We start from the raw sequence: 1,153,433 nt of genomic DNA, 5'->3' as shown, positions 1-1,153,433 counted from the left end.
AATCGGACCCCACAACGAAGTCTTCATGAAGCCTCGTCCTTTGCCATCCACTCCTGTGTACAAGGAAAGGCCTCTCTCTTAAACACAGACAGTGAGCTTGCAGGGGTGCTATTCTTCTACAGGGGAATGGATGGTAGCTGGTGGGTTCTTTGTGTGTCTGGGAAAGAGAAGCCAGGTAGCCTTCCTCATAGAGAGAAATGTCTCCTCAGACTTCTGCAGGTCTGCAAGTCTGGAAGGGGGAAACTCTCCTGACTGCTTCTGGCTGCAGTCAAAATGGCTAGGCTCCATTGGCCACCATGCTTGTTCAACTCCTCTATCTCCAGCAGGTGGAACAGGAAACACAAGGAGGGGAAACAAAAGAAAGAAGGCACTCTGCCCCTGAAGAGGGGCATGTTATTCCCCTGCCTTATCTTGTCAGAAGCAAGCACTAGCTTGGATCAAGAACATTTCAATCCATTTATTCATTCACACATTTGTTTATTTCAGCCCAACAAAGTGAGTACCTACTCTGTGAAATGCACCATCTTAGGTGCGGGCCCAACTGTGAAAGTACTCCAGTCATGAATCCAAGAATACCTACAGCCCATAAGCCACAGAGTAATGCTTTATCTTAATTTTACCAATGACAGGAAGAGAGTTACAGGATTTTTTATTACATTGAGTTTCTTTAAGAATAAGTCAAAAGTAACTCAATAGTGATAGCCATGGTGTCTGCACCTATCATCCCAGCTTCTCAGGAGGCTGAGACAGGAGGATCACTTGATGCCAGGAGTTTGAGGTTGCAGTGTGCCATGATTACACCTGTGAATGGCCTGTGAACTCCAGCTTGGGCAACATAGAAAGACCTTGTGTATGAAAGAATAATAATCATCTTACTTTATTTTACTTTTTTTTTTGAAACAGAGTCTTGCTCTGTTGCCCAGGCTGGAGTGCAGTGGCACCATCTTGGCTCACTCCAACCTCTGCCTCCCAGATTCAAGCAATTCTCATGCCTCAGCCTTCTGAGTAGCTGAGATTATAGGTGTGTGCCACCACACTGCCTAATTTTTGTAGTTTTGTAGAGATGGATTTTTGCCATGTTGGCCAAGCTGGTCTTGAACTCCTGGCCTCAACTGATCTGCCCACCTCAGCCTCTCAAGGTGCTGGGATTACAGGCATTGGCCACTGCACCTAGTCAATAATCTGATTTTTTAAAATGGGCAAAAGATCTAAACAGACATTTCTTAAAAGAAGACATACATGTGGCCAACAGGTATGTGAAAAAATGCTCAACATCACTAACCTTTGGAGAAATGCAAACCAAAACTGCAATTATTTATCACCTCAACCCAGTGAAAATGGCTTCTATCAAAAAGGCAATAATAGACGCTGGCAAGGATGTGGAGAAAGGGAAACCCTTCTACACTGTTGGTGGGAATGTAATTTAGTACAGCCACTATGGAGAACAGTATGGAGTTTCCTCAAAAAACTAAAATTAGAACTACCATATAATTCAGCAATCCCACTACTGGGTATATATCCAAAAAAAAAAAAAAAGGAAATTAGTATATTGAGGAGGTATCTACACTCCTATGTTTGTAGTAGCACTATTCATGACAGCCAAAATATAAAGTCAACCTAAGTGTCCATCGATAGATGAATGAATAAAGAAAATGTGATCCATATACACAATGGAATATTATACCTCCATTAAAAAGAATGAAATCCTGTCATTCGCAACAACATGAATGGAACTAGAGGACATTATATTAAATGGAATTAGGCAGGCACAGAAAGACACGTATCGCATGTTCACACTCATATGCAGAAGCTAAAAAAACTGAACCCATGGAGATACAGAGTAGAATGATGGTTACCTTGATGGCAAGGATGTGTATGGGGGAGGTGGGGTAAGAGGAATTGGTTAATGGGCACAAATACACAGTTACATAGAAGGAATAAGATTTAGTGTTTGGTAGCACAATAAGGTGGCTATAGTTAACAATAATTTATTCGTATTTCAAAAAACGTAAAATAGTAAAATTGGAATATTCCTAACACAAAGAAATGATAAATGCTTGAGTTGATAGATATCCCATTACCCTGACTTGATCATTACATATTGTATACTTGTATCAAAATATCACACGTGGCTGGGCATAGTGGCTCATGCCTATAATCTCAGCACTTTGGGAGGCTGAGGCGGGCAGATCACCTGAAGTCAGGAGTTCGAGACCAGCCTGACCAACATGACGAAACCCCATCTTTACTAAAACTACAAAAATTATCCTGGCGTGGTGGCAGGCACCTGTAATCCCAGGTACTCAGGAGGCTGAGGCAGGAGAATTGCTTGAACCCGGGAGGCGGAGGTTGCAGTGAGCCGAGATTATGTCATTTCACTCCAGCCTGGGTGAGAGAGAGAGACTGTGTCTCAAAAAAAAAAAAAAAAAAAAAAAATCACACTTACCCCATAAATATATACAACTATTACGTAATCCAAAAAAACTAAAAATTAAAAAAAGAGTAAGTTAAAAGGGAAAATAATTCCCTCTTATTTCTTAAAAAGGAACACTATTGACTAAATATCTCTCAAATATAGGTAACCCAATCCAACCGAGATTTGTTGGCTGAACCTCATGTGGAACCTGCCTTAAAGTTAACCTCATAAAACCCTTCATCAAGCATCCATACATACACTCACACACGTTTACTTCCAAGAGGCACTGATGAATAAGGCTGATTTTTACTGATATTTTCATGGAGTGATGGAATAATAGTGGTTTACATCCCACATGATATAGCAAAATCTTCTAAACATCCTCTTCAAAAATCGGTGCTGAATATCTTCCATTTCCCCTTCAGATCCTATCTCTCTCTACCCTTCTCCACCCTGTCTGTGCCTTAGGAGGTTGATCTGCATTGACTACATCATTGGGCTTCCTGCCTGTGGTCAATGGCAAATTACAGCAGGAGCAAGAGCAGGGTTGAGATCCCCTGGTCTATACCCTGCAGGGTTGTCCTGGGTCTTCTTCATCCCACCACAGAGGTTTCATCCCTTGTAGGCAGCCTTCTCATCACAGGCCCTGCTGACTCTAGCTTTTGAACAAGTCCTGCCCTTCAGATCTAGGAATGACAATGATGTCTTTTTCTTACTAGTGCAGGGATTCTACAGTATCTCTCATAGTTTTCCTACATGCTGCCTTCATAGTCCTTTTATTAAACTCTCTTCAAATTACCCTAATTTGGATGTGCCATCTCTTCTTTGCCAGAACTATTGACTGATACAATATCACCATTTCCCCTAAAGCTTAACTGTCTAAAGGACTTGTCACATCTCCGTGTATCTCTCAGTCTCTCCCATTCCATCCCCATAGAGCTTTTCTCAGAGTGTGCTCCATACACTGACCTTAATCTGCACAACCAAAAGTCCATCCAGAAGGTTCAACAAAATAAAATCTGATTATTAGCTTAAGGTACAACCATAGCCTCTTCCTCAAATCTTGTTCTGGGAAGACTCAATGTATTTGACTGTAGTTTCTTCTGGTTAAGGAGACTGTAGTATTTTCTTGTGGCACCTAGGGTCTCCCCTACTCATAGTCTGCTCACCCTCCAAATCTCCCACTCTCTTACAGGGTGGAGTGTGTGACTATTTCTGAATGTCTGTTTATTCTACTGTCTAGCGCTGCCTGATTAGGTTCAGCAAAACCTTCAGAAGTGTAAACTGGGGAAGGCATACCTGCCATGCAGGTAGGGTGGGCGCCACCTGGATTCAAGAGGGAGGAGGGGATCAGGGTTTGGAGCCAGGCTCCTTGTCACACTTTTTTCATCTGACACTAATGCCTTCCCAGTGTTCCCAACTAACACCTATGTGCAGCATTGAAGGGAATACCTTTCCTTCAGATTTCTAACTCCTGTAAATGTAGAAAGATGGTAATGTAAAGAGACCAGTGCACACTATCATAAAATGCATTGCATCCTCACCCTAACTTCTTGCGATAACCAAGACAAATGATAGGATATTTCAAACTCCTGAAGTCCACAGCAGGCTTAATTTGATTGTGAAGTTGTTCTATCTATACTGGCTCTTCTAGATGTATGCTTTTGATGATCACCAAAGGCTCAATAACTTCAAGTCAGGGATGTGATCTCTGGCAAAGGCCTTGGACTGGCGGTGAAGAGCAAGCCAATTCCAAGTCTCCTCCAGCATCCGGCTCCACAAGAGGTTCAGAGGCAAGATGCTGAGCCATATATCCAGGGCCTTTCCTGAGTCAGCCAGGTGGCTACCGATGACTGAGAATTCTGTTGGCTGGTGACATCTTCTAAGGTTTGGAAGCATGGTTTAGCCACACATCACCCCTATACTAACCTGTTTTAGTTTATCTCAATTTTTGAAACTGTGCTGCCCAGCACCTTCTTGCAAGTCTTATTGCTAATGTTTCTCCAATCTAAACATATGTGCAGAGCAAATCACTGTTTCCTGTTGACAAGCTTCTCAAACAAACTGGATAATTGGAACAAGCATCTCTCTCAGCTCCTGCTGCATTATCTCTAAACATTGTGCTATAAACACAGTCCCTTTTGCAAGTCCTTAAAACAGAACCTGTAAACACCCCTTCATTTCTCTGCTTCCAAGACTTGCCATCTACATGTCTCTGAATGTTTTAACCATGACTCAGAGCCATCTGCCCTGCCTACCACTACACCTCTTGAAAACCATAGGAGTTTAGTTTCTGATATGAGGTTCCAGATTCATGGTTCTATTCATGGGTCCAAAGCTACCTTGATGGTTTACCCCACAGCTAAGCATTTTAGCAGAGGATTCCAGGTCTCAGTTGCCTTCGGTTATTAGTTGACTCATAGGGAAATCCCATGTCTTACCACAGGAGTACTGTTGATGTGTAAGTCTTCAGGACTAAATTCAGAGACTCAGATTCCATTCATGCCACTTAATAGCCATGCGGTCGGTCTCATTCTGACCAATCTCTTAGCTTATCTGAGCCTCAGTTTACTCATCAAAAAATGAAAGAGCGGCCAGGCGCGGTGATGGCTCAGGACTGTAATCCCAGCACTTTGAGCGGCCGAGGCAGGCAGATAGCTTGAGCTCAGTAATTTGAGGCAGCCTGGGCCATGGCAAAACCTTGTCTCTACCAAAAATACAATAAAAAGTAATCAGGCATAGTGGCCTGCCTGTAGTCCCAGCTACTCAGAAGGCTGAGGTGAGAGGAACGCTTGAGCCCAGGAAGCGGAGATTGCAGTGAGCTGTGATCTCACCACTGCACTGCACTCCAGCCTAGTTGACAGAGTGAGACCCTGTCTCAAAAAAAAAAAAAAAAAAAAATTAGCTGAACTAAATCAGGGAAGATAAACAATCTTCATGACTTGTGGCATTTCTATTTGAGTATAATGGTTATCCATAATAATATATTGAGAAAGATTTGACAGTCAGGTTCAGGCTTGGTGGAGAAGACTATTGGAGGGGAAGGGTCAGCAGCCATACTATGTATTTGCCTCCCCTGGATTAGATGATTTCCAAGCCCCCCGTCAAAGCAAAAATAGGAGGGTACCAAAGATTTCTTCACTACCTGACCCAGAGCCATGAGCCCACTGGTCCATCTGCAGATGGGCCTATTAGCTAATAAGCCATTTCGCATTTACTGGTCTGGAGAACACAGAAATACCAGCCAAGAGATCAGGCAGCGCTATCCTAGTCACTGCGTAATTCCTTCCAGGGATGTTTTTACCCTTGTCAGTATCTATGAAGAGCAATCATATCTATCTTCCTGTGGTTACAGTAAACATAACCACATGACAACTATATTATTTGGCATGTTAGAAATGGATACAAACTATACTTTTATACTTGAAATATAGGGATTGATGTCTGCAAAGAGATTGTGTGCTTTCATTTAAAACCGTGATTTTAAATACACTTGTTTTTTAATATTAATGGTAAAATACTAAGCCCAAAATAACTACTTCTTAATTTCTGTCATTTTTTTTCTGCTAGTAAAACATATGTACAATATGTGAAATATTTTACCCTGGGCTGTAAAGGGGAAGGGTGTAACTAACATTTCCTTTTCAGTCTGAAAATTTACAGGAATGCACTAGGACATCTGTATGGAATTAGCAGAGCTGATTCTATAGATTCATGTGACTCACCAGTTCTAGTTTCTGTGCTTCTGAGACCAGCTTTTTTTCTTTTTTCTTTAATAAAAATAAGACTTGTCTACATTATGGGTAACATAATTAAACCAGGATAACACAAATTTGTTTAAATATAAACTCCAAACCATCAAGTTGCTTCATATGTTTGCATTCACTTATAAAATATGATCTCCTGAGATATCTTTCATTGGGCTAAACACCAAAACAAGCAAACAGATTCTGAAAAATAAAAAGACAGCATTCTGGGATTTCAAAGTTGACAAATTAAGCGTTCCTATGTAATAAAATGATTTCATCTTGGAATTATCTTTTGCTATTTAGTTTATGAACTCTACGTGATCCAAGCTTACATTTCATAAAAGTGTAAATATATTTAACATAGATCACTTTTGCTTCATTACTCATGCTATTAGATTTTAAACCTTGAACCATAAGTCCTTGTGTGACTCCACTGGGAAATCCCTCATAGAGTTAACATTTTTTTACACTCAAGCGCTTGTTTACTTCATTTTCTCACTTTTTAACAAATTAAAGTTCCAATGTATTACAGCAGCTTTTACATTTGTCTAGATAAGCCACAGAAAAGACTAACATAATTTAGGAAAGAGGCACAGAAGATAGTGCATGGTATCAGAATTCATGAGAAAGGGAGTACTGGATTGTTTTTTAATCTTCGTCCAAAGTGACAGATGATCTCGCTTCCATCATTATAAAATACGATCATATAAATACACATATAAAAAGTAATCTATAAGCAAGTGCAAACTAATTACAGTCTTAGGAAAGGGTTTTTTTTTTTTCTTACCCTTCCTCTAAGTCTTTTTTTTTTTTTTGAGCTTTAAAAAAAAAATAACAAAAAACACAACCAAAAAAACTGACAAGAGGAAGACAAAGACCCAGGATCAACCAGAGACCAAGCAGCATAGGACGAGGCCCAGGTCCGGCCTAGTGGGATCTGTGGAGCAAGGTGGTGGAAAGTCCTGAGGCTTTTGGTCATGTGGGGTCTGCAGAAGGAGAGGAGGTCCCTTAAAAATATATATATATACAGTACATATCTATACAAAGTGTCCCATGTTGAGGGAGTGAGGCGAGGTCATGGGAGCTGGCCCACTTTCTCCTCGGACCAGCCTCCCCACAGGCTCTGTAGCTTGGCCAGCACAGGGACCCCTGCAACTAGCTATCTTCCTCTGTGGAGTGAGGGGAACGTAACAATTTATTTCCAGTTCCAACCCATGGTGGGCAGAGGTTGGTGGAAAGGGTTTTGTTTTTGTTTTTGGTTTTGTTTTTTTGTCTAAGTGTTTATGCTAGTGAGAAAATAGTAAAGAAATTAGCCTATATAGATAATATACAGTAGATGTATTTTTAGATGCATTTTTCTTCTAGAGAAAGAAGAAAAGTTATATTCTAGGTAATGCGACACATACAGAAGTTTGGAGATGGGACAGTAATAGCGTGACTGTAGAGATTCACGTTAGTGATTAATGATGATGATAACGGCTATAATAGAATAGTAATATTAAGGACTATAGAAAAATCTGATTTGTTTGACAGAGCAGAAAATCTAAGCCAAAGGAATTCCCAAATATGGCATATGGTAGTCAGTATCTTTTAATACAATCCAAAAAGTTAGGGTTTTATTTTAGAAGCCATAAAGCTCATCTCTGAGCTGAGAGTGAGGAATATAGCTTGTTTAATCTGGTTCTCTATAAAAATGTATCTATATAAACGTGGGACTTACTATGAAATGAGGGTTGCTGAGGAGGCTAGGTAGAGTATCCAGTTTGGGGAAAAGTGAATTTTAAATAAGGCCAAAAAATGGAGAGTTAAGAAACTGAAAATTCTGCAAAGCAATGTTTAGGCAAGAGAGAGAAAAAGTAGAGAAGCACTATGGTTATCACTCCAGGGAAATCAATGATGATCTGTTTTTATATCAGTTCCAACGTCATCATAAAAAATCATTGCATAAAAGAAGGTCACAATGTTTCAAGATCATTTTTTCAGTGACAAAATAAACAAACCTAGTGAACACTAAATGTTGCAGCCACCTCTATGTTGTTCTTTTGAAACACTAATAGAATTAAATTTTTAAAATTATTCAATAAAACTTAAAAGATATCAACTTAACCATAAAAAAGTCACTAAAAAGGTATAGGTCTAAGTTTAACAAAAATTTACAGAAAAGAATTTTACCTGCTATTTATATATTCGGGAAGGACAGACATTTCAAGAAACAAGTTCCTTTAGAATGAACGTGCTTTAAAAGAATTGCTTACATTTCTCTTCATAGTGAAAAAGGAGCCATTCTACATTTGAAAGGGAAAATCTTCTTATTTATAAAAGGCTTCCTCATCCAAGAATCTTAAATGTACTATGGCAATTGGCTTCAAAATATCTACCCCATAAATTGCTTAATATAGTTTAAAGATGGGAAATTTGAAACCGTACGACTTTACTTTCCTGAGATTTTCACTATTTCAGAAGGATGAAGGAAAAGGAGACAGAAATAAAAAGAAAATGAGAGCTGTGAAAAAGAAATTCAAACAAATCCATAATAAAAAAATTTGAGGAAAAATTAAAGATATAATTCTCTTTACCACTCGCATGTATTTTAGTTTTTCCTAAGGAAATACAATTCATTGAATCAACTAAAAAATTCCTTTGGTAGATGGGGAAAAAAAGCAAAAGTTGCTTATTATTCATATGTTCTTTTTCAATATATAATGAGGGTTTTTATTATATTTACATGGTTCAGAAAAAATTAAACCAATTTCCTGCACATTGTGCTAGTTTAAAAACCAAAAACTGGTTTGGAAAAGGCATGCAAAGGTAAAAGAATATAAAAGTGTAGTATTTTATAGTTTTTTCATATGACAAAAGGTTTGGCTTCTTTAAATAAATTAGATGACTTAGAAAGTGGAAAATATGCATTTTCTTGATGAATGTTTTAGTAATACCAAAGTTAAAGTTACAATATATGCCAATGTTGAAGAAGACTAATATATCCTTAAAAATCTTACCTTTGCTTCTACCAGTTATAGGAAGAGGCTAAAATAGAAATTTCATGCATTTCCTTTAAAAGTAAAATTCAGCAGTTCAATATTTAGAGAGTGATAACAATGACTATATTCATATTTAATGTAATTATTTAAATTCTGGATGGAAGGATTTTTCCACATTAGGAAGTCTTTTCAGACAGTACTTATCAAATATACAAAATTTAAAATATTAATGTCTTTTCATTCAATGGTCACTGTTTATTTTTAAAGTACTCATTTAAAAAAGTGGAAATACATCCTTAACTATAGTTACGAAATCAGTCAATTAACATTTTTTATTTAGTACTGAAATAACATAAGTAGACTTATTAAATTTTTAATTTTCCAATGGTATAATCAAATAAATAGCAAAACTATCATACCTGCTATATATTGCTCTAGTATTTAGTGGCATTTTAATAATATATGAGTGAAAAGTTAAAAATTATCTTTTAGAAATAAAACACAGGGACGGGCACGGTGGCTCATGTCTGTAATCCCAGCACTTTGGGAGGCCAAGGTGGGCGCATCACCTGAGGTCAGGAGTTCAAGACCAGCCTGGCCAACATGATGAAATCCTGTCTCTACTAAAAATACAAAAATTAGCTGGGTGTGATGGCGGGCACCTGTAATCTCAGCTACTTGGGAGGCTGAGATAGTAGAATCGGCAGAGGTTGCAGTGAGACCACGAGCTGAGACCACGCCATTGCACTCCAGCCTGGGCAACAAGAGAAAAAATTTGTCTCAAAAAAAAAAAAAAAAGAAATGAAAAACAATGAATTATTGGCAATATCTAAAATTTAAATGTAAAATGTATTTTTCAATGGCAAGATCTTTGATAAATAAACAAGATTTATAAAATTATTTATAATTCTTTCTTTCTTTCCCTCTCTGGCCCAGGCTACAATCTACTCGGCTTGCTGCTGCCCGCGCCACGGACTGCCTGGGACTACCGGCGCCCGCCACCGCTGCCTGCCTTTTCTCCTTTGGATGCAGGCACGCGTTCGCCATCTTGGCCACGCTGGTCGCCAGCTCCTGACGCCGAGTACTCTGCCCGCCTCAGCCTCCCGAGGTACTGGGACTACAGACGGAGTCTCGCTCACCCAGTGCTCGGTGTTGCCCGGGCTGGAGGGCGGTGGCGTGGTCTGGCCTCGCGGCAGCCTCTACCCCCCGGCCGCCTGCCTTGGCCTGCCAGGGTGCTGGGATGGCAGCCCCTGCCCGGCCGCCGCCCCATCTGGAAGGTGGGGAGCGCCTCTGCCCGGCCGCCCCGTCTGGGAGGTGAGGAGCACCTCTGCCCGGCCGCCCCGTCTGGGAGGTGAGGAGCGCCTCTGCCCGGCCGCCCCGTCTGGGAGGTGAGGAGCGCCTCTGCCCGGCCACCCACCGTCTGGGAAGTGAGGAGCGCCTCTGCCCGGCCACCCACCGTCTGGGAAGTGAGGAGCGCCTCTGCCCGACCACCCACCGTCTGGGAAGTGAGGAGCGCCTCTGCCCGGCCACCCACCGTCTGGGAAGTGAGGAGCGCCTCTGCCCGGCCACCCATCGTCTGGGAAGTGAGGAGCGCCTCTGCCCGGCCGCCCCGCCCGGGAAGAAGTGAGGAGCGCCTCTGCCCGGCCGCCCCGCCCGGGAAGAGGTGAGGAGCGCCTCTGCCCGGCCGCCCCGCCCGGGAAGAAGTGAGGAGCGCCTCTGCCCGGCCGCCCCGTCCGGGAGGAAGTGAGGAGCGCCTCTGCCCGGCCGCCCCGTCCGGGAAGAAGTGAGGAGCGCCTCTGCCCGGCCGCCCCGTCCGGGAGGAAGTGAGGAGCGCCTCTGCCCGGCCGCCCCGTCCGGGAGGAAGTGAGGAGCGCCTCTGCCCGGCCGCCCCGTCCGGGAAGAAGTGAGGAGCGCCTCTGCCCGGCCGCCCCGTCCGGGAAGAAGTGAGGAGCGCCTCTGCCCGGCCGTCCCCGTCCGGGAAGAAGTGAGGAGCGCCTCTGCCCGGCCACCCATCGTCTGGGAAGTGAGGAGCGCCTCTGCCCGGCCACCCATCGTCTGGGAAGTGAGGAGCGCCTCTGACCGGCCGCCCCGTCTGGGAAGTGAGGAGCGCCTCTGCCCGGCCACTCACCGTCTGGGAAGTGAGGAGCGCCTCTGCCCGGCCACCCACCGTCTGGGAAGTGAGGAGCGCCTCTGCCCGGCCACCCACCGTCTGGGAAGTGAGGAGCGCCTCTGCCCGGCCACCCACCGTCTGGGAAGTGAGGAGCCCCTCTGCCCGGCCACCCACCGTCTGGGAAGTGAGGAGCGCCTCTGCCCGGCCACCCACCGTCTGGGAAGTGAGGAGCCCCTCTGCCCGGCCACCCACCGTCTGGGAAGTGAGGAGCGCCTCTGCCCGGCCACCCACCGTCTGGGAAGTGAGGAGCGCCTCTGCCCGGCCACCCACCGTCTGGGAAGTGAGGAGCGCCTCTGCCCGGCCACCCATCGTCTGGGAAGTGAGGAGCGCCTCCGCCCGGCCGCCCCGTCCGGGAAGAAGTGAGGAGCGCCTCTGCCCGGCTGCCCCGCCCGGGAAGAAGTGAGGAGCGCCTCTGCCCGGCCGCCCCGCCCGGGAAGAAGTGAGGAGCGCCTCTGCCCGGCCGCCCCATCCGGGAAGAAGTGAGGAGCGCCTCTGCCCGGCCGCCCCCGTCCGGGAAGAAGTGAGGAGCGCCTCTGCCCGGCCGCCCCGTCCGGGAAGAAGTGAGGAGCGCCTCTGCCCGGCCGCCCCGTCTGGGAAGTGAGGAGCGCCTCTACCCGGCCGCCCCGTCTGGGAAGTGAGCAGTGCCTCTGCCCGGCCGCCCCGTCTGGGAAGTGAGGAGCGCCTCTGCCCGGCCACCCACCGTCTGGGAAGAGAGGAGCGCCTCTGCCCGGCCACCCACCGTCTGGGAAGTGAGGAGCGCCTCTGCCCGGCCACCCACCGTCTGGGAAGTGAGGAGCGCCTCTGCCCGGCCACCCACCGTCTGGGAAGTGAGGAGCGCCTCTGCCCGGCCACCCACCGTCTGGGAAGTGAGGAGCCCCTCTGCCCGGCCACCCACCGTCTGGGAAGTGAGGAGCGCCTCTGCCCGGCCACCCACCGTCTGGGAAGTGAGGAGCCCCTCTGCCCGGCCACCCACCGTCTGGGAAGTGAGGAGCCCCTCTGCCCGGCCACCCACCGTCTGGGAAGTGAGGAGCGCCTCTGCCCGGCCACCCACCGTCTGGGAAGTGAGGAGCGCCTCTGCCCGGCCACCCACCGTTTGGGAAGTGAGGAGCACCTCTGCCCGGCCACCCATCGTCTGGGAAGTGAGGAGCGCCTCCGCCCGGCCGCCCCGCCCGGGAAGAAGTGAGGAGCGCCTCTGCCCGGCCGCCCCGCCCGGGAAGAAGTGAGGAGCGCCTCTGCCCGGCCGCCCCGCCCGGGAAGAAGTGAGGAGCGCCTCTGCCCGGCCGCCCCATCCGGGAAGAAGTGAGGAGCGCCTCTGCCCGGCCGCCCCGTCCGGGAAGAAGTGAGGAGCGCCTCTGCCCGGCCGCCCCCGTCCGGGAAGAAGTGAGGAGCGCCTCTGCCCGGCCGCCCCGTCCGGGAAGAAGTGAGGAGCGCCTCTGCCCGGGCGCCCCGTCCGGGAAGAAGTGAGGAGCGCCTCTGCCCGGCCGCCCCGTCCGGGAAGAAGTGAGGAGCGCCTCTGCCCGGCCGCCCCATCCGGGAAGAAGTGAGGAGCGCCTCTGCCCGGTCACCCATCGTCTGGGAAGTGAGGAGCGCCTCTGCCCGGCCACCCACCGTCTGGGAAGTGAGGAGCGCCTCTGCCCGGCCGCCCCGTCTGGGAAGTGAGGAGCGCCTCTGCCCGGCCGCCCCGTCTGGGAAGTGAGGAGCGCCCCTACCCGGCCGCCCCGTCTGGGAAGTGAGCAGCACCTCTGCCCGGCCGCCCCGTCCGGGAAGAAGTGAGGAGCGCCTCTGCCCGGCCGCCCCGTCCGGGAAGAAGTGAGGAGCGCCTCTGCCCGGCCGCCCCGTCCGGGAAGAAGTGAGGAGCGCCTCTGCCCGGCCGCCCCGTCCGGGAAGAAGTGAGGAGCGCCTCTGCCCGGCCGCCCCGTCTGGGAAGTGAGCAGCGCCTCTGCCCGGCCGCCCCGTCCGGGAAGAAGTGAGGAGCGCCTCTGCCCGGCCGCCCCGTCCAGGAAGAAGTGAGGAGCGCCTCTGCCCGGCCGCCCCGTCCGGGAAGAAGTGAGGAGCGCCTCTGCCCGGCCGCCCCGTCCGGGAAGAAGTGAGGAGCGCCTCTGCCCGGCCGCCCCGTCCGGGAAGAAGTGAGGAGCGCCTCTGCCCGGCCGCCCCGTCTGGGAAGTGAGGAGCGCCTCTGCCCGGCCGCCCCGTCCGGGAAGAAGTGAGGAGCGCCTCTGCCCGGCTGCCCCGTCTGGGAAGTGAGGAGCGCCTCTGCCCGGCCGCCCCGTCCGGGAAGAAATGAGGAGCGCCTCTGCCCGGGCGCCCCATCCGGGAAGAAGTGAGGAGCGCCTCTGCACAGCCACCCATCGTCTGGGAAGTGAGGAGCGCCTCTGCCCGGCCACCCACCGTCTGGGAAGTGAGGAGCGCCTCTGCCCGGCCGCCCCGTCCGGGAAGAAGTGAGGAGCGCCTCTGCCCGGCCGCCCCGTCCGGGAAGAAGTGAGGAGCGCCTCTGCCCGGCCGCCCCGTCTGGGAGGTGAGGAGCGCCTCTGCCCGGCCACCCATCGTCTGGGAGGTGAGGAGCGCCTCTGCCAGGCCACCCATCGTCTGGGAGGTGAGGAGCGCCTCTGCCCGGCCACCCATCGTCTGGAAAGTGAGGAGCGCCTCTGCCCGGCTGCCCCATCTGGGAAGTGAGGAGTGCCTCTGCCCGGACACCCATCGTCTGGGAGATGAGGAGCGCCTCTGCCCGGCCACCCATCGTCTGGGAAGTGAGGAGCGCCTCTGCCCGGCCACCTATCGTCTGGGAAGAAGTGAGGAGCGTCTCTGCCTGGCCGCCCCGTCTGGGAAGTGAGGAGCCCCTCTGCCCGGCCGCCCCGTGTCTGGGTAGAAGTGAGGAGCTCCTCTGCCTGGCCGCTCCGTCTGGGAGGTCTACCACGGAGGCCAGAAGCAATGTGGGGGCTGGACGTGGTGGCTCACGCCTGTGGTCCCGGCACTCTAGGGGGCGAGGCGGGTTGATCACTTCGGACTAGGAGTTCGAGACCAGTCTGGCCAACTTGGCGAAACATGAAGAATACAACAGACAAACCAACCAACCAACTCAATGACAACAAAACAGGTCTACCCTGGAGTCATACTCTAATTTTTTCTATTTTCCTCCCTTTCTGACCCTTTATCCCACTTTCTTTTTCTTCCTCTTCCTTCTCCCTCTTCTTTGTCAAATAGAGGATTGAGTTATTATCACTGATCCATATAAAGTCCCTCTCTCATTTATTTTAACTCCCACCCCCATTTCTATTCCCCGACTTCCCATGTGCAACCTTCCTAATATGTTTGATACGCATCTTTTTGTTTGTATGTATTTTTAGAAAATGTTTATTGTTTTTGTATGCAAAAAAAATTAATAAAAAAAAAAAAAAAATTATTTATAATTAAATAAGAATTTTTTATTTAAAAAACATAGATTGAAAATATTCAGACATGTCAAAAAGGAAATATTCTTCGAAAATTGTTTTCACCATAACAATACTAAAACTATTTGATGAAAAATCTTGCTCAAAAATATATTTGAAAGATACCATAAAACTTTCACGAACAATAACAAATAATAACTTAAGTGAAGACATACTTGTCATTCTGGAATAAGAAGAATAAATTTTATAAAGATGATAATTCATCCAAGATTATTTGCTGGAATAATGCAATTTCTATAGAAGTCAATGCAATTCTCAAGTTCATCCAGAATGAAAAAATAGAATTAGTGCAGTGGACATTTACTCTTTGGGTTCACCCAGCATTCATTTCCTCCCTGTTGTTTCACTGTTTTTGCTCCTTCCACAAATAACTTATGTATTCCAAGGGAAGCTCACTTCACCCAGGCCATCAGTAGTCCACAACTGGCTTAAGCCAATCGGCTACCTCCACTTGCTTTCCAGAGTGTTGGAAAGCTCCAGAAAGAAAAGTTCCGTGATTTAGTTCAGAAGAATGCACATTTTGCTAGATGCTTCAGAGGAAAAAAAAAAAGAAAAAGTCCTTACTCTTCTTTAGATGTTAGTTAGCTGGGACATTCTCTCTTGACTCTCTGTTCAGCAGAGGTCATCTGCTAGAACAGTGCCTGACACCAAGTAGACTTTCACAAAGGTGTTGTCTCAACGGATTAGAACACTGTTGCTCTTCCAGTGAAGCCATCCAAAAGGAAATATGAGCACACATCAAGAGAAATCATAGAGAAATGAAAAGCCTGTGCAAACAATGCCTTCCAACCCCTCTATAGTGGATGTTTGTCGTTTCTGCCTGCCCAGCATATTTTGAACTCCTTCTTTAGATTTTAATAGTCCCCTATGTTACGAATCTTGCCTTGCCAATATAGAAACAAAACCACCTTTCCTAAGCTCCTTTGCCCCAAGCATAAAGAAACATGACTTCATTTCTGCAAAGTACACAGCCATAAGATGACTGAGTTGGAACAGAACTACTTAAGGAAACAGGAAAGGGTGGGTTATCTCTTCAGAGGGTAGCAATAGAGTTAAGTAGAGTAGTTAAACAGAGGTAGCCTGATCTGAAGGTGGCAGTGGTGAAGAAAATCAGTAGCTTTAGAGAATGACTCTGGGAGATTATTCCTGAGCCTCAGCCTTTGTTCCCCCAGTCCTTCCAGCAGTTTTGTATGCTTTCCCCTATCCTTCCATAAACATCTTATTGATGAAACAAGCACAGTGAATTCTGTTGCCTACTGCTTAGAACCATTACCAATACACAGCCCTACTTCTGTGTTCTCATATTTTTTAACCCACTATTGGCTGCAAGTTCTGTTACTTACAGTCTAATTGATTCCAAGGTAGCAAAGACAACTTGGAAAAAAAAGACTAAGGAAAACTAGAACTCTTGCCATCAGGTATTAAACATATTATAAGTATCTGAAAATATCACCTAGAGAGGGAATATCATCAGAGGAAATCAGTTGCAAGAGATTGAAGAGCAAGCAAGAGATTGAAATTGGTAAACAAGGAGGTGGGAAGAAAGTAAGAATGGAGTGCTGTTATAAGAGCACAGTCAGAAGCATTTTACAAAGAGGGAGTAATTAATTATTTCAAAGGTTAGGATTGAGTTAAATGAAACGAATAAATGGCTATGAGTAAAATGAATGCCAAATCACATCCACTGGATTTGGCAACTTAGCATTCATTTTTTGACCCAGAAAGTGAGTACTTTTTGCCTACTGGTCAGGAGAAACTTTAGTTGGCATAGCCTTAAGAAGAAATAGGGGGCCTCCAACTTGGTTGCAGCTTCAGCAGAGCTCTGGACCCACAGGTTCCTGTGGGTTCACCGCCACTATTTCTCCCAGAGGAACAAGTCAGTCAGGAAGTGACACTGCAGCCATAGCTTTTGAAGATAGAAGAGACACTTGTGGAGCTAGGGGTGGCAACTCACCAAACTACAATTATCTAACCAGTGGCAAGGTAAAATCCCTGGAGATGGTTTGTATTGACTTGATTAGAGATACATGGGAAAAACTTAAAGTGAAGGGACAGATCAAAGAATCAAAGAATCACTACAAGAAAAATTTCTTACGGTGAATGCTCTAACCATTGGAATTCTTTCCAGATGAGAATCCCCAAGCACTCATTAACTTTAACAGTTCCTTAGAAACTAAGCAGATTACTTCATCAGTATTGAGCCAAGAGTAGAGGTTGAGGTCGTCACTGTAGGTACTTAAGTCAACTAGCTTAATAAATTGGTATCAGTAGCTAAATACATAAATAGAGGATGAGACAGTAACAGCAGCAAAAGGTCCCCAAAGAATAATCACAAAACCTGGAATGAGACACAAAGGCTAAAGAGAATTCTTTATTTAAGATACTAGATAACTCAGTCCGGGCGCGGTGGCTCACACTTGTAATCCCAGCACTTTGGGAGGCCGAGGCGGGCGGATCATGAGGTCAGGAGATCGAGACCACGGTGAAACCCTGTCTCTACTAAAAATACAAAAAAATTAGCCGGGCGTGGTGGCGGGCGCCTGTAGTCCCAGCTACTTGGAGAGGCTGAGGCAGGAGAATGGCGTGAACCCAGGAGGCGGAGCTTGCAGTGAGCCGAGATTGCGCCACTGCACTCCAGCCTGGGCGACAGAGAGAGACACCGTCTCAAAAAAAAAAAAAGATACTAGATAACTTAAGAATGCTGGTGTACTGATAAAGAAAAGAGGGAAGTGTTTCAAGAGTGATTTCGTTTGTTAAGCTGGAGGTGATATGATCCAAAGGACGAAGTCGAGGATTTGGCCTCTGGGTAGAAAGTGGACATTTCTTCCCACTAGCAAGAGATGAAGCAAAGAAGTTCAAGTGGAGACAGATTACTAGATTGGGTAGTGATTTTGAAAATGAAGGTGCTCTTCTCTTATTTCTTTTATCATTTCAATGAAGTGTAAGTGAGATCATCAGCTGATAGAGGCAGAAATGTGAAGGGAACGGAGAAAACATTAAATATTTGTGTTGACAGTGAACTTACACAGCTATAGAACATTTTCATCATAGCAGGAAGTCCTGTTGGGCTGCACTATTCCAGAGCAATGTGTGGCCACGACGTGAGCAGCTGAGGTAGGATGGATGTAATTATGACTGGAAATGAAGAAGGCCAGGAAGCTGGAGGCCAGGGTGTCAAATATACTATTAACATGGATGTTGTTCCAGGAGAATTATGGCAGCAGTAGAACTGGAGAGGTAGAGATTGATTTAGGTGTTCTCAAGACTTCAATAAATGACAGGGAGTGACGAGGAATTAGAAAATCACACTAAGAATGAACATTGAAAGATACAGTTAACGGAGCCAAGATGGCCGAATAGGAACAGCTCCGGTCTGCAGCTCCCAGCCTGAGCGACACAGAAGATGGGTGATTTCTGCATTTCTGTTTGAGGTACCGGTTTCATCTCACTAGGGAGTGCCAAACAGTGGGTGCAGGACAGTCGGTGAAGTGCACTGTGCACGAGCCGAAGCAGGGCGAGGTATTGCCTCACTCAGGAAGTGCAAGGGATCGGGGAGTGCCCTTTCCTAGTCAAAGAAAGGGGTAACAGACGGCACCTGGAATATCGGGTCAGTCCCACCCTAACACTATGCTTTTCCATCGGGCCTGGAAAACAGCACACTAGGAGATTGTGTCCTGCACCTGGCTCGGAGGGTCCTATGCCCATGGAGTCTCACTGATTGCTAGCACAGCAGTCTGAGATCAAGCTGCAAGGCGGCAGTGAGGCTGGGGGAGGGGCACCCGCCATTGCCCAGGCTTGCTTAGGTAAACAAAGCAGCCAGGAAGCTCGAACTGGGTGGAGCCCACCACAGCTCAAGGAGGCTTGCCTGCCTCTGTAGGCTCCACCTCTGGGGGCAGGGCACAGACAAACAAAAAGTCAGCAGGAACCTCCATAGACTTAAATGTCCCTGTCTGACTGACAGCTTTGAAGAGAATAGTGGTTCTCCCAGCACGCAGCTGGAGATCTGAGAACGGACAGACTGACTCCTAAAGTGGGTCCCTCACCCCTGAGCAGCCTAACTGGGAGGCACCCCCCCAGTAGGGACAGACTGACACCTCACTCAGCCAGGTACTCCTCTGAGACAAAACTTCCAGAGGAACTATCAGACAACTGAATTTGTGGTCTCACGAAAATCTGCTGCTCTGCAGCCACCGCTGCTGACACCCAGCCAAACGGGGTCTGGAGTGGACCTCTAGTAAACTCCAACAGACCTGCAGCTGAGGGTCCTGTCTGGTAGAAGGAAAACTAACAAGCAGAAAGGACATCCACACCAAAAATCCATCTGTACATCACCATCATCAAAGACCAAAAGTAGATAAAACCACAAAGATGGGGAAAAAACAGAGCAGAAAAACTGGAAACTCTAAAAAGCAGAGCACCTCTCCTGCTCCAAAGGAACGCAGTTCCTCACCAGCAACGGAACAAAGCTGGACGGAGGATGACTTTGACAAGTTGAGAGAAGAAGGCTTCAGACGATCAAACTACTCTGAGCTACAGGAGGAAATTCAAAACAATAGCAAAGAAGTTAAAAACTTTGAAAAAAAATTAGAAGAATGGATAACTAGAATAACCAATGGAGAGAAGGGCTTAAAGGACCTGATGGAGCTGAAAGCCAAGTTTCGAGAACTACGCGAAGATTGCAGAAGCCTCAGTAGCAGATGCGATCAACTGGAAGAAACGGTATCGCTGATGGAAGATGAAATGAATGAAATGAAGTGAGAAGGGAAGTTTAGAGAAAAAAGAATAAAAGGAAATGAACAAAGCCTCCAAGAAATTTGGGACTAGGTGAAAAGACCAAACATACGTCTGATGGGTGTACCTGAAAATGACGGGGAGAATGGAAACAAGTTGGAAAACACTCTGCAAGATATTATCCAGGAGAACTTCCCCAATCTAGCAAGGCATGCCAACATTCAGATTCAGGAAATACAGCAAACGCCACAAAGATACTCCTCGAGAAGAGCAACTCCAAGACACATAATTGTCAGATTCACCAAAGTTGAAATGAAGGAAAAAATGTTAAGGGCAGCCAGAGAGAAAGGTCAGGTTACCCACAAAGGGAAGCCTATCAGACTAACAGCTGATCTCTCGGCAGAAACTCTACAAGCCAGAAGAGAGTGGGGGCCGATATTCAACATTCTTAAAGAAAATAATTTTCAAACCAGAATTTCATATCCAGCCAAACTAAGCTTCAGAAGTGAAGGAGAAATAAAATACTTTACAGACAAGCAAATGCTGAGAGATTTTGTCACACCAGGCCTGCCCTAAAAGAGCTCCTGAAGGAAGCACTAAACATGGAAAGGAGCAAACGGTACCAGCCACTGCAAAAACATGCCAAATTGTAAAGACCATCGAGGCTAGGAAGAAACTGCATCAACTAACAAGCAAAATAACCAACTAACATCATAATGACAGGATCAGTTTCACACATAACAATATTAACGTTAAATGTAAATGGGCTAAATGCTCCAATTAAAAGACACAGACTGGCAAACTGGATAAGGAGTCAGGACCCATTAGTGTGCTGTATTCAGGAAACCCATCTCACGTGCAGAGACACACATAGACTCAAAATAAAGGGATGGAGGAAGATCTATCAAGCAAATGAAAAACAAAAAAAGGCAGGGGTTGCAATCCTAGTCTTTCATAAAATAGACTTTAAAACAACAAAGATCAAAAGAGACAAAGAAGGCCATTACATAATGACAAAGGGATCAATTCAACAAGAAGAGCTAACTATCCTAAATATATATGCACCCAACACAGGAGCACCCAGATTCATAAAGCAAGTCCTGAGTGACCTACAAAGGGACTTAAACTCCCACACAATAATAATGGGAGATTTTAACACCCCACTGTCAACATTAGACAGATCAACGAGACAGAAAGTTAACAAGGATATCCAGGAATTGAACTCAGCTCTGCACAAAGTGGACCTAATAGACATCTACAGAACTCTCCACCCCAAATCAACAGAATATACATTTTTTTCAGCACCACACCACACCTATTCCAAAATTGACCACATAGTTGGAAGTAAAGCTCTCCTCAGCAGATGTAAAAGAACAGAAATTATAACAAACTGTCTCTCAGACCACAGTGCAATCAAACTAGAACTCAGGATTAAGAAACTCACTCAAAACCGCTCAACTACATGGAAACTGAACAACCTGCTCCTGAATGACTATTGGGTACATAATGAAATGAAGGCAGAAATAAAGATGTTCTTTGAAACCAACGAGAACAAAGACACAACATACCAGAATCTCTGGGACACGTTCAAAGCAGTGTGTACAGGGAAATTTATAGCACTAAATGCCCACAAGAGAAAGCAGGAAAGATGCAAAATTGACACCCTAACATCACAATTAAAAGAACTAGAAAAGCAAGAGCAAACACATTCAAAAGCTAGCAGAAGGGTAGAAATAACTAAAATCAGAGCAGAACTGAAGGAAATAGAGACACAAAAAACCCTTCAAAAAATTAATGAATCCAGGAGCTGGTTTTTTGAAAAGATCAACAAAATTGATAGACCACTAGCAAGATTAATAAAGAAGAAAAGAAAGAAGAATCAAATAGATGCAATAAAAAATGATAAAGGGGATATCACCACCGATCCCACAGAAATAAAATCTACCATCAGAGAATATTACAAACACCTCTACGCAAATAAACTAGAAAATCTAGAAGAAATGGATAAATTCCTCGACAAATACACCCTCCCAAGACTAAACCAGGAAGAAGTTGAATCTCTGAATAGACCAATAACGGGTTCTGAAATTGTGGCAATAATCAATAGCTTACCAACCAAAAAGAGTCCAGGACCTGATGGATTCACAGCCGAATTCTACCAGAGGTACAAGGAGGAACTGGTACCATTCCTTCTGAAACTATTCCAATCAATAGAAAAAGAGGGAATCCTCCCTAACACATTTTATGAAGCCAGCATAGTCCTGATACCAAAGCCTGGCAGAGACATAACCAAAAAAGAGAATTTCAGACCAATATCCTTGATGAACATTGATGCAAAAATCCTCAATAAAATACTGGCAAACCGAATCCAGCAGCACATCATAAAGCTTATCCACCATGATCAAGTGGGCTTCATCCCTGGGATGCAAGGCTGGTTCAACATACGCAAATCAATAAATGTAATCCAGCATATAAACAGAACCAAAGACAAAAACCACATGATTATCTCAATAGATGCAGAAAAGGCCTTTGACAAAATTCAACAACCCTTCATGCTAAAAACTCTCAATAAATTAGGTATTGATGGGACGTATCTCAAAATAATAAGAGCTATCTATGACAAACCCACAGCCAATATCATACTGAATGGGGAAAAACTGGAAGCATTCCTTCTGAAAACTGGCACAAGACAGGGATGCCCTCTCTCACCACTCCTATTCAACATAGTGCTGGAAGTTCTGGCCAGAGCAATCAGGCAGGAGAAGGAAATAAAGTGTTTCCAATTAGGAAAAGAGGAAGTCAAATTGTCCCTGTTTGCAGATGACATGATTGTATATCTAGAAAACCCCATTGTCTCAGCCCAAAATCTCCTTAATCTGATTAGCAACTTCAGCAAAGTCTCAGGATACAAAATCAATGTACGAAAATCACAAGCATTCTTGTACACCAATCACAGACAAACAGAGAGCCAAATTATGAGTGAACTCCCATTCACAATTGCTTCAAAGAGAATAAAATACCTAGGAATCAAACTTACAAGGGATGTGAAGGACCTCTTCAAGGAGAACTACAAACCACTGCTCAATGAAATAAAAGAGGATACAAACAAATGGAAGAACATTCCATGCTCATGGGTTGGAAGAATCAATATCGTGAAAATGGCCATACTGCCCAAGGTAATTTATAGATTCAATGCCATCCCCATCAAGCTACCAATGACTTTCTTCACAGAATTGGAAAAAACTACTTTAAAGTTCATATGGAACCAAAAAAGAGCCCGCATCACCAAGTCAATCCTAAGCCAAAAGAACAAAGCTAGAGGCATCATGCTACCTGACTTTAAACTATACTACAAGGCTACAGTAACCAAAACAGCATGGTACTGGTACCACAACAGAGACATAGATCAATGGAACAGAACAGAGCCCTCAGAAATGATGCCGCATATCTACAACTATCTGATCTTTGACAAACCTGACAAAAACAAGAAATGGGGAAGGGATTCCCTATTTAATAAATGGTGCTGGGAAAACTGGCTAGCCATATGTAGAAAGCTGAAACTGGATCCCTTCCTTACACCTTATACAAAAATTAATTCAAGATGGATTAAAGACTTACATGTTAGACCTAAAACCATTAAAATCCTACAAGAAAACCTAGGCAATACCATTCAGGACATAGGCATGGGCAAGGACTTCATGTCTAAAACACCAAAAGCAATGGCAACGAAAGCCAAAATTGACAAATGGGATCTAATTAAACTAAAGAGCTTCTGCACAGCAAAAGAAACTACCATCAGAGTGAACAGGCAACCTACAGAATGGGAGAAAATTTTTGCAACCTACTCATCTGACAAAGGGCTAATATCCAGAATCTACAATGAACTCAAACAAATTTACAAGAAAAAAACAAACAACCCCATCAAAAAGTGGGCAAAGGACATGAACAGACACTTCTCAAAAGAAGACATTTATGCAGCCAATAAACACATGAAGAAATGCTCATCATCACTGGCCATCAGAGAAATGCAAATCAAAACCACAGTGAGATACCATCTCACACCAGTTAGAATGGCCATCATGAAAAAATCAGGGAACAACAGGTGCTGGAGAGGATGTGGAGAAATAGGAACACTTTTACATTGTTGGTGGGACTCTAAACTAGTTCAACCATTGTGGAAGTCAGTGTGGCGATTCCTCAGGGATCTAGAACTAGAAATACCATTTGACCCAGCCATCCCATTACTGGGTATATACCCAAAGGACTATAAATCATGCTGCTATAAAGACACATGCACACGTATGTTTGTTGCGGCACTATTCACAATAGCAAAGACTTGGAACCAACCCAAATGTCCAAAAGGATAGACTGGATTAAGAAAATGTGGCACATATACACCATGGAATACTATGCAGCCATCAAAAATGATGAGTTCATGTCCTTTGTAGGGACATGGATGAAACTGGAAAACATCATTCTCAGTAAACTATCGCAAGGACAAAAAACCAAACACCGCATGTTCTCACTCATAGGTGGGAATTGAACAATGAGAACTCATGGACACAGGAAGGGGAACATCACACCCTGGGGACTGTTGTGGGGTTGGGGGAGGGGGGAGGGACAGCATTAGGAGATATACCTAATGCTAAATGGCGAGTTAATGGGTGCAGGAAATCAACATGGCACATGGATACATATGTAACAAACCTGCACATTGTGCACATGTACCCTAAAACCTAAAGTATAATTAAAAAAAAATAAAAAGAAAAGAAAAAGAAAAGAAAGATAGACCTTACCATTATTGTCCTAAAAATCACTTGGCTCTTTCCTGATTTATCTGCTGGCCTTGTGTATAAGTTAGCCATTACTATGTAATGTTCCACTCCAGAACTCAGTGGCTTAATACAGCAAACCTTTATATTTGGCTAGATTGCCCTGCTTGAGGCTGGAGTGCCCAGGGCAGCTCTGTTTCTCACTGCAGATCTGTGAGTCACCAGAAGTAGCTCCGCCCCACATATCTCTCATCCTCCTTGAACCACTGGGGCATGTTCTTCTCATAGTGATGGCAGAGGCACAGAAGGGCAAATGAAAACATTCATCATCTCTTAAAACCTAGGCTCACAACTGGCACACCGTCACTTCTGCCCACATATCAATAGCCAAAGCAAATCACATGCCAAGGCCAAAGTGAAGGGAAAACTAAATAGAGTTCTCCTAGGATGAGACCTTGACAAATGTGTGAATTCAAGTAGGGGTGAAGAAGTAGGGCCAAGGAAAAAAAAAAAAAAAAGAAAGAAAGATACAGTCAAATGGTGTATGAGCATCAAAGGAGCCGTGGGCTTTGAAGACTGAGGTGGAGATGTTTTGATAGTAGCAAGGAGGCACAAGGAGGGCATTTACACACATAATGCCCCAAAGTTTCATGTGGTATGGAAAAAACAAACAGGCGGCCTCTACTGAAGAGGACTGCAAAGGAACTTGTGTCAGAGAAAGTCCCCAGTGATTATTTAAAATCTAAAAAAAAAACCTCATAGTATATAATTGTTATTAAAGTAGACAGAGTATGCCGGGGTGCAGTGGCTCATGCCTGTAATCCCAGCACTTTGGGAGGCCAAGACAGGTGGATCACCTGCGGTCAGGAGTTCAAGACCAGGTTGGACAACATGGTAAAACCCCGTCTCTACTAAAAATACAAAAAATTAGCCAGGCACAGTGGCACGCGCCTGTAACCCCAGCTACTCGGGAGGCTGAGGCAGGAGAATTGCTTGAACCCGGGAGGCAGAGGCTGTGGTGAGCCGAGATCACACCACTGCACTCCAGCCTGGGTGACAGAGTGAGACTCCGTCTCAAAAAAAAAAAAAAAAAAAAAAAGTAGAGTAGTGTACTCCATAATATATATAATTCTAGAACAACACAAATCATTAAGAAAGGGTAGTGTATCTAATAATTAGTGCTGGGCACCCAGGTTACTAAATATCAGAATGATTATTAAATACGGGATGTCAAAAAATAGAAGAAGAAACAAGTAACAAATTTCTAGTTAGGAAAACACTTTCTATGTTATGAGAAAATCTGGCAGAAAAATTAGCAAAAAATTGACAGATTTAAAAAAATTCTAAGTAAGAAAGAAAACAATTTAAAAATAAAAGATAAATCAAACAAGGAGAAAATTTTCAAACAACAGAAAAAAACACCCAGAAAGGAATAAACTCACAACAGTGAAAAGAACAGAAAGAAAGCGTTGACCCACTGAAGCAAAGATTCAACAAATTTAAAGAGGGAACCTCTAGAAGGAACAATATTTGATTACTAGGAGTTTCAGAGATGTGGAAACGAAAAGATAAAGGAAAATGTAATAATCAAAGAGCTGAAGAACACCACTATTCTCAAGATGGAAGGAGTCCATGAAATCTTGGTATGATGAATGAAAAAAGACTCTTCCTTAAGAAATTCCAGAACCCCAAGGAATAAATAAAGATCATCTCATTTTTAAGAAAGAAAGGAAAAACAAAGAGCCAGCTCGCTGGCAAAGGCATGAGAATCAGACTGGCATTAACCTCATCCGTGCACTAATAGCAAACAAAAAAGCAATTAAAAGGTCGAGGTTAGGGGGGCAGCAAACAAACTAGATATCTTGCCCAGAAAAGTTACCAAACAATTGCATATCAGAATAAATGCATTTTCAGAATTTCAGAGCATAGCAGAAAGTTGTTGGCTCATTTAAATTTGTTAGTGTTTTGTTTTGGCTGTTCATCATCCAGTCTTCTTCCATTTTTAGGGAAAATTCCTTGTGTATGCATTATTGGTTGGACTTGGTTCAACACCTTCAAATATGGAAGATAAATGGATAAATCCTCCCCTAGAGGCAATATGGGCTGGGATCTAAATTCTGCCACTGAATGCTGCTATCCAGGATTTTGAATCCAAAGTCAATGTTATAAGAATGAAGGGGCAGAAATAACTTACTAATGGTAGCTAGAATAATATCTAGTGGTGACAAAAGGCCTATTCCTGCTAAAAGATAGTGGTCATATTTCCTGCTTGAGTCTGCTTGCTTTTTGAACTTTGTTCTATAATTTTTATCACATTTGTGAGCTATCCAAGTTCCTTTCAGTAGATTCCTTTCCTGTTTAGGATAGATACTCAGTTTCTTCTGTTTGCATCTAAGTATCTTAGCTTATTCTATAATTAAATCAGATTCCAGGAAACAAACTTCCAGGAATCAGTAAGAAAATTTGGCCTAGCTGGAGATGAAGGCAAATAGCTAATCATATTGTTTACCTGTGATCCACTGCCCTCAGAGGGCAAGGCTTTAAACAGTATGAAGGGTGTGGGGAATTCAAGAACTACCAGCTACTTCTGAAAGTCTCAGGTATGTTAAAAGAAAGGAATACCTTAATCAGATCCCTAAGTTCTCAGTGAAAGGTAAAAACGCAACTTAAGGAATGCCTATCACTTTGCTAAAATAATCTCTCATCTCTTAAAGCCACAGAGCTATAAAAGCCAATGAACAGATTTGAGATTTAACCATGAAAATAGCTGATATATAATGTCAATTAAATTCATCACTTAGTCATGTCTTAATAAAGGTTCATGTATCACAGAAATGGAATTCCATCTTCAGTTTGGAGAGAATATATGTGATTCTAATTGCTTGCTATGCTTATAAACAAACCACAATGGTGGTCCTTGCTAAATAAAGTTCAGATGCCAGAAATCCCTTGGTACATAGCTTAAAGAATAGAAAAATATATATGACATAAAAATTAATTTTAAGAAATCTAGGGTAGTTTTATTAATTAGACCAAGTAGATTTCAAGACAAGAATTACTACCAGACATAAAAGTGGATACTTAATTTGATTATAGTAAAAGAGAAAAGTTTTAAAATCCATAAGATTGGAAAGAAAGAAATGAAATTGTCTTTTACCACAGATGATATGATTATATAGGTAAAAAAAATCATGTATTTACCAAAAGCTGGCAGAACTATTAAATAAGAGAGTGAAGGATCAATATTAAAAAATCACTTTTATTTTTATATCTTAAGGATCTCAGAGTTAGGGTTGTCTCAGAGAAACAGAACCAGTAGGATATACATAAAGAAATTTATTGCAAGAAATTGGCTTACATGATTGTTGAGGTTGGCTAGGTAAGTTGGAAATTCACAGGACAGGATCAGTACGGCAGGCTGAAACACTGTGGCAGGAACTGAAGCTTTGGTCCACAGCAGGAATTTCTTCTTCCTCAAGGAAATCTCAGTTCTACTCTTAAAGCCTTTCAACAGATTAGATCAGGCCCACCTGGATTAGCAAGCATAATCTCCTTTCACTGAAAGTAAACTGATGATAGATGTTAATCAAGTCTACAAAATACCTTTATAGTAACACATAGATTAGTGATTGACTAAGAGCCAAACTGACACACAAAATTGCCCATCACATTAAACAACAAATAATTGGAAAATAAAATGAACAATACAATTTTCAATAGCATCAAAAATCATAAAATACCTAGGTTAAATTTAACAAAATATATTCAAGACCTCTTTACTGAAAATGACATTACTAGGAAAAGTTAATGAAGATATAAAGAAATAAATCTCCCATGTCCATCTGTTGTCAGACTCAAAGACTCAATGCTGATAAAATGTCTACTCTTCTAAACTTGATCAACAAATTCAGTGCAAGCCCAATCAAAATCCCAGCAGATCTTTCTCTAGAATTTGACAAACTGGTTCTAAAATTTACATGAAATGTAACAGACCTAAAGTAGCCAAAAGTTTTGAAAGAGAACAAAGCGAACTCTAATGCTTTCAAACTTACTATAAGGCTTCAGTAATCAAGACACTGTGGTACTGATCTTTGACAAAGCTGTCAAAGCCATTCAATAGGGAAAGGAAAGTCCCCTCAACAAACAGTGCTGAAACTGGTATATATGGTCAGGTATATTTACACATGTCTACAACGATCTCTCTCCATATATAGCCATTTATGGACATATATAGATATATGTATACATATACTTGTATACACACACATATACATACAAAAATATGAACCTAGACCCATTCCTTACATTCTACACAAAATTAACTTGAAATATGTCATAGACCAAATTATAAAAGCAAAAATCTTCAGGAAGAAAACATGGGTTAAGTAAAAATTTCTTAACTAGGAATCATTATCCATAAAATAGAAAAGGTAGATTTACATTTCATGAAAATGTCTCTGCTCATCCAAAGACACCATTAAGAAAACATATGGAAACTGCAGTCTGGAAGAAAATATTTGTAATATCTATATCTGATAAAGACTTGTATCCAGGATATATAAACAATTTCTACAACTCAATAATAGAAAGAAAAAGAACCCAATAAAAAAATCAGCCAAAAAACCTTGAACAGCCTTTTTATGTAAAAAGGCATAGAAATGGTTAATAAGCACATAAGAAAGTGATTAACATCAGTCATTAGGGAAATACAAATTAGAATCACAATGGCATATATCACACAGTCATTAAAATGGCAAAGGTGAAAAAGCCTGACAACACCAGATACTGATGAGGATGTGAAACAATCAAAAGTCTCATACATTGCTGCAGGTACTGCAGAATGGTATAGCCAGTGTCGAAATTGTTCTAATAGTTTCTCATAAAGTTTAAAGTACATCTATTTGGCTGGGCGCGGTGGCTCACACCTGTAATCCCAGCACTTTGGGGGCCGAGGTGGGCAGATCACCTGAGGTCTGGAGTTTGAGACCAGCCTGGCCAACATGGTGAAACCCCGTCTCTATTAAAAATATAAAAATTGGCCGGGCATGGTAGTGCGCACCTGTAATTCCAGCTACTCCTGAGGCTGAGGAATGAGAATTGCTTGAATCCAGGAGGTGGAAGTTGCAGTGAGCCGAGCTTGAGCCACTGCACTCCAGCCTGAGCAACAGAGTGAGACTGTGTCCCACTAACCCCCTCTCCCCCGCAAAAAATACATCTACTCTATGACTAAAAATTCCACTTTCAGGTATTTACCAAGAAAAATGAAAACATAAGAACATAGAAAATGTAAACAATGTTCATAGCAGTGTCATTTTATTCATAATGGCTCAAAAATGAAAACGACCTAAAAAAATGAGGAGAATGGATAAAAACAATTGTAATATAAACAGACAATGGAATACTATTCAGCAACAAAAAAGAACAAACCACTGATACATTCTACAAAACGAACGAAATGCCAGACTTTTATGCTTAGTGAAAGGAGCTAGATATAAGAGTACATACTGTATGATTCAATGGATATGAAGTTCCAAGATAGACAAACTAATCTCAGGTGAAAGAAAACCATACAGTGATTGCCGGTGGGATGGGGATGAGGTGCGATGGAATTAACTGAGTTACTACATAAGGGATCTTTCTGTGATGATAAAAATGTTCTATATTTTAATAGACAGGGTTATAGGGATATTTGCAATTGTCACAACTCATCAAACTTCACACTTAAGATGTGTGGATTTCACAGTATGTAAATTTCTCCTCCATTTACAAAGAAAAAGAAAAAAAAAAAAAAGCCTCCAGGGAGTAAGGTTTAGGTTAAGCCACACTGGAGCTGAGCTCAGTTGCTTCTTATCACAATATTTTTGCAAGATTTGATTTGTACCATTTGCTTGTATTACTTTGATTAAAATTTAGTAGTACTTATACAGACTTCCAAGTTAAAATGGTAGAATAAAAACATCTGAGACTTTCCTTTACTCCAACCGTAATGATAGAATAACAAATAGGACCAAACCAGTCAAAATACCTGGGACTCAATCAAAAGAAAAGGAAGAGATTCATGTGATACAATTCAAAATGTGCAACCTGAGAGACAGAGAGAGGTTTCCTTGAATACCCATGTCTTGATCTCTTGCGGTAAACATAATCCATAGTCTGAACTCCCCAACACACACACAGACACACACACACACACACAAACACACACACACACACAATGCAATAGACGTGAGAGAAAAGTTTTTAAAAAGTTATTCTAAGATTTTCAAACAAAGAAAGGTGAAGCAACACACAAAAGTTGCATCTGCACTAGAAAAATTGTGGAATATGGGAAAGTTTAATTTAAATGTCCCTATGCCGGCAGGAAACTAAAAGAAAGGCATTAGTCACCACTAGCTATAAGAATCTGAGAAATGTTGCCCTGAAGCTGGGTACATTACTGTACTGAATAAAATTGAGTGTTAAGGAAATAAGTAAATAGGGAGGAATGGACACTGGGTAGGCTACTAGTAATGTATGCCATAGATGGCAAATTCTATCTAGAGGAAAGATAGCCAAAGAAACAGAAGAAATGTCCCTAGGAAGTTCCATATTGTGGAAGAACATAATGAAAACATGAACCTAATAAAAGCAGAGAACCTTAAAAAAGAGTTGATGAAACTGCAGCATGAAATGAAAAGGAAAATCGCAGAACTAAGAAATAAGTTGAAGGGCGGCAGCACAGTGCTCAGGACTGTATTCCTAGCACTTTGGGAGGCAGAGACAGGCTGATCCCTTGAGCCCAGGAGTTAGCGACCAACCTTTTCTCCACAACCTCGGCAGCATTTGTTATTTTTTGACTTTTTAATAGTAGCCATACTGACTGGTGTGAGATAGTATCTCATTGTGGTTTTGATTTCCATTTCTCCAATGATTGATTTTGAGCTCTTTTGCATATGGTTGTTGGCCACATGTATGTCTTCTTTTGAAAACTGTCTGTTCGTGTCCTTTGCTCACTTTTTCATGGGGTTGTCTTTTTCTTGTAAATTTAAGTTCCTTATAGATGCTGGATATTAGACCTTTGTCAGATGCATAGCTTGCAAGAACTTTCTACCATTCTGTAGGTTGTCTGTTTACTCTGTTGTTAGTTTCTTTTGCTGTGCAGAAGCTCGTAAGTTTAATTAGATCCCATTTGTCAATTTTTGCTTTTGTTGCAATTGCTTTTGGTGTCCTCATCATGAAATCTTTCCTCTTGCCTATGTCCTGAATAGTATTGCCTAGGTTGTCTTCAAGGGTTTTTATAGTTTTGGATTTCACATTTAAGTCTTTGATCTATTTTGAATTAGTTTTTGTATATGATGTAAAGAAGGGGTCCACTGTCAGTCCTCTATATGTGGTTAGCCAGTTATCTCAGCACCATTTACTGCATAGGGAATACTCTCCTTATTGCTTGTTTTTTTCAGGTTTGTTGAAGATCAGATAGTTGTAGGTGTGCTGCCTTATTTCTAGGTTCTTTATTCTGTTCCATTGGTTTATGTGTCCATTCTTGTACCAGTATCATGCTGTTTTGGTTACTGTAATCCTGCAGCATAGTTTGAATTTGGGAAGCATGATGCCTCCAGCTTTGTTCTTTTTGCTTAGGAGTGCCTTGACTATTTAGGCTTCTTTTTTTGGTTCCATATAATTTTAAAATAGTTTTTCTAGTTCTTTGAAGAATGTCAGTGGTAGTTTAATGGGAATACCATTGAATCTATAAATCTACAAATTACTTTGGGCTGTAGGGCCATTTTAGCAATATTGATTCTTCCTATCCAAGAATATGGGATGTTTTTCCATTTGTTTGTATCATCCCTGATTTCTTTGAACAGTGATCTGTAGTTCTCCCAAGACCTTTCACCTCCCTAGTTAGCTGTATTCCTAGGTATTTTATTCTTTTTGTGGCAGTCGTGAATGGGAGTTTCTTCATGATTTGGATCTTGGCTTGATTATTGGTGTACAGGAATGCTAGCACTTCTTACACATCAATTTTGTATCTTGAGACTTTGCTGAAGCTGCTTATCAGCTTAAGAAGCTTTTGGGCTAAGATGATGGGGTGTTCTAGATATAGTTTCATGTCATCTGCAAATAGGGATAGCTTGACTTCCTCTCTTCCTATTTGAATGCCCTTTATTTCTTTCTCTTGCCTGACTGCCCTGGCCAGAACTTCCAACACTATGTTGAATAGGAGTGAAGAGAGAGGGCATCCTTGTCTTGTGCCAGTTTTTCAAGGGGAATGCTTTCAGCTTTTGCCTATTCAGTATGATGTCGACTGTGTTTGTCATAGATGGCTCTTACTATTTTGAGGTATGTTCCTTCAATACCTTATATACTAAAAGTTTTTAACACGAAGAGATGTTGAATTTTATTGAAAGCCTTTTCTGTAGCTATAAAGATAACCATGTAGTTTCTGTCCTTAGTTCTGTTTATGTGATCAACCACATTTGTTGATTTGCATATGTTAAACCAGCCTTGCATCCCAGGGATGAAGCTTACTTGATCGTGGTAGATAAGTTTTTTCATGTGCTGCTGGATTCAGTTTGCTAGTGTTTTATTGAGGATTTTTGCATTGATGTTCATCAAGAATATTGGCCTGGAGTTTTTTTTGTTGTATTTCTGTCAGGTTTTAATATCAGGATGATACTGGCCCCATAGAATGAGTTAGGGAGGAGTCCCTCCTTTTCAATTTTTGGAAATGCTTTCAGTAAGAATCATAATAGCTCTTTGTACACCTGAAAAAAGTCAGCTGTGAATCCATCTGCTCCTGGGCTTTTTTGGTTGGTAGGCTATTTGTTACTTCCCCAATTTCAGAACTCATTATTGGTCTGTTCAGAGATTCAATTTCTTTCTGGTTCAGTCTTGAGAGGGTATATTGTCCAGGAATTTATCTATATCTTCTAGATTTTCTAGTTTACTTGCATAGAGGTGTGAATAATATTCTCTGATGGTTGTTTGTATTTCTGTGTGGTCAGTGGTAATAGCCCCCTTATCATTTCTGATTGTGTCTATTGTGTTTATGTAAATCTTCTCTCTTTTCCTCTTTATTAGTCTAGCTAGTGGTCTATCTATTTTATTAGCTTTTTTGAAAGACCAGCTCCTGGATTCATTGATCTTTTGAATGGTTTTTCATGTCTCTATATCCTTCAGTTCAGCCCTGATTTAGGTTATTTCTTGTCTTCTGCTAGCTTTGGGGTTTGTTTGCTATTGGTTCTCTAGTTCTTTTAGTTTTGATGTTAGGTTGTTAACTTGAGATCTTTCTAACCTTTTGATATGGGCATTTAGTGTTATGAATTTCCTTCTTAACACTGCCTTAGCTATGTCCCAAAGATTCTGGTACATTGTATCTTTGTTCTCAATATTTTCAAAGAACTTTTGATTTCTGCCTTAATTTCATAACTTACCCAAAAGTCATTCAGGAGCAGGTTATTTGATTTCCATTTAATTCTATGTTTATATATATATATATATATATATATATATATATATATACTTTGAGTTCTAGGGTACATGTGCACAACGTAGAGGTTTGTTACATATGTATGTATACATGTGCCATGTTGGTGTGCTGCACCCATCAACTCCTCATTTACATTAGGTATATCTCCTAATGCTATCCCTCCCCCCTCCCCCCACTCCACAACAGGCCCCGGTGTATGATGTTCCCCTTCCTGTGTCCAAGTGTTCTCATTGTTCAACTCCCACCTGTGAGTGAGAACATGCAGTGTTTGTTTTTTTGTCCTTGCGATAGTTTGCTGAGAATGATGGTTTCCAGCTTTCTCTATGTCCCTACAATGGACATGAACTCATCCTTTTTTATGGCTGCATACTATTCCATGGTCTATATGTGCCACATTTTCTTAATCCAGTCTATCATTGATGGACATTTGGGTTGGTTCCAAGTGTTTGCTATGGTGAATAGTGCTGCAATAAACATACGTGTGCATGTGTCTTTATAGCAGCATGATTTATAATCCTTTGGGTATATACCCAGTAATGGGATGGCTGGGTCAAATGGTATTTCTAGTTCTAGATCCTTGAGGAATTGCCACACTGTCTTCCACAATGGTTGAACTATTTTACAGTCCCACCAACAGTGTAAAAGTGTTCCTATTTCTCCACATCCTCTCCAGCACCTGTTGTTTCCTGACTTTTTAATGATTGCCACTCTAACTGGTGTGAGATGGTATCTCATTGTGGTTTTGATTTGCATTTCTCTGATGGCCAGCGATGATGAGCATTTTTTCACGTGTCTGTTGGCTGCATAAATGTCTTCTTTCGAGATGTGTCTGTTCATATCCTTGGCCCACTTTTTGATGGGGTTGTCTGTTTTTTTCTTGTAAATTTGTTAGAGTTCTTTGTAGATTCTGGATATTAGCCCTTTGTCAGATGAGTAGATTGCAAAAATTTTCTCCCATTCTTTAGGTTGCCTATTCACTCTGATGGTAGTTTCTTTTGCTGTGCAGAAGCTCTTTAGTTTCATTAGATCCCATTTGTCAATTTTGGCTTTTGATGCCATTGCTTTTGGTGTTTTAGTCCTGAAGTCCTTGCCCATGCCTATGTCCTGAATGGTATTGCCTAGGTTTTCTTCTAGGGTTTTTATGGTTTTAGGTCTAACATTTAAGTCTTTAATCCATCTTGAATTAATTTTTGTATAAGGTGTAAGGAAGAGATCCAGTTCCAGCTTTCTACCTATGGCTAGCCAGTTTTCCCAGCACCATTTGTTACATAGGGAATCCTTTCCCCATTTCTTGTTTTTGTCGGGTTTGTCAAAGATCAGATGGTTGTAGATGTGTGGTATTATTTCTGAGGGCTCTGTTCTGTTCCATTGGTCTATATCTCAGTACCATGCTGTTTTGGTTACTGTAGCCTTGTAGTATAGTTTGAAGTCAGATAGCATGATGCCTCCAGCTTTGTTCTTTTGGCTTAGGATTGACTTGGCAATAAGGGCTCTTTTTTGGTTCCATGTGAACTTTAAAGTAGTTTTTTTCCAATTCTGTGAAGGAAGTCATTGGTAGCTTGATGGGGATGGCATTGAATCTATAAATTACCTTGGGCAGTATAGCCATTTTCACGATATTGATTCTTCCTATCCATGAGCATGGAATGTTCTTCCATTTGTTTTTGTCCTCTTTTATTTTGTTGAGCAGTGGTTTGTAGTTCTCCTTGAAGAGGTCCTTCACATCCCTTGTAAGTTGGATTCCTAGGTATTTTATTCTCTTTGAAGCAATTGTGAATGTGAGTTCACTCATGATTTGGCTCTCTGTTTGTCTGTGATTGGTGTGTAAGAATGCTTGTGATTTTTGTACATTGATTTTGTGTCCTGAGACTTTGCTGAAGTTGCTTATCAGCTTAAGGAGATTTTGGGTGGAGACAATGGGGTTTTCTAAATATGCAATCATGTCATCTGCAAACAGGGACAATTTGACTTCCTGTTTTCCTCATTGAATACACTTTATTTCTTTCTCCTGCCTGATTGCCCTGGCCAGAACTTCCAACACTATATTGAATAGGAGTGGTGAGAGAGGGCATCCCTGTCTTGTGCCAGTTTTCAAAGGGAATGCTTCCAGTTTTTGCCCTTTCAGTATGATACTGGCTGTGGGTTTGTCATAAATAGCTCTTATTATTTTGAGATACGTCCCATCAATACTTAATTTATTGAGAGTTTTTAGCATGAAGGGCTGTTGAATTTCTTAGGCTGGAATTCTAATTTGATAGTTCTATGGTCTGAGAGACTGTTTGTTAACATTTCAATTCTTTTGCATTTGCTGAGGAGTGTTTTACTTCCAATTATGTGATTGACTTCAGAGTAAGTGCCATGTGGTGATGAGAAGAATGTATATTCCATTGTTTTGGGGTGGAGAGTTCTGTAGATATCTATCAGGTCCATTTGGTCCAGTGCTGAGTTCAAGTCCTAAATATCTTTGTTAATTTTCTGCCTCAGTGATCTGTCTAATACTGCCAGTGAGGTGTTGAAGTTTCCCACTATTATTGCGTGGAAATCTAAGTCTCTTTGAAGGTCTCTAAAAACTTGCTTTATGAATCTGAGTGCTCCTGTGTTGGGTGCATACATATTTTAGATAGTTAGGTCTTCTTATTGAATTGAACCCTTTACTATTATGTAATGCCCTTCTTTGTCTTCTTAGATTTTTGTTGGTTTAAATACCGCTTGTTTGAAATTAGGATTGCCATCCTGCTTTGTTCTGTTTTCTATTTGCTTGGTGGATTTTTCTCCATCCCTTTATTTTGAGTTTATGTGTGTCACTGCATGTGAGATGGGTCTTTTGAAGACAGCATACCAATGGGTCTTGGTTCTTTATCCAGCTTGCCACTCTGAGTCTTTTAATGGGGGCATTTAGCCCATTTACATTTGAGGTTAGTATTGATATGTATGGATTTGATCCTGTAATCAGGATGTTAGCTGCTTATTTTGCAGGCTTGTTTATGTGGTTGCTTTATAGTGTCAATTATCTGTGTACTTCAATGATTTTTTTCTTTTTCTTTTTCTTTTTTTTTTTTTTTTTGAGATGGAGTCTTGCTCTGTCACCCAGGCTGGAGTGCAGTGGTATGATCTGGGCTCACTGCAACCTCTGCTTCCTGGGTTCAAGTGATTCTCCTGCCTCAGCCTCCCAAGTAGGTGGGATTACAGGCACAGGCCACACCACACCTGGCCAATTTTTTGTATTTTTAGTAGAGACGGGGTTTCATCGTGTTGGTCAGGCTGGCCTAGAACTGCTAACCTCAATGATCTACCCACCTTGGCCTCCCAAAGTGCTGGGATTATAGGCATGAGCCACCACGCTTGGCCTTTAGTGTGTTTTTGTAGTGGCTGGTAACAGTCTTTCCTTTCCATATTTAGTGCTTCCTTCAGGAGCTCTTGTAAGACAGATCTGGTGGTAATTAACTCCCTCAGCATTTACTTCTCTTATTTCTCCTTTGCTTATGAAGCTTAGTTTGCCCAGATATGAAATTCTGGGTTGGAATTTTTTAAGAATGTTGAATATTGGTTCCCAGTCTCTTCTGACTTTCAGGGTTTCTGCTGAGAGGTTGACTGTTAGTCTGATGAACTTCCCTTCCTAGGTAACCGGGCCTTTCTCTCTGGCTGCCTTTTAACGTATTTTCTTTCATTTTGACCTTGGAGAATCTGATGATTATGTGTCTTGGGAATGATCTTCTTGTGGAGTATCTTACTGGGGTTCTCTACATTTTCCGAATTTGAATGTTGGTCTTTCTATCCAAGTTAGAGAAGTTCTCATGGATGATCTGCTGAAATATGTTTTAGAAATTGATTCCATTCTCCCCATCTCTTTTAGGTACACCAATTAGTCAAAGATCTGGTCTGTTTACACAGTCTCATATTTCTCAGAGGTTTTGCTCATTCCTTTTTAGTATTTTTTCTCTATTCTTGTCTGCCTGTCTTATTTCAGAAAGAAAGTCTTCAAGCTCTGAAATTCTTTCCTCTGCTTGGTCTATTAGGCTATTAATACTTGAGATTGCATTATGAAATACTTGTATAGTGTTCTTCAGCTCTATCAAGCTGGTTACATTCTTTTCTATACTGGCTATATTGTCTGTCAGCTCCTGCAATGTTATATGATGATTTTTAGCTTCCTTACACTGAGTTATAACATCCTTCTTTAGCTCAGTGAAGGTTATTTTTATCTGAATCTACTTCTGTCATCTCAGCCCTCTCAACCTCAGCCCAGTTCTGACCCTTGCTGGAGAGATAGATGCAGTCATTTGGAGGAAAAAAGGCACTCTGGTTTCTTGAGTTTTCAGCTTTCTTGTGCTGACTCTTTCTCATCTTTGTGGGCTTATCTACCTTCAACCTTTAGGTTGCAGACCTTTGCATGGCTTTATTTTTTTGTTTTAACAGTCTGGCCACTTTTCAGTGGGGCTGCTACAGTTTGCTGAGGGTCTACTCCAGTACCTAGTCAGCTCAGATTTTCCAGTACCTGGAGGTATCACCAGTGAAGGCTGCAAAACAGCAAAGATGGCAGCCTGCTGCTTCCTCTGAGAGCTCTATCCCAGGGAGGTACAGACATGTTGCTGGCCTGAATGCACCAGTAGGAAGTGGGTGGAGATGCTGGTTGGGAGGTCTCACCCCAGTCAAGAGTAACGGGATTGTGGACATGCTTAAAGAAGCAGTCTGGCCACGCTTTTGTAGAGAAGCTGTGCTATGCTCTAGTACCACTTCTGCTCAGTTGGCTTGGGCTCTCCAAAGATCGTGGGCTAGAATGGCTGAGTTGCCCTAACAGCAAAGATGGTGGCCTATTCCTCCCCACTGGGAACTCCATCCCATGGAGAATTCAAATCTCTGCTGGCCAGAGAACACCAGTGGCAGGTGGTTGGAGGCTTTGGTTGGGAGGTTCCACCTAGTGAGGAGGAACAGGATCAAAGACCCACTTAAAGAAGCAGTCTGGTCACACTTTAGTGGAGCAGCTGTGCTGTGCTGGTGTACCACTTCGGCTCAGATGGTTTGGACTCTCCCAAGACCACAGGCTGGAATGTTTAAGTCACTCAAACAGCAAAGATGGCAGCCCGCCCTATCCTCAGAAACTCCATCCCAGGTAGGCACAACACTGTTGCTGGTGGCTGGCAGGAATTCCAAACCAGTGAGTCCATCCTGTGAAGTGTCGTGGAAGTGGGGCCCATAGACCATCGCTTCTTGGCCCCCTGGAATCAGCTGCTTTCCTAGGGGTATGTACAGAATTGTAACTTCCCACTTTGCTGGAATTGCAGTTACTTTTGCTGGGATGCCTGGAGCCAGAGTATGTAAAGCAGCTGCTCTGCCAAAACTCCATGTAGGTCTGTGTGTCTGAATGAAGGACCTGGCGGAGTTGGTTCACAAGGGGATCTTCTGACCCAAGAGTTGCAAAGATCTGTGGGAGAAGCGTAGTTTCCTGGGGTTGCACCTACACTCACTGCTTCCCTGGGCAGAGGAGGTTCCACTGGCTCTGTGTTGCTTCCAGGTGGACTGCTGTTTTGCCTTGCTTTTCTCCATTCTCCATGGGTCAAGTTGTTTCCTTGATTAGTCCCAGTGTGAGTACCTGGATGTTGCAGTTGAAGATGCTGTATTTACTTGCACTTTTTGTTCCTCTCAGTGAGAGCCACACACCATAGCTGCTTCTAGTCAGCCATCTTGGCCATGCAGCCCCATTTTCTTTCTTAATGAAAAATCTATAACCATTTCAAGATGAATAAATCAACAAATAGTAGTCTAAGTTGTATATTGTTTGTATGTCATAAGAGAAATCACCAGAACTAAAAATAACACTGCAGCTAAGAAATTCAGAAGGTGAGAAGGAGAAAAGAGGTACAAGAAAGTGTAGTGAGCTAATTATCTAATCTTTCGTAGGAGACATAAACAAAAACTAAAGCTGCTATAGCAAGAAGTGGTGATTAGATAAAATATATCAACTGACAAATGTTTCCATAGCAACATGTAAAAAGAAGATATAAGTCTTCCAAATTATAAGAAGGAAAGCACACACTGGATACACTGAACCAAAGTAATGGTAAGAAATTTCATGAATAAAATACAAAAACAAAAAACAAAGGAAGTATTTAAAACAAAAAAACCCACAACATTGGATGAAAAAATTAAAACCAATTATATTTTTTTGACACCTAATGTAAATAGGATATATTCACAGAAAGATGACCAGATTGGGTAAAAAATAATAATAATATTTTATAGATGAGAATATGTTGTATATACAAGAACCATACAGAGCTAAAAGACTCAGATTGTATAGAAGAAAAAAAGACATAACAAGGAAATAGCAACAAAAAGAAACCTGAGGTAGAAATATCAATATCACAAAGACTAAATCCAAAGCAAATATTTTACAAGATAGTCCATTGTGTGAGTATAAGATATACAATTTACTATGAGAATGTAGTTGCCATAAATATGTACATAAATAGTAAAAGAATACATAGGCTGCAAACAAAACAAGAAGAAACAGACTGAAATATGGTATTGCAGTGGAATTTAACTTGCCTCTAGGTTCATGACAGATCAGCTACACAACAAAATAAGCACATAGAAGATGTAAATGATATAATTATTATACTTCAGCTAACAGATATGTCTCAAAGTCTTTAACATGAAAGAGTATATAACCTCTTTTCAAGCCCCCAAACATATATAATGCCATATAAATAAACAGATAATTTCCAATATATACACGAATACATGAAGAACAGATCATGATCTCTGGATATATTTCAATAGAAGTAGAAATTAATTCTCATAAAAAGAAAAATATATAATCATAGGAAAATTCTACATCTTTTTCTTAAATACTTTGAATTCAAAATGAAAATTTAAAAAATTATAAAATAAAGATAAACACAGCACATCAAACAATTAGGGGCTTATCTAAAGTTGTGCTCAAAGAATAATTCATAGTTTTATACTCTTAAGGAATTAAAAAGAAAGCTAAACAAGTAAATTAAGTAGTAGACTCAAAAAGTTAGAAGTGCTAGAAAATTAAACCATGTGTTTTCAAAGAAAACAGAAGGAATAAAGTAACGATGACTTAAACAGAAATTACTGATTTGGGAAGCAGAGAATCAGTGAAATTGATAATCCTTGAGTGTGCATAAAGTTTGGGTTATTAGGAGAAGGGAGAAAACATGGAGAAAAACACAGTTGAAGAAGAGTTTCAAAAACTTTTCATTAAGAAAAGACTCTTTAAAAAGACATAAAACGTTATTCATTATGAAAGCCTTCAAATACACACAAAATTAGAAGAAGGAACATAATAAACACCCATGTATCCGATATCACATGGTCTTGATTACTGTACATTTTCTACTAAGTCTTGAAGTTAAGCAGTGTCAGTCCTCGGTCTCTACTCTTCTTCAGTGTTCTGTTGGCTATTCTGTGCCATTTCCCTCTTCATAGAAACCTTAGAATCAGTATGTCAATACCTACAAAATAACTTGCTAAGATTTTAATTGTTGTTGGGGTGAATCTACAGCTAAGTAGAAAGTAACTGACATCTTAACCATATTTAGTGTTCCTATCAATGGGCAGGAAATAGTTCTCCACTTATTTGAATATTCTTTTATCTCTCTCTTCAAAGTTTTGTAGTTTCCTTCATATAGATGTTGTACATATTTTGTTAGGTTTGCATCTAAGTATTTTTTTTGCTAATTAATTTTTCATTGGTGATAGGAAGGCAATTGACTTTTCCACATTGACATTCTATATTGTATCCTGCAAACTTACTATGATTGCTTATTAGTTCCAGGAGTTTTTTGCTGGTCTTTAGGATTTTCTACATAGACAATCATTTCATTTGCAAACATAGATAGTTCTATTTCTTCCTTATCAATCTGTATAAATATATTTCTTATTCTTGCCTTATTTTAGTAAAATGTAGAATAGGAGTGGTGAGAGGGCACATCCTTGTCTTATTCCCAAATACATGGTGAGAAAGCGTTCAGTTTCTCACCATTAAGTATGATGCTAGCTCTAGGTATTTTTGTAGATATTCATTATCATGTTGAGGAAGTTCTTCTCTATTCCTAGTTTGCTCATAGTTTTTATCGTGAATGGGTATTGGATGTTGTCAAATGCTTTTTATTATCAATGAGTATTGGACTGATGTAATCATAATTTTTTTCTGTAGCCTATTGATATGATGGATTACATTGATCAATTTTTAAATGCTTAACTAATCTTTCATATGTGGAATACATGCTCATAGGTCACAGAGTATGTTTCTTTTCACATATTGTTTAATTTGCTACTGTCTTTGAAGGATTTTGCATCTGTGTTCATGAGAGATATTGGCCCACAATTTTCTCTTCTTGCAGTATCTCTGGTTTTGATATTAGGGGAATGCTGGCCTCATAGAATGAATTATGAAGTGTTTACTCTGCTTAGATATTCTGGAAGATAATGCAGAAATTGATACCATTGGCTCCTTAAATGTTTGTAAAACCCCAGTGAATTAGTAGAAAATACCACTGAAACCATCTCAGCCTGGTACTTTCTCTTTTGGAAATTATTAACTATATTTTTAATGGATATAGGCCTGTTCAAATTATTCATCCTAGTGTGAGTTCTGATAGTCGGTGTCTTTCAAGTCACTAGTCCATTTCATTTTAGTTATCACATTTGTAGCATAGAGTTGTTCATACTATTCCTTTATTATACTTTTAATGCCCACAAGATAAGTATGATGGTTCTATTTTATTTATAATATTAGTAATTTGTGTGTTCTCTTTTTTTTCTTTGGTTAGCTTGGCTAGAGGTTTATCAATTTTATTAATCTTTTCACCTAACCAGGCTGCTCTGTCTATGGAGTAGCCATTCATCTTTTTCTTTAGTTCTCTATCAAACTTGTTTCACTTTACTCTATGGACTCCCCATGAATTTTTTCTTCTGTGAGATCCAAGAACACTCTCTTGGGGTCTAGATCTGGACCTCTTTCTGGCAACATCTGCCATGCAAACCATGAAGGGATCATACTGAAGAGACTCCCAACTCAAAGGAAATAGACTACAGCACTAATTGGCTGAATTTGTAGTCAAGAAAACTTTTCTTCTGAGCTATTTACAGCTTTTAGGAATTGAGTAAAATATACTCCTGTAAACAAAATCTGGAGCATATTTCTTTCTACTTGATTTCTCCAGAATTTAGAAACTATTTATATGTTTTTTGGGGGGGTTGAGGGGACAGGGTCTGGCTCTGTCACCCAGGCTGGAGTGCAGTGGTGCAGTAACAGCTCACTGCCTCCTGGGCTCAAATGATCCTTCCATACCACCATGCACAGCTAATTTTTGTATTTTTTATACAGACCAAGTTTTGCTCTGTTGCCCAGACTGGTCTTGAACTCCTGAGTTCAAGCAATCTGCCTGCCTCAGCCTCCCAAAGTGCTGAAATTACAGGTATGAGCCACTGTACCTGGCCTTATGTCACCTTTTGTTGGGATTCAGAGTTATAAATGGCCCTCACCATACCGATGCTTTCTCACTGAACACTTCTCTATCCTGAATACAAGAGACCCTAATACTTAGGCAGGAATATCATCACCCATTCAGCCTGAAGAAGTTACAGAAGATGAAACTTTTAGGATTAAGGGTCCCTTTTTAGAAGAGAGAGGGGAAATATGTCAGAGGTGTTTGAATCAGAGCAACTCCATTCTGAATAGGGACTGGATAAAATGAGGCGGAGACTTGCTGGGTTGTATCCCCAGGACGTTAAGCATTCTTTGTCATAGGATGAGATAAGAGGATGGCGAACTAGTTTCACAAGATACAAGTCACAAAGACCCAGCTGGTAAAACAGGATGCAGTAAAGAAGCCAGCCAAAATCCATCAAAACCAAAAGGAGGAGAAAAGCGACCTCTGATTGTCCTCACTACTCATTATATGCCAATTATAATGCATTTGCATGCTAAAGGATACTCCCACCAGCACAATGATGGTTTACAAATGCCATGGCAACGTCCTGAAGTTACCTTATATGGTCTGAAAAGGGGAAGAACCCTCAGTTCTGGGAACTCCCCATCCCTTTCTTGAACAATACGTGAACAATCCACCCCTTGTTTAGCAAATAATCAAGAAACAACCATAAATATACTAGTTAAGCAGCCCATCCTGCGCTGCTCTTTCTATGAAGCAGCCATTCTTTTGTTTCTTTATTTCTCTAATAAATTTGCTTTCACTTAAAAACAAAAACAAATAACCAATATTTTGTCTGCTGATATTCTCTCTTGCTTTCCTGTTTTCAATTTCTTAATGTCTGCTGTGATTTTTATTTCTTTTCTTCAGTTTATCTTGTATTAATTTGCTCTTCTTTTTCTTGTTTCCTAATGTGAAAGCTTAGATCATCAATTTTAGATATTCCTTCTTTGCTAGTATATGCATTCAGTGTTATAAATGCCCCTCAAAGCACTGCTTTCTCTGCATCCTGAAAATTTTATTTTATTTTATTTACTTTTTGGGGGATGAGTCTCGCTCTGTCACCAGGCTGGAGTGCAGCGGCACGATCTTGGCTCACTGCAACCTCTGCCTCCCGGGTTCAAGTGATTCTTCTGCCTCAGCCTCCTGAATATCTGGGACTACAGGCAAGTGCCACAACATCCAGCTAATTTATGTATTTTTTAGTAGAGACGGGGTTTCACCATGTTGTCCAGGATGGTCTCTATCTCTTGACCAGAGATCTCTTGGTCTGCCTGCCTCAGCCTCCCAAACTGTTGGGATTACAGGCGTGAGCCACCACACCTGACCCTGAAAATTTTAATAAGCTCTATTTTCATTTTTATTTAGTTTAAAATATTCTTTAATTTCTCTTGAGACTTCTTTTTTGGTATGTTTCTTATTTAGAAATTTATTGTTTAATCTCCAGATAGTTAGGGATTTTTCCAGCTCTATTCTGTCTTTTATTCCTAGTTTAATTCTATAGTGATCTGAGAGCATACTTTGTATGATTTCTATTCTCTTAGATGTTGTTAAGGTGTGTTTTATGGGCAAAGTTGTGGTCTATCTGGGTGAATATTCCATGGCAGCTTGAGAAGAATGTGTATTCTGTAGTTATTAAATGAAATATGCTATGAATGTCAACTAGATCCAGCTGATCGGTGGTGGTGCTCAATTCAACTATGCCCTCATTGGTTTTCTGTCTGCTGCATCTTTAAATTACTGATAGAGGGTTGTATATACAGTTTTAATTATTATCAACATTTTGCCATTTCATCTGTTAACTTTTTTCAATCGCATGGGATGAAATATCTCTACATTGACAGAAGATAGGTAAGAATGTGTCAAATTTCTTTAAAATGGTTTTATCATTAATATTTTAAATGTTTTAAAAAGCATAGATTCACAGAGAATTGCACAGATAGCACAGAGAGATCCTGTTTACCCTTTACCTAGTTTCTCCCAACGGTTATTTCTTATGTACAATATAAAAACCACACAACTGACACTGGCACAATGTGTACGTATAGTTCTATTCCATTTTTCACATGCACAGATTTGGGTAAGCACCACCAAGTGGTTAGAGAACTATTCCTCATCACCAAGGTCTCCCTGTGCTACCCCTTTAACTTATCACAGTATACTAGTATTATCATTTTACCAGTATAGAAACCTTACCACCTTTTATGTGTCTTTACCTTCCTCTGTTTATAAAATAATTTTCTTAAATATTTCTCATATATACCTGAGACAATGTTATAATTTTTGTATGAATCATATTTAGAAAAATCAAGAGATAAAATTTATGGTAATTACTCATACTTTTCCATATATTCCCTCTTTTTGTTGTTCTTTCTTCCTTCTTGTTTCAAGAATCCTTTGGTTAACATTTCATTTCTGTGTAAATAATTTTCTTTAGCCATTATTTTAGGGTGGGTCTGATGGAGACAAATTCTTGTTTTCCTTCATTTAAAAGGGTCTTCATGTGTCCTTTATTTCTAAAGGATAGTTCCACCGGGTATAGAATTCTTAGTTGACAGTTCTTTACTTTCAGCACTGAAGAAATTGGTGTCACTCCCTTCTGGCTTCCACACTTTTTGATGTGAAATCTGCTATCATTTGAATTGTTTTTTCCAGAAATGACAAGTAAAGTGTCCTTTCTTTCGCTGCTTTCACGATTTTTTTATTTGCCTTTAATTTTCAAAACTTTGACTATGATGAGTCTTGATGTGAATGCCTTTGGGTTTATTCTGTTTGGGACTTATTAGGCTTGTTGAATCTGTATATTTATGCATAGTACAAAATTTGAAAATGTTTCACCATTATTTATTCTCCAAGTAATTTTTCAGCAGCTGTATCCTCTTTCTCTTCCTTTGAAATTCAGATAATCAAATGTTAGATATTTTGTTACAGTCTCACAGCTCCCTAAGGCTGTTTGATTTTTCAGGGTATACACTCTTCATTGTTCAGTTTGAGATTTCTATTTTTCTGTCTTCAAGTTCACCGATTCTTTCCTCTGCCCTCTGAATTTTGCTGTGAAACACATCTATTACGTTTTAAAATTTTGATTATTTTATTTTTAAATTCTAAAATTTCCATTTGGTTCTTCTTTATATATTCTATTTCTGTCCTGATGCTTTCTACTTTCTTTCATCATCTGTTTCAAGAGTTTTACAATGGCTCACTGATGCATTTTTGTCATAGTTGCTTTAAGAATATTGTGAGACAATTCTAACATCTGTGTCATCTCAGTATTGATGTGTATTGATTTTCTTTTCTCATTTAAGTTAAGATCTTCCTGGTTCTTTCAATGATAAACGATTTTCAGTTGAAAGTTGGAATTAAAAACAATTGCGGGTAAATAGTAGTTGTATATAAATCTTGGACATTTTTTACTTTATTTTGTGAGACTTTGGGTTATATTTAAATTCTTTGTTTTAGCAAAGAATTTAATACTCCTCTGATACTGCAATGGTGGGCAGACAGGGCAAGGGATGCCTCATTACTGCTAGATGACGGTGGAAGTCCAAGATCTACATGCAGCTTCTGTTGACACTCTTGAGGGGAGGAGCAACTTGTTATTACTGGGCAGGGGTGACAGTACAGGGTCACCACTCAAGCTCTTCTGTACCACCCTGGCTAGGACAGTGGTGTTTCATTACTGCTCCCAGTGTAGTTTCCCATGATATTCCATGACAACTTGGTGGTGGTCGGATGGCCTCATTACTGCTGGGCAGCGAGAAGATTCCTGAGCGTCTACTAGGTATCTTCTGACAGCATCACAGCAGACAGGGGCATCTCATTACTGCTAGGTGGAGATGGAAGTCCAGCTTCTCCACTGACACCATGGGGAGAAGGTGGCTCATGACTGTGCAGGGGGATGAAAGTCTGAGCTTTCCACTTGGCTTTCTCCGACACTATCCAGGAGAAGGGGAGGGATACCTTGTTACACCCTGATGAGGATGAAATTCTAGGCTCCTTACTTAGCCATTGTTGGTAAAGGTGACTACAGTTTTTTTCTGTGGTTTGGTTAGGGCAGTTATTGTCTAAAAGTGTTTTGTCTTTCTAGGCTATCCCTTTCTTGTCTTTTGGCTAGAGAGGGCAGGCTTTCTTTGGAGGCTTTCTTTGGTCTGTTGCCAGTGGCATTTCCAAATTGCCAGATTTCCTAGCACCCATTCTGGGATACAAAAAGCAAAAGGCAATTCAGGAAAAGCACTATCATGTTATTCCTCAGGTTCCAAGGTCACTAGCAGGGTAACTAGTCTGCCTTCTTCTCCCTACCATTTGCAGTCTTCTGATGTGTGCATGCTCTCTCTCTCCACATATATTTATTTATGTTTAGTTAAGTATACTTGCCGAGAGGAATAAAGTACATCTAATCCACTCTGCCTTTGTTCTTCTTGCAGTATTTTGCATCAAACCCAGGCATCCTATCATTTCATCTATAAAGACTTTACTAAGTATAATATTAGCAAGTATATTAAAAATATAACCATACCATTGTCACATCTCCCAAAATTAAAAATAAATCTTTAATATCTAGTAACCAGTGTTCAGTTCAGTGTTCTATCACTACATAACAAATTACCCATAAAGTTATCGGTTTAAAAAATTTATTTTGCGTTAGCCTTTTATGGGTCAGGAACTCAGAAGAGTTCACCTGGGTAGTTCTTACTTGGGGTGTCTCATGCAGTTGCAATTATATATTGACTGTAGCTGCAACCATATAAATAAGACTTACTAGATTGTATGATAGCATCAAAAATGTTGTTTTACACTAACATTCATATCAAAATCCCAGATAAGGGGCAAGCATTGCTTTTGGTGGTTGTGCCGTAACAGTTCCCCTCCCCCTCTTCTCTACTGATGTCATTTATTTGAAGAACTTGGTCTTGTGGCATGTCCCATTCTAGATCTGGTTACCTATATTCTTAAGGTATCATTTAATATGTTTCATGGTCCTCTATTGTTCTTGGAAACTGGGAGTTAAATGTAGAGATATGGTTACATTCAGGCTCAGTTTTTTTGACAAAGATATTTCATACGTGGTCTGTGTACCTCCTATTGCATCACAAAAATAAAAACATAATGTCTGGTTGTCTTACTTTCATAAGTTAATAATTAATCAGTAGGTTCCGGTGGTAACAGCTTGACACATTCACTAAAAAGTTCCCAATTGACTTTTTGATGCACGGCTTCTCAAGTAAATTGGTATTTTGGACCAGATAATGCTTTGCTATGGAAGACTGTCCTGTACATTGTAGAATGTTTAGCAGCATCTCTGATACTCTCATCACCACTCCCACACACTGTCTTGTGACAATAAAAAATGTCTCCAATTATCGCCAAATATACCCTGAGGAAAAAATGGCCAGAAGCTAAACACTTCTTACCTAATGGTTTTAGCAGTTGTTAAAAACCGTTGCCTAGGTCCATTATTTTATTAGGGTTTACAAGTAGTGATTTTTCTAATTCCGCCATTCCTGCATTTACAACTGTGATTTTTTTTTCAAAAGAAATAATTTCTCTGGGTCTTTCTAGCAGAGGAAGAATAACTGGTTAATAATTTTATTTATCAATATGTTTAGAATAGTGAGCTGTGCCCTAACAACCTCCAAACGTGGCCAACTAATTTTGTTTGGAGTATCATTTGGAAATCTTGAATATTGACACACTTTATATATTTCAATTTTTGCTGTCATTTTTTTTTCTTTTTGATGCTCAAGTTTCCCCATCCTTAACCAGTGAGATCTCTTTCAACTTAGCTCAGGTTTCCTTCTGACATGACCTTAATAGTCAGATAATTTCTTGCTTTCAGGCATGACAAGACAGACAGTCCAGACTCACTTTATGCATTTCCTTTCCCAGACTTAGAATCCGCCACTCACCCAAGGAACCCTGATTCCTTTTACTTCAGAAATGGTATTTAGGAACCACATTCCGGTCACAATGACCTTATGGCTTTTGGGTTGTCACTATTTCTAGGTCTTTGGAACATAGTTCCAAAGTTAGAACTATAAAACTAAGTTTATTTAGAAAGGTTTAGCTTTCCACGATTGCTTCTTTCCCCATAGTCTCCCCTTTCTCTACAGATAATCATTTTTTATTAGATTTAGTTTATACTTCTTGTTTGTTCTGTTAAATCTATAACACACCCATACCCTAAAAAGTAGCATACAATATTATACAGCTTTCATTTAAAAAATATTGTAAAAAATACACATAACATAAAATTTACCATTTTAATCATTTTTAAGCATGCAATTCAGTAGCATCAAGTACATGCAAAGTGTTGGACCACCATCATCATTATCCATTTCTAACTTTTTCATCATCCTAGGCAGACCACTTTGTACTCACTAAACAATAACTCATCCTTCCCATTTTCCTGGAGCTCCTGGTAACCTTTATTCTACTTTGTCTCAATGAACTGCCTAGTCTATCTGTACCTTGCTTTTTTTTTATTTTAGTAAACTGTATATGCTAGAGATCACTCTCTAAGAGCATACAGAGTTTCTCTTCATTCACATTTGACAGCTGCATAATATTTCGCTGAATAGATGAGGTCATACACAACAGTTGCTTGTTCACGGGAAGTTTGTGTTTCTAGTCTTTCACTATTATAAACAGTGCTGCAATGAATGGTCAAATGCATTCACCATTTCATTTTTTTTTGTCTATGTATCTTTTATATAGATTCCTAAAAGTGGAATTGCTGGATCAAAGGGTAAAGGCATAGGCAATTTTAGAGCATTTAGATTTAATGTGATGGACAGGAATGAACCACGAAGCCATGTTAAGTATTAAACAACAGCAACAACAACAAAAACAACAAAACAGATACAGGATGTTTTAAATGGTATGACTAAAACACTGCTTTAAACCAGGTGATAGTTACATTAGTTAGTTCTTTTAGTTTAAATAATTTTATTTATTTGAAGCAAAGTACGTGAAAATAACTGTATTACTCTTTTTTGGATTTTAACAAATCGGTGTCTCACATGAAATTATGTAACTCTTATCTTTTCTTCTGCTTTATGAGAATATTGTAACAAGGGGTACTACCTTCAGACCCTTTGACTACATGGAGAAATAACGGAGGGAGTTGTGCCAATTACTGGAGAATTTTGGCTGGCAAATAGCACATCTGGGCAATTTCGGCCAGAAATTTTATATATATATATATATATATATATATATATATATACACACACACATATACATACATATATATGTGTGTGTATATATGTATATATATGTATGTGTATATTTATATATATACACACACGCACACCCTCCTATACATATACAACATTTTCCCCTTTAAACTAAGGTTTTCTAGGCTTGAATAAACCAGACACTGCTCTCTTGTACTGTTTCGCAAACTGTGCTTGGATGGTCTCTCTTTGTTTTCAGGAGTGTTTGATTTTTAAATTGTGATATTCCACTGAATGATGAATGACCAGGACTTCACAGAGATTTCATGAAAGGAGGGCCACAAAGGAAGACCCCAGAGCAGGCCGGTGAGAGGCACTCTAAGAGATACAGAGGGTTGCACCAATTGCTAGGATTTAATCAATCAGAAGGGGTCCAAGCCAGGAAGCAAGGGCATGCCCCAAGCCTCATTTACCCGCCTTGTCACCACCCTGCCCGCTAGTACATTTCAGAGTCTCTAACCCCTCCCTGCATGCAAGCCCAGGCAGAGTCCTGCCAGGTCTCACACCAGAGCACACTCCTGCAAGGACTCCCCAGGACCGCGGCGCCGGCTGGCTGCCTCGGCCCCCCGCGGCCGCGTGAGCTCCCTCTTGGTGGCGGAGGGCGCATTTCAATCTGGAAACACCCAGCCCCTAATTTGGTCCTGCAGACTGACGCCGCTCCCGGTGGGGCGGTGGGGGTAGGAGGGCAATGGGGAGGTCTCCTCCTTCTTGGATTGAGGTTGCAACCAACAGCCCCGTGAGCCTCTATTCCTGGCTGACTGCGAATCCCCCCATCCTGGGTCGGGGGCCGGGACCCTACAGAAAGACCCGTTCTCATCCTCAACCTTGCGGCCTCTGTCCGGCGGGGAAGTTCAGCTGCGGGTCAGTTCAGCTGCGGGTCCAGCCAAGCCTGGCGCGCTTAGGGACCCTAGTCCCTGGTCCGCGGCCGGCCGAGGGCGGAGCGGGAGGGGAAGGGGCTGCTGCCTCCTTTCCCAAATCCGGTCCCTAATCTCCCCAACCCCCGCCGTCTACTCCCTTTGTACAGGCAGTCAAAACAGAGCTAGCGGCCAATTGACGGGGACGGGAAGCAAAGCCGCCTAGCGCCTCGCCCCCTCCAGCCGGCCCCCTGGGCCCCTCCTCTCGGCGCCCGGACCTTAGCCCTCCCTCTCCTTTCCCACTTCTCTCTTTGCCCTAGCTTCGCCTCCCATCCCCCGCTCATTTCCTCTCGCACCCGGGCTCGCCAATCCCTCTTTCCAAGTCCCTCTTCCAGCCCGACCTTCCTCTAGGGCTCGCCCCCCTTCTCCCCAATCTCCGTTCTCTCCCCTCCCTTAGCCCTCCCCCCTTCCTTCCTCTTCCCCTCACCCAACCCTCGTTCCCCTCGTTCCGCGGCCCCTAATCTCTCCCTTACTCTGTCCCCGCCCACTCTGCGCCGGCCTCTCGGTCCGGGTTGAGCCCCACGTGTGGACTGCCGCGCCCCCACTGACAGCCGCCGCCCGCCGGCCCGCCCCGCGCCCTGCCGGGCCTCTAAAACCCCTGCGCCGCGCCCTCCGCCGCCGCATCTTCTCCAGCGTCCAGCCTCCCGCCCTCTCTCTTGCTGGCCGCAAGCCCTGGCCCCGCGCATCTCCGCCCGGCTCCTCAGCCGCTACCCGCGCTTCATTGCCCTGTGGGACTCCGAGCGAGCCCAAAGGGAACCCTTCTCTTCTTCTGGGGGCGACTTTTGTTTGCTTGCCTGTTTCTCTCTGGTGACTTTTGCAGCTTTCCAAGATCCGTGTCCGGAGCGCACGGGAATCCGCCGAGCTCTGCGTGCAGGCCCTTTTTTCTTTTGAGGTTCACATTTTTTGAAATTTTACGCCAGGGCTTTTGTAATTTCCTCCCCCGCCCGCTGGCGGTCCTGGAGTCGCTCGGGGCCTTAGGCCGGTTATGCAACGTGTACCGCTCGGGGCTGCCGGCTGCACCTCCGCCGCGCCTCGCCGCCCACTGCGCTAGACCCGGCACCCCGCGTATCGCTTCGCGGGCAGCCAGAGGGCCGGCGCTCTGTGGAGGTCTCCAGCTAGAGCAGGGAGCCCGAGCCCGAGGGAGTCCCCGGAGCCGACTAAGGGCTTATTAGACGCTGACTTTTTTCTGAGGCGGGCAGATTTTGTCTTTGATCACTCCCTGTCCGCGGGTCTAGGGCCGCGCGCTTTCGGCGCCGGCGATGGGGAGAAGACGGAGGCTGTGTCTCCAGCGCTACTTCCTGTGGCTAGGCTGTGTGGCGCTCTGGGCGCAGGGCACGGCCGGCCAGCCTCAGCCTCCTCCGCCCAAGCCGCCGCGGCCGCAGCCGCCGCCGCAACAGGTTCGGTCCGCTACAGCAGACTCTGAAGGTGGGTTTCTGGCGCCCGAGTATCGCGAGGAGGGTGCCGCAGTGGCCAGCCGTGTCCGCCGGCGAGGACAGCAGGACGTGCTCCGAGGGTAAGTGGGCAAGCGGCTCCGCACCTAAGGCTCCGGCTTGGGGGAGGAGGGAATCCTCAGTTTGGCGGCTTTCTGGCCCACTCCGTCCCTGACCCTTTAGCTGGAGCCTAGAGCTGCAGCCCCCTTCGCCAGGATATCCAAAGACCCCCAGGAGCGCGTCCCCCTTTTCCTTCCCAACCCCGCAGCTCAGCGGGCGGAAAGCCCTCTCTCCGGGCTTGGGCGGCGGGTGGTTATGGGGCCAGTGGGTGCCCTTCGCAGAGCGTGTGAAGAACCCGCGGTGCGGGAACAGGTTCTGAATGTCGGGCGGAAGGCGGGCCTGGGTCCGCCTGCTGCAGGGGCCTGAGGACCCTGCTTGCTCCCCACGTCGGGGCCGCCGCTCGTGAGCCTTTTGTTTGAGGACGTGTGCAGGGTTCACAGCTCACCTCATCGTCAACCCGAGCGCTCCACCTTGCGACTCGCTTTCCTTGACACGTCGGGGCCAAAGTAACAGTTGACCAAGAAGGAATGGATTTGGGAAGGAGGGCAAGGATTCTTTGGAACGGAATGGTCCCTTTGTTCTCTGCATCTGGAAGCTAGAATAGTAGCAAATTATATGTTTCCATGCCTCTTTTCGCCCTTTAAAAAGGCAGGCAAGGGACGACAGATGAAAGACAGTGTTTAGACGTTTCTGACCCTCCTGCATTCCGGCATTTAGCTCTTTCGCTTCCACGTCTGCCTCCGGATCCCCAGTAATTTGAAGTGTAATTTTGATTTGTTTGTTGTCCTGAAATCTATTCGCTCGGGGCATTGCTTACGAAGACCGTTTATATGTTACTGCACCCCTCTCCCTATCTGTGTGTGACCGCCCTTGTCCATCACAGGCCCAACGTGTGCGGCTCCAGATTCCACTCCTACTGCTGTCCTGGATGGAAGACGCTCCCTGGAGGAAACCAGTGCATTGTCCGTGAGTGCTTGGCAGGGATCGCAGCTTGGGGCAGCGCGCTCGGCCCTATCTCCGGCCGACCTCTTGCACTCAGCCATTTGGACGCACAGTTGCGTTTAAAATGAAGTGATCACATTGCACTGATACTCAGGACGCGGCCCCATTTGAATAGTGGGGAAGACTCAACCGGTTTGAGTCAGTTCAGACTTCACTGCTAGACTCTGTTGAAGGGCAATAATGATAAAGGTTTCAAAGATAATTGAAAGTTTTATCTTTCTATGTCTATTAATACAAATTGGAAGAAGGGAGGAGTAGAGCAATTATCTAGATAACTCAAAACCACTTTTTCCGTAAAACATCCAGATAAGACCACATGTTATGCAAATTATCAGGCTTTTAACTCTGCTTGAGGTTTAGGCCTTATGAAGATCAAGGTTTCTTAGGCATTTATATAAAACCACTTTCTTATTTCTGGTTTTATATCAACAACCACATAACCTAGATACGAAAGGAGCATTCTCACGGATTTAGTGTTGACCTAAGTTAACAAACTTTTAAAAGACAGAACTCTTACAAAGGGGCTTGAGTTTTTTTTTTTTTTCAATTTTTGGAAGACGTTTAAATTTAGGGTTTCCAGACCCCAAACCTCAATAGTGTGCAGTAGATTTCCAAAGTATGAATTTTAGACCTTGAAAAATTCTGTATCTCTGACCGTAAAAGTTTTGATTATTTTATTCTGTTTCCAGACTGTATAACCAGGTCTCTCCAAGTTCTAATTGGAGATTATCAGCCTCACAGTCACAGACTCTGGGATGTCTTATTTCATATGCCTGTAAATTTGTGACTTGCAGTGTGGCTGGCCTTCTCCTGTAGCACAACCACATTTGTCTTGTTGGGAGGAGAGCCAGGTATCATAGACAGCACATTCATTTAGAGCCAGTCTTGACTTTAGATTGACCTCCATGTTCTCCAGGGAAAAAAATAATTATGCAACTGTGAGCATAGAAAAAGGGCAAGCCACACTAACCAAGGCATAATAAGGATGTAGTGGCATTTCTAACTCTGTATTTATTGGTTTTGTGGTTTTGAGATAGATGCTTAATGTTATTTCTTGGCAGTTTTTAAAAAAGGGATGAAATCTCAAGTGTCATAAAGACTAATTTCTTCTTATTTTTTCTACCTTAAAATGCCACTATTTCCAACGGCAAAAATAGGAAACAACTGTGTTATTTAAAGTGACTTATAAATATTTTGAACAAATCCTCTGATTATAATAAGCCTTTGCTTTATTTTTTAAAAGAAAATGTTCTGCATTCTTTTCTCTCCAATACAGAAGTCATATGTGAGGCATTAATGGAGGGTGCGTTTACTCTTTCAGGCCAGTAGGGCATTACCATGGCTGCTTTAAACTTACATGGTTTTTTAGACTCTTGAAACAGCTAACGTCACTCATCGCACACCTGCCATACTAGCTGGGAGTGACTTAGGCACTGCGGAAAGTCTGACTCACTAAATGTAATGAATGTGACTGCCATTATTCAGTTGGAGAGCAGCCGAGGAGGAGGGATTGGTTCATGGTACGTGTTGAAAATCTGTAAAGTCAGATTTTATTGGATCAGTGTGGAATGGGAATTCCAGAGAGCAGAGCCTTCCAGAATATTTGCAGTAGAAATATATGTATGGCCCACTGATCACTGGTAGAAGATCAGCTTTGAAAATCTCAGGGTAACAGTGACTATTGTAATCTGCATTTCTGAGACTTGAAATATTTGGATGGTTATGAGATACATTGGAATTTACAGGTATCAAATCTATAAAAGAGTAAACTTTGAAATGATCTTTATATCTACTAGAAACATTTATAACACTTGTGTCAAGAAGTATCTACAAAAATATTTATTGTAAGCACATCTAAAAATTCTAAGTACATAAGATTATTAAACAGTGCACAAAATAGGGACAATGTAATACCTTTATATTCTATTGCATAAGTCTCATTTAATGCTAACAGCCTGCATCCAATTCAATAGTTCAATTAGTCTGACATTTAAAATGATCATATGTAGAGGTAATAAGTGAAATGAAACCATTATAAACTCAAAATCAAGAATTTTAATTCCAGGCCTTCCTGATGATAATAAATTAAGTAAATTATTATATTTATTGAATTTATCTGTATCACACCATTTAGCAAAAGAAAGTATCTGAGACAATTTACAAAAAATAAAATAAATAAAATACAAAAGAAAATCAAGACCAAATATTAATTTTCTCATACATTTGTACCTCAGCATTCTTTTAATATAGAAAAATAAAAAATGGTCATCTTTTTTGGCCATTTTTTGACCATTAAAATTGGTCAACAGAATTTTAGTGTTTGACTTTGACAGGCTTTATAAGGAGAAGATATTGAAAAGAAACTGTAATTCTCCAAGTTCTGGAAACCTAATGCATTTTGATTTGAGTCTCTATGTTTTGTTGGTATTGTTCTTAGTTGTACCCTAGAAAAATTACTGAAGTACTTCCAAACTTCCAAATATTCATTTCCAAAAGTACGGAATTGACTTTCTCACCAACTTTTTTTTTTAATCTTCTTAGAACATGAAGCAATGAAAAAATTTGCTTATTAATTTGTTTATTTTGAAATTATGCTATGAACAGTATTTTGATCAATATAGTAACAGTGGGATGAGGTTGGCTGGACTAATAACATTTGAGACCTGAGGAAACTCAGAGCATTCCAATATAATTCCTTTATGTTATGCTACCAAATGAAAAAACAACCCAGAAAGGCTGTGGGTTTTTCTGGAGCTCACAGCAGATCAATGGCAGAGTGATAACTCAACTTCAGACCTTTTGGGTACCATGTATTCTTTACCTGGCCATGTGACTTCTCACAGCATCACTGAAGTCTCAGCCCCTAGGTCGTGTCTCCCTCTCCCGCTGGTATTTCTAGGTCTCATAGTTTTAGTAATTGTGGGAGGGACAGATATTCAGTAAGTGTACCATAGTCTGAGGCTGGTGTGGGGCAAAAGGGCCTCAGCATTCTTGCTTCTCATTGGCTCACAGATACAGAGTATATACCTGTATCCATGACAGTTAATTGACTGAGAATGCTCAGTCTCCAGCCCATCAAACCTTCATTTGGTTTGGAACCCAGGTGGGGGTACTTTGGGTCTCCTCTCTCAAGCCTAGACTAAATATCGGCCTTCTGGGGAGGAGGGAACTTTGAAATAAAACAGTGTTTTAATGCACATTTGTCATTGGAGAGTTACTGGTGATCAGAAACTGTAGTACATTTTAAGAAATAAGAGTCAACTCCATGGCAGGAAACATATTCTTGCCTAAAATATTTTTATTTTAACATCACAATATTTGACACTATTCACTTTTTCTTTTTTATTAATTTGAGACAGGATCTCACTGTCACCCAGGCTGGAATGCAGTGGCATGGTCACAGCTCACTGCAGCCTTGACCTCTCGGGCTCAAGCCATCTTCTGACCTCAGCCTCCTGAGTAGCTGAGACTATGGGCACATGCCAGTGTGCAAGGCTAATTTTTAAAAAAATTTTCGTAGCGATGGGGTCTGCCTATGTTGCCCAGGCTGGCCTCCAACTTCTGGGCTCAAGTGTTCCATTTGCCTAGGGCTTCCAAGGTGCTGGGTTTGCAGACATGAGCCACCATACCCAGCCCACTATTTTCATTTATAAGAAGTACTAATGCTCGTAGTAATACATGGATGTCAGGAGGCATGTTGGAGAAGGAAAACAATTAGTGAGTTAGTTTACTTCAGCAGGAAATGCTCTTTTCATTGTCGAGGGTCCCAAATCTCTTTAAAAGTTGTGGGACCTTTCCCTAGCTACAGCCAGGTTCAGGGCATTTCCAGACTTTCTTCCTGTCTTTATATATCTGGTCATGGCATGAGCATTAAAGTACACAGCCCTTGTGCTGAAAGAGAGAACTCAATTATGGTTATAGAGATAAATCACTCAGCTCCTAAATGAACTGTCTCTAAGTATGGGAGAGACTTCCCATTCAAAGGTACTTGGCTACAAGTTTGGAGTATCTGTGGTATGTACTGTGTCAGTGAGCCTAGCATTCTTTGCTGTGATGACCCTCATACCTTTCTGTTCATTGGAGGTCACAGCTGCAGGAGGCTTTGACTCTCCCCACCATCAAAATGCCACAGTAGCTTTTCTGAGCAGTAGGAATAGGCTAGGTTGTGGAGATAATATGGAAGGAGAAAGACTATAGGAAGGAGAGAGGGAATTATTGAGGAGACCAAAGATTGATCACGGGGTGGGTCAGATACCAGCCTGGAAGGAATGTGTGTGGAACCCTTGAGGCTTGGCGAAGTCATTAGGATTGGAGCCTCTGGTTCAGCCAATTTCATGTGCTCTCTCTCCTGTGAAGGCTTTTGCATAGTGGGCTGTATTTGCTCTATTCCCGCAACCCTCCCAACTACTTAGAATCAAGGCTGTCTTCTCTGGGTGAATTCTGCATTTTAAACTCTCAGTCTTTCATGAAAGAGACAACTGTATTGATAAGACAATTAAAGATTTAGTATTATGCAAATTTTTTTCCTTGTTGCAAAGCTTTAAATGTTTATTATAAAAGTAATAATCCGCACATAAGCCCATCATGCAGTGAGATCCATTGTACTATTTGGTGAAAGTTCTTTTAGACCTTTTAAAGCCAGTAAATGTGTGTGTGTGTATATATACACACATATATATGTATATATACACACATATATATACACACACATATGTATATATACGCACGTATATATACACACACACGCACACATACATATGTATTTTAAACTTAAAAAGCCTGTGCTTTATTTTATTCTACCATGTTTTCATTCTGTAATGTTTACTTACATATGACTTTATTTTTATTTCTATTTTTCCATAAGTTATTGGGGTACAGGTAGTATTTAGTTGCACAAATAAGTCCTTTAGTGGTGATTTGTGAGATTTTGGTGCACCCATCACCTGAGCAGTGTCCACTGCACCGTATTTGTAGTCATTTATCCCTCACCCCTCCCATTCTTTCCTCCAAGTCCCCAAAGTCCATTGTATCATTCTTATGCCTTTGTGTCCTCATAGCTTAGCTCCCACATATCAGTGAGAACATACGGTTTGCTTTTCCATTCCTGAATTACATCACTTAGAATAATAAGTCTCCAGTAACATCCAGGTCACTACAAATGCTGTTAATTCATTCATTTTTGTGGTTGCATAGTATTCCATTAGATATATGGTGATGTATCTATTATATATATATCACAGTTTTTTATATATATATATATATATATATATATATATATATATATATATATATATATATATATTACAGCCACATGGAAAACAGTGTGGAGATTCCTTAAAGGGTTATGCAATTTGAAACAGCTTCATTTGTTTACACATTATCATAAGGATACCTGTGAGCCTTATTCCCAAGTCTGCAATGGGTAATTTTATTGCATATCTGAAGTTAGACATTTATATCATATATTTTATCTTAGTTTTTCAGGCTTTTTATTTTTAAATACAGCTTTCTTGTTTTGTAAACTATGGTTTATTATATAGTTATTCATTCATTTTCCTATTGTGCTTTCTACAGCGATTTGTAGAAATAGTTGTGGAGATGGATTTTGTTCCCGTCCTAACATGTGTACTTGTTCCAGTGGGCAAATATCACCAACCTGTGGATCAAAATCAAGTATGTTCTTACTTGTGGCCTTTTCACTGCATTTTTCTTAAGCTTTGGAGTAAATGCTAAAGGTCCTTCTATGTGCCAGGGAGTTTTAACTGTTATTACTTTAGTTAATCCTTACATCAACATTATGAGATACTGTTAATAGCCCATTTTACAGAGTAGCAAAGTAAAGCACACACGATTTAATTAACTGGCCCAAGGAAACACAGACTTGAATCCCGATATTCTGATGCCTAAGTGTATAGTCTCAAACACTAGGCTGTATTTGTTGCCTTTGCTTAACACGTGTTTTGTGGGTTATCTAAGGGGGAAGGAGAAGAGAACTCCAAAGGCAGCATATGTTTATTGAGTACTGACCAGATACTTTACACATACGGACCTATTTTGCTTCACATGTATTAACTGCCAACAACTCCATAAGGTAATTATAACTGTGGACTATGATTGTGTGATTCATGACCCAATTAGAAATCATTGGGACCTTAAGGTCAAAGATTAATCTTTTAAGCTAGCATTTAAGATAACATTATAACAAGGCAGAAGCAAGATTGTTTATTTAATTGCTCAGTAATTAAATAAATGCTTTCTTAAGTCTTGCCTCAAACTAGTGTGAAGTCATTATATTTTTAATATATCTTTCTTCAAATTTTCCCTAAAAGAAGGTAATATAGAGTATGTCTGACTCAGGAATAAGATTCAGGATTCATACAACAAATGCCATCGTCTTCCGATGAAACTCCTGATGAAAACTCTCTTAATTTCACTTTCTTTGAATCTGCCATTTCCCCAGCTTTTTAAAACCTACCATTCAAATTCATCGAGATTTCTTGATCGCTTTAACCGAACATTTCATCCCCAACTTAACCTGAACCTCTCTCTCTTGCCTGATTACGTACAAGATACTGGTGCCCATATGTTCATTATCGTATTCTTAGTTTTCTCATATTTGCCTTTGTCAAAAAACACAGTCCTGGAGGAATTTTAAGATTCAATTTCTTAATTCCTCTACCTGGGAGCTGGGACATTCTCTGGCCCACTCTTTGTTTGTGGTGTATAATTTAGCAGGGAATCTGTGCATTCATTTGGCCTTGGGCAATCCTTCCATTTCATCAGGAACTTTTCTAACCCTCCCAATCATCATCCTGTTTGACCTTGCTAAAGCATTTGGCACTATTAATCACTATCTTCTTGAAATGCTTTTTTTTGTTTTTTGAAACACCGTTGACCTTTAAAATGCCAGTGGCCCTCAGTGCTCCTTTTCTTTTTTTTTTTTTTTTTTTTTTTTTTTTTTGAGACGGAGTCTCGCTCTGTCGCCCAGGCTGGAGTGCAGTGGCGCAATCTCGGCTCACTGCAAGCTCCGCCTCCCGGGTTCACGCCATTCTCCTGCCTCAGCCTCTCCGAGTAGCTGGGACTACAGGCGCCCGCCACCACGCCCGGCTAATTTTTTGTATTTTTAGTAGAGACGGGGTTTCACCGTGGTCTCGATCTCCTGACCTCGTGATCCGCCCGCCTCGGCCTCCCAAAGTGCTGGGATTACAAGCGTGAGCCACCGCGCCCGGCTCAGTGCTCCTTTTCTTGATCGTTACTTTTTAGTCTCTTTTCTATATCTTCATCAGTCTTTCATTCAAGATTTGGTATTCCTGAGTTCTGCCCTCCCTGGGTGAACTCATTAACATATATATTTCAATGACTACCAATCTGTTGATAACTCATAATATTTATCTACACTGGAGATCCCACCACTGACCTCCACACTTGTATATTCCCTTTCCCATTTGACATCTCCATTCAAGAAGTAGCAAGCAATTGAAACTTAGTAGCATGTCTAAAAGGAAACTGAATTTATTGCTGACCACAGGCTACTTGAACCACAGTTCCGCCTGCCTCGGCAGATGGCCCTGCCATCCACCCAGTGCTTAAGTAACTGCTGCTTCTCTTTCTCTGTGTCAACTCTTTAAACAAGTCCTGTAGGCTTTACTGGAAAATCATTATCTCAGATTTATCTTTTCCTTTCCACCTCCACTGCTACGATGTGGTATAAGCTATCCTCATCCTTCTCCCAGATTCTTGCCCTCTTCAAATCCGTTCTCTGCAGAGCAGCTAGAGTAATCTTTTTAAAATATAGATTACATCACTTCACTTTCTCATTTAAATCCTTTTAATGACTCCCTGTTGCATTTGGGATATAATGAAAACCCTTCGGTGGCTGCGGCCGAGGAGGCCCTGTTAGCTGGCTGGTCTCTGCCTGGGTCTCCAAGATCTCTTCCCTGTCTGCCTCTTTTTAACTACAGGAATCTCTGTGTTCTTCCGAAGAAACCGTTTACCATCCTAAGGTCTTTTGATTTGCTGGTTCTTCTCTCTCTGAAGTTTCTTCTTGGTACTTTTAATATCTGGCTCATTCAGTATAAATGTCACCTCAGAGTGGTCTTGTCTAATGCCAGTATCTAAGCTCCTTCTTGGCTCCAGACTAGCCTCCTTCACAACAGTTTACTTCAAACGGTTTATCACAGTCTATAATTACTTTGTGGTATTTGTTTACCTGTGTTTTCCATAGCTCCCTATCGGAATTCAAGCTCTGTGAGGATAGCCTTCAAGTCCATTATGACAGTAATGCACTGAGCTGGAATGGTGGACACTCACCTTCTGCATTCTGAATGGAGACAAAAGTGCCTCCTGCTTGCCAGAAACTATGCTGCTAGTCACCTTCTGTTTATTTTTTTTAACATTGAAAGTGTTTTCAGTGCATCCTGAATAACATGTTATCACAGATATGCCCATGTATGCACTTATAAAGAAATAATGAATAAAAATATGTTTGAGTCATAATATTTCCTTCTGTAAGATATAATTGTCATTGAATTGGATAATTGAGTTTATAGTTTTGTAACCTCTCACATATACTATAATTTTGGTGACTGATGTTTTTATACTTTTTGTTATTGCTCTTTGCAGTTCAGCAGTGCAGTGTGAGATGCATGAATGGTGGGACCTGTGCAGATGACCACTGCCAGTGCCAGAAAGGATATATTGGAACTTATTGTGGACAACGTAAGGGACATTGGAATCAACTTCATTTATTAGAAATCGTTTGATTTGGTGGATATTTCATGTTAAGTTATAATTTAAGGTCTTATAAATCCTGTGATCTTTTGAAAAAACAATTTTATATAGTAAACCATATCTTAAAACTGAATTTCTAATTTTTATCCTATAAGAATTTTTCTAATTCTTTTAGAATTTTGTGCTTTAGAGCAGTGATGTTCTTGAATTACTATTCAAGAATTACTAGTCAACAATTGGTAACTAGTGCTTTAGCAACTGTGATACATCTCACAGATTTTCTGTGATTTATTTGTTTTCCTGTATCTGGCTCCATAAAACATGTATACTTTCCAGAAAAAAAAAGAGCAAGTTTTCTGTGATCTATCTCTTTCTTTCTTTTTTACTTCTTCCTTCCCTCCCCAGTTCCCTCTTTATATTTATGTATGATTTTTTAGAACTTCTCAAAATTAACCCCAGGAGAGCCAATCTGATAAATTATCCTTTGCTCAAATATATTTAATACTAAGATACAGGGTGATCAAATGATTTTTAAAAATCAGATATTATTGTGAAACAGGAAGCTATAACCCAGCAAAGCTGGTACCTTCACTGGAGAATGCCCTGTATGAATCAAGAAATAACCTTTTAACAAGAGTGTAAGGATTATAGTTTCTGGATTGTGACACATCACTGGGGAACATTTTGGGTAATATTCTCTAAATTGTGGGACATTTTTGGGAATTCACATATTTTGAAGTAATGTCACCTTATATGACATTAAAGAAGTGTGATTTATGAAATTGAATCACAAATAGTAAGTCCCTTTTTACTTTATTTGCATTTTTACCTGATGTAGACTATAAGTTCCATGCTAATCTTTAAGACTTCCTTAAGGATTGCTGGTCTCTTTTTTAAACATAGAAAAACCAAGTCTTAGATGTAAAAGAATATCTAGCTTGTTTTCAGTTAACATTATTTTTGTTGCAATGAAAAAATTTTTTTAAATTGTGGTAAAATATACATAACAAAATTTACCATTTTAGCCACTTTTAAGTGTATAGTTCAGTGGCATCAAGTCCATTCACACTGTTGTGTAACCATCATCACCATCCATCTCCAGAATTTTTTTCATCTTGGAAAACTGAAACTCTGTACCCATTAAACAATAACCCCCATTTCCCTCTCCCCTGCCCCTGGCAACCATCATTTAGTTTCTGTCTCTACGAATTTGACTACTTTAGGTATTTCATAGAAGTGTAAGCATGAAGTATTTGTCCTTGGGTGACTAGTTTGTTATACTTAGCATAGCGCCCTCAAGGTTCATCCGTGTTTTAGCATGTGTCAGAATTTTCTTCACTTTAAAGGCAAAATAATATTTCATTATATGAAGATACCACATTTTGTTTATCCAGTCATCTGTTGATGGACATTTGAGTTGCTTTGACCTTTTGGCTCTTGTGAATAATGCTGAAATAGCTGTTTGGGCCCTTGCTTTCAGTTCTTTTGGGTGTATACCCAGAAGTAGAATTGCTGGATTACATGATAATTGTATTATTAATTTTTTGAAATGCTGCCATACTGTTTTCCACAGAAGCTGCACTGTCTTCCATTCCTACTAGCAATGCACAAGGGCTCCACTCTACATACTTGCCAACCCTTGTTATTTTCTGTTTTTTTTTTCTTAAATAATAATAATCATGCTAATGAATGTGAAGCTGTATCTTGTTATGGTTGTTACAGTAATTTCCAAGTTTGTCTTCTAGTTAAGGTGATTATGGTGATTATAGCTTTCTATTTATAAGTGCTATAAAGTTTTCTTTAGAATAATTTTATGTAAAATTGGAGTATCCATTTAAAGAAAAATATTCTGTTAAGGTCAGGGGTAGGCCAACTTTTTTTTGTAAAGGCCAGAGAGTATATATTTTAGACCTTGCTTTCTCCATTGCAAATACTCAACTCTGCCATTCTAGTGCCAAAGTGACCATAGATCATACGTAAATGAAAGAGCTAGGATGTGTTTCGGCAAAATTTTATACTTTATAGACACTGGAATTTGAATTGCATACAATTTTCACTTGTGACCGAGTATTATTTCTTTGATTTTTCAACTACCTAAAAGTGTCAAAATTCCTCTTAGCTCATGGGAAGTACAAAAATAAGCAGTGGCCCAGATCTGACCTTTGGGCCATAGTCGGCAGATTCCTTGTGTGGGTGGTTCTCAGGTATGACAAGAGGAGATTGACTGAAGTTTGAGAAATGGAAGGCGAAGGCATTTAAGAGAATACAGTACATTGAGGCCAGTTTGCTAGCAAGAATAGGAGGGGCCAGTGTATTAAATTCTCTAGGCTAGGGTTGGCCAGGGGAGGCTAAGAAAGAACTGGACAACAGTGGAACAGATAAATGCAGCAGAGTTTCTTGTTCCATGGATGATACTTTTTCTATATTTTCTTTGTACATTCAGGTGTTTCTCACATTTTCTACAATAGACTTCTGTTTATAACCAGAAAAGAAAGAAGTCTATCACGAACACAGTATTCATAAAAAGAAAGATTGATATATATTTTTAGGCCTTAGAAAAGTGTTAGGAGATCTGATTGCAACTCTGTTTTGCAAAGTTCCATAACCAATGAAGAGACACAACTATCCTTGTTGAAAGACATCCTTTTGCTCTGTAGAGGGAAAAATGAAAATTAGAATCACAGAAGAAAGAGCCTCGCCTTGCCTCAACTGATCTTTCAGAGTATTTGCTCAAATCTGTCCTGAAATTAGCTGTCTTCAGTCTGAATTAAGCTGCTCTTTGTGCCTTGGGCATACATGTGTATGTACGTATGAGGGTTGTACAGAACACGCTCTAGTGGGTGTGTCTCTTGCTCTTCACACAGGAATGGGAAGGCAGGGGATGGAAAGGACTTTCCGCTTCTAAAATGCTTTGATGTTCTTCCACCCCTGTGTCAAACCATATTGATGTTACCACATTTTCCAGTCAGAGGAAAGGCGATGTTACTGGGTCAGAAAATCAGCATATACTGAGCATTAGTTCTCTAGGTTTCTCATGGGATGACATCTTCCTTGTCTAATGTTTATCTCAGGGGTAATAGAACATATAGGGGAAGCAAAGTGTGTAGCAAACACAATTTATTTGTCAGCAAGTAAGAAGGTAAAGGTATGATAACTAATAGATTGCCAGCTCAAGGAATGGTGTAAGGAAGATGTTTTCCAAGTTGTCTTATATAGAAAGAGTGTTACAATACTGAGAGCAAAGAAGCAGATGGAACATTTTTCAATTTATAAATCCAGAGAAGTCTTAGAAATAGGATGCTTGCTAAAATGAACATTATAAAACATTTAGACTGCTTAGCTGCTTTCCTGGAAACAGACAGCATTTCTTAGAAAGCATTCTTCTATTTCATCCATTTCATTCAGCGATGTTGATAGAGTAACTACTGTGAACAGGTGAGATGATACGCTGGCCACATATTCTGGTAGAAATGACAGTTAATACTAAAAAGATAAATACCTAATACACATTTAGGTAGTGAGAAGTTTTAGGAGGAGAATAAAGCAGGGTAAGGGGGAGAGAGTATGGGTCAGGATTAGCAGTTGTCTCCTATTTTACATCAGGGGTCTCTGAGAAGGTAACATTGAAACACAGATCCGAGTCTGTGCCTTTAAATCTATGGAAAAATTGTTCTGGACAAGGGAAAAGCAAATTTAAAAGACCTGTAGTGGGAACAGACTCCATGTATTCTGGAAACAGTGAGATCCATGTCCCTGGAGTAAAGTGTGGAAAGGGAAAATGGTAAGAATTGAGTTTGGAGAGGGAGGTATAGGGCCTTGTAGGCCAAGGAACAAAATCTGGACTATAGCCTAAATATGAGAAGCCACTGGAGCATTTTGAGCAGTGGTGTTCTGTGATCTGGTTAATATTAAAAAGAAAATCACCTGTCTGCTGTGTTGAGCCTGGATTATAACAGAGAAAAGGAAAGGGCCGTGTAGGAGGCTACCACAGTGGTGCTAGCGAACGATGCTGCAGCTGTAGTTATTGAAGATGTGGTAGGTGATTGGATTGACCTTGTATTTTGGAGGTATACTCTGATGGACCAGGCGTGGTGGATTAAAAAAATAGAAAAAGTAAAGATCAAAAGTGACAAGGAGGGGGTTTTGGTGGAGCTCCTGGATTAATAGCGATGTCATTTCCAGATATGGGAAATATTGTATAGGGAGTGGGTTGGGTAAGAAGTGGTGGGGCTGAGGAAAAGTTTTGTTTTGGATTCATTAGATTGAGAAATCTGTCAGACTTACAAGTGCAAAGATCTATGAACTCTGATCGTAGGAGAGAGGTTGGACATAGAGATATAAATTTGGGAGCATATAGACTGAATTATTATATGCATAATATTTTAATCATAGGCCTAGATAAAGATCATTAGGAAGTTGTAGCTAAAGAAGTGAGTTGAAAACAGAGACCCAATTCAGTCCAACATTGTGAGATGGGGAAGAGGAAAATAAGCCAGCAAAGAAGAGTGAGAAAGAATGGACATGACGATGGAATGAAAACTGAGAGAGTGTGGTATCCTAGAAAATAAAGGAAGAACGCAGCACCAATAGCAAAGATTTACACCTTCTTATGTCAGACAGTTGGCTTTTGTTTCTTTCCTCTTGTTAACATTTTAACTTGGTTTAGAATGCTATTTTTCTAACACATTTGTGTAGAAATTACAATCATGATTTCAGACGTATGCCCGAGTGTCTGCACCTCTGCTGAGTTGTAAGGGAGTCTGTCTAATAAAAATATGTACCTTCCCTGTTACCTAGCACAAAGTAAGTGCTCAGTAAATATCTGTTGAATAAAAATGTTCTCTAAATAGCTGAGCTTCTGCAGTATGCAGCCAACCCACACAGGGAAAATAGTTTGTTTTCCCCGTCTAAGATTTTGGTGGGCAGCTAAGAAGCCAGCTCATATTTCTATCTGAAGTACATCTTTTGCTCTCTTGCCTTTCACGCCACTGTCATGCTAGGTGTAAGCATAGTTTTCTTCCTGAGTGGTCAGCGTTCCTTCCGTGGTGGAAATTTAGGCATTTTCAAATTTTTTTTCTGACTCCAGTTGAAATATAAGTTGCTGTTTCCATTCTTTTTTGTTACAAAAAATATGTTATTTTGTAAAATATCTTTCATCATAATTCTTTTGAAAAAAAGGAAATTCACATTTTTGTTTTTTGCCTCTACTTTTATCTGTATTTCCTGCTTCTCTTCTTTTGCTATTGCTCTTTAATGTAAACTTCGGCTGCTGCAGACGTCTTGTCTTACAGAACATCTTCGTACAAGTGTTCTATAGTTAAAAGAGGAAGGGAATTAAGAATGTAGAATACCTTCAGCGTGCAGCCACTGTGCACTTTGTCTTATATGCTATTTTATTTAGTCCTCAAACGTCTGTAGGGGAGGAACTGTTAAGTCTCTTTTTGCAGGCCAGGAAGCTAAGAATCAGAGAGACGATGTGGTGAGTGGGTGCTGGGGACGGCAGAGCTCATTATATGTTCACTGCACCATTCTGCCTTGCGAAGTACTTGAAAAAATGCCGTGAAATTTTGACGTGCGGGAGTTTGTTGAGGTCGTGCAGTCTATCAGATACCACAGTAGGTGACGGGGATTCGAAGGCAAACAGATCTGGCCCTTGTCCTGGGGGACCTCACTCTCACATGAGAGACAGAAATACAAGCAAATGGTTGTATCAGTGGCCCTTGATCTTTTTGTTCATAGGATCCGTTTACATTTTTAAAAATTATTGAGGTCCTCAAATGTCTTTTGTTTATATGAGTTCCATCAATATTTATAATATTAGAAATTAAAATTGAGAAATTTAAAATATTTATTGATTCATTAAAAATAATAAGAAACCCATATTACAACTTAAGATAAATATTTTTTATAAACAATAACTATAATTTGCAAACCTCCAAAAATCTTTAGTGAGAAGGGAGGCATTGATAGTCTAACCTAGACAGGTGAGATTAGGTTTAATTTGTAATGGGCCAGCTCTTTCTAGGAGAAACTCAAGGTTCATCCAGCCTTGTTCTACCTGCAAATTGGAAACTTGGAAAACCGTGGTAGAAGCTCTTCCTCTATTTACCAGAGGTTGTGTTCTGAGTGTTAGAGTCAGTGTGGACGGCTTTTGCCCAAAGGCTGGCATCGTGATGAGAGAACACATGTGGGAAACTGTAATTTAAATTTCCTACAGCTCAATAGCATTTAAAGAAAATTCCACATATTTTAATTGATCACATTACTTTGGACTTAGTATTTTGCAGTGTATCTTTTTAACAATTGATTTTTAAAATCCTTTTTAAAAACTTAATTGTATTTTAATTTCTGGGATACATGCGCAGGACATGCAGGTTTGTTACATAAGTAAACGTGTGCCATGGTGATTTGTTGCACCTATCAACCCATCACCTAGGTATTAAGCCCCGCATGCATTAGCTATTTATCCTGAAGCTCTTCCTCCCCCTGCCCTCCCCAGACAGGCCCCAGTGTGTGTTGTTCCTCTCCCAGTGTCCATGTGTTCTCATCGTTCAGTTCCCACTTGTAAGTGAGAACATGTGGTGTTTGGCTTTCTGTTCCTGTGTTAGTTTGCTAAGGATAATGGCTTCCACCTCTATCCATGTCGCTGCAAAGAACATTATGTTGTTTCTTTTTATGGCTGCATAGTATTCCGTGGTGTGTATGTGCCACATTTTCTTTATCCAGTCTATTGTTGATGGGCATTTGGGTTGATTCCATGTCTTTGCTATTGTGAATAGTGCTGCAATGAACATACGCATACATGTAGAAATCTTCAAATCCTGGCAGTTGTTTCTATGGAATAGCTGCACAGAATGCTCTGATAGGTTTTGTTTTTTCCCACCTTCCCATCCATCTTTATTTTTTTCATGCTCCCTGTGGCCTTTTTTCCTTTTCCTTTCTGCTTCGTATTTACTTATATTTCAAGTCTGCCTATATTTCAAGGCAATGATGAGTGGGAAGTGCTATGTCGGACTCAGCTGGAGACAGGTGAAGAAGCAGAAAGGTATGGCTCCTAGGGAGCTGTACTTGTGCAGAGACACACAGAATCATGCCTTTAATTGAAGTGTAACTGTCAACAAATGCCTCTGAGGCCATTGGCACAGTGACGCTTTAAAGTCAAGATCATCTTTTATTTCCAAGTGTGTTTTAGTCTTCTGACCATCATCAGCAGAACAGAAATCACTCCGTGCATTCTGGAGATGATAGGCAGTCTATCCAGTTCAACATACCTGATAAGGAAATAGCAGCATTACTGTGCTACTGGATATCAGTATACTTACTGAGTTTCCCATTTTTTGATATGTACCTCACTTGAAGTGTTTTGCCCCCCACTTCCCTTTAATTTGAATAATTAGTGTCCTTCCACTCCATATATGGACACAGGTCATAGAATATAATCCTCTAATTCATTTGTGAGGACAAATATTTCAACAGGGTGGGTAGATTGGGAGACACACTTTCAGTATCAGTATTTTCTCCTGGAGAAGACATGATTCTTGAATTCAGCTGTCTTCATTATGGATCATGGGAATACTTTGGTTCCAAGGATTCTAGAGCATGTGATCTTTTAGGCTGAACCGAGTTGCAGTGCACGGCAGTGCAGTGGGGAGAGGGGAGTGGTTCAAGTTTACTGGCTCCCTCTGGTCTCATGGAACCCTAACTCATGGTCTCCCAGGTCACAAGGCTAAAGGCAAAAGAGAGTGTGTGCTGTGTGTTTGTCAGCATGACTTTGAAAACATTTGGATTGTGAGTTAATTTTATATGAAAGAACATATTATGCTTACACAGTTTTTCTTCCCTTTCTTTTCTTCTATGACCTGCAAATAGTCTGTACACATTGGTTACTTCTTTTGGCATTTTATAGCTAATATTGATGGTATTTTTCCCCCCTTTTCTTTGTTTTGCCCTTCCAGCTTTACCTTTTTTCCCCCCTTGGCTTCCTTTTCTTCTCTGATTTTTGCTTTTTCCCTTTGTTGCCGTATCATTTTCGTTTTTTCTTATTACATTTTCTCCTCCTACTCCTTCCCTGTGCTACCTGGATCGGCCTCTTTTTTCCTTCATTTCCCATATTTTATTCATTCCTTGCCAGTGAAAATATAGATTATAGGGTTAGTAGAACAGAAATTGAGGGTTGAGTATTACATTCTAAATGAGCATGAGAGCCAGCGAATATGATTCTGATTAAAAAAAAAAAAAAACCTTTTACCAAACGCTTGCTTAACAGTGTGATTTACATGAAGTGTGTAAGTTTTTATCTGAATATACTTAAATATATTTACTTAAATTTAAGATGTGAACTTTAACCTGTGCAATTTACACAAGTTGCAGTTTAATTAACTTAATTTACTGTAATTTAACATAAGATCCTTTACTGGCAGCATCACTGCACTACTATATTGTGCTTGGAGACTGGCTATATAATGAGCTTCTTGCTGTTTTTGTATGCAGCTGTCTGTGAAAATGGATGTCAGAATGGTGGACGTTGCATCGGACCCAACCGCTGTGCTTGTGTTTATGGATTCACTGGTCCACAGTGTGAAAGAGGTAAGAAGAGAAATGAGAACCTTGCTTTCTGAAGAAGTCTATTTTATTGTAAAAATGTATAATTTTTTGCTATTCAATGAAGATTCTGCTAATGAAATTATATTTTTACTCTTCTTTGATTATGTCTCTAAGTTGAATGGTGAGATTTTGAGACATAGCTAATAGTGGCAGAAGTGTCTCAACTTTTTCCACCAGTGAACTCAGTTTGGGCAGCCAACTCGGGCTATGGCTCTAGGGTAATTTTGAGTGAGTGACTGCTGGCAAATTCTGCTAATGTACTTAATTCAAATTAGGAGGCATTGTTGAAAGTACTGCTTCTGTTAAAAATGAAATAGTGGCAAGTTATCTTTGGCTGCAAACCCCACAAAATCTGACATAAATTATCCTAAGCAATAAGGAAATGTATAGCATTTCACAACAAAAAGTCCCGAGCTAGTGGGCCTCAGGTAGGATGTGATCAAGGCTTTTACCCTGTTACTCTGTTTCTCTTGACCCTGCCCTCCTTTATGTTTCACTTTTTGTCCTAGCCTGAACTTCTTTGTGCTTGTAAAATGGCTGTCAGCAGTCACTAAGGAAACATGTTTCCTCTTCACCTCTTGAGACAGAAAACATCTCCTCCAACTGTGGGCCAGCAATAGCCTCCAGAGACACTTTGTATGCTGCCTGGCTTGAGCTTGAGTTTTTAAAATAGTTCATGGCAAAGTGGGGGGTGGTGGTGGTAATATGTTTGATGTAGACTTACTAGGACCTGTCGTTGCAGCAGGAGATGATTTAAGCTTCCCCAGAGTCACATGGAAGGGATGACTGGGTATCTGAAGCCAGTAGAGCTTCCTTTGGGTAAGAGAAAAGGGGTGGAGGGATGGATGCTTGGTAGGCATCCCGCATTGTCCAACTTATTCATATAAATGGTCAGTCAAGCCAATGTGAAACCAATTTACTATGATTTGAATAGCAGTTAAACTCATGACCTATAGACTGCTGAAAATCTCTGGCATTGATCCCTCATTATGGATCTTGGGAATGTTTATGTTTCAAGGATTCTAGAGAGTGTGATCTTTTAGGTTGAGCTGAGTTGCGGTGCAGGGCAGTGCAGTGGGGAGAGGGGAGTGGCTCAAGTTTTCTGGCTCCCTCTAGGCCATCGGAAGCCTGACTCCTGGTCTCCCAAGTCGCAAGTACAAAGGAGCAAGAGAGTGTGTGTGCTGTGTGTAAGCTACCTAAAATAATGTCCTGATGGTAAACAGTTTCATGACATATCAAGAAGTTAAACTTTATAAAATGTGATAAATAACTAGCTGAGCCATAACTGAAAACAAACGAGCTAAAATTAATATTACATATTCATTGTTATTTACATCCTCAGTGCATTTTTCCAGAGCTTGTTGTGGCATCAAGTTGTACAGCACTTTTTTATTGTGAAATTAGAATATATGAAATTATGTCAATGAGATATTACAGATAAGTAGGGGTCAAGGTTTATATATGTATAGTGGCTTTGAGTTGTGAAAAAGCCTTATATTTTAAAAATTATACTCATTACCCTGACAAAACTTCATCTTGCTTTTCAAGTTTAACCTTGAGAAGAAACTGAGAAATTACAATTATATGGTGAAGTTTGAAAAGTAAAATATTTTTTCACATACATTTGAATGTATATGTACATCAAGATATTTTTAATATTTTAATGTAATTGAGATTTCTTGGGACTGATGTACATTCCACAAATGATAGAGTTTAATGTTACACTTTGGATGAATTTAAATGTCTTTACCAGATGCTTTTATTTGGGAAAGAAAAATTAATTATGAAATGTTGGCATAAAAAGATAAATTATTCAGAATGGAATAACACATTTCTTAGATAACGCTAAGTTTATTTGAACATCATAGAAAGTAGAATAAATTTAAAATTTCAAACATAATCATAATTGGTAAAGATGATCTTCATTTTTCTGGGAGTCATGTAAACTTTGTAGCTCCTTCATCCTGAAGCAGATTTCAAAGTCAATTTGTAATTGGCAAAGAAATTGGGTAAGTAGTTTCAACTCAGAGGCTTCCAGGAATTACGTCATTATTCTTCAACAGTTATTCATTCATTAGATTTGTTAGTCTTTACTAAATTTCTGAGAATTCAATAAAGACTTACATATATTTTACATGTACAGTAGCATGTTTTCCAAAAAAAATTATAAGATTAACTAGTTAATGGATTACCGTTAGGGATATTTTTTAAATGTTGGTTTGTTTCTTAAAAGTCTTATTACTTACTACTCTTCAGATGGAAGTTCTAAAGCTTCATTTCTTTCAAATAAGGAGTTAGCAAGTTCCACTCTTAGATAGCAACCATGAACTTTAATATTTTAAAGAGGTGTTTTAAATTGAATTTATACATGTATAATAACCCATTCTACTAAAAATGAGGTTCATAATTTTTTTTCAAGAAACATTGTGCCTGTGTAGATGCAAGAAGAGTAACTCACTTATGCTGAGGTTAGTGAGTAAGCTCATGTGCCCTGTTAGCATTTAAAGTTTATATATATATTTTTAAATTACTGAATTTCAAAATATATGTTCTTTGTTATCTTAATAAAAAGACCTTTGTAAAATCAGAGATATTTGTTCCTCCTTAATGTAGAACACATAATTTCCCTTTAAATTGGCCTCCTGGGATCAGTCATATGATAAAACATGGCTGCTTTTCCAGCTATCTGGGCTTTTGGCAGACTGGTTTCCAGACCCAGAGACTGAGTAGTAACCAGTGGCTGGCATGATTATGGTATTTAACTTGAGTCTGAGTGCTGGGTAACCTGAACTTCTTTGGAGTTCTCTTTTCACACTTGTTGATATGTACAATGACCTTTTATACTTAGCATCAAAAAAAAAAAAAAAGAGTTCTTGTGGCTACAGGCTAATTATAAAATGCAGACAGCCCATTTGTGGCCATGGCATATGAAGGTACTCAATTCTTTATGTATCTCTTTCCAAACAAATGTAATTTGAAAAAAAGATAAATATCTCACTTAATATACACTTGAGATTAAACAGAAATGGAGTCAGCATTGGATGTTGAGACCTGATGGGTTTTTTCCCTAACACTTAAAATGTACCTTATGTTTTATCAGTAGAAACTTGGAGAGGGTGGATAGACAAGACATAGATTTACCTAAGGAATTTCTGAACCAAATAGATGATTACTTGATCACAAATGTGGCCTGTCTAGAGTCCTTCTTTCAACTTTTTTGACTTAAAGGATTGTTGAAATCTTCTTTTGTAATGGAATTTTCCTTGAAGTTTATATAAGGCCCATCTTTTAGAAATATATCCTAGACCCTTTTAAATTATACATAAATTACTACTACAAATGGTTCTTATCATGTAAACATGACTTCCTTAAAATAGTATGCAAATTGTGTAAAATTTCAAATAATCTGGTGCTTAGTAACATTTCCTTTAAAATGTACATTTTTTAGTACAACTTAAAGGAAAAAAGGACTAGAAAATTATTTTTTAATTATTGACACTTTAAAGAAAAATGACTTTTGTTAATCTGCATCTTAAATGGAATTAAAAGGTGAGATCAAGTTGCAAATATTAGAGTTCAAAAAATTAAAATTTCAAGGCTTTATGTAAAATGAAAATGGATTGATGTCCATTTAGGTTACCTTTTATGAAATCATCCAGTTATGGAACCTGATGCATGAACCCAGGTCTAAAAGTGTGCTGAGAAGGAGTCACTCCATCTCTGCCTGGATATCTCTAGTCTGGGGCTCTCACTCACTCACCCCATCATGAAACAGTCCTGCTCATCATCAGAGTCCTGCTTGCAGGAACTCTGCATTATTCTGCTGCTGTCCAACCAGGACATTAGCAGATGTGTAAGATCCCATATAGTCTAATTCAGTGGGAAGATGATGATGACAACTTCTCTAAAAGGAGTCAACCACAGCCTGCCACTCAGGTGCGCATGCTGGCAACTTGGCGTCTAATTATAAACTCTTCAGTTATTGTATACATTTTTATTTACTCACCCACACTTCAGGAAGTAAAGTAACTGTAATAGCCATTAAATCTACTTAGACCTTACCCAAATCCTCCAAGAGTAGGTGTAAAGATGGACAAATTTGGGTTTTCCTGAATTCTGAGAATAATGTAGACCCAGACTCAAGTTCGTTTAGAAATAACTGATATACTTGTTAATCCAATGGACTTGGAGTGTATTATAAAGTATTCAGGGTGATTGTACAGCTTATGAACATTCAAGTATAGCAAATTAGTAGTATGACCAGGAATATAGGGAATATGGTGACGAGAACAAGCTGGTATTACACAGAATTCTATACACAGTGAATTTGATACTTTCAAGAAATGTATAAACAATGTTTTTAAGAAAATAAGTTCCATTGTAATTTTCTGTTTTAAAATGTAATGCATGTTTATTATAAAGTAATTTAGAAATAAAACAAGATGAAAGACGAGAATCCAATTATTCATAATTCCTACACTTAGGATTAATTACCGTTAATGTCTTGGAGACTATAACTTGAGTCATTTTTCTACTGTACATGCATGCAGTGTTTACAAAAAATTGAATCTTTCCATTCTTAGTAGAATTTACTCTTTTGTAACGTGAAATGTCCTTATATCTTGCCTCTTCCTTTGTGTTATTAAATATGTTGTAGATTGTTATAGTTGCACTGCACGTTGTAATAACACAAAAGGACAAGCAAGATATAAGAGTAGATATACGTGCTTTGGGGTGTTTACTTCATTTTACCTTTTTAACCACAAATTAGAATATACAAGAGTGTAACTAAACTAATTTTTAAAATAAATATTTAATATTTATTCATCCAATATTTGTTGAGTACTCTTAAAGTATTAGGCTAAGTACTTGGAACTTGAGTTATAAGAAAAACCAATATATACTTCTTATTAATGAGAAGCAAATTATTGAAAAACTAGTCATCTACTTTACACTTGAGGATGCAGTAAGACACAGTAAATACCGTAATTGGAGTAGGAACAAAAAGTAGGAGAGCTCTGAAATGCTCCCTAATGCAGGACAAATTACAAAAGTCTTTCTTTCAGTCAAATGAATGTAGAATGAAAATCATAGCTTACTACAGTGGGAAAAACAGTATCAGACTAATTCCTGAGATATATCATGATTAAATCTTATACTAATATTATTTAAACTCCATAATTCATGACCAATTACCCTAATTACTAAGCTGATATTTATTTTGCAGAAATAAAATGTCTCCCTTTTTCTTGCACTCTGAAGATTTAGTAGAATGAAAATTACAATAAGCAGAGAGAGAATGTTACCAACTGCAGATGTCAGACTCACATGTACCCTCAGGCACACACACACACACACACACACACACACACACACATTTCTGCACTTGGGAGGCCGTTAAGAGCATTTTATAACCTTGCACTCTCTAAGCTAAACTTAGCCTTAAATGGGCATCAGAGAAATACCAAAAGATGTGTGGGAACTTAACTTTTTGGCACTAGCTCAGATGATACCCTTATCTTGAATGCCATTAAGAACAGAGGGAAAGAAAATTGGAGAAGGAAAAGCAGACAATGGGAAGTGGAAGAAAAAGAGGGGAAGGAGAAAATGAAGACTGATAAGAAAAGAGAGATGTAATGCTAGACGAGAAGTGGAGACGCTTGGTGTTGTATAAAGGAAGGACTTAAATCAGGGAGAAAAATCAATTCACTGGTTGATCTACCTGGGAGAGGCCAGGCTTTCACTTCTTAATCCTTAATTTAAGACCCTGCTATTTAGATCTGTAAAATAAGACTGAACTTTTGGCAGCCCAGTAGATCCTGATATTTTATTCTCTTGAACAAAAGCAATGTGTATTTCATTTATTCCAGCTCTCTCTTTGATTTTGGTTTATCTACCTACAGGCAGGGAAACCTGCAGTATAAAATACAAAGGCTGGAATATTTTATATTTTTAACTCCATAATTATTTTTTCTTGTTTTCCTGTTTCAACATCAGATTAAAAGACATTAGAGGTTAATTGGTGTAGAAACTGGGCAGAACTACCAGCCACACACAAATTAAATGTAATCAGATGTTATTATGTAGAATTTACTCAAAAGTAATTAAATCAGATGTGCATGTATGTGGGGGAAGTTATGTAACAAATACCGTATATTTCAAAAGTTGCAAATTCTTAAATAACACCTGTCTCCAGGGGTTTCAGATAAACAGTTGTGGACCCATAATCACCTCATAGATTCGTTGGAAAGATTAAAAGCAATAATGTGTTAAGCACCTGACACACAAGAGGCAGTGTGCCTGACACATGGTAAGCTTCCACTAAGTGTTACTTGTATTTTTAGAACACAGGCTGTAGTCAAAATAAAAGCTTAATATTAAAACCTGTGTAACTTTAGAAATGTGATTGCCCTATCTGATGCCTGTTTGTGCATACATAATACATATCTATTATGTTAACTTTGAATCATTTTTGTGAAGATTGAATGATATAATGCCTGGCATCCAATAAATGAAATAAATAATGGTCATTAATGCTATATCTTTTTAAGAGGTCTCCCCAGTTATCAAAATGATAGATGTGGTGGCTGTTTATTAGAAATAGAATATTCGAAAATGGACTCTCAAATGGGAGAAAAAAGAATGTTGTGACCTATTTAAGTCATACAAATAAGGCTTAATGATGTTTTTATTGACAGTGGAAAGACAGAATAAAGTGGATATTTTAAGAGAAGTTCACAATCCTGAGATGAGATTTAAACAAGAAATGAAGTGCCATGGCCTGCGTCTAGCACAGAGTTAACTGCTCAATAAATGATCAGCTATAATTTAAAAAATAAAGCCAAGATCTGATATGCTCTTTTTTTTCTTTTTTTTTTCTTTTGAGACGAGGTCCCACTCTGTTGCCCAGGCTGGAGTGCAGTGGCGTGATCTTGGCTCACTGCAACCTCCGCCTCCCCGGTTCAAGCTATTCTCCTGCCTCAGCCTCCTGAGTAGCTAGGATTACAGGCATGTGCCACCAGACCCCGCTAATTTTTTTGTACTTTTAATAGAGATGGGGTTTTGCCACGTTGGCCAGGCTGGTCTCAAACTCCTGACCTCAGGTGATCCACCCGCCGCAGCCTCCGAAAGTGCTGGGATTACAGGCGTGAGCCACCACGGCTGGACTGATATGCTGTCTTAGATAAAATTGTCCTGATGGGTGAGAGAGAGACTATTTCAGGATCTCTGGGACATCAGTTGTGAACAGTGTAAGTTTCACTATTTTACCTTTTGTGGGATTTTTGGTAACAGTACAGATTGACTGGAAAATATTGTCTGTCATTATTATGACCTTGTTTTTATGCAGTTGAATTAGACCCTACTTATCTTGTTTTGACATGTTTTTATTATAAATGTCAGTGTTCCTATTAGTACTCATTACTTAACTGGTCTTTTGAAAATGTCTTAGTTTGCCTTTTTCCTATACACAAGTTATTATTCTAAACATTTTACAGTGTAACTCATATATAGGTAGAGTTTACTTAAGCCAAGTACTTGTAATCTGTAGATTTGCATATTGCTAAATCTGAATGAAGAAGTAGGTCAGAGAGTTTTTCAAACGGTACAGAGATCAGTTCATCTGTGATACTTCCCTTGACCACCCTACCTTTCTACCCCCATCTTATTTATTGGGCAAAACTAAGGCAGTCTGCCCTGTCCTTCTACCTGCCATATATCCATTCCTCTAGAATAGCTGTCTTCATTGTGTTGTGACTGTGTGTTTGCTTGGCTGTGGGCCTCTTAAGAGCAGAGATACTTATCTAAAATTGCCTTTGTGTTTCTTATACTCCACACAGTGCAGCATAATGGAAGATGCATCATACATGTGATTGCATAAACATGGGGGATTCCGAGTAGAAGAAATAGGATGAAAATAAGTATAGAGATAATAAAAGTCCTTGAATGTGCACAGAGACTTAATCATTTAGTGTGGTTGTAATACACAGTTAGTGAAAGAAAAGCGTAGATGATGAGGCTGGAAAAATAGACACAGACCTTAATTTACAAAGTCTGAAATGCTGGAGTCAAGAGGCTGCCCTCTATACCCTCAAGTAGGCACTGAGTAGAGGAGCTATGAATGACTTGTATGCTTGAAAGCACTTCTCCACAAACGTCATTCTGAAGTGGCAAACAAAATAGAATGAAGGGTGGAATCTCTTAGGAGAACTCACTGCATGTCTGCTAGATTAAATTTGTATAATATTTCACTGAGATTATGATTTATGTGTACAAAAATTAGATTTTTAATATAAATTGGAAATTATATAATTTGGAGGGAAGATAACATTTACTGAACTTTTCCTATGATAAATACTTTAGAGGAATTAACATTTTTAACAACTGAAAATATTTTTTAACGTAACACTATGAATAAAAAAATGGAGGTATAAAGAAGTGAAGCAATTTTCTCGTGTTCACTCAGCTAATAAGTAAAGAAAGTAGGATTGGAACACTGGTGGTATAACCTCAGAACCCATATACTTAGCCTCAACTTTGATTCTAGTGAAACATGACATTGCAAAAGTAATGTATTTCCACTCTTTAGAACTATATTGTGTCAGTTCAGTATGAGTACTGATAACAAGGCACATGATACTATTGAATTAAAGGGATGGCTTGCCGTTTGGGGATTATTTTCTTATCTAGCCTAGGGAATACACACACATATGTATATATTTCAGATTATGACCGAATTCGTAGGCTCAGAATTTCTTTATGTATATAATCTAAAATATTAAAACTCATAGAGCTTAAAACAAAATTCGGGCTTCTGTGTTTAGCCAAGATAGACTAACAGGAATAAATTAGCCTTCCTGCCTGAAAAGAATAAAATACAGAACAGGGTGTATGAAATTGTGGTTTTCATATTGGACACTAAGCAACAAAAAACAGTGACCCATGAGAGAAGGGAAACAACAATGTGAACCTTTTGACTTCCCCAGCTTGCTGCATGAAAGGGTTTTTCTAGGTTGTGCTACAACCTGGAAGTTTGCCCCACCTGTGGCCCACAGGCTTCATGCAGCCCAGGAGAGCTTTGAATGCAGCCCAACACAAATTCGTAAACTTTCTTAAACCGTTATCAGCTTTTTTTTCTTTTTTCTTTCTCTTTTTTTTGGTCATCAGCTATCGTTAGTGTATTTTCTGTGTGGCCCAAGACAATTCTTCTTCCATTGTGGCCCAGGGAAACCAAAAGATTGAACACTCCTGTGTTGCAGGGTGAGAAAATCCAGGCACAGCCTAGCAGACTCCCTAAGTTCTGGGGAGATCAAGATGGCTAGAGTTCTCAGGGCAGAATCTTGGAGAGGAAACAGGTATGTAGAGAGAACTTTGGACATCTACAGAGGCTGTCTCAAGTTTTCAGCAGAATACTGACAGTCACATTCATGTGAGGAATCTATCTGAGACTGGAGAAGGAACTGCTTGAAAGGAGTGAAAGGAACAATACTCAGAATGCACATAAGCCTGGAAATACTGTCTTCCCCTCTAACCAGATTAGAGGGTCACATGATTGGTGGGGCATTGGTTAGAGTACTCAGAATAGTGTTGCCTCAATAATGGAGAAAAACTAACTATAGACTTAATGCTGCTCTGGCTGTGGAGAATAAATTTTAAAAGCAACAACTAAAGGATCAAACATCTATCTAGAAAGGCTAAGAATATTTATAAGAATACAAAAATATTAAGCACTAAGTAAAGTAAAAAAAAATCCCAATATATGGTATCTAATCAAATATCTCCCATCAAAAATTTTGTATAAAGAAGCAGGAGAGCATGATGAAAATGGAAAAAAAATCAACTAAAATTCACCCCAAACTGACAAAGATGTTAGAATTAACAGACTGGAAGATGAAAGTAGTTATTATAAGGTATTCCTTATGTCCCTAAAGTTGGAGGAAAGATTAAAAATGTTAAGTAGAGATGTGGAATCCAAATTGAACTTCTACAGATGAAAACTACAATGTCTGAGGTGAACATTTTTCTGGATGGGATTAATGGGAGATTAGACATAGATGAAAAGACTAGTGAGCCTGAAAACATAGCAACAGAAATTATTTGAAATAAAGCACAAAGAGAAAAAGGCTTAAGCATATAGGGGAGCATAAGTGAGCTCTGTGACAACTTTCATCAAACTAAATACATATATTTAGAGTTAGCAAAATAGTAGATGGCAGAAAAAATATATTTGAAGAAATAATAGTCAGAATTTTTCCAAATTTGGTAAATGCTGTAAACGAACAGACCCAAGATCAGTGAATCCCCAAACAAAAGAAACTTGAAGAAAATTATATTAAGATACATCATAATCAATTTCTCAAAACCAGGGATACAGGGGAAATCTTAAAGTAGCCAGAGAAAAGAGATACATTTTGTATAGAGGAAAAAAAGATAAAAATGACAACAAATTATTTGTCCAAAACAGTACAAGTAAAAAGGAGAGTGGAACAGCATATTTAGAGCACTAAAATTGAAAAAGACAATTCTCTGCCTAGACTTCTATATTTAATAAAATATCTTTCAAAATCAAAAGTAAAATAAATAAAGCTTTTTCCCAATATATGAAAGGGAAGAATTCATTTTCCAGTCACCTGCACAGTAAGAAATATTAAGGCAGTTCTTTAGGCTGAAGAAAAGTACTGGCAAATATTTTTGAATATTCTTTGAAAAATATTGAATGAAAAGTATCAAAAAACATAACTATGTGGGTAAGTATATAATACTTTTTCTTAGTATTTTAAATCTTTTTAGGAAACAATTGACTGTTTGAACAAAAATTAATTACAATGTCCTATGGGGTGTAGAGTAGATGTGGTGGTAAAAAAACAATAGCACAGAGGCTGGGATATGCCTATACTGTATGTCAAGAACTATGTTACTTGAAGATAGACTTTGATGAGTTAAGGATGTGTGGTGTGAACCTTAGAGTAAGCACTAAAAGTACAGAGTAATGATTAAAAAGCCAACAAAAGGTGATAAAATGGAATAATAAAGAAGAAAGCAACAAAAGAAGATAAGGAGAACAAATGATAAATGGGATAGTTAGAAAACAAATAGAAAGTGGGAGATTGAAACCTAGCCATATCAATCATCACAATAAATGTAAATGGTTTCAACACTCCAATTAAAATATAAAGATTGTGATGTATGATTTTAAAAATCCAATTATATGCTGCCTATAAGAAATCTATTTTAAATAAAAGACACTAATAAAGACCTAAAAGATGTAAAAAGAAATAATTGGCTAATAGTAATCAAATTAAAGCTGGAGTAGCTAAATTAATATCAGACAAAGAAGATTTCAGAGCAAGTAATAGTATCAGGCATAAAGGCCATTTCATAATAATAAAGAGGTCAGTTAATCAAGAAGATGTGACGGTTCTAACTCTTACTTAATAGCATAGCTTCAAAATACATGAAATAAAAACAGAACTGCAAGGAGGTGTAGACAAATCCATAATTAATGGAGATTTCAGTACCCCCTCTCAATAACTGATAGTAGATAAGAAGTCAATACGGGCATAGAAAACTTTAGCACTGCTGTCAATCTACTTGACCTATTTAATATTTATAGAATACTTTGCCACACAGCGTCAGATAATATACATTGCTTTTCATTACACATGGAACATGTAGCAAGAAAGATCATATTAAATGGATATTAAGTAGATACTGAACAACTCTAAAGCAACAATAAGGTCAATAATTTCTTGAAAGACATATATCGCCAAAGCTCAATTAAGGATACAGTTGGCCTTTTGAATCTGTGAGTTCCATGCATGTGGATTCAGCCATGGATCAAAAATATTTGAAAATAACAACAAAAATAACAATACAACAAAAAATAATATGAACTAAAAAAGTTTAGCACTGAGACAACCATTTATATAGCATTTACCTTGTATTATGTACTATAGGCAGTCTAGAGGTTATTTAAAGTATATGGGTGAATGTGTGTATGTTATATGCAAACACTACATAAATTTTTATCAGGGACTTGAGCCTCTATGGATTTTGGTATCTCTGGGCATCCTGGAACCAATTCCCCGCAGATACTAAGGGACTGCTGTAAATAACATGAATATCCCTGTATCAATTAAATAAATTGAATGTGTAACTTAAAACCTTCTCATGAAGAAAACTGCTGGCCCAAAAAGCTTTACTGGTGAATTCTACCAAACATTTAAGAAAGCAAAAATACCGATTCTATGTAGATTTCTCTAGAAAGTTGAACAGGAGTTAAAACTCCCCAACTGCTTCTGTGAGGCCAAATTACCTTGATACCAAAACCAGAAAAAGACATATCAAGAAGAAAACAATATATAAATATCAATCATGATATAACATTTCTCAACAAAATTTTAGCAAATGTATCAATAATATGGTAAAAGGATAATAGATCATAGCCAATTGAGATTTATCCTATGATATTAAAAAACAGCATATTTCACTATATGAACAAATTTTAAAAAATCAGAGTGTTCATCTAAATATAGCTGACAAAGCATTTGACAAATTCTGATTCCAAAATCTGTTCCCAAAACGGTCAACAAGATAAAGAATATAAGAGAATTTCCTCAACATGAAAGAAGGGCATTTCCAAAAAAACTGTAATATAGTGACAAAGCAAGGATAGTCACTCTCATCACTTCTGTTGAACATTGCACTGTTTGGTCCTAGCAAAGGCAATGGGCAATACAAAGAAATAAAAGTCATATATTTGGAAAGGAGGAAGTAAAATTGTTTTACTTGTAGATGACGTTATTGTCCGATGGACTTTACAAAAATCTACTGGAGCTCATAAGTAAGTTCAGCAAGGCTGCAGGATACAAACTAATGGCAGTTGCATTTCCATATCTAACAATGATCAGTTGAAAATCTAAGTAGAAAACGATGCCATTTACAGCATCGTATTTATTACGTAATACTCATGGATAATTCTGCAAAAGATGCACAAGCCCATGTGCTGAAAACTACAAAACATTGCTGAACAAAATTAATGAAGACCTAATAAAAGAAGAAATACATGTGTTCATTAGTTGGAAGACTCAATATTGTGGGGTGTCTCTTCTCCCAAAATTGTTGTATGAATTCAGCATAACACTGATCAAAATCACAGCAAAAGTCTTACCAGCAATGTATGAAGTCCAGTAGAGCAGTATCTCATTGTGATTTTCAATGTCATTCATCAGGGAAATGCAAACTAAAATCACAATGAGATATCGTTCTACTGTATGCATTGCTTGTAAGAACGTACGTGGTACAACCATTGTTGAAAACTGTCAAGTTTCTTAAAAAGTTAAGTATATGCATATTATATGATTAGGCTATTTCATGCTTTATTTGCGCCAGCTAAATGAAAGCTTATATTCATAGAAAAGCTTGTACCTAAAAGCTTGTAGCAGCCTTATTTATAATAGCGCCAAACTGCAAACAACTCAAATATCCATCAGCAGATAAATCAAGAAACAAGTTGTATATTCATACAATGCCTACAGTGGAATACTTATTGTTCATTAAAAAAGTAATGAATTATTTATATGTAAATTACTGATGAACCTTAAAGTATTTAGGCTGAGCAAAAGAAGTAGTTGAAAAAGAGTAAATACATTATGATTTCATTTTTATATAATTCTAGATAATTAAAACTATTATGACAACTTGCAGAGTAGTTGCCTAGGGATGCAAAGGTATGGATAAGCAGGATAGAACAATGACAAAGGAACAGGTGGAAACTTGTAAGAGTGAAGGATATGTTGTTATATAGGTTGTAATGATGATGGGGTTATACATGTGTAAAACCATACATGTACATTTTAAATATATGATGCTGATTGCTAATTATACCTTGGGAAGGCTGTTAAAAAATTGAACAATGAAAGTAATTGTTTCTCCTTTTTATAAGTTGGTTTAGGTTTTGGGATTAGTGCTTCTGGCCACATACACTTTTTATCTACTTGTGATAAGGGAAACACAGTGAGGGATGCTTCCAGAATCATTGTGCACATCTTTTTGGGACTTGTATTTGGGGATATTGAGAAAGCAATGTTACTAATTATTGTCTGCATAATCAGTATGAGTTTCTCAAGAAGCAGATGGCCATTGTATTAGTCTGTTCTGCCACTGCTAACAAAGACATAACCGAGAATGGGTAATTTGTAAAGGAAAGAGGTTTAATTGACACACAGTTCCACATGGCTGGGAGGCCTCACAATCACGGCAGAAGGCAAATGAGGAGCAGAGTCACATCTTAAATGGCGGCAGGAAAGAGCCTGTGTAGGAGAAATCCCCTTTGTAAAACCATCAGATCTAGTGAGACTTATTCACTAACATGAGAACAGTATGGGGAAAACTGCTCCCATGATTCAGTTATCTTCACCTAGCCCCGCCCTTGACTCATGGGGATTATTACATTTCTAAGTGAGATTTGGGTGGGGACACGGCCAAACCATATCACTCTGCCCCTGGCTCCTCCCAAATCTCGTGTCCTCACATTTCAAAACACAATCATGCCTTCCCAACTATTCCCCAAAGTCTTAGCTCATTCCACCATTAACCTAAAAGTCCAATTTCAAAGTCTAATCTGAGACAAGGCAAGTCCCTTCTGCCTAGGAGCCTGTAAAATTGAAAGCAAGTTAGTTACTTCCTAGATACAATGGGTGTGCAGGCATTGGGTAAATACACCTGTTCCAAATGGTACAAATTGGCCAAATCAAAGGAGCTACAGGCCTCATGCAAATCTGAAATCCAGTGGGGCAGTCAAATCTTAAAGCTACATAATGGTCCCTTTTGACTCCATGTCTCACATCCAGGTCATGCTGAGATAAGAGGTGGGTCACCATGGTCTTGTACAGCTCCACCCCTGTAGCTTTGCAGGTTACAGCCCTTCTCACGCTGCTTTCATGGGCTGGTGTTGAGTGCCTGCGGCTTTTCTAGGCACACAGTACAAGTTATTGTTGGTGAATCTACCATTCTGGGGTCTGGAGGATGGTGGCCTTCTCACAGCTCCACTAGACAATGTCCCAGTGGGGACTCTGTGTGGGGGCTGCAACCCCACATTTCCCTCCCACACTGCCCTAGCAGAGGTTCTGCATTAGGGCTCCAGCCCTGCAGCACACCTCTGCCTGAACATCCAGGCATTTCCATACATCCTCTAAAATCTAGGTGGAGTTCTCAAGCCTCAGTTCTTGACTTCTGTGCACCCACAGGCCCAACGCCATGTGGAAGCCGCCAAGGCTTAGGGCTTACAACCTCTGAAGCAACAGTCTGAGCTGTACATTGGCCCCTTTTAGCCACAGTTGGAGCTGAAGCAGCTGAGATGCAGGGCACCATGTCCCAAGGCTGCATAGAGTGGGGTTTGAGTGTGGGGGGCCTGGGGACCAGGCCCAGGAAACCATTTTTTCCTCCCAGACCTCCAGGCCTGTGATGGAAGGGGCTGCCATGAAGGTCTCTGACATGCCCTGGAGAATTTTTTCCCCCATTGTCTTGGGGATTAACATTTGGCTCCTCATTACTTGGGCAAATTTCTGCAGCTGGCTTGAATTTCTCCCCAGAAAATGGTGTTTTCTTTTCTATCACATTGTCAGGCTGCAATTTTTTTTCAAATTTTTATGATCTGCTTCCTCTTGAATGCTTTGCCACTTAGAAATTTCTTCCACCAGTTAACCCTAAATCATCTCTCTCAAGTTCCACAGACCTCTAGGACAGGGGCAAAATGCTGCCAGTATCTTTGCATATCAAGAGTGGCCTTTACTCCATTTCCCAACAAGTTCCTCATCTCTATCTGAGACCACCTCAGCCTGGACTTTTTGATCAAATCCATTCAACAGGTCTCCAGGAAGTTCCAAACTTTCCCACATCTTCCTGTCTTCTTAGCCCTCTAAGTCTCTAGGAAGTTCCAAGCTTTCTTACATTTTCCTGTCTTCTTCTGAGCCCTCCACACTGTTCCAGCCTCTGCCTGTTACCCAGTTCCATAGTCTGTTCCACATTTTCAGGTGTCCTTACAGCACCACCCCACTATCTGATAACAATTTACTGTATTAGTAGTTTGTTCTCATGCCACTAATAAAGACATACCCGAGACTAGGTGATTTATAAAGGAAAGAGGTTTAGTTGACTCACATTTCCGCATGTCTGGGAGGCCTCATAATCATGGCAGAAGGTGAATGAGGATCAAAGTCATGTCTTGCAGACAGCAGTCTTATAAACTCCCCTTTATAAAACCATCAGATCTCCTGAGATTTATTCACTACCATGAGAACAGTATGGAGGAAACTGTCCCTATGATTCAATTATCTCCACCTGGCCCCACCCTTGACACATGGGGATTATTACAATTCAAGGTGAAATTTGGGTGGGGAACAGCCAAACCGCATCAGCTGGGAAGTAAGGAAATGTAACTAGAAAAATAATCGGGGTATATTTTTTATAATTTATTGTCCTATCACTTCTTCTCAAAGAGTTAAAAGCTAAATTTATGTTGAACAAAGAAAGTGTCATAGCATATAAAGAAGAGGAATTTTCTGCCTGCTTATTTTTGTTCATTGAAAGCTTTTGTTCTTACAAAAACTAGTGCAAAATTTTTTTAAAAAATTATTATTTTAGATTTACTTTCAACATTATATAAACCACTTTCTAATCTTATTTATTTTGTAAAATTTTAAAATCTGATCAAAATACTTAGGCCACCATTTCTTGATGTACCAACATTATACAATCTCTTTTATCTCTCCACCATAAGGGGATTAAGTATGATATCTTTTATTGTTGCTTTCTTTCACCTCACCTGTAGATTGATTCAATTTTTGTCAAGTGATTTTTCTAGGCTCTGCTTGAGTGCTTTCTTATTGTGTATAATGTTGATTTGTTGCTTTATACTTATGATAGGTTTAACTTGGGTGTTTATACCTCTTTCCCTTCATATTTCTATATATATGATCCAATTATTTTCTGGCATTGAATGTGCTGTGGAGAAGTCTGACTCTAGCCTGATTTTTCTTCTCCTAAGTCAGTTGCTGTTTTTTCCTGGGTGCTCAAAGAGTTTTTACTTTATAATTATGTATATTTTTTTGTTCTGTACAAGTTTTAGTGAAAAGCATGTGATCATTTGATTGGAATGATAGTCTTCTTCCTTAATTTTGGAAAAATGTTCTATTGTTTCTTTGAGCTGTTTGTACCTTTTTCCTTCCATATTTCTGTAGATATGATCCAGTTGTTTTCTGGCGTTGTGTGTGCCATGAAGAAGTCTGAATCTAGCCTGATTTTTCTTTTCCTAAGTCACTTGCTGTTTTTTCCTGGATGCCCAAAGAGTTTTTACTTTATAATCATGTGTATATTTTTTTCTGTACAAGTTTTGGTGAAAAGCATGTGATAATTTGATTTGGAATGATAGTCCTCTTCCTTAATTTTGGAGAAATGTTCCATTGTGTCTTTGAGTCATTTTTCTCCATTTTTAGGTTCTCTACTTCAAGTATATTGATTTCTTTTTTTAGACTTTTGATCTTTTATCCACTCTTCTTTTGATCTTTATCAGTAATTCTTTTTAGCTGTGTCTGTTCTGTTGTTTTTGCCAATTAATGTAATGGTTTTATAATCATAAAAGATATCTTACTTTGTTTTTAGTTTATTTACAAGTTTCTCTTTTATTTCACTGTTCTGTTTGATCGTTTAGACTTCATTTAGCCCTTTTCTTACTGAATTCATTTCCTTATGTATTTATCAACAAATAGCTTTGTAGTACAAAGAAATCATGCATAATTTTCTTTTGTTTTCTCATTTTGTTTTCCTACAATGGAGTATTCTTTTCTTAATCTGCTTTGTGTGTTAGGAAAAAATTATAGTATGTTACATAGTTCCTGACCCATTTCTTTTTGTCTTCTGCTTGCTTGAAATGGGCTTTTGCATTAATTTGGTATAGATGAATTTTTCTTTTCTCCCTTTCAAAATTACCTAGGGATTGTTTTCCTTCCCTAGCTCCTGTTTGAGAGCCAGGTAATTCAGGTGCATAATGTTCTGAGCCCCTATGAGGAAAGGAAGAGCTCAGCTGGGATTTGGGCAGCAGTGATGAAAGGAGCTGAGCTCTGTACTTTCTCAGGTTATTCTTCACATGTCTTGTGTCAGGATCACTCCCTCTTGTCATGGAAGTACTCTTTTTCAAAGAGGATGTCCCTGAAATTTGAATGATTGCTCCCATTTCAGCTACAGGACCTGATGCACCATTGCTATCAGAAAATCTTGCTTGGTGTTAGTTTTCTGTATTTGTCTCATCATTCCTCAGCATTAGTCTGTCTTCCTTATTGTGATTGTAAGGGGCTTCACCCCAGCCTGCTGCTCCCTGAGAATCCTTTGTTCTTATGTTCTTTGTGCCTAATGCTGAGGATAACTAACCCTGTGTGATGATATAATTCTGTCTTCACTGTCTGGTTTTCTCCCATCTGGTAGAGATTATAATGACTGGGCTTTTCTGTTTTTTTATTTTTGTTTTTGGTTTTGTTTTTTCTTCAAATGCGATGTTATGTGGGTAGGTAGGGATTTTAGTCCTATAATTTTTTCCTAATTTATCCATAAGCTAAAGACGAACTCAGCTCTCCAGAAAGAACTGTCAGATTTCTCATCATTTTGACTGATCATCCTCATTCCCTATATCATTTAAGGGAAGAGGGGTTATGACACTCTCTTCTGTTTCATTCCTTGTCCGCTGTTTTTCAAACATGTCAGGAATTTGGGCATATTTCTTCTTTAGGTGCTGACAGTAAAAGTGTTGTTGGTTTCATTTGACCTTTGTTGTTGTTGTTGTTGTTGTTGAGATTAGCTGTGGGAAAGGGAGATTCTGTGATACGGTTTACTCTACTGTATTTTCCAGGAATTTTTTTATCACATTTAAAAAGTTTTTGACCTGAAATCTATCTAAAGTCACACAGAAAGCCAGGAAGAGGGGCTTCCAATCGAAAATGATATGTTTTGTGGTACTGCAGCTGACATTTAAGACTAATATTGTTGCACTTTATGAAGTGCATATTAATCAAGAAACGTTAATTCTGTGGGTGCCTCATCGTCTGTGAATTAAAGACTGTGTTTCCCGTGACCATACTTAATGTCGTGGTTTAATGCATGCAAACTTTTTCCGTATGGGCAAAGCCTTATGTTTGTGAATGTCTTCATCTGATTTAGAAATAGCATACAAAGTACATTCCAAATCTTGAACAAGATCGTTTTCATCTTGAAAAAAATAAAGTTCTGAATGTCACAGTAGAGAGTTTAATTAGAATTTAAGAGATTACTGTGTTCCTGAGCCTGTCAATTTACAAGTAATTTCTTGTTTGAAAAATGAGGACATTGGGCTAGATCAGTGTTTACTCATCTTTCTTGGTCATAAGAATCACCAGAGTTATTTTTGACAACAGTATTGATTCCCACATCTGTGCCTTGGAGATTCACATTCAGTGCTCTGAATACAGTGATTTGCAACCATTGTTGCCTATTATCATCACCAGGGAGTTTTTAAAAATCTCAGGCTTCATCCCCTATCAATTACATAAGAATCTCTGGAGCAGTAGGACCCAGAGCCAAACATTAGCATTTTTTAAAGCCCGCGAAGTAATTCTACTGTAAGGTGAAGTTTGTGAAACATTGGTATAGCATGAGGCCCTTACAAAGTACCCCAGGGCATTTTTATAATTAGCTAGGCTTAAGAAATCATTTATTAAAATATCCCTAATATTTTATCCAATAACTCAATTTTCACATTGAATAGTGCCTAAAATGAAGCCACTCTGGATATAATTTACTACTAGATTATTTTGAAAGATGTATAATGTCTTAAAATTCTGCTACCAGAATAGATTTTGCCTCTCTCTGATGAGGCAACATTGGATTTGGAATAGTCAACTTTATGTTAAGGTTTTCTCCATATCTGATACTTTTAAATCCCAATGATCTCAGTAAGAAGTACATACTCCCTGCAGGGGGCAAAATTGAGCCAAGAATGTTTGTAATAGCTTCAAATCTTGGCTTGGTTACTGTGTGGTAAACTAAGAAATAACCCAAATAAACTTTAAAAATAATATGTAGAATGACTTGTAAATGAATGGGAAGCTTTATCTAGTTTTTTTAAAAGGAAAATCCTACTCACTTGAAGGAAATTAATGACAAATCTTGGTAAAACTAAATCTGTATCTTAATCAGTTATTACATTATAGATTTGTAGATTATAGTAAGATTGTAGAGATCATAGTGAAATATATAAAGGAATGTAACCCTGCACACTTTTTTAATACTACTTATATAATACTTCTCTTTTTTAGAATAATTACTGACATTCATAAGTATTCATTTCTTATTTCACAGTTATGTATTTTCCATTGTTTATGACTCCATAAAACTATAAATAAGTATAGTTTATTTCCCTACATTTGAGTGAAGCCAGAATAACTTGATCTCTCTCTTGTAAAAATATAAATAATTTGTGAAGGAGGTGGTGTCTGAAGAGTCATTTGTTAAAAAGACAGTTTGAGGGCTTGCTTGGTGCTGGGGAATACCAAGGGCCATTTTTTCAGGCACAGAGCACTTGAGGATAAAAATCTAGAGCTGAACTAGACAAGATCAGAGAACAGCTGAGCAGATAGTGGAGAAGGAGTTGGAGGAGTGGGGAAGATAGTTTGGGAAATCCCAGTGGAAAGTGCCATATTCATTAATTATCCCAAGACTGGTAAGATATTGGAGATTTTTGCTTCTATTGGCTGTTATGTATGAACAAGAAAATATATGGGATTTTGCATGAGCCCTAGCCAGACTCTTCAGTAACTTGCAGGTCCCTGTGGGGCCATGCAAGAATCACTTTGATGGTGTCAACCTCCAGAATGGTTTGGGTTTGAATGGTCATCTCTTTCTGGAGTCCCCAAAGGAAGCAAATGTGCCCTGCCCTTTGCATTCCCAGTAATGTGTCTGACACACTGGTCCAACGCTGAGCTCTGCCATGCCTCTCTCCTGTCTCCCTCTGATGTCTCACAGTCCTCCTCAGGACAGAGGGGTCGGGCTTCCTTTTGCTTTTGCTTTTCCTTTTCCTAGTTTCAGATGGGTGTCAGAAAGGGATAAATTGGTTGAGGCATGAGGGGTTCTAAACTGGGAGTTATTTCACTAAGTATATTCTGGTATATGTAAAGAATTTGGTACATTGCATGATACAAATGACTAATAAATTTTTTTCTGTTACTTAACTAGAATTATGAAACAAACTCGCCTAATCATTCAGTTAAAACTGTTTGGAGATTTTGTGTTAATTATTTTAACTATCACATTACCAGGGATATTGAAATATGGCTCCACCACTTCCACTAGCTCAGAGACATTAGTGTGAACTAGAAAAAACACCCCCTTTTTAAAACACTTTACTGCCAGAAATTTGTCATAATAAACATAGAAATCTAGATCGATGGTACTTTGAGTTACCTCTACCTGGAGACTGCAGTATGCCTTTCCTTTTACGTGCTGGTTCTTGATGGTTCAGGCCACCTTCTTGAGTGTTATGATGACAATAAAGCAAATCCTTAAAATTGCTTAACCACTTTGTACAAGTTTGAAGTGGACCGGTTGCCCCCACTATTTTGTTCCTCATCCATTTGGGATTAGATTTGTGATGATTATCAAACCAGATCCTAGAAATTCAGCTCATAGTTCAAAGTGGTCCAAGAAAATGTAATCCACAAATCTCTGAGGATCTAGGATTTTTGGTGTGTACTCATCCATGGTACATCCACATGTGTCATTGCTAAGTTTTCCTAACTCTGGTGTTTGGTATTCCAGGTGTTGACATGCCATCAGGCTGCCCTTCATTATAACTCAAAACAAGGAAGCTATTTCTATACCTCACTCCCATCTGTTGAAGACACTTAGGAAAGGATATCCTTCAGTCTTAAATCATTGTTTAATTTGTTCTTTTTCTGTTTCTTTCTTTCATGGAATATCTTTTTATTTATATTTTTAAACATTTATTTCAACAATGTTTTATACATTTCAGAGTATAGTTTTGTATTTCTTTTGTCAAATTTATTTCTATTTTATTCTTTTTAGTGCTATTGTAATAGAATTGTTTCAGTTTTATTTTTGAAACATTTATTGCTAGTGTATAGTAATACAGTTGAGTTTTATGTATTGATGTTGTATCTTGCAACCTTGCAGAACTTGTTAGTTCTAATAGTTTTCAATGGATAATTTAGGATTTTACATATATTATATATTAAATATATTTTTTCATAATACATATTTTCTAATATACATGAAATGTGTGAGTGTTGCCATCTACAAATAGAGATAGTTTTACTTCTCTTATTCCAACATGGATGCTTTTTCTTTTCTTGTCTGATTCTGGCTGGAACCTTTAGTACAAAATGTTGAATAGAAGTGGCAAGATCAGATTTCCTTGTCCTATTCTGATCTTAGGGGGAAAGTAACAAGTATTTCACCATTAAATATGATATTATCTATGAGTTTTTTGTAGAGGCCCTTTATTATGCTGAGGAAGTTCCCTTCTACTCCTAGTTTTTTAGTGTTTTTATCATGAAATTTGTTCTTTTCTGTGTATACTGAGATGCTCATATGGTTTTTGTCCTTTATTCTGTTGATATGGTGTATTACAATGATTGATTTACATATCCTCAAATTCCTTGGATTAATCCCACTGGGTCATGGTATATAATCTTTTTTATATATTGTTGGATTTGGTTTGCAAGTATTTTGTTGAAGATTTTTGCTTTTATATTTACATAGAATATTGTCTGTAGTTTTCTTTTCTTTTGATATCTTTGTATGATTTTGGTATCAGTGTAGTTGTGACCTCATAGAGTGACTGAAGAAGTGTTCTTTCCTCTTATTATTTTGGAAAAGTTTGTGAAAAATTGGTATTGTTATTTAAATGTTTGGTAGAATTCACCAGTAAAGCCATCTGGGCCTGGGCCTTTCTTTGTGGATAGTTTCTGTATCCCTAAGTGAATCCCTTTACCTATTATAAATTAGTAATTAGAAAATAATTACTCATTAATTGGAAAATCCAATTTTCTAATTACTCTAGAGTCACTTTTGGTAATTTCTGTCTTTCTGGAAACTTGTCCATTTCATATGTCTGATTTGTTGGTAAACTTGTTCACTTCATGTTTGGAGTATTGCTTTATTATCATGATTATTTCTGTAAAGTCAGTAATAAGGCTCCCTCTTTCATTCTTGATGTTAGTATAAACAATTTGAGTCTTCTCTTTTTTGTAGGGGTGGGGTCAGTATAGCTAAAGGTTTGCCAACTTTATCTGCCAGAGAACCACCTTTTGATTTTGTGGATTTTTCTCTTACTTTTCTATTTTCTATTTTGTTAGTATCTTCTCTGATCATTATTATTTGCTTCTTTCTGATTTCATTAGGTCAATTTAGCACTTTTCCCAGAGTCTTACGGCTTTTTATCCTCAATCGTTCTGATAAAAAGTCAGCTGTTGACAGTTGCCTTTTTGTCTTTAATGTTTTTACTGTGATATGTCTACATTTGGGTATCTTTGCATTCTTACGACTTAAACTTTGTTAAACTTCTTGGAGGTATAAATTTAATAGTGTTTCATCAAGTTTGGAAATTTTCTGCTGTTTCTCTGAATATCTTTTTCTGTTCTTTTCCTCCTCTTCCTCTGGTACTTCCTTTATTGCATATTTTTGGTGTGCTTAATGGTGTCCCACATTTCTCTGAAGCTTTGTTCACATTTCTTCATTCTTTTTTATTTTTTTCCTCTGCTTTTCAAATTGTATACTCTCTATAGATCTATCACCAGAAAGTTCACTGATCCTTTCTTTTGCGAGTTCCAATCTACTCTTGATTATCTCCAGGGAATTTTTTATTTCAATTATTGTACTTTCTAACTCCAGAATTTCTACTTGGTTCTTTTTATAGTTTGTCTTCTTATTGATAATATTCTCACTTTGATGAGATGTTTTCAGTAAACCTTGTTTTTTCAGCATGGCTTCCTTTAGGTTTTGGGACATATTCATAATGACTGCTTTGAGGTATTTGTCTGTTAAGGCTGGTCCTATGAGTTCTCTCTAAGGGCATTTCTATTGCTTGCTTTTTTTTCCTGTGTACTGTGGACACACTTTCTGTTTCTTCACATATCATAGTTTTTTTGTTGAAAACTCTACATTAAAATAAGATACTGCAGCATCTTTTGATACTGCCCTCACCCCCCAGGGTCTTGATACCATTGTTTGATTATTTTGTCTAGTGCCTTGGCTGGACAATCTTAGTGAAGTCTGTTTCTTCTGCAGTGGAAAGCCTCTCATGCTGCCCCCCAGAGGCACAGTCTTGAACATGTGCCCAGTTAACCTGGGATGACAGTGGTTTTAACAGTGCTCTCTTTTACTGTTCTTGTCCTTGATCTCTCTGTTAAGCTGTTGGCTTCTGTTAGTATCACACCCATCTGTTAGGCCTCACTAATTTCTGACTGATTTTTTAATTTTTTTTATAATGCCCTGGGGCATAAATTGCCCCACAGTCTGATCCAGTTAAATCCAGGACCCTTTGCAGGATAAATTTTTGGGTCCAGTCTTTGAGCCTCTGACTCCAAAAAGACTTCTTAGCTGTCTCTTTCTCGAAACTAACTGGCCACGACTTAGCTGAATGCCCTCATAAAGCTACCAGCCTCCTTTTAATTGCCTACCATCAAAATCTCCATTTCCAAAGCACTTTCAGTTTTGAACTTCCCTACTTTATCTATTTTAAATAAAGTCAGTTCCTTTGGAAAGAGTTTCAGAGGTCTTTCTTCTTATGGGCCTGCCTTTCTCTTTGGTCAAAATCTCTGAGCCACTCCTCTGGGCTGAAGGTAGAGACAATGGTCTATCTTGGAGTGACATTGCTGCTTTATAAATAGGATGCAGGTTAGGGCTGATCACCTCTAGTCTTCTTGGCTTGCCTCTCGTCTGAAATATCTGTGTCTCCAGCTTAAACTGAGTCACAGACCCATATTTGCTATTGCTTACCTAAACAAAGCTGTCTGTCCCACAGAAACCTTGCATATGAAATGTCTTACATTGAACCTACTGTCATCCCCTGGTTTTCTCTCTCTATTCCTCACGTCAGATAGGGTCATTAGCATTCACCCAGTCATCACAGCTAAAAATTTCACAGTAATTCCTGACACTTCTCACTCCACCACCGTAACAGATCTGTCACCAAATCTTGTTATTCTACCTCTGAAATGTCACATGAATGCATACCCTCCTCTTCAGTATGATGCTAATTTAGCCCTAGTTCAGGTCTTTTTTTCTTTCTTAGACCGTGTAGCAGTCATCCTTCCAGTATCACACAGGCTTCAGGGTTTATTTTTTCCTACATCCTTCTCAGTTAAAGAATTTTTGAAAGTGCTAACATAAAATATTTTCATGGATTTCCTGTTAGTATATAATAAAGTCCACATTTCTTAACTTGATATAGAAGACCCTTTATGAAGGATTATACCCCATTAATATTTCTGAACCCTAGATTGTAGGTGAGGATAATATGCATTAGGGGAGTTGAGAGGTTTCGATGGCATGATATATGTCAAGTGCTTACCCAGTGTCTGAAACACTGAGTGCTCAATAACTGTTAGCTGTTATCATGGTTATTATTATCCTTTCTCTCTCATAACTGAAAATTTCTTCAGCCTCCCCATCCCTAACACATACACCACTCCAGCCACAGTAAACTGATTTTTTGTTTTTTTCCCAAATACACCTTCGATTTTCACCCCATAGCTTTGTACTTGGTGCCATCTCTGCCTGGATTTCCCACTGGAGTGCATCATGGTTGTAACTGAGGATTGAGAGTGAGTCCTCCTCTCGGAATCCCTCATTACACTTACTGTGTACATCTGGCATTCAATATTTCTCTATTTGTCACTGTTCTTGCCTTAACAGACTGTGAGTTCATTAAGGCCAGTGGTCATGTTTTATTTGCCTTTGTATCCCTAGATCTTCACTAATTAAGATGGATAAAGCCTTGTAGCACTTGCCCAGGACTTTTTTGTTCAATGTACATTTATTTTTATTGCTAGTCTTTGTATTCTTTTTCATTACATGGTTTTGCACTGAGCATTTTTTTTTATGCTTTACACTTTAATTTTAATTCAAAATAAAGTTTTATCTAATCTGCGAGTTTCCCCCATATACCACTAAGTAAGTATTTCTTTCTTCCTTTTTTTTTTTGAGACAGAGTTTCGCTCTTGTTACCCAGGCTGGAGTGCAGTGGCACGATCTCGGCTCACCACAGCCTCCGCCTCCCAGGTTGAAGTGAATCTCCTGCCTCAGCCTCTTGAGTAGCTGGGATTACAGGTGCCTGCCACCACACTCAGCTAATTTTTGTATTTTTTGTAGAGACAGGGTCCATGTTGGCCAGGCTGGTCTTGAACTCCTGACCTCAGGTGATCCACCCGCCTTGGTCTCCCAAAGTGCTGGGATTACAGGCGTGAGCCACTGCGCCTGGCCAGTATTTCTATATTTTAACCAAAATTTGACCCTGTTTATTAAATGTTGTAAAAGTTCTCTGACATCATGGAAATAGTTCCATGATAGTTATGTGGCTGCCTCTTTGTGTAGAATAGGTGTGCTGTAATTCAGAGGTCTCCTTAATCATATTTATTACCTACATGGCTCATTTCCTTCTGACTTTTAGAAATAGTAGGCTATTGGAGAGTGAAAAAGAAAATGATTCTTGGGTCTGGGTGTTTACCCTCTTTTAATGAGGATTATCTTGGGTTATAGTGAGTAATAAAACTATATTCTAGGAAGAGCAAGAAGAGTTCTGAGAGAAGAAAATAGATTGAACATATATTAATACTATTTTCACTAAATAATTGCAGAATAATCTGCAAATTATGAAGACACACAAGCACCCTCAGAAAGGCACTGGAATGCCTTTCTAACTTTGACAAAGTAAGAAGGAGGGAAAACTTAACTCTCATTTAGGTATGAATCTCAATATCTTTAACTGATTTTACAAGAGGATAAACTGTATTCAAATTATAGCATAGTAATTGAAGAGAATTTGTAGATCATAGATCAAAAATCACAAAATGGTCATGCTGTTTATTAGAAGGAGTTTGAAAAAGAGAGAATAGCTCAAAAAATTACCTTTATAAAGGTCTTTCATTAATTGCCCCAAGCGAATATAAATGTTTGAATAATCGTGGTTCTGGTTGAAGAAAAATGCCCATGATTCAAAGCTTGGCCATTCAATTTTAATATGGTGGTATATTTCCTTTATTCATCAAGATGGACTTTTTGTTGACTTGTTTTTGTTGTTGCATTTTCCCTTTTTATGCTTAACATGAGAAAAATCTTATGCTTAACATGAGAAAAATCTATGCTTAACATGAGAAAAATCCTCTTCAGATTTTGGAGCAGCTATGGAAGAAATAAAGTTAATTCTATTAAAGAGTAAGGAGAAGCTTTTCTATCAACTAAATGTCAGCATTGTGTCAAAGCTGTAAGCTTACAGTGGATTGTGGTAGTGTGAATGACAAGCTAGCCCTGGCAGTCTTCTATTGCTCCACTTCCTCTGTAGACAAAACGTGATTACTCCCTAAGCTCAGTTACCATCTGACCCTGCAAGGAAGGATGCCAGCACTGTTTTTGTCAGTAACCTGCCTTTGTTCTCCATCAGTCACAGAAGCACAAGGTCTATCACTGCCTAGAGAAAAGTTTACAGTGTTCTAAGAAGCTCTTAATGCGTTACAGAAAAGTTGTCTGATGAAGAAAATCCTAATTATACTTTTGAAAGTAAATGGCTTGCTGTCCTTTTCAAAAGTTTTTCAAGCTTTTAAAAGCCAGTTTTAAAGCTAGTACAGACTGTGTGTGTTCTTTCTTAATTGTGACTTGAAAAAGAAGTTCTTTCCTTTTTTAGAAAATTAATTTTCTCGTCTCCCTACCTGAAAATCTGTAACATTAGGTTTTCTCTGCACATCATATTATGTTTCTCTGAACTTAAGATGCTATCCTCACAAGTTAAACATTTGGAAAAATTACATATGATGAAGGTTTTTCTGAGCATTGGGTCAAATAACTATTATGGAAATAGATCAGAGCAAACTCAAGAGCACTCTGTACGTGGAAGGAAGAAATGCATTCCAAAAATTCTGCATTACTGGTTAAGAAATTGATGAGTAACCTCTTTGTTTCTCATACAAGCCACTGATGAGTAAAGTAGAAATTTTACTATTTATTGTTCATGTATTCGTTACTGCTAATATTAGGAAAAAAAAGAGATGAATTTATTTTTTAGATTTCAGCATTTATCATTAAGAATTTATTGAACATGTGCTATGTGCCCAAACACTTTGCTAGATACTCAATGTTTTCCTTGTTCTAAAGTTAAATTTTAAAAAATCGTATTAACTGGAGGTAAATGGATAGAATTAGAAATAAAATATGTGTCCCTTGGGGACATAAACCTGTGCAATCACTTATTCATTACTGTATATACTTGATATTACAATGTGAGCATTAGAGTTGATGTTTTCACTTCCCAGTACATAAAACGTTTTTGATTATAGAGGTGTAAACTTTTGTTTTACAGTTTTCATTTAAGAGAATAAGCTGTGGAATTTTGAGGAACAGGTTGGCTATTTTTATGATTCAATTATCTTGGTTTGCTTTGCACTTGCTGTGGCTTCCATGATTTATGCCAACAGTCTTGGTTTTGTCTTCAGCAGAAACACCAGGGGAAGTTCTCATGACCTTTCTCACCATCAGTATGGCTAACATCTGTTAAAACAGAGTTGATAGGAAATTGGATAGTTTTTCTTTTTAATACTTGATCTGGGTATGGCTCTGATCTCAAATTGTTAAAACAATAAAACTACTTTTTATATGATTTATGTTTTTTCTGATTATAAGAATAATACATGCTTGTTGTATAACATGTGGAAAGTGCTGATCATTAGTGGGAAATTGTTGAATTCATATCTAAGTCATATGATAGCTTTCCTTTAATGAGCACCTACTATGTTAAGGCTCTTTCCATGAATGATTTCACTGAATTAGTGTCAAGTAGCTAGTAAATGATTGCACTGAGATTTAAACCCAGGTCTGCCTCATTCCTACATATGTGGTCTTTGTACTGTAGTCTATAGTACATCCGTAGATGTATGCTCCTACATCTGTAGTCTTCATCTGTAGTCTATACAATATTGGCTTCCTGGTTATAAATTATAACAAGTGAATAATCACAAACACACATCCTTTTTCTTTATGTTGCTGTATTGCTTTGGATATAGCATCTAACCTCTGAGGTCTTCTATTTCCTTAGGGATCAATTGAGTATAATAATTACACCTACTTCACTGTACAGAGTTAATGAATCATTTTTCACAGAGTGGTTAGAACAGGGCCTGATGCATGTAAGTATCTTATAATTGTTTCCTAATATTTTTATTATTACAAAGAATCATAATTCCTTTCATTTAAAAATCATTTTATCATTTCTCATTTGTGAATTCATGACATACTTACAAACACACTTAACAGAAAGCCTGAATACATTAAAAATTCTTAAGTAGACTAGAAGGAAAAATGTTTAAGTGAAAAGATACAAGAAAAACAGCCTAAAAGCATGTAAAAGAGAAAAACAAATTCGAATAAGAAGAAATAGCTAAATAATTTCTCTAAAGACAAAAATTCCAAATAAAATTTGATCAAAAGTATTTTGTGGGCTGTCAGATACTTCTTAATGGGTAGGAATCCAAACTAAATTTGTAACAAGTGTAATTGCCATTATTGACTTCGATCTAGCATGACTGCATAGAAATATTCATTTCTAACAAACTTGTCTTAATTTGCTTCCTAGAACTGGCGTTTTGCCTTGTCTAAAGGTAGAACTTGAAATTTTATTAAGCTGAGACCTCCAGTCATGCTAAACTGTACCATAAGTTACACGATAGATTGAAACTTACTGACAATTCATGGTTGATATATAGTCACTGGCAAAAGGGTGGCAGCTGACAAAAACTGCTAGCACAGCAAGCCTTAGTCCCTTACATCCTGGCAGTTGGACCAGAAGATTTAGTGTTTCAGTGAATGCCAGCTTAAAATTCATTTTTGTAATAGATTCTTGAGTCTGGATTTATTGAAGCGTGAACTCCCAAGGTTTTATCCTGGCAACAGAGGATACGTGGAAAATGAAATAGTCATAAATATGACTTAAACATTTATTAAATTGCCAGTAGGAAAGTAAGGATCCTAGTTTTTAGTATATGTGTTCTTTATCACTTCAATAAAATATCATTTTTATAACTTCTATGACTTTTTATATGTTGGCTAAATTTAAGTCTACATTCTGTTTACATGAACTGTGTATCTGAGTTTATATGAAATTGATTTTTGTTATAAATCAAGAAATCTCCTTTAATGATCTCTAAATTTAGGGACATAAGGGGTTATGATGTAATGTGAAATATATAGTTTATATGTCATATGGATGCTCAAATTTGGAAATTTTACATTTGTTATAAGAAGTTATTGTGCTGGATAATTTTTTCTTATCATTGGGTTTTCTTTGCATAGGCATGTTGTTTGTGTATTAAAATTTATAAAGTACTTAATGCATTATTTTAAATTAAAGTGAAACATTCATTGATTCTTCAAATTTACTAAGAAGCTCTCATCTGCTAGTCACTGTGCTAGGTAATAGAGAAACCACCATAACCACATTTAAAATCCTTTCTATATGTACTTAGGTCTTTTTGGGAAAATTTAAAACAAATATATTTTAAAAATGTATATTGTGATAAGTGCCCGAAGAAAACAGAGAGGTTTTTGAGGTACTGATTTAACGGTATTTCCAGTGATTGTGTAAGAAATTTCACTCTAAAGAGAGGCCATTGAATCTGAGACCCTGTATTAGTCAGTATGGCCTAGGTTATGCTATCATAACAACCAACCGTAAAAATCTCTGTGGCTCGTTTTACTTAATAAACAAAGGTTTATTTCAGTTCATCTTACATAACTAAGTGTCCAGTGTAAGTTGGCAGGGGAACTTTGATCATCATAGTTACTAAAGGACTTGGAATGAAGGAGCTCCACCTCAACACATGCCTCCATGGCTACCAAAGCGAAGAGCCAGATGGTGACTTACACATTGGTCCTTAAACACTTTGGCCTGGAAGTGACACTTCTGTTTTCATATCATTGGCCATAAAAAGTCACATGTTGTGGCCATACCTAATTTTAAAGGGGGCAGATATGTACAGTTTTCTATGTGCCTGAAAAGAGAGGAAAATTGGATCCTGGGAACAGCACTAATGACTTGTACAGACTTGAGGAATGAGAAGAAACTAGCCATTTTAAGAGTTGCATGAGTTCATGTCCTTTGTAGGGACATGGATTAAGCTGGAAACCATCATTCTGAGCAAACTATCACAAGGACAGAAAACCAAACAGTGCATGTTCTCACTCATAGGTGGGAATTGAACAATGAGAACACTTGGACCCAGGGCGGGGAACATCACACAGCTGTCGTGAGGTGGAGGAATGGGGGAGGGATGGCATTAGCAGAAATACCTAATGTAAATGACGAGTTAATGGGTGCAGCAAACCAACATGGCACATGTGTACATATGTAATAAACCTGCACACTGCGCACATGTATCCTAGAACTGAAAGTATATTTAAAAAAAAAAAAAAAAGACTTGCAGGAATAGAGTTCTTGTAAGAACTCTACTTGGTAAGGGGCCCTGCATAGGAAAAGGTTCTGAGGTAGGAAAGAGGTGAGCGTGTTTTTAAGACACACAAGAACAACAGTGGAACTAGAGTGTTGTGAACAATAATTTTGTATACAGCTAAATATTGATTAGGAGAGACATTATTTTGAATATTTTTCTATCTTCCATTAAAATATTAATATGGTAATGGTGACTAATATGCTGGAAATATTTTGATTAGTTGTCAATGGGGTTATCTTTATAGATTGTGGAAGTTTGTCATATTGTGTTCCATTTATGATGGGGGTACAGTGGCATGGAATGTCATTATATACTTATTCTTTAAAGGGCTCTCATTTAATGTTAAGGCGTCTGCATTTATAAGAAGAACTGTTTTGTTTCTTCTAAGATTTGACTGGTTTATGATAGTACTGAGAAGAAAAAGAGGTCTAAGGAGTAAAATTTGCAGGGTAAAAAACTGCAGGACAGATAACATAACATTCTGAACCTACTTTTATATATGGGCATTAGTGAGATATGTCTGATTTTTTTTGCAGTTAAACTCTGAGAAATGCCTCCAAATAAATCCTGTACTTAAATGATAAGTTTGATGTAGTCCTGGAAAATAGGACAGAATTCCCCGTGATCACTCAGTTGTTTAGAAGTGCTCTGTTCTTAATTAAGAAAGGGATCTTTTAAAGTGTAATACTTTGGATAGCTTTAAAAGTCTGGAATATAATAAAGGCCATTTCAAGAAATCCTTTATGTGCCTACCACTCAAATTGAATAAAAACTTTAAAAAATATTGCTTCAGATCACTTCTTGCCCTTCCTCCCTTTCTCTTTTAAAAAGAGTAAAGCTTTAGAGATAAAACAGAAATCCCTGTATTCTTTTCAATTCCTCCTTTTCCAGAGGTGTAACCGCTCTCATGAACTCATAATGTATTTAGTACATGCTTATACATTTACTGTATCCAGTATTTCCATAAATATTATATATCATTGTTTTATATTTTTAAGGAACATAAATGCTATCAGTCTCCATGTATTATCCAACTTGCTGTTTTCATTCAGCATTGAGTTTGAGATCTTCCCTTGTTCAAACATATTAGAACTAATTTACTCATTTTTAACTACTGTCAAAATTCTATAAAAAATAAAATAAAATAAAATTCTATTGCATAATTGTTTCTGTTGCATAAATGTACAGCAATTTGCATATTCATTCTTTCACTAATAGACATTTAGATTATTTTTCACTTTTCACAATAAAAAAATACTACCATGAATATCTTTTTAAATGTTTCCTTCTGCAGGCCAGGCATGGTGGCTCATGCCTGTAATCTCAGCACTTTAGTAGGCCAAGACAGGAGGACTGCTTGAGCCCAGGAGTTGGAGACCAACCTGGGCAACATGGCGAGACCCTGTCTCTACAAAAAAATAAAAATTAGCAAATGGTGTCTTGCACCTGTAGTCCCAGCTACTTGGGAGGCTGAGGTAGGAGGATCACTTGAGCCAAGGAAGTTGAGGCTGCAGTGATCCCTGTTCGTTCCATTGCACGCACGCCTAGGCAACAGAGCCAGACCCTATCTCAAAAAAAAAAAAAAAGTTTCCTTGTGCATTTATGCAAGAATTTCTTTTAACTAAACATCTGGAATTGAATGTGCCAGGTTATATGCGTATGTATCTTCAACTTACTAGGTATTGTCTGATTGCTCTCCCAGTCACATGCCCTTGGGTGTGATCGTATTGTCACTGAAATTCAGTGTTGTCGGGTTGAGAAGTTGGGCTTCAGAGTGCACAAGAGCCTGGACTCTGAGTCTCAGCCCTGTTGCCACCGAATAGTGCATTGACCTTGGGCTTTACCATACCTCTCTGTGTCTCACTTTCCTCCACTGTAAACAGACGGTAAAAATAGTTGTGTCTTATAAGGTTTTCTTGAGAACTACATGACATAAAATATATAAAGAGCCTAGACTAGTGCTTGCCACATTTTTTGGCCTATCGGATGGGTGTCCAGTGAAACCTCATTGTTGTTTTAATTTTGTTTCTCTGAAGATGAGTTTGCACATCTTTTCATATACTTACCAACCATTTGTATTCTCTTCTGTGAATGTCTGTAAATATATTTTTCTGTTTTTCCAAAGGTGTTTGTCTTTCTTGTTGATTTGCATGCTTCCTTATGTATTCTTGGCATTAATTATTTATGGTGAATATATATATATTTCTTTCTATGATTCAGCTATCTGCTCTTAGACTGTTGCTGGCCTTTGAAGTTTTAGTTAAGGTGATTTTCTTATACAAAACATTTTAACTTTAAGTAATTCCCTTTTTACTAATCTCTTCCGTTATGACTTTTGCTTAGAAGCAAATATCTAATTTCTAAGTGTGAAAATAATTAATATCCTTCATCTAATTAATAAGTAATAACTTAGAAGGACTTGGTTATCAATATTACTGAGAGAGAGATGAATGAGAATAAATGTACTCAGGTATGGATAATTTGTGAAAAATAGCTATAATTCTGTGAAAATCTGTTAAAAAAATGGAATGGAATTCTGCATTAAATAATTGGTTTTCTCTCATTCCTCTGTCTTGCCCATTCCATATGTAATTCGCTTTCTGGAAGTATATTAGACAGCCCAATCCATCATAGACTTCCATCACATATGTGGTGGAAAATGTTACAACACAGCATTCAAGTTAGACACCAGAGTGGGATTGATATGCTGTTAAGTAGCCTCTAGACTGGCAACCAGATTTGTCTACTCTATAAAGAGGATTATGCTTTTGAAGAGAATTACTATATACTTTAAAATTTTTTCCAGCTATTATCACTTAAAATGTTTTAAGAACCATTGATTCATATGAAATATGAAAATTCCTTGACATTCCACCCCCCACCCCCGATTGCCAACCAGACAACTCATTTTCAATACTTGAAATACTTTTATGGGTTCAAAGTCATTACATTTTATGTGTCCTATGGACTTACGTGTCTTGAATATTTCATTAAGGTTTTAACATAGAATTAGTGAAAATTCAGAACTTGAAAATGGGCAGACTTTAAGCTTTCTTGAGTCTGCTGCCCCAAATCTAACAGTTTGCTTTGGGACTGTCAGCCTCTTGCAAGATTAAAAAAAAAAAAAACTCAGCCAACCTCAGGTAGTTTTCCAAAAGGCTGTCTGTGATTTTCAGCTGGTATGGTTTCTCTCCGCAACTTGTTGGATGTCATCTCTCATAAAGTGCTTTTTATTCATATCAACCCTAAATCAGTGTGGCCCATCTAATTCCTTGTTCATATATTTTATTGAGTTATTATTTATTTTTATAATTTCAACTTTTATTTTAGATTCAGGGGTGCATGTGCAGGTTTGTTACCAGGGTATATTGCAAGATGCTGGGGTTTGGGATATGATTGAGCCTGTCACCCAGGTACTGAGTGTGGTACCCAATAGTTAGTTTTTCAACCCTTCTTCCCTTCCTCCCTTATCTATTAGTCTCTGGTGTCTATTGTTCCCATCTTTATATCCATGTGTATCCAGTGTTTAGCTCCCACTTGTAAATGAGAACATGTGGTATTTGGCTTTCTGTTTCTTCATTAATTCACTTAGGATAATGGCCTCCATCTTCCTTTTTATGGCTGTGTAGTATTTCATGATGTATATGTACCATATTTTCTTTATCCAGTTCAACACTGATGGCCACCTAGGTTGATTCCATGTCTGTTATTGTGAATAGTACTGTCATGACCTCGTTCATATATTTTAAAAACCTTGTGGCTGGTCTCACATCTTGGTAAGTTAGTATGAATGAGACCAGAACAATTTTTCACATTATAATGATTATAAGAAAATCTTTACTAAAATAAGTAGTCATACCTTTGTAAGGGTTAAGCCTCATTTAAACATATTAACTATTAATATTTGCAGCTGACATGGAAAAGATTAAAAAATGAGACTCTAGTGGAGAATATTAATATAGCAATTCTAAATTGATATTAATATATCAATTTTAAAATTCTCATCTAAATGCTGACACACATGCAAAAAATGATAGCTCCCCATGAACTCCACCTCCTACCCACAAGTGAATAAACTGAAAGAATTAAATTCGTATTGCGAATAATGTGTCACCTGTAACAGTTAAGGATCTTGGTTGCAAAAAAGACAAAACCCAAATCTGCCTCATTGAATTAAAAATAATAAAAGAGTACATTGGGTAGATCATTGAATCTTCAGGCAGTCTGGAGAAACAAGCTTAGAGAATAGGTGAGAAAACACGGCTAGCTAGTCCCTGCTTGGCCCTTTACTGCCTTCATCGTCCTCTTGCTGGGCGGGGGCAATTTCCAAATGTGTGTCTTTGCATCAGTTTCTCCCACCAAGACTCAGACAAAGTAAACATCCTCCCATAGGAAGAAGGCTTGAATGCAGAACAGAACCTGTAATATCCACATTTTCTCTCCATAGCTCATCATATATTTTGACTATGGTTTTTATGAGCTCTATATATCCGTTTTTGTTGAGAGTTCAGCTTTGGAAAAGGAAGCAATATTGAAAACAATGTTAGAACAATCCTATGGATCTCAGTTATTCAGACTTCCCAGAAATTGAAGTAGAGCTTTTCTAGTAAGTAACAGTTTAGTTTGCCCCCAAAATGTATAATTACATATGGAACCCACCGTATGAGATTTGCTATTTTCTGTCTCTATACGAAGGCGTGCATTCTGTAATTACCTAAGAATGGGAAGAATCTGCTTACTGAGTAGAAACACGGAAGGTACAACTCTTCTATATCAAAAATGATAAATGTGAAATGTGTGAGATTTATAGAAACTCAAGTAAGGTGTTTTTTTTTTTTTCCAGTAAAAATTTTCTAGTATTATTTTGTAAATAATTAGGGACAGAAGATATAAATAGATAATACAAATAATAAGAATTATATTTCTCTAATTTTTGGAGGCTGTTTAAACAGAGAAACATACTCAACCTAGCAAACATCTGGTTGGAAATTTAAAAATTTAGTTGAGCATCAGGATGTTTTTCTGTATCTGGAATGTTAGCGAAGTTTGGAAACATGTGGACGCTCAACTGGGGTTTCTTTTGATGTTTATCATTAGGCATTCAGAGCCTCTCCCATAAGCTCACATACTGACAAACTTGCACTCTGTGCCATAATCCCTTCCTACCTGGGCCTGCCCTCAGTGGCATGAGGCGTAGTCTCCTGGCAAAAAGTTAGAGGCTGCAGGTAGATAATCTGAAAAATAGATAATATCACGGCTGATCAGAAATTGATGACAGCACTTTTGTTGTCAGGTCAGAGCAGTACTGCTGGAATAAAGGCTAATAGTCATGAATCAAAAGGGGTCTTTTACAGACCACAGAACTGGATAAACGCTATGCTTTTGTATTTGTCCATTGTACTTCCTGGCGAGGTAAAAAGGGATTTTTTTTTTACCCCTGAGTAAAAATTATGTGGGTCTGGTATTTCTCTTTGCTAAATAATTTATTTCTGGCTGCACAGTATTAATTTTCAGGCTGTGAAACCTGGCTTTGATTCCAAACAGATCTTTGGGAAATAGGGAGCTTGAATAATAGAGAAAATAACTCCGTGAAGAAGTATATTATTTCTTGGAAGGATCCTGCTATCCATTTAAGTGGTTTCTTGCAGCTTTCATATCCAAGAAAGTTTTATCCATATGTAATTATGAGGATCAAAGCCACAGTGAGGTTTATGTAGACTTTTCTGCCTCTGTCATCTTTAGTCTTGCAATATCACTGTCATGACATAATGAATTAACGCATAGGAAAGTGTTTTGGAAAACCAGAGAGTTCTCCGAAATGTTAGTTTATTAACGGCCACAATAATCACAGCTAACAGGTGCTGAGGATTTATTTATTTATTTATTTGAGAAGGAGTCTCGCTCTGTCGCCCAGGCTGGCCACAATCTTGACTCACTGCAATGGCGCAATCTTGGCTCACTGCAACCTCTGCCTCCCGGGTTCAAGCCATTCTCCCACCTCAGCCTCCCGAGTATCTGGAATTACATGCACTGGCCCTCATGCCCAGCTAATTTTTGTATTTTTGTAAAAGCCAGTCATTGTGCTCATTACCTGAGAGTTTTATCTCATGATATTCACACATCTACATCATACACTATAAGTAAAGCTCCCCTGTTATATCCATATTACAAATGAGGAAACTGACTTAGCCTATTCAGGACCATAGGCATGTAGCTGGTGAAGCTAGAATTCTGATTGTGAATCCAGAACTGTCTGACTGCAGCCCTGTGCTCATAGTCACTATGCTAAGTGCATATGTCTGTAATGGCAGAGACACAAAATATGGCACCTTACCTGTTGAGATTCCTAGATAGAAGATAAACTGCTTGAAAGTTTTAATACCATGTGGAGTAAACATAGATGCTTCACCTCATTATTATATATATAAAATATGTAATATATATATTCTCTGTATGTATACTATGTATAATATATCTGTATATAGAGATTATCTATATTATATATAGAGAGAATATATATATTATATATACATAGTATATAAAATATATATATATAAAATATATATATATATAGAGAGAGAGAGAGAGAGACAAGGTCTTGTTCTGTTGCCCAGGCTAGAATGCAGTGGCATGAACATAGCTCACTGCAGCCTTGAACTTCTCAGCTCAAGCAATCCTCTCACTTCAGCCTCCTAAGTAATTGGGACGACAGGCACATTCTACCATGCCCAGTTAATTTTTTAATGTTTTGTAGAGATGGAGTCTTGCTGTGTTGCCCCCAGGTTGACTTTGAACTCCTTGCCTGAGGCTATCCTCCTGTTGCAGCATCCCAAAGCACTGGGATTACAGACATGAGCCACCAGGGCTAGACCATTAGTAGCTTTTAAGAAGAAATCTATGTGAATCTTTATCATGTTTTTTCACCTGGTTCAGCCATTTATTAGATTTGTAGTCTTAGGCAAGTTACCTTATCTAACTGTGCTTGAGTTTCCTCGTCTCTAAAGTGGGCATAAGGATAGTACTTATTTTATAGTGTCATGATGATTAGAAAAGTAAAAATATGTAATGTATTTAGAGTAGTGATATAATATTACTATATACATACATATATGTGTTTATATACATATGTATATGCATACACATGTGTCACTATTTCCTCTACCCAGCATTGCTGACAAAGGCCTACACAGGAATATAAGACCACGTGCTTTTTATCACCACTTACAAGACGTGAGATTTTAGATTCTATTTGACCTTTGGTATAAAGAAGAACAATGCAAAACACGAAGGAGCTTTGGGACTGTAATTGCGTACAAATAGTTTCAATACTGTTATCCATTTAAGCAACAGTTTGGCAACTGCTAAGAAAGTTTGAGTGCTACGGTCATGTCACAAGATTCTAAAGTTCTCCAAGGTACTTATGGTAGTAGTGATGTCATCTGGAGGAAAGCCAGTTACACAAAATATATTGTTTTATTAAATCTATTTCAGGCAGCCGTGTTTGAGGATAATGACAAGGGACCCCATATACTGATAAAGTTAGATAAATGTTTGCCAAAGTGTGTTGCATCCCACACTTGTCTTCAGGAATGCTATCGAATAAAACTATTTTATGAGCAAATAAATTTTGAAGGCTGCCTACTATAGCCTCCTCTTGGCAGTTAAGAATGCACAAGAGTACATTAAGGGCCCCTGAAAGTCATGTAGTTTCACCCAGTTCTGTCTTTTTTCAACTTCTAATATATTTGACCACAGAATCCTGTTTTGGCATAGATCTCCTGGTGTTCTGTAGAACTGATAATCCATTGACCGCATTTTGGGAAATACTGAGTTAGACCATATTTCTGGATCTAACCTCAGCAGGTGCATTTTGTCTTGAAAAGACCTTGACATATCAGATTCATCAGTTGTAGGCATTTAATTACCATTTTATGTTGTGTGCTACAGGAGAATTAGTCAAGAGCCCTAAGTAGTTATGTCAACTCGTTTTGACTTGGGGCCAGTTGCTGAAACTTTCTGGATTTCCTCATCTGTTAATCACATAATCAGATCAAACAGTTTCTAAGATGGTTCACATCTAAAGGTTACTAAAAGAAAAACTTAACTAATACTTTACATTTCTGAAAATGCTTTTATACATGCCTCGTCTAGGGTGAGCTAGATGACTTTTAAAAAGCTGACAGCAAAGCCCAATGCCTACCCAGCACTGCAGATTATATTGGAACTTTTTTGAACAATTAGAGTTTACCTTCCGTAGGTAGTGCGTGTCTGGCTTCTTAGACACTTGGCCAGTATTGTCTTAAGTCCAACAGCACCACTGCAACCTCCCTCAGCATTGCAGGAATACTTATTCATAGTTCATCCACTCAGAGAAGAGAAGCTAAATGCCAATAAGATTTGAAGTGTCTTGGGCTGTAATGCCATGGAGTACCCTACTGAAAGAGAATTTCCATAGCTGAGAAGTACTTGCACACAACAAGTGAAAAGTCTGAATCCAGGAAAACATTCAGCAATCTGAGATGTCATGGTTCTATTTAGAGGTTATATCAAAGTGGCCAGTGAAGCATTGAATAAACCAGGCTAATTTATCAACTGAATAAAAGGGTTACAGTCTTAAAACAAGGAAAGGGATAAATGAGTAAAGAAAAGAGCATTTAATTCAGTGCAAGAACTGTTGATCAAACATGGATAAACTCCCCCCATCCCCCTCGCACCATGATGATCAGTGACGCTGGGAGATGGCAGAGTGAGATGGTTAAGAGCATGGATTTTGGTGTCAGATACACTTGTACTTCAGACTCTGGGTCTGTTATGCATCATCAATGTGACTTTGAACAATTTTATTTAACCTGTCTAAGCCTACTGTCATCATTGGTGGAGGAAAGCTATTCATGCTGACCAAATACGGTTATTGTACAGATTAAGTAAAATGATGGATATAGAGTACTACACAAACTTCATGGTTGTGTAGTTGTATTAAATATATATATGTATATAAACAAATAATAATAATAAAAGAAGTCATTGTAGCAGATTCTTGTCTCTAAAACTTTTATCTTTAAGTGTTTTATGGTGCTAGCCAACTTGGAATTCCAGAATGCCTTTGAATTTTATTGCAGTTTCTATCAGAATCCACCCAGTTTCAAACATAACTCCTTAAAGAATCATTGCCTCTACACCAAATGCTGTGATAGTCCCCATTTCTCTGTGGTATTGGGAGACAACTACTCCAATATGCATTGAAAGAACTTTCTGGGATGATGGAAATGCTCTTTGTGCCGTCCAGGACAGTAGCCACTAACCACATGTGGCCCTTGAGCACTTGACATGTGGCTAGTGTGACTGGGAAACTGAATGTTTACTTTATGGAATTTAAATTTAAGTTTAAATTCAGAAACCACATGTGGCTAGTGGCTACTGTTTTGGATCACACAGCTATACATGATTTTAAAAAATCCACATTAGTGTGAGATTTTATAACCACTAAAATTGTCAATTTCATGCCACAGATTCTGTAGTTAAAAAGCTGTTATTGATGCTTTTTAAAAAGAGACCACAGGGTGTTCTTTTCTGGTGATAAGTCATCAATCACATTAGTTAAAAGCTTTCTATGCATAGACCGTGGAAAGTTTCCCACTTTCACACTGTGGAAGATAAAATATTCTGTAGAAACCTCAGGGATCTTTTGAATCTCATTGTAATAATGGTGTGCTGTGACTAAGGACTTGATCCCCTGTGAAGCTGAAGGTTCCGTGAAAACAGAAGTAGAATATACATTCTCTGTTTATATGGTACAAAATTGTAAACCTGTCTATTAAGACACGCTTTTTGATTGTTATTTATTTATTTTTGTCTACTTGCTCTGTCAAATTTGACTTCTATTTCTAAAAGTGTTTGCTCTTTTTATTTCACTATATTTTTTAGTTAGATAAATCTTATATCCTCTTAATGGATTTTAATTTTAATCCTTATAATACTCTTTTTTTGACTCAGTTGAATACTTTTGGAATTACCTTTGGAATTCCATTCTGATATTGATTATTGCTACTTCCACTTTCTTTTGTATTTTCTTTGGTTTTTCTTTGCACTTCTGTTTATTTTCCACTCATTTTATTTTGATGGTTTTAATATAGACAGGATAGGGTCGAGTTTTGTTATTTTAGTCAGATCTATTGATGACTTCATTGTTTGATTAAAAGCTAAGCTTATTCACATTTATTGTGATTTCAGTATATTTTATTTTATTCCCATCATTTTAAGTATATAAAGCATTATATTTTGTGGTTTTTCTTTTTTCATTTTTATTATCATTTTGGTTTAATCAATTATACTTCAGTTATCTACTTTCACCACCCTTCTTTAATTAAGAAATTCTGTGTCCTTCATTGAACTAGTGGTTGCCTTCTTATCTTTCACCATTATTTTGAAACACATGTACCTCTGTCACAACTTTTGTATAATGTCTAAATTGTACAAAATGTCACCCCAGGACATTTTACTTATTCACTCATCCTGGTCCCAAATTGAGATTGTAGGAATAATTTACTAACGGGTCTTCATATGGCAGATACTTTTCCTATCTCTCAGTTCCTGTTGTTATCATTTCAGGCTATTATTAAGTTTTATCTTATCACATGGCTCTTTTGTTTCAAGAATCCTTTCTCAGAAGTATAGCCTGTGAATGCTATTTCACTGTACTTTAACTCTCAGGATACACAGGAGAAAACAAATGCTAGCCTATTTAATGTCCTTTGTAGGTAGACTGTTCTTTCTGGAAATGGAAGGATTTTTCTCTTTTTCTTTTATTTTCAGAGTTCAGAAATTCAGAGATCTCATGAAGTTTTTTCATTGAGTATGTCCTTTTTATTATCATTATTTCTGTCTAGGATGCCATGAGCCATTCTAACCTGAAAGTGTGAAGTTATTTTTCATTTAAACTTAGCATATTTTTTCCAATTACATCTTTATTACTTCTGTACTTGTTTTTTAAATCTTAGTTTGGAATTCATATTACTTACATTCCAGTTTCTAGGCTCTATATTGTGACCTGTTTATTCTCACTGACTTCCAGACAACTAATTTAGCTTAAAGCAGTGACCATCCCTTTTTTTGCACTTCTGTTGAGTCTAAATATTGAAAGGATTCACTCTCCTGAACCAAAGAGAGACTTTAGTCTTTTAATTTTTCTCTGTGACGTTGAATTTTCTCACTACCAGTACTAGTAAGTTATATGGGTTTCCCTGACAATAGCACATTTTCAGGCTGTATAAAATAAGGTCATTTTTATTTTGCAAAGCAGGTAACACAGTACTAGGACCTTTCTGTTGAGATGAGACCCGAGGATGTCTTTGCTCTTGCGCCTCTCCTGGTGCTAATGTATAAGAGACAGGTATGGTATAAGGTTCTAATTCCAGGAGCCAGGAATGGTTCACTTCCTTACAGACCACTATCACCACCACCCCTGGGCCATCAGTGCCAGCAGGGTCACTTGATCATCACTGTTCCTCATGCAGCAAATAACTGGGAAAGGGCTTCCCCTGTGCATTTCAAATGTATTTATTGTTAGATGCTACCTGTGTCCTCTTAGAATGTCCTAAGGTCTAATGGTTTTCTAATTTGCTTTTCACCATTTCCCTAGAACTCTCAAGTAACAACAACCCCAGTAATGAATCACATAGCATTTGCTGGCTTACCAGGAGAATCTCAGCACAGTTGCTTACATGTTGTATTGGAAGTTACATGTCAGGACAGAATCAGAGAAAGAGGTTTTTGTTTTCCCATTACACATTAGTTTCTTCGGAAAGGTGTCATTTACTAAGTTTGATTGACTCAGTAGCATGTATTTGGCTGCTTACATCACTCAGGAGGCATTGATTTGGGCACAAATTTCAGTAAGAAAATAGTACATGGAATCCATGGGCTCTGTCAGCAAAGTGTGTGTAACATTTTCATGGCAGCCACTATAATCCAGTCTTGTGACCTTATTATTTTTGGACCAAAGATATATAAGATCTGTTCAAGCACCTAGTTTCTATTGGTTCTATTTCTGACTTTATTGATAATGGATAAATGTTTTCTGAGTACATATCACTTTTCCCTGAAATACATTCAGGCCTACTTAACCATAGTACAGATTTTTCTAAGATACCGTAAAATGTGGTACTTTTAAATTTGACTTGCTTATGATCCATCTTTTTTGTTAATCATTTATCTCTCTGGCCCCCTTATTAACTCATGTCAAAATATTTTCATCTCTTTAACTTTCTTCTTCAAAAGTGACAATATACTTCTGCTTAACTAATCTTACTAGTTTTTAATCTTCAGCAATTTTTGTTGTCCTTAAAGTAAGTTAATTGGTTTTGCTCTTGGGAGAGTGCACTTCTGGGGTTATAGGCCGTGAATTTGAGGACCACATCTTTGATGGCCTTCACCCTTATGAAACGTGACATCAAAGATAGCAATTTTGTTTGCATCATTGGCCAGCATCTAATTATCGTTATGGCCTCTTCATTCTTAAAGTGCCCTTTGATGTCAGCAGTAGCCTTGTGCTTTGAAAGACTGCAGAGAAAGGTGAAAGCAGTCCTTCTTTGCCAAGACCACATTCCACTGAAATATTACATGATGGTATTAGGTTAGAAATAAAATGCAAAGCAACTGTGGTAATTAAAGTAATTACTCATTTATTTGCAGAAACGAAAGTCTTTAATGTTTCTCTCAATGCACAGAGATAATTTCTCCCTGATGTAACATGGCTAGATGGAGACTCATCTTTGGGAGAAACCAGAAGAAAAGCAAACCTGGGCATGCTAATTGGAAGTTAGGAAATTATACATAGGAGGCAGGAGGAGGCATCTGTGGGGTTGTGAGAGTACTCATTAGCACGGTGAAGGCAAAGCTACCAAAAGCTGAGAATGTAGATAATCCATGTGTTGGGGTGAAGGAACATAGCGTAGGGGTAAAAGGACACAAGCACTTGGAGTGAAATGGATCTCAAAGTTGAATCTCACTTTCAGTTGTCTTTAGCTTTGTGATTCTCCACATATTACTTAATCTGTGACTTTTAATTTATTTGTAAAAATGGCAAAAATATTTTTAGTACTTAGGATAAAAAGATATAGTATATTAAAAGGGCCACTACAAAGTAATATGTACCCCATTGTTAATTTTTCTAGTTTTCAAGAAATGGGGACAATGAGTTGCTGTCATAATTCAACAACAAGATATTGTTTTTACCCATTAAATGAATAAAAATTAAATTCTTTGCCTCTACTCTGCATTGGAGAGAGCGTGAGGGTACAGACTTCCTTGGGCACTACTGATGACAGTGTAAATTGGTGCCATCTATTTAGAGAGCAGTTCTGCAGTATTTTTCAAGCTGGACACTTGACCCAGCAGTTCCAGTGCCAGGAATTAGATTACAGAAAAACTTGCCAAAGTATCGTCAATAAATATGTTCAAGAGTGCCTATGTAGCACTGTGTGCACTTGAAATCAATCGAAAATAATATAAATATCCATCACAAGGGGCGTGGTCAGTGTCACACGTGAATGTTTCCATGCCCTCCATGATGACTCTGCATCCAAAAAATACTCAAAAGTTTATTTTTGTGTTAAATATTCAGGCTTGCTTTATTTAAATATAATTTCAAAAGTCTACTTACTCCCAGAGCTTTTTAAATATTTATTTTTAAAATTGTCGTAAAACACACATTACATAAAATTTGATGTCTTAATCTTTTTTTTTTTTTTTTTTTTGAGACGGGGTTTTGCTCTTGTTGCCCTGGCTGGAGTGCAATGGCGCGATCTCGGCTCACCGCAACCTCTGCCTCCCGGGTTCAAGTGATTCTTCTGTCTCAGCCTCCCAAGTAGCTGGTATTACAGACATGTGCCACCACGCCTGGCTAATTTTGTATTTTTAGTAGAGATGGGGTTTCTCTCAGGCTGGTCTCAAACTCCTGACCTCAGGTGATCTGCCCGCCTCGGCCTCCCAAAGTGCTGGGATTACAGGCGTGAGCCACCGTGCTCGGCCTGTCTTAATCATTTTTAAGTTCAGGGGCGTGAAGTACATTCACATTGTTGTGCAAACATTGCCCTCATCCATCCACAGAAGTCTTTTTATCTTGTAAAACAGAAATTACCCCTTAAACAAACAGTAAGCCCTCATTTTCCTCCCACCCCAAACCCCTGCCAACCACCATTCTACTTTCTGTCTTTATGAATTTGACTACTCTGGATACCTTGTGTAAGTGAAATCACACAGTATTTCCCCTTTTGTGACTGGCTTATTTCACTCAGCACAATATGCACAAAGTTCATCCATGTTGCAACGTGTCAGAATTTTCTTCCTTTCTAAGGCTGAATAATAGTTTTTAGTATGTATATACCGTATTTTGTTATCTGTTCATCTGTCAGTGGATGCTTAAGTTGATTCCATCTTTTGTTATCGCAAATAGTGCTGCTGTGAACATGGGTAGATAAATATCTCTTAAGTGCCTATAGTCTTAACAGATTTTAGTAGTCACTTTAAGAGATTTTAAATAATATTTGGTTCTATTTTCATACCTACTTTATGAAACAACTCCATGCCTTTTGAACTCTTTTATTTATTAGATACATCAGATATCTTTTTTTAAGTACTTTCTTAGGTACTTCAGTTGTGCACCTAAAAAAGTACTCAACTCCTAAAAGCTAATAAATTAAAAACTACATGTATAAATTATAATTTTATAATTATACTACATGTATAAACTTATAATTTTATAAGACCTGAAGCTTACTTAAATGATCCAATTCTGTATATAAGCATAAAGACAATCATCATAACTCTAAATAAGTTACTCAATAATTTATTTAAAATTGTGGTTAAAATTTAAAATTGTGGTTAAAAGGCAGTTTCCCATGCATTAAAAATTTTTTTATTTTTAAAGGCCAGTTTCATGGAATAGGCCAAATGGTTTCAGGCATTACAGGTACATGGTATTTGCACAGATTTCTTAAAACAAAAATATTAATTTAATGGTTTTGATTCTCTTAAACATTTTTGTACTTAATTCTAAAATTTCTGAGATTGAAAGATGCTTAACCTCAAGGAAGGTAATTATATCAGTTATTTGAGTTTATTTAATCTAAAGATTTAGACCCAGCATGAAGTCTGGAGCTGCAGACATCCAGGGCAAATCTTACTGAAATGAAGGAAATGTTTTTATTATCCCATATAATTTTGGGTACTGCCTTCTTTGCTTGCTCTGTTTATATCTGTGATTAGAGATTTTAGATTCTCAGTTATAACCTCATCATTGAAATACATGGAACTTCATTTATAATAAGGACAGAATTGCTGTGTCAAAAACTCCATTACTCGAAGGAATTAGTCACCTAGCCAGGATCCTTAGATTAAGTTACACATATTGCACAATTCTTTATTTTACATGTTCATGTCTGTAACTCCCATACAAGATGATCACTTTATTAGTTACTGAGAACATAAATACCTTTTTGCCTAAGTTGAAAAACCATGCAAGTTGATAGTAAATCCTACATTTTTAAATGTACTTTCCAAGATCAGGTAATTCTTTTCTGTACCAAAGTGATAATGATACCTTATGGCATTATCTGATTTGCAGTTACAGCGTAGAAGGTCTCTAACGTCATTCCATTGCACAACTCCAGGGAATGACATTTACATTAAAGTATGTGGGAAGCTTCTAAGTTATGCAGGGCACAATCTATGCAGTTGTACACTGTAACTGCATTCCACTGACAGTCAGATAAATGATATTATAGCCACATGGGCAGCTGATGTATTGTTGTCCCTCTGGCTGTTTCCCATCTCAAGTAGGGCCTCATAGGGACATCTAGTCCATTGATCTCACTGCTTTCTTTCATTTCTTAATCTGGCAGTCCTTTTGTTACTTCCCGTCTTGTCCAGCATAGATTCCATGGTCTGTAATTTCAAAATATGCTAACATTCTACCCTGAGCTTCCTTGCCATTCTGTTTTTTTCCCCCACATCTGACAGACAAAAGCAAAACCCTGGATGAACCCTAATCTCTGAATGAGCTCAGCTGCCTAGAGTTGCTGGAAAAAGTCACAATAAAAACCTTCTTTCTTAACCCCAAACCCCTACCAGACTCTTTTGTCTTTACCTTGAGGAAACTTCTCCAAAGGTTGTCTGGTTGTACTCACTGTCTTATTTCTTCATCTCCGGCCAGTTCCTTAACTCTCTCCAACGTGGCTGCAACTTCCGTCACTTCACCAGAAGATGTCTTGCTAAGATCACCAATGACCTGCAGATACATGGAACCAGCCTCCTGCTGTTTGGCTACTCAGCAGCATTCAGTACTGTTGAGCCTCCTTTCTACAGCATGTGCTTCCTTTGTCCTGTGGGAGTATAATCTCCGGTTGCTCTCCCATCTCTCTGGCTATCCATTTCCTGTTTCCTCAGCAGACCCATTCCCTTCCAGCCCACCACCAAATGCTGAAATTCCTCAAGGCTGTATCCTAGACTCGTTTCAGTCTTTTAACTATATTCTCTCACTCCAAGGGATTTTATCCACACCCATTGCTTTGAAAACTACCCAACTCACATGACTCATTAGGGTGCATCTTCATTCCATATATTCTAAATTCTGTAATGCACTGGACGTCTCCTGTTGGGTATCTAAAGGCACCTCAGTGTAACATGTTGATTGTCTTCCATTACCAGTATATCAGGAAATGACACCATCAGCCATCCTCGTAAGTGAACTAAAATCCTGATCCTACTTTTGTTATGTCTTGCTTCCTCATCTTCCACATTAACACATTCACCCATTTATTTTTTGAATTCAGGAACTTTTATTCCAAGCTCTGTTCACCTGTACAATTTCTGGTTCCACTTTATCTCATGTCTTGATCATGAGATTTCTAAAAGATTTCCTAGCATCTACTCTTAACACTTTCAGTCTGTTCTCTGTGCATAAGCCAGGTTGATCTTTTCAGACTACAAATACAAGCTTGTCATTCCGTGCCAGAAAGAAGTCTCTCCATTGATTTTTTTTTTTTTTTTTTTTTTTTTTTTTTTTGAGACGGAGTCTTACTCTGTCGCCCAGGCTGGAGCACAGTGGCGTGATCTCTGCTCACTGCAAGCTCCGCTTCCCGGGTTCACACCATTCTCCTGCCTCAGCCTCCCAAGTAGCTGGGACTACAGGCGCCCACCACCACACCCAGCTAATTTTTTTGTATTTTTAGTAGAGACGGGGTTTCACCGTGTTAGCCAGGATGATCGTAATCTCCTCTCCAGCCTCATCCTTCACCAAGCTCCTCTCTTACATGTGCCACACACTACCGTAGGTGCACCTTGCTTCTACCCCTTCATAGGGCCTTTGGACTTTATGCCCCGTTGGCCTTTTCTGTTTCCCCCAATAAACTGTAAATTAACTCTAAAAGGTCGAAGACGTTGGTGCTCTCTTCCCTCACTTTCTTCTGTATGTCTCCTTCTTCCTCTCTTTCTCATTCACTTTTTTCCCCTCACTGTTATATCTCCAGAGCCCAGAACAATATCTAGTATATACTAGTCACTCAATAAACTCAGTTGTAGACTTAATTTCCAAGTTATACAATTAAGAGAACAGTCAAGGTTAAGAACACTGTATATAAGTAATTCAAAAAGGTAAATGTAAGAGATGATTAGTTGTGGTTTTATTTAGAAAAAAGTATCACAAATCTCAACATGTTCTGAAAAGGGCATTTTATTTTTTCTGTATGGTTTGGATTTTAGCAAGTGTATTATATTTTATTTTAAGAATGTTTAATTTTCTAAACTTGTATTTTCTATAAACAATAATGCTCAACTTTGGTTTTCTAGCATGATTTATCATCTCTAATTGTGTAAAAAGGACTTGTGAAATTACAGCAAAATTCCCAAGCAAATGTGTTTATTTAATGTAAAATGTGAACATAGGTTATAATAAAAATTATAGAAAACAGCAAATATTAACAAAGATGTGGAAGAACTAGAACCCTCATACATTGCTGAGGAGAATATAAAATGGTGCAGCTGTTCTGGAAAATAATTTGGCAGTTTCATAGAAAGTTAAATGTATATTTGTCAAATAACAGTTTCTTAGAAAGTTAAATGTATATTTGTCAAATAAGTAGCTCCACTCTTAAATAACTACCAAGAGAAATAAAAACATGTATCCACACAAAGACTTTCATGCAAATGTTCATTGCAGCATTATTTATAATATCCCAAAAGTAAAAACAACCCAGGTGGCCACAGACTGGTTAACAGATGTGGTATAGCCATGCAATGGAAATTTATTCAGCAGTTAGAAGAAATGAAGTACTGATCCATGCTGCCGTATGGTCCTTATGAACATTATGCTAGGTGAAAGAAGCAAGACAAAAAAAGACCACGCATTATATGATTTCACTTACATTAATTGTTCAGATAAATCAAATTTATAGTCACAGAAACTAGATTAGTGGCTGACTGAGGCTGGGACGGGGAACGGACACAAGTTCTTTTTGGGTGATGAAAATGTTCTAAAACTGGATTGTGGTGATGGTTGCATAATTCAATAAATTTACTAAAAACCATTGAATTTTACACTTAAAACAGGTGAATTATGGTACATAAATTACACCTTCCTATAGTTATTGAGAAAACAAAACAATTAGCATCCAAAGTTTTTGATAAGCTTGCTAATTGCACTAATTGTTTAATGTGAATAAAAAGGGAAATTGCATAAGCGAATTAAGATGCCATGTTGCACTTAGATATTAGAAAATCAAACTAGCAATCTTTGTGTTTCACAGCCTAATTTTTAACAAAATTTTCTTGGTCATGTCATAATGTGTAACATAACTGTTTATAGGTCATTAGTTCCAACATACTAAGTGATAGGCAATTTCCCCCTTTTACACTTATTTAACACACTGCAAGTATGCTTGTGACTATGAATGGTTAGCATGGTATACATCAGTGTTTTTCCCACAGAGCAACTTTTATGAAGAGAATGCATGGCCAATCACAATTAATTAAGGTATTTTAAGGACTCTTTTGTCCATAATTAAACTGCAGGTAGAGTTTGGGACAGGATGTTTCAACCCTATCAGGAAATTTAAATTCTTTTACAATATCTAGTATTTGTTCTTATTTTACATGACAGTAATTTTTGAATTAGTAGATAAGATTGTAAGTTTAAATTTTAAAGTATTTAGTTACCAACCAGAAAGCAAATTGTCATCATACACAAACATAGATTCAGCATATTTTGTAAGGAGTAAAATGTAGGCAAAACAAGTAAGAAATGGTCAACTCTATTCTTACCAAGTGGAAGGTGGCCTTAATTAGTGACTTCGGCAAGAAAGGTCATTTGCAGAGGACAAACAGCTGTCCTTGTCCAGATATTCCCCTTCTCCACAGAGACGGTACTAAGAGGACATAATTTTAAGGTATAGCTAGAAGAAGGAATGAATCTACTGACAAGTTGGTTTATTTATGAATTTGGTTATGAGGGAGACTGTGCAGATTTCATTCTGGGAATCCTAAAAGTGCATAGAATGTGAACATGGGTATTCACATATCAACCTAAAAACAATATGTGTTTTTATATGTTTTTTTCAAAAAAATGAGTTTTCCCCACGTATTCAGAACTTGATATAACTTATAATTAGGAATTTAATATTTATTTAAAATGACAAAATATTTATGTCTGAAGGACAATAGGATAGATTTTAAAAGTTTGCAACCTGACAATTTGCAGTATAGGAAGTGTGTTTATTTATAAGGTTGACATATCTTCACGTATACTACAAAGATCTTTTTCAAAAATGAGACTTGCAGCCAGCACATCTGTTTTTCTTATGCAAGGGATTAAAATGAGCTATTTTTTTTGAAGTTCAGCTGCAGAGTAACAATGTTAAAATGGCTTGCCAAAAAATTACCTATTCTCGATTTTGTTTCTTTATATTGAATTTTTAAACGGTTCTTTGCTTCTATCGGAGACAGCCTCATTCTTCTTTAAAGCAAATCGAAGTTTTATGTGGTTTTAAGGTTTTTGTTGTTGTACTGCAGCATTTATATGATATCTAAGACTTCCTAGCTTAGCATTTTGAATGTTAAATTATATCCAAGTTTGATTTTCCTAGAAACAGTTTTTCATAAAAATTATACCAGCATTATTGACTCTTCCTCCTTTAAATGTCAGGTAGTTTTGTTCTTATAAAACTATGAATTAAATCTGTGTAGCTTTCCCCTTGGAGTAGAATAATATCATTTATGTTAGACCTTATCAAGAAACCTGAGTGGTATTTTGTATTCCCAAGAATTAATAAACTGTATTGACATAATCCCTGTGTGTAAGGAAAAACACACAACTTTTTCATGTATTTCTGTTGTATTTTATAGCAAATGAGAATAATTGAATTGGTGAATCCTGAGAAAACTGACCTTTCTCTTATCTCTTGTATCTCTCAAAACAGCAACAACAACAAAGCTGAAATTAAAAATTATTTAGTTCATGATTCAGTTCTGTTTTACCGATCATCCAAAAATTTCACTGAAAGTAAATCATAAAAGAAAGCAGGATAGAGTAGAAATACCCAGTACTAACTTTCAAACTGCCTGCAGGCTAAATCAGCCCCTCTGAAACTCCAAGGTGCATATTAATGCCCTGTCTTGTTAAAAAATGCAGAACCCGGGTTAGTGAGTCAGGGTGGGGCTTAAGTCTGCATTTCTACCCAGCCCCAAAGTGATGCTGATGCTGCTGGTCCATAGAAACCTTGAGAGGCGGGGATCTAAATGGACTGTACTCAATATTCATAGAAGAATTTGCCTGTGTATCACACATGCCATACATTTACTAAGGCTTTTGTTATCACCCTAACAGAGCTACACAATGTAGAGTCACCTGCTACAGAGGAGCGATCATATAATATTAACTTACCTGTAAAGAATTCATGACTATGTGCCTTATTAATGGGGTCTTCCTAACTAGGCTACCCATAGAACTAAACTGACTGACACAGAAACAGAAATCAGATTGTTAGAACTGAATATTTATAGGCAGTTTAGATTGCCCAAATATATGTGTGATATGGAAGAAGCATATCTTTATTGATTCATTTTAATTTTCTAAACTCTTGTTCACCTAGTCAGAAAAGAAAATCTCTGCTAAGTAAAGAGGAGTCATTAATGCTGATGCCTTCAGGGCCCCGGAAGGGAACATCAGTGAATGTACTGAGCTGGGACTTAGGGGTGGCTGGGGCTGTGGTGTCCTGGAGAAAACACACTTCATCCCACCAGTGCCGTGTGACATGGCAGGTCTAGCATGACCAGAACTTCCAATTTTTCAAGAGAAGCCAGAAATACAAATTTCATGTGGAATTTCCCAAGTTTACAATGTTGGCTACTAATTTAAATTCTGTAAAAGCATTATTCAGGTCAAGAAGTCACATCTGTATCCCAGACACAGCCCTGAGCCACCCATTTACAATGTCTAGTGTGGAATACATTGAAGTCTCTTAAGGTACTTCTCATGAATGGAAAATTATGAATTTTTAACATGAAACTCTCTAGCCTTTTGTCTTTGGACACTTTGGTCAGAAGAAATAGTCTCTGTTTATGCATTTGGAGGCACTGGTATAAGATTAGTATATGATCATAAAACCTGTCTTTCTTTCTTCTCTCACATTCCAGATTATAGGACAGGCCCGTGTTTCACTCAGGTCAACAACCAGATGTGCCAAGGGCAGCTGACAGGCATTGTCTGCACGAAGACTCTGTGCTGTGCCACCATTGGACGGGCGTGGGGCCATCCCTGTGAGATGTGTCCAGCCCAGCCTCAGCCCTGCCGGCGGGGTTTCATCCCCAACATCCGCACTGGAGCTTGCCAAGGTGAGTCAGCTGTCTGCCTGTGCACACCGTCGCAGACCTGCCACTTCTCTTTTTACTGGAGTTGGAGAATCTGGCACTGGATGGTAGCTTTTAACAGAATACTGATTTCCGAGAGTGGCCTCGTTAACAACCCTGACCAGAGAAGGTTTATCTTTTAGCCACCTAATAAATAATTGTTTCAACTGTTGACATTAATGGAGAAGAGAAAGAGATGAAGAATTGGGGGAAATGTAAAAATACAGTGTAAAATATTTAATACAATCAGAGGATGAACCACTCTATTTTCATCTAGATGGCATGACTCCTCCCTGAACTATACACATGCAAATACCCAGGAAAAAACCTATTTTTTCTCTCCTTATCTCATTCAAGTTATGAGAACCTGAACCCAAGTAACAAGGAGAAGAAAGCCACCTAATATTGGCACTCTATCATTATTAATAGTGTCTTCAAAGACAAAATGTGAACTCTGTCCATGATTGCAGTTATTACAGAGTTTGTAACCTGGGTTGGTCGTGATCTCTGGGTTTTGATACTCCCTAACTACATTCATGACACTGATTTCTATATTAGAGCCAGATCAGGGCCCTGAGGAGGCTACCTTAGTAGACTACAATCCAAGTAGCCAAAAATTGTTACCTGTTTCCTGGTTAATTATTTTAATTAATTTTCAGCTGCCACAATTCTTACCTTTTTCTAGCAACTTCTCTGATACCATATGCCTTAAATCCATTTTTAGAGCTCAGACATGGTCTCTTATTTGACTTCTCAAATGGCAGTTGCTTCATATTGCATAGCAGTAAGATCACAGGAAAACAGAAATTATTTTTGTATTATTCACATAAATAATATTCATATTTGAGACTTGGAGAGTTAAGGTTATTTCCTATAATTAAAACATGTACAAAGTTAGATACAAAGTCTTTCAAATTGATGTTAGTAAGCTGTGTCACAAGTGAAGATGTTATCTATTGGGCCTGTGTAAATCTTACATTGTAGAAAGCCTGGTCAGTGTCCTAAATCTCAAATGAGAATTATAGTTTGGGGAGCGCATACATATCTTTAGTTCATTGAATAACAAAATGTGAGTGTTATGCATAATTTTGTAAATGTGTCCCTGACAGCAGCATCCACAGATTTTTGTTAGTGTTGTAGTTTTATAAAAGGTATATTTTTAAAATGGTCTATTTCTAAAATCATTTTGAATCAGAACTACGGAGATACCAAGGGGATGACTATATAACTAAAACATTTACCAACTTTTTTTTTAATCACATATGAAAGCTCACATATGTGAACTGTGTAGTTAGAATAGTTCTTTTTAGTGATGAACACAGCTCAGGCCTTAATGATGAAGATTGAGTCAAATGCCATTTTTAATCTATTGTTTACTATGGATAGTAAAATTCTATATGTTTTGGTATGAATATTAGTCGGATTATATAGAGTTCCTGATAGTGCAACAGTTTCTTCTATAGGAAGATATTCTATATTATATTGTATCTGTCTTTACTGTGCTCCATATAGTCTTTACTATATCTTAGTATATAGATTGCCATGTAATTTATATAGTGGATATAGATTATTATTAAAAATAAAATACTCTACTATATTGATTTACTAGTTTAATAATGACCGGATTTACTATAGTACTACTTCTTGTTTATTCTGTACCGTTTATTACCTTCTAACATACTAACTTATTTTCTTTGTTGTTTTTAATTCTCTTTTGGCTAGAATGTAAGCTCTATGACTGCAGAAATCTTTTTCACTTGTTCACTGATGTCTCAGACATCTAGAGCAGTGCCTAATATATAGTAGAAGCTCAGCAAATACCCTTTGAATTAATAAATGACATTAAGATTGAAATACTTCTAAAACCCACTATTTCAGAGAAAGAAACAGTTCAGGTTAAGAAAAGCCTTTAACTTCAACCAAAACATTCCAAATTACTGACTTTCCTTATGTTCTGTATTTATATGTACACTTTTTTACTTTCATACTTTGTCAGAGGCCTAGTTTTTTTCCCAAACACAATTATAAAAAATGTGTCATCTGGTCTCAAACTTCTGAATGTCCTTTAGGGTTTAGTAATGTCTGAAGGATTACTTATTTGATTTTGTTTATGCAACAAAGATAAATTTCAGTCTCCATTTGCCTAAAAATCTAAGAGATTAACACAGTAACAGGAACAAAATGAAATTTGCCACATGATTAAAATGTCTGGAAAAGCATGTTGAAAAGTTCTGCTTTATTTCAAAATTGTGGCATAGTCAAAAAGTTCTCAATTAAATACTAATCCATAGTTCAGGCTATTTTAAGACATCTTACTGTGATTTCATTTTTTCCCTTTAAATTCCTAGACTGTTTCCTGAATACTTATGCCAAATTAATTTGGAAGAGATGGGGCATGAAAAAACGATACATTAAAACATGGTACATGTATGCCATTAAAAAAATAACAGTGATCTTTTTTATAGCATGATTGAGAAGTTTTATGGAGTTAAAAATAAATTTCAACTATGTGGATGATAACTGTAAATAGCTTAACACTAGCTCTAAATCATAGTTCTTTTGAAGTTCAGAAGATAATGATATCCTGTAGCTGGTGCAATTAGTTGTGAATGAAACATGCTCTTGCAATAAACAGGGTAGCTGTGGAAAATGAGGGACAACAGGAAATTAAGATAATACTTAAAGAAATTAAGCTGTGAGAAAATCAGTAATTTTATTTTATTTATTTATTTTGCTTTATTTCTTATTAAAAAAACGAATGCATGTGCAGAACGTGCAGATTTGTTACAGGAGTATATGTGTGCCATGGTGGTTTGCCACACCTATTGACCCGTCCTCTAAGTTCCCTCCCCCACCCCCCAACATGCCCTGGTGTGTGTTATTCCCCTCTCTGTGTCCACGTGTTTTCAATGTTCAACTCCCACTTATGAGTGAGAACATGCGGTGTTTGGTTTTCTGTTCCTATGTTAGTTTGCAGAGGATGATGGCTTCCAGCTTCATCCATGTCCCAGCAAAGGACATGATCTCATTCCCTCTTATGGCTGCATAGTATTCCATGGTGTGTACATACCACATTTTCTTTATCCAGTCTGTCATTGATGGGCATTTGGGTTGGTTCCACGTCTTTGCTATTATAAATACTGCTGCAATAAACATATGTGTGCATGTGACTTTACAGTACAATGATTTATAATTCATTGGGAATACATCCACTAATGGGATTGCTGGGTCAGATGGTATTTCTGGTTCTAGACCCTTGAGGAATCGCCATTACTGTCTTCCACAATGGTTGAACTAATTTATATTTCCACCAACAGTGTAAAAGCATTCCTATTTCTCCACAGCCTCGCCAGCATCTCTTGTTTCCTGACTTTTTAATAATCACCATTCTGAATGGTGTGAGATGGTATCTCATTGTGGTTTTGATTTGCATGTATCTGATGATCAGTGATGATGAGCTTTTTTTCATATGTTTGTTGGCCACATAAATGCCTTCTTTTGAGAAGTGTCTGTTCATATCTTTTGCCCACTTTTTGATGGGGTTGTTTGTCTTTTTCTTGTAAATATGTTTAAGCTCCTTATAAATTCTGGATATTAGACCTTTGTCAGATGGGTAGATTGCAAAAATTTTCTCCCATTCTGTAGGTTTCCTGTTCACTCTGGTGATAGTTAACTTTTGCTGTGCAGAAGCTCTTTAGTTTAATTCAATTACATTTGTCAATTTTGGCTTTTGTTACAATTGCTTTTGGCATTTTTGTCATGAAGTCTCTCCCCATGCCTATGTCCTGAATGGTATTACTTAGGTTTTCTTCTGGGGTTATTATGGTTTTGGATTTTACATTTAAGTCTTTAATCCATCTTGATTTTTGTATAAGGTATAAGGAAGGGGTCCAGTTTCAATTTTCTGCATATGGCTAGCCAGTTTTCCCAGCACCATTTACTAATAGGAGATCCTTTTCCCATTGCTTGTTTTTGTCAGGTTTGTTGAAGATCAGATGGTTCTAGATGTGTGGTGTTATTTCTGAGGTCTCTGTTCTGCTCCATTGGTCTGTATGTCTGTTTTGGTTCCAGTACCGTGCTGTTTTGGTTACTGTAGCCTTGTAGTATACTTTGAAGTCAGGTAGCATGATGCATCCAGCTTTGTTCTTTTTGCTTAGGATTGTCTTGGCAATACAGGGCCTTCTTTGATTTATATGAAATTTAAAATTTTTTTTTCTAATTCTGTGAAGAATGTCAATGGCAGTTCAATGGGAATAGCATTAAATCTATAAATTACTTTGGATAGTATGGCCATTTTCACGATATTGATTCTTCCTATCCATGAGGACTGAATGTTTTTCCATTGTTTGTGTCCTCTCTTATTTCCTTGAGCAGTGTTTTGTAATTCTTCTTTAAGAGGCCTTTCACATCCCTTGTAAGTTGTATTCCTAGGTATTTTATTGTCTTTGTAGCAATTGTGAATGGGAGTTCACTCATGATTTGACTCTCTGTTTGTCTATTATTGGTATATAGGAATGCTTATGATTTTTGCACACCGATTTTGTATCCTGAGGCTGCTGAAATTGCTTGTCAGCTTGAGATTTTGGGCTGGGATGATGTGGTTTTCTAAATATACAATCATGTCATCTGCAAACAGATACAATTTGACTTCCTCTCTTCCTATTTGAATCCTCTTTCTTTCTTTCTCTTGCCTGATTGCCCTGGCCAGAACTTCCAATACTATGTTGAATATGAGTGGTGAAAGAGGGGATCCTTGTCTTGTGCCAGTTTTCAAAGGGAATGCTTCCAGCTTTTGCCCATTCACTATGATATTGGCTGTGGGGTTTGCCATAAATAGCTCTTATTATTTTGAGATATGTTCCATCAATACCTAGTTTACCGAGAGTTTTAAACGTGAAGCGATGTTGAATTTTATCAAAAGTCTTTTCTGCATCTATTGAGATAATCATGTGGTTTTTGTCTTTGGTTCTGTTTATGTGATGGATTACGTTTATTGATTTGTGTATGTTGAACCATTGAACCAGCCTTGCATCCCAGGGATGAAGCTGACTTGATGATGGTGGATAAGTTTTTTGATATGCTGCTGGATTCAGTTTGCCAGTATTTTATTGAAGATTTTCACAATTTGTCATTTTTTTTTTTTTAGCAAGTTTTTGTTGTTGTTGTTGTTGTTGTTGTGTCTCTGCCAGGTTTTGATATCAGGATGATTCTGGCCTCGTAAAATGAGTTATGGAGGAGTGCCTTCTTTTCAATTGTTTGGAATAGTTTCAGAAGGAATGCAACCAGCTCCTCTTTGTATTTCTTGTAGAATTCAGCTGTGAATCCGTCTGGTCCTGAGCTGTTTTTGGTTGGTAGGCTATTACTGCCTCAATTTCAGAGCTTGTTAGTGGTCTATTCAGGGGTTCAACTTCTTCCTGGTTTAGTCTTGGTAGGGTGTATGTGTCCAGGAATTTATCCATTTCTACTAGATTTCTAGTTTATTTATGTAGAGGTGTTTATAGTATTCTCTGATGGTAGTTTGTATTTCTGTGGGGTCAGGTGATATCCCCTTTATCATTTTTTGTTGTGTCCATTTGATTCTTCTCTCTATTCTTCTTTATTAGTCTAGTTAGCAGTCTATCAATTTAATTAATTTTTTCAAAACACCAGCTCTTGGATTCACTGATTTTTTTTGGAGAGTTTTCCTTGTCTCTAACTCCTTCAGTTCTTCTCTGATCTTAGGTATTTCTTGTCTTCTGCTAGCTTTTGGGTTAGTTTGCTCTGCCTCTCTAGCTCTTTTAATTGTGATATTAGGGTGTCGATTTGAGATCTTTGTAGCTTTCTGATGTGGGCATTTAGTGCCATAAATTTCCTTCTTAACACTGCTTTAGCTGTGTCCCAGAGATTCTGGTACGCTGTCTCTTTGTTCTCATTAGTTTCAAAGAACTTCTTGATTTCTGCCTTACTTTCAGTATTTACCCAGGAGTCATTCAGGAGCAGGTTGTTCAGTTTCCATGTAATTGTGTGATTTTGACTGAGTTTCTTAATCCTGAGTTCTAATTTGATTGCACTGTGGTCTGAGAGACTGTTATGATTTCGGTTCTTTTGCATTTGCTGAGGAGTGTTTTACTTCCAATTATATGGTCAATTTTAGAATAAGTGGCACTCAGAAGAATGTATATTCTGTTGATTTGGGGCAGAGAGTTCTGTAGGCATCTAGTAGGTCCACTTGATGCAGAGCTGAGTTCAAGTACTGAATATTTTTGTGAATTTCTTGTCTCATTTGTCTGTCTAATACTGACAGTGGGGTGTTAAAGTCTCCCACTATTATTGTGTGGAAGTCTAAGTCTCTTTACAGGCCTCTGATAGCTTGTTTTATGAATCTGGGTGCTTTTATGAATTCAACAGAAGAGTTAGCTCTTCTTGTTGAATTATTCCCTTTACCATTATGTAATGCCCTTTTTTGTCTTTTTTGATCTTTGCTGGTTTAAAATCTGTTTTGTCAGAGACTAGGATTGCAACCCCTGCATTTTTTTGCTTTCCATTTGCTTGGTAAATATTCCTCCATCCCTTTATTTTGAGCCTGTGTGTGTCTTTGCATGTAAGATGGGTTTCCTCAATACAGCACACCCACACCGATGGGTCTTGACAGCTTATCCAGTTTGCCAATAAGTGTCTTTTAATTGGGGCATTTAGCCCATTTACATTTAAGGTTAGTATTGTCATGTGTGAATTTGATACTGTTATCATAATGCTATTTGGTTATTTTGCACACTAGTTCATGCAGTTTCTTCATAGTGTCATTGGTCTTTTTATATATATATATATATATATATATATATATATATATTTTTTTTTTTTTTTTTTTTTTTTTTCTTTTTTTTGCAGTGTCTGGTCCTGGTTTTTCCTTTCCATATTTAGTGCTTCTTTCATGAGCTCTTGTGGAGGAGGCCTGGTGGTAATGAAATCCCTCAGCATTTGCTTTTCTGGAAAATATTTTATTTCTCCTTTGCTTATGAAGCTTAGCTTGGCTGGATGTGAAATTCTGTGTTGAAAATTCTTTTCTTAAAGAATGTTGAATATTGGCCCCCAATATTTTTTGGCTTGTAGAGTTTCTGCTGAGAGGTCCACTGTTAGTCTGATGGGCTTCCCTTTGAAGGTGTCCTGACCTTTGTCTCTGGCTGCCCTTAACAGTTTTTCCTTCATTTCAACCTTGAAGAATCTGATGATTATGTGTCTTAGGGTTGATCTTCTCATGGAATATCTTAATGGTGTTCTCTGTATTTCCTGAATTTGCATGTTGGCCTGTCTTGGTTGGTTGGGGAAGTTCTTCTGGATAATATCCAGAAGTCTGTTTTCCAGCTTGTTTCCATTCTCCCTGTCTCCTCCTGGTACTCCAATCAGTCGTAGGTTCGGTCATTTTATGAAATCCCATGTTTCTTTGAAGCTTTGTTCATTCTTTTTCATTCTTTTTTCTCTATTCTTGTCTGCATATCTTATTTCAGTAAGGTGATCTTAAGACTCTGATATCCTTTCTTCCACTTGGTCAATTTGGCTGTTGATACTTGTGTATGCTTCATGAAGTTCTCATGCTGTGTTTTTCAGCTTCCTTAGGTCGTTTATGTTCCCCTCTAAACTGGTTATTCTAGTTAGCAATTCCTCTCACCTTTTATCAACGTTCTTAGCTTCTTTGCATTGGCTTAGAACATGCTCCTTTAGCTCATCATAGTTTTTTATTATCCATTTTGTGAAGCCTACTCCTGTCAATTCGTCCGTCTGATCCTTCGTTTAGCTCTGCACCCATGATGGAGAGATGTTGTAGTCATTTGGAGGAGAAGAGGCACTCTGGCCTTTTGTGTTTTCAGCATTTTTTCATTGATACTTTCTCATCTTCATGAGTTTGTCTAGTTTCCGTCTTTGCGGCTGCTGACCCTTGGATGGGGTTTTTATGGGGGCCTTTTTGTTGCTGTTGATGCTGTTGTTGTGACTTTCTGCTTGTTTGTCTTTCTTTCAGTAGTCAGGACCCTCTTCTGTAGGGCTGCTGCAGTTTGCTGGGGGTTCACTTCAGGCCTTATTCATCTGATTCGCCCCCATGACTAGAGATGTCACTCGAGGAGGCTGGAGAACCGCAAAGATGGGTGCCTGCTCCTTCTGGGACCTCTCACCTCTAGGGGCACCAACCTGATGCCAATAGGATCTCTCCTGTATAAGGAGTCTGACAACCCCTTTTGGAGGGTCTCACCCAGTTGGGTGGCACTGGGAGCAGGATCCGTTTAATGAAGCAGTTTGTCCTTTGGTGGAGAGAGTGTGTTTCGCTGGGGGGAAACCCACTCACCCAGGCTGCCCAGTTCCTCTGAACTACCAGGAGGAGAGGCTAAGTCTGCTGATCCCCAGAGACTGCAGCCACCCCTCCACCTAGGGGCTCAGGCCCAGGGAGATCCAAATTGTGTCGCTGAGCCTCTGGCTGGAGTTATTGGAGATCCTGCAAGGAGGCCCCACCCACTGAGGAAGGATGGGTCAGGGTTAGACCCGAAGAGGCACTCTGGCCTCAGACTGCCACAGCCAGTGTGTTGGGCTGTGAGGACAAGTCCTGGGACCAAGCCATCCAACCTCCCTGGCTCTAGCAGGGGAAAAGCGCAGCCAAGAGCTATAGAAATAGGTGCAGCCCTTCCCCCTACCCAGAGAGCTTAGTGTGTTCAGCAGTTGCTTTTTTTTTTTTTTTTTTTGCTGCCCCTCCCCCAAGGAGCTCAAAAGGCTTAGAGAGCAGACAGCAGCAGCTGGTGCTGGTCGCCACAACCGCCCAGGAGCTCCATAGGCTTAAGCAGATTCCTGCGCAGAGGCTGTAATAATCTGTACGTTCCAGGGTTGAGACGGTAGGCCCCTGTGGTGTGGGTTTGTGAGTGGGATCCTCCGATTCGTGGGTTGCACAGTTCCGTGGAAAAAAAGTTTCCTAGGCTGGATAGCACACTCATTCATGGCCTCCCTTGGCTGCAGGGAGGGGGTTCCCCATCCCCGAGTGGCACTCAGGTGGGCCGCCGCACCACGCTGCTCATCCTTCTCTGTGGATCACGCCAGCCTTCTAGTCAACTTTGATGAAAGAACCTGGATACGTTGGTTGCCAGTGAAGGATTCACACTCTTTAGTTGGTTTTTTTTTTTTATGGGAGCCTCTGAGCGGCGCTGCTTCTGTCGGCCATCTTGGCCTCATATTTTATTTTAAACTGTTGCCATGCTAACATTCTGGACTTAAGCAGTGTCAGAAAGGTGTGCCCTCCTTGGGTGCTATGAAATCAGTCGTATCAATTCTTGATGGCTTTAATATTGAGAGCCATTTGAGTTTTAGCTGTTGTGCTTAATCCACATTTAATCTACTTTCTTCCATTTTATTATATACTAAAGGACCAAAGTTAACTCATATAGGACTTAAAATTTAAGCTATCATAAAACAAGTGAATTAAAAATGTTAAAAGTGTCATTAAGCCCTTTTCCAATAATATTTATGAACTTTAAATATATCACAAATTGCCATGTGCATATGATGTATAATTTTCTTACAAAGTTTGTTCTTTTTTTGTCTTTAATCTCATGAACCTGCTCTAATTAGGAGTGACATTTTGTTTAAGATTAGTACTTGGCTTTGGATCTTTTAGGTTTTCAAATGAACAGGGTGCTCCTAAAAATTTTTTAAATATATTAAAATTAAACTGGCATAATTATTAATTTGTACCATGTGATATTTAGGGATTAGGCTTTTAAACTACTTCAAATGCTTCAAAACTGAAGATATAGCAGAAGAAAATTGTTTGTTAAATTTCATCTCTTGCTTCATCATTGATGATAGCAACATTGATGCCAAGCCTCTGCTCCATTCCAGGTAATGTGACATGCACAGGAATTCGCATATTTGACACAGGCCCTAGCTAGGACACAGGATAAGGTCATGATAAAGAAATAGCAATACAGACCCTAAGTTGGTTTCTGCAAAACAAATGCTGGTGTGTGTTCTTTTCATATGGCGTTAGTGCACCAGAAACATAATTTCTTTAGTCTGACTGCATGTGAGAAGAGTAGAGGAGTTTAATCTCAGCTGAAATCAGGCAGCTGTTGCTAGCTCCTCAATTGTCGAACGAGCAGAAGATGTCCTGAGTAGAAAGTTATTTCCAAGCCTTCTACATAGCCAAAGTAAAAAGTAAACTTGGCTGTTATCCGATTTATTTGATTAGAATAAATTATTAAAGATAGTTACAGCCAAAACAAATTCGTCTTGGCTGCCTACATTAACCAAGTAAATGAGATCATTATGAAGTCTAACTTTAATTCATGCTGTATTCACATAAGCTATTCCTATACAATTAAAAAACTTAAAGCAAACTCAATTATAGAAACTCCTATTTAAAGATAGCAGAATATTCCTCTTCTTCTAACCTCACAAAAAAACTAACATGAAAGTGAATAATAGAGAACAACACATCATTCTAAAATAAAATCCTGGAACAAAACCAGTGGTGAGCACATGCAGCTGTTGGGAAGTCACTGGGACAGGGAGAGTTTTCTAAGCATTTACTCTGAATATCATCATCTTGAAAGGTGTTTGAACCTACTAAGAGCAGAGAGCTAGGATTGTGGATGTTCTGTTGGATAGGAGGAGATGTTCCCATAAGAGACAGATCTACTTCAGAACCTCACAGTAACAGAGGGTAATGGAAGGAGAAACGGGGCGGGGGGCAAGCCATTTCTGAGTATTCTCCACCCAGTCTTCCAGCCCAGAGACACTCCTTGAGTGAGGTACAGGAGGGTGGAAGGACAAAGAGGAAGTATGAACCACTAGCAAGTAATCTGTAAATATAAGGGTCACACTACCAACTGACAGTTGAAAATTGATACTCAAGGGAAAAAAAAGTTGGGGAAGGAGTTTGGTGACAAAGTTTCAGGCCTATGCCTTGTAGAAGTTTCAAACCAACGCATTTCCTTTGAGCCTTCCCCAGTCTGCATTTCAGCAGGAAATGGCTGCATTGAGAGAGGAATAATAAAGAGAAAGGCCTGTATATAAAAACTGAAAAAAAAAAAAAACCAACAACAAAAAAAGAAAACATAAAAGGCAGGTATGAACATACTTCAAAGAATTACTACCCAAATAAATGCAAAGTTTATATACTTCTCTCTTATCTCAAGGAAATTAAAAACAGCGTTTTTAATGGAAATTTATAACAATGATGCTTTGTGGAGCGTCAGTTATAGGAAGGCCAGAGTGGATGCCAATATTATTAGCCAGTTATAAAGGTTCTGCAGTAGTCCAGGTGCTATATGATGGAGGCTGAGACCGGGTAGTAGCAGAGGAAAGATCTGCGATATTCTTGGAAAGTAAGCAGTTGTTGCTGATGAAGTGATGTGACATAAGTGAGAGGAACATGCCAAGTTTCTCTCTTAGGTTTCTAACTTTAACAGCTGGAACATGATGGTGACATTTGTTGATATAAGATCGAGATAGAACCATGCTCTGTTCTTGTTATTACAATTTCAGAGTCCTGCAGATATCAAGTTACCAATATATACTTGTTTTGATGATCATTTTAACATTTGAATTTTGTGTATCATACATGAGTAGATATTCAGTCTGGATCAAACCATATTAAATGATTGCCAGGACACCCCATATGCCTCAGATTCCAAATAGAAATAGACCTATTATTTAGTTGCTGTCCTTAAAGTTAGACATTTGTTTTCATAGAAATAAAATACTATGTGTGAATATCTACAGAGTATAGAAATAAGAATTTCTGTTTACTAATGGAAATAATAAGCATTGGGGACTCCAAAAGTAGGGAGGCTGAGAGGAGGGATGAGGACTGAAAAATTACTTGTTGAGTACCTAATGAGTTTTCACTATTTGGATAATGGGTTAACTAGAAGCCCAAACCTTACCATTATGCAACATATTCACGTAACCCACACCTGTATCTCCGAAACTATAAAAATTAAAAAGAAAAAGCAAATTCAATGTAAAAAAATTAAAATTATAAATGGATCTAATTTGGTAACAAGAAAAGTTAAAAAACACACTATGAAATATAGTATTAATTTCTATGTCCCCTGGTTCCTACACATATAAATTAAATTAACCATTTTTATATGCTTATAATACTGCACATATTTTCCATATTTGGACATGAACTAAAAATAATATATCATCCAATAATAATTTGTGTAATAAAATAAGTTTAATTTTTTAGAACAAGTTTACATGGAGAATTTGGAGAATAAATGAGGTTATAACCTAGAATTATTGTTGCTTTGTTACATTATTTTTAACCTTAATAGACATGGACTGACATTATTGAATAAGGTGTAGGTTTCAAAATATATAACTGTGTTCTATAAAATTGTTACATGTGATTTGGAATAATTCAAAATTTAAAGAAATAGTAAGTTTTTGCCTGAATCGAAGGAATGAACGAAGATACATCTGTACAGTCTGGTCATTGGAGAATTAATCAATCATTAGTAGTTGCTTGTGATAGGACTTTGCAGATGTAGAAATTCTTGCATAGTTTGAAGGCTTGAGGCTTGCTTTTTTATATTTATAAAGAGCACATCTTGGTCCAAATTGGTTATTTTTTGGTTATTTCTATATGATTTCTTTTAAATTTTCTTTTTTATTTTAACTGCTAACTTGATCTAACTAAAAGAAATTAATTCTACATAACTGCAGAGTCTAGGAGACTTCAAAAATAAGGGTTTCATTCTCCTTCTAAAAAAAATACTTTTTAGGCAGTTACAAAATAAATCCTATGATGTTGTATTGTTTTTCTTTTTGAAAAATCACTGAATCTACTATAGTCTGTATGCAGCATATAATTTTATGAATAGTATTAAGGTCTTATAGACTTAGTCTCATTTTTCAGCTTTTACCATATTTTTTCTCTGGTTTATCTGCCAGGAAAACAAGTCTCTAGAGCTCTTTTATACCACACTGTAATGAGAGTGGGAGTGTAGTATATTTAAAGACGAGGTTTAAGGCTGTGAGCAGTGGCTCACGCGTGTAATCCTCAGCGCTTTGGGAGGCCAAGGCGGGTGGATCACCTGAGGTCAGGAGTTCGAGACCAGCCTGACCAACATGGTGAAACCCTGTCTCTACTCAAAGTACAAAATTAGCCAGGCGAGGTGTCTCATGCCTGTAATCCCAGCTACTCAGGAGGCCTGAGGCAGGAGAATCGCTTGAACCCGGGAAGTGGAGGTTGCAGTGAGCTGAGATCACGCCATTGCACTCCAACCTGGGCAACAGGAGCAAATATAATAATAATATCTCAAAAAATAATAATAACAGTAATAATAATAATGAGGTTTAAAATGTTTAGTATATAGACTTCTTGCCATATAGTGTATTCATAGTTGATTTTTGTTTACGTCATGTATCCTTTAATAAGACACTGAAATCTACTTTAATTCAGTACAAAAATACTTTCGACTGTTGTAATTAGTTCAATAGATATAGCTAATAGGAGGAAGAAATAATTTGTAGGCTTGAATTCATTAATTTATACACTGAGATATACAGAACTTTTGAGCTTACCAAAAAATAATAGGGCAAATTGATATGTAATGACACAGAGATGTGTTCACGAAATATTTTATAATGAAGAAAAACAAGATGCAGAAAAACACATATACTATGGTTTCATTCTCATTAAATAAACAGACCACCATTCTGAATATGTGTGTGAATAAAAGTCTAAAAAGACAGAAGTAAATTTATATCGATGGTTATTTCTTTAATTTTCTATTTTCTGTATCTTTAACATTTGTTGCAATGAGATACATTATTTTGTAATTAAGTATATAGCATTAATAAATATATTTTGTAAGCTTGTAAGTTTGAATAGATTGTTAACAAATTTGCATGTTTATTTTTATATACAGTGTTTATTATAAAAATCAACTGATTTTTTCACTTGTATTTCCAAAAGCCAGGTTTTATAGTAATTGATTATCTCTATTTTTTTGTATTTTATCATCATTATTTTATTGATTCCATTTACTTTGGGTTTAATTTGCTCTTCTTTTTAAAATGTCTTAATATGGAAACTCAGATCACTGATTTTAGAAGTTTCTCTTTTTGTACTATAAGCATTTTAATGCTATACATTTACCTCTAAGCACCACTTTAGCTGCATCCTACAAATTTTGATATGGTGTATCTTCGTTTTAAGTTAATTCAAAATATGTTCTATTTTTCCATGTGATTTTTTCTTTGAGCTGTGCATTATTTCAAAGTATATTGTTTAAATTTCAGATATTTGAGGTTGTTCCAGATTTTTTCCTTTATTAGTTTCTAGTTTAACTCTGTTGTGTTTGGAGAACATATTTTGGATTATTTTAATTTTCTTTTACATTTAATGAACCTTTTACATGGCCTCAGAATATAGTCTTTCTTGGTAAATATTCTGTGGGCACTTGATAAGAATGTGTGCTCTGCTTAAGTGAGGTGGAGTAGTCTATAAATGTCAACTAGGACAAGTTGGTTGAAAATATGGTTCAAGTCTAATATATCCCTGATGATTTTCAGTCTACTTATTCTTTTAGTTAAGAGAAGAATGTGGAAATTTCCACATACTTGCAGGTTATCTATTTCTGTTTTCAGTTTTATCTGCTGAAATTACCCTTGCTCCAGGTGTTTAATGCTTTATAATCATGCATACACAGTTAGCATTATCATATCTTCTTGATGAATTGACCCTTTGTCATTATGCAATGTCCATTTTTATCCACACACAATATTACTTGTTGTGATGAGTACCACTTATAGTATTAACATAGCCGTTCCAGATTTTTTTTATTGAGTTCTTAATATATCTTTTTCATCCCTTTACTTTTTAAGATGTCAAAGTTTTCTTGTAGGCAGCCTGAAATTGGGTCTTGCTTTTTAAAAATCTGACAATCAGACTTTTTAATGGAATTTTTCCTACCACTGACATCTCATATGATTATCAATTTTATTGTGTTTAAATCGGTCATTTTACTATCTTGTGTCTGTCTCACCTATTCTTTATTACTCTTTTTCTCTTTGCCTGACTCTTAGATTAATAGTGTATATTCTTGTATTGCAGTTTATCTCCACAATTGGATTATTAGCTGTATCTCTGCTTATTTTTTAGTGGTTATACATATTTAACTTACTACATTCTATTTTCAAATAGTATAATGCCACTGCACTTATAATGTAATAACTTTACAATGGTACCGTTTACCTCTTCAATTTTTCATGTTATTGTTGTTATGCTTTTTACTTCTATGTGTTATAATATCCAAAATACATTATTGTTGTTGTTGCTTGGAAAAATCAATTCTGTTAAGGTTAATTAAAAAAATAAGAAAATATATTTTATCTCTATTAACATATTACCATTCCTCCTGCTTTTCATTTTTTGTGTGTAGGTTAGAATTTTAATCTCACTTTTATTTTACCTGAAGAACTTCCTTTTATATTTAAAGTCCAAAAATTCTTTATTAACGCTTCATGAGTTTTATTATGTCAATACTAAGGATTTCTGTTCCTATGTAGATGAAATTAATAGGCAGTTTAAAGAACAGGATGATAATTTCAATGTCTAAAACTGAAATTTTAAATTTAGAGTAAGAGGACAGCAATTCCAACAATTCCAATATAAGAGTGTTCAAGGAATATAAATAGACAACTTTCACATGAGGAAATAAAAAAGCTAATAAGTGTAGGAGCTAGTAATTAGAGAAATGAAAACTAAAGTAATAATTAATATTCCTTTACAATATTAGGATATTTACAATATTACAAATATTATAATATTTATAGTATTAAATATTCCTTTACAATATTAGGATATTTACAATATTACAAATATTATAATATTTATAGTATTACAATATTCCTTTACAATACAAGAAAATTAGGATATTGGAGGCCGGGCACGGTGGCTTGTGGCTCATGTCTGTAATCCCAGCACTTTGGGAGGCCAAGGTGGGCAGATCATCTGAGGTCAGGAGATCAAGACCAGCCTGACCAGCATGGAGAAACCCCGTCTCTACTAAAAATACAAAATTAGCCAGGCATGGTGGTGCATGCCTGTAATCCCAGCTACTCAGGAAGGCTGAGGCAGGAGAATCGCTTGAACCTGGGAGGTGGAGGTTTCAGTGAATCGAGATCACGCCACTGCACTCCAGCCTGGGCAACAAGGGCAAAACTCAGTCTAAAAAAAAAAAAAAAGAAAATGAAGATACTGGATAGTAATATCATGTGTTGGCAGGAAAGAAGAAATACAGGAGTCTTCATGATCAGTAGAGGTGTGTAGACTGCTAGTGGTATGAAGACTCCTGCAGGCATTCTGAAGGACGACTTGACACTATTTATTCATTATACCCTATGATCTGGTAATTCTGCTCTGGGTCTGCTGCAAAGTGATAAAGAGTCTGAGTCCTCCATTTCCATAGTCATTCAATTCCACAAAGAAACATAGTGGAGACATTCACTGTACCATTCACTGAGGTTTTGAGAAGCTAAAGATAAACCAAGTGCCCATAATCAGGAATGGAAACACATTAAGTGTTCTGCAGCCAACTGAAGCAACAGATTGTCCACATAACAGTATGGATGTATCGGGGGAACCCACCCCTGATAATTCAACAGTATTTCACGTAGGTTCTTTTCTATTTCCCTAAGTGTTGGCCAGTCTGAGAAATAAAGGGAAAGAGTACAAAAGAGAGAAATTTTAAAGCTGGTTATCTGGGGAAGACATCACATGTCAGCAGGTGCCGTGATGCCCCACAAGCCGCAAAACTAGCAAGTTTTTATTAGTGATTTTCAAAGGGGAGGGAGTGTACAAATAGGGTGTGGGTCACAGAGATCACATGCTTCACAAGGTAATAAAATAATACAAGGCAAATGGAGGCAGGGCGAGATCACAGGACTGGGGTGAAATTAAAATTGCTAATGAAGTTTCGGGCACGCATTGTCATTGATAACATCTTATCAGGAGACAAGGTTTGACAGCAGACAACTGGTCTGACCAAAATTTATTAGGCAGGAATTTCCTTGTCCTAATAAGCCTGGGAGTGCTACTGGAGACCAGGACTTATTTCATCCCTTATTTACAACCGTAAAAGACAGACATTCCCAGAGCAGCCATTTAAGAGACCTCCCCCTAGGAGTGCGTTCTCTTTCTCAGGCCTGTTCCTTGCTGAGAAAAAGAATTCAGGGATATTTCTCCTATTTGCTTTTGAAAGAAGAGAAATATGGCTCTGTTCAACCCAGCTCTCAGGCAGCCAGACCTAATGGTTATCTCCCTTATTCCCTGAACATCGCTGTTATCCTGTTCTTTTTTCAAGGTGCCCAGATTTCATGTTTAAACAATTTGTAGCATTAACGCAATCATCACAGGGTCCTGAGGCTACCTACATCCTCAGCTTACGAAGATGACAGGATTAAGAGATTAAAGTAAAGACAGACATAGAAAATCACAAGAATATTGATTTGGGAAGTGATAAATGTCCATGAAATCTTCACAATTTATGTTCAGAGACTGCAGTAAAGACAGGCATAAGAAATGATAAAAGCATTAATTTGGGGAACTAATAAACGTCTATGAAATCTTCACAATTTATGTTCTTCTGCCATGGCTTCAGCCCTCCGTTCGGGGTCCCTGACTTCCCACAACAGGATTGATCTTAAAAACAAAATTCTAAAAGGAAAATTAAGAAACAAACTAAGATATATAACATGATACCATTTACATAAATTAAAACATGCATACAAAGGTGTTTTACTTCTCTAACCCCACTCTCTTGAGAAAAACTGAGTTTCTTAGAAGAAAGTTTATATAAAGTTTTTATAGTAAAAAAAAGTATAGATATTCTGAAAACCAGTGTCATCTATGTTCAAAATGTTTTCTTGCAGATGTTGATGAATGCCAGGCTATCCCAGGGATATGCCAAGGAGGAAACTGTATCAATACAGTGGGCTCTTTTGAATGCAGATGCCCTGCTGGTCACAAGCAGAGTGAAACTACTCAGAAATGTGAAGGTGAGTCTCTCTACTTTGGGAAGCATGCCTAATTGTTGACTTTAATGAAAGAAAAACAGGACTTCATTTGAAATTTTGGAGACTATTGGTCACAATTAAAACTCTTTAGCTACTATGAAAGCATAGGTTTAACCCTAGAGTAGTTTTGTGTTTATGTGTTATAGCCTTAGTGGGTTTGATTTGAAAAGAGTCAATGACCATTTGCATCTAGTTTGTTATCTCAGCTGTGTTGCAGTGAGAATGGGAGTAATCCAGCCATTTATGTTTCTCCTTAATAAAGTAGGTTTCCATTTCACTTATAAAGTTATATAAAAAACGAGAATTGAGATAGAGATAAGAAGTCCAAGTGATATACAGTATCATGTGTAAATGATGTGTTAGTAGTTGGCACCATGTCATATATTATAAAATAAAATGTTCTAATTGGTATACTGAATATTGTTTGGTCACCAAATTTTTAAAATGGATTATTGATTCAGGAAGGGTTTGGAAATTACCACCACAAACATCTTAATAAAGAATAGCTTGCTCAAATAAAGATATCAAAAAACCTAATACTTTTCTGCAATATTAAATATGGATTATAATATTGAAATGTAAATTCCATTAGCAGTTCTTAAATAGAATAAATTTACTTGTTATATATATCTGTGATCAAAACCTGTATCATTTTTATCCAGTGCAAGAAGTTTCTAAGCGCATGTACCTTCAGTGATCTTGGATATTTAGAATAGTTTTGAGGATTCTAGTAGTTTTGATACAATGTTTATCTTTTCAGTTATGTTACTTAAATAAATTTATTTCATCTAAGGCAGTTTTCTAAAGGCAATAGAGTATAACTGTTCTCATTTTTTGTGACATAAGCATTATCGTCAACTCAAATTAAGTCTTTTGCGCTTTCTCTTTACAAAAGTAGTTTGAGTTATTTTTTGTTGATCGGTTGTAAACAGCTGTGTTCCTCTTTGTAAAAAAGAAAATGGGAAGAGGCAAAATCGAAAGTTTAATTATAGAAAATAAAAAGCAATATGAACTATATTATTTCATAAGAGGTAGAATGTAGGTACATATGCCATTGTTTCATCGCCAGAAACCATAATCTTATAAATCCTTGGGACATGTATTATCCTATTTTTTTTCATTTGTTCTGGTTCATGTATACTTAGCTCCAAATTAATTGTTATAGTTATATACATTTTATATAATTACAAATTAATTTCATGCTCCCTCTAAGAAGACAGTTTAAAAAAACACAGTTGATTATTTTAAGGACCAAATAAATTCTCTGTGAAATTGTTTACAAGAATGCCCAAGTATCTTATACTACTTAAATACACTGTCGATAGTCAAAGCCAGCCTGTAGTGGAAAGGTGAAAGTAACACTTGGAAGACGTGAAAAAATACCCGAATTACCTGAAGAAGCACCAACATTAGACCAAAAACTCAGGGATCTGCAGAAATTCTGGGTTGTGCCACTTTTTCCTGGCCACTTTTTGTATTTTTTCTCCTGGCTTTTTGTAGCTTGATTGTGTTGCTTAAACTTTTCTCACTCCCTTTCACTTTTTACTTCTGGACTAATATCTAAACTAGTTGTACTTGGGAACAAAGTTTGATTATAGATGAGAAGGCACAGCCACTGACTGATTATAGTAGTTGTGACATTTCTAATGCACATCAAACAATGTATTTCTTCTTAGTTAAAAACGGAATGAGGCTTTTCTATGTTACATTTCATCAAAGCAACATACAGAGCCAAGCCAGACATGGGAAGAAAGACAGTACAAGTCTTTATTCACCACTTGCCTATGTTCTTTAGGAAAGAGGGACATTGATAGCATGTAGGCACCACCCAAAGCCCTGAATCCGGTCGTGCCTTTCTTTACTTCCTGCCCTGGCAGCCAAATCCATTTAACCATTGCCCAGAAATAATTATGTGATTTAATATTTGGGATTGGTGGGGAATAGCAGAATTGGAAGAAGTAGTGATTAGAATTTGAAATATAAAGGTTTTATGAAGGCCTTACTTGTGTATAAGTCATATTTATTTAAATATGTCTTAAAAGCAGCTATTTTCAATTTTCTTTGGGTAATATTGTTTCTTTATATAAAAGAACAAGTGATATTTGTTTATATAAAACTATTTAATGTAATCGGTAGTATAATATATCTGGAAAAACTATAAACAGTTGCTACACTTAGTGACAGGTTTTGAATTATAGTCAGTTTTATGGATAATGTAGTGTCTGTAAAAATCTTGCCATAAATGTAATGTTTGCTCTAAATAAAAATATAACTACAGCAATTACTTTTGATCAACTATCAAAGGTAAAATATTTTAATTTATTATGTGAATTGCAGTGCAAATATAAAACAGTACTATTGGCAGATTTAAGATGATGTTCTTCCTGTTTTTATAGTAGCACATTTCATATTTCTGTTCACACAGCAATGACATTCTCTTAAAAAACCTTTTTTGGTCTTTAAGTTACTAGATCTGTTCAGAAATAAGAAAAGTAAGTTCAGTATTTTGGGTCTGAGTGATTAGGAAAATGGTGGTATCCTTAACAAGAAACTGCAATTAGCTTATTAATCGTTAAACATTATGTTGTTGATATTTTCTGTGTGTATTTGTTTGTTAACTATCTCACTCCAACCCTTGAATAAGATCCTTCAGGACAGAGCCTCTGTCTTTAGTGCTGTATCACAGAGCCTAGAGCAATTTAGTAGTCTCCAAACAAATATATGTTGATTATAATTGGGAGTAGGATATATAATAAGTTAGTTTATTTGACTTGGGCTGAAGGTCCAAACGGAAGGTAAAATGTGGGCCCAGAGTTAAAACTGAATTTGGAAAGAAGCTACTGGTCTTCCCCAAAGGAATTTTTGCTTCATCTTAACATTTTTCGTTTTGTTAATAATTTGATTTTCCTTTGGTTGCCATTGAGAGACCAAGAGCACGTAAACATTAAATGCAGTTTCAAATGTTTAGATCTTCTGTGTCATGGTTCCTCTTTGGTCACCTGCAGGTAATGCTTCTGAGGTCAGGGACCTTTGCTTTTTAGCCAAAAGAAAGAAATGTCTTCTGCTCATTAACTGTGATGTCTTCTTAACAGAAATCTTATTCTGAAAGGCTTGTTCTGCTAAAAATTTAAGTTTGAGCATATATATTTTTTATTAAAAATCTTTTAATGCTGGGGGCAGCATTCATCTCCTAACTTAATGTTTGAAACATATCTGTCACTATCTATCATGGAGGCTTATGTTGTTTGATTCTCCTGCGACTCTTTTTCTCTCATATTCAGATATAGACAACTAGGTAAGCTGTAAATCTGAACCCAAAGCAGAAAGAAATACGTATTTCTCCCTTTTCCTCTCTCTCTGTGTGTGTAGGTCGTGTGTTTGTGTGTATGTGTCTGTTTGAAGGAGAACCAGTTATTATCCCCCTTTGCTCAAGTAGGGTCCCGAATCTCAAAAAAACCTCTCATGATGCTCACTGCCGCCATGTTTATTTCAGCTGTGCCAGTTTGGTTCCCAAATCTAATTTCCTAATTCTGTAATACAGCGGATAAAATGATTCTTTGGCGGAATAAACCATTTCTTCATATGAAAAAGAAGGCTGTTTCAGTTAACTTCCTCTGTTCAAACATCCATTAATTTAAATATCCATTTAATTTAAATGAAGAAGGGAAGGAGAACACATCAATATGAAATGGTACACTAAAAGACAGCTCAGCGTTTTTCTTCTGTACAGTAAAATATTTTCATTTGAATTTCAGTCCGTGTAGATAAAGCACAAGCAGGAGCCAGATGTCCTTGCGTGATCCTCCCTTCCAGATTATACCTTCGTTAACATTCCTTGAGCTAGCTATTCTTTCCTGGCTTACATGGGAGGCAGAAAAAGAGCATCATTGTATTGGACAGTTTCCCTTCAATGGCTCTTTATGTGGCAGATAGTTGTTTGCAATTTAGTTTGAAGAGTTTTCAGCTTTGTTCCATTAACACAGCATTTTGTTGTTTGAGATTTGTGACAACAAATGTATTTATTTAGGCTCATGAAACTCATAAAAGTTGTTGGCACAGTCTCCTCTGCTGCTGTTCCAAGTCTGCTTAGATAAACCATGGAAAATAAACTTTCTGTACTAAACTGAAAAGTACTTGCTCTTATTCATATTACATAAAGTATATTAATTTTAAAATAAATAAAAAATAAATCCATTAACATTCTCAAGGGGAAAACTACACATTAAAATGGAAAGTGAAGCAAGGGGATTGCTAACATTGGAAACAGATAAGACTTTTTGGGTCATAAATTTAAAAACCATGAAAATAATCTCAGCTTAATTTATAACACTATAGTTAAAGCATATGTATTCCCTCTCTCTTGAATAAGAAAGTCAGGGATGCTACACTCAAACCTGCTTTCTGCCCCCATCACAAATAATTTATTCCTCACTTACCATGTTGTATCTGAACTATTTTTCTTGCCTGACTCTACCAGCAGGATATATGTACCAAAATAAAATTAATAAAAGCTGTATGAATTGAACATTTACTATAGTCTAGACAATATTTAAACTATTTTACATGGGTTATCTTATTAAATCATCACCACAGAGCTGTGAGGTTAGTTACTATTATTAACTCACCTTAGAGATGAAAAAGCTGAGGCACAAAGAGGCCAAGTAACTTTCTTAGGATTGTGTGGATGAGAAACAGAAGAGCCAGAATGCCAGTGTGCTAGATTGACTCCAAAGCTTTTGCTCCTAGCCAGTGCTATTGAGCAAACAAAGGTGTTGGATGACCAGGTGGCACACATCCCAGCCCGAGACTGCACTGATGGGGAAACTCATGGAGACAGCAGTTGCAGTAAGAGTGTGATTCTCCCTTTGCCCATTGCATTTTGTAGTAGTACCCTGGCCAGAATCTACCAAGGCTGGAAGTAAATCCAGTTTAATGATCCTGACACAGGCTGTAGAGATTATAAGCTGCATGATTGGAAGAAGCATTGTCTATCTGCCCTGATAAAATGAAGGCAAAAAAATAGAGAGCCTTGACCTTCATTTCTGTTTCTTCACTTCAACTTTCATGGTTGGGAGAACTTTTTATTTGTATCGTCAGGGATTGCAGATGTATGACCTGGCAGTTCACTGGCTCTAATCCAAATCCACTGCTTCAAGCCCCCCTCCCCGGATTGACCAATTTAAGCACTGCACTCATAATAGCTGGTTTCCATGGAGCCTTTTAAGAAGTTAGCCCATGAGGGCTAATTCTTGAAAAAGTAAACATTTCTTTCCGAAGTATTCTCTGCTGCCTCTCTGGCTGGTGTGTTGGATATTCACTTAAGTGATTTTTGTTATATTTTCTGTTAATTAAGTTAAAATGTATTCTGTGCCTACATAATCCATTCACTATGACTTTAGAATTGTAATTGCAGGTGTTGGAAAACAAAAGTAGGGGTAAGAAAGTGGAATTGAACTAATTTTATCTTTGTTCACAGAAGGTAGTTGATATGGTTTGGGTCTGCATCCCCACCCAAATCTCATGTCAAATTGTAATCTCCAGTGCTGAAAGAGGGGCCTTGTGGGAAGTGATTAGATCATGGGGGCAGATTTCCTCCTTGCTGTTCTCGTGATAGTGCATGAGTTCTCATGAGATCTCGTTGTTTAAAAGTGTGTAGCTCTTCCCCCTTCTCCCTCTCTTTCTCCTGCTCTGGCCAGGTGCCTGCTTCCTGTTCACCTTCCACCATGATTGTATGTTTCCTGAGGCTTCTCTAGCCATGCTTCCTGTACTGCCTGCAGAACCATAAGCCAATAAAATAAAACTTCTTTTCTTTATATATTACCCAGTCTCAGGTAGGTCTTTATAGCAATGTGAAAATGGATTAATACAGGTGTCAGTAGCAGTAGCCTAAAGAAATAGTTTTAAAATAGCCAAGAGTGTACTTTACTACTCCTATGGAAAGATAAGACAGCAAAATATTTGAAAGACTGGAGAACAAGACATTTTAGGTACTAAAACATGTTATAAAGCTAAAATATTTAAATTACTATTAACCAGCAGGTAAATAGCCCAATGAAACACAATAGAAATTTCAGTAAAAGTTGAATTTATGACATTTAAATCATTAAGGGAAAAGATCAAATATGCAGTGAATCATGTTGAGATGACAGGGTATTATTTGAAAAAGATAAATTCGGATCTATATGTCACATCTTATAACAAGGTAAATTTTAAATGAATCAAAGATACAAATATCTATACAATTTTGTATAAAATATGTATACAAAAGAAAGTGATACTAAAAATAATCATGAGTATTTTTATATAGTTTTAGACCTGAGAAAGCATATTTCAGTGTGTAGCCCACTTAAAAGTTATAGAGAAATAGATTAATAAATTCAACCACATAAAATAAAATAAATTACATGGCAATAAAAGAAAAAAAATTTACTAACCAGAAAAAAAGACAAATGCTAAACTGGGAAAAGCATTTGTAACTCATAACACATAGAAAGACAAATTTTTCTAATGCAAAGAGATTCCACAAATCAATAAGAAAATATCCAATAAAATGTTCAAGGATATGAATTGACTATTGATGGCAAGTGAAATACCAGTGACTCACAAAAACATATTTATCCTTATTTATATAAGCAGAGTGTATTTAGAATGAGAGTGTAATGTAAAACTGTGAGACACTATTTTTTACTTCTAAATGTTGATAAAATAAAAATTCTAATGGCAAACTGTATTGTTGAGGGTGTTAAGAAATAGACACTCTCACAAATTCCTCATAAGAGTATAAAAGTGCCCTATATAGAGGGAAATTTAGAAATATCTATCAAAATTACAAATATCCATACTATAATATTTAAGCATTTAATATTAATCACTTAGTTTTAATTCTAAAAAGTTGTTTTGTCTATACTCATAATCAAGAAATGATGGATTTTAATAAGGTTATTCCTTCTGTCATTTTTTTGTAATAGCAAAATATAGTAGACATATACAGGATAGTGGACTGATTCAATTAAAAACATGCACACAGTGGGAAACTGTTCATCCTTACAAAAAGATAGCAGACACTTTATATATTGATATAAACGTATGTTGAAAGTATATTGTTACATGACAAAGGCAATTTGTAAACATTTTCACAAAAAATATTAAAAAATATGTATGTGTATGTGTGTGTGTTAATGCATAGAATGTCCATGGAAGGACTAGAAAGTCTGTAGCGTTGAATATTCTTAGGGGTGAAATTGTCTGGCTTGGAAAACGGAATGGAGAGGAGATTTCACATTGAGTGCCCTAACCTAAGTTTTTGACTTTGAACCATGTAAATGTATTACCTATTCAAAAAATTTAAAACAGAGAGTAAGGTTGGGGGTGGGAAGACCCATTTATTTGGCAGTTTTTTTCTTGAGCCCTCAGTGAGTTTCCATCCAGAACTCTTTGTCTGGATGGAACAATGTATACAAAGCTGTTGGAGCCTCTGTCACAGGGCATTGCAACCTTTATGCCCTAGAACAGTAGGTACATCTGTGGCACATTATATGCTGCGAGTAGGCAGTATATGCACATCTAAAGCTTACTGAATGTGGGATGAAAATATGGGACCTTTTCACTTACCATAAAACTATTACTTTTATAAATCAATAAAAGTTTAAGAGTGTCAAATGAAATGTGTTTTTGATTTTAATGATCCTACCATTAATTGCTGTCAGAGAAAAATCTCATTAAAATACATTTAGTGACTTGAAGTAGAAGTAAAGCAGACATTAAGGGACAGATCAAAGATGGTTATTACAATGAAGCTGATTATAATATGCTTTTGGAAAAAATACAAGATTTAAATGGGTAAATGTAGCCGGGCACGGTGGCACACACACGTAATCCCAGCACTTTGGGAGGCTAAGGCAGGCAGATCACTTGAGGCCCAGAAGTTTGAGACCAGCCTGGCCAATATGGTGAAACCCCGTCTCTACTAAAAATACAAAAATTAGCCAGATGTAGTGGTGTGTGCATGTGGTCCCCGCTACTTGGGAGGCTTGAGGCATTAGGATCACCTAAGCCCAAGAGGCAGAGGTTGCAGTTACCTGGGATCATGCCACTGCACTCCAGCCTGTAGTAGTCATATTATGAAGAAAAGAGATGTTGTTAAGTCATTTTTAAACAAAAAGCTAGTAAAATCCTGGTCACCAACTGCAAATAAACTACATGGCCTACTGAAATTAAGACTTTCAAAACAGAAAAACACGTTAATTTCTTCTTTTAATATGATGCTTTCATTTATTTCTTTCAGCATTTCTCCTTTCTATCTATCTATCCATACATACATAGTATTAATCTATCTATTTATCTATCTAGACTACTCTCTCTATATATGGTGCTCCCTCTTTCTCTTTCAGGTGCATAATATTGTATTAATCATAGTATTTGATTAATGATTCTTATTATTATTGATCCGTGACCTACTTTTGCTTTGCTATTATAATGTAATAAGCACCCATGAAACCACCATAACCAAAAGCTAGGACCATGACAATAACCTGCATCTACCCATGGTGGTTATGAGGCCCCCATATAACCATCACTTTGTATAGGAATCTCACATTTTCTTGTTAATTTTTAGATAATTTTATTAAATCTAGAGATAGTCCATTCATCATCATAATCATTATTGCAGTTGTTAAACATTGCAAAAGAGTTTTAATGCTGTGTGGAATTTAACTTTTTCACTTCATATTATAATGATATGATTGATCTATGTAATTGCATGCTTCTCTAATGCATTCTTTAGAGTGGGATGCAATATTCCATTACGTAGCTATACCATAGTGTGTTTGTCAGCTTTCCCATTGATGGGCATTTGTTTCCCAATTTCTTTTCATTGTGAATAGTATTCAACATACTTTCAGGTATATAGACTCTGTACAGTGTTGTACCAGGTATCTTCTTCAAAGTAGACTATGAACTCCACCCTGGAGCCAGTCATTTGGATTTTCCCAAGGAATGTGTCTGTCCTGTCTTTTGATCTCTTCATTACCAAAAGGTGACTCATTCACATTTCCATCACGAGAGATCTCTGTGTGAGCAGCTTAGGTCATAGCAGTGTTAGCATGCTGGAGCCTTGTTTTGGCTTACTGTTGCTGGGTGCCTGATTGAGGAACAAAGAGCTTGATATTCCTTGCAGTTAGGGTGAGCGACCGACATCTCTACCTCAGCCCAGGACCGTGTGTCTCCCAGTCCTCCGCCCGGATTGGTGGAGGAATAACTGCCAAGGGATTCTGCCCTGGCTTAAAGGACTTTGTCTTCTGGATTACTTTTTATGTCTCTTCCATGAGGCACTGGGCACATTGTTCAGATTAGGAAATCATACAGTAGAAACGAAGATACTGCAAATATTTCCATACTTTTTTTTTTTCTTTAGTGGAGCTACTGGGTTTAAGAATCAAAGCCTTTTTTGACTTTTTCTTATTTGTGCTAAGCAAAAACGACATCACTCAGGGTTACTGTTTTCCTCTCTTTCTCCATGTAAAATAGACAATTACTCGTAATCCAGTGAAAGTTCTTTGCACTAAGGAATCTACTTTTTATGATACATTTATGTTGGGAGGCAGAGCATAGGGTAGTTTGGAAATTAGTGCAGAGTCATTTGGAGAATATATATTGAGAGTTAAAATATGAAATGGAAATTTGAAGTATGATGCTTTTATAAACTGTTTGGGAAGGGCATACTAGCAGTGATATTTTTAGCGTGATTTTTAGAAGCCCATGCTGTGCTTCATAATGGAAACGTCACATCCAAGAAAGTGAGACCAGCGGGGAGGAGTGATAGGAACTCCAGAGGGGCAGCCAAACAGCAGCTCAGAGCTGACATACGAGGCAAAATGAGCACTTAGCACCTCCTAGCATATTTATCAGAAGTTCCCAACCTAAACTATTTGAGTTTCTTCCCACAAATGGCGTGCACCAGTAAAACACATGTTAAGCAACTTGGACAGCACCTTGACAGTATTAGTTAACTAACAGCAATATTTCATGGGGAATTACTGAAGTGATGTCACTCCTTTAATTTCAACCTAAACAAAACTGTTTACATGGAAAGTTGCACGCATAGGTTTCTATAAAAGTCTAGACCAGAAAGAGTTCTTTCTTTGAGGCACAGTGGGTAACGTCATTGTCATGAACATGAAATCTGTGAAAAAATACAGATTCCAAAAGAAAATTATTCAGCAAAAGGTAATCTTTGGCATGTGAAGACAGGCTTTGATCTGGATTGTGAATCTGGAGCAAAGTTTGAAATATCCAGATAACATGTTAACTTTTTAAAAATCTATTTTATTTTCAAACATTTTTATCCCAGTAACAAGAGGAAAATTATAGAGAAAAATGACAATTTAAGTTTTCAGTGAAATTAAGGAAATAAATTTGGGGAGGGAAGAGAACATTTGGGACCCAAATGTCCATCTGTGCTCCTGCTGCACCCCATATGAATTGTGTCATCTCAAGGAAATTAATGCCTGTATCTTTACAATAGGAATAATAATGGTCTTATCTGCTTAAGGTTTTTATGCATAACATATAAAGCATTTGACACTTTGGGTCTTTGTTAAAGACAAGGATAGCAAAGAAATTAATTGTGGAAGAGTTCTGATGTGTCAATGATGACTTTTAGTACAGTTTCTAATAAATAAATTCTTTTAAAAAGCTAACAAAAATCTTGAAAATAACACGGTTGACCTACTAGAGCATATATTTGCCTAGTCTGTTGAAAGTATTAACAGGCAATGAAATGACCCCAAGTCTATCATGAGGTGAGAAAATGTGGAACTAGGGTATCCATTAATTCCTGACTGGTCTCAACCTGTTTTTAGTCTTCTGCTCCAGTTCCACCTAAATTACAGCAATGGAGAGTTAAGACCCAGAGGGCTTGATTTATTTAACATAAGACAGTAGTCAGGAAATTGCACTTTGGTGGATTCAGGAAAAATTTCCCAAATGTTGAGAACCAATGTTGTTTCCCCAGTGCCATTGTATGTTTAAATTCTCTTTTAAAAATTATGAAAAAAAAGCATGGTAAAGTAATTCACATGATTCTTGCAATTCACTGTCTGCTAAAGATGACTGGAAAAATTGAGAGCCTCCAAAACGTCTTTCTCAGAGACATAAAATTAGATATGTGTTAATGATAGGAAAACCTATTCTACCCTGAATGAAAGGATCAGATGAACATTTTGTTGAATTTTGCCATTAGAGGAAAAAGGTATCTGAAATGTTACCTCCCTTTCACTTACTAAAAAATTGCTCAATAAATTTTTATTTTGCTTAACATATAATAGCCATTTCATAGTAGAAATGAAAAAACAATAATTCAGGCCAAAATAAAATGCAAGTTCTGTAATATTCATATGTATCTTTATATTCTGTTGACAAAATGAGGAAAGAAGGAGAGGGATAGGGAAGAAGGGTAGGAGGAAGAGAGAGAGGGAGAGAGAGAACCTTTCTCCGTCTCACAAATTACCTTGGCTCAGTGCCTGAAAGAAATTAGTCTACTCTAAAGAAATCCTGCTGTAGTCAAATAAAAATGTAACAAAACTTGAAATGTAATACGTAGATCCAGGACTGCAGTTCTCGCCAGTGCTGTCACTTATTGCCCATATATATGTGTGTGTGTGTGTGTGTGTGTGTATATATATATATATATATTTTATTCACTGCCAGCCATTGAAAAATGTATGAAGGTCTGGAGAAAAATGTTATGGGCTGCCATTTCTTTTAGATGCACCCTTGGGAGTATATTATGGCAGGATGTAAATAAACAAAGCTGTGATAATGCTTGAATTATCTTTCTTTCTTAGTCCCAGACTAAATTCCCTTATCTTAATGCAAACTTTTCTTATTTTAATATAGTGTTTCTCATCCATAATTTGCCTTTACTGGATTTTAGTACAAATAATTATAAGGATAATATGAAGGATTCTGAGAATTTTAGTTCTAGTCACCTGCTGTATTGGTCGCAAGGTTAGGTAAATAGTTTCTCCATGTGCCAGTAGTTGTTTTACCTGCTTCCAGAAGACAGCTATTTAAAGAGCCTTTATTTTAGAAGACACAAAATCAATATAAATAAACAAATTTAGTTATAGTATGAGAAGGTTTCTTTTAATGTCATACAGATATTGAGTGAGTTGCTATGTTTTTATGTAAGCTTTGATTTTCCTAGAGGGCTGTGGTTTCATATTTTACATATTACTGTGTATTTTCTAGTTTAATTATGAAACTATCTGAGGTATATTTTTGTTCCAGTCTAGCAGCAGCTAACATAGGACAAATGAAGGGTTGGGTTGCAGGTTTGTGCCTTTTGGTGAATGGCAGAGGAGAATTTGGGCATTATTAACCAATAGCTGTATGCTATCAAATTAAATTTTGCATGGCTTGATTTAACTAACTAGCCATATAGCTGATGCTAATCTGAAGCATAAACATATTCTTCAGTTATAGGTTTCATCTTCCAAGTTCTCAGAAATGCTACCGGGACTATGTGACTATAAATCAAAGCTTCGCTTTTCCCATTAGCAATAGAGTATTATAATAATCTATTATGTTTTATTACATAGAAGAAAATTGCTTTTTGTGTTGTTCTTACCTGTTTTAAGGGTTATAGTAAAAACCTCTTATGTTGCAAAATCGATATTAAGTATTTGAACATTATAACAAGTTTGTAAAAGAGAGGATCGTAAAAATGGTTTATCTTTTAGTACTGCAGTCTAACTTCAAACTTGTATGTTGACCATTATTTTCCAATCCTCTGATAGAGGAAGTAGGCCTTCTTTTAGAAAGTGGTTTCCCAAATAAGTTCCTGACCTGCCATTGTTGTGTAAACCTCACCCAAATGCTCTGATTTCCAGTTTCATTTCTTTAAATTGGAGCAAACCCCTAACGTCTTTTTTTTTTAAGGCATGTGATATGGTTTGGCTGTGTCTCCACCCAAATCTCATCATGAATTTTAATCCCCATAATCTCCACATGTTGAAGGAAGGACTTGGTGGGAGGTGATTGGATCATGGGGGTGGTTTCCCCCCTGCTGTTCTCGTGATAGTGAGTGAGTTCTCATGAGATCTGGTGATTTTATAAGGCAGTTTTCCCTGCTCTTGCTCAGTCTCAGGCTTACTCTCCTGCTGCCATGTAAAATGTGCCTCTTCTCCTTCCGCCATGATTGTAAGTTTCCTGAGGTCTCGACAGCCATGCAGAACTATGAGTCAATTAAACCTCTTTTCTTTATAAATTACCCAGTCTCAGGCAGCTCTTTATAGCAGTATGAAAACAGACTAATACAACACCCTAAATGCAGGTCAAAATAAAATACTAGTTGTATTAAAACTTTTTTTTATCACTTATGACTATTAAAATAAAATTTATTTGTCCACAGACCACCTAAAATCATCTAGCCAGTCACTAAATGCAGTCTTTCTAGATCCGAACACTAAATGCAGTTCTTCTAGATCAGGGCTTGGCAAACTTTTCTGTGAAGAGCCAGATAGTAAATATTGTAGGCTTTGCAGGTCATACTGTCTTTGTCACAAATAGACAGCTCTGCCAGTGTAGTGCAAAATCCGCCATAGACAGTAAAAACGAATGAGTGAGGCTGTGTTCCAGTAAAACTTTGCTTACAAAAACAGGCAGTGGGCTGTAGTTTGCCAACGCCTGTTCTTGATTTCACTATTCTTACTCTGTATTTCAAATGGTGTCAATTTTACCTAATTTTACCACTATTTTCTTAGTGACGGGGTAGTTGATTTTAAGTGGCCCATGGACAAATGGGTTTTATTTTAATACTAATAAGCTATAAGAAAAGAATTTAAGAAAAAATACAACCAGTGCATCAATACTATGTGTTTATGAATGTTATTCCTGAAAATATTATTGATTATCCCAAAGTTCATATTAAATTTTTTAAATAAGTATACATGTAGAAATATATTAAGAGAGATGTAATTTAAATGATTCAGGGTATTACAATAGGTATGGAGGTGAAGTTTTAAGTGATTGGAGTTTGGGACATGCTATTGTAAGATTTATCATTATCATCATTATTATTACAGTAGTTCCCTTATCTGCAGTTTCACTTTCTACGGTTTCAGATACCTGCTGTCCACTACAGTCCAAAAATCTTAACGGTGAATTCCAGAAATAATCCGTATGTTTTAATGCATGCCATTCTCAGTAAGCTAGTAACATCTTGTCCTGGAGACATGCATCATCCATTCGTCCAGCATATCCATTCTGCAGACACTGCTTGTGTAGGAATCACTTAGTAGCTGCCTCAGTTGTCAGATTCACTGTCACAGTATCTTAGCGCTTGTATTCAAGTGACCCTTATTTTACTTAATAATGCCCCAAAGTGCTACAGTAGTGATGGTAATGATTCAGATATACCAAAGAGAGACTGTAAAGTGCCCCCATTTAAATGAAAAGATGAAAGCTCTTGACTTAATAAGGCAAAAAAATCATATACTAAAGTTACTAAGCTCTACAGTAAGAATAGATTTTTTATCTGTGTAATTTCGAAGAGGGAAGAAGAAATTTGTGCTGGTTTTGCTGTTGTACCTCAAACTGCAAAAGTTATGGCCACAGTACATGTTAAGCACTTAGTTAAAAATGGAAAAAGCACGAAATTTGTGGGTAGAAGATGTGAACAGAAATGTGTTCCTGATTGACAGCAATCAGGTTCAGTCCCATGCATGGTTTCAGGCATCCATTGAGGGTCATGGAACATATTTCCCAGAGGAGAGACTGCTGTATTAGAAAGCGATTTTAATTCTTAAAGTGTTGCCAAACAGGAACTCAGGATCTTAATATTTTTACCAGAAAGTTCCAAAGGGAAAGGAATGGCCCACTAAGATAAGAGTAAATTTGGCTCTACTGTTTTTGTTTGTAGATCTACCTTACTTATTCCCAACTATCACCTCCTATTTTTTCTACTCTTCGTTATATTACTTCTCTTTCTAATCTTGTGTACTATTGTCTAGACTGCTGTTAAAACCCGGGCATTCCTGAAATTAGAAGACATGAAATTCTGTCAACATTATCCAAATCATTTCAGATTGTTCTATGTTTATGAGTTTGTCTACGTGTATACTACATGGGATATGCGTCATTGTGGCACTTGAAAAGAAGTTCATGCTATTGCAATCAGTATTTTGTGTTATTTATGTATTTATTTATTTATTTATTTAATTTATTTATTTTTGAGACAGGGTTTCACTCTGTCGCCCAGACTGGAGTGCAGTGTTGCTGGTGCGATCTCAGCTCACTGCAACCTCCGCCTCCCAGGCTCAAGCGATTCTCCTGCCTCAGCCTCCCGAATAGCTGGGATTATAGGCCTGTGCCATCACACCTGGCTAATCTTTGTATTTTTAGTAGAGACAGGGTTTCACCACATTGGTGAGGCGGGTCTTGAACTCCTGACCTCAAATGATCCACTCGCCTCGGCCTCCCAAAGTGCTGAGATTACAAGCGTGAGCCACCTCACTGGCCTGTATTTTATTTTTTCAATATGATTTTGCAAGAGAAAACATAAGCAACTACTGCTATAGGCTTAGACATAAATAGGTTCTGTTTTAGACACGAACATGAACAAGAAAGAAAGTGCTTTAAACATAATGCTGTGTTTGAAATATGGATGTAAAACATAAGTAAGCCAAATATAACAAAAAAGTAGAGTTAAATTTTAAATAGAACAATAAATGTACAATAATACAACATAAGATAATTCTTTTATGTTCAAAATCCAGAAATTATAAAAGAAAATAAATGATATATTCAACTAGGTAAGTTTTAAAAAAATGAAAAATGAGAAAACTTCTACTGGCAAAGACATCAAAAAGAATGTCAAAATAAAAATGCCAAAGAAAAAATATTTGCAAGTAATATTGAAGGCAAATGGCTAAATTGAAGGCAAACCCCTAGAAATAGGTAAAGAAAATGGCTAACACCTAATAGAAAAATAACTAAAATATTAGAAGGTAACTCACAGGAAAGGAAATGCAAGAATAAAAAAAAGTGCTTTAAATGATATGTGAAAAAAGTCTCAGAGGTTTCTTTCTTGTTTTGTTGAATTCTAAGTACAACAGATTTGTAGTCCTTGAAGATGTTTTGTAACAGAAAACTTGAAATTTGCAAAAGAAAAAAAGTTCTCATTTATGCTGTAGTGAAACCATACTGTAAAAATTTAATTGTAGGCTTAGAAATTAATTCAGCTTAATAAACTCATAGCATATCATCTTTCACAAATTATCATAAGTTTTTCATATATTATGAAATAATAATTTCATAAATTATCATAATTTTTCTCCCACATGGAATGTTTTTCTTAATTTACTATGATAGAAAAAATATTTCTCATAATTAACAAGTAAAGCAAAACAGGAAGTATAGTATCCTGGCATTAATGTGAAATTTGATTACACATTTTAAAATATTTCTTCTGGATCTTCATTTTCCTTGTTTCAAGGTGGAAGATTGTTATTTTGATGTTTTTTTCCACAAAGTATAACTTTGCGTTGTGTATAGATCCTTTATGCTAGTAGATATAAACACTATTTGCAGTGGCTAGTTAATTAAATATTAATATTTCTACCTGGAACTTAAAAATGGTGTGGATTTCATGAATGAAATATATTCTCAAATCTGTTCCTCTTTAAGAAGATAATTAAAATTTCATTTGTCGTTTTTTTAGGAATACTGCTATACTGTAAACCATTGTCTTCGGTATTTGTATAGCCAGTGGGCAGTAGGAGTTGGAGGAGGGAGAACAGAAGTGACGAAAGGAAGGGGAAGACTGTTTTGCCTTTAGTGGCCCATCGCTCACCCCCAAGCTGTGTAAAAAGAGAATGCTTAAGGAGATTGAAGAGAACGGTATTGGGGATCTTTTTTGAAAAGTGTCATCCATGAACTAGAGTGTGGGAGAGGGAGAAGGTAAGGAGTACAGCCTGACTCACACCTGGAAAGGCTGTTCTGCGTTTCCAGAATTTGAAAGGCAGAGGACATGTGAGTTTCTCATCTGCCAGGTGAGGGCCTCACAGAAAAGAGATGAGTTGAATTGTTGTGAGAGGGGCTCTGTCCATGCAACTACCTGGAGGGTGGCTGATCCCAGCATGAGGATAAGCTGTTAGGAACCTGGGGCCGATGAGAGTGGCCAGGTAGAGGAGTTATTATCCCTGGAATCATCCGTGAGAGGTGAGAGGCCTTAGGGTTAGGAGGATTCTCAAAATATTAATAAACACACTAGGCTTTGGACCTGCCACACCCAGGTGGCACTGATACCAGAATCACTCATACAAAAATATATTTACAGAGTTCTGTCACTCTTCTAGACCCTGGGAATAGAGTAGTGAACAAAACAGATCAAAATCTTTGCTTTCATAAAGGCTACATTACAGAGGCAAGAGACAGACAGTAAACAACTAAAGTCTGTGCTACGTCAGAAAGAAAATAAAACAGGATGAGAGCCTATAAAATGCTAATGTGGTGTGGAATGTTAAACAGGCAACCAGGGAAAGTCAGTGACATGGCCTTATTTCAGCCAGGGCTGAATGCCTGATGGGGGCCAGCAAGTGCAGTGCCGCTGAGGTAGAGGCACCCCTGAGGTATCTGGGGGACGACATTAGGAGTCCAGTGTGACTGGAGCTGAGTACTAACGAGGAGACTAATTAGTAAGAGATGGGTTTAGAGATGTAGTCCAGGGCCAAATGGGGAGGGGCTTTGCCAGCCACGGTGCATACTTTGGACTTTAGTTTGAATTCTCAAGGATGGGAGCCATTAGAGCTTTTCAGTTAAGAAGTATAATATTCTGACCTTCATTTTGGAAGGTTTATTCCAGCTGCTGGGTGGTAACAAGATAATCAGGGAACAAGTGGGGAAGCATGGAGACCACTTGGAGGGCTCCTGCAATAATCTAAGTGAGACTTGATGGTAGCTTGGACCTGGGGTTTTTGTGGTAAAAGTGATGAGAAGTGGTTGAATTCCAGATGTATTTTGAAGGCTGAGCCAGCAGAATCTGTTGACAGATCGGTTGTGGGGTAGGAGAGGAAAAGAATTGAGTAATTTCAAAGTTTGTAGAACTAAAGGTTGAAATTGCCATTAACTGAGATGGAGAACATCTGTGGGGAGAACATAGCGAGGAGAAAAGTTATCAGGAATGTTTACCGAACCGAACTTGGGTTCACCTGCCCAATGCAGGTAAGCCAAACGCTGGCATTGAGATTGCAGCAAAAGAAAATGAGGCATTTATTGCAGAGTGCCCAGCAGGGAGAATCAGACAGCTCGTGCTTCAGACTCGAACTCTTCAATGGCTTATAGGTAAGGATTTCTAAAGGCAGGAAAGCAGAAGTTACAGGTAAAGTCATAAGTCAATACATGGAGCTTATACATTGGTTTGACTGAAAGAGGCTGGGTATCTTGAACCAGGGGCTTACAGACCATAGATAGAGTCAAATATTGTCCAATTTGCAATTGGTTAATAAAGAGCAGCTTTATTTAAAATTTTGAAATCAGCAGAAAAGAATGTTAGCTCTGGCATGGGGGCATGGCTTTCTCCAGGTCCCTCAAGAAGAACTTTAGAACAAAGAATGGCGGTCGGAGTTCAGTCCTCAGTTCCCCCTGATCTGAGGTCTATGTGCCAGCAGATCCTTTTGGTGGGGGTCAGGGTTTCTGAAAAACAACTCAGGGATATATTGCTAAGGTGCTATATTTAGTTTCTATAGAGAACAAAAATATCATTATTCTAACTTCCTTGGTTATTGTTTAAAGCTACTATTACCTTCTTGCTTATTAAGTTGCTCATTTACTTCTCAGGACTAGCTATGTGCCTGGACTTTCTCTCGAAGGAACTCAAGATTATCTTTTATTTCCATGCTTGGTGGGGCAGTGGCAGGGTGGTGGGCAGAAGCTCAGGCCCCTACGAGGGGTCCTTCCTCCATCTCAGGAGCTCAGTTTTAGAGGGTTAATTTGAGACATCTGTTACACATTTAGATAGATATTTGTAATTGCATATATGAATCAAGTTCAAAGGCAAGGTCAAGGTTGGCAATATAAATTTGGAAGTCTTCAACTTAGAGTTGGTCTTTAAAGCCATGAGACTGGATAGTCAGTCAGGGTAGGCATTTTGATAGACAAGTCCAAGTGCTGAGCCCTAGAACGTTTCAACATTTAGAGGTGCAGGAGATGAGAAAGCACCAACAAAGGAGACTGGGAAGGAAAAGTCCAGGAGATTATAGCTCCATAATCAAAAACGATCTTTGTTCCTAGTACCTGTCCTCTCACGTCCTTACTGCAACCTTGAAAGTGTTCATAGTAATTACCAGCTAGAAAGAAAGGACTAGAAAGACAGAAGAAAGAAGACACCATGCCCCTTCATTACTGAGGGCTTCTGAGCCTGGGGGATGCTCACCCTAGGAAGAAGGGAAGCTTTAACTGAATGAAAGATTAGACCGTTAGATTTGAGTGGACATTTTGTTTATCTGAAGGGCATTGGAAAACCTGTGTGAACTGCATGAGATTTCCTAGGGTCAAGAAAGAACTGGTCAAGAGAGAATATGCAAAACGACAGTGGGAGAAATAGTTGCCTTCTGCTTGCACTCTAGCAGTTTCAAATACCCACTTACCATATATTCTCTCAGTTGACATGAAACTATTCAAAACACTTTCAGCTTCATGACTTATCGTCCTAAATCTACAGGCAAAAGTTTAACTTTTGCATAAATCATCAAACAGCAGGTGCTCTGAGTAACTTAAGGAAAAGGGAATTTCAAATATGAAGGTTTTCAAAGTCTCGGTGAAGATCTCTGAAGTGTGTGGGTGCACTTGAGAATTGTCCAGATGTGTAATGTGAATGTGTCTGTGCTGTGTTAGCACAGTTAGAGTGTGGTCCTAATGAGGTTCAGCCACAGAATTGGTAGTCTCCCCATTCAGCTATTTTGAATTTGTCATTTTGCATAGAGAATGCTAGTGAATGGCTTGTTGGGTTTATGTAATTCCATCACCCCACTGAGAAGATCAAAGTGTGTGGTTTACAGGCAAAGCATTAGGAGTGACTTCTCCCTACTCACACCTTCACATGTACAGGACCTACTTTATGCATATACACAGATAGGTCTATGTAGTTCAATGTATGTGCAGCTACTTTTTAAATTTAAATAGGGTACATATGAATGTAACCTGTCAAGAGAATAAGAAAATCAACCAATAATAAGGAAATTCAACTCTACGAATTTGAAGATTAACATTCTTTATAAAAATTGCACATGTATGTGTCTCAGTGAATGAGGGTACCATTTTCATTGAGTCTCTTTCTGTTTATGGTAATAAGTATGACAAACACAGAGGCTAATGCTCATTTATATGATAATTCTATAGTGGAATGTAGGTTGGATTTCTTTTTCATTTGGTGCCATTTATTTAGAAGATATAAAATAAATGATTTTTAGATGCATCCTCAGAGTACTGATAAAAGATCAATACTTCTTAAATTAATGTTCTTACTGCGTTATGCCAAAATTCGTTTTAAAATCCTCAGGATTTTATGATCACACCTTCATGTACTGATGCTTAATGGGAAAATATTAAATTTTCCCTGTTAAATACTACATTCCAAATTCTAAATTCTTGGCAGCTGTGCCAAGTTCAAATAAGTATAGTAAATTTAACTTTGGAATTTCCTGACTTTTGCATTGCTGAAATTTTAGATTTTGCCCAACATTAAGAGAGTCTTTCAATTTAAATTCCCTTTATTTAAAATGTTTAGGGCAATTGTGAAAAGTGAGGAAGACTGGATGAAAGAAATTTTCTGGAGGACGTGGTTTTCACAGCTTGTCACTTAATTTTTAAAAAATATTCCCCTGCAAAGCTTAGTGTCATCATGTTAAGTCTTCAGTATTTTAAAACATAAATAACTTGATCTCACTTGTCTTAAAGGTCTGTGTTTTAAGTTTGAAGTTTGTCCTAATGTGTCTTAAATTTGGACTAACAAAAGGTGACAAAATACTTCCACTTGAGTAAATTACCTCCCCCCGAAAAAGACAGAGGGACAGTGAGAAAAAAAAAAGAAAAAGGAAAAGAGAGAAAGAAAAACTACTGCTGGCAAACAGCTATGCCTTCCAAGAAATATTTGCTTTGGAATGCAGACCAAATATTTAAACTCATATTGTTTGACTATGTTATCAGTAACTTTTATGTATTTTGAAATAGAGATAGCTTTCAGACTGTTATCATGTTAAAAAGCACTGTGATGGAGCTGCCTCTTGCCACCATTATTACTTCATGCCTGAGTTACTGCGAATTAGTGTTTAGAAAGATGCAGTATTGATTTCAGGCCAAAAGGGAACCTTTCATTACTTTGCTGTGGTAGTAGCCTTTCAAAAATGCAATTATTCAGCCTAAGTGAACAAAAAGCTCTTAATTAAAAAGTTCCCTTAGTTCCTATTAATGTTAACAAAGACTATTTTCAATGTATTTCCTTAGACTAATAACAATAGAAAAGAGGGACAAGAAAGAATATATATTGTACTATAGTAAAATCCTGAAATAATGCAAAAATAATGATATAATGTGACAGACCACAGGCTTTTATCCTCTGCATAACCCTTGGTGTTTTCCATCATTCTAAAAAATATCCTTCCCTTTCTATCTTCTCCTTGGGTAACTGCCCTCGCTTTTCCTTCTTGTTCACATCAAACTTTGGAATTATCCCTGATCATTCTGTTTTCTTTCTTCTGATTTACTCCCGAACCCGTTCTAATCTAGGGATTATTCTCACCAGTCAAGTGAAACTAATTTCATCGATGTCACTAGATGGACCTTTTGCATTTTTTATCTTACTGAAACATCCCCACGGAACAATCATCTATAAGTAGTTGGCTCCCAAAACTACAATACAGCTTTCTCTTCTGAGTTCCCTACCTTTGTATGGAGCTGCCTGCCAGGCACGTATACTTTAAACATCCCACAATTATCTCAAACTCAATATACACAGACCGAGTCTTCAGCTACACTACACCCACCCCACATATACCTTATCATCATTTCTCACATTCATCATGACAGTGATTGGCACAATTATTCATTCTGTTTCCTAAATTATAAACCTGGGTACAAATCACCCATTTTATCATCAAGACATTTAGGTGGAGTCTAAATATATTTTGGATTCATCCACTTCCCTGCCTTTGTCATTATCGTCTCTCTTCTAGATTTCTGAAACAGCTTTCCTTCAGGACTCCTATCTCCTGCATGTTCCACTGCAATCCTTTCTCTACATGGCAGCACAACTACCTTTCTAGATCACAAGTTTGGTCATGTTGCTTTCCTATGTGGATCTCCCGTTCTCAGGACAAAGTTCATGCCTGATCATTCTGTTTACCTCTCTAGCCTAACTTTCTAGATCACAAGTTTGGTCATGTCACTTTGCTATGTGAATCTCCCGTTCTCAGGATAAAGTTCCTGCCTGATCATTCTGTTTACCTCTCTAGCCTAACTTCTTTCCACACATTGTGATTCAGACACAGGTAGATTTATTTAGTTCCTTCAATAAATTATGCTCTCTCTTGCCTTGCGATATGGTTTGGCTGTGTCCCCACCTGAATCTCACCTTGAGTTGCAATAATCCCTATTTGTTGTGGGAGGGACCTGGTGGGAGGTAATTGAATCATGGTGGTGGGTTTTCTCAAGCTGTTCTTCTGATAGTCAATAAGTCTTATGAGATCTGATGGTTTGATAAAGGGGAGTTCCCTTACACATGCTTTCTTGCCTGCTATCGTGTAAGATGTGACTTTGCTCCTCCTTTGTCTTCTGCCATAATTGGGAGGCCTCCCCAGCCGTGTGGAACTGTGAGTTCACTAAACCTCTTTTCTTTATAAATTACCCAGTCTCAGGTATTCCTTTATTAGCAGTGTGAGAACAGACTAATACCCCTGGCCTTTGTGAGTGCTCTTCCCTCTGCCTGGAGAAGAATATTCCATTTGATTTTCATGGCCTGTTTATCTGTTTCAATTTAACTGTCACTTTCCCAGGGAAGTCTTTCCTGGACCCATTTTCTTCTGCATTCTCTCACTACCTTTCACTATTTCTGCTGTAGAATTTGTCTCACCATATTGTCATCAGGTATAATCTCAGTCTCTTGGCCACCACTGACGGCTTCTGGAGAAGGGGTCCAAGTAGTTTCAGCTTAGCTCACTGTTTTTCAATACTATTTGTGGTCCAAAGAAATATTTATCTTTTATTTTGAAACCGGCTGCATCTTTTTTTGTTTTTCTCTTTTTATATGTCATCTGTCAATGCTATGTGTTTGGAAAAAAAGGATAGTACCAAAGCTTTTTGACTGGAAGTCAAAATCTGCATGTTTAATAAGCTGTTCATGTGATTCTTACACACAGTAAAGTTTTGTAACATCTGTACTCTATTTTACTCTCTTGAGAAAAGATATCTGACATGAACTTACTCAACTTCAGTTCTATTACTACATACTCATTTTCCATTTCCCCTGTCTTTGATGAAGTGTCTTCACATTTTTCCAGAGCAAAATGTTCCAGCTCTGCACATTAATTCCATCACCTTTCTGTACTCCTTTTAACTCTTGCCATTAATTAGCTCATTTTCTAGTTGGGATCTCTTCTCTTTCCTGACTCTTCCTCTTTACCTACAAACCCATCCTAAAACACATTAACCATAAAACCACTCTTTCATCTCTTTAGTCACTTCTCACTATACTATTTCTTGCTGCCTTTCTTCACTGCAAATTTTCCCATAAGCTTAGTGTATACCAGTTATCTCAAGTTTCTACTTATTTCTTATCCATTTGTAAAATTGCTCGTGTTCCCCAGAATCCCTCGTTGCATTTGGTGTTCTTGCTTATTCTGTTTCTTCTTAATTATTTTTCCTCAACATACTAGTTTCTTTTTGCTGTTGTAACATGTTGCCACAAACTTTGTGGCTTAAAACAACAGATTTATTATCTTACAGTTCTAGAGATCAGAAGTCAGAATGGTCTAACCAAGCCCAAATCAAGGTGTTGGCAGGATTACATTCCTTTTGAAGTGTCTAGGGCACAATCCTTTTTTTGCCTTTTCAAGTTTCCAGAGGCTACCCTCATTCCTTGGCTTGTGGCCTCTTCCATCTTTAAAGCCAGTAGTGTAGCATCTTCAAATCTGTCTCTGAATCTGACACTCTATTTCTTTGTTCTACTGATAAGGATTCTTGTAATTACATTGGACAGAGGACCAGATAATCTAAGATAATCTTTGCATCTCAAGATCAGCTGATTAACAACCATAATTCTCTTTGTCATGCAAGCTCACATACTGATCGTTTCTAAATATGATATTATTGGGTGGCTGCTATTCTGCCTACTGCTATTGACTTCCTTAAAACGTAATAGCTTTTCAATAATACTGGTGACTCTGTTTACCTTTTCTTCATCTTCACTTGCTTCTCTTCTTTCAAATGAATATATCCCCTTAGGACTTATCTTTAACATTTTTCTTCTCGTGTGATCTCTTCATTTTATATTATTCATCTCAACTGATTTTATCCACATTGATGGTTTCAACTGTCTATACCCATAGATTCCAATCACTTTGCAAAGGCTTACTCTAGACAGTCAACAGTTTTTAGATATTAGTAACTCAAATTGTTAATCATGAAGCCATGAATTTTCCCAGAATATATTTTTTACTTTACTGATTTTATTAATACTAGCTCAATAATGAAACTTATTGCCATTTTCCCTTATTCTTGCTTTTACTTTCAGGATATTTTTTCATGTATTCTTTTATTTCCCAGTCCCACCTTCATTAGCTGGAATTGAGACTATGCCATCATCTCTGCTGTCCCTGACCCATTTCTCCGTCAGCTCTGATCATCTTTATCGACATTGGTAGAAATCTTTGCCTAAAGTGAAGTTCTGATCACTCTCCTTGCCTGCTTAATGATTCGGTCACTCCTCATTGCCTACAATGCAAGGACAGATTACTGAAAATGGCATTCTAGGCCTGTCACTTAACTTTCTAGTTTTATTGTTTTCTAAGTAAATGCCCTCAGGTCATGGAAAGCTGCCCATTTCTTATCCATGCCTTATAATTGGCTACCTCCATACTTTAGCTAGAGTATTTTCATTGTCTTGAAGAACTCCCTCCTGTCTTCCTTGCATGCCAAAGTTCCACCCCATTCTTTAGGAGGCTTTATCAATCAATGACTATGTCTGCCAAGAACTTTTGCCGATTCTCATGGTTGAACTGAGATAACATGTTGTTAATCTTCTTTGATGGAATAAATTATAATGTGCCTTGTTTCACATTTAGGTATTTGGTATGTGGCAAATCAAAGGTCTTTTTAATTAGCGATTACTTAATGAGTTCATGAATGAATAGTATATGCCCAGTCAGTATCTGTTTATTTGATGTCTTAAGAGAAGTTGAGAGTTTTAAAGAATGAATAGCATAATTTTCATTAACTATTGTTTCTTTTTATTTCAAACAAAATATTTATTTAAGAGATATACCCATTTATGGCCATTTAGTTATCATCAGTAAGCTAAATTTTCAATGTGTTTAAATTTCAGTCTGATTCAACCGTTTTCTATAAAAAATACCTTTGATCAATGCATATACTATAGCTAAAGCTAACATTTGTTTATTGAAGCTGAAGGTAAAACGATGATAATTCAGAAATTTCATAACTATCCTTGCCAGCTTTGATGTATACTTGTATGCTGTATGGAAAAAAATCAAAAGAAGATCCTGGGGATTACGTTTGCCCCCCTTCCCACAAACAAATTATCTATTAGAGAAAAAAGTTTTTATGTTAAGTGGCTGATCTGGAAAAGTTAGTATGCCAGCTTTCTTGGTTATAATAAGAATGTAATAAGTAAGATCTCTTCCAATGGCTAATGGTTCATATTAAATTAGAAAACCTGAATTCAGTTAAAAAGAACATGTAATGGGAGGACAGGGCTTCCAGAATGGTGATATAAGCACCTTGGTAGACTCTCTCCCAAGTAAAATAAGAATTTAACTCATGAAATACATTTTTTAAAAAATACCAACAATATAAAGTCTCTGAAAATTCAAGAAAAAATCCGGCCCCATATAGAAAAGACTATACATCATTGTCAATTATCAAATTTAGCCCCATATAAAAAGAAGTATACATCAGCCAGGTGCAGTGGCTCACGCCTGTAATCTCAGCACTTTGGGAGGCCAAGGCAGGCAGATCACCTGAGGTTGGGAGTTTGAGACCAGCCTGACCAACATGGAGAAACCTCATCTCTACTAAGAAGACAAAATTAGCCAGGCTTGGTGGCGCATGCCTGTAATCCAAGCTACTTGGGAGGCTGAGGCAGGAGAATCGCTTGAACCTGGGAAGCGGAGGTTGTGGTGAGCCGAGATCATGCCATTGCACTCCAGCCTGGGCAACAAGAGCGAAACTCTTGTCTCAAAAAAAAAAATTATACATCATTATCAATTGAGATTTATCTCAGGAATGCCAGATTGGTTCATCATCTGAAAATTAATTGATGTAATGTATTATTTAAATAAAAGACAAAAGCCATGATCACCTCAATATATGCAAAAAACCAAAAGCATTTGAAAAAAGCCAATACCCTTGTATTATAAAAATAATCAGAAAATTAAGAATAGAAAGAAAAAAATAAGAATAGAAAGGAACTTACTCAACTTGATAGAGAGCATCTACGAAAAACTACAACTAACATCATACTTAATGTTGAAAGAATTAATGCTTTCCCTAAGACTGGGCACAAGACGGATGTCTACTCTCACCATTTCTCTTCAACATTGTACTACAGGTTCTAGCCAAGGCAATTATGCAATTAGGTAAATAAAAGTTACCCAGACTGGAAAAAAAGAAGTAAGACTATCTCTATTTGTAGATGACACATGTTTAGTGGACAAGGAAACAACTGAAGTGAATAAGGAATACACTAAAGTGGCTATGGTGTACTCTAAAAACTATTAGAACCAATGAATGATTTAAGCAAAGTTGCAATTGTACAAGATCAATGTACAAAAATGAATTTTATTTTTATACAAAGAATAAATAGCTTAGGAATAAATTTAGCAGAGAAAGTGCTAGATTTGTACACTGAAAACTGTAAAGCCTTATTAAATTAAGAATGATCTAAATAAACAGAAATATACACCATGCTTACAGATTGAAAAACTTAATATTGTTAAGATGGCAGTACTCACCAAATCGATCTATAAATGCAGCACAGTCCCTGTCAAAATTGAAGCCTGGCCGGGCGCGGTGGCTCACGCTTGTAATCCCAGCACTTTGGGAGGCCGAGGCGGGCGGATCACGAGGTCAGGAGATCGAGACCACGGTGAAACCCTGTCTCTACTAAAAATACAAAAAAATTAGCCGGGCGTGGTGGCAGGCGCCTGTAGTCCCAGCTACTTGGAGAGGCTGAGGCAGGAGAATGGCGTGAACCCGGGAGGCAGAGCTTGCAGTGAGCCGAGATTGCGCCACTGCACTCCAGCCTGGGCGACAGAGCGAGACTCCATCTCAAAAAAAAAAAAAAAAAAAAAAAAATTGAAGCTTGCTTTTTTGCAGAAATTGAAGAACTAATCCTAAAGTTCATATGGATGCAAAATACACATTTTTCATACCAGCACATGGAACATTCTCCAGGATGGAGAATATAGGTCACAGAACAAGTCTCAACAAATTTTTTTAAAAATCAAAATCACGACAGACTGGATTAAGAAAATGTGGCACATATACACCATGGAATACTATGCAGCCATAAAAAATGATGAGTTCATGTCCTTTGTAGGGACATGGATGAAACTGGAAAACATCATTCTCAGTAAACTATTGCAAGGACAAAAAACCAAACACTACATGTTCTCACTCATAGGTGGGAATTGAACAATGAGAACTCATGGACACAGGAAGGGGAACATCACACTCTGGGGACTGTTGTGGGGTGGGGGGAGGGGGGAGGGACAGCATTAGGAGATATACCTAATGCTAAATGATGAGTTAATGGGTGCAGCAAACCTACATGGCACATGGATACATATGTAACAAACCTGCACATTGTGCACACATACCCTAAAACCTAAAGTATAATAATAAAAAAAAATCAAAATCATACAACATATCTTCTCAGATCACAATAGAATAAAACAAGAAATCAATAAGAAGAGAAACATTGAAAAACGTACAGATACATGGAAATTCAACAACATGCTCCTAAATGACCATTGAAGAATGAAATCAGTGGGTCAATGAAGAAAGGAATAAGGAAATTTTAAAAATGTCTTGAAACAAATGAAAATGGAAACACAACATACCAAAACCTATGTTATACAACAAAAGTAATGCTAAGAGGGAAGTTTGTAGCAATAAATACCTGGGTCAGAAAAAATACAAAGATTTTAAGTAAAGCAATTAACAATGCACCTCAAGGAACTAGAAAAGCAAGAACAAACCAAACCCAAAATTAGTGGAAGGAAAGAAATAAAGATCAGAGCAAAACTAAGCAAAATAGAGACTGAAAAAACAAAATACAAAGGATCAACAATATGAAAAGTTAGTTTTTCTGAAAAGATAAACATGATTGATAAACCACTAGTTAGAGTAATCAATAAGAAGGAGAGATGACTAACAAAATTAGTTGAGATGAGTAGCTAAACAAAATTAGAAATGAAAAAGGAGACATAACAACTGATACCACAGAAATGCAAAAGATTATTAAAGACTATTATAATCAATTATACACTAACAAACTGGAAAGTCTAGAAGAAATAGATAAATCTGTGGACGCATACAGCCTACCAAGATTGAATCAGGAAGAAATTGAAAACCAGAACAAGCCAATATAAGCAGTGAGACTTAATCAGTAATAAAACATCTCCCAACAAAGAAAAGCCCAGGATTGGATGTATGCACTGCCAAATTCTACCAAAATTATAAAGAAAAACTAACTCCAATTCTCCTCAAACTATTCCCAAAAATTGAAAAGGAAAGTACTGTCCTTAATTCTACAAAACCAGACAAGGACAAAACAACAACAAAAAACTATGGACCAATATTCCTGATGAACATAGACGTAGAAATCTCCAACAAAAATAGTAGCAAACTGAATCCAACAGCACATCAGAAAGATAACACACCACAATCAAATGAGATTTATCCCAGAGATACGAGGATAGTTCAACATATGCAGGAAAAGCATTTGATAAAATCCATCATCCCGTCATGAAAAATCCCTCCACAAACTATGCATAGAAGGAACATACCTCGACATTAAAAATACCATGTATGACACACTCACAGCTAACACCATTCTGAATGGGGAAAAGCTGAGAAAGCCTTTCCTCGAAGAACTGAAATAAGACAATGATGCCGACTTTCACCACATATTCAACAGACTACAGAAGTCCTAGCCAGAGCAATCAGACGAGAAAGAAATAAAAGGCATACAAATTAGAAAAGAGGAAATCAAATTGTCTCTCTTTGTAGATGACATAATCTTATATTTAGAAATCCTAAAAATTGCACCAAAACCTCTTAGATCTGATAAATAAATTTAGTAAATTTTCAGGATAAAAAAATCAACGTACAAAATCAGTAGCATTTCTATATACCAATAATGAAATAGGTAAAAAAAAAAAAAACTCAAAAGGCAATTCTATTTACCAGAGCTGCAAAAACAATAATAAAATACCTAAGAATAAATTTAACTAAGGAGGTGAATTCTTCCATAAGGAAAACTGCAAAACACTTACGAAAGAAATTGAAGAGGACACAAACAAATGGAAAGACATTGCATGCTTATAGATCAGAAGAATTAATATCATTAAAATGATTATATTACCCAAAACAGTCTACAGATTCAGTGCAATCCCTATCAAAATATGAATGTCATTTTTCACAGAATTAGAAAAAACAATCCTAAAATTCATATAGAATCAATGGAGGCATCACACTAACCTGACTTCAAAAATATATTACAAGGCTGTAGTAACTAAAACAGCATGATACTTGCATAAAAACAGATACTAGCAGTGGAACAGAATAGAGAACCCAGAAATAAATCCACCTATTTACAGTCAACTGATTTTCACCAAAGGTGCCAAAACAACATTGAGGAATGGACATCCTTTTCAATAAATGGTGTTGGGAAAACTGGATATCTATATGCAGAAGAATGGAACTAGACCCCTATCTCTCACCATATACAAAAATTAGCTCAAGATGGATTAAAGACCTAAACATAAGACCCAAAACCGTAAAACTACTAGAAGAAGGCATATGGGAAACACTCCAGGACATTGTCTGGGCAAGAATTTTATGACTACGACTCAAAAGCACAGGCAACAAAAACAAAAATTGACAAATGGGACTCTATTAAACTAAAAAGCTTCTGAACAGTGAAGGAAACAGTCCACAGAGTGAAGAGTCAGTCCTGTTAAATTGGATAAAATGTTTGCAAACTATGGGGTCGGGCACAGTGGCTCACGCCTGTAATCCCAACACTTTGGGAGGCTGAGGCGGGCAGATCATCTGAAGTCAGGAGTTTGAGACCAGCCTGTTCAACGTGGAGAAACCCCGTCTCTACTAAAAATACAAAATTAGCTGGGTGTGATGGCACATGCCTGTAATCCCAGCTACTTGGGAGGCTGAAGCAGGAGAATTGCTTGAACCAGGAGGTAGAGGTTGCAGTGAGCCGAGATCGCTCCATTGCACTCCAGCCTGGGCAGCAAGAGCAAAACTGTCTAAAAAAAAAAAAAAAAAAATGTGCAAACTATGGACATTTCTCAGAAGAAGTCATACAAATGGTCAAGAGATACGTGAAAAAATGCTCAGTATTACTAATCATGAGAGACACACAAATCAAAATTACAATAAGATGTCATCTTATTCCAGTTAAAATCACTATTATTAAAAAGGCAGAAAATAACATGCTGGTAAGAATGTGGAGAAAAGGGAACTCATACACTGTTGGTGGTAATGTAAATTAGTACAACCAATACAGAAAACAGTATGGATATTTCTCAAAACGTTACAAATAAAACTGCCATGTGATCCAGCAATTCCACTACATAGCATTTATTCAAAGGAAATTATTATATCAAAGGGACACCTGCACCCTCATGTTTATAGCAGCACTTTTCACTATAGCAAAGATATGGAATCAACCTAAGCATTCATCAGTGGATGACTGAATTAAAAAAATGTGATATATATACACAGTGAAATACTACTTGGTTATAAAAAAGAATAAAATACTGTCAATTGCAGCAACATGGGTGGAACTGGAGGGTATTTATGTTAAGTGAAATGAGTTCAGAAGATAAAGACAAATATTTCATAGTCTCACTCATATGTGTATAAAAATTGATGTCATGCAGTGAGAGAGTAGAGTAAGAGTTACCAAAGGCTGGGAAGGGTGTTTGGCCATAGTGGAGGATGAAGAGAAGTTACTTAATGCGTACAAACATACAGTTAGATAGAAGGAATAAGTTCCAGTGTTTGATAACAGAGTAGAGTGACTATAGTTAACAACAAGGTATTTTATATTTCAAAATAACTAGAAGAGAGGACTTGAAATATTTTTACCACATAGAAATCATAGTCAAGATGTGAGGGATACCCTAAATGCCCTGACTTAATCATTATACATTCTGTGCGTGTAACTAAATGCCATGTGTCCCATAAAAATGTATAAATGTTATATTTTAGTGAAAAACTTTTTTAAAAAGTTTACGTGGAAATTCATAGGCAAATCATGTAACATGTGGGACATATGTAAAGAATTTTTATAACTCATTCGTTAAAAACGTAAGTAACTTAATTAAAAACTGGGCAAAGGAATTGAACAGATATTTCTCCAAAGACAATACGCAAAAGGCAAATAAGGACGCGAAAATGTGCTCATCATTATTAATCATCAGGGAAATGCAAACCAAGTTTTAATGTGATACCACTTCACACCTACAAGCAAAAAAAAAAAAGTAGATAATGAGTGAAGGTGAGGATGTGGTGTGTATGAGGGAATCCCTCATACACTGCTAGTGGGGATGTAAATTATTACAACTGCTTTGGAAAACAGTTTGTCAGTTCCTCAACAAGTTAAACATGGAATTACTGTATGACTCAGCAATTCCAATTCTAGGTATATATCTAAGATAAATGAAAACATATGTCTACACAAAATGAATACCTGAATGCTCATGGCAACTTTATTTATAATAGCCAAAAAATAGAAAATGGAAATAACCCAAGTATTCATTGACTGATAAATGGATAAACTGTGGTATATCCATACAACAGAATATTATTTAGCAATTAAAAGGAATGAAGTGCTGATACATGCCCCAACATGAATGAGCCTTGAAAACATAAACTAAGTGAAAGAAGCCAGACACAAAGGACCACATATTTTATGATTCTATTTATATGAAAAGTCCAGAGGCAGAAATGAGATCAGTGGTTGCATAGGGCTTGGAGAGGAATAGGAGGAATGATTGCTAATAGGCTGGAATTTCCTTGGGGGGGATGAAAATGTTCTGAAATCAGGTTGTTGTTATGGCTGCACAACCTTGTGACTATACTAAAATCATTTGAGTTTTACACTTTAAATGTGTGAACTGTATGGCATGTGAATCATGTCTCAGTAAAGCTGTTTATAAATATGCAATGAAATTCTGAGTACAGTTGATACACACCATGCTTTTGAAATCTGAAAAGAGGAAAGCAGACATCAATTTTCCATTGCAATTTATAATATTGATATTGCGTGTTGTCTTTAGAAAAGCTGGAAATAGGCAGCAAATTATTGCACTTAACACTTCAATCATGAATTTTCCTAATGTCAAACAGTATATGAATAAGTAGAAGTTCAGTGTATGCAAAAATATGCTTACTTTTTTCTGTATCAAAAAGATATTATACAGAATATTCCAAATATGTATAGTTCTTGGCATCAATGGAAACAAAATGTTCTAAGAACACATTTTTAAAACAAAATTTCTTGTTTTATTTGTACTGAGTTTCTGTAACATAATTGTTAATGGACAGCTTTTTTTCTGTGACATGTACCTGTAAGAAGGGACAGTCGCTCTAGGGCGTTGTTCTTAGAATTCCGTGATATCTGAGATCACGTTATCACTACTTATCAAATTATTCATTATATTCTGTTTAGTGTAAGATTTACAGGAAATGTTGGTTGACAAATGAGGTTATGTGGTTTGGCAGTCAGAAATCTGTCAGATGGTTTTGTTTAGGTTGGATTTCCTTTTTTAAAAAACCTGTGTTCAGAGTCTTCACATTACCGGAGACTTCCCAGTCTTTCTTTTTTTGCCCTTTGAAGTCACACTTGACAATCGCCCTGTTTTCACAGTGTTCTTCCTTAGCCTCCATTCTTCACATTCTTCCTCCTTCCTCCATGATCCTTCCTTCCAAGGCTCCTATTCTGCCTTTCTTCCTCTGACTTTTTCTTAGATGTTGATAGTTCTCATGCTTCCCTCCTTCAATTCCAGTCTTTTCATTTGTCTTCTTTGGAAATCTCATATGTTGCCATAACTTCAAAGGCAATCCTTATACTTGGTGATAAACCATAAATGTCCATCTTTATAACTTACCTCTTTGCTAAGTTTCATACCCAAATTTTTAGCTTTGTAGATTAGAATTTTTACTGGTTTCTCTCAAACATCTCAGGATCAAAATGTCCAAAGCTCAACTTAACTGTAAAACATGTTCTTCCATTTGTGTTCCATTCTTTGTTAATTGCACTATGTCATCATCCTTGTCAATAAAAATAGTAGTATAAGATATCTTTCTGGTGACAAAGTCCTTCCTATTGATTTTTCCTTCAAACTATCTCCTGAATATATGTTCCCTTCCTCATCATAAAGCCTTACTTCAAGCTCTCAACATTTATCCTTGGACTATTATATCATCTGTCCACATTAAATACAAGGACTATCTTTCTAAAATATTGATATGCTTATGTAATTCTTTTGTTTAAACTCCTTCATAGACACTATTCATCACTTTCGGAATAAAAGCCACAGTCCTTGGCTTGGCTCTTCAGGATTTAGCATATGCCTAACTAGCTAAGCTTATTGTCCATTAGTTTCCCAGCTATTCTGGTACACTCTGCATTCTTCAACTGTGGTGTATTTTCAGACCCAGTTGCCCATGCTGTTTGTTGTTGTTGTTGTTGTTTATTAGTTGGAAGCTAACTTCACTCGACTGGCCACAAAAATTCGTTCAGGACTCCAGGCCTATGCCAATCAGAACATTTTCCTGGCCAGAGGAATCATTCAGAAATTAGCATATGACCCAATTCAAGAAATTAGTACAAAAGGGATGATTTGATGGGGGCTTCTGGAAAAAGTTTTCTTCCTCTCAGGAGAGAGCACTGGAAAAGACACTCTCTTCCCTAGGTGTCCCAGTCAAAGGAATAGCCTAAACCTGCTGTATCCATTTTGCTCCCATCAGGGAAGGCAGCTCAAGTCAAAATACAGAGGAAGGCCTAGTTGAACATATCTCACAGAAACTGAACAAGACACATTGGTTGAAACCACTTCTAGACTTCAGATATGACAGCTATTAAATTTCTTGTTTATATCAGTTTAAAACAGTTTTTCTGATATTTGCAGACCAAAGCTGCAAACTGATATAGTTTCAAAAAAAGGTCCAGGAGAGATGGGTGGCAGTATATTCAGTGTGCAGAACATGGATGAAACCAATTCCCATTGTTAAGACTCTGCTTTTTCCCATGAGCAGACTTGTCACCTTTAGGCACACTTGTTTATACATAGATAACATATGCTTTATATTTGTGGATATACTACTTCCAAATCTGATTATGACATACAGTATTGAAGAACTAATATTCAAAAGAGCTAAATGCATGTATCCTTCTGAACATAAATGCTAATGCTAAATTTAAATCGATGGATAAACATTGTGATACAGACAGGAGGCAGGGAAATACTGGGTCAAAGACAGGGGTTGGAGGTCCCTGACGAGGGCTCCACCCTCAAGCCTGGACCTGTGACCCTAAATGAGAACATGAATTCCTGTTTTCCTGCCCGAATGTTGCCTTTTCCAAAACCACCCTGGCCCACAATACCCCCTACCCTGTACCCATAAAAACCCCAAGCTCCACTGGCAAAGGAGCAGAGCACCATGGCAAGGAAGGAGAGAAGAGGCATCTGAATGTCGAGAGGAGAAGAGGCAGCTGGACATCAGGTTGGAGAGGAGTTCAGCTGGGGACGGTCGGAGAGGAGTTCGGCTGGGGATGGCCAGACTCCAGGGGAAGATAATCTTCCCACTCCTTCCGCTTTCCAGCTCCCCATCCCACTGAAAGCCACTTCCATCACTCAATAAAATCCTCTGCATACACCATCCTTCAATTCGTTCACATGACCTGATTCTCCCTGGACGCCAGACAAGAATTTGGGACACACTGGGCACTGAGCTTTTTAACATTTAAGCCATCTGCGAATGGCAAAGCTAAAAGAGCATTGTTTGTAACACACACCTTCTGGGGCTCTGGAGGTCACTGGCAACACCAAGACACTGCCGTGGGCTGGTACAGAGTTTGTTCCTGCCAGCATCCGGAAACACTCACCGTGGCTCCTGCACCTGCTCACCTGTGTGCTCCCCTCCCGCAAAGAGTTTGAGCATGGCAGCCAAGTAAATAAGCCACCCCTGTCTCAAGTCCTGCGAGGGGCTCAAGGGAACTCTCCCATCTCAGTTGGGCGTCGCTGTATTAAAATGCAGGGGTTTTGGTCAGTATTTTGGGGTTTTGTTATTGTTTTAAAAAAGCACCGTATTTTTTAATTTTTAAAATATGGTAGATATCTAGCCCAAAATGAATTAAAAGCATTTCTATTTTTTATACAAAACCTGAGAGCCTTTTATGTATAATTATTTTGAAGCTAACCTTTTAGGGTTCCTACTCAATTATAAGGAGAATTGTGAAACACATAGGTTTTTTTTGCACAATAAAATTTTTAACACAAAAATCACAAATTTAATGTCACTCCACATGTTCTTCTATGTCCCAGATTTTTTTTATCCAAAAAAAGAAAATGTCAAACATCTTTTAATTTTCTATTCTTTTTATTGTCAGGAAGAGTTTTAAGACTAGGGCATAGGGAAGTTGTTTATTATGAAACGAAATGCCTAGAAATAAAAGCCAATGTTTGAATGAAAAAGTTCAGTCTCTTAGTGTTTAATATTTTGCATAAATCCTGGGCTCCATAAGCACCTCAATAATTCATATAATTTTAGATGTTAAGAGAGTGAGAAGGCAAGTTTTAGTTCTTCACTTTTTTAATGCTTGCTTTACTTTGTATCCTTCTTTTCTTTCTTTTCTTTTTCTCTTCCTTATCCAGAGGTGATGATAAGTTTCTGTGGTAATTAAAGTACAGCTGTTTAGTTTCATCTCTCTTCTGAATCCATGCTCAGTTGTGTTAAGATGCACTGCACTAAAATAGCAACACAGGATGCAACAGGTCCTAATTTTGCACACATGGTTCTATTTTGTTGGATTAAGTCTGATGGCAGCTCTTTGACCACATTTTGTATTTGCTCCTCATGTAGTCAATTCATGTTAGAATTCTGATCTGTCTTGGGAAATTGGTAGATTTTTGATTTGTACCTCTGTGCCTTCAGTGGCTAAGTGTTAAGCCTCAAATGAAGATATTATTTCATAGAATGTCTCAATCTCGTAACTTTTTTTATAAGAACATGCCAAGAAAACACACAGCATATAGTTATTTCATGATAAAGCTTGTAGGCAAGAGTGACTTGTCAGAATAAATGGAAAAAAATAATGAATAGACCAATAAAAGGATGTAAGAAAGGCATTGGCAACCTTTTTCTTTTTAAGCATGGGGTTAAACATATTTTGTGTATTTATAATAAGAATATAATTATTTTTCCTTTTTTATTGGACATTTTAAAAGAATAAATGCAACTGAAAAGAGAAAAATTAAAAGTCAGCCTACTTTGATTTTTCAGTAATTATCTGTATGTATGGCTTTTATTGTTGTTTCTTCTAGTTACTGGCTTTTGCTACCTCTGTTCCTTAAAAAAGACAGCCACCTCCCAGGAATTTGGGTGCATTTTTCTCACAATGACTCATTTCCTTTTTAAATGTATTAGCAATTAGCTCCCGGTTATCCCTAATCGCAGCTTTGTTAGACTTCCCACCTCTCTCTGCTTACTGAACGAGAAGAGAAGTACATTAAAAGTTTATATAAATGACTGGGTTTTCTGCTTTAAGGAAAATTTTAAAGAAAGCAGACTTTTCATTAATGGGAAAGGAAATAGACTATTTCCAGCACTGAGTATGCTGAACGGATAAATGTAGGGAGGTACAATAGGAAAACTGGACACTTCCCAAAGCCTCCCAAGTTTTTGCCCTTTACCATGTTTCTGTATTATTTTAGATTGAAGTTATTCCCAGAATGTCGAATACACCCATATTCAAATGTAAGTACAAAAACATATCCTGAAGCCAAGTTTAAAAAAAGGTTATTTGCCACTCTTCATTGCTTCAAATAGTGTGAAAATTAGTTATACATTTTCAAATACAGTTATTCTATATTTTAAAATGTAATCCATGTATGTGTTTTTTTAAAGGCTCTAGTAGGATAATTCCTTAGTTGATGTAGAATGGAAACTAAAACATTGACATCTTTACTTATTTCCAATTTAAATTGCATTTTTAAAAAAGGGTATAGAGTTCTGCTTTAGTTGGCCTTGTTTTAACTGCCATGGGAGTTTACTTTCATCTCAGTTCCCATAGATATGTGTGAGAAATTCTTTGGGGCCTGAAACAAGAGTATCTTCAGGGTTATATGATCTGACCTAATCAACCATGAATGCTCTCATACTCTTAAAAAAAAAAAATCTCCTTTAAAAGCTATTTAATGAAGGCCTTTCTAAATCATCTTCTCCTTCTTCCCTTGATTAGACATTGATGAGTGCAGCATCATTCCTGGGATATGTGAAACTGGCGAATGTTCCAACACCGTGGGAAGCTATTTTTGTGTTTGTCCACGTGGATATGTAACCTCAACAGATGGCTCTCAGTGCATCGGTAAGCCTCGCATTTTGAAGGCTCAATACACTGGGTCTTTATAATGACAAAACAGCCCAAACAGGTATGAAGATGGCAACGATTATAAAATATTGAAGAAATGGCTGAATGAGTTGTTTAATGTAAACAGTACCAGTATTGAGGGATTGATAGACGAGGTACTCTTTGCAAAGACTTCAGTTTCAGAATCCAACTGGGTTGGTTTTATGTTGTCAAAGTCATTTTGGGAATAAAGACAGACACAAAGGCATGAGAAAAATTTTTTAAAATCTGCTTTGGGAGACAGAATGTAGTAATTAAAGGTTCTTTTGTTGCTATGAATCATGAATGTTATCAACATCTTATTTACTTAGAACTTGTTTATTCTATTGAAAATAGTTACTATACAAAAAAGACACCTTTAATTTTGTGTTTAAATATATTAAATTAAAATCATTGTATGCTCTCCCTTGTTTATTTAGAAAGATGAAATAGTGCTACAGTCATGGTGAAGGTAATCTGTTATTGAGCAAGGCTTAGACGTCTGTCTTATTGCGAGCATAGAGATTATGAAGTGTCTTTTGATGCATAATCACAGCACAGTGAGCTACCCTCACATTTCTCTTCCTGAGCTTTTAACCTAGTCTATTCCAATTTTAAGCTGACAATAGGTAGAAAGAGAGGAAAAAAGATGTGCGGGAATTAGGGAAATTAATCCAATACTTAAAGAATGGTGGTGTTTGGTCCACTAGAGGGTGGCAGCTTGGGCAGTGTCTCTCTCTCCCCAAACCAGGCAGTTAGTATGTCAGCAACTAACTGCCAGGATCTCTGTAGGTCTTGATGATTCCCTAGTGATTCTCATGTGCCCAAGAGAACTGAGTTGATGAGATGGAAATACACAGTCAAGGATGTAAGCTACAAGTCCTAGGCCACCAATAAAAGGACTGTGGCCTGAATTCATTTGATTAAATGTACTGATATATCAGGCCATCCAACAGTGAACATAAGAGATACAAATCCTGCCTTCAGAATGCCATATTGTCATCATAAATAACAGTAGAAGCCTAGTAATAGCAGTAATAGAAGAAACAGTGGTAGTAGTAAAAATAATAGCTGTCATTTAAGATGCTACACATACCATGTGTAAGGACTGGGCTTCTCCACTACCTCATTATCTCATAGCTGTGAGGAGTCAGGCATGCTACCATCTTCTCTACCCTTCAGTTTCTCCTAATAAGTGTCCAATAAAATATTCTTCATTATTATTATTATTAAGAGGAGGAGGAGGAGGATATGCCTGCTCTGGACCTATATAAATGTGTCATATGGTCCTTCTAGTAGTCCTGTGTGATAAGTATAGTTATTCCAAATTTACGGATAAAAGAAATATGGTTTAGAGAGGTTAAGTGACTTGCCCAGTGTTTTGCAGCCAATGAATGGAGCCAGGATTCAAATCCTGACCTCTCTGACTCCAGCCTCTGTGCTACTGTGACACTGAGCTGCCGCTTACCCACTTTAAGACTGTGGAGATCCTGTGACTAGATGTCAGGGCCTCCAGCATGAGTGGTTTCTTCACTGTCATGCTAACAGCCTGCTTTGAGAAGTAAGATGTCTGTTGGGAGCCTCATGTCATGTCTTTGAATGAGAATTATTTGTGTTTTACAGATGAATCAGAGTTTCTATCTTGCATTAGGTAAATAATTTTTCATGAAATATTAAGTCTGTACAACTGAGCAGATAAACTATTTTAGGGTTACTGTTGCCAGTTGGCTCACTACGTAGTAAGTTTGATTCATTTAATACCCTAATTCTCCCTTATCCACAGTTTCACTTTCCATGGTTTTGTTTTCTACAGTTCCCACTGTGATTAAAAAATATTAGATGGAACATTCCATAAATAAACAATTCATAAATTTTAAATTGTGCACCATTCTGAGTAGCACAGTGAACTTTCACACCAGCCCATCCAGGATGTGACTCCTCCTTTTTCCAGCATGTCCATGCTGTATAGGCTCTGCACCCACTAGTCACTTAGTAGCCATCTCAGTTATCAGACCGACTGACAGTATCGCAGTGCTTATATGCAAATGACCTTATTATACTTCATCATGTCCCCTGAACTCAAGAGTATTGATGCTAGCAATCCGGATATATATGAAATGAGAAGCCATAAAGTACTTCTTTTAAGTGAAAAGGTGGAAGTTCTCTACTTAGCAAGGAAAGAAAAGAAATTGTATGCTGAGGTTGCTAAGATCTATGGTAAGAACAAATCTATCCATGAAATTGTGAATGAAGAGAAAGAATTTCATGTTAGTTTTGCTATTGCACCTCACACTGCAAAAGTTACAGCCACAATGTGTGATAAGTGTAGTTAAGATGGAAAAGGAATTAAATTTGTGGGTGGAAGATATGAACAGAAACGTGTTCAAATCGAAAGCAGTTGGATTCAGCACCATTCAAGGTTTCAGGCATCCACTGGAGATCTTAAAATGTATCCCCCACAGATGAGGGAGAACTACTGTATAATTTGGCTGTCAGCTTTCTATGAGAGTTGAAAATCAGTGCAACTACCTACACCTGGCTTGATTTTCTTGAACTGTATAGGAAAATAATATGTTTATGCACACATGCATATGCGAACACAAAATAATCAGCTTGGAATAGGTATAGATTCAACTCTTTAGGAGAAATGTCGCCGTGGGAGTCGTCATTGAACACTGTTGTCTGGGTGCTGTAGAACCTGGCTTCAGGAAACTTGTCTCCTAGAATATTGCTAGAAGAAATATGCCTGGAGAAGGAAGTGAGGTTATTATTGTGAAGTTCTGGAAATACCAAATACAGCACATGTATTTTATTTGGTAGTCAGTGTGGAGTAATTGAAGGCCTTTGAGAACAAATTGTAATGCGAGGTTGGGGGCTTGAGAATAGAGAGAAATGAAACTGGTTATGAGGCAGAATTGCCAAAACAAGTTTCAGCGTTTTATTTCCCATTTCTAAATTACTTTTTATTTACTCACTTACATTTCAAAATCTTTCTCTAGTCAAACAAAACTTGCATTCATATTTTTGTTTTGCATTGGAAAAGAAGCATGATTCCTCATTTTATTCAGATAAGACCAACGTACCTAATGATTTACTAAGGTGGGTTTTCTTCGATGAGAGTTTTGATTTACCATGAAATTATGATAAACTCTTTTTATCTCTTGCCTCCTTATGTTATAAAGTCCTAAGTCTCTACCCGGACATTCAAAGCCCTTTACAACCTGACCTAACTTGTGTTCCGGGCTCATCTCTAACCACTTGCCACCTCACACTCATATTTCCCTCATTGTTGTACAAGACCACACTGCCACGCCTTTGCCAACAGTACCCCCTCTGCCCGAAGCATCTTGATTTTCCCCTTCTATGCTCATTAAAATCCAGCTCATCCTTTAAGTCCCAAATTAGGTATCACTTTTCCTTTTTTGTTTTTTTTAAGATGGAATCTAGCTGTGTCACCCCGGCTGGAATGCAGTGGTGCCATCTTAGCTCGCCGCAACCTCTGCCTCCTGGGTTCAAGCAATTGTCCCACCTCAGCCTCCTGAGTAACTGGGATTACAGGCACCCACCACTACGCTGGCTAATGTTTGCATTTTTAGTGGAGACAGGGTTTTCCTGTGTGGGCCAGGCTGGTCTCGAACTCCTGACCTCAGGTAATCCACCCGCCTCGACCTCCCAAAGTGCTGGAATTAAAGGCATGAGCCATGACCTCTGGCCAGTATCGCTTTTCCTTATAGCCGTTTCACCTAAACTACATTTTCTTCTTGGGCAAAATTAATCAGCCCCACCATTTTGAAACAAAATGAAATATTTCATTTCAAAAAATGAAATATGTTTTCATTTGCTTCATTTTAGGGTTTACTGCATTGTCACAGGTACTTGTGCGTTACTCACTGGCTAGGCTAGACTGTGGGCTTCATTAGGCCCTGTCTTATGCAGCTTCACGGACCCTGGGCTTTATGTAATAAGCATCTTGCATAAAAGTTTGTGCTGAGTAAATCTTTTCTGAATGAATAGGAAAACCAACAAATGAATGAATGAGATGATATTGAATGTAAGAACTTCATGTTGATTATAGCGGCCTTGCAGCCTTTGGCATCTCTTTGGACATGATGTTGTGCCACTGAATTACGGTCCTGGGTGCTCATAAAGCAAGAGCTAACTTGAGGTTCGGAAAGCTAAGTCCTGCACTAACCAGGAGTCCCATTCATTTCACTATCAATATCCTGAACACTAGGAACAAAGGAAGGGTCTCTAGGGAAGGGAGAATGGCTCTCCAGAATTACAAAACCAGTGTTATTATAAGTAAGCAGCTTAAAAATGTTTTGAATAACTATGTTACATTTGGAATAAGTATGTGTTTTCCATACGTGAGAAAAAATTAATCTAACATTTTAATGTGTACAAGATCTTTGATTTCTAAAATTCTGAGTCTGTATTTTCTCAGATTGAATTTATTTGGTTGAATTATGTATGTTGGAGATATTTCCACGCTATTTATTTTCTAACCACATGTATGCAATTAATAAAGAGTAGGATGAACTTAGAGCTCTTTTTAGTACTAAACTGCATGTTATCTGCTGCTTTATTCTGAGAGCTCACATGTGCTGAAAGTGACATTTGCTGAATGTTGTCTTAATTGCTTATTCTAGTTAACACAGATATTCTGAGTGTATACCACACAGATATTCTGAGTGTATACCACATGACAAAGCATCAGTAAACTTGATCCTCTTTCTTTTGTGTGCTGGAAAACACAAAAGAGAGTTTAACCAGGAGAGTTTAACCAGGCAACTTAATTATAAGACACGATAATTTTCCTCTTTCATTGTATACCAAATATAAAAGTCAAATTTCTGATTTTTTTATCTGTCTAGTGTGTTTACTCATCTTTTTAAATACCCAGGAAATAACTTTTTTTTTTAGCATACAGCACTAACATATGCCAGTTCCAAAAAAAAAAAAGGAGTTAAAACGTGTCTGATAATATTTCTCTAAAAAGCATTTTAAATAGCACTACTTAATAAGCCTTAAGCCATTTTGGAAGTAAGTGTCATGATCATGTCCAAGAAATGATTAATACCTAATTTCCACATTGTAATACAGGCACAGAAGAATGGCTGGCAGCCAGCAATAAATAATGCGTGGGCAAAGAGCAGTGAGCTACTTCTGTGTGCAGGATAATGTGTCTGCTGCTGTTGTGGACACAGAGTGAGAAAGGACCCTAAGCACAGGGACCCAAAAGTGCCACTTAAGTTCAGGAAATGGGATTAAGCATTTAGAAATTCTTCCAGTAATATGATGGTGCCGCAGCATGCTAAGGCATTTCCTCAAGCTTTCCAAACATGTTAGTGCACAATACTGCTGTGGAGTATTCTTGAAAAAACAAAACCTGAAAACATAATGTGAAAAAATGTAATACCAATATAAAAGAAAGTTTGAGGCAGAAGTGATGACCAGTATATGTGTTTTTTTTTTCCCTTTTTCAAGAAAAGGACAAGGTACAGAATTATTTATGTATTACGCAGCACTCTGTGTAACGCTGGGTGTTGATTTCACATGCATGTGTGCATTTGAAACAAAACACTTGGAGAACTCAAAATTCCTAAAATTATTTAACTAAAGAGGGAACCAGAAATGAAGGCGTATGAGGATATCAGTTTTAATTAAGAAAGGAAGAAGTGTCTTAGAAGGAGAAGTTTTCCTTACAGTGAGGAAGAAGCACGTCATTCACTATTTTAAAGGAATAAATAAACCTGGGATCCACAGTGGTTCCTTTTCATTGCTCCTAGTTCTATAGTTACTCTTAAGCAATGTAAACATGAAAGTATTTTAGAAATAGTAAGAATCCGCAGAATCAATCAAGGGGTACCCAGGCTGGAACCAGACCATCAAAGAGGTGAGTGCAGGCATCCAGTCTCAGGAGACAAGCATGAGACAATGGCTGCTATTTACCGAACACCTACTGTCTATCACTATTGTTCTGACCTGGGCTAACCTCATTGGTGTTTTCTGGCTGAACCCTTCATTTTTTAATGAGCAAACCTCATTCCACAGGAGACATTTATTTCAACGTACAATCCCCAATTTTTGCCAAGTTTTCATCACATTGTATAATTAACCATCAGTTCTCTTAAATCAAGTTTACACTAAATGTCAAGCTATGAAACAAATTCTGATGTGTATCTTTATTACGTTTCAAGATAGATTTATATTTTAATCAGAGGAGATGAATTACTTCCTGTTTCTCAGTGTGACTGTAAATATGACTCCTTGTAAGCCTTATTCAGGAAATGTAGTAAGGGCGATAGAAAATGATTAGAGGAATAGACTTGTTTTCATTACTTAGGACACATTGGTTCTACAGTTAAACATATAGTAAGCATTAGAAGGATTTTGTTTTTACAGGCTTTCATCTGCCTTTGCCCCTAATGATTCCCTGTTTCAAGGAATAGTGTGCCTGGAGAACTCTTATTTCTAACAGGTGCCTCTTTTTTATTTCAAATATTCTTCCACATGATACATTTTTTAATACAGTGCTTTCTAAGGGCCATGAAATTTCATACAAAGGAAAGAGTGGTAATTCCTAGCCTCTGATTTGCTTTGAAATATGCCCTTTTGGAGACCTTAACTATGAGATGTTACACCACTGTATGTCTCATCCTGGTAGGTTTTGGCTCAAGGAATGAGAAATAGGTTGTCTGCCTCCTTTTTGTTACCAGAAAAGGCTAATTGTAGAATTTATGAAAAAAGTTACAATTTACTTTGCAGTCCTCTGTTGCTGCCTCTCCACCCTCTCACCTATGACTTAGTTTCCTTCAGTACATATATTATAGGACTGACCAGAGGTTTCCAAACTGTGTAGAACAATGGTTATTATTATTTTTTTTTCTTTGAGACGGAATCTTGCTCTGTCACCAGGCTGGAGTGCAGTGGCGTGATCTCGGCTCACTGCAACCTCCACCTCCTGGGTTCAAGCGATTACCCTGCCTCAGCCTCCCAAGTAGCTGGGACTACAGCAACGTGTCACCACACTGGGCTAATTTTTTGTATTTTAGTAGAGATGGGGTTTCACACATGTTGGCCAGGATGGTCTCTGTCTCCTGACCTTGTGATCCACCCACCTCGGCCTCCCAAAGTGCTGGGATTACACGTGTGAGCCACTGTGCCCGGCCAGTTATTATTTTTTAATTTAAAGACCTCTCTTTAACATAAAAAATGTACTTCAGATCCCCACATTATGATAATTTAATATTTCTGAGAGCATACATAATGAAAATGTTCTTGGGCATTTAGTAATAATTGTAAATGAATTTGGATTTTATTAGCTATAGTGGCATATTCATAAATGTGAATCATGGTAGTGCCAATAAACTGTGAAGTGTTACACTGCAGTGTTCAATGTAAATATGCATTTGTGAACCCCTTTCAATATCATTTTATACTCCCAAAGTCTGGGGATTGGTATAGAATGGATTCGTGATAAGTACTTGCAACATTTTGCTTGACATTTGTATTAGTCTGCTTTCTCACTGCTGAGAAAGACGTACCAGAGACTGGGAAGAAAAAGAGGTTTAATTGGACTTACAGCTCCACATGGCTGGGAAGGCCTCAGAATCAGGGCAGGAGGCAAAAGGCATTTCTTACATGGCAGCAGCAAGAGAAAATGAGGAAGAAGCAAAAGCAGAAACCCCTGATAAACCCATCAGATCTTGTGAGACTTAGTCACTATCATGAGAATAGCATGGGAAAGACCGGCCCCCATTATTCAGTTACCTCCCTCTGGGTCTCTCCCACCACATGTGGGAGTTCTGGGAGATACAGTTCAAGTTGAGATTTGGGTGGGGACACAACCAAACCATATCAGCATTTTTATACATATTACCTTATGTATAAAATATGATACTGTATTTGGTCCATGAGTTGTTTAGAAGTATAGGATGTTTTCTTGTTTATTTTGTTACTGATTTCCAACTTCATTTCATACATTGTGGTCCAAGAATATTACCAGTTGATACCAATTCTTGGAAATATTCTGGTACAGTATTTACTTCATGGTTTAAAAAATGATTTATTTTTATAAATCTTCCCTATGGACTTGAAAAAGATGGATATTCTCCAATTGATGGGTGCCAGATTGTAGATATATCCATTAGATCAAACTTAACTGTACTATTCAAATTTTCTTTGTACCTACAGAATTTTGTCTACCATATCTATTACTGAAAAAGTCATGTAAATATTACACTGTGGAGGTAGATTTCTCAGTTTCTCCATGTAGTCTAGTGATTTTTTATTTTATATAGTTTGATCCTATGCTATAAGTGATAAATGTTTAAAAGTATCTGCCATATTCTCCTGGTGAATTGAACCTTTTTAAAATTATGTATTGACTCTAATTTTTTTTCTTTATTTTTGATCTATTTCTAAATATTTTCTTTTTTTGTGTGTGCGTGTGTTTAAAACAAAATAAGTGAATCATACAAGTCAGATTTATTAATTCTCTTTTAAAATGCTAAGAAGGTCAGCAAATTGATTAGTTTGAGGAGGCCGTGAGGAGTCAAAGACTTAGGCCTATGGGGCAGAAACAGGAGTTCTAGATCCTATATAAGTTCTTCATCCACGCAAACTGCATGGCCTCCTTCGCCTTCGTGTTCTCACCTGTTAAGGGGGAGAGGCGGATTGATTGTGCTGCCCAAACCTGGCTGACTTTCAGGGATCACCTGGGAAGCTTTTATTTAATTTTTTTGTTTGTTTGTTTTTGTTTTTGTTTTTTTTGTTTTTTTTTATACTTTAGGGTTTTAGGGTACATGTGCACAATGTGCAGGTTTGTTACATATGTATCCATGTGCCATGTTGATTTCCTGCACCCATTAACTCGTCATTTAGCATTAGGTGTATCTCCTAATGCTGCATGGGTTGGAAGAATCAATATCGTGAAAATGGCCATACTGCCCAAGGTAATTTATAGATTCAATGCCATCCCCATCAAGCTACCAATGACTTTCTTCACAGAATTGGAAAAAACTACTTGAAAGTTCATATGGAACCAAAAAAGAGCCCGCATCGCCAAGTCAATCCTAAGCCAAAAGAACAAAGCTGGAGGCATCACGCTACCTGACTTTAAACTCTACTACAAGGCTACAGTAACCAAAACAGCATGGTACTGGTACCACAACAGAGACATAGATCAATGGAACAGAACAGAGCCCTCAGAAATGATGCCGCATAGCTACAACTATCTGATCTTTGACAAACCTGACAAAAACAAGAAATGGGGAAAGGCTTCCCTATTTAATAAATGGTGCTGGGAAAACTGGCTAGCCATATGTAGAAAGCTGCAACTGGATCCCTTCCTTACACCTTATACAAAAATTAATTCAAGATGGATTAAAGACTTATATGTTAGACCTAAAACCATTAAATATTTTCTTTTGGTTTATTTTGTATCACAAAATATCTTAGTATACTCTGGTTTGTTTTGTGTAACAAAATAAACCAAAAAAATAAAGCTTCTGGTAGTGGAAGCTTTAAGTATATACCTACTATGTATTTTTCCTCTCAATCTTTCCTCTTCCTTATGTTTTAAATGCATTTCTTTTAAACAGCCTTTATCTATTTTTTGTTTTATTTTTACAGTCTGTAAATCTTTGTGTTTTCAATTGAGATTTGAATCCATGTGTATTTATTATAGTACTGATATATTTGTTTTTATTTTTACCATAGTCCTTGTGCTTCCTACTTATCTTGCTTTTTTTGTATTTTTTTCTCCTTTCTTGGTTTCTTTTAGATTTGTTCAGGATCCCCCCGACTTGCTGCTGTGAACTCGATTGTCTTTCTCCTATTTGTTAAGAAGTTATATACTTTATTTCTGTTGCTTCAGTGGCTATCCTAGCTGTTTTAAGATGCATATTTAAAATTAACCTGTATGTTTGCCTATATATAAATAATAAAAGAATATTTAAGTGATTAAACTTTGATCTTCCCCTCACAACTTTTTAAAATCTAGTATATTGCCATTCCTATATGTGACAACTTAATCATTATTGTTTAATATGTTAGTACTTATTCAGATTTACCCACTTATTTAATATTTTTTGTTCACTATTTCTTCCTGCATCTCAAACCTTCCATTGGGATCTTTTTTCTTTTGCCTGAAGTACCTTTTTCAGCATTTTCTTTATCAAAAAAACTCTTGGTAGACAACTCTGGTTTTGTTTTCTTGAAAATTACCTTAATTTGCCCTCTGAAAATATGATTTATCACAGTACAGAATTTTAAGTTGACAGTTGTTTTATCAGAGTATACTAAGATATTATTTCATTGTGTTCTGGCATCCATTGGTGCTGCTAAAAAGTCAGCAGTTGATTTTTTAAAAATACCATTTCTTAGCAGGTGATCTGTCTTGTTTTTCCACCTATTTTTAAGATCTTTACCTTTGTAGTTCTGCAGTTTCACAGTAGTATGGCTAATTGTGTATCTCTGTTTATTTATCCTACTTTGAATGTATTGGACTTCTTACATATGAGGTCTTACAACATTGCTAGAAAGTTCTAAGTTAGTATCCATTGAATACTGCTTCTTTCCCATTCTGCTTATTACTCTTCCTAGTACTCTTGTTAGATGTTGTATTATTCTGTTTTCATGCTGCTGATAAAGACATACCCGAAACTGGGCAATTTACAGAAGAAAGAGATTTATTGGACTTACAGTTCCACATGGCTGGGGAGGCCTCACAATCATGATGTAAGGTGAAAGGCACGACTCACGTGGTGGCAGACCAGAGAAGAGCTTGTGCAGGGAAACTCCTGTTTTTAAAACCATGAGATGTCTTGAGACTTATTCACTATCACAAGAACAGCATAGGAAAGGCCTGCCCCCATGATTCAGTTACCTCCCACCAGGTCCCTCCCACAACATGTGGGAATTCACGATGAGATTTGGGTGGGGACACAGCCAAACCATATCAGATGTACACAGGTGTACATCTAATTAGCTTTCCATTCTCACCTTCATATTTCTTAACCTCTTTTTAACATTTCAATTTCTTTGTGTCTATGTGCTAATTGAAGATAATATATTCATATATATCTGCCAACTCAGTAATTCTCTCTTTATCCATGTGCAATAATACACTTGTGTAATATATTTGTCAGATACTTCATTTCATTTATAGAAGTTTGATCTCTTTTAAGTCTGTTCCTATTCATTGTTTATGGGCCTTTTCCCCTTGTTCATATCTTCAGACTTGAATTGCTTTAAATATATTAAATATAATTTAGTTATTAATTAATATTTAATTATTAATAATTTAAAATAATAATTGTCAGAATTGGTCTGACCATTTCAGTATCAAAAATATACTGGTTACTTAACTAGTTTTTGTTTCTTAGTGTGTTAGTAATGTATTTTCCTGTTAGCAGCTCTTTTTTCTTGGAACTTTATGAGAATTTTTTGAGACTTTCATTAATATTAAGTCCTCTAATTGTGTTGGCTTTTGTGAGTTGCTTGGAGTATCTCTAACCTGAGAACCTCTTTACATTATATTCTTCCTGTGAAGGTCTTCAGACCAAAAACCTACTATGAGTTGAGGCATCAAAGCTATTGATGTGAGGAAGACCTTGTGGTTACAGATTCTTAAGAGAGATCTTTCTTTTTCCTCCACACAGCATCAAGGTAGAGACAGGCAGGTTTCTGAGTTGCCTCCATTACCTTATCCGTATACTATATCCATAAACTAAGGATATGGCTCTTTGGAACCATACCTTATGAGGGAGTTTTCTGTTATGTATTGGGAGAGAGTGGAATCTGGACTTTTTATGTCTTATGCCCTGGGCACTGTAAAACTATCAGAGTTGAAATTCACAGTCTCCAGAGTTTAATAGCAGCCTAAAGGTGAAATTAGTTGTTCAAATACCTCCTAAGATTCTCATTTCACCTCATTTGGGGACTCTGTTTTATCCTTCATTTCATGCGAGCTGGATGATGTATTTTTAAATATTTTTTCACATTTTGTCCAGGATATTTTAATTGAGAGGAACATTCAGGGTAGCTAACTCGCCATGGAAGCTGCAAGAAATAGAGCATATGTTGTTTTATTTCATTCTCCCACCAACCATGTTCTGTACAGAAGAAGAGTTAAATATGCTTGAAAATCAAACAATTAATAATATTTGAATGTAAAACTAGGTCTCTTGACTCAAGGCTATGGTTTTGTTTTGTGTTGTTTTGTTTTCAAATTCTGTATTACAACCTCCTTCTTGTAGAAACCTTGAAGAGATAAATATATTCATCCTAGCTTGTAGCACTGATTGTGTTTTATAACGTTAATGATTATTGTTAAGAGTTTGGAACTTTCTTATTTTAATTTACATCCTGGCCTTGAGGTCGTATATGATACTTCAGGTTCATAAAATGAATATTCAAAAAATTGTTTCCTGTGATTATTCTTAGGAATAGAAACTTAGTTGTGAAATTATTCCTAATGACAGCCTGTCCAAATCCAACTCAAGTTTTTGAAATTTCTGCAGTGCCTTTAAGTATGTGTGCATACATCACATTTAGTGCTCGGTTTTGCGTCATACTGGTATTTTGGGGGAGAAATAGAAGGAGTTGTTCGATTCTTATACAGAGTATCTTAAAGGTAACTCATTTATTTTATGATAGCTTAAAAGCAGTCTGAGGCATGCTATATATGGGCCATTAGAGGACACAATGTGCTTACTTTAAACTCTGTATCCAGTGCTAAAAATTTTAACTTTACCTGTTAATGGAATTATAAGCAATTAACAGTTTCATCTTCATTATTGATATGCAGATCCTGATTGCTGTGGTACATCTTTCTTCTTGTCATCATAGACAAAACAACTTTGAAAGCATCTTGATAGGGTTGAATAATATGTTGTTAATTAAGCTCACTATTTTTTCCATTGGTTACTATAAAGGCAGTTTCAGTTATAACCCATAAAGTTTACAGATGATATTGATAATTTATCCCTATGCAACTTTGCATTTTATGTGGTCTTTTGCAATCATCATAACCTGTCTTCTAGCCTTTATCTGATCATTTTGATCCATTGTGTATCCTGCTGTCAGAGTGACCTCTACTACAGTCATATTTGATCATGTCACTTCCTTACATCAAATCCTACTGGATAATGCACAGACTCTTTACCATAGCAGTCCTGCCAAACTGTGCTTACCTCTGAGTGGTCACCTTATTTTGCCTCTCAATATCTAGTTTGGCACAATCAGTTTTCCCTAGTTCTTGAAACTGTCTTATCTGGCTCTGGCTTAGAATGACATATATACACTGACAATTCACAGATATGTATGTTCAGCCTGACTATGCTTCTGCATTCCAGGCTCATTTATTCAAAATTCCAAATATACCATGTTTTAAAGAGGAGCCTTGTCTTGTGTTCTCTAATCCTGTTTCTTCCCTCGCCATCCCCATCTCAGCTGTGTAAGTCAAAAACTTAGGAAATGTCCAAGACTCTCTTTCTTCCATACCCCACACCCAAGCAAGTTCCCATTGGCTGTACCTTCAAAACATGTCTGCCCTCTGCCCAGCCTCATCATCTCCACTGCTGCCACCCTCATCAAAGCCACCATCATCTCTCACCTGAATGTCTTCAGTGTCCTCCTCACTGGGCTCTGTGCTCTCGCTCCAGTCAGTTCTCATAGCAGCCAAAGAGATCTTCTTAAAAATGTAAACCATTGTGTTCTCTCATTGTAATCATCGAGGAAATCTCCAAACCCTCCACTCGAAATCCAAATGAAATCCCAAGGTCCTTTCCTAATGGCCTATAGGACCATCCGTGATAGCCTCTGCTGTCTCTCTGAGCTCATGCTCCTGCATTTTCCCTTCCTCATGCTGTTCTTTAGTCATAGTGGCCCATCTTTCTTCACACACATGAAGCACATTCTCTTCTTCCTCAGAAGCTGCTCTTTCCTCAGATACTTTCATGGCTCATGCCCTCATTTTAGTCAGCTGCCTTGTCAAATGTCACTGTTTCAGGTTGTGTCTGATCAACTTTTATAAAATAATCAGTCAGATATTGCTGCATTACAGACAACCACAAAATCACAGTGACATACAACAGTGTGCATCTCCAGGCTGAGGATTGGGAGTGGGTTGTTGCTTTCCTTCAAGCTTCAGAATTGCCTGACTTTAGCTTCTTACTGCAGTCTGTCCTCCTATCTGCTCCATGTCATTCATTGTTCTGTCCCTGGCTCAATGAATGTTTGAGAAATTAAGAGAGTGAAGAAAGGAATAGATAATAGAGATTAAGTGGTATGAGTCACTTCACCTGCATTCATCTCATGTACAGTGATTGTTGTAAGAACCTGAGGTAATTCAGCCATATCTTCTGTTTTATTTATACATGCACAGATCAGAGAACAGGCATGTGTTTCTCGGGCCTGGTGAATGGCCGCTGTGCACAAGAGCTCCCGGGGAGAATGACGAAAATGCAGTGCTGCTGTGAGCCTGGCCGCTGCTGGGGCATCGGAACCATTCCTGAAGCCTGTCCTGTCAGAGGTTCTGGTACGTGGCTCGCTGTTAGTCTCCTCGGCACAGACACTGTTAGGAAAATTAGTAACAGTAATGTATTTTGTGCTCTGGGAGGCCAAGGCAGGTGGATTGCTTGAGTCCAGAAGTTCAAGACCAGCCTGGGCAACATGGCGAAATCCTGTCTCTACAAAAAATACAAAAATTAGCCGGGCATGGTGGTGCACGCCTGTAATCCCAGATACTTGCGGGGCTGAGGTAGGAGAATCACATGAGCTTGGGCAGTCGAGGCTACAGCCATCCATGATCATGCCACTGCACTCCAGCCTGAGTGACAGAGTGAGACCCTGTCTCAAAAATATATGTATATATTTTGCTCCTCTCCTTGAAGTCAAGTCATATTTGTTTTCCTTTGTGTGTTTTCAATATGACTTGAGTGTTTTTGTGGGGAATGTGATAGCATTGTTATTTAGGATCAGTTTTGATAATATCCAATTTAGTAACATCAGACAAATACCTGAAAGCTGTTTGACTTGTTTTTGTCCAAGTGTTGTTTTTTAAATTATTTTGAATGTTAGTATCTCAATTCAGTTTTTAAACCTCTTGATCTTTCATCCAGAGCTCAAATATCTATGAGGAAGAAAACTCTGTCTTCATTTATACTTCATTTCAGGAATACCTTCAGCTTACAATGTCTCAGTCCTTGAAGATATTTCCTCTCTTCTCATGATCTTGAAAATTCATCATACAAGAGTATGATGATGCCTGTCGTTAACTATGCTGTGGTGACTGCCATATACATGATGCTGTATTGGGAAATTAGGATTAATGAGAAGTAGTTCCTCTTGTTACGTGTAATATGAGTAGTAAAGTACAAATTAATGTTTCTCACATAAAGATATATTAATATATTCAATTCTATTATTTTCTCATTGAATTAAAAACGTGAAAAATAATTAAATTTTTCAAATATACTTACAAATATTTATACCAATATGTACTGTTATCAGAAAAGATATCATGACACATTAATCATTCTTTCAAAATCTCTAAGTCATAAAATACCAAAATCTATTAGTAAGACAAAAAAGGGCAGAATTAATGCCTAGTAAATAATTTTAGATTCTCCTAGTTCCAGTAGTAGTATATAATTAATAATTTTTATTCCTTTTTATATAGTGCCTTAACTCTGCAGACAGTTAAGACAATAAGGCAATTGCTGTCTTCTTGCTTCTCTTTACTCAACTTTGTCACCTGGACAAAAAGGAGCAAATTTAAAAGCTTACTTGATATTGTCTACCATTAAAATCAAAGTTAGAAAAAAATATTCTGGAGCAATATTAATACCTAATCTCCTGAAAAAAAAATAGATAGGAAAAATGTATAGGTATAATGCTGATGAGAATGTAAGTAAAACCATACATATAGAATGAATTAGCATAAAGCTTTAACTTTTATCTATTCAAGTAAATTTTCTGTATTTATAATTATGTCTGGAATTTTATGAGTTACACTTAGGTCCATAAAATAAATATGCACATGTAAATGATTGTTTATGCAACTCAGTTAAAATAATGTGACAATATAGGTTTTAGATTTTTTTCTAAAACTTCTATATCTTTTTCTTGCTACTGCCAGCATTAAAAACATGTATTGAGATAGTAACCTACTTAATCATATTGTGTAGTATAGGTAACCCAAAGTGACTTAGTACAATGTACCAATAGCTTTTGTTATGCAGAAAGACATTCACCTGTGGTTAACACCAACTTTCTTTTCTTCTAGAGGAATATCGCAGACTTTGCATGGATGGACTTCCAATGGGAGGGATTCCAGGGAGTGCTGGTTCCAGACCTGGAGGCACTGGGGGAAACGGCTTTGCCCCAAGTGGCAATGGCAATGGCTATGGCCCAGGAGGGACAGGCTTCATCCCCATCCCTGGAGGCAATGGCTTTTCTCCTGGCGTTGGGGGAGCCGGTGTAGGGGCCGGGGGACAGGGACCTATCATCACTGGACTAAGTAAGTAGTCAGTTTTCCTGTGCACTCTTTAGTTTCCTGCCTCAAGTGATATTATAATATCTAACATAATTTTAATTTTTCGAAAGGGCTATATGAACACACTTGCACGTGTGTGTGTGTGTGTGTGTTTGTGTGTGCGAGAGAGAGACAGACAGAGACAGAGGGAAAAGTATTTCAGGGTCTGATACGTAGTAATACTAAATTTGGGACAATGTAATAGGAAAATATTACTTTTCTGTTCTATAAACTTTCTGTTAAATTAGAGAAAAGAATGTGTGACCCAGGTCTTTGCAAATACGTATGAGAGCCCAGTAATACTCCAATCCAGTTGACACCACCAAAAAGCATGTTTTTGGTTCCAATGTATTTCATTTGGCTGTTTAAAGCTGCCCTGTTCATGCACCCCTTGAATTATTTTCCAGAACCATTTCTCCACTGAGATAAACTGAATGTCTTGCTCTGTGCAGATCCAAATATTGTAATGTACATATCTTTCCTTTCCTCACCCTTTTTTGTTAAATTGCTTAAGAAATTGAAAACCATGGGCTTCAGACCAGAGTTGGCGTTTGTGTGCTTGACATTTAACTTCATTCTTTTTAAAAGCCCTCTCTTGCTAATAATATTTAAGGATGTCCTACAGTGTTATGTTTATTCTTTTTGGCATATTGCCGATTTACTATATCTGAATATTCAGCAGAGCTACGAAGGAGAAATGGAAAGCACTCAAATGTATGGTAGAACATTCCTGTAATTTTGAAAAGACATGATTAAGGGCAGCATTTTCAGATCTGTAACTTAACAAATACAAGTTGCAACCATGTGTCTCAGTAATATTTTTTAGATTCTCCACATTTAAGTTTTAATAAAATATAAAATATGAGCTTCTGATATACATCTAATTAATTTACTATTAAATGTCCTTTAAAAATCAATTCAGAAAAGTAATGCATGTTGTAATGATTAAATATACTTGTGCTTTAATTTTCCATAGCAATTCTGAACCAGACAATAGATATCTGTAAGCATCATGCTAACCTTTGTTTAAATGGACGCTGTATACCAACTGTCTCAAGCTACCGATGTGAATGCAACATGGGTTATAAGCAGGATGCAAATGGAGATTGTATAGGTAAGTTTGTGATTCTTTAATAATCCTTCTTAGTTTTTTAAGTAGCTATTAGATTATGGGATTAAATTGGAGTGAATATGATTTTTTTAAGTCTTTTGAAATAAAGCTAATTTCTAAACTGTCTCTTCTGTGTGTATGCTATTCATTGTGCCCCCTTAACCTATGCTGAGCTAGATCACTTCAAGAATTTCCTACCCTTTCAAGTCCTAAATATTGTGATTTCTGTCTCTGACTCTCCCTTTCCTTTCTCTTTAGAATTGCTTACTCTTAATATAAACTAAAAATAAAAAGCGATCTATGTAACAATGAATATATTTTGAAAACAATTCATCAAGCATGAATCCATTTTTAAAAGATGACAAGACACCAATGAACTAAAATCTGATACGTCAGGGCAGTAGTTTTCAAATATGTTGGTCTCAGACCCATTTAAACTCTTAAAATCATTGATTATCTCTACTTTGATAATTACCTAATTAGAAATTAAAGATGAAAATATTAAGACATTTATTGATTTATTCAAAAATAACAACAATGAATCCATTGCATGTTAACATAAGTAACATTTTTATGAAAAACTACATTTTTGAAAACAAAATGTGTGGAAACAAGTGTCGTTGTTATACATTTTTGCAAACCTTTTTAATGTCTGCCTTAATAGAAGCCAGCTGGATTCTCATAGCTGCTTCTCTGTTTAAGGTTTGGTGATGTTTTGTTTTGTTGAGGAATGAAAATCTATCCTCAAACAGACACATAGATGGAAAAGAAGAGGAATATCGCATAGACTTTCAGATAATTGAGGTTACTCTTTGATATTCCACGAAAACTTACAAGGAGTAATTCTTAAAATTTAGTTAACCATGTAGAATCTGAAACCATATTAGTACACTTTTTGTACTCTGTTACATAAAGTCCATTGGTTTGTCTAATGCTTTGAATGGATTTTGTAACATGCATTGGTCATTTGAAATATATTGATGCACTGTATTATGCACATCTTTCCAAAGTTGACATGTTTTACTATGTACTATCAAAAAATCATATTTGAGAATATCACCATCAAACTCATAAAATGCCTTCAAATTGCTGGGAAACTATCAAGCATACAGTGTTAAATAATCTTTCTGAATTCTGTCATTTTTAAGCTTGGATTTTAACATTGGCATCAAATATACAGTCTGTTGCTTTTCTTAAAGTGACAGGCTCACTGCATTATTTTCAAGAAAATGTCTTCCAGATTAATAACTCTGAATAACTATAATTTGTCAGTCATTCTTCAAGTAAATATAGTATTCTGCAGAAAAAGCTGCTAATGGAGTGCACAACTCAAACAACTACACAGAAACTTTTCCTTGAGACAGGCACTCATGGTGCTTCAGTCAGCAACAATGTGTAATGCACATTTTGTCACAGAAGTATTTTAAAAGTGTATATTCAAGGGCCAAGATTATTATTAATTTTATGGCTTCACCAATTATATTCTTAAGTGAAAATGTCTTTTTCAAATACCCTGTGAGTTCGTGGCATTGACTGGTAGGACAGTTTGATGCCATTGCCTTAATCTGTGCTAAGCAACCATCGTTGTTCATGTGCCATCAGAGAAAATGTTAACATGATTTAAAAAAAAGTAAATAGCATCTTAATATGATTGTGAAAATAGTTTTGAATCAAACTCACTCTGAAAGGATCTCAGTGGTCTCCCAGAGGCCACACCTTGAGAACAGCTGCTATAAAGAGTCCCCAACTTTCTTGTAGGTCATATACAAAAAGTTTAACAGTGAGAGAGTTAGTAGTGGTAGGCTTGAAAGTTTTCATTCCTTAAATGCCATTTAAATTGATTTCTGCTCAGTAACTGTGATCTGTATGCTAGCAACGTGGTGAAAGAAGAGACCATCAGGAACATCCAATCTAGCAGCAGGATCTGCAGTAGTTAGGGGTTACATTAGTGTCCGTGAAGGATAAGGAATTTCCCCATGGAGTTAAAAAAAGAAAACTCAATAGAGAAGGGCCAAGATGGCTGAGTAGACACAGCCAGGAAGAACATTTCCTACTGAAAGATCAGACCATCAAGAAGACTGGCACACTCTGAGAGGATCTTCAGAAGGAAGACATTAAGAATGTATGGAAGGAGGACACAGACCCTGGACTGAAGTAGGAGGAAGCTGGGAAGCCTTCATGGGGCTGCCAAGTGCCAGGACTTGTTCCTGACCCTGAGAAGTTCCTGGGGAAGGAGTGAATTAAATAGTTGAGGAGTGGCCCACTCTTTGCAGGGGTGTCTGGAATCCTACCTGCAGAAGATCTCACAACTTCCATGGACATTTGAGACATGGGAGAGCTGCTTGGATAGGTGGCAGGGACAGGACTCCAGCCTGTGCAGAGCCCAGAGGGCTTGGCACCAGAGTGGCTGCGATGCCCATACCCCAAGGCTTGACATCTTCCTTTAGGGGGCTTTGGCCTTGGTTGACTATTGGATCTGGGCAGAGCAGAGCAGTCTTGCCCATGGGAGAAGGCCAGTCTTATCTGAGTGTCCCCATCTACCAGCCTCTGCCAATCTCCCTGCATGGCTGTGTCCACTTGGAGCACAGCCTCAGATGCCCATCTGGGGCTCTTCCCAGGTGTCACCACCATAGCTCCTTTGCCAGAAAACCCTGCCTAACCATTGGAGAACTTCAGCAGGTGGGCCTCTGCCAACATTCTCCCACCTGCATCCTCTCCCCACAACTTTGCTGGCATGTACTTGCCCACAGCCTTCCCCCATTGCTTTGCTGGCACACATGCACATAGGCCTCATCACCCCATCACCACTGGCATGTTCTTAAGAAAGAAGCGAACTGATCTGATAGAGCTGAAAAACTCACTACAAGAATTTCATAATACAATCAGAAGTATTAACAGCAAAATAGTCCAAGCTGAGGAAAGAATCTCAGAGCTCAAAGACTGTTTGTTAAATCAACTCAGTCAGTTGAAAATAAAAAATAATTAGAAAGATTGAATGAAACCCCTGAGAAATATGAGATTATGTAAAGAAACCAAACTTACAACTCATTGGCATCCCTGAAACAGAGGTAGAAAGAGCAAGCAACTTGGAAAACATATTTGAAGATATTGCCCATGAAAAATTCTCCAACCTTGCTAGAGAAGGCAACATTCAAATTCAGGAAGTCTGGAGTACCCCTGTGAAATACTGTACAAGATGACAAACTTCAAGACAGACAATCATCAGATTCTCCAAGGTCAACAAGAAGTAAAAAAATTTTAAAGACAACTAAAGAGAAGGAGCAGGTCACCTACAAAGGGAACCCCATCAGGATAACAGTGGATCTTTCAGCAGGAACCCTACAAGCCAGAAGAGTTTGGGTGCCTATATTCAGCATTCTTAAAGAAAGAAATCCCAACCAAGAATTTTATATTCAGCCAAACAAGCTTCATACTTGAAGGGGAAATAAAATACTTTTCAGACAAGCAAATGCTGAAGGAATTTGCCAGCAGACCTGCCTTACCAAGAGGTCCTTGAGGGAGTGTTAAACATAGAAATGAAAGACTGTTACCAGCCACCACAAAAACAAACTTAAGTACATAGACCATTGACACTGTAAAGCAACTACACAATTAAATCTGTATAACAACCTGCTAAACACAATGGCAGGATCAGATCAGCACATACCAATATTATCCTTGAAAATGAACGGGCTGGGAATTGAACAGTGAGAACACGTGGACACAGGAAGGGGAACATCACACTCTGGGGACTGTTGTGGGGTGGGGGGAGTGGGGAGGGACAGCATTAGGAGATACACCTAATGCTAAATGACGAGTTAATGGGTGCAGCACACCAACATGGCACATGGATACATATGTAACAAACCTGCACATTGTGCACATGTACCCTAAAACTTAAAGTACAATAATAAAAATTTGAAAAATAAATAAATTGAAAATGAATGGGCTAAATGCCCCCACTGAAAAGGCGCAGAGTGGCAAGATAGATGAAGAAACAAGATTCAACTACATGCTGTCTTCAAGAGACCCATCTCACATGCAGTGACATCCATAGACTCAAAGTAAATGGATGGAGAAAAAGCTACCAAGCAAATGGAAAACAAAAACAGTGGGAGTTGCTATTCTAATTTAAGACAAAACAGACTTTAAACCAACAATGATCAAAAAAGACAAGGCCATTACATAATAATAAAGATTCAGTGCAACAAAAGATTTCCCTATCCTAAATATACATGCACCCAACGCTGGAGCATCCAGATTCATAAAACAACTTTTTAGAGACCTACAAAGAGACGTAGATAACAACACAATAATAGTGAGAGACTTTAACACCCCACTGACGGTATTAGACAGATCATCAAGGCAGGAAACTAACAAATATATTCGAGACTTAAATTCAACACTTGGCCAAATGGACTTAACAGGTATCTACAGAACAGTCCACCCAACAACAACAAAATATACATTCTTCTCATCTGTAACATAGCACATACTCTAGATTAACCACACGCTTGGCCATAAGCAATTCTCAGTATATTCAAGAAAAATGAAATTATACCAACCACACTCTCAGACCACAGCATAATAAAATTTTAATAACTAATAAAAGCAAAGATACAACATAACAGAATCTCTAGGACACAGCTAAAGCGGTGTTAAGAGTAAAGTTTATAGCACTAAAATCCCACATCAAAAAGTTAGAAAGATCTCAAATTAACAACATCACACCTGGAGGAACTAAAAAAAATAAGAGCAAACCAACCCCAAAGCTAACAGAAAAAAAGAAATAACCAAATTCAGAGCTGAACCGAATGAAGTTGAGATGTGAAAAAACATTCAAAACATCAACGAAACCTAAAGTTGAGTCTTTGAGAGAATAAATAAGATTGATAGCCTGCTATCTAGACTAATAAAGAATAAAAGAGAGAAGATGGAAATAAACACAACCTGAAATGACAAAGGAGACATTACCAACAACCCCAAAGAAATACAAAAATCCTGAGACACCTCTATGCACGCAAACTAGAAAACCTTAAAAATACCTCTGTGCACACAAACTAGAAAACTTACAAGAAATCATAAATTCCTGGAAGCATAACATCTCCCAAGATTAAGCCAGGAAGAAATGGAATCCCTGAACAGAACAAAAATGAGTTCTGAAATTGAATCTGTAATGAAAAGCCTACCAACCAGAAAAAGCATGGGACCAGAAGGATTCACAGACAAATTCCACCAGATGTATAAAGAAGAGCTGGTTTCATTCCTACGGAAACTATTCCAAAAATTTGAAGAGGAGGGACTCCTTCCTAACTCATTCTGTGAAGCCTGAATTATTCTTGTACCAACACCTGGCAGGGATACAGCAAAAAAGGAGAAAACTTTAGGCCAATATCCTTGACGAACATAGATGCAAAAGTCCTCAAAAAAATACTAGAAAACTGAATCCAGCAGCACATCAAAAAGCTAATTCATTGCAATCAAGTAAGCTTTATCCCTAGGATGCAAGGTGAGTTCAGCATATGCAAATCAATAAATGTATTTTATTAGAGATTCTATCTCTGATTTCTTTCAGAGACAAAGAAATCAGAGACAACACAAACAAATGGAAAAACATTCCATGCTCATAGATAGGAAGAATCGACATTACTAAAATGACCATAGTGCTCAAAGCAATTTACAGATTCTAGCTATTCCTATCAAAGTATCAACATTCACAGAATTAGAAAAAAACCTATTTTAAAATTCATGTGTAACCAAAAAATAGCCTGAATAGCCAAAGCAATCCTAAGCAAAAAACAAAGCTAGAGGCATCACACTACCTGACTTTAAACTATACTACAAGGCAACAGCTACCAAAACAGTACAGTACTGGTACAAAAACAGGCATATAGACCAATGGAACAGGTTAGAGAACCTAGAAATAAAGCCATGCACCTACAACCATTTGATCTCTGACAGAGTCAGCAAAAACAAGCAGCAAAGAAAGAGCTCCCTATTCGATAAATGATGCTGCGATAGCTGGCTAGTTATATGCGGAAGATTCAAACTGAATCCCTTCTTTTTCATAATATACAAAAATTAGCTCAAGATAGATCAAAGACTTAAATGTAAAATCTAAAACTATAAAAACTCTAGACGAAAACCTAGGAAATGCCATTTTGGACATAGGCTCTGGCAAAGATTTTATGACGATGATTCCAAAAGCAATTGCAACAAAAACAAAAATTGACAAATGAGACCCAATTAAACTAAAGAGCTTCTGCACATCAAAAGAATCAGAGTAAACAACCTACAGAGTAGGAGAAAATATTTGCAAACTACACCTCCGACATTGGTCTAATATCTAGAATCTATAAGTAACTTAACAAGCAAAAAAAAACTCATTAAATAATGGGTAAAGGACATGAGCAGACGCTTCTCAAAAGAAGACATACATGCAGACAAAAAGCATATGAAAAAATGCTCAGCAACACCTCTCATTAGAGAAATGTAAATGAAAACCACAATGAGATACCATATTATACCAGTCAAAATGGCTATTATTAAAAAGTAGATGCTGGTAAGGTTGTGAAGAAAGGAATGCTTATCCACTGCTGGTGGGAGTGTAAATTAGCTCAGCCACTATGGAAAGCAGTTTGGAGATTTCTCAAATAATTTAAATCAGAGCTACCATTCGACCCAGCAATACTGGATATACACCCAAAGGAATATAAAATGTTCTACCATAAAGACACATGCACACATATTTTCATCACAGCACTATTCACAATATAAAGACATGGAAACAGCCTAAATGCCCATCAGTGGTGGACTGAGTAAAGAAAATGTGGTACATAGACACCATGGAATACTATGTAGCCATAAGAAAAAGAATGAGACCATGTGCTTCGCAACAACATGGATAGAGCTGGAGGCCATTGTCCTAAATGAATTAACACGGACACAGAAAACCAAATACCATATGTTGTCATTTGTAAGTGGGAGCTGAACATTCAGTACATGTGAACACAAGGGAACAAGAGACACTAGGGCCTATTTGAGAGTGGAAGGAAGGTGGGAGGAGGGTGAGGATCAAAAAACTACCTATCAGGCACTAGGCTTATTACATGGGTGATGAAATAATCTTTACAACAAACCCCTGTGACATGCAGTTTTCCCATGCAATAAACCTGCACTTGTACTCCCTAAATGTAAAATAAAAGTTGGAAAGAAAAATATATATATATATGTGTATATATAAAACATATCTTTCTCCCTGTCTGAGTTCTGAGCCAACTGAGGGATAGCCAAAGAACCCATTTCATATGGAGTTGTAAAAATTTTGAAAATTAAAGTTGTTTGTACTGTCTAGGCTCCCTATTTGTGCTTGCTTAGTTCAAAGTCTTAAAGAAGTTGGTCATGATCCTACTCCATGTTTGCACACACTAGTCAAAGCTGGAATTAATACTCCCAGCTTTGGACCCATGTCTGAAAAAATCCAACTATAATTTCATCTAGAGTCTTGGTTTTTCCAAGTAGATTTTTGGTTCCCAGGTGCCACTTGAATATTTTCTCAAGTTTTCCCAGCCCATGCACCCTGTGTTGAAGAATAGAGGGGTTCTAAGCACTTATTTCTAAAAGACAAGGAGGAAAATGAAGCTCTTAAAGGTATGCTGTAAAACAGCCACAGAGTTCACAACACCTTATACCATAGGTGTTCATGACTCCTAAATGTCTGTAAGCCCAAGAAGAGAAGACCATATCTTTTTCTTAGTTAATCATGATGGAAGTGTTGTGCAGATTTTTAAACTAGCTTTATTGTGGTTTAATTGACATACAATAAGTTGTATATATTTGAAGCATATAGCTTGATAAGTTTTGATGTGTGTATACCAATAAAATCATGACGACAATCAGATAATGAACATATCCGTCACCCTCATAAGGCTTACTTTTGTCCCTTGTAATCTCTCCATCTTGCTCCTCCTTTCATCCATCCCCAGCCCCCATCCTGTCCCCAGGCAATCCCTGATTAGTCACTGTACATTACTTTGCATCGTGTAGAATTTTATATGAATGAAATCATACTGTTACATATATGACTTTTGTCTGATTTATTTTACTCAGCATAATCTGTGATTCATCTACGTTGTGGTGGGAAAAATCATTTATTTCTTTTTGTTGTGGAGTAATATTTTATTGTATGGATATAGCACAGTTTATTTATATATTCCCATGTTAATGGGCACTTATTTGGTTTCCAGTCTATTACAAATAAAGCTCTTATGAACATTCATGTACAAGTGTTTGTATAAGCATTTTAGTTCTGAGTATATACCTAGGCGTGGAGTGGCTGGATTATGTGGGAGGAATATATTTAATTATTTAAGAAACTGCCAAAATGTACTATTTTACATTTCTAGCAGCAGTGTATGAGAGTATCAGTTACTCCATAACCAAGCCAGCACTTCCTATAGTCAGGTTTTTACACTTTAGCAATTGTAATAGGTAGGCAGGGGTTTCTCATTGTGGTTTTAATTTACATTTCTCTAATGATTCACATAAAAAGGTGTTGACCATCTTTTCATGTGTTTATTTGATCTGACACTTCTTTGGTAAAGGGTCAGTTCAAATCTTGGTCCATTTTTAAATTATTTTCTTATTGAGTTTTGAGGGTTCTTTGTTTACTCTGGATTTAAGTCATTATCAAATATATGATTTACACATGTTTTGTCCTAGCCTGTGGCTTGCCTTTTCTTTTTGTAACGTATCTTTTGAAGCACTGAAATTTTTAATTCCGACGAAGCTTTATTTATTAAATTTGTTGTTTTATGGATCATGCTTTTGATGTTGTGTCTAGGAAATCTTTGCCAAATGTAAGGTCACAAGGGTTTTCTTCAGTTTTTGCTTCCAGAAGTTATCTAGCTTTAGGCCTATGATCCATTTTGAATTCTTTTTTTAATATTGTATGAAGTTTATTTTTTGTAGTATATTAATAACCATTACCCTTTGTTGAAAAGACTGTCTTCTCTCTATTGAATTGCCTTTGCACCTTGTTGAAAATCAGTTGCTCGTATATATTGGGTCTGTTTCTGGACTCTCAGCTCTGACTCATCTACTTAGGAGCTTGCTGCATCCTGCCAGTGTTCCGCCTGTCTGCACCGTGGTCTGAAAACCCTCTTAAAGCCATAAGCTGAAATAGTCATGATATTCACTGTGTTTGTTTTCCTTCTCTTAGGGATCTATATTCTTTGTTGCCTGATGTCAGGTTTCTTGAAAACCATGATTTCTTATACTTTGTCCGTTTGTTTGTGTATTTGAGGAAGGAGGGTAAATCTGTCTTGGCTGGGAACAGAAGTGTCCCCTATTTTCTTAGTGCAAAGATTGTGGAATGAAAAAAATGGGAACAAAACGCCAGCTAGTAAATTTTTATAGAAGTCTAGGCAAGAAATTATGACAATAGTGATGTAGGACTGCAGAAAAACTTAATGATTTGACAAGTGCTTGGGAGATTAATCAGTGGAATCTGATGACAGATTAGTTGTGGGGAGTCAAAGAGTAGAAAACTACAATGATACACAAGTTTCTGGCTGAGCAAAGCTGGACATATAGTGGTGTTGTTAACATGTATAAGAAGGTGCAGATTGGGAGGAAATAGTTGTTGAGTCTTTCTTGGACATGCGGAGTTTTAGGTGTCTAGTGTATTTAATTATAGATCTCTAATGCTAAGAGGAATGTCCGGGGTAGAGTTACAGATTTAGGAGTCAACAACACACAGGTGGCCCTTAGAACCATGAGGATGAATACTGTGTCCCAGGCTGAACAACAGGACAAGTGAAAAGATAACAGGAATACTACAACTGGAATCCTATTGAACAGCCACATTGAAGGCCTTTAGTCTAGCTCAACTCAGACGCTCCTTGTTCTAGCTCATAGTTTTAGAGAGAGAACAAAATAATATAGAGAATTATGTTCCTGAAGTTATGGAAGGGCACACTTTCAAGAGAAAAGTAGTGTCAGGTGTTAAATGCAGTAGGAAAATCAAAGGCAGCGAGGAAAAAAAATCTGTTGGATTTGGTAATTAGGGGGGTTTTATTAACTTTGAAGAGTGGTTTTAGGATGGTAATTGAGTCATTCTGAGGTTATTTTATTTATTCATAATATTAACATACATATGTTTCATTAACTAGCTCAACCCTAAATAACAGATTTGAGTTCAGGTCTTCCATTAAACAATATAGATGAGAGGCCAGGTATAGAGAGAGTTAGTATCATAATTTTGCCAAAAATGTCCAAGTCCACTATGATTATAAAAGAAAATGTGGGCCAAATACGATGTTTTGGAAAAAACAATCATTCTAAACTAGGTACAGGGCTACAAGATCAGAGTTATTAAATTAGGCTTAGCTCAAATTTTGTCTGTAGAAACCTAAAGGGTATCATTCAAAGAGTCTATATAAGTGGTATGCCCTAGGGTTGTACACTGTATAACCATATGCAGCCTGCCTAGCTTAGATGATACCACCTAGTGCTTCTTTAAGTGATAGATATACCTCATCATTGAGCCCTGCAAAGTTAAAGCCCCAGCAGCAGGCTTGTCTTTCTGACTACTGTAATTCATAGAGACTTAGCTTAGTAATGGAGCACATTTTCAGAAAATGAGTTTTAATATTTTTAATCCTGTTCTCTAATGTCAATTTTTGATCACTTTGAATTTATAAACAAAAAATTGAATTTATAAACAACACATCAGAAAAAGTGAAGAGGATATTAATTAACTAGTGCTTTAAATTATAAGAGCCCAAGATAACACTAGTAACTACGTCAACTGCGCTAATGTTTTGAGGAATAACAAACTGCCATTGCTGTTTGGGAACTTTTATGAGATACCTGATGCAGCAGTATAACTTGAAAGGCAATAGATTTATTAAAGGATCAGTGACAAAGAAAATAGAATTGGGTCTATTTTGCTATTATGAGAATTGCTCCTGATGCCTGAAAACAGTTATATTTACCCATTATATTTTTCTCTCTTTTTCTTGAGAATTCTACTCTAAAATTAAAATTTGTAACTCTCCGAGTGTCTGTATAAGTCAGACTGCTGTTAGCAATGTTTTTAATTCAAGTCACTCTATTTTGGAGTAGTAAAAAATAATTTAAATTTCTATTGGGCTACAGGTAATCCTTGCGCCCTTGCAAACAAAAAAAAAAAGCCTTTTCTAAGTTGGCATATAAAGTATTTTTAAGGGAAAATATTTCTTAACTATATAGTAGTATTTGAGAAATTAACAATTTTGATAATCAACATTCTCCATAATTTTAAAATTTATTTTAGGAGGTTAAATCCCATGAATTTTGCTTAAAAATACTCATCCCCCCAATGAAAACATACTAAGAAGTCAAAATGTACAGAACGTAGTATTTAAGTACTTTCTGTTCCTGTAAACAAGACAAAATGAACATGATCTCTTGGAGGTCCAGGACTGTGAGACTCAGAATAAAGAGGAAACATGAAATGTTGATGGAGAAGTTGGCAGTGGTCATTTGTGATTAGTCTAAAACTGAAAATCCCAGAAAACAAACGAAAAACAACAAATGGGTTTTAAAGTCATATGGAATTGTAAAGTCACTAATTGCTTTTTTGGTGATTGTTTTGACCAAAATTAAGTGAACAATTACATCTTCTCTGTGTACTAGACCCTTGATGAGTCCCCTGAGGGGCTCAGGAGACAGAAGTGAATTATGGTTGTAGTGGCAAAATAGCTGGCAGAGCTGCCATAGTAACAAGGAGCCTTAGGAGCAGACTCTCCAGGGGAGAAAACAGTCCTGCAAAGTGACGTGGCTTTCCTGAAACTTTACCTAAAGAGAGGGGAGTGGATGCGTGGTTTCTCATGTTCTTCTAACAGAGCTTTATGTTGAGGCTTCTGTAAAGATAACAGCTACAACACGTTTTTAATTGTTGCATTTCAATTATGTAACACAAAATTGAAGTGATCTTCAACACTGCGAACTGAAGGTGGTACTTCATATTGGAAAGTCTATTTATTATACTTTATATGCTTGCTAATGCTGTCTCTCTTTTCTCATTTTGCTTCGTTCCTTTGGCTCAGTAGAATTGATGGTATCAACTAAAACTTTAAATGTAAGTGAGTCTTTATGGGCTGAAGGGGTCCTTGGACGGATGGAAAAGGATTTAGTCCTGTTATTCTTCATTGTTTTTATTTTATTTGCTATGAAGTTTATTTCCTTTACCAGAAAGGGCTTAATTGCATTCAGTCTGAGTGTTTACATAAATGAAGTTGATGGGTTTGATACAGTACAGTTCCTCTTTTAAGACATCTGTGAAAGTAGGAATCTGCTTATTAAAATGGTAAACCTGTGAACTGATTTTATTGTTATGTTCTCCAATTTAGCTGAAATTGTATATGTTAATGGCTTCTACACATAAATGAAGTGGCAAATCATTATGCCCTCACCAACTAGCCAGGTTTTTAATTTGCAAGGATTGAAAATAATATTTAGTGGGCATTGCTGAGAGAAGATGAATTAAACTTCTTATACTGGCACACGTGATTTCTCTGGGATTTAACTAGTCCAGACTGTTCAGTCTGTCATTTGGTTTTTCAGCCCCTGAATCCTGCAGAGGGTTTGCATTTAATTAGGCTTTAGGAGACCTTAAATGGAAAGCATGACTTTCTCACTTTTTGGTGACGACCAGTATTTGCATAAAACTTCATTTTATGCAGCAAATCGCTGTGCCAATTTTAAGATCCTAAAGAAACCTGAAACTGCTGAAAAAATAGGCTTTGTTTTAATGTTTTCATTTTCTACTCTCTCATGTTTTTTTACTTCAAAATATTATCCAAGCTTTAGTGTATGTATAGTTGTATACATAGATGAGTTCACCGAAAAAAAAGTTATACCAAAGACATTCCATAATCCATCAATCTCTTTCTTTAAAACTAATAGCAGTGATAACATGTAACATAAATATATATCTTCAGAATCCTTTCATTGTTCTTCTGGCACTTTACTAAGCCTTAGAGAGGTTATTAACTTGCCCACATTGGTGTAAGCAGTAAGCATTATAGCCTATTTCTCTTTTCAGAGCCCATGCTTTTAATCATTGGCCATTATTCCAACTGAAAAATCTTTAATTCTTGATTAAAGCAAATTCACATGGTACTCTCTAAAAGGTGATACTTTTGTAAATCCTCAGACTGGCCTCTGAGTGTATTTGAAGAAAGGAATTTTCATTCATTTATAAATACTTTGCTATTTAGACTATTACCACTGACTGGCCTTCTCTCAAATTTTAGAGGGCTAAATGTACTTTAAACAAACATTTCTACAAATGGAGTGAAGTCTATAATGGTTTCTTTTGCTGCTCACAGATGTTGATGAATGCACATCAAATCCCTGCACTAATGGAGATTGTGTTAACACACCTGGTTCCTATTATTGTAAATGTCATGCTGGATTCCAGAGGACTCCTACCAAGCAAGCATGCATTGGTAAGGCAGTTTGCTTTCACATATGAAAATGTTCCATGAAACATAGTGACCAAGGCTGTTGGTGTTAAAAGTAAATTTATTAAAACATGGAATAAAATAAGTGCTGTTACATTATTACAGATTTATTTATAATACCCTCAGAGATTCTCCTTTTAAACATAAACACTGTTTGCATAAATAACTCAGACAACATGGTATCTGTTTTCACAAAAATTCAGTTTCTCTTCCTTCCTTAGATGAGAGCTTCCTTTCTCCAGATAACATCAGTAACCTTCTCTGATTAACTGAGTTTAAGATTTATAGTCATTTTAAACTACTGTTTTCTTTGAATCCCACACATAGTCCAACACCAAGTCATGCCTGGTCTTTATTCACAGCTTCAGTGCTACACCCACCACCCTGGTCCAAACGTGCTACCTCATTGCTGATTCATCTCAGAATTCTTTTACCAGATGACTGCCTGTCTTCTTTTTCATTTCCTATTCATCCACAGGTAGTTGCTTGAATCAACTTTCCAGCAGTTTTCATTGTATTACTCTTAATCTAGAAATTCTGTAGTTACTTTACACTTATCCAACATCTTGTTCTGACTTTTAAGGCCTTCATCCACTATGTCAAAAACAGCTGCAACCAGTAATTCCAGCTGTCTTGCCCACACTTTCTTAGGTTTACTGGACACCCTCTTTTTTTTTTTCCTTTCCCTCTTCAGCTACTATAAGAGCTGTAAAATTGCTTGCACCTACATATCAAAAAAAAAACAAAAAACTGCTGAGAGACAGAAATTTTGCTAAAGAAGTAACATGATTTTGAATATTTAAAATTCCATTTCTTATCTTATTGTGTATAAGTATTGTAAAAGAATAATGTTTGGCCATTCTCAATCTTCCTAGATATTGATGAGTGCATTCAGAATGGGGTTCTTTGTAAAAACGGTCGATGCGTGAACACAGATGGAAGTTTCCAGTGCATTTGCAATGCCGGCTTTGAATTAACTACAGATGGAAAAAACTGTGTTGGTATGGAAATTGCCTGCTCCCTTGCAAAAGGTTTTAAAAGGATATACATTTTTATTTAGAACCATATACTATTTCCATGAAAGCTCACACACCACGTATGTGAGATCTTCAGGTAACTTAGGTAAAATGCAAATACATTTAATATGACTGTTAAAGCAAAAGGACAGGTTTTTTGTTTGTTTTTTTGTTTTTTTTTTTTGGTGGTGGAGGGGAGGAGATGTTATAACAATGAATAATTTACTGCTTCTGAAAATTTCGTGTGTGTTACAAGTTAAATTGTAAGTAGCAGTTATTCTTCGTAAGTTTAAACAATTACTAGCAACTACTGTATTTCAGGTGTTGGGGTTACAACACTGACAAAAGAGAAAATGTCTTCCCGTCCTCCACAAACTGGAGGAATATAAAAATGTTTGACATATGCAGTACACAAATCTCTAAAATTGCAGCTTGTGATGTCTAGCAGTGCAATGGATACCAACACACCACAGAAATATTGTTTACAAAGTAACACATCATATTCACCTGCTAATGAAAGTCCAGATCACTTCATTTGCAGTGAGGTCTGCCATTGCCTTATTTTCTTATAAAATAAACACTCACTGAAATTATATTATCTTTTTGGTAAACAAAGTAACACACTATTCATGGTTTATGTGGTTTTAACAGGAGCTAAGCACAAAATATAGTTATTTTCCTTTATATCCATATACTGAAGGTCCTTTCCACTCTCCGCACTATTTTTTCTCATTCAGTTGGCGTTCTTTTTTTAAAAAAAACTAAAAGCCATGAGGACATGGCTCATTTAGGTAGTGGAATTTGACTGGGGGTTGTTTATGGAAGAAGAAGGAATTGGTTCCCTCAAGGCCAGTGTTCAAAGTCACTCTCTCCTCTTCTGCAGATCATGATGAATGTACAACTACCAACATGTGTTTGAATGGAATGTGCATCAATGAAGATGGCAGCTTCAAGTGCATCTGCAAACCAGGATTTGTCTTGGCTCCAAATGGGCGTTACTGTACTGGTATGTGTGGCTTTCAGATAGGAAAGTGACCATGATTGAAACCATCTTTTTATTTGAATGAACCGTGGAAGAATTACTTCAGCTTCCTCATGTGGCTTTCATATTATTCACATTTCTTGCTAATTCACTAAGGCAGGTGTCTAAAGCTTTCTAGAAAAACACACATTGTGGTCTAGGGAACAGTCATATCTTAACAAAAATAATAATGGTGTAGGAAAAATTAAGGGACTGACAGATTGGTTTTAGCAAGTCTTGTGGAAAACAATGTAGAAATAATTTCTCTCAACTGCTTGGCTGAATAAAACAGAAGAAAAAATCTTGAAAGATTTTTGTTTTTTATGCATTCTCAGAACTAGATTTTCCACTGTCATTCATTATGGGTCTAGCATTACATCTTTTCCATAAAGCTAATATACAGACCATTTGTAACTGTATCATTATCTGAAAACCTTACACTGATTTAGTGAAGACTCAATTTTAATATTCCAATTAATTATTTTATGAAGCCATTTTGAAGACTAAGCTGTAGTGATAACCTTAATAAGCTAAAGTTATGCCTCTTGGAAATAAATGAGACCTTATTATGTTTGTACTCACAATTGGAATGTAATAAAGTGGAATACATTTTGAAGCCTCTACTTAGAAGCACATTTTTCTTTTTCTTTTTTAAATTTATTTATTTTTGAGATAGGTTTTTGCTTTGTCACCTAGGCTGGAGTGTAGTGGCACAATCTCAGCTCACTGCACCCTTGACTCCTGAGCTCAAGCATCCTCCCACGTCAGGCTCCCAAGTAGCTGGGACTACATGCACCTGCCCCCATGCCCAGCTAATTTTGTTTTTTTTTTTTAGAAATGAGGTCTCACTATGTTGCTCAGGCTGGTCTCAAACTCATGGGCTCAAGCAATCCTCCTGCCTCAGCCTCCCAAAGTTTTGGGATTACGGGCATGAACCATCACACCTGGCCAAATTTTTGTTTTTCTTTGTTTCGTTCTTTAAGACAAAATTAACTCCATCAATGATGTTCTGCCTTCAATTGCACAAACTTAATCTAAGTACCAGATAAGGATCATGCTCAATTCCTATAATTTCAATGAATTGCAATGAAATTCTAGGGACAGTAGAGATTAAAAAATTGAGACTGAATTCTTATGTTTCTGAATAAGATATAGATTTTTGCCTCTCCAAGAAGGAGGAGTACTGTTTTGCTGGTTGAACTCATGACTGGGATGTCATCTCAGGGTTAGCTGATTTGGATTTAACACAAGATAGGGAATTGTCATTATGCTCCAGTGTGTAGAATTATGTTACAGTATGTGACTTTATTTCAGCCTTTTTAAAGAAACTTCAATATACATCTAAAGATGACTTTGACCATACCAGTTTCTGCTTTTTGGAAGTTAGTTCTTATTAATTATTTAATTACAAATGTTGTGAAGATTTTAAGTATTCCTGAGTCGGCAGCTCTGTGTTTGAAGTCTCTTTCATCTTTCGGGGAAGTCATTTAATACTGGGTTACGTTTGATAAATTCAAGTGGATTGAAAATTAGAAGACATACCTCAAGTTATTTTGTTATTATCAAATGACCAAATGAATATCAGCATAGCATCTACTTCTAGTTAAAGTGTCTTTGTGTGAAAAAAATTAAGAAATTTACCTTAATTTTTAAAGAATTTGTTTTATTTAACTAATTTGAATTATTTAGCATTAAATGGGATTGTCGAATAAATAATGAAAAAGAATATTATGAGGCTTTTTTTTCCTCAGTGGGTAAAGTAAAGCATTCTGAAATGTGTTGAAAGGATTACATTTGTATATAATATCTGTTACCACACTTATTTGTTCTTCACAAATTATAAAGTTATAAACAAAAGGTTAGTAGTATAGAGCAGTGGCAGCAAGTAAACCCTGTAATAAAGTTAAATTTATCCAGTAACCACTTGGCTTCTGTCACCCACTGCACAGATGTTGATGAATGCCAGACCCCAGGAATCTGCATGAATGGGCACTGCATCAACAATGAAGGGTCCTTCCGCTGTGACTGTCCCCCAGGCCTGGCTGTGGGCATGGACGGACGTGTGTGTGTTGGTAAGTGAAACATTTTATAATGGCCCCACTGTGCAAAATGATCTTTGAAAAACTGACAGAGATATTTCTATACAGTGGAATAATATTCACCATAAGAAGAGTACATGCCAAAACATGGATAAACCTTGAAAAGATTATGCTAAGTGAAAGAAGCCAGTCACAAAACACCATACAGTATATTATTCCATCCATATGAAATCTCCAGAATCGGCAAGTCTATTGAGACAAAGTAGATTAGTGTTAGGACAGAGTGGATGGGGGTGGTGGGAGAATGGGGTGGGATCTAAAAGATATCTTCGAGGTGATTAAAATGTTCTAAAATCACCTGTAGTGATGGATGAACACATCTGTAAATATGCTAAAAACTATTAAATTGTACACTTTAAAGTGATGGATTCTATGGTATGTAAATTATATATTAACAAAGCTATTTTTTAATGGACAGGAACCCCCAGATAGCCCCCTTCAGAACCTTCAGAAGGCTCTGATGACATGCTGGAAAAGAAAAAATATACTTCTAAACTAGCATACTTGATAATATTAGATAACTGAATCCTAAACACAGTGCATTTCAGTTTTATAATTAATAACAAATAAGATATGTAATGGGGATTATAGTTATAGGTAAGTAAACTCTTGGTTTCACCCTAACAAAACTTAAAATATAAATATTGGACTTGCATAAAAAGCTCAAAATGTTACTCCTCATCACCATGCAACTAGCTGCAGAAGCAAGAGTATAAAGAAGTATGAGCAAGAATATATATTTTATTCTAAGCCATTCAGATTCCTCTAGGTTATTTTTGTCAAATTGATCCCATGAAAATCAGTCAGAAGTACCAGGCCCAGCTTTGAAGAGGCAGGGAAGACAGAAGTGTCACTGGCGTTTGGGAACCCCAGCAATATATTCCAATGATTAGGATAGCAGAATGAGTGGTAAAAATACATTTAATGCAGTTTTCTCTCCAAAAATGCTTTCATGAGGCTTCTAGGGTGAATTAGCCATTGTATACCCTCTATTTTTCATGTTGTACAGTAAAACATAGAAATACGATTTCAAAGTATATTTGAGAGGTACAATATTCTTAGACATAGTTAACACTTTACTCCTACCTATGAGAATCAAAACATTTGGATCCCAAAGGTGGAGGAGGAGAAGTAGAGAATTTGCAGATAGAAATAATCTGTTCAGTCAAATTTATCCACTCTATCCAGTCAAAGATTTATTTCACCCTACAAAGTTGTCAGCACTTTGTTCAGGGATATTTCAAATACAGCAGCTAGAAGAATATAACTTCTTCCTGCTTACAGAGCTAAAATATTTTCAGTTGCTTTAGCTTTTTTCCTTTACCTAAATGATTCTGTTGAAATGTACCGTGAGTACACACCATTTTGGAGGGAGAAATTATTTTTCTCTTAAGTAACCAACATGTGAGTTGTTGCTAGGAATTCAGTAAAACATAAAATTTCATTATCTTGTTCACATCCAGGAAACACGCTGGAAATTTTCAGAAAGCCTCCTCCAGTTTTTCATCATTGTGGTCATTTAAACTTTTTAAAATAAAAACATTATTTCTCATGTGTATAAAATTATATATTACTGTTTCTATAACATGCTAGATGTTTTCTTCACGTCTTTTGACTTGATGTCACTTTTTAGACCCATTGATTCTTTAAGTTTGAGATGAGGCCTGGCGCAGTGGCTCATGCCTGTAATCCCAACACTTTGGAATTCCATGTTGGGTGGATCACTGGAGCCCAGGAGTTGAAGACCAGTCTGGGCATCATGGTAAAACCCTATCTCTGCAAAAAGTACAAAAATTAGCCAAGCGTGGTAGTGCGTGCCTATAATCCCAGCACTTTGGGATTCCGAGTAGGGCAGATTGCTTGAGCTCAGGAGTTCACAACCAGTCTGGGCTTCATGGTGAAATCCTGTGTCTGCAAAAAATAAAAAAGTAGCCAGGCATGGTGCTACGTGCCTATAATTCCAGCTACTTGGGAGGCTGAGGCAGGAGGATTGCCTGAGCCCTGGAGGTGGAGGTTACAGTGAGCTATGATTGCGCCACTGCACTCCAGGCTAGGTGACAGAGTGAGACCCTGTCTCAAAAAAAATAGAAAAAATAAACGAATCACTGTTATGAAAAACTATTAGGATAAGCATTTTAATTTTAGATCCTTTTTTTGTTTGTTCATTTTTCTTCTCTAGATATTAAGATGTGTTTTTGTTTTTTGTTTTAGTTTCAGTTAATTAAGCTATGATTTTAACTAGTATACTGAAATAAAACTCACAAGCAAGGTTGTAAACAAAAGGCAATCATATCTTTATCTTTCCCATTCATTCAAAATTAATTTTTAAGTTTATTCAGTGATGCAGCTTAGTAAGTAAGGAAGAAAACTCAGGCCACATGATAACTACTGAATATTCTTAAGTGACAAAAAAATTATAAGATGACAGCAAGATACAGGACCTCTCTGTTCCTCCTTTCCTCTTTTGTTGTTTGCAGAAATAAAGCTTTGAATGGTGTCTAGCACATAGCAAATGCACAATAAGTTAACTACTACTGATATTATTGTTATTAAATTAGAATAGTGGTATCATATCTAGGTCATAGTCTTAAGAGTTGCTGCTTTAAGTTATAAATAAAAGTTGATTTTAAAGAAGGAAGAATAAAATAAAGTTAGCATTTTGCATACATACATATTTTACCCATGGTATGTAGAATCTGCTAATTACCTGAAGAAATTTTAAATCTTTCCATTTTTTAAGAAAGAAAAGGGAGCAGGCATGGTGGCTCACACCTGTAATCCCAACACTGTGGGAGGCCAAGGCAGGCGGATCACCTGAAGTCAGGAGTTTGAGACCAGCCTGGTCAACATGGTTAAACCCCATCTCTACTAAAAATAAAAAATTAGCCGATTGTGGTGGTGCATGCCTGTAATCCCAGCTACTCAGGAGGCTGAGACAGGAGAATCACTTGAACCCAGGAGCTAGAGGTTGTAGTGAGTCAAGATCACGCCACGCCGTTGCACTCCAGCCTGGGTAACAGAGCAGGACTCCATCTCAAAAAAAAAGGAAGGAGGGAGGGAGGGAAGAAAGGAAGGAAAGGAAGGAAAGGAAGGAAGGAAGGAGAAAAAGAAAGAAGAAAGAAAGAAAAGAAAGAAAGAAAAAAGAAAGAAAGAAAGAAAGAGAGAGAGAGAGAGAAGGCATGCAGAAATCTGCTAACGTATGGAAAAGATGCATTTAGGTCCAGTCTGTCACCAGAGCATTCATGTGAGCATATTCTGATGGTGCTACTGGCCTTGTTCCTCTTATCCTATCCTGTATACAGTGGTTCAGTTATATTTGAATAGTATAATATGAGCTAGGTTGCCAATTTGGGGTCTTTGAACAGGAAAAGGTCAGTAGGGAAATAGTGAGTTATCTCAACTGGTTGTTCACAGCATCAGCTACAGATAGAACTCCTTGTTCTCCTTTTCCTCCCTTCTCACTGCTGCACTTTACTAGTCTTAGAAAAAAAAATAGAAGAGGGAAATAATGTGGTCACCATTTTTTTAAGTATTTCATGTGTGTCCTAGGCAGTGTGCTTAGTGCTTAACAAATATACTTTCATTTACTATACAAACTGTATCCTTATTTAATGAATAAGGAAGATGTTAAGTAATTTATGTAAGATCATCTTGTGGGGATCTGAACTTTGGGAAGTTTATGTCCCTAAAACCCACGCATAAGTTATGTTACTTTCTTTTTCATGAAACTTCTGGTGTTGGGTAGTCTAAAGAGATTAGTTCACCTGTAATGTAAACTACCATATAACATGTCTCACTCTTCCAGTGAGCTCCATAGGCCTTTTATCTGCTTGCTTTTAAAAATTCTGCATGGCACATGCTCTAAACCCAAAAGCAGAAATAACTTTGGCTGTTCATAGATGCCTTCCAAGATCATCAGCAATGTCCAAAGAACTCACAAAAATCATATTGGAAATCATGAACCATGTTATATTTGTGCAAATTTGCCTTCAAGTCAAATCTGTGTTTGTGTGTAACTCAGAGGATATACTGCGAAACTCAGCCACAGCAGAGGCAGCACGAGTTTCTCTGAGTTGACTCCTCAGGGATGGGGTTGGTGAATCCCATGGCCTCCTTCCATTTAAGCACACACATATCTCATTTTTAATGCAGCCATAAGTCACTGTTTTAATCAGAAATGCCCCCAGGTCATAAGAAATTATTGGATGACCATTTTGCATAACAAGCAGATAAAATTTTTTCCAACAAATTGTGAATAGTTACCGATATTTATAATAGAGGTTATCTCTGGTGAAATTACCATGTCAGTATACTGCTTAAAAATTGTACGGGTTCTCTGCCTTTTATGATCTGAGTTTTTTATAGTTCACCATTTACTGTCTTATAAAGTTGTAGGGTATTTTATGAGAATTAAGAGTGAGAGAACGAAGCAGAATATGCTTCTTTGGAGTATAGCATTACTTACTAGAAAGAGGAAGAATTTTGGAAGTTACATAAACCTTGTCTGAACCTCAGCTCAGGCACTGGATATTCAAGGACTTCAAACTACATAGGTAGCTGTGAACCTCATCTTCCTCATCTATAAAATGCACGTAATGACCACTCCCATAGAGCTGTTGACCTGACTGTTCAATGAGAGAATGTCTGTAAAGCAATGAGCACAATGCCAAGAGCACATATGGTAGTTCACTATTTTTATAACTGGATTTACTGAGTTTCTGAGGTTAAAACAGTCACAAGCAGTATCCTGGGGGTTGAAAAGAAAGGCCTCCTAACTCGGAAAGTGGGAGTAGGGAATCTCACGCCCAAGCCAGTATCACCTCAAGATAGTTTAACTTGGTTGCACTTCATTGTTCATGAGAACTTCCAAAATTGAAATAAGAAGTGTCATTTTGAATATAGCATAGCCAGTGATTACAGCTCCAAGTATTCTTTATAACTGTGGAAATATCCTAGGTTTCATAAAAGGTTTGTAAGAATACATCGGACAATGGATACTGTGTAGCTCATAAAACTTATTAAAGAAAACAGAGTCGCTGATACGCATCCATTCTTTTCCTCACTCAGAAAACATTTGTTGATTTCCTAACACTATTAGATGCTAAAGATGCGAAATAAAAGTCTCAGACGCCCTTGAAAAGCTTCCAGTCTAGTGGCCACTTAGGTTAAAAGAAGCCTTCTGTTTCAAAATCTCTTTGTCTCTATCACTGCCTCAAGTCATTGTTTTTGTATCTCCTTTAGATACTCACATGCGCAGTACTTGCTATGGAGGAATCAAGAAAGGAGTGTGTGTGCGTCCTTTCCCCGGTGCAGTGACCAAGTCTGAATGCTGCTGTGCCAATCCAGACTATGGTTTTGGAGAACCCTGCCAGCCATGCCCTGCAAAAAATTCAGGTAGTCACATGTGCCATTTTCACAGTTGATAAAGAATCAAGAAATGCAACCTTAGATGTTCGGCCAAAGAGAACATCAGCTCTTAAGTGTTTCATCATTAATTTTCACTGAAGAAAAGAAATCCAATCCTGTATTGATATGTGAGGCATATAATAAGGAGATTTGGCTTGTGTTTATATATGATTTCTAGGCCAACAGAACACACAGTGAATGCAAAAATCTATTTGCTGGCTGATTGTGGTAGCTCACGCCTGTAATCCCAGCACTTTGGGAGGCTCAGGCAGGAGGATCACTTGAAGCCAGGGTGAGACCCTGTCTTGGCAAAAAAAGAAAAAAAATGTTACTTATCTGGATGTGGTGGCATACCCCTGTAGTCCCAGCTGTTAGGGAGGCTGAGGTGCGGGGGATCACTTGAGCCCAAGGGTTCGAGGCTGCAGTGAGCCATCACTGTGCCACTACACTCCAGCCTGGGTAACAGAGCGAGATGCTGACTCTTTAAAAAACAAACAAAAATCTATTTTCTTATACAGTTATGATTATTATAAGAGGGTTTTTTTTACATGAACATGATAGCCTCAGTTTCCTTGATCTATGCTGTGATGGTGAAGACAAATAGCATAAAATTTACTTACCACTTTCAAGGTTATAAACACAACGAGAACTCAATTTGATTATATATATATATAAAGATCTCTCTCTCTATATATATATATATATCTTGACACCAAGTGGTCTCAAGTCACAGTCTCAGGCAATAGTTCCAAACTCTTAGGTCAATAACATTGACTCTTGTCTATTCATACTTTAACTAAACCTATATTGAATATATGTTGAATATATGTAAGTATAGTAGGGATTCTAACATAAACACAATCTGTGTTTTTCCTTAAAGTTAAGAGCAGTTGAGAATACAGGCAAGCAGATGTATAAATTACAATTTAGTGTGATTAGTGCCTTAAAAGGTTCAAGTATGGAGAGAGCACAGAGGAAGGGGCAATGTGTAGCCCAGGGAAGCTGGTAAAGACCTCACAGAAGGGGACGTTTAGTTTGGTCTTGAAAAAAATGAGTAAGAACTTTCCATGTGGAGGATACAGGAAAGCATTCCTGTAAAGGAAATGTCTTGTAATTCCCTTAAAAATCCTAAATGGAGTCTTCAAACGTGGAAATAATGATTTGAAGCATCCAGAAGAATTACTGAGTGTGACTTTTTAAAAAAAAAAAAAGAAAAAGAATGAGGAGAACCTAGTTCTAAAATGTACCAAACTGAATTATGCATATCATCAAATAAGTTCAAAAATTGGTATAAGACTAGACAAAAAGCCAAGTGAACTAATAAAATGAATCTAGAAACCTGAATATGAATAGGAATTAGGATGTAACAAAGCATTTTGGAGCAGCAAGGAAAAAGATTAAATAATAATTATTGTTGATAACTTTCAGAAAAAAATATGAAGTTAGGTCCCTACATTGAACATTAAAACATAATTTTCATATAGAATATAAATTCTTTTTTATTTTGTAATGGTAAAAGACTTTCAAAGCAGGTCTAAATAGTAAAATACACAAGCAATCTGGAAAAATATTTTTATGTATCATTTCTTAATCTTTATGGAATTTACATTAATCAATAAGGAAAGTTGAAATCCTCTATAGAAAAAAGAGCAGTGTACATAAACAGGATTTCAGAAAGTAGAAATGCAAATGGAAGAATACCATGTAAAAAGATGCCCACTCTCCATAAAATTAAAAATAAAATAAGGTGCCACCTTTGTTTAGCAGATTGGTATAGATGATTGATTCTTCCCAGTGATAATGAGGGTATTAAAAAAATGAATACTGTCTTATACTGCTGATGGAGGGATAATTTAGAGGCGTTTTAGGAAGGGAAGAACTATCTAAAACCTTAAAAGAGACATAAACTTTGAGAGTTTTACTTGTAAGAGACTATCCTAGTGATATAATTAAACTTCATATTATTTATGATAGTTGCTAAAAGTTGGACAAACCTAATTTCATCAGTAAGAGATTGATTGAATAAATGTGATACGTCTACGTAACTGAGAAAACAATATTAAATGGCCTATTAAATGGGACATTGACATGACATGCCTGTGATAGAGTACCCAGGAGCCAAGTCGGCTTCTCCACTTACAACCTCTGTGACCTTGGTCAAGTTAACTGCACTTCTCTGTTTTCCCCTTTTTCTCAGTTGTAAAAAAGAAAATACAATAGTATTTAGTTTGTGGTATTGGGAAGATTAACTAAATTGTTAGATGTAAAATGTAGAACAATACCAGGCATTTAGTAAGTACTATAACCTACATTTTGGCTGTTATTAAGTGAGGAAAAAAAAGTTAAATATCAAGCTCTGTAGGACCATTTATATTTTTCTTAAAATTTCCTTATGTAGAAAATATTAGTAACATTTATATATATTAATAATATTCAGGATGATGATTACAAGTGATTTTTATTTACTCTTTTATGCCTATTTATGAGTTCAGAATTTTATAATATTTGTTTGCTAGAAAATGGTGATTTTTTTCACCTTAAAAACTAATGCACAAATAATTCTTCCTAATGGTAGTTTTGAAGTTATGAAATGACTTGTGTATGGAATAGGTATAGTTAAGTTTTTAACTCTTCTATTTCTTTTTGTCATACAGCTGAATTCCACGGCCTTTGTAGTAGTGGAGTAGGTATCACTGTGGATGGAAGAGGTAACTAGTTAATCTCAACTTCATAATAATCATATGACATAATCGTATAGCTTTATAATTATAATATTAATATGATTATATTTAATATGAAAATGTAATATTATAAAATAATAAAATTATCTCCTAGAGCAGTGGTTATAAGCTAGATGATATTAAGTGATATGTAGATACACATTTTCATCTTGGATAAATATTTATCTGTTAAATATGCTTTGTTAAAAATGTCACTGACAAACTACTCTCCTGATTTCATGCAATCATTGCTTAAGAAAAGAATAATGTGACATTTAAGTTAAAAAAAAAAGAATGAGTCAATTTTATGATAAAATATTAAGTAATGGTGCAGATAGGGTTAGAAAAATAAACAGTATTAAAGAGATATTTGATATGGATCAACTTTGGGATATACTGGCTGAAATAATTTGTTAAGACTATTTATACCTAAGAATAATAAAACGTTTCTCTCCAAGTAAAGAAGTAAGATTCACTAAAATTTTTTTTGCTTTCGATTTTGTATTATGGTTAACAAAATTCCAATATAGAATCTTGAACATTTAAGTACATATGTGTTTATAATTTTCAAATTTTTTTTATATTTTAGTATACATATAGATTCATTTATACATAAATAAAACTGGGGCGTTATTAATCTTCACTATATATATGAATGTGTTTATGGTTGTGCATATATATTTATATATATTCTTCTACCCTTGTGTTTGAGAAGGCTTTAGTCAAATTATAGATGGTAGGCAGTAATGTCGAATCTCTATAATAAATATCCAAACCAGAGTAAAAAGTAAACTTTTACAAGGATATTTTTCCCAAGTATAAAATGAAAGACATTTCCAAAGTATTTAAGGTCTCCCAAATTATTGAAAACAATAGCATCAAAATTTGAGCATAGTGACCAAAATTTGACTTTGGGCTTACTCTTTCATTATATTCCCTGTCAGTACAGCCTCTCCAGCAGAGCCAGCCTCTATTGGAAACTACTTGATCATTCATACAAGCACATCAGTGCACAAGTTCCACTGCCCCTCAGTGATATAGTAATAGTAGTCATGTTCATGGCTTGTTATAAAACGTCATGTTCTGAAGCATCCATGTTTAAAGTGTCCTCTCCATTAATTTCACATATCAGCAATGAGAAACACTTATTAAATATTACTAACTTGACCACAAAAGTGTAATAAAATAGAAATATCCTGTACCTTTGGGGACCATAAAATTATGTGGGCCACCCTAATAAATCTCTGTCTTTTAATTAGATCCATCAACTCGAGTTTTCCTTTGGATTTGGAGCCAACAGCCTATAAATTGTCTTTATTAATTTTGTCATAAATGCTGGCATATTTCGTGATTTAACTCTTTGAATTTCTGCCAGCTTCTTTCATTTTTCTTTTGATTTACCAGTGAAGTGTCCTATATCTCTCAGTTTTATTTTCTTACTCCTTGTTTTCAGTTCCTTTTCCTTTCTGAAAGGCAGGCAAATTGTGAGTTTGCGGAGTTAAACACTTCATATGTTGAATGGTCTTTGTTAGACCTGCATTTATCAACAAACAATAACATGTGTAGGAGCACTAAACTTTCAATATTTAATGCAGATATCAATGAGTGTGCTTTGGATCCTGATATATGTGCCAATGGGATTTGTGAAAACTTACGTGGTAGTTACCGTTGTAATTGCAACAGTGGCTATGAACCAGATGCCTCTGGAAGAAACTGTATTGGTAAGTTATTTGTTATATTTATGCAAGAACATTTCATATAGTTTAATCCCATGGATTATATTAGAAGTAAAAACACAAATGACTAAAACTAAAAATTGTACAGTTTTTCTTGTTTTCTTCATATTACACATTGTTAGGAAAATATCAGAATCAAACAAATTTTGTTACACAGTAACAGACTTCTTGGTGGTACCAATTTGTTTTTAAAATATTCTTTTCCCAAATTAACATCCTCAATTATTCGCCTATTGTTTTCCTGCATATATACCTTAATCCTGTAATTTTTTACAAAGAATTTGACTTCAAAAATTAACAGGTCAGTATGGATAAAAGTAAGTCAAGAAAATAAAGTGTTACAGGTTGAGAGAATTTTAACTTCATAAAGAAACAACCAGTTGCCACAATGTATCTAAACATGACAACTAAGACAAAGGTATTTCCTTCTTTAATTATAAGAGAATGATTGAAAAAACTCCAGTATGTAATTTATGTTTAACAAAAGCAAGAGGAGGAGGATGAAAAGCTTTGACAGTCTTTTCTTGTTTTCTATTAGTGCAAGATTTTCCCATAAAGCACTTGAGTTAACTTTTATAAAATAAATTTTATTCAATCCATCATTGTGCATGATAGTTTTACAACTAACCACTGATGGCTTTTACAACCAAGTGTTAATGATTATGATTAGAAAAGGAACAGATTTTTCTGTGTTTCTGGTAGTGGCTTTTACTATTGAACATATTCGTTTGATTTGGAGTTGAAGACATACATACAGATGGATGTAAAAGCTATATATATATTATGTGATATAATAGATTTTGATAACTACAGGGAAGAGTACCAGGCAAAGATTATTGAACATTTCTAACAATATGCAAACCATGCTAGTTTTTATTCTCCACAAGTGAAGTCCGATTTCCCCTTTTTACATGGACACCAGTCATGTTGAATCACAAGCTACCCTAACAACCTCATTATAACCTGATTGCTTCTATAAAAATCCTATTTCCAAATAAAGTCACATTCTGAGATACTGGGTTTTAAGATTTCAACATATCTTTTTTAAGGGACACAATTCAATCCATAGCTTAGAAAAATGGGTTAAAAAATTGTGATGCAAGCTGGGCGCAGTGGCTCACTCCTGTAATCCTAGTACTTTGGGAGGCTAAGGTGGGCGGATCACCTGAGGTTAGGAGTTTGAGACCAGCCTGGCCAACATGGTGAAACCCCCCTCTACTAAAAAATACAAAAATTAGCCGGGCATGGTGACACATGCCTGTAATCCGAGCACCAAGGAGGCTGAAGCAGGAGAATCGCTGGAACCCGGGATGCAGAGGCTGCAGTGAGCGGAGATCGTGCCACTGCACTCCAGCCGGGGTGACAGACCGAGACTCCATCTCAGAAAAAAGAAAAAAGAAAAGAAAAGAGAAAAGGACGGGAAGGGAGGGAAGGGGAGTGGAGAAAGAAAGAGAGAAAGAAAAATTGTGATGCAGTCACAGTTTGTACACATATTACACTATTATGGGAAAAGCTATGGTAGTCTAGTCCTTAAAATATAATGTTAATTTTTAAAGTATCAAGATTCAGAGTTGGAGCCAAAACAAGATCAAGAAGGGAAAGGATCAGATAATACACAAAAGAATATTATCAGTGATGATGGAATTACAGATGTTTTTCTGATCTGTTTTCAAAATCTCCACAGTATCAGTATATTATTTAATAAGGGAAAATTGTTGTTTGCAAGACTAGAAATGTAACTTTAAGTGAAAGAGCTCTTCACTGTAAACTACAGTGTTTCTTTTTGTCACTAACTACACTTGCAAAAATGGAAGAATATGAAGATTAAAATGTGAGGCCAGGTGCGGTAGCTTATGCCTATAATCCCAGCACTTTGGGAGACCAAGGTGCGAGAATCACCTGAGTTCAGAAGTTCCAGAACAGCCTGGGCAACATAGTGAGATCCCATCTCTAAAAAAAATTGTTTTAAGTTGGCCAGGCATGGTGGCACATGCCTGTAGTCTTAGCTACTTCTGGAAGGCTGTGGCAGGAGGATTGCTTGAGCCAAGAAGTTCAAAGCTTCAGTGAGCTGTGATCGCACCACTGCACTACAACCGGGGCAACGAGTGAGATCCTGTCTCAAAAACAAACAAAAAACTCATTGTGAGCTTCTTAAACTGGAGTTTTAGATGATATTCTCTAGGCTGTTCTGGACTGCTAAAAGAGTATGCAAAATACATCATTTTCATTAATAACTTTCTGAGATAAAAACATAATGGGAAAAGATTAATGAATATATTTTAACTGCTGTTTAATGCATTTTTTAACTATCTGGGACATGAAGACATAAGGCATTCTTTTTAAAAATTTTAATCATAAAAAATGCCTTCTGTTACTTTTATTATACATAAGCAAGTATACAGGCAAATGAATTTAACCTTTTGGTGTCTTTTATGAATGCTTTAAAAATATATCTAACATAATATCGTTACAGGACTAAAAGCAAGTGAAGTAGAGATGTGCCTTTCCAAGCTAGTGCATACTTTCCAGGGATCTAAAAGCATCTTAAAATTAGCCACTAGTATAAGAATATCCCATTTGAATAAAACTAAATGTATTTTGCTTAGGATGAAGAGTGCGCTGTGATACAGAGACTGTCACAGAGAAGAAAGAGGGAAATAAAACAAATAACAAAATTAAACATTGCTGCCCACTGTAATTCATGCTTAAATATGTGTATCTCCTACCTTCCAATCGTTGCTTTCAGACATTGATGAATGTTTAGTAAACAGACTGCTTTGTGATAACGGATTGTGCCGAAACACGCCAGGAAGTTACAGCTGTACTTGCCCACCAGGGTATGTGTTCAGGACTGAGACAGAGACCTGTGAAGGTAAGAGCTGTCTTCATTGCCTTGTTTGTGAATAGTGAGTACCTGGAGTTGTATAAACATCAATTACAGTGATGAAGCTTAGTGAAAAGAATATCGTTTGAATATTTTATTTTATAATCTCGTTTAGCTAATCTGCCAGTTTTCGAAATAGTAAGGACCTGATAGAGTTTACAAACACCGTCAGTTTTATTCCACTCAGACAAAATATCAACACACATTTGGAACAAACATTTTAAAGCAGATAAAAAAGAAACCAACTGGAAGGAGCCATATTGTTTTACTTGCTGAAATAGAATGTCAAATATTTGTTTACTGTGTTTTCCTCTTTTCAGAACCACTATGATCCATTAATGTAGTAACCTGAATTGTAATGGAAAAGTTAACTCTTAGGCATTTTATTTATGAAATGATTGATATACCCAAGAGGTTGGCCCACAAAGTATTTGAGAACTAAGTAAAAATGATAACTTTAATATGTTTTTAGTCTAAGAGAATTGTCCTTTCCATTTGATAATTTAAAAGTTGTCATTCGGGTTTATAGACCATAACTAGTGTTTAAAAGCTTCTTTGTTTTCTTCTAATCACGTATTTTTGCAGTGGAAGTTACTTAAATGAGTTAAATGGTTAGAGAAGTCCTCATTTTCAGTGAGATACTGGCTAAGCAGTGAGTACACTGAATTATGTTTTTGTATCTTGATCAAAGTACTGTATATTTCAGAATAATCTGTGGTATGAATACTAGTCATTGTTCCTGTTTAAATCTCACTGTGTGGGCCTACAGAAGGGTCCCATAACATTCTCAAATCCAATTACTACTTTGGAATAGTAACTTTTAAGAAAAGATTTCTTCTTTGATGATTGTGGAATAGCCCTTTTTTTTTAATCTGATAAAGTATTTGTTTTTTTTGTGATGCCACAGCCAAGAAAACCGCAGCAGTAATATTATGCAAAAAGATGTAACATTCTCTCTTCATCTTACTGTTTAACTTCAAAGCATTCTTGTGAAGAGAAACCAGTTAGGACTATAGAACAAGATGCCAAAACATGAATGACTCTGCTGAAGTCAATGAAATGCAATTACAAAGTGCAGTGCTAACTTTGAATTGAATCGGAGGGGCCACTAAAAAACAATAATTAGCCTACAGAAAAAAAAAGAAAACTTCAGCATAAAATCCCCTTTTTCTAAACTTACTTCTGGTGACAGTTTCCCCTATTGTCCAACATCTTTGCAGGAACTCCTCAAAGAGGAGTGCTCATTCCATTCCCACTGAAAGTACTTGAAGATTTATCTTCTCCGTAGGTGAGAAGGGGACACACTTAAGAGTTTGAAATATCTTTCAGTAGGTTATGAGAGCCCTCTTTTTAAGCCAGCTCTGGCTTCTCAAATGCATTCAACTACAGAGTCTCTGTTTTCTAGATCCTGCTCCCATCTCTAACACCAATTCTTCAGAAATGCTCTGAGAAACGTACTTTATGAAAAAGTATCCTAGCCATATTTCCTCCGTGATTTCCTTGGACAGATGGAAGAAGGGATTTCAAAGGTTTTTGTTTTTCCTGATTTTCTACACTTCCTTCCCATAGTCTTTTTTCAGTTTTGTCTATTGTCTGTTGGAGGATAAGCTTCCGTTAAATCTCAGGAAACTTAGAAAGCAAGAGCAGGGTAGGACATCATCTTGATTTAACTAGGAAACTGATGATTTTTAGAACTGGTTTCTCTGTCTAGGAAAATACTTTCTGATGCTATCGTGAGAGACACATCATGCGGAACTAAATGGATAGTGTCTGGTTCTATTTGCTATGTACACTGAATTATCAATGATTATTTATAGACAAGTAAGATAGAGTACAAAGATTCTGAGAGTTGAAATGCCAAAGAAGTTAAAATCAGAGACTCACCTGCTTACATGAACAGTTAAGAGTAGGAGCTGGTGGTGTTTAATAGTGTAACATTAGCTGATTATGTAAATATTAAGGCACTTTCATACCAAATCAGGCAACAGTGAGGGTTAGAAACAGTGATCTTCACTTATTACAAGCATACTTATTCTTAATCTGAGAGATTTATTTAATGTAAAAACAATTTTATGTCTGTCATTCATAGGAAAGAAGTTCATGTTATGTAAATAAAGAAGAAATGACAGACAACTCTTTTGGCTCCAGCCTTATGACATTGGAGGAAATAAAAATGATTTATCATGGGAAACCTAACCAAATAACTGTTATTTCTACACTTTCTTCCCACTGTTATTTGCATTTTATTAAGAGTTTTGCAAAGAATAGACTTGAAGGCTACTAATCTCTTTTTCCCTTGGGTCGCTTTCTTACTTCCTCCGTTGCATTCAAACAGTAAGTGTTTTTGTCTGAAGCAGTTCTCGTCATTCTCTTCTTTCTGAATTAATTTCCAAAGACTAGACAGGGAATTATTAGCAGATTCATTGCAGATCTTAGCTTTTTCTTGTACATTTGTCTTGTGCACTAATTTTGTCAATCATGTTTTCAACAGACTATTTTAAATATATAACAAATAGCGCTAATAATAAAGAGAGTAAAGTTCTGTATTTCAGATTGAAGTTACAGAAACTTTATTTTACTTTTTTTGTTTGAGCGCTTAGAGTATGTGAAAGTTAAAATTTTTACAGCAAGCACTGTGGTTTAGATTGTGTTTCCAGTGACATAACTAGTTAAATGTAAACCAGATGTGCTTTGAAGTTTTTTTCCAGGAATGTACAGTGAACTGTTTCAATTCCTGGTTCCATGACATTTATAACATAACAACATATTATTTAAAGGAAAACTAAATAGTTGATATTTGTAGTTGTCACCGCATATGTTTATAGTTTCTGAATTCATAATTGCTTAATTTAAAATAGAAATTTTAAAAACACACAATATTGAAATTCTTCTTTTTTCAGGCTTCTTACAAATGAAATTAATAGGAGAATTATATGTGGTCTGTCCTTAGATTAGTTATCTGCTTCTTTTATGGTTAGCTAGTTTCTTTTTTACATTGTGTTTTTATGAAAAAGTTTCTCTACTCTGGGATTGATGTTTTCATTAGAAATCTGTGCTATATTTACAAAATCTCTTCTTGTATTTTTAAGAGGTTTTCTCAGTATAAACAATCTGAAAGCAAAATACATTCATATTTCTTCAAACAATTTCTATTTCAAGAATTAAATTAGCACCTGGATATTCCGCTGTGAGCCTTGCTCTTTCAGGATTAGTTTAGTTTAAAGTCTTCTAGTTATTTGTTTACATGCTTTCCTCAGTATAGTAAAGTGCTTTATAATAAATTCAAAGAAATATTTAGAGAAAGAAAAAGTATTCTTGTGAACTTAGAAACCCCAGTGTTCAATATAAAATGCCTTGAGGACTGTTGACCTGTTTCAGATAATTTAGTAGAGTAGGAAAACTGTGTGCCACTTCTTTAAAGTATACCACTTTAAAAGTGGTTGAATTTATGCCGAAAATGTCTTTGATTTTGTTTATAGTACTTTACCTGAAGCTTGTATTTCTTTTTCATTAACTCATGTGTTAAACTATTTCACATTACAGGCTTGACATTTTCTCTAATCACCATTTGAGAATATAGGCATAGTGCAGTTCTGCTTACTTCTGACAGTCAACAGGAATTGTTTAGATTATGGTATATGATTTCATTTAGGACTCAAATTAATGATTGTAGAGTCCTATTTAAAGCAATTATTTCTACTTGATCAAGTGTTTCTAATTTTTATTTTACCAAAATCAGTTGTATTAAAAAAAACTAAGCAAACTAAACACGTAAATGTGAACAGCTAAAGACAGAGAAGGTGGGTAGGGACTAGAGGAGAGTTATGTACCCACCATGAATGTTTCAGTCCTTATTTCCTGATTCATACCCAAAAGCTTGGGATTAAAGCAGCATTGTGATACTTTGCTTCTAAGACAGACTTTTTAAGTTTTTCAGAGCCTCATGAAATCATCAAAGCAATCAACCTTTGTTTGTGCACAGGATGTTGCACCTGGAATTACATCTTATTATGTGGGAAAAAAACCCAATTTATGTAAAGTTGTGATGACGTATTGAAGGAGCATGTAACTGAACTCTTTCCCAATAGGCTGATCGCTGTTGTCCTACTGAGTTCCCAGTCCTGTAGATGTGTATCTACCATGTAAAATGCATGTCTCCATTACCCATTCACTTTATGCTTCATAGGTCCATATTAAAATTACCAGAGCCAAGTTTACCAGACATTCTGGCATTGCATGACTTGTTGGAATAATATTTTCCAGAAACACGTGGCAGTTCTAACAGAATCTTTTCCTTCTGGATTGTAGATATAAATGAATGTGAAAGCAACCCATGTGTCAATGGGGCCTGCAGAAACAACCTTGGATCTTTCAATTGTGAATGTTCGCCCGGCAGCAAACTCAGCTCCACAGGATTGATCTGTATTGGTAAGATTCATACACAATACTGATGCTTCAATTTCACTGCTAAGATAAGCACAGATCTCAGGCCTTACTATGGATAAAAACAGAATATGATTCCAAAAGGCAAAGAATTACACATTACTTTAGTTGTTTTTACTCAATATCAATATAGAGGTAAAACATAATAGCATTAATTAGGCAGCCTATTCAACTTTTGTTAGATTCTAGAAATCTTCCTTTCATATAAGTAGATATATTATGCTATAACTTATAATCATTTCTATACCACACACATATGTATATCTGTTACCCTAAAAATGCCTTGGGCAGCAATATAATCAAATCTCTACTGCATACTTTTTTATAAACAAACTTCGATGGCAAACAAAAAATGTGATGAAATTTGGATTCAGTTAACAGGACAAGAATTTGAAGCTTTTAAACACGTAGAGGGAATTTATTATTTTTTCTTTTTTCCATCAATCACAAATTTTTGGGCTCTAAGGAAGAGAAGATAACTGTTCTCTTGCTTTTGGAAATCTCTAGGGGAAATTATTCTAAAACATCTAAACTAACATCTTTCAATATGTCTCAAAACATTTAAAGTCAGTTCTTGATAATGACATAGGATGTATATTAAGGGAGATTGATCGGTTACTGCAAGGAAAAATCCAGCATGTAAAAGGGAACAAAACTGTCCCAGTAATTTTTCCCTTCTAGCATCTGTGGTTCCATTTACTAGGCCTACACAGTTCACATCATTAGCTAGTATCCACCTTTAAAGTGAACTAAATATATATTCCAAATAGGAAGATATTTCAGTTTTACATAGTGCCAAATTAACTGGCAGTTTTTATTATCTAGCCAAAATGAATATTTAGTTTCATATTTGTCGAAGACAATAGCTTTTTCAGTATTATGTCTGACATTAACCATATTTAGCTGGATGCTAGAGTACCTTTTTGTTACATAAAGACAAATGACCAAGTCCAAAATTATCAATGAAAACCTTCTCTTTGGAAACACCAGCTCCTCGTTTCCCAATGAGGTACAGCTGGTGAAATTTGAGCCTTGTTCAGCTCTTCATATTAGGAAACAGACTGCCATCTGCCTGGGGCATTACTTTTTTTCTTATAGAATTCCGGGCTGGGTTGGGGGGATGGTGGGGTGTGTAGGTTAGATCCAGTAAAGCAGAAATATTTTTGCTAAGCCACAATTTCCAATTGAGATGGAGTCATTTTATTATGCAAAGGAAATGAATTCAGCATTAATCAATTAATGTCTCAGAAAACTAAATCTGCATGCCACTTGAGCATCAAAGATAGTTAGTTTTTGCCTCATCATGTAGACTTCCATTATTTTGGCCTTTTGCCTTTATATTTATTAACTAAACATGAACAAAGACTTTTTTACCCCCAAGTCTTTATGTCATTCTTCCAATTGCCAACAACTAACCACCACCATATTTTTCTCAGCCAGTGTATTGTGTGCTTTCATTTATTGTGATTAAATTTGAATATCCCAGTGTAGAGCAGCTCAAAATGAGATTTCCCTAATATTTTTAAGTTTTAGATATTATTTCATGTACTTTTTTATTAAAAAGAGAATTCTAGTTGAAAAAGAAAATAACAAATAGTAAAATATACACAGGAAAAGTCATGAATGTATAATAGAACTGTCAGTGGCTCTCATCCGTGGTTAGCCTGCAACTTTTTCTTCCACGGGTCCAGGTCATTACATTTTGAAATTTCATGATATGATTACTAATTTAAAATTACATTAGATTATATATGAATTAGTTGGATACTATGAATATTTAAAGATTTAGAATCTATTTTTCAAGCTTTCTGAATATAAATTAATCTTCAACTATTCTGCAAACTGCTTAAAAAGACTATGGTGTTCTGGTTGAATATGGTTAAATGTAATAGAACAATGCATTTGATTAATATTTCCTGCATTATACTGCTGTGGTTTGATGGTTCTTTATAATCCAGACCAGTTTTCCCTCATCTTTGGCTTGGGTCTGCGCTCTGTCTTCAACTTGCATGGACATATGGCTGTGACCACTCTGCTGTCAAATCCAATGGTCTATTCTCATTCCTCACCTTAGATTATTAGCAGTATTTTTCACAGTTCATTAATCATTCTTTCTCAAGAAATTTTGCATTTTTGGCTTCCCAGGCACAACTATCTTCTTCTTCTTTCACTTTTATGGCTCATTTTCTCTTTCCTTTACTGAGTCCTCCCTAGCCTCCTAACCTTTAACCGGAAGTGTTCCGGCAGTCCATCTCTGGGCCTCTTGTTTCTCTTTCTACACTTATCCTCGAGAGCCTCTGTGTTGACTCTCACATTTGTCACTCTAGTTGATAATGAAATTCTAGGCCTCAGCCCTGCCACCAATTCCAGATTTGTGTTTCCAACTGTCTGTACAGTGTCTCCACTTGGATGGCTCATTGATATCTCAAATTCCCATGTCTAAAACCAAATTCCTGTGTACTGGCTTGAACCTGAGTCTCACAGGAACATTTCCATCTCAGCAAATGGCAAATTCTTTCTTCTAGCTGCCACCCCTCAAAACCTTGGCAGCATCCTTGATGTCTTTTTCTCAAGCTGCACATGGAAGTCATCAGCAAATCTATTGATTGCACTTGAAGTTTATCCATATTTCAACCCCCTCTCACCATCACCTCACCAACCCCCAATCTAAGTCAGCATCATTTCTGTTCCTAATTACTACCGTAGCCTCTACCTTACCTTCTTTTCCTCATACTACATTCAGTTCTCCACGTAGCCACCAGGTCCCCTTTTAAAACACAAATCAGAGCGTATCATTCTTTGTCTAGGAACTGTGTCTAGGAAAACCTAGGCTTCTCATTTCATTCAGTAAAAGCTCAAGTCCTAACCAAAGCCTGTGCTCCTCTCATGATCTTGCTCCTGCTGTGACCTTGTCTCCCTGCTCTGCCTCCCGCTCCCTCAGCCTGAGCCAGACTGGCCTACTTCCTGCTCCTGCGTCAGACACGTGGCCACCTGAAGTCCACTGATCTATCTGGTAGGAATGTTTTTCTCTTGGGTTTGCAGGGTTCTGTTTATGTCTGTATTCAGATGCCACATTGTAAGTCACGATTTCTCTGACCATCCTAGATAAAATAACAGTCTTTCTCCTGTTTCTACTCTCAAGCTAATTACCATGCTTTATTTTTTGAGAGTTCTTAACTAATTCCTCACTATCTACATCTGTATCTCAGTTGTGTGTGTGTATGGGGGCTGGGATGGGCATACACACACAACAGTGGGTCAGTGGGGAGAGAGGGAGGGAGGATGGAGGAAAGGAATCCGGGAGAGAGAGAAGGATGAGCCTGTAGGGGGAGCGCAGGGTGCTATCAATGGATTTGTAGCTTTTCAAGTGTTGATGCAGCACCAGCCTAAAGAATCACAGTGCTACAGAGTGAGGGCTTTGGAGTCAGACTGCATGGGCTTGAATCTTGATGTTGACACTGTACTAGCTGGGTGACCTTGGGTAAATTGGTTGACCTCTGTGTGCCTAAATTTTCTCATCTGCAAACTGTACATAATTCACACGGTTGTTTTAATGAGTAAATAAATTAATACATAGAAAGCCTTCCAGTTCCTGTCACTATCTTGATAAATCTTAGCAATAACTGTTGTTTATCTTACTTAAAATGATGACAACCAAGGTGATAAATCAGAATTAGCCCGGGTCATTAAAAGATCATTTAAATACACAGTAGCTTTACACAAACATCTCTGTTTCTTCTGTGCTATGGAATTTACAGGTGTAAATCTATAACAAGCCTGTAGTTTGAGACCTGACACAAATGTTTCTCTACAGTTTTATCCAAACTGAACATTCCAGCCAGAGTAAAAAAGCAAAGTGACTGTCCAGCTCTTTTTCACACCTTTGCCCCGTAACTTTTTATTCAGTACAAGAGAGAATTGTTTTGTTTCAACCTCTGTCTTGGTGTTTGGGTTGTTGGTAACTTCTTGTGTTTCCTAGGGAATCAGAAATGACTATTTCTCCCATCATAGGCCCATGGTTTAATTGTAATTCCCTTTATGTGTTTGGGGGCAGGGGGGTATTTTTGTTGTTGAATTTAGAAGCAAAAACTTTTTTTTTTTTTTTTTGGAAGACAGGGTCTTACTCTGTCATCCAGGCTAGAATACAGTGACACGATCTCACTGCAACCTCTGCCTACTGGGCTCAGGCAATCCTCCCACCTCAGCTTCCTGAGTAGCTGAGACTACAGGCATGTGCCATCACTCCCAGCTAATTTTTGTATTTTTTGTAGATATGGGGTTTCACCATGTTGCCCAGGCTGGTCTTGAACTCCTGGGCTCCAGCGATCCAACTGCCTCAGCCTCCCAAAGTGCTGGGATTATAGTCATGAGCCACTGTGTCTGGCCAGAAGTAAATTTTATCTGTACATATTATTAAAATGAGTTTTCAAATAAATACTGTAGGAATGCACTTATTCTTGGTTTTCTTCCAAGTCTTAGTGCCACAATATGCTGTTGAGGTTTTGGTAAAGTGTTTTCCATATCACTCACATCAGAATCACCTGAGGAGTTTGTCAAAATTCAGATTCTGGGCTGCATACCGGAAACTTATGAATCGGCACTTTAACAAGCATCTTGGTAATTTTATGCACACTTAACTGAGAGCCACTGCTCTACAAGGAAAACATGACATATGATTTGTTTTAGCCAGTTAGTATTTGCCATATCACCTTTGACTGGATTCCTTGTCACTGCTTCAAAATCAGTTAAGTCATTTATTATTTGTTCATTTGAAAAACTTTCCATTATGCCACCAAAAATATACTAACCATTCATTATTCCCTTTAATCCACATAAAATAAAAATTTTTAAGTGCATAATATTTCACTGGGTACTCTACCATTCAAAAGGAAGAACAAATTTGATGTGGAGTCAGTCTAAAACGTTAGGAATGCTTATCTCTAGAGGGTTACAGGTGATTTTTACATCTTCCTCATACTTCTCTATTTCTTCAAATTGTTTACCATAAGTATGATTTACTTTTTGAACTAGAGATGAATCTACACACACACATACACGCACATTTTTTAAATGCCTGAAAGAAAATACATCAGATATTAGCCCTGGGAATGCATTAGTGAGGGTTTTATAAGTGATGTTTATCCTTCTTTGTTTTATAGGGTTTTTTCTTTCAAGTTATTCATCAAATAATTATCTTCAGTTGGAGAAATATTGGCCTCTGTATAAAAGAACATACATTGTGTGTGATTTATTTAGTAGGGACTTAAGGGAGAAGGAAAAGGATTTTGTACAATAAAATCTTAAATATCAAAGCATTTGTCATTAAGGATAAATCTTATGAATACTTTTCACACAAGTAATGGTCTTATCATGTTGTTATAGTATGTTAAAAAAAAAAAAAAAAAGAAGAAGGGCGGAGCACAGTGGCTCATGCCTGTAATCCTAACACTTTGGGAGGCCGAAGTGAAAGGATTGCTTGAGGCCTGGAGTTCCAGACCAGACCAACCTGGGCAACATGGCAATGCACTGTGTTTCTGAGTACCAGCATAAGATCTTGGACAACTCCTCTTAGAATATCAATAGGTAAAATTATGTTAATTACCATATTATGTGAGAGAGATACATAGTACAATATTTTATTTACATATATGTAATATACCATACTTGAATGCAGGTACATGAAAGTGTTTTCATAGGATATGCTATTAAAAGTTTTTTCTTTCTTTTTTTTTTTTTTGAGATGAAGTTTTGCTCTTGTTGCCCAGGCTGGAGTGCAATGGCATGATCTCGGCTTACTGCATCCTCCGCCTCCCGGGTTCAAGCGATTCTCCTGCCTCAGCCTCCCAAGTAGCTGGGATTACAGACGCCTGCCACCACGCCTGGCTAATTTTTGTATGTTTAGTAGAGACGGGGTTTCACCATGTTGACCAGGCTGGTCTTGAACTTCTGACCTCAGGTGATCCACCCGCCTCGGTCTCCCAAAGTGCTGGGATTACAGGCGTGGGCCACTGCGCCCGGCCCCACTATTAAAACTTTTAAAGTATTCTTTTTTTTTTTTTTCCTCTGGTGGAGATGGGGTTTTGCTATTTTCCCAGGCTGGTATCAAACTCCTGGGCTCAACTGATGCTTCCTCCTCAGCCTCCCAAAGTGCTGGGATTACAGGTGTGAGCCATTTTGGCCCTTCTTTTTTAGAATACTGTAACAAATGCCTTTTGTATACACAGCTGAATTCTATTTTCTTCAGAGGTAAGAGCTCCCCAACCTTTCCTGTTCCTTTTCAGACAGCCTGAAGGGGACCTGTTGGCTCAACATCCAGGACAGCCGCTGTGAGGTGAATATTAATGGAGCCACTCTGAAATCTGAATGCTGTGCCACCCTCGGAGCCGCCTGGGGGAGCCCCTGTGAGCGGTGTGAACTAGGTAGGAGCCTGATAGGGAGCTTCTGGGCTTCTCCTTGGAAACTTCTCCTGCCACTAGGACACCTCTTTCACTATGCGGTTCCTTAGTGAAGAAGAACTGAGATCATTTACTTTTGCTAAAATGTTATCTTTCCTGGCTAATGTTTTTTACCTCTTAAAATGTGTATTTGTTTTATCCTGGTGCATAAGCAGGCCTTCTAAATATTTTAATGTGGAAGGGAATCAGCTAGAATCTATCTGCTAGATGACTGTATCCTCCGGTACGCTTGTTTACGTGGTGGCTGTTTTCCTCAAATCTTTTGTTTACTTTTTTTTTTTTGAAACGGAGTCTCGCTCTGTCACCAGGCTGGAGTGCGGTGGCGTGACCTCAGCTCACTGCAACCTCCACCTTCCGGGTTCAAGCGATGCTCCTGCCCCAGCTTCCCGAGTAGCTGGGACTAAAGGCGCCCGCCACCATGCCCAGCTAATTTTTGTATTTTTAGTAGAGACGGGGTTTCACCATGTTGGCCAGATCGGTCTCCAACTCCTGACCTCAAGTAATCTGCCCTCCCAAAGTGCTGGGATTACAGGCGTGAGCCACCACGCCTGACCTGTCAGTTGTCAATGTGACAGCAAAAAGAAATTGTAGGAAAAATTATGAGAATCTCAATACCGGTCAATACCAATGGAGTTACCACAGAAAGTCATGTGCCCTACTGAATGAAGAGGGGACAATGATGTCCTTGGACCCTAAGACCCTGCCTTGCAGTTTTTATTTAGTTCCATTTAGATTTCATTATACTTCTTCTTGAGCATACCATGGTTGTATTTTATTCTATAATGAAGTAAAATTTGTCCTGTTGTTCTTACAGATACAGCTTGCCCAAGAGGGCTTGCCAGGATTAAAGGTGTTACGTGTGAAGGTGAGTGTATCCTTCCTTGGAAGATACTATACATCTTTAGAGCAGTAAGTAAAATTAACATTCACTCTCAAACTTTGGAGATATTTATCATTTTCAAAAACCTTGACATTTCAATAAAAATACTCAATGTAATCAACAAATGCTTTAGCATAATTCTCCTAGGAAAGAGCTTAGAGTTTCCCATTTCTCCTCTTTATGGAGTTGTGTAAATTTCATGAAGACATCGCTAGCCTTTAAGGCCCAGAACAGCTGGGAAAGGCACATGTCTGGGCCATGTTTTATGGACAGGCAAGGCTGTGGTAATTTTCACAGCTGATACCTAGGAAAGCGGGTGGCTGGGTTGTGGAATATTTCTGCTTAACTCAAGTAATAATCCACATTGTATTGAATGTGGCTTGAAAATGCTATACAGGAAGTAGGACCACACCTGCTTTTTCTATTTGTAACATCTTTGTTCCTTGCTCCATTTCCCTGCAGATGTTAATGAGTGTGAGGTGTTCCCTGGCGTTTGTCCAAATGGACGCTGTGTCAACAGTAAGGGATCTTTTCATTGCGAGTGCCCTGAAGGCCTAACGTTAGATGGGACTGGCCGTGTGTGTTTGGGTAAGATTCGCACCCTCATGTATTCTATGTATAAAAAACAAGCCATGAATTTCCTTGTTTAAGCAGTGGCTAGTCCAAAACCACAAGAGTTTGTACTTGAGAAAACTTGCTTTAAATGAGATATTTAGGGGGAAATCACTAGAGGCTGTTTTAAAAGTGAATGTATTTATGTGAAATTTTTTCTGTTTCATGCCAAAAGTTGGGACTGCTCAAAAATCTATCTCAAAATCTTCCATTTCTTTAACCAGATAATTTAGGCAGGTTCAGTCTTTCACACTGAGTTAATAGAGTAAGAATATGTTGAACACAGAAGGAAAGTTGGAGACTAGGATTTTAGAAGTTTACATTTGTCAGCTCATTGCAGCTACACCCTGAAGACAGTGGGGAAAGTCATGGGCAAAGATATGTTGCTTCTGCTTGAAATCATTCACTGATCCTGGTCCTACCTTTATTGCTATTGGAGTTTAAGTTTTCTTAATACTTTATTTTTTAAAGATCTGTATTGATGAATCTCTTTCTTTCAACATCATATTTTAGGAATAGTGATTTGACCTTTTTCTTTATTAGTGTTATGTTTGAACTTGAATTTCATGATTGAAAAAGAAATTTCTATTAATTTTCATTGTATGTAACAATAATTTTTCATTTACCTACAGAGATTTTTTTCCCCCAATAAGCTATAGAACAGTAAATTTTTAGTTTATAAAAGAACTTTACATAGATTTGTATTTGAAAGTTAGGCATGTAGACAAAGCATAAATAATAGTGGTGTTATATGCCATGATCTTTAAAGTATTTACATATCAGTGATTTTTAAAATTTACTATAAGAAAAAAGTTTACAATACCATACAGTTATTATAATTAAAACATTTCATTTTTAAATCAATTTTTGATAGCACATTTAAATCTGGATTGCAAGCATCACTGTAAGATCATACAAAATTATTTAGAAAACATAATATCCAAAGTACAAAAATAAAGAAAATTTCTTTCAGATTTTTAAATATTTTAAAAATTATCTTTAAGTGATCTACAATGTTTAGAAATAAGTATCATTTGAAAATGACAAAATATTCCCCCAAAACTATTGAAATTTTGAAAAAAGAAAATGACAAAAATAATATCAATATGGCCAAATGACTAATGAAATCAAGTTACCTTCTATGATGAAACGCTATATGAAGATATATCATTGATTGTAAATTATTACTCAGAAAAATAAATTTTCAATAACATTATTCAAAATTATGGCTGGGAGTGGTGGCTTACGCCTGTAATCCCAGCACTTTGGGAGGCTGAGACAGGCAGATCACCTGAGGTCAGGAGTTCGAGACCAGCCTGGCAAACATGGGGAACCCCCCACCGTCTCTACTAAAAATATAAAAATTAGCTGGGCATGGTGATGCATGCCTGTAATCCCAGCTACTCGAGGGACTGAAGCAGGAGAACCACTTGAACCTGGGAGGTGGAGGTTGCAGTGAGCTGAGGTCGCACCACCATACCCCAGCCTGGGCAACAGAGTGAGGCTCCATCTCAAAAAAAAAAAAAAAAAAAAAAAAATTAAAGCATTTTTTAATATTCTAAGACGATATATTGGATTCTTCATCCTTGTACTTTGCTTAAATGCTTTTGTCACTACTTCAATTATGCTATATTAATTAATTCTGTCTGGGGATGTGAGAAAGTTTCAAGAAGCGACTGGCACATGAAAATGTAAAGTATTCTGAGAACTAAAGTTTTGGTAAATGCTCTGATAGAACCTCATCTGAATCAGGGATCCCAAACTCAGATGCTTGCAGGAGCCAAGCATGTAACATAAATGAGTGAAGCAACAACAGGGAGCAGTGCGGACTGCAGCAAACTGCAGAGAACATGGACCATCCAAAGGTTTCCAAATTCATGTTTTAATTTCCATGCAAGGACAATCGCAGCATTGATAGGCCTTATGTGGCCAGTGTACTGACGTTTAATTCCTGATATAAATATAGAGTTCTCAGTAGTGTGCTGACTTTTAATTCCCAATATAAACATCCATAGAGGTCTCAGTATTAAAGACAAGATTACTCTTCCTGGCCGTTACAACTTTTTACATGCATAGTTCAAATGCCTTTCCCCTCTCACCCTAGTTTATTCCAATAAGCTATGAAATGGTACATTTTTAGTTTGTCTTGAGCTTCTTGAGCAGGTTCCTTCAGTAACCTCACAGCATGACTCAGGCCAGAGTTCTTAGGCCACCTGTACTTATATAAGACTTTCACATCTTGAGAAGATTCTTACTTACCTGCTGACATATGGGACGGAATCAGCTATAAGGAGACTAGCCCCTCAGAGCCCTGTAATAATGAGACTGTGGATTACTATCACAGTTCACACTGGCAAAGCATGTGGCTTTTTGGTTTGTGTTAATGTAGATATATAAAACAGAATCACCTTCTGTAGATATCTATATTCAGTCTGCTGAATCAAAATAAACATTTACGACTGTTATTTTTTCTTTAAAAATAGGACTTTTTCTCAAGTAGCTGGGGTTACAGGCACCCAGCACCATGCCCAGCTAATTTTTGTATTTTTAGTAGAGATGGGGTTTCACCATGTTGGCCAGGCTGGCCTCGAACTCCTGACCTCAGGTGATCCAGCTGCCTCAGTCTCCCAAAGTGCTGGAATTATAAGCATGAGCCACCACGCCACACCTGGTCTGAGCAACAGAGTGAGACTCCATCTCAAAAAAAAGGAAGAAAGAAAAAAATAGGACTTTTTAATTCCAGTACCCAGAAATGTAACTCATTACCTTTTAGAACTTGAAAGAATCAATATTGACAGTAACTAAAGTAGTAAACATTAATTTTTATGTGTACATTTCCATCAGGGATCTCATTCCCTCCGTTAGACAGTTTTCAGCCTCTGGAAAGGATTTAATGTCTTAAAATATTCTTATCAAAGAAATCATGCTATTTGATTAAGGAAACTTTTCCAAACTCATTATCCATATTTGTAATTAAACAGCCAAGTGCTTTAGTATGATTAAAAATAAATCTATTTGCTAACAGATGAACATGTTATTTATAGACCATTCTGGTCTACTCTATTTTTAGATGTAGGTGACTGTTTATAGATATTCTAAGGTCCTGGCTAGCACAGGCTAAGCAGTGAAATGTTGGTCTGTTTTGAAGTTGGAGGGAAAATGTGACATTTAAACAAATAATTGGTCCCTTAAAAAGGAAAATTCACATAATCCAGGGAAAAACCATGATGCAAAAGGTAAAGTTGGCAGGAGAAAAAAAAAAACAAGCTTTAAATGTAATAATATTATAACACTTTCTTTTGTAGTGATCTTAATAGTTGTAACAAATTGGCAAATAGATTATAGCCGATCATTTACTGTTTATGAATGGAATCTGACAGGGCTGCTTAAAAGGCACTTGAAGCAATTCTCTGAACAGGAAGAATTATCATGAAAATTATCTTACTTTTTCTAAAGTGAACAATACAAAAAAGGAATAATAGACATGAAGCAGTCATGTCATGAGAGGACCTTTTCTTCCTGAGGGTTTCTTGTGAGAATTAAGACTGAAGAGGATCTCACCTTTGTTCTCCTTAAATGACTGTCATTATGGAGTCCATTCCAGGAGGTCAGGGACCGCATCTTGCCCACCAGTACACCACAAGGGCCCTGCATGATGCCTGGTGCTGAGCAGACGCTTGACATGTGACTGACTGTTCAATGGATGTTTCAACTCATTCTCACCCTGTGATTTCGCTCTCGGTGTAGATATTCGCATGGAGCAGTGTTACTTGAAGTGGGACGAAGATGAATGCATCCACCCCGTTCCTGGAAAGTTCCGCATGGATGCCTGCTGCTGTGCTGTCGGGGCGGCTTGGGGCACCGAGTGTGAGGAGTGCCCCAAACCTGGCACCAAGGAATACGAGACGCTGTGCCCCCGCGGGGCTGGCTTTGCTAACCGAGGGGATGTTCTTACTGGGCGACCATTTTACAAAGGTAACTGCCTGGGGCCAGCACCTTGGTCCTTCATCACCAACAGGAAGCCTTCCACATTCTCTGAGAATTGGTTTTGCTTTAAATGTTTGACTTCCCACTTTATTTTCTCAGTTAAACTTACGTTTTGTGACCAATGTTCTGTCCCAAGACTATAAATCCCCTCTATAAGATGGCATTGAAGTAAAGAGATAAAACAGATTGCTTATCTTGCTCTTCTACTCTTTGTTCCTCTACAACCTGAGATGTCACCCTGACAGCTACATCTGTAGCAGAAAGTTATCTATTCCCACTTATCTTTATAAAACAAGTAGGAAGAAATAAAGGGATCAGAACTCTTTCTTAAGCATATGGAATCTTTGGCCAGGTGTGGTGGCTCAAGCCTATAATCCCAGCACTTTGGGAGGCTGAGGTGGGTGGATCACCTGAGGTCAAGAGTTCAAGACCAGCCTGACCAACATGGTGAAACCCCGTCTCTACTAAAAATACAAAAATTAGCCGGGCGTGGTGGCACGTGCCTGTAATCTCAGCTACTTGGGAGGCTGAGGCAGGAGAATCACTTGAACCTGGGAGGTGGAGGTTGCAGTGAGCCGAGATTGTGCCATTGCACTCCAGCCTGGGCAAAAAGAGTAAAACTCCGTCTCAAAAAAAAAAAAAAAAAGAATATGAATATACAATATTTTTCACCATATTCAAACTTCTGTGTGATATCAGTGTGATCACTGAAACATTTAGTAGCCCTGTATTTTAACTTGGATGCATTACTGTTGTCCATCGTGATAGATTTTTAACTTAAAGTGATGGACCTAATTGTTTATGTCAACCTGCTCTACATTCTGGCTTTATTCTGCTTTTAGACATCAATGAATGCAAAGCATTTCCTGGGATGTGCACCTATGGGAAGTGCAGAAATACAATCGGAAGTTTCAAATGCCGTTGCAATAGTGGCTTTGCTCTAGACATGGAGGAAAGAAACTGCACAGGTAAGATGGTTCTGCTGTTTTATTTGATAAACTCTGGCTGTCTTTCCTTTACTCTGTTTGAAAGTACTGCCCTAAAAAGCTCATCCTCTCATTGAGAACATGAAAATGTTTATTTATTTATTAATTTTTTTTAGAGAAAAGGTCTCACTTATCACCCAGGCTGGAGTGCAGAGACATAATCATGGCTCACTGCAACCTCAAACTCCTGTGCTCAAGCCGGCCTCCCACCTCAGCCTCCCAAGTAACTGGGAGCACAGGTGTGCACTAATTAATTTAATAACTAATTAAAAAGTTATTTATTTATTTATTTATTTTAAGAGATGGGGTCTCACTTTGCTTCCCAGGCTGGTCTCAAACTCCTGGCTTCAAGTGGTCCTCCTGCCATGGCCTCCCCAAGTGCTGTGATTACAGGCTTGAGCCACTGCATCCAGCTCTGTAAATTTTTATTTTTATTTCTTTTCCATACACTTAAACCAGTTTTCCAAATAAACTCGTTGTGAGAGAACTGCAAAATAGCATGAAAATGCTCTTTGTTTAATATTTAGGAACAGCATACAAATATGATTTTCAAAATATATGACTACTAAAGAAATAGTCATTAAATCTATAAGAATTATATAAACTTGAGTAGTGTTCTCTTAAAGATTTTAAGGTTTGTGATATAGAGGTTATTACTTCTTTGCCTCATCTGTGAACAGGAATCTTAATATTAGGCTTCAGTCACCAGCCATATCCGTAACATTCTCTTTGAAAAAGATGTGAAGTTCTAACTTTTTCTATTAGTATACCATGTTGTTCCAGACACTTGAGCTGTGTCTTCAGGATCTCATTCTCAGCGCTCTCTTTGTTCGTATTCTCCGTGGGATTTCCCTCTTATCGCCCTCCCTCTTGCCTGCTCCTTCTTCCCGACCTCACAGCAGCGTCTTTCTTGGCTCCTTCCTGTGCCTACTCAGCCAAGGCTATCTCTGAGCTTTTCACAGCTGTCCATCTGGCCTTCTGAACTCCTGCTGCCTTGAAGTCTGCTCAAGCCCTGTGCCAATCTCCAGAGCTTCATCCACTCACCTGTCTTTTCCTCTCTGGCTGCCGCGCTTTGCTGGGAGAGTCTGAGGAGCGCTGCCTGAGATTCCTGCATTCTGAATTCCTCTCAGCACTGCTTCTAAACCTCTTCCCCGACTTACATGCCCTCTCCTATACCCTCCACCCCCATCCATTATCATTCTCCTTGATTGAGAATAAATCTGATTGCCTGCATTCTTCTCACACAGCCTCCCCTTTAGTGATAAAATCTCCTTTATCCCTCTGGGCACGGTGGCTCATGCTTGTAACTCCAGCACTTTGGGAGGCCGAGGCGGGTGGATCACCTGAGATCGGGAGTTTGAGACCAGCCTGACCAACATGGAGAAACCCCATCTCTACTAAAAATACAGAATTAGCCGGCGATGGTGGTACATGCCTGTAATCCCAGCTACTCAGGAGGCTGAGGCAGGAGGATCGCTTAAACCCAGGAGGCGGAGGTTGTGGTAAGCCAAGATCGTGCCATTGCCCTCCAGCCTGGGCAACAAGAGCAAAACTCCATCACAAAAAAAAAAAAAAAAAAAAAATCCTTTGTCCCCCACTCCCTCTCTTCCAGTGACAGACAATGAGGTTTGATGCTCTACCTGGATTGGGGTTAACTCCTCTTTTCCCTCCTTCCCAGCTCCTGCTCTGGGTTGTCTCAGCCAGTTCACTTCTCTCTCCTCTCTCTAGCATCTCCTCCTCTTCCCTGCTTCCTGTTCCTCGAGTTGTACAGAGGTTCAAAATATCTCCTCAGCCCTTCTTCTCTCTCATCCCATTTTCCTGCTGTTAAGTCTCACCCCTCTCTTTCAACCAGCCATTTCTTTTGTAATTTTGACTTTTGCCCTCCGTCACTCAGGCACATACACATATATTCATCTACTCTTGCAAAACATCTTTGTGGTGTTAAAACATCTCTCCTTCTGGACCCCTCTGCTTACCAAATCTCTCCTTGAGATTATCTTTTCTCTTAGTTTCTGTGGTATTTTCTGGTCTTGATCATCCTATGCAGATGATGTTTCTTCTCTAACCTTTACAGATTCTTCTTGCCTTTCCCATCTCTTGGGTGTTACCAGGGTCCTCTACTCAGCATCTTGCCTCTCAGAGTTTCGTCTACCATCATGACTTCAGGGATGGCTTCTGCTGAGCTGACTCCCAGATCCTGTCTCTAACTCTCTCTGTTCTTCCTGAGTTTCACTCCCACATTTGTAACTTCCCATCTGGAAAGTTTGTCTTTGTTTTGATCTTTCTTCATTCCTCCCCCTACCCTGTACTTTCTCCTGCTAGGGACTCCCCTGTATGCATTAGGAGTATAATTTTGAACAGGATTGAAGCCTCCAGTTGAATTTTGACATCTCTCTCTCTCAAAGTGAAAAAGTTACGTGAATTCTTTCATCAAACTGGCTATTTCAATTACCTGTGATATTTCTTCTAGACAGAGGCAGGTTAAGCTCCTCAGGAAACAGACTCCAAGGCAGAGATGAGCATTCAGGAAGTTTACTGGGGCTTGCTCCTGGGATGAACAATGAGGAAGGGAAGGGAGGAAAGCAGAAGTGGGCACAGAAAGAAACAGGGCTGTGATGCAGTCCCGTTGAAGTCCTCAGCCCATGCCACTGGGAGTTCTGGAACTGGGATGGCCCATCAGAGTTGCCTTGAGTAGGGCATGGAAGCCATGCAGTTAGGTACCTGCAAGACCAATCTTGGGATACAGCTGCCCAGGGAAGGGGGGAAGAGGTCCTCTTAGGATAGTGGGCATCTGAGGGCTTTCTGCCAGCAACAGCGACACTACCAATAGCTGACGGGGAGGGGGAGTAAGTCCTTCTTTCCTGAAGAGGGACCTGGGTGACATGTCACGGTATCTACTGTATCACAGACTCCTCCAGGATCTCCCAACCTGTTAAGTTCCCACAGTCAAATCCTTCACTGCCACAACCACCAGGTTAACCATCCAAGCAGGACTGGATTGTGTAACTTCCCACTGAACAACTTCCACTGGTATAGGCAATCCTGGTGCTGGATAAAGAAGCTCAGGGTTCTTGCAGTTCTGACCCCACCTCTTCCTTTGTTGTGAAATTAGCCAAAATTGCTTAATGTCTCTAACACTTTGACAGGGCTGCATTGCTCTGGATATAATGCGAAGTTCTGGGGAAAATTGTTGGCTGTCATCTTCACAGCAGGAAGGGCCGGTGTCCTCCCGTGCTGGGGGCTTTTAGTGGTCCTACGGGTCCCTCTTGTACCCACACTCTTTGTCAGCCTCTCCAGTCCAGCCAGTCTGTGGCTTACTGCTCCCTGAAATGCTTCCTTTCTCTTCACCGGTGCGCTTCATCTCTTGCCTCTCTATTCTGTATCTTTAAAGCTACCATTTCTGTACAACCTTCAAGAACCAATTCAAAAGCCACACCCTCCAAATTACCAATTCTTAGCAGAGAAGTTTGCATATATATATATATATATATAGAGAGAGAGAGAGAGAGAGCACTGTCTATGAGACAGGCACTGTTCTCAGCAGTTAACAAATACTCATTTAATTCTATGAGGTGGATTCTATGACAAATAAGGAAATTGAGGCACAGAGAGTAAATGATTTTCCCAAGGCCCTATTCTCAGTAGATGACAGACTGGGATTTGTAGCCAGGTATCTGGTTCTAGAATCCACACTGTTTATACTATGAAACTCCCACCACATCACATTAGCCAAAGATTGTCCCTGCTCCACCCTGGAACACATTCCTCATATGGCTCTTAACACCAGTTCCTAGATACTGATAGATAGAAAGAAAATTAATATACATATTGTTAGCTACTTAATTGAATCAATAAATTCTGTTAATATGTTTGTTTAAAAGAAAGTATTTACATTTTTTTCGCATGGCCAGTAATGAGGGAAATAAAGACTCCTGTAATTGGAGAAATAAATACAGAAAAACTAAGTAAAAGCTGGCAGAAAGCAGAGACTGAGACCCCCCTCTCAAGAGGACTTGCACAAATTATGCACTAAATCCTGTGATTTTAAAACTTCAAAATTAAATTCATCAAAATAAAGAGATCGTGGTGGGGCATTTTTCCTCATTGACAGATTCTTAGATTAAAAACTTGATTTTTGAACTAAAACATTTGTAAATAGGCCATGTTTTCTTAAACATATTTTATATAGACATGACTTCTCTATTAAAAATCTTAGTTATAAGCATAGGAGATTTCTCAGAGAACCCTGTGTTTGAGAATATAGATGCTGAAGATTATTTACTGTAATACGTAAAAAGAGGAAACAAACTCACCCACACAGTCCTCAGGTGTTGGTGACAGCTCATGTCACCAAAGGGCTTACTAAATCAATAAGCTCTTTACATCTGAATATGACACAAAAACACAAATTGGGGCACACACCATGGCCCTGCCCTATGTGTGCTCTCTGGCTCAGGGTTAGTCCCTCGTGGCTGCCTGTGTCTCTGGGGTCTGCCAGTCCCTCCTGCACAGAGACAGGGGCCCTGCCTTCACAGGCTCCAACCTGGAGTGGCATGGGCTAGTGTACTAGACCAGCACTGTCTTCCAGTCACACATGAGGTTTCATTCCATGGGGACCCTGCTGCCTCATTTACCACCTGCCTCATTCAGCCCATACCACAGTTGCAGGGTTCATCCTTCTGTTAACATTTCTTTTTCTTTTTTTTTTTTTTTTGAGACAGGTTGTCCGTCTGTCACCCAGGCTGGAGTGCAGTGGTGCCATCATACATGATAGCTCCATGCAGCCTTGACCTCTTGGGCTCAAGCAATCCTCCCACCTCAGCCTCCCCAGTAATTTTTTTTTTTTTTTTTTTTTTTGGTAGAGATGGGGTCTCCCTGCATTGCCCAGGCTGGTCACAAACTCCTGGCCTCAAGCAATCCTCCTGCCTGGGCTTCCCCAATTGCTGAGATTACAGGCATGAGCCACCATGCCCCCCTCTTCTGTTAATATTTCTAAGCCACAAAAACAAATCCACAATTCAGAATTTTTAGAGGTGAAAAGGCACCATTTGCCTGTTGGCATGGCAGTTTTGGCAGTTGGGGAAAGGAATGTGCCTCAGGCCCCAGGCCCTTCTATCTGGATCTACTGAAAACATACCCTTGTACTGTTAACCAGGAATTTCCCCAACTTTTCAATCGTGCAGCACTTTCACTTGGAAAGCCAAGTCTGTGTCATTCAATTTTTAAATTTCTTTTAAACCCTGTGAATTAGACATCGACGAGTGCAGGATTTCTCCTGACCTCTGTGGCAGTGGAATCTGCGTCAATACACCGGGCAGCTTTGAGTGCGAGTGCTTCGAAGGCTATGAAAGTGGGTTCATGATGATGAAGAACTGCATGGGTAAGCACTGTGAGCTCTTCCTCCCCAGCTTCAAACCATACTAGCACAGACTCATTCATGCGCATGACCTTTGCTTATCTCTGGGCTGTGAACGGAGTGCGTGGCCAGGATGTGGTGAGAGAGAGAAGAGATTTACTTAAATGTCAGACAGGAAATGCGCTCCTGGATAGCTCTCAGGGAGCCCCAACCTCTTGGCGCCTTCATGGCAATACTCAGATTGGATCCTGTTTATTCATAGAATCTAAAATCACACAGACTAGTTACTTAGGTGGGAATAATTTAAAATGCATGGCATCGTGTGGTGGCCCCAGGATTTGTATTCAGTCATGCCAATCCCATGTTATTGCTCTTATTTGTGTACTATTACAAACCCTATTGGTATTCCCAACCTTTTAGCCCACTGTTTAATTTTCAGTACAATATAGGACTTACCTCATAGGATATAGTAGGTTGTACGTCTAAGATTTTCCTTCACTCTGATTAGCATTATAGACACCAGGATAACTGACAATATATCATGAGTCCGGGGTGATATAAAGTAAATATTATTTATTTCTACCCCTTGTGAGCCTGCTCATTTCATGCAATTAAATTTCTTGAAGCTTACTACCTTTAAGAGTAGAAATTTTAGTTTTTCTGTTGGTCGTAGGAAAAGTGAGGAAAGCGTTATCCCATCTCCTATGAAGCATTCCTCTTACACTAACTCACACTCTCATATCAGATAATATTCTTTCTCCCACGCTGTATGTGTGAATATTTCTCCCTCAGAGTTCTTTAATGGATCTCACGTTTTTACCTTTCAGACATTGACGAATGTGAACGTAACCCTCTCCTTTGTAGGGGTGGCAGCTGTGTGAACACTGAGGGCAGCTTTCAGTGCGACTGCCCACTGGGACACGAGCTGTCACCATCCCGTGAGGACTGTGTGGGTGAGTTTATCTCCTCAGCACATAAACCTGCCCAGCACAACTGGTAAAGACCAGGGATCAGTTCTGACAAACCTGTTGTTTGGGGAGCACATGAAATCTAGCTTATTAAAAGGTGGAAATTGAGAGTCCCTACATCTGGATGCAGGCTGTGTCTTTAGTGGATGCTTGGGTGACACATTCGAATGAGCTGGCATTCTTCTGGTTGGCCTCATTTTTTATTACCAGCCATGTGATTGGTCCCTGTGTGAGGAGCCCTGTGGAAGTCCTGTGGTTTCATCCTCCATTAGGAAAAAATGGGAAAGCTACCCTGTGCATTGTGCACCTTTGCCCAGCGTCTTCCCATCCACTCGGCAGACTCCGCTCTACGCCCCTGTGCCTGCTCACGGATCGGCTTGCACGTGTGTGAACATGGCGCTCCCTTAACCCACTTCTCATGGAAACACTGGGTTTCCTAATTTGCCCTGAGCTCTGTGGGGATGCCAGAAAGGATATGAGAAGACTAATGACTGGTCTTTGGGCATTGCAACCTATTGCTTTTCACAATTCCTGAAGGTCTCTGGACTTACTATGCTCCTAGTATACTGGCTTTAAAACTTTGACTTAGCCAGAAAGCATGTTCTTCACAGGAACTCTTTCTTAAACCTGTAAGCAAATAAAACAAACTAAAATAGAACAGATTGCACACCAAATTTCAAAACATAATTTGAGCACACCTTTCCAATACATATATATTTATTTATAAGCCATATGTATTGCTTTGCTGGTATATGAGGTGAATTTTGTCATAGACAGATATTTTAAAATGATAAATGAAAAGTTTTTTATGTTCTTATTTCATGTTAATAGCAGTACAAAAGTCTTTTTCACGCTAATAATTACAGAATATTTACTCATGGTTGAACATATTGAGGTATAATGAGCCACAGATCTAAGTTTACTTTGTTACTTAGTTTTCATGGATCTTACAGCTTAAAAACGTATCCGCCAAAGGAACAATGCAGAATATAAAATATATATTTCTGTATAATATACACTTAGTGATCATAAGCATAAACCCATGCCATATAATCTTCTTGGTTATTTTGAGAATTTGGAATGAATTTCTTGTTATATCTGATTATGCGCTCCTGGATAGCTCTGTTTTTTTGTCATTGTTTTTTACCTTATCTTATACCTGACAAGTAGTTACATAAGGAAGCATATCACTCGGCCATTTTCTTCTGTTATTTTGTGATTACATTATTGGTACTAATTTATTTTTAAGGCACCTGCCCGTATTATAGGGGTTAGTTTATTTTAAAACAGGCAGTGTGATTTGTAGATTACTATCCCGACACACAAAACATAACACAGTGTAAACAATTAAACACGTGAGGGCCCTATTATCATGCCTCTGTCTTGTGGAACCATCAGTCTTCCATCAGGATACTTCAAATCATGTAGGCAACACTTCACCATCTAATATAGACCAGGTGAGAATGCCAGTGTAAGTTCGTATATTCAGTAGTATTTAGCTTCAGTTCTGTCATGTGTGAAATCTGTGTGGTCGAACATGATAGTCACTAGCCACATGTGGCTATGTAAATTCAGTTAAAATTAAATAACATTAAATGTTCCTTACTTATACTGTCCATATTTCCAGTACTCGGTAGCACATGCAGCTGTGTATTAGACCGCATAGATATGGGAGCAGTTGCATCATTATAGAAAGCTTTACTCAACGGTACTGTTGTAGATGGAAATAGAGAATCCAGCATTTTCTTTCAACCCCCCAGGAGAACATTTCACTTCCTTTTGAAGTACACAAACCCCTTCGGAGACCACTGCTCTGGTGAAGCACCTTTCTGATGGCTTTAGTGATTTGACATTGAGTAAAGCATTAATTCTCTGTATCTTTTATAGATATTAATGAGTGCTCCCTGAGCGACAATCTTTGCAGAAATGGAAAATGTGTGAACATGATTGGAACCTATCAGTGCTCTTGCAATCCTGGATATCAGGCCACGCCAGACCGCCAGGGCTGTACAGGTAAGGGGAGACCAAGCAGGCCTGAAACTCATATGTCTCAAATTAGCCTAGGAAAACTTTTGGCACTGAATTATAATGAAGGCTATGCAAATCCTTTGTCCCAAAAATGAATGTAAGACTGGGGGCAGATCTCAGATACTGTGTTGGTCTTGCAGCAGACTCACTCATCTTAATGTAGAAAATGCTCTAATCCCCATAGTTCTTCTATTTCTGAGTTATTTAATCTTAGGGTACTACACTTAAACATGGAATGCTGCCTAAAATGAAGGCAAAAGAACTAAGAAAGATGAAGTTCAATCAACACATAGTGGGGAGAAAAATTCAAAGCCACGTTAGCATTATCTGTTTAAAAAGAAGAAAACTCCTTTTAAAGAAGCAGACCTGACGAGTAATGTGGTTGCAATGCTGTTTTCACAGATATTGATGAATGTATGATAATGAATGGAGGCTGTGACACCCAGTGCACAAATTCAGAGGGAAGCTACGAATGCAGCTGCAGTGAGGGTTATGCCCTGATGCCAGATGGGAGATCGTGTGCAGGTATAGAAAGGAAAACACACAGGCTTTGTACATCTAACTAATTTTTTCTTGAAAATATGGCTCCAGATATTACCAAGTGGAACCAGATAGAAAACAAAAACATTTGAGATTGATGAACGACATTTTTATTTTCATTTGATGCTAATTTTGTATCATCAGACATTGATGAATGTGAAAACAATCCCGATATCTGTGATGGCGGCCAGTGTACCAACATTCCTGGAGAGTATCGCTGCCTGTGCTATGATGGCTTCATGGCTTCCATGGACATGAAAACATGCATTGGTGGGTATCATAAGAAAGGATAAACATTTATACACACACATGCACACACACCCATATGCACACACAAGCATGATAAAAGGAGGGCTTTTTCAGTTATTATTTTAAAAATTCAAATCATTTTACTAGAACTATAAAATCTCAGGAAGAATTACTTTTAAAAATCTCTAAAGTCGGATAGTATATCTACAACACGATGATTTGCAGATGGATTATATTTTAGATCTTACCTGTATACTTCAGTATTATGCTAGTCAGTGTAGAAGATAGCTTTTAAATTACTGTGATGAACACATACTAAGATACTGAAAATAAATTTTCTAGATGTCAATGAATGTGACCTAAATTCAAATATCTGCATGTTTGGGGAATGTGAGAACACAAAGGGATCCTTCATTTGCCACTGTCAGCTGGGTTACTCAGTGAAGAAGGGGACCACAGGATGTACAGGTAGGTTTCAAGCTTGTGTTCTCTATGTTTCAACTTCTCAGATGTCAAAGGCCAACTTCCAACATCGTTTGTTTTTTGGCATCTCTTAGACCGGTTACCTGCCACCAGACTGTGACTGTGTGTGTGATGAGTGTGTGACCCATAGGATGTGTGATGGATTTGGCTGGTCTCTGTGGTAGCACGCTGTCTGAGCCACCCACCACAGGGCTGGCTGTGGGCTGCGACAGAGAGTGAGTGAGTGGGAGTGCAGTCTGGTTCCCATGGCCCTGACCACTAGTGGTCATTCATGCAGCATCAGTCACTTTCTGAGTATGACTGCTGCCCACTTGGAAGACATTCATGTACAAAGAGCACCAAAAGACCTGGGGATCCCAGTTGCCATTTACCTCTGCACTTCTTTTAAACTAGTAAAAATTAATCTTAAGTTTCATTGAGACTCTTTCCCTTTCTTCCTTTCTCCCGTCTTTTCCTTTCTGGTTTGGTCTTCTGTTTGCTTTTGTCTTCTCTCTGCCCAAATTGCCTTTCTCTTTTTCCTCTCTTCACTTTCCTTCTTTGCTCACTTTGCCCACTTTGTCTTTTGTTCCCTTTCTCTACTACTACTACTAACTAGTTTTAGCCTTTTGCATGCAGGTGGGGCTAGGATGTGCCAGGGTCAAGGCTTTGGATCACGTATTCCTCAGTGCTCAATTTAAGACTTATGTGTGATATTTTTTCAAGGCAGGTGGTGGAAGACTTAAGAGTGCAACCCAGCCCTTAAGCTGCCCCCTCCAGTAAGGGGCAGATTATAAAACAAGGTGTTCTCTCCGTGTTCACCACTGACAGGGTTGATGTGAAGCCAGTAGAGTGTGTGTGTGTGATTTCAGCATCTATAATATGTAATTGTTGAACTAGATAGAACACATTACTATTTATAGTCAAGAAAGCTTTGGAAAACCAATCTACATAGGTTATACATATATAGGGATATGTGTGTGTGTATACAGACACACAAATACACACATGCACACACACACACTGGCGAAAGCATCTGGCTACTTTCCAGATAACATTCCCAGTGAATATTTTTCTATAATCTCAAATAAATAGAAGAAATAAAAATACACACCTAAATGACAGTTTTTTAAAAATTCTGTAAAATATTTATATTGATTTTTTAAATGACAAATGATCATGTAATTTTAAAGAGAATAAACTATTACTTTTTTTAAAAAGTTAGATTCTTATCTTCATGAAAAATATGTAATAAATATCCATAGGAAGGAATAGCACCGTCTATTATTGGAAATAAGATTTCTCTTGATCTGTAATCGAATGCCCTCTTTATGGAGTTGTGTCTGAGTCTGGGCAGGGAAGAAGACCCCAGGATAACACATGTACCTGCCAGGGAGCAACACTGCTGTGTCTTTCTCTCTTCTAGTGGAAAGTGGCTGACAGTTCTTTCTAGGGAAGAACTTGTTTTATTAGGACCATGAATTTTCCAAATCCTCTTGGAGCCTACAAAAATTAAAAATAAAAGTTAGTTAGGCTACTATTTTCTCCATACAGTTGCATCTTTACTTTAAAATGTTACCTATACAAAAATATACTTGGAAGTAGAATTAATTAGTTTGTATTTTTTTTTCTTATGAATTATGGTTTCTCAGATGTAGATGAGTGTGAAATTGGTGCTCATAACTGCGACATGCATGCCTCGTGTCTGAATATCCCAGGAAGCTTCAAATGTAGCTGCAGAGAAGGCTGGATTGGAAACGGAATCAAGTGTATTGGTGAGTTTGCAAATGTAAATATACTTTGCTAAGGCGCAAATTTTTAAAGGCTCTTTTTTGCACGGTTGTAGAATCATGCTCTTCACTTTTATTAATTCCTTTATGAAAAGGTTATCTTAGTTGCAAGATAATTCCTGCCTAAGAGTTTCCTTTACCCTTAATATAAATTATCAAAATTTCAACAGTATGCCTTGGCACCTGTTTTTTAATGTGTTGTTGTTCAGTAAAAATTGATATGCAGCTGGTGATCCAAACACAGCTGTGTGATGAAAAATGACTAGTGTGTTCTTCCAATCTTTTCAAAGAAGTAATCAGTGAGATTTAAAATCCAGTGGAATAAATGGAGAGCAAGGAAAGGTTTTTTCAGATAACCTAAGTTTGTAGTAAGTCATCAATACCACCATCTTATTAGAAAGTAAAATTCTTCTTACAGGAAATTCTGAATGCTTTCTTGCGTTCCAAGAGGTCTTATTTGAAGAAAAAAAAATGGGCAAATTCTCCAAGGTTTATGGTTCTTGAGCCAGAGTCTAAGAAGTATTTTATATCTGAGAGGGAAAGGACTAGAATATACCCTGAGTGTCCTTCACAGTTTTGTGTAATATGCTTGGTGTTTCACATGCCTTACAATAAAGCATTTTTCCAACTAGTAAGACTTTCTAGGTCAATTTAAAACAGAAAAGAAAGCAAGCTAAACTCACTTCCCCCTGATAACTTACAAAAAACATATAGGCCCTCAGTAAGGATTAAAGAATAGCTTTAAGATCTCTTACCAAAACTGTAAGTTAATTTGAATATATACTTTTTTGTCCATTCAAATATTTCATACTTATCAAAAGTTTATGTGCTGACTATAGAATTTGAAGTATCAGAGCTTCCAAATAACTGCTAAATAACATCCTGCAATGGCTTAGTGAAGCACCAGCCTCTAGTCCAGCCGTCTTTCCAGGGTTACTATCATAACTTTTCAACCATACCCTCATTCCCATTTTTGTAGCCCCATGTGCCTACTCTTTTTCTCTTTTTGGCCTCCCATTTTTGTGCTTCTTGTCCATCTGTCATTTTGGCCAACTATTGCAAGACAGCCTGCCTCTGATACAAGACATTCAGCTGTGTCCAGCCTCCTGTGCTCCAGGATGTCACCCAAATTCAGACTCTCCTTTACATCTTCTTTCCCCTACTCTAGTCCCAACCAGAGAGAGAGTCTCTCTCTCTCTCTCTCTCACATGCCCTCGCTCTTGGTGTCTGCTGAATGCTAAAAGAACCTCCTCTGGTATGTTGGCTTGTTCCCTGTCTGGCCCTCCTGCAGTCCATTCTCCACGTAGCAGCAGGGGGAAGCTTTTAAACCAGGATTCGATCTCTTCATAGTCTTCACTATAACCCATTGAATTCAGGATAAAATTCAGCCTCCCTCCCTTGGCTGTGGGTTTCCACTGTCTCTCTAGCTTCATTGTCCATCGCCCTCTGTCTGGTGCGTTCTGCTTTGCCACTCTAACCTCCTTTCATTTTTTCAGTCACACTGAGCTCTTTTCCTCCTTGGTGTCTTACCATGCGCTCATCCCTCTGCAAGGAATATCCTTCCCCACCTCTGTTCAGCAAGTTAATTGTTTCTCATTCTCAGGTCTGACATTAACTAAAAACTACTTCCTCAATGGGGGCATCTTTGTTCCTGCAGCCCAAATCAGATGCCCTTTTTATTCTCTCATGACACCTTGTAACTTTTCTTCATGGCACATATGGCAAGATTTAATTTTTTTCTGTGTTTAACATCTGTCTTTTCTACTAGACTAAGGGATTCCATGAGGTCAAGAATCATATCTCTGTTTCCTCATCTATTAAATAAACTTGAAAACTCTTTGTTAATTTTCCTGCTCTGAAATTCAGTATCACCTTCAGAATTGATTATTTTACTGATAAGGAAACCACTAATAAAATTCACCCTCAGTAGAAGTCAGAGTGAGATCTAACACTAGTTTGCTTTAAGCTGTTAAAAAATTCATGTTGACTAGATATCTCACAAAATGCTTGAGTTCATAATTTTGGCCCACATTTATTAGCCCGGACATTGGACATTGGGTCTGAGAGCTTAGCGAATTGGAACTGTGATCCTGCAAACTAAAATGCGTGCCATTTATCCAGTTTATGTGTAAATTAAGACAAACGATAATCTTTCCAGGTGCTTAAATTTTCCATTTTCATTTCTGAACTTTATTGATGTGTTCTGCAGATCTGGATGAATGTTCTAACGGAACCCACCAGTGTAGCATCAATGCTCAGTGTGTAAATACCCCGGGCTCATACCGCTGTGCCTGCTCCGAAGGTTTCACTGGAGATGGCTTTACCTGCTCAGGTGGGTGACAGTCCTGAGGGGTGCTCTGACGGGATGGTCATAGAACACTCTATATGCTTCCTCATTTGAAGAAAATTATAATTAAAGGAGACAAAAGTAACTACCTCTTTTTTTATACTTGACTAGCAGGTGTGACTATGTATCTTTCTCTTACATTAAACACAAAAACCTGAATGACTTTCCAAATATATTGTTGGAAGTTTTCAAATGATGGCATTTGTAACAATCATGTACTGTTAATGACTCGCCATTTTATCTTACTCATTTGTAACACAGTGGTTAATAAAACACAGGCTTTGTCTGGATCAGACTACCTGGATTCAAATCTTGCCTATGCCATTTTTTGCCTGTGACTGTAAGTGAACTACTTAACTTGTCTGGCCTGATTTAAAATGCAATAATAATAATACAGTTTTCTTTTCTTCTTTTTTATTCCTAAATGAATGGCATAGGAAAACTGTTCAACTTTTTAAGATAGGATATATGATCTATCCAATCACTGCTATTTAATGTGTTTATCAAAGTCTCAGTAGTTTATCACATGGCATTGAAAGGATTAAATGGAATAATACAAATAAAGGACTTAGAAGAACACATCACAAAATTTCAGTAAATAATAGCTGCTACTTAGCTTCTATTCATTCATACTCTTTGAGGGTAAAGCATCCTCTCATTATATGCATGTATAAGACTAGATAATTTTGCTGGACATAAAGTTGAATACTCTTCAGTTTATAAAATAAGTGTTTCTCAATTGATTTTCAGTACACACTTTAAACCTGTAATTAAAGGATACACTAAATTTTTTTCAAATCGTTGACATCAAAAATGCAGCCTCATCATTTTCAAATGCCTGTTTAAGGAAACATGTTTATTCAATTTTAAAGCTTCATAACTTGTAGCCTTAGATTTTGCATCTTTCCTGGCATTTCTCCCCACTGTGTTGTCAAGGAAAGAGCATGGCTTTCATGTCAGACACATCTGCAATCAGATCCTGGCTCAGTCAACATGCATTATTAGCTCAGTGTGGCTGTGTCAGCTTACTTGGCTGCTCTTAGCCACAGGTTCTTCCTCTTCTAAACCTCAGGAGACTGGTGAATTCAGTGAAAAAATGCATGTCAGGCCACCAGCACAGCACATGGCAAATGACACCCTCACTAAACATTGATTTTTCCTTCCCTCTTATTCCGCTTGACAGAATTAAATTATCTTTAAGGTCTGTGAGTAATGTCTGTTTGTGTAATTAAGATAGGAGTATTTTTATAAGATTGTAATGACATGAAAGAAACTTTCCCCATTCCCATAGTGTCTTTAATTTGCTTTAAAACACTTGAATTAGTGAAAAAGCAAGTTGTTTATTCGAATACTATAATTTTCTCAAAGAATGATCACCATTCCAATGTTCTTTTTCATATCTAAATAATGTTGGCATACTACTGACAAGAGAAACAAGACAAATGTGAGAGATGTCTGCATTTCTCCTATTAATAATATTACAATTGGATGTTAGGGTGCAGGTTAAATAGCTTTTCTTTAATTATATTATAATTGTATGTTAGGGGGCAGGATAAATAGATTTTCTCTCAGGTTGATACCCTCCTTTAAGTGAATGTGATTAACTGTTGTTTCATGTTAATGAGCATTAAGTCAAGCCAGTAAAACTGATCTATTTATAGAGCAAGGAGAAAATGTGTCATGAAATTTGGAACTTAACAGAGATGTAATTTACTTTTTTGCACAGATGTTGATGAGTGTGCAGAAAACATAAACCTCTGTGAGAATGGACAGTGCCTTAATGTCCCAGGTGCATATCGCTGTGAGTGTGAGATGGGCTTCACTCCAGCCTCAGACAGCAGATCCTGCCAAGGTGGGTCACCAGGATTCCAACTCATTTTCAAGTTGGATCAGCCACAGTAAATGAAACCACAACAAGGGCTGGAACGAGCTCCACCTGGAAGCAGAATACATAGCACATGCTGCACATATAAAAGTCATTCGTTTAAGCGTGGATTATTTTGCCGAATGAATAATGATGAAGGCGGCTTTCATCTCTTATGAAGTTTTCCTGGCCAAGAGCCAGTAGTTGGAAGTTTGGCTCATTCTTTTTTTCTTTTTTAACCATTTCTTCTCTTCATTCTCTTTTTTATCACTAAATGAATGACATGTGGAGAAACTATTCAGCTTTTAAAATATGCTCCATTACTTGTCTCAACTACCACTATTTATTGTTTATCAAAATCATAAAAAGCTCATTTTTGGCATTTACCTTCATGGTTGAGACTGCTGTCTGTATGTCTGGGAATGGAAGTCCTCTTCAGGGATTCAGCAAGGGCTGTACTTTTGCTTAATACTAGTGGTTCCTTATTCTAAGTGATGACATCATCCACCTTTCCTAGAAATGGGTCTTTGTGCCTAGTATGATATCTTTCGAAGTAAAAGAATTTGGATTTTCTGTTAAATTAGAAACTCAATTCACATTATATATACTTTGAGCCATCACTGTGTTATGAATAGGGACTATATGAAAATATAAATGAAGAAAGGAGAGATTGAAAATAAGTTATACACCATAGGGCTTCAGCAGAATTTATGATTCACAGAAAACCTTTTAAAAAAAACTCAGTTTGGGCCAGGCGTGGTGGCTCATGCCTATAATCCCAGCTCTCTGGGAGGCTGAGGCAGGTGGATCACCTGAGGTCAGGAGTTCGAGACCAGCCTGAACAACATGGAGAAACTCCATCTCTACTAAAAATACAAAATTAGCCAGGTATGGTGGCTCATGCCTGTAATCCCAGCTACTGAGGAGGCAGAGGCAGGAGAATTGCTTGAACCCTGGAGGCGGAGGTTGCGGTGAGCCGAGATTGTGCCATTGCACTACAGACTGGACAACAAGAGCGAAACTCGGTCTAAAAACACAAACAAACAAACCAACCAACAAAAGAACTCAGTTTTCCAGTCATGCAGCCTCATGAAAAAAAAAAAAATACCTAACTGCTGAGCAAAAATGATAAAATGAAAACAGATTAAAAACTTCCCCCTACATCAGTATCTAACCAAATGAATAGAATTGGCAAGTACTGGCACATGTGCACACACACATACACACACACAAACACACAATTCATCAGCGTCAACCAAACAAAACCAAATTATACAACCTGCGGTGGTTCAGAGTGGAGCCCAACTCTGCTCCACCATCAGAAGTGGCACTGAGGAAAGAAAGTGAGCCAAAAGTTCATGAAATTCTCCAGAAATAGCAACCAATTTGGAGAGACTCAGAAAAAGGTGATGAACAGTTGGTCCTAGGGAAGATGAAGTTAGAAACTGAAAGCATTCGTGCTTCTACATTGACCCACAAGATTGGGCAGAATCTAATCCATTTTATATAAGGCACCTGTAGGGTGAGTTCCTTTTTTTTCCCAGTCCTGGTTTCTTCTAAGCACTGAAGCTTAGTAGTAGAATTAGTGGAAAATGTCAATCAATGTAAATGTGGAATGACATGATTTATTATCTACATCAGCTTGGCAAGAGTTAGTGGGAGAAGGAACAGGTCAGCGGTAGCCACTTTCACCAACATAAATTCTTTATATCTAGACAGGATTTTTCCTTCCTAATTGTATATTACTTTATGGGTGGCATAGGCCCTTTCAGAACTTCCCTCTCCCCCAGGATGGTGCTAAATAGTTACTGTTTACGGTGCTTCCTTCATATCTAGTTTTCTCATATGTCGTTACCACAGAGAGAAACTCCTAACTGACAGGGCAGCTGAGGGTTGGCATACCTAAAGTTCACCCTCAGTTGGACCCTCTGCTCCATTCGGCTGAACACCAGCTTTTGAGATCCAAAAAATGTAATTCCATGGTTCTGGCCATTCTCCTTGTTTTTCTCTCCTCTCCACAAGGTCTGGGTCATCTGGACAGTTTCTTCTGAATTTACTAATTTAATCCCGTGTTGTCTACCCATCTTACTATAAATACATGATCCTCCGATGAATATTTTCCACTAAGCATCCACTTCTCACCAAAGTCTCAGAATTTCTATAGAATTCAAAAAATTATTGAAGTTGGCCATTTCCCAGTAAACTCCACCAAAATGGGGGAATATAAAACCTGGAGGAGCCCTTGCAGGAACATGAGAGAGGACTCCATTAAATGGAACGGACCTACATACAGACCGTTTTCTATAATTTCTAAAGAGAGCAAAGGCCAAGTTCATCAACATAGAGCCCAGAGGAGCTCTCCCCATTCTCAATCTTCTCTCCCTCCACCTTATGAAATTTTGGGCGACTGAATACAGCTTTAATGAAACCAAAACAAGCTGTCTTCCACATAAAGCTCTGATAAAGAAGGAAAGATATCAAGAGATGTTATTTAAACTGTACTAAAGTAAATGGAAGCTCTTGAAAGAGCAGGCCAAGTAGTGTGTATACAAGCTGAAAAACAGTAGCAACTATGCAGGCATCCTATGAAAACAAAAGGAAGAAAAACACAAAATTAGCTAAAGAACCAACCTATGATGGAAGAAAACTACTCAAGAAATAAAACAAATTTTCCATAGATACTTTATGCCATATATGATCTTAATAAAATCATAAAGGTAGTTGAAGAAGTTTAAAGAGATTATAAGAGCTATAGAGTAAAAGGGAGATTGTAGAATCAAGGGAAATAAGAAATGGGGACCAATACAGCAAAATAAGAGAACTATTAAATGAAAACAGCAAAAAACAGAAGACATACAGATGAAAATGTAATTACTAGCATAGAGAAAGGGCCTGAGACAATAACAATGGAAAGAGGACAGAGAAATTAACACTATTAGAGAAAAGAAAAAAGCTGTCAACTTCAGTAAAATTGGTGTCGCTGAAGAGAGCCCAAAAAATCAACTAGAAAAAAAGTACTAAATAACCAAACATTTTCCTGCAATAGAACAAAGAACTGAATATACAAAGCCCAAAGTGTAAGACAAAGACTTAGATTTACTTCATTTGTCAACTTTAGTCATAGAGGAGGATTGAAGACTTCAGATAGAAAAGGCAACACATCTCACATGCAAAGACACACATAGGCTCAAAATAAAGGCATGGAGGAATATTTACCAAGCAAATGGAAAGCAAAAAAAAAAAAAAAAAAGCAGAGATTGCAATCCTAGTCTCTGATAAAACAGACTTTAAACCAACAAAGATCAAAAGAGACAAAGAAGGGCATTACATAATGGTAAAGGGATCAATGCAACAAGAAAAGCTAACTATCCTAAATATATATGCACCCAATACAGGAGTACCCAGATTCATAAAGCAAGTTCTTAGAGACCTACAAAGAGACTTAGACTCCCACACAATAATAGTGGGAGACTTTAACACCCCACTGTCAATATTAGACAGATCAACGGACAGAAAATAAAGGATATTCAGGATTTGAACTCAACTCTGGACCAAGTGGACCTAATAGAGATCTACAGAACTGTCCACCCCAAATCAACAAAATATACATTCTTATCAGCACCACATAGCACTTATTCTAAAATTGACCACAATTGGAAGTAAAACACTCCTCAGCAAATGCAAAAGAATGGAAATAACAACAAACAGTCTCTCAGACCACAGTGCAACCAAATTAGAACTCAGGATTAAGAAACTCACTCATGGCCGGGCACAGTGGCTCACGCCTGTAATCCTAACACTTTGGGAGGCCAAGGCCAGTGGATCATGAGGTCAGGAGATCGAGACCATCCTGGCTAACACGATGAAACCCCATCTCTACTAAAAATACAAAAAAAATTAGCCGGGCACGGTGGCAGGCGCCTGTAGTCCTAGCTACTCAGGAGGCTGAAGCAAGAGAACGGCATGAACCCGAGAGGCAGAGCTTGCAGTGAGCCAAGATCACACCACTGCACTCCAGCCTGGGTCAACAGAGCGAGACTCCATCTCAAAAAAAAAACCAAAAGAAAAAGAAAAGAAACTCACTGAAAACTGCACAACTATATGGAAACTGAACAACCTGCTCCTGAATGACTACTGGGTAAATAACAAAATTAAGGCAGGAATAAAGAAGTTCTTTGAAACCAATGAGAACAAAGTCACAACGTGCCAGAATCTCTGGGACACAGCTAAAGCAGTGTTTAGATGGAAATTTGTAACACTAAATGCCCACAGGAGAAAGGAGGAAAGATCTAAAATCAACACTCTAACATCACAATTAAAAGAACTGGAGAAGCAAGAGCAAACAAATTCAGTAGCTAACAGAAGACAAGAAATAAGAGCAGAACTGAAAGAGATAGGGACACAATAAACCCTTTTAAAGAAATCAATGAATCCAGGAGCTGGTTTTCTGAAAAGATTAACAAAATAGACTGCTAGTGAGACAAATAAGAAGAGAGAGAAGAATCAAATAGACAATAAAAAATGATAAAGGGGGGATATCACCACTGATCACACAGAAATATAAACTACCGTCAGATAACACTATAAACACCTCTATGCAAATAAACTAGAAAATCTAGAAGAAATGGATAAATTACTGGACACATACACCCTCCCAAGACTAAACCAGGAAGAAGTTGAATCCCTGAGTAGACCAATAGCAAGTTCTGAAATTGAGGCAGTAATTAATAGCCTACCAAACAAAAGAAGTCCAGGAACAGGTGGATTCACAGCCATATTCATCCAGAGGTACAAAGAGGAGCTGGTACCATTCCTTCGGAAACTATTCCAAACAACAGAAAAAGAGGGACTCCTCCCTAACTCATTTTATGAGGCCAGCATCATCCTGATACCAAAACTTGGAAGACACACACAAAAAAAGAAAATTTCAGGCCAATATCCCCAACGAACATCGATGCAAAGATTCTCAGTAAAATACTGGCAAACCGAATCCAGCAGCACATAAAAGAGCTTATCCACCACGATTGAGTCAGCTTCATCTCTGGGATGCAAGGCTGGTTCAACATATGCAAATCAATAAACGTAATCCATCACATAAACAGAACCAATGACAAAAACTGCATGATTATCTCAAAAGATGCAATAAGGCCTTCAGTAAAACTGGGCCTTCGATAAAATAGGCCCTTCAATAAAATTCAACACCCCTTCATGCTAAAAATTCAATAAACTAGATATTAATGGAACATATCTCAGAATAATAAGAGCATTTATGACAAACCCACAGCCAATATCTACCGAATGGGCAAAAACTGGAAGCATTCCCTTTGAAAACTGGCACAAGACAAAGATGCCCTCTCTCACCACTCCTATTCAACCTAGTTTTGGAAGTTCTGGCCAGGGCAATCAGGCAAGAGAAAGAAAGAAAGGGGATTCAAATAGGAAGAGAGGAAGTCAAATTGTATCTGTTTGCAGATGACATGATTGTATATTTAGAAAACCCCATTGTCTCAGCCCAAAATCTCAAGCTGATAAGCAATTTCAGCGGTCTCAAGATACAAAATCGGTGTACAAAAACCACAAGCATTCCTATACACCAATAATAGACAAACAGAGAGCCAAAACATGAGTGAACTCCCATTCGCAATTGCTGCAAAGAGAATAAAATACCTAGGAATCCAACTTACAAGGGACGTCAAGGGCCTCTTAAAGGAGAACCACTAACCACTGCTCAAGGAAGTAAGAGAGGACACAAACAAATGGAAAAACATTCCATGCCCATGGATAGGAAAAATCAGTATCATGAAAATGGCCATACTGCCCAAAGTAATTTATAGATTCAATGCTATCCCCATCAAGCTACCATTGACTTTCTTCACAGAATTAGGAAAAACTACCTTAAACTTCATATGGAACCAAAAAAGAGCCAGACAATCCTAAGCAAAAAGAACAAAGCTGGAAGCATCACACCACCTGACTTGAAACTATCCTACAAGGCCACAGTAACCAAAACAGCATGGTACTGGTACCAAAACAGAGATACAGACCAATGGAACAGAACAGAGCCCTCAGAAATAATACCACACGTCTACAATCATCTCATCTTTGACAAACCTAACAAAAACAAGCAATGGGGAAAGGATTCCCTATTTAATAAATGGTGCTGGGAAAACTGGCTAGCCATATGCAGAAAACTGAAACTGCACCCCTTTCTTACCCCTTATACAAAAATTAACTCAAGTGGATTAAAGACTTAAACGAAGACCTAAAACCGTAAAAACCCCAGAAGAAAACCCAGGCAATACCACTCAGGACATAGGCATGGACAAAGACTTCATGACTAACACACCAAAAGCAATGGCAACAAAAGCCAAAATTGACAAATGGGATCTAATTAAACTAAAGAACTTCTGCACAGCAAAAGAAACTATCATCAGAGTGAAGAGGCAACCTACAGAATGGAAGAAAATTTTTGCAGTCTATCAGACAAAGGGCTAATATCCAGAATCTACAAGGAACTTAAACAAATCTACAAGAAAAAAAAACAACCCTGTTGAAAAGTGGGCAAAGGATATGAACAGACAGTTTTCAAAAGAAGACATTTATGCAGCCAACAAACATGAAAAAAAGCTCATCATCACTGGTCATTAGAGAAATGCAAATCAAAACCACAATGAGATATCATCTCACGCCAGTTAGAATGACAATCATTAAAAAGTCAGGAAACAACAGATGCTGGAGAGCGTGTGGAGAAATGGGAACACTTTTATGCTGTTGGCGGGAGTGTAAATTAGTTCTACCATTATGGGGGACAGTGTGGCAATTCCTCCAGGATCCAGAACCAGAAATACCATTTGATCCAGCAATCCTATTACTGGGGATATACCCAAAGGATTATAAATCATTCTGCTATAAAGACACATGCACACAAATGTTTATTGCAGCACTGTTCATAATAGCAAAGACTTGGAACCAACCCAAATGACCATCAATGATAGATTGGATAGAGAAAATGTGGCACATATATATCATGGAATACTGTGCAACCATAAGAAAGGATGAGTTCACGTCCTTTGCAGGGACATGGATGAAGCTGGAAACCATCATTCTCAGCAAACTAAGACAGGAATAGAAAACCAAACACCGCATGTTCTCTCACTCATAAGTGGGAGTTGAACAATGAGAACACATGGACACAGAGAGGGAAACATCACACACCGGGGCCTGTCGGAGGGTGGGGGGCTAGGGGAGGGACAGCATTAGGAGAAATACCTAATGTAGATGACAGGTTGATGGGTGCAGCAAACCACCATGGCACACATATACCTATGTAACAAACCTGCACATTCTGTACATGTATCCCAGAACTTAAAGTATAATAAAAAAAAAGGCAATTCATGAGCTAAACAGAAATATTCAATACCAAAAGACATTAGATCCATGCCCACAAAATCCTCAGGAAAAGTGAAAAATATTATACTTAATATTAATTATAAAGAAAATAAGCATTTTCTTACACATGAAAAAAGTCTGGTAGAAAACACTTGTGTTTTCATGAAAGTCCCACCCTTCTTGGAAAAAGAACAGTCAGCAATGAAACAGCCAATCAAGAAACAAATAGAGAAGTTGTAATAAAACCATTATTGATTCCTTTAAGTAAATAATTAGTACTAAACACAAAATTATGGTAAACTGCCATAGACATTGAAAAAGTGAAAATGATTAAATAAAAATAAGGAGTTGGAAGGATACATGAGTGCTAATTTTCTTATAATTTATTGTATAGAATTCATTAATACTGTCTAAAAATTACATTTCAACTTCAGCATAAAGCCAAAAAATTTTTAGCGTTTTTTATTCTTAACATTAGAAAAGTATTTTAAAACTGTTGAGATGATGGTAAATTTATCTGATGCATACAAATTCTTTTAGCTTCACTGTCTAAATATGTATATAAAAATGTCTGAAATGATCTTAAATGATTCTTTCTAGATGGAAACATTTTTGAGTAATTGTTTTGCTATTTTGTTTTCTGTATTATTTGAATTTTTGAATATGTATCAATTTTATAAAGGAAAAGACAATAATCTTTTAAAATGCCTTCTTTTATACAACAATTACATTATTTAGGTGGAAGAAATTTCTAGTAAAGTTCATTTAAAAGTAAAATGGATTGGGCACGGTGGCCCGCACCTATTAATACAGCACTTTGGAAGGCCAAGGAGGGAGGATCCCATGAGCCCAGGAGTTCAAGACCAACCTGGGCCACATAGGGAGACCCTGTCTCTGCAAAAACTTTTTAAATTAGCTGGGTGTGGTGGTGTCTGCCCATAGTCCCAGCTACCTGGAAGGCTGAAGGGGGAGGATTGCTTGAGCCCAGGAGATTGTGGCTGCAGTGAGCCATGATCGTGCCACTACTCCATCCTGTGTGACAGAGGAAGAACCTGTCTGAAAAAAAAAAAAAATGCATACTCAGAAGGCTGATAGTACAATTCCCTTTTTGAGTATAAATTAACACAATTCAATTGTAATCTAGCTTAAAGAGTTTTTACTCATTTATATAAAGAGAATAACTTTCTTACCCCCAACACAATAAAAGACACCTTTGCACATGTTAAACTTTAAACATGATTGGAACCATACCTTAAATCTAAAATAGTTGAAACCAGTATTTTAACTGTGAAGAAAGACCAAAGAAGTTCTGTTTAGACTTAAGATATAACTGTCTGAGGACAGCAGTTTAGGATGATTTGTCTAGTCTAGCCTAAAAGGACGTGCCTGGTCGCATTCTCAGAGTGTTAGGCAATTTATATACAAAAATGTCTATCCTCTTTTTGAGAGTAGAAATTCAGATTATTTCCACAGCTATACATACACATTGATTTTCACCTGAGTGAGGAGTGATAACTTCATATTTATTAAGTTTGAGTTAAAGCCTCATGGAAGACTATCATAAACTTGTCATAAATGAATTTTTAGTCCAATTCAATAGAGATATTTTAATGAAATTTACTGGAATATGGGGTCAATGGATCATCTTATTAACGTGAAATTAGGGAAGGAATTCTGTTTAAAACTGCTTAATAATAACATAAGATTACAAAATAAAAGAAGTAAAAACTAAAAAGTTAATTAATATTTAACTAAATTTATTTAATTAACTAAATTAACTAAAAAGTTAATTTTAATATCTCCAATATTTAAAAATAATTATGTATTTGTTTTTTCATAATATAAAACATTTATCAACTATAAAATGTCTGCTGTTTGCACTAATTAGTTAGAATCTTTGAATTTGCTTTTATCTTTTTTTTTACAGTTTCATTTCTTTGACATGTTTATATTTAATTTTTGTATTTTGTGTGCCTTGAGCCAACTCTTCTTTATTTAAGTGTATCATAATCCAAGTCATTTAAAATACTAGGCACTCATTTTACCAAGAAAACAGTATTTCTTGTATATCTTAGTTCCATAGGTGAACATTAGTTGCTTGCCCTTTACACTTATCTACCTAGCCAAAAAAGAGAAAAAAAAAAAAGCTTTACTGAATGAAAGCATCTGAGGGGGTAGAAAAATGCACTAATGTTAGACATTACATTAAAATTTTAAAATGTCTTTGTAAATAAGAGATTACTTTTTTTTAAATCTTCAGATATTGATGAATGCTCCTTCCAAAACATTTGTGTCTTTGGAACATGTAATAACCTGCCTGGAATGTTTCATTGTATCTGCGATGATGGTTATGAATTGGACAGAACAGGAGGGAACTGTACAGGTATGGTCAGTTACCAGCTAAGTTGTGTTCTGATTCATTGAAATGAATATTCTGTGCTAAGCATAAAAATTCCTGAGATTTCTGCTTAGCTAATCTATTCATTAGGTTACACATTTTTCAGAAAAAGAAAATTATATTCAGATGCGTTTATTTGTAACTATGGAATTGATGCATTTTTATGTAAATATTAAATTGTTATCTATATGATTGTTAATATTAAATATCTGACATGAAACTAGTAAAGTGTCTTTTTGTCTATATATATGTTCATGTATATGTATATATAGTACACATATGTATATATATATACATGTATATATGTGATTTTTGTTAAGCAAATAGTGACATAATTTTTTCGTCCTCAGAGTTGCAAATTTTAATTAATTACAATGTATTTATTAAGGATAGTAAATGCTGTCATAAATACTGTGTGCTTGATATATGGAATCTGTTTTAGGTAGATACCAAAATTTAAGATCTTTATTTTATTGTGTTGAGTCTTTCCTAGTGATCTTTAATCTACTAACTTGCAAAAATTCCACCAAATTCTTTGGAACAGCAGTATGCACAGAAAAAGTAAAAATGGTAACCTGGGCATTTTAAATGCTTCTCCTAGATATTGATGAGTGTGCAGATCCTATAAACTGTGTCAATGGCCTATGTGTCAACACGCCTGGTCGCTACGAGTGTAACTGCCCACCCGATTTTCAGTTGAACCCAACTGGTGTGGGTTGTGTTGGTAAGTAAAGCTATATGAAACAAACAAATAGAATTATCAAGTTGAATATTCAAACTCTGTTGATAATGAACTGTGATGAGTGTTTGCTACAGTTAACTTAAAAACAAAACATTATATCATCGCCTTTATTGTGTTTCTCTTCCAAATCATCTGCTCCACCTTCCTCCTCTCACGGACTTGAGAACCAAGGCACAGAGAAGTGCAGTAATTTGTTCAAAGTCTCAGAGCTTGAAAATGGCAGAGCTAAGGCAGTGGCCCAGGTTGCCACCTGGCTCCTTGTCCAGTGTTTGGCCAGGATAACCCAGAGTAGTGGTATAGCTTTTAGAATATCTATTTCTCCTGCCTACTGGAAGGGTCATATAGCACAGTAAATGAACTGATGAGAAGCAAGGAATTAGAGAGATGGATTTATGAGCCAAACCATTGGAGCAGAAGAAGTTGGGAGGTGACAGGGAGGAGGAGGAGGCGGTAATGAAGGTTCAGAATCTGTGGTCAGCACTTCTGATCTTAAAAAAACAATTGTCCAGCTTTTACTATCTGCACTATTCCTGTATTTTCCTAGAGAAGGAAATGGCCTGGAGAATTTTCTGGAAGTATACTAAAAAAGAGAGGGGTGGAGAATTCCTTGCTTGAGTAGAAATCTGCCTACTGTCCTCAGTGTCAGTTTTTGGGCCTGCAGCAAATGGAAGGAATATTTGCTGCTGTGATTTATACACAACTTACATACTGTTTTCAAGTTTTGGAGAATACTTTTAATTATCGTTTATGGCTACTCCAAGTCTGTGTTTTCCATTCAAAATAATTCATTTGGTAAAGATTGAGTGCCTTCCATCTAAGGGCTGGAGTTGCAACAGTGAACAGAACAAGCACATTCTCTGCTTTTGTGTTTACGTTCTAGAGGCAGGGAGATAAGTAAAAGCATGAACAAACAGAATTGGCACTGGAGGTGCTTGGAGGAGAAGTGCCATGTTATATTAGGGATGGGGGAGTCACAGCCTTTAAGGAGGGGACAGGCCAACTGGACCTCTGAGGGAAGCCTCCAGTTACAAGGAGCAGCCAGCGCAAAGGGCCTGTGGCAGGAGAAGGCTGGCGTTAGAGACACAGCCCAAGGCTGCTTGTAGCAAGAGAGGAGTGAGTGGAGAGGACAGGGATGAGGAGAGGAATCAGAGGAGCAGTTGCCCAGTTCACAAAGTGATTCTCAACCCAGGCTGCATAGTAAACTCCATTTAGAACCTGGAAAAGATAGTGATGCCTGTTACACCCTCAGAAATTCTGACTCACTGGGGCCTCAATATTTCTTAAAAACTTCCTTGAAACAAAGGCTGTGAACAGGCAACTCATAAAAGAGAATAGTCTAAACGTTAACAAATGAAAGCAAACAAATGCCCAAAATCATTAGGAATAAGAAATCCATTTGAAACAATTATATGAATACCATTTTACCCTTCATATACTGGCAAAAATTAGGAAACCTGGATAATGTGAAGTATTGGTGGGGACATGAGCCTTGAGGAGCATTCTGTTCTGCTAGTAGAAGTGTAGACCAGGGCAGCACTGCAGAGAATATGTTTACACAATGGTACACGGATTAACTGTCAATGTATAATCAATTTTAGTTTTTGAGTTTCTTTTTGGAGCAACTCTATTTGTATGGATTGACACTTTATTGCTTTCATTGATTCTTAGTGCCAAAAAAACAAAGACTCATTCTATCTCAAAAGTGCCCTAGGAGTCTATTGGAACCTTTGGTAGGTCTGAAACATTATAAAATGTTAAGAGATCTTGTTTTTCCTTTGTCTTGAAACATTTTGACATTTTATCATCCTAGCTGTTATTTTTGTCGATGTTCAACATTATGTCCAATGGATACAACAGAGTAAAATAATGAGAAGTGGAAAATTATGGCATCACCTAGAAGGAACATGCATTAGTGAAATAAAATGTCACTGTTTTATCATCCTTCAATTTTCTTATTATATTGCCCTAAGGATTGCATTATTTTTCAAGAAAGTACAAGAGAAGACTGGAGAAACCTTACTTGAAATCTTCTTGTAGCATTTATTCAACACAGTTGAGAGTTTAGAAGTCTTTACTTTCTGGCCATAATTTTTGGCAAAGAGAAAAAAAAATGAACTTGAGTCAGGTAACTACAAAGAGACAGAGAGCAGCTCTTTTGTCTAGATTCTTTTTTTTATTATTATACTTTAAGTTTTAGGGTACACGTGCACAATGTGCAGGTTTGTTACATATGTATCCATGTGCCATGTTGGTGTGCTGCACCCATTAACTCGTCATTTAGCATTAGCTATATCGCCTGATGCTGTCCCTCCCCCCTCCCCCCACCCCACAACAGTCCCCGGAGTGTGATGTTCCCCTTCCTGTGTCCGTATGTTCTCATTGTTCAGTTACCACCTATGAGTGAGAACATGTGGTGTTTGGTTTTTTGTCCTTGCAATAGTTTACTGAGAATGATGGTTTCCAGTTTCATCCATGTCCCTACAAAGGACATGAACTCATCATTTTTTATGGCTGCATAGTGTTCCATGGTGTATATGTGCCACATTTTCTTAATCCAGTCTATCGTTGTTGGACATTTGGGTTGGTTCCAACTCTTTGCTATTGTGAATAGTGCCACAATAAACATACGTGTGCATGTGTCTTTATAGCAGAATGATTTATAGTCCTTTGGGTATATAACCAGTAATGGGATGGCTGAGTCAAATGGTATTTCTAGTTCTAGATCACTGAGGAATCGCCACACTGTCTTCCACAATGGTTGAACTAGTTTACAGTCCCACCAACAGTGTAAAAGTGTTCCTATTTCTCCACATTCTCTCCAGCATCTGTTGTTTCCTGACTTTTTAATGATCGCCATTCTAACTGGTGTGAGATGGTAGCTCATTGTGGTTTTGATTTGCATTTCTCTGATGGCCAGTGATGATGAGCATTTTTTCATGTGTTTTTTGGCTGCATAAATGTCTTCCTTCATTTGAGAAGTGTCTGTTCATGTCCTTCACCCACTTTTTGATGGGGTTGTTTGTTTTTTTCTTGTAAATTTGAGTTCATTGTAGATTCTGGATATTAGCCCTTTGTCAGATGAGTAGGTTGCAAAAATTTTCTCCCATTTTGTAGGTTGCCTGTTCACTCCAATGGTAGTTTCTTTTGCTGTGCAGAAGCTCTTAAGTTTAATTAGATTCCATTTGTCAATTTTGGCTTTTGTTGCCATTGCTTTTGGTATTTTAGACATGAAGTCCTTGCCCATGCCTATGTCCTGAATGGTATTGCCTAAGTTTTCTTGTAGGGATTTTATGGTTTTAGGTCTAACATGTAAGTCTTTAATCCATCTTGAATTAATTTTTGTATAAGGTGTAAGGAAGGGATCCAGTTTCAGCTTTCTACATATGGCTAGCCAGTTTTCCCAGCACCATTTATTAAATAGGGAATCCCTTCCCCATTTCTTGTTTTTGTCAGATTTGTCAAAGATCGGATAGTTGTAGATATGCGGCATCATTTCTGAGGGCTCTGTTCTGTTCCATTGATCTATGTCTCTGTTTTGGTACCACTACCGTGCTGTTTTGGTTACTGTAGCCTTGTAGTATACTTTGAAGTCAGGTAGCGTGATTCCTCCAGCTTTGTACTTTTGGCTTTGGATTGACTTGGCGATGCAGGCTCTTTTTTGGTTCCATATGAACTTTAAAGTAGTTTTTTCCAATTCTGTGAAGAAAGTCATTGGTAGCTTGATGGGGATGGCGTTGAATCTATAAATTACCTTAGGCAGTATGGCCATTTTCACGATATTGATTCTTCCACCCCATGAGCATGGAATGTTCTTCCATTTCTTTGTATCCTCTTTTATTTCATTGAGCAGTGGTTTGTAGTACTCCTTGAAGAGGTCCTTCACGTCCCTTGTAAATTGGATTCCTAGGTATTTTATTCTCTTTGAAGCAATTGTGAGTGGGAGTTCACTCATGATTTGGCCCTCTGTTTGTTTGTTATTAGTGTACAAGAATGCTTGTGATTTTTGTAGGTTGATTTTGTATCCTGAGACTTTGCCGAAGTTGCTTATCAGCTTAAGGAGATTTTGGGCTGAGACAATGGGGTTTTCTAGATATATAATCATGTCATCTGCAAACAGGGACAACTTGACTTCCTCTTTTCCTAATTGAACACCCTTTATGTCCTTCTCCTGCGTGTTGGCCCTGGCCAGAACTTCCAACACTATGTTGAATAGGAGTGGTGAGAGAGGGCATCCCTGTCTTGTGCCAGTTTTCAAAGGGAATGCTTCCAGTTTTTGCCCATTCAGTATGATATTGGCTTTGGGTTTGTCATAGATACCTTTTATTATTTTGAGATACATCCCATCAATACCTAATTTATTGAGAGTGTTTAGCATGAAGGGTTGTTGAATTTTTCAAAGGCCTTTTCTGCATCTATTAAGATAATCATGTGGTTTTTGTCTTTGGTTCTGTTTATATGCTGGATTACATTTATTGATTTGCATATGTTGAACCAGCCTTGCATCCCAGGAATGAAGCCCACTTGATCATGGTGGATAAGCTTGTTGATGTGCTGCTGGATTTAGTTTGCCACTATTTTATTGAGGATTTTTACATCAATGTTCATCAAGGATATTGGTCTGAAATTCTCTTTTTTGGTAGTGTCTGCCAGACTTTGGTATCAGGATGATACTGGCCTCAAAATGTGTTAGGGAGGATTCCCTCTTTTTCTATTGATTGGAATAGTTTCCGAAGGAATGGTACCAGTTCCTCCTTGTACCTCTGGTAGAATTCGGCTGTGAATCCATCAGGTCCTGGACTCTTTTTGGTTGGTAAGCAATTGATTATTGCCACAATTTAAGAGCCTGTTATTGGTCTATTCAGAGATTCAACTTCTTCCTGGTTTAGTCTTGGGAGGGCATTTTTGTTGAGGAATTTATCCAAGTCTTCTAGATTTTCTAGTTTATTTGCTTAGAGGTGTTTGTAGTATTCTCTGATGGTAGTTTGTATTTCTGTGGGATCAGTGGTGATATCCACTTTATCATTTTTTATTGCATCTATTTGATTCTTCTCTCTTTTCTTCTTTATTAGTCTTGTTAGTGGTCTATCAATTTTGTTGATCTTTTCAAAAAACCAGCTCCTGGATTCATTAATTTTTTGAAGGGTTTTTTGTGTCTCTATTTCCTTCAGTTCTGCTCTGATTTTAGTTATTTCTTGCCTTTTGCTAGCTTTTGAATGTGTTTGCTCTTGCTTTTCTAGTTCTTTTAATTGTGATGTTAGGGTGTCAATTTTGCATCTTTCCTGCTTTCTCTTGTGGGCATTTAGTGCTATAAATTTCCCTCTACACACTGCTTTGAATGTGTCCCAGAGATTCTGGTATGTTGTGTCTTTGTTCTCGTTGGTTTCAAAGAACATCTTTTTTTCTGTCTTCATTTCGTTATGTACCCAGTAGTCATTCAGGAGCAGGTTGTTCAGTTTCCATGTAGTTGAGCGGTTTTGACTGAGTTTCTTAATCCTGAGTTCTAGTTTGATTGCACTGTGGTCTGAGAGACAGTTTGTTATAAGTTCTGTTCTTTTACATTTGCTGAGGAGAGCTTTACTTCCAACTATGTGGTCAATTTTGGAATAGGTGTGGTGTGGTCTGAAAAAAATGTATATTCTGTTGATTTGGGGTGGAGAGTTCTGTAGATGTCTATTAGGTCTGCTTGGTGCAGAGCTGAGTTCAATTCCTGGATATGTTTGTTAACTTTCTGTCTCATTGATCTGTCTAATGTTGACAGTGGGGTGTTAAAATCTCACATTATTATTGTGTGGGAGTCTAAGTCTCTTTGTAAGTCACTCAGGACTTTCTTTATGAATCTGAGTGCTCCTGTATTGGGTGCATATATATTTAGGATAGTTAGCTCTTCTTGTTGAATTGATCCCTTTACCATTATGTAATGGCCTTCTTTGTCTCTTTTGATCTTTGTTGGTTTAACGTCTATTTTATCAGAGACTAGGATTGCAACCCCTGCCTTTTTTTGTTTTCCATTTGCTTGGTAGATCTTCCTCTATCCCTTTATTTTGAGTCTGTGTGTGTCTCTGCACATGAGATGGGTTTCCTGAATACAGCACACTGATGGGTCTTGACTCCTTGTCCAATTTGCCAGTCTGTGTCTTTTAATTGGAGCATTTAGCCTATTTACATTTAAAGTTAATATTGTTATGTGTGAATCTGATCCTGTCATTATGATGTTAGCTGGTTATTTTGCTTGTTAGTTGATGCAGTTTCTTCCTAGCCTCGATGGTCTTTACAATTTGGCATGTTTTTGCAGTGGCTGGTACCAGTTGTTCCTTTCCATGTTTAATGCTTCCTTCAGGAGCTCTTTTAGGGCAGGCCTGGTGGTGACAAAATCTCTCAGCGTTTGCTTGTCTGTAAAGTATTTTATTTCTCCTTCACTTATGAGGCTTCGTTTGGCTGGATATGAAATTCTGGGTTGAAAATTCTTCTCTTTAAGAATGTTGAATATCGGCCCCCACTCTCTTCTGGCTTGTAGAATTTCTGCCGAGAGATCAGCTGTTAGTCTGATGGGCTTCCCTTTGTGGGTAACCCAACCTTTCTCTCTGGCTGCCCTTAACATTTTTTCCTTCATTTCAATTTGGTGAATCTGACAATTATGTGTCTTGGGGTTGCTCTTCTCAAGGAGTATCTTTGTGGCATTCTCTGTATTTCCTGAATCTGAATGTTGGCCTGCCTTGCTAGACTGGGGAAGTTCTCGTGGATAATATCTTGCAGAATGTTTTCCAACTTGGTTCCATTCTCCACGTCACTTTCAGGTACACCAATCAGACGTAGGTTTGGTCTTTTCACATAGTCCCATATTTCTTAGAGGCTTTGTTCGTTTCTTTTTATTCTTTTTTCTCTAAACTTCCCTTCTTGCTTCCTTTCATTCATTTCATCTTCCATCACTGATACTCTTTCTTCCAGTTGATCGCAGTGGCTACTGAGGCTTCTGCATTCTTCTCGTGGTTCTCAAAACTTGGCTTTCAGCTCCTTCAAGCACTTCTCTGCATTGGTTATTTTAGTTATACATTCATCTAATTTTTTTTCAAAGTTTTTAACTTCTTTGCCATTGGTTTGAATTTCTTCCCGTAGCTCAGAGTAGTTTGATCGTCTGAAGTCTTCTTCTCTCAACTCGTCAAAGTCGTTGTCCATCTGGCTTTGTTCCGTTGCTGGTGAGGAACTGCATTCCTTTGGAGGAGGAGAGGTGCTCTGGTTTTTAGAGTTTCCCGTTTTTCTGCTCTATTTTTTCCCCATCTTTGTGGTTTTATCTACTTTTGGTCTTTGATGATGGTGATGTACAGCTGGGTTTTTGGTGTGGATGTCCTTTCTGTTTGTTAGTTTTCCTTCTACCAGACAGGACCCTCAGCTGCAGGTCTGTTGGAGTTTGCTAGAGGTCCACTCCAGACCCTGTTTGGCTGGGTGTCAGCAGCGGTAGCTGCAGAACAGCAGATTTTCGTGAACCGCAAATTCAGCTGTCTGATCATTCCTCTGGAAGTTTTGTCTCAGAGGAGTACCCGGCCGAGTGAGATGTCAGGCTGTCCCTACTGGGGGGTGCCTCCCAGTTAGGCTGCTCGGGGATCAGGGACCCGCTTTAGGAGGCAGTCTGCCCATTCTCAGCTCTCCAGCTGCGTGCTGGGAGAACCACTACTCTCTTCAAAGCTGTCAGACAGGGACATTTAAGTCTGCAGAGGTTACTGCTGACTTTTTGTTTGTCTGTGCCCTGCCCCCAGAGGTAGAGCCTACAGAGGCAGGCAGGCCTCCTTGAGCTGTGGTGGGCTCCACCCAGTTCGAGCTTCCTGGCTGTTTTGTTTACCTAAGCAAGCCTGGGCAATGGTGGGCACCCCTCCCCCACCTCGCTGCCGCCTTGCAGTTTGATATCAGACTGCTGTGCTAGCAATCAGAGAGACTCTGTGGGCGTAGGACCCACCGAGCCAGGTGCGGGGCACAATCTCCTGGTGTGCCGTTTTCCAAGCCCATTGGAAAAGCGCAGTATTAGGGTGGGAGTGACCCGATTTTCCAGGTGCCGTCTGTCACCCCTTTCTTTGACTAGGAAAGGGAACTCCCTGACACCTTGCGCTTCCCGAGTGAGGCAATGCCTCGCCCTGCTTCAGCTGGCATATGGTGCGCTGCACCGACTGTCCTGTACCCACTGTTTGGCACTCCCTAGTGAGATGAACCCGGTACCTCAGATAGAAATGCAGAAATCACCCATCTTCTGTGTCGCTCATGCTGGGAGCTGTAGACCGGACCTGTTCCTATTCGGCCATCTTGGCTCCACCCTCTTTTGTCTAGATTCTAAAGGTGATGGTGAAATGAACTGTCTAAGTACAATCCCAGACTACGTGTCTTCAGAGACTGATATCCTAGGTGAATTTTTTCAAACTTCAGAATCAACAAGTGAATGGACAGTGTATTTCTGTAGACAAAGGAAATACAGTATTCTCATCCACTTAGTCAATAGAAAAAACTTCAACCCACAATATTTGGTAACAAGAACCTGAACCATCCCAGGTTGGTGGATTCTTTCATATTTTCATGACGTTTCTGTACCAAAATTTAATTGATATGATTCATAAGCAGACAAAGATAAAGGCAGGTATGTATAAAAGGTTATTGGAAGGAAATATGTGATGTAGAAATACAGTCATTAGATTGATTATTCTAACTGGTGTTGATAAATCTAAAAATGAAAATATTTTCTATTTGTGGAGCCTTTAAAGAAGACAGCTGTCCTCTCATCAACAAAGTCATGAACTGTTAATGTTTTCAAAAATTCCTTTGGGTATTGCATTTTATGAAGCAAGAACAAGAAGACCCAGAAGTAATGATAAGCTAGAACCTGTTAGAGATGTGTTTGAAACCTGGAATCAGTTTTTACAAAATGGATATATTCCAAGTTGATGAATGATAGTTGATAAGCAATTAGTTGCATTCAGAAGATCATTTTGAGTAGAGTATCTTCAAAACCAAGAAAATGTAGATTAAAAAATTGAGTTAGCTATCATTAAATTCTTACTAATATTGCTGATAAAGTTGTTTTCAACTTTTTTCTTCTGTATATTAGTTTTGTAATATAACTTCTGTAAATTACTTTTTAAAATGACTTAAAAATATTAAAAATTAAAGGGTTCATTGGATGTAGTTGGTAAATGATGACTATTTTTCCTGACTGAAGGCTAAGTATAGGCAAATCCTGTGAATCAACAATTCCTTTTGTGGCTGTATATGCCAATGGAATTAACTCACAGGCCCATACAGAGACATATATATGATATTCATTGTGGCATTCTTTGTGGTGGCAGGATTTTAGAAACCATTTTTGGAGAGGAGGGGTTTTTTTAAAGGCAATTATACACCACGGAGTTGACAGACTGGAGATTCACAGAACAAGCATGACTAGAAAATTTATAAAAATGAAATGAGATGTATGACAAAAGACATTGTGTACATTTTTTTTTTTTTTTTTTTTTTTGAGACGGAATCTTGCTCTTTCGCCCAGGCTGGAGTGCAGTGGCGCAATCTCGGCTCACTGCAAGCTCCGCGTCCCAGGTTCACGCCATTCTCCTGCCTCAGCCTCTCCAAGTAGCTGGTACTACAGGTGCCCGCCACCACGCCCGGCTAATTTTTTGTATTTTTTAGTAGAGACGGGGTTTCACCATGGTCTCGATCTCCTGACCTTGTGATCCGCCCGCCTCGGCCTCCCAAAGTGCTGGGATTACAAGCGTGAGCCACCGCGCCCGGCCCCATTGTGTACATTTAAAATGAACACATTAAAACAAAAATATTTATTTTGCAAGAGCACATGTAAAAAGTAATAGCATTAAATACATTTGGATGATCTGGTAGGGAAGGAGAATAGGAATGAAGAATAGGAATAAAAGAGAAAGGAAGGGGGAAGAGAGAGAAAGAACAGGTGAATAAATGAGGAATAAATAAACCTAATTAGGCTAGGCGTGGTGCCTCACGCCTGTTACTCCAGCACTTTGGGAGGCTGAGGTGGGCGGATCACAAGGTCAAAAGATCAAGACCATCCTGGCCAACACAGTGAAACCCCATCTCTACTAGAAATACAAAAATTAACTGCGTATGGTGGCAGGCGCCTGTAGTCCCAGCTACTCTGGAGGCTGAGGCAGGAGAATCACTTGAACCTGGGAGGCAGAGGTTGCAGTGGGCCAAGATTGTGCCACTGCACTCCAGCTTGGCAACAGAGCAAGACTCCGTCCCAAATAAATAAATAAATAAATAGAAACCTAATTAGAAGGGGGACCATGAGAATCTTGCTGCATCTGAGATCTGAGATTCAGCAACAAAAACAAAATGCAAAGTCTGAGAAAAAATAAAGGAAAATACGTTTTTTTAAAAAGCCCAAATGATTCTAATATGCAGCCAGGGATGAAAATTACTTTGTAGACTGCTAAGAACTCTAGATTTTATTCTGATTGAGAGGAGAAGCTATTGGAGGTTGCCCGACCTAAGGTAATGCTACTGAAGGGTCACTCTGGCTTACAGAAGGAAAAGTAGACCATAGTTTAGTCAAGGATGGAAGTTGAGAAAAGAGTTAGAAAACTATTACATTAGACTAGGTAAAGGGATAATGATGGTGGCTGGAACTCAGTTGGTAGTGATTTAAAAAAAGATAGTAGTGATAGAGGCAGTGGTAAGTAGACAGATTCCAGATATGGTTTTTTTTTTTTTTTTTTTTTTTTTTTTTTTTTTTTTTTTTTTTTTTTTTTTGAGACAGAGTCTCGCTTTGTCGCCCAGGCTGGAGTGCAGTGGCGTGATCTCAGCTCACTGCAAGCCCCGCCTCCCAGGTTCATGCCATTCTCCTGCCTCAGTCTCCCTAGTAGCTGGGACTACAGGTGCCCACCACCATGCTCGGCTAATTTTGTGTATTTTTAGTAGAGACGGGGTTTCACCGTGTTAGCCAGGATGGTCAATTCCAGATATGTTTTGAAGGTTGAGTACACAGCCTGTATTACTGGATTGAATAAGGAATCACAGTAAGGAGTCAAAAATGATGTCAAAGCTTAGGGCTTGTGCAACTGAAAAAAAAAAAAAAGTGAATTTCCTTTTATTGAAAATGCAGAAGACTGGGAGAGAAGACGGCAGATTTTGTATGTGGAGGAAAGAGCATTGACAGTTTGATTTTAGATGTGTTGACTTTGAAATAATTATTTAGATGTTTAAGAGAAGAAATGAAATAGGCAATTGGCAGAATGGTCTAGAGTTCATGGCAGAGATGAGATACAGATCCATAAATTTGAGAGTTCTCAGCAAAAAGTAATATTTAAACCCATGGATTCAGTGGAGTGATCTGGATGATAACTGTAGAGTTAAAGAAAAGCCTTAGATTAGTTGATCCCTTAAGTGTCTTCTCTAAGTTTGTTAAAGGCTATCTTTTCCAAAACCTGCAAAGTTAGCTATGCAAGTTGAAACTAAACCATTGGATAAACTCGTGATATAATTATACAAAAAATGTATTGTATTCCTATTATTGGAGGTCCAGTATGTCCCAAATGAGAAATTTCTTACTATCTTGTCCATTCCATGAGTATAGGAAAATATGGTCTATGTGGATTTCTAAACATAGGAAAGTCTGCCATGATTGACTTCCTCTGACTCAATCTCGAAAAAGCTGAAAAGCAGGAGATTGCGTGGTACTAAGGATTAAAAGGAACCTTTCATGTTAATGTACAAAATTTGAATTTCATCCTTTGAGTGACTTTTCCCTAAAATGGAGTCCTTACTATGTAAGCAAGGGCAACTGTAAGCTCCTTTGTTGCTCTGCAGACAACCGTGTGGGCAACTGCTACCTGAAGTTTGGACCTCGAGGAGATGGGAGTCTGTCTTGCAACACCGAGATCGGGGTGGGCGTCAGTCGCTCTTCATGCTGCTGCTCTCTGGGAAAGGCCTGGGGAAACCCCTGTGAGACATGCCCCCCTGTCAATAGCAGTAAGTACAAAGCTGAAGAAGAGGAAGAAAACCAACTGGTATCTAAAGATTTGTTGCCATTTTATTCCTGAGCTGGGAGTGAGGAGTGTTTAGTGAGGACAAAACAAAAAAATTGAATTTGAACTACTTTCATTGATCACTCTGAAACCAGCCAAGAGTGTTAAAGGATTTGAATTCCTCTCTTCCAATGTTTTATCATGATATGTTAAAAAAATAATTTTTAACTGTAATCATGTATGAATAGTACTAATATCAGTTCTCCATGATATCACAGATAAAGTGCATTCCTGATTCTTCTCAAAGGTTATTTAGTTCAGCTTCATAGGTGTGTTGTATTCTTGAAGTCAATTAGAGAATGCCTTAAATTGAAACATCTGTTCTGATATGAACATGAACCAAAGCCTGTTTTCTCTAGTCTTAATTTACTAGCTAAAAGAGCTGCAAGGGAATTTTTTCTTTAATTAAAAACAAATGGTTCGTGTTATTCTACTGTGTATGTGATTAATAAAGTATGATCTTTTATGTAAAATATGTAACTTTAAATGTATTTGAAAGGGCACTAAGAAAAATTTGGATACACCCCTTAGGATGAGCATATTGAGCCTGTCATTTGCTGAATGCTGGATCATTGTCTCAGCCACTTGGACACAGGTACCAAACCTCTTATTTTTCTATTGTTTTGTAGCTGAATATTACACCCTGTGTCCCGGAGGTGAAGGCTTCAGACCTAACCCCATCACAATCATTTTAGAAGGTGAGCTAATCCCATTGTCACCCAGATTCAAACAAGGTAGAGTTAATTATAGAGAAAAGCTGGTGGAAAAGCTAGGGCAGAGCAGCCCCAACAAGATAATTTAGTAAAATTACAGATGGACTTTAATTACTAAAATGTTAAACTACCACTTTTATCAAGCAGTAATGATCCATTGCAGTGATTTCATGTCTGACTGTTCTGCAGACAAACTCTTTCCCATTGTCCTCTACTTTGAATAATCCCCAACTTAACTTTATTCATTTTTCTCAGATAATGCTAAAACTTCTATGACAAAGCCAAGAAGATATTTGAGCAGAATAAACTTGCCATCTAAGTGTGCATTCATTGGATGCATAGAAATCTGCTGATTCTTACAAGATCACACTTTTGAAAGCTCTAATATTAACTTTCATCCTTCTTGAAGGTGTTTTAAGTGCACTGTCTCCCCTTTTGTAGACATTGACGAATGCCAGGAGTTACCGGGTCTCTGCCAGGGTGGAAACTGCATCAACACTTTTGGGAGCTTCCAGTGTGAGTGCCCACAAGGCTACTACCTCAGCGAGGAAACCCGCATCTGTGAAGGTGAGATGAATTTGATGCCTAAAATGCTCACTGCTGTTTAAAACAAAATGGCTGCTGAGGCCTGGGGGAAAGGCCCATCCTCACATTCTACAAAAGGCTCAATTAAGACTGGTTCATAGCTTTTCTCTTTTCATATCAATGTGGCTAAGTTGTATGATGATAGACAAATTAATTTAGAACTCATTGCCATAATTCACTGTATTTTTCTAGGAGACTTGGTTAAATATAAATTGGGAAAATTGGGTAGTGTGAAAACCTACAATATTAAGTAAGTTATTCATGAAAATATTGATGACAATTACATTTTACATAGGAAAAACTGGTAAGCTTAAATGTGACCATTAACTTAATATTGATCAGTAATTTTTAAATGTTGGACTATATGGTATGAAGAAGTTCAAAGGTTATGCAGCTGCCATTCTTGCTTCCATCCCCTCACTTTATCACATGGTATTTCAATTCTTTTAGGGGCCTGTCTCACCACTAAACTGGGGGCTTCTGGAGGCAAGGTCCACATCTTACTCATCATTACAGCTACAAGTACTAGCTTACTCAATATTTAATTAATTGTGAAATGAATGAATCCTTCTAACTGAACATTAGACATGTAGCACAATTATTTCCATTATAACTTTTCTTTTGGAACATGTTCTATAAATGCATCTGGGAGAAATAGGATGTAATGAGGAGAACAACCAGCAGCTGCACTGCTTTAAGAATCTCTGAATGGGTACTAATTTGAAAGAAGCTACAAAGACAAAGGCTTTCCCAACCTGCATTCACTTTAAAGTTGGCATTAAAACTTGGCCTAAGTGACATAGGACAAAAGCAGGCTTTAAAGAAATTCCAATTGAAGAATGTGAATTGCAATAAAAAAGAAATATATATATATATATATATATATATGCGCCAAGGAAATTATTTTTGCCACTTTAGAATAATCTTTTGATGCTTTATATTTTTTAATATGGGGATTTTTTTTTCTTTTGAAGAAAGATGTATCTGTGTTATATAAATGCATTTTTGGGATATTTTCTTTATTTCTAAGTTTTGCATAAATAGAGATTTAGAGAATCACCTATGCTTTTTTCAGTCATAGAAGTAATATAAATTCATTGAAAAAATAGATTTATTAATTAATGGATATTCTTGCCTACTCTAGATATTGATGAGTGTTTTGCACATCCTGGTGTGTGTGGGCCTGGGACCTGCTATAACACCCTGGGAAATTACACCTGCATTTGCCCACCTGAGTACATGCAGGTCAATGGAGGCCACAACTGCATGGGTAGGTAAAGAACCCTAAGATTAATTAGAGCACAGTTGTCGACTTCACACATAAAGCACTTATGTCTCAGAATTATTGTTCAGGAAGTTTGGAAGTTAAATCTTCGTGAATTGAGGTGTTTCAGAGTCTTGGAAGCTGCGGGCTTAGTATCAAGTTTTTGACCTTTGGATATACATTTAAATTTTTAAAAGCATGAGTCTAATGTAGAAAATTTCCTCAAATGTGATCTATTCTTAAATTTTTCATCTCCATTCATATAGTGTGAACATTAATATACAAATAAAAGAACATTTAAATTTTAATGCTTAATTTTTTAATTAAATAAATGATTTTGAGAGAAAAAGAAATATGTATTAACATTGTCTCCCAAGAAAATTATAAGTGAAATCCTTTATCTAAGGATAAAGGAGAGATGTCAATCTAAAAATGATTTATGTTTAAAGATTTATTTTAAGATAGCTTCAAATGACTAAGAAGGTTTTCTGAGTTGTGTTCATCAGGAAAGCTTGATGTCTACAGCTGTGTGGGCTTCATTATAAGCTATTCGTGGATACAAATAGCTACCTTCTTTGTTTTTCTTTATGTAGACATGAGAAAAAGCTTTTGCTACCGAAGCTATAATGGAACCACTTGTGAGAATGAGTTGCCTTTCAATGTGACAAAAAGGATGTGCTGCTGCACATATAATGTGGGCAAAGCCTGGAACAAACCTTGTGAACCATGCCCAACTCCAGGAACAGGTAAGCACATGGCTCGTGCATCTACTGACTGCCACGTCAGTGATACACGCATATATCTAACAGTATAGTCAAAGTCACTGCATGCTAAAACTAGAGATGCTCAGTTACGAAAATTCCCAAGAACATCATATGGTTCTATTTCCCAAGTGGCCCTCTTTGGGATTCAAACACTAACTTCTGAGACGTTATGTTGGATAGGCTAGTGAATCCTGAAAATAAGATCCATTGCTGAAGAGTTAGAGTTTATAGCATTAGTCCATTTAAACTCATTATCTTAAACTATGTTTGTCAATTATTGATTTATTAATCAAACAAATATTTCTTGAGCAACTACTGTATGTCACTGTGCTAGACATGGAAGGTATAATATTTGGAGAAAAACTAAATTCAATAAGGATTTTTTTTTAGTTCAGCCGTGGAAAATATGCAAAAAGTGTTTTTTATGAGCGAATTTTACATAAAAGCAACCCATTGTCAAAATGTGCCTTTTACAGCATCTTCCTCAGACATCAATGAAATTTTTAGGCAAAAAATAGAGCTTGTCTTTACTTGGTCATATTTTTTTCACAAGGCAGATTCTTTTGAAAGAAAAATTGAAGGATAATAGAGGTAAGAGCAAAAATGCTTGTCTTTAAATTGCTGTCCATCTGGTTCTCTTTTATGACCTGGAGAATGGTAACTTTTAATAACTGTAGATCTAAGAGTTGAACCAGTAGGCCAAATAAGAAACAGTGATTGTGCATTTGTTACCAAATATTACTTAGGGTATATGTATTTAAATGTTTCGTTTAATGTGTTGATTAAATTAAGGAGAGAAATGATGAAAAGCAACACATAGACCTTTTTCAGTGGCTCCAATTCACTGGTCAAATGGATTTTCTTGGCCTTATCTTGCCATTATTATGTTCCATAAAATTAAATAGAAACATTCCTGTAATTCTCAACTTTAAAACTCCATGGTTACAAATTGAAGATCATTGATTTGGGGAATTAAAATGGCACTTCCTTTGTGAGAAGAAGCAAAAGGCTTAGAGTTGAGAGACAGGTCTGTATTTAAATCAAAACTCTTAGGATACTTATTGTGGAACCTCCTGCAGAGTATTTATCCTTTCTGAAACTAATTTCTCATGTATAAAATAGGAATATTAAATAATTACAGTGACTAATTCATATGGTTGCAATGACAATTAGGGAGATTATACATATAAATTATAATTTGCACATTGCCAGACAATTAGAAACCATTAAATTGAGCACCTGTTGTCTTTCTATCTGTTCTCAATACTCGGTATATATTGGTGGATGAAATTCACAATATCCCTGACCTGATAGCACTTGGAATATAGTATGCAGTTCAAGTTTTACGTAATACTGTTTTCAGAAGTTTTACTCACGTGTATAGCAGTGAGCGTCAGAAGCATTTTTCATCTTGCAAATTAGAATTCTTTTAAATTTCCATTGATTTGGTGAATTGTGTGTAAGAATACCTCTTATAGTCCCTATTTGATTTCATAATGCATTGTTTTTGATGACGCAAACTTCACATTCCAACCGATAGACACAGTAAAAAAAAAAAAAAAAAGGCAAAATTCACACCTCATTCATTATTCATTGTTTCCCTTTTCCCCTCTACAACATTATTTTTGCATGTCTATACCTTTGTGCAATCTGTAATTCCTTTTTCAATTTATACTTCAGTTTTTTTAAATCTTTATATATTGGATGTTTTTTAAAGCTCTGCATATCAAAAGAAAAAGAGTATTTAAATATCTAGATAGACATTTTGAATCTTAAAATGATTTACTTGCCTTCTGATATCAGAGCAGTAAAAAGTTAATGAGAGTGATAGAAATAACCATGATAATAATGGTAAAAAATGCCTAGATCCACTCCTAGCAAAAGCTGGCCTTGCTATCAAATAAATGTAATTGAAATCAAAATGTCTGGTGGTGAATAATGTAAAATATGTTTGTGAAAGTAATACAAAATGTTATTTTGAAGGAATTTGAGAAATTTAAGAGTGCATTGCTTTGTTTATATTTTAAAGCTGACTTTAAAACCATATGTGGAAATATTCCTGGATTCACCTTTGACATTCACACAGGAAAAGCTGTTGGTGAGTTTTTCCAGATTATGTTTGTTTTAATACATATGTGTAGCATTCTGTAAAAATCTATTCTGTGTTTTTAAAATTCAAGAGTACCACAAAATACAATAATCTGGAATTCAATCTAATATAGTTAGATAAGAGATAAATAACAGGCTTACAGACCCTAACCAAGTATTAATAATGATACTCCATCAGCATAGTCTGGTGATTGGGTTATGGTAGTTATGTGACTATCTCAATATTTGTCATAGCAACACCAAGATAAAGCTTCAGTTGTCCTTGTCATGCACATTGTATTACATGACTCTAAATGATCTACCTTATTTTAACCTTTAACTGCTATTTTCTTAAGTACATTTTTAAATTGTTGGTGTATTTTTGCAGTATCCCTTTTTACTAGTCTCAATACGAATTTACAGACTTATTTTTCGTATTAATTAATTCCTTCTAAGTGTACATTGTGTTGCTCACTCTAGTTTCCTTCCTCAAAGATTCAATAAGCAATGTAATTTTTTTTTTTTTTTTTGAGATGGAGTTTTGCTCTCGTAGCCCAGGCTGGAGTGAAATGGTGCGATCTTGGCTCACTGTAACCTCTGTCTCCTAGGTTCAAGTGATTCTCCTGCCTCAGCCTCCCAAGTAGCTGGGATTACAGGCACCCACTACCACACGTGGCTAATTTTTTGTATTTTTAGTAGAGACGGGGGTTTCACCATGTTGGTCAGGCTGGTCTCAAACTCCTGACCTCAGGTGATCCACCCTCCTCAGCCTCCCAAAGTGCTGGGATTACAGGTGTGAGCCACCACACCTGGCCTAAGCAATATAATTGTAAGTCTCCATTATGAATACATGATAAAACAAAATACATACAATGATGAAAACATAGCTTTTTAAACAAATGAATAGCAGCAGTTAGGGTAACCTGAAGAAGGGGTTTGATTGCCTAGAAAGTTCATTTGCTATATTGACTCTGAAATTACTTGGTATATTTTATCAGCTACTTACATTTTTTCCACCACTGTTTCTATTTTCTGGTATATATGTTTTTATAAACCAAAAAAATTACCTATACTAGTATATAATAGATTTTTGTGACACTGAATATTTGTACTCATCCCAGGGTACATGTAGCATTATTCAAGGTTATATGGTAAGTACATTAAGCAGAACAACATATATTTGACCAAATCTGTTCCATTTCAGACATTGATGAATGTAAAGAGATTCCAGGCATTTGTGCAAATGGTGTGTGCATTAACCAGATTGGCAGTTTCCGCTGTGAATGCCCTACAGGATTCAGTTACAATGACCTGCTGTTGGTTTGCGAAGGTAATCTGAATAATGTATGTCCTTTATCCAGTATAATTTGGTATACATAAATAGTATTTAGATGGTTTCAGATTTTTACTATTTCTTCTACAATTTTTCAAGAGTTGATCATCAAAGTGTGACGTGAATGTAACACTAATACAATAATAAAAAAGGACTCTTTAAAATGGAATTGTTGTTCTTTCAGATATAGATGAGTGCAGCAATGGTGATAATCTCTGCCAGCGGAATGCAGACTGCATCAATAGTCCTGGTAGTTACCGCTGTGAATGTGCCACGGGTTTCAAACTTTCACCCAATGGGGCCTGTGTAGGTAAGAAAGAGGCTGACTCATTCTTTGGCACTGAGCACACGATTCCTTAGATTTCCTATCAAAAAATACTTCAAGAATAATTTGGGAAAGATTTTCTCACTTAATCTGTTCATTTATAGTGAACCTATTTCACCATATCTTTGAGATTATTTTGTTAAGAAAGTAAGCCTCTTCAATGGATTTCCCCAGGATTGGACCTAAAATAAAATAATATCCTTGAGATAACAATAAACATAAAAAAAATTGCATGATTAAAAAAAGAGGGTTGGATACTTTAAAGCCTTGCTCATTTTGATTCAGCTGTTGTTATGGTTCATTTTCAGCCTGTCTATAATAATTAATAGCAGGTTAGAGAAACACAACTGTGAAAAATAAAGAAATCTTAATAAAAATCAGATACATGTAACATTTGTTTTATTTTTTTGTTTGTTTTAGATCGCAACGAATGTTTAGAAATTCCTAACGTTTGCAGTCATGGCTTGTGTGTTGATCTGCAAGGAAGTTACCAGTGCATCTGCCACAATGGCTTTAAGGCTTCTCAGGACCAGACCATGTGCATGGGTAAGAAGGACATGTTGCTCCAGGGAGTGAAGTGGGGCTGGGACTCCAGAACAGATCACAGTTCCATCAAGTGCCATGAGTAACTACTGTGTCTCTGTCGGAAACGATCTTGCAAAAAATTAACTGGGTCAAACTGTTTAAGTCTTGATTAAGTATAAAATTTGCAAGCAGGGACATACTGCAACATGTTCTTCAGTTCAGTGATTCTCAACTTTTTCTCCAGAAGATGTTCACATGGCTTGACAAGAAAAAACACTCTGAGTCACTTGGGCTTGTGTGGAACTTACCATAGCTTTGCTGCCCTTTACCTTCATGTTTCTACTCAAGACACCATTTTGGAATGCAAGAGAGTAGTAAGAGTGATAGCATTAAACAATAAATTTATACACATATGCACATATTTTTTTAAAACAAATCGTTGAATACATGGGATTTATGTACATATTTTGTGTTTTATCTGTTAAAAATAGCTTTAGGAGCAAATATAGCCATACTCTTTAAAAATTCCCAGTAGCTAATGTAATGGGTAGTCAAGTGATAATAGTGCTTAGTGAGTACTTGCTGAGCTGATGATTAATAGGTTTTCAAAGACAGATGGGCTGGATACCATGAAGCTGGGACTGAGTATAACCCCTTAAGTCTGATGTCAGCAGTTGGCTCTGCCTCTGCTGAAGAGTTTTCTTTCTGTGCTTTGCACTTGAAAGGGGAAAATTAAATTTAAAACTTGGCTACTTGTAATTAGCATGTTCTCAGTGTAGAAAAGGGTAGGGCTGTTCAGCTACTCTTTTGATATTCAAGATATCATCTATGTGAATATTAAAATCATATTTCAGTACTGTAGGACTGGTTTCCTTCATGACACGTCCATACAACAGGGAATAGCTGGAGTATGTCTGCAGGTTCATCCATTGCCTCCTAAAGCCCTTCCTTTGGACTTCTCCCATAATGGCAGGAAAAATTCTCTAGGTGATGTTTATACAAAGGAATATAGAGGATCTGGTCTTATTTGCATCAACTCCCTAAGAATGCTTGCTTATACATGCTTCTTCTTGCTATACTCCCAGAGAGAGTATGATTTACCAAAAAAAATATGAGATTTATGATTCAGAAATTCATATGGGGAAAATCTGTCCACTCATAACAATTCTTCCATGCTAAAAGCTAGTCAGATTCTTCAGTAAGACCTCCCTTATACAGAGCTTCCTTCCTAAAGAACAATACCAGCCCCCACCCTTTTTTTGGTGTGGTAGAGTTTCAGCAGCCTGGAATTCATAGTTGGGGAGTCTGTTCTCTCATATGATGAGTGACCTTTCTAAATATTTTCTTAATTCAGTTTTTTTGAAGGCTAATAGTGAATTCTAATAAACTTCAATTTGGATTTCATTACTTCATACAATTAAGTAAACTTAAGTTTGTCTTTGTTTTTCTGCTCAAATTAAGGAATTTAAATTTCTGGGTAAGTGTTTATAATGCCTTTTATAATGAAACAAATTGTTTCAGTATTTCAGAAGATCAGTTTTATTTACAATTATTAAGCAGACCTGTTCATTAATACATCTCTGCTAGGGGGATGCTCTCTTAGGCTATGTCTGAGTATTGTCTGAGTACAGTCAGTACCTGTTATACTGTATTATTTTCTTATAATTTTACAATTTTGATTCTTGTAATTTTGATTTTTCCATATCTCATACTCATTTTCCTGAAGTAGATATGAGTTCCTAGTACTGAATGAGGAAAATCTAAGTAATTCCATAGGTTAAACATATAAAAGGGTTAATAGCCTATTTTTTTCTAGTTAAAAATTGAATTTTTTGAGCCAACGTTTCTTTATAGATGTTGATGAGTGCGAGCGGCATCCGTGTGGAAATGGAACTTGTAAAAACACCGTTGGATCCTATAACTGTCTGTGCTACCCAGGATTTGAACTCACTCATAATAATGATTGCCTGGGTAAGTACTTCATTCAGTCTTTTATTGCTTCTATTTCATTTCCACACAATGTGCTGAAATAAAAAACAAAACTAAAGAACAAAAAAAATTATATTACTAAAATTGCAAATATGTGCCAAAAGATACATAATTTCATTGACTGGTTTCTAGTTAACTGAAACCATAGTATTGGCCTGAGTTGTCACAAGGCAATATACTCTTGAACCCTTTTGTCAATCAACCAATCATTTCAGGAAAAAAAGGTCATTCAGATCACAGTAAACATATTGGGACTGATTTATGGTTTGGGGTATTTGTATTCCCTTAATGAGATCAAAAATAGAACCTTCATTTTCTCAATGTTATTACAAGTATTTCATTTAAATCCATTCTGGATTATTTACATTCAAGTACCTGTAGCCTCCTACTTACACTTGTCATGTCTTGACATTTCATTTTCCATCAGCTTTTGAAGGCAGAATGCCTTTCCCCACAAAAATAATGAATGGTGACTAGGTTTCTAGATTAGCCCTCAGAAATATCTCCTATGCACCGTACAGGACTTTAGTCTTTGGCCCACAGCAACACACAAATGTGAAATGGAAACATAGTGAGTGGGAGAGGGTCCTGAAGTAGTTGGAGAAGAGAATAAGAGAAATGACAGCAAACGTTTATTCCTTGTTTATTGCATGCCAGGAACTGCACGGGTAATTTACAGCATAATGTGTTGTAATTCACATGGCCCTGCAAGGTATGTAAAAGAACTTAGGTTTTCTACCATTGTGGGACTATATCAGAGCTCATCCCCACCTCCTCATTTAACCCAACATAAGTTCCTCTCTGTTTTCTTTATTTTTCAAAATTCCACAATTGTGAAAATAAAAAGTAGAGCTAATTGGACATTTTATTCAACTGCTGCCTTCTTAACTAGTTTCTTAGAGCCTTTGTACAGTCAGGGAGAACTAACACTTAAATGAACTTAATACTTAATGTCGTTTTTCTTTCAATTATGTATGATATCAGCAATTCCAGTGTTTTTAATATCATTGATTTTCCTGTAGTAAATAAGCTCATTTATTTGTTCTCTGAATATGGTCAGCTTAGCTGCAGGTAAAGTGTATGCAAATTCAGCAATCAGATTACATCCCACATATCCACCTGCCTGTGGGAAAATAAATATTTTTCAATTAGAAAGAATGGAAAGCTTCACCTTAAACCTTGATTTTTATCTGGTTCTAAATTCGTGAGTTATATTAATATCAAAAATAAAAAAATGTATCTTTATGGTTGAAAAATAGTAGGACTCTATGGGATCCTATTAATTATATGATCCTTATGATGTGTGCCATTTTTCTCTGTTGATGAGGAATTGTAATATGGGATTTCTTATAAATGCATGCCAATAAGTATGTTTTTAAGTAGCGTCTTGTGAAACAATATACATGTTAAGGGCTCTTTCTGAAAAACGTACTCCTGTTTGCTTACAGACATAGATGAGTGCAGTTCCTTTTTTGGTCAGGTGTGCAGAAATGGGCGTTGTTTTAATGAAATTGGCTCCTTCAAGTGTCTGTGTAATGAAGGTTATGAACTTACCCCAGATGGCAAAAACTGTATAGGTAAGTATCTAAATAATAAGCAGTCTTCGTGGTGTTTTGTTTTGTAAAATGATGATGTGTACCTCCCCTCCTTTCACTTAAGAACTCATTAATATTTCATTTAATCATCAGAGCACATGACCAAGATAAGCTATGATGGAAAATTTTAGTATAAGGTGTCAACAATGGGAATCTCTCATAGGCAGTGTTTTTACTGGGGACAGAGCTTGAGGCTGTCCATGTCTTAAGAAAAGTAGGCAAAGGAAACAAATAAAGAAAATTAGCCACTTGCCAAATAAGAAATATCCAAGATGTCAGAAGAGTATCTTTGGGAATATTTGTTCATGGTGACCCAGTAGATCAGAGGATCCAAGTTGAATTCATGTTAATATCATTTGGCAGACAGATAAATCTATGCAACAATTATCTCACACTTAAATTTGCTTAAATTTAAATTCTTTTTTTCTCTTCTTTTTCTCTAAAGACACTAATGAGTGTGTTGCCCTTCCCGGCTCTTGCTCTCCTGGTACCTGTCAGAATTTGGAGGGATCCTTCAGATGCATCTGTCCCCCAGGGTATGAAGTAAAAAGCGAGAACTGCATTGGTAAGAGTAACATTTATTCTGAGGCCCACAAGTAGTTCAGTATAGTAAGACATGGTAAAGACTCTGGAAACATACTAAGTGCCAACCACTGCAAGCATGTTGACCTAAGGAATTAAACATATAACTGCCTACATCTGTTTTACTGAACCATCAGGAATGATGGTAAGAATAAAAGACTTAGGGATGTAAGATTTTTTCATTACCAGAAATCTAATGCTAGTCAACGAATTTTCAGCATACTCCAATCTTTTTTCCAAACGTCAACAGCGACTTTCAGTGAATTTAAAGAGTGTCTACAAAAATTGTAATCTTTGGCACCCAGTTTTAAAACAGCTATTAAAGGTGTCTAGGGTCTTAGAAATGTGAAGCAGAAAAATCTTGACAATGCTGTTGAGACATTCTTTTTCTTGGGAAGGCCTCATGTCAAAGCAGAAAATATTAATCCATTTGTCATAACAGATGTTTTTCTGTTGAAACTCTTCCAGCACACATGAACGCTGTAACCACATCAAAAGTGGGTCCCAGAATTGCCTAGTGGACATGATGAAGTCCGACCTTTTTTACAGTTCACTTTGTTTCACTTTTATACAAATTATTTTTTACAGCCTCGTTGAAATTCAGAAGCACCAGCATCTTAGTGTGGTTTTTCTAACGTGAAAAGATGCTAAGGATATTTTTTGCCTTTGAATTATCCAATTTTTTTTATTTCTATCGTCCTTGGCAAGATTCTACCTAAAGATATATCATTCTACTGTTCGTATTTAAGGGAATTAAATAGACAGGGCAGAAGGAAGTAGTTTACTTCATAGAATTTAATTATTCTTCAGACCACATAATTAGATACCATGGGTATCCCCTAGTCGTTCTGATTTTCTGATTTGTATAGTTCATTATAAGATTATCTAGCATTTTTAATACTTAAAAATAATAAACAGTGATACTAGAATCATCTCAGTAAGAAGTTTCTTGAAAAGGTTAAGATCCTGTTGTTCTTCCGTTTTCTTTTCTCATGCTCAATCTTGATTCTTTGTCTCTGTGATCCTTCTCTTTATGGAATGCTAATAAAAGTAGTGTGTCAGCCACTAGGAGGGAAATAGAAATACACATGCCTCCTTGTATTAGGCAGTCTTGGCTACCTTTCCTCTTAATGAAAGTATGGATATCTTTTATTTTATTACAGTAGCATATATTATTATTTATTAAGTTTCAGAAATATTTCCTTTTCCTTTATTGTTAGCAATGACACTAGTTTGCATCTCTGAAAAAAATGGTTTTAATTTATTACTTTTTTTTTTGAGACGGAGTCTCGCTCTGTCACTCAAGCTGGAGTGCAGTGGCACTATCTTGGCTCACTGCAACCCCCACCTCCTGGGTTCAAGCGATTCTCCTGCCTCAGCCTCCCGAGTAGCTGGGATTACAGGTGCCCGCCACCACGCCTGGCTAATTTTTGTACTTTTAGTAGAGACGGGGTTTCACCATGTTGACCAGGCTGGTCTCGAACTCCTGACCTCAAGTGATCCACTGGCCTCAGCCTCCCAAAGTGTGAAAAAATGGTTTTTAATTAACTTACTTCACTGTAAGAAGATTTTCTTCAGACTAGTATCTTTTCTACCAACTTTTCTCAGATGACATTCTAACATGACCACGCACACACATACACATACATAGATATGTGTACACATACCCTGCATAGATAAATTCATTCCTACATTCAGTGGGTATTACTGTCAACATTTGGCACCTTTCTAGGTGCTGGAAATACAGGAACATCATCTTTGCTTTGGGGTAACTTACTACCTAAGGGGAGAGACCTATTTTGTAAATAAACCTGTTTTGTGAAGACATCCTTATAATACAATGTGACAGACACTGTACTGGAGGTCTGTTAAGGAGATGGGAGCACCGCAGGAGGTTAGGGATCATTGTGGTAGTTGTGAGAGGGTGGCAGTTCAAGAAAGCCTGTCACAGAGGATTGATGATTGTCTAGGTCACTCTTAAATGTTGGATAGGATTTTACTGATCAACCAAAGAAAGAGAACAGAAGAGGCTATTTGGAAACGTAGGCAGCATGAGCACGACACGGAGCGTAGAAAGGCTGGCTCAGAAGATTGAAGTCAGGCCTGCGGTTAGTGTGAAGCCATTGCAGGAGTTGTTGTGTTTGTTGTTGTTGGTGGTGGTGGTGGCGGTGGTGTTGGTTTCTGCAGTTTTTTGTCATTTTATAGAAGGGATGTGATGACTCTTTTGTTAAACTTCTACCAACATAAATTGAGAACTTGTGTGTGCCAGATACCGTGCTAGGAGCCGAAGGTGCAACAGCGAGCCAGACACACATGTCATGTCCTCATGGAGCTTACATTCTAATGTGCCTGAAAAGTAGTATTTTTCATGTGGTTAAAACATTACATTAAATAAGTCCTTCCCACAAAAAACAACAAAAAATCACTAGTCAGGCAGGCATGCTTATTTATTTTAAGGAAGCGTTCCGGGGAAAGGGGCAAATGATAACACCGTCAAAATATGTCTTGGCCCTCCAGTTCCATAGGGACAGATTTTCAAACATAATCAGATGGATGTTTTAGAAAGGCAGCCCTGGTGGCAATGTGACAGGAAGAAGACAGGGAGATGTAGACATCAGTTGAGAGACTGGTAGCAAATGATGATGGCTGTGGAAGTACTGAGGAGGTAGAACTGGCTGCCACGTTCTGCTTGCATGTGGAGTGAAAAAAGGAGAGAAATAGGGGTGACTTGGGGATCACAATTTGGATTACTGAGAGAGAGGTATCAGGGAGATGGGGACCAGTTCATAGATCATTTTGCCACATGGAGCCTGCAGTGCCCATGAGACATGGAGTTGTTCATGTCAGGTAGGCAGGTAGACATACATACACCCCTAAAGATCAAAGACAGGAAGGTGGACATGGACTTGGGACTCTCTGGCACATGGTTGGTTGAAATTATAACTTTTGACTTCTGAAGCAATAATAGTTCATTTTTATGAATAAGTTAAACATACAACATAGTATCTCTTGTCTGAAATATCAGCTGGCTAGTGGACGGTGATAGTATGGACAATTGTTTATTTTCAAGTGTTGAATGGCTAATAAATACTCCCCCTGTTCTGCAGATATAAATGAATGTGATGAAGATCCCAACATTTGTCTTTTTGGTTCCTGTACTAATACTCCAGGGGGCTTCCAGTGCCTCTGCCCCCCTGGCTTCGTACTATCTGATAATGGACGGAGATGCTTTGGTAAGATTTGGAATGACTTCACTGTCACAGTTCACGCTTAGAAACTTTAAAGCTGAATTGTAAAGCATCATGCTGGTATTAGTCCTAACAAAATATATGTCTGTGCTAAAATACATCTGCAAGTTAAAAATTTAGGTCTCAAACATACGCGATGAACAATTTTTAAGGTACTTTGAATTATTGCCACTGTTTCTACATTTTTATAAATTTTTTTACTAAAAGAAAAATTCTTATTCTGATTTATCAGAATGACTATGTTAATTTTGTTGTTGGCATAGCTTTTTTGTATATTGGTGTATGTTTTGCTTTTGATGTGATGTAACTTGCTGAAAGTTACCTCGATTGTTTTTCTTAGGCTGTCATGCAACAGTGAAAAAAGAGTCTGTGTGGAAATCACTTTGATACTGAGCATGATTTCTCGAATTTTCTTAGCACATTATAAAAATATTTTAAGCATATTAAATAAATAATTTTGTAGCCAGGTCAATCTAAAGTGGCAAATGAAATCAGCAATTGAAGATTCCCAGACCTGCCTTAACTGCTGATCTAGTCTGCATCCTGTGTTCTACAATGAGAAATGTTCTGTCCAAACAGTGTTACAAAATAATTCCATCTGTAATGCTTGCTTTTTTGATTAGATACTCGCCAGAGCTTCTGCTTCACAAATTTTGAAAATGGAAAGTGTTCTGTACCCAAAGCTTTCAACACCACAAAAGCAAAATGCTGCTGTAGTAAGATGCCAGGAGAGGGCTGGGGGGACCCCTGTGAGCTGTGCCCCAAAGATGATGAAGGTAAGAGCAATGACATCATCAAATAGCACTTTGTGTACCAGTTTTTGAATGTTTGCCAGAGTGGGTTTAACCACGTAATTTATGAATATTTTGAGAGTGAAATCACCTCCTTGCATATAAGTTTTGATGGTTCGTTGAACAACCTAGCCTGAGAAACTTCTTTCAGCTTTTGAATAAGACATGTCTAAGCACAGGTGGAGTTACCCTTTTATTTCATTCCCCACCTCCAAAGTTAGTATTACTTGCTTTCAAAAGTGTGAATTTGAGAGGTCTAAGACAGGAGAAAGAAGGGAATGGAAATTATATTCCAGGTTGCTGCAGGAGTCCCATGTGGGCATTGTATGACAGGCTGTGGCTCTCAGAATGTTACATTAAATTCTGAGAAGCTGAGTCAGCACAATGGCCCTCTACAGGAAAAGATCAATAGCCTCAGGTCTTCTTGGCACCCATAAATTATAGGATAATTCCCAGCAAACTCCAGCTGGCTTGGCCTCTAGGTTAGGGATGGCTTCTGAGTGTGATGGGCAGGGAAGTTCTCTTTAGCTGCTCAGCTTTAAATGAGCAAACAGAAAGAACCAGGAGCACTGAGCAGGTGGCATCCTAGAAGGTGGCCCTCACTAAATATGCTTTTGAAATAAATCATAAAAATACAAGACTCTTGTTATAGACAGCTTTGTAATGGAAACATAATTAAGTGTAATTTCTTGTATATTGTTCATCCTTTCTTAAGTTCTCTGATAATTTCAAGTCTTCAGTAATGGAGAATTTGTATTTTTCTTTGTAGTTGCATTTCAGGATTTGTGTCCATATGGCCATGGAACTGTCCCTAGTCTTCATGATACACGTGAAGGTGCGCTTTGATATATTTTATTCCTATATTCTTATTTAATGCAAACATATTATTTTACATTTATTTTATAACTCATGCTAACTTTACTATATAACATATAGTATATTGTATTTAATGGACGTATATAACCCTTATTTTGTATCATATACATTGTACATATAAGACTATATCGTGATATATGAAATACATTACATATTTCTCTGACAAAAGAAGTATTTACAAGTCTGTGTTGAATAGACATACACAGTATTGGCACATCTTTTTATTTTTATTTTATTTATTTATTTATTTATTTATTTTGAAGTGGAGTCTCACTCTGTTGCCCAGGCTGGAATGCAGTGGTGCGATCCAGCTCACTGCAACCTCCACTTCCTGGGTTCAAGTGATTTTCCTGCCTCAGCCTCCCCAGGTAGCTGGGATTACAGGTGTGCGCCACCATGCCTGGCTAATTTTTTTTTTTTTTGTATTTTTAGTAGAGATGAGGTTTCACCATGTTGCCCAGGCTGGTCTCAAGCTCCTGACCTCAGGTGATCCACTCGCCTCGGCCTCCCAAAGTACTGGGATTTACAAGCATGAGCCACCGCGCCTGGCCGGCATATCTTTTTATATCAGGAAATTCACGGGCAGTTCTATATTTTAGATGTCAATGAGTGTCTTGAGAGCCCAGGCATTTGTTCAAATGGTCAATGTATCAACACCGACGGATCTTTTCGCTGTGAATGTCCAATGGGCTACAACCTTGACTACACTGGAGTACGCTGTGTGGGTGAGTGTTGGCTCCACATTACAGAATTTTAAAGTTCTATTTTACTTCTCATATTCAGTAAAAGGTCTCTCAGGCACCCTGGGTGATGGGGGGATTTACAGATCCAGGATAAATAGCTAGTAGTGGCACCTTCTTCACCAGTCTTACATTTTCCAGTCAGATCTGATTTATGCGAAGACTGAGAGTTACCAACCTCTGTCTTCAACCAAACATACAAAATCTTATGTGTCCTAGAGACTTAAAATTGCCAAAATCTCTCATTGGACAAGAAATCCATTTTACTTTATGCCCTTCCATGCCTGCTCTTGAAGCAGAGGACCACATTCTTCTTCTGGATTTGTCATCTTTAGGGCGAGTATTGCTGCCTGGGGGCCAGAGCATTGCACGTTGATCCTTCAGACCCTCTGCAGTCCATAATGGCCAGCCAGCCAAGGCCCAAGGGATGCCAGGGTTACATGTACCCTTCTCAGATCCTGGAAATGGGTGAGGGCCAAGCATGGGTCTTCCTGGGCATGCTGCTGTTAAACTAAAACATCTTTGTGGTACTTTCTTCTTCTTTTTCAGATACTGATGAGTGTTCAATCGGCAATCCGTGTGGAAATGGTACATGCACCAATGTTATTGGGAGTTTTGAATGCAATTGCAATGAAGGCTTTGAGCCAGGGCCCATGATGAATTGTGAAGGCAAGTGATCTTTGTCTTAAATATTATTTCTTCTTGACATAGAAAGTGTTTTTTAATGTCTCAATATTGATTTATATTGTTTCTGATATTCTGCTGGTGAGCATATGGTGGGGTTTTTTTGTTTTTTGGGTTTTTTGTTTGGTTGGTTGGTTTTTAGTTTTCCTTTAGTACAGTTAAAATAGCTGCTGTAAAGCCCTTGTCTGATCATTCCAGCATCTGGGTCATCTCAGGGTTGGTATCTCTTGATTGTCTGTTCCCTTGAAATGGAGTCACAGTTTCCTGCCTTTTCAGTATATTGGTTAATGTTGGATTTATACTCTGGATATTGTGAATGATATGCTTCGAAATCAGTTATATTACTCTGAAGAATATTGATGTATTTGTCTTAGCAGACAGTCAACTCTGGTAGGCACGATAGCAGACCCTCAGGCCTGAGAAGGGCAATGGCTCATCTGTCAGTTCTTTAAACCTTACTCACTAGCATTCTTGATTTTGCCCCACACATGCATAGTACAGTCATGTCACTTGAGCTGACTTGATGAAAAACAAATAGTATTTCTCCTTCCCTGGCATTCTTTCCTGGGTTCCCCTCTCTTTAGCAGACTTGGTTGCCCTAAGATTCCCTCCCCTGCTTCCTCTGGATGGAATCTCAGAAACTTTCTACTGGAGAGTTAGCTACCGGATGACAGCACTGCCAGGCCGTGGTCATCTGGAGGGTAATTTCAGGAAAATAGAAGGCAAATCAATGTGAAATTACTCCCTACTGGTTGTTTGCTCTGAGTTTCAGCTCACCATTAAAAACTTCAGGTAGTTTTTATATTCTTTCCAGAGTTTATAGCTGTTACTTTTGAAAGATGAGTTTGTTAGGTACTAAATTCTGCATACCAGATGTGTAAGTTCTACTATTCTATTGCTTTGTGTATGACCGCCAAGTAAATGACATCAACATTTAGTTATACAAATAATTAGAACTCTAGGCTGAGCACATTCCTGTCCATTTCTTTGGTCAGATATCAACGAATGTGCCCAGAACCCACTGCTATGTGCTTTCCGCTGCATGAACACTTTTGGGTCCTATGAATGCACGTGCCCGATTGGCTATGCCCTCAGGGAAGATCAAAAGATGTGCAAAGGTAAGGCCACAGACATGGGAGTAGTTCGAACTTTATTTGTCATGCTGGAGATATATTTTAATGATTTTATAGTTCTCAACTAATTTCTTCTAGAGCTTTACAGAAATATATATGACAATATTTTGCTAGTAGATTTCCATACCTAGATAACAAGACATATGATGGTATTTTTGTAAAATCAAGTCCGAGATAAAATGGGCTGAGAAGCCCACTATTGTCACACTCTTGGATTCTTATTAAAGCAAAGATTGCCCTTCCCTGAACTTCTTATCACTATGAGCAGTGCTGAAACTTACACATCTGGACTATAGCCAATAGCTGACAATGGCTGGGCTTCTCCTTTCTCTGTCCCACCATAAAATTACATGTTAAGTGTCAGAAGACCACACCTGTAACTTAAAAGTACTAAAACTACAGCTTGCTCCAGATAATTTTTTGTTTTTATTTTTTGTTCTAGATCTGGACGAATGTGCTGAAGGGTTACACGACTGCGAATCTAGGGGCATGATGTGTAAGAATCTAATCGGCACCTTCATGTGCATCTGCCCTCCTGGAATGGCCCGAAGGCCCGATGGAGAAGGCTGTGTAGGTAAGTAGTAAGGGAGGGTGTCTGCTTATATAATGCCTCCACTCCCAGCCTAATTAATGGCACTACACCCACATCATCTTAACTGCAAGCCAACTATTTTTCCAGCTGTATTAAGGCAGTGATACAGCTAGCTTTCTTCCATCTCAGGGTCTCTGCTAATATAATAGGTTCTGGATTGTGGCATTTATGCCTGCTCAAGAATACATGCCCTTTTGATTTCATATTTTAAAGCAAATTGTAAATAAAACTATATGTGTTCTGTAAGTACATATGTAACCAAGTAAATATATAGAAAAACATTGAAAAAGATAAACCCTAATTTATAGAAGGAATTACTACTAGGGAAGACGTTGAGATCAGAAGTAACTAGTCTGAGGTGATTTTAGCTGTATCTGTCCATTTTAATTTTTTTACAAAAGAGTGAGTTTCTGAACTATTGTGAATTACATATGTCATATAAAAAATTATATATACAACAAATTATAATTGGATTTTTTTAGTTTCTTTTCATTTATTAGATATTTCATTCAAATATAGTACTTAATAAAGTTAAAAATAGACCTACATAGGAGGTGTAGTTATGCAGTGGTTCTTTCAAAAACACTATTCTTCCAAGATCTGTTGTCCCAGAATATTAACCTAAACTCCTAAGTCATATGTGTTCTTCCAAATCTAGCACAGGGCAAAATGCTAATAACCATGTATGGAAGAAAGGAAATCAGCATTCTTAATCATCCTGTCTTCTTACTGTACATGAAATTTCTTTTCATTCATTTCTCTTTTAATTTATTTGAATGAAAACAATGTATGTATGTGCTATGTTTAATCAGAGATTGGCTAAAATACTTAAAAATGTGTTTTAATTTTTATGCATGGAAATTTCTTATTTTTATAACTAGCTGAATTTTATATTATGCTATCTTTATTACATTTAAAGACGTGTTGTTGGGAAAGAGGGAGTAAGCATTGTGATCAGATTAAGAACACAGGTTTCTGGTCATGGATCTGCCATAAATGATGTGGATGACTTGCAAGTGATTCAGTTCTCTGTTCTTCAGTTCCTTCATCTGCATACAGTGAGAAACTTAGTCTGCCTGATTGATAGGAGTGGTGGGGGCGGGTGTTGGGAAGGGTGTATCTGCTCTAGCTCTAATATTCTTTTATCCTCTGAACTTACTTTTTCAAAGAAAAGACCAAGGGCAGCATTCTACATTTGTACTCTTTTTATTGTTAAACAGCACTACAAAAGATACAGGTTCTGAAACTTTTCTGATCTTCAAGCTTTTCATTATACCATGCTGATAGCTAAAATGTCTGCAAAATTTTTTTGATCATCACAAAACTCTTTGTAGAACACTTTGATGCAAACAATATGTTTTCACTACTAGAAATTCCAGTTTAAAAAACAGTAAAAATATTATTACAAAGAAAAAGTATTTACAAAAGTCAAGATGAAAAATAAAGCCACAAAAACAATCAATAAAAATGCCAGTGCATGAAATTGGAATCAAACAAACTTACCCAAAAAAGTCAATTGCAACGGAAACTAAAAGTATTACAGTTAAGGGAATTAAAGTTATACAGGAAATCTAAAACCTCTTTAATGAAAACCGTAAACCTAATCAGAGACGGAAACTTGACTATGCAATATATTATGCCTTAGTAATTATTTCTTAAACAAATAAATGAGTCAAGAAATCTGATAAGTAGAACATTTTTTTTACCAAGATCATTAAATTTTCTTCTTTAGACTTTGGCAGACTGTTCCAGTTTTTTAAAGTTTATCCAACAATCTTTGATTAGAAGATCAGGGACATAAGTAAATGAGAAAAGTATGGAGTGCTTTTATAGAGACCTGTTTCTACACTGCAGTGTGAAGATAAGTAGACGCAAAAGAGAAAATACGGGATGCTATTTAATTATCAACAAACTAGTCTCCTAGACATGGAGACTGCCGGATGTGAGGCAGGAAGAGGAGAAGCAGCAACTGTCAGAGATTCTAAGGCTTTAAGAACTTTATCAGAGCCACACGACTCCCTAAATTACCTGAAAGCCTGAGTGTAGTGCCTCAAGGGTAGAGAGCATGACAGATTTGGTGAGAGGATGTTCATACAACAAACATGAATTGAAACTACACATTAGGCCCATTTTAGCACCTGTGACCAGCTACACTATTTTTCAGTGAGTAGCTGAACTGGAGAAAATTGTTCAAAGATGAGTAATTACACAAGACCAGTGTAGCTGAAGCTTGTGCAGGAGAGTGGCATGAAGTGGGTCTAAAGGTAGGCAAATACCATGGAAAGGAATTTGGTTTCATGCTTAAAGTGTTATGGCAGAGTGACTCAGAGTATGGGCCCTGGGGATGGGCTATGAATGTTAGCAATCTAGGTTCATATGTGCTAGCTCTGTGACCCTGGGCAAGTTGGCTTAAATATGTGCCTCAGATTCCTCAAGTAAAAACAAATAGGAAGTTTGAGCGCACTTTCATAGGATTATTGGGAGGGTTAAGTTAAAAAATTCACATGAAACCCTTAGTACAGTGCTTGGCACAGAGTAAAATTTCAGTTAAGTATTACTTGTTGTTATTTTCCATTTTACATTTTTAAAGATACCTGGATGCCTTATAGGTAATGGATTTTAAGGAGGTGGTAGCAGAAACAAGGCTTTCATTTAGGTGACTGTCTTAAACATCCAGATGAGAGAAAAAGGAGGCTCAGATTAGGGCCACCGTAGTGTGGAAAGGAGCGGACAGATTCAGAAAATGTATTGGAAATAACCAACAGATTGGATTTCTGATGGATTCATTGAATATGTATAAAAGATAAGTCCCAGGATTTTTGCTTGAGTAACTAAAGTAAATTAGCTTACTATAATAATTTACTTGATGCTACTATTAACTGATATGGAAAAGATTGGAAGAAACAGGTTTGGTTGGGGACACAGAAGAATAAAAGTTCTGTGTTGGTCATGCTCAGTGTCAGATGTGTACTAGCTTTCCAAGTGGGAATATCAAGTCAGCAGACATATTTATGAGCCATAGATGTAAATTGCTAGCAAATCGATAGTGTTTGAAAAATTATGAGATTGACTGAGAACACGAAGAGAAAGATCCTGGAGAATAGAAGGAGCAGGGCTCCTTCCAAGGAGACTGGGCTCTGGTTGTTCCAATATTTAGAGGGACTAAAAATATTAGGAGACTAAGAAAGAGTAGACAGCAAGATAGGAAGTTCTCCATGTCTGTGTGATGTCCTGAGAACTAAAGTGGCCACTTTTGTATGATGCTACTAAGATGTAGAGTAACATAGACTTGTAAGTAGATCTGGTGACTTCTTCAGGAAGTTTCAGTGGAGCACACACATTAAGGAAACAATCAGTGATGAGAAAGCAGAATTTATCGCCATGGATCATTCTTCCAGAAATTTTGTTCTGAAAGGGAATCAATACATGTGGCAGTAGCCAGAGGGGTAATAGGTGAATAAGAAAGTTTTTTGTATTGTTTTAAGATGAAAGTTACTAGAGAGTTTATGCTGAAAAGGGAGTATCGTGAAATCTGGGAAGGCAATCTAGAGTACCAGTGCAAGAGCTGGCCTTGGAGAAAAAACAAAGATAGTTTAGCTGTTGGAAGAGGACAAAAGGTTGAAAGTGAGGGCACAGCCCGGTGGTTCATAGGGGAGAGATGTCTGATGTGTCTGAGTGTGTAATGTCATTTTAGAAAATGGGAGTGTGAAGATACTAAGAAGTATAGTAGGATTGTTGACGGAGGATCACGTACCCATTTGAGATTTGAGTCGAATCTTATTGAAATGAAGCCTGTTTTTCTCTAGGCTGTCATGCTGCACTGGATTGGACATAGAGTAGGTAGAAGTAGAGGTGCATCAGACAAGAGTGATGGACAATGGAAAGGTCGATAATTGACAATACTGGTGCAGCCCACAAATTGTCAAAGGGTAGAAAGTACAATTCTGGAAAATCAACATTATTTAGGTAGAGCAACATCACTCCAAGATACACCCTATTAAAGTTACAAATTTCAACAGAAAAAAGAATCAGGCAACTTTTTTTCAACCTCTTCTCAGTAATTCTTAATGCCAATGTCAATAAAGGAAAATTAATCTAAGAATTTGAAGCACAAATTATGTACTACAGCAGAAGCTGTGTTATACATAATCAAACTTGGAAGAACTCAGGCAGTATATCCTGAGGTCTTCCAAGAACACTTTTAGTTCAAAAGCCCTTTTTGAAAAAAAATAATTCAGACAAATCAAATACAATTCAATATTAGGGTGAATGACATTAAGGATAGGATTAGACCAAGGCAACAGACCTTGCACCTTCAGATTCTAGAAATAATAAACTAAAAAAACTTTTTAATTCATAACTCATTACTTTTGTATATACCTTTAAATTTCTGAAATAAGAGTTTTTTTCTAAAAGAGGAAAAAAATAATCACAGGAGGCACATCATGGTAAATTTCAAAACACCAAAAAGAAAATGAAAATCCTTAAAACTTCCAGAGAGAAAAACCAGATTTCTTACAAATGAACACTAACACTGGGTTAAAAAAAAAAATAATAAAGGAGCTATATTTTGAAAGCATTCTAAGGGAAAATAATTTTGAACTAAAATTCTATACTCAATCAAGTATGAAAATGAAAGAAGACATGGTCGGAAATCTGTTTTAGAATACTTATACCCCTCTTAAATAATTACCAGCTGGGCACGGCGGCTCACACCTGTAATCCCAGCACTTTGGGAGGCCAAGGCGGGCGGATCACGAGGTCAGGAGATGGAGACCATCCTGGCTAACACGGTGAAACCCCGTCTCTACTAAAAATACAAAAAAAAAAAAATTAGCCAGGAGTGGTGGCGGGAGCCTGTAGTCCCAGCTACTTGGAAGGCTGAGGCAGGAGAATGGCATGAATCCAGGAGGCGGAGCTTGCAGTGAGCCAAGATTGCACCACTGCAGTCCTGCCTGGGCGACAGAGCGAGACTCCGTCTCAAATAAATAAATAAATAAATAAATAATTACCGAACTACATACACTAATTTTTTAAAATTAATTCAAGAGGAAGAAATAATATAAGTAGAACAATGGTGAGCCAAGAAACCAGTAAGCCTCATTAATTTAAACAGTTGCTGATGGCACACTAAAAATCTAACAAACCAAAACTTCTAGATAACATCAACGTGGCAGGTGGTTCGGGGAGAGAGCAGAGAAAAGTAAATTTATGCAAAGGTGCTTATTATGGCCCAGAGCTTTCAAAACAGATACTTCTTGGCATTGATAGAAAATTATTCATTAAGAATGTGTGTTGAAGTTGTTCAGTGGTTTCCACTGTAAGAATAGAAAGAAGACTGTAACTTCCAAATATGAGTTCAGAGGGAAAAGGAGGGCATAGGAAGAGGGCAATCACACAGTAAGTATAAAACAATATAAAATGTCAGGTAAGACTCTAAACATATCAGTAATCATGACAGATATAAGTGGTTTAAACTGCTGCTTAAAAGATAAATGTGTTTTTAAGAATTCTGCTAGGTTCTCTTTAATAGAATTGTAGTACCAAAATTGAAATCTGAGATAGGTTGAAAATAAAAATATTCAAGGAAAATACTAATAAAAGCAAAGTGCATGCAAATATAAATGTCAGTAAATTTAAAAAAATTTTAAGTATAAAGATGAAAGGAGCCATTTATCAAAAAGATGTAATTGTCATGCGCTCTCTTGTGCTCCTAACAACATAGCTTTGAAAAAAAACTCAAACAAAATTTACAAAATATCAAAAAAGCACAAAAAGTAAAGATACAGAGAATTTTAATGAAAACAATTTTGTTGAAGTAGGTTTATTTATCACCAACCAAAAGAGCAGTATTACTTAAATTTCCTCTCCCATTAACTACCCTCACAGACCATAGTTGTTCCTGTGATTTTACTCAAAACCAATTTAGGAGCTTGTCCTTTATTCCTGGCCTGTGTGGCTTTTACTGTACTCATCACCCCTACCCAACAGCCACCATCCCTCTCCCCACACCTTTCTCTAATATCACAGAAACTGACATTCTTTTCCCCAGAGTTCCCATCCTTGCCTGGTGTCTCAGGGCAATTCTATTCCTTTTGGAGGCCAATTTCCAATTCTATATATTAACACTATCCCTTCTCTGCAGAGGATAAAGAAAAGAAAGAAGAAGAAAGCTTTATCTTAAGAAAGAACCCACCTAGAAGGATGAAGTAAAGCTAAAAATAAATTAATATTTACACATGACCATTTTTAATCTCATCATATCAGTATTTTGGCAAAGAAGTATTAAGATATAACCCATTAGAAGAGAGCTTGTAAATTATAATTTTACAGTTTTCTCATTATTCTTATTGTTTGTTTTTCCAAAGATGAAAATGAATGCAGGAGCAAGCCAGGAATCTGTGAAAATGGACGTTGTGTTAACATTATTGGAAGCTATAGGTGCGAGTGTAATGAAGGATTCCAGTCAAGTTCTTCAGGCACTGAGTGCCTTGGTAAGTTGGCATCCAAATATATTATACTTGGTAGATAAAACATCTGTTCATGATGTCATCACAGAAGAGCTCCACTTATATTTTCTTGTCTGCTAAACAAATCCCCCAATCTCAATAATCCACATGCTTCTTCTTAAAGGTGCACATCTATTAAAATGATATATTTTTATGTGTGTGTTATATGCACATCTATGTGTAATGTAAATAACAATCTTAAATAGTCTTTCCAAAATTAAGATTAATTAAGCTCTTTGGAAAATTTGGTGTTAGTAAAACTTGCATCAGAGGATGATTTTATTCCAAAAGGAAATATTTGCAATATGAGGTAACCTCTGCCACAATTAATGCAAAATAAATGTCATATTTCAAAAATGCAAGGAAGGTTACTTTTTATATTGTGGTACAGAAAAAAAATGTTTTACAAGACCTTTTTATGGGAAATATAAATCTCAGACATTATATTTTAATGCTAAAATGCATACATTATAAATCATTGTAGTTAATTATGGCAGCTGCAAAAAGTGTGCTATAGTAAAATTCAAGGTAAACAAAAAAATAAGAGCAGTAAGCTGTTTGACTCATCACTTGATTTAACATAGAAAGAGTATTTCAACTATATCACATTTTTTTCTGAACGACGTCATATGCTTCAAATTCCAAGAAATTTTTGATCAAAAAAGCATTTTTTGTTTATTGTTATCTCCAATCTATACCTTTACTGACATCAGTCTTTTAGGAAATAGGAAAAGTAACCTACATATAAAGTGTAACTTTCTGTTCGTTTTATTAACAGTTTTGCTAGGATTGTTTATAAAACTTTATTAAAGATTTGATTGGCTTTTATATCTGAAAAAAATCATTTTATTTACATTTTTAAAAAATCTACTCAGTCAAAGTGTTTGAACAGTCTTTCAGATGTAGAAAATATGAGATATCAGATTGAATAAGTACCAAGCTCATAAAATATAGTCTAGAATTTGCTTTCCAGAAACTAATCCTGGCACTCATTTGTTTAAAGGAAAATAATTTAATTTGATTTTCCTTTCACTTGTATTCTACAGAAATGTTAGTTCACTATCATTTAGTTGGCAGTGGATCGGACGAAAAATCTATTTCTAAAGTATAGTATCACTTTTTGTCAAATTTAATAAACTGTAGTCTGTAGTGAAAGAATATGCTATGAACTTAACTGCCAGCAAAACTTTGAATCATTAAGCTGTCTTAATTATTCCTAAGGAGGAAATTCTTGACTGCCCTGCTTAATTTGAAAGCCAGGATAATGAAATGTCAGTTCCGCATCCTTAACTCTTTCTACTTTGCCATTTCAGACAATCGACAGGGTCTCTGCTTTGCAGAGGTACTGCAGACAATATGTCAAATGGCATCCAGCAGTCGCAATCTCGTCACTAAGTCAGAATGCTGCTGTGATGGTGGGCGAGGCTGGGGTCACCAGTGTGAGCTTTGCCCACTTCCTGGAACTGCCCAGTACAAAAAGATATGTCCTCATGGCCCAGGATATACAACTGATGGAAGAGGTAAGGAGTTGAGGAAATTTACTCATATAATCAACACATTAAATTTTATGAATTCAGATAAATGTGAAGGAAAAGTGAAAAATTGATACAATCAAAAGAATAGCTAAAATGTTTATACTTTGATATTTATATTTGATGTGTGTTTTCATATATATGTATATAGAAAGAATAATCTTTGCTAATGCTTTAGAGATTTTAAGAGTTAATCTTCCTATCAGACCTAAGGGGTAGAATGTATTATTCCCATTTTAACAGTTGAGGAAAATGAAGCACAAAGCTAAGGTAACAATAAGCAATTTTCCCAAGATCACACACTTTTTAAGGGATGGACTTTAAGGGGGTAGCTTTCTAGATTCCCCCCAAAATCATTCATGCTTAGATTGCAAAATGGGTAGTCTTAAACAGGGCTTTCACCAGAGTCTCCCTTTATCTCCTCCCATCACTTGAGATTATTTTTCTGTCACATCCATGTTGCTGTTCATCTGACTGATGAACAGGTGCTCCAGTGCCATTAGGAATGTTTGCAGTTAGTTATCTCATCTCCATTTCTTCATTTCTCTTTGATTCTAACCAGTTTTACCCTTGCATAGATGTTAACTCCTGATTGTTTTTGTTGTTGTGGTCCACAGATATTGATGAATGTAAGGTAATGCCAAACCTCTGCACCAATGGTCAGTGCATCAATACCATGGGCTCATTCCGATGCTTCTGCAAGGTTGGCTACACCACAGACATCAGTGGAACCTCTTGTATAGGTAACGATGGGCACCTCTATATTCAGGGGTTCGGGGGCTAATCAGTTACTGTTTCCTACAAGTCGCTCGTTATCAGTAGAGTCTCTTTATTATGGAGCTTTGGAATATATATTTTATTAAAATGATGCCATCCTCTCAATAATGTGCTTCTTAATCACACAGCACTTGGCCTTTGTCCAATAATGTGGGATGTAGAATTGTTCACTTCATCAAAAAAAAGTCTGTTCAATCAGGGAAACAAAAATTATAAATACATACTTTCAACATTTTATATTTTAATTTAAAATTTAAAGTGCACATTTGTTTGTCACTCTTTGAAGGAAAAGGGCTTTTTCTTATGAATATGTGTGTTTGTGTATATTAAGAGAATGTTTTCCATGTTTCTCTTTGCTATTTTTTGCATAAAGTATACCAAGTAAGCATTACCTAAATAAAATTTCCAGCTGCGGAGCAGTCTCAGTACAGAATCCTTCTGCCATTTTACAATTTCTTTTTCTTATTCGGTTTTTTATTGTCTCACTCACACCAATATATGACAGTCGTGGGGCAGAAAGGACTTAGACTTTTGTTGGGTCTTTCCAAAGTATTCAACTTCATTTTTGTTAAAGAAAAAAAATTTTTCTCCTTTATATTTCATTAGCTTACTTGATATTCTATCAAATTACCTATGTCAATAACAAGCACACCTGGCATTAAAAGGTTAAGAAAACCCAACTGACTTCTTTGAAACAGAAGAGCGTGAGTAATAGAGAATAGGCCATTAATCATGAGCATTCAGCATTCTGTGGGCATCAACGCCATATGTTATGTGGAGGAAATGGAGATTGTCTGCTATCACTCAGAATCTGAGTAGAAAAGAGATGGCATATTTCAAGGAGGACAGTTCAAGGAGGGTCTAACAAAAAGACTGTCTATACACGTGTGAGCAGCGTGTACAAAAGCCAGGAGGCATAGTGCTGTGTGCTGGGGCTGTACTACCCCTGGGCCAAAAGAAAAGAGTCAGAGGTTATTGGAACCTGGAAAAAGAAAGTTGTGCTCAGAGGGCTGCCGTGAGAGGACCTCTGACAGCTGATCCAGTGACTCAGCCAGCCTGAGCCTATCTTGCAGGGAGGGAGTTGAGGAAATAAGGGCCAGACAGAAGACACAGGGCAAGGGAGAGCCTCCGGATGGAGTCTCTACAGCTCCAACTCCTGGGCCTGAGAGCAGGGTGGACCAAGGTGAGGACTGAATCTGAAGGGGAAAGTGGAAGGTTTCCAGCACCATCTGTGATCCCACAAGATGCTTAAGGGAGCCTCAGTAAAGAGACTTTAAGAGAACTTGTGCCACATCCATGTGTCAAAAATAGAGAAACTCTTATTAAGTTTATGATTCTCAGGTTGTAAACCAAAGTGTATTAATCTAAAGAATTTAGTAATTTTGAACCCAGACAGTTGTCTAGACATCATAATATTTACCCAAGATCCATAGATTGATTTACAAAGTAAACCCGCATGTTACTTTAGAGAAAATCCTTCTGTGCATCATTTCTCTCTGGCTATATTACACTTGAAGTTGAAGAGGAAAAACAAAAAGAATGAAGTGAGAATATGGAAGGAGGAAAGAGTCCGGTTGTTTCTTGTAACCAGTAATTTAATCTTCACATCACTTTTACTTAGACCTTGATGAATGCTCCCAGTCCCCGAAACCATGCAACTTCATCTGCAAGAACACTGAGGGGAGTTATCAGTGTTCATGTCCGAGGGGGTATGTCCTGCAAGAGGATGGAAAGACATGCAAAGGTGAGTGAAGAGTCTCGGACAATCGTGACCCTTGTCTGTATCTTTTCTTTCAAATTTAAATGTTAGATTATCAGGGATTATGCCATGTGCATCACCTTCATTAAAAGGTCCCATGCTAGTGGCCATGTTATTGCTCATAGAAAAACTCTACCAATAGGCTCATTGCAGGAAGCAGAGAGGATTAAAACCCAAGTTAAAACAGTTTGCTTCTTACAGAAAACTACATAAATTTTAAAAAATAAAACAAAAATTTTGGTGTGGGAAGAGATCGAAACAAATCACTGAAATAAGATATTTGTTGTTGTTGCTTATCTAAGCTTTTATTTCTCTAAGCTACCTTTATTACAGGTTTACTGTGGAAAAGTGAAAATGGATAGGTAAATTTAAAATGTTTGCTTAGGTAGTATCAAAAGTAATTATTTATCAAGCTAACTTAGATCATTAAAATAGCTTCAATACTATACTCATGTATTTGATTTTATAGTAAGCCTCATCAGAATGAAATTAATGGACTGAGCAAATTTTTAAAATGTAGATTATTCTCAGTAAAATGAGGTTTTATTTCCAAGGCATATCAAAAAAATAAAATAATAGCAAGCACTGCTTGGACTTGTTTAGTGCACTGATATGGGTCTGTGTTGTGCATTGTTTATGAGTATGACTAAAGACTCCATATCAAAAAAAAAATGAGTATGACTAAAGCGTTTTTTAAGCTGTAAAATAATGAGTTAGTCTTGCCTACATCTTATGTGGTAGGTTTATTTTAAATATAGTTTCCAAATTAAGTTTTAGTATAGCCAAAATCAAATTTTGAGTTTTTTATTAGTAGAGTCCAAATATCAATACCATTTGTGACTAGAATTACAGATGCTGTATTTTGCTTCCTCTAATATTAAAGCCCATGTTTTCATCTGAATGTGGAGACTCTTTGTGTTAGGACCTTCATCAGTGTCTAGATTGTTTCATTTTTATTTAATCCTTCCTTTAATAGGACTAAGTAATCAGCCATGTACTATACCGCATTCAATGCAAGAATTGTAACCTTTGGATAGTAGCTTTGAGAACAGTTCATGGAAACTGCTGTGATTCTGCCGTTCAGTTTCTTATGTTATATACTGCCTTAATTGTCCTATCATCCTAGCCCGTAATATTTATTCTGCTTAAATATGTAAAAAGAAACTGTTTGCTATATGCCTATGGAAATCTACGAAGCTTCCAGCAAAGATCTAGACAAAATGCTTCTAATGGAGCATGTGCATCTTCTGTGGCTTCACAAGAAAGGAAACATAGCCAGATAATCTACTGTGATTTTCATTGGCTTCTCTCTAATTTCAGACCTTGATGAATGTCAAACCAAACAGCATAACTGCCAGTTCCTCTGTGTCAACACCCTGGGGGGGTTTACCTGTAAATGTCCACCTGGTTTCACACAGCATCACACTGCTTGTATCGGTAAGACAAAGTTACAAATGGGAAATTTTACAAACTTCTAGTAGATGCATAAAAATTGTATTTAAAAGTATAAACAGAAGAATATCCTGGTACTTATATTCATAACCAATACCCCATAATTTGTGGTCTAACGAAGTTGCTAATAATATAGATATTTTCAAGAACAATATCCAAAGGGAAAAAGGCCTTTTTATTCCAAGCACATGCACAGTAGCCATATTTCAAGCAGTGCCTTTATATCACATTCTCAATATAACCATGGTGTTCAGACAAAGTATGATTAAAGGCTCACTGTAATTTAGAACATGTTAACAAACACATTGAGCTTTTATTTTGAAGACACACGTTAAGGAACTTTCAGTCAGTGTGCCTTCAATCACTCCAAAATATGCTCTAATCTCAAACCTCTTAAAATACACTTTTTCTTACCACTTTTGTCTTTAATATGACAGTGAATTTTGGTATAAATTTTCCCAAAATGCCATTTTCACATCATGAAACTTAGGTTTTCATACATTGCTTTTTACTTCGCATGAAACTTAAGACATGTTATGATTGGAAAGTTTGACGCTCTGCTTCTTGATGCTTTGCCAGACAACAACGAATGTGGGTCTCAGCCTTCGCTTTGTGGAGCAAAGGGAATCTGTCAAAACACTCCAGGCAGTTTCAGCTGCGAGTGCCAAAGAGGGTTCTCTCTTGATGCCACCGGCCTGAACTGTGAAGGTTAGTTGATTTGCTCAAAAATTCTTAATCCAGTAACAGTAAACCATATGTATTTTTAACTTCCAAGACAAATTGTTATAATGTGAAAAAAATATTGAGCAAAATAGGACCCAGCAACTTATTCCTGGTCATAAATTTCTATGTATCACTTTCGGGACAGAGGGAAGCTTAAATGCAGTGAAACAAAAATGCTGTGATTACGAATTGACTTTTAAAGTAACTGTTGACTAATCATGGATCTGAGAAAGAATTGAGTTGAAAAGGAATTCTGTGCCTAATATGGTTTGCGGTAGTGTACAAGCATACCAGAGAAAAATCATAATTGACCTTTTGTTCCATGATTCTTAAATGTATAAGAATTAAATGTAAAAGGAATCTATCATCAGAGAAAACTGAACAAATGTACTGAACATGCTAAGGTGAAATGATGGCTGTTTCTGTTTTTTACGAGTCAAGCTCCTGCTTCACTCCTTCACTTTCCTACAGTGGACCTTGGTCTCCTCTGCAATAACTATTTCCTGTAAAATCCAAGGGAACATTTAAGTAGGAACAAAATAAGAACATGCTTGCAGTTAAGAAAGTTTCATCTAGTTCTTCACTATTTACATTGCAAGTGGCAGTGTATGACAAGAAAAATGTATTAGGATTAGTGTCTTATAAACACCCATGCCAGAGATTATGAGACTATATTTATTTCCCTTACATTCTTATATCATATTGCAATTTATAGTTTTCTTGATTTTAATCACCCTTTTAACATTAACTATTCTTAGAAATATATGATTTGGATTTCTAGAAATACATGTAAAGTATTTAATTTGCTCTCTGTAAGGCTTGTGGGGCTTTTATATCTATCTCATTTTCAGCAAAGAAAAATTCAGTTTTTAGAATGTCAATTTTAATATTTTATCTTTCAAATCATTGAGACATTGAAAGTATTCTGAACCTACAGCTGTTTGCCACATGCGAGTTCAGCTCATGACCATCCCCATAAGATACCATTTATTAATTATCCATGTAAATTTGTTACACCCCTCAGACATGCCAATTCTATTTTACTCTTTATGGATAGATTTCAAATATTCAGTTGTCGTTCCAAAAAAGCATACATAAATAAACAAAGAAATTATTCCACATGCATAATAATACCACATCTTGTCTAAAAATAACATATTTAAATACTTAAGAGGGATTTGCATCTAATTAATCTTGAATGGTAATAACAATTTTTACGTGCAATGTAATTGTACTTTTTAGGTATCTCTGTAATGCTTCTATCCTCCCAAAAATGAGGATTATATCTCAGTCACTTTCAAACTTACTGGAATATGCAATGCAAATATATTTTATATATATATGTGATTTACCAAATAAATCATACCATATGCAGTTAATTAGTTCAAAATGTACAACATTTGTGGTTGCTGTGGTTGACTTGCTGAAATTGAGATGTTATTTAGAGCACTGACGTGCCATGGTCTGGTGGAGAGCAGAAGAATGAGGTGGTCTGTTATCTCAGAACTGTTCCCTGCACCACCACTGACTAATAACCATGTGACCTGGAAAAATGACAGCCTCTCTATGTGTCATGTCTTGTTTGTTTGTTCCCATGATAACAGTTACCCCAGGTTTCGTTTGGAGTGCATTTAAAAATAGTAGAAGAAAGGTGACATAAACGTTTTGCCGGGCTTGTTTTTGCAGATGTTGATGAATGTGATGGGAACCACAGGTGCCAGCACGGCTGCCAGAACATCCTGGGTGGCTACAGATGTGGCTGCCCCCAAGGCTACATCCAGCACTACCAGTGGAATCAGTGTGTCGGTGAGTGCTCTTTTCTTCCATCGCACTTGGTTTTCTCACCTGAAAGTGTCTCTGAGTAAAATGAACAAATTGTGAGGGTTGAGGTTTCAGTACAGCCTTTGAATTTTAGACTTTAAAACCAGTCCTTAAGACTGATGCATGGGCACTCATTCTGCTAGTGTGTATGTTTGAAAATATCTATTTAAAAACAAGTTTGTTTTTAAGTACCGGAAAGTTAACTTAACTAGAGGTTTCTTCATTTTAAATTTCTGCTAAGTAATTTTAAGTTTCTGAAGATGATGTCAAGAATCGTCATCTTTGTTTGTGAAGGTCAGCCACTTTTTGGTCTGTAATTTAATATATTTAGATTTCCCATCCATTCCCCTCATACGAATCTAAAGGAATTCACATCAACTTAATGAGGACAGTCCATGTGTGCTCTCCTGTCGCATAGATTTAATAAAGGATGGGAAGTGTTTTAAGGTCAAAGAAGTACCTACTTACAGCAAATGCTGTTGGCAACTCTAGACAGAAGTGTTTGTAAAATAAAATATGTGGCTCTCAGCTCTGTTCCTTGCTTTGATAATAGTCGCTGAAATTCTCCCTTTAAGGAGCAATTGATCAAAGAGAACATTATTCTCTACTTGAATAGCCAGCTGACTTAGCATATGCCTAATTTCTTGGCTCCTTTTGAATGCACTTCACAGACACTCCAATCAACACATTTTGACCCTAGGTGCTGGCATAACTGAGCAGAAAGGGGCACTGTGGTCCTGCAGAGAAATATCAGGATGCTTCCTGTTTCTGTGTAGTAATTCAAATTACTTCACAGGTTATTCACATATTGAATTATTGTGATCCACTAAATAAATTAGTCTGATTTTATCCTTTGTGGTCTTCTCAAAAGAAATTTCTAATGACAGCTAAGTGAATTAAGAACAAAAAATCAAGATAAATTTCAGTGGAGGGAAAATCATGCCAGGTCAAAGACAGATGCTTTACCACACCACGAATATACACTCATAGGAGGAAATGCAGAAACCAATAAGTGATCAAAAGTTAAAGACAAGACAGTTTCAAAAAATTATTTAAATTACCAATTAGGCAGTCATTCAAAATAACTTTACAAATTTAATTCACTTTTTTTCCTCTTCATAGAAAAAAATGTTGTAGAACTCCTTATGCCCAGATTTATTGATTCATAAACAAAGGCAAAGTGTATGGCTCACTCTTTAGAATATCAGAAACAGTATTTTTTACATAGCTATTAAAATAATGTAAAACATTCTGTAGGTTGCCTATTCACTCTGATGATAGTTTCTTTTGCTGTGCAGAAGCTCTTTAGTTTAATTAGATCCCATTTGTCAATTTTGGCTTTTGTTGCAATTTGTTTTGACGTTTTCGTCATGAAGTCTTTGCCCATGCCTGTGTCCTGAATGATGATATTGCCAAGGTTTTCTTCTGGGATTTTTTTTTTTTTTTAGGACGGAATCTCGCCCGGTTGCCCAGGCTGAAGTGTAGTGGCATGATCTTGGCTCACTACAACCTCCGCCTCCCAGGGTTTAAGTGATTTTCCTGCCTCAGCCTCCTGAGTAGCTGGGATTACAGGAGTCTGCCACCATGCCCGGCTCATTTTTTGTATTTTTAGTAGAGACGGGGTTTCACCATGTTGGCCAAGACTGGTCTTGAACTCCTGACCTCAGGTGATCCACCCGCCTCAGCCTCCCAAAGTGCTGGGATTACAAGCGTGAGCCACCATGCCCGGCCTCTTCTAGGGTTTTTTATGGTTTGGGGTTTTAAGTCTTTAATCCATATTGAGTTAATTTTTGTGTAAGGTGTAAGGAAGGGGTCCAGTTTTAGTTTTCTGCATATGGCTAGCCAGCTTTCCCAGCACCATTTACTGAATAGGAGATCCTTTCCCCATTGCTTGTTTTTGTCAGGTTTGTCAAAGATCAGATGGTTGTAGACGTGTGGTTTTATTTCTGAGGTCTCTGTTCTGTATGTATATATAGGCCATTGGTCTATATGTCTGCTCTGGTACCAGTACCATGCTGTTTTGGTTACTGTAGCCTTGTTGTATACTTTGAAGACAGGTAGCATGAGGCCTCCAGCTTTGTTCCTTTTACTTAGGATTATCTTGGCTATGCACTCTTCTTTGGTTCCATATGAAATTTATGGTAGTTTGATGGGCATAGCATTGAATCTATAAATTACTTTGGGCAGTATGGCCATTTTCACGATACTGATTCTTTCTATCCGTGAGGATGGAATGTTTTTCCATTCATTTGTGTCTTCTCTTATTTCCTTGGGCAGTGGTTTGTAGTTCTCCTTGAAGAGATTCTTCGTATCTCTTTTTTGCTGTATTCTTACGTATTTTATTCTCTTTGTAGCAATTGTGAATGGGAGTTCATTCATGATTTGACTCTCTGCTTGTCTATTGTTGGTGTATAGGAATGCTTGTGATTCTTGCACATTGATTTTGTATCCCTAGGCTTTGCTGAAGTTGCTTATCAGCTTGAGTTTTGGAGCTGAGACAATGGGTTGTTGGGTTTTTTTTTTTTTTTTTTTTTGAGATGGAGTCTCACTCTGTCGCCCAGGCTAGAGTGCAGTGGCATGATCTCAGCTTGCTGCAACTTCCACCTCCTCCCTAGTAGCTAGGATTACAGGCGCCTGCCACCACGCCTGGTTAATTATTATTAGTTAATTATTATTAGTATTAGTATTATTATTATTGTATTTATAGGAGAGGCGGGGTTTCACCATGTTCACCAGGCTGGTTTCAAACTCCTGGCCTCAAGTGATCCACCTGCCTTGGCCTCCCAGAGTGCTAGGATTACAGGCGTGAGCCACTGCTCCTGGTCAGATGATGGGGTTTTCTAAATATAGAATCATAACATCTGCAAACAGATACAATTTGACATCCTCTCTTCCTATTTGAATACCATTTATTTCTTTCTCTTGCCTGATTGCCCTGGCCAGAATTTCCAATACTATGTTGAATAGGAGTGAAGAGAGAAGGCATTCTTATCTTATACCAGTTTTCAAAGGGAATGCTTCCAGCTTCTGCCCATTCAATATGATATTGACTGTGGGTTTGTCATAAATAGCTCTTATTATTTTGAGATACATTCCATCAATACCTAGTTTTTTAAGTTTTTAACATGAAGGGATGTTGAGTTTTATCAAAGGCTTTTTCTGCACCTATTGAGATAATCATGTGGTTTTTGTCTTTGGTTCCGTTTATTTGATGGATTGTGTTTATTGACTTGCATATGTTGAACCAGCCTTGCATCAAAGGGATGAAGCCGACTTTATCATGGTGGATAAGTTTTTTGATGTGCTGCTGGATTCAGTTTGCCATTATTTTATTGAGGATTTTCGCATCGATGTTCATCAGGGATATTGGCCTGAAATTTCCTTTTTTTGTTGTGTCTCTGCCGGGTTTTGGTATCAGGATGATGTTGCCTTCATAAAATGAGTCAGGGAGTAGTCCCTACTTTTCAATTGTTTGAAATAGTTTCAAAAGGAATGGTACCAGTTCCTCTTTGTACCTCTGGTAGAATTCGGCTGAGAATCTATCTGGTCCTGGGCTTTTTTTTGGTTGGTAGGCTATTCATTACTGCCTCAAATTTAGAACTTGTTATTGGTCTATTCAGGGATTCAACTTCTTCCTGGTTTAGTCTTGGGAGGGTGTATTTATCCATTTCTAGATTTCCTAGTTTATTTGCATAGAGATGTTTATAGTATTCTCTGATGGTAGTTTGTATTTCTATGTGATCAGTGGTGATATCCCCTTTATCATTTTTTATTGTGTCTGTTTGATTCTTCTCTGTTCTTTATTAGTCTAGCTAGTGGTGTATTTTGTTAATTTTTTCAAAAAGCCAGCTCCTAGATTCATTGATTTTTTTGGAGGGTTTTTCATCTCTTTCAATTCTGCTCTGATCTTAGTTATTTCTTGTCTTCTGTTAGCTTTTGAATTAGCTTGCTCTTGCTTCTCTAGCTCTTTTAATTGTGGTGTTAGGGTGTCGACTTGAGATCTTTCTAGCTTTCTGATATGGGCATTTAGTGCTATAAATTTCCCCTAAACACTGCTTTAGCTGTGTCTCAGAGATTCTGGTACGTTGTCTGTTTGTTCTCATTGGTTTCAAAGAACTAAAGAGCTTCTGCACAGCAAAAGAAACTATCATCAGAGTGAACAAGCAACCTACAGAATGGAAGAAAATGTTTGCAATCTACCCATCTGACACAGGTCTAATATCCAGAATCTGCAAGTAACTTAAACAAGTTTGTGAGAAAAATACAAACAACCCCATCAAAAAGTGGGAAAAGGATATGAACAGACACTTCTCAAAAAAAGACATTTATGTGGCCAACAAATATATGAAAAAAAGCTCACACCACTGATTATTAGAGAAATGCAAATCAAAACCACAATGAGATACCATCTCAGGCCAGTTAGAATGGCAATGATTAAAAAGTCAAGACACAATAGATGCTGGTGAGACTGTGGAGAAATAGGAAAACTTTTATACTGTTGGTGGGAATGGAAATTAGTTCAACCACTGTTGAAGACAGCGTGGTGATTCCGCAAGGATCTAGAACCAGAAATACCGTTTGACCCAGCAATCCCATTACTGGATATATACCCACAGGAATATAAATCATTCCACTATAAAGACACATGCACAAGTATGTTTATTGCAGCACTATTTACAATAGCAAAGTCTTGGAACCAACCCAAATGACCATGATAGACTGGATAAAGAAAATATGGTACCTATACACCATGGAATACTATGCAGCCATAAAAAGGAATGAGAGCATGTCCTTTGCAGGGACATGGATGAAGCTGGAAGCCATCATCCTCAGTAAACTAACACAGGAACAGAAAACCAAACACCACATGTTTTCATTATAAGTGGGAGTTGAACAATGAGAACACATAGACGCAGGGAAAGGAAGGGAATAAACACATGCTGGGGCCTGTTGGGGGGTGGGGGGCGAGGGGAGGGAACCTAGAGGATGAGTCAGTAGGTGCAGCACAGCACCATGGCACACTTAGACAGCTATGTAACAAACCTGCACATTCTGCACACGTATCCCAGAACTTAAAGTAAAATTTAAATAAATAAATAAATATAATAACATAAAAGAGTTTTATTATATTGCAATATTTATAAAATATGAAGCCCACCACTTTATTTAGTAAATACTATGGACTTCTTGGTTAATTCCATAGACCTTAATCCAAAAGAATGATTCTCTATCAAACAGAATTTTTTTTTAAGGAGAACAAAAGTAGAAATAGGAACATGCATGGAGTGCCAATTTGATTTCAAAATGTTTCAGTTTCCTGAAGTTTTTGTTTCTAAACACCTAGCACAAAACGAGCTGCACAGGTTTTTACTAAATGTGGAAGCTCTATTTAAAATAGTCTGACTTAAAATCAAGATGGTGTGGTGTATCCCAGATCCCCTTTATGAGATCCTGGTGTGGGCCCTTTGACAAGGCAGTCACCCCCAGAGTAGCTCGCACTGGAGTCCAGCCAGAAGCCGGTTTGCCTTCTAATCAGGAGAAACTCCATGAGCAGAGGAATAAATGGTTTAAGATGAGTCCAAAATTAAAAATACATGAGCAGATATCCCTAATTGCAGGTATTAATTTGTAAGTTTGTTCTACTAAAATGAGTACCTCTAAGCAGCAGGTGCCTGGGTACGACACATCAGGGATTTATTTCAAAAGATTCTAGATTCTTCTGGGCAGGGTTGAGGAATCCAGCTTGCCTCTAATAAAATTGCTGACTTTCTTCCCTTGAATTCATGTAACGCCGTTGGATTTTTAACCAAACATATGGCAGAAATAGGGTGAAATACCCCTTCAGGAAACTAATAAAAGCAACAAGTTAGCAAAAGAAAAAGAATTAGGACAAAACGCAAATTGAAAAGCCACCAACATTTTTTATCCATCATTACTTGTGTGAATATCTTCAGCCATTCATATGATTGATGGGGAATCCAGAAGGAAGCATTTCAGACAGATTTCCTCAGGACTCCTCGTCAGTGGTCAACACTGTTAGTCAATCCATCAGACAGTTTAAAAAGGCAAAACTGTAAACCTACAATGTTACCAAACCTACTACCAATTGAAGAAGAATGAAATTTCTTTGAAAGTGTTAATATTGAAAAAAGCTTTCAGTTCAAACTAACACTTTAGGAAGTTTTCTGCCAGTTGTCACAGACAATTTACAACGTTCTGGTAGATAAGAGTGTACAGATGTAGGGAACATTCTCAACTATTTGTAAGCATTAGAATTATTCAAATACAATTATTCAAAATTTGAAACACGTAAATACATTTGCATATGAAGAAAAATTATGTCTTCATATTTGAAGACTTTGTGTTTTAGTATTAGTAACTTCCAGTTGCTTCTATAGCCTGTTCACAATAATTCACACATAGTTGAGTGAGGCTTGAATCAGTTCAAAGTATGTGTCAGAAAGAAACATATTTATTTAAGTCTATAAATTTTAATCATGATGTACATTTATAGAATATAAATATGAGGTATATCATGGTGCTTGCAAAAATGTTACATATTTTTAAATATTCTTGTAATTGATATGTTTAAATATAATTTATTCAGTTAATTATTTTTGCCTGGTAATTTTTCTTCCTAACACAATGTCTAATGGTATATTCATGACAGGATCATTTTATTAAATTGTAATCTAATTTAGATTCCCTGTTAGGAGAGAAACACTGCATAGGAATGTCAGATCTAATTATAAAAGCAGATGAGGCTTTGTGGCAGAATTCCAAGTCTCTTGTATATAGAAATAAAATAGCAGTTATAGTTACATCATATGTAGCCAAGTTACTGAGATTTTATTTATCGTATCTATGTTCTTCCCCTGCCATAAAGGCTAAGAATTTTCACATATTAGATAATCAGCATCTTTTATATTCCGTGATTAAGAAACCTACATTTAGTGGTCTCCTTTAATTCTGAGACTATCAGAATCATGATACGAAAATGTTCCTAATAATATCTACCGTTTCAGTAACTTCTGTCCTATACTTAACGAAGTTTAATTTCCTGTCTGGGAGGCCTCTTCACTGAGAGCCCATGTGCGTCTTCCAAATCTCACTGAGCTGCTGCAGATCCCTCACTTCCCCACTAGGTACTGTGTCCTCTGCGCACACCCACTTGCACATGGGCCTGTTTCCCCACATGGGCTGAAATATATACTTGTCACATATTAGGTAAACAGACACTCTTTGCTCCACATGGAGTCACAGAATTGAAAGAATTCCATGGAACAGATGTGATTTGTTCCCAGGGTGAAATTTGGATTATAAAAAAAGCCCAAAGAAGTCAAGCCGCATGCTGTATATCAACCAGACAGTTAAGGCAAAATTATGATCTCCAAAGTTGAAAGCATAATCAGACTTCGATTTTGTAAAAATGACAATAGCAACTGAAAGTATAACCTATAATTATCCTGCTACCAGGTATTTATAGTATAATGTTAGTCATTAAGCAAGTAAAAGCTATAGTTGGCTGATGGCTGGATGCAAACCTGCCTCAGAAGGCACAGTCTGCACCCAGTGGGTTCTCAAGCATTTTAAACTGAACTAGGTTGTTGGTTCAACTGATTTAACTAAATAGTGTTGTTTTCCATCGTTTTCATTTAGGGTTTATAAATTTTTTTATGCTTTCTCCTCCTATATAATGAAGGTTTGGTGAATTGCTGGGGGAATGGATACAAATACTTACAGGGATATTTTTTAATTGATATATCATAAACTTCTCTCTTTTAAAGTGTACATGTAAATGGGTTTTGTAGATTCTCACAAAGGTATGTAGTCATCAATAGTACCAGTTTCAGAACATTCTCATCACCTCCAAAAGAAACACCATACCCAAGAGCGGTCATTTCCCATTTCTTCCTCCTGACAGGCCCTGGCAACTAGTTTTCCCTTTATCTCCAAGGATTTACCCGAGATATAGGCTTTTGAAGTAACCTTCTGTTCAGAGAATAGAAGAGTTATTCACTAGGCAAACTGCAAATATCTGTTCCCAAGGGCTGCAGACATATTTAGAAACAGTACAAACAGAAAAGAGCAAAGCAAGGGTTTTTTAAAGCCACAATTTGGGGGAATTTTTTTCATTCATGTGCTTTGCAAATCAATCGTCAGAATAAAATAAAATACTGTGTTAGAGTTATTTCTGCCATAAAATCACAGGCACTTGAGACTCCAGACTTGTTCACGTTTTTGCCCTTGCCCGCTTCCCCGTGTAAGAGTTTCTTTCTTCGTTTCACTAGATGAGAATGAATGCTCCAATCCCAATGCCTGTGGCTCTGCTTCCTGCTACAACACCCTGGGGAGTTACAAGTGTGCCTGCCCCTCAGGGTTCTCCTTCGACCAGTTCTCCAGTGCCTGCCACGATGTGAATGAGTGCTCGTCCTCCAAGAACCCCTGCAATTACGGCTGCTCCAACACGGAGGGGGGCTACCTCTGTGGCTGCCCCCCTGGGTACTACAGAGTGGGACAAGGGTAAGGCAGCCTTCAGCCTCAGCACATAGAGGAATACATGGTTCCTGAGTGAGTTCAGGCCACCCACCACTGCAGGGAAGAGTACAGTATCTAAAAGCCAAGCCGCAAAAGCATTGATTAGAGCTCTTAGGGTAGGCAGATAAATACCAAGAAAGCACACACGGACTGTGCTCAGGGTATAGGATTACTTCCTTTGTGATGAGCATAAAACTTGAACTTGTATGTAAATATCACTCTTTGCTCCTCTTATTAAGGGCCTGAATTGATTCAATCTGACCCAAGGCCAGAGACAAACAGATGCTTAAAAATGTGGCTCACATGTTGCCATGGATACCTGGGCCGTGAGGTAGAAGTGGAAATGGCCTTGCCACAGGTTCTTCTACAAGTTCTGGAAGGTGCTAGCATAGTGATCACTGAGGAAGGAGTTTGTCCCATTCTTTGCTCGTATGGCTTTTCTATTGCACAGAGAGAGGATGGTGCCTAGTTGATGTGGTGCCACTCAGCATGGGCCCGGCCCACAAGACACGCGTCCCTCCAACTAGGCTCACTGTCTCAAGTTCCACGGGCTGTGGCCGAGATGCTGGCCATTTGCATCCTTCCAGGAAGGCCGTGGTGCTCAGTAACACAGAAGATGGGCATTTAGAGGTCAGTCCAGGTTGCCTTCTTTGAAAGGAGCAGTGTGCAAGGCAGGGACTAAAAGGCATGGACCAAGTCTGTCCAGCAATGGTGTATGATAATACTTAGAACAAAAGGCTTGGTCTAGACAAAGGTCATTTAGAGCCAGTTCATTGACTCACTAACCAAAATATAAGTTCAGAAATCTCAGTTTTTAAAGCAGGGAGCTTTGTTGCAAAGAGCAAATACAGGCTTCAGGCCCCTGAAACAATGGAACCTCTCTTAGCATTCTCTTTGGAAATTCATACCTTACTTTTACCTTCTGGAGTTAATGATGCTCAGCACTTCAGTCTAATTAAGATTGAAAATTGGGGAAGCATGAGGCTCACCCTCAGAAGAATTTTGCTGTTTCAAAATAAGGGAAAATTTCATCTATTGTGTGTTAAAGAGTTAAAGAATTATAGGGGATTGTGGCTCATCCCTGTAATCCCAGTACTTTGGGAGTCCTAGGTAGGAGAATCGCTCGAAGGCAGAAGTTGGAGACCAGCCAGGGCAACGTAGCAAGACCCTATCTCTAAAAAACTTTAAAATTAAAAAAAATTAGTTGGATGTGGTGGTGTGTGCCTAGTGTCCCTGCTAATTTGGAGGCTGAGGCATGAGGAGCTCTTGAGCCCAGAAGTTCGAGGGTGCAGTGAGCAAGATCGTGCCACTGTACTCCAGCTTGGGAAACAGAGCAAGACCTTGTCTCTAAAAGAAAAATAAAAGAGTTGCAAAGAATATTAGGGTTTTATGTTTATGAGTTTAGAGTTTGCTCTGTTGGTTTCGTGTTTCTGAAGAGTCTGCTGTACCACTGAAAACTATGGTCAAAGTCAGTGATAAAGTCTGACAATACTTTGCTTTTCGCAAATAGCCACTGTGTCTCAGGAATGGGATTTAACAAGGGGCAGTACCTGTCACTGGATACACAGGTCGATGAGGAAAATGCTCTGTCCCCAGAAGCATGCTATGAGTGCAAAATCAACGGCTATTCTAAGAAAGACAGCAGGCAGAAGAGAAGTATTCATGAACCTGATCCCACTGCTGTGAGTAAATCCCACTTTGTGTTGCCACAAAGTTTTATCCCTATGGAGTCATGTATACAGTGCAGTTCATGTTGTTTTCAGCCTCATTGAAGTTAACCATACCTTGAATTTAGTGGATAAATTAATGGACCCAGTATGGAAAAGACAAGTAAATTAAAATGATTGAATTATTAGATCAAAACACAAAGCTTGGGAGAAAAGACTTTAAGATTCACAGTTTCAGAGCATTTTCTCTTGTTGTAGTTTTTCATTTATGCGGGAAGGTATGTCCATCTAGGAAAGAGCTATTTTTACATGATTCAAAAAATGAAATTATTATTAATTTGTTCAGTTCTGTTTTATAAATGTATAGCTGATTTTAATTTTCACTAGGGAAACCAAGTAGGTCTCATATTCTTTGATTTATTTTTAAGACAGTTGTTCCTTCACTAAAAACTTTTGTCTTCAAAATCACTTGTATTCTTTAAGGAACTGAAGTTGGAAATTGCGTGCCACTGATATTTTCTTTCCCTAATAGCATTTTGGCAGTGTTTAAAGGGGTGGGCTGCAGACTACCTGGTTTTGAACATAATTCCCTGGCCCTCCCTATCTGTTACCACTGTTACATAGGTTGTGTTTATTCAACTATTCTCAACCTCAGTTTTTTCACCTGTAAAATGGGAATAATAATACATCTGAAGGCTGATGGAAGGGTTAATTGAATTGAAACATGTGAACTGCCTGGAACAATGCCTGACATATATATCACACGTGTTCAGTTCCTATGAATGATTAATATCTCATATCTAGAGATCTTGATAATTTTCCCAAAGATCTGAGACAGCATGAGGTCATCGCTCACCACTCTGTAGTTAATATGACTGAGAAATTACCCCCCAAAAAACCTAATCAACAACTAGCTGGCTGTGTGAATTGGACAACTTGCTTCAGTTTTATGGGCCTCAGAAACTTTGTCTATATGACCTGACTTCTCTAGCCAAAAAGTTCATGATGCTATTTTATAATAATAAATAAGCCAGTGTTACATTTACCTTAAGTAGACTAAGATACCCAACTGATGTTTAAGTATGACAGTTGAGATATTCATCAAGTTCCCAAAGTACAAATCCAGAAGTTCTGCTTATAAACTTTCCTATTGGGATACTAGGTCATAATTCTGCCTGAACACTGATAGGCACTTCTGGGTCACCACTGCCAAGTCCTCACTTAACAGGTGCCCAATCAAAGCATTGTGGTTTTTATCCTATCTTACTTACATCATTATTCCTCCTTCCAACCCTCTGAGCAAAAGTCAGACTTGGTTTATCTGGGCCCTGCCCCACTGGCTTTTACCAAAGATGCTGGTTTGAACTGGAGCCCTGAGAACTCTGCAGATCACTCACTCTGTGTACCTCTGATAGCTCCCAGTAAACTCACTCATCATTCACTTACCTTACAAATCAAAGCCCAGCCTTCAGACAGAAGATTCCCCTGGGCGCAGTCCCTGCTGATGCCCAACAGCAGTACTTCTTATTTTGACTCCAGAAAAAAAAAATTATTACCTAAATTTTATTTTTTAAAAATTATTAATTAGCACAATATTTCATAAGCTCATCAAAAAAAAAAACTTGAAATGTGAACACTCTGTAGGCCCAGTCCTGTATCTTTAATTACCTCATTAAGGCTGATTGAGAAGTCATAAAGATTTACAGGGTATTCTCGATGGAATTGGCCTTTTCTTCCAACTGACAAAAATGTACAATAGCCTCTTTCACAGCCACTGCGGGTAAGGAGAGTGCAGAAAGCGGGAGTGGAAAGCCACAGCCTGTCCTTGTGACCAAAGCCCCTGCAGCTCATCTCTTTCTAGTCCTCTGCTTGCTCTGTAGAAGCTTGTCCCAAATCATTTCCTGCTCCTCCTCCAGGTTGAACAGATCAGCCTAGAGAGTGTCGACATGGACAGCCCCGTCAACATGAAGTTCAACCTCTCCCACCTCGGCTCTAACGAGCACATCCTGGAACTAAGGCCCGCCATCCAGCCCCTCAACAACCACATCCGTTATGTCATCTCTCAAGGGAATGATGACGGCGTCTTCCGCATCCACCAAAGGAATGGGCTCAGCTACTTGCACACGGCCAAGAAGAAGCTCATGCCCGGCACATACACACTGGAAATCACTAGCGTCCCTCTCTACAAGAAGAAGGAGCTTAAGAAACTGGAAGAGAGCAATGAGGATGACTACCTCCTAGGGGAGCTTGGGGAGGCTCTCAGAATGAGGCTGCAGATTCAGCTGTATTAACCCTTCACAGACTTGGGCCCAGGCTCAAATCCTAGCACAGCCAATCTGCAGAAGCATTTGAAAAGTCAAGGACTAATTTTAAAGAGGAAAAATAATAATAACTGTTGTTTCTTTCCTCCCTGTCTTAGACTTTGAATGTTGACCCTCACAGGGAGGGATAATTTAGACTCTGGTATGGCCAAAGATTTGAGCACAAAGGCAGCCGTGGTTACTGTATTTTTTATATAACTTCATTTTAAAATATATTAAAAGAAACCTAAATGTTCAAGATATCAGCATATGGCACTAAATGCACAAAAATAATGTGAGCTTTTTTTTTTTTTTTTTCCTGTTAGCAGTCTGTAACACTTTGGGTATTTTGCTATAGTTGCTAATTAAAAAAAATATAGATGTTTATTTATTTTTAATGCAGTAATATATGGAGAAATGAACAAGCTATGTAAACAAAAAGGGAAACTCACTTGTTTTTCTTTAGATTTATAAATTTGAGCTATTTTTTTTAGAGGTGCTTTTTAAAAATCCAATAGATACAAGAGATGTTTCCTTTGGTTTTCTGCCAGTCATCCAGCTGATACACACCTGATGATTTTAAAGAAAGCCACACAGAGCTGAATGGGCAGTGTAATCAATAATTTAAAAGACATGAATGTCGTTAGATCCTTTATAACGTAGATCGAAGCCAAAGCAGCTCATTTGTGACAACATTTCATATCACCAGACACACCAGGCAACAGAAGATGAAGCACAACCACTGTAGCAAAATACCTTGACTGCTTGTGAGACCATTAGCATTGCAGGCCAAACCGTACTGTATTTCCTTCTCATAACCTCAAGGAACCACATGTGCTACCCACAACACCTCATTCTTACCCAGGGTGCGCTGCGTACTCATGGTACTGTAGGCAGCTGAAGAACCGCTGTTCCCTTGAAAGGGAACACCTGGCGTTCTGTAGTGTTTCGTGCTGTCTTAAATAATGGTGCATTTATTCAAGTTATTTCAGGATTGCCATATGTGCAAACAAATCATGCAATGCAGCCAAGGAATATATGTTGTTGTTGTTGTTTTAAACCCATTTTTTTTTTAGAATTTTCATTAATACTGTAGTTATACACCATATGCCTCGTTTTATCATAGCCTATTGTGTATGAAAGATGTTTGTACAATGAATTGATGTTTAGTTTGCTTTAGTCATTTAAAAAGATATTGTGCCAGGATGTGCTATTAAGAGTACGTATCCGTTATTCTTCTCAACCCAAGAACCTGTTCCCTGGACCAGTGACCAAACCTCATATGTGAAATGGCCAAAGCACACGCAGGCTCCCGGTTGTTCCTCTCAAACCTGTGCTGACCAAAGATTAGTAACCAGTTATACCAGTATTTTGAAGTTTTATTGTTTTTTTTAATAACTAAAAAAAAGGAACAGTGTAAATTTGTAATCAAGAGTTTGTGAGGAAAAACTTATGGTTTTTGGTTTTGTTTGTTTTTGTAGGTCTGTGTATCAAATATGACACTTTTCTTGCAATAAAGCTTATTTTGGGGTATTTTTCTGGCTGAAAATTTTATGAGACCACAATCCCTGTTGTATTTGTGGGAGGGGCTGGGGGCTTTGCCTTTGGGAACATGTATTGAAGCAACAGACAGAGAGCCAGACCCACAGGAAAATAAAGGATTGCTGGCAAATCTGTGAAGCAAAGTCAACGTGTGTTCAACTGATGATTATGATTTGAAGTTACTTTCAAATAGAAGGACATAAAGTCCTTTACTTCTGCATAAATTCTAAGCTTCCTGGGACCTATCTTTCTGGAAACTTCAAATAATTTCTTCACTTCATGCTAATGCCTCCATAAAGTGTCCATGAGGAAGTGAAACATTCTTTTAGAGAATCTTACTTCTCTAAGGTAGAAATTTCCTGAACCCAACTTTTTAAGCAAAGGTAATAGCGGGCATACCCCAGGCCAAAAGGCATCTTCAAAAATAATCTAAACCTTCTCTCTTAAAATGGTATACAGTTTATTCAGTGGAGAAGTGGATAGATTTAACAAAGTATTTAACATGAACTCCCTGTTGATACACTGCTAAAACAGGCACAGAAATGTTTCCAAGACTCTTAGAGATTAATTTAATGCATGGCTTAAGAATTTATGTGCTTAAATTTTTTATCCAAGGAATAAGTAAACAAAGAAATATTGTGACTGATCTTAATGCTGTTCTTTGCCAATCAGAAATAAGCTGCATGGAGTAAGAGAAGTATTTGCCTCAAGGCATCCTTTCAAACTTAACATGCATATTCAGTTTCATCTGGCATCTATTATTGGTACAGCATGAGCATTGTAATATGAAATTACCTGGAACCAAATTTGACTCTAGCCTTGAAAGTTGAACAACAACATTTAGTTTACCTTTAACTTGCTCTTAAAGAAGTTTGAGAATCCACATCTTTAGGTGCTTTACATAGAAGATGAAAAATGACGAGGGGTTTACAGAGAAGAATGAAGTAGAAGGAAATGACCACTGCAAGACACTCCTTCCAGGAGGAAATATCTCAGGTACCTTTGGTAGCTTTGTTGCCATTTTTTTTACTGTGGACACTGACACAATCAGAATGAATTTGTCTTTCTCATAACGAACTGCTAATGACATTTTCTGCACTATTTTGTCATTCCCATGGATGTCCCATTTGCCCCAGAAACTACCTTGGCTAAGTTAAAGAAAACCACAATTGCTAGGAGAGTAAGGTGTGATGTAAGCCCAGACACATAAACCAAATCCACTGGGCATATGCATTAGTTAATAAGCAATAATTTGGTCTTTAGCTGACATGAATTCTTTTTCTACTTGTATTTAAATTTGGAGCTTTAAAAAATGTAGCCCTGTTTAGTACCTTTTGCTTTCGCTACTTGTAGTAGATAGAAGTTGGATATTTTTGCACGTGAACATTGAATAAAATTCAGGGACAAAACGTTTAGAGTTACACTAAATTCAAACATCTGCCTTTTTGCATTATCTAGGAATACTAAACAGGATAATTCATACAGTCTTTCTCTTTTAAATACTTTAGGGTTTTATTTTGCATTAATTGCCTTCCTGGTTCAGAGAATAAACACGCAGGGTTGAAGATGGGAAATACAACTAAAAATTACAGAGCATCAGTCTACTGGAGTCCTACAAACCTTTAGGGAAACAAGGTAATTCATATATTAATTGAAGCATGTGAATTTGCTGTTATTTGGCCATGTTCAACCTACAAAATGGCAATTGTATGTGGTTCAATTTAATAGTTGAGAAATACATTCCTCAAGAATTGACTGGAAATCTGAATATATCCTTTCTCTTCAAAAGACAGCAACCCATTCACTCCTTGCTATGCCATTGTTGGCTCATTTGTACTTCTAGTTTACAATAGTCCACAAGAAAATATACATAATTTATTCAAACAACCACTTTCTTTCAAGCTCCAAAACGCTGGAAAGAGTCTAAATCACACGCCTTTAGGACCTCAATGGGATTATGGAAGCTGTTCAAAGACAAAGACAAGTCCATTGGGAAAGGTTGAAATATAAGCACAATGTTTTGTGGGTTTTTTTGTTTTTGTTTTTCCTTTTAAAAACTACAGGAAATACTTGAGGAACTTTTACTTCTTGAGAGAGAAGAAAAGATGGAGATTCATTGCCACCCAACAGAAAGTAAGGGTGTCAACCATGTCTGCAATCTCATCCCAGCCTCACTATTGGTTCCATTTTTTTTAAAACATGCTTGCTTTCTCAAATAGATACAAAGCCATGGTTTTCTTGATCAGTAAGAAGTACATGTTTCTGATCTCATCTCTTTTAAAATTATTTCAGTGTACAGAGCAGTGGAGTCCTAAAATACAATGTGACGAAAGTTCTCTGAAAAGGAATTTGAAGAAAAGAGACTTTATTCCTGTGAACAGTTTGCAAACTGAGAAAATACAGTTGCAGTGTAAAACAAAGTTGTGTTCCAGAAAACAAAGAGAAGATTCAGATTTCAGAGCGAAAGGTCGTGCCCAGGTTCCCAGTCAGGTTCATTTATGCAAATGAAGTATTCAAAATTGCTTAGTTCTGACTGGTTGACACGAGTCCTGATTTGTCAATATAGCTGAGCCCTGATTGGCAGGGGGTACAGGTGAGCTCTGAATGGTTGGTTTCCAACCCCCAAACCAGAAGTCTGTGTCAGATGCTTCTTTCAAAGGGTTGATGGGAGTAGGGTTTCTGGCCACAGGTTATTTTGGCACCTACAAGGTATCCTGTCTGTGTCAGATGTTTTGCTAAGCTAAATTAAATGATGAGTGTTCATTAAATGTCTAGATCATTTCCAGGCAAGATGTAATTCCCTGTATGCGCTGGCCGACAGAAAGCATGGATTACCCATGGATTCCCCATGACTAACTGAAGTCAGTTAAAACATAACCAGGCAGCTGTGGCTGGATGAAGGACTGGTCATGTACTTTGTGTTCTTAGAAAGATGTAAATGTATCACAGGACCTCCCTGTCTACAATCAAGCCAAACCAGTTTCCGTTGTAGGTGCCAAGATAAACTGTGGCCAGACACCTGGTCCCCACTGGCCCTTTGACAGAAGCATCTGACAGAGACTTCTGGTTTTGAGCTTGGAAACCAACCAATCAGAGCTCATCTACCCTGGCCAATCAGGGCTCAGCTGTATTGACCAATCAGGACTCAATTGTGTTGACCAGTCAGAACAAGTTTGAATATTTCATTTGCAAAAATGGTCCTCATTGGGAACCTGAGTAGGACCTTTTGCAATATCAAATCTGAAACTTCTCTCTTTGTCCTCTGGAACCACCTTCATGTTACACCAAAAGCTGCATCTTCCCAGTTTGCAAATTGTTACTGGAATAAAGTCTACTCCAAATTCCTTTTCAGAGAATTTGTATTCACATCATTCAATTCAATTCAATCATTCAATTCACCCACTCAGGCAGTATTATCTTGTAGTTAAAAGAAAAAACTTTCAAATCAGGTAGACCTGGATTTCAATTCCATCTCCTTGGACAAGTTACATAACTTTTCTGAGACCTGGTTTCTTTCCTAGGATGATCTTCCCTTACACTGTGGCTGAGAGGATTGAATAAGATAGTACAGGCAACACCATCAGCATAGGGCCCAAGCAGATAGCGCACATTCAGTAACTGTCAGCTGCTCTTCTTCCTCCTTCTACTCCTCTTACTATCATCAGTATTAGAAGAATGAGCTCACATATCCACACAAAGGTCCTTTCTAAGCATGGCCTGGAACTACTGCTTTCTCATGAAATTGTAGGAACAAATCCAGAAAAATGGCAACCAGGAAAATTTTCTAAGTGCTCTGAACCTTTAGAAGTCCTGGTGTGGTCATGAGCGTTTATCGTCTCCACATCACTCTGCCCTTAACAGAATTGTGGGCAACAGCCCTGAAAGGTCAAGCTACAAATGCAGCGGGAGCACTCCCATCTATAGGCCCCCAGGAAACAAACCAATAAGGAGAATAAGGGCATCTGATCATCCCTTTGAGGTGATTTAGTGCTGTTGAATGTCAGCGCTAGAAAGGCCTTTAGAGGGCCGGCACAGTGGCTCATGCCTGTAATCCCAGCACTTTGGGAGGCCAATGCAGGTGGATCACTTGAGGCCAGGCATTCACGACCAGCCTGGTAAACATGGTGAAACCTCATCTTTACTAAAAATACAAAAAATTAGCCAGGAATGATGGCAGGTGCCTGTAATCCCAGCTACTCAGGAGGCTAAGGCAAGAGAATCGCTTCCACCTGGGAAGCAGAGGTTGCATTGAGCTGAGATCACACCACTACACTCCAGCCTGGGCAACAGAGTAAGACTCCATCTCAAAAGCAAAATAGAAAGGCCTTATAAATCCAATCCTCTTTATAAGTTTACAAGTGGAGAAAGTAAGGCCCAGAGTTGTAACACAGTTCATTGCAAAGCTAGTTTCTATCTAGGTGAGGCGAGAACCCTGGTTGCCTAGTTGCAGTCTGGTTCTATCCATATTTCTACTACATGGTAGGCCTATTTGGATCTCTTTCAAACCCTAAGATATAGGCCAGTTCCCATGGTTTTGGCTCATCTTGAACCCAAAAATATTTTCCAAGCATGATCCAAGCACTGCTTTTTGTTTTGTCTCTCCCACTGTCTGTGTAACTGCTCCCAATCTCTTATAAACCAGAGGTTTGTGTATGCACTGAAATGCCAAGATACTGGCTGCTACATAGTAGGCCCCACCCCAATCCTGTACTTCTGTAAATACATATTAGAGCCCTGGCTCTCAAAGGGTTAAATGTTTTATTTAAACCAGACCTTCAAAACTTTAAAAACACTTACAAATTTGTTTTACTAAGAATGCTTAAGGAAAGTACACTAGTTGCTTGTGTTGCTTGTCATTTTTTTTTTCCTTTTCCTGAGAGCCTAAAAAAGATATTACTAGATTAAGTTGGCTTACTTTTGAAATAGCCAAGAACCAACAGCTCCCATTAGTCACTTCCATTAGGGCTGCAGCTTAAATGTCAGGATGTAGTATAGACATTTTCCAAAAGAAAACAGGAAAATGCTTTACATGATTTTTAGAGCAAGCTACAGGGAAAGTTAACATTAATAGCCTTTGCCAGACAACTACTGCTACATGTGTGAGTTCCATTAATGAAATAACAGTAGAATCTGTGAATGGCCAGTTCCTAAAAATCTGTCAAAAAAAAAAAAAAGTAGGCTTTTGGTCTGCTTAAGCTGCCTGGGTTTCCACTCTAAGGCCACCCCCTTCCTTCCACTCTACCTGACCTCAGCTTCCCTACACTGATGGAACTCACTCCTGTAGGAGTGGATTTAGAGCCTCAGGCTTGTGCATTTGTGATCTTAAGGCCTAAGGCAGGGTCCTAAGACCCATGACCATGTACTAGAACCTGGGACTTCACCCTGTTATGAACCTGTAAACTTCACAGAGCCAAGGCCAGAAAATATTCCATGAATGAATGAAGGGAGGGAGAGGATTCTGACTCTGCAGAGTGGAGGCTTTTGGACCAGCACAGGAAATTGGACCTTGTCCAAGGAGTGGGTGGTATCATAGTCATGATTTTACTGGAAACCCTCAGAACAGGTTTCTGGAGGTCATCCTGGAGGTATCTTCCCGTCTTCTAGGAGGACTTTCTTGATTTATTCTGCTTTTCTCCACCTTTCTAGAGAGCCCCTTAGGTCTCCCCCACGGTGAGAGCAGATTGAAGAAGCTGTTGAGGCAAGCTGGCTGCAATCTTGACTTGTCCCATGAGGATATCCTTGATCCAAACCTGGACTGAGGTTCATGCTGCTTCCGTAGAATTCTGGATTTGGGAAGTGGTACAGTAATTTCTCTTCGAAGAGACATTACAGAGTTCTTATTTCTGGAACGACTTGATTAAATGAGCATCTGTTGGGTATTACACAGACCTAAAATGATTTTCCCTCCAAAACCTTACAAATAATTCAAAGAAACAAGCAAGACAGCCACAAAGAAACAGGATAACCACACGTTATAAGATGGTGTGTGCTTAATGGCCATAGTGGATGTCTCAGACAAATGGCCCAGACTCTTGGAAAAGGAGTGGTCAGTGAAATGCAGAGTGATGGGATATTTCCTGGAAATGCTGGGACTTGAGCTGGATCTTGTAGAATGAGGCAGTTTGGGATACGTGGCAAAGAGTAAGAAGGAATTTCCCGAATGATAGAATAGCATGAACAAAATGTTGTCAGTCATAATGTGAATGGTATATTGGAACACAAAGAAGAGTTAAATCCGTGGGCCTGCCAGGTGCAGTGGCTCACACCTGTAATCCCAGCACTTTGGGACACCAAGGCGGGTGGATAACTTGAGACCAGGAGTTCCAGACTAGCCCGGCCAACATAGCGAAACCCGTCTCTAATAAAAACGTAAAAATTAGCCAGGCATGGTGGCACATGCCTGTAATCGCAGCTGCTCAGGAGGCTGAGGCAGGAGAATCACTTGAACCTGGGAGGCAGAGGTTGCAGTGAGCCAAGATGGTACCACCGCACTCCAGCCTGGACAACAGAGCCAGATCCTATCTCAAAAAAAACAAAACAAAACCCATGGGCCTTAACTGATGGTACCATGAAGGAAAAAGATGATTAGGAAGGGTGAGGCCCAGGTATGAAGGACACTGAAGGACATCCTAAGCCATTTAGACTTTATCCTGTAGTCCATAGCTAATGAAGAATCAATGGTGTATGGCTGAGAATCGATTAAGAAAAGACAACCTAGAACCAAGGCCTGGTAACTTCCCACATCTAGAAATACAAAAGGAGATTTGTCACAACGTCTGAGAGAGAGAGAAAGTAAAGAAGTAGTAGTAAAATCAGAAGACAGTGGTGATGTCAAGGATGCCTAGATAGAAAGGTATTAGTCTGTTCTTGCATTGCTATAAAGAAATACCTGAGACTGAGTAATTTATAAAGAAAAGAAGTTTAATTGGTTTATGGTTCTGCAGGCTGTATAGGAAACATAGTGGCTTCTGGGGAGGCCTCAGGAAACTTTCAATCATGGCCGAAGGGATAGCAAGCATGTGTTACATGGCCAGAGCAGAGCAGGAGGAAGAGAGAGGGGAGGGGAAGGGAGGTGCCACACCTATTTTTTTTTTTGAGATAGAGTCTTACTCTGTTGCCCAGACCAGAGTGCAGTGGTGTGATCTCAGCTCACCACAACCTCCGCCTCCCAGGTTCAAATGGTCCTCCTGCCTAAGCCTCCCGAGTAGCTGGGATTACAGGCATGTGCCACTGCAAACAGCTAATTTTTGTATTTTTAGTAGAAATGGGGTTTCACCATGTTGGCCAGGCCACACACTTTTAAATAACCAGATCTACTGAGAACTCTATCACAAGAACAGCAGGAGGGGGATGGTGCTAAACCATTAGAAACCATCCCCATGATCCAGTCACCTCCCGCCAGGCCACACCTCCAGCATTGGGGATTATGTTTCAACATGAGATTTGGGTGGGGACATAGATCCAAACCATATAAGAAGGCATTTGGGAAAAGCATCTTGAAAAATTTTTGCTAGTAAAATGAAATCTTCTTTCCCAACCATATCTATTTCTCACACCCCCCAATCTTCAACTCTTCCTTCACTTTAGTCACTTTGTTGTGAGCAATGACAGGACAGTGTACATGATTCTTGCCCATAAATTAAAATGAGAGGTAGCATGGGAGAGAAGGAAAAGAGGGTAGCCTTTGGGACAAAGAAACAATAGGGTTTGTATCCTGGATGCCACTCAGTTGCTGTGTGGTATTAGTCAAGTTATGTTCAGTTTTAAGTATTTTCTTAACAACATACCACCAGTTTTGTTTTGGGTAACTACTCACCATGATTACATAAAGTCATACTAGGACTTAAGAGTTTCTGCTCTTCTGGGTTGGATTTCTGTATCCCTGAAATTTGAATTTTGAGCAGAATAATACAAGAGCAGATAACAGATCTTGCATTCATCCCAGCAGCACTCTAATCAAACTATGAGTCAGTTCTTGGAATCTGTACCCCAGAAGCTGACCCATTCCATCTTCTTTCTAAGCCTGATTTTTCAGTTTTTTCAAAATTATCTGAGCTATCCCACATCCTTGGAATCAATTACTTTTATTGTCAAAATAAGTTGTTGCTTACATCCAAAAAACTCTAAACAATATCTATCCTACATTAGGACTGTTTTGAGGTTTAGAAATATAGGATATTCTGGTGGGGAGCAGTGGCTAACACCTGTAATCCCAGCACTTTGGGAGGCCAAGAAGGGCGGATTACCTGTGGTCAGGAGTTCAAGACCAGCCTGGGCCACATGGAGAAACCCCGTTTCTTCTAGAAATACAGAATTAGCCTGGCATGGTGGTGCATGCCTGTAATCCAGCTACTCAGGAGGCTAAGGCAGGAGAATTGCTTGAACCCAGGAGGCAGAGGATGCGGTGAGCTGAGATCACGTCATTGCACTCCAGCTTGGGCAACAGGAGCAAAACTCCATGTAAAAAACAAACAAAACAAAACAAGACAAACAAACAAACAAACAAACAAGAAATATAGAATACTCCCACCCTCCCAACATGGGACCTAGGATATAGCGTCATACAATAGACTGATAGCTTCTCTGTTGATGTCATGAAGGAGCCCTGAATTTTTCCAAGTCCCTTCTCCTGTGTCCCCTATTACTGTGAATAACTAAGCCAGGATTGTTCTGCAGTTCACAAGAATTTTGTCACCTTTATTTGTTATTTCTTGCATCCTCCCCAACTCTAGTTTGGGAAGGATGGAGTTAGGAAAGGCTGTGCTGGACTTGGTCCCAGGAGAGGTAAACCATAGCCTGGCCTCTTGTTTCTGGAGCACATGCTGGAGAAAGGTGGCCTGTTCTGCCAGGGAGCTTGCTCTTTGCATTTCACAAAGGACCTAGGAAAACATCCAAGAGAGGAACCACTCATGAGCCCCAAGGATTATGCCCAACAGTCCCAAGAAGGGTCATAACAGCCCAGCTAAGTAGGAGAAAAATAAATCAAATGCTGTAGCTTTATGTCAGCCACTTGAATTAGTTGGATTTCTTTCCATGCTATCATCCTTTGCTCTTCCTGCAATACCCTGCTAAACCATTCCATGGGCTGATTGAGTATATGCATGTGAAGCTTTATGTGGAATAAATAATTACACAAGACATTTTTGGAAGAATAAATGCATTTGGCCCAAGAAAATCAATTCACATCTTAAAGAGCCAGCTTCTCCAAATGCCAGTTCTGTCAGCTAACCTTCTCCAGCAACCTGGCGGTTTAATTCTTCACCCATGTCTCCTTGGCCACACTACACACAAATGGTTTTCAGAGTAGGGAAAAAATGCTTTCCGGTGTCTGTTTTACATTTGTTTTTATCTTCTTTATGTGTCTAACTTTGTCCTCGTATTTGTTGTACGGCAAAAACAAAATAGAGGAAAGATATCAACCATGTCCCCAAAAGTTTATACAAGTTCCTTTTCGCTGTTGATAATAAAAGCAATTCTGTTTTATAGCATAGATCCTGTCCATAAACTACAAACATCCACTTCCCTCACTTCCTTCAAATCTCTTTCGAGGGCTGATGAAGGGATAGCCAGTGACATTGTGAAGGTCCCTCAGGGTCCTTCTAATAGCAGGCATTTCTATACAGTCTATCTGTGGGACCACAGAGGCTGTGAGGAATCTAATCGCCCACTCACTCTTTGAAAGAGGCAAATGAAAACACACTTTGATCAGAGAGAGCCAGGATGAGGAGATGTTTCCCTTAGCCCAGTCCTGATTCCATCTGTTAGCTGCTGCTACCTTACAAGCCTGAAAACAAGTCATGCCTCCTCACATAACATATATATCTGAATATGAGACAACCTCAAGTTTTTTCCCAATTGAGACTATTAAAAAGAGAGAGAAAGTGAGTTTGGGGCCAAATTAAAACTATAAATTTTATAAATTGTATAAAATAACTTTTTACTTTCCATGTATCAATGTAATTCCATACCTATTTGAAAATTACATCATATCTAAAATGATTTAAAATGTTTTATTTTTCTATATTCATATTTTATAAGCCAATTTTATTTAAATTCTTTGCATGCATCTTTGACTGATGTATGTTCTGCACTTTTTAAACCATTTAACACAGATTTCCAAACATGCTGTTTCCACTGTTTGCTAAATTGCTTGATATACAGCACTTTTTTAGTGAGGCTGTACTGCAATTTTTTTCCAAGCTACAAGTGCTCATTTGCATAGCATTAGGACAGTTGATTATTCTCATTTATCTTATAGATTCAAGATCTTCACAAAGAAACCACTCGCCATATTGGCTTTTTAAAATTATCATTAAGAAGCTTCTATAAAAGATGATCTGAGACTTGCAATTTTGATATTGTACTGTGGGAATAATTACTAAATCGGAAGTAAATTTCTTTGCTTTAAAACAAAAATAGACGAGGCCTTTAACATCCAAAGTTAGTATTAATTGAGGTCATCTCAGGATAAAGTATCTTCTCCAAGACTTTATTTTATTCACAATGAAGTTATTGAGTGAAAACCCCATAAAACAAGGAACTTGTAAAATTAACACATAAAGCAACATCCTGTAATATATGCTTGATCAAATACAGTATCATAAACTTAACATTTGTATACATTAACAGGTAAACCATAGAACAACAATTAAACTTAATGTTTATATACACTAACAGTTCAACAAAGAAACAGTAATTTCATGGTTGGAGGTTATTAATATTATTTCATATGTTTAATGAGAAGAAGGTTTTTTGGCTTATTTCTTTAACCAATCTGAGGGTCTTTGATTTTTAAAATAACATTTGCTGTTCATTTTTTAATATAAAAATGACCAAAAAAGTTCACTGTAGATTCGGGAAAAAATAAGTTGTGATAGGCAAACTAACAGCCATCTCTCTAAAATGTCCACATCAAAATCTCCAGAAACTATGAATATTTTTCCTTACATGACAAAATGGACTTTGAAGATGTGATTCAGGATTTTGTGATCATGGATTTTGAAATGAGGATATTATCCTGTATTATCCAGATGGGCCCAATGGAATCACAAGAGTCCTTAAAAGCAGCACCAGCCGGGCGCGGTGGCTCATGCTTGTAATCCCAGCACTTTGGGAGGACGAGGAGGGCGGATCACGAGGTCAGGAGATCGAGACCATCCTGGCTAACATGGTGAAACTCCGTCTCTACTAAAAATACAAAAAATTAGCCAGGTGGGGTGGCGGATGCCTGTAGTCCAGTTACTTGGGAGGCTGAGGCAGGAGAATGGCGTGAACCCAGGAGGTGGAGCTTGCAGTGAGCCGAGATCCCACCGCTACACTCCAGCCTGGGCAACAGAGAGAGACTCCATCAAAAAAAAAAAAAAAAAGCAGAGAACCTTTCCTGGCTATGGAAAGACAGATGTGAGGACAGAAAAAGAATTAGAGAGATGCAATGTGAAAATGACTCAACCCATCATTACTTGCTTTGAAGATGGAGAAAGGCGACTGATTAGTCTCCTGTGGCTGCTCTAACAAAACATCATAGACTATGTGACTTAACATAATAGAAATTGATTATCTCACACTTCTGAAGTCCTGAAATTCAAAATCAGGATGTCAGTGGGGTGATGCTCACTCCGAAATCTATAAGGGAGAATCTTCCCTTGCCCCCTCCTGGCCTCTGGTTGTTTGCCAGAAATCCTTGCCATTCCTTGGCCTGCTGCTTCCAGCACTTTAGACTTCCTGGTCATGTGACACCCTTCCTTTGTATATCTGTCTCTGTACCTCTTCTTTTCTTACGAGGACACCAGTCATATTGAATTAAGGGTCCACTCTACTATAATACAACTTCATCTTAGTTTACGCCTTCATTGCATCTACAAAGACTTTGTTTCCAAATAAGGTCCCTTTCACAGATACCAAGGATTAGGACTTCAACATATCTTTTTGGGAGACAAAATTCAACCAACAAAAGGGGCCATGAGCCAAGGAATGTGAGTGGCCTCTAGCAGCTGGAAGATGCAAAGAAACGCATTCTCTACTAGAAGGTCAAGAACAGAACAGAGCCCTGCCAACACCTTGATTTAGTCCAGTGAGACTCATGTCAGACTTTTGAGTTGCTGAAGTGTAAGATAAATTAGTGTTGTTTAAGCCACTGAGATTGTCGTAATTTGTTATGGCAGCAATAGAAAAACAATACATAAATATTCAGAGTTTTTATAAAGAATTATTATGAGGCCAGGTGTGGAGGCTCATGCCTGTAATCCTAGCATTTTGTGAGACCGAAGCAGGTGAATCACTTGAGGCCAGGAGTTCAAGACTAGCCTGGTCAACATGGTGAAACCCTGTCTCTACTAAAAATATGAAAATTAGCCAGGCACGGTAGTGGGCTCCTGTAATCCCAGCTACTCAGGAGGCTGAGGTAAGAGAATAACTTAAACCTAGGAGGTTACGATGAACCAAGATCATGCCACTGCACATATGTATATATATATATAATGAGAAAAAGAGAGTTTTTTTAGCAAATAGTGCTGAAATAAGCAGATATTCATATTTAAAATACGAAACTTGACCCTTTTCTCACCATACACAAAAATTAAATTCAAATGGATCATAGATCTAAATGTAAAAGCTAAAACAATAAAGCAAAATCATAAAAGAAAAAATAAATTACACTGCCAAAAATTATAATTTCTGTTCACCAAAAGATATCATTAAGAAAATGAATAGGCACACCACAGCCTGGAGTGAGAAAATATTCACAAGACATTTATCTGACAAGGTTTGTTGCCTGGGATGCATAAAGAACTCCTTCAACTCAACAATAAAACAATAACCCAATTTTATAAATGAACAAAAGATTTGAACAGACACTTCACAAATGAAAATATGTAAATGGCCAATAAGCATATGAAAAAGAGTTCAACATAATTAGCCATAAGTGAAATGCAAATTAAAATTACCGTATAATGACACACCAACCTGAATGACTAAAATTCAAAACACTGACAACACTAAATGTTGGAAAGAATATAGAACAGTAAGACTCATGTATTGTTGACTGGAAAATAAAATGTTAATAGCACTTTGGAAAAGGTTTGGCCCTTTCTTATAAAACTAAATATATACCTATCCTATGACCCACTAATTCCACTCCTATGTGTTTACCCAAGAAAAATGAAAACATGTCCACAAAAAAAACTTGTGCAAGAATGTTCATTGAAGCTTTATTCATCATAGCCCTAAACTGGAAAAATCCAGGATATTCATCAATAAGTGAATGGATGAATAAATTGGCATATTCATATAATAGAATTGTACACAGCAACAAAAAGTTGCATACTACTGATAAGCACAACATGGATGTATCTCAAAAAGATGATGCTGACTTAAAGAGCCTTACATGAAAGAACACTCACAGTGTGACTTCATTTATAGATATTCTAGAACAAGCAAAACTAATCAATAGTGGGGAAAGAAATTAGAACACTAGTTATTTCAAGGTTGGAGGGAGAGATTGACTAGGAAGGGACATAGGGAGTTTTTTTACTCCTTTCAATGCCAAAGTTCAATATTTCCATAGAGTTTAAATGAGTTTAAATGGGTGTATAAATTTGTCCAAACTCAGTAAATGCACATTTAAGATTTAGGCATTTCATTGTATGTACATTGTACACTTAAGAAACTGTAAATAAACGATGAAGTGTTTAGGAGGAAGTATATTGAAGTCTACAATTTACTTTGAAATGCATTTTTTAAATGACCCTGGCCTTTTCTAACGTCACTGGAAGTCTTGTAGTAGCATGTGTGTTGCATTCTATTTATGGTGGCTGTCACAAAGTTCTACTCAGGCTCAAGAGGAAGGAACATAGACTACATCTTTTAACAGGGGTGCCATAGAAATTTTAGCCATGTTTTATTTATTTATTTATTTATTTTGAGACGGAGTCTCCCTCTGTCGCCCAGGCTGGAGTGCAGTGGCGCAATCTCGGCTCACTGCAAGCTCCACCTCCCGGGTTCACGCCATTCTCCTGCCTCAGCCTCTCCGAGTACCAGGGACTACGGGGGCCCGCCACCACGCCCAGCTAGTTTTTTTGTATTTTTAGTAGAGATGGGGTTTCACCATGGTCTCGATCTCCTGACCTCGTGATCCGCCCGCCTCGGCCTCCCAAAGTGCTGAGATTACAAGCATGAGCCACCGCGCCCGCCCTTTAGCCATGTTTTAAAACTACCATATCTTGTAACACACCTCAGCAAAGGCAGTGTCTCCAAAGGCAACATAGAAAATTAAACATTTGAAAACGATGTATCTTGGCTGCATCAGTGTGGGGCAGAGGAAAGAGCACTGGCTCAGAAGTAATAGAGCTCTGCTATCTCTCAGCTGTGTGGACTTTGATCAGTCACAGAGCCTCAGTTTCTTCATCGACCCATCCACCCACCCACCCATCCATCCTTCCACCCACCAATCCACCCGTCCATCCATCATCCATCTACTTACTCACCTAACCCATTCACCCATCCACCACCCACCCACCCATCCATCCATCATTCATTCATCCATTCATCCATCCACCCACCCACCTACCCATCCGTCTATCCATCCATCATCCATCTATCCACTCATCCATCCAACTACCCAACTGACTACAAACCCATCCATCCATCCATCCTTCCTCGCATTGTTTTTTATTTTTATTTTTATTTTTTTTTTGAGATGGAGTTTCACTCTTGTTGCCCAGGCTGGAATGCAGTGGTGTGATCTCGGCTCACTGCAACTTCTGCCTCCCAGGCTCAATCGATTCTCCTGCCTCAGCCTCCCGAATAGCTGGAATTACAGGCACCCGCCACCATGCCTGGCTAATTTTTTGTATTTTTAGTAGAGATGGGGTTTCACCATCTTGGGCAGCCTGGTCTCGAACTCCTGACCTCAGGTGATCCACCCTCCTCGGCCACCTAAAGTGCTGAGATTACAGGTGTGAGCCACTGCGCCTGGCCCCTTTCATTGTTTTTAGTGGACATTTGTAGAATAGTTTGGCTGCTCTTCATCTTGATTGGGCAATTCCCTACCAAACGTATCTGAGTAGAAGGCAAAGAATATCTCCCTCTACTGAAAAGGCCTGATATTCAAACAGACAACAACTCAGCCAGTCAGCTGCACCCACCAGACAGTGGGGAACCCATTCTGTTGGTGGCTACAACAACAAGTTCCTGGAGCAGCAGTGGCCGTTGTGTAAGCTTCAATGTTCTGATATTTGGTGGAGGGTGGGAGATCCTCATCACAGTGGTTTTGTGGCATGATTTGGCCTACAATTCTTACTTCTTAGCCTTCTTTTTCCTGGTCATTTTCTAGGCTGCTCTCCCCATCCTTTCTGGTATCTATAAACTATCCTATATCCTTTCAATGCAGTATTTTTTAAAAATATAAGATGGTTTAATGGGTGAATATAGGATGGATAGACTGATAAATATGTGATAAAGCAAGTATAATAAATGCCTATGGTAAAATTTAGATGGTGGGTGTATAGATGTTCACTTATTTTAAATTTTCTGTACATTCAAACATTTCTATAATAAAATATTGGGACACAGCACCTATAATCCCAATCATGCAGATAAATCCATAATTACTATTTTCATGTATTTCCTTCATCTTTTCTTCTATGACATAGCTCTCTTAAAGTTAATATAGCACTTTTCTTTCTTTTTTTTTTCTTATTTTTTTTGTTTGTTTGTTTGAGACAGGTTCTTGCTCTATTGACTAAGCTGAAATTCGGTGGCACAATCACAGCTCACTGCAGCCTCAACGTCCCAGGCTCAAGTGATCTTCCTACCTCAGCCTCCCGAGTAGCTGGGACTACAGGGGCATGCCACAGCACCCCGCTAATTGTTGTATTTTTTGTAGAGACAGTGTTTCACCATGTTGCCCAGGCTGGTCTTGAACTCCTGATCTCAAGTGATCTGCCAACCTCAGCCTCCCAAAGTGCTGGGATTACAGGCTTGAGCCACCGTGCCCAGCCACACTTTTTTTAATGGCAATATATTAAGCAGTGTGTACCCCCTAAGCCTCATTGTTGGTCGTGATCTTAGAAGGGAAGAATAGACACCTCCCAAATCACCACCATTGCTTTTTCCTATAAAAGTTAATTGAAGTATTCTGACCCTCTCCTGTCACACTTTACTTGAAATCCTATAGGCACTGCCTTCATTAGGTATGAGCAAGTGACCACTTCTCATCTCTTGCACTGCTAATGCCTTGGATAAATCCACTGTCACTTCTCAAATTGTATTCACCATCATTTACTTCTTGCCCTTTAGCATTCAAACCTATTAAATCTCAATCGAAGAGGCCTTCTCATTTCTCCAGAAGCTCTCTGTGAGCTACTCCAAACAAAGGTCTGCCCTACTCCTCAGGAGGAGGCATGGGAAGCAGTTTTCCCCCAAATCTCCAGCATCCCTTTTGTGCCCATGGTTCAACCTACTCTTCTCTGATCCAAATCCTACCATTTTTATATGGCGAATTTTAAAAAATAAAAATACATTTCTTCTAGAAATGTGAGGAAGAGCTCTTTTCAGCAGCCCCAATGCCCAGAGAAGCCAACTGAGTCACTGGGCAACTGGTCTTCAATAACATAATAACCCTCCTGGAATTTGGCTTGGTAGGCAGACATAAGGAAAAATAGTAAGCAGCCCTCAAAGAAACCTGACTGTGATAGATCATTTTACAGCTGATGAGGAAGTCAATGTTCCTTTTCACAATTGGATCTGTTTCAATCTTCAGCTACTTGGAAAAAGAAGCAGACCACAAACAAAGATCATGTTTCTTCTTAAATACTCTAGTTCCAGAATTTTCATTTCTCTCCAAAGAATGAGAGTCAAAGTCCGTCAGTTTACAGAGATGAACTAGAATAGAGTGTTCCCATAGCGTACATTGAGGCAATGCTTGTGGTTTGTCACTCTTACAGGTTAGAACATCCTCCTTTCATTGAATGAAGATAGAAGAAGTCTCTGGAGAGAAAACTGCTAGTCAGGCCCAGATGGGAAATACTAGCTCCCTCAAGTATCTGATAAGTAATTTTGAGTTCATATAAAGCTGTGAAATACTCCAGAAATTCACAAAAAGCTAAGTGCAAAGTTTTCTAAACCAAGACATCTCACGCATCAGGGTAAAAAATTCAATCATAAATTATAATATGGTAAAACAAGTTACAATATTAAAGATAGTTTTGTAATGTGTACAAAGTACAGCAAGATAACATACCACCCAGCTAAGTACAGCGTAAATTGCTGACTCAGCCACCGGTTATTAAAATATTTGCTGTTTAAGACACTGCATTTTGGGGGGATTTGTTACATAGCAAAGACTAACTAAATATAGCATTAAGCTTTTCAGCAGCCAACACAAAAAAGGAAATCTAGTCCCTTACACAACTCAAATTGTTAATGTGATAAAGCAATGCAATTGTTGGTGAGAACTTCAAGTGTGATTTCTTGCCTCAAGCTAAACCCTGTGGTCCAAATGAGTAACCTTGTTTACAAATCCTGGTGCCCATTCCATTTTGCATCAGTCTTTGCCATGTCTATGTATCAAATATGGAACAACAACTTTCTGCTTATTTCTATTGCATATCAGATGCAAATGGAACTTAGAACTGAATGAGGCCTCTAAGAACATTCAGTCCAAAATTCAAGGGGTGATCCTGACTCCTCTCTTCTCACACTCTACATCAACTTCTGTAAGCACTACCTTTATTATATATAGGCAGGTGACCACTTCTCACCTCTTCCACTGCCGGTGTCTTGGCTAAACCACCACCACCTCTCACTGGAACTATTGCAATAACCCCCCAATCAGCTTTTCCTTCTTCCACTCTTGCCTCTGCTATAGTCAGTTCACCTCACAGTAGCCAAAGTGACCCGTTAAAAATGTAAATTTGATCACTTCTCTGCCCCAAACCTTCTAGCAGCTTCCCATGTAACACAGAGTGAAAACTGAAGTCCTTACAGCAGCCCACAAGGCCCTTTGTGATCTCTCATCCTTCCCCAACTCTCTAACTTCTCTGCTGTTACTCTTCTCCTCAGTTACCTACTGCTGCTGTTGCTGACTTTCTTGCTGTTCTTGGAATATATCAGGATGATTTCTCCCACAGGGACTCTGGATATGCCCCACCTGTAACTCTCTTCCCACTCATAGCCACGTGTCTTGTTCTGTTCAACTGTTACCTTGTGAGAAGCCTTCCCTGATGATCCTTTATTTTAAAATAGCAAATACTCACACCTCGCCCAACACTTCCTCTTCTCTTAATCTTCATTGTACCTGTAATCGTCTGATATCTTATATATTTCATATCTATATCTTCACTCTAAAATGTCATGTCTGTGAGGGCAGAGGCCTCATTTGGTTTATGCTCTACTGGCATGACCTAAAACAGGGCTTAGCACATAGTAAGCAATTAAATATTTCTTAAATGGATAAATTAATGAAGGTCGAAGATAAAATGCATCACGCCTAGGCAGTAAGACCTTTTCTTTCCAGTCCACCATCTTCCGTAAGTACTATTGAGTATGTACTCTTTTTTGCTGTCTTCATTTAGTGAAAAACTTAATTCATTTAGTGTATTAAGTACCTACAATGTCCTGAGGGAAAAAATTAAGGTCCCAATATTATATAACATATATGCTAGGTGAAGGGCTGAAAATAAGAAGAGTAAATAAAAAATATCAACCAGTGATGAGGACTATGATGACAGCAAAATCAATGATGACTCTCAAGGAGAATGGCTCAGGCAAGGCTATTTTAGATACTACCGAGGAACTGAAACCTAAATGACAAAAAGTCAGCCATGCAAAAACCTGGGGAAAGAACTTCCAGGCAGCATGAGCGGCAACTGCAAAGGACTCATAGTAGGATTGAACTTGAAATGTTCATGGAAACAAAAGGTTAATGTAGTAGAATGCAGAGAAAAGAGAAGGAGAGAGATAGAGGGGTGATGGAGAGATGAGAGGTGGCAGAGCAAGGATCAAATTATATGAAGGGATATGAGGCCTTGATAAAGAGATTGAATTTCATTGGTGTTAAATCTTATTTTGAGTGAAATGGAAAGCCATTACAGGGCTTTAAACAGGAAATGGATTGATCTGATCTTGGCGTTTTAGGACCCCTCCAGGTAGATCCTTTGTGTACCATCCATGGAAAGGCAAGGGCAAATTTGGGAACCAGAGAAGAGATCACTGCACTCATTCAGGGGAGAAACAATGGAGGAGGTGGAAAGGAGAAGCTGCTGGATACATCTGATGTGGGGCCCACACAATCTATTAGTGGGCTAGATATGGGATATAAAAGAAAAATAAAGGAGAAAAGTTTGACTTGGGATAAGGAGCTTACCTGAATGGTGACTGAGCCTGCCAAAGTCGACCATTGTTGTCCTCTGCCAGGAGCAGAACAAACTTTCTTTATGGGAAAAGCCTTTGCTATCATTAAACCGAAGACATTGTGAAAATACCAGGAAATTTCAGTGTGTTGCTTTTTAGTTGCCCTGGCAGGAGCTTCACAAATGGTAAAAAGTCTGTTGGAATAAATTGCTCTAAACCACCATATATTTCTTGCAAGCTAAAGACTTAAATTGTCCCCTCCATCAGATTGCTATGAGTCCCATTATGATGCTTGCCCACCAGGAAGCCATTGCCCTAAAGTATAGCCTGGTTTAGAAAAAAAAAAAAATGTCTGATAAATGAACAGAAAAAATATGTTCTCCCAATCGCCATCTCCAATGATGATTCATAATATTTGGAAATCATGTGGGCTTTACCAAGCTGAGAAAGAAAATCCAATTCAAACACAAGATTTATCCAGGGGCCACTTTGTTCTCAGGCTCCTTCTGTGCTCTGTACATCATTTCACATGTGGAACATGAATCAGGCCCTTGGAAACAAAGTGCCACACCTCACCTAGTTCCCCACATCCTTTAATATATACAAAGAGAAAAAAGAACATTGAAGAAATTTGAGTCAGTAAAGTATCTCCATCATGTAGTTATTATTTCACAAAAGAAAAGGAAATAGGCAAATGGAAAGATCTAGCAATATGCAAAATAAGTTATAAAAATAGTAACTCACAAAAAAGGACATGCATTAGAAAGCAAATTAATAATTCAGTACTTAGTAAATATCCTTGTACTCTACAATTCTCACTGTCTCTTTTTCTAATCCTGGTTTTTAAACCGGCAGCAAAATGGACCTTTCCAACCTGCTCCCAATGAAAGAGGCATTTCTTCCAAAATAGGTGATCAGAAATTCGCTCCAGCTCTGATAGTCATGAATCAGACCTGTCACAAGGATGTTTCAAAAAACAGAGCTGTTCAAAATCTTCCCTCAGGGGAAGTACTGAGTGGAACAAATGAATCTCCGAAGCTCTGCCTGAAAACATAACACTCTCTGCACACATGCTGTAAGCATGAACCCAGCAACCTGCCAAGCAGCACTTAAACTCAGCAGTCAGGTTAATCACCCAAACAACCCTCCCATTAAGACATGCTGCGGAGAAAGCTGGTAAAACGTGTGGAAAACCACAGCAAGAGCCCTCAAGCCATAAAGACAAGAGTCTAAAAATAAAACTGCACCTATCAAAATGAAGGATGAGAAACAGATAAGAAAATAACGAGAAACAGATGACAACGCTATTTTCCACTGTAGTGTTGCCCTTTATTTTTTTTTTTTAAGTTTTGAGTTTTTGTGTTCCAAAAAGATTTTTACATGGGGGGTTCCGAATGCTTCTCTGTACACTCTGCCTCTGCAAAGGAGTCAAAATTATTTGTGAAACTCTAAGAGAAGCTCTTGGATTATGTGTTGTAGAAGACTCAGGCCATCTGACTACATTCAGAGTTCAACTATGAAGAATTCCCCCAAAGGCACAGGAAGGCTCTTTGCTGAAGGGCCAGGAGGAGGCCCTTCTGCCAAGTCTTGATTAGAGATCAGATTTAGAAATGACAGTCCTTAAATAAAGTAGCAGAGCACCTGGCACAGAACCTCTCAATGGTTTTGTGGCTTGCTTCCTTCCCCCTGAGTTAGCCGTTAAAAAACCTATGTGCAAAGATGTTAACTTGTTACCAGTTCCAAGGAGAAGTCACTGTTAAGACTAAAATAGATTGTAGCTCCCCTTTCCAAGATCTAAAAGAATATTCTCTCCTGGTTAGCAGAGGAAAGTAAAATTTACTTTATTTGCTTTTGGGGGAGGGGGCACACTTCCTCATCATTTCTAAGTGTGAGAACTTTTTGAAATAGTTTATTTAAATTTTGAGAAAAAAAAGGAATGTGTGGTTTTTATGTGGCTAAATTCTGGGCATTCTAAAAAAATTAACTTTATCATTAAGTAAAGAAATTACTATCAACTTATTAATTAGACATGAAGAGACCTTTCCTATTTCTCACCTGGGCTGAACTAGGCAGTGTAAGAAAGTGCAAAGACCACGAGTGAGCTTCAGAATCAGACAAGGTCTCAAGGTTCACCTTTGACATGTATTGTTTCCATGAACTTGGCAAATTATTTCACTTCAGTAGCAAAGTAGGAATACGATTACATCCCGAAAACAGCTGTGGGGGTTAAATGAAGTAGAGCATTTAGAACTCCTGTAATGGAGTCAGGTGTAGAGAAGGTGCTGGCACACGCCCACCTCTAGTCCCTGCTTGCTCACCGCTGCTTTACCCACATGTAATGCTCTTCCATGTTCAGGACACCCAAATGACAGATTGCATTGAGATTCACATCACAAACTTTTGCTTCCAGAACTGCTGCCTCAACATTACCAGGAAAGCCGAGAGAATCCACAGACCCTTCGAAGGAAATGGATCACTGCTGCAGGCTCCCTGACAGGCTGAAAACTTGTGAGTCTGCTTGCATTCTCAGCAGGGAGGCTAGTGGTCTGGGGCAAGTTCTCAGCCCTGGTCATTGGCTGCCTGGAAATAGACTGGGTGCTGTTGCAGGGCCATGGTGGGAGTGAGACTGGCCTTTAGGACTGTGGGCTGCATGTGAACAGAATGAGGCTTGTGACTGCCGGCTTTCCCCCTACTTCCCTGGTGACCTGTATGACTCAACAATGGCACCCATAATCCCCCTAGGAATATAACTCCACTGGACTGGGAACCACACACCATCCCTTACAGCCGTCGCAGCAAGCCCTGCCCCAGGAGAGGCTGACCTCAGATATGCCCATCCCTGCCCCCACCTGGTGGTCTCTCTCTATCTGCCCTGGTAGCTGAAGACAAAGGTCATAATCTCTTGGAGCTCTATGGCCCTGCCCACCACCTGAGAAACTTGGGTACTTAACCAAGTGTCCCTAGGGCAAGTTTGCATCCTCCTTATAGGGCTGCAGCTGATGCACTGTTGAAAGTACCACCTCCTGGCTGGAGGCCAAACAACACAAAATGAGCACACTAAACAAAAACACAACCAAAGACCCTCACAGAGTTCATCTCACTCCCCTGCTACCTCCACCAGAGTGGGTGCTGGTATCCACCACTGCAAGACCTGAAGATGGATTACAGCACTCTGCAGACACTTCCCAGTACCAGCCTAGAGCCTGGAAACTCTGCTAGGTGGCTAGATCCAAAAGACAAAAACAATCACTACAGTTCGGCTCTCAGGAAACCCCACTCCTGGGGGAAGGAGAAGAACACCACATCAATGGAGCACCCCGTGGGACAAAAGAATCTGAACAGAATACCTTAAATCCCAGATCTTCTCTCTGGCATAGTCTACTCAAATGAGGAGGAACCAGAAAAACAATTCTTAAATAACGTTCTTTAACACCCCTGAAAGATCATACCAACTCACCAGCAGTGGATCCAAACTAAGATAAAAATCTCTGAATTGCCAGAAAAAGAATTCAGAAGATCAATTATTAAGCTAATATAAGGAGGCATCATAGAAAGGTGAAGTCCAACTTAAAGAAATAAAAACATGATACCAGATATGAAAGGAAAATTTTTCAGTGAAATTGATAGCATAAATAAAAAACAATCACAACTTCTGGTAATCAAGGACACACTTAGAGAAATGCAAAATGCACTGGAATGTTTCAGCAGTAGAATCAAACAAGCAGAAGAAAGAACTTCAGACCTCGAAAACAAGGCTTTTGAATTAACCTAATTCATCAAAGACAAAGAAAAAAGAATTTTAAAACATGAACAAAGCCTCCAAGAAGTTTGAGACTATGTTAAACATCCAAATCTAACAATAATTGGTTTTCCTGAGGAAGAAGAAAAATCTAAAAGTGTGGAAAACATATTTGAGGGAATAATCGAGGAAATCTGCCCCAGCCTTGGTAGAGACCTAGACATCCAAATACAAGAAGCTCAAAGAACACCTGGGAAATTCATTGCAAAAAGATCATCGTCACCTAGGCACACAGTCATCAGGTTATCTAAAGTCAAGATGAAGGAAAGAATCTTAAGAATTATGAGACAAAACATCAGGTAACCTATAAAGGAAAACCTATCAGATTAACAGCAGATTTGTCAGCAGAAACTCTAAAAACTAGAAGGGATTGGGGCCCTATCTTCAGCCTCCTTAAACAAAAGAATTATCAGCCAAGAATTTTGTATCCAGTGAAACTAAGCTTCATAAATGAAGGAAAGATACAATCTTTTCCAGACAAACAAATGCTAAGAGAATTTGCCACTACCGAGGCAGAACTACCAAAACTACTAAAAGGAACTCTAAAGCTTAAAACAAATCCTTGAAATACACCAAACTAGAACTTCCTTCAGGTATAAATCTCACAGAACCTATATAACAATAACGCAATGAAAACAACAACAACAACGAGGTGTTCAGGCAACAAATAGTATAATGAATAGAAGAGTACCTCACATCGCAATACTAATATTGAATGTAAATGGCCTAAATGCTCTACTTAAAATGTACAGAATGGCAGAATGGATAACAATTCACCAACCAAGTTTCTGCTATTTTCAGGAGGTTCACCTAACACAAAAGGACTCACATAAACTTAAGGTAAAGTGGTGGAAAAAGATATTCCATGCAAATGGACACCAAAAGCAAGAAGGAGTAGCTATTCTTATATAAGACAAAGCAAAATGTAAAGCAATAGCAGTTAAAAAAGACAAAAAGGGACATTATATAATAATAAAAAAACTCGTCCAACAGGAAAATATCATAGTTCTAAATATACAAGCATCTAATGCTGCAGTTCCCAAATTTATAAAACAATTACTACTAGATCTAAGAAATGAGATAGACAGTAACACAATAATAGTGGGACACTTTAATACTCCACTGACAGCACTAGACAGGTCATCAAGATAGAAAGTCAATAAAGAAACAGTGGGCTTAAACTATACCCTACAACAAATGGACCTAACAGATATTTACAGAACATTCTGCCCAGCAACTGCAGAATACACAGTCTATTCATCAGCACATGGAACATTCTCCAAGATAGACCATGTGATAGGCCACAAAACAAGTCTCAGTAAATTTAAGAAAATCGAAATTATGTCAAGTATTCTCTCAGACCACAGTGGAATAAAATTGAAAATCAACTCCAAAAGGAACCCTCAAAACCATGAAAATACACGGAAATTAATAACCTGCTCCTGAATAATCTTTGGGCCAACAATGAAATCAAGATGGAAATTAAAAAAATTCTTACAACTGAGCAATAATAGTGACACAACCTACCAAAGCCTCTGGGATACAGCAAAAGTGGTGCTAAGAGGTAAGTTTATAGCACTAAATGCCTACGTCAAAAAGCCTGAAAAAGCACAAAGAGATAATCTAAGGTCACATCTCACAGAACTGGAGAAACAAAGAACAATCCAAACCCAAACCCAGCAGAAGAAAATAAATAATGAAGATCAGAGCAGAACTAAATGAAATTGAAACAAATAAACAAACAAGACATTCCAAAAAATAAATGAAACAAAAAGCTGGTTCTTTAAAGAGATAAATAAAATTGATAGGTCATTAGTGAGATTAACCAAGAAAAAAAGAGAGAAGACACAAATAATCTCAATTAGAAATGAAACAGGAGATATTACTACTGATACCAGAGAAATACAAAAGATTATTCAGGGCTACTATGAATACTTTTACATGCATAAACTAGGAAACCTAGAGGAGTTGGATAAATTCCTGGAAATATACAATCCTCCTAGATTAAACCAGGAAGATATAGAATCTCTGAACAGACCAATAACACTAATACCAAAACCAGGGAAGGATATAACAACAACAAAAAAGAAAACTACAGACCAATATCCATGATGAACATAGATGCAAAAATCCTCAGCAAAATACTAGCAAACAGGATGCAACAGCATATCAAAAAGATAATCCACCATGATCAAGTAGGTTTTATACCAGGGGTGCAGGGATGGTTTAAGATATGTAAGTCAATAAATGGGATACACCACATAAACAGAATGAAAAACAAAAATCACATTATCATCTCAACAGATGCAGAAGAAGCATTTGACAAATCCAGCATCCCTTTATGATTAAAACCCTGAGCAAAATCAGCACACAAGGGACATACCTTAATGTAATAAAAGCCATCTGTGACAAATCCACAACCAACATTATACTGAGTGGGGAAAAGTTGAAAACATTCCCCCTGAGAACTGGAACAAGACAAGGATGCCCACTTTCACCACTTCTGTTCAACATAGTACTGGAAGTCCTAGCCAGAGAAATGAGACAAGAGAAAGAAATCAATAGCATCCATATCGATAAAGAAGAAGTCAAACTGTCACTGTTTGCTGATAATATGATCATATACTTGGAAAAGCCTAAAGACTCATCCAAAAAGCTCCTAGAACTGGTAAAGGAATTCAACGAAGTTTCAGAATACAAAATTAGCGTACACAAATCAGTAGCTCTGCTATACAACAGAAGCTGAATCAAATAAAGAACACAACCTCTTTCACAATTGCTGCAAGAAATATATAAAATAAAATACTTAGAAATATACCTAACCAAGGAGGTAAACGACCTCTACAAGGAAAACTATAAAACACTGCTGAAATAAATCATAGAGGACACAAACAAATGGAAACACATCCCATGCTCATGAATGGGTAGAATCAATATTGTGAAAATGACCATACTGCCAAAAGCAATCTACAAATTCAATGCTATTCCCATCAAAATACCACCATCATTCTTTACAGAACTAGAAAAACAATCCTACAATTTATATGGAACTTAAAAAGAGCCCACATTGCCAAAGTGAAACTAAGCAAAAAGAACAAATCTGGAGGCATCACATTACCTGACTTCAAACTATACTATAAGGCCATAGTCACCAAAACAGTATGGTACTGGTATAAAAATTGGTACATAGACCAATGGAACAGAACAGAAGACCCAGAAATAAAGCCAAATAGTTACAGCCAACTGATCTTCAAAAAAGCAAACAAAAACATAAAGTGGGGAAAAGACACCCTATTCAACAAAAGGTGCTGGGATAATTGGCAAGCCACATGTAGAAGAATGAAACTGGATCCTCATCTCTCACCTTATACAAAAATTAACAAAGATGGATCAAAGATTGAAATCTAAGAACTGAAACCATAAAGATTTTAGAAGATAACATCAGAAAAACTCTTCTAGACATTGGTTAGGCAAAGAATTCATGACTAAGAACCCAAAAGCAAATGCAACAGAAACAAAGATAAATAGTTGGGACTTAATTAAACTAAAAAGCATCTGCATAGCAAAAGAAATAATAGGTACAGTTAACAGACAACCCACAGAATGGGAGAAAATCTTCACAATCTATACATCTGACAAAGGACTAATATCCAGAATCTACAAAGAACCAAAACAAATCAGCAAGAAAAAAACAAACAGTCCCATCAAAAAGTGGACTAAGGACATGAATAGACAATTCTCAAAAAAAAGATATATAAATGGCTAACAAGCATATGGAAAGATGCTCAACCTCACTAATGATCAGGGAAATGCAAATCAAAAACACAATGTGATACCACCTCACTGCTGCAAGAATGGCCATAATCAAAAAAATAATAATAATAGATGTTGGCATGGATGCAGTGAAAAGAGAACACTTTTAGACTGTTGGTGGGAACGTAAACTAGTACAGCCACTGTGGAAAACAGTGTGGAGATTCCTTAAAGAACTAAAAAGTAGATCTACCGTTTAATCCAGCAATCCCATTACTAGGTATTTACCCAGAGGAAAAGACGTCATTATACAAAAAAGATACTAGCACACATGTTTATAGCAGCACAATTTGCAATTGCAAAAATATGGAAACAGCTCAAATGCCCATCAATCAATAAATGGATAAAGAAAATGTGCATATATATACCATGGAATACTAGTCAGCCATAAAAAGGAACAAACTAATGGCATTCATAGCAACCTGGATGGAATTGGAGACTACTATTCTAAGTGAAGTAACTCAGGAATGGAAAACGAAACATCATATGTTCTCACTCATATGTGAGAGCAAAGCTGTGAAGGCACAAAGGCATAAGAATGATACGTTGGACTTTGGGGATGTGAAGGCAAGTGTGAAGGGTAACGAGGGATAAAAGATTACACATTGGGTACAGTGTATACTGCTTGGGTGATGGGTGCACCAAAATCTCAGAAATCACCACTAAAGAACTTATTCGTGGCTGGGCACAGTGGCTCATACAGGTAATCCCAGCACTTTGGGAGGCCGAGGTGGGCAGATCACGAGGTCAGGAGTTCAAGACCAGCCTGGCCAACATAGCGAAACCCTGTCTCTACTAAAAAATACAAAAATTAACCAGGCATGGTGGCACATGCCTGTAGTCCCAGCTACTCAGGAGGCTGAGGCAGAAGAATTGCTTTAACCTGGAGGCAGAGGTTGCAGTGAGCTGAGATTGCGCCACTACACTCCAGCCTGGGCGACAGAGCGAGACTCCGTCTCAAAAAAAAAAAAGGAACTTATTCATGTAACCAAACACCACCTGTTCCACAAAAACCTATTGAAATGAAAAATAAAAAAATAAAAATTAAAAAAGAAAGTAGACGGGTCCTTTCCTGAGATTAACTTTAAAAGCCACAATGTCTCAATATTGATTAAACATCACGACTAAATCAATATTGAAAACTATAATAATGTGTTCCCTGGAGACTATAGAAAGTATTTACTGTGGGGTTCCAGCAGAACTGTGGGACAATATGAAGTTTAAATAGTTAGCGTTCCCAAATATTTCTTGCATTATCTAACAGATCCCATAAGCTGGCCCTGCCTGGGAGGAGCTTGCATCCTCATCTGCATATCGCATCCTTTGTTGTATGTGGGATGCTACCCTCAGTGCAAACCAGGGAGACCACCATGCAAGATTCGGAACACCCATTTTTGGTAGCATTATCACCCTTCAGCTTTTACCAGGGTGTGTTTCTAAGTGGGCCCATTGGAAGCCAGGGTAGTTCGAGGAATTCTAGGGATGATTATTTGTTCCTGGGAAAGTTTAATTTGATGAATAAGTGGGATTGGAACAATGCCACCTACAACAGATGCTTTAGCAAAGAGGGACAGTAAAACAAATGATTGCTCAAATGTGTGGTGTCTGCAGAGAATCTGGATAAGAATTACTTGTGTTTAATGACCTAATACCGGCAAGGTCAGCCAATAGCACAGTTTGGAAAGAATCAAATGCCAATTCCTCAGTGCAAGTGAAGCATAATTAAGACTCAGCACAGTGAGGTCCTGCATGTGTTACTTTTCCCAGGGCTGGCATTAATATCTCTAATAAATGTTCATAGCAGATTTTTAAAAATTATACTTTTAAAGAGAATAGGTAATTTGTGTTAACTAATAAGCTAATTTCATGTCTCTCCCCATGTTTATGGAGGTAAATAAGACCCTAAAAATGGTGCCAAATGAGGCCTGTTACTGCAATGAATTTGGTAGGGCCAGAGTAGGTCAGATGGACAAGAATGCTCAGAAAGACACAGGCCTACTCAGAGCAGGGATTGGCACTGCTGCCCACCCTTAAAACCACAGACCACATAGGCCCAGGTTGGGGTTAGCCTACCAACAACCAAGGAGTCATAAGTGTACTAGGAGTCACTCATGTCTTCCAGAGGAAGTGAATCATTCCCCACGCTAGCCAGCAACTTGTAAGTCAGTGGGTCAGCCTCCTTAAAAGAGCCAAAAAAGTAGATGTAGCTATGTTTGTCCATCACCACAGCCAGGCAGGGGGTGTGTGTGTATTATGAGGTCATAGAATCTACAAAGTGTGTCATTGCTAAGGATTAGTATAGACCAGCTGTAAAATATGTAGGTGGGCATGCTGTGTGCTCACTTCTCACACACGTGCAGCACACACACAGACAGTTGAATGGTCCTTGTGCTAGAACAGCTTGGGGAAGAAGAAATTACAGTGAATTTCTGATTGCTTACCATGAATTCTTCTTTTAGTTCTCCTACTTCTTTGGGCGTGTGACTCCGGCAAACCATTTGTTGTTGTTATGTTTTGTTTGCCTCATATGTATAATAAAAGTATTGTCTCCAGATCATTCCTACGGTCCCCTTGTAACTTTAGCTTAGTTTATGAGTCTGTTTCTTGTTCCAACTATTTTTTGTCTTATGGCTCAAAACTTACAACTATTTAGACTTTTTCCTCACTTAAATAGATCTCATACTATAATATTCAGAGTGAATATGGGTGAAGGGATAAAGAAATGCATATAGGCTACAATTCTTCAAGGGGCTACAGTTCGGAGGTGGAAATCTTCGAGGAAGAATAGGCATGATCCCAGCCAAGGAGTCTATTCCTATCAGAGCTGCCTAGAATATTTCACTCCCTCCTCATGGCAATAGGCCATACTGCCTAGCTCCCTGAGCATACAGCTAAGCATGCCTGTTCCTTTTAGCACAATTCCCTTCCCAGAAAAGCCGTATCTTCCCTACTTCCCGAAAGGCTAAGACAGCCAGCGCCAACACCCTCTAGAAGGTTTCTCCCTTCCCTATCCCATCTCTATTCTCCTAATCTACCTGTTTGTCCTGAGCTGCCACTACCCATATGCCAAAGTAGGACACTAGACTGTCTCTCTGTTCCCTTAGCTTTCTTCAGGGGACATTTAATAATGAAGAATCGCACCATATCCAATTGGCTATGGAAGAGAGGGAAGCAAGGTCTTTATTTTTTCTTCTCATAGCTGAACACTCAGCTCTTCTTTTTGACCCCTCCTGCCACATACTCTTGATTACATGCATCTGTACCATTGTTTTCTTTCAGTTTAAAAGTCAGCAGGGGCCGGAATGCGGTGGCTGACACCTGTAATCCCAGCACTTTGGGAGGCCGAAGTGGGTGGATCGCTTGAGCTCTGAAGTTCAAGACCAGCCTGGGCAACATGGCAAAACCCTGTCTCTACAAAAATACAAAAATTAGCCTGGCATGGTGGCAAGTGCCTATGGTCCCAGCTACTCAGGGGGCTGAGGCGGGAGGATCACTTGAACTCGGGAGGTGGAGGTTACAGTGAGCAGAGATCACGCCACTGCACTCTAGCTGGGCGACAGAGCAAGAACCATGTCTAATAAATACATAAATGAATAGATAAAGTCAACAGGTTTCTATACCTGGATTTCCAGACTCATTCCATCTACCCAATTTACAATGTTATGCACTGAGCTCTTTAAAGTTGTTGAGAATCTCAGTAGTTTGGGAAATCTATCAAAGTAACTTTTTAGTCTGTTGTCTGTTACTTAGAATACCTGAAACTGGGTAATTTATAAAGAAAAAGAATTTATTTTATTTCTTACAGTTATGGAGGTTGAGAAGTTCAAGGTCAGGGGGCCACATCTGGTGAGAGCCTTCTTCCTGGTGGGAGACTCCCTGCGGCATCCCAAAGAAGCACAGGGCATTACATGGTAAGGGAGCCAGGTGTGCTCACTCAGGCCTCTATTCCTCTTTTTGTAAAGTCCCTACTCCCATCTCATGATTTCCCATTAATCCATTAACCCATTAATCCATGAATGGTTTAACCCCTTTATGAAGGCAGAGCGCTCATGACCCAATCACCTCTTAAAGGTCCCACCTCTCAATACTGCCACATTGGGGATTCAATTTCAACATGAGTTTTGGAGGGGACAGATATTTAAACTATAGCAGCAACTATGGGCATGGAACGAGAAAGAAGATCAGACCAACAGTGAATGGTAACTAATCCCCAAGCCTGCGGCTGCCTCTGTGAATGGCTCCCTTTACTCACCTGGCTAGGGAGCTCCAGGGCTTCTAAGAGGCTCAAATGTGTCAGTGGCATACTATCTGAGAGTCAATGGAGATGCCAAATGGAATAAAAACTTGTGGATTGTTATAATAACTAAAAGGAAAATATTACAAGGCTGCTAGTCAGCCTCTCATGGAGATGGGAATCGTGAACCCAAAGGTATTCTGTGGTTGGAATACCTCTACCAACATGAAGGCTGGTGGCTGATACTGTTACTTGACTCTGTGGAATTTCCCTTTCTCAGAAATCAAGGTGGCAAGAACTTTATTTGGAGTCCAGTGTAGAGCACGCAACTTCCCATGCAGGCCGAAACTGTTACACAAATCTGCACATTGCCAGTGACTTGGCAATTGTTTTCTTTATTCCCTTTCCTCCTTGGGCAGATTCTGAGACATCTCTATTGCTGCAATAAAGCATTTTTTTTTTTAATGAAAGTACAATTAAAAGATGCATTCAGGTGAAATGCAGTATTGAAACTTTATAATGCTAGCATTGTTTTTGTTCTCTGTTTCATAAAATGAGACTTCAAAGCCACATTATGTCATATTGTGGGTGAAAAGGGGCTGTGTTCAAAAGGGGAATTGCATTATTAACATTACCATGGTTAGCCCAAGTGCCAAGAGTAACAAACCAGCCCAACCCTCTGGCAATTCATTGTCGTTTAATATATATTTAGAGCCCACCCTCTGTGAAGGAATGGGGAGAACACACACATGGCCCCTTCTTCCCTGGACTTTACGGCCCAAAAAGGCAAGGCCCACATCTGGCATGTCTTTTCTATGAGAATATAAAAATGCCACACAGGCATGGACCAATCATTTTTAAGATCCTATCAGCCTTAATGTTTGATAGGTGTAAACTCTCTCTGTCTCTTTCTACTCCACATTGAAACACTTTATGAAGAATCAAAAAGAAATATCAGTATTCTTCTTTTTGTTTCTCTGGCATTTAATTTACTGCCCCTCCTCAAAAGCCAATTTCATGACAGGCACTCTGCTAGGCAGGAATTCAGAGCTGAGAGATTTATGAAAGGAGCTCTCAAAATGCCCAGACTAGAAGGGGAGATGGTGGCATAGGGCAGAGGTAAAGCAAATAAAGCTACGGTATGGTGTTCTAAGCCAGATCCTGAAGGGAACAGCTATGGAATTTGGATGCTGCAGAAAAGAGGACGTTGCATATGGAGTTGGGGACGGGATGGACTTTGGCAGTGAACTTGGTAAGCCAAGGACGAAAATGGTCACGTTTGTCATTCAGGTCAAGCTTGATGGATGGGTGGAGGATAGCTCAGAAGGGCTAAGACAAGAGGCAAGGAGACCAGGGGTTAAAGCTATTGGAATGGCCCAGGCAGAAAGGGGAAAGATTGAACTCTCAGTGGACAGGAATCTAAGTCTTTTGAAGAGCTACCCAGGCAGATCTTCAGCCTCCTTCCATTCTCTTTTCTCAAATTGGCCAGGCTGAGCACTTGCCTGCAGTGGCTGCACTACATCTTCTTTCACAGTCACCCATTCCTTCATGACAGAAAGGCCTCCCTCTCCAGGAGAATGGCGTGAACCCGGGAGGCGGAGCTTGCAGTGAGCCGAGATTGCGCCACTGCACTCCAGCCTGGGTGACAGAGCGAGACTCCGTCTCAAAAAAAAAAAAAAAAAAAAAAAAAAAGAAAGGCCTCCCTCTCACCCACCCAGAGCCTCACTATGGTGTAATGTCTCAGTGTGAAAACACTCTGGGGGAGAAGATGCCAACAAAAGGACAATCTAAGATATAGATATCAATCTCCTTAAGAGAGATTTTTCCAAAAACGTTTACTTTCGTGAACTTTAATGCAGATGTATTTTATATAAATTAATGTGTATTAATTGCCCAAATTTATAATATATTTATGCTGTTTTGGTTCAATTTGTACTATTAATGTCAAAAATACTCTTACCAGTATTTTAAAATTACATGTAAACTTACGATCATGTAAAAAAATTTTTCTCGGCTGGGCGCAGTGGCTCACGCCTGTAATCCCAGCACTTTGGGAGGCCGAGGCGGTCGGATCACGAGGTCAGGAGATCGAGACCAGCCTGGCTAACAAGGTGAAACCCCATCTCTACTAAAAATACAGAAAATTAGCCGGGCGTGGTAGCGGGCGCCTGTAGTCCCAGCTACCCCGGAGGCTGAGGCAGGAGAATGGCGTGAACCTGGGAGGCGGAGCTGGCAGTGAGCCAAGATCAGGCCACTGCACTCCAGCCTGGGCGACAGTCCGAGACTTCGTCTCAAAAAAAAAAAAAAATTTTTTTCTCCCAGCACTTTGGGATGCCAGTGTGGAAAGATCACCTGAGATCAGCAGTTTGAGACCAGCCTGGCCAACATGGTGAAATCCCATCTCTACTAAAAATACAAAAAATTAGCCGGGCATCATGGTGGGCACCTGTGATCCCAGCAACTCAGGAGGCTGAGGCAGGAGAATTGCTTGAACCTGGGAGGTGGAGGTTGCAGTGAGCCGAGATTGCACCACTACACTCCAGCCTGGGCAACAAGACCAAACTCAGTCTCAAAAAAAAATTTTTTTTCAACGTTTCAAATCTCAATTTATATATACTTGGTGAAAGAGAAGTATAATGGGGTGATCAATAAGAGACTTTCAAGTTTAAAAATATATTACATTAGGATAAAATTCTTGGAGGAGGTAAAATGGAAATGTGAATTTAAAGAGAAAAAGGAATGATAAAAATCAATTATTAAAGATGCACTGTATGTGTGTTGGAGGCCGCACAAATGTTCCTTATGATTAGGCATAATTGAAGCCTGTCCGTAACAATATGAACCCGTGATCAATTAAGCAGCTGACCAATCGTTACCTCCTCCGCCTTACTCTTTTTACCCAATAAATACAAAGGACTGTAGCACCTCAGAGACTGCCTTTGCTCATTAGAAGCAGGAGTTTCTCTTCTTTCTCATGCTTGCCTTTCCTTAGAACGGTTTCTTTTTGTCTTAAGTTTTCATTTCCATATTTGTCCTTTTGTTCAGTCTTGTAATGATGGTCTCAAGCAGTAACAGCAGTAACTGCTGTAGTGACAGTCTCAAGTAGTAGTAGTGGCTGTCAGCCACGAGTGGCGCCTGGACAGGGACATGAAGGACGTCAGGAGCAAAAAGAGACCTGAAGAGACCCGAAGGGACCTGAAGGGACCTGAAGAAGCCTGCAGGTATAAACAGAAACAGAAAGAAATAGGGATAGAGACAAATGGAGATAAGTAGGTAGAGATTAGGGAGAGAGGAGAAAGGAAAGACAGGGACTTGCAGGAACTAACAGGTACCATAGGGACAGACAGGGACAGATAGGGATAGATACAGACTAGCAATATAAGGTCAGTGCCCTGAAGAGGTACAAAAATAGAGGCTAGCAAAGACTAGCAGAAATTTGCAGGGACAGATAGGGTGTTATAGGGACTTGAATGAGGAAGGTCTGCTGGAGCAAAACAAAAAACTAAAGCCCAGAGGAAAAAACTAAAACCAACTAGATGAAAGAGAAACCCCATTACAAGTCTACCAGCAGCAACATACGGTCAGTGCCCTAAAGGTACTGGTCAGTGCCTTAGAGGTACAAAGAATGGGAAGTTTTTGAAACAGGGTAACATGAGGAAGAATTTGGTTGTTTCTTTTCTCTTTTTTGTTTGGAGTTTTGTACGTACCATCTTTTTATTATTTCAGGGTTTGAGAGAATTTTTTGCTCCCCCTACAGCACCTATCGAAAGTGGTGAAGAGGAAAGGGAGAATGGAAATTGGCTTGTACTGTCTTCTTTTGTGGCTACAGAAAGGCTAACTTTAGCTTTGGCTTTTGTGGATTGTAAACGTGCGCTGGCACCTGTGAGATGTGCAGAGGACTTGGGAGGTTTTCTCGGAGCTTGTCAAGATGTGGGAACTGAGCTTCATTGCTCTGCAGTATTGACTCGGGCAATGGCTAATTTGGTAACTGACATCTAAAAGAAGCCAAGGGTTAAGCCCTAAAGTGGGTAAGAGTTATTAGTGTAGAAAAATGGGATGTTTCATAAAAAGAACACCGCCAGATCTCTGGGCAGACGGGATTTTATAATGCAGCCCCCCCCACAACAGAAAAAATGCCAGGACTTTGCCCTTGTTGTAAAAAAGGAAATCACTGGGCTAATCAGTGCCACCCAGAGCTTCATCAAAATGGCACCTGCCTGTCGGGGAGTGAGAAGGGAGCCTGGACCCAGGAACCTCAAACTATGAGGGCATTCCCCATCCAGGCCACAACTCCATTTCAGGGGTGGGTTTCCAGAGGCACATTGATTCCCTTGCCCCAGCAACAGCTGGGAACGCAGGATTAGATCTTCTAGAGAACAAATTACGTTAATTGAAAGAAACAAACTCACTAAGATTCCCGTTAGTATTTGGGGACCTTTGCCGACGAGATACATGGGATTGATTTTGGTAAAATCTGTCTTAACTCACAGGCCCAGGAGTTGTTGATTCTGATTGTGAAGGAGAAATTCAGGGAGTGGTAATGTCACAAGATCTTTGGGTTTTTGAACTGGGAGTATATGTTTCTCAACTATTGCTTATTCCCTGTACATTGTACCCTTCTCTACGTAAGAAGAAGCAAGGAGGTCAGGGATTTGGAAGTGCAACTAGGACAGAGATTTATCTATCACAACCTGTAGCATCTGGTGGACCCACCTGTACAGTGCAAATTGAAGGTTTAAGGATTGCTTTTTGCTATACTGTTGTGTAAAAAGGATAAGCCTCAATTTGCCTTCTCTGTGCCTTCTGTTAACGAGAAACAGGCTCTTTCTGATTATCAGTGGAAAGTTTTACCCCATGGTAATTAACCAAAGAAGCTTGTTCTGTCTTGTAATGATGGTCTCAAGCAGTAACAGTAGTAACTGCTGTAGTGACGGACTCAAGTAGTAGTAGTGGCAGTCAGCCACATATGTGTATGTATATATATGTTCTAAAAATTTTTATATACAGTAAAATTCCTCCTTTGTGATTTACAATTCTATGGGTTTTGGCAAATGTATTCACCACCACAATCAAGATGCAGAACAGCGCCATCAACTGCACCCTCAAAATTCCCATATGCTGCTTCTTTGTAGACAATTCTTTCCCCTAATCCCAGTCATTGGTGGCCACTGATATGCTCTGTATACTTGTAGTTTTATCTTTTCCCAAACATCATTTAAGTCGAATCATAAAATTTTTGAGGTCTGGCTTCAACCATTTTATTATGCTTATCAATAATTCATTCCTTTTAACTGGTGAGTAGTATTCCATTGGATGGATGTATCAGTTTGTTTATTCATTAACTGGTTGAAGGACATTTCAGTTGTTTTCAGTTTTTGGCCATAATGAATAAACATTTGCTATAAGCATTTGCATATTGGTCTTTGTGAGAACATAAATTTTCATCTCACTTGGGCAAATACCCAGGAGTGGGATTGCTGAGTCATGTGGCAAGTACATGCTAAACTTCAAAAGAAACTCAAACTGTTTTTGTATCATTTTAAAGGCTCTACAGTTTTACATTCCCACTAGCAACGCATGGAAGTTCCAGTTACTTAATATCTCCACTAGCACTTAGTATTGTCAGATTTGCATTTAGCCATCCTTCTAGCTACAAAATGGTATCTCATTGTAGCTTTAATTTGCATTTCCCTAATGATGAACATGTTTTCGTTTGCTTATTTGCCATCCATATGTCTTTTTTGGTGAAGTGTTCAAATACTTTGTCAAAACACTGTGTTATTTTCTTACTACAGTTTTGAGAGAAACAAGTCCTTTGCCAGATAAGTCCTTTGCCAGATGTGTGATCCACAAATATTTTCTCTCAGTCAGTGGCTTGTCTTTTCATCCTCTTAGCAGTGACTTTCACAGGACAAATTATTTTCATTTTGATAGGTCTCATGTATCAATTTTTATTCTTTTATAGATTATGCTTTTGGTGTCACATCTAAAATCTCTTTGCCCTCGCCCAAGATTGCAAAGATTTTCTCCTATGTTTTCTCCTAGAAGTTTTATAGTTTTAGGTTTTACATTTAGGTCTGTGATAATTTTGAGTTAATTCTTGTGTGAAATATGAGTTTCAAATGTTTTCACAGGACATCCAATGGTACCGACACCATTTGACGAAACATGTATTTTTAAAATGGGTAATGGGCTGGGCACAGTGGCTTACGCCTGTAATCCTAGCACTTTGGGAGGTTGAGGTAGGCAGATCACTTGCAGTCAGGAGTTTGAGACCAGACTGGCCAAGATGTTTGAGACCAGCCCGAGACAAAATGGTGAAACCCCATCTCTACCAAAAATACAAAAATTAGCCGGGCATGGTGGCACAAGCCTGTAATCCCAGCTACTTGGAAGGCTGAGGCACAAGACTCTTTGAACCCAGGAGTTGGAAATTGCAGTGAGCCAAGATAGTACCACCACACTACAGTCTGGATGACAGAGCAAGACTCTGTCTCCAAAAAAAAAAAAAAAAAAAAAAAAGTGATGGTATCAACACTAGTTTTTAGGTTTCATTAGATTCATTTTAAAGACCAACAATGAGTAATAAAGTACTTTTCTTTTCAAATGTCAGTATTCCTAATGTGTTAGAAATTATATCCTTTATAAATATTTGAAATTATGATGAAACACTTTAGAGGAAAGTTTGGTAAGGTTTGGGGTTACAAAATTTTTCGTAAGTATTTTAGGAGATATGGAAGCCGAAAAAAAATAACTGAAGATCAATTTTAAGCATTGGCAGAAGAAATAGAGAAAAAAAGGATTCATTAAGGAGTATTCCAACTTCTAAGTCTAGTGCTTTGGCACTAGCAGAGAAGAAGGTTAGCAAGAAGGAAGTAAAAAAAATGATTCCCTGGTTTCTAATTTTGGTGGACAATGGGTGGTATTACCATCAACCAAATTCAAGAATACAGAAGAAGAGCAGACTTGGGTGGGAGAAAGAAAATAAGCACACATTGTATTTGGTGTACCTTTGGATAAAAAATTTTGAGGTTTGAGTTTTGTTTTATTTATAATTGGGTAGGGTGTTTTACTTTCTATTCTTTTTTTCTTTATATGTGTGTGGGGATACGCATATTTGTGCACGTGTGTGTGTGCTGAAGGGTCGATTTACGCTGGATTATTTCTTTGAATACAAATTAATGTTTGACTCAGACTAGTAGTATAGAAGTTTGTGTGGTACAGTAGGAAAGCAAAGACTTGAGACACATACAGGCTTGGAGTGTGAATCCTTCTACGTCTGCTACCCACTAGCTCTGTAGGCTTGGGCAAGATACGTTACTTCTCTAAACCTCAGTTCCTTCATTGGTAAAATGGTTATAGTAATGACTGGAAACAAGATATTAAGTGAGGCTTTTCCTTTCTTGGGATTTCAATCAAGGACAAAGAATGACAAGTACTTACACATTCCACTAAGAGGGACAAGATAGATTAGATTTTTGATTTATGTATGCCATGTGAGTTAGTAGGTCTGAGACTATAATGATGCTCAAGTATAATTTTCTAAAACTTATAAAACAATGTTATGAAATGAACATATGTCAAAGGTCTTTTTCAAGTCCAATTAATGAGGAAATCAGTAAGATGTTATGAATGGTTCAAGGAACACATGAGAAGATATTTATAGGTAATTTAGTAAGGGAACATTAGGATCAAATTGTTCATTCAATACAAGACGAATTACGGGCCTACAGTTCCACACACTGAGACCTTTGGCATTACCTTTTCCATCGGACACACTTTTTATGTCTCTCCCAGATAAAAAATCTACAAGTTAACCAGTTAATGGAAAGTCAAAGTTGCAAACTCAATACTACACTGAAAGAGAACATCCTTTAATCTCTTCTATTTCAAAGTTTCAGATAATTTTTCTGACGAGGAAGAGAAAAACCAGTTTCAAAGAAGCCAGTGGTGCTTTCTATGGTTAAAAGTTCCGTTAAAAATGCACTCAGGTATGCAAAAAAAATTTATTTTTCCTGTAACTCAATTTTTATCTTGAAGCACCATTCTGTGAGATGTAAAGAATTTCACCATGTCACTTCCAAACAGAGTCAGCCACTTTTATGACTTTTGTTAAGTTTTAGGTTTACATTTGGTCAAATACAAGATTGTGCACATATAGACACAAGATCACCCACGCAAACTCAGCATCAACACCCTAACATGGAGATGGAAGAGAGCTGGAGCATACACCCCAGGCTGTGGCATGCTAGAGGAGAGTGGTCCACTTCTTACCTCCAGCTGTCCTGGCTGATTCCCAGCAACAGCTACAACCCTCCTACCATTACCCTTGGCTGCCACCATCCAGTTAATACTTCTCATGGCCTTACATGTCCTGGGACTCTGGCCTCTAGTTACCAGGTCCATGCAGGTTACTCTGGGTCCTTCCTCCCTGCCAGCCATGGCCACAGGAGTTGCAGGCTCCTTCTGCTTAATCAAAGGGCTACCAAAAATTGCAGGTGTTTTCTCATGGCACTTTGGTGGTTGGGGCTGAGCCCCCTGAAGTCCCTTGAACTTCCCTTTGCCTATTTGCCTCATGACGTACACACTGGATAGAATTTCCTCTCAAGGCTGCACTCTGGAAATCAGTCACAAGCTCACTTTGCTCTGGGACCACCAAACCCATTGGAGATACTATTATTCCTTCCCAATCTCTGGCCCAGGAGATGTAAGGATAGGCTTGCAGTTCAGAGTACCCCTCCCTTTCAATCACTACCATATACACACTCAACTCTTACTCTCTCACTTTCTTTCTCTCCTTAACAACTTATCCTCCCTAAATCCCCAGCCTGAGAGAATCTTTATCTAGTGAGGATGGTGGATAGGTTGGGTCCTAGTTGGGGCTGATTGCCTCAATCTCCTAAAATACCTCGACCCAAGGCTTTGAGATTAAAAGTCAGACTTTGCTGTCCTTGTTTCCCAAATCCCTCTTGACACCCCTCCCTATCCTGAGGGACAGTGCCAGGCTGTGGCCTGAGCCCAACTGGCAAGGATACAGCAGTGGAGGGAGCGGGGGAACCCCAGTGAATAGTTTGCATGTCTTCCTGCTGCATTAGTTTTATATGACACACACTCTAGGTGTGACCTGCAATATTCCAGTTTCCAGGAAGACCTGACTGGCCCACAGTCTAATTGCATCTGGCCCTGAATCATCTCCCAGCCACGGGTTTGTGGGCACGAGCTCATCTGAGCGCATTAAAGCTGGCTCAGGAGGCAACGGGCCCAGGCCACAAACCCCTGGCCTGAGGCAAGCTGCTTGGCTCCCACTGGGAGTCTCAGAAACCCAGGCCTTCCTGTGCAGCAGGGGAGCGGGAATGGGGAGTGAGAGTGAGGGGAGGTTGATCTCCCATGCGCTGTCCACATCAGGGCAGAAACCCTGCCAGGATCAACAGCGTGGCTCCTGGCAAAGCCCCTGCCTGGTTCCCTCAACACTGTGGTCACCAAGGGCCTGTGTTCTCTCTGAGCCGTGGGGTTTGAAAATGACCTCCTGAGGTCTGGCACACAACTGAGTTCTTAGAGGAAAGAGGACAGGGAGGTGACGCCTCACTCCAAGGGGTTATGAAAATGGAGACGGCTGTTACTCCGTGGGAATGGTGCTACAAAAACATCAGCACACACTCAGTGTTCACTCGGTAAGAGGACTCTACAGCCTGTGACGTGACATCTAATCATGGACATGTATTCTCTGAAAAGACCTGTAGACCATCGAGTGCAAACCTTTCATTTCACACAGCAGGAAACCGAAGCAGAGCCCTGTCGAGAGCCCAGCCACAGTGACGCTCGCCTGCTGTTCTGTCCTTTTCTTCGCGCGTGTGTTTGCCTTCTGCTGAGCTTTAAAAGGCATGTGGGTGAGGTTTGTCTTATTTAGAAAATCAGTCAACCACTGACCTTCAGGACTTACTAGTCTGAAGTCTGGACCAGCCTGGGTTGCTGTGTGTGGCCAAACTCAGACAAGGAGCTGGGCCTAGGAATTGGGTCAGGCACGTGTTGTGGGTGGGGTGTGGGAGGGCAGTTGCCCTGGTCAAAGTAAATTTGAAGTGTGCAGTATCAAAGCTGAGAGCCTTCATCTGGACAGGGTGCTAGGCGGAGCCTGACAAAACTGTGTCCCAATAGTGGGTTTCATGGTTTCAATCCAATCAGTCTCCTTGGAAAGGTTTGCACCTGAGCCATACCTAGAAGTCGAGGTGGAACATGGCGGAGCAAAGACGCCGAGACCTAAGAGTGAAGGGGCAATGGACTCCTGATTATGAGTGGAAACAAGACCAGAGGCATCTTGGGTCCAACCAAGTGATTGAGACAAGGAGACTTCACTCTGTGGTTCCCGGGCGGCTCCTAACTTTCTTTCTGCCCTGTAACCCCCTCCACAGAATGCCTCTGTCCCTCACAACAATCATAGCAGCATGATTTTCATGCTTCCAATAACCAAATGTTAACTCTTATGAATCTGGGGTTTTGTTTTATTTTAATAATCTTTCTAAAAAATACACATACCTTTCCAACTTCTAAAATGCTGAGCCCACAGTTTAGGGGTGATGCTCTCCAGGCCACTTGGTTCATCCCTGGTCTGCTTGGCCTGAGCTATGCCCTTCCATTACCTTCTCCCACCCTTCCGCCTCTGCTGAGAGACGTTCTCTTAACTCTTCTCCTTGTCTGCCTTCCTTGTTTTTCCATCTACCACCTCTTGTTACCTCCTTTTCTACAGAGAAAGCTGAACTTCTATACTTTTGACCAAGAGAAAGAAAGTCTCAAGAAAACAAGGAGATCCTCAGCCAGGCCATGTGTGTGGTGTACTTTGCCCTGGCTGTCCCCTGCTGTCTCCTTCTCCATAGAGTGGAAAGTCTGCAGGCTCCGGAACATAACAACCCGGAGCCCTCACCCCACTCCCCATCTCAAACAGGATCCCCGGTTTCTCACTCCAGTGACCCCACAGCCAGCTTCCTCCCTGCGCCCTTCCTCTAGCAGGCAAATCACAGTGTTAGTATGTACATCCCAAGGGCCAAGGGGGTGGGAGGCAGGGGGCACTCGTTTGTGAGGGGCATGGACAGAGCCTGGACATGTGGCCTGGGTGTCTGCACACATGCATGTAAGTCCTCTTGGGCAGCTGGGAGGCAGCTCTTCCTGCGTGTTCATGTTGTGGGGTAGAACCTTGAGGGTTCTGGGGACCCAAATTCTTCCCAGGCCATCAGGAAGGCATATTTTTCAACTTAGGAGGATAGAACATATTTTATTCAACAGTTTTTAGCTTGTCTTCTTACTTTAAAATGATAAATTATTATACAGGGCCTCCATTTATAACTCTTGTTCCAGGCCTTGCAAAGCTGAGGGATAGGCCTGGACTCATGTATCAAGATTTGGGGTTTTATTCACCTTAGTTTGCCCTGTGTTTTCTCGTAAAGACAATCCTGAAATGAATTACAGGAGATGTGGAGCAGTTTGGTTGGCCTGGACTTAAGATTAAAAGGCACATGCAAACTTTACCTGGGAACAAATTTGCAGCCTCTCCAGTTTATATCTAAGTTCTCAAAAGATGTTTGTAGACTTTTTCTGTGTCTCCAATTCATCAAATCTAAGTTGTCAAAGTCAAGATATTTCAAAACCAACTTTTAAAGGACTTTTTTATCCTTTGATCGTTGAGCTTATCTGAAGTATAACTAACTTCACAAGTACATACTCGGAATTATTTCTGCCCTGTTGACAATTTAGAAGGATTTGATTGGCTCTACTGAGTAGTCCTTGATAAGGCACATACATTCTGTACTGCAGAGACTGGGTGAGTTTCCTTGTACCGGCTCTGGATATGAGTTTATCCACTGTCACCCATGACCTCCCAGTGGAAGGGAATCCTGATAGTTTCTAATGCCATACATTGTTATGGACACACAATAAATAACAATTTGCCAATTAAAAAATTTATTGCCTAGTGTCACTATGGGAAAACTATTTCTGTGACATGAACTTAAGGGTAGAATAGCTAAGAAAAACTTTTATTGATTTATGAGATGAAAGTTTGTGAAAACTAGTTTTTATGCCTGAAAGCTCTTTTGAATTTGTAATAATGTTACTAACAGATAAGCAGAACTTTGGAATCCATATGTCATATTTTAAAATCACACACTTGATCTGATTATTTGGGGTAAGATATAGAAAGCTCTAAAAAAGAATTTCCTCCGACCCTAGAAGGCTTCCTTCTTCCCCATTTCTTAAATTGATATATTTCGCGTAGATTTTGAAGGTTCATTCTGAAAACTAAACTTGTCTTTATCTTGACTGGCTTTAGAAAAACGAAAAATTTTATAGTTGGAGGAGCCAAGCAGGCTTGAAACTGATTTCTGGCCAACCCACTGACTAACTGTGGAACCTCAGGAAAAGTACTTCAACTTCCTGAAAGTCAGTGACTTCATCTGTAAAATGGGGGTATTGATACCTGTCTCACAGGTTTCTCTAAGAATTAAGTAGTAGCAGCCATGCAAAGTACTTGGCACAGTGCCTGGCTCATAGTGACACTCGATCATGTATATCTATAATATTATTGCCATTGCTTTTTTATGATTAGTTCCTGAGACTTGCTGTTGTTAAAGTGTATTAACTTTGCAATTTGTCTACCATTTCTCTCAAACAAATATTTGGATAAAAACTGATAATTTTTCAAACAAATCTTTTTGAAATCTTTCAAGCAAATACTTGGATAAAAACTGCAATTTGTCTACCATTTCTTTCAAACAAATACTTGGATTAAAAACTGATAATTTGATAGATTCTTGTCAGTGCCTGCCTGCCTCCTCAGATGAGTATATTGGTGGGCCAGAGCAAATGGCCTTGGATTAGCATCCGCTCCTTCCCCACACCTACTACTCAGGCCAGACAGCCTCAACACTACATTGCTAACACAACGGAATCAACATTTCAGCCCCCAATTTTCAATGTTTGCCACAGTTCACCCACTTCCAACAGCAGTTTCCTCAAAAACAAGGGCAACATCGCCATCTACTGTTGCCACACAATCACTGAAGAGAGAATTGCTTGCTCTTAACAAAGTAATTGGGAACATTTTTGTTTGATACCTTATAAAATCATTCCATTTCTACTTCAGCTTCCGGAATAAGCCCTATTTTTACAGAGGTTCACTGTTTGAACACCTCTTGGTGGGACCTGAAAGTGGCTTGAGATTGAGCATGGGCCCTGGCTACATCTAGTCAAATTTCTTCTCCCAAACTTTGTATCATGTGTATCTTTGAACTTTCACCCTCAATTTATTTATACTTTAAAGTGACTGATGGGTGGCAATTTGTGTGTGGTTTGGCATCTCCACTCTGCAAATTGGACGGGCAGTGGGTGCAGAGAAGTGGGGGAAGAGTGAGAAATAGGCCAATCTTTCCGATTACTGCTCTAAGTGGCTTATCACACCCACGTAAGAGCCTGTGAAAGTGAAGTCCACTCCCTAGATCAGTCCCCTTGTGCCTCACCACCAAGTGTTAAACCTGTCCCCACCCCGCTGACAGCAGTGTCATCTAAATGTAAGTTTTTCCCTCTGCCTCAACTGTGATTTATTACTGCACGCTAACAAATGGCCATCCAAAGCTTTTAACTGTAAAGTGGTTTTGGAAGCAGTTTGTATGAAGGAAACTTTGAAAAAGCAAGCCCTAAGTACTGAACCAAGTTGGAGAAGAGGTGCCCTTTTGTACATCATTATTGTGTACATTCTTGTCTGGATTTTTATTTTTCCATCACCTCACTCGGCACAGGAAAGCATCTTTCATCTTGATATGGCTGTCTTCCACACTGCAGTATTAGTTCAGTCTCTGGTGGACTGTTCTGGCCTCTGGGTGTGTTCCTCAGATGCTAAGCAAAACTGTAAGACTCCTGTGTAATAAGTTGGGAGGTGACAGTTCATTTTGCACAGACAATAAAATAATATAAAGTGCCTTTACGTCATACCAGAATTAGCTGCACACTCCCTCACAAAGAACAAGGCCCCCTTTTCATGTCCCAGGCAGGAAGCAAAGTGACTTAGAACAACTGGGATTTTTTTACATCTTTGAAAGTGTGTTTGTCTCCACCACAGGACTGGATGCCAGCCCTTAGATTCTAGCTCCTTTCAGGGTCATTTCCCTCTTGGAATCAGGATCAAAGTGGGCAGAGCCTGTGGTCAGGCCACAGTACACTTTTGGGAGAGACAGCTTGGATTACTTTAGCACAAGGGACTTTCTAAAATCAAAGTTATTAGGAAAAGCAGAATGGAGAATATTTGGAAAAAATGCTGTTAACACCTGATCCACACGTTCTTTCCTTCCCCTGTGCGGCTCATAATCACTTACAGACACTGAGGTGTGTAGGAACGGACAGGCAATCTCAGCCTGCAGAGACCCCAAGACACGACACAGTGGTAGCCTCACCTCGGATATAGTTTCTAGTTTGACTCTAATTGTACCTTTAAATTTCAGGGGAAACTTTAACGAGAAAAACAAAACATAACCCCACTAGTGTTTTCTTTTTTGCGTGTTTCGTTGTAGTATTCTGCTCTTTCTTTCAATTACACAGACCTGTTAAAATCTGTTACTATGATTTTAGACTTGTCTATTTCTCCTGGTAGGTCTGTCAACTTTCCTTTATATGTTGTGAGACTGTGTAATAAATGCATGTAAATTATTTATTTTCTTTTTTATGGGAGGTTTTTTATTTTCCAGCTTTATTTAGGTGTAATTGACAAAATTGCATGAATGTTAGGTGTACAGTGTGATGATTTAATATGTGTATATATTGCAAGATAATTATTGCAATCAAGTTAGCTAGCTAGCTATCTCTTCACCTAGTTACTTTTTTTGTATAACATTTAAGAGCTACTCTTTTAGCAAAATTCAAGTGTACAACACAGTATTGTTATAGTCACTATGCTGTACATTAGATCCCCAGAACTTATCACTGAAAGTTTGTACCCTTTAACCATTATTCCCCATCTCTCCCACCCCCCAGCCCCTGGCAACCACTATTCTATGATCTGCATATGATTCTGCATATAAGTGAAATCATACAGTATTTGCCTTTCTTTGTCTTGCTTAATTCACTTAGCCTAATGCCCTCAGGTTCATCCATGTTGTCGCAAATGGCAGGATTTGCTTCCTTTTTAAGGTGGAATAATATTTCATTGTATATGCATATACAACACAATTTCTTTATCCATTCGTTGTCAATGGACACTTAGGTCTTTTTCATATCTTGGCTATTAGCTGCAATGAACATGAGGGTGCAGATATCTCTGGGAAATACTGATTTCATTTCCTCTATCATACATGCTATTAATGCATGCAAATCTTGTTATTTTGTCTCTCCCTTAAACCTTTTATCATTCAAGAGCAACTTTATTTTTAAGTAATGCTTTATGCCTGAAAGTTTCTTTTGTCTCACATTAATATAGTCCACACCAGTCTTCTTTTCTTTATACATTTATCAGGTATAATCTTTCATCATTTTAAACTCAACTATTTATCATTCATATTATTTAGATGTATCTAAATGTAATTATTTTATATATTTTTATTATATATATAATTATATATTTATATATAATTATATTTTATATATTACAATATATAATTTTATAAATATATAAATTTATATAAAATGAATCTAATAAATATTTAGATGTATCTAAATTATGTTATTTAGAGGTATCTAAATTATGTTATTTAGAGGTATCTAAATTATGTTATTTAGAGGTATCTAAATTATGTTATTTAGAGGTATCTAAATTATGTTATTTAGAGGTATCTAAATTATGTTATTTAGAGGTATCTAAATTATGTTATTTAGAGGTATCTAAATTATGTTATTTAGAGGTATCTAAATTATGTTATTTAGAGGTATCTAAATTATGTTATTTAGAGGTATCTAAATTATGTTATTTAGAGGTATCTAAATTATGTTATTTAGAGGTATCTAAATTATGTTATTTAGAGGTATCTAAATTATGTTATTTAGAGGTATCTAAATTATGTTATTTAGAGGTATCTAAATTATGTTATTTAGATGTATCTAAATTATGTTATTTAGATGTATCTAAATTATGTTATTTAGATGTATCTAAATTATGTTATTTAGATGTATCTAAATTATGTTATTTAGATGTATCTAAATTATGTTATTTAGATGTATCTAAATTATGTTATTTAGATGTATCTAAATTATGTTATTTAGATGTATCTAAATTATGTTATTTAGATGTATCTAAATTATGTTATTTAGATGTATCTAAATTATGTTATTTAGATGTATCTAAATTATGTTATTTAGATGTATCTAAATTATGTTATTTAGATGTATCTAAATTATGTTATTTAGATGTATCTAAATTATGTTATTTAGATGTATCTAAATTATGTTATTTAGATGTATAATATATAGATTTAATATATAAACAAATATACAATAATATAAATAATATATTTATATTATTTAGATGTATCTATTTAGATGTATTCATATTCATATTATCTAGATTTATCTCTTGTTAAACAACATATGGTTGGGTTTTTTTTGTTTTTCTAAACAAGCATTCTTTTTTCTTTTAACTAGAGGATATGACCCATATGGATTTAGTGTAATTACAATTTTGTATTTTGTTTGTTCCTTCCATATTTCCTTTTTGGAGATTGCTGGAGTATTTTTTACCTTTGTCCTTCTCTCAATTTGGAAGATATCCTTTTTTTTTCTCCCCCTAGAGACAGGTTTCACTCTGTTGTCCAAGACGGAGTGCAGTGGCTCAATCATAGCTCACTACAGCCTTGGTCTCCTAGGCTCAAGAAATCCCCCTGCCTCAGCCTCCTCAGTAGCTAGAACTACAGGCGCAAGCCACCATGCCTGGCCCAATTTTCTTTCTTTCTTTCTTTTTTTTAACTTTCTTTTAGAGATAGGGTCTTGTTATATTGCCCAGGCTGGTCTTGAATTCCTGGCCTCAAGTGATCCTCTCGCCTCAGCCTCCTAAGTAGCTGGGATTATAGGCATGAGCCATCATGCCCAGTCAAATTTATATTTTAGTCATTGATTTAAATTCTTACTTTCTAAAAAATCCGCATAAGAAATTATTGCTAGTTAGGATCAACACTTAGTAAGTTTTACCCATTTTTTAGCCATTTTCTTTTATTATTATTATTATACTTTAAGTTTTAGGGTACATGTGCACAATGTGCAGGTTTGTTACACATGTATCCATGTGCCATGTTGGTGTGCTGCACCCATTAACTCATCATTTAACATTAGGTATATCTCCTGATGCTGTCCCTGCCCCCTCCCCCCACCCCACAACAGTCTCTGAAGTGTGATGTTCCCCTTCCTGTGTCCATAAGTTCTCATTGTTCAATTCCCACCTATGAGTGAGAACATGCAGTGTTTGGTTTTTTGTCCTTGTGATAGTTTACTGAGAATGATGTTTTCCAGTTTCATCCATGTCCCTACAAAGGACATGAACTCATCATTTTTTAATGGCTGCATAGTATTCCATGGTGTATATGTGCCACATTTTCTTAATCCAGTCTATCGTTGTTGGACATTTGAGTTGGTTCCAACTCTTTGCTATTGTGAATAGTGCCGCAACAAACATACGTGTGCATGTGTCTTTATAGCAGCATGATTTATAGTCCTTCGGGTATATACCCAGTAATGGGATGGCTGAGTCAAATGGTATTTCTAGTTCTAGATCCCTGAGGAATCGCCACACTGACTTCCACAATGGTTGAACTAGTTTACAGTCCCACCAACAGTGTAAAAGTGTTCCTATTCCTCCACATCCTCTCCAGCACCTGTTGTTTCCTGACTTTTTAATGATGGCCATTCTAACTGGTGTGAGATGGTATCTCATTGTGGTTTTGATTTGCATTTCTCTGATGGCCAGTGATGATGAGCATTTCTTCATGTGTTTTTTGGCTGCATCAATGTCTTCTTTTGAGAAGTGTCTGTTCATGTCCTTTGCCCACTTTTTGATGGGGTTGTTTGTTTTTTTCTTGTAAATTTGTTTGAGTTCATTGTAGATTCTGGATATTAGCCCTTTGTCAGATGAGTAGGTTGCAAAAATTTTCTCCCATTCTGTAGGTTGCCTGTTCACTCTGATGGTAGTTTCTTTTGCTGTGCAGAAGCTCTTTAGTTTAATTAGATCCCATTTGTCAATGTTGGCTTTTGTTGCCATTGCTTTTGGTGTTTTAGACATGAAGTCCTTGCCCATGCCTATGTCCTAGATGGTATTGCCTAGGTTTTCTTCTAGGGTTTTTATGGTTTTAGGTCTAACATGTAAGTCTTTAATCCATCTTGAATTAATTTTTGTATAAGGTGTAAGGAAAGGATCCAGTTTCAGCTTTCTACATATGGCTAGCCAGTTTTCCCAGCACCATTTATTAAATAGGGAATCGTTTTCCCATTGCTTGTTTTTGTCAGGTTTGTCAAAGATCAGATAGTTGTAGATATGTGGCATTATTTCCGAGGGCTCTCTTCTGATCCATTGATCTATGTCTCTGTTTTGGTACCAGTACCATGCTGTTTTGGTTACTGTAGCCTTGTAGTATAGTTTGAAGTCAGGTAGTGTGATGCCTCCAGCTTTGTTCTTTTGGCTTAGGATTGACTTGACAATACAGGCTCTTTTTTGGTTCCATATGAACTTTAAAGTAGTTTTTTCCAATTCTGTGAAGAAAGTCGTTGGTAGTTTGATGGGATGGCATTGAATCTATAAATTACCTTGGGCAGTATGGCCATTTTCACTATATTGATTCTTCCAACCCATGAGCATGGAATGTTCTTCCATTTGTTTGTATCCTCTTTTATTTCATTGAGCAGTGGTTTGTAGTTCTCCTTGAAGAGGTCCTTCACATCCCTAGTAACTTGGATTCCTAGGTATTTTATTCTCTTTGAAGCACTGTGAATGGGAGTTCACTCATGATTTGGCTCTCTGTTTGTCTGTGATTGGTGTACAAGAATGCTTGTGATTTTTGTACATTGATTTTGTATCCTGAGACTTTGCTGAAGTTGCTTATCAGCTTAAGGAGATTTTGGGCTGACACAATGGGGTTTTCTAGATATACAGTCATATCATCTGCAAACAGGGACAATTTGACTTCCTCTTTTCCTAATTGAATATCCTTTATTTCCTTCTCTTGCCTGACTGCCCTGGCCAGAACTTCCAGCACTGTGTTGAATAGGAGTGGTGACAGAGGGCATCCCTGTCTTGTGCCAGTTTTCAAAGGGAGTGCTTCCAGTTTTTGCCCATTCAGTATGATATTGGCTGTGGGTTTGTCATAGGTAGCTCTTATTATTTTGAGATACGTCCCATCAATACCTAATTTATTGAGAGTTTTTAGCATGAATGTTGTTGAATTTTGTCAAAGGCCTTTTCTGCATCTATTGACATAATCATGTAGTTTTTGTCTTTGGTTCTGTTTATATGCTGGATTACGTTTATTGATTAGCGTATGTTAAACCAGCCTCGCATCCCAGGGATGAAGCCCACTTGATCGTGGTGTATAAGCTTCTTGATGTGCTGCTGGATTCGGTTTGCCAGTATTTTACTGAGGATTTTTGCATCAATGTTCATCAAGGATATTGGTCTGAAATTCTCTGTTTTGGTATTATCTCTGCCAGGCTTTGGTATCAGGAAGATGCTGGCCTCATAAAATGTGTTAGGGAGGATTCCCTCTATTTCTATTGATTGGAATAGTTTCAGAAGGAATGGTACCTGTTCCTCCTTGTACCTCTGGTAGAATTCGGCTGTGAATCCATCAGGTCCTGGACTCTTTTTGGTTGGTAAGCTATTGATTATTGCCACAATTTCAGAGCCTGTTATTGGTCTATTCAGAGATTCAACAACTTCTTGCTTTAGTCTTGGGAGGGTGTATTTGTCAAGGAATTTATCCATTTCTTCTAGATTTTCTAGTTTATTTGCATAGAGGTGTTTGTAGTATTCTCTGATGGTAGATTGTATTTCTGTGGGATCAGTGGTGATAGCCCCTTTATCATTTTTTATTGCATCTATTTGATTCTTCTCTCTTTTCTTCTTTGTCTTGCTAGTAGTCTATCAATTTTGTTGATCTTTTCAAAAAACCAGCTCCTGGATTCATTAATTTTTTGAAGGGTTTTTTGTGTCTCTATTTCCTTCAGTTCTGCTCTGATTTTAGTTATTTCTTGTCTTCTGCTAGTTTTTGAATGTGGGTTTTGAATGATAGGGTCTTGTTATATTGTCCAGGCTGGTCTTGAATTCCCGGCCTCAAGTGATCCTCCCCCCTCAGCCTCCTAAGTAGCTGGGATTACAGGCATGAGCCATCCTGCCCAGTCAAATTTATATTTTAGTCATTGATTTAAATTCTTACTTTCTAAAAAATGCACATAAGAAATTATTGTTAGTTAGGGTCAACACTTAGTTTTACCCATTTATTAGCCATTTTCTTTTTTCTTTATTGTTATATCTAAGCCATTCTTTCTGAATTTATTATATTTCTATTCTCAAGAACAACCTTTAGGATTTTCTTTTTCAAGGATTGCTGGTGAAGAACTCAGTTGTTTTTGAGCATGCCATGAACTTTATCTCGTGTTCTATGTCCCGTCTGAGGTTCAGAAAAAAATTCCAGGAGCAAAGATTATTAGATAAAAACACTTTTGTTTACAGGGCCAACATTTACATTGCGGAGTTGCGCTCCCTGAGATACTGTCAGTAGATATTCATTAGTATTGTCATATCATTTCCTAAGCTGTTGTAGAAATAAGTCAGATTCACTACAAACACGTTAGTATATATTATCATGTTACGGTGTTTCTTTAGTTGTAAGTGGCACCTCCAATTTGCTTAATTTGTATGTTTTTGAATTTGTGTTTGTGAACATTTTTTCCTGGATGCTTTCATTTGCTTTCTTGTATAAATACATTTGTAAGTTTTTGAGGGATTTTGATATTAACTCAGCCTTTGGTAGTCTCTCAAGAAACTGGCCACTATTACCTGGGATAGACATTTCCCAATGGCCAAATAAACTTTTATAGATACTGGGTCTCCCTATATTGCCCAGGCTGGTTTTAAACTCCTGGGCTCAAGCAATCCTCCTGCCTTGGCCTCCCGAAATGCTGGGATTACAGGTGTGAACCACTGTACCTGGTCCCAAATAAACTCTTAATCAGTACTCAGGGCTTCAGCTGGAAGACGCAAGAAATAATTTTTTCCTCATCTTTAAATCAAAAATAGGTAGACACATAAAGGGAAAAGCACCACAAAACTACCCTTCATTGTCAGTATCGTTGTGGTAAACAGACCCATGAACATGGCAAAGTTGATTACAGATTCATTGTAACACAATTCGTTAAGAATCAATGATGTGCAAGGAACTGTTACAAGGCAACAGGGAGGCAAGGAGCTTACTCTCTTGGGTATGTGGCAGGAAGAAGGGAAGAATTACCTAAAATAAAAAGAGAGCTGTTTTCTAGCTCTTCATTCAGCCCCATGGGATACAAGAAAGGGAAAGGGGAAGAATAGAGCATAAGACCAACTATTTGCTCTAACCAAGCTGGCTGCCTCCCCTGGCTGGAGAAGGAGGGAATTCCCTACTGGTGGCAGGTGGGGTCCAAGTTATTCTGGGCCTTTGTTCTGGTCAAGTTGTACTGCAGAGCAATAGGGCTGTCCTCCACAGAACTCTTGATGGGAGCAGACTAGGAAAGCACTTCAGCTTGGTGGGCCTTGCTGGAAGCTTTTTACCCACTCAGTTGGGTGTCACTGTGACATTGGACAGTGATAGTAAGGAGTCTGTACTATATTTGTCAGCTTTTGGACTGAGCATGGGTATCTTTCTTACCTCAGCCACCTGTTCTGAACTCCAGGCCTCTGCATGTAGTAGACAGTCTGTCTCAATACTACAGATCATTGTGTTCTGAATGCCAGCTTAACTTTCAACTTGGGTTTAATATTTTTATCTATGTCCTCTCTGCCATCATCTTAGGTTTATAGAGGTGAATATACGTGCACGTTTCTAAATAATACAAAAACTTCTTTCTTTATAGTCTTTTTTTGCAGTTTAAAAAATGTATTTTTATTGGTACATAGTAATTTTACATATTTATGGGGTAGATACGATATTTCAATATATGCATACAATGTGTAATGATCAAATCAGGGTATTTAGAATATGACATCCAACATGTATCATTTCTTTGTGTGATAACCTTCATATGCAATAATCAATAATCATAAACAGGATTTCTAGTTCTCAAACAGGCATGGAATCATTACAAAATGTTATTAGTTGTAATAGGTGAGGCTTCTAATGAATGAGGAATTTCCTAATCTCTCTCAACCACAGATTATTATGAAATGGAGTACAGGCCTCCACCTCCACTGCTGACACTCCTTCTTTTGGTGAACCACAAGAAGATTGGCATTCTGGTTGTGAGCCCTGCCCATCACAGGAGATCTGGCAACCAAAAAACAGGTACTACTGGTACTGCCTACTGTCTCCCATCACTATCCACTATAAGTAAGAACTAAAAGAAAACACACTTATTTTTTAAATGGAGCAATTTGAGTTTGATTGAATTAAGAGCTAGATGGAGAGTTTTGGATCCATTCTTCCTTTTCGTGTTGACAGACACTGTTAATACATACAATTATATTTATCATAGTCCTACCGAAGCGGGAAAATATGGTTGAAACAGTTTTTAAGCTAAAAAATGATGACCTACAGCAGAGTGCAATTACAAAGAAAGTTTTCAATACTCAAGCCGAGTAATGGCCTTCCCTCCTTGGCCTTAATTCTCATGTTTAGAAATATACCAAGTGCAGCACACACTGTACTAAATTGCCTTTGACTCAACGTTCATTATAATTATGTTAATTAAAAGAGTTGCAGAGCCAAACTGGGCTTAGCTCTGAGCCTTGTAGTTTATAAAGTTTGTAAAGTCCCTAAGAAAGTATAAATTATCTACCACAAATACTTATTTTGGGACAGGGGAGAGTGAGGTTTTATTTTCCATACTCCTTAGAATGAAGGCTTAAAAAAAATATTTCTCCAGTTGATAAGTATTCATTTTTCCTTAGGGTGAGCACTAGAATTTAATTCCTTGATCTGCTACCTTAGTCACGACTCCTTTTCTGAGACTCTGCTTCTGTATCAAGCTTGTCCAACCCATGGCCTGTGTGCTGCATGTGGCCTAGAATGGCTTTGAATGCGGCCCAACACAAATTTGTAACCTTTCTTAAAATATTATGAGTTTTTTTTGTAATTTTTTTAGCTCATCAGCCATTGTTAGTGTTTTATGTGTAGCCCAAGACAATTCTTTTTTCCAATGTGGCCCAGGGAAACCAAAAGATTGAATACCTCTGCTCTATATCATTGTTGGAGGCAATGCTTCCCTTCCCCACCCTTGCTTCCTGGTAGACTCATCAGAGAAGTATCTCTGGCCAGGTACAGAGGCGTATAACTATAATCCTAGCACTTTGAGAGGCCAAAGCAGGAGGATCACTTGAGGCCAGGAGTTTGAGATCAGCCTGAGCAACACAGCAAGATCATGTCTCTACAAAAGATTTTAAAAATTAGCTGGGAATGGTGGCTTGTGCCTGTAGTCCTAGCTACTTGGGAGGCTTAGGTGGCAGGATCACTTGAGCTCAGGAGTTTGAGTCTGCAGTGAGCTCTGACTGCACCACTGCATTCCAGCCTGGACAACAGAGCAAGACTCTGTCTCTTAAAAAGCGGAAGAGTGGCAAAAACGTACCTCTCTTGGGCTCTGTGAGCCCTTCAGGAAGGCTTTGGTACAGGGGTCAGAAGACCATGGTTATGGCTTGCTAAGAACCACTTACTAAGCTGAGGGTTAGGTAAGTCACTTAGCTTCTCAAGCCTCAGTTTCCTCATCTTTAAAATACAGATAAAAATACTACTTTGCACATCTCCCAAAGTAAGTGGGGATCAAATAAAGACTGTCATATATATTTCTACATCCCAGATTTTGGGGAATCCAGTTACGGCACAGTCTAGTATTGGTTACCATTTGATATGGTTTGGTTCTGTGTCCCTACCCAAATCTCATATTGAACTGTACTCCCATAATTCCCACATGTTGTGGAAGGGACCTAGTGGGAGATAATCGAATCATGGGGATGGTTCCCCCATACTGTTCTCGTGGGAGTGAATAAGTCAGGAGATCTGATGGTTTTATAAGGGGTTTCTGTTTTCACTTTTTTCTCATTCTCTCTTGCTGCTGCCATGTAAGAAGTGCCTTTCACCTTCCGCCATGATTGTGAGGCCTTCCTCACAATCCATGTGCAACTGTGAGTCCATTAAACCTATTTTTCTTCCCAGTCTCAGATATGTCTTCGGCAGCATGAAAATGGACTAATACAGCATGTTTTCAGTTCCAAATACCAAAAACACAATTGAAGCAGAATTAAGGTAAACAAATATAGATGGGCTCAAAATACAAAAATTGTATTTCTACACACTTGCAATGATCTATTCAAAAATAATATTAAGACGATTCCATTCACAATAGCTTCAACAAGAATAATATAGCTAGGAATAAATTTAACAAAACAGAATGCCAAACATACACAACATGTTGTTGAAACAAACTCAAGAGAATCTAAATAAATTGAAAGACATCCATGTTCATGGAACAGAAAACTTAACATTAAGATAGCAGAACTCTCCAAATTGATCTACAGATGTAACATAATCTCTATCAGAATCCCATGTGACTTCTTTGTAGAAACTGACATGCTGACTTCAAAATTCATACAAAATTGCAAGTCAACCAGAATAACCAAGACAATCTTGAAAATATAAACAAAGTACATGCACTCACATTTTCTGACTTCAAAGCTTACAATAAAGCAACAGTAATCAAGTCACTGTGGTACTGGCACAAGGATCAGTGGAATGGAACTAAGAGTTCAGAAATAAACCCTTGTGTTTGTGGTCAACTCATTTTCATTTTCAATAAACATGCCAAGGCCATTCAATAGGGAAAGGGGAGTGTTTTCAACAAATGGTGCTGGGACAGCTGGATAGCCACAAGCAAAAGAATGAAGCTCAACTCTATTTTTTTTTTTTTTTTTTATACTTTAGGTTTTAGGGTACATGTGCACAATGTGCAGGTTTGTTACGTACGTATGCATGTGCTGTGTTGGTTTGCTGCACCCATTAACTGGTCATTTAGCATCAGGTATATCTCCTAATGCTGTCCCTCCCCCCTCCCCCCAACCCACAACAGTCCCTGGAGTGTGATGTTCCCCTTCCTGTGTCCATGAGTTCTCATTGTTCAATTCCCACCTATGAGTGAGAACATGCAGTGTTTGGTTTTTTGTCCTTGTGATAGTTTACTGAGAATGATGTTTTCCAGTTTCATCCATGTCCCTACAAAGGACATGACCTCATCATTTTTTATGGCTGCATGGTATTCTATGGTGTATATGTGCCACATTTTCTTAATCCAGTCTATTGTTGTTGGACATTTGGGTTGGTTCCAAGTCTTTGTTATTGTGAATAGTGCCGCAACAAACATACGTGTGCATGTGTCTTTATAGCAGCATGATTTATAGTCCTTTGGGTATATACCCAGTAATGGGATGGCTGAGTCAAATGGTATTTCTAGTTCTAGATCCCTGAGGAATCACTACACTGACTTCCACAATGGTCGAACTAGTTTACAGTCCCACCAACAGTGTAAAAGTGTTCCTAATTCTCCACATCCTCTCCAGCACCTGTTGTTTCCTGACTTTTTCATGATGGCCATTCTAACTGGTGTGAGATGGTATCTCATTGTGGTTTTGATTTGCATTTCTCTCATGGTCAGTGATGAGGAGCATTTTTTCATGTGTTTTTTGGCTGCATCAATGTCTTCTTTTGAGAAGTGTCTGTTCATGTCCTTTGCCCACTTTTTGATGGGGTTGTTTGTTTTTTTCTTGTAAATTTGTTTGAGTTCATTGTAGATTCTGGATATTAGCCCTTTGTCAGATGAGTAGGTTGCAAAAATTTTCTCCCATTCTGTAGGTTGCCTGTTCACTCTGATGGTAGTTTCTTTTGCTGTGCAGAAGCTCTTTAGTTTAATTAGATCCCATTTGTCAATGTTGGCTTTTGTTGCCATTGCTTTTGGTGTTTTAGACATGAAGTCCTTGCCGACGCCTATGTCCTGAATGGTATTGCCTAGGCTTTCTTCTAGGGTTTTTATGGTTTTAGGTCTAACATGTAAGTCTTTAATCCATCTTGAATTAATTTTTGTATAAGGTGTAAGGAAGGGATCCAGTTTCAGCTTTCTACATATGGCTAGCCAGTTTTCCCAGCACCATTTATTAAATAGGGAATCCTTTTCCCATTGCTTGTTTTTGTCAGGTTTGTCAAAGATCAGATAGTTGTAGATATGCAGCATTATTTCTGAGGGCTCTGTTGTGTTCCATTGATCTATGTCTCTGTTTTGGTACCAGTACCATGCTGTTTTGGTTATCGTAGCCTTGTAGTATAGTTTGAAGTCAAGTAGAGCATGATGCCTCCAGCTATTTGGCTTAGGATTCACTTGGCAATGAGGGCTCTTTTTTGGTTCTATATGAACTTTAAAGTAGTTTTTTCCAATTCTGTGAAGAAAGTCATTGGTAGCTTGATGGGGATGGCATTGAATCTATAAATTACCTTGGGCAGTATGGCCATTTTCATGATAATGATTCTTCCTACCCATGAGCATGGAATGTTCTTCCATTTGTTTGTATCCTCTTTTATTTCACTGAGCAGTGGTTTGTAGTTCTCCTTGAAGAGGTCCTTCACATCCCTTGTAAGTTGGATTCCTAGGTATTTTATTCTCTTTGAAGCAATATGTGAATGGGAGTTCACTCATGATTTGGCTGTTTGTCTGTGATTGGTGTACAAGAATGCTTGTGATTTTTGTACATTGATTTTGTATCCTGAGACTTTGCTGAAGTTGCTAATCAGCTTAAGGTGATTTTGGGCTGAGACAATGGGGTTTTCTAGATATACAATCATGTCATCTGCAAACAGGGACAATTTGACTTCCTCTTTTCCTAATTGAATACCCTTTATTTCCTTCTCCTGCCTGATTGCCCTGGTCAGAACTTCCAGCACTATGTTGAATAAGAGTGGTGAGAGAGGGCATCCCTGTCTTGTGCCAGTTTTCAAAGGGAATGCTTCCAGTTTTTGCCCATTCAGTATGATATTGGCTGTGGGTTTGTCATAGATAGCTCTTATTATTTTGAGATACAACCCATCAATACCTAATTTATTGAGAGTTTTTAGCATGAATGTTGTTGAATTTTGTCAAAGGCCTTTTCTGCATCTATTGACATAATCATGTGGTTTTTGTCTTTGATTCTGTTTATATGCTGGATTACATTTATTGATTTGCGTATGTTGAACCAGCCTTGCATCCCAGGGATGAAGCCCACTTGATCATGGTGGATAAGCTTTTTGATGTGCTGCTGGATTCGGTTGGCAGTATTTTATTGAGGATTTTTGCATCAATGTTCATCAAGGATATTGGTCTGAAATTCTCTTTTTTGGTTATGTCTCTGCCAGGCTTTGGTATCAGGATGATGCTGGCCTCATAAAATGTGTTAGGGAGGATTCCCTCTTTTTCTATTGATTGGAATAGTTTCAGAAGGAATGGTACCAGTTCCTCCTTGTACCTCTGGTAGAATTTGGCTGTGAATCCATCAGGTCCTGGACTCTTTTTGGTTGGTAAGCTATTGATTATTGCCACAATTTCAGAGCCTGTTATTGGTCTATTCAGAGATTCAACTTCTTCCTGGTTTAGTCTTGGGAGGGTGTATTTGTTGAGGAATTTATCCATTTCTTCCAGATTTTCTAGTTTATTTGCATAGAGATGTTTGTAGTATTCTCTGATGGTAGATTGTATTTCTGTGGGATCGGTGGTGATAACCCCTTTTTCATTTTTTATTGCATCTATTTGATTCTTCCCTCTTTTCTTCTTTATTAGTCTTGCTAGTGGTCTATCAGTTTTGTTGATGTTTTCAAAAAACCAGCTCCTGGATTCATTAATTTTTTGAAGGGTTTTTTGTGTCTCTATTTCCTTCAGCTCTTCTCTGATTTTAGTTATTTCTAGCCTTCTGCTAGCTTTTGAATGTGTTTGCTCTTGTTTCTCTAGTTCTTTTAATTGTGATGTTAGGGTGTCAAATTTGGATCTTTCCTGCTTTCTCTTGTGGGCATTTAGTGCTATAAATTTCCCTCTACACACTGCTTTGAATGTGTCCCAGAGATTCTGGTATGTTGTGTCTGTTCTCCTTGGTTTCAAAAAACATCTTTATTCTGCCTTCATTTCATTATGTACCCAGTAGTCATTCAGGAGCAGGTTGTTCAGTTTCCAGGTAGTTGAGCCGTTTTGAGTGAGTTTCTTAATCCTGAGTTCTAGTTTGATTGCACTGTGGTCTGAGAGACAGTTTGTTATAATTTCTGTTCTTTTACATTTGCTGAGGAGAGCTTTACTTCCAACTATGTGGTCAATTTTGGAATAGATGTGATGTGGTGCTGAAAAAAAATGTATATTCTGTTGATTTGGGGTGGAGAGTTCTGTAGATGACTATTAGGTCCACTTTGTGCAGAGCTGAGTTCACTTCCTGGATATCCTTGTTAACTTTCTGTCTCGTTGATCTGTCTAATGTTGACAGTGGGGTGTTAAAATCTCCCATGATTATTGTGTGGGAGTTTAAGTCCCTTTGTAGGTCACTCAGGACTTTCCTTATGAATCTAGGAGCATTTAGCCCATTTACATTTAAAGTTAATATTGTTATGTGTGAATCTGATCCTGTCATTATGATGTTAGTTGGTTATTTTGCTCGTTAGTTGATGCAGTTTCTTCCTAGCCTCGATGGTCTTTACAATTTGGCATGTTTTTGCAGTGGCTGGTACCAGTTGTTCCTTTCTATGTTTAGTGCTTCCTTCAGGAGGTCTTTTAGGGCAGGCCTGGTGGTGACAAAATCACTCAGCATTTGCTTGTCTGTAAAGTGTTTTATTTCTCCTTCACTTATGAAGCTTCGTTTGGCTGGATATGAAATTCTGGGTTGAAAATTCTTTTCTTTAAGAATGTTGAATATCGGCCCCCACTCTCTTCTGGCTTGTAGAGTTTCTGCCGAGAGATCAGCTGTTAGTCTGATGGGCTTCCCTTTGTGGGTAACCCGACCTTTGTCTCTGGCTGCCCTTAACATTTTTTCCTTCATTTCAACTTTGGTGAATCTGACAATTATGTGTCTTGGAGTTGCTCTTCTGGAGGAGTATCTTTGTGGCATTCTCTGTATTTCCTGAATCTGAATGTTGGCTTGCCTTGCTAGATTGGTGAAGTTCTCCTGGATAATACCTTGCAGAGTGTTTTCCAACTTGGTTCCATTCTCCCCGTCATTTTCAAGTACACCAATCAGATGCAGATTTGGTCTTTTCACATAGTCCCAAATTTCTTGGAGGCTTTGTTCATTTCTTTTTATTCTTTTTTCTCTAAACTTCCCTTCTCGCTTCATTTCATTCATTTCATCTTCCATCACTGATACCCTTTCTTCCAGTTGATCGCATCAGTTACCGCGGCTTCTGCAATCTTTGCGTAGTTCTCGAAACTTGGCTTTCAGCTCCATCAGCTCCTTTAAGCCCTTCTCTCCATTGGTTATTCTAGTTATCCATTCTTCTAATTTTTTTTCAAAGTTTTTAACTTCTTTGCTATTGTTTTGAATTTCCTCCCGTAGCTCGGAGTAGTTTGATCATCTGAAGCCTTCTTCTCTCAACTTGTCAAAGTCATTCTCCATCCATCTTTGTTCCATTGCTGGTGAGGAACTGCATTCCTTTGGAGGAAGAGAGGTGCTCTGCTTTTTAGAGTTTCCAGTTTTTCTGCTCTGTTTTTTCCCCATCTTTGTGGTTTTATCTACTTTTGGTCTTTGATGATGGTGATGTACAGATGGGTTTTTGGTGTGGATGTCCTTTCTGTTTGTTAGTTTTCCTTCTACCAGACAGGACCCTCAGCTGCAGGTCTGTTGGAGTTTGCTAGAGGTCCACTCCAGACCCTGTTTGGCTGAGTGTCAGCAGCGGTGGCTGCAGAACAGCGAATTTTCATGGGACCACAAATTCAGCTGTCTGATAGTTCCTCTGGAAGTTTTGTCTCAGAGGAGTACCTGGCCGAGTGAGGTGTCAGTCTGTCCCTACTGGGGGGTGCCTCCCAGTTAGGCTGCTTGGGGGTCAGGGATCCACTTTAGGAGGCAGTCTGTCCATTCTCAGATCTCCAGCTGTGTGCTGGGAGAACCACTACTCTCTTCAAAGCTGTCAGACAGGGACATTTAAGTCTGCAGAGGTTCCTGCTGAATTTTCGTTTGTCTGTGCCCTGCCCCCAGAGGTGAAGCCTACAGAGGCAGGCAGGCCTCCTTGAGCTGTGGTGGGCTCCACCCAGTTCGAGCTTCCTGGCTGCTTTGTTTACCTAAGCAAGCCTGGGCAATGGTGGGTGCCCCTCCCCAAGCCTCGCTGCCACCTTGCAGTTTGATCTCAGACTGCTGTGCTAGCAATCAGCGAGATTCTGTGGGCATAGGACCCACCGAGCCAGGTGCGGGACACAATCTCCTGATGTGCCGTTTTCCAGGCCTGTTGGAAAAGTGCAGTATTAGGGTGGGACTGACTCGATTTTCCAGGTGTCATCTGTTACTCCTTTCTTTGACTAGGAAAGGGAACTCCCTGACCCCTTGTGCTTCCTGTGTGAGGCAATGCCTCACCCTGCTTCGGCTCGCGCACAGTGCACTGCACCAGCTGTCCCGCACCCACTGTTTGGCACTCCCTAATGAGATGAACCGGGTACCTCAAACGGAAATGCAGAAATCACCCGTCTTCTGTGCCGCTCACGCTGGGAGCTGTAGACCGCAGCTGTTCCTATTTGGCCATCTTGGCTCCACCCCCGAAGCTCAACTCTTATCTCTTACAATATACAAAAATTAATTTAAAATGAATTAAATACCTAAATATAGATGCTAAAGCTAAAAAACTATTAGAAGAAAACAAAAGACAAATCTTCATGGCCTTGGATTTGGCAATAAATTCTCGCATTTAACATCAAAAGCACAAGCAAAAGAAAGGAAAAGTTCTGATAAGGAATTTGCATCTAGAATACATAAAGTAAAATGGGCAAAGGATCTGAATAAACATTTCTCCAAGGAAGATACACAGTGGCCAATAAACATATGGAAAGATGCTTGATGTCATTAGTCATTATTCATCAGGGAAATGCAAATCAAAACCACAGTGAGATACCACCACATCTACTAGGATGGCTAGAATGAATAAAGCTGGATATTAATAAGTGTTGGCAAGGATATTGAGAAATCAGAGCCCTTCATACAGTGTGGGTGGGAATGTAAATAACGTAGCCACTTTGGAATAAAGCCTGGCAATTCCTCACACTATTAAACATAGTCATATGAGTCAGTGATTTCATTCTTTTTTTTTTTTTTTTCTTTGAGACAGAGTCTTGCTCTGTCTCCCAGGCTGGAGTGCAGTGGTGTGATCTCGGCTCACTGCAAGCTCTGCTTCCTGGGTTCATGCCATTCTCCTGCCTCAGCCTTCTGAGTAGCTGGAACTACAGGCACCCGCCACCACACCCGGCTAATTTTTTGTATTTTTAGTAGAGACAGGGTTTCACTGTGTTAGCCAGGGTGGTCTCTATCTCCTGACCTAGTGATCCACCTGCCTCAGCCTCCCAAAGTGCTGGGATTACAGGCGTGAGCCACCACGCCTGGCCAGTGATTTCATTCTTAAGGTGGAATTGTAGTCAAGAGAAACTCCACTTCAAATCCACTCATGAAAAATAAAAACATATCTACATAAATACTTGAACACAAAATATTCCTAATAGACAAAAGGTGGAAACACCCAAACATTCACCAACTGATGAATGGATTAACAAAATGTCATATATCCATAGGACAGAATATTATTCAGCCATAGAAATGAAGTACTGACATACACCATAACATGGATGAAACTTGGAAATATTATGCTAAGTAAAAGAAGCAGGACACACAAGCCCTATTATTTTGTTTATATGAAGTATACAGAATAGGCAAATGTTGAGAAACAAAGTAGATTTGTGATTGCTTAGGGCTGGGAAGGATGGGAACATAGGGGAGTAAACAGAAGAAATGGGGGCTGTTTCTGAGATGAGGAAAATATTCTAAAATGACTCTGGTGATAGTTGCACCTGTGTATGTATTTGTGAATATATAAAAATCCATTGAATTATACACTTTGAGGGAAAGTTGTATATGAATGATATATCAAAGCTGGTTAAAATGTATTGGCTTGGATCATGAACAGTCCAGGGGTCCACACCCCTTGTCACTCCCACTTCCGGCTCTTATCGCCTCTGTTGGCTTTCTCACTTGGTAGCAGAGATGATGACTAGTAGCCCCCAGCTGACCTTTTACCACTGTGTTAGTTCAAGCTGCCATAATAAGATACCATTAGAGTAAGGGGCTTAAATCACAGAAATGTATTTCTCACAGTTCTAGCAGCTGAGAAGTCTAAGATCAAGGTGCCAGCAAGTTTTGGTTCCCGTGAGGACTCTTCCTGATTTGCAGCTGGCCACCCACTGTGTCTTCTGTCCACAGTGCATGCCTTTCCTCAGTGCATGCATGTGGAGAGGCAGCAACCTCTGGTTTCTCTTCCTCTTCTATGGACTCTCATCCTGTGGGATCTAGGCCCTATCCTTATTACCTTATTTTAATTACCTCTGTAAAAGCCCCATATCCAAATATAGTCACACTGGGGATTAGGGCTTCAACAGATGAATAGTAGGGGGTGGAGGGGGTACACGAATAGTCAGTCCATAAAAGCCATGTTAGCAAACACAGTCAAAAGCACACTTCCATACCAAAGGGGCTAGAAGCTAAAACTATAAGCACACTTCTCTCCCAAAGGGGCTAGAAGCTGCAGCTGCCTGCCCTTCGCCCAACTTAGAGCAGGATTTTGTTTATGGACCAATCACTTTGATAACCCAGGCCAGAGTCATATAAACACCATAAAAGCCTGAGTGGATCAGCCCCACCCTAACCAGAGAGAAAGTTCCTCATCCCAAAGGGAAATGTTGAGTCTCAACAAAGAAACGGGGCAAGATGAGGCCAAACAGTAAATACCTAGCCCACAATGCAAGGTCCACAGTCAAGGAAGCTGCATCTCAGGCTTAGATGGGGCAGAGACTGCCTGTGTGTCCAATGGCTAGTCACCAAGCTCTATACCCCTGTGCATTAGTCCATTTTCATGCTGCTATGAAGAAATGGGTAATTTATAAAGAAACTGGGTAACTTGTAAATAAAACAGGTTTAATTGACTCACAGTTCCACATTGATGGGGAGGCCTCAGAAAACTTATAATCATGGGAGAAGGAGAAGCAGGCACATCTTACATGGTGGCAGGAGAGAAAGTGTAAGCGTGTGAAGGAGGCACTGTCAAACTTATAAAACCATCAGCTCTCGTGAGAACTCACTATCACCAGAACAGCATGGGGGAAACTGCCCCATGATCCAGTTACCTCCCATCAGGTCACTTTCCTCGATATGGGGGGATTATGGGGATTACCATTCAAGATGAGATTTGAGTGGGGACACAAAGTCAAACCATATCACCCTGGTACCCCCAGATTAGAGCACTGGGAAGATGAGAGGAGAAACAGATGTGAGAGCACTCAAGAACCAGAACTCACAGAACCCTGCGGCTGGAAGGGAACTTTAGGATCCCCACCTCCCTCATTTAACAAATTTTTCAAAACTAGTATACAGAGGTAGATGTAAGACAACTTGATAGGATAATTAAAATTGATTTCACACCACTAGACCTGAAAAAGACAAATTCGTGTACATTTGCTAGCTGTCAGAACTTTAAGGAGGTGACTTCACCTCTCCATTTTATGATTAAATTGCCAATAAAAAAAATCATCTCATAGGACTGTTCTCGAGAAAATGCAGCGTACTTTGCAATGCAGAGATCAGAATACCACACTCCACACTCATGTAACTCAGATGGGCCATGCAGATGTCAGGTTACTGGACTTGAAATATAAGCAGCTTTCTCTGGAGCCTGACATCTATCTCCAATCGAAGGAGAGAACTGAGCAGGAGATCCTCACCTCACTATGGTTAGAATGTTTGTGTCCCTTCCAAAATTCATGTTGAAAGTGAATCCCCTGTGCAACAGGATTAAAAATGCGTCCTATAGGAAGGAGATTAGCATCTTATAAAATGGCTAGAGGCGGCAAGTTCATCTCTTCTTGTCCTTTTTGCCTTTCCTCCATATGAGGATAGGGTTCGAGGTGCCATCTTGGAAGCAGAGATGGGGCCCTCCCTAGACATTGAACCTGCCTCCGGAACTGTGAGAAATACATTTTTGTTCTTTACAAATTACTCTGACTCAGGTACTCTGTTTACAGCAACACAAAGGGACCGAGACGCCCCTCTTGTATAGGTCTTGTCATGCCAAGTGTATGGGATTTGGAGTCAGCCCGGTCACAGTTTGAACCCTTGTTACACCATTTTGAGACTGTGGACCTCGGAGAATCTGTTTCCTCTTCTGTAAAATGAGGTGACTATTCCTACCTAGCTTGGGGTACAGTAAGATTAAATAATGCATGTCAGATGCTTGGCATCTAGCGGGGATCCAGCTCATCTAGAACCTTCCCTGGTCTTTCCCTTCGCTTGTGTGGCAGGAGTGGTCTTGGGCATCTTGAAATCATTCGACCCCAAACTGTCTCCCCGGCAGGAGTTTGTTTTGTTTCCTTGAAATCGGCCATCACTCAGTTCATCTGCCAGAGTCCATGTTAGCCTGAGACCAACTGGAAATTTTTTGCCTCTGAGAAAGACAATGTGTTAAAAAGGAAACCAGAGACTCCTCCCTGAGCTCCGGAGGGCGCGACTCCAGCCTTCTGCCTTCTCAAAGCATGTTATTCGCATCACTACCTACTCAGGCCACAAGGGGGAGCCGCGGGCCGGGCAAAGGCGAGTCCGCGCGCCCGCCCAGCGCACACCTCCCTGGCGGCCGTGGATGCCAGCTGCGGGCTGCGGGTTGCGGGCTCCAAGCCTGGGCCAAGAGTCCTCACTCGGCGAGTTACACTGAAATCAAAATGAAGCAGAAAGATGTGGCTTTAAAAAGAGAAGAACATTTTCTTCGCTTCCCTCTTATGGTGAAATCTGAGAAATGTCACACAAGAAAGGAATGAAGTAAATCAAGATTATAGTTTAATTCGAAGGCAGGTGGTGGGGGGTGAAAGGGAGGGAAGGAGGGAGGGAGGGAGGAAGCAGGAAGGAAGGATGGACGGATGAATGGGTCTATCCTAGGATCCTTCTGTTGGTGTGAAGTTGAGAGTGACCGGGGTTAAGCAGAAATGGGATTATGCGAACCCTCAGTCGCATGGGAAAAGGGCCTCTTGAAAGACTGGAGGTTTTAACAAATAAGGATTTGCCTCCATTCGTGTACTCTTCGGCATTGTTTTCTCAAAACAGCAGACACCTTTGGGACTGAACTGTTCACTAATCCTCAAAGAATAAAAGCAACCTAGAAGCATTTAAAGGGCAGTTAAGATAACAGCCTGAACTTGGACAAGCAGGTGGCCAGCTCCTTAAGCAAATACTTAGACACCTAACTAAATACTACCTCTCTTTTTCCCTTGACTTAAGCATTTCAAACCAAGCCCCCACCACCTTCCTGAGCCAGGGTCCGCAGGAGCTCCAGGGCCACTACACATGGTGTTGCCCTGGCCTAGATAATCAGTAAGTATTCACTGAATCAATAAGCACTTTAATAAATGACCTTCTCTTCAAATCATCATTAACCTTAATCCTTAGCATGAAGGAAATGAATGAATGAATTGAAATAATGGTTATTATAAGTTAGGTCTCAAGAATTCAAGCATACATGAAACATGCCATGCAAATCATATTAGTGTGTAGTTGTTAGAACTAGAACACTCAACCAAGTCACACGTTTCAAAAAGCTCCAATCCTAATAAGGCTCCATGCCTATAACCCCTTTGAGCTATTCCCGTCACCAGCAGCCTTCCCCCTTTATAGATTTAATCTTTTCGTTCATTCTTTCATGAAGAAATCCTGTATTGAAAACTCCAAGCTGCTCACAAATAAGATAAGCCACTAGAGGTATGAAAGTAATTGTCAGTTACTCAATCTAATGGGGAAATCAAATAAATGACAGTGGGATCGTCCAACAGATCAGGTGGAAGGGCTACAGGAGGAGTGTGGTGATGGGATGTCAGAGGAGTTTTACAGAGAAGGTGACTTTTGAGCTGTGTCATCAGGAAACAGTAAGACTTTGCTAGTTGGAAGAAGTCACAAGTAATAACTGCAGTTTTCCAATTCATAATGTATAAAAAGTATGGGTTTTTGAGTCACACAGTCCTTAGACACTGACAAGATAAGGCATTAATAGCGGATGTTCATTTGGCTTTTCTGCAGTGATAAATTCATTTATTTTTAAAATATTTTGGCACTCCCCTTTAGTTCTACAAATGTACTGATACTATACTACAGTTATCAGTGAAGCAGCAGCACATAGGAGTGGGAGCCAGGGGTTCACCTAATACCTTAAATATCTGCCATAATCTCTTGATAGTCCTTCCCTCATCGTGATGAATAAGTGGGAAACAAAATTATTACATGACCCATAGTGTTCATAAGAGAAACCAAACCAGTTCTTTGCTTCATTCATTCACTTATTCATTGACTCAGACATTAAACAATATTAATTGCTAATTATGTTGCAAGCCTTGTCTAAGGTTACTACCCCCAGAGAACTCCCAGATTGGTGTAGACCACAGAACAAAACCAGGTAACTCAAGTGTGTTACCAGGTGACACCAGCATAGTGAGGACATGAAACGGCCAAGCCGGTGAGCACAGAGGGGCACAGCAGAGAGGAGGGACCCTAATCCAGACCTGTGGCATCAGAGAAAACTTCCTGGAGGAGGTCTTTCTGAGCTGCTTCTTGAAGAGTGCTGTATTTTCCTCTAATCTGGTCTGGAGGGCTCTCCCTGGAGAGTGGTTATAAATTCTACTCCTGCCCTGATGGGGCTACAGGAAAGGTGGTCATGAGTATTTACAGTGTGCCTTTCATGGGATACTACTTTTACCTGGTCAGTGGCCTCATGCCTAAGTGTCTCACTCATGACCAGGTGTCCCTCTCACAGGAAACTTGTTTATATTGGCAGACACCCTTGTGGCTCTTGTCTGACCTATGTCCAGTTTATTCTTACCAAGATAGCCGCTCTGTAGGAGAGCTCTGACCAGAAGAGTTAGGTTCGACTGTGTCCGTGGGGTGAGACACAGAGGAGGCAGCGTAACAAACATGTTAAATAACAAAAGCAGTGCCTTACTTACAGACCCAGAGAGAAGAGGGCAGCACGCCTTGCCTTGCAGGGCCAGTGGGATGAGAGCTGTCCAGGACACACGCACTCAACCAAGGAGTGGGGAGCAAGAAAGAGAGAACCTGTGGCACTAAAGCCTTTACTGGGGACCAGGGCATTACCCAGTTTCCTGTGGGTAATTCTACTTGGTGGGTTTGGAGCAAGGAGGTACATGTCTGGTGCAGTCACACTGGACTGGTTACTATGGCATATCTGCACAGTCCACGTTAGGTACGTGGGTCAGTAAGGTGACTGAAGTAGGCTGCATTGGGAGGTGGTCCCATAGGGAGGTGGTCACCAGGAGGCAGTTGTATAAGGCAATGTATAAGTCTGTTTCCATGCTGCTGATAAAGACATACCTGAGACTGGGTAATTTATAAAGAAAAAGAGGTTTAATGGACCCACAGGGCTGGGGAGGCCTCACAATCATGGTAGAAGGTGAAAGGCACGTCTTACGTGATGGCAGGCAAGAGAGAATCAGAGCCAAATGAAAGGGGTTTCTCCTTATAAAATCAGATCTCGTGAGACTTACTCACTACCATGGGAACAGTATGGCGGAAACGGCCCCCATGATTCAATTATCTCCCACTGCATCCCTCCCACAACACATGAAAATTATGGGAGCTACAATTCAAGATGAGATTTGGGTGGGGACACAGCCAACCCATATCAGGCAGATATCTGGATTGACCAGGTTGAGGAACTGGGAGGAGATGTAGAACTGGAAACTCTGTCTAGGGTGGCTGAGCCCTGCTTCCGGTATGAAAGAGTTTAAGTTTCAGTCAAAGTAGATGCTGCAGCAACGTAAAATTATGAGTTCATGACAAGGAGGAAAGTCAAAGACAGGCCAGCCAGAGAGAATGGCATATTCCACTGCCTGGAAGCAAAAGAGACCACTGTGCTAATGGTTAGTCTGACTGGAGTATAGAGCTCCAGGCATGGCAAGTGGTGGCTGAAAATCAACCTAGAGAGAGGCGTGAAGGGCTCAGAAGATGCTGAAGAACTTGGAATCCAGCCAAGGAATGGTTTTAAGCAGAAAAGTGATCAAATCTGTCTTTTGAACTTCACCCTGGCTTTAGTATAGAGACAGGTATAACATAGAAGGCAAGAAGACAAATTAGAAACCTTTTGCAATAATGTGAGAGAGAAAAACAACTGATCTTGGCTAATCAACAAAGTCCCAGTCTGAGTTAGAGGGCCAGAATGATGATTTGGATTCAGTTTAAGTGGCCACTGCTTGGGTCTGCCGAAGAGCTAGCAAAGAAACTAGTAGGGAGGCACAGTGTAAAAATGATAGACGTAACCAAATTTCTTATGGATGCAGCTGTCATATTCAGGGGAGGAGGGTCCCCTCTGTGGAGGTGGAGGGGAGACTTCAGGAGGGGGCTTTGGGGGAGGCTTTGAATAATGCTCAGATGCATTATTTCAATCAGCAAAAAGAGCCCACCTCTTCCCTGTGCAGGAATTCTCCCTCTGCTGCCCTGGCTGGACCCTGGACTCTGTTTCTTTCCATCATATTAGGCTTAGGGCAGGCCTGACATGGCCGGTCTCAGTGTTGGAACCCTGAACTGATGTCATGGCTAAAGGGCTGGTGAAAGGTAGGAAGATTTAAGATGTTGAGAAAAACGTCGATAGGGTGATGAATTGCACCTGAGCAGTAAGCAGAAGGGAGGAGTTCTGCAAAGTGTCTGGATTGGTTGAGCGCTGTCTTCTGATTCAGGAGGGGGGGAGAACAGAGTTCATAGCAATTAACACTATAAGCCAGCCAGTTTACATATTTTGACTTCTTGAAATCTCGTAACACTTCTGAAGGGGATTGTAGTATCCTTATCCTAGAGTTGGGCAGCAAGGCTCAGAGGGGCCAAGGGAAGCGTCTGTGATCATAGGGAGCTGCAGAGCCAGCTTCAGGAATCCACAATCTCTCTGGAAAGCTACATCAACACTTGTCTCTCACAGTTGGGCATTCTGGTATTTTTATGCTCAACTTCTTAACTTCTCTGAAAAAAGCACGGTCTCCTGTAGTAAGCAGAAAATAATCTTCCACTCACTCAACTAAGTTGCTGACTTTTTACCTCATCACTTTTTTAGAAGTTCAAGGGGTATTTCTTGTTTATCAGCTGCTCCAGCACAAGTTCATCTAACAGAAACATGTCAGCTCTGGGTGCAATCTGAGCTTCACATGCAGCTTCCTGCCAATGAGCTAATTTTGTGGCACAGTTTTAGAAACAGAAGAGTTACTTTGATGTTTTGGAATAGTTAAGCCTCTTGGAGATAGGAGCATGACTTCCTTTATCCACAAACTGCTATTTGCAAGACAGTGGAACCTCTTGGAAACCAATGAGTATCTTCATAGATTCATATCTAAGTACTTTTCTGAGAGTATGAGAAAAATACATAATCCACGTGATTTAGGTCCTTATTTCTAATAAGGGGACAGTTAGAGCACTGCTTCTCTGCTTTGGTTTCTTCAGCCATGACACCTGAGAAAATTAATGGAAGTGATAAATAAATCCAAGAGAGTGTGGCCTCCAGGGAACAGAAACAAATCCAATCAAGAAATGACTATTTGACAGGTTGTATTATTATTATTCATCTGATGACTTATTTCTAGATATACAATGAAGAATGTCAAAAGGTAGCAAGCTACCCAAGTCATGCAATAAAAGCAAATGTAAACCTTTAAACGATAAATACAGCAGTCTTGTTTCAACATTATCATTATAGTGGACAATATAAACATTATGTACCAGGCACACTTCTAAACCTCTTCAATAAATTGTCTTACTTAAGCCTTATAATGATCAGTAAGAAAACTATATTCCCATTTTACAGATATGGGCACTGAGGCCAAGAAAATTTCACTTGCAAATGACAAGAAGATGATTAGAATTTGGGCACTCTGGCTTCAGAGCCTGTGGCTGTCATCTTAAATACTAGGAATAAACTCAGTTATGTATTTTAAGGGTAGCCTGGTTGACCCCAAGGGTAGCCTAGTTTATCTTGGTCTTGATAAAGAGACTTTTGCCTTTCCTGCTAACAAAGTGTTGATAAAAGATTCTTAAGTCATTTTGTGACATGGCAAGGGAAAGAAAACAAAGTACCCTCACCACTGTTCTCCCTCAACCCCTCCACACCCTACCTCTGCAACTTAACAAGAATAAACTTATTGTTAACCCCTACAATCTTCATCAGTCCTTAAGGTGGTTTTATGGCCTGGCTCTTACAACCAAAGATGAAGCCAGAAGAGCACCTTTTACTCTTTGAGGAACTGTCCTTTCCCCACTTGGTATGTTCCAGTAGACACAGTACCCTATCCCCGACCTAGGTGATTGGTCCAGGGGTGGACTGATATACCATCTATTTTTAGATATAAAAATAGAAATTCTTAAAAAGTTTAGTCATCACAAATAGTAATCAATCCATTGCATGTAAATACAAATAACTTTTTAAAAAGAAAATAACTATATTTTCCAAAAATGATTAGTAAGAAGATAGGCATTGCTCTGCATGTTTTTCAAATCTCTTCAACGTTTGGCTTAGTAGAAGACAGCCAGATTCTCATAGCTTCATAGATTCCATTAGCCATTGAAGCAATGAGGTTACCACATGTCAACTAACTTCTGGAAGACACCACTGTACACTTGGCAGAGAATGAGTGAAAAAGGCAACTAACATCTTAACATTATAATGAAAGTAGTTTTGACTTTGCAGAACCCTCTGAAGTTCCCATGTCACACTTTAGGAACCACTGCTCTAGGGAAATGTATCCATTTTTGACTTCACTACTTACTATTAAGGGCTTAGACTCTAAGAAGTTACATGTTTTACTGTAGACCTCATCTGCTAGATACGTAAATATTGTCTGTCTAGTATAAAAGATAACTCCACAGGTTAGGATTTGTCTCTAACTCAGCAAACATTTAAAAATGCCTTTCCTGGTGAAGACATACATCCTATTCCTTTAATTCTCCTTTGAACCAGTTTTGCCTATTGGTTCTCTGACTAATGAGTTGAACATAATCTTTGACTTATTTACTCTATTTGTATACTCATGTTTTAAACTTACACTTGGCTATTTCTGGAGATTTCACCAAGTTTTCTGTAAGAAATGGTTAAACTTCTAGCTAGGCTGGCCCTTGTGAAAGTAGACAGGAGACAACAGGTGATTTTGCTAAAAGAAACTCGCTCTTCTGCAGCTAGCAAACATGACTGGATGAGATTAAACAATCAAAGGCCTCTCAGCATTTAAAAATCCCAACTCTCAGTCTTGATCCACAGGAGTAAAGGGTAGATTCTAAAACCATGGACAGGATGGGGGTCGGGAGGAGCCTGAGAATCAGGAGACCCCGATCATCCCCTTCTAAGCCCCTCCTCTTATGCATACCCTTCTGGGCAAAAGCAATCTGGTGGAGTTGCAACATACATGTATTGGACTGAATTACACACGTTCTGCTGGAGTGGTGGTGGTGGTGGTAACAAGGTTAAGAAGGCAATGACAATTAAAATACTCCAGTTATTACAAAAAAAAAAAAAATTAACCGGGCATAGTGGCAGGTGCCTGTAGTCCCAGCTACTTGGGAGGCTGAGGCAGGAGAATGGCGTGAACCTGGGAGGTGGAGCTTGCAGTGAGCCGAGATCATGCCACTGCACTCCAGCCTGAGGGACAGAGAGACTCTGTCTCAAAAAAAAAAAAAAAAAAAAAAAACTCCAGTCATTCTGTTTGTCCTGAAGAAAAAAGTGTAAGATGAACCTGTCATTCCTGCCACTGGTGTTGGCTCCCTCACTGTGGGATCCTAGTATTTACTATATGTAATATTTAAACAACATTGTCCTAACTGCAAGCCAGCTTTTTCAGCTGGTACACAACTTAAGAAATAATGGAACGAAAAACTAACTGTGTTAGACTCATTGAGAAACAGAACTGTGTGGTTTGGAAGTGATAAGTGATTTTCAAGTGCAATGCTGACTTCTTGTGATGACTTTAGAATGTGACTTTGCCTAAATTGCAATTCCACAGGAGGCATTATGACCATCATAAAGTATTGGAGCAGGAAAGAGAATCTCTGCCAGATCACTGCAGCCAGTAAACTGAGAATTAGAAAATAGGCTGTGTTGGTGCTAAGAGAAAAAAAAAAAAAAAGAGCAGAGTTCAGATCAAGGATCAGACTTCCAAGGTTGCTGGAATTGCTTACCAGTCCTACAATACCCGAAGTCAGATCAACAAGTAGCTGGCTAGTTAAGGGTGTTGCCACAGAAATCTCTAGCCTGGCAACCAGCTTCTGAGACTTCTCTAGACTAGTCCTCAGACCCCTCAGCCTACAGCAAACGTGTGTCCCCAGAATGACAATCCTTACACGCAGCCATGGAAGACAATGGGTAAGCTGATGGTCACAGAGGAGAACCTGGGGGAGTGGTGACTCACCATGGAACCCACTTTAAGGCCAGGGCTTCCTCTTCTCCCCATTTCCAAATGAGTGTTCTTACAGTGCCTCTCCTATTTTCTCTCCGTAACTATATGTAAGCAGTCCAGCTGAGTGGTTAAGAGCACAGGGATCAGTGATACTCCTTGAATCTGGACCGTGGCTTTGCACTATGTGACCTGGATTCACTCCTGTTATCTCATCTGAGAAATGGGGATTACAGAGTCTACCTCACACTTGTGTGGATTAAATGAGGCAAAACATGCCATGTATCCAGTACACAGAAGCCTTCAATAAACATCAGTCATTGTAAGGTATATTAGGGGTAAAAATATCATTTGGCCAATCATAGGTTGCTGGATCATGAGGAGCCACATCTGGATTTGGTCATCATAAATATTCTGGACCAAGACAAGTCCCTATAACTAGAGACTACAAAGGAAGCAGATGACCTAGATTTTCTCTGATTTTTAGTTAAATGTGGGTCAGCACTATTCTTCAGGTCACTCCCAGGGGTATCTGTTGGTTTCGTTTTCCCAACCTCCCTTTAATTTTTTTAGAGATGTGTTCTCACTGTTGCCTAGGCTAGAGTGGTGGCAGAATCATAGCTCATTGCAGCCTTGAATTCCTGGGCTCAAGTGATCCACCTCCTGAGTGGCTGGGTCTACAGAAGTGTGCCACCATGCCCGGGTTAATTATTTTTTTGTAGGTACAGGGTCTATGTTGCCAAGGCCAGTATTGAAATCCTGGTTCCACCAATACTCCCGCCTCGGCCTCACATAGTCAGATTACAGGCGTGAGCCACCATGCCTGGCCTCCTTTTTTTTTCAATAATAAAATGTTTTAAATGGAGAATCTACTTCAAGTCAAGTGGGCACAAGATTCATGTCTAATCAATGGCATGGCTGAATTGGGGGGATCACATTTCCCAAACTGAGCCCACTGGGACCCTTCCCTAGTCTTTTCTGCCAAAGCTTATGAGGAGACACCACGTTTTTATTGCAGCTGTTGTTAAGCCACCAGGACTGAGTATGGTTATATTCTCAGAAGCCACAGAGCACACTACATGATGACAGTCTATGTGAAGAACTGTCACACTTAGAAAGGCAAACTAGAGAGAAGGAAAGATGAGCCCTAAGGACCCCGTTCCGAGTCCCTGCTTACACTCACTGCTAAGCTCAGCTGCCTTCTAGGGCTTCTTTTATCTGTTACCCTGCTTTGGGTTCTGTTCTTGCCACTGATAAAGACCTAATATAAAAGGGAAACACTGAGGAATTTGGAAAGGAGATAATCACTTGAATTCACAGCTGGTGTTAAGGGGAGATGGAAGTACATGTATGCCATGAAAGAAAGGACAAAAGGAAGTGTAAAGAAGGGAGGTTATATCGAGAAGTAGCCTACGTGAAGAATTTCACTTAAGAGATTACGTGGCAGGAGTAAAGTATGTGTTAACAAGCCCTGCCATTGATTCTGAGGCACACTAAAGTTTGGGAACCACTGTTCTAATTAATCAGTGTTTCAATACAAAATACACCTGTGCTTCCTTACCAATTTTTCTGAAAAAAAAAACCCAAGTGTGAAATTTATGTTAATAATACTAAACTCACAAAAGCATGGACAGTAAGCAAAGGATAATCTTTACTGCTGGAAAGACCACAGAGAAAACATACTACCTGAAAGATGTAGATTATTATAGCTCTAAGACTGGCACCGTGTAGCTAATAGAAGGTGCTGGTTGTGTCAACAGATTTAAAAATTCAGAAAAAAACTAACTTCTTCACAGTTCACTATTTCCCAAAAGGAAATATGACACTAAGACTTAAAGGCACATATTTTGCAATTCATAAACCTTTTCTTGGAGCATGATTTTTCATCTCACTGTCACCAGCTACCTCCTTCCCAAACTGTCCTTGTCATCTTCTAAATTTCTTAAATAGTAACATTTCTTAGGAACTCAGAGGAGAGTTTTCATGGCATAAGCAAAAATGTTGTAAACTTAAAAATAACCTGTGACTTTCTGGTTATCCAAATAAATGCCTATATATTGCTCCTTTTAAATTGTGACTTCCTTGAAAAAATGGCTCAACTGAAGCTTAATTTAGAATGTAAAAGAGCAAATGTCGTATCTTCTAGTAGTTATACACCTTTACATGTACTTTATATAAATAAATATGAACAGTGCCCACTTAATTTTAAAACTGTCTTTTTTGGTATATCTTAAGAGATATAATAGCTGGATATAACGTCACCCTACAAATTGCTTGCTTTCTTAAGATGAAGTTAACTCTTCCAGGATAAAACCTCCACAATTCTCTACCTCAAAAGCTTCGGTAGTATTCTAACAAAATTCTGACAAGTATTGAGTCAGATTTTGGCATTCAATACCAATGGATCCTGATCCTGTTTTGTGGATCAAAAAAGTAAGCTTATTTTCATTTGTAGCTTTGGGTAGAATACACTGGTAGTTTGTATTGATATCCTGGAATCGTGGAAAAAAGGATGTATGTTACTAATACACTATCATTTTGGGGAATGAGTTCCTGATCTGTGAGGACAGCAGCCACAAGGAAGGCTGCACAGCAGGAGGGGACAAATGCAGAGGCATTCACATTTTCCCTAATAGTTTCAAACCTTTACCTTGTCTAAGACAAAATTAAAAGGTAGATTTAAGGAGAAAAAAAATGGGCTGAGGTTCTTAATGATATCATTTAACAGACCATGTTAAATGCCCATCACATAGGTAAAGCAGGTCCATCACCATTGCCACCAGATTCCATACAGGACAATGAGACTTAGATCCTTAGGTATTCGACTACTACCAAAAAAAGTATGTCAAGTTGGTTAACCCACCAACACGTTGTATTTATTATCTGAACTAGATAAACTAAATGGTACTTTCTATTGAGCATATCCTAGAACGTGTACCATCTTTCCCCAAAAGTTAAACATTAAACTACCATCTATTTCCTCTGGACCTACAAACTTCCTATAGGTACATAAACATAAAGAGGGAAGCATATCAAATGGATTTATCTTTTCTTCCTGGTAAGTGAACAACAAAAGCCTGCTGGCTCAAAGGTGAATGATGTTCTTGTTTTAAAAACTGTTGGATGGTCTAGTATTAGAAAATGTCACATACATAGTTGCCTTTAAATTCTCTTTTAGCTTTCCAAATAAGTAAGTAAACCGGCCTGACTAGTGGCTTGAGAATAAGGAAGATGACAAATCAAAAAATGGATATTTACATTTTGTTTCAAACCTATTAAGGCAGCCTGTAGCCAACCTATATTTCTAACTATAATTTGCCTTACCTGAACACACATTTACTGGGTGGACAGGTGTGAGTAATTTGGAAATGACCAATCTATCCCAGCCATCTATCTTATGGATCAACCAGCAGTGAATGCATAATGAAGAAATTCCTGGGGATGAAAGACCTGGGCTCTAGACCAACATCCTTCCTTGATTTACCCCATGACCTTGGAAAACTCCCTAAACTGCTCCAAGCTGCTTTCTCAAGAGTAAAAGAAATAGCTGTCCTGCATATATACACACCTACAGTCATGTTCAAATGAGAATGCTTTCTAAAACTCTAAATGAGCTTAGACAAAAATCTTTGGAAGGAAAGATTCAGATTATATTCAGGGACTATGAATCGCTTTTAATCTTCTAGTTTTCTCATTCACAAATGAGAGATTTGGCCCAAAGATAAAGCAGAATTAGAAAAGCTAGGTCACTTAAAAAAAACCATAATGAGCTGCATCTCAGATGGTTCAGTCATACTGTGAGCATCGCAAAGGTTTAAGAATAGTGAACGACTTTTCCAGGGCGTGAATATTAAGGTAAAAGCTATTTTAAAAATTCAGAAATGAATGAAGCAATAGTTATCGAAATGAGAGAAAACCACAAAGCTGGCAAAGACTTATTAAACAGATATAAGAATGGACATTAAATAGGTTTAATGAATCCACTTCCTTTATTGCAGTAACCTCTGTACAAAGCAACTGCAATACTCAGGGTTAAAACATTAGAAAAGCATTTGTGTGACAGGTATAGTACAGTATTATCAAAATATTACATTTTCAAACTTAGCAGATAATCATCCACCAGAGCTTAAATCTTTAAATTATTTCCATAGTCTTAAAAAATATGTAATGTCAGAATGCATATAAAAAGAATGTAGAAGGAAACCTAAAATACAAATGGAATAATGTAACAAATAAATATTTGATTTCAGTAACTGTTAATAATCAGCTCAATACCACCATTCTCTCTAAACTCATTTAATTCTTTTATAGGAATAATGAACTGTCAAATGCCATGGCATAATTATTTATTTCCAAGCTATCACCAATGATTAGAACTAAAAAAAATTTGGCATAAAAAATCAAAATTCAGCATAAATAAAGCTATTTTTAGCTTCAACACTAGCTAGCATCTCTAAGAATCGTTGAAATAAGTACTATAACAACCTTGAAAATTTTCGACCTGGTGTCTAGTATTAAGTGAAAGTAATGCATTTTTTTAAGTCAAAAGCTTCTTACATTATTTCACAGACAGTATTACCCACCCCACATTATGAACAGTTAGATATATTTTATGTACTTTATACACACATGTATGACGCATGACATTTGGTTCCTGTAGTACAGATCACAATGTTGTTTTCCTGAATGGGAAAAACTTAAAAAAAAAAGTAAGTGTACCTGTGCACATTTCAAGATAGCAGCACTCAGTCCATGCCCTATTATCCATCTTAAAAGTTCACACATTATTGTTTACCAAATAATACAATATTTCTACTGTTGCAAAACATTGCAAAACCTGCAATGGAACAATGCTGTGAGTTATAACGTAGAAATTTTTTTTTTTTTTTTTTTTTTTTTAGAAAATCAGTTACTTCATTTTCTTAATATTCTGAATTCAAGTTATCAGATCTCTATATCTAGCTCATACTCATGCAGCAAAAATGCTGCACATCACTGAAAATAATAACGTTATAGATGTCTATCAAGATTCATGAAAACCAGCCAGGCGCGGTGGCTCACACCTGTAATCCCAGCATTCTGGGAGGCCGAGGTGGGCAGATCACAAGGTCAAGAGATAGAGACCATCCTAGCCAACATGGTGAAACCCCATCTCTACTCAAAATACAAAAATTAGCTGGGCATGGTGGCGTGCACCTGTAGTCCCAGCTACTAGGGAGGCTGAGGCAGGAGAATCATTTAAACTGGGGAGGCAGAGGTTGCAGTGAGCCGAGATCGCGTTACTGCATTCCAGCGTGGCAACAGAGCAAGACTCCATCTCAACAAAAAAAAAAAAAAAAAAAAGATTCATGAAAACCTGCATAAATTTTCTACCACAGAAACTTATATCAATTAACCCACTTAACAGTATTTTAGGTGAAGTATTCTCCATTTTTGAACTGGAGAACTGTGTGAAATTACAGCATGCCCTTCAAATGATCACCTTTGTTCTCTATGAAACCTGTATCTGTTTATCTGATTTTGAACTTACGTTTACTTAAACCAAAGTTTGCCTAATGAATCTTGATCACTTTAAAATGCAAAATACCAGCAACATAAATTTCATTATATATACACATATGCATATGTGTATGCATATTACATATATACACACACACACATACAAATATGTAGACATAAATCCCTTGAAATGTTTTCAGGAAATCCTTCCTTGAATTATAAATGAAAAACTTCACATTAATAATTTTATATAAAGCTTTTAGTAACAGTACATATGCACTGTCAAAATTTTACTAGTAGACTATGATGTCAAAACAGACATTTCAAAAGCACAAACTGGCAGTTTTTCTTAACACAAAAGTTTTAAAATATTAAGAATGGATTAAATTTTAATATTCAGAATAATCTGTTCAAACCTGAGTGTATTAAGACTAAGTGTACTTGACAATTGAATGAATTAAGCCTAAAAACATTTCTCTAAGAAACCAGTGGTCCATTTAACCATTTGATGAAACATTATTTTAATGATTTATAAAGGATAGTACAGTATACTGAAATTCCATTTAAATATTGAAATATTCTACTAAATGACATTGCTTTGTCTAAAGTTCCTCCAGAAAAATCTGTTAGCATTTCTTAAAAGTCCCTCAGATTTGAGGGAAATTCTAAATTAGGACAGTTTTCTCTCCAAATAAATATAAATGATCTTGAGTATTTCTGTTTAAAGAATGACGTGATTTTTAAGCATGGTATATAGAAAGAAGTATGGGATGAATCTTCAATCTTCCCTAAGGTTTCAATAAATAATAATAAATATAGTAATAATAGCCAATCAGAGGGGTTAAAAAGGTATTTGGGGGGCTTTTTTTCCTAGCTCTATATTCACATATATAAACCTTACCATGGGGTCACTTTTTGGTTACCATTTCCCCTTCCCCATTTTTCATTAACCTGCCCTAATTCTCATCTTTAATATCTAACAGATACCTTTATAAAATTAACAAAACATATACAGTACTCAACACTAAATGGTCAATGGAAGAAGACAAGCAGTGTTCATTTTGCTTTAAAGTGGAAGAGACTAGAAATAAAAACAGTTGAAGGCAAAGTTTGACATTCTATAAATTTATAAAAGAGGATATATGGATGAAATTTGGTTAATTTCAGAAGGCACCTCAAGGCTAAAGGCTTTTTGTACTTCTTTCATCAATCAAAAAGTTAACATGCTTTTATTGCTATTCAAGTAGCAAACGAAAACTACTCTCACAAACTTCAGTTCAACAGAGAAGAATCACCATTAAGACTGAGATATGGAATTGACTAAAACCGAAGTCTCCATACACGTATCAATGGAGCAACTTTCCTGTGTGCTTTCAAATTAATGAAATCGTGAAAGAAAAGTCACCATTCGCCATTGTGATGTTAATGTGTCATTGAAGATTTCAGTTACTACACTAGGCACTGAAGTACCATTCTGGAGGGCTGTCCACTGTATAGAACATTTATGAATAGAAGGTAAGGACACTCTGATGATTCCCACGAACTAGGAGGATTGGTGGTAGGTCCTTAGATAGAGCTTCTAACCATGCCATGTAGAGAGCACTAGACACGGCACCTTTTCGTGCAACTGGGAGACTCCTGGTATCAAAAAGAGAAAAAAAAAAAAAAAACCCTGAGCAATGCATTTACAGAATAAAATGTAGCAAAAATTATAGATTACAATAACAGTTACTATATAAATTAATTACAGAATATTTCTGAGTGCAGGAGAATTCTGCATATAGAATAACAACCACAGTTGTGTTGCTTAGCGATGGAGACGCATTTCTCCGAACTTATTGTCAGGCAATTTTGCCCTTGTGAAAAAATCATAGGAGTACTTACACAAACCTAGATGGTATAGCCTACTACACATCTAGGCTATATGACACAGCCTGTTGCTCCTAGGCTACAAACCTGTACAGTACGTTACTGTAGGGAATACCATAGGCAACTGTAACACGATGGTAAGCATTTGCATATCTAAATATAGAAAAATACAGTAAAAATGTTTTTTTTTTGTTTTGTTTTTTTTTTTTTTAGAGAGAGATGGGGTCTTAATACATTGCTCAGGCTGGACTCAAAACTCCAGATCTCAAGCAATCCTCCCACCTCAGTCTCAGTCTCCCAAGTAGCTGAGACTACAGGTGCACACCACCGTGCCCAGCTTAACATATGGTATTATAATCTTATGGTATCACCATCGTACATGCATATATAAAAGACTAATCTTTCAACAAAAGATTTTTCAAAATTTGTTCATAAGAACAGTAAATATTTCTATAAACCACAGTACCTCTGATATCTCACACTAAATCCTAGATTTCCCCTTCTTTAATAAGAATAGAATTATTTTAGGTGAAAGGTATGTTTACTATCAAAATTTAGAAAACAGAAGCTATATATGGATAAACGCAATTTTTATCTTATCTCAGTTTTAATTTCTATTTATGGATGGTGGTAGCAGTGACCAATTGCTGTATAGTTTTTCTCTAAATTTCTATGTTTTGGTGTCTTTTCCATTTACAGGTATTTGATTATCATCAGCAAAACTTGAAACTTTCTGATTTATTGAATGTTGTTAAACTAACAATCTTTTGGTAGTCTTTTTCATTACTTGGCTTTTTTTGTGGGGGAGAGGGCTGAGCTTTCCTATCTAAGGACACATGTTCCAGAATTGAGAAAATGTGGGTTCAAAGAATAGCTAACCTAGTTCAGTAGAGGAAGCACCAAAGTAGGCATTTAGTATCTGTATTTAACTCAAGGCCAATGTGTCTGTATGTAAAATTCGTGTGTGGGAAACATAAGAATGGGGATCCAGATAGGAATTACTATTCAAGTTTAATCTGCCAAATAACATTTTTTGAATTATTTTCAAGAGGAAACTGTCCGGGGCCCAAATTTTAATGTAGGACCCTCCTATCCACACGTGCTTAACGGCTATGCCGTAGTGTTTACAAAGATAAGGAATTTTAAAAAGGTGAGAAGAAGGGTAAACAAAAGGTTCCAATATAACCTATTATAAAAAAATTACCTGGGATTCATATAAGCATAAGGTTAAAGTTTTTGTTTTTCTCCATATGCTTAAAGCATAGTATATTTTTACAAGTTTGTTTTTTCCTCCTTATAACCACTAAGTCAATATGGGTGTTATATAGATATGTAGTTGGAATAGAAATTAATTCAAAGCATATTATCATAGATTAGCAAGAAAATCTTTATAAAGATATTACTTACATGACAATAATATTAGCTGTGCTTGAATGTTCCTTTAATAACTCATTTAACCTGATCTGCCGGTATGTCTGAAATGAAACAGGACAGTCATTCCTAGACCATTTGGAAATAAGAATTTAGCATGGTTCATAAAACTATAAGGAGACAAAAAGAAACTGAAATGAATTTTCGTGTAATAAAAATATCTGTTTTCTCTTTTTTTAAAAAAATGCTTTCTGCTAACCTCAAATAATCTATTTTAAAGTAGGGTTCATTTATATAACTGACCCCTCCTATATCAAATTGAAGTTCTTGGTTTTCATGTCTTTTATTATATAAAAGATTAATGAAAAGGAAGCAGAAGAGAAAGAATACCTTGGTCTTATAAAGTTCAAGCTCATTATCCGTTATTCGCCATGGTTCATCTTCTTTCATTTTATCTGCAATATCTTGCTCTTTATCATCTTCATGAAGTCTGTATGGCTCAATCATTTCCTCAAAAGCTATAATACTTTAAAAAACAGAAATAATACTGACAACTAATCTTATTTTAAGTTACATAACAGGAAGATCTTAAATATTAAATTGTAACTTGCAAAGTTAGTGCCTCTCATTTATTATGCTCCTCTCCATACCCCAACCATAATAATCACTTTGGCAATTTATTTCAAAAACAGCAATTTCTAGTCTCTCAAACTGATGAGAAAATTAGAACCCATATGGATAATACAGATTGTGCATCCCTAATCTGAAATCCAAAATGCTTCAAAATCTAAAACTTTCTAAGCACCAATATGATGTCTAATGGAAATGCTCAGTGGAACATTCTGAATTTCTGATTTTTGGATTAGTATATAATGAAAATATTCCAAAATTTAAAAAAAATCTGAAATCTGAAACACTTTTGGTTGATCCCAAGTATTTGGGATAAGGAATCTCCAACCTGTAATAAAATTGCATTTTTAATGCTAAAGCTGATCTCACTGTATCCACCCCTCCTCCCCTTATGGCCATTTTCTCTCAGCCTAAATAAATTTTACCATAGTAGCTAAAATGATCCCTTTGAGCAATAAGTCAAATTGTGTTACTACTCTGCTCAAAACACCCAAAGGCTTTCCCAGTTATCTATGAATAAAGTAATGTAAAAAAATGTATTAGAACATTCTGAAGGGGAAAAGGGCAGATACTAAAAATTTAAGGAAATGCAAAATTAATTTCTACATCCAAAGATACTTACCAGTAAAATAACATGAATGGCATTCTAATCCTCTATGAACATGAAAAATATTTTTCAGTATCAAATCTAGTATGAAGCACCCAGTATACACTGTTTTACAATAAAAGCAATCTCACCCTGATTACAACCTTACAAATTGTACCTTACTATTTTCTATCTAAAAGGAATTCTTTATATCAGCTTCATATTGATTCAACATTAAGAATTAAAATTATATCTGGTAAAATAAATACAAATATCATTATAACAAGCTGTATATACCATTTTCAGGTGGAATATTCCAAAGTCTTTGCGAGGAGAATTCTGAATGCAACTATTGTAGGCAAATGTTTAGATTTTCCTATTTTAGCTATAAAACAAAACAGTGGAAAGTAGTAGGTATGTAGAACAGGGACTGAGTGGTTATAACGATTGTAGGCAGGGGCAATGGAAATGAATCACCGTTCAGAAATCACATGTAAAGCTGTAATTTAAATCCTCCCTGAATACTGAAAACTCTTTAGACTTTAATATCTGATATATGCATGCCAACTATCAATGCTAGATTTTTAAAATATTGACTTCACATGTAACTAACAGCAGGAAAAAAATCTCTGGGTTTTAATTAAGTTGAATCTGTGTCTGAGTAGGCCATCTATAAAAGGATCAGAAATTTGTAGAGTAACTTACTTTTCTTTCTTTGGTTTGGTATTGATATCTCCTAGGACCATAATATCAGAAAAGTCTATCCGGAACTTGCTAAGCAAAGTAGCCATCCTACAACAAAAATAAAGAGAATTAAGATACAAGTATTTTCGTTCTATATTGGGCTGAATCCATATATCTAAAAAGCATGGTTTATAGAAAAAGTCTGTCATGTGCTAAACAATATCTATTTGAATTAATTCACACCATTCATTCACAAAGTAGACTTAAATTCACTGAGTACTTTCTGAGTAATCACTGAGTATTTTACTTTCTCTGAATCTCTTCTTAGTACTGAGTAATGGACAAAGACATTAATAATAAAATTTAAATGGCAGCTAATGTTTCTTAAGTTAATTTTAGTCAAACTATATTGATAAGTACATAAATTTCAGGAAAAACTAGTAGACAAATATTTATTTTTGGATTATTCTTCCATCCAAGAATGCTTATCTCAGGGCCCAAATATGACCTGTGGGCCATACTGAAGATGTAGTTGATGGCAGATTAAGTTCATAGCATTTTGGGGGCAGAGGGAACTGGGACAGGACATAGAAAAGGAGCATCAACAAGCCTGATTTTTTCAGTTAATACCTTTCTGAAGGCTTAGTTGGCAATGAAACATCGGTGGCAACAGAACAGTTGAAGTGCACATATATACAAAAAGCAATTAACAAAATGCAATTTTATTTGTAATAATGTTTTTAAATTGAAATATGAGAAAACAGATCTGCTACAGGTTTGACTTAAATTTATTACTAGTATTTCTTGCATAATTCACTATTTGAAATGAATAAACAGTTGCATTCCAGGATCTATCAATTAAGTGGCTACTATAAAACATGCTAAACATAACAGGACCCACAAAACTTAAATAAAACAATAAATATAATACCAGCCATAATGTGATGAGTGGTAGGTATAAAGTATATTGTGATTCCGGAAGGAAACATAAAACTAGATGGGGAAGTAAGTGGGGGGAAAATAGGAAAGGCACTATGAAGAACTGAGCTGGGTTTTAAAGAATGCAGATTTAAAGAGATAAAAGGAGAGGCAAATGAAGAGCTATTTGCAGGAGAGAGATGAGAGTAGGCAAAGGAGTAAAAGCCTGAAGTCACATGCATGTTTAGAGCATATGGAAAAGTGTGCTGAAATACTGGGGGAAATAGAAGAAAAGGAAATGAGAGGACAGACTGTCAATGGCCTTGACTGCTGCATTGTAACAGTTAGATTTTCTATGGCAGGTAGCAGAGAAGTGGTTTAAGTATTTTGGGTAGAGGAATCATATGGTCAAAACTCTGCTTTCTGAAAAATAAAACTGGGTTTCAATGCTTCTAAGTACCCATGTCTTACCTTTGACCCATAATGTGTACAATATACACATTAATTAGGTTGAAGATTATGCACATTATGTACTCTGTAAAATATACATGTTATAGGTCAAAGATAAGACTACTTAGAGAGCAGAAGAGAAATACTGAAACAAGAACTAGAATCGTGACAGTATAGATGGAAAGAATCGGATGGATGACAATGGCATCCTGCATTTTGTTGTCTAGAAGTCTACAACGAAATGTATCTCATATATAAATATGTAACGTTTGTGCATTTTCTCCCCTGACTAAAAGAAAAAAGTTGCTTAGCACTTTAATGTTACAAGTATTTAAGAAGGATCTTCTAAAATGCTAGTATGTTAAAAAAAAATTATATCTAAGTAAAATTAAGTATTTACTAGTTACACATGAAGACTTAAGAGAACAAGGTTATATTTAAAATTTTTAACTTCAGTAAAGAACAAAGCAAGATAACAGACATTTTCTGGATTGTCTAATTTATACTGTAGCAATGAAGTGCTACTAGATTCATGCCCTTCAATGTGAAATAAACTTACGCTCTCCGGTCATGGTCTATTCTGTTTATCTTTCCACCAATGAATACTCTGATCTTACAGTCTTTCCATTTTTTCTTGGTCGTCAGAAGGTAAGGTATCAGTAAGGTCAAACCTGAATTATAAAAATATAATAAATCATTTACTAAATGCAAATTTCTTAATCAGGAACATCAATTTAGTCTTGAAAAACATGTTAACTACAACTCCATATAAAACAAAAATCTTTCTGTCCTTCCTTGATAATTCAGTCAAAAAGCCATTAGCAGACCTGAGAAAGAAGGGACTCCTAATGGAGTCTGATCCCATTCAAGGAAGGTAGCCAAATGGGATAGCGGCCTGGTAAAGTCGAGATTAGTCACATACAACAGGATTGAGAAAATAAGTATAATTATTGACCTTAGCAGGAGCCATGTTTAACACTGAAATTAGAAATATGAAAAGGGAGAAGCTGGACTGAAATTGGTTTTTGATCTCCATTTAAATCTCCACACACACATATACAAGGAGTTTCTGGCTCTGTCCATGGAGAACGCCTGGGAGCAGTGACACTCTAGTAGACACAAGCATATCCAATGCCCTGATCTTTATTTCTAAACACTATTATTCAGTAAAAGGAACCAACATTCCTTGGAAAGGGGTCACTTTCATGGCTGTGAAGGGAAAGTGCAAAACAATCAAACTGGGCCTGGAACATCTTCTTGTATTAGAAAAATAACCCAGAAGAATGGGCCAGGGGCGGTGGCTGACACCTGTAATCCCAGCACTTTGGGAGGCCGAGGTGGGCAGATCATGAGGTCTGGAGATCGAGACCATCCTGGCTAACATGGTGAAACCCCGTCTCTACTAAAAAGTACAAAAAAATTAGCCAGGCGTGGTGGCGGGTGCCTGTAGTCCCAGCTACTCGGGAGGCTGAGGTAGGAGAATGGTGTGAATCTGGGAGGCGGAGCTTGCAGTGGGCCAAGATTGCGCCACTGTACTCCAGCCTGGGTGACAGAACAAGACTCAGTCTCAAAAAAAAAAAAAAAAAGAATGATTGAATGATTGGGACATGATAAATGGAAACAAATCAGCCTAAGAAAGATTCTGCTGGCAAAATATGGGACAATTGGAACATCAAAACAAATGAAAGTAACAAATTATATCCTGGCATAGTTTGGGTATCAGCCCCTACCCAAATCTCATGGTGAACTGTAATTAATCCCCAATGCTGGAGGTGGAGCTTAGTGGGAGGTGTTTGGATCATGGGGGTCAGTCCCTCAAGGTTTGGTGCTTGTCTTTGTGATAAGTTCTCATGAGATCGGGTGATTTAAAAGTGTGTGGCATCTCCGTCTCTTCTCTATGTCTCTCTCACTCCTGCTTTCGTCATGTGATGTGCCTGTTCCTGCTTTGCCTTCTGCAGTAAGTAAAAGCTCCCTGAGGCTTCTCCAGAAGCTGAGTGATGTCACGACCATGCTTGTGTGGCCTGCAGAATCGTCAGCAGATTAAACCTCTTTTCTTTAGAAACTACCCAGTCTCAGGTATTTCTTCAAAGCAACACAACAGTCTAATACATATCCCACTGAATGTCAATAAAATAGGAATCAATGAGTCCACACCGACAGAAATAAAGTGAAAGCTCTTCCTTACAATAAAATGCCAACTAATAAATAAGGAAGAAATGATGGAATAGGAGAATCATCATTTGGCAACCACAACAATAACAATAAATTCAGGCAGAAACATCAATGGATGCTAAAGATAGTGGTGAAGGCTGCAAGAATAGTGTATTTACATAGTCTCAGAGTAATTCCTCTGTGCCATCCCCAATACCTGTAATTATAAAGGGGGGGGGTAACTTTTCAGTGAATAAACGTGGTGAAAATCATATATTACTCAATGGTTAATTTCACCAGTGATGGGACAAATCAACATCCTGTGCCACCTGATGAGATGTAGACAGAAGAGCACAGCATCACTTCTGTGATATTTCTGCCAAAGATAGATAACCTAAAACTAATTATAATAAGACATTAAATAGCACTTCAAATTGGGTTACAGTCAACAAAATGGTTCATACTAAAAAAAAGTTAAGGTCATGAAGCTCAAGGAAATACTACTGAACAACCTCTGCATTAGGGATACTGAAGAGACCAGACAACTAAATGCTGTGCCTGATTCTGAAATTAATCCTTTTGCTTTTGTGAATGCTGGCAAAATTTGAATGGGGTCCACGGGTAAAGAGTGCATGCCATTTCTTACTATTCTCACAATTTCAGTAAATTAAAAAATTAGCAAGCTTACCTCCATCATCAAAAAGCCACCAGACATCAATAGTATTCTTTCCTTGTTTTTTCTGAAACTGTGTACTAGCTTCAAGAAGCTTTTGGTCAGCTACATTTAAAGGCACAATAGGGCCTTTGGATTCTAAAGGATTAAGCAAAAAATAAAATGTAAGCAAAGTAAATATTAAAGTCCCTTTTGCTGAATTCCTATTGTCTCCTAATTTTTGTATATTCAGATGTTTATGCTACAGATAATTCAGACAATTGTATACGGCATCTACCGTAAGCTTTCAGTTGTTTATAATAAAAGTATATTTTACAAATGGCTAGAGAGAAATAACTCTTTACAATAGCTAAACCAATCCAAATTATCTGCCCACTTACTAATATTTTCAAGCATTCTGAATGAATGTAAGAGAACCATAAATAACAATCAAAAAATTATACTGAGCTGCTAGATTTTGTGTTTTGAAAAGCTGTTTTAGTCAAACTGGACAAATCAAGTTTATACCTGTTCTGTGAAACTATTTCTTTGGTAATCTGGTATCTCAATAATTTAAAGCTCAAAACTTTTTAAAAGACAAAGTTGTTATCTGCAATATAAATGAACGATGGGAGTTGAAGACATACTAACACATTCTTACAATTATCACAGTGAAACCTTAGTCTAAGGAAAGACTTCTCATTTTTACCCATGTTTTGTCCCCAATATGTGGCACCCAATTCTAAAGCCATATAACAACCACATCTTTCTCTGGACCATAGAAAGATGGTGGGAGCTCCCTGGAAGGGCACCCATCTGCTGCAAGTCTGAGAACAATACACCAAGGAGTTCCCATTTATATTCCCAGGAGTCAAAACAAAACAAAAAACAGCATTGATTCTGTGAGCAAGCAAATGACTATCATGAAACTCCTACACCAAAATTTTAAAAGCAGAAATCCATACGAGGACATCTGATCACTTCTGTAGAATGTCACTTTTCATGCTGCTGTGATATATGCAAACATGACAAATGATTTTGCATGATGAAATAATATGGCTACCAAACCACACTGCTCCATAACTCTCACCTCTATCTCCTTCTCATAAAATTCATGTATGTTGACATGACTGTGTATCTCCCAAACGCAGCACGACTGTGAGAAATATTGTAATTTTTGAAATGAAAAATACATTAGTATCAAAATTGAGGACTTGGCTGGGTACAACTGATGGTAAAGAATGCAAGTGACACTGCAAATAAAACCTATTTCAGTGTCCCTACTTATCATCTAAACCATGCAGTTTAAATTAAAAAAGATTAATACCGGCTGTCTGGGTCTAATATTTCAGAAATGCTATGATGATTGAAAAGAATTTGTCTGTGATATAAGTCCATTTCCTGAGAATATTTAACTTTTTAGTTAGACTAATAATAATTTTTCTAATCTGCATTTATAGAACTGTAACATTACCTCACCATGGAAATAAAAACCAAGGTTAAAAAAAAGGGAATAAGGTTGGAGTTAAAGAGTTTACAGTATGAAAAAGGAGTTAAAATAAAATGATGAAAAATGCCTGCCTTTTTTCAACAGTGGTTGAGTTGCAGTCTTGCCATCCTCTTCCTCAACTAGATTATGTTTAAAAAACACAAAAATATGTTAATTGCCTTTATATTAATAAAATAATAAAAATGTAAGCAGAGCACATTTATAAACAAAATATAATATGAAGCAACAGTCCACTGAAAAATAATCAAGACTGAAGATTAATATTTTCTGCACTGAGTGTTGAAGCTTTTAAAAAGCAAACATATTTGAGACCCCTCCCTTACAGGATGACTAACATCCCTAAATTTAATTTCTATAAAATTATTTTTAAAATTTCAGCATATTTTTAAAATTTTTACACTTTCATACTTGAAATAAGTTGAGAAGATGTTGAACTGTGGCTTATAGGTATAAATATGACACTAAACATTGATATTGCAGATAATACATAAATTTTAAACATGCCATCACTGTGCAAATAACTGAAGAGCAATTTTAGAAACATTTAATGGACATTTGTTTGTAAAAAATTAATCACCACTTGAAATATTAAGAAATTTGATCAGAGACAGAAGTATTTTGCTTTATATAAAATGCCAGGTTATACAGGAGTGATTTTTCTCACATATATAAATTTATATATGTGCATTAATATTCATTTAGATTTAAAAATATCTACAAATATTTATTTGGCATTAACAATTTTCCTAATCTCATTTTGTTCCCTTAATACAAGCTTGTATTAAAATATTTGTTTACGGCATATAAAACTATGGACTTGGACAGGAAAGAGTATACTACAGTGGGCTCTGGAGTTAGACTGCAAGATTGCAATCTTACCTCTACATTTATATTCCCAGGAGTTAAAACAGCTGAGTGAACTTTCATTACTGAACTTGCTTTTCTCATTTGTCGAAAGAGGTATTAGTACCTACCTCTTCAGCTTGTTATACTAATGCAAGTATTAATACACTGAGCTCTGGGCCTGGCAGAAAGTATTTAAAGGGTGTTCTTTTTGACTTCTTGCATGATGTATGCTTCAATAACCAAGATAGACACAGCTAAATACTGCGGATTTATAACAACTACACACTAATGTCTGTAATTCTGAAGACTTTTTAAAATGTATAAACTTTTCTATAGTATCTATGCTGCTAAGAATAACTGACTAAACAGAAAATAAACACAAAATAAAGCAAACACTAATTTCTTAAACTTGTAATGGAAAAATAATTAGATTTTATAGCATTCAATATTGTTCTTATAAAGCAGATATTTAACGGCATTTGTCTTTGATAATAAAAATTATAAATATAACTACGGATATGCTGCATTTGTTTAAAAGAGCTCAGAAATGTCAAAGAAATCTTGGCATTTAACAATTATAAAGTAAGTTAAAGGCATTTAGATTTTTACAATAAAAAGGTAAGTAGAAATGTACTGACCCAGTTTCCTGTTCTATAAAAATAATGATTTCATAAGATCATAACATATATTAATTAGCTAATGTATGGGTAACATCCACTATAATGTGGGTGCATGGAGTAGATGCTTGATATGTATTACTTCTTACCCTCCCATTAAACTTCACCTATTAATTCCCAACAGATTCTGTAGAAAAAGAATGCTTGAAGCAAAAGAAAAAAACAAAAAAGAGGAAATGAAAGAATGTATAGTGTAAACTAAAATAAATGCTAGAATATAGGAACAGTTATCAGAATCAGTTTATAGAATTTTGAGGAAAAACAAAATACATTATAATCAAGCCAGCAAAGAACTGAAAAGGAAAATGGGTGTGAACTAAACTTTACTAATACTCTAAGCCAACAAGGTAAATGAGAAGGAAAGAAATAAAAAGCAACATTACTGCTTCTAAATAATATAGAAGAGATAAACTGCACAGAGACATGATTGGTCCAAGGTTACAATTTCAGAAAAAGAATGGGAAATATTTTGCAGGAATCAAAAGTATGTTATAGTTTAATGATTCACAGCACAGACTCTTTTCTTGTTGCGTGTCAGCTGGGAATAGGACAGATGGAGATACTAGATTGAACAGAGGTAGGAGAGTGAGGGTGGGAGAGTAAGATTTGGAAGTCATCCCTCTTTTCTTCTCAAACATGACACACAGATTTGTGGATGAAATTATGTGAAAGTCATGAGTTTGTTACTTTAAAATTACCATGTTCTTTCCAAATTCAGATTTAACCTATGCTTCAAATTGAAATGTTTTATTTAAAGCAACTATAAATAAAAACACAGAAGCCATATTAGTAAATAACTGGCGTGGTTTCTGTTTGATGATCTACTCTAATACCTTAAACAGCTAGTCATTTTGTAGCTATTTTTGAAAGCCATAAATTTTACCTGACCAGCTAGAAATGACCAGTACAAGTCTGAGAACAAGTTATTTTTATAAGACATATTATATAATTAAAAATATTTCTCCCAAATTAAAACATTACTATTAATAAGACTTATTGTTTGAATGAAAATTACCTTTGTATGTAATTGGTTTTTCACTGAGTGGTTTGGAAGTATCTAAATCGGACTTTTTACTATACTCCACACTTACTACCACATCCTTGGAGCCAGGAGATTTCTCTTGTGATGACAATAATTCTTCTGTAGACAGAAAATTATTTAAAATAGTATCTAAGTCATATTTTAACTGTTAAGGCATTATGGTTTAGTAATTAAACTATTATGAAAAAATAAGTTTATTATAAATGGCTTATTTAAACAACTATGATAATCTGTTTGAAATGACTATTCATTTAAATACGTAAACCACAACTAGGTTATAGGTTGAAAATCCTGATCTGAAAGTCTGAAACTTTTTACATGCCTAACATGACGCTCAATGGAGCATTTCAGATTTGGGATTTCTGGATCAGAGATGCTCAACTGGTAAGTACTATGTAATGCAAATGTTCCAAAATCAACCTCCCCACCTCCAAATTCTGAAACCCTTCAGGTTCCAAGCATTTTGGATATATATACACAAACTGTATTTGAATTACGAGCTGGAGAATCAGTAATGAGTACAATTCATAGGACAGTAGAATCTGGTAGACAGTAATACATAGTATGTCAATCAATTCTCTCTAAATCAGTTACATAAAAAATGTAAAATGTAACAACTGTCCATAGATGATACGTAAGATGACAGAAAACACTGAAAAACTCTACCCACTCTATAAAATCAAGACCACTGAATAGTCTTCCTAAGTTCATGGTGAAGGTACCATTTCTTCATTTTAAAGTTCATTTTCTCTTTTTGTCAGTTAGTAAAGATTTAACTTCCACCATACAAACACGTATCACAAAGACAAATATAAAACTGATAGTATGTCCGTAATCCTCATCACTTATTTGTGTAAATGAAGAGAAACAACAGAAACTACATGCCAGCACTATGCTAAGAGCTCGCAGGCCTTAATCTCTTTTTTAATCTTAACAACCAACCTGTAAGGTAAATACATTTTAAAAGATAAGGAAACTGAGGCTTGGAATTCATCAAATTTGCCTAGGCTACAAAACATCTAACAGAAAAGGCTGATATTTTTAAAGCAGATTTGCCAGACTCCAATGCCTACGCTCTTAATTCCTATGCCCAAATTCCTGTTTTAAAACTTAATGATGAGTAAGGCATTCAAAAACATTTCATAATGATTATAAATTCATGAAAATACTTTTTAAAAGTTTCAATCACACTCCAATTTCAGTAAATGATAGAACTATATAATTTATTCGTCAAACTGATACGTGAAAAGGAACACTGCTATTTATGTTGAGTTAACAGGCATAAGTTAGGCACTCTAAACCTCAATTCTGGTACAGCAAGAAATAATTGAAATAGTATTTTGCCAAAACTACTCCAGATTGCTGAAAATGCATATTTGGTCACACGGATAAAGACCTCAAAGTGCTTTTTTCAAAACTGCAGACTGCCCTTAAAGGGGTAAAGAGAGGGAAGATTAAAACAGTTTAAATACAGAAGCAGATACCTCTTAGGTATTAAGGCTTAGCTCATTCTAATGACTTGGTTAATTAATTGATAGGGGTAATATGTTATATATGTAAATTTTCTTAAGCATATAATTTCTTAAAGTACCAGAAAATCTTCAAAGGATATAAAAATCTTCACAGTTTTTTTTTTTTTTTTGTATTTTTTGAGTCTTGCTCTTGTCATCCGGGCTGGAGTGCAATGGAGCAATCTCGGCTCACTGCAGCCTCTGCCTCCTGGGTTCAAGCAATTCTCCTGCCTCAGCTTCCCGAACATCTGGGATTAAAAGCATGCCCGGCTAATTTTTCTATTTTTAGTAGAGATGGGGCTTCACCATGCTGGTCAGGCTGGTCTCAAACTCCTGACCTCTGGTCATCCACCCACCTCGGCCTCCCAACATGCTGGGATTACAGGCGTGGGCCACAGTGCCTGGCCATAGTTTTTATAAAGTTGGCAAAAGTAGTAATTATACCTTACTTAGGCTTTAATCTTCACTTTCAAAAATGCTTTAAAAGTTACACACTGTATTATTATTTACATACCATTCTTGACATGTCAAAATTATACAGTAATGATGGGAGACAAGGAAAGTATACAGTGGGAGGTAGAAAAGGGGAACACATAGGGAGACCTCTGTAGTGACAGAACAGTTCTGTATCTTTATTGCAATGGTGGTTACACAAATGAACACATAAGTGGCACACAACTACACAACCACCCACAAGTCTTTGTAAAACTGCTGAAATCTGAAAAAGGTCTGTGGATTGTTCCAATGTCAATTTCCTGGCTTGGATATGGTACCTTAGGATAAGGCAAGATGTTATCATTGGGGGAAACTGGATGAAGGGTACAGAGGACCTCTCTACTATTTTTTGCAACTTCTTGTGAATCTATAAATATTTTTAAATTAAAAAATGTTTTTAAAAAATTTATTAGGTCTGCTGAAGATAGAAAACGTTATGACAAACTTTAGGCTTCTATCAATATGACTGTACAAAGCATACTTTCATAAATATGAAAATGTCTAATGATTTAGTGGTCATTTAAAAATTTTTCCTCAGGCTATTTTATGTCTTTAAAACACCTGGCCAACAGACAAACCTAACTAATGTCTGTTTCTCTTAAAGCTTATGCTTTGGATTGAATAAAATTCAATCCAAATAATCACTAACCATCATCCAGGTTGGTACAAAGAGAAAACACAAACTTTAGTGGAGCCAAACAGATGTGATCTTAAAATGCCATAAAATAAGTCCATGATACATAATTATTAAAAGTAACGAAGAGTCCAGTTTGTGAGAATATAATTTTCTAACAAAGTAGTTTACATTTTTCTAAATAAAAAACTTATTTCAAACAAAATGTACCTTGTCCTTGAAGATGAGATATATCCAGACCTTCTTTTAGGCGAATAACCACTACTCCATATTGTATGTCAAAGGCATCACTAAAAGCAAAAAAAGAAAAAATGAAAAAAAAAAATCACAAAAATTTGTGTTATCCTCTATAAAATATAATAGTAGATGATCTCTAAAATTACTTTTGGCTTTAAATGTCTGATTTTTAAAACATGCTTTGAAAATCACTTGTTGAGATATGTATGTTTCAAATTCCACAACATTCTCTTCTGTAATACCCTTGAAAACTACTTTTTAGATCTTTGCAGTACTGACATTATACCTACAGCAGCGGTTTAAAGCAGCAGCAGTATTTTTATCCTACTAAGTCAAATTATAGAAAAATTACTTTCAGAATCCTGCTATATTTATATTTGGGCTTATACCATTAAAACCAAGAGAAACACATGAAGACACACACACAAAAACCTAGTTGCTACTGTGAATGAGAGCAGGTTGCAGGATATAAAGAAATTCTTTTTGAAAAGACTGAGGGAATTTTAACATAATTTAAAAATTAGTTACAAAATTGGTTTGAACAGTGATTCAAAGATTTTATATATATCTGCAAATACATATTTACCTCTCCTTTTTTTTTTTTTTTTTTGAGACAGTCTCGCTCTGTTGCCCAGGCTGGAGTACAGTGGCATGATCTTGGCTCACTACAACCTCTGCCTCCCGGTTTCAAGCAATTCTCCTGCCTCAGCCTCTCAAGTGGCTGGGAGTACAGACGCACACCGCCACGCCTGGCTAATTTTTGTATTTTTAATAGAGACGGGGTTTCACCACATTGGCCAGGCTCGTCTTGAACTCCTGACCTCGTGATCCACCTGCCTTGTCCTCCCAAAGTGCTGGGATTACAGGCGTGATCCCTTTCATTTTTAAAAACACAAATGACAGCATCCTATACACACAGACAATATATTAAAGTCTCGAAGACAGCTTTAAAACCAGACTTAAACCCTGGAATCTCAGTTCTGAGCATAAATCTTCATTTTAACCCAAGTTTTTCTCAAATCTACTGAAATAATTTTAAATTCCAAAATGTCATGTTGTTCTCTGAAAGTGGTAACAGGCTTAACTTTCATCTTTATTATTTTTCATTGCACAAGTAATAAGTATTCACTGTAGACATATTAAAAACAATGATATATTAAGATACAACCATATGAAATCAAAAAGGCTAAAATCCAATAAAATGGTCAAATTATTACTCTTACTGACAAATGGAACAATGTGTTCAGGATATAATATATGGTTATAAAAGGTCTTTTGTTGTTTTTAAATCATGGAGAGACAATTTGGCCACATTCCTATGATGAGCTAAAGTTAAAGTCACTGGAGAAATAAATTTAACAGGCATGTTAATCTTTCTCAGTTGTATCTTGAAAGATCTAATTAATACTAGAGAAGAAATAACTACAAGCATTTTAAAAATTGGTTAATAAATCGACTAAATCAAAATCAATTTCTTTAAAGCCAGGGAATATACCTCCCCAAGTTTACTGTGGATTAAAACAAATAAATTTTATTATAAGCTATAAAAATTGATTTGCAGCTTCAGATCTTATATACTATTAATAAAAACACAATATATAAAGCATACCTAAATTGCACAAGGTATTTAAAAATCACAGCTAAAACATCAGTGGAAGTGCAACAAGATAAAGAATGAGCAGTGTCACTGCTTTGAAACTGCTATTAATTTACATGGTTCTAAAACCAGAAAGCAGTATTTTACCTATCCTTTAATTGTCGCCTGATGTACAGGAGTAATGTTTAGACTAATACTCAACTTTCAGAACACTCACTCACTTTAATCCCTAGAAAGTCAGAGTCAGAAAGACCCCTTCCAGTGTTCCATTATGAGCAACTACAGCTAATAATGTGACAGGCGTATGAAAGAATTTGTAAAAAATGTCACTTTTTCTATTTTTTAGGATAATTACGTCATCTCACTGCTCTTAGGTCTTGAGAGAGAAAAAGCATAGCCCATGGCTCATGGGTTTCATGGCTCATGGACCACATTAATCTTTCTGTTCCTAATCCCTATACATACAGAATAAAGAATTAGAAAGCCACAATGAGGTTTTGCTTACAAAAATGTTAATAAAACCAAAGCTCAACAGTAGTGACAACATACAACACATCAGCAGAGTTTTAATTTTACTAAAAGCATTTAACAATTAGTTGGTAAATCTTGTTTATCATATATATTACTAATCCATATAAAGAGATCCTTTAAAAAGTAGAGTATGAGATCCAGCTGCTTCCTCAAAGACTTTTCAAATGTCGCTAATAAAACCATCATATGTGAGACAGGCAAATATATGTGGTTATAGCCAAAGATACAACAGGAGTTTCAGTAACGAAGTAACTCCAGTGAGAAAAAAGGGTGATCAGATCAAAATTCATGGAGAAAATAGGACTTAAACTTTAATCTTAAAGCTACTTTGTAAATACAAGTTTTTTTTTTAAAGGACAATTATAAGAGGAAGCAGACAGTTCTATTTAATCAGTGCTTAGGATGAGAAAAAAACTACTACTCAAATCAAGTATGGCATAATGGAGAGGGAATGCTTATCTTCAGTATAAACAAGATAAATAGGTTAGGCAAATCGTAAAATAGTAGGAAAAGAAGTACTTTTCAAGATTAAGAAGAAAATCTGGCAAAAACAAAAAAGTTTTATTCTTGTTATTAAACAAAAAGTATGTGGTAGATTACATTAAACATCCACAAAATCCACAAACAGAATACAACCAGAAAGACAAAGTACCAAAAGAATAAAAACACACTAGACCAAGGGTCCCCAATCCCCGGGTCATGGACCAGTGGTGGGCCGGGCCTGTTAGGAACTGGGCGGGCTGCACAGCAGAAGGTGAGCCATGGGCAGGTGAGCATTACCACCTGAAGTACACCCTGTCAGATCAGCAGCGGCACCAGATTCTCAAAGGAGTGCAAACCCTATTATGAACTGCGCATATGAGGAATCTAGGTTGTGCACTCCTTATGAGAATTTAATGCCTGATGATCGTCAATTGTCTCCCATCATCCCCAGACGGGACTGTCTAGTCGCAGAAAAACAAGCTCAGGACTCCCACTGAGTCTACATTATGGTGAGTATGTAACAATAATATAAATAAAGTCCATGATAAATGTAATGCGCTTGAATCATCCTGAAACCACAGCCCCCACCACTACCCATGTCTGTGGAAAAATCGTCTTCCATGAAACTGGTCCCTGGTGCCAAAAAGGATGGGGACTGCTGCACTAGACAACCCAAAAAATGGAAGTTACAGTGAACTCAAACTTAACTCTTCATGGTGGTAGAAAAACAAAACATGTAAGTACATTTAAATAAAAGAAATGTAAATAACTTAATGAATGAACCAAATGATTAACTGCAAAATTTGTTTGGAAGGGTAACAAGCCTAAACAGCGATAAAACACCCTTCCTCAGCACATTATAATGACATAGTTTAGGAGGTGATGGGTCTGACATTCGGAAACTCTGCTCAGCAACAGCTGGAGGGATAGGAAAAAGTTTACAAACTTAGAAGCCAGAGTGTATACATGTATACATACACATACATATGTATGTGTATATATATATATATATGCATGTATGTAAAGAGACATATAAAGATCAATAAAAAAAGTTAATAGATTATCAATTTAAAACTCAGATGCTTTGTGTGATTCTTTTCGTTCTTATATTTCCATTAGAAGAGACTATATGAGAAACAGGCTCCAAAAATTAGGACAAGCTTTCAAAATTTACATTTTCTAAATGAACTAAATTATTGAATTAAAAAGATACTTACTGAAATAAGTTTATATACATATCCACATCCCTCATATCTGCTTGCAACCAATCTTTCTTAAATCCAAGGACAAGTGTGTTTGGCTTCATACGACCAAGACCAGCAGCCTAAAATATAGGGTCAATATAACTTTACAGATATATTATTTTCAACAAAATGTTTTCTGAAGTGATAAAACTGTCCTCCAAATTGACAGCTTCTATAGACACTCCTAGCAAAAATTCTTCAGCATTCCATATTCATATTTACTTATAAATTACATATACTACTCCATTGATATTACTTACAATTAAACATGCAAAAATATAATTTAAAAATAAAACACTTGAAAAATTCTGAATGTACATATTTTTGTACTTTTATGATCTACCAAAATTTTCTTATTTTTACTAAGAGAAATAGAATATAATCTTTTTAAAAATTATAATACAGTGGCATTCTCATTTATATATTAACAGCCATTAAAAACTATAAACTTAAGTCCAAATGAATGCAGTTCTGAATCACATCAATACTAAAATCTGAATTTGTTCTATCATGCCAAAGTTTTTGCTGACGTTTGGCTAGTTAATTTCCTTCCTCAGTGTTCCATCAATTTTTCTTGCAACCTCATCAGGATTTGCAACTCAGTATGTTTAACAATAGGGAATTGGTTTCAGCGTCTCCCTTCAGCCCTTCCAGGATACCAAAATCTGCAAATGCTCAAGTCCCTTACATAAAACGGCATACTATTTGCATATAACCAACATATATCCCCCCCTTATTCTTTAAATCATCTCAAGATTACTCATAATAGCTAATACAATATAAACAGTTATACTGTATTTTTTTAAATTTGTATTATTTTTATTGTTGTATTATTATTTTTTCAAATAATTTCAAGCCATGGTTGGTTGAATCTGTAGACGTGAAACCTGCAGACACAGAGGGCCAAAATCCACTCAATCTAAGATTTTTAAACACATTAGAAAATTCTATTTCCAAGATTATGTGCACACACAAGTTTTAGTATTTTATTGTAGCAAAAGATAAATAAAAAAATTGTCATTTTAACCATTTTTAAGTGTACAATTCAATAGTATTAATTATATTCACAATGTTATATAACCAACACTACTATCTATTTCTAAACATTTTTCATCACCCCAAACAGAAATTCTATAACCCTTAAGTAATAATTACCCATCCCCTTCTCCCTCCAACCCTTGGTAGTATCTACTTCTGTCTCTATGAATCTGCCAATTCTAGATATTGTATGAGTGAAACAACAGTATATATTCTTGACATAATGTCTTCAAGGTTAATCCATATTGTAGAAGTTCATTCCTTTTTATGGCTAAATAATATTCCATTTTACACACACACACACACACACACACACACACACACACACACACACCCATTTGTTTATCCATTCATCTGTTGGGAGACACTTGTTTTTATCTTTTGGCTATTGTGAATAACACTGCAATGAATATTTTTTATCCGTCCCTTTTATTGCTCATGCTTTTGGTGTCATATCTAAGAATCCACTAACAAATCCAGTGCCATGAAGTCTTACTGCTGTTTTCTTCTAAGAGTTTTGTGGGTTTTGAGCTCATTTTTATGTAACTAATTTAATTTGTATATATAGTGTGAGGTCACACACAGGATTATTTGTGACATACTTATGTCATTTTTTGAAAAATAAATTAATTCAAATATTTATCAAGTGTTGACCTGCCACTTGGGATAATTAGGACAGAAGAAATATCTCTAACTCTGTAAAGCTTACATCTGTTTTCAAAGTGTTCCATCCATATACAGACTTCTTCCAAGAAGTAAATTTTCCCCCCATTCGATATTAAAAGCACCTTTGACTTGAAGAGGCAGATAAAAGTATTCATTTTAGTTTTTTTAAAACTATCTTAACCACACAGCATATTTTTAATGGGGGGGGGTGGGAAAGGAATTGGGGAGTAAAAGAAAACCAAGAATATCTTTAGGTTGATAGCTTTTTAAAAAACTAAGCCATAAGATAACCAGTACCTTCTTAATGGTGCAAAATACTGTCAGGGTCACTCACAGAAATTTGTTACAATCCTATAATAACTAAAAGGTTTTATTTTTATAAAGTTAACAATAACATCTTACTGTACTCTGTATACTTACATTTTCAATTTTGTTACTGCAATAACTTTCCCTTGAATGACTGAAACTTCACATTTATCACTCTCCTCCCTAAATCCTTTACAAATTCCAATCAAAGTAGCTATTCAGTCAAAGGTAATGTTTTCAGTGTCCAAATAACAATATGTTTATCAATGGAGTAATCTGTTACTGAAAATATGTCTTCTCTGGAACATACTTCTTTACTAAGTGATAGGAAATGAGTTCTTCATGGATTAAATAATTGAAATCCATTTAGCAAAATGCAGTCATTTGAAGCTTACTGCACGAGTTTCAAACATTCCCACTGTGTTATTTCTTCAAATCTTTAGCAATGTTTTCTGTGCATCTTAAGCCAAAATTTGCTGACCAAAAAAACGTATATAGTTTTACTATTTAAATATGAAGGTTTAAAATTGAGTTGACAATCAGGTGGCTATTGCCTTACAAAAAAATTTAAAGGGAAAAGGAAAATACAAATATACAAAACAAGAAAATTAGCAGTGCTAATGTCCTTTGCTCAGAGGTCTTTAAGCAAGCTATTTATTGATAAGATTGTCTCTTTTTTAAAATAGTGAAGTCAGGATGGGCATGGACACTCACGCCTATAATCCCAGCACTTTGAGAGGCTGAGGTAGGAGGATTGCTCAAGCTCAGAGTTCAAGACCAGCCTGAGCAACATGGTGAAACCTCATCTCTACAAAAAATACAAAAACTAGCCAGCCATGGTAGCGCATGCCTATGGTCCCAGCTACTCAGGAGGCAGAGGTGGGAGGATCACTTGAGCCCAGGAGGTCAAGGCTGCAGTCAGCTATAGCACTCCAGCCTGGGAGACAGAGTGAGACTCTGTCTCCAAAAAAAAAAAAAAAAAAAAAAAAAAAAAAATTTTGTTGTGGAAGCTGGATACTTAAATGCTAGTTTAATGATAAGTAGATGCTTAAGATTATAATTAGTAACTAGAAAGATGAGGGGACAGAGAAAAATTGAGTGTAAGTCCAGTAAAACAAATAACATCTAAAAACAGCATCTCTACAACTATACAAAAAGTCACTGTACAAATAATGCACAAAATTCTTTTGACAAAGGTAATAAACAACTAAAAGACATTTGACACTTTGTGTAACATGTTTCCCAAAGGTAGAAAGGAAAGAGAAATACTCTCAGCAGCAACTTACACTAAAAATTTCAGTTACTAGTTCTACAGAGGCAACCGGCACCTATTTGTAATAATATTTCATATAGTTCCTCACATAGCTCTGCTAGAAAGTCAGTCTCCTAAGTATTTTTCTCAAAACAATACTCTTCTATTTATCCTAAAACTTTGCCCCACACTGATAGAGTTGTCCGCTGCAGTGAATATATTAGGTGGATGAAAGTAATTTGGAAGACGAATTCTAGCTCCTGCCAAATTTACAAAAGAATCATTTATACCACAGAGACTTTCTAGAGCAGTGATTCTTAAAGTATAGTCCCTGAACTGAACCAGCAGCATCACCTCAAACTCTGTTGGAAGTGCAAATGCTCGGCCCTCACCCCAGATCTGATTCATTCTGGGGTGGGGCCTAACAATCTGTGTTTAAACAAGTCTACTAGATGATTCTGACGCATGCTGAAGTTTAAGGACCACTGCTCTAAGGAAAAATTTTCATTCATTTCCTTCCTAAAATTTATTGTTTATATAAATTGGCTATCAGAATGTTCCTATAAATTATATAAGGGAAGCAAGATTTACCTACTAGAAATAAGCATATGACCCAGTGTAGCATTCTACTTAAAATATTTCAATATTTCACATACAAAAAGGAATAAAGTATAAAGTAATAAACATTCATGTATCTACCGCCCCATTAAGAAACATGAGAAACACAGTAAAGCCTCCAATGTATCTTCATGTTCTCTTTGCATTTTTACCATGTATTCTATTATTTAGAAATACATAGATATAAAATTTACATTTTTAAAATATTTAAATCTTCATATCGTTCATATACTTTTTAAAACTTGCTTTTTTTCCTAAGCACTGTTTCTGAGGTGTATCCATGTTGATATATATAGCTCCTCTTCACCACTGTATAGAATTCTACCACACATTTGTACTACGTTTTCATTTCTGTGATTGATGGTTGTTACTTCCGATTCTTTTTCACTATTACAAATGACGTTGCCATGAAGTTTTTTTTTTTTTTTTTTGAGATGGGGTCTCGCTCTGTCGCCCAGACTGGAGTGCACTGGCATGATCTCGGCTCACTGCAACCTCTGCCTCGGGGGTTCAAGCGATTCTCCTGCCTCAGCCTCCCAGGTAGCTGAGATTACAGGTGCGTGCCACCACAACTAACTTTTGTACTTTTAGTTGAGACAGGGTTTCACCATGTTGGCCAGGCTGGTCTTGAACTCCTGACCTCAGGTGATCCACCAGTCTCAGCCTCCCAAAGTGCTAAGATTACAGGAGTGAGCCACTGTGCCCAGCCTGAAGTTTCATATAGCCTTCTTCACACATGCAAAAGTTCCTGTGAGATGCACACCTAAGAAGATAGTGTCCTAGAATATACAAACCAAATTTGCAGGACATTTTGCCAGGTTGCTTTCCTATTTTGGACAGTGTTGTTGTCCAATCTACATTACCACAGCAGTTCAAAGATTTCCAATTGCTCTATGTCAGGGGTGTCCAATCTTTTGGCTTCTCTGGGCCACACTGGAAGAATTGTCTTGGGCCACACACAGAATACACTAACACTAATGATAGCTGTTTAGCTTAAAAAAAAAAAAAATCAAAAAAATAGCTCATAATGTTTTAAGAAAATTTACGAATTTGTGTTAGGCCGCATTCAAAGCCATCCTGGGCCATATGTAGTCCATGGGTTGGACCAGCTTGCTCTATGCCATTTCTAACAGTCTGTATTGGCAGACTTAATTTTGGGTCAGTCTAATGGATATGGAGTAAGAGTATATTGTGCTTTTAATTTTTATTTCTGTCATTTAGTTTTCCTCTCTGTTCCTATCTTTCACTTTTTTTCTGTTACTGACATAGTATTTCTGTCTGTATTCTGGACCATATCTTTTGTTGATCACTATCTTCCCTTGGTCTATGCTTCCTTTACTTACTTTCATGTTTTCTTTAGAATCTCGAAATTTTAAACTACAAAACTACTGAACTCAACTTTTGGTGCCTCATTCTTCCCTAGCTCAAGGTCATAAAATTGTTTTAGAACTTTTTCTAAAAATAAAACAAATTTGCCTTTTAAATTTAGGTGTTTAATCCATCTGGAGATGTGTTTTGTGTGGTTTTTATAAGGATCTAGTATTTTTTTTCATGTTAATAATGAATTATTCTGGCCCATGCTTTCAATAGCACCTTTGTCATATATGTTAAGTTTCTGATATGAGTAGCTCTATTTCCTCTGTTTTGTGCCATTCATCTAATTGTCTATCGCTATTTTCAACACCACAATGTCTTAATTACTACAGTTTTTTGACAGGGCTTTCTTTCCTATAAAGCAAGCCTACCTTGTCCCTTCTTCCTAGATTGCCTTGGCTATTCTTAACCCTGTGCTTATCAAGTTCTAAGAAACACACAACAGAAACGGATCAGAAGACAATACTCTGAGCCTCCCGCCTCTACTTTAACAAAGTAGCTCCACAATTACACAATTAACACAGAACAACACAACATTTCTACGGTCCCTTTAATTCTGAATTATACAAATCCTAGTAGTTTACTTTCAGTGTCTCATGCTTTACTGACTGAACTAGCCAGGTGAGCCAAAGTAGTTTACTTTAATAAAGACATAAAAAAAGATTTGCCACTTTTATTAGTACGAAGAATGAAACCTATGAAATCTAGAATTAAAAAGTTTTAAAAAGCTTATACAAATCTAAAATGTAAGCATTTGAAAAGCATTAACAAAGTTACCTGCATCAAATACTGTGCACCTTCTCTCAAGTCATCTGCATGTACTGGAGCATAAAATGCCTTCATTTTGTTCTTAATAAGCCATCGCTGATATTTGGCTTGATCGATGGACATCTCTTTCATGGCTTGTCTTCGAGGACCCTTTGAATAAAAATATTAATAATATATTTAATTAAAAGGTAAGCTACTTCACATTTATACAACCATTCATCCCGTTATACTGGCTTGAAACAGGTGACTAAATGTAGGGGCAGAAGTATAATAATAGAATTTTATTTTCATGTAGTCTTTTTAATACATAAGATTACAAAAAGGTAGAGTTGATGGAATAGCTAAGGCACAGGGATGCCAGTAGAAAGAATAAGAGAAGAAACACAGACTTAAAAATAAATTAAAAGTTTCCATTCTAAGTAAAGGAAAGAGGTTAGAAGCTATCGAAAATGAAGAGACTGTACAGAGTAAAATAACCACCTTCTATTTTTCTACAGAAGGTTTCCTAGTTTTGTTTTTGTTACTCCCAAATGTCTGTGTTATTAATTCTAACTTGAGAATATCACTGAAAATCGAAGTGAGCTTTAAAATATTAATGCATTTTTCTTCAAAATTCTGTTAAAGGATGAAATAACAGGAGAAACTAAATGAGCTTTGTTAACTCATAACTCTTATTTTGATCCTTGCAAGCAATACACAAAATGTGTTATACACAAATATATAAAACAAAAATCTAAAAATAAGCTTAAGAGTACACACCCTAAATGTAAATAAGTAAAAATATAATTTACCTTTTGTAGTAGGGAAATTGTCTCATTTGTAAATGTCTTATGCTTAAGCCTTGATTTAGCTGATCAGCTCAGAGACAAACTAGAAAACTCCACAAGTCCCAAGTGGGGTCAGTGTCTCCAAGTATCTTTCCACCACCCTACACACACACACACACACACCCCTTGACTTTGCCACTGTATAAGCGGAACAACTAGCTGGGGATGAGACATGAGGTATACAACACACACTTCTAGAATCAAGACAAGATGAAGAACAGAAACTGGGAGAGAAGCTGATCCAACAAATAAATACCCCTATTTCTTATGCAGCACAGGTAAGCCATAATCCATTCTGTTCTTAATAACCACAATGCCAAAAAACTAAGAACTACTTTCAGATTTAAAAAGGTTCATTATTTTTAATAGTTTCCTTCTGGCTAAAACAAAAAAGAACTGGCAACTAAGTGTTTGAACTTAGAAATTCAGCATTCACTTTGTTCTTCTTACATACCAGAGATATTACTTCCCCCGGAGATATTTATCACAATTTTCCTATTTCTTCCAACCCCCATTTTTTCTGGTAAGTAAATGTTCCCAAGTGTTCTTGGGACTTTATAAAACATATATATAACTTTAAGTTCTGGGATACATGTGCAGAGTATGCAAGTTACATAGGTATATATGTGCCATGGTGGTTTGCTGCACCCATCAACCTGTCACCTACATTAGGTATTTCACCTAATGCTATCCCTCCCCGAGCCCCCCCACCTCCCAACAGGCCCTGCTTTGTGATGTTCCCCTCCCTGTGTCCATGTGTTCTCATTGTTCAACTCCCACTTATGAGTGAGAACATACAATGTTTGGTTTTCTGTTCTTGTATTAGTTTGCTGAGAATGATGGTTTCCAGCTTCATCCATGTCCCTGCAAAGGACATGAACTCATCCTTTTTTATGGCTGCATAGTATTCCATTGTGTATATGCACCACATTTTCTTTATCCAGTCTATCATTGATGGGAATTTGGGTTGGTTCCAAGTCTTTGCTACTGTCAACAGTGCCACAATAAACATACGTGTCTTTATAGTAGAATGATTTACAATCCTTTGGGTATACACCCAGTAATGGGATTGCTGGGTCAAATGGTATTTCTAGTTCTAGATCCTTGAGGAATCGCCACGCTGTCTTCCACAATGGTTGAACTAATTTAAACTCCCACCAACAGCGTAAAAGTGATCCTATTTCTCCACATCCTCGCCAGCATCTGTCGTTCCTGACTTTTTAATGATTGCCATTCTAACTGGTGTGAGATGGCATCTCATTGTCGTTTTGATTTGCATTTCTGTAATGACCAGTGATGATGAGCTTTTTTCATACGTTTTTGGCTGCATAAATGTCTTCTTTTGAAAAGTGTCTGTTCATATCCTTTCCCCACTTTTTGACGGGGTGGTTTTTTTCTTGTAAATTGGTTTAAGTTCCTTGTAGATTCTGGATATTTGCCCTTTGTCAGATGGATACATTGCAAAAATTTTCTACCATTGTGTAGGTTGCCTGTTCACTCTGATGATAGTTTCTCTTGCTGTGCAAAAGCTCTTTAGTTTAGTTAGATCCCATTTATCAATTTTGGCTTTTGTTGCCATTGCTTTTGGTGTTTTAGTCATGAAGTCTTTGCCCATGCCTTTGTCCTGAATGGTACTGCCTAGGTTTTCTTATAGGGTTTTTATGTTTTAGGTCTTGTTTTAAGTCTTTAATCCATCTTAATTTTTGTATAAGGTGTAAGGAAGGAGCCCAGTTTCAGACATATTAGTGAGAAAAATAACAGTGAATTTCGACTCCATAGGTATCAAAAAGCCAAACCACTCTACAAGGACAATACGGTTTGTTAAAATCTACTCATAATGAATAAGAAAAACAATGAGAGCTCAAAATTCAGTATCTGTTTAAAAATGCACACTCAAGACCATTTAGGGGCAAAAATATTTTGAAAAAAACAACTACCTGAAAAAAAAAAAGTTGGCTTGTCAAATTATTTCCAATCTAGAAAGCCCTATAAATTACAAATTATATACAGCATAAAAGTTTTAGTATAAAAAAATTACTTCACACCTGTCAGAATGGCAATTATTAAAAAGTCAAAAAAAAAAACAAAACAGATGCTGATGAGGTTGCAGAGAAAAGAAAACACTTAGACACTGCTGGTGGGAATGTAAATTACTTCAGCCACTGTGGAAAGCAGTTTGGCTTTCTCAAAGAACTCAAAGAAGAACTATCATTTGACTCAGCCATGCCATTATTGGGTATATATAAGGAACATAAATTGTTTTACCATAAAGACACATGCATGCGTATGTTCGCTGAAGCACTATTCACAATATCAAAGACATGGAATCAACCTAAATGCCCATCAATAGTAGACTGGATAAAGGAAATGTGGTACCTGTAATACCATGGAGTATTATGCAGCCATAAAAAAGAATGAGATCACTTCCTTTCCAGAAACATGGCTGCAGCTAGAAGCTATTATCCTAAGTGAACTAACACAGGAACACAAAACAAAATACCACATGTTCACACTTATAAGTGGGAGCTAAACATTAAGTACATATGGATACAAAGAAGGGAACCACAGACACTGGGGCCTACTTGAGGCTACTGGGTGGGAGGAGGGTGAGGATCAAAAAACTACCTATTGGGTATACTATGCTTATCACCTGGGTGACAGAACAATCTGTACACCAAACCCCTGTGACACACAATTTAGCTACATAACAAACCTGCACATGTATCCCTGAACCTAAAATAAAACTTTAAAAAAAACTTGAAAAAGAAAACAAAATTGATACTTACCATATGTACGTGGCCACAGATCATCAAACCAACATTTTTTGTGAAATCATGAACAAGATGAAGTAAAGCTGGACGTGAGTTTGGAGCACCTGTCATAACAAGACACTGTGGCCTAATTTAAGATGAAAAGACAAACAAAATTAGATAAATTTGTGTTTCTGACAACAAGATTTTAAGTTGTTTCCCTAAGAAGCTTTCTGTATACAACTGTCCTTAAGGACAGGCCACAAGATTCTCAAAAAGATTATTTTTAACCGGGACTTCTTGGTACATGAGAAATGCAGAAACAAAATCTTGGAACTAACATCATGCCAAATGTCCCTCTAAAATAATAGGTAATATTATACATCAAGATTCTGGTAGGTATTACAGAAAGAAATTATCATGCTAGTTAAAAAAATATGTAACAATTTTTCATTTTCTGAAGGTAATAAATATTCTATTAATAATTCTTTCACAGAGTTTGCAAAACTTCCTGTGAGCACTGCTTTGTCTTCAAATATGTAACAATTTTTCATTTTCTAAAGGTAATAAATATTCTATTAATAATTCTTTCAGAGTTTACAAAACTTCCTGCGAGCACAGGTTTGCCTTCATGTACAAAACAGGCCACTTTCCTTCTTAGCTTGATCACTTCATAATTACTACTACTTCATGATATCAGCCCTCTCTAATCTAGCTTAACGTTAACGACTGTTATCACATGGGTAAAATCACCTATGTTGAAAAAAAGATTTCTACTTGAACTAGAAATTTGAATTCTAGCTATCAATGACGAAAGCCAAAACAATTCAATTGCCTTTGCAAACTTGAGACAGTGGCATGCCTTTCATATATTTGTAGCTCTTGATTTTCACTGACTAGAAATGGAAATCACTGATACTTAATGCAAAAAATATACAGATCTCCATTTGGTAGGTCCAAACAAGTCGGCAAAAATTCTTTAAGACAAGGATTTATATAATCAAAATAAACTATAACAGAAAGTGAATTGCAGACTACAACTTCCGACGTAAACATTAACTTTTAGAGGAGTCCTTAAAATGAGGATGAAAACCTAAATAACGACTTTTCAAAAAATACCATCTTACTTAGAATTTTAGCAAATGAGATGGAAAAGCAATTCTGTCTGGGAGAGTTGCTTTGAGGCAATCAAACATGAAATCATGCCCCAGACTTTCTGAGCTTTAGCAAGTTACGTAACTCCTTAGCCAGAGAGTATATTTCCTAACCTTCCTAGGAGCCAAATGTGGCCCAATGACTAACTTATAGCCCATAAGCATGTTCCTATTTCCAGGGCATGTCCTTTAAAAAAGGAAGCTGTGCTGCCTCCATACATTCTTCCCCGTTTCCAGAAAGCTAGACTATGGATGTGGTGATGACTTTGACCACATGAACAAAAACAGCTAGGGAATGGCAGACTGACAAGGAATGTGGGTTCTGAGTGACCAAAGTACAGCAAATCTGCTTACCTGCCATGAACCATCTGTCTACTTGTGGACTACCATGTGACACCAATGTCTCTCTTGTTTGAGCCACTGTATTTTTCAGTCTTTTTGGTAGAGTAGTTTAACCCATACCCTAATAGAACCCGTTACTGTGAGAAATTAACTTGTAGCCCCTACCTTTACTAAATAATAAACCACAAAGATATAATTTGGTACAGTTTGATCATACCAAAAATGGTACAGTACAAAGTTTATTAGGGATGACTTTGAGTAACAGCAGCAGAGTGCACATCTGCCTTGATGTTATCTCCTTTCTCAAAACTCTCCACGGCAAAGAGATTTTTTTAAAGGCACAAACCACAAAAATATCTAGAGCACAACAGCATTGGAATATTGAAAGCTAGAAAGCAACTGGAAGAAAAGTAAAGGATTTGACAAATCTGAAAAGCACATGAGGAAGCTATGAAACTACCTGATTTTACATCTAAAAATCACCAAAATGCCTAGGAGTTTGGAACAGTAGGTCCCTCTGGAAGTGTCAGGAACAGTGTGTTAAAGAAAGTAAAAGTTTACACAAGAAGTAACTAGATGGATCTAAATCATTTCCATCACTGTGATAGGCCACTGTCCCTGAACCTCCCCAACCCTGCTAAGCTGGGGCTTATTTGCTGGAGAGAGCCCCTGGTCTGGGAGTCACCAGCAACAGCTGGGGCAGAAGTAAGCTACATTTAATAGAAGAGTTTAAAGAACATGTATATACTGAACCCTGAAACCTTTAAGCTCCTTTCCCCACTTGGCTCCCAGAACTCTCTACCTACAAGCAGAAGATTAAAATAATCTTTTCTGGAAAATCTAATCAGATTAAAAAGAAAGCCTTTAAGATAACTCACATTCCTCAAAGAACCAGCAAAGCCACATTAATCTACATTAAGGACTTCAACTGACAAGCTCCACTCACCAATGCCGAACTTCCCTGGCCAAGTATTAGAGACACTTCATTTCAGACAAGACTAAATCCCAAAACCCAAATTAAGGAAACAGTAAACAGTAAGATACTACAAGGTGAAGACAACAAATATCTTTTGGCAAGTTTGGTGAAGGTTAAGACAGTGATGAATATAGTTAAGGAAGAAGAAAAATTATTAGTTTCAGGGAAAACAAAAAAGCTATGTAGCAAAGAAAAAACAGTAATAATTTACTACATGGCTTAGCTGTTACAGCATGTTTAAAAGTCTTAAAAATATAAATACCAAATATGATCTAATCAAAATCATAATATAAAATGTACTGGGAGGATGGGGTATAAAGGTAAGGATGCATACATGTGGTAGGCATAGGTAGATGAAAGACATCAGTTGATAATGCCCAAAATTAAAAATCAAAAAGTACACTAGTCCCCCCTTATCTGTAGCTTTGTTTTCCATTGTTTCAGAATATAGAACAGTCCGTAAATACACAATTCATATATTTTAAATTATGCATCATTCTGAGTAGTGTGGTGAAATTTCTCAACACCCAGCTTCATCTGGCCTGGGACATAAATTCTCCCTTTATCCAGCGTCTCCGTGCTACAGACACTGCCTGCCCAACATCTGTCCTGGTTATCAGATCAACTGTTGCATATCGCAGTGCCTGTGTTCAAGCAACTCTTATTTTACTTCATGATGCCCTCAAAGCACAAGAGCAGTGATGCTGGCAATTTGAATATGCCAAAAAAAAAAACTGTAAAATGCTTCCTTTAAGTGAAAAGGTGAAAGTTCTTAATAAGGAAAGAAAAAAAATTATATGCAGACGTTACTAAAATCTACGGTAAGAAAATGAATCTTCTAAATGTGAAATTGTAAGGAAGGAAAAAGAAATTCATGCTAGTTTTGCTGCTGCACTTCAAACTGTAAAAGTTACAGCCGTAATGTGCAATAAGGGCTTAGTTACGATGGAAAAGGCACTAACTTCGTGGATAGCAGACATGAACAACAACATCAAAAAGGTGTTCTGACCCATGACAATCAAGCTCAGTACTCTCTGCAGTTCCAGCTATCCATTGAGGGTCCTGGAACATAACCCCTGTGGATAACAGGGGACTACTGTGCAACAAGCATGGTATTTATGAAGTAAATAACATGGTTACCTGTGGTTGTGAGAGAAAGAGGGATATGAGGAGCAGGCAACTATTGATTTTCATGACAAACCTTGCAGACTAGCTTTTCCCCTTTACACAATATTCACGTATAATTCTGATAAAAATTAAAAAGCCAAATTGGGATTTTTTTTTTTTTTTTTTTTGAGACAGAGTCTCGCTGTTGCCTGGGCTAGCATGTAGTGGTGCAATCATGGCTCACTACAGCCTAGACACCTCCTTGGCTCTAGCAATCCTCCAGGCTCAGTCTCCTGACCACAGATATGCACCATCACACTTGGCTATTTTTTAAACTTTTGGTAAAGACAAGATCTCACTATGTTGCCTAGCCTGGTCTCAAATTGCTGGTCTCCAACTCCTAGGCTCAAGTGATCCTCCCGCCTCAGCCTCCCAAAGTGATGGGACTGCAGGCATGAACCAACATGCCCAAAAATAATTTTTTTTTTATGTTGGCTTTACTACAATGAGCCAAAGCAAGAGGTTTTTTTTTTTTTTTTTTAATTGATGGCAAATAAACATAGACTGTTGGTCATACTCTCAGTTCTAGGATACAACTTTTTACATAAAAGAATAATCTCTATTTTCTGTCATCCTTGACATCACTATCCAAAATATGCTGAAGTGAAAAGTTTTCCTCCCAGGGCTCTCATTCCTTCTTCTCCATTTCTCTCTACCCTAAAGCTGAAGACCTGTGTGTGGTCTCTCAGAACTTTTTATTCTAGCAAAAAGGAACGGGGGAATTCGAAAGAGTAACAAAAAAATAAACAATTACTTTTCTTACTGGGAGAGAGACTGGGTAGAGCAATTCTCTTTTGACATTTATCTACGTTTCAGGGTTTCTTTAAAAACATTATTTTCCCTTTTGGTTTACTAATAAACATGGAAAAGATTTGTGTTTATCATGCAGAAGCCAATAAGGAGGGATTACTCACGACTAAAGAAAGTTTATACTGATGGTTAATAAACTATTAGAAAGATAGTATATTCTTTTTTGTTTTTTGAGACGGAGTCTTGCTCTGTTGCCTAGGCTGGAGTACAGTGGCATGATCTTGGCTCACTGCAACCTCCGCCTCCTGGGTTCAAGCCATTCTCCTGCCTCAGCCTCCCAAGTAGCTGGGACTACAGACATGCGCCATTACGCATGGCTGATTTTTATATTTTTAGTAGAGACAGGGTTCCACCATGTTGGCCAGGCTGGTCTTGAACTCCTGACGTCAACTGATCCCCCAGCCTTGCCCTCCCAAAGTGCTGGGATTACAGGCATGAGCCACTGCGCCCAGCCAAAAAGATAATATATTCTTAAAAGTCATTTACTGGGGAAAATAGTAATAAATGCTCTTTAGTATAAGCATTGATTCTTTGTCACTATAAGTTGCTTCCAGTTAATCACTGATAAGACACAACTAACAATTTTAGTGTGTTAGTAATGTTACAAAATAACGCATATCAAAAAATCTTTATCAATCTCATATTTACACAGTTACGTAACTTTAATGGTCATGGAGAAAATAAAACTTTGACTTTATCATACCCATCATTTAAAAGTCTTCAAGTGAGAAACCTCCAAAACCCTCATAACATTTTTTAAGGTAGATATTAATTTTTCTCTTTGTACAATTTTGTTCTTGAATAATTAAACTGCCCAAGTCTCATTAAAAATGTGAAATGTACATGAAAATGTCAATGAAAAATAAGAACTGACTGGCCAGCAAAGAGAAAATGCTTCCATGTTTCCTTCTTTATCATTTACCTAAAGTTTTTCACGTGGTCTTCCACTCCAGAAAGACGAATTGAATGCTGCAGTGCATTCAGGTAAGTCAGGGCTTGTGTGGAGGATCCCCAATTCACATCTGTGGGAAGATAATGTTCATGCAGCATTAACATCAGTAATAACAACCAATCAATAGCCAATCTGAGGCACAGAGAATTAAACATGCTTTCACATTTAAAAAGTCAATTGCTGAAATACACTATTGTACTTTCAATAGTTCACATATACAGCAAGATATTAAGACTGATAATCTGAACTATAATTCATTTAAAGAAAAAGTATTATTTAGAAAAGATTGAGATGACAGGGCTGTAGACATGCTGTGCATACAACTGTAAAAGAGTCTTTCACAAATAAATATGTTAAAATTATTGTTTGTATATAGCCAAAGGTCTAAATGGAAATGAGCAAATTTCTAATTGTTAAGAAATACTTATTTATAGTACTTAACTGTTTGGGTTATTTGAACAGGACAATTTTATTTCTTATTGAATAAACAACTTAGACTTCAAATGATTTTAGGCATTTGTTGATTTATAGACTTGATAGGTATGTTAGAGAAATAACTGCTTCTAAAATGTTTTATTTCATTTCTGGAGCTACCACTTTAATCTAAAAGCTCATCATTTCATATCTGGATTACAAAATGTGTTCTTACTGTTTAAAACTACTATATTGAAACTACTCTTGTAATCTCTTCCCAATCTATTCTATTGAGCCCAGATGAAGCCTTTCTCATCAGGTCTTTCTTGTGTCACGGGTTATAATGCTCAATACTGGGACCAATCCTAACATACTCTAGCATCATCATCTTACATGGAGATACATTTAGCTGTTATCAATACAACATACTAGGAAATCATTAATCATTACCCAGTTAAAACAAGTTTGTCCAATTTCCCCTGCTACACAGTAACCTAGTGGGAAAGATACTATGTCTTCTAGTATTTTGTTAACTCCATGGTACTCACTCCAGTCCAAGGACCACAGTAGGTTTTATGTATAAATAGCCTAGCTTATTAGGCTATACAGCTACTACAGTACTGTAACTGGATCCTTTCAAAAAATAATTTAAAAATATACTGAGTGCAGCAAAATGTTAATTATATGAATTTATTCTTTTTCTACAAATAGGATCAATTTAATTTATGAGTGAGAATGGAAACCATAAGAATAAAAAATCACGAAGTAACTGTTTTATTAAAACTACATGTATTTGAAAAAAATAAAACTTTAAGAGTTTGGAAATAAAGTATTTTAGGTTTTACACAAAGTAGCTTTCAATATACAAAAGATGATGCTTAAAATGAAAAATAACAAAGAACTTCTAGATATTTTCTAGCTTCTAGTTGTTTTCTAGCTTGGGATACAAACAAAAAAGGTGACTGACCTGGTTTTTTGTAGGTAACATAAATATACAGCCCAAGGACTATCACATATGTTAGCAATGCAGCCCACCAGTTAATGACAAACATTACTATGCAACAAAGAATTGCTCCAAGAAGTGATATCCACATGTTGTAGTATTTGAATGCAGGACGCCATCCTAACAATAACAAATAAATAAAAGTCACTCAAATACCTCATCTGCTTTACACAATGGTACATATGTATTCAAAAAATAACATTCTTTATGGCTGCCACACTGAGAGGACTTTAAGCATTAAGTGTATGTCTAATATTGAATAGTAAAGTCAAAGAATATTATTGATCACAATTGAATTTGACAATTCTTGATGGCTATGAAAAGGTAACATCTATTTCCACATCACTGTATCTTACTAGTTCTGTATTCAATAAACTCTTCATAAACAAAAATAAACCAACCTACCTTAGGTGAATGTTAAAAAGTATAGAAGGTTTTAAAAAGAAAGGTTTCAAATTGAATCCTTAGTAGTAACTAGTCTTTATTTTCTGGTTCTAGGATGACCCACATCCATAGTCTAATGAATATATAAAACATTTCAAACAAAATGTTCATAAAAATCATTAAAAACATAATCAACTTGCTAGAAAAACTAAGAGCTGACTACGGAAACACATGTCTTCTCATTTAGTGAAGTATTTATGAAGGAAGCCCACTTTAAAAAATGTTGAAGACCATGTTTTTCAATTTTCATAGGTAGGTAGTTCCAAAGCCAAAATTATTTTTAAAAAATCATTTCAATAAAATTTATATATTTAAAGTAAAAACCTGATGTTAGAATGTTTGTGTCCAGAGTTCTCATACTTTATCTTCCCTGTTCTCAGACTTTCAAATCTTTAAAAGGAACAATGCTTTTGTTCCTTTTTTAAAATTAAAATTTTAAAATTCCTTTTCAGAATTTGACAGAACTCATTGTGTTAAAACCATTTTCTTACAGGTAAACTATATCATAATGATGTCCTTAGAACTAAAATAGAAATCAGCTACAGACTGAAAAACTAGTTTTTTTAAAAAGTAACAATTTTTCAGTGTTATCAGAATTAAAGATTAATCCTATCAAACGCTTTGAAGACAAGAAACAATATTATCAGTAAACCTACTGATAAAGAGATCTTTGAAGGCTTAATTTGAATTAACTGTAAAGGCAGACTTGGCGTTAATGAACTAATCCCACATATAACATCTTTTAAAATGTGGCAAAAGTTTTATTTTCTTTGCAATCAAAAATGATATTTACAAACTTTTTTAAAAATGTAAAATTACCTGGAGATTTTGCAAGTGATGCATGGAATACTGAAAAATTAATCAATGCATATGATGCAAGAAAGAAGTTTGAGATAATTGGAGCAATAACGTTCAGTTCAGCTGCAAAACAAACACATGCGGGATTTACTGATGTATTAGACATTTAACTTCTTAAAATTATGAAGTATTTCACATCTTCAGATAACAACATAACACCCCATAACCACCATCCAGATTTCATAAACATTTAGAGTTTGCCATATATGCCTCATATACTTTACTTTTCAGAAATCCAATCCTGTGCAAACCATTGAATCCCCTTTATACTTTATCTCACACGTCTCCAAACTTGGTATATTCTGTTCAGCCATATTATATAGTTTTATGACATGTATAGTCTATATGCATCATAACAGTACTGTTCTGGGTGTTTTAAAAGTTATATAAATAGCGTACCATATATATCATTCTGAAATTTGATCTTTTACATTTATTTTTGAAATTCATCCATATTGATAAATGAAAACCAAGTTTATTCCTTTTTTAACTGCTGCATATTATTCTTCTATTGATCTAGGTTGCTTTCATTTTTCACTATAATGAATAATACTAGAAACATTATTGTATATGGCCCTTTAAGTATATATACAAGTTTCTATAGGGTACACACCTAGAAGGGAAACTCTTGATCACAGAAAAGTTTACGAGATATTGCCCACTTGTAGTCCAAAAATGGCTACACCAAATACACATCTAACGGCATCACGTGAGAGTTAGTTTCCACATAGTCCCACAACATTTGGTGGTACATCAGCCTTTTAATGTCAACTAGTCTCAGGGGTTAGACAAAATTCTTTAAACCTTAAAAAGTCCAATGTCATCTTTAGTAGTGGAAGACTCAACAGAGCTCACTTGTGATCAGAAGCAGAGTGCCAAAAAAAATAGATCATCAAAGGCACTGATGTCACAGGGGACACTAGAATCCTTTCCCTTATGCCATTATCATATTTGTTTTAGGAAAAAGAGCCTAGGAATTTCCTTTAGCTCTAATAAGGACTTAGTAATGGCAATAATTTCAGCAAATATGTACTGAGTGCTATTACTTACAGTACTTTATAAACTTTCTTTGATTACAAAGAGGCTTAGTATACCAAGGTAACATTGTTAATAATTTAATAATTCAATGTCTAGAACTAATATGCACCAAAAATCTACAATAACACACCATTTATATAACTAACCAATTAAGATGAATCCAAGTGCGATTAAGAATGTTAAGATGTAGCCACGAAGAGGTTCATTATTTTTCCCATAACCTTTAGCAAACATCTGGAAAGCTGGGTAGATGTTGTCCTTACATAAAGCCTAATGAAAGAAAACACTAAAATGAAATATATTAAAATTAGACATACAGATTTGCTGATAGTTCTAACAGGTTAATCAGGAATGAGACTCAAGTTTCTAATTCTTGGTCATCTCTTTTATCCTGTCCCACATACTGCTTCACCTACAAAATGTAAAGGAAATTGAAGCACTTCAAACATCAGAAGGATACTGGTCAAAATTTCTATCTGCCTTACCCTATCCCCATGTTGAAATTAAATTTTATGAAGAAGAAATCAGAGAAGCAGGAATACAAGTAAAAACAAAGTTGGAAGCTTAATATGACATAGTTGTGACCTATTTTAAGAAAAACAAGCTGAAATCTTAAGCAGATAAAAATCTTGATTATAAAACTTAACTACCTTTCTTAAAACATTACTGAACGCTGTCTTAAATGGTATTTTCTACCTTTACTGTACTCACTGGCTATAAATACAGCATTAAGAACAAGACTGCAGAATCAACATTCATTTATTTGATTTACCAATAAAAAGTACTTTCCATCAGTATTCAGCTGTTTAATGTTCACTAAAAGGAGATAATGTCTATCCTATACATCATTATACCCTTAAGTAATGAACACAATGTGTAGATCACGTTAGGCATTTAAATATTTGTAAAATAAAATATTTCAGTTGACATCATACTGGCTAGAACAGATATTTTGCTACTTCCTATTTGCAGTCTTAGACTGCACTCCTATACCTTAAACATCTTGAAAATGTATGCTAAATATGTCAAAAAAGCAAAAATCCATCAGCACTTCTAAAAAGACTCAAAGACTATACCTTGACAGCAAATGCACAAATGTTTATATAAATAAACACATTCACATTCATTCACACATATAAAATTAACTATGTATGTCTTTATGTGCATATATATATCATATATATGTATATATGGTTGATAGAAGCAAATAATTTGAAAATAGCAACAATTCTAAATTGAGAAGTATTACTTTAACTCTCCCTTTAATAAAGCCTGTAATATAAAAACACTTACCTGAAATATTTTGGGAGCACTCACAAGGGATGCTAATGCTGAAGAAAGAGTGGCTGAAAATATACCTGCAGAAATTAATGGTGTAAATCCTGACACCATACTCATTACCTTAAATAAAAGTGACAAAAATGGAAAAATAAATCTCATAAACAATTCAGAAAATAACAGAATATTATGTGGTCACATCTTGAAGGAGGTTAACACTGGGGATCATTTTATAATAATAATAACAACAACAATGCTATGTGCATTAAAAACATCTGAAACAAATTTACCACTAGCCCTTACCTTAAGAAAACCTTTTCATTCGTAAAATGTTAAACACACACAATGGCAGAGAGAAGAGTACAATGAACCGCTAATATCCATCACCTAATTTCAACAATGATCAACTTAGGGCCATTCTCCACAATATTTTGAAACAAGTCCCAGATATCCTTTAACACATAAATATGTCAGTACGTATCTCTAACAGGTAAGGACTTTTGAAAACTTAACTACAATGCCACTGTCGCAGCTTAAAAACTTAATAATTGCTTAACAGTACCACAAAAAAGGCAAGTCAGCAAATTCCCTAAATTGTCCTTTTTTATCTTTTAAAAATAGTCTGTTCAAATCAGGATACAAAAAAAAAAAAAAAATAAAGGTTACACGTTATATTTGGTTTATGTGTCTCTTCAGTCTTTTTCAATCAACAGGTTCACATTTCCTTTTCCTTTTATTATTTTTCTATCATTTCTCCCATGGAGATCTCACACTCTTGATTGTTCTGACTTCATCATCATTGTATTGCTTAACCTCTTCTCATTTCTATAATTCTAGTAAACTGGTTCTATCTAGACAGTTAATCAAAATGAGGTACAAGTTTTGCCAAGAATATTGCATAAGTGCCATCATGTACTTCTATTAGGAAGGCTGTTTCTTATGTTAAGATAGTATTGTGGTTATTTTTTTCTAAGCCTTTATCTTTTAGAGCTAAATGTGGCAGTATTTCCAGCGAAAAGATATGATATAAAGTCTAGGGTTTTGCTCTAAATAATCTGGGATAGGAGGAGTTACACATGAAACAAAATTAACCATGCATTGATAACTGATAAAGCTGGGTAATGTAGATACTAGGTATATTATATTGCTTTCTCTGTGTACATGTTCAAATATTTCCTGTGTACATTTTCAAATATTTAAAAAAAAAGACGACTTTTTTAAAAAAAAAAAAAAACACCAACAACAAAGGATTGATCACTAAGATCACGAATTCAGGTAAATTCCAACTGAGGGGCACAATTCAAAACAACCTGGTTCAAATGTTGAAAATGTCAATGTCATGAAGATTAATGTGGGCTAGAAACTCCCCTAGACTAAATAATTTTAAAATGACACTATAACTAAATGCCATGTGTGATCCTAGATGAATCCCGGACTTAGAAAAAATAACTATAAAAGACATTACTGGGACAAGTGGAGAAATATGAACATAGGACATATATTTAAATAACAGTATTTCATCAGTGTTTAATTTCTTAAGTAGGATAACCATATTGTGCTTACACAAAATGAGTTAAATACTTCAAAATGATTGTCATGTCATGATGTCTATAACTTATTTGAGGAGAAAAAGACTATATATATACACACACAAAGCAAACAGGGTAAAATATAAACTAGTAAATATAACTGAAGGATAAGTACACAGGTATTCACTGTGTACTTCTGAATCTGTGAAACTTGTCGAAACACAAAATTAAAGTGGAGGAGTTGTTTGGTGGATTCAACTATTGTCAACTTGAACAGCTGTGAATGGTATTATAAATTTCCCAGCAGTGAATGGTGATCATCACCTAGATTCTCTGCTTCATTGGTGGTGGAGATTTTATCTTTCATTTATATTGACTAAGAACACGTCAACTGAGACCAAAGAGATAAGGAAATCAGGTTTTAAGCTGTTTCTATCACACACTTGACTGTAAAATTTAATTGTTTAAACCAAATGGAAACTTAGCAACGGGTACAATCTCTGTCCACAATGCATAAGCCTGATTTCATGTACACATAAACCACCCTGTTGACTTAACATCTTTCCCTAGATCTTCCATTAGATTTAAGGTTAAACATGAAGAATACATCTCTGAAGTGTTTTTTTTTTTTTTTTTTTTTTTTTTTTTTGAGACGGAGTCTCGCTCTGTCGCCCAGGCTAGAGTGCAGTGGCGCAATCTCGGCTCACTGCAAGCTCCGCCTCCCGGGTTCACGCCATTCTCCTGCCTCAGCCTCTCCGAGTAGCTGGGACTACAGGCGCCCGCCACCGCGCCCGGCTAATTTTTTGTATTTTTAGTAGAGACGGGGTTTCACCGTGGTCTCGATCTCCTGACCTCGTGATCCGCCCGCCTCGGCCTCCCAAAGTGCTGGGATTACAAGCGTGAGCCACCGCGCCCGGCCATCTCTGAAGTGTTTTAAAGACAGTAGCAAAGACTTCTAAGAGTGGGGAGAAAATCTGAAAAGATTATTTTCTACTCAGCCCTCAAAAACAATTTAGTAGTTACATATATGCTGTGCATTTTTCATAATCACTATTTTTCATGGTAATTAATGATGGATTATTTAGAACTGACAACCTTATCTTTAGGGAAGGAGACTGTAAAGGACAGATGAGTCAAGATTAAAATGAATAAACCCAATTTCTGCTATACAGCCTCATTAGATCATATAAAATTCTACATCTGTCTTAATGATCTCAAAGTTAAATTAAGTACAAAGAAAGAGATAAGTGGATGAAAGTAGAGAACAGAGTAGAGGATACATTCTGCATTGTAGGAGTAAGGCAAAACTGACACCACCAGCATTACTATAACCTTTTCTCTTACATGTTGAGGAAACAATACATTTTCCCTTCTTCCACCAGTTATAAATTGAAGTAAATAATGATCCAGGCTTTTCACCTGGAAATACTATGTTTTGGGGCCTGCTATAATAGGTTTTCTGTTTTCTATTAAATAGTTGAACAGTTATCCAATAACCTCTGCACTTCTCAACATTTAATGGTAAAATAACAGCAGCAAGGATAATGATATTCAATGTAAGTAATGATATTAGTGTTAACAATATACAGTGGAAACAAAGATGAAAAAAAGACTGTCTTGTCTCTAAAGGAGAAAAAAGACAAAAGCCTAATAAAAGCTAAAAGATAGCAAGTAAATAAAATGAATGGTGAAAGTCTGTGTGTGGGTGTGCGTTGAAGATGATTTGGGATTCAAGAAAATCTTCATGGAACTAAGTTGCCTTGAAGTCAGGCACATTTGGACATGGAAAAATAAACCACAGGTGCATTCCAAGCAGAGTGAAGCAATGACTAAAGGAAAAGAGTAGGGTATGCATGTGTGTGTGTGTGTGTGTGTGTGTGTGTGTGTGTGTGTGTGTGTGTGTGTACAAACACAGTGCCCGGAGTCCAGTCGGAACAGAAGGCAGTGAGGCTTAAGAAGAGGCATGAAGGGCTCTGACTGATTTAGACTATTTTGTTTATTAGACAACAGTGAGTCAAAGGTTTTAGAGGACATTAAAATGTAGAAATATAGCAAGCAATATAAGACTATATACACAATTTAAAATTTAAGAGCAACAAGATAACCTAAATAACTTTATTCCCTGAAGTCTGAAAAGGTGATTATAAAGTATGGCTTATATAGATCTTATGATGGAGACTCCAACTTATATTCTCCTCAGTTATGTCCTATCCACCATTCTTCAGTCTCCAAATGCCAAGGTATTTATATTTTCACAAGATTTTCCCTCATGCTGTATCGCTTTACAAAGTATTTTTGAAAAGTTTACTTACTTTAAATAAGAAAAGCAGCTTTACTTATACCAAATTCCTCTTTGCTTGAATGAGTCCATAACTAGACTTAATAAAGACAACAAACTTTTCTATCTTAAGGCCAGAACAGAAATCTGACTGGCATTTTCAGTCACTGGGCAAAGACCAATGTTTGTGTCTTCCATACACAGTATCAATGTCAGAATTGGCCTGAATCATTAGCTGGACATGAATACTTTCTTTCATTCCTACAATTTTGCCTAGTCTTATGACTAGAAAACACAAACTTCTATTACATAATTGGGTTCAATATTTGTAACCACTGAAAGTACAGTCAATTGCTTAAAACTACATAATAAAAAATAAAAACAATGCCTTTACAAATTTTAGTTAAAAATTGTATTGTAAAATTTACAGATTGTACATAAAACACATAATTTTAAATACATTAAAATACAGATTATTCTGTTTATACAATACTGAAAAAATTACAAAGCAAATTTTTTATTTTTCTTTTGAAATCAGCAGAACCATGTACTCTATAAATTTACAATAGAATATTTTGATTTAATCTCCTGAATCTACACCTTTGTGTTCTTTCTACCATCCTAGGACTTAACAAACAACTCAAAATTATCCTCCAAATTAATTTTAGTAATTTATTTTCCCCTTATATAATCTTTTTTCAGTTTCTAAAAACTCGTAAATCTGGCAGACTAAAATTTCATTTCTTTTTCAGTACCTTAATAGAGGTAACAATAAACAGCAGAACTGACAGCCTCCAAATACTTGAGAAGTACTACTAACCTGTCTAGTTTGTATGTTTTAGAAATTCACTAGCTTTCTAGTATCCATTCAGAATTAAATTCTGTTGTTAAATGTTAAATGGTGATTTCATGCTGCATGACTTTATATGAGCCATATCTAATAAAGTAACACTACTATTGATACTGATCAATACTTTTTTAAAGGCCATTTATATACAAAGCAATTATGAAGATAACACTAATTAGAAAACTGAACTTAATTGGTATGGGTTTAAATTGAGCAAAATAAAAATACTTAGTCGTAAATCTAACAAAATACATACAGGATGCATATGCTGAAAACTACAAAATGCTGACTGAAAAAAAATCAAAGAAAATACAAATAAATGGAGACATGATATTTATGAATTGAACACTCAACATAGTCAATTCTCTCCAAACTGATATACCAGTTTAACGTAATTCCTATCAAAATCCCAACAAGACTTTTTAAAAATAAACGTAAGGTACATGGGCGAGAGGGGCACCAAAATCTCAGACTCTACCACAACACAATTCATCCATGTAACCAGAAACCACATGTACCCCAAAAACTACTGAAGTGAAAAAAAAATTAAAAAGTAAATTAATTAAAACACACACACATAAGGTTATTTTAAATTTTTATATGGAAAGACCAAGGAACTAAAATAGCTAAAACAATTTTTTTAGAAAGGCTAAAATGGGAGGAATTAATCTACCTGACCTCAAAACTTATCATTTAACTACAGTAATGAGGAATGTGTGGTACTGGCACAAGGACAGACACGAAGGTCAACAGAACAGAATCAAGAATCCAAAAACAGACCCATACAAATATGACCATGTGCAAGATGATTCCATGCTTTCTAAAGCAATATACTCACATACTACATATATGAATACACACACACTAATATATATATATATTACAGATTGTACATAAAACACATAATTTTAAATACATTAAAATACAAATTATTCTGTTTATACAATATATATATTACATGCTGTTATAAAAGCATTACCTCCTAGGGGCTCTTTGCTCTTGAACATCCTCAGATTTTATCCATTCATATTTTAGTTTGTCCAATTAGATGTTTACAGTTTTAGGGGATATAAAGAACAACTGGCCAGGTGCAGTGGCTCACACCTGCCATCCCAGCACTTTGGGAGGCCCATACAGGTGGATCACTTGACATCAGGAGTTCGAGACCAGCCTAGCCAACATGGTAAAACCCCATCCTTACTAAAAATACAAAAATTAGCTGGGCGTGGTGGCTGGCGCCTGTAGTCCCAGCTACGTGGGAGATTGGGGCAAGAGAATTGTCTGAACCTAGGAGGCGGAGGTTGCAGCAAGCCAAGACAGCACCACTGCACTACAGCCTGGGGAACAGAGTGAGACTCTATCTCAGGAAAAAATTAAAAATTAAAAAAAATAAAGAAACAACTGTCTTCTCTTCTATGTTCTAGCTATATTCTGAATGGTCAGATTTGACAGTAGTCTCACCCCTACATAAATACAGAATGTCTGTATATTACAAAGTCAATGCTCACCTGGAAGTTGTTCATTAGGCCATAGGAACAAGGACTGCTTTCACAAGATGAAAAATCAAAGTTTAATTTGCAGGCTGCAGAAGTACAGTTTGTTACCTCTGTTAGAATAGTGTCATTAACGTTTCCAGTGGCATCTCGAACAACACAAGAACCTAAAGCACAAGTGACAACAAGAATAATATAGTTAATATTTATATTCGTTTCAGAATTTTATATATATATATATTTATAAAGAAACCAAAGTATTGACTACATATCTACTCACTTATAATAGCATACATTGCATTTACAGTTAAGACTTTACCTTGAACAGAATTTGTAAAGCATCATGGTCCCCAATATTTGGTGAAACTGAACCTTTTAGAAAGAATAGTATTTACACATAAACACTTAAAAACCGTATAAACAGAGTTGTGGAAAATGGTATATTAGCAAACTATTTCCTAGCCTATTTGGTTAAGATGTCCTTAAGTAAATATGAAAACACTGTACTGAAAGAGTTCCAAACGGCAGTGATGTTTTCCTATACTCCAAATATTTTATACTTGAATGTGGCTAAAAATCAGACTTCAGGTAATACCACTCTTCTGTGAGGGAAAATAATTTGAATGTTAATGAATTATAATTATATTTAAATCTGTCTCAAATATGATTATCCTGAAAAGAAGAAAACACATGGTATCTAAGATTTGCTGAAAAATAACCCATAGAGCAGAGTGACTTGGGTATAGATGAAACAAGATTAACCATGTACTAATATTTTTGCTAACTTTTTTGAAGCTGGGTAGTAATTATTGAGCTAATTTGAAAATGCTCCCTACTTTTCCATAAAATTGAAAACTTCCATAATAAAATATTTTAAAAGTAACCTTGAAACAAGCAATTTCTTATTAGGAGTAACGCGTAATACACAACTAATGGTAATTACCATTCCTTATACTTTAAAGATTTTTACTTTCTGAAGCACTTTTTCAGTATTATTTCATCATATATTGAGGTAAAAATTACATGCATGACAGCAAAAATTGAATAAACAGAACTAAGTATGAGAAGGGAGGATATTTTAATGACTAGGCAGACTATACAGTTCTTTTTCAATTTTTTCATCTACCATTCAGAGCAGTCCTTGCAAAACCATGTTCCCATAAAGGTACCTCTGAAACAACTGGGGAATGGGGGGAGAATAGAGCCTTGCAAATCCCCCCAGCCCTAAAATAACTATACTTTCATGTGCTTTGTATTCTGATAGTCTATGCCTGAAATTTTTTGGCGGGGAAAGGTTCCACTGCTTTGAGCTTAACAATCACTGGTGCAGAGGCTGCCTTACTGGCCTAGCAACTGAACATCAGCATCAAAGGGTTACCCCTATTGCTCCAAGGGCTAATGCAGACAGAATGAAATGAGCATGAGGGTCAGCAATGTTAGACAGTAAAATAAAAATAGAAAATGTTTATTTGCTGTAACAAACTATTTTACAAGTTAAAACATAATCAATTATGTCACTTTATGCCTAAATTTTCTTTAGCTAATAATGTATAGAAGCATGCTAGGAACTTTTAGGGGAACCCATATATTTTGCTAGGCATATGTATTCATCTGTGTTTTCAAAATAAATTTCAGAGATTTATGTATGAATTCTAAGGATAAATGAAATCCAAATTCCTTTGTAAATGCCAATTCAGGCCTGGGCACGGTGGCTCACACCTGTAATCCCAGCACTTTGGGAGGTTAAGGCAGGTGGATCACCTGAGGTCAGGAGTTTGAGACCAGCCTGGCCAACATGGCGAAACCCCATCTCTACTAAAAATACAAAAATTAGCCAGGTGTAGTGGCGGGTGCCTGTAATCCCAGCTACTCAGGAGGGTGAGGCATGAGAATTGCTTGAACCTGGGAGGTAGAGGTTGCAGTGAGCCAAGATCGAGCCACTGCACTCCAGCCTGGGCAACAGAGTGTGACTCTGTCACAAGGAAAAAAAACCAAAACAAACAAACAAAAAAGGCAATTTGGCCCACCATGATATTATTTCTGTCATGTAGTGAAATTTCAAAATTACATTTAAGCAAATAGCAGAGTTTATAAATATAATTCTGCTATTACTTCCCAGCAAATCAGTGAATATATAGCAAAAATGAAATTTTCTTACCAAATCCAATAGAAACCTCATATTGTGTAGCCTATGGGCTTGGAGTTTATGATTCTTTACATTAGTATTAAACTAAGATTTACTTTTGCATTATGCTTAAGAAATTTAACTGTAAAGCTTGACAAATGCAAACCATATGTAAACTAATAGTAATTCATAGAAAATAGCCTTAAAGACTTTATTTAAAACAACAAAAAAACCTTCTTTGCCACGAAAACAATTCTCTAAAACAAATACCACTATCTTTGGTAGTGAAATCTCTGAACTTCTATTCTCTCATCTGTAAGAAAAGGATTAGAGACTGGTTGACCACTTAAGTCCTTTCAAGTAGATCCCATGAAGTAATCTATGAAGTTGATCCATGATCCCATGAAGTAATAACATGGTTTTGAAATCACTTTCATTCAATTTACTAAGAATTTAGTAAAACTTTTCCTAAGTAAAACTTAGTATGTCCTATTCTTCAAAACCAGTGTTTTTATAGTAAAAAATTGCCAAGCATTGCTTAATAGCCTTGAAAGAATCTTCATATACTGTAAAAAAAAAAACAAAAAAAACCATCTTAAAAAAATACAGAAATTTGTAAGAATAAAATTCATTTGCTTCTACATAACATTGTTTTCGATATCTCAGTGGAATGAGTTTATAGATGCAATTTCATATAATTTTCTATTTTACCAAAATTAGTAAAAATCCTGGAGATACCATAAAGCATTTGGCAGTTTAGATAATGTCTATAGGAGTCATTACTAGTTTTCTAAAAACTGTTTTTGAATTGTAATAAGCAACTCCATGTCTTTTTATTGAAATATTTCTGTATTTTAAAAAGTTAGCAAATGTCATAAAAGTAAGTATTTATAGTATGTACATCATGAAATTTCTGTGACACATAAAGAAATGTAAAACTACTTACCTACAGATACTGCAATTCCTACGTAAACCAATGTAGTAATTAAAATCGCTAGGAGCGTTCCTTTGGGTATGGCTGACTGAGGATCCTAGAAGACAAGAAGATTTTTTAAAGTCTATCTGTAAAAATAAATATACAAATTCCACTTTTAAAATATGTAATTGATATAGCACTTTATAATACTTACTGCAAGATCACCTGAGATATTTGCTCCAGCCAGAATACCAGTTGCAGCAGGAAAAAAGATGGCAAATACAGAAAAGAAAGTCTCTTCCTCTCGAAAATCGGGCCCAAAGTTCTCATTAAATATTTCAGCTGCAGAGAACAAAATATTCTTGACAATTAATGGACAGCAAATTAGACTATAATAACTGAGGTCAAGAGTAATAGGTATATATGACCCCTAACTTTTCTTCAGTTAAAGTAACTAGTAAATTTTTGCATATTTCCTAGTTCAAGTATTTGGTGTTCTTTTCTTGTATGAGACAATGGTTTACCATCAAAATGATCAACTGATCTGATTCATGTCTCATTTTTTGTATACCTCGCTATATTATGTATACCTCGTTATTGTATACCTCGCTATTGTATACCTCACTAATTATGTTTCAAGAGTCTCCGAATGAATTGTTATGACTAGCCCAAATGCAAATCAAAATGTGGATAATCCCCTCAATCTCTCAGGTAAAAGAAACAAGAAGGGAGGTAGAAAAACAAAAGGGGGCATGGCGTGGTGCCTCACGCCTGTAATTTCAGCACGTTGGGAGACCGAGGCAGGCAGATTTCTTGAGCCCAGCAGTTTGAGACCAGCCTGGGCAACACAGAAGACCTTGACTCTACAAATAATTAAAAAATTAGCCAGGAGTGGTGGCACAAGCCTGTGGTCCCAGCTACTTGGGAGGCTGGGGTGGAAGAATCATTTAAGCCTAGACAGCCGACACTCCAGTGACCCATGATCATGCCATTGCACTCCAGCCTGGGTGACAGAGTAAGACCCCATCTCAAGAAAAAAAAAAAAAAAGGAAAACAAAAGCAACATCATAATAATATAGAATCAATTTTTTGATAGCTTCCAACTTACATCACTATCTGTATAGATTTTGGTCCACAGCTTTCTCTACTATCTAGTGACCTACTGATTTTTGAGGCTGTCAGACAATTAGCTACCATAAGTAAAGTTCCTTTCTATTTCAACAACAATAAAAGCTTCAACTAGACCTAGCGTTTTTGTCTCTGACTCTAAGATAACTAACTGTAATGTATCCATCTATCCATTAAATACTTGAGCAGCTACCATGTGACAGGTCCTGTACTAGAGCTTTCTAGCATCTCAAAGTACTTGGAGATGCACTATAAACAAGTTAGACATTGTTCCTGCCTTCATGGAATTTAACAGTCTCAACAGCATATGACCAAAATAACAGGTAATTATAAACAGCAGTAAATGTTCTGATGAAAACAGGGAGTTGTGAATAACAAATGAGAGAGAGAGAATCTAATTCAATGTGGTTACAGAAGGCTAAGCAAATATAAGGAAGGAGACAATACTTAAGAGTTTGCTGAGCAAGAATCAGCCATGTGATCATCAGGGAAAAAGAGTACACCAGAGAAGAGAAACAACATGTATGAAGATCCCAAAGTAGAAAAAGGTTTAACTCTTTTGAGGAAACAAAAGAAGATAAAATTCTTATAGTAAGGAGAAAAATTAAATGAAATTGGAGTGACCACCAAGGAACAGAGTATGAATATTTTACAGAAGTTAAATTTATCCTAAATAAAATGGAAAACCAAAGTAGGGTCACAAACACACAAATGACACATACTATTAATGTTGTGTGGACAATGGACTGAAAGATTCAACATCTGATAACAGGGAGGCCGATTAGGAGGTGCTGCAGAGATTCAATCTAGAGATGGGAGAATAAATGCACTGATTAAGAAAGGATTAGAAATTAAGAGGAGCAGGTAGGACGGGAAACACTAAGATCCTGATTTCAGCTACTTACTTAGATGGAAAAGCCTGAGAAGAAATAAGTAGGAGAGACTTCAAATAATCAGTTGAATATATATTTATGTTTGGACTTTAAAGGAGAGATTCAGGAATAGAAACATGTCAGTCCCTTAATAGCATTTTGAGCCATGAGAATACACACCACCCAAGGGAGAGTGTATAGTTAGAAGGTCAGCACTATAATAGTTGTACAATTCTGCATTTAAAGGGGGTAACAGGAGTAATGGACATAGTGACCAGTGAGTTAGGCACCTAGGGTATCTGACATCGAATAAAATAGACGCGTTTCAAGAAGGAGAAGGAATGACTAAGAGAAATGAAGCAGAGGACAAAAAATTCACAGCGCATCTATCACCATCTGACTTATTTTGACCAACAAAAGCCAGATGTGAGAGGGGTTAAGGATGAAGCCATTTGGTAGAAGTTTGACAGGGCTATGAACAGTCTCAGAGTATTCTTCCAAAGATTACTTATTAACTGCAAAGAAAAAAACAACAACTTCACAATAGAGAAACTGTGCAGGTATAACCTTGACTAAGTCATCAAAACTAACACCACTAAGTAATGTGAAAAACTGCATCATGCACCCTCCAAATGTGTTGCACTGAGAAGGAGACATGATTCACTTATGTTCCCGACAAAAATAAATAACCTGAATCTATAAAAACAAATAAGACAAACCCAACTGGTGAGATCTCCTAAAAATCAAATGGCCTGCACTCTTGAAAAATGCAATTATACCAAGAAACTAATATTTCTAGTTGCTTTCACAATCTTAGGCGCTTTTAAACTGTTGTGCTTAAATGTGTTAAAAGAATGAAAGTCATATTAGAACAAAAGTTAGAAACTCAGTTACAAATTCCCAAAACTAGTAGAGAATAAAAGCTTCTCTTCTTAGCAGCACTGATTTCTCTATACTCTATCACCTTTTGTTGCTAATAATGAAAAAGAAAAGATGTAAATAGAAGTAATTTTTACTCTAACTGCACAGCATAAAGGGGACAAAACTAAATTGTAAATTAGGATGAATCACCAAACCACAGTGAATTCTGTTACAAAATATCTAAAATGTACAAAATTTAATTGATGATAAAATTCTATAAATAGGTACCCTTAAAAAAATATTGAATCTTTTTTACTTACATTTATAACCAAAAAACCCTTTTGGCTTCTTGCTCTCCAGTGGGATAAATGTTCCTATGACGAAATCACCAATAGCAAGAAGTAGGATCACCAAAAGAACAATCTGAGCCTGCAATTTTAAACATTAAAAATTAAAATCAAGTATCTTGTTTCTATATCTTGATTCAATTCCCCTAGAATATAACTTCCATGAGGGAAAGAATTTCTGTCTTGTTTTGCCTGATTCCCCAGTGCCTTAAACAACGCCATGGGCCAAGCAGCTGCTCAATAAATCTTTGTTTAATGAACAAAGAGATCTTTAAAGAAATATCTGGGGAAAAAAAGATAGTAAAAGTGAGATCATGCCATATTTCTGAAATGAGTTAAAGATGTGCATGCCTTCCCACAAACCATAAAGCACTGTAAATTCCAAAACAATATGGGCTTTCATTCTAGATCATTCATTCCTGTCTCTTCCACCTTAATGCTACAATCTTGACATGGAGAACATGCTGGACACAAACACAAGTTTTATACATGGTCCAAACATAATGTTGAGTGTGTGATTGCTACAGGAAAATAAGAAAAAGTACAGAAAGAAGATGACAATATACAGGAGGGAAATTCAAGTAGCAATGGGATTGGAAGGAAAGAACAATCTATGAAAACTACCATTTCCCCTTCTCCACTCTCAACCTCTCAATAAAACTGAATACTCATGAAAAACGGTGTCATCTGTGGGAAATGGAACTACATACATGCTAATCATGTCCCAGGTGGTATAAAATTCTATTATTTTCATAGTCAATTTGTAAAATGTGTAAATAAATGATTTAATTTTACACTAATACGACTTTACAATAAAGAACAAGATTGAAAAAATTATTCTTTCAGGCTTTCCTAAATTTGGTTTGGTAAAGATTATCATATCATATATAGCACAAATATGTGACTTTTATAAGGTCTTTAAAAGTAAACACCTTTGTGGATATCCATTACTTGGGAAACTACAGCTGTGCTATGATGCTCTAATTCTCAAAGAGACAAAAACACTTCTGGGTGCTCTGCTTATGGGTAACATGTGACTTTAGCAATTTTTTCCAGAAACAATGATACTGGCTTTGGTAGTCATAACTTCTGAAATTTCAATAGCAACAATAACTTCTCTAACCTCATGTGGGCAATAACTTTTATTTACTGCCCCATGTCTAAGTTGAACTTTTAAATAAATTACAAAGCCAAATGTTTAATTTGGACTAACACACTGACCTGAGCATTTTTACATACGGCAAAACTGGAGGATGGGCGAGAAGGCAGGAAATTCAATATTTACAAAGTACTGTGTTTAACTAGATCCTGGGCTGAGTGTTATCTCCAAGGTTCTCTGCCTTGTCAAGTAGAAAATAACCTTATACATAAACTTTTGTGAAAATGGCCACTTAGGTACCATTAGAATCTGGAAATATTACCATACTTTAGAGTGTTCCCAAAATATAAGCTCTGAAAGTTCACATATTAAATATTTACAGGTGTTCCTATCATAACTTACTTTTGCTTCCCACTCCATTCCAGCTACTGAGATACCTAAAAGAATCACCACTGTAATGGCTCCAATAATTCGGATATCATTGATCTCATCTATCATAAGTATGGAATGTTCCTAGAAAAAGGAATCATAAATATAATAAGCAATACTAGTTATTTTTATACACATCCACACTCCTTTTGAAACATTTTAGAGATATTACGGTGCCTTACATGTAGAAGTTGAATAAATGGTTGCCAAATGAATAAATGAAAGACCTAAAGGAACAAATTACTATTTACCACTGAGGTGTCATTCAAGCATCTGATGGCATAAATGTGTGATTATTAACGCTTCTATATTTAATATAGACTCAATAAATCAAAAAAGGAATTGCTAACAAAGAAGTAAAAAAGTTATAACTAATACTGCTAGTTAGAATTTTAAGTTATATAGCAGAAATATATTTTGTATTTATTGTGATTAGTGAACTCATGCTTTTAAAGATCTTTCATACTGTGAGAGAGTAAGTGATAAGCACACCTTCCTGTTGCTGTCCAAAAACACACACTGTTTCCACTCTGCAAACAAAATTATTTGTAGTTTAATATCAATGGCATTTTTAAAAGATTCCCATCTAGGATAAAATTAAAGATTATGATATCCCAGTTAACTAAGTAAAAGCTATTTATCAACTGCTACCACTTCTTAAATAAGGTAATAAAAGGCACAAAAAAACTAAAACATAATTTAGTTGTTTTGATAATTCAGGATGACTATATTCTGTGCAATTGACTAAAGTAGAGATTATAATAATCCTATCAATTTGCTTCTTTTAAAAAAAAGCAATCTTTTCAAAAGAAATTATTTCACAAAGTCAACTACAAGGGAGGAATAAAATTGCTTGAATTCCACATAAATGACCTTAATACAAATATTAGGGTGGAAAAACCCCTAGATCCAAAGATGCTTTTGCCAACTGAAGGCATAGAAAGTGTTAATATTTAACCAACACAGTAGGAAAAGTCATTCCCAACCTTGTCCACCTTCAAGGGTCCCGTTCAATTTCATAAAGCTACATACTTTGAACTTTGCAAAAAAATTTTTTAGTGTTTTTTGAAATTTGATTTCGACATCTCTTGAATTAACCTGATCTTTGAAATTCCCTATAGCATTTGGAAATCATATCTGAGAATTACTTGAAAAAAAAAAAACGGTACTAGTGTAAATATATCTATTGACTGGCTTTTAGATTCATCGACTATGATTGTAATAGAAGACTACTGCTATAGCTCAATATTTTATATAATAAATGTAGTTTAAAATGTATGAAATTTCATTATATTTCTCTAAGTTAAATTTTCCATGAAACAAAAACATGCATAAACCCTAATACTTTGATAAGAGTTCACAGAGAAAACCTTAAACTTTGACTATCAAATAAAAATATACACTAAATCAAACGATGAAAGAATATAAACTCTAATGAGTACATTGCTTACTCATGGTATTATAGCCCTTCTTTTTCTTCATCCCTTTGGTGTACACACGTAAAGGTCAATGTCAATGCAGTTATCAATCCTTGTCAGATTTTATACTTCCTTATGTACCATTTACTACTGTAGAATAGTTACAACCTAACCTAACATGAGCAATTATAGGTGTCACTTGAGGTTCCTCTCATTTAATAATATTTGAGGAATCCTATTGCACTCTTCTTTAATTATACTCCAGAGCAATACAGCCAGCTCTATTTGGATATACTCATGGTTCTTCTAGTTAACACATTCGAACTAAACTGTCCTGTGTTCTCCATCATACCGCAAATGGCATTATCTTCCATCTAAATTCAAAAGTCAGAAGTTTGTGTATAAACTTGAAATCCTATTTCTCTAATTTCCCACATCCCATTAATTAACAAATCCACTCATTCAAATTCTTTAAAATCTCCCAAGTTTGCCCACATCTTTCCCGCTCCACAAGTCACTGTTTTAATATAAGCCACCATCTCCTCTCCCAGGACACCTACAACCTTTTAAACGATCTCTATTTCCATTTGTGATTCCTCAAGTCCATTCTCTGTAATATGGTCAGCTACTTCCCTACATCCCAAATCTAAGCATGTCACGCCCCCCAATACCAAACAAGACCCTAACTTCAGTGGAAGGAAGACCCTTCTGATTATTTTTTCTCTCTCTAGTATTAAATGTCTTGCTGCTTTGTGCTTGAACCATACAAAAATGTTTGTATTTTTCTTTCTCTTTTTTTTTTTTTTTTTTTGAGACAGTTTCACTCTTGTTGCCCAGGCTGGAGAGCAAAGGCGCAACCTTGGCTCACCGCAACCTCTGCCTCCCCAGTTCTAGCAATTCTCCTACCTCAGCCTCCAGAGTAACTGGGATTACAGGCATGTGCCACCACACCAGGCTAATTTTTTATTTTTAGTAGAGACCGGGTTTCTCCATGTTGGTCAGGGTGGTCTCAAACTCCTGAACTCAGGTGATCCACCCAACTCTGCCTCCCATAGTGCTGGGATTACAGGCATGAGCCACCACGCCCGGCCATATTTTTCTTTTTTTATTTTTCCGAGACGGAGTCTTGCTCTGTCGCCCAGGCTGGAGTGCAGTGGCGTGATCTCAGTTCACTGCAAGCTCCACCTCCCGGGTTCACACCATTCTGCTGCCTCAGCCTCCCCAGTAGCTGGGACTACAGGCGCCTGCCACTACGCCCGGCTGATTTTTTTTTTTTTTTTTTGTATTTTTAGTAGAGACGGGGTTTCACCATGTTGGCCAGGATGGTCTCAATCTCCTGACCTCGTGATCCGCTCGCCTCGGCCTCCCAAAGTGCTGGGATTACATGCGTGAGCCACCACGCCCAGCCCACTGCTGACATTCTAGTAATATTTTATTCTTTGCCTATCTCCTGTAGTAAACTTTTTGAAGGATGAATCTCTTAGTCATATCACTGCTTTCTCAACCTCTAACATGGTGATTGTCATATAATCACTCAGTAAAGATTTGGTAAACGAATGACTAAAAGGAAGGTGAATTACCTTAAGCAACTCCACCACAGTTTCTGCAAATCCAACCACATACATAGCAACTGCAACGGCGTTGGCAAAGGCGAAGATTAGACCAATTGCACCACCAAATTCTGGCCCTAGACTTCTAGATATTAAATAATATGCTCCTCCTAAAAAAAAAAAAACAACAGCAACAAAAAAAGACAAAACAGGTACTAAAGTTAGGATTTAAAATGCCAAATTATCCTTTAATTATACTAGAATTCACAAAACAGATGCCCCCAATAAGCAGAGCAGTTAAAGAGGCAAGTGAGTGACTGTATTTTCAGAAATACCTAAAAAAAGTATTTCACAAAACACATATTAACAATTCTCAACATCCAGATAATGTTCCCAATATCAAATATAAAATCATCCTATTTGAATTCCCATTTTATCTTTTAAACTTTAGATTAAAATGGGCCACAGCCTCCTCCCCTTCACAGATCCCAAGAGATCATTTCCCAATGAATTTCTAATATATTTAATCTTAATGTAACTTTTATTTTTATGCTTTTGTTTTCAGACACAGTTTCACTGTCGCCCAGGCTGAAGTGCATTGGTGCAATCTTGGTTCACTGCAACCTCTGCCTCCTGGGTTCAAGCAATTCTCGTGCCTCAGCCTCCTGAGTAACTGAGACTACAGGTGCGTGCCACCACGCCTAAGTTTTTTTTTTTTTTTTTTTTTTTTTTTTTGAGACAGAGTCTTGCTCTGTCACCCAGGCTGGAGTGCAGTGGTGTGATCTCGGCCCATTGCAGCCTCCACTTGCTGGGTTCATGTGATTCTCCTGCCTCAGCCTCCTGAGTAGCTGTGACTACAGGCGTGTGCCACCTGGCTCAGCTAATTTTTGCATTTTTAGTAGAGACAGGGTTTCACCATGTTGGCCAGGATGGTCTCAATCTCCTGACCTCAGCTTCCCAAAGTGCTAGGATTACAGATGTGACTAATTTTTGTATTATTAGTAGAGACAGAGTTTCACCATGTTGGCCAGGCTGGTCTCAAACCCCTGACCTCAAGTGATCTGCCCACCTCAGCCTCCCAAAAGTGCTGGAATCACAGGTGTGAGCCACCATGCCCAGCCTTAATGTAACTTCTAAATCACAGTTGGTATGATTTTAATTACTTAATTATGACAATTTGCTGGTAATGTGAATACCAAGACCAAAAAAAAAAAAAAAAGTCTCACAACAGCATATAAGGGTATCCCCAAAGAGATGTAGTTCGTATCCCAGTAAATCCTGTCTAAATGGCAGAATAAACAAAGATATTAAATGAGCTATCAAGAAGCAAGTTATTTTTCTAACTTAAAAAATAAATCAGTATTATGATTCAGAGACAATCTAATGCTTACCTGAAGTCTCTAAGAGCTCTTCGAAAATTCTAATTTAAATTTGACCATTAGGTCACAATCAAAACTTGGTTTTAATACTACTGAAGTCACATAAAGCTATATACATATTTCTATAAACTGATTAAATACTTAAGACCATATAGTGAAATGTCATTAAACAGCTGAATATTTGTTTCTATTGTTCACCCAGTATAAAGAAGGTAAATGCACCAACAAAAAAATTCTACAGTTAAAGTACTAATGATGCAAACTTCATTTTGGAAAATGCCTGTAACAGGTTTTCTAGTTGATTCCTATCAATTTGCTCAAAATATTCTACACTTTAAACCCATCCACTATAAAACTTCCTTAGTTGTCATGATCCTGAAAATTAAAAAAAAAAAGCAACCTAACCATTTAACATTAGCCTCATGATTTTGAGATAAAAATGACTTAAAATTTTCCATGAAATATTCTTGAACACTAAAAACTCCAATTAATTTATATAATGACAATTTTGTCAAAGATCTTAGAATGAATATATTACATCACATTATAATAAATCACAAGTAAAATCACTACAATAGTATAATTATCAGCGTTTATTTAACGTATGTTTTCAAAATTAACAAATTATTTCATCTACTCCCAATAGCAAAAATGAATTAAAACAAAGTTTATCCTGATTTTATAGATGAGAAACTGAAGTCACAAAGAAAGGTTATTGAAATTAGTCAACACTCTTGTCTTTAGTAGTTGACAATACAAACTTTAGAATCAGAAATATCACCAATAGAACCTATTAAAGCAAGAAATTCATGTTATGTGCCTTAAAGTTTTGATTTTATAAAATGTGAGGTTTCAAAATATTTAAAAGTCTTTCACAAATACAGAAACTTAAAACGTACAACTCACATTTTAAAAGATTTGTATTGTTTTCAAGAAAAAGGAAGTGACGCATGGATAAGAATATAAAAACTACACATCATATATTACTTCTTATGAAAATCAACAGTTATTTGCCCTATTCCTTCCCACTTCCATTACTATTTCCTAGAGGTTTTTTTTTAAAAAAAAAAAAAAAAAAAGATCTACCACTCTGAAAGGCTGTGGTATTTTTTACTAATCAGCACAGACTAGGTATACATCTTATTTTGTTAAATACTACATATTTAACTTAATTCTACTAAAGTACTGTTGTCATCCTCATTTTACAAATGAGAAAATTATGGCTCAGGGAGGTTAAGTAATTTGGCTAAGGTCATGCAAGCAGGTAAGTAAAGAACTGTATTTAAACTCAGGTCTCCCTGACTTAATTGCTTACCAATACAGTATGTATGATAAACTCTTGTAAATCAGCCTTTCTGTTATCACTAAAAATGCTGAAGACATAGAAAATAAAAATTATTTTATTAAAAAAATCTATTGATCAAGCAAACACAGACATCAATATGGAAAAAAAAGTCCTGATGGGGTCTCATAATTTGGCCATAAACTACCCTAAACTCTGACTGTAAAGAACATAATTAGTCAGATGTCAGAGATACTAAGTAGTGACAATACTGAGTTCCATCTTTATTACATCTTGATTTGGGGATATATGCCCCGGTAACTGTTATTAAATCTCCAATCAGTAATCAAAACCCTAACTAGGCTAAAGCCTAACGTCAAAAACTGGTATCAGTCATAAAATACGTCTCAATTTCAAAAACCTGAAATGACACACTGTATATTACAACAGAACTATATTGGATGCACGAAAGATACCTAAATATTTAAATTACGTAACAAACTTTTAAATAAATCACAAGCGAAATTAGAAAGTATTTTGAACTGATTTGATAACGAAAAGTGCAGCATAAAATTAGTGAGATATACCTAACACAGAAATTACAGTAAAATTTGTTTTAAATGCTTATACTAAAAAATGAGGATAAATCAATAATCTAAGCTTCTACCTTGAGAAACTGGAAAAAGAGTAAATAAAATCTAAAATGGAAAAAATAGTAAGAAAGCCAAAAGTTATTCTTAAGTATTAAAAAAACTGATAAACAATAGCTAGACTAATCAAGAAGAAAAAAAAGTAAATTAAATTAGGAATGAAAGCAGGGACATGTCATTACAAATCCTATTGCATCAAAAAGTTAAGAAGGTAATATATTAAATGACTTGATTACAATGATTTTGCAACTAGATGAAATACACAAATTTCTTGAAAAACAAAATGTGGCAGAAGTGTGACTGCAACAGGAAACTGAAGTAACCCTATAGTATGACAGAAATTAAATTTGTGATAAGCACTCCTGCCAAAAAAAAAAAAACAAACAAAAAACTATTGGCGCAGATGGCTTCACTGGTGAGGAAGAAATAAGACCAATTTTACACAAACTCTTTTAGAAAATAGAGGAAAAGGAAACACATAAGATGAGCATAATACTGACATAAAAACCTAGTAAGATTATTATTAAAAAAGGAAAATTCCAGGCTGGGCATGGTGGCTTACGCCTGTAATCCCAGCACTTTGGGAGGCTGAGGTGGGTGGATCACAAGGTCAGGAGATGGAGACCATCCTGGCTAACACAGTGAAACCCCGTCTCTACTAAAAATACAAAAAATTAGCGGGTCGTGGTGGCGGGTGCCTGTAGTCCCAACTACTCAGGAGGCTAAGGCAGGAGAATGGCATGAACCTGGGAGGCAGAGCTTGCAGTGAGCCAAGATTGTGCCACTGCACTCCAGCCTGGGTGACAGAGCAAGACTCCATCTCAAAAAAAAAAAAAAAAAAAAATTCCAGACCAATATTCCTTATGATCATACTCAAAAATTGTTAAAGTATTAGCAAGTAAAACTCGACAGAAAGGATAATATCTCTGACCTAGTGAAGTTTATCCTACAAATACTGGGTTGTTTTAGATGCAAAAAAAAAAAAAAAAAAATATGTAGGTTGTGATAATAGAATAAGGGAAGAAAAAAAAACATACAGTTCAACAGATGCAGGAGAATAATAACAAAATTCACTATCCATTTATGATAAATACGCTCAGCAACTCAGAAACAGAACTAAATCTGACAAATGACATTTTAAAATCTTATAGTTAACAGTGATATTGAACTCATTCCCTCTAAGACTAGGAACAAGGAAAGGATGTTTATTCTCACCACTTCTAGTCACCATTGTACCATAGGTCTTAGCTAGTTCATAAGGCAAGAAAAAGAGGAAAAGTTCTAGAGACTTGAAAGAAAAAGTAAAACCCATCTCTATTCAGATGACAAATCTTGGCTATTGTGAACAGCGCTGCAACAAACATGGGAGTGCAGCTATCTCTCCAATATACTGATTTCTTTTCTTTTGGGTATATACACAGCATTGGATCATATGGTAGCTCTATTTTTAGTTCTCTGAGGAACTTCCAAACTGTCCTCCATAGCGGTTATACTAATTTACATTCCCACCAACAGTGTACAAGAGTTCTATTTTCTCCACATCCTCTCCAGCATTTGTTACTGCCTGATTTTTTTATATGATTTGCATTTCTCTGATGACCAGTGATGTTGAGTGCCTTTTCATATGCCTGCTTGCCATTTGTTTATCTTCTTTTCAGAAATGTCTATTCAAATCTTTTACCCATTTTTAAATTGGATTATCAGATTTTGTTCCAAGAGTTTTTTGAGCTCCTTATATATTTAGGTTGTTAATCCAATTTTTTTGGCAGAAATTGGCATACCTAAGTCAAAAATTTATATGAAAATGCCAGAGATCTAGAAAAGCCAAAACAATTATGAAAAAGAAGAACAAAGTTAGAAGACTTAGGACTTACTATGAAGCTAAGCAATCAATACAAGATAGTACCAGAATAGGATACACAAACAAATCAATGCAACAGAATTCAGTCCAGATGACAGAAAACTGATTTTTCAACAATGGTATCGAAAACAACTCACTAAGAAACAGACAGTTGTTTCAACAAATGGTGCCAAAACAAGTGGATATGTGTACAAGGATGGGGGCAAGAAGGGTAGGGAGAAAAACAACTACACTCTCCATCTCACATTATACCCCAAAATTAATTTGAGACTGTCCACAGAGAAAAATCTAAAAACTAAAACTATAAAGCCTCTAGAAGAAAATATAGGAGAATATCTTCATGGCCTTGGGATGGGCAAATATTTCTACCATGAACAAAGCACTAGCATAAAAAAAAAAGACAGAAACTGGACTTCATCAAAATGGTAAATGTCTGTTCACTGAAAGACACGATTAAGAAAATGATAAAAATGGTAAGACAAGCCACAGACTGAGAATGAATACACACAATATATATGTCAAACCTAATAACATAACTAGATATATAGAAAAATTTACAGATCAGTAACAAAAAGACAACCCAATTTTTAAATTGGCTAAAGATGTGACTACATCCCAAAAGAAGACTCTACAAGTGGCCAATAAACACATAAAAAGATGCTCCTCATCACTGAACATCAAGGAAATGACCCAAACTTCTCCTCGCCACCTACCACTCTCTCCATACACTTCCACTGTGGTCTGAATGTGTGGCCTCATAGAATCCTGGTACTAAACTTCTCATTTCACACACAGTAAGGCTGAGATTCAGAATCTGTGACTTCAAGCCATAGGTGAACAGTAAAGCTGTGAGAAGACTCGAGCAATCTGTTATTTAGTCCCATAACTAAAATCAAAACTAAAATGACTGCCTCACCTATCTCTTGTTATTGTTTTAAGAGTTAAGTAATTTAAAATCCTTTGGAAAAAATAAAGCCCAATCACAATTCCATTTTAAACTCAGGCAAAATACTGAAATTATTTTCCTTGCTGTGATGTTGTGATGTAAGAAGAAATATATATTTGGTCTTCATCCAAGGTTACTGCAACAGAACTTATAAAACCCTTGGAATTTACTCATCAGGTGAGAGAAGCATCTTTTGTTATTTAAAATAAGCCCCTTCAAATCTACCTCAGTTCATGCTAATAAGGTGACTTGGTGGGCCCTTAGATAGCTTCTGGATGGGACAGTGCTAGTTGCTAGAGGAACAACTATGTGATTAGAGGGTTAGCACTTTCAACACCCCCATTACCCACCCCAGCTCCCACCCCTCACACCTTAGGGGAGAAGAGAAGGGAGAGGCACTAGAAATTGAGCTAATCATTAATGGCCAATGATTTAATCAATCGTGGCTATATAATGGAAAACTATAAACAAAGGGGTTTAGAGAACTCAGGCTGGTGAACACAGAGGTGCCAGGAGGATGGCACTTGGAGAGGTCATGGAAGCTCTGCATCCCTTCTCCCATACCATGCTTTATGCAACTCTTTTATTTGGCTCTGTGTTGTAGCCTTTATTATAAACTGATGATAGTAAGCTGTTTGCTTAAGTTCTAGGAGCCATTTTAGCAAATTATCAAACCTGAGGAAGGGGCTGTGGAAACCCCCAATATATAGCCAGTTGGGCAGAGGTACAGGAGGCCTGAAATTGCAACTGGCATCTGAAGTGGGAGTAGTCTTGTGAGATGCAGCTCTTAACCTATGGGGTCTGCACCAACTCTGGGCAATTAGCGTCAAATTTTAATTGAATTGTTGGATACCCAATTAGTGTCCAGAGAGTTGGGGAATTGGTTTGCGTGGGGAAAACCCACACATTTGGAGTCAGAAGTGTGTAAACAAGAAACAGATCCTAGTAGTATTGCTATTACCTAATGTGCAGAACTTCATGAATGGTGTAAGAGTCACAGGGGCTTTTGCCAAGATGAATGGAATGGCAGAGTCTAGAAATAGACCCACACTGTAGGGTCAATTAATTTCTGAGAAAACCACAAAGGTAGGTAAACAGAAGAGATCACCTTAACAGATGGTGCTGGAATAACTGGATATCCATATGAATCTTGACTCAAATTTCACAATATATACAAAAGCTAGCTACAAATGGTAATATATCTAGCTGAAAACCTAAAGCTGTAAAACCTCTAGAAGAAAACACAGAAGAAAATCTTTGGGACCCCGGGCTAGGGAAAGGTTTCTTAGATATCACTCCAAAAGCACAATCCAAAAAGGAAAAAGAGATGAACTGGACATAGCTAAAACTATAAGCTTCTCTTCTAATGATGCCATTGAAGGAATGAAACGACAATCCATATACTCAAGAGAAAAAAACTGCAAATAATTTATTTGATAAAGTACTTGTATCTAGAACCTCTCAAAACTCAATAGTAAGAACTCCCAATGCAATAAATAACCCTTCAAAATATGAGTAGACACTTATAGTACATGAGAAGATGCCCAGCATCTTTAGCCATTATGGAAGTACAAATGAAAACCATCATAAGATACCACTACGCACATATTAGAATGAAAAATAAAAAGGACAATACCAACTGTTGGTGAGGATACAGACACAGAACAAGTGAAACTCACTGTTGGTTGGAATAGAAAGTGAAAATTTTGTAAAAATAAAGTTTTATTGGTGTATTGAGGAAAAGAATCAAAGGGTGACAATAACGAAATACATTCTAGTACCCTGGTTTACAAATAAAAATAAGGAGTTTGCCTGTTAATGTTTGGCAAATTTTCTCTATTTTGTTGCCATTATTTTATCATATAGGGAAAGGCGAGGTGACAAACGTGGAATCTTCCAACCAGGATTAGGTGTTGTGTTATTGTGAATGATCACCAGAATAAATCAATTAAATTTTAAGATACAAGAGACAAAGACATATAACCCTAATTCTGCAGCAAACAATTTTGGAACCAAACTGAAGTATTAATAATAAACTGCATAAACTGGCAAAACTGAAAGGTCACCAATGAGTAAAGAAAAAACCCATGCTGAAAATTCTATTACTTGCCAGATTCGTATCTGAGCTGTTTGCAGAATACAGTGTTCTACTGAACTGAAAACATAATGTTATGTTAAATTTAATAAACCTCTTAATACAGCTGTGTTTTACAGCTGCTTCAAACATTTCATTGATCTGAAAAGTTATAATTTCAAAGAAATTAGCTATTAAAAAAAGGAACTATGGAGCTGAATTCTAACTTAGAACTCCTTTTTGATAATGGTAGGAATTAATAGTTAAACAATGGATAAAACAAAAAATTTGACAATCAATGATAATCTGATTTTTCAAATACAAAAAGCACTTTTCTGTCACGGTACATGGAAAAAGTTTTTCCTTATTTCCAATGTTTTTGGCTTTATCTATGTACAAAAATGAGGAGGTATTCAATTATTTCAGAGAAAAGTAAAACAGATATGAGTACATAAAATTGCGACTTATGTAGACATTTCAAAGATTCACAAGCTGAATCTGCATAAAAACTAATTTTGTTAAAAAAAATGGATATAGGAGTGGTGAGAGAGGGCATCCCTGTCTTGTGCCAGTTTTCAAAGGGAATGCTTCCAGTTTTTGCCCATTCAGTATGATATTGGCTGTGGGTTTGTCATAGATAGCTCTTATTATTTTGAGATACGTCCCATCAATACCTAATTTATTGAGAGTTTTTAGCATGAATGTTGTTGAATTTTGTCAAAGGCCTTTTCTGCATCTATTGAGATGATCATGTGGTTTTTGTCTTTGGTTCTGTTTACATGCTGGATTACATTTATTGATTTGCGTATGTTGAACCAGCCTTGCATCCCAGGGATGAAGCCCACTTGATTATGGTGGATAAGCTTTTTGATGTGCTGCTGGATTCGGTGTGGCAGTATTTTATTGAGGATTTTTGCATCAATGTTCATTAAGCATATTGGTCTGAAATTCTCTTTTTTGGTTATGTCTCTGCCAGGCTTTGGTATCAGGACGATGCTGGCTTCATAAAATGTGTTAGGGAGGATTCCCTCTTTTTCTATCGATTGGAATAGTTTCAGAAGGAATGGTACCAGTTCCTCCTTGTACCTCTGGTAGAATTCAGCCGTGAATCCATCAGGTCCTGGACTCTTTTTGGTTGGTAAACTACTGATTATTGCCACAATTTCAGAGTCTGTTATTGGTCTAATCAGAGATTCAACTTCTTCCTGGTTTAGTCTTGGGAGAGTGTATGTGTCGAGGAATTTATCCATTTCTTCCAGATTTTCTAGTTTATTTGCATAGAGATGTTTGTAGTATTCTCTGATGGTAGATTGTATTTCTGTGGGATTGGTGGTGATATCCCCTTTTACATTTTTTATTGCATCTATTTGATTCTTCTCTCTTTTCTTCTTTATTAGTCTTGCTAGCAGTCTATCAATTTTGTTGATCTTTTCAAAAAAACCAGCTCCTGGATTCATTAATTTTTTGAAGGGTTTTATGTGTCTCTATTTCCTTCAGTTCTGCTCTGATTTTAGTTATTTCTAGCCTTCTGCTAGTTTTTGACTGTGTTTGCTCTTGCTTTCCTAGTTCTTTTAATTGTGATGTTAGGGTGTCAATTTTGGATCTTTCCTGCTTTCTCTTGTGGGCATTTAGTGCTATAAATTTCCCTCTACACACTGCTTTGAATGTGTCCCAGAGATTCTGGTATGTTGTGTCTTTGTTCTCGTTGGTTTCAATGAACATCTTTATTTCCGCCTTCATTTCATTATGTACCCAATAGTCATTCAGGAGCAGGTTGTTCAGTTTCCATGTAGTTGAGCAGTTTTGAGTGAGTTTCTTAATCCTGAGTTCTAGTTTGATTGCACTGTGGTCTGAGAGACAGTTTGTTATAATTTCTGTTCTTTTACATTTGCTGAGGAGAGCTTTACCTCCAACTACATGATCAATTTTGCAGTAGGTGTGGTGTGGTGCTGAAAAAAATGTATATTCTGTTGATTTGGGGTGGAGAGTTCTGTAGATGTCTATTAGGTCCACTTTGTGCAGAGCTGAGTTCAATTCCTGGATATCCTTGTTAACTTTCTGTCTCGTTGATCTGTCTAATGTTGACAGTGGGGTGTTAAAATCTCCCATGATTATTGTGTGGGAGTTTAAGTCCCTTTGCAGGTCACTCAGGACTTGCTTTATGAATCTGGGTGCTCCTGTGTTGGGTGCATATATATTTAGGACAGTTAGCTCTTCTTGTTGAATTGATCCCTTTACCATTATGTAATGGCCTTCTTTGTCTCTTTTGTTCTTTGTTGGTTTAAAGTCTATTTTATTAGGAAGTTCTGGCCAGAGCAATCAGGCAGGAGAAGGAAATAAAGGGTATTCAATTAGGAAAAGAGGAAGTCAAATTGGCTCTGTTTGCAGATGACATGATTGTATATCTAGAAAACCCCATTGTCTCAGCCCAAAATCTCCTTAAGCTGATTAGCAATTTCAGCAAAGTCTCAGGATACAAAATCAATGTACAAAAATCACAAGCATTCTTGTACACCAATCACAGACAAACAGAGAGCCAAATCATGAGTGAACTCCCATTTATAATTGCTTCAAAGAGAATAAAATACCTAGGAATCAAACTTACAAGGGATGTGAAGGACCTCTTCAAGGAGAACTACAAACCACTGCTCAATGAAATAAAAGAGGATACAAACAAATGGGAGAACATTCCATGCTCATGGGTTGGAAGAATCAATATAGTGAAAATGGCCACACTGCCCAAGGTAATTTATAGATTCAATGCCATCCCCATCAAGCTACCAATGACTTTCTTCATAGAATTGGAAAAAACTACTTTAAAATTCATATGGAACCAAAAAAGAGCCCGCATCGCCAAGTCAATCCTAAGCCAAAAGAACAAAGCTGGAGGCATCACGCTACCTGACTTTAAACTATACTACAAGGCTACAGTAACCAAAACAGCATGGTACTGGTACCACAACACAGACATAGATCAATGGAACAGAACAGAGCCCTCAGAAATGATGCCGCATATCTACAACTATCTGATCTTTGACAAACCTGACAAAAACAAGAAATGGGGAAGGGATTCCCTATTTAATAAATGGTGCTGGGAAAACTGGCTAACCATATGTAGAAAGCTGAAACTGGATCCCTTCCTTACACCTTATACAAAAATTAATTCAAGATGGATTAAAGACTTAAATGTTAGACCTAAAACCATTAAAATCCTACAAGAAAACCAAGGCAATACCATTCAGGACACAGGCGTGGGCAAGGACTTCATGTCTAAAACACCAAAAGCAATGGCAACAAAAGCCAACATTGACAAATGGGATCTAATTAAACTAAAGAGCTTCTGCACAGCAAAAGAAACTACCATCAGATTGAACAGGCAACCTACAGAATGGGAGAAAATTTTTGCAACCTACTCATCTGACAAAGGGCTAATATCCAGAATCTACAATGAACTCAAACAAATTTACAAGAAAAAAACAAACAAACCCCACCAAAAAGTGGGCGAAGGACATGAACAGACACTTCTCTAAAGAAGACATTTATGCAGCCAAAAAACACATGAAAAAATGCTCATCATCACTGGCCATCAGAGAAATGCAAATCAAAACCACAGTGAGATACCATCTCACACCAGTTAGAATGGCCATCATTAAAAAGTCAGGAAACAACAGGTGCTGGAGAGGATGTTGAGAAATAGGAACACTTTTACACTGTTGGTGGGACTGTAAACTAGTTCAACCACTGTGGAAGTCAGTGTGGTGATTCCTCAGGGATCTAGAACTAGAAATACCATTTGACCCAGCCATCCCATTACTGGGTATATACCCAAAGGACTATAAATCATGCTGCTATAAAGACACATGCACACGTATGTTTACTGTGGCACTATTCACAATAGCAAAGACTTGGAACCAACTCAAATGTCCAATAACGACAGACTGGATTAAGAAAATGTGGCACATATACACCATGGAATACTATGCAGCCATAAAAAATGATGAGTTCATGTCCTTTGTAGGGACATGGATGAAACTGGAAAACATCATTCTCAGTAAACTATCGCAAGGACAAAAAACCAAACACCGCATGTTCTCACTCATAGGTGGGAACCGAACAATGAGAACTCATGGATACAGGAAGGGGAACATCACACTCTGGGGACTGTTGTGGGGTGGGGGGAGGGGGGACGGACAGCATTGGGAGATATACCTAATGCTAAATGATGAGTTAATGGGTGCAGCAAAACAACACGGCACATGGATACATATGTAACAAACCTGCACATTGTGCACATGTACCCTAAAACCTAAAGTATAATAATAAAAAAAATGGATATAATTGATTTTTTGTTCTCACTATCCACGTGAATGTTAAATGTGACTAACCACGATGTTGCATTACATAAGATAATGTATGTCAACACCATGGCATCATGCCTAGCAGTTAGGTCTCAAAAAATAATAGCTACTATTATTATCTGAATGTAAGCTCCAAGAACATAGCATTTTGTCTTTCACTGTTAAAAACCCAGTGTCTGTCACAAAATGTTCAACAATTGTCTGTTGATTGACTAAAGTACAAGTAACATAAAACTTCATCACGGAATAGGCAAGTTTATGTTGATTTTAGATTTTGGAAACTTCAGAACTACCTATCTGAAGTTTTATGTAACCAAGGCCTTCATCTGAAAAGATACTGACCTCTGCTTTTAACTTAGTCAACTAAATGCCCCCAAGCAAAAAGTGTTTGAGAAACCTTTCCTTTCTATTGCTCAGTTCATATAATACAGTATGAATTAAAACCAAGAATTTACAGTCTTCATCTTATGAACGGCTGCCTGCAGTTGTCCTCTATTCTATGAGTGAGTCTAAATTCACGGATTAATTAAAGATGGGACAACTCTGGTCTGCGTAATCTAGGAAATGCAGATCTGAGTGAAGGTGGCTGCTGGCCAGCACCATCCAAGTTGCAAGACCTGTTGCACAGATCCGTGAAAATTCTATAAAATCCAAGCTCTCAAGAACACTGCTATGATTCGTAGAAAAGGAAAGGGCTCTAAAATCCCTGTAGCCTGCAATAATCTGAAAAGCATTAATGTGTCTTGCAGGCAGGGATTACGACAGAAATAAAGTAAACTTTATCAGTTGCTTGACACTGCTATTCTTATGTGGAAGGCAGGGAACTTAAGTGATGATTCTCTAACCTGCCTCCAGTAGCTTTAAACAGTACCCCAAATCAGCCGGGAGCGGGGGCTCATGCCTGTAATCCCAGCACTTTGGGAGGCTGAGGCGGGCAGATCACGAGGTCCGGAGATCGAGACCATCCTGACTAACACAATGAAACCCCATCTCTACTAAAAATACAAAAAATTAGCCGGGCGTGGTGGTAGGTAACTGTAGTCCCAGCTACTCGGAGGCTGAGGCAGGAGAATGGCGTGAACCCAGGAGGCGGAGCTTGCAGTGAGCCGAGATCGTGCCACTTTACTCCAGCCTAGGTAACAGAGCAAGACTCTGTCTCAAAAAAAAAATAGTAATAAAAATAAAAAAATAGTACCCCAAATCACTACTAAAATTGAATCAAGCCTGAAACTAAGCATCTTTTATTTTCTACATTTTGACTTTTTCAGAAACCTTGCATGTTTCCATTACATGAGACTTCAAAGTTGGACATTATTACATTTGTTTATAAGTTAAGAACAAAGTACAACTTTTCTAGATTGATATCTGTTTAATCTCTAAAATGTACTGTTAAAGCCAATGTTAAAATTAATTAGTAATATTAAATCTCTCCTATGGCAAAATGTACACAACACTAGGGAAAGTTCACTGAATTCACATTACTTCTGCAAAGCTGCAAACACGTAATTTTCGAGATGAGAATAAAACATTATTCAATTAATAAAATATAAACACGTTAAAATTCAGTTAAGAATCAAGATAAATAGGCATTATCTCAAATTAGTTAACATTAATTTTTAAAAACTATGCAACAAGTTTAAAATGGGGCTCTTTGAATGAAAATTACTAAACAATAAACACAATGTTCCCCAGCCTTTGAATAGTATTTTAAGAAAATTTATTTCCTTATTAATTCCCTTAATAGTCAACTTTCAGTCTACAAAAAGTTCAGATGGGTTCACCAGACATCATTCTTCCCACAGCATTTTTCCACTTCCTTTTAAGACACCAATCCTCTGGATAATTCTAGCTCTATTACCGTCCTTTCTAAGTAGCCCTTACAAGGTAGGCAGTCAAAATCAAATCCTCAGCAGTTGAGTTGTAGGAAATCCAACTCAGGGATTCTTGGTACCACCAAGAAGTATAGTTTATAGTTTATAGCTAAAATGGCAAACAAAACTCATACCTATACACTGAATCTCAAGTTTGTTTTAAACCATTAACTCCCCTCTCCATCTTTTTTCGAGCCTTGAATAAGAATTCCTTGCTCCACAGAGATTCCCAGTCTGGAATTTTCTGTCATCACCCTATGCTGTCATTTAACAAGTTCCTCTCTCCCCTGGATATTCTATAAAACGCTTCCTGGATATATTGGCATAATGTGATTCAGATTTAATTTGTTGGGAAACAATACTTCACAGGTATTCCTATCAAGTAAAAGCTTTACAGAAGTTGGAATTAAAAAAAATGTATTTCAATAGTTTTTGGGGAACAAGTGGTTTTTGGTTACATGGGTAAGTTCTTTAATGGTGATTTCTGAGATTTTGGTGCACTCATCACTCAAGCAGCGTACACTATACCCAGTGTGTGGTTGTGTGGTCTTTTATCCCTCACCCACCTCCCACCCTTCCACCCGTATCCCCAAAGTCTATTGTATTATTCTTATGCCTTTGCATCCTCATAGCTTACCTCCCACTTATAAGAATATATGAGATTTGGTTTTCCATTCCTTAGTTACTTCACTTAGAATGATGGTCTCCAACTCCATGCAGGTTGCCGCAAATGCCATTATTTTGTTCCTTTTGAAGGCTGAATAGCATTCCATGGTGTACATATACCACATTTTCTTTATCCACTCACTGGTTGATGGGCATTTAAGTTTGGTTCCACATTTTTATAATTGTGAATTCTACTGCTATAAACATGTGTGCGCAAGTGTCTTTTTCATATAATGACTTATTTTCCTTTGTTTGGGTAGATTACTCAGCAGGAAGACTGCTGTATCAAATAGTAGTTCTACTTTTAGTTAAGGAATCTCCATACTGTTTTCCATAGTGGTTATATTAGTTTACATTTCCACCAACAGTGTAAAAGTGTTCCCTTTTCACAACATCCACACCAACATCTGTTATTTTATTATTTTTTTAATTATGGCCATTCCTGCAGGAGTAAGATGGTATCTCATTGAGGTTTTAATTTGCATTTCTCTGATAATTAGTGATGTTGAGCATTTTTTCATGTTTGTTGGCCATATGTATATCTTGTTTTGAGAATTGTCTATTCATGTCCTTTGTCCATTTTTTGATGGGATTGATATTTTCTTGCTGATTTGAGTTCCTTGCAGATTTTGCATATTAGTCCTTTGTCAGATGTAGAGTTGGCAAATATTTTCTCCTACTCTGTGGGTTGTCTGTTTACTCTGGCTGAGTATTTCTTTTGCTGTGCAGAAGCTTTTTAGTTTAATTAGGTACCATTTAGTTTTGTTTTTGTTAAATTTGCTTTTGGGTTCTTGGTCATGAATTCTTTGCCTAAGCCAATGCCTAGAAGAGTTTTTCCAATGTTATCTCCTAGAATTTCTATGGTTTCAGGTCTTAGATTTAAGTCTTTGAACCATACAAAGCTGAAATATTCTAATTCTCTTTCCTCCTTCACTCATTATGTAGAGCAATTATCTGAAGAACAAATCTCATCGACTTCTTGGTTACCTTGAGTTCAGGAAAGAAACCTTTCAGGAGTTTGATTCAACACTGTTTATTTATCAATTTTCATAAGATGGTTCCCGAGTATGTTTCAAAGGTTAGAAGTGAGATTTTTTGTTTGTTTCATTGTGAACTTATGGATTTACATCCATATTTTCATCCAAATCAGTTATCATCATTACTGCTGTTCAAATTATCCAAACTTTAGCCAGTGTTAGCTCCTTTGACTCTTAGGTCCTTTTGACATGAAACTAGTAGTGTTCAATACTTTTGGATCTGTAAAGGTGTCTAAGCTCATTTCCTGCCCAGATAAGCAATCAATTTTTTCTCTAAAGTCCGCTGGTTCTTTTGAGTGGAAATACACAACATGGGCACAAGAATTGCTTATTGCCACTGAGCTGGTCATTTATTATAGGTCACTTTAATGGAAAAAACTAAAAAATATGTACTTTCAGGATAAATTTTAAGACTAATACTTTCAATTTAGAATCCTGAATACAGGTTTAATGTGATCTCAGTTTTATGCCTGTATCTACTTTCTCCCATGTGGAAAATACTTTTTTCATGATATCAAAATAAATCACGTTAGGGGTTTCCAAATCTGTCAGATACAGAGGAGACAGAAGGGGCTTACATTCACTAAAAGAATCTCTTGAAAACACTAACTGCAGATGATGCAGCTCATATATATTCTATAAAGACCATCCAGATGTCCAAAGTCACTAAGTGAAAAATGAATGCCTTCTAAGAAAGCTTCATAGTATTTGGTCATTCTTTAAATTAATAACTTTCTCTTTTATCCTCTATGGGTTTCATTATTTCAGCAAATGTATCACCTTCTTGATCGTATGAACATCTCATAACAGAATTTCAAGTGGTTTTTACCCTCTAGGTTCTTCCTTTGTGAACAGATTTTTCAGGAAACTCAGGCAAAATTATAATATGTAGTCATTTTTTGGGACAGATCTGTGTGGGTTCCACATTCTCCTACTTTCCCTGGCAGTCCATGACAGAAGACTGCACACAAAGTCTATGAGGCAGATGTATTTGTATATAGATATATATATGTATATGCTACCAATGGTATATATATGTAAACTACGAATGGTATTGAAAAACGAAATGGCTTTTTGGTCACAATCTTGAAAAATCTCTACCTTCCAAAAGTCTGATTCAAATGGGGGAAATGAAAAGCTCAGTCTGGTTCTCTCTCTCTTTCCCTCCCACACCCAAATACTTGATGCAGGTAAAGTGGAAATTGTGTTATATAACATCAAATAGGGATATTCAAAATAGTTGAGGCAGATGAAATAGATCTTTTCTCAGTTGATTTGCTACCATGACTTTACAGGTGCTGGCAGACATTTTGTCTCCTTTCTCCAGGGATCTTCTCACTCTGACTGAGGAGTTTTGATTTGGAAAATGGAATTCTTTTCTTCTTGTTTTCAGGGATCCTGATTCCATTCTCCTGTAGTCTCTTGGGTCCTCTTCCTAGGGAGGGTAAAAATCTCACAAGGCAGATCTTATAGACTCTAATGAGAATCCTCATAGTGCCCACAGAAAGCTAGACTTGAAAGTATGAATTTAAAGTCCCAGGGCCAGGTGCAGTGGCTCACACCTGTAATGCCAGCACTTTGGGAGGTCAAGGCAGGCAAATTACCTGAGGTCAGGAGTTCGAGCCCAGCCTGGCCAACATGGCAAAACCCCGTCTCTACTAAAAATACAAAAATTAGCCGGGCGTGGTGGTGCATGTCTGTAATCCTAGCTACTCAGGAGGCTGAGGCAGAAGAATCACTTAAACCTGGGAGGCAGAGGTTGCACTGAGCCAAGATCATGCCACTGCACTACAACCTGGGTGACAGAGTGAGACTCCATCTCCAAATAAATATATTAATTAATTTACAGTCCCAGGTATAGTTCACACAATGCTATTAGACCATGGGCAAGGTATACTGCCTCAGTTTCCCTCAATAGGGGATGGAGGTCGGGAATCAGTTTACCCCACTACAATGCTGAACAAATGCCAGGAGCATGTTGCTGACTGATCCAAGGGCAAGCCTTGGAGGAGGCAATTAAGATGCAGCCCAGTGGATAAGAGACCAAAGTAGATGCTCCATTCTCGCTGCGAGACACTCTGAATAACTTAAAGCATATGTGTATGAGTTGATATAAAATTTTACATTGAAATATGCTAGTCTGGAAGTGCTCAGTAGCAACTTTCTTGTCTATATAGACTTAGTATGTTGCTTCAGTTAAAGTAAAAAATAATTAAAAATACAATTTAGACCTCTGTTTAGTAAGAGTAATCTGATGATGATGATACAAAAAGATTCAACTTACCTCCTCTTACAAATCCATTAGTTGCTATTGCTGAAGTAGACAATCCTGTGATAGTTGTCACAACAGTGGCCATCATTATTACAAGGACTGATAGACCTTTACGAAGAAAGAAAAGACAGTGAGAATACTTACTCTTGTTTAAGCCTGCCGTTATCTAAAACTGGTTGGTCTAAGAACACTGAATCTACATTTTAAGTTATAAATTACCCAATTTTGATATCATTTTATAAAAACCAAATCAGAATTATGAAAAAAGGAACATCAAGATAACAATCTGATATAAAGGAAAATGTAGTTAAAAATGACTCTAATTTCTTGAGTTTTATGAGGTTAAGAGCTCAGACACAGTTATTTTGCTTATTTTCAAATCAAGCAGGATGTCACTTCACTTACCTATTCCAGCTTGACCCACAATCCATGACAATCTAATGAAGAGCATCACACCCCAAATGTTTAACATACAACGTACCTAAGAGGGAAAAAGAGGCCAAGACACAGAGGAAGAAGAATAATCAAACATTATACAGTAAACATTAAACCAGCCAAAGTAGAACAACATGAATTTGAAACTACAGAAGATACGTAGTTTTAAATCTAACTCCTACCCAACCCTTTTCTTTAACAGTTTTTATAAAGAGCTTAAAAGAGCTTACTTTTGAACTAATATAAACACAATGTAACATATAAAAGTGTGTATGAAAATAAATGCACTCATCACAATTGTGTGAAGCAGCAGAAGCAACAGAACAAGAAAGATACAAGAAATATTTTTAAAATTCAGCCCTCTAAAAAAGTAGTGCATATTCCCTTTTATCAATCCAAGTTTAACTTTTGCTTATTCTTTTATAACATCCTCATTTCATGATTTCTTCAGCAGATTTAAGTATTACATAATATTTGTCAATACAAAATGACAATTGTTCACATTTTTAAAAATTCAAATTAGTTGTAAAAGTTTCCCCTATTTATTTTCAGTTTTATTTGCTATGTTGATACACAGAACATAGTCTTCTAAAACACTAAAATCTAAGGCAAACAATACTACCTGAAGCTTCACATTCACCTTATGGATTAGGCAATAAAATTACTACTAAAATTGTGATTTTTTCCCTCTATTTCTCCCTGAAATTCCAATACAACCCCTATTAAGTCCTTCCAAAGTCCCAATGAGAAGGCAATCTAGCCTATTTTAGTCAGATCCTTAGTGCTTATTCAAACACAGAAAAACAGAAGTAAATCTGAACCTTAACCATCTAAACCTATGCAGCAAAGTGAACTCAACATTTAAGTATTTCTCCTGTATTCCTTGCTTGTTAACTTCCATACGCTTCTCTTCAAAATATAATGGGGGTAGTGGGAAAGGAAGCAGGCATATTTCAGCTCTATTCCCTGCTCAGCCTTCTTGATTCTGATGCTCCCAATTTGATAGTCTTCATATTTAATTTGTGAAGAGTGACAATGCATGAGATTCACAAGAGGCAATGAAATATAATTTAATACATCAGTAACACATCATATAGAATATAATCAAGAATAATTTGGCAAAATAAATGGCATATCTCCTTTGCTGAAGTTAATATCCAAAAGCAGAGGAGGAATAAGCTATTAATTTGGTTTTCCACAGCACTCAGATAAGACAGTTAACATAAAGAAAAAAGAGTTCTCTTGAGAACTGATGAGAACGTTAGGAAGATTTTATAACCAACAGATATGCTGTAACTATAAAATTAAGTCTATATATACATACTAATACACCCTTGATCCAACCAAACTTCACGACTCCTTTACTTTCCGCAGTATATGTGACCACAGCATCTCTGGTTGGAGTACTTTCTTCCCCATTTGCAAAGCCATCCTCAAAAGGTTCCTGGTTATAAAAAGAAATATGAATTATGCTTAACATTTAAAATTTAAAATCACTTAACAAAAACAAACATAACTAAATACATCTGACCGTATTTAAGAGGGCATAGTACAGATTTCCAAGAATCAAGGGTTTCCAAATATTTTATCCCAGGAAAGGACAAAACAATAAACTAGAAGAAAACCTTAATTACTGAAATTTAAGTCTCACCATGACAGTAAATCCATTTTAATAATTCCAAATTCTACCTACACTTTTGGTAGTGTCTGGAGGAAACAATGACTCCTGTTTGCTAATTACACGGTAGTTAAGTCGATCAATTCAGACCTCATCTCTCAAGCCACAAATTTATATCACCTAGTTGCCACCAGTCCTACTACATCTGAAATTTCAACATTAACAATTTAAAACTCCTCTTCATCACCAATGAATATGGTTTTTTTATAGTCCATGACAGCAGGAATCCCATGGATCCCAAGATTCCTTCATAGCTCCTCTCTTTACTCATTCCTTATCTGCAGTGACTCAGTGCTTTTCATTGCTTTCCTTTTTCGTTTTTCTCAGACTCAGACATGTAATGGTTGACACAATGAATTTGACAACTAGTGTTTCCTTTTTAGGTTTTTAGGTTTCATATCTGATTCCATAATTCTTGGTTCTCTAACTTCTTTCTCTTTCAGTGCTTCTTGAGTTTTGTTCTATCCCAATATATGACACATTTCCAAAGCAGTAACCGAGCATTAAAAAGGTCTTGAAAGGAAAGAGGAGATGGTTTAGGAAACAGATGTTGTGGGTTTAGAATTATGTCTCTAACACCATCCCGTGGTTCTTCCTCTACCCACATCTAAACAGCAGAGAACATAATATGGCTATATTTCAGATGTTCTTTAAATGCAGAAGAACCAACTAAATTTTTAAAACATGTTTTCAGTACTTCACATCCTTTAGTAAATTCTCTCTCTCCATATATACATATATATACACACACATATATATATATATACACACACACACATATATATATATATATATATATATATACATACATTTTTTTTTTTTGAGACGGAGTCTCGCTCTGTTGTCCAGGCTCGAGTGCAGTGGTGCGATCTCAGCTCACTGCAAGCTCCGCCTCCCAGGTTCACGCCATTCTCCTGCCTCAGCCTCCCGAGTAGCTGGGACTACAGGCACCCGCCACCACGCCCGGCTAATTTTTTGTATTTTTAGTAGAGACGGGGTTTCACCGTGTTAGCCAGGATGGTCTCCATCTCCTGACCTCGTGATCTGCCCGCCTCGGCCTCCCAAAGTGCTAGGATTGCAGGTGTGAGCCACCGTGCCCAGCCTATATATGTTTTTTTTAACAGAAATGAGATGCAGCAAGTTCTGTGCTACCACAGTGCAAATCTACATGATCATCAAAATTCCCTTTTCCCTTAACCAACATCTGTCAGCCAAATAGACTCACTCAATTCCATTTAATGCAATATTGCTATATGCTTTTTTAAAGTACTATCAACCTAGATTAGCACTTAGATTCCATATTTATATATGTTAATTACTGTTAATTCTTTGATTTTTGAAGCAACAGAAGTATAAGCCAGATGCAGTAATTGTGTGTATATATATTTTTTAATAAAGGTGATTTTATTATAAAATTCTAAAAACGTACAGTCATGAGAATACTGCATAAGTAGAAACGTTATCTTCATACTGCAAACAATCACCCAGATTTTATATTGTCCATGGAATTAATACTTTAAAAAATTCTTTTTAGTTAAGAGTCTTCAGAGCACCATCTTTTAATAGAAGTTATTTTGCATACCAGAGTTCATCTTTGGTCTTTTTCCTATGGCAAAGGAAGAGGTCATTCTCAGTCTGTGATTCTACCCTTTTCATGCCCTCTCAGATTTGGGGCCCATTCACTTGTAAATTGGCATATTCCTGGAAAAGTTTGAAATAATAACAGAATATGTAATCATCCATGAGATTATTTCTTGCAAATTCTCGTCCTGCTTTTGCTATCTTTTTGGCCACTTCATTGTAATCTTTTGCCCATTTAAGTTTTTCTAGCAGATCACTCAGGTTGCTTTTAACTGGAATGTAGTGTTTCCAGGGCTGCAGCTCATTGTTAAAATGTTCATAGTCGACGGAGTCTTGGCTTCAGCATAACACTGTCACTAACTAGTAAATATGGCAGGTGATAAGCTGCTATGATGCCATCGATATTTATTTGATACTTATGCTTGAAGAAATAAAAAAATGAAATGTGTTTCACAATGGGACCATACAGGTTTTCATCATGTTTAAAGAAGAAAAAGTTGGTGAAAGCAGCGTCTATGAATTCAAGGTGTTTCTACTGAGTTTAACCAGCTCAAGTCTCCTTTGCGGCTGTCTCGCCCTCTCCAGACAGCTGTGGAGTTTTTGCTTTCCCAGGGAGGACCCGTGTTAGCTTGCACAGACATCATATTCAGACTTACCCGGCCCATGGTTTCTAAAACAGTCAGTCAAGTCATAGGTGGGCATCACGATATCCTTGGAATCTGTGCAGCCACACCAGGAAAAGGTCAGATGGATATTTGAATTGGATTTCTTTTTTTCCAAAGCAAAGGCCAGTCTGACAAATTAACAAAGAACTCTACATCTGGCATCTTCACCTTTCTAGTCAAAGAAAGTAGTATGGCATCCATGATAATTCTAAAACCTACATGTTCACCATGAGTCTTCATATAAACTTTGTTATCTTTTAAGGTTTAGTGACACAGGCTCTGCCTCTGTACAAATCTTTTTGGGATTTCTACTGCAATCTTTTCTGGATCCACAGTAGGGAACTGTGCCAGATCTCTCTGAATCTGAGCAATGGTTTCTGGGTGGGCAGTTCATCCTCCGTAGCCAGGCTGCACTATCTTGCAAAGGCCAGTCACAATTCTCATGGCAAACTAGCCCTTTTAAAATATATGGGGATTTGGCCACATCTTGACCTTGGAATTTAACTTCCACCTTCAGATTTTTGTAGCTTGCACACATTCTGTATCTTACTATGAAGGACCCATCCTTTTGGTCTAAAACCTGGACTCCAATTCCAGTGAATTGCTCCTCTGGTGCTGAGACTTTCACCTGGAAGACTTTTTTGCCTGGAGAAGATGTGAAGTTATTCCCTGATGTATCCACTGTCTGAATATAGAAATAGCGGGTTGGGAAGGATGACGTCTGCTTTTAGCCTGGGTCCCCATATTTTGCTCTTCTCCAGACTCAGCTGCCTTTCTCCGCCCGGCAAGTGCTGGAACTGTCCCCAGAAAGAAGCAATAAAGCAGCAAAATGCTAAACATTTACAAGACGGACTCTCGAAATGATCCATGGATAAATGAAGAAGCGTAAGTGGTGGACAGAAGCAGCCGAGGCTTCGGCAGGTGCACACTGGCCAATCGCAGCGACTCCAAAGGGTGCTGCCTGGCATGCAGGGCAGACATGCAGAGCAGGCATACAGGGCAGGCATGCAGGGCAGGCATGCAGGGCAGGCGCGCGGGTTTCCGCCGCCCCAGGACAATCACAACCTGTGCTCTGGCACGCCTAGGTGAGGGTCGCCAGGCGTTCTGCTGACCCGGCCAAGAACTGCGCTGCTCCTCTTTCTCAGGACAATTATGAACTTAATTAAGTATATTTTCTGAAAACTATTTTAACTAGGCTTTGTAATGGTGAGAAAAATAATTAAATTTTTAATTAATCCTCATGTTTTCATTAATAGACACAGCTACAACCTCAGCTATGTGAAATACATGGAAAATAAGTCATTTTAAGATAACCAGGAATTCAAATATGAAGTTTAATGTTAAACATTTAGGACAGTAGTTCATACATTTTTCAAGAGATCCTAAAACACATTAAGTATTTTCCTTACAGCACACAGTTTCATAACTATTATCAACCAATGATTATTTTACTGTACTATAAAAAGGATGCCCCCAGGCTTATGGAAAATGGAACTAACCAACCCCATAAAAATTTAAAATTACCCCAAATTTGCAATTGTTTTTAAACTTTATTAAGCTATATTGAGATATAACTCACATATCACAAAATTCACTAGTTTAAAGTGTACAAGTTAATGATTTTTCGTGTATCTACAAAGTTGTACTCTTATTCCTGGCATCACTACAATCAACTTTGGAATATTTTTATCACCCCGAAAAGAAATACCTCAATTCCTCCTTCCTTCAGCCCCTGCCAATCACAATTTTCTGTCTCTATGAATTTGCCTATTCTGACATTTCATATAAATGGACTCACACAAGATGTGGGCTTTATGTGTGGCTTCTTTCACTTAGCATGTTTTCAGGGTTCATTCATGTTATATAACATGTATCAGTACTTCACTCCTTTTTATTGCCAGATAATATTCCATACTATGGATATGCCACTTTTTTTTAATTCATCAGTTGGACATTTGGGCTGGTTCTACTTTTTGGCTATTATGAATAATGCTGCCATGAACAGCTGTCTAAAGTTTTTGGGTGAAAATATGTTTTCATTTATCTTGAGCATACACCTACGAGTGGAATTGCTGGACCACGATATAATTCTTGAAGTGACTACTTCTGGTCATTTTTCTCATCTCTTCCTTTGTATGAGACTGCAAACTGTCACTTCCCATTTCAGCAAATATGCCTGCCTATTGTTAGCCCTCTTCCTGCTTAAAATGAAGATGCCTATTCTTCTTCTTCTGCTTGCTGGTATGAACACAGAAACCACTAACGGTTAAATTTGTTAGAAGTATGCATAAACCAGCCAACAAACATATGCAAAAATGCTCATCATCACTGGTCATTAGAGAAATGCAAATCAAAACCACAATTAAGATACCATCTCACGCCATTTAGAATGGTGATCATTAAAAAGTCAGGAAACAACAGATGCTGGAGAGGATGTGGAGAAATTACATTATTGGTGAAAGTGTGAATTAGTTCAACCATTGTGAAAGACAGTGTGGCAATTCCTCCAGGATCTAGAAGCAGAAGGACCATTTGACCCAGCAATCCCATTACTGGGGATATACTCAAAGGATTATAAATCATTCTACTATAAAGACACATGCACACGTGTGTTTATTGCAGCAGTATTCACAATAGCAAAGTCTTGGATCCAACCCAAATTTCCACAATGTTAGACTGAATAAAGAAAATGTGGCACAAATACACATAGAATACTATGCAGCCATAAAAAAGGATGAGTTCATGTCCTTTGCAGGGAGATGGATGAAGCTGGAAACCATCATTCTCAGCAAACAATCACAAGAACCGAAAGACAAACACTGCATGTTCTCACTCATAAGTGGGAGCTGAACAATGAGAACACATGGACACAGTGAGGGGAACATCACACACTGGGGTCTGTTGGGGTGGGGAGGGGTAGGGGAGGGACAGCATTAGGAGAAATGCCTAATGTAGGTGACGGGTTGATGGGTGCAGCAAACCACCATGGTACGTGAATACCTATGTAACGAAACTGTACATTCAGCACATGTATCCTAGAACTTAAAGTATAATTCAAAAATAAGAAGTGTGCATAAACAGTAAAAGAAAAAAATATGACTAGGGGCCTGTGTAGCTCAATCACAATAACAACCTACTTCAGCTGTACTTCCACCACTGTTTAATGTGTTTCAGACAGTAGAGTCAGGGACAATCCCAAATAATAACAAATGACTCTGAATAGGGATTGATGATTCAACTGTTCAATTATTCAAATAAAGCCAGAACAAGAAAATCTGCCAGTTAATTCCATGAACTTTAAGGAGGAGTTCCTTAGCTTTCACCATAGAATACACAGTGCTCTTCAGTTTTTTTAATCAAAGTAGACTTTAAAATATATAACCTCCAAGTATTACAAGAAAATATAATGCCTATAATATACGCAAAAAGGCATCTCTCTTCCCATCTGTGTTAAAAGAAAACGAAAGATGTATGTACTTAGTAGGCTACTTTTTCCAAGGCTAAGATTTCATGTGGGTGTCTTTTTAACAATGCAGAAGTATGCAGGCATCCAAAAATTTTTGCTGTGGGTGTTTATCAGAATTCCACCTCAAAGTTGAAGAGCTAGCAATAATTTTGCAACTAGCTCTCCACCATACTACACACAACTATGTTATAAGAACAAAGTAAAATTTTCCAGTATTTTATTTTAAAATAAAGGTATGTCCACACTAAGTAAAAAATGTATCTTCCCTATCACCTTCTGGCAGATCTATTTTTAAAACTGTTTTAGTTATCTCTACAACACAATTCAAAAGTCAAAAGCAAATAACTGTCTTTATTTGTAGTTCAATTACTAGCCTTAAATATAATAAAATCGGGTTCATAATTGTATTAATTTCCTGAAATACCAGGAAACCAAAGTGGAAGACACATCTTTTGTTTCTTTAAATTCGTTTCAGAGAAATAAGAGAATTAGCAAGTATGGTATTTGGTCCACACACACAAAAAAAGTATAAAAACTGTATAATCAAGGAGGTTCAAGTGTGCAATTATGAACTATAAATTATGCTGATACAAAAGTACATAAATAAAAATCTTCACTCTACCTGCCATTTTCACAGAAATGATAGATTTTTGGTTTTTACTGTATATTCCACAGTAATGGATAAAAAGTAGAAATTGGCAACATAAATATTTTATGGGTAATGTTTTATTAAATGAAGCTGACCAAATTTAGTACTATTCCAGAAAATAATCTTTCAAAAAGTAGCATTATGACTTGAAGTTTCCCAGCAGGGACTGGTGGACAGAGAAAAAAGGGGGAAGAAAGGAAGAGATAAAGGAAAGAATGGAAGATCCAGATATTTAGGCCCTCAGTAATCAAAAAGGAAAAGATTCAGTTGGACATGTTGAATCTGAGGAGCTATGGGACAATTAGAGTCCTATCCAGCAGTTAAAAAACGTGTGACTGGAACCTAAGAGAGGGGCCAGGGATAAAAAGCTACTAGGTGAAGAAGCTATGCAAACAGATGAAAATAAAAACAGAAAACATAGGGAGCGGAACACTTTTCTGAGTATGTACAAAATACACAAAAAAGATTGAAACTCTGGTCTCCATGATCATTACTTCTTTGCAGGATGTAGAGAAAAGGATAATTTTTACACTATGGATGATCTCTTCTTTCTCTAGTATATTCAAATTTCCACCTCAACTTGATCATTCCCTCTCCTTTAACCAGAGTTAACTTTTTACTGCACTCTGACTCTGGCCAAAGTTTCTAACAGTGCAGCACGTTCTTAAATGCAAGCCAACCTGGCTTCCCCTCACCACAACACCAAAATCATTTTATTAAGACATCCAATGACTTCTCGGCTGCTAAATCTAATGTACATTTTTCAGTCCCTGTCTCACTGAACTCCTACAGTACCATCTGATACTGTCAGCCACTCCCTTTCTTGAAACAATACACTCTTCTACCCAGCAATTAAGTGGTAGGAGTTCGTTTAGCACTTGGTCTTATACCCCTCTCCCCTGCTCGTCGCGTATTTTCTATGGTTATCGTACCAGACTCATAGCTCTAAACATCGTGTATATGTGTTAAATCATAAGTGATGGCTTAGGTTCAGTCCTCTTTTGTGAGTTTCAGCCCTGGATATAAAATACTTATCTTACCACTCAGGATGTTTCATTACATTTACTATTCTGATCCTCACCAAAAGATAAAAGGAACTTGTCAATATACTATAAACAGTGACTTCTGTCAAAATGGAGAGGGAAATTTTTCTTTTTGGATCTAGTTATAAATTCATGATGGTTTCAGTGAAAACACTTAACCATTTTCCAAATGATAGAATTCCACATATTATAATGAGTCAAGGTAAATTATTTCAGATAACTATTTTTAGGTATCTATTTCCCTCATTCCTTTGTTCCCAAATCTACAGAAGCTAAGGGTTCTAACATGATCCTCATAAAAAGGACAGCAGAAGTTCTGCACTTACGGCTCCAGAGGAGATTTTTAAAATTCTGTACTTTGTAGAAATACCTCCCAGGGTATACAGCATCTATGAAACTGCTATAAAGGATTGTTACAAATAGCTGTACCAGACTACCTTTAAAGAAGAATTGCTATAGTGTCCAGAAAATCTATCTGAGAAAGCATACCTATTATATATATATATAATTTTTTCTTTTTTTTTGAGATGGAGTCTTGCTCTGTCGCCCAGGCTAGAGTGCAATGGCACGATCTTGGCTCACTGCAACCTCTGCCTCCCGGGTTCAAGTGATTCTCCTGCCTCAGCCTCCTACGTAGCTGGGATTACAGGTGCCTGCCACCACGTCTGGTTAATTTTGTATTTTTACTACAGACAGGTTTCACCATGTTGGCCTGGCTGGTCTCTAACTTTCCTGACCTCAAGTGATCCGCCCACCTGGGCCTCCCAAAGTGCTGGGATTACAGGTATAAGCCACTACACCCGATTCAAATGTTTTAAGTATGAAATTGTGTACTAGATAGAGTTTTGTGTTATTTAACTTTGGAAGTTTATTTGGAGGCTGTTGGTAAAATAGGCCAATCATTCGGTTTCTACATTATCTAGGATTTTTTTCCAATTAAAAAATCCTCATTAGCTGCTCGAGATAGCATTTCCTTTTAATCAATGTTCCAGGTCAAACTAGGTTCTTTCTTCCGTTAGATACTTTCCCACTACAACCCCTGGGTTTCCGTACATCCATGCCTTTTCCAGGAAGCCTTGAAAAATAGTTATCCCAAGGAATTCTTTCGATCTGTCATAAATATGTTGTTATCACACATAGTACATTTTGACATGATTAAAGAAAAGGCAAATATTAGTCTAACTGTTATAGAAGTGACATTTCTATTTTTTTCCATAGACCACTTTCCCATTTAATTTTCCTTGAATTTTATAATACCCCAAACTCTTATCCTTTAAGTTAGATAATTGAGGGTTCTAACTAAAATGTTTAATTTGATATAATGGTCTTTTGCTGAAATACTGGTTTTAAAGTATTTTCTCCTGAGGGACTTTTGGCTTGCCTTTCCCTCTGCTTGTTAAATGCACTTTGAAGATGGCTGGCTCTTTCTCATCCTTTAGGTCTTGGTTTAAATGCAGCCTTCTTCTTCCCAAAACACCTAACATATTGTTTCTTCTTAGTCCCGTTTATTTCTTTCATGACACATATCATACTCTGTAATTATCTTTTTTATTTACTTGGTGTTTTGTAATCTATGCATTCCCTCAGTAAGTATTAAAATGCAAGGTCCGCAACAGCACAGACCTTTCCTGTCATTTTTATCAAAGATATGGTAAATGAATATTGAGCTTTCATGAGGAATCTGTTTTCCAAATAATGTCCTGAAATAGTAGAGCGAAATGAGTGTCTGTTCTCAAGTCAGAGATAGGCTCAAATCCCAGCTCTGCTACTCACTAGTAATGTGTGCTTTGGCAAGTTATTTAATCCCTCTGGGTCCTCAGTTCCAACACAGGTGAAATGGGGATATTATCCACTCCATACTGTCTGAGAAGACGAAGTGAGAAAATACAATAATTGTACAGAACTCAAAAACTCTCATATGATCCTGGTGAGAATATGAACTGTTAAAACAATTCTGAAAGAAAAGTTTGGGCATTATTTTCAAGTTGAAAAAACGCACACCTTTATCCCAGCAATTCTACTCCTCAGCATATCCTTACAGATATACGATACTTCTATGAAGCAAGATATTTGTATAAAAACGTTCATATCAGCACTGTTTAAAATTGCCAAAAACTAGAAACACCACAAACATCCTTAATTGCAGAATAAAGAAATTGTAGTATATCATACAATCGAAGAAAATAGCAACTGAAATGAATAAATGAAGGGGTGGGCACAGTGGCTCATGCCTGTAATCCCAGCACTTTGGGAGGCCAAGGCCGGTGGATCGCTTGAGCTCAGGAGTTCAATACCAGCTTGGGCAACAAGGTGAAACCCCATTTCAATAAATAATACCAAAAAAAAAAGTTAGCCAGGCATGGTGGCACGTGCCTGTAGTCCCAGCTACTTGGGAGGCTGAGGCCAGAGGATAACTTGAGCCCAGGAGGTTGAGGCTGCACTGAGCTGTGATCACACCACTGCACTCCAGCCTGGGTAACAGATTGAGACTATCTCAAAAAAAAAAAAGATTGAGTTACAGAAAGACACAGTATAAATGAGTGTCACAAACTAAGAGTGAACAAAAGATGTCAGATTGAAAATATGCTATACGATTCCATTTACATCCATTTTTAAAGCAGGAAAAACTAGACTAATAGTCTTCAGGAATACATAAAGGTGACAAAAATCATTATAAAAAATAAGACCAATACCCAAAGAAGTGATCACCGTAAAGTCAGGGTAGTGGCTATTTTGTGGAGGAATTAGAAGGGGGTGCACAGAGAATTTCTAGGGTGCCAGCAACATTCTATTTCTTGATCTGGGTGGTGATTACACAGATGTTCACTTGATAACTAATGTTATACATTTATATTTTATGTTCTTTTTAGATTCCACAATAAAAAATACTTTAAAAACATTAAATGAGAAAATGTGTTAAATGTTTAGTACACTGCCTGACATTAATAGAGTAAGAGCTCAATAAATTTAAGCTGTTATTATAAACAAATAAGTGATCTACTATTGCAACTGCCCATACTGTGAGCTTAAAACTGGATGTTGAAAAAAATACATAAAAATAAATACTGTACAACATTACTAATCTAGACTCTACTACGTAGCTTCTTATAATTTGATATTGGCAGAGTTTAAAATTACCTCTAAAAGACTAAAAAAAGGACTTTTGCATACAAATATGAAATCACCATTCCACATGGTGGTGTTAAAGGATTTATCACCCACACCATCTGCCAAGCCAACATAGTATAGCACAAGAATGTGGCTTTAATGACCAATGTTCACAGTACTAGAAATGTTTCACAACTTCTCCGACACTAACAATTTAATAAATCATAAACTCTTTCCTATTTGCTTTAGTGGCACTGATACACACTTTACAAAAGGAATGCCTAGGGTTAATATGAGACTGCCTAGTCTGGGAACAGAAACAAAACTTCTGGGCACAGCATTATTTCAGCAAATTAAATAATAGTTAATGACGGCCAGCAGAGTGGGGATCTTTATTTTAGGGCACTGTTAACATACAAAAATGTATTACTTTCTTGACAAGTAGCTTATTGTTAATTTAAATAAACCCAAAATTATATTTCAAAAATGTTAAAGTCCACCTAAAAATGCTATTTATTTACACCCTACAAACTTCTGAATTAAAATGTTTTTAGATACGTTAAAGATCAAAATTTCTTATATGGTTTAACAGCATCTGCTTAATACTAAGATAAGTCAAAGTGTTAAATTACTATCATGAATCATAGGTGATTTTGCAACTAAAAATATGTGCATACATATGCAAATTTTGACCCCAAAGTGGCTGGTTTTATTCTAACAATTGTTCTAACATTTTTTTTTAATCAAGTACTGGCCAATTATATCATCCTAAAGCTACCAACATTTCCTATCCGTGCTGTCGGTGATTGGTGTATTCAGTGTAATGCTCCCCATACAGACTACTCTTTCAAAACAAAGTATTGTTTTACAGGAATCCAATCTGCTCTGGTTAACAATGCTCTATTAATATCCAGTGGTATTAATGCAAAGCTCAAAACTCAAGTGCCACAGATAAAAGTGGATGGTGTGACCATGTGACTTTACAATGAACCAAGTCAGAACTGCTGATTACAAAGAATTCAGTCCTCTACCTAGCCCATCATGTTCTTTACTAACCATTCAAGACTGAGTTACAACAGCATGCATTAGAAATAGCATTGCTTCAAATCCCACACAACTTGCTAATGTCAATAAACTAAAAGCTTGAAAACATTTTAATTCAAGTACCAGAAAACTTACACCTTCCAGTATCAATTAGTAACTGTGCAATTTCTATTTCAAATTATTTTAAAGATGAACCAAAACTTGGTAAGAAGATAGAGAAGTATATGTCTAGTAGCATCATAAATGGGTAAAACACTGGAAAAGCAGTATGTATCAAGAACCATGTAATTAAAAACTACATTTTAGTATACACCTGGATACGTAAGATACACTTGATTTTTCATGTATTTCTCACAGGAATTTGATACTTCTCACTGTGAATATTGGTTAAGTATCCCTTGTCCAAAATGCATGGGACCAGAAGTGTTTCATATTTCAGATATTTTCAGATTTTGGAATATTTGCATTATACCTACTAGAGTTCAGCATCCCTAATCCAAAATGCTCCAACGTGCAGTTCCTTTGAGCACCATGTCAGCACTCAAAAAGTTTTAGATTTTGGAGCATTTCAGATTAGGGATACTCTATCTAGCTCTATCACCTTTCCCATTTTTCATATAAGGAAACTGAGGGTCAGAGGTGAAGTCCTTTTCCTAGATGTCCCACAAACTATTAAGGAGAAATGTTAAGAGTTAAATCCCTCGAGTGCTACATAATGATGTTTCTGTCAGCAATGAACTGCATATACAATAGTCTCATAAGATTATAATGGAGCTAAAACATTCCTCTCCTACTCACGTGGTAGCCATTGTAAGAGCATAGTGCGATGCATTTCTCATGAGTTTGTGGTGATGCTGGAGTAAACAAACCTACTAAGCTGACGGTAATATAAAAGTATAGTGGATATAATTATTCACAGCATATAACACTTGATAACAATAATAAATATAAGGCCGGGCGCGGTGGCTCACGCTTGTAATCCCAGCACTTTGGGAGGCCGAGGTGGGCGGATCACAAGGTCAGGAGATCGAGACCACGGTGAAACCCCGTCTCTACTAAAAATACAAAAAATTAGCCGGGCGTGGTGGCGGGCGCCTGTAGTCCCAGCTACTCGGAGAGGCTGAGGCAGGAGAATGGCGTGAACCCGGGAGGCGGAGCTTGCAGTGAGCCGAGATTGCGCCACTGCACTCCAGCCTGGGCGACAGAGCAAGACTCCATCTCAAAAAAAAAAAAAACAATAATAAATATGTTACCGGTTTATGTACTTACAATTGTTATTATTGTTTTACAGCTTACTTCTACTTACTTAAAAAAATAATAACTCTAAAACAGCCTCAGGCAGATCCTTCAGAAGGTATTCCAGAAGAAGGAATATATACTGTTATTATAGGAAATGACAGCTCCATGTGTTATAGTCCTTGAAGACCTTCTAGTGGGACAAGGTATGGGGGTGAAAGACAGTGATATGGATGATCTTGAACCTTTATAGGCTTAGGTTAATGTGTGTGCTTGTGTCTTCCTTTTTAACAACAACAAAAAAAGATATTTAAAAGAAAAAAACCTAAACTTTTAAAAAATAGTAAAAGGTTTATAGAACAAGGATACAAAGAAAATACTCTTGTACACTTGTACCATATGTCTGTTTTAAGCCAAATGTTATTACAAAAGCGTCAAAAAGTTTTAAACACTCTAAAAGTTTACAAAAAGTTAAAACAAGCTGAGGTTAATTTATTATTGAAAAATATTTTTTAAATAAATTTAATGTAGCCTAAGTTTATAGTTTTTGTAAGTCTATAGTAGTGTACAGTAATGTGTTAGGCCTTCACATTCACTCACCATTCACTCAGAGTAACTTCTAGTCCTGCAAGCTCCATTCAATAATAAGTATCCTACACAGGTGTACCATTTTATGTTTTACATTGTATTTTTACTGTTCAGGTTTCTATGTGTGAATATGTAAATACTTACCATTATGTTCCAACCACGTACAGTAACATGCTGTACAGATTTGTAGCCTAGAAGCAACAGGCTATACCATCTAGCCTAGGTGTTTAGTGGAATATGCTCTCTAGGTTTGTATCATTATGCAAAATGACAAAATCAGCTAATAATGTATTTCTCTAAAGTATCCCAGTTGTCAAGCAACTTATGACTGTATGTGCATGGAAAAGAAACCAGAGTAAATGAAAAAGAAGCAAAGACAGGAAAGAAAATACTCATGATAGACGTAGTATTGTCAGATCCCTGACTTTGCTGCTTTTTAACTGACAGCCTTTCTCAACTGTGGATAGCTTAAATGGCTGAGAGTAAAGCCCTAATAACTTCAAATATCAGGAAATAGAGCCCAAAGTCAACAGAGGAATTGGAAATTAAGTGAAAATCTTTAGAAAAAGTAGAATGATGGCAAGGGTAAGCCCCTGAATCTCTGCTGGCCACCAAATTACACAAATGTAGGGAAGACTCCCCAGGGGCCAACCTAAAAATAAGTAGCTAGAAACCATAAAATACAGAACAGAGATATCAGCTACTGTATGGGGAGAGGAGTGGATGGGGGTGGAAAGTCTGCAGTTTGAGCCTGGATAAAAAGTGCCTTTTAGAACAACAACAACAAAAAACCCAACAACAATAATTTTCAGAAGAATATTTTTAAAAACCAACCCCAAAACCCGTAGTATCTGCATGGCCAGTTTCCATACAAAAAACTGCTAGACATCCAAATAAACAGGAAAATGTAACACACACTCAAGAAAAAAAACAAAAAAACAAAAAAACAAGCAGTCATTAGAAATTACCTCCATGTGGCCCACATGTTAAATTCAGGAGACAAAGACTCCAAAAATAGCTGTAATAAATATGTTAAACAAAAGCAAAGGTAAATATATCAATGAGTAACAGAGATGGAATCTAATAGAGAAATGAAAACTATATTTTAAAAGTTAGAAATTCTAGACCTGGAATAAATTTTTAAAGAAATTCATGAAAAAAAATTTGAAATGAAAAATTCACTAGGTGGACTTAATAGCAGAATGGAAACAGCAGAAGAAGGAAAAGTGAAAAACATCAACGTACAGATTCAAGAAAATTAACAAACTGACAAAGGAAACACAAATAGAGAAACTCTTGAAGCACAAACTGCTGAAAGCCAAAGGTAAAGAGAAAATCTGGAAAGCAATGAGAAAAATAACATCTTACAAAGTTGGCTGACTTCTTACCAGAAACACCAAAGGCCAGAAGACATTGAAATGGCATACTGAAAAGGCTGAAAGAAGAAAGCTGTCAACTAAGAATTCTATATCCAGCAAAACTATCCTTTAAAACTCCAGTAAAATAAAGACATGTTTAGATAAAAAAAAACTAAGACAACTTGTTGCCAACTGACCTCCATTACAAGAAGTGCCCAAGGAAGGGAAGCAGTCTGATAAATAAAAAAGAATGAATATAAATGAAAACATTTAAAAACCATACATATTTTTCTTTTCTCTGTGTTTTAAAGCCATGTAACTGTTGAAAGCAACAAGTACAACATGTTTATCATCTAGATGACAAGAGCACTAAGGAAAGAGAAAGTACTGTGTTTTAAAATTCCTATATTTCAGCCGAAGAAATTCAATATTCAAAGTAACCACTAAAAAATAATGCAAAGATATATAACTAGAAATTCAATAGAAGAATTAAATGAAATGCTAAAAAATCTTAGCACAAAAAATGGCAGGAAAGAAGAATTTGAGAAACAAAAAACAGGTAATAGAAAACAACACGATGTCAGGCCTAATTACAACCAAATCACAATAAATGTAAACGGACTAAAAAGTATACAAAGAGCATGAAATGGCAAGTTATGGTACATATACTTTAAAGTATTATAATTATATGAATATTCTATAGGTGGCATAGGAAACTGATTATTTACTAACGTTACTTAATGCTAGATAGAGAAAGTAGGACATAAAATGTTAGTTTAAAAATGTACACAAATGCAAAAAGGTTAAGGATTTGAGATATTTAAGTTACCTTCCCTATTTCTCAAACTTTCTATACTATTTTCTCTTCCTCATGAAACAATAAACATTTGAAATAAGCAAAGTACAATGAAACTCTTTGAATAAAATTTTAAAGTGTTGGTTTTGAAAAAGGTTAATCCTCAGACTCTTAAAATCTAATATTCTAGGAAGGCTTGAGACTGAAATCTTCCAAAATTGTATAGTTCACTGACTCTTTTTTGTATTGAAATTTAAAACATTGTTAATTTCCTTAGCATTATGCTAGATGAAGATGTTGTAATGATCGAAATTCAGGTCCTGTCCTTATATCTACTCTACAGGCTTATTACAGACTGCTATTTTCTGAGAACTTTGTTTCTGCTTTTCATGATGTTCTTATCTTCTGTTTCTGCAAGATATCACAAAGCCGTTTATTATGAATGCCTATTTGTTGTTATTGCTGTTATTTTGCTTAATTACCTTTCTTAAATTTGTTTCTGATCAGCAAATCTGCCTGATAATTGGGATTGATACAGGAGAGGCAGTATAATATTTTCTCTAAACTCAATCTTAGGCAAATCTCTAGAAATTTATAGTTAAGTTAGTACTGAGGCTATGTCCTGACCAGCTTTGCCAGAAACCATTTCTCTTTTAAAATACTTATTTGCAAATGCTCTGAGTACACAATTCTCATGACAGTTTTATTTTAAACTAAAATAATGAGATTCAAATTAGCGATTAAATAAACAAAAAGCAAATTCACGTTTTAATTTTCAAAGAAAAAAATCTTCCAATAGAATCAAGAGTTATTTGCCATAACATTAGTTTCTAAAGTATCAAGTCTGATAAGTTATGCCCGAAACCATTAGGTTTTATAAAAAAGAGGTTAATATCTAGACCCAACTATTCTGCAATAACTTATCAGGATTCAAACTTATCACTTAGTACTTGTATGTCTGATATTCCTATAGCATTTGAATAGGACTCTTAATAGCAACATACCATGTTTTGTTCATACTTAATGAGTGAAAACATAGATGTTTTTCCTAATATCTCATCTTTCCTAATATCCAGTGTCTGCTACTAAATAATTAGGTATTAATATCTATTACCTTCCCTAATATCCAGTGTTTACCACTTACAAGTTGATACTAGCTTCTGAGTCTGTCCATCTGTCAACTACCTAGCTTGCAAGGTTGTTGTGCCCAGGCTACAGAAAACTCCTGAAACATATCAGAAGTTTAATAATTGACAACTTAATTTAATTCAGTATACAGTTACCTAACAGTTAGAGCCAGAACTTTGATAGATAGTACTTGTCAATATCAGGGTACTTCAAAATTGACAATCAGCACATCAATGAAAACAAATGACTCTGTACTACTCTCAAAATGGTAATCAAAGACTCAACATGGTCTAGGTCACCAATTCTCAAACCAGGCTCTCTAAGAATCACCAGGAAAACTCTAAAAACCACAAATACTCTAAGACAGGAGTATCCAATCTTTTGACTTCCCTTGGCCATACTGGAAGAATTGTCTTAGGCCACACATAAAATACACTAACATTAATAATAGCTTATGAGTTTTTTTTTTAATTGCAAAAAAAATTTCATAATGTTTTAAGAAAGTTTACAAATTTGTGTTGGGCCACATTCAAAGCTGTCCTGGGCCACATGTAGCCCGCAAGCTGTACGTTGGTGAAACTTGCTCTAAGAGGTTGAATAAAACATACTTTGCCTGTTTATAAAAACAAAACACTGCACATATTCTTCGGGAAAGGGGAAACAGCCATTTTTCCCCAGATGGTTCTTTTAGAAATTTTGGAATCACTGGTCCAAAAGAAAAAAACAGGAATACCAAGACCTGGTTTCAAAAAGATTCTGCCCTACCAGGTATTATCTTGAAGACAAACCACAGCCTTGCAAAATGAGACTGTTACTCCAGGACCTTCTAAAAAGCCCACCTATTTCAACGACTGAAGACCAAATGCAGATATGTAACTTTAGAATGCTTTGGAAACTAACATTTCCAACAATACAATATTAAATTATTCACAGGCCTTTAAAGACCCAAATCTCCACTCTCACAAAGAAAACAGATTCCATTGATTAAAACACTTCATTGAGAACCTAATGTTCCAGACACCTTTATTTAAGGAAAGATCCTATGCAAAATTAGAATAACATTAGACTCTCTAATGACTTTAAACTAGTGGTGACTAATGTGGAAGAAAAGGAGTTAAGAAAACAAAGAATGAAGGAAGGAAAAGAGTTATTTTAGATATCACCTCCCTTGACAGCACTATCTATCTTTCTGTGATGATGGAAATCTTTATCTCAATTGTCCAATGATAACAACTAGCCAAATGTGGTTATTAAGTACTTAAAATGTGACTCAAGTAACTGAAGAACTGAATTTTTAACACAATGTTAATTTAACAGCCACAAGTTACTAGTTACTGGAAAGTACAACCCATATTACATTTAAAAATTTATATCATACTTTTGGAAGATATGGACAGGGGATGGCAGAGGAAATACAAAAAACTAAGATTCCATGTATAAGAAACTTTCTTATTCTTAATTTTTTGAACATTTTTATACTAGGAAGAGATACATCCATACACTAGAACTCTGGAGCCTGAATCTTTTCTATTTTATATTCAATGGGTACAAAAACATTTGTCATGAGTATTTAAAAAAGAAAAAAAAAAGTCACCAAAATAACAACAGCTTATGCAGTATTAAACTGTAGGATATTGAAATGAATGCCAACTGAGACTCAGCAATGCCTGCCCCAATTTCCAGTGCTAGCTCTGCATGTCTATGATTTTGGACAGGTCATTTAGTTATTTTGGGTCTTAAACGCCACATATGCAAAACAGGGCAATTTCTCTGCCAAACATTCTTTAGAGAATCTAGACAACAAATATAAGGTAGGTAAGATTCTTTTGTACCACATTAATATGTAAAGAATTAGGCCTATTATTCAATATGTATCGATTGAGGGTCTACTGTGTCAAGCCTATACTAGATACCAAAGGACATAATGGTGATCAATCACAAAGTCAGCTTCTCATGGAGCTTGAAGTTAGCTTAAGTTGACTCAAGCAACCATGTTAATAGATATACTACCACTAACTAAAGCCATTAAGGGAAAATGAGTTTGTTCTAGACTAGAGGATGAAGGCCTCCTCTCAAAAGAAATAAGGACTGAAGTGAAATCTTAAACTGAAAGTTAACAGTGGGTGTATGGCATGGTGGAAGGGAGACGAAGAGTCCATGGAGAGTACCATGTACAAAGGCCACATGACCAACGAATTATTGTGCCACTGAGTAAGTGAAACACTGAAGAAGAGGCAAACCAGAGATAGACAATGCAGGGAGCATTGGGCAACAATGATCAGTTTTGTTTTGGGCACAATAGTGATGGGAAAGCACAGTGAATATGAGAAGCCCAGTTACAAGGCTATTGCTGCAGCTTTGTTGGTGCAAAAGTCATTGCGGTTTTTGGCATTACTTTCAATGTCAAAAAATGCAATTACTTTCATACCAACCTAATAGGATGGTAGCAGCTTAGATGAAAAGAATATTTAGAAATTCAAGTTGACAGAACTCAGTGATTGGATGGGGGAATGAGAGAAAAGTGTCAAGGATGACTCATAGGTTTCTCACTTTTGCAGTATGATGAACAGTGGTACCATTCCGAGAGATATAGCACACACTGGCAGAGGGCCTGGATTCTTTTGTTTCTGGAGGGAATGGGAGGAAATACTAAGTTTGTGAGCTTGAGTTATCTTTGAGACATAAAACAAAAATGTCAAGCAAGCATTGGATACCCAGAACTCAGAGGAGTGTGGGTAGAAGACGAAATTTCGGGAGTCATTGGACTACAGATGATGTAGCATAAGGAGAGAAAAAAGAGGAACAAAGAAGAAGGAAAGTCCAAATAAGGCCTTGAGGATGTTCAGGTTAGAGAAGGAGGTGACTGCAAAGGATGCAAGGCTGAAAGAGCCAGAAAGGCAGAAGGAAAACTAATAAGCCAAGGAAGTGACCAAAACACTTCAAAAGAACACCAAATGCTGCTTGAAAGCTCAACACTGCTAAAAAAAAAAAAAAAAAAAACTTCCTGAAATTTGTGACAAGAATGGAGATCACTTGTAACTTTTTTTTTTTTTTTTTTTTTTTTTTTATTATACTTTAGGGTTTTAGGGTACATGTGCACAATGTGCAGGTTTGTTACATATGTATCCATGTGCCATGTTGATTTCCTGCACCCATTAATTCGTCATTTAGCCTTAGGTGTATCTCCTAATGCTGTCCCTCCCCCCTCCCCCCACCCCACAACAGTCACTTGTAACTTTAACAAGAACTATTTATGCAAAATAGAAGCCACACTACAGCAGTTTGAGTAAAAGGTAAGGAAGGAAAGACAGCAATTATCAACAATACTCTCAACAAGTCTGGCTGAGGAAGGAAGGAAAGAGCTTGTACCTGGAAAGGAATGAGAGTTAAATAAAATATTCCGCTTTTTCTGTCAGAAGCTACTTAAATTTCTTTAAAGGAAGTAAACTATTGACAGGAACAGTTAAATATCCAAGAAGAAAAATGAAAATCACAGGACCTCAGAACCAAACTGCAAAGTACTGTTTACATCTACACTGTCCAATATAGTAACCAAAGGTCACAGGGAACTACTACTTCAACACTATTGAAATGTTTGTCTGAATTGAGATGTGCTGTACCGTATATGAAAAACACACGGGGTTTCAAACTTTGTACAAAAAAAAGAAATTGAGATATCTCATTATAAATGTTTTAATATTATATCTGCAATGAATGTTTTAGACAGTGTCAAATAAAATATGGTATATTATAAATTAATTTTGCCTGATTCTTTACTTTTTTAAACAATATATGTAGTTCATATTATATTTCTGTCGGACAGCACTGATAAAGACCTTAAATGGTAAAAGGCCATAATCACAACAAGTGCTAGTCCAAACTTGGGACTGGAGTCCTCAGTCCAGTCATGCTCTATGAAGTTTCCTACCTCTTTCCAAGACCATCAGCCCTGTAGCCCAATTCTTGAATTGCAGCTAAATGTTTTAATCACCCCCCTTCCTCTCATCTTGGCTACTGCAATGGTTCCATTAAGGTGATAACGGGCTTTTACCAAAGTGGTAGTGATTGATACAATGAGAGGTATTGAGATACTGGATGTGTTTCAAACGTGTAATTGTTCGGATTTGCTGATAGTTTGGATGGGGATGTATGGACAGAGTAATACCTATTTAGAATGGAGTTGATATTAATGCAGAAGTCTGTGGGAAGGGCAGGTCTCTAATGATTAGAGTCCTCTAAGTCTTTCCCCACTGGAATACTCAAGCCTGCCCTGCCAAACCACCTACGCTCCCTTGCAAAAGTCTCCAAAATGGCTAGCATACCATATCAAATTCTGTTTGAAACTAAATTGATGGAAGAACTAATTCACACGTATCCAACAAAGAACTATCCCACAGGTTTCCAGAATTCTGAACCTAGATGAATATCTAATTTGTGACTATTCAGAAAAAGCACAGAATTTTTTTAAAAAATTAAGCAGAGAAATTTCTGAGTCCAATGATACTACGAGTGTACTAGACATAATTAGCTTCTGCTGAGAGTCAACATTCCACTAAGCTATTTTTTCTTTTTGGCTTTCCCCCTTCTTCCAATTAGAAACCCCCAAGTTCTCTACCAGCTCCAAGTTTTTCATAATAGCTTTAGGCTGGTGTTTGTAGAAATCCTAGTGAAAATGGAAAAAGACAAAGGAGGGCCCCAGCTGATAGTAGCTTTCATGGTTTAAATGAGACACAACTAATGTTTTTAACTTCAGTATTTTAAGTAATTTTCCTTGTTGCTCACCCTCAGTGGGCTTTCACTTTGTGGAATCAACCCACTAGTTCCCTACCCCTCTGTACAGTATTTGAAAGAGTACTAGTTTTCATAGTTTTACCTGAAGAGCAAAAGCACATTTTTATGCTAAAAATGAAGAGCTGTTTTCTTAAGTTCTACTATTTAACAAACCAGTAGCTGCAATTTTACCTGTTTGCCTCATTGGAGAACTAATTTGTAGAATGAAACCCTATCTTGAGTCCATCTCCCAAACCTGCCCTTCCCACAGACTTCTCCATTAATATCAACTCCATTCTAAATAGGGGGAAAACCCTGGTATTACTCTGTCCATACATCCCCTCATCCAAACCATCAGCAAACCCCAACAATTCTACCTCTGAAACACATCCAGCATCTGAACACCTCTCATTGTATCAATCACTACTACCTTAGTAAAAGTCATTATCATCTTAATGGAACCATTGCAGTAGGCTTCTAACTGGTTTCCTGCATTCTACTCTTGCCCCCTTACGGTATATTCTCTACACAGCAGAGTGGTATTTTGAAAACATAAGTCAGATGATGTCAAATCTGTGATCAAAACCCTACAATGCCTTCCCCTAAATCACTCAGAGTAAAATCCTAAGTCTTTATCATGATCTGCAAGGTTCTACGCTATTTGGTCCTCACTACCCCCGACCTCATCACACTGCCTTATCAATTCGGTCTTGCTGACCTCCCTGTCTCTCCATCACACCAAGCATACTCCCATCTCAGGGTCTTGGTATCTGTTGTTCCTCTGCCTAGAGTGTTCTTTCCCTGGTATCTGCATGGGGGTCACCCCTTTCTACAGCCTGCTCACATATCAGAGGTCTTCCCTAACAATGCTAAAACAGCACCACCCAGCCATCATCTAGCCACCTTAAATTTTCCTCGCCCTACTTTAATTTTGTTTGTTTATTGTCTCCTACTGCTAGAATGAAAGCCCCATGACTTCGTTTTGTTCACTGCTATATCCCCAGCATTTGGAACAGTGTTGTTGTTGATGTCCAATAAGGATTTGTTGAATAACTAGGTTCACATTTATTTCACTTCAGCATGGAACTATACTATAGACTTCCCAAATATCTATATGTAATATATAATGAAATATCATTGAAAGCAAACACACTCCACACATAAGAACCAAGAAACTCTATTTTGGTCCTTTAAATTCTAGTCTCACAGGATTTTAAAATGTATGAACATAAATACACATAGAGAAGATATCAATTTAGCAGTGTACTGATTTTTTGCTACATTTTAAATCCCGAAATTTATCTTTCCTTCTACCCAGGAAATTTTTATGCTAAAAATTAAAAGCTGTTTTCTTAAATTCTACTATTTAACAAAGCAGTAGCTGCAATTTTACCTGTTTGCCGCATTGTAGAACTACTTTAGTCAGTGTACCCTTGGGTGAATGCATATAGTATTACGGGTAAGCCTGACTTCAATCGCAAGTAGCATGGGTTTAGCAGCGTAAAGCCCCTGGCAAAACTGTGAAATCAGCCAAATTTGACTTTGTCATGTGTAAATATTTCTTATCAGGGTCCCACCTTTACCCAGTTCTGGACACTACTCTACTTTTCCCCTCACCCTCGTGAGACACATTCTTGTTCCTCCAGGGTGACTTTCAAGGACTAAAGCTATACACTGAAATGATTAATAGTGTGTGAAATTTCTTGACTAGGCATCAACACAGCCCACTCAGAGAAGCAGCTCATGGTTAGAGGAGATACTGTAATTATTTAGTGTTTTACTTAAAGTCCTTGTTAAGTGACAGGAACTGCTCACCTGATTTGTACATTCCATGAACAAATCTTATATTAAGTCCCTATTCTCTGTATGAAGATAAACACCTATACAGATGCCAGTGAAGAAGTCATAATAATCGGTATTTACATCATCGCATCTCCTCATTTCTGTCAGTTATATAATCATTCAACTCTCAGGAGTTCAAGGTAGAGAAATGTTGGTGGTAATCCCCAAGGGGTCCCCCTCAACATCTTTGTTATCTTAGAACAGGTCTAAGGGATAGAAAAGATAAAAAGAGAAGAACATGCTGCTACTATGTCCTAGCATTAAAGTCAGAAAAACCTGGATGTGAAGTCCAAATCGAGCTGTACTACTATTTTTTTTAGACAGGGTCTTGCTGTTTTGCCCATGTTGAAGTGCAGTGGCTGTTCACAGGCATAATCACAGTGCACTACAGTCTCAAACTCCTGGGCTCAAGCAATCCTCCTGCCTCAGCCTCCCAAGCAGCTGGGACAACAGGCTCCTACCACGATGCCTGTCCTCCAGCTGTACTTTCTGTAAAAGTGGCTATTGAGCAATTTCTTGTGTTTCTTTTCTTTTTTTTTTTTTTTGTGGAGACAGAGTTTTGCTCTTGTTGCCCAGGCTGGAGTGCAATGGCGCAATCTTGGCTCACTGCAATCTCCACCTCCTGGGTTCAAGCGATTCTCCTGCCTCAGCCTCCCAAATAGCTGGGATTACAGGCATGCACCACCACACCTGGCTAATTTTGTATTTTTAGTAGAGACAGGGTTTCACCATATTGTTAAGGCTGGTCTCGAACTTCTGACCTCAGGTGATCCACCCGCCTCCACCTCTCAAAGTGCTGGGATTACAGAAGTGAGCCACCGCACCTGGCCAATTTCTTATGTTTCTATTAGCTCATTGCATCTTGAGTAAAATGTGTATAAGCCCTATTTCTTAGGAATTAATGAAAATCCAACAAGCAAAGTGACACATGAAAGACAATATAGTTGCTCCCTTGACCTTTCCACCTTGTTAATGAGAAAGGCAAAAATATAGGCATCATATAGAAACCCTTGACATACCACCAGCAAAAGGATCCTAAGCCTTGGCCCAAGGACAACTGCAATGGTAATGCTACCTTTAAAAACAAAAATATTAGAAATTATGGTTTAGCAGTCAAAATAGTAAAACACATACACACACACAAAAAAAAAACAAAAACAAAAAACTACTTTAATAATGCTTTAAATCCAGTAGGAGCTAGTATGGATTGTCTACCACTCCACTTTCCACATTTGATAATCTTGCATTCCATCATACACGTTGAAGATGTCCATCAAATACTTTGTTACCCTCCACCTTTTATTTCTTCTTGTAGGGACAAAAATCCATACTTTGATTTTTCACTCTGTGTGTGTACGTATATACATTTTTAAATCAATTCCTGGCATCAGTTTTCAAGAGTTTCTGCCTTTCTAAAAACTCTTTTCTCTCCGCTTCCCCCAACACTGCTCTCCAGGCTATTTGACAGTATGGCAGCTCTTCCTTAATTTCCTTTGCTAATGGCTCCGCAATCTCTAACAGACGTTTAAACAATCTCCAAGTCCAATGCCAGACCCTATTTTCTGTTCTCTTATCTACCACTCTCCCTAAGTAATTTAGTCCATGACTTTAAGCAACCAAATCTCTATATGTAAATATATATATATTTACATATATTTATACACACACACACACACAGCCTCCTCCATGACTCTTGGAGTAAGCTGTCTTTGTCTTTATAGGCTACTGAAACAGAATAGCCTCAAATACAAACTTCTCCCAACCACCAAATCTATTCCTCCTCCAATATTTCTCATCTCAAGCAACAGTACCAACATCTATTAAGTTTCTCAAGTTCAAAATCTACAAGTCAGCTTCTTTCTCACTCCCACATCCAATCCTTTCTGCCACCAACCTTTACTATCTCTCACCCAGACCACAGTTATCACTTGAGTCTCTTTGCTTCCATTCTTGCCCCTGCCAATCCCTTCTCCACCCAGAGCCTAAAGATGTTAAAACAAAATGGACCATGTGGCTACCCCACACAAAATTCTTCAATAGCATCCCACTACATTTATAATGAAAAACAGTGATCTCCTTTTAGTTATGTTAATATACCACTCTTTCTCACCCCATTACCTTCATGTGCGCTGTCCCTTTGGTCTGGACTGTCATTCCACCCAATGATCAACTTACCCTTGAGGTCTCAGCTTCAATGTCACACTTCTCAAAAAAACGCTTTCCCAAAACCCAATTAAAATTAGGTCCTATTACATCTTTACAAGTATCCTTTTCTTTCATAATACTTAAAAAACAGTTATTAACTATGTTATTTGTCCAACTATTTTGTTAATGTCTGTCTAGGCAGAAGCATTAACTGGTTTGCTAATCACCACATAATCCCACAGTGTCACAAGCATGTTGTCAACATCTAAGATACCCCCTTCCCCAATAACTAATAAATGGAGAACTCATGCCTACTGGTCCTAGAATGGCTATATAACATAGCAAGATGCACCAAGGATATTTATCTTTTCCCCTACAGTTGGACATCTAGACAAAATACTTTTAAAAAGTCAGTGATGGATAATGAAAGGAGTTCAACTGGAGGGAAGACAATCCAGTCCTTTTCCCTAACAAGTTTCTGAAGCATTTTACTTCTTTTGTTCTTCTATAGTTCCCAACACAGAGTTAGTCCCATGGTAGATAATTATGCACTTAGTAGACCAAAGTAGAGTATATGCCAATCAATCGACTGCTAGGTGTTACAAAAATTCTAAATATTATATTTCACTGAAGGCTAGAAGCATTACAGAAGGCGTTAGAGAGGTGGAAGTCAATTTAGACAGAGTAAGGGACAACTTCTGGGGATCCAGCCAATCTGTTACAACCCCTCCTGACTGCCCCTCTTTCGACAGTGACGTATAGTCATAGTTGTACTACTTAACACCCATTTCTTTAATCCATCTGCTAAAATTCTAAGCAAAATTATCTTCAACATGTACTTATTAGTTAAGCCAACAAAACAGTGGCCATAAAGATTATGAGTGGCAGAAGGTAAACTACAAAGAATTAAACTACCTGTTGCATAAATGAAACGGAATATAGTATTTTATATACATCATCTAATAACGTAAGAATTAAGAGAATCTAAATTTGAGATCCTAGAGTCTTCTGAAAGGCCAATATAAGAGGGAAATAACAACTAGGGATTATTTTCCAGGCACTGAACATGGTCATTTTTATTGCACTTTTTTTCTAATCTTCATGATAGCCCTGAAAAGCTGAAGCTGAGAGGTTGGGTGATTTCTTCAACTACCGTACAACTAACAATACAGGTGTTATTTTTTAGACACTTTGAACCAAAAAGCCAAGCAAGAAACACAAAGACACACAAATCTAAAGTTTTGGAGAACTTGAAGTGCTTTGTTATTGAGATAATTTAATTTAAAATACCAAAAACTTCCCTAGGAAACATGTAAACTCAAGATATATACCTTTCAATTGGATGTCTTTCTAAAACTTATGGGTAAATACAGATCACTTTACTGCTCACATACTTGGCTTTGGTAAAATAAATCTAAAATATATCTGTATAATATTTTCATTAGTAAAAATGTCCTAAGATAATGAAAATTGCCAGCTCCATATCTACTTTTGTCTACAATGATTTTTGAGTTTTGAAAAAGGAATAGACTTGATAGAAACTACAGGAGTATGAATAAAAAATGTTTTAGACATTGTTTTGCTTCTGATTATGACAAAATATCCAATGGAATAACAAGAATAGTATTATCTGAAGCTAAATGATCTCAGGGTTTTAAACAATCAATAAGCTGTAAGAGCTCTGTAATTACCTCTGTGTGAATGTTACATTATCAAACACTGGGACAAGTACAGTCTTGTATGAAATCACTGTATGAGATCAAATAATCATATCCAAAAGAAATCACACGCTGGATTTAAACTTGTCCACACTGTGATCATTTCAACCTATGTGGTACTATCCTCTAAAATTCCATCAATGTAGTCATTACACACTTGTAAAGGAAGACTTCAAGTAATCCCAGCTCATAAAAAAGTTAAACATTAACAAAATCTCAAAAGCATCAATGTTATCTCAAAACAATGATATTGAACGCTGAAGAAATAACAGTCTTATGTGACCATAAAAAATAGAGTTACAAAAATCAATGAGTTTATGGGGACGGTTTTCTGTTTACGAAGTGTAACTGCTTATTGCAAAGACCCCAAAGGTCTTTCTGGTCATCCTCTACAGAAAAACCAATTCTCCTGTTTCCCTTCTTTCTTTAAAGACTCTCCCCTCTCCCTTTTTTTTTAATATACACCTCTCCCAAAACGTTTTCATTGCAAAAAAAAAAGAGTTATGCCATTATTAGAAACAGCGTGTCCCAAGACAAGATCTCTATGATCCTTTGTATATTCAAGATTGCAAGAATTGAGCTTTAATAACTCATAGACCATAAACACACCCTGTTAAGATTTTCCTTCAAACAGTAACATTCCCACTCTTGGGATCCCTAATAGGCGTACATAAGCCACACAACACAATCTTTCAAAACGACAGATGGTAGGTGCTCTCCAACCTCTCCCGGAGAGATCCTCACTGCACATTCTCTTCTCAAGGGCCCACAAACACAACTGTCATTCAGAGGGGTGGTGACTGTTAAGAGGGGTGGGAAAGAAAGTGCACACGAGATACCTAACTGGATGGGGAAGGTTGTTAAAGGCAGCCCTCCAGTATCACGTAACTAGCCAAACCCGCTACAAACTTTTGAGAGATTAAGTTACATTCCTCGGCAATTCTACCCTTGACAGCTGAATCCAGAGATGTCAGCAAGTCGTGCATATCTACTACTCCCGCCACCTCAACTCGGGAAGAGTCTGCAGCTACATCCCGCGGTCGGCATGCACCAGGGGCTGGGGAAGAAGGGAGGGCAGGGCGAGCTCACCTTTTCCAGCTCGTCGTGGAGCTCCGCCAGGCTAGGCCGGAGCAGCTTCTCGCCCAGCTGCGCGGCTGTGTGCCGGTAGTGATCGATTCTGGGCACAGCGTCCATGGTGTTGTGGCCGAAGGTGCGCAGGTAGTAGGTGTTGGTGTGGGTATCATAATAGTAGTGCTGGTGGTGCCCACTGCCGCCGCCGCCGGAGTGCAGGCTGCTGCCCTCGCTCAGCACCGTGTCCCCGCCGTTCTGGAAGCTCACGTTGGGCCCGTCGACTCCGACCCCGGCCGCATCCGACAGGCTGTCTTCAGCCGACGAGGAGGCAGCTGGGTCCACGAAGTTCACGCGGAAGCGGCCCTTGGCTTCCTCGCTGCCTTTATCCGGCCCGCTCTCGCCACTGGCTTCCCCGTCCGCGGGGGTCTGCTTGGCCCCCGCCCCAGCACCAGCCGCCGCCGCCGCCGCCGCCGCTGCCGCAGCAGCAGCAGCAGCAGCAGCAGCAGCAGCAGCGGCGGCCCGCCCAGCGTTCTCGGAAACCAGGTCCACCTGGAAACGGCTCTGGCTAGGGGTGGGCCCCAAGGGTCTGCCCAACCCGTCCCCGGCCGACACCGGGCCCTCACCGCGGACCCCGCCGCCGTCCCGGCTCGCGGGCGCAGCATCCTCCGGCACCGAGGGCACAGCCGTGCCGGGCAGTTCCACCCTGGCGGCGGCCAGTGCAGCGGCTGGCGGCGTCTCCCCGACCCCGGCCAGTCCCGGGGCGCCGGAGGAGGGCGCCGTGGGCCGCGGCTCCATCGCTGCCCGACACCCGGCGGCACTGCAGAGCCCGGCGGACGTCTCCAGCAGCACGCCCTCCGCACCCCTGGCCGGCGGTGGCCACAGCCGCAAGGCCAGGTGAGGGAGTCTTTCTCCCCGCCGCCCGCGGGCCGCCGCTAGCCTGGACGTCCACAGACACCGCTGGCAGCCGAGCGAGCGCGCGAGTGTGGCGGGCGTGGGGCGGGCCCCGCTGTTTAAAGCCTCGGCGGGGCTGCGGCGGCGGCGGCTCAGGCAGCAGCACGCGGGAGGCGGGGCCGGAGGCTCCTCCGCCCCTCAGCCCGCCCACCCGCGGTCCCGCAGCGGCGCGCGGGTGACGCTCCCTCAGCGAGCCGGCCCTCCGTGGCTCCTGCGCTACCCCACGCGAAAGCGCCCCGTGCGAGGATCGCGGCCAGCCAGTCCGCACCAGGCCTCGGGCAGTGCGGGCAGCACGAACGGCGCGATCGGGGAGCAGGCGCGGCTGCGCTCCGCGTCAGTGATGTCGCCGGGAGAATCTCCGCGCCGCTACCTCCTCTTCCGTCGCCTTCCTCCCACGCCTTCACCTCCCTCCCCCGCCGCGCTCTGCGGCGAAAAGGAGCGGGCTCCTAGGCCGTCTCCCCTCTCTCCACCCGGGGGCCGCGCGTCAGTGGACTTGCAGCCCAGGCCACGGGACTGCGGACGGCGCGCGTGCCCGGCCTCGCCTCACGCCGGTAGCTGATGCTCCCTCGGCAGCTGCCACCCCAGCGCCCCAGCCGCGGCTTCAGAGGCTCTCGCCCGCTGGCTTTTTTTTTCCCCCCCTTTGGTGAACTCGCAGTACTTGGGCTGAGCCCGAAATCTCGCGAGATGCTGCAGGCGTCAGTGCCGCTTCCCACTAGGCGCGTGGTACCCGAGGCCGGGCTGGAGCCACAGGCCAGGCGAGATTCCTGCGGGCGATGCTGGGGGCTTTCCGGTCGGGGCCGCAGCCGCTTCCGGAGCCGCGGGCGAGGTGCGTTCCCCAACCTAGTGTGCTCTGGGCTCTGACCCGCCGCCGCGAATCTCCGCTGGTGGAGGGAGGATTTCCTCTGTGCAGCTTTCGAGCGGTAGACTCACCCTGCCATGCAGACCTAGATTGGCATAGCCAGAGATTAATTCCAGTTGTGATGCAGTGGGTGTCTACACACTTCTGATGACACCTTTATTTTAAAAGCTGATGTTCCAAGGTGAGAAGAGAGCCTCGTTGAAACGTCATGTTGTTTCAAGACGAGTTTTAATTTAAGGCGTTTCCAAAAGTGAAATGAAGCTCATCTCTCAGAATACAATGCCGGTAATAACTACCCATGGAGTCCTTACCAGGAGGTTTCTGCGTGTTTGGGTTGTGCAAAATTCCTTTGCTTATATAGAAACAGAAAGGTACTCCTCTGCACGTCTAGTTTCTCTTCGCTAAAATGTAAGGGAATATAACTGTGTACCCACTTTCTTAGCAGCAAAAATTTTTAAACCTAGATTATGCCCAAAGTCCTAAGTAAAATCAATGAATGGCGTCCTCCAATCACTTGGTTTTTATTTATGTACTTTATTTATTTTTTGTTTGGTTGGGTTTTTTGTTTTGTTTTTTTTTTGAGACGGAGTCTCGCTCTGTCGCCCAAGCTGTAGTGCAGGGGCGCGATCTTGGCTCACTGCAAACTCCGCCTCCTCGGTTCACGCCATTCTTCTCCTGCCTCAGCCTCCTGAGTAGTTGGGACTACAGGCGCCCGCCACCACGCCAGGCTAATTTTTTTGTATTTTTAGTAGAGACGGGGTTTCACCGTGTTAGCCAGGATGGTCTTGATCTCCTGACCTCGTGATCCACCCGCCTCCGCCTCTCCAAGTGCTGGGATTACAGGCATGAGCCACCGCGCCTGGCCCTTGTATTTTTAAACTCAACTTTATGGAGAGGAACACCATCGTTTGCTGAACACTTGAAACATGATGAAAGAGCCACAGAGTTGGTAGAACTGTTTGAAAATGCTGTAAGTAAAAACTGCAACCAGGCAATTTTCAAAAAATTGTCATAAACATGGTCTTACTTGAACTTGACAACTTTTCAGCCTATTTTATTATCTCTGTTTTCAAAGACGGTGAGAGGGAAAAACAGCTGTTGCATCAGGATTATTAAAGCTCCTTTTGAGCTTTAATAATAACCAGAGGAGGCCAGAAAAATGAGGTGGTCCTTTAAGCAGTGCAGTTTTCTACTAGGGAATTGCTGCATTAGTAGTTGATCTGTGCAGTACGTTTCAGCTCCACAACGTATTCTGCCACTATTGGAATTCAGCATTCATTTAGTTGAATAAATACTGAACAGCTACTATGAGCTACTCTGTATTTACGGGATATAGCAGTGAGCAAAACGGACAATCCCATCTTTCATGGAGTTCATTCTAGTGAGAAAGAGAAACAATAGACAAGATAAATAGGTAAAATGCATAGCATCCAAGCAGTGAGTACTAAGGAAAGGGAAATGGGATATTTGTGTGAAATGGGGATCATAAAATTTTCCATAGGATGGCCTCACTGAGAAGGTGATATTTGAGTGAGGAAGTGAGTGATGTGAGTTCTTGGGAAAAAAAAGTGTCTGAAACAGGGAAACCAAAGACTCAAAGGCAGGACCATGCCTAGTATGCTCACGGAATTGCATGTAAGCCAGTTTGGCTGGAGCTTGCTTAAAAGATGGGAAGAATCAAAGGCAATTACATCAGAGAGCTTAGGATATGGGACGTAGTAGATCAGAATGTTTAGGGCCTTTTTTGGCTGTTAGACATACTTGACTTTGAGTAGAATGGTGTGTTAGTCAGCTGAGGCTGCCATAACAAAATACATAGATTGGGTGGCTCAAACAGTAGAAATATATTTTCTCACAGTTCTGCAGGCTAGAAGTCTGAGATCAGAGTGCCAGCATGATCATGTTTGGGTTTTCTTTTTGGCTTGCAGACAGTACCTTCTCAATGTCTCCTCAGATGATAAAGAGAGCGTTGTCTCTTCCTTTTCTTAGAAGGGCACGAGTTCTGTGGAAACAAGGCTTTACCCTGATCACCTCATTTAACCTCCATTACCTCCTTAAAAGCACTGTCTCCAGTACAGTCACATAGGAGTGAGGAGAGGGCTTCAACATATTAATTTGGCAGGGTACCCAACAGTCCTTGGCAGATGGCAAGTTGTTGGAAGGTTTCAGTGGAGGAATGACATCTGCCATTTTTAAAGGATTCGTCTAGCTGTCTTGTAGGTAGGCAAGGGATAAATCGTTGGGTCAAAGAAGCAAAGAGATGTGTTAAGAGGTATTACAGCAATCCAGGAAGTGATGGTAGCGCTTTGACCACAGTGGGTAGCAGTGGAAATGGGGAAAAGTAGTTGAATTCTGGGGACACAATAGAATTTGCTGATGGATGTGAAGTGTGAAAGTCCAAGGGTTTTGACCTGAGCAACTGGAAGAATAGTACTGCTATTTTCTGAGATGGCAAAGGAGCTTAAAGGAACAGGTTTGGGTTGGATGAATATCAGGAGCTTAGTCTGAGATGTCTGTTGGAAGAAACACACAAATGTGTAGTAATAATACATAGTAGTCACTCATAAATTTGTAACTGCAAACAGAAGTTCTAGGAGATAGGAACATAGTATAAGGAAAATGCAAAATAGGCCAGACTTAGTCAAGACAGAAGTGACTTTTTAGCAAAGGTGTAAAGGAAAATTAGGACCAAACTGTCACTAGAGGGTTTCAAACAAGAGAAATGTTGTGGACAAATGCCCTCATGGAGTGAGCAGGGACTATGAAAGAAGCAAGAAGCTTGAAATCAGTTTGGTTAAAGCATAGGGAGGGATTGGGGGCAAAAGTAGTAAGAGATATGTCTGTATTCTAAAAGCGCTATAAAAGCATTAATGGGTTTCTAGATAGATTCAGGGGCACATAATCAGATTTGTGCTTATTAAAACTCTCTAGGCCTGGCAAGGTGGCTCACACCTGTAATCCCAGCACTTGAGAGGACAATGTGGGTATATGGCTTGAGCTCGGGAATTCGAGACCAGCCTGGACAACAATAATGAAACCCCATCTCTACCAAAAAAAACCACAAAAATTTGCGGGGCGTGGTGGCACACACCTGTATTCCCAGCTCCCTGGGAGGCTGAGGTGGGAGGGTCACTTGAGGTGGAGGTTGTAGTGAGCTATGATTGCGCCACAGCACCCAGCCTGGGCGACAGAGTGAGACACTGTCTCAAAAAATAAATAAATGAAAATAAAACTAGTTATATTATGAGCAGAAGAGTGGAGAAGAAGAAGAGTAAGCATGGAAAGGCAGTACACAATTTCACTAATCTAGCCGTGAGTTGATAGTAGTAATAGTAGTTAACCTTTATAGAGAATTTATGTCCTGGATACTGTGCCAAAATCTGTACATTCATAATCTTACTGAATTCTTGCAACACTGTGAAGAAAATCATAAGATTACATCCATTTTACAGATGAAAAATTTGGTTAAGGGAAAAATAGGTAATTCCAACATTAATGAGCACATAAAAGACCTACAAAGGGCAGGTGGCCTAAGAGGTGAGAAGAAAATCAGATGAAGGCATTTGAAAACAGGATCAGCTGTGTTAAATTGGGCCAAGAGGCAGAGAAAAATGAGTTGAATATATATTGACTTTAGTAACATGTATTAGTCAACAAAATGAGAGAGCAATGCAGTGAGGGGAGGGCCATAAACATTCCAGGAAATATCAAAATGTATTATGTGAAACTTATGAAAAATTTATCAGGAGAGATCTCCTTTACTTAATTGTTGGCAAATATTTCATTGTCAGACTTACCAGGTGTCTGTTTAGAGACTAGCCTTGAGAACAGACTTGCTGTCAGTGCCATGGTAGGAACCTGACTGACTTTGCTGTATTTCCTTTTTGCCACAAGGCCAGCCTTTGACATTGTGTGTCTGAGTACTTAATAATATTTATTTCATGTAGTTGGAATTTTAGGATTAGAAGTGACTTGCATAGTTGTTGTTCCAAACTTCTCAATTCACAAATGCCAAAATATCCTAAAAGAAGATATAAATTATGTTAGACCTACAGCTTCTCATATCTGCAGCATCAGAACATGTGAAGTGCAAAGCCATGTAGAACCTTTGAAATCAGCTCCCTTTTCCTTTTTTTTCTTACAGTGAGTTTTAGTTAGACATGCTGTGCTGACATTCTACATGGTTGTGGCTTTGCTGTTTTATTAGATGGCATTCAGAGTACAAATTGAGTAAATGGTATTTCCCTTGAGAAATAATGTGATTATTCTATTACAGAAAAAAGAAAAAAGTTACCCTAAAGAAGCTTTTTTATAGGCCTAGCACAGTAGCTCATGCCTATAATCCCAGCACTTTGGGAGGCCGAGGCAGGCGGATCAGATGAGGCCAGGAGTTCGAGACCAGCCTGGCCAACATGGGGAAACCCTGTCTCTACTAAAAATACAAAAATTAGCTGGGTGTAGTGGTGCGTGTCTGTAATCCCAGCTACTAGGGAGGCTGAGGCATGAGAATTGCTCGAACCCGGGAGGCAGAGGCCGCATTGAGCCGAGACTGCGGCACTACGCTCTAGCCTGGGCAACAGAGTGAGAGTCTGTATCCAAAAAAAAAAAAAAAAAAAAGCTTGTTTTTTTTGTAAGAAACAAAACTTGTTTATGTAAAAAAAAAAATATATATTGTTATATAGTAAATGTTACAATTTTGCTTTCTTACCTAAGTCCCAGTCACCTTCTTCTTTAATTAAAAATATTATAAAGATTTTAGTCATAGAATTAAACATTAATTGAAATTGTTCTGTGCTTTTCCTCTAGACAATATATAAATTCATATTTGTAAATTATGTCTTTCAAAAGAGACAGCTCAAGTTTTTTGCTTACCCAGGTAGTAAATTCATGACAAATGCATTTAAAAAACAGTCTTTCTTTCTTATCCCTACTTTTGTCTACACATATATTTGTTGTAAAGCTATTCAAGGAAATCTTTTCCAATTTAAAATCTGTATTAGAAAAGTTATTTGTGATTACTTTTGTACTTCTAACTATACAGGCTGTGGATATTTGCAAACTTCAAAGTTCAAAATTGTTATCAAATATTAATATTTGAAGGAATTACTTGTATATAATAGCTTAGTGATTACACACATGGACGCCAGCAACAGACTGCCTGGATTTGAATCTCAGCTCCATCAGCTCCGCTGTTTGTTGTGTGATCTTGGCCTAGTGTGACCTCTGTGCCTCAGTTTCCTAATCTACAAAATGGGGTATAACAATGGTAGTTTGTTTTTTTTTTTTTTTTAGATGGCGTCTCGCTCTGTCACCCAGTCTGGAGTGCAGTGGTAAGATCACAGCTCGCTGCAGCCTTGATCTCCCAGGCTCAAGTGATCCTCCCACCTCAGCCTCCTGAGTAGCTGGGACCCCAGGTGCAGGCCACCATGCCCGGCTAATTTTTTTGTTTTTTGTAGAGACAGGATATGGCCATGTTGCCTAAGCTGGTCTTGAACTCCTGGACTTAAGCAGTCTGCCTTCCAAAGTGCTAGGATTACAGGCGTGAGCCACCACACCCTCATACTTTGGGAGCTATGAGGATTACATAAAGTACTATTCGTAAAGTACTTAGAATAGTGCCTGATAATATGGTAAGGCCTAATGTTTGTAAATATTAAATAAATGCTTAAAACTTAATATTTTATTCAGAAAACAAACAGCGCTAAGATACAACCTTTAGGTCATATCTTTTCTTGCAAGTATGTCCTGTTTTATTTTTTACTTTGCTTTTTGTTTTGATTTTGAGAGGTGTTTAGGTAATTTTTTGAGTAGCATATAAGCTATTTTTTTTTTCTGTTACAGATTTTTAGGGCAGTTTTTAGTGTCATTGTGTTGCTGCTACATATTTGGAAGATGGAACAAGCCCAGACAAAGGATGATTCTTTTTTACTCATATTAAATCCATTTTTTTTCCTTCATCTGAGCCCCTTGAAACTGTTGTGTTACTGGTAAGTTGGTGTGTGCCTGTAGTCCCAGCTACTAGGGAGGCTGAGCCAGGAGTATCGCTTTAGCCCCAGAGTTCAAGACCAGCCTGGACAACATAGCAAGACTCCCGTCTTAAAAAAAAAACTGTACAAATATGTTATAGGAACATTTTGTCTTCGTTCACTACATTGTACTATACTTTAAAAAAAAGAGATTTAGAATACAAATACTGACACTTAACATACATGTACTCATATCTTAATAATTAGTTTAATTGCTTCCCCTTTATGGAGTCAAATAATATAATGCATTTCCTAACTAATTGTATACTTATATTTTCCTCAATATTAATGAAAAATCTCTAATATTTTTATCCTCTTATATTTCTTAATGATTAATCCATTTTCAGTTTTAAAAAGCCATAAAAATAAGATATGTTTTTATAATTATTCAAGATGCCTGAAATTTTGTAAAAATCATAAATATGGAAAAGATCTTAAAGGGTTATGTAATAAGCCCCTACTTTGCACAATATTCTACCTTTGACACTTTTAAGAAAATAATTTCTAGTAACATATCCTAGTGGTTACAAGTCCTTATGCCATAGCACTGGACATTAATAATCACTTAAATACTTATTGAGGAATAAGATGTTCTTCCTAATGACTAAATTAAATTATTCTCATTATAATTCAATTCTTTGGCTTCTTGTCCCATTCTTCAGAGGTTATGGTAACCCGTAAAAGTGTAAGGTTATTTTCAGTTTTATTTTCTAAATGATTTCCTCTTGCATGTCATTATAGGACCAAATTTCTAAGTATGTAATTATTTTTATTACTTTCCTCTGGGCCCTTTCCAAGTGATTTAATCTTCCTTTAAATGTGGGCCAAAACTATTCGGTTCAATAATGCAGTTTTTAAAAACATGAGGATGAAGGTAAAGGCAGGTTATTACAGTTCATGTAATTGTTTTCATTTAAAACTGAAGTACTAGCTGACTTTGAATATGGCCCTGAGTATCAGCTCTTCTGATTAGTCAAGAAATGTTTCTTGTTTTTTAAGAGATTTGAACTAAAATTCCACCTCAATTGTAACCAATTTCTTTTTTTATTTTTTATTTTTTTGAGACTGAGTTTCTCTCTGTTGTCCAGGCTGGAGTGCAGTGGCATGATCTCGGCTCACTGCAACCTCCGCCTCCCGGGTTCAAGTGATTCTCCTGCCTCAACCTCCCAAGTAGCTGGGATTACAGGTGCTCACAAACAGGCCTGGTTAATTTTTGTATTTTTAGTAGAGATGGAGTTTTACCATGTTGGCCAGGCTGGTCTCGAACTCCTGACTTCAAGTGATCTGCCTGCCTTGACCTCCCAAAGTGCTGGGATTACAGGCTGAGACACCCACCGTGCCTGGTTGAACTGTAACCAATTTCTAAAGACATAAAATTCTTAATATATATTATATAATATATAGAGATATTAAATTATAGATATATATTCCATATTATATAATTCTTGATCTACCATAATATATAATTCTTGATATATAATAGGATATATATCAAGAATTTAATATCTATAAGAAGTCAAGTAGATATTTATTATTTATAATATCTTTCTAATTATAAAGTAATACATAATTAATATAGAAGTCACAGGAAAAAAGCAAAAGGAAGTAACTTATAATGCCATCACCCTGAAATAACATTTTCCTGTTTATGGTATTACAAAATGATTTATGGTATGTTTTGTAGTTTTTAAAACCAGTAATGTGAACATTTCTCCATATATGAAAATGGATATCTTGCAATTGCATGATTTCTAATGGCTTCATAATATTGCATCATGTAGATTTATCATAATTTACTGAATCGATCACCTATTTTTGAACCCTGTTTATTTCATTTATAAGTAAGAGCAAGCAGTGCTACATTGGACATCTTTGTGCATATATATTTCTTAATTGAGTATTTCCTTAGGATAAATTCTTAGAAGTGAAATAGCAGGGTATGTATATTTTTAAAACTTTTGGAATACATATCAGAATTGATTTTCAGAAAGGTTATTATCAGTTTATCCTTCTGCCAACATTGTTTGAATTCCTGCCTTCCACCACCCTTATAAAGTCTGAGTAAAATCTTTCTTCTTAATCTTTGTCAATCTGATTAGCAAAAAAAAAAAAAAAAGTTTAATTTGCAGATCATTGACTTCTAGTGAGGTTATAGTTTTTAAAGTTTCTTAATCATTTATATATTTTTATTTCTGAATTGCCCATTGATATCTATAGAAGACCATTACTGTATCCTAGAAGTGTGGTTTCCATTCTGTCTTGTTGTGGTAATAGCATACAAATTTTTCTTGTTATTTTTGTTTGGGTTTTGTTTTGTTTCTTTGGTGAGGTGGGGGTAATTCTTTTACTGGAATTACCTCTCTGTGTGTAGTTTTGGAAGGACATAATAGAGGAGCTTGCCTGCCCCAGCCAAATTGTGAACATATGACCAAATGTGCCAATCTGGTTGTCGTATGTGTTTTGAATTTTGTGTGGTGTGATGCAAAGTCAGAAAAGTAAGTCCAGTTGTGGGACTCTTAGTTGCTTATATCTCACTTCCTCCCTCCCTGGGCAACTGCCTTGCCTAAGGGCAACCCAAGCCCACTGACTAGCTGATGGTCAATATAAAGGGCATTGACTGTATTTGGGACAATTCTAAAGAGCCACTACCTCAAAGAACACCCTGTAGGATGGACTGAGGCTTCAGCTGCATCCTCACTGTGAGTCTGCTTCTTCCTCTGCCCAATCCTGCCTTCCTCATTTCCTTATAGTTGTGTCTCCTGAGAGCACTCTCCACCAAACTTTCTCTATGCCATCTGTATGCCACCTCAGTCTGTTTCTAAGGAACTGTCCATTGCAGTGGCGGTACTCAGGGAAGACAGTATGGTTGTTCCTGCCACCAGCACCCTCTGGAACTACTTCCGTTGTCCTTTCTGCATCTGTTTCTTCTTTCTTTTAACTTTCCCATACTCTTACAGTAATTCACTTCATCTAAGTTAACCAGAGTCTTGGTTTCTGTGGCTTGCAACCAAAAATCTGTATTAATACAATGTTCTTTGTCATTTTATCCATTTTAAGAGCTTTTTCATGTATTATGGACAAAAACTAAATTGGTTTTCTCCAGTTAGTTGCATTGCAGTTTTGTTTATCATAGTGTTGACATTTCAACTATTTAGAAAATTTATTACTGTAAGTATCTTGGTCTTTGTGTGTGTGTGATTTTTACTTTGATGTAATGCAGGCGTCCCCAACCCTTGGGCCACAGAATGGTACCATTAGGAACCAGGCTGCACAGCAGGAGATGAGCAGTGGGCAAGCAAGGGAAGCTTCATCTGTATTTACAGCCACTCCCCATCACTCACGTTACTGCCTGAGCTCCATCTCCTGTCAGATCAGCAGTGGCATTAGATTCTTATAGGAACATGAACGCTGTTGTGAATTGTGCATGTGAAGCATCTAGGTTGCATGCTCCTTATGAGAATCTAATGCCTGATGATCTGTCACTGTCTCCCAACACCCCCAGCTGGGACCATCTAGTTGCAGAAAAACAAGTTCAGGGCTCCCTCTGATTCTATGTTGTGGCGAGTTGTATAATTATTTCAGTATATATTACAATGTAGTAATAATAGAAATAAAGTGCACAATAAATGTAATGTCCTTGAATCATCCCAAAGTCATCTACCCTCACCACCTCAGTCCATGGAAGAAAATGGTCCCTGGTGCCAAAAAGGTTGGGGACCACTGATGTAATGCCTGGAGAGACCTTTAATGTCACATGAGCATATACATAAAAATTCATGTGTACATATTTTTCAGATTTTGTTTTTATCCCCTAATTCTTATGACAAAGATTTTTGCCTTGACTAATGACAATGATTCAACTATTTCCTAAAATAACTGAGTAGACTTTTATGTTAAAATTTTCTATAACAATATCTTCAAATTTCAGTGCTGAAATAACAGACATTTCTGTTTTACTCAGACAGCAATCTAGAAATGACCTGTCTGAAGCTGGCCAGGCAGCTCTGTCGTTCTTATCAAGAGGCTTCTTCATCTGAATTAAAGATGGGAACCTTTATTTGTTGCTATTATCTAGTCAGTGAGAAGGAAAACCTAGAGAATACAAAACAACTTTCTACCATACACACACACACCAAATCTTATTGGTCCAAATTTAGGCAGTCGGCTGTACATAGCAGATTGGGAAATAGTCTTTTACTGGAATCCCCCATGATGACAAGTTCTGCCCATTGGTAGAAACCTGTGTTTTCCTGTGTTATAAAGGGTTATAAAACATTTTTAATACTAGTATTAAAATGGTATTATGTTGAACATGTAACTGAAAATGTTCCTACAAATATTAAGTGAAAATTAACACATGGCTAAGATTTAAAAGAAACGTTCCCCTTACAAAATGGTTTGTGTGTGCATGTGTACCTGTGTGTGTGCATGTGTACTATAACAATTCAAAACTTCTCTTCACTCTCCTTCACCACTGCTACCATATGTTTAAATGTGGAACATGAGTTAAGAAGATTTTGGTTTTGGCCAGGCATGGTGTATCAGTTCATTTTCACACTGCTGATAAAGATATACCTGAGACTGGGTAATTTATAAATAAAAAGAGGTTGAATGGACTCACAGTTCCACGTGGCTGGGGAGGCCTCACAATCATGGTGGAAGGCAAAAGGTATATCTTACATGGTGGCAAACAAGAAAATAAGAGCCAAGTGAAAGGCGTTGCCCCTTATAAACCCATCAGATCTCGTAAGGCTTATTCACTAACAGGAGAACAGTAGAGGGGAAACTGCCCCCATGATTCAATTATCTTCCACCGTGTCCCTCCCACAACATGGGGGAGTTATGGGAGCTACAATTCAAGATGAGATTTGCCAAACCCTATCACTTGGTGTCTCACACCTGTAATCATAGCACTTTGGGAGGCTGAGGCAGCAGGATCTCTTGAGCTCAGGCGTTCGAGACCAGCCTGCTCAACAGGGTGAAACCCCATCTCTGCAAAAAATACAAAAAGTAGCTGTGCATGGTGGCACACGCCTGTTGTCTCAGCTATTTGGGAGGCTGACGTGAGAGAATTCATTGAGCCCAGGAGGCAGAGATTTTGAAACTTTAGTGAGCCAAGATCACGCCACTGCCCTCCAGCCTGGGTGACAGAGTGAGACCCCATCTCAGAAAAAAAAAAGGCTGGGTGTGGTGGCTCATGCCTATAATTCCAGCACTTTCGGAGGCCGAGGCAGGCAGATCACGAGGTCAAGAGATCAAGACCATCCTGGCAAAGATGGTGAAACCCCGTCTTTACTAAAAATACAAAAATTAGCGAGGTGTGGTGGCACACGCCTGTAATCCCAGCTACTCGGGAGGCTGAGGCAGGAGAATCGCTTGAACCCAGGACGCGGAGGTTGCAGTGAGCCGAGATCATGCCACTGCACTCCAGCCTGGCAACAGAGTGAGACTCCATCTCAAAGAAAAAAAAAAGAAAAAGAAAAAAAGATTATTTTGTTAAGTCGTGGTTTTTAGCCTCTTGACATGCTTCTTATACTTTTTTTTTCCATCTCTTAGAGGTTTCTTTCTGTGAGGATAGGTGAATATGAATAATGATGATAGGAAGGATATATTAGTCTGATTGTTTAAGAACATTTGCAATTTATGAAGTATATCAGGAAGTGTAATGTTCTTGAAAACGAATGGCTAAATCTAATTTAGGAATGAATATTAAAGGTTTAATAATGAAGAAGTAATTAGAAGTTCCGTCTTTTAATCTAAATATAGAATCTCTTCTCTGTACTGGTACTAATTTTTATTATGATGGTTTGGACACAGTCCCATATTCAGCCTCTTTATACTTTATTTTTGAATTATAAATGCCCAAACCTTAAAATTTATTCTGCAAGCGTAAGGATGATTCTTTGTATAGATATACCATTGTATAGATAAAACATAATTAATATAGCCATTCTAATGTTAATTACTATTTTAGTAGTTTCGAGGTTAGCTTTTGTTTTTTCCTATTATAAACACTCTGCTGTGAACATTTCTATACACATACCATGGTGAATATATGAGTAGATTTCTCTCTAGAGTGTATATTTAGTTCGGTATTGCTGGTTCATGGAGTGTGTATAGCTTCACCTTCAACAGATAAAGACACACTGTTTTCCCAAGTGGTTGAACCAAGAATGGTATTATTTTAAGATTCTTTACCATAACTTCAAGTATTTACTTAAAGTTTCTGGAGAAAAGGAAAAAAATGAGTTATACTATGGTATTGGATTTTATTATTAAATGAATTTGAAAATAACATCTAAAAAGAATGGAAACCCATTTTTTTGCAGTCATTGTTTTGAAAAGGTATCTCAATGTGGATGATATAAATTCTATACCATACATATTGAATGATTGGACCTATGAACAATTATCCGTGTGGTTTCTTTTCTCTAAAATATTATTTAACAGTACTACAATAACTGTTATTTAAAATATGTTATATATGTACAAATTTTTTACATATATGTGGCAAAATAAAAGTTTAAATCAGGCATAAAGATATAAAATGAAAAATGAAGTCTACTAATTCCTCTCCCTAAAGATCTGTTTTAGCTGCCTCATTGTTTCTTTTGTTTCCTGAAAAAACATTATACATATTTCTTCATATAAATAAATGGATCATAATGCACATGTTTTTTAATTCACTTTTGAACACCATGTATGATTCTTTCTGCTGAATGCTAAATAATATTGAATTGATTGGGTATATAATAATTTATTCAGGCAGACTGATGGAGATTTAGATTATTTTCCTTTTTTTGTTATTACCAGTAATGGATCAGTGAGTACACTGGAAAGTGAACCTTGCTATTTTTGAGAGTTTATTCATTTAAATTCCTAGCTATAAAATTACAGTTGAGGCAGTACAAGCATTTTTAATTTTGATGCATATGGCAAAATTGCCCTCTAAAAAGTTGTTTTAATTTACATTTCTATCAACTGCTACATGCCAACATTGTGTTGTCAGAATATTTTATCTTTACTATTCTCATAGTTGAAAAATATAACGTATTTTAGTTTGCGTTTATTTAATTATGAGTGAAGTTGAGCATGATTTCATTTGTTTTTCTTTCTCTGTCAACTGCCGTTAATATCTTTTGCCTATTTTTCTACTAAGTTGCATTTTTTTTAGTGATTTGTAAAACTTATAAATTAAATAAATTAATGTTTTTGTCTATTATGTGTTGCAAATATTTTTCCCATTTTGTGGTTAATTTTTATATTTTGTTTATAACTTTTTGTACATAAATTTTAATCTTCTTCATGACTTTCAGGTTATATATAATTTCCAAATTGCTTAGAAGCCCACTTCCTGTGTTGCCATTTGTCTTGTAAATGTATAATGATAGGTAAATTTAGTTCACATATAACTCAGCCTGTTTTCTTTCTTTTTTTCAAAGAATTCTGTGAGAACACACCTAGGAAAAAAAAAATCACTGTAGACAGATGAATATGATAAATCTAATGAGTTTGGGTTGTCAAAAAAATGTGTTTAACAATGTGCTTAACATTTAAATGATTCCTATTTCCTTTTTCCTTCAGGCGTCCTAAAAGTCAATAGGTGGGAAAGTTTTATTAGTAAAGAACATTATCTTACCAGACATAAAGTAATCCTTTTCTCCAACCTTCCTTCAAACTGCTGGTCCTCACCTCACCTAAAACACCCTATCAGAGACTAGCAGATGTTCCAGCATCTCTATAAAATTTATTTGGTTAAATGTCGGCATGTGATAAATGAAATGAAATTGATTTATGTGGACTTTTTCTATATTCTATATTTGTCTTAGAAAGCATATAATAGATATCTTAATAGAACAGTTAAAATATGATTTTATCAAAACACTTAAGGATATCTAAATGAGTTAGTATACGAATATATAAAAATAGTCCACACGAACCTAGTCCATACTTAGTCCTCAGCTAAAATGACTTCTAGTTAAACCAAACTATAGTAAAGAGACTGAACAAATCTAAATAGCAACACTAAGTAGTGAAGAGCAACTAACCATGCAAGACTTTTTTAGTTTATATTCTTCCTTCCTATATGTTATGAAGCTATGTTAAAATTGCTCAGTAAAATTATGTAGTAGAACATCAGATCTTAGCTGCAGCTTTTGTTCAGTAGGCTAGAAACTCAAAGCTACTAGACCATACTTAGTTGGACACAAGAGATTCCATATTGTCCTCAAAGTAATCTTGCTTTCTCCAGAGCTCTCCAGCTCAGGCCTATATTAAAGCAACATCAGATCAGTTCTGGCTGGATTTCATACTTTGAGTTTCTAGGGTTAAAAAGCTTTCATATTAGAGAATTCTGCTAACTGTCCCATATCTGACATTTAAAGTTGATCTAGATTTTCTCAAAGATTCCCAATTTTACAGCTTACTGTTTCTAATAGAAGCAGCTTGTTAAATATTTAACTAAATGTTACATAGTTTACATCCTTGTAAACATTTATCTTATAAAGAACTCTTTTAAAAAAAGTCATAATTTTTAGAAACACTGTTCCATTTACAATGCTGCGAGAAAACTGCTTAGCGAGCTCTACCTCTGGATGTTAAATATCAACTATAATACTTGTTAAATCAATGCATTTTAAAATGTTCTTAAAGTGTTTAAATTTCTTCTGTAAAATGTGTATTTCTTATTAAATTCAGGGATTGATTATGTATTTATTTATTATTACTATTATTTGAGATAGAGTCTCGCTCTGTTGTCCAGGCTGCAGTACAGTGGTGCTATCTTTTCTCGCTGCAACCTCTGCCTCCCAGGTTCAAGCAATTCTCCATCCTCAGCCTCCTGAGTAGTTGGAACTACAGGCGTGTGCCACCACACCAGGCTAATTTTTGTATTTTTAATAGAGATGGGGTTTCACCGTGTTGGCCAAGCTGATCTCGAACCACTGACCTCAGGTGATCTACCTGCCTCAGCCTCCCGAAGTGTTGGGATTACAGCCAACTGTACAGTGCACCTAGTCAAATTCTGGGATAATTTTAAAACATTTTGGACTGTAGTAATAAAATTTTATAGAACGTGATATAGTTTATGCATCCACCAAAGAAAATGTCAAGTTACCAAATTAGTTAGAAGATGACTATAGAGTAAGTTATCACTTACCTGGCCCATACCATGAATCAATCCTTCTGCATATCAGAATTTTTTAAATAGCTGAATAATAATTTTTTAAACGTTAAGATTTTAAACTGCGTTTAGAAATCCCTATGAGGTGATGTAACTATTATTTCCTCCACTCTTTAAAATAATACTGAAAATACTTTAGCACTTGGCTCAGATGAACTTTTGAAATGATATGACTATCACAAAATCCGAAGGCCACTATAGATACAAATTTAGATTATTGGATCACAGTGCTCCATGATTCTCTTGTGTTTCTCTATATGTTGTAATCAGAGGCATTGACTTTGTTCCAAACTATCTTTTCTTAAATATTTGTAACTTGTAATAGCAAACTGCCTTGGAAGATTGAGATAATGTCTTCCTGCAGAGCAAAGAGCAGGTGTGCTTACTGTCCCTTATAAAAGATTTGGGTGCCCTAAGCTCATTATCCTCTCCTGTAACACAGCTGCTGTGCATGCTGGTGTCACCTGGCTCCCTCCTTATTACCTGGTAGAAATTGGGGCATAAGGAATTGGTACTAATGCTGATGTTCTGATGACTGCTATTGCTGTAAATAACAAAGTCCTTTGTTTCTTACGCTGGATTATCCTGTCTCCCACCAGCATCCATGAAATTGTAGCAAGCTAATTTATTAGTCTGCAAGTAGGGTAAAACTCAGACATTTACAGGTCTTGGCAAGAAGATATAGGACAGTCATCAGCAAACTTTTTCTGTACAGGGCCAGATCGATAATACATGGTCTCTGTCACGTATGTTTCTTTAATTTTTTTTCAACCCTTTAAAAATATAAAGCCCTTTCTTAGCTTACAGGCCATCTGAAACCAGTCTTTGGGTTATATTTTGTTCATGGGATATAGGTTGCCAGCTTCTAATGTAGATCATGGGATCAAATGACTATTCTCCCCCAGAAAGTTCCCCAGAACTTCTCTCAAAATTATAATGGCTTGCTTTTTAAACATGCTTTTCTCATGACTATAATAAAATGAAACACGTATTGTTGCACGTCTGCTTGAAAATAAAATATGACTGCAAAATTAATTAGATAATAAAAAGAAACAGTATCTTCCTAAGTGATTTTTATATAACCTCAAGATAATACAGAGGGCAAAATGCAATTAAAATTGCATCCAAAAAGAAAACAAGAAAGGAAGACAATATAAACAGAAAGCACTTCATAAAATGGTAGATTTAAATACAAATATTTCAATACGTTAAATGTAAAAGAAGAAAATACTTCTTTAAGTGACAAAGTCAATGCTGTACTGTTTACAAGCATGATGTTTAAATTGTGAGACTCCAGACAGAGAGGAAATCTGGCCAAACTCATCCTTTTATCAGGAACCCACTCTAGTGATAACTAACCCACTCCCATCATAATGGCTTTGATCTATTCATAAGGGTTCTGCCCTCTTGACCTAATTGCCTCTTAAAGACCCCACTTCTTAATACTATTATAATTGTAACTACCTAATGGGTTCATTTTGCCCACTGTCCAGATAGAGCCTATTATCAAGACATGGGAATTGTAATAGAGAATTTAATACATGTTAGATCAAGCTAAACAGGAGACAGGAATTTTATTATTACTTAAATCAGCCTCCCTGAAAATTCGGAGGCTATTTGAGGATAGTTTGACAGGCAGAGGTTTAGGGATTAGGAATTGCTGATTGGTTGGGGATGCAATCATAGGGGTGTGGAAAACAGCCCTCCTGCACTGTGTCTGCTTCTGTGTGGGGGCCATAGGACTGGTTGAATCCAGAATTGCAGGTCCAGATGGGGCTATCTGGTAGTCAGAAGTGCAAAAGCCTGAAAAGACATCTCAGAAAATCAATACAGGAGTAATCGAAGAAGTTAACAAATTTCGTGACTTCTGGAATAATGGCTGGTAATCATTTATACCTGTATTTTAGCAGGATTCAGGCCCCTCTCATCTTCCTAATCTGGTGGCCTTTCATTAGTTTTATAAAGGTGGTTTAGTTTTGAAGACGTGTTATTTTCATTTAAACTATAAGTTAAATTTATCCCAAAGTTAGCTTGGCCTACACCCAGGAATGATCAAGGGCAGTTTGAGGTTAAAGGCAAGATGGCGTTGGTTAGATCGGATCTCTTTCACTGTCATAATTCTCTCGGTTATAATTTTTGCAAAGGCAGTTTCACAATGGCAATTAAATTTCAACATGAGTTTTGGCAGAGACATTCAAACCATAGCAGCAAACTATAAGGTAAAAGCATTTGTAAAAATAAAATGTATGCTTCATAATGACAAAAATACTAAGCCACCATGAGGGTATAAAATATATGTGTATCTAATTATATAGCATCAACATGTACAAAACATTACTCTGAACTGGGTCATGTGCACACTACGAGGACTCGCTATGGATGAGAAGAGTCAGGGTCAGCCTCACCAGGACCTCATAGCATAGGAAATAATAATTCTCCAAAGGGATGGATGCTGGTAAACAAACTGAACCGCATCATGAAGTCCTTTTCATTTTATCATTTTCATCTATAGCAGTGCTTTTCAACTTAGGCTGCCTTATAGAATCAATTAGTGATCTTTTTAAAAATACTGATGCAGAGACCTTCCCTAGACCAATTAAATCAGAATCTTGGAGGAAGGGAGGAGGGCATTGATTTTATTGTTTAAGCTCTCCAGGTGATTTTAATGTGCTGTTTCAGTGTTGAGAAGCACTGAGTTACTATGTAAATCATCGAGGTAATATTTAGGGCAGTAAATAGCAAAAATATTTATAGATATTAATCTGTTTTTCCATGTGAGTTTTGTAGTTACCCAACATAAAAACTGTTGTTTTTTAAATACAGATCATTACAACCTGTGGTTCCAATTAAAGATTTTAAAGAGAAGAGTTTAATCCTGCAACAACTGGTTAGCCCTTCTTAATTTAGGAGTACCTTTACAAGTTCTTGATCACCAAGGTAATCAAAGTTAAGTTAGCTACATTACCACATGAAAAACAATCAGCTGGTTCACACAACTGCTTTAAACCCATAGGAAATTGATTCATTAGCATTTCCTAGATTAGAAATTGGCCAACACCATTATCAACAATATAGGTGATATGTGGTGCTCTACAAGGAATTTTTTGAAAGATACCTACTTTCTCATTAGTTATAACTACATTTTAAATGCTATCTCTTTCTCAAAAGCCAAAGCTACCCTTCTGGAAGTACAAAGGATCAGACTTCAGGCAGGAGTGTCATGTGATGTCATGTGTCAAGTTCTATAACTTCAGATAATTCAACTTGCAATGGCAACAGCCATTTCTGAGTTCTAACACCATTTTAGTAGACAGATGCTAATATTGTACTAATAGATGCTAATATTGGGTTAATCCAATATGTTATGCTAACCCTTTGTAAGGAGTAAAAATGGCCATTCTCTTTTTTTTTTGAGACGGGGTCTCGCTCTGTTGCCCAGGCTGGAGTGCAGTGGCATGAGCTCAGCTCACTGCAAGCTCCGCCTCCCGGGTTCATGCCATTCTTCTGTCTCAGCCTCCCAAGTAGCTGGGACTACATGCACTCACCACCACCCCTGGCTAATTTTTTGTATTTTTTAGTAGAGATGGGGTTTCACTGTGTTAGCCAGGGTGGTCTGGATCTCCTGACCTCATGATCTGCCTGCCTTGGCCTCCCAAAGTACTGGGATTACAGGCGTGAGCCACCGTGTCTAGTCTTTTTTTTTTAGACAGGGTCTTGCTCTGTCAGCCAGGCTGGAGTACCGTGAGGTGAACATGGCTTACTGCAGCCTCAAGTGATCCTGCTGCCTCAGTCTCCCAAGTACCTGGGACCACAGGCATGCACCACTACACCCAGCTAATTTTTAAAAATTTTTTGTAGAGACAGGATCTCACTTTGTTGCCCAGGCTGGTCTCAAGCTCAAGTGATCCTCCTGTCTCAGCCTCCCAAAGAGCTGGGATTACAGGCATGAGCCACCATGCCCAGCCCATTCTCTCTTTTAATGTAAGTATAACTATACATTTGTAAGCAGCAGCATGGCATAGTGAAAAGTAACTTTTAGGATCAGATATGCCTGGAATTAAATTCCATTTGCTATTTATCAGCTGTGTGGTCTTGAGCAGATTAGCCTGTCAGTGCCTCACTTCCCTCCACTGTAAAATAAGAATACAACCCATCTTGCAGTGTTGTGAGGATTAGGAATGATAGCTATCAACTTTCTGCCATTTTGCTTCAGAATTTTACAAAATTATACAAGGAAAAAAAATGAGTAACTATATTCTCCTTACAAACAAATTTAGAATTACAAAATATGAAATTATTTGCTGACCCTATCCCTTCCCATCTTGCCAGTAGTAACCACTAATGTTAGTTTGGTACATACTGATAGACTAAATATACAAACGGACAAGGACCAGACCGTATATGTCAATAGAACTCGGACACACAACCTCTGCAGCAACCAGCCTGGGAAGCCAAACCACAAGCTCTGATACAATTGGTTCTGAAGTGTCAGTGCTTGGTCAATGACTGTCAGCTTTTAACTCAAGACCAACCAGACAAAGCCAAATGTACTCCCCACACCAATCACATAAGATGGCTCACTTGTAATTACCCACCTCTAGCTTCCCAAACCAAATTTCCAATTGTAGCATTTGTGAATCTTCCCTCTTTTCACTATAAAGCTTTTCATTTCTGCCTTGGCTGCCTGTGAGTATCTGCCAAACACAAGTGATGGTGTTCGACTCCCTTGTTTTAGTAAGCAATGAATAAATAGCCTCTGATTGTTCTCATTTTGGGTGGTCTCTGTTTATTTGCATGGTATGGTTCCAGTCTTTTTATTGTGGAAATATAGATGGACGTTTATATGTGTATATCCTTGGGAAATATATACCATTTTGTGGATTTTTAAAAGCAAAAATGTTACATGTATTGTTTTATATCTTGTTTTTTTTTCTCAAAAACATCCAGGAAGTCTATGCATGTTAATTCATCTCGATTATTTTGACTGGAGGGAGGTAGTATTATTTGTCTTGGTGTCTTTAACACAGCTCTGTGGTGCTGCCTACTTCAGTGCTTGCTTTCCTGTCTGTGTCTATCACAGAGACGTTCTTTTTACCTTTACACCCCCATCCTACTTCCCTTTCACCCGAATCCCCAGCTTACTCCTTTAATACGTATCCTTTGAACTGCAGTCAATTCACCATGAGCTTAGCTGGCTGTCTTCTTCCTTCATGGCTGCTAGTAATGACTGTTCAGTGGCTGTTTCTTCAGCTGTGCAAAGTTGGAACATGTCTGGGAGTTCAATGGCATTGGTTTCTGGTTGGTATATGTCTTGTTTATTGCCTGTTCAATTTCCTCATTACTGACTGTGAGAAACTACAAGTCTTACTCATACTGGATTCTTTCACCTTGAGTCAGTTTTCAGTTGTATGTAAGAAATTTTTTCCAATGAATTAAACATACCAACCTTAGAAACTGGCTTGTGAAGGAAGTAAAATAAAGTCAAATGCTTCATTTATCTTTGCTTTTACCAAATAATTTAGGTAAACCTTGCAGTCACCCAAATAATGGCCCTCCTGGTAAATACCAAAACATTCAGAATTAGGACACCTGATGGTAAGGTCTAAGAAGAATCACTTTTAAGATCTGCCCATTTGCATGGGCTGCTAAAGCCTCTAGACCATATAAGAAAAATTTAATGAAGTGATACTAGTGTAGACTCTGGGATAATATAGCTTGCATGTGTTTTTTGTTGTTGTTGTTTTGTTTTGCTTTGAGACAGGGTATTGCTCTGTCTCCCAGACTGGAGTGCAGTGGTGTGATCTTGGCTCCTGCAACCTCCGCCTTCTGGGTTCAAGCGATTCTTGTGCCTCAGCCTCCAGAGTAGCTGGGATTACAGGCATGTGCCACCACACCCAGCTAATTTTTGTATTTTTAGTAGGGACAGGGTTTCGCCATGTTGGCCAGGCTGGCCTCATGTGATCTGTCTGCCTTGGCCTCCCAAACTGCTGAGATTATAGGTGTGAGCCACCGTGCCTTGCCTAACCTGCATTTGAATCCTCATTCCTGTGGTTTAATGAACTTGGGCAAATTTTGTAACTTCTTTCAGTCTAAGTTTTCTCATGTTTATAATGAAGATGAAATTACTTACCTTTGTAAGTAATGTTTGTTGGAGAGGAAAATCTTTTCCTCTACCCTCTTAGGTTCAGTTCTTGAGGGCCTGGGAATTAAACTTAGACAAAACATAGATTTTTATTCATGCAGGAGCACACAGAAAAATGTGACTCTAAACAACTAAAGTTGGGGGTTTACATACCTATCTTAATAGGGGAGAGGTAACTTAATGGGGGAGAAGAAGGGGGAGTAAAGGCTTCTATGTAGGGAAGAACAAATGAGTAGGGGAAGAAATGAAAAAGAAGAAAGTTTGTGATAATGTTTGTTTATGCAGGTGCAAGTGGTCTTCTCTGTCTTCTTTCTGGCCAGTAAAATTCTCCGGAAGAGGAAATTTATGGCAGCCTCACTCCCAGTAGTTTCTGCATTTAGTGAGATAAGGTAAGTTCTGAGAAGGCTTTTTTCTGCATCTGTTGAATTTCAAATGTCTTTAGAATAATCTCTATATCAACTCTGGGGGTCTCAGTGAGTCCCCACAAGTTGTTGTGATAATAACTAAGATAATATGGCAAAACTGTTAAGTTAGCACTCCACAAATATTTGCTTTTATTATTATTTGAAAACTAGTCTTTCTACCTTGATGCCAGTAGCAGATGGGAAATTATGGTGATTTTTATTTCTAACATTGATCCATTTTACAGATCAGCCAGTCTGCTTAATTCCTGGGTCGTCATTTCCTATGTAGTTACCCAAGGGCTGATTAATTGCTTTTTCTCATATTCAGTTAAACTCCCCATCTAAATTTTCCAAATTAATTTCTTCCTGACTGTTGACTTAGAATTCATTGCAGTTGTCCTAAATAATTTGAGCAACTCAAGAAAATTAACATCTGCTGAGATCTGTTTCTACCTTTCCTAAGTTTCTCTTCATTCCCTTTCAATACTCTGGGATGTCACTCAAGGTTCTTTTTAAACCTATATCCACTTCACCTCATTTGGCTTTTTGCCCATCAGAGGTGAAACAGAAGAGTGAAATCTTTGCTTGTGGAATCCTCTCATGTCATCAATTGTTTATAAATGTTTAGTATTTAAAGGGCCACTAAGGGCCAGTGGAGAAAATGAATCTTATGGATGGATATGATCGTTTTTTGCTACTTAATAATGTCATGGACTTTCATATGGGATTTCTGTAATTGGAATGAGAAAAATCCTAATAAGTTTAGGATGAGTCAGAAGATTTGTGCAATGGAGTGAATGTGTGCTTCCCAAATTTCATATGTTGAAACTATAATCCCAATGTGATAGTAGTTGGTGGAAGGGCCTTTCGACAGTGGAGCCCTCATGAATGGGATTAGTGCTCTTAAAAGAAGAGACCAGAGAGCTAGCTAGCTGTCTTTCCACCATATGAGGGTACAACGAGAAGCTGGCAGTCTGCAACCAGAAGAGGACCCTCACCAGTCCCTCACCATTCTAGCACCCTGATCCCAGACTTCAGTCTCCAGAACTGTGAGAAATAAATTTCTATTGTTTATGTCATCCAGTTTATAGTACTTCGTTATAGAGGATCAAATTGACTAAGATAATTTGGATATTAGGTTATGTTGCTTGCAGGAGGTATGTAACTTCTTGAAACATGTAAACTCTCTGTGTTGTGTTCTGCTGCCTAAATCCACCAGATAAATACTCGGTTTACTTTGCTTGGGAAAACTGTTACTCAAATGTTCTCTGTACAAATGCAGAAGAGTAAGAACAGGGTAATTATTTCCCCATTTTATATCAGTAATTGCTATTTTATTTGTCAGTAAGTGTTTCATTATGATTTAAACAATTGGTATAAGTATAAATATAATTATTTACTAGTTGCTAAAAGTATATGCTGCGTCTTATGAAAATACATTTAAAAAACACTTGAATTAGTCATTTGACCTGAAAGCATCATTCGATTTTGAATTCAGAGACTAAGTTGCCAAAAGAGGAAAATATTTAATACCATTCCCTGAAGGCTAGTAAGTTTATAATTAGCGGGATCACCAGAGGGAGTAAATTTAGAGCTGAAAACCACTCACTGATTCTGTAGTATACTTGAATAAAATAAGATCACTGTCCATTTAGCTGGCCAAATAGCTTGACGCAATATGGAAGAAGGAACTAGTTTGGCAGCCTTGGGAAATATGATTATTATAAAAAATTTTAATATTTTTAATTAAACAAACCATCAATTCATTTTAAAACCAGGATATTTCCTCATTTGATTAAGTTTTTCATACTAGAAAATTAGAATTGTGACTACGTGTATCAGAATAGAGATCAACTTTAGGCTCTTTTTGATATGGAATTTGTTCCTGGTTTACTGGCAGCTATTTCAAGACTTGGGGTTCTATAAGACCTTTTTCTTAAATTTTCTCTATCTCCTAGGAAAGAAGTTGAACCCTAAAATGTCATTTAAAAGAGTGCCAACTCAAATTAGAACATCATTTACAATAAAAGACAGTAGGTAAGCTTTACAACTATAATTACCTGGGTAATTCAGGATGGGAAGCACGAATTTTTCTAAACTGTCAAAGATAATTAAGAGGTTATGGACTCAGCCTGAATTATCCCAGCGGTTCACTGTACAATTCAAATATACGTGGTGACTCTAACTCCATACTTACAATTTTAAGGCTTATTTTGGAAAAAAATTGCCTTTGCAAGCTTTGAGATTACTTAAAACTGCAGAGCCTCTTCTTGAAGACCACTGAAGCTAACTAGCATATATTTCCTTGCTTGATGAGGTCTTCAAGAGCCTGATGATTATTCCTAGGTTCACGTATTATACACAGCTAACCATTTGTCCCATAGCACCTTATTTTCTCCAGCTAACAGATGAATAGTCTGAAAAATCTGTTCTCTTAATTGAACAACTGTCTCACTCAGAACTCACTGGGATAAAGCCAATTGTTCACAAGACAGGGAAGTCAGGAAGGGGCTTGACTTCTGAATGACTGAAGATCCATATCTTAGCACAGAGAGTTTGATATAAAAGGGTCTCATGAACTCTAGGTAAGGCAGGTAGCTAACCTTGAAAGCCTGATCAGAAGTGACACCTGGATGGCCTGTCCCTACTGGCCTGCTATTCAAGGGGAGAGGTGAGGCAAGAGCCCAGTAAGGAGGCCTGGCAAAGGTGAGGCAAGATGCATTTCTCTTGGGGTATCGGAATAGAATGGAAAACAGGACCAAGGCAGAAGCTCAGTTAGACAAACCAGTGCCACAGACTCAACCAAGATTGAATTCTGTTACCATAGACACCAAGGAGCCACACAGAACTACTCTCCAGCTTCCCCAAACCTGCTTTTCTGCTTTTCCTGTTTCAGTAAATGGCACCACCATCCATTTTCCCCAGGTCTCCCATGCTAGACATGTTACTTTTTCTATCTCTCAACTCCAAATGTCTGCTCTCTGCTTTCATAATAAAATTTGACTGCATATTAAAAGTGTAGCAAAAACATTGGCAGACTAAAAGCTGGTTTCATTTCCTTAAAGGTAAAAAGAACTTAGTTTTACAAATATGGGACCCATCTCCACACTTTGAAGGGGGTCGGAAATATTTATTTTATGTCCTGAGTTTACAAATAAGGGGTGATACTCCTCCTCGTAGATTTATTAGAATCTCCCATCTAATACTAAAAATAAAGGGGAAAATTCCATATTAAAACAGGCTCATTGTTTATATCCAGCATACAGATATAGGCTGGAAAACTTTTATTTTTGAAGGAAAGTATTTATGTAATTTCCAAACATAAGAAAAATAATGGGCTTTGCTCTCTTTTTTTGCTGGTTAGTTTTGCTAATTACTTGAGCCTTCTGGCAAGAACATTGAAATGATAATTTTATCAGTTTAGTCACCTTTTGTCATATGTGAAAAATGAGTTACTGACATTTGTCAATCAGTCTTTGCCTTATTCCTCTGGTTGATGTGAAACAAAGTGGTGCAGAGAATTTTAGACTGTTGCTGCCATTTGTGCTCCAAATGATAGCATATTCCTGGTTTTCAATAACCAGATAATGATGGACTTTTCTTGCCTGTGCCACCAAATATCATTCCTAATAAAACACCAAAGTTTATCATCTTGTGGTAAACATAGAGAAACTCTATTCAAGATTGGTGCACATCGGCCGAGCGCGGTGGCTCACGCTTGTAATCCCAGCACTTTGGGAGGCCGAGGCAGGCGGATCACGAGGTCAGGAGATCGAGACCACGGTGAAACCCCGTCTCTACTAAAAATACAAAAAAATTAGCCGGACGTGGTGGCGGGCGCCTGTAGTCCCAGCTACTCGGAGAGGCTGAGGCAGGAGAATGGCGTGAACCCGGGAGGTGGAGCTTGCAGTGAGCCAAGATTGCGCCACTGCACTCCAGCCTGGGTGACAGAGCGAAACTCCGACTCAAAAAAAAAAAAAAAAAAAAAAAGATTGGTGCACATCTACTTGTAATTAGAATGAGTTAATGAGACTAAGCATTCTAAATGTCCTGCTTCACAGCAGGTACTATGGGGAATTGAGTTCATTTGGTAATATATTTAGATTTTGTCTGATTTCTAATGAGACTGATGAACTACCCCCTAAACATTTTTATTAGCACATAGTATGTGTCAGCTCTTGGGGTTGATACCATGAAGAGTAAGATACAATCTCACTACCTAGAAATGAGTCTACCCAAATAGAGACTCTTTTTAATGTTTTCACCCCATGAAAACATTTTTGAGGGGATTCTACTGAAGAAGCAATGGAGACATCCATTGGAGGTTAACAGTATTCCTTTGAGTGGTGTGATTAAAGGTGCTTTTATATTTTCCAAGTTTTTAGTTGGTTTGTTTTGCAGAAAATGTATTTAATGTTCTATAAGTGGGAAAATAAAGATTTTTTAAAGTGATAAACAAGGACTTATATTCTTTTTCACAATAGAATGCTTAGTGAATATTTGTTAAATGAATGAGTATATTTTTCAAATTCTCTAACTTTTTTCCTAGTGTCTTTGAAAACAATAAGGGCATTTATTTTAGGTCTAAATAACTCCCCAAATTTCCTTTAAGGGAGGTATTCTGAAAACTTTATCTTCAACATTTGAAAACCCCTGATGATAAGTAAAGAGCTTGATATATTCTGTGGATGTTATATTTTACACAAAGGATAAAGAAGGTGAATTTTTTTCCCCTTCTCATTTTTAGAACATTCTCAAAATAAACACTATTTGCATGTAGGACATAAACACAGCCTGAGTGTCATCATCTAACCTGAACTAATATGAATGGCTAAAGTTTTTCCAAACTATCTTGAGGGAATATATTAGAGAAGAGAATGCAAAAAAAAAAAAGTCTATCTAAGCTGTAGGGTGTAAAGATAAGTAAATGTAATGAAAAGCAACCTTAAGTTACTGGAACAATTTGATCTTAATCTACAGATGGAAGATTTCAAAACATAGTCTAGCTTAGATGGCTGGACTGTGAGGGCTAATGAGCCCAGTGTTCCAAACTTAGATAGTCCATTCACCTTCTTTATTTTTTTTAGCCAGTGACTGTGTTGCTAAACTGGTCAAACTTCCTACACAGAGGTTCCATGGTCTTGAGGAAAACGATGTAATAGAAACACAATATAATCAGGAGAAAAGAGTTCAAAATATAAGCTTTAATAATAGTGGGTGGGAATGCTTTGACATCAATACTGGGAGCAGATCCAGAGAGGGCTGGTCATAGTTGTTGGCAAAATTCCAGAGAGTTAACTATATGACATGAATTTTACTAAATTAGTCAATTTATTGAGAAAATAGAACTGGAAATATTTAAGATTTTAACATCATGAGAAAATTGAATGTGAATGATTGAATGATTCGTTTAGCAAGTGTCTTAATTCTACTGAATGTATATATGTTACTGAGACATTTAGAGTCCTACTGAAGAAACAAGAGACCCACACAACAAACTAAATAAAAGGTGTATTATATGCCTTTTATGAACCTGTCAAGTCCTCTTTCTGCCTTGTCTTGCTCTAGAAGCTGCTATAATAGGTTTGGACCAGCATCTTGTTGATACAACTGGACAACAGTCACCTAAGCCCCAAACATTTACCTACCACTTCCCATGTCTTTGTTTTTTATTTGCTTGTCTCTTGCCTGTGCAGAACTTCTCTAATGCCATGGTAGAGGCCAGCAGAACTGCTCAGACACACGCATGTGCAATCAGGAAGTGCAGCGGAGGTATTGCCAGTAGGGTCATCTTTAATCAATGGAGGCCAGGAACTCATAAATAAATATTTTTTCTTTTCACCTCTCAGGTGGATTTTCTGAGATGCATTTCATAAGACTCATTATAAGATCCTGGTGAGACCTAGCATCAGTTACCCATAGTGGTGGCCAATTCAATAAGGCATTTTTGAACTCATTCTCCCTCCTTCTCTGTCCTACTCTCTTAGGCTGTCAGATGTGCTTCTTGGGATTATTGCCCAAATAAACTACCAATATGCAAGCCTATGTCTTAGCCTTATTTTGAAAGACTAATGTCAGACCAGGGGAAGGAGAAATCAATGTGATAATGAAGCTGTAGCCTAAGAACAGTAATTGCAAAGAGAAGTGAAAAGATAGATTTGAGAGACAGAATCAATACCAGAGGCCGGGCGCGGTGGCTCACGCCTGTAATCCCAGCACTTTGGGAGGCCAAGGCAGGCAGATCACGAGGTCAGGAGATGGAGACCATCCTGGCTAATAAGGCGAAACCCCATCTCTACAAAAAAATACATAAATTAGCTGGGTGTGGTGGCAGGCACCTGTAGTCCCAGCTACTCGGGAGGCTGAGGCAGGAGAATGGCATGAACCTAGGAGGCAAAGCTTGCAGTGAGCCAAGACTGTGCCACTGCACTCCAGCCAGAGCAACAGAGCGAGACTCTTTCTCAAAAAAAAAAAAAAAGAATCAATATAAGAATGATAGGACTTAGTAATGAAACAATGAAGACTGACAATAATCTGCTCAGATGGTCCAATAATGAGTTCTATCCTAGATGAGGCCATAACTTTAGTGGGATGCCCAGTAGGCAATTGGAGCTAAGATGCAGGAATCAAGTGAGAGTTGAAATCTTGAGGATGAATGAGTTCTTTTTTTTTCTTCGAGAAGTGAGTTCAGTGGCACAATCACAGCTCACAGCAGCCTTGACCTCTAGGGCTCAAACGATCCTCCCACCTCAGCCTCCTGAGTAGCTAGGACCACAGATACGTGCCACCACTCTTGGCTAATTTTTTTTTTTAATTGTAGAGATAGAGTCTCCCTTTGTTGCCCAGCCTGGTCTTGAATGCCTTGGCTCAAGTGATCTTCCCAGCTCAGCCTCCCGAGATGCTGGGATTACGGGTGCGAACCACCATGGCAGGCCATGAATGAGTTCTTGAGAAAGAAGACTTTATGAAGAGATGGCCAATGGGCTATAGACTGAATTTCAGACAATGGTCAGATTTCAGAAGTCCAGAGGAAAAAGAAAGGACAGCTACTGAGCACTCAGGAAAACAGACAAGTTTAGAGCTATGTGTAATGGTGGATGAGCGGGAAGAACATGCAATTCCATTCCACCATCAGGTCAGAGACCAGACTGAAGAGGCTCAAGGTGGAAATAGAGAATAGACAGTGAAGAGATGGAGACAGTAATGGAGATGGTTCACTGAGCAGACGAATGCAGAGGGAGATAGTTCACTCTTGACAAGTAACAAGCTTGTTAGTAATGAACTAAAGGAGAAAAGTTAGCATGTAGATCCGAGTATGGTGATTTTTGTCAGGATTTAAAAAATGGAAAAAAAACTAATGGAGAGAACTTTCATATAAAAAAATCCCAATTTTAAAATTTTCAAATAAAATTTGCTGAAATTAATCATCGATTACATAGAAAATCTAATATGTATCTTACTTTTACACACTTATGCATTTTTTATACTTAAGAACACTTATTTTTTAAAAAGACGGACACTCAAAAGCACTTTCTCTAAGATGTTGGTCCACAGAACGGCATTATTGAAATGTAGCTCTCTTCCAGAAAATATTGGAAGAATTCCACTTGAATAAATATTGCATAACTCAGTGCCTACTTTTACATACCCATATTTGTGTTAAGCTAATCCTAGTTTCTAAAAAAAGGTTGTACTGTTGAAAAGCATTTCTGAAATACTGCCAACCCCATCTTGTGATTGAAGTTTTTTGGTATAAAACAGGTTAGGGGGTGAGAGGCCAAGCAGGTATTTAGAGAGAGAGTTTGAATTTGATTTTTTTATATTTGAATAAATCATGGTTTAGATCCCCAACCCCCAGGCTGCGAACCCTTGGTCTGAACTGGGAATCCCCAACCCCCTGCTGGTCCATGGCCTGTTAGGAACTGGGCCACACAGCAGGAGGTGAGTGGGGGCGAGTGAGCATTGCTGCCTGAACTTGGCTCCTGTCAGATCAGCAGTGGCATTAGATTCTCATAAGAGTGTGAACCCTATGGTGAACTTTGCATATGAGGGATCTAGGTTGTACGCTCCTTATGAGAGTCTAATGCCTAATGATCTGAGGTGGAACAGTTTCATCCTGAAACCATCCCCCACCCCTCCTGTCATGGAAAAATTGTTTTCAATGAAACCGGTTCCTGGTGCCAAAAAGGTTGGAGACTTCTGGTTTAGATAATCTGTTTCTGCAAAAATGTTTTCAATATGCAATCTGATCATTTTCTACTTTTTCCATTGAATATTTTCTTTCTGGTCATTTTTAACCATCTACTTTAAATATAGATGACATTTTATCATAGTGTGCTTAGATTTTAGCATCCATTATCCTTCCGGGGTGTGTTTATTATCTGTTGGACTTTCACTTTGGATTAAACAGTTACTATATGAGTGAAATTTGAGACAGTGACTAGCTGCCCAGAGAATGAATGAGGCTTATAAACCAAATATTGTTTATTTAATGCCTTGTTATAAACCTTTTGTTTATCCACATAATATAACTGTGACAATCAAACTATAATTTACAGAAGGTTTTTTTCTTGTTTTACATTCTCATGACTATCATATCTGGTTTCGATTGATATTAAGCAATGGATGAGTTCTCTGTTGCTTTTTAACTTTTTTATCAATAAGGAACTTGGATTTCTTGTGCATTAAGAACAAATACTACATAGGCACCAAGATGAGGAGCAAGAAAAAATTAGGACAAATAAAGATTCACACCAAAAAGAAAATTAAAATAATATATGGAATATTTGTCAATCTGCAAGTTGAGTAAGCAAAACTAAAAGATATAAAAGTTTAAAAACAACAGAGAACTCATCCATTGCTTAATATCAATTGAAACCAGATATTATGATAGCCATGAGATCTTTTTTAAAAGGAGAGAATAAAACGTTTTGCAATTCTATCAGAGAAAACCACTGTTGACATTTTTGTTTACATGATACTATAATTTTTGGTATGCCTATATATAAATAATTTAAAACATAAATGGTATCATTTGGGAAGGTTAGCGAATAACCTTCCCAAACTTGCTTTTTTCATAACATCTATTATATGTGTATAATCCTACCCTAATATTCTCCTATAATATGATTGATATTGGACACATAAGGGATGTACTAGTCCTTTACTGTTGAATGTTTAGAGTGTTTCCAGTAATGTGATGAATAGCTGTATAGTCAAATCTTTCCCAATTTCTTAACTAACCCTTTAGGATATAGCACTATGTTATTTCTTTATTAGATAAAACTCTTATTTTCAAGCAACAGAAACCCCCTTGAACTTAACAAATATATTAGAAAAACACAGGAATATCTTGAGAAATCAAAGGACACAGATGGAGCTGGAAACATTCTCTTGACTTCTATGTATGCTCCTCTCTGCATTTCTGATTCATCCCCTTCCCCTTAACCAACAGTTTTCCTCTGCTTCTTACTACATTGATGAAAACACGGCCAAGACTGCTCCCAAGTTTATATGTCATAGGTCCAGTTATCCTGAGAAAAACAAAATCAATCCCAATCCTTTCTTAGCTCCCTTCCCCACTCACTATTCCAAAATTTCAGAATTATCAGATGTTCACCTTGGTACAATCAACTGGATCCAAGGGTTGATGTTTGATGAACATGGCTGCCGCGTTTTAACCTATGGCCATGCAAGTGATCAGGAGAGGCTGTTCAGAAGTAAAGGAGAGGATGGACAAACAACCTATAAATGCTGTCACATTCTCACCACTTACACTCATTCTTATTTGGAGATATTTGTTTCAATAAATTGGCACAGTTAAACTAGTAAAAGGAAATTCTTTTTAGTTCATTCATTAGTGAGGATAGTTTTTTCTAAGATTAAATTTGCTTTATCTGACAGTGGGCTATAACTCCTTCCCGTGTTTTTGAACTGCGGATCTACAAAAGAGATATCATCTGCCAAAAGCACTCTAGTTTTACTCAACTGGTAAATTATCTATTTTCTTTTATATATATATATATATATATATATATATATATATGTATTTTTATTATACTTTAAGTTCTAGGGTACATGTGCACAACATGCAGGTTTGTTGCATATGTATACATGTGCCATGTTAGTGTGCTGCACCCATTAACTCATCATTTACATTAGGTATATCTCCTAATGCTATCCCTCCCCCAAAACCATAATAGAAAATTATATGATAGAAAAAGGTCTTAAAATTTGTTGATTATTCTCAACTAAACTTGCTTCTGTGTAACATCATCTTTCTCACATAATAAATTTTATGGTTAATATAGGAAAAATAATTCTAGTGTTTAAGAAAAGGACATTAATTTTTACAGAGAAGAAATCATAACCAACTTAAAGTAAATCCGAATTTTCTATGGACTCTCATTATACAACTAGAAATGTTTCCACAGGAGAGTAAAATCTTCCAGTCAAGCACATTAAAAACTTGTAGAGGGAAAGGAATTAATAGGATAGAAGGCCCAAGGCAAATCAGGTGTTATAGAATTTCATTGGTTTTCTGTTTTCTAGAAATGCCTACATTGTTACATAAGACTGGAATCTCTACATTTTGTCAGTTCTCCTATTCTCTACTGTAATAGTTATCTAAGGCTGCATAACAAATTGCCCCCAAATTTAGCAGCTTATATGACAATTGACATTTATCACACACAGTTTCTCATGGTCAGAAATCCAGGAGGGAGTTAGCTGGGTGGTTCTGGCTCAGAGTCTTTCATAAAATTGCAGTTACGCTGTCAGCTGTGGCTGCAGTCATCTGAAGGCTTCAGAGCTCACTCATTTGGCTGTTAAAAGGAAGGCTCATTTCTTTACAACATGGGCATCTCTATGGGGTTGCTCATGGCACAGGAGCTGGGCTTCCCCCAGAAAAAATTATCTGAAAGAAGAGGGGATGGAGCAGAAGATACACTGTCTTTTATGGCTTAGTCTTGGGAGTGACAAACCATCACTTCAGCCATTTTCTGTTAGTTGCACAGATCAACCCTAATATAATGTGGGAGGGATTACATAGGATGTGAATCCTAAGAGGTGGGAATCATTGGAGGTCATCTTAGGGGTAGGATCCCACATATACCATCATCAGATATTAAAAATTGTTCTCATAACTAGAGATGTATTTGCATCTTTAGAACTCTTATTATTTTTCTTCTTGATACTCACAGTAATCTTACAAATCAACTCTAATTTTACAGTTTGAGCACAGAGACTACTTTAAACAAAAACAGGTTAATTGAATATCTGTATTCAGGCTATTGTTCATTCATTCATTCAACAATTAATTATTGAGCTCAGGGCAATGTGCTTTCTTTAGTGTACTAATGTGTCACCACTGTGTTGTATCCCCTTCTTTTTATTTTACTTATTTATTTATTTTTATTATCTTTTTATTTTACTTTAAGTTCTAGGGCACATGTGCACAACGTGCAGGTTTGTTACATAGGTATACATGTGCCATGTTGCTTTGCTGCACCCATCAACTTGTCATTTACATTAGGTAATTCTCCTAATGCTATCCCTCCCCAAGCCCCCTAACCCCCGACAGGTTCCCGTGTGTGATATTCCCCTCCCTGTGTCCATGAGTGAGAACATGCGGTGTTTGGTTTTCTGTTCTTGTGATAGGTTGCTTAGAATGATTGTTTCCAGCTTCATCCAGGTCCCTGCAAAGGACATGAACTTGTCCATTTTTATGGCTGCACAGTATTCCATGGTGTATATGTGCCACATTTTCTTAATCCAGTCTATCATTGATGGACATTTGGGTTGGTTCCACATCTTTGCTATTGTGAATAGTACCACAGTCAACATATGTGTGCTTGTGTCTTTATAGTAGCATGATTTATAATCCTTGGGTACATACTCAGTAATGGGATCACTGGGACAAATGGTATTTCTGGTTCTATATCCTTGAGGAATCTCCACACTGTCTTCAACAATGTTTGAACTAATTTACACTGTCACCAACAGTGTAAAAGCATTCCTATTTCTCCACATCCTCTCCAGCGTCTGTTGTTTCCTGACTTTTTAATAATCGCCATTCTAACTGGCATGGGGTGGTATCTCATTGTGATTTTCATTTGCATTTCTGTGATGACCAGTGATGATGAGCATTTTTTCTGTTTTTTTTGAGACAGAGTCTCGCTCTGTCGCCCAGGCTGGAGTGCAGTGGTGCAATCTCGGCTCACTGCAAGCTCCGCCTCCCGGGTTCATGCCATTCTCCTACCTCAGCCTCTCCGAGTAGCTGGGACTACAGGCGCCCGCCACCACGCCCGGCTAATTTTTTTGTATTTTTAGTAGAAACGGGGTTTCACCGTGGTCTTGATCTCCTGACCTCGTGATCCGCCCGCCTCGGCCTCCCAAAGTGCTGGGATTACAAGCGTGAGCCACCGCGCCCGGCCTTGATGATGAGCATTTTTTCATATGTTTGTTGGCTGCATAAATGTCTTCTTTTGAGAAGTGTCTGTTCGTATCCTTTGCCCACTATTTGATGGGGTTGTTTGTTTTTTTTCTTGTAAATTTGTTTCAGTTCTTTGTAGATTCTGGATATTAGCCCTTTGTCAGTAGGGTAGATTGCAAAAATTTTCTCCCATTCTGTAGGTTGCCTGTTCACTCTGATGATAGTTTCTTTTGCTGTGCAGAAGCTGTTTAGTTTAATTAGATCCCATTTTTCTATTTTGGCTTTTCTTGACATTGCTTTTGGTGTTTTAGTCATGAAGTCTTTGCCCATGCTTATGTCCTGAATGGTATTGTCTAGGTTTTCTTCTAGGGTTTTTATGGTGTTACATCTTCATTTAAGTCTTTAATCCATCTTGAGTTAATTTTTATATGCAGTGTAAGGAAGGGATCCAGTTTTAGCTTTCTACATATGGATAGCCAGTTTTCCCAGCACCATTTATTAAATAGAGAATCTTTTCCCAATGGCTTGTTTTTGTCAGGTTTGTCAAAGATTAGTTGTAGATGTGTGGTGTTATTTCTGAGGCCTCTGTTCTGTTCCATTTGGCTATATATCTGTTTTGATACCAGTACCATGCTGTTTTGGTTACTGTAGCCTTATAGTATAGTTTGAAGTCAGGTAGCATGATGCCTCCAGCTTTGTTGTTTTTGCTTAGAATTGTCTTGGCTCTGAGGGGTCTTTTTGGTTCCATATGAACTTTAAAGCAGTTTTTTCCAATTCTGTGAAGAAAGTCAATGGTAGCTTGATGAGGATAGCATTGAATCAATAAAATACCTTGGGTAGTATGGCCATTTTCACAATACTGGTTCTTCCTATCCATGAGTGTGGAATGTTCTTCCATTTGTTTGTTTCTTCTTTTATTTCGTTGAGCAGTGGTTTGTACTTCTCCTTGAAGATGTCCTTCACATCCCTTGTAAGCTGGATTCCTAGGTATTTTACTCTCTTTGTAGTAATTGTTAATGGGAGTTTGCTCATGATTTGGCTCTCTGTCTGTAATTGGTGTATAGGAATGCTTGTGATTTTTGCACATTGGTTTTGTATCCTGAGACTTTGCTGAAGTTGCCTATCAGCTTAAGGAGATTTTGGGCTGAGACGATGGGGTTTTCTAAATATACAGTCATGTCATCTGCAAACAGAGACAATTTGACTTCCTCTTTTCCTAATTGAATACCCTTTATTTCTTTCTCTTGCCTGATTTCCCTAGCCAGAACTTCCAACGCTATGTTGAATAGGAGTGGTGAGAGAGGGCATCATCCCTGTCTTGTGCCAGTTTTCAAAGGGAATGCTTCCAGTTTTTGCTCATTCAGTATGATATTGGCTGTGGGTTTGTCATAAATAGCTCTTATTATTTTGAGATACATTCCATCAATACCTAGTTTATTGAGAGTTTTTAGCATGAAGCGGTGTTGAATTTTGTCAAAGGCCTTTTCTGCATCAGATAATCATGTGGTTTTTGTCATTGGTCCTTGTTATGTGATTGATTACATTTATTGATTTGTGTATGTTGAACCAGCCTTGCATCCCAGGGATGAAGCTGACTTGATCATGGTGGATAAGCTTTTTGATGTGCTGCTGGATTTGGTTTGCCAGTATTTTATTGAGGATTTTGACATCGATGTTCATCAGGGATATTGGCCTAAAATTCTTTTTTTGTTGTGTCTCTACCAAGCTTTGGTATCAGGATGATGCTGACCTCATAAAATGAGTTAGGGAGGATTCCCTCTTTTTCTGTTGTTTGGAATAGTTTCAGAAGGAATGGTACCAGCTCTTCTTTGTACCTCTGGTAGAATTTGGCTGTGACTCCGTCTGGTCCTGGACTGTTTTTGGTTGGTAGGTTATTAATTATTGCCTCAATTTCAAAGCCTGTTATTGGTCTATTCAGAGATTCTACTTCTTCCTGCTTTAGTCTTGGGAGGATGTATGTGTCCAGGAATTTATCCATTTCTTCTAGATTTTCTAGTTTATTTGCATAGAGATGTTTATAGTATTCTCTGATGGTAGTTTGTGTTTCTTTTTTTTTTTTTTTTTTTGAGACGGAGTCTCGCTCTGTCGCCCAGGCTGGAGTGCAGTGGCGCAATCTCGGCTCACTGCAAGCTCCGCCTCCCGGGTTCACGCCATTCTCCTGCCTCAGCCTCTCCGAGTAGCTGGGACTACAGGCGCCCGCCACCACGCCCGGCTAATTTTTTTGTATTTTTAGTAGAGACGGGGTTTCACCGTGGTCTCGATCTCCTGACCTCGTGATCTGCCCGCCTCGGCCTCCCAAAGTGCTGGGATTACAAGCGTGAGCCACCGTGCTCGGCCCGGTAGTTTGTGTTTCTGTGGGATCGGTGGTGATATCCCCTTTATCAGTTTTTATTATGTCTATTTGATTCTTCTCTTTTCTTCTTTATTAGTCTTGCTAGTGGCCTATTTTGTTGATCTTTTCAAAAAAACAGCTCCTGGACTTATTGATTTTTTGAATGGTTTTTTGTGTCTCTATTTCCTTCAGTTCTGCTCTGATCTTAGTTGTTTCTTGCCTTCTGCTAGCTTTTGAATTTGTTTGCTCTTGCTTCTCTAGTTCTTTTAATTGTGATGTTAGGGTGTCAATTTTAGATCTTTCCTGCTTTCTCTTGTGGACATTTAGTGCTATAAATTTCCCTCTACACACTGCTTAAAATGTGTCCCAGAGATTCTGGTACATTGTGGCTTTGTTCTTATTGGCTTCAAATAACATCTTTATTTCTGCCTTCATTTCATTATTTACCCAGTAGTCATTCAGGAGCAGGTTGTTCAGTTTCCATGTAGTTGAGCGGTTTTGAGTGAGTTTATTAATCCTGAGTTCTAATTTCATTGCACTGTGGTCTGAGATACAGTCTGTTGTGGTTTCTGTTCATTTACATTTGCTGAGGAGTGGTTTACTTCCAACTATGTGGTCAATTTTAGAATAAGTGTGATATGGTGCTGAGAAGAATGTATATTTTGTTGATTTGGGGTGTAGGGTTCTGTAGATGTCTATTAGGTCTGCTTGATCCAGAGATGAGTTCAAGTCCTGGATATACTTGTTAACCTTCTGTCTGTTTGATCTGTCTAATATTGACAGTGGGGTGTTAAAGTCTCCCATTATTATTTTGTGGGAGTCTAAGTCTCTTTGTAGGTCTCTAAGGGCTTGCTCTATGAATCTGGGTGCTCTTGTATTGGGTGCATATATATTTAAGATAGTTAGCTCTTCTTGCTGAATTGATCCCTTTACTATTTTGTAGTGGCCTTCTTTGTCTCTTTGGATATTTGTTGGTTTAAAGTCTGTTTTATCAGAGACTGGGATTGCAACCCCTGCTTTTTTTTTGCTTTCCATTTGCTTGGTAGATCTTCCTCCATCCCTTTATTTTTAGCTTATGTGCGTCTTTGCACATGAGATGGGTCTCCTGAATACAGCACACCAATGGGTCTTGACTCTTTATCCAATTTGCCAGTCTGTGTCTTTTAATTGGGGCATTTATCCCATTTACTTTTAAGGTTAATATTGTTATGTGTGAATTTGATCCTGTCATTATGATGTTAGCTGGTTATTTTGCCTGTTAATTGATGCAGTTTCTTCATAGCATCAATGGTCTTTACAATTTGGCATGTTTTTGCAGTGGCTGGTGCTGGTTCTTCCTTTCCATGTTTAGTGCTTCCTTCAGGAGCTGTTGTAAGGCAGGCCTGGTGGTGACAAAATCTCTCAGCGTTTGCTTTTCTGTAAAGGATTTTATTTCTCCTTCACTTATGAAGCTTAGTTTGGCTGGATATGAGATTCTGGGTTGAGAATTCTTTTCTTTAAGAACGTTGAATATTGGCCCCCACTCTCTTCTGGCTTGTAGAGTTTCTGCCAAGAAATCCACTATTAGTCTGATGGGCTTCCCTTTGTGCGTAACCTGACCTTTCTCTCTGGCTGCCCCTAAAATTTTTTCTTCATTTCAACCTCAGTGAATCTGACAATTATGTGTCTTGGGGTTGCTCTTCTCAAGGAGTATCTTTGTGGTGTTCTCTGTATTTCCTGAATTTGAATGTTGGCCTGCCTTGTTAGGTTAGGGAAGTTCTCCTGGATAATATCCTGAAGAGTGTTTTCTAACTTGGTTCCATTCTCCCCGTCACTTTCCGGTACACCAATCAAATGCATATGTGGTCTTTTCACATAGTCCCATATTTCTTGGAGGCTTTGTTCATTTCTTTTCACTCTTTTTTCTCTAATCTTGTCTCTTGCGTTATTTCATTAATATGATCTTCAATCACTGATACCCTTTCTTCCACTTGATCGAATCGGCTACTGGAGCTTGTGCATTCATCACGAAGTTCTCGTGCTGTGGTTTGCAGTTCCATCAGGTCATTTAAGGTCTTCTCTGCACTGTTTATTCTAGTTAGCCATTCATCTAACCTTTTTTCAAGGTTTTTAGCTTCTTCATGATGGGTTAGAACATGCTCCTTTGGCTTGGAGAAATCTGTTATTACCGACCTTCTGAAGCCTACTTTTGTCAACTTGTCGAACTCTTTCTCCATCAGTTTTGTTCCCTTCCTGGTGAGGAGCTGCAGTCCTTTGAAGGAGAAGAGGCACTCTGGTTTTTGGAATTTTCCACTTTTCTGCTCTGGTTTCTCCCCATCTTTGTGGTTTTATGTACCTTTGGTCTTTGATGTTGGTGACCTACAGATGGGGTTTTGGTGTGGATGTCCTTTTGGTTGATATTGATGCTATTCCTTTCTCTTTGTTAGTTTTCCTTCTAACAGTCAGGCCCCTCAGCTGCAGGTCTGTTGGAGTTTGCTGGAGGTCCACTCCAGACCCTGTTTGCCTGGGTATCACCAGTGGAGGCTGCAGAACAGCAAATATTGCTGCCTGATCCTTCCTCTGGAAGCTTCATCCCAGAGGGGCACCCGCCTGTTTGAGGTGTCTGTCGTCCCTTACTGGGAGGTGTCTTCCAGTCAGGATACATGGGATCAGGGACCCACTTGAGGGGGCAGTCTGTCTGTTCTCGGAGCTTGAACGCCATGCTGGGAGAACTACTGCTCTCTTCAAAGCTGTCTGACAGGGACGTTTAAATCTGCAGAAGCTGTCTTGCTGCCTTTTGTTCTGCTATGCTCTGCCCTCAGAGGTGAAATCTAGAGAGACAGTAGTCCTTGCTGAGCTGTGGTGGGCTCTGTCAAGTTGGAGCTTCCTGGCCACTTTGTTTACCCTGTGAGCTACTCAAGCCTCAGCAATGGCGGACACCCCTCCCGCTGTCAAGCTGCAGCATAGCAGGTTGATCTCAGACTGCTGCGCTAGCAGTGAGCAAGACTCCATGGGCATGGGATGTGCCAAGCCAGACGTGGGAGGGTATCTCCTGGTCTACGCATTGCTGAGACCATGGGAAAAGAGCAGTATTTGGTCAGGAGTGTACCGTTTCTCCAGGTACAGTCTGTCACGGCCTCCGTTAGCTAGGAAAGGGAAATCCCCCCAAACCCTTGTGCTTCCTGTGTGAGGCAATGCCCTGCCCTGCTTCAGCTTGCCCTCCATGGGCTGCACCCACTGTCCAGCCAGTCCCAATGAGACAAAGCAGGTACCTCAGTTGGAAATGCAGAAATCACCCATCTTCTGCGTCGATCTTGCTGGGAGCTGCAGACTGGAGCTCTTCCTATTCTGCCATCTTGGAACCTGACCAGTGTCCCCTTTTAAAAAAAAAAAAAAACAGGTTTATTGAGAGATAATTCATGTATTATACAATTCACAGATTTAAAGTCTAAAGCATCTCTTTTTAAACTTTATTTTTCAAGAAAAATGGCCTGACAGTATCTAAAATTGGGGGCTGTTCTTATGAATCAAGATATTTGGCCACCCTATGCACTTAAATAAGAAAGTCCAACCTTAAGATTCCATGGATATATATTCTTCTATTAGGGCACACAGGAAGACATAGATGCCTTCTTTATTCCTCCTGTTATGGCTCCACAGAACTCCAGAAACCTAGAGGGATATTGAATATTTAGCAAACAGGACCAAACAAGTAACTTCAGTGGCCTACAGACCTATTTACTTTTAGATAAGTTCTCTAATCACACCCCTATCATTGTATCCCTAAGAACATATAAACGAAGCCCCAATGGTGACTGTAAAAGACATGTTACCAAATTATCGGTACACACCCAAATACTGCTACTCCAAATAATCAGGTCACCAAGGAAAGAAAGTTATATTTTAACTGGAGATATTCTAAAAAATCAAAAGATGCTTTCACATGCTCTTTAAAACAATCATAAGTGTAAATCAAAGCAGATATTTATCTTAAGGGAAATGTGATATACATTCTTTTATTTCTCCCCTTTGGGATAATTTTTAATTGTTAAAAATTATACAACTAGTACATGTACACTACAAGAAATTAGAAAATACATAAAGCCAAAAGTACAAGAATTGTAAGAACTCTTGATGCTATTATTCAGAGATCCTGTGTATAAGTTCTGGTGTATATCCTTCCAAATATTTCTTTTGGTGTATACTTACATAAATTGTAGCTGGTATATTGCAAGCTTCAACAGTCTATAATTAAAAAACTAGGCTTGTATGAATATTTGACACCCAGATTATTTCCAATTGTTGTGTAGTCTATCTATCTTGATCTCCGACAGGTATCTATCACCTTCTTTCCTCCCTGCCCTGGCTCCTCTGGGTCCATGTTTACTATTGTGGTTCCTGAAGGAACCTCATCATCACCATTGTTGATGGTGTCCCCTGCCTGTGTGAAGGTTCTCATGGTGCTTAGAAGGCTGGCAAATATCTTGCAGGCCTCAAAACAGCATTGCCATGTGCCATGACTCTCCTTTAGCTTCTTAGAGCTCAATTCCCTATCAGCAATCCTGCAAACAAACATGAATGTTTATTCATTAAAACAAGTGACATTTTCAAGACAGTGAGATCTTAAGCTAAATATATAAAATAAAACATTTATCTCGAAGAGACTAATACTTGTCATACAATAAGAACACTTAGCTTACCTATACAGCCAGCCTCCTGTGTGAACCTCTTTGTGCTAAAACACTCAAGTTTTGGGGGCTCACCATCTCCAACATCTATCCAGGTGAGAGATCAGTGTAATACTCACATCATTAAATGGCCTATGGAGGATTTTCAGGTGAAACAAGCAACAGTCTGCCCTAAAAGCAGATCCAATAACTGCAAAAGAAACAACAGTAAAATCCAGTTCACTCCTATGACAATTATGTAGGTTCTTATCTTCTCCATCCAGGTTTCAATTGTCCAAGTTTCAGTAAAGGTACAAGTGTAAAGTTCTTGCTCCTTATTAGCTGTCTCAGCTATTAACTCTGGTTCCTCTGAGGAGGGTCTTTACTATAGGTTGGGAATAGGAAAGGGGAACTTTTCCATTTTAATGCTTGAGGCATATGTAGACTTTTAAGTTGTTGCAATGTAGACATATTTGTATATTAGTGGCATTTGTGGATCACGAGGTCAGGAGATCGAGACCATCCTGGCTAACACAGTGAAACCCTGTCTCTACTAAAAATACAAAAAAAATTAGCCGGGCGTGGTAGCAGGCACTTGTAGTCCCAGCTACTTGGGAGGCTGAGGCAGGAGAATGGCGGAAACTCAGGAAGCGGAGCTTGCAGTGAGCCTAGATCACGCCACTGCACTCCAGCCTGGGCGACAGATTGGGACTCCGTCTCAAAAAAAAAAAAAAACAAAAATCTGCCAACATCACCACCAACAAAACAAAAGTAGAGATCCAGCCCCAAACATGTTGAAGCAGTCAGAGCAAAGCTCATGGTGTATCTCTTTTTAATACACTGTTATTAAACTGGTTACCTCTTACAGGACTCTGTAAAAGTAAGATGCTGTTCTTGTTATTCTCAGATCTTATAAAACTCACATCACTTAGGATTCTTATGGTTGCATATAACGGAAACCCAATTGAGAAAACTTAAGACAAATGGAAAATTTATTAAAAGACTATAAGTGTGAGTTATGGAAACCTGCTACTGCAACATATCCAGGCCTCCAGTATCTTAATGGATGGGAAAACTGCAGGTAACTGTATCAGTTAGCTAATGCTGTGTTACAAGCCGCCCTTATAAAAACCACAATTTACTATTTTTCACAAGTCTATGGGTTGGCTGGGCAGTTCTGCTCATCTGGACTAGGCTTGGATGATCTCAGGGGAGCATCTCTTTTTCTCTTTAGTCAGTTGGTGGGTCAGCTATCTCCTGGCTTTTTAGGATGATCTTGGCTGTGGCACCATAGCTGTGCTTCTTATCCTTCCAGCAAGCTAGCTAAGCATGTTCTTAGGGAGAAGATGGGTCAAAGATAAAAATTGTAAATATGAAAAGCTTCTTGTGATTAAGACTTGAAACTGGCACTCTGTCACTTTTGCCAAGTCACAAGTCCAGCCCAGATCTAAGTGATGGGCCACTGGCTCCACCTCTTGTTGGGAAGACCTGCAGTCATATTGTTAAGGGAGTGGCATACAGGAAGGGGGTAAAGAATTGGAGACAGTTATGCAATCTGTCTCCTGTAGTAAACCAGGGAAGGGTTGCTTATTCTTCTTTTACTGCAGACCAGCTTTCTCTTTTACCTGGTCCATATAGTATGGTAGTAAATGGCCACTGCTACCAGCTTCCAGGTTTACTTTTTTTTGAGATGGAGTCGCCCAGGCTGGAATGCAGTGGCATGACCCCGACTCACTTCAGCCTCTGCCTCCCAAGCTTAATTGATCCTCCCATCTCAGCTTCCTGATTACCTGGGACTACAGGCATGCACGACCACACCTGGCTAATTTTTTGTATTTTGGGTAGAGACAGGGTTTTGCCATGTTGCCCAGGCTGGTCTTGAACTCCTGAGCTCAAGTAATCCTCCCGCCTCAGCCTCCCAAAGTGCTGAGATTACAGGCGTGAGCCACTGCTCCCGGCCCAAGTTTATATTTTTGCTGTTCAAGAAGATAGGCGAAAACTGAAACCTCTACCTACACCATATAGCCTGGAAGAGATCTCAGTGGCTCATCTTGAGTCAGATGCCCACTCATGGTTCAATAAATTATGGTCTAGAAGACAGGGTCATATGGATGTTTCTATTACAGCCATACAGATGGAAGGAGAATAGAGGATAATTATCAGAGAAGGAAATAGCAACACAAATGTTATTCAAATATAATTACAGAACTTACAAGTGGTTCCAATGTGTCTTCAATTATTTTAGGAGAAATATCCTTTTGCATCTATGGCTTAGGTCATGAACAAAAGAGGAAGATGGATCCCTGTGCTAAGCAAGAGCCTGGGTTCTAGGATGAGACTGCCTATGTTGGTATTTGCCATCTGCTACATCCTGATTGTGTGATGTTGGGCAAATTCTTGACCTCTTTGTGATGCAGCTACCTTATTAGTAAAATTGGGAAGAAAATGATTCCTGCCTTGTAGATTGTTATGAGGATTTAATTAGCAAATGGATAAGATATGTGTAACAGTGTCCATGCATTAGTAAATTCTCAAAAAATGTTAGCTATTGATATTGTTATTACCGTTAAAGAAAAAGTGGTGAACACTGAGTATAAAATCCAGCAGTATAGCACTTGTCATTCCTGTCTATTAACCCTCGTTGTCCAATGTATTTGCTAGGTGCCGGTAGAGATTCCTAGTTTGAAATTAAGTTAAATTTGTCACAGGATATCTTTATTGGAAATCCCAGATATGTGTTTACCATTCTGACTATTAGTCATCTTTTTTTATTTTTTTATTTTTTGGGGGGGCGGACAGAGTCTCGCTCTGTCACCCAGGCTAGAGTGCAGTGGTGCGATCTCAGCTCACTGCAAGCTCCGCCTCCTGGGTTCACGCCATCCTCCTGCCTCAGCCTCCCAAGTAGCTGGGACTACAGGTGCCTGCCACCACGCCCAGTTAATTTTTTGTATTTTTAGTAGAGGTGGGGTTTCACCGTGTTAGCCAGGATGGTCTTGATCTCCTGACCTTGTGATCCACCCATCTCAGCCTCCCAAAGTGCTGGGATTACAGGCGTGAGCCACCGTGCCCAGCTATTAGTCATCTTTTTAAAACATTCTTCCAGATTTATGTGTGTATGCTCACTCTGAATATTAGTCATCTTTTTAAAACATTCCTCCAGGTTTGTGTGTGTAGGCTCACAAAAGACACAAAGAGTTAAGTCAAAATGTACAAAGACCAGGAAGGCGAGTCTGTCAGTAGCAGCAAAATGAAGATGTGAACAATCAGAAGTTTAAGGATCAGACAGTGACCTTCTGCTCCAGGCTACAGTAAATCAGAAAGGCACAAAATTTTGAAGGAAGAAAAAAGATTTGTCTTTATATATATTTTTTCCCTAACTACTATACAAAGCCCCAAAGCCTGGAAGTGTTAATTATTCTATGACCAATAGTCCTAGCCAAAAAGAAAAAGAAAATATTTAAATATTGAAAGATTAATTATAGATAATTTAAGCCATATGACATAGAATGCAAATAGGAGTTTAGCGGCCACCGAATCAAGAACTTATTGTAGCAAAAATAAGAATTGTCTGTTTAAATTTTTAAAAATTTACTATGTAATTATTTTGAAGGTCAGATTGTATCAAATGAACCCAGTCTAAAACTACATGCAAAATATTATGAAAATGTATTAAAATAGCTTCTTGTGTTTTATTTACCACACCTACATTCTTTGTGCATATTCACATAGGAAGCAGCTAGAACTCAAGCAGGCAATTCCTTTATCTCATCAAAAATAGAAGCCAATAGTTGTAATGACTCACTTGTTTCCTTCTGCTTTCAATCCTTATCTTGGGACCACAGATTGCATTAGTTTTTTAAGTAATTGTACATCTTTTGTGAAGTACTTTGAAATGGTATGGCTATGTTTAGAATTCCTAAACAAAGCTAAGTTTGTGACTGAGCCCTGTCTCTAATGCTGCACTTGGTATGATTGTGAGATCCTGCACAAGTCACTGACAAAAGGATCAGAGCCAAGCACTTAGTTAAATTAAGAGATTTTCCTATAGTTCAATCAATTTGTCATACTTTTCTTCACTTCTGAAATGTACTATGAGCATGTCTAATTATAAATTCTTGGTAACCTGATGCTTAGAATTTTTTTCTTCTGTATTGTCCTTGACACCAATTTCTTTTTTCTCTGCATGAAATATAATTCAGAAGTTTGAAAACAATGAAGGTCCATATGAGATTAACCGAGGCACAATGGATTTGATTATTAATACAATGTTAAAATGTGAGGAGTGGAGTGTAATGGAAACTGCTAGTAGCTCCCCCAAATCCATTTTCCACTTAGTCTGTATTAACAAAGCCCCGGTGTCCATCTGGGTACATGGCTGCCCCATATCAAAGCTATGTTTCTTAGCCTTCCTTGCAGCTGGGTATGGCCAAGTAATTCCCTTCTGGACAATGAGATTTAAGTGGCAGTCATGTTTGACTACCTTTGGACTTTCATGTGAGAGTGTTAATTACCTCCACACCTCACCACCCATCTGCATTTCATTCAATAAAGGAATAGTGGGAAATGATAATAAAGTAGTTATTATTAGTAATTAGTGATTATCATTGCGTACTATAAAAATAAAGAAGCATGAGAGAGAGCTAACCATACCTTTGTCTGTAAACAGAGTGACAGTCGTGAGCCTTCACCTGCATTCTCAATTTCAGTAGAAGCAGATCCATCCTTAAAAATACAAAATATTTGTAAACTGATGGTTGCTTTTCAATTGAAGGTTATCGCGTATTTTAGACAGTACCCACTGATTTACCTCTGTTAAAGGTAAAAAATGGGAATTGGATCCAAATCATGGCAAGAGAGATTTGTGCTATAAAGATAAATTTAAGGAAGAATTAAAAATACTAAAGATGATTAAAATCTACATAAAAGATCTCAGTTTTGACTATACTTGAAAATAGGATAAACAGATGCATTTTGTATTCCAGTTTCTTCAGTCTCCTTTCTGATACAGAGTTGGATGAGTCCCCTACATATTGCATCTATTTAAAATTATAGAAGCACTTTTCTGTGAAAATAAAATACAGTATCTTTTCTTATTTTTATGTTTCTAACGAGCATTACTTTAAAAATTGTATTCACATTCAGACATAAGTGATTCTTAGGGAAGATCAAAAAACACAGGCTTACATTTTCATTTTTGTCATGCAAGTTCTTAGGTAGTCAACTAAATATATATTTAATCGTATCAAGGCATCCAGTTAAGCTATAATTTCTAAGCCATTTTACAGGTCATATAAAGGACAAAGATATCTTCATTGCATACTGTAAATATTTTGTTTAAAACATCAGGTAAGATTGCATATAATTATAGTTTTCTTTATCAAATTTAGAAGGCTATCAACCACAGCACACATTCATTCCACTAGTCATTTTAATCAAGTCTGAAAAGCATAGGGCAAACATCACTCCAATCAGTTGTCATCTAGACCCTGGGGCAAATATGCTTAAGCAATGCTGAATTCTCTTGGACATGAGAAAAGAAACAATTGTGAGAAGAATCTGCACTTCCTTGTAGTAGCCTCTGTGCAAATTCTTGAATGCTGGCCATCTCCTTTCACTAGAAAAAAAAAAAAAAATGAGGCAATTGATGAATTTCTGTTAATTCTACTACTCCTACAACAATAGCAAAACTGATGCTGTTTTTTTTCTATTGTTACTTGAAAGAAATCTTGTAGAACAACCATATTTCTTTAAATATATCTGGGCAGCTGAATCTCAGGGTTTTTTCCTAAGTTTTATGAACACACACTATGAAGATATGATAACCATACCAGCACGTTTCCTGACTCTTCTATCTTCTCTCTAATTTTGATTATATTCTACTCATACTGAACATTGACTTGGATAAAACATAACATCATTGCTGAAGCATTCTTCTAATTATCTTACCATGATAGTCTTTATACATTTTTAAAATTATTTTTTTCTGGTGAAGAAAGGAAGATGGACCTGGAAGTAGGAGACCTAGATTCAATTTTCTGCTTGTGACCTTAATTTGTAGTGTGACTTTGGGCACCCAGGGTTGCAATGTGCATGGCTGTCTTATCTGTACTATGAGGAGAATTAGGCTAAAAGATTTCTGGGATATTTTCCTCTAAATTACAATATGCTAAAGTTACAGTTTAAACAAATGTTTAAAAATATTTGTTTATTTGGTATACTCAGGTAAATACCCCTTCTTTTTTTTTTTGCTTTAAAAACTATAAACCCTAGAAATGGTAGCACTTATGGTTTAATTTTAGTGGGAATTTGAAGAGGATCTTTATTGATGTTAAAAAAATTATAACCATATATCTCTCTGAAATGAGTTTTTGGATTCAGTATGATTATTTTATACTTGATGAGAATTCAGATATAGAGCCAGAAGTTACAACTCAGAGTTATACATGGCATAAGTTAAATAATGAACAAGTCTGCAAATTTATTACTAAAATAATATTTTTGTGGGTTTTGTTTGTTTTACAAACCCTACTAGTATGCCCTCTGAATTTACCAGTGCTTAAACTTTTGGAGAATAAATGTGGCATTTTAAGAAACTTTATTCAGATTATTAGAAACTGTAGAAGTAAAAACCTTCTAAGGTTGAGCTAGATCTCATTATAATGCAAAGTTTTGATGTTAGCCATTTCTGCAACCTGCAGTGCTATTTTTCTGGTTCAGTAACCATTAACTGGCCATCTCAAGACCTATTCCTCTTTTTATTCCTATTAAGTCCCTCCCTCCCCCGCCTCTGCCCAGCCACTCATCCTGCCTCTCTGTACCATTGATTTATGGTGCAGCTCACTCTGACCTTTCTCCACCAGCTGCTGACCAGGCACTGAGACATCTCAAGGGAATACAAAATCCTGGGGCCTCATAGAATCAGTGCAGTCTGTCTATCTGTCATCTACCAAATTTCTCTCTTCATTGGCTTTAGCTACAGAGCATTCTTCCATTGTCGGGTACGTGTTGATGTTTATGTTGTATAATAAATACAGTTAACATCATTTTATATCAACACCAATTTTCTGTTTTTTACAGATTTTACCCAGATCATCATCAGTTTATGTATTCTTTCTTGACCCTCAAACAGTTACCCGAAAACTAATCTAAATCAGAATCATGCATCAGAAAACTTATAATTTTTTAACTTTGCCTCAGGATTTTTATTACCACTTACCTTAATTCTTAGCTGATTTATATTGATTTTACAATTCTGCAGAGAAAATGCCAGATTATTTGGAAGATAATAGCACAGTTTCATCAGCTGCTGAATGAATACAGATAAGGAAAGAAAGAACTATAACTTAAGGAGCACCTGATTTATAAGCAAAAGACAAGCACTTCAGACTGATTAGCCAACAGCTGTCTTCATTTTTCTGAGGAAAATCTTTGGAATATGGTATCATAGTCTCCTAACTTTAGCATGCTGATGTGGACTTCAGAACAGGTAACTTTTAGATAACCAAAGGCTGTGAAGGGCTAAAAATCGAGGACATTCTGAATCATACTTCGCTTGAAATTATAAGTTGAGCCATGATGAATACTCTAAGATAAACTAAAAATCTTTGTTGAGAAATGTAGACAAGAAAGGAAAGTTAGGTAATCAGAAAACCCAAATATATAGACAGAACATTGTTCAAAAGCATGCCTGAATTAACACTGATGAGCTGTCTATGTTTCTATAATTCCCAGATGTACTTGTAAGCTATATACTTTCAATTGGTATCGTATTTTATGTGTGACATTCATAGTTAGAAACATTGTCATGATTTAATCACTCGCTCTTGGAGAAGAAGCTAGAGAGAAATAAAGTTTTGGGAACTTTATTTTCATTTTAACTTTTATTTTAGGTTTGGGAGTACATGTAAAGGTTTGCTACATAGGTAAACACATCATGGGGGTTGGTTGTACATATTATTTCATCACCGAGCTATTAAGCTCAGTACCCAATAGTTATATTTTCTGCTCCTCTCTCTCCTCCCACCTTACCCCCTCAAGTAGACCCCAGTGTCTGTTGTTTCCTACATTGTGTTCATAAGTTCTTATCATTTCTATCCCACTTATACGTGAGAACATGTGGTATTTGGTTTTCTGTTCCTGCATTAGTTTGCTAAGGATGATAGCCTCCAGCTCCATCCATGATCCCGCAAAAGACATGATCTTGTTCTTTTTTATGGCTGCATAGCATTCCATGGTGTATATATACCACATTTTCTTTATCCAGTCTGTCATTGATGGGCACTTAGGTTGATTCCACATCTTTGCTATTGTGAATAGTGTTGCAGTGAACATTCGTGTACATGTGTCTTTATGGTAGAATGATTTATATTCCTCTGGGTATATATCCAGTGATGAGATTTTTGGGCCAAATGGTAGTTCTGCTTTTAGCTCTTTGAGGAATCACCATACTGCTTTCCACAATGGTTGAACTAATGTACATTCCCACCAACAGTGTATAAGTGTTGCCTTTTCTCCATGATCTTGCCAGCATCTTTTTTTTTGACATTTTAGTAATAGCCATTTTGACTGGTGTGAGATGGTATCTGATTGTCGTTTCGATTTGCATTTCTCTAATGATCAGTGATGTTGAGCTTTTTTTATATGCTTGTTGGCCACATGTATGTCTTCTTTTGAGAAGTGTCTCTTCGTGTCCTTTGCCCACTTTTTAATGTGGTTATTTGTTTTCCTCTTATAAATTTGTTTAAGTTACTTATAGATGCTAGATATTAGACCTTTGTCAAGTGCATAGTTTGCAAATGTTTTCTCCCATTCGATAGGTTGTCTGTTTACTCTGTTGATAGCTTCTTTTGCTGCACAGCTCTTAAGTTTAATTAGATCCTGCTTGTCAATTTTTCCTTTTGTTGGCGATTGCTTTTGGTATCTTTGTCATGAAATCTTTGCTCATTCCTATGTCCAGGATGATATTGCCTAGGTTGTCTTCCAGGGTTTTTATAGTTTTGGGTTTTACATTTAAGTTTTTAATTCATCTCGAGTTAATTTTTGTATTTGGTCTAAGGAAAGGGTCAGCTCCAATCTTCTGCATATGGCTAGCCGGTTTTCCCAGAACCTTTGTTGAATAGGGCATCTTTTCCCCATTGCTTATTTTTGTCAGCTTTGTGAAGATCAGATGGTCATAGATGTACTGCATTAGTTCTGGGCTGTCTTTTCTGTTCCATTGGTCTGTGTGCCTGTTTTTGTACCAGTACTATGCTGTTTTGGTCACTGTAGCCTTGCAGTATAGTTTGAAGTCAGGTAACATGATGACTCCAGCTTTGTTCTTTTTGTTTAGTATTACCTTGGTTATTCAGGCTATTCTTTGGTTCCATATGAATTTAAAAATAGTTTATTCTAGTTCTGTGAAGAATGTCATTGGTAATTTGATAGGAATAGCATTGAATCTGTAAATGTTTTGGGCAGTATAGCCATTTTGATTATATTGATTCTTCCTATCCATGAGGATGGGATGTTTTTCCATTTGTTTGTGTCTTCTGTGATTTATTTGAGCAGTATTTTGTAATTCTTATTGTAGAGATCTTTCACCTCCATGGTTAACTATATTCCTAGGTATTTTATTCTTTTTTTGTGGCAATTGTGAATGGGATTGCCTTTCTGATTTGGCTCTTGGTTTGGCTCTTGTTGATGTATAGGAACGCTAATAATTGGGATCTCTTTTTAAAAAGTATGCTGAAACCATTTATAAAGAGAAAAATTCAAAATATTGAAAAACATGTAATGTTAACCAGCTAATTTCTAGACTTGCTTTTAGATTACATGATCACTCTTTTTAGCAAATATACCACATTTAATTTTAAGTCTGATAGATTTTTGTCACTATACTGCTGTATTCTGCTAGTGAATGCAAATTATTTAATAGCTTGCCATTAAATTCTTTAACAAATTCATCATCTAAGATTAAGGTGCTAAATGTTCACTCTATTGCTTGGTGGGTTTTCTCTAAACATAAAAATTTTACAAACAACAGACAAGTTCCTTCTAGCTTTGTAAATGAGTCAATGCATCAGTACAAAAATTCCTTGCTTCTGTTGAATTATTCATACTACTGTTATCGGATTAACAATTCTGCCTTCATTTTGTTAGCTCAACTCATTTTTCTGTCACATGAAGAATTTGAAAAAGGCATTTATGTAGTAAATGAGTGATGTTGAATTGGTTCATCTTTAAGGTCCTTTTAAGGGTTCTACAATAAAACATTAATATTTTCTTTTTCTTCTTTTTTTTTTTGAGACAGGGTCTCACTCTGTCACCCAGGCTGGCGTGATCATACATAGGTCACTGCAGCCTCAAATCCTGGGCTCAAATGATCCTTTCACCTTAGCTCCTGAGTAGTTAGGACAACAGACCCATCCTAACAACTGTAAGGTAGTATCTCCTTGTGGTTTTGATTTGTATTTCCCTGATGATTAGTGATGTTGAGCACCCTTTCATACACCTGTTGGACATTTTTAGTCTTTGGAGAAATGTTTATTCAGGTCCTTTGCCCATTTTAAAAGTGGGTTATTCACATTTTTTTGGCTATTGTGTGAATTTCATATATATTTTGGATATATATATATATATATATATAGTTTTGTTTTGTTTTTGTTTTTGAGATGGAGTCTCGCTCTGTCGCCCAGGCTGGAGTGCAATGGCATGAACTTGGCTCACTGCAAGCTCTGCCTCCCGGGTTCACGCCATTCTCCTGCCTCAGCCTCCCTAGCTGGGACTGCAGGCGCCCGCCACCACGCCCAGCTAATTTTTTCTATTTTTTAGTAGAGACGGGGTTTCACCGTGTTAGCCAGGATGGTCTCAATCTCCTGACCTCGTGATCTGCCTTCGTCGGCCTCCCAAAGTGCTGAGATTACAGGCATGAGCCACTGCACCCTGCCATATTTTGGATATTAACCACTTATCAGACATATGGTTCACAGATATTTTCTCCCACTCTGTAGGTTATCTTTTCATCTTGCTGATTGTTTAGTTTGATGTAGTTTGTCTTGTTTATTTTTGCTTTTGTAGCCTGAGCTTTTCCTATCCAAAAAATCATTGCCAAGGTCACTATCAAGGAGCTTTTTCCCTATTTTATTCTAGAAGTTTCATGGTTTCAGGTCTATGCTTAGGCCTTTCATCCATTTTGAGTTGATTTTTGTGTATAAGATAAGGGTCCAGCTTCATTCTTTTGCATGTGGAGTAGCCAACATCTTAACAATCCCTAGAAACTCTCTGTAAATTTCAGGGGTGAAGATGAGGGGGTAGGGTGGGAGTTAGCATGCAAATTCACAGGCAAGTATCAAGAGAAAATCCTTTTATATCCTTGTAGAGATCCCAACACTGAGACCTTTCCTGGGAAAATGCGTACTCTTAAATTGTATGCGTTTTAATTAAAAACAGTCAAATCTTTTGTATTGGTTTTTATTGCTGCTTTAACAAATTACCACAAACAGTGGCTTAAAACAGCACAAATTTATTATAATTGGTTCTACAGGCCAGAAGCCAGAATATAGGTCTCATTGAGCTAAAAGCAAGGTGTTGGCAGCACTGAGTTCCTTTCTAGGAACTTTCTAGTTCCTTTGTAGGGGAGAATCCGCTTTTTTCCCTCAGTTTCTAGAAGTTTATATTCCTTGGTTCATGTATTAATCCATTTTCATACTGATATAAAGTACTGCCTGAGACTGGGTAACTTATAAAGGAAAGAGGTTTAATTGACTCACAGTTCAGCATGGCTGGGGAAGCCTCAGGAAACTTGCAATCATTGTGGAAGGCAAAGAGGAAGCAAGGTACCTTCTTCACAAGGCAGCAGGAAGGAGAAGTGCCAAGCGAAGGAGGAAGAGCCACTTATAAAACCATCAGATTTCGTGAGAGCTCACTCACTATCATGAGAACAGCATGGGGGAAGCCACACCCACGATTCAATTAGTGCCACCTGATCTCTCCCTTCACATATGGGGATTATGGGGATTACAATTCAGGATGAGATGTGGGTGGGAATGCAAAGCCTAACCGTATCAGTTCATGACCCCTTCCTCCACCTTCAAAGCCAGTAACGGTGGGTCTAGTCCTTCTCATGCTGCTATCTCTCTGGTTCTATATAGCCAGGAAAGGTTCTCCACTTTTAAAGACTCAGGTGATTAGATTGAGCCCACCCAGATAATCCAGGATAATTTCCCTGTCTCAAGATTCTTAAATTTATTCACGTATTTTTATTTATTTATTTAAATTTTATTTATACAGAGAGTCAGGGTCTTCCTTTGTTGTCCAGGCAAGTCTTGAACTCCTGGGCTCATGCAGTCCTCCCACTTTGGCCTCCCAGAGTTCTGGGATTACAGATGTGAGCCACTGTGCCTGGCCTTATTCAGATGTTGAAAGTTCCTTTTGCCATATAAGGTAACATATTCACAGGTTCCAGGATTAGGCCATGGACAATTTTGGGGAGGTAATTATTCTGCCCACTACACCTTGGGAGGCATTCATTTGCTCACCGTTTCTTTCTTTCCTCTCCCTGTCTGTACTGATACCATGGATATTCTATCTTCACTTCCTTCTCCAGGAATTTCACTTATTCTCATACATTTGATATTTAATGAGGATGACTTTTTATTACCAACATATGACAAATTGATCACTTTTTGTTAAAATTTCAGTTAACAATGTGAATTCAGTCAAACTATACTACAAGGCTACAGTAACCAAAACAGCATAGTACTGCTACCAAAACAGAGATATAGACTAATGGAACAGAACAGAGCCCTCAGAAATAATGCCGCATATCTACAACTATCTGATCTTTGACAAACCTGGCAAAAACAAGAAATGGGGAAACGATTCTCTATTTAATAAATGGTGCTGGGAAAACTGGCTAGCCATATGTAGAAAGCTGAAACTGGATCCCTTCCTTACGCCTTGTACAAAAATTAATTCAGAATGGATTAAAGACTTAAATGTTAGATCTGAAACCATAAAAACCCTAGAAGAAAACCTAGGCAATACCATTCAGGACATAGGCATGGGCAAGGACTTCATGTCTAAAACACCAAAAGCAATGGCAACAAAAGCTAAAATTGACAAATGGGATCTAATGAAACTAAAGAGCTTCTGCACAGCAAAAGAAACTACCATCAGAGTAAACAGGCAACCTACAGAATGGGAGAAAATTTTTGCAGCCTACTCATCTGACAAAGGGGTAATATCCAGAATCTACAATGAACTCAAACAAATTTACAAGAAAAAAACAACCCCGTGAACAAGTGGGCGAAGGATATGAACAGACACTTCTCAAAAGAAGACTTTTTTTTTTTTTGAGATGGAGTTTCACTCTTGTTGCCCAGGCTGGAGTGCAATGGCACGATCTCGGCTCACTGCAACCTCCGCCTCCCAGGTACAAGCGATTCTCCTGCCTCAGCCTCCCAAGTAGCTGGGATTACAGGCATGTGCCACCACACCCGGCTAATTGTTTTGTATTTTTAGTAGAGATGGTGTTTCACCATGTTAGCCAGGATGGTCTCATTCTCCTGACCTCGTGATCCGCCCTCCTCAGCCTCCCAAAGTGCTGGGATTACAGGCGTGAGCCACTGTGCCCAGCATAAGAAGACATTTTTGCGGCCAAAAGACACATGAAAAAATGCTCATCATCACTGGCCATCAGAGAAATGCAAATCAAAACCACAATGAGATACCATCTCACACCAGTTAGATTGGCGATCATTAAAAAGTCAAGAAACAACAGGTGCTGGAGAGGATGTGGAGAAATAAGAACACTTTTACACTGTTTGGTGGGACTATAAACTAGTTCAACCATTGTGGAAGTCAGTGTGGCGATTCCTCAGGGATCTAGAACTAGAAATACCATTTGACCCAGCAATCCCATTACTGGGTATATACCCAAAGGATTGTAAATCATGCTGCTATAAAGACACATACACACGTATGTTTATTGCAGCACTATTCACAATAGCAAAGACTTGGAACCAACCCAAATGTCCAACAATGATAGACTGGATTAAGAAAATGTGGCACATATTCACCATGGAATACTATACAGCCATAAAAAATGATGAGTTCATGTCCTTTGTAGGAAATGGATGAAACTGGAAACCATCATTCTCAGCAAACTATCGCAAGGACAAAAAAACAAACACCGCATGTTCTCACTCATAGGTGGGAATTGAACAATGAGAACACATGGACACAGGAAGGGGAACATCACACACCAGGGCCTGTTGTGGGGTAGGGGGAGGGGGGAGGGATAGCATTAGGAGATATACCTAATGTTAAATGACGAGTTAATGGGTGCAGCACACCAACATGGCACATGTATACATGTGTAACTAACCTGCACATTGTGTACATGTACCCTAAAACGTAAAAGTATTTTTTAAAAAAGCAATGTGAAGTCAGTAATGTGTTACTTATTTTCATTTATATGACATGTGTATTAGTTATTAAACAGGCAAGGTTTTAGCTGATTTAGTAGGTTGTAACAACTATGTATAAACTGTGCTTATTTTCTTATTAGCTAAAAATGTTGACATAAATAAATGAAGCTTTTAAATCTAGAATGCCTTCTGACTGGGAGAAGGACTGATTTGCTGTTAGAGTCAAGCTGGTTTTCCAAGTTTCTACTCACTTGACTATCCCTATGTAAAAATTGGACTAAAACTTAAAATTTGAAAATTTAAAAAATATTACAGGGATGGGAGCAGGGGATAGGAAATGGAAGGAGATTAGAGTCTTGGGTAAAGTTATTACCCTTATGAGCTATATTTGTCATACAGCCTCTGGTTCATTGCTTTTTAATTTCAAGTCACTAAACTCTACTCACTTTAAAACATAATGTTGCCAGATAAAATTCAGCACATTCAGTTAAATTTGAATTTCAAATAAACAATAAATAACTTTTTAGTATAAGGATGTCCCGTGCATTATTGCAATATTTGGTTAAATACTTCTACCAAAATTGTTACTTATCTGAAATTCAAATTTATCTGAGTATTTTGAATATTTATTTGATAAATATGGCAATCCTATTTGTAACTAAAATTTTCATATCTCTGGCAAAGGTCAAGTTAAATTTGTCATCAATTGTTCTGCTAAATTTCTAAGCACTTGAATTAGGGGTGGGATGATGAAGCCATTCACCATTTAGGGAAACAAGCTGAGTGCCAACATTTCTTCCTCTTCTTTCCTTTAAGGAAATTTATGAGCAATAAGTTTTCTGGCTTCTTACATTTCACTTTTTCTATTTGAATCACAGGCCGTCCAATTCAGAAACACTTGCAAGAATATAGAAGGCAATGTAGACCAACCTTGGAGTATGATTTTAAATAAAGATGAAATTAGCTCAGTGTAGTACAATAACACATTTTTATCACCTTTTCAAACCTTTATTTTCAAAAACACTATGTTTAAAGTTGCCACAGATCAAATTTCATTATCACTACCAGCTCTAAAGAAACTGTATTATTTCAGTTCTTGTCACCAGTAGATATTTTTGATATACCGTATGTGGCTTAAAATGAAGAGGTAGCTGTCTTGTTGCTCACACATCCTTGAACTGTCCTAAATGTTAGTTGAATAGGGATTTTTTGGCATGGGGTTCTCTTAGTAGATGGCTGGAGCTCTTGGATCAAATTTCTTTCTTCATTTTACCTTTGCCATCAACCCTGATGCCTTTTACATCTACATTAGTACATTTTAGGCTTGTCCACTTTGATATCTTTCACTCTCTAATTTTGCACAGGTTCACTTTCCCAACATATTTTCCATATGGCGTGGCATTAACCCTGGATTTTATCATCATAAATTTCCCGGAGAGTAAATGGAGCCATTTTTCCTTTAGGACCACATTCTTATAGCTTCTGTCTTCTCTACTCCTTTACCAGGCCACTAGTATTACTTCACCCAGTGAGTCTTTCTTGACCACCTTGCACTTATTCCCTGCTTGGCTTCCATTCTAACCATTCCAACACTATAGATCACCTTCCATCATGAAAGTAATGACCTGGGCATCCGTTTCGTGACCTCACAAACTTTCTTCTTTGGCACCTGATCCTTGACAAAAAGAACTCTGTTAAAGGATAGAAGACACTGTGGGCCAGTTCCACTGCAAAGTCAAGTGTGTCATTAAAAGGATTATGAGTATATCTAGAGTCAGACCAAAGTATGAGAGGCATACAAAATCCAATCAGGACTAAAAGAATGCAAAAATTTTGCAAGTCCTATCAGACAGTAAGGAAATTAATGGAATCAAGTCAGAGCATGAAGGAAGTTAATTGCAGTCATGGTAAGGATGCAGAATTCTAGCTATCCCAGTTAGGTGATTAAAATTGGTTTGTGAGCTGCATAGACTTGCTGACACAGTTTGTATAAAATAGCTGCAATCTATTTTGTGATTCTGGAAGAATCATGAAAGTATAGATTTCAAGCTCCACTCTCTGGTCTTAAATTTCTGAACAATAAATAACTATCAAGATCTTAGAACTTTGATTTAATAACTTCATTCTATTAATATTTGAGATGGTAAATCTTTTTCACTAAGTAAATCTCTTGAAACTCAGGAAGGTTTAGAATTAAAATGGATGCAATGAAATAAATGAAACCCACGATACTTAGGCTTTTATATAAGAACATTTTACACAATCATTAGGGAAATATGTGTATGTGTTATTTAATCTAAGAGATTACACATGTCATTTTCATTTGAAATATGTATTTGGTTTAGATATGTGACTTAAGTGGAAAAGTATAAGAGAATTTGAATAATTTATTAAAATCAGTTTCAGAATATTTATGAACAATCGTGATTCATATTTTCATAGATATAATTTATTAGCTCTATAGCAGTGATGAAGGAGCTGTGGAAGGCCTTACTTTTTAGGGTATAGGTGTACCTGTGCAGACACTTGAAATGCTTGCAAAAAATCAGATCTATTAAATTGATAATTTAAAATGTGGCAAAGTGTAACTAAGCATTTAAACAATTACTTACGTGATTGTAATCTGTTCATCATGAGTTACTTGAACTCATGTTCAGTTAAAAACAACAATAAAAGAACATCTGAAAGTGATTATTCTTATTTTATACAAAAATATTAGATTTTTTAAGTGAGAGACTTGGATGTTGACCTCAAAGGTTTAAGAAAATCTTACCTTTAAAAATATCTGAATATTAATTTGAAACTTAAATAACTGTAAATAGCCCTTTCTGAGCACAAACTGAAACACTCAACCTAACCCTTAACAATCGCACTTCCCTACTTTTTTTCCACTGTCAGAATATGCTAAACACTTTTTTGTTTTACCCCAAATACTCCTTTTTTGTCCAAACCCAGTTGAGGTTCTGCCTCAGATATTAGAATATATTTCCTAAAATGTAGCTCTCAATGATTGCTTCTTGTTTTGACATTTCAGTACCCTTTTTCTCTTCTTTTATTCACTTTAGACTTAATAATTTTTCAGTCAGAACAACTCATCTGTTAATCCAGCTAAAGGAATATATTTGCATCCTTATATCTTGTTTGGTACTGGGTAGACCAGTTGTTTATATCAAATCCTTTACTGAATGATTTAGGTATTTCAGTAATTCATCAAATGTTTGCTTTTTACACTTTCTGGAGGTATAATTTGCATGCCATAGTTTTTTCCCATTGAAAGTGCACAATTCAATAATTTTTAGTAAATTTTGTAATTATTCTACTTGGGTGCAGCAATTCAACAGTACTCTCAGTGACCATTGCTCTTTGTATCTTTCCCTTCTGCCACCCTCAGTGGTTTGATTTTCTTTCTAAGGTTTGTCTAAGGCAAGTTTGCAGTACACCTGTGATAGCTCCAGGAACTGCATCTTCAAAGTTATGCATTCACAACTAGAAGAAGATATAGTCCTTCTCACTGTTTCTCTTTTTATTAAGGATCAAAATTCCTTCCAGAAACCCTCACAGAAATTTCCCTTATATTTGTTTGATTGATACTAGGTCACATGCTTATTCCTGATTTGGTAACCCAATGGGTTATCATGCTCACTTAGACCAATTATACTGTATACCCAGCCTTCATCACCTAGCGCCGGGTGAGAAATAGAAGGTATATTATTTTGAATCTCACTGTTATCATGATTCCTTTGACAATCTTTAGAATTCATGTTGGGACTGTCAGTTTATCTTTCTAATCCTCAGTTTCCTGCTTGGTAAAACAAGGGGACTGGAATTAGACTAGGGTTAGTAAAATCTCTGAAGATTCCTTCCAGTGCAAAAGACTTGTTGGTCCCTTAGAGTTTTTCAGTTTCTCTTATCCATTCCAATGGGGCTTGTAGAGAGCCTAGCTCCATTCTGATTTGATTCCAGGAACTACAATCAAGGTATAGAGGTGAGGAAGAAATTTTTCTTTTCATTTATCTTTAACCAAATCTACTTTTTTCTCCATCTGACTTTGCTTGGAGCCATAGGCTTGTATTATCTTGGATTATAATATACTTCTATTTAGATAGCATTGAAAAAATTGAAATCAGGGTGTTCAGTGTTTAAACCCCCTGGTTTAAAATATGTCTTTGTAGTTTGGCTTATCTGCTATTTTATTTTAATTAATTTCTTTTTCTTTTTCTTGCAACCACAGCAATTGTCTGCTATTTTAAAAGCACTGTAATGCTTAAATATTCCAGCTGCTACATCGGACAGGTGTCTGATGATCCTCAGAACAGTCGTCGAAAAATAGAACTTGAGCCTGGAATACATTCTCTGGCATAGCCATAGTCAATCACCAGTATAATTAATGTAAATGGACACTGGATAGCTTTTTTATGAATTCTAATGCAGCACAAAGAGACTTTCATTGTTTCCAAAAAGAAAATGTTTGAGATTAAAATCTAGAGTTTTATGACTTAGAGGAAATTTTATAGCTTACTCCAAAAAGGGTAAGGCACAAAATATTCTGTGCCAAAGGATGCATATTTGGTATTTTTTCTATGAATCCCTTAGTGTAAGTGGCATGATGAGATTTTCTTAGTTTCAACACAGATGATGTGTTGAGGTAGTGTTGAGGCTGAGAGGTGGGTGGGATGGGTCTTGGAGAAGGAAAAGCTTTGTTTTGCAAGGTTTGTGGAGAGCTGATGCAGTAGTGAGGCTAAGACGAGGGGTCTTTACCTGCTACTTACATTGAGTCCACTAACATCCGCAGCACTTTGCTTGCATTATCCACACAATTATCACGGGAAACCTATCAAGTAAGTATTCCTCTCTTCATTTTACAAATAGGGAAAGAGATAAGATTTAGAAAATTTCCCAAGCTCGCACAATTATTAAATAACAGAACTAGGACTCAAACCCAGGTTTGATTAATTTTAGAGACATGCTTTTAACCACTTGGACACTGGCAACCATGGAATTGTTGGTATGAAAAAAATGTATTCTTGAGTTATATCATCCGTGGTCTTAATATCAGAGAAGTGCAGTTGAGTCGCTAATAAAGAATATGGTAAAATTATAAAATGGATACTATACAAAGGTATAAAAATATTATAAATACTTATGTTTGGGGCAAAAGGATCAAAGTAGCCATGCTCAGTGGAGGGGTAAGGAACTCTTAGCAGAGATTGATTAATTGGGAGATAATTGATTAATCGGGAGTTAATTGATTAATTGGGACTTATTAATTTGGGAGTAGGTAGGAAGTTAGGAAGTTCTATAAAATAAGGGAGAGATAACTTAGTACCTGGAGAAAAAGAAATGGAAATAGGTAGAAGCTAAGAGTTCAATTAAAAAAAAGGAATAAAAGATATTGGAAGGGAACGATGAATGTAGCATGGAAGATCCAAGATGACAGGAGTTCAGGGGCTAATTACAGCTATGGGAAAAAAGTAATGTATAAGCTGGAAGCCAGAGATAAGAGCCAGGTAAATGAAGAAGTTGGGCCCCAATAAGAAAGAATTATAAGGACTAGAAGGAGCAGGAGCCATGTGGAAAAATATCATGTAGTACTTTTAAGCTTGACTTGTCATCTGTAGCAAAACCAGCATGCTTGTACCGAATTGACCTGACTGAATTATGTTGAAATGTACTATGGTTTTATATCCATATGCACTTGGTCTGTGGAGTTGTGGGAAAAGCATCAGTGAGTAGGAAACCCAAGGATTTGGGTCAAGTATTAAATATGCTATTTACTGTATAGCTGTGTGACCTTATATAAGTCACTTGTGGTCTCTGAGCCTTCATGTATTCATCCATAAGATGAGTTGTTGTTTATATTAAGTGGAATGTGGTATGTTAAAGAGCTGAATGCATAGGGATACAGAATTACTTTCTGTAATACTATTTTTTAAATATTTTAAATGAAAAATTAATGAACTTAAAAGATTCAAAAGGGATAAAAAGGTATATAATGAAAAGCAATTCTCCTTCCCACCAGTAACTCTGTCCTACTCCTTAGGACATTCACCATAAACAGATATCCTGAATTCTTCTAGAAATGTTGTATATAAAATCTCCTTATTTTTCTTTTTTACTATTTTAAAGGGGATAAACTAACTTTGCTTTTTTTCATATAATAATATATTCTGAAGATCATTTTCTAAAAGCGCATGTAAACATACCTCATTATTATAAAGGTTTGAAAATATCAATTTATTTGACCCGTCCCCTCTTGATAGATAGATTGTATCCATCCCTTTGGTTATTACCAACAGACACTAATCACTTACCATGTACGTATAGCCTGTTTTTTAGCATTGTTAGACAAAGTAGGCATATTCCTTCCCATCCAAGAATTCGTACCCTAGTAATTGTAGTTGGCTGATAGCTCATTGCCCATACACAAGGACCTAACACAACCTCTTGAATAAACATCCCCCTCATTCAGAAATGCCTTTTCCTATTTCCATATTGCAACTTTGCTTACAAATTTCCAATCTGTCTTTCTGTTTACAGAAGATATACAAAATTCCTTTTGTATGATCTCTTTATATCTCTTGATTTTCTTTTGTGTTTGCTACCAAAGGGCCTGCACATAGTGAGAAGATTGTGCATGATCTGTGAGCTCTACAACACCTGGAATTAGGGATCACCAATATGAGAAAAAAAATTGGAGGTACAAATAACATTATCATATGCAATTGGCATATAAATTACAGATGTATCTATGACTAAAAACCCTGTGGATATAAACCAAATGCAGATAAATATAATAAAATACATAAAAATGTGATCAAATAATGATAGTGCTATTCAAATACTTCAAATTTGCACAGTGATTTATTTCTTAAAACATGTTAACACACGTGAGCCAATACACTCAGGTCACTGGATAAATAAACAGATTCTTGCAAGTGCTTTGAAAATGAAACTTTTTTATCATTTTAATTTTGAAGAAATAAACTTTAGAATTTTAGAGTCATAGAATTTTAGTGGTAGGAGGAAACTGACAGTTTAATCTAGCGGTTCTTAAAAAGTTTTATGGGTCTTAGATCCCTTTGAGAATCTAATAAAAGCTATGTTCTCTTTCCCAGAAAAATAAAATGTATGATATACTTCTGAAGAGTCCATAGATGCCCTGAAGCAAATTCACTGCCCTGTAGAGCAGTATTTTGCTTTGTTTTCAAACAGCTTTATTAGGATGTAATTTAATGCCATAAAATTCATCCGTTTTAAATGCGCAATTTAATGAATTTTAGTATATTTACAGAGGTGTCCAACCACCACCACAATCTAATTTTATAACATTTCCATCACCCTAAAAAAAAATTTTAAGTCAGTTTACAGTCACTCCCCATTCCTACTTCTAGCCCTACACAACCACTAATCTATTTTCTGTCTCTCTATATTTGTAGCTCAGAGTTTTAAAAACATTTCAGTTCTATTAACAATAAGAAATATGTTTAACACCCAACTCACAGATAGAACAAAAGTTTATAGACAAATACTCTTGTTCTGTGCAATGTATTCTTATGTATTCCAATCCATTACAAAAATTGGTTTTATGACCAACCAAATGGTTACAAACCGAATTTAACCAACTCTGTCCTAGAGAGTCTACCCTAGCTGAAAACCCAGCCCAACCTAACCCTGAAGCAGATGGCTCCTTTGTTTAACAGCTGAAGAAACAGGCCCAGCAATGTGACTTGCTCAAGACAAAAGCCAGGTCATAGCAGAGTGATAATGCTATTTAAATTCTTCAAATTTGCACAGTGGATTAGAATTCAGTTGTCTTTTGTCCTAGAGCACTTCATTATTTGTTGTACTCTTGATTTCCATGACCTAAGAACAAGCACAGAAGGGGTTTATAAGAAGCCACAACAAATTGATATGTGATCAGGAGAAAAAATATTTAGTGTGTTACAGTTTGAGGCAGGAGAGGAGAAACTTGATTCTTCCTGCAGAAGTGGGGTACATGGATGGTGAATAAGTATGGGGCTGCTCTGGACCACAGGAGGAAGGCACACCTGCTGCAAGGTGACCAAAAGCACGCCCTGGAGGCCACAGCTTGAGGCTAATTACCCTCCATCGTGTTCAGGTTATTAGAGTTGTAGCCAAACAGCCTTTTCCACTGAGATATCTCTTGTGGCTCCGTTGCTTAGGAGGTTCTGGCATGTTTATAATCTTCTGCAGTGACTCTGCAGTACCAGCAGCAGTTCTTCTTTTGCTTTCTATGGTGCCTGCAGGCTGTCAGCCCATCTGCATTCAGAGCATATGCCTACAGTGCATCTTCATTCTTGTTTGCCTTTGCTTTGGGTTGAAATGTTATCTCTCCATATACTGCTGAATATTCACTGTGATGTTTGTGAAACTTACTGCCTTCCATTCATATTTTGGATAGCAAGTAGCAAATTGGAGGGTAATGGTAGGTGCAGGGTTAAGAATTCAGTTGTTTAGCAGGTAATCACACAAATGATTGAGAATAACACTGAAGATGGCAATAAAGGAAAGGCATAGGGCGCCCTAAGAACATATAACAGGGGTATATGTTATATGTTATATAACAGGCCAGGCCCGATGAGTGATGAAATCTAAGCTTTGATCATTATAGTTTACAAGATGGAAGACAGGCATGTTTTACATTTCTGAAGGGCCCAAAGACCCTCATTTTTTAGTTTTAAAAGTGTCTACATTTTCCAAAAATAGGTGAATGAAGTACAATGAGAGCAGCTATCAGCTTCTTTGGGCAGAGAAATGTATGATTAACCTTTTTTTTTGAGAAAGGCATTTGTGGAGAGAAGTCACAAAGGGTGAGGATTCCATTTCAGATTTCAATCCTAGATTGAAGAGGAATGGGGCTAAGGGGGAGACAGAGAAAGTACTGTTTATCTTCTTGCCAGAGGGAAGAACCAGACATGTGGGAACTAAATGCAATCTAGCTTGAGCAGAGTGTGAAGAGACTTGGAGAATGAAAAAAAGAAAAAAAAAGAAAGAGAATGCAAAGTTCTTGTAGAAAATTAAGAAAACAAGAAAACCAGGAAATACAGGATTCCAGCATGGTGAAAGAGAACTGACAGTTGAGTCAGGAGAATAGAAAGTGAATCCCTGTATGTGGCTATATGCAGATTTGGTGTGACCTATTTCTTGTCTTTCCCCAGCACGACAGTTGGCTTGGAAAGCCTAAAAAGACTTGTTGAGCCCATTTGTTGGGAAAGGAGGGGATTCTGGAGGATATTTGGGCAATAAGGTCCTAGGGTGGAAAAATCCCAGACATACTTGAAGCATTGTCATTCACCTTTTCCAATTAACTTCTGTGACTTTAAATGAGCAATAAGTATTTAAAAGTATTTAAAACGTTACCAAGATGGGACTAACAATGGGAAGTCTCTGAATCATGGTTGTCATTAATAGGAAGACGAATTTTAGGCTACCGGTGGCACGCATCTTATTAGAATGGAGAAGAATATATTTGCCTGGTCTAGAGTTCTATGAACTGGACATGGGAGGTATGAAGAGAAGATGAAGAGAAACATCCAGACTAACTATCTATGGAAGAGCTGGTTGACAGGAAAACATTATGGGAGCTTCTCAGGTTTTGACAAGTGAAAATAGGCAGGGAAGCCAAAAATAACACTGAAGCCTTAAACATCCATCCCTTATGTGATATGGACGTAGCAAACAAGATGAACAAAATAAGCCTAAGACCATAATCAGCAAGCGTGAATTCAGATGCATCACTTGGTCTACTGTGTCAGAGCCCTCAAGTGGAAAAGTACAGTGGCAGAGCAGGGAGAGGGAAGAGGTGATGTGTGTCAGGATGCTGCATACCTGGAAGAGAATCCTTCTACCTGCTGGTGCAAGCACACTGCAGGACAGGAGAAAGGTTGAAAAGAAAAAAGAAAAACGATCCATTGTTTTTCAAGTAGAGTTGAGGCTCTCTGATGAGATAGATAAAATGAGCAATGCATTCCTGAAGCAGATTCTAAAATTGTCACAGTAAAAAAATATACAGTGGTGATAGAGAGTTTCAGCCAGCTGATCATCTGCATGGATGTCTCAATTGGCTGAAGTTAACCAAGTTCTTATCTGGTTTTATTCACAATTATATGCACCAAAAAAGTCAGTTACATAAGCCAGTGGTATTATCTGTCATTATCTGTCATCCAATGTAAATAATTTCATGATGTTAGTCCATTGGAATAGTATGTTGGTCTCCTTTCCACCTGGAGAACCATAAGACTAACAAGAAGTTGCAACTCTCCCAAAATCCAAATAAAACATATGTCTGATAGTCAGTTGACTGAAACAATAAAATAATCTAAAATGTTATTTTCCTAATTTAGTAAATTCTTTTCTATTTGTCATTCAGATAGCTGTGGAGTCTTCACTCCCCTTTTTGCCTTGTGATGGAGGAGGTTTATAATTTTTCCATTCATATTACATGAAATCTAGAGAAGAGAGTAAGGGGCAATGAAGGAAGGAAAAATGGTGTACAAGACACGATTCTTCAGAATAGTATTTCAGTGAGTAATGAGAACGTAAAGAAGCAAGTTTGGCTGTAGTTGGCTGTAGTGCTTAAGAAGGGAAGTAATGGGAAGTAATTTTGGATAGATAATTGGCAGTCAGATTGTGGAAGCCTTAAGCACCAAGCTAAATTGTTTGAATTTTATATTTGGGGTATAGGAAGTCTTAAAATATTTGAGCAGGAAGTGTCAAAATGAGAATGATTTTTAGGAGTGCTAATTTGGGTGCCATAGCTAGGAAAAATTTGTGGGCCAAAGCGATTAGGAGATGCTAAAAACAGGGGAAACCAGACAGGAGAATATTACACTAGAGCAAGCACAAGTTGAGAAAAGGCTGAACTAGATTGATGATAGTGCCAATGGGAAAGAGAGATTATGCAAAAAAAGAATTGTTAGGGCTTGGTAAAGGACAGAGAGAAGTGAGATTATACTGAAGTTTTGAGCCCAGGTGACCAGGATAGTGAAGGGGAAGACTGAAAAAATTATTGATGTATGACTAATTGGTGATGGCAGAAAACCCAAGTGTAGAAGTTTAAGAAGCAATTTAAGATGTGGGAGGGCAGATAAGGTCAGAATTCGGAGATATACATACAGATTTTGAATTTATTTTCATAGGGAGTTAACAGTTGAAGCTACAATAATATGAACTTTACCTATAATATCCATGCCATTAGAACTATTTTTGCCAAATTATTTTTTTTCAGTGAATATGGTCTATGGTAGTTTTTCATGTTTGTTATAGGCAGAGTTCAGTTTTAGATAAGAGTCTGGCCTGTTTAAGCTGAAAGATATTTGGCTATTAAGAGGTTTGTGAAATCATTGTGACAGAGGGAGCTGAAGAAACAGGATCTAGGTTGAGCTTCCAGGAATGACTCTCAAAGCTTATTAGAGAACTGAGCATCCGGGTGAGCTGCTGCCACCTCCTCCACCAGGGCCAGGAAGACCCTGGATCAGGAAGCCTGGGTTACTGTGGCTGACCATGAGACAATGCTGCCTCCAACACAGACCTTTCTAGGAATATGTACATTGAACTCTACCTTTCTCTTCATGCAAGTCCTTCTGAATTGAAACCTAAAACCTGAATGTAAAAGGACCAAGAGATGTTGTTTTTTAGCTTTCCAGCTTCTGCATGCTAGAAGAGAGTTGGCATAAATGTTGAGTAAACCAGTCCATAATATTCAACACTGTGCCTCAGCCTCATTTCACAGTAAATATCTAGAATCAAATTGAAATTTGAGAGTTTATATGATTCTCTTAATCAGACCAATGAGACTGCAATGCTGATCTTTCTGTGGACACAATATCATGTTGTTCACTGTGTTTTCAGCGTATTCTTTATAGGGCTACCAGTTCAGGGATGACAATAAAGACCAAGAGGTGCATCCAGTCTCAAAAGGAAAGTGTGCCATCATTGATTTATAATGCCTGCCTAGGGGGAGGAGAGGGAGGGGAGGGGGCACCGGCTTCTTCTATTTGCCACTTCCATACTAGATCACTGCTTCATTAGTGATATACTTATTGCTTTGTCTGTCACTGTAGAATACTTTCCTTACATGTTAGAAGAAACAGACACTCTAACATTTTGGCGAATAGTTGTTTTTTTTTTTAACCAGTAGTTTTTTTCTAGTAGAAAACTAGTAGAACAAATACTAAGTCCTAAGCACCCTGAGTGTATTATGTGATCTTAACTATTTTATTTTTTAGCTCTAGATTTATCCAATGGTGTCCTCCCCACCCTCTCCCTCAGTTCCTCTATGACTCATCTTCTGATTTTATCTTATCTTTTTCCTAAGCTGCTTCCTTGGAAGGCTCAGTCCGCACAGTAGAATGCTTTTTGGAAATGCCATCAGGGCCAGGCAGTGTGGGGCAAAGCTAGAAATGTGCGCAACTTTCAACTTCCAAGAAAGGGAGCATCAGTGGCCTGAGGGGGTGAACTTTTCTGCTGCTACCAGGAGACCTGGGAGATTTAATCTTAACTTTTTTAAATGTCTCTCTCTTCCCCTCTTTACTCATCTGTCAAGGTTACCTTCTTTCTGACCCTTCATTGATGACCTTCTCCCAGCCCCACTCCAGACAAAATTAGCCACCCTTTCTCTGTACTGTCTTATAGAGTACACCTTCTGCTGTAGCAAATAACATATTACATTTTGGTTATTCATGTACATGTCATTTTCAAATCGAGCTATTCAAAGGCAGAAACTGTCATCTTAAAACCATAATGTATTGAGTATTTTACATATATTATCTCATTCAGTTTTTACAATAAACCTAAGAGGAAACAAGCTCAGGGGGGTTAAATATCATGCTCCACTGAAATGTAATTACTCAGCAAAAATAGGGCTTGAAACTAGGTCAGGATTTATATCTATACCTAGCACAGTGCTTGGCATCAGGTGTGTAGGGGGTCAATAAATGCCCAACAAGTAAGTAATTAAATGTACACACTGTATGTTACAAGAAAGTCTTTTGGCCATCAGATGAAAACAAGTCCTTTCAGTTACTCCCACAGCTGTGAGTATGCTGCGGACTTTAATTCAAACCAGACCTTAATACCTAGGAGAAGAAGGATATATCACAAAGCTGAATTACCGGGAACAATGCTGTAACTACTTCAGTTAAGGTCATCTACCGAGCTTGGCCTTCCCAATAATGTTGTTGACATCAGAAAAATCATTTAAAGATTCAATTTAAAATGTTAATACTGCAGTGTCAGAAACATACAAACATGAAACAAGAAAAAAAGCCTTCCTTCCATTGTGTGAAATGAGCTTTGTCATGCCCTGTGTTCAGATGGAAGATTTTCTTTTGCTAAAATATTAAGACCTACTTAACGAACTTGACAGAGCAATGCACTTTTCCAAGTTTGCATAGTTTGCCTGGTTATCTGTTTTTGGTACCACTATCTCCTGTGTTCCTGAAGGAGTTTCTTGCCATGATTTGAATGAATAAAGATCTTTTCGAACTAAGATGGTTTTAGATCTAATGTTTTCTGTCTGCTGGCATTATTCATAAATGGCAGCCAGGTGCCTGAGCTATTTTTTGGCTTTCCTTTTCTGCTCCAAAGTGGGTTTTTCCATCAATAGGTCTTCTTCCACATTTACCATCCATTGGGGTGGAGGTTGGGAGTGTCCATGTGCTTCCAGGGTGCTGTGCTGGGAATGCTGGACACTATTCCCCTGTGTTCATGAGCTCACCCTGTTTCCGTGTGTCACTGCACACGTGTTGGATCCTGGTGGAAAAATAGTTTGGTTCAAATGGAAATAGCAGGAAGTAGGACAGCTGCATTTCAAAGCTTTTCATTTCCTTTTCCTCAGCATCCAGCATATGGCTCACAATAGGGTTACTGAGTGTATAGTTCTGCACAGTTTCTCCCTGCCTTTACTTTTCCGTTTTGCTCCTTTGCTATCACCACTCCTAACCTTAAAGCCAAATAGTGTTCCCAATGTCTGTCTCTTGGGAATATTAGTTTTATCTTAATAAAAATTTTCTTAAAAATCTAAACTCTTAGGAGTTCTACTCATATACCCTCAGATTCTTTTTTAATGTGATTATCCACTGTAAGACTTTTTTAAATGAAATCTTTTTTTTGGGAGTGGGAAAAGCTTTGGGAAGAGGCAGTGTGATTTTTGACAGTCTTGTGGTAGTAGGAGTGGAGAGATTTGGTTTCTGGTCCTAGTTCTGCCTCTATCTAAATGACTATTTCAGACAAGTCATTTAAACATTCAGGGTCTGTAGAACAAGAGAGTTGAAGGCTAAAGAGATGATCTTTAAAATCCTTTCCAGATTTAAAAAAAAAAAAAGATTCTGAGATTTTATCCATCTAGTTTTAGATTTTTTTTTTTTTTTGATTTCCCAGAATTTGAGTGGAGTAGAATTTAGAGGAGGTACAAAGTATGAACAGAGCTATTTTTATATGAGAAGGATTTTCTACCATAACACATTCTCTATTGATTTGTGGTTCTATACTTTCTCTGTGAATTAAATTCTTCAAAATTATCCATAGTTCCCAGTATATTTAGAGCCACTGGAGTATAATTAGATCGATCTAAATGACTTTCAGATTGACCACTAAATTATTTCTGGAGCTATCCTAGTTTATTGAAAACAGGGTCTTAGTGTCTTCCTGAGAAGACATAGAATAATTTATTTTAAGAAACTTACTGTAATTTCTTAAGTTTGTGCTCGGAGTTTGTGCTCAAGATTCTAGCTTCTCCTCCCCTCCTCCCCACCTTTATTTTTGTAGTGTATTTACTACTTACCTTCAACAAATCGATTCATCTCTCTGGGCCACAGGCTACCCAGTTAAAGAACAGTGGTATATTTCAAAATTATCTGGAATGTAAGGGCTACCGAGTTAAACTCTGTAACATGTTTTAGGTAGTCTGATAAAAACTGATAAAGACAATGTCTTATTTTAGTCTCATTTTCCTCTTCATGCTATTAAAGACATTCAGTATGAGAAATGCTACTTCTGTTTTCCAAGTAGAATTTTTGAAAATGTTGACTATAGTAGCAAATTTTTTAAAAGAAAAGTCCATCAGGCATTTATTGAGCATAAGCATTAACATTATTTATTAAACTTCAAATCATTAGCATTGCATTTTTTTTCTGGGCACTATCAAATTTCCTTTTATATCTTGGCGATTAAATGTATCCTATATCTACTAACAAGACTGCAACTTCATTTTGTGCCAGACAGAAACTCTAATTCTCCCTAGAGACTTTAGAGTGTTTCATTTTATGTACAGTGGATCAGAAGGGCCCCTTTCTTCATTTTATAAACACTACTTTTATCCAAGTATCTTTATTCCCTGGCCTAACTGAGCCATAGGTGTCTTTTAAAGTTGAATAGTACCCATTATTGATAAATATAATATTTATGGAGCTATTATTAATAATAATCTAGGAATCTGTTCTTTACATTTGGCAGCTGAATTTTCAAATCCACATGTCTTTGCAGATTAAATACGTATATCTTGCCTGAATAGTTTAAAACATCAAAGACTTATTTTGCTTTGAAATGGTCAACGTGTTAACTAACTACATTATTGGCATCTAGATCCTTTATTGTTTTATTTTTTCATGGTTTTCAAATTTTACACCAATTCTATGTAACAAACCTGCACATCCTGCACATATACCCCGAAACTTAAAAATAAAAATAAAATTCTGCTAGGTCAGTGAGATGAGCATTTTATCTGCCAATGTATGGTAGCACAAGGGTGAATCCTGGTTTAGGGGGACCTGAACCTTACATAATTGGGGGTGGGAGAGGACTGTCTAAGAAAAAGAACACAAAGTAGGTATGATAGTGATATATACATAGAAAAAGAAATCATACACACAAGTTTGAAAGAGCTGACAAATACCACAAATTAAATTAACTTCCTAAAATTAAACTGTCCTTTTCCCAGTATTTTGGGATGTAAGCTCTTTGATTACCTCTTCACATGTCAACAATTTTTAAATTTTATATCATTTTCTATAAAGAGAATGGAATAAACTTTTTTCTAGCATGATTGATACAAATTTGTTCTTAGTTGTTTACAAAAGGTTTATTTTATTTCTACAACCGATGATTGATTGTATAAAATTATGGATTTTTGTCTGTGGATTCTGAACCTAAAACTCTATTCACTTTAAGGAAAACCTAACTCTGACCAAGTGCCTGGTCTTTTTGACTTTGGAAATAATGTTCTTTATATCCCTGGTCCAGGTGTGAACATTCCCTTGGGGCACCAGTGCTTGGTGCTGATGTGGCAGTATCTGATGTCATTCAGTAGAAATAAGGCCTCTCTCCTTCCCCTCCCCATGTTTCCTTTTGTTTGTGGTATACCCAGAGCCTAGCAGTACACTTGGTACACAGCATGTGGAGAAGTAAAAAGATAGAGTCTTTCCAGGGTTCAAATCCTACTTTTGCCCTTTGACTTTTGGAAAATTAGTTTATGTTTATGAGGCTCAATTTTAAACCAAAGCTACTACAAACCTTTAAAAGTTTCTGTGGGAGTCAGAGAACTTATATATGGACCTTGTTCCCAGACACTCCATGATAGAAAGAAGAATACATGTAAATTACATGTAAATTAGTTAATTTTTGTAAGCCTTGGTTTATTCATTTATAAAATGAAATTATTAACACTTATCTTGAAAGGTTGTTTTGAGGATCCTAGATAATGCACATAAATTAATTAGCACAGTCCTTGGAATATAGACAGCATTAATCAATATATCAGCACTACTTGTGGGAAAGGCTCTTAGGGCTCGCCAGATATTCTGGTGCTCTTCTATACTTTCCAGCCTACCCAGCAGTTAGGTTAGTGTCATGTGAGTAGCTCTAGCCAATGAAATATGAAGAGAAATTAGCATTTCTGGGCCAGGTCAGTTAAATGCCAGTGTATTTTCTGCATCTCTTTCCACCTCTGTAGCAGGAACCTTGGCTGTGGTGTAGCTACAATATGCAAGGAAATTGCATCCCTGAGTCATTATCAAATGGGAACTTCTCAGGACAGCAGTTTGCCTAGCATTATCCAGTCATTATTGTTGTTGTTGTTACTATTGAATTGAACAGAACTACTCAAACTTTGGCAATTTTACTGATACGTGGAGCTAAAGTGTTGGTGCCTACCCTCAGGTAATGGAGACAGTAAAATATTCCTGTTGCAAATCAAACCTCTATTTCTTTCACAAATATAGATTCCAAGAAAATTAAGTGAAAATAACATAGGAGGGAGAAAAAAGTGTATTAAATTTTCCATTTGGCTCACCAGCTAATCCTCTTTATTAGGCTACCTTATTTCCTTGAAACCCTTACTCTAAGAGTCAATGCATATTTTCATGACTTATAATGTCTCTTTATCAAAGTTTCAGAAATTACGTTTTCTCTCTTCGAAATTTCATTGGTTCAACAATCCTCCTCCAAGACATTTTTTTAAAAAGGTCTAATTAGAGTTGTGTACTATCTCTTCCAATAGGAATAAATCCTATAATAACTGATTCTTGGCTAGGTGGCTGGTAAGTTACATTTAGAATTAAGGCATTAGCAAGCACTGGCACAGAGTGAATATGTGTGATTTTGGTTTTGGAGGAAAAATAAAAGTATTTGGTAAACCTCTATTAAACACTTTTTAATGGTGTAATTCTAAATATGGTTCAGTTTACCCAACTTTCTTTGAAGAGACTGCTGGAAATTCTAGCTTGATGTGCTGTTTCCTGAATCCTGTGCAGTTGTTACTACGGGCTTCCAGAAGTAGACATAATTCAAGAGACCAGTGCAAATTATAGAAGGAAAAGTAGCATCAATGTCAGGTTGGAAACAGGTATGAGGCTGCAGAGAAGTGGTAAGATCACAGTGCGAGAGGTTGGGAAATAAGGTAGGATACATGATGGTTTAGGAAACAGGGCCTGGACAAAGAAAGAGTGCTGGATCTTGTCCTTTTTGAATGCTAGTTAAGCACCTGAAAAGGGAACAGGCAAGTATCAGTGCTGAGGGGCAGATCATGGGCTTAAGGTTATAGAGCTAAATTAGACTCTCAGTCTAGTTAGAAAAAGATGATAAGACTTGGCACAAAGAAACGTCAATATTCATCAACCTGGATGATGTTATAAAAGAAATATATGCCCATGGATTTAAATATATATATGTTCACGGATTTAAAAAAAACAATTAGTCACATTTGACAGCATATTGAGGTTAAGGGGGTTTCATAACTTAATCTAAGTATAAACAGATGGTTTTGCTGCTAATTTATATATGGACCTTGTTCCCAGATACTCCATTACGGAAAGAAGAACAAAGATTAAAAGAACACACACACACACACATCTAATGGGGCTCCTGAAATCTCCAGCTAAATCCTTTTGTTGTAGAATATTTGGATAGTGATATCAGGCAGGCCTAACTTGAGAGGTCTTCTTGGTAATGGTGAGATGAGCATACATTCTGAAAGATTTGAGGAAATTGACATAATAAATTGCAAATATATTCCAATATGAAGAAATGTGGAGGAAGAGGCTGGGGAGCAGGTGCTCTGAAAGCAGGAGGAGTCTTCATGCTGTCTCCTGAGAAGAATTATTTTCCAGATTTCTCTAAAACCCTAGTTTACTAACACTAGCAACAGACAAGTAGTTCCCCAGTCAAATAAGAAATCCTCCTGGAAAAGGAGAAGAAAGTCCTCCCCTGAGGGCTTCAGCAATGTTCCTATATTCAGGAGCAGCTCCCTCCCGCAAGAGTCCTGCCTATGATTCTCCCTTGGGTTAGTGCAGTCTTGTTAACCACCTTCTGGGCCTGCTAACTGCCTCTCTGCTGATTTCCATCCTAAACAATGGCTCTCAAACTTTGGCTGGTATCAGTCAATTGGGAGGTTGGTTTGTAAAAGCACAGATTGCTGACCCCACTCTCAGAGTTTCTGATTCAGCGGGTCTGGGGTGGGGCCCACTAACGTGCATTTCTAACTAGTTCCCTAGAGATGCTATTGCTACATCTTGAAGAAATGCTGCTTTAATATATACAGTAGAAGTATTTTTAAATGGTTGTTTATTAACAAATATAGATCATTTTCTGTAATACAGGTGTACACTTACTAACCACTTCTTACTGCTAGATGCTGAGTGTTTAAAATGTTTCCAAAGATCTCTGAATCACAAAATCACAGAAGCTCAAGTGTTGAGCATTACCTTATGAAGCCAGATTTTCTAATTTTGTCTTCTTCCTTTCTCTCTCTCTCTCTTTTTTTTTTTTTCTTCTGAGACAGAGTCTCACTCTGTTGCCCAGGCTGGAGTGCAATGGCATGATCTCAGCTCACTGCAACCTCCACCTCCCAGGTTCAAGCGATTCTCCTGCCTCAGCCTCCCAAGTATCTAGGATTACATGCATCTGCCACCATGCCCAGCTAATTTTTGTATTTTTAGTACAGATGGGGTTTCATCATGTTGGCCTGGCTGGTCTTGAACTCCTGACCTCAGGCGATCCACCTGCCTTGCCCTTCCAAAGTGCTGGGATTACAGGCGTGAGCCACCATGCTCAGCCCTTCCTTTCTTTATGAAGCTTTAAATACAATTTCACCCTTTATGCTGCAACTCAGTATCTCTAAATTTTGTGATAAAGAATCAGTTTTCCTCTCTGGCTAGCTGTTTTATCAGTAAATGGCTTGTTTTTAACCTTTTTTCTTCTTCATAGGTAAGGAGGTGGTCTACAGAATACAATAACTTTTATAAAACCATTGTAAATGGACAGGATATTATTAGAATCGGTCCTACTTATGATCACCTCCCTTTTCAAAAATATCACTGCTCAGTGCTAGCTGGCTTTCTGTTCTATTTTTTGATCTTCTGTTGTTTTTCTGTATGGGTAACATGGTATAATTCTTGCAGATGAGGATCCAATGTATTTCTTTTTTTAGTTCTTCTGAAAACTTTTTTTTTCTTTTCTGTTAGTTCATAACATGTTAGTATCAGAGAGACTTTCTATCACAAGCTCTCCTTACTTGCTTTTTTTCATTTGTTTACATTATATTTTTAAAATGTGGCAAAATATACGCATCACAAAGCTTATTCTTTTTTTTTTTTTGAGACGGAGTCTTGCTCTGTCGCCCAGGCTGGAGTGCAGTGGCGCTATCTCGGCTCACTGCAAGCTCCGCCTCCCGGGTTCACGCCATTCTCCTGCCTCAGCCTCTCCGAGTAGCTGGGACTACAGGCGCCCGCCACCACGCCCGGCTAATTTTTTGTATTTTTTTTTTTTAGTAGAGACGGGGTTTCACCATGGTCTCGATCTCCTGACCTCGTGATCCGCCTGCCTCGGCCTCCCAAAGTGCTGGGATTACAAGCGTGAGCCACCGCGCCCGGCTTATTCTTTTAACCTTTTGAAAGTGTATAAAATATATGTAACATAAAGCTTATTCTTTTAACCTTTTGAAAGTGTATAATTGAATGTTATTAAGTATATTTACAAGGCTATGCTATTCATTTTCAGAACTATTTCATCATCCAAAACAGAAACTCTGTACTCATTAAATAATAACTTCCCATTCTCCACTCTCTATGGCCCCTGGTAACTTCAATCCTACTTTCTGTCTCCAAGAATTTGCCAATTCTAGGTACCTCATACAAATGGAATCCCACAATATTTGTTCTTGTGTCAGGCTCATTTCACTGCATTTACCATAATGTTTTCAAGGTTCATCCCTGCTTGCTCTTATAATCTGTATTTCTTATTGGAGCTTGCCTTTTTTCTAGAGCCTTTTTCAAAAGAAATCTCTCTTCTTTTTATTTTATAATCATCTTCCCTTTTTTTTTTCTTTCTAACTGAGTCTACTTATCATAAAGGTATGGGTTCTGGAATTGTTTCTGTTTGGCCTTTACTAGCAGGTGAATAGAATTCCGTGTGCTGATTATTTATTCTGTGACTTGTGCAGAGTGTCTCTGAAATCTCTGCTGTTGTCTTATTCCATAGCCAGCCACAGCAAGTAGAGTTTTCCCAAAACATTTCAGGAGTGTCTTAGAACTTATCCAAGAGGTCTCTTTCTAGTTCCTTGTGGAAGTAATCTGTAAAGCTGAGGGCCTTAGAAATAGACGGAAAAAATACCTGTTAGAAGCTGTATTGATTGGAATTTACCTGCAAGGCAGCTGCCTCTTTAGCATTCTGTCATTAACATGGTTATTGTTTTTTCTCACATATTCAGTAAATAAAATCAGTAGATGCTACTGTTATGGAAAAGTTTCAAAGACAGTAGAATTTTTAAGTCACTAACTATATTTTGTTTCATAAACCTTTGCCTTACATCTGACAAGGCAGCAAGCACATGACTCTCTGCCAAAGGCAAAAACATAATAAAAGTCAACAATCTTCTGATAGATATAGTTAGAAGAGGGTGACATCTTTCTTTTATCTATGATTTCAGCCTGCATATCAATTTATTAAAGTTGTGGAGAATTAAAGGCTGTCTCCAAGCAAAGTAAGTAGTACAGACAAACCACTGCCTCAAAGGAAACCCAATGACAGTGGATTCCTTTTTCATCACTGCAAGTCACACTAACTTACAACTGCTTGAAAACAAGGCTGTGCTCAACTACTACCGAACTATCAGATAATATCAAGCATCCAACTAATTAAAAATAAAGATCTCATTAGTGTGTATATGTATGTGTGTATTTTCTATTTTTAGTTATTTAGTCTCCAGTATATATGTGTTGTTTTATATATATACACACACATATACATTAGTATATACACAGACACACACACACTGTGCAGACATGATTTGAAGACATGTAAGTAGCCACTAGTTCCTTCTTTTTACCTTCTTTTAAAACATTGCTTATTAGTACTAATTAGTGAATGATGTTTAAGAAAATAGTATTTTTTAATTTCCTTTTGTATATAATAGACTGTATCCAGTTAGAAAGAAAGAGACTATGTGTTATTTTTACTGGATTTGCAATTTAATGGGCCAAGCTTAGATTCCTTTCTGAGTTCAAAGTTACTTAAGCAAAATGGGAAGCACAAATAGCATTGTGTATACCTTTTATAGGCAGATAAAATAGAAAGTACTTTTACAGAACCATCAGCCTTACACATAAATCTTGCCTCAATTCTTGATATTACATTTCCCTTCCAACATTATGCATTCAGAAAGTTATGTTTAAAAAAAGGGCTCACACTACAGAACCAAAGAATGAACAGATGATTATAAGGATGGAGCTTTAACTCCTTTGCCTTTCTTGAAACTCTGCTAGTTAAGAACTTGAAGCATCCAATCCATGTTGCTGTTGAATGTTCCAGAATGGAAATTTTTAATTGATATTAAAAAGAAAGTTTTCTTTCTAGTTATTTATTCTCTAGTACTGTAAGTACCACAAATTCTTTCATTCCAATGTAGTCAAAAAAATATTTGAAGGAAACTTTGTCAAGCCCTGATTCCTAGTGGAAGATTAGTAAGCAGAGTTCTTTCTTGCAAAGTGTTAACAATTTGGCAAAAGTAAAGGAGGAATAAGATGAATATACACATATGGTTAAGGTAAAGCAGAAATGCCAAGGTATGGTACAAAGTGCTGCTCAAAACGTTTTAGTCAGGAAGAGATCAGGTGCCCTTCAAAGGATAAGAAAGAATTTTAGGCCAGGTGCAATGGCTCACACCTGTAATCCCAACACTTAGGGAAGCCGAGGTGGGCAGATCACTTGAGGCCAGGAATTCGAGACCAGCCTGGCCAACATGGAAAAATGCTGTCTCTACGAAAAATACAAAAATTAGCTGTGTGTGTTGGCACATGCCTGTGATCCCAGCTCCTTGGGAGGCTGAGGCAGGAGGATCACTTGAGCCCTGGAGGCAGAGGTTGCAGTGAGCCAAGATGGTACTACTGTACTCCAGCCTAGGTGACAGAGCCAGAGGGAGACCCTGTCTCAAAACAAAAAAAGAAAGAAGAGAAAGAAAGAAAGAAAGAAAGAAAGAAAGAAAGAAAGAAAGAGAAAGAAAGAAAGAGAAAGAATTTTAGATGGTAGCATTTGAGATTGGTCTTGATCCTCAAAGTTTAGTGTGCAACAGGATTACCTGGAAGACTTGTTAAAACACAGATTGCTAGGCCCCATACTCAACATTTTTTATTTAATACGTCTGGAATGAGGCCCAGAATTTATATTTCTAACAAGTTCTTGGTGATTCTGTTACTGCTTTTTCAAAGACAACTCTTGGAGAACCACTGCTTTAGAGAGATTAAAAAGGAGTGGAGAACGTTCAGCAAAAAGAGGAAATGAGCAAATTTGAGAGGCAGGAAACTGAAAGGTACTTTAAATAATAATAATAGTAATGACAACTAACTTTTTGAGTTATCTCAATTTTGCCAATGAGGAGATTAAGTTTCAGAGAGGTTAAAGAATGGACTCGAAGTCACAGAGCTAATTATTGGCAGAGTCAAAATTTGGACCCATGGAGTCAACAATTCAGAAACTTATGTCCAATTGCCATGATTAATAGTAGGAGTTAGTACATCTGGATTGACACAGGCATTTTGTGAAGCAGTAATGAAAGTTAAGGCTTAGGATACAGGTTGCAGTTGTATTTCAGAGGGCTTAAGTGTCAGGGTAAGGAAGTTTATACTTAGGATGTCAATAGAGATGTATTAAAATGTTTTGAGCAGGATTAATTAATTGAGTAGTAATGAATATAATCAAGAGAGAGAAAATAATGGAAGCATAGTTAGAAGCCTCTTATAACAGCCCAAGTGAGAGGAAAGGAAGGCATAAACTAGGGCATTTGCAGTTGGAATGGAGTAGAAGGTATGGAGGTAAGAGCTATTTTTGTAGGTAGGCTACAGTGATGATTCCCAATCTTACCACCAACTGTGATTCCATGATCAAAAGATTTGGTTTATGAAGCAAACCATATTTAACTAAACAAAGATAAGCATGTTCCATTTGAGATTAGTATTTTTCCCATTATGACACAAATCTAGATTGTAACTAACTGTTCATAATCATCAAATATTAAAAAAAAAACTCACAGCACTATCCTGGTGGTGGTAATGATAAGCACCAAACTTGAACAAGGGAGCAGAAATTTTAAAATATTTTACTGCTTTGCATATCAGATCCTTGTTACTATGCCCACATCCAAGGTCAGTCACATGATCGACATTTTAAATTTAAGTCTGATCTACATTCATGTTTCAGGTATTCTTCTGATGCTATCAAAAGACATTGTAATGTTTTAATAATCCTTAGACAATAAATGTTACCACACTGATATAAAATAATTTCAAGCCAGGCATGGTGGCTCATGCCTGTTATCCCAGCACTTTGGGAGGCCAAGGCAGGTGGATCACTTGAGGTCAGGTGTTCGAGACCAGCCTGGCCAACATGGTGAAACCTCATCTCTACTAAAAATACAAAAAATAGCCGGGCTTGGTGGTGCACACCTGTAATCCCAGCTACTTGGGTGGCTGAGGCACAAGAATCACTTGAACCCAGAAGGCAGAGATTGCAGTGAGCCGAGATTGCACCACTGCACTCCAGCCAGGGTTACAGAGCAAGACTCTGTCAAAAAAAAAAAAAAAAAAAATTCAACCAAAGCAAAGAAACCTATGTGGTTTTATGGGTAAATATGTAATTTAAACTAGGTATTTTAAAATTGAATATATCTTTCCTGTCTTTATGGTTCTGAAACTACAGGATTTTGCTAGCTGATAATGTGTTTGGGGTCTAGAAGTCAAGGAAGACCCTCTAGGTTCAGGTCTGTTTTGGAAGAGGGTGGAGTATTGACCAAGACAGGAAGGTCAGAAAAGAACCCCTCTGGGAAGAGTTGGTGCTGAAGATGAGATGGAGTAAGAGGGGCATGTTGGGCTGTCAGTTTAACTCAGGACCCATGGCAGAATATTGCTACCAACTAGCCATTATAAAAACAAGAAGAATTGAAACTTTTTGGAGGCTGGAAAAACCACATTGATATTTCTCTCCAGTGTGAAATATTCTAACCTGAAAAACTTCTAGATGCAATTTTCAGATAAATAGGCCTATTCTAATGGTGATGTAAAAGTTCCACTTATACTTTCTGTCACTGCTTATACCTGTAAATCCCATGGGGGGAAAGTCATGATTTCCTTTAGACATAACAGTCATAGCCCACAAATAAGCCACCATGAAATAGTCAAGCAACAGGCCTCCAGTAGCTGCAGCTGGAGAAAACACTGGATAAGGTGATCCAATTTCTGCACAACAGGATCTAGTCTGTCCTCCATAGTAACATTTAGCCTGGAAGTCAGTCATTCTCATACTGGCAAAAGCCAGGGTGCCAGAAAAGGGAATCTTTACAGAAGCAAGTATTTTACAGAGAACTTGAGAGAGTGTCTCTCAATATTTCAGTATCTATTCCATAGCAAATTAGGAACAACAATAGCTAGAGTTATAAATACAATTCATTATGTGTATTTTGAAATTGAATTTTGAGCAATTAGCATAAAAATACTGAATATGCATTGCAAATTAGCATGCCAATCTTGCTAAATAACAGCCCTGGCATGTACTTAAGTAGAAAGTGGAACTACACACAAATGGAGGAGTATCAGTAGATAACATGTAAACCAGGATGATGAAAAAAGAGGACACAAGTAATATCACTGCGGGTATATTATTCTTAGCTACATATAGCTAACTGAGTCACCATTCTCTAAGGAGGAAAAATTAGAAGGAGTGCTGAAAGGGAATAACTCCAGAGTGTTGATTACTTACAGTGAATATATGTTTGCATATATTTGCTTAAATTAGCTGTTAAGGAAGCTCTATTTAATTTATTCCTCAGTGTGGGCTGAGTCATCAACAATTACACTTTTCACTTTTTTCATAGAATCCAGGACAAGAAGAATCTTTCAAGTGTTATTAACCAGAACTGAGCAGATCCAAGTAGCAATTGTAGCCAAGCCATTAGTCCATGTGTGGAGAGACCAGAGAGGGCATCCCCGCGTGGTGATGCCTCAAGCTTCGGGAGCACTCGACCAGAGGCAGTGTAGCCCTTGGCAGCTGGTGAAGCACAACTTGGGACAAATGGGAGCTTTAGCAATGAACCGATAGGTCAGGGCTAACCAGAAAGAATGCAGCTGGGTAATGCAAGCTATCCTATCTTGTAATTAAAAGGGTTTTCTGTGTGGCTACCTGACGTAGTTACTAAATGGCTTGCATGAAATAACATGCAGCATTCTGCAGTTACTGTGCAATTACCTTATATCATCACCCTGCAGTCAAAAGACAAAAAGAAAATTCAGGGTGAAGCTTTTAACCGCAATTTGTAGCAAAGATGTTTGGAATAAAAACACATTGCTTGTTACCACTGGCTCTTGTGTTAATCACCTAATTGCAAATTGGTATAGACTTTTATTTTTCTCTTCCCACAGGCATTCAATGGCTCAATTTTTTCCTTCCTGTTTGGAGGCATGGAAATAAGACTAGTGAACCATGAGACTATTCTGAACCCACAGTTCGAAGATAGAATATATTATAAAAATGGAAATGTTCTGTAAAGCAATATATAAATCTTTATTCACAGAAAAGCCTATCAAAAACTTCACATTCTGGAGAAGACATTTTTGAATATTGCTTGAATATTCAAATTCAATTTTGAATATCTTTGAATATTGTTTCCTTTTACCACGGTCCATTCTGGCATTTTGACCCTGGTTTCTTAAAGAGAAGCAGACTTAAATCCACATTTTGCCTACTATATTCTATAGGTGACTGTTACCTTCTACTAACGGAAATAACAGTAACCACTGGTTGTTTGTGGCACCAAGAAGAGAACAGTCTGCATAGTCGTCCCTGGCACCTAGATGTGTGCCATTCAAGATACTCACACAGAATGTACAGCCTTATCAGGTGGATGAGAGAGCTTAAGTAAACTAGTGTGAAGTAAGCTAGTTAGCACAGTGTTCTACCAAAGGAAAGGGAAATGCACATATGGGGTCCAGGAAGTTATCATCTTCCATCTTCCTTCCTCCTCCTTTTTATTTTTAAACTTCCCTCAAATGCAAAATGTTTGTTATAGAAAATTATATCTGTAGTGATGAAAGGTATAAAGAAGAAAACAAAAATTACCCTTTCCCCCACCTTGAAATTAATGCAAATACTATGCATTTTAAAATTCTTCCTTTTTCAAGATTTATTATTTCTATTTTTCTATACTTCTGAATATAGTTATTTCATTACATAAAATGAATGTATATGTTCATCAGTCAGGAAATATTTTGAGCCTATAAGGACTAGTTTCGACAAAGACAAATTTCAGGTCAATACGGTGTAGGGATTACAGATGATCCTTTTACGAACTATTGGAAGGAAAAGAAAATGCAGAATTGGTCATCTTATCCAGTTGTCACATAACATAGGACCAGGATGTATGTGTGTATATATATATACATATATATGTATGATTTTTATGTTTTTTTTTTTAGTCTGGTTGAAATACTATGTTCACCTCCATTTTGGCTCTATTCCCAGAATCTTCTTTTTCATAGCTCTGGGTTATATATTTCAACTAATTATCTTAATCTATTTATTTTATCTTCTAGTATATTTAATTCAAAGTTTATGTTCATAAAAAACAAACTTGTCTTATACAATGTAACCTTGATGGAAGAAACAGCACACATCCAAATAATGAATAAGCAGGGTGAAAGACAAAAGAAAAAGCTGTGACTGCAGCTTGAGTTTGCAATCTTAACTACTCACAAAACCCCCTTACTTTCTGAACCATGCAAAAAGAACTATTTTTGTTGTTTTAAAATCACAGCTGAACATAACACCAATGAAATAATTTCACTCCTAGCAGCTAAAAAAAAAAAATCTAGTGTCTCTAAATCAAAGATTTTCCTCTTTACTCTTTATAATGGGCTGAACTTGTCATGTTGTAATTCAAAGGCTTTCTAAAAACTAACCTTATTGAGTGGATAAGGTGACAAACTTCATTGGCTCTGATTGAAAATGTAAAAACTGAAATGAAAATGTTGAAGGCAGGAAACAGGTTTTTGTCAATAAATTCACATGGGATGAATGAATGAATTAAAATTTATCCAGTTTAGGCCTTCTAGCCTTTCACAAATAGTCACAGGTTAACCTGGCTCCCAGACTGATTTTCCTAGGATACCCTTAAATCAAGTGTCTTAGCTTTAGAGTAAACCAAATTCACCCAACCTTTAGGTACATATAAACAAGTCTGAAAAATTTGCAGAGGAGGTAAGGAGTATGTTGTGTTCATGAGTCTTCTGAGCAAAACTTTATTCCTGGAAAGAAGGAGTTTGACCAGTACTATAGAAAAGGGGTGACACTGTGTCTTCCCTCTCAAATTAATCCTTAATACTCAGACTAATCCCTGGTATATACATGTAACAGGCTCAGTAACTTTGCCAGAAAGTGGACTAGAAGCTTCAGTAGATGATGGCCTTGGCTGCAAGTATTGCACTCTCAGCTAGAAACGGGTGGTGGCTGCTGCCTTTGATGTCCTCAGTAGGAGGAAATATTACTGTATAAAAAGGGCAGGAGAAGAGGAGCACTAGCCAGAGGTCACCAAGAACATCAGTTTGTGGAACACAGAGGAAGATGTTCTTGAGAAGCCTCATACTTCTTAGTAGAAACAGAAGCTGAGTCAGGAAATACTGTTTTGTGATCATTGTTTTGACTATATATTTATTCTCTGGCTGTGGTGACCTAGGAAACATGGATTTTCCACCAGCTTAGAGTTTGTGCTAGAATAAAGATAACTGAAGTGGGTGAAAAACATATCTGAGGAATTGAAACATGATTATATATGCATTTTAGACAATATAGTTCAGATTTAAGTGAATTGGTTATACATTACTGATCTGCATGGTTTAGTTGGATGTTGGGCGGGAAATGTGACATTAGAAGGTTTACTAACTGATAAAATGTGATTTATTAAAACTACATGGTGTGAAGAACATTGTTAAATGCCATGGAAGGTTGACATTAGAGGGAAGCAAGACATGTGTGGCAAATTCCTACCTCTACTGAATGTATCCATGTTTTTATAACAAGGACCATGGAGTTATGCAGTTGCCTTGCTTATGGGCTAAATGACTATCAGTAATTATTAAGGGTTGTTGTAAATGATAAGAATGTCTTTCAGGCTTACTTCGAAAAGGCTAACTGTTTCTGGGTCTCCATAAACATGGGCTTGGATAGGGATTCGGAGCCCAGATAGCTGGTAGAAGAGGTCCAAAGGACGGCACCGTACTTCAGAAAATACAGCTTATCAGGAGAGTATGCTAGATGCAAGGGCCTTGAGTTTTGTTCACTGCTGTAGCCATAGCTCCTAGAACAATGACACTCACTAAGTATTTGTTGAATGCATGAAGGAATGGACATGCAGTGGGAGCATCTCAGGTGGCTCAGGCAGCAGGGGAACCAACCAAAAGCAAATTATGTGAGTATGACTCAGCTTCAACTGAAATTAGAAGTCATCAAACTAGAAAAGGCCATGTTATCTTTCCCAGGAAGCAACGAAGACAGTTCTGGTCCGGGGTTAACTAGAGAGGAATATTTAGATCAAGGGCCACTGAGAAAAATTGGTAACCTAATGGACTATTCATCAGCTCTTTATGTCTGTTGCCAAATAACAAAGTTACCCTAAAACATATCAATTTATTTTGGAACCCAGGAGCAGCTTAACTGGGTGGTTCCAGCTCAGGGCCTCTGATGAGGATGCTGTCCAACTGTTGGCTAGGGCTGCAGCCATGTCAAGGCTTGACTGGGGTTAGAGAGTCTACTAAGCTCACTCCCATAGTTGATGGTAGGCCTCAGTTTCTCATTTGCTGTTGGTAGGCTGGCAGGTTCTTGCCATGAGAACCTGTATATAAGGCTGCTCAAACATGGCACATTGCTCTCTCCCAGAGTCAGTGATGAAACAGAGAGAGAGAGAGAGAGAAAACCTGAACAGAAGCCACAGTCTTTTATAATCTAATCCTAGAAGTGACATCTCATCACTTCTGTATTCTGTATTCTGTTGCTTGCACAAACCAACCTTGGAACATTGTAGGAAAACACTATTCAAGTGTGTGAATAACAGGAGGCAGTGATCTTTGGGGACCATCTTAGAGGCCAGCTACAGTAGTAGCTATGGGGACTATTCCAAAACAGTATGTCCCCCAATAGAGGAAAAAGTGAGCCAATCCTAACCCTCAAGGAGTTTATAGTCTATGTTGGGCTATAGAAATTTTTGAATAATTATTTAAAAAATTAAAAAGTAGGCTGTCAACAAGTTCACAATAAAACCCCCAAATCTCTCTTGTTGGTTTCTGCTATAATATTTGAACTGGAATGCAGACTGCTCTGAAACCCATCTAATTTGGGGCCTAAAGTCAGAAATTTATTTCCAGTCTATTATCTCTGAATCAGTCTCATCTGCCCAAACTGTCAGGAGAAGCAGAAAGGAGTCATCTTTTCAATTCAGCTTTTATTAGCTAATTTTCTAGACAGGACTGAGGGTAAATCCTTTTGGTCACTCCAAACCCTCATTTTCTGGCTTACCCAACCTCTGTTTGACATTAGGATTATCTTCACTGCAGAGGCTTCCTCAAACCTCTAGTACAGTCTTTATTTTAAAAAAGCTATATTTCTGTTTGGACAGCATTACATCCACTCCAGTTTTATAGCTTATGCAAATCATTCAAAAGTCATATGGCAAGTGAGGACATGCACCTGTGTCCTGGTGCCACTAAAGAATGTCTGCTTCAAGAAGGCAGGGCTCTTCTGTGGGCCGAACACAATAGACCATCCCCTGTGTGGAGTGTTTTTGTCTTCTCAGGGCTTGGTGAGATGTTGCTCTGGGGCTACTGCATTCCACAGGGGGAAAAGATCTGCAAAATAAACAGCTCTGGACTAAGAACTGTAAGATCCATATTCGAGCACACCAATGGACTCGGTCCAGGATTCAGCTTGGGCAGTTTCTCCTGTGTGGATGAGGCTGGATGAGCAGCACTCCATTATCTTTCACCAGAGCCAGCCTGGCTACACCACAAGGAGTTAAAGCTTTCTCTCTGCACACAGAGAAGCAATACCGGAGCAACCGAAGCTCTAATTGCTTCTCTAGAACCGACAGGGGGATCTGTAGATGCAATGACCTAATAGTTTTTTTCCACAGCTATTGTTCTGATCGCATGAGAGCTATTCCTAGTCCCTGTAATACAAATTTTCCAAGCCCTGGCAATTGTCATGATATAGGCTAAACTAACCTTTAAGCCATTTTGTTCCTTAGATCCTTGAAGCCACTGGACAATGAAAGTGCAGATTGCTAAACTTCAGCTGGTTTATAAAACCACATGGTAGATAACCATTACAATGGTCTTTTCCATTGCTTAGATAAGCTCTGCTGGTATGGATTAATAAACTTGATCTCAGCATTCGAATGAGGGAGTGGCTTTATTATACCACCAAGTTTGACTCTAGCAACATAATTCTTTACAATAGAGTTAACGTAGGAAAATCTGATTCTTACTTAAAGGGATAGTGAAGTTATTTATCAAAATTTTGCTCTAATCTAAATTCTAATTTGCCTAATACATAGTCTTCAATAAACCTAATCATATGGACATTTTCAAATCATAGTTGCTAATTGCAGAAGCCATTTCTGCCAACTTTCTGGGGGCTAAGAAAGTCATGATTGAAAGGACAGTTTTTACATAGGTCCCTGATGAGAGAGAGTAAGTAATGCCTTCATTTAACACATGACAAAGAAACAAGTAAGTGTTTTTGGTGAACACATTCCTCTACTTCTCTATTCTTCTTTGTTTCCAACAGTTTATTTCTGACAATTTTCTTACTGGCATGAGGTAGAAGTACTTGTCATAAACCGATCTACTTAGTATAATCCAATTGCCAAGGAAATTACACAAGGATTGTTCTACCTTTAACAAAATGTACTTATACTTTGCACATAATGCTCCAAGAATTCCAGCCAGAGTGGGACAAAAAGGGGTGTGTGCTTGGGAGTATGGCTGCAAAATATCCCAACAGAAGCTATCTTGTCCCATGGACAGGTATCTTCAACACTCGCACCATGACTTTGAAAAGTGCATCACTTGGTTGTTATCAATGCCTTCACAGAGGACACTTTATATTCATCTGCCAACGTGTGCCAGGCAGAGAAGCAGGTACACGTAACAGCAGATGTGTAGCATAGTTATTAAGAGCATGGATTTTGGACAATGACTGCATGCGTTAGGTTCCTATGTCTGACATGCTAATTGGGTAGTGTTGGGAAAGTTATTAGACTCATCTGTGCCTTGGCTTCTTCAACTTTAAAATGGGAACAATAAAAGTATCTATCTCTTGGTTTGAAGTGATGATTAAATGAGTTGACAAATGCACTACATATAAAACAGTGCCTTCCATAAAGTTATGCTATATTTTAGTTATTATTGGTGTTATTATTATTAAAAATAAATATAGTCTCAATCAACTATTTTCACCTAAATTTCTCCCCATCCAGTCTTTCTCACAGTTATTTTTTGTTAAGTTTAAAGTCAGTTTTCATGAGAGCTTCAAGAAGTACAGCACTTTGCAGTCTGAGACTCTTATTTTATAGATGAAAACCAGCCCTGGAAAGGTTGAATGGCTCAAAGTAAAAAACTTGGTTGCAGTGCCAGGATGAGTATCCTATTATGCCTCCAATACTTTAATTGTTGCTTGAAAGTCAGTATGGCATAGCTTTGGGGGCCTCTCAGACCTTGGCCAGAGGACCCCAAGCTCATTCTTCTCATGCTACCACTGTCCTCTCAATAAATCTGCATTCTTCTTATCTCCACAAGAGCCAGATATTGTGGCCTTGAATCTCCATTCCGGCCACTTTCCCAGTTCCGGGCATTCTTATAGCAAGCATTAATGCAAAAACGAAAAAAGGTGAGTATTTCTGACCTTTTCTATGCATCAGTCATTACATTGGTGACAGAAACCAATCCAAATTAGCTTACCCAAAAAAGGAATTTATCAGAACTGAAAGAAGATGTGAGCAACGACCCTTGAGAGGTCTTCAGAAGACTAAAACTAGGAGTTCACATTCCATCAGTATTCTTTTTCTGTCATCTGCTAGAGAAGCAGAGTGTTGCCCTAATTCTTCCAGACCAGTTCTCCCCACGTGCTAGGGACTTGGCCACTAGCAGCTCCAGACTCACCATCTTATGGATTTCTGATTATGTGACACAACATGCCTGGCTTGGACTGTGTGCCCATCATTGCCAAGGAGAGGGGGTAAGGTATTATAATTGGCCCAGTCTGAGTCATATGGGAATCCCTGAGGCTCTGGGTGGGACTGGGGTCTGTTTTGAGTGGATGGAGGAAAATGGTACAGGGAATACAGAACATATACTCTGATTAGCTTCTTCTGAGCGAGGTGGCAATTCATGGCTCTTTGCAGGCTCACGTGATATACATGTCTCTGGAATCTAGGTCTCAAATTAATTTGCTTGCAAATAGGGAAGATAGAACACATGCTCTTGTGAATATTCTAAATAATCTCTGTGTATTATAGCACACATCCTGGATTCTGAGATTTCTTTCCTATTTTGAATGTTCACTGAAATTCTGGGGGGAGTAAAGCACAGTAAAGGGGGAAATGGAATTACCAATCATCCTTTTCCATGACAAAACAGTTTTTGACATCTGCCAGTCTGGGATTTAAGAGACCAACAGAGCCTTCATACAGCAACTTGCCCAATATTTATCATTGTTTATAATTATAATTATAAGAGCTTGTATTCAGCCATACTTGCTTTTGGTAACATGTTTAATAAGTAATAGAACATGAACTAGAACTGAATCTTTTTGTCTCATTGTCAAATATTCTTTCTATATATTTTGCTAAACTGAGGCAAGCAAGGTTATTTTTAGTTTACAGGCAACAAAGGCATTGAGTACAGTGTGCTAGGAATCTGGCTCAGTGTATACATCAATATGCATTTGCTGAATGAATGAAAATATCTTTGCTAATGTCACAGAGTACAGCCTTAACAAGGGGGAAAGAGAAATAAAGATGTGTGCAACAATGAGGCCCCACTAAATTCTCTTGACATGTGTCCACCAGAGTTGGCATTCTTCTTGAGTACTGGCTGAGGGAAGCTTTTCCTTGTTTTCTTTCCTGATTCAGATTGCCAGATCCTTGTGTTTGATTTTAAATTGATATGACAGCACATCCTGTTTACTTGGATTAATTCACAATTATTCTTTTTGTCTTCTGTTCTATAATACAAGAGTTACTTTTTCATACCTGACCGGATGCTAAACATGTCCTTTATGTGTTTGAGTTTGTTTAGTTCTTGCAAATATGTTTCGCAACTCTATTTAACAACCAAATCAATTCACAGGATTGGGGTGGAGGAGTAGTGAGTACAGTGAAATTCTACAAGCTCTTTTTCTTGGCTATTAATTAAATGATTCATTCTATATTAAGTATTACTGAAAGCAATTCTTAAATTATGATTAATTAGATCAATAATAACATTCTCACTGGGAGTTTTTTATTTCCAAAATCAGAACTTGATGCAAATACAGTTTTGTGAAGAACCTGTTTCTGTTTCAAAATTGGGAAACCACTGATCAAATCCCAGAGAAATTAGAACAGAAACTTTATGCTCCATAGTTATCAGTAAATCCAGTTTTAAAAAATGACACCCCACCACCAAATAGCCAATAATAGAAGTACTTTATAATTGGCAGCAACGAGCCCTTTCGAACTTGGAGATTCCATCTGCAGTTTTCCCTTTGAGGTTCCAAACTCCTCACAAATAAATGATTTTACCTTTCATGGAATGGAGGGGCTGGCCCAGTCTATAAGCAGTGAAAAATTCCTATGTGACATCTTGTGGAGCTGTTGAATTACTCATCAACAAAATTAATCTGTGACTGCTTGCATGGGTCACTCAATGTGCCACCTCACACATTACATAAGTATAAATGTAAACACTGAGCTGTACAGATGCTGGCCTTGTACTTAAAAGGTAAAAGCAAAGTTAACTCTACACTTAGGGTCTTATTCGTTATTTTCTTCTAATGTAAACACATTCACATCTCTTGGCCATCCTTTTGTTTTGAGGAATTTCCCCCTAAAATCTTAGTGTAATCTCAGTAGTCTTATCAAAGCATATGCCATGTTTGGGGTAACTTTTGGGTTCTTTTTATCATCTTTGTCTTCCTATATAATTTTACCTTGCCTTTCTTTCTTTGTTCTTATCAATCTTCTTTACATGCATCATTTCCATAATTTCCATAAATTCCTGAGTGCTCTTGGTTTTTATGTATTCTTTACGTTCTTCTTCCTTGAATCTCATGACATCTCTAAAGATGTCTCTTTGGATAACAAGTGATGAAAACAGGAGGTCCTTATTCCCACTGGCACTGTTAGGTTGGCTTTCAGTATCCACTGTCTTAGTTTTTCTGGCAGCCATTCTGATAATACCTCTATGTGTATAGAAAACTGTTTCAGACAGTTTTCAAAACAATGATAAGCTCCATAACCATGTCAGTGTCCCAAAGTGTCTAAGCATTCATTACATTTTTCATGAGCCTAGATTTTTCTATAGACAAAGAAAAGTTTGCCCTCTAGTCTTTTTTTAATCAAGCTCCAGAGCTAACTTATAGTGAGTTGCTTAGAAGTGGAAGACCCTAGTCATTGCCTGACTCTGGGGGCCCAAGTACATCATGTGTGCATTTGACTGCAAGCCATCTGGGGTCTTAAACAACTCCAGGTGTGGACATTCTGTGTATATTCAAGACATTCTTCCCGAAATCTTAAATAAAATTGCTGTTGCCCGTTAAATTTTATTCTTTTTGTCTGTCTTGTGTGAATTCCTCCACAAACTTGGTATGAAATTAATGCCACCATTATTTTATTCATTTCAAACAATCTTTTTAGTCTCACCTGTTTTGTGTGTGTGTGTGTGTGTGTGTGTGTGTGTGTGTGTGTGTGTGTGTATGTGTGTCTTTCAGGTCTCTAAGAACACTAGGAATTTACATAGTCCAAAGACTGGGGACAAAGGGAGAGTTAGGAGCCTGACTTTCATATACAAGCAAAGAGAAAAATTGAGTCTGATCAGTTCCCATTGCCCCTGGCTGTCACGGGATGTCACTATTGATGACTGCTCTCAAGACAAGTGGTGTATGTCATAGCTGTGATGGTTCTATGGTTTAGGCTGATCTAGACCCTGCCTAAGGCAAAGGGGTCCTTAGAGGGAGTCCAATACCACCCCATCAACAGTAAACTTGCTTGGCTCTTTCCTATACAGCACATTAATAGGCCCCAGGTTTGCTGGGTTGGTCTGATCTGATATTTGTCCACTCATAGACCCAAAACAACATCTCCCTTCTCCCCTTCAGGGTCCACTCAGTTTGATTTCCTTCATATTGAGAAGACTTGTTCAACTTCTCTTCTGAAGATGAATACTTTCAGTAACTCAAAAGTGTTTTATCTTCTGAAAAGGATTCAGAAGTGATTCCAGGGTACTGACAGCTACTCTTCTTTTGTTTGTGAATGATTACTGTCCCCAGGGTACAATCTTCAGTGAGATAAAGGTGATTGGTGATTTTGCGGCACTTTTCTAGATGACTTAGATTATAGTTTGTTTGTTTCCTAAATTGTGGTATTTTTTTTTTTTTTTTTTTTTTTTTTTTTTTTTTTTTTTTTTTTTTTTTGTTCAGACAGAGTCTGGCTCTGTCACCCAGGCTGGAGTGCAGTGGCGCTATCTCGGCTCACTGCAAGCTCCGCCTCCCGGGTTCACGCCATTCTCCTGCCTCAGCCCCCCGAGTAGCTGGGACTACAGGCGCCCGCCACCACGCCCGGCTAATTTTTTGTATTTTTAGTAGAGACGGGGTTTCACCGTGGTCTCGATCTCCTGACCTCGTGATCCGCCCGTCTCGGCCTCCCAAAGTGCTGGGATTACAAGCGTGAGCCACCGCGCCCGGCCAATTGTGGTATTTTTTAAAGGACACTAAGAATAATTGTACCAGAACTCCAGTCATAAACAAGTGAAGCTAGGATGTTTGGCTATTCAAAACTTTTTTCATTAGAGAGGAAAGAGAAATAGAAATATAATGTATAGTGTACCTTCTACTACAATGGATAAGAGCCTACTAACTTTTTTCTTTTTAGTCAAAAGAAAAATCAAATACCATTCACTGAAGGAGAACAGAAAAAAAAATTAAAGTTTGTCTTCAAAGAAAAATGGAAATTATACTGATCACACAAAGTCCCATAACTAGATTTTCTTTCTTTATATAATCAACATTTATTGAGCACCAACTGCATGCAAGGTCATACTGGTCATGGGGAATGCATGAATGAATAAAACATTTCCCATCTGCTGTTTTGAATTAAAAAATTTCAACTTCTACATCTGTTGTTTCTCTCTGAACCTGCTAGTGTTACTTGTATTAAGTAATATTAAGATTGACATTTTGTCCAGGAATTTATCCATTTCTTCTAGATTTTCTAGTTTATTTACATAGAAGTCAAATCCCTGAATAGACCAATAAAAAGTTCTGAAATTGAGGCAGTAATTAACAGCCTACCAACAAAAAAGTCCAGGACCAGACAGATTCACAGCTGAATTCTACCAGCGGTACAAAGAGCAGCTGGTACCATTCCTTCTGAAACTATTCCAAACAATAGAAAAAGAGAGAATTCTCCCTAACTCATTTTATGAGGCCAGCATTATCCTGATACCAAAACCTGGCAGAGACACAACAAAAAAAGAAAATTTCAGACCAGTATCCCTGATGAACACCTATGCAAAAATCCTCAATGAAATACTGGCAAACCAAATCCAGCAACACATCAAAAAGCTTATCCACCACAAACAAATCGGCTTCATACTTGGGATGCAAGCCTGGTTCAACATGCAAATCAATAAATGTAATCTATCACATAAAAAGAACCAATAACAAAAACCACATCATTATCTCAATAGACGCAGAAAAGGCCTTCGACAAAATTCAAGAGTCCTTCATGCTAAAAACTCTCAATAAACTAGGTATTGATGGAAAAATCTCAAAATAGTAAGAGCTATTTATGACAAATACACAGCCAATATCATACTGAATGGGCAAAAACTGGAAGCATTCCCTTTGAAACCCAGCACGAGACAAGGATGTCCTCTCTCATCACTCCTATTCAACATAGTATTGGAAGTTCTGGCTAGGGCAGTCAGGCAAGAGAAAGAAATATTGGATATTCAAATAGGAAAAGAAGAAGTCAAATTGTCTCTGTTTGCAGATGACATGATTGTATATTTAGAAAACCCCATCGTCTCAGCCCCAAATCGTAAGCTGATAGGAAACTTCAGCAAAGTCTCAGGACACAAAATCAATGTGCAAAAATCACAAGCATTCCTATACACCAATGACAGACAAACAGCCAAATCATGAGTGAACTCCCATTCACAATTGCTACAAAGAGAATAAAATACCTAGGAATGCAACTTACAAGGGATGTGAAGGACCTCTTGAAGAAGAACTACAAACTGCTGCTCAAAGAAATAAGAGAGGACACAAATAAATGGAAAAACATTCCATGCTCATGGATAAGAAGAATCAATATCATGAAAATGGCCATACTGCTCAAGGTAATTTATAGATTCAGTGCTATCCCCATCAAGCTACTATTGACTTTCTTAACAGAATTGGAAAAAACTACTTTAAACTTCATATGGAACCAAAAAAGAGCCCGCAGATCCAAGACAGTCCTCAGCAAAAAGAACAAAGCTGGAGAAATCATGCTACCTGACTTCAAACTATACTACAAGGCTACAGTAACCAAAACAGCATGGTACTGGTACCAAACAGATATATAGACCAATGGAACAGAACAGAGGCCTCAGAAATAACACCACACATCTACAACCATCTGATCTTTGACAAACCTGACAAAAACAGGTTTTTGTCAGGGAAAGGATTCCCTACTTAATAAATGGTATTGGGAAAACTAGCTAGCCATATGCAGAAAACTGAAACTGGACCCCTTCCTTACACCTTACACAAAAATTAACTTAAGATGGATTGAAGACTTAAACATAAGACCCAAAACCATAAAAATCCTAGAAGAAAACCTAGGTAATACCATTCAGGACATAGGCATGGGCAAAGACTTCATGCCTAAATCACCAAAAGCAATGGCACCAAAAGCCAAAATTGACAAATGGGATCTAATTAAACTAAAGAGCTTCAGCACAGCAAAAGAAATTATCATCAGAGTGAACAGGCAACCTACAGAATGGGAGAAAATTTTTGCAATCTATCCACCTGACGGCTAATATCCAGAATCTACAAAGAACTGAAACAAATTTACAAAAAAAAAACAAACAATCCCATCAAAAAGTGGGCAAAAGATATGAACAGACACTTCTCAAAAGAAGACATTTATGCAACCAACAAACATGAAAAAACCTCATCATCACTGGTCAATAGAGATATGCAAATCTCTATTGAGATTTCTATTCTGTTAGAATGGTAATCATTAAAAAGTCAGGAAACAACAGATGCTGGAGAGGATGTGGAGAAATAGGAATGCTTTTACACTGTTTGTGGGAGTGTAAATTAGTTCAACCATTGTGGAAGATAGTGTGGCGATTCCTGAAGGATCTAGAACTAGAAATACCATTTGACCCAGCAATCCCATTACTGGGTATTTACCCAAAGGATTATAAATCATTCTACTATAAAGACACATATACATGTATGTTTATTGCGGCACTGTTCACAATAGCAAAGACTTGGAACCAACCCAAATGTCCATCAATGATAGACTGGATAAAGAAAATATAGCACATATACACCGTGGAATACTATGCAGCCATAAAAAAGGATGAGTTCATGTCCTTTGCAGGGACATGAATGAAGCTGGAAACCATCATTCTCAGCAAACTAACACAAGAACAGAAAACCAAACACCGCATGTTCTCACTCATAAGTGGGAGTTGAACAATGAGAACACATGGACACAGTGAGGGGAACATCACACAGCAGGGCCTGTCAGGGGGTGGGGGGACTAGGGGAGGGATAGCATTTGGAGAAATACCTAATGTAGGGTGATGGGTTGATGGGTGCAGCAAACCACCATGGCACATGAATACCATGTATACGTATGTAACAAACCTAGACGTTCTGCACATGTATCCCAGAACTTAAAGTATAATTTAAAAAAAAGAAATTTTTTTGAGTGTCATAGAATTAGCATTGGTGAATTCCTTCTTTGTTATTGTCTCAAATTTCCTTTTAAGACAAACAGCAGTTGAATTAAATGGTTGAATTGGGAATATGCCAATATTTTATTCTTCTTAAAATTGGAGAATATGATGACTCTGAAACATATGCATCCTGGCCTAGTCTAAGCATCAGTCATTGATTGCTGTGGCTGTGGCTGCATTCAGTGTAAATCTTGTCTAACCTTAGTCTAGCTCAAAAGACAAAATGCTCTCAGTTAGATTTGACAGAAGAACCTGTAAAAACAGGAGGCTTACGTTGTACTTCTGGATGGTTTGGAGTAACTTGTAACAGATACTCTGTTCACCTGGCATAATTAGATTCAACATTGTTAAAATGTCCGGATTCATAATCACAGCTCTTGGGAACATTAATAAATTGTGGAGGCCATTTTGTTTGCATTCCACAAAGGATGATCTTTTTGTAAAGCTTGCTGTGCAGGGGAGATTTTTGGGCTCTCTTCCAAGATGACTCAGCTCTTGTCTGGCTGTTCTGTGAATTGGTTTCTTGGAAAATAATGTAAATAACAACTGCAGTGGTTAATTACAAGTAGGGACAGCAAGCATTCTGGACATCTAGCATGCAGAAAAGCCCTGCCCATTAAGGCAGACATTTAGGTCAGTTGCTGATGCTATGGAGGCAGATGTTATGGGAACATTGTAATGTACATGTGCTTGAGCATATCTTGCTCAGGGGTGCTGGATGTGCATCACGTTGCCTTGACCACAGGCACTGACCACAACCAGGTATCTGGAGAGGATGGAACAAGAGTAGTGCAAATTTATAATCATTTCTGAAAAAACAAAACAAAACAAAAACCTCAAAGCTCCTCAAATTCTAGAATATACTATGTGGTTAAACAGCTAATTACATGCTGCCTATGTTTTCCTTAATTTGTTCCACATGTGATAGTTTTAGCTCCTCAAATAGACTGTTAGAAGGCATAGTCGCTGACAAAGCTAGGAAGCATGAGGAGCTGGTATTGGAAGTCCTCCCACCTATCCTCTCCTGGTGTCCTCCATCACCCTCCCCATCAGCCCCCTGAAGTACTATTGTTGTATCCCCTTTCCCCTAATAGGACACTGTGCTCTAGGCCTACCCAGTGTGACCTTTCCAATTAGGCAAATCTGTTAGAATTCCAGCTCAGTACTTACTGTGTGACCTCTGGAAAGCTCCTGATCTCCTTGTTTCCTCCCTGTATGGAGCTAAAAATACTGGATGGTTGTGAGGATTAAACAAAGTAAGGAATTAAAATGGCTTAAACAATGTGTAGCACATGTAAATAGTGTAATAAATGCTGCTCCTCTTTGCTTCACCTCAGTTGAATTCTAACCATACTCTACACTCACTGAGGCTGACTCTCATGAGTTACATCTGTAAATGAGAATTATGTATTTTAGAGTAGAAAAGGCTTTAGAAATGATCCAGGCTGGAAGTTTTTGAGGTGTGTTCTCCATGGCCTCGTGTTCCCCTGGGACATCCTGAGGAAGGCTGCAGTATTGCCCAAGGAGCAGAGCTGGTAGGGCTCTGGATTTTGACCTCTTTTAACCAGAGAAATACTGCTTTTATCAGTTGTAAATAGTGAGATTTTCATGAGATTTCACTTTGGGAATACAAAAGTGTTCCCCCCACCTCGCCCCCCCAAAAAAGAGTTTGAAACGCTGCTCTGGCCAATACTTCATTTTATGGATAAGGGAAATGAAAAACACTCAAAGACGTTACAGATTGAAGCCTTTGCCGTGTTCTTTCTACCCCACCAAGTCCTTGGACTCTCCCTTCTTGGAGCACTTCCTTTAGCGTTTTAAATGCCATTTGACCAGACTCCACATTGAACTGTACTCTTGCAAGCCTTGTTCAGTAAAGATTTATTAAATTCAAATTACCGCCAAAGTTTCACAACTGTTTATGATTGAAGCTCCTTCTACGACTGCCAACATAATCTAAGTTTCATTTGTTCACTTTTTGAAATCCAAATATATTGGATTTGAAACCCAATATAGAGAATTACTCAAGTAATACAAAAATATGTGCTATAAACATTCAAACAATGAAGATGTGTATAGCATAAAAAGCAAAAGTGCTTTTTCATCCATCAGCCTTCCCCTAAGTCAGGTCAATTAACTTCATACCCTACTGTGGAACCACTGTTAAAATTTTAAGACATTGAAGGTATTACTCTGAATCTACCTACATTCATATTCACATATAGTTTCAGTTTTCTCCGTATAAAGAAAACCAAACTCCTTATATTGATTTGTGACTTGATTTTTTACTTCTAAAAAGTCATAGAGATATTTCCGAGTAAGTCCATATATATCAATGTTACTCTTTAAAAATTATTCACAGTATTTCCATTATATTTCTTGGGGTGAATGTCACCAAAAATGGGCAAATAGATGGTTTTCTTTTTTTTCACCATTACACATACCCTTGCACTGAACATTCTTGTATGTATCTTCATTTGAAAGTGTATCTCTAGCTTGGGCGAGCTGGCTCACGTCTGTAATCCCAGCACTTTGGAAGGCAGAGGCTGGCGGATCACTTGAGGTCAGGAGTTTGAGACCAGTCTGGCCAACATGGCAAAATCCTGTCTCTACTAAAAATACAAAAATTAGACCGGTGTGGTGGTGCGTGTCTGTAGTTCCAGCTACTTGGTAGGCCGAGGTGGGAGAATTGTTTGAAGCCAGGAGGCGGAGGTTGTAGTGGGCGGAGATTGCGCCACTGCACTCCAGCCTGGGTGATGGAATGAGACTCTAAAAATAAATAATAAATAATAAAAATAGTTAATAAATAATGAAAGTGTATCTTTAGAATAAATACTGGGAGAATTTCACAGTCAATTAAAAAACTTGATAGATGTAGACAAACTGCCCTCCAAATTTCCATATTCATTTATATTCCCATTATTACTCTCAACCAATACAAAATATTTAAACTTATATATTTTTCTCTTTTATTATATTTTAAATTTTGTATCTTTAATTTTTCCAGTGAAAAAGATTAAAGTGATTTATTATTTTATTTTGTAAGTCTTTGTTTATTGACAGGGTTGAATGTCTTTGCACATGTTATTTCATTTGTATTTTGTTCTGTAAATTATCTCTTTATATCACTGCACATTTTTCTATTGGGTTGTTTGTCTTTTTCTTATTCATTTATAGCTTTTAAAATGTATTTTTGACTTTTTTAATGTACGTAATATATTTTATTTTAATCCTTTGTTATATATATTACACATTTTTTCTTCATTTATTTTTTAACTGTTAACTTTATGGTCTATTTGATATATAAGATTTGTATTTCCATACAGCAGCATCTGTCAGTCTTTTGCCTTATGCCTTCTGCAAGCTCTGTCAAATTTTCCTTCCTAATTCAAACACTTCACTCTTCTTTCTGTCGTTCTTGCCTAAGACACTATTTTCTCTTACCAAGACCACTGCAATAGCCTCATAACTGATCTGCCAGCTTCCACTCTCGACTCTCCACAATTCATTGTCCATACCTTTCTTATTAAAAATATTTATGAGATATTACTCTGTTTAAAATTCTTTAATTAATTCACATTTCATTTAGGATAAAATCCAAACTCCTCGCTCCAGCTTGCTTTCTTACTCTAACTTACTCTATTTTACAGATCCTAAATGGTCTGACCTACCTCTCAGACTTCATCTTAGATGGGTACTATGCTTCAGTTACATAAGTATTTAAGTTTCTCAAACAAGCTAAATTTAATCTTAGCTTATGGCCTTTGCACTAATTAATTTCCCTTAATAGAAAGCGTTCCTTCCAACTCTTTGAAGGACTTGCTCCTTCTTGCCATTCAAATATCAATTTAAATTTAATGTTTTCAGAGAAAATTTTCAGCCAGAAATAGCCAAAGTCACTCTTGATCATCACACCAAACTTTGATTCTCACCACAACACACATTTCACTATTTGATTCTCTTTTTTCCCAGTTAGTTGTTGACTGAATGATCAGTCTATTTATTTTATATTTATCTGGCCATCTACATATCCATTCATCTAATTCTCTTTCTATCCACCTACTTATGTATCCATCCATCCATCCATCCATCCATCCATCCATCCATTCATCCATTCATCCATCCATCAACACATCTCTTCTCTTGGACCTTTTGACTAATATTTTTAAAATGTATTTATTGCCTTTTAAGTAGGGTTTGGGGAGGGAGTACAGACACATATATATGATTAATTGTAGGGTGGCCATATAATTTATCATCCAAAACAGGATAATTTTGAGGGTAAAAAGAATTATAATTATACTGGGACAAGAGGTGAAACCTGGTCTCAGGCACATGATTATCCAATTTAATACCCGCAGTGTCTTTATTTAAATTATAGAAGCTTTATAAGATTTTAATATCTGATATGTTTTATATTTCTTCTTTATTTAATAAGGCTATTGACTATTCTAATAATTTTATTCTTCCTGATGAACTTTACATTAATATTATTAAATTCACATATCTCTATGTTGGGATTTTTTTCTTGGAACTGAGTTACATTTGGAGCAGAAGTAACACTGTTCAGGAATATGATGTATGGCATTGGTCAGAAAGGACATTTTTAAGAAACATAATATATATCTTCATTTCATTTAAAAACACTTTCAGAACATTTGATGATTTCTTCACAGGTGCCCATGTAATTTTTAAACTTTTTTTCTAAATTATTTTATATTTTGTAGTACTGATGTAAATGGGATTTTTTTCCACCTCTTTTGCATTTTTTAAAGTTTTCATGACAGAGTCTTGCTTTGCCACCAGCTTGGAGTGCAGTAGTACAGTCACAGCTCAGTGCATCCTTGACCTCCCTGGCTCATGTGATCCTCCCACATCAGCTTCCCAAGTAGCTGGGACTACAGTCATACGCCACCATGACTGGCTAATTTTTGTATGTTCTGTAGAGACAGGGCTTCACCGTATTGCCCAGGCACTGGTCCTGAACTCCTGGGCTTAAGCAACCCACCTGCCTCAGCCTCCCAAAGTGCTGGAATTATAGGTGTGAGCCACTGTGCCAGCGGCTCCACTTTATTTTCGTACCTATTATTGTTGGTGTGTAGGAAAGCTCTTACTATTTGTCTAGTTTTTTCATAACCATTTAAAGCCCTAGTTTAGATTATTTTCTTTTATTTCCCTGTTATTTGTGCAGGAAATATATTTGTGCTTATAGTGAAAGATGACATTTTTCAAAGATGTCCACAATAGCATCTGCCATCACAAATGCTCTTGTAAATGTGACCCTGCCACTCTTCTACCAAGAGTCATCTTCCAATGAATCTGGGGTTACTGACTCACTTGTAGCCAACAGAATACAGCAGCAGGGTTTCTGTGTGACATCTGAGGCCATTCATCTCCTGCCTAGTTCTCTAGGACACTCCCCTTCTAGATGCTCCCTTTTGGAAGTGCTCCTCAGAATGCAGATGACGTGCTGGGAGAGGCCCAAGCCACATGGAGAGGACTCATGTAGGTGTTCTGCTTTATAGTTGCAGCTGGTGTTCTAGTCATTCTTGCTCAGGCACCAGACATGTGAGTCTTCTTTAAGCCTGGTCATCATCTATTCTTACTAGCTGAGGCCCCAGACCTTGAGGGGAAGACATAGGCCATTTCCACTGTGTCCTGTCTGAATTCCTGATGCTCTGAATCTATGAACAGTTTGGAGTTGTTTGTTACACAGCAGTAAGTAAATGAAACACTCATAAATCAGTGCAAAGAATAAGAAGTCATAATACCTCTGCCATCGGTTACCCTTAAGACCTTCAACATATCAAGTAAGCTTTCTTGGGCTCAAGTTTCCTTATCTGTAAAGGAGTACAGTGTTATTTGACCTTCCAAAACCACAGAGAATTGGTGAGAATCAAGTGAGAAAATAATATTAAAGCACTTTGTGGAAATGGATGTAAAATAAATAAATAAGAAGAGCTGCATAAAGACTATCTTTTGAGTCAATTATATGCATATTTTTCTAAATCAAATAGGCTTAATGATTCCCTAGGTAGAGCTGGCCCCACGCTGCAGGAAAAGTGATCCTTGCCCCTCAGAACATAAGCTGTATTTCCAAAACATGAAAAGAACTCTCTGCTCTTGATAAATGACTGAAATTCTTCTGAGAAAGGCAAGATTTATGTAGTTCCATTCAGAATTGAAGAAATCCAGGTATCTCAGACATGACGTTAAGTAAAATTAAAACTGTCTCACCCTTGTTGAGGTTTTTCTTTACAATCTAAGGTTAAAATAATCATTAAAAATAATCGAAACGGCTTGTTGAGAGAGCTACTTACCGTGTTACTCCAAGGCAAACCAAGGCATTGGCCAAAATGGCTTAAGTCTCCAATGTGAAATGCCGGAACCATCAGTAATCAAGCCAAGCTCACTAATTTCCATGCAACCCAAGTAAATCAGAATTAGATAAGAAAGTGTTTGACCTCTGCAAGGGCACTGAGAGCGATCTCCCTCCCAGTATTTCCACTGTTTTCATGTGAGTCTAAGAAAGAAAAGTGTTGATGCAGAAAGTATAAAAATTTGAGCTTCCTGATTTATGCCTAGGTTGTTCTCAAACTCAATCCCTGCTCATTCTCTTTTTGACACTATTAATTATCCTGTGTCTAAAACAATTTGAGCATCCCTTTCAGTTGTCTGTCTTGTTTTTTTCTTTAAGAATTTTATAGCTGCAAGTAGGCAAATGAACAGAATTTAGTGCTTAAAGACAGTATGATCTACTTACAGGAAAGAACTCAAATCCTGTTATGCACAGTTTACAGCATTAACTTCATCTCTCTACCTTCTGAAACCCAGAAATGGAGTAAGCAGGGATAATGATATTTATTTCCTCATGTTGTTGTGAGGATTAAATGGTCTTTCATGTATGGGAGAATGAAGTCATGTTAACATCTTTATCTCAATTTACCTGGCTCAGATCCTCTTCAAACATTGCTGCTGAGCATCCCGACACCCTCCTTCTTCTTTCCCCATTCCCTCTAGGTATTTCTGGAATGTCCTATGTGTTTTCACACATGCCCACGTGAGGGTCTCAGCCCTTAGAAAATTAAGCCTATTTTCCTTCTCCCTCCCAATCTACATTTCTGTTCAGATTTATAACTTAACTACCTCTTACTTGTATGCAAATAAACTCAGGAAATAGACCCAGGAATCACCATATCTTCCAGTTTCTAAGCTTAGCTAGACCCTGAATTCTGATTTGGGCTGACTGGGGCACCTGGCACATAAGAATCTCTCCATTACAAGATCTAATTTTACCTTGAGAGAGGCTCAGTGGCATATTCAAAATCACAGAGTCAGGACTCCAACTCAGATCTTGTGACACCATAGAACCTCTTCTGTATGCAACAGTTGGAGTTAGACCCTGGAGCTAGATTGCCATCTTCAAAGCTGGGATCAGTGCTTTCTCATCAGTGATATTGGACCAAGTCTACTCAGGGACAGAAGACTCAAAGTCTATTTTGTGGCTTAGCCTGGTTGTTGCCCTCCATGATTTTGATCTATAAAGGTCATTGTGCAAAATCTGTGATGCCTTCCTACTTAGTAGGAAAAATCACATCTTTATTTTTCACCCTTGGCAAGTATGTGAGTGTACTTTTCTTGAGTAAATACTAGTTATTTGTGTTTAATTTCTATTGTGTACTCAAAATTTCCATTTATGGGCAGAGTTACAGCTTAAGTTAAACCTGCCTCATAGGATTTTTGTATTCAATATTTTTCTCTCTTTTAAACTTTAAAAAAAATACTGGAATAATTCTTGGAAAACATTGGCAGAGACAGCTAGGTAGTGCTGTCACACACATACATACAGAAACATCCAGTGATTTTTAGTTTTTCTACCAAAGGACCTGCCCACTTGGCATCCGGATTCATGTACAGGTGACATGCAGTTAATATTCATGGAAGTCAGCTGAGATAGCCCAGCCAGCCTATTCCTATGAACCACCCCATATAATTCAGAAAACCGATAGGTTGAAAATCAATATAGCATTGATTTCCAGCCAAGAAACTAATAACTGTTTCTTGCATAGTCAAAAGAGATCAGCTAAAATGATCCCTCAGAGCCCCTTTTATGAGGGAGGCTTGCAGGCCTCCACATGCTACTGCCAGACATTTCTACCTGTTTGGAGAGGCTGGCCCACAGACTCAGAAAACTATCTGAAGCTCGTGGCTCTGCCCTGTCGATTCTTGAAGAGGTAGGGAAGTCATGGCACATTATTTTGTGTAAGAATAAAGGGGATTCAGTGAATGGAAACATCATATAACCATTAAATTATAACCAAGATTGTCATTATTAGGTATGTTTGCTATAAGATGTCTCCAAAAGAATCCCTTTCTGTTCTTCCTCATTGTCTTTATTTTGATTTCACTTCACTTCTGTGTCTTTTTATACCTCTTGGGCAGGAATTTATACCAAATTGAAACTTTTATCAAAAACCATAACCACCAGACTGTCTTGCTAACCCTGAACCAAAGATAGATCAGCAAATAAATATTTATTTAAGGCATGGGCTAAATGAAAGAATTTGTTTTTCTTTCTTTCTTTTTAAAATTCTAATGAATAGGTTTGAAATGGAATGACCTTTTTTCCCCTTAATTGAGAACACCACAAAGTATTCTCAGAAATGAAGTGAACAAAATTTATGATTTTTAAAATTCCAAAGTCTACAATCAAAGGGAGAAATCTGGGGTCACTGCCTGGGAGATGTATTCATTATCTGAGATGTGGGGCAGATGATTAAGCTTTTTATAGCTATGTCTCATTTCTTACCTGTCTTCCCTGTCTTCCCCCTTAATTTCAGGAAGTTGATTATTGAAACTTGGGCTGACCCCTATACTCTCCTGGTGCTGTATGTATTGGCACCCATGACCTGTGGAGTCTAGAAAGTCCTTGGAATGGGTAGGAAACCATTAACGAATCAAATCTTTGTTCTGTGCATTCCTATTAGCTCCTGAACCTTGGAAAGCAGATTAGATACTGCTCCAGCTTTCCAAAAAAGAGAGAAAAAAAAGTCTGATTTTCAAAAGATATTATAGATAAGCACTCTCTCTTAAGCTTAAGCTTGGGTTATTTAAAATAATCACTGTAACACCTGTACTTTCCTTTATTTTCTGTACCAGGCAGAAATAAACCCGAGGACTACTTTGCACACTGAAATTTGCAGGAAAATGAGACCCTCAATTCAGCCTGACATTTCCATTAGCACTTAAATGAATGGTAGCCTAGCAGCTCACATTAGAGACTTCTCCTCTCAACTAAATGTGACAGGAAATTACTCCTGGCACTTTGGGGGACAATTGTTCCTTCTCACCCCGTTTCTATACACAAAATTCCTGCTGTTATCACCTATATTGATTTTAGCTCAATTTGTACTAGCGATAAAGATTTTCATTTTAAAGTTAAAAAAAAAATCCCAGATTAACTTAGTTAATCTTTAGCACAACCTCATGAGGGAGGTTCCATTACTTCCACTTCACACAAGAAGAAAGTAGAGGCATAATGTTTTACATTCCCTGACTATGTAGACTCTGTGATGGCCTAATTTGTTTTGTTTACTGCTGTTTTCTCAAAATCTAGAATGGTTGGCACATAATAGGCACTCAATAAATACTTGTAGACTGAAGTATGCATGCATGCATGAATGAATAAATGCACAAACAACCCCAAGGTCACATAGCCAACTGGGACTTAAACAGCTATCTAACCCCAATGCCTGGATCCTTGGTGACCTTGGCACACAGATAATTCAGGTGGTATGCCTGCACTGTGACCTCACTCTACTCAGAAGAGGAAGGGGCTACCTGCTCATTGTCATAACCTTTGTGAAATCACCAACCAAGGTAGGACAAGATTTAGGTCCTCCTAGGGTTGTCGTAGCTACTTGTTTGGGTTTGATATGAACAATCTGGTGAAGTGAAGAAGTAGGTAGTGTAATGGAATCTGATAGAACTCTTAACTGCCTAACATGTACCCTCTCTCTGCTCCAGTTCCATCATCTGGAAAATAGAAATAATTATATTTACCTCATGAGGGAATTGTGAGGATTAAATTTTAAAATATAGATCAAACAGCTAGTATCAATGTCTTGTACATAGACGGCATTCAGTAATAGTTTACCTTTTCCTCCACCCATTTAACCTGAAGCTCTGTCCCCATTTTTGGATAGGCAACACAATGCTCTGCTTTCTTCTTTTCAAGCATAGTGAAGAGGGAAAAAGACTGAACAAGAAGATTCGCCCTAGGGCATAGAGGATGAAAATGTACTGAATTTGTACTGACTGTTCCTCTGCAGGTAAAACATTCCCTTGCAGATATTTCAGCATGTGTGTTAAATACTCTGAGATAATTCTGGCATTTGTGGATATGAAATAAACGCCAAATTGACTAAGGTGTTGTGGATGCTGAAACAAAGCCTAATTAAATAGTATGAAACACTGTAGGTAATGTGTAGCTGTTGTGAGGTTAGGGAAGGCAGTCTTTTCAGAATTTTTATTAAGAGAAGGAAGGATTAGAATTAAGCACTACTAAGGACTCAGATTTTACGAAAAGTTGTTTTTTAAAAAATGTACATATGAAGCTTAAAGTATCTTTTACTGAAAAAAAGGAGTGGCATCCGAAATGGGATTGAAATGCCTTTGAACGTTTTCCTTGAATGCAACTTCAGATCCTTTTCGGGACTGAAGAGGAAGGGAGGCATTGGGAAAGAAGCAAAGTGGGGATCAGTGAGGCAGGCCTTAGGAAGCTCACTGGAAGAGTGGAGGCACCTGTGTCTCTGCCTCTGGGTCTCATCTTCACCCCAGCTGAGCCTTGCAGTGGAAAGTATTTTTGAAAATAAACTTTAATTTAAAAAAAGAAAGAAGGAAGGAAGGGAAGGAGTGAGGGGGTGAGGGAGGAAGGAGGGAAGGAAGGAAAGAAGGAAGGAAGGAAGGAAGGAAGGAAGGAAGGAAGGAAGGAAGGAAGGAAGGAAGGAAGGGAGGGACGGAGGGAGGGAGGGAAATGCCTGTTAAAGCACCTGCAGCAGAGTCCTGAGAGCCGGAGCTCAGGAGCTGCCACTATTGCTTACAGTGTATTGTTCTGAACTACCAGCATGACGAAGTCTACATTCAGAAAAAAATGTTACATCCCAAACTGTACACTCAGCCAGAACTGAAGCAAAGTTCCCTAGACTGGGAAATAAGCTCTCCCTTGTATTCTTGTTTCCTTTCCTACTGTCACCCAAAAGTTTAGCAGCATTGCTTCATTTCTGTAAAATGTCTTGAAGATTCGAACAATGGAAAGAAGGCGTTTAGTAAAATGTTTTCCCCTTAAAGCAAGGGGTAATAAGGCTAGATTTAGGAATAGGAGTTTAAAGATAGGCCGGGCATGGTGATTAAAGATAAAGCAAACATGAAGTCCTATTTGTCTTCTCTCTTTCTGCCTCCTGCAGGGCCATAGTAAGTAGCCATATGAGGACGGATGTTGGCTGTGTTTGTATCTCATTTCCATGGCTACTTCGCATGTCTTCCTTTTGCCTGTCATCTTCTTTTATCCTTGTCTTTATTTATCTTTTTTCCTATTCCTGCTATTTTAATTTCCATTCCATTGAATTCTGCTCCAGACTTCTTCATTTTTTCTGTCTTACTAATATGTTTATACAATAATTTCTCAGAATGACAGGTTTAGAGATACCCCTTCTTCACTCTGCCAATGTTAAATGCAAGAGATTTTTATTATTGAGTTTATTTAAAAGAATTTTTCTCTGAAAACTTTTCTTAAAAACTGGAATGCTCTTTGAGATAATTTGATACAGATTGGGGCGTATCAAAATGAGGGCTGTGCTTCCGAGGCAGGAGAATAGGGCCTGGAGGCAGGGAACCTAAGGACTTCCTAGAACGAAATCAAATGGAAACACATCAGCTATGACAGGAAATAGCCTCTTCATTTACATAGGGCGTACACTAATAAATGACTTTGCAACTTCACTTTAGCCTCTTCATTTACATAGGACATACAACAAGTAACCAGTGGAAGCCTCTAGAGGGTATTTAAGCCCCAGAAAATTCTGTAACTGGTCTCTTGAGCCCCTATGCTCAGGCCTGCTCCCACCCTGTGGAGTGTAATTTCATTTTCAATAAATCTCTGCTTTTGTTGCCTTATTGCTTCCTTGCTTTGTTGGTGCATTTTGTCCAATTCTTTGTTCAAAATGCCAAGAGCCTGGACACCCTCCACTGGTAACATTTCCCAGCCCTGAAGATCTTGGTAGATCCCAGACAAAGTAAAATACGTTTGCCTTTAGTGAGAATAACGTACCATAATAACTCGAGAGAAGATTGTAGTATAATTTATAGGTGACCTAACATGTTTTCTGTGTGGATGAGAGCAGACTAAATTATGAACCCTGAACCTTCATAGTATTATTATCAAGCTTAATAAGAATTCTAAGTGTAGCTTTGGACTTGTTGACCAGCCTCTTCTGGTTCCCTCTCTCTCCTACCCTCCCCAGCCTCTGGTAGCCACTGTTCCACCTTTCCTTCCATGAAATAAACTTTTTTAGATTCCACATATGAGTGAGATCGTTTGATGTTTGTTTTCCTGTACCTGGCTTATTTCACTTCACACACTGTCCTCCAGGTTCATCCACGTGCCATCCACCTATCAGTGGGCATTTAGGTTACAGTTAGAAAGGAAGAGTTAGTTCTAGTGTTCTAGTACGCAGAAGGGTGACTGTAGCAAAGCACGATGTAGTGTATATTTCAGGTTAGCTAGAAGACATTTTTAATATTATCACCACTAAGAAATGATAAATGTTTAGGGTGAAGAATATGGTTATTACCCTGATTTCATCATTAAACAACCTATACAGTCATTGAAACAACACACTGTACCCCATAAATATGTGAAATTATTATGTGTTAATTGAAAAATAAACATTAATTTATTAAGAAAAAATTCTAAAGATCTTTCTATTATTCCTGTCTCAGTCCTGGGTGCCTAAAATCAACTTTGAATTATTCATGCATGCTTAATCCAACAGCGTTCCTATTATCCAGCACTCACTTCCTTCTATAGCATATTTAGGAGGTGACAATGATGCAAAATTCATAATATGGTCAATATAATGTAATTACAGGTCATCCCAGAGCTTAATATTTACTTGTTTCTTCAAGTGGCTTGGTTTTTACTAGACTTCAATGACTACAAAGAAAAAAACAGTTCACTTCTTGACTTGAATATTGATACTTTCAAACATAGCAACGCTACACTCCCCAATAAATCATTTTTGAAGACTGAAACAGTTTAGTTTGTAAGAGTATACCTTGAAATCAACAATTTATCAAGCTTTATAAAGTACCTATAGAGTGTGAACCATTGAATGTAAGATATTCTACAAATAAAACCTAGATGTAATTTTTTGAGGAATATATATACATACACACATTTTCACTTTTTTCTACTTTTGATTTATTTATTTATTTAAATAGAGGTATAAGCTGGGCACGGTGGCTCAAGCCTGTAATCCCAGCACTTTGGGAGGCCGAGGTGGGCAGATCACCTGAGGTCAGGAGTTCGAGACCAGCCTGGCCAACATGGTGAAACCCTGTCTCTACTAAAAATATAAAAATTAGCTGGATGTGGTGGTGGGTGCCTATAATCCCAGCTACTCAGGAGGCTGAGGCAGGATAATCACCTGAGCCTGGGAGGCGGAGTTTGCAGTGAGCAGAGATCGAGCCACTGCACTCCAGCCTGGGTGACAGAGCAAGACTCTGTCAAAAAATAAATAAATAAATAAATAGAGGTATAATTTACATATAATAAAACTGGTAGATGTTAAATTTTCAGTTTAGTGAATTTTGACAAATGCATACAGTTGTGGCATCTATACTTCTGTTAAGATAGATAATGCTTCCATCATCCCCGAAAGTTTCCTTTGCTCCTCCAGCCAATTACTTCCTTTCCCAATACCAGAGAACCTTATTTCGCTCACTGTGGATCAGGTTTTCTTGTTCTTGGTCTTCATATACGTGGAATCAGATAGTATGTACTTTCTGGTTTTTTTCCTCTAAATATTATTTTTGAGATTCATCCATATTATTGCGTATATCAATAGTTTGTTTCTTTTTAATTCTGAGTAGGATCCATTGTATAGCTATACCACAATTTGTTTATCCATTCAGTTATTGATGGACATTCGGGCTGTTTCCAGGCTTTAACTACTGTAATAAAGTTTTCTTATACAAGTGTTTTTGTGGACAATTTTTTCTCCCCAATTCTCTTGGGTGAGGACCTTGAATGGGATTTCTGGGTCATAGGATAGGTTTCTATGTAACTTTATAAGAAACTGCCAAAACATTCTTCAAAACAGTATTTATATTCCCATTAGCAACATTTGAGAATTCTAGTTGTTCTACATTCTCATCGATATTTTGTATGCTAGCCTTTTTATATTAAATTTTATTTTTAATTGACAGGTAATTATTGTATATATTTATGATGTACGACCTGGTATTTTGATATGCAGCATGTTTACCTTGTGGAATAACTAAATCAAGCTGATTAACAAATTCATCACCTCACATACTTAGCATTTTTGTGGTAAAAACGTTAAAACTCTATTCTTTTAGCAATTTTGAAATATAAAACACATTATTATAATCAACATTGTGTGCAATAAGTGACTAAAGCTTATTCCTCTGGTCTAATGGAAACTTTGGACCCTTTGATCAACATCTCCCCTTTCCCTGTCCACCAACATCCCCAGCCCCTGGTGACCACCATTCTACTCTCAGCTTCTATGAGTTCAACTTTTTTAGATTCCACATATGAGTGAGATCATGTGGTATTTGTCTTTCTTGTGCCTGGCTTATTTACTTAGCACAATGTCCTCCAGGTTCATCCATGTTGTCCCAAATGACAGAGTTTCCTTCTTTTTTGAGGTTGCATAGTATTCCATTGTGCATATACACCACCTTTTAAAAATCCATTTATCTGATGATGGATAACTAGGTTGCTTCCATATTTTAGGTATTGCAAACAATACTCCAATGAATATGGGAGTGCAGGTATCTCTTTTTTTTTTTTTTTTTTATACTTTAGGTTTTAGGGTACATGTGCACAATGTGCAGGTTTGTTACATATGTATACATGTGCCATGTTGATTTCCTGCACCCATTAACTCGTCATTTAGCATTAGCTATATCTCCTAATGCTGTCCCTCCCCCCTCCCCCAACCCCACAACAGTCCCCGGAGTGTGATGTTCCCCTTCCTGTGTCCATGAGTTCTCATTGTTCAATTCCCACCTATGAGTGAGAACATGCGGTGTTCGGTTTTTTGTCCTTGCGATAGTTTACTGAGAATGATATTTTCCAGTTTCATCCATGTCCCTACAAAGGACATGAACTCATCCTTTTTTATGGCTGCATAGTATTCCATGGTGTATATGTGCCACGTTTTCTTAATCCAGTCTATCTCTTTAACACACTGATTTCAATTCCTTTGGATATATGCCCAAAAGCAGAATGCTGAATCATACGGTAATTCTATTTTATGTTTTCTGAGGAACCTCCATACTGTTTTCCATAATGGCTATATTAATTTACATTCCTACCCCCAGTTATGCCAGTCTTTTTTATTCTATTTATTTTGAGTGGGTGTGACAAGGTGTCCCATTATAGTTTGTACTTTATATTTATTTAATGATTAATGATTTTGAGCACCCTTTCATGTTCTTATTCCCTATTTGCGTATCTTCTTTTGTGTAGTATCTGGTCAAACTTTTGTCTTTTAAAAATTAAAAATGGATTTATGGGCTGGGTATGGTGGCCATGCCTGTAATCCCAAAACTTTGGGAGGTCCAAGTGGTAGGATCTCTTACAGCCAGGAATTTGAGACAAGCTTGAGCAATCACGAGTCTGTATATACCAAAATAAATAAATAAATAAATAAATAACCGGTCATGTACCTGTAGTCCCAGCTATTTGGGAGTCTAAGGTGGGAGAATCACTTGAGCCCAGGAGTTTGAGGCTGCATTGAGCTATGATGGCACCACTGCATTCCTGCGTGGGTGACAGAGAGAGCCTGTCTTCTGAAAAAGAAAAAGAAAAGAAAGACAAACAAAAAAATCCCAATGGATTTATGTATCTTTTTATTGACTTTATGAATACTTTATATATTATAGACACAAACTCTAAATTAGAAATATTTATGTGAATAGTTTCTCCCAGTCTATGACTATGGCTTTTTCTTATGTGAGTAAAGTATAAGAGAAGTCGCTGCAAAGACTGAGAGAAGCATTGATTGATTGAGCTGGGAGTTTGAGGATCATGGATGGCTGTGGAAGTCTGCAAGAGATGAGGGAGGGTAAGGACTATAGATCAGAAGTTAAGGGCAGTGATTTTTAAGGTGACCCTTTGGTTCACTGGCCAGACATCTGCAATGGCTCCCTATCAGAGAAGGAGGGAGAATGGGTTAGTGTAGGGTTGGGTATTGGAAAGGGGGACAAAGTAATATGACAGGTGGTGGAATCTCAGATACCAGAAAGACCACCCCAGAAATGGCAGACGTAAGTCTATCCTGAAGAGGAAGGAATTCAGGGTCAGAGGACGGCTGATGGAATGGAAGAATATGGATCTCCTGAAAACAAATGTGTTAAATGGTGGTAGAATTGTGTGATTATGGGCAATGATATGACTGAAACACCATTTCTTTTACTATAGGAATTTTTATGTAGGTATGGCTGACCTAGACCTGGTCTAAGGTTGTGGACATTTTAACTATCAGAAGAAGGATTAGAAATCCATTTTTGGAACCGTGTCAGAGAAGTTGTTCTACAGTCCTATGAACTCCAAGTTTCTCTATACTCTCTCATACATAGGTCCAGCAATTTTACAAAATTTAATCAACTGTGCTGTCTTAAAAGTAATTACTTCCTACTGATAAGCTAGTTCCTCTCCTTTGGAAAAATGTTTTCTCAATGGTAACTGTTTTACATTTGGCATGGCTTGCGTGTTACATTTACTTTCGCCTAGAAGCACAGCTCTAGATATCTTGTAGAAGTTGAGACACCAAAAAATAGAGGAAGAAAGGGAGAGAGAAAGCAAGACATCTGACATCCCGAAGGGGCTCTAGAGGAACAACATATCCCATATGAGCTACCAGAGTATTGAGAAGGCTCATTTCTAAACTTTGGTCTCTCATATTCCTCATGTCTTCATGTCTCAACTAAAATTTGACAGTAGTCACTGAGCAAATTTCATCATTTGAAATTTGATGCAGATTCTAATTTTCCCTCAGGTTTGCCATAAATACACCCAATATTCTGCCAAAACACAGTCTCTTGTGGAGATAAATTTAATAAGAAGAAAGAGAAAGGAGGAAATTGAACTTACTCTAGCTTTGGCTTGATTTGCAGCAGACCTCTGAGTCTAATCATTCTTTAATACTAGTTGACTAAGTCAATTCACTACAAAAAGTTAATAATATAATACTTCTGAATCAGTGTTTGACATAGTAACTATAACCCAATTGATTACTTGGTTAAATATTTTCACACCTCAGTCAATGGCCATTGCCACATCTTCCATCCTATTTTCTGCTTGGCCTAGGACAAGTGGCTTGTCAGTTGTATCTAATTTTAGACTTTTAGAATCCTTCTGGAGTGTATTATTATCATCTATTATTATCTATCTATTTTCTATTATTATCCTCTAGAGTCTATTATTATCCCTCCAGCTTCAATTATTCTTCTTTTAAATTGTTTCAGGCCAATGGGCAAGTCTTCTAATCTCTGGGGAAGGGCATGTTCTTGTGACCTAATTCAGGACTCAGTAAATTGTACTGTTCAATTTAATAACGTTGTAGGAAATGCATGGTATAAAAAGCACTGCCCTCAAGGCTGTAAGCATCTAGTTGGGACAAGACATGTGTGTGAAAAAACAGCTAACACAGTAGGTAATTAAGTGCCTAATATAAGTACTTGACAATATGTGCTGTAAGAATTCAGAAGCAGGAGAAATTAGTGTAGTCTGGAACACTCAGGAAAAATTTTGTGAAGGGCTAGAGACTGGAGGATAAATATGATACCAAGAGGAAGATAAAAGTGGGGAGGGCAGGCCAGGTTGAAGGCACAGTACAAGTGAGGCATTGAGGTGGAAAGGCTCATGGGTACTTGGGAAATGATGGTTAGCAGAGAATGGTTAGAGAGCAAGCTTTCAGTTCAGAAATGGGAGATAAGTTTGGAAATCTGGGGTGGAATAAACAGTGGCAAATCTTGAATATAACTGGTCCAAGGAACTTGGAATTTGTTGTGTGGGATGTAGGAGGCTATGTTTAAGCAGGAGAGAAACATGATAAATTTAAACCTTCTTTCTATTTGGTTCTCTATAGAAAAAGGATTGTTAGCTTCTGTCTTCCGTATATTAAAATTTTAATATACTAGATGCTAATTGTTAAATTATGTTCTTCTCTTCCTGGAACTAGAAGCATCTGTGAATCCATCTCCCATTCTTTTAAAGGTATTCACCTGCACTTTTCCAGCTATTTTAACCATAATTTAGTTCCTTGAAAAAACACTATAGCCTTTGTTTTTCTGTCAGAGAATTTCAGGTAAGAGCATCTGACTCAACTGTCAGTGATTAAGATGGCTCAACAAGTCAGTGTCTGTGAAGCATGAACATGGACTCCTAATGCTCCACATTTAGTTTTCCTTTATTATTTTCCTATAGAAAACATTTTTAGATTTAACAAACTTTATCAGAACATAACAAGTCAGTTTTCTTTTGGTGCTGTAAAATGTCTTTCAGAGAGATGATACTAGTAAAACTCAGATGGCCCTATTGAGAACTGCTTGTGTCTCAGAAGCAGTTGAAAATTGTCTGACAGTGAGTTTTGATAGAAAGAAGCAGGGCAGTGCAAACAACTACATACACTCTTTGGGACCTGCTATTTTTCTGAGTGACTTCACATTGGGAGTCCTAGAGATAAGCAACCACTTGGTCTCTGCTGAAGAAAGATTCCCTTTTATTTTGACCAACCCTATACAAACCAGGTCACTGCATGTTGTATTCGTGGCTTCACAAAGCCCTGCTTTCATTCTGATTGGAGGCTGATCTCTATTCAGGACCTTTGTTGTTGATGGCCAGCAAATAACAGGAAAGGGATCTGATGTTGGCCAGGCCAGGATGGGCAGAACTGTGAAGTGGAAGTTTCTTAGTCCCAAAATGGGGCATTCATCTGGCCCAGGCAGTGCCACTTGCTCGCTTGTTTCCTAGTTTCCCCTAGCTTTAGATCCCTGAAAAATGTTAATCTTACTGTGTTAGTCAGGCTGTGACCCACTTGTGTAATCTTGTGGGATTAAATCTCCGGGATTTAAAGTACTATGCTATGTAACGGAGGCAGTGTATTTGAATAGCTGGCCTTTTCTTGCAGGAAAAATTGTATTATGCAAGGAGCCACCTTTTTGCATGTATAATTTGTTTGTCTCTAGAATTTTAGAGTTGACTGGGATTTTACAGATTATTTAATTCAGTTATCCCATTTTACAAATGAGGAAATTAAGGTTCAGATATATCAACCAATATGGTGACCAACCAATTATGCTGGTTTGCCCTGAGCTAAGTAAGAGGTTTCCTGGGATGCAGCACTTTCAATCCTACAACTGGGAAGAAGTTGGTCACCCCAGCAACCAATTACCTAACTCAAAGTTTCACAGCCGTTACTGACACATTGCAAACTAAAACACATGCTGACTTCTAGCACAAAGGCTTTCTTAGGACAACATAATACAATCAAAATAGTTTCTCATTCATGAGCCACATACTAAGACTCTGGAATACTATAATGGTCAGGTCGACTTTATGTTCTAGATATTTATGAAAGTTTTCTCTGACTTCTGATTTAGGCCATCTTATCCCTAAGAACTCAGCATTAGTACATACATTTTTAATCGAATTTAAATTTAATAAGGATAGCAGGCTATTTCTGTCTTTATTGAATGGAGAAAAAAAATCAATGCAGTGTATTAAGGATAGCCAAAGAGAGTATTTGTTTTGGATATTAGTTTAGTACCATAATTACTAAATCTCAAACATAAGAGGCTTCAGTTAAAGGCAAGAGACAATGGATGGGAATTCTGTATTAATAAAAATTGGGAAGCAGTGAAGTCAATTGATACACGTAGCTTTCAAATTGCATCATTACTTTACAAGTACAACTGGGCAAAACTTTGTGACTCCTTGTGAAAAGTGTGAAATGCTTAGAAACCCAGGTTGATAAAAATTGCTGAACTTATCCTAAGACAAACCTTCTTTTATCTACTTCTTAAATATTGGTGATTCATTGGATTCCTCTTGATCATGGTTTTCTTCATATGCTACATGCTGTTTGGGGGGCAAACTTGACCATGAGTTCAACTGTTTATGACAGAGTCAGGCAATGTGCTGCCTGCCTGCCACTCCACCTCTGGCTTAGGCCCATGGCAGGTGTTGCTGATTTGTCCTCGTACTCATTCCTGCCCATCCTTGACTTGGCCTCACAGTCCTTCTGAACATGTGTCTTCAATATGACACTATAAACTGATCCAAATTGGCATGAAAGACTAACTCTATCCTTGGATCTGCCATTAATTAATCTTAGACCCAGATAAAACCCAAATTTAGGTATCTAATCTAGGCCTCCTCCAAGCTGCTTATCTGAATGTCTGAAGCCCATGTGCCATCTCTATCTGGATGACTTAGGGATAACTGTTTCAACATGTTCAAACGTGAACTCATCTTTACCCTCCAGATCTGCTTTTCTTCTGTTTTCCTTACTCCTGCCATTCAATTAGTCACCAAAGCCTATATTTTATTCGCTATAAACACCTCTTGAATCCTTCTCATGCCTTCTATCCCTGCTGCCACTGCTTTATTTGGGCTCTTGCAAAGCCTGCTTGCTGGTATCTCTAACTTGATTCTCCTCTCTTTCTTCCTCATATCTGCAAGAGGGATTGCTCCCAAAACCACAGATCTAACCATGGCCATTCCTATCCTCAGAAATGCCTAGAATGGCTCCCCCTGGCCTTCAGAATAAATATAGTTCAGGCCTCATAATTCAGCTTATAAGATCCTGATTGTTCCTCTGTGCCTGTTTTTACAGAAGTGCTGACTTCTTCCCTGTTTTAATATTTGCTGAGTATTTGACTCACTTATTTGTCTTTTAAAAAGACAATATTGGTTTGTTTTATTGATCAAAGCTTTATTAATCTTTTAGTTTTCTGTTTTATAGTTATCTTCTTTTATTCTTATTTGTATTTATTTTCCTTTATTAATCTTCTTAGTTGAAATGTGACTGCCTGAGGGGTTTTTCCTGCCTGCTGCACAAAGAAAGACCATGGCATCATAGTAGAGAAATAGTTTAATAGACACGAGGCTAGCCACACCATGTGGGAGATGGAGTTAGTACTCAAATCATTCTCCTCCAAAGCCTTTAGGTTAAAAGTATTTCAAAGGCATTTTGGGGGAAAGGGTGAGGGTGGCTAGGCTTGCAGCTGATTGGTTGAGGCAGAGATGAATTCATAGGGGGTCGAAGCTGTCCTTTTGCTTGCTGAGTCACGTCTGGGTGGGGCCACGGGAGCAGGCTTGGGGGTTCCCAAGTGGAGTCATGGGTGTCAGACATGCAAAGAAACTTGAAAAGATATCTCAAAAGACCAATCTCGAGTAGTGGTGTTATTTGTAGGAGTAAATGGGGAAGTTGCATGTCTTAAAACCTCTGGAATACCGCCTAACAATCGTTCATGTCTGGGCCTTAGCGGGATTCACGCTCCTCTCCTTCCCCAAGCCTGATGGCTTTCCATGAGCTTTACAAAAGCATTTAGCTCCGATCTGTTTCACTGTCATAATTTTCTCACTGATAATGATTTTTGCAAAGGTGGTTTCACAAATACTTAGTTTTCAATTTTATTGTTCACTTATGAATGTTTTTAGGAATGGATTTTCTTCTGTGTATTGCTGACACCAGCAGGAGACAGAAATACTGAGTAGAAGAGGGCGGTTCCCTGGCAAAGGCCCCACCCTCAACCCTGGATACCCGCAGCCCTAAATGAGAAGAGGCATTTCTGTTTGGGGCCCAAAAATTTGCCTTTTGACCCGCCACGCCCCCTATCCTGCCCCCATATAAACCCCGAACCCCAACCTCCAGAGCATACCAGCAGGTGAGGAGATAGGAGGCAAGCCGACTGACGGCAAAACAACGTACCAGAGAAAGAGAGAAGAGGAGGGACGTCTGGACACCGAGAGATGTTTGACTGGGGGCAGTCAGAGCGGAGTCCAGCCCCTGGGCGGCCCGACTCCAGGGGAGGATCAACTTCCCACTTCATCCGTCCCCACCCTTCCAGCTCCCCATCCATCCTGCTGAGAGCCATTTCCACCACTCAATAAAACCTCGCATTCATCCTTCAAGTCCGTGTGTGACCCGAATTTCCTGGATTCTGGAAAAGAGCTCGGAATACAGAAAGCTGTCCCCTGGTCCTCTGCCCTTGTGAAAAAGCAGAAGGTCCATTGAGCTGGTTAACACTCCAGCCGTCTGTGGTGGCCAAGCTGAAAGAGCTTTGTAACACTGGGGTTGCAGGCACCCACCTCTAGAAGCTACTGCAAGGCCAGAGCCCAAAGCCCTCACCCTGGCCTCTGCACTTGCCCATCTGCGTGCTCCCCCTCTCGCAAGGGGTTTCAGCAGACGGGGCTACTGAACAGGTGAGCCACACCCCTGTCGCACGCCCTGCAAGGGGAATCAGGGAACTCTTCCGTTTCATTGCTTTGACCACATCCTATAAATCTTGTTCTCCTTGTCTTTCAGCTCCAATTTGTTTATACATTCAGTTTTTAATTTTGATTTTACTCATGATTTATTACAGAAAGATGTTTAACAATTTTCAAGCAAATGGAATAATTTTTGCTCCTCTTTCGTTGTTAATTTATTATTCGTTGGAGTTAGAAAATTGTTGCTAAAATAAATTCTGCATTTTGAAATTTATCAAGAGCGTGTGTGTGAATGTATGTGTTTGGGTATGCATAGGTATGTGGTCAATTTTTGTAAATATTCTATGAATCTTAAGAAGAATGTATATTCTCTTACTGTGGAGTATACTGTTCTGTTAATGTGTATTAGGTAAAATGTACATATATATATATATATATAATCTTTTAGAAAAGTTTTCTTTTTTTTAATGATACCTTTTCTGAGTAAGGACACACTCCCCAAATCTTTACCTTGTTCTTATCTTTTAGTGAGAGTTTGGCTAGGTATAGAATTCTAGATTCAAAATGGCCTTTCTCCAGTATTGTAATGATATTGTCCCTTTATTTTCTAGCAACTGTATTTGCAGATAAGAAGTTCAATGTTAATCTGATTCTGTTTCCTATTGGTATACCCTTTGTTTCTATGAAGTGTTTTAGGATAGTCTCTTTATTGTTTCTTTCCAAAATTTCATCAAGGTAAGCCTAGTGGGTTTTGTTTTTAATTTGAGGTTTTTCATCTGAAGGATGAGGATATTTTACTCTATTATTATTTTTATTTCTTCCCCTTCATCCCCTCTCTTCTGTTTTTTTGGAATGCCTAATAAATGGATGAATATTCTTCTGGGTCTCTTCCTCATGTTCTTTAGGTTTTCCCCTAGATTTTTCACCTCTTTGTCCTTCTGGACTACATAGTAGGAGAATCACTTGGCTCTATTTTCTGCCTATTTGATTCTTTAGCTGTGTACATTTTTCTGTTTGAGCCGCCAATAGATGGTGATCACATTTTTTACTTTGGAGATCTCCCTTGTTGCTTTTTCACTACAATATATTATTTTCTTTTGAACACAGTATCTCTTCAAACCAATCTGAGGAAATTATTCGTATTTTGAAGTGTTATTTAGTTTCTTGTGTTTACATTGCTTTGTAGTTTTCTTTCATTTGCTTGGATTTTGTTATTTCCCTAGGGCTTAATTTTTCTACTTGTTGAGTTTAGAACTTTGTTGTTGTTATTGTTATTATAGTTGATATATTTATGGTTGATTTTCCTCAAATATTTAGATATTCTGGTTATCTGTTCTTAGCTATAGATGTGAATCCTAGCCTGAATGAAAATCACTGCTCTTAGGCTGGGTGTGGTGGCTCATGCCTGTAATCCCAGCACTTTGGGAGGTCGAGGCAGGTGGATCACCTGAGGACAGGAGTTCAAGATCAGCCTGGCCAACATGGGGAAACCCCGTCTCTACTAAAAATACAAAAAATTAGCCAAGCATGGTGGTGTGCACCTGTAATCCTAGCTACTCGGGAGGCCGAGGCAGGAGAATCACTTGAACCTGGGAGGTGGAGATTGGAGTGAGCCAAGATCGTGCCATTGCACTCCAGCCTGGGTGACAGAGCAAGACTCTGTCTCAAAAATTAAAAAAAATTCACTGCTCATGTGACACAGAAACAGGTTCTGGTTACAGGAGCCCTGGGAGCTTATGTAGGGAAAGTATGAATGAGATCACAAATGCCAAAAGCTTCAGTCCCTCACAGTAACCATAGGTTGTAGTACTGCTCTGCTTCTCCAGCCTCAGCTACTCTGGAATTTTCTATGCCCCAACTTTCACGTTAGAGAGGTGTTTTCATGGCTTGAATCTGGAGTCTGTAGCTCTGAGAAGTAACCACTCTCTTCATGACATCAGGGACTTGGGTGGACACTGATGTAAATGTTTTGAAATCCTTTAATTAGTCACCTTACTAACAGTCTTCATCCTGCTCTTTCCCCTAGTTCCCACTGGTTCTGCTCTTTGGATTATTTGGGGGCACAGTTGGGAAAACACACTCTGTTTGACCTTCTGTTTCTTCTATATGAGATTGTGGTTTCCTCAGCTCTCTTAGTTTCCACTTACGATCTAGTCTGAATGACTCCATATCCTCTAGAAATTTGATTGGTTGCAGTACTTTCGAATTTCCCACTCTATTACGGATTCACTTTTTATGTGTATGTATATGTGGCTTTCTGTCATCTTAATGGGATTTCTTTCCCCCACAGTAAACTTTTGTATTCAGTTAGCCAATGTGAACCGGAAAGCCAACTCTTTGTTTAGGACTTCAATATATAACCAGGACTTTCCCTTTTTATTATTCCCTGTGTTGAAAAGGATTTAGAACAGATGTCTCAAATCAGGTCAGAAGTATTCTTTTTATTTTTTGGGACAGAGTCTCGCTCTGTCGCGCAGGCTGGAGTGCAGTGGTGTGATCTCGGCTCACTGCAACCTCTGCCTCCGAGTTCAAGCGATTCTCCTGCCTCAGCCTCCTGAGTAGCTGGGATTACAGGCATGCACCACCACGCCCGGCTAATTTTTGAATTTTTATTAGAGACGGGGTTTCACCACATGTTGGTCAGGCTGGTGTCAAACTCCTGACCTCAGGTGATCCACCCGCCTCGGCCTCCCAAAGTGCTGGGATTACAGGCGTGAGCCACTGCGCCCGGCCCAGGTCAGAAGTATTCTGAGCTATGCCCAAACATGCTGTTTTCTGCTTCATGATTACAGTCTCTTGCTGAGACACATGTCAGATGTCTTCTACTTCAGGGTAAGAACTTGGGGACCACCTTTATCTCAAAGGCTCAAACTTTGAGCATGTTTCTCAAAATCCACTTTACATTTATCTCAGGAAGTATCAGAACCTTTATACAACAAGAACTCCTGGTTATCTTTTCATCCCAGAGTCTCCAAGGATATACAGATTAGGTCCCCTCAAATTCACTCATGTTTGTGTAACATTTCTCACCTTATCTAGACTTTTACACTGGTATTTCATTTGAGCCTCTTGATAATTTTCTTGTAGTTATAGAATATTATCCTCATTTGGCACATGAGGAAATTGATTCAGACAGGTTCTTTGCCAAATTATACAAATACAAATTGGAAAAGCCAATTCATAAGCCTCAGAATTCTTTTTCTGAGTACAGTGTTTTGCTTCTATACCTCCTGTGGACTGCAGTATAGAAAGCTGAGGTGAGATCAATATCCTTAGACCAAGATTGGTTTTAAATCTAGATATGTATCCTTGAGGCTAGACAGTAATTGAACTAGACTCTAGGAATTTGGTTCAATATTTACTGAGAAGAGTATGTCTGCCGATGACAGATTAAGTTTTTATATTATTTTAAAAAGTCGTAGAACTAGCTACTCCTTAAAGAAGCTCCCCTGAGAAAAACATAGGAATTTCATGAATTATTTCTTTAAGATGCTTGGTGACCTGTATTAACTCCATTTTTCTGTGCAGGTTCACTTTATTGTGTGTATCAGTGATTTATTGCTGTTTAACAGGCCCCTTCCATGCCCCAAGCTTAGTAGCTTAACACAGCTGCCATTTATTATTGCTCCCAAATTTACCAGTCAGCCGGGTAGTTCTGCTGATCCAGCCAGACTTGGCTAATCTCTGCTGGGCTCACTCATGTGTCTGTGGTCAGCTTGCGGATTGACTGGAGGCTAGCTGTTGTACTCATGTGTTTGGTCATTGGCTGGCTTGCTACTGGCCAGGATGATGCCTCTTATCCAGCAGGACAACGCAGCTTTATTCATGTGGTGGTGTCCAAGCTCCAAGACAGCAAGTGGAAGCAAGCCTTTTGAGCTCTAAGATTAGAAGTGGTACAATGTCACTTCTGCATTTTGTTGGTCGAAATAATTCATAAAGCCAGTCCAGGTACAAAGAGTAGTGAGGGAGTTGCAAAGTCATATTTAAAGGGTCATGAATACAGAAAGAAGAATTGCCATAATTTTTGCAAACAATCTATCACACCTGGCCTTTGTACACATGCCTCAGTTGCTATGAGTGTTGACTGCCAAAGGGTCACAGATGCCTCTGGCTATGAACAGACTTGTGTCACCTCAAAGTTCGTATGGTGAATCCCTAATCCCCAAAGTTACCGTATCTGGATATAGAGTTTTCAGGAGGTAATTAAGGTTAAATGAGATCATAGAGGTCGGGTCCTAACTCAATAAGGCTGTGACTTTATATGGAGAGAAAGAGCATTTTTTTTCTTTCTCTCTCTGCCATGTGAGGACACAGCAAGAAGGCAGCAACCTGCAAGCCAGGAAGCGGGCTCTCATAAGAAACCACCTGTGCTGGACCTTGATCTATGACTTCTATTCTCAGAACTGTGAGGAAATAGAGCCACCCAGTCTGTGCTATTTTGCTATGGCAGCCCAAGCTAACAAATACACCTCTCCACTTTTGAAGAATTATCCTGTGCTGAAGGGTACTGCCTTGCCCTAGAGATTATGCCCTCATCTTTCATTTCGGAGGAAGGAGGTGCAGCTCACAGCAAATGGCTCATGGATGTGGGAGTATAAAAGGCTGGTCCTCAATAGGCAACAACGCTGTATGATTTAAGCCCCAGAGCCTTCCTGTGGATCAAGGCAAGGCTAGGTTTTGTCTGAGACCACATCCTTGCTCTTTTATCCCTCTCTAGTCTTACTTTCGTCTCCCCTTTACAGGTTTTTCGTGATGAGGACTCTCAGTAATTCATAGGCACCCAATTCCCTGACTCAGGACCTATTTCTAGGGATCCCTACCAAGACAGATGTTTTATGATCATAGGATATTAAAAGACAGCCCTTGTCATTAGTACATATTTATAAGCAGAGTTGCATATTTTAGCTTAGTTGCAGTCTCTGTGAAATTTCAAAATGCTTTTCTACACTTTGATAAAAATAACAAGGGTTATTAACATTTGCTGAGTGCTTACTAGGCTCTCCGCTGAGTATATAACATATGTTCTCATTTAATCTTCACCATAACCATATGAGATAGCTACTGTTACTCTCAGTTTTTATACTTCTAGTGTTTTCTAAATCATTTTGTATCTGGGATTTTGGTCTATGATTCTTTGCTCTAGCAACAAAAGACTTCTGGGCCTGCATAAAAATAGACTTTGGCACATGACATTCAGGAAACACCTGATAAGTGTCACGGACAAGACAAGTTGGCCTTTCTTCAACTTGAAAAATCAGGACTTGGCCGGGCGCGGTGGCTCACGCTTGTAATCCCAGCACTTTGGGAGGCCGAGGCGGGCGGATCACGAGGTCAGGAGATCGAGACCACGGTGAAACCCCGTCTCTACTACAAATACAAAAAATTAGCCGGGCGTGGTGGCGGGCGCCTGTAGTCCCAGCTACTCGGAGAGGCTGAGGCAGGAGAATGGCGTGAACCCGGGAGGCGGAGCTTGCAGTGAGCCGAGATCGCGCCACTGCACTCCAGCCTGGGCGACAGAGCGAGACTCCGTCTCAAAAAAAAAAAAAAAAAAAAAAAAAGAAAAATCAGGACTCTCTGGATTCATTATTGAACAGTATTGACAGGGAAACCTAATGGTCTATGGAACATTCCTGTTCAAAACCCTAAATTTTTTCAGTGAAGTTAGCTGGTAATTGTGGTGTGCTACTTTGGTGTTTCAAAGTGCTTTGCTAAATAATACATTTGTGGGTCTAGGCATGTCCATCTTAGTTTTTAAAAAGTTTTACCCTCTCAAGTTTCCGCTAAGTAAGGTTCATTCATACAACAAGCATGTCTTAAGTATTCATCACTGCTTGTTAAGTAATTCTCTCTCTCTCTCTCTCAATCGCTCTCTCTTTGTATATATATATGTGTGTGTGTGTGTGTATGTGTTGTGGGCATCACAGTAAGATAAAAAATGAGTCCATATCAACTGTTCAAGTCAGTGAATCCCTAATTTCAGCAGCTGCAGCAGGAAATAGGAAATCTTATAAAGGGAGGGTCAAGGAACAGGCATCAATTCTTTGTTAGTTGCATGGCAATGCTTTGTCTTTTTCAGTTTAGGTGGAAATGGCCTCTGGCTCCAAGGGAAAATCCAGAAAGGAAGACCAGATAATACTGTGTTTGGCATGATCCTAAGCCAGAAACCAAGGCTTAAAGGACTGTCCTCAATGTTACACAGCTAGGAAGTGGTGCAATCAGAAATTGATCTGGGGTGCACCACTGCCAGCTGAAATAGCAGGAAATGAAAGAGTAAGCAACGTGATGGATGTAAAGGGTGCTTCCTGGAGAGCAGCTCATATGGTGCAAAGTTTCTTCTACAATGAAAGCAAACTCCAACAGGTAGCATTCCATGTAGCTTTCATGATTCCACCTACCTGAACTAGATCCCTGTAAGTTTATTAAGGGGATTGTAGCTGGACTTACAAAATTAAATCGGTTACCCAGAAGTAGAACAGCCATTTGAAGAGAAGGGGAGCTTGAGAGACAGACAGAATAATGAATATGTCTCTGATTCTGGTTGGTTTGAAATGTCTGCTACAACTGATGAGAAAATGCTAAGAGGCTTAAACTTTGGAGTTTTGTAAAGAAAGTTTCTCTGGAAAGTAAATAATAAAGACATAATTCTTTCAGTGAAAGAAACACAGCCTAATTTAACAGGAGATTTGGAACCTTGTTCTGCAAGGAACCAGAGATTGAAGGCTGCCACTGGGCATTCTATGAATTCCCATGGAGTGGGGGTACTCACTGGCATCGAGCCCATGAGTGGCCCGTTTGCACACCACATACGAAGGATCCACATGGATAGCTTAAGTTCCCCCAAACCATTTGTTTTATCTAAAAGAAACACAGTCACCCCAGAGGCTTATGGATGTTCAGTCTAGTCTCACTTTTAAAGGATTTTTATGTATCCTTGTGTCTTTGAAGGCAAAACTAGCAACTGCTTTTTACATCTATCCAAGCTAATCTTTCCCTGCTTTAAGCAGGCAGACAGGAAATGCAGTTTGCCTCTATTGCCTAACATGCAGGAGGTATATAAAAGAGAGAAATAAGAAAAAAAAGTGACAGCATAAGGTAAACAGACTGGGTGAGATCAAAAAAGGAAAATAGGAGCCTGGTGAGCAATCCTTGGCAGGGTGCCTAGAGCAGCTTCAGGAGAGGGACAGAGCCCAGCAAGAGCATTTCCTGCTTTGGGTTAAAACAATAAATTCAGCTATCCTCTATGAGGTGGTCTATTTATCCTGTGCAGCATTAGGTCATTAATTTGAAAATTACAGGTAGTAATCAGCAGTTATTTTTTTAACACCTAGATGAATGGGCCTCTCCCTGCTTCACCCACTGTACACCTGGGTTATATTAATATTATCTGGTGTATGGGTAGTTTCCCAGAAAGTTTCAGCCTGCGTGAAAGCTTGAACAGCCTTGTCGCTTCTCTAAAACTTCTTGTGTTTTCTATATACTTCTATTTCCCTCAGCCCATAATCTTCAATAGAAACTAAAGGATAATCACCATATAAGCTAATAACAAGTATTTTTTTCATAATCATAATAATTGCTGGAATTAACAAAATCCTAAATTGTCTTCTGTCACAGCATATCCGAGTGGCTTCATGTTTGCCTGCCTTTCAGTAGTCATCAGTTTCCCTCATCCACAGGACTTTGGAAGCTTCCTAAGTACTCCTTGCTATCATTCCGCCTGGCCTTTCTTCAGGAAATGGATAATTCTGGCTTTCTCTTTTCACATTGCCAGCTTGAAAAACCTTGGAGTTAGGGGAATTTGCCTTAGATGTCTAGCTATATGACTATAAACTGTTTCCCATGTCAAAGTTTCCTGATGCTTATACAACCTATCAGACCACAGTCCTTTGAACTCTGGGCAGGTGTATGGTTTTACAGTGCAATATTTTAAGAGAATTTGTTTTAATCTTCCAGCTAAGCCTCTTTATACAAACAGGGCTGCCAAGAGAACAAATGCAACTCACTTACAAGTTGTTTGTCTAGTTAACACTAAGTACGCAAATCAGTTTCCTGTTCACACAAAGGATTTTCTTGTGTTTGAAATCTTTGACCAACAGTACGTTGGCTTGGATTTTTATGGAGAATTCACAATGTTAATTATCTATAGTGCTCTGTGCACCAGGATGTGAGGTGACTTAGTAAGCAGCTGGTTAGTAGCAAACAAGTATATTGCCTGAGTTTTTGAAAAGGACCTTTGTGTGCATAGTGGGGAGGCACCACAAAGGGCCCACATGGAAACAGAGGTTCAGCATGCAGTGAAAGGTATCAGGAAGTTGGAAGACAGCACAGAGGAAGGGAAAAGGAAAGCTTTATTGTAAGGATAAAACTAAGACAAGGGATTACAAATCATTAATTTTTTTCTCAGGGTTTTTGTTCAAGGTTTTCCTCTTATGCTACTTTTCTTGCATGTGTTTCTTCCTTTTTCTTTAAGAAAAATGAAGGCATTCACATCAATAAGCATTTTCAAAGAGACCCGAGTCTTGAGTCTTAATGCAATAGGACTGCATTATCATTAAAAGACAAGTTGTATGCAGCATCAGCAACAGAAGCCCAGCAGCCAGAGCCATATGGGAGCATTGCTAATATGTACAGTACAACACAGAGATACTTAACTGTAGAAGCATAACCTCCCCCCACCCATGTATGCATTTATGTACTTTATTCTCATTGCCAAGCTCTTTAAATTTTTTCTCTTCACTCATTTACCTAAGGCTGTTTCCCTTCAGCCCAGAGAAGTTAGACATAACTTGCACATTGCCCTGGGAAAAGAAAGATGCTATGCAACTGGAATAACAAAGGTAGCATAGTCTTGATTCTTAAGCTCAAAACTGCTGGTTTAGAAGGAAGACAGAAAAAAATCAGAAGCATCCTTATAGAACTAGTATCTCTTATGGTCAAATCTGGGAAATGGGAATATGATGGAACCCTTTCTGTGTGTGCATTTTGGAAAATAGAGTGAAACTTATAACCATGGTTTGAACTAGGCAATAGCAATTCTCAGGGAAATGATCCTTTCTCCCATGCCACTCTGATATGGCAGCTGACAGGTATAGATGAGAACTGGTGACACAGTGGATCCAGGCAGGAGAGGGCCAGAAAGAGTCTCCTCAGTTTTATGTGCTCTTGAAGTTGTGGGCAAAAGCATGTGAAAAGTTCCCCAAGCCCCTAGAGCAGGTCACTGATCCAAGCTGAGAAGAACCACTATGCTACATAGGTCTTGTTGTGGCAGGAATGAGATGTTGCATTGTTAGCAGGGGGTTGAAGCTACCTGCTAGCAGATGGATGACAGGATGCTACATGGGAGCCAGGCCAAGGTCTGCAGCTCCTCCAGCCACCATGGGAATAAGCACCACACTTTGTCCCTGCCCAGGACCAGATAGGATGAGTCACACCTGGAGCAGGAGGCCAGCATGGGCCTGACACAGATATGGACACCTGCTGCCCACTGCTGCAGGGGTGCCATCTGCTTACATTCTCTCACAGCTTATTAGTGTCAACCCCAGGAGGAGGATACATAAAAACAATTCATAACAGGCTGTTTTTTTTTTCTACTAAATTTTATATTTGAGATAATTGTCAATTCACTTGCAGTAAGAAATAATACAGAAAGATCCGGGTACCATTTACACAGTATTCCCTAGTGGTAACAGTTTACAAAACAATGTAAACCACAGCCAGGATATTGTCAAGGTATAGAACATTTCCATCAACACAAGGAACTTCATGTTGCCCTTTTCTTTTTTTTTTTTCAGATGAAATCTTGCTCTGTTGCTCAGGCTGGAGTGCAGTGGTGTGAAATTGGCTCACTGCAACCTCACCTCTCGGGTTCAAGCGATTCTGCCTCAGCCTCTCGAGTAGCTGGGACCACAGGTACGCACCACCATGTCTGGCTAATTTTTGTATTTTTAGTACAGACGGGGTTTCACCATATTGGCCAGGCTGGTCTCGAACTCCTGACCTCATGATCCACCCGCCTCAGCCTCTCAAAGTGCTGGGATTACAGGCATGAGCCACCGCGCCTGGCCCATGTTGCCCTTTTATAAACATACCTGCTTCCCTCTCCAGCACTTACAGCTGGTAACCCCTAATCTGTCCTCTATTTCTATAATTTTGCTTTTCTGAGAAAGTCTTTATTTCTTCACTTTTGAAGAATAACTTTGCTGATATAAAATCCTAGGTTGGTGATTTCCCTTGTTCCTCTATGGGTAAGGTATTTTTTCCTCCTGTGGCCTTATTCAAGACTTTCTCTTTGTCTCTGCTTTTTTTTCACTTCAATATAATATGCATAAATATGTATGGGTTATTTATTGATTTTTTAATTTATTATTCTGCTTGGAATACTCTGAGCTTCTTGGATGTGTGATTTGATAACTACATTCACTTTGGAAAGTTCTCCACATTACTTCAAATATTTTCAGAGTGTCTAGCTATTGTAGTACCTTTGCCTTCACATATAGATTTTAGAATAATCTTTTAAATAGGTAAAAAAAATTGCTGGGATTTGACTGGAATTGTATTGAACCTGTATATTAATTTGGGGAGAGTGTCACTATATCGAGTCTACTAATCTATAAAGACAGTATTTATCTCCATTTGTTTAGACCTTCTTTGATTTTTTAAATTAGCATTTTACAATTTTCACCCTACAAGTCCTCTGTGTTTTGTTAGATTTACACCTAAGACATTTTTGTAAAAAGTGATTATAATGATAATGCATTTTTTATTTTAGTGTTTTTAATTACATGTTCATTGCTACTATATAAAAATACAATTAATTGTTGTATTTTTATCTTGTATCCTGAGACCTTGCTGAACTCATTTATTAGTCCTAGAAGGCTTGGTTTTTTTGTTTGTTTTGTTTTGTTTTTTTTTTTGTTTTTGATACTTGGGATTTTCTACAACTTTTCAAAGAGGGACAGTTTTATTTCTTCTTTTCCAACCTATATTCCTTTTCTTTTCTTTTCTTGCCTTATTGCACTGGCTGTGATTTCCAGCATTATGCTGAATAAGAATGGTGAGACTGGAAATTCTTGCTTTGTTCCCAGTCTTAGAAGGAAAGCAATCAGTCTTTCATTATTGAGTATAATGATACTTATAAGTTTTTTTATAAATGCTCTCCAGAAAGAGAGTAAGTTCTTTGTAAGAGAATAAGTTGATTAAGTTTCCTTCTATCTCTATTTGTCTGAGAGTTCTTAGTTACAGATACTGAATTTTGTCAAGTGTTTTTATCAATTGATATGGTCATGTAATTTTTTTAGCCTGTTAAAATTGTAGATTACATTGATTGAATTTAGCATATTGCACCAGTCTTGTATCTCTGGAATAAACTCCACTTGGTCATGGTCTATAATTATTCTTCATTATTGTTGAATACCATATGTTTTTATTTTACAGAATTTTTTGAGCCTATATTTTGAGCTATATTGGCCTTAATGTTGTTTGTCTGGTTTTGATATCAAGGCAATACTAGCTTTATATAATAAATTGAAAAGTGTCCCCTCCTTGTGATGGTTAATTTCATGTGTCAATTTGACTAGCCTAGTCTACAGTAACCAGATATTTGGTCAAACATTATTCTAGTTGTTTTTATGAACGTACTCTTTAGATGATAGTAACATGTAAATCCGCAGACATCAGGTAAAGCAGATTACCCTCCGTAATATGAGTGAACCTCATCCAACCCCGTATGAAGGCGGGAGAATTCTATCAACAGGCTACCTTTGGACACAAACTGCAACATCAACTCTTCCCTGGGTCTGTCATATGCTGGCCTACTTTACAGATTTTGGGTTTGCCAACCTCTGCAACCATATCAGTCAATTCCTTAAAATAAATTCCCTCTGTCTTTCTATAGTAGATATACACATATATATATATATATATATCAGCCTGGAGATTTCTTTTCTTGAGATCTCAGATGGTTAAACCAGGTTCCTTAATATTTATAGGTCTACTCAGATGGTCTGTTTCATTATTGGCTGAGTTGTTGTAATTCATATTTTTTGAGGAATTGGTCCATTTCATCTAAATTGTCAAATTTAGGTTTATAGACTTCTTTCTAGTATTCTCATATTATCCTTTGATGTTCATACTGATATCCCCTGTTACTGATATTGCATACTGTGTCTTCTTTCTTGTCAGTCTTGTGGACGTTGTCAATTATATTGATTTTTTAAAAAAAATCCTAGGTCTTTTTTTCATTGATTTTCTTTATTGTTTTATTGTTTTCTATTTAATTGACTTATTTTTATTATTTCATGCCATCTGCTTGCTTTGGGTTGATTTTGCTCCTCTTTTTCTAGTTTCTTTAGAAGAAACCTTAACTATTTATTTGAGACTTTTCCTCATTATTAATATTTACATTTGGGGCTATAAAATTCTATTCAGCACTGCTATAGAAATGTCCCACAAATTTTAATAGTAGTATTTTCATTTTCATTTAGTTCAATGTACTTTTAAAATTTTTCTTGGGACTTCTTTATCCCATGGCTTACGTATAGTGTTTGGCTTCTAAATTGGAGATTTTCCTATTATTGTTCTTTAATTGATTTCTAGTTTAATCCCATAGTGGTCAGAGAACACTATCTATATGATTTCAGTTCTTTTAAATTTTTTGCCATTGTTTTATGGCCCAAAATATGGTTTATCTTGGTATATGTTCCATGAGCACATAAGAAGAATGTGTATTATGGCCGGGTGCAGTGGCTCACGCCTGTAATCCCAGCACTTTGGGAGGCCGAGATAGGTGGATCATGAGGTCAAAAGATCAAGATCATCTTGGCCAACATGGTGAAACCTGCCTCTACTAAAACTACAAAAATTAGCTGGGCGTGGTGGCGTGTGCCTCTATTCCTAGCTACTCAGGAGGCTGAGGCAGGAGAATCGCTTGAACCCGGGAGGCGGAGGTTGCAGTGAACTGAGATCGTGCCACTGCACTCCAACTTGGGAGACAGAGCGAGGCCCCTTGTCAAAAAAAAAAAAAAAAAAAAAAAGAAAGAAAGAAAAAAAGAAGAATGTGTATTCTTCTTTTGTTGAGTGGAGTGTTCTATAAACTTTGATTAGATTCTAGTGATTAATAGTACCATTAAGTTCTATATCCTTGCTGATTTTCTGTCTATTAGGGGTGTTGAAATCTTCAGCTATAATTTTGGATTTATTTTTCCTTTTAGTTCGATCAGATTTCGTTTCACATGTTTTGCAGGTCTGTTTGGTGTATATACATTCAGCATTGCTATGTCTTCTTGGTCGACTGACTTTTTTAAAATCATAGTATAATGTTCCTTTCTCATGCTAGTGATTTTGATTCCTCTGAAGCCTATTTTATCTCTTAATAGAGCCACCCTTGCTTTCCTTTGATCACTGTTTGCATAATGCATCTCTTTTTGTTTAAAAAAATTTAATCAGTCTATGTTGTTATTTTTGAAATGAGTTTCTTAAAACTATATATTGAACATTATATAGTTTGATATATAGTTTAGTCTACCATTATCTATGTTTTAATCTGTGTATTTGGGCCATTTACATTTACATATAACCACTGCTATTACAGGGTTTAAGTCTGCATTTTGTTTCTTATTTTCTGTTTGCTCTTTTTCTCTGTTTAATTTTTTCTGTCTTTTGTGTTATTTGAATATTTTTTTAATTCAATTTTGATTCACTATACCATTTTTAAAGTGTATTTCTTTGTATAGCTTTTGTTAAGTGATTATTTTAGGTATTACATTCTATACTCACAACTTATTAAAATCTACTGTTGGCCAAGCATGGTGGCTCATACCTGCAATGCCAGCATTTTTGGAGGCCAAGACAGGTGGATAGCTTGACCCTGGGAGTTTGAGACCAGCCTAGGCAACATACTGAGACCCTGTCTCTACAATAAATTAAAACAAAACAAAACAAAACAAAATGCCAGGAGCACTGGTACACACCCGTAGTCCCAGCTACTTGGGAGACTGAGGTGGGAGGATGCCTTGAGCCCAGGAGATGGAGGCTGCAGTGAGCCGTGATTGAGTCACTGCACTCCAGCCCAGATGACAGAGTGATACCCATTCTCAAAGAAAAAAAAAAAATCTACCACTGGAGATGAAAAAGTATTGCAAGATTTCAAATATTTTTTTTTCTCATTACAACCTTCACCTCCTGGGCCTAAGTGATCCCCCACTTCAGTCTCCCAAGTAGCTGGGACAACAGGTACACATCTGGCTAATTTTTGTATTTTTTGTTGAGATGGGGTTTTACCATGTTGCCCAGGCTGGTCTCAAACTCCTGGGCTCAAGCGATCTGCCCACCTCGGCCTCCCACAGTGCTGAGATTACAGGTATGAGCCACTGTGCCTGGCTCTCAATGAATTTTTAATGTTAGTTCTCTTAATCCTGTGTGGATTATTTTCAGGCTGAAAGGTGTATCAGTGCCATTTCATTATCTAACCCATTGTGATTCTGTAGAACTCTTTCAAAGAAATGGAACAGAATGAAGACTCTTGTAAAATGCTCTCTGACAGGGAGGACAATTAAGTTGTTCATTTTGTGAAGCCACTATACTCCACCGTAATTTTGGTCACCAGAAGAGAAGGAAGAAGGATCTATGAGCATCTGATTGGTATAAGACACAGCATGGGTGTGCTTTCCCAAGTTATCTCACTTTAAGGGAAGTTCTAATCAACCTCATTCTGGGGTAATTTTCACCAGACTCATAACAAAACTTCACTGTCTCAGTGCTGGCTGGAAATAATACAAAAATTTTAACTCTCTCTTTTCATTTATCTGGGTGAAGTGCTAAAGAAGTTCAGATCAGTAGTTTCCTGTTTAGTCTTTAGCTATTACAGTTAATCGCGCCTACTTAAGACATCTGGAAAAACTCTAGTCGAATCAAACATAAAGGACAACTATTGTAGTACAAAGAAAAAAATAACTTGTATCTCGATTTTCCACTTAGTAACGTGACATATCTCATTTCATCCAAGGATTTACTCTGTAGAGAGCTCACTAAATCAGTAGAATGTTTGTTTTGTTTGTTTGTTGGGACTTACGACTTACAGATTTACCACACATTTCCCTATGGGGAAAAATCACAAATATCCCAACCTATTAAGGGTTATTACTAGTACTGATGAGAACAGATGTTTCTTGGGGTTGATCCCCTGGAAGATATTTTCCATGCATTTGGTTTGTAATGCAACTATTTTATTTTCCAATTTTAATTACTAAAAAGGAAATTTACTTATAGACACAGGCTCTCTTTTAAAAATTTAATTCCTTTTTCTCAGTAAAGATTGAGTTCTCTAGTTCTTGCTGAAAAAGTAGCAGATGGGAATAAGCTCTCGCAAATTATACGTCACTCTAGGGGCCTACTGAATTTCAATATTGGATGGAGTCTCAGGCAAGCGTCACTATGCTCTGATGCTTGAAACAACTCCCTCCATTATAGTTAGCCCTTCCACAGCCTGAGCTCCTGACTCACAGGCACTCTGACATCTTTACGAGATAACTGCTATATTTCACAACTGCGGAGCAAACACCAAGAAGGAAAAAAAACTATTCTGTCTTCAAAATCTCAGTTTATTAAAGTATGTAGCAACCAGCAATCTAGAGAACAACCTCATGGAATAGGTCTAAGTTTCTATGGCAAAATAGTATGATTGGGTAACTCCCAGAGGATAATCGGATTAATTTAAATTCTTGGCATCTTTGCTACGCTGGAGGTCAGGTAGAGAAGAAAGGAAGCCACGGCTCTTCTGTATCCCTAGACCTTCCTTCAGAAATCTGAATCTGCAGACTGAAGCCCTAGACCTTCATCTGAGTGCCTGAATCTGCAATCTACTGCAGATGCTAAATGACCTGGCTCTCTGAAGACTATCTGCCCCTACAAAGTAGCATTCATCCTCTCCAGAAGGTCCAGAGCATGGAGAATTTTTAAAAAATTCCTTCTAATCAATTTCAAATATATTTGTAAGAGAAACTATGGCATAGAAAACCTCTCCTTCTCCTGATTTCTTTTTACCAGCCATTTCTTGAACCTACTATTTAATAAGCTTAAAAGGTGTAGTAAACTTCTCTGAGGCAATAATAAGAAACTATATTATTCTATGCATAAATTTGGGCTAAATCTAGACATCTGACACGATTGCTAGAGCATATGATATGTACAAGCTCAGAATAAGTATTCAGTAACTTTCTTGAGTGAACGAGTGAATATATACTCTGGCTGTTAATCTATTTTAAAAAAATAGAAAGCTTTAACAAAAATGACAGTGTGGTGAGAAGATTTATACTTCAGTACTGCTCTGTAAGTCTTTGAATAGTAGAGGATGGTATGGCAGAGAAAGAGACTTTGTTTTAGCTTAAACACTCTCATATGAATCCAGGCTTGGTGGCTCATAGCTGTAATCCCAGTGCTTTGGGGAGGCCAAGGCAAAAGGATTGTTTTAGGCCAGGAGTTCAAGACCAGGCTAGGCAATAAATTGAAACCCCATCTCTGCAAAAAATTAAAAAATTAGCCAGGTGTGATGGCATGTGCCTGTGGTCCTAGCTACCAGGGAGGCTGAAGTGGGAGGATTGCTTGAGGCCAGAGGTTCAAGGTTGCAGTGAGCTATGCTTGTACCACTGCCCTCCAGCCTGGGTAACAGAGTGAGATCCTGTCTCAAAACAAACAGACAAACAAAAAAGACATACAAAACTTTGATACGAGTTATCAGCAGCTGGATTTCTAGAGTTATGGCTTTAATTCATCTTTGGAGATGCCTTCCTTTATATTAGAAAGTCACAAAAATGGTCATTTAATTATGAGAATGCAAATACCTACTTCTTGAGATGGAAGTCACCATATATCTGAGTGCAGATGCACAGCTTGAGATACTAAGCAGTCTGTAAAGTAGTGTGTATTGAGAACATTTCCTCCTAAATATAGATTTTTATAGGACTTCTGGTATCCCACTGAGAGTGTCATTTAGATTTGAATAACCCAGGTTCTAGGACATATAGTTGGAGTTCGTGAGATCAGGCCGCTGACCTTAAAGGGAAGTTTGAAGATCAAGTGAGTAGAATGTCTATATGTGGGTAGAATGTCTATATGTGGGTATCCTGCCTTCAGAAAATGCTGGTTCTGGTAGTAATCACTTACCTATTTACCTATGCTTGTGATGTGGATAAAATGACATTTTGCTATCAGAATTCCCCACCGCATACGAAACAGATTGACAAAGAAAGATTTATAAGCTGTCTTCAAGTCATGAGAATGAGGCAGTGGGCTCTTAGTAACTTTCTTTAGGTTTTCTTTTCCTTCTTTATTATACATTTGGAAATAGGTATTAATGTTAAATATAGGATGTACTGCACTCATTTTGAATGTTTATTTTGGACTATAAATCAAAAGTTCACAACCATAGCATACCAAATCAGACCTGGTATACACAATTGAGAGTATTTCAGGCACGGTTTACACACCTATAGGACCAGGCAGGCAAGACAAATGCCTTAAGCAGCCTGCATAAAACAATAGGAAATGGTGGAACCTGGAGCAAAGTGTAGAGTGCAGCCCCTACCCTTCTTAAAGGAATTTACTTTAAAACAAAACAAAATAAAACAAAATGAGCAAACAAAAAACAAAACAGTGTTCTGTGCTGAACAAAACAGTCAGTCAGTTGAATCTGGACCACTTTTTGGACCCCTATGGAGGAGCAAGCATGAGAAAGAAGATACCCATGGAAAACTGTTTTTCTTATAAATGGGCTGGAGGCCGACTTGAGAAAGGGGGTATAAGCAATAAATATCTTTGTTGTCTAACTGCACAGGAGTGGTGAGTGATGAAATGTATACTGGCCTGGGGGCTACAGATCCTGGTTCTGGCATTTTCTTTTTATAAGTTTAGGACTAGTTATCTAGCTAAAACCATCTCATGATGATCAGATAAAATAATCTATTTGAAATGTTTTAAATAACTGTAAATTGCTGTGTAAATATTAGTTACATTCCTATATATATAGCTGATGGTTAGTAAATGCAGGTCTGGAACAAGATAGTGGGCATCCACAATGGGTATTTGTCGTTCCTTTCACTATCACCACACCAACTGTATTTCAGTAGGAGCTAGGCAATAAGGCACACTTTTTTATTGCAAGGCCAAAGATTATATTATCAGCATTTTTCTTTTAATGATAACTCACTGTTATCATTGCTTGGACCTCATATGACAAAGGGCTAGTTTAGGGCTAGTTCTTTCTCTTCCATTCTGCTATCATCCATTGCCTGTGATATCATCATGCCATATGAAAAGGGTGATATCAGATAATGAACTGTTGGTGAAGCTTATTTGTGACATTTAGGAAAATGGATTAAAGAGTTATTAAACCACATGCCATGTGATTTTCCCGTCCAAGAACAGAAAGATTGGGTACTATTGGAATTGTGCACGAAGGGTCATTCTTTGTTAAACAAAAAACAATAGTAAACCATAGAGATGGAAATGGTCAGATAATTAAATGTCATCCTGCCACAAACTCATGTTACCGAAAATGTACAACACCATGCTAAATATGCAAAAGCGGGAAGCATTCCCCTAGAAAACTGGAACAACACAAGGATGTACTCTGTCACCACTCCTATTCAACATAGTACTGGAAGTCCTAGCCAGAGCACTCAGTCCAGGGAAAGAAAGAAAAGGCATCCAAATAGGAAGAGAAGAAGTCGAACTATCTCTGTTTGCAGATGATACGATTCTATACCTAGAAAACCCCATAGTCTCTGCAAAAGCTCCTAGATCTGCTAAACATCTTCAGCAAAGTTTCAGGATACAAAATCAATGTACAAAAATCATTTGTGCGTATACACCAACAACATCCAAACTGAGAGCCAAATCAAGAACACAATCCCATTCACAATAGCCAAAAAAGGAATAAAATGCCTAGGAATACAGCTAGATACAGAGGGATGAAAGATCTCTACAATGAGAATTATAAAACACTGTTCAAAGAAATCAGACATGACACAAACAAATGGAAAAACATGCCATGCTGATGAATAGGAAGAATCAATACAGCTAAAATAACCATACTGCCCAAAGCAATTTAGAGAATCATTGCTATTCCTATTAAACTACCAATGATATTCTTCATGAAATTAGAAATAAAAACTATTTTAAAATTCATACGGAACCAAAACAAAGCTCAAATAGCTAAGGCAATTCTAAGCAAAAAGAACAAAGCTGGAGACATCACATTACCTGACTTCAAACTATACTACAAGGTTACAGTAATGAAAATAGCATGGTACTGGTACAAAAACAGACACACAGACCAATGGAACAGAAGAGAGAGCCCGGAAATACTGCCACAAACCTACAACCATCTGCCCTTTGACAAAGTTTACAAAACAAGCATGGGAAAAGTAAGCTGTACTCAAAAAATGGTGGGACACTAGCTATATTCAAAAAATGTCTGGGTGGGATAACTAGGTAGCCATATGCAGAAGATTGAAACCGGACCCTGTCCTTACACCATATACAAAAATCAATTCAAGATGGATTAAAGACTTAAATGTTAAGACTTAAACTATAAAAACCCTGGAAGATACCCTAGAAAACACCATTCTGGATACAGGTCAGGGCAAAGATTTTGTGACAAACACACCAAAAGCAATTCCAACAAAAACAAAAATTGACAAATGGGACCAAATTAAACTAAAGAGCTTCTGCACAGCAAAAGAAACTATCAGCAGAATAAACAGACAACCTACAGAAGGGGAGAAAAAAATTGCCAAATATGCATCCTACAAATGTCTAATATCCAGAATTTATAAGGAACTTAAACAAATTACCAAGAAAACAACAAACAACTCCATTAAAAAGTGGGCAAAGGGGATGAACAGACACTTTTGAAAAGAAGATATACATGTGGCCAACAAACATGAAAAAATGCTCAACATCTCTAATCATTAGAGAAATGCAAATCCAAATCACAATAATATACAATCTCACGTCAGTCAGAATGGCTATTATTAAAAGTCAAACAAAGCCAGGCATGGTGGCTCACGCCTGTAATCCCAACACTATGGGAGGCCGAGGTGGGTGGATCACGACGTCAGGAGATGGAGACCATTCTGGCTAACATGGTGAAACCCTGTCTCTACTAAAAAATACAAAAAATTAGCTGGGCCTGGTGGCAAGCGCCTGTAGTCCCAGCTACTTGGGAGGCTGAGGCAGGAGAATGACATGAACCCAGGAGGTGGAGCTTGCCAAGATGGCACCACTGCACTCCAGCCTAAGTGATAGAGCAAGACTCCGTCTCTAAAAAAAGAAAACAAGAAAAAAGTCAAAAAAAATAAGACATGCTGGTAAGGTTGCAGAGAAAAGGGAATGCTTATGTGCTGCTGGTGGTCATGTAAATTAGTTTAGCCATTGTGGAAAGCAGTGTGGCGATTTCTCAAAGAACTTAAAACAGAGTACCATTTGATCTAGCAATCCCATTATTGAGCATATACCCAAGGGAACATAAATCGTTCTGCCACAAGACACATGCACACATATGTTCATTGCAGCACTATTCACAGTAGCAAACTCATGGAATCAACCTAAATGCCCATCAATGGTAGACTGGATAAAGAAAATATAGTACGTATATACCATGAAATACTATAGCCATAGAAGGAATGAGCTCATTTCCTTTGCAGCAACATAGATGAAGCTGGAGGCCATAATCGTAAGCAGATTAATGTCAGGGAAAAGAAAACCAATATTTGTTCTCACTTATAAGTGAGCTAAACTCACTTGTAAGTGGGAGCTAAACCTTGAGTCCATGTGAACACAAACAAGGGAACAACAGACACCAAGGCTTACTTGAGGGTGCAGGGTCGAGAGAGGGAGAGTGTCTGGCTTTGAAAATGATTTCTTTGGGAAACTGAAAATAAGAACTGTTTTTTGTTTTTTTTTGTTTTACCATAAAAGTCCTAATTTCATTAGGTGTGGGAAATTTCATGGCGAGGCCTGTCTTTTGCTGTGAACTTTGTCCCAGTGTACTTGTTCTTCTATTTTAAAAAGGTTATTTCCTACTTGAACTCGATTCTCCTCTTTTAGCAGGAAAGTTCTCTTGTGTGTGGGAAATCTTAATAAAAAATTTTGTTCTAAAACCATGGAGAAATAATAATTATTTCTTTATAATTTGTCTGTTATTTTTTGTTGTCTAATTTCAAATTATAAGAATCAAGCTTTGAATCTCATTTGGCTTCCTAAGTCTTTTTAAAATGTTTAAAAAAACCTTTTAGAATAGTTTTGTCTTTGCAGTTCCTATACTTGATAACTGCCAGATAAACATTATTTTTACTTAAGCCTATAACATTTATCAACAATTCCCTTTTTATTGCATTAAACCAAAAATTATTTATTTCAGTGTAATATAGAAGAAAATGATTGGATTTTGAAATAAGCAGAGAGAGTATAGGAGATAATCAGAATTAGATTAGATTCATTCTTTTCCAGAAATGTACTTAGAAAGTACTATAATTTATCTGCTTTTGCTGAACTGAATACTAGAGTAACCCCTGGGCCAGTTACTCCAATGGCTTGCTTTTCTGCTAATTTTTAACAAGTTTATTGCTATGATTTCAGCTTCCATGAAAGTATTTGGAAGTCCACTAATATAATAATGAAACTAAATTGTTAAATCCAACATTTACCTAAATTGGTTAGAAATGTTACATATTTAACTTTCTATCTGAGATAAGTTCATGCCAGGTAAAAAAGGAGAATTAAAACTATGTATATAGTTCTGTAAATGTTTTTATACTATTAGAGAATGGCTTGTGTTACTCTTGTTAGGTACCTTATTTCCTGGATTTTCAGTTATTTTTGAATCGGATATATTACCTAATGATTTGCTGAATTTTCATTTAAAAATAGGATCATTAGCATATTAATTGCTTTGTTATATTTATACACAATATTTTAATGGTCAGTGTGAACTGCTTCAGCAACCCGATTTGCTCTAAGAAAATGAGATTTGTGTTTACAATGTAGTCTATAATCTGATTTTCAGTTCGTCTGAACCAGGTATTTAGCACAATTTGAAGTTTACTACTCAATTCTCTAGAGGTTTGGCAGGACATAGAATTGAACTTTGGGGCATACAATCACAAAGAGATTCAGCTGGGAATGTGAATTTTTCCACTTTTGAATTTCTCAGGTTGGGCACGGTGGCTCATGCCTGTAATCCTAGAGCTTAGGAAGGCCAAGGCAGGAGGATTGCTTGAGGCCAGGAGTTCGAGACCAGCCTGGGTAACATTCCAAAACCCAGTCTCTATAATAAACTAAAACAATTAGCTGAGTGTGGTGGCTCATGTCTGTGGCCCCAGCTACTCCGGAGGCTGAGACAGGAAGACTGCCTGTACCCAGGAGGTTGAGGCTACAGTGAGCTATGGTTGCACCACTGCACTCTAGTCTGGGCCACAGAGTGAGACCCTGTCTCTAAATGATATTAAATTAATAAACAAATAAGGGAAAAGAATAAATTTCTCAGAGGCCAGTAACACTCCTCCCATCCCCTCTCCTCCAACCCTGGATACTTAAAAATTTCTTGTTACTAAGATGTCCCTAACAGAGATTACTCTATTCATACCTTTGGGCCAAATTTCCTCCCCACTTCTAATTTGGCAGTAACCTAGACGTGAGTCAAGATCAGCTTCTTGTAAAGATGGTTTTGCAGGGTAATATGACCCTTGATGCTTTCTTCTTCGGTGGCTGGTCCTCAGATATTTAGAGGTGATAGGCTCAATTAATTATTAATAGCAGCTCCTGCTCTGCCTGTTACTTCATCTCCACTGTAAGGCTGCTTTCATACTGAGGGGCTACTCAGGGCATTAGCCAGGGGAAACTGATCTAGAAGTTGACACACTGCTATCCGGAATGTGATGAAAATTTCTCTCTCTCTCTCTCTCTGCTTTCCTATAGTCAGACTGGGATATCTCATTCCCAATATCCCATGAGATTAAGACGATCTTTGGTAAAATAAAGAGATAGAAACTTGGTTAGCCTAATAACACAGCAAAATTGTGGAGATGACAGTTTGTCTTGCAGATGGTCTACTCTTAACAAAGGGAAGGATTTAAAGCTTTCTCCTACAAATACACAGTAAGAACATGCTAACCCTCAGTCTCACTATAGGGTCAGGGGCAATGGGCCCTTCATGACTGCGACAGGGACACCTAGGCCAGAGAAATAGAAAAGATCAGGGAAATCATGGATTTTGGGGAGGTGAGAAAAAGGAGGGACCAGCAAGAAGGGATTTCTGAAGTGGATTCTGTAGGGACTGAAGTGCACCCTATGGAAAAGATAAAGAGGTACTTTTAACTACTTTCTAGGGTAGTGTATATTCATGATCAGTGAGTTGGTTTCATTTCTGATATAGAACTGCACCTGTACATACTTGTAGCTATTGTAGGCAAAACTGAGGTTAAATACAAATATGGGAAATTTCTTGCTCTGGTTCAAAACACAGGCTACTGATAAGACCCATGTTTTTGGGGTTTTTTTAGTGGTGGGGTAGTGAACCTCTGGAGTCAGTATCAACAAGTCGTCTTATGTAAGTCAAGAACTCAATTCCTTTTTTATTTTTGAAAAATCACATTTGGAAACTGTGTTTTGTAGATAGTCGGGATCCATAATCAGATTATGCAATAGGTAAATAGTGTAGAAGACTCACCCCAGATTTCAAGGAGAAATCTCCTTCTGGGGATTGTCTATTAGTCTGGGAGCAAAAGTATAATAGGTCTGCTTGAAGCCATCCCTAAGCCAATGTGGCCTAAATGTAGTTTCTGGAATAAATTCATCAGGAATACCACATGTGTTTATTAAAATGCATATTCCTGGGCCCTAAACTAGAGACCAGGAATATACATTCTTGCTGATTACTCATGCTCAGTATATCTGAGAACCTCTGCTGAAGCAATGCTGATCAGGTTTACCCCACTTTCACCCACTTCCCTTCTCCCATTTCCCATCTCTCAATACAATCAGCCTTACTTTAAGGAGATCCTTGTGTGTCTATGAACTTCTGGATGGTGAAAATGGTGATTCTCATGTTTGCTGTGATTTCTAACATCTATAATTGTGCCTTCCAGATAGAAGAGTATTTGATGAGGATTTGCTGAACTGGTTGAATTAAATTGAGAACTAGCATTACAGTCATACTCATGAGAGAGCTAGAGCTGTTTGCCTGAGTCATGCTGTACCAGAACAGTATGAACTAAGGACCGAAGTCTTCCTCACAGTTAGTGCCTAGCTGCTCCCTTTGAGTGGAAAATAGTTTATTTGAGGGGGTTGAGCGGAAGAGGAATATGATCCGATTTCTTTTATTCCATTAATTACAGGGCAGCTTTCCATTGCCCATTCTCCATTATTCCTGCCAGTGTTTTGCACTGTTCACAGCTCATTGGTACAATCATAATAGAAGATTGTATTTTGCTTTGGTTTTAGTCTTGTTCCTAAGGGAAAAATCAGTGTTGTGTGTTTTCCCAGGGAGATGCTATACCAGGACACTTTTCCCAAAGGAACGCAGCTTTGATTCACCCATTTTTAATTTTTTTTATTGCTTTAGTTTTATTTCCTTTCTATCGTTGCTAATGTTAATAAAATGCATGCCATAAGGAAATAAACTCCTGAGGACACGAAAGGACAGACCTCATGGCTATTTACTCTGCTGACGGCTCCTGCTCTTTAGCTCCTGCTCTTTAGTACCCGTGCATTCACCAGTTTGAAGCTGGCCCTCCGCGACAGCTTTCTGTTCACAACAGAGCTGCATACTAAATGGGGTCCGTGCCACCCCTCCCTTGCAGTGTGACAAATCTCTGATAAGAGGATAATGCTAAGTTCCTTCACCATCTGTCTAGTTTTGTTTTCTTCCCTCCCCCACTGCTACCAGGAATGTCTAAAAACATAGTATTCTACAGCTGCATGGTTTACGTGACTATTGCTGTCCAAAGCGGAAACATTCAGTGTTTGCTCTTGAACATTTCCTTTATTTTGTTTCCTTCCAATACGAACATTATAGTATACATTCAAATGCATGAACTTGAGCTTGAGTTTGTCACCTAGGAGACTATTTGGGATCGGACTTTACCTGGATGACACTTAATAAACTTTTATTGTTTTCTTATTGGGAGTCTTTACAAATTCTCATCAGAGACCACAGGAGGGACGTCATGAGTAGAGAAAACTGGGGCTTCTGGTAAACATCCTGGAGGGTCCTTGACCTCTTGGGGAGGATGGGGACCCCGCTCAGCTTCCAGCTGCTGAATCTTCCTTTCCTTTTCCTCCAAAATTTCTTTCAGCTGAGTAATTCTCTCAGTCTGAAGGGAAACCTGGGTCGACAGTGCCATTATCAGGCTAATTTTTCTATCATCTTCTTCCACAGGTGGGAGACCTCCACAGAACCCTTCCAGTGAGCTGTCTTCTAAAGCAAACAAGCAAAGGAAAGTCTGAGCAGTTTTGCTTAGATTTCCCAGAAGTCGAAGAGGGGAAAAATGAAAAAGCTTCATTTCTCACGTTCTTAAAAGAGAGCACAGATGTTGCATCGTCTGGTTGGATACCCTGAGAATAAAATCTGGATCCAGTGAGAGGAGAGATTCTGGGTGCTCATGAAAAAAGAAACAAAACAAAACTTGGGAGCCTCTTGAGAGTGTACAGAGTCAGCCCTTGCCAACTCTTGTTTATATGCACTTAACTTTTAGTTAACCATGGGAATAATTCATGAAAATCCAATCTACAAACAAACGCCATCCCAACGTTCATGTTATTCTTTTCCCAAGAATCTTTCACAAGAGCTATGATCAAGTAGAATTATGCTTTGATTTGAATTTTAATTCAATTGAAAATAAAAAATGAGGGCCGGACGCGGTGGCTCACGCCTGTAATCCCAGCACTTTGGGAGGCCGAGGCAGATGGATCATGAGGTCAGGAGATCAAGACTACCCTGGCTAACACAGTGAAACCCCGTCCCTACTAAAAATACAAAAAATTAGCCCGGCGTGGTGGCAGGTGCCTATAGTCCCAGCTACACGGGAGGCTGAGGCAGGAGAATGGCGTGAACCCAGGAGGCAGAGGTTGCAGTGAGCCAAGATCGTGCTACTGCACTCCAGCCTGGGCAACAGAGCGACACTCTGTCTATAAATAAATAAATAAATAACGAAAAGGTTGCCATTGCCATTTCTGGGGAAAGTGATAATGAGGAAAGACTATTTCTTAACCCAAGTCAGCTTTAGAGTCGGCAAGGGTGCAATTTGAGGTGATCCAGGAAAACTCTATTAGCATGGTATTTCGCATACAGATTCATTTCTTTTAGGCCTGAAGTCTTTTTGGCACTTCTTAATAAAATCACAGATACCTCTTGGACATGAAAGCTTATCCTTTATCAATTTCTATCAGTTAACCCCTCAGATGAGGATAAAGGCCTGAGTAAGAAAGGACAGAGAGAGGTTCCACAAAGATTTAAAAGATGGGTGGCCATAAGTAGTCCTTGAAAACACACCTCTCTAGCCCATCAAAAAATGCAGCTCCTTAAACTCAAGTCCATCTTACTAGCCTTTAGCAGTATCCCACCACTCTCGAAATTTCCAGCATTAAATGTCTCTGAGCTATATAAAAGGCAGACTTAGGTGTAAGTAGGAAAAGATATCAAGGGCTTGGGTATCATTTCAGCACTAATGGAGCTAATGGCATGTATGAAAGAACCTGACACGTGGTCTCCACGGTAGATTGTTACAATTGAGGTCCAGCATTTATGAGATTCCCAGTGAAAACAAATCGCACAGCTTCACCTGAGAGAAACATTACTGTCAGTCTCAGATACAAAAGCCTGCTGCTATTAGGTACCTACACATCTGCTGAAAATGGACCAGCTTTGCTGTAGTAGTGCATGCAGGAAAAAAAAACCATAAAAATAACCCATTTCTCAACAAATAAAATTAATTGGCAGCCATCACGTTCCCAAGGGATCCAGGGGTAAAATCTTTGGCAGCACATTGCACAGTGGGCAGGGTGTTTTTGGCTTCACAAAAGTGATAAGAGGAGACATCACACTATTCTCTGCTCTTAGAAATTATTAGTACTTTACTAACATTTAAGAATCCATGGGGAAATTTTTGTTCTGAATTTCTGTTAGAATATTTAATGTTATAACAATAATATTTAACATGTTGGTTTGAAGGTGGGGCATGGTGGCTCACACCTGTAATCCCAGCACTTTGGGAGGCTGAAGCAAGTGGATCACTTGAGGTAAGGAGTTCAAGACCAGCCTGGCCAAATGGTGAAACCTCATCTCTACTAAAAATACAAATATTAGCCAGGTGTGGTGGTGCAAACCTGTAATCCCAGCTACTTGGGAGGCTGAGGCTCGAGAATCACTTGAACCCGGGAGTTGGAGGTTGCAGTGAGCTGAGATTGTGCCACAGCATTCCAGCCTGGGCGACAGAGTGAGACTCCATCTCAAAAAAAAAAAAAAAAAAAAAAAAAGATGTTGGTTTGAGTACCTTTCATAAGTTAACAAGCAATGGGAAAACAGCTCAAATTTCAAAAGAGCATTTAGTTCATTGCCTCTGCGATAAGCCTGTGCTTTCCAGCCCAGGAGAGGGAGTCCATATGGCAGGAGGCCTTCCTCATCTCCTGATGTGCCAGGGTCTCACCTTTCCTTTCATTTGGCTGGAGCTGTGCTTTCCAATACAGTAGTCACTAGTCACATGTGACCATTAAGCAATGGAATGCGGCTAGTCTGAATAGAGATGTGCTTTAATGTAAAATACATGTTTGACTGGGAGACCTAGTTTAAAAAATGTTAAATACTTCAAATTTTCTATATTGCTTATGCATTAAATGATAATATTTAGAATACATTGTGTTAAAGAAAATGTATTCTTAAAATAATTTAACTGACTTATTTTTATGTTTTTAAAAATGTGGCTCATAGAAAATTTAAAATACATGGCTTACATTTGTGGCTCCCATTATATTTCTGTTGGATAATGCTGGGCTAGCATTTCCCTCCGGATGAGCACTCTCTGAAACCCAGGTGGATGTGTTACCTGGAGATGGTTCTAGTTAACCTGCACAGATATTATTTAAGAAGGAAGATCTCTGGTCCTCAAGCATTGGCACACAGATTATTTTTCTGTTACCCCAGAGGATGGAGTCATGGAAATCAAAGTTTGGCAAAAAGTGATGACTGCCAATTAATTTTATTTGCTGGGGAATGGGTGATTTCTTGCCTGAATGCACAACCACGGCAAAGCTGCCCCACCTTAAGCAGGTGCGTAGGTACCCAGGTAGCAAGCAGGCTTTTGTATCCATGACAGACAGTAATGTTTCTCTCAGTCCCTAAGCTACTCCTTAAACTACATAAAAAACTGATTCAGATGGGTTGAAGTGAGTTTCATCAGGAGTGGGAGAAGGAAAATGGCAGGGAAGTGGCCAGGGAAGATGCTGAGGAGAGGAGCAGTGAGCAGTGGGGGATGCAGGGCCTCAGCAGGGGGCAGGGGTGGAGGGGGGTGCATTGGAGCCTCACTGTGCCTGTCTGACATCTTCTTCCTCTTTGACTTCTCCTTCCATCTTTCCTCTCCTCAGTTTTTCCTCTGCTTTTAGAATGAGTTATTTTCAACGGATTTGTCCAATGAAGAAAGGAGTTTAGTGTCACCCCTGGTCAAACTGGTCAAAATGTTTTTAGACAATGCAGTATAGATACAGTTCACCCAGCTCTAATGACACAGCAGCAAAAATGCAGTGAAACGGCATTGCATAGGCAGTCACGGTCACTAGGACCACATCCTCCTTCTGAAAGAGAGTATTACAGGGAGAAGGTGGAAAGCAAATGAGAGGAGAAGCAAGTGTCTAGGCAGCTTGGGCTGCTATCACAAAGTACTACAAATGGGGTGGCTTAAACAAGAAACATATTTTTTTATAGTTCTGGGGGATGGAAGTCTCAGATCAGGGTGTCAGGATGGTCAGGTTCTGGTGAGGAGTCTCTTCCTGGCCACCTTTATGCTGCGTCCTCACATGGCAGAAAGAAAGAGACCAAAAACTCTCTCATATCTCTTCTTATAAGGGCAGTGGCTGCATCATGAAAGGCCCACTCTCATGACCCCATCCAAGCCTAATTATTTCCCACAGGCCCCATTTCCAAATGCCATCTAGTTGGGGGCTAGGGCTTCAACACAAGAATTTTGATGGGGACATAATTCAGTCCATAGCACAAGAAGAGGACAGTCAGAAAAGGGGTAGAGTAGATGCTGAAAAAAAGAGAGATGGCATGAGGATTCCCATTGTATTGTTCTCATGTATTAAGTGAAAATGCTAATAGACAACCTAAAGACATACTAAAAATAAAAAAAAATTATACAAGTATATTTTACTACTAGTCTCTTTAAACATATAAAACGCAAATATTTTGTCCCATTTCTAAACACATTACAACTAACAAAAGTGTTTAAAACTCTTTAGCAAAGTGGGGGACTTCAAGAGCCTCAAGTCCTATTTGTATTGGAAAGTGCCCAAGGCCACCCCAGTGAGTTTTCTAGAATCTACCACTAAGCATCTCACTCCTCTCCCACATCTCGTCTCCCTCATCTGTAACAGGAAGTGGTGTGTGTCCCCAAAGTCCTGACAGCTCTACATGTCCCACACTTCACACACCTGTGGTCCCTCATAGGCTTCTGCTGGCAGCTCAGGCAGTCTTGCCAAGGCGGTGCTCCCTGAAGCCTGGAGGTGCTGTTATCTGACCAGATCATCTCAGCCTTAACCCCACACCCACAGGATCCAGAAAACCCAGAGAATGCAACAAGAAAGGCTCTTCTATGTGAGATGGAGGAAAAACCTGATTAGCAACAGTGAGGCTATAAACTCATCACTTTCGCCACTACTGCAGGGGTTTTTACAGTCATACATCATTTTTCTTCATTTTCCCTCCTTCTGCCATGACTTAAAATAGATGTAAGTCAGGACTGAGAATGAGGGTTTAGGGTCCTCGCAAAAGGTCTATAGGGGATGGCAGGTGGGAGTTGGGCAGGGTTAGAAAGATTTAGTGAGAGGAGAGGCAGTACCAGCATTCTGCCTTCGGCTGACCCAGGCTGTACTCACTTTTCTATGTCAGCCTTGAAAGACCAAAGGCCCAGAAGAAAATATGACCTTGCCTTTGGCCATTTCCAGCTTCCTGTTCTTCATACCCTCAAAACCTTCATGCTCTGAGAAAAGTGACATGTGAGAGTTACATCGAAAATGACTAATAATAGCTAAATAGATAACAACAGAGGCGACTGTAGTTGAAGGAGTACCTTAAGAGACTGACCGTTGACTACATTTTTGGGGTGATCTAGTCTCACCTGCTACCAGTATAGGAATTATTTCTGTAATATCTCTTTGATAATTTTCTTTTCTTTTTTTGAAACAGAGTTTCGCTCTTGTTGCCCAGGCTGGAGTGCGATGGCATGATCTTGGCTCACCGCAACCTCCGCCTCCTGGGTTCAAGCGATTCTCTTGCCTCAGCCTCTTGAGTAGCTGGGGTTACAGGCATGCGCCACCATGCTCGGATAATTTTGTATTTTTAGTAGAGACAAGATTTCTCCATGTTGACCAGACTGGTCTCGAAATCCCAACCTCAGGTGATCCACCTGCCTCGGCCTCCCAAAGTGCTGGGATTACAGGCGTGAGCCACCATGCCTGGCCTCTCTTTGATAATTTTCTAAGCAAGTGGCTCTCAGTCACTGGTGTTGCTCCAGCTCTTCAGAGGCTGGCTGCCAATTGTAATCAATGAGTTAAAAATCTGCATTTTGTGATCACTGCAGCTGCACACTGTTACAGAGAGACCTGACAGAGGGAATGCTGCCATACATAGACTGGGAAAACAGTGGGGCACCACTTGTTGCTAATCAGAGCAAGAAGGAGTGGTTTCATATTAGGTCAACATATCTAGAATATGTGAAAACATTGCTTCATGAGTCCAAGATGTTAACACTTTTCTGTAAACAGTGATACAGGGCTGAAAAGTGACCCAATGAATAGGAGGAAGAGTTCTTTTAGATTTTCTAAATACTTCTTGCTAAAAAGGGATGTTCCCCTTTTGATTTCTTTATGGGTGCCACCAAAAAGTATGCATTAAACAGAGAAATGCTGAGAAGCACTGATCTAATTTCTGACCCAACTACTTCTAACAATGGGAAATATACTTGTTGCTAGCCAGATCCCAAGTATCCTCCACAGTCATCTTCTTGTTCATTCATTCATTCAATAATTATGTTTGGGAACCTGCACATAGAGAATAAGTAAGATAAAATGTTGGCTCCCACAGCTGCAGCTTCACAGTGGAGTAGGGGAGGGGCAGCACAGAGTTAGGCCCTAAAGGGCATTAGGGATTAGCCTAAACAAACACCTCAGCTGGGTACTCACTCGTGAAAGTTTACTTTTCCCTCTGCCTTTCAAGCTAATGACTAAGGCTGCCAAGTATTTACTCAACAAGAAAGACTCAACAAGGATCACCGGTGAGGTGATTAAATACCTCATTCCACCAGAGCCGCCCAGGATTGCTGTTTGGACGAAAAGAAAATGTCAGCTTCCTCCTCTGTACAAATGCCCATCACTCTCACTCACTGCGGGGCTGGTTTTGAAAGTTGTGTATTATTTGTCAGCAACCACCACAGATTCCAGGTTCATCTCTTGCCATACTTGGACTTGCACAGTGGCACACCTTTAGGACATATTCTTTAGAAATACATCCCTCCCACTTAAATTAACAAACCTAAACAAAACTTTTTAGGTTTTCTATCCTTCTCTAGATTTTTACAGTGAACGTTTGCAAATGGCTATTCTCTGAAATAAATGATTCACTTTTTTTTTTGTATTGTAGTACAAATGTTTTTCTTTTTGAAAATCAAATTAGTCCTATGTCTTGAAATTTCATCTGCCCTCCCCTTTTAATGTTTTTACTTATAAAGAGACCAATCTCTATAGTGCCAAATGACTGACTTCAAAGGTACTTCAATTTCCTTCCACTAAAGCTGTGAGCATTTAGGATCCACCTGAAGTAGGCATGTGTTAATTGATTTGGAAAAAACAAGCAGCATTATAAGAATACAATTGGTTGGCAAAGAGATTTGGCCACTAAAAAGAATTAAAATGTAGTATATAATATTAGCTACGAATTTTTGATAATATAATGAACATCAGTCTTATAATAATTATATTTTAGAGGAAAAATTTGAAATGTAGTGGCACGCTGGAGGGAATATACGTTTTCACCTAGCAACAGGCCCACACCTGAGAGTTTAAGAAGATCTGGTCCGGCCGCCCCATCTGGGAAGAAGTGAGGAGCGCCTCTGCCCGGCCGCCCCGTCTGGGATGTGGGGAGCGCCTCTGCCCGGCCGCCCCGTCTGGGAAGTGAGGAGCGCCTCTGCCCGGCTGCCCCTTCCGGGAAGTGAGGAGCCCCTCTGCCCGGCCACCACCCCGTCTAGGAAGTGAGGAGCACCTCTTCCCGGCTGCCCCTTCTGGGATGTGGGGAGCGCCTCTGCCTGACCGCCCCGTCTATGAGGCCTACCACAGAGGCCAGACGCAATGTGGGGGCTGGACGTGGTGGCTCACGCCTGTAGTCCCAGCACTCTCGGGGGCCGAGGCGGGTTGATCACTTGGGCTAGGAGTTCGAGACCAGCCTGGCCAACGTGGCGAAACATATGAAAAACACAACAGACAAACCAACCCACCAACCCAGTGACAACAAAACAGGTCTACCCTGGAGTCATACTCTGATTTTTTCTATTTTCCTCCCTTTCTGATCCTTTATCCCACTTTCTTTTTCTTCCTCTTCCTTCTCCTTCTTCTTTGTCAAATAGAGGATTGAGTTATTATCATTGATCCATACAAAGTCCCTCTCTCATTTATTTTCTTTAATTCCCATTCCCCATTTCTATTCCCTGTCTTCCCATGTGCAACCTTCCTAATATGTTTGATATGCATCTTTTTGTTTGTATGTATTTTAGAAAATGTTTATTGTTTTGTGTGCAAAAAAAATTAATATAAAAAAAAAAAGAAGATCAGTCTGTTTTTGTAAGTGCCTTAGAAGGGAACAAATACTTAGTTGAGATCATGATGGAAGGGTTGCAGCCTGAATGACATGGGGTAGTGCTACTGAGAGCAGTGGAACAGAGAGCCTGTAGAACACCCAGTGAAAAGGAAAACAAGAGGCAAGAGAGACCATGTAGGAAGCAGTTGTTGCTTACTGCTCATCTAGGCCTCGAGAATTTGTGGTGCCTGCATATCTTAGTCTGCTTAGGCTGCCTTAGTTTATAAACAACAGAATTTTATTTCTCATAGTTCTGGAGACTGAGAAGTTGACAATCAAAGTGCTGGCACGTTCATTGTCTAGTGAGAACCCATCACTCATAGATGGTGCCTCCCAGCTGTGTCCTCATATGGTGGAAAAGCCAGTGAGCTCCCTCAAGATTCTTTTATAAAGTGTTACTCCCATTCATGAGGGCAAAGCCCTTATGACTTAGTCACCTCCTAAAGACCTCACCTTTTAATAGCAACCCACTGGGAATTGGATGTCAACATACGTATTTTGGAGGGCCACAAACATTCAGACCCTAGTACTCCACCAGTCTCCAGACCAGAGTGAGGGGCCTGGCTGATGAAGACACTTCTAGGATTTGTTTATTGTTTAGTGAACACATAGAATGAATGAAAAACACTTGTCTCTAACCACTAGCATCACTCATGTGGCAATTAGATGCTCTCACGGTGAGAGGTGTGTGGGAGCTAAGCAGACCAAAAGAAATACAGATTCCTATCTTCTTATGCTCACTCTCAGGCATATACTCACTCCAGTGCCCATGTTCATCATTTATTTAAGTGGTAATTCCCTCTTGCCTAGTATTTAAGTATTGCAATAGCTTCTTCTCTGGTCACCCTGCTTCTGCTACTTTAGCCTGGTTTCAACTCTGCACAGAGAGGTCCCATTAAAATATAAGTCAGGTCTTGACATTCTTGCCTACAATCCTCCAGTGACTTTTCATCTCATGCAGACCAAAGTCTCACACTGATCTTCAAGGCCCTATGTGATCTGGGACCTCTTTACTTTGATAGCACGTAACCTATTCCTCCTTCCTCCTCTCCAGAGTAAATGCAACATTTCCTCTGCTACATTTCCACAATTCTCACTGCTTTTCTACCAGGCCTGGCATGTTCTTATCCCAGGGCCTTTGCATTTACTATTTCCTCTGCCTGCACAATTGTATACCTGAGGCATACATGGCTAGCTCTCTCAGTTCCTTCAGGTCTTCAACCTTCCAAAGTCACCTTAACACAATGAAGCCTTCCCTGGCCATCTTACCTACAATTTCAACCCAAGCCCCATTGCTGAACACTTCATATCCCTGTTTTCTGCCTTGTTTTTACTGACATGCTGTATCTGACTATTCTAGATCTGGTTTTTATCTTGTTTGCAGTCGCTCTCCCCTAGTGGAATGAAAGTTCCATGAAAGCAGAGCTTTTTTATTGTTTTGTTCAGTACTGTATCCCCTGTGCCCAAAATAGTGCATGGATTGTAGTGGTGGTCATTTGTCAAGTGAATAAATAAATGAAAGTTAAGTGCATATATAACACAAATCACCTAAGAAAGCATCAGTCCAAAGGTTACAATTGCTGTATCATTAGGGTGGATACAACAATATCCTAGATTCCCTCCCCAGGAGTATTTTTTTATTCAGATAATGCTTTCATTACTGCATTAGAAAAAATAAACTGGTGGCCGGGCACGGTGGCTCTCGCCTGTAATCCCAGCACTTTAGGAGGCCAAGGTGGGAGGATTATCTGAAGTTGGGAGTTCCAGACCAGCTTGACCAACATGGAGAAACCCTATCTCTACTAAAAATACAAAATTAGCTGGGCGTGGTGGCGCATGCCTGTAATCCCAGCTACTCGGGAGGCTGAGGTGGGAGAATCACTTGAACTTGAAAGGCAGAGGTAGCAGTGAGCCAAGATCGCGCCATTGCACTTCAGCCTGGGCAACAAGAGTGAAACTTCATCTCAAAAAAACCACAACAAACTGTTCTCATTGCATGTAACATCACTGAGTTTACTTTTTTTTTTTTTTTTTTTGAGACAGTGTCTTACTCTGTTGCCCAGGCTGGAGTGCGGTGGCATGATCTCAGCTCACTGCAACCTCTGCCTCCTGAGTTCAAGCGATTCCCCTGCCTCAGCCTCCCGAGTAAGTGGGACTACAGGCATGCACCACCACTCCTGGCTAATTTTTTTTTGTATTTTAGTAGAGACAGGGTTTCGCCATATTGGCCAGGATGGTCTCAATCTCCTGACCTCCCCAAAAGCTGGGATTACAGGCGTGAGCCACTGCACCCAGCCTACTTTCTTTTTTGATAGAAAACAGAAAGTTAGAAAAATTGATCCCCTAGACGTCTTCCCAATCTAGGATTTAGATTTCTATAAGCTATAAAAATGGTTCCCCAAGTCTGGCACTGGGAAATCTCTGTTAATATGGAGAATCCAAGATCTCATCCTTGAAATTCTGCTTGAGCGAATCTAGAAGGGTGCCTGAGAATCTATATTTTTACAGAGCTTCCCAAGGAAATCTGATGATCAGCCATGTTTCTACAAGTGGATTCCTGCTGACCTGCAAGATTTATGGTGAACCAAGATTTGGCTAAATCCTAACAGGTAGGCCAGAAATCACCAGGCAAGCCTATTCTTGACAAGGCTGCAATATGCTCAGCTGGAGGAGGGAGAGCACATCTATTGTGCTGGCTACTTGACAAAGCTCTGCCTTTAAATGTTACTAGCTGATTGAATGCATCCACAGTCCTTGCAACCCAGCCCCCCTGCTTTAATTAGCTTACATCCCAACAATATCTTGCCAGTTCCAATTTGGCTAAATTATCTCCAGAACATGCAGAAAAAATGATGAGTGTTCAGGGGTTTGTTTCTGTTTTTGCTTCCATTTCTGTTTCAGTGTATGAATAGATCTATTTCCTTAGACTCTCTTTTCCTTCCTATGGGTAGTGGGTGGGAAAGAGAGGGTGAGCCAGAGGGAGAGGAAGGAAGAGATTGGACTTTGAGTTGGAAGCACAGTGACTCCCCAGCTTCCATAGAAGTTTTAACAGTTACCACCACCATGCAGGGAGGAAGTGAATCCCCCCTCCTGAGAATCTGAATCCAGGCCCTTATTCCTGGAGCTTGTTGGCGTCAGCACATATGTCCAAGAAGACTGATAAGAACAGTATCACAGAAAGATGTGGCCATACACATCTTTGCTAGCACAGGAAAGGGTGGCAGGGTGTTGGTCGTTTGTGTGGAAAAGCAAGTGATGATGTCTCAAAGATGACACCACAAAATGAATATAGGCTTGCGGGGGGTGGGGGTAGGCCCCAGTGGCCAGACATTGGCTGGTGAGGAGAGGGCAGTGTGTATCCCATCTTCTGTCTGCTCTCCAGTAGGGCAAAGTGTTCCATTAGGGTTGAGGGTAGGACAACCTAGGCTAACTTACTTAGCTCATCAGTTCCTTTCTGGGCAGAGTTCCTTCCCACCCACTGCAGGGTCTCAGGCCACATCAGAGTATTTTACAGAAGGCGTTCTTGGTAAGGTTGAGAAGACTGTTAGCAAACCATGTACCTGAGTTAATGCCAAGAGGAAGTCAATCTGAGCAGAAGAAAGGGTTTCTGGAATCTCTCTTACTTCCTCCTATGAGTAGGACCTGAAGTCTCCTCCCATAACTTTGGCTTCTTTGAAGAGAATAATGGATGGAACGCAGTGACCGGCAGCCTGGCCAGAAGCCACAAGGTAAAAATGGACACTGGTGGGAGGTCAGGAAATTCCACGAGGGAGAGACCATGAGATTGAATGAATGGAAGAAAGATAAAAGACAATCGATGAAGCACTGCTTCTATGCTTATCTGAAAATGAATCAGTATGGACTCAAAGTCAATTGAAGGTATAAAAGTAAAGATGATTTTGCATCTTTTTATTTTATTTTATTTTAGTTTAGTTTATTTTAGTGTAGTTTAGTTTGAGACGGAGTCTCACTCTGTCACCCAGGCTGGAGTGCAGTGACACAATCTCGGCTCACTGTAAACTCCGCCTCCAGGGATCAAGCAATTCTCCTGCATCAGCCTCCAGAGTAGCTGGAATTATGGGCACGTGCCACCACACCTGGCTAATTTTGTATTTTTAGTAGAGATGGGATTTTATCATGTCAGTCAGGCTGGTCTTGAACTCCTGACCTCAAGTGATTTGCCTGCCTTGGCCTCCTAAAGTGTTGGGATTACAGGTGTCAGCCACTGCGCCCGGCCATTTTCTGTCTTTTGGACTGCATGTTGCCCTAGTGTCAAATGTGGGACTTTTTCAAGTTTTTCTTCCTGGTGGTGCACAAGGGTTAAGGATACCTCCTTATGAAATAAGGAATGCTTACTTAGATAATGTGTTTGCCTTAATTTTAAAAAGATATGACAGCTTCTAGTGTTGTGTAGCATTGAGAAATAAAACAATGCTGTAGTAATAATAGTATTGTTAGGGCTATTCTTTGATAATGACTGAAAAAATTTTTTGAGAAAGATGGGATAAAGGATCCATTGCTATTGTTTATAAGGATTTTACTTGTTTAAACTGTGCAGGGGAATGGGCTTTGTACAGAGGAGGTACAAGTTATTTTGATTTAGCTGACTTAACATTGCTATTAAATGTCCCTGATTACAGGACACTTGAATGCAATCTTTTTTTGTATCAAATTTTGACTGACATGTGCAACTATACATCTCTACACACAGCCCCTTCTCTTTTTAAAATTTCACCCCATCCCTCATTTTCTTTCTTTTGATCAACCTTGGGATGACAGTGAGATAGCACTACTGGTCTGCAGAGGAGTCTCTCTTTTCCTAGACCCCTAGATATTGTGCTAGGTCTGAAGTCAGTGTCTTTTGGCTGGAGCTTAAAAATGTGTGCATAAGACATAATAAACTGCAAAAGATACTACAGCAGTGGCAGGTTCACACAGAACTTATTTTTGTTTTTCATTTATTTTATCCTGAATACTACAAACGATGCAATCAAATGCTACTAGTACCAGCCAAGTGGGATCATCACGTAATTCTCAGAACATATTCTCTGAGCGGTGGCCCCTCTATCATTTAAGAATAACATGGCTAAGGCCAGGTGCGGGCTCACGCCTGTAATCCCAGCACTTTGGGAGGCCGAGATGGGTGGATCACAAGGTCAGGAGTTCGAGACCAGCCTGGCCAGCATGGTGAAACACCGTCTCTACTAAAAATACAAAAACTAGCTGGGTGTGGTGGTGGGTGCCTGTAGTCCCAGCTACTCAGGAGGCTGAGACAGGAGAATTGCTTGAAGCTGGGAGGCAGAGGTTGCAGTGAGCCAAGATCATGCCACTGCACTCCAGCCTGGGTGACAGAGCGAGACTCCGTCTTAGAAAAAAAAAAAAAGAATAACATGGCTAAAATTTGTTATTGAGATTTTCACTTACATAAAATGTAGAGCAGGGGAAGCGCCATCCATAATTCTCAGCAAGCTTGGAAGAGTACTTTAGAAATAGGGAAGTGTGGTAGGCAGAATAATGACTGCCTGTCCACAGAGATGTCCAGAATAATATCCCCCTAAGATATCCCCAAAACTTTTGAATATGTTGCTTTATATGACCAGAGACTTTGCAGATGTGATTAAGAATTTTGAGATGGGAAGATTGTCTTGGATTATCTGGGTGGACCCAATGCAATCACAAGGATGATAAAAGAGAAGTAGGGGGTCAGAGTCAGAGAAAAATATCTGAAAATGTCACAATGCTGGCTCTGAACACAGAGACAGGGGCTACAAGCCAAGGAATGTAAGTGGCCTAAAGAAGATGGAAAAGGCAAAGAAAGATATGTTCCTCTAGAACTTATAAAAAGAACACAATCCTGTTGACATCTTGATTTTAGTCAGGTGACACCTGTTGGACTTTTGACCTCCACCTATAAGAACTATAAAAGATCACCAGCCAGGTGTGGTCGCTCAGGATCCCAGCACTTTGGGATGCTGAGGCAGGCAGATCACCTGAGTTCGAGACCAGCTTTGCCAACATGGTAAAACCCCATCTCTACTAAACATACAGAAATTAGCCAGGCATAGTGGTGGGTGCCTGTAATCCCAGGCACTCAGGAGGCTGAGGCAGGAGAATTGCTTGAATCTGGGAGGCAGAGGCTGCAGTGAGCCAAGATTGCACCACTTCACTCAGAATGAGGCTCCATCTCACAAAAAAAAAAAAAAAAGGAACTATAAGATGGCAAGTTTGTGTCATTTTAAGCTACTAAGCTATTATACTATAATTTGTCATAGCAGCAACAGGAAGTTAATAGAGAAGGGGAAAAAAACAAAGAACATGTGAATAATAAAGAAAATCTATCCATTATAGGAGAGCCAGAAATCTCATTTAGTGCCATGTCACCAGTGGACTTGGATTTCAACTAAGGGCAACTGAGGGTTTCCAGACATCCAGAGAGATCTGGATTACAGACCCGCCTGCCTCCTCTGGAATCTTAAACCATTATAATTTCCTCTTCTTTGTAAATGTTAATCTTTCTACTGGCTCCAAGCCATGAACATTTAAACATTTAATTGCTACCATTTTAAACAGTAAATAAAATTCTTAGGCTACTTAATGCCTTTTCAGCTATCACTCTGTCACTCTTCTCGCCTTCACAGTCAAAGCTCTTGGATGAGTTGTCTGTACTCGCCCTCTTTCCTCTACAGTAGTCCCTACTCATTCTCAGGGGATAGTTCCAAGACCCCCCGTGGATACCTGAAACCACAGATAGTACCAAACCTCATATATACTATGTTTTCTTCCTGTACACACATACCTATGATAAAGTTTAATTTATAAATTAGGCACAATAAGAGATTAACAAAAGTAACTAATAGTAAAATAGAACAATTATAACAATATACTGTAATAAGAGTTATGTGAACATGATGTCTCTCTCTCTCAAGATCTTATTGTACTATACTCACCTATTTTCAGACCATAGTTTACTTCTGGTAACCGAGACTGAAGAAAGCAAAACCATGAATAAAAGGGGACTGCTGTATTTTTCTCATGTCAACTTATTACAATCTAATTTTTGTTTTCAAAAAGACCTTACTAAACTTGGCCTTACTGAGGTTACCAATGTCACCAAATCCAATGGATTTGCTTCAAGTTCATCTACTTGACCTCTAAACATTTGCCCTGTTGACAGTCTTCCTCAGAGCACTCTTCCCTTCATTTTGGTAACAGGACACGCTTTTTCTCCAAACTTTCTGCCTACTCCTTTGGTCCCCTGTGAGCTTTTCCTCAGAGTAATCACTGCATGGAAATTCTTAAACTCCTGGTCTTAAACTTTCTTTTCCCTCTCTATAGGTCATTTCATTCCCTCCTGTGGCCTTGGTTGCAATATATTGGTATGAATAATGCCAAATTTACAACTCTAGGTGGAACCTGATCTCTAGACTCTGAACTCCTACTGAGATATCTTATAAGCACGTCAGATATAATATGCCAAAAACTGAACTCATTATCTAACCTCTGAAACTTATCTCTTACCCAGTTTCTCCTTTACCCCCATGCTCTTTCATCCGTCTTTTCACAAAGTTCTGTTGATTTAAACTTCTAAATACCTTTTAAGTTTGTCTTATTATCTCCACCCCCGTTAGGTCGTGCAACATGCTCCTGCAACTTCCTTCACCTCCACATCCTTATAGTTCTTTTTCACAAAATACGTTCTCAATCTCTGTGGGGTACTAGTTTATCAAGGACATGTCCAAACCCCATGTTTCCTCCTTGGTTTAAGTCACTTTAGGAGATACAATAGCCATAAGGAAGTAACAAGCTGATGAGGAGTCATCAGATTGTTAAAGCAAACTAAATGTGGCGTGAGGACTCCATACTTCTATATTGGAGTCCTTGTGGACAAACTGCAACCTAGCTTAACAGGTAGACAAAAATTGAAAACCTAACGTAGGAGTATGCACCTGTAACAATAGCTGAGTCTTGGCCAATTGCAGCGGCAGAACTTCACTCATACATTGCTGAGTGTTCAAACTGTTCAAATAAGGCAAAGGCGGAGCTGTAACCAATCCTGCTGTTGTGTACCTCACTTCAAATTTCTGTACGCCCCATTTCCCATTTTTTGTCTAAATCTTCCACCACGTGGCTGCACTGGAGTCTCTGTGAATCTGCTGTGATTCTGGGGGCTGCCCGATTCGCGAATCATTCATTGCTCAATTAAACGCCTTTAAATTTAATTTGGCTGAAGCTTTTCTTGTATTAAGATAATACAAATGGGCTTTGTAGTGACATGCCTGAGCACTTGCACATTTATTGTTGGAAACTACAGAGTTCAGTTTAGAACATACCAAGGGAAAAGTAGGTTTTAGGGAGAGAGCCATGAAAGTGCTTTAAGTGAATGAGAAGCAATAGCAGAGTTGAAGTGCGTAAAAATAATGCCAAAGTGGGAAGGCCCTTGCACACTTGAGAGGAAGAACTTAGAAAAGCAATGACTGCTTATCAATCTTCTCCAAGATGAGCAATCATATCTAACTTTATTTTTATCAACTTTCTTTTACTTTTACTTTGTGCTACTTGCTTTTAGTTTAAATTTTACTGTAATAAAACAACAGTAAGAAGTTGACTCAAGGATGGGCTGAGGGACAGGGATGTCTCTGCTAAGCTAACTTGGCAGCATAAAAATGCCCCGTTCTTGAAGACAGCTTGTGGAATACTCTTCCTTCAATTCCTCCTCCTTGTGGAATGCCATTCCAATTTTATCAGCTTGATTTTATTTTTTTCATATCAAGATACAATTTCATCTTGAAATTACAAAAAATAATTCAAAAGTTATAGAGAAATTCTCCAAGAGGGGACTCAAACAAGCTTTTTTTAGTTCCAATAGTTACCTACTTTATCAGGTAAGTTATATTCCTTGAGAACATTATTAAAGCTAATGGTAATAGAATTATTTTCAGGTTAGACTCAAATCCAAGGCGCTTTAGAGAGGCATAAAAAATTGTCAAGAGGTTGGATGGAATACTCAGCAAAATGCTTCTGTTGTTGTATATAAGTTTTGTCGTATATATTTGAGATGTATTGTACATAAATAACAATAGAAAAATAATATAATTTTTAGAGATGTCAAAAACTTCTGTGGCTATGATTTTTTTCCATAGCTTCCTCCTCTGTACTTGTGAGATAGGAGGAAAGAGGGGGATAAAAGGAAAGTGGGGAAAGAACACTTACAGAGCACCTACTCCATGTCATTTTACTAAGAACTTGTTCAGCAATTACACCAGAACAGAGTAAATATTTGCCTATTATTGCTACTATTATGAATGATACCACCAGAATCTTTATATAGATAGGAGCACCTATCCATTGTTCAGATAGGTCTGAAACATGCAGGCAACTTTTCAACCATATCACTCCATTCTGCCTCTACTGTCAGGTAAATGTGTAAGTCCATGGAAGTCTTGTCCCATTAGCATCTGCTACTGATCTGGGGTCAAAACACACCCTTGGGGGTCATATGCTAATCACTTCTCAATTGTTTATGGAATATTCCTGGCTTTAAAAGCTAAAACAGGCCAGTTGTCTCATTCTTTTTTGTTTCCATCTATTATTAATTTCTGATCTAGCAAATGCTAAGAATCTTAGGAATGGGCAGCACGGTTACCATTAAGACTTGTGGGCATTTGTTCTGGCTGCTTCCCAAGATGACCCTCCCAGTGTTTTCTGGTTCTAACCACCTGGATCAACAAAGGCTTAGGGCACACATTCGTTTTCAGCAGGCCAACTTTCCACTTCATCTCAGGCTTAAGATATAGAAATTATTTAAATTTAATCTGCATTATGTATTAATTGGTCACTTTAGTTCTTCAAATCACTTAAACCATCAAATGGCAAAGTGTGCCAAAAATGGTGAAAGTACTTGTTTCCTCTTTAGGACTCAGATTGGCTTTAATCAATTAAGTAAGGTAATATTTTACTTGAGATTAACCTCAAAGAATCAATATTGTCTGTGAATATATTGGTCAGAGTGATCCAGCTCCAAATAACAGGATATGTGACTATCAGCAACTTATACAATGGGAAGTTTATTATTGTACCTAAGGTGAAACCTGGGGGAATTCCAGGTTTAGCTCATTTGGTAGCTCTGGGGAGCCAGGTTGGCTTCTCTGGGATTCTTTTGTTTCTCCTTTCTATCTGCAAGGTGGTTGCATTCTTCACAAGGCGTTGTCTGAAAGTTGGAAGAGAAAGTCCCTTCTTGTCTCATCTTTTTAAAAGTTAGGAAAACTTCCGTGATGCTTGCAACAGAATTTACCTCATATTTTTGTGCATGTATGTCCATCATATTCCTAAAGCAGCCCTTGACAAAGAAAAAAAAATCATTGCCATGATTGGTTAAGACTAATGAAAAGGCCGGGCAGGGTGGCTCACGCCTGTAATCCCAGCACTTTGGGAGGCCGAGGTGGGCGGACTACAAGGTCAGAAGATCAAGACCATCCTGGCTAACAGGGTGAAACCCCGTCTCTACTAAAAATACAAAAAAATTAGCTGGGCATGGTGGCGGGTGCCTATAGTCCCAGCTACTTGGGAGGCTGAGGCAGGAGAATGGCGTGAACCCGGGAGGCGGAGCTTGCAGTGAGCCAAGATGGCACCACTGCACTCCAGCCTGGGAGGCAGAGCGAGACTCCGTCTCAAGAAAAAAAAAAAAAAAAAAAAAAAAAAGACTAATGAAAATTAGCATGCTGAAATGGGTGGGGGAGGACCCCTAAAATGCTGTATGCATGAACTATGAATAAAATTGGAGTTCTGTTCACAAGGAAGAACGGTATCTTTTGTGTAGGTGACTAATAGGGTCTGCCACAATGAACAAAACTTTTCTTTATACCAAATTTCAATAATAGTGTATCATTTACTACTGTTTTTGTTCAACAACCTGAAAGCCCAACTCTAACTGGCTTAACTAACAAAGAAGATGTATTGGCTCCAGAGATAGCTTCAGGCAAGTCTTGAACTAGTGGCCTCAATAATGTAACTGAAAATGTGGCTTCTTTTGATCTCTTTGCTCTCCCTTTACAGTGCCAGCTTCTTCCTAAGCCTGATACTATTCTAGTACTCAGATGGCTGCCATTATCTTCTAGAGAGAATTCTCTTTTCTGGCTAGTGTCAAAGAATGTTTCTACCTGTATTTATTTACTATAGAAAAACAGGCAGCTTGTCTTTCCCACTAGCTTCAACAAATACTCCCCACATCCTATTGGTTCATTTAGATGACAAGGCTCATCTCTGAATAATTGAGCTATGCAATTGATGTTTAAGCTTTCTTTCCTCCTTGCTTTGTTTGTTTGTTTAAGACAGGGTTTCACCCTATCGCCCAGGCTGGAGTGCAGTAGTGTGATGTATGATCCCAGCTCACTTCAGCCTCTACCTCCTGGGCTCAGGTGATCCTCCTACTTCAGCCTCCTGGGTAGCTGGGACTACAAGTGTGTGCCACCACACCAGGCTAACTTTTTGTATTTTTATGTAGAGATGGGGTTTTGCCATGTTGCCTAGGCTGGTTCTGAACTCCTGGGCTCAAGCGATCTGCTTGCCTTGGCCTCCCAAAGTCCTGGGATTAGAGGCATGAGCCACCATGCCTGGCCATGTTTAAACTTTCAACATTGCAGTGTACTTAAGCATTGCGATTTATAACAGAAATGAAAGGAAATCAGGAAGACGAGTGAATGAAATAATACATAAATAAATAATAAACAGAGGCCCCTCCCCATTATTACAAGTATCATTTTGTAGTCATTTTCTCAGTAAGAGTTTTAACGAATTAAATAATGTTATCTAGAAGATAGCTTAAAATGAAGTAAATCATAAAAATCAAACTTATGGAAAAATCTAGCGAAAGTCACAACTGTATCAAAATTCTAAGCAGAATAAGAAGCTGGTTGTTTCACATGCAGTTTATTGATTTTGACAAAGATTAAGAAGTTATTCATTATAACATGTTGATATTAAGGAAATTTAATCAATTATTTTTTGGCTAGAGAACTAACACAGAATCCAATCCATTGAGGTCCAAATTGGCTTTCATATTTATCATTTGAAGAGAGTTTTAACATCAAAAAAATAGGAAGAAATATTTTTAGTAGCACGTACTTTTTAGTGTATGACGATGTTTAATGACAGAAGTGTCAGCATTTCCAGCATGGCTACCACATACATCACAAAGTTCAAAAAAATTATTTATATATTCTAAGATATACTCTCCGGCAAATTAATACCATCTGAGAGCCAGGGAATGAATTACATGACCCAGTATGGAGAGAGAAGGCAGCTCCCAAAACAAGCAAGGGGAGGTTTGGGGCCTACACTCACATGGATGGCCACTATAGTAATTTTCTAAAACCTTGGACAAATCAGCCCCTCCCTGTGTGTCAGTCTCTTCATTTATAAAAGAAAAATGTTAATCCATATAATTAATGAAAGACTTCCCTGACTCTACAATTCTATGACTGTATTAGGGACTTTGGACTTATGAGCATTTATTCTAGACGTTTTTAATACTTAACATAATGCATTCTGTTGTTAATGCACATGTTGACATTTAAGCTTCTTATGCCTTGTATAACAGCTCACTCTGCATCTATGTTGCCAGATAGTGGGTACATGGTAAGTGCTAAATTCTTGTTGAGTTAAATTGAAGGCAATGATGGTGATTATGAGTGACTTCTTTAGTAGGTGGATGGGTTGGAGTAGTTTATTTCATATACTAATGTCATGATGACCCCCAAACTACTTAACTACCTTGTCAGTCTTTTTTCCTTTCCTTCCTTTTCCTTCCTTACCTTCCTACCTTTCCTTCTTTCCCTTCCTTCCTCCACTACTCTCTTTCTTTCTCTCTCTCTTTCCTTCCATCTTTTCTTTTCTTTTCTCCTTTCCTTTCCTTTCCTCTCTTTTCTCCTTTCCTTTCCTTTCCTTTCCTTTCCTTTCCTTTCCTTTCCTTTCCTTTCCTTTCCTCTCCTCTCCTCTGCTTTCCTTTCCTTTCCTTTCCTTTCCTTTCCTTTCCTTTCCTTTCCTTTCCTTTCCTTTCCTTTCCTTTCTCTTCCCTTCCCCTCCTCTCCTCTCCTCTCCTTTCCCCTTCCCTTCCCTTCCCTTCCCTTCCCTTCCCTTCCCTTCCCTTCCCTTCCCTTCCCTTCCCTTCCCTTCCCTTCCCTCCCCTCCCCTCCCATCCCCTCCCCTCCTTTCCTGCTTCCTCCTTTCTCCTTTCCTTTCCAACAGAGTCTCACTCTGCTGCCCAGGTTGGAGTGTAGTGGTACAAGCATGACTCACTGCAGCCTCACCTTCCTCAGCCTCCCAGGTAGCTGGGACTACAGGTGTACACCACCATGCCTGGCTAATTTTTGTCTTTTTGGAGAAATAGCATTTCACCCTGTTGACCAGGCTGATCTCAAACTCCTGGGCTCAAGTGATCCTCCCACCTCAGCCTCCCAAAGTGCTGGGATTACAGGCATGAGCCACCACTCCCAGCCGCCAGTCCTTTCTTAAAGAGAAAAAGGACCAAACGTGAGCAAAAATCACTTATTAATACCTCTAGCAGCCGGGCGCGGTGGCTCATGCCTGTAATCCTAGCACTTTAGGAGACCGAGGTGGGTGGATCACCTGAGGTCAAGAGTTTGAGACCAGCCTGGCCAACACGGTGAAACCTCATCTCTACTAGAAATACAAAAATTAGCTGGGTGTGGTGGCAAGCACCTGTAATCCCAGCTATTCAGGAGTCGAGTTTGCAGAGAATTGCTTGAACCCGGGAGGGCAGAGGTTGCAGTGACTTGAGCTTGCACCATTGCACTCCCGCCTGGGCAACAGAGCAAAAACTCTATCTCAAAAAAAAAACCTCTTCGGTTCTTTTTAGCTTCCTAGAAATTATGATGATCGATGATCATAATGATGATCATCATCACTGATGATGATAAATCAATGAAATATTAATTCTGGGGTTTATATTTTTAGATAAATTTTTTTATTTATCTATTCATGATCAATCACAGAATTATGTATTTGTGTATGAGCACAAATCTCTCAAATGGGTAAAATAAGAATGTTGGCAAGTTACAGTTTTAATTAAAACTGAAAAAAAACTATTTCTAAAATGGTTCTATGTTAACAACTGGTGTAAGAAATGTGTGAAAAGCAAATAGGACATCTTAAATTCTCAAATTCTCTCTGCAAGGACGGTATAGGAGTGCAGGTGTGTGTATCTCTGCATGTATAGACATATGTCTGTAGGATCCAAGAATAACCAGAGAGGAAGTATAATGATGTGCCACAGAAAGTAACAGAGAGTGAGTGGCTGCTAGCCAACGGGCAATCCTTTACCTGGTCTTACCTTACCTGAAAGTGGCATTCTCTGTCAAAATAGTGCATCTATCCACTGTAGTACAGAGCAGATAGAGGGACAGAGGGACACAGAGAGAGATAGAGAGTGATATCTTGTGAGATAGAATAGCAGAGGGAAAAGCTACAGGAAGGAGCAGTCATCCGGTGATTTTGGAGAGGATGCTTTGGAAAAGAGTGACAGTCTGAAGTCTCCGCACTTTCCTATGGAGTAGCAAAGTCCAGTTTGCTGTAGAAGCTCTGTGAGAACGACGCCGTGCTCTGAGGAAAGCCTTTTGCACAACTGCAGATAGAGATACTGAGAATCTGCTTTGAGTACCGAAGCACTGAGACAAGAGAGTGACTCTACCATTACAGTCTGAAACTGAGACAGAACAGACTAAGCCGTGAGCCGTGGATCCTGCAGAACCACGGCAGTGGTGCAAAATATGGATGGGTTCTGGAAGGAGTTTTTTTTCTTATCCACAGATTTCTTAATTAATAAATATTGGACATTAATACTGTAAGTACCTATTTTGTTCAAGGTAACTTAAAAAATTCTCTGTAGTTCGTCCTGTGGTATGATAAAGGGATTCTCACCTTTATCATCTTGACAAAGTTCTGAGTCAAAGAACTCTTCAGATATTGTCAGAGATAGTCATGGAAACCAGGTGAAAGCAACTGACTCTGGCAGTCAAGTATCCAGAATGGTCAAACTGGATAAGCTGCATCATTTTCCGAGAGCTACTGGAATAAGGCCTGATCTAATCTGGAGATGTTACATATTATATGTGCATAGGTACACACACACACACAAACACACATGCACACATATATACACACACACATACGCACACATATATACACATACACATATACATACACACATATACACACATGCACACACAAATATATACACACAGACATACACACATATATACACATATATATACACAGAGACACACATATACACACATACACAAACATACATACACACACATGCATGCACATGCACACACACATATATACACATACATACACACATATATACACACAGAGAGACACACACACATACACACACACATATATACACACATGTATAACATGAGTAGAAGTCAGGAGGGACCAGCTAAAATAATACATTCAAACAAATGCAAAGCTGTTAACTGCCCCCTCCTCATCAATGCTACACTTTTGTATAAATATAAACCAATATAAAAGTTTGATTTACTAAAACCTAATGGATTAACATTAACCAAGAGAAAAGTGTAAATGGAGTAATGCAAATTAGCACGTTTGAATGGGACTCCTTCATTTTGGGGCTTTTTTGAGGTTGGGACGCATTCGTTCATCCCATAGAGTGTGTAATATATACAAGCCTCTAAGTTAGGCCTTGGGGATAAAACAATGACTAAAATCCAGTCCCTGCTCTCAAGGAGAAATGCAAATGCTGGATTCTTCTTATGTTGCTCAGGCTAACATGGTTTGTGTCAATAATCTGTTAATTTACTCAGTTTCAAGATACAAAACTTCAGCTGTTCTCAATAGAAAAGGACACTCCATGATAAAGGCAACCATCCTGAAAGGTAGGGGCATATCTCATTTAATTGGGCTTCACTTTATTACACTTTGTAGATACTGCATTTTTTTTTTTTTTTTCAAATTGAAGGTGTCTGACAACCCTGCATTGGTTAAGTATACCAATGCCATTGAATTTGTTTTGTTTTGTTTTTTGCTTTTGAGACAGGGTCTTGCTCTGTCTCCCAGACTGGAATGCAGTGGTGCGATCTCAGCTCATGGCAGCCTAGACCTCCTGGACTCAGGTGATCCTCCCACCTCAGCCTCCCGAATAGCTGGGGCTACAGGTGCCTATCGCCACACCCAGCTAATTTTATTTTGTAGAGACGAGATCTCACTATATTGCCCAGGCTAGCCTCTAACACCTGGGCTCAAGTGACCCACCCGCCTAAGCCTCCCAAAGTGCTGGGATTACAGGTGTAAGCCACCGTGCCCGGTTTTAGTGCCATTTTTTCAAAAGCACGTGCTCACTTTGTGTCTCTATGTCACATTTAGGTAATTCTCATAATGTTTCAAACTCTTTCATTATTATTACATTTTTATGGTGTTCTGCGATCGATAATCTTTGATGTTACTGTTGTAATTGTTTTGGGATGCCATGAACTGCACCCATATAAGACAGGAAACTTAATCTATAAGTAGTATGTGGGTTTTTACTGCTCCACTCACTGACCATTTCCCCATCTTTCTCCCTCTTCTCTGGCCTATTTCCTGAGACACAACAATATTAAAATTAGGCTATTGAATAACCCTTAAATGGCTTTTAAGTGTTCAAGTGAAAGGAAGAGTTACACGTGTTTCACTTTAAATCAAAAGCTAGAAAAGATTAAGCTTAGTGAGGAAGGCATGCTGAAAGCCAAGGTAGGCCAAAGGTTAGGCCCCTTGCACCGGTTAGCCAAGTTGTGAATGCAAAGAAAAGTTCTTGAAGGGAAATGAAAGTGCTATTCAGTGAAAACATAAATGATAAGAAAAGAAAACAGCCTTATTGCTGATATGGAGAAAGTTTTAGTGCCTGGATAGAAGTACAAACCAGCCACAACATTCCTTTAAGCCAAAGGCAAATCAGAGCCAGGCCCTGATTCCCTTCAATTCAGTGAAGGCTGAGAGAGGTGAGGAAGCTGCAGTAGAAAAGCTGGAAGCTAGCAGAGGTTGGTTCATGAGGATTAAAGAAAGAAGCTGTTTCCATAACACAAAAATGCAAACTGAAACAGAAAGTGCTGGTGGAGAAGCTGCAGCAAGTTATCCAGAAGATCTAGCTAAGGTAATGAATGGAGGTGGCTACACTGAACAACAGGTTTTCAATGGCAACAAAACAGCCTTCTATTGGAAGAAGATACCATCTAGGACTTTCATAGCTAGAGAGGAGAAATCAATGCCTGGCTTCAAAGGGCAGGATGACTCTTGTTAGGAGCTAATACAACTGATAACATCAAGTTAAAGACAATGTGCATTTACCATTCCAAAATCCTAGGGTCCTTAAGAATGACACTAAATCTACTCTGCCTGTGCTCTAGAAATGGAAGAATAAAGCCTGAATAACAGCACATCAGATTATAGCATGGCTTTCTGAATATTTCAAACTTACTACTGGGATCTCTACTCAGAGAAAAATATTATTTTCAAAATATTACTGCTCATTGACAACGTAGCTGGTCACCCAAAAGTTTTGATAGAGATGTACAAGGAGATTAATGTTATTTTCATGCCTGCTAATGTAACATCTATTCTTCAGACAGTGGCTCAAGGAGTAATTTTGACTTTTAAGTCTTATTATTTAAGAAATACATTTTGTAAGGTTATAGCTTCCATAGATAATGATTCTTCTGATAGATATGGGCAAAGTAAATTGAAAACCTTCTGGAAAGAATTCACCATTCCAGATGCCATAAAGAACATTTGTGATTTGTGGAATGAAGTCAAATTATCAATATTAACAACAGTATGGAGGAAGTTGATTCCAACCCTCATGAATGTCTTTGAGGGGTTTAAGACTTCAGTGGAGAAAATAACTGCAGAAATAGTGGAAATAAAAAGAGAACTAGAATTAGAAATGGAGACTAAAGATGTGTATCATGCAATCTCATGATAAAACCTCAATGGATGAGGAGTTGCTTCTTGCGGATAAGAAGAGAAAGTGTTTTATTGAAATAGAATCTATTCCTGGTGAAGATGCTGTGAACTTTGTTGAAATAACAACAAAGGATTTAGAACATTTCATAAGCTTAGCTGATAAATTAGTGGCAGGTTCTGAGAGGACCGACTTCAATTTTGAAAAAGTTTCTACTGCGAGTAAAATGCTACCAAACAGCATCACAAGCTACAAGAAAACTTTCTTGAAAGGAAGAGTTAATCAATGCAGCTAACTTTATTGTTGTCTTAGTTTAAAAAATTGCCATAGCCCCCCAAACCTTCAGCCACCACCACCACCTTTATCAGTCTGCAGCCATCAACCTCCAGGCAAGACCCTCTCTCATAGGGGGATCCAATCTTTTGGTCTCCTTAGGCCACATTGGTAGAATTGTCTTGGGCCACACATAAAATACACTAACAATAGCTGATGAGCTAAAAAAAAATCTCATGATGTTTTAAGAAAGTTTACGAGGTATTGCTGGGCGCAATGGCTCACGCCTATAATCCCAGCACTCTGGGAAGCCCAGGCGGGTGGAGCATGAGGTCAGGAGATCAAGACCATCCTGGCCAACATGGTGAAACTCTGTCTCTACTCAAAATACAAAAAATTAGCTGGTCATGATAGTGCTCACCTGTAGTCCCAGCTACTCGGGAGGCTGAGGCAGGAGAATTGCTTGAACCTGGGAGGCAGAGGCTGCAGGGAGCCGAAATTGCGCCACTGCACTCCAGCTTGGGTGATAGAGTGAGACTCTGTCTCAAAAAAAAAAAAAAAAAAAAAGAAAGTTTATGAAGTTTTGTTGGGCTGCATTCAGAACTGTCCTGGGCTGTATGTGGCCCGTGGACAGCAGGTTGCTCTATCAGCAAAAAGATTAGGACTTGCTGAAAGCTGGGATGAGTTAGCACTTTTTAGCAACAAAGTATTTTAAAATTAAGGTATGTGCGTTTTTTTTTAAACATGTTGTTGCACACTTTATAGACTACAGTATAGTGTAAACATAACTTTTATATGTATTGGAAAACCAAAAATATTGTGTGACTCACTTTATTGCAATATTCACTTTATTCTTGTTCCCGGGAACTGAGCCTGCAATATCTCTGAGTTATACTAACTTAAAATGTAAAATATATCCTTAGTTTTCTATTGTCAGGAATAATGTAATTTGAATGACACATAAGTCCTGTTTTCCTTGTGTAGAACATAAAATTATGATATTAATAGTCAGGGAAGGAATAAATTCATGTTCAAACTTGGGCCCTTCTAATTGTTTGTTGTATGCATTTGGCAGAGTTACGTAAACTTTCTGTGCCTCAGTTTATTCATGTGTCAGTCAGCCCATCAGTACATCAATACAGTATCTCATAATGTTGTAAGAGGCTCAAGTGGGTTAATTCATGTTAAGCTCTTAGAATAGTGCTGTGACATAGTAATTGTTCAAGAAATGTTAACTACTGTTATTATTGTCTGTGCACTATTTCCAAGCACATTCTCCAAATCAAAGTTTTCCATCTTCCTGTAAACCAACTGATACTTTTGTTTAGTAGAATAGTCAAGTAAAAGTTTCCATTTGTACAGGTTGACAATCTCATAGTTCTGTTTTTTAAATCCTCTGGAAAATTTAAGTTTTTCATAGGTCATCTGGTGGCAAAATCTGACCTGACCTAATCTCAATTCATTTGGCAGCAAAACCTGATCTGAACTGATGGGAGGCTATTTATAGTATTTATACATTCGTGTAAATATTATTATATTTGATACGAGAATATTGTCCCAGACCGTACCTGGGTTACTTTTCACATCTTAAAAAGTCCACATTCTGAAACATATTTGGCCCCCAAGCTTCAGATAAGACATTATAGACATATTAGTCAGGGCAAACAGTATAGAAGAAATTTTCATATGTAGCTCTGCAAGGCAAGATTTATTAAGCAAGAATGTGAGTTTCTCCATTACGAACATCCTGAACCAATCGGCTCACCACATCCAAAAAATGTGAGCCTTATTTTCTCCATGACATTCATTATCACTAGATCAGTCTTTCCTCCTACTCATTCTCTCTGCTATAATTTCCAAGGAGCAGTTATTTTGGTTTTGGACTATTTACCAAGTTATCATAATTCTGCCCTTCTCCCCATTATTTTAATCTCTACCCCACTCTCCATTTTTATTCACATTCATACAAATATACCATAAAATACCAGTCAAAGCAAACTCAAACTGTTAGGTATAGCTATGTATTCCTTCACCCCTGTTATTGATTGCTTTTTCCATCTACCTCTACATGGGGTAAGTCAAGGAATCAAGATGTTTGGGTCTTGCCAAGCTTATTAACTCCAGCACATGTACTATTATGCATGAACTACTGGTTGGAAGAACTATCTTGTCTTCAGGCAGTTCATCTGGTTTTATCTCAGGAAGTTGATGACAGATCCCAATCTAAAAAATCTATTCTTGTTAACTACTTCTAAGATCTCCAGAGATGTCCAGGAGAAAATTCTTCTAAGGCTCTTTCCTCTTTATCTCCAGGGATTCTAAATGTCTTTTCATATGCTTTAAAATTTTCAAATAGACTTGACCTCCACATCAGCTTTAACCACAGTAACTGCAGCTGGGTTTAAAAATCTGATCTCACTTCCATTTCTAATAAAAAGCAGCAGTCTAGGTAGAATTGAACCTAAAAATCCCTTTTCCAGGATACTCAGGATATTTTCTTTCTCTTTGGTGGTCAGTGCGGCCTCAAGATGTAGAACCACTTAGTTACTAAGGTGGCCAACAATGAAGAGGTAAATATAGGTTTATCACAGATGGTAATCTGAACAAGTGGAACATTCAAAGCCCAGGGAGAAGACACAATCTTTTGGAAAATATGTTAAAGTGGCATCTGCATTTGAATTCTTCCTAGACCTTCCTTTTCTTATTGTGTTCCTGGAGCTTCTCTGGGCTTTAGTTTTTTGGTCTGTAGACTAGGCATCATAATACATGCTTTTGCAGAATTACCCCAGGTCACAGCTGAAAAATTACGGAGCTGGGACTTAAGTTCATATCTGCTTGACCCCAAAACCATTTGTCTTGTCCTTGAATCATGCTATCTCTAGAAAGTTCACATATAAACCAGAACATTTCCTCTATGGCTAAACAATACAGGTAGCTGTCAATATGGCACGGAAAAGTTTTGGACAGTTTGACTTTTGATGACGGGACCACGTATTGGTCAGGGCAGTGCAGAACACACCTACAGTGTCACCCACCCTAATTAACATGGTGAAGGGTAGAGCAATGTGGAACTGACTGTGTTTTATTCTGTGATGAGGTGTAAGCTGGGTTTTGCGGTACATACAGCAAGCCATAGGAAGTTTCATTGGAAGCATTGTGGAACTCATTGAGAGTTGAATGGAAGAGAGAACCTATGGCAGAAATTTCCAGTTGCTTCAAATATCTAAGCAGAGAGTGAAGAGTTCCTCCTCCCCAGGTAATCCTGCATCTCTGGGATATAAAAGCAACAATGAACACCTTCTTATCACCACAAGGAATCTACCTGTGATAAGAGGCTGCCTCCCTTGCCGAGAAACCTCCCACTAGCACAGAGGCTCCATGTTCTCCTGTGAGGTCTGCAAATGCAGAAGCCCTTGGCTTCCCAGAGTAAGCTCTAAACATTACAGTTAAAAAAAAAAAAAAAAAAGTGTACAGTACAGCTTTTTTTTTTTTTTTTTTTTTTGCTAAACTCAGGAACCTATTCTCACTAGAGATAAGGAAAACAGCTATATAACCCACTGTTGTACTCTGTTAAGGAGGACTCATAATTTACGCTTTAAGGGGAGGCTACTGGAAAAATAGCCAGAATATACTGTCAGTAGCGTTTCCTTGTTTCCTGATAAAAATTTCTTTTTGGGCCAGGACCTGTTGCTCACGCCTGTAATCCCAGCACTTTGGGAGGCTGAGGTGGGTGGATCACGAGGTCAGGAGTTCGAGACCAGCCTGGCCAATATGGTGAAACCCTGTCTCTACTAAAAATACAAAAAAATAAAAAAAAATTCACCGGGCATGGTAACATGAGCTTGTTGTCCCGGCTGCTTGGGAGGCTTGGGCAGGAGAATCGCTTGAACCTGGGAGGCAGAGGTTACAGTGAGCCGAGATCGCACCACAGCACTCCAGCCTGGGTGACAGAGCAAAATTCCATCTAAAAAAAAAAAAAATTTGGTGAGAGGTGAGAGATAAGTGAGTAAAGAACTTAAAAAAACCCAAAAACAATTGTCTGGTCGTGGTGGTGTGCTGCCTATAGTCCCAGCTACTGAGGAGACAGAGGTGAGAGGATTGCTTGAGCCCAGAAGTTCAAGGCTGCAGGGAGCTATGATTACCATTGCATTCCAGCCTGGGTGACAGAGTAACACCACCCTGTCTGTACAAAGAAAAAAAAAAGTGGTATAAGGCAAAAGATAGAAAATTGTATTATCTGTCACTCTCTTTTTCAAGTTTACTGTACATTAGTAAGTTTACTGTACTCGTTTATGGACCTAGAAGGAAAAGTTGTCTCTTTGTATATCTGTATCTATCAATAAATATATCTAAATTATAGAGTGCATGAACTTATGGTGCTGAGAAGAATATAATACATGCTTTTTCAGCTTCTTGTGATCACTTCATAGAAGAGGATGCAGGATTTGTCCATTAGTATTACAAGTAACTGGTAATGTCTCCAGGGCCATGAGGATTTCAGAGACTTATATACCAACAGGAGGTTTAGCTCCCAGCTTCTGTTCAGCCATCATAACACCCTGCATTAATCTTAGTGTTTGCCTGTCTACATGTCTGTTCCTCACTCTGGTATGAAAATTCCTTGGGGTTAGAGACACTGTGTTACCTGTCTTCATGTCTCTAGGGCTTGAACAATTTTATGGCCCACAATGGATGTTCCACAAATATTTGTTGACATACATACACATATTGTGGGAGTCAATGGGTGCCTTGTGAAATTAAAGAAAGCAATTTCCATTGCAGGATTTGATAATTGGACTGATCGTGATGGGCTTTTTAGGTAGCTATTAATATTTTGTGTTCTTATTGGATGATATTGTTTACATAGTTCGAAGGTCACATTTTACATAAAAGTAAACATCTCAATTGGTTAATATAAGTCATTCAGAGGAAGTTTTTTTTATGTCTAATAAAATTACACAATGCACGAAGCTACAGGAAACTCACATTCTGCCTATCTTCATTTTCCAGCTAAATTAGGCTCCCAGAAAGGAAATATGCTTCTCTCTCACAGTCTGCCACTTTTAAACAACCTCAAAGGCCTATTCCCCATGGGTTATACTTTGGCAGGACACTGCTGTTAGCCTGCGTATGGGGTCATGTGAACTACTGTGATCTGGAGAGTCAGTGGTCCTCTACTTACTACTGGATACCACCTTTCCTGTGGCTCCTGCATGGGAAAAGAAATCTCCACGTTTACTGCAGCAGGGAAACAATGGGACTTTTTGGGGAATTGTGCTACATTCAGTTATTTACACTTCTACATATTTATTCAGTTCTGAACAATTACTAATTCAACACTGGGAGTTTATGGTTGTATGGATTTCCCTAACTACACACCCAACCATTTATAAGCACAGCTGGAAGTTTCCTTTTACATTGCACCAATCACTTGCTAGTAAAGATGGATGCACTAACCCACAAGTCTGAGAAAGCCAGCCATATTGGTTTTATCTGGACCTGAATTCTTCGTATCAATTAAGTTACTTAAGAAGCCAGTCTAAAGAGCTGCCACCCATTCTTGTGTGTTGAGCTTTTGCAATTTTTATTTAGTGAAGGTGCCAAAAGCTTCGAAGGACCCACCAAGCAATGATCTTGTTTAAAGATTGATAAATAGAGGATTTTACATGTATCATCTTGACAGCCATTAAGGCATATGTTATTTTCAGATGATAAATAAGACAGGAAGAGTCTAGCCTCTAGCTTCATGCAGAAGATGCAAATCTGAGGCTTTGGAGGCTCAGAAAGGTCAACTTTTCTTTGCAACACATTCTGATTGTTTTCATCTTCTTATAGGCACTTGGCCTGTTTTGTCTACGTTTAACATAAGCCTTTTTCACATGGGTGCTTTTCTTGGCATCCACAGAGGAAATGAGGAAACTGTGCCAAATTAAAATGAGCACATTTTTAAAATATGGAAATGTGATCCTTGTATTGATTCCTTTTCATAGAAGAGGCAATAAAAGCCATTGTAGAGATGAATTGAGATTGTGGTCTCCTTTAAGAATTAAAATATATATATAAACCATTCTGTCAAGCTTTGAACACTTCTATTCATCTATCTTGACCAGAAAATTTTTAAAAGAAGAATTTATCATTAGTCCAGTAAACTTCAGTGCATCATTGTCTTAGCACTTTATAACTAAAGCTTAAAAATAAAGTAACGCTATTAGAAAGTGCCCTGGACCAAGCTCAGAAAAGATGAAAGTTGCTTCTAGTTTTTTTTTCCATTAACTAGCAATGTGACAATGAATGAATTGGGTCACTTTACAGCTGTCGATATTGGAACTATTGTATACTAAGGACACAAAAGACTGCAAATTAGGTAGCAAGTTAAAAAGTAGCAAACATCTTAAAACTAGAAAAAGTTTGTTTTCTTCCTAAATGCAACCCATTTTGAAAAACATGTTTATCTAAATCTAGTATGGAATACCTCAAAATTTAATTGATTTCTTCTTTTTATTGATCTCCTATCCTTGCTTGGTAGCAAGGGGAAGAAGTGAACTTAAACTTGCCCATTTAGGGTAACTCGGTCCTTGCAGTTTGGAACCAGAAGTGCTCCTACTTGTGGCCAGTCAACATAAGGTATTGTGAAGGGCCTTGAAAAGTCCTCAGGCTCTGTGTGGTGAGGCAGTAAAATTGGCCCCAAACCCACCTGGGTGTTTATCTCCCTATACACTGCTCTCGCCCAGGGGTTGATCTTGTGTCTGCCTTCACAGACCTTTCTCCCTATTCTCTCTTTGGCTCCTCTTTCTAGCAACAAAAAGGTAAGCATTTTCTTTATATCATATCACATGACCTCCCTTTCTTCTTCATGCTGTAATCTAGAGCCAATTCTCCAAGCCTGAGTTCTTGATATACATTATAAATTGAACAATAATAAATTTACATTTCATTGGTCAAAAAATGGTTGAATGTTAAAAATTTTGTGCAATTCAACCTATGAAGATATGATTTTGAGATTCTGAGAAAAAACAGAAAATCATTTTTTCTTCTCAAAGCCTGATTTTCACAACTATTATTTCCCTATAGAGCTTAAAAATCTCAACTTGAATGCCAAAGTTGAACAGTTATTCTTTGTACTATGAACTGTTTACTCTTCCCTACCCTGAGGAGTAACTGTCAGCCTCCCGCAAGGTTTACACTTAATGACAAAAGGAAATGCAAGGGAGAAATAAAAATAAAATAAAATTACCAAGTCTATAAATTATATCAGAGGATATTTCAAAATATTAGTGTTCTACCAGTATAAAAATTCAACTCAGGAACAAATATAATTGTTTTAAGTCTTTCTTGAGCATGGGACAACGCCAACATGATTATATTTTAGCAGGAAGAAGTGATGTTAAACTTTATTTCTAATCTTTTTTTTTGCATTCCAATTCTCTTAGAAAAGAAACATAGGCTGTGAGTTTACTTTTCATGTCAGTCACACCTTTTAATAGCTGTAAGTATGCTATTTTGCTAAAGTTTATTAGTATCTTGTCAAAGGTCTTAAACGTGAAATATTTTGAAAAAGGGCAATTTTCATCACATAAATTGTGAACTTGACATGAAAGCATGGTATCTGCATCAGCATTACCAGTCAATGACAGAAAAAGTATTACTTTTTAATAAAAGGCAAAACTTCTTTTTGTTTTCTAAATTAAAATTCATCATTATATGATGTAAACACCACAAATAAAGGGAATAGTCACTGAAATAATATTCAATATTTTTCCAAGTGCTATACAAAATTACATATCTCCTTATTATGCATAGAGGGAATCCGAAGCCTAAAGATGCAACTTCATAGATTAATAAGAGAGACTGAATTATAAATTAGTTTTCAGATTAAACTTGATAGGTTGAACCTTTTGTCTCCTGAGGTAGCCTTATTCTAACTCATCAGGATAGACTAAGTTAGTCTACAGAAACAAATCAATCTGTAAACTTCAGTGGCTTAAGACATAAAAATTTATTTTTTACTCATGCAAAATATGCTGTACTCCCAGTGGTCCTCCAGGCAGCTCCTTTTCAGCAAAAGCCCAGGGATTCAGGATATTTGCATCTAGTGGCAGCAACTACCTCAACATGAGTCTTTCAATTTGCCCAGGTGGGGAAAGAACAAGCCAAACGGTTGCACAGAGGCTTTTCATTGTCTGAGCCTGGAAGGTGACATGTGTTACCTAAAGTCACAATCCACTGGTCAGAGAAAACCACACAACCCTACCTAACTACACAGAGACTGGGAAAGGCGGGTGATGCAGATGTATTCAGTGAGCATTAAATGTCCCTGCCAGGCAAAGTGTGGTGGCTCACACCTGTAATCCCAGCACTTTGGGAGGCTGAGGCAGGCAGATCACCTGAGATCAGGAGTTCGAGATCAGCCTGGCCAACATAGTGATACTCCTTCTCTACTAAAAATACAAAAATTAGTTGGGTGTGGTGGCAGGCGCCAGTAATCCCGGCTACTCAGGGGCTGAGGCAGGAGAATGGCTTGAACCCAGGAGGTGGAGGCTGCAGTGAGCCGAGATCGTGCCACTTCATTCCAGCCTGGGCAACAGAGGGAGACTCAGTCTCAGAAAAAAAAAAAAAGTCTCTGCCAAAATGAGGCTTTTCAGTCTGAGCAATTCTAGGTGGTCTGTACAAACCACGTGCTAAGAATTTAGGCTACAGAATGTATGAAGGTGCAGGAATAGCTGGTATATTACTTTATTATTGCTGCTCTAACAAATGACCACAAACAGCAGCTTAAACAACACACGTTCATTATCTTACAGCTCTGGAGGTTGGAATTCCAAACATAGGTCTCACTGGGCTAAAATCAAGGTTATGGTAAGGGTGTCTTCTTTTTGGAAGCTTTAAGATAGAATCTGTTTCTTGCCTTTCCCATTTTCCGGAGGCTGTCCATATTTCTTGGTTCGTGGCTCCCTTTCTCTGTCCTCAAAGACAGTAATGCTGCATCTCCCTGGCCCTTCATAATCTATCACCTCTATCTCTGATCACAGGCAGGAAAGGTTCTCTGCTTTTAAGGACTCAGGTGATGACACCAGGCCCACCTGGATAATTTCCCAGTCTCAAGATCCTTAACCATAACTACATCTGCAAAATCCCTTTTGCCATGTAAAGTAACGTATTCACATGTTCCAGGATTTAGGTAAAGACATCTGTTGGGGGAGGGTCATTATTTTACCTGTAACAGCCACTTTTTGTCATGATGAAATTCACTCTCCTTTAAATTTAATGTCAGTAACTGGCTGCCACCTTGAACAAAACAGTTTTCAATACAAGCTTTCATTTCTTTGGATTTTATTTCTTTTTAAAAATTATTGGCTCAAATTTTGGTCACCTAAAATTGGACTTCAGACCAAGCTTTTAACATTTGTATTTGTAATGAACAGCTATTTTTTTGTTTGGTAATCTCCCCTTTTCTGTTCCCAGGCTATATGATTTGGGAGCAGTTGACATTATTGGAGGCTCTACTCATGCCCGCATGAATCAAACATACCCATCCAAAACTTTTCATCATCCAGCCATAATGATTCATTCAAAAAATTCCTCAAAGACTGGGTGCCGTGGCCCACCACTATAATCCCAGCACTTTGGGAGGCCAAGGCGGGCGAATCACCTGAAGTCAGGAGTTTGAGACCAGCCTGGCCAACATGGCAAAACCCCGTTTCTACTAAAAATACAAAAATTAGCTGGACATGGTGGTGGGTGCCTGTAATCCTAGCTACTCCGGAGGCTGAGGCAGGAGAATCACGTGAACCTGGGAGGCGGAGGTTGCAGTGTGCCGAGATTGTGCCATTGTACTCCAGCCTGGGCAACAAAAGCGAAACTGCATCTAAAAAAAAAAAAAAAAAAAAAAAAAAAAATCCTGCAAAAGAATGAATTACAGAACTTAGGCAGGATTGTTCTAAAAGAGGATTTCTTATCCCGCTGGGGTTACTAACCATGTACAGTGCAAGTGTGAAGCTGCTGGTATCTGCCTCTTTACAGCAATGGAAGAGAATGCCAGAAAGTTGAACCATTAGAGAGGAAATCAGGGTTGGGAGACAGATGGATTCCTGACTCCCATTGATCCTCTCCAAGCATCTGGAATTTGCCATTCCTGAGATTTTTAATAGAAAAGCATATACATTCCCTTTTTTGTTTAAGCGGGTTTAATTTGGGTTCCTGACACTTGCAACCACATGAGTGTTGACTGACAGACACAATAAAGTTAAGCTCACATGCTCCAGAACAACTCTAGGCAATTAAGAATTTTGACCTACACTCTCAAAGCCATTGCTGAAGCACTAGGGTACTTCACGAGCTCTACCTGCCCAGAGTAACTGGTGTCATCATTTATAAAAATACCACTGCTAATTGCCCAGGAGGTTACTCTATGATGCACATGAACCCAGAAAATTTTCTGTAGCTATGGCAGGCAGCAATCCTTCTGGGCATTTACTTCACACTTTATAGTCATGCAAGTTGTTGAATGCTAGGCTGAAAGCTAGTCCAACATCAGATTCATCTCTTGACTTTCACTGCCAAGTATGATATATGTCTCATGAATGCATGCAGATAGGAGGTATGTGAAAACCGGGGGTGATGATCAAGTAGGGAACGTTTATGTTAGTTAAAGAGCATTCCCTAAACTGAGAGCAGGAAGTTTTTTGGTTTTTTGTTTGTTTGTTCGTTTTGTTTTGTTTTCTTTTCTTTAACAAACATGTTGTGAATGTCAGGACCCAGATTCAAGAATGGAAAAAAAAAATCTGTTTTATAGCTTCCTGTTGTTATGTTCTCTCTAGATTATGTGGTTCTTATTTTATTTTTTTATTATTATTATTTTGAGATGGAGTCTCACTCTATCACCCAGGCCAAACTGGAGTGCAGGGGCAGGATGTTGGCTCACTGCAACCTCCCCATCTCAGGTTCAAGCAATTCTCCTGCCTCAGCCTCCCTAGTAGCTGGGATTACAGGCATGCACCACCATGCCTGGCTACTTTTTGTATTTTTTAGTAGAGAGAGGGTTTAACCATGTTGGCCAGGCTGGTCTTGAACTCCTGACCTCAGATGATCCACCTGCCTTAGCCTCCCAAAGTGCTGGGATTACAAGCGTGAGCCACCATGTCTGGCCTGTGGTTATTATTACTAGAAGAAAGATTTGTGTTTCTCAACAATTACTGTCTTATATACACAATTTATTCATCACAATTTACTTGGGATTTATTTGGGATCCCTGTAGTACTGAAATTTAAAAGATCTTCTTAAAATTGCAGAATACAAAATAAAGTTGCAGAATACAAAATAGTATTTGGACTGTAAAAACTAGCATAAAATAATACTAGCAGCAGCCTGTAAAACATAGGGAGGACCAGCAGCCTTTAAAATATAGATGAACCGGCCAGGTGCGGTGGCTCATGCTTGTAATCCCAGCACTTTGGGAGGCTGAGGCGGGCGGATCACGAGGTCAGGAGATCGAGACCACGGTGAAACCCCGTCTCTACTAAAAATACAAAAAAATTAGCCGGGCATAGTAGCGGGCGCCTGTAGTCCCAGCTACTCGGAGAGTCTAGGGCAGGAGAATGGCGTGAACCCGGGAGGCGGAGCTTGCAGTAAACCGAGATTGCTCCACTGCACTCCAGCCTGGGTGACAGAGCGAGACTCCGTCTTAAAAAAAAAAAAAGAAAATATATATATATAGATGAACCTTCAAACGTGTGGAATGGAAAGAGATGAATGGTAAAGAAGGCCTGACTGGTTTGGAGCATGAAGAGAAGATTCTTGGATGCCATATTTTTCCATTAGGCTTTCCTTGAAGCGAGTACAAAAATAACCATCCTATCTTTTCTCCATCCCTCAGGGATGATTTAATTAATTTTATTTTTAATTATGTTTGCTTTTCATATCTAATGGCTCTCTGAATTTCTCTATTTGTTTTTAAACTATATTTTTTTACTTTTCTAAACCAGTCAAATCCTATAGGGATGTGAATATAGTTTTTACAAGGTGCTCCTCCCCTTACACATACAAAGGAAAAAGAGGTTTGGTAATAACTGCCTAATCATAACTTTTTTTCCACCCTAGGTTTATTCAAAATAACTGCGAAATCATTGATGATTATTATTTAGGAATAATTTTTTTAGGATATTACCTCGCAATGTCATGATTTAACAAAACAGTTTAATTTCTTAAGAATATTTCTGCGAAACAATGTGGAATGAATTTCATCATATAAACGTCATAAAAAGAAAGAGTTCATCTTTTTTGTTTACTGTAAGTAGATACCCAATTGTATTACATGGAATAAGATTGATTATAATTTAAGTCATGTCCCACTGTTTTGACTAATTTATATTTCTGCTTAAAAAACAACTTATACAGACTTAAACTTTTTTTTGACCAGAATATGTATTCTCCAGGGGAAAAAAAGTTTTATTCTGAACCCAGATGTTAATTTTTTTCTCAAATTGGTCTCTTCTTCAAAAGAGGGACTGTTTAGTAAGACCCGAGGCACACAGCAACTGTATTTATTTATTTTTCACTCAAATAGATTTAGATAGACCATAGCAACGTTTATACAGTACTGCTTTAATAAAAAAGAATGTTTAAGAAAAGCTAATTCAATAGGAGAGTTTGCCATATCCCCCTTACTTGTTACCTAGGCCATCAGGAAGCCAAGCCACTCTATCCATGAGGTCATCTCTCAGGAACATTGTCAATTTAATTTAATTAGAGGTGCATTTGTGATCATGTTTTATAATGTTTAATATACTTTTCTCTTTTGTCTTTTTGAATAAAAAATCATTTGTGCTAGTCTCATTTAAGCATCTGGCTAAGGAGAAATTGGAATTTATTATAAAGAAAACACCAACAGGCTATTTTCAGCTTCTGACCTTCAAAATTGGGTTATATGGCAAACTATGGATGGCAGATCGTATTTCCCAAGACCACAGTACTACGTCCCATCTCACATGTTTTTCGGAATGTGAACTTGCCACATCCCATTAACAGGTGGAATCTCATCCTATCTCCTTGAATCTGCACTGGCCTTACTGACTTTCTTATAATTAATAAAATCAACCCAATTCTGTTTTCCATGTACATCTGAGTTTAGGATGCTACCCTGCTTTAAAAGTGTAGCATCTCTAAGAGGAACAGACACCTCCAGGAAATGGAAGGAGCACCTGTGGTGTTGGGGATTTCCATATTTTTTTCCAACCAAATTTTGTAACGCTATTCCAGTCTTAAGGCAATGAGAAAACTGAGGCATAGCCCACATACTAGGATTAGCAAAGCTGGGATTTGATCCTAGTTTTTCTGATTCTTTCCACTCTACACTCTTTCTCCTGAATGCTAGATATTCAAAGTAAGTGTTAACATGTGTCCGATAAGTGATGGTTAATCTACACATGATGCTAAACACTGGTGAAGGCAGGGACTTTTGGAATCAGCTTGGCAGTTTTCTTTGGGAATCTGAAGGTATTAGTTAAGCGTCAGGGGAAACAAACTTGAGGCAACCACAGAGGACACCTGAGGTCCCACACAGAAATCAGGACCCGTGTCCCCTTGTGATGCCCGTTGCCATTCCTATGGGACAGCTGTACATTCAGGGTATTTGGGTAAATATTCGAAGATAAACATGCAGGTTGTTTTGAGAAATTGCTGTGATTTTGAAAACACAATAAAATTGTGAGTCTGGGCCGGGCGCAGTGGCTCACGCCTGTAATCCCAGCACTTTGGGAGGCCGAGGCGGGTGGATCACGAGGTCAGGAGATCGAGACCACGGTGAAACCCCATCTCTACTAAAAATACAAAAAATTAGCTGGGCGCGGTGGCGGGCACCTGTAGTCCCAGCTACTCAGGAGGCTGAGGCAGGAGAATGGCGTGAACCCGGGAGGCGGAGCTTGCAGTGAGCCGAGATTGCGCCACTGCACTCCAGCCTGGGCGACAGCAGGGAGACTCCGTCTCAAAAAAAAAAAAAAAAAAAAAAAAAAAAAAAAAAAAAAAAAAAAAAAAATTGTGAGTCTGGTCCTGCAAGATTAAGATCAGATTTGAGTCTCCATGAGGCTTCCACAAGCCCACAAATGAGCTTAGAATCAACAGATTCACTGCTGGGTGACTGGGTTTGAATGGACAGCTGTTTAAGATCTTTTTTTCTTTTTTTCTCATCAAATCAATTTTTTTTTTTTTTGGTGCAGTGTGACGATGGTTTACTTTTATGGCTGGCAGTTGAGAGGCTGTGTTTATGTTCTTTAAGTTCAGGAGCAGGCCCTCTGGCTTGCCAACTTTGAGGCTTTATGATTAAGCCAGCCCGCATGTTGTTCCAGAAGCTCTCCAAACATTTCCTCTCCTGCCAACATGTGCATTGTCCAGGCTGATGAGGAGCTTGGTCAACAGCCTCAGAGCAGGGCTTGGGGCTCTCTTTGGATGGTCCCTTAACCTTTCCACTGCTTTTCTTGAACACATTTCTCTCCTCAGACAAATGTCTGTATAGAGAATGGTCCCTGTTTGGTCCTCTTTTCTCCTCTGTGTTAGAGCATTTCTTTCGCTTTATTGAAAAGAAGCTCCCCCTCTTCACTCCCCACAAAAACACAAAACAGAGAAATAAAGACGTAATTTCTAACTTTTGCTCTGGAGTTTAAAATTAGCAGCATTCTATAACATATGAAACTAAATTTCAAAATGTGTCTGTGAGTCATTCCTCATTCATAAAATGTATTTTCTTCCTAAACAGCTAGTTGACTCAAAGAAACCCACTCTCGCTGTAACCACTGCCCTGGAGCCACAGTAGGTGCCACAGAAAAGTCAAAACTGAGGTTAGGGACCCTTGTTCACAGTGAAAATCTGTCCTCATTAGATATGATTTGTGTGCCTTAGAGCCACAGGGGTTACTTAGAACACCATACTTTTGTCCTAAGTACAGAATTACTATGGATTTACCCTTGAACCATCTCCGTCACAGTAACCTCTGTCTTTCTCCCTCCCTCTCTCGCCCCACCCTTCACTGAAGGACACTGCTTAGCATGAAGGGTACCATGCAGGGATGGGAACAGGCTCCCTGGAAGGCTGTTTCGTCCACATCTCAGCATTTCATGGAGTCAAAAAACCTTCTTGCATGCTCTGTTGTGTTCGTGCTCAGCTCCTTCTCTTGTATTCCATCTCTCCCTTCCTCCCTCCTTCTCACACCTGCGAAACAGGACCACTGCTAAAAGTAGGGCATGATTTCAATTTTTCTTTTTCCTTTTTAAAATTTACTACACCTACAAACAAGCTTTCTATTATATAGGAAACTCTGAATCAAGGAACTAAACCAGCTCCTCTCCTCTATTAAAAGACATTTGGGCCGGGCGCAGTGGCTCACGCTTGTAATCCCAGCACTTTCAGAGGCTGAGGCGGGCGGATCACTTGAGGCCAGGAGTTCAAGACCAGCCTGGCCAACATGGCAAAACTCCCTCTCTACTAAAAATACAGAAATTAGCCGCGCGTGTTGGTGGGTGCCTATAATCCCAGCTACTCGAGGGGCTGAGGCAGGAGAATCACTTGAACCCAGGAGGTGGAGGTTGCAGTGAATGGAGATTGCATCATTGCACTCAAGCCTGGGCAACAAGACAAAACTCCGTCTCAAAAAAAAAAAAAATTGGACCATATTAAGGTCTCTTTCAGGCCCCATTAAATATACTCTAGCAAGTTTTTAAGCTAAGCAGTTCTTAAGTTCCTATGTTAATCATAAAGCCAAAGTGAGCGCTTTCACAATGATTACTGTTATACTGCCCAGTATGTTAAGCTTCTCATTTGACACCAGGGAGAGTCTTAATTACTGAATAGAATCAGGTCAATTAATTACTTCTGCAGCATAACTTATAGTCTAATATTATAAAGGTTACTTTTGAAGTAAACTACATGAGAAGTTGAAACATTCTTAAATATTTTTACATTCTCAAATGATTTTTTTCAAAAGTGTTTTCATAAAGTAGAACACCTAATGCAAAATTTTAAAAGAAAAAAAATGAGAATCCTCTCTAAAGGCTAATTACTAAGAGGAAAAATGAAAAAGAAAAACCCCAAATACTATGTAAGCACTTTTTCTAAAATTGCATTATTCCAAATATACACAAGATTCTTTCCCATTGAATAATATTAAAAATCCTCCGAGGTCCTATTTCTTCCTCTAAAAGTGGCCTGGTTAGACATGCCTGCTTTTACATCAAGAATTGCTCTGTCATAAGCACTTAGAACCGGAGAGCCTTAACTTTCACCTTCAAAAATATCCTACTATGAATCCAACTCAATATTTCAGTGAACTTTCTTTTCTCTTTATCTGGTGCTACTTTTGCAGTGTTTCAGTATGAATTAATTGTGGACAGACGTCATATCCCTCTTTGGCATATCCCTCTTTCCTATAAGAGACTGATTTTTTGTTGTTGATTTTATTTTCAGGGGGCTGAATATAGAAACTTTCATTTTAAAATTGCCTTAGGTAAAATAAAGTGATTCTGATATAATGTAGGATATAATATCTAGTTCGTTGGATGGAATCAAATAACAGTCATATGTGAGGAGACTACTGTGTAGCTATTTATTTTGCTTGTCTGGTTATACTAAAAGTCTATTTAAAAGGCATAGAAGATGATAAAACGTTTTTTTTTTTAAAGGCATAGAAGATGATAAAACCTTTTTTTTAAAAAAAAAAAAAAAAGAGACAGAGAAGAAATACAAAAGTTGACCTGCAGGCATAGAAGATGATAAAACCTTTTTTTTTTTTAAAGGCATAGAAGATGATAAGACCTTTTTTTTAAAAAAAAAGAGAGACAGAGAAGAAATACAAAAGTTGACCTGCAGTTTTAAGCTAAAGCTATAAAAACTTCTCGTACATTTGCTCCATAAAGGAACTATTTTTCAATTCAAAGAAAGCATTCTTTAGAAGGAAGAATAAAGTCAGTAGAGTCTGTAGGAGATACTCTATACTAGTAACCTAGTCACCATTATAAAGACATTCTGATTGAGCAATTATATTTATGGGATTGTCCTTTGTAGTATACCAGACATTATATCTTCTTCGGGTTTTTCTTTAATGAACCGCAAAACAGGAAACAGAAAATGAAAAGAATCAGCTGGGCACAGTGGCTCACGCCTGTAATCCCAACACTTCGGGAGGCCGAGGTGGGTGGATCATCTGAGGTCAGGAGTTCGAGACCAGCCTGACCAACATGGAAAAATCCCGTCTCTACTAAAAATACAAACAAACAAACAAACAAAAATACAATTAGCCAGGTGTGGTGGTGCACACCTGTAGCCTTAGCTGCTCAGGAGGCTGAGGCAGGAGAATCACTTGAACCTGGGATGTGGAGGTTATGGTGAGCCAAGATCGTACCATTGTACTCCAGCCTGGGCAACAAGAGCAAAACTCCATCTCAAGAAAAAAAAAAAAAAAAAAAAAGAAGAAAATGAGAAGAATCAGGAGCTACAAGCAGGAAATTTTCATTCTTTGAATAGAGGGGAACCGAGTACCATGATTAAGGTCTGGAGCTTAAGATGAGAATTGAAAAAGTGAAAGTGACTTTTAATTTTTTAAAATTATTATTATTATTATTTGTAGGGACAGGGGTCTCACTGTGTTGCCCAGGCTGGTCTCTAACTCATGGCCTCAAATGATCCTCCTGCCTGGACCTCTCAAAGTTTTGGAATTATAGGAGGGAGCCACCACACCCACCTGAAAGTGACGTATTAGTCTGATGGGTAAGTGCAATCAATCTCTTGTGATACTCACTTAAAAATGCAAATTCCTGCATCTCAACACAGACATACTTATTCAGAATCTCTTCAAAAAGGGCCTAGGGACTTAAATTCCACCAAGTGGACTTTTATGTATGTTAACATTCAAGATTCAAATAAAGCCAATTTAGAGATTTAAAAAAATTATACGAAACCAATTGCCTGTTAATAATTAGTCCTCCTAAGAACAACCTAAGCAGCAACTGATAATCAGTAATATTTTTGTCTGAGGTGGCACTATTTTTTTTTTTTTTTGAGACAGGGTACGGCTCTGTTACCCAGGCTAGAGTGCAGTGGCGTGATCTCAGCTCCCTGCAACATCTGCCTCCCAGGCTTCAAGTCATACCCCCACCTCAGCCTCCTGAGTAACTGGGACTGCAGGCGTGCACCACCGTGCCTGGCTAATTTTTGTATTTTTAGTAGAGACAGGGTTTTGCCATGTTGGCCAGGCTGGCCTTGAACTCCTGGCCTCAACTGATCCACCCTCCTCGGCCTCCCAAAGTGCTGGTATTACAGGAGTGAGTTACCACACCCAGCCCTACTATTTTTTACCTAAGTATTTAATCTCTCGTAAATCGTGCTCTAGATTTTATTTTTGTGCTTATTCATTTCTTAGGGAATACTCATTAAAACAAATACTCATTCAAGACTTTCTGAAATGGGAAAAGGCATAGTTGGCTAGGAGATCTGGATTCTGGAGTTAGCTTCAATCTTTTGATCTCTCTGGGTGTTGGCTTTTCTTTTCTGTAAAATACAAATTTGGACCAGAGTAGGAGCTGTGAAGGAAATGTCAGTAAGCAGAATCGGCCTGTGTAATCCCATCAGGAGTAATAGGAGATGGGGCAACTGGAGAGAACTCATTGCATTTAACGGGTGGCCACTGTTCAGCTCTAACCAAGGACTGCCATGCAAGAATTCAGACCCACTGTCAGAAGAAGGTGGTGGGGGGAGGGAGACCATCAGGAAGAATAGCTAATGGATGCTGGGCTTAAAACCTAGGTGATGGAATGATCTGCGCAGCAAAATACCACAGCACACGTTTACTTATGTAACCAACCTGCACATCCTACACATGTACCCCTGAATTCAAAATAAAAGTTGAAGGAAAAAAAAAAAAGGAATTCAGCCCAGAGTTGCCAGATTATCTAACTTTTCAAAGGAAGCTGGAAATCTTGTTTGCAATGTGAAATCTCTTGATTGTTAAATGGTTGAGACTATTGCAAAGTATCTAACATATAGCATGGGCAAATACTTTAAGGAACAATTTAAACACTTTGGTTGGCTGGATTTAGCCTGTGGGTGAATTTGTGGCCTCATTAACAACCTTTCTAGTTCTAAAATCTTACAGATTTCCTACTTTTGTCAGCTATTTAGATCTTATACTACCATACTGGTGACTCTACGCACCTGGCAACAATGCAAGTAGTAACTTGGAGAAGCTAGTTACTTAGCATTCCTTTATACATTTAGATTCTTATTCATTTTCAAAGGGACTATCCTGAGAAGGTATTCAGTAGAATCTGGCTGTGGAAACTTACATTGTCCATTCAAAGTTAACATGTCATGGCTAAGGACTATATTTATACAAATGAGTTAAAATTAGATAGGACTGGCTGGGCGCGGTGGCTCTCGCCTGTAATCCCAGCACTTTGGGAGGCCGAGATGGGTGGATCACGAGGTCAGGAGATCAAGATCATCCTGGCCAACATGGTGAAACCTTGTCTCTATTAAAAATACAAAAAATTAGCTGGGCGTGGTGGCAGGTGCCTGTAGTCCCAGCTACTCGGGAGGCTGAGGCAAGAGGATAGCATGAACCCGGGAGGCAGAGCTTGCAGTGAGCCAAGATCATGCCACTGCACTCCAGCTTTGGTGACAGAGCAAGACTCCGTCTCAAAAAAAAAAAAAAAAAAAAAAAAAATTAGATAGGACTAAAGTATCTGAGCAATCAGATTGCCAATGAGTCATTAAGTCTATCCTTTAAGTAGCAAGGCCTGTATTTCCATGTCATATACACCTGCAATGGAGACAGGTAATTAGAACAAACAAACATTTCAGCTTTGTCTCACTCTTTTACAAACTGCAAAGGCTTAAGCAATTTTCCTTTATCTTTTTGCTATAATTCATTCAATCTTTAAAGGTTTGGATTTTTTCCCCCCAAAGTTTAGTTTTAATTTGGCATGAGATTTTTTTTCTTTAATTTCAACTTTTATTTTAGATACAGGAGGTCTGTCTTAAATGTTAGATAAATTAATGTATTATTGCTGAATTTTTAAAAAATAGGCTATTGTATAACTTACAAAACCTGGTTTGGTATATATATATATATATATATATATGCAACATTGACACCCCATCCCCACACATACTTAAGTATGAAAGATTCAGTTCAGAAAGGTTCGTTGGGCTGTATTTATAAATGTTTATCAGATTTCTGCCCCTTATGTTAAACTATCCTTTGTCATGTTGATGTTCTGGAAAAGTTAGTAAGTTCCAGTTGGCATTTTATATGATACTGGCTCATTTGATATTTCCAGATTGTCAAAGGCCTACGTGTTTATAGAAGAGTGTAATAACTCCTCCCCTTCCCCTCTTTTTGGAAGAGGTCTACTGACTGGGGATCTCTAAAGGTATAGTGAGAACACACTTGGATTGCAGTGGGTGTCCTTGTTCTGTTACTAATCTTAGGACTATGGGCAATAAGACCTAGCATTTGTTGATTCTCTATGTGTCAGATGCCTTGTATGTGCATTGCTCCCAATCTCACAACCACCTTGCAAAGTAGCTATTTTGATTCTCATATTAAAGTTGAGGAAATTGAGGCTCAGAGATAGTAAGGGACTTGTCTGAGTGACTGAGCTGGGATCTGGTCCTAATTCTGTAAAGTTCCAAATCCATATTCTGTTCATTACTTCCTGGTGCCTGCCAGTGTAGCTGGGTGGAGAGAGGGTTGTCTGGACCCCAGTTTTCTCATCTGTAAAACATGGGATTGGACAAGATGATCGCTAAGGTCTGCTTGACTTCTAACACCCGATACTGATATTTTAGGGCTTTCTGCTATGGAGACTATGACTCATTCTTAGGCGAAACCCCCTTTGGATGTTTTCAGATACCTCCGATCCTGGCTGAGATTTTCAAACAGGATGTTGACAGATATACTTAATATTAATCTTGTCTCCTGTGGTATTTGGATTACTGCCAATTCTGTGTCACTCGAGACAATGGAGAGCCTTATTTTCTCTGTTCTTTTATTTTCATACAAACCTACTCTATACTGTTTCTCTTCCTAACCCTGAGCTATGTGTTTCTATTTAACCAGCTCTTGCATTTAAAAATAAAATAAAATCTTTATTTGCACATTTGGCCAACTATAACACAGATTTCTGAGTACTGTATTTAAATTCATAATTATTCAATTTCTCTCTAGAACAATGCCACATCTTCATAAAACTAGTCAACAATGAGAAAATGATGTCAGAGGACGGCATGCCAGTTGCCAAGTGAACTATTAGAGCTCACAAAGATAAAATTTAAAATTTCTTCCACATCACCTACATACCTGAAATGTACATACATACTTCTGATTATAATGGAAACACATTTTGAGTTCACATAGATTTTTTAAAGGCATTTTGAATCCACGCTACAGCTCAACTAATGTCAGCATCTTAGATACTAAACCAATTTCTCTATAAATTTAGAAATAACTACATCTGTATTTTTCTGTTCTGCTAGTTCCATCCAGGAGTTAATCTTTCTCATGTAATCAGAATTACATGGTAACAAAACAACAAACAATAGCACCTTAATTATCTCAGGATTGTCTACCTTTTCTTTTGAAATCATGTGTTTCTATGATGTTTAGTCTCTAATTTTAGGGCTTTCTCCACTGCTTCAAGTATATGATAGCATCAGATAATTTACAATTTGATTATGACATAAGCACATAACAATCTTCAAATGATAATTATTGTAACCACATTCTTTATAGCCTCTTGGCTTTTTTTTAGACTTAGTAATTTGCACAACATCTTTCATTTCCATTCCTGTTAATAGTACTCTGATAAAAACCCAAAGTTTTCTGCCTGTCTTTATGCAAGGCAGCAGTACTGGGTACTGTGGGAGGATACAAATATGCTGAAGACGTAATATATACCCTCGAAGAGCTTGTGGTCCAAGGGGAAGAAATAGACAAAAATTGTTAGGTAAGCTAAAAGATAGTAAATGCCATACATAAGAGTACTGTTAGTTGAATACCATCATCTAGATGGAGTAGAAAGAACCAGAATGTGGTGGATTAAACAGCAAATGAGAGGGAGGTGAAGAAGTGAAGATAGTGTGTGGAGATAATCTTTTCAATATGTTGACCTTATTCTAAGGTGAGAGTGGGACAAAGAGACTGAGAAATGAGGCATCACAGGAAGTTTGTACAGAGATGTGAAATACCAACATGTTCCTGTGCAGATAGTAATGAGCTAGTAAAGAGGAGTATATGATGCATGCATGAGATGAGGCAAATACGTACATCACTGGAAAGATGAGAATGATGAGTCTGGAGCACTAGGTGGAACGAGAGACCTTGAATGGGAGGAGGCACCCTTTCTCCACTCTAACAAAAAGCAATCAGGAGAACACAAGTGAAGAAGCAAGAATTTAGATTTGGTAGCGGAAAGATAAAAAATAAGAATCCCTCATGGATGGCTTGGGTACTCTCAATGAGTCATAAGTAAGGTCATTTTTGGCTGGGCATAGTGGTGCACACCTGTAATATTAGCACTTTGGGAGGCCAAGGCAGGCGAATCACCTGAGGTCAGGAGTTCAAGACCAGCCCAGCCAACATGGCAAAACCCTGTATCTACTAAAAAATACAAAAATTAGCCAGGAGCAGTGGCAGGCACCTGTAATCCCAGCTACTTTGGAGGCTGAGACAAGGAGAACAGCCTGAACTCAGGAGGCTGAGGTTGCAGTGAGCCGAGATCACGCCACTGCACTCCAGCCTGGGCAACAGAGCAAGACTCTGTCTCAAAACAAACAAACAAGTAAGGTCATTTTCCTGGGTGTACATATAGGGGATGAAGAGAGAAGTTTGAAGAGAAGTGTGAGGGTACAGAATAGTGAGAAAGCAATCTATGGGGAAAAAAATCATGGCTGTTTTGCTGAGCAAAATTATATGTTCATCTGAGATCTATAACCATGCAAACAAAGTGAAAACAACCAGGTAGCAGTGGAGAACAGAGATAGATAGCTTCCACCAGATGTTTTTTCGGGCAAATGATGGAGACAGGGAATATGAGTATAAGAAAGAAAGTTTTAAGAAATAAATCTAGCCGGGCGCGGTGGCTCAAGCCTGTAATCCCAGCACTTTGGGAGGCCAAGGCGGGCGGATCACGAGGTCAGGAGATCGAGACCATCCTGGCTAACACAGTGAAACCCCGTCTCTACTAAAAATACAAAAAATTAGCCGGGCGTGTTGGCGGGCGCCTGTAGTCCCAGCTACTCGGGAGGCTGAGGCAGGAGAATGTCGTGAACCCAGGAGGTGGAGGTTGCAGTGAGCCAAGATCGCGCCACTGCACTCCAGCCTGGGGGACAGAGAAAGACTCCGTCTCAAAAAAAAAAAAAAAAGAAAAGAAATAAATCTACAAATAAATGTTGAGGTTAGTTCATAGAGGGCCCTGAATGTCAGGCTAAGATATATAAATTTTATTTCACAGGCAATGGGAATCCATGGAGGAATTTTTGACTATGAAAATGATGTTCCCAAAGCTGTCTTCCTACATAATTAACCTGTCTTAAGTGTAAAGCACTGAGTTGGTTAAAGAAAAGAAATTATGAGACTATCTGCAAAGGATCAGAGATTAGATAATGAAGCTCTAGATGGCTAGATGAAGGTAAGCAACGGTGGACTTGAGCCAGACCAATGAAGGTTAAATTCCTAAGCCTTTTTTTTTTTTTTTTTTTTTTTTTTAATACACGGTCTCTCACTGTCATTCTGTTGCCCAGGCTGGAGTGTAGTGGCATCTCAAAACACCAATCTTAGGTTTTACAGTAATGATGCTTATCTACAGGAGCAACTGGGAAAGTCACAAAATCACATCTCACTGTAGCCTCCACCACCCAGGCTCAAGTGATCCTCCCATTTCAGCCTCCTGAGTAGCTGAAACTACAAGCATGCACCACCACACCCAGCTATTTTTTAAAAATTTTTGTAGAAATGGGGTCTCACTATCCTGCCTAGTCTGGTCTCAAACTCTTGGGCTCTAGCCATCCTCCAGCTTGGCCTCCCACAGTGCTGGGATTACAAGTGTGAGCCACCACACGTGGACAAGAGATCTTCGTATCTGTGAGATCCAGATCAATTTGGTGGGAACATCAGACCACATAGGAGACAACGCTAAGGACTAGACCAGAATTTGGCAGGGTATTACCTAAAACAGCTGGAAGCAAACATCCATCAAGGGACATACTGATTAGTTAAGGAATGCAGTAAGAACCAGAAAAGTTACCTTGAATATTGGATCCAAAAAAAAAAATTTATAAAACTGTTGACCAGTGGCATGGCCAGAGGAGGTCAGGAAGAGTTCAGAAAGAGGTGTGCAGAATGGACAGGTTCAAAGTGGCTGAAGGGATAGGCATGCCAACACAGGGGCCAGGTGCTGGCCCAGCCTGCCAACTAGGGTAGGGAGGCCAACCAATTTAAAGAGTAGAATAGAGGTTGGGCATGGTGGCTCATGCCTGTAATCCCAGCACTTTGGGAGGCTGAGGTGGGTGGATCACCTGAGGTCAGGAGTTCAAGACCAGCCTGGTCAACATGGTAAAACCTCATCTGTATTAAAAATACAAAAATTAGCTTGGTGTGGTGGTGGACACCTATAATCTCAGCTACTTGGGAGGCTGAGACAGGAGAATTGCTTGAACCCAAGAGGCGGAAGTTACAGTGGGCCAAGACCATGCCACTGCACTCCAGCCTGGGAGACAAGAGCGAAAGTCTGTCTCAAAAAAAAAAAAAAAAAAAAAAAGAGTAGAATAGAAAGGACTTTGGAATTAACGTTCAGTTCAGGTTTACAGGATTGGCCAACTTAGTGACAAAGCTCTGATTTGAACACTGAGCTCTAGATTACAAGCCCTCTAAATACATGTGCCATCTATATATGAGTTGAGCTAGTGAAACGAAAAGTCATAATATAACACAGTTAGAGATAAGTCAAAATCAGTCTAATAATGTGGTCACCTGATGAGTTCTTTCTGCCCACTGCACAAAGCCAATTCACTGAGACTGTGGTATTTCAGTAAAGAAAGAGTTTAATTAGTGCTAGGCTAGCCACACAGAAGAGTTATTACTCAAATCAGCCTCCCCAAGAACTCAGAGGCTAGGGTTTTTGTGGATAATTTGGTAGGCAGGGGACTAGAGAATAGATACTGCTGATTGGTTGGGGGTAAAATCAAAGGGGTATGGAAAGTGGTCCTTGTGTGCTGAGTCTGCCTCTAGGTGGGGGTCACAGGACCAGTTGAGTCATGAATCATGGGTCCAGGTGGGGTTAGTTGGTTGCCAGAATGCAAAAATCTATAAAACATCTCAAAAGGCCAATCATAGGTTTTATAATAGTGATGTTATCTACAGGGGCAACTGGGATAGTCACAAGTCTTGTGACTTCTAGTCACATGACTCCTGAGCAGCAAGAGATTATAGAAAGGCAGGTCCCTCACATAATCCTAATCTTGTGGTCTTTCATTAGTCTTACAAAGATGGTTTCAGTCCAGGAATGAGGAAGGTATCAGTTCTAGGGAGGGGCTATTATCATCCTTGCTTTCAAGTTAAACCAGAGGTGTCCAATCTTTTGGCTTCCTTGGGCCACACTGGAAGAATTGTCTTGGGTCACACATAAAATACACTAACACTAGCAATAGCTGATTAGCTAAAAAAAAAAAAAAAAAAAAAAAATTGCAATAAAGTCTCATAGTTTTAAGAAAGTTTACGAATTTGTGTTGGGCCACATTCAAAACCATCCTGGGCTGCCGCATGCAGCCTGCAGGCCATGATTAGCTTGGCCTACATCCAGGAATGAGCAAGAATGCCAGCCTATGAGGCTAAAAGCAAGATGGAGTCAACCATGCTAGATTTCTCTGGCTGTCATAATCTTTGGAAAAGTGGTTTCAATCTTCCAAACCAATCTCAGGATTTGATAATATTCTTAAACCTGGGAGCCAGCAGCTGTCTAGGGATCCCATGAATATCACTGGCAATCTGAAAGTACAATCTGTTCCCTGGTAAATCTGCCACTCAGGTCCCTTTACATGTTTTCATTTCATAAGCAAATTCTCTTTGTCACTTCACAATTAATAAACATATTAAACAACAGTACACAAAGACACAATTCCATTAAGGTTTATTCAATATCCATCTATCCAACATCTTACGACTATCCAGCATCAGGCACTGAGATAGGCCATGAATACAAAGAGAAATAAGACATCATCTTTGTTTCTCTTCAAGAAACCTACAGTACATTGATAATAAATGAAAAGCAAAGCAAAAAGATATCTATAATAGATATTCTGATTGTCATATGCACAAGGTTTATGGGTGTATAACTCATGAGAAGGCCAGAAAAAGGGTGGGAGGTGGTAGTGGTGATGGAGACAGTCACAAAAGACTTCCTTTAAGAAAGATCTGAAGACAAAGCAGATGGGGTGGGAGTAAGGGTTAAGACAATCTAGAAAGAGGAAATGATGTGACGCCTGCAGGTATGGAGCAGAGTGATGCCTTGAGGAAGAATTCCCTGTAGTTGCATAAGAGCTACTATTATCACTTTTCTTTTTTTTTTTTTCTTTGAGACAGTTTCACTCTTGTTACTCAGGCTGGAGTGCAATGGCATGATCTCAGCTCACTGCAACCTCCACTTGCCTCAGCCTCCCAAGTAGCTGGGATTACAGGCACACACCACCATGCCCGGCTAATTTTGTATTTTTAGTAGAGATGGTGTTTCACCATGTTGGTCAGGCTGGTCTCGAGCTCCTGGCCTCAGGTGATCTGTCCACCTCGGTCTCCCAAAGTACAGGGATTACAGGGGTGAGCCACTGCCACTGGCCTTATATTTAAGTTAGGTTTGGATTTTGCTTATTTCTTGTGGATTTTAATTCTTTAGTATATTGATTTATTTTGTTTTCCCCCTCCTTGATTTGAAGTTCAATCAAGATTTTTTTCACTCTTGCTTAATTGTCATAAGCACTTAATTTTAAAAGTGTTTACTATAATGGATGCATGTAATAAATCCAGGAATAATATAAATAAAATTTAACCAAGACAGAAATAGACATGTGGGCCAGGCGTGGTGGCTCACGCCTGTAATCGCAGCATTTTGGGAGGCCAAGGCAGGCACATCACTTGAGGTCAGGAGTTGGAGACCAGCCTGGGCAACATGGTGAAACCCTGTCTCTACTAAAAATTCAAAAATTAGCAGGGCATGGGGGCGAACTCCTGTAAGCCTAGCTACTGGGGAGGCTGAGGCAGGAGAATTGCTTGAACCTGGGAGGCAGAGGTTGCAGTAAGCCGAGATGGTGCCACTGCACTCCATCCTGGGGACAGTGCAAGACTCTGTCTCAAAAAAAAGAGAAAGGAAAAGAAAAGAAAAGAAAAAGAAATATGCATGAGAAATCAGTCATTTAAAAGGGATAAGAATATTTACTTATTTATTGCCTTAGATTACATTAACCAAAAGGAAAGCTGATATAATTGAGGCAACAGAAGACTCGTAGATCTATCAGTTTTCTTCAGGAATGTTTTCAAAGAATGGAAGCTTTTTTATATAACAGAAATAAAAGCGTTCAGCAGCATGTGCTCATGAAAAAGGAAAAAAGAAAACCTCAAACCAGTTTCCATTCCCATGAGAATTTATTCTGATGTGAATTCTTAGCATCTTGATACTGCTTTATTGATGAATAAATTAAGGTAATTTATTTTGTTTGCCATTATTTCTACATATGTATCTTTGTTTAGAACCCACAGCTTCTGCTAAATAAATTACCTCCCTTTGGCTTCAGATCAAAAACAACCTCAAAAGAAGGTCATCTTTTCTGAAATTCAATTATTGACTCTCTCTTGGGACTTACAAGGAAAAGTTATGGCTACGAAAAAGAAAAGATTAGCCCCTTGTATCTGGAAATTTTGTTTATAGCATCAAGATAGATGGATTATATAAGGTCTGGTTTAAATACTTTGTCTTCTGCTACAATTAATAAAACTAAGCACTGATTCTCACATTCAGAGTAATCAGCTGTGTATTTCCCTCAATTTCTTTGACAATCTCTTAGATTTGTGGACTTAAGTACATTCTATTAAAAGTTAATACGTTCAATTCTAACTTTTGCTTCTATGACTACGTGACACTTAGTGGTTAACATCCATAAATGAGAACAGTTAAATAAACGTGGCATTTCCATTTTCTCATGCAATCCTATTTGAATCAGAAGTATAGTGATACTAGATCTAGTATTCAGGAGCATGGTCCTGATTTCAAATATCTTTGAGTATGAATGTAAATTTATATGTCAGAATTTATGTCAAGTGATGTCCTGACTTTTTTTTTTTTGAGCCAGAGTCTCACTTTATTGTCAAGGCTGGAGGGCAGTGGTGCGATCTCGGCTCACTGCAACCACTGCCTCCCAGGTTCAAGTGAATCTCCTGCCTCAGCCTCCCGAGTAGCTGGGACTACAGGCACCAACCACCACGCCTGGCTAATTTTTGTATTTTTAGTAGAGGCGGAGTTTCACCATGTTGGCCAGGCTGGTCTCAAACTCCTGACTTCAAGTGATCTATGCACCTTGGCCTGCCAATGTGCTGGGATTACAGGAGGGAGCCACTGCACCCGGCTGTCCTGACTTTTAGATCTAACAATACGATCACAATAGATATATAAGGTATTAAAAATTGAAAATTAAAAATATGTATTTTAAAGGAGTTCTCATGTTGAAAGTTTGTTAATCTTTAAAAATAGTAAATAAGGCCAGGCGCAGTGGCTTGCGACTGTAATCCCAGCACTTTGGGAGGCCCAGGTGGGTGGATCACGAGGTCAAGAGATCGAGACCATCCTGGCTAACATGGTGAAACCCTGTCTCTAATAAATATACAAAAAATTAGCTGGGCATGGTGGCGGGCGCCTGTAGTCCCAGCTACTCGGGAGGCTGAGGCAGCAAAATGGCATGAACCCAGGAGGCGGAGCTTGCAGTGAGCCGAGATCATGCCACTGCACTCCAGCCTGGGTGACAGCAAAACTCTGTCTCAAAACAAAAAAAAATAGTAAATAAAAATTATGAATTAATTAATGTTATACATAATTTAAAATGAAAATGAATAATGTCTGGTTGTGGCAAAACCTTACAAAAATGAAACAAAAGCATATTGAAAATTAACTACATTTTGTCAGAAATTTTCCAGAGGTTTTGGCACTCATCCAAAGTTACAAAAACCTATTTACTCTGAAGAGCCATCAAAATTGTTCTGGTCAGCTGAGACAAAGGGACTGGAAGGCATTGTTTTTCAAATAGGTTGATGTATTACGAGTCAACTTAGAGGATGAGACATTTCCCTGAAGTCAGAATCCTATTATAGACAGCCTAGTGTGATCAAGAATTTTGCCATCCTATTGCCTTATATATTTGGGGATTTTTTTGTTTGTTTTTTTTTTGAGACAGAGTCTCTCTGTCACCCAGGCTGGAGTGCAGTGGCGCGATCTCTGCTCACTGCAACCTCCACCTCCCGGGTTCAAGTGATCCTCATGCCTCAGCCTCCAGAGTAGCTGGGATTACAGGCATGCACCACCACACCCAGTTAAATTTTGTATTTTTTGGTAGAGACAGGGTTTCCCCCTGTTGGCCAGGCTGGTCTCAAACTGCCTACCTCAAGTGATCGGCCTGCCTCGGCCTCCCAAAGTGCTGGGAATATAGGTGTGAGACACCACACCCAGCCTTTTTAAGAGTTAAGATAATATAGATTATAACATAGAGATTCTATAGAGCTAAGTTTTATCCCCTTGATCTGTCTCGTAAATACTTGTTCTGCCTTTGAGGACTGGTAACAATTCTTGTTTTCTTTTATTCCTGAAGCATACATGTATTTCTCTTGCCATCTCTCTTTGCATCTTTTCATTTCCTTGGCCTCAGCAATCTACCTTTTTGAGTTACAATCAATCAATTTACAGTTGACCCTTGAACAACATAGGGGTTAAGGTTGCTGACCTCCTGCACAGTTAAAAATTCATATATAACTTTTGACACCCCCAAAACTGAACTGAACTACTAATAGCCTGCTGTCGACTAGAAGCTTTACTGATAACATAAACAGCCGGTTAACACAAATTTGTTGTGTTATATGTATCATATACTGTATTCTTATAATACAGTAATCTAGAGAAAAGGAAATGTTATTCAGAAAATTATAAGGAGGAGAAAACATATTTAGTATCCATTAAGTAGAAAAATGGATCCAAGATCTTCATCCTCAGCATCTGAGGAGGACGAGGAAGAGGAGGGGTGGTCTTGTCATCTCAGGGGTGGCAGAGGCAGAAGGAAATCTGGGTATAAGTAGACCAGCACAATTCAAACCTATGTTGTTCAAGGGTCAACTGTATAATAATACAAGTTCAGTCTGTGACTGAGGGCTCCTCCTTGCTTTGTTTGCCAAGTTCTATTCAAAGTTCTCTAGAATAGGAACGGGGCTCCTTCCTTATTTACCAGGAAAGCCAGGGAAAAAAGTAGCCCCTGGAACATGTCTTGGCCATCTTTATAGAGCAGATGCTCTATCGGTGTGCCCAGATTCAGATGATAGCTTGGCATGGCAGGACTTCCAGGTCTTAGTGGAAAACTGGGGAGTCAGGGACATTTATAGCCACAGTTTCTGGGATTAAGAAGAGCACGTGCAGAAGAGCAGTAATGTTTTCAGTCTTGCCAGACCCGTTTCTTATGCTTGCCTGAGTTAATACACTTTTTCTAGGATCCAGCTGCATACGAGGCAACTAAGGAACAATGCTGTTCCTCTTACATTTTTTTCTTTTTAATCATATGTTCTTTGGCAAATATCAAATTATGGCTTTATTTAATTGAGGAATTTAGAGGCATAGTAGGGTAATCTGGTCCAAGCCAGTGTATCTTTAGAACACCATAGTAAATTACCATATACACATAGATTACCATAATGCACAGAGTTATATGTCTAATATACATATTAGATACATGTAACATTATCCCACTGGCCAGAAATAAATCCTGTGCCTTCATACAGAAGTCTCCTGCTTGTCCAGCAGGATTTGGTTTTGTGCATCCTTTCTAAATTTGATTTGATAAGCTCAAGCTCCCTAGAAATCTACTCTTTCCTCCAAATATATTCATATGACCAATGTAGCTAATCTCTATCCTTAACCTGCTATCAGGAAACACTGAGTTACTAAATAAAATAATAGTGAGGTTTCTGGGGAGCTACAGGAGAGAACATCATTCACTTTTTCTACTTTGTCAACAAGTGGTTTATACCAGGGACAGCTGCTCCACTATTGACAGCTGGCTGCCAATTGTTTGCAACCCCAAAGTCTCCAGTTCAGCTTATGTTGACAAATTGATGTCCATCTGCTGATGTTTGACAAAGGAGTGCCCAAGACTGTTCTGCAAATATCCTGAAAGGAAGTATCTTCCTCCCCAGCTCCAGTCTGAGCTATTTAGCAGCATTCCCAAGCAGTACGTGCCCTTCAGGTAATCAGAGCAGTCTCTGTAGCTAAGAACGAAACCTTTGAAATTGGTCAAGCTCCAATTCCTTCGTGCTTTGTCTGACATTTAGCTGGTGCTTGCCCTTCATCCAACCTCCCTGGATAGAGAGGCAAGAAGACTTTTTTTTTTTAAAACAAACAAACAAAAAGTACCATTGCTAAGGAATGGACAGAAGGAAGGGAACACCATTTCCTGATAATGGTATAATTCCAAAATTAGTCTTATAAACAAAGGAGGGAGGGGACTTTGACATCATTGAATTCCCACAGCTGGTGTAGTTAGAAAACACTGGACCCCAACCAAAAATTTCAGGGTAGATCTTTTTGCCCTTTGTTAATTACAAAATAAATATATTTCCAGACCTCTCACAAAGGAAGGACCTAAATAAGTAGTGTAAAAATGATAGGGAGAAAAAAGAAGAGAAATTTTGTACTTTCCTGACAAGATAAAACAAGACAAGACTGGTAAAACAAGATAAAATGGTTCTTTTCTCCAAGTTTATAAGGTTTAACTAAAACAGGTTAGAGGGCATATTGAGAGGTGTATTTTGTCTTCTATCCAGAAAGCTTCCCCATCTTTTTTTATCTGATAACACTCCAAAGCCCTTCACCTCTGGCACATGACTCAGGTGTGGTCCAGGATAATATCCCATTGCCTTGGCCACAGTAATTGATCTAAGGAGTAAGAAAGTGATATGAGCAGGGAAATCAAATTCCTTCTCTGAGATTTCTTTGTAGACTGTGAGAAGGAAGCTCTGTTGCCTGGAGTTGGGTGTGAATTAATGTTCCTTGATTGCAAGTACTATAGCCAGTGCTAACTACCTAAGGAAAAAAAAGAATTTGGTAATGATGTAAGATAGCTTTCTGTATTTTTTTTTTTTTTTTTTTTTTTTTTTGAAATGTAGTCTCTTCCCTCTTCTTTTTTTTTTGAGACGGAATCTTGCTCTGTCGCCCAGGCTGGAGTGCAGTGGCGTGATCTCAGCTCACCGCAAGCTCCGCCTCCCGGGTTCACGCCAGTCTCCTGCCTCAGCCTCCCGAGTAGCTGCGACTACAGCCACCCACCACCACGCCCGACTAATTTTTTTATTTTTATTTTTAGTAGAGACGGGGTTTCACCATGTTAGCTAGGATGGTCTCGATCTCCTGACCTTGTGATCCCCCTGCCTCGGCCTCTTCTTTCAGTAACAGAAATCATGCCTCTGTTACTGAAAGAAGGGGGAAGCGGTTCTGAGTAGAAACAACAAATGTTCACTATCGACTGTTAAGCCTGGACAGCCAAGGGACCCTTTCCCTTTCCGTGCCTGCAGTAGTCCACGTGGGGTCAATAGGCAAAGAGGGGCCATGGGAGCAGTCTAGAAAGCCTGCGGTTCAACATCCTTGCCAGCCTTAGCGGCTCATACATCCCTTTCCTGCTTCAACTAGTTTCATTTTGGTTTCTGTCACTTGCAACCAACAAAGTCCTGATCAATGCTTAGTTTTTACCTCAGTGCTATTTAAGCCTATAGGTCTCTAAAATGACATTTTGAAAATCACAATCACACTAAATTTGTACATATTGAATTAGGCCACAGCGTCCAGCTGGAAGAAGTAACATTTCCTGGGATCTTCTGTGCAATAAATCTCTAAGCTCTGCAGGGACTCCTGAAACAGATGCTTATCCTTGTGGGAACTTCTGAAATCAGGAAGAAGATTTTGGTTTAGGGATATAGTGGCTCTACTTCAGGAAAATACTTTCAATGGACAAAGGAAGAGATAACTAACAGGCAATCTCTGAATGAGACCTATAGATTTTTTAACATTTAACTTTTTAGTTAAATATGAGCTATTTCTATGAGGCAAATATCAAAACTCCTTAGGAATTTATCATATTTAGAAAATACACCTTTAACTGATCACTCCTATGCTCTCTTATTTTTTCCTGCTGTTAATTTCTGGTGTGTATTGGTCTAAATGCAAAATATCCCATCTTGGTGTAGCTTCTGTATCTGAAAATTCAGTGGTAGTGCTGTAAAAGTAAATTCCTTCCTGCAAATGGTGGGATAATGATTCCTGTGGGGGAGACATCTCCGCCTTTTGTTTTCAGAAGTTCTTGTCATTTTCTGTCAAGGCAATAGCACTCTTGGACATAGTAGAGAGTAGGGAGCAGGGAGTGCAAGAACACTGTTTGTGCTTTTGACTACATATCAACCTGAGCTCCATAAAGTCTGATGATGGTGAGCAGTGGTTTTTGATGAAGTCCCAGCATCTGAAACAGTGAAATTCCAAGACCAGACTAGTTACTTTCTTAGAAAACCCTAGGTAGACTGGTAAAACAAATACCTGTTTTCAGTGGTGAAAGAAGGTTACCTGTAGAACTCTTGGTCAAATAATCGGTTGCTAGTCTGGGGAATAACAGCTTTGAAAGAGCTAGGCTGGGAGAAATTAGAAGAGGAAAAGGTGACATTGTTCAACAGACCTACACACGAGTGGACAACTATTCAAGCCTAGTCTTATTCCAATAAATATTAACATGACTTCTCTCTAAATGCTTGGAATGCTGCCAACTCAAGATTTTATTTAGGCCCAATGCACTTTCTTTAAAATACACTTACACTTGGCAGGGTTGTTAGTCAGTGTTAGTGAGGATTGCTTTAATCACTGTTTTTTTATTTTCTAATGGAGATAAAGTTCACATAACATAAAATTCACCAAGTTAACCATTTTAAAGTGTACAGTTCAGTGGCTTTACTATATTAAAAATACCGTGCAACTATTGCTATATCTAATTCCAGAACATTTTTATCACCTCCAAATCCCTCTTTTCCTAACACCTAGTTGCCATAGGAACTTTGATCCTGAGGAAGTTTGCAGGTGGAGAGGTAAAAAGAATTTTGCAAGAGAGAGAAGGTTTGAGCTGAGTGCCTAGGGGTGGGCATCATGATAAAAGATACACTTTAAAATATTAATGAGAATTGGCTCTGGGGTGTTGGCAAAGAAATATATTTCCGGACTTTCTCAAGAATGTAGGACAGCAGTAGTCTGATACTTAAAATAAATGGGATAAGTTGTCTAGTGTTTAAAAAGTTATGTGTCACTGAAAAATCACTAAAATGTCAATCTTGTTACAGACTTCCCCTCAAAAGTGTAGCTGGCTCGATTCAGACATTGAGTCTTGGGTAAGCCTACCCTGGGATGTACCAGCACTACCTGGGGAGTACCTCCCTAATGGGAGTAAAACAAAGAGATAACGTTAGAGTTGCCAGGACTTTCATTGGGATAATGGGGACATGCATGTGTAGGCTAGACACCTTATTTGGTAGCTGTGTGTATTAAGAGAGAGAGAAAAAAAGAAATTAAATGAAAAAAGTTCAGAAGGATGCATTCCCTTAAGTATGCTAGCTTGAAATCTATAAACCAAGTTCCTGATATTCTGGTCAAAGGCAGGCATTTTCATCAGATCAAGTAAATACTCAGGCAGCAACAATAGGACACAGTCAATAAGGTCTTTTGCAAAGTAACTGTCCTTTTAAGCGAAAGGAAACAAGGATGGTTGTTGTTTTTTTGTGTGTGTGTGTGATAGTCGGAATTTCGCTCTGTCATCCAGGCTGGAGTGCAATAGTGCGGTCTTGGCTCACGGCAAACTCCGCCTCCCAGGTTCAAGCAATTCTCCTGCCTCAGCCTCCCAAGTAGCTGGGATTACAGGCACCCACCACCATCCATACCTGGCTAATTTTTGTATTTTTAGTAGAGATGGGGTTTCACCATGTTGGCCAGGCTGGTCTTGAACTCCTGACCTCAGATGATCTGCCCACCTCGGCCTCCCAAAGTGCTGGGATTACAGGTGTGAGCCACCACGACCGGCCACAAGGATTGTTTTAAAATTTAACCTTAGTTTCCTGCATACTGAAGTGTACCAAAAGGTGGACTCAAGCTTTGAAGGGATACAGTAGGTGTTTTACTGAGTTCTGCTAAATAGAGCTGTAAACATTTCAGGTGTGGAAATGACGGAAGGAATCCGCCTTGGGTTGTGATTATTTGAACAAAGTAAAATCAACAAACAACACTCAGGCTGTAAGTAAGTTTCCTGCTGTGCCAGTTTTGTAATAAAGGGGCTTTTCTTTTCAGCTGAACTTTCCATCGACTTAAGTCGTTTATTTCCTTGGAGGTAATTTAAGCACACTGCCAATGAAATAATTTACTGTGTTTATGTTTTTGAAAAGAAAGAAGTTTGGTAGCACACTGTATCATTCATTTGAATATGAATATGCCTAAAAATATTCCTAATATTCTGGAACATCCCTCTGATCAGAAGACCTGAATGGCAGACCTGAATGACATATAGACTGCCTAGAAAATGAACCAAACAAGGAAAAATCACACAGAGGTAAAAAGGAGTTCTAACTGATTTGGAAACATTTCATTAATCTGCTTGTTAGAACTGTAAGCATCAGTTTGTAACTATAACGGAGAAATAGCTGAATATTAATCTAGCTAACAAATGTCACTTAGAATCAACACTTTTTTTCCCTTCTTGCCATATAATTGTTACAACAAAGCAAGCCTTCGGAGTAGGTGCCATGTATCACTTAATAAGGGCTAGAAGGGGACTCCTTTTCCAATGTGGTTCACTCTCTATTTATTATGGGGTCTGAAATATTTATTATGGCGTCTGAAATTATACCACTGGAGAATTATTTCTTAGATCATGAAGGTCTTTTGTTCATTGAGAAGAATCGACTTTTAAAAAACAATTACCCATGGTTTGGGTTGCTTATTAAGTATTACACTATATGTATGTATCTACATTTTATTTTATTTTTTGAGATGGAGTCTTGCTCTATCACTCAGGCTGGAGTGCAGTGGTGCGATCTCGGCTCACTGCAACCTCTGCCTCCTAGGTTCAAGCCATTCTTCTGCCTCAGCCTCTGGAGTAGCTGGGATTACAGGTGCCCACCACCATATCCAGCTAATTTTTGTATTTTTAGTAGAGATGGGGTTTCCCCATGTTAGCCAGGCTGGTCTCGAACTCCTGACCTCAGGCGATCCATCCACCTCGGCCTCCCAAAGTGCTGGGATTACAGGTGTGAGCCACCATGGCTAGCCTATACTATATTTTAACTTGACCACTAGCTGAAGGTGTATTGGAGGTGTTTTTTTTAAAATTTATTTTCATTTTATTTTTTGAGACAGAGACTTGTTCTTTCACCAAGACTGGAGTGCAGTGGCACGATCTCAGCTCACTGCAACCTCTGCCTCCCAGGTTCAAGCAATTCTCATGCCTCAGCCTCTCAAGTAGCTGGGATTACAGGGATGCATCACCATGCCTGGCTAGGAGATACTGGTTTTGCCTATCACTCCTTTCCAGCAGTGAGATATTCCTTTAAGAAAGTGGATTTCTCCTAATCCAGCTGTGCTTTTGGTGGGAGCTGCCAGCTGGAGCATTCTCCTTCCCCACGTTTACTCCCTCTACCCTGCCACCCAGTGGTGGGGATATGGCCACAGTTTGTCCAACCTTATTTCCTCAGCCCTGGCCACAAAGATTGGTTCATATCCACAGATGGGTACCCAACCTAAGCTAGGACTGAGTTCTTTCTTGCAGTTTCCAACTAGAGCTAGTGGGAAACTGCTTTCTTTCTTCTCTGGAGATTATATGATAAGGAGGGCAGCCCATAGCTGCTTGTGGCCATATTTCCATTCTCTTCTGAAATCTAGCCTGAGAGAATCAAGTCTCAATGCAGAAAGAAGCAGAGATGAGTGACACAGAGTTTCCTGATGGTACTTTAGACTGGAATCCATCTTTAGAGAGAAGCAGAGATGAGTGACACAGAGTTTCCTGATGGTACTTTAGACTAGAATCCATCTTACTCTAAGGCTAGTGAAATGCTCTCTCTTGGTTTGTTTACATGTACTGGTAAATCACCCTTTCTCCTTAAGCTATTATGACTGGAGCATCTTTCATTTGCAAACAGAGGTCTAAGAACCCAAAACAAACATTTTACAAGATAATCAGGGGAGTGGTGGTGTTCTAGGTCCAGAAATATGTGTGTGTGTGGGTGGGCCAGCCCTAATTGTCCTGTGATTAAATAGGGGTCACTGTGTGTTAAAGTTACTGGACATCTTTTCACAGTTTATTCCAAAGTGAATTCAGAGGCCAAGGTGACCAAGGTTTCTGAGAATGCCAGTTAATATTATTCTGGGACCACAATGGCCTTGACAATCTCCCAGACTATTGAATGTGGGTGAGGCTGCAAAGGGCCTGTGGAAGAGGAAGAATGTGCAAATATTTGATTTAGGATCTTAGTGCTACATGTCAGTCGACTGACTTAGTTTCCCCACCAAATAAGAGAAGCAACATGTAGCTCCAAAAGAAAATCACTATGTTGATCCATAATGGATCTTACAATGACTGGCTTTATTTAAATTTTAAATTTGCATCTGTTCATAAATATCCATGTTTTTCTATACAGGTAGTTTTAAAAAAAAGCCCACAAAAATAAAGAGAATAATGGGCAAAAAAAGGGTAAGATTTAATGTTTTCTGCCCTTTCCCAAGCCATTAGAGTCCTAGTCCCTCAGTATTATTTAAATTTTGCCCTATCAAAATATACAGGAGACAAAATTGTCATTATACAGTAAATAATATTGAAAAAAATGAAACTAATAAGAATTAGAGACCTTGCGATTATATATACATTTTTTTGCACCGGGTTTAAAATGCAATTGAAAAGTTGAAAGCTTCTCTTAAGCGAGCTGGGGAACTTTCTCCAATGTGCTCTACAATCATTGTCAGTTTCTTCTAATGAAAGCAGTGGAAAATCTGGCTAATGCCTCAGAATAAGGACTTTTAAATGGATAATATTCTCTAACGGATTTTATTCTTTTAGGTTTCATGGTGGTAAAAGCAAATTTACAAACTGCCTTTATGTTATTTTACTGAAAGAAAAAACTGTGTTTCAAGTTCACAATGTTACGTGGCATTTGAATCCTGGGAAAGCACTATTCAAAATTGAAAATAAAAATCAAATTCATATGAAAAGCTTTACTATGTAGTCAGGGTGCTGGGAGTGTCTCCCTTTCTGAAACTACCACATCACCTGCTTCCTCCTCCTCCATTTGATTCCGCATTGCTCCTCTTTCCCCACAATTACTTATGAGTAATAAAGGAAGCCAGAGTAAGAATGATGGCATGTTCCTGGCTTTGCAAGAGTGGCACACATCAAAGGAAGACATTTTTCCCAGGGAGCCACAGCTTTGCAAGAGATTCACCAGGCAGGAATGAAGTTTGATATCACTGTGACATAGCAGAGGGAATGCCCTGAGTCTCCCAAAGCTGGGAAAGGCACACTAGGGTATGGTCAGCGGCTGCTGTACAGGCTGACTCTCCAAGTGTGGCTTGTGCAGTGGCAAGGTAATGAACATCTCTAAGCCTCTGATTATTTTTAGGGAATTCTTAAATGTACTTACCTTAGAGGTTATTCTTAGATTTAAATAGACATGGCATGCTTAGCAAAATACCTGGCCCATAGTACTGTATTAAATGTTAACTAGTATTCTTGCTAAAATAACAGTCTGAGATTTGGGGTTTTTTTGTTTGTTGTTTGCTTGTTTGTTGCCTAATGGTGTGTTTATAATTTATTAGCTGGAGAAGCCTTTTTTTAAAAAGTCAGAACCAATGTGGCTATTAACAATTTTCTGAACTACCCAGATTTCATCTCCAGGCAGCCTTCTCTGCTTGTTTCTGGTTCATTTGCCTATTGGTAAAAAAAGATTCTCTTCTATTCCCTGTGCCCTAGTCTGTCAGCCTGTGCTTTCAGACAGCTCTGTCTCACTCCAGAGCCCAGTCCCTGCAGGCGCCTGCCTTCCTTCTTACGCCCTGCCCTCCCCCTACTACCACCCAGCTTGTCCGGTGACACTTCTCAGATCTATTTCAGTCTAGCTCTTCAGCCTCACAGACTTTCCCTTAAGGAGCAAACCGCTTATTCATTCCCTGCCCCTCTCAAGGTGAAAGTGAATCCAGCCTGGAGTTAGTAGTTCATGTGCTGTCTCTATTGGTGCCACACAGAGGTCAGACCAGGCCTGTGGCCTCGTTTTTTTTGTTTCGTTGCCAATACAACTACATACATCACCCAGCTGATGGGCCAGTGTGGATCTGTCACGTGGTAATACTGACCTCTAGGGGCTGGCTTTCTTTCATATAGAGTCTTTATCTTCTCATTGAGTTCCAGAACTGTGATGGCAGCCTCTTGCTTAGCTGTTGCCAAATCAGTTTGTAGCTTTTTCACTTTCTTTTCATGCTTTAGTTCCTTAAAAACAAACAAAAAAATAAGAGTTTCCATCACTAGGGACAGACGCATCAAAGAAATAAAAGTCATGAATGATGTCTGAACAAACACTGCCTTTGAAGCCTGCTTAGATGAAACACTCCCTGTTTATCTAGATTGAGTCCTGTTTGAAGTTTGTGAAACAGTGTATGTGCTCCTGTCAGAGTGTTTGAACCCTCAAAAAAAAAAGCCCACTCTCTACATCATAGTATCTTTTACACTCTTGAAGAGTTTTTATCTGGGTCAGAACCCTGTTGCTTATAATGGAGGCAATTAGAAGAACTCTACTTGCCAGTTGGCATTTGCCACTGAGGTACTAATGCCTACTAGTATCAGATTTTTTTTTCCCATCTGTAAGTAGACTCATGTGAAATAGAGCCTTGATTCTAAGTCATTTCCCCCTCAACACTATAATGGTTTGCTTTCAAATACACTCTAAAGTGTGTAATGCAACCATGAAATGCTGGTGTTTTCTGATATTTAGTATGGGATCCATATGGGGAAAGTGTCAAAGGTAAGAAAGGGTCAAGCATAAGAATGGTTTTTAAGCAGTAGTGAACAGGAATGCCTTTCTCTAAAATAATTTGATTTATGAGATCTAAATCTTTGGGAGAACTGCATTAGGAACTTGTTACATAATCAAAGGATTCACCTCGAGACTTCATGACTCGAAAGTTCCTTTTAGGGTTTCAAAGTAAATTTGATTCATTAAAATCCAATTTATCTGCAACTTTAGAGAAGCTGTCTGTTGTGAAAGGTGTTGCATTTGCACTTTCGTGTTGCTTTTGTATAGCTACCTTTCCATTGAAGAGCTCACCTTGCCAAGTCTTTGTGGGCTGGTAATTAGGAAGCCAGGAAAATAATCTACTAACATTTCTTATCAGACATAAATCTTGAGACAGGGAAGGGATGGTTTTTGCTCACTAGGTAAGATCATGTTCTTCCCTGGCCTCTGAAGGCACTATAATCAGGCAGTAGGGAACCACTCTCCTCTTTGAGAGTAACACCAGTAAAATCAATTCATCAAAAATGGTCTTAAATAGAAACAGGCCTCTCATTTCAAAGGCCCCTCTTTTCACTTTTTGCTTTGTTGCCAGTACAACTACATACATCATCTGGATGATTTATGAGATCTAAACCTTTGGGAGGTCACCCAAATCAGGTTATCTTCTAGACCCCAAACAGGAAGGTCAGGAGTTCACTAAAGCTTAGTTAATGGCATAAACACGGCTAAAAGAAATGTGTTACTCAAAGGAGAATGGTAGTCATGGAGCTTCTTTAAGGGGAGTTAGAGGGTAGAATCAGGCAGGGTTCAGCCAGCACAGTCCAGCTGAGAGATACCCTGAGCCACAACACAGAGGCCTGGTTTTCATGGCAGTACTTGTAAAGAGGTGGCACTAATTATTAGAATGCATCCTCTGGGTGTCAGACATGATGCTGGCCAGCTGTTGAAACATGAAGGCTGATAAAGTCTCTGCCTGCAAGTCATGAAGACCTTCTAATGAATTCCCTTCTTCTGAGCCTCTATTCACTAAAAGCCTTCATAATTTGGCCTGTCATGTAGATTAATTCAGGAGAGACGAGCTGACCAAGAAATATGTCTGGGTATTTGACAGCTGGACAGCTGTGTTTTTCAACTATGAAGTTGGCATTTTAATATATACCTCTGTCTCTTGTGAGTTGGTTTGGGTCAACTTGTTCATGAGGATCTCATCCATCCCAGGCCTGTGGTGACAGCACCTTGTGAGGTCCTGGATGGCCACCATTGACCTTTTCCACTTCAATACTGTTCCATGCTCAAATTTCTACACTTTCTTTTTACAATATAGAACTTTGGAGATACAGAGTAGGAGGAAGGGCACAGAAATGAAAATTGAGAAAGTGGAGAGAATGAGGGAAAATGAGGCAAGAGAGAGTGTTAAGGGAGTGCTAGAAAGTATCTAAAAAGAACTAACAATGATACGTGTGCTGAAATGTTAAGGACTAGGTGTGCTGATGAGAGCAAGTTGCACTGAAATGCATAAATAAGACAGTTTGATAAAGAAACAATAGATATGTGATAAACTGAAGGTAGTAAAATATTCACTGTAGAATCTAGTTTTTGAGTCATATGGGTGTTTACTATATAATTATTTCAACTTTTTTGTATGTTTGCAATTTTTCATTATAAGATATTAGGGGGAGAAAGAACTGAAGATTTATCTTCCTTACATTGCCCTTCCCTTAATTCTTAATAAATGGTATTCAAATTCTCAAATCATGTCACAACTATTCACATGCAGATATGTATTTTTCCAGAAACTTTTCTCAAAGTATGCATTGACAGTAAATAAACACAAGAAAAAATAAATGCAATGAGGTGAGAATTAATGAACAGTCACTAGGAGCTGGCATCATGTCTGTCACTACGAAAAAGTCTTACCAAGCTACATTTTCATTTTGATGGAATAATTTGATGGATAGAATGCAGGAACCTAGTGGACAGGCACAGGGGTTCTCAGTATCAGTTAAGAATTTCACCTTTCTAGGTACAAATTTTAACTCTTGTTAAAAAAATATTCAATTGCCAGACCACTTTTGTTAGGTAACACGGGGTACCTTAAAATGGTGACGTACCTTAAGATGGGGCCAGTTCCGGGTTCTTCTCCCCTCCTTGACCGGGCACTGTCTGAACCCGCCAAAGCAGGGCCAATCAGAAAGAAGCACCTCCCGCCTTCCCTTGGGCCCGCCCCAGCCCAATCCACGTAGGCCCAAGGGATATAAAACCCAGCACACCAGCAGCCCTCTCTCTGTTCCTTCTCTGCTCGATACCTCCTCTACGCCCAACACCGGCCTCATCTCGGTAAGTCTCCCGTTCCGGTGTCCGACACCAGTCGACCGGCTCCCACCTCAGCCGCCCACACCGCTGCCGTAAATCCTATTTTAGACTCGGCCTCCAGGGGGCAGGGTTCTCTCCTTTTCCTCCTCACTCGCCAGGCCTGGGCCCCTTCCCCTTTCTCGCTCCGAAAATCCTGGTACCAGGTGGCCCACGGCCCTCGGCCTTTACAGGCCTCTCAGTCCTTTCGTTTTGGTGACGACCAACTCGAGAGTTCTGACTCACGACATGGTAATCAGCTGATAGGGGACGCCCTACTCAGCCCTTTGCCGTACGTTTCCACAAACCTTCCCTTCCGCAATGGGAGCCTCTGCATCCCTGCCGGGCGACTCTCCCTTACAATGCCTTTTAGATAACTTATCAGCCCTTGGTTTGGCTGCTGATCTCAAACCTACACGCCGGATTAAATTTTGCACTCAAAACTGGCCCACCTGCCCCTTAGACAATCAAAACAGATGGCCTGCTTATGGGTCCCTTGATCCCAACCGTCTCCGGGATCTCTACAATTATTGTGAGCGAGCAGGAAAATGGGCAGAGATCCCCTATGTTCATGGTTTCTTTCTTCTACGGGACAAACCCAACCTCTGCCTCCCTTGCAAGCTGCAACACCTTATCTCTGCTCTCAAGCTACCAACCTCTCCTTCCACTCCCGACTTTGATCCGGCCGACGAACCCCCCCCATACCACCACCCTCCACCTCATCTTCCGGTCGCTGCTCAACCGGTTGAAACCGGCTATCAACCCGGACCACACGAAGACCAAACTGCTTACGCCCGGCTCTCAGGCATCTCCTAAGTCCTCTTCTCTGGCTTTCCGCCTCTCACATCTTTACACTTTCCTCTGCCGGCGGGCCCTCTTCCCAGCCCTATTCTCACTATAATAGAAAACGGCTGGGACCCTCTCTTCCACGTGTTCCACTTCACCATCTGGCTCCCATATCAACAAACACACCCCCTTCCTATATTATACCACTAAAAACAACGCCTCCTCCCGAGCCATACATATCGACAACTCCGCCGACCCGGTCTGGGGCCAGTCAGTTACAGGAGGCGTATATCCCAGCAATGCCTGGGCATATCCAACTCAAATCATAACTATTTCCCGTTCCCTCAAAGAGTCCATCTCTAACCAAACCTTTAACCAGCTTCTCAGAAATTACCAGCTCCTAGCGACTTGTGAAGACACAGCAGACTGCAGAGACAGTCTCACACCCTGCTGACCTCTTAAACGGCCAACGACCGGCAACAGATACCCAGGATTGGGGGGGGAGGGGGTAGGCCTGCACTCGCACCCTAAATTAACTACCATCTTCTTTTCTCTTCGGGCAGACCAAACTCTATCCCTAGTACCCCAGATGGCTATAGCAAGCCGATTCTACAAATTCTTAAACACCCTTTGCTCAGACAGCTGGCTCATCACCAACCCATCCCTGCCCCTCAACTGGCTCACAGCACTGGAGGACAAGGAACATTCATGGACTTCACGTCTAACAAAGTCTTCATGTATAGCGCCATGCACAACCCTGACAGTTCTCTCTGTGCCCCCTCCCCACAGCGCCCCCACTCAGCAGGAAGCAGCCAGATGAACCACGATGCCCATTTTCCCCCATTTAAGAAAACAAAAAGGGAGGAATGTTAGGTAACATGGGGTACCTTAAAATGGTGTCATACCTTAAGATGGGGCCTGTTCTGGGTTCTTCTCCCCTCCTTGACCGGGCACTGTCTGAACCCGCCAAAGCAGGGCCAATCAGAAAGAAGCATCTCCCGCCTTCCCTTGGGCCCGGCCCTAGCCCAATCCACATAGGCCCAAGGGATATAAAACCCAGCACACCAGCAGCCCTCTCTCTCTTCTCTTCCTTCTCCGCTTGACACCTCCAATAAAGATCTCTTGACTGCAACCGGCATAGTCTGATCCTTGCCCGGCCCCTTTCAACTTTGCTGTCTGTCTTTTACAGTGATTATATATTCTGTGTCTTCTTACTGTTATATATTTGTATATTTATCTTATAATCTGAGAAAGAAATTGAGACTATTTAGTTTGGAGAAGACATTAGGGTATACAGGGCAGTCATGGCAGTTGACTTTAGTTACCTAAGGGACTATTCAAAAGGAGAGGAAGCTGAGTCAAACAATGTTGTTCTCAAGATAACGTGAAGAACAATGGGTAGAAACCATGAGGAGGCAGATGTTGGCACAACATGAGACAGAACCCTCCAACAATCAGAGCTGCATCCAGAATAGGACAGGATGCATCCTGGCAAAGACCTCCTGCTCTGGGAAAGATCAAGCAGGGACTGGATGGACATCTTCAGGCAGGCCCTTGGTGACCTGTGGGACTTGGGTTGAGAGGTCACTGGAAGTTGGGCTTCCCTCAACTCTTTCCACTTCTGGCTTTCTCCAGCTCCCTGAGGGGCACAGCACATGTGTAAATGGACATCTCAGCCCTCAAAGCCTCTGCGGTTGGTACAGTTGGTATACTTTAAAGATAATTCTGGTATTTGTGAGAAGCTAGATAAGAAGGCTAAGAAAGCCTGTGCATCCCTTAGAATTCAAGGGCAATGTGAATCAAAATATCACTTTATTATTTAGCTATAAGGGAGGAGAAAATTAAATTTAAATTAAAAATTGGATACAAGACTTAGATTGGCTGTCTAACATTTCTGTTGAGACCTTTTGATTACTCAGATACATTTAAAAATAGTTCAACATCTTCATCCTTTTTTTTTTCTTTTTTTCCAGAAAGAACTGCTCTTTGCTATTAATTCATAGCTTTAACCAAGCCCTTTGGGCATTTCAAACAATTCAATTTGCCAACATGTTTTTTATTAGTCATAGACATCAAATGATTTCAGCAACAATAATATTTTCCTTGCTGTTTGGTGTTCACTAGCCAGGCAACCCAAATGTCATACTTGAATCTAATGCAGTCTGTTATGGTCTCCTTAGTAACTAGGAACTCTCTTTGGTGATTGCTGAAAGGATAGGAAGGCTTTATAGCTTGGAGGTAAATTCCTATTACCATGCTCTTTTCCTACTTCTCCTACTGGGTGGAATGAGGAAGGAAATCATGTATTTGTGTAATATTTTGAAAAGGAAATATCTATTCGTATCATATTGCTGAGTGGCTTGCATTATTCCAAGTTAATGAGAATTCGAAATAACCAGGGAGCTATTCATAGAAGAGCGTCAACACAAAGTTGCCAGCACTGTTTAAAATTTCTGGATATTTCCACATACTTTAAACTGTGGCAATTACCCAGTTGCCTGGCCCATGACATTTCTAAGCCTTAGATTCATGTCATAGGACTACTGTGGGGATCCAAGGACATAACATAGAAATGACAGTACCCGACACTATGCCGTGTAGTAGTTATGTCTTTCTGGTTTTGTCATTACTCTTAAAACACATAAGAGAAAGTTTCAGCTCTTCGCTAAAACACTAAAGTATCTTTTCTAAGCACTTTCTCTAAGGCTACTTTAGTGTTTTAGTGAAGAATTGAAACGTTACAGAAAATGGGAGTTATACTTCACAGAAAATAAAATTTATACGTAATTGAAAGCAGGACGTTTCATTTCTTCTTCTTTTTTTAGAAATTCAGTTTTCTGCATGATTGCATTGATCTCCTCCTCACTTTGGATAGGTAGACAAAACTTAATGTTCTGAAAACAGACATGCAAATAGCCTTGATTCAATCTCCTGCCAGAGCTGGCCCAGTGCCTAGGCAAAGTCAGTGGTTGCCTGCGTGTAATGATGTGAGGAGCACTCCAAGGCACTGCCTCTTGCTCCTCATGGCAGCTCTCTCTTGGGCCTGCCAGGGCAGAGCTTCCTCCCACTTTGTCTGAAGTTTACTCTGTCCATCCCAGCCTCCTTCACTTAGAGAGCCTGTATAACAAAGGGATTTTGTCTTCAGTGGCCCACTAGGAAAATGCTCGCTACTGAAGACATAAAAGAGAATTTGGTTTGAATACAGAAGGTATACATAGGTTCTTCCTTGCATTTCTCTTCTAATAGCCAATCAATAATAGTAATGAGACTTATAAATAGTGATAGAATTTGAATACAACTTGTCTTTAAAAGTCAATTTTACATGTTTTGTATTTATATACCCTCAGGAGAGTGTTTTAAAGTCTAAGGATGTCAAATATGTGTCATGTATGTTCTTTTTCAGTTCATGGCAGGCCTTTGATTTGGGAATTCTTTAACCCTATGTTGCACCCCTGGATTCACAATCGTTTAGTCACACTTTCAGCAGCCACTGCCCATTGATGAAACCTGTCATCCGTGTTAGTATCCCTCTACGTAGACAAGAAAGTTGAGCTGCCAGAGTTCAGCTGGACCTAATCCTTGTTGTACAGTGAGTAGACAGCTAAATGGACTTGAACCAAGGTCTTTTTATTTCCAGATGTTGATTTTTCTTTCCAATGAGAACATGAGTCTGCACTAATCAATAGTACCATTAGTTTTTTTTTTTTTTTTTTTAAGTTACTTAAAGGTAACCTAGAAAGGCAATGTGACAGCTTGGTTATAAAAATTTAGCATTGAAGTGTGCTGGTGAAGTGTGATGGCATTTATTGCATGAGTTGCCAAGATATCTCTAGAGAACCTAGGAAATAAAGGGAAGATTTCATGAACCCAGCTAAGGGCTGGTATTGTTCTTTCCCTTTAGTATCTTTCCTTGGAGTATCCAGAATTGATTCTTGTTATTGTGACCATTCTGTTGAGTCATCTAAAGTGACAAAGAATGGATCAGAAGAACCTTTCTTACAAATGCCTCGAATGAAAAACAATCACAAGTAGAAGATGTAGCTTTTTCTTATTTAATTTGATAAAGTTTTGGGGAGCTAGTTGATACACAAACCCTTAGGACTCAGCCTAACCTTGACCCAGAGCCTGACCCCACATGACTATTGGTAGGTGCTTGATGGCCAAGAGAATCAGATCTTGGAAATCAAAGCTAACACCTTTCAGTTCTTTGCAGTAGCCCTCCCATCTGAGTCCTGACTCATCTTATTTTATGTTGCAAAATGCTATACAAATATGTTTTAGTTACTCCTGAAACCCAAGGTTCGGGATTTATAATAGAAAGAAAATGAAATCCCAGTAATTCAACAAACAACCTGACTCACTATAAGGGAAAAATTTGCCTATAATTGGAGGAAAGTCTCAGTTCTTTCCCTCTGTAGGATAAATAGTTATTAGATACAGAAGTGGCATTTCACAATAGATGTTCTGCTTTCCAGGATGCCTGTATACATGTTTATTTAAGAGAAACTTCAAATTAATACAAGATAAAGGGATAACCTTACACTTGGGATGAATTCCAGTGATAAGATAGAACTTTCTAATAGTAGAGTTGTCCAAAAATTGGAATGTTTTGCCCTAAAATACGATGTGTTTCCCTCCCCTGCATGTGGTAGACAGGCCATTGCTGGGAGTGTTTCAGAGAGGTGCTAACAGTTATGGGCCACCTACAATATGCCAGGCATCATTCTGAGAACTTTATATGTACTAGCTTTTTATTTTATTTTATTTCATTTATTTTATTTTTTTTTTTGAGATGGAGTTTTGCTCTTATTGTCCAGGGTGGAATGCAGTGGTGTAATCTCAGCTCACTGCAACCTCCACCTCCTGGGTTCAAGTGATTCTCCTGCCTCAACCTCCCAAGTAGCTGGGACTACAGGCACAGCTAATTTTTTGTATTTTTAGTAGAGATGGGGTTTCACCATGTTGGCCAGGCTGGTCTCAGACTCCTGACCTCAGATGATCCACCTGCCTTGGCCTCCCAAAGTGCTGCGATTACAGGCAGAGCCAGCGCGCCCAGCCTCATTTCATTTTTGTAGCAAGCCAATGAAGGAGAAGTATTATAAATCCTATTTTTAGGTACAAATACTGAGACATAGAAAAGTTTTAAGTATCTTGCCCAAAGTGAAATGGTGAGTCACAATTTAAATCTCTGCAGTCTATCTCCAGACTTTGCCTTCTATCACTATGCTGTGCATGCCTCAGTGTCTTATACAGTGTCCTACATTGTGGGAAGTTTTGATAAGAGGGCATTTCAGATTCTCTCTCTCTCTTTTTTTTTTTTTTTGACAGAGTCTTGCTCTGTGACTACAGGTGCTCACCGCCACACCCAGCTGATTTTTGTATTTTTTGGTAGAGACTGGGTTTCGTCATGTTGACCAGACTGGTTTTGAACTTCTGACCTCAAGTGATCTGCCTGCCTTGGCCTCCCCAAGTTCAGGGATTACAGGCATTAGCCATCACACCCGGCCAAGGCATTTCAGATTCTATAAATCTATTTTAAAGCAAGAGAAAGCAGCGTCTAACCTCTGACCTTGAAGTCTTATAGACATGGACTTCAACATTGAGTATGAATTAGAGTCAGATGGAATCATCAAATCTTGGATGACACAGAATTGGATGCCCTCTTAGAGGACAAACTGTCCAGCATTTTGAAGATGGAGAAGTAGAAACAGAAAATGAAATAATTTACCAAATTCATTAATATAAAGCTCTAAGAAGCAAAACTCAGAGCCAGATTTTCTGATTCCTTGTCTTATTGCCCCCTTCCCTGACCCCATATTATGCTGCTCCTTGGCCATAAGAACTGAAGAGCAATGGGAAGGCTATGTCATGGGAATCTGGAGTGGGACCTAAGATTTTTTAATTGTAAGGTTCCAGTATCAGAAGCAGCAGGACTTTTTGGCAGGCAGCCTTCACTTAAAGCCCCCTTTACAGACAGCCAGGGAAGACTGGACTTAGGCCCCTTTATGTAGTATACACAGACAGGGAGAAAGGCCCAAGCAGTTGATAGAATGGTCTAGGCAACTAAGATCTTGCTAACTTGAAAAAAAAAAAAAGGAAAAAAAATAGTTGGATCAATGTCTACTAGCAAACCTGTTTTCACAGAGCATTATGCTATATGCTGTATTCCAACCCATTTCTGAGATTAAGGAGGTTCTGCTTGCAGGTTCTTTTCTTTGGGTAATGCTGCCGCATCTTTTTACCCAGTAAACATCAATGAAGTTGATAATCAAGATTTTTGAGAAAGAAAGAAGCTATCATACAATAAATAATTTTTCATATTACTGGCTGAGCATAGCAAAGAACAAAACTGAGCGCTCAAGCAGGTCATGCGAAGAGAAAACGTAGACCAAGGAGGAGATCTGGTAAAGCAAGGTCTCCTTGGTCTTACAATCTCAAATCACACCCTGAGAACAGAGAGAGAAGTGCACTGTCACACCTAGCAGTGCCTGGCAGGAAGCTGTTTTCCAGTCCAATTCCCCCTGGGGACAGAAAGCACCCAAAGGGCCAAGCTATATATGAAGCAATTTCAGTTTCTCAGCCCCACCTCTACAGTTGTTGGTATAATATCATTGGCAAACATCTGTAAGAAGTGACGTGGGTAGAAGAGTACAGAAACCGGAGAGGATAGAATTTACAAGTGGTGAAAAAGAATTCCCAGACCTGCTTAGAGAAAGTGCTGCTACGCTCTTCTAACATGATTACAAAAATAGTGAAGAGCAATAACTTTATAATCAGTCAGATATTTTGCTTTTTCTGTGTCCAGCACTCCCTTTGAACTTGACTGAAGCTGTCTTCCGGAAGAAAATTAACAGCTATTGGCCATCTGTGACTTATCTGGGATCAGAAAGCACAGGCATGTGTTCAAGGACTGGAAAATTGAAGTATTGAAGCACCAAGGTACTTAATTCACCTTTAGAGTTTTTGGCGTAGTAAGGAAAACCTAATCAAATTAACTTTCCATGTGAATATTCTTCTCCTTTATGAACCCCACTCTGCCCTGAAAGCAGTGAAATTGCATGGGATACAGGTTCAATGAAGTACAAGAGCTGGCCTTAAAACAACTTACAAATGATAAACCAAAGTAGAGAAAAGGAAAATTATCATGAGAGGAGACATGATGCTTATAACAGCATGAAATAGCTTCACACACTGTACAGGAGAAATTAGAGAAAACAGCCAAGTGGGAGGTTTTCTGTGATATGTATTATTTTCTCATAAAATACAATATTTTTTTAAAAAAACTGCAGCTTTCTTGTGGCGGAGTTAATTTAGACATTTATAGAAGAAATGTCTAGGTTTAATGTGAAATGGACGTGATCTCATATAAACATGTTTTCCGTGTTAAAAGCAAAGGAGTATGTGGGTGAATGTTTTAAAAATTGCTGAGTTGCATGGTATTAGTTAATAATGTTACTGATATTAATACTTTAGAATCTTTATTCTTTATAAGTAAAACTTCTGAGAAAGTAATTGATTGGTGGCAATGAATCATGTGAGCACATGACTTCACAGTATTATCTGTAAGTTGAATATTATATAGCTGCAATTAAATGAGTCAGTTCTCTAATTTTTCCATTGCTTTCATCTAGTATGTGTCTGGAAACAAACAAAAAATCGTTTTGTAGAGGCAAGAATCTCAAGCTGTTTTTTCTTAAGAAAATGTAAAATTTTCCACTGACTTCATTAGGAGCAATGTGTGATAGTTAATTTAACTAAGGACATTTAAACGCATATGGAGAAATTACTAAAAATTAAAGCGTCAGACTTGGCTCCTGGCTCAAGATGTGGTTTTCCTTTTTGACTCTTTTACTTGAAAGGTAATATTCACTAGAATATCAAACTGACTGGGCAATGTAAGAAGTTAGAATAAGTTGATGAAGCAGAGGTTTTTCTTCCTTGGGGTACTCATAACCACGTAGCATTGCTGAGCTACAGAACTGATGCTATATGGTCTGCACATGCTGAGAATAACTACTTTTATCCAGAACCGCAGATAGTGTTCAACAGTTTAGTTGTTATTCCTACCCTGAAAGCTCTCTGTTCTTGATTTTCCTCTTCTCAGTTATCTACTGTAACACAGGGAGCACCATGTATAAAAAAAAAGCTCAGAGGGGACAGCAAGTGCCACTACAATTCTATCCTGTTCTTTATTTAGAGAAACCAAGTTCCTCAGGGTACTATAGGCACAAAGCAAAGAAACGAGTTGATCTGCAAATAAATTACAAACATGTGATCTTGACAATGATAGATATAACCCAGTGATCAAAGCTGAACTACCTACAAGTTCATTTGCCCGATAGCTACAAGACAAGGCCACTTTGGGGGTCTCATTGCAAACATACTTTATAGTCTCTCCCAATTCTGTCCATATTCATATAATTTTATAAATGTGTACTGAAGATATTTGATCTAGTATGGATGACACTGTAGTCTGTGTCCATTTGATGATAAGAAATCCATGTTTCCAATACTGAAACAAAATCACTCTTTGTTTTTCTGAGTTAAAACCTTAGAGTCTGACAGTCTGACAATCATTAGCTTAACCTCTCCCTTCAGCTTTCCTGCAGCTCCTGTCCTTGACCACTAGGGCAACCTACACCCTAAACATTGAAAGGTGTTGGAAAAAATAGGAATAGTCTGCTACAGCTGAAAACTTCTTTACTTAAAGGTGTCAGTCCTGCTCTGTGGAAGTAGTTGAGCACCTGAGGAAATGGTCTGAACTTCAAGCAGTATTTGCACTCTAAATCAAGGTTAATTTCTCATACTCAACATTTCAGCTGTGATTTTAGTTACTTTTATTGTTTTATCCTTCTCCCCTATTTAGAGAAGCTTTTTGTTCATGCTATGAAGCTGTGTTTCATAGGTGGAGAGACAAGAATATTTAGATTTATATATGGTTATTTTTAATAGTCCTTAGAACATAAGTTTAATTTCAGAGTGTGATGTTGCAAGTGAATTGGGTTATATGTATGCAAGGTGAGGTTGCCAAGACATGACCCAATAAAAGAAGCACTTGATACTTGTAAATAGCATGTAAACAGCGAGAGAGGGAAAGGTGTGGTGGTGATGTGAACTTTTACTATGGAGATATTAGTAAGTTTCATATTGCATATTTTAACAAGCCTAAACAAATGTCCTTGCTCTAAAGCAAATCATCACATACAGATTATTCTTTGGTTTTGTTGGATTCAAGGACTATCTTGTTAATTTACTCACCAGCAAGAAATCTTAACTAATTCCATTACAAATCTAGCACAGAAAAGACAGCACATGAAGCTGAACTCCCAAGCAAGGATCTTTAAGTAGATTTCAATATCCTATCTGGTAGCCCTCTAAGCCTGTTTTCATCAACACATGCTCATCTCTGAGAGATATGCAGCGATAACAGGTAGGGAGGGAACTTGTGGATTTGGCTTAAAACCACTTGCCTCATCTCTCACTAGTGACTTGTGGTATCACAACTTCCCAGAGTCTGAGAATGTAAAACTTAGGAATAATCATATGAGTTGTTAATAAAGAAGAGTTTGAGGATTTCCCAGTGTAGATAAATGGTGAGTTTCCTGCTATGGTCCTGACCCAGAAAACTCAAGTGAGTCATATTTAATCAGTTATGTTTTGAACTCAAACTTTCTGATCATCCTTTGTAATAGTGGGAGCGACAATGGCCTGAAACAAGACCACTCAGCTATGAAAATGTTTGGTGCCCAGAAATACATCCGTGGTATACCCTGGATTGACTCTGATTTCTTCTAGGTAAGAGTGAGGCTGACCCAAGGCCAGCCAAGCTTCTGTAAAACTAAAGCTCAGGAGATGCACAACAAATACATACATTTTGACTGTTTAAAAGAACAGGCAGATGAATAATATGCTCCTTAATTTTGCTCAGATATTATGCGTCAAAGTTGAAAGTGACCTCTACTTGCTCTAATTTCAGTTTTATAGTGCCTTATCTAAACTGACAATGTCAGTTACTCTGAGTCACAAAGGAATTTGACTTTTCAACTGGAAGACTTTTTTTTCTTTTTAATTGTGATTTAAAACTGCATAACGTAAAATTTACCATCTTAATTTTAACCATTTAAGTGTACAGTTCGGTAGTGTTACATATAGGCATATTGTTATGCAACCAATTTCCGGAAAGTTTTCATCTTGCAAAACTGTCCAATACCCATTAGACAACAACTCCCTGTTTCTTCCTCCTTCCAGCCTCTGGCAACTAAAATTCTAGTTTCTAGTTCTATGTATTTGACTCTTCTAGGTACCTCATATAAGTGGAATCACACAGTATTTATTTTGAGATTGACTTATTTAACTTAGCATGATGTCCTCATTATAATTTACTCTCCAGTAAGGCGTCTTCTCTAATTCCATTATAAATCTAGCACTATATTTATGTTGTACCATGTGTCAGAATTTCCTTCCTCTTTAAAGCTGAATACTATTCCATGGTATGTATATGTATTGTTTATTCATTCATCCATGGATAAACACTTGGGTTGTTTCCAGCTCTTGGTTACTGTGCAGAAGACATTTCTTGAGGTAGTGATCGTGGCAGCACAATAATTACAATACTTGCCTTCTCCAAATTAACTGAAACTTTTTACCTTTTTTTTTTTTTTTTTTTTTTTTTGAGACGGAGTCTCGCTCTGTCGCCCAGGCTGGAGTGCAGTGGCGCAATCTCGGCTCACTGCAAGCTCCGCCTCCCGGGTTCACGCCATTCTCCTGCCTCAGCCTCTCCGAGTAGCTGGGACTACAGGCGCCCGCCACCACGCCCGGCTAATTTTTTGTATTTGTAGTAGAGACGGGGTTTCACCGTGGTCTCGATCTCCTGACCTCGTGATCCGCCCGCCTCGGCCTCCCAAAGTGCTGGGATTACAAGCGTGAGCCACCGCGCCCGGCCAACTTTTTACCTTTTAATTATAAATTTCATTCTCTCTTCTCAAAAATACTTACTTTGTGTTTTTGTTGCCAAAGAGGCACATAGGCCTCAAAGTGGGAAGACATTTTGAAGCCATCTCAGATGGTAGTACAATTTCTATCACAGATTTCTAAGTTAAGCTTTCCTTTTGTGTTTCACTTAGAGCCTTCCTCCTCTTTTTTTTTTTTTTTTTTAATAGAGGAAGAGTCTTTACTACTGTCACTGTGACTTACAGTGCTTTTATTGGGAAATGCAAAGCCTCAATGACAGATAGAGCCAGGCCTAAAGTCATCAAGCAGACATCACTCAATGCATTAGTATAAGAAACAGGAAAACTCAGTGCATTAGTCTAAGAAATAGGAAAACTTACGATAAATATTCAGGGGCTGTTAGAAAAGAAATTACCATCAGATAAGCTAATTCAGTGGTGAGCTTCTTTCAATCTTCTACTCTTTTGAAAAAGGGGTGCTAAGGTTTCCCCTATCGTTCTATAGTTTGGGATTTGCACATCAGATCTATGTGAAGAGTTTCTTAAAAATGTGCATGCTCTAGATTCTCTCTAATCCTACTCAGTCAGAGTTTGGGGAAGTTTGGGCATGAGACTGTAATTTGGCTTTTAGGCTTTCTGATTGGTTCTGATACATCCAACTATAAAGATCAACTGTCAACTGGAAGAGTATCTTAGGCAACAGCTAGGTGCTGGCCACAAAAGCTGTGAGTGTCCTTGTGGGCATGTGTATGCTTGTATCCATGAGGGCACTGAGGCCAGCAATGAGTGTGTTGGGGGAAGTAGGGATGGCAGTAACTCCAGAATGTTGCAGATGGGGAGGTTCCCATGAGAACTTGGTCCATGTAACATGTCTGCCATTTTTCTGTAGAAGGCCACTTTCAGCTTGAGAGAGAAAGAGATTTGTTGAAGCAAAGGAATTGCAGGTTTTTGGAATTATAAATATTGCAGTGCAGTTAAGGAATTTGTGGAGTATAGCAGCTTCCTTTAAGAAATAGTAATCAAAGTATCAAACTGCACCAAGTCATTCAATGCTCCAGCACTCCCTCTGTCTCTGACTTGGAGAAAAAAACCCCAGTCCTTCTGATTCTTATTTCCCACTCACAACTCCCTTAAAACTCCTTGCAGATAAAAACAACTAAAAATGTTTCCATACCTGTTTTCACACTTAGTGCATTTTTCAGTTATTTCAATGACTTTCATAGGCTTCAAAGTAATCTAGCAGGAAAAAATCTAAGTCCTCTTCCTAACCATCAACAACAGAGTAATCTGAGGCAAGTGCCTTGATGTTCACTTTCTCCAAATGCCAAATGGAATTATTTAAAGCACCTCAGGGTTTACATACACATGAACGAACTCATATGGTTTAAATGCTTTGAGCATCAGATGTTCAAAGTGAGGTGTGGAACATAGAGAATAAAAAGAATAAAAAGATTTTTTTTTGAGAGGGAGTCTCGCTTTGTCGCCAGGTTGGAGTGTAGTGTCACAATCTCAGCTCACCGCAACCTCCACCTCTCACGTTCAAGAAATTCTCGTGCCTCAGCCTCCCGAGTAGCTGGGATTACAGGCGCCTGTCACCATGCCTGGCTAATTTTTGTATTTTCAATAGAGATGGGGCTTTGCTTTGTTGGCTGGGCTGGTCTCGAACTCCTGATCTCAGGTGATCTGCCCACCTCGGCCTCCCAAACTGCTGGGATTACAGGCACAAGCACTGTGCCCAGCCAGGATTTTTTTTTTTTAGCTTAAATTTATAGTTTATTTTTATTTCAAAAGCTACCCAAGATGGGCCGGGCGCGGTGGCTCATGCCTGTAATCCCAGCACTTTGGGAGGCCGAGGCGGGCGGATCACCTGAGGTCGGGAGTTCAAAACCAGCCTGACCAACATGGAGAAACCCCATCTCAACTAAAAATACAAAATTAGCTGGGCATGGTGGCGCATGCCTGTAATCCCAGCTACTTGGGAGGCTGAGGCAGGAGAATTGCTTGAACCCAAAAGGTGAAGGTTGTAGTGAGCCGAGATCGCGCCATTGCATTCCAGGCTGGGCAGCAAGAGCAAAACTCTGTCCAAAAAAAAAAAAAAAGGAACCCATGCTTCTTAAAATGCTTTAAATCCTTTCTAATCCCTGTGTCTACTTAACACACAAACACACATCCTATAAAATAAAGAGAAAACTGGTCATTTTTGTGGTATAAAATATCTCAGGGATTTTTGCTAGCTAACCTAATTTTTGTCCATTATGGGGGAAAAAGTCTTATGGGATCTTGAAGTATTCTGTTATTCTAACGTATGAAAAGAAGGAATCTTGATGTGTTATCTGAAAAGGCTTAATGGGAAGTATAGTTACTAGACAGACTTTGATTATTTGCATGGTTTCTGTTTATTCTTTCTGTCCCAAACTGGCATCACACTGTACATATTTTTAAGGAAAGAAATATTTCATCTAGTCACTTCTCTATTACTTTTCTCAATAGCTCTCTTTATTTCTTGATGGGACTTTTATTGCTATCTTTTATGATAGAGTAAGTGGGAGAAAACCTATAAATTAAATAAGGAAAGTTCTACCAGAAGTGGTATTTAACCTGGGAATGTCAAGTGGGCATTTAGCAAGAATTGAACATTTCTGTTGGTCTGATCCCAATTTTCCAAGTACATAACCTACTAAAAAACTTTTTAGCTTAAGACTTGCATGTTTTTCTCACCGGGTTAAACTTCCCAAAGCAGAGAAAATTTTAAGAGAGGATACAGCTCATTAGAAAGAGCTTGTTTTTCTGTGATTCTCAATAATTTAGTTCCATTCAACAAACATTTATTGAGTATGTACTATATGCCAGACTGTAAGCCAGATGCTGGGTAAATAAAGCAAAAGGAAATAAGCATAATCCCTTTCTTTTGGAGCTTTTGTCTTGTGGGGGAAATAGATATATAATAAATTTTCAATATAATGTTTTGTGACAGGCTTTATGTAGGGTGTTCTGGGAGCACAGAGGCGAGACTAGGGCTCAAGGAAGGTTTACTAGAGGAGATATTACCTGAGCTGAGTCTTGAAGTACTAATAAGTTAGGCAGGTTAGGAAGAAAGGCGTACAAGGAGGCGTCATTCCAGTATGCACAAAACTGGAGGTTGATACATAGCATTGTCTAAGTAAGGAACCACATGAGATAAAAAGAAGGCAAAAAGACTTGGTCATGAAAAAGAATCAAGTAAAAATGTAAAAAACTATAATAATGGAAATACATATGTGTAAAACCATAGAATAGGCATAGCTGACAAGAGACTTAGTAAATTGGTAGATGATGTGGGGAAAATTGTGAGAATCCACAGAAATGAAGAGATGAAAAATATGGGGGGACATTTAAGAGACATGGAGTAGAGAAGGGAATCTTTGATAAAATCTATTGTGCTTTCCAGAGAAAAAGAAGAGAGAATGGGAGAGCAGGTATATTTGAAGTAAAAATGGGCAAATTTTTGGAAATGAAGGAAGGCACGGTTCCTCAGATTTAAAAATTACATTGAGTTCTGGTTTAAAAACAAAAAAAAAAACCTTTAAAATGAATATCCTGGGTCCTGTTCCTAGAGATTGATTCACCAGAGCTGAGGTGGAACTTAAGTTATCTGTATTTGGGAGAAACTTCCTAGGTGATTCTGTTGCACAGCCAGATTCCAGAATCGTAGAAGTAGTTCTCCAACATAAGGACACATAAGAATCACATGGTGAACTAATTAAAATACAGATTCCTGTGTGTGACCATAGAGACATTAGACTGGAGAAGACCCTCTCAGAAAGTTGAGTTAAATATTAACAAACATGTTTTATTATTTAACAAATACTAACAAAACATGTTAATATTTAAGAAAAGAATTAAAGGTAAGCTATAAATTATAGCTTCTTCTACAATTTAGAGTTTGTCTACATAAACATCTCAGGCACAAAATAACTAACGGATTTCTCCTCAAGGATAGATCTTACTTCACACTAAGGAAAAAGGCAGTTGGGAACATTAGTAGTCACAAGAATATAAGCTCCATGAGGACCCTGGCAGTGTTTGTTTGTGAACAGACAAATGCTTCAGATAGAGCTTCATGATGCATTTTTTAATTTAGTACGTCTACACTCAACACAATTTTTACGTGATGGTGTTTTTTTTTTATAAGCACACAAAAGTGTCACAGGATTTGAGCCCCTTGATCATGATTTAATGTGACTTTATTGTACTGTTTTTCTTGCCTTATGAAATATTAGCTGGCTCCTTTTTTTCTGAGTACAGCTGCAAATTGTGTACTTGATTTTGTCCCTTTCTTCCATTTTTCTAGCTGTGAAATGGTCGTATGAGTTCACACAGTGACTGGGACTCGCTTTGTAAGGCTTTGTTCTTTGTAAGTTGGTTCTAGGAGTGGGTAAATGCTTCATGCAGCGATATATGGAGCCATTATTTGTTTATTGCAGATAAACTTAGCAACCTAGGAAATACTGGGATAAGCAAGACAATCATAGTCTCTGGCTTTATGGTATTTAGAGTCTAGTTATGGAAACAGACTTAAAATAATCACACAGATGCAGTCAGTTGCCAACTGTGACAAGTATTATGAGGGAATGACACATGGCATTCTGAGGGCTTATGATAAGAAAAGTGATCTCATTAAGGAAGTTAGGAAAGATTTTCACAGTTCAAGGGAATCTTAGGGATAAGAGGCATTAATTAGGTAATGCAGGGAGAAAAGAGCATTAAGGCAGAGGAAACACTGTGTGTAAAGGTCTTGCAATGGAAGGAGAAATGGTGAGCACCAGGGCCAGCTGGCCTCGGTCAGAGAGAGTGGGAGTCTGCAAAGACAGACAGAAGCCTGGTGTGTGAGGTGAAAAGCAATGGGAGGTGATTGTAATGATTTATGCAGGTGGTCAATAGGATCAGATTTATAATATTAATATTTATAGTGGTTAACATTTAGTACATGCTGTGGGCTAGGTATTGTTCTAGGTGTTTCATATATATTAACTCATTTGCACAAACAACAGCCCTATGAAATAGATATTATTGCTATTCCCATTATACATATAAGCAAATGGAGACTTAGAGCTGTCACCCTGCATGACGGTTAACTTTATGTGTCAACTTGTCCAGGCTATAGTACCCAGTTGTTTGGTCAAACACTAGCATAGATATGCTGTGAAGGTATTTGTGAGTATGATTAACATTTATAATCAGTTGACTTTAAATACAACATGTTACCCTTAATAATGTGGATGGGCTCCATGCAATTCTTTGAAGGCCTTAGAAGCAAAGACTGAAGATTTCTGAAGAAGAAGCAATCATGCCTCAATAAAGCAACCTAGAAACCATGCCTGAGTTTCCAGCCTGCTGGCCCATCCTGCAGATTTAGAACTGAAAACTATATGAACTAATCTGCCTGCATTCCCAGTTTACTGGCCAGCCCTACAGCTTTCAAACTTGCCAGCCCCTACAGTCATGTGAGCCAATATTTTAACATAAATCTCTCTCTCTCTCTCTCATATATATAAAATATGTATGTATGTATATCCCATTGGTTGTGTTTCTCTCTGGAGAATCCTAATACACACTGGTTTTAATGTAGAGAATAAATTTGAGTAGGACAGAATGAATCCAGGAACACCAGGTAGGAAATTAATTCAATAACTTAGTCATGTTATGATGAGACCAGGGTAATGATGGCAGAAGCTGAGAGAAGAGGATGGATCTAGAGAGTTAACATTAACAGGGTTTGGTGCTGGTTTGGATAAGGGTGGGAAAGTTGAGGGAGGTATTCGGGATGAGTCCCAGTTTTCAGTTTACAACTGGAAGGACTATAATGGTACACACTGAGTTGAGTAACCCTATATAAGGATCACTGATGTAAGGTGGGTAAAAGTTTACATGTGAGGTGGGGTGTTATTGTTGGTATCATGGAGATGTAGCTCTATTTGAAGAATGTTGAATTATTTGAGAGGCTTTTGAGATTTCCATGAGAATGCAGGCATATTTTGTTTTATTATGCTTTACTTTATTGCTCTTCTCAGACACCACATTTTTCACAAATTGAAAATGTGTGGCAATCTTATGTCAAGCAAGTCTATCAGTGCACTTTCCAGCAGCATGTGCTAACTTTGTCACATCTTGGTAATTCTTGCAATATTTCAAACTTTTCATCATTACTATATCTGCTATGGTGATCTGTGATCAGTTATCCTGATATTACTATTGTTATTGTTTTGGGGCACCACAAATGGTACCCATATAAGACATCAAACAGAGTTGGCGGTAATAGTGTGTGTGTTCTGATGCTCCAACCAACCATCTCTGTTTTCCTATATCTCTCCATCTCTTTGGATTTCCCTATTCCCTGAGACACAAGAATATTGAAATTAGGTCAGTCAATAACCCTACAATGGCTCTAAGTGTTCAAGTAAAATGAAGAGTTGCAGGTCTCTCACTTTAAATCAAAAGCCAGAAATGATTGTGAGGAAGGCATGTTGAAAGCCAAGATAAGCTGAAAGCTAGACCTCTTGTACCATAGAGTTAGCTAAGTTGTGAGTGCAAAGGAAATGTCCTTGAAGGAAACTGAAAGTGCTACTCCAGTAAACACATGAATAAAAAAGCCAACCCTGTTGCTGATATGGAGAAAATGTGAGTGGTCCAGATAGAAGACCAAACCAGCCACAACATTTCCTTAAGCCAAAGTCTAATCCAGAGCAAGGTCCTAATGTTCTTCAATTCTAGGATGGTTGAGAGAGTAAGAAAGCTGCAGAGGAAAAATTGGAAACTAGTAAAGATTAATACATGAGGTTTAAGGAACAAAGCTGTCTCCATAACATGAAAGTGTAAGGTGAAGCAGCAATTGCTGAGGTAGAAGCTGTAGGAAGTTATCCAGAAGATCTAGCTAAGATCATTGATTAAAGTGGCTACACTAAACAACAGATTTTCAGTGGTGGCAAGACAGCCTTCCACTGGAAGAAGATGCCATCTAGGACTTTCCTACCTAGAGAGGAGAAATCAACGTCTGGCTTCAAAGCTTCAAGGGGCAGGCTCACTCTCTTGTTAAGGGCTAACTGCAGCTGATAACTTTCTCATTTATCATTCCAAAAATCCTAGGGTCCTTAAGAATTACGCTAAATCTACTCTGCCTGTGCTCTATAAATGGAACGACAAAGTCTGGTTCATCTGCTTAGAGCATGCTTTACTTGATATTTTAGGAACACTGTTGAGACCTACTGCTCAGAAAGAAAGATCCCTTTCAGAATATTGCTGCTTATTGAGAATGCACCTAGTCACCCAAGAGCTCTGATAGAGATGCACAAGATTAATGTTGTTCTCATGCCTACTCACATAACATCCATTCTTCAGTACATAGATCAAGAAATAATTTTGACTTTCAAGTCTTAATATTTAAGAAATACATTTTGTCAGGCTATAGCTTCCATAAATGGTGATTCTTCTGATAGATCTGGGCCAAGTAAATTGAAGTCCTTCTGGAAAGGATTGACCATTCTAGACTAATTAAGAACACTTGCGATTCATGGGTGAAGGTCAAAATATCAACATTAGCAGGAGTTTGGAAGAAAATTGATTCCAACCCTCAAGGACAACTTTGAGGGGTTCAAGACTCCAACAGAGGAAGTAACTGCAGATGTGGTGCAAGTAGTAAGATAAGTAGAATTAGAAATGGAGACTGAAGATGTGACTGAATTGCTGCAATCTCATGATAAAACTTGAATGAGTGAGTTGATCCTTGTGGATGAGAAAGATTTTGTGAACATTGTGGAAATGACAAAGTAGAATTTAGAATATTACATAAACTTAGATGATACAGCAATGTCAGGGTTTGAGAGGATTGACTCCAGTTTTGAAAGAAGTTCTGCTATGGGAAACATGCTATTAAATAGTGTGGCATACTACAGAATCTTTCAGGAAAGCAAGAGTCAATCAGTGCAGCAAACATCCACCAACACCACCCTGACCAATCAGCAGCCACCAACACTGAGACGAGGACCTCCACCAGCAGAAAGATTCCCACTTGCTGAAGGCTCGGATCATTGTTAACATTTTTTAGCAACAAATTATTTTTAAATTAAGGTATATACATTGTATTTGTTATAAAAGTTATAAAGGTTGTTACAAAAGTTAGGCTCAAAAGTTATGTTAACATTGTTATAAAAGTTATGTTTACACTATTCTATAGTTTATTAAGTGTGGAATAGTCATAAAGCCGTAAAGCTATTGCACACTTAATAAATGATAGAATAGTGTAAATGTAAGTTTTATATGCACTGGGAAACCAAAAAAATTACTGTGACTCAGTTTATTGCATTATTTACTTTACTGTGGTGGTATGGAATCAAACCTGCAGTATCTCTGAGGTATGTGTGTATGTGACTTGGAATTTGGCTATATGGGTGTGGTGCTCAGTCAAGGAGGTCTAGGTTAGTTATGCAGGAGTCACCCCTTATCTGCAGGGGATAGTTTCCAAAACCCCCAGTGGATGCCTGAAACTGAACGCTATAGATATTTTACTGTGTTTTTTCCTATACTATACATACACACCTATGATAGAGTTTTACTTATAAATTAGGCACAGTGAGAGATTAACTATTAATAATAAAATAGAAAAATGATAACAATATATTGTAATAAAAATTATGTGACTGTGGACTCTCTCAAAATTATCTTATTGTACTCTACCATGGGTAACCAAAACTGCAGAAGGCACAACCATGAACAAGGGGGTACTACTGTACAAATCAGGAAGTCATCTGCAGATAATGGTAAATGAAGGCATTTAATTGAAGAGATTGTCTCTGGAAACACCAGAGAGTGAAAAGAGAAAAAATGCATAGGATTGAGCTGTGAGGAACTCAAGGATTTAATGAAGGATCAAGAAGGATGAGCCTGCTAAGACAGAGAATGAATGGAAGGATGGGGGGTTGGAGGAAGGAATCAAGAGAGTGTTATGACCTGGAACCCAAAGGAATAGTGTTTCTAGAAGGGTGTGATCAACAGTGCTGCAGGCTGCTGAGTGGTCAAATGCCATAAAGGTTTAAATGGTTTCATGATGAAGGTGCATGGTGCCTTTGGGGAGCTGGGAATAGAGTCATTGAAAGGGTGGGGTGAAAAGTGAGTGGCGCATAAACACATAAGTAGACATCTTTGGAAGTACACAACACCTGGAAACAATGGTTATCTCTAAGAAGGACTATGGGGCTGAGGGAAGGGTTGAGAGGGAGAGTTCTCACTCCAGATGTTTTGTTTGTTTGTTTTTTGAGATGGAGTTTCACTCTGTTACCCAGGCTGAAGTGCAGTGGTGTGATCTCGGCTCACTGCAACCTCTGCCTCCCAAGTTCAAGCGATTCTTCTGCCTCAACCTCCAGAGTAGCTGGGATTACAGGTGCCCACCACCACATCCAGATAATTTTTGTATTTTTAGTAAAGACAGGGTTTGACCATGTTGGCCAGGCTGATATCAAACTCCTGACTTCAGGTGATCTGCCCGAATCAACCTCCCAAAGTTTTGGGATTATAGGCATGAGCCACCACGCCCAGCCTCCAGGTGCTTTTGATGCTTTGAATGTTGTACACTAGGAATGTATTATCTATAAAAATTGTGAAATTAAAAAAAGGTGGCTGAATTTAGCAAATGTAGTCAGGAAGCGTAGACAACTTGTTAAGAGTGCTTGGTTCGGAAAGGGGTATGTGTTTGAGAAACGGAAGAATTTTTAACATTTTTTAATTATTATGTATATGGAAAATAATGTTTCGAAGGGATACTGAGGATCCCATTCTGGGTAGCATATGGGGCATAGATAGTCCCTAGAATGAGGTGGTAGTCCAGTTGCTGAAACTTCTACTGCTGTTAACTTGGTAGAATATTCTGGTGGACGGTAAACATCTGGGTTGGTGCAAAGATTCAGACTCTTTCAGCATGGGGATAGCAGCATTTTTTTTTTTTTTTTTTTTTTTTTTGAGACAGAGTCTTGCTCTTTTGCCCAGGCTGGAGTGCAGTGGCATGATCTCGGCTCACTGCAAGCTCCACCTCCTGGGTTCACACCTTTCTTTTGCCTCAGCCTCCTGAGTAGCTGGGACTATAGGCGCCCGCCACCACACCCGGCTAATTTTTTGTATTTTTCAGTAGAGACGGGGTTTCACTGTGTTAGCCAGGATGGTCTCCATCTCCTGACCTCGTGATCTGCCCGCCTCGGCCTCCCAAAGTGCTGGGATTACAGGTGTGAGCCACCACGCCCAGCCAGGGTTAGCAGCATTTGAAAACAATGAACTGGCTTGCTGTGATTAAGCCTACAGAGAATAATGGGTAACTGATGATAGTTGCCAAACAGTTAAGAACTAAGTGTGAGGACCATCAGGCATCTTTAGTAGCTTACAAAGTGTCTCTCCCTCCTGTTATAGGAGAATAGCTGCAGTGAGGGGCAAACTCAGAGTTTTATAGTCAGGGTTGCTAAGCTTCAAAGACAACAGAGGGCTCAGCCGAGGCTCTGGTTGGGACAACCTGGGACCCCAAAACATGAGATGGAGACATCTGGGTGAATGCCACAGAAGTTTGTGGCTCTGCAAGCTATCCTGACCCCTCAGAGTGTGTAAATGTGACTGTGTGTTTCACATAACAGCCGATACTTCCCCCACGTGAGAAAATACTGCAGAGGCCTCTCTTCCACAGGCTGAACAGGTACACCCCTTAAGGGCTACACCCACCTTTTCTCCTATCGTGTAAAAACAAGGTAATAATCAAACATATGCTTTACGCGTAAAGAAAAAAATTGTGAAAATGTGAGTAAATTCAATTAAATGCAAAATCAAGCACTATTTTACATATACCTTCAATAGGATGAACTGTGACTAAGCCAGACTGATGAGAATAATTGAAGGGGAAGTCAAGGAGAGGAGGCACGCGTGATAGGCACTAGTGTTTGCTCTCTGGGGTTGGTATCATAGAAAACATCTTGAGCACAAAATAAGAATTATTGACTTTAGCAGAGAGGGGACCATAAAACTGGTGTTCACATTTAATTTTAACTATTAAGTTTTGAATGGTTATAAAACTGGTTTAATTTTTCATTGCCATAAATATTTACAACCCTTACTATATCACAGAACACCTACAACCCATTCTTGGAACATACAGTATTCTGGCAAACCAGTTGGTAAACTCTGAGACAGAGCAATAGCTACACAGATGTGTGGGCTCAATATAAGTCATTTTTCTTAACTGGGAGTGATGTAACCATGTTCAAGTGTTGACAGGAAGAATCTAATTAAAAGGGGAAATTTAAAAATACAAGAAAGAGGCCAGGCGCTGTGGTTCACGCCTGTAATCCCAGCACTTTGGGAGGCCAAGGCGGGCAGATCACGAGGTCAGGAGTTTGAGACCAGCCTGACCAACATGGTGAAATCCCGTCTCTACTAAAAATACAAAAATTAGCCAGGTGTGGTGGCGTGCACCTGTAATTCCACCTACTCCGGAAGCTGACGCAGAAGAATCGCTTAAACCTGGGAGGTGGAGGTTGCAGTGAGCTGAGATCGTGCCACTGCACTCCAGCTTGGGTGACAGAGCGAGACTCAGTCTCAAAAACAAAACAAAACAACAACAACAACAACCAAAAAAAAAAAAAAACAAGAAAGACATGGATAGTTGATATATGAATAGTTGATATTAAGTATCATAAATAGTTGATATTCCAAGATTCCTGAGATAGTGGGAGAGGACTTGACCCAAAGCTAGGTGAATGCTGGTCTCGAAGAAGTAGGTACACAGGTTTGCATGGTGGTAGGCAGCTGAATTGGCCTGTCTGATAACATTTTAGAATAATTTCCTAATCCCTGCTCAGGGTTCTTAGATGTAAATCATAGACACCAATTTAATAAAAATAATTTACTGCTGAGAAATTTGGAGAATGAGATTGGAAAACAGGTCAAAGACAAGGGATATTTGCAGAAGCCAGGACAAGCACCCAATCCTTCAGCAGAACTAGAGTCCCAGGTGGCCCAGATTGCAAAGCCTCCATGGTGGCACCAGGGACAGGTGCTTCTTGTTGATCCTGCAACCTCTGCTTCTGATGCTTTGTTTGTTTGTTGTTGTTTTTCAAGATGGAGTCTCTCTCTGTCGCCAAGGCTGGAGTGCAGTGGTGCGACCTCAGCTCACCGCAACCTCCGCCTCGTGGGTTCAAGCAATTCTTCTGCCTCAGCCTCTGGAGTAGCTGGGATTACAGGCGCCTGCCACCGTGCCTGGCTAATTTTTGTATTTTTAGTAGATATAGGGTTTCGCCATGTTGGCCAAGCTGGTCTTGAACTCCTGAGCTCAGGTGATTTGCTCGCCTCGGCCTCCCAAATTGCTGGCATTACAGGCATGAGCCACCGGACCTGGCCCTCTGCTGCTTTCGAAACCGAAATTTGCTAATGCCCCAAGGAATTCTCCCTGCCCTTTCCTGTGCATCTCAAACTCTCAACTCTCAGTGGAGGGAATGTACATCTGACTGATCATATTCTTTCATCCAGGCTGCAAGGGACATTGGCCTGCTTATATGGTGGGCTCTGCTTTCCTTGAAGACCTATAGAATGGAGAACTTCCTTATTATAGGTAAGGGGTTCCAAATTCTGGGAAGCTAAAATATCCACCAAGATGCCTATTGCACAGCATGGAGTACCTTTGTGAGAATCAGCAAAAGATGCCCATTGAGATAGATGCATTCTTATGCATTAGCCCTGGGAGTACCTTTAAGAGAATTTTTAAAAATTACTCTTTCTCTGGGAGGATCCTTTCCTGAGTCAAGGCACTCAGTTAGACCAGCAGAATGTAGCTGAATTTTAGTCCCCACTTGCCCCTGAGCTGGGTGCCCTTGTCCAAATATATGTGGTGTCCCTGGTGGCTCTACACCTGCCAGAGATAAGGGGATTAAGTGTGATCATGAAACCACATGCATACAGATTCAGGCGGCAGCACTGATCCCAAGCTCTATAATCCATAAGGCCTTTATTTTACAACCAGCCTTAAAGCCATAAACTACTATTGCTTTACAGTCAGTTAGCAGATGTTATCAGAAAAGGCAGATAAACCCTCTTTTATTTATTTTGTTGTTGTAATTCTCCAAGTGTGGATCTGAGTAAGTACAGAAGTCTGGTAGGTATAATAAATGCAACTGATCTTGTTTTCACTAAAGACTTGAAAGGTCTTATTTGGATTTTCTGAGTCGTATCCTGAGAGATTCTTCTTCACAGAAAAATTTTCTCAGGCTGGAGCCTGAGCTGTAAGTCTTGATTTAGTTTAGGAAACAGGACTGGCTTTAGGGAAAGGTATTACTGAGAAGTTGATTTGTTTCTGCTTCCTCGGTCTTGTATCTCTCTCCACCTCTTTACGAGCCTTACAAATGTCTAACCTAAGTCAAGTATAAATTACTCATTTGGCAACATTTCATTTTCTTTTACAGGCTATAGGAGCCTAAGGCCAAAAATATGAATCTCTAATGATGGTATTTAGGTACTTGTAGGCAGTGGAGGAAGGTTCTCTCAGGGCCAATGAAATCACTCTTTTGTCCCAGGAGAGCCAACTCTTTCTACATTCTGGAATTTCTTAGGCTATCTTCCAGACGTTCTCTTGAACAGAGGTGAGCGAGGCTGGACAGACCTCTGGAGATCACCCTAGATCAGAGTGGTCAGTTGAAGTCAGCCTCCAGCCCCTGTGGCTTGTGGGCTGCTAAGTTGGAAGTGCTGAGGAGGTGGGAATCCTGGCTGTAGAACTGGGGAGAATAAGGCAGTCTAGGCTTACTAATTTCAAATAAATTCAATGTCTTTTTTTTTTTTTCTTTTTTTTTGAGACAGAGTCTTACTCTGTTGCCTAGGCTGGAGTGCAGTGGCATGCGACCTCAGCTCACTGCAACCTCTGCCTCTTGGGTTCAACTGATTCTCCCACCTCAGCCTCCCGAGTAGCTGGGATTATAGGCACCTATCATCATGCCCTGCTAATTTTTGTATTTTTAGTAGAGATGGGGTTTCACTACATTGGCCAGGCTGGTCTCAAACTCTTGACTTCAAGTGATCTGCCCACCTCAGCCTCCCAAAATGCTGGGATTACAGGTATGAGCCACCACACCTGGCTATATAGACAGGATTTCTAATGTTTACACAGAAGCCTTTCTTTCTGAGTAGGTGGCAAACTGCTCCTTTTATATAGTTTATCTTCAATGTAAAATTTACATAACTAGTGTCTTTTCAAATTTAAATAATGGATACTGCCTTTTCTTCCCAGAACGACCTAAGTGTCTCTGAAGTAATAATGAGAGCTAATCCTTATTCAGTACTTTCTGCATATCAGATACTATTCTAAGCACTTTACATATATTAACTCATAAGAACACGATGAGAATTTCATGTGATAGAGACTCTTATTAGCCTTTTTATTTTGCAGTAGAGGAAACTAAGGCACAGAAGATATGCCAAGGTGAGTGGCAGAGTTTAGGTGAGAAGTCACATCTAGTAAGTGGCAGAGATGGGTTTTGAATCCCTGAAGAGTTACCCGGCCGGAGCTCTTAATTGCTATTGTTGGACTGGCTTCAAAAACGAAAGCTACCCAGGCTCTTCAGGAAGAAAATATGAAGGCTAGAAGTAAGGTCAGGAATTGGACAGCCAATGGATATCAGGTAAACTCAGACCAAGAAAATAAAAGTACAGAAATGCAAACAGGCCTAGGGAAGGAGGAAGTTCCAAGTTCACTCTCAAGTTGGGCAATGGCTAAATCCCTCTGTGTTCCATCTGTTGTGAAGTTGTTTTAAGACCCTGTCAATAAAAGGACTGAGCCTGTGTGACCACATGAAGGGTTTACTATGGCACTGACTCCAGGAGGACACAGAAATGCTTCACAGACTGCAACCATAAGAGAGAACCAGGACCATGCTTAGAAGCAGTAATGATAAGAAAACTGCAGCCACTCAAGAGTTTGTCACCAAACATAGAGATTAAAAAAAAACAATAATTACTGTAATCCCAGCATTTTGGGAGGCTGAGGCAGGCGAATCACTTGAGGTCAGGAGTTTGAAGACCAGCCTGCCCAACATGGTGAAATCCTGTCTCTACTGAAAATACAAAAATTAGCCGGGTGTGGTGGTGGGCACCAGTAATCCCAGCTGTTCGGAAAGCTGAGGCAGTAGAATCGCTTGAATCCGGGAGGTGGAGGCTGCAGTGAGCATTTATTTATTTATTTATTTATTTATTTATTTAAGATGGAGTCTCACTCTGTTGCCCAGGCTGGAGTGCAGTGGTGCAATCTTGGCTCACTGCAAACTCCACCTCCCAGGTTCAAGTGATTCTCCTGCCTCAGCCTTCTGAGTAGCTGGGATTACAGGCGCCCGCCACCACGGCTGGTAATTTTTGTATTTTTAGTAGAGACGGAGTTTCACCATGTTGGTCAGCCTGATCTCGAACCAGTCCTGTTTTTTAAATAAAACTTTTATATTTTGCCAATCAGAAACGTATAAAATGACATATAGCTATTTTGACTTACTTTAGTTATGAAGGAAGTCAAACATCTTATCTGTTTATATTTTATGTCCATTAAATATGGACATACTGGGTTTAAACATTAAATTGGCTGTTTTCTCTTCACCTTCTATCATAAAATTCTATATCTTTTGAAAGTAGATTGGTCTCTGAAAGAAATACTGTCAGCAGCAAAAATATAATGGACTATTCACTATGTGAATTTCAAGGGAAGAAGCTCCTTGGAAGATGAGTTAATAATGGAGGAAAAATGTGAAAAATAATTTTGATTTTATCAGATGGCTAGGAGGCAAGGATATTCTAAACAGAGGAAACAGCATGAGAAATGGCATGAGACTGTGAAAGTATGGGTCCACCTCGAATGGGCAAAAGTGCATGGTGGAAAGTAATGAAACACAAAGCATAGCAAGAGATTAGATTGTGCAGACTCTTAAAGGTTGCACCATGGAAATTTGTTCTGTAGAAAATCATGAGTCATACTTTTAACCATTGGGTGGACATTTGGAAATAACGCTGGATTGATGGGGAAAATAAACATGGGACCAGTTGAGAGATGATGAAGGCCTGCACAAGAGAGGGAATGTGGAAATGCTGAGCAGGGAAAATATTAATCGACCTTTTTCCAAGATAGAATTGATAGAATGTGGGAACCCGTTAGTTCTAGAAATGGGAACAAGGGAGGAATCACTGATGTTTCCCTGTTTTGTTTTGTTTTTTTTTTTTGCTTTATTGACTAGGTGAATGGAAACATTTTTAATTAAAATAGGCACTATGGCCAAGCATGGTGGCTCACGCCAGCAATCCCAGCACTTTTGGAGGCTGAGGTGGTTGGATCACTTGAGGCCAGGAGTTCGAGACTAGCCTGGACAACATGATGAAACTCTGTTTATACTAAAAATATAAAAATTAACGAGGCATGGTGGTGCCTGTAATCCCAGCTGCTCAGGAGGCTGAGGCATGAGAATCGCTTGAACCTGGGAGGTGGAGGTTGCGGTGAGCCGAAATCCTGCCATTGCATGCCAGCCTAGGTGACAAGAATGAAACTCCTTCTCAAAATAAAAATAAAAACAAAATAAAATAGGCACTACAAAGAAAGACAACATGCTTTTGTGGGCGTGAGGGGTGTGTGGGGTGAAAACAGGTGCAAAATAAGTCCAGTTTTAACATTTAGATGCCTATAAGTGGTCAAGGAGAAGATTCAGCCTTGTTTCATGTATTCATTCATTTAACAATTTTTTTTTTTTTGAGACCGAGTCTTGCTCTGTCGCCCAGGTTGGAGTGCAGTGGCACAATCTTGGCTCACTGCAACCTCCGCCTCCTGGGTTCAAGGAATTCTTCTGCCTCAGCCTCCCGAGTAGCTGGGACTACAGGCACACACCACCACTACAGGCTAATTTTTATATTTTTAATAGAGATGGGGTTTCACCATGTTGGCCAGGCTGGTCTCAAACTCCTGACCTCGTGATCCACCTGTCTCGGCCTGCCAAAGTGCTGGGATTACAGGAGTGAGCCACCAAGCCTGGCCAAACAAATATTCTTTTATTATTGAATGCTACTTACCTAGGCCCTATTCTAGATTCAGGGCAGACCATTGCAAGAAAGACAAAGTGCTGGCTTTTATAAAGGTTACATTCTACTGAAAGTAGTTAGAATATTAATTTCAGGACAAATTTATGATACACAGGAATGATATCTTACTATTTGGGTACAGTGAGGTACCATTAATATGTATAGCACATACATGTCCCTCTAGACTCAGCATAATTTTTTCATGCTAAAGTAAGAGTTATAGCTTCTTTTTTAAATTGCATTCTGTTGTTTCTGTCTATCATCTATTTAAACCCAAGGTCTTGCTCAGCAATAGAATCTTCATTTATGACAAAATTCACATGGGAAACTAGCAAATACATTGAAATGATTTGCTTGATGACACATTTTTCAGATAAATCAGTAAACTGTGTTTGTTTGTTTGTTTTTCCTCTGAGCCTCACTTGTCTTATTTGTTCGCTAAGGGGCTTACAAAATGATCTCAAATGCCACCTCCCTGAGCTCGGTCAGGTCTGTCCCGTGTGGTTTCCTCATCCTATTACTTCAACTCTCTCCTTAGTACTATTCACAGATATAAATATGCTTAAGACTTTCCTTTCATACAAACAAATCAACAAAAGAACCAACTTCTTACTGCACATGCCCCTAAAGCTCTCACCCTGTGCTCTCATTCATGGCCATATGTCTTGAAAGGGTGGCCCACTCTCACTATTTCTACTAGCAGCATCCCACTCACTCCCTGACTCTCCTCCAGACAGCTCCAGTCTCCATGACTGACATGGAGGCAAGAACATGGCTTCTTGCCTAATAGCAGCCATTTATTAAAATAAAAACTGCATCTTTCTTGCTTTTCTTAGATGGTGGTATTTACTTGTTTTATTCCAAATGCTGCTTTTTTTCAAGTCCATCCAGCTCTCTCTTAGTATCTCAGGGTTATTTGTTCTTCCACACATGACGCTTCTTAAGAACAGAGACTAGCAGTGTAATCTTGCTATCTTCAAAGAACCACAAAGAGAAGGGTGGCACCCTTTGGTTTAAAAAAATAATAAACAAATAACAAAAGTCAATTCCGCTGAAATGGTGGCACAAGGCCATGTGTGGCTTCAGACATTATTTCCTCCTCCTGTCTTCCCAGGGTTTGTTGGTATTTTAGGGACACCTGCTGATGGTGTCAGCTGCCAGAATATTGCTGGCACCACATGGTACGAAACAACAAAAGAGCAAAGACAGGGCACTGTTGGCTGGGCTGCTCAGCAGGCTGCTACTGTGAATGCACAAAGAGCAGCCACACCATCCACATCCTGCTGCGTCCCCAAAATATCTCACTCATCCGCCACACAGCCCTGTCTCCTCACCCTTTGTCTCTGCTAGAGGGAAATCCAGCCTAGTGCTGGATGAGAAAGATTCACCGGGTCGCTCGGAGTGACTGGGCAGGAGCAGACACCCTCACAAGGCAGGGGTGAGCATTCCAAAGAAAAATTGCCTAAGTTAAACCAAACCCTAAATCCGTCTAGAACTCAGGCTCTATTCTACTCAGCTCTGTTATTGTGAGGGCTGGCTTTGTAGTCTTTGTCAAATCCATTTCTGAAATCACCTGTCTCGCCCATCACAGTATCTTTCAACTAAATTGTCTCTAAATCCTGTTGCCTCATTAACAAGTTTAATCTACTTTGAAAATTAAACTTTGAGGCAAACAGGGATGAAATGATTAAGCTAGCACAGCTTCAGGTATAAATTTTCACTATGAGAAATGTATTCATTGCCTACTGCGGGATCTATCAAAGCACATATTCAATTACTGATGGCTTGCAAGATTTTTCCTGTCTTATGAGATGCCATAGAACAGGGCAAGGAGAAAGACACAAAAACGGGGGCATAAAGGCAAAGAAATATACACTGGCAGACTCTTGAAAAGGGATGATGTTGTTTGTTTTACATTTTTTATAGGGATGGGTTCAACACAAATTAAAATCTATGAAAATAGCCGGTCCGTATAATGTCTGGTAACCCAGGAATGCACACCTTTCTAATGTGCTAATAAAAAGAAGATTAAAATAGTTAAACTAGAATATGGTTTTACATTTGTTTAAGCTACTTTTTTCCCTTCTTACATCACATAGAATGTTATCAAAGCTGATGGCATGAAGGAAAGGGAAAAGAAAGAAATCGCCTACATGAAAAACTGCAGACCGTGGGTAGGATCTGGTAATGTATTTCTTGCCTCTGGCTAAGTCAAGAGTTATTCTTGGGGCTGGGCAAGGTGGCTCATGCCTGTAATTCTAGCACTTTGGGAGGCCCAGGCAGGTGGATCACCTGAGGTCAGGAATTCAAGACCATCTCGGCCAATATGAGGAAATCCTGTCTTTACTAAAAACACAAAAATTTGCTAGGCATGGTAGCGCATGCCTGTAATCCCAGCTACTCGGAAGGCTGAGGCAGGAGAAGCACTTGAACCCAGAAGGTGGAGGTTGTAGTAAGCCAAGATCACACCACTGTACTCCAGCCTGGGCGACTGAGCAAGATTCCATCTCAAAACAAAACAAAACAAAAAACAAAAAAAGGAGTTATTCTTGGATAATTACTGTGTAAATGATAATAAAATCAACAATAGCTTAAATCCCTGGGAAAAAATTGAAGTCAGTAAGAGATTAAAAAAAAAACTTTTGGCCAGCTGCGGTGGCTCACGCCTGTAATCCCAGCACTTTGGGAGGCTGACGCGGTTGGATCACGAGGTCAGGAGATTGAGACCATCCTGGCTAACACGGTGAAACCTTGTCTCTACTAAAAATACAAAAAAAAAAAAAATTAGCCGGGCATGGTGGCGGGCACCTGTAATCCCAGCTACTCAGGAGGCTGAGGCAGGAGAATGGTGAGAACCCAGGAGGCAGAGCTTGCAGTGAGCCAAGATCATGCCACTGCACTCCAGCCTGGGCGACTGAGCAAGACTCCATCTACAAAAAAAAAAAAAAAAAAAAAAAAATTGACTAAAATACAGCCCAGGAAATTAAGGTGTTGAAGCAGAAAGTGTACACTATCACAGATGCCATGCAACTCCAATTCCTTGCACTTTTCGCCATAGGCAGTATGTCCAGGAAGGCTGCTCCCAATAGGCCCTGTATAGTGGAAGTTGTAAGTGACAGTCTCTATTTCCATTTTCATTTCTTTTGATTGTTTCCTCATCCAGAGAATTAAGGGATTAGCCAGGTTGCATCTAAGACATCATAGCTCTGAGTTCTAAGATTCTAGTATAATCACTGAGGCAATCTAGAGGGGTGAACATGTTGGCCAACTCTAGACCAGTTAGCTTGCAGATGTGTAGCATTCACTACATTTCAAAAGTTTCAATTAGTTGCCAATATTTAAAAATTAGAATATTTTGTAGAAAATTACACGTGTATAACTGTTTTTGAAAGTGGGACTGGCTACATCGTTTTTGAAATCCAGTGCAAAATGAAAAGCCCAGGTACCCTTTGTTCAAAAATTATTAAGAATTTTGGCCGGGCACAGTAGCTCATGCCTGTAATCCCAGCACTTGGGAAGGCCAACGTGGGAGGATTGCTTGAGCCCAGAATTTCAAGATCAGCCTGGGGAAGATGGCAAAACCGCATCTTTACAAACAATTAAAAAATTAGCTGGGCATGGTGGTTCACACCTTTCATCCCAGCTACTTAGAGGCTGAGGATCCTAGGAGGATCCCTCAAAAACAGAAAGCTGAGTTAGCAGTGAGCTATGATAGTACCACTGCACTCCAAGCTAAGCCACAATGTGAGACCTGTCTCTAGAAAAATTAAAAATAATAATAATAAAAAAGAATTTCAAGATGGGGACAGCAGAGCATCAAACCAGGTGTGGGTCCTTCTGAGTGCTGGCCCTGGGGCACTGCAGGGGATGCATGCCCTTGAAGCCAGCCCTGCTAGAAAATTCAGAGGAGCTGGCACCAGGGCCCATTTTCCTCACAAAAAGCAATGGGAGCTAAGTGGTGGCTCCCTCTTTAAAACAGAGCCTGTCTTCTCTGTGTTATCACAGCCTCTGTCACTCCCTTTTCTGTCCTCATTGAGGCCAAGCAACAGTCAACATTCATCGTTGCACTTGCTCAGTGGATTTTTCACTGCAGCTTCACTGAGCTCATTTACACAACCTGCCTGGCCCCTGTAGAAATAAGAGCTGTTCCCTCTGGTCCAAATATTAAAACTGCCCCCATACCAAGGCATGCTTACTGATCACTCGTTGGGCTGGTGACCCAAGGCTTGGGTCGTGGTTCATGACCATGGGAGCCACCCATACACACGTTGGACAACTTCTTTTGTTCTAAGACAGTGTAGTCAAGGGTGAGTATATGTTAAGAAGCAGCTCAGCATGGACCACAGGGCCTCCCCACTCCAGGACTTCAACATGCCTTTCTTGCTCCACAGGGGTTACATGGAATAATGCAGACTAGGAGACGGATGAAGCCTCTTTCATTCTAGTATTCAAAGAAATCTACCATTTTATGAAAACTTGAAAGATTTTGTTCTAAAATGAAAATCGAGATTTAAAAAAAATTGGCAAACACAGATGCTAGTTTAAAAAATCACTTCCTGTTTGCAAATCAATGTTGCAGTCACACAAAATGTTGAACATCAGTCATTCCCTTCAACCCCATCTGATGCACGTCGATGAATCTTTCCCCTGAGAGAAAGTAATACACTTCGGGAACTCAGAGGACAAATTTGAAGGGCTCAGCTCTTCCAGGTTATAATATACTCCAAAATTATGTGCTTTGTTCTCTTGAGCCTCAAAATTCACCATAAGCTAAAAGTGTATTTCGGACTCCACTATAGCTGTTGCTCTACATTCTAATACTAATTTGCCTCTTAAGGGCATGTGCAAACTGAAGAAATGTCTTTCTGCTAACAGTTCCTTTTCCTCTTTGTTTGACATGATGTGTTCCTGGCACTGTAGAGTATTTCAATTTTTGGGACCATTTCCAGGTCACATCTTATTTCTATACAAAGCCTGAAAAGGCTCAGTGGTCAGGGTTCTGGTTGACTTGTTTTGCCAGATTTCTCCCACTTGGTCAACATTTTTACCTCACTTCCTAGCTGAAGCCTGTGCCAGTGCCTTTATATTCGTCGAACTTAAAAGCCCACATGGTAAATATTTGGTAGAAACTTTATATGTGAGTAATTAAAAACATAATAGATTTAACCCTTAAGCGAGCAATATGATGAAACGTATTACTTTTTAATGCTTCTAATAATTCTTTCACTAGTCTTGCTCTTAAGCCTAGACAATGATGAATATTTTACATTTAGTCATAATAGGTCTTTTTCAAAAGGTGCTTAACTTCCTAGAGTCTTACTGCAGCTCAAAAAATGTGAAATAACTTAATAATTTAATAAAATAATTTTAGCACAGCTTCATTTTTGTACTTGTCTTTATTCTGTTCTATTGACATTTATGTATACTATTATAGGCACATACATTGCATGTTTTCCTATATGTGTGTCTTTATTTTGTTTACTTGTTTGGAATGTTCTAAGAAAAAATACTGCAAATGTGCTTTTCTTCTTTGAAGCTTTATTTCTACTCCACCCATGCAACTACAGGGCTCTCTGTGTCCTGTGGTTACTCAATAAATATTAGGGATACAGACATAATTTGACGATTATAAAACTTAAGCCAACCTCAAACTTTCTTCACTTCTTCTTTTTCTTTCTCAACCTTATACATTTAACTTCTTACCCAGTTATTTAAGAATGTCAAGTCCAAGAATCCTATGTAATGTTGCCTTCTAAAACAATGGCTGTATTTTCTACTTGTGGCTCTCGTTCCTAGCCAGCAAGGGTAGGGGACACTGGCTTCAGGTTTTCATGACTGCCACCCTCAGACCTCTCAGACTGAAACATCAACCTTCACCCTCAGGGGCTTTGCTAGCCATCCTAAGTGAGTCTGCAATAATGGCTCACATTTGTTAAGTGTTTATTAAGTGTCATATGCTCTTTTGAGAACTTTACATAGATTGTTTTATTTAATTCTCACAAAACTTTATGAAGTAGGTGCAAATATTACCATAGTTGTTTGAGGCTCTGACGCATTTTTTTTTCAAATCTCTGAAATAAGAATTTGCCTTAAGATGGAGTATTGGCAGTATTTTTAAATACTCTTATTTGTACATAAAAGGATGGTGTGTATATATATATATATCTCTTACAATATATATCTTATATATATTATCTTACAATATATATCTTATATATATTATCTTACAATCCATAGAATCTTAGTTTGATGAAATACAGTATCCCTATTCAATTGGCAAAGATACACAGCTCAGAGAAGTTAACCTAAGGTCATGAGGCTGTACAGCCATTCCAGAGCCCAGTCCCTTGACCACTTCCCTGCAATGTGGTGTAATGGTACTTGCCACTTTTCTCCATAATTATATCTTTATAAAAACATTCTAATTTATTATTTTAAAAAGTAATGATTATTTTTATTTTGTGATTTAAAAGTTGACCTGTATTCATTATAAAAACTTTAAAAACAGAAAATTTAAGAAAGAATTATAAATCACCTGAAATTCTACTAAGATTACTATTGCTAACATTTTGGTGTATTTTCTTCCTGGCTTTTGTTTTCTTATGTACATTAAAACATACTTTATAACATTTATAGCATACTAATATAGCATTTGTAGTGATGTGGTTATGTGTCCCTCTCTTTTCACTTAACACTGAATGATGACCATTTCCCCTTGCTATTATATGTTCTCTGAGAACATGACTTTGAATGGTCATTTACTTCCTCTTGTGGAGTTGTACTGTAATTTAACACTTAGTTTGTTTCCAGTTTTTCTCCTTAAGCACGTGTAATAGGTAGCCTTATTATTACCTTAGCATTCCAAGAACTGTTTATACTTATTTTTAAGTTATCAGGCCTTTCTCAGTTTATCGAGAGAATTAAGAGTGTATACCTTCCATATGGAGGAAGACCTATGAGTCTTAAGTGTCTGAAAAATCCAGGGTTCAGGTGAAAACCATTTACCCAAAGAGAATAACAGCTTCTTGTGGAGCTGCTACTTGGCATTGTTCGGCCTCCTTGGGAAGGGATTTTATTCTCATGGGAAGAGGCCCAGGCTGTCAGTGTGTTTGAGGCTGAGTTACCCTAGCGACAGTCTTTGCTGCCTACCAGTTCTGGTCACGCCACTGAAGTACAGGCTACACACGCTGCTTTCACAGTGTTGAGGAGAGAGTGTGGGATACATAGAAAGAGTGAATATGGAAACTGGGGTCTAGGCAATCTGATGTGTACATTTTTAGCGCTCTTGATCTTCTGAGCCTCATTTTGTTTTTCACCTCTTCTCAGTACTGGCAACAAGGAGGTGAAATATACAAGTAACCATCATAGCAGAACTCAGTCTTTAAAAAAGGTTTCAGTGGACCTAAGAAAAGGAAGTTTAAGAGAGACCATGGGAAGACTGCACATTCTTGACAACCCATCCACCTATACTCAGAAAGACATTCTGTACCTATTCCACCTACAGAAAATAAACACTATCAATTGTGGCTTTTATTTCCTGAGTACATACATGTTTACTAATATAATTAAAATGCATCTTGAAAATTAATGTCCCCTGAAGACTAAGAGGTATTATTTTCTCAGTATCACCAATTAAAGGTCTTTAATAACATCTTTCCATTTTCAGTTGAACAATTTAGAACTCTTTATGTGACCATGACTATAATTTTCCCTAAGTGAAACAAAAATACATTATTCTTGTTATGTCCTTATTAATACTCATGCTAACTATATGTGACATTGTGCTAAGTGCTGTAGAAACTAGGCTTCTTGCTTTCCCAGAGGTTACAAATTGAGGCAAAGTTTGAAGGCATCGTAGGAGTCAAGGAGATGAAAGAAGAGTGAACAGGGTTGCTTACCCATGCAGGATTGAGAGTTGGGTAGATAACGTCTCTTTGCACAACCAATACTTAATAGAGAGTTCACATTTCAGAATCTACATTATGGAATCTGGCCTAATTCTTTTTTTTTTTTTTTTTTTTTTTTTGAGATGGATTCTTGCTCTATCACCAGGCTGGAGTGCTGGAGTGCAGTGGTGCAATCTCAGCTCACTGCAACCTCCGCCTCCTGGGTTCAAGCAATTCCCTTGCCTCAGCCTTCTGAGTAGCTGGGACTACAGGCATGCACCATCATGCCTGGCTAATTTTTTGTATTTTAGTAGAGATGGGGTTTCACCCTGTTGGCCAGGATGGTCTCCATCTCCCGACCTCGTGATCTGCCCACTTCAACCTCCCGAAGTGCTGAGATTACAGGCGTGAGCCACTGCGCCTGGCCAGAATCTGGTCTAATTCTTATTCATCAGTACAAAATAATGAAGATCTGTTTTGAGATAAATAGTGCCAATTTCCAGGTGGCTCTTGCCCATAGTAAAGTGTAATCCCTGTGCACAAAGTGTTTACATTCTGATATGGTTAGGCTTTGTGTCCCCATTCAAATCTCATATTGAATCGTAATCCCCAGGTGTTGAGGGAGAGACCTGGTGGGAGGTGATTGGATCATGGGGGTGGTTTCCTCCATGCTGTTCTTATGATAGTGAGTGAGTTCTCACAACATCTGATGGTTTTACAAACATCTGGCATTTCCCCTGCTTGCACTTCTCTCTCACCTGCCGCTATATAAGATGTGCCTGCTTCCTCTTCCGCCATGATTGTAAGTTTCCTGAGGCCTCCCCAGTCATGTAGAACTGTGAGTCAATTAAACTTGTTTTCTTTATAAGTTATCCAGTCTTGTGTATGTGTTTATAGCAGTGTGAAAAAGGACTAATACAGTAATTTGGTACCTCAGAGAGTAGCGTACTGTGATAAAGATACCCAAAAATGTAGAGGCGATTTTGGAACTGGGTAACAGGCAGAGGATGGAACAGTTTGAAGGGCTCAGAAGAAGATAGGACAATGTGGGGAAGTGTGGAGCTTCCTAGAGACTTGTTGAATGGCTTTTACCAAAATGCTGGTAATGATGTGGACAACGAAGTCCAGGCTGAGGTTGTCTCAGATGGAGATGAGGAACTCCTCGGGAAATGAAACAAAGGCACTCTTGTTATGCTTAGCAAAGAGACTGGTGGCATTTTACCCCTGTTCTAGAGATCTGTGGAACTTTCAAATTGAGAGAGATGATCTGAAATTGGAACTTATGTTTAAAAGGAAAGCAGAGTATAAAGGTTTAGAAAATTTGCAGCATGACCATGTAGTAGAAAAGAAAAGCCCACTTTCTGAGGAGGAATTTAAGAAGTTGCAGAAAGTTGCATATATAACAAGGAGCCAAACGTTAATCACCAAGACAATGGGGAAAATGTCTCCAGGGCGTGTCAGAGACCTTCATAGCAGACCCTGCCATCACAGATCCAAAGCCTAAGAGGGAAAAATGGTTTTGTGGGCCTGGTCCAGGGGCCCTCTGCTGCTCTATGCAGCCTTGGGACTTGGTGCCCTGCATCCCAGCAGTAGCTAAAAGGGGCTAACATACAGCTAAGGCCATTGCTTCAGCGGGTCCTATCCCCAAGCCTTGGTGGCTTCCACATGGTGTTGAGCCTGCAGGTGCACAGCACTCAAAAATTGAGATTTAGGAACTTCTGCTTAGATTTCAGAGGAGGTATGAAAATGCCTGGATGTCCAGGCAGAAGTCTGTTTCAGGGGTGAAGTCCTTGTGGAGAATCTCTGCTAGGGCAGTGCAAAGGGGAAATGTGGGGTTGGAGCCCCCATACAGAGTCCCCACTGGGGCACTGCCTAGTGGAGCTGTGAGAAGAGGGCCACCAGACCCCAGAACACTAGATGCACTGACAGCTTGCATCATGCACCTGGAAAATCTGCAGACACTCAAGGCCAGCCTATGAAAGCAGCTGGGGCAGGGAAGCTGTACTCTGCAAAACCACAGGGGTGCAGCTGCCCAGTGCCATGGGAGCCCACCTCTTGTATCAGTGTGGCCTGGATGTGAGACATGGAGTCAAAGGAGATCATTTTGGAACTTTAAGATTTGACTGCCTTGCTGGATTTTGGACTTGCGTGGGGCATGTAACCTCTTCATTTTGTCCAATTTCTCCCATTTGGAATGGGATCATTTATCCAATGCCTGTACCCCCGTTGTATCTTGGAAGTAACTAACTTGCTTTTGATTTTACAAGTTCCTAGGCAGAAGGAACTTGCCTTATTTAAGGTGAAACTTGAGACTTTTGACTTAGTGCTGAAATTAGTTAAGACTTTGAGGGACTGTTGGGAAGGCATGATTGGTTTTGAAATGTGAGGACATGAAATTTGAGAGGGGCTAGGATTGGAATGATATGATTAGGCTTTGTCTCTCCACCTAAATCTCATTTTGAATTGTAATCCCCAGGTGTTGAGGAAGAGAACTGGTGGGAGGTGATTTGATCATGGGGGCAGTTTCTCCCATGCTGTTCTTGTGATAGTGAGTTCTCACAAGATCTGACAGTTTTATAAGGGACTCTTCCCTCTTCACTTCACACATACTCTCTCTCTTGCCTGCCACCATGTAAGACATGCTTGCTTCCCCTTCTGCCATGATTCTAAGTTTCCTGAGGCCTCCCCAGCCATGCAGAACTGTGAGTCAGTTAAACCTCTTTCCTTTATAAATTACCCAGTGTTGAGTATGTCTTTACAGTAGTGTGAAAGCAAACCTATGCACATTCTAATAAAGGGAGAGAGATATTTCCAGAATTACTGTAAACCAAAGTGCCACTTGAGGAGGGCCAAAAGAGACATCCAGCATGCAAAGGAAGAAAACACTGTGTGTGTCCTCAGAGAAGACTGTGCAAGTTTATTAGGAATTTAGAAACTGGGCAAAAGGAACATGCTGAGAAAAGTGAAAAACATCAGAGTGAATTTGGGAAACCTTTCAGATTTTGTGCTGACTGCTGAACCATATGGAGTGTTTCCTGATGTGTAAACTGGACCAATTTTATCCTTAATATTTTAATTTCAATAAATATAACATTTATTTGAGGATCTAAATTTCCTGTAAAATTTGATGCAATTTGTCTATACCTAATACATACCACAGAACCAAATAGAAAGAACTTTAGTTTAAATAATTTTCTTTGCATCCTGCCTTTTAGCTTAAATAGGATTTAAAGACATGATCATTACTTTTATTTCTTTTCTGAAGTTGCATATGCTTTCTGAGACAGTTGATAGACTGGCTGAAGAGAAAGAAAATGTTTTGGAACCAATTTCATTTTAATATTTTCATGTCAAGTTTACCAATAACTTAAAAATCTGCTTTTCTCTGCTTTGTTAAAATATATATATATATATATATATATATGTATACATATATATATATATATGTATACATATATATATATATATACACATACTGGCCCATTTGTGCTACTGGCACACTTAACAACACACTGGGCCCTTTTTATTATTGCACAATCACATATTCTTCACTCATTAAATGATAATGTGTTTGCAGATTCAAGACACTCACAGCTGTTTTACTATTCTCTGGAGAGTTTAACAATTAGCAGCTGACCCTCGGGGAAGGTATTGTTTGACTGCGCCCAGGAGGCTAGTGTTTGCACCCAACAGTTGCTCCCTTTAAAAAATTCTGCTGGTGAGAATTTTGGCTTATTTTTCAACTTGAAATTCTTGCCTGCAAAGATACTATGAATACTGCATGTAATACTATAAAACACATTTGTATGTCTTCTAAAGTTTGTCTAAGCACTATAATTGATATTAAAGTTTTGCTTTTGTTATTGTTATTTTTTCCTCCACTCATCTTAGGTTCATTGGTTGGGGCCCTATAAAATAGACTGACAAGAGACAGATTAACGAGAAAAGCAGAAGTTTATTTACATGTCCATCTGTACACCGTGCATGGGAGTATTGAGTTGATGAGTAACTCAAAGGAGTGGTTAGAATTTGAGCTTGTATAGTTTAACAAAAGAACAATAAATTTTTTAGACAAGTGACGAGACAAAGAAAAAAGACTGAGTTTCTAGGGCAACAAATTGTGGGAAGGTTAATATATGGGGGAACTAATGAAAGATAAGGGCTTGTTAGTAATCTGTTTTGTAGATTCCTCTAGTGCCATCTCTGGGCTGATAAGGGTCTAGGCACATCTCTGGTGATTAACTTCTGTCATTTGGGCAGAGAGGGGAGTAAGAATACCTTTACCAATTTATGTCCTGCTTTTAGACAAATAGGAAGAGGGAAGAGAGGCTTTTTTGTAGCTCAGTTGCCCTCAGCTCAAAATAATTCTTATGTCACAGTGGCATATTTTGGGATGGCATATTCTCTTACCTTTCATCATTATGATTTCCATTTTCTTAAGCTGATCTCTAATTGTTACTTAATTGTGGATGCATGGTAAACATTGTGTAAGTTTTCTGGTGTATGATAGAAGAGAAATTTTCAAGTTCTCTTGATTAAAAACTGAGACATTTTCTGAGACAGAAAATTTAACTGAATTGTTTTTTATACAGCTTATTCTAACACTTATTGCTAATTGCAGTGATCTGATCTTGCAAATCTAGAAAATATAGGTTTTCTATTCATAGATTTATTAATTCTAGGAGCACAAACAGGTCATCTGCAAAGAAATACTAGCTTTCAGGCACAGTTACCCTCTGAATATTAATAGAAATACAGCTTTGCTTTGGTAAAGAAAACAAACAAAAATATTATCCTTCTACCTAAACAACCATTCAAGTAATATGAAGCAATTGCTATATGTATGATGGTGTGTAGTATAAGGAGGATACATGGAACATAATGTCCTTGCTCTCAAGGAGTTTACTATTTTATATTTATAATGTAATATAAACAGAGACCAGAAGAGATCATTCAAAGAAGTTCAAATCAGTATTTATTTAGTGAGCTCTGCATGTGCCCACCATTGGACAATAGGACAGTGAATTAAAAGCCTAAATAATTTTGAAAGTGATGAACATATAAAATAATTCTGACGAGATGCAATTTTAATAAAATAATTCAAACAATAAAAATGATAGAGTAGAGGTATGAATTATATGCCATAGGAGAATTAATTAGCTGTTTATCTATTATCAACCCATTAGTGAAAAAGAACAAGGCAGGACTGTGAAATGAGAAAGAAGGAGTTATAAGAATGTTAACACTTGAGTTTTGCTCCAAGCTAAATTTTCTGAATAAGAGCTACACAGACAATAACCTAAGAGTAAGATCATATTTTAGAAGAGGGCTAAGCCTTTTAATGTGGCCACGATTAAATTATTCCCTCAAATTCTATCAGCCTGCAGAATAACTCCTTTCTTTGGCTTAGTGGAGAATATTATAATTGCTTGAAAAGCTTAGCTATTCTGGCTACAGTTTCAATATTTAGGAGATTGAAGCCCCAAGATAACCCACAGTAGACAGGACTTGCTGACACATGTAATATAATTTAAAGATGCCCATGCTCCAGGGAATTTTCGTTTGGTTTGGTTTTTAGCTAGATGTGAACGTGAACTAGATATAAATATATAGTTTGGGTTGTGGTGATTTGGTTCAGCTCTTATTGGTAACTTATATATTAAATATACATGTATGCATGTGTGTGTGTCATATTTATTTACTAAATTTGATATCTACTTTGTTCTAATCCCCAGTTCTGTTTTCCCTTTTCTTTTTCCCCCAGAGGCAATCACTATTCTGAGTTTTGTAATTTTTTCTGTGTTTTTTAAAAAAGTTCTTACTCTATTTTGTTCCACTGATTCTTTTACATATGCCTTTATCACAGGCATGTTTTATGCCCTTATCATATATCTTTAAAAATTTTCACATTAATGAGATTATACTGTCTAGATCATTTTGCAGCGATTCTCCTGGTGCAGGAGTTTCTTCAGGTTACATACACAGAAGTGGGATTGCACAGATAGAGGACACGTGCATTTTCATCCGAATCAGAGTTTGCCTCATGGCTCTAGAGTGATTCCTCCAATGTAAACTCTTACCAGCATTTTGCAAGACTTCCTATTTTTCACTTCTCTAGTATTGAAGCCTCTTCTATTTTAGCCAATCAGAGGAGTGTGAAATTGTACTTCACTGTACTAATTTCTGTTTTCCTGAATTTGCTTTCTCTTATCTTTGCTTATTTTTCTACTGGGTTGTTCTTTTTCTTTTTCTTTTTTAGAAATTGACTTGCCAGGGTTCATATTTTTTCTGTTCCTTTAATTATTTAATTCCTTCTATTTATTTGAATTTACTATGCTATTTTTATCTTGTATTTTTAAATTAGCAATTTAACTTATTTACAGTTTTAAAAAACTTGCAATTAATGTTATTTTTCCTTGTATCAAATTAAGTTTTATTTCACAAGATTTTTTGACATAATATTCTTATTATGTATTTTTTCTAAGTTTTCAAAATGTGAATTGTAATATTTAAAGATATGTGTTAATCAGGAGTATGTGTGTACATATGTGTGTATGTATACTTCCAAGTGTATTTTTAATTATGTTTATATTAATGAATTTGAATATGCTATAATAGTTGAATTTCTATCATTAGGAGTTACCTTTATGTATTCATTTTGTTTATTTCCAAGACTTTAAATAAGTATGTCATAACCAGTGATTAATACCTCGATAAATTGTTTCCTTATCAGCATTATGTGATTATTTTCTAATAAGAACTACTTAAAAAATACACACACACAATATAGGCATTGAATTTTGTTGGGAAGAAAGTAATGTGAGAAAGCTCAGGCTATAAAAATGCCCAACGTGCAACATGGGTTGTTAATTCAACGATTGGAGATGTGCATGCACACACACATGCACACGCACACATATACACATGCACATATACACACTTTTGAAGATTTTGAAGATTTTAAAGCACAATTTATTTTTATGATGATTACAGACTTGATTTTAAATGTTTAATTTTTACTACAATTAATGCCAAAATCTTATGAACTTAATATAGCTTTTCTTCATTTTTAATGGGATAAGAATACAAAATCTTCAAGATAGAAGACACAGTATTTTAGGAGAAAAATTTGTTTTTAGGGCTTAACCTCCTAACTCAACTGGAATTAGAATGCCTCTAGTACTTATTTACAGAAAACATGAGCTGAGCTGCAGCTTGTACAAATTTAGAAGTGGCATCCCTCAGAATTAACCATAAATAACTCACCAGCCCTGGAGTTTTGCCTCTTTGCTAAGCTTGCTAGGTGAGTTTGCTGAAAACAGAGCATTAACAGATACTCAGTTAGGATTTCCATAGGTTGCCAAAATATGTCCTTAAGCTGTGGTTTAACGTTCTATGTTTAGATAAATTTAAATTTTTACTTTTTCATAAAGAAGAATAGTTTTATTCATTTTTTAGTTCATTTGTAGATTATAAAGTCATAGGGGTAGAAGGAAACTTTCCTTTTTTTTTTTTTTCTCAGAAACTTTTAGCGTTGTTCTTAATCTCCTGCATGCTAACTTGAGGCAAGAGAATGTTGTGGGCCAAATTGTGTCCCCCATCTCACAGATTCATATATTGATGTCCTATCCCTCTGTACCTCAGAATGTAACCATATTTGGACATAAAGTCTTTAAAGAGATATTTAAGTTAAAATGAGATCTTTAGAGTGGGCCCTAACCCAGTCTGACTGGTGTCCTTGTAAGAAGAGGAAATTTAGGCACTAGACATGCCCATGTACAGACAGAAGATCATGTAAGGATGCAGCAAAAAGCCTGCAAGCCAAGGAGAGAGGCCAAACCTCCTGGAAGCTTGATCATGGACTTCCAGCTTGCATAATGATGAGCAAATACATTTCCATTGTTTAAGTCACCCAGTCTGTGGCATGTTGTTATGGCAGCCCTCATAGACTAATACACAGGGCAATCATTCCTTTTCTTCAGTCTCTACAAAAGTAAATGGAAACCACTGACCTTAGAAGCCCAGTCAGGGCAAGAATGTATCTCCCAAACTCTTGACTAAAAATCAACCAGAAGAACACACATGTGTGCTACAGGAATCCTTGATTTTTTTTGAGACTGCGAAAGGCATCTGTGTATCTTTTGCCTGTGAGCTTTGCACTGTTTTTCCCCCTTTGCTATATAAGGTGTATCATGACTTGACAATGTAGACTGTTTTAAAAACAGTTCTAAGTCTTAGAAAATAAATTTAGAATGAATAAAAAGTAGGCAATAAATATCAGTTCACGTTTTATTTTTCATTCCATTTCACAATGCAAATTTTTGGGAAAATGGATAATTTATTAAAAAATAGAGTATATTTTTTCCTTCATGAGTCTACTCAAGCCACCGGTATGTTATTCTCATTTGTTAAAGATCCTTTGTCTGTGTTTGTGTTGTTATTAGTAACAGTTGTGGGGGCTACAGCTGGGGAAAGATAGTGCCATGTCCCTGAGCTATATTTAATTGACTCCATAAAAATCAACAAAGACACAAAAACACTAATTCTGGAAATTAGTAAACTGAGAATTAAGTAACCTCTAAAAAATAGACCAGTAAAAGCCCACTAAGATGTTGTACTTCTTCATGCATCTAATTTTCTTTGCAAATATTTTATGAGATTGGAACTATTTCATTTTTTGTATATTAAAACTATATTTCATGGTGTAGGTGCTCTTCACCTAGCTCCTCCTATAGCAATTTCTTTTATTCCCTGCTATTCTTTTCTCTTTGATTCCCAGCAATAAAGTTAAAAATAAACAAGCTCATTAGAAATTATAGTGCTGTCATAGATATTTGAAAGACAAAGGTGGGAGATGATATTTTCCCCTTTGAAGATTCCAAAGGATGTTTATAAAGCTAATTACCAAAAAACAATTCTAGGAAAACATATAAAAGAGGATCTAAATTTCCCATTTGTTTCCTTGACTTGTATTTAAAACTGTTTCCAATCCTGTTTGCCCTTTCTTTTTCAGATCTGTATTTTCAACTTACTCTTGACCACCACATGTACTTAGATATTCCAAAAGGCAGTGTTTTCAAAATCAAATTCAGCCTACTCTGCAGCCTGCTCCTCAACAGACTCCCCCCTCTCCATGACTACTGCCACCTTCCACTCTCTGGCCCAAGCTCTTGGAGCAGCATACAGGGTTCTCCCTCTAGACATCACCCATCTCTCACCATCCCACCCACATGGCTTCTGTGTCTATCCTCATTACCTCTTTCCAAAGGAGAGCCAATATCTGCCCCCAACCAGGTTTGCTGCAGTAGCTAACCTTGGCCCATGCTCTCCAATCCTCTCTCCACATTGCTTCCAGTCTGTTTCTATAATACAAATCTGACTATATCTAAAATCACCTGATGGCTACCATCTGCTCTTGGCGATGCCTACCTCCTTACACTTATTTCTGGACAACTTTCTGTTCCAAGAAATGCCCTTATTCATTTTCAAGGGACTAAATATAATACCCTTCCCCTTGATATTCTCACCTGGATTCCTGTGGGCACTTCATATGTCCACTTATATGTCATTTCTTCTGAGAGACCTCCCCACCTGCTCTCAGGCTTAATTAGGGGCTATTCCCAGATGTTGTCACAAAGATGCATATTTACCCTGTCTTAGCATGCTACACTCTGCCTTGCAAATGTTTGTTAATTTGATGGTGTCCTCCACTGGTCTGAAAGTACTGGAAGAGACACAGGCAATCATCTTCATGTTGTTTGTCACTATGTGTGCACAGAGCCTGGCTCATAACAGATGATGACTAAGTATTTATTAAATGAACAGGAAAATGGTAATTGGCAAACAAAGATCATACTACTTCTAATGAACCTATTCTTTTGTCTTTTTGTTAGTAGTCTACCTGATGACTCCAAGATGTGATGCATTTTTTCCTGTGGTTTCTAATTACTCAAGAGAAGCTTAACCTTTTCTCGAGAACACATATATAGAGCTTGAAGGATGCTTTAAATTTCTTGAAATGATTGAGTGAAGATTGAAAAATTAATCATGGAGTCAAGTTTTCAAATTCTTAGCAAATCGTTGGGCGCGGTGGCTCATGCTTATAATCTCAGCACTTTAGGAAGCCGAGATGGGCGGATCACCTGAGGTCAGGAGTTTGAGACTAGCCTGGCCAACATGGTGAAACCCTGTCTCTACTAAAAATACGGAAATTAGCCAGGTATGGTCGCAGGCACCTGTAATCCCAGCTACTCAGGAGGCTGAGGCAGGAGAATCGCTTGAACCTGGGAGGCGGAGGTTGCAGTGGGCAGAGATCGCGCCACTGCACTCCAGTCTGGGCAACAAAAGTGAGCCTCAGTCTCAAAGGAAAAAAAAATTCTTAGCAAACAATGGGTAGGAAATTGCTGATCTTGATGAAGGATTTTACATGGGTAGAGTTGAGGTATATACCTCTCATTTTTCTGTCTAGGTACTGGTAAGACTGCACCAGAGGAGTTGGAAGTTAGCATTTGACCAAATGATCAAGTTGAAGGGAAGCATTAGTTTATTGTTTTGACATTTATATGTTGGTCCAGTTATTTCAGGACAGCCCTTGCACATTGCACAGCTGTGTCTGGGCAGGGGAGAACTGCTGAGTTAATGACAACAGACAGCACAAGGTGTTCTTCCGCAGACCACGCCCAATTCTTTTACACTAATTAAATATTTAAGAACAGATTGGTTCCATATTTAAAGACACCATAAATCATGCCAGCATAAATTACAAGATCTTTAAAATCAGACATTTCCAAGACTTTAGGCTAATCATTCGCCATTAGAATACTAAAAATAAGCTAATTTTCTAAACAACTGAGATCTGTTCTTTTTCTTTCAGGCTTTATTCCCCAAGGACACGGTGGATATTTTGTGTGGCCCAAGAAAAGCAGATGGTGGAAAAAAGCACTAGAAACTGGCCTTTGAAGTTTGCTACCAAGATCTAATATCTTGACAGACCAAATGGGTACTTGGTGCCTACTGAGAAATCTTTACTCCTTTTACTCTTCCTCAAATCAATGAAGGACAAATTGACTTCTCTGAAAAAGGTTAGGCTTTTTGGGACTTTTCCCTACTTTGTGTAGTTTTTTTATTCTGTAGAGCTGGCCCAACAGCCCTACAAATGTCTTACTTCCACCACATTTGGGAACGCAGGCCTCTATAGGTGACATAATTCATCCACTACACAAATCATGATCCATTCAGCATTTCCATATTATCTTGATTTGTCATATTTTAAAAATAAATATACACACAAGTTTTACTATTTGATTTCAAAATATCTGGAGAAAAGCACACTGATGAAAACATTGTTCCTCTTTTAAAAAATTACTCTATTAAACTTATCACCAAGGCATGGTCAGAACATTGGAGGTGGAGAAGCTTGAGAGATGGTCTTTATTCTTGTTCTCCAGTAAAATGATTTCTTTCTTTTTAAAAAATATTTTTATTTTATTATTATTTTTTCAACTTTTATTTTAGCTTGAGGGGGTACATGTGCAGGTTTGTTATCTGAGTATATTACATGATGCTGAGGTTTGGGATGTGAATGATCCCATCACTGAGCATAGTACCCAATAGTTTTTCAACCCTTGCCCCCCTCCCTCCCTCTCCCATGTAGTAGCCTCCACTTAAAAGTGAGAACATGTGGTATTTGATTTTCGATTCCTGCATTAATTCATTTAGGATAATGGCCTCCAGCACATTTTCTTTATCCAATCCACCACTGACGGGTCGATTCCATGTCTTTGCTATTGTGAATAGTGCTGTGATGAACCTACATATGTTTTCTCAGTAGAAAGATTGGTTTTCTTTTGGATATGTATACCCAATAATGGCATTGCTGGGTCAAATGGTAGCTCTGTTTTAAGTTCTTTGAGAAATCTCCAAACTGCTTTCCACAGAGGCTGAATGAATTTACATTTTCACCAACAGGGTATAAGTTTTCCTTTTCCTTTGCAGCCTCTCCAGCATCTGTTGTTTTTTTGACTCTTTAACCATAGCCATCCTGACTCGTGTGAGATTGTATCTCACTGTGGTTTGAATTTGCATTTCTCTGATATTAGTGATATGGAACATTTTTTATGGTTCTAATCCATCTCTTTGATTCATTCCACCTTTCCAACTGAAAAAGAACCCAGTGACAACTTAGAAGAAAAAAATAAACAATTTGCAGTTTGAGCTTATACTATTAATGCTAATACTCATCAACCAAATATCCAAATAATGTTTAACCTAATGACCCTCAATAAATGACCAAATAATTCTCAACAAATTAAATCAAAAATGATAAAGCTAAAGTAACATCCATTTATAATTTAAACCCAAAAAAACGCAACAATTAAAAACCAAAAATCAGCTACTTGTTTATGTTCATAGAAGTAGCTTGCTAGTACTGCCAAGCATTGCATTAAATATGGAATATCTTCTTATGGAATATCTTCTTCCTTAAATTTTAACAATGTGCTAAGTTTAGTTGATGAGCCTCAAATATTAGTAATCTATAATCATCATCTTCTATTTAACTAGTAAAAATCTTTGGCCCTCCCTAAAAGTGAATGTATATGGATTGTACATAAAACGTACATCATTGGCTATAAATAAAAGGAAGAATGTGTATGTTTGGAGCAGTTAGAGACCTCTCAGGAGGAACCTCCCAGAAGCACCTAGGGGTGTGGGCCATTCTGGAAAACCCAAGTGTCATGTCCAGGAGACAGCTTCAGCCACTCATGCCATGAATGGAGGGATATAAACCTCTAAGAACTAGAGAAATTCCTGATGGAGCATAGTGGGCTGTCCTTGAAGTACTGGGATGCTGCTGAGAGGTTCCAGTCTTGCATCAACTTTGAACAAAATGGTCTATAAGGCTCCTGCTGACCTGAAAGTCACCACTTATGACTGATGAGGAGATATTTCTACTTAGAGTTTTAGCTCTAAGTCATATTTCAAAAGTTGTACTCTTGATGTTCTAAGACAGACACCACTAATACAACTTGTTAGCTTCTAGACTGTGTCTGTGAACTGTTACTGTATGCCATTGTGGGTGATGTGTTTTTATATTAATGTGTTTTAATAGATTAGAAAATAAGTAAATGCTGTTCTCAAACCTTTTCTAAGTGACTATCCATTCTTAGTCAATACTCCTCAAAACTCTTCAAGAAAACACTTGATGAAGATACATTAATTTTTTGTTTTCTAAGAGTATCAAAATCTGGTCAAAATGTTTGACAGCTATTGTGGTATTCCAGTTTAGGTATCCAGATTATCTTAAAGATGAAGCTCGCGTGCTTGAACAACTACCAAACTGGTCTTCTCCCATATTAAAAACTTTTAATCCCTTTCATTGCTTCTCTCGAAATAAGCATGTTTGGATTCAAGTATTTGTCACCAACACAACCTCATTTATCTTAGCACAGGAGGTGAAAAATAGGCTACTTCATAAGGAGCTCTGTGACTTCCTGAATATTCTCTTTTCTAAGACAGAGTGACCCTCAGGAGCCTGAGGAGAGAAGGCAAGGCATGTTGAGGTGATCCTACATCCTACACAGTCCACAGGGCTCCCATGCTCCACCAATCACAATGGATTTTTAAACAGAGATTCTGACTTCATCTTGATGTATGAGGCAATTTCTCAATTTAATGATATCCAAAATCTTCCCAGCTGTATCTCTGTCCTTGGGTCTGTGAAATTCCATGCAAAAAGTGCTCAGAAAACACTCCTTTCAATGAAAGATTTGGGGAGTTTTGGAAATACTCAAACAAAATCTGTTTAATTTATATAAATCCCCAGGGAGAAAAGCATTAAGAATGGAAGTTTAGAAATAAAATTTTTCCACATTATTTCACAGGTTCTGTTTCCTTACTGAATGTTGCCTGTTGCTTTTATAAATAATATTCCCTCCAGCTGGCACGCTTAAACAGGATCCATTCAAATGGATTTCATGGGACATTGAGCAATTCCGGTACCTTTCTCAATCAAAACTAAAGGTTATATTATTCTCGCTATCCTTTTTCTTTCCTTTCTAGTGGCTAAGAAAGAAGTTGTTGATATTATTGTTAGTGTCTCAAGGAAACCCTAGCACAGCTGCTAATTGTTTTCTTAAGGGAAGGACATCTTTTAACCTTCATCCTGCCCTTGAAGATAGGCTCATTTAGGCCTAATATTTCCCTAAGGGCAGGTGGTAGTGATAGAAGTTTTTTGCCTTTCAGTAGTTTGCTCTCATTTCTTTCCTGACTGTGCTTCGTGGTTAGAAACCTTGCTATTAGGTGGAGGTGCACACACAGCTGATGTGGCCTCTGGTTGGCCTGTTGTGCTAGGTGACATGAGGACTGCACATTTTGGAAAAGTCCATGATTTCCATCAGCAAAGAAAAAATTGGTCAGTTGGCAACTAAAGGTCCAATCAATAATGATTCTTTTGTGTAGGCAGAGTTGGAACAGAAAGCCTTTCACCAATTTTAATAACACTTCTAAAACACGATTGTAGAGAGGCACTAAGGAAAATCCTTTGACATCTTTGAGGCCTACAAGGACTCTCAGGGTGACCCTAGGGTGACTCTGGAGGTCAGAGAGGGAATGAAGCTTTGAGGACAACTCTTTCCAATGAGAACAGTCCCACCTGTTGAATGGTTTTTTAGATATAAGGCAGAAACTCCAACAAGGCTTCAAAATAGAAATTTATTGGCTGTCACAGGGGAAAGCTGGCCTAGTAGAGTTTAGCCACCTTTAATTCATAGGTGGAGAAAGGGTAGTTCATTAATAAAATAGTCTTCAGTGTGGGAAATTGAATAAGTAAAATCAGTGGTGAGAGAAGAATATGTTAAGAATCTATTAAAATGTGACACCCACTCATGTGGCATAATGGAGACTTCTGGATAATCCCAAGGGCAAATGGATAAACCTGGCACTCAACAATCAAAAGCAGAGGGATTCTCTCTGACCCAAGACCTGGGCAGATGGTAGAGGAAAGAGGCGTGGTTGTAAACAGCCCCAGGCTCTGTCAACATCACCTGTGCCCACAGATTTGAAAAGACGGACTTTACCCATACAAACTGTGGGAGAGACACCTGTACAATGAGATTACTGTCGCTGCACTATTGCTGTCAGCAAGTACTCAGAGGAGAGGCACAAATCAATAAAACCCCATGAGAGATGCTTTCGGGGAGTAGCAGGTTTGCCTGGGTTGCCCTCTTGCGATGCAGAGCTGATAGGCAGGGTTATCTTCATCAGAGAGTAATGTGGTGTTTTTCTGGATTTGGGGCATTTCTTGAGGACTGTTGACAGGGCCCTGGTTCTTTCTCTCCCTGGAAACCTTGTCTTAAGACCTGGAACCACGAGAAGATATCCAGCCTACAAGGCAGACATGGTCTAACCCTGAAGCTAGGTGTCACTCACTGGGCCTAAGGGGCCTGAGGACTTGGGCAGAGCCTCCAACCCTGCAGCAAGAGCACTTCGTGCTTGAGGGCCATTTTATCCATTATCCTTTGGAAATCGTAGTCTGCAGAGACCTGTGCCCTGAAATCTTTCCTAAGACCCCTGAAGGAAAGATCTTTGTCCTTCCTGGAGCCTCTGAGGGAGCGTCCTTCCACAGTTGCTCCTAGAGCTCTCTTTCTGACTCCCTGCACATCCCTGCTCTGACATCCACTCACCAGTGAGGACTTCCTGACCATGTCATGGCAAAGAATTGCACACCCTGTCCCAGAACCACTCCCCCTTTTTATAGTCTGTTCTTTTTCTTTTTAGCCCTTTAACCATCTGATATTTCATACATTTACAAGTTTGTTTGCTTATTGTCTTTTTTTTTTTTACCCCACTAGGACATAAGTTCCTTGAGGATAGAGATTTAGTCTATTTTGCTTACTGCTTTGTCCTGCCATAGGCAGCCTGTAAATATTTTAGAAAGGAATGAATGAGATTTTAAGCAATGCTGTTAACTGTTTCTAATCTCTCTGTTTCCCAAGACCCATGGGCAGATTGAACCCCAAAAGGGATGAGAAATGGAAAAGGCTTTCTTCAGAGGACACAGCCTGAAAGCAGCCATGGTCCTGATCCTCAGCAGTGTATGAAGGGACAATGTGAAAGGCCCTTCGCTCTGAGAAGGGTGAACAGTTTTCAGTGTTTTCTGATTACGTGTCTAAGGCAGGGACCTACCAAGCCCAGAATGTTGTCCCTGGAGTTGCAGTGGCAAGTTCCTGTTTCTTAGGCAAAAAGCATGAAGACAACTGATTAAAAGTAGCCTAGGAAAATGCCAGAGTTCAGTAGTTACTAACCTGTGTCTAAATTTTAATTTCTTTAAATCTTCCCTTTATTGTCCCTTGATTTAACTTTTTGAGCCAATAGAGCTTGTGAGATATTTACAGTTAACTTCATAATTCAGTTGTGTGGGAAGATTCATAGTTGGCTGGATGTTATGTTAGCCCTTCTGTTCCACACTTTCTGGGTACCACTTTCTATCTCAGGGTCTTTATGGCAGTTATAGTTATGCTGCCATGGAAGAAATAGTCACCTACCAGGAAAGGGCCTTCAAACATCAATGGGTCTAAGGACCACCTGAGGAGGTAATTGATCTCCCAGGTTCCCTTTTTTTCTATAACTCTGAATTCCAGATGCCAGGGACAATAGGTTCTGAGCGGGCTTTAAGACTTCCTGCAGGATGCCTGGGCAAATTCTTAGCTTCAACATTGGTAAAATGGAGATAAGCCCATAAAGTTCACAAAAGCCTAGTTGCCCCATACCAGATTGGGAACTACATTAAAGATCCCTAAAGTATTTAAAAGGGACTCATGGGATCCTTAGAAAGTTGAATTCTCCAATCTCTTGTCAACTTTGGATCAAGGCAGAGGGCTGACATGACTTTTTGGATTTCCTGAAAAAGAGGCTGTCCCCTAGATGAGTTTCTCCACCAATCACAGGATACTTTATATAAATCATAGCACCTTCTATTGTTGACAACATAACCTCTGTCAGTGGCAGCCTGAAGCCAGCTCATTTAGATTTGTGAAAGCCAGTTGTTAAAATTTCAGGAAATGTGAACTGGTTGATCTAACATCAGTAGCTCAAAAAGGGCCACGTTAAAAGGATGCATTTAAACCACAGAAATAGGCAAACACTATAAATCAGCCACCCTCCCACCAAAGCTAGTTGTTAAACATTTACCAACACACCACTAGCCATTAGTCATCACTCAATGTTACTATGAATTCTGCCTGCCTGAGCTTCCAGTGTGTGTATATGTGTGTGTGTACATGTAGTGTTTGGATACTATAGGGATGGGAGGGAAAAAAGGATGTTTAAAAAGGACTAGCTAGATGGAGAACAGAGAGCATGGGAAGATGGAAAGTGAAATCTCGAGTTTAATGAGACATTTTTATATTAAAATATATTTAGATTAAATTAATCCTTGTTAGACATTTCACTAGTTTAAGATTATATCATTTAAAGTCATGTTATAAGTATGTCTATGACTGACTGATAAAGGAAACAGATGATACATATATTTGAAAAGTAATACGTATAGATCACATTTTTGTAAAAACAAACAAAAAATCAAATTAAAAGAAATAACATGTATATGTGTATTTTTCTATGTTACAGAGTATAGAAAGTATGTATCGTTAACACAGGGAATGAGAAAGTAGGAAGGAGAAGGAAGACATTTTAAAATGTATTTATTTATTATATATACATAGATATATATGTATATCTATGTATATTTTTTGAGACAGAGTCTCACTCTGTCACCCAGGCTGGAGTGCAGTGGTGTGATTTCAGCTCACCTCAACCTCCGCATCACGGGTTCAAGCGATTCTCCTGCCTCAGCCTTCCCGAGTAGCTAGAATTACAGGCATGTGCCACCACGCCCAGTTAATTTTGTATTTTTAGTAGAGGCAAGGTTTCTCCATGTTGGTTAGGCTGGTCTCGAAATCCTGACCCCAGGTGATCCACCCACCTCAGCCTCCCAAAGTTCTGGGATTCCAGGCATGAGTCACCACACCTGGCCGACATTTTAAAATTTTTATGCCTTTATATTATTGACCTTCTGGCCAAATATTCATTGGCTATATTTTTTGGTTGCAGAGCAAAGCCTGAATAAAACTGTTTTAAAGAACAACCTATTTAGAAATGTAATAAGAATGAAATGTCATAGATGTACAGAAAAAGTTCTAAGGGAAATTATCTTCATTCAGTCTCACACACAAAATTCACAGCATTATCTGCTCAAAATAAGAACATTTAAAATAACACAATCAGTAAGAGTATGAAGATGAAATGCTAAGGTTAAGTTTCAATATTAGAGATGTACGTGTGTGAGAGAGTGTGTATGCATGCGTGCTTTAAAATACTTTGTGAAAACAAACAAGGATAAAGATAATCCCTGAGAATGGAAACTAAGGCTGCCTGTGCAAGTGCAAATGAAAGGGGCTGGGCGGAGACCAAACTACACCTGTGGCGGTCAAGAGATCTTTGTTGGAGGTATCGAGCGGCACCACGCAAGGAGAAGGAAGAGAAGAGAGAGGGTTGCTGGTGTGCTGGGTTTTATGTCCCTTGGGCCTGCGTGGATTGGGCTAGGGGCGGGCCCAAGGGAAGTCGGGAGATGCTTCTTTCTGATTGGCCCTCCTTCGGCAGGTTCAGACAGTGCCCGGTCAAGGAGGGGAGAAGAACCTGGAACGGAACCGGCCCCATCTTAAGGTTCAGTGCCATTTTAAGGTACCCCATGTTACCTAACATTCCTCCCTTTTTGTTTTCTTAAATGGGGGAAATTAGGCGTCGTGGTTCATCTGGCTGCTTCCTGCTGAGTGGGGGCGCTGTGGGGAGGGGGCACAGGGAGAACTGTCCGGGTTGTGCATGGGGTAATGTTCCTTGTAGGTATAGATCCTCCAGTGCCATGAGCCAGTTGAGGGGCAGGGATGGGTTGGCGATGAGCCAGCTGTCGGCACGGAGATCTTTGAGAAATTTGTGGAATCGGTTGGTGGTTGTCATGACTGGCTTGGGTTAGCAGGTTGTGAGCCCGTCTGTGGAATCTGTTCCGTCCTTGCTGGCGGCTAAAAGTTGGTAGTTTCTGAGGAGAAGCTGGTTAAATGTTTGGTTAGATATGGAAGAGAAACTTAATGAGGCAGGGGAATAGTGCACAGAAAGCGAGGATACCCATTGGGGGCCTAAAAAGGGAAGGATTAAACTGATAGGCTTGAAGGGCTTCAGAGAAAGCGGCGGCCAGGGATAGAGGAATTAATGGCCCTTACACCAAAAAAAAAAAAGGCTGTCTGGAGCTGGAAAGTTGGGGGGGGTGACAGTTTGTTTGCATGTTACATTGTGGGGTGATGGGGGGTGGTAGCTAGTGTTGTAACAGGTAGGAATAGGGACGCTGAGGTTGGCAAGGAGGGGGACGTGGGAGATTACAAAGCCGGTGGTAGCTAGATAGCGGAACCGCAGCAAGAGGGGGTTTGTTGATGTTTGCGCATAAGAACAGAAGCCAGGAAGCCTGTATGGAGGTTGTGTCAGCCTGTGGGTGTAGCTGGGATTGTAGAAATATGTGTGTTAATTTTGGCTAGAACCTGTTGGGAGTCAGTTTTTAGGGTATGGGTGATGGTTATAGTTTGTGCTGGATAAGACCAGGCGTTGCTTGGGTATATTCCCCCTGTGGCTGCCTGGCCCCAGATTGCGTTGGCTGGGTCGGTGATGTGAATTGCTAGAGATGAGGCATTGTTTTGGTGACATAATATATGAATGGGGTCTGTCTGTCTTTTTTTTTGGTGATTTAATTCATAACAGCTGGTCCAGGGACACCCATAGTTTTGGGGCCATTCAGTTTTATAGGCGCTGTGGGATTGTTGGTGTGGAAAGCAAATGGCAAAGTGGAACATGTGGAAATAAGGGTCCTAATCGCTATTTATTATGGTGAGTTTAGGGAGGGGAAGGTTTACTGAGGATGCGTTGATGGAGCATCAGGTGTAACTGATGACATTGGTGTGTGACCTCTGGTTAGCGTTGTAGGAACAAGTAGTAGGGTTGTGAAGGGGGCCTGTTGGCAAAGGAGGGTCCGTAGGAGAAGATGTAAGAGGCGGAGAGCCAGAAGAGCAGGCTCAGAGCAGATATGAGGGCGGCAGCTTACGCCTTAGGAATAGTAGGAAGGGAGGGCGTTTTAGAAATGCGAACTTTGAGAGGGTTGTGGGGTACACGCGTGCCTGGCTTTAGAGGGGTTTGTGGGTTCGTGTTTAAGGAGAGACAGTCAGGAGGGTGGCAGGATTGAGGGGTGCACATGTTTGGAAAGTTACAGTGGAATCGTGCCGGAAGGAAACTAGGAGAGACTGTACGCGGCAAGGGGGAAGGGTTTGTAGACTCTTGTAGGTCAGGAGTTCCTTGAGTTGATGGGGGGAGGTAATGACAACAGCTGCCCTAAACGTTAATTTCTTTGACTCTTGAAGTAGTAGGTAGGCTGCAGCCAGGGCCCGAAGGCAGGGGCCCACCCTTGCACGGCAGGGTCTAGTAGGCCGGCAGGGATGCAGAGCCTCCCATGGTGAGAGAGGAAGGGGTATATGTATACGGCGTCTGGCTGAACAGGGCGTCCCCTATTAGCCATGGCCGTGTTGGGAGTCAGAACCTTCGAGCCGGTCGTCACCGAAACGAAAGAACTGATGGGCCTCTGTAAGGCCGAGGGCCATGGGTTACCTGGTACCAAGATTTTTTGAGCGAGAGAAGGGAGGAAATCCAGGCCGGATGAGTGAGGAGGGAAAGGAGAAAACTCAGTTCCCTGCGGGCTGACTTCACTCTCAGAATTGTTTGGATAGGCATGCAACTGCCGCAAAGGTGGGTCCGTGCATCTGACCTAGGACTCCAAGAGCCAAGCCATTGTGCTCATGTACATACAGAATGAAAGGTTGTTGTAAGTCTGGAAAATGTAGGGCTGGGGCTTTGAGTAGTGCCTGTTGGAGTGACAGGAAGGGCTGCTTGACTGTGGCCTCTACAGGCTCCGATGGGGTACCTCGGGAGAGCTTTGCCAATAAAGAGTAGTTGGGGATCCAAGTTCTAAAGTAGCCTGCTAGTCCTAAGAAGGAGAGTATCTCTTGTTTGGTTTTTGGGATGGGAAGACTTCTAATGAAGCACTTTTGGTCTAGGGTGATGGTCTTTGAGTCATGGGCAAGGAGGACTCCTAGATAGGTGACTTGAGTGAGGGAGAGCTGGACCTTTCGGGGGGATACTCGGTAGCCTCGGTCAGCAAGGAAGTTGACAAGAGAGGTGGTATCAGTTTGTGAAGGCGAACAGGTCTTGTGACTGAGGGGAGAGGGGAATGGTGAAAAAGCCATCTTTAAGATCTATGACTGAGAAATGTGTGGCACTAGGAGGAATAGAGGATAAGAGCTGAGGTCTTGGACGAGGCGGAACGTACCATTGGGTTTTTTTACTGCTAGAATAGGGGTGTTAAACGGAGAATGGGTTGGCCTGAGGAACCCTTTTCTTAAGAGGTCTAAAATAATTGGTTGTAATCCTTTCCGGCTGGAGACGGGGAGAGGATATTGGGGTTGGCTGGGGAAGTGGTGTGGGTTTTTAAGGAATATTTGTATGAGAGGACAGAGTGCTAATGAGGGGGTGGTGGTGTCCCACACTATGGGGTTGATGCTGGCTGGGAGCGAAGGCAGAGTAGGAGCAGGAGTTTGATATATGGAACTCGCCACCAAGGCAATGAGTGAGGTGGATTGCAGGAGGTGATTGGGTTGAAGGTGATGGAGATTTTAAATTTAGAGAGAATGTCTCTTCTTAACAAAGGGAGTGGGCATTGTGGCATGACTAGGAATCGATGGGAAAAGATGTGGCCAGAGAAAGTGCAGGAGAGGGGAGGAGTGGCGCTTGGACGTATGGTTTGGCCTCCAAGCCCGACTATGGGAGATCCAAAGAGGGAAGTGGTGCCCCAAAATTCCCTTAAAACCGAGAAAGTAGCTCTGGTGTCTAGGAGAAAGGTGATGGGACATCCATCCACTGCTAAAGAGACCCTGGGCTCCTGTGTGGTGATGATTTGTGTCGGGAAGGAAGTCCCAAAGCCCCATCAGTCTTGAATGGCCAATCCTAGAAGATAGGGAGTTGGGAGGGTGGCCGGCCCGGCCCCGCTTCGGGAGCTGGGGCAGTCTATGCCTCATTTAGGACATGGCCGGTTGGGGGGCCTGGGATTTGGGCACTCTTGGACCCAGTGTCCTTCCTTTCTGCATTTGAAACAGGGCCCTGGGGGCTGATGTTGGGATGGATGGGCAGACGACAAATTATGGCTGTGTGATCGAGGGGAGGCTTGAAGGGCTTGTGCCAGTAACTGGTACTTTTGCCTCTTTGCCTTCTCATCTCGATTGTGATACACCTTAAATGCCATCGCTAAGATCTCAGTTTGAGGGGTGAGGGGGCCTTTGTCCAGTTTTTTTAGTTTACCTTTGATATCAGGAAAACTCTGAGCAAAAAAATGGGACATTAGGAGTTGCCTACTGTCTGGGGTTTCGGGATCTATGTTGGTATATTGTTGGAGTGCCTGTGTAAGGCGGTCTAGAAAAGCGGAAGGGTTTTCATTTTTATCCTGTATGACTTCATGAAGTTTTTCAAAGTTAACTGCCTTTTGAGCTGCCCTCTGTAGACTGGCTGTGATGCAAGTAGCAAAATGGTCTCGGGCTGATACTCCATTTTGGGTGTTATAATCCCAATTGGGCTCATGCTCAGGTACTGCCTGTGCTCCCAGTGGCAGGGCTAGGGTTGTTTGATGAACCTCATCTGCATAAGTTCGAGCTTGTTCCTAGACTCGCCTATGCTCCTCGGGGAGGAGGGTGTTAGAGAGAATCATATAGATGTCATGGAAGGTAAGGCTATAAGCTTGGATGAGGTATTGGAATTCTTTGGTATATAAAGCAGAATTGGAAGTGTAGGAGCCCAGGCGTTTTTCTATTTGTGAAAAGTCAGCCATAGAAAAGGGGACGTGGACTTAGACAATACCTTCAGCTCCTGCCACCTCTCTAATGGGGACAAGGGGGGGGTGTGACTTTGAGCGAATGGTGGGGGGGCTGAAGGCCAGGGCTGATGGGATAGGCAGTTGAGGGCGTGGGGTGGGGGTGGCAGTGGGAGGCTGGGCAACTTCCAGTTGGGTGACGGCTGAAGGGTGCAGCAGAGGGTGGTGGTATGGGGGGGTTTGTCGGCTGGGTCGAAGTCAGGGGCAGAGGGAGAGGTTGGTGGTATAAGAATAGCAAGGAGCTACTGTGGTTTGCAAGGGAGACAAAGGTTAGGTCTACCCCGTAGGAGAAAGAAGCCATGGATATATGGGATCTCTACCCGTTTTCCTGTTCACTTGCAATAATTGTAGAGATCCTGGAGAATGTTAGGATCGAGAGACCCATAAGTGGGCCATTTGCTTTGGTTGTCTAGGGGATATGTGGGCCAGTTTTGCTATTTGGGGTCTACTGTGGCCTTAGGGGCTTGAGGCGAGGCGCTTCGTGGGGTCTCTTGCCTGCCTAGAGAGGTAGACCCCAGAGGGGAAGACTTACTGAGACGAGGCTGGTGTTGGGCGAACAGCTTGGCGAACAGGAGAATGAGCGAAGACCGGCCAGGGTCTGGACTGAGCCCAAAAGGGATCGGGGTCCCACCGAGGGGGGTGGGGAGTCCCGATCCGAGTTACAGCACCAATGAAAGGGGCCGGGCGGAGACCAAACTACACCGGTGGCGGTCAAAGGATCTTTATTGGAGGTATCGAGCGGCACCACGCAAGGAGAAGGAAGAGAAGAGAGAGAGGGCTGCTGGTGTGCTGGGTTTTATATCCCTTGGGTCTATGTGGATTGGGCTAGGGGCAGGCCCAAGGGAAGGCGGGAGATGCTTCTTTCTGATTGGCCCTCCTTTGGCGGGTTCAGACAGTGCCCGGTCAAGGAGGGGAGAAGAACCCGGAACCGGCCCCATCTTAAGGTAAGGTGCCATTTTAAGGTAGCCCATGTTACATAACAGCAAGCACCTTATAGACCACGGACTATTCATTTGTGCAGAGGAGCAGGAGTCTAAACCTCCTTCTGCCTAAAGTATGACAAAGATGATTCTCTAACCTTGGACTTGCTATTGAATCTCCCTGTAAATTGTTTTATAGGGATCATGGTGGCGGTCTAAGGACAGAGCAAACTTCTTCATGAAAGGATTTCAGAATCTATGATGCAATCTATACAATAGATTCTTTTTAGAAGTAAAGACATCTGAAAAGAAACAGCCATCAGAGGGCTTGGCTCCCATGCTAACTTTCACTGTGGCATTAAATGTTTGCTAAGATGTAAACTTCTTTCATTTTAGGTCTTTAAAGTCACATGATGGAAGTGACCACCCAGACTCAAAAAAGATAACATATATTATCATATCACTGACTCCACCCTGCCAGATAAAGGCAACCTCCCTACAATCTCAAATATTCCTGTGGAAATAACATGGTTATTTACCCCACCTGAGAACCACCTGTGTTTGTATGGCAATCTGACTGGGAAGAGAGTAAGAATACAGGGTCAGGAACCTAGAGCAGAATCTGTTGACATAATTATATGGTGACTACCCAACCCCCAAAGTTCTTTTGGGGATAAGAAAGAAGCAGGCATCTCTCGGGGGAAAGTTGTTGTTAGTGCGCTTCCTAGTAGTTGCCTTAGTGTGTACTCTCCCTGCTTTCAATGGTGGCTTAATTTGGGGACAATAGGGAGTCTTTATCTGGAGTCATGGGCTTCAGGGACTTCTGGAAAAGTGACACTGAAATGGATATGGGTAGACATGTACGAAACAGTTTACAAATAACAAACACTAGGATCCCTTTCAACAGTTAATAATCTCACAGGAAAAGCCCGGCATTGCTAGGTTTTCTTTTTCTACTATGAGTCCATTATGTGGGGTATTAAGGAATTGTTGCCTTTCCTCAAATGAAACAAAGCAAGAAGCTGTCATGACCTGAAAGTCCCAGCATTGCCAACTCAAGTTGGTTTCTGAGAAAATTTCCAATGTCTGTAGCCAGCTATAAAGTATGTGACATGCCTTTTGGGATTTTTCTTACCAGTACTTTCCCCTAGCTAACATCCAAGCTCTTTCAACTCTCCTTGCCTTTGTACAGGCTACTTCCTCTGCCTAGATCACTCCCACTCCCATCTTCCCTTGGACAGTTCCTCTCCCTGATTTAATACTTAGCTCAGGTATCACTGACATACATGATGGCTTCTCTGAGCTGTCTCCAACTCCACCATGGGTTAGGGATGGTTCCTTTGAGTTCTCATAGTAATTTTTGACAGCCACGATCATTCCACTTGACATAATGTGCTATAAGACCTATGTATGGGGTCTCTATGTAATCTCTTCTTGATAGCAGTGATTCCAAACTTTGGTTGCAGATTAGAATGACTTGAGGAAATGTTAAAAGTCCCAATGTCTTGTCTGTACTCCAAATCAATAGAATTTTGGATGTCTAGGAGTAGAACCCAGGATTCATTTTTTAAAAAAATGTTTCCCAGTTGACTTCAATGGTGGCCAAGGTTGAAAACCTCTGCATTAGATGGCAAAGTCCTAGAGACTCAGTCTTCAGTATGTTAACCCAATGCATAAGACTGATAAAATTTTGCTAAATTAATGGATTTATATATTCAAATTCAAGTATTTTAGACTCTTATCAAGTCACATTAAGAGGTAGCAATTTATTTATTCCAGAGTGCAAGCAGGTTATAAGCAAAAAAAAATATAAATGTCATGTTGATTAAAAATCACTAAGCCCACACTGATTTTAGAGCAGTCATTTGGGGAAAATGCCATGCTGAGTTTTTTCATATACTTTATTCTGAAGACTCTTCTGATAGTAATTTGTACTATTTTTATGGATATTTTCTAAAGCAAGGTCATGAACTTTGAAGAATTGTGGATTTGTAGAATACTTCTACAATGTCATAGCTTAGGAGATTTACACATGTAAGGACTAGATGCAATGTTTCCAAAAGTGCGGTTCAGAGATCAGCTGCATCCAAATAAAAATACATGTTTCCAGCCCTCATCCTAGATATGCGTTTAGATTCTTTGGGAAATAATTCAAGAATCTGTTTCCATTTTTCTTTTTTTTTTTTTTTTATTATACTTTAGGTTTTAGGGTACATGTGCACAATGTGCAGGTTTGTTACATATATATCCATGTGCCATGTGGATTTCCTGCACCCATTAACTCGCCATTTAGCATTAGGTATATCTCCTAATGCTGTCCCTCCCCCCTCCCCCCACCCCACAACAGTCCCCGGAGTGTGATGTTCCCCTTCCTGTGTCCATGAGTTCTCATTGTTCAATTCCCACCTATAAGTGAGAACATGCGGTGTTTGGTTTTTTGTCCTTGCGATAGTTTACTGAGAATGATGTTTTCCAGTTTCATCCATGTCCCTACAAAGGACATGAACTCATCATTTTTTATGGCTGCATAGTATTCCATGGTGTATATGTGCCACATTTTCTTAATCCAGTCTATCGTTGTTGGACATTTGGGCTGGTCCCAACTCTTTGCTATTGTGAATAGTGCCGCAATAAACATACGTGTGCATGTGTCTTTATAGCAGCATGATTTATAGTCCTTTTGGTATATACCCAGTAATGGGATGGCTGGGTCAAATGGTATTTCTAGTTCTAGATCCCTGAGGAATCGCCACACTGACTTCCACAATGGTTGAACTAGTTTACAGTCCCACCAACAGTGTAAAAGTGTTCCTATTTCTCCACATCCTCTCCAGCACCTGTTGTTTCCTGCTTTTTTAATGATGGCCATTCTAACTGGTGTGAGATGGTATCTCACTGTGGTTTTGATTTGCATTTCTCTGATGGCCAGTGATGATGAGCATTTCTTTTTTTTTTTTTTTTAATTATACTTTAGGGTTTTAGGGTACATGTGCACAATGTGCAGTTTTGTTACATATGTATCCATGTGCCATGTTGATTTCCTGCACCCATTAACTCGTCATTTAGCATTAGGTGTATCTCCTAATGCTGTCCCTCCCCCCTCCCCCCACCCCACAACAGTCCCCGGAGTGTGATGTTCCCCTTCCTGTGTCCATGAGTTCTCATTGTTCAATTCCCACCTATGAGTGAGAACATGCGGTGTTTGGTTTTTTGTCCTTGCGATAGTTTACTGAGAATGATGTTTTCCAGTTTCATCCATGTCCCTACAAAGGACACGAACTCATCATTTTTTATGGCTGCATAGTATTCCACGGTGTATATGTGCCACATTTTCTTAATCCAGTCTATCGTTGTTGGACATTTGGGTTGGTTCCAACTCTTTGCTATTGTGAATAGTGCCGCAATAAACATACGTGTGCGTGTGTCTTTATAGCAGCATGATTTATACTCCTTTGGGTATATACCCAGTAATGGGATGGCTGGGTCAAATGGTATTTCTAGTTCAAGATCCCTGAGGAATCGCCACACTGACTTCCACAATGGTTGAACTAGTTTACAGTCCCACCAACAGTGTAAAAGTGTTCCTATTTCTCCACATCCTCTCCAGCACCTGTTGTTTCCTGAATGGCCATCATTAAAAAATCAGGATGATGAGCATTTCTTCGTGTGTTTTTTGGCTGCATAAATGTCTTCTTTTGAGAAGTGTCTGTTCATGTCCTTTGCCCACTTTTTGATGGGGTTGTTTGTTTTGTTCTTGTAAATTTGTTTGAGTTCATTGTAGATTCTGGATATTAGCCCTTTGTCAGATGAGTAAGTTGCAAAAATTTTCTCCCATTCTGTAGGTTGCCTGTTCACTCTGATGGTAGTTTCTTTTGCTGTGCAGAAGCTCTTTAGTTTAATTAGATCCCATTTGTCAATTTTGGCTTTTGTTGCCATTGCTTTTGGTGTTTTAGACATGAAGCCGTTGCCCACGTCTATGTCCTGAATGGTATTGCCTAGGCTTTCTTGTAGGATTTTAATGGTTTTAGGTCTAACATTTAAGTCTTTAATCCATCTTGAATTAATTTTTGTATAAGGTGTAAGGAAGGGATCCAGTTTCAGCTTTCTCCATATGGCTAGCCAGTTTTCCCAGCACGATTTATTAAATAGGGAATCCTTTCCCCATTTCTTGTTTTTGTCAGGTTTGTCAAAGGTCAGAGAGTTGTAGATATGCGGCATCATTTCTGAGGGCTCTGTTCTGTTCCATTGATCTATGTCTCCGTTGTGGTACCAGTACCATGCTGTTTTGGTTACTGTAGCCTTGTAGTATAGTTTAAAGTCAGGTAGCGTGATGCCTCCAGCTTTGTTCTTTTGGCTTAGGATTGACTTGGCGATTCGGGCTCTTTTTTGGTTCCATATGAACTTTAAAGTAGTTTTTTCCAATTCTTTGAAGAAAGTTATTAGTAGCTTGATGGGGATGGCATTGAATCCATAAATTACCTTGGGCAGTATGGCCATTTTCACGATATTGATTCTTCCAACCCATGAGCATGGAATGTTCTTCCATTTGTTTGTATCCTCTTTTATTTCATTGAGCAGTGGTTTGTAGTTCTCCTTGAAAAGGTCCTTCACATCCCTTGTAAGTTGCATTCCTAGGTATTTTATTCTCTTTGAAGCAATTGTGAATGGGAGTTCACTCACGATTTGGCTCTCTGTTTGTCTGTTATTGGTGTACAAGAATGCTTGTGATTTTTGTACATTGATTTTGTATCCTGAGACTTTGCTGAAGTTGCTAATCAGCTTAAGGAGATTTTGGGCTGAGACAATGGGGTTTTCTAGATATACAATCATGTCATCTGCAAACAGGGACAATTTGACTTCCTCTTTTCCTAATTGAATACCCTTTATTTCCTTCTCCTGCCTGATTGCTCTGGCCAGAACTTGCAGCACTATGTTGAATAGGAGCAATGAGAGAGGGCATCCCTGTCTTGTGCCAGTTTTCAGAGGGAATGTTTACAGTTTTTGCCCATTCAGTATGATATTGGCTGTGGGTTTGTCGTAAATAGCTCTTATTATTTTGAGATACATCCCATCAATACCTAATTTATTGAGAGTTTTTAGCATGAAGAGTTGTTGAATTTTGTCAAAGGCCTTTTCTGCATCTATTGAGATAATCATGTGGTTTTTGTCTTTGGTTCTGTTTATATGCTGGATTACATTTATTGATTTGTGTATGTTGAACCAGCCTTGCATCCCAGGGATGAAGCCCACTTGATCATGGTGGATAAGCTTTTTGATGTGCTGCTGGATTCGGTTTGCCAGTATTTTATTGAGGATTTTTGCATCAATGTTCATCAAGGATATTGGTCTGAAATTCTCTTTTTTGGTTATGTCTCTGCCAGGCTTTGGTATCAGGATGATGCTGGCTTCATAAAATGTGTTAGGGAGGATTCCCTCTTTTTCTATCGATTGGAATAGTTTCAGAAGGAATGGTACCAGTTCCTCCTTGTACCTCTGGTAGAATTCAGCTGTGAATCCATCACGTCCTGGACTCTTTTTGGTTGGTAAGCTATTGATTATTGCCACAATTTCAGAGCTTGCTATTGGTCTATTCAGAGATTCAACTTCTTCCTGGTTTAGTCTTGGGAGGGTGTATTTGTCGAAGAATTTATCCATTTCTTCTAGATTTTCTAGTTTATTTGCATAGAGGTGTTTGTAGTATTCTCTGATGGTAGTTTGTATTTCTGTGGGATCGGTGGTGATATCCCCTTTTTCATTTTTTATTGCATCTATTTGATTCTTCTCTCTTTTCTTCTTTATTAGTCTTGCTAGCGGTCTATCAATTTTGTTGATCTTTTCAAAAAACCAGCTCCTGGATTCATTAATTTTTTGAAGGGTTTTTTGTGTCTCTATTTCCTTCAGTTCTGCGCTGATCAGATTCACATATAACAATATTAATGTTAAATGTAAATGGGCTAAATGCTCCAATTAAAAGACACAGACTGGCAAACTGGATAAGGAGTCAGGACCCATCAGTGTGCTGTATTCAGGAAACCCATCTCACGTGCAGAGACACACATAGACTCAAAATAAAGGGATGGAGGAAGATCTATCAAGCAACTGGAAAACAAAAAAAGGCAGGGGTTGCAATCCTAGTCTCTGATAAAATAGACTTTAAACCAACAAAGATCAAAGGAGACAAAGAAGGCCATTACATAATGGTAAAGGGATCAATTCAACAAGAAGAACTAACTATCCTAAATATATATGCACCCAACACAGGAGCACCCAGATTCATAAAGCAAGTCTTGAGTGACCTACAAAGGGACTTAAACTCCCACACAATAATAATGGGAGATTTTAACACCCCACTGTCAACATTAGACAGATCAATGAGACAGAAAGTTAACAAGGATATCCAGGAATTGAACTCAGCTCTACATAAAGTGGACCTAATAGACATATACAGAACTCTCCACCACAAATCAACAGAATATACATTTTTTTCAGCACCACACCACACCTATTCCAAAATTGACCACATAGTTGGAAGTAAAGCTCTCCTCAGCAAATGTAAAAGAACAGAAATTATAACAAACTGTCTCTCAGACCACAGTGCAATCAAACTAGAACTCAGGATTAAGAAACTCACTCAAAACCGCTCAACTACATGGAAACTGAACAACTTGCTCCTGAATGACTACTGGGTACACAAGGAAATGAAGGCAGAAATAAAGATGTTCTTTGAAACCAATGAGAACAAAGACACAACATACCAGAATCTCTGGGACACGTTCAAAGCAGTATGTAGAGGGAAATTTATAGCACTAAATGCCCACAAGAGAAAGCAGGAAAGATCCAAAATTGACACCCTAACATCACAATTAAAAGAACTCAAAAAGCAAGAGCAAACACATTCAAAAGCTAGCAGAAGGCTAGAAATAACTAAAATCCATTTTTATTTTTTATTGAGATATAATATTCATCCTTTTAAAGTGTACAATTCAGCAATATTAGTATATTCACAAAGTTGTGCAACTATCACTGCTAATTCCAGAACATTTCATAAACAAAAAAATAAATTCATATCCATTGGCAGTCACTCCCTCACTCCTTATCCATCTCACCCCCTCAGGCCAATGGCAACCAGTACCTATTCTGGACATTTTCAATCAATGGAATCATACCATATGTGGAGTTTTGTTTTTGGCTTCTTTCACTTAACACAGTATTTTCAATGTTTGTCCATGTTGTAGTATGAACCAGAATTCCTTTTTTATGGGTGAATAATATTCCATTAGTTGAATATTTTACATTTTGTTTATCCATTCATCAATTGCTGTACATTTGAGTTGTTAGCATTTTTTTGCTATTGTAAATAATGTTGCCATGAACATTTTTGTACAAGTTTTTGTGTGGACATATTGCCATTCTCTGCAGTATATACCTAGAAAGAGAATTGCTGGGTCATATTTTAATTCTTCTACCTGTATTTTAAATAGGCCTTTCAGGTGAATCTAAGACTCTCTAAATTTGAGAACCACTTTATTAGGGTGTCACTATTTCCTCCAAGGCACTGCAATCCACCAACTGCCAACGGGTGTGACATTGCACCCGGTAATAGGTGAAAAAGAAAGACTATCACAGCATCCAATCAATTATGATTCATAAACAAAATGTTAACAATATGAATAACTAATAATATCACATTATCACCTTTGTTTGACAAATTTAAATCCAGATATATTGAAGGACAAGGTTTAAAGAAACAAATAGCATGGAATAAGTCAATCATTAAGAACTCTAATATTTTTCCAGCCTACAGTTGAACTTGCCTTGATTTTCTTTTATCTGAGAACCACAAACTTACTGGGTGCGATGGAACTGTACCATTCTTTTTGCCTGCCAACCATCTTTGAACACTTTTCCTAAGCTTGGTTATTTCCCCACCTTGAGACCTCACCTTCTCAAAGCAGAAGCCTCCCTTGCATCCTCAGTGCAGGCTTGAAACATTTATGCCAGAATTCAGATAAGAATAGCTGCTATGTGCCCTCTGCTCACAGCAGAAATACCCTGTTTAGAAGCAAATGTTCTAATGGAGGCTTCCAGTGCCCAGAGCCAGAGGTACCAGCTAGAACTATACAGCAGTGGGAGGCTACCTGGGGAAGTTCTGTGGTGTGGTTTGACCATTGTTTCAGCTTCTATTTCCAAGTCTGGTTCTCTGGCTCTCCTGGAGAGTGAGAGTTAGCCATGGCCTTCACTTAATACCTATTCTGCTTAAATTGGTTTCTGTAAAACAAGAACACGACTGATATCACAGGACTCCGCCTTAGAAACCCCACTAAAGCTAAACTAAGTACAAGTTTATCTGAAATTTGTTTATTAGCTTTAGGGTCCTAGCAAATCTCTGCCTGCCTCCTTTGCAGAAAATCTCCCCTTTTCTTGGCTCAATTGAGCAAATTCCCTCTAAAAAGCTGTACTGATGCAATTTGAACCCTTTGTAATGTTCAATGCTAATTATAAAATATTTATCCACACAACAGTATGTTAATTTCTAAGTCACTCTCTCCAAAACACTAACTCTGAATCATGATTTCTTTGCCAAGTCCATCATAAGCCCCTCCCCTCCTCATCACATTTCTCTAACACATATTAATGCACCTTAACTTCTTTAAAGTACATTGTCTAATAGCTTTATCTAACCAATGATGGATGAAACCTTTTAGAGACAAAATATGTGATTTGTGTACTTTTTATATACATACTGTATATTTAATAACACCTGATCCCAAATATAATCAATCATTGATCTTGACAAATTCTCTTCCTTGTACATCTCTCTCTTTTATTTTTATTTTTATTTTTTTTGAGACAGAGTCTCACTCTGTTGCCCAGGCTGGAGTGCAATGGTGCGACCTCGGCTCACTGCAAGCTCCGCCTCCGGGGTTCACGCCATTCTCCTGCCTCAGCCCGCCGAGTAGCTGGGACTACAGGTGCCCGCCACCACGCCTGGCTAATTTTTTTGTATTTTTAGTAGAGACGGGGTTTCACTTGTTAGCCAGGATGGTTTCGATCTCCTGACCTCGTGACCCACCCATCTTGTTCTCCCAAAGTGCTGGGATTACAGGTGTGAACCGCCACAGCCGGCCCATACATCTTTCTTTAAAGAAACCCCTTAGACTCCTGTGGGTGATCTGGAAGGCTTAGAGAAGATTGTTTCTGTGAAGCTGAAGGTAGATTCCATGCAGGAACTCTGTGAATTTATAGAAATCATGTAAAACCTGATTTTCCCCATCCCCTAGTATCCCCAAATGTGCCACTGGACAGACCCAGCCTCAAGATTCCAGGTTTTCAGTCTCTTTGATCACTTGCTCTTAAATGAAATCCAGCAAGAGAGAGGAAGGATTTTAGTTGCTGTTCTGACATTTCACCATCTTCCTCAGATTTAGTTTGCTCTGCCATGTGGTAGTCAACAGAAAATGGCACACAAATATCCATCGACTCTTTATAAAATATGTTAAAGTTGATGTGTACAATAGCTCCCAGGTCACACAGTCTATTAATACACCACATAGATCTGAAAATATGCCCATGAACCTACAGTTTCAGACAGAGAAACACCAGCCTGGAGTCTTACTACTGAGCATTTTTAAGGCTACACATGGTCATTGCTAAAAGAGAGAGATACTTCTGTCATAATATTTATTCATGAGAGGTGCAAAGAATTACATTTTGAGGCTAGAAATTTTCCCAACACATACTGTCTTGAAAATAAAAATAAACAAAAATCCATCAGTGAAAACTAATGAAAATATATTTTAAAAAATTCGCCATACTGAAGATGTTGTAAACAACTGTTTACCCTCAACAACGTTTAAGACAACACAGGTACACAGGACATGAATGGGAAAACAGTGGGAGCTGTGCAGCTAGAATTTCATTGGCACACAAATGTCCAAACATGTCAGACTTGAAACTGACCAGCAAGGGATTGCTTTGCTGGGAAGTCATTCTAAAGTCTAAATTCTTATTCTAAGATCCAGGGCTGAAAGGCAAAGTAAATTCCTCGGGCAACACAGTTTTGGAGAAGTCATGGAAAGATCTCCCAAAATGTTACTGAGTCTTTTCCCAACTAAGCTTTTAGCTATTCCAATTAACTAAAAACTACACATTTATGAGCATTAAACATGCTACTGTTTAGGCTAGAATCTCAATCCTCCATTTCCATTTAGTGAAGCTTTTATCCACAACAATGACTTTAACTCAACAGGGCAGACTTGCAAGGGTTACCATGGCAGAGTTCTTTCGTTAGTTTGGTTACCTCCTGAGCTCCACACTCTGGGGAAGGTGTGTTTTGTGCATGGAAGAGCGTTGAGGGGGAAACATTCCCATGGGCTCAAACTGGACATAACTTGTTTTTAATGCTTAATGCAAACATTTAGCTGTATTCTCATTAGCAATTCCACAAAGAAGAATAACGCCTCCTATTCTGATTTCCGACTATTCCCTCTGCTGAACTTCCAGTCTCACTGTTCACATTGTTCCTGCTCCCACTCCCGCCCTTACTGCCCTCTGCATTCTCCCCTACTCCTGAAGCAGCCTCCCTGTTTGATCCTCCAAACCTCCTCCTGCTTTTCCTTTTAATCCTTCCTCTAAATCAGTTCTTCTGTGAGGACAGACAATAGCAATTCACAACCAAGGCTCCCTGCACCCACTAAACCTGAAGGATGAGAAACTGGCCTGTTAGGATCAGTAAAAATAGTTGAAGAATGAATAATTAATAACTGTTTATTTTGGTTTTGCATTCCTTTGCCTCTTCTTGGATTGTGTGATTTACTGGTATCCTTTCTATGAGAAGCTCAGGTCCTTCTTCCTATAACACAATATTGTCATGAGTTTTTAATGGAAAAAGTTTAAGAGGTGTAGAATTACTACTTTAGTTTTTCTTTGTTTTTTAAGGTGATTCATATTTAAACCATTTTTGGACTCTGACCTGGCTATCCTTCTTGCAGAAAGCACACCTGCTTGAACAAGTCTGTGTGAATCATTTTTTTAAATATGGTCACTGATTATTGTTACAGATTCTGAGACTATGACAAAACTTTTCAGTCATAAAGGCTCAGGCAAACTCTTCCAGGTCCCTTTTTACTCTCTGTAGTCTCCCAGTGGGATTTATGTCAGCCCTCAGTAAATGGCATATAAAAGAAAGGGAAGAGATTGGGCAAAACATAGAATTATTTGTATTTGAAACACTACAAATGATAAACATCACATAAGCAGTTAATTAAATTTTAAATAAAATTTAAAATTAGAAACAACTTCCTTTTTTATTTTGCAAAAGAGGGTATTGATATCCTCAATGATTTTTAGGAAACTACAGAAAAATTTACTTGTTTAAATTTCCAAAAATTCTGAGTTTTTTCATTCAATTTGCTTGAGGGTGCTTCCAGAGGAATTTCTGACAAGAGAATTTGAGAGTGGAAAGGCTAAAGCAGAAAAAGAACAAAATAATAAAATAGGGACAGTTTAAGTCCCATCCTGGGCCCCTGCAATCAGGAAGGTGAAGAGCAACGTCAAAAGGGTCTCATGGAAAGGTGTGTGCCATCAGGCCCTTCTCCACCCTGCATGGCTCCCACTCTAAAGGGACACAAATGTCTCCAGGAACATGCATCCAAAAATGGATGTCAAAGAAACCGGTAAAATCAGCTGCATTTGATTTAGCACTGAGCACAGGAAATATGCGTCATAAAAATTCCCATTTGGGGCATTTGGTTATGGGGTCAAGCAAGAGTTAGAGAGAAACAGGTAGGAGGCATTGTCCAGGAAGCTGAGAAAGTAAAGGTTAGGGCAGCAAAGCAAGAGGAAAAAGAGTGTGGTCAGAATTGCCTTGAAACATCAAAGATTGTCTTTTTCAGTTCCAAACTCGTAGGCAGTAGTTTTCCATTCCCCATGGCAATGACCTCTGCCTAAAGCAATCACTGTGTTCTTACTCAAGTGAAGGTGAGCAGAAACGCCCCGTACTAATTCCTCCTTTGGCGGAAACAAAACAGTCTCCTACGTGCTCTCCTCACGCACAGAAAGAATGAGTGAGTATTGGGCTCAACAGGGACATGTATTTTTTTTTAAGACGGTGAAATAATTAAGAGTTAAAATCAGTAAAATGGAATATGGTACCAAAAAATAGATGCTTTCAAACAGTTAGATAAATGTCAAAGCATATATAGCAAATGAGGGTCAGGACAAGGCAACAATAGCAGTAGCACGGATGCACTGATAATCATCATCAACATTAATGAGGGCTGGCTATACCCCAGGATCACTTTCAGCTCTTCACCAGTGTCATCCCATTTAATTCTCACAATAATCCTGTTGAGGTAGGTTCTACCATTATTCCATTTTACCGATAATCACGATGCTGAACATGCAGAGCATTCTCCCACAAAGAATGTGCTTAAAACTTATTATTGAGCAAAACATGGAAATGTATGCTGGTTTTGTTGTTTTATTTTTTTGTTTTGTTTTATTGTTTAGCAAGCACTTACATAAAATTGATTGTGTTGTAGGTACCAGTCTAAGGATTTTACAAAAATTAACACATTTAATCCTCATGACAAATCTGTGAGCTAGATACATTTAGTATCCCCATTTTGCAGTCGTGGAAATTAAGCCTCAGAAGGATCAAGCAATCTACTCAAAGACACGCAGCTAGTAACTGTTAGAGCTGGACTCTAAACCCTCAAACAGTCTGTCTTGAATGTTCAGAGGGGAAAATGTTCTATACATGCAGTTTATACTCAAGAATTTCTTAAATATTTAGTCAACTCATCCAATTTACTGGGGCAGGGAGCAGTGTGTATGGAGGGTGTAGATAGTGTGAGGAGAGGTTGGGGAGAGGAGAGACAGGCATTTATTGTCTACCTTTTCTTCTCAGACCTTGCCAATGACTCTATCATGTATCATGATTATTAGTGTAGGTACTCACATTTCCTCTTATGTATGTTATTACCTGGTAAATCTGATGATAATAAACTTATCACTGGGGAGTAAAAGATATCTAACAGGTGAAAGAATAGGTAAAGTCAATTTCAGTGCTAATAACTAACACAGCTTTGATTTTATTTTACCTAATAATTTTAGTATTTCTTCACATTTGTGAACAAAATAAATTAAAATATATCACATTTTGACTCAACTATCTAAGCATATATTTCTAAGCATTTCTGTTTAAGCCTTTCTATCTAAGCATTACTAAGTACACAACCCTCTAAAAAAAATCCCTTAAGTTTCAAATAAGTTCAGCCTAAAAATATTAAGTTCTTCATAAAGAGGAATTGCTGCTACTGTATTACCAACACTACCCCCAACTCCCATGCAAGGAGAGGAAATTAACTTTTGTGGTAGAGTTTGAGCATCTGGAAAGCCTTTGTTTGGGAAACCTGGTCTCATTAATAAAACAACCTGAAAATGCCCCAACAAGGGAGGGAATGGAGATTGATGCTTTGAAAAAGAAAAGGAAGTAGAAAAACCTAAGGGGAGGAAGTTGCTTCAGAATTTAGAGCAGATTAAGTATTGGGGGTTCTTAAGACAGCAGAGAGCGTACTCCACTTGTACACAGGTCCTTTGGGTAATAAGACCTGAAATAGGCAGTTATATGTAGAGAGCCCTGATGCTGAGTGTTGTATATAGACCAGGAGCTGCCATATACCGTCTGTTAAAGCTTAGCACTGAAAAAAAAGAGCCACAAGGCTCTGAATGGGCCCATAGGCATGCAAATGGAGTAGAGGGAAGGAAAGTCACAACCCACTAGAAGTTAGTGGCCCCAACTTTTGGCAAGTAAAGTTACTGGGGTACTTCTGCAAATCCCAGGAAAAAGAGAGGACAACCCTTCCTCCGAAATGACTGAAACTGAACTTTCTGCTAACAATGACACATGGAGCCTGAGTCAGATTTGATTTTATTAAACAACAACAAAAACGTGACTTTTTCCTCTTGAATATCATAGAGCAAGACTGTATGTTCTCTTTCATATCTTTGTATTGTATTTATTGCATAAATTTTAATCTCCAGTTTTACTTGGCTTAACAATAATAATAATAGTAATAATAAACCAATTTCTAATGTTCTTCACCCTGGAATCAAATTGTGAAGAGAGATCCAAGATAAAGTAAATCACTTAAAAGACTAAAATGGTGGAATCTGATGGCTGCTTAACAAAAATCCATATTCCCCTCTCCTTTCTGGGTATACAGCTAGACTACCCTTTTTAGCATTCTTTGTAATTAATGTGGTCTCATGACTGAGTTCTAACCAATGCACCACTTCCAGGTATGACCAATTAGAAATTTTCGAAGGCCACACCTCAACAATCTCTTCTCTTCTGGCCAATTGGGATAGAGATGACCCCAAAATGACCTTGGATCCTACATGTTGAGCACAGCAGAGGCTCCAACAGTTTTTATCACAGAAAGACACTAAATAACAATGAATGGGCAGAGTCTGCCCACCAGCAGGTCCCACAATGGACTGTTATTTGAATGAGAAAGAAATGAACTTCTATTGTGGTAAGCACTGAAATTCTGGGATCTATTTGTTACAAAAGCTAGCATTATCCAACTAGCAAACTTATAGTGGCTGAAACAACCACCACAAAACCTAATTCTCCCTCACTTATTCCTGTCCTTTTTTGAAGAACATCTTTCAAATTGTGGAACAGATGTAAGAAAATAGCAGCCTGAATGTAAAATCCAGTGTAAGGCTCATATTTAGGCTACGAATAAATGTATTTTGTTTGCCACACAGAGCGATCTATTTTATTCAAATCAGTTGACAACATTTACAAATGAGAAGATTTCATACCCAAAATCTGGATTTTCATTGTCTGAAAAATCAGTGATCTTGGGCTTTTTTCTCCTTTTTATGTGAGTCAGGCACCCTCTGGACCCATACGACTGGTTCTGGCCATCTTCCCTCTTCTACATTATTTACTTGGCCTTCGACTGCAGTTGACTTTGCCAGCTGGATTATCGTAAATAGCTGGGGATTAAAACTATATGCAATACTAGCTAGCCTAGAATTACAATAAGGAAAGATTACTTTAACTATTTACATGTTATGTCCTTGGCTTCTTTGGATGGAAATTACAGAAACTGCCAAATAAAACCAATTATTACATTTGCTGGTCTGATATTGTTCATGAGTTTTCCCCCAACTGTCTTTCAATATTCCCTATAAGAAATTCAACATAGAATCTCATTTTAGGGTTAACTCAATAGAAATAAATGGTAGCATCCTGTAGAATCCCCCCAACACACTAATTATTTATTTGATCATTTTCCTTGATCTGCGTTTGGCTGTTAGAAAGATAAAAGCCATATTTATGTTTCAACTATATTGCATGGGAAGTTAGAACTCACACATGCGTATTCTATTTTTTTCCTGATATTTCTATTTTATTTAAATATATATTCTCAATTATGGCTCTTTAAGTGCTTTTTAAAAATTCAACTATTTCACACATTTGCATCTTATAAACAATCTCAGGTCCATTTTGAAATTTGAGTATAAATAAATAAATATGGTTAAATTAAACATTATAGTTAATATTTAATAACAGTATAACATTGTATCAAGAGAACAGCAAAAGTTTAACATTCATAAAGTAACAGGCTATATCCCATTGAGGTGTAAATTTTTATTTGATTTTGTTTCTTCCTTTTTGAAAATAAGATAAAATTATAAATAAATCTCTTAGTATCTTTTTTGGATGATTTGCTATAGAGAGACACACTTAACTGTTGTTGCTTTGCTCATTTTTAAAAATCAACATTAAATCCAGGTATATGGCATTTATACATTCTCTCATTTACTCCATTCTTATTCATTGAACAAGATATTTACTGAACACCTCCTGTGTGTCAAGAACTGTATGTGAATAAAGCCAAGTCCCAGAATCTGGGGAACTCAACTAATGGAGTAGAATAAAGGCTGAAAAAGAGATCCATGGAATATGTGCACGGAGAGGTTGGCTTCTCACTGAGAAGTCAAGAAAGGCTTGTCCTTTAGGGGAGATGAATGCCAAGTGTTGAAAGTAAGTAGTGGATGAAGCAGAGGGAAAGACTCACTCTGCAAAGGGATGGAGGCCTGAACCTAGAGGAATTCTTAGTGAATTCCAAGTCCTCAAGTGAGCACCATCACTGGGTGTCAACCAGCAGTAGAGGGTAGGGCAGAGTGTCAGGAGACCTTTGGGCAGCCACTGAGGGTTTTAAGCGAGAATTATGTAACTGAATCCACAGTCCATGGAACTGACTCTGGAAGAACCACTTAGGGCCAATATGGATCTGACTACTTCCCTTAGGATTCATTGATTTACTTTGAGACTGTACATTTCAGAAAGGATTTAGTGTAGCTTGAAAAAAAAAGGTAGATATACTAAGTGAGAAGCCACTAAAATAAGAACTCAAAAGATGTGATAAAGAGAATTTAAGGGCAGAGAAGTAAAATGGGTCAAGGGGGAAGGTTCGCACAATTCATGCCCTAACATAAAATACTCACTTGTTAGAGGTAAGGCAAAAGTTGGCTGTAGTCTTTCTGATGGTCAAAATAACCATTTATAAAAACAAAAACGCGTCCATGGAATAAAATCAAGCCCAGTGCTCAGTGGAAGCAGCAACATTACTGGCGAAGGAAGGCACACTACCTAATAGAATAATAAATGTCCTCAATAATAACCTGACAGTAAACACAGTAATAAGCTTCACAGGGCAGTTTCTTATAAAATCCTCCCACAGTACGTCATGAACATCAGACTACTCCCTCCTGCCTGCCATTCAATAAAGTAGCTCTAGGGCACCTTGGTGAAGTCTAGGCATGTGGCTCTCTGCTGATCTCACTTAATTCAGGAAGGATTTTAAGTTATATATCTGAAAATAAGGACTATATTTAGATAGTCCTGCTTCTTTTCACCTAAGCTTTTTAAAGCTAAGCATTGAGCTCAAATATCAACTCCTGATCAGCCCAGGAGTGCAGTGAAGCACAGAGCTCTCTGGTAGAAATGGCCAGCTGGGTTAGGGGTAGAACAGAAATCTTTTGGAAATGATTTTCTTGATATTTCTTGAATTGAAGGACTACCCACATTTATTTATTCACTCATCCACTGATTGACTGAAGGACTGATTGAACAACTGATTGACTGAACAAATACTTATTGACAATCTAGTACTCAGAAGGCATAGTGAACTAGATCCAGGCTCTACCCCCAAGAAGCTTATAATCTAATGGCGGATAAAGAAAGAAACAGACAATTAAGTGACAAGCAGCTAGCTCTGGGAAAGGCTTAAGAAGACATTGACCACGGAAAGAAATGTGCCGAGAAAGTACTGACCTGACAGGACGTGACAGGATTCTCTTCAGAAAGCAATTTTGTCTTTAATTAATTAACTTCCTAGTATTGTCTATAAAATAAATAGGCAGCTAAAATGAGGTGCCTTATTCTATAGAATTATAAACTGTAATCCCATAAACTGGAGAACAGTTACTATAAGGGATAACTCGAATTTAGAATAACCTGTTAATAGATTTATTGAACACTTACTACGTTCTGGGCACTCTGCTAACAACTTCATGTGAATTATCTCACTTCACAAGTTTACGTAACCTCCAAAAAACCCTGTGGGGCTAAGTAATGTCAGCTTCTTTCTACTGACAGGAGGAGCAGAAGTAACCTTTGCCACGTCGACAGCTGGTAGCAGAGCTGAGGTCTAGCCCAGTGTCTCACTCCCCAGTGCTGTCTTCCTCTCTGGCAGGGATTAGGCAGCAGGACCAGAGGCCTTTTAAAACCCCTCATGATTCCCATAAATAGCTCATCTTTCTGCTCTCTGTAATGGAGAGGTATGCCTCTCAGTCTTCTTAAAGTAATTTAAATTTTTAAGAAAAATAAAAATATGATTTCTATTAGATTCTTACAGTAATAGTAAAGGGTGAGTTTTGGGTGAGCCTCAATGGCTGGAGGTTTATATAGATAAATGTGGCTCAGGATCAGAGGGGGGAAAAGCTGAGACTGTCTTACATTGTTCCCATCCGATTTTTCAACAAGTAAATAGGGATTGTAACGAGGATCTGTATTTGAATATGAGAACCTCTAAAATCTGTATATTCCTTTTATAGAATGTTGATGTGAGAAGTCTAAGCTTATTAAGTAAGAAACTGAAATACATGTTTGAAGAAATGCATGGTTAGCTAATAGATACTTATAAAAAAAAGTCTACCCCCTGTGTCCAATCAAATAGCTAAGCAAAGACTAGACACATGCAAGGGTAGCTGGCGGCGGCGGGGTGGCAGGAATTGGTACAGGTGGTTGTTCAGCTTAAACTTACTCATCATCTATAGAACATGAAGAAACAGGACTTAGATCTGATTAGAAAGGGAAAAATAAGCCTCCTGGGTGCCAGCCAGGGTCTTTGTATGATGTAATGAACCCAACTCAAACTTTAGGTCCTTGCCCCTAAGTGTGTCCTCACTAGTAAACCCAACAACTAATTAGTGGCTTCTAGAGCAATTTATTGTGCATTGGCTATTTGATGGGGGAAAACAAGAGATAATATCCTGGTGGGGCTCCAAAGTTTCACTTCGAATATTGCCTCAATGTGTTAGAGATTAGCTTCTTAACCACGTCTAACTGGGCAGGATCTGTTAGCGGATCATAGTTCAGAGAGTGCTGATTCTATCTAGGTTAGGAGCAACCTGCTGATGTGAAGAGAGCTCAGACCCCCTCCTCTTCTGAGCGCTCACAGAAGCTTGGCAGCAACACCCACTGATGGAATTTGAAAGCTTCTGCTATTCTTCTTTGGTATTCAACCTTTCCAGATTCAGCATGGGAAAGATGAGCCATGGGGTAACCACATAAAGGGTTAAAATGAGGGGCTAAATAATTATCCAGTGCAGATAATCTAACCAAAGAAAGTGGGATACTGAGAGGGGCTCATTTTAATATAATGAACACATGCAACAAAAATATTTCCTAGATTTATCTCACATGCACTCATTCAGTACCACCTGGTTCTGTTCATAAATAATCACTGAGGAATTTTCCATTTAGATTAATGTATATGTGGCACTAAGAGAATGGCCTGCAGGAAAGGAATTTCCCCACTCCTCATTGGCACAGGTAGAACCTCTATTATAACCACTGATTAACTCTGCCATGTGGTCTGAGTCGGCCATATGATCTTTTAACAATAAAGTTAAAAGATCGTTAAAATTAGTTTATTGCCACAGCTGGCATCTGTACATTGGCATATATATGCAGCAAAAATCCTGACTTAGAAGTGAAATTCAGCGTTAAAAACAGGAGCTTTACAGTCAGAACATCTACATGCAAGTCTGCTGTGCTACATACCAGCTATTTGCTATGAGCAAGGATCTTTGTGTCTTTGACTCTCACTTTCTTCTGCTGATCGAGGAGGGGGAGTGATATCTACTTCATAGGATTATTGTGAAATATAAATGACATGATGTTGGTAGGAGCATTTAGGAAGCTGTATATTGTTATGTGACTCTAAGGTGTGATTAACTGCTGTCACTTTACAGTAGAATTAGTCATGACAAGCCTCGGGAATGAAGTGATGCTTCTAGAGCACATAGAAGTGTGGGGTTGGGAGAGGGAGGGCAGGAAGATAGTTCTCATTTAACTCATCAGTTGAACAGACACATATTGTGTGCTGCAGCATGTCTCCACGTCTCAATCCCCAGCACTGCACTAGGAATCAGGCCGGAGAGGTATCCCAGCACAAGGAGCTAAGGCCCATGAGGCCAGCCTCATCTGTGAGATGCTGGTCAGGGACAATGTCCTGGTCAGCAAGTAAGTGTCTATGCTAGAAGTGCTAGGGGCTTCACTGGACAGTGCAGTACATCTCAGATGTTACCACCATCACAATCATCTGCAGGACTTTTAAACTCTGCATCCTTTTCCCAGAGTTTCTGATTTTAGCAGAATGAGATGAGTCCTCAAAATCTCTATTTCAAAGTCCTAGGTGATGCTAATGTTTCTGGTCCAGGAGCCACATTTTGAGAACCGCTGGGATAAAAGAAGAATGATGGGTTCTCAGTTATAAACAACTGACTCTGATTCTGGCTAGCTTAAAGAAAAAGAGAATTTACTGGAGGGTTTGGGGGTAGCTCCTAAAATCAATAGGAAACAGATTCAGAAATGGAGAGGATCTAGGACAGTTCTGGTTCAAGCAGCATAAGGTACTTCACTATGATGCCTGGGCATCCCCGGTAGAATGTACCAGCTCTAACTGTTTTTTCTCTCGTTCCTCACCTGAATTTCATGTGCTGAGTCCCTGGAGAAAGAGTCCAGTTGGCACATGTGTACTCCTCAGCTAGTAGCTGACAGAGTTCTTTGAATGACAGGCCCTGGAAGAGGGCACATAATAGGAGAGATGCAATTGTAGAGAATATCTGGGTATTATTGCCAAAGGTGTGTCAGTGGATGCTTAGGCAGCAAAACAAAACAGAACCAAACCCAAGGAAACAGGCCGTGTCCTCTGTTATGGTAAGAACAAGTCAATTAGCAGAGGGCCTGGAATTTTAGGAGGCAGCAGTCTGCTCTTGTAGATTCTTAATTTAGAAAGTAAAATGGCAGTTTATAGCCTCTTTAGAGAAGGAAAGGAAGTTAAACCAGCATTTTGGGAGACCCCTGTCCTGGGTGCCTCCCATGCCCTGAGTTCCTCACCCTGAGCTTCTAGGCCTCAGTGTATCCTTGGGACTGTAATTCAGGATCTTCTGGTTTCCAAAATTCACTCATCTGTCCTACACTTTCAAGCATGCTGTATGATTCACTTGAAGGATTCCTTCATCTGGATGTTTTTAACTGTTTAGTTTTTTATGAAATGTATCAAACATACAGGACAGTATAGAGAATAACATCACACTTGAGTGTCTACCACCCAATTACCCAGATTTCCGTTTTGAAATAAACCCACTGAATATTATAGAGCTTTTGGTCCTGGTCAGGTCTTGTGGGTGGCTGGAAACTGAGAGATGGGATGGCCATTGGGATGGAGGTAAAGAGGGGAGGCAGACATCCGGAGTACTGCAGATATTCAGGTCATCAATGAAGGAGTGAACAGATGGGGCTGAGCAGTTATACCTGCCAATACTAACCATAGGCAACATATGGATTCCATAATTTGGAAAGCATTAATTTTAAAAGGAATTTTTTATTAAGATAACTAGTCCTGACTCAAATTGCCCTAACAAGAACAGGTATCTTTAAGTAATTACAAACTTTCATTTCAAATATTTGTTTTATCCCATGTAGGTCTTTAAGTGGATAAGTAATCATGGGAGGGAGTGATAAAGATGCCCACGGCAGCTTAGCCCGGTGGTGGCTCAGGCTGGGTGCCTATGTGTGCACTGGGAGGGGTAACCCTTAATAATTTCTTTAGAAGTGTAAGATGTGACTAGGCACAGTAAATTTAATGGGATGAGAATTTAATCTTCAGAGTATTAGCAAACGATAACTCTGAAATGTTAAGGCTTTCATCTCCTCTCCATTTCATAGCTATCAATTTAATTAAACAATAATATTATTCGACTATTGAGTTCTAGATCAGTGAACTCTGAATAAAAGCAAGCCAAGACATTACGTTGTTAATTTTCATGTTAAGACCATGTTTCCTTTAGAAACTCTTTATTTCACGTGAAATAGTAATTTCTAGCAACTGTGTTTTCTTTCTCTGCTATTTTTTTCCTTCTGTTTCCACTCTAAGAGATCCTTACCTTTTGTCACTTGCAGGTTATATCTTGCAAGTGTCAGCCTCATTAAATTAATGCCTGATGTAATATTGACATCTTCACGGAATACATAAAGTGATTTTCCCTGATATATAAAGGATGCTCCTACAAATGCCAAAATAATTTTATTTTTAATTTAGCCATTTTAACAATTCATTTCAATAAAATCTGTACAAGACATTGAGCCAGACACTGTGGGAGGCATAAAGATAAACAGACATACTTCCTCCAGGAACCTGCAGTCTTGAAAAAGAGGCTGCATCAGATCATTCTTTTGTGGGGCATAATGTGACAAATAACTGAAAAGAGGCGCAGAGAAGTGCTGTGAATGCACCAAAGAAGGAGAGATTACTTCTGGATTGATAGTCAGGGAGAACTTTGTGGAAAAAACAGTCTTGATAAAGAATGGGGAAAGTCTGGCAAACTCAATGGCAGGGACAGGTATTCAGGGTAGCAAGGAGCTACAAGCAAAGCTGCTAGGGCAGGGATGCAGGGTTGCACTTGGGGGTCGCAGATGGAGATGGAGATGAGGCAGGAAAGGGGGTCAGGTCTCCGTTGTCAGCATGATAAATGCCATGGTCAAGAGGTTAGACTTTATTCTGGGATAATGGACAAGCATTGTCTCACTCAAGGCTTTGGAACTAAGGAAATGACATGATCAGAGTAAAATTCAATGCAATTCAGCAAAATGTATAGAGTAGCTGCAATGCACCCAGCCCTGTACTGGGTGTAGTGCATTCAGAGACACATTCTTAGTGCTGCCTTCAATGTCCCTAGAGTCTAGTGGGTGACGGATATATAAACATATACTGTCAACAAAGTGTAGTATATTGAGCTCTGTTAAATAAGCAGGAGGGCATTGGCCTGAGGTTCTCTCCCTATTTTGAGTTCCTACTTAACAAACGGAAACCTAACTTAGGAGTATATTTTTTGTAACAGATAGTTGGGTTTCAGCCAATCACAAACAGCTGAGCTTCAGCCAATCACAGGCACCCAACTGATCCAGCCACACCCAAATAAGGCAAACACCTAACTTAGGTAGCCAACAGATAATGTCTTTACTTTGCTTCTGTGTTTGGCCTATAAAAGCTTGCCAATCATGCTGCTGGATGGAGCTCTCTCAACCTCTTCTGGTTCTGATTTCTACCCAGTTTAGGAATCATTCTTTGCTCAAATGAACTCTGTTAAATTTAATTTGTCTACAATGTTTACTTTAACAGCTCAAATAGATGTATCTAAAGGAGGCTGTGGGGACCCACAGAAAGTAATCTAGGGACTAAGGGAGAAGTTGGTACCTAACTTGACTCTTGCAAGGACAGAAAAGAGTTATTTGAATGAAGAGAAGAGAGAAGGATATTCCAGTTTAAGAGAATACTGTGACCAAAATCACAGAACATCAAATAATACTGGATGCATAAAGAAAGACAGCAGCTCCATTCTAGTAGTAGGCTCAGTGTGAGGCAAAGAGAGGGGAGTGAGGGAGAAGAGAAGATGAGGAGCAGGGATTATGCTTTGGAAACTTCACTCACGATGGAGGCATGGAAACCAGGAGACTATTATAGAGGTCAAGTCCCACAGGTGTTAATTAAGGAGGCACACTCCAAACAGAAATTCCAAACTTTCCATGGGACTCTCACTTAAAGGGGTTCAAGTATATATTTTGCCAGGCAACTCTTATTAATACTTCAAGTTATTTCCTAATCTTCAGCATCCTCAGAACTCTCATCTCTTATTCCAGAAGAACCCTCACCCCATCTTCAGTGTTCCATTCCTACCACCCTGGTTTTTAAATCCCCTTTCTCTTCTCTGCCACTCCAGCAGATCACACTCACCCTATGAGTGTTATATTTTTGCTCTGTTTGGTTTTCTGCACCCACTCCAAATCTTTACACACAGATTTTTATCCTCTCTCTTCTCTGCCAATAGGGCTTGATGGTGTCAGAGCAAGTGGGCTACTTTGTAACGGGGAGTGGGGTTGTGGGAGGCTCTGAATTCACTCATGTATGTTAACAATTTGGGGCCAGTTACAGTAATTAAAATAGTGGCAGGGTGACAGATTTATGGTCATGGACACACAGGGTATTGTGGCAGGAGATGCTCATGTGTTGTTCTCAGAGCAAACTTAGGCTAGTGTGTAAATGAAATTTGCCATAGAAATTCATGGGGTCTCTCTCAGGTGAGTACTTGCAGGAGAAAATGGGCAACTATGTAGTCTGATTGGTTTATATGGTCACTTGCCTAAAATCATAAGACTGGGGCAGAGTGAATATATATATTTATATATATACATAATACATATTATAATATATATTAAATATATGTAATATATATGTATGTATAAAAAATAATGTTACTTAACGTGTGTCCTGAAGACTGGCAGCATCAGCATTGTCTGAATCTAGAATCACCCAAAAGTGCAAATTCCCAGGCCCCACCCTAGGCATGCAGGAAACAGAATCTGAGTAATTTGTTTTAAGAAGCTATCAGGTGATTCTTACATACAGTAAAGTTTAAGAAGCACTGCTCTAGACCTTTATCTGATGGGTCAATAATTACCACATCTCTCCACTTCCACCTATTCACCCAACTAGGCTGGCTTCTTCATCTTTCTGTCCTAAGTTTCTAGTTCTCTCCTCCTGATAGCACCTGATTAGACCATCTGATTATATATAAGAGCTCAGCTTGGAATTTTTGTCATCCAGAAAAATCAGAATTTTATGTATGAAAAGAAACTGTGTAGATGCAGTAAAAATACTCATTTTTAACCTTATGATTTGGTTTGCTCCCGACAAAACTCATTTATAACTTCTTTCCATGTTCTGTTCATTTTCAAGCTAACAATGACATAAATAAAGGGATGAAAAAAGGAGGAAAACACTTACCTGGGCTATAAGTTGCTCCTGGGAAGCTTTTACTTCAGCTTGCAATTTCCGGATGCACTAAAAAGGAGAAAAGTTTAGAAACTAAGTATGTGCCCCTTCACATGAAAGCATATCCATATATTCCAAAAGCAGATACAAACCCTTTGGATTGAACAAGAGGTAAATTTATATAATGATATACATTTTAATGCTCAGATATTCAGAGATTAATCATTTCTTATAAAGTAATTGATTAAAAAACATATGCCAAATGTTATGATCCTCTTGTTTTACTCCACAGAAAGAAATACTCCAACATTGACAACTAGGGGACATTTGTACAGTCAGTACCATTTATAAAATAAATAGAATATTCAGCTAATATTATTCAAGAGGATACATATCAAACAAACTTTAAAGCTACTACTAGCAAAATAAATTTTATCTCAATATTTGCCAGGCAATAAAATTACTTTTAGCAAATACAAATATTGTTATTTACCATTGCCATTGTGAACTTAAAAATACGGACTTTTAATCCAGACTGAAATGGCTTTCCAGGATTGTCAGTTCATATAAAATTAGGTAACTTTTAAAATAAAGATGTCTTTGTTCTACAGCTTACCTGGTCTTTCTCAAGAACCATTTTTTCATATGGTTCCCCACTGGCTTCCTTGTGATCCACAGCCTCCAGTTTTTCCTCCAGCTGGGATACTTGTTCAAGCAGTTTTGATTTTGTTCCTTCAGAGACTGAAAGCTAAAGATATTTTCTTTATAAGAGTATGTAAGTACAGTGATATTTTAAAAGCTCCTTTTAAAAATTCAACTTACAAATAATTTATCTTCCACCAGTATCTATTAAATATGAAAATAGCTTCTACAGCATTCCTCATAGATGATAAATTAGCATACAGAAAGAAGGAAAAATTGATTTTATTTATTGTTTATAACTAAGATGTTTCTAAGCAAGAGATGAAATCACACAGTTACAATGGAGAATATAGAAATACTAGAAATAGAGAAATTTCGAATGCAAAGATCTCAACACTCATCTACACTGTGTTTCAAGATTGCACGTTATTTGTACAGCTAAATCTGAAACTTGTATTCTGGCTTATAAATGGTCCTTGAAACTTAACTCTTGGGGGGCTACAGCTATCTAGAAAGAGTGGGAGTTCTGACTCCCTTGAATGTTTGCCATAGAAGCAGCAGGGTGCATGGAACTGGGGTATATTCAGGAATTTCAAGTTAAAGTCTGATCAAAGGCGGATCTATGCCAAGCCACAACCAAAAAATTCCTAGCAATGACTTTGTTTTTGTTTGACTGTTTGTAAATTCCTCTTGTGGAAAGTGGTAGTTTGATAGTCCTTAGTCTCTAATTCCCTTGGAGAGTGCCTGTACTAGCTTATCCTTTCATTCTGACAGCTGTTGTGCTTTTTCTCTATAGCTCAGCAACAATCCTGAAAGACTCCCTGGAAAGGGACACACAATTCCATATTCACTGCAACTCCCAGGGTATTCTCTGAAGTATGGATTATCTCTACATTTCTTTTGCATTACTCTGAATGTTATTGCAAGGCAAGTTGTCTCATCTTGAGAAAACTTAATTGTCCTTAAATTTTTAAAGACAATCTACCAAATGTGGAAGCATGAAGAGGTCAGTCTGCCAAGGAAATAAGCACATTATCTATACTGGCCCATCATATATACTGGCGTATTGTATATACTGTGAGCACATCATACATACCGGCACCAAACCATTCAGCTATACACTCATTCACTGGACAAATGTTTGTTCAGTTGCCTCCTCCACAGCCATTGTGTTACGTGCTGCAGATTAACAAAGTGCAAAATAAGGATTAGAGGGAACACACATATTACGAACTGCTGGCCGTGCCTTTTGGCTCTTGGTGGTCTTGGAGACCTGTGGTGCTCCTCATGATCACCAACATGTGTTTAACTCCTGAGTGCATGGTGGTTTGGGATTGCAGTCTGGCTTCTCTGCCTACCTTTCTATTTTATTAGGGACACGGTATAGTGTAATGGTTAAAGACAAGGAGTCTTGTGTCTTTATCCTTTGGGTTAAAAAAATCTCAATTTTGTACAAAAATTAACCAGGCATGGTGGCAGGTGCCTGTAGTCCCAGCTACTAGGGAGGCTGAGGCAGGAGAATCACTTGAACCCAGGAGGCGGAGGTTGCAGTGAGCCAAAATCACGCCATTGCACTCCAGCCTGGGGAACAGAGTGAGACTCTGTCTTAAAAAAAAAAAAATCTCAATTTTGCTGTTTACTATCTGTGTGATCTCAGCAAGTTACTCAACGTACCTGGGCTTGAGTTTTTTAATCTGTAAATAGCGATAGGGATGAAAAGAATACTACTTATCTCAACAGTTGGTTTTGAGGATTACATGAGTTTAAACAACAGAGACACTTAGAACAATGCCTGGAACATATCAAGCATCTAGCAGCTCTTATTATAATTATTCTTCTACCTCTTTTAGATCACTGTAGGTGTTCTTCTGGGTTTTATCTAAATATTTATTAAATTTTTTTTTTTTTTTGAGATAGAGTCTCACCTTGTCACCCAAGTTGGAATGCAATGGCGCGATCGCTGCTCACTGCAACCTTCGCCTCTGGGGCTCAAGGGGTCCTCCCACCTCAATCTCCTGAGTAGGTGGGACTACAGGCTCACATCACCATGCCTGGCTAATTCTTTGTATTTTTGAGATGGGTTTTCACCATGTTGCCCAGGCTGGTCTTGACCTCCTGAGCTCAAGTGATCCGCCCGCCTCGGCCTCCCAAAGTGCTGGGGTTACAGGTTTAAGCCACTGTGTCCAGCCTATTTATCAAATTGTAAAAGAAAAAATATCTGAAGACATCATAATCTTTATGAGCTGCATACCCTGAATTCAAACTATATTTGATTTGTTCATTTCCTATAACCACTCTAATGTTCAGAGAAAACTCCTCTCTATGTCTGGAATTATTTTTTTCTCAAATATCTCTCCGCTGGGCCCATTTTATTCCCATATCCTGTTTGTTATGTGATCCATCGTTACCATTTTATTATCTTTCTTTTAAATCTACCTTCTGTTGTTTGAAAGCCTTTATTCATTCACTCAAAAGACATCATTTATTCACTCATTTGTTAAAGAAATAAGTTGGATATTTATTATATGTAAGAATCTGTAGATTAAAAAATGAAAACAATATTGTTCACATCCTCAAAAAACTCACACTTTAGCCAGAAAGTCAGATTGTTTAAAAATAGCTATTATATAATGCAAAACTATATAGGTGAATAAATAATATTAATAATAGTTAACATTTCTTGGGCACTTACTACATGTCAGACAGTCTGCAGAGCCTTTTGTTTTCAAATTTATTTTAGTATCTCAATTTATCTTCAAAACATCCTGAAGGCTCATTCTATTATAGCCCCATTTTGCAGATAAAGAAGTTGAGTTTCAACAAAGTTATATGACTTATCAGAGGATATAACAAGTAAGTTCTGGAGTTCAAGTTTTCAGTAGTGGACATCAGGTTTGACTCCCTACACCCAAATTTGACCCCAGCTCCAAAGTAGGCCCTGGTCATCAAGAAAATTCTATCCTCTTTGCTGTTGGTTGGTTCAGGAATCAAAGCATAAACTAATCGGAGCCTGGCTTTACTGTAGCAACAGTTATTGTATAAGGAAATGTGACCTAATTTGGGTTACTCACACTGCACAGAATTGGAGAGTGATTTGGAGAAGCACCCTCTGTCACCAACCAGACGCAAATGCTACTACAGCCATCCCACAGACATCAGGAAACCAGGCATACTCAGAAAGGAAGAGTAAACAACAGAAAAAGCTTAAGTTCTTGATGACATTATTAAAGTGCTTTATTAACCAATCTTGAAGCACACCCTACCTTGCAACTTGCACTTAGTGAGCCAATAAATTCCTTTATTGTTTAAGGAGTTGAGTTTTCTATTACCTGTTGCCAAAAGTATTCTACGGATATGCTGTTTGGTTCCAAGATTCCATGCTCTTGACCACGAGTAAGAAAAGTTTATGAAAAACAGCAGAAACTAACATATATTTGGTAGATATAGTATACTAGGCATTCTGCCGGGTGCTACATATATAAATGTTACCTTACGTCATTGCTCAAAACCCTGTCAGCAATTTTCTTTATATTTTTTGTTATCATCATTGTAAAGATTGAGAAACTAAATGCTTTAGTGGTAAATTAACTTGTGTAAGATTCCAAAGCTAATAAGAAGAGGTTAGATTTGGGCCCTCATTTGTCTGACTCCATTCCTGGTTTTATATCATATCCAAATCCTAATTCAGGCTGCCTGTCACAATGAGGCCTGTGATGTTTTTTTCCTTATCATGTGGATTTCAGCAGTATCTCTCAGGATCTTAACTTATATACTTAAGGGAAACTTTTTTCTAATAACTTAGAATTCTCTCTAACCCACCATCTTGCTTTGTTTTATATAGACACTAACCCCTTATTTCCTGTCCTTTTGTAACAAGTTTCTTACTGAATATCTCTTTGACTCAGATATATTTAGCTCAGGTTCAGCTTATTTCCAAGAAATGTTGACTTAGAATCAGGATATCTATGCTTTAGTCTTAATTCCACACCTCACTGACTCTATAACCTTGGTGCCTATGATAGGATTTTAAAAATAATTTCAACTTTTTTTTAGATTCAGAAAGTATATGTACATAATGGTTACATGGGTATATTGCATGATGCTGAGGTTTGGGGTATGAATGGTTCCATCACCCAGATAGTGAGCATGCAAATGGAAACCAAAAAAGAGCAGGAATGGCTATACTTATGTCAGTTAAAGTAGACTTTAAGTCAAAATTGTAAAAAATGACAAAGAAGGTCATTATATAATAATCAAGGTGTCAATTAAGTAAGAGGAAATAACAATAGGAAATGTATATGTACCGAACACCAGAGCATCCAAATATACAAGCAAATATTAATAGCTCTAAAGGAAGAAATAGATTGCAACATGATCATAGGAGGGAACTGCAAAATTCCACTTTTGGCAATGAAGAGATTATTCAGGCAGAAAATCAAGAAAGAAAAATTGGAGTTAACTGTGCTCTAGACCAAATGGACCTAACAGACATTTATAAAACATTTCATCCAACTGATGCGCAATATATATTTTCTCATCAGCACATGGAACATTCTCCAGGATAGACAAATGAAAATGGAAACACAACAAACCAGAACCTAATGGATACAACAAAAGAGAGTTATAACAATAAACATCTAACACACACACAAAAAGAAAGACTCCAAATAAACAACCTAACGATGTACCTCAAGGAACTAGAAAAGCAAGAACAAACCAAACTCAATATTAGTAAAAGAAATGAAATAATAAAGATCTGAGTAAAAATCAATGAAATTAAGACAAAAATGTACAAAATATAAAATGAAGCATTTTTTTTTGAAAAAAATAAGCAAATCTGACAAACTTTTGCTAGACTAAAGAAAGGAAAGAGAGAAAACTCAAATAAATACAACTGGAAATAAAAAAGGAGGCATTACAACTGATACCACAGAAATACAAAGGATCATTAGGGACTATCAAGAACAACTATTCATCAAAAAAATTGGAAAACCCAGAAGAAACTGATAAATTCTTGGACATAAAAACCCACCGAGATTAAACAATAAAGAAATAGAAAATTTGAACAGACCAATAATGAGTAGTGAAATCAAAGCAGTATTAAAAAGTCTCCAATCAAAGAAAAGCCCGTTGGATTCACTGATGAATTCTACCAAACATTTAAAGAAGAATACCAATGCTACACAAACTCTTCAAAAACATTAAAAAGGAAAGAATACTTCCAAACTTATTCTATGAGGTCAGCATTAACCTGATACCAAACCAGACAGAAACACACACACAAAAAGAAAACTACAGGCCAATATTCCTGATAAGCACAGATGCAAAAATCCTCAAGAAAATACTAGCAAACTAAATTTAACATCAAATTTAAAAGATCATTCATCATAATCAAGTGGGACTCATCCCAGGGATGCAAGGATGGTTTGACATATGCAAATCAATATGTCACATCAACAGAATCAAGGAGAAAAATCATAATGTCCTTTCAATAATGCTTAAAAAAGCATTCAATAAAATTCAACATCCTCTTATGATTTTTTAAAAGCCTGCATAAATTGAATATAGAAGAAACATGCCTCAACATGATAAAGGTCATACATGACAAGCTCACAACTAATATCATACTGGGAAGGACAAACTGAAAGCCTTTCTGCTAAGATCTGGATCAAGACAAGAATGCTCACTTACACCACTTTTATTCAACATAGTACTGGAAGTCCTAGCCAGATGGTGGGAATGCAAAGTAATATAGTCAAAATGGAAGATAGTATATAGGTTCCTCCAAAAACTAAAACTAAAACTACCATATGATTCAGCAATCCTACTGTTGGGTATATATCCAAAAGAAAGGATATAGTATATCAAAGAGATATATGTACTTCCATGTTTATTACATTACTATTCACAATAGCCAAATACAGAATCAACCTAACTGTCCATTAATGGTTGAATGGATAAAGAAAATGTGGTATATATACCCAAGAGAATATTATTCGGACATAAAAAAGCATGAAAGCCTATCATTTGCAGCAACATGAATGGAACTAGCGGTCAGTATGTTAAGTGAAATAAGTCAGGCACAGAAAGGCAAATATTATACGTTTTCACTTCTATCTGGCAGCTAAAAAAGTGGATTTTATGGAAGTAGAGTAGAATGGTAGTTACCAGAGGCTGGGAAGAAAAAGGAAGAGGAGAGGATAATGAGAAGTTGGTTAACAGTACAAAAATAGTTAGATAGGAGAAATGAGATCTAGTACTCATTAGTACAGTAAGAAAATTATGGTTAACAATAATTTATTGTGTATCAATATAACTAGAAGAAAAATATTAATGTTCCAATACAAAAAAAGATAATGTTTGAGTGTTGGATGTCCCGATTACCCTGATTTGATCATTACACATTGTATACATATATCAAAATATTCTATGTACCGAAAATATGTACAACTATGATATATCAGTACAAAACATATCCCAAAATGGCCCCCAAGCCCCAAAATACAGGATGGTACAGGCATAAGATAGATATTCACATTCCAGAAGGGAGAAAAATGAAAGAAGGAAGGGGTAATGAGTCCCACATACATCCAAAACCTATCACAGCAAATTCCAGTAGACTTTAATGCTCAAGAATCATCTAGAATAATCCTTTTTGGTTTGATACTCTGCACTCCAGGACCACTGGAGTGAAAATGTCACCTCCACAGCTTGGCAGAGATCCACCCATGCTGTGGCTAAGTTGAGCAGGGCTTTTGCCCAACCAGCCCTACTGCATGGAGGTTATGCCCAAAGGCTCTGCAGAATGGTGATCTCTCCCCCAGGGTTCTGTCAGAGAGAAACTAAACCCCAAGGGCTCTACCACATGAGGATCTTGGTTTCAAATTTCTTCCAGGTCGGGTTGTGCTCCCATGGCTCCAGGTGACCTCACCATCATGGCTTTAGTTGGAGATTATTTGGCCTGTTGAAGCTGAGATGACGTCCCTGATAATCTCTGAACTGTCTTTAGGGCTATTTCCCCCATCTTCTAGAACAGCACAAGACTACTGAATAGCTTTATCATCCTGTCCTGTAGCCTCTAAGAAGTCTGAGAAACTTTCTTCATTCCCCCCAACCTTCATCTCCTTCAGTTCAGACTGGCAGTGTTCTTGGTGGAGTATTGATTAGGTCCATGTTTCACACCCATACCAATCTCCTTAACAAACAATTGCCTGGCCACACCCTTGGTTTTCTCAACACTTTGCTTAGAAACATCTTCAGCTAAATATCCAATTTTATCACTCACAAGTTCTATCTTCTGCAAAACACTAGAACGCAAAGATAATTTAGCCAGGTTCTTTGCCACATTACAACAAGGATTGCTTTCCTCTGGATTCCAATGACATGCTCCTCTTTTCCATCTAAAACCTCATCAAAATGGCCTTTACTGTTCATATTTCCACCAACATTCTGCTCAGGATTATTTATGTCTTCTCGAAGAAGAGGGAGGATTTCTCTCTAGTTCTTCTATTTTGGTCAGGCCTCACCAGATTGTCTTCAGCAGCCCCTTCATGGAAATATCTACTTTTTAAAGCATGAAGCTCAAAACTCATTTTAAGGTATATGTTACAGTAGCATCCCACTTCTTGTTACCAATTTATTTTAGTCAGTTCAGACTTCTATAACAAAAATCATAGGTTTGGTGACTTAAAGAAAAAATATTTCTTACAATTCTGGAGTCTCTGAAGTCCAAGACCAAAGTGACAAAAAAATTCAGTGTCTTGTGAGGGCCCTCTTTCTGTTTTACAGACAGCCCCTTTTTTTTTGCTGTATCCTCACACAACGGAGAAAATTAGAGCGCTTATCTCCTTCTCTTCTTATAAGGGCAATAATTCCATCATGAGGACTCCAACCTCATGACCTTAATTATTTCCTAAATGTACCCCCTCCAAATACCATCACATTAAAAATCAGGAATTCAACATATGAATTGGAGAAGGTGTAAATATTCAGTCCATAGCAATTCAGCAATTGGAATTACCCAGTCTGAATAGCAGAAAGAAAAAACAATGAAGAGAAATAAACAGAACCTAAGAGGCCTACAGGACACTATTAAGCATACTAACATACACATTCTAGAAGCAAATAACTGCAAAAGATACAGAATCAAAATGCAACACTAGAAAATATCTATCAAACACAAAAGAAGATAGAATTGGAGGAATTGAGGAATAAAAAGGACATAAAATATATAGAAAATGAAAAGCAATGTGACAGAAGTATATTCTTTATTATTAGTAATATTTTAATGTAAGTGGCTTTGACTGCCAATTAAAGACAGAAACTAGCAAAATAAATTTTAAAGTGTGATCCAATTATATGCTGATTATAAGAAACTCACTTTAGACTCAAAGAAACAAATAGGTTGGAAGTAAAAGAATGAAAAAAGATGTTGCATGTAAATTGTAGCCCAAAGACAGCTAATGTGCCTATATTCATAGTCACATAGTCACATAGATGTTGTCAAAAATTTTTATAAAAGTGAAAGAAATACATTGCATATTGATAAAAGTGGCAATTTTAAAGGAGATATAAAATTATACACATAAATGCACCAAAAAACAGAGTCCCAAAATACATGAAGCAACTATTGATAGAATTTACAGAAGAAGTAGACACTTTTGTGAGTATAGTTGGAGACTTCAATATTCCGCTTTTTTTTTTTTTTTTTTTTTTCCTGAGGTGGAGTCTCACTCTGTTGCCCAGGCTGGAGTTCAGCGGTGTGATCTTGGCTCACTGTAACCTCCGCCTCCCAGGTTCAAGAGGTTCTCCTGCCTCAGTCTTCCAAGTAGCTGGGATTACAGGCATGCACTATGATGCCCAGCAAATTTTTGTATTTTTAGAAGAGACGAGGTTTTGCCATGCTGGCCAGGTTGGTCTCAAACTCCTCACCTCAAGTGATCTGCCTGCCTTGACCTCTTAAAGTGCAATATTCCAGTTTCATAATGGATATAATATCTACACAGAATAACAAGAAGCAAACAGGCTTGAATTACACTATAAACCAACTAGACATAACAGACATAGTATGACAGAACAATCCACAAAACAACAGAAAAATATACATTTTTTTCAAGTGCACATGAAACATTCTCCAGGATAGGCTATAATTTGGTTTACAAAAATAATTCTCAATAAATTTAGAAGGAATAAAATCATTTAAAGTACCTTCTCTCACAACAATAAAGAATAAAGCTAAAAATCAATAACAGAAGGAAAATCAAAAAATTTTCATGTACGCAGAAATAACACACTCTTAAACAACCAGTGGGTCAGAGAAAAAAATCACAAGACAAATTAAAAAATATTTACAAACAAATGAAGACAAAATATAGCATACAAAAACTTATGGGATGAGGTGGCGGCAGCAGGAGAAGGACGGCTGGGCTGGCAGAGGAGGAGGAGGTAGGTGCCATGTCACATGCAACTCCAGGCAGGGCAGCCCAGTGGCTGAGGGATGCAGCCAGACCTTGGTGGGATGGGGGTTTTGCCAAGGCCTAGGCCTGGTGGCCAGGTGGAGGCATCATGGGAGCCTTTTGGGTACCATGGAGATGTGTGTTTGCCTGCAATTTATTTCACTCTCTACACTTAAAGGACATTCTTTCCAAACTGCTGTGAATAAATTTGGAATGGTCCTGCATATTTTTATCTAATGGAGAACTAGCTGAACTTTGAATAAGGATTGCTGCACTGGACAGCTTTAGAACATCCCTCACAATGCCATAAACCTGGAGCCAGAACCCCCATGGCTTGAAGCAGATTGGCCTGGACCAGATCTGGGATGCCCTCAGAGCCACCATCCAGCAGGTGTAAATGCGGCACAGCATGACCAGGTCCAATACATGGAGCTCCACACTCATGTTCATAACTAGTGTGCTAGTGTACACCAGTCAAACCAAGCATGAGGAGCTGGAGTTTCTAAGTCAAAAAAGGGGCAGACACCTGAAGGAGCTCATTTCGTTGGCCTGGAATTATACAAACAACTTAAGTAATTTTTGAAGAATTATTTGACAAGTCTTCTTAAGAATGGAGAAGATTTGATGGACAAGAGTGTACTGAAATTCTACACTCAACCATGGGAAGATTACTGATTTTCAAGCAAAGTGCTGAATGGAATTTGTGCCTACCTCAGTAGACATTGGGTTCACCGTGAATGTGACAAACGACAAAAGGAATATGTGAAATCTATTCCCTTGCATTGGTGACTTGGAGAGACTATTTAGGCCACTGAATAAACAGGTAAGAAATTCTGTTTCAAAGCTGATCAAAAAGGAAGGAAATGGTGAAACCATCAATACAAAACTGTGAGTGGAGTTGTACAGTGTTACATGGAATTGGAACTGAATGAAGATGATGCATTTGCAAAGGGCCCTACATTCACAGTGTATAAAGAATCCTTTGAATCTCTCTTTTCTTTTTCTGTCACAGAGAGATTTTATGTCAAAGAGAGTACTGAATTCTTGCAGCAGAACCCAGTTACTGAATATATGAATAAGGCAGAGGCTTGCGTGCTTCAGGAACAATGAAGAGTTCAGGTTTACCTTCATGAAGGCGCACAAGACGAATTAGCAAGGAAATGTGAGCAAGTCCTCATTGAAAAACACTTGGAAATTTTCCACACAGAACTTCAGAATTTATTGGATGCTGACAAAAATGAAGATTTGGGACGTGTATAATCTTGTATCTAGAATCCAGAATGACCTAGGAGAATTGAAAAAACTGCTGGAGACACACATTCATAATCAGGGTCTTTTAGCTATTGAAAAGTGTGGAGAAGCTGCTTTAAATGACCCCAAAATATATGTACAGCCTGTGCTTGATGTTCATAAAAAATGCATTGCCTTGGTAATGTCTGCATTTAACAATGACACTGGCTTTGTGGCTGCTCTTGACAAGATTGTGGTTGCTTCATAAACAACAATGCGGTTACCAAGATGGCCTAGTCATCCAGTAAATCCCATGAGTCATTGGCTCAATACTGTGACTCGTTCTTGAAGAAAAGTTCCAAGAACACAGATGAGGCAGAACTAGAAGATACACTCAATCATATAATGGTTGTCTTCAAGTACATAGAGGACAAAGATGTGTTTCAGAAGTTCTATCCAAAAATGCTGGCCAAGAGTCTCATCCACCAGAACAGTGATGATGCGAGTGATGATGCCAGTAACTATGTCAATTTTCAGCCACTGTGATGGCTGGCATAGAAAGCTGTGAATTGCCGATAACTACGGACCAACTCTAAGGGAAGGCAGTGAGTGACAATGCTGAAGCCAGCATGTTCTCTAAGTTAAAGCAAGCTTGTGGTTTCGAGTATACCTCTAAACTTCAGTGGATGTTTCAAGACACTGGTGTGAGCAAAGATCTGAATGAGCAATTCAAAAATCACCTGACAAATTCAGAACCCCTAGACTGGGATTTCAGCATTCAAGTGCTGAGCTCTGGGTCCTGGCCCTTTGAGCAGTCTTGTATGTTTTCCTTCCCTTAGGGTTGGAATGTAGTTATCGGCAATTCACAGCTTTCTATGCCAGCCGTCACAGTGGCTGAAAATTGACATGGTTATATCACTTGTCTAAAGGAGAATTGGTAACTAACTGCTTTACAAACAGATATACTTTGCAGGCATCCACATTCCAGGTGGTAATCCTGCTTCAGTACAACACAGAAGATGCCTACACTGTACAGCAGCTGACTGATAGCACTCAAATTAAAATGGTCATTTTGGCATAAGTCCTACAGATTTTACTACAGTTGAAGTTATTGGTCTTGGAAGATGAAAATGGAAATGCTGATGAGGTGGAATTGAAGACAGAAACCTTAATAAAATTATATCTTGGTTATAAAAATTAGAAATTAAGGGTTAACATCAATGTGCCAATGAAACTGAACAGAAGCAGGAGCAAGAAACCACACACAAAAATATTGAGGGAGACTGCAAACTACTGATTCAGATGGCCATCATGAGAATCATGAAGATGAGGAAGGTTCTGAAACACCAGCAGTTAGTTGATGAGGCCCTCACTCAGCTATCCACCAGGTTCAAACCCCGGGTCCCTGATCAAGAAATGCATTGACATTCTAATTGAGAAAGAATATTTGGAGCAAGTTGATGGTGAAAAGGACACCTACAGTTACTTGGCTTAACCCTCCAGGAAGGGTCTGACTGTGTGTCCCACAGCAAATAGTTCATATTGGAAAGAATGGAAACAATTCAAGTTTATAGCAGCCAGCCTGCCACCATTGTACCTCCCTTTTTAAAGCTGAGACCAAGACTCCCATCAGCTGGTCTCAGATTTGCATTGGAACTGCTCATGATAGATACATTTCAAGTCTGTAAATATGGACACCAATGCCATTTACCCTAACTTAAGAACAGAGAAGACCGAACCTCCCATGCTGAAGGCTGCACACTACTGCATTTAAATCAAGACATGGGCTCCCCGATTAGCAGCTGTTGTATTGGCAGCACTTGTCATCTTGACAGCACTTTGAGAGCAAGTCTGAATGGACCCATGTGTAATCTGCTATGAAAAACCATCTGTTTAGTGTGTTTCATTTTTAATGTGTGAAAATAAAGAAAATTAAAGGATTTCTAATTGAATGGTGCCTCACATCTCAATACTAACATTGAATGTAAATGGCTGTATTGCTCCACTTAAAAGATACAGAACAATAGAATGGATAAGAATTCACCAACCATCTTCTGCCTATCTTCAATATCTTGAAGGCATCACTGTCTTCTGCCTTCAAGAGACTCACCTAACACATAAGGACTCTCATAAACTTAAGGTAAAGGGGTGGAAAAAGGCATTTCATGTGAAGGACACCAAAAACAAGCAGGAGTAGCTATTCTTGTATCAGACAAAATGAACTTTAAAGCAACAGCAGTTAAAAAAGACAAAGAGGGACATTATATGATGGTAAAAGGCCTTGTCCAACAGGAAAGTATCACAATCCTAAATATATATGCACCTAACACTGGAGCTCCCAAATTTATAAAACAATTACTTATAGACCTAAGAAATGAGATAGACAGCAATACAATAGTAGTAGGGGACTTCAATACTCCACTGACAGCACTAGACAGGTCATCAAGACAGAAAGTCAACAGCAACAACAACAAACAATGGATTTAAGCTATACCTTGGAACAAATAGACTTAACAGATACATGTACAAAATTCCACCCAACGACCACAGAATATACATTCTATTCAACAGCTCATGGAACTTTCTCCAAGATAGACCAATAATAGGCCACAAAATGAGCCTTAATAAATTTAAGAAAATTGAAATCATATTAAGCACTCTCTCAGACCACAATGGAATAAAACTGAAAGTCAACTCCAAAAGAAACCTTCAAAATCGTGCAAATACATGGAAATTAAATAATCCGATCTTGAATGATCATTGTATCAAAAATGAAATCAAGATGGAAATTTAAACAATTCTTCAAAGTGAACAACAATAATGACACAACCTATAAAAACCTCTGGGATGCCAGGTGCAGTGGCTCATGCCTGTAATCCCAGCACTTTGGGAGGCCGAGGAGGGTTGATCACGAGGTCAGGAGTTCGAGACCATCCTTGCCAAGATGGTGAAACACGGTCTTTACTAAAAATACAAAAATTAGCAGGCTGTGGTAGCACGTGCCTGTAGTCCCAGCTACTCGGGAGGCTGAGGCAGAAGAATCACTTGAGCCCAGGAGGCAGAGGTTGCAGTGAGCCAAGATCGTGCCACTGAACTCTAGCCTGGGTGACAGAGTGAGACTCCATCTTAAAAAAAAAAAAACAAAAAAAAACGAAAAAAAAAAAACCACCTCTAGGATACAGCAAAGGTGATGCTAGGAGGAAAGTTCATTGCCCTGAAAGCCTGCATCAAAAAGACTGACAGAGCACAAACTGACAATCTACAGTCACACCTCAAGGAACTAGTGAAACAAGAATGAATCAAACCCAAACCCAGCAGAAGAAAGGAAATAACAAAGATCGGAGCAGAACTAAATGAAATTGAAACAAACAAACAAAAAATACAAAAGATAAATTAAACAAAAAGCTGGTTCTTTGAAAAGATAAATAAAATTGATACATCATTAGCAAGATTAACCAAGAAAAGAGAAAATCCAAATAACTTCAATAAGAAATGAAATGGGAGATATTACAACTGACTCCACAGAAATACAAAAGATCATTCAAGGCTATTGTGTACATCTTTACACACAGACTAAAAAACCTAGAAGAGATGGATGAATTCCTGGAAAGATACAACCCTCCTAGCTTAAATCAGGAAGAATTAGATACCCTAAACAGACCAATAACAAGCAGCAAGATTGAAATGGTAATTAAAAAGTTACCAACAAAAAAAAAAGTCCAGGACCAGATGGATTTACAGCAGAATTTTACCAGACATTCAAAGAAGAATTGGTACAAATCCTATTGACACTATTCCATGAGATAGAAAAAGAGGGAACCCTCCCTAAATCATCCTATGATGCCAGCATCACCCTAATACCAAAACCAGGAAAGGACATATCCAGAAAAGAAAACTACAGACCAATATCCCTGATGAACATAAATGCTAAAATCCTTAACAAAATACTAGCTAACCAAATCCAACTCCATATCAAAAAGATAATCCACCATGATCAGTGGATTTCATACCAGGGATGATTTAACATATGCAAGTCAGTAAATGTGATGCACCACAAAAACAGAATTAAAAACAAAAATCACATGATTATCTCAATAAATGCATAAAAAGCATTTGACAAAATCCAGCATCCATTTATTATTAAAACTCTAAGCAAAATCAGCATACAAGGGATATATCTCAATATAATAAACATGACAAACTCACAGTCAACATAATACTGAATGGTGAAAAATTGAAAGCATATTCTCTGAGAACTGGAACTAGATAAGGATGCCCACTCTCACCACTCCTCTTCAGCATAGTACTGGAAGTCCTAGCCAGGGCAATCAGACAAGAGAAAGAAATAAAGGGCATCTAAATCAGTAAAGAGGAAGTCAAACTGTCACTGTTTGCTGATGATATGATTGTTTACCTTGAAAACCCTAAAGACACCTCCAGAAAGCTCCTACAATTGATAAAAGAATTCAGCAAAGCTCCTGGATACAAAATTAGTGTACACAAATCAGTAGCTCTTCTATACACCAACAGCAACCAAGTGGAGAATCAAATCAAGAACTCAACCCCTTTTACAATAGCTGCCAAAAAAAAAAAGAAATACTTAGGAATATACACAACCAAGGAGGTGAAAGACGTGCACAAGGAAAACTACAAAACACTGCTGAAAGAAATCATAGACAACACAAAAAAATGGAAACACATCCCATGCTCATGGATGGGTAGAATCAATATTGTGAAAATGACCATATTGCCAAAAGAAATCTACAAATTCAACACAATTCCCATCAAAATACCACCATCATTCTTCACAGAATTAGAAAAAACAATTCTAAAATTCATGTAGAACCAAGGAAGATCCTGCATATCCAAAATAAGACTAAAAAAAAAGAACAAATTTGGAGGCATCACATTGCCTAATTTCAAACTATACTATAAGGCCATAGTCACCAAAATAGCATGGTACTAGTATAAAAATAGGCACATAGACCAATGGAACAGAATAGAGAGCCCAGAAGTAAACCCAAATGCTTACAGCCAACTGATCTTTGACAAAGCAAACAAAAACATAAAGTAAGGAAAGGACACCCTTTTTAACAAATGGTGCTAGGATAAATGGGTAGCCCATGTAGGAGAATGAAACTAGATCTTCATCTCTTACCTTATACAAAAATCAACTCAAGATAGATTAAGGATTTAAATCTTATGTGCTTTCCCAAAACTATAAAAATTTTAGAAGATAACATTGGAAAAACCCTTCTAGACATTAGCTCAGGCAAGGATTTCATAACCAAGAACCCAAAAGCAAATGCAATAAAAACAAAGATAAATAGCTGAGACTTAATTAAACTAAAGAGATTTTGCATGGCAAAAGGAACAGTCAGCAAAGTAAGCAGGCAATCCACAGAGTGGGAGAAAATCTTCACAATCTATCTATACATCTGACAAAGGACTAATATCTAGAATCTACAACAAACTCAAACAAATCATCAAGAAAAAAACAAGCAATCCCATCAAAAAGTGGGCTAAAGACATGAATAGACGATTCTGAAAATGAGATATACAAATGGCCAACAAATATATGAAAAAATGCTCAACATCACTAATGATCAGGAAAACGCAAATCAAAACCACAATGCAACATCATCCTACTTCTGCAAGAATTGCCAAAATAAAAAAGTAAAAAAACAGTAGATGTTGGCATGGATGCAGCAATCAGGGAACACTTCTACACTGCTGGTGGGAGTGTAAATTAGTACAACCACTATGGAAAACAGTGTGAAGATTCTTTAAAGAACTAAAAGTAGAACTTTTTAGTTCTACCATTTGATCCAGAAATCCCACTACTGGATATTTGCCCAGAGGAAAATAAGTCATTGTACGAAAAAGATACTTGCACATGCTTGTTTATAGCAGCACAATTCACAATTGCAAAATTGTGGAACCAACCCAAATGCTCATCAATCAACAAGTGGATAAAGAAACTGTGATATATATATATATATATATATATATATGTGTGTGTATATATATGTGTGTGTGTGTATATATGTGTGTGTATATATATATATAGATAAATATAGATATATATGATGGCATACTACTCAGCAATAAAAAGGAATGAATTAATGGCATTTGCAGCAACCTGGATGAGACTGGAGGCTATTATTCTAAGTGAAGTAACTCAGAAATGGAAAACCAAACATCATATGTTCTCACTGATATGTGGGAGCTAAGCTATGAGGATGCAAAAGTATAAGAATGATACAGTGGACTTGGGGACTTAGGGGAAATGGTGGGGGGGTGAGGGATAAAAGATTACAAATAGGGTGCAGTGTATACTGCTCGAGTGATGGGTGTGCCAAAATCTCAAAAATCACCACTAAAGAACTTACTCATGTAACCAAACACCACCTGTACCCCAATAACCTATGGAAAAGTAAAAACATTTTTTAAAAAAAGAACAAAGGAGATTAAGAAGAAAAAAGAAATTACTACTTGAACATCAGTCTCAGGTTGATGACAACTTACTTATTTAATGCATGGGTTCTGCATTGGGTGATGGTGTATAATTTTATGTAGATCCAGGCCAGGCGCGGTGGCTCATGCCTGTAATCCCAGCACTTTGGGAAGCTGAGGTGGGCAGATCAGAGGGTCAGGAGATCAAGACCATCCCTGCTAACATGGTGAAACCCTGTCTCTACTAAAAATACAAAAAATTAGCCGGGCGTGGTGGCGGGTGCCTGTAGTCCCAGCTACTTGGGAGGCTGAGGCAGCAGAATGGCATGAACCTGGGAGGCAGAGCTTGCAGTGAGCCGAGATCACACCACTGCACTCCAGCCTAGGTGACAGAGTGAGACTCCATCTCAAAAAAAATAAATTTTACATAGATCCTCATATATGTTTATTTGTTTATATATGCACATATAAAATCTATCTATATATATAGAAAAAAACTTATGTGATGCAGAAGAAAGTTTATAGCTAAAAATGCCTACGTTACAAAATGAAAAAGATGTCACATCAACAAGCCAACAAAAGGAAGGATATAATAAAGGTTAAAGCAGAGATGACAAGCTAGAGAATAAAAAAACAGAGCTAATCAATAAAACCAAATATTGATTCCTTGAAATAATCAACAAAGTTGATAAATATTTAGCTATGTTGCTAAGAAAAACAGACAGAAGATGTAAATAACTAGAATCAGAAATGAAAGTGGAAACAATACTTCCAACTTTACAGAAATAGAAGGATTATAAGATACTAGTATGAACAAATGAGTGCCAACGAATTAGATAATTTAGATGAACTGAATAAATTCCTAGAAACCACGAATTACTAAAACTGACTCAAGAAGAAATAGAAAATGTCAATTGACCTACCACAATTAAAGAGATTGAATCCATTTAAAAAAAAAAAGAAAAGAAACAAAGCTTCCAACAAAGAAAAGCCCAGAACCAGTTGGTTTCACTGGTATATTACACATTTCAAAAAGGATTAACACTGACACTAATATTACTCAAGCCCCTCCAAAATACAGAAGAGAAGGAAATTCTTCCTAATATGTTACCCTAATACTAAAGTCAGACAAAATAGTACAGGAAAACTATAGCCTAATATCGTTTATGAATATAGATACAGAAATCCTCAACAAAATACTAGCAAACTGGATCCAACAGCACAATAAAAATTATACTCTATGACCAAGTGGGATTAACCTCAGATGTACAAGAGTGGTTCAATATCTAAAAATGGATTGATGCAATAGATCACATTGATAGAATAGAGGAAAAATACTACATGGTCAATTCAGGTGCAAAAAAAATTGACAAAATCCAACACTTTTCCATGATAAAAATACTCATCAAAGTAGGAAAAGAAAAGGAAACTTCCTCAATATGATAAAAGACATTTATGAATATTCCACAGCTAACATTATACTCAATGGTGGAAGACAGAAAGCTTTTCTGGTAAGATCAGGAACAAGACAAGGACGTCTACTTTCACCACTGTTTCTCAACCTTGTACTGAAAGTCCTAGCTAGAGCTATGATATGAACAAATAAGACATCCACATTGGAAACAAAGAAGTTCACCTATCTGTATTTGAAAATGACATAATTCTATTTTAAGAAAAATTCCAAACAACACACACACACACACACACACAGGCTAATAAATGAATTTGGTAAAGTTGCAGAGTATAAGATTTTATTAGTCTGTTCTCATGCTGCTAATAAAGACATACCCAAGACTGGATAATTTGTAAAAAAAAAAAAAGGAGGTTTCATGTACTCACAGTTCCACGTGGCTGGAGAGGCCTCATAATCATGGCAGAAGACGAAGGAAGAGGAAAGGAATATCTTACATGGCAGCTGGCAAAAAGAGAGCTTGTTCAAGAGAACTCTTATTTATAAAACCATCAGATCTCTAGTGACTTATTCTCTATCACAAGAACATTATGGGGGAAATGGCCCCTATGATTCAATTATCTCCCACTGGCTTCCTCCCACAACATGTGGGACTTACGGCAGTTACAATTCAAGATGAGATTCGGGTGGGGACACAGTCAAACCATATCATTCCACCCCTGGATTTTCCCACATCTCACATCCTCACATTCCAAAACAAATCATGCCTTCCCAACAGTCCCCAAAAGTCTTAAATCATTTCAGCATTAACTGAAAAGTCCACAGTCCAAAGTCTCATCTGAGACAAGGAAAGTCTCTCTTGCCTATGACCCTGTAAAATCAAAAGCAAGTTAGTTACTTCCTAGATACAAGGGGTGTACAAGCATTCAATAAACACACCCATTCCAAATGGGAGAAATTGGCCCAACTGGAAGGGCTAAAAGTCCCAGGCAAATCTGAAATCCAGCAGGGCAATCAAATCTTAAAATTCCAAAATGATCTCCTTTGAATCCATGTCTCACATCCAGGTCATGCTGGTGAAAGTGGTGGGTTCCCATGGTCTTGGGTAGCTTTGCCCCTTTGGCTTTGCAGGATACAGCCTCCCTCATGGCTGTTTCTATAGGCTGGCATTGAGTGTTTGTGGCTTTTCCAGGCACAGGGTGTAAGTTGTCAGTGGATCTACCATTCAGGGGTCTGGAGGACAGTGGCCCTCTTCTCACAGTTCCACTAGGCAGTGCCCCAGTGAAGACTCTGTGTGGGGGCTCCCACCCCACATTTTCCTTCTGTGCTGTCCTAGCAGAGGTTCTCCATGAGGGCACTGCCCCTGCAGCAAACTTCTTCCTAGACATCCAGGCATTTCCATACATCCTCTGAAACCTAGGCGGAAGTTTCCAAACCTCAATTCTTGACTTCTGTGCACGTGCAGGCTCAACACCATGTGGAAGCTGCCAAGGCTTGGGGCTTGCACCCTCTGAAGCCACAGCCTGAACTGTACCTTGGACCCTTTTAGCCATGACTGGAGTGGCTGGAATGCAGGGCACCAAGTCCCTATACTGCATACAGCAGAGGGACCATGGGCCCAGTCCATGAAACCATCTTTTCCTCCCAGGCCTCCATCCCTGTGATGGAAGGGTCTGCTGTGAAGACCTTGGATATGCCCTGGAGACATTTTCCTCATCATCTTGATGATTAACATTTGGCTCCTCATTACTTATGCAAATTCTACAGCCTGATTGAATTTCTTCTCAGAAAATGGGTTTTTCTTTTCTGTTGCATTGTCAGGCTGCAAATTTTCTGAACTTTTACGCTCTGCTTCCCTTATAAAACTGAATGCTTTTAACAACAGCACCCAAGCCACCTCTTTAACACTTTACTGCTTAGAAATTTCTTCTGCTAGATACCCTAAATTATTTCTCTCAAGTTCAAATTTCCAAAAGTCTCTAGGGCAGGAGCAAAATGCCACCAGTCTCTTTGCTAAAGCATAAAAAGAGCAACCTTTGCCTCAGTTCCCAACAAGTTTCTCATCTCCATCTGAGACCACCTCAGCCTGGATATAATTGTTAGCATTTTTGTCAAAGCCATTCAACAAGTCCCTAGGAAGTTCTAAACTTTCTCACATTTTCCTATCTTCTTCTCAGCCCTGCAAACTGTTCCAACCTCTGCCCGTTACCCAGCTCCAAAGTTGCTTTTAAACTTTTGGGTATCTTTACAGCAGCAAGTCACTAATGGTAGCAATTTACTGTATTAGTCTGTACTCACACTGCTAATAAAGACATACCCCAGACTGGGTAATTTATGAAGAAAAGAGGTTTCAGAGACTCACAGTTCCACATGGCTGGGGAGGCCTCACAATCATGGCAGAAGATGAAGGAAGAGCAAAGGGACATCTTACATGGCAGCCAGCAAAAAGAGATCTTGTGCAAGGAAACTCCCATTTATAAAACCATCAGATCTCATGAGATTTATTCACTACCATAAGGACAGTATGGGGGAAACCGCCCTCATAATTCAATTATCTCCCACCAGATCCCTCCCACAACATGTGGGAATTATGGGAGCTACAACTCAAGATGAGATTTGGGTGGGGATACAGCCAAACCACATCAAAGATAAACACACAAAAGTCAGTTTATGTTTCTATATGCCAGTGTTTTAAAGTGTAGGTTTTATTATTATTCAGGTGTGATGACGCTAAGAAATCAGATGATTGCCACTGAAAAGGTAGTCTGTCACTCACAGTTCCCAAGAGGAGGTAGCATGCTACACCACAGGGGGCACACAGAAAAGCACTGGAGTTGGTCAGGAGGCAGAGGGAGCAAGGGGAAAACATGGGCAAGAGCCCTTGTTGTGGTTTCCTTAAGAAGGGATGAATAAGTCAAGATAGGCAAGCATTGGATTGGCTAGTTTGAAAAATTTCAGCAAACTCTGGAACATAGGGGCTTATCCCTAGTTGTGTGGTACCAGAACTTGGGGTGATTTGGGCAGGAGAATTGTGGCCCTGAGCTTGAGAACCCAATAGAGGAGGTAATGGGGGTGTGGGCTTTGGACTGGTTACTTTCCACATGAAAGGAATGCTCCCAGGCAAGTTATTTGCTATTTCTAGGAATTGGCTAGCCCTGGGAGGGAGGGGTAGTGTAACCAGGGTCACCAAGGCCTCAGATGTCAAAGTATCAGAAATACACGGAAAAAAAGGCATGATTTATACAACCAGAAATGAGAGATCTGAAAAGGAAATAAAATACTTCCATTCACAATCGATCCAGAAGAATACACTACCTAGGAATAAATTTAACCAAGGAAGGGAAACACTGGTACAATGAAAACTCAAAATGTTATGGAAAGAAATTAAAGGAAAACTAAATACATGGAAAGATGTCACATGTTCATGGATTAAAAGTCTTAATATTATGAAGATGGCAATATGCCTCAAAGCAACCTACAGATTTAATGCAATCTCTATTAAAATTATGATGGCTTCTTTTTTTCAGAAAAAGAGAGACAATCCTCAAAATTCATATGAAATCTCAAAGGATCCAGAACAGCATCTTGTAAAAGAAGAAAAGTTGGAAGACTCACACTTCCCAATTTCAAAACTTACTACAAAGCTACAGTAATCCAAATAGTATCTGAATGGAATAAGGATTGACACATAGACCACTGAAATAGAACTGCGAGTTCAGAAATCAACCCAAAGATCTATGGCTAATTGATTTTTGACAATGGTGCCAAGACAGTTTAATAGGCAAAGAAGAGGATCTTCAACAAATGGTGCTGGCACAAATGGATAACCAACATGTAAGAGCTTGAAGTTGGACCCCTATGTTACTTCATAAACAAAAATGACATTAAACTAGAACAACAACCTGAATATGTAAGCACAAACTGTAAAACTGTTAACAGAAAACACTGGGGTAAATCTTCATGATCTTGAATTAAGCAATAGGTTCTTTGACAGCAAAAACACAAACAAAAATGTTAAAAATAGTTAAATTTGACTTGGCCAAAATTAAAAACTTGTGTAGCAAAGAATATAATCAAGAAAATGAAAAAGACAACTTACAAGATGTGAGAAAATATTTGCAAATCATATATATGATATAGGTTTAGTATGCAGAGTATATAAAGAAGTCACAATTCAGCAACAAAAAGACAAACCACCCAGTTGAAAACTGGGCAAAGGACTTGAGTAGACATTTCTCTAAAGAAGACACACAAATGGCCAAGAAGCACATGAAAAGATGTTCAACATCATTAGTCGTTAAGGTAGTACAAATCAAAACCACAGTGAGATTCTACTTCATACCTACTATTATGACTATAATTTTTCAAATGGAAAATAAAAGGTGTTGCTGAGGATCTGGAGAAATAGAAGCCCTTGTACATTGCTGGTAAGAATGTAATATGTTACAGGCAATGTGGAAAATAATTGGTGACTGATCAAAAAGTTAAACATAGAATTACCATGTGATCTAGCAATTCTACTTCTACATATATACCAAAAAGAAATGAACACTTACACCCACAAAATATGGCATACAGATATTTATTCATAATAGCTAAAAGTTGGAAACCAAATGTCCCTCAACAGATGAGTGGATAAACAAATTGCGTTATGTACACACAATGGAATATTATTCACGCATAAAAAGGAATAAACTACTTATACTTGCTGTAACTTGGATAAACCTCAAAAACATTTTTTAAGTGCAAAAAGCCAGATACAAAAGGTCATATTAGATCAATCCTTTCTTCTGAAATATCCAGAATAAATAAATCCATAAAGGCAGAAAACAGATTAGTGATTGTAAAGGGATGAGTGGAAGAGGGTATGAGGAGTGATTACTTAATGGGCATAAAGTGTTCTGGGGTGATGAAAAAGCGTTGAAACTTGAGAGAGTTGGTTGCATAATATTGGGAATGCACTAAATGTGACTGAACTGTGTATTTCAAAGTGATGAATTATAAGTTCTGTGAATTTTACCCCCATTAAAAATAGAAAATAAATAAAATGATTTTCTTAGGTTTAGAAAATTGTTAGCATTACATCCACTCATTGAATGTTACCAGAAAAGAACATCACAAAATTGGATTCACTGGTTTCATTTTAAATTAATAAATACAAACCTCAGGTGGGTACTCCACAATACCCTGAAATAAAAATACCACTACATTTTTCTCCTAGTAAACTAACTTTTCTCTTCTGTGAGGTAGCTATTTATTTCCCTCAACTTTCTCCTTAAATATCATTTCATACTTCCCTTCTCTTCAAAAATTCTACCCACCCCAAATGACAACCTCAGTAAGTCCCTGAAAAAAATAGAAGCTGCCAGATAGCTACTCCCTCACCTTCCCACCAGTTAATCTATAAACCTTACTGCAACAGATACTGATCATCAATTTCCCATGAGATTTTTTCCCCTTTTATCTCTTGCTAACCGAAACCCAACTTGGATTAGCTAGCATTCATGTGTTCAGGAGAGCTTGGCCTTGTCCAGCCCTGAGACATGAATCATGATTGAACTAAATCAGTCATGTTTGTTTCATTTCCAGGTATAAGAAATCATTTCTGACATGGGCATGCAATATATAGAGGCCCCCGGAGCTTGAGGAGGATATTTACCAGATTTTTGAAAAGATTCACAGGAAGAAGCACATCTCTTTTTATCAGGATGTAGTTTTGACTGCTTATTGCTTGGAATTATTGCCGATATCTTGCAAGTATGACGCAGCCAACAAATAGAGAGAGTAGAGCAAAGGAGGGTAGAGCAAAGGATCTTGGTGACTTTTTTTTTCTTTTTTTTGTGATGGAGTCTCACTCTGTCACCCAGGCTAGAATGCAGTGGTGTGATCTTGGCTCACCTCAACGTCCCCACCGCACCAACACAGATTCAAGTGATTCTCCTGCTCCAGCCTCCAGAGTAGCTGAGATTACAGTGTGCGCCACCACGCCTGGCTAACTTTGTATTTTTAGTAGAGATGGGATTTCACCATGTAGGTCAGGCTGGTCTTGAACTCCTGATCTCAAGTGATCTACCTGCCTTGGCCTCCTGAAGTGCTGGGATTACAGGCGTGAGCCACTGCACCTGGCCCTTGGTGACATTCTTGAACCACTGAATTAACCAACTGTGAAACTGGCCCACCTATAGACATATTGTTATATAAGATGATAGCTGGCATTATTGAAACAGCCAGGTAGGAAGGGGTCCCTGGCAAAACTTCAACTGGCCTGCGCACTGGAAGGAATGCGCACTGGGGTCGAGCCACACAGTTCACACTGTTTGCAGCAGGCAGGAGCTTGCCCCTCCTCTTCCTGTGTGGAACCTGGGATTCAAACGCAAGGCGGGAAGTACACCTACAGGAACTCTGGCCTCGCGGAGAGTCCCTGCTTCCCCTTTTTTTCCTTTTCCCCCAATAAAACCCTGCTGTATTCACCCTTCAAACTTGTGGGCCTAAACCTTCCTGGCCGTGGGACAAGGACCCTATCTTTAGCTGAACTAAGGAAAAGTCCTGCAACATTATTACATTACTTTAATTGAGATTCTGTTATTTGAAGAGGAAAGCATTCTTACTGAACAAATAGAGATGATATTCTTCTGCTTATCAAAGACCAGCCACTGCACTTGGCTTTGACTCCTATCACGCCTACCTGTCACAAAGCCTTTGCTCCTGTAATTTCCTTACCCTACCCCCCAATCCACTTCTGCATTTTCTAGTTTACTCTTTCTGAAAGATTCCATTCAGCATATAAACATGACATAGACATTTCCATGAATGAAAGGTGTCCACTGAATTCTCCATTGCCTCCCTCTGCATTATCATCCCATACTTCTGCTTCTTTTCCAAAACTTCGTAAAACAATCACCTCATACTGTTGTCATTTTTTATAATTGAACTCTTTTAAAAAGGCACATAAAAATTATTGGCTTATATAAGTAAGGAGTCAGAAATAGGTATTGTTTCACATAAACTAGATTCCACAAACTCAAACAAGGTCATAGTATTCTGTCTCTTCCTACCTCCAAATCTTAGTGCTGCTCCTATGTATTTGCCTTGTTATTTCCCAGTGCAGACAAGCTATCTTCACACAGTAGGAAAAATGGCACCTATAGATTTCCAGTTTCATGGCCTTAGTAGTAAGGCACTTCATCTTCCAGTAGAAATTAAAAAAAGACTCTATTAGATCATGTAACCTCTCCTAAATCAATTTTTATGGTCAAGAAAATGAGATAATATAATTGAAAGGACCTAGATCTTGTGCTCAAAAGTCATTCCTTCTAGCCAGGAATACTGTGATTTACAGCCATAGAATTATTAAAAGATTGGAGTGAGAAAGGAGCCATTCTCCAAATAAAGTAGACATAAAAATGGAAGCCAATTACAGTCCACCCTTGCCCCGTGGGTGTTCAGCACAATTAAAGCATTATACCTATACATAATATGCATTTCCTAAAATGCTCCTGCATAATACAATGCATCTATTCTATGTTAATCCAATAATGCATTCACTCCCTCTCAAAAGGAGACAAGCCAAAATTATATCAAGTTACTGCTTTTAGCTCTACATTCAGATCTCCAAACTATGTGCATTCCCTCCTGAATCAGATCCAGATGAGAATTGTCATGATATAGTATCTAAAATTAAATAAAAATGTACCATCCCTAATATGCCCAATATACAGAAAAACAGGACAATCAAGAGCAAGGGGAAATCACTTACAGTTGTCACCAGCCATCACAAATTCTATTTGCGTATTCTATTTAGTCAGAGATAGAGAGGCCTCACTGTCCTGGCAGTGCAGTGAGTGGAGGTAGCTGAATAATTTGACTGTTTCTGACCTCTGAGGGCTTTCTTTGTCCTTTACTTCCATGGCCATAGCCAAGAAAAGAGCTACAGAGAATTCCTTTGGGGGGGATTTGTACTAAATTCCAGTTTCAGGTATGTCACCAATTTATCTATTTGTCAAGGTCACTGCAGTTATATTATAGAAACTCAGTGCAAACATGTTTAGGTTAAAAAGATAACTAGCTGCGTTTGGTGGCTTGCACCTGTAATGTCAGCTACCTGGGAGGCTGAGGTGGGAGGGTCATTTAAGCCCAGGCATTCAATGCTACACTGAGCTATGATCATGCCACTGCACTCTACCCTGGGCAAAAGAGTGGGGTCCAGTCTCTAAATAAAATAAAAATAAATTGGTTCATTTAACTGGGAAGTAGAGGCATCCCTAGAACCTGAATCTCAAATTAGAGTTTTAGAAATCTCTCACTCTACCATTGGCTCTTTGCCCATTCTCTCTCAATCCCTCTCTCTTCCTCCCTCCCTCTTTCCTTTTCTATCTCTATCTCTATATCTTTCTCTCACTATGGAAAAAATCTTCCAGTAACTGGGAGGAGGGCTGCGAGCAGCCTAAGTTATATTCCTCTCCCAGCCACTCTTCCAATCTGGCTTCTGCCCTCCACTACGTTATTGAAATGGATCTTGTAAAGGTTTCCTCTGATCCTCATTTTACCAAATGCCATGTACAATTTTCTGGGCACCTTATTCAACCTCACAATAAAATATTACACATTTGAGCACTTCATGCCCCTTGAAACACTCTCCTCTTTCTGTTTCTAGGACAGAATTCTCTGGATTTCTTTCAGATTCTCAGTTTCATTGGCTGGATTTTCCTCTTCTTCAAATCTACATATTGAGATCTGAGAATTTTTTCCTGGGCACTCCTCTCTGCCTTATCTATACTTTTTCTCTAAGTAATCTCATTAGGTACCACAGTTTAAATGCCAATCACATATTGATGACTCCCAATTTTCAAATGTACAACCACTCAACTTCAGACACACACACACACACACAGACACAAAATCCAACAACCTATTTGAGATTGTCATTTGAATGTATACTAGGCAAATCAGAATTAATGTGTTCAAAATGAACTCCTCACAATCTGTTCCTTCCCTAGACTTCCTTCTTTCAATACATGGCACCATCCATTCATATGTTTAAGCCACAATGATAAAAGACTTCTCTTTTTCTCACCATTCACCCAATCCATCACTTGGTGCAATTACTAAAACCACTCCATTAAGTAATGTGAATTTCCTATTTATCTCTTCTTATTGCCTGTTCTCCAAAATTTTCTCCTCCACAACCCACACATTTACATGCAGCAATTAATATTGCAGAATAGTTCTCCACTGTCACTCAAAAACCACTGAAAAACAAATTAAATCTTGCCAGACCTTGTAGAGCTCATGCTACAGAGAAAGAAGGGACTTAATTTAAAAACAAAGCGTTCTCTTGTACTAAATGCTTTGCAAGCTGAACTGGATTAGTAACACAAATTAGGAAATTTCCTGGCAGTAAATAACAGAGGCAAGCACTTTAAAAATTACCTATCCTACCTGTGGAATGGGCAGGAAGCCCTATATCTGAATGTAGATTTAGCTCACAGAATGGGTTTAGTCTCATTTCAATTTTAGGAGTTAAACAAACCACAAAATCTTCATCTTAACCCCATCCTAGACAGAAGAGACTTTTATGTTTATTAATGTGTTTTGCCTTTAATAGCTTTTGTAGTCATTTCTAGGTTTATGCACATAAAATAGACCTCCAAGGGTCTACTTAGAAGCATAATTATCTCCTGTATTTGTCTGCTATGGCTGCCATAAAAGAGTACCACAAACTGTGTGGCTTAAACAATAAAAATTTATTATCTCACAGTTCCAGAGGCTGCAATTCTGAGATCAAAGTGTCAGCAGGGATGGCTCCCTCTGAGGGCTGTGAGGGAGAATCTATTCCAGCCCCTCTCCTAGCTTCTAATGGTTTGCTGGCAATCTCTGGCATTCATTGGCTTGCAGAAGCATCACTCTGGTCTCTGCTTTCAGGTTCACATGACTTTCTCCCTATATGACTGTGCCCAAATTTTCATTTTTTATAAGGACACCAATCAGATTAGATTAGGGGCCCATCCTACTCCAGTATGACCTTATTTTTTTTGAGATGGAGTCTCTGCATTGGTGGGATCTTGGCTCATTGCAACCTCTGCCTCCTGAGTTCAAGCGATTCTCCTGCCTCAGCCTCCTGAGTAGCTGGGATTACAGGCGTGTGCCACCACACCTGGCTAATTTTTGTATTTTTAGTAGAGATGGGGTTTCACCATGTTGGCCAGGCTGGTTTCAAACTCCTGACCTCGTGATCCACCCACCTCGGCCTCCCAAAGTGCTGGGATTACAGGAGTGAGCCACCATGCCCTGCCAACCTTATCTTTACTACTTACATGTGCAATGACCCTTTTAAAAGATAAAGTCATGTTCTAGGGTACTGGGAGTTAGAACTTCAAGAAATTAATTGGGGGGTTGACATACAATATAACCTATAACACCCTCACGTTATTTTGGGGAAAATGATCCTTAATAAAGGATCATTTAATAAGCCTTAACAAAGGATCATTTAAACTCCAAGTGAAAATATAAATATTTACCAACAGGTCAATCAATAATTGAAATATAAAGTTAGGGATGCAGGCAAAGACATTCCTAAGTTTCCTTTAATCTTCAAAAAAGTTCTCTAGGCCTTAAGAATAGATAAGAATACCAGACAGAAATGAAAAGACATGGGAAAGGTGAGGCGATCAATCATTGACTTGGATATAAAGGGCAACCATTAAATGTAAAGGTCAAAAAGCAATAATATTGGGTTCTAAGAAATTAAAGTCAACATGAGATTGGACATAAAGTAATTACACAGAAATGGAGCTACTGCAAAGCAGACAGCTCTCAATCCACAAATCCCAGTGTACAAAAAATAGCACATTTTTTACTTTCTATAAATCTTATTTATTTCGACGTTGAGTCCTCACCTCTAGTTACACAACCGTTCTCGAAGATCTTCTCTCCCCAGGGTAGTTTACTCATCTGGGAACCCTATGTATCTTCAAGGCACTGGCAATGTCTTTCTCGTCCCACCGGAAACCCTTGTGTGGAATCCTAGATCCTACAGGTTAGCTGACATTTCACAGGGGCCTGGGACACATTCCTAGGATACAACACTCCCTCTAACTGGCGCATTCTCAGAGCATTTTCATGGAATAGAGTACAGGCTTCCCATGCTGGTGTGACTCAGTGACCTGACTCTCTACTTTCCAGTTTGGGGAAAAGGCACTCTGCTGTCTTTGAGTCTGTCTCAGGAGTCTCCCTTTCTCTCAAGGCCTTATTAGTCTCTTTGATGGGTTTAGGCTTTTGGAAACAAAAATTAGGCAACTTCAGGGAAAGTCCCTGAGGTTAGGAAATACAGAGTACCCTACTCTGAATGAAGAAGGCAACTGTTCCCAGATGAATTTTAAAGCAGGAAGTGATTGTTCCCACCAGAATGGAATCCCAATTCAACTTACTGCTTCTTTAGAGAGTGTGTGGGTTCCAAAGAAAACACAGAATACTCAGGATGAGAACAGAGGAATAGAGATGAGAAGTGGGGGTGGACAAGGACACCACACACTCAAAGTGGCAGGATGATGCAGCAGTCCATTGTGTTACTAAGGGAAACAACCTGAGACAACATATTTGAGGTAGTTCGGGGAAGTGAAACTTTAGAGTTTGTACTTTTTTTTTTTTTTTACACAGGACATAAGCACATACACAGATAATAATGGACTTAGAAGTAAGAAGTAGACATCTTGGATGGGGTAGGACAAGAATAGAATAGAATCCACAGAAGTCCCATGGCCAGAAATTAAAATCTAGACAAGGTTAAAACTGCTCCCTTATTTATTATTAGGTAACAGGTTTTTGTTTTGTTTTGTTTACCAGTTCCTTAGAGAGGAAATTGAATTTGATTGATTGATTTCATAACCCATTATATATCTTCTCTAGACCTTTTTTTCTATATTTCCCTGCATATTATACTCTGTGTAATCAGTCATTCTCAACAAATGCCTCTCTGCCGTCCACCATGTTAAAGAACACTCCCTAGAGGTATTTTACCTTGACTGAGCAGATCAGACTCAGACCACTGACACAAAGACTGCTCTACATCTTAGGCAAAACCAGAGAGAAGCCCTTACCCTTTCCTCCCTTAAACAATTCTGAAAATGGCATTTATCTGCCTGGGTGTGCTATAAATTTAAAATCATCCCATCAGAATCAGAAATGCAGTGTCATCATAGGGCATAAGTGAGTGGGATGGGTTAACATGGGGCATATTGTGAAAATAGGCTTAAGAAGCTGACGACAGGCAGTGGAGGAAGAATTTCAGTGAGCAGGGAAAAACAAAACAGGCTCAGGGAGCTTAGATGCACAAATACTGGGGATCAGGAAGAAAATGAAGAGTCTCCATGATATGGACAATTCCTTTTTCATTCACGGTCTTGTGGAAATATGAATAAGAAACATGTTCATTTCATTGATATCCTCCTACTAATTGAAGGACATTTTCTGTTCAGTGATGGAGTGACCAACTGTTACATTTACCAGCCACTGATGAGGCTCCCCTCTTTGGAGGTCTGTTTAGCATTTATTATTTTGTCTATTAATAAAATTATTTTAATTTACTATCTATTTTATGTAATGGTGGTTTCCAACATGATTCATATTCCCAAACAGGCTGTGCTCCTCGAATTACACTCTACAGAGTCATAAATCAGCAGTTTGTAAACTTTTGATGCTCAGGACGTTTTTACACCTCTAAAAATTACTGGGGACTTTAAAAGCTTTTGTTTATATGGGCTATATCTACTGATATTTATTGTATCAGAAAGTAAAACTTAGAAATTTAAAAGTGCTTTTATTAATTTGTTTAAAAATAAACTCAGTATATGCTAACACAAAAATATATTTTAATTAAAAATAACTCTTTCAAAACTAAACAAAAAGGAAACAGTAAAAAAGTGGTATTGTTTTACATTTTGCATATTTCCTTAATGTCTGGTTTAATAAAGGACATGGGGACTTTCGTATCTGCTTCTGCATACATTCTGTCATGTAGAATCTGGAAAACTCTCCTCTACCCATAAAAGAATGATAGTAGAAAAGAATAATAACCTATTAGTATTATTATCCAAATAATTTTAATTATTATCCAAATCTTTTAACTTTAGAGATCATTTAAGAGTGTTAGCAACCTCCAAGGGACCTCCTGGACAAAATTTTGAAGACCTCTGTACTAGACTACTGCATGTCACTATACACTCATTCAATAACCTCAAGAGATTTGCATTGGTATAACTCCAGATTTCAACATTAAACACTTTCTGAGGCTAATAAATGAGATCTTCATACACAAAACACATGGTCTTCCAAAATTTTCTCCCTGAAGCTCCAGGGACTGAAAAATAGAAGAAAACCTATTTCCAGGAAATGGCTTAAAACAAGCTGTCCAACCTGCAGCCCATGGGCCACATGCGGCCCAGGATGGCATTGAATGTGGCCCAATACACATTGGTAAACTTTCTTAAAACAGTATGAGGTTTTTTGTGAATTTTTTTTTTTAGCTCATCAGCTATCCGTAGTGTTAGTGTATTTTATGTGTGCCCCAAGACAATTCTTCTTCTTCCAATGTGGCCAAGAGAAGCCAAAAGATTAGAAACCCCTGAGTTAAAGGATCTGACATAATATCCAAGGATTGCAAGATTCAGAAGATCTAAAAAAGGAAATTAAAATCATCCAAAACTTGGATGAAGAATCTATAGCATAAGTGGTAAATTGAGTCTGCATGGAGTTGTCCATAAGAAATGAATCATTTTTAACATCTAATGATTCTAACATAAGATAGTTGGGTAACCACAGGTTACATAGTCACCTGAAACTTGGGATCAGTCTTGAATCCTACTTTGCCTTCAACTTCTACATTTAATTAATCACCAAATCCAACTCATAAATATATCTTGTCTCTGTCCTCTCTCCACCAATAATTTAGGCCTTTATCATTTCCAGACTGGATTTTTATAAGAGCCTACACATTGATATGCCTGGCTTGGTCTCTCAAATCTGTCCTTCTCAGTCCCTCATTGTTTTCTCTCTTGAGCACAGATCTGAATGTGCCTCCTTCAATGGCCCTCCTTGCATAGGGGTCAACTCCAAGTGAATAACGGAAAAAACATGGGCTTTGACAAAAAAGGGACAAGTAATGAATTCTAATTTGACTTAAGACCTCAGAGGAGTTACTGTCTGAGCTTCTTCCATGTGTTATATGGTATAGTGGGAGACACAGACAAGCAATTATTATCAGTGGGAGGTGGGAGAGACATTATGAAAGTATGTAAGGACATCTAACCCAAACTTGAAGGAAGAAGAAATGCATTTTGGAGAGAATGGCATCTAACTGAGGATCTGAAAAGAAGTCTCTTGGGGTTCTTTGGATAATGAGGAAGGGGATAAGAGGAAGTGGAGAAAGTTAGCAGAGAAATTCTAGGCAGAAGCAGAGGGAAAGGAGTGTATTAATGATAATTTGACTCTAAGAAATGAGGCCTTTGTTTTTTCTAGATTAGAAAGGTGAGAGAGGATATGATACCTTTAAAGAACTGAAAGTGGTGTAATATTAGTGTACAGGGAGTGGTGTAAGGTAAAGCTGGAGAAACAAGCAGGTGGCGGATCATAAATGGCATTGTAAGATCTGTTAGAGGAGAGGATAGATTTGACCCTGACAGTGAAATCAGGCTAATTTAAGATTTAAAGTTGAGAAATATGCGATCTTTGTTATAGAACCTTCATTCTGGTGTAGTGTTGAGGAGTCATTAAACAAGGGCCATAATGAAGGTAAAGTCAGGAGAGGCACTGCAGAGGGTGGTCTGGACAAAAATGATGATAGTGGAGAGAGAGAAAAAAAGATGGATTCAAGAGTGATTTGGGAGTCATCACCTGTAGTACTCAGCAATTGATTGCATATGAGGCATGAGGAAAAGGAAAGAATCAAAGCAGCACAGGGTGCCTGGTGGCACTGATCACTGGCCTAGGGAATGTGGGAGAAGTAACAGGTTTGGGGCAAGAAGCAGGTAAGTTGAATTTTGGAGATGGAGATGGAGAGCTTGAGTTGTCCGTGAGAACCTTGGTGGAGCTGTTCAGTATACATAATTAGGTCTGAAGTCAGGGAAGACCTGGACTAATAGTGAGGACTTAAGGCTTTTCAGCAGATTGTGTATCCTAGAGTCAGATCACCAAGGAGAGTCTATAGAAGGAGCAGACAAGAGGGCTGCAAGCCCACAAAAGAGCTTTAATCATTTGCAAAATGGCATATACAATTTTCCGGGACTGTTTGGAGAAATACATAGCTAAAATTCACAGAAGTACCAAACAGAATGTCTAGCTCATAGTATAAACTCATAAATATTTATTGAACGAATAATTGAACAAAAGAATATACCTAACTTACTAATTTATTTGTAGACAATAAGCAAAGGGAAAGTTCGTTTACCATCTCAAAGAAAATCTCACAAACAAAATACAAGTTAAGCCCATACACAAAGACACCTCCTCCTAACAGCAGAGCCATGACTCTTAAGGCATGAGGCTTTTTGCTTTTTCCAAGACAAGAAAGTCACATTTATTAGCTATTTAAAACTGACCTCTGTTTGATCTTGACATTTATAAGCAAAAGGAAGTCTTTAGTTATGTAACAGGCCAACAATCCACACATCCCGCCTGCAACAACAATATACTACAGAAGCCGATTTGTCATTGTGTTTGACTCTATTCAAAACAGCACCATCTCTTCACCAGCTTCTATTTTTTTCCTTGCATTCTCTGAGGCTACCAATTTATGCCAACAACCCAGTAACAAGATGAAGATGAACATCTGCTTAAATGAGAAGTTGTTGGATTTTGTTTTTTTTTTAATAAGGAGGGAACTTGTCTGCTGTAAAATCAATCAGAACTCTGGCTAGCCAAATTGTTTAATGAAGTTCCTGATAACTAGGTTTCATGTTGATATGGAACTCATTTTGGGTCAAACAGACTGCTTGTGATTTTATGGCATTAAAGTACACTTCAAAATAGTTCTGAAAACAAAAACTCATTCACAAAACTCATGATTTCAGATTGGCATGTCAAGCATAATTTCTGAGCATTTGCAGAAATGAATACTCCTACCAAGGGCACATTGTTTATTTCAAATAAACTTGACATCAAAAGATCCACTGTTGCTTATAAACAATGAAAAAAAAAACAGCATTTTTTGGACAATCTCAGTATGCATCAGATTACTTTTAGCCACTCAATACACAAATTCAGTATCAAAAATTTGCTGGTATCTTTGTTCCTTCTATTCCTAAACATAAAGAAAAGATAGACTGGACACTAAGATGTACTAAGAGAGAAATAATGGGAGTTTTGTTAGGGCCTTAGGCGTAAAATGATTCATAATTTCTTGCTGATTAGGATTAAACATAACTTAGGAGATTTTTTTGTGGGGCATTGTTTGTTTCTAGTCCAAGCTTTATAACAATACACATAAATATACCTGAAGAATTTAGGGTAAATATTAGCAAAACTCAAGAGAAAGTAAACTGTTAAAATCCTCCCGTTTCTTTGAAAATGCCATCTTGAAGAGAAAACCTGAGCCCCAAGAACCTTGATCTAACCTAGAGCAATAATTTGGCCTTAGGTTTTATTCTTTAATATCAAAAACAACAGGAATAACACACACACTCCAACACACACACACATGCACATACACATGCACATAGAGCTACAGTCACCAGCTTCTCAAGGACAAAGGCCCACAAGGTTATTCTCAGGAACCAGACTTCCCAGTGGGATTTAAGGTTAAGTGTAGTCCCACAGATACCCTTTAGTGTGGCCCAGCAAAGTGTTTAACACCATCTGAAGCTCCATGTATTTTCAATGTTTATTTGTTTGCTGTCTGTGTCCTCCAGTAGAATGTCAGCTCCATGAGTCAGGGATCTTATCAATCTTTTTTACTGCTGTGTTCCCACTTCTAGACATAGTACCTAGCATATAGTGAATCCTCAATAAACAATTGTTAAATGAACAAATGAGTGCTGGCCAACAAAAACAAACAAACAGAAAAAACGACAAAGAAACTAAACTTGGCTTGATCTTGACTTTGAACAGCATGCAAAGCCACAAATGCCCCAAATTAGGTTCTTGCAGTAAGCCAGAATGGGCCTGAAGGGGAGCAGGATGTTGGGGAACCAGTCAGAATAGATACAAGTCTTTTTCAGAATGGAATGTTTCTTTTGCGTTTTTGCCTCCTCTTCAATTTCCTTTAACTTTCTTGTTCATTCGGACAACATACACATAATATTTTCTTTCTTCAAATATAGATTACAGGTAATTTATCCCTATCTCTTACATTCCAGGAGTCTCATCATATGACTCCAACAAGGAGGGGTATCTTAGAGTTCAGCTCTTGCCATCTTCTGCTAACTTGAGACTTGGTTTTCTGTCTTGCTGAGATTATCTCTGCAAACTATAACACGGGGCTCTTGGAGCAATATTATTTTGTCATTCTTCCTAAATCTTTTCTTTTTTTTTGAGATGGAGTCTCGCTTTGTCACCCAGGCTGGAGTGCAGTGGTGTGATCTCAGCCTGCCACCACGCCTGGCGAATTTTTTGTATTTTTTAGTAGAGATGGGGTTGCACCTTGTTAGCCATGCAGCTGGAGAACACAGGACAAGGATGAAAAAGAACCTCGGCCTGAAGGTCTGCGTTAGCATGTGGTACTGAAGCGAGATGGGAACTTGTTATAAATGCAAAGTTTTGAAACTTACCTCATCTCGCTTCAGTACCAGATGCTAACCCAGACCTCTCATCAAAAAGGGCAACTTTGCAAGAGTTTCCATGGGAAATCATTAGGCATCTTCCTTACAGTACTGATTTGGCGGCTTCTGCCTTATTTTTGTTTCCTAGTCTTAAAAAACCTTTAAAGGGCACTCATTTTTCTTTAGTTAATGATGTAAAAAAACACTGTATTGAAATGGTTAAATCCCCAGGACCCTCAGTTCTTCAAGGTGGACTAAAGGACTGGTATCATCACTTCAAAAGTGTCTTGAACTTGATGAGGCTTATGTTGAAAAATAAAATTTATATTTTTATTCTTATTGTTTAATTCCATTTTTCCATGAACTTCAAAAAGTTTTCTCATATGTAACTATATTTTGCTAGGTATGGTACCCAGAAGATATATGAAATGAATTCTTACTACATAGTTCTTACTGGATTCACCTCCTGACCCCCTCCCTGCCCCAGCTTGCCAAGGAAAACAGCTCCCAGTCTGTACAAAATCAAATAATGGGCAGAAACAGACAGAAGCTCCAAGAGATGAAGCAGAAAGGAAAGACAAGGTTAAAGAACTAAAATCCCTTTACCAGATGAAGAGATGAGAAAGAGTAGAAGAGAAAACTGGATAGTAGAAAAGCCAGCCAAATTAGGACAAGGGAGCTTGGGTAGCGGGGCAGTGTGTGTGTGTGAGAAAGAAAGACTTTTGTGGTAGGTTGGGACTCGTTAATTTATGTGGCTCAAGGCTTAAAGAGAACTACACAGTTCTGCTATGACCACTGGTAGGAGTGAAAATAAACAGATATTTTTGAGAACCTACTGTCTTAGTTCATTTGGGCTGCTATAACAAAATACCATGGACTGGCTAGCATATAAACAATGGGAATTTCTTTCTTTCTTCAAATTCTAGAGGCTGAGCAGTACAAGATCAAGGCACCAAAAGATCTGGTGTCTTATGAGGGTCTGCTTCCTGGTTCACAGATGGCAACTTCTTGCTCTGTCCTCACATGGTGGAAGGGGTGAGGGAGCTCCCTTGAGCCTCTTTTATAAGGACACTAGTCCCATACCTGAGGCAGTGCCCTCAAAAACTTATCATCCACCAAAGATCCCACCACCACATACTATCATACTGAGGATTAGGTTTCAATATATGATTCTTTTCTTTTTGGTGGGGGTACAGAAACATTCAGCCATAATACGCACAAAGGGACAGAGGGACAGATACCTATCCCATTTAATAACAGCCTCACAACAGCCCTATGTAACTAGCATGTTTACACCCTCCTAGATAAGACAACTGTAGCTAGGGAGACAAAGTGAATTGCCCAAGGCCATAAAGCTAGCAAATAGTGGAGCAGGAGCAAAGCCTGGGCTCTCCCTGATCTGATACCTGGAGCTGGGAACCAGAAGCCATTGATAAATGGGAGAGACTCTGGGCTAACACTGCTGCCAAAGGGAATGTTACCTCATAAGCTCTATGTTGGCATGCATCTGGATCCAGACTTCACTGCAAAAGTATGGGTTTTCTTGACACTATCTTTTGTCTCAGCACAAAAGCTGTATGGTCTATTTGGTTGTGTATGGTCATAAACAGCAGTCCACCAGAGTCCCTTTCCTTGTCCTCTTATATTCACTGGTGATAGAAGCCAGCATACATGAAAAAACTTCTTTTTTAATGGGCTTCTCTAGAAACACTTTTACTTGTCATCTTTCTTTGACATTCCTAACAGCTTTTCTCCCTTTCTTGTTCACCCTTTTTCTTTATCTATTACCCAACATCCAGGCATTTAGTTTTCCTCCCACCTGATCTTAACCTATGGGAAATATAATAAAGTATTTTCTTAAGCAAAACTTGGTAATATGTTGAGTGGTTTATCATTATAACCCAGGTTAGAAGTTGGAGCCGAATGACACTTTCTCACTCTACTTTGGCTGAATTGCTGCAGTTATTTCTCAAAGCCTTGACTAACCCAGATTATAAGTCTTAATTGCAACTTATCCTGATCCCATATTTCTTTTATTTTGACATCAGTGACTTGACTGCAGAGAAATAGAGAATAATTGCAAGCTAAAGTGAAGCCCAACAAAGAATTCTGTTGACTGTGTGACCTCATCAGAGGAAGTGGCCACAACCTTCTTATTTGTTGGCTATTTCTAATTTTTTTCTTTGTAACAGTGGACCTTGCTGAAGGAGACCTCAGAAATGCCCAGTTGCATAAATTGAGGCCTGGGACCAACAGATGATTAATGCAGGTAATAACCCTAGGCACCTATACTTTCCATTCTGAGTTAATTGTGTGTTTTCAGAGGCAAAGCTAAGAGATAAGGTCTTGAATAACAGTGAGATTAACCCTTTTCTCAAAGGCAGGATCCATTGTTTGATAATACTGCAAGCTTCCACTGCTTCGTTCCAGCAAAAATCTTGGTTCTTGTGGTTTCTTCCACACTCCCCACCTCATTCTACTTCACTGGGCCAGCCCATAATTTGGGTTACCAGTAAAGGCAAGCTAGCATTCCCAACATCTTTGTGACAAATCCTAAATTAATGACATTTAGAAAAAGCCTTAACGTGTATAGCAGGCAAAAATATTTCTTCAAACACACACATACACACACAGATTGAGAGAGAGAGAGAGAGAGAGTGTGTGTGTGTGTAATCCTTAACACTAAAGACAGTCTTACTGCAATCCCTTAGTGGCATGGCCTGGTAAGGAAGACAGTGGCACCCAGTGGACAAATGTTTGATTGTTTGAGACACGTGTTCTATTCTGAAATATTCTCAAGAACATTTTAGGAAATCTCAGTTTCTCCCCTTTCCCTATCCTCTCATCCATATGTTTTTAATGTCGACTTAAATTTTAAAATAGGGGACAGAGGACTGTTTTTAAAATTTTTATCTTTTCAAGGAAAAGACTAGACTCAAACACTGGAGAAAGCAAAAATCTCAGGATTAAATCCTCTGACAACAGTGTTGATTGACCCCTCTCAACAGTAACAATGAAGACAGCCAGATCTCATAAAATGCTCAAGTTAATTAAAAATGTAATATTGAAAATGCCTGCAATGTGCTATTACACATCATACTCTCCCTTTCCTCAAACTATGGCCAACTTCCAATTAAACTCACTTGGTTATGCAAATTTGGCATCTTCAAGAACTATCCTTTAGTACAATTAACACGTACAGATCCTGCAACTTAATGCTATTGTGCAGTTTATCTTGGAGTCATATAAACACCTATTTTCATTCTCCATGTCTTCCAATTTTTCTATTGTCTATGAGCTACTTGGGTAGAGAAGCTCTGGCTTATATGGCTTTCCCACAAAACACCTAACCAGCACCTTACTTATGGTAGGTACAAAATAGTTAAGTGAAATCCAGTTTCCATTTTATATATTTAATCTGCTATATTACTGAAAAATAAATACATCTAATTGTTTGGTATTATACAAAGAGATCATCCAGCTAAGAATCTTAAATATTAGGAGCTATTTGTGAAACCGCCTTTGTAAATTACAACTGAGGAAATTATGACAGTGAAAGAAATAAGACCTAACCAACTCTATCTTGCTTCTAACTCTTAAGCTGTCCTTGTTCATTCCTGGGCATAGGCCGAACTAACTTTGGGAAGGAATCCAGTTCATGGCTTGACTCTGAAACAAAATTGATAACAGCCCTTTCCCAAAAAGACCCTGTTCTTGCCTGGGGTCCAGTCTGCCCTTGCAGAACTACCAAATTAGCTACAAGATTAGAAACTACAATTTAGGGGTCATGCAGCCTGTGGCTCTGAGAGTCTGAACCTCCCCAAATTGCTCCTGGGGATAACATCACCATTGTAAAGCTTAAGATCAGTGCTTCAGATATTTTGCAGACCCTGCACTCGATGGATCAGCTGACACCACCCAGACGGTAATCTGCCCCAATCAGTTCTGCCATCACACCCAGGAACAGAAGACAATAAGAAAACCTAACTTCGAGCCCCTATGATTCCATCTCCAACCTGACCAACCAGCACTCCCCACTCCCCGGGCCCCTCCCCGTCAAATTATCTTTAAAAACTCTGACCCCTGAATGCTCAGGGAGACTGATTTGAGTAATAATAAAACCCCGGTCTCCTGCACAGCCAGCTCTGCAGCTCTGTGATTTACTCTTTCTCCATTGTAATTCCCCTGTCTTGATAAATCGATTCTGCCTAGGCAGCGGGCAAGGTGAACCCACTGGGTGGTTACATTTGCATTGTATAAAAATATTTCATGAAGAACAAAAGGAATGGGTACTTTTTTTTTTTTTCTTTGAGACAGAGTCTGGCTCTGTCACCCAGGCTGGAGTGCAGTGGAACAATCTTGGCTCACTGCAAGCTCCGCCTCCTGGGTTCACGCCATTCTCCTGCCTCAGCCTCCTGAGTAGCTGGGATTACAGGTGCTCGCCACCACGTCGGGCTAATTTTTTTGTATTTTTAGTAGAAATGGGCTTTCGCTGTGTTAGCCAGGATGGTCTCAATCTCTTGACCTCATGATCCACCCGCCTCAGCCTCCCAAAGTGCAGGAATGGGTACTTTTATGAGTGAATTGAATCTTACTGATTCAAACGAGAAATCATTAAAAGCCATTTGATTACCAAAAAAAAAATCCTATATACCTTCTTAGTGTAACCTAATCCCAGCATGGGTGCCCTTTTTTAGTTATCCATTGAAAAATCTTTCCCAATTTGGAGACTCTGAAATTCTTAGTTTTTTTTTTTTTTTTTGCTTTGAAATGGTACCTTATGTTTATCATTATGTTCTTTGTAATTCTTAATTTTGCCACAGTTCAAGGCTTGTTTTTGTTTATTTTAGAAAAAAAAAAACAGTTGGCATGCTAGAGCTATGGCTTGAGGCTGAGATGGAAACTTTTCCAAAAGGGCAACACATTTTTATTAACTGACACAAGTTCCCTGTGACCGCTTGCATCAATCTCATTTAGTCAGTAAACAATAAATACATGCCAAAGTAAGGGATACACCTTTTTTGGTAAGCTGAAAAGGAAATGAAGGGCATTTGTGTGTGTATCACTAAATTATATATTAATTATACTTTTTCTCATAACACAAGCACCTTTCCTCCTTAGTTTTTGCTAAAATTCTGATGCAATTAGGTTTTACTATACAGAGAGACTACCTTTATTAAAAGTACCTTAAAATTCTTTTTTTCCAATGTATCTAAAATATACTTTTATCTAAATGTATCAATCCAGGAGAAATTAATAAACATTTCTAACATTGCAGGGCCTCCTCCATCCTTTTCCCTTCACTGACTGTCACCAAAATAGAGCACTGGGGGACCCAGACTCCAAGCAGTTTGTCCCCTGGGACCAAGCCTCTCTGACCAGGGGGAAAGGCAACAATAGTTGCACTATTTGCAGAGTATAATCTTATTGGGAAATGTTCCAGCCCTGGTCTGAGCTTTACTTATACCCACAGCCAATGCCTCTGAAATCATGGAGCTGCTGTACATGCAAAGCACCTATAAGGTGTCCAGGCCACCTGGGGCAGGCCAGTCTCCACTTATCACCTGCTGCTTTGCTTCTGTAAGTTTCAAAAACCCAAGAGGGATGTCAATATTTGAAAAACTCTCTTTCTAAAAATAAAAGAAAATTACTTCTGCATGGCTCCAATAGGCTTTATTTTATCTTTGAGCTTATCTGTTTATAATGCAAATATGCTTTGCTTATTCAGGAAAACCACTTAGTTAAAGAAGGTTTGCCTAACTCATGGCCTGTGGTGAATGAAAGTCAAATAAAATATAAAGATGAAAAAAGTTTTAAAGGTTGAAAAGGGTCCATATAGACTAAAGTAAGCACTGTTATGTCTAAAATGAATAGAATGCTGCTTGTGTGTGGGGTGGGGGGCATAACTGCAATGTGTATGTGTGTGTGTGTGTATCAGTAGAGGCAGAGGTTAAAACGTGTTAAATTTACACTTGCCATGCTGCACACTGAGGAACATTTGTTTCCAGTTCCCATGACAGGTGTTACCTGTTCAGATAAAGCTTTAGCCTTTTCTTCTGCTTCTTTCAGGCAAATCTCCAAGGACTCAAGTTGGGCCAAGGTAAACGCCATCCATCCAGTATCCAGGGACATTTTCTTTAAAAAAAAAATCAAGTATTACTTTTTGACATGGATAGTTTGAGTGCATCTCAAACAATCTTATGGACCAATGATAGGCTTGATAAACTCACACAAATCCTCCCCTTTTCTTCACATGGAAATAAAACAGCAAAATGTTTTAACAATAGTTTTATTTAAAATATAGAATGTAAAAAGAGTAAAAAATAAATGTTGACAATGAACAGCTTTAGAAAGTTAGATTAAATAACTGTCATTGGAATTTGATTACTTTGAAACTTTTATTCTTACTTCAAAAGGTTAGGATTAAAATTTCACATTCCTGATGGAAGATGTCACCTAGAATGCCTATGTTTTTAACATTCACCTAACAGTAGGAACAGAGTCAACTGAACTCAGAGAAACCCTGTTTCCTCTGATCTTCACCTTCCTAGCATATGTCATTAAAGCAAAGATACCACATGTTTTAGAATCAGATCATTCTTCCCCAGAGCCTGGCTAATATGACTTAAATTAGCAGATGTGTAGACTCTGCCTCTCAAAATTTTTCTTTTTCTTTTTTTTTCCAGGCAGAGTTTTCCTCTTGTTGCCCAGGCCAAGTGCAAGGGCGTGATCTTGGCTCACTGCAACCTCCACTTCCTGGGTTCAAGTGATTCTCCTGTCTCAGCCTCTGGAGATTACAGGCATGCGCCACCACGCCTGGCTAATTTTTATATTTTTAGTAGAGACGTGGATTCCCCATGTTGGCCAGGCTAGTCTTGAAATCCTGACCTCGTGATCTGCCTGCCTCAGCCTCCCAAAGTGCTGGGATTGCAGGTGTGAGCCACTGTGCCTGGACTCAAAATGTCTCTAAAGTTACTCTTTCTCAGCTACAAGCTGAAGAGTATGCAAAATTGGTATGAAAACACCAGGTACAGGCCTTTGTGAGACTAGAGCACTTTCTAGCTACCCTTTTGCTATTGTGATACTTAATAATTACAAAGAAATATGAAAAGTTGGAAAACCTTGTACATGCTAGGATGATGACCTTCCTATAGCTTTGCTGTGGGTGCGTCCTGTTTTCTTGTGAATACTCCTGCTGCAGCTGCTTCCAATTAACCCCATAAAGAACGAACTGCATTCCTACATACCTTAAAGGTCTAACTTCTGCTTTATTTTTTTCCCTATGGCTTATGAGACCACTGATTTTACATGTGTGCATTTCCTGATGATACAATAGAGCCATCTGGTGGTAAATGGAACCAGGCATAAAAATACAGCATTCATTCAGTTTCTGTAATTGTTCATACTACACATTGAACCTTGAGTCTCTGCCACTGGCCTCTAATTCTAAACAGAATTCTATGGGATGAGGGGCAAAAAAATATTGCTATGTCATCAACAGCCTGGCTCCACAGTCAAGTTCTGCCACTACAGGTGCATACTCACTCAAAAGTTTGCCATTAAGGGAGGAATATCTTAGCCTGGAATGGTGATACTAGGAAGTGAACCAATTGTCCTCGGATCCCTGATGGTTCCAGTAATTTCAAAAATGAGTTCAAAAATTCTCAAAAAAAAAAAGGCTTTAAGCAAAATTCTTGTGTATTTACACTTAGAGATGAATACATGTTGTAAGACATTATATGCAGAAATGGGGAATTGTAACGAGGCCAAACTATTTTTAAAAGATTGAGAATCCCTGATTTAGACTGCTATTTCCAGGGAAAATTTTCTTGTTGAATGTTTGATCTCAAGACGAAGTTTTTAAAATTTGTATGAGTAGACTCAGCAAGATCGTCCACATCTCCAGGCCTTCTCCAAACACCCAAAATTTCCCCAGCTAAGAAGAACAAACATTTCCATAAGACAAAAGCATTATAAGTCAAAGCCAAATGAAACAGGCATAACCGAGGACTGTTATTAAATAACATAGGACTTTCCGTACAGACAAATTTAGGAAATTGTCATGTGTTTTAGGACAGGCAAAGACCTGAGCAAACCATGGAGAATGCAAAGTCAGTCTTTTACACCTTCACTCCAGCTGCAGTGAGCACACCCTGCTCTCTGACCTGCCTTTCAGCTTCTCCCACTCCCTTAAGGGAAAGAGCTTATACAAAAGCAAGCACTTTTTAAATAGGAGGTAACCCCATTAACAGAAAAAAAGCAAACAAAAATGAAGTCAAGAACAATTTCAAAAATAAGTAAACACATAAAGACAGAGGTTTGGGAGGTGGATATGTGGTTTCAAAGACTAAAAAAGTTAGATGTGCTCAGTTGTTGTCCCAGTTTTGCAAGGTGCAATGGCAGAAGGGGAGAAAGATAGGACTTCTATTATTAGTTTTATTTTACTTCCAGGTACGTGTGGACACATGCAATTTGTATTAATAATGAAAATGAATGCTCTCAGTGGTTAAAGTAGTTGCAAGTGAATTATACTAATCAACAGTCTGTTATATGACATTAAAATTATGAAAATATAGCCAATATATAGGTGTTTGGGAATTGAACCTGTGTATGGATTTCCAAATGGTAAATTCCAACAATTTGTTAATAATTCTCATTGTTAATTTCTACTTTTTGTCTTAAAATTGTCTACCTAAATATAAAGTTATTATCTAAATACAGGTACCTAATATAGCTAAGATGATCAATCTAAAATGATACTAAATAACACTAAAAATTCAATAAACTCTTTGATTACAGTCAAGACACCTGACTATTATTATGCATGGATGTTGAGGTTGATAGTTTACTAACTGGACAAATCTTATATGACATTGTAAGAGTAGACTTCATTTTGGTTGCAAAGGTTTCTCATTGGATAATTTAAAGGAAATTTGCATATTATTTTCTAATTTTATATTTCTTGATTTCTTAATCTATTCCAGTACCTTCTCATTATCCTCTACCTTGCTGTTAAGCCTTTCTCTGTCCTAAAATGGCAGCTGTACAAACTCTTTGACCCTTAAGGATTGGCTCAAGGTTTCTGACTGATCCAACTTCATGTGTGGTATCTAGAAAGGCTCCTGTCTGCAGAAGCCAGACGGGACTTTGCTGAACAGTAAGTAGGAGCCTGATAAATAATTGTTGATTGATTAAAGGCTCGGCAGTCAAGGAAGGTGGCTGTACCAGAACAAGCAGTCCTTCATGCTGAGAGGCTATAACAGTGACTTCTTTGAGCAATACTTTTCACGCATCTGACCTGGGACATTGACAGGGATCAGAGCCACAGAGAAGCTCTGCTTGCCATGGTCAGGGGCCAGACTGTGCAGATGAGGGCAAGAATGTGGTCACGAGGTTGAGTGATGGTAGGGTTGTTGTAAGAATTGAATGAGGTAAAGCAGGCAAATGCTTTGACAGATGAGGTGCTCAATAAATGTTAATAATTCCATTATCCCAATTCCTTTAAACAGAATAATTTGGTATTAAGACTCTCTAGCTTAATACCAAAGACTCCCTAGCTTTAAAAATTATTTTAAAACCTAAGTAAAAGAAAATACCTATGGGGACACTTTTGTAACAGCAAGTGATCAAACAGCAGTGGGAAATTCAGTCAAATTTGTAATTAAGAACAGTTAATGTATTAAATATGTGCATGTGCATTTATTTAAGAGCAAGATTTTTAAATAAAAGTGTGGTTATGGCAAATTTCACCTTTGTGGAAGAGCATTTTGACATAGGTTAGTTTTGGAGAATTCAGTGTCTCTAAAATCTGAGGCTTCTTATATGTCAGCATTCCAGCAGCAGCCCCTACTCAGTGGTACAGTAACTTCCTGCCAGATAAACAGATTTTACAAATATCCTGTTTGATATCTATTCATTACTGCTGTCCATTCCTCTCTCCTTCTGCTTGACAGGCACCTATCACCCTATTCTTCCTTACGCTTCTGCAACCTACTCATTTTCTCATGCAGATTCAAGCCTTTCCCCAGCTGATCATCTTCTCCCCAAACTACCACCCATGCCTCAGCCCCTCACCCTGGGCACATTTATTTAATCTCTCCCCGCTCCCCTTTCATGATCAGAATTCATGTTATAGTGGTAATTTCATCATTCTCGTGTTCTTTTGTGTTTAGCGTTTGCAATAGTTTCTTTTTTTTCTTTTTTTTGAGACGGAGTCTCGCTCTGTCGCCCAGGCTGTAGTGCAGTGGCGCAACCTCGGCTCACTGCAAGCTCCGCCTCCTGGGTTCACGCCATTCTCCTGCCTCAGCCTCCCGAGTAGCTGTCACTACAGGCACCCGCCGCCACGCCTGGCTAATTTTTTGTATTTTTTTAGTAGAGACGGGGTTTCACCGTGTTAAGCCAGGATGGTCTCTATCTCCTGACCTCGTGATCCACCCACCTCTGCCTCCCAAAGTGTCGGGATTACAGGCGTGAGACACCGTGCCTGGCCCTGCAATAGTTTCTTATGCTAAATTGCCCATTTCTACTTAGGCAAATATTTAAAAACTCAATTTTCCTGGTCTAATCCATTCCAGTGAAAACAGTATTCCTCTGTGTTTGGATTTGCCTCAATAGTCATCTAAGAAGATATTTAAATTAGAAATGTGAAAAAATTACAACTAGTTGTTGAAATGCCCATCTATATGGCTGAGCATAAAGTGGCCCTGGGAGGATGGTGGCCTGGATGAGCACAGCCTAAGGAGCACTCTGCTTGTAATCTGGAAGGCATGGTCTATATCTGACTTGATTCTAAGTGACTGTGTGACTTTGGACCAGCTACTTCATTTGTCTGCATCTCAACATTTTCATTTTTAAATGAAGAATGTATTGATCAAGACAGGAGGAAATAGATGGCTACTCCAATGCAGAAACCTAGGAGAGTTAAACGAAGGGACGATTTAGAAGGTGTGGGTAAGATTAAAGGAACCAACAAAGGTTGGTGAGGCATTCCCTGGAAGTATGGGTGCCCTTTGCCTTATCATGACCTGAAGAGGTAGGGGAAGAGCAAAACTGACAAGTCTAGAAAGAAAGCTAGAGGAGAGGAACACAGCCACGGCCAACTATGTCTAGGCAGTCTTGGTGGTTGGAGGGAAGCGGGGAGAGGAAACGAACCAGCCGAGTAAATAGCCTGACCTTCTCTCCTCTCATCCCCTGTTCTCCTGTCTGTGTCTCTCTTGGGCTGAACTCAACAAGCCAGAGGGCAAGAGAACCCAAATAAATGTCCAGCGAGATCAGCGTTCCCTGAAAAGATGAGTTGGGAATGGTGGAGAGTGGATAGGGAGGAGGAAACAAAGAAACCTCAGCCCAAAGGGGTTTAATTATATTAGTGGTTGCCAAATGCCACCCATAGATCAGGGTTGGTTTGTGATAACATTTGTGCTAGCCAGCAACAAAAGGACAACGCAAACTTTTAAAGAAAACATTGTGAATTTTTCATGAAGCCAAATTGATTCCACTTTGAAGACTGTCATTTATTCTGAGATTATAATCATCTGCTTTCTTTGGTGTTAAGAGGATATTAGTTTAACAAATGATGGTGGTACATGGAAATTATTGTATTTTAGTGCCTTGAAAAAAATTGAAAAGTTGGCATCCTATGAGAACTAACCTTAATTATTTTAGGTGTGAAAATTCTTACTGGTTTATGAAATCTAAATATAGAGACCTCCTATCTAAATGATCTCTGTTAAATTGTGAATTGAATGTTTTATCAGGTGGCCTTTCCAGAACTAGAGTCCCTGAATTCCCCTGGACCTAGTCCAAGATGCACCTGTATTCTATATCAACTTATCTGCCTTAGCAAGGTTCCAGGATACTATTCTTTTTCAGAAATAAACACATTCCTAAAGGTCAATCTTTCACCCTGTGAAAGATTTAACTACTTGTCCATTTCTATAGCATCACTGATAGAAGAAAAAGGAATTGGAAAGAAATTGTTGACTCAGATTTTAATTTATTAAAAGGTTGTTGGCATGGAAGTTAAAGAGAAATGACCACGTGACATTTGATAGCTTCATAAATAACTTTAAATAATGGCTGACCAAAAACTCTTAACATGCCAACTCTTATTCCAGTTCAGCTCAAAGCAGTTCAATTCATTTAAGTTCAAAAAATATTTATTGAAGGCTCACTGTTTGCCAGGCACTATACTAGGCAACAGAGAAATAAGGAATAATGAGACAGACGTGGTTAATACTCTCACCAGGAGTCTCAGCCTAGAATTTCTTTCCAATACAGAAATCTTGGGATTGGGTTTATGTAAAAATGAAAAGAATGTCACAAGTTTGGTGGTTAATTTAACATTTTTATGCTCACTCCTAATATACTGCTTTGTGCTTTAGGGCTTTGTTCCTTCCTCTTTGATGAAGATTCTGGTAGATGTTAGAAGGTGGTAAGAGGCAGTTCTAATCTGTTTTCAAATATTCCAGGTCTATCTCTAGTAACATTGCTTTATAGGCTCTTAGAGACCTTGTATAAACAGCATCAGAGGAGAAAAACGACCTTGCAAAAGATGGATATCTTCCATGGTTTAAATTAAAGTTAATAGCAAAATAGGATCAGGGCTAGAGGAGTCCTGAATTCGAGTTCATATTATATTACATATGTTACAGAATCTGTTCTGTGACCTAAAATAGCCCTCTATCATTTTGATTTATGAGCAATAGAGACTCCTTTGAACACCTGATAACATCTGTGAATTCTCTTATCAAAAAAAAGTATGTGCACAGCTTGCACACACATACAGTAAGCACATGTGCACATAATTTTGTATATGCTTTCAGGATGTTTAAGCACCCTTCTCAATACCATTCATGTAGCCCACATTAAGCAATCCTTGTTTAGAGGGAATATCACATGCTAGCCACCTTTAATTTTTATTCAAAAATAAATTACAGGCTGGGTGTGCTGGCTCATGACTGCATTCCCAGCATTTTGGGAGGCTAAGATGGGCAGATCTCTCAAGCCCGGGAGTTCAAGATCAGCCTGTGCAACATGGTGAGACCTCGTCTCTGCAAAAAAATAAAAATAATTAGCAGGTGGTGCTGGTGTGTGCCTGCAGTCCCAGCTACTTGGGAAGCTGAGGCTGAAGGATTGCTTGACCCTGGGAAGTGGAGGCTGCAGTGAGCCGAGATTACGCCACTGCACTCTAGCTTGGATGATAGAGCAAGAACCTGTCTCAACAACAATGTTGACAACAACAACAACAAAATAAAAAAAAAAACTTATTTGTTTTTAAATAAAATTTTCAGTTAAGTGGGATACAAAATACTGCAAATACGTTTGCCATTTGTAAAGATGGTACTTTTTTGTGTGACAGAATTATTTATTTTTTCACTCATCATGCATGAGTTTAGATTTTGAGTACTTTGGCATGTTGACCAATTATGTTTTCATTCTCCAACTGAATTTTAGTGTTTTAGGAAATGCACATGCCTGTAGGACTTTCAAGTCAGCTCATGAGTAAAGTGATAGAGTTGATGGCATTTCATTGCCCAAGTTGTTGTGGCTTTTCAAAGTTAGTTTTGTTGTATAAATTTTGCTATACTGTGTAAAATCAACAGCAAATGTTTTATAATTGACAGTCTTCACACTGGAGGTAATTTTTTTCTACTAAAGAGTTTTAGATTCTAAATAGGTAAATTTTTAAAAAATTTAAAAAATTAATTACAATGATAAGAACTTCAATATTCCAACAATGCTATTTCCAAAACCTAGCAAGGAAATCCTTCATTGAATTTGAAGTTTCATAGAAACCTTTTTCATGAGAAACCCTTTTATTTCCTCCCAGACTGGCATTTGCACAGACTCCGTTCTTTACCAAGATCTGAAGGAGAAATGTGTTATGCATCCTTTCCTATCAGATAAAAGTTTAGCAACAATTTCCATAGTACATTCCAATATGATAAGGCACAGAAGACAGATGGAAAGGCTCACTTTTGCTGTGAACTTCCACTTCTTTTAAGGTCTTGCAGTTAAAATGCTTCTAAGAGGCATGGTAAAAATATTGGAGAATAAAGCATAGTACAGCCAACTGTAGCTACTCGGTGGGCTTCAGTTTTCCCATCTGTGAAATGAGAAGACCATTGTACTTCATTCAACTTGACCTCTGCACTGGCCATTTGGCAAGCTGTTTTGACTGTCCAGTGTCGTCCTCTGTTTGGAGAATTTCCCATCCCATAGATCCTATCTTCCAAAGTTAAAAGCCAGGAGCTCCTTCCCAAGCATTCTTCACAGCCAAGGTGTAGTCATGTGACTTAGACTCCACCAAGTCAGACACACCAGCATGAAACTTCAATGTGGATGAGAATGAAATGAAAAAGGTGCCAAACAGCATGGAATCTGGCTTGGTGGACGGGGTCATTCTGTTTTCAGAGGCTACAGTGACAGAAGACTTAGAATTAATATCTCAGATTCAGGGAAAGTGACAGATTATAGGTCTGGTGGCAGCAGTAACAGGTTTGTCCTCAGAATCTGCAAGATAATTGGATGTAGCCTCCAAGGTTGATTCTCTGGCTCTCCTAAAGAACCTCTGAAATATCTAATATTTTCCAATAATTCTTTCCCCTCCTGAATCCTAACTTGTATGGGTCCTGTTGATTTCAAATATGAATCTGACTGATGAAAGGTCCTTGACGCAATTATATTTATTGTTTGTGTGACTTTAAGACAGTAATTTAATTATTCTGAGCCCCCATTTTCTCATCTATAAAAATGGAGGAGATGATAACTCCAGGGTTTGCTGTGATGATGAAATGGGATAATTCAGGAACTTACTTAGTATAATAGCTGGTCCACAGTAGCAAGTAAAAAGAAAATTCTCTCTTCAAGCTGTAGGTTTTATGTTCCTATGATCTAGCTTCTGGGAGTTCCCAGCCTAGGAGAGAGTCTGGGAGTTGATTGTAAGGACCAGAAATTCTTGACTTTATGTGAATATACCTCCTAGCCTGGTTACTCCTTGTTAGAAAATGCACATAGTTATGCAGAAACTAAGAGCAAAAATTCAAAAATGCAAGTGGGGAGGGCACAGCCTTGCATCCTCCCCTGCCAGCTAAAGAGAATTTTTACTTGATCTGCTCCATTTCTTCTCTTCCTTGACCTTCTTTTTTAAAAATTGTATTATTTTATTTTAAGTTCCATGGTACATGTGTGGGATGTGCAGGTTTGTTGCACAGGTAAACGTGTGCCATGGTGATTTGCTGCATCTATCAACCCATCACCTAGGTATTAACCCCACATGCATTAGCTATTTACCCTGATGCTGTCCTTCCTCCTGCCACCCTCACCACTACAGGCCCCAGTGTGTGTTATTCCTCTCCCTGTGTTCACGTGTTCTCATCATTCAGCTCCCACTTATAAGTGAGAACATGTGGTGTTTGGTTTTCTGTTCCTGCATTAGTTTGCTGAGGATAATGGCTTCCAGCTCCATCCATGTTCCTGCAAAGGACAAGATCTCATTCCTTTTTATGACTGCATAGTACTCCATGGTGTATATGTACCACATTTTCTTTATCCAGTCTATCATTGATGGGCATTTGGGTTGATTCCATGTCTTTGCTATTGTGAATAGTGCTGCACTGAACACATGCGTGCATATATCTTTATAATAGAATGATTTATATTCCTCTGCGTATATACCTAATAATGGGATTGCTGGGTCAAATGGTATTTCTTGTTATATGTCTTTGAGGAATCGCCACACTGTCTTCCACAATGGTTGAACTAATTTACATTCCCACGAACAGTGTAAAAGTATTTATTTTTCTCCATAGCATTGCCAGCATCTGTTGTTTCTTGACTTTTTAATAATTGCCATTCTGACTGGTGTGAGATGGTATCTCATTGTGGTTTTGATGTGCATTTCTCTAATGATCAGTGATGTTGAGCTTTTTTCCATATGTTTATTGGCCACATAAATGTCTTCTTTTGAGAAGCGTCTGTTCATGTCTTTTGCCCACTTTTTAATGGTTTTTTTTTCTTGTATATTTCTTTAAGTTCCTTGTAGATTCTGGATATTAGATCTTTGTCAGATGAATAGATTGCAAAAATTTTCTCCCATTCTGTAGGTTGTCTGTTCACTCTAATGACAGTTTTTTTTGGTATTCAGAAGCTCTTTAATTTAATTAGATCCCATTTGTCAATTTTTTATTTTTGTTGTTGATGTTTTAGTCATTAAATCTTTGCCACAGCCTGTGTCCTGAATGGTATTGCCTAGATTTTCTGTTTGGGATGTTATAGTTTTGGGTTTTACATTTAAGTCTTTAATCCATCTTGAGCTAATTTTTGTATATGGTATAAGGAAGGCACCCAGTTTCAATTTTCTGCATATGGCTAGCCAGTTCTCTAGCACCATTTATTAAATAGGGAATCCTTTCCTCATTGCTTATTTTTGTCAGGTATGTCAAAGATCAGATGGTCGTAGTCAAAGATCAGATGGTCATAGTCTTATTTCTGAGTTCTCTATTCTGTTCCACTGGTCTATGTGTCTGTTTTTGTACCAGTACAATGCTGTTTTGGTTACTGTAGCCTTCTAGTATAGTTTAAAATCGGGTAGCATAATGCCTCCAGCTTTGCTCTGTTTGCTTGGAATTGTCTTGGCGATACAGGCTCTTTTTTGGTTCTGTACGAATTCTAAAGTAGTTTTTTCTAGTTCTGTGAAGAATGTCAATGATATTTTAATAGGAATAGCATTAAATCTATAAATTACTTTGGGCAGTATGGCCATTTTTACGATATTGATTCTTCCTATCTGTGAGCATGGAATGTTTTTCCATTTGTTTGTGTCCTCTCTGATTTCCTCAAGCAGTAGTTTGTAGTTCTTCAAGAGGTCCTTCACTCCCCTTGTTAGCTGTATTCCTGGGTGTTTTATTCTCTTTCTAGCAGTTGTGAACAGGAGTTCATTCGTGATTTGGCTCTCTGCTTGTCTATCATTGGTGTATAGGAATGCTTGTGATTTTTGCATATTGATTTTGTATCCTGAGATTTTGCTGAAGTTGCTTATCAGCTTAAGAAGCTTTCAGGCTGAGATGGTGGAATTTTCTAGATAAAGGATCATGTCATCTGCAAATAGAGACAGTTTGGCTTCCTCCCTTCCTATTTGAATATGCTTTATTCCTTTTCTTGCCTGATTGCCCTAGCCAAAACTTCCAATACTATGTTGAATAGGAGTGGTGAGAGAGGGCATCCTCATCTTGGCTTGTTTTCAAGGGAATGCTTCTAGCTTTTGCCCATTCAGTATGATATTGGCTGTGGATTTGTCATAAATGGCTCTTATTATTTTGAGGTATGTTCCATCAATACTTAGTTTATTCAGAATTTTTAACATAAAGTGATGTTGAAATTTATTGAAGGCCTTTTCTGCTTCTATTGAGGTAATCATGTAGTTTTTGTCTTTAGTTCTGTTTATGTAATAAATTACATTTATTGATTTGCATATGTTGAACCAGCCTTCATCCTGGGGATGAAGCTGACTTGATCGTAGTGGATAAGCTTTTTGATGTGCTGCTGGATTCGGTTTGCCAGTATTTTATTGAGGATTTTTGCATCAATCTTCATTACGGATATTGGCCTGAAGTGTTTTTGTTGTATCTCTGCCAGGTTTTGGTATCAGGATAATGCTGGCCTCATAAAATGAGATAGGGAGGAGTCTCTCCTTTTCAATTGTTTGGAACAGTTTCAGAACAAATGGTACCAGCTCCTCTTTGTACCTCTGGTAGAATTCAGCTATAAAACTGTCTGGTCCTAGGCTTCTTTTGGTTAGTAGGCCATTTATTTCTGCCTCAATTTCAGAACTCAGTCTATTCAGAATTCAGTCTATTCAGAACTTAGTCTATTCAGATATCAACTTCTTATTGGTTCAGTCTCGGGAGGATGTATATGTGCAGAATTTATCCATTTCTTCTAGATTTTCTAGTTTATTTGCATAGAGGTGTTTATAGTGTTCTCTGATGGTTGTTTGTATATTCTGTGGGGTCAGTGGTAATATCTCCTTTATCATTTTTTATTGTGTCTGTTTGATTCCTCTCTTTTTTCTTCTTTATTAGACTAGCTTTTGGTCTATCTATTTTATTCATTTTTTCATAAAAGCACGTCCCAGATTAATTGATTTTTGGAAGGGTTTTTTGTGTCTCTATCTTCTTCAGTTTCACTTTGATTTTGGTTATTTCTTGTCTTTTGCTAGCTTTGGGGTTTATTTGCTCTTGGTTCTCTAGTTCTTTTAGTTGTGATATTAGGATGCCGATTTGAGATCTTTCTAATCGTTTTTGATGTGGGCATTTAGTGCTGGAAATTTCCGTCTTAACACTGCTGTAGCTGCATCCCAGAGATTCTGGTACACTGTTATCATTGGTTTCAAAAAACTTCTTGATTTCTGCCTTAATTTTATTATTTACCCAGGAGTCATTCAGGAGCAGGTAGTTCAATTTTCATGTAGTTATGTGGTTCTGAGTGAGTTTCCTAATCTTGAGTTCTAGTTTGATTGTGCTGTGGTCTGGGAGACTGCTTGTTATGATTTCAGTTCATTTGCATTTGCTGAGGAGTGTTTTACTTTCAATTATGTGATTGATTTTAGAGTAAGTGCCATGTGACCACAAGAAGAATGTATATTCTGTTGTTTTGACATGGAGAGTTCTGCAGATATATATCAGGTCCACTGGATTCAGAGCTGAGTTCAAGTCCTGAATATCTTTGTCATTGTTCTGTAACTATGATCTGTGATCTGTCTAATACTGACAGTGTGGTCTTAAAGTCTCCCACTATTATTGTGTGGGAGTCTAAGTCTCTTTGAAGGTATCTATGAACTTGCTTTATGAATCTAGGTGCTCCTGCATTGGGTGCATATATATTTAGGATAGTTAGCTCTTGTTTTTGAATTAAGCCCTTTACCATTATGTAATGCCCTTCTTTGTCTTTTTTGATCTTTGTTGGCTTAAGGTCTGTTTTGTCAGAAACTAGGATTGCAGCCAGTTTCAGTGGCTCATGCCTGTATTCCCAGCACTTTGGGAGGCTGAGGTGGGCTGATCATCTGAGTTCAGGAGTTTGAGACCAGCCTGGCCAACATGGTGAAACTCTGTCTCTACTAAAACTACAAAAATTAGCCAGGCGTGCTGGCATGCGCCTGTAGTCCCAGCTACTTGGGAGGCTAAGTCAGGAGAATTGCTTGAACTCAGAAGGCAGAGACTGCAGTGAGCCGAGATCATGCCACTGCACTCCAGCCTGGGTGAGAGAGCCAGACTCCGTCTCAAAAAAAAGAAAAAAAGAAACTAGGATTGCAATTTGTGTTTTTTTTCTACTTTGCATTTTCTTGGTAAGTTTTTCTCCATCCTTTTATTTTGAGCCTATGTGTGTCTTTGCACATGAGATTGTTCTCTTTAATACAACACACTGATGGGTCCTGACTCTTTATTCAGCTTGCCATTCTGTGTCTTTTAATTGGGGCACTTAGCCTATTTACATTTAAGGTTAATATTGTTATGTGAGAATTTGATCCTGTCATCATTATGCTAGCTGGTTATTTTGCAGACTTGTTAATGTAGTTGCTTCATAGCATCATTGGTCTTTGTACTTCAGTGTGTTTTTGTGTGGCTGCTAATGGATTTTCCTTTCCATATTTAGTGCTTCCTTCAGGAGCTCCTGCAAAGCAGGATTTGTGGTGACAAATTCCCTCAGCATTTGCTTGTCTGAAAATTATTTTATTTCCTCTTTGCTTATGAAGCTTAGTTCAGCTGGATATAAAATTCTAGTTTGGAAATTCTTTTCTTTAAGAATGTTGGATATTGTCCCACCAATCTTTTCTGGCTTGTAAGGTTTTCACTGAGAGGTCCTCTGTTAGTCTGATGGGCTTCCCTTTGTAGGTGACATGGCCTTTCTCTCTGGCTGCCCTTAACATTTTTTTCCTTCATTTTGACCTTGGAGAATCTAATGATTATGTGTCTTGGAGTTGACCTTTTCATGGAGTATCTTACTGGGGTTCTCTGGATTTCCTAACTTTGAATGTTGGTGTGTCTTGCTAGGTTGGGGAAGTTCTCCTGAATATCTTGAAGTATATTTTCCAACTTGGTTTTGTTCTCCCCATTTCATTCAGGTACCCCATTCAGTTGTAGGTTTGGTCCTTTTACATAATCCTATAGTCCTCAGAGGTTTTATTTGTCCCTTTTCATTCATTTTTCTCTAATCTTGCGTGCCTGTCTTATTTCAGCAAGATAGTCTTCTAGCTCTGAAATTATTTTCTCTACCTGGTCTATTTGGCTGTAGATACTTGTGGTTGCATTGTGAGTTCTCATGTTGTGTTTTTCAGCTCCATCAGGTCATTTATTTTCTTCTCTAAACTGGTTATTCTGGTTAACAACCCCTATAGTGTTTTATTGTGTTTCTTAGCTTCTTTGCATTGGGTTAGAACATGCTCCTTTAGTTCAGCAAAGTTCATTATTACCCACCTTCTGAAGCCTACTTCTGTCAGTTTATCCATCTCAGCCTCAGTCCACTTCTGTTCCCTTGCTGGAGAGGTGTTGTCATCATTTGGAGCGGAAGAGGCACTCTGGCTTTTTGAGTTTTCAGCATGAGTTTATGTAGTTTTGATCTTTGAGGCTGCTGACTTTTGGATGGGTTTTTTGTGGGGACTTTTTGTTGACGCTGTTGTTGCTTTCTGTTTGTTTTTCTTTTCTTTTCTTTTTTTCTTTTTTTTTAGATGGAGTTTCTCTCTTGTTGCCTGATCTCAGCTCACCCCAACCTCCGCCTCCTGGGTTCAAGTGATTCTCCTGCCTCAGCCTCCTGAGTAGCTGGGATTACAGGCATGTGGTACCATGCCCGGCTAATCCTGTATTTTTAGTAGAGATGGGGTTTTCCATGTTGGTCAGACTGGTCTTGAACTCCCAACCTCAGAAGATCCTCCACCTCATGGCCTCCCAAAGTGTTGGGATTACAGGTGTGAGCCACCACTCCCAGCCTGTTTTTCTTTTAACAGTCAGGCCCCTCTTCCGTAGGGTTGCTATGGTTTGCTGAGGGTCCATTCCAGACCCTATTTGTCAGGGTCCCTCCCACACTTGGAGGTGTCATCAGAGGAGGCTGCAGAACAGCAAAATGGCTGTCCACTTCTTCCTCTGGGAGCTCTGTCCCAGAGGGGCACCAACCTGATGCCAGCAGGAATGCTCCTGTATAAGGTGTCTGGCAACCACTGTTGTAGGGTCTCACCCAGTCAGGAGGCATGGGATCAAAGACTTGCTTAATGAAGCACTCTGGCGGCCCCTTGGTGGAGGGGGTGCACTGTGTGGGAGGAATCCCACTCATCCAGACTGCCTGGATTCCTCAGAGCCAGCAAGGGGAAAGACTAAGTCTGCAGATCTCCTTACCCCAGGATTTCATCCCAGGGAGATCGGAGTTCTGTCTGTAAACCCCTGGCCCGAATGGCTGAAATTCCCATAAGGAGGCCCTGACCAGTGAGGAAGGGTGGGTTCAGGTCCAGCTTCAAGAGGCAGTCTGGTCATGATCTGCCACAGCTGCTGTGCTGTGCTGTGGGGAATTCCTCCTGGGCCCAAACCGCCCAGTCTCCCCAGCACCCACAGGAGAAAATGGCAGACTGGAGCTGCAGTGATGGCTGCTGCCCCTTCCCTGGGTGACCTTCTTGTTAGACAGATTCTTTGGGGCTTTTGAGATGAAGAGAGTGTGGACTGGGGCTAACAGAGAAAGTTTCTCAAAGAATTTTTGAGGAGAAAACTTGGGAAAAGTCCAGTGAGATGAAAGCTTGTGGAGAAGAAAAGGGGGACTAAAAAATAAATGTGTCTCTGAAGTTTTCCCCGACATGTTGTTTAATTAATGCAATTTAATTTAACCCTCCATATACCATAGGAGTTCACTGGACTCAATTATAGTTTTGTTTCTTTTTTTAAGCAGTTCTATCTGTAAAAATTGATATTTTGTGAATTCTATTATTTCTTAATAGTCTTACAAAGAACAAAGATAACATATATTTATTTTAAAATAAAATTTATTCTATCTTACAATTATCACACAAGTTCATTGAGCCTTTTATAAAGCTAAGATATATTGTGAGATCTTAGTGAACTTCTTTTTCTAACATTTTAAACATTTTGCTATTTTGTTATACTAGGAATTATTTTTTTCTTATTCATCAATTATTTTCAACTATGACTTAAAAAAAGACTAAAGAGAAAAACAAAAAATAATGGAACCTACTAGAAAGACAAATACAATAGTGAAATTAATAATCATCTTTCAATTTTATACTGTGTTGCCAAAAGTATTGCATCATCTTTCAAGATGGTGTAGAGGAGGAGATGCCATGTGTATGGTATGTTTTTAGCTTTCATTGAACACAGTTGAGAATACTGATTTTTTCTTTTTCCATCTATAATGACCAAACAGAAGAAAACTGACAGAAGGAGACATTTCACAATTCTTAGACAAATCAGAAAACAAATATAAAGAGCTACAGCAAGCTCTCTGGACCAGCACTGTCCCATAGGGTAGCCACTAACTACATGTGACATTCAGATACTTAAAATATGGTTAGTTTGACTTGAGATGTGTTTTAAGTATAAAATACACACTGATTTTGCAGCTTTAGTACAATAAATGGGAATGTCAGATATCTTATTGATATTTTTATATCAATTGTATGTTGAAACGATAATATTTTGAATATGCAAAATTAAATAAAATGTATTATTCAAATTTAATTTCACCTGTTTACTTTAAAATTTTCAATTTGGCTACTAGAAACTTCTTAATTACATATATAACATGAAATATTTTCTGTTGGACAGTGCTACTTTACACACTAATGTTGATGATGGAATCAGTCATGTAAGTGAAATAGACTATGAGTCTTTAGATCATGATTTCCTACAAACTTTAACAAATTTCCTCAAATTCATGAAACAATGAGTAAACAACCTGTCTCTACAGAAAATAAAGAAAATAGGGTACTTCATAAAGGACAGACTGTATCACACCATAGTTTGCAACAAGAATTTGGACTTTCCTCTTTTGCTAATTGAATATATGACAATATTCTTTTATCTTTTATAATGTTTGTGTGCCAAATTTTTTATTTGATATAAAGAGTTTTGCTATGTCTAACTTTTATTAAAATTTCTAATCAATTTTTCTATTATGCCTTTATCCTTCTGTAAATTATTTGAAAAATGACTTAAAAAATAAAAAAATTTAGATGGATTTCTTTAGTTGAGATGGTGAATGATGATACTATTTTCCTAGTATATATAGGGATAAGTACTTGAATATTTGAAACTTACCTTGCAGGTACTAGACTTTTCTTTTTTTCTCTTTTTTTTTGAGATGGAGTCTCACTCTGTCACCAGGCTGGAGTGCAGTAGCACTATCTTGGCTCACTGCAACCTCCGCCTCCCAGGTTCAAGCGATTCTGCTGCCTCAGCCTCCTGGGTAGCTAGGACTACAGGTGCGTGCCACCACGCCCAGCTAATTTTTGTATTCATAGTAGAGACGGGTTTTCCCCATGTTGGCCAGGACGATCTTGATCTGTTGACCTCATGATCCACCCGCCTCAGCCTCCGAAAGTGCTGGGATTACAGGCATGAGCCACCGTGCCTGGCCTAGACTTTTTTTTTAAACCACAAACCAATTCCAACCATTTAGTACATTTGGATTTGAGCATTACATGATGAGTGATCACAAAGCAAGTACTATGGAAGACTTCTTTCTAGATTTTCAATAACATAATTATCAGAAAAGAATGTAAAAACACATAAGGAGGCAAAAACTCAATGCTGCTATAATTTGGAAGAAAAAGATTAATAGGATTCAGAATGTAGTCACCACAGACATAGATGTTTCTATTTTAAGGAAGATTGCAGGTAGAAACAGGCCCTAGAGAAAGCAGGTTGTTCTAGAATTTATAGCATTCTCCTTAGGCATTTGAGGAAAGACCTTAATATATGAAGGATATTATATTGTAATAAACATTATAAATATTTTTCAACCACTAACTTTGGGCATTTGGAAATACTTCTTAAATGAGTTGAAAAAATGGTAAGTGATAAATTTTCTTATGAGATACAGAATTTTCAGAATCCAAATTATCTTGTCATCTTTCTGTGTTAATGCATAACCTCATTCAATCAACTTCTTGGAGAAGCAAGCTCTAATCAAACTTAGAAAAACCCTCCATTTCTCTGAACCTAAGTACATAGTACACCACATTGATTGAAATATTTTAGTGTATTTCAAAATAACCAACGGACTCTGACACCTGATCTAACATAAACAGTTTAGCTATTGACATGAAGACCTGGGGCTATTATTTCCAGCAGCAAATTTCAGTTTACCAAAACTATCAAAATAAATTAAGCTGATGTTACGCAATCTGCCTGGTGAGACCGAGGGCAGCCAGAGGTGAGACTTTCTTCCTGAGAGGCTGCATCCTTGTGCTATTTACCCTGCTGCCACCTACACTCTCTGCCAACTTCCCCAAGTATCCAGAGAAAGCCTCTCAAAGGGAAAAGCTAGACTGAGTAACTGTCCTAACGCCTTCAAAGGATAGCTTCTCTTAAGGAAATTTTAAACAGTTTTGAAAAGTAATTTTCTTCAGATCATAGCAATTGAAGTGTGCTTTCAAAGTCAGACTGATTAATTTTGATGGTCTCTCCATTTTCACCAGTTATTCAACATAGTACTAGAACTCCCACCTAGAGCAGTGAGATGAGAACGAAATAGAGAACATCCAAATTGCAAAGGAAGAAGTCAAATTATCCTTGTTTGCAGATAACATGATCTTATGTTTGGAAAAACCTAAAGACTTCATAAAAAATAGCTGTTAAAATGGATAAACAAATTTAGTAAAGTTGTAGAATACAAAATCAACATACAAAAATCAGTAACATTTCTATATGCCAACAGCAAACAACCTGAAAAAGAAATCAAGAAAATAATTCCATTTACAAGAGATAAAAATAAAATAAAATACCCAGGAATAAACTTAGCCAAATAAATGAAAGATTTCTACAATGAAAACTATAAAACATTAATGCAAGAAATTGAAGAGGATACCAAAAAAAGGAAACAACATTCCATGTTCATGGTCTGGAAGAATAAATATTTTTAAAATGTCCATACTGCCCAAAGCAATGTACAGATTCAATGCAATCTCTAACAAAATGCCAATGAAATTCTTCTCAGAATTTAAAAAAAAAATCCAAGATTTGTATGGAACCATAAAAGACCCAGAATAGCCAAAGATACCCTGAGCAAAAAGAACTAAACTGGAGGAATCACATTACCTGACTTCATATTATACCACAGAGCTATAGTAACCAAAATAGCATGATACTGGCACAAAAATGAAAACAGACCAATGGAGCAAAATAGAGAACCCAGAAATAAATTCATACATCTACAGTAAACTCATTTTTGACAAAGGTGCCAAGAACATACATTGGAGAAGGGACAGTCTCTTCAATAAATGGTGCTGGGAAAACTGGATATCCATATGGAGAAGAATGAAACTAGACCCCTATGTTTTGCCATATACAAAAATCAAATCAAAATGGATGAAAGACTTAAATCTAAGACCTCAACTATGAAACTACTAAAATAAAACATTGAAGAAATGCTCCAGGACATTGTTCTGGGCAAATATTTCTTGAGTAATACTCCATAAGCACAGGGAACCAAAGCAAAAATTGACAAATGGGATCCCATGAAGTTAAAAAGCTTCTGTATAGCAAAGGAAATAATCAACAAAGTGAAGAAACAACCCACAAATGGGAGAAAATATTTGCAAACTACCCATCTGACAAGGGATTCACAGCCAGGATATATAAGGAGCTCAAACAATAGTAAAAAAAAACTAATACTCTAATTAAAAATGAGCAAAAGATCCTAATAGACATTCCTCAAAAGAAGACATACAAATGGCAAACAGCATATGAAGAAGTGCTTGACATCACTGATCATCAGAGAAACGCAAATCAAAACTACATAAGATATCATCTCACCCCAGTTAAAATGGTCTTTATCCAAAAGACAGACAATGACAAATGCTGGCAGGGATGTGGAGAAAAGGGAACCCTCATACACTGTTGGTGGAAATGTAAATTAGTACAGCTACTATAAAGAACAGTATGGAGGTGATATGGTTTGAATTTGTATCCCCACCCAAGTCTCATGTTGAATTGTAACCCCAGTGTTGGAGGAGGAGCCTAGTGGGGGGTGATTGGATCATTGGGGCTTACTCCCCTTTGCAGTTCACATGATAATGAGTGAGTTCTCACAAGATCTGGTTGTTTAAAAGTGTGTGACACCTCCCCCCTTTCTCTCTTCCTCCTGCTCCAGCCACATGAGACATGCCTCCTTCTCCTTTGCCTTGTACTATGATTGCAAGTTTCCTGAGGCCTCCACAGCCATGCTTCCTGTACAGCTTGTGGAACCATGAGCCAATCAAACCTCTTTTATCTATAAATTACTCAGTCTCAGGTAGTTCTTTATAGCAATTTGAGAATGGACTAATACAGAAAATTGATACTGGGAGTGGGGCATTGCTATAAAGATACCTGAAAATGTGGAAGCAGCTTTGGGACTCAGTAATGGGCATAGGTTAGAAGAGTTTGGAGGGCTCAGAACAAGACAGAAAGATGAAGGAAAGTTTGGAACTCCTAGAGACTTGTTGAATGGTTGTGACCAAAATCCTGATAGTGATATAGACAATGACGTCAGGCTGAGGTGGTCTCAGATGGAGATAAGGAACTTATTGAGAACTGGAGTAAGGTCACTTTTCTTATGTGTTAGCAAAGAAGCTGGAGGCATTTTGCCTCTGCTCTGGGAATATGTACAATGTTGAACATGAGAGAGATGATTTAGGGTATCTGGTGGAAGAAATTTCTAAGCAGCAAAGCATTCAAGATATGCACTGGCTGGTTGTAACAGCATATGGTCATATGCATGAGCAAAGAAATGATCTGAAACTGAAAATAATATCTAAAAGGGAAGCAGTGTGTAAAAGTTTGGAAAATTTGCAGCCCAGACATGTAGTAGAAAATAAAAACCCATTTTCTGGGGAGAAATTCAAGCCAGCTACAGAAATTTGCATATGTAAAGAGGAGCCAAATGTGGATAGTCAAGATAATGGGGAAAAGACCTCGAAGACATTTCAGAGAACTTCACGTCAGCCCCTCCCATCATAGGCCTGGAGGCCAAGGAAGGAAGAATGATTTTGTGGCCAGGCCCAAGGTCCTGCTGCTCTCTGTACAGCCTCAGGACATGGCGCCATGCATTATAGCCATTCCAGGCCCAGCCATCTTAAGGTCTGTATCTTAAAGGTCCCAAGATACAGCTCACCCTGTTGTTTCAGAGGGTTCAAGTTGTAAGCCTTGGAGGCTTCCATGTGGTGTTAAGCCTATGGGTGCAGAATGTGAGAGTTGAGGCTTAGGAGCCTCTGCCTAGAATTCAGAGAATGTATGGAAAGGCCTGAATGTCCAGGCAGAAGTCTGCTGCAGGGCCAAAGCCCTCATGGAGAACCTCTACTAGGGCAGTGTGGAGGAGAAATATGGGGTTGGAGCCTACATACAGAGTCCCCAATGGGGCATTGCCTAGTGGAGCTCTTTGAAGAGAGCCACCATCCACCAGACCCCAGCATGGTAGATCCACCAACAGCTTGCATCGTGCACCTGGAAAAGCTGCAGGCACACTCAATGCCAGCCCATGAAAGCAGCCATGGGGGCTGTCCTCTGCAGAACCACAGGGGCAGAGCTACCCAAGGCCTTGGGATTCTGCCCATTTCATCAGTGTTGCCAGGATGTGAAACATGGAGTCAAAGGAAATCATTTTGGAGCTTTAAGATTGAATGAGTGCCCTGCTGAGTTTTGGACTTGCATGGGGCCTTTAGCCCCTTTGTTTGGGCTGATTTTTCCCTTTTAGAATAGGAGTATTTACCCAATGCCAGTACCCCCATTGTATCTTGGAAGTAACTAACTGGTTTTGATTTTACATACTCATAGGCAGAAGGGACTTATTTTGTCTCAGAAGATACTTCGGACTGTAGACTTTTGAGTTAATGCTGAAATTATTTAAGACTTGGGAGATTGTTGAGAAAGGTTGATTGTATTTTGCAATGTGAGAAGGACATGAGATTTGGGAGGGTGAGGGTGAAATGATATGGTCTGAGTTTGTGTCCCAGCACAAATCTCATGTTGAATTGTGATCCCCAATGTTGGAGGAAGAGTCTGGTGGGAGACTATTGGATCAGTGGGGTGGACATCCCCCTTGCTGTTCTCATGATAATGAGTGAGTTCTCATGAGATCTGGTTGTTTAAAAAGCATATGTCACCTCCCCTCTCTCTCTCTTCCTCCTGGTCTGGCCATGCGAGACGTGCCTCCTTCTTCTTCAACTTCCACCATGATTATAAGTTTTCTGAGGCCTCCCAGCCATGATTTCTGTAGAACCATGAGCAGAACCCTGAGCCAGTTCATCCTCTTTTCTTTATAAATTACCCAGTCTCAGGTAGTTCTTTAGAGCAGTGTGAGAATGGACTAATACAGGAGGTTTCTCAAGAAAACTAAAAATAGAGCTACCACATGATTCAGCAATCCCACTGCTTGGTGTATATATATATACCATATATATATATATATATATATATACCATATATATATATATATATACCATATATATATACACCATATATATATACCATATATATATATACCATATATATATACCATATATATATACCATATATATATACCATATATATATATACCATATATATACCATATATATATATACCATATATATATACCATATATATATACCATATATATATACCATATATATATACCATATATATATACCATATATATATATATACCATATATATATACCATATATATATATACCATATATATATACCATATATATATATACCATATATATATACCATATATATATACCATATATATATATACCATATATATATATATACCATATATATATATATACCATATATATATATACCATATATATATACCATATATATATACCATATATATATACCATATATATATATATATATACCATATATATATATATATATACCATATATATATATATATATATATATATAAAGGAAATAAGCATATTGAAGAGATACCTGCACTCCCATGTTTATTGCAGCACTAGTCACAATAGCCAGGATTTGGAAGCAGTCTAAGTGTCTATCAACGGATGAATAAAAAAAGAAAATGTGGTAGATGTACACAATGGTGTACTAGTCAGCCATATAAAAGAATGATATCCCGTCCTTTTCAACAATATGGATGAAACTGGAGGACATTATGTTAAGTGAAATAAACCTGTCAAGAAAGACAAACTTTGCATGCTCTCACTCATTTTGGGGAGCTAAAAATTAAAACAATTGAATCCATGGAGATAAAAAGTGGAAGGATGGCTAACAGAAGCTGGAAGGGGTCTGTGGATAAAGAGCTAAAAATTAAAACAATTGAATCCATGGAGATAAAAAGTGGAAGGATGGCTAACAGAAGATGGAAGTGAGGATGGTTAATGGGTACAAAAATGTAGTTAGAGAAAATGAATAAGATCTAGTATTTGATAGCACAACAGGGTGAGTACAGTCAACAATAACTTATTGTACATTTAAAAATAACTAAAAGAGTATAATTGGATTGTTTGTAACACAAATGAAATATAAAAGCTTGAGGTGATGGGTACCCATTTATCCTGTTGTGATTATTATATATTTATGCCTATATCAAAATATTTCATCTCATGTACCCCGTAGATATATACACTTACTGTGTACCCATAACAATTAAAAATTTTTAAATATTTTTAACAAGATGATCCTCAAAACTTGCTTCCCCTTGCCCAGTCTTCCCTGATCTAAACATTCAGTTTCCAGAGGATGAGCAAGTTATACATAAAATCTGATTTTATTCAAAATGTTAGTACAGAGTAACCCTTAAACTCTAAGGATATATATTTCTCTCCCTTTTTCACATTACCAAATTCCCTTCCTTCTATACATACAAACTCCTCAACACCCTCATAGGGAATAAAATGTGCCAGCACTACACAGCACAAATTAGTATGCTTTCCTCAAATTATGCCAGTTGTTAGGAACTTTTTGCCATTTGAAGGAGCCAAATGGAGAAAAAAAATGTCATGGGTATCTGATGAAACAAATTTGGAGACACTAAAATGCTTCCGTTTATAGAGGTTCTGTGCACCACTGGTGCCTCTTGGGGAAATTCTGAAAAACGTTCTGTCTGTAAACAATCTGTTACAGCGACACATGTTTTCTAAATTTGTCTGTTGACATTTAAAAAAATTTAAAAAATGCATGAAGACAGGACCTTATACATTTGTACTATCATATAAATTAAAAACGAAATAGGTCGTCTTGCCCAGTTGTTTGTGAAGGATCATTTTCTAAACGATACTTCCCAGATATTTGGCCAACCTCATTTTAAATCACTAAGATCTTTTTTATGGCCTCTGCTCTCAAGTTAAATAGCACTTATTATTAAAGTGAGAACTTCTGGAGATAATTCTTCCTTCTTAGGTTTAATTCTGTTTTTTTTGTTGTTTTGTTCTGTTTTGTTTTTGTTTTTGTTTTTTGTCTAGCTTTATATTGCTATAATTTTCTGGTCACAAGATAGTTCTAAAACTTTTCCCAGGCACATAATATGATTTTACTTCACAAGCCTGAAGTTGTTTGGGACTATGTGACTTCTTTGGCTGATGAAGGAGTGCAGAAGTTATATGTGTAACTTCTGGATAGAACCCTCACAATGACAATTTTCCCCCTCCTACCCATTGCGGCCCAGATTGCAGAAATGCATTTCCAGGTGAAGTGTCCATCCAGAGAGTTCCCTAGAGACCTTCTGCTTCCCAACTTTAATAGCTTTTATGAAGGAGAAATAAATTATTAAGGTAAATAAACTATTAAGAATTTAGTCAATTGCAGCAGATAACGTTCAAAAAATTGATGATAATCAAATTAAATAAAATTAATTGAAATTTTGATCTTTCTTGATATCAGGCAAAAAAAAAAAATTCCCAATTACAAGGATACTATTACTACTACCTTTCTATGCACTGCTTGAGCCGAAATCTGCAGAAGCTTTTTTTCTGCAGAGAATTTAGGCTACACTATTTAAATTGGGTGAATACAGTTACACAGGGGCAGGGAAGAGAATGGGAACAGGAGAGTATAATGTGGATAAATAAGATCTGGGAAAATAACGTTACTTACCTTTAGCAGAAGAATCTAGAAATAAAGATTCAATTTACATACTATTTGTGTCCTTTTGTGGCAAAAAGTAAATTCTTAAAACTGAATATATGAACATTGCAATGATTTGTTAAATAAAATATTTTACTTCCCTGAAGTTTGCAAGCAGATATTCATTTAATTTCTTATGTATATTAAGAAAGATTTCTCTAAAGGGCTGTCAGTTACAATGACAGTTTCTATTCATATTTTTTTGTCTTGCCTTCAGTGATAACACTATGGCTGTTTAATATTTCTTATTAATTTCTATTCACACAACCTCATTCATTAGGTTATGATTTATTCTGGTACTTGTGGTTGTATGAGGTTAGGGTTCCAGGAAACAGAGTCTGAAAGAGAGATTTGGCTGCAGAAGTCTTATTGGAGATGGCCCCTATAAAATAAGGAAACAAGGAAAAATACAACAGAGGCTTCAGCCAATTCCAAGGGGAGATATGGAGCTGGGATAGCCCTTCAGAACTGTTCCCAATCAAAGCAAGGAGGTCACATCTTATGGCCCTGCATCAGAAGTCATTGAATGAAGGTTAATCCTATGAAGAAGGAGGTGGGGCAGGTAATTGTAGTAAATTGGAGCTCCCTCAGCTGAGGGAAATTTCTAGAGAGATTATAGACCTAAATATAAAAAGAGAAACTTCCTGGACACATACAACCTATCAAGAATAAAACATGAAGAAATAGTAAACCTGGACTGACCAATAACAAATAACAAGATGGAATCAGTAATAAAAATCTCCCATCAAAGAAAAGCTCAGGACCTGACAGCTTCACTGCTGAAATCTACCAAACATTTAAAGAAGAACTAATATCAATTCTTCTTAAACTATTCCAAACAATTGAAGTGAAGAGAATTCTTCCTAACTCAGTCTATGAAGTGAGCATTACCCTGATACAAAACCAGGCAAGGACACAACAAACAAGAAAACTACAGGCCAGTATTCCTGATGAACACAGAGGCAAAAATCCTCAACAAAATGCTAGCAAATCCAATCCAATAGCACATCAAAAAGACTATTCATCATGATTAAGTGAGATTCATACCAGGGATACAAGGAGAGTTCAACATTCACAAATCAATAAACATTACTCATTACATCAACAGAATGAAGGCCAAAAACATATGATCATTTCAACAGATACAAAAAAAAAAAAAGCATTTGATGAAATGCAACATCCCTTCATGATAAAAACTCTCAACAAATTTGGTATAGAAGGAATGTGCCTCAGCACAATAAAGACCATATATGACAAAGCCATATCTAATATCATACTGAATGGAGAAATGTTGAAAACATTTTTACTAAAATCACAAGACAAGGATGCCCACTTTTACTAATTTTGTTCAACATAGTACTGGAAGCCCTAGCCAGAGCAATTAGGCAGTAGAAAGAAACGCAGGGCCTTCAAACTGTAAAGGAGGAAATCAGATTGTTCCTGTTTACAGATGACATGATCTTTTGTGTATGAAACTTCAAAGACTTTACACAAAAACAGATCTTTACAATAAAAACTACAAAACATTGATGAAAGAAATGGGTAAACAAATAAATGGAAAGATTTCTCATGTTCATAGACATATATTAATATTGTTAAAATGTCTTCACTATCCAAAGAAATTTACAGATTAAATGCAATCCCTATCAAAATGCCAATGGTATCCTTCACAGAAATAGAAAAAAACAATCCCAAAATTGGTATGGAACCAAAAAAGACTCCAAATAGCCAAAGCAATCTTGATCAAATAAAACCAAGCTAGAGGCATACTACCTTACTTCCAAATATACTGCAAAGCAATCGTAAACAAAACAGCATGCCACTGGCATAAAATACAGAAATCCACACATTAACAGCCAACTGAGCTTCAACAAAGTTGCCAATAATACATACTGAAGAAAAGACTGTCTCTTCAATAAATGGTGCTGGAAAAACTGGACATCCACATGCAGAAGAATGAAACTAGTCTCCTATCTCTTCCAACTTACAGAAATCAACTCAAAATGGATTAAAGACTTAAATGTAAACCTGAAACTATGAAACCACTGGAATAAAATATAGGGAAAGCGCTTTGTGAGATTGGTATGGGTGAGGATTTTTTGAATAAGATCTCAAAAGCACATGTAACAAAAGCAAAATTAGACAAATGGGACTGCATCAATTTGAAAAGCTTCTGTATTGCAAAGGAAGTAATCAATATAGTGAAGAAACAACCCACAGAACGGGAGAAAATATTCACAAAGTATGCATCTGACAAGGCGTTAATAACCAGAATATATAAGGATCCTTAACAACTCAATAGCAAAAAAAACCTAATAATCTGATTATAAATGGGCAAAATACCTAAATAGACATTTCTCAAAAGACAAATTGCCAACACGTATATTTTTTAAATGCTCAACTTCACTAATTGGGAAAATGCAAATCAAAACCACAATAAGATATCATCTCACCCTAGTTAGAATGAATATTATTGAAAAGACAAAAAATAATGAATGCTGGTGAGAGCAGGGAGAATGGGAGATTCTTACATATTGTTGGTGAGAATGCAAATTAGTACAACCAATGTGGAAAAGAGTAGGGAGGTGCCTTAAAAATTAAAAATAGAACGACTGGCCAGGCGCAGTGGCTCATGCCTGTAATCCCAGCACTTTGGGAAGCCAAGGCAGATGGATCACTTGAGGTAAGGAGTTGAAACCCTATCTCTACTTAAAAAAAAGTACAAAAGTTATCCAGGCGTGGTGGCATGTGCCTGTAGTCCCAGGTACTCAGGAGGCTAAGGCAGGAGAATCACTTGAATCTGGGAGGCAGAGGTTGCAGTGTGCCAAGACTACACCACTGCACTCTAGCCTGGGTGACAGAGTGAGATTCTGTCTAAAAATAAATAAATAAATAAACTACCCTGTGATCCAATAGCCCCACTACTTGGTCTATATCCAAAGGAAATGAAATTAGTATGTCAAAGAGATATCTGCACACTCACGTTTATTGCAGCACTATTCACAATAGCAAAGATATTAAGTCCAACTAAGTATCCATCAATGGATGAGTGACTAAAGAAAATGTGATCTATTTACGCAACAGAATACCATTCAGCCACAAAAAAGACTGAAATTGTGTCATTTGCAGTAACATAGGTAGACCTGGAGGACATCATGATAAGTGAAATAAGCCAGACACAGAAAGACAAATACTGCATAATCTTACTTATATGTGGAATCTAAAAAAATCGATTTCATAGAAAGAGAGAGTAAAATAGGGGTTACCCAAGGCTGAAGAAGATTGGGGAGATGGTGGTATAGGGGGATAAATACAAAGTTATAGCTAGACAGGAGGAATAAGTTCTAGTGTTCCACTGCAAAGCAGAGTAACTACAGTTAACAATAATACATTTGTATATTTCAAAATAGCTAGAAAAGAGGTTTTTTAATGTTTTTAGCAAAGAAATTATAAATGTCTGAGGTAATAGATATGCTAATTATCCTAATTTGATCACTACACATTATATACACATATTAAAACATCACACTGTACCCCATAAATATGTACAATTATTATGTGTCAATTACTTTTTAAAAGATGAAAACAACAGGAAAAAATCCCTAAAAGTATAACATTCCTAGAATAAAAATTAGGAGAAATATTTGTAACCTCAGGCAAAGATTTTTTTAGATCAGATGTCAAAAGCGTGGTCCATGAAAATACAAATTGATAAATTAGATATCATCAAAATGAAAAACTTCTGTTCATCTACAGACATTACTAAGAGAATTACGAGACCAAGTACAGACAGGAGAAAATACTTGCAAAATATATATGAAAAATTCCTTACATCCAAATTATATTTTTTTAAACTCTCATTATCAAATAAGAAACTAACACAACTTGAAAATGGACAAAAGGCTTGAATAAATACTTCACTAAATAAGATTGAAGGATGGCAAATAAGCAAGTGAAAAGTTGCTCAACACCATTAGCTATTAAGGAAATGCAAATTAAAACCACAATGAGTTATAACTAAACCTATTAGAATGACTAAATTTTTTTTTGTTGTTTTGAGACGGAGTTTCTCTGTTGTTGCCCAGGCTGGAGTCCAATGGTGTGATCTCGGCACACCGCAACCTCCGCCTCCCGGGTTCTAGTGATTCTCCTGCCTCAGTCTCCCGAGTAGCTGGGATTACAGACATGCACCACCATGCCCGGCTAATTTTGTATTTTTAGTAGAGACAGTGTTTCTCCATGTTGGTCAGGCTGGTCTTGAACTCCCGACCACAGGTGATCTGCCCACCTTGGCCTCCCAAAGTGCTGGGATTACAGGCGTGAGCCACTGTACCCAGCCACAGAATGACTAAAATTTTAAAGGCTGACCTTCATAGGGTTGCAAAGAATGTAGATGAACTAAAATTTTCATGCATTGCTGGTGGGGATGTTAAATGATACAATGACTTTGGAAAACAGGTTAGCAGGTTTTTTAAAAGTTATAGGTACACCTACCATATGACTCTACCATTCCAGTCTTGTGTATTTTCCCAAGAGAAAAGAAAGCATATGTCTATACAAAGACTCATGCATGAATATTCATAGAAGCCTTATTTTTCAGAGCCTAAAACTGGAAATAATCTAAATGTCAGTCAACAGACAAAGGATTGTCTTAGTCTGTTGTGTGTTGCTATAAAAGAATATCTGAGGCTGGGTAATTTGAAAAGAAAAGAGGTTTATTTGGCTGATGGATCTGTAGGCTGTACAAGAAGCATGGTGTCAGCATCTGCTTAGTTTCTGGAGGATCTCAGACTGCTTCCACTAATGGTGGAAGGACCAAGAATGTGCAGATTATCACAGGGTGAGACAGGAAGCAAGGAGACAACGCAGGCAGGTGCCAGACTCTTTTTAACAATCAGCTTATTGAGAACTCACCCCCAAGGGAGGATGTTAATCTATTCATGAGGGATCCACCCCCATGACCCAAACACCTCCCATTAGAACTCCCTCTAACACTGGAGATCAAAGTTCAACATGAGATTTGATGGGGGCAAACAAACCATATCCAATCTGTAGCAGGGATAAACAAATTGGTACCTCCAATAAAATGGGAAACTATTCTGCAATGAAAATGAGTTATTGATACACACTACAACATGGATAAATTTCAAAACAATTTTTCTAAGTGAAAGAAAGCAGTAAAAAAGGGTACATTCTGTATGTCTTCATTTATAAAAATCACAAGGAAATGCTTGAGGGTTGTGGGCAGGTGGGGAGAGGCAGGTGGGGGAATTCCTAAGGCGCATGAGTAACTTTTGAGGGTGGTAGATAGGCTCATTATCCTGATTGTGGTAGTAGCTTCACATGGTATCAAAACTCATCAACTTGTATACTTTAAATGTGTCAATTATGCCTTAGTAAAGCTGAAAGAGACAGAAAGAAAGGAGAGGCAAAACAAAGAGTTTTGAGATGTAATTTCTTACCTATTAGAGTGGTAAAAAAATTAACCTATTTCCCAGAACAGCAACAAATCTTTATTTAAATATAGATACATGTACAATTTTATATTGTTCTCATCTTAACAATAAACAGTGATATCTCCTTTAAATCACTTATTTAAAACACAAATGATATATTGATAACCTTGATTCATTAACGATTTGGAAGTTTGCTCATCAAAGGAAAGAATCTTTTGAAAGTCATCTTAGAATGTTAAAATTTATAGGTACCAGAAATATGACCAAATGTATGTTTCCAGCAAAACTAATAGTATATTACACTAAGTATTAAAAGAAGAACAGAATTTATATAATTTGACACAACTAAGACACTGCTTGCTTTCCCCAAATTATCAAACATAATATCTTTTAGCTACTTTAAGGTCACTTTGTAAAGCTGACTTCCTATGTAGTGGGCTATTATTTGATCTTACAAATTAAAAACCAAAAAGTGCTTTCATATCTTTGGCACTTAAAATAGTGATTCTTTAATAAAGTCATCACTAAATTACTACTTGAAAGCTAAAGGGCTTACAGGATTTTATAATAAGCCTAGTTTTGCACACTGAGTAAAATACTTTATATATATTCTAGAGCTAATGAATTAACACCTGTAGTCTTACTTTTAGATGTGCCACTCCACATAACCAATGACATTATATGTTTTACATTGCTCATTTCTATGTGTCTAGATCTCAGAAATAGTTCAGAGTGAGCAGTCCTGATCCTATTTAGGCCAACCCTTCTTGCAGTAGAATTTTTATTTCCTAAACAGTTTCAAGTGAGATAATTTATATGCACTAGCTATTCTGTCAGAATATGTTAAAATGCAGCAAAAGCAATAGTTTATATAACATTCTAATTCTCCAGCAGGCCCAAGGAATAGATAGGGTTGAGATAAATGGGGACTACCTGGCACCCGAGAGTGGATTTAAACAAAGTCTTACTGGATTATCCCATCAGGTTCCTGCGATAAAGTAAACACATATTCTTTGATCACTTAACATCTGGAGCTCCTTGAATCTCCCCAAATCTCAATTTCTTAATTTCTAAATTGGTAATAATAACAATAGGAAGAAATTATCAATATAACAATGATGATGCCAGACACTAACCTCATGGGCTGCTCTATGGATTCAGAGGGACAGGGAATTTCAATCACCTGCTACTATGCCTGGAGCTCAGTCTGTTTTATTTCAAATGATATCGATTGAGAGCCATCTCGATGTCTGAAATTTTGTCCCAGAGACTAATAAAGCTCAGTCCTTTCTCTAGGAATGCACAGTTTACCAACAGAGTTCAAAAGTCAAAGTAGATTCAGAGAATAATGCAGTAAAAGCAAATAAAGAACCACCAAGACACAAAGGCAGAGAGAGTGGGGTTAATTCTGCTTGGTAGTCAAGAAAACTTCATGAAAAGATTTTCTCATCTCTGTCTTCTTGACCAAAACTAAAAGCAATTATTTAAAAGAGGCAACTGAGATCCACCTGCAGTTTTGTTCCTCATGGTTCACAGCAGAATCCGTTCTGCTGAGTTCTGTGCTCTGTGAGTTCCATGACTTTAAAGAGACTGTGTTGTGGAAGGAGGCAGCAGTAATCATGGATATCCCCACCACTTTGAGGTCTCTAATCCCAACTGCCTCCAGCTAAATGTATTTCTTTAGAAATATTTTTTAAAAAATCAGAAACTGAAGCACAACCAGTTCCTTCAAGCCCCAGGGATCCCAAGCTTGCCCAATGTAAATTGGAAGGGGATGGATTCTGAACTCCAGGAAGCTAATTGAAGCCCTTGGCAGAAATCCTAAAGGTAGTAGGTAATTGGCACCTTGTCCTTCAGTGTAGATACCGCCCATGAGAGGGTTACCTCTAGGGTGCTGGTTGATTAGCTTCCTTAGAAGACAAGGCAGTTAAGTAGAAATTGGTTCCCTGAAGATTCCCATGTCCCAGATTCAAGGGTCCCCACCAACCAGAGAAAAATTGTTTTCATATGGTCCAGTGAGGGACACTCTTTGGGCAACAGTATCATAAACAGCTCCATTAAATGAAGCAAAACTTCATTATCAGGTTTTCTTAGCTAAAAAAAAGCAACATAAGATTAAATTATCACTAGAGTTAGAAAATACATTTTTAATTGAAACCAAACTAATTTGATTTGCCTTTGGCTAATATTTCTTCAAGAGAAACTCTCTTTCTGAAAATTATTATAAATTTGAGAGCTATGTCCAGTTTGTCTAGGACCAGGTAAAATGAACTACACTGAGAAGAGAGATGTTAACATTTTATGATCAAAAATAATTGTACAGAAGTGAGATTCTACATATATCACTCACAAGAGAATCAATTATTCTTAGCTGGTGATAAGGTTTCGATCTGTGTCCCTGTCCAAATCTCATGTTGAATTATAATTCCCAGTGTTGGAGGAGGACGCCTGGTGGGAGGTGATTGGATCATGGAGGCAGTTTCTCATGAATGGTTTAGAACCATCCCCTTGGTGCCTTGGTGCTGTTCTCATGATGGTGAGTGAGTTTTCAGGAGATTTGGTTGCTAAAAAGTGTGTAGCATTGGCCCTCTCTCTCTCTCTCGCTCGCTCCTGCTCCCACTGTGTGAGATGCCTCGCCACCCCTTTGCCTTCTGCCATAATTGGAAGCTTCCTAAGGCCTCCCCAGAAGCAGAAGCCGAAGCCACTACGCTTCCCGTACAGCCTGCAGAAGCGCAAGCCAATTAAATGTCTTTTCTTTACAAATTACTCAGTCTCAGGTATTTCTTTATAGTGGTGCGAGAACAAACTAATACAGCTAGTGATGCTGGGATTGCAAGGGAGTGGTAGGCCAGAACTGCTGAATCCAGAAAGAAATAGAGAAATTAAAGAACAAAGTTCCCTGGCCCACAGGGAAGCCCAGTGGAATGCTATCAATTCTGAATAACCATGCTCCTGTACACTCTCAGGCACTTAACCATTTTCACATCCCAAAAATATTATTTGAAGTAGACTAGTTTAGTCTCATTATCTTTATTCTACAGATGAAAAGTAAAGCTTGGAGAGTTTAAATGACTTGGCTATCATCACACAGGTTGGAGATGGCAAATTTTGGCCTCATCCCAAGTCTTGATTCCTAGTCTGTACTTTTTCTTTTTTTTTATTATGTTTTTTTTTTATTATGTTTTTTTTTTTTTATTATACTTTAGGGTTTTAGGGTACATGTGCACAATGTGCAGGTTTGTTACATATGTATCCATGTGCCATGTTGATTTCCTGCACCCATTCCTAGTCTGTACTTTTTCTCCATACTACACTGCCTCTATATTAGAGCTGAAAAAATTGTTCCAGAAATATCTCTGGTGGAGTCCAGAGGGTCTTCAACCTGAATCAAAGGAGATTAAGGGAAATATAGATAGCTAATTTTTTCTTTTTAAAGAAAAATCCTCAAACTTACATAAAAGTAGAGAATTGGTATAATGATCTTCTGTATACCCATCACCTAGCTCCAGCACCTCTCAGCAACCCACAGTTTCACTGGAGGCCTAGGGAGAGACTCAGTGGTGCTTAGGTAGAAAGGACCCAGCTTTGCCAAGACATAATGGAGCTCATGGTGTAAGAAGCCTTCAAGGGTCACAGCGACTTGAAAGAGAATAAAAATAAATAGATCTGGAATAGACTGTGATTTAAACCTAAGTCTAGCTAAACCAAATACTGTGTTGTGCCCAATGTGTATCATTCATGTGTGAATTCCAGGATTTCCTCATACACAAGCTGACACTTCAAAAATAGCCCAGGATGTCTATAGTATTGTAGGGCCACAGAGAGCAGTGTGGCATTTATTACATGTCAAAATAAGAAAGGCCGTGCCACATCACACCTAACTTTTCGAAAGCCCCAGTAACATCCCATAGTTACCACACCACTCCACTTTACATCAATCGCCTACTTGGAAAACAACTTTCTACGTTTTATTTCTAAAATCTTTACTAGTAACATGTGAAAACTAAACAATATCAAGAAAACCTCAATATTAATTAAAGAAGTTAGTTTCATTACCTATAATGATTTTTTTTAAATAAAGAGTTCATACAAACTTCATTTCTTACCGATACTTTGTTTTCTTGTTGTGTATCTGACTCTAAACTTCCAGATGTCATGCTGAAAAAAAGTCAATGTTTAGAATTCCAAAATTTTATTTCAGGCACTCATGTGCACACACACACCCCCGCACCTACAATGAATAGATCATTACACTGTAACATTTAAAATAAATTTTCTAAAGTATTTCCTCCAAATGTCAATTTCTGGACATTTCTAAGAGAAATAAAAATAATGGAATGTAAACTTTACTCGCGGAAGATAAAATATCCTTTAAAGGTTCTCTTGAGAATAAGTAGTCTGAACAGTACAATCTGTTCTGAAAACCTGAACAATCTTGTATTTCAACTAAAAAAAAAAAGTGGGGAGAGGAAAGCATAACTCCTAAGAATCAGCAGACGTAGAGAATTCTTCGTCTCCTACACTGTTCTCTCTCCCTCTCTCTTCTCTCTCTATCTCCTGGATCATTTCCATTAGCTTATAAACATGTTGTTATTTATCATGTCTAGAGCCTTCTTACCACTTTAGTTTCCACTTGATTATACTGACCTCTTTTGCTATTCAGGTTACAGCAAAACGATATTCTCACTGTCTCCAATTCCTTCCCTTCTAGTTTTCTTTCTTTTTTGCTAAAGCCACTGCAATTAGACTAGTACCACTACTAGTACCACTCCGCAGAAACTGCACTTGTCCAATTCACCAGAGATCTCTGCATTCCTATAGCCAGTGATTATTTTTCACAACTCGCCTTAACAGCTTTTGACATGAGTCATCACTCTCTCTCCGAAATACTTTCTTCACTCAGTTCCCAGCACATCCAAGGGCCCTGGATACTTTCTTTAAGTCTATCCACTTGGCTTACTCTTCCTTCCTTCTTGCCTTTGCTCAAATGTCACCACCTCAGTGGACCTACCATATGTATCTCATTTAAAATTTAACCCCTCACCTCATCACCATACTATTTTCTCTGTGATACTTACCACATTCTAACATACTATATAGTTTTCTTACTTATTATATTTTTTGTGTCATCTCCCAACTGAAAATGTAAACTCCTTGAAGATAGGAATTTTTTTCTGTTGTTTTTGTTACTCTACCCTCAGCAACTTGAAGAAGGATAGGATGGTCAACAAATATTTGTTGAATAAATAAATGAGTTATCTAATAAACCTCATAGATGTAATAGATTCCTTTCTATTGTTGCCAATCAATAAAGCCTTACTTTTTTTTTTTTTTTTTCTGAGATGGAGTCTTGCTCTGTCGCCCAGGCTGGAGTGCAGTGGCACAATCTCGGCTCACTGCCTCCACTTCCTGGGTTCAAGTGATTCTCCTGCCTCAGCCTCCCGAGTAACTGGGATTACAGGTGCATGCCACCACACCTAGCTAATTTTTGTATTTTTGGTAGAGACAGGGTTTCACCATGTTGGCCAGGATGGTCTCAATCTCTTAACCTCATGATCCACCCACCTCGGCTTCCCAAAGTGCTGGGATTACAGGCATGAGCCACTGCGCCCGGCCAATAAAGCCTTACTTTCAAATCCCAAGGTACTTTTATTATTTTCTATCCCACTATCTTCCTCATGAATACATTGTTTTATTTTCATATTTCTGTGCACATTTCTCTCTTTTACTCACTTTTCAAAAAATTTGAAACCATTTACAAATGTTCACAAGGTAATCAGTGACTACTGAACAAAATTAATTAAGTTCTCACTTAGTGAAAGGAGACACTTGGCCTCTAAGAGATGTAATTGCTTTTGTCGCACGACACCCAAATCAGCAAAAAAACAGTATTTTGGTACTTTCTACTTGACAACACCTCTTTATCATGAAATGGAAAACAAACTCTTGGTCATCACAGTTGCTGGACAAACCAACAAATGGCTTTAAAGGATCTTAATAAACTGAGCACTCTAACGAATTTCATCTTCTATCAGTGAAACTCACCAAACGGATGTTTTCCCTCAACTGTACGGCCTAATAGTCCAGAGTGTGTGTTTGTCCTTTTCTTAGTTGTTTCTTCTGGCCAGAACACTCATACTCTCTTCTCTGCTTGTTGAAATCTTACATTTCCTTACACCATAACTCAAATGCTGCCTCTCCCTGAAGAGGCAGAAGTATTTCTTGCCTTTGTATTCCACAAACAGGTTTTGGACATCCACCTCTTTCAGCCCTTATTATGGTTCATGACGTATGTGATTATTTCTCTACCTGTGTTTTGCATTTCTCAGTGACACCCTCATAGAGGACAAGGACTGTGCTTCTTTTGTTTTTTATGCTGGGCAAGAAAGTCATATTCAGTCACCGAATGAAACCAAACAAAACAAAATATGTGAGTGCAATACCCTTATGTGCATACTCAGATGTGCCACAAATGCATCACAGAAAGTACAATTTGAGACTACTTTTAAATAATAATGCCTGAAACAAAACTGGTGATTTAAAAATGAGAGCTTTGGCTGCCTGACAATTATATTTAAAGGTCATGAGTCATGGCCTCAGAGTAACCATGGTAACCCAGCATACACAGGAGAAGTCATGTTGTACAATAATTAAGGGGGGAAGAAAGCTTTAGAAAGCCTATTAGCTTTGAGATAAAGACAAAATATAATTAACAAATGTGTTTATAAAGTTTGTTTTTATTGCATTGTTTTCTTACTTCAGGGTTCATTGGGAACCTGGAAAAACTTCTTTAAATTTCTATTGGCAGGGAGTAATGATACGGCATTTTTCTCAGTGCGTTATAAGAACATTGAAATTTCTTTCCTTTAAATGAAATGTCTTTCTATCTGCTTTCTAAACTTTTTACTCCATGCTTTATGTCAAATTGGAGGACTAGTCACCAATTAGTCTGGGTGAATAAATGATTTATTTATTTATTTATTTATTTTAGACGGAGTCTCGCTCTGTCGCCCAGGCTGGAGTGCAGTGTCGCGATCTAGGCTCACTGCAAGCTCCACCTCCAGGGTTCATGCCATTCTCCTGCCTCAGCCTCCTGAGTGGCTGGGACTACAGATGCCTGCCACCACGCTCAGCTAATTGTTTGTATTTTGTTTAGTAGAGATGGGGCTTCGCCGTGTTAGCCAGAATGGTCTCGATCTCCTGACCTTGTGATACGGCTGCCTCGGCCTCCCAAAGGCTGGGATTATAGGCATGAGCCACCTCGCCTGGCCTAAATGATTCTAATAAAATTGGTTAGGAAATACAGCTACGGAGCACTTAATTTTTATAGGAGAGGATTTCCTGGGAAAATTCTGTTTTGTTCCTTAGATTAACTGCATCCAGGGCCTGACTCTCCCTTACTTAGACAACATAGGAGCAAGTTCCCATTCAGTTTATGTAAACTGTGGAGAAGGTCTGTCTCAAGGGCATGAGAAGAGAAAAGTGGAAGGGAAAGGAGAAGGGAAGGCAAACAAGACACATGGGACCAGTTTGTTCCTTCCTTAGAAGTGAAGAAGCTGAACTGAAGTCACCTACAGATCAACAAGAATAGCGTGACACTCCCCTGTCTCCTGCCTCAAAAGCCTGGCTTTCTACCTGCACAGAACACTCAGCTCCATACACCAGGAGTAAAAAATACTAACAATAATTTACAGAGAGAGCAAAGTCCTGCTTTTCACTTGTTTTTTCTGCTGATTGTACACTGGGCTATTCATTTGAAAGTTGTTAATCACAGGGCATTTTCCCTTCATTTGGTAACTTTATGTTCAACTCCCCAATTGTATACATATTGATATGTTATCTCTTTAGCTGCTTTGTTCTGGGAAAATAAAAGAAAATGAGTGTTTGCTAAATTTCATTAGCTTTAATAAATGGATAAAGCCTTACTCCCTCCCATAGATTATTTAATTTTTGAGGCTTATGGAATCCTTTGCACAAATAAACAACATTTTACATAAAATCTTAGATTCGTGAATTTCTCATATCATCCACAGACCATAGACCCAAGATGAAAAGCAAATAAGAACAAGGATCGCACATTCACATAAGGAAAATACGTTTTAAAACTTAACGAAGCAGGCCAGATGCAGTGACTCACGCCTATAATCCCAGCACTTTGGGAGGCCAAGGTGGGCGGGTCCCCTGAGGTCAGGAGCTCAAGACCAGCCTGGCCAACTTGGTGAAACCCTGTCTCTACAAAAATACAAAAATTAGCTGGGCATGATGGCAGATGCCTGTAATCCCAGCTACTCAGCAGGCTGAAGTGGGAGAAATCACTTGAACCCGGGAGGCAGAAATTGCAGTGAGCCAAGATCGCTCCATTGCACTCCAGCCTGGATGACAGAGTGAGACTCTGTCTCAAAAACAAACAAACAAACAAAAACTTTAAAAAGCAGAACTATGGTTGCGTGTGAACATCTCACAAGGATACTGCCTTACGGGATGTAGCTCCTGCTACAGAGATGTGGCCACCTCTCACTCAAGATTTATAAGAAAATTATAAATGGAAGATATTTCCACATTTGAAAGGGAAATGAGTATGGTGTCAACATGCAAAATTTCTAGTAATTAAATGCAGATCAATTAGAGAAGTGAACTGTACTTCCATATTTCTAGCCACCATTGATCTAGGTTTTTATGTGGGGAACATGTAGAGGAGGAATGACCCAGCTTTTTGTGTGTGCATCTCTTGGCAAGAGAGTAGTGAAGATGACATTTCATTTCAACTGAAAGAAGGCTGGCTTCATACCCTCCCCATTCCCACATCAGTAAAATGGCTGGGGTGGGTGAGTGCGTGATTTTTAGAAGACCAAGTAAGGGACAATTTATTTGTTCAAGAAATGTTTATTGAACCCCCACTGTGTGTCAGGCCATGCCCTATGATCTGGGAAGACAGCAGCTTTCAAAGACAGTGGCCACTCTCCAGGAAAGGATAAAAAGTCTGTCTGTTGTTATTCCCCAGACTTTAAAGAAAGATTTTCTTTGAAGTACTGAGTGAAAGCTACTTTATCCAGAAATTCCCATGAGTTATTTTGGGATGAGAGGAGCTGGGAACTCACCTGCTTCTCTCTGGGGTGTCAGGCTCTGGGATCAAAGATTTCTTGCTATGGCATTGTCCCATCTCAAGCCAGGCCCACTGGGATCCCCTGTCCCTGGGACAGAAGTCAACAGGCATCATTCTTAGAGTTTTAGAATCCCTGCTATTGCTCTGCTGTCCCTTGTTGCTAGGCTACCACAATGGCTGTGGAAAAGATAGTTAACTTCCCAAAGAAAAAAATCTCGGTTACAAAGCCGCAGTAACCTCTCAAAACATCTCACAAATCAGATCCAGGCATGAGAATAGGTGAAGAATCACCACATAGTCATCTTTTCTGGAAAACTCATTCAAAGTGGAACAGAAACAGTGGTTTCGTGCTCAAACCAAGGCATGTTTACATCCAGAACTAATGCTAAGGAAACAGCCACACTGCTGTCTGAGAGGGGTGCACGCCCAGAAATGCATTGGTTTACAGGCAATCAGTGGTTTCACCACAGACCAACCCCTTATTGTGATGATCTGCTTTCCCTGGGACCCACCGGCCCCAGATAGAAGACCCCACCCGACCATATTCTCATGAAAGCTTCTTTCCTAACACAGGATTGCACAAGTGATTCATTGTGCCTGATTAGCTGGTAGTTTGCTCATTGTTCACCTGCAGCCGCTGCTCCATCTTCCCTGTTGCTTGACCAAAGACACCAGCTACTTTCTCCCAGCCAGTTGCTGTATCTCTCCCTGAGTGCATTTGTAGACCCAAGTGAACCTGTATCCACTTCACTTTCTTCTCTGACAGGAAGTACAGGTAGGATCCCTTCAGTCCACAGCTCAGAATCACTCCTGGATTTTGGTCTGTATGTCCTGGACTCACCCAACCTAGTCACACTGCTCATCCTAAAATAAATTAGATTGGCATGACAGCAATGTTTCTAATCACAGAATTTGTTTCTAGGGTTAGAGCATTATAGAGCAAGTAACTACAATAGTAACAGGAATGAATAGTTAAGGCTGATCTCTTCAAGAGTATAATTAGCATTTGCTTCTTCAACAAAACTTCAAGTGACCCAGCCCCTTGGTAAAACAACCCTATGAATAAAATTAAGTACTATTGAGCAGTTGTTATTCTGGATAGAAAAGCCAACACTAAATGGGTACTTGTAGAATGGCAAGGATTGAGCAATTGGCCTTGCATGTAGTTAGCAGCCTGTTGGGGGTCAGAAATCATCTTACCTCTCTATGCTTTGGATTTGTTACTTTAAGAAAGAACCAAATTAGCTGGGTGTGATGGTGGGCACCTGTAGTCCCAGCTACTGGGGAGGCTGAGGCAGGAGAATGGTGTGAACCCAGGAGGCGGAGCCTGCAGTGAGCCAAGGTGGCGCCACTGCACTCCAGCCTGGGCGACAGAGCGAGTCTCAAAAAAAAAAAAAAAAGAAAGAAAAAAAGAAAAAAAAGAAAGAACCACTTGAACTATTTCTGTCATCCCTTCTAGCTCTAACATTTTGTTCTGTTTCTTTAGCTCATCTCATTAAAAAAAAAAAAAAAAAAAGCCCACAGAGTAGATTACACTTTAGTGCATTTTAGAGGAATGTCCAGATGTCCACTGTGTAGTTGTAGTCATAATATTTTATAAAAGAAAAGTCATCTCAATAATGGCTGGTGAAAGGCACTGTAGGCACTAATTATTTGTAATGGTTATTAATCTTATCATACATCTAGCTGATCAAAAAGAGAGGTGGAGAGATATGGCTAGTACAAAAGCAGACTTTCAAAAAGTCCTTGAAAAACAAAGTGACTTTTCCATTCCCATTTCTCCTTTAAAAAAATACTGCATGGGAAGGATTTCAGAAGGTGGTGCTGAGGAAATTGGCTGGGTCATTAAAGGCATATTGACCTACAGAATTCTAAGCATGCTAACTAATAAAATTAATGGTATTGTTCTTTTATAATTAAGGAAAAGTACTTAAGAAAGTCACTCAAATGATTTTATTTTTAAAAGTTGAGCTTTAGTTTAGAAAAACTACATTTTCCCCCTCTAAATGTAAAGAAAACAAAGAGGTATTATAACAAAACTTCTAGAAATACATATAAATCATTGACACTTCCACTGTTAACATTGTTTTAAATCGAAAAAATGCTGTAAGCTCATTGGGGATCTTGTAGGTTATTACGTACAATTAAAAAACTTACCTTGTAGTCAATCAAAAATATATCTTTTCTTAGAATCAGAAATCTTATAATGCATATACAACAAGGAGGAATCTTAAGAATATGCATATTTTATATGTTCCATGGCTCGTGCGTATCAAGATATCTTATCTAATTTAGGTGAGTAAATATCAATAGGATTAGAAAGGAGAATGGAAGGGAGAACATTGAAATGAGAAAAGGACAAGACAGAAGAGATAATAGATTTACAATGAAGTGCTGTGGCTGAGGAGAGCAGAGAAAGCTGCAGTGGTCTTTAGAGCCTGTGCTTAGAAAATAGCCCTTCGGCTTCATCTGTCCGCTCACTGTTTCATTTGTGTATTGATTTGTTTATTCACCAAATATTTATTGAAAACTCACTTTGTGCTAGGCAAGGCGCTCGGCACGAATGAAATCGATACTGTTCCTACCCTCATGGAGCTCATTATTTTATCACGCTATCATTCTAGTAGCTACTAACGTCTTATTGGAAAAAATTGATGAAGTACGTTTGGGATTTCCAAAAAGATCTTCTAACTTAACAGATCCCAAGCACTGAAAAAAAAAAAAAAATAAATAAGCAAATAAAAACAAACAGGAGCACTTCCTAGGTTTTCCTCCTGGGGAGGTAGAATCTTGCAGAGAAAAATGACCGCCATTCCCAAAGTTGACCCAGGAAAGTTCACTATGTTTTCATTGTGATGAACACGTGGTGACTGTGCCCATGTCTGAGAGTCTTGGTGAGTGTGTCTGTGCTAGGGGAGGACAAAAGGAAGGGCGAAAGTGACAGAGAAACCAAAGTAACAGCACACAAACAAGTACAGATCAGGCCATGAGCCACAACAGCCAAAAAGTCTTTCAACTGATTGCAAAGGCTTTCCTCTGTTTCTCTTAAGAATTAGCCAGATCACTTATCATTGTTTTTCTGACCTCTTCCCTGTGTTGCTGATTGCTTGACACAGTGGGTCTAATTATCTCCAGACTCCCAGCCTGTTTTAATGAAGAGGGATGTTTATCTGTGTAAGCAGACAGACTGGTCTGTCCCGTTGGTCCTAAATTTTTTTCTTGGGAAACCTAGGGATGAAACTGACAGCTGTTAATGGATCAGCCAGAATGTAAACTTTTCATTTCTGGCTTGTTTGTGGCAAGAAATGAACATTTTTTCTCCCTCCTTACTGTGCTTTACCGCGTTGAGAAATTGTCATTTGGAGATTCCTAGCAGTATTTGATTTTCCTGTGAGAACGGCCTCTCTCCCCTCATCGTTGGCTTTCGACTGACAGTAAACTCAGTTACCTAGCTAGCCCCCGTCAAATAACCTAAGGTGGTGCAGACCCTGTCCAGACAAAGGACTATACAGCGTTGAACTTGGCTCATCAGCAACTGGATCCTGGGTCTTTGAATCTCAAACAGTTAACATAAGAAGGAAAGAAATAGTTGAAGTTCTAGTTATCTATTTTTTAATTTATCCCACAAATATTTATTAAGGCTCAGCTTTGCGACAGACACTGTTCTGGATGCTTATATGACAGTAATAAGCAGGACAAAGTTGCTGCTCTCCTGAATTTCGTACTTTAGTTGGTAGAGGGCAATCAAACAAATACAGAAGATAGTTACAGACAGACACAACTGCTATCGAGAAAATAAAATGATGTCGTAAGACTAGGACTAGGAGGTGACATAGAGCAGAGATGTGAAAGATGAGAAGGAACCAGCTTTGGGGCGCTTGCACGGAAATGTGTTGCAGCCAGTGATTCAGTCCTGTCATCACAGAAACATGCTCAAGTAGCACCATTTAAAGACAAACAAACCTCCCTTGACCTCAAATTTTTCTATGCTCCCTTTTGTGAAAACTTCTTCAGAAGAGCAGCTTGTTTTTCCATTCTCTCTTCAATCTTCTCCAATCGAGTATTCATAGACTCTTCCGAAACAGCTTTCATTTGGTCACCACCAACCTCTATCTTGTCCTTAAACAGCAGCATTCTGACCTAACTATTCCTGTTATAAGTCTTGCTTCTTAGTCTCTGGAGTGGTCTTGGTTTCTGCTCATTTCTAAACCTAACTCAGCCTTCTCCTGATTCCGTGAGCCCCAATATGCCAACAATCAATTCCTTTTTTCTTTTCTAGTCAGAATTGCTTCCTATTACTTCCCACCAATAAATGCCTAGTTCACACACTTATATTTTTCATATTATTCTTGATTTTTACCCAGGAAACAGTTGTTCCACTTACAGCACAATCTCTATTTATTCTTTTGCTTATATACACTGCTTTCCTTTAAATGTTACTACTGTGTTGGTGAGTACCTAATTATGGTTTTCCTAGGATTGATTTACTTTTCTTTACAACATTCACTTCTTGAGAGTAGATCACTTATTTGGAAACATTTATCATTGTCTCGTGCCTATCACAATGCAAGCCATTAGAGATAGGCATGGTTCAAAACAGCCATGGTTTCGAGACGTATTTGTTAGGCTGCTATCCTCACCGAGAAATGTCTTCCAGGTTGTTTCTGCTGTCAGTATGTTTTAAAATGTTCTTCATGTCTTTTCTAATGCTTTGCTACTCTAGGTTTTGTGGAATCCATGTTCTTTATTTCCCTAGTTATGTCTCCAATAGCATTTCTTATAAATTTATTAGCTATAAAATTAAATGTTATTTATCTAAATATTTCATTTAAAAATCATTTTCATATACTTTCAATAAAGAATCTGGTCTGAAGTAAAAACAAACAAGACAGTAGGGAATCCTAAGAAGACATTTCTCAAAAATCATCTTCCAGGATTTTCTCATGGCTTTTTGTCAAATGGATGAAGATGTTTTGATGGCTATTGTTCTATGAAGGATATTTTCAGCCACAAGTAACAGAAAAGGTGACTAACAGTAGTTAACTCATAAGGGAATTTGCTGGCTCATGTGCCTAGAAAGTCCAGAAGTTAAAGGTACTTCAAGGTTAATCATTGATATTATCAGAGTGTGGTATCTTTCCATAAACAGTGTGACTTCTTCTGAGGGCTGGCTTTCCTTGTGGGCATGGAGTGGCTGCCAGCAGAACTGGGACCACAGATGACTTTGTTCATGGCCAGAGATAGAGACAGAGTTGCTTTCCATGACCTTAGAACAGAAGTCCTATGCTTTATTCTAATTGACTGATCCTAAATAAGTAATCACGACGACTGAGGACATGTTGACTGGCTTCCATCTGAAAGATATGCCCACCCCAAACCAATCACTGTGACAATGAGAAAGGATCCATCAGAACTCACCCTTAGAGCTGTCAGTGGGATCAATCCCACTCAAATTCCAGGGCTACTACATAGTAGGGAAGGGTGAAATATATATAGGAGCTCTAACACTATCCAATGCAGGTATATATTTGCATATAATTTGTATATAATTCACATACATTTCTCATTTGATTATTCAACCATAGAAATAATAATGGTCATATCTTACTAATATAAGGTGTTGACATATATATGTTTTACATCTTTTTGATATTATCTAGACTGGAAAAATATTCAGTAAGATGAATTTACTTTGCAACAATTACAGTTCTTTCTCTCTTTCTTTATTTCTATTCTTTCTTAATGAGGTATAATGTACCAGTAAGGAAAACAAAAAGTTAAAGAAAGGGTGAGGAGAACAGTTAAGATTTTAATCTGAAAAATAATTTCAGAATCACTTTCATAGACAAAACTATAAACTTAATAAACAGTAACTAGTTTTATATATATAATTTATTTTCACAATGTAATAATTATATTACTTTCAGAAAATTACCAATCACCTTGTAGTTGTAGCTTAGGAATTATTTTGAAATGTTAATGTCTATTAATGCATTTAACTTATAAATGGTATCCACATTAATCTCTCTATTCCCTCAAATAATGAATCTTTCTTTATATTTACCTTGATAGAATCAGCAACAAAGCAAACATTTTCATCCAACTCCAAAATTCACTGGAACCTTCCTTCATATTTCAATGTAATTAATTTCATTGGTTATTTTATTTTATCAGCAATTTACCGAACTTTATTAATAGTTTGTGTTGGGCACTCCACTAAGCACTGAATATGTGTTTATGTGTGTGTTTGTGCATGTGTGTGGTGTTTGCACAAATGAAAAGGAATTTAAGAGGTTTCTGGAACCCTTCCTGAAGCCCGTAGAACAAGGAAGGAGAGATTGGAGATTCAGAGTTGAGGTAGAGACTAGAGAGAACAGGGATGCAATAAAGGTACATATCTTGCCTTTACAAAGTGTCAATACCAGGCCACCGAGCAGCAGGAAAAGAGTTCTCAACTCTGAATGACAGAGTCGGAAAATGACTGACAAGTCACATCTTTAACCTGGAGGTCACATCTTCATCATTATTCTTCACCAAGAGGGTAACACTTTGGAACTCAATGTGAATGTGAGTTAAAAGTCAATGGCAAGTAGGAAAAACAATCAGCACCATCTGTGCTTATTCAATGCAGGGAATGTGTCGCCATTCTAGAAGTATTAATCATCACGCACTATCAGTGTGGTTAATGCCGAAAATGGTGGAGAAACAATTCCTCCTAGAAACTGCCCATTTCAAAACTCAACAGCCATTTGCCTCATAAAAAACCTATGGAAACTATTCAAAATTAAGTTTATCTCAAACAACTAGAAAGTATAGAGAAATGTTGTATTTGTAGTTTTAATTTTGGGGAGAAAATGAATTGTTAACTGCAATGTAAGGAAAGAACAATTTGATCTTGGAGAGGTTTAATGTGTGGCAGGTTAGAAACAAGAAAAAAATATTTTTTTCAGTAGACAAGCTCAAAGAGGCAAACAGTTTTGTCACGGTTCTTGGTTTTAATTAGAAACATTTAATCTATATCACACAGAGAAAAAATGCTCCAAACCTACCTGACACATCTCAACCAGTGAAGCATTGCTTGTCCTTGCAAGATGTTGATGATTACTTTATTTTTCTGTGACTTTTGTGAAATCCTTGCTGAATCTAAAAGCAATTCAGTAGCGTCAAGTCCCAGAAACTAATAAGACAGAGGAACTCGCATACTTTCAATATATCATATTTGTCACTTATCGTTATTAAAGTATTACTTTGGGTATTCTGGATAGAATTAGCAAGAGAAGCTACATGAACAGCAAATCCCAAGATAGGGTAGAAATTACAGGTAAAGTAAAGAAAATAATTCAAGAGAATGAAAGAGGAAAAGCATGGTTTAGTGGCCTAACAAATACCATTCTTAATTTTTAGTCACAATTAATATAGTATTATTTGCTTTTATCGAACTGTTCTAATAAAAACACAATGACATTTGAATTAATTTTTAAATTTTAGTTGCTAGATAATTTTTGGTGAACTATACTACAAGTATAAAGAATAAAAATCTAACATTTTAAACAAACAGCAGATACATTGCCATACATCCTGCTTCAGAAGCATATTGTTTATATGATAAAAATGTCATATATATTATTACAAGGATTTACTATTTGTGATTTATCAGATGACTATGACCAGCCTTCCAGGAACCATCTTTCATTCTGTGCTATCAAAACAGACAATTAACAAATATTTAGCAATAAAATATCTTCCTTGCAATGAGAAAAATATTGACTATAAGACAACTTTTCCAGAGAAAAACCATTCTTTATGTAGTATACATCGGCTGCTTCTTTAATCAAGGGACAGTTGGTTAAAGAAGAGGCTTTCTGAGGCTGCTCCCAGAACAAATGCATCTTCATGATAGAGTGGTTCCCAAAATAAACTGACATATTTGGCTTCTGTGTGTGGGTATATTGAATTTCCTGAGTGATCCTGCTGTCATTTTACACATGTCAGATGCACCAGATCAACAACCCAACCAACTGCCAGCGTAGGTTGTTTCTCAGCACCATGATGGAACTGCTTTTATGTGCCTCTTGATTTACCTAATGACATTAAAGCAAACAAATGAAGGTAAATCTTTCAACAAGGTATCACAGATAATGGATTATCAAAATCTCATAGTTAAAAAAAAAAGGTGAAGCCAACAATTGGGCTCCCTTAGTTGAATTTTGGAGACATAATGGAGATCAAATTGCAAATGAGATGGTAACCTAGGTTATCCCCGGTAAATGTTCAACTTCATAAATGAAATTTTAAAGATTATCTAATAGCTAAACTACATTTCCTGAAGATCTCATATCTTCTGAAACTGATCTTTAAATTCAGATTCAGAAGGTGTCACTGGGATTTATTCTTATTAAAAGAAATACCAAATTTTGCTGCAGGGAAGTCTTTGGAGTCTATTAATAATTTGATTTTTTAAATACTAAAACACCATGTTGCATTAACTTTAATACAATATCGAGTGTTGGAGTGAAGCTGAGTGTTTAGTTGTAAACTTACCACCTTACTGACTCATTTTAAGATTCAAATGCCTGTTAGATCTTGATAGTCTGGGAGACTAAGCACCTTATAGAAATTTCTAAAAGATGTTTACTGAAAATATAGAGTTTTAAAAGAACTGTTCTAAAAAAAAATGTTTTCTGGCTCTTTGGTACAGAAGAAACATAAAAGAAAAGCAATTAATCAGATTGTGTAATTTGATATTTCCACCTGACACTAATATTAATGGTTCTCCGGTGACACTTTATTTGCTGGATATGCAGCTGCTAGGTACAGTATAGTTAATAAACCTAGGCTAAAAATAATTTTATTAGCAAACATTGTGACATATGAAATCTTTCAGATGGAATTAAACATTAAAGTTAATGTAAGGTACTTCATTAAAAGTTACCATACATATATTTGACTTTATACAGGTAAATAATGGTTGAACTATTGACTCAAATGCTTAGCCACTTCATTAAAAATTTCATAAAAATTGTAGGGAAGGTCCACGTATCCCTTTAATTATATATGAAGTTTGGTGCATGTAAGGATTTGTGCATTTGGGTAGAAAACAGATACGTAGCAATCATCAGATTTTCAAAAGAATATGTATTTTAATACATTTGAAAATTATTCCTTTAAAAGAATATGTTTCTCTAGTGTAATACTTACCCCTCATCACCAAATATAATTTGGTTTACAAAATATTGATTTAGTTTATCAGGACTACATCTATATTACAAAAGAAAGTATAAGAAAAATGACGCTATAAAATGAGAAATATATGTGTATTGAATATGAGGATGAATGGGCTCAGAAACTTAGGAATATCATTAAAATATAGGACTACATCTCAATTTTTATACATAATTTAAGAGCACACGGAAAATAGCAATATATGTAGAGTTCCTATTTATTGAGCTCTCATAAAGTACAAGATTTAGTGTTCTATTTATATTATTCCATTTAATTCTTACAACTCTGGTAACAATTGTTATGATTATTGCTCCATCTCATATGAAGAAGATGATACTTACAGAAATTTAATAATTTTCTTAAGATCCCACAGCCAGGAGCCAGAATGACTAAGATTCAAATACAGGTCTTTTTGAAGCCAAAATTCATACTTTTCATCTCTATGCTATAAATCTATTGCCTACACACTCCCATCACTCCAAATATATGTTGGCTATCATAGATCATGAAAGAGGGCTCTCAAGTTCATCCACGGAATATGTCAGAGAAGCCTAATGATCACAATATATCTTTCTGGGAACTAGAGAAGTGGCTATGATTCCCTCTTCCTTTCATCCCACTGCCTCACATCTTTTCAGCAGCAGATAGTAATATTACCTCAAACTTCACCTTTTTTTGCAGTCACTTTCTGTTTACTGCAAGGGATATGGCAACTTAATTCAACAATAATAATTCAAGGGTTGGCTTCTCTTAAAACTCATATTAGTTAAAAGGATGTCTTTTATATAACAAGACTGGCTGGTGTTTTTCTGTGTGGTAGATGAAAGAAAATATATTTTTAGAAAAAGATATTTTAGTTGAATTCTTTTAATATTGAAAATTTACATGATGAACTTCAAAGTCTTTTTTAAAATTTTATGTCAATTGAAAAATGCTTTCCAGGGATCCTTGTGTAGGCATATCTTTGGATGTACCCTGAAGGAATGGAATGAAGATTTAAATTCTTCATTCTGCTTGTGAGTGGCAGAGTTAAATTTCTGTCACAGCATCTGTGTTTGAATAACTAAATCATGCTGCTTCTCTTAGAGTGTTCTGGAATTTACACACATGACACAACAAAAATCACAAAGATAACGTGTACAGCAACTCTTTTCATGCTTTTTATCAATGAATTTCAAAACAATGCTGCTGAGATTGTTACTAATGAGAAAACTGAGATTCGAAGAGATTTAGTAGGTGCCAGTGCTGGGTGGAATCCCATTGTTCTGATTTCAAACTGTGGTTCTTGTTCTCCATCACCGTGCATGGCATATCTGGTCATTCTGAAAGTCATCAAATGGAGAAGGTAGAAGTGAAACCCTGAGTTGTCCACTCTTACATATTAATCACTTCTCAAGGGAAATCCAGGAAGGCAGTTCTCTTATGTTAAATTATCATCTTACTACTACAGTGTTCTGTAATGGGGACTGGAGATGCTCTAAGTGGATCAGTCCCTGTCTTCTTCCTGAGATGTAGATTCTGTTGAAGTTTGCATTGAAGACAGGTTTTTTTCTCTGTACTTAGGAAAAGTAGATTGATTTCTTAACTCCTCCACAGAAAACATAATAAGTTTTAATTTTTTTGAATTGCCAAGGCTAAGAATTCTGTTGATATTTAGCATGGATTTTTGGACTTCTCTTAACTAATCAAAATACAGTGCTGAAAGTTCATACTAGGAAGAAGAATCTGACTTTGGGCCAGAAGGGAAGCAAATAATCTCTTTTGTTTAGAACAAAGTGTGTGGTTACTCAAAAGTGGCTTGATTAGGGTACAACTGCAAATGAGGTGATCTATTTCCTCTTCTCCATCCATCTATTTATTTTGGGTTCTCCCCCTTACCCACTTCAGTCTACCACTAACTTTCACCTTTCAAATTCCTGTGTTGTCAACCTCCTTTATGTGAGAATAAAATAGAAATAGCTAAGTATATGGTAGATAAAACCATGAATCTGTTTTGTTCACTACTGAATTCAATATTTTGGGAAAATGTGGAAACTTACACTTAGTGAATGTATGAATAAAATCCCAATAATGTGTTATTAAATTTTAGCTCTATCTCTTGGAATAATGGACATTTACAAGAAAAGAAAATAATGTTACTCTCCTTTTCTCAAAGGAATCTCTTGAGGTGATATTTAATGTGGTGAAGGCAGGAGTCAAGGAGTAAAGGAGGTGAAGGTAATGTGGGAAGCAAGAGAGGCTTTCTCCTTTTTCCCTAAATTACAATTTCTAGGTCCCTGACAATGCCTTATAAGCAGAGGGCCAAATAAGACATTCATGGATAATTCCCTTATTTTCATAAAATGGCTTAAATCTTCAACTACTTTCACCCACATTAATACAGAACTGCTGAGAGAAAACTGCTGTTATTCTAGGCGAGGAAACTGAGGTGCTCTGAAATCCTCTCAAGACAAAATAGGGGTGCCTTTATATAATTCCCAGCCCTCCCAGGGAACATTTCCCAGGGGAATTATGCATGCCAGAATTAAAAAGTAAGATATTTATCTTTTATTTTTAACAGAATCTAGATGAGTCAGGACACAGAGTAAGCATATTCTCAAACATATATAAATACAAGTGCACGCAAATAAATTGTTATAAAATTTCCAATGTTTATCATGAAATCAAAACAGGAGTGTCCTTAAAAACCTCAGTGCTAGTTGAAGAATAAAATGTTGAGTGTATATCCAATAAGTTCTTTAACAAAAACAAGACACAAATACATCAAATACATCAGGTAATAAGGCAAACAAAATCTCATTACAGAAGATGCTAAGGAAATATAATTATTTATTCTTCTTCCAACACCACCTATCAGACTAAGAAACTTACAGCTCATCTGCAAGAACTTTTATCATCTTTCTTTGTCAAAAATAAACAGACGTAAGACCAAATTTCCATTTGGTTACACTAAAATCACCCAATTGCCATACAATGTATAATAACTCATAATATGAAATTTCAACATAAATATTTAATCCATATACTATAAAATAAAAGCTAGAGTCACATTTCTGTATATCAGAAACTTTACATTGTAAACATTGGAGATATTGGAATAATAGAATAGGTATGACAAGAATGGAATTGGTGTGGCAAGAATGAGTATGGCAATGGTTGTAATCAAGGTGTTAGCCAGACCTAGGGTCTCATCTGAAGACACAACGGGGGAAGGATCCACTTATATGACCACACGGCTGTTGGTAGAAACCATTTCCTCATGGGCTGTTGACCATTCCTTGCTGGCTCTTGGCCAGAGGCTATCTTCAGTTCCTTGCCAGGAGGGTCTCTCCGACATGGCAAGTTGTTTCATCAGAGCATGCAAACTAAGAAGGCAACAGAGAGAATCTGCTAACAAGATAGAAGCCATGAGACTTTATAATCTAATCACAGAAGCAACATTCCATTCCCTTTTCCATATTATGCTGGCTGTACAAAGAAGCAAATCACAGGGCTGGCTGATACTCAAGGGCGGGAGACTACAGAAGGTTGTGAATATCAGGTGCTTAAGATCCTTGGGTGCCGTTTTAGAGGTTGCCCACCACACTGATGCACTTGAAAATGATGTAGAAAATGACAAATATTTTAAAATGGTAAAACTATAGTTTCCGGCAAAGTAATAAGAAAAAATAATGTCTAAGAGCTATTTAAAAACCTCACCTTAAAATATTTTTTAAAACTCAAAAGAGAAATAAAGATGTAAAATACTATATAAAAAGAAATACAAATTAAAACAATATATCATTTTCAGTGTCAAACATTAAACATTTAGTTGATAATATCTGTTGTTGGCAAGGGTAAACAGGTACTTCATAATCTACTTATGTGGTTAAACATTTCTGAGGGCAATCTGAAAATATCAAGATTCGCATACCCTTTGACTTATCGATAGTACTTTTAGATATTTATTTTACAGAAATAATTAAGCCAAAGTTTAAAGATTGATGTACAAGAATGTTCATTGAAGTGATATGTATACTGCTAGAAAAAGTGGCAATTATTTAGTACTATATCAGGAAGGATTGGCTACATAAAATATGTTATGACAACTATAAAATAAAATATCTTGTTGCTATTAAAATTGATCATGTTTATTATGAAAATATATCTTGATATATTTTTAAATGAAAAGAGCAAACTATCTATATAGAACTGCATTATCTATATAGAACTGCATGTGTATATGCTGGTGTGTTGACACCCATAGGTGCAGAGGAAAATGTGTGAAAGGATACCTATCAAAATATTGAGAACGATTATCTTTGACTTGTGCATAACAAATTATCTTTATTTTCTTTATACCTTCTTTATTTTCCAATTTTTTATCTTAAGCATATTCACATTTCATAATGTTAAAAAGCAATAAAGCTATTTCCAAAATAATCTTTAAAATGATTTCCTCCTATACCCTCATATAGGAATGTTTCAAGCTTTCATTATTATATCTGTTAATTGGAACAATATAGCATCATAAGTTCCTTTCCCACTCAATGTATTTTCCTCTTCTGTTGATAAATGGATATGTTCCAAGTCTTGGCAAATTACATTTACTTAAAAAAAATCCCTCCAGAATTCTAAGACACACAAATATTATCTATCAAAATGGAACTGGAAATTAACTGTCAGATTTCTTCTTAACCTGGCTATTTGGGAAGAATAATTCACTGAGGGACCAGCATTGAAGATTTTGATTAGTCAAACAAGAAAATAAATTTTTGGTTCATATATAATTATTCACTTATTATTTATTCTTTATATCTTCATTTTGGAGCATCCACTAGGTTTGAGGCATTGGGCTAAGTGCTAGCAATGCAACAGTAAATCAGAAACAGTCCGTGCCTGCTCTTACAGCCTAATAAAGACAAATCAAAGAACTTCACTGCTGATCATGTCTCAGAGACCACAGTCTAGAATTCCCCAACCCCCAATTCATGAATCAGAGAAGCAGAGTTTTATACTCCTTTTTTCTTTACCTATATTGATTGATAACAGACCCAAATTCATTTTTCTCAACTATTTTGTCATAGGCAGAACTCTGTGAGGGCCCCCACAATATTTCCCATTGCTGTTACTCCTATGATTCTGTTATATAATATGGCAAAAGGGATATTGCAGACATAATCAAGGTTACTAATCCATTAAGACGGAAAAATTATCTAGCTGGCCTAACCTAATCATACGAGGCCCTTAAAAGCAGAGAGTTACGGCAGACAGTAACAGATGAGAAAGAGAAAATTCAAAATGTGAGAGAGATTTGATGTAAGGAAGGCTCTCTGTTGCTGGGATAGAGGGGGCTATAAGGGAAGGACCTGAGGACATTCCCCAGGAGCTGAGAGCTGTCCCCAGATGACAGCCAGCAAGAAGGTGGGGGCTTCAAGCTGACAACTTGATTTCAGCCTTCACCAGAAAACTCAGGCCATCCCAAACTTCTGGCCTACCAAATTTGGGGTATTTTGTTACATAGCAATAGAAAAGTAATGCACATTTTTTTCCCCTTTGTATGTCATTCCTGGGGACTAGTTAGCACACTACAGTACAATTGGATCTGAGATTCATGGATTTCAGCTACCTTCTTTATTGTCCTAATGTGGAAACTGAAGTCCAAGGTTTCTAGCCACATTGGCCTTTTTTGTCTTTTTTAATTAATTTATTTATTTTTTATTTTGAAACAATCTCAAACTTCTAGGAAGCTTCCAAGTATAGTACATGTAATTTTTTTTTTCAGGAACCATTTGGGTGCACACATTGATGACATGATATACCATCACCTCTAAATATTTCAATGCATTTTTTTTTCCTAAACAAGGGCATTCCCCTACCTAATTAAAATTCAACCATCAAAATCAGGAACTTAAAGTCATTTCATCTCTCAGAACTCAGTCAACTTTCACAGAGTACCCAAATAATTTCCTTTAGAGCCAAAGCTCCATTTTGGAGTCACTTGTTGTGTTTGGTTAGTCTCCTTCAACTAGGACCAGTTACTCATAGAATCCCTTGACTTTCAGGACCTTGAAACTTGATGATTACAAGCCAATTATTCTGGAGAATTTCCTTCAATTTAGATTGTTCTGATTTTCCTTCATGATAGTTGTATACTTTTGTAGGAATGCTAGAGAAATGATCTCTGCTCTTCTCACTGATTACTATAAAATGGCACACAATTTCATTTTGTACCAATACTAATGATGTTAACTTTGTTAAGGTGGTGTTTGCCAAGGTTCTCCATTGTAAAGTATTATTTTTTTTTCTGTGTAATTAACAAGTACTTGTGGGAAAGTAATTTGAGACTATGTGAATATCCTATTTGTTATCAAATTTTTAATTTATTCATGCCTAGTAATTTGATCAACATAGACTCATGGTTTATTATTTTATGCCATGTTTTATAATCTATTGCTATCATCATTTATTTTGGTACTCAAATTGTCAGAAATTTGGCCAAAAGGAACCTCTTGGAGTTGCTTCAGTGTTATTTTGACAAGTTCCAAGTCCCTTTATTCTTTCAGCACTTTCTTACTTTCTGATACATCAAGACGTCCTGGAAAATTTAGCCTTTTCTCTGAGGTGTACTGTCTCTTTTTAGTAAAAAGTGATATTTAGAAACCAAGATCTAGACACTTAGTTTACTCATGGCTTTTAGGATGTTGTTGTCCCTAGGAACACTGGCTTTAATGTCTCCAAAATACCATGCTCTCTGCTTCCCCATGATTTTTGTATATGCTGTTCCCTGTAGGTGAATGTCCTTCCTTCTTCACATAATGAACTCTTCCTACTCATCCTTTAGATCAAAGCTTAAATCCTGCTTCTTCAAGGAACCCTTCCTAGATGCCTAGATTGGTTGAGGTCTACACCCATAGCATCATATTCCTTTTGAATCTATAATATAGCAATTATTTAGAAACATATACCTCCTCCTTTCTAGACTAATAAACTTTGGAGAACAAAATCTGATTTTGATCAACATGGTATCACTAGTGCTCAGTACAGGTCCTAGCATATAGTAGTTCTGAACAAATATTTATGAAAAGAATAAATGGGTGAGACAGTGAATAAGTGAATGAATAAAACCAGAACTAGACCCCAGTGCTTTCCTAGCTATTCCACAGTGCACACTTAGAACTTTAAATAGTATTCTGTAAATTCTTAGACATATGGCACAATTTTATTCTTTCTGAAAGAAACCTGAATTTTTGCACACTGGATCAAACAATTTTCCACATTATTTTTGAATTTAATTCTTCTTGAAATGGATTCAGACAAAAGTGGAAAACCAAGTGCTCTCTCGGAAGGTCATAACATTTGCCACTGTTGGGTTAATCACTTGGGCTTATTCTCCATTAGATTTGTTTATACTCTGAGTAACTTTGCTAAGTTGTAAGAAAATAAAAAGCTACAGAAGAATATTTAATTTGATTGGGTAATACTAAATCTTCACCACCTCCTGGGTCCCTAATTAAATCTTGTTTGTACATGGTGCCTTGTCCTTGAATATGGGTGGCTCTGAAAGTCTCAGAAAGGGAATTTATGATACAGGAAATCCAAGAACTCACTTTGAAACAACGTGGAAGTCTAATAGTCCTACCATTGTCTCTACAGGAAAGCCAAACATACAATTGTCTTCTTAGCTTGATGCTTTTATGGTTTTTCTCTTGGTTTTGAATCAGACCTAGACTCAACAAAGACCCACCTATGGTTTCTGCCTCTGCCCAGCTGTAACTCCAATAACTGTGCTTGGGCATTATGTCAGACCTTTTGGCATCATTTGAACCATTTGATTATTGAATTCTGTTGACTTGCTAGAAAGAGAGTGGGGTCAGAAGGGCAGGCCTAAAATAGTTATATTTCTTTCAGTCCTGAGAGATATATTAAGAGAGTTTTTAGAAGGTTTTTTTTTTCTCATTTTACAGTTTCTGAGATGGACTTCTGAGACACTTGGTATTTTCTCTTCCATTCATTGTATGCACTGTTTATTATTAAAACCAGAGACTGTCACAGCAACTTACTCAATGAAAAATGGTTATTCAAGATTTCCCATTTTGCCTGACTTGCACGGTGGTTTTCTTCATTCTAAGATATCTGGCAGAAGTGAAACTGTTTGTTCTGTTTTGTTTTGTTTTTTAACCTGGTTGAAAAAAACTGCTGATAGTTCTAAAAAAAACAACACGAGAAATGAAGAACAACATCACATGTGAATTAGGAACCTTTCCTTTGTTCTTGTGAGGCTACAATGAAACAAAGATTCTTAGCCATATTGAGGCTCTTGTAACTTGTTCGATACTTCATGCCAAAAAGTCTATAGTAATTATAAACTCAAGAAAAATTTCTCTACTTTTCAGCTTCTTTCCAGTGGCATATTTTCCTCATTCACTTAGTTATGTTTCAGGTGGTTTAGAATTTGATTATGACTCGTATAATATTATTTTTCTAAAGAACATTTGCTATTGCATCGCATCTCAAAAATAATTGAAATGGATGCAATTCATGGATGTGGCTTAATTAACTAAGACTTTTCCCTACACCGAGAAAATGACAATGTGGGCTTTACTAAACAAACTAAAATATCCCAACCAAGACAACTCAGTATTCAAAGAATCAAAGGCAAATAATCAAAGCAAGTTTTCAAAAGTCTCCTCTAATAAAAAGACTGTTTGAAAATACAGTTTTCAGCTTTTAAGTGAAAAAATGCTGAGCTCCTAGGCTCTACCACTTTCTACACAGAAATCCATTTTAATTGTTGTATCACTTCTGAATTTTGGAGGGAAAATTGGCAATGTGTGTGGCATTTCTAGGAAAGGGGAAAAAAAAAGGTAATTGGGTTTTTGAACACCATGCCTTCAGTAATGGCCTGGAAGATGGAACTGCAAAAGGACTCTAGGACAATATTTCATTTGTCAAAATGAATGTGTAGGATATCAGGTCATTCCTAATATTGAGTGATATTCTCCCAGTGGGGCAGAGCACCTCTCTGTACCAGGCATTAGAAGAGCAGAGCATGCTGACTAGAAGAGACTTGTTGGTGATATTTTAGACTAGTCAAGTGTTGGCCTCTGACCACAAAGAACATTGGCTGGGACTCTGTTAAATTATCCAAGGAATTATCAGGTATGTAGTATATTTGTCTGTACAGAAATCCTCTTTAACATCCCACCAAAAGCTACATAACTTAAAATAATATCCCATGAGTGCCGTATTCCTGGGAGGAATCTAAAATATCTATTTATCTATTGGGGCAGCCGAGTAGGGGTGATATTACTATAGCAAATGTGTACATTTCTGGCGTAAATATTTACTTAGCTCTGCTTGTCAACAGCTGAGTCCTTTCTCTGTTCTCCCACTTGGAGTCATTTGATACCCAGTGAGGATCATCTCCCTTGGAGGCTGCAGTGTTTATCTTCCAAGCACTAATATTAAAATGTAGCTCTTGATTCAGGCGACGGTGAGCCAGGGGATTTCTGATCATCATTCCTTCTCTTATTGAGTCTTCCATAGGGACAGTCACCTTTAAAGAGTATAAATCATTGAGCTACCTGTTTCACTGTAAACCACAAGTATCTTCTCTGCCAGATGTGAAAAAGCCAATATGTATTTAAAATCTAAATTTAAAAATATTCATATATTAAGAAAATTTCAATTGTTCTTCTGGCTTTTAAACATGTTCATGAAAAAATTAATTTTTCAAACTATTTACAAAAATGGAAAAATTTAGGAAGTCTACGAAAAGCCTGAAAAAATTATTTCAGTTAAGGTACTTTCTTACATAGAAAATTAAATCACCCTATAGAACTAGAAACTAAAATTTGCTAGCTCTTTTAAGGTGGAAACCATTCTAACCTCAATACCTAGCAATTAGTAAGTGGTTAACAATAGTTTGTTGAATAAATGAGTAGATGTAATATTAACAAAATCAAAGTTGTATTAGATAAAAAATATAATTGAATAATAGTACAATTATCTAATTCTTTAAGTGCTAGACAACATGATTTTGATTTATCCAGTGGTATTTTTAGTGGCTTTACCTTCACCTACAAGAAAGGCATCCTGGGAAATTATTATGATGATTGGTATGAATAATATATAAAATTGTTCCTCTAATCTCTATGTTCATGCTGTACTGGTCTTATCTCTGTCTCATGCGTGTGCTCTCTCTCGCTCTCTCTCCCCTCTTTGCACACACACACAGAGGAAAGACCATGTGAGGACACTGTGAGGAGGCAGCCATCTGTAAGCCAGGAAGAAAGACCTCCTTGCTGACACCTTGATCCTGGACTTCTGGCCTCCAGAAGTGTGGGAAAATAAATTTCTGTTGTTTAAGGCATCCAGCTGGTGATATATTGATAGGAGCCTGGGTTGACAGTAGAATTCCAGAGGGCAGAGCCAACAGCCATAGAGAATTATTGCTAGGCCTTAAGACCTAATTAAGGAATTTCCAACATTTGCCCAGTTAGATTTCAGAACTGTTATGGATCAGAGACTCCTTTGTGCCCACCTCCTGCATTTTCCCTGTTTTTGAAGGAATATTTACAGTGTTTATCCTATATCTGTTTCATCTTTGCATATTGATGTGTGAGAAGGAGAGAACCTGGATTTCTATTTTCACAGGTCTCTATAGGAAGAGAAACTCCATATAAGGAGCTGAACTTTGGATCTAACCCCGAGAAATCTCATCATACCCGGATCTGACTTAGTTGATGAGATCCTGAACTTTGAGCTGATGCTATAATGACATGAGACTTTGGGGACCTTGGGAGGGAAGGAATGTATTTGGAATGTGAGAGAAAGGTAAATTATTAGAGCCTAAAGTCCAGACTATGGTAGGCACCCTCTAACATGGCCCCAAATGATACCCTCCTCCTAACTTATTGACATACTTCTAAAAAATAGAATATAGAAGAAGCAATGATCTGTCATCTGAGATTAGATTACGAAAAGACTGTGGCTTCTACCTGGAGTTGCTTCCTCAATCACTCTCTAAGGGAAATCTCTTCCATGTTGTAGAGTTTCCCTATGGAGAGAACCATGTGAACAAGAAACTGATGTCTTTGGACAACAGCCAGCGAGGATCTGAGACCGGCCAAGAATTACATAAATGTGTTTGTGGAAGTGGATATTCATCTAGCCCAGCCTCGTATGATTGGAGCTCCAGCCAACAACTTCATGACACCCTTGCAAAGCATCTTGATCCTGAGAAATCCACTTAAACTTTGCCCCAATTCCTGACCCACAACTTTGGGATAATGAATGTCTGATGTTTTTAGCCACTAAGTTTTGGTAATGTTTTGTGCCCTGGAAGCTAACAAATATATTTGTTATCATTGCATCTCTCCTTACAATTTTTTCAATGTACCCTTAAGTTTGCCTCCCTTCCAATATTTGCTTTTACCCTGAGTTTTGGTCTATTAATGTCTTACATTGGCTTATAGTAATTATCTACATAATTATCTATTATTATTTATAGAACATATACTACGTATTACATTACATAGTAGAAAAAAATTTAGCTTGTTATTATAGAGCATTTTAAGTATATACAAAGTAAAGTAAACAAATATAGTGGACCCCCGTGCACCTATCACCCAGCTTCAACACTTATGGTCAATATTGCTATAGCACAACAATATTGACAAAACAACCTATATTCCATATCATTTCACCTCTATGTTTACCCATTCTTCTCCCTCAGATTATTTTCAAGCAAGCCCCAGACATATCATTTATTCTATAATATTTTTAGTATGTATCATTCTTTAGAAAAACATTTTTAGGTTATGAGTTGACCATATAAATTATATCAAGGGGTATTCTGGCAACAGAGATAAGAACTTCAGAGCAAAGCTGAGTATAACCATTCTTTAATATTCTTCTACTCAAGGATATGAATAAACTATTCTATAGAAGAAATGAACAGGAATTTTGGGTTAGAGATCAGCAGGCTGAAGAGAGAGGGAAAACAGTTAAAGGAAGAAAGGGAAGTCCAACAGCATGGCAATAGGCTGAAGCCAAAGTCAAATATATAACCAATGATGATTAACTGCAATGAGGATGATTAAGTGACTTTTAAGACCAAGGCTGTCTAACACTGAAGGTTAGATTATATCAAGTATGTTGCCTATTTCATATAATTCTCCTTTAGTCCCCCAAGTCCTTCAGGAAAGTCTGCTATGCACATATTCTGGACTCAGAGGACTTTAGTAGTAAACAGTTTGGACAATGTAAAGCACAGTGAAATATGGCCTTACAGATAGGAAGTGAACGGCTGAGAAGAACTTTATAATTCAATGGAGCAAGAACTAGAAGTCAGAAGTGATCAGAAAAAATGCAAGTGACATCCCCCCACTGATCAAACCCAACAGGAATCAATGTAGCTATGGGAAAATACGCTAGGCTTCCAATACTATGTGAGAAGATAATTGAATAATTTTTTTGCTTCAATATTAAAGGAAAAGCGACTCTAGGAATCTAGAGAATATGTAATTACTCCAAGAAGCTGCCATTTTGGTTGCACACACAGACACACAGACTTACATACAAATGTACTTCCTGTTGATGAAATCAAGATCAACACTACCACTGAAGCTTATTGTAATATCTATAAGATTGTGATGAATTTTGTAAAAGAAATAAGAAGAGAATCAATTTTACCATCTGGTTCTACTGTCAGTGAACTACCAGATATGATGATGTCCAAATATAAATGGCCCCACTGAGTACATCTGCAGAATACAGATATGGTTTTTCCTCCACTAACTGCTCAAAGTGGGTTATTAAGGATACAAAAATAGAACAAGAATATTATACTCAACTGACATGAAAAAAATAGCTTTTTTTTTTTTTTGAGACGGAGTCTCTCTCTGTCGCTCAGGCTGGAGTGCAGTGTTGCGATCTCAGCTCACTGCAAGCTCCGCCTCCCGGGATCACGCCATTCTCTTGCCTCAGCCTCCCGAGTAGCTGGGATTACAGGCGCCCATCAGCACGCCCAGCTAATTTTTTTTTTTTTGTATTTTTAGTACAGACGGGGTTTCACCGTGTTAGCCAGGATGGTCTCGATCTCCTGACCTCGTGATCCACCCGTCTCAGCCTCCCAAAGTGCTGGGATTACAGGCATGAGCCACTGCGCCCAGCCTGAAAAAAAGATAGCTATTAAGTCAAGTCGGTGGATTACAGTTTTGGGGTAAATAAGAATTATATTGGAGAAATTTTTTTACCAGTTGTAGAAAAATCTTGTGGCAAATAAAAACCAATTTACTATGTCTCAAAACTTTTTTTTAAAAAAACAAGAATTTTGGTTTCTTTGTTTCATATAATCAAGGCTGCATAAGATGAGAGAATTTTATGTAAGAATTTCCTATCCTGGTTTTAAAAATGTAGCTTTTTTTGGTAACAGCACCCATGATTCACAACTCTACCTACCCATAAAACTGGGAATTTTCGTCTCAATCACCTAACTCACTGTACTGGAGGAAGACTTTATTTTTCTTGGATTTTATTGTCAAACACAGAGGGATAATATTACAGAGCAATTTCCTCTCTATTGCCTACAGCAATGATAAAACCAAAAATGTGTACAAGAGTAAAATGTGGTGTCAGTCAAAAAACAATCAATTGTAACATATACAGAGGGCTTTTTAAAATAAAAATATCTTTCTGGTATAAGTATTGACTTGTCTTTGATTTCTGAAAGGAGGGTAGTATTGCAGGATATGGTTGAAGGATAGCCATTATCTCATTTGTCTCTTACAGATGAGCCATTGCAGATTTAGAAGTTATCAATTGCCGTCTCCCAGTAACCCATTGTATTAGTCAGCATTCTTTTACAGGGACAAAACTAATAGGAGATATATATATATATACCATATATAAACACACATATGTATACACATATATATATGTGCAATCACAAGATCCCACAATAGGCTGTCTGCAAGCTGAGGAGCAAGGAGAACCAATCCAAGTCCCCAAACTGAAGAACCTGGAGTTCGATGTTTGAGGGCAGGAAGCATCCAGCATGGAGAAAGATGTAGTCTGGGAGGCTAGGCCCATCTCTCTTTTTTACATATTTTTCTGCCTGCTTTATATTCTCTGGAAGGTGATTAGATTGTGACCACCAGATTAAGCGTGGATCTGCCTTCCCCAGCACACTGACTCAGTGTGAACCCATACACATACATAATATTCAAATAAAGGCAATAATGAGGTCATAATTACGCCTAACATAATCCAACCGTCGTTCGTGCAACTGGAAACGCACCAATCCCCAACCTAAATACTATTACATACAGTTAACAGTACTTAAATGCTGATATGAGGTCAATAAATCTAATGTTATATGATAAATGAAAAGGAAATAAAATGAAGATATTTTCTTAGTAAAGTGTTTACATGCACAAACATGTTTTTAACAAAAGAAGAAGGAAATACTCATGACAGTTACAGTCCTCATTTCTGCAGCTGGTTCACGTGGTTGTAGCTGGTATTGATGACTACCTTCTTCTACTACCCATTCTGTATTCCCTTTGCCTTCAGCAAGCGCCTCAGCAGGTCATGGTTTTTCTCCTGGTGGAGTGACCCAAATCTTCATTCCTGAGAGATCTGAGCCATTTGGAGTCATGCCTGGCTTGTGCTGTTGTAGTTTCCCATTTACCTTAATCACAGGGTGTGGTAATATTAAGAGACACCCTAATGGATCTCCTGTATTCCATGCATACTCTTTCTTACTTCCGTTGTGGAGTAGTAGACTGATTTCGTCTTAATAGTCTGGGTCAGTCATCCCAGCCAACACTGTAACTCCCTTCTTAGCCTGTTGACTTAAAGGTAGGAGGATCCCAAAGTGTCCAGGTGGCAATCTTAACTTCCAGTTTAATGGAATCATTGTTGCATCTCCTGGTGGCAGCATTCCTCCCTCTGGAACTAAGACTGCTAGGCCAGCAGAACATAATGTCGTGGGAACAGGAAGCAAAAATTTTGCTAGTGGATCACTAGGGGTGATGGTGAGTGATGCCACTTCCACCCCTTGATTCCTGGGCCTGTGAATCCTAGCTATGGGAGAAACAGTACCATATATTAGACAGTGATTCAGACCATACATGGTCTTCTGGAGAACTTCGCTCCAGCCCTGCAAAGTATTGTTACCTAGTTGGCATTGTGACTTCAAAATGCCATTCCACCTTTCTATCAATCCAGCTGCTTCAGGATGATGGGAAACATGGTAAGACCAGTGAATTCCATGAGCATGAGCCCATTGCCACACTTCTTTAGGCAAAAAGTGAGTGCCTTCATCAGAGGCAATACTGGGTGGAATACCATGATGGTGGATAAGGCATTCTTTGAGTCCATGGATGGTAGTCTTGGCAAAAGTGTTGCATGCAGGATAGGCAAACCCATATCCAGAGTAAGTATCTATTCCAGTGAGGTCAAACCTCTGCCCTTTCCATGATAGAGGAGGTCCAATATAATCAACCTGCTACCAAGCAGCTGGCTGATCACCCCAAGGAATGGTGCCATATCAAGGGCTCAGTGTTGGTCTCTGCTGCTGGCAAATTGGGCACTCAGCAGTGGCCATAGCTAGGTCAGCCTTGGTGAGTGGAAGTCCATGTTGCTGAGCCCATGTGTAACCTCCATCTCGGCCCCAATGGCGACTTTGTTCGTGGGCCCATTCGGTGATGACAGGGGTGGCTGGAGAAAGAGGCTGAGTGGTGTCCACACTCAGAATCATCCTATCCGCTTGATTATTAAAATCCTCCTCTGCTGAGGTCACCCGTTGGTGAGCACTTACATGGGATACAAATATCTTCACAGTTTTTGACCACTCATAGAGGTCCATCCACATACCTCTTCCCCAGACTTCTTTGTCACCGATTTTCCAATCATGCTTCTTCCAAGTTCCTGAACATCCAGCCAAATCATTGGCTACAGCCCATGAATCAGCATATAATCACATATCTGGCCATTTCTCCTTCCATGCAAAGTGCACAACCAGGTGCACTGCTCAAAGTTCTGACCACTGGAAAGATTTCCCTTCACTGCTGTCCTTCAAGGAAGTCCTAGAAAGGGGCTGTAGTGCTGCAACTGTCCACTTTCGGGTGGTGTGTGCATATCATGCAGAACTATTTGTGAACCAGGCCCTAGTCTTCTATTCCTCTGTCAATTGATTATAGGGAACTCCTCATGAGGCCATCGGTGCAGGCTGGGGGACAGAAGGCAGGGTAGAAGGAGCAGTGACCATGGGCATTTGAGTCACTTTCTCATGCAACTTACCTGTGCCTTCAGGACCTGCTCAAGCCTGATCACGTAGATAATACTTCCATTTGAGGGTGGAATACTGCTGTGCATAGCTCACTTTATGGCTAGATGGGTCAGAAAGCACCCAGTTCATCATAGGCAGGCAGTTCAGGTTGCATGGTGACTTGATGATCCATGGTCAAATGTTCAGTTTCCACCGAAGTCCAATAACAGGCCAAGAGCTGTCTCTCAAAAGGAGAGTAGTTATCTGCAGAAGATGGCAGGGCCTTGCTCCAAAAGCATAGAGGCCTCCACTGTGATTCACTTATGGGGGCCTGACAAAGGATCCAAACAGCATCCCTATTTGCCACTGACACATCAAGCACCACTGGATCTTCTGGGTGCTATGGCCCAAGTGGCAGAGCAGCTTGCACAACAGCCTGGACTTGTTGCAGAGCCTTCACCTTTTCTGATCCCCACTCAAAACTCGCAGCCTTTTGGATCACTCAATAGATGGGCTGGAGTAACACACCCAAATGAGGGATGTGTTGCCTCCAAAATCCTAATAGGTCCACTAGGCATTATGCCTCTTTCTTGATTATAGGAGGGGCCAAATGCAGGAACTTATCCTTTACCTTAGAAGGAATATCTCGACAGGCCCCACACCCCTGGACCCCTAGAAATTTTACTGTGGTAGAAGGTCTCTGAATTTTAGTCAGGTTAATTTCCCATCCTCTGGCATGCAAACGTCTCACCAATAAGTCCAATGCTTTTGCTAATTCTTGCTCACCAGATCCAATCAGCATAATGTCATCAATGTAATGGACCAGTGTGATATCTTGTGAAAGCAAAAAGCAATCAAGATCTCTCCAAATAAGATTATGATGCAAAGCTGGAAAGTTGATATACCCCTGAGGTAGGACACTAAAGGTATATTGCTGGCCTTCACAGTTGAAGTCAGATTGCTTCTGGTGGGCCTTACGGATAGAGATGGAGAAAAAGGCACTTGCCAAGCCTGCAATACCTGCATACCAGGTACCAGGAAATGTGTTAATTTGCTCAAGCAATGAAATCACATCTGGTACAAAAGCTGCAATTGGAGTCACCACTTGGTTAAGCTTACAATAATCCATTGTCATTCTCCGAGATCCATCTGTCTTCTGCACAGGCTCAATGGGAGAGTTGAACAGGAATGTGGTGGGAATCACCACCCTTGTGTCTTTCAAACCCTTCATGGTGGTACTAATCTCTGCAATCCCTCCAGGGATGCGATATTGTTTTTGATTTACTATTTTTCTAGCTAGAGGCAGCTCTAATGACTTCCATTTGGCTTTTCCCACCATAATAGCCCTCACCCTACCAGTCAGGGAGCCAGTGTAGGGGTTCTGTCAGCTGCTAAGTATGTCTATGGCAATTATGCATTCTGGCACTGGGGAAATTACCACAGGATGAATCCAGAGACCCACTTCATCCACTGTAAGTCAGTCCTGACCTAAAACTCCATTAATTACCTAACCTCTATAAGCCCCTACTTTAACTGGAGGACCACAGTGACATTTTGGATCCCTTGGAATCAGCGTCAGCTCAGTGCCAGTGTCCAGTAGTCCCCAAAGTGTCTGATCATTTCCCTTTTCACAATGCACAGTTACCCTGGTAAAAGGCCAGAGGTCTCCTTGGGGAAGGATGGGAGAAAGATTCACCACATAAGTTGTTGGTAATGCAGTGGGGTCCTTCCTCAAGGGGTCCTGGTCTCCCCTTCATTCAAGGGGTTCTGGGTCAGTAAACTGGCTCAAGTCAGAAATTAATTGAGGGGCCGTGATTCTCTATTTTTGTAATTCAAATTAGTCTTTTGTCCATTCAACCTAGAAGTTTTCAGTTTGTATAATTTAAGTAGGAATGCAGTAGTCTTCCTGTCAATTTCACTTCTAGAAACACTATGATTAGTTATCCAGTGCCAGAGCTCTACATGAGTCATATTATTCTGATTGCCACTTTGCCTCTGCTGTCCATTATGGTAGCTACTCCCACCTTGCCTTTGATTGTTGAGTGTTGCCACTTGGCCCCTGCCACCTCAGGATCCAACTGTTACCATTGTATTTAAATTTCGTTGTTAAGTGACTGCGGATCCCACTGTTAGATTGACATACAGAAAAGAGAAATTACAGGGCTCTTCAAAGATGCAGGTGCTACCCTTACAAATCTATTTTGCAACTGGTATACCTGGTCAAGGGTGTATCTTCTGGGCCCTCCCAGCTGGGATGAGTAGGTCTAACATGACTAATCCATGCCACCATCCCAATCTCCCTAAATCTTTGGATTTCTTCCTCTACATTAAACCAAGTGAGATGAGACATTTCCAGCTCACTCACAGTGGGCCATCTTTTAATCCATATTTTAGTGAACCAAGCAAATAAATAATTAGAACATTTTTTAACTCCCCAAGCTGAAACATTAAAAGCAGAGTCCTTACTTAGTGGGCCCAAATCAATAAATTCAGCCTGATCCAACTTTATGTTCCTTCCACCATTAACCCACATCCTTTGTATCCATTCCTATGCCTGTTCTCCATATTGCTATTTATATAAATCAGAGAACTCAAACAGTTCTTTTTGAGTATAGCACACCTCCTAATGGGTTATACTCTCAACCTCACCTCTAGGGGTACACTGGAACTTTAGTCTAGTTATAGGTCTAGAAGCAAACAGAGGTGTTGGGGGTGGCTCCTGAGGAGAATCAACATTATCTTGCCTGGCAACTGCTTAATAGGAGGCCATCACTGTTGCCTCAGGCAGCACAGGGTTTATCTCTTCAGACAAAGGTGGATAGGCTGATGGCAACATGGGTCAGGGAGAGGATGTTGCCACTACTGGGGATGGGGAAGCTGTTTCTTCTGGCAAAAAAACTTCATCGGAGTTTACAAACTCAATGTCCTCAGCTTCATCAGGGTCCTCCAACACATCCCCATTCCAGGTTTCAGGATCCCATGCTTTTCCAATCAATGTCTTCATTTAACAAAACAACCCATTCCAAGTTTCAGGGGCCTATTCTTTTCCAATCAATGCCTTCATTTAACAATAGACACCTGGAAAGGCTGTGCATGCATCTTCTGTTGCAGGTCAGCCACTAGCATGATAAGAGCTTGTGTCTGTTTGTTCACAATTTCAGTTCTCTTTCTACAGGAGATAAGACTCTCAGTCAGGGCAATCCTAGCAGATTTGAGGTTCAATATCTGCTTCTGAAGCTGGGAGGCAGAATCCTTGAGTTCATAATTTTCTTTCATCACTTTGTCCACTGAATTTAGGGGCAAACAACCAGCTTCATTATGTTTCTTGGTTCTCCACATATGGTCAAAGGTATTATGTATAGAGTCACTAAACTCCTTGCTTCTCATGAGCAGTGAATCAGGAGTGTCAAATGCATTTATTTTGCATAACTCCCTAAACAGTTCATGCCAAGGATTATCAGTGTTCTCCATACTATTAAAAGTAGAGTCCTTAGCATTTTGGGGTCTAATCATTAAGCAGCCAACTCCAGAAACCCCAAAACCAATGAAAGAACTCCATAGTTAATATTCTGTTCCTCTAGAACCACTTCTGGTACCAAAATCTGTACTAGTCAGGGTTCTCTTAGAGGGACAGAACTAATAGGAGATGATAGATAGATAGATGATTGATAGATAGATGATAGATAGATAGATAGATAGATAGATAGATAGATAGATAGATAGATATGGAAGGTTACTAAGATTGAGTTTCACATGATCACAGGGTCCCACAATAGGCTGTCTGCAAGCTGAGAAGCAAGGAGAGCCAATGGGAGTCCCAAAACTGAAGAAGTTGGAGTATGATGTTTGAGGGCAGGAAGCATCCAGCACAGGAGAAAGATGTAGCCTGGGAGGCTAGGCCCTTCTCTCCATTTCACATTTTTCTGCCTTCTTTATATTCACTGGAAGCTGATTAGATTTTGCCCACAAGATTAAGGGTGGATCTGCCTTCCCTAGCCCACTGACTCAAATGTTAATCTCTTTTGGCAAAACCCACACAGACACACCCAGTATTAATACTTTGTATTATTTAATCCCATCAAATTGACACTCAGTATTAACCATCACACCCATCATGTTTCTGAGTTTATCAGAGACGTTTTAATAGTGGTGCAAAACAAACATTATAAATCTGTAATGTATATCTATATATACTCATATATAGCACAAATATGCATGCATGTATGTATGTGCATACAGAGAGAGAAGAGAGACCAAGGGAATGAAGGATATAGAAACCAAACCACGTTCATTCCACTCTCTGATATTCCAGTCACCTTCATCTTACTCATCTTGCCAGGGTCTCCTTATAGCCTCTCTCCTCACCCTGTTTCTCCCTATCTTAAATGTTAGGGACTCTACAAGTCTTCCTGACCACTGGTCTTTTGTATTCTTCTTCTAGTACACGTCTTAATACACCACATGACTCACCATTTAACTGCACACTTCTATCGCTCTCTGAATATTCCATGCGGCAGTTTCGTCTTCCCAACTAGACGACTCAAGGGCAAAGACTTTGTGTTATCATTATGCATTACCATATCCTCTCTTGCTTTGCTGTGTCATGGATGCTAAATAAATAAACATTAATAGATTGAAATAACCAAGTTTCCAATTAGCTTGTAATTTTGATTAAAAAATTATAATTGGAGCCTAAAATTTTTAGAATGTTGCTGTGCATTCCAGGCATTCATGTCCTCTGTTTGAAGTATAACATAGCTTAGTAGTTAAAGCCACATTGTCTTGAATCCCAGCTCTCCAATTTACTTGTTGTATGATCTTGAGCAAGTAACCTAAATGTCCTCTGCTTAGATTTACTTTCAATAAAATAAGAATAATTATAGCATCTAACTCACAGAATACTATGAAAATTAAATAAATTAATTCATGAATAGCATATACAAGACCTTGTATTTAGAAAGCACTGTACAAATAATGGCTATTTTGCTATGATTGAATAAAATCATAGCTTAGATTTCTAAATTGGCCCCTTACACAAAAAGTTGGCTGATATTGGCTTGAAGAAACCAAAGGCATTTTAAGCTCAGATTCTAGACGACAAATAATCTGTTTAAGAAGATATGGATGGTGAGGTCTGAATTAAATGACGGGATGTTTATTTCAAACACAAGACAAAAATGATCAAGGTTAGCCTGTACCAAAAGCCTGAACTGTTATCCTTCCCCAATCTTAATCATTTTTTAGATCCTCACCTAACAGTTTAGATCAAATTGAAAAGAGAAAGTTGATATTAGGAGCAAACCTAATATAATAACCTGGGGTTCTGGGGTTCATATGCCTCCACAGCCTAAGAAAGTATGTGGCTAAGCTGACAGAAATGATGTTGATCTTGGGAGAAATATATATAAACTAGATCTGTGTGTGTGTGTGTGTGTGTGTGTATAATATGTATATATGGTATGTATAGAAAATTTCATATATATAAAATAAATGCAAAATTTCCTGAATTTATGAGATACGAAATATATATACAAATATATTTTACATTTATCTCACATTTCAAATACATATATATGTATGTGTGTGTATATATATATTTATGTATGTATTTGAAATGTGAGATAAAATAATTAAAATCAAAACTAGGCCAAGAAGGCAGCTAGGTAATAACATTAGTTCCAAATAACTGTGCAAATGTTATTTCCCTCGACACCCTCTGCCTATGTTTTCTCACATGTCAGTGCAATATAACTAAACTAATTTGCCTTGTAGAAATGAAGTTAGCAATAACAAAAAAAGACAGTCAAGTGTAATGCAAATAATATAACTTTAGAAGTCAAAATAAATTGGTGAGAGTCCTACTTTCTAATAAAATACTTGCAGAAATGTAGAATGCTAGTTCTAAGTTTGTTCAATTATTAAGAGCCTTAGGAATCAGGCAGGCCTACTTTTGAATCTGAGTTCTGCGACTCCAAAAGTCAAGTCTCCAGGAAGTTCTTCGGGCCTCAATTTTCTCATAAAATAGGGACAAGAAAACTTCCTGGAGACCTCAAAGAAAAGTCAGAGAGTATTTAATTTATCCACCCCTCCGCCATCACTCCTCTTTACACCCTCAACTAACCTGGTTGGTTAGAGACCAGGTAATTTATTGAGCCATTTTTACTAGTGGTAGGTCACTGTGCACAAGAAAGTTGAATGCATGGGCTGGGCGCCATAGCTCATGCCTGTAAGCCCAGCACTTTGGGAGGCCAAGGTGGGAGGATTGCTTACACCCAGGAGTTCAAGACCAGCCTGAGGAACACAGTAGGACTTCGTCTCTAAAAAAAAAAAAAAAAAAATAGCCAGGTGAGGTGGGGTGCACCTGTGGTTCCAGCTACTCTGGAGACTAAGGCGGGAGGGTCACACGAGCCCAGCCTGGGAGGTTGAGGTTATAGTGATCTGTGATCATGCGACTGCACTCCAGCCTAAGTGACAGAATGAGACTCTGTCTTATAAAAAGGAAGAAAGATGTGCACATGAGTGTGTCTGTCTCTGGCATGTCTCCTTTAAACTGCTGGGTGGTGAGCTGAGTCATGGTCTCCCAAGGAGGAATAAAAAGGTTCATGCATTTCAGCCTTTTTATTAAAGGCTTAAGTTGGGGTTCAAGGCAGAACCCTGAAAATGTAAAGGGTACCACACTGGCTATTTTTCATGTCCCTTATGCATCTGTCTACTTCATAAGAGCTTCATTAGGAAGCAAGGTGTCTAAGATAAGTTAAAAATAGGTGCCTCGATTGTATTATCATCTAATAATATCCTATCACAGCATAATCCCTAAAATATATTTTACAATGTTTTTTATAAAAATTAAATGAAACAATGGTCTTAAAGTACAAAGTGTCTGGCATATAAGAGAATAAGCAAGTAGTATGTATTAGCGTCTATTATTTTGTTATTACAATTAGAAAACAAAGATTTAGAAAGATAGAGTCATTTCTCTAAAGTTATATAGTTAGCTAATGGCAGAATGAAATTCAAACTTGAAACACCCCTTTGTCACCGTAGCTTTCTCATGCTCCCATTTTTCTCCTGCCTTATGTGCCTTCCAAATCCTGGGTAGACTCCAGCTCAACAATCCCTCACTCAGGCACTGCCAGAACTGGCTCTCCTCCCAGCCTTCAACTGTGACCCTTTCTCCTTTACCAAATTGCGTTCTTCCTTGAACCCTCCACTTTCAGGGTTGCTCAAGGCTTTCTCCTCTCTCCGTACCTCTGCACTTGTAACCACATTGAATATCACCATTTCTGATGTTCATGCTCTTAGAACCACTTCCCAAGGCTGTATCTCCATTTTGAGTTCTGTCTTCCATGCTGAATAACCCTACCTTTATGGTTGCCTGCCACATACCCCCCAACAGGTGTTTTACTGGCCCTTTTAAGTCAAAATGATGGAATCATTACTTGCTCATCCTCTATCCCCACTGTCTTCCTCAATCATATGCATCTACTGATATTTCCAGTTTTAATAAAGGAGGCACTCTTCTTTTAGACTCAATCCCTCAGATTCTCCCTCCCCTTCTTCTAGTCCAATTCATACAATTTGTCATCATTCTAGAGCTGTGTTGAACAATATGGTAGCAACTAACCACATGTGTCTACTGAGCACTTAAAATCTGGCTAGTCTAAATTGAGACCTGTAAGTGCAAAGTGCACACCAAGTTTTGAAAACTTAGTACAAAAAGCAAGAACATAAAATATCTCACTAATATTTTTAAAAAATTGGTTACATGTTGAAATGACTGAGTTGAATAAAATATGTTATTAAAATTAATTTCTCCTATGTCTTTTTGTCTTGTTTTAATGTGGTCATCAGAAAGTTTAGATTACATATGTAGATTGCTTTATATTTCTACTGGACAGCATTGTTCTACATCATTCTAGTCTTTCTTCTCGACATTTAAAAAATTTCTTCCATTCTGGTCTTACTATTATTATCTATTTCAAGCTTCTTATAATGCATGCTAGCAGATTTCTCTGCCTGTACAATCTCCCTACGCCAATTTGTCTCATCCAAACTGTATTCTGTCTCCAAATCAACCTTACTAATGAAAGATTCAAATAAAACCACTCTCTTCTCAAAAATAAAAAAACAAAAACAATTACTCCCCCCTGTCCTTCAAATAAAGTCCAAACTGTTGCAGCACCCTACTCCTTGCTCTTCACTTAGGAGCTATGATGCTTTAGGACGGCAAAGAAATGCACAGCAAGATGAACCTCTGTTTAGCTGGAAGAACTTTACTTTTCGTGTATGTGTGTGTGTGTGTGTGTGTGGTGAGGGGGTCACATGGCACCTCCCAGTGACTTTGACTTGACTAAGCCTGGCTCAGAAAAAGATATCCTTCACAAGGATTTTATAACCTGAAATAGTACATCTTCTTTCATATATTTCCAAAACCACCAACTTGTTGACAAAAACCAGCAACCTATGTAACAAATAGGCTAGAAAGAAAGGTTTCTGATGCCCCCAGAAGGCCTTGGCTCCTCCTCTGAGATGCCAAGATTGATATCGTTGTTTCTTAAACATCCCAAATATCTAAATTTTACCCACCATTGGGACTGGTTTCTCTCTGAGAAGAGCAAGAAATCACCAAACTTCCCCGAAGCAATTAGTTGGAGCAACTGGAAAGACAACAAGAAGAGCAACAATACTTCATGCAAGTATCTGGCCATTCAGTACTATTTTCTGAGTGTCAGAAGATGGGTAAAGCAAGCTAAAAGGTTTTGCTTTTCCAAACTACAATCAAAATACTGTTTTAATATTAGATCTTGTTATGATCATTACTATTTTTCCAGGTAATCTCACTTTGATATTCAAAACCAAAGCCTACTATTATTTTCTTCATCATGAACCCTACATACAAGCTCATCATGATTACTGTTCATCCATTACCATTCATACTAAATCTATACCTTTGCTCAGGTCATTCACCTCACTTGAAGTGCCATATAGTCAGAGAATGGTAGAATTGGAAAAGAAGTTGGAGATCATCTAGCCCAATTCTTCATTTTATAAATGACAAGCTTGAGGTACTAGAGCTCATGAAATCAATTTCTGATAGAGGCCAGAACCCAGATCTGCTACTTTCCAGTCCTGTACTTTTTTCACCACATAATTTATTTTTCTTCTTTTCTTCTGATTTTGCATGTTAGAATTCCCCCTGTTCTTCAAGATCTAAGATAAATGGCACTTCCTCCACAGTGTCCAACCACCCGTGACCTATCGGCTCAGCCTATTTGCACACACTCAGTCTGTAACCTGCTAGATGTTTGTGATCCTTAGCTTCTGTCTTGGATCTTAAATAGGTTAAGTGAAGGTGATGATGCTATCTGAGACAGTGTGTGTCCACTGAGAAGATGCCTTCCACATAGGAAACTCTCTATGCCTTTTTGTCAAATAAATTATTAAACAAAGGAACAAGATGTATCCGTTTAGACCTTGGCTACTAAATCTATAATATTAGAAAATCGATGCATGAAAATGTGAAAACAAACATGCAATCCATTCTGATTCCCTTGAACAAAAAGCTTCCACACACATTTCGAAGTTTGCTATTGATTTTTTAAAAATAATTTCACTCCTCTTTAAGCCTGTCTTTTAACAAGAAGAGAATTAGTGAATTATAGCAGAGACCAAGTATTAGGGATTTAAAGATTAAGTTTGGAAATCCATGTGTCTCCTTAAAACATGCAGAGTGCCATTTCAGCTGAGTGAAGAGAGGCTTCCAGCCAAAAAGACCCAGTCTAGTTAACTTGAAAAAGAGTTGGTTAGTGTTTGCCAGTGGATGTTTAAACACAAAATAATCTATCACCTCAATTCTTCTGTTCCAGTATGTTCATTAAGTAAATGTTTATTATACTAAATGCTATTTCAAGCTGGATGAGGGAGAGGCAGTGACTTTTTAAAAGCAGTAATTTTATATACCTCATATATGGGATCATCTTTTAAAAAATCAATACATTTCTATTTTTAAATATGTTGTTCACACAGGACCCAAGGGAGAGTTAGAAGGAAAAGCTCAGCCCCAAATGAAATTAGTCCTAAGGAAAATCCACACGCACAAACAAAATTCACTCACAGTGGGCCTACTAGTAATTTTTTAAATGAGACACAGAGGGTAGAAAGAAAAAGTCAGGAACAGGCCCTTGTGTTTTCAATACTAAGAGTCACACCAAGAAAGTTTATCACAGCCAGTGGTTAGTGGTCATGGGGATAAGCAGATATTTAGATACTTGACTTAATTCAATTCACTTCCATGCTATGCAGCAAATAATTGTTGAATATTTATTATATGCAAAGCAGTGTGTTGGCTAGGAAATATAAGGTAATTAAGGATGATTACAAATAATTTCTATCCTCAGAAGTTTTGGGCAGTATGGATACTGTTCATAGATCAATTGTTCTGAATATCAACCCCTCTCCACATACAGACGTTAGCACTGGTTCCTGGAAAGAAGGGGTCTCAGTTACTCGGATAACTGTTTCTAGTCATAACTTAACATATTTAATTTGTCTTCCTATAACTTAAGATTATTCATTTGACTTAAATCCAAGCATTTTCTCTAAATCTGCCTTAAACCCATTTTCAGAAATGAAACTTTGAGCAGTTCTGGAATCTGAAGAACTCATTCAAAACATTAACATATTTCAATAATATTTACTCATATATCATATTTTACTAAATTCTATGAAATGCTTTAAAATTATATTCACTGGAAAACTGACGATAATTTTGTTTCTAGAAGGCAAAATGCAAACCAAACTTAAATGGCATCTTGGGCAAAATTTTATCAAAATGTTACCTTCTTCAAAAGTTGTTAAGTAGTCAATAGGTATTCACAGAAGCAGAACCTTTTCTGCTCCCCAATCAGAATGTACACTCCTTGATAGTAGGTACTCTGTTTTTTCTCTTTGTAAAGCTGATGAGGATCTTATACAGTGCCTGATACACAATGGACACTTAGTATTGCATGTTCAGAATGAATTAATTAATAAATAAAACATTAGGCCTGGCAGTATTCAGAAAACTTCACCTCTTAAATTCTAATTATCCACAAAGGTAAGCAAAGAATGATTCAGTAATATAGAACAAAATAATGATTCGATAATATAGAACAATCCAAGAAACGAGGCAGGTCTTTTCCAGTGCCAAAGACAAAAGTTACCCTGAGAAGAGGAGCTAGGGCAAGATGGCAGCTGACCACAGGGCCTACTCCACTTGACCTCCCAGAGATGTCCTGCAGGGTGCACAAATTGTGGACATCTCCCCAGAGGTCTTGTTTCCATAGAAATATCATCACCAAAAGCTGTGCCCCATAACCTGATACCCTGTAAATCCGTCCAACATACTGAGCAGAGCTATCCAATTCCAAAGAGTCATTGGGATTTATTGCCAAAGATTTCTTTGCAAATGTTAGAGGACATATCATTCTCATATTTTGCCCTCCTTGGTTAGATATTTAAATAAACACATAGTTTCATTCCTGGACTCACTAGCTGGGTATTCTTTGAAACTTCAGTTACAGATCACTCTAAGGAACAGTGTGACCTCTGTGAAAGCTCAGGCTTGGAATTCTGTGAGGATGGTAATCACAAGATTAATGTTTTCCCTATTTAAATCTAATTTCAAACTAAAAATAGCTGCAAAAGCCTCTACTTATCTTAGAGGGGGAGGCAGGCCGGCAAAGGGCAAGGATTACACTGCTACAGAACATACACAATAAATCCCCCATGTTTCAGCATTGAATATGTTAATTGGGGACTAGGAAATAGCATTTGTCACATGTGCAATGTACCTTCCTTTATCAATAAAACGTGATTATTTTGTTTTTGGAACACAAACAGAAATTCATTATTTTCAAATAGTAATATTTTGGTATTTAATATTTTTGCAGAATTTTAAGCACTCTCAAATCACTGATTTATGTGCTGAATAGTCTCACTTATTATTTCCATGTTATGAAAAACATGAAAGAATTTAATTGACTTTCCCAAGGTCACCAGCAAAGCAATGATGAGAAACCTGAGAATGAATCCTTTCTTCTTCCAAATATTTTGAAAGTTGGCTCATATAAAGAAAAAAAAAATATGTATGATGAAAGAGCACTTCTGGGAATGAAAAAGAGAAACTTGTTCTCTCAATGCCTAGAGGTCTGTGCTAGTTCCAAAGATAAAGCTTTTATTTCAAGCACAGAGCTCAAATTAATCTTCGCTCTAACTAAACATTTTCTTTATTATATTCTGAATTTGGAAAAATAAATGAAACAATCATAAAGAAAAATTTTATAAAGTTTACCCTTATTAGTCTAATATTTAATTCCAGAGTTTTGTGCTTTGGCACATATTTAAATAATTTAGGATTTCAGCAAGCTACCCATGTAAAAAATATCTCCTGCAATGTAATATTTATTGAGCCAATATTTATTATGAGCTTATTAGATACTATTCTCACCTTCCCATTTAGTTCTCGTAAAAACCTGTGTGGAGCAGATACTATTTATACCATGCCCATTTTACAGATAAGGAAATGAGGTATAAAAAAATTAATTTTCCCAAGGTCACAGAAATTGTGAGGGTTGGAGGCTGAATGCAAACAGGATGAGTATCTATCCAAAACAAAACAAAACTGTATACTGAACAACCTCACAATCCTGTCAAAAGCTACTTTTTAGCTAATAAATCTTCTTTTCCTGGAGGTTTCATAAAAACGCCAATAATAACTTCAGCAGAATGTTAATGCAATTTAGTGTTTCTCGGAAAACCTTATTTCTATTTCTGGAATTTTCCTTATTCCTATAGTTTTTTCTATTTGCTTGAAGCCTGGTTCTATTTTGTAGATAGGAAGGCATTCATGGCCAACTGAATTCAAATTCCTACTTTGCTTCACATGGACCACGTGATCTGGGGCTTACTATCCAAGTCTTCAAGCCTCTTTCATATTGGTATTCAGCAAATTGTTCCCAAAATTCTAGCTATAGATGTTTATTAGGAAGTAAAGCAGAATTTAGAGATTAGCCCAAACTTAATTTACAAATGAAAAAAATATGAGGCCCAGGGAAATTAAATGTTTTTGTTTGTTTGTTTGTTTGAGATGGAGTCTGTCCACCTCAGACTCCACGCTAGGGGGCAGTGGTGCTATCTTGGCTCACTGCAAGCTCTGCCTCCCGTGTTTCAGCATTTCTCCTGCCTCAGCCTCCTGAGTATCTGGGATTAAAGGGATCCACCACCATGCCCAGCTAATTTTTGTGTTTTCAGTAGAGACAGGTTTCACCATGTTGGGCAGACCGGTCTCGAACTTCTGACCTTGGGTATCTGCCCGCCTCGGCTTCCCAAAGTGCTGGGATTACAGGCGTGAGCCACCACAACTGGCCAAAAGTAAATGATTTTCAAAAGCCTCTAAGCTAACTCTTAGAGTTAACATCCCAGGCATGCACTCCTTCACTACCCTGTGCTATCTCTAGCTGGTGAATAAATAACTGATAATCCCTTCCAGGAAAAGTTTTCCTCAGGCAAATAAGGCATGATTATGCATAAACAGTTACAGTGCTGGGCAGAGACGTGGTGTAGCCAAAAGTCTTTTCAGTGCCAGTGAATTTTAAGTCCTAGACAATGTGTTCAGAGTCCCTTGTCGCCACTCAGTGTTGCCTTCCACTTGCCCATTTGAATCCATGGCATTTTAGCTGAGCTCTGGAAGCTACACAAATATCACTTTGGTGGTTTCCTTTTGAAGCTTCACTGCATGACTTGTATAAGTCGTCATGCTTCATAGGCTCGCCCTCCTTGAACATCTCCATGGAGCACCTCCGTAGAGCTTTCCACAGGAGCAGTTGCTTACAATTACTGCTGCCAATTGACTTCTTATGTGCATTGAGATCTCTGTGACAAGGCCCAGGACTCTCTCTTTCTCTGGCTCAGATATGTTCAAAATTTTATCATTAATGTGGATAAATAAATAGAAGGCTTGCTGAGCCAATTTACAGGTGATACAAACATGGAGACTGCAATGAATATGATAATGAGGGAGTCAGGTATAAAATGTCATGAGGTTTTCAAAACAAAGTAAGTGATAATTTGATTCCCCTCATTTTAGTCAGACTACCATGAACTACTATTTTCCTTTCTAGGTGCCAAGGAGATGGTCAAACTGAAGAGCATCTAGAATTTTTGATAAGAATAAGAGATAATTCAAAGCATGTGAAAATTATATAGGGTGGTCAAAGCTGCTGGAATTGTTTATCCTGGGGGAATATGATAACCGTCAAGAACAATGAAGGATCTGAGATTTTACCCTACTTGCAGTATAACCAGTTTGCCACAGTTTCATGGATGCTGGCAGAAGACTCAAGACCTCTGGGTCAGAGGCAAAGGACAGTTTATCATTTACTGCAATCACAACACTGAGTATCAGCATTTTCCTGTGCCAATTCCTTAAGCTCCAGGTCCCACAGGGCAACACAAAAAAAAGCCAGATGGTGCTTGCACACACAAGGGGCTGCATTACAAGAGGGGAACTCTGAGCTTAGGAAAACCCAGTCTTTCAGAATGGACTGCAAGCAAACCTGCCCAGCCATTTTTTTAGGGAAAGGGAGATATTATCTCTAAACAAATCTCTTTGAAAAGAACAAGATGTTGTCAGTGCCTCTGCTGGAAAGACATGCGGAAACAGCAATGGTCCATAGAGTGTGACTTTCAACAATAACTATATCTTGAGAATTGTCATGTTAACAAGTGTTAGAAATCTCTGTCACTCCAGAAGACAAAACAAGATTCCACTGGCAAAAATTACAGAAAGACAAATTTGGGGTTGATAAAGAGATATTTTATAAACAACAGAACAAGCTAAAAATGGGATGGAGACTTTAAGACATTAGACATGTTAAGGAAGAAACCAGGCAGCCACTTGTTGTTGACTATTGAGGAAAATATTAATATACCAGAGACGCACTGAATGTAGTGGTTATATTAAACTTCTTCCAGCACTCCAGTTATCAGAAAGTAGAGGGAAAAAAGAAGTGAAGTAACTAGGAAAAAAGACAGGACAGAAAAGGATAAAGTGTACTTTCAAACTTGAAATACTTAATTGTATATTTTCTGAAGTCACATCTATGTCCCAAGAGGATCCAGATAACTCTTTGATAAGCCATAGATAGAGAGTATCCAGAGCCCTTTATAAACTTATGTTGTAATCTCCCTTGTCGAGCTTCTTCAGCTAAGAAAAACAGCTCAAAAGTCTACTTGGAAATTTAAAAAAAAAGAAAAACAAAAAAAGAAACTTTGATTCTTTATCCTAGATTGATTATCCTGTGTTTTGAGAAACAGAATCTTTGTTAAGGCATTCTCTACAATCTACCTGGAAATACTTCTTGTTGCCCAGACACTTAAACTGAAGCTTCAGAATATTCCAAAAGAAAATACATCATGCATAGGACTTTTTCAGAAACAAAATATGGAACAAAATATGTGTGGGGAACAAAATATGTCTTCCCCACTCCCTGCCAAAAGAGACTATTTAATACTATTATAACTTTCATGTCAATTAACAAACGGATATTTTTATTTATGGTTTTATCAATTGGCCCTTCTGTTTGAACTCCTCTGCACACCACATATGTAAGATGCTACAGCTACAACCAGTGGATGGAGAAGTGGCCATGGTCATGCCATATGACCGCTCTGCTTCTCTGTTTCTTTATATGTAAAATGAGGAGGTTGAAATAGATGACAGCAATGTTTCTTTCCAGCTTTTCAAACTCCAAAGAACCCAGGAAGAGCCTCTTTCTTAAAAGCTGGCATAAGTTTGGTGCTCTAGGGCTGGTCATAGGGCCTAGAAGAGAATAAGGGTGGCAATCTCTTTGAAAAGATAGTTTAAAGGGAATTACTCTGAAGCACAGAAAGCAGAGAAACATCAATCAGGATATTGAGAAAGGCTGTGGGATGGAGGGATCTAAGAGGATCTTGTGTTGCTTTAGAAAAAGACGTGAGTATAGTTTATAGCAGGAAACTGAAGGCAAAATTTCCACTGTACTAAATGCAGCAGGGAACTTTATTCTAAAAACGTGACCTTGGAAAGGACTAAAGACTGGCTAAAGTATTGGGCTTGGTTCACCTGACCAGAGCAAGATGCCAGATGGGGAGGCCTCATGTCCTCAGAGTAGACGCCTCTCTGAAAATAATTCATTTATTTTTGTTAGAAATGGGAAGTACAAAGCTTAGAGGGTTCTCCTTTTCCATCTCAAAACAAAGCAAAAAAATCTCTTCTGGAGTAAGCCAGTTGGATCCTGGATTGCATGCACACATACAGTCATTTGGGTACTTTCTGGAGATCATGGCTCAACTCTACAACTTTTGGATTAATCAATAACTGAGACACCCATCTTACATAATTTTTCTTGGTCAACACACATCTCACAAATCATATCTTAGGTTTTATTCAATGTTTTTGGCCTTAGAAAATTTATTGAAAATAACCATGTTTCAATATATTTTACATGCCAATTCTGAAAGTTGATATCTTGAAACAATAAGGTTTTTTTAAAAAAATAATTTATGGTGAACAAGTGAAATTTCTCATTGTACCAAATTTATCAATATGTTCACATTATAAAAAGCTTCAGGCCGGGTGCGGTGGCTCATACCTGTAATCCCAGCACTTTGGGAAGCCGAGGTGGGTGGATCATGAGGTCAGGAGATTGAGACCATCCTGGCTAACATGGTGAAACCTCGTCTCTACTAAAAATATAAAAAATTAGCTGGGCATGGTGGCGGGTGCCTGTAGTCCCAGCTACTCGGGAGGCTGAGGCAGGAGAATGGCCTGAACCTGGGAGGCGGAGCTTGCAGTGAGCCGAGATTGCATCACTGCACTCCAGCCTGGGCGACAGAGTGAGACTCCGTCTCAAAAAAACAAAAACAAAAACAAAACTTCAATGTTTCAGTAAAACACTGTGCAATGAATCCAATAAAAAAGGAACTTGAATACATATTTTTTCTGCATACGTAAACATCTGCTCTATCTAACTTTTGCCTCCTAAAAGCGTTTATTTTGCTTCAGCCTTAACCCTTAAAAACAGCAAAAGAATTGCCTGTCTTGAAATGTTTATTAATTTAACGGCAGAGTCTAATTAGGCTCCTTTGCACCCAAGTTAAACTTGCTTTACGCAGTGTTTAAAATATTTTAGAAGGTCTCTTGGAGGGAGAAATGTTGATGTAGAACTTGGGATCTCTGGGGGAATAAAACATAGGGTTATGATTCCGAGCTCAGGCTAAGAATGAGGTTGCGCATTTTTCTGAATCAAAAGGCAGGTCTGTTCTAGAGAGTGACCTTGGGGAAGTCCAGGGTTTTTTTCCCCCATCCTGGGATGCAGATATACTCCAGAAAGGCCAGCTGCACTCGTTATAAATATCTTGTAAGATAGGCAAAGTGCTGCACTGTAACTCCTTTAGCCAGAAAGCCAGGAAAGAGAGGGCTTATGTGACCTTTTGAGAATAAGTTGTTCACTCCAAGAAGCCCAGAGTAATTAAAACAGAGAGTTAGCACTTCTTACAGGGGGGATCAATTTACTGTGAATAGCCCAAAGCTTTTTTTCATTTGTTATGGTACTCTTGCTCTGGACAAGGAAGGAGGCAGGAGAGCCAGTGAGGGGAGGTTGAACAAGGAGCAGTAATCTGAGAAGGGAAAACAAAAATAGAGTGGGAAATAAAGGGGGGAGTGAAAGAAGGGCAGGCTTTGGGAGGCCCTGTGGCACTTGTGGGCAATGCCTGTGCTCACAGGCCTCTTAGGGGGCAGGTGGCTATTTCAGTGTGTTCCCATTATAGGAGTGGATCTTAGTGTTGCCCTGAGGAAGGGCACAGAAGCTGGAACTGACACACCACTCCTCAGGTCATTTTTTTCCTCGTGAATCTACGGTGACTCCCACTCTTGATTTTTCTGTTTAGGATCGTCTGAGGTCCAGCCTCTGCCTTTGTCCTTCCCATAGGAGCTCTAGCTGTCTCTCCAACTCTCTACTCCAGCCAGGCTGCACTCCTGCCTTCGGGCCCCACACGCATACCTCTGTTTCCTTATTCTATGGTTTTCCCTATTCCTTTCCTTTGCACATATCTAAACTAACTCCATCCTCTCAGGTCAAGGTCTAATTTATTTCATAATAATAACTTACATTGCATTAAACTTTATGCCAAGCACTTAAACATGCACAGTTATACCTGAGCCATTGTCTCCTGGACATTTCCTTAATTATTTTGGCTACATTCATCTTTCCTCATGTTTTATCTCTTGGAGCATTTATTTGTTCAGTAACCCAACTCTACAGAATCAACCCGTAGGGATGAAAGGCTGTGATAATGTCCATTGTCCATAAACTACCCAGGAAAAATTGGAGTTAGGAGTTAGGGTGACCTAAGCTAGTAGAATTTTGACCAGTGCTGTTTATATTTTTCCACATTGTACAATAAATTTTTTGCCATGATGATGTACAACTTTTATAATGAAAATTAGCTATTGTGCCACTGCACTCCAGTGAGCGAAAGAGCAAGACCCCATCTCTTAAAAAAATTTTAAAAATAGAAAGTAAAAAATAATAAAAATTAGCAAACATATTAACCTCCTCAGTTGATTCTGATGATGTAGGAACCATCAGGTCCATGTTAGTCATTTGAACAATGATTCAGTCATATGCCTTTTTAAATGTATTCTCCATCCAACAAGGTAGAAAAGTATTCAACATTAAGAACTGGCCCTGTTTGTTTTGTGTCTTTCCAGTGCTAGCAATTCCAGGCTCAAAGCAGGAGCTCCATAAATACATGAGTGGGTTCAATAGACTCTAACAAAAATACAAAAAAAATTAATGAGGACACACATGACACAGTACATTTGAAAGAAAAAGAAAATCTTATAATTAATAGTTTAAAGAAGTATGCTTTTTTTAATTAAAAAAGGTAATGACTGGCTGAGGAGAAAACTAGAAGACATAGATTATAAATACAGCCTAACGGGGTTGCTTTAGGCTGAGTTATCTGCAGGGTTGGTTTAGATACAAGTTTTCCTTCCAACAAAAGTTGGAATAAGAGGTATTCACATCTCCCTTTTTGGTGGTCTTAAAAACTATCAGTTTTATCTGTGCAGGACAATTTATAGGAGCTCTTCTTGAAATGGGAGAGGGATGAATTAGATGAGCTTTCATGCTGTTAGCTCTTTTCTCCTGTCTTGGAAAAATGTTAAGCCTCAGCACTCAATACCAGGTAGCACTCTCAGTGCATTAGTTCTGGTGAAATAAGAGAGGAAGCATTTCTGTTTCTTGAAAAGTTTTATTTGGTGACTATATACAATCATAAATACACATTCCTCTGAAGACTATAAAAGTCTTCTCCTCTAAACAATTAACTTTTCATTAAAAAAAAACTTGAAGCTGCACTTGCAACCTATTATTTAAATCATTTGTGTAAAGTGTAAATTCAAGTAATGTATAGCTACCTCTATATACATGTTATTAGCATGAATACATATAATGTAGTTGGCTTGGTAAATAGTTTTTAAAACTCTGTAGCCTTTGAATTAAGTTTTACTTGAAAAACAAAACGCTATTCTCACTCACATTTACCAAGGACGGAATCATCTCTTTTAAGCTTTCCCATTGCTTCCCAATGCTCCCTGCTTTAGGAGAAAACAAGGAACTACTTTGCGTCCATTCAGCACAATCTTCCTCATTCTGCTCAGGACCCAGATAGGCGCCCATGAAACAAAACAAATATAGACATAATTAGAGCAAGGAAATCTCTTCCTGGCCTTGTCACCAGATTCATATGAGATCCTTTCTAGTCTTTTATTCTTTAGTCAGATCAGGTGGTGTTTTGTTTGATGGCAAATCTATGTCAGTATTAATGCTCTTGGTTTCACAATCACACAATTTTAAGAGTATTCATTCATTGAGCAAACATAAAAATTTAAACCTTCTTATGTTGGATTAGTTATATAAATGTCCATTTCCAACATTCTCAAATGTCTTTAACCCAACTGCATATTTGTGGAATAATGGATTATGGTCCCGGGACCAAATATTGTTTAAATTTGATTTGTTGAGAACACTAAATAAAGGGAATGTTCGCCAAGACACAAAGTAGTTCATCTCCTCAGGAGGAGATCCCACGCCATCCCTCCTAAGCAAGGGCATGGTCGAACTGCCCTTTCTCCAGGCCTTCAAGTCCATCAGCCCAGGTAGAGGTTGGCATGCTTCGATATGGATCCAAAAGAATCCGGAAGCACCGGACAATGAGAATGCCCAAGAAAATAAACAACAAAATCACAAAAACAAATGTCGTTTTCTGCTCCAGGGACATGCTAGAATCTGCTGATACGTTCCCAAGGGGCACTAGGGATGAAGGGATGGGCTGTCCTCCATCCATGGTCCAGGGAAGCCAGAGCACAGGATATCCTGGTTTTCTTTTCTTCCATCATCAATCTGCAGAGGTCATGGTGGCTGCACTCTGGAAAGGCTGAGTTATCTGCAGGGAAAAAGGAAGGGAAAGGAAAACCTATAAAATAGCAGCCTTATTTTTTTAGGTTCACAGTCATATTTTTTCAGAGAGAAAAAGAAATCTGTAAACCAGCTTTCTTTTTCACCAGAGATACTCAATTCTGTATAATTATCAGGAAAGATATTTTACTCTTGCATGAAATTACCAGATTGTTCTCAGAAGAGCCACCTGGGGCCAGGAGGGATGGGCAGGGAATACAACTATAACATAGAAGATGAGAAATGTGCACAGTAATATTGACCTCAGGGTGTACTGTCAACTTGACATCTGAACCCAGCCTCCCCTGCCAAGTCTCCTCCAGGTCTGCTCCACTAATATTATTCTCACATTGTTCTTATGATAGCGCCATTGAGGGAGCCTCAGCTATGTGTCAGCACAGTGGCTAAACTAGAAAGACTTTAGCCACTTTACTGCAAGCTTCACGAAAGCAGGGATCTCTTTAGCCCCAGTACAAGGAAACTGAGGCTTGAAAAGGCGCTTAAAATAGAATCCTTCTCCAGGAGCATCGGGTTCTGGGCTCTGGGCTCCACTTTACTGCAAAATAGGTGTGGGACCTTGGAGAGGTCACTAAGCTGTAAAAATGCAAGTAGCAATGCCTGCATCTTTCATGGTGCTGTAATAAGGATGAAGAGCTGTGATAACCCTTTGAAAAGTATACAAAAAAGAAAAACAAACAAAGCCAAGTGTTGCTTCACCTAAGACACAACTAAGGGAGCTATGCTGCTTCTCCTTTCCTTTCTACTGCCTGAGCCAAGGGAGAACGGAGGTATCTCAGGCTCCCAAACTATCAAGTTACTGCTGCTTTTTCTTTTTTCCTCAGAAAACAAAGACCAGGTTCAATACTTGACCCTGGGAAGCACCTAGAGAATTAAGCCCAGAGAAAGGAATTGATCGATGCATATTTTCAAAAGGACAGTTTTCCTTAGAGTGGCTTCCTACCATTTAAGACTATTCAGTAGAGAGGAAGAGAAGGAAAAGGACACGCTAACACTATTTTAATTTTACTGGTGGAAAAACTTAGATATGTAGATATTACTGTATAAATATACGAGTATATATTACCATATAAATATACAAGTATATACATGACAATTGTACACAGAGGTCATTAAAAACTTCAGATACTGAACTAAATCTACTTAAATCACATTGTAAACAAAAGTATATACATTAGACACTACTATATAGAAAATTAAATGACATTTATTTTGAATTTATTTATAATAAAAATTACATAGCACAGTAATTAGTTATGGAAATTAACATGGACACAAAATAAATTTTGCTCAATGAAAATAAACAACCAAATAAAAATAGAATATGTGACCTAAAGCATCAATACAATGTTTCTTCAGTTAACTTATAATCGTTGCCTTCAAGTACAGCATTAGTAATCATAGCATAACAGTTTGCATTATATTGACACTTCAAAGTTTATAAAATTACAGTTTAAAAAACAATTTATAAGAGGGATCACAGCCAGGATCTGGGAGGAAGGAGTTACCAGTCGGGTAATGCATCATTTTTGCAGCTCTATCACTTTGAATTTTTTTAAAGGCTAGAACAGTTGCACAACTCATTTATAATTCATGTTTGTTTGGAAGTAAGACTGGGATAAAAATTTGACTGCATTTTAAATAAATAAGCTCTTTAGGAATTTAGAGGATATTAATGCACTGCGTTTTGCTTTGGTTTGCTTGTTTCTAAGCCCCCTCAGCCTTGGGTATTAATTCCTTGTGGGCCAGGAAGGGAGGGGCAAGAAGGGAGGCCAGAGCCTCCAATGCAGGTCTCCCCAGCACATCAGACCAGGGCCACCTGTGTCCACCAAAAGTATTCAAACTATACTTAATCATACAAAATATAAAATTCTCCAAGGGCTGAGCCGAAGGAAAGCCCGCTGATGACAGAGGAGCAGATGCTGAGGCCATCCCTGACATCCTCCTTGCTTTTTCATATCCTACTGAGGACCCTCTCACTTTGATTCCTGCTCTCCTTGCAGGATTATCAGAATCTCATTCTATGTCCTTTTTCCATCCAGCCCAAATGAGGCCAGAGTCCTGTTCTTTGTCCATTCTCAACAGAGCTGAGACAGGTAAGCATTTTCAGAAAGTTCTTTTTTTTATTTTGAGACGGAGTTTCGCTCTTGTTGCCCAAGCTGGAGTGCAATGGCGCGATCTCAGCTCACCGCAACCTATGCCTCCCAGATTTAAGTGATTCACCTGCCTCAGCCACCCTAGTAGCTGTATTTTTAGTAGAGATGGGGTTTCTCCATGTTGGTCAGGCTGGTCTAGAACTCCCGACCTCAGGTGATCCACCCGCCTCGGCCTCCCAAAGTGCTGGGATTACAGGCATGAGCCACCACGCCTGGCCATTTTCAGAAAGTTCTTTAGGAAAACACCACATAATCCAAAAAGGAAATATAAGAAGAGAAAAGACCATTAACTGTATAAATTGACATAAGGATTTCTGGATCTGTGAAATCCAAAAAATCAGTTAAGAACTAGATAGAGAACCTTTTGAGTCCTTGAGAATGAATGACCTCATCACAAGCAGGCTGACTAGAACGGTGATACCTTGCTCAGTCCCTCCCTTCCCACCAGGGGCCTCCACTTGATAAGCAACATTGTGACCCCAGCAGTAGTCTTCCCCAGCCTTCTCTTCCATACAGGGCAAATGCCAAATCCTTCTCTCCTGGATCAATTCTCATACTTTCTAGGCTTCACCCACAACTCAGGATTTAGAGCAAGCAAATCATTCATTTGGGGGCACGGTGGTACGAAACCATTCCAGAAACTCCAGCTAATAACTTATTCATCCCGATTCAGATTATCTGCCATATCTGCCTCTTCAATCACCCTAGGAATGACTCTGGGACTCAGATTCTGCATGAGGATGCCAAGTATTAGAACGATTTTTAAAATCAGCTTTAATTTGAAGTTTTACCATCCTCTACTGATTAAAAGGCAAGGTACAAAGGAAGGGTTAGCCCTCTTTGCATTGAGAAGCCTCATAAAATATAAATATGTGTGTTCTCCAATGTCTTCATCACCAAACCTTTCCTGATATGCCAAATTATGAGCAAATAGAGGTGAAAGAATTTTTAAAACTCTGTAGCACATTGGGAGTTGTAAACCTCTCCTCCCCTAGCACACTGTGGTGCCCAAGTTCCTGTAAAAATAACTGCTTTTGGTCAAAGTGTCAACGTCTCCTATTAAATTGCAATATTTTACCTAGGAAAGTGGCATATTAATATGCTAGCAGGAATTTGTGAGGACTTGTCTCGCCTGAAGGAGGGGGAAGTGTGGTAAGTAGAAAGGCGATTGAAAGAAGACCTTGCTGGGAATGAGGGACTCCTGGACAGGACAGGAAGACAGGCATGGTGGTGTGAACAGGGGGCCCACTGGAGAGCCCTAGGGGAGGGATGAGGGATGGTGGTTAGAGACAATCAGTAGGTGGTTGCTAAAGGGATAAAGAGATCCAGAAACCAATGCTGACTAATTCACAATTTTGCCCAGGACTGATTGAAATCCCTGGAAGAGCCTGCTTGATTTTAAACCTGCAATCAGCTGATCAATAATTTACCAATTTAGAAAGCTCCAACAGCATGTATAAGTTGAAGGAAGCATCAGCTATTATAAGGTAGAGAAAAAGAAATAAATGTAATCATTTTGCTACCACGATACAAAAATATCTCAAGACATGTAAATGTTTTAAATATCTGTCTCGCAGTAAAATGTCCCTTTTTGGTAAAAACGATTCTTAGAAAATGTGCAAGGTTGCTTTTAACTGAATAATGACATCTTTCTTTTAGATGAACAGGGAAATCTGTGCAAGTCTATTATTTCAAAGGATTTTGATACCACCATCAGAAGTCTTCATAATAACACATGGCAGCTATTTTAAGTATAAAGAAGGACCACAGTTACTCACAGCTGTATTTTAATCCTGATAGGCTTTCCTCATCATGCAGTACATCTGTGTCTTCCCTTTGTCAGGTCCATTTGTGGGTGCTCAGGAAATAAAGTCTAATTTTGATACTAAAAAATTAAAGAAAACCTTAATTAAAAGATACCCTTTTCAAAAGTCATATAATACATTCCCTTGCTCGAGTTAAGCTCCTTTGTGATACTGACAAAAACAGAAGACACCCATGATTACTTACGAAGCCCAGCGGGCGCAGTCGTTGCAGCCACGGTCATTCACACTCTTAGCCACTTGCTGTAGTTTTAGTAATTTTCAAAGCGGCGTTCCTCATCCCTTGCCCATACTTCCTACACACTGCATCTCGATTCATCTTTCTAAGCCCAGATCTCACCACTCTTCCCCTCAGAAAACCTTTGCACCCCAGTGTCCACAGCCCATTCACCCCCTTGTGGGCCTGATGCCCAGATGTTTTCTGGACCACAGATTAGGACCTATGCTGACAATGGAATTTTTAAGATCTGAGTTTTATTTTTATAAGTTTAGAAAGGAGCCAACACCAAATCACATTTAGTCCTCCGTAAAATGGCCAATGTGTTGATCAGAATAAACTTCCATGTAAATGAGTCTGTGGACACCTGTGGAGAATGTCCTCATTTTCTCTGTTTTTCAGCTTGATCCAATACCTGCTGTGCTCTGAACGCCTCCAGGTTTCCTACCTCATAATACTTGCCTCCTCTCCTTCTTTCCATCTGTGGAGAGGAGAGGAGGCAAGCACTATAAGGCAAGCATCTTTCCTCTCCATCTTTCCATCTCTCCCTCCCTTAGGGTTCACACCAAATACCCGCTTCTCGGTGGGGCCTTCTTTGTCTCCCTTCGCCAAGGATGGGGTGTTTTCTACTCCATCTCCAGAGACATCACCTGTACTCTGTGGCAGCACTGATTACAGTGCAAGTCTTGACAGTGTTTATCTCCTCCTTATTATACAATAAGCTCCTTGAGGAATTATTTGCTGTTCTGGGATCATTGCCTTTTTAAATATAGGTTAAATCAAATCTTCAACCCCTTACAAAACAGGGAACTGAATTCAAAATCCGAGGTGCCAGCTAACTGACGCAGAGAGGAAAAACAAAAGCACAAGTCATCAAGCTGGACTGAGGTGCTGGACCATCACATTTGATGCAAGTCTTGTTTGAAAGAATCACAGCTAGTTCAAGTCACAATGACACTTTAAAGCCCACAAATCTTGTAATTTGAAGAGCCATAAGTTACTTGGCTCATTAAATTCTCCTTGACCTCTGTGTTGATGGGTGGAATCTGAAATATAAAAATCAGCCAGAGATCGACAGTTACCCTTTGATTTAAGAGGTCAATTCTTTCTTACCTAATCTACTTTTTGGTGGGGAAGGGCAGCCATTTAAAATATCCTGAATCCAAATGTCTTACACGAAAACTATTAATGTCAACACGTACCCTTCTCAGGCTTGGATCCCTTGGACATTTTATTTCATTAGCATCTCATTATACAATTTCACAGTAAGGAAAAAATACTTTCTCTGAAGAAAATATATCTTAAAGCAATGACATGTTTCTTTTCTTTTTTTTTTAAGTGACAGCGACAGAATTACTTAAGTGCACTGGACACCTTGTTCTGTGGAGCCACACACAGGGACTTGATTCTACAGGTTGTCAACTCAAGAGCCCACCCTTTTGCAGTAGGGTGCAGTGATCATATTAATAGTTGCAGTACCTGTGTAGTCCTGCCTGGCACATAGTGGGGGTTTGATAAATAGGTGGGGATGAATGAGTGTTTTCTTTTTACACCATTTTTGTGCAAAATGATATTTATTTTTCATTTCTATTATGTGATCAAGCACACTAAGGTATGAAAATTATAAATAAACTGCCCAGAATTATAAAAATCAGTTACCAAAAAGGTAGCACCACCCCCCACCACCCCACTGCCAAATGATGTTAGATCCCAAGTTTTTCACTGGCATGTTGGAATGAATTGAAGGTATCATCCCTCAGGTGTTAATGGCCTGTAGGGCGCAGTGAAGCCATGCTGTCTGTATTTTAAATACTCCTAAACCACATAATTGCAGTACCTAATTTTTAAAACTTCTGGATCAGAAACCTAGTTACGTGACTTGACATGGTTACAAAAATAGGTGTCAAAGTAGCCCATCCATTGAGCAAGGACACTCATGGGCTTGTCCAGTTTCCATTCACATGTGATAGACAGGACACTTTTTCCTGCAAAGATATACTGTGAACCTTATTTATATTTATCTGGCAGACTAGCGAGACCAATCTTTAGACTTTACCAGGAATGGAATTGTCTAGCTAGGCAGGACTGAATTTGCAGTGACTGGCAGAGGCAAACTTACTCAGAATGCTGCATTATTCTGCAACAGTTCTGAAGTTAACTGTGGAAATGTTAACATGGCTTTGAATGATTCAAGTAATACACATCCTGATGCTGAGCCTAAATAGAATCCCTCTCTACTTTTAGCACTAAAGGAAGCCTGGGCTGCATTCCTGTTTGTATAACTGTAGTCTCTCAAAGTACATTTCATTCTCCAACCCACTCACCCACCCTAGATGTGTAAATCTCCCAAATGATCCTATTATCCATCCCCACCACAGTTGTGAGCCATCTGTATAAGCCACCTTGTTATCTAAGCAACGGAATCACCACATAAGCAAATATTATTCCCTTACAAATCTTTTAGAAATTCTGTGTATTATTCTAGTGAACAGTAACTTGCATTCAGGATATACACACAAAGATACAAAATATTTAATATAAATTCAAAGAATTCATGGCCCTCTTGTTTACCAGAAAGGAATTTCAGGTAAAGATTTCCTGGCTCTTTGTAGGTATTTCACAGATTTTAAATCCTCCCACGCCCCTTGTTTTTGGCCCATATAAATACACGGCAACGTCTATATATTTTTTTCCAAGTACAGCCCTCCTGTTCCAATACAATAGCCCTGATGCTTCAAAATTCAAAGGGGGGCTAAGGGTAAATATTATTTTATACTCTCAAAACATAGACTCAAGTCTACTAGAAAGCCTACGAACAATGATTTTATAAACATGAGGATGTCTTCAGCTACAGATGTCAACAGGCAGTTTCAGAACTGTTGCCAGCCCCCACTGCTGCACTGGGAAGTCTGTTCTCTGCTTGTTCCTGCAAAGTCAGCCTGCAGACACGTCTGCTTGGGCTGGGAGTGGACCCTGTTATTCTCAACTCACTGCTGCTTGTAAGCTCTGGGTCAGCAGGAGACCTTTCTCTTCAGCTTCAGCCCCAATCTCAGCTTTACTTCTTCCCCATCTTCATCTTCCTTCTAATATCTGCTTGAGGAATTTTTAAGGGACTGCAGGGCAAGGCTACTGCCTAGCTGAGAACATCAGAAAACACCATGAGGGTGCCTAGTCAGGAATCAGCGGTATCAGAAGGCACTCTTAGCAAACTGGAACTTTTAACTTCAAATAATAAGCCCTACTGTTCCACCTGGTTTTCTTTGTCTTTCTTTGTGTGTTTCATAGTGAAAACGGCTGCTTGCTGATACCTCAAAAGGATAGTGCTGCACACAGCTTATCAACCAGGGACAGTCAACGCTGTCAGTACGAGTGGTTGAGTTGTGATCCTTTGTAAACAAATCAGAACATCCTTGTTACATTTTGGAAGGTTGGACGTTTTAGGTGACTGAAAAAAAAATACGATAATGGGCAAACAGCTTTCAGAAATAAATTACTGCAGCTTAGGAAAGAAAAAAAATGTCCGCTTTACTACTTCTTCATCCAGTATCAATAACATTATAAACTTAACCATGCTTTAAAAATAAAGGCATCATTACATTTTACCCCTTCTCTTCTTAACTTTATCTAGCAACTGTTTAATTAGACTTATCTAACAGCTAGATCTAAATTCAGAACTATGATCCAAAAGGCATGTATGTGATGATTGCTCATGCATCAATTGTAAAGTTAGAGAAAAGCATTTAATTAGCCCGTCAAAGATACAGGTTGGGTCAAGTACCTGGCTCTGGCTGAACAAACACTTGATCCATTTCCTGGTGGAACAGTTACAGGTAGTTACGAGCCTCTTTAGTTTCCATTCTTCCCGACCACGCTGTGTGAAAGCAGTAGACAGTGGTAGCTGCAAGGCAGCTGATGGCACACGCCAGGTCTAAAGCTGTTGTTTCAGGCTTAGAAACTTCCCATTAAAACCCCGAGTTAAAGGAGCACCGTCTTTCTGTGTGAGGCATCATTAACAGCCAATACTGCTGCTTCTTTGAGGTGAGCCATGATTTCAGTTCTGCCTCAGCAACTCTTCAGAGGATTCTGCTTCAGCGAGTAGAGGCAGTATCCTAGCAGTGCGTCTGAAATCATCTTCAAGAAAGCATTAACATTCAAAAGGAGTACGGGGTGGGGGGGTGGGGAAACATTACAGGGCATTCCTATACCTTTTCAAGATCAAAGCCATAAATCTACCAGTGCTCTGTCCTCTTTATTGATTGTTGACACTATTCCTCTTTGGGAGAGTCAATTAGCACCTCGCAGCAACTCTTCATATTGATTATAGTTGATGACCTTCAGGCCAATTCAATTAATAGGAAGACTTCTGGGGAAGGGCATCAACTTAGCATTTGGGAGAGGAAGAAAAGGCTCATTTTCCTAAAGAAAGCTAAAGTGACCTTTCCAAAAAGCAGCATTTATGGGAAGGAAAGAACCATTTAAAAAGATCAAAATCATAGTTTCACCACCTGTCACCTGGTTGTAAATCAGCTGGGCAGTAGGTTGCCAGGTCCAGTGTCTCTCTCAGCAGCCTGCATAATTGTGGCATTGGCAAAGCCCCCACCCCACACAGGGCAGCTGAGACCACTTGATGAATAAAGAAGATTGATTTTTGTGAGAGAAAGTTGTTCTCATTCTACAGATTCTAGTTACCTGCTACAATGCTTAAATTACTTTCATTGGATAAATAAATTTGGAAAATATTTTAGGATAAAATTCTTCATTAAAAAAACACTTCTCTAAAAAGAATTCAGCCTAATGCTTAAGATGGAGCATCCTTGTTTTTTGGCAACTCACCACTTTCTTTGTTGAAGTGGCAGCACAGTTAGCGACAACACACCCACCCACCAAATGATGGGGTGCGTGATATTTAAAGCTGCCTCTGACTGTGCCTGTCAGCTATGCTGTCTCCTCAGCTCTTATGAGCAACCAGCCATTACCCAAAGGCTGTAGGAAACTGGAACCAAGCTCATTTTCTAAGAGGGAAACCCCATCTGCTCACAACAGACCACAATCCTAGATAGGATAGGCCTCGGACCCAAAAGGAACCTTTCAAATCAAATGCTAAATGTTAGACTCGAATGCTTGATGTTAGAATCTAACCTCAAGAGAATATGCAGGTTCTTTCCCCGTTTGTTTTCCTAATTTTTAACTGAATTTTCTTTCCAATTCATTTTACTTACCCTATTTTCAGACACACACCGTAAGACAATGGGACACATGAAATCCAACTGAGCACGATCATCCTGTACTAACTGGCATCCCTCTTGCATTTAGTCAATGCTGGCAGAGGGAGCGCCTGTTTTGGCAATGCCAACAGAGTGTGGTTGAGGAATCTTTCCGACCTCACCCTCCTTCCTATACTTATCATTCCATGCGGTGAGAAAATATCATAGTTAGGCATGAGCCTGGGTGACTGTAGCTTGCCCTGCCAAAGAGGCCTTCTCGGATATTGTTTTAGCCTACGGACTCGTAGAGGTAGAAGGGAACCTGAAAAGGCCTGGAGCTATCCTCTAGCTACTCTGCAGGCTGAAACCATCCCAGAGAGATGAGTGCCTGGCCTATTTTAAAAACTCTCCAGGGAAGTAGATTCCATAACTTCCTCTGACAAACTCTGTTTAAACAAACTCCTCTGCTGCTTACTTAGTCTAAATGGGTTGGCGCATTGCTTTTCATTCTGTCGTTGCTGCGAAGTCAGGCACTAACCACTCCAAAATTTTGTTAGAATGCCCTTTCCTTTCAGGGAGGCCGAACTAGATAAACCAAAGAGTATCTGATGAAGATCTGGTGTTATGCTTGGAGCCAAATTTAAACCTCTCTTCTTAAAGATAATTATAATTGAAATTATTAAAATCAGCCTTTCCCCTTAGGCAGCTATATTATGTGATCATCATGAATTCTAAAACAATGAATAAGGGTTTACCAAAGTTCCATTTGAACATTTTATACTAGATCCCATTTCTTTCATCTTTAATAATCTTCATATCTCTTCTCTGAATTCTTAAAATTTCTGCTCTCTGGTGCAACTTTAAATAGGAAGCCTAGAATACTACACCGAGCTGTACACAGCTCAGTACACATGGAATTGTGATGAAACAGGATGATTTTATGATGTATAAATGGCTATATATGCTGTGCTTCTACTTACCCATTCTGATCCAGGGCCACTCCTGGGTGTAATTTAGTCTTTCTCTTTAGTTACACAACATCATGAGTTAATATTAGTTAGAAATCTACTTTAAAAACTTCTTCTACATTTTTATTTCAAGCCTCACCTTTAATGTTCTTTAATTTGCAATTCTTTCCTAAATGTCCTATGATGCACTTTTCCATGAAGAAATAGATAATGAATCTGAAAAAAAGACTCTATAAGCCATCGGTCTTCATGCCAGTACAAGGCTGTATTATTATTATTACTGTGTTTCTGTCTAACTCTGCCTAATTCTCAGAATAAAATTGAACAAAAACTCTATATAACCTTCAAAATATAAACATGGTTCTTATCAATAGACTCTTTGTAAAAATCTTTTCTTCCCTCCTTTGTGTATGTTCTTTCTTTCACTTATCCAGGGATCATTCATTAGGCCTCAATGTCAGATACGTTCTGTGTTAGGTGTTGCAAAGAATAAACAACACGAACACTAGGTCCTGGCTTCTGTTTGTTCAGGTTGTGCACTGAACAACTCTAGGAGATTCCTTGGTAAACAGGGCCCTGAGCGATGGTTGCTGAGCTTCTTGACAGACTGGCCCACTTCCACTAAATTCCAATTCCTAACCTTCCCAACCTCTCCCTTCATGGCTCACCCAGCAGACATCTGAACTGTGTCCTCACCTTTCTACAGGACCTGATTTCACAAAGTCACTAGTGGCTTCTGGTTGCCTCAAGCCAAAGAGTCCTTTTAGTGTTCATCTTCCTTGCTTTTCGGCGACACTGAACACAGCTGAACACTCACTGAAAGGAAGGTTCAGAAAAAGAACACATGGATTAAAATGAGTGGCAGGAACGTATATCTTAGCCCTTAGGCCCCTCTCCCTTGGTGCCTTCTCTCTTCATTGCCTCTCTTTGGCACTCTGGGGTTCAGGCCAAATAAAATTCATGCAACTACCAGCAAATGGGAAATGAAGGTGGAAAGACAAGCAGGCTAGGATACATGTTAATAACCCCGCCACTTTTCAATTCATTTTTAAAAAGTGCTAGTCAGTTTATGTGTGTTATTTTTATTTCTGTCTTCTTGTTTTAAAAAAATAAATATATCAGGCAACATAAAGTTTTGCTTTAAAAAAAAAGTCAAGATTAGCTCTATTTCTAAAATCTCTCTGATTTGCCAGATCTAAGTTTATTTATCCATTCAGCTATCTTCACAGATCAGTGAACATTCAAAGCTTAAGGGAACAGTGGGAAAGGTTTAATGATATTCACACCAAGCCTATACATTGGGATCTATATTTAAGAGCTATTAAAAGCAAGCAGGTTAAAGTCCAGCTGCAGATTGGCAGCCTCTTGGTTTGATCTTTTCTTGAATGCATTTCTGTATATATCACATCTGTGTTAATGCTAAATGCTCAATTAGTAGCTGAGACATCTAGAATAGAGAAGCACTCAAAAAGAAGATGAGAATGCTGCAACGAAGTGGAAATATATGTGCAAGAAAAAAAAACACTGACAGAATTTAATAATTGTGAGGATTATAGATTGCCCTATAAAATTTTTTTCATCCTTTCCTGTATAAGTAAGAACAACAAAGCATATAGCCAGGAGATGAATCATGCTGCCAAAAAGCTGATCTCCAACCCTAAGAAGGAGCAGCTTCACAAAATACACATCAGTAGTTCTATTTAGAAGCAATATTTGCAACATTTAAGTTATTAATTCTAATTACAGTATAAAAGTATAAGGACATCACTATGGATTATTCACTGTTCAAAGGAAATACTTTGGCTTTAACAGCCTGGTGGGTAAATTTATTCTTTTACAGTGACTTCTACGATAATAACAATTTTCTTAATGGGTTTGAAATACTTAATGCCTTTAAAATGTCATACAAAGTGCCAATTAGAGTTTTATACAAATCATTCCTCTATATTTTTATGCTGTCATTTTGGAACTGTTCTTTGTCTGTTCAACAGCTACATTTTAGAAAGGAAACTACTGCATGGACAGTTTGAGGACTGAGCAGCTTAGAACATTAGGATAATTGAGAAAATGAAATAGAAGGTACCTGGAAATAACTGACCTGTTAGCCCGACTTTAATACCTAACACAATTCTGGAACTGAACATCTTTCCACCGATAAATCAATTTTGAAAACACCTAGAGGAGAAAAATATCATACGAAGCAGTTAAAAAATGCTTGTTTAAAAAAATCATGGAAACCCAATTTCCATTTCTGATATTTATACTTGTAGAATGGTGGAAAGGAGTTTGAGGAAGTGGTAATAAACAGAAGTTGTGATATATGGGCATTGAATGCAAATTTCAGCCCCCTCGATGCTATATCTTATAGATGATCCACTTAAATGCTGCTTGCAAAAATATTTAACTTTACGGATATTTCAAAATTTCAGTGGGAACAATCAAGAGTTTCAGTTATGTAGTATATTATTAAAATAGGCAGATATTAAGTTTATATCTATCTCTTCCAAACTTTGATAGGAGGCCTATCATCTGTAATTTTGCCTGTAAATAATATATATTACATATGTATGTATAGTAAGTATGTAAATATTATAAATCACCTGTATTTCTGTTATCAATAATATTAAATTACCTTATGAGCTTGTTAAGCATGCATATTTAGCCTGGAGGCAGTGAGGAGAGCAGTTAGGCCCGGGTAAGTTAATTCAGTAAGGCCAAGAACCTGTATTTGGAATAAGAAACCTATGTGATTGATGATGTAGGGCATATGAAGTCCACACTTTGAAAAATTATAAAGTTAAATGATTTTTTCCCTTTTTTGATTATTTGGCCACAATAAGCAGTTTAACTGTGTGGGGAAAGAGCCTTTCGAATATCACAGACTTCCGTGAAAAACTGATTACATCCGTGGACCCGCCATTAGAAAAATGTACATGCCCTGCATTAAGAACCTCTGCCTGGAATTCCCATTCAAAATACATACATCTTCTCTTCTTCCCTTCCTTTCTCCCTCTCCTTGTTTCCTTCCACTAAAGTGGTAGTAAAGAATGACTGAAATAAAGCCCATAGGAGGAAGACAACAGAATAGAACAAGAGGCAGAGACACACTTGGTCTATTTCTGGGAGTGGGAAAGCTAATGGAGAAATGCTGAATGGAGACAGAGCTTAGAAAACATGCCGAGGCAGCTCCAGCTGAAGAGAGCGACTGCCAGCTGGAAAGACTATGGTCAGGAAGGAGAAATGAGGCTAAATTAGGGAGAGGTGGAAGCTCCATGGACAAATGAATGACCCATCACATTCCAAGGCTGTGGAGGCAGCCAGTGGGTCAGGAGTCCTGATATAGCTGCTGGGACAGGTGGTGGCAAGATTGAGCTAAATTACCAGTTATGATTGTAAGAACATCATAGAGAATGTCAGCATTGATAAAATAAGCAGGAATGATGTCAATATCTATTATTAAGAAAACAACAAGAGAATTTTAAAAAGCAACTGTTAAAATTCCTTCTCCCTGTGTTTACATCTTCAAGATGAGGACAGTGCACAGGTTTGCTGCTTTTCATTATAAACCCTTTTATGCAATTTGATTGTTTAATCATGCACATATTGGCTAACTATGTGCAATTTACTTTGCAAAAATTATCAATATAGTGTGGGCAAACCATTAAAAAATAAAACCTCGCCCTTAACCAAGGCAACAAATCTCATATAATAGCATCTTAGGTACCAACACCAAATGAGTGGATGATTCTTTGAGGACAGGGGGCTTCTAGAACATTCAGAGTCTTCCCTCATTATGGTCTGCTTTGCATATAAGTAAAGCTAATGTTTCTTGGTTCTCCTCAAGCATATTATGTACACTTAAGGTGTAATTTATTGTGATCACATGCAGTGCGATAAAATCTAAACTACTGCCCTGGTTTTTCCATAGCAGGCAGGCATGATCTGTTTTTATATGTGTTAGCTATTTATTCACTTATATAGCTAACTTCTATTTAATTATTTATTTTTTCATTTATTTATGTGTGTATATATTTATACCCCATTACATTTCAGAAATGTTTGAAGAAAGCTATGTAGTAGATTACATGTCATTAGTTGTAGCAGAATATCACGTTTATTATGTTTATTCTGTAATTATGTATTTAAGTAAAAATCATGTAATTTTTTCATTGGTAATCTAATAAAAGGCTGGATGTATTTGTTTTCAAATTTTGAAGAATAAAATCCTTTTAGAATGATTGCTTGGCTGAAACACTACACATATTTAATCTAAAAAAACTGTGTCCCTTATTAATTTATTTTTGCAGCAACTGTACATAGACAAATGCAATAGCATATACTTCAATATGTTCAGTGTTTTTTACTAACACAAAGGTGAAAAAGCTGGCTGGTAAATTAATAGGAACTGGATACAATTCAGGAACAATTTTCAAAGAGCTTGTGAAAAAAACAACTCTCTTCATTTGAAATGCTCAAGAATAACACTTTTAAAATAACCTGAGATAGAGCAGATATTAGCCAAGTCTTGCTTCCATTTTTTTTGTCATCCTCATGAGAATGTCCTTCTGCACTGCTTTTAGGAAGGGTCCTTGCTTTTGTTCGCAACATTTTTCTTAACTCAAAAGTGGATGTTGGGTCAATTGAGAAAAATGAACATTAGGTATTGCCAATATCCCTGAGATTCATGCTGCATATTATGAATATTATTGGGGATCGGATCAAATGCCAATATGATATTCAGTGAACTATGAATTACTAATGTGTAATCCAAGAAAAGTTGTTTGCAAATGGGAAAAGGATGAAGAAAAATCTCTCCATGGTTGCCTACACATGCCCACTCTCCCAGGTCAAGTCAGGATGGCAGACTGGGCCATTCATCATTAAATGTTCACCTTTTCCCTGGCCCTGCCGTCGAGAATTGGCCTCTATGCCCTGAGGTGAGCTCTCTCTCTGGCTTCTAGGGCTCTGTTTTGGTTTCCCTCCAGGGATGGAATCTACAACTTGTCTCTCTGTTTGGTATAGTTTCTTGCATCTCTTTTTTAACCTTCCTTATTCTGTAGTCCCATCACCCCGAAAACAATACATTTCTCCCAGGTGTTTCCCTTCAAATATTGTCCATTCAAAGACTATGAGGCTCAGGAAAGTAAATACAACAGAGTAGAACGCATTTTTGCAATTTCAGTCAACTCCTGTTTTTATGTCTTTCTGATATCTAACACTGCAAAAGCAACAGTAAAATAATATTAATATTAATACCACAATCACAATAAAACTCATCAACTTTGTACCTTTGGTATTCTTATAAACTGAACTCTTATAATGGCAAGAATTGGACCCTCTGATAAGTGATGCTGAGCATTTTTTCATAAACCTATTAGCCATTCGTATATCTTCTTTTAAGAAATATCTGTTTAAATTTTTGCGTATTTTTAAATCAGACTGTTTGGTTTTTTTGCAACTGAGTTGCTTGAGCTTCTTACATGTTCTGATTATTAATCCCTTGTTTGATGGGTAGTTTGCAAATATTTTCTGTCTTTCTGTGGGTTGTCTCTTCATTTTGTTGATTGTATCCTTTGCTGTGCAGAAGCTTTTTCGCTTGGTGTAATCCCAATTGTCTATTTTTCCTTTGATTGCCTGTGCTTTTGGGGCCTTATGCAAAAAAAAACTCTTAAGAATTTCTTCAATTTTTTTTCATGTTTTTAATCCGTTTCGATTTGATTTTTGTGTGTGGTGAGGGGTAGAGGTCAAGTTTCATTCTTATGCATATAATTATCCAGTTTTGCCGGCACCATATATTAAAAAGACTATCCTTTCTCCATTGTATGTTCTTGGCACCTTTGTAGAAGATGAGTCGGTTGTAAATGTATGGATTTATATCTGGGTTCTCAATTCTGTTTCATTGGTCTATGAATCTCTTTTTATGCCAGTACCATGCTCTCTTGGTTGCTACAGCTTTGTAGTAAATTTTTAAGTCAGATAGTGTGATACCCTTGTTCTTTTTGCTCAGGATTATTTTGGTTATTTGGGTCTTCTCTGGTTCCATATAAGTTTTAGAATTATTTTTACTTTTTCTGTGAATAATTTCATCATTATTTTGATAGGGATGGAATTTAATCTATAAATTGCTTCATGTAGTATTGCCATTTTGACAATATTAATTCTTCTAATCCAGGATAATGCAATATCTTTCCATTTTTTTGGTGTCCTCTCTTCTATTTTTTTCATCAGAGGTTTATAGCTTTCCCATTATAGATCTTTTACGTCTTTGGTTAGATTGATTCCTAGGTGTTTTATAATTTTTGTAGCTATTGTAAATGGGGTTGTTTTCTTGATTTCTTTTTCAAATGATTTGCTATTGGCATATATAAATGCTACCGAGTTTTGTGTGTTGATTTTGTATCCTGCAACTTTATTGGATTTGTTTATCAATTCTAACAGTTCTTCTGGTGGAGTCGTTAGGTTTTTCTAAATATAAGATCATGTTTTCTGTAAACAACGCTAATTTTACTTCTCCCTTTCCAATTTGGATGCCCTGTATTTCTCTCTTGCTTAATTGTTCTGGCTAAGACTTTCATTATTATATGGAATAATAGCAAGTGGGCATCCTTGTCTTGTTTCAGTCTGGCAGTAACAGATGCTGGCTAGGATGTGGAGAAAGGGGAACCCTCGTACACTGTTCATGGGAATGTAAATTAGTACAGCCACATTGGAGAACTATATGGAGGTTCCTCAACAAACTAAAAATAGAACTGTGGTGCAATCCAGCAATTCCACTGCTGGATATATATTTAAAAGAAAGGAAATCAATATATCAAAGAGATAATTGCATTTTGATGTTTATTGCAGCACTATTCAAAATAGCCAAAATATGGAGTCAACCTAAGTGCCCATCAACAGATGAATGGACAAAGAAAATACTGTATAGATACACAATGGAATATTATTGAACCATAAAAAAAGATGGAAATCCTATCATTTGCAGTAACTTGAATGGAACTAGAACCCATTATGCTAAGTGAAATAAACCAAGCACAAAAAGTCAAATATCTCATGTTATCACTCATATGTGGGAGCTAAAAACATGTATCTCATCAAGATAGAAAGTAGATTGGTGGTTACCAGAGGCCAAGAAAGAGAGAGGGGAGGGAATAAGGAAGAAAAAATGTAAATGAATTTTTACCACTGAACAATATACCTAAAAATAGTAAGAGTGATAAGTTTTATGTATTTTACCTCAATAAAAAATGAATTTAGAAAAGAATTTGATCTTTTACAGGTTTTTATCTGGTGAAATGTGTGTGTGTGTGTGTGTGTGTGCCTGTGCATAATTCTTTAGACTTCCAGTTAGGCTGTAAGATATATGAGCATAAAGGAAGCTGAGTTTTCTATTAATTTATTTTTCACTTGAGTGATTATGATTTTAGGAGAAGTAACACATTTATCCACAGACTTCACTCTCTGTTACAAATCACTGTAAACAATCACAGCAATTGGATTTTTTTCCAGTTGTTTTCTCTTGCAACATCGTTGCTATACTTTGCCTGTCAGTAAAATAAGTGTAAACTGGCTTAACCATTAATTATTAGCTTCCAACTAGCAATCTTCATTTGTGTCAGACAAGATAGGCTAGATAATGCTATGATTTTAAAAAAATATTTTTCAGTGGCAAAAAATAACAAAAGTTTATTTTTTGAGATAGAGTCTCGCTCTTTCACCCAGGATGGAGTGCAGTGGCACAATCTTGGCTCACTGCAACCTCCACCTCCATGGTTCAAGCAATTCTCGTGCCTAAGTCTCCACAGTAGCTGGGATTATAGGTGTGTGCTGCCACACTCAGCTATTTTTTTGGTATTTTTGGTAGAAAAGGGGTTTTACCATGTTGGCCAGGCTCATCTCGAACTCTCAGCCTCAGGTGATCTGCCCACCTTGGCTTCCCAAAGTACTGGGATTACAGGTCTAAGCCACCACACCTAGCCACAAAAGTTTATTTCCTGCTACTTGTTCATGAAAGATCATTCAGGGACTCTGCTCTATGCCACCATCATCTTTATTCCAAGACCCAGATAGAGAGGTTAGATTCTACCAGATAAGGAGGTAGAGAGAAAACAGGGCATGGCAAAGCATGTACTGGCTCTTAAGGACTCTATCAGTGGCTCAGATTGCATTGAACAAAGCAAATCTCATGACCACTTCTGGATTTAAAAGGCTAAGAAGTGTAATCTTTCCCTAGGAAGGAACATGGAATACTGTCAAGCAATGGCATAGTCTACAACTACATTTAACTAGAGTGTTACCCTTTACAGAATGACTCTTCATTGATTATGTCTCCAAGATAATCTTTCTTTAGCATAACTGTCCCCCATCTCAGCATACGTGAACTTCATCCTACACCAACAATGTCTTCCAGTCTTCACTCCACTTCCACCTGCACTTGCTTGAACCTCCTGCTTCAGCCTCCTTGCCTTCTCTTTGCTTCTAGCCTCATGTTGGCTTGTGGTGCCTTAGTTTACCTAGTTTCATTAGCCTCTGGTCTACTGCATCCTGTTTCGGATTACATCTTGTCTCCTTTCTAGCTCAGCACAATACAGCTGTCTGTTTAGCATATTGCTCTTCTGATGCCACTCTAGAACTCTAGATCTTGCCTAATGGGCAAGGGCACAGTCTGACACTTCCAGATGCACTCCCATGTCCTGGCTCCATCCCTAATAGATCAGTTATTACAGCCAGTACCTCACAGGAGCCATACCATCGCAGGACACATAATATTATCATTGCAATTTTATAGCCACAGAGACAAGATGTGAGGAAGTTAAATTATTTACTCAAGAACACAAAGATAACATTGAAAACATTTTTGCCCACTTCTCGCTCTTCTGTAGTGTCTAAAAAAAAGAACAGGGGTGCATGTCCTCAGGACCTCCGGAGGCTGTGTCATGGAAAACAAATAAAAAGTGAAAGAACCATGGTGGGTCTCAATGCAACTCAAAGTTTGATAGGGGCCTCTGGAAGAGCAATGACATTCTTTTCTCAGTGAGTGGAGATGGTGGATGTGGACATTGAAAGAGACTGCCTCAGATTTGGAGTCTGAGAATTGTCTCTCTAGTCTGCAGAAATGTTCCAGTAGATGAATAGTAAGTGTGGCCTAGGTGAGTATGAAAGATGCGTAGCAGGGAGGGAGCTTGATCTCCATAATCAGGCAACTATTCTTTGGGTCTAAGATCCTTAGAGAAAACTTATTTAGGTGGCTCTTTTTCATTCTTCTGAACTACTTCAATATTCAAGAACAGATTGCTAATCAGAGACTGTTTTTGTCTGTCTTTTCTGTTTCTCGTGTGCCATCTTTTATTGTTTCATTGCTTTCTTCTGACCGGATAGTGCATCTGAAATCTTTCTTCTAGCCACTCTGTTCTTCACCAACCCCTTTGCTGGACACATGTAGAATCCAGACTTTTAAAAAGCAGCAACATTTCTAATGAGGTGTAAGTGTTAGACTACTGGGACCCCAGAAGGTGTAAACATTGCTTAATGTTTCTGCTTCTTCATTCTCCTGTGAGGACAACACAAGCCTGGTACCTTCCTGAGAGCAGACAGAGAAAGCCCCTCACAAAAAACAATAGACAAACAAACCAACTAAAAAACCCAGAGCTAAAATCAGTGTTCTCCAAAAAAAATTAGCCTGTTCACATTCTTGCATGGATTTAAAGAGTTTTCAGGCTAACATGGGTCTCAAAGTGGCCACCGTGTAGCAACAGCGCTAACTCAACAAGTGGGCAGCTGAGTCCTCTCGGTCCCTTGCTACCCACTCCCACCCCTTACACAGTTGAATTTTCTCTTGAATTAAAATGTTGCATTACAGGTGGCTCCAAACTCAGCACAGCACTGGGGCAGAGACTGGTTGGAGGTTAGGATAAATTGTCTCACTTACAAGTCCAAAAATCATTACCACTTGATTTAAAGGAGAAATTTTCATCAATATTTTCCATGCTTGTGTTTTCCATTATAAAATCATATCTCAGAACTGTACTCTAATTAGTGTGGAACCAAGAGACAACTCCACACTCCCTCTCAGTGATGTTGCACTGCAGGAGGCAACAACAAATAAGGCGATCAACGCTTTGCTACTTTAAGGATATTGAGTTCCTTTATTTTAGGAAGAATATTTCTGAGTTTCGAGCTACATTACAACTAGAATGCAAACACGCTGCAATTTGCAAAAAATTTTATACAATTTTGGACATAAATCGTTCAAGGCAGTGCAATCTCCTACTGAGAAAAAGGGATTGAGAGTTGCTTGAAGACTCCTGGGCCCTTTGGTTGTGACGTATGGGAGGCAAAGTGGTGCAAGGATCCTAGAGATCTGCATTCTTACACTGGCCATGGGGCAAAGTTACCCTAAGCAAGTCAGCTCATGGGTCCCACTTTCTCCACTTGTTAAAATAAGAACACCCTAAATAGACTGAAAATTGTATGATTCCACCTGTAAAATGTCCACAGGAAAACATTATCACTCTCTTCCCGTGCATGGCTGAGTTATCCAAAATACTCAGCAGGTCCTTCAGGATAACAGGAGCAAGTGCAAGCCCTTTAAGAACCCCACCTTGCAAGCATAGAATAGGTCACCAGCATGTCAAGAGGAACATCAGAAGGGAATTTTCATCCGAAAGATGCAACTGATTTCTTGCATTCCCATGGACATTTTTTAGGAAAATATCTTGCAGTATTGCCTTACAGTCTACTTCTGTCAAAGACAGAAGGAAATGGGGGTATGTCTACATTCCTATTTGCCTCCAGTCTTCCCCTGCAGAGTTAGAAGTCAGCTGTTGAAATCTGAGGGGTGAAGGCTCTGAAACATGGTGTGAATGGGAGAGGCATATTTTCATTTTGCAGGAACTTCTACTCAGCTCTAATGTTTGTTTGGCACTCTCTGGAGAGGCGGAGTGGGGGTGGGAGGTAGAAGAGATAATCACATCTGCTGTGAATGAAGCACAATATTAATTTTTATACACAATCCCACCATTTAAATTGAAAATATCAAATATCCAGAAATATTTTCTACATTCGAGTATCAAAACAGCTCAATGTTGTCTGTTGGCCAATCATAGGGAATTTTACTGTTACTCTAAAATACTTAAGCTTTCTTCTTACTGATAAATAATGGGAAAGAAAACTTGAATTCTACAAGCATGTTTTCATAAACCTACAAAGAGAACTAATCCAAATCCACCATGATTTGAGTAATTGGTACAATTCAAATGTAGTGGCTGGTGATAGCACTGGCTATTTTCCTTTCAAAGGTTGCTATTTACATAGTGAAAAATCTGATGCATTGCAAGCCGAAGCATATTCTGTGAGGACCTAAATAAAAAATCATTTCATGGTGTAATTAGAAATTGTGAAGCCTTCATCATTGTTTCCGATGGAGTTTCTTGTGATGCTTTGCTAGGTGAGTTTTTGCTACTAGGATTTCACCTTAAATGATTGACTAAGTACCTATGTATTCAAGCGTCTTTACCATTTTGTATTTGGTCGTATTCAACCATAATGTAATTTCAAAAGTACTTCTATTGTTAGCAATTGTCATTTGTGCTGGCCTGTCCAGTTTGCTGACACATCTCTTAATGATCTCCAGAAACCACTCATCCACTGAGGTCTATTCCTCAATCAGCGTGGCCCTGTCTCAAAATGACCCTCCCTGGAACACACAATCAGCAAAATCTTAACATAAATAACTCATAGGAGAAAGTTTGCTTAAAAAATTAAACAACTAGATTATAGACATATAAAAGAATGAGAGTCTAATGGTAGCCTGAGAGTTCATAGTTAACAGCAACATAAGACATAAAGCAATTCAAATCATTGCATTGTTCTTCTCATCTTACCTGTACTCTTGTATATGTAAAATGAGGATAATAATAGTTCCTACGTATCCCCAGAGTTGTAGAGATTAAGTACATTAAATTTATGTAAAAGAGCTTGAAACAGTTTCTGGTACATGCAAGTCTAGACTATCATATAGGCTATTATGTAAGATAAATATTACTTTTATCTTTTTTCTTTGGGTTGTGTGGATTGCACACATCCTCCCATGATAAATTATAATTTTTTATTTCAGCATAGGTCCAGCAAATTTAAAAACAAATATGTTAAAAACTATTCTGTATGCTCAAACTGGAACTGGAATACTGCACAAATATTGAGCTATCTTCTAGATCATGCGTGCGTGTTGTTGTTATTTTTTATTGGATTTTCATTTATATGCCAAACACCTTTAAGGTGCTTTACATGCTATGATTTATTTAATCCTCATAAGTATATTAGATACTGCTTTTTATAATTTTGCAGCTAAGGAAACTTAGATAAAGACTGATTATATAACTTGTCCAATATCACACAGGTAGAAAATTATCAACAGAAGATTCAGATGGAGGCAGCTAAATTCTAGAGACCACTTGTTTAACCTCTATTATTTCTTGTTATGAACAGAAATTTCCTCATTTCAATTTCTGAGCTAACAGCTACTATTGTGCAATAATAAATAAGTCACTATTAAATTATTGTCAACTGTATGTCAGCAGAATTGCCCAAGTTTAGATTCTTCACAGAGGCTCAACTTTTTTTACTGAGCAACATTTCACATATGTCCTAGATCCCTAGTTCAACGCCAATGAGGAGCCTTATACTCTCCCAGACATCCAGTATGGATTAGGGCATGTAGCAGGCCTTCCACAAATATTTGGACCTATGTGATACTATTGGATTGTGAGCCCTCAGAATTCATTTGGAATGAGGTGATTTTTCTATTCTAATCGAGGATTCGTTTTCCCTGCTGGTACCTCTCCCTATACCTTACATTTGGGCAAGTCTGTACTGAGTTAGCTGGAAAAGTGAAGAATCAGGATGATCATTCTTAAAAGCAACTTCTTTCTTCCATTCTTTTTTTCTTTTTTTGAGACATTAGCCAGTAGACAGGACATTCAGAAGCTTTACAGAGAAGTAGATCATGGAAAATCCCCATCCAAAATTCTGTACTCCAGAGTCAGGCTCAGTGGCTCACACCTCTAATCCCAGCTCTTTGGGAGGCTGAGGTGGATGGACCACTTGAGGTCAGGAGTTTGAGACTAGCCTGGCCAACATGGTGAAACCCTGTCTCTACTGAAAATACAAAAATTAGCCAGGCATGATGGCGTGCACCTGTAGTCCCAGCTACTTGGGAGGCTGAGGCAGAAGAATCACTGGAATCCGGGAGACAGAGGTTGCAGTGAGCCACTGCCCCCTAGCTTGGGCAACAGAGTGAGTCTCTGTCTCAAAATAAATAAATAAATAAATAATAAAATTAAATTAAAAAAAAAAAAACAAAATTCTGTACTCCCACCAAATGATGATCAGATCTCATGAATAAAAACAACATGCATTGGGATTAAGCATTGAAACTCTCCTTAGCTTCACAGATAAGAACCCAAAATGACTAAGCAGGCAAAGGGGAAGACACTGAGAATTTGGGAGTGTTATGTGGAGGAATCTTAGGAAGCATTTCCTCCCTGCCCATCATTATTTTATATTTGAAAGGCAAGACACAGACTCTTATTCAGCCAGAAATCTGCCAAGCCCCCACCAGGGACTGTAGAAAATGCTCTAATTCTATTAGCAATGCATATATGTTGATTGAAACTAAGTGGAAGATTTTAGGTATAAAGCAATCTTTTCCTCTTCTATGAATTCCATTTTCTTCTTAAGCCTCATTCACTATGGGAAAAGCCATTTCCTTCTGACTCACTGTAATTGTGGAGTCACCTTAGCTTGCATTAGTTGTTATAATTAAATACTATTGATGGAAAAGAATTCCACAAGTATGAGATGTCTTCAAAATATTAAGCACTAATAATTGATTGTGGAAAATGTAACTGCAGTTAATTAGGTCAACCCTGTCTTCACATCGACATTTAAACTTTTACCGTTTTATATTCTAATTCAAGAGCCAGCAAATTTTTCCTGTAAAGCGCTTTGCAGGCCAATTGGTCTTGGTAGTTACCACTTAACTCTGTTGCAGTATGAAAACAGCCATAGATTAGGCATGAACAAGTGAGTGTGACTGTGTTCCAATAAAAATTTATTTCTGGACCCTGAAATTTGTATTTCATTTAATTTTCCTGTGTCATAAAATATTATTCTTCTTTGTGATATTTTCCTCCAACATTTAAAAACGTAAAACCATCCAGAGCTCATAGGCCATAGAAAAACAGATGATGACTCTATATATTCTTTGAGGACATCAATCATATTTTCCTCATCTAAATTAGTGATAATCAGATGCTTGAAATATCAGTAATTTATATGAACGCTAAGGGGTCACAGGAACTTGCAAACCAATACAAGGAAGGAGAAAAAATAGGGAAATAAATAACTGAAATGTCATATCCTTAAGGGTCGGTCGCTATACTGCACATACACTATATAAGGGTTGTATACTATACAACCCTTAAGAGTTGTACTATACTACTTGTAAAAACATTTCTTGATAAGCTATTTGGAAACATTGCCTTTATTTTTTACTTTTAAAATTCAGGTCACAGTTGAACATGGATTGCTCAGCAGTGCTTCAAGAGGCTGCTGGGGCTTTGCTGTGATTAGTATCAGAGCTGAAAAGACAGGATATAAGCCATGATTGTTAATGGGACTAACTGCTTCTCCTATTATCATTGTGCATGGAAAAGAGAGAGAAAATAAATCCAAATAGAAAGAAAAGATCTCATGCTTGTTTGTGGATTTTGATGCTAGCCCTAGTGTTAAGCTTTTTCAGAGTAATTCAAATAAAGCTACATCTTTCTGAACCTAGGAAAAACCTTGAGAAAAAGAGACTCCTTCAGAGTTGCAGGGTGCTGCTGGGCCCCAGTTGGACAACTTTAACCACACTGAACTCTACTGATAACTGTACTGAGTTTCTCTGGTGCCCAGGAGAGATATGGGCTCACTGCCAGTTCAGAAAGTTTCCTACTTGCTACTATCCTCATCACCATGGACACATCATTTCTAAATGGATAGTGAGATCCCTAGTAGAGCTCCAAGGTATAAAGCCAAATCATTTCACTTTCAGATTTACATACTTAAAAAAAATCACATCATAGGAACTAGAATTTATTAACACAGTGAGTGCTTAGCCACAAATCTCAACGTCCCCAAAACTTGGGCAATGCCAAAGAGATACAAACTCTATACTAGTTATGTCCCAGTAGAAAAAAATCTTAGGATCACCAGATTGGAATAAATTTTGAGTATCATCCAACCTTCCCCAAAATGTATCAGAACAATGCTTAGCTCATTTCAGAGAGAGGAGTTTGTAAAAATTGTGTTGAGTTTTTACCTCCCCTTGCACTGGTGATTAACAAAAGCATAGAGGAAATATGTTATAGGAAAGGCAAGAAATGGAGATGATCCATAAAAAGCCAATCAATGGAAAACTTGGTCCTGGAACTCTCCTCTAGTCTACAAATTGGAGTGAAAAATAAATGTAGAATGTTTGATATCATTCAAGAGCAGCTTTGCACCTGCGGCTTTTTGTTTGGCACAATATAAGCTCATTTCCTGCCCTCTCAACAAGGTGAGCTCTTCTTTCCCCTTCCCTAAGCCAAAGCCTTCTATTTTCTCTCTGTAAACAGCTCCTCCAACAATACATCTACCCGAAAGATTTACTCATTAGCCCTGAAAAAATGTGGGGATTTCTCTTCAAATCCGTCTGCTCTAAGTACGTATTCTTATTATTGTTAGTGTACTTACTACAGATATCTACTGAGTATGTACTCTATCTATCTATCTAACTATCTATCTATCTATCTATCTATCATCTATCTATCTATCTATCATCTATCTATCTGATCTATAGATACCAGATATACACTATAGATATCTACCAGAGTAGAGTGTATCCCCTTTAATGATATAACGTGAATACTTATTAATTCAACTTAACTGTTGAATGCATAACATGTCGACCAGTATACAACTTTTATGTCTTAAATTGAAATTTAGTGTAGAGCAGGGACTGAATTTAAGTTATTTTGTGCCTAAGAGTTGTCCTTAGACATTGTCTTCAGGGCTGAGCCTTTGTATTGTCAGCTCACATGCTAACTTCTGAAAGAGCCTTTTGTATTTCCCTGCATCAAAACTTACCAACTTATGGCCTATTCCCCAGGATTCGTCTCTCAACTGCTAAGAAAGAGCTGTGATAAGTATGATGATGTTAATGGGCATTAGTGACAACATATCACTTTCTCTGAAATACTGTACTTTAATTAGGATTATATTGAAGAAAATCAGAATGTGAGAAATGAATTTCTATCAGAGCTGAAATTTCAGGCCAAAGAGGGAGAAATTTTTCAGCTTTGGAGCTTCATCAAGGCTCTCATATATAACCACCTAGGCATTCTTCTCCTCACCAAACCTAAATAGCCCAGTTCAGAGAAGTACTTAATACAGGTTGAGCACTGCTAATCTGAAAATCCAGAATCTAAATGGCTCCAAAATTCAAAAGTTTTTGAGTACTGACATGACACCATGAAAATTTCACACCTGTCCTCATGTGACAGGTCACAGTCAAAAGGCAGTTGCACAACACACAGCTTATTCAGTGTCCCCAAGGGAAAAATAGAATGACCTTCAGACTGTGTATAAAACATAAATGAATTTCATGTTTAGATTTTGGTCCCATTCCCAAGACCATATTTGTATATGCAAATATTCCAAAATCTGAAAAAAAACCCCAAATTCTGGCCCCACACATTTTAGATAAGGTATGTGCAACCTGTATGTAATAGCCTTGATAGTAATGACTATCCCATACAGATGGTAAATGAAAAATGTTCATGGCAAATAATATATGCATCAAAATTTTAAGGTCATGATTATCAAGGGCCTCCACGTAATAATTATACATGAGAAATCTCTGGTCTATATTTACATAATAATACTATATGTCTGAATTTCCTCAAGTTGGACGTATGTTTGATCTATATACATGGATTTGTGAGCATAATTTGTCAATTTGTGAATTTTAACCCACTTATACTTCCAATATCAAAACTTAAATTTAAAATTTTTTCTTGTATCAACAGCTTACCATTAATAGGTCATTAGTTGCAAAAGTGCATTTCAATTGGCTCATACTACAACTAGTCTTAGTACACGTTTCTGCATGTGGTCTTTAATAAAGGCATAAACAAATGTTTCTTAAACATGTGCTCCAGCTGAAGAAAAAACAATGGACAATGACCATATTAAGCAAAAGTAGTCAGCAAACTCATAAATCAGTGTTCAATCTATATTCCTCTGGTTAAAAGAGCAATTTTCAGGTTAAGCAAAGCCATTTTTCTTTATTACAGGTATAAATATTTCAGAGTATTAACCGAACTTTGATCCATTGTATTAAATTCCTCTAAGCATTCAAAATTTTAATGAAGGCAAAATACTTTTCATTAAATAAACAAATGATTTGCAGTAAAAATAGACATTTAAATGAATCCTAATTCATAAATGTATTTTGTTTTCCCTAGATGCAAGTAATAAGAATTCCTCTTTTTTTTTGCCAGTGGCATAAACAGTATTTATGTAGATCTAAGCTTTAAGGAAGTATTTAGAAATGTCTTCAGAAAAAGTGATATCATTACCATGAGAATATTTCATAAATACATATCAACAATATTTTAAAGGGATGGTTCCTCACATTTTTAATTATATTCACTGACTTTTCTGATTAGAGAAGCTGTTTCTACTGGAATTCACTATTTATGGCTTACAATGTCTTCATTTATTTTTGCAGATTCATTTAGAAGGCAATTACTTTAGTAATCACTTTGTAGCTGAAGGTACTAAAACTGAAGGACTTATAAGTCTCTCTCTCTCTCTCTCTCTAAGTAAAGATACAAAACAATTTATTAGTTGCAGAGCAACTAAGAACATTGAGCCTTTCTGCACAACGATGCAATGCTGAAATCTGCCCAGGAACAAACTTTCACTTTGTGCCTAATTCTTGGGAGACTTTTTATTTTTATTTTTTTATTTTTTATTTTTAGTTTATGTGCTGCCTAAGTGAGTACTTTTTTTTTTTTTTAAGATGGAGTCTTCCTCTGTCACCAGGGCTGGAGTGCAGTGGCATGATCTCAGCTCACTGCAACCTCTGCCTCCCGGGTTCAAGCAATTCTCTTGACTCAGCCTCCCAAGTAGCTGGGACTACAGGCGCCCGCCACCACGCCCGGCTAATTTTTTGTATTTTTAGTAGAGGTGGGATTTCTCTGTGTTAGCTAGGATGGTCTCGATCTCCTGACCTCGTGATCCGCCCGCCTTGGCCTCCCAAAGTGCTGAGATTACAGGCATGAGCCACTGCACCCGACCATTCTTAGGATACCTTTATCTGTTCAGGCTTGTTCTCTGTCAGTGGTTGCATTTGTGGATCAACAGACAAGTTCATGGATATCCAAAAGAAAAAGAGTGAAAGCTTTAACACAGCCACTTTCATTCCTAGGTCCCTCACCAGACTGAGGGGGCAGTGGCAGTGGGATAGGGGCATCCTTTATTCAGGCTCAGCTCACATTTTCCTGGGGTAAAGGATCCCAGCCTCCTTACATACAATGCTGTCAGTTACTTCTTATAGAAGCCCTGTTAACTAGTTTGTATTATTACTCTCAATGTGCTATCAAGATTGAAGCGATTGGTTCACAAGATTGAAGTGATCATTAAACTGCAAAATAGACATTTTTTTAGTAAGAAATCAACTTTTAGATTTTTAAGATGGAGCTAGAAAAAGGCTCTTTTACATAGAGCACTGGTGATGTATATTTTCACATTAGGAAAGCAAAATTGTCATTTGGAAAACGACTTGTGTTATTTCTAAAGTGTTTAGAGTCTGACAGGATGGGAAGGGGAGATTCTCTGTCACCATAAGGCATACTTGCAGGCCCACTGTCTCCCTGATTTTGATTTTTAAAAGGCCCATAGGGCAGAAAAGTGTTAATATTGTTCCCTTTCTCCCTTGTGTAAAATCTGAGAAGGAACCCTCAGAACCTGAGGTGTTGGACCACGGGATAGAGTGTGTCATCTCTTGACACTGGAACGCTGGGCTTAGACTAGAAGATGAGGCGAGAGCTCCTCAGGGAATTTTCCACTGCAGCTGACTGCACACTGGCAATGTGCTTGAGTTATTCAGGGTTTTCTTGTCCTTTTGTTTCTCTTTCTTCATTGGCACTCACACTAAAGTACAGAAAATCACAAAGATGTTCTCGTGTATGTGTACATTAATACTCAATGAGCTGAGGTAAGCCTGAGGAGAGGTGGGTTCACAGGGGCAGAGGAGGGCCCAAAGCAATGCCATGTATGTTACTGCTTCTATCAGAACCACCTCTGACGGGAGTGGGTGCAGGTGTTCAGACATGCATGAGAAGTGGGAAGAGTATCACACTTCAGTTATGGATTTCAGGCACTGTGATTAGGATGTGAAAATAGTGTTTGCAGAAATCTCACAAAAGTTTTTTCTAGACAAATTGTATTCCAAAAACATAGTTCACCTAAATATCTTTGATAAGAGTTAAAATGTTAGAACAGATATTATTGGTGGCTTTTGTGTGTGCGTTATATATGCACATGCATATATAATCTTACAAAATTTATAACATATTTAGAGATACAAAGAAAAACAGCATGAGTTCAAATAATAGAGATATAATGTGTATCGATATGCAAGTATATATATATGGCCTGATTATGTAAACCATCTTATCTTGAAATTGATAAGGACATTCAGCTTCCCTACATAACTCACCCAAAATTTCCTTACTAAAGAGTAATCAGGAACTTGAAATCTCTTTAACCACCTGACTTCTTGAGATTTTTTTTATTAGATTCACAATTTGTATTCCAAAATTTAGCATTTCATCAACCCGTTCTTTAAAATCCAGTCCCAGGGGGCACTGCTAACACCAGAGTCATGCAGTAAGCAGGGATGCTTTGCTGCCTGGATATGCACACACAGACAGACACACACACACTCACACACACACAGAAACACATCTCACACACACAGACACACAGACACACACCCCACTCACAGAGACACACACCACAAACACAGACAGACACACACACACCCCACTCACACAGACACACACCACAAACACAGACAGACACACACACACTCACACACACACAGAAACACATCTCACTCACACAGACACACAAACACACACCCCACTCACACAGACACACACCACAAACACAGACACACAGACACACACCACAAACACAGACACACAGACACACACCCCACTCACACAGACACACATCTCACACACACAGACACACACCACACTCAGACACACAGACACACACCCAACTCACACAGAACACAGACACACACCTCACTCACACAGTCACACACCCCACTCACACATACAGACACACAGACACACACCCCACTCACAGAGACACACACCACGCTCAGACACACAGACACACACCCAACTCACACACACAGACACACAGCCCACTCACACAGACACACACCCCACTCACACAGACACACACCCCACTCACACGTACAGACACACACCCCACTCACACACACACTGCACTCACACAGACACAGACCCCACTCACACAGACACACACCCCACTCACACAGACACACACCCCACTCACAGACACACACACCCCACTCACACAGACATACACCCCACTCACACAGACACACACCCCACTCACACAGACACACAGACACAGACCCCACTCACACAGACACACACCCCACTCACACAGACACACACCCCACTCACACAGACACACACCCCACTCACAGAGACACACACCGCACTCACACAGACACACACCTCACTCACACAGACACACACCCCACTCACACAGACATACACCCCACTCACACAGACACACACCCCACTCACACAGACACACACCCCACTCACACAGACACACAGACACAGACCCCACTCACACAGACACACAGACACACACGCCACTCAGAGAAATGCTCCTGTGCCTTTCCGCATCGGGGCTGAGTGTATGTGCTCTTCTCAGTCCCACCACTGAACACTGCTCAACCCTGGGGGAGAAGGAGAAGAAAGAGACAAAGAAAAACCCTAGGTTTTACTGAGAATGTACCGAAAACAGACTGAAGATAAATCTATAAGTAACATAGATTACTTAGAAGTAAATAGGTAATTTTCTATTAGGCAGAATGGAAACAGAAGCCATTCTATTCCAAGTTCAGAAGTGAAAAATTTTTTAAGTTGTGTTTACTTTGCACACCTCAGGTTTATGACTACTCGTGACATAACTAACCATGTGATTTTTTTAAAATTTCTTTTACAATATAAGACTCAAAACTAATATTCAGGAACTCTGGGAATACAAAATGATGTTAAAATTACTGAGTTGCACATAAAGGAGGAGTTTTGTTGAGTGAATGTAAAGCAGGCTGCTTTAACTTAATTAATAACTCTTACCCCTTTAAAACCAAAGTGAGATATATATTTTAATTCACATGCTTGTAAAGCTCCTGTCTGATAGCTGTTGGCATCATAATAGTCTTGTCCACATTGTTTATTTTCAAGTAAATAAAGGTTTTGGGGATACGTTTTCTAGACAAACCAAATAGATGATACAGAATCATCCATGACAAATGTTTTCTTCAGGATAAACCACAAAAGATATCAGCTAAGAAATGTATCTTTTAAATCTCATATTAGGATTTGGGACATGAAGATAAAATGGGAATTACTGTGTCATAGGGAAAATGCAAGTTCTTCACAAAAGCAATCAATTCAGATAAAATGTAACTGAAATATTTCTGATCTTTCTCAGTCGTCTGAAAATAAATATGAAACAACTTTCTAATAAAGCAAAAATTGCCTTTGAACTTCATTAGTAACTTTTATAAACATAAGTAAATTATTTTCATTGCAATAATTTCCATTAGTTATCATTATTTTATTCATCTAATCCCAATACAAAAACAAAAACTAAGAACAGAATACTTTAATATATTGAAAAGACTAAATTTGGCAGTAAGGTTTAAATTGTCTTGACAGCATGTATTAATATTAACTGAGAAGAAAATATACCCACTTCTGATGGGATGAAGGCATGTTCCACTCACTGAGAGTCAGTGCCCCTGATGGGGCTACCACTTGTCCTCCTGACATGCTAGCACAGGAAGAAATAACAATATCTTGTCTATGATATTCTCAAAGAGATTAATCAATACTAATATCATTCCAGATACTTACATATTCTAAACAACTGCCCTCAGTTAAACTAAGTCGCATTAATTTATATTTTAAAAATCTAAAACAATCTAATAACTGCATATTTCTATGACAAAATTGCTAGATTCTAGGTCTTAAGAAGATTTATATATGTAGGGGCATGCTCTTAAAGTAGCCCATGTGAAGAATGGCTCCATCAGGCAATCTCCAGGGATCAAACAGAGAATCACAAATTCATATAGAAATCGCTTAGTTGCTGATGTGAAAACAAAAATTCTGTGTTCTTCAACACAGTTCTCTTATACAAGAGCAAGGGATTTCTTCAAGGAAAACCAAGCAACAGATCTTGTCTTATATCATAAGAAGCCTATTTTGCCCACTAAGGAAAGCTGAGCAGAACTTGTCTCTACATAACAAGGACCCTGTTCTTGCCCACTGCTCCATCTAGGGTGGGGGACCCCAGCCTTCCAGATATCCTGCTGAGAGTGCCCATTTCCATGATGCATAATTATTGTGACCTCTTTAAAAAAAGTAGTGACCAACTCATTGCCAGAAGGATACCGAAATCTCAGTAATACAAAATAGAGAAATAGAAATACAGAAACCATACTTTAAATATCTCATCATTCATTCTCAGTCATACACCATTATATGGATCTCATCAATAAATGCAGTGGTTTCTTTGACTTCTACTATACCTGTCTCTTCACTATGAGGCAAAGGCTGGCAAGAGAGAAAGGACCCTGCGCTGTCCTTGGCTGCAAATTTTCCAGCTAACACTGTGCACAATCTGCCCTTTATGGTTGCAGCAGAGCAGTCTTATTGAAATCCCTACTTGTTATTATCCTAGGGGTTTTCTTTTTCCTCTCTTCTGTGTTTGACTTCCTGTTTCCTGTGTTCCGTGTTTTTCTCCTTCTTGATTTGTTCTCTCAGTTTCAGTGGATCACATCTTCCAGTAGTGCTCTGGAAAAGAATGCCTTACATGTTTGATAACAGTATCTGTGTTCTATCCTCCCATTTGGTTGATCTTTTACCTCTATATTGAATTCTACCTAGGAAATAATATTATTCCTGAACTTTAAAGGAATTCTCAATTCCACTAGCTTGCAGAATTCATTTGATTTTTAGTGCTTTGTATGTGACTTGATTTTCCATCTGGAAGCTTTGAGAATCTTCCCTTTGTACGCAGTTTTGAAATTTCACAATGATGTGCCATAGATAGTCCTATTTCCATTCATTGTCAAGGCCTCCTGTGGACCCTTTCAATCTGGAAATTCAGGACCTTTACTCTTTGGAAAATGCCTTCAATTATCTTCTTGATGATTTCCTATCTTCAATTTTCTGTGTTCTTGCTCTTTTTGAACTTCTATTATTACATATTAGATTTTCTATACTGTTTTCTAAATTTCTTATCTCCTTAGACCTGTTTTCTGTCTTTTTCTTCTATTTTCTTCTTTTTTGTTTTCTGAATGCCTTTTTTTCTTAGCATCTTGTTCTCAGTTCAGGGATGAGGTATCTTCCAAAACTCCCTGGGATATTCATAATAGGTGTTGGAAGATTTCTTCTTTGTCAGTGGCTTTTATTTTCTTGCCAAGTTGTTTTTTTCCTGCCTCTTCTGGTTTTTATCTTCCATCTTGGGGTCTTCCCTGATTAGAAACTCTAAATATGTATATTTAGAGGCTGGTTGACTTTAAGCTTCACTATAATGTCATCTGGATATCCTATTTACTAGAAAATTATGATGTCAGTGACTTTAGGTCTTTTTTCTTAGGCTGTTCAGTCTCTTCAGAGTAGAATCTTCCTGTCTTCTACATGAGTGGTAGAAGCCTACTGGAGTATCTAAGGCCTCAGGAATCAATACGCATGAATTCACCTAAGCCTGTTGTTTGTTGTCAGTATGGTTAGAATATCTTTCATCTGGGGTCGGGTGGTCTCAACTCTCATCACTGCCCCTTCCCTGGCCTCCTCATTGTGTTTTGGAATACATTTGAAAAGTGCTGCCTGAAAGTATTAAGTACGAATGGCTCACTTCTATCTCAGTGGCCAGATATAATCATTGACTTATTAACTGCTCAGATATGATGGAAGGACATATATTATTTCTGCTATATGGAGATGGAAAAGCTGAATCTCATCCATGGCAGAGAGTCTTCTAAGCAGTAAGCTCCCTTATTTACCTGGGAACCCTGATGATCTACTTATTGCTCAATGAGTTGCCCTTTTCAGGTTCCAATATCCAGGTAGTAGAGTCAGCAAACTGAAATTAAGTCAGTGCTTGTAAACAGTAACAATTTAAGATTCATGGCAAATGTTTAAGGTACCTTACAACCTAAACTTTTACTTCCTTTTAGTATTGTTAATTAAAAATAGCCCTCTTTTTCTTAAATAAATTAGCTAAGGGAGACAGGATGAAATATACATGCTGGTGATAGTCATTAGGAATTCTCATAAGCTCTTATCCTTGAGTCATTTATGCACTAATTTTTCACAGCAAACAAATGCTCATTTTCCATATGGCTTGCCTTATTTTCCATATTTTCATATACTATGCCTTTTCTCTTCTATTTGTCATTTTCTATTAGTTTTCTTTATTTTTCTTTATTTGCTGCTTCTCCAACTCATTTTCCACAAGCTTCTTTTTCCTGTTTGCTCAGTAAATTCAAGATCAGTAACATTTCTCACCAACTGAGCTTTACAATCACCAGTAAATCAACCAATAAATGATTTTTAAAGTATACTGTGTATGTGTGATGGAAGAATGAACAAGCCCAGGAGATAAAGCATGAGAAATATAGAAGCTACCTTCATGAATATTCTATGGTTGCAAGATTTTTCCATGCAAAACAGTTACATCAAATGTACATAAAATGTAACATAAAAATGCAGAAGATGTGTCCTTGGTTAAATTTCCTCCAGCTGGTGCTTTACCCTGACACTGACATTGTTAGGGGTGATTAGCATTCCACAACATCCAAGTTCACAGTGTCAGTGGGTTGTCTGTGAGCTTGTCTGGATGAATAGAAAGTCATTGTAATCCTGTTAATATCATTAACAAAAAAATAACATGCTGGCGAGATTTGGGTTTGAACGTCTGTCTTTTATCTGCCAAATTTCCATTTTAAATTTAATCAGAACAGACATACTTCTAATGCTGAAAGCAGCTCATTAATAGCTGACATTTATTAAACATTCACTACAAGCCATGCGATGTACAAAGAACATGCATTATCATACTTCATCCTTTCAAATCCCTGTGAGGTACTTGTGATTACTCTGCATATTTTACAAATGAGGAAACCAGGTCTCAGATTAATAATGTGCCCAAGGTCACATAGCTGGGAGACTGTAGAATTTAGGCTTCATAGCTCCAGTTTCTATGCTCTTAAATATGATGCTTTAGTGTTCCCAGTATTGGATAGAATACCCTCATGAAATGAAAATAAAATCCCAAACCCTCCAAGCAATTGAACAAACCCCCTCGGCCAAGGAGACCCCAGAAAAACTTACAACTAAGTTTCCTAGGCATGAAGGGATGGGAGGTTGATCAAGCCTCATTGCACACCCCCTTCCTTGATAACTACCATTAGACTTTTTTCCCTCAAAGTTAAACAGAAAGCAGCCCTAGAAAACAAAGAATGGAAGACTCGCTCCTCCTCTAAGTTCAACCAACCACCTGGCACTGCTACTGAACTTCTTTCTCCTTTCATGGTCTGGACACAGCCACTGACCAGCATTTGATTCTGATAAGGGACCACCAACCACAGACTGGTTCTGGCCAACCCACAGAGGCCACTCACAGGGCACATCTGTGCCCTCTATTTCACTTTTTGATGTATAGAGCCTAATTTTACTACATTTTAATGTTGTCTCCACCCCAAAGTGAACACGGAACGTATGTAACATACATGTTTGTTTACTATGCATGTCCAACAATCCTCTCACGTATACTCCTGGCCCCTCCTATAGCCTGTTAAATATGTATGTCTAGCTGATCTGCCAAGCATAACATTTCTGTGACACTTTCTCTCCCTCAAAGTGACTGCTTTTGGTTTCTGCCAGAAGATATGCCTGTCAGGCTGCAGGTTGCAACCCTTTATATGAAATAAAGTTCTTTCTTTCAAATTTATAGATTTCATGATTTCAAGTTGATATACTTTAAAATATGAATCCATTAGAAACTCAAGATAATAGTTATCTGAGTTTCTCAATGTTGTTTTATTAAGAAAAGATAATAGAAGAAATAAGTCATCCAACAGTATAACTCTCAAAGCATTATTCACATCACAAAACGTTGTAAGCATTAGAATCACTGCTTAATTACGAATTCATTAACTATTCATTGTTGCATAACAAGTTACCCCAAAACTTGGTCACTTAAAACAATACTAATCTTTTTCCTTCACAGTTTCTGTGAATCAGGTAGAAATGCTTTGGCTGGATAGTCATGGCTCTGGGTCTCTAATGAGTTGCTCACCAATGTCAGTCAGGATTATAGTTGTCTGAAGCTTAACCGGAACTGGAGGATCTGCTTCAAGATAGCTCAGCCGCATGGTAGCAATGTGGGTGGCAGTGGCAGCTGTTGTCAGGAGGCCTCCGTTTCTCTCTATATGGGCCTCTCCACAAAGCTGCTTGAGCATCCTCAAAGCATGGCTTCCCCACAAAGTAAGCAATCCAAAAGACCAAGGTGGAAGCTGCAATGCCTTCCATGATCTATTTTCAGATGTCATGTGCTGTCACTTCTATCATATTCTCTTGGTCATAGAAGTTGTCTGTGACTCATTGTAGGTGAAGAATCCACAGATAGTGAAGACCAGCAGGCAAGAATCACTGGGGGCCGATCTTGAAGATGGCTACACAAAGGAAAAAAAACTTTTTGTTTGATGAATACTTGGAAAGCCACAGTGTGTGGGAGGTGAGACCCCCAAGGTGTTTTCTGGGTCATCCTAGTCAGTGCTAGAGCAGCTTTCCAAGGGAGTGGGAGTCTACTGTTTATAGGCCTCTGGTTTTACAGAGTAGAATATGCTAACTGAACATGAGAGCAATATTACTTCAGAAAATAGAGAGCAATGAAGGTAAAAGAAACCAAAAATATTTTTCTCCAAAATATACTTCTTTGACATATTTTGAAATGGCTATTCAGAGGGCCTGCACATAGGAATACACCCTTGCAAATCCTTTTGTGGAGGAGATTTGCATCTGTAGGAAAATCCGGACTGGTGAAATAAATAGCCAGGCTTTCTCTGGGTCCCACACCTTGTCCTGATCTAGGAAGGGTTGGCTCACGGGAGAAGGAGACTAAGAGTCTGACACCTTTGGGGGTCTCACAGAACCTTCTTATTTCTGAGAGCTGCCATCTGTGAGGTTTCACCTGCATAACAACAGCACTTTGCAAGCCAGGCCTATCCTCTCTCTTTCTCCCACAAACAGTCTTGCCAGGCTCCAAGCCCCCATTCTTTCTCTAACCTCAGGATGGTATAAAACTTTACCCATCTTTGAGCTTTCATATTTTATTTGACTCCCAAGCACACGTGCGCACATTCATAAATTTTGTATGCCTTTTCTCCTATTTGTCAATTGATTTTCAGAGAACTTTCCGAAGGTGAAGGGGAGGTTTTCTCTTTGCCCCTATAAGGAGGAGGGGAGAAAAAGAGTAGAAAGATGAGGCAGCCAGGGAGAAAATTTTGGCAAAGTTCTGAAATATTTAATGAGGAATTTTATTTCATTAAGTTTGTGTGTGTGTGTGTGTCTGTGTGTGTGGTGGGTGATATGGTTTGGCTATGCCCTCCCCCTGCCGCCACAAATCTCATCTTGAATTGTAGCTCCCATAATTCTCACATGCTGTGGGAGGGGCCTGGTGGGAGATAAATGAATCATGGGGGTGTTTTCCCCTATACTGTTCTCATGGTAGTGAATAAGTCTCACGAGACATGATGGTTTTAGAAGGGGTTTCCTCTTTTGCTTGGCTCTCATTCTCTCTTGCCTGCCACCATGTAAGACATGCCTTTTGCCTTCCACCATGATTGTGAGCCCTCCCCAGCCATGTGGAACTGTGAGTCCATTAAATCTCTTTTTCTTTATAAATTACTCAGTCTAGGGTATGTCTCAATCAGCCGCTTGAAAACAGACTAATGCAGTGGGCAATGCCAACTCATTTCTGTGTATTCTTACTAAGTTTTTGCTAACACCTACGATAATTGTAAAGTACTGTGGAACTGCATTTGTTCTTTGATATGCAAGAAATGCTGTATTATGGTTCAAAGTGAGCATAGACTGAAAAGGGACAGTCCACTAAGACCCCATCACATCTAGGGAATACAACTCTATCACTGCCCTGTCAAAGCTGCACAGAGTGCCTCTCTCTGGAGAAACTATCTCACAATTTATTTTAAAACAATGATGTATTCATTGTTTTCACAGTGTAATCAAGGATACTTCAAGGAAGCATTAAGGGAAAAAAAGTCAAGTCAATGGGATACTTGAATGGCTGATTTTGAAGGCCACAGAATCTCTGTCATTGGAACTTTCTAGCAATTAGCTAGAAAAAAAAAAGATACAAACAAGTGTTCATTCTTGCATTACCCCACCCCCATTATCAACTCTCTTCATTAAAGCTATAATTTGAATTTACTTTGTACTTTGAGAGGAGCTGAATCAGGTCACCTTGAAATTTCTGTCAGCTATACATTCTTATACTTCTCTAGGTAATAATTGATGGAGAAATGCCTAAAACAGCATGCAGAAACATGTTATGAATATAATAAAAAATTTTCTTTCTGGGCGTGACATATGCAATTTTAAATTCCCATATGTAGATGTTGACTAGAATCAGAGGCTTTTCTTCTATTACTGTCTCTCTTCTTTCATGTTTCCTTATGGTGTATGTTTTACATCACATTTAGAAAAGATTTTCAAGTTTGTCATAAAGTTTTTGTTCTTTAAAAATAAGAATGTCCTTTTTTCTGAGACTGTGTGTTTACCATGCTCAATTGTTTCCTTATGTTTGAAAACCACAGGTGAAGTCTGAGACCCCATCACGGCAGTCTTGACAATGAATTTGTCTGAAATTCCCTGGTGTATTTACCTCCAAATGCCTATAGATTCTTGGTGTTTTAGATTGCTTTGGCATCTTTTAACTATCAAACCATTCATTACAAATTAAGATTACCAACATGACTCTGCAGCATAATATATTCGTGTTACAAAAATTGTCTCCTGGGCCCGGCGCAGTGGCTCACACCTGTAATCCTAGCACTTTGGGAGGCTGAGGTGGGCAGACCACTTGAGCCCAGGAATTCAAGACCAGCCTGGGCAACCTGGTGAAACACCATCTCTACAAAAGTAATTGTGTGTTCCTGTAGCTCCAGCTACTTTGGAGGCTGAGAGAGGAGGATCACCTGAGCCCAGGAAGGGCAAGGCTGCAGTGAGCTGTGATTGTGCCACTCCACTCCAGCCTGGGCAACAGAGAAAGAAAAAATAATTAAAAATTTAAAAATAATAATAAAATTGTCTTCTGAAATAGATTTGAAAAAAGAAAAAAGGCCTTAAGTTTAATAGAAAGTATAGCTTCAAGTTTTATTCATGGTATAGGCCCTCTTCCTGCCTTCCTATATTTTCATCTAAGACCCTTTACCAGGGAAAAGAAAAAAATATTGTTGAATAAAGTCACTTAAAAGGTTTTGCCATCAGAGGATTTCAGAATCAGAATGAAATTTACAGTGAATTCTCCATGCACAAAGAACTGATTTCTCAGTTACTCAAACAAAATTCTCCCTTTTGATAAGCACCTATTGGCCAATTCCTCCACCTATTTGTATCTTACAAAGAAATTATGAGAAAGAAAATAAAGCTAAATATCTAACAAGAAAAAAAATCTGCTATTTGGGAAAGAAAGATTAAATTTTTTGTTAGTAAAATTGTTGCTAAGGGATAAGTTTGCCAGATAAAAAACAGAATATTCTGTTAAATTTGAATTTCAGATACATAATGAATAGTTTTTTTAACGTAAGTATGTCCCAAATATTTTACTGAGTGTGCTATATTTTCACTTGCTAAATCTGGTAACCCTGCTAAGGAGTTTTGAGAATCCTTCATTTTCCTCCTCCAAGTTCTAATGATCATGAAGTTACCTAAAGAAGAGTTAGGACAGCCTATTGCTCTGGAGGATGACATGTTTGGCAGAGAGATAAAATGTCTGTTTTCTAACATTTAGTATGGCTAGAAAGAAATGGCCAAGTAAATAGTACCAGGAATGATTTGTTAGCATGTGGGCAATCTCACACAAAGCCTGATAACAATTTTAAAAACTGGGAGCTCTGACTTGCAGCAAACCCCTGACCCTGCTGCTCCTAGCTCAGTAACTGCAGACATGAAATTTCACTGAAATCGTAGTTTTGTCATCTGGAAATGGGTATCTTCATACTCACAATGCATATTAGTCATGAAGATAAATTAAAACACTTGGCAAGTGGCAGTCACCCACTAAATGTAGACTTGCCTTCTTTCTCTTAGAAATAGATGGAAGAGGCTGAGACTCCAAGACACTGAAGGAAAAAATGCTACTTGCTATCAAACTCTTTAAATTACCTGGCCTGCTCTAAGTTATAGGGATGGGAAGGGACAACTTGTTTGAAAGGTCAACCTGTTTTAAAAACAAGGTAACTGTGGAAGGGCTAATCCCAACAGAGCCATGGTGAGTTGTATTTAAACTATGGTTTTCTTCTGTTTTTGTTTTTGCGTTTTTTCAGAATGTGACAGTCACCATCCTCACTGACCAAGAGCAGCCATAATCAGGCGAATTAAAAACATCTGGAGACAGAAGTTTCTCCCTCAAAACAAGTGATGAGGACAAGGAGCACAGCAAGGCCTTACAAGTCAGGGCCTCAGAAGAGGGCGACTCAGGCCAGGGGAATCCAGGCGCCTCCCAGAACCATTTTGTTTGGGGAAGGCCGTGCATAAATAGAGCAATGAGCCCATAACCCTCGCTGCTGTGTTTTATTGGTGGCATTTTAAAATAATCAGTATCTACAAAGAATCTCAGAAGGCTACAGAGGCCCAGGCTACTTTTGTTTATTGAAAAGGAAGAAATGCCAAAACAGAAATGAAGTGTTAGGTAAACATTTTAAATGTTCAGTCCTGACTATGTACCTCTGCAAATCCTTGGATATGCAATTTGGAGGTAATGTTAGTGAAAGGAAGCTTTTGGCCACAGCAGAGAAGAGGGCTGTAGTCCGTTCTCACACTGCTATAAAGATACTACTTGAGACTAGATAATAGATGAAGGATAGAGATTTAAGTGACTCACAATTCCACATGGCTGGAGAGGCCTCAGGAAAGTTACAATCATGGCAGAAGGTGAAGGGGAAGCAAGGTATGTCTTACATGGTGGCAGGAGAGAGAAAGCACACAGGGGAAATGTCAGACACTTATCAAACAACCAGATCTTGGGAGAACTCCCTCACTATCACAAGAACAGCATGGGAGAAACTGCCCCCATGATTCAATCACCACCCACCAGGTTCCTCCCTTGACATGTGAGGATTACAATTCCAGACGAGATTTGGGTGGGGACACAGAGCCAAACCATATCAAGGTCCAGTGGTTCTCAAGGATGAGGGTCTACCTAACTAAGAGCAGGGCAGGAGATGCAATTCTATTTAGGGGTAATTTCTTTTCAACATGTTGCTGTAACTTGGATAGATTTTCTTAATTTTTATTTTTTGGGATAGGGTCTCCCTCTCTCACCCAGGCTGAAGTGCAGGGGTGCAATCATAGCTCACTGCAGCCTCGAAATCCAGGTGCATGTAATCCTCCCACTTCAACCTCCCAAGTAGCTGGAACTATAGGTCCATGCCACATTGTCTGAATGGTTTTTGTTTTTGTGTTTGTTTGTTTGTTTGTTTGTTTGTTTGTTGAGATGAGGGCTCCCTGTGTTGACCAGGCTGTTTTCAAACGCCTGACCTCACGCATTCCACTCACCTCGTCCTCCCAAAGTTCTGGGATTACCAGTGTGAGCCACCACACCCAGCCAGATTTTCTTGTTTTCAAGGATAAATTAACCTTACTTAACTGATGGGGTACTGATGAAATCAACATTGACATTTTTATTATTTTTGTTTGTTTCATTTTGCAGTATCTATGCTTTTTTCAGTCCATTATCTACAACCGACATCAGTTTCGTTTTATATATATATATATATATATATTTTATTATTATACTTTAAGTTCTAGGGTACGTGTGCACAACGTGCACATGTATACATGTGCATATGTATACATGTGCCATGTTGCTGTGCTGCACCCATTAACTGGTCATTTACATTAGGTATATCTCCTAATGCTGTTCCTCCCGCCTACCCCTACCCCACAACAGGCCCTGGTGTGTGATGTTCCCCTTCCTGTGTCCAAGTGTCCTCATTGTTCAATTCCCACCTATGAGTAAGAATAACAACCAACATCAGTTTCTAAGCTGCCCTCATTCAGACACCCTGGTGCCACCTTGCTAAGCAACCAAGGCAACCAAAATGTTCCATCAGAGTTCCGCCTCCAATCTTACACTTTTAAAAATCTATCAAAACATCACAGCCAGAATCCAAACTGCTTCAACCTGTATTCCAGCTTACTCTATTCGAGCAAATTTTACTTAGTTCAGATAATTTGTTCTGAGAAGTAGAAATGTTAGATAACATATTCTCATTCTGAAAAATCGTCTCAGGAATCAGTGACAAAAGTTGTTAGGAAATGACATAAATTCCTGGAAGACAAACTCAAAGTAATTTGTTTCCCATAGAATCTTGACGAGTTTCAGTTAGTAATTTATGGAGATGTTTTCCTGCACCAATACACTGTAGTTTAGTGAATAATAACCAAGTAGCAAAAATATTGAAAAAGATTACAAAATAGTGCCAAGTAGAACTTTTAGAATCTTTCCAAGTAAAGGTGACTTAGAGAAGTTATGGCATCATGCTTAGAATGATGAATGAAGCTCAGAGAGTTTAATTATTTTTAATGTACTTACAAATATACAAGTATTTAATGAATTAATTACAATAATCTATAAGTTGACTTGATTTTCATGTATAACTAAAGACTATAAGAAAAGGAGAAATTTTCTTGAAGTTGCTTACTTCTAACCAAAAACATATTGATAAAGTTTGGGATTTTTTTTTACTTGAGAGGTATTTCTTATTTATTTTAATCCACACTTCCTGGTGGTCAAAGAATGACTTCTCCAAGATAAACATTGACACGTTTTTAAAAAAATGTTCACCCTTTTTTCCTCCAGCCCAGGCAAGGCTCAAATGCATTGCTGTAACTTCTGTGTCATAGGTCCTTCCTGTCCCATGTTTCCCAAGGAAAGACAAGCCTTTCTTTCCTGGACACAGATCTGAGGATTGTGGCTTCTTATTAAATATCATTTATTTTTATGCCACACATAAAAATAGCCTTCAAATAAAGGAGAAATGCTAACCCACAGGCATCAAAGTATCATCATTTTCTTTTTTCTTCTCTTTTTGAGACAGAGTCTTGCTCTATCACCTAGGCTGTAGTGCAGTGGCACAATCTCAGCTCACTGCAACCTCTGCATCCCGGGTTCAAGTAATTCTCCTACCTCAGCCTCTTGAGTAGCTGGGATTACAGGTGTGCACCAACACGCCAAGCTAATTTTTGTACTTTCAGTAGAGATGAATTTTCACCAGGTTGGCAAGGCTGGTCTCAAACTCCTGGCCTCAAGTGATCTACCTGCCTCAGCCTCCCAAAATGCTGGGATTACTAGCATGAGCCACCACTGCACCCAGCCCAAAGTAATCATCATTTTAATTCTCTCATGAAACATATGATCTTTCAGGCCCTAAATTCTCGTTTCCTCTGTATGATGGTAAATAGTAAGTGTCAACTTGACTGGCTTGAGGGATGCCTAGATGACTGGTGAAGTATTGTTTCTGGGTGTGTCTGTGAGGAAGTTTCCACAGGAGTTTGACATGTGAGTCAGTGGAATGCTCTCAATGTAGACAGGAATCATCCAACTGGCTGCTGGTGCCATTAGGACAAAGCTGGTGGGACAAGTGAGATATTCACTTTGCAGAGCTTCCTCTATCTCCCTTCCAGGGCAGCCATTTTCCTCCTCTTGCCCTTGGATGTCAGACTTCAGGTTCTTCAGTCTTTGGACTTTGAGACTTGTACCAGCAACCTCCTGGGGCTTTAGGGCCTTTGGCCTCAGACTGTACTGTCAGCTTCCCTGGTTTTGAGGCTTGGACTGAGTCACTACTAGCTTCTCTCTTTCCCCAGCTTGCAGATGGCCTATTGTGGGACTTCACCTTTGTAATTGTGTGGGCCAATTCTCCCTAATCAACTCATATATGAGTTCTGTCCCTCTGGAGAACTCTGACTACTACAGTCTCAAACACCTAGCAAGTTGGTGTCACAAAAACAGAATATTATATGCAGAATTCTGTCCTTCTGGAATGCATATGTTGAAGGCCTAACCCCTAGTACCTCAGAATGTGACTGTACTTGAAAATAAGGTCTTTATGGGTTAATTAAGCTACAATTAGATCATTAGAGTAGACCTGAATCCAATAGGACTGATGTTCCTTAAGAAAAGGGGATTAGGACACTTACAGGTAGCAGAGGGAAGACCATGTGAATACCAGGGAGGAAAGGACAGCTGCCTACAAGCCAAGGAGAGAGGCCTCAGGAGACACCAGCCCTGCTGATGTCTTGATCCTGGCCTTCAGAATTGAGAGAAAATAAATTCTGCTCTTTAAGCTAGCCTGTCTAGGTTACTTTGTTTCATCAGACTTAGAAAACGAGTACAGAGAATAAGAATTAGATTCATGTCCCAGCTCTGCAATTTACTTGGACAAGTGACTTAAACCCTCAAAACTGTAGGATGTATATCTCCCAAATGGAGATAATGCTTTCATTTAAAACTCTTAATAGGCTCACGGTTTTAAATTCTGTCTCCACATAACTGGCTCTAAATGTCTTTCTCCTGCCCTTCCCCTAAATCTATGCTTATAGCCATGTGCCCCTTCACATCTCCACTAGGACATTTAAAGGTTATTGCAGATTGAATATGGCCAACCCAGAATTCCTGGTATTTCCCAACAAAAACTCAATTCTCCTCAGTAGGTGGCAACTCCAGCATTCTAGTTACTTAGGTCAACAATCATAGGGTCATACCTGACTCCTCTTTTTTTCTCACACCTCACATCAAATTCATCACCAACACCTGTTAACTCTACCTTCAAAACATATCCAGGCTTATGAATTGACAGACAGATCAATAGAATTGAATAGAAAGCACAGAAATTGCCCTATTTTATATATAAATCTAGTATTTGACAAAGGTATTATCTCAAATCACTGAGGCAAAGAGTGTTTTTAAAAAAAAATGGTGTTGGGACACCTGGATAGCCATTTGGCAAAAATGAAATTAAATTCATTACTCACACCATATATGAGCATAAATTCCAAATGGACCCAAGTCTAAATGTAAAAAATAAAATAATAGAATACTAGATGAAATCGTGGGTAACTGCCTCTTTAACCTCCATGTAGGGAAAGGCTTTCTAAATGGGACTTGAAATTTTGAGCAATAAGTACTATTCACAATAGCAAAGACATAGAATCAACCTGAATGCCCAACAATGGTAGACTGGATAAAGAAAATTTGGTACATATGCACCATTGAATACTATGCAGCCATAAAAAAAGAATGAGATCATGTCCTTTGCAGGGACATAGATGGAGCTGGAGGTCATTATCCTTAGCAAACTACCGCAGGAACCAAAAACCAAATACTGCATGTTCTCACTTATAAGTGGGAGTGAAATGATAAGAACACATGGACACCTAGAGGGGAACAACAGACACTGGGGTTTTTTGGATTGTGGAGGTTGGGAGGAGGGAGACGATCAGGAAAAACAACTAATTGGTACTAGGCTTAATACCTGGGTGATGAAATAATCTGTACAACAAACCTTTATGACACAAGTTTACCCATGTAACAAACCTGCACTTGTACCCCTGAACTTAATACAAAAGTTAAAAAAAAATCCAAGCAATAAATGAAATTATAAATAAATATAACTACAAGAAAATAAATATTTTGCATGGCAAAAACGTTGTAAATAAAATCAAAAGACAAATGGTGAGACAATATTTGCAACATATGTCTCAGGTAAATCCCTAATACACAATGAGTTGTTTTAATTGAGAGAGAAAGAAATCTATAGAAAAATAGACAAAAGATACAAACAGATGATTCACAGTAAAAGAATCTAAAATTTATTTTAAATATATGAAAAAATGTTCTATCTCATAATAAGTGGAATGCAAATCAAAACTACACTGAAGTACCATTTCTCACTCCTCAGATTGGCAAAAATTCAAAAGCCTGATAATACAGCCTCTCGGTAAGGCTTAGGAACAATAGGTACTTTCATATATTTCTGCTGGGAATGTAAAGTGATATTGCTCCTTTGAAGGCAAAGTTAGTAATATTTAACAAAATTACTTGCCGATTTACTATTGTCCCAGTTGTCCCACTGCTAGGAATTTATTCTGAAAATACCATCAATCATTACAAAAATATGTATGCAAAGTTATTATTTGCAGCATTACTTGTAAATATAAAACATTGAAAACTTCTTAAATGGTCAAGCATAAGAGACTGGTTGGATAAATTATTGTTCTACACACAATGGAATGCTATACAGCTCTAACAATGGAATGCTATACAGCTCTAACAAAAATACTGAGAAAGGACTGGGCACAGTGACTCAGGCCTATAATCCCAGCACATTGAGAGGCAGAGGCAGAGGATTTCTTGAAGCCAGCCTGGAGAACATACATAAAATTTGTCTCTTGTCTCTACATGAAATTTAAAAATTAGCTGGGCATGGTTGGCATATGCCTATAGCCCCAGTTACTTGGGAGGCTGAGGTGGGAAGGAGGCTGAGGTGGGAATATTGCTTGAGACCCAGAATTTGAGGCTGCAGTGAGCCATGAGCGTGCCACTGCACTCCAGCCGTGGTGACAGAGTGAGACCCTGTCTCTAAAAACAAAAACAAAAACAAAAACAACAACAACAACAAAAAAACAGATTGAGAAAGAACTCTATGAACTGATGTGGAATAATTTTCAGGAGATATTTAGAATGGCAAAATCTGCATAATAAGAGAGAATAAGAAAGTACGCATCTGTTTTCTTATCATTACAAAAAATCAAACGAAAGAAAACCCACAAGAACAGTAAACCTGGAAAATGGTGAAATTGGCTAGAAAAGGTAGTGGTGCTACAATACAAGAGTAGTATTGTAAATTATATAGTCAGAGAATTTTGACTTTTAAGAGCATGATAATATCCTACACATTCAAAAATAAAATTACATCAATAAAGACAAAGGGCAAAAAGCAAAACAAAGCAAACCAAAACAAGTGAATCTGACTATGTCATGTGAATACCACAGCCACACAGAAAAAAAAGAAGAGAGGAAGGAAAGGAGGGACAGGGTTGTCAGATACAGCGAGAATTTTTTTAAAAAAGACAAAAAACAAGACACTTAGTTGAATTTTAATTTTAAATAAGTAACAAAAAATTTTAAGTATAAGTATGTCACCTGCACTATGTTGCCACCCAACACCCCATCTCCTCCCTATCTCTGTGGCCTCATCTAGTATTTCTCACTCAGCTCCCACCACATGGACTTTCCTGTTTCCTGGAGGTGCCAAGCAGTCCCCACCTCAGGGGCTTTGCAAAAGCTGATAAGGCTCTTCCTCTTCACGTCTTTAGGATTCTGGTCAGAGGTCACCATAATTAAGAGATCTTGCCTGCCCACCACACTCCTTTTTTCCCTTACTCTGCTATATTGTTGTTCTCACCAAAACCTACTAGAAAATTTATAGATACATCTATGTATCATATGTGTGTGTGTTAGCATGCCACATAGTTAGTACTCAATCGCCATTTGATGAAGGAAGAAATGATATTTGTTGTGCCAATTGAATGAGTGCAGATGCAAAGCCCCTGACACTCTGCAAGTGTTATTTCCCATTCCTCACCCACTCTTCTTTGCATAAAGGGCCTAGAACCTGAAAACCAGTCAAGAAATTCAGCAAAATAGTGCCAATGGAGGTGCTTTGCCTCTAGCTCTCTGTAACTAATCAGCTCTGCTTCAAGGGCCTTGAGGAGCTATTTTTCTTCCAGCCACAGCTCTTCCATTTAAAATGGTAATCCCAGGTCTCATTTTATATTTTCTCCTGTACAAGGATATGAAGGTCACCCACTTAGCCAGCTCTTCAGTTCATGCGAAAATGCATTTAGAAGCAGCAACTAAGGTAATATAAAAGTGAAGATGAATTGAAGTTATTTATATTCAGTAAAAATCTGTTGTAGGAGTAAGGTAAGAAAAACGTGTCTCCACAGCAGGAATGCTTTATACACGGTTAAGGAAAACCCAGGAGCCACAAACCACTAACCAAGATTACAAACTCACTTCGTTCCAGAAGCTGCTGAGACAGGTAAGGGGTGGATGAAGGATGGTAAAGATGTGCCTAAGGTGCTTCCAAAGCAGAAGCACCAAAGTGACTGAGAAAAAAAGTTGAAACAACTATATAGGTACACTACCTCAAAGTGATAACCAATGGGAAAGGAAGAATTCGATGAGCTCATTTTTATGCTTACTCTACAGATTAGTTTTGGTTTAAATTTGAATCACAGAATAAAGAAGCATCTTACTCCACAGATTAGTTTTGGTTTAAATTTGAATCACAGAATAAAGAAGCATCTTAATCTTTTCTGGACTGACACTTCGAAAGGTGGTCATTTGGCCCTCTGTTAGATCACATTCTGCTCACCTGCAAACGTACACTTCATCTTTCTTTGGTCAAAAATTCACCTTTCTCAGTAATGTATCTTTTCCTGTGACCCAGTGAACTACCTTTAGAACTTCATGAAGCTACCACCAGCTGGACGTAATCTTGATATTACTCCAAAACAAAAACTTTAGTCCTTGTAACTTCTTTTTTTTTTTCCTTCTGAGTCACAAATGATAGAAAAAGTATTACTACTTTACTTCCTTGGATACCTGCATTTAGTTTATGTTGACACCCTTGATGTAATTCTCTATATGCTAAAATTTAACCCCTGGTGTTTATAAGCAATACAATGGGTTACAGTGAAATTGTGACAGTGTAGGGCCTTAGCATCTTATTAAAAGTACTATTTTTATTGATAGCTGGATTACTCAATATCATTATTCCAAAAGTTATTATACATCTACCAATAATAAGTTTTACAAAAATTTGAACCATGTTCTTCATGATTCAAGGACTGAACTTTTAATCCCTTTATAATTGAAGATGTTCAGGCAATTAACCTGGATTGTATTTGTGTTTTTCTGACTCAAAATAGAATGGGTTTTTGTATCACTTAATAACACAGTACTTTTCACACTACTAGTCATGAAATCAATTTAGTGGGTCATAACAAGCATTTTCTTAATGAACTAGAATAAAATAGAAAATATTAGGGTACAGTTATAGGAAGGACATTATTTTTCATAAAACTTTTGTTTCAGAGGTATGTAAATATGTATCTATAATATGTATATGTGTTAGGATGCACTATGAAATGTAGTTCTTAATATGATAACAGTAAAAAAAAGCGTGAAAGTCACTGATTTAATATTTGTATTTTCATAAGCAATTAGCAGGTACCCATTGTAACAGATAAAATCCAATTCTTAGATTAACTAAAAAAGGAACATCACTATACATGTGAACTAATTTCAAGATATGTGTTCAAAAATGTTTATGTTTATTAAGAAAATATGTACTTGACTACAAAGAAAATTATTCTGACTTCTTGAAATCAAATCCCAAACTCACTTGAAAAGCTGAGGAGTAAAACCAAGCAAAGACATACACAAAAACTCTTAGCTACCTTAAATAAACTTTTAAACTAGGATTTAAGATGACTGTGCTTTGGTGGCATTTGGATGACTAATTTGAAAGTATTTTGTTACAATGAAATGTAGACGTATTTATTAGGATTTTAAAATCTTCAAAGAGGCCTTTTCAGGGCTTATTTCATTATGACAACAACGTCGTTGAGCCACCAGTGAGGGGAATCATATCTCTGGCATCTTAACGGGTGACGTCAATGATGGGTACTTGATGGAGGCTGTCCTGGTCTCAACCCTTGTTCTGGAACCTTCAGTGGCTGCCCGTGTGAAAATTCTGCAGAGTCAGACTGTGGAGGGAGAGCAGCACAGAAGTTCTGTGGAAGTCCACACCAGCAGAGTGAGATTCTAGCATGGGGGCTGCTCTAGGACTGAATGGAAAATCTAAGAAGTTGTATATGCAGATTCGCCCTTAGGTATTCTGCGGGCAGTGATGGCCAAGAGTGCTCCTTGAGACCCCTGAGATGACCCCAGGCTTCTGAAACAAACTTGTATATGGGGGGTCATCACTTGTGCCAGTCTGCGATGGTGAGTGGCCTGACTGCAACCAGTCAGCCTGTTTGCCCTCTGCTAATTAGTGTACCATTAAATGTTCTTTGCTGGAGTTTTAAGAATTCCCTTGTCCTTATCTCACTCCCAAGAACTTCTTTGTTGAATGCCCCTCCTTTTTTTATATATAAAGGATCAGCACAGAATGTGGCATCTGAGTAAGAACTGAACAGTTGACAAAAGCATCTTGATTTAATGCTTTTGAAAAAGTTGTGCTGTAAAAATTAATCTAGTCCATCCATAAGAATATTTGAAATTCATTGACCAGCCTCTAGAAAGCTTCACAAGTCATTTTAAAAAAGCGCAGACTATAAATGGAAAATGTTTTTGCTGGGAAGAAATCCAAAAAAGTAAAGCACTTCTAAAATTTATATCACACCATCTAGATCTTTCTGCCCTCGTTTTCTCTTGCAAACAGTGGTATAAGTTTAAAAGCTAACTTCCTAAGTCCAAACTCCATGAATAAACCTTTACCAGAGACCCTTATGAGACAAGGTGGTATAAATATTAGAATTGTACCAGTAGTTCCAGCTTAAACTTCTACACTATCCTTTCATGCCTCTTTCCTCATATATGAAAATAGTCTGCTAATTCTAGGGCATCCTGTTGATTTGTTGTTGAAAAGAAAGCCCAACTGGAAAAGTTTTAAGAACTACAGAGTATTTGCTTCCTATGGTATACAGATCAATACTCCCCCAAAGATATGCACACATACTAAACTCCAGAACCTGCGAATACATTACCTCACAGAGCAAAAAGAATTTGCAGATGTCATTAAGGACCTTGAGATGGGGAGATTATCCTAAATTACCTGGGCAGACCAAGTAATCACCATGGTCCTTACAGGAGGGTTGCAGGAGTTGAAGTCAGAGAGAGAAGATGTAAATGTCAAAGCTGGGGTCAGAGAGGACAGAAGATGTTACACTACTGGTGCTGAAGATGATGGAAGGGGACATGAGCCATGGAGTAAGGAATGCAGGCAGCCGTCAGAGGCTGGGAAAGGCGGGAAATGGATTCTCTCTTTAGAGGCTTCAGTGGGAAATGACCCCGCCAGCACCTTGAGGTTTGCCCAGTGAGACTGATTTCCAATTTCCCATCTTTCGAAGAGCAACAGAATAAATTTGTGTTGTTTTAGCCCCTATGTTTGCAGTAATTTATTACAGCATCAATAGGAAATGAATACACTTATTAAACTCTTTCTAAAAGAGGAAAATAAAGGATGAAGCCCTTTGTCTCACTTTTATTTTGAGGCGAGTGTGTCTGATTCTTAGAATAGCCTCAGGGTCTCATCCTCATCCAACCCAAAACTGGCCTTAGCCTGAGCACTTTCTCCTCATCATATTCATCCGATTCCACTCATTTAATCGTGAAAAATGGAAGTCAACAAGTTGCCTTACTCTCCCAAATAACATGAAAAATTAAATGATGGAAAAATTCTTTGACATAACACCTCAGAACACACTGTTAAAGAGGTAAGAATCAGAATATATAACCAGCTAAATAAATACAGATAGTATGCTTAGTAGAACATATGTAAAATATGGAAGCTTTCTAAATAAATCAGGCTTCTAGAATGCTATCTTAATTTCCAGAACTCCTCATACTCATTTTCACTTACCTTGGTTTGTGCAGAAGTTTCTAAAACAGAAAAAAATACGAGAGAGATGGATTTATTTTGCTTATCTCTTTTCCTATTTTTACCACTATTTTATTACCAGGTAATTTTTCACATTGGATATATATTTTACCATTTAGTTTGGACTAGATTAGGTGACTTAATTGAAGTTCAAATCAATCTCATTTCAGCAATAAGGTAATTTAGTTATTTTATTTTAAATTGAAACTTGGTAAAATATTTTCTCCATCATTAAAACTTCAAGAACAAATTTGTGCAGTCAAACAAAATTTGTTCTCCAAACTTTCTCTTTTTTTCTTATTTTAGAACTTATCAGTAAATAAAGGACCACTTCTTAGAATCTCTTCCATTCATGTCAGTAATCCTTCAAACTAGGAAGGGTAAAATATAAACGTCCCTTCCTTTTGATCCTCTATTAATATTGTACTTTCATGTAACAACAACAACAAAAAACTATTAAGAAGGAAAGTAAAAGTCAAATTTTGTGCAGTTTGACTTTCTGCAATGACCTATGAAGCAGGTATATTTCTTCAGGTTCAGTGAAAGTGCTTACAAAACATAAAGAGAGCTCCTGAAAAGTCAAATTTGCATAAGACTTGAAATGGGAAAATCTGAATCCTAGAATTCAAGAGCTTGCAGGAAAAGCTAGGATGTTATTACTTCATCTTATCTTGGCTGTAAGTTACTCTTTTACAAGTGAGACTGAGCCCCAGAGTAAAATACAGCCTGAAGTACAAAGAGTTCACACAAGAAAGTGCTCACCCTAAAAACTTGCAAATTAAAAAGGGCCACACAGCAAGCTGACAGTAAAATGAGAAACAACCTCTCAGGGAAAGGTCAAGAGAGGAGGTGGAGAGAAAAATCTTTAGGGAACTGTCACTGTCTGAAAAGGAAAGTGACAAAAGTGACAAATTTCAGAGAGTCAGAGGAGAACAAAGGATGGGAGTTGAAAAACATAGACTAGAACCACCTGCCTTCTTTTTTTGAGAGACCACTCAAGATCACTTCCCAGGAATCCTTAGGAATTCTTCCCCAGATAAGAAAAGGGAAATGTTGGTCTCAGATTGTTGCTAACTGGGAAGAGATGCCTCCAGAAATAAGGTGGAGCTGGGAGGACAGAGATCTGGGTTGTCTGAGCTGGCAGCCCATGGCCCTAACTTCATCACTCAAGCTCCTTGAGAGTTTTTTTTTCTTCAGGATTAAAAAAAAAAATGCATACAAGTGTCGTGCCAACCAGTCTCATAATGATCTCCTGTGTGATAATGATCAAGCTTAAATTCACACGCTCCAGGCAGGGATATAGACACACATCACACAGACAAACACACACACACAGAGTTCTTAAGCCGCTTCCCAATTGGTGTCAATTTGACACGTATGTATAGAGACTTTTAGATCTTCCTAAGCCTGGGGATCATGGGGACCTTTACCCCTGGGACACAGGGGTGCCCACACAGCCTGTGGAGCTGAGACTCTATTTTAGCACTGATGATAGATCATGCAAGGCATATAGTTCATTTTAAATTTTTGAGCAGCTACATTGAGCAGTAGGTGAAATTAATAGTAAGAATACATCTTATTTAACCCAATATATCAAAAAAATCATTTCAACATGTAATTCTCAAAATGTGGTGTCTATTGTATGGACACTTACACTACATCTCAATTCAGCTAGCCACATTTGAAGTGCCCAGTAACCACATGGGGCTAATGGCTCCTTTAGGGTCAGCACAGCTCTAAGGACTGAAAGTCATGAAGGTTTAGGGGAGCAGGGATAGGCTCAAGTGTTACTCCAGAGGAGCACCCTGGTGCCCTTCAGTAGTGATTGCAGAGCAAGAGTGGATGCAGGAAGCTCAAGGAGAGGCTGTTGTCAGAGTCCACGTATGAGATGTCGCAGATGTGAGCTGCAGCAATGGCAGTGAGGACAGACTTGAGAAATGTTCAAGAAATGGCAACATTAGGACTTGGTGATTAGATGGGGATAGGGTAAGATGGAATGCTTTAGGACGATTCCCAGATTTCTAGTTACAATGACAAAGTCAATAGTATTGCAATTTGTTGAGACAAGGAATCCTGAAGATAACATGTCAGGGACAAGATGAGGTGGGCAGCAAGGATAATTTATTTATGGATGTGTTGAATTTGAGTTGCCTGTGTGGTACTCAACTAGTGGAGATGTCCAGCAAACTTTCAGCTATGGGGTTCTGAACTTCAGGGTAAAGCTACGGGGTTCTGAACTTCAGGGAAAAGGTTGGGTCTAGAGATTTAGGTATATAGGTTTAGAAGTTTTCCATAGATATCATGTGTTCTTATAAGACCCCCCAGAAGAGCCATGAGTCAAGCAATGGATGGATGAAGAACAGTCCTTGGAGGGATTTACGCTTTGGTGATAACCAAGGATGCTAGGATCAGTTGGGTGTGAGTTTATAATGGAACTGGGTATCATGGACATCACTGGTAGAGATCCCTTTCTCTCCTCTTTCTTTCTTTCTTACTCCTTCATTTTGTCTCTTTCCATTTTGCCTCCTAATCTTGGCTTTAAAGGTACTAGGGGGAGTATCTAAAACACATATTAGCACTGCTGATAGTATTCAGTGATTTAAAAGTTTCCCAAGACTTACCCGTTATTGTGTTTTAAGCATTGTGAGAAACAATGCAACTCTAGTCGGAAAGCCCCAAACTTGTGGTCATATGGAGGCTGAACTGAGAATAGTTCTGAAGGTGTTCAAATAAATATGCAAACCTATCTTCTGACTAGTTCCTCTAGCCTCAATGAGATAAAGAGTTGAAAAGCTTCTCTTTAGAGATTAAAATATGCAATATTTGTTCAACAATGAAAATGCTTTTAATATCTCCAAACTTGGCACATAGCTTAAAATATACAGATATTCATCATTTACTTTAAGATAACTTTACATCTTTGAGGTTTTAATCACTTCTTTTAAAAGTTATTTTTAAAGATGTTCACTTTTGATGAAAGCACATTACAATGTCATTCTGTAACAGCAGTTTTCCATCAAATGCTTTCTTTTTTAAGTTGTGAAAACAACATTGATTATACTGCCAAGCACTGCTAAAAAATGTTCTGCATCATAAAAGCATTTGGAGTCCCATTTATTATCATCTAAATTGTATATTGTACACTCCATAGCAACGTATCGTAAACTAAACAGCCTTTCCTATTTAAACCAAGAGATATTGTAACAAAACAATCCAGAAGCCTTTTTAGAAAGCATAATTTGATGGATTTCTAACCTAAAACTAATCTTCTTGTTTCCTCCAAGCAAATGCTAATGGTGTGCTTGCCTTCATAGTTTCATCCACCAGTTTGGTAATGTTGGTCACTTAGCATGGCATTGAGAGAGATTAGGCTGAATGACAAGGATGCTAAAAGTGGAGCAAATCCCTGAGGCATCATGGCTGGTTTTTGTTTCTCACATTTCATTACACAGAGGTAGTTGTGTTTTCCTCCTGGGAGCCATCAAATAAACTTCAGAAAGACAAACCTATTAGCATTGACCAGATGAATCCAGAGCTAACATAATTTTTTGCCAGTTTTGAAATTGAACTTGAGGTACAAAATTCCCAAGGTGGTGACCACATTTCTTCAGGTAAGTAACAATAGGGAAGCCAGTAGTATTTCTGTGGCCTGAAATTGAGGTTCAAAGCATCCTTTCCCAGCACTGCTGCAAAAAAGGGATTTACTATTGGGCACTGTGCATTATGATATGAAAAATATAAGCTGAGAATGAACCAACACTAGTGTAGAATTCATTCAACTGACTTTTGTAACAGAAATAACTTTTGTTTACCTAGTGTCTCTTATACCCTCGTATAGCGTACTTATTAGAAGCTAGTAATGCTGGGTTTGCTATCTAGATCTAGTTTCTTACAATTGATGAAATAGTCTGAGCTGAACTTAAGCATTGAGTGTGTGTGTTTGCGTGTGTGTGTGTATGTGTGTGTGTATTTGTATGTGTGTGTATATGGTACACTGTATATCATACATGGTATACTTACATATGGTACACGTATATGCATATATATTGTACACATATATACAATGGTATAACTAAAAAGAATCAAATGATTTTAGTTATACCATTGTTTTTTAGTTCTTTTTCATGGGATTTATTACTATCAGAAAATATAAGCTTTATAAACTTTATATTGTCAAAAATGCCCATGTTCTTACAGATCTTGTCACTTTTCATCAAGAAGTGGAATCTGTCTCTTCCCCTTGACTCAAATAGAATGTGGAAGATGTAGCGCCACACGACTTTTGAAGCTAGATTAGAAAATGCCATGCAGTTTCTTCCAGTCTCTCTTGGGACCCTCACCAGTGGAGCCCTAAGCCTCCATGTAAGAAGTGCCAGGCTGCCATACTGTCAGAAAGACCAAACTAGGCCACACAAGGAGACCAAACGGAGAGGCCCCAAGACTGCATGAGCAGAGAGAGCTGCCTGGCCAGTCCCCAGATGCTTCAGCTACCAGCTGACTGCACTCACACAAGGCAGTACAAACAGAAGCTTCTCGCCAAGCCATTTTTTTTTTTTTTTTTTTTGAGATGGAGTCTCGCTCTGTCCCCCAGGCTGGAGTGCAGTGGCGCGATCTCGGCTCACTGCAAGCTCCGCCTCCCGGGTTCACGCCATTCTCCTGCCTCAGCCTCTCCGAGTAGCTGGGACTACAGGCGCCCGCCACCTCGCCCGGCTAATTTTTTTGTGTTTTTAGTAGAGACGGCGTTTCACCCCGGTCTCGATCTCCTGACCTCGTGATCCGCCCTACTCGGCCTCCCAAAGTGCTGGGATTACAAGCGTGTGCCACCACGCCCGGCCTCGCCAAGCCATTTATGAATTTCTGACCCACAGAAACCAGTGGGTAAGTAATTGTTTTTGTTGTTTTAAGCCACTATGTTTTAAGGTGAGATGTTACACAATATTAGATAACAGTAACAAACTTTCACCGTCTACCTTAATTAAGGGGCCTCTTTAATAAGGGGACTTGCTGTAGATCTTTAGTGTACTGCCTGAATGCCCCCTCCACCTCTCTTCATTCCAGTCAGAACCACGGAACTCATTTTGCCAGGTGAGAGGAATGTGGGCTGTTAAGGGCTCACAGCTGTGTCCCCTTCCAGGGATTGCTTTCAGCCAAAGGAGCTGCCTTGCCAAGGTACAATCCTCCCGTAGGAGAGTCCTCTTCCAATGACTGGTTAATAGAGGAGGCAAAGACCCGGCCTCCTTGCCTTACTGCAGGCAACACAGAAAGGTCATCACAGCTCCAGAGCTCCATGTGGGATAAGCTCAAACCTCAACTGCAACTGTGTCACAAACAACTTCTTCCTCTACTGAGTCTTACTTCACTTGCTCCCTTACAGGTGTTATTCCTGAGGGTGGGCCTCAATAACCTCCCGCACACAAATCTCCATTTCAAAGGCAGTTTCCAGATAACTGGAACTAAGACAGACCAAGATCCAAAGTTAACTGCCAATAGAAAAAAATCATAAAGTCAGGCTAAGAGATTCTCTAAGTCTCTGGTTTTCCAGTAAGCAGCAATAATATTGAAAGATACATTGATGCTATGAACAAAGCTTCCAACCAACTGATTAGCATCTGTAGACTAAGATGGTTTCCTTAATAGTCTTTACAGCATTTTTATTTTGCTTGTTCTTACACTTGCTGGACATGATCTAATTTGCCTGACCAAATCCTATTTTGGCCTTGGGAAGGCCTGACTATGTGATGTTTCAAAAGAGAGTATGTTAAAAATAAAGCCATTTTTTAAATGGATCTGCATCAGCAATCAAACACTTAAAGCGAGACTACAACTCATTTCTAGATCTTGGTCTTGGATATGTGGCAGAATTTAAGAAGATATCTGTTGTAATTATCTAAAGAAGAAAACTTTTAGAACAAAGCTCATGAGACTTGACAGTGCCTAGTTCCATTTTTCCTGGAAGTGAATGTTTTATTTCTTATTTTATCCACCAGTCATCTTCCAGAAGGATTCATTATTTCACAAGGACTTAAAAGAAAGACAGGGTTCAGAGATCATTGCTAGAGGCTGATGGTATGGAGACAGCTCAGTGATTTAAACCACAGGACATTCTTGTTTTTCAAACCAAGTCCTATCTTCTACTTCAGGCACTTTATAATTAATTCATGAAGACAAGCTTCAAACTTTTTTCTCTCACTTGTTTATCCTGTGTTTGCAAGCTTTTCCATATCTTCACATGACCACAGCTACCAGCAGAAACTACTGATTTCTCAAAATTTTCAAAGTCCTATCGAGACACTAAAGACAGCACTAAAGACAATTGGAAAGTGAATAGGAACACACATTTACTGGCGTCTCAGTAATCTGCACAGTGTAATATGGAACTGTTCTGTCCTTCTTTACCAGCTTGGGAAGCAAAATAAGGTGCCATTTTTTAAAATAGTCAAATTAAATGAAGGTATCAGTACACCCATGGAGGAAAGTGTTTCTTCCATTCCTGGGGCCTTCCTTCCCGAAAGAAGTTCTAGGACCCAGACGTATTTACTTAGTCAAAGGAGTCAGTTTTGATAGGCAGCCCTTTCAGGAGAGAAAGTGGGACATGTTCCATGATCAGTCAAGTAGTTTATGCTCATCAGTGGTTGTGGCTGTTATCACTGCTGTGTTAAGGTAGCCCTCCCTGCTGGGCAGACCACAGCAGTCCACCAGTGCTAACCTGACAGGAGTTGCTCCCCACTCAGGGGAGAGCAGCATTGGTATTTTGTTCATCTAAGATTGCTCTCAGCCATACAGCTCTCTAGAGACATAGCTCCCCACCCTACACACAAACTCAGTCACCATCCCAGACTACTCGTGATGCTGAAGTGGCTAGGTCAGAGGTGTCCAACCATCCAACACATGTTTTGCCCAGAATGTCATCCCTCTGCCGAAACACCACTTACTGCCATGGCTAAATTAGGGCACTCTCCTTGGAAAATGAGTCCCCAGACTACTCCACTAGTGTCAAGGGGATAGGCCAGATCTAGAGAATCAGTGGTGCTGCTGACAGCCTGGCCTGGCTGTCAGTAAGAAGAGATCCAAAGTGGCTATTAACCTTTCCTCTTTCTGTTGACTGAATCTCTCCAACTTCGTTTCCCAGCAGGAAGTTGAAGAGATATAGTGTGGCTATTGACTTTCACTTGGCTTTGAGGGAAAGTCAATAACCACACTGGATCTCTTCAGCTTCCAGCCTCAGGTCCCCTTGATTTCCTGACCCAGCATGGTTCTCAGTGAGCACTCTGCCTATCTCATCTCATAGCTTGCCATCAAAAATCAAAGCAGAGACCCACCCTCCAAACACACATATGCTTGATTCCCTATAGCGTGTAGGGGTAGCAACCAGGGGTTGTAGAAGTTTTAACATAACATCATTACAGAGAATTTCTCTGATTCAGCCTCCACTGAGTCAGGAGAACTCTAGCACACCTCTCCCTTGGGAATACAGCTTGTTAATAATGGGAGTTCTCAGAGAGGTCCTGCCCATGTTTTGTGAAGCTCTTCTCTCTGTTTACAGCGATTAGTGCTGCTCACTGTAGAGCTGTCTCTTGTCACAGTGATCTTCAAAGGCAGTTGTAACGCATTGTCAGCCATCGTTGACAATGTTCACTAGAGGCACAGCACTGTGGGCACACACCAGAATGCTGCCCCTGCAGCTCCTACCTGGCCAGGGCACTAACATATGACAAGGCCACCAGCAGTTGTCAGCAAAGTCACATCGAGGCAGGTACTGTCCACACTGAAGGAGTAGCTGTCCATCAAAACCAACTCCAGAAGCCTGGATTGCTGGCACTTCATCTTCAGGAGCTCTTAAGCTTCATCCACCATCTCACTTCAGCCCCCTCCCCTGGACACAACCCAACACCCCTGGGGGCAATTATGGATCCACACAGTGCTTCCTCAGAACTCACTTTGTGCAATCCATGCAACATAACTGACTCTGCTTTTAGAGCATCTTCTTGCCTAGCAGATGCCCTGGTCATCATGGAAACTGCACCTGGCGGGCTCACCTACTTGTCTGACAGGCATGCTCATACAAGCCTGTATCTTGGGCAAGTGCAGCCCAGCCTCCTGCTTCGACCTCTGCTGCCAGCATTAGGCCCCATTTACTTTATGGATTAAGAGATGGCTGATGGCTGTGGGATCAGACCTCTGGAGAGAAGTTGAGATCAGGCGGGTACTGTTCAAGGGGTACTGAGATTTCTTCAGCAGGACTAAATCATGCATTAAATTTCAGTGGGGTGAGATGGGAAGCCACCAGGAAGTTTTTTGAGAAAGAGGAGGAGGAGTGTTTGGGGATTACAGCTCAATTATAACATTTCTATTTTTCTCCAGTTTTATCACCAAATACCCCTTTGCTTATCTCTTAGGACCTACATTTTCCTGCAAGGATGAATAACATCGTGTTCATTGTATGACGAGAAAGACTCTCTAAGAAATCAAGTCATCTGTTTTATGATAGCCTCCTCCACAGGCAGGGGGATTTAGAGAACAATCAAGTTCTTGGAGGAAAATATTTCAACTTTCTAAAATCCGTGAAAGGGAAACTGTCAGCTCTATTCCTAAGAACTCAATTAATTAAAGTTAAGTCTCCATAAACTCTGCCAAATGCCAGCTCCAGATTAAAGGGCATGAATGCGCATTTCTGTTTGACCTTATGTTACCAGTTGAGTACCTGGCAGATCTGTGAAAAGTAGCTTTGTGTGCTGATCTAACAGAAATGAGTATTAACTAGCAAGGCAGGAAGATAGAGTTCAAGGACAACCTCAAGTGTTTAAAGTTGGTGACTTTTCCTTTCATCTTTTACCCCTCACGGCTCCTCTTTTCAAAGTGTTCATCTTTTACTTTTTCATCTTTTACTTTTCTCCCACATATGTATTTCTTGAACATCTTCAATGCTCTCTTCTCATAGGGGTGCGCATGGGATGATCAAACTGCTTTGAAGTTTGCCTGGTTTGGGTTTCTCAGCTAACAATACCTTTGCTTTCAAGATGTTACAAAGACACAATGCGATTCTCTTGTAAAGCTCCCAGTTGAGAGCTGGGCACAGAGGAGCTCAGAGCAGGCGGCCAGTCAAGGTGGCAGATGTCAGCTCACTCTCTGCTCACCGGCTGTCAGAGTTGGATGCCCACGTTGGAGAAAAGGTAGTTTTGTCTTCTGTGAAGACTCAGCCTAGTGCAGGTGCTTAATGTGGCTCTGCAGCCCTGGATCTTTCCCAGGTCAACACAGTGGGGATGTTCAGGGTCTGAGATTTCTCCTCTGCTTTCCAGCTTCCAAATTCCTCTGTTAAAAGGGAATCTTCAGTCTAAGCAATTATCATTTATTTATATCTTATTAGAAATTGGTTTAGTAGATTACTTTCCCAAGTAAGTAAAGCAAGCAGAGCACAGAACAGGGAAGTTTAAGAATGCTAGGCTCCCACAGAGGGGTTTTAAGAATTAAAAGAAAAGAAACACTGCCAGGTAAGATGGGAAGAAGGAAGTAAATGAACGGAATTTCCATTATGTAGCACAAGAAGCCAATTAAGTAGGTATTAAATCCCCACAATAGGTACATATTATTTTTGGATTTTTAAATTTGATTTTTAAATCTCCATTGATTGTGGAGACAACATTCAAAGTCAGGATGGCCTGATTGGTCTGCCATGGTACGTCCCTGGAGTCCCACCCGTCACTTACATCGAGTTTTGCCAAGGAAGCCACAGCTCGTAGAGAGGCTCACCACCTCTTAGCCTGGGGAGGGATGGTCTCAGGGCTCACTCTACAGAGGCCTGGAACTGGATGAGAACTGCTGAGGGTCTAACTGGATATGTTTTAAATCAGATGCCTTGCAATAGTAATTAAAGATAACGAGCATAAAAACACTATTATTTATCAAGGGCTTCTGCTATAACAGACTCTGTGCAAAGCACTTTACATTGTCTCAGAGAGAATGCAAGTTAAACAGAAACCATCATTGGTCACTGGTATTCAACCTCTTCCTTGGAACCCAAAAGCCACACAATTTAAATGTGTGTTCAGGTCACAGAACCAGCTTATCAATTGACCTAGAAACTAATATTTTTTATTTTTTATTTTTCTCTATTAAATGCTCTCAAGACATCTTAAGGAGTTCTGTGGTTTCTTTTTTTTTTTTTTTTTTTTTTTTTTGAGATGGAGTTTCGGTCTTTTTGCCCAGGCTGGAGTACAATGGCATGATCTCAGCCCACCGCAACCTCCGCCTCCCGGGTTCAAGCGATCCTCCTGCCTCAGCCTCCCAAGTAGCTGGGATTACAGGCATGCACCACCATGCCCAGCTAATTTTGTATTTTTAGTAGAGATGGGGTTTACTTCATGTTGGTCAGGCTGGTCTGGAACTCCCGACCTCAGATGATCCACCTGCCTCAGCCTCCCAAAGTGCTGGGATTACAGGCATGACCCACCGCGCCTGGCCTAGGAGTTCTGTGGTTACTAATCATGCATAGATAACAAAAGCTGTAGTCACCTTCAAACAGTATTGAGCTCAGTTCGTTCAGAAGTTACAGAGTTTGTCTGTTCTGCTAGAGAAACAAAACTTCAAATTCATTCAAAGTCAAAACAAGCATCTTTTTCCTGCTATCTTGTTGCCTTCCAAGGAAATGGTCTCTCCCTTTGCTCTGTCAATTAAAGGCTGATTTAGTCACAGTTTCTAGGCTAGGATGGGGTGTGCGGGCACAAGGTCATTCTGTCTGAGTCGTTCCTCGAAGCTCCTCTCACTTGGCTCAGGTGGTAACAGCCTCCGCTACCCCATAGCAAGACACGGAGTGAGGGAAACAGGGAGAAGAGAAACACCACAGCATTCCAAACTGCCTCCACAGAAAATGTCTAAAAACTCTTCATCAGTTTCACAGAACTAGTGCCATCTCCTTAGCCTGCCCTGCAGATGGGGGTCTGACATCTTTGGCACCTTGTCTCTTACTCTTGGGGTTGGGCTCAAGCAAGACAGCAGAAAGTCTTTTGAATTCCTATTACACTTCAGTGAGGATACACGTTTACACTGCCACCCTTTTATTCCGCCATTCATACCTTCTGAGAAATGTGGTGTTTTCTGAGAATCGAAGTTTCTTGTGTTGTCTGGCTCTTTTATAGCAAACAGCACACCCTACTCTAGCTCTCAGATATCATGACTGGGTGCAAATCCCTGCTCCCTGGACAAAGACTAGGCCACACAAATTTTCACACTTTTGAGGCTATGAAACTTTTTTAGGTTCTTTAAAAGTTATCCTATCTCCCTTGCACCTTAACAATTTCTGGAACGCTATGCAGTGGGACTGGAAACAATTTTATAATTGTTTTAAAGTCCTTTGAAAAAGTCTTGAAGAACCCAGGATCTCCATTAAACCTCTTTTTAAAAAATCCTCTGTCCTTGTCCAGCCGTCTTCTCCAAACTGTAACTGTAACTATCTAAGACATTTTTTTTTCTCTCTTCAGAGATAATGTGGGCCAGGCATGGTGGCTCACACCTGTAATCCCAGCACTTTGGGAGGCTGAGGTGGATGGATCACATGAGGTCAGGAGTTTGAGACCAGCCTGGCCAACATGATGAAACCACCTCTCTACTAAAAATACAAAAATTAGCTGGGTGTGGTGGCTAACAAAATAAACAAAATAAATAAAAAATAAAAGATAATGTGAAGCCCATATAATCTGGGATGAATTTTCTATGAGAACAGATATGAAGATAATATTTTCAACATGTGTTTTTCCATTATCAACAATAAATATATATTGATCCATCTTACAGTGGCTCCTGAAATGATGACAGGATAAAGAATAATAATCAAGTTGTAGCTTGAATTCTTGTCATTCAGTCTCAACTAAATTTAGCTAAATTTTATTTTATTTTGTTATATTTTTATTTTATTATTATTTTTTTGAGACAGAGTTTTGCTCTTGTTGCCCAGGCTGGAGTGCAATCGCGTAATCTCGGCTCACTGCAACCTCCGCCTCCCGGGTTCAAGTGGTCCTCCTGTCTCAGCCTCCCGAGTAGCTGGGATTACAGGCATGCACCACCACGCCAGGCTAATTTTGTATTTTTAGTAGAGATGGGGTTTCTCCATGCTGGTCAGGCTGGTCTCGAACTCCCAACCTCAGGTAATCCACCAGTCTCTGCCTCCCAAAGTGCCGGGATTACAGGCGTGAGCTACTGCGCCTGTCTAAATTTTATTTTTAAAAGAAAAAAAATGCTTTGCATGTTGCCAATTGCTTGATGAAATTTCACTGACTCTTCTCATTCATCCCTACTATTAGGAATTAATATCAGCCTGAGAGTCAATATTGTGAATATACACATAGACTTTTTTTAACTGTTTAATATAATATAAACACCATTATTTGTGGTAGATAAGTTATAAAGCCAAAGCCCTGGATATACATGTCTACAAGCTCTTTCTAGAAGAGAACAGGCTCTTGATTAGAATCTTGTTTAAGTCAAATTAGCTGCCTCCCTTACTTCTACTGGTATAGATCACAGAGCAATTGTGAAGGTTGAGGAGGTTGCCTTCCTGAGGAAGAAGCTGTGCATAAGGTTGTAAGCTCATCAAGGGCAGGGCTGCATGCTACATAAACTTCCTTTTAACGGGCCCTAGAATAGTATGCTATTCCAGTTTTTGATACATGATGCATATTCCAGCTTTTGATATATGATTCTCCTTTGCAAAATATAACCAATATGTGCATATTATAGTTTTTGATACATGATGCCTATTTGCAAAATATCACTACTATGTATTCATTTCTTTCTGAATGCTAGGAAGGTGGTAGAACCTCCACAAAACTGATGAAGATGCCACAGGTGTTTTCTCTGGAGGCATTTTGGAGTGCTGTGGTCAGCCACACACATTCAGGCTTATACCAGCTTTGCAGGACTGGTACTTCTCATCACCGAGGCCTCAGTGGCAAGGTCTTCTCTTCAGAACCCCCACTGCACCTCTCAATCATGTTCCCCTCTTCATAGCCACCAAGGGATTCATCACTGTTTGAAAAGATCTTGTTCATCTGTTCTTTGTTCACTTGTTTATTGTCTGCCTCACCAACAGACGTTTAAACTCCAAGAAAACGGGATCTTGATATCATTTGTGGCTGCATATCACGACCTAGACTAAGGTCTGGCACACAGTAGGCACTCAAGAAATGAAGTTCTGGCCAGTAACCAGAGGAAATTTAAATAAGTTGCTCCACCTAGGCCTTGGGTCTTCATCCACAGAATCAAGGCACTTCTAGGTCATTGTTAAAGTCCCTTCCGACTGTTAAAAATCATACTCTTCAAAGTATTAATATCCTTAAACTAATATTAAATATTAATGTTTGCATATTTTGCCTTTGTCAAAAATTTAATATATTTATATTTTATAGATTTAATATACTTAAATGTATTAAAGTATTTATATATTTTATATTTTATAAATATGAATACAATCAATATTATGATATTAAATATATTTAATATTTTAATTTTACCTTAATAAATTAAAATTATTGATGAAAGTAGGAATGGGGCATAGTTATTGTTCTCCATCATGGATCAATTTTAATTGGTCCCCATTATAGTTACTGGTCCCCATTGAGGGAGCATATAGTTTTTGGTTCCATTGTGGTCCCCATTATGCAATTGGTCCCCAGCAATATATATTCTTAGCCTAGTCTCCTTGTTATATGGAAATAATTTTAATATCCAATTAATCTCTTCCCATTAGCTGGTTATTTTTTCCTTAAACATTTTACCACAAGCTGTTAAATCCCTTCTGCAGAGTTACATTGCCAGACTTTACAGTCCATCTCTCTATGGCAGAAAGGCAGTGCTCTATTCTGTGCTCAAGGAATCCCTGAAGAAACTGTAGAGATGAGGTTAGGCAAAGCTAACAATAGAAGACACCAGTGCGTTTAGCCAGGATTATATACTGCTACTGGAGGGACAGAGACAAGGAAAGGCATAACTGAGATCAGATCCACAGACCCAAGCAGCAATAGGAGAGAAAGACATTCGTACCAATGCCTGGAGACTCGAAGAAAGACCCATAGACATTATTAATAGTGAAATTCACACCCAGCCCTCTTTAATTGTCATAACATTAGCACAGGGACCTAGACCGTGCACCAGATATAGTAAGTACTTTAGGACTGATAATAATAACTAAGAAAACATGAGGCTGGAAATTCATTTCAGCTCTGAGATAACACCCAGAAGTTCCTGAAATGTCTTATATAAAAGTGCAGCCAAGTGAAGAAATGCAGTTCCGCTCAGCATTTGGTCTTTTCAGCTTGTCAATCAGCACGTACAAACACTTGCTTTGAAGTGGCAGGAAACATCAACAAAGGAGGTCATTTAAAGTAAGAGTTTTATTTGGGCACCTACTATGGTTTAGAGCCCATTTATTTACTAGCAATAATCAGCTTTCTGCTTTCCAGAGATCATTTTTGCCTAGAGTTAATCTGTAGATAATCTGGATTAAGGAGTTCCAGCCTCTTAATAAGGTTCACCCCCACTTGTTTGTGTGGCAGGTGCGATATTAGAAAAACAGAGTGATTCTCTGTCTTCTCCCCTCCCCAGCTTTTTTAAGAAAGATTGGAAGTCTAGCTGAACTGCTAGATTCCTCAGCCCTTGTCTCATGGATGAAGCAGTGGGTAGAGTGAAGAAGCTGAAAAAACTTGGAGATACTGTACTTATTTACATAAGAAAGGGCTTGAGTTCTCCAAAAAGGAAAACTCCCAAAGCAACAGCAAGGAGAGGGAAAAGCAAGCCAGAGAATCAGGAGCATTTAAGAGAAAGCCAGGGGATCCTGGAGCATTTGACGGAAAGCCAGTGGGTCCTGGAGCATTGGACGGAAAGCCAGTGGGTCCTGGGAGGAACTGGAGGAGCCGGAGCCGGTGCTGGCAGTGCGGGGTTTCAAGGAGCTGAATTGCAGAGGGGTTTCCAGGCTGTTCCATTGTATGTTATATGATGTAACCCCCTTCAAACGACTTCAGTAAAGACTCACATTACGTTTCAAGGCTTGTGGAACAAAGCAGAAGTGTTCTTTTCTTATGTGTTATTGTCTTGGCCTGATCTGTAAAGCAGGAGTATGATAGTGCAAATTATTGGAGTGGTGTGCAGAAAGGTCACATACGGTGGTGCTGGCATTTAAGGCTCTGCTCTCTTGCATGAAAAGTGACTGAAATGGCACAAAACCTGGCAAGTGCATTTAACCCTAACCCACATGTGCTTACGAGCATGACTGATGGCCTCCCACCTAAGTGCCACTCAAGCTTTCTCCGGCTCCTCAGTGCCTCAGGTGGTTGCTGAGGCTCCAGCCAGGCATCACCGCAGTGACCAGTGACCACAGAGCACTGCCAGGTCTGTTGTCCACCTCTCCATGGCTTCACCACCTCACACAGACCCCACCATACTGCTCCCGGGAAGAAATACCCCCAAAAATGTATGACTGTCTCTGAAATTGTGCATGATTCATTTTCTTCCTTAGGTTTTTTCTATATTTGCCAAATAAGCTGTTAAGCAAATCATATATGGTTTTGGTACAATTTTTAAAAATTGGTTTTTCATCCCCAGTTCCTTGCACAGAACACCTAAAACCCTTGGAATTTATTGAGACATACCAGTATCTTTTGTTATTAATGCTGATCCCCTTTGGATCACCCCAGAGTTTATGCTAATGAAGTAATTTTGGGTGGGACCCCTAGATAGTCTCCCTTGGGTCTGGTCACCAGAAAGAACAAGTGATTATAGAGCTGGAATTTTCATCCCCACTCACAGACCTCCAGGATGTTGGGGAATTGGGGATGGCTCTATAAAAACTCTTGAACAAAGAGATTTGATAACCTTCTGGGTGGCTGAGCATGTGAAGGTGCTGGGAGGAGGTACTCTGAAAGGGCTGGAAGCTCCAAGTCCCACCTCCATATCTTGCCCAGTGCATCTCTTGACTTAGTTTTTCCTAAGTTGTATTCTTTGTAATAAACCAGTAAGCATAAGTAAAGTGTTTCCCTCAGTTCTGTGAGACATTGTGGCAAATTATTGAACATGAGGAGGGGGTCCTGGGTACCTCAGATTTATAGTTGGTCAATCAGAAATATTAGAGGCCTGGACTTGTGATAGGCAAGTGGGGGCAGTCTTGTGAGATTGAGCTGACTCCAGATAGTGTCAGAATCTAATTAAATTGCGGAATACCCAACTAGTGTTTGGAGAGTTGAAGAACTGCCTGGTGTGGAAAACCCCCACACATCTGGTGTCAGAAGTGTTGTGTGAGGACGCAGAAAAACAGAGTGTGTTTTCCCAATGGTTCCAGTCCCTTAACATACACATGTGTTACTTTAAAGAAAGCAAGCAAACCATCTTCTTAATTATAACAGTGGTTAAACAATGGGGCGGGCCGCTTACAGTTGCTTATACAGTCAATCTCTCTGGACATTTCTTAGAAAAATCAGTGACTTTGACTTTGGTAATTTGTAAGTTAGCCTTCTTGGTAGCATGAAATTGTGAATAGTCTATACATTTCTGTTCCTTCTCTTCTCATCCTGGAGGTCTGTGAGTGGGGATGAAAATTCCAACTCTGTAATCACTTAGTCTTCCTGGTGCATCTGGTATTCCCTGTAATAAAGGAATTCTATTTACCCTTCTAGATTTCTCCCTCCTGATCTATTTTCATACTGCCGTTCTCTAGATCTATGTCAAACAACACACACTTTGACCATGTTCACAAACCTGCAATATTTCCTTGTTATCAGTTGAATTAAAACCACACCCTTCAGCCAGATTATCAGGGTGGTCCATAAACTAGCCCACTTCACCTCTCAGACCTCACCAACCACACCCTCTGCCTAATCCAGGCCCAGTGTTACCCCCTGCCCTACCACAGAGACTGCTCTCAGCCCTGTGCACATTCAGGCCCGATCTGTTCCTGCTGGTCTGAAACCCCCCACCCTACCCCCCGCAGCTTCTCTCCACTGCCCACATCCGCTAGACCTCATAAGGTCCAGCGCAGGCATCTCCTCCTCCCGTGCACCCTTTCCTGTTGGCAATAGTCCATACCACCCCCATAACTGCAATCTTTAAGTTCCGGTGAATTTATTGCTTACACTATTTGCAGCTATTTACCTGTGCTCTGATACACTCCATAGCTGTTCCACACAATTTAGTCCTTTAGCATATCAGTATGACAATACTATTTTGATGCTGCCATTGTAGTGGGTAAACTTAGGTGGCAAGTCCTCCCAGAAGGGGGCCTTGCCAGCACCCTTTGGCAAGGAAGCTCACCTGGTTCAAATGGTCAGTCCATCTGGCTTCCAGAGATCCATCTGCTTCAGAATCCCAGTTTAATTACCTTGGAAGGGTTCTTATTAAGATTGTAAAAAGACAACCAAAAAAGATAACTTAAGAAGCAATGATTTCACACTACAGGCTATGAACTAAATTATACTACTAGGCATTCAAATGATGCATTTAAATTATACAATAAAATGCATGGAAATTTTGTTCTTTGGGACATTTATAGATGTCATACACATTCACAAAGAATGTTCAGTGGTCTTATAAATTCAGTAAATACTAGATTAAGCAAACCAGTTTCTCTAGTCTAGCATTTCTCAGAGTCTCTGACATTTGCACTGGGAATACCCCTGAGTGAGTTAGTGTGTGCACTGTTTCTCTACTAAGCTGACCACAGGACCAATTTTCTTTTTTTTTTTTTTTTTTTTTTTTGAGACGGAGTCTCGCTCTGTCGCCCAGGCTGGAGTGCAGTGGCACAATCTCGGCTCACTGCAAGCTCCGCCTCCCGGGTTCACGCCATTCTCCTGCCTCAGCCTCTCCGAGTAGCTGGGACTACAGGCGCCCGCCACCAGGCCCGGCTAATTTTTTTGTATTTTTATTAGAGATGGGATTTCACCGTGGTCTCGATCTCCTGACCTCGTGATCCGCCTGCCTCGGCTTCCCAAAGTGCTGGGATTACAAGCGTGAGCCACCGCGCCCGGCCAGGACCAATTTTCTACACAGAAATTTCTAGTACTCATATTCTAAGGAGCTCATTCTGGCTGACACTGGTATAGGTAAGGTGTTATCTTTCAGCACCCTCCTCATCAGGGTCTTGCTCCAGCCCCTTAGTAAGGGGCAGCTGGAGGGAAGGTTTATTTTCTATTTATTTACTTAATTTTTTTTTAGATACACGGGGTATATATACTTGTTTGTTACATGGGTATATTGTATACTGGTGGAGTTTGGATTTCTAGTGTACCTGCTACCCAAATAGTGAACATTGTACCCAGTGAGCAATTTTTCAACCCTTCCTACACTCTTTCGGAGTCCCCGGTGTCTATTAACAAATGTTTATTTTCTGCTTCTGATTTGATCTGTGTCTTGTCTCCTGGCTGTGTGAAAGTCCTCTGCTCTTTCATTGCATGTCTCACATTTTTTCATCTTCAGTACTGAGTCACTTCACAAACTGCAGATAATTCTTAGCCTCTTTTTGCATTTGCTCAGGCAACCTCTTGTTACTGGTTAACAGTGTGGATGCTGGAGTCCCACAGTCTGGCTTTCAATTACAGATGCGCCACTTACCAGCTCTGTAAGAAGAAATTTCTTAAGCTCTTGGTGCCTCATCTATAAAGTAGGAATAATCACAGAACACCCCTCACATGATTTTGTGAGAGATTAACAGATATAAAATACTTGCAGAATCTGGCCCCTAGTGTGCGCTGTTTGTATGAATTTGCAGTATAGTCCTCCATTCTATTTTCTTAGCTATAGCTAACTATTAGCCATTTAGAAGACCCATGTAAATCCTAAAACATCAGAAGCCTGACTCTTGACTTTTAAAAACTGCTTGCTGTAATTGCCTAAGAAAAATCTTTCTGTGCTTTGGTGGAAAAAAGAAAAAAGAGCCATAGCATGAATTAACTGCTTTTAGCGAGAAGACAATGGCTTCTGGACTGAGAGCTACCTCAAAGAGTTATTCTCTATTAATCTACTACAGAGTTCAGCAAACTTTTTCTGTCAAGGGCCAGACAGTAAATATTTTAGGCTTTGCACGATGTAAGGTTCGCATTGTAACTACTCAACTTTGCCATTATAGTGCTAAAGCAGCCATAAGCAATGTGCAAATGAATGGACACGACTGTGGTCCAATAAAACTTTATTTACAAAAACAAGAAGCTTGCTGGATTTCACCTGCAGGCCCTGGTTTGCAGACTTCTGCTCTTATTATCATCAATCCTGACTTTCCTAGCCACGTGATGATTAGAATAGCAGTTCCAGGGTGGCCCTGTTTGTCAAACGTGAGTATGCTGACCCCTCTGGGAGCCAGAAGAAGTGAGAGAAGCCAGTTCAAGAAAAAAGCCAACAAACTTCAGAGAGTAGGGGTGAGAGAACTGCAGAAAACATTTGAATTGTGTTGTAAGCATTTGAATCAACTTTGTTGATGAATTCTAAACATCTGAATCAACTTTGCAGAAACCCACCCTCTCTTGGGGTTTTATGGTTATGTAAGCCAGTAAATTCCCATTCTTGTTTAAGGCAGGTTGTGTCAGGGGTTTTTTATCATGTGTAAACTGCAGTCTTCTACTGACATATCATGATTACAGCTATATTAAATACATCAATGAACACTTTATGGTGAATGCTCTTGGTGGTCAATTTGTATTTTATATCTAGCTAAAACTTTTTCTGAGTTATTTAGAAGAGAAAATTTAACAACTAAAGCCCATTCCAAAATGAATTTAGAGCCATTCATCTAAAAATTTTTACAATACTTTAGACATTTCTAAAGTGCTTGGGGACATTATCTTTCAAGTATCTATTACTCCTTTTTTGTTTATAAAGCTTTCTTGTATTTTGGTTATATTGCTTCTGGCTCTTCTGTTATTTTACATAATGAACACAAGCAAATTCACCCATCAATCTATAACCCCTCAAAGGTCTGAATCTAGAAGAGAAGTTCTCTAAATAAAAACAAAAGACGCATTTGCACTGCCTTCCTAAATCAATTTCTTCTGGTAAGATTTATTTAATGTCTGAGAGTCAGTTTTAAACATAAAACTCCAGAATGCTGTGGCCACTGTTTCATCTCCTGTCTAGAACAGACAGGGTAGTACAGGGTTCTTAGGCAAAGTATTCAGAAATATCTTCCAAGTCCACGTAAAGATTCCAATCTTGAACACTAGAAATGGGAGAGCCGAGCATGGTGGCTTATACCTGTTGTCCTAGCTACTTGGGAGGTTGAGGCAGGAGGATTGCTTGAGCCCAAGAGTTTGAGGCTGCAGTTAGCTGTGATTATACCACTGCACTCTAGCCTGGGTGAGAGAGAGGGACCCCGTCTCTAAAAAAAGAGCAAAAAATAAAATTTAAAAACCAGTGGAAAAGATAAAGGCCTTACCTCTTAGCATTTAACCCAAGGATAGGAACAGTGCCTGTGAGGTCTCTGAGTATATGGCGGGAACTCTTTACACAACAGACAATCCCTCACTGACATGTACTCACACATACGCGGAGACACTCACCGTGCTCACAGACTTGTTCATCACCACTGAAGAAATTTATGAAAAAATAGTCCTTGTGTTACGTACGAGTTCCCATACTCATCAGACCTGAGATCCCACAGGGACATCAGCAATGGGATTTTGTTCATGATATGAATGAGTTTTCTACTGCTGCTTTAACAAATCATCACAAATTTATTACAGGAAAAGCAGGAAAAGAATGCTGTCTTATGTTGTTTTGCTTAAACAACATAAATGTATCTTCTTACCGTTGTGTAAAGAAGTCTGACACAGGTGTCACTGGGCTCAAATTAAGGTGTCAGTTGGGCTGTGTTTCTTTTGGAGGCTCTAGGGAAGGATCTGATTCATGTTTTTCAGCTTCTAGAGGCGGCCCACAGCCTTTGGCTCATGGTTCCCTTCCATATCCAAAGCCAGCAATGGGAAGTTGAGTCATTCTCACATGAAATCACTCTACTGTATTTTCTGCTTTCTCTCTACTTTTCAGGTTCGTTGTGATTATACTGGGCCTACCACATAATCCAGTATAATCTCCCCATCTCAAGGTCAGCTGATAAACAACCTTAATTCCCCTCTGCCATATATAACATAGTCACCAATGTCAGGCATTAGGGCATGAATATCTTTAGGGGCCATTATGCTGCCTTCCACAAGGGAAATAGATATGGAAAAAATAAGTAAAATATAATGAATGACAGGTGGTGATAAGAGCAATGAACAAATAAAGCAAGCCAGGGTATAGGGCATGACAGGACATACTATGTGTGGTTTTATATGGGTCGGTCAGAGAAGGCCTCGTGATTAAGGGACATGAGAGTAAAGATCTCTAAGAGGTAAGGGAACTAGCCATGAAACTTTCTTCATAGGGAGCTTTCCAGGCAAAAGGAACAGTAACAGTCAAGAGCCCAGAAAAAATCATGCCAGGAGTAATAAAAGAACAGGAAGGAGACAGGTAGCCAAAGTCATCTGCAGGAGGGAAGGAATGAGAGAAGACAAGGGCAGAGAGGGAATGTGAGCGTTACATCAGGATTAGAAGGCAATTAAGAGTGACTTTGGATTTTACTCAGCATGAGATTGAGGGGTTTATCTTCTCAGTATTTTTAGAAACATTTTACTTTAAAGTGATTTTAGAACAGTTGCAATGATAACCTAGAGTTCCCATATCCCTTTCATCCAGCTTCTTCTAATGCTGATGTCTTATGTAACTATAGCCCATTTATCAAAAGTAAGAAATAAAGAGTGGTACAAAACTATACAGACTTTATTCAGGTGTCACTGGTTTTTCCACTGATGTCCTGTCACTGTCTCAGGATCCAGTCCAGGAGATCCATGCTGCACTTAGTTGTCATGTCTCTTTACTCTCTGCCAATCTGCGACAGTTCCTCATTCTTTTCCTGCTTTTCATGACCTTGACACTTTTGAAGAGGACTGAGCAAGTATTTGTAGAATGTCCCTTAATGTGAATGTGGTTGATGTTTTCTCATAATTACACTGAGGAAGTGCCCTTCTCATTACATCTTGTCATGGGGTACATGATAGCCCATGGCTTACCACTGGCGATGTTGGCTTTCCCCACTAGGTTAAGATGACATCTTGCCAGGTTTCTCCACAGTAGTTACTATTTTTTCTTTTCCATGCTCTATATATAGAAGTAGGCCTCACTTCTAGGAATCCGGCCCACACTCAAAAGGAAGAGAATTAAGCTTTATCTTCTAGAGAAAGGAGTATCAAATAATTTGTGAACATAGGTTAAAATTGCCACAGTAATTAATAAGTACTTTTAGAAGAGATACCTTGAGGCTATGAAAATGTCCTGCTTCCTCCTAAAATTTTGCCCAGTAATTTTAGTATCCATCAAAGGATCTCAACTGTAGCCAGTGGTATTATAATGGTGATTTTTTATTTCCTTCATTCCTTCTATGTTTAATATTTCTAAGGAAGATTTACCCCTTCCCCCTTATTTGCTTATTTATATCAGTATAGACTCATAGATAATTGTTCTTTGAGTTACACTCTAATATTATCATTACTTGTTTTTTTTCCCCATTTGTTCTGGTTTTGGACATTGGGAATTGTTTCAGATTGGCTCCATTTGAGATGAACTTTTTGTTAAATCTTGTTTTTAATGTATGCTCCATCACCTGGTACTATAAAATGCCCCAGGCCCATCTTCTGTGTTCACTGCCCTCGCCTTGGATTCAGCCATTTCTCCAGGGAGCCCTGGTTCAATTTATTGGAACATGGTATCAGGGAACCAAGATCTGGAGGCCTGGTATGGTGGCTCACACTTTGGGAGGCTGAGGTAGGCAGACTGCTTGAGCCCAGGAGTTTGAGACCAGCCAGGGCAACATAGCAAAATCATGTCTCTACCAAAAAAAAAAAAAAAATTAGCTGGGCATGGTGCTGTGCACCCATAGTCTCAGCTACTTGGGAGTTCTAGCTACTCGGGAGGCTAAGGTAAGAGGATCAGTTGAGCCTGGGGAGATCGAGGGTACAGTAAGCTATGATCACACCATTGTACTCCAGCCTGGGTGACAGAGTGAAACCTTGTCCCAAAAAGAAAGAAAAAAAAAAGAAAAGAAGAAAAAAGAAAAGAGAGGGGAAGAAAAGAAAAGAAAAAAGAGAAAGGAAAAGAAAAGAAAAGAGGAGAAGAAAAGAAAAAAGAGAAAGGAAGGGAAGGGAAGGAGATCTGGGTGCAGGTCATTGAAGAGATTTGAGCAAAAGAGAGAAACACTCTGACTTGGGTTTTTGAGATTTTTTTTTATGCATTGCAGATTCACTGAGGTATATTTGCATATCATAAAATTCATTCATTTGAAGTGTAATTCAATGGTTTCTAGTATATTCACAGAGTTGTGCAAACATCACCATAATCAATTTAGAACATTTTCATCACCCATGATAAATCTGTACCACATTTATCAGTGAATGGACGTAGGAGTTGTTTCCACTTATTTTGTTTGTTTGACTTTTTTTGATTTTGTGCTGTTTGAGATGAAATTCACATACTATCCAATTCACTCTTTTAGAGTGTGCAGACCAGTGGTTTTCTTGTAAATTCTTATCTTTCCTTACATCTTGGCAATTACTGATCTGCACTCTATTTTTATGGCTTTGTTTAATTCTGGACATTATATATAAATGGAATTATATAGTACATAATTTGATTGGCTTTTTTCACTTAACATATTGTTTTCAGGGTTTATCTATATTATTATAGTATGAATCAGTATGTCATTCCTTTTTCCGCCAACTTTATTGAGGTATAATTGACAAATAAAATTGCATATATTTAAGGTGTGCAACATGATATTTTATGTATACACTGTGAGATGATTACCACAATGAAACTAATTAACATATACATCACCTCACATAGTTACCTTTTATCTTTGTGAAAAAATTTAAGATCTACTCTCTTAGCAAATTTCAAGTCTATATTATATTAACTACAGACACCATACTACACACGATACTGAACTTATTCACCTTATAACTGAAAGTTTGTACCCTTTCACCAACATCTCCTCATTTCCCCACCCTCTCACCTCTGGTAACCATCTTTCTATTCTCTGTTTCTACGAGTTTATCTTTTTAAGATTCCAATTGTAAATGAGACCATGCAATATTTGTCTTTGTGTATCTGGCTTAGTTCTTTTAGCATAATGTCCTCCAGGTACATTATTCATGTTGTCACCAGTGGCAGGATTTATTTGTTGTTTAAGGCTGAATAATATTCCTCTGTGTGTGCGTGTCACATTTTCTTTATCCATTTATCTGTTAACAGATACTTAGGTTTATTCCTTATCTTGGTTATTGTGAAGAATACTGCAATGAACATGAGAGTGCAGACATCTCTTCGAGATGGTAACTTAGTTTTCTTTCACTATATATCTAGAAAAGGAATTACTGAATCATATGGTACTCCCATTTTTAATTTTTTGAGGAAATTCCATGTTGTTTTTCATAACAGCTATACCAACTTACAGTCCTACCAACAATGTATAAGACTTCCTTTTTCTTTATGTCCTCACCAATCCTCATCATCTTTTGACTTTTTGATAATAGCCATCCTAACAGGTGTGAGGTGATACCTCATTGTGATTTTGATTTGCATTTCTCTGATGATTAGTGATGTTGAGCACCTTTTCACATACCTGTTGGCCATTCATGTATCCTCTTCGGAAAAAAGTCTATTCATGTCCTTGCCCATTTTTAAAATTGGGTTATTTGGTTTTTTGCTATTGAGTTGCATGAGTTCCTTATATATTTTGTATATTAACTTTTTACCAGATACATGGTTTGGAAATATTTTGTTTCATTCTGTAAGTTGTCTTTTCATTTTGTTAATTGTTTCCTCTGTGCTGCAGAAAGTTGTTAGTTTGATGTAGTCTCGTTTATTTGTGATTGCCTGTGCTATTGCCAAACCAATGTCATGGAGATTTTCCTTTATGTTTTCTTCGATGAACATTTAAGTTTTTAATCCATTTTGAACTTATTTTTGTATATGTTATGAGATAAAAATATAATTTCATTCTTCCACGTGTGGATATCCAGTTTTACCAACATGATTTATTTAAGAGACTATCCTTTCACCATTGCATATTATTGGCAGCTTTATCAATGATTAATTGACAGTATATGTGTGGGTTTCTTTTTGAACTTTTTGTTCTGTGCCATTGCTCTATGTGCCTGTTTTTATGCCAGTACCATATAGTTTATAGCTGTTGTGTTTTTAAGAGACAGGGTCTCACTCTGTCATCCAGTGTAATGGTACGATCCTAGCTCACTCACTGCAACTTCAAACTCCTGGGCTCATGCAACCTTCTCACCTCAGCCTCCCAGGTAGCTGGAGACTACAGGCACACACCACCACAGCTAGCTTAGTTTTTTAGGTTTTGAGTTTTTTTGTTTGTTTTGCTTCTTTTTTTTTTTTTTTTTTTTTTTTTTGAGAGATGAGGTCTCACTATGTTGCCCAGGCTGCTCTCAAACTCCTGGCCTCAAGCACTATATGGTTTTGATTACTATACCTTTGTATATAATTTGAAATCAAGAAGTGTGATGCTTCCAGCTTTGTTGTTACTCAAGATGGCTTTGGCTATTCAGGGACTTTTGTCGCTCAATATGAATTTCAGGATAGTTTTTTTCATTCTGTGAAAAGTGCCAGTGGAATTTTGATATGAATTGCATTGAATCTGCAGAACACTTTGGTATGAACATTTGACGATATTGATTATTTGGTCCATGAATACAGAACACCTTACTGTTTCTTTTTGTCTTCTTTCATTTCTTTTGTCAATGTTTTATAGTTTTTATTGCAGATGTCTTTCACTTCCTTATTACATTTATTCCTGAGTATTCTATTCTTTTTGATGCTATTACGATTGAGATTGTTTTCTTTCTTTTTTCAGATAGTTTATTGTTAGTTTATAGAGAAACAAGCACTTTTTGTATGTTGATTCTGTATCTTGCAACTTTACTGAATTCATCATTAGTTTTTTTGTTTGTTTGTTTTGTTTTTGTTTTTGTTTTTTTTTGACAGAGCCTCACTCTGTCACCCAGGTTGGAGTGCAGTGATGTGATCTTGGCTCACTGCAACCTCTGCTTCGCTTCCCAGGTTCAAGTGATCCTCCCACCTCATCTTCCAGAGTAGCTGAAACTACAGGTATGCACAACAATGCCCCAGCTAATTTTTGTATTTTTAGTAGAGAGAGGGTTTCCCCATGTTGGCCAGGCTGATCTTGAGGCCTCCCAAAGTGCTGGGATTACAGGCATGAGCCACTGTGCCTGCCCAATTCATCATTAGTTCTAACAGTTTTTGGTGGAGTGTTTAGGATTTTCTGTGTATAAGATCATATCATCTCTCAAGAGAGGCAATTTTACTTCTTTCATGTCTGGATACCTTTTATTTCTATTTCTTGCCTAATTACTGTAGAACCTTCATTATTATGTTGAAGAGAAGTGGCAAGAGTGAGCAAATTTGTCTTGTTTCAGATCTTAAAAAAGGCCTTCATCTTTTCACCATTGAGTATAATGTTACTTAGGGGCTTGTCATATATGGCCTTTATTGTGTTGAGGTACATTCCTTCTATACCACATTTGTTGAGTTTTTTTTATCATATCATGAAAGGGTGTTTAATTTTGTTGAATGCTTTTTCTACATATGTTGAGATTATCATATGGTTTTTGTCCTTCACTCTGTTAATGTAATATATAACATTTATTGATTGACATATGTTGAACTATCCTTGCATCCCAGGAATAAATCCCACAGGATCATGGTGTATTATCCTTTTAACACTTAATTCAGTTTGCTAGTATTTTACTTTGGATTTGTGCATCTATGTTTATCAGTGATATTGGCCTATAGTTTTCTCTTCTTATAGTGTTCTTGTTTGAGTTTGGTATCAGAGTAAAGCTGGCCTTACAAAATGAATTTGGAAATGTTCCCTCCTCTTCAATTTTTTTCAAGAATTGAGAATTCTTCTGTAAAGGTTGGATGGAATTCACCAGGGAAGCTATAAGGATGTGGGCTGTTTGATGGGAGATTTTTGATTGCTAATTCAGTCTCCTTAGCTGTTATTATTCTGCTTAGATATTTTTTCATGATTTAGTCTTGATAGGTTGTACGTTTCTACAAATATATGTTTCCTCTAGATCATCCAGTTTGATGGCTTATAATTTTTCATAGCAGTTTAATAATCCTTTGTATTTCTGTGGTATTAGATGTAAGGTCTCTTTCATTTCTGATTTTCTTTCATTTTTAGTTGAGTCATCACTCATTTCCTCTTAGTCTAGCTGAAAGTTTGTCAATTTTACTTATCTTTAAAAAAAAAATCAGCTCTTCATTTCATAGTTCTTTGCTTTGTTTTTCTAGCCTCTATTCTATTTGTTTTATTTCTGATTTTTATTATTTCCTTCCTCCTACTAACTTTAGGTTTAGTTTTTCTTCCTTTCCAGTTACTTGAAGTGTAAGATTAGATGGTTTATTTGAGATCTTCCTTTTTCATGTAGGTATTTTCATTACTCTAAAGTTTCCTCTTAGAGTTGCTTCTGCTGCACCCTGTAAGTTTTGGTCTGTTGTGTTTCTATTTTTGTTTGTCTCAAGATATTTTTTAACTTCTCTTTTGATTTCTTCTTTGACTCATTCATTGTTCAAGAACATATTGTTTAATTTCCACATATTTGTGAATTTTCCAGTTTTTCTTCTGTTGTTAATTTTGAGTTTCATACTATTTTGTTTAGAAAAGTTGTGTGACGTGATTTCAGTCATGTTAAATTTTTTAAGACTTATTTTGTGGCCTAACATATGATCCATCTTGGAAAATGTTCTGTGTATACTTGAGAAAAATGTATATTCAGCTACTGTTGGATGGAATTTTCTCTATATGTCTCTTTGATCCATTTGGCCTAAAGCCCAGTTTAACTCTAATGTTCTCTTATTGATTTTCTGTCTGGATTATCTATCCATTGTAAAAAGTGGGGTATTGAAATCCCCTACTATTAGATTGCTATCTATTTCTCCATTCAGTTCTGTTAATACTTGCTTTATATGTTTAGTTTCTCCAATATTTAGTGCATATATATTTATAATTGTTATATCCTCCTGATGAATTGTCATTATATAATGATCTGCTTTGTATCTTGTTACAGTTTTTGATTTAAAGTCTCTTTTCTCTGACATAAGTAAAAGCCCTCCTGCTCGCTTTTAGTTTCCACTGCGTGGATACCTTTTTCCATTCCTTCACTTTCTGTGTGTGTCCTTAAAGCTAAAGTGAGTTTCTTGTACATGGCATACAGTTGAGTCATGCCTTTTTATACATTTAGTCACTCCATGTTTTTTGATTGGAGAATATAATCCATTTATGTTAAAGCAATTATTGCTAGGTTAGAACTTACTATTGCCATCTTGTTAATTGTCTGCCGGGTGTTTTGTAAATCCTTTGTTCCTTTCTTCTCCTCTTGCTGTCTTTCTCTGTGATTCGATTATTTTCTGCAGTGGTGTGTTTTGATTTTGCCTCATTATCTTCTGTGTATCTACATAGGGTTTTGCTTTGTGGCTACCATAAAACATAACCGTCTGTTTTAAGCTGATAACATCTTAACTTCAATTTCATACAAAAACTCTACACTTTTACCCCATCCCTACAATTTGTTTTTGATATCCCAGTTATATCTTTTAATATTGTGTATTCGGCAACAAATTATTGTAGTTGTAGTTTTTGGTTTTCTGTTTGTTTGTTTTTTTGAGAGGGAGTCTCGCACTGTCGCCCAGGCTGGAGTGCAGCGGCGCTATCTCGGCTCACTGCAAGCTCTCTGCCTCCCGGGTTCACGCCATTCTCCTGCCTCAGCCTCCGGAGTAGCTGGGACTACAGGCGCCCGCCACCACGCCCGGCTAATTTTTTTGTATTTTTAGTAGAGACGGGGTTACACCATATTAGCCAGGATGTTCTCAATCTCCTGATCTCGTGATCCACCTGCCTTGGCCTCCCAAAGTGCTGGGATTACAGGTGTGAGCCACTGCGCCCTGCCAGTTGTAGTTATTTTTAATGTTTTGTCTTTTAACCTTTATACTAGAGTTGTAAGTGATTTACACGCCACTATTATAATTTTACTCTAAATATGACTATGTACTTAGCTTTACCAATGAGTTTTATACTTTCATATGTTTTCATGTTACTAATTAGCATGCTTTTATTTCAGCTTGAACAACTCCCTTAAGCATTTCTTACAAGACAAGTCTAGTAGTGATGAACTCCCCCAGCTTTTGTTTGTCTGGGAAACTCTTTCTCTTTCATTTATGAAAGCAACTTTGTCAGGTTTACATATTCTTGGCTTTTTTTTTTCTTTTCTTCTCAGCACTTTGAATATATCCTTCTACTCTCTCCTACTCTATAAGGTTTATGCTGAGAAATCTTCTGATAGCCTGATAAGAAAACTGATAGCCTTATATGGGTTACCTTGTATGAGATAAGCCTCTTTTCTGCTGCTTTTAAAACTCCTTGATTTTGACTTTTGACAGTTGATTATAGTGTATCTTGGTGATCTCTTTTTCAGGTTAAAGCTTATCAGAGACATTTAAATGCCACATACCTGGATGTCTGTATGTTTCCCCAGATTTGGGGAGTTTTCAGCTATTTTTTAAAAAAATCTTTCTGCCTCTTTCTCTTTTCACCTTCTTAAATTCCTATAATGCAACTGTTAGCACTCTTAACTGTGTCACATAAATTTTGCAGGCTTTCATCATTCCTCTTCATTCATTTTATGTTTTTTCTCTGACTGGGTATTTTCAGATGACCTGTCTTTTGTATTTACAGGTTCTTCTGCTTGATTGAATCTGCTGCTGATGCTCTTTATTGCATTTTTCATTTCATTCCTTGTATTCTTCAGCTTCATAATGTATGTTTGGTTCTTTGGGATTTGTATCTCTTTTAAAATAAATTTTTTAAGATATAGGGTCTTGCTATGTTGCCCAGGCTTGTCTCGAACTCCTGAGCTCAAGTGGCCTTCTCATCTCAGCCTCCTGTGTAGCTAGGACTACAGGAATGTGCCACCATACCCAACTTTATGATTTCTGTGTCTTTATTGAACTTCTAATTTTGTTCATGTATTGTTTTTCTGATTTCACTGAATTGTCTATCTTGTAGCCCACTGAGCTTCCTTAAAATAATCATTTTTGGCTGGATGCAGTGCTTCATGTCTGTAATTCTAGCATTTTGAGAGGTTGAGATAAGAGAATTGCTTGAGGCCAGGAGTTCAAGACCAGCCTGGGCAATATAGTGAGATGCTGTCCCTACAATTTTTTAAAATTATCTGTGTAGGGTGGGATGTGCCTATAGTCCTAGCTACTCAGGATGCTGAGGCAAGAGGATTTCTGGAGCCCAGTAGTCCAAGGATGTGGTGAATTATGATCATGCCACTGCACTCAAATCTGGGTGACAGAGCAAGATCCTGTCTCTGAAAAATAAATAAATATAATTTCAAATTTTTTGTCAGGCAATCTATAGATCTCTAATTTTTCTGAGTTGGTTAGTGGAATATTTTATTCCTTTGGTGGTGTCATGTTTTCAAGATTTTTCATGTTCCTTAAAGTTTTGTGTCATTGTGTGTGCACTTGAAGAAGTAATCATTTCCTCCCATATTTACTGATTGGCTTCAAGAGAAAAATGCTTTAACTAAATAGCCCAGCTAGGGATTCTGAGGCTCTCTCAGACCTTTTCTATCAATATGCCCACACTGCCCCTCTTATTTCCTCTTGGTGGGGGGAGAATTCTTAAGATTGTATGGCTTATCATGACCCCATTAAGCCAAAGTGGGTGCTACAAGCCTCCTGTTTGTTTTTGCTATGATGGCACCTTGAACTGCTTGAATTTGTATGCCTTCTCCCAATCCTGCAGAGTCAAGCCGGCTGTCCACATGAGATTTTTGTGCTTGCTATTGCTGTCAGCAGGCATGCATTCAGAGAGCCAGCCTTGTGGTGGTGAGGTGAGGCATATAGAAAATATGGAGTGCCCATGGGGCAGTGGGTACGGGGTCCATAGCCAAGGTGCCTCAAGTGGTTTGTGGGTCTGCTTCCTGATGGAGTAGGCAGACCTTAGTAAGGTCCATGGTAGCCTTTCTTCCCTGCTCCCAGCATCTTACAACCACTCATTTATTCCAGTCACCCCAGTATTCCGGGTGGGTTAAGAAAGAAGCAGGCCTCTTGGGCAGCATCCGATGTGGCTGGGGGAGCCAGGTACCCACTTACTACACCTTCATTTTTCCTTATGGGAGAAATCATGGGCCAGTAACGTCTCTCTTGGCACTGAGCTATGCCACCTTGTGAAAGGGGTAAGGTAGATAACATGAAACTGTTCTTCCACACTCTTCAATGCACCTATTCTTGGATTTTTGCTTCAGTGGTGTGCTGGAACTTCTCAGCTGCACTCCTAGACTCCAACAAAGGTACTCTTAACTGTGGATATTTGTCAAAATTGATTTATCTGTAGGGGAATGATGGTGGAATGTTTCTATTCTACCACCTTGTTGACATCATTTGTTACTCATATTTGTAAAGGCTCCATCTTGTGGATGGGTTGAAAACAGCTACATGAAGATGATTGTTATAGTAATTTAGACACTCTTGACTTTAACCTAGGAAAGCTGTTCAGTGATGTAATCACAATGCAGTGCCTCAAGTTGCCTTTTCATGAACCACCACATGGATCACAGCTATTCTTCAGTCATCAAACTTTTATTGAGCCCCACTGTGTCCCAGGCACATGCTGCTCATATGGATATAAAGGAGTTTTTCTTCTCCCTTGGATATCACAGTCTGGTGTAACAGGTGCAACAGTGTGATAAGCACTGGAGTAAAGACTTTTAAAAAAGGAAAACCATGAGCACAAGAGGGAATAGCTATTTTTATTTAAAGACAGAAAGCAGGACACAATGTCAAGAGTATAATTCTAGAGTCATATTTATAGGATTGGAATCTTGTTCCGCCACATATTAGCTAATGATTCCGAATCTTTGTGCCTCAATTCCCTCACCTGGAGGTGTTGAAAGCCCTTCCCGCCCCCACCCCACCCACCATGGTAGAGGCAGTGCTGTATACACCATGTAGTTTCATTTTCATCCTGGACACAAGAGAAAAATACATTTCCTGGTTCCCTTGCAACTAGGAAGGACCATGTATCAGACTTAGGGTCAACAGAATGTGGGGGAGGTGGTGAGATGTCACTCAGAGATGGCCCCTAAAACATCCATGTGATCCTCCACACACTCTCTCCCCTCTCTGCAAAAGACTCCAGAATAATTTCGCCACATCATAAAAGGAGTGCCCAACTGCTTGAAGATGATCTGCCCAAGAGAGCTACCCAGCCAGGAGCATGCACATCAGACTGCATGAGAAAATGAAATATTTGGTCTCATAGCAATACTGATACTACTTATTATAACAATTAGCCTGTCCTGATTAACGTACCACCTCTAAGATTGCTGAAACATTTAAATAAGATAAAAAGCTCATGAAAAGCCCTCAATAACCTATAGCTGTTATTATTATAACTGCCATGACATACAGAGAGAAACTCACTACAGAGCAGGAACTGAGGGGATTTGATGGGTGGATGGGAGGTGACAGAGGGAGTCAAAAGTTTTGAGCAGAGGGGAACAAAATGAAAAGTACAGAAAGAGTGAGAATGTGACAGTGTAAAAAATTTTGAAAAACAAAAAAAACACAAAAAACAAAAAAACTGAAGTGAGACAATGGGAAGCAAGAGCTGTCCAAATAGCGTACAAGGCAGCTGCTCTGGAAATGTGTCCTCACACCCCTCCAGAGTCAGGTGTCTCTAATATTTCTCTCTTGTCTGTTCCAGATCTAGATTGAGAAACAAGAGGCCAGGCTTTTTCATCTGTTTTAACCTCATGGAAAGCTTCTTCCTGAATGCTTGCTTTTACTACTTGAAATGTGTTTCTTTTATTGCCTTCCAGTCACAGGAACAGTCTTAATGGACTATAGAAAATGAAAGGGAACAGAAAGCTCTGCAAAGGAGAGGCCTTCCCAACAAAGGACAGAAGCATTCTTTTTCTCTTTGGGTTGTGAAGGAACAAAGGAAAAATTTGTAGAATAGGGCTGGAAAAAGTGCAAAGGATGCTTTTTGTTAATACCTCCTCTGAGCAACACAGTCATTTCCTTAGACTTGGGGTTCAACCTGTGGCCATGCAATGAGTTTTCTCTGCTCAAAGCCAGCTGATGGGAACTGAAACAGCCTTGACCTCCTTACCACAATCATCAAACTGGCTGAGGGGCCTCCTCAAGGAGGAGAGTCCTAGAGCTTGAAAGGGTACTACCTGTTTAACCTTATTAAACTTACTAAAGTTGCCTTAACCAAAAAGTTATTCTTCTGGGGCCCCTGTAAATGTCGTTGAGCTTTGGAAATGGCTAAGTTATAGCTTTTGTTTATGATTAAAAGGAACCACCTACACAACTAGAAAATTGACAGGAAGCTGACCAGACCAAATCAACCTTATTTATTACGGAAATCTTACCCAACAGAAAACCACATCAGAAAAAAATATAGTAGTTAGTGTTTCTAGGCAAAAGGATCACCGGTGCCTGAAACAAGGAAACAGCTAAAACAAAAATAAAAACAAAATATGGAAAAATAAGGGGATGCATGTGAAATTTGTTCAATCTTTACAGTGAGATGTTTCAGCTCTGAAAATTCTCCTGTGCTAGTCTTCCCCTGTCACCTCCTGGCCTTGATATTTTCCCAGATTTACTGTGTACCAGCAAACATTTGGGAGCAATGCATCCTGCTGAAAGACTGACTTTAACTAGCCCTTACTACAATGCAAGCTTCTAAAACAGCCTCATGTGTATAAATTAAACTGCATTAGCTCCTTGTGTCCTTTTCCTGGGAAGGAAATCACATCTATTTACATGTATCTGTAAATCAAAACCTACTTGCCTATGATCTTGTGGACATGACAAAACAAAACCCAGGCTGGCTTGGCCTGGATGAAGGCTGAGCACACAAAGAGATCTATTCACATCTTTGGACTTCAAGAGAATCATATTGTGTCCAGAATTGGTGGGTTCTTGGTCTCACTGACTTCAAGAATGAAGCCACGAACCCTCGCAGTGAGTGTTACAGTTCTTAAAGACGGCATGTCCAGAGTTTGTTCCTTCTGATGGTCTCGCTGTCTCAGGAGTGAAGCTGCAAACCTTCACAGTGAGTGTTACAGCTTATAAAGGCAGTATGGACCCAAAGAGCGAGCAGGAGCAAGATTTATTGCAAACAGCTAAAGAACAAACCTTCCACAATGTGGAAGGTGACCCAGCTGGTTGCCACTGGTGGCTAGGGCAGCCTGCTTTTATCCTCTTATCTGGCCCCACCCACATCCTGCTGATTGGTCTGTTTTACAGAGAGCCTATTAGTCCATTTAACAGAGAGCTGATTGGTCCGTTTTGACAGGGTGCTGATTGGTGCCTTTACAATCCCTGAGCTAGACCCAAAAGTTTTTCACGTCCCCACTAGATTAGCTAGATACAGAGTGTGACACAAAGGTTCTCCAAGTCACCCCAGAGTAGCTAGATACAGAGTGTCGATTGGTGCATTCACAAACCCTAAGCTAGACACAAAGGTTCTCCACCTCCCCACCAGAGTAGCTACATTCACAAACCCTGAGATTAGACACAGGGTGCTGATTGGTGTGTTTACAAACCTTGAGCTAGATACAGAGTGCCGACTGGTGTATTTACAATCCCTTAGCTAGGCATAAATGTTTCCCAAGTCCCCACCAGAGTCAGGAGCCCAGCTGGCTTCACTCAGTGGATCCTGCACCCGGGCCACAGGTGGAGCTGCCTGCCAGTCCCGCGCCGTGCGCGCGCACTCCTCAGCCCTTGGGTGGTCGATGGGACTGGGCACTGTGGAGCAGGGGGCACCGCACATCGGGGAGGCTTGGGCCGCACAGGAGCTCACGGAGGCGCGGAGGGGGAGGCTCAGGCATGACGGGCTGCAGGTCCCGAGCCCTGCCCCGCGCGAAGGCAGCTAAGGCCCGGCGAGAAATTGAGCACAGCAGCTGCTGGCCCAGGTGCTAAGCCCCTCACTGCCCGGGGCGGGCGGGGCCAGCCGGCCACTCCAAGTGCGGGGCCCGCCGAGCCCACGCCCACCCGGAACTCGCGTTGGCCCGCAAGCACCGCGCGCAGCCCCGGTTCCCGCCCGCACCTCTCCCTCCACACTTCCCCGCAAGCTGAGGGAGCCGGCTCCGGCCTTGGCCAGGCCAGAAAGGGGCTCCCACAGTGCAGCGGTGGGCTGAAGGGCTCCTCAAGTGCCGCCAAAGTGGGAGCCCAGGCAGAGGAGACGCCGAGAGCGACCGAAGGCTGAGGACTGCCAGAACGCTGTCACCTCTCAGTATGGTCCAACCAAGGTCAACTTGTTGATCGCAGCCTGATTTCACAGGTTAGTTTTTTAAAGTACATTGCATAATTATTGTCAAGTGTTATTCTCTCCTTTAAAATCAACCCTTAGAGATACTAAACAAGCATAAGAGAAAATGTCAAATCTGATTGGTGGTAGTATCTCTTTAAGATATATAATTTGTATTATCTAGTGAATTGGCTCTTACATCTAATCAAAAAAAGCCTCTTATACTATGGGATCTTTTACTCACTCACAAGATGTTGTAAGGAGAACTTACAATGTCCACAAATGTCATCAATATTTAAATTGACAAACTTCTCTCGTGTCTTAGCTGGCATAAAGTCTTTTGGGGGAAATTTTCTTCTTTCTTTTTTTTTTTTAACTTCTTTCCTTTTGACTTTCTTCCTTTCCCTCTTTTTTTTCTCCCTCCTGTATAGCTTTGTTTTGTTTTTTTATGAAAGAAGGGGAAAGAAAGAGAAACTAACATCTATTGAGCACCCACTTTGGTGGTAAGTGATTTCTAACTATTATTTTATTATCAGTGCAGCAACGATAGGATTCCTTCCATTGGCTTAATCTGAAATATTCTGTCATGCTTCCAATCAATCCATTTTCAATTGAGATTTGTTTCTTTTAAAGTAGCAAAGGCAGTTGATTAAGTGTATTAAGATGTCCAAGTCCTTAACATACTCAATATCTAGACAGCTGCCCTGTGTGATCTAGACAGCATACAATTTGTCTTTAAGATAAAAACAGACAAATATGCACACACAAAATATCTACTCTTTCTTTTGGTTCTGTGATGTGTATGCAAGTTTTTATTGGTTGTCCTTTGTCTCTCTCTCCTCCTCCTCCTACCCCTCTTCTTCCACTTTCTCTTATGTCATACCCATCCACGATGACACCCCTGCCCTTCATTGCCTCATGCCCAAGGGCAGCTTATGGTCTTCCAACGGATGAGATCTGATGTGGCTACACAGACTTACTGATCCAAAGCGGAGGGAGAGGTCTGCATTCTCTTCCAGAGATTTTACTCACTCTTCTCCGTATGTTTTTTCATACCTGTCAATCTCTTTCTTTGTTGCTTTATCATAGTTTCTTCCACTTTTTTAAATCATATTGAGAAGATTAAGCTTCAAATATGCTTTTGGCCAAATAAACTTTAAAGTGAAGACAGTTTTACTGTTTGCCAAAATAGCTTCTAAGATGCAGTTGGGGAAATTAACATTCAGTTGGGAGGCTTTACACCCTCATGCTCAACAGGTGTTCTCCACTGGCTTTTTAATGGTAATAACAATCCACAACTGTGGAGTTATTTGCCCCTTAATCTTCACAAAAAATAAGAGGAAGGCACTATTTATCTTCATTTTATGATAAGGAAGCATAGAGAGGTTATATAACTCTTTAAGGTTGCACTGATGGTAAACAGTGGAGCTAGAGCATGGCCCATATCTATCTGATCAAAAATCCATATATTTCCCCTAAGCCACACTTTTCACATGTGCCGAGGGGACTCTGAAAGGTTGCTCTGTCAATTAACATCTGCACACACGTGCCCCACACCCTTGAATTCAGCCCCACAAGGGCTCCGTGGTGCCTTGTTTACAGGTGGTGATGATAGTAATAATAATAGTTGCTGTCGGGGATGTGACGGCTGGCTGGTGGTGTTCATAATGAAAGTTCACCTTCCCGCCACCTCCCCTAGAGCCCAGAAGATCATGGTTATCACGGTCTCAGGCCATTTTTCTTTGGGCTCCTTTACCAAGACAGTCATAGGTAAAGAAAGGCAGACTTATTAGAGGAATTATGAAGATATGTTGCAAGGATGCAACAAGCAGCACAGCAGAGAAGGGGCTGTCTGCAAAGATGCAGGGGCTGGAGGGGAGTTTCGTAAGGTCATGCTGGAGAGGGCTGTGTGCAAGTAAGTTTGTGCTATGCTATATGCTAAGACTATATTGGGGTAATTTTTAACTGTCAGCCTTTTCCTCTCCAGGTGCCCAAGGGAAATGCTTTGCTGTTCTTAGCCATTTTGCAACCCATAAGCCTTCCGTTTCTGGAGTTGCAAGATACTGGCTGTGGTTTTTCACACAAAAGGGTTGCAAATGGCGTTAGATCCCTGGGTTAGGTCCAGTCCCTGTTCTACCAGCCTGGCTCCTTCTGGTTCCTTTTAACTTATTGATTTATTAGGGTCCCACAGTTCCTGCTTATGCTGAATTTAACTGTCATACACTATTCTAAATGCTTTTACATATATAAACTCATTTTACAGATGAAAATGGGGCTCAAATACCTACAACACAGGTGTTTCATGCTGTGACGGTAGAGAGAAATCTTCCTCTTTGCCCACTGAGGGATTACTGAAAATGAATGGATGAAAGGCAGATTAGTACAAGAAAACGGCATAGAAAATGTATTTAAAGTGTCCAGGGGAAATCACAGTAGAGTGATTACCCAATAACCCAATGAGGCCCAGAGGCTTTCATACCCTTCTTCATAGGAGAAGGGGAGATGATGATGAAGGAGTAACTGATTTTCCATGGAAATGAATGAGCCCAAAGAAAAATGGTCTGAGACCATGTTCCTCTGGGCTCTGGGCTCTGTGGGAGGTGGCAGAAAAGTGGACCTTCATTATGAACAAAGCTCGTCTTATACAGATAGAGCCTCACTGATAATCTTAGTAGCTGCCTTCAGAAGAATAGATGAAAAGTTTGTCTGTCTGGGTGTGGTGACAACTCCCAGTCTCTTCTCCTGTGGTTAATCTTTCCTAGTTATTTGATGAGATTCTTAAGAACACAGTCTTAAGACAATTGCGTTTTTTTTGGGAAAACAAAACAAAACAAAACAAAAAAACTTCCTTAGCCAGATAAGGAAATTTGGGACAGAGTCCCTTCTGGTGCTTGGGAAGAGAGGATAAGAGAAACAGGTACGAGGGGGAAGGTTCTGAGGCTTATTTCTGAGACCTTTCCATTTTCTTTCCTTCAAAGCATTCAGCATGCCAACTTTACCATATTTTGTGGTACTGTTTTCTGCGCCTCAACAGTGCAAATTAAAGGGGCTGTCCTTGATTAAGAAAGTTTCTTCTGTATTCCAGGATTTCTCAGAGCCTTTTCCTATGCACTCTAAATTGTCTAGATGTGTTTGATGAAGGGATCCTTTGTTTGGATAGAAGCAGAGGGTTATTGTTCTGCCATACATCCTCTGGGAGATGCTGGTCTTGGCAGTCACAATTTTTCCCGGGTATGAAAGTGAATCAGTTTATCAGGCTTTTTTTCCTATTCTAGAAGGAAGCAGCAGATCTGGGGACACCGTGTGGCAGGGAAGGGTTGTCACCAAAGATGGTGACAATGCTGAGACAGGGGAGGGGAGGATGGTGGTACGCTTGGGTAGGTGATTTAACCTCTCCCAGCCTCAGGCTTCTCATCTACAAAGTGGGTATGGTGACGCCTCCCTTGTGGTGTTGCATCAGAGATAGTGATGGTGCTTGGTACAGGATATGTGCACAGTCAGCAGTGACTGATATTTGCCATCCTGTTACCTCTTATAATAAGCAGCATAGCCTTGGGAAAATTTTAAAATCTAGAATAGCCCTCATTTCTTCCTCTATAGGACAGAAATAAGGGTTCTACTTCATCAGATTGTTGAGATGATGGGGCCAGGCATGTAGTGGCTTTTCAGTATGTGATGCTGAATTGTTTTCCTCCAGCCAGCCCCACCTCACACGGGGAATGCCCCTCCGACTCACTTGCCTCAGTTCTGGAGAAGACACACAGATTCCAAGAGCAATTGGAATTTATACTTCTTCATCCTCCTTTGACCTTCTATTTGGGCTGATTCCTTTCATCTGGGGTCAGGAAGCTCATCCATCAGGACTCACACAGTTTGTAAGGAGACATTGGGTTCATTTCCATTTTTAGGGTGTACATTGCAAAGCCCACTATGACCGAAGATCTTACTGGACACCACACAGCAACTGCCGTCGCAGTCAGGAATGTGCCTTTTTCCCAAGGCCAAAACATCGTGACCTCTCATCATGCACAAATTATAGCTGACCTGATATTGGGTATGTCTGAGGTGGACAGAGTCTCCAACTCTATTCAGCACCTGTTGGCAATCAACAGAATCAAATGGTCCTGGGGTGAATGTTCACTTCCTCCTTTTTTTTCCCTTTGCCAAAACATAACTGTGGGTTGAGAGGAAGCATCATAGATGAGAAACAATGAGCCCTGTCTTCCCAGTGTAAACCCAAGCAAGGGCTGGCACAGTGGGTCAGTCCCCCGAGGCAAAGCCAGTAGAAACCAGACTGTTGGCAGCTTCCTTACAACACTGTGCAATCCCATGAAGAGAAGAGTAACATAAACTAAACGCCCAGGCATTTAGTTTTTCTTTTTCTTTGTAAAATTTTTTTTTTGTAAAATTTCAACAGAAAAACTCAACCTGTAAGTTTTCTAGAGACATACCTATACTCTACATTGAATGATATATTTTAGCTTATAGGGGAGGCCTCCGGTTGATAACAACCATTTTCATTTGTTGCAGGATCTGAAATACAACCATGTGAAAAAATTCCTATAAGGTTTTACATATTACCCAGCACAGAGCAAGAGCCAGATAAATGGTAGCAAAGTTATTGCCACCATGTAATCTTGTGAAAAACATTTATTCTTCATATCTGCAACTTTAATTAGAGTTCTGAATTAAATGAAAATTCTGAAAGTACTAGAAAGTCAAATTTAGAATGCTCCTTTCAGCAGCAGAAATGGGGTAAATAAGAACAGGGACACTAGGGGAACCACCTTATTACAAGCCATTTCCATTTGACATTTTGCTGTATTTGAAGAATGTTTGTGGGCATTGACGCCTACATATTAGACATTTGATGTGCAACTGGTGCCCTCTAGTGACAGGGTGAACAGTCTTCAGTCCCTAAAGCTAAAGAAATCCAATCTTCCGAACTTAACCAACCCCAGATTTACGAGAAGGGAAGAGAAAGGGGAGCTGGGAGGCCAGAAGGTGTCTGTCTCTCTGTAATTCAGAAGGCAAATCTCAGCAGGTATATTTTGGTCTCTAAGATAAGGGTTCTTAAATGCTTTTGAAGTTTCACTTTTCTTTCGGAGAAAGGACACTTTCTACCCTGTATCTCTGAGAACTTCCCTAGCATGGAAGCTGAGTTTTTAAAGGCCACTTCAAGTAATACAGCTATACTCCAAAAATCACACAATTCCTCTGCCCTCTGGAAGACCATGGAATAATGAGGCAGTGGATTTTGGTTCCATGGGGGAGTCCTGGAACCCATCTCCCACAAATACTAAGGGATGACTGTAAACATACGTATACAGTATGGCCGATACAATATGATAGATTCCTGCAGGAACCACGGAAACACAATCCAGTTCATTTCTCTGATGTCACATTGAATGTATCTCTCCTTTCTGCCGTGATTTCATGCACATTTTCACTGGCAAATGGCAAACTGATTTTTTTAACTAATGGAGGCCTATTCAGGGATCAATTATTACTTCATGGAAATATTTGTCGACCATGCCTACTTAGAAGCAGGGGAAAGTGTGTTTTTACTACTAGGTAATTTAATCATTTTTTCCCCTCTCACCTCCTATATATCTACTGGGGCCAAGTCAGCTGAAAAAATAAAATCATATAAGCAAACTGCCACTTCATCATCTTGTCTCAGAAACTCCTGCTGGCAGCACACATTTCATATACCCCAGATGGGGTGTTCTGAAACAGACAAACGAATTCCAGCTTCCCCTAATTTACTGCCCTCCTTTCCATAGCATCAGATTCATAAAACATTGCCTGGGTGGCTGGCTGTCTCACTGTCTTGAGGCTGAAGCAAGGCACAGGGGACCAGGAAGGAGACATTAGTTGCCAAGTCTCTGCTGACAAGAATACTTGCCTCCACCCTTTTAGAGCATTTAGCATAAGCAAAAGAAACAGGGGAAAAAGACTTGGCTTGCCAGCAAACCATTACGCAAATCTAAAGATGTGGTATTAAGTTTTGCTCCTGTAAGTGTTCTTTCCATGACTAGCCCTATTAATTGGTGCTTCAGCTTCAAAACTATTTCAGTTTTTATGTCACAGAAGAGACTTGAGAATCCAATTAGCTACATTTATTAGAAACACTTGAACATTTTTCTACACATTGTTTCCATGTTAAATAACATAGTGATACGGGGAAAAGTTAGAGGAAGTTTGAAGCGATTGCATTAGGCTTTAATTTTCCACCAAGTGTTTGCATGTATCCTGGACAAACCAACTCTGCAAACACAAAAGGAAACTAGTTTTTTCACTCTTTGGGAGAAAGCACAAATGCAACAGCCCAATTATAGGGAAATAACAAAGAACAGTGGGTAACCTACTTGACAGACAACTGAATTTAACTCTATTTTCAGTATCTAGAATACACATTAAGTAGCCTCCCATGCAATCCCAGCCCTTGAGGCCATGCCACCTACAACCATCAAAATGCTCATATTTTCAAGCTCCCTGGGGACTTAACAGGTATTAATAGGTTTGTACAGTCTGTTATTTTCCTAAGGTCACAACCGGGAGCCCAAAGTGAATCCCAACCCCCTGTCCTGTCTTCTTTGGTCAGGGTTTTAAGAATTGGGCAATTTTACCTTAAAAATCCAGATATCTGAATTCTCTGGGGAAAAATCAAGTGATCTGGCCATACCCAAGTCCTCCATCCCACATGGCAATAGTTGGCTGAAACAGAGCATGCCTGTCCCCTGTAGATGGGATATGCCTCTTTAGAGAAGTCCGTGTCTTCCTGATCACTCACTTCTATTGCTTGCCTGACCCCTACAGGCCTTTGACTTTTCCATGGTGGTTTACAAAGGGCTTCTATGTATGGTGGTAATTAGTTTCTAATGGTTATCAGTAAAATAAAGAGCAAGTTCAGTCTGCTGTGCTACAGCTCATTTTCTGTAACAATTGGCTTAAATAAAATTGGTAAATGGGTGAATGTTGTTTGTATAACCTAGAAGTCTTTTTGGTTCATGTAACTAAGTAGCAGCACCCAAATGCAAAATCACAAACATTCAATGCCCATCAGCCCATGTTCTTCTTTCTAGCTTAGATGAGCCTCCAGTTTTGTCTGGAAGTGCTCATTGCACAGTTCTCCCTGATGCTTCTGTATTTTGCTCTTTCTCCATAGCTCAGCATGCTCAATCCTTTATCACTGCCTTCCATGTCCATCAATCTACCTTCACCTTTTTTTGTCCATTAAGGTAAAGGCCTCTTATTTTGGTGTATTTATTAGAAACATAAAATGTTGTAAAATTTGTGCTAATATTCTAATTGAGGTCATTACCAGTTTTGTTAGTGCCTGGTTTCAAAGTTATATATGTTTTTATTGATCTGTCCCTAATCCTATCTTTTCCCAAAACTTCTGTTATCTCTAGCACAAAATTCTACCGGAAGCAGGGGTTTTCATAAATATGTCTGTCAAATTATAATATGGTAGAAAGTACTATTGAAAAACTAAGACCTTCACTCCATAAGAAGGACCTGGAGTAGAGGTTGGCATGTCTCATAGTAAGCCCAAACGTTAATTCTCCAGCATTAAAACAGGCAATTGTAAGCAATTGGCTAGCATTTAGGGGCTACATTTCATGAAAAATCCCTGTTTTTAAACATCAGAAGCATATTCAGTGTGGGGAGATGTTCATAATAAATAGACTCACAGGAACTAAGTATATATATATTGCTTCATTTATTTCTAACAACATTCTTGTGCCTGTGGTATCAACACCTCTATTTTACTGATGAAGAAACTGAGGCTGAAAGGGATGAAACACTTGCTTGAAATTTCATTCCTGGCAAGTGGTGAGCACAAGTCTCAAATCCAAGGTTTCTAAACCTTTAGCTCTTCCATCCTTCAGTAGTTTCCTGTCAGAAGTGGAGCAGGTCTGTTGGGCTGTCTTCTTTAGATCAATTTCAATCCCTTTCTACAATATTATGCAATTCAAAGTCCTTTAAAGTCAGACTTACATGTGGTATTTTTTAAGTGTTTTTATTAAAAAAATTAAAACATTTATTAACAATTACACTGCATAGTATATGAAGAATACGGCCTATGGGGTCAAACAGACTTGAGTTCCTTTATTTAAAAATATTAATTTTTAATTTATTAATATTTATCATTGTGCGAGGCATTGAGGTGTCGGGGTAGACATGACCACATGGTGCCGGTGCTCAGCGGGCTTATATTCTAGTGGTACAATCTTTTGTTAAATGTGTGAAACAAAAATACTATTACCTATTTTAAAGGACTACAAAAATAAATTTGGAACTACATATATGGTAAGGCGTCACACATAGAAACCATTTGACTGTTAGCAGTTGTTATTGAATTGATACAATAATACTAATTACACAGAAGCAGAAGAGGCAAGGAGATTTTAGGATAAGTAGCTGCTCCTGCACAAAAGCCACCGTTAGCAGTCAACAATTATTCATGCACCTGTGACTCCCTCGTCCCCAGTGAAAGCCTCAGAGGTGTGCAGGTATACAGGCTGAGGTGTGACCTGGCTGTATATAAAAGCTAATTCCTCTACAGTCCCACTTCTTCTGACACATTACATTGTAAATGAACTTACTTGGAACGTAACAGATTTCTACAAAGAACTACTCACTTCAAAAGTTCTATTAAATCATAAACCCTATACCTCCCGCTCCCCCAGCCCCTGGTATGCTTAAAGGCCCAAAAGCCACCCTTTAAAAAACAAAGAAAGTTTCACTTCTAGCAAGGGCCAGCTAGGTTTTTTTGATCCAACTCTCCCATCAGAAACAAACGAAAAAGCCAGATCAATATCATATAAAAAAACGTCTGTTTAAAATCATCAAAAAGCTACCAAATAAATGAGAATTTGTGGTACCAACATCAAGGAGAAGAGAGACAATGAAGGGCGTAAGCATGGCACCATTCTGCCCCCCTAGGAATATTGTGAGATATGAAAACAGTGGCTGAGATGGAAAGGAATTGAGAAGAGATTTTGGCAGATTCATAGGACTATCGAGATAGAAACTACAGTGCAGGGCCTGCCCCAGGTTTCAAGGTTTCAGGTACAAACCAAGAGTAAGAGTACACCAAAAACAGACTAGTCCAGTCCTCAAAAAGACTAGAAACACCTTAAATTATTTTGATGTCTAATGAGATTAAACTGATATACCCCTAAACTAGTTGATTGCCAGAGGCAAAAATGCATGCCCACTGAAGAAAGATGTCAGAGCCTCAAATTACCTCAACCGCTGTTCATATACAATGTCCGGCCCTCAATAAAAAATAACCAGTCCAGCCTGGGCAACATAGGGAGACCCTGTCTCTACAAAAACATCTTTTAAAATTAGCTGGCATGGTAGCATGCATCTGGAGTCCTACCTACTCGGGAGGCTGAGGCGGGAGGATCGCTTGGGCCCAGGAGTTTTAGGCTGCAGTGAGCTACGATTGTGCCACTGCATTCTAGCCTGGGTGGGCAATAGAGTGAGATCCTGTCTCTAAAAACAAACAAAAAACCCCAAAATCCTCAGCCATTACCATTACAGGAAGACAAGTTTTCGCCAGAAACCAAGAGATGAGAACAGGTAATAGAAACTGGGACAGGAGATTCAGAAGATACAGTTATCAAACAGGGGCTTTACAATAACTAGAATTTAATATTTTCAAGGAATTAAGAAACAAAAATGGAGAATTTCATCAAAGCGTGGAAACTATTAAAAAATCCAAAGGAAATAAATTCTAGAACTGAAAAACAGACCAAGAACTCAACAGATGAGTTTAATAGGAAAGTAGACACAGGTGAAGCAGAGGAGAAACCGAAAGAAAATACTCAGACTGAAGTTCAGAATCAAAAGGATCGAAAAAGAAAAGAGGCATATGGGAAAAGGGAAAATGTCTAGCATATGTATAATTACAGTCTCAAAAGAGAAGTGATACAGAATTTGGCAGTTGAACATTCTAATCACGTCACAGCACTACTGATGAACTCCAAAGGCATAGACAGAAAACCTGAAAAGCAGCCAGAGAAAAAGGGTGTATCGCCTTCGAAGCAACAATAAGACTGATCATTGGTTCACGAAGAGAAACAACAGAAGACAGATATTGATAGGTGGCCAGGCGCGGTGGCTCGCGCCTGTAATCTCAGAACTTTGGGAGGCCAAGGCGGGCAGATCACTTGAGGTCAGGAGTTCCAGATCAGCTTGGCCAACATGGTGAAACTCTGTCTCTACTAAAAATACAAAAAGTTAGCTAGGCGTGGTGGCGGGAGCCTGTAATTCCAGCTACATGGGAGGCTGAGGCAGTAGAATCACCTGAACATGGGAGGTGGAAGTTGCAGTGAGCTGAGATCCCACCACTGCACTCCACCCTGGGCAACAAAAGCAAAATTCCATCTCAAAAACAAAAACAGATACTGATAGGCTATAATGAACTAGAATTCTATATCCAGTGAAAATATCATTCAAAAATGAGTATGAAATAAAAACATTTTCAAACGAAACAAGAAAGCGAGGATGTTCATCACCATAAGATCTACCGTAAAGGACATTATAAAGAGGTTTTCTTCAGGGTAAAGGGAAAGTGATCACAGAAGGAAGCTGAGAAATATAGGAGGGAATAGAGAGCAACGGGAAGGGTAAAATGTAGGGAAATATAAATCAATGTTGACTCTAAACAAAACCAATAATGTACACTGAGACCTTTAAATACATTTAGAATTGTTTAGAGAAGGGTGAGGAGGGAACACACATGGTAGAAGATTGTCAACTCAGTTAAAGTGCCCAATAAATCTAAGCATAGTCCTTTCAATAAATGATGTCAAGACAACAGGATATCCACTTTGGAGGGGAACACTTAATTTAACCCTTATTTCACACCACTCGCAGGCATACAAAATAATTCCAGGAGACTTTCCCATCTCACCTGTGAAAACTAAAACATAATAAAAATTTTTGTAAGTCAACATAGAATGTCTTTAAGAACTTGGGGTAAGAAAAGATGTTTTTAAAACAGGACAAATTGCACTAACCATAAAAAAAGAGAGCGATACCACCTGTATGTTTTGCTTACTGAAAGATACCACTACAGAAATAAAAAGTGGAGATATCTGCAACTCATAGTACCTAGAGTATACAAAGAACTTCTAAAAATCAGTTAAGAAATACAGAAAACTCAAGGAAAAAATGGGTAGGAAACTTCATGCCTCACAAAGGACATCCAAATGGCAAATGCATGAAAAGTTGCTCAACTTTCTCCTTAATGTCAGAGAAAAGCAAATTAAAACCACAATATTAAAACCACAATATAATTAATTTTAAGAGACTTTGAGTCTTTTGACAAGGATATACAGCAAGTAGAAATAACATAGTAATGATGGGAGGGTAAATTTAGGCATAGTTAGAAAATATTTTGGCCATACCTACTAAAATTGACATATGCATACTTTATGCCCCAGCAATTCATCTTATCTATATTTCCAACACAAATGTCACATATGTGGATCAAAAAAATTGTACAAGATAACCAGGGCTGTATTCATTAAAACCAAAAAAACTGGAAACAACCCAATTGTTCAGCAACAAAAACACACTGTGGTATATTCAGACAACAGAACACTGTAACTTGCATAACACTATGCAAGACAAACAAGCAAATACCGCTACGTACAACACAAATGATTTACGCAAACGTAATGTTGAAGAAAAGAAGTCAGGGGTAAAAGAATATCTTAGGATTCCGTTTATATTGAATTCAACAACCAGCAAGACTATCTGTTAGAATTTAAGGTATTGGTTATCTTAGCGGGGAAGATTTCAGGAGGCCTAATAGTGCTCTGGGAGGCTAGTCTATTTTATTATCAGAGCAGTGGTTACCTGAGTGTATCCATGTTGTGATAATTCATTTGTGATTTATGTAGTTTCCTACATGTACATGTCAATAACAAAAGTAATTTTTAAATATTTTAAAAGGCACGTGGTCAGTACCTTGCCTGAAGACTAGTTTAACAAGAAATTTTCTTCAAATACCTTCCTGATGTCACTAGAGAACATTTGTGGCTTTTATCCTAAAAATGACACTCAAACCAGTTAATGGTTTCTCAAATTGGGGAGGATATCCAAATGTCAAGAACATAGTTTCATACCAGCAGGAAAGCCCAAAACAGCCCTTTCAAACTCAAAAGAAAAATATGGAGTAAAAATGGTTTTCACTAAACGTAATAGTGTAAGATTAAAAGTATACTAATGAAAAGTCCTCATGCCATTATTTGAATTCACTTACATTCAACAAATATTTATAGGATTAATTAGGTACCCATAACTTCCTGAAGTAAACATTCAGGATGGTGGGGAAGAGACTGGTTCAGCAAGTCACATACTGTTTGAATTCTCTGTGATTCATCTGTTTTGTGATACTGGGCAAGCAGTTTAATCTAAGTTTCAGTTACCTTATCTATAAAAACAGGAGTAATAAAATCTGTGGGCTCAATAACATAATGTTGGTTTAAGTTTCTACTCCAGTGCCTAACAGAAACATATAAATATTTGTTCCTCACTCCTTACAGCTTTTTTTAAGAAAAATTTTTAAAAAATTTTTTAAAAAGTGTTATCACTAAAGAAAGTGTGAGCTTTTTCTTAAAATAAGCTCGCTTTAGTATAATTTATAAGATTTCCTTCCCCTGTAAATTTTTAAACCTCCTTGATATTGTTTTGCCAATTTTGTTTCTATTGCCAACATATTTTTTTCTCCTCCAGTTAATTCTGAAATTAAATACAAAGAAACAGGGCCTTTCCCAGGTCCTGAACTGGTATTTTTCTGGTCTCTTTAAAACAATATTATTGTCTTCTGACAGCCAACCAAGAAACTCCACCCAGCAGCCCCTTCCCCCAATCAATATTCTGTTGTTTTCTGGTATCTCCTCCCCTGCCCCAAATCTGGCCAAATCAAGACAACACATCTCTTGTCCTGAGATCATAAACTCAAAATACCAAATATAGTACAAAATAAAGCAGGGAAAAAAGAAAAGAATACAGCCACTACACAAAACAGTTTGGTGGCTTCTTAAAAAACTAAGCATTCTCTTATCATACATCCAGCAATGGCACTCCTTGGTATTTACTAACCAAATAAGCTAAAAATAGTCCATACAAACACCTGCACACAGACGTTTATAGCAGCTTTACTCAAAACTGTCAAAACTTGACACAACCAAGATGTCCTTCAGTAGGCAAACAGATAAGTAATCTGTGGAACATCCAGACGATAGAATATTATTCAGCACTAAAATGAAATAAATTACCAAGCCATGAAAAGACATGGAAGAATCTTAAATATGTATTATTAAATGAAAGAAGCCAATATGAAAAGGCTACATACTGTATTATTCAGACTACATAACATTCTGGAAAAGGCAACACTATAGAGACAGTTAAGATTAGTGGTTGCCAGGGGATGGGGGGATAGAAAAACAAGGAGAGTTTTTAGGACAGTGAAAATCTCCTACGATATTATAATGATGGATACATGTCATTATACATTTGCCTAAACCCATAAGAATGTACAACACTAAGAGTAACTAAGGTAAACTATGGGCTATGGGAGATGGTAGGTCAGTGCAGGTTCATTGATTATTATTCATTGATTATGGACCACTCTGGTGAGGAGTGTTGATAAAGAGGGAAGAAGCTATGCATATGTAGGGGATGGGGATATATGGGACATCTCTGTACTTTCCCTCCTTTTAATTAATTCCGCTGTGAACCGAAACTACTCTAAGAAATAAAACTACTTGAAAACCCAATACTCAAGAAGTGTCCTCATGACCATAGGCCTTAAATTCTTGCCTATTACCTTTATCTCCAATGTATCCTCTCCTCTAAATATTTTGAGTTCTTGCACCCTGAAGTTAGCAACTCTGGTATATGTGAATGTTACAGTTCCACTAGAAAGATGGTGGTTAAGGTGCTGTTGTACAAGAATTCTTGGCAGCCAGTAACAAATTTAGGTAAAAAGAAATATGCGTCCTTTCACTATAAACTAGCATTAAAAAAAAAAAAAAAATCACTATACAACTTTGGAAATAAGTCAAAGCATTGTTTATTTATGACATATTTACATACTTACAAAACTGATTTTACCCAATACATCATCCTGCGTAATATCATAAAATGAACACCATATCCTGGGAATAAAAATCCATATTTCTTAATAATTTATGTATAGCCCAACTTTTAGAACATAGAATATTATCAATTTGACTTCCCAAACTACAAAGTCCTGTTTATCATTTTTTCTAGCCAAGGAAGAGTAGATTCAACAGTAATTGAGTTAACCCTGAGTAATTACTAACTTGCATAATTTTGAAGGATGTATATAACACACTTTCATCTGCACTCTTACTTATACTATCACACTGTCTTTTTGTCTGTATTTATCCACCTCAATTTTCAACTTCATTAATCTTCAGAAGAAAGAGGAACAAAGAATGGGAAAGTAATAACAACACAATCGTAAGAGGAAATTACTAGCACTGCCTAAACATTCAGAAGTCTGTGACACAGTTTAGGTCTAGGGTTGTCTCAAAAACCTAACAAAAGGAGGATCCCGAATTGAATAATCTGAGCACCTTGTCAACTGAGGTTGATATTAAATTATTTTTCCTGCATTCTTTGTTTCCTTTCACACTAATTAAATATTATGTGTACAAGCTTATAAAATTCAGTAATTTGGATTAAAATACAAAATAACCAGGAGTTCTTCGGAAGAAAAAAAAAAAAAAGTCACAAAACAACCCCAACAGTGGTGAAGAACCGTATTAAAGATGGCTTTTCCTAAGACAGAGGCAGAACAAAAGCAAATAGCACTCTCCCTCTGCCAAGGCTAGAGCAGGAGTTTCAAGGAAATGGGCAGGAAGAGAACAGAACACTCAAGCTGGATGATCAGTGAAGGAAACTGTGGCCTGAGACTGATGATCAGCAGATCTTATGCCTAAACACCACCGCTAAGACTACCTGGCTAAGCTGCCATGGTGTGTTAGAGACGATGAGTTACTTTTCTTGCCCCTTTTACAACAGGGAAATCTAAGGACAACAAAATAATCAAAAGGCTGAGAAAGCTGAGCATGTGAAGTCAGTCATGCTCTGCTGCTTTTCAAAAACTCTGGGCCAAAAACAGAACCAGAGAGGCCAGACCAGTTCATGTATTTCTCTCTTCCATCTGACCGTCTCTCATCTTCCTCACCCACTCACACTGTTCCGAGCAGAAGGCTTACCAGGTCACCAGGGGCAGGAAAATTTCTAGCTTCAACTAAGCCATGGAATAACTCTGCCACTTTGGGGATTCCAGGAAAATAATCATCTAATGAACTGTCAGTATTTGTGATTCTATGAGAACAATTCTCAAAACACCAAAAAGACATTTGTGACTTGGCAAAATAAAAATCAAAGAAAAATTAAGATATTTTTAGAATCTGTAAAATTTCCTTATAATAGGAGGGAAAGTAGCAGAACTATTTTAAGTAAGGACATGCTTCCCTTCAGTCTGTAATGAAAGACTGTTTTTGTCATCATGCCATTGCCATGATAAAATACTACTAGAAAAGGATAGCTTTTAAAATAAAGTGTAGAAGCAAATGGTAGAGAAAGCCTTCTTGTACTTGAAGGAAGGAAAGAAAGTATTCTGTCCCTGTTATTCCTGGACAGAAGTACACCAAGGCAACCTGTAACCTCTCTCTGCTGTCTCTCATGACTTTTAATGACACGGAATTCTGATATTCATTGAACAGTCATTATACAGTGCTTGGAAAGTAACATATTTAATATTCATTCTTCTTATCCTCAGGTAAAAAAAATAGCAGAAACCAAATAATGACTTGAAGTGGCATTAACACAAAGCAAACCTGATACCTGTGATACCTAAAGACAGTGCAGGACAAGAGCTTCAACAGCTTTTATAAAACTGCCAGAGATTGTGCTAATTCTTTTACATCTAAAGAACTGTATAGAAGAGTAAAAAAATTAAATTACATTTATAGAAGAAATTATCTTCGAAAAAATTATTTGAACTTGTATATACAAAGTTCAACAGTATTAAGAAAAAAATTTAATTATGATTTATATAAGTCCAAAAATGATAAAATATATTATTTGAGGGGAAAAGGCTTCCACTAAATAGAAATACAATAGACTAAATAAGCTAGATTGAATATAAAATAGTTTCTTTGAAAACATCCATAAAAAGTAAAGACCAAATGGCACAAAGTTAAAAAAGTAATGCTTAAGGCAAACCAAATAAGTAACCTTAATTGAAGAGACATACTATCCCACAAGCAATAAAGTAACCCCCTCTCAAAAATTTCTCTATTAAAATGTGTAGAGAATATGAGTGGAAGCAGAAACAATGGCTGTTGTCAGAGCTTATTCTTGGGAGTACTGAACAGTATTATACAAAAATAACTTGAATACTTCTGATTTAAAATATACTTGAATCATTTGCCCCTTAGCTGTCATACAGCAATGAAAAAATAAAATGTATTATCCCAATGTTCATAGTATAAATCTGGGAAATGCCAAAAGTTATGTTTAAAATTGACAAAGGTATGTTTTCCAGATTATATGTGTACATGATGGCCAAAAAAGAAAATGATCAATTCCATTATTTTGGCCCATATTACTGAAAACATGCACAGAAATGTGGAACATCTCCCGACAAGTAGGTGTCTTAAAGTGACTGTTAAGCAGGCTGCTCAGCACCAGCCCTGAGATCGTGTGCACATATAAAAGGAGTCAAAGACTGACAGAAAAGAGATGAAGCCAAAGCAAATCATGCTTTTATAAACATTCAACCAACATGTTCTTTAATAATGTCTTCTTTAAAGAACAAAATAATCAAGTACATGGCATTAAGTTAAATGTCTCTGCACATGAATTTCCACCTTATACATCTGGTATATTAAATTGTGCTATAAATATATTTGTATATTTTCCTTTTTGAGTACTATGATAGGTGAAATGGTATGACTATAAAAAGGATTTGTTTCTTTTTGTCTACTGGAATGACACGATGCCTTTCTAGAAAAAGAAAAATTGCAGCCTACAGGAAAATGATAAAAACTACTGGATTCATTTAGACTATTCGATTTAGGAAGGTACAACCACTTCTTTAACATCAAGCTAAAAGTGGGGGAAAGTCTCAGTCTCCTAGGTAAGTCTCCTCTCACAGTGTCCTGGGTGGCAGGCGCTGTTTATACATGCCTGCTATTGCTCTGGCTGCACTGTAGATCATCTGCCGACGAGACATCCCAGTAAATGCCATGTGCCAATCAGTCCGGTTGACGTTCAGTAAACTCTTTTCCAGGACTTCACCCACTGTCACCAAAAGGCCTGACCACCTCAGATTGTAGTCCTGGGGAGTTAAACTTTGAGCCTATAGAAAGATGAAATTGATATTAGTTACAATACATTTAAAAATATCATTGGAACTAGCTATAAGTGACATTTCAAAGTGTCTCGTTATTTTAAATATAGATTATGACAAACTCTGAGAAATACAGCTAGGCTGCCAACTATATCAAGTTACAAGGCTAGAACACAATCAATATAACATTATGTACATCTACTTTTTAAAAAATATCCTCATTAACGGGGCTAACAGTCGGAAGATTTGAGTTCTAGTTCTGAATTGTCACTTCAGGTTAATACTAAGATTGGTACTAAAATCAGTGCCAAAGTTATCTTTTATAGTAGTAAAATTTCAACCAGAAAGAGGAAAACTGAAAATTAAGGCTTAAATCTATTCAGAAAAGAGTTGCTCAATTATGGAAATTATCTCTGGAAATGTGATTCACATGATAATATGTATCAAATAATATCAAGTCCAGGACAACATCAACCACAGATGCAACATTCCTAATTGACCCAACTCATATTTGCTCCTATTCAAATCATTTATTCATCTACAAAGGAATGAGAGAAGAATAAACCCATTGTTTGATATCCAAGAATGATGTGTTTTTTCTGTTTTAGGTTGTTAGGTATAGTCCAGAGGAGTATAGCCACATCTAGAATGGATCTATACAGTTATCTACAACTACCAAATGTGCCATGTATTACAATCACCTGAGGAGCTCGTTTTTTTTTTTTTTTTTTTTAAACAATATCCAGTTTTTCACACCCCACTCAGGTAACTGAGACACCAAGATAACTGAATTGGAAACTCTACAGCTGGTTCCAGGAGAAACAGTACAGTATTACATACGTAAAATAGCTTGCAAATAAATCTGATGCAAACAGTCCGGCACTTGGGAACCCCTGCTCTAAGTACTCTCTTCCAATGTGTATACTACAGTATCAGTATTTCACTTATTTCAAAGAAGAGAAACAGCAGATATACTACTAAGGTCCTCGGAGACACCAGTAACACTGTGCTTCTCAAATTATGGCATGCCTATGAATCCCCTGAATATCTTGTTAAAATGCAGCTCCTGATTCACTAGTCCTGTGTTAGGACCCGAGAATCTGCATTTTAACAAATTCCTAGGTGCTGCTTATGATGTTAGGCCAAGGACCACACTTTTTAGAAACAAGGTATTCTATATTATTGGCAAAAAATCCAGAACAGCTGGGGTTTTTTATGGGGGTGGGGAATCATTTATATTTAAGTTTAACAAGTACAAATTGTATGAAATTTATTTCCAGATTTTTACTAATATCTACTGGTAATTCAGTTACCTCGAGGGCTGATTTCCATTCCCTTAAATTAAAAAATTCCAACAATAAAAAAGGGTAAAACATTTCAGAATGAATAAAAAGAAACAGGGAGGAGAGCTGAATAGCTGAAGATAAAAAGACGACATTTCAATGCACAGTTTTGTATCTTCTAAATTTTAAAACCAAATGACACAAAATAAAACAAACAGAATAAAAAGCAAAGTAAAAAGCAAATAACACCCTTTAAATACCATTATTCAGAATTAACCACTATTAACAGTTTGCTGTGTATTTTTCCAGGCCTTTTTCTCTATTTTTATTAAAATTTTAAAGCACATACATACACACACGCCTGCTAGTAAATGAGATCATACTAGATGTGCCGTTTTTGACTTTTACTCAGCAATATGTAATAGCTATCTTTTGGTACTGGTACACACGACTCCACTCCATTCTTTCACGTCTACTTCTTTCTAGTATATACTCCTAAAAACAACATAAAAATTGTCCTTTGCAATGGTCCGACATCTAACACAGGGGTCAGCAAACTTTTTCTGAAAAGAGCCAGATGGTAAATATTTTAGGCTTTGTGGGCCAGACATCCTCTGTTGCAATTACTCAGTTCTGCTGCTATAGTACAAAAGCAGCTATAAACAATAAGTAAGCAAACGGGCATGGGTGTGTTCCAATAAACTTAATTACAAAAACAGATGACAGGCCAGATTTGGCTGTGAGCCACTGTTCGCTGACCCCAGATCTACAGCAATGTTAACAGTGGCAGTGACAGGAGCATCCTCATAATTATAACGTTTCCAGTGTTTTATTTATTAGATCTGAAGTTTGCTTTGATTTTGTAGTACACACATACCCGTCTAATACTAGTTAGCTAAGAGCTATTAGTATGATTATTTCTAGCAAATACCTTCAACTCTTATCAAAATCTTTTTTCTCCTTGCAATGCAGATGTTCATGTACTGAATTACATAAATTTTTTTTATTATTATTATTATACTTTAGGTTTTAGGGTACATATGCACAATGTGCAGGTTTGTTACATATGTATCCACGTGCCATGTTGTTTTGCTGCACCCATTAACTCGTCATTTAGCATTAGGTATATCTTCTAAGGCTGTCCCTCCCAACTCCCCCCACCCCACAACAGTCCCCGGAGTGTGATGTTCCCCTTCCTGTGTCCATGAGTTCTCACTGTTCAATTCCCACCTATGAGTGAGAACATGCGGTGTTTGGTTTTTTGTCCTTGTGATAGTTTACTGAGAATGATGTTTTCCAGTTTCATCCATGTCCCTACAAAGGACACGAACTCATCATTTTTTACGGCTGCATAGTATTCCATGGTGTATATGTGCCACATTTTCTTAATCCAGTCTATTGTTGTTGGACATTTGGGTTGGTTCCAAGTCTTTGTTATTGTGAATAGTGCCACAATAAACATACGTGTGCATGTGTCTTTATAGCAGCATGGTTTATAGTTCTTTGGGTATATACCCAGTAATGGGATGGCTGGGTCAAATGGTATTTCTAGTTCTAGATCCCTGAGGAATCGCCACACTGACTTCCTGTTGTTTCCTGACTTTTTAATGATGGCCATTCTAACTGGTGTCAGATGGTATCTCACTGTGGTTTTGATTTGCATTTCTCTGATGGCCAGTGATGATGAGCATTTTTTCATGTGTTTTTTGGCTGCATAAATGTTTTCTTTTGAGAAGTGTCTGTTCATGTCCTTTGCCCACTTTTTGATGGGGTTGTTTGTTTTTTTCTTGTAAATTTGTTGGAGTTCATTGTAGATTCTGGATATTAGCCCTTTGTCAGATGAGTAGGTTGCAAAAATTTTCTCCCATTCTGTAGGTTGCCTGTTCACTCTGATGGTAGTTTCTTTTGCTGTGCAGAAGCTCATTAGTTTAATTAGATCCCATTTGTCAATTTTGGCTTTTGTTGCCATTGCTTTTGGTGTTTTAGACATGAAGTCCTTGCCCATGCCTATGTCCTGAATGGTATTGCCTAGGTTTTCTTGTAGGATTTTAATGGTTTTAGGTCTAATATTTAAGTCTTTAATCCATCTTGAATTAATTTTTCTATAAGGTTTAACGAAGGGATCCAGTTTCAGCTTTCTACATATGGCTAGCCAGTTTTCCCAGCACCATTTATTAAATAGGGAATCTTTTCCCCATTTCTTGTTTTTGTCAGGTTTGTCAAAGATCAGATAGTTGTAGATATGCAGCATTATTTCTGAGGGCTCTGGTCTGTTCCATTGATCTATGTCTCTGTTGTGGTACCAGTACCATGCTGCTTCGGTTACTGTAGCCTTGTAGTATAGTTTGAAGTCAGGTAGCGTGATGCCTCCAGCTTTGTTCTTTTGGCTGAGGATTGACTTGGCGATGCGGGCTCTTTTTTGGTTCCATATGAACTTTAAAGTAGTTTTTTCCAATTCTGTGAAGAAAGTCTTTGGTAGCTTGATGGGGATGGCATTGAATCTATAAATTACCTTGGGCAGTATGGCCATTTTCATGATATTGATTCTTCCAACCCATGAGCATGGAATGTTCTTCCATTTGTTTGTATCCTCTTTGATTTCATTGAGCAGTGGTTTGTAGTTCTCCTTGAAGAGGTCCTTCACATCCCTTGTAAGTTGGATTCCTAGGTATTTTATTCTCTTTGAAGCAATTGTGAATGGGAGTTCACTCATGATTTGGCTGTTTGTCTGTGATTGGTGTACAAGAATGCTTGTGGTTTTTATACATTGATTTTGTATCCTGAGACTTTGCTGAAGTTCCTTATCAGCTTAAGGAGATTTTGGGCTGAGACAATAGGGTTTTCTAGATATACAATCATGTCATCTGCAAACAGGGACAATTTGACTTCCTCTTTTCCTAATTGAATACCCTTTATTTCCTTCTCCTGCCTGATTGCTCAGGCCAGAACTTCCAGCACTATGTTGAATAGGAGTGGTGAGGGAGGGCATCCCTGTCTTGTGCCAGTTTTCAAAGGGAATGCTTCCAGTTTTTGCCCATTCAGTGTGATATTGGCTGTGGGTTTGTCATAGATAGCTTATTATTTTGAGATACGTCTCATCAGTACCTAATTTATTGAGAGTTTTTAGCATGAAGGGTTGTTGAATTTTGTCAAAGGCCTTTTCTGCATCTATTGAGATAATCATGTGGTTTTTGTCTTTGGTTCTGTTTACATGCTGGGTTACATTTATTGATTTGCGTATGATGAACCAGCCTTGCATCCCAGGGATGAAGCCCACTTGATCATGGTGGATAAGCTTTTTGATGTGCTGCTGGATTCGGTTTGCCAGTATTTTATTGAGGATTTTTGCATCAATGTTCATCAAGGATATTGGTCTGAAATTCTCTTTTTTGGTTATGTCTCTGCCAGGCTTTGGTATCAGGATGATGCTGGCCTCATAAAATGTGTTAGGGAGGATTCCCTCTTTTTCTATTGATTGGAATAGTTTCAGAAGGAATGGTACCATTTCCTCCTTGTACCTCTGGTAGAATTCAGCTGTGAATCCATCTAGTCCTGTGAATCCATCTGGTCCTGGACTCTTTTTGGTTGGTAAGCTATTGATTATTGCCACAATTTCAGAGCCTGTTATTGGTCTATTCAGAGATTCAACTTCTTCCTGGTTTAGTCTTGGGAGGGTGTATTTGTCGAGGAATTTATCCAATTCTTCTAGATTTTCTAGTTTACTTGCATAGAGGTGTTTGTAGTATTCTCTGATGGTAGACTGTATTTCTGTGGGATTGGTGGTGATATCCCCTTTATCATTTTTTATTGCATCTATTTGATTCTTCTCTCTTTTCTTCTTTATTAGTCTTGCTAGCAGTCTTATCAATTTTGTTGATCTTTTCAAAAAAACAGCTCCTGGATTCTTTAATTTTTTGAAGGGTTTTTTGTGTCTCTATTTCCTTCAGTTCTGCTCTGATTTTAGTTATTTCTAGCATTCTGCTAGCTTTTGAATGTGTTTGCTCTTGCTTTTCTAGTTCTTTTAATTGCGATGTTAGGGTGTCAATTTTGGATCTTTCCTGCTTTCTCTTGTGGGCATTTAGTGCTATAAATTTCCCTCTACACACTGCTTTGAACGTGTCCCAGAGATTCTGGTATGTTGTGTCTTTGTTCTCGTTGGTTTCAAAGAACATCTTTATTTCTGCCTTCATTTCATTATGTACCCAATAGTCATTCAGGAGCAGGTTGTTCAGTTTCCAGGTAGTTGAGTGGTTTTGAGTGAGTTTCTTAATCCTGAGTTCTAGTTTGATTGCACTGTGGTCTGAGAGACAGTTTGTTATAATTTCTGTTCTTTTATATTTGCTGAGGAGAGCTTTACTATGTGGTCAATTTTGGAATAGGTGTGGTGTGGTGCTGAAAAAAATGTTTATTCCGTTGATTTGGGGTGGAGAGTTCTGTAGATGTCTATTAGGTCCACTTTGTGCAGAGCTGAGTTCAATTCCTGGATATCCTAGTTAACTTTCTGTTTCATTGATCTGTCTGATGTTGACAGTGGGGTGTTAAAATCTCCCATTATTATTGTGTGGGAGTTTAAGTCCCTTTGTAGGTCACTCAGGACTTGCTTTATGAGTCTGGGTGCTCTTGTCTTGGGTGCATATATATTTAGGATAGTTAGCTCTTCTTGTTGAATTGATCCCTTTACCATTATGTAATGGCCTTCTTTGTCTCTTTTGATCTTTGTTGGTTTAAAGTCTATTTTATCAGAGACTAGGATTGCAACCCCTGCCTTTGTTTTCCATTTGCCTGATAGCTCTTCCTCCATCCCTTTATTTTGAGTCTATGTGTGTCTCTGCACGTTAGATGGGTTTCCCGAATACAGCACACTGATTGGTCTTGACTCCTTATCCAGTTTGCCAGTCTGTGTCTTTTAATTGGAGCATTTAGCCCATTTACATTTAAAGTTAATATTGTTATGTGTGAATCTGATCCTGTCATTATGACGTTACTTGGTTATTTTGCTCGTTAGTTGATGCAATTTCTTCCTAGCCTCGATGGTCTTTACAATGTGGCATGTTTTTGCAGTGGCTGGTACCGGCTGTTCCTTTCCATGTTTAGTGCTTCCTTCAGGAGCTCTTTTAGGGCAGGCCTGGTGGTGACAAAATCACTCAGCATTTGCTTGTCTGTAAAGTATTTCATTTCTCCTTCACTTATGAAGCTTAGTTTGGCTGGATATGAAATTCTGGGTTGAAAATTCTTTTCTTTAAGAATGTTGAATATCGGCCCCTACTCTCTTCTGGCTTGTAGAGTTTCTGCCGAGAGATCAGCTGTTAGTCTGATGGGCTTCCCTTTGTGGGTAACCCGACCTTTCTCTCTGGCTGCCCTTAACATTTTTTCCTTCATTTCAACTTTGGTGAATCTGACAATTATGTGTCTTTGAGTTGCTCTTCTGGAGGAGTATCTTTGTGGCGTTCTCTGTATTTCCTGAATCTGAATGTTGGCTTGCCTTGCTAGATTGGGGAAGTTCTCCTGGATAATATCTTTTTTTTTTTTTTTTTTTTTGAGACGGAGTCTAGCTCTGTCACCCAGGCTGGAGTGCAGTGGCACGATCTCGGCTCGCTGCAAGCTCCGCCTCCCAGGTTCACGCCATTCTCCTGCCTCAGCCTCTCCGACTAGCTGGGACTACAGGCGCCCGCCACCACGCCCGGCTAATTTTTTGTATTTTTAGTAGAGACGGAGTTTCACCGTGGTCTCGATCTCCTGACCTCGTGATCCACCCGCCTCGGCCTCCCAAAGTGCTGGGATTACAAGCGTGAGCCACCGCGCCCGGCCCTCCTGGATAATATCTTGCAGAGTGTTTTCCAACTTGGTTCCATTCTCCCCGTCATTTTCAGGTATATGAATCAGACGTAGGTTTGGTCTTTTCACATAGTCCCAAATTTCTTGGAGGCTTTGTTTATTTCTTTTTATTCTTTTTTCTCTAAACTTCCCTTCTCGCTTCATTTCATTCATTTCATCTTCCATCACTGATACCCTTTCTTCCAGTTGATCGCATCAGCTACTGAGGCTTCTGCAACCTTCGAGTAGTTTTCGATACTTGGCTTTCAGCTCCATCAGCTCCTTTAAGCCCTTCTCTCCATTGGTTATTCGAGTTATCCATTTGTCTAATTTTTTTTCAAAGTTTTAAACTTCTTTGCTATTGTTTTGAACTTCCTCCTGTAGCTCGGAGTAGTTTGATCATCTGAAGCCTTCTTCTCTCAACTTGTCAAAGTCATTCTCCATCCAGCTTTGTTCCGTTGCTGGTGAGGAACTGCGTTCCTTTGGAGGAGGAGAGGTGCTCTGCTTTTTAGAGTTTCCAGTTTTTCTGCTCTGTTTTTTCCCCATCTTTGTGGTTTTATGTGCTTTTGGTCTTTGATGATGGTGATGTACAGATGGGTTTTTGGTGTGGATGTCCTTTCTGTTTGTTAGTTTTCCTTCTACCAGACAGGACCCTCAGCTGCAGGTCTGTTGGAGTTTGCTAGAGGTCTACTCCAGACCCTCTTTGGCTGGGTGTCAGCAGTGGTGGCTGCAGAACTGCGGATTTTCGTGAGACCACAAATTCAGCTGTCTGATGGTTCCTCAGGAAGTTTTGTCTCAGAGGAGTACCTGGCCGAGTGAGGTGTCAGTCTGTCCCTACTGGGGGGTGCCTTCCAGTTAGGCTGCTCGGGGGTCAGGGACCCACTTTAGGAGGCAGTCTGTCCATTCTCAGATCTCCAGCTGTGTGCTGGGAGACCACTACTCTCTTCAAAGCTGTCAATCAGACAGGGACATTTAAGTCTGCAGAGGTTCCTGCTGAATTTTTGTTTGTCTGTGCCCTGTCCCCAGAGGTGGAACCTACAGAGGCAGGCAGGCCTCCTTGAACTGTGGTGGGCTCCACCCAGTTCGAGCTTCCTGGCTGTTCTGTTTACCTAAGCAAGCCTTGGCAATGGTGGGGGCCCCTCCCCCAGCCTCGCTGCCGCCTTGCAGTTTGATCTCAGACTGCTGTGCTAGTAATCAGCGAGACTCCGTGGGCATAGGACTCTCTGAGCCAGGTGCAGGACACCATCTCCTGGTGTGCCGTTTTCCAGGCCCGTTGGAAAAGCGCAGTATTAGGGTGGGACTGACCCAATTTTCCAGGTGCCGTCTGTTATCCCTTTCTTTGACTAGGAAAGGAAACTCCCTGACCCTTTGCGGTTCCCGAGTGAGGCAATGCCTCGCCCTCCTTCGGCTCACGCACAGTGCGCTGCACCAACTGTCCTGCACCCACTGTTTGGCACTCCCTAGTGAGATGAACCTGGTACCTCAAACGGAAATGCAGAAATCATCCGTCTTCTGTGTCACTCAGGCTGGGAGCTGTAGACTGGAGCCGTTCCTATTCGGCCATCTTGGCTCCACCCTCTCTGAATTACATAAATTTACTATCGTTGAACCATTCTGCTGTTCTTGGGACAAATCTTTCATGGTCAGGATACAATGTTCTTCTAATACATTTCTGAATTTTATTAATTTTCCCAATGGTTTTGACATTTAATTCTTTGGACTATGATTTCATTTAAAGTTAAAAGAGGCTAGTCTCACAGAATGAACTGGAAAACTCTCAACCTCTATTTTTGATACCTCATACAGCAAGAGAATCATCTCTGAACATTTTGTAGAACTCACTTATAACACCATTGGTACTCTGATTTTTTTTTTTTTTAGTTACATAAAGTTCTTCCATTTTAATGCTTCAATTAAGCTGAATCTCATGAAACTGACAATATATAACTATTTCTGACCATCAAAGGCAACAATGTCATTTGGTTCAACCTAATACTCTTAACTATGGCAAAACTTCTATTTTCCTAGAAAATCCACCCTTTCACCTAATTTTTCTAATTTATTGGCATAACAGTATGCATAGTATTCACTTACAGTCCTTTAATCACCTTCATATTGAAATGAGTGTAATGTTTTAGTATCTATAAAAAGGTTTTCTTCAACTTCTGAAAAGAAATTATGGTATAAATAAAAGTTTCAGTAAAATTTCAAATTCCAAGCATCAATTCTTAGCCCCCTTTCTCAACTGTAATGTAGGCCAGAGGCTACTTTTAGGGATTATGTGAATACATATGCCAAAGTTCTATGAAAGTACACATACAGCATTTTTCTTGGGAGACAGCCCAACAGTTTTCTTAGATTCTCAAATGCCTTCATGTCCCAAGTAAGTTTGAAAGGCAGTTTTGAAATGATATTTAACACTGTACAAAGTACAACTGTAACAAAAATTTTATGAAATTAATGACAGAAAAAAGTCAATAGAATACCACTTAAGAGCACAGAGATTCCAATGCAAGTATATATTTATATTCCATTTTGTTCATGAAAGGATTAGAGAAAACATACCAAAAAAAAAAAAAAAAGAGGAATAAGGATTATCATTTATACTTCCATTCTCCTGGAAACTGTGTGGATAGGTACACTATTAGGTCCATTTTTCAGCCAAAAACCTAAAGACACGTGCCTATAAGGTTTCTAATGTTGACTTCACTAAAGATGAACAGGAGGACAATCAAATCAAGGAAAAGGGAAATGGAGACAACAGTGGAAGTGAAATGTGAGTAAAAGGGAAAGCAAACGAAAGAGGGACATAAAACAACTAGAAAAGGTAAATCTTTTCCAGAACTCAGAGTAAAAACAAAGGAAAAAATGAGAGAAATAATGATTAACCATGTAATGTATTACCTTTCAAAGACACCTGGAAAACAAAAGGAGGAAGGTACTAAAACAACATGGAAGGATCAGGAAATTAAAAAGCAAGGAAAAATACTATAAGAAAAATGACTGAAATAAAATCAAGAACATATTTCTAACAAAAAATCAAACATAAATTTTTATTCTGAAAACAATATTGTAAGTTTCTCTGGAGCATAATGAAAAAGCAAAGGAGAAAACCAACCTGCTGTACAAATTCCAAAGGCACTGGTGTGGCTTGTGTAAATGTTTCTAGATGAATGCCATGAACAGGATCTTCAACCACCAAACAACCAATGTCAAACCATCTGCAACAGAATTACGAGTTTCAAATGGTTTATATGCCAAATAAAAATCATGAACAGACAAAAAGAAAAACAAGTACTATTATTGAGATAGAACAGATTTCAAAAAGGAACTTACCAATTTGCAAAAGGACAATTCATAAAAACAACAGACAGGCTGGGCGCAGTGGCTCAAGCTTGTAATCCCAGCACTTTGGGAGGCCGAGGCGGGTGGATCACGAGGTCAGGAGATCGAGACCATGGTGAAACCCTGTCTCTACTAAAAATACAAAAAATTAGCTGGGCGTGGTGGCGGGCGCCTGTAGTCCCAGCTCCTCGGAGAGGCTGAGGCAGGACAATGGCATGAACCCGTGAGGCGGAGCTTGCAGTGAGCCGAGATCGCGCCACTGTACTCCAGCCTGGGTGGCAGAGCGAGACTCCGTCTCAAAAAAAAAAAAAGAAAACAAAAAAACAACAAATAGATAAAATTACTCTATTAATTCTAAGAGGAAAAAATAGACAATAACCACAAACAAAAAATAATTTAAAAATACTTATCATGGAAAGCTTCCTTTCCATGGGAAGGGAGAATAATGAAAGTAAGGGTACTCAAATATGCAACAGGTAAATTTACATACATTGAATATGCAAACAGCTTATAATAAGTAATATTTTTCAATTGTCACTTGCTAAAATATGGGAAATTTTATAATACAAACTCTATCATGAATATGTACTCAACTAAGTTACTAACGAATTAAAATATAAGCTCACTCAGAGGAAATAATAATAAATACTCTCTTCATTAATAATAAATCCTTCTAATCACAATTTCTGAATTATTCACAATGAGTCAGTCTTTGAAAACAGCCTCATGAAATCCAGGAAACTTCTCTTCATTTAAAGAGACTTATATATTATACAAAATGATATATTTTAAAAATGACTTAAAAGTGAAAACAACCCAAATTTTAGCTAACCCAAATCATGAAACAACCAGATACCCTCAAAACATGAATTTAAACAATAAAAGGATATGAAGCAGGAAAATGTTTAATGCCTATTTTTTAATGTAAATCTAATAAAATGCAATGAAATATAAAATGGATTAGGAGACTTATTTACACATTCAAAAAAAACAACAAAGTAAAATATACAGTAACATAAGTAACTTTGCTGAATACTGAAATGGCACTTTATAATGTCTACAGTGTTCATATCCTAAAACTGTTTAAAATTAAAAACATTAAATAATGACATTTATTTTATTTGGTAGACTAATAGATATTTTGTATTTTACTACAACAACTTTCTCAATCAAGATAATGTATTTGTGAAGCCTCCATAAAGTCAAGCTTAGCTAAATTTTATTTTGCTTTATTTTGCATAATTTGCAGACAATAATGTCTATGGTGAATAACATACTAACCAAGCTTTCAGGTGTGGACATCCTAAAAAGTGTTACTGAAGGTATGAGGAGAGTTTTTTCTATGATGCCAGTGAATATACCTTAGAACACTGACCTAGCCTTGACTCAGCTCAGACTGTGACTGAAGTACACTACATTACCCTCCCCTTCCTCACACCCCTACAATTGTGTTTATTATTATAGAGGAAAGGATGAACCTTCTCGAGATCACTTAAAGACTCTAGAGTTTTGTTTTCTAAACAATGGTTTTCAAAGATTACTATGCATTCAGAGAGACAGCACCATATATTCAAACCAAAAGGAAAAAGGAGACTAACACAGACCACAAGTGACCCTGATATTGGAATCAGTAGATGAGGATTTAAAAGTAACTATGGTTCATATATTCAAGAAAAAAGAGGTAAAGATAGTTCAACTACATTTAAAGATATAGGCATTCAAGAGATACACTGAACCTATATTTTAAAAGGTAAGAACTCTATTTAAGAGTTTAACAACAGGCTGGACACAGCAGAAGGCAGGATTAGTGAACCTGAACACAGGTGAATAGAAAATGTCAAAACTAAAGAACAGAGAGGAAAAAAAGAGTGGGGGAAAAAACCTGACAATGTGAGACACTGTCAAAGGTGAATGGGCATGTAATTAAGGTCCTACAAAGAGAAGGGAGAGAAATGGGCCAGAAGCAAGTTTTGAGGACATAATTGTAAAGAATTTCCGAAACTGAAGATACTAATCCACAGAATCAAGAAGCTCAGCGAATCCACAAAAAATAATTATGAGAGCAAGCAAGCAAATACATATAATCATACCATACTAAAACTGCAAAAAATAAAACGACAGAGAAAATCCTAAAAGCAGCCAGAGAAAACAACATATTATCTTCACAGGGACAATATACAAGAAGATGGAGAGATGGCTTTTCAACAGAAATGACGGAAGCCAGAAAACAGTACCATGACCTTTCTAAAGTGCTGAAAGAAAAGAAACTGCCAACGCAGACACAGACTTCTACATCCAGCAAAACTAAAGGTGAATTAAAGCACTTTCAGATAAACAAAAGCTGAAAGAATTGGTAGTGAGCAGATCTGAACTATAATGTATCATCAAAGGAAGTACTTTAGGCTTCCTTTCGAAGAAAAATGACCCCAGACAGAAAAACAGAAATGCAAGAAAGAATTCAGAGAAAAAACAAATACTGACTGCAAAGAACATTACTAGTTCTGTCTTAAGAGCTTAAAATATATGCAGAATTAAAATAATGATACTGCAAAAGGTGAAAAGGGAGTGAATAGTATTAAAAGTAGTACTAGTATTATCACAAGTTATAATTTGTATTATAATATATCAAAAAGGTATATTGTAATTTGTAATGTTAATTATTAAATCAACAGTAACAGGTTAATAGAAAAAATGACACATCAATCACTGGATGGTTTCTCAGTGCTTACATAGAAAGTTGAAACTTATCAACCTAGAATTCAGAGCTCTTCACAATTTGTCCCCATGTCACCTCTTGATTTCCCATCCAACAAACCTTCGGCCAAGTTAGTATCATCACTGACCCCAGAATACATTTCAATTACCTTCAAACTTTTTCTCCACCCAAAACATCCTACCTCCTTTGTTCCATCTGGCCAAGTTTCACCTCTTCTTCAAAATCCAGTTCAAGCCCTAATTATTCATGAATTTCACCTGACACTATCTCCACAGCGTTACCTCCACTGAAATTTTATATATTTCCTGTCTGCAAAAAATTATGTTTCCTTTTATACAATTACTTAAAACTGCTCATCTGTGTACTACATGTATCTTCTCTCCCACTGGCCTATAATATGCCTCAAAGTTGGAGGATATATTTTGCATATTACAAGCCACAAAATGCTATGCCCATTGTTATTCAACACTGAACAAATAAAAAAAACAAAACCACAATGCAATTACAAAAGAAGGTATTACAAAGGGAAGTTATTTTAATATAAATCAATTAAGCAAATTAAAAATTTTTCCCATAAAAAGCCACCTGAAAAACAATGATAAATTATGCTGTCTGGAGGTTTTTCTAAACTATTATGAGTACAGGAGAGATAGTGCTCACTAGAAACTCAAACCTAGAGAATGCCATCAGGCCTTCTTGCCCATACATTCCACTTTGAATAACTATGTGAATAATTGTGTTTGCTACTCATGGTCAATTATATCCACACCAAATCTATCATCTTATACTTAGTGCCATTTTATTAATTATTAGCATGATCTCAGAAAGCAGGCATGACCATCTCCATTTTATAATTAAAAAAGAGACACAAGGATAGAAATGCCAGCTAAGCCATGCAGGACACACAGCTAGTTAAGTGATGTAGCCAGCATCAAAATATACTTTTCTCTCTGGTTATAAAACAGGAGACACTTTTTGCTAAGTATTCAGTGCCAACTCCCAGACCCAATTAGATTTTGCTTCCAAGAGAAACATAATACACTTCTTACTTGTCAGGCAGCAATTCTGCAATGAAGTTTTCTACTGACACAGCTGTCTGTTTTTCATGGATCACCCCGGTTCGACGCAAGCTATCTATCCGTTCCTGAGCACCCTAAACAACAATGGCAGAGATTAGAAACCATTTCAAATTATTAAATACTAAATATACTAATTTATGATTACACAAGTAATACATGCATACATTTATACACAAACACATATATATACTCACTGTAAACGTTCAAACAATACAAAAATGTAGAGTAAAAAATGACAAATACAATTACATTTCCTTAGTATCAACAGTTTGGGGTACGCCTTCCAAATTATTCCATATGCATTATGATGTTGGTTGCTATTGTGGATTATTTTTATATTACATTTTCTCATTGATTGTTACTATTAAATAATTTAAGAAAACTGTATTTTTTAAAGTTGATCTGGCAAGAGACCATCTTACTACATACAAAGTTTTTATCAGTTCTGGCAGTTTTGCAGTTAATTCTCGCTTGAATTTTTCAGGTAGGCAATCATATCAATAATAAATACGTTTTTCTCTTTCTTCTGATTCCTTTTAAATATACATGCACCAAAATGACCAGTTAACTTAAAATAAAAAGCTGCAAATGTATACATTACACCACAGCTTATTCAACAAAATAATTACCATTAAAGACATGAACTGATTATATGTAATAGAAAACTAAAAGCTGGATTACTGAGGGAAAAGGTTTCTGTTTATTGCTTTTATCTGAATCCCTTCATAAAAGGTGACCATGAACAATGTGATGAACATGTGTTAAGATAAAAAGTCTGAACAAAAGTAGCCATGGATAATTTTTATATGGACAGCAGAGGTAAACAGAGAATATCAGATTAAATGGTCAATTCTTATGCAAATGAAAATTAAGAAGGCTAGGACGCATCTCGAGAAAACTATTTCAGAGACAACTGAAATAAAAAGGAAAAAGTGACAACTGTATGAGAACGTGTAAGACAATTTAAGATACTAGCTTGTAAAGATGATGATAGGATTTAAAGTACAATAAAACCAAGATTGTATATTTTTGCTCACTCTTCTATCTCTAGTTTCCAGCACAGTGCCTAACTTAATAGGTGTTCAATAAGAACTTACCACATAAAAAACTGAACAAAGAAAAAAATAAATGCTCTGAAGGCCTATGTGGTCAATGTTAAGAATACAAATAGTGTAAATATGGCATCACCAAATCTAGTAACACTTAAAGAGGCAGCTGTTGATTTTGAAAGCAATGTTAACAGATAAGATGAACTTAATTATTTATATCGGATGTTACAAATTTGCCTAATTCACTCCTCCCAGGAGGCAGTTATGGCTAAAGTTTGATCTTAAAAAAGCTTAAGTAAACGTTAATTCCGTAAAAACTATTAAGGGATTAGATGTATAGAGATTCATCCCCTAACTCTTTGAAGGTGATATCTCAGCTATGCACTACAACAAAATATTCCTAGATTTTATGCTTCCAGGGAACAGAGACTAAGTTTGTTCATTTTTCACTATCCTACAGCACAGAGCTTTATACTTCATAGGATTCACAAAATGTTTAATTAAAATTAATTAGTTCCTGCAAGAAATAGGAAAATAAGCTTGGTAGACAAGTTTCTTTTTTGTTTATAAAATCCATAAGAAAATGAAAACGGGGTTATATCTGGCCTTTCTTTTTCCTCTGACAACTACATTAATTAAATGTGGCCTCTTTTGGAGTTACAAATACAGACATTTTAATATTAGTCCCTACCAATGTTTTGAGAATAAGATTTTGTTTTTTAGCAATATAAGAGATCAAGAATTAGGTAGTTTAGACACCATATTAAAATAATCATTTCAGAACTGAGGAACAATACTGTACTCTAAGAGCTTATACTAAGCAACTTGGTTCAGTGAACAGTTAAAATTTTATATTTTCATAAATGCTTATAGATATTATATTTGTTGAATATAAAACTATATAAAACAGTAGTCATAACTACAACTGGCTTTTCAATAAAGTTAATACCTGGCATAAAAGTTCTAGAAGCTTCCTAACTTTAATTTTGGCTGAACAGATTTACTTCCTTAAGTAATTTCCTATTTTTAAAAGGCAACGTTAGTTCAGAAAACCCATTTACTTCAAATAAAATCTGATTGGGGAGAACAAAAACAGGTTAACATTTTACACTCTAAGATTCTACATTATTTTTCTTCTCATTAAGCTCCCTCTACTGTTTCTGAAAAAAAATAAAAAGCTGACAAATTTACAAATCACTTTCTTATATATTAGTTTCCATGAATTTTAGTTTTGAGCTTGTACTGAAAATTGTGGAAAAAATTCATATGTGTAAATTTGAAGGATAAAAATCAGCAGCAAAAATAATCTGTCAAATGCTATTATAAAAAGATAAATGCAACTACAATAATTTCCATCAAATAAGGTTACCAACTTCCATATCACATTTATACAATGCTTCACAATTTACAGAAAACCCTTGTTTTAGTCTCTAATTTCAGTGAAATATACTCACCATTTTGTCTAATAATCTATTTCTACTCAGGATTTTCTTCAGTTTACTCTCTGCAACTAAATCTTGAAAAGTCTTCCTTCTCAGACCTATAAACTCTTTCCAACTTGCAAAACCTCTTGGGAAATCTTCAAATACATTCTCAATCTAAGTATGTGACTTGTTCTAGTCTTTCAAGTAAAAATCGCCCGTATGAATGCTTACGGTTTATCTTATATATATATAACTAGTTTAATGTACAATTATTATGTATACATACTTATTTTACCCATTTACTGTATTTTTTTTTCCTTTCTAGATTAAATTCAAACCCTACAGCCGTCAGTTAGCTTTGCTAAATTTTATGAAGTCCAAACACCTACCACCGAAGAAACTCTTATTGGCAACGTACTCTGGGGCTCAAATTCAAGAGAAACCTACTAGAGAGAAGAAGCATTTCAAAGTGCATGTGCTTTTGGCAGCTCTGCTCTGTGTGTAAGGACAGACCACTGTAAAAAGTGAAAAGGCAGACAACATGTAGTTTAATTCATATTATATATAATGCATTACATTTAGATACGGTATAACTACTGCCTAATAGCCCCTAATATACAAAAGTGGTTTTGTGGTATGTGAGTATGCATATGTGTAAAAGAAAAGGGCTTCATATTCTATTTAAATAAAGTACTAAATACAATTCAAAGAACACCTCAAACTTATGTAGCACTACCTAGTAAAATTAAAATTAATCTAGTGTCAGTGTGGGTTTGTGTTTAGTGACTAATTATAATTAATGCAACAGACTTTTTCCCCAATGAAATATGCTATGTCAATTACCTCATTCTAATGCTTTACACACATCAAATGAATGCAGGTAAAGGGTCTATGTGCCTGGCTCAGGGGATGTTATCAATAAATGCAGGCTATTATAAGCTCCTTTAAATAAAATAACAGAATGTCATAATGAAAATGCGTTTCTCCTTAAACATAAATACAGTTGATCCTGTTATTTCTGTGGATTCCACATAATTGTGAATTTGACTACACATCAAATTTATTTATAATCTCAAAATTGGACATGCACAGAGCTATGAGAAATTTGAGTTGCCTGATGCATACACTCCTAGCTGAGGTTGAACAAGGCAGTGCCCTGTCTTCTTTCAGCTGACGTAATGTAAACAGGTATCCTTTTTGGGGTCTATTTAGCACCTCTTTTTTGCATCTTTGTGTTTGTTGATGTTAACTGCTGTTTTCAAATGGCCCCCAAGTGTAGTGCTGGAGCGCTGTCGTGTTCCTAAGCACAAGAAGACTATGATGTGCCTTACTGAGAAAACGAGTGTGTTAAATAAGCTGCATTCAAGTATGAGTTATACTACTGTTGACTGTGAGAGTTCAATATTAATGAATCAAAAATATGTGCATGTATGTGTATAAAAATGTATTTAAACAGAAACAGGCATAAAACAAAGTTATGTATTGACAGGTTGGCAAAAATGTGACCAGAGGCCCACAGGAACCTAACCATCATATCTCCCCTGGGAGCAATGGCTCAGTATTCACGAATTCAGTCTGTAGCAACCTTATATAACATAATTATGTTGAAAAACAAGAATGGTCTGTCTTACAAATAAGATTTCTTGATGGATTAGAAGTGGATAATGAGAGAAGTCAGGGCTGACTCCAAGGTTTCTTGCCTGAGAAAACGGAAGGATAGAACTACCATCAATTAAGGTGAAGAAGGCTAGAGGGAGCAAGTGTGGAGGAAAAAAGTTTAGTTCTAGACATACTAAGTTTGAGATATTCAAGTAAACTTGTCAAAAAGGCAACTTATATCTAAATCAAGAGTCTACAGGAAGGTCTCAGGTGGAGATATAAATTTGGAACTGTCAGCACAGACACGGTATTTAAAGCCATGGGATAGTCTGAGAGTGAATTGACAAGGAGAAGGTGACCATCAGAAGACTAGAGAGAAGAGGAGGAATCAGCAAAGGAAGTACAGAAGGAGCGAGCAATAAATGAAGGAGGGAAAAACTAAAATGTGGTATCCTGGAAGTCAAGTGAAAAAAGCATTAAAAAGAAGTACATGATCAACTGTCTCAAAAGCCTCTGATAAGTCAAATAAGATGGAGACCATTAGCATGAGCCTGAAAGCACTATCAGTAGAGTGCTGGACATGAAAGCCTAACTGAGGTAGACTTCACTGAATGTGAAAAGCATACGCGAAAAGTGCTGGCAACTCTTTGGAGTTTAGCTGCAAAAGGAAGCAAAATAGGTCATTAAGTTATAGAGGAAGGGAGGTCAAAGAATTTGCTGGAGTTTCCTTTGGTTTTCTCTTTTTTTTTCAAGGTGAGAAAGATGTTTGTATGCCAATGAACTGTTAATTTGTTCTTGCATGACTGTATGCTGGTAACAACACAAAGAGAGGAAAATAAAGTATGAAAGAGAGGACGGAATTCCTGGAACTTACACATTTTTAAGCATTATCAATAGGGATAATAAAAAGCTTATGGGATTCAAGGGATATTATCATCTCAGTAATTGATTTGAATGTTAATGCTAGATTAAGAAGATCTCTTTTAGGACTAACTATTCTTTCTGTGCTCTCTCAATGTTTTTTTCCTTCCCACAATAATCAAAACCTATCTTAAATTTCTTTAAATTAAAACTCCACTATATCTTCATTAATACGATAGGGCTATCTACTAAAAGCAAAGTTCATTGTGATTTCAGTATGTAAAAGCTTATTAGCTCCATAGGGACAACAGATTATCAGAATTGTGAAAAAATTAAATGCCAGCTTCCATGTCCTGAAAATGGTGTTCTGTTACTCACTTTTAATCCAGCTGCATAGCCCACTGGCTGTGGGGCAATATTGGACTGTCCAGCTTCCCCTACAACCACAGCTAAGCCAAAGACCTCCTGGAAGGCATCTCGGATAGCAGCAACTTTTACTTCTTTATTTGAGGTCACTACAATATCCAATTCACCTCCAGATTCTAAAAAGACCAGAGGAAAATTTAAATTTCAAATTAAAATAATGAAATTCTCATAATTACTACCATACCAGGTGCTAACATCTAATTTACATAATTATTACCAGTTTCATAAAACCATGCAAGATATAGATCATTATCTTTTTTACATGCTTGAGAAACTGAGGCCAACAAAGTTTTGCCCAAGGTAACATATCTAATTAGCACTAATGTCAGGACTCAAAACTGACATTACATATCACAAGCCAGAAATTACATATCTGGCTTGTGAAGTGTAAGTTACATATTTAGTATACTCTACGGGAAATTAAATTAAAGACTTACTGATATAGTAAGTGATTTGTCAATGAGTTGCGGAGAAGTTATGTACTAAACAAGCACTACCATGAAATATACTTTTTAACCTAGAAAATAGTTTAAATATGGGGTCATCAAGCTTTTTATTAAATATCTCCACAATGTTCTGAGCATATGCCACAAATAGATATTTATCAATTATACATGTACTACTGCTCTAATATAAATATACAAGCATATATGAAGTTGAAATAACATAAAACTTGAAATTTAAAATATTAAGAATAATATGAAATAAAAATTTTCAAATATTTTTAATTTTTCAATTACTTAAAAAACCTAAGTATTACTATTTCTAGACACAACAATTTGACCAAATGTTTCATTATTTTTAAAAATCCTAACCTAACATTTCTGTGATATAATGAATTCAAAGCCCTGGTTCTAAACACAGCACATTTTGATATTTGGCATTAATAGTTATCACTGGCAAAAGAGATTTTTCATGAAAATTGTTTATAAAGTAAAACATTTTGCCCTAGAAACAAGGTTGTTTTTCCCTAATAAATATGTGGAACAGTGAAAGATATTTTCAAATATTTGGGTTTTAAAAATAATGGATCCCTTTTTCCTGACTGACATAATGTCTCACAGATCACATCTGTACTGGATACTTCAGAAGTTACTAGAACATAGAAGAATATACTTTTTTTCACTTTTTTCCTCCACACGGGACACATCTCTTGATCTTAGCTAAGTACTGCTCCATTAAGCTTCAGCTCAAAATGGCTTTTCAGCTTGTGATGAGTAGTCCTGCCATTTCTAATACTTTTTGAGTTTCTTGATACATACGAAATTGTTACATCAAATGATTTCTAGAATATTTGTGTAAAAATACCTTAAGATGGCCGGGCGCGGTGGTTCATGCCTGTAATCCCAGCACTTTGGGAGGCCGAGGTGGGAGGATCACAAAGTCAAGAGATCGAGATCATCCTGGCCAACATGGTGAAACCCCGTCTCCACTACAAATACAAAAATTAGCTGGCCACGGTGGCGTGCACCTGTAGTTCCAGCTACTCGAGAGGCTGAGGCAGGAGAATCGCTTGAACCCAGGAGGCAGAGGTTGCAGTCAGCCGAGATTGCGCCACTGCACTCTAGCCTGGTGATGGAGTGACACTCCATCTCAAAAAAAAAAAAAAAACCTTAAGATTTACTTTGAGTTGTTTTGTTAGATCAGAATGGTGATGCTATGCTGTTAATAAAGATGTCAGCTTTCTTGAATTAAATTTTATTACTTTTTAAAGTTGATTAAGTTATGACATTTGCTAATGATGGAAATTTCATTTCTGTACCTTTCTTTTTTCCCCTTTGGTGTTACATATTTTTCTTGATGTCACGAAGACTAGTGGCTTGAGAAACTTCCTTGGGTATGAGCTCTGCCTTTATCATTTACTAGCTTCTTTACCTTGTGGAAGTCACTGAGCTTGTTTCTTTGTAGAAAAATGCCTGCCATCCAGCCTGGCCAACATGGAGAACACCCGTCTCTACCAAAAATTAGCTGGGCGTGGTGGCACACGGCTGTAGTCCCAGCTACTCAGAAGACTGAGACATGAGAATAACTTGAACCTACGAGACAGAGGTTGTAGTGAGCTGAGATCATGCCACTGCACTCCAGTCTGAGTGACAGAGTGAGACTCTGTCTCAAAAAAAAAAAAAAAGAAGAAAAAGAAAAACACCTGGCACCTCATAGGGTTTGCTCTAAGGATTAAATAAGGTAATTGCTTTCACAGTCTAACATAGTACAGCCATGAAAACAGCAAAAGCTCCAAAAATATTAATTCCTTTTTTTCCTTCATTCCAAATATGTACTTGCAAAGAAAAGAACATATATGGCAGAGTCCAATTTTGAATTCTTTGGACAGTTACAAACACAAAGAACAACTGAGTTGATTTAATGCTTGATTCAATTTTCTACTACAAGTGGCTAAGTGTAAAAAAATTGAGCATGAGTTCAATACAGCTCTACCAAGTTGTGTGATCTAGGGTGATAACTTACATCCCTACAAACCTAGGTTCCTCATCCAAAACTTGAGGAAAATACCTACCTTGCAGAGCTCTTATGAGAAAGTGCCTAGCAGAAGCATTCAATAAAGACACTTAACAATTGCTAGGCCTTCTCTTTTGATATTTACTGGACAGTAAACTACCAACATAGTCAAGACTTGTGAAAGCTATTGGCTTTTTATTGCCACTGAAATCTCTGTTCAGGTACCTGCTGCACAATTTTGACTTAAAAGTTATCTTTTACAGAATTACTAATAATTGGTCACTGAGCCTTGTAAGTGATATTTTTTCACATATTGGATATGTACATAAAAATTAAATAGCAGACAGTATCTATCAACTGTCTGGAAGATTCTGGATGATTAGTGTTCAGAGGTGGTTAAAAATAGCTTTCCCAATATACCCAGTCATTAGATATTATTAACTAGATTTGCTTCCTCCAAAAATATTATCCCTCAATTACACACAAATATATTTAATTAAAATAGATAACAGGAGAAATGAAAAAAAAAAAGTATGAAACAAACATCACTTCAAATGTCAGTAGTGAATAAAGTAAAATTCATATAAAGCAATGCTAACCTATATTTAAAATTAAAATCAGCAAGTATACCAATAATTCATGGTTTTTACTCCTTCTAGGATTATTCTGTGGGATTTTCAAAATTTATTTAATGATGACTTTTAAAAAAAGATGAATTAGTAACACCAAAAAATAAGACTGACAAATTAATGCAAGAATATAATAGGAATTTCCACTGATAACACAATCAGTGGAAACAAACAGAGAATTACAAATAGTGGCTGACATGGACATACACTTTAAAAAAAAATGGCAGATACTGGTCTAACTTATGTACATACTGATATAGGGAGCCATGCCAGGGTCCAGCGTTGTAATCATGCTTTCTACTGAATGTTTTGTCTTATCAAGCACAGACTTCACCATAGGATTCCCAGCCACACCCTGCATAAAACAAATCAATATATAAGTATCCACTCTAAGGAACACCATGATCTTCATGATTGTGAAGAAAACTTTTTTTAAAAGTTTCCAATGCTTCCTAAACCAGTACTTTTGTAAGATATGTAAGGTCATGACAATATCAAATTGCTATTAAGTTTCTAAATTATACTCTCAATTTTTCTTCCTGACTCCTAACAGTGTGTAGACCAGCAGCAATCTACAGACTACGCTTTGAGTAGCATGGGTATGGAAAGGATGCCATACCATATATACATATATATGTGTGTGTATATACATCTATTTATTATGTATATATAATTTCACTTCTCCTTATTTATATAAAAGATTGGGCAAAACTTGTCCCTTAGGGTCCCAAATAAAGGTCCCAATCAGGTGTCTACAAGTCCATACTTGTTCCCTAATTAAAAAAAATAAAGAGTAAAAACACCTCTCGTCTAGGGGCAGAACAGTTACTTATTACCTTAACGTACAACATTTTGCTATCTTCTACTGGTTTCTTCTTTTGCCTACTTCTTGTTTCTTGTTTTGTACATTCCCAAACTCTCCATTTATAGTCAGATCTATTCCTCTGGATTCTTAGAGCCGTTACTACTAGAAGGAACCAAGTCTTGAGTATTCCTTCTTGTGCGATACTTCACAAAGGGTAAAAGACACTCCAGGGAGCAGTGCCTCCTGAGATGGCATCTGACTAACCCGCCATGATTCCCCGTCTTCCAATCTGCCATTAAACTAAGGTGACTCAGGAAAAGATGAGTTCATAAAATTGAAATTTAAGACTGCCAACCAACCATATGCTGAAACATCATGACTTACTACTATTTACAAGACCTATAGAGTTGAACTGGGTATTACAACTCATGACAAACACACTGACACATGCTCTTAACGAGGGACAAAATGTTGTAGTCTGTATGCAAAAAAAACTTTTCTAAAGTACAGACAGGTATTAAAAAATAAACAAGCTTAGAAAAATGCCACATTCCTGAAACATGAAGCTCAAATACTACAAATCAGCCAACCATCTACCAATTTTAAATCTTTAATATAATAATATAATTATAATAATAAAATTGCAAACAAACCCTTAGCAGAATATTGGAACTTGGCAGAATGATTTCAAAATTCACTGGAAAAAAAAAAACTGGGAAAGATGAGTAAAGAAAAATTTAGAAGAAAAATCAGCCAGCTTATACAACTTACACAACTAAATACTGATATACATTTATAAATGCAGACTTGAACTGTCCTTTCTATCTTACTTATCACTGAATGCTCCACATCCCCACCTCAGTACATATTAGTACAATGAACACAAAGTAAAAGTAATTAAAACAGTGTGCTCTACTACAAGAACAGGGAAATAGCAGTCGACTAGAACACAGAGGCCAGAAGCTGATTTTAACACACAATTTCCTAAGGAAGATAATATAGGGATCATACCAAATCAATGGGGATATGATATTGAAAGACTCCATTGAGTAGCTGGAAGAAAATTAAGTTTGATTTCTACCTCATATAGTAAAGAAATATCAACTATATTAAACGCTAAGTGTCTAAAAAATTAAACATTAAGAGAACTAGAAAGGGATCATAGAAGAACATTTATCATAGTATCATAATGGGAAAAGGTCTTTTTTAGCATTTAAAAAAAAAAAAAGTAAAGAAAAATAGAGGCCGCCTGTGGTGGCTCATACCTGTAATCCCAGCACTCTGGGAGGCGAGGCGGGCAGATCGCCTGAGGTCAGGAGTTCGAGACCAGCCTGGCCAACATGGTGAACCCCCGTCTCTACTAAAAATACAAAAAAATTAGCCAGGTGTGGTGGCAGGCACCTGTAATCCCAGCTACTTGGGAGGCTGAGGCAAGAGAATTGCTTGAACCCAGGAGGCAGAGGTTGCAGTAAGGCAAGACTGCACCATTGCACTCCAGCCTGGGCGACAAGAGCGAGACTTTGTCTCAAAAAGGAGAAAAGAAAAGAAAAAGAAAAGAAAAGAAAAGAAAAGAGATTGACAGAACTGACTCCTGAAATTGAACTTTTCTGTCAAAAAGGGTATTAAAATTAAAATGTAAACTAAAAATTGAGAAAACTGCAACATATGAGAGCATATAGAAAAGTATTCTTACTGTGTTAGGAGCTCTTACAAATTCATGAGAAAAGAAAATCATCCGAATTTAAAACTAGGCAAAGAACACAAATGATATTTCACAAAAGAAAAATACAAATGGCTAAAAATCATACGAGAAAATGTTCAAATTCAGTAGCAAAGGAAAGCAACTTAAAATGTGGTATTATTCTTTGCCTGTCAAATCAGAAAATATCCTAGTCCCAATTAATAACTACTGCCAGCAAGTGAAAAATGCTATACCAGTGTATTTTGGTATAAACTTCCTAAAGTGGAATATGTATTTTTTCAAATTTTCACTCAAATGTTCATCAGGAATTAATTCGGAGGAAAAAAGATGTCCATAAAGATTTACATCATACAACAGTGCTCATCATAGTTTTTTGTTTTTGTTTTTGTTTTTTTTTTTTGAGATAGTGTCTCACACTGTCACTTAGACTAGAATGCAGTATCATGATCATAGCTCAAGCAGCCTGGACCTCCTGGGCTCAAACAAGCCTACCACCTTAGCCTCAGAGTAGATGGGACCACAGGCACACGCTACAATGCCTGGCTAATTTTTTTAAGTTTTTGGTAGAGACTGGGTCTTATTATGTTGCTCAGGCTGGTCTCATACAGAACTCCTCAACTCAAGCAATCCCCCTGCCTGGGCTTCCCAAAGTGTTAAGATTACAGGCATGAGTCCCCGTGCCAGACCTAATTATGATGATGATTTATTGATAAGAATTACAATTAGAAGAGATCTCTTGTACAACAGGGTGACTATAGTTAGGAACAATGTATTCTATTCTTGAAATATAAGGTTTTATATTTCAAAATTTCAAGTTTTCTCACCACAAAAAAATGGTAAATATGTGAGGTACTGCATATGTTAATCAGCTCAATTTAGCCACTCCAGAATGTATACACACTTCATGTATACATCATGTTGAACATAATAAACACACACAATTTTTGTCGATTAAAATAAATTAACTAATTTTAAAAAAATAATTACAACTAGAAAATGCCAATAGGCAGATTAGCAAAATAAAACATGGGAAATAAATCCAACAGCATGTATGGTGAAGCAGCCATAAGAGAAACCAAAATACATTTCTGAAAAAAATATTTTACGGCCAGGAAGATGTCCACGATATATGCTCAGTAAAGACCAGAAAACATGAAATAGTATCCATTTGACCTGTCACTACTTCAATTTGATTTTAATTCAAAGGAACATTTATACAGATATGCATAGGCAAGAGACTGAGAGCAGCTACAGAAAACTGCTAATAAAAAAGAATTTTATTTTTCCTTGTGCCATCCTGTATTTTCAAAATTTTCTCTAATAAATATCTATTAGTTTTATAATTAGAAAATTAAACATAATTTTTAAGTACCTCTTACCTTAATAAAACCCCAGATTCCACCAGCAGATGCTTCATCCTGACCTCTATCAATTCTAGGGTCTTCTTGCTCCTCTGGGAAAGTAATGGCTGATGTGGTTCCAGTTCCCTGTGCTAGAGATGTCAAACTGGCTTGCTGAGTAATAGGAGTTGGCAAAAGACCTAGTCAATGGCAAAAATTTTCATATGTATAATTTATTCCATAAACTTTTTCCTATAAAAAGGAGTGGCTCAAACAACTTTAATATTAATATTCAGGCATTTGAAGACTGAGTTATACACTCAAAGATTAACACGAACCTTTATAAAATGCAAATTAAACAGAATTTCAAAAGAAATTTATTTCCCTTTATATAGTCTTAAACCAAGTATCCTGAAAATGGACAAAAAGCATATATACAAAAGTTCTTCAGGTCTGTTCTATTCAGCACTTGGATATGAACAGCTGTAGTTCAGGTCTCTTTAATCCATAAAATTAATTGAGCACTGACGTTCCTCACAAAAAAGCACACAATTATTACACATACTCTATATACTTCATGTTAACTCAAAAAGAAAATTCACATATACACAGACATCAATATAGTACTTGTACTCTGCAATAAGTTTCATTTGTAAAGGCAGACAGGGAAAGATAGATAATAAAAATCACAGCAAAGTTACTTCTTTTCCCTAAAATGAGAAACAACAGGTAGAGAATGACAAGGACGAAGTTTTGATAACTCGTTTGCAACAATTTTTCCAAAGAAACAAAACAAGTAGATGTAACTGACCTAGGAAAGGAAATAACCCAATATCACAAACTTTTGGCATAAATGAGGTTTTATTTGTTTCTGAATTTTTACCTGGCTAAAAAAACACTACTCCCTGGAACAGTCAGTCCTGATAATTTTTTCAGTAAAATTTAAAAAAACTCAGACTTCACCTTTAAATTTCTCTATATATGCACAAATATTAGGACAAAATTTTGGAATTTTCTGACGTCCCATATACCAATCATCTACTGAGTTGTGTATCACATAAAAAAATCATATGCTGAATTATACTAACAGCCTTATTTTAATAATTTAAATGGCAAAAACATGAGATAGGTAACTCTGGAAACCAAAGAAATGAATAAAGAGAAGAACATTAATGCAGAGAAGTGGGACCCCGCCTGCTGATAAGAAGGTAAAATGGTACACCTGCTTTAGAAAATAGTTTGATGTAGAATTACCATGTAAATCAGCAATTCCATGCCTAGGTAGATACCCAAGAAAAATAAAAACATGTCCATACAAAAACTTGTAAACAAATATTTATAGCAGCATTATCTAAACAGCCAAAAAGTGGAAAACCCAACATTAACTGATTAATTGAATAAATGAAATGTGGTATACATATTCATAAACTGGCATATTATTCAGCCATGAAAAGGAATGAAGTACTGACAAATGCTACAACAGGGATGAATCTTGAAAATACGTAAGTGAAATATTTAAGTGAAAATAGTTAAGTGAAAGTTGCCAGTCACAAAAGGCCACATATTATATGATTCCATCTATATGAAATGACCAGGATAAGCAAATCCATATACACAGAAAGTAGACTAGTAGTTGCCTAGAGCTGTGAGGATATGGGGGACAGCAGGGGCTGACTGCTAAAAGGAATAGGGTTTCTTTCTTAAAGTGATGAAAAGGTTATAAAATTGTGAAAAGGGATGCACAATTCTGTATGTAAACTATGAAACTGTAGGCTTTGAATTGGGTGAATTGTAGAGTACATAAATTATATCTCAACAAAGTTATTATTTTAAAGAAAAATAAAACATTAATTAATAGCCACGTATTTCAAAGTATAAGAAAGAATTACCTGTTCCTGAAGGTGCAGAAAATGATGGCATCAGGGGTGTCTGGGGAGCTCTCCCTGCATGTCCCCTTGTAATGTCATAAGTTGAACCAACAGAAAATCCTGATATAGGAGGACCCGAAGGGGGTGCAGGTAAAAGAGTGTTTGGGGCAGAAGTTGAAGGTGGGAAGTGAGATACAGGAGGATTACCAAAAGCAGCAGCAGTTGATGGAGAAATAGGAGGTGGCATAGAAGTAACAAGTGGTGGCACAGAAGGAACTGCAGGAGGAGGCACAAAAGGTAATGGCACTGAAGGCCTCACAGGAGGAAAGGGCGGCTGAGGAGTAGAGTATGCGACTGGTGGGAAGGACTCCATGGAGGATACGTTTGGAGAAGAAAAAGAACTGGTTGCTGCTAGAAAAAAGTGGAGAGGATAAAAGCACAGAATTAGAAATGTTTTTTATTTAGTTTCCGAACTGTCTAATTACTTTCCTCTTGCAAAATTTTTAAACTTACCAAAGCATATCCCAAGAATTATTTTAAAAAGTGTAATTTAAAATATACAACAAATATAATTGAGTGTAAATGACTTTCAACTCCCGTAAGTAAAAGAAGCAGCTGTATGAACCTATGGCATTGTTCATTTTTGCTTGTTTGTTTTGGTGTATTTTTAATAAAATAAAGTGATTCTTCATCCCTAGTTTCAGCATGAAAACCTATGCCCTGAAGGCTCAGAAAGGTTAATCACCACAAAGTCGTAGAGCAGTAGGCCGAGCGCAGTGGCTCACGCCTGTAATCCCAGGACTTTGGGAAGCTGAGGCAGGTGGATCACCTGAAGTCAGGAGTTTGAGACCAGCCTGGCCAAAATTGTGAAATCCTGTTTCTACTAAAAATACAAAAATTAGCTGAGCATGGTGGTGAGCATTTATAATCGCAGCTACTCGGGAGGCTGAGGCAGGAGAATCACTTGAACCCGGGAGGCGGGGGTTGCAGTGAGATGAGATCGCACCACTGCCCTCCAGCCTGGGCGACAAGTGAAACTCCATCTCAGAAAAAAGAAAAAGAACAGCAGACAAAGCTAACACATGCTTTTTAGGATATTTCTGTCATAATATAAATGATGGTAAAATTATGAACATAACAAAAGTCTACCTGAAGCAAAACACTGATGTTTTCTTACTTTAAATACAAAAAACTTTCTTTCTATTCTTTAAATTAAAAAGGCTATTTCATCTTGAAAAATAATAGAGAAGTTTTAATATATGCATTCTTTTCTTAATTGGCTCTGAGAAAAGATGATAGTATCTTCACTATTCTCAAAACACATGAGATGTTAGACAACTACGTGTACCTAATGGAACAGGGGTAGAAGACAGAGCAGTAGCAGCCAGCCCTGCAGGATTTGGTGGAGGAGTCCCAGGTGGTGTTGTCTCTATTCCACTCTCTTCCATCATTTTTCTTCAATTATGGTATACTATAAAAACATAAAAATGTAACAAATATTACACAGTAACCAAAAGCATATTTTTAAAGCTTGAATAGAGAATGACTAAAATAATAATCATCAAGAGATAGATGTCCACCTTTACTATTTATAATGCAACTTATTTGCAGATGAAGAGTTTGTCCAAATTTCTAAGAAAGCAATCTATGAGAATATTTAATATCAAACAATCTGTAACATTCCCATGTAGACACTTTATAAGTGGGAAATAATTTCATGTTATAATAACAATATAACTAATTATCTACTACATTTCAAATAGTAAATTACTAATTTGATTTCTGCCACATGAATGCATGTTAGAGATAGTTATGTCTGGGCCAGGTGTGGTGTCTCATGCCTATAATCCCAGCACTCTGGGAGGCCAAGACAGGAGGCACTTGAGGTTAGGAGTTGGAGACAAGCCTGGGCAACATGGCAAGATCTCATTTCTAAAAAATAAAAACAAGTAAATAAATATAAATTTCAGTCATTATTAAATTTAAAATAAAAATGAGGCTGGGCACAGTGGCTCACGCCTGAAATCCCAGGACTTTGGGAGGCTGTGGTGGGAAGATGGCTTGAACCCAGGAGTTCAAGGCTGCAGTGAGCTATGACTGCACCACTGCACTCCAGCCTGCGTGACAGAGCAAGTTCTCATCTCTAAAAATAAATAAATAATATATTTAATGTATTTTTGAAGCCCTTCCTCTTCTCTCATAAAGTACTGTGTATAAGATATCCCCATTAACATAAAAAAAAATAAAGCCGGGCACAGTGGCTGACCACTGTAACCCTACACTTTGGGAGGTAGAGGTGGGAGGATCCCTTGAGACCAGGAGTTTGAGACCAGCCTGGGCACCATAGGAAGACTCCATCTCTACAAAAAATTAAAACATTAGCCAGGCAGGGTGACATGTGCCTATGGTCCCAGCAACTCAGGATGCTGAAGTGAGAGGATCACCTGATGCCAGGAGGTTGAGGCTGCAGGGAGCAGTGAGAATGCCACTGTACTCCAGCCTGGGCAACAAAGCAGGAACTCGTCTCAATAAAATAAAATAAAATGTGCTTCACTTGATAAAAGCATTAATTCACAATTTTCCTAGTTCACATTTTAAAGCATATCCAGTAACAGATAAATTGTATATCTGAGGTTTTAGAAAAGTTAACTATAGCAAAAATGCCATTAGATAGCAGGATCCTAATAGACAACAATGGATTATAAAATATGAGAAAACTTTCTTTAAAATTACAAATCCTGAAGTGTATCTCAAGTACAGAACCAACTTCTAAATATGCTATATTTGTTTTTAATATTTTTATTCATTTAATAAGTTTTTAGTGAAGGTCAACTGCTTGACAAGCACTATACTGGTGCCTCTGGAAATAACAATGATTAGCAAAAACAAATAGGATACTTATAGTCTAGTACAGGAAACAATAAAATAATAAACCAATTTACACTGAATGGTAGCTGAATTATGTGCTCTGAGGTAAGAACACAGTTTTGTTTGATAGGAATATGATTTTGACTCGGAGGTAAGGAAAGGGTTCCCCAAATAAGTCACAGATAAACCGAGATTTGAAAGATAAGAACTTAATTAGGCAAGGGAAGAAAGGCAGAGTCCAGAAAAAGTGAATATATAGCAAATATATCTACCAACTGAGTGGGAAGAACAAGAAACATTCAAGAAAATCCATGTGAAGGGCGAGAAAGAAGAATCAGGACTGGAGGGACAGACAGAAGCCCAAAAGGTGTTCAACCTCATAAACCAGGTTAAAAAACTTGGGTTTTTAAAGAACAGTGTCATTGTGTTAGAAATAAATTTTCAGTGCCACAAAAGAAATAGCACTCGAACATAAATTTAATTTTCTCAGCAAAGCAATTTTACTTCTATAGAAGGGTGTGTCTCACAGATGGAGCAATGTCAAGAGTACACCTGCACAAGGGAGAGGAAGGGGTTCTTATCCTAACGCAGCTAGTCCCTACTGCTGTGTCTTTCCCCCACTGGCTAGGGTTGGACCACAGGGTCTAAGCTAATTCCAATTGGCTATTTTAAAGAGAGCAGGGGTATGAGCCAGAGCAGCAGGTTGAGTAGTTTGGTGGGAAGGATGGTTACAGAATAGGTGACCCAGAATGACTAAGAACACAGCAGGTGACCAAGGGTGACTAAGGTCAGAGCAGTTGATAGAGGTTAGAAGGGGCTGTTTACTGAAACTAGGGGCAAGGAGAAATAAAGAACTAGGAATTTAAACTTTAAAATGAATAACAAAGAACAGGGGAGCTGAACATACTGATACATTGGTTCTTTGGAGAGGATCTCAGAACTCATTGTACTTAACAATTTACAGGCTAAAACCTATGAAGAGAAATTTATCATATCCTACAATTGTAAGGCATTAAAGCTGAGGGTGGCATAACTGTCTTTTAACTGTTTTGAAGGAATTTTAGATTTAAAAAAAGAGGTAAAAACAGCAGAGTTCTTGAGTACCCCAAACCCAGCTTCTCTCAGTAACAGCATCTTATGTAACTACACTACACTACAATGATCAAAACCAAGAAATTGACATTGGTACAATACTATTAACAATAGATCTTATTTGTATTTCACGTTTTTACATTTACTGTGTGTATGTGCATAGTTCTATGAAGTTTCATCATATGCACAATCTCGTATAGCCACCACCTCAACCAGGTATAGAACCATTCCATCACTAAAAAGAAATTTCCTCATGCTGTTCCTTTATCTACCTTCCCATCAACCATAAGCCCTGGCAAACACTGCTCTGTTTTCTATCATTTTCTCATTCTATGAATGTTACATAAATCGAATCATACAGCATATAACCTTTTGAAGCTGGCTTTTTTTCACTCAGAATAATGTTCTTGAGATTCATCTAAGCTGCTGCATATATCAAGTGGGTTCCTTTTTATTGCCGAATAGTACTCCATTGTATAAATATATCTGTTGAAGGACATTTAGGCTGATTCCAGTTATTAGCAATTCACATTTATTTTTTGAAAAGATCTGAACAAAGTATGCAGCCTGGGCCACGGGGCAGACAGAGCAGATGCAGACAGGCCATTAAGGAAGATATAGAAGTAGTTCCAACAGAAGTTAGTAACAACCTAGACTAATGATTTTCACAGTGGGAGGGGCTGATTATGCCCCCAAGGGGTCACTTGGCAATGTCCAAGACATTTTTTATTGTCACAACTAGAGGGCTACTACTGGTATATAGCAGGAAGAGGTTAGGAATACCACTAAAAATCCTCCAATGCACAGCCTACACGCAAGAATTAAGTGTCCCCAAATGTCAATAGTGCCAAAGTTGAAAAACTCTGACCTAGACTCAAGTGATGACAGTGGAGTTGGAGAAAAGTAAATAAGATCAAGACAAGATTAGGTGGCAAAATTCAGTGACTGATTGGGTATGGAGGAAGGGAAAGGAGGCATGACTTGCACAACTAGATAGATGGTGGTGCCATGCACAAAGATAGGAAACACTACAGAAGGCCAATGTGTTTGATGTTCTTTCTGGGGGAGTCAGATGGGGGAAATCATAAAATGTTTAGTCTTTGACATGCTGTTTAAGTTCCTTGAAACGAACATCTAAGTAGAGACACTGACTTGGTCTGGAGTTTAGCAACCACATAAATGTGGGTGTCATCAGTGTACTGATAGTCTAACGTCATGTTTTCAGATGAGATTATGTAAGAGAATACCAAGAGAAAAGAGAATATGATGTAAAACCAATTATTGGTATAGTAAGATGGAAGACAAGTTTGCAGAGAATAAGAGATAAGCTAAAAGAAAGGAAGCAAACCAGGAGACTGGTGTCCAAAAGCCAGTGTTGCGCAGTATGAATGGGCAACAGTATTAATGCTGCAGAGAAGCCAAATAGGATACTATCTGAGAAGTTCAACGGATCTGCCAAACTGGAGGTGAATTTAGCGAGGGTGGTTTTCACGTAAAGAGTGGAGAAAGATTCCAGTGTAAGCTGAATCGAGCAGTGGCAGGCGAGACTAACACGCATAACACTTTCAAAAAGTTTGGCTGTGAACGTAGGAAAGATCTATGGCACTAAGTAGAGAACAGGGATCCAGGGAGGCTGAATCCTTTCATTCAGTACCTATACATCGAAGGTAAATAACCTGAGACAGAAACGCCCCTTTGGAGATTTTACCACTCCTCAACCAAGGCTACCTCTTTTCTTCATTTAATTTTTTATTGGTCATTCACCATTCTACTACAGATGCTCCCCAATCCTTACAATGACTAATAGAAGTCCTATTGTAAGAGAATCCCTAATATTAACAAATGTGTCTGCAAAAGAAACTGTACAATGAATATAAAGCCATTAAGTGGAATAAATAATCAATTTCTTTGTCTTTAATGTCTTACTATATGAAAACTGGCGTAATGGCAATACTGGTAAATTTTTTTTTACATGCATAAACATAGTGCCTTCTACTAAAAAAAACCTATTATGATAAAACAACACTGAAGTGTCAGAGTTGGTAACTGTTTTAGGGCTCAAGTCTTGTCAAGAAAAGTACTATTCATGTATTAACACTAAAGAAAAAGTGAAGAAAACGGTTTGGAAAACTGAGTTCTCAGTCTGGCTAGACCCTGTTGTTCCAATTTGCTTATGCTTTGGTTTTTCTGTTAAAAAAAAAAAAAAAAGAAAGAAAAAGTGGATGGCTATTTACAAGTTTACAAGAAATGGAATAGTGAAGCTTTGATAAACTTTAAAGCATTAAAAGCAATTACTGCTGACCTACTCGTGCCACAAGATTGTCTCTACTACCAGACAGTGTGCGCTAGCTAGAGCCTAATCTGACCCCAAAATAAAATTTTATAAATTTTCGCTGAATTAAACAGTGGCTGCACAGGAGAAAGACTCAATGCCAAGATGCGTCACGATCCCAGAAATGCACGTTGTCTCTCAAAATAACTACTTCGAATGACAAAAACACTATTGGCTATAAACTCTGTCAATCTAGGAAATGTGCTATCCTGCAAATTTGCCTGAAGCAGGTCCCAAGACCAAACAAAGAAACAAGAGAATGCAAAAACTCTCCCAAGCGGCGCTAAGCACCGATGGGGTAACCTCAGGGAAAATAAGCTTCCTTTCATTGCCGGTCCTGGTGTGATGACTCTCGAGCCTCCTGGGCCTCTCCAGGGCCACAGCGGCCGAAATCCTGTTTCAGGAGACAGCGGCTTCCCCTCAGGCTCTGCCACGTCTCCAGGCCAGACAGGGCCGGGCTAAGGTCCGCCGGCGCTCGCCGCTAGTCTCTCCTAAAGTCAGCGCACTGGAAGGTGGGGACAGAGGGCCAGGGCGCTCCTGCTTTGGTCCTTGGACAGGAGCAAAGTGTCGCTGAGCGAGACCCTCGAACCGCGCCCACCGTGCCATACCCAGCGGAAACTGGTCACCCTGCAACGTGCACTCCTGCCTGCTGCACCCCGCACGCCGCCACAGCTGCGCCTGGACCACGGGACTAAGGGGCTCGCAAACGACATCGGCGTCCAGCGGCGCCGGCCGGCCCTCCCACCTTCCAGGGATGCCGTCCCTCGGGGTCTGGCCCTGGCGCCTGCAAACCATGCCATGCCACCCCCCTCATACACGCGCGTCGGAGCCACCTGGCGCTCACCTGGGGACCGGGAAAGTGCCTGTGTGGTCGCTGAAGAGTGTGGTATGATAGGGAGGTCGCGACGTAGAACTATAGCTTGGAGAAAACAACGAAGGCGCGCACTGCAACTCACCTCGGCGCATCCCCGCCTACAAGATGGCCACTGGCGGCGCATGCTCCTGCGGCTGCCACGTCGGCCGCGCGCCGCGCCGCGCCGCCCCGCCCCGCATCGCCCCGCCCCGCCTCCGCATCGCCCCGCCCCGCCTGTCCCATGCACTGTGAACCCGGCCTGGACGCTGCAAGTTAAACTTTGGTGCCAAGATCTTCCTAACCACCGAGACTTGGTTCTGCCCACACCCTCTAGAAACATTCTCCAAAGGGCTGGCCTCCTTTCTACTTAGCAGCCCCCTTACACGAGAGTGGCACTCTTGTTACCAGGTGTAGCTCACTCATCCTGTGCCACAGCGGCCCAAGGGATAAGGATCAGTTAGCCAAGGTCATCTGGTTGGTGGTCATCTAGCCAACGTCAGCTAGTCCAGTCAGCACCTCCAGGAAGGACCTCGCGGCAGATACAGGGGACTTAGCCTGTATAGTCAAAGATTTCCAGATAACAGTGATTATATCAGGAGAGAGGGATCAGGAGAAGAGGGAGAGAAGAGTAGCAGTTACTGTAGTGAATTTTTCCCCAAGTACATGTATTGCACATTCTTTTTTTAATTGTAAAATAGTACACAGATTATCAACTTTCTTATTATATGCTGCACCTAACACAGTACCTGAAATAGTTGGTGTTCAATAATGTACATTAAATAAATTAATGGAGTGCGATAGAGGAAAATAAGGAACTTCAAATCAGAAGTCTTGATTTGAGTTTGAGACTACTCTAATGCCAGTTGTGTGGTTGCCTGCCCTTGTACAGGTCACTTAGTCTCCATAAGTCTCCATATTTCTACCTGCAAACTGAGAATAATACTATCCACCATCCCTAACTCAGGCAAGTGACAGACTCAAATAAAATAGAGCATATGAAAACTTTTTAAACTTTTTTCTTTTTAGACGGTGTCTTGCCCTGTCACCCAGGCTTGAGTGCAATGGCGCCATCTCGGCTCACTGCAACCTCTGCCTCTCGGGTTCAAACGATTCTCCTGCCTCAGCTTCCCGAGTAGCTGGGATTACAGGCACACGCCATCACGCTCAGCTAATTTTTGTACTTTCTGTAGAGACAGGGTTTCACCATGTTGGCCAGGCTGGTCTCAGATTCCTGACCTCGGCCTCCCAAAGTGCTGGGATTACAGGCATGAGCCACCTCACCTGTCCGAAAACATTTTTTAAATTGCTTAGCATTAAAGATATAAAAAATTGTTTTTGTTGTTCTCAATTTTTTTTCAGGAACTCATTTGGAGATTTAACATTAATCTATCTCTTGAACTTCAAAGTTGTAAGCATTCTAAAGTACCTCACTGAAAAGTTAATACTATGTAGCAATGCTCTGACTTCAGATCTCACTGTGCAACTACTATGGGTGGTTTTCTTTGGCGGTGACTCCTGTCCTCTAAGAATGTGTGTAGGTTGAGATCCAGGTTACTGTCCGGATCGTGCTGTTTGGGGTGGTGCTAAAGACAGATACCATCTTCATCCTTTCTGGTCAACACCCTTAATAGCTATAAGGTATGTTGGTTTCTCCATCCTTTCAGCAAATATTTACTAGTGGCTGCAATGTGCTGAGCATTGGTACTGGAAATGCAGTAATGAACAAGACAGACAAGGTCTTGATATCTAGGGAGCGTTCTTTATAATAGGAGAGACGGTAGGAACAGGAAAATAAAGTAAGTACTGTTTGTGATGTGCAGTTTGAGGAGTCAACAAAGAGTGATGTAATATTGACAGTAATTGGAGTAGACCACTTCAGATAGGATGAATGGGCAAGGCTTCTCTGAATAGGTGAGATGTGAGCAGAGACGTGTAATGCAGCAGGCCTGTGCTTATCCGGACAGAAAGAAGAGCATGCAAAGACTTAAGGAGGGAGTGTGCTTGGCATGTGCGCAGACAACAGGGAAGCAGGACTGTGAGAGTGGTAAAGAAAAGAGGACAGGGAGTGGGGCCAGATCGTGTCTAGCCTTGTAGGTCATGAGAAAGCCTTTGATCACATTCTGAGAGAAATGAGAAGCACCTGGAGGGTTTTGAGCAGAGAACTGACAAGATTTGACATCAATTTCTGATCACACTCTGATGGCTGTGTGACTGCAGGCCATGTGAGGATGAATGCAGGATGACCAGTAATGAGATGATGATGGCTTAGTGTCCCACACGGTCTGGATGTATGTTGAAGATGGAGCTGTCATGATTTACTGATGGGTTGGGAGTAAGCTGCATTCGTTTCCTAAGATTATCACAACAAATTACTGCAACTAATGTTTTCGTTGGCTAAAAACAACAGAAATTGATTCCTTCACAGTTCTGGGGGCTAGAAGTCCAAAATCAAGGTGTGAGCAGGGCCTCTCCAAAGGCTCGAGTGGAGAATCCTTCCTTGTCCCTTCTAGCTTCTGGTGGCTCCAGGTGTTCTTTGGCCTGTGCCAGCATACCTGCAATCTCTGCCTCTGTGCCAGCACACCTCCAATCTCTGCCTCTGTCTCCACATGGCCTTCCCCGCCATCTCTTTGTGTCTCAAATCTCCTTCTGCCTTTCTCTTATAAGCATACTTCCTTGTAAGTGCATACTCATTCCGCCTAGGGCCCACCCTAAATCCAGAATGATATCATCTCAATATATTTGTAGGTCTTTTGAAGATCCTGTTTCCAAGTAAGTTCAAAGTAATAAGTTCCAGGTGGGCATATCTTTTTTGGGGGGTGGGCACTATTCAACCCACTACATGGACAATGAGGTAAGATGAGCTTTGAAGTTAACCTTGATTTACATTTACTATATTTTATGTTTTACTTACCACTTTTCATTTGAACTTCAAAAGAACTTTGTGTGGCAGCTATTATTATTCCAGTATTAGAAACATGGAAACTAAGGCCATGAAAATGGTGCATAGAGCTGGAGTTGGAACCTAGAATCCTTAGGCTGTACCTCAACTGCTTGCCTGCTTTGTGGGTGGTAAGGTAAGAAGATTTCTTCTTAGGTGGCAGACAATGAAGAGAGTCAATGGAAAATTATGGCAGAACGAAAAGCTGCTAGGTTTCTTATTTTTTCAGTCATTGCTAACAACTCATCAAATTCTTCCTTGTAGGAATTCTCTAACATATGATAGAATTCCTTTGTGAGCTGTAATGAGTGAGCAAGTGCTATGGTGGAATTCTGCTTTACTTGCTCACGAACATAGGCAAACAAAAAAACACTTTCCTATTTGAGTTGAGGCTTTTTTTCTAGCCCAAATCAGGTTTATTAGGTCTATTCTTAAATATTCTTGGTTTTTTTGTTTTTGTTTTGTTTTGTTTTGTTTTTGAGATGGAGTCTCACTCTGTTGCCAGGCTGGAGTGCAGTGGCGCAATCTTGGCTCACTGCAACCTCTGCCTCCCGGGTTCAAGCGATTCTCCTGCCTCAGCCTCCAGAGTAACTGGGACTACAGGCTCCCGCCACCACACCCAGCTAATTTTTGTATTTTTAGTAGAGATGGGGTTTCACTATGTTGGCCAGGATGGTCTCGATCTCTTGACCTCGTGATCCGCCCGCCTTGGCCTCCCAAAGTGCTGGGATTACAGGCTGAGCCATCACGCCCGGCCTATTCTTAAATATTCTTAAGATAGTCCTTAATGTTCATAATATTCATATGAATATGCAAACATTCAAAAATATTCATATGAATATTTCCAGGAGGATAAGAGATGAGGCCGAGACTAGGTATCTGCAACATAACCAGGAGCAGAGGCAGAGCTGATTCTGGCTTGAGAAATGATGGGCTCTGCTGGGAGACCAGGCTGTGAGAACAGGCTGTGAGTTATACAACCAAAAAGAACACTTCAGCAGATAATGCCAAGGGTACTGGCTGAGACATAGAGATCAGAAGCCCACACCCACACTCAGCACTCAACCATGCCGAGGATAAGTAAGCTCCTTTGGCAACCAGGAAGAAGGAGGAGCCTTGTCTCAAACGTTGCATAGGACACACTTGTTCTAAAAAAAGAAATTATTGCTCATTTGAAATTCAAATTTAGGAGGCAAGTGAGCTGAAGCTTAGAGTGTGAGAGGCAATGTAGCATGGACTAGGACATCAGCTGGCACCAAAAAACCTGGATTGGAATCTTGGCTCTGCTGGGTCACCAGCTAACCTTGGACCTTTCACTTAAAACACAGTCTCTCCATTTCTTCACCTATAAAGTGGAGCAAATAGTCATATTAATACCGACCTCATAGTTTTTGTATGAAGATTAAATTACTTAATAGGTGTGGAGTGCTTAGCACAGTGCCTAACTCACAGTTTTAGCTCTTATTCTTTGAGTTTAAAATTGCCTAAATATTCATCTTCATCTCATAATAACTATTTTAAACCAAAAGGACCTTTATTTGGTTGAGTCTGAATGGTAACTTCCAAATCAAGGTTTGTTTGCTTGTTTGCTTTCAACTAAAGGAAATGTAATAAGATATAGTGGGACCCTACCTCTCAATTTGTCTGGGACACTCCCACTTTAGGGTTGTTGTCCCAGCATGATTTTTTTAAAGTACCCACCTCTTATTCTAAAAAATGTTCCAATTTGGACAGTAGAATTTATGGGTTATCCTGTTACAGAGATATCAAGAAGTCACTCATTTTTATACGAGTTTAGTGTGAAAATTTCAATACATGTACTTTGCCCCCACACACATAATCATCACTAGAGTCTATTTTAATTTTCCTTAAAGAAGAGCAAACTCAGCCTGTGTCCCACTTGTTCGCGGCCTATAGCTTGGTGTGTCCCTTTAATACAAGCGGAAACTGAACAGCCAGAAGAAACCTTCCCTAACACTGAAACCAATGGTGCATTTGGTAAATGCCCTGCAGAAGATATGGAAGAGGAACAAGCGTTGAAAAGATCTAGAAACACTGATGAGATGGTTGAATTACACATTCTGCTTCAGAACAAGAATGCTGGGGCAGTGATTGGAGAAGGAGGCAAGAATATTAAGGCTCCCTGTGTAGTCTACAATGCCAGTGTTTCGGTCCCAGACAGCAGTGGCCCCAAGTGCATACTGAGTATCAGTGCTGATATTGAAACAATTGGAGAAATTCTAAAGAAAATCATCCCTACCTTGGAAGAGGGCCTGCAGTTGCCATTACTCACTGCAGCCAGCCAGCTCCTGCTGGAATCTGATGCTGTGGAATGCTTACATTACCAACGCTATAAAGGAAGAGACTTTGAGTGCAAGTTGAAGCTGTTGATTCATCAGAGTCTAGCAGGAGGAATATTGGGGTCAAAGGTGCTAAAATCAAAGAACTTTGAGAGAACACTCAAACAACCATCAAGCTTTTCTAGGAATGCTGTTCTCATCCCACTGACAGAGTTGTTCTTATTGGAGGAAAACCCAGTAGGGTTGTAGAGTGCATAAAGATCATCCTTGATCTTATATCTGAGTCTCCCATCAAAGGACCTGCACAGCCTTATGATCCCAGTTTTTACAATGAAACCTATGATTATGGTGGTTTTACGATGATGTTTGATGACCGCCCTGGAAGCCCAGTGGGATTTCCGATGTGGGGAAGAGGTGGTTTTGACAGAATGCCTCCTTGTTGGAGTGGGCGTCCCATGCTTCCATCTAGAAGAGATATGAGCCCTCATCGAGGACCACCTCCTCCTACTACTGGACGAGGTGGCCGGGGTGGTAGCAGAGCTTGGAATCTTCCTCTTCACCACCACCACCTAGAGGGGGAGACCTAATGGCCTATGACAGAAGAGGGAGACCTGGAGACTGTTATGATGGCATGGTTGGTTTCAGTCCTGATGAAACTTGGAACTCTGCAATAGATACATGGAGCCCATCAGAATGGCAGATGGCTTATGAACCACAGGGTGGCTCCGGATATGATTATTCCTATGCAGGGGTTGGTGGCTCATATGGTGATCTTGGTGGACCTATTATTACTGCGCAAGTAACTATTCCCAAAGATTTGACTGGATCTATTATTGGCAAAGGTGGTCAGCGGATTAAACAAATTGGTCATGAGTTGGGAGCTTCAATCAAAATCGATGAGCCTTTAGAAGGATCCGAAGATCGGATCATTACCATTACAGGAACACAGGTCCAGATACAGAATGCACAATATTTGCTGCAGAACAATGTGAAGCAGTATTCTGGAAAGTTTTTCTAAGACTAGTGAATAACTGGAGGAGTCCTGCATCTTTTTTTTTTAATTGCTTCTGTTTAAAAAGCCAACATTCCTCTGCTTCGTAGGTGTTCTGCGTTTGAAGTGTAGTGAAATCTTTGCTGTTCATCACATGTAATGTTTTAGTTCCTTACAAACAGGGTTGTGGGGGAAGGGCGTGCAAAAACTAACATTGAAATTTTGAAACAGCAGCAGAGTGAGTGGATTTTATTTTTTGTTATTGTTGGTGGTTTAAAAAAAATTCCCCCCATGTAATTATTGCGAACACCTTGCTTTGTGGTCACTGTAACATTTGGGGGGTGGGACAGGGAGGAAAAGTAACAATAGTCCCCATGTCCCTGGCATCTGTTCAGAGCAGTGTGCAGAATGTAATGCTCTTTTTAAAGAAACATTTTATGATTTTTAAAATAAATTTAGTGAACCTATTTTTTGTGGTCATTTTTTTTAAGACAGTCATTTTAAAATGGTGGCTGAATTTCTCCACTCCCAAACTAACACTAAGTTTGATTTTCAGCTCCTCTGTTGGATATATAAGTGCATCTCTTCTTGGACACAGGCAAAATAACTCGGCAAACTTAGTTCTGGTGATTTCTTGATGGTTTGAAAGCCTATTGCTGGGAAGAAATTCCATCATACATATTCATGCTTATAATAAGCTGGGAATTTTTTGTTTGTTTTTGCAAATGCTTGCCCCTGCTTTTCAACAATTTTCTCTGTTAGTGGTTGTGAAGAGCTAAAGTGGGGAGCAGTACTACAAATTGAGTAATGGTATGAGTATATACCAGAATTCTGATTGGCAGCAAGTTTTATTAATCAGAATAACACTTGGTTATGGAAGTGACTGATGCTGAAAAAAATTGATTATTTTTATTAGATAATTTCTCACCTATAAACTGTCAACTTACTCTAATGTCTTATTAAACTTTATAAAATATATATATACTTGTTTTTCCATTGTATGCAAATTGAAAGAAAAAGATGTGCCATTTCTCTGTTGTATGTTGGATTATGTAGGAAATGTTTGTGTACAATTCAAAAAAAGATGAAAAAAGTTCCTGTGGATGTTTTGCATAGTATATTGACATTTGTAATGATAGTTAAAACTCACTTGGAAATAAATAAAACACCCATGATGCTAGATTTGATATGTGACCAATTTGAACAAGGGTTGATTGACACCTGTAAAATTTATTGAAACCTTCCTCTTACAAGGAGATACAGTAATCTTAAATTGTAAAAAAAAAAAAAAAAAAAAGAAGAGCAAATTCAATTATTTTTCTCAAATACATATTTATGAAAACATCTACGACTCCTTCTTGCTCACATGGTAAAACCTTAAAAACTCCACTTACTGTTGCTTTCGAGACTCTTCTCCTTTTCCTACATCCTGCTCCATATTTCCCAGGCACCCACTGCAAGAATCTGCCCTCCTGAAGCCTGAAGCCGTGCACCTTTGCCCCTATCAATCCCTTTACCTGAAGCATGTTTTTCCCTTTCCACCTTCTACTAATAGGTATTCTTCACTTTTCAAGGACTTGCTCAAAGTTTTCTTCTACCATAAAATCTTTTTACATTGTAGTATTGTTGGCTGTACATGCTTATATTCTCTATTCATTTATGAGCTCCTTGATGGTAGTAACTTGGGGTTTAGAATACCACTACATTCAAATTTTTACATGAGTGAGTGCTACGAGCATGTTTTGAATTTAGTTGAATTTTCTGTTAAGATTCATGTGCAGCACACACATTGCAAAACATCTTCACAATCATCTTTTTTCTCCTCCAAATATGAGTTCACTAAGAATATTCTTGTAGGAGACAGAACAAATGTTTCTTTTGAAAAATTTGAAATTTTCCTTTGAATAAGAAACCATGCCACTAAAATTAGTTCTCTGTCCAAGGAATCCCTGTTAATATGCAATAACATATTGCAAAGTATTCTAATTGTTTTCTAGAATTTTGTGTTTTTACAAAGTTAAAAGTTTGCATAACTTCAAGCAATAGCTCTCAATGCATGATACCTCCTAAATATTTATATCCGTAGTAGTGTTTCTCAAGACTTTTAATTCACAGAACATTCCACTTTTCCCTTTTAATTTTTATGATGGTTTAGAAAAGGAAACATAACACAATTGTTTCTACAAGCACCTTCATTTTCAAGCAATATTTAAAGCTCAGGGCCATGTGATTTTTCTTTTGTCAATTCAGCATTTCTTTAACGCTTAGAAGTGAAATTTTGACAACAGAGCCTGTGAGGTGAATGAGTCCAATTTATGTAACTCCCCAATCAAACCAGCTGCATGGGAACAGCCATGTGGTGTCCTTCTGCTTCCTATCTCATAGAACTGCTTCTAAGCAGATCAGCAGGGTTAGGTGGAAAATACACTAGATTAGGAATCTAGCACAGCTTCTGCCACTAATTAACAAAGCAACTCTTGTCTAAGGGTTACCTTCTCTGAGCTTTAATTTCCTCCGCTGATGAGTGAGGGATAGTTAAATGACTTCTGTAGTGAGCGTTCATTATGGTTAGCTTCCTAACTAGACAAAAGAAAATAATACATTCTTCCTTATAAACATAGATGAAAAGGCTGACTCTGGGCACACTGCCTGGGAGTTAGCCCTGCAAACAAAAAAAGAAAAAGAAAAAGAAAAAACAATTCTAGATGAAATGTTAGAAAATTGAATTGGGTGATAGTGATGATGATGATTGATGATATACATTGTGACAAAGTAAGGTTGTTTTCCCCCCAGGAATAGAAGAGTGGTCCTACTTCAGAAAAATTTATTGATGATTTAACAAATTTAAAAAGAAAAGAAATCTGATAATACCAGTAGATGCAGTTAAAAACATTTGATAAAATTGAACTCTTATTCATAACTCTTGTTAAACTAGGAATAGAAGCAATCATTAACCTGATAAAGGACATGTACAAAGTAACAGAGCCAGCACACTGAAGTAGTGAGATAGAAGCCTTTCATTTAAAATAACAATGTAAAAAGAGAGAAAAAAAACTTTAACATGGAAAAAACACAACTATCCTTATTTGTAGTAAAAATTCCTGTTGAAATGATCCAGTAGGTAGTACTTATACTTCTTTTCAAGCTCCCAGTGATCTTCGCCAGTCCACAGCCTTAAACAACATCTGTAGGCTAGTGACTTCCATCTCTATCTGTCCAACCATAACTTCTCTCCTAAACTCTACGACTGTTTAATAGCTTCACTTTGGTGTCTAAGCAGGAGACTAATTAAAACTCTCAGTGTTTCCCCAAAATATCCTGCCCCTCTTGTACTCTTCCTACACGGTAAATGGCAACTGTGCTTTTCTAGTTGCTCTGATAAAAAACACCTTGGGTCAAATCCAACATCACCAGTAATAAGTCATGTTGAGAGAATGTACTTTTGATATACAGTAATAAAAATGACACTTTTCCTCGGTGGTCTTCCTCCTTCAAAACCATAATCCCAGTGTGATCATGAGAATAGAGAGAGATTCTACAGTATATCTGGCCAGTATTCCTCAAAACTGTCATGGTCATTAAAAACAAGAGAAGCCTGAGAAACTGTCATAGCCAAGAGGAGCCTAAGGAGACAATGACAGCTAAATGTACTGTGCTGTGGAAAGAAACAAAGAGAACTTAAATGAGAGCAAGAAAAGGCTATTCAGAGCTTACTGTAGCAGTGGAGTAGCAACCATCACTTGCATTTGGTGGAAATTCAAAGGCAGAGACTCAAGAGCAGTGGAAAAGCTTCAGAGTGGGAAAAAGAGAAGCTTCAGATTGGAGGCTTTTATCATGGGGAAGCTGTAGGTGGGCCAAACAGAAGCAGGGTTAGGGGTGCAGTCATTCATTTAATAGAGTTTGGTCGATCACTCAAGTGCCTCCTAAGTACTTGGGACTTAAATGGCTTTCTTTAGTTTGTCCTAAGTTGGAAGCTGCGGCAAAAATTACAGAAGCTGTCTGTCATTAGGTTCTGGCCATGTGGGGCCAATTGCTACAGGGCTTGTTGTTTAGCTTCCTGGACTGGTTGCTACAGGCTGTGGGTCAGAGCTCTGTTTTTATATAGGGTCTGTCATTACTCACTGGGTATTCGATCTCTCCGTGGTATCCTGCATGAGATCCTGGAACAGAAAAAGGCATTAGGTAAAAACTAAGGAAACTGAATACAAGTATGGGCTTTAGTTAATAAAAATATAGCAATATTAGCTCATTACTTGTAATAAACGTGCCATACTTATGTAAGATGTTATTAATAATAAGCAAACTGGGTATGGGGTATATGGGAACTCTGTACTATCAACTTTTCTGTGAATCTGAAGCTGTTCTAAAAATAAGTGTATTTTAAACACACACACACACACACACACACACACACACCTTGGAGACCTCCTTGACTCCTAACTTTCCCTCTCACTCCACATCCAGTCCTTTGGAAAATTCTGTCAGCTCCACAGAGGAAACAGTCAGTGTTTGACCACGCCCCCTCAACGCTCCTGCTCCCACCTGAGCCCCGACTTCACCCAGTGTCACTTGGAAATCTCACCTACCACTGTAACGGCCCACTTGCTCCACGTCTGCCTGTCTATGGTGCTTTTCCACAGAGCTTTACCATGGCCTGCAAGGCCCACGTGACCCAATCCCTGCCCCCACCGCCTTCAGCCCTCACTTCCCACCGCCCTTTCCCTCACTCCCTCTGTTCCATCGCCCTGGCCTAGTGCTGTTTCCAGGACCCTCACACCTTGGGCTCTTTGCAGCTGCTCCCTCTTGCCGAATGGAGTCCTGTTTCCTCATATCATTTGTCCCAGGGAGGCCTTCCCCGAACACCTTGCTTCATTTTTCTTCATAACACTGAGCACTTCCTGATATTACAATATAAATCTATTTGTTTACTGTCCATCTTCCATAGATATAAGCTTATGAACTCAAGAGCAAGTTTGTCTGTTTCATTCACCACTGTATCCTCAATGTTAGCCCCAAGTACTTAGTAGGCAGTCAGCCAATCTTCGTTAAGTGAATAAATAAATGAATGCACCAAGGATCATAAAGTTTCATCAGTGCACTGCAGTTGCTGATGCTGCAGAGTGCTCTTATCATTCTTTTCCAAAAGGCTCATAATTTTGCTCCCATCATATCAAAAATATTCCAGAGATAATTTAGTTCTTCGTTTCCTTCACATACATAAAATTCATTTTACTTAATGTGAGTCAATTAAACTTGGCCTCAGAATATGATCTAAGATGAGAGCTAAGATTCCTTCCATAATTTATATGCATAGGCATGTGGCATTGCCCACAGCTTAAATTTCTAGAAGCTACAATTCCTGGAAATATTTCAAAATATTCACACGACCAACATTTATTAAGTAAAGCACTACGCTAGAAGCCATATACCAGAAATAACAGGAACTAATTCCTTCCCTAAAGGAGATTACAGGCAGCAGGAAATATATGTATCAAAGCACAAAAAATGCAAGAATAAAAAATGCCAGATACTATAACAGAAGTACACAGAAAATGATGGGGAGAACACAAACTGTATGGCATAACTACACAGTGCTGTATGAAAAGAGAAGAGTAATTGGGAGAAGAGTCATTGCAGCTGGCAGTCAGGAAACAGATCTGCGGTGGTTTTGTTATTCTCTATATATTTTCATACACTATTTCTTTTTTTTTTTTTGAGACAGAGTCTCACTCTGTCACTCAGGCTGGAGTGCAGTGGCATGATCTCGGCTCACTGCAACCTCCGCCTCCTGGGTTCAAGGGATTCTCCTGCCTCAGCCTCCAGAGTAGCTGGAATTACAGGTGCCCATCACCACGCCTGGCTAATTTTTTGTATTTTTAGTAGAGACAGGGTTTCACCATGTTGGCCAGGCTGGTCTCGAACTCCTGACCTCAGGTGATCCACTCACCTCGGCCTCCCAAAATGCTAGGATTACAGGGGTGAATCACCGCACCTGGCCTGACTATTACTTTTATTGGAAAAAAGGCCGTTCGTTTTCAAGAATCTCTCTTTCTTTAGGTTCATGATGCTGCATTAATCTGTTCTCCAACTTCCTTTTAACTTCTGCTTATCTCTTCCAAATTTATTTTATTTTAGGTCTCTCTACCTTCTTATTTGAGAAATACTTATTTCATGTGAATATCAGGCAGTGGAATCATTTAACAAGGGCTGACTCTGTCACATTTTATTTCTGCTGTCCCCAGACGCACACTTATGAGAGCTGACACCAGGGCTTAAATCATGTTCCTCTGCTCCAGTCGAGAATGGCAGGAACCAGTACATAGTCAACTAACTTTTAGCATTTGGCTTGCAAGAGATGTTCACCGGCCACTGCCCCACTGCCCCCATCTATCTCCCTTCACCCCACCACTACATTAGACAGAAAGGGTCTGTATTAGTCCATTTTCATGCTGCTGATAAAGACATACCTGAGACTGGGCAATTTACAAAAGAAAGAGGTTTAATGGACTCACAGTTCCATGTGCCTGGGGAGGCCTCACAATCATGGCAGAAGGCAAAAGGCAAGTCACACATGGTGGCAGACAAGAGAAGAGAATGAGAGCCAAGCAAAAAGGGTTTCCGCTTATAAAACCATTAGATCTCGTGAGACTTTTTCACTACCATGAGAACAGTATGGGGGAAATTGCCCCCAGGGTCCAATTATCTCCCACTAGGTCCCTCCCACAACACAACACGAGGGAATTATGGGAGCTACCATTCAAGATGAGATTTAGGTGGGGACACAGCCAAACCATATCAGGGTCAGACTCTTGGCATAGCTCTTTACAAGATGGCGAACCCAATTGTACCTTCCCTGCTTGTACACAAGAGAAAGAATCTACATTCAAAGCCTTAACAGAAACACTTGATTCTATATCTCTCTCTCTAATCTTTCTCAAGAATGTCAGTTCCAGTTTCTAACCACATAGAAAGCTCACTATCTTCTCAAATGCAATCAGCTAAAAGATAAATTACCTTATCCATGAAACTATTTTCAGATTTTGCCTTTTTAATTTTATTAATACTGTCATTATTATGCAGTAATTATAAATAATACTCCACAGCTCTCCCTCCTGCACCAACTATAGTCATCAAAATTCCGAAACTGTAAAGCTTTCTATGGCCTTTTGCATCAACAGCTTTACCATCCCTACAGCTCTGGTGCAAATTTAAGGCCTATGCTGGAACTCTTGACCCCAACTCAGATTTCTGCATACCACCACCAGGCTGACCACATGATCCTTGCTTGAAAACTTTGATTTCCCTCACTTGACTACAGTATAAAGTCCAAATCCTTTAGCTTAGATTTCAGATTGTACTAACATGGTCCCATTCAACTTTCAACTCTACTACCTCCTTACCTAAACCTTCCATGAATAGAGTAGATTGCCAATTATTTAACTTATATTAATTCTGAATATTTAGTTCGTTTTAATCTTTTGCTAATCCCAACAATGCTATATTGATTCTACTTAGATATGTCTCATTTTACACATGTGCAAGTATTATCTGTAGAATAAGTTCTCAAAAGTAGAGTTGTTTGATCAAATGATATGTGTCTTTGGAATTTCAACGGATATCGCCAAATCGCTCTGCATTGATGTCATACCAGTTTATACTCTCACCAGTGAACTATGAGTGCCTGCTTCCCTACTTCTTCTCCAACTACAGCTTGTTACCAAAGATTTGAATCTTTGCTAATTTACAGGTGTGTTTATCATATTAAGAGTAAAATTATTTTATGTGTTTAAGGTTATTGGTGCTTCTTTTGCTGTGATCTCCATCTTATATTATCTTCTTCATTTTTAAAAATTAGTTTATGGGAGATCTTCACACCATAAGAAAATTAGACCTATATATGCAATGCATGTTGCAAATATTTTGCCTACTTTGTGATACGAATTCTGTCTTTGTGTGTGTGTGCGTGCATGTTGCCATATATAAATTTTTTCTAGAGCAAAATTTATTATATCTTTAAAATAAGCTCATCTATATTAAAACTCAGATGGTATTTTTATGAGGATCCTATATTTTAAAATATAGATTAAAAGGATTCATTTTAATTTATATTGTCTTATAGATAGGGTCTCACTACATTGACTTGTAGGCTGGCTTGGAACTTTTGGACTCAAGTCATCCTCCCACCTCAGCCCCTGAGTAGCTGGAACTACTGGCACATGCCATTGTACCTGGCAAAAATATATACAAATATTTTTCATAAGCTTTTCTTAGGTATTTAATCTTTTTTTCTTGCCATTATTGATAGAGTCTTTTATTACATTTTCTAATTGATTATTGCTTGCGTATAGGAAGGCTATTTATTTAATATTAATTTTGTAACCAGTCACCTTACTGAACTGGCTTGTTTCCAATAGCTTATGAATTGATTTGCTTTTATTTACTGTTATATTTTTACTTCTTATGTTCATATTTTCATCTTTTAATTTTGAAAAATTGACTAAGGTTTTATTTGTGGTCTAAAATATGGTCAATTTACTCCAGTGCTTTGTGGGTACATGAAAAGAATGTGAAGTCATGGAATTTAATTCCATGCAAAGCAATTAGTTAGCAAACTTAACTTATTACTTACATTATTTATGTGTTCCATTTACAGACTTATTTTTTATTCACTTGCTATGTCATGAACTGAGATATGGGCATTAAAACTGCCTGTACCTAATGTGTTTCTATTTCCTCTTGTGTTTCCTGTAATTTTTGCTTTAAGTATGTTGATACGAGGTTACTTTATTCATAGATATACATAATGATGAGATCATTGAAGTGGATTGTATCCTTTATTATTTTCTTTACATTTGTCTGATAGGCCTTTACTCATTCTTTTGTTTTCATTTTTCCTGAGTTATTTTATCTTAGATACATATCTTGAATTTGAAAATATAATTACATTTAGCTTTATGATTTAATTTGAGACTTTTTAAAATGAGGAGTTAATCTACTTACCTTTATTTATATGGCCTATATGTTTACTTTTTATCTGATATCTTTCATATTATATTTCATATTGTGTTTTCAGTTATTTTTTTCCTTTTTATAATTTTTTGTTACATCGTCTATAATATTTTCTATATGTATGTATTGTCTGGTAATTTGGAGAGTTCATGTTTTTATACTAATGGTTATATTTATAACTACTACTTTATATTGTATATTTGACTTTATATATTAGCATCTATTGATTCCCTACTATGAGAAAAGATGAAACCAGTATACACCCATGGTTCTCCTGACTGCTACCATCTCACTTCAGTTGCTTATATATTTTTGGTAGTATCTACCTTTTCTCTTTTTTGAGACAGGGTCTCACTCTGTCACCCAGGCTGGAGCGCGGTGTTGCAATCATGGCTCACTGTGGTCTCAACCTCTCTGGGTTCAGGTGATCCTCCCACCTCAGGCTCCCAAGTAGCTGGAACTACAGGTGCACCCCATTACACCTGGTTAATTTCTTTGTATTTTTTGTAGAGACGGGGGTTTCACCATGTTGCCCATGTTGGTCTCAAAATCCTGGGCTCAAGCCGTGTACCCACGTCATCCTTCCAAAGTGCTGGGATTACAGGTGTGAGCTATCACTCTCGGTGGTAGTATTTACCTTTAAATTTTAAAATGAGACACTTGTGTTACTTGACTTATGGGCTTAACATGATTCCCAAGACCCTTCCTAGTCTTCTGGTCTGTATCTCCAATCTGAACTTCTTACATCTAATCTGAGAGTCAAAATCAGAGTGTAGACAAGCTTAAAACTAAGTCACTGTGGCAGAAAATCTGAGCAGAGCAATATAAAAATTAGCAGCTGTGGGCAAATCTGGGATCTATATTTTCAGAAATTTGGGCAAAGAGAAGAAGGAAGCATTATAGGAAGCAATGATTTTCAATTAAATTTGGAGGAGCAAAATAAAATGGACTTTGTAAGAATACTCTTGGAAATGAATATGAAGTTTGTGAAGTTGGAATCTATGAAGGAGTCAGTGAAGCGAAGTTCATGTTCTGAATGTGGGATTTCTGCTGCCACTATCTAATGAAGACAGGTGCTTCTTCTTGTAAAGCTAAATATATGGGCCAGCACGGTGGCTCACACCTGTAATCCCAGTACTTTGGGAGGCAGAGGTGGGCGGATCAACTGAGGTCAGGAGTTCGAGACCAGCCTGGCCAACATGGTGAAACCCCGTCTCTACTAAAAATACAAGAATTAGCCAGGCATGGTTGCAAACGCCTGTAATCCCAGCTACTCGGGAGGCTAAGGCAAGATAATCGCTTGATCCTGGGAGGCGGAGGTTGCAGTGAGCCAAGATCGTGCCATTGCACTCCAGCTTGGGGGTCAAGGGTGAGACTTCATCTCAAAAATAAAAAAGAAAAGAAAAGAAAAGAGATAATGTGGGCCTTCTTCATTTATGAATATCAGAACCCTTCTACCTGAATATAGGCAAAGCAAAGCCCTAAATAACTAGAAACATCTATCAGAAAGAGCAGTAGACGAGTGGTATGCTCACTGGAACGTATATAGATTAAACACGAATAAGGCGTTAGGACTGATTACCATTCCACTGCAGAGAGGAATAGTGATTGTGGGAAGGAAAAAACAAATTTCTTACATTACTCACCAACACTGGTTTTGGCTGGAAAAACAAATCAAGGAGCCAAAGATGTAAGAATATAAAACTACAATATTAAGGGTAATTGTTCTGGTTTTCAGACATAAAAAGATCTTGGCAACTGTTGTAACTACTGCCAGACACTCCAATAGTCTGATTTTGTCATGAGATTTTATTTCTCCTTAAAGAAGCAACTAAAAATCAGTAAAAAATCCTACTTTTACAAAATTCTAACATAAAACCTTGACCATGTAAGCATTTTTAAAAGTCAAAACAAATTTAAGAAATGAAATTTTGCATCCATGTTATCTTTGGAAGAATAATGATCAAATCAAAACTTCAACTGTAATACCATGTTATTATGATCATCAAATCCAAATTTGACAAAACATTAAGCAATGTAAATTTAATTTCAGCAGTAGAAAATAGAAAAATTTTCCCTCAAAATGAAAAAATTATTGTTTCATGAGACTCCATATGCATGTTCAATTCCTGTATGCTTGTATTGTTGAGGGTGAGATTAGGTTGAAGGTTAGTAGGAAATTAACAAGGTGGGATTGGGCTGGCCCAAGGAAACCTGGAAACTTTGTTATGAACACATGGTGTTGGGTTTTCTAGGAACCCCGGAAACAAAGCACAACCACTGCTGAAGCTACAATTTTGTAAATTGTTAGTGCCTGAAGTATTGCTCCCTCCACTTTGCTTGTTTTTTTTTTTTTTTAATTACAGCTATAAGAGGTATAGTTGACATACAACTCATCCATTTAAAGTATATAATCCAATGGCTTTTGTATATTCACAGAGCTGTGCATCCATCACCGTAATCAATTTTAGAACATTCTCACCACCCCTAAAAGGAATCTCTATTCCCTTTAGTCATCACCTGCCCATACCCCTAGCAGACCTCATCCCTAGTGCTAGGCAACTATTAATCTGCCTTCCATTGCTACAGATTTGCCTTTCCAATTTACCTATTTGAAATGAATGGAATCAGACAATATGGGGCCCTTTATGACTGGTGTATTTCACTTAACATATTTTCAAAATTTATTCATGTATCAGTACTTTATTTCTTACTATGATGAAAAATATCCTATTGTATGAATGACACACATTTTATTCATCCATTCATCAATTGATGGGCATTTGGGTTGTTTCCACTTTTTGGTTATTATGAATAAGGGTGTTGTGAACATTCATGTACAAGTTTTTATGTGGACATGTGTTTTCATTTCTCTTGTGTATACACTTCAGAGTCTAATTGCTGGATCATAGAGTAACTCAATGTTAAATCTTTTGAGCAACTGTCGGTCTGTTTTCATAAATGGCTGCAACGTTTTATGTTTCCACCAGCAATATGAGAGTTCCAGTTACTCCAAATCTTTGTTAACACTTGTTATTATCTGTTCATAGTATTCCTTCATAATGCTTTTTATTTATGTAAGGTAATGTCCTCTGTTTCATTTCTGATTTTAGTAAGGTAAGTCTACTCTTTTTTTCTTTGGTCAGTTTAGCCAGTTTGTCAATTTTGTCTATTCTTTCAAAAAACAAAGTTCTGGTTTTGTTGATTTTCTTCATGGTTTTTCTAGGCCCTGTTTCATTAATTTCTGCTCTAATTCTAATTTTCTTCCTTGTTTACATTGCATTTAGTTTTCTACTGTCTTAGGTGAAATGTTAAGTTGTTGATTTAAGGTCTTTCTTCTTTCTTAATATGGGTATTTACAGCTATACATTTCCTTTTAAGCACTGCTTTAGCTACATCCTGTGAGTTTCATTATGTTGTGTCTTCATTTTCATTCATGTCAAATTATTTTCTAATTTTCCTTGCTACATGCATATCATTTTTTTGAAGACTGTCTAAACTGTCCAATTTGACAGCCACCAGCCCCATATAACTACTTAAATGTAAATTGAAACATAATAAAATAAAATAAACTTGTTCTTCAGTCATACTAGCCACATTTCGAGTGCTAATTAGCTACATTTGGTGAATGCCTACTATATTGGACAGTGGACAAAAACTTTTCCACCATTTTACAACATTCTGTTGGGCAGCACTGCATAAGCATGCTCAGAGAGGGGAATATTCAAAGATGAAGTGTCAGTTCACAAGATAGCTTACTGTTCATTTTCAAATGCCACATAGTGTATAAATGTCAATCCAGTTCAGTGCCTCATTTGCTTAATATATTCTCTTATTCACAGTGGTCTCTCGACAGGAATGCTTTTTATGTTATGCAGCCTCAAAAGTTGATCTCCCTGTTAGATCATCTCTGGCATCTTCAACTACACTTTTGCTTCTGCTACTGCTCCTGGCGATTTCTTGCCCATCTTCTCCTACATTGTTTAGTAACTATCAAGTACTAATGTTCATAAAGAAAGGGAAAGCTAGAAGAGTTAATAAATGTTGAATGTCTACTGTGTACCAGGCTCTCTCTGGAGCTTCTCATGTATTAGCTCACTCAAATCCAAAATAATTCTAGGAGGTAAATATTTTTATCTTTATTTTCTGATGAGAAAAAAAAATCAATTTCTAAAATGTAAGGGCAGAAGCCCACACAAATTATAAGTGAGAGAACCAGGATTTGAATCTTTGTTAGGCTCCAAAACCCTCTTTCTCTTGCTTATTTAATTAACCAACTTTATTTTTTAGAGCCGTTTTAGGTTTACAGAAAAAATAAGCAGAAGATAGAGAGGGTTTCTATTTATCACCCCAATCACAGTTTCTCATATTATTAACATTGTGCATTAGTGTAGTAAATTTGTTACAATTAATGAACTAATGATGCATTGTTTTTAACTAAAATGCATAGTTTACATTAAGGTTCACTCTGTGTGTTGTACAGTTCTATGGGTTTTTGCAAAGGTATGATTCATATATCCACCATTATAATATGGTACAAAATAGTTTCACTGCCCCCAAATTTCCCTATATTCCAACCATTCATTCCTCCTTCCCTCACCTTGAATGCCTGGAAACCACTGCTCTTTTTATTGTCTCCATAGTTTCGCCTTTTCCAGAACGTCATATACTTGGCATTATATGCTATGTAGTCTTTTCCGGCTGGTTTCCTTTATTTGGTAATATGCATTTCATGTTCCTCTGTGTCTTTTCATGACATGATGGCTCATTTTTTCTGTCACTGGAAAATAGTCCATTGCATGACTCTGTAACAGTTTGCTTATGCATTAACCTATTGAAGAACATCTTGGTTGCTTCCAAGTTTTAACAATTATGAATAAAGCTGCTATAAACATTAATTTACAAGTTTTTGTGTATATATAAGTATTCAACTCATTTGGGCAAATATCAAAGAGCACGACCGTTGGATTGCAAGGTAAGAGCGTGTTTAGATTTGCCAGAAACTACCAAACTGTCTTCCAAAGCAGTTGTGCCATTTTGCATTCTCACCAACTTTGAATGAGGGTTCCTGTTGCCCCACATCCTTGTCGGCATTTGGTGTTGTCAATGTCTTGAATTTTAGCCATTCTATGGGTGGTAGTGATATCTCAATATTGTTTTAATTTGCAATTCCCTAATAACATATGATACTGAGCATTTTTTCAGATGCTTATTTGCCATCCGTATATCTTCTTTGATTATGTGTCTGCTCAGACCTTTTGCCCATTTTTAAATTTGGTTGTGTATTTTCTCATTGTTGAATCCTAAGAGTTACATCTTTAAGACGTAGACTGTGTCTTTCAAGGAATTGGTCCATTTCATCTAGGTTATCAAATCTGTGGTCATGGAGTTGTTCCTAATATTCCTTTATTATCCTTTTAATACCCATGAAATCAGGAGTGATGGCCCGTCTTTCATTTCTGTATTAGTAATTTGTATCTTCTCTCATTTTTCCTTAGTTAGCCTGGCTAGAGCTTTATCATGCTATTTATCTTTTCAAAAAGCAAGCTTTTAATTTCATTGTTTTTCTTTATTAGTTTCCCCTTTTAAATTACATTGATTTCTGCTCTTATGTTTATTATTTCTTTTCTTCTGCTTCATTTGGATTAAATTTGCTCTTCTTTTGCTACTTTCTTAAGGTGGAAGCCTTGATTATTGATATGGGATTTTCCAGGCATCTTTCTGTTATTAATTTCTAATTTAATTCCATTGTGGTCTGAGAGTACACTTTAAATAACTTCTATTCTTCTAAATTTGTTAAGGTGTATTTTATGGCCCAGAATATGGGCTTTCTTCGTAAACATTCCATGTGAGCTTGAGAAGAATCTGTATTCTGCTGTTGGTGAAATATTCTATAAATGTCAATTTAGATTCACTTTATTGATAGTGCTGTTCCGTTCAACTATGTCCTTAATGATTTTCTGCTTGCTAGATCTGCCAATTACTACTAGAGGGATGTTGAAGTCTCTAATTACAATAGTAGATTCATTTATTTCTCCTTGCAGTTCTGTCAGTTTTTGGCTCATACATTTTGATGTTGCATTGTTACGTGCATAGACATTAAGAATTGTTATGTCTTCTTGGACATATGACCCCTTTATCATTATGTAATATGCCTCTTTATCCCTGACAACATTTCTTGCTCTTAAAAATCTGCTTTGAATGACATTGATATAGCTACTTCAGCTTTCTTATGATTAGTATTAGCATGGTGTATCTTTCTCTATTTCTTTATTTTTAATCTATCTGTGTCTTTAAGTTAAAGTTTCTTGTAGACAACATATAGTTGGGTCTTGTTTTTAATCTATTGTGATACTCTGTAAATTAAATGGTTATTTATTTATTCATTGATTCATTTTTCCTCCCACATGTTTTATTTGTTATTATTTGTGTGTGTGTGTGTGTGTGTGTGTGTGTGTGTGCAATAAGAACACTTAACATAATACAGTATTAACTATAGGCACTATGCTATACAGTAGATCTCTAGGACTTAGTCATCTTGTGTAACTGAAACTTGCATCCTTTAAGTAATACCTCACCAAACCCCTACCCCCACCCCAAACCAGCCCCTGGCAACCATCATTCTACTCTTAGCTTCTACGAGTTGGACTATTTTAGATTCCTCATACAAGTGGGACAAAATGGTTTTTGTCTTTCTATCCAGCTTATTTCTAAGTAATATATTTAGACAATGATGTTTCATATGGTTATTGGTATAATTGGATTAATATATACCATAATTGTTACTGTTTTCTATTTATTGCCCTTATTTTTTGTTTCCTGTTTTTGTCTTCCACTCTTTTTCTGTCATCTGTGATTTTAGATAAACATTTTATACAATTCCATTTCTCTCCTGTCTTTGCAAATAAATCATGCTTTCATATTTTATTTTTTAGTGGTTGCCCTAGAGTTAACGATTTACAATTACAACTAACCCATGTACACTTTCAAATAACACTATACCACTTCACAAGTAATGCAAATTTCCAGTGTTTCCCTCCCATCCCTTACAATATTGCTATTATTCTTTTCCCTATGCCCAAACTGAGTACAATATTGCTGTTATTCTTTAGAACAAACTGTTATCCTTTAAATCAACTAAGAAAAATAAAATATTTTATTTTCCTTTCATTTATTTATTCTCTAATGCTCTTCCTTTCTTTATGTAAATCAGAGTTACTGACCTATATGATTTTCCTTCTTTTTGAAAGACTTTCAGAATATCTCATGCTCAACAGATCTACTGTATACAAATTCCCTATTTTTTAATTTGTTGAGAAATTGTTTATTTCTACTTCACTTTTGAAAGATAATTTTGCTGGGTACAGAATTCTAGGTTAGTTTTTCTTGTTTCAGCACTTTAAATATTATACACCACTGTCTTCTCACTTATATGGTTTCTTTCCTTTCTGTCTTTCTTCCTTTCTTTCTTCCTTCCTTCCTTCCTTCCTTTCCTTCCCTTCCCTTATCCCTCCCTTCCTTCCTTCTGTCCTTCCTCTTTTTCTCTTTTCTTTCTCTTTCTTTCTCTTTCTTTCTTTCCTTCCTTCCCTCCCTCCCTCCCTCCCTCCCTCCCTCCTTCCTTCCTTCCTTCCTTCCTTCCTTCCTTCCTTCCTTCCTTCCTTCTTTCTTTCTGAAACAGGGTCTCCCTCTGTCGCCCAGGCTGGAGTACAGTGGCATGATCTCAGCTCACTGCAGTCTCTGCCTCCTGAGTTCAAGGGATTCTTGTACTTCCCAGCACCTGAGTACCTGGGATTACAGGGGTGTGCCACCATATCTGGCTAATTTTGGTATTTTCTGTAGAAATGGGGTTTCGCCATGTTGGCCAGGCTGGTCCCGAACTCCTAAACCCAAGTGATCCTCCCACCTTAGCCTCCCAAAATGCTGGGATTACAGATGTAAGCCACCATGCCGGGCCCCATATGGTTTCTACATAAAAGCCTGATGTAATTATCATTTTTGCTCCTCTATAAGTAAGGTGAGTTTCTTTTCCCTCTGGCTTCTTTTAAGACATTATTTTTGTCTTTGCTTTTCTGTGATTTAAATGTGATTTGCCTACATATAGATTTTGGGGGGGATATTTATCCTGCTTTGTGTCTCTGAGCTGCCTGAATCTGTGGTCTGGTGTCTCATTAATTAGGAGAAAATTCTCTGTCATTATTGCTTCAAATGTTGCTTCTGTTTCTTTCTCTTTCTTCTCTGTCTGGTATTCCCATTATACGTATTTATACCTTTGGTAATTGTCCCACAATTTTGGGGTATTCTATTCTGTTTTTATTCATTCTTTTTTCTCTTTGCTTTTCAGTTTGAGATGTTTTTACCGATATATTTTTAATTTCACTGATTCTTTTCTCAGCCATGTCCAGTCTACTGATAAGTAATCGAAGGCATTCCTCCCTTCTATTGCAGGATTTTTAATTTGTGTAATAGTGTTTACTTTTGAGTCTTTTCATAGAGTTTTCATATTTGTATTTACACTACCTATCAATTCTTGCATGTTGTCCACTTTTCCCATTAGAATCCTTAGTATATCACTCAGAATTCTTTCAAACTCCAAGTCTGATAATTCTAAAATTTCTGCCATATATGAGTCTGGCTGTGAGGCCTGCTCTGTCTCTTCACACTGTTGGTTTCACCTTTTTTCATGCCTCGTAATTTTTTGATGAAAGCTAAATATGAAGTACTGGGTAAAAAAAAAAACTGAGATAAACATGTCCTTAGTGTGAGGTTTTATGGTTTATATATTTTATGTCTTTAGTGTGAGGTTTTATGTCTTTAGTTTTATGTCTTTAGTGTGAGGTTTTATTTGACTAGGAGTTTGACTGTGTTTCCTCTTCGCGGTAGCTCTGTCAGAGGCTAAAGTTTCCTCTGGTGTCCTTGTTTTTGTCTCCTCTGTTGTCTTTGGATTTCCCTGGACACTTCTTAAATCATTCCTGAGGTTTGCAGTTCTTTCCACTGTAATTCCTGTTGTTGTACGGGAACCCTATTAAGGAGAAGGTAAGGTGTAGAGTGAAGGAAATTGTTCACAGTCCTAAAATTTGCTTCAGTATTTTAATGAGCCTGTGCCCCTGGACCGTGACACAATCATAAGTTTGTTGTATTTCCTCTAGCACAAAATGACAGGTTAGGCTGAATCATGTCAAGAGCCTCACCTAGTGCTATCTAAATTCTCTGATTGCAATAATTTAACCTCTTAGTTTGGAAATATCTTTGTGTCATTTTTGTAAACATCCACTAGGGGGAGAGAAAATGTGTCTCTCATCAGTAACAGGATAACAGGTAGACAGGAAAGGACATTCCCACAGCAACATTTGGATATGCCCAGTTTTTCCCCACGATGAATGCTCTACTTAAAGTAAAACAGCAATCTGAGCATTTTGAAGATGTTCTTAAAACATCTTTACTGGAGATTTATCACTTAAGTGAAGTTGTCTTATTGCTTCTGGGAATTTTACCAGAGGCCATTAGAGGGAGCTCAAAGCTTTTAAAATAATATATATGTTTTTTTCTTTCTCTGCTTTCAGCACTTGTCATTGCTAGCACTTTATTATTAAGACCCTGAATTTTCCTCATTTTCTTTAAAGATCAATTGAAATGCAAGAGATTTACCCTAATGTGTCTACCTGAGAATAAAAAGAGAATAAATTGCTTTTAATGAATTACTTAAATAATATAAACATGTCATTGCAGTATCGCAGTATTTAGAGAATAGTTTGTTTTCATTTTAACCACGCAAAGAATAAGAAATTACTTTAGAGATCCTCATAAATTAAAATTTTTTGAAAGGAATGAATTGCTTTCTAAAAAGACACAAAGAATATACATGATCTAATACAACAAAATCTATAAGCAACATCTTACTGGCATTTAGTAAAGGTTAAATCCTTACTCTATATAGGCAATTTTTTCCCATGTATTTATATTTTCCTTTAAATTAAATTTTAGGTACACAACCTTTGATCCATAGGGATTTTTTTGGTAATTCTGTTCTAATTATTTTTTAATTTTCATTATCTTCTTTGATTTATGACTTATTTAAAACTGTGTTTTAAACTTTCCAATTGTCTGAGGATTTTATCTTTATTTTTTGATTTCTAATTTTGTTACATTGAGATACAAGAATGGGTCTACATTATGTTGGGTTTTTTTTTAAGGTTCAAATTTTGGGTGCAGGTAGGTTTGTGTGTGTGTGTGTGTGTGTGTGTGTGCATGTGTGAGAGAAAGAGACAAGATTTTAGCTGTGACTTTTTTGTTATCTTGATGTTTCAGCTAAAGTCTCAGCTTGTTAATGTGCATGTTTGCTGGGCATTCTAAGATAATATGAGACTGGGATTACAAAACTTAAATCATCCTTCACTTCAAATGCTGTATGCAACCAGGCTAGAGAATTGGTTATGGGATGATAAAGACGAAGAAAAGAAGTACAGTATTTCTTTAAAGAGAAAATTGGAGAATCATGATGTTTCTCGTCTCCATCTAGATGTGGGGCTAATGCTACTCCCATTTTAATCACAGCCAGGGACATACATTGACAGAAACAATCAAAGAGCAAGACAGATGCTGCCTAGAATTTGAGGACACAGTAATTGGTATGGGGTTCATGAGTAAATATATTCTAAAGGTGAAAGCCAAAGTGATCTGCCTAGAAATGGACTGCACTTTCATAATCTGTTAGGGCAAAAGTGAATGTACATTTCTCTCAAGATTTTACGGCTACTGGGGAGGAATATACTGCCTAAGAGTATTTCTTAGAAGAATAGGTAGCCACAACAGTAGAGTGAGCTGCTAGAAGCTAGTAGCTAAGCTTAGGATTTGTAAGCTGTATGCATAAGCAAGACTACGGGATCTTTCACAGTTTTTTTACAAAACTGCCTTTAAAAGAAAGAGCACTGCGTGTAGAATACAAAGCAAAGCTTCATACCAGATTGTGACCCTGTGAGCCTTGAAAAATTGTTTTCTCCTTAATGCCCCTTTTATATCCTTCCTTCTCTTCCCATTGACCAAAAGCACATCCAGGAAGTGAGAAGGGGGTGTACCAAGAAAGAGGAAAGAAGCCAACCACGTCCTACTTTCTCGTTGTAAGTTTTTGAACCCATGTGAGCTGAGCCGGGGAAGGAGAATCATCTAAAACTGGATGAGAATGTAAGGTTTATATTTGACTATGCTGTATTTTATCACATGAAAATGATTAGAAGAGCTGTAAAACTTATCAATATTTCATTCAGGAGCAAAGTCTTTAAAAGTTGAAAGATTAGTTAGTTTCTCCTTGCACTTTGCAACAAGCTTGATAGTTCAATATACCATGTATAAGGATACAAACAAATATAGCCACATTCTTATCCATATCTATTCCTATATCTATGCTATGTACACACACACACACACACACACGTGTTAGCCCAAGATGGTTAATTCTATTTTTTAAATGTGTATACTTTTCCCAACGTTTGACATTTTCTACTTTTTCTCGAAATTCTTCAAATTTTCTTTACATAGTTTGAAGCTATCTTGTTCACATGGGTTCAGAATTATGGCTTACGGGTAAATTGTTTATTTAGCCACATGTTGGAATTCAGTTGTCCCTAATAAATCTTTTGCCTTACAGTCTATTTTGTTTGAAATTAATGTAATAACAACCACCTTCTTTTGGTTAGTGTTTGCTTTTCCATCTTTGAAATTTCTATTTTTCTGCATCATTATGCTTTAAGTATGTCTTTTTTTTTTTTTTTTTTTTTTTGATGGAGTCTTTCTCTGTCACCCAGGCTGGAGTGCAGTGGCACTATCTCAGCTCACTGCAACCTCTGCCTCCTGGCATTTAGTAAAGATTAAATCCTTACTCTATATAGGCATTTTTTTTTCCTAACATATGTATTTATATTTCCCTTTCTATTAAATTTTAGGTACACAATTTTTGTATTTTAGGTAGAGACAGGGTTGCGCCTTGTTGGCCAGGCTGGTCTCAAACTCCTGGCCTCAGGTGATCTGCCCGCCTCAGCCTCCCAAAGTGCTGGGATTACAGTCGTGAGCCGTTGCACCTGGCCCTTTTAAGTACATCTTTTAAATATCACAGAGCTGGGTTTTGTTATTTTATACAATATAAAACTCTTTGTCTTTTATCTGGAAAGTTTAATTCATTTTATTATTATTTTTTTATTTTAGATTTATTTCTATAATCTTATTTTGTGCTTTTATCTCTACCAGTTTTCTTTGCTTCTTTTTCCTTCTTTCTCATTCTCAATTGGATTAATCTAATTTTTTATATTTTCTTTTTGCACCATCACTAATTCCACTCCACATTGATTTTATTTCTGTATTTTGTAGGTATACTTCACTGAATAAGTTAATTTTCATAAAGTCATACAAGAAGCTTAAAAATCAAAACTTTCATGTGTAGGCTTACGAGGAAAAGGAGCAAGCCTAGCCTGTCTATTCTTAAATCCCACTCCCCAGAAGCAATCAGTTTAAACACTTTAGTTCTTTCTTCTAATAATTATCTTTATTGTCTCTAAATAATATTTTTTCTGCTGCTTTTTGAATTTTTTATTTTGGATACTGTCTGTTGACTTGCTCCTATTGCTATTGCCCTGGGACTTTCTTTACTATTTTCCTGATATTTCTATATTGGATCCTGTACTTCCTAGACCCCATGGCTTCTTGTTTCCTAGTCCACCAGCTTATTTTGGGAAAATATATCCTTCTGTAGATTACTAAAATTGGATGCCTGGAAGAGAATTCTTCTCAGAACTTACATATCTGAAAATATATTTATTCTACTCTCACACTTGATTATTAGTGAGGTATGAAGATATGAAATTTTAAATTAACAATCATTATCCCTTAGAATCTTAAAAGCATTCTTCCATTGCTTTATCCCTTCCAATATTCTGTTGACAAGTGCAATGTCATTCTCTATATGACTTTATTATTTCTCTCAGAAACTTTCAAGTTTATCTCTTGATTGCTCATGTTCTGATATTTCACAGTGATGCGCTTTGGTAAGAGGCTTTCTTTTCCTTCACTGATTATCCTTTACACTCAGTGTGGCATCTCCAGTCTACAGTCTCATATCCTTAGGCCCTCAAATATTTTGTACTGTGTTTTTGATACTTTCCTTTTCTGAGTTTTCTTTTTTTTTCTTTTCTTGATAAATTACCCAGTCTCCTGTATTCCTTCATAGCACCACAAACAAACACAAAACAAATTAGCAGATAAATGAGAAAATAATGTAACTCCCTCATCTGTTAGGTCAAGGGTCCCCATTCCCTAGATCGTGGAACTGTACTGGCCTGTGGCCCATTAGGAAGCAGGCTGCACAGCAGGAGATAAGCAGTGGGTGGGCAAGCATTACCATCTGGGCTCCACCTCCTGTCAGATCAGCAGGCATTAGATTCTCACAGGAGTCGGAACCCTACTGTGAACTGCACATGGAAGGGATCTAGGTTGTGCCCTCCTTAAGAGAATCTAATGCTTGATGATCTGAGGTTCAACAGTTTCATCCCAAAACCATCCCCCATCCCCATCCATGGAAAAATCATCTTCCCTGAAACCAGTTCCTGGTGCCAAAAGGGTTAGGGACTGCCGTGTTGACTTATTAGATATCAATGGCCAAGAAAGTTTTCTCTTGTCCCCTTCAGCATTTTGGCCATGCTATCTGTGAAAGCACTCAACGACATCAGTCAGTTGTATAAAATTAATATTTTTGAGAATTCATACCTTAGTGGTTAGGAACACAGGATCTGGAGTCAGACTGCTTGAGTTTAAAGGTTTAAAGGCTGGATCCTCCACCACCTAGTTTATGACCTTGGACAAGTTCTTTAGATTCTGTTTTGTCACTTGTAAAATGAGGATAATAATGGTTCTTACCATTAATTCTCCATGTTGTGAATATGAAATTAGTCAATAATGTAGAGCTTAGAACATTGACTGGCATGTATGCTGGTAGTTACCCAGCTATGCATAAACTACTGGCAAGGCACTCGGTGAGGTATTGGGAATACTAAGCTGAACAGGGTTCTTATAGCAGGAAGATAGGAAATTGATCTTGAGCTAAACGTTTGTCAGAAAGTATAGATTAATGATTGAGTGGGAACAGAAACCAAATAAACTTGGCAAAAACCTTGATATAAACCACTACCTTTGATTTATTTAAGGAAAAGTAGATTTAGCTCTTACTACCTGTATTAAAGGGAAGAGCAGTGGTGCCGATAATCACAAACAGAAGATGATCTGAAATTCATTTCCATTTGGCTTTGAAAAGTCTGACATTATTATTCAGGGGCCATTTGTCTTAGTATGTCTTACTGAAGTCAATATTAAAATAATTTTTCATTTTATGAAGACAACAGTCCATGGTACAAGGAAATAGCATACATCTTGGCAAGGAAAAGCCAATTTGGATCATTAATTGGTTGCAGAGAATTCACAAGTTATATAAATACAGAGAGAGAACAACAAGCATTAGTGAAATCTCTCGAGTGAAACAGTAATTCAATATGAGTGTAAAATCATTTCAATTGAAAAAGAGGGGTTAAAATCTAAGAATTTATTACATCATTGAATTAAACTAAATTCTTAATGTGAATGAATTTAAAGTTTATCTTTGTTTCACACAGGTTAGATTACAACCTTTGCACTGTCATAATATACGCTCTTAGGAGGTAGTTGAAATTAAGATAAAATAATATTGCAACAATTTGTTTTTTTTTAACATCATCTAAACTCTATCTGCTATGGAATACAGAAAAAGGTACAGTTTCATATTGAAATAGCTTTCTAATATTATGATAGGACGAAAGATTGATGACAGAACTAAAGTATAGAATTTAAAAATTACAAGTTATGATGTGTCATTTTTGTAACGTTCATTTAGGTGAAAAATCTTTTTGGAAATATAGAATGCAATGTTGATATAATTGTGATTTCCACTCAGAAGATTTGTGAATCTCTATTTATGCCAGCTATTTTATTTCTTTTTTCTTAAGCTTTTGTTGAAAACAAAACTTTTGTTGAAAACAGTGAAATATGGTATCAATTTCCTGCTGTCCACTTTTACCAAATAGAAATTTGAAGGGCCCACTGGAGAACCTAATAGATTTTCCTAATGGTTTTTTTCCTATTCATTTTGACTATATTAATTCATAGAATTACCTTCAGTAACAATAAACTCTAAATATAGATAGTAAATCCATTTTAAAACATTTCTTGGTGATACTAAATGGTACACTGCAAAGAAAAAAGAGTAATGAGACATGTAGTAATGCAAAATTCAATCAAGCATCTGTTTGTGATAGTGCAGGAATGCAATGATGTGGGAGTTGAAATGCATTTTATCATTAAAGGCATCAAAATTCAACATGAGATTTCTGAAACTTTTGAGGGAAATCCTGTCAAATGGGGGCCTGCTAACACAATACTTTCACCCTTACAATAAGCTATTATGTTTCATACATTTAAACATTCCACTATTTTTTTTTTCTGCCAGAAGCGTGGAATTCTGAACTCTAGCAGACAATGCACAGAAACCCAAAGATCAATGTGTTTCTAAAGGACTATATTGCTGTCAATGCTTCCCAGGCTGTTTATTTATTGTGAGAAACTTAACTCCTTCAAGCTTCTCAGTAATTCACCCCTTTTGTCCATGTCAAGATGAAGTGGTCTCTTGTTTCTAACAATGGACTATTTGATGATCACATCATCAAAGCCACTGGAGGTGCACAAAGCAAGGAGGCATGTCACACTGTGCAAATGGCCTTCAGCTTGACTGCCATGGCACCGCCACCATTGTGTCACATAAGTGGCAAAGCCAGTGCCACAGAGGACACAGAGCTATCAAGACAGACCATCACCCAGGATGGGAGAATTCACTTAAAATACAGTCCATGACCATACTCATGGGGACATATTCTACATTCATTATTGATAGCAGCAAACCATGAACAGAATTTTCAACCCTGCCCGAAAGATGACTCGAAATAAAAGGAGAGAATGGGAGAATATAATCAGAGAAGACTGTATTAAAGAACGATTCTTCCCAACAGGGAGAAGGCGTATTTTATTTAGTAACAATTCCTCTTGGATTTTGCTTGCATTTGCTTCCTTTGTTCACGAGACTCTAGCAGTTTTAGGTACCATTGAATCCCATGTTTCAAGTTGGTAAATGAGGCCTGTTTTCTTAGAAAGTTGTATGCTAACAGTTAAAAAAAAAGGGGGGGGGGCACATTGTACAATACTTTCCCTTGCTTTTATAAGAAAATCACTATTACAATTAGGCATTTCCTCTACACTCAAGCTGTTCAAAATCGGTTTTATTTCTCACATTGTATTGTCATTTTCATGTAAATGTTTGTATCCTCCATTATCCTGTAAGTGCTTCATGGGCACATACAATGTCTCTTTCATTCCTTGTTTACTCAAAAAAAAGTTTGCAAACCTAATATTTGGACATGGTTAACAAAAATTAGTACAAAAGTATATACAATAAAAAACAACTTTCCTTCCCACTACAGAATGACTGTCCTTTAGCCAGAAGCAACTACCATCGGTTTCGTGTGCATGTTCTTCAAGAAATGTTCTGTGCATATAAAATGTTTATAACATGGTGGTATGTTACATGATCTTTCCTGAACATTGCTTATTTCCCTTTAACAGCATTTTTTTGCCTAACTTTTCACAAGCCTATGATCTATGGATATGACATATTTATTTAACAATTTTCTTATGAATGAACATTTGGATGGTTTCCAGTTGCTTTTGTTACAAACAAGATCTCAAAAAACACACTAATTACATTTTTATGTACATATATGAGTATAACTGGATGCTAAATTTCCAAAATAGAATTTCTAACTTGAAAAAGGCTATCACTTAAATTTTGTAAGATATTTCTGAACCTCACTAAATTTTACTTCCATCAACAGTGTGTGATAATCTCTTTTCCCCATGACTTTGACAATGCTGTGCATCACCAAACATGATGACCTTTTCCAATCACGTAAGTGAAACATGACGTCTTATCTAAATCCGTATGTTTTTTAAAGTAATGAATGAATTTGAGCATTTAAAGACATTTATATATACTAGTTATATTTTATAAGGTATTTTGTAGTGTAATTGTGGTTAGTTTTAGAAAATATTACAAGAGTAGAATGCAAGGCGTATTCTCTGCCTTCAGAGTATAAAGTTCAATTCATCTTATTAAGTTACTTTAACTCATTTCTATTCTCTTCTTTTCTGATCTGTTTGTTTACTTTGTCATGAACTGACTTCAGGAGGTAAAGCCTCTTACTATTATTATGTTTATCATATTTCTTGTGTTTCTTATTATTTTGATTTATAAATTCTGATGTTACATTTATTTTGATAAATAGCTTATTGAACCACTTATTGATATAAGTTGTCTTTCTGGTCTTATTTAATGTTACCTACCTGAGTTTAGCAGTCTGATATTAACATTAAAATTCCTGATTTTTAAAATATTTTCCTGGTATATTTTACTTACACCTTCACTTGCAACAATTCAAACACTTTATTGTTTATATGTATTTTGTATATCCAACATAGTTGTTTTATTTTTTATCTGTATGTTGTTTATATTACCTGTATATTATTTATACTGACATGTTAATGTTTATACTATTTACATTTATATGTGACATACGTATTTGATCTTTTTTTGCCATTTTGTTTTATGCCTTCTGTTTTCAATACTTTTTTAGATTTTAATATTTTACTCTATTGATGTGTTTTGTTTACTTTTGTGTGCCCATGCTTTTCCTACCAATTTGGAAGTTTGTTTTTTTTTTCCTCAGTGGATTTATAACTTGATGTAATTTACTTAAATTTTTATTCCTTTATCAACTTTAGACAGCATCTATAAAAATGTAAATTTTTACAGTAAAAATGAAGAATTAATATACTATCTCAAAATTCCCACTGAGATGAGGAATTCACCAAACTGTACCATTGGATTTTTGGTGGCTATAATGTATACATTACAGTATGTATGAACTTAGACAACTAATTTGAATGTGTATTACAGCTTCCATACACATTCAAATTAGTTGTACTTTTCCAAACAAGGGATTATTAATAAGACTTCTTAGGAAGTTCAGCCTATCTTTGGAGAATTCTGAGTTTTAGAGAACTCACTGCCTGAGATGATTAGAAGAAAACAATACATCTTCTCATGGCTTCCTCCCTTGACCATGTCCAATTTGCTCTGCTCTCAGCAACACTTCTCCGCAGATAGAAGATCTGGGTTATGGCTGTTGTCTAAGTTCATGAAAATTAATGAAGCACAAGGGATCAAATATAGCTTACCAAGCCATATTTAAACTAAAGTCGATTTATTTGTCTACTCTTGGTGGCTAACATAAAGTTAATTCTTAGTTAACATTTGTTAAATTAAGAACAAAAGAGTCATCTGTAGAGATTCTGGAGTATATCCATACTGTAATGTATACTTTGCTAATAAGTAATTCTTATACTTGCTTTTTTATTTTTACAGTAAATGTCAGTTACCTTGTACCTATGCTTCACAATGTTGTTTCTGAAATTATGTATCATTCTTACATCTTTAAGATCAGAGTCAAAATTTGTGACAAATGAAATAATGTGGATTTGATAAAGGAGAGAACTTCTCTTTGGTTAAGAAAAGAAGGAACAGGCTGGGTGCGGTGGCTCACGCCTGTAATCCCAGCACTTTGGGAGGCTGAGGTGGACAGATCACGAGGTTAGGAGATCAAGACCATCCTGGCTAACACAGTGAAACCCCGTCTCTACTAAAAATACAAAAAAATTAGCTGGGCGTGGTGGCGGGCACCTGTAGTCCCAGCTACTTGAGAGGCTGAGGCAGGAGAATGGCGTGAACCCAGGAGGTGGAGCTTGCAATGAGCCGAGATCTCACCACTGCACTCCAGCCTGGGCGACAGAGTGAGACTCTGTCAAAAAAAAAAAAAAAAAAAAAAAAGAAGGAATAAATATAAGGAAACACATTTTTAAAAATAAATTACCTTTCACATTTGACCTTAGTCATCAACTAATATCATGGTTTATAACATCACATTAATTCATGTTAAAAAGATTCACTTCTAAAATTGCAGTAACATCGTTGCTATGGTTTAAATGTGGCCCCCAAAAAGCATGTGTTGGAAACTTAATCCCCAATGCAACAGTGTTGGGAGGTGTTTAGGTTATGAGGGCTCCTCCTTCATGAATGAATTAATGCTGATTATAAAAAGGCTGGAGGTAGGGGGAACCAGGGGACAGAGAGAGATTTGTTAAAGGATACAATATTATAGCGAGGTAGGAATAATCAGCTCTAGTGTTCCATAGCACTATAGGATGACTATAGTTAACAGTAGTATATTTTTGCAAATAGCCAGAATAGAGGATATTAAAAGTTCCCAACCCAAAAAAGTGATACATTTTTGAGATAATGGATATGTTTTATTCCTTGATTAGATCAATACACATCGTGTGTATCAAAACATCACCGTGTATCTTATAAATATATACAATTAATATGTGTTAATTAAACTTTTTTTAAATCTTTTTGGGGCAGGGGTGGGGAGGTAGCTTATTAAAAATGCAGGTACTGGCCCCATCCCTAGTGAGTCTGAGAGATTTCGTGGCTGGAGGACAGAGGAAATGGGCTGGAACGGTAAAACTGAAAGCAGAGGTGATTCTGTTTGTGAAAACAGATTCACAGACTAGGTGCCTAGGCCAGAAAGGCATGAAGAAGAAGGCAGGAAACAGACAGGAGACAGGTTCTACACTCATGTTAAGGAAGGAGGAATGTTAAGGAGGGTAGGTTTTTGTTTCTGGAGGACTTTGCAGAACTAGGCAGCCCTAAATTATGTGAATATTTTTTCTACCCATACCTTTGAGGTATATTTAATGAAGTTAAATATTTCAATCTAGAGGGTAGACCTAAGGTGACTTTGATCATGACACTCAAGAAATGAGATGGTTATCACTTCAGATTTATGGAGAAGTGATAGTTGTTACCCTCAAGCTCTAATGCTGCTCCTGCAGCCAGTTTTGATACTATGTGAGCCCCAGGTGTCAGAGCATCCTTCACCACATACTACAGCTTGGCCTCACTTTTTACAATGAGAAGATGGGCATGTTAACTCGTTCCACTATAGTAACCATATATATATATGTATATATGGATATACACATATATATGTAAGATTAATAAATAAGATGAATGCACTCTGTTATATATAAATACATATTTAGGTATCTTATAACACCATCTTGTATATCTTAAATATACACAATAAAATTTATTTTTAAATAATGTTAATATAAACTAAAAATAAACTTCTAAGGCCCCCAACCATCTGAATGGACTCCTTCCTTGGTCAGGCACTGTAAAATGTAACCTGAAAGACTGGTTCAGGCAGTGATAAAAAGCAGGGGTCAGATATGCCTCATTATACTCCTCTAGCGTTAACATCAAACAGAATTAAGTCTGATAAGAAACATATACAATTTATTCTCTCTGAAGCCTGTTACCTGGAGGTAGCATGATAAAAGTTTTATCTCAAGGATAAAACTTTGGTCACCACAACCTCTTTCAACCAACTGAAAATAGAAAAATTTTAAATTTACATATAACCTGGAAGTCCTCCCCACCTTCAAGTTGTCCCACCTTTTGGACTGAACCACTGTATATCATGTGTATTTTATTGATGTCTTATGTCTCCCTAAGATGTATAAAATGAAGCTGTGCCCTGACCACCTTGGGCACATGTTCTCAGAGTCTCCTGAGGGCTGTATCATGGGCCAGGGTCACTCATATTTGGCTCAGAATAAATCTTTTAAAATATATTACAGAGTTTGACTCTTTTCATTGACATTAAATAAATTAATTAAATTGAAGGCTAAGGCTGTGGCTGCGAATTCGATCTCTTGCTCTCTCTTGCCCTCTCTTTGCTCTTCTGCCAAGTTATGATGCAGCAAGATGGTCCTCACCAGATGCCAGTGCCTGATTTTGGGCTCCCCAGCATCCAGAAGTGCGAGAAATCAAGTTCTATTATTTATAAGTTACTCGGTCTCATGTGTTCTGTTATAGCAGCACAGAATGGACTAAGGCAACAGATAACTCATTTAATATATTTTTAACTGTTTTGTTCTTTGTTTTACAATTTAAACACAAAATGTTTACACTTCACACATCGATCTTCCACCCTCACCCTCCTATGCACATACATATGCACACACACACACACACACACACACATATTTGTCTCTAATTATTCCTTTTCTTAATGCACTCAGTGTTTTAACCACAGAGATCTTGACAAAAGTAGGCTAGCAAAAGGGTCTGTGAGTCTGAAGGGCTTTATTGTTCTTTTCCCAGTAGTTATTTTTAACAATATATTTAACTAATAATCAAATAGAGGAGTCAAAGATAAGGAAGGTAGTCTCCTAAATCCTCTTTTCCAATGTTGGTCTTTCTGCCTGATGAAAGGGCCATATGTAAGTGCCCACTGTAATAGGCAACCACTCTAATTTTCCTGCCCTAAACCTCGAACCAAATGCTTTTTTATTATTATTCTACTTTTTGCCAATTAACACTGTCCCCCATCTCATCCCCATTAATTTCTTATGCTCATAGGCACCAGCAAAAGGCTTTGTAGGAGATTTTGCCTTAGGCATATTTGTCCATCTAATAAGAGAACCTCTCCTTATTCTGGGGACAGAGGATGGTGGGCAGAGAGAGAGAAAAAGAAACATAAGAAAGAGAAAGAAACACATGAAAGAGAAATTTAAAAAACTTTTTATTAAATGCATTGCCTACATGTTGATGTCTATTACCAGACATTTAAGTCTTCCCTACTCCATCTTGTATCAACCTCTGAAAATTTCAAATAAGAAAACTAGACCTTTGTTCATTGTATGGAATGGGAATCTACTAACAACTTGCTCTTTTCTTCTTTTCTTTTCTTTTTTAAGATGGTGTTTCACTCTTGTTACCCAGGCTGGAGTGCAATGATGCAATCTCGGCTCAGGGCCATCTCTGCCTCCCGAGTTCCAGCGATTCTTCTGCCTCAGCCTCCTGAGTAGCTGGGATTACAGGCGCCCACCACTGTGCCTGGCTAATTTTTATATTTTTATTAGAGACAGGGTTTCACCATGTTGGCCAGGATGGTCTCAAACTCCCAACCTCAGGCGATCCCCCCACCGTGGCCTCCCAAAGTGCTGGGATTACAGGCGTGAGCCATCTCACTCATCCTGCGCTTTTCTTTTAAGGTGAAAACATTTATAGATAGATTGGCACTAAATCTTTCAGATGGTAATTTCGCTACAAGCATCAGATACTTTAGACTTTTGTGTGTCCCTTGAGCCATAAATGGCACTTTTAAACATTTTTCCTAAGGAGATAATTAAAGCTAAACAAATGTGTTATAGTACTGTCTTATTAATACTGAAAAATTAGAAGCAACATAAATATCCAAAGAGACATCATTAAATAAATTATATGGTAAATATATAGAAGAGATTAATAAAAGCTATTACAAATATAGAAGAATATTTAATAACATTTAATGATAAAGAAAACTGTTCAATGAGAAAAGATTTCAAGACCGAACACACAGTATGATCTTTGTGTTGTTTGTTTAAGGAGAACAAAATGTTATTTGTTGCTGTCTCTGGAAGGCAATTTTATTTTCCTTTATCTGGATTAAAATAATTCACAATGGGTATGTACTGAATTGGTAAATAAAAATAATTATAAATAGTCATTGAAAAAAATAACAGGATGAATGCATTAGGGTTTATAACATATTCTAAGTACAGGTAAATAATTTTCTCTTATGTTTTAACCAGTTTATCACCCCCAACAAATGTTTACCAGTCTTACAATTGATTTGACAGTACAGACTATCCCGTACTTCTGATGGTTTGACTTAAGATTTTTCAGCTTTTACGATGGTGCAAAAGCAGTACACATTCAGTAGTAACGGTACTTTGAGTACTAATACAACTGCTCTGTTTTTCACTTTCAGTACAATATTCAATGGATCACATGAGATATTCAATGTTTTATTATAAAATCAACTTTGTGTTAGATGATTTTGCCCAACTCTAGGCTAATGTAAGTGTTCTGAGCACATATAACATAGGCAAGGCTATGCTACGATGTTTGGTATGTTAGATGTATTAAATGCATTTTTAACTTCTTATGATATTTTCAGCTTCCAATGGGTTTATCAAGATGTAACTCCATCATAAGTTGGGGAGCATCTGTATGTGCTCTAAATCATGAGTCCTATGAAGCATCATCAATCATAACGCTATGGGGATACAGAATCACTTTTATATAAGCTCTTGGAAGCTGTTACCTCTCTCTCAATGACCTAAGGTTCCATGTCCATTCTTTTTTTTTTTTTTTTTTTCATACTTTAGGTTTTAGGGTACATGTGCACAATGGGCAGGTTTGTTACATATGTATCCATGTGCCATGTTGGTTTGCTGCACCCATTAACTCGTCATTCAGCATTAGGTATATCTCCTAATGCTGTCCCTCCCCCCTCCCCCCACTCCACAACAGTCCCCAGAGTGTGATGTTCCCCTTCCTGTGTCCATGAGTTCTCACTGTTCAATTCCCACCTATGAGTGAGAACATGCGGTGTTTGGTTTTTTGTCTTTGCGAGAGTTTACTGAGAATGATGTTTTCCAGTTTCATCCATGTCCCTACAAAGGACATGAACTCATCACTTTTTATGGCTGCATAGTATTCCATGGTGTATATGTGCCACATTTTCTTAATCCAGTCTATCGTTGTTGGACATTTGGGTTGGTTCCAAGTCTTTGCTATTGTGAATAGTGCCACAATAAACATACCTGTGCATGTGTCTTTATAGCAGCATGATTTATAGTCGTTTCGGTATATACCCAGTAGTGGGATGGCTGGGTCAAATGGTATTTCTACTTCTAGATCCCTGAGGAATCGCCACACTGACTTCCACAATGGTTGAACTAGTTTACAGTCCCACCAACAGTGTAAAAGTATTCCTATTTCTCCACATCCTCTCCAGCACCTGTTGTTTCCTGACTTTTTAATGATGGCCATTCTAACTGGTGTCAGATGGTATCTCATTGTGGTTTTGATTTGCATTTCTCTGATGGCCAGTGATGATGAGCATTTTTTCATGTGTTTTTTGGCTGCATAAATGTCTTCTTTTGAGAAGTGTCTGTTCATATCCTTCGCCCACTTTTTGATGGAGTTGTTTGGTTTTTTCTTGTAAATTTGTTGGAGTTCATTGTAGATTCTGGATATTAGCCCTTTGTCAGATGAGGAGTTTGTGAAAATTTTCTCCCATTTTGTAGGTTGCCTGTCCACTCTGATGGTAGTTTCTTTTGCTGTGCAGAAGCTCTTTAGTTTAATTAGATCCCATTTGTCAATTTTGGCTTTTGTTGCCATTGCTTTTGGTGTTTTAGACATGAAGTCCTTGCCCGTGCCTATGTCCTGAATGGTATTGCCTAGGTTTTCTTCTAGGGTTTTTATGGTTTTAAGTCTAACATTTAAGTCTTTAACCCATCTTGAATTAATTTTTGTATAAGGTGTAAGGAAGGGATCCAGTTTCAGCTTTCTACATATGGCTAGCCAGTTTTCCCAGCACCATTTATTATATAGGGAATCCTTTCCCCATTTCTTGTTTTTGTCAGGTTTGTCAAAGATCAGATAGTTGTAGATATGCAGCATACTCATGGGTTGGAAGAATCAATGAAAATGGCCATACTGCCCAAGGTAATTTATAGATTCAATGCCATCCCCATCAGCTACCAATGACTTTCTTCGCAGAATTGGAAAAAACTACTTTAAAGTTCATATGGAACCAAAAAAGAGCCTGCATCGCCAAGTCAATCCTAAGCCAAAAGAACAAAGCTGGAGGCATCACGCTGCCTGACTTCAAACTATACTACAAGGCTACAGTAACCAAAACAGCATGGTACTGGTACCACAGCAGAGACATAGATCACTGGAACAGAACAGAGCCCTCAGAAATAATGCCGCATATCTACAACTATCTGATCTTTGACAAACCATGTCCATTCTTGACCCTGTAATTGCCTTCTTGAGAGTTGAATTAAAATTTTTGTCAAGTCTATAAAACGAACATCCCTGAGACCCTTTTAAAGAACCTCCATTGAAGCCTACTGGGTTATTTCCCTGATGATGATAATAGTTTAGTAGGTTTAAAGATAAATGTTAGCTTTTATATTCCCAGTGACATGCAATAAGACCAAAATTTGCACATCCAAATTTTGACCTTTGCTACTAAAAAAGTAAGTATTCCAACCTTTTGAGTTGATTGCCATTTATTAAAAGTTTGTAAAGATCACAATGCCAGACATCTAAGAAATGATTCAAATTCAAGCATTTCTATAAAATGCATTCCACTTTAGCATACATGCTTATAGCCAAGCCAGAATCAAACTGTGCTCTTGGTATGAGGGCTAAGGCTCAAGTCAAACTGCTGTTTGCCTCTCTGAGTATTCTCTAACCTGGACATCCCACAGATGGATCTCTGCCGGGTCAGAGAGCACTCACCAAATGTTCATGGGAGTCCTTTGCAAATTGTTATCTGTACTGTTTGCAAATTGAAATCTGTACTGTTTCTCCTCTGATTGGACATAAATCTATGGCAGGAGCTTAGGTTTTTCATTCCAGCCTTGAAGGATGTCTAGTTCTTCCTGAGTTTGTATTGAGGTAGAATTCCCCTTTTTGCATAACCCTTTTGGTTTCCGAGTGAAGCTTTGATGTAGGAGAATTCAAAGCCCTGCAATGGAAAGTGCCAAGTTATCATGAGACTGGACTTTCTGCATTTCATATTGCTGTTTCACAAAAATTTTATGATACTAAGGAAAAATAAATAGCAAATCCTTGGGGCATCATATCTGTGTGGACATGATAATGAATTACATTCTAATGTAAGCTTTTAGCTGTGGACTAACTAAAAAAAAAGCCTAGCCCCATCTGATTGATGTGCTGAAGGATTGTGAAAGAATCTTTAGCTTTCAAAAGTGATAAATGACCATACTCTGTTTTAATTTAAGCCATGGAAATACATTTTTTAAAAACTCAGTATAGATTACATGTGATTCTGAATCTGTGCAACACATTCTTTGATAGCAGAAGGAAAGATGATACCATGTATTGAAAAGTAATAAGACCATTGAACAAGGTATCTGAAAATAACTGCAAAGAAATAAAAGGTTAACAGAGGTATCCAACCCTTGTTTCTCTTGGGTTTGTCTTACTAATTTAAGCAACTATTTTGATGCCTTGATCAGAGATAAATGAAATCACATTGCTTAAAATAGAAGTGATTTATTGCCCAGCAGTGTCTTGACGTGAAAGGATTCAGCCATTATTTCATATGTGTTGGATGAGAAAAACATGAAAAAAAAAGTATAGAATCGTGCAGTTTATATGCATTTTAGACTCTTTCAAGAAAATAAAGCAGCAATCTGACTTAAGCAGTATAAGAACATTTACTTACATTTATTTTAATGACAATTTTAATAAATATCATGAACCTTATTCTTAGGCCACATATTTTGCATTTTAATATTTTAGAACTTTTATTGTATTCTGAGACCAGCAGGTACTGAGAAAAGATGGAGAACATTAACATTTTTCTCTTGGCTTTGCTGTCATACCCTAGAAAAAGTGGCTGCTGTATAAAAGGAAGATCATTCACTTTAGACTGGAAGCTCCCAAAGGGTAAGGATAATTTTTTTACATACAATATGTCATATGGCACCATATATATAATATATTAATATATTTATATATTATAATATAATATATTAATATATTTATATATTATAATATAATATATTAATATATTTATATATTATAATATAATATATTAATATATTTAATAATATAAATATATTTATATATTTATATATTTATATATTATATTGTAATATGTTTATATATTTATATAAATATATTTATATATATTTATATTTTATAATATATTTATATTTATATAAATTACATAAAATAAAAATTAAACTTTTCAATATGCAAATTTCTTCTGTTATTAAAAGAAAAGGAATGGTTGAAATGTTCATCATTACAAATTCCCAGTAATACAAAATGGGTCCTTTTCATTCTTGTGTTGAACTGAGGAGCAAGGACCTTTGGCATATTCAAGAAGAAAGAGTGAATCCAGCATTTATTCTGCAAGGCAATTTCACATCCATAATTTTAGGAAGTCATAAAAGTCATTAGAGTTATAAGTTCTACTTTAGGCTCCCAGTTTCTGGTCTGGCACATAAGGAGCTTGTAAATCGCCATTCCATCCTTAAAAGGGTAAGAAGCTAAACAAACTGAAAAACAACAACTCTTCTCAGATCTGTCAGAGAATTAAGTCCACAGGGCAAACCACTGCTCCCAAAACTGAAGAGACAGACAGGGGGATACAGAGAATCACGATTTACTGAAGCAGAAACCCAGGAATAGGAACCTCTACAGGAACAAGTGTCAAGGTGGGAAAGCCTAAACTGTAATTGACAAATTGCTGGCAGCTCAGTGTGGACAAGTTTGAGAGCTGGAAACTCCAGTGGAGGGCTCAGTCGTGGGGATCCTCAGTGCTTCTGAGAATTTTACCTTCAGGAGCTGGACCTGGTCCTCACAGTGAATATTACAAAAAAAAAAAAAAAAAAATCCACTCTTGCTAGAAGGAGAAAAAATGGCCATTTTGAAATCTTCCAGAGCATTCTGTTCTGCTTTACAAGTCCTGCCTACAGGACAAACTATTTTATCAGGGCCTAATCTGCTGGGGTTTTATCACAGCTAAACTGATCTGGGGAAAGGAAAATATCCAACTCCAGCCCCCTGTAGCCATCCTGTCTCACCTAAGAGGGATGGGTATACTAAACAGCACCAGTGAAGTTCACAGCTCAAGGGTACAGGCTTACCAAAAGACTGAAACTAATAAATACCAGGACTATAGAATGCTTCCCCCCCCCCACACACCTTACTACTACTCTACTAAAGGCTTATTTATTATATTTTCTTCACCCAGTTTATCATGCCCACCTTTCAGTAAAAAATTACAAGGCATTCGAAAAGGAAAAATACAGTTTGAAGGACCAGAGCCAGAGTCAAATATGTAAGGAATGTTGGAATTATCAGACCAGGAAATTTTAAAAAACCTAATTAATATGCTAAAGCTTTTAATGGAAAAAGTAGGCAATAATGCAAGAACAAATGGATGATGTAAGCATTTGCTGCTGTTAAGAATGCAAAATGGTGCAGCCACTTTGGAAGACAGTTTGACAGTTTCTTACAAAACTAAACATACTCTTACCATATGATCCAACAATCATCCTACTTGGTATTTACCCAAATGAGATGAAAACTCATATCCATACAAAAACGTACACATGGATGTTTATAGCAGCTTTACTTATTATTGCCAAAACTTGGAAGTAATCAAGATGTTCTTTGCAGGTAAATGGATAAATAAACTGTGGTACATGTATACAATACAATATTATTCAACACTAAAAAGCAATGAGCTATCAAGCCAGGAAAAAACTTGGAAAAAACATAAATACACATTAGTAAGTGAAAGAAGTCAATCTAAAATGGATATATACTGTATGATTGCAACTGTAAGAAATTCTGGAAAGGCAAAACTATGGAACTAGAGAAAGGGTCAGTGGTTATCAGATGTGTAGGAGGAGGAAAAATACAGAGAATTTTTAGACAGTAAAACTATTCTATGTGATACTACAGTTGTGGACACATTTCATTTATACATTTGTCCAAACCTGTAGAGTGCACAACACAAAGTGTGAACCTTAATATAAATTATGAACTTTGGGTAATGAAGGTGTGTCAATGTAGGTTCATTGATTGTAGCACATGTACCATTGTGGCAGGAAATATGGATGGGGGAAAGTTGTGCATGTGTAGAGAGAGAAGGTAAATGGCAACTCCCTGTACTTTCCACTAAATTTTGTTGTGATCCTAAAACCTCTCGAAAAATAAAGTTTATTATTATATTTAAATATGATATTTCACTTATATAAGATCATCTCTGTATTAAAAATAATATTTGTTGTTTTCATAGCAGCATTATCCCAAAAAGGTTGGAATCTTTCCAGAAATTATCTGATGGACTTTAAACGTTTTCATCCTCATTTCTTTAATGTGGTCAGCTACTAGAAATGCCAGATGACACCCATAAGATGGAAGGCAAAGTTGTTTAAACAGTGCTCCCGAGAAAGTTCATCTTAGAGCTGCATAGGTTAAATCAGGATTTGGGACTACCAATCTTAGCCATTCCATGTTTACACCCATGACCCTATTCTGTAAGAATTTATTGCACGACATGTCAGCATAGCAATGTATTTTATGACATTTTGCTATTTCTAGGAAATCACATTTATGTCTCTTCTTTCTTGATCCTTCAGGAATGGTAATTTTGGTAAATTCTAGCTTCAACAGATTATCTCAGTTACTCTTAAGCTATTTTATGTTATTTTCCAGCAGGTAGCACATTCACTTGGAGTTTTAAAATACTGTACACTGTACATGCCGTGACAATTCTACGAGGAAAAATCAAGTCAATATCTTTCCTTTTCAAGTAAATAAACTAGACTCAATGAGATGAATTACCTTGATCAAGATCACACAAGGTATCAAAACTGGAAATCTGTCAATGGTCTTGTCAATTTCACATTGCCTCTTGTTTCTATATCGCTCTCAGAATGATTTCCCAATTTAGAGTATATTCCTTTCAATCCTAGAAAGAATTTGAGGTAGCCACAATAAAAGCCGCTTCCACGGCACTGCAAAAATAGACAATAAAGATAGTAAGGTACAGGCAGAAGGTAAGATAAATAAATACAGAGACTTAAATAATGACTGTGACTAACCATTAAGTTGAGATGAGATTTCCTTAAATATAATGGCAAAACCTTCTGTGCATTATAAAGCAATGCTACTTGGAAGAGGTAGCATGGTTTGTGCATGGTGGGGTGAGAGGAAAAGGAGAGGAGTTCAAGAAAGGATGGAATGATCCTCTATATCCTAGTAGAGATAAGTCAAATCAACATCTTTAAGTTCTACTTAAGAATGTAGCAAGCTGCCTATCCTAATCAGAAAAGAAGTGGGGATGTACAAGCATCCTTCTCCACTTTTGCATGCTTCAAGTGGCAAGATGCTGAGAACAGCTGTGAGTAAAAATGTCAAGAAGACATCCACCACAGCCAGAGGATTTGAATACTGGCTGATCACATTCAAAAGCACTGGGTTCACCAGCCGGCTCTGTCACTGGGTAAGGGGACACTACATTAACTGCCTCTGAGCAGTTACTGATTGTCTCTGATTCCTCTGAGGTTCCCTCGAATAACTTGCTTTCCCTTCGCCTCTGAACTGATTTCTAACAATGCAGAGCTCTGACTACAGAAGTGGTGAGTCTGGTTTTTAAAAATGAATAATTCAGGTTGTGAACAGCCAAGCAAATGTTTTCCTGGAAGGCATCACCTTGTGTAGTAACACCATTATTCTAAGAGACGCTGTCTTGGCTTAGATCAGTCTGCCTTTAGAACCAGTAACGGCCACAAAGGAAATTTGTATTGCATTATGTAATATAGTAATACCTCATGTACATTGCTTCATTGAGCTTCTCAGATACTGCATTGTTGTTGCCGTTTTATCCAATCGAAGGTCTGCGGCAATTCTGCATTGGGCAAGTCTATTGGTGCCATTTTCCAACAGCATGTTCTCACTTTATAACTGTGTCACATTTTGGATATTCTTGCAATATTTCAAATTTTTTATTATAATTATATCTGTTATGGTGATCTGTGATCAGTGATCTTTGATATTACTTTTGTAATTGTTTGGGGGCACCACAAACTATGCGGATAGATGATGAACTTAATCAAGGAATGTTATATGTGTTCGAACTGCTCCACCAACTGGCAGTTCTCTTGATTTTCTCCCACTTCCTGAGCCTCCCTATTCCCTGAGACACAACAATATTTAAATTAGGCCAATTAATAATCCCACAATGCTCGTAAGCGTTCAAGTGAAAGGAGGAGTTGCATGTCTCTCACTTTAAATTACAAGCTAGAAATGATTAAGCTTAGTGAGGAAGGTGTGTCGAAAGCCAAAACAGGCTGAAAGCTGGGCCTCTTGTGCCAAACAGCCAAGTTGGGAGGGCAAAGGAAAGTCCTTGAAAGAAATTAAACGTGCTACTCCAGTGGACACATGAGTGATTTAAAAAGTGAAAGAGTCTTATTGCTAGGAGAGAGAAAGTTTGAGTGGTCTGGGTAGAAGCTCAAACCAGCTACAACATTCCTTTAAGCCAAAGCCTAATCCAGAGCAAGTCCCTAACTCTCTTTAGTTCTGTGAAGGCTAAGAGAGGTGAGAAAGCTGCAGACCAAAAGTTGAAGCTAACAGAGGTCCATTCACAAGGCGTAGGGGAAGGAAACCATCTCCATAAGATATAAGGGCAGGGTGAAGCAAGAAGTGCTGACGTAGAAACTGCAGCAAGTTATCCAGAAGGTCTAGCTAAGATCACTGATAAAGATAAGTACACTAAACAACAGATTTTCAGTGTCAGTGAAACAGACTTGTATTGAAAGAAGATGCATCTAGGACTTTTATAGCTAGAAAGGGAATATCAGTGTCTGGCTTCAAGTTTTCAAAGGACAGGCTGACTCTGGTTAGGTGCTAATGCAGCCAGTGACTTTAAGTTAAAGCCAGTGCTCATCTACTATTCTCCAAATCCTAGTACCTTTAAGAATTATGCTAAATCTAGTCTTCCTGTGCTCTACAAATGTAACGGCAAAACCTGGATGATGGCATATCTGTTTACAGTATGATTTACTGAATATTTTAATTCCACCACTAAGACCTACTGCTCATAAAATAATATTCCTTTCAAAATATTACTGCTCACTGACAATGTACCTAGTCACCCAAGAGTTCTGACAGATGTACAAGGATATTAATTTTGTTTTCATGGCTGCTAGTACAATATCCATTCTGTAGTCTATGGGTCAATGATCAAGTCCAACTTCAAGTCTTTTTATTTAAAAAATACATATTGTAGGGCTATAGCTGCCTGGAAAAGATTCATCATTCTAGATGTCATGAAGAACAATCATGATTGATGGGAGGAGGTGAAAATACTAACATTAGTAGTAGTTTGGATGAAGTTGATTTCAGTCCTCATGGATGACTTTGAGAGGTTTAAGACTTCAGGGAAGGAAGTAGCTACAGATGTAGTAGATATAGCAAGAGAACTAGAATTAGAACTGAAGATGTCACTGAATTGCTGCAATCTAATGTTATAGCATATAAGGAGTTACTTTTTATGGATGAGCAAAGAAAGTGATTTCTTGAGATGAAATCTGCTCATAAAGATGCTGTCACCATTGTTGAAATGACAATAAAGGGTTTGCAATATTATATAAATTTATTCTTAAAGAAGTGGCAGAGTTTGAGAGGATTGACCCCAATTTTTGAAAGAAGTTCTACTATGGGTAAAATGCTATCAAGCAGCATCACGTGCTACAGAGAAATCTTGCATGAAAGGAAGAGTCAATCAATGCAACAAATTTCACTGTTGTCTTATATTTAGAAATCACCTCAGCCACTTCAACCTTCAGCAACAACCACCCTGATAAGTCAGCTACCATCCACATTAAGGTAAGATCTTAAACTAGTGAAAAGATTATGATTTGTCGAAGGCTCAGCAGTTTTTAGCAATAAAGTATTTTTAATTATGTTCATTTTTAGATATAATGCTATAATGCATATAATGCACACTTAATAGGCTATATTATTGTGTAAACATAACTTTAATATGCACTGGAAAACCAAAACATTTGTATGACTCACTTTATTGTGATAGTATATTTATTGCAGTGATCTGAGACCTGCAATATATCTGAGGTATATGCCTGTATGTAAAGTTGCATGACAGCATTTTAATAGATTGTGCTTAGTCTTTAAGCTTTCACTTAATGGCAATGTGGCTTCTTAATATTTATGATATTTAATATTGATTTTTGTCTTAAAAGTATCTAAAACATTTAGTGAATTACATAGTGTTTTTATATTGGTTCACTCCATCAAAAACATTCAGTGGGAACCTATCTTATATGTACCATGTGCTGACCTCAAAGAAAAATCAGTTTCCTCACCGAAGGAAAAATGATCTTTTAATAACAAAAAGGCATTTTTCTATTAATTAATATACATGGTTCCTCACTCTGGGTTTAAGGGTATTCATTGGCAATCATCTTATGCTTTTCTCTAAGAGGGAAAAGAGCAATATTGTAAGCCTCTGTATCTTTTCTCTTGCACTGTTTTGCCCCTTTCTCCACTTTATAAATAATGCATTGTTCCTGAAGTCCAACATTTCAGAGCCTGTCAAGGGTCTCTCTCAATATCTCAGGCAAGTAAGAAAAATCTAGCCTTTCATTCTGGTGTTTTAAGATTACCTTTTTTGAATGGCTTAACTCTAGTTTGTTTTCTGCAAGAAGTAAAATCTACCTGCAATACAAATAAAATATTCAGTACACTTTATTTTTACTTAATTTGCAGCTGAAAGCAAGGATAAAGGCCAACCATTGCTATTTATCAATGCCCAGCTAATTAGTGAGTAAAAAGATGAAAGTGAATCTTTTAAAAACTAGTCTAATATGAAGAAAACAACAGTTAACTGAGCTCTTATAACATAGTCGTCTATTTTTAATGGCCTCTATTAATTAGGCATGCATCCTGGGAAAAGTCTCCAGTGGGCTCTAATAAAGTTAAGGAACACTGTCTGTGTATACTTATAAACAATTGATTAAATAGCTTTGTGCATGAGTGCATTTTTTTTCTGAAAGGCAATTCATAAATAAATCCTCAGGCAAAGAGTTTATATATTAAAGGGAATCTGGGACCTTTTAGTAAAGTCATCCTCCAACTCAGTGTTTCACAGGAAAGCCACTAGAGAAGAGAACTCCACCAGGGCCAAATAATTCATTGCATGATCTATTAACAAAAGAGGGAATCCAATTTCCATCATCTATTCCTAATAAAGTGAGTATATCAGAAATATATACACTTGAGGAGACCCAGTTCATGGCATTTTCCTTACGTGAATGGATAAACTCTGTGGACATCAATTTTCCTAGACATAAAATGAACAAGTAGGAGAAAACCTGCCCTCAGCTCCCTTCCAGCTCCTCTACTGAATAAGTCAATATCAGTGGCTTGGGTAGAGACCTTGTTACCCCTGCTTGGACAATCAGAAATCAAGGTCATGGTAAACTAGTAATGTGCTGAGGCAGCTCATACAGACTTATGAGAGCCAATTGTTAAATTTTCCAGAATTTCATGAGCCACTTGTTAAACACAGCCATTATTAAAATTATTATAGCTAGGTGTGGTGGCTCACACCTATAATCCTAGCACTTTGGGAGGCCGAGGCTGGTGAATCACTTGAGCCCAGGAGTTCGAGACCAGCTTGGGCAACATAGTAAAACCCTGTCTCCACAAAAAATAGAAAAATTAGCCAGGGTGGTGCTGCACACCTGTAATCCCAGCTATGCGGGAGGATCGCTGGAGCCCAGGATGTTCAGGTCACAGTTAGCTGTGATCACACCACTGCACTCCAGCCTAGTGACAGAGTGAGACCCTGTCTCAAAAAAAAAAAAAAAAAAAGAAAGAAATTAACGTATTTGCTACCTTTTACTATTAGCTATGTCCTTGAGGTTAGTTGCATCTATTGTATCTGTAGTGTGAAAATGGTGTATAATGGTAAGCTACTCAGCATCTCTTTCTTACTCTGCATTCAGGGATGGCATGTTGGAAGCTTGAAATTACCCACGGTGGGAGGATTTACACTATAGGAACAGTTAGGTGCTACATATCAGTGTCTTCAATTTTATTTTATTTTATTATTTTATTTTATTTTATTTTATTTTATTTTATTTTTGAGATGGAGTCTCACTCTGTTGCCCAGGCTGGAGTGCAGTGGTGCTGTCTCGGCTCACTGCAGCCTCCACCTCCTGGGTTCAAGAGATTCTCCTGTGTCAGCTTCCCGAGTAGCTGGGTCTACAGGCATGCACCATTGCACTCAGCTAATTTTTGCATTTTTAGTAGAGACGGAGTTTCACCATGTTGGCCAGGCTGGTCTTGAACTCCTGACTTCAAGTGATCCACCCACCTTGGCCTCCCAGAGTGCTGAGATTATAGGCATGATTATCTGGCTTTTTAAAATTTTTTAGAGAGCTGGTTGTTCAACATTTTCCAGCATACCACTGAAGTCACTGGGCTGAGACCAAGGAGAGGGAGCAGTGGATTTAAGTAAGGGAATCAGAGTCCTACCATAAAGCAGACTACACAGATGTCTCTATAGGGCGAATTCCACATGAAATATTTCTGGCTAGGTAGATGGACTCCTATATTCTCTTTAGCCTGACGCAAGTTGGGTCCTGTAAAGAGAGATGGAAGGAAGGAGAGTTGGATAAGCAGAATCTTAGACTGAAAAAGCAGTTCTAAGGTAGTTTAGGTCAGGCCAATGTGGAGTCTTTTAGCCAAAGTCACCCATCAAAGGGGTCCTGCACCTCACAAAAATAGGCCTTCCTTAATTTTCCCCTGTGCTCAATCATTGCCTGAGAGCAGCCTGTTGAAAGTGCAGTCCCGGTGCAAATGTGGTGTAGGCAGCCACAGGGCAAAGGTAGAGATGAGAGAAGTGCAGAGAAGAAGATGGTGGGGGCTGGAGGGAGAATGAAGATCAGCAAATAGACCAACTTGTCTGTAATGGAGGACTCATAGAAGCAAAGAAGGGAAATGTTGAATGTAACATTTCTCATTAAAATGCATTGCTTAGTGTCACCTATTGACACATATAATGAAAATGCTCTTGACACACAAAACCTCTAAAGCTGGGGCTCTCAGCTTTGTGGATAAGTATAAAAGACCTGATTTGAGCCTAGAAGTAAAAGAAAATATTTTGCTAAACAGAGATGCTCTTTCTATCCTATATCCCTTTAGGTTACCAGCTTCCTGAATTTGCAGCTCTCATTCTGAATTATTGCAATTTGTAGGACGTGAAAGGAGAATATTTCCCCGTCACCTAAGATGAATGCTGAGGAAGAACAAAGCCAAATTTGGCATTGACAAAGTAAGAAGAAGCCATTATTAATTTATTCAATCAATCAATATTTATTGAGCCCTTGCCATGTGCCAAACAGCAGTAAACCATACAGAAAAGATCTTACCCTCATGGAGCTTACATTCTAGTTAGAAAGGCAAACAATAAATGAATAAACAAAATAATAATACATCTTCAGATACTAAGCCTCACGAAGTCAATCAAGCAGGGTAATAGGATAGAGAATGATAGTCCTATACCACACAGGTGATCAAGAAAAGCCTTCCTACAGAAGTGATGACTGAGCAGCAGGCAATATTAGAGCTTTTCCTTATCCTGTTGAAAACTATAATTTGACTCTCACTATTCTGGTTTCCTTTGCTAAGAAAAACTGCATATCACCTAACATAGCCTCCACTTTATATTGACTCCATTCTCTACCACCTGCTCAAAAGCTAATATGTATTATAGATACACACATTGAAGCAGAATAGCCTGTACTAGTTTCTTAGTTCCAAAAGCATTTGTTAAAAGGAATCCTCCTAACATTTTTCAGGATGACAAAAAATAATTTTTAAATGGTAATAACTAGAATCTTACAAATGTGTAAACAAGATCATGGGGATTTTTTTCAATTTTTACTTTTTCTTTAAAAATAATAGTTTCTTTTATGTTTCCCCCTCAAAGCCTAAGTGTAAAAAATAAACAAGTTCTTATACCTTTAGATAAACATGACTTAAGCATTATTTTCTTGAATTGTTAAATTCTATTCAGTTTTGGAAAATTTGTTAATATACAAAATATTGGGGCCAGAAAAACTAAAACTCTTTTCTTGATTGTTACACTGAACATTAGATAACTATCTAATATTTAGATATTTAAGTTGGGGCAAAATAAGTATTTTGGCTTGCCTCTACATTCACATGTTGATATGCTAATTAAATCATTATACTCAGTCTTATTGTCAAGCCAGGTTTACCAACTATCCATACAAGCTAGGTAAAAAGAAAGATGATCTCCTTCCCATTAACTATAAAATCAATCCTACAACATGACTTTAAACACTGGAATGTGATAACAAATGCTAGCTCTGTCATTCATAATCCTTTGTGACATGATGGATAGAATTCAAGCATTGAAACCAGTGTTGAGCCTCCAGAAGTGCATGTGATGTGTAATGGCTACTGTGTCAGTACACTTTGACTTTCTACAGTCTCTCAATTCTTCACCTTAACTTCAGTATGTATGGAATCTGCAGTTCCCTTCCAAACACTAGGGAAGCAACGTCTCAAGCTGCTGATCATGACTGGCCTCCAGAGAAGACTGTTTTTGTTTGTTCTTCTCATTGTCCCTAATGTCCAAGATGCAGCTAAAGCAAAGCTGGTCTGTACTGCCAGTTAGAAGCCTAGAAAATGGAAAAGCTCAAATGTTAATTCAGCAGTGTATTCTCCGTTTTGTGGAGTGTTCAGCAGAGGTTACAAGAAATCAATGGACTTCAAGTTCTGGCCTTAGGTATTTAAAGATTATCTGTTACATAAACCTCTCCATTATATTCCAATCATCGAATATACCATGGTGGATTAGCCACTGTGTGGCATATTTGGATTTTTCTATTTCTTAATCTTCAGTATAAAAAAGTCCAGGTCATCAACATAGAAGGAAGTACGGCATGCCATAGGCCAAGAGCCACACAAGGCTTCCAAAATTTTCAGGTTGAATTTTGTTCTGATTCTTTAGTAGCAATTCAATTAATCCTGATAAACAGTAGCATCTGTCTCACCAGTCCACCCTGGCCAGATTATCCAGTGCCAGTCCATCAGGTAGGTTCCTTTTCTTCTTCCTGTTGCCACTGTCTCTGTCTGGCCTAAACTAGTTGGGGTCAGAGATTTGAAGCAGAATGAAATGAGAGCTATTTAACAATCTGCTGTCAGGTAGCCGTTGCTGTCCTGGGAGGAGAGACAGCTGATGCTACCGCCGGAGAATAGCAGGCAGGTGCATAATCCACTTTGCCAGGCAGTCACCTGTCCTGACCTATGTGGCTTTCTCCCTACTCCTGCTCCCACCTTACACTTTTCCTATTTGATGCGATTATCTTTCCTGTGTAAGCCATATGTTAATTCTGCTTGTACAATTTTAAGTTTGTTTTTCCATCCTTAGAGTTCAGAAGTTTGACTAGGATGTATTTCCCTCCATAGCTTTTTTTATTAATTCTGTTTCATTAATGTGGTGAATCCTTTTATATCCAAAATAAAGATCTGAAGATCTGAGATTCATATTATGGAAAGGCGTAGTTTGTGGAAGTTTTTTCTATTATTTGTTTGATTTCTACTTCTCCGTGGTTCCTTATTTCTTCTTCTGGATTAGCAATACTTAACTATTGGGTCTCTTGGACCAGTCTTTTCTGTTTTCTCAACTAGGATTTCAATTTTTGAAAATTTACTCTTCTAAGCCTCAGCAGTTAACATACAAAATTTATGTGCAAAAATCACTAACATTCCTATACACAAACAACAGTCAAGCTGAGTGCCAAATCAGAAACCCAATCCCATTCACAATTGCCACAAAAAGAATAAAATACTGAGGAATACAGCTCACTAGGGAGGTGAAAAATCTCTTCAAGGAGAACTACAGGGTGACACAAACAAATAAAAAAAGTTCTATGCTCATGGATAGGAAGAATCAATATCATGAAAATGGTCATACTACACAAAGCAACTTATAGATTCAATGCTATTCCTATTAAACTACCATTAACATTCTTCACAGAAGTAGAAAAACCTTTTTTAAAATTCATATGGAGCCAAAAAAGGGCCCAAATAGCTAAGGCATTCCTAAGCAGAAAGAACAAAGCTGGAGGCATCACACTACCTGACTTCTAACTGTACTACTGGGCTACAGTAACCAAAACAGCATGGTACTGGCACAAAAACAGACACATAGACCAATGCAGCAGAATAGAGAACCCAGAAATAAAGCCACACAACTACATCTATCTGATCTTCTACAGGCCTGACAAAAATAAGCAATGGTGGAAGAGAGTCCCTATTTAATAAATGCTGCTGGGATAACTGACTAGCCATATGCAGAAGATTGGAACTGGACCCCTTCCTTACACCATATTAAAAAATCAGCTCAAGATGGATTGAAGACTTACATGTAAAACCCAAAACTATAAAAACCCTGGACAACAACCTGGGCAATACCATCCTGGACATAGCAACAGGCAAAGATTTCATGACGAGGATGCCAAAAGCAATTGCAACAAAAGCAAAAATTGACAAATGGGATTTAATTAAACTGAAGAGCTTCTGCACAATAAAGGAAACTATCAACATAGTGAAAAGACAACAGAATGAGGGAAAATTTTTGCAAACTGCGCATCTGAGAAATGTTTAATATCCAGCATCTTTAAGGAACTTAAACAAACTTACAGGAGCCAAGATGGCCGAATAGAAACAGCTCTGGTCTACAGCTCCCAGCGTGAGCGACGCAGAAGACAGGTGATTTCTGCATTTCCATCTGGGGTCAGGGAATTCCCTTTCCTAGTCAAAGAAAGGGGTGACAGACGGCACCTAGAAAATCGGGTCACTGCCACCCTTATACTGCGCTTTTCCAACCGGCTTAAAAAAACGGCACATCAGGAGATTACATCCTGCACCTGGCTCAGAGGTTCCTACACCCACAGAGTCTCACTGATTGCTAGCACAGCAGTCTGAGATTAAACTGCAAGGCGGCACCGAGGCTGGGGGAGGGGCGCCCTCTATTGCCCAGTCTTGCTTACGTAAACAAAGCAGCCAGGAAGCTCGAACTGGGTGGAGCCCACCGCAGCTCAAGGAGGCCTGCCTGCCTCTGTAGGCTCCACCTCTGGGGACAGGGCACAGACAAACAAAAAGACAGCAGTAACCTCTGCAGACTTAAACGTCCCTGTCTGACAGCTTTGAAGAGAGTGGTGGTTCTCCCAGCACACAGCCGGAGATCTGAGAATGGGCAGACTGCCTGCTCAAGTGAGTCCCTGACCCCCCCGAGCAGCCTAACTGGGAGGCACCCCCCAGTAGGGGCAGACTGACACCTCACACAGACAAAACTTCCAGAGGAACGATAAGGCAGCAGCATTTGCGGTTCACAAAAAATCTGCTGTTTTACAGCCACCGCTGTTCTGCAGCCACCACTGCTGATACCCAGGCAAACAGGGTCTGGAGCGGACCTCTAGCAAACTCCAACAGACCTGAAGCTGAGGGTCCTGTCTGTTAGAAGGAAAACTAACAAACAGAAAGGATATCCACACCAAAAACCCATCTGTACGTCACCATCATCAAAGACCAAAGGCAGATAAAAACACAAAGATGGGAAAAATACATAGCAGAAAAACTGGAAACTCTAAATATCAGAGCACCTCTCCACCTCCAAAGGAACGCAGCTCCTCACCAGCAACGGAACAAAGCTGGACGGAGAATGACTTTGATGAGTTGAGAGAAGAAGGCTTCAGACAATCAAACTACTCCAAGTTACAGGAGGAAATTTGAACCAATGGCAAAGAAGTTAAAAGCTTTGAAAAAAAATTAGATGAATGGATAACTAGAATAACCAATGCAGAGAAGTCCTTAAAGGACCTGAGGGAGCTGAAAACCAAGGCATGAGAGCTACGTGACGAATGCAGAAGCCTCAGTAGCCGATGAGATCAACTGGAAGAAAGGGTATCAGCGATGGAAGACTAAATGAATGAAATGAAGCAAGAAGAGAAGTCTAGAGAAAAAAGGATGAAAAGAAATGAACAAAGCCTCCAAGAATTATGGGACTATGTGAAAAGACAAAATCTACGTCTGATTGGTGTACCTGAAAGTGACGGGGAGAATGGAACCAAGTTGGAAAACACTCTGCAGGATATTATCCAGGAGAACTTCCCCAATCTAGCAAGGCAGGCCAACACTCAAATTCAGGAAATACAGAGAATGCCACAAAGATACTCCTCGAGAAGAGCAACTCAAAGACACATAATTGTCAGATTCACCAAACTTGAAATGAAGGAAAAAATGTTAAGGGCAGACAGAGAGAAAGGTCGGGTTACCCACAAAGGGAAGCCTATCAGACTAACAGCGGATCTCTCGGCAGAAACTCTACAAGCCAGAAGAGAGTGGGAGCCAATATTCAACATTCTTAAAGAAAAGAATTTTCGACCCAGAATTTCATTCCAGCCAAACTAAGCTTCATAAGTGAAGGAGAAATAAAATACTTTACAGACAAGCAAATGCTGAGAGATTTTGTCACCACCAGGCCTGCCCTAAAAGAGCTCCTGAAGGAAACACTAAACATGGAAAGGAACAACCGATACCAGCCCCTGCAAAAACATGCCAAATTGTAAAGACCATCGACGCTAGGAAGAAACTGCATCAACTAACAAGCAAAACAACCAGCTAACATCATAGTGACATAATCAAATTCACACATAACAATATTAACTTTAAATGTAAATGGGCTAAATGCTCCAATTAAAAGACACAGACTGGCAAATTGGATAAAGAGTCAAGACCCATCAGTGTGCTATATTCAGGAAATGCATCTCATGTGCAGAGACACACATAGACTCAAAATAAAGGGATGGAGGAAGATCTACCAAGCAAATGGAAAACAAAAAAAGGCAGGGGTTGCAATCCTAGTCTCTGATAAAACAGACTTTAAACCAACAAAGATCAAAAGAGACAAAGAAGGCCATTACATAATGGTAAAGGGATCGATTCAACAAAAAGGGCTAACTATCCTAAATATATATGCACCCAACACAGGAGCACCCAGATTCATAAAGCAAGCCTTGAGTGACCTACAAAGAGACTTAGACTCCCACACAATAATAATGGGAGACTTTAACACCCCACTGTCAACATTAGAAAGCTCAACGAGAGAGAAAGTTAACAAGGATCCCCAGGAATTGAACTCAGCTCTGCAGCAAGCGGACCTAATAGACATCTACAGAACTCTCCACCACAAATCAACAGAATATACATTCTTTTCAGCACCACACCACACCTATTCCAAAATTGACCACATAGTTGGAAGTAAAGCACTCCTCAGCAAATGTAAAAGAACAGAAATTATAACAAACTGTCTCTCAGACCACAGTGCAATCAAACTAGAACTCAGGATTAAGAAACTCACTTAAAACCACTCAACTACATGGAAACTGAACAACATGCTCCTGAATGACTACTGGATACATAACGAAATGAAGGCAGAAATAAAGATGTTCTTTGAAACCAATGAGCACAAAGACACAACATACAAGAATCTCTGGGACACATTCAAAGCAGTGTGTGGAGGGAAATTTATAGCACTAAATGCCCACAAGAGAAAGCAGGAAAGATCCAAAACTGACACCCTAACATCACAATTAAAAGAAATAGAAAAGCAAGAGCAAACACATTCAAAAGCTAGCAGAAGGCTAGAAATAACTAAAATCAGAGCAGAACTGAAGGAAATAGAGACACAAAAAACCCTTCAAAAAATTAAAGAATCCAGGAGCTGGTTTTTTGAAAAGATCAACAAAATTGATAGACCACTAGCAAGACTAATGAAGAAAAGAGAGAAGAACCAAATAGATGGAATAAAAAATGATAAAGGGGATATCACCACCAATCCCACAGAAATACAAACTACCATCAGAGAATACTACAAACACCTCTATGCAAATAAACTAGAAAATCTAGAAGAAATGGATAGATTCCTCGACACATACACTCTCCCAAGATTAAACCAGGAAGAAGCTGAATCTCTGAATAGACCAATAACAGGCTCTGAAATTGTGGCAATAATCAACAGCTTACCAACCAAAAAGAGTCCAGGACCAGATGGATTCACAGGACCAGATGGATTCACAGCCGAATTCTACCAGAGGTACAAGGAGGAACTGGTACCATTCCTTCTGAAACTATTCCAATCAATAGAAAAAGAGGGAATCCTCCCTAACTCATTTTATGAGGCCAGCATCATCCTGATGCCAAAGACTGGCAGAGACATAACCAAAAAAGAGAATTTTAGACTAATATCCTTGATGAACATTGATGCAAAAATCCTCAATAAAATACTGGCAAACCCAATCCAGCAGCACATCAAAAAGCTTATCCACCATGATCAAGTGGGCTTCATCCCTGGGATGCAAGGCTGGTTCAACATACGCAAATCAATAAATGTTATCCAGCATATAAACAGAACCAAAGACAAAAACCACATGATTATCTCAATAGATGCAGAAAAGGCCTTTGACAAAATTCAAAAACCTTTCATGCTAAAAACTCTCAATAAATTAGGTACTGATGGGATGTATCTCAAAATAATAAGAGCTATTTATGACAAACCCACAGCCAATATCATACTGAATGGGCAAAAACTGGAAGCATTCCCTTTAAAACTGGCACAAGACTGGGATGCCCTCTCTCACCACTCCTATTCAACACAGTGTTGGAAGTTCTGGCCAGGGCAATCAGACAGAAGGAAATAAAGGGTATTCAATTAGGAAAAGAGGAAGTCAAATTGTCCCCGTTTGCAGATGACGTGATTGTATATCTAGAAAAGCCCATTGTGTCAGCCCAAAATCTCCTTAAGCTGATAAGCAACTTCAGCAAAGTCTCAGGATACTAAATCAATGTACAAACATCACAAGCATTCTTATACACCAATAACAGACAAACAGAGAGCCAAATCATGAGTGAACTCCCATTCACAATTGCTTCAAAGAGAATAAAATACCTAGGAATCCAACTTACAAGGGACCTTGAAGGACCTCTTCAAGGAGAACTACAAACCACTGCTCAATGAAATCAAAGAGGATACAAACAAATGGAAGAACATTCCATGCTCATGGGTTGGAAGAATCAATATCGTGAAAATGGTACTGCCCAAGGTAATTTATAGATTCAATGCCATCCCCATCAAGCTACCAATGACTTTCTTCACAGAATTGGAAAAAACTACTTTAAAGTTCATATGGAACCAAAAAAGAGCCCGCATCGCCAAGTCAATCCTAAGCCAAAAGAACAAAGCCGGAGGCATCACCCTACCTGACTTCAAACTATACTACAAGGCTACAGTAACCAAAACAGCATGGTACTGGTACCAAAACAGAGATATAGGTCAATGGAACAGAACAGAGCCCTCAGAAATAATGCTGCATATCTACAACTACCTGATCTTTGACAAACCTGACAAAAACAAGCAATGGGGAAAGGATTCCCTATTTAATAAATGGTGCTGTGAAAACTGGCTAGCAAAATGTAGAAAGCTGAAACTGGATCCCTTCCTTACACCTTATACAAAAATTAATTCAAGATGGATTAAAGACTTACATGTTAGACCTGAAACCATAAAAACCCTAGAAGAAAACCTAGGCAATACCATTCAGGACATAGGCATGGGCAAGGACTTCATGTCTAAAACACCAAAAGCAATGGCAACAAAAGCCAAAAAAGACAAATGGGATCTAATTAAACTAAAGAGCTTCTGCACAGCAAAAGAAACTACCATCAGAATGAACAGGCAATCTACAAAATGGGAGAAAATTTTCGCAACCTACTCATCTGACAAAGGTCTAATATCCAGAATCTACAATGAACTCAAACAAATTTACAAGAAAAATACAAACAACCCCATCAAAAAGTGGGCGAAGGATATGAACAGACACTTCTCAAAAGAAGACATTTATGCAGCCAAAAAACACATGAAAAAATGCTCATCATCACTGGCCATCAGAGAAATGCAAATCAAAACCACAATGAGATACTATCTCACACCAGTTAGAATGGCCGTCATTAAAAAGTCAGGAAACAACAGATGCTGGAGAGGATGTGGAGAAATAGGAACACTTTTACACTGTTGGTGGGACTGTAAACTAGTTCAACCATTGTGGAAGTCAGTGTGGCGATTCCTCAGGGATCTAGAACTAGAAATACCATTTGACCCAGCCATCCCATTACTGAGTATATACACAAAGGGTTATAAATCATGCTGCTATAAAGACACATGCACACGTATGTTTATTGCGGCACTATTCACAATAGCAAAGAGTTGGAACCGACCCAAATGTCCAACAACGATAGACTGGATTAAGAAAATGTGGCACATATACACCATGGAATACTATGCAGCCATAAAAAGTGATGAGTTCATGTCCTTTGTAGGGACATGGATGAAACTGGACATCATCATTCTCAGAAAACTACTGCAAGGACAAAAAACCAAACACTGCATGTTCTCACTCATAGGTGGGAATTGAACAATGAGAACACAGGGACACAGGAATGGGAACATCACACACCGGGGCCTGTTGTGGGGTGGGGGGAGGGACAGCATTAGGAGATATACCTAATGCTAAATGACGAGTTAATGGGTACAGTACACAAACATGGCACATGTATACATATGTAACAAACCTGCACATTGTGTACATGTACCCTAAAACTTAAAGTATAATAATAATAAAATAAAATAAAATAAAATAAAATAAAATAAAAAACTTACAAGAAAAAACCATTAAAAAGTGGGCAAAGAGCATGAACAGACACTTTTCAAAAGAAGGCATACATGCAGCCAACAAGCATATGAAAAAAAGCTCAACATCACTGATCATTAGAGAAATACAAATCAAAACCACAATAAGATACTATCTTACATCAGTAAGAATGGCTATTACTGAAATGTCAAAAAATAACAGATCCTGGCAAGTTGCAGAAAAAAAGGATCATTTATACACTGTTGATGGGAGTGTAAATTAGTTCAACCATTGTGGAAGATAGCCTAACAATTCCTCAAAGATCTAAAAACAGAAATACCATTTGACTCAGTAATCCCATTACTGGGTATGTATCCATAGGAGTATAAATTTTTCTATTATTAAAGACGCATGCACACATGTGTTCTTTGCAGCACTATTCACAATAGCAAAGACATAGGATCAACCTAAATGCCCATCAATGGCAGATTGGATAAGGAAAATGTGGTACCCGTGGAATACCCTGCAGCCATAAAAAAGAACAAAATCATGTCCTTTTCAGGAACATGGATGGAGCTGGAGGCCATTATCCTTAGCAAACTAAGGCAGAACCAGAAAACCAAATACCACATGTTCTCACTTATAAGTGGGAGTTAAATGATGAGAATACGTGGGCACATGGAGGGGAACAACACACACTGGGGCTTATCGGTGGGAGGAGGGAGAGTATCAGGAAAAACAACTAATGGGTACTAGGCTTAATAACTAGGTGACGAAATAATCTGTACCAAAAATCCCCATGGTACAAGTTTTCCTATGTAACAAACCTGTATATGTACCCCTGAACTTAAAATAAAAGGTAAAAAGAAAAATAAAAATAAATAAAAACATATTACTTTTGTTTTTACATCCTTCTATTGAATTTTTAAATTAGGAAATCATTATTTCTAGTTCCAGGGGCCTCTCTCTGGTCCTATGATTGTAACCTTTCAAGAGTTTTAATCATATTTTATCTAGGTTTTCTTCTGTTTTCTACATTAGCTCTACCTCCATAGTAGAGGCTTATTGCAGTTTTTCAGTTTAATCTCTTCTAACTGGGCTGCAATGTTCCTGGGTGGGTTGTGATCTTTCTTTGTCTATTTATACTGAGAAGGTGCAGGTTTGCATTACCTCTGATTTGACAGTTAGGGTAGGCATTTTTCCTTTAGTGACTAGCTGGTGATTAGTTTAGTCCCTTTGTTGTTTGTCTGTTTGTTTATTTGTTTCTTTTTTGAGACAAGATCTCACTCTGTGGCTCAGGCTGGAGTGCAGCGGTGTGATCATGGCTCACTGCAGCCTTAAACCTTTAGGCTCAAACAATCCTCCTATCTCAGCCTCCCGAGTAGCTGGGACTACAGGTGCACATCACCATGCCCAGACAATTTTTTGTATTTTTTGTAGATACTGGGTTTTGTCATGTTGCCCAGGCTGATCTCAAACTCCTGGGCTCAAACAGTCCTCCTGCCTCAGCCTCCCAAAGTGCTGGGATAACAGGCATGAGCTACCAAACCCAGCCTTATCCCCTTTACTGATGTAAGTGGCAGAAGGCCTCAGTTCACAAGTCCAAGTGGAGAAAGGTTGACCTCAGCCCAATGTGGAAACTGCCTCTCCTAAGTGCCATCACCCAAGGAACAGTTTGCCTCTTTCATTGCTGCATAATGCAAACAGCAGAAACATTTCTCCCTTCCTTTCTCTTTGTGTATCCACTCAAGATAGCTGACTCTCATCATGCACCCTCTCCCCCTCGCATTAACTCTCATTTACATCTTTAGCCCCAACTGGCACCTTCTTTCAAGGACTTGATGCCTCCCTGTATGCGGAACCCCTTCTGGTTGCCAAGACCAGCCCTTGACTTTTTCTGGATGGTCATATTCTCTAGAATGTTCCCAGGTCACCATTTTCCTCAGAAACTCACATCCAAATGTTTTAAAAGCATTCCTAATTCCAATTAGATAATATGTTACTGGAAAATATAAACATATTATTGCTTTCCTAAATTACATCTCTAGAAATAAAATATGTATGGAATTTTGTGCTAGTATAAAAATAGATCAGGATATGGTCATTCAAATGTATAGCTTCTATACTATTCATTAAATACTCACTTCTGATCTATTAGCCCCATCATTCATCTGGTTATTGCAAATTGGTTCATATTATTAGTTAATTTTTCATAATAGCAATGTTAGCTGACATTTACCAGGTGCCTAGTGTATGCCAGGCACTGAAGTTCTTTGTATGTATTAAGTTATTAAATTCTCACAAACCCTATGAAATTTATTGTACTGTTACTTCCAATGTATTGCAATATAGAAACCAAGGCCTTAAGAGGCTAACTTAACCCACAGAACCACAGTCACACAGCCAGCCAGATGCTTTATTTCCCTAACTAAATAATGAATGACTCCAAAACAGCTCATGCCTTACACATCTCTGCATCCCCAGCTCTGCTTGGCATTCAGGGCCCCAGTAAAGAAACAGCTATTGAAAGAAGAAACAATGTTTTACTCATGTTTGATCCCTACTCCGCAGTGCTATAATGCAAATGTTTCAAAGATGTTTTAGTCATAAATGAAAGTATTAATGGGCACTGAGATTTAGAAAGCAACTCCACATAAGATAACCTAAAGCTAGTTACAGAAGACTTGACTCCCAGCTGCTAACCTGAGTTACAGGGATCCAAATATGAATAAAATGTTGCCTCTGTCCTTCAAGAACAAGAAAAAATATTATTTTTTCCATAGGCGCACAAGGTTTTTTCTCTCATTAATCAAGTAGAATCAGATATAGAAAGAAACACTAGAGTTTTTTATTAGAAAGTTTATTGCATTAATCTATAAACTCATTTGGTAACATAAATGACAATGTAGGCTAAGAACGATGAAAGTTTATCATCTTTGGAAAATAGAGATATTTCAACACCGAAAGCATTTTTTGTTTGTTTACCACAACCAAGTAAATCCTAATGTATTCTGATTTTTCTTTTTAAAAAATATAGATTGCAATTCAGTCATATCAAAATGAAGCCTAGACCAAATACTGAACTAGCATAAGCAGACCCAGTGTTAGGACATCAATATTAACAGGACTCTAAACGGGCAGTTTGCTGTACATCTTTAGTTAATAAACAAGCAACCATCCGTACCATGTGATTCACACTAGCATATGCATGTACACTTTCATGACGTGAAGCCTTTAAGACTAAAATCTCTCTTAAACACTCAGCTTGAATAATAAAGACATGTTGCCTAGAGACAGAAAATTCATTATTTTAAAAAATATAACCTTAAAACTTGATTTATGATTTTGTTTATTTTAAGCATAAAGTGGACTGCTAATATTGATATCAATTATAAATGATATTGTGGTACCCTTGTTTAACTTTTGCAATATTTACCATTTAAAAATCTCAATAATTGACAGCTTCTGTGGCTCTTTGGGGGTCAAGATGACCACACTTTCATAAAGTTGTTTGCATTTCTCACAACACACAGTCATTATGCTGATGGATTTTGTTCAGTCAGGTTATAACTGTCCTATTATAAAGTTCTATGGTTGGTTTTCCTGAAATTGGTGAATATAAATTCTATAAAGATAATGCTAAACATATTAAACTCTCTGTTAACATTACTACTGTATCATAGGACAGCAATTAATGTCAAACACTGTAAATAATTGTAAAATGTTCCTTATTTTCATATAATTAACCTCAAATAACATATTCTCCTTATTAAAGCAAACATGAGTTATCATGTGGGCAAGTTCTGATGTAAGACTTATATATAAATACAAATAACTTATAAATTTTCTGATACATCAACTTCTAAGGAAGTAATAATAGTTTGGCTAACAATACTATATGAATGGCGTTTGCTAAGTATCTCTTAACTCCTTTACTGCTTTGACCACCATGGGATATAGAAAGGAAATTAGTTATAGGGTCCAAAATTAACATGGGTTCAAAGGTCATGAGAATAGATTCACTTGGTATGAAGAGTGACATCAATGTCAAATTAAATTCCATACATCTGGAAAAGTTCCTAAAGTTTGTAATTTCAGAGGGAAAATTTTGCCAAGATTCTTTTGTTTTCTCTTTAATTCTCATTCTAACAAAAGTATTCCTTTCTTTACCCAAATTGATATGAAAATATTAAGAAAATTTTGCCTTCTCAACAAGACCTCTCCAAATGTAACACGTAGTTTTACAACATCCAAATTGCTACGTGTGCTGATGTTTGAAAAGTCCTGAGTAAGCTCTAATAAGAATTGCCTCAGGTACAAATGTCATTTCAGGACATCAGCTAACTGGAGTGATTTACTTGTCAAAAAGAGCACACAGGAAGGGATGGTGGTGGCCCCCTGGCGTCCACATCTATTGT

At 38.2% G+C, this 1,153,433-nt stretch overlaps 6 protein-coding genes, 1 long non-coding RNA gene and 3 pseudogenes across 29 annotated transcripts; 4 read left to right on the top strand and 6 right to left on the bottom strand.

The window, feature by feature from the left end:
- Positions 1 to 51,967: 51,967 nt before the first annotated feature.
- FBN2 (fibrillin 2) lies at positions 51,968 to 333,044 on the top strand. Its single transcript, XM_055299218.2, has 65 exons — positions 51,968 to 52,863; positions 53,724 to 53,806; positions 59,417 to 59,515; positions 62,465 to 62,560; positions 71,063 to 71,158; positions 124,615 to 124,812; positions 142,729 to 142,854; positions 180,875 to 181,000; positions 195,414 to 195,566; positions 197,316 to 197,549; positions 198,541 to 198,678; positions 212,052 to 212,171; positions 213,062 to 213,187; positions 214,086 to 214,208; positions 216,173 to 216,295; positions 221,564 to 221,716; positions 224,383 to 224,436; positions 226,044 to 226,169; positions 228,931 to 229,056; positions 233,377 to 233,496; positions 239,793 to 239,930; positions 240,781 to 240,831; positions 241,309 to 241,434; positions 245,206 to 245,433; positions 246,288 to 246,413; positions 251,683 to 251,811; positions 252,615 to 252,740; positions 254,643 to 254,768; positions 255,186 to 255,308; positions 255,468 to 255,593; positions 255,915 to 256,040; positions 257,684 to 257,806; positions 260,031 to 260,153; positions 261,895 to 262,020; positions 271,682 to 271,804; positions 272,421 to 272,543; positions 284,373 to 284,534; positions 285,220 to 285,288; positions 285,745 to 285,870; positions 287,033 to 287,158; positions 287,746 to 287,898; positions 289,946 to 290,014; positions 291,209 to 291,334; positions 291,522 to 291,647; positions 292,083 to 292,208; positions 294,042 to 294,158; positions 295,625 to 295,753; positions 296,217 to 296,336; positions 299,461 to 299,586; positions 300,225 to 300,377; positions 301,162 to 301,227; positions 301,868 to 301,993; positions 302,558 to 302,677; positions 303,688 to 303,810; positions 304,268 to 304,399; positions 310,786 to 310,911; positions 312,240 to 312,446; positions 313,076 to 313,201; positions 314,857 to 314,979; positions 316,315 to 316,431; positions 317,026 to 317,154; positions 318,856 to 318,975; positions 327,282 to 327,513; positions 329,039 to 329,210; positions 331,112 to 333,044. The coding sequence occupies exons 1-65, from the start codon at positions 52,610 to 52,612 to the stop codon at positions 331,484 to 331,486; spliced, it is 8,739 nt and encodes a 2,912-aa protein (XP_055155193.1). The 5' UTR covers positions 51,968 to 52,609; the 3' UTR covers positions 331,487 to 333,044.
- On the bottom strand, positions 121,122 to 148,026 carry LOC129493264 (uncharacterized). The gene is made up of 3 exons (XR_008661096.2): positions 147,498 to 148,026; positions 122,245 to 122,348; positions 121,122 to 121,295 (listed from the first exon to the last, which is right to left on the bottom strand). It is a non-coding gene; the product is annotated as an uncharacterized lncRNA (long non-coding RNA).
- A 77,985-nt stretch (positions 333,045 to 411,029) lies between the features above and the next one.
- On the bottom strand, positions 411,030 to 519,323 carry SLC12A2 (solute carrier family 12 member 2). 2 transcript variants are annotated; one of them, XM_055299204.2, is made up of 27 exons: positions 518,343 to 519,323; positions 489,763 to 489,882; positions 488,409 to 488,484; positions 488,016 to 488,111; positions 469,638 to 469,777; positions 466,613 to 466,723; positions 465,085 to 465,193; positions 462,118 to 462,245; positions 461,934 to 462,018; positions 458,878 to 459,029; positions 452,731 to 452,838; positions 451,584 to 451,707; positions 450,361 to 450,462; positions 449,062 to 449,217; positions 447,651 to 447,750; positions 442,316 to 442,427; positions 438,712 to 438,852; positions 432,654 to 432,760; positions 428,799 to 428,878; positions 425,922 to 426,047; positions 423,455 to 423,502; positions 421,910 to 422,032; positions 419,630 to 419,741; positions 417,724 to 417,810; positions 416,193 to 416,328; positions 415,839 to 415,906; positions 411,030 to 414,200 (listed from the first exon to the last, which is right to left on the bottom strand). In XM_055299204.2, the coding sequence occupies exons 1-27, from the start codon at positions 519,117 to 519,119 to the stop codon at positions 414,065 to 414,067; spliced, it is 3,660 nt and encodes a 1,219-aa protein (XP_055155179.1). In that variant the 5' UTR covers positions 519,120 to 519,323; the 3' UTR covers positions 411,030 to 414,064. The 2 variants fall into 2 exon arrangements, with proteins under 2 accessions (XP_055155179.1, XP_055155180.1); XM_055299205.2 differs by lacking the exon at positions 423,455 to 423,502 and having other exon boundaries at positions 518,343 to 519,230.
- On the bottom strand, positions 490,895 to 493,361 carry LOC129493259 (protein O-glucosyltransferase 2-like; annotated as a pseudogene).
- Positions 519,324 to 519,483: 160 nt separating the features above from the next.
- LOC129493261 (uncharacterized) lies at positions 519,484 to 666,638 on the top strand. Of its 19 annotated transcripts, XR_010114506.1 has the most exons (6): positions 519,507 to 520,101; positions 541,769 to 541,872; positions 543,846 to 543,924; positions 582,335 to 582,424; positions 648,525 to 648,642; positions 664,166 to 666,638. XR_010114506.1 is itself a non-coding variant. In XM_063612990.1 (2 exons), the coding sequence occupies exons 1-2, from the start codon at positions 519,834 to 519,836 to the stop codon at positions 664,231 to 664,233; spliced, it is 336 nt and encodes a 111-aa protein (XP_063469060.1). In that variant the 5' UTR covers positions 519,502 to 519,833; the 3' UTR covers positions 664,234 to 666,638. The 19 variants fall into 19 exon arrangements, 1 of the variants encoding a protein (XP_063469060.1); XR_010114507.1 differs by lacking the exon at positions 582,335 to 582,424 and having other exon boundaries at positions 519,508 to 520,315; XR_008661091.2 differs by lacking the exon at positions 582,335 to 582,424 and having other exon boundaries at positions 519,510 to 520,101.
- Positions 663,758 to 901,010, bottom strand: CCDC192 (coiled-coil domain containing 192). Its single transcript, XM_055299209.2, has 7 exons — positions 900,894 to 901,010; positions 895,902 to 895,953; positions 861,036 to 861,143; positions 818,684 to 818,815; positions 818,080 to 818,136; positions 729,779 to 729,911; positions 663,758 to 664,204 (listed from the first exon to the last, which is right to left on the bottom strand). The coding sequence occupies exons 1-7, from the start codon at positions 901,007 to 901,009 to the stop codon at positions 663,918 to 663,920; spliced, it is 885 nt and encodes a 294-aa protein (XP_055155184.1). The 5' UTR covers position 901,010; the 3' UTR covers positions 663,758 to 663,917.
- Positions 828,466 to 831,110, top strand: LOC129493258 (cullin-1-like; annotated as a pseudogene).
- A 44,687-nt stretch (positions 901,011 to 945,697) lies between the features above and the next one.
- On the bottom strand, positions 945,698 to 955,232 carry CTXN3 (cortexin 3). Its single transcript, XM_055298694.2, has 3 exons — positions 954,911 to 955,232; positions 950,871 to 950,977; positions 945,698 to 946,907 (listed from the first exon to the last, which is right to left on the bottom strand). The coding sequence occupies exon 3, from the start codon at positions 946,806 to 946,808 to the stop codon at positions 946,563 to 946,565; it is 246 nt and encodes an 81-aa protein (XP_055154669.1). The 5' UTR covers positions 946,809 to 946,907; positions 950,871 to 950,977; positions 954,911 to 955,232; the 3' UTR covers positions 945,698 to 946,562.
- A 94,001-nt stretch (positions 955,233 to 1,049,233) lies between these two features.
- On the bottom strand, positions 1,049,234 to 1,088,306 carry PRRC1 (proline rich coiled-coil 1). 4 transcript variants are annotated; one of them, XM_063612987.1, is made up of 9 exons: positions 1,088,221 to 1,088,306; positions 1,082,321 to 1,082,443; positions 1,080,994 to 1,081,383; positions 1,079,144 to 1,079,304; positions 1,075,510 to 1,075,612; positions 1,072,124 to 1,072,287; positions 1,066,783 to 1,066,886; positions 1,062,791 to 1,062,893; positions 1,049,234 to 1,052,584 (listed from the first exon to the last, which is right to left on the bottom strand). In XM_063612987.1, the coding sequence occupies exons 2-9, from the start codon at positions 1,082,421 to 1,082,423 to the stop codon at positions 1,052,375 to 1,052,377; spliced, it is 1,338 nt and encodes a 445-aa protein (XP_063469057.1). In that variant the 5' UTR covers positions 1,082,424 to 1,082,443; positions 1,088,221 to 1,088,306; the 3' UTR covers positions 1,049,234 to 1,052,374. The 4 variants fall into 4 exon arrangements, with proteins under 4 accessions (XP_063469057.1, XP_063469058.1, XP_055155160.1 ...); XM_063612988.1 differs by having other exon boundaries at positions 1,080,994 to 1,081,380; XM_055299185.2 differs by having other exon boundaries at positions 1,080,994 to 1,081,380; positions 1,088,109 to 1,088,305.
- A 1,746-nt stretch (positions 1,088,307 to 1,090,052) lies between these two features.
- On the top strand, positions 1,090,053 to 1,094,813 carry LOC129492705 (heterogeneous nuclear ribonucleoprotein K-like; annotated as a pseudogene).
- The last annotated feature ends 58,620 nt before the right edge of the window (positions 1,094,814 to 1,153,433 follow it).

This window comes from Symphalangus syndactylus, chromosome 11 (assembly GCF_028878055.3).
Source record: "Symphalangus syndactylus isolate Jambi chromosome 11, NHGRI_mSymSyn1-v2.1_pri, whole genome shotgun sequence".
Classification (NCBI taxonomy): Eukaryota; Metazoa; Chordata; class Mammalia; order Primates; family Hylobatidae; genus Symphalangus; species Symphalangus syndactylus.
Note: the sequence above shows the minus strand (reverse complement) of the source record. Positions and strands in the feature narration are given on the sequence as shown.

Coding starts and splice junctions, on each gene's coding strand:
- FBN2 (XM_055299218.2), top strand. CDS start 52,610: ATGGGGAGAAGACGGAGGCTGTGTCTCCAGCGCTACTTCCTGTGGCTA. Junction 257,807..260,030: donor AAACGGAATCAAGTGTATTG/GTGAGTTTGCAA, acceptor TGTGTTCTGCAG/ATCTGGATGAATGTTCTAAC. Junction 294,159..295,624: donor TCATAATAATGATTGCCTGG/GTAAGTACTTCA, acceptor GTTTGCTTACAG/ACATAGATGAGTGCAGTTCC.
- SLC12A2 (XM_055299204.2), bottom strand. CDS start 519,119: ATGGAGCCGCGGCCCACGGCGCCCTCCTCCGGCGCCCCGGGACTGGCC. Junction 466,724..469,637: donor CTGTGGTGGAGTTGCTTAAG/GTAATTCACCTT, acceptor TCCTTTTTCTAG/GAACATTCCATACTTATGAT. Junction 432,761..438,711: donor GTGCACAGTATTTGATGCAG/GTAACTTTGTTA, acceptor CCTATATTTTAG/GCTGCTGGTCTTGGTCGTAT.
- LOC129493261 (XM_063612990.1), top strand. CDS start 519,834: ATGCTCCCTCGGCAGCTGCCACCCCAGCGCCCCAGCCGCGGCTTCAGA. Junction 520,102..664,165: donor CTTCCGGAGCCGCGGGCGAG/GTGCGTTCCCCA, acceptor CTTCTTCCACAG/GTGGGAGACCTCCACAGAAC.
- CCDC192 (XM_055299209.2), bottom strand. CDS start 901,009: ATGCCTGTTGACTTCTGTCCCAGGGACAGGGGATCCCAGTGGGCCTGG. Junction 818,816..861,035: donor CTAAAGCTTTATCTGAACAG/GTAACACCTGTC, acceptor AAATATCTTTAG/CTTTCAGTCTCTGAAGGAAC. Junction 818,137..818,683: donor TGGTTCTTGAGAAAGACCAG/GTAAGCTGTAGA, acceptor TCTCCTTTTTAG/TGCATCCGGAAATTGCAAGC.
- CTXN3 (XM_055298694.2), bottom strand. CDS start 946,808: ATGGATGGAGGACAGCCCATCCCTTCATCCCTAGTGCCCCTTGGGAAC.
- PRRC1 (XM_063612987.1), bottom strand. CDS start 1,082,423: ATGATGGAAGAGAGTGGAATAGAGACAACACCACCTGGGACTCCTCCA. Junction 1,066,887..1,072,123: donor GCTATGCAGCTGGATTAAAA/GTGAGTAACAGA, acceptor ATTGTTGTTTAG/GGTGCTCAGGAACGGATAGA. Junction 1,062,894..1,066,782: donor GCAGAATTGCTGCCTGACAA/GTAAGAAGTGTA, acceptor ATTCTGTTGCAG/ATGGTTTGACATTGGTTGTT.